At 43.1% G+C, this 1,010,099-nt stretch overlaps 6 protein-coding genes and 1 long non-coding RNA gene across 24 annotated transcripts; 5 read left to right on the plus strand and 2 right to left on the minus strand.

Moving 5' to 3' along the window:
• Positions 1–207: 207 nt before the first annotated feature.
• On the plus strand, positions 208–53,677 carry LOC134357668 (uncharacterized). The gene is made up of 2 exons (XM_063069287.1): positions 208–236; positions 52,350–53,677. Exon 2 carries the CDS (start codon positions 52,739–52,741, stop codon positions 53,645–53,647), a length of 909 nt encoding a protein of 302 aa, XP_062925357.1. The 5' UTR covers positions 208–236; positions 52,350–52,738; the 3' UTR covers positions 53,648–53,677.
• Positions 53,678–151,463: 97,786 nt separating this feature from the next.
• On the plus strand, positions 151,464–651,169 carry LOC134357802 (retinoic acid receptor beta-like). Of its 5 annotated transcripts, none has more exons than XM_063069461.1 (9): positions 151,464–151,611; positions 223,453–223,859; positions 479,786–479,934; positions 531,904–532,045; positions 574,014–574,174; positions 611,947–612,123; positions 636,653–636,857; positions 643,220–643,378; positions 648,739–651,169. In XM_063069461.1, exons 2-9 carry the CDS (start codon positions 223,682–223,684, stop codon positions 648,957–648,959), a joined length of 1,392 nt encoding a protein of 463 aa, XP_062925531.1. In that variant the 5' UTR covers positions 151,464–151,611; positions 223,453–223,681; the 3' UTR covers positions 648,960–651,169. The 5 variants fall into 5 exon arrangements, with proteins under 5 accessions (XP_062925531.1, XP_062925535.1, XP_062925533.1 ...); XM_063069465.1 differs by having other exon boundaries at positions 151,467–151,611; positions 648,723–648,911; XM_063069463.1 differs by lacking the exons at positions 151,464–151,611; positions 223,453–223,859 and adding exons at positions 436,829–436,903; positions 437,500–437,729 and having other exon boundaries at positions 648,739–651,163.
• A 28,814-nt stretch (positions 651,170–679,983) lies between these two features.
• On the plus strand, positions 679,984–691,521 carry LOC134357805 (uncharacterized). Its single transcript, XR_010020732.1, has 4 exons — positions 679,984–680,065; positions 682,800–682,897; positions 683,945–684,181; positions 691,141–691,521. It is a non-coding gene; the product is annotated as an uncharacterized LOC134357805 (long non-coding RNA).
• On the minus strand, positions 680,894–777,551 carry top2b (DNA topoisomerase II beta). 2 transcript variants are annotated; one of them, XM_063069468.1, is made up of 36 exons: positions 776,857–777,551; positions 748,090–748,278; positions 739,327–739,417; positions 738,024–738,087; positions 735,878–736,023; positions 735,680–735,777; positions 732,000–732,212; positions 730,773–730,946; positions 729,693–729,794; positions 729,462–729,599; positions 728,908–729,046; positions 728,526–728,683; positions 726,584–726,709; positions 723,378–723,488; positions 723,178–723,283; positions 722,822–722,931; positions 722,261–722,353; positions 722,064–722,178; positions 721,281–721,402; positions 719,044–719,192; positions 717,330–717,561; positions 712,149–712,283; positions 711,394–711,594; positions 711,108–711,303; positions 705,549–705,640; positions 704,029–704,184; positions 703,858–703,941; positions 701,314–701,514; positions 698,353–698,488; positions 697,201–697,359; positions 693,020–693,221; positions 691,539–691,627; positions 690,136–690,255; positions 688,404–688,631; positions 683,024–683,115; positions 680,894–681,389 (listed from the first exon to the last, which is right to left on the minus strand). In XM_063069468.1, exons 1-36 carry the CDS (start codon positions 776,896–776,898, stop codon positions 681,213–681,215), a joined length of 4,986 nt encoding a protein of 1,661 aa, XP_062925538.1. In that variant the 5' UTR covers positions 776,899–777,551; the 3' UTR covers positions 680,894–681,212. The 2 variants fall into 2 exon arrangements, with proteins under 2 accessions (XP_062925538.1, XP_062925537.1); XM_063069467.1 differs by having other exon boundaries at positions 688,404–688,634.
• A 12,733-nt stretch (positions 777,552–790,284) lies between these two features.
• ngly1 (N-glycanase 1) lies at positions 790,285–830,669 on the minus strand. 3 transcript variants are annotated; one of them, XM_063069471.1, is made up of 13 exons: positions 830,449–830,535; positions 828,033–828,103; positions 827,388–827,502; positions 819,076–819,291; positions 815,680–815,842; positions 814,037–814,256; positions 808,819–808,940; positions 807,083–807,228; positions 805,417–805,527; positions 801,192–801,362; positions 797,300–797,485; positions 791,335–791,512; positions 790,285–790,718 (listed from the first exon to the last, which is right to left on the minus strand). In XM_063069471.1, the coding sequence occupies exons 3-13, from the start codon at positions 827,400–827,402 to the stop codon at positions 790,543–790,545; spliced, it is 1,704 nt and encodes a 567-aa protein (XP_062925541.1). In that variant the 5' UTR covers positions 827,403–827,502; positions 828,033–828,103; positions 830,449–830,535; the 3' UTR covers positions 790,285–790,542. The 3 variants fall into 3 exon arrangements, with proteins under 3 accessions (XP_062925541.1, XP_062925539.1, XP_062925540.1); XM_063069469.1 differs by lacking the exon at positions 828,033–828,103 and having other exon boundaries at positions 830,449–830,669; XM_063069470.1 differs by lacking the exon at positions 828,033–828,103 and having other exon boundaries at positions 830,317–830,455.
• Positions 830,670–830,709: 40 nt separating this feature from the next.
• oxsm (3-oxoacyl-ACP synthase, mitochondrial) lies at positions 830,710–840,072 on the plus strand. Of its 6 annotated transcripts, none has more exons than XM_063069475.1 (3): positions 830,710–830,806; positions 831,444–833,602; positions 836,916–840,072. In XM_063069475.1, exons 2-3 carry the CDS (start codon positions 832,620–832,622, stop codon positions 837,316–837,318), a joined length of 1,386 nt encoding a protein of 461 aa, XP_062925545.1. In that variant the 5' UTR covers positions 830,710–830,806; positions 831,444–832,619; the 3' UTR covers positions 837,319–840,072. The 6 variants fall into 6 exon arrangements, with proteins under 6 accessions (XP_062925545.1, XP_062925543.1, XP_062925544.1 ...); XM_063069473.1 differs by having other exon boundaries at positions 830,716–831,600; positions 832,542–833,602; XM_063069474.1 differs by having other exon boundaries at positions 830,716–831,588; positions 832,542–833,602.
• A 49,755-nt stretch (positions 840,073–889,827) lies between these two features.
• On the plus strand, positions 889,828–944,530 carry lrrc3b (leucine rich repeat containing 3B). 6 transcript variants are annotated; one of them, XM_063069480.1, is made up of 4 exons: positions 890,603–890,818; positions 918,907–918,967; positions 919,181–919,322; positions 938,640–944,530. In XM_063069480.1, exon 4 carries the CDS (start codon positions 938,780–938,782, stop codon positions 939,557–939,559), a length of 780 nt encoding a protein of 259 aa, XP_062925550.1. In that variant the 5' UTR covers positions 890,603–890,818; positions 918,907–918,967; positions 919,181–919,322; positions 938,640–938,779; the 3' UTR covers positions 939,560–944,530. The 6 variants fall into 6 exon arrangements, with proteins under 6 accessions (XP_062925551.1, XP_062925549.1, XP_062925550.1 ...); XM_063069481.1 differs by lacking the exons at positions 890,603–890,818; positions 918,907–918,967 and adding an exon at positions 889,828–890,242; XM_063069478.1 differs by lacking the exon at positions 918,907–918,967.
• Positions 944,531–1,010,099: the final 65,569 nt, after the last annotated feature.

Here is a 1,010,099-nt window from a genome sequence, read left to right on the forward strand (position 1 = left end):
TGCACAAATTCTACTGATTATATTGTCAAAAATGGTGCTTTTGTGGACATTTCCTGCCATGTCAATGTCGTACTTGGCACAGGCTAATTATCATTGAATTAGCTTATTTGAGGCAAAGTTCTTCCACCTGCTAGGCTCATTTGCAAGTTCTTTTCAACTGATTAGCTTATATGCAAATTCCTTAATCTTTACATCACTCAGCCAGCAAGAACTCACAACAGAAGCAGCAATCACAGGTATTTCACAGAAGCTTTTTATTTTATAATTAATGTTATAAGTTTAATAATTTCTTCACAAATGGATGGAAAGGAAAACACAGTCAAAATTAACCTGAAGGGCTTCCAGAGGGCTTGATCAAGGCAGGATATTTTCCAGTTGAATAGTGTCATGATGTCTGATTAGTCAACGGATACGCCATTTCGTAATGTCAGAAACGATACAGTGTAACTTGGAATGTAAAATCATGCCTACAGATTCTCACTGACTGCAGGTTTTCAAAGCCTGCAGAGAGATTTGGACCACTTAGAAGAGTGGGCTGAAAGATGGCAGATGGAGTTTAATGCTGATAAATGTGAGGTGCTACATTTTGGTAGGACTAATCAAAATTGGACATACATGGTAAATGGTAGGGCATTGAGGAATGCAATAGAACAGAGGGATCTAGGAATAATGGTGCATAGTTCCCTGAAGGTGGAATCTCATGTGGATAGGGTGGTGAAGAAAGCTTTTGGTATGCTGGCCTTTATAAATCAGAGCATTGAGTATAGGAGTTGGGAGTAATGTTGAAATTGTATAAGACATTGGTAAGGCCAAATTTGGAGTATTGTGTACAGTTCTGGTCACTGAATTATAGGAAAGATGTCAATAAAATTGAAAGAGTACAAAGGAGATTTACTAGAATGTTACCTAGGTTTCATCTCCTAAGTTACAGAGAAAGGTTGAACAAGTTAAGTCTTTATTCTTTGGAGCGTAGAAGGTTGAGGGGGGACTTGATAGAGGTATTTAAAATTATGAGGGGGAAAGATAGAGTTGACGTGGATAGGGTTTTTCCATTGAGAGTGGGGGAGATTCAAACAAGAGGAAATGAGTTGAGAGTTAAAGGGCAAAAGTTCAGGGGTAACACTAGGGGGAACTTCTTTACTCAGAGAGTGGTGGCTGTGTGGAACGAGCTTCCAGCAGAAGTGGTTGAAGCAGGTTCGATGTTGTCGTTTAAAGTAAAATTGGGTAGATATATGGACAGGAAAGGAATGGAGGGTTATGGGCTGAGTGCAGGTCGGTGGGACTAGGTGAGAGTAAGAGTTCAGCACGGACTAGAAGGACCGAGATGGCCTGTTTCCGTGCTGTAATTGTTATATGGTCTTATGGGATCACATAGAAATCAGTTCAATATTTATCTTACTCAGAGATACAGTATGGCAATGGGCCCTTCTGGCCCAACTACACGCATGTGACCAATTAGTTACTCATATGTCTTTGGACTGCGGGAGGAAACTGGAGCACTGTAGGAAACGTACGTTGTCATGGGGAGAACGTACAAACTTCTTACAGGCTGCTGTGGGAATTGAACCTGGGTCGCTCGCACTGTAAAATGTTACGCTAGCCACTATGCTACCATGCCACTCACCCCCGCAGGGAGACTGTACTGAGAAGATCAAACTTTGCCACTCCTGGGTGAGTAAAGTAGTCCCTATTCTCAAATTTTATATGTGCTTACAAAATCTGAGATGATGAGGCATACAGGGGTGAGATAGATCGGCTGGTTGATGGTGTCACAACAACAAACTCACACTGATTGTCAGCAAAGCCAGAGAACTGATTGTGGACTTCAGGAAGGGGAAGTCAGGAGAACACACACCGGTCCTGATGGAGGGGTCAGTGGTGCAAAGGGTGAGGAGCTTCAAGTTCCTCAGCATTACCAACTCAGAAGATCTATCCTCAGACCAACACATTGATGCAACGATATAGGAACAGAATTAGGCCATTTGGCCCATGAAGCCTTCTCCACCATTTCATCATGGCTGATCCGATCTTCCTCTCTGCCCCAGTCTCCTGCCTTCTACCTATATCCTGTCATGCCCTGATCAGTCAAGAATCTTTCAACCTCTGCCTTAAATATACATAAAGACTTGGCCTCCACCACTGCCTGTGGCAAAGAATTGCACCCTATGGCTAAAGAAATTCCCCCTCATCTCCATTCTAAAAGGACACCCCTCTATTCTGAGGCTGTGTCCTCTGGCCAAAGGAAACATCTTCTCCTCATCCACTCTATCAAGGCCTTTCACCATTCAATTAGGTTTCAATGAGGTCACCCCTCATTCTTCTGAAGCCTAGTGAATATAGGCCCAGAGCCATCAAACACTCTTCATATGACAAACCATTTACTCCTGGAATCATTTTCCTGAACCTCCTTTGAAACCTCTCCAGTTTCAGCACATCCTTTCTAAGATAAGGGGCCCAGAGCTGCTCACAAAACTCCAAGTGAGGCCTCACCAGTGCTTTATAAAGACTCAACATTATATCCTTGCTTTTATATTCTAGTCCTCTTGAAATGAATACTAACCTTGCGTTTGCCTTCCTCACCACAGACTCGAACTGCAAATTAACCTTTAGGGAATCCTGCACAAGGACCCCCAAGTCCCTTTGCACCTCAGTTTTTTATATGTTCTGTTCATTTAGAAAATAGTTAATCCTTTCATAACACAACATAGAAAGAATCGGTCCCAACACAGACCCCCGTGGAACACCATGAATCACTGGCAGCCAGCTAGAAAAGTCTCCCTTTTTTCCCACTCTTTTGGCATGGTGGGTCATTGTGCAGGACATGTGTGCAACTGTGCGACGTCTCAACAAATCAGACCATGAATGCATTGTCTTGGTGCAGCAATCAGCCTCTTCACTTGATGATAAATCTGGCCTGAAAGCTCTGTGAACCATTTCTACTGCACACTCACCGAGGTCTGATCACAGGATAATGAGCTGTTTTCTGTGTTGTTTACTGTTTACTGCTTATCTGTGCTGTGCACTACAGGCATTTTGAACTATATTTCATTAACTAATTTATGGTAATATTTTGGTTTATGTACGAAATATATGTGATATATTTTGCGGGTGCACTGTGGTCCTGAGGAATATGCCTTCATTTGGTTGTCTACAAGTACAGTCAGGTGACAATAAACTTGAATATTTTAATGATCTGTGAAGTTCAACTCACCATTCACAAATCCCAGTCCTCCAAGAGTGAAAGAAAACCATAGGGGCTGTCATGTTTCAAGACCAGAACTTGAAGCCATTTCAGTAAATTAAGCCATTTTGTTCTGAATTATGTCCTATTGCATGTGTGTAACCATTGTACGAAGTCCTTGGGCTTCTTTTCAAAGCAGACAGTATCTAATTAGTCCTCTTGCTCTGGCACATAAAGTTATTGTTCATATCTGGTTATTAATTATTAATCATTGAATCCCCGCTGAATTCTCTGCAAGCTAATAGTATTGACTCCAGCATCATCCATTAACAGTACGTTCTCACTGTTCAGTGATGCATAATTTGCGATTGTAATGGACAGAATTGGTTTTACACATGTTATAAACTGTAAGACCATAAGACATAGGAACAGAATTAGGCCATTCTGCCCATCCGGTCTGCTCTGCCATTCCATCATGGCTGATTTATTATCCCTCTCAATTCCATTCTCCTGCTTTTCTCCATAACTTTTTGCACCCTGACTAATCAAGGATCTCTCACCTTCTGTTTTAAATTTACCCAATGACTTGGCCACCACAGACTAGTCTGGCAATGAATTCCACAGATTCAGCATCCTCCTCATTTCTGTTGCAAAGGAGCCTCCATCAATTCTGAGACTGTGCCTTTAATCCTGGACTCCCCCATTACAAGAAACACGCCCCCCCCCATGTCTACTCACTCTAGGCCTTTCAATATTCAACAGTTTCACTGAAATACCCCCTTATTTTTCTACCCCTCTGGACTCTCTCCAAGCCAGCAAGTCCTTTCTTAAATAAGGGGCCCAAAATTTTCCCTTGTTTGGATCAACTCTGACCTTATTGAACGACGAAGGAAATCAGCTCCTGGTCCATTTTCTTCAGAACTGTCTCCGGCAACCTGAGATCTAAGGCAGTGAGTTGCAGGCTGAATTATTATTATTATTATGATTATGAGGACACGCAGTCCCCTTTTATTGTCATTTAGTAATGCATGCATTTAGAAATGATAAAATGTTTTTCCAGAATGGTATCACGAAAAACACGACAAACCGACTTAAAAACTGACAAAAACCACATAATTATAACATATAGTTACAACAGTGCAAAGCAATACCGTAATTTGATAAGAACAGACCATGGCACAGTAAAAGTCTCAAAGTCTCTCGAAAGTCCCATCATCTCACACAGACAGTGAACCTCCAGCGCCGCCAACTTGCCGGTGCAGCATCCCGGAAGCATCCGACCACAGTCCGACCCCGAGTCCGTCCGAAAAACTCCGAACCTCCGAGCACCATCTCTGCCGAGCAGTTCGACCCCGGACCCGGCAACAGGCGATACGCAAAGCCAAGGATTTGGGGATTTCGTCTCCGGAGATTCTCGATCGCACAGTAGCAGCGGCAGCGAAGCGGGCATTTCAGAAGTTACTCCAGATGTTCCTCCGTGCTCCATTTTGTCTTCCTGTCCTGGGCCCAGCACATAGATTCAATCATAAGAAAAACTTGTCAGCATCTCTATTTTCTTTGCAGGTTAAGGAGGTTCCGTTTGTCATCGAACAAACTTCTACAGATGTACTGTTGAAAGTATCCTGACTGGTTGCATCTCTGTCTGGCAATACAATTCAAATGAGCAGAAAAATGCCAAGCTATAGTGAGTAGTGAACTCAGTCCAATATAACAGCACATCCCTCTCCACCACTGATAGCATCTACACGAAGGGCAGCCAGAAGAGGCAACATCCATCATGAAAGATCCCCACTATCTGGGCATAGCAGCTTCTCACATCTACCATCACACAGGAAATACAGAAGCCTGAAGTCCCAGACCATCAAGTTCAAGAACAGTTAATTCCCTTCAAACATTCGGTTCTTGAACCAAATGGCAAAGCCCTAATCACTGCAGTTTAGCAACACTATGACCATTTAGCATAAGATGGAATTGTTACTTATTGTTCTACTTGTGTTCTTCCTTGTAAAAGTTGTGTTTAATTTATGTTGATCTACTTCTGTGAATGCTGCTTCTCTACTGCGATGTGCATGCAATGTTGTTTTAAGTAATTTTTCATTGCACCTGTGCATTCATGTACAGAACTTGTGCATCTGATAATAAACTTGACTCTGATTTGATTTCTGTCAAAATAAACTTTTCGCGGAGTTGCCTGTAGTTTTTGCCAGAATACTGTCTCACCAGCAGTTGGACCTTCCAGATACAGGTGTATTTTTACTACAGTCAGTTGAAACACCTTGACTGCACACAGGTCTCCAAAAACAGATCTCCACTTAATTAATTATGTAACTTCTAAAACTAATTGGCTGCACCAGTGATGATTTGGTGTGTCATATTAAAGGCGGGCGAATACTGATGCCATCAATTATTTTGTATTTTATATTTGTAATTTATTTAGATCACTTGTTAGAGGTCTGATTTCACTTTGACACAAAGGGTTCTTTTTCTCTTGATCCATTTCAAAAAAGCCAAATTAGATGCACTGTGATTCAATGTTGTAAAACAATAAAACGTGAAAACTTCCGGGCAGGGGGTTGGGGTGAATAATTTTTATAGGCACTTTATCCCTTTATCCCTCTCAACCACATTTTCATGCCTTCTCCCCATAACCTTTGATACTCTTACTAATCAAGAACCTATCAATCTCCACTTTAAATATAAATGACTTGTCTTCCACGGCCATCTGTGACAGTAAATTCTATAGATTCACCACCCTCTGGCTAAAGAAATTCCTCCTCGTCTCTGTTCTAAAAGGACATCCCTCTATTGTGAGGCTGTGTCCTCTGGTCCTAGACTCCCCCACCATAGGAAACATCCACTTAGAAAGGCTGATTTATTTTTTATGTTGGCCCTTTGGAGATAGTTGGCTAACATTTCATCTGAACTTCCTGTACTTTAGGTCCTCTGACCCCAATCTGTATATTTGAAAGTCCCGTTTCTTGTGGCTGATTTCAATAATTAAAAGCCAAATGAAGAAATATAATATCTGATTATTTCCTGTGTATTCCAGGTAAAATAATCCCTAGCACAAAATTCCAAGGTCCAATGTTAATTTTATGCAAACAAAATCTTCATGTAGGAACACTTAAGCAATGGGACTTTGTATACCAATTAAGTGTTCTTATTCTTGGAAATATTTCAAATTTCCTTGTAATTTTGTTTCAGATTACTATAGCCGTGGGCATTAACAGAGTATGCTTTTGTTACATGAAGGCATACTTTTGAGATGATTGGAAGAAAGTATAGGGGGAATGCTATAGGGGAGAACTTCACTCAACTTCATTTGCCCCAGCGTTGAAATGATCCCACAACCTAAGGACTTTCAAGGACTCTTCACCTCATGTTCTTGAAACTTATTTCTTACTTTTTTTTTATTATTGTTTCTTTCTTTCTGTATTTGCACAGTTTGTTGCCTTTTGGCCTCTGGTTGAACGCCCAAGTTGGACTATCTTTCATTGATTATGTTATACTTATTATTCTAGGGGGCACATGGCCAAGTGGTTAAGGCATTGGACTAGTGACCTGAAGGTCATGAGTTCGAGCCCCAGCCGAGGCAACGTGTTGTGTCCTTGAGCAAGGCACTTAATCACATATTGCTCTGTGACTGGTGCCAAGCTATATGGGTCCTAATGCCCTTCCCTTGGACAACATTGGTGTCGTGGAGAGGGGAGACTTGCAGCATGGGCAACTGCTGGTCTGCCCTGGAGACTGAAGACTTTCCAGGTGCAGATCCATGGTCTCGCAAGACTAACGGATGCCTTTACTTATTATTCTAAAGACTTATTGTGTATTCCCACAAGAAAATATATCTCAGGCTTGTATATAGTGACATTTACGTTCTTTGAAAATAAATTTACTTTGAAGTTTGAAGTTTGGATTTCAGTGGTAGCTGTTTTTACACAGAGTGGTGGGTGTGTGGATCACCCTGTAAGGGTTGGTGGTAAATGTTTGTCCATTTAGAACAGAGCTGAGGAGGGATCTCTTTAGCCAGTGGGGTGGTGAATCTGTGGAATTCATTACAACTGATGGTTGTGAAGGTTAAGCCAATGCGCATATTTAAAGTAGAGGTTGATAGGTTGATTAGTAAGGACAGCAAAAGTTATGGGGAGAAGTCAGGAGAATGAGGTTGAGAGGGATATTAAATCAACCATGATGGAATGGTGGAACAGACTTGATGGGCCGAATGGACTAATTCTGCTCCTATGTCTTATGGTCTTGCTGTTGTTGACAGATAATCCCGCTGAAAGCTGCATAAGAGAAAACCTTCAGCTGACAACATCAAGTCTGCTCCACCATTCCATCCTGGCTGATTTATTTTCCCTCTCCACCCCATTCTCCTGCCTTCCCCTGTAACCTTTGATGCCCTGACTAATCAAGAACCTAAAGAAAATGAATAAATAAACTTCTGAAATGCTCCTCAATGCCACAGTGATGAGAGAAGATGAGGGAGTAAACAAAGCTCATGTTTGTGCTTTATCTGTCTTTAAAATATTTCTTTTTGCAAATCTGCATCGGATGGAAATGAATTGCTTGGAAAGAAGGAAAAAAAGATGCTTGAAATTGTAAAGCATTAATCTGGTTGACAATATTCTTTAACTATTTATCTGACAGACCTTGTGCTGGTAATCGATATTAACAGTAACCTATTCAATGTGTTGAATTAAGTGTAGCACATGAGGTTTCTTCAATATTGAAAATAAACACACTCAATCAGGGCTGGTATTATTTTTGCAAAATGATGGAAGAGCTGGAACTCAATCAATAAATGAAAATAGAAGCCATGGATGTAAAAATTCCCTGATGTATTGTAACTATGACTGCAGGAATGATGAAAGGCTTGAGGTCTACCTACATTCATTAATCAAAATATTGCTTCTGGGTAGTTAATCTAAATTGATTAATATCATAAGTTCATGAAGTTAACCCACCCCAATTTGTGAAGCTTCCATTTTCAATCAATAGCCAATACATGCAGAGAGGTTTAAGATGATTCTTGTTTTTCAACAGTACAATTAAGCATACGGTTTATAAAAATATTGGTAAAATTGCTGTGTAGTTTTTGGTTAGTGAATCTAACACATAAATAAAAATACCTTCTGTATTTTACAACGTGTTTTATACCAATATAGCAGCTTTAGAGAACAAGATATAGTTTGGATTATAATGGACTACCTTTTAGACCAAAGGTTACTTTCTTCTCCTACTGAGGAAAATATTGCAGGTTTGCCAAAAGGAGCATGCCAGGAACGTGAACGTGTATGTAGAAGAGCAGTGGAGTGATTTGACAATTTGATATTAAAAAATTGTAAAAACTCATTTAGAGTTTCGGAATCATAGGACACTACAGTAAAGAAACAGGCTCTTTGGCCAAATCAGTTCATGCCGAACTATTCGTCTGTCTAGTCCCATCGACAACATTCCGCCTCCTTCTTCTACTACCCATTGTTCTCCTGCCTATGATGTCGATGCTTCCCCTCCCCCACCCCTTTGTCTTTCAAATTACTGGTCTTTCAACTGACGCTACAAGCATTCTTCAAATCCTTCCCCATCTTTCATTCTTCAGTCCTGACGAAGAGTTTCGGCCCGAAACGTCGACTCATCGTTTCCACTGATGCTGCCCGACCTGCTGAGTTCATCCAGTGTACTGGAAGTGTTCCCTAGTCCCATCGGCAACTCTCCCAAGCTCCGCCGTGAAAGAAGGAAGGTAATAAGCATGGCTACTAATCTCATCCTGAAAAAGGTCCAGACTACAGAAATGCCTACATAGTCTTTAAAGAATTCAGCCCTGGGAGTCTAAAGAATTCATCCCTGGGAGTGTAAGGATGGAAAGAAGATGGGCTACCCCTGGGGACAACTTGAAAGACTGGCCCAGGACCGAGGAATCTGGCTGCCTATGCCTGAGAAGGGGTGACTGGCTTCAGAAGAATTCCATTGATCTATAACTGGACCATAGTCATCCATATCCCTCCCATCCATGTACCTAACCAAATTCATCTTTGAATATTTTTGTTTATTTTGTATATAGTTTTGAATAATCCTTAACCATAACTGTGGAACATTTGAGAGAAGTTTGGATAAGTACATAAATGGGAGGAGTACTGGGGGCTGTAGTCTGGGTGCAGGTCGATGAGAGTAGGCGAAATACTAGTTCAGCATGTACAGGATGGACTGAAAGGCCTGTTTCTATGCTGTGGTTCTCCAGGACTCCATGTGTTTTCTTATATCTCAACTTGACTACGGTGGCTGTAGGGTGGAAATTACTGGTGTTAATTCTTATCTTTGAATCTTTATTGTGCCTGTATTAAATTACTCTACTTTTCAATCCATTTAAAATCCCGTTTGTGCTTCTGGTTCAAGAGCAGACTATATAATTTGCTATGAGTGCTCCATTCACATTTGTACAATGGAAATTATTGATGGTCATTTTGCCATTGCTCTTATCAGTATTTATTTATTTAGAGAAACAGCACAGAACAGGCCCTTCTGGCCCAATGGGTCACACCACCCAGAAAACCATCTATTTAACCCCAGCCTAATCACAGGATAATTCACGATGACCAATAACCCTACTATACTAACCAGCATATCCTCGAAACGTAGGAGGAAACCGGAGAGCCCAAAGGAAACCCATGTGGTCACAGGGAAGATGTACAATCGCCTTACAGAGGACGCCAGAACTGTAATAGCATTGCGCTAACTACTATGTGATACTGTGGCATATTGGGGTTGAGTTTAATGGCTCCCACTAGAGGAGGAATGGACGATGAGGGGAGGGGGGAACAAAATAAATTGATCTCACATCCCACCTGTTGCCAAAACACAAAGAAAAGGCGATGGGGAGGAAAAGCTCTTGAAAGAAAATAGGCAGCAGAGCACCAAACTCTCACCCCTGCACCAACCTCCCCCTCCACCCTGCCATTTCTCCCTCTCCTGTATCCTTCTCAGGAGTTAGTTAAATTTATCCTCTTTGTTTTTGAAGTGCAACTATCATTTGTCATTCAGTTTGCAAACTGGTCAAAAGAAAATAAATGAGTTGACGTTTTAGCATGAGGTTCTGGTCACTTTGGATGCGAATCTGATCTCAGCGGTGAAGTCATTTGTTCTAATAGACGGCTCACTCTCACAGCCAGTCAGTTCCTATAGATGGTTCCCATCTGTTCCAGCTCATTCACTTGGTTACCAGGGTTACTGCGTGCACATATATTTATACTCTTCCTGTTAAGAATTATGAGTAAGAGGACTCACTTGGAATTTATGAGCCTAGCAATGTAACATACAGGACTATGTGTCTGAAAATCGAATACTTCCAGTGTGGAATACAATCCTTGCCCTTTCCTAGTCAAAACCATAAGACCATATGACACAGAAGTAGAATTAGGCTATTTGGCCCATCGAGTCTGCTCCACCATTCCATCATGGCTGATTTATTATCCCCCCAACCCCTTTCTCCTGCCTTCTCCCAGTAACCTTTGATTCCCTTACTTATCAAGAACCTATTAACGCTTAAAATATACCACAGATTCACCAACCTCTGTGCAAAGTAATTCCTCCTCTTCTCTGCTCCAAAGTGACACCCCTCTGTTCTGAGGCTATGCCATCTGGTCCTAGACTCCTTCACTATAGGAAATATCACTCCACATAAGCCTATCAATATTCGATAAGTTTTAATGAGATCTGCCTTCATTCTTCTAAACTTCAGCAAGTGCAGGCCCAGAGAAATCAAAGGCTTCTCATATGTTAACCCTTTCGTTCTCGTGAACCTCAAGAGAAACATGCTACTTCAGAAATTGAAATGAGCATTTCTGGTTCCGTTCTGGTCACCTCATTCTGGAAAGGATATGGCCATTTAAGAGAGGGTGCAGAGGAGATTTACCATGATACTGCCTGGATTAGAGAGCGTATCTTATGAAGAAAGTTTGAGAGAGCTAGGGTTTTTCTCTTTTGAGCGAAGGAGGCTTAGTGGTGACTTGACAGAGAGTAGAGGCATAGACAGACTTTTCTCCTATGGCAGAAATGGCTAATATGAGGGGGCATAATTTTAAATGATTAGAGGAAAGAATAAGGGTGGTTTTCTTTACACAGAGAGTGGTGAGTGTGTGGAATGCCCTGCCAGGGATGGTGGTAGAGGCAAATACATTATGGACATTTAGATAGGCATTTAGATATGTTAACAGATCCCTCCCATCCATCTGACAATCTTTTTGACCCCCTACCATCAAGCAGGTGGTATATTGTATCAGGACAAGGACTGTTGGGTAAGAAACAACTTCCTCCCCCAGGCCGTAAGAACGCTGAACTCCTTGTCATCACCTAGTAGTCATTACACCTGAAGCACCATAGCGTTATACCGTTTACATTTTAACTTGTTGTAAATGCACCTTAAGCTAAATGTCAATCTTCTGGAATATATTGTATTATTTGTTACTTTATATGTGTTAACATTACTTTATGTGTTGTGTGTGAGATGTATGTACTGTGTTGTGCACCTTGGTCTGGACGAATATTGTTTTCGTTTGATATAAGGTACATGTATACAGTTGAATGGCAATAAACTTGAACTTCTAAGAATTCATAAAGAAGGCACCTTTATAAGAGAATTACCATACTTTAACCCCTAACTTTATTTTCTATTTGTAAAGCCCTCCTTAAGATTTCTACTGCAATGCTGTGGGATATTTTTATTTTACTAGTTTTCTGCAAAAGCAGTGTGTTATGTCCTGTTAGTAAGAGTGTTTTGGCTTCGACTAAAGATAAGGAGCCACGGTGTCCAATTTAGAAATGTTGTGTCAGCCTATCAGGATTGTCTTGGTATTTGTTGTAGCTTTCTGCCCAGTGGGATGGCATGGAACATTCAAGAGGGCTGGGATTTCTGAAGGACAGTAGTCTGGTTTGGGGTCTTTTGGCAGGAACTGTGGAATGGAGCACAAGGGAAGATGCAGAATGCTACTCTAAGGAGAGACGCTGTTATAAGAAGTGCTTTGTGCAGACAAATGGTTCGAAGGAAGAAGTGCTAATACACCTGAGTTAACCAGTTTGTTTGAGATGGTCTTCAAGGGAAGTTCAAACTGTGACTGGTGTCTTTCACGCAGAATGTGGGTTCAGTGCGTGAGTAAAGAGATACACCAAACTACTCCAGAAATGAGCTCCAATGTTTGTGTGCACATTGGATTGTTTTAACTGAAATAGGCCCTTTTATATTTCTTGTTAACTGTTTGATAAGCTTGAAAATTGGTAAATATACTTTCCTTATGCTGGTGTATGATCTGTCATTTCTTGAAGATTAATAATTGTGTATGAGGCAGTACTTACACAGAATTCACTACAACCTTAACCGGAACATCCTAACTTTCCCACTTGCTTAAACCCGAATTATACCAACCCTAGATGTGTGTTACTTATGGAAGGTGGCTTTCTCACCGCTGGGAGGAATAAACAGTTAATGTATCTAGCTGAGAATCTTCATCAGGACTGGAAAGAAGTTGGGGCGGGGGTGAGCCAGAGTAAGACTGGGGAGGGGGAGGAGTACAAGCTCGAAGATGATGGGTGGGGGAGGGAGGTGAAGTGAGAAGTTGGGAGGTGATTGCTGGAAAAGATAAATGAATGGTGAAGAAGGAATCTGATCGGAGAGTAGAGTGGACAGTGGAAGAAAGCGAAAAAAGAGAGCCAACAGGGAGGGGTGATGAGCAGGTGAGGAGAAGAGAAGGGGTAAGAGGGAAGCCAGAGTGGGGAATTGAGGAAGAGGGAAGGGGAGGAGGAAAAAATTACTGGAGGTTGGAGAAATCAATGTTAAATGAAAATGGAGTATAATTTTACACTGCATTTGACCTTTCCAAATCTGAGTATAGAGTATTTAGTTGCAGATAATTATAAAAAAAATGGAATGTGTAAGAATGTACAATTCATCTCTTCGAGATGTGTGTTGACCAGCATTGAACACATCAACAAGGAGCAGGGGCACAAGAAAGCTGCATCCATCATCAAGGTACCCACCATCACATTAATCCTTAACCTTCATGTTATGTTAAAGAAATATTCAGATTTGAACAAATAGATGCAGGTTCAAATCTACAGAGTGTGCTGTAGGTACTCAGTGGGTCTCGTGATTAGATGGAATTTCAATTTCTTTAAAACCATAAGACATAGGAGCAGAATTAGGCCATTTGGCCCATTAATTCTGCCTCACCATTCCATTATGACTGATTTATTATCCCTCTCAACCCCATTCTTCCACCTTCTCCCCATTACGTTTGATTCCCCTTACTAATCATATAATTCAAATATACCCAATGACTTGACCTCCACAGCTGTCTGTGGCACTGAATTCCTCAGATTCATCACCCTCCAGCTAAAGAAATTCCTCCTTTCTCTGTCTAAATGGACATTTCTCTATTCTGAACTGTGCCCTTTGGTCTAATACCCCCCACACTCTGGGAAACATCTTTTCCACGTCTACTCTATCTAGGCCTTTCAATATTCGATAAGTTTCAATGAGATCCCTGCTTTTTCTTCTGAACTCCAGCGGGTACAGGCCCAGAGCCATCAAAAACTCTTCATACGTTAACTTTTTCATTTCACACCCTTCATATGTTAACCTTTTCATTTCTGGTATAATTCTTGAGAATCTCCTCTGGACTCTCTCTATTGCCAGCTCATCTTTTTTTAGATACGGGCCCCATTGAGCAGCTCGCAATACACAAAGTGTGGTTTGACCAATAACTGATAAAGCCACAGAAACGCATCCTTGCTTTCCATTTAGTTGCTTTCTTTAGTCTTGGATGTGACTATTTGAAAATTCCATGGACTGGATCAAGATCAGCACAGATCATGTTATCTTTAGTGTTGTAAGCACTTGTTGTTTCAATTCCATAGTTGTTCGTGGTTCATTTGAGTAGAAAATATACATTCAGTTACCACTTTATTAGGTATTCATGTACACCTGCTCATTAATGCAAATATGTAATCAGCAACTCAATGCATAAAAACATGCTGATATGGTCAAGAAGTTCAGTTGTTGTTTAGACCAAACATCAGAATGGGGTAAAAATGTGATCTAAGTGACTTTGTCTGGGGAATGATTGTTGGTGCCAGGCGGGGTAGTTTGAGTATCTCAGAAACTGCTGATCTCCTGGGATTTTCACACACAATAGTCTCTAAAGTTTACAGAAAATGGTGTGAAAAACAAAAAAAAACATCTAGTGAGCAGCAGTTCTGTGGGCAGACACCTTGTTAATGAGAGAGGTCAGAGGAGAATAGCCAGACAGGTTAAAGCTGACAGGAACGCAACAGTTACTCAAATAACCATGTGTTATAACAGTGGCGTGGAGAAAAGCATCTCCTAATGCAGCAGCAGAAGACCATGAACATACATTCAGTGGCAAATTAATCAGGTTTACAAAATACCTAATAAAGTGGCCACTGAGTGTTTGCTCCTTACAGAAGAGTCAGAGCTTCTCCTGCCCAGTAATGATTGGAGTCTCCTCTCAACTCATCCATCAGGAAATCATCACTGGAAGATAACTGCTTGGCTTTGTCCTAAGCTGCCACCAGCAAAGATTTCTTCCACTTAACAATAGTGATTAACTTTTTTCAAGAGTTTTATTGCTGATCATAAATTGTCAGGCCCATAAACCTGCCATCGGATACCCAGCAGCTGGAAACAGCAATCGCACTGCAGGCAGCAGATGCATTGCTTGGAAAATTCATGTGATGTTCCCACCCCCTAAAGGATCCTGTTGGAGTACAACAGCTGTTCCACTGCCAGCAGCATGCAGCTTCAGATTCCACTTTTAATATTAAATTAGCTGAGTCTCGCTCGCCACCCCCGCAGCAAGATGGGCAGCAGGAAGAGCGAATACACTCAGTCTTTGTGGGGCATCAAGAACTGGAGGGCAGATGTTTTAAGTTGGAGTGAAAAGATTTAAGAGGAAATCCAGGGGCAAAATGTGGTCTCTCTGTGGGATGAGACGACAGAGGAATTGGTTGAGGCAAGTACAGAGTTCAAAGTTCAAAATAAATTTTATTATCGAAGTATGTATAGTAATGTGCAAAAGTTTTAGTCAAATATTTACAGCCAGGGTGCCTAAGGCACGGCACTGTTTTTGTCACCGTGGAACAGAGAGCAAGTTTATAAATCTGGCGGGATCAAATGCTGTTGGGAATGGTGAGGGAGGAGTGCCACAGGAGGGGTGTGGGACAGGTGGCAGAGAAGAAGTGCCAGGGGTGGGGATGGCATGGGTGCAGACACACCCAGCCTTGAGGCACCAGGCAAGGCCATTTGATTCCAAACAATTGATATATTGATCATTACAGAATGCCTCTGTTGTTTCCCACTCCCTCCCCTCTCCCTTCCCCTTTTCCTAGCCATGATTCGTCTCTCCCTGGTCCCTTCCCACTCTCAGTCCACAACAGTGACCCATATCAGAATCAGGTTTGTCATCACTCACATATGTCATGGGATTAAAAACGCAAACAGAAGGAATTCTGCAAATGCTGGAAATTCAAGCAACACACATCAAAGTTGCTGGTGAACGCAGCAGGCCAGGCAGCATCTCTAGGAAGAGGTACAGTCGACGTTTCGGGTCGAGACCCTTCATCAGGCCTGAAGTGTCGACTGTACCTCTTCCTAGAGATGCTGCCTGGCCTGCTGCGTTCACCAGCAACTGCCATGGGATTAATTTTCTTTTGGGCATTCACAGAAGATACAAAGAAATAATCGCTGTCTTGGATTGTGACCATTCATCAGAACTGGGAAGGAAGGCTGTTACATAGAGAACCTGTGGTCCTATAAAATGAACATTTAAAAAATTTATGTCCCAGACTGGAAACTGGAATTTAGGATCCTATGGTGGAGCATGATTAAATCAGATTAGCTTTATTTGTCGTCACATGTACATGGCAACATCAAAACATGCAGTGACAAGCATCGTTTGCATCAACAACCAACAATCTGACGATGCGATGGGGGCAGCCCACAAATGTTGACATGCCTCCGATACGAACAGGGCACTCACTCAACGCACTAATTCTAACCCATATGTCTTTAGAATGTGAGAGAGAAGCAGAGCAGCCGGAGAATCCCATGTGGTCACAGGAAGAGCGTATGGACTGTGGCAGGAATTGAATCACAATAGCTGGTGCTGAAACGCCTTTCACTAACACCGCTATGTGACTGCGCTGTGGTTGGATTTGTTCATTTGTATGCCAAGCCTACATGACGTGGTATCAAGGGGGAGGGCATTGTGGAAAAAGAAGCAGATTCCTTGGGAACATTAAGAGAAGAAATTTTAGTCTATCATATACATTTCTCATGAAGATAGGTTGAGTGAACTTCTCTGGAGTGAAGGAGGACGAGAGGTGACTTGACAGAGGTGTCCAAGATGATAAGAGGCACAGACCGAGGGGACAGCCAGAGACTTTTTCCCAGGGTGGAATTTGCTAATACAATTTTAAGGTGATTGGAGGAAAGTATAGGGAGGAAGTCAGAGGTAGGATTTTTACACAGAGAGTGTTAGTAGAGAAGGATACATTTGGGGCATTTCAGAAACTCTTGAATAGGCACATGGATGATAGAAAAATGGAGAGCTATATAGGAGTGAGTGATTAGATTAATCACAAAGTAAGTTAAAAGGTTGGCACAACATCATAGGCTGAAGGGTCTGTACTGTGCTGTGCTGTTCTATGTTCTATGTTCATAACTATTTGGGAAAGGTGTCCGCTCGGTGCCAAGGTCGGGGGTTATCTCCGCTTGTGGTACAACAGTCAAGTAGTGCTCAGAGTAAAATTGTATTTGATATGCAGAGGAGGATTTGGATTTAGCCGGGGTATAAACAGAGTATGTAGAAACCCTTGAGAGATGGAGAATTGGAATGATCTGAAACAGATCAGCTGCTCTTATTCCTTCCAATTGGCACAGAGACAGAAGCATTAGAAATTCTGCTAAGGAAATGAAAGACATTTGTCAGTGTGCTTATTGCTCATTTTAGCTAATCTTCCTGCTTTTCACTTTCAGAAATATTTCACAGACTTTTCAGTGACATTTAACTGCAAGGCATTGTTCGCCTTGAATGGCGAATGCTTTGCCACTGATAATGCAAAAGTAGGCGCTAGATTCATTATAAAATTGTTTTGCTTGCTTAATTGCAATATCAGCCCAGCAATATCCTGCTACTAAACTGTTGCAACAATATTTTGTAATAATTGTCTCCAAGATGTTGTATCATACATTAAACGGGATTTAATAACATTTTAAGCGGAGATTTGCACAAATCATGGGGAATTCCACGAGATCGACTATCAATGCTGTTGGGTAGTTTCTTGCGCAGTATGTAAGATACTGCAGAGTTTAACTTCATCATCTTATAGAGAATATTTGAAAAATTAATTTAGGTGGTTTCAAAGTGCCGGAAACAGAAGATCAGGCAGGTTAATGTTTCGGATGTCTCACGGCTGGGTGACAGAGTGGAGATACATCTCTACCCAAGGTGGTGTAGGGTGCTCCTTTCCTCCGCTAGCTTGCAGGTTATCCTTGCGTAAGGTGCAGCACCTGCTCAGCCCCCGAGCAGGGTCACAGGAGAAGATGGTGGGTTGGTTGTATGAGCAGCTGGTGCATATCACAATATGACCACTGACAACAGGCAGAGGCAGACCATAAGACCATAAAATAGAGGAGCAGAATTAGGCCATCTGGCCCATCAAGTCTGCTCCACCTTTGAATCATGGCTGATTCTTTTTATCCTCCTCCTCAACCCCATTTCCCAGCCTTCTCCCTGTAACCTTTGTTGTCATGTCCAATCAAGAATGTATCAATCCCTGACTTAAATACACCCAACGACCCGGCCTCCACAGCTGCATGTGGCAACAAATTCCACAAATTCACCACCCTTTGGCTAAAGAAATTTCTCTGCATCTCTGTTTTGAATGGACGCCCCTCTAATCTGAGGCTGTGCCCTCTTGTCCTAGACTCTCCCACCATGGGAAACATCCTTTCCACATCTACTCTGTCTAGGCCTTTTAACATTTGAAAGGTTTCAATGAGATCCTCCCTCATCCTTCTAAATTCCAGCGAGTACAGACCCAGAGACATCAAACGTTCCTCGTATGATAACCCTTTCGTTCCTGGAATCATCCTTGTGAACCTCCTCTGGACCCTCTCCAATGCCAGCACATCTCTTCTAAGATGAGGAGCCCAAAACTGTTCACAATACTCAAGGTGAGGCCTCACCAGTGCCTTATAAAGCCTCAGCATCACATCCTTGCTCTTGTATTTTAGACCTCTTGAAATGAATACTAACATTGCATTTGCCTTCCTCATCACTGACTCAATCTGCAAGTTAACCTTTAGGGTGTTCTGCACAAGGACTCCCAAGTCCTTTTGCATCTCAGATTTTTGGATTTTCTCCTTGTTTAAAAAATAGTCTGCACATTTATTTCTACTACCGAAATTCATGACCATGCATTTTCCAACATTATATTTCATTTGCCACTTTCTTACCCATTCTCCTAATCTGTCTAAGTCCTTCTGCATCCTACCTATTTCTTCAACACTATCTGCCCCTCCACTAATCTTCGTATGATCTGCAAACTTGGCAACAAAGCCATCTATTTCATCATCCAATCTGATCCAGACCATCTCTGAAGAATATTGATAGTGGCTGGGGGGGGGGGGGTGGTAGTCACTCATCTTGTAAAGACACTGTTCGGAAGAAGGCAATGGCAAGCCACTTCTGTAGAAAAACTTACCAAGAACAATTATGGTCACGGAAAGACCATGATCACCCATGTCATATGATGCATATTGAACAAACGAGCGAAGAAATGAACGATCTTTGAACAGAATAGAGTTGAGAAAGATAATAAATCTGCCAAGATGGACTAACAGAGCAATCTTGATGGGCTGAATGGCCTGATTCTGCACCTATGTGTTATGGTCTATGGTCTAATTTTAAAAGCAATAACATAAGATTGAGGGTGGTGGGGGCAAAGGTAAAAGAACACATGAAAGAAAAGAAATGAAATACTGGTAATCTGCATCTGTCTACAAGATGATCAGAATCAGGATGATTATCACTGACATATGGCATGGTATTTGATTTGCAGCAGCAGTACAGTGCAAAGACATAAAAATATTAGTTTAATTACTAAATAAATGAACTGTCAAAAATGAAATGAAGAAGATCGTGTGTGTGGGTTCAATGTCCATTCAGACATTCTGCTGGCAGAGGGGAAGAAGCTGTTACTGAAATGTTGAGCGTGGGTCTTCAGGCTCCTGTGTCTCCTTCCTGATGGTGCTAGCAATGAGAACAGAGATTGTCTGGAATGGTGACGGCCCATAGTGAAGGATGCTGCTCTCTTCTGGCGACGCCTTCCAGTAAGATGGCAGCACATTTGAGCACAGTGGCTTCAGCGGGGTCAGCCAAAGATGCTATTGTCTTCTTTTAAACGTGTTTTGCACAATCACGAGACCCTGTTGGACATTCAGAACTGAAAGTACTGCAGTTCCACCCCATCAGTGAGCTGCTCGTTGGTGGAGAAACAGCAGGATCCGGACTTGGTTCAGACTGTGCTGCTGCCTGTGTCACAGAGGCATCAGTGTGCAGTGAGTGATCATTTTTGTTGTTTTTCTTGTGATTGTAAGACCCTGTTGGACATTGTTAGAATCAAAATCAGATTATTATCACCGCCATGTGACGTGAAATTTGTTAACTTAGCAGCAGCAGTTCAATGCAATACATGATCTAGCAGCGAGAAAAAAAAGTAAAAAAAAAACAAGTAAATCAATTACAGTATACATATATCAAATAGATTTTAAAAAGTGCAACAACAGAAATACTGTATATTAAAAAAAAAGTGAGGTAGTCTCCAAAGGTTCAATGTCCATTTAGGAATCGGATGGCAGAGGGGAAGAAGCTGTTCCTGAATCGCTGAGTGTGTGCCTTCAGGCTCCTGTACCTCCTTGCTGATGGTAGTAATGAGAGTTGTAATAATAGACTATGAATTATCTTTTACACTTAACTACATACATCTTGAATTATATTTTATTAACTTATTTATAGTATAATATGCATGATATATGTTTTGTGGGTGCACCGTGGTCTGGAGGAACGTAGTTTTATTTGGTTGTATATATGTACAATAAACTTGTATTGAGTTAACTACCTACATTACCAGTGAGCAAACTGCACATAAATCAGTCTTCCCTTGGTTTGATCACACATATATACATGATTCAGTTTAGCCTCCAGCTACAGGTCGATATCACTAATGATAACAAAAGAATTGACAATTCATATTTTAAAACACATATTGGTTTTCTGTCTTGGAAGAAAGACCTCAATCAAAGAGGATTTGTAACAACATCTCCTCCTCGCTGACCACCAATGCCCCATACTCTATACCCAGCATCCAGGCCACACCATCTTCTCACATCTGACTCACAGCAGGCACAGAAGTCTGAAGTCTTCACTACAACCACATTAAGGAACAGCTACTTCCCTTCAACCATTCAGTTTCTTCAACAAACCGGCAAAACCCTACTCACAATACTTCAGCAACACTGTCATCACTCCAATCACTCTGCACTAAAGTGGACTTCCTTTGTTCAGATTGTATCTATCAGAATCAGAATCAGGTTTATTATCACCGGCATGTAATGTGAAATTTGTTAGCAGCAGCAGTTCAATGCAATGCATACTGTAATCTAGCAGAGAAAAAAAATAAAATAAAAATAATAATGATAATAAATAAACAAATAAATCAATTACTGTATACATATATCAAATAGATTTTTAAAATGTGCAAAAACAGAAATACTGTCTATTAAAAAATTGAGGTAGTGTTCATGGGTTCAATGTCTATTTAGGATTCGGATGGCAGAGGGGAAGAAGCTGTTCCTGAATCGCTGAGTGTGTGCCTTCAGGCTTCTGTATCTCCTACCTGATTGTAACAGTGAGAAAAGGGCATGCCCTGGGTGCTGGAGGTCCTTAATAATGGACGCCGCTTTTCCGAGACACCACTCCCTGGGTACCTTGTAGTCTAGTACCCAAGATGGAGCTGACTAGATTTACAACCCTTGCAGCTTCTTTCGGTCCTGTGCAGTAGCCCCCACCCCCCATACCAGACAGTGATGCAGCCTGTCAGAATGCTCTCCACGGTGCAACTATAGAAGTTTTTGAGTGCATTTGTTGACATACCAAATCTCTTCAAACTCCTAATAAAGTATAGTCACTGTCTAGCCTTCTTTATAACTACATCGATATGTTGGGACCAGGTTAGATCCTCAGAGATCTTGACACCCAGGAACTTGAAGCTGCTCACTTTCTTCACTTCTGATCCCTCTGTGAGGATTGGTATGTGTTCCTTCATCTTACCCTTCCTGAAGTCCACAATCAGCTCTTTCATCTTACTGATGTTGAGTGCCAGGTTGTTGCTGTGGCACCATTCCACTAGTTGGCATATCTCACTCCTGTACACCCTCTCGTCACCACCTGAGATTCTATCAACAGTGGTTGTATCATCAGCAAATTTATAGATAGTATTTGAGCTATGCCTAGCCACACAGTCATGTTTATATAGAGAGCAGAGCAGTGGGCTAAGCACACACCCCTGAGGTGCGCCAGTGTTGATCGTCAGCGAGGAGGAGATAGTATCACCAATCCACACAGATTGTGGTCTTCCAGTTAAGAAGTCGAGGATCCAATTGCAGAGGGAAGTACAGAGGCCCAGGTTCTGCAACTTCTCAATCAGGATTGTGGGAACGATGGTATTAAATGCCGAGCTATAGTCTATGAACAGCATCCTGACATAGGTGTTTGTGTTGTCCAGGTGGTCTAAAGTCGTGTGAAGAGCCATTGAGATTGTGTTTGCCATTGACCGATTGTGGCGACAGGCAAATTGCAATGGGTCCAGGTCCTTGCTGACACAGGATTTCAGTCTAGTCATGACCAACCTCTCAAAGCATCTCATCACTGTCGATGTGAGTGCTACCGGGCGATAGTCATTAAGGCAGCTCACATTATTCTTCTTAGGCACTGGTATAATTCTTGCCTTTTTGAAGCAAGTGGGAAGCAGTGAGAGATTGAAAATGTCCTTGAATACTCCCGCCAGTTGGTTAGCGCAGGTTTTCAGAGCCTTACCAGATACTCCATCAGGACCCTCCGCCTTGCGAGGGTTCACTCTCTTTAAAGACAGCCTTGAAGAAATCATATTTAACCTATATTCTATTTACGTTTTTATCTTGTGAACGCTGCTTATCTGATGCTCTGTGACTGTGATTCTGCGCTGCAAGTAAGTTTTTCACTGCACCTCTGCACACATGGAGTTGTGCAGGTGACAATAAACTCCACTTTGCTCCTTTCATTCCTCTTTATATTGTACAGTGGCCTCCCTATCACTGTAATGCAATAGAACAATTCACTGTGGTGTCTGGAGAACGTTAGATTCAGTATCTCAGTAGCACAACACTTCACGGTACCAACAACCAGGATTCAGTTCTGTAAGGAGTTTGTACGTTCTCTCTGTGACTGTGTGGGTTTCCTCCAGGAGCTCTGGTTTCCTCCCACAGTCCAAAGGTGTACAGGTTGGGTTAGTAGGTTGTGGACACATTACGTTGACTCTGGAAGCATGGTGACACTTGTGGGCTGCCCCAGCACATCCTTGGAATGTGTTAGTCATCAACACAACCGATGCATTTCACTTTATGTTTCCGTGTTTCAATGCAATGTAACGAACGAAACTAATCTTTAGTGCATGTGATCTATATGGATTTTAGTAAGGCATTTAACAAGGTTCCACACGGTAGACTTATTCAGAAAGTTAGAAGGCATGGGATCCAGGGAAGTTTGGCCAGGTGGATTCAGAATTGGCTTGCCTGCAGAAGGCAGAGGGTGGTGGTGGAGGGAGTACATTCAGATTGGAGGATTGTGACTAGTGGTGTCCCACAAGGATCTGTTCTGGGACCTCTACTTTTCGTGATTTTTATTAACGATCTGGATGTGGGGGTAGAAGGGTGGGTTGGCAAGTTTGCAGATGACACAAAGGTTGGTGGTGTTGTAGATAGTGTAGAGGATTGTCAAAGATTGCAGAGAGACATTGATAGGATGCAGAAATGGGCTGAGAAGTGACAGATGGAGTTCAACCTGGAGAAGTGTGAGGTGGTACACTTTGGAAGGACAAACTCCAAGGCAGAGTACAAAGTAAATGGCAGGATACTTGGTAGTGTGGAGGAGCAGAGGGATCTCGGGGTACATGTCCACAGATCCCTGAAAGTTGCCTCACAGGTGGATAGGGTAGTTAAAGCTTATGGGGTGTTAGCTTTCATAAGTCGAGGGATAGAGTTTGAGTTGCGATGTAATGATGCAGCTCTATAAAATTCTGGTTAGGCCACACTTGGAGTACTGTGTCCAGTTCTGGTCGCCTCACTATAGGAAGGATGTGGAAGCATTGGAAAGGGTACAGAGGAGATTTACCAGGATGCTGCCTGGTTTAGCGAGTATGCATTATGATCAGAGATTAAGGGAGCTAGGGCTTTACTCTTTAGAGAGAAGGAGGATGAGAGGAGACATGATAGAGGTGTACAAGATAGTAAGAGGAATAGATAGAGTGAATAGCCAGCGCCTCTTCCCCAGGGCACCACTGCTCAATACAAGAGGACATGGCTTTAAGGTAAGGGGTGGGAAGTTCAAGGGGGATATTAGAGGAAGGTTTTTTACTCAGAGAATGGTTGGTGCGTGGAATGCACTGCCTGAGTTAGTGGTGGAGGCATATACACTAGTGAAGTTTAAGAAACTACTAGACAGGTATATGGAGGAATTTAAGGTGGGGGCTTATATGGGAGGCAGGGTTTGAGGGTCAGCACAACATTGTGGGCCGAAGGGCCTGTACTGTGCTGCACTGTTCTATGTTCTATATTAATCTTTAAACAGAACACTGATGTATCAACTCTACAAATTTTGAGTATGTGTTTAATATAAAATTATGCCCAGCTGATCGGGAATATTTGCTTTCTTTGCGCATTTAACAGGACCATAAAACCATAAGACATAGGAGCAGTATTAAGCTATTCTGCCTCCAACAAAGTTCCCTCTAATTTTCGTTACAGCTGCATGAATTAAACCATTGCTTTGAGCAGGAAGTTTGTAGACGGCCTGAAAACTGTGAGGTACCTTAAATGATTTTTTGTAATATGCATACTATGAAATTTTAGAAAGAAAGTTTAAAAATTACATACTTTTGAACTTATTTATTAATTGAAAGGTGTAATGAAATACAATACAGCAAAGTAAGTCCTTCAGCTTTTGTGAACTTTTTTCCTTCTGCGTCCAGTTCCAGCTGTGCAGGTTCACCTTCCTAACGGGGACTGTTTTGATCGGAGGAATTGTACTGAGCAGAAGCTGAGGTACTGTACCCATACGTTTCAACAGGAAAGTACAATAAAGTTGTAAGTGAAAGTCGAGCGGACATTCACCTAGGAAAAGGCATTAATGGGGGTGTTCTTTTCTACCAGCTGTGGATTATGAGTTGTTAGTGATGTGGTGTTATATGTGGCTGGGTAAAGAATTGAGGGCCCTGTAAAGCACTGGAGACAGGTTTAACTTAAAGCAGATACTGTGAATGTGCTGCTGGAGTAATGTCTGGCCCATGCTTTGCTCCAGCTGTGGAACTGAGCCACTTGGCAGGGTATTTTATGACTTTTCTCCTGCTCAACTGTTGAGCTGCTGCAAATAGTCAATATTTTCCATCAAGAGAAAACCCCTGTATCACAAAGCTACCTATAACTCTTTTCTCTATGTCTTTCTGTTGGATTAGGGTATAGAATCCATCATCAAGGACCCCCACCGCCTAGACCATGCTCTCTTCTCACTAATACCATTGAGCAGGAGATACAAGAGCCACACCATGCATTAATCTGCCAAATCTTCCTGTTTCTACCCTCACTGGCACGTGGCACAGGCAGTAATCCACAGATTATTACCATGGAGGTCCTGTTTCTCAACTTTCTACCTAGCTCCCTAAAATCTCTCTTCAGGACCTCCTCACCTTGTCTATCCATGTCATTGGTGCCAATACATACCAAGACTTTTGGCTGATCACCTTCACCCTTGAGAATGCCATGGACACGATCTCAGACATCCCTGATCCTGTCACCAGGGATGCAACATACCATCTGGGTGTCTCTATTGCACCCACAGAATCTTGTCTCTGCTCCACTGACTAAGGAATCTCCTGTCAACACTACAGTGCTCTTCACCCGTCTGTTCTTCTGAGCCGCAACATGAGACTCACTGCCAGAGACCAAGGCACAATGGCTCCCTGGTCACAGCTGTACACTGCACTGGCTGTGCATTTTCCCTCTTTCTCCAGACAGTCACCCAGTTACCTGTCTCCTGCAACCTAGGGGTGACTACCCCCCCTGTAGCTCCTGTCTATCACCTCCTCATTTTCCCGTATGTTGAAGGTCATCGAGCTGCAGCCCCAGTTCCTTTATACGTTCTTTCAGAAGCTGCAACTCGGTACACCTGGTGCAGATTTGTTTATCTGGGAGACTGGATGTCCCGCAGTCTCCCCACATCCCACACACGGAAAAAAAACACTGCCCCTGGAGCCATTCTCACTAACCTACCATGCCCTAATAGATGTGGAATGAACGAACGAGTACAGAGAGAGAGAGAGAGAGAATGTACCTCTCCCAAACCTGACCTTGCCTAAGCCTGATGAGTCAAAGCCACTCCAAACACTGACACACTCGTAATGAATAGCCCTCTGCTTGCACTTCAATTATTCTTATTGGCCCTTTCTAATAAACTCCTCTTGCCGATTGGTCACTGCTCAGCTCAAAGAAGTTGCCGTGAAACTCTGCCTTTCAAATCTCATTTGCACTCCAAATTAAAAGGTAGCTCGTTTTATGCAGCCCTGACGTGGATTGCCCATCCTTGAGTATGTGCTGAGTTGCAGTGTATGTTGATGTTATTAATGCAAAGAATATTATCATATCAATGTGGAGTCAGTCATGTTTGATTAAACAGTTACCAGAAGCATTCGCATCCAAGTTGTAGATATACATCACAAACAACAGGAGTCCCCCACCAGTCCCACCAGTCCCTACAGTGCATCACTGGTCCCAGATCTCCACTCAGAAAAGCATCCGTCCACCACTGCCCTCTGCCATCTCTAACAAGCCTAGTCTGGATCCAATTAGCCAGCCTACGCTGGATGCTTTATCGACATCCAATCAATCTATGCACAGTATATAAGCTATGTATTTATATTTATTCTGTGTTTATATTTCTGTTCTTTATCTTATTGTGTTTTTTTTTTGTTCTGCATCAGATCCGGAGTAAAAATCATTTTATTCTCCTTGATACGTGTGTACAGGAAATGACATTAAACAATCTTGAATCTTTCTAGACTTCGTCAAATACCTCAGTAAAGTCCATATAGACAACACCTCCCACCCTGCCTTCATCATTCTTCTTATTCTCCTCCTCAAAAAGTTCAAATTCATGAGACGAGACTTCCCAGCAGAAATCAAACTTAGAATCAGAATCAGGGTTATTACCACTGATCCCCCTCCTGGTACTTATCCTTGTAAGTGGAACAAGTGCCACACCTGTCCCTACACCTCCTCCCTCACTACCATTCAGAGCCCCAAATAGTCCTTCCAGATGAGGTGACATTTCACCTGTGAGTCTGTAGGGGTCATATACTGTGTCTGGTGCTCCCGGTGTGGCCTCCTGCATATCAGTGAGACCTGACGTAGATTGGGAGACCACTTCGTGGAGCATCTACGCTCCGTCAGCCGGAACAAGTGGAATCTCCCAGTGGCCACCCATTTTAATTGTACTTCCCATTCCCATTCCAACATATCAGCCCATGGCCTCCTCTACTGTCGCAATGAGGCCACACTCAGGTTGGAGAAGCAACACTTAATATTCTGCCTGGATAGCCTCCAACCTGACAGCATGAATATTGATTTCTCAACCTCAACCCCACCTCCTTCACCATTCCCCATTCCCATTTCTCTCTCTCACCTTATCTCCTTACCTGCCCACTCCCTCCCTCTGGTGCTCCTCCCCTTCCATGGCCTTTGGTCCTCTCCTATCAGATTCCCCCTTCTCCAGCCCTGTATCTCTTTCACCAATCAACTTCCCAGCTCTTTACTTCACCCCTCCCCCTCCCGGTTTCACCCATCACCTACCACCCTGTACTACTTCTTCCTCTCCCCACACCTTCCTACTCTGACTCCCCATCTTATTCCTCCTGACCTAATGAAGGGTCTCAGCTCGAAACATCGACTGGACACTTTTCCACAGATGCTGCCTGACCTGCTGAGTTCTTCCAGCAGTGTGAGTGTGTGTTGCTTGGATTTCCAGCATCCACAGATTTTCTCTTGTTTGTGATACATCATGAAATTTGTTGTTTTGTGGCAGCAGTACAGTGCAATACATAAAATATGTCGTAAATTACAATAAGAAATACAAAAAAATTAACAGTGCAAAAATAGAGCAAAGATAATGAGGTAGTGTTATGGATTCATTGTCCATTCAGAAACCTGATGACTGAGGGGAAGAAGCTGTTCTGATACAGTTGAGTGATCAAAGATAACAAGCTCTGTTTATTATCCTTGATCATTCCCCGCCTTTTCAAACCTACACCTCCTGTTATTCAGTAATTTTCCTACCACAGCCAGAAGGCCCACTGGCCTGTGGTTCTCTGGATTATCCCCGCTGCCCCCATCGATAGAGGAATGACGATAGCCAGTACTGCAGCAAGGTTAATGCTTGGGTGGTGAAGTAAGATTTTATTGGAATAGATGAGAAGCTGTTTTCACTGGCAGAGAACCAGTGAAGAATTTATACGAGAGAGCAAGCAGGTATAAATTGGCACACCTGGTCTCAGACATATTGTGAACAGATACAATAATGACTTCCAAAAGGGGATTTGATAAATACTTCACATGGAAATATTTGCAGAGCAATATGGGAAGAAGAAAAGAATGCTACAGATTAGTTTTATTCGTCGCATGTAGATTGAAACATACATTGAAAAGTGTCATTTTACGTCAAAGACCAACACGGTCTGAAGATGTGCCGGGGCAGCCTGCAAACGTCGCCAATGTTCCAGCGCCAACCTGTAATGCCCACAACTTACTCATACGTCTTTGGAATGTGGCTAAACCCATGTGGTCACAGGGAGAATGTACAGATTTCTTCCAGACACAGAGGCGAGTTGAACCCCACTTGCTGGCATTGTAAAGCATCTCACGAACCGCTATGCTGTTGTGGCACCTCAATGCAACCATCCAATCCGGAGTCAGACACATGCCCATTGTGCCACGAGCTCTTCAAGAACAGGGAAGTGGATCTTTAAGAGATCAAAGAGCGAGCACAGGCACAAGGGTGCTGAGTAGCTCCTCTGAGTTTGAAGGGATTCGGCATGTCAATAAATGCACTCAAAAACTTCTATAGTTGTATCGTGGAGAGCATTCTGACAGGCTGCATCACTGGTATGGGGGGGCTACTGTACAGGACCAAGAGAAGCTGCAGAGGATTGTAAATCTAGTCAGCTCCATCTTGGGTACTAGCCTACAAAGTACCCAGGACATCTTCAGGGAGCGGTGTCTCAGAAAGGCAGCGTCCATTATTAAGGACCCCCAGCACCCAGAACATGCCCTTTTCACACTGTTACCATCAGGTAGGAGGTACAGAAGCCTGAAGGCACACACTCAGCGATTCAGGAACAGCTTCTTCCCCTCTGCCATCCGAATCCTAAATAGACATTGAACCCATGAACACTACCTCAATTTTTTAATAGACAGTATTTCTGTTTTTGCACATTTTAAAAATCTATTTGATATATGTATACAGTAATTGATTTATTTGTTTATTTATTATCATTATTATTTTTATTTTATTTTTTTTCTCTGCTAGATTACAGTATGCATTGCATTGAACTGCTGCTGCTAACAAATTTCACATTACATGCCGGTGATAATAAACCTGATTCTGATTCTGATAGATACAATCTGAACAAAGGAAGTCCACTTTAGTGCAGAGTGATTGGAGTGATGACAGTGTTGCTGAAGTATTGTGAGTAGGGTTTTGCCGGTTTGTTGAAGAAACTGAATGGTTGAAGGGAAGTAGCTGTTCCTTAATGTGGTTGTAGTGAAGACTTCAGACTTCTGTGCCTGCTGTGAGTCAGATGTGAGAAGATGGTGTGGCCTGGATGCTGGGTATAGAGTATGGGGCATTGGTGGTCAGCGAGGAGGAGATGTTGTTACAAATCCTCTTTGATTGAGGTCTTTCTTCCAAGACAGAAAACCAATATGTGTTTTAAAATATGAATTGTCAATTCTTTTGTTATCATTAGTGATATCGACCTGTAGCTGGAGGCTAAACTGAATCATGTATATATGTGTGATCAAACCAAGGGAAGACTGATTTATGTGCAGTTTGCTCACTGGTAATGTAGGTAGTTAACTCAATACAAGTTTATTGTACATATATACAACCAAATAAAACTACGTTCCTCCAGACCACGGTGCACCCACAAAACATATATCATGCATATTATACTATAAATAAGTTAATAAAATATAATTCAAGATGTATGTAGTTAAGTGTAAAAGATAATTCATAGTCTATTATTACAACTCTCATTACTACCATCAGCAAGGAGGTACAGAAGCCTGAAGACCTACACAGTGATTTAGGATCAGTTTCGTCCTCTCCACCATCAGATTCCTGAACCCTTCATGAACACATGAACATGACCTTATTATTCCTTTTATTTGCACTATCTATTTATTTGGTACTTTTCATATCATTGTACTGTACAGCTGCTGCAAACTGCCAAACAAAATTTTGTCACATATGCAAGGTAATATAAAAGGCTGGTTAGATCACACTTGCAATATTGTGTTCAGTTCTGGAAGGATGAGGAGGTTTTAGAGAGGGCACAGAGGAGAGTTTGGAGGATGCTGCCTGGATTGGAGAGCATGCCTTATGAGAATAAGTAGAGTGAACTAGGGTTTTTCTCTTTGGAGTGAAGGAGGATGAGAAATGACTTGATGGAGGTATGCAAGATGATAAGAGACATAGACAGAGTGGACAACCAGAGACATTTTTTTCCGGGGTGGAAATGACTAATACGAGGAAGCATAGTTTTAAGGTGATTGGAGGAAAGAATAGGGGAGATGTTAGAGGTAGTTGTTTTACACAGAGTGGTGGGTGTGTGGAATGTGCTGCCAGGGGTGATGGTAGAGGCAGACACATTAGGGACATTTATGAAACACTTAGATAGATTTAAAAACTCTTAAAAAAAGATAGAAAAATGGAGGGCTATGTAGAAGGGAGTGATCTTAGAAGGTCACAAGGTAGGCTGAAGGGCCTGTACTGGGCTGTAGTATTCTGTGTTTGATATATGGCAGTGCTAGTAAACCGATTCTGATTCTAAGCTCTCTTTATCACCGGCGATGTAAGTATCACACACAAGACAAAAATGGAAAGGGGAGGGTGCCGCTTTGCTAGGCCATGATTATGAGTGGATTTCTAAATACTGCAATTTATTTGAAATTTGTTAGTAGTTGAGAGGAAGCATTTACTGCTGACCTGTTTCCTTTATGCCTGACCTCCGTGGTTCCACCTACATGAATACCGTACACCCTGCAAAGGACACATTCTTTGCCACAGCTAAACACACAACCAAAATAATGTCAGAATTAGGTGTATTATTAAATTTGTTTTACAGCTGCTGTTCAGTGTAACACATAAGATTACTATCAATTACAACAAAAATATAGAATTTCATAGAATATAGAATAGTACAACACAGTACAGGCCCTTCGGCCCACAATGTTATGCCGACCCTCAAACCCTGCCTTCCGTATAAACCCCCACCTTAAATTCCTCCATATACCTGTCTAGTAGTCTCTTAAACTTCACTAGTGTATCTGCCTCCACCACTGACTCAGGCAGTGCATTCCACGCACCAACCATTCTCTGAGTAAAAAACCTTCCTCTAATATCCCCCTTGAACTTCCCACCCCTTACCTTAAAGCCATGTCCTCTTGTATTGAGCAGTGGTGCCCTGGGGAAGAGGCGCTGGCTATCCACTCTATCTATTCCTCTTAATATCTTGTATACCTCTATCACGTCTCCTCTCATCCTCCTTCTCTCCAAAGAGTAAAGCCCTAGCTCCCTTAACCTCTGATCATAATGCATACTCTCTAAACCAGGTATAGTAAACATAGTAAGTAATAAGCAGGGCAAAATGTGAACAAAATAGTGAGGTTGTAGGATTGATCTTGGATTAGGTTAAAAAAAAATCAACGTAACACCATGAGGTGAAGGGCCGGTAGTCTTCTTTACTGTTCTATGTTCTACGCAGTGGTCGTGGGTTTATTTATTGATATATTTAGCAATACAGCACAGAGCAGGCTCAGCCGATGCTTCGAGTGGTGTCACCACAGCAACCCCTGACAAGCGACCTGGATGTGGGGGTAGAAGGGTGGGTTGGCAAGTTTGCAGACGACACAAAGGTTGGTGGTGTTGTAGATAGTGTAGAGGATTGTCAAAGATTGCAGAGAGACATTGATAGGATGCAGAAGTGGGCTGAGAAGTGGCAGATGGAGTTCAACCCGGAGAAGTGTGAGGTGGTACACTTTGGAAGGACAAACTCCAAGGCAGAGTACAAAGTAAATGGCAGGATACTTGGTAGTGTGGAGGAGCAGAGGGATCTGGGGGTACATGTCCACAGATCCCTGAAAGTTTCCTCACAAGTAGATGGGGTAGTTAAGAAAGCTTATGGGGCGTTAGCTTTCATAAGTCGAGGGATAGAGTTTAAGAATCATAATGTAATGATGCAGCTCTATAAAACTCTGGTTGGGCCACACTTGGAGTACTGTGTCCAGTTCTGGTCGCCTCACTATAGGAAGGATGTGGAAGCATTGGAAAGGGTACAGAGGAGATTTACCAGGATGCTGCCTGGTTTAGAGAGTATGGATTATGATCAGTGATTAAGGGAGCTAGGGCTTTACTCTTTGGAGAGAAGGAGGATGAGAGGAGACATGATAGAGATGTACAAGATAATAAGAGGAATAGATAGAGTGGATAGCCAGCGCCTCTTCCCCAGGGCATCACTGCTCAATACAAGAGGACATGGCTTTAAGGTAAGGGGTGGGAAGTTCAAGGGGGATATTAGAGGAAGGTTTTTTACTCAGAGAGTGGTTGGTGCATGGAATGCACTGCCTGAGTCAGTGGTGGAGGCAGATACACTAGTGAAGTTTAAGAGACTACGAGACAGGTATATGGAGGAATTTAAGGTGGGGGGTTATAAGGGAGGCAGGGTTTGAGGGTCGGCACAACATTGTGGGCCGAAGGGCCTGTACTGTGCTGTACTGTTCTATGTTCTATGTTCTATGTAAACCTGATTAACCCCAACCGAATCACGGGACAATTTACAGTCACCAGTTCACCTACCTGGTGTGTCTTTGGACTGTGGGGGGAATCTGGAGGACCCGGGGAAAACTCATGTATTCCACGGGGAGGACGTACGGAGCCTCCCTACAGAACAGCACTGGAATTGAACTCTGAACTCCAGAATACCCCGAGCTGTAAGAGTGCCATGCTAACCACTACACAACTGTGGCACCCACAGACAATTCAGTCGTCTGGTGGCGAAGGGGAACAATCTGTTCCTACAATGTTGAGCGGGAGTCTTCAGGCTCCTGTGCCTCCTCTCTGATGGGAGTAATGAGAAGAGGGCATGTCCTGTCGGGCGAGAGCCTTTCGCGGTGGATGGACCTTCTTCAGGCATCGCCTGTTGAAGATGTCCGTGATGGTGGGGAGGCTCGTGCCCAGGATGAAGCTGGCTGAATTCACAACGTACTGCATCATCTTCCTTCCTGGTGCATTGGTGCCCCATGCCAGGTGGTGATGCGACTAGTCGGAGAGCTCTGCAGGGCAGCAGCGGGCTAAGCAAACATCCCTGAAGAGCATCTTTGTATCTGCGAATTCTCATGATCCGAGAGAGACAGAGCTCTCAGCCACGTTTCTAGCTTTCTCTTAATGGCCCATGAAACACGGTCAAGCACTGGAAAAAACATTCACCTCGCTGAGTTTCTTTGTCTTTGAATCCTGTTGATTGATTTTTAACTCCTAAAATGGGAGCAAAGATTGGAGCTTGTGAATCCCAGCAGTCATCTGTTGTGTGGCTTCTGGTGATAAGCGGTGGGTGAGCATCAGATAGGGGTGAGAAGTGGATAATCGACAGGGGCCCCACCTGCATTAGGTGGAAGACCCCAGCTGTAAGTTCAGCCTGGGAGGTACCTTTAGCTGCGAGTTCAGGGCAACAGGCGCAAGGGCTTTGTGAGACAAGGAGAAGAACTGTTCAAGTTCATGTTCAGGTTTATAGTCATCTGACTGTTCGTATATACAACCAAATGAACCAACGTTCCTCCAGACCGTGATGCACCCACAAAACATATGTAATATGCAGCACAAAAAGTTAATGGATACAATTCAAAAGGCATGTAGTGCACAGGATGGGTAAACAGTAACTCTTAAGGTTTTGCGGCTAAACTTCAAAGTCTTCACCCTGAAATGTTGACCATTACTTTCCCTCCGACAGACACTACCCAATCCGTTGAATACCTCTAGTTGGTTGATTATTGCTTCCAATAGATCAGGAGTTCCCAACCTGGGTCCACGGATCCCTTGGTTATTGATAAGGATCATTGGCATAAAAAGGTTGGGAACTTCTGCAATAAATATTGCTGACAACATATCAGGTTAAAACAATAACAGGATGCAGAATGAAGTGGTACAGTTACAGAGAAAGTGCAGATAATGTGAAAAGTAAATTTATTATCTAAGTACGCAGATGTCAGGATGGTGGGGGTCTTTGATGATGGCCGATCTCCATGTAGATGTGTTCGGTGGCAGGGAGGGATACAACGTGCCCCCGATGTGTATGCTGCTTTCTTGGTTTTGATTCAGACCAGGGTAGAAAAAACAATCTTTGTTTGAGTTTATCTAACCTAGGAGTGCTTGATTCTGAAATGAGATGTATGCAGTTTTATAGTGCTAACCCTCCCCAGAATAAACTTCAATATAAAAGCACCACATATCAATTTTTATGTAAAGGCCTATGCTCTTCATAAGGCATTTCCTGCTTGTACACACATCCACTGTGTGCTAAAAAGTCTGATTTCAAACGTTAATTGAGATAACATTTCACAGTGTGGCACTAATTTAGTTTGTTATCGTCACATGGACTGATACACAGTGAAAAACTTAACTTGCATGCTATTCATTCAGTACAATTCATTTCACAGCGCACTGAGATACAGTATAGTACTTGCCTAAATCTTCAGCACATATACTGCATATATAGTGAGGGTGCCTAAGACTTTTGCACAGTATTATAGTAATTTTATGTGTTGTCCTGTACCGCTGCTGAAAAAAAATTTCATGAAATATGTGAGTGATGATAAACCTGATTCTGATCTGGGTCACTATTGTGGACTGAGAGTGGGAAGGGGGCAGGGAGAGGGGAATCGTGGTTAGGAAAAGGGGAAGGGAAAAGGAGAGGGGAGGGAGTAGGGAGCACCAGAGAGACATTCTGTAATGATCAGTAAACCAATTGTTTGGAATCAAATGACCTTGCCTGGTGACACAGAGCTGGGTGTGTCTGCACCTGTACCACTCCCTCCTCCCGGCCCAGAACCCCATCTCTGCCACCTGTCCCACACCCCTCCCACAGTGCTCCACCCTCCCCATTCCCAACATCTTTTGCTCTCGCCAGGTTTACAAAATCACTCTTCGCTCTATGTTGACAAATACAGTACTGTGTGAAGGTCTGAGGCACCTGAGCTAGATATACTGCATGTGCCTCACACAGCACTGCAGTACAAGGTAAAACAATAGCAGAACGCAGAATAAGATGTTGCAGTTTGCTTATCTTAAAATGTGCAGTGCAGGCAGGTAATGAAGGAAAAGGCAATAACAATGTAGATTGTGTGGTCGAGAGTCCATAGTATTGTACTAGGGGAATATTATAACAGCAAGGTAGAAGCTCTCCTTGAGTCAGGAAGTAGGTGTTTTCAGGCTTTGTATCTTCAGTAGCAGATGGAATACAACGTAGGGGAGTGGAATAAAAGCATAGAAAATATTCAAAATGGAGAGCGAATTCAAAAAATAGAGGTACAAAAGGGACTTGGAAGCAATGTTCCCTCTAAGGGGTGTGTGTGTGTGTGTGTGTGTGTGTGTGTGTGTGTGTGTGTCCACACAGCTTTTGTAGATAGCGCACAAAGGATTTAAACTGTGCACAACAGGTTGTCACCCTTGACCTCGTTGGCATGTTAAGTATATCTCACGATCGTACACAATCACATTTCCATTTCCGGTTTCTGATACAGTGGTGTTGACAACATGGAGTTTGTGATGATTTGCCTGCAGATTTTAGAACTGACTTACTGGTACTGTTTTAATTGAAGAAATTATTGATTCACTATGTCAAGTTCCAAAGTAGCAAAGGGCGTGAAGTGCAAAAGAACTGCTAGTTTATTTAAAACGGAATAGCTTAATGAAACAGTAGAAACTGCTACACCGAAAGCCCATGAGGTCAGGAATGTGCAGCTACCTGAAATATTTATGTACAATACAGAAACTGGTATTACCGGCGTGTATTGTCGCAATGCAAAAGTTGCTGGAGAATTTGCAAGTGGGAAGAAGTGGAGTGATATTTGGAAACTTGACTTTTTAAAGCGTCATTTAGTGAGCAAATCACATATAGACAGTGTGCAAAAGCTCCATGAGAAAATCCTTCATTACCCGCTATAGGCCTGCTAGATATGTTTTGTGAGAGTGCAGATGATAAGAGCGAAAATGATTAAACCCTGAGGAGGTCAAAGCTCTTATTGACAGTGTTTTACTAGCTGTTAAAACAAATACCTCTCTATATAAAATTCAGTGTGCAAATGTTATTGTCACTGGGCAAAAAATTGCACAGCACAAGGTTTTTGTGCAGACTGTCCATTACAAATTAGAGGGAACATTGCTTGGGAGTCCTTGTGCAGGATTCCCTGAAATTTAATTTGCAGGGAACTAGAATATAAAAGCAAGAATGTAATGCTGAGACATCCTCCAGATCACACTTCACGTACCATGAGCAGTACTGGGCCCCTGATCTAAGAAAGGATGGGCTAACACTGGAGAGGGCCCAGAGCTGATTCACAGGAAAGTCCTGGAAATGGAATGGTTTTGATTGCTCTTGGCTTCTACTCACTGGAGTTTAGAAGAATGAGGGCGAATCTCCTTGAAACCTACCAAATAGTGAAAGGCCTAGATAGACTGGATATGGAGAAGATTCCTACTGTAGGGGAGCCTAGGACCAGATGGCAGTCTCAGAATAGAGACTTAGAACAGAGAGGAGGAGGAATTTATTTAGCTAGGGAGTGTTTTTTTTAAAGGGTGACATGGTAATGAAGTGGTAAGCACAGCACTTTATAGTACCAGTGACCCAGGTTCAATTCTTGCCATTATCTGTAAGGAGTTCATATGTTCTCCCCATGACTGTGCAGGTTTCCTCCATGTGTTCCAGTTTCCTCCCACAGTCCAAATACGTAGGCTAGTTTGGTCATTATAAATGATCCTGTGATGAGGTTAGGGTTAAATCGGGTGTTGTAGTGTGGTGGAACTTGAAGGGCTGGAAGGATCTGTTCCACACTCTATGTCAATAAAATATTTTAAAAATTTAAAGAGGAAGTTGACAGCTTCTTGTTTCATAAGGGAGTCAAAGGTTATGGAGAGGAGGCAGGAGAATGGAACGATGGAGCACACTCATTGGGCTGAATAGCCTAATTCTGCTCCTATGGTTTATGGTGTTCTGGTGAGTTTTCACAGCCTGCTCATAAAATAAATTCTTAAGATTTTTAGTTCTCTGCATTAAAATAAAAGCTTCAGCTTCATGTACAGTCTCTGTACCAAGGATCAGGGATCAATTTATTCACCATATGCATTTACATGTGTTAGAAATTTGCTGTGTTGTGTTGGTCAGAGTGTGACATACAGCTAAAAGCAACTTCCAACAATTATAACGAACGAAGAATGATATAAAATGTGGACCAATGCAGTACATAAATACCAGCATGAATTCACATTGTAAACAGCATTGTGAAAAGTGTTTTAAAATACTCCCAATGCAGTGCAGTGATGAGGGCAGTAGATAGAGGGGGTGGGGGCTGACTAGAATGATTGATCAGATGAATTTCCTGGGGGAAGAAACCATAGTTCTGTACTTCTTCACAAGAGCCACCAGCCTGTTGATATCTACAGCATCAGTCCCACTCAGCGTGCCTCAGTGAGCTCACCTTTCATTCTGATTACCCCCAGTGAGTAGAGACCAGCCTCACCAACAGTCGCCGAGCTTGCTTATCCTAGAATGTAAAAGGATGACCAAACTGAAAGACTGGAAACTATGACTGTAATGTTCTCTGAGTGGACGACTTCATGGAAAAAAATTAATCTCCACAGAATTGCAATCACTTAAAAAATAATTTAACCCTCCTGAATGTGATGACCACGCATGTAAAAAGAAGCATTCTGCTGTTTTTGGGTATTTATTTTATAATAAGAGTAAAGTCTATTTTTGAAATACTTTGTAAAACAATAAGCTCTTATACCCTGGCAAACTGTGGGGTGGCTCAGTAGTGTCGTGGTTAGCACAGCACTTTACAGGACTGGTGACGCAGGTTCAATTCCCACCGCTGCCTGTAAGGAGTTTGTATGTTTTCCCTGTGATTGCGTGCGTTTCCTACGGGTGCTCCAGTTTCCTCTCACATTCCAAAGATGTTCCAGTTGCTAGGTTAATTGGTCATTGTAAAATGCCCGAAGATTAGGCTGGAGTTAAATCGGGGGTTGTTGGGCGGTGCAGCTTGAAGGGCTGGAGGGGCTGTTCCATGCTTTACCTCAAAAAATAAATTTAAAAATTATCCTTCTTTACATAAGGAAACCAAGTAGGACAAAGTACTGCCCATGAGATGTCATCAGAATACCACACTGCTTCAGGATACTTCTTTATTTCCTCCTCTAGCTTCTTGGCAATAAGACCAACATACCCTCTCCTCACGAGCTTTCGTGTTCCCTCTCTAAACACAAAATACTCTGCAGATGCTGGGGTCAAAGCAACACTCACGACACACTGGAGGAACGAACTCAGCAGGTCGGGCAGCATCCGTGGAAAATGTGGATGCTGCCCAACCTGCTGAGTTCCTCCAGCGTGTTGTGAGTGTTCACTCTCTGCTTTTCAGGAACCAACAAGCCAGATTCCTTCAACAACTATGTTTACCTATTTCTTGCCATTTATTGGACAGTTTCTTCTCTATACTTCCTGCCAAAATGAATAACCTTGATCTTTCTCACACTCCGATTTATCCATTATCATCCTGCCATTCGCCTTAGAACTTCTTGCTGTCTCCAATAATCAAATCCAGGAAGTGCTGAAATCCTATCATGGATCAACTTTATTCTCCACACACATTGACATGTGTTAGGAATTCGCTGTGGTGTGTTGGTTAGGATGAGACATGCAACAAAAGGCAACAACATTCAACAATTCATAAAGAATGATATAAAAATAAAGTTAGAGGTTGAAGTATGGATATGGAATAAAATATTCATAAGTACATCAATAACAGCATTTACAGTGCCTATAAAAAATATTCATTCCCCCCTTGGAAATTTTTATGTTTTATTGTTTTACAACATTGAACCACAATGGATTTACTTTAGCTTTTTTTTGACACGGATCGACAGGAAAAGACTCTTTCGTGTCAAAATAAAAACAGATCTCCACAAAGTGATCTAAATTAATTACAAATATGAATCGCAAGAAAATTGATTGCATAAGTATTCACCCCCTTGGTAAGCCAAACACCGCACATCATCAAAAACACACCATCCCTACTGTGAAGCATGGTGGTGGCTGCATCATGCTGTGGAGATGTTTCACCGCAGCAGACACTGAGGAGGCTTGTGAAGATGGAGGGTAAAATGAATGCAGCAAAATACGGGGAAATCTTTCAGGAAAACCTGACGCAGTCTGCAAAGGAACTGCGACGTGGGAGAAATTTATTTTTCCAACAAGGCAATGACCCCAAGCATAAAGCCAAAGCTACACAGGAATGGCTTAAAAACAACAAAGTTAATGTCCTGGAGAGGCCAAGTCAGAGTCCAGAACTCAATCCAATTGAGAATTTGTGGCTGGGCTTGAAAAGGGCTGTTCAGTCACGATCCCCATGCAATCTGACAGAGCTTGAGCAGTTTTTTTTAAGAAGAATGGGAAAAATTGCAGTGTCCAAATGTACAAAGCAGTTGGAGACCTATCCACACAGACTCAAGGCTGTAATTGCTGCCAAAGGTGCATCTAATGAATACTGACTTGAAGAGGGTGAATACTTACGCAACCAATTTTTTTTGCGATTTATATTTGTAATTAATTTAGATCACTTTGTAGAGATCTCTTTTCACTTTGACACAAGAGTTTTTTCTGTCGATCAGTGTGAAAAAAGCCAAATTAAATACACTGTGATTCAGTGATGTAAAACAATAAAACATGAAAACTTCTGCGGGGGGGGGGTGGTGAATACTTTTTATAGGCACTGTATTTATTTTTTTTATTTAGAGATACAGGGCAGAATAGGTGCTTCCAGCCCTTTGAGCTGTGCTGCCCAGCAACTCCTGACAACCTGGATTTAGCCATGACCCAATCATGGGACAATTTACAATGGCCAATTCACTTACCCGGTATGCCTTTGGAAGGTGGGAAGAAACCGGCACAGCCGGAGAAATCTCATGCGTTCTATGATGAGGACATACAGACTCCATACAGAGGACAAAGACAAGAAAATCTGCAGATGCTGGAAATCCAAGCAACACACAGAGAATGCTGGAGGAACTCAGCAAGTTAGACAGCATCTGTGGAGAAGAGAAACAGTTGATGTTTCAAGCTGAGACCCTTCATCAGGACCGAAGAAGGGTCTCTGCCCGATATGTCGACTGTTTACTTTCTTCCATAGACGCTGCCGAACCTGCTGAGTTCCTCCAACATATTGTGTGTGTTCCTTACAGAAGACGGCAGATTAAATTCTGAACCCCAGTGGTTTGAGCTGTAAGGGTGTTGTGCTAACCGTTACGATACTGCGGCTCCCAATTTGCAATTTACAAAGTAAACAGCATTATAAAAAAGTGGTTTAAAGTGTTTCCAGTGCATTACAGAGACAGGATAACTAGAATGATTGATCAGATTAAGCACCGGATCTTCAGGGAATCTAGCAACCCCTAACTTCATGGTCATAGTCATGGATGTTAGCCTTTCAAGTGGATTTAGATTTCCCGGTTATTGTGTGGGATTGGACATCAAGCCATTGAGAACATTCAGTTCTCTGATTTACAAGTTTCTTTATTGAACAAGAATGCAAATGTATTCCCACTCCCTGCATTGACAGATGTAGCCCTACCATGCTGGCCTTTATCAGTCAAGGCGCTGAGTTTCGTTACGGTGCAGTTGTATAAGTCGGTACTGAGGCTGCACTTGGAGAACTGTGTATAGTCTTGCTCGCCCTCTGGACCAAGGTGCACAACACAGTATATATAACTCACACACACCACATAACGTAATATTACCATAAAAAATTAACAAAAAATCAAATATATTTCAGAAGATTGACACTTAGCATAAGGCGCATTGATGACACAAGTTAGAAAAGTAATTCATATAACGCTTCTTCTGCTTCATAGGTGATGAGACCCGGGTGACGACAGGGAGTTCAGTTGTCTTGCAGCCTGGGGGTGGAAGCAGTTTCCCATCCTAACGGTCCTTGTCCCGATGCTACAGTACCACCTGCCCGATGGTGGGGGTCAAAGAGGTCGTGGGATAAATGGGAGGAATCCTTTACAATTCTAAGGGTCTTGCGTATGCAGTGACTTGATAAATATCTCAGATGGGTGGCAGCGAGACGCCGTTGATCCTGTCTGCAGTCCTTGCAACCTTTTGTAGGGTCTTACAGTCATATGCTTTGCAATTTTTGAACCAGACGCTAATGCAGCTGGTCAGGACACTCTCGTTGGTGCTCCTCTAAAAAAATTGATTAGAATGGGGGGTGTGTGGGAGGCGCACTCACCTCAATTTCCTCAGGATGGGGGGACACTGTTGTACTCTCTTGACTTAAGAGGGACCGGGTGAGATTGTGCATTATGTGCACTCCCAGATACTGGGTGCTCCTAACTCTCTCCATGGACTGGTCAGCCTGCACCTTCCTAAAGTCCACAATCATCTGGTTAGTCTTGTCCACATTGACACTCAAGTTGTTGTGCTTGCACCATTCTGCAAGCTGCTCTAACTCCTCTTTGTACGCCATCTTGTTGTCGTTGTTGATGAGGCCAACCACTGTTGTGTCTTCAGTGAATTTCATCATTCAGTTTGAACCGGATATTTGGCTTTCCGTGAACTGTTTGTAACGTTGACAGTTTACAGTTTGGAAAGAGGGCTGTGATTCTAGTTCTCAGGAGGCCAAAGTTGTCTGCAGCCCTACAATAGCCAACAAACTCAGTACAAATTACAGGCTGTACACATGTCAGACGTTTGCAACTTGTGCAGTATCTGTATTGGGCCAGAATAGCTGCAGTGTGTGTTTTATCAGTTGTATTAACTGTGCCAATTTCACATGGCTTCTTCCAAATCTTTCTCACCATTGGAGATGAGGAGAGGAGGCTCCTGGGGATAACAGCTCCTCTGAAATTACCAGAACGTCCTGATTCATCATTGAATTATTGGCTGTGAGTAAAATTCCTGGAACTTCCTCCTGACCAGAGAGGTGGTTACTCCTTCTTCCCACTGACTGTGGTGAAGACGTCCCCAATCCTTGCTCAAGGGGGATTCAGAATCACCAACATGAAATGTGAAATTTGTTGTTTTGTGGCTGCAATGTAGAGCAAAGAAACAAAAATCAATAAATTACCAAAAAAAATAACAAGGGGAAAATAAGGAATAGCTAGGGTTACACAAAATGCTGGAGCAACTCAGGACTGCTGGATTTCCTGGATCTGCAGAAACTCTTGTGTTTCAGAATAATTAGGATTTTGGACCGTTTTGGAAATCTGATGGTGGGGGGGAAGAGGCTGTTCCAGAATCGCTGAATCAGACTTAATGAGGACGCGAGTGGAAAGCACATGGGAGTGCAGGGCTGCCTGCCTGCGTTTGGCTGGTCTTACTCACTGCTCCTGGAGGGAAGTCCCTGCGTTTGACCAATCTCTCTCTCTCTCTCCCTCTCGCTCGCTGCTCCTGGAGGAAGGATCCTGCATGAGACCAGTCTCTTCCTCCCTCTTGCTTGATGCTGCCGGAGTCTTGGGTCTTAGGCAAGGTTTAATCGACACACATAAAAGTTGCTGGTGAACGCAACAGGCCGGGCAGCATCTCTAGGAAGAGGTACAGTCGACGTTTCGGGCCGAGACCCTTCGTCAGGATTAACTGAAAGAAGAGCTAGTAAGAGATTTGAAAGTGGGAGGGGAAGGGGGAGATCTGAAATGATAGGAGAAGACAGGAGGGGGAGGGATGGAGCCAAAAGCTGTTTAATTGATATAGTTTGTGGATTAAACCCTATCGTCCATGTTATGACATGTTTCTGGTTTCTGGTTACTCCTTTTTTATTGCTATTTTGTGTGAATTTTGACCGGGACGGACTGACTGGGCAGCCGGCAGTCATTGAACTACACAGAGCTAAACTCAGCTGAGCTGAACTGAACTAAACTGAACGTTCTTAGACAGTCTCAACGACTCTGTGGTTTCATGTTTCATATTCTGTGTTAATTGCTAATTTTTTGCCGTTTGTGAGATTTGTTCTTTTTTTTTGCACGTTGGGTGTTTGATGTTTTACTTTGAACGGGTTCCATGGTGTTTCGTTGTTTCGTGGCTGTCCGTTGGAAGATGGATCTCAGGGTTGTATACTGCATAATACTTTGATGAAAAATGTTCTTTGAATCTTTGAATCCTCTTCATGGATGGAGGTAATGAGAAGAGGCAATCTGTGGGAAGGTGGGGGTCCATAAAGATGGATACCACTTTCCTGAGGCACCAGTTCTTGTAGATACCAGCTGGGGAATAATGTGATAAAATTATAATTAAAAGCTTTCTGTATTTCTTAAAGGGGAAACATACTGTGGTCAGAAATAGTTGTGTAAGTTGTTCCAGAGGAGTTTCCGAAAAGCTATGGTTGAATACATGAGAGGGCAGACACCCAGATTTTCCACCCTGATGTTGGAGACCTTTATCAGCAAGGAAGAGTAAAGTATCTGAGGCAGATAGGCCCCAAGTCACAGTGATGTGGTCGTGGCTGAGGTAGCTATTGCATGCAATGTCAGACGAGCAGATCCAAGACCATAAAACCATAAGACAGAGGAGCAAAATTAGACCATTTGGCTCACTGAGTCGCTCTGCCATTCAATCATGGCTGATTTATTTTCCCTCTCAATCCCATTCTCCTGCCTTCTTCCTACAACTTTTCAACTAACCAAGAACCTATAAACCTCGGCTTTAAACATACTCAATGACTGGGCTTCCACAGCCCCCTGTGGCAATGACTTCCACAGATTCACTACCCTCCGACTAAATAAGTTCCTCCTCATCTCTGTTCTAAAGCATGCACTTCAATTCTGAGGCTGTATGCTCTGGTCCTAGACTCTCTCACTACTGGAAACATCCTCTCCATGTCCACTCTATCTATGCCTTTCAATATTTGACAGGCTTCAATGAGATTTCCGCCCCCTCCCACTATTATTCTTCAAAACTTCAGGGAGTATAGGCTTAGAGCCATCAACTGCTACTGATATGTTAACCCTTTCATTCCCAGGATCGTTCTCATGAACCTCCTATGGACCTTATCCAATGCCAACACATCTTTTCTTATATAAAGGGCCCAAAACTGCTCACAATATTCTAAGTGCCATTTAACCTATGCCTTATGAAGCTTCAGTAATACATCCTTGCTTTTGTATTCTAGTCCCCTCAAAATGAATCCAAGGGCATGAACGCAATGTTGTGCAGAAGAGATTAACCCACATACGTACCTGTTAGGGTCAATGCATCTTCAAACACCATCTCCCATTCACCACGCCCTTGCCCTCTTACGCTGCTCCAGACAGGACGAACATTAAAGATTGGTCTTGTTTGTCACATTCAAGCATCAGGACATTGACGACCCACACCTGAGGGCCTGCCGGCGGCAGCCCGCAAGTGTCGCCTTGCTTCTGGCTTCAACACAGCGTGCCCACGATTCATTTTTGGAGTGTGGGAGGAGACCGGAGCACCTGAGGAAACCCACGTGGTCACAGGTGGAACATACTGCGTGGGAATCGAACCCCGACCAGCGTTTGTGCTAACCGATATGCTAACATGCCACACTCCATTACTCCATCAGTCCATCACTCACATATTAGCAATACCTATCAATCAAGACTGAGAACCAATATTAAAGTCAAAGTCAAGTTCATTGCCACCTGCACAACTCCGTGTGTACACAGGTGTGATGAAAAACTTACCTGCAGCAGCACCACAGGCATGGAGCTTCAGATAAACAGCACTCACAGGGAAAGCATCAATTAACCGTAAATGAAACATAATTTACAGACACATTTTACGAGAAAGAACCCAAGTAGAATGGCAGGACTGTCAAAGGGTTTCGGCCCGAAATATCGACTGTACTCTTTTCCACAGATGCTGCCTGGCCTGCTGGGTCCCTCCAGCATTTTGTGTGTGCTGCTCGGATTTCCAGCATCTGCGGATTTTCTTTTGTTTGTAGTTTTAGTAGAGTGATCAGACTGGTCATTGTGTTGCTAAACTCGAATGATTAGGGCTCTCACCCCTTCCTTTTGCTCGCCTACCCATCACCTCCCCCTAGTGCCCCTCCTCCTTTCCTTTTTGCCATGGTCCGCTCTCCTCCCCGACCAGATTCCTTCTTCAGGCCTTCACCTCTTCCATCTATTACCGCCCTCTCTCACTTCTCACCCCGCTCTTCCCACACACACTGACCTTCCCCCTCACATGCTCTCACCTATCATCTCAAAAGTGCAAAGTTCAAAGTAAAATTTATTATCCGAGTACAGATATGTCACCACATGCAACCTGAGATTCTTCTTCCTGCCGGCTTACTTAGCAAATCTGTAGAACAATAACTGTAAACAGCATCAATGAACAACAAACTGTGCACGTATAAATATAAGTGGTTTCCTTGGCTGTGTATGTCCAGCGAAACTTGTGAGATTGAGGTGCAGACCCACCCCAGACCCCGGTTTGTGTGGATGCTGTGTAATTTGCTACCCTGTTACAAATTAGTGCCCCGAAATAACAGACAGTACTTTATACTTTATACTTTATTGTCGCCAAACAATTGATACTAAAACGTACAATCATCACAGCGATATTTGATTCTGCACTTCCCGCTCCCTGGGTTACAAATCGATAGTAAATATTAAAAATTTAAATTATAAATCATAAATAGAAAATAGAAAAATGGAAAGTAAGGTAGTGCAAAAAAACCGAGAGGCAGATCCGGATATTTGGAGGGTACGGCCCAGATCCGGGTCAGGATCCATTCAGCAGTCTTATCACAGCTGGAAAGAAGCTGTTCCCAAATCTGGCCGAACGAGTCTTCAAGCTCCTGAGCCTTCTCCCAGAGGGAAGAGGGACGAAAAGTTGGCTGTATATGATTAAAGGAATTATATTTATGAATTGTAGCTAAGGGGTTAGTAAGGAGTACCACAAAGAAAAGGGCCCATTCTAATCAGACAGTCAAATGTACACAAGTTGGAGCTCATCTTGAACTTCTCTATCACTCACTCACTGGGCCCTTGATCAAATGGGAAAGCACACACCACCTTCCGAACGTCACTCGCAATCCATCTGGAACAAATGGGTCTCCCACCGGATCGTACGCTATGACCGGTTCTCCCCAGCATCTTCTCTCTTCATCTCCTCTCGATCAAAAGCCCCACACCCAACCTTAGTGTCCCTCACCTGAGAAATCACTCCTGAATCTGACCATCCTAATTGGATGGCACACATTTCTCCTCATCTCTTATCTTCAACAGTAACCCAAACATAAGCTGAAAACAACCAGCTTGCACAGAACAGCATGAAATGAAATACAGAACAGCATAACAGTAAAAAATATGACCCAGGGCATTACATAAATAAGTAACGATAAATAATGAGAGCATGTAAAAACAAGATAAAGAGTCCTTAAGGTGAGACCATCCATTGTGGGCTGTCAGCTTTTACTTCTTCCCTTCCTCCCACCTTCTTATTCTGCCTTTTTCCCTCTTTCCTTCCAGACCCGATGAAGAGTCTTGGCCCAAAACCTCAAAGGTTTATTCCCTTTCGTAAATGCTGCTAAGTTCTTCCAGCATTTTGTCTGTGTTCTCAAGATCTTCAGCATCTTCAGGGTCTCTTGAGCCTGTGATTAAGTTTTTGCCAGTTGGTCCAAGAACCAAATGGTTGAAGGGAGTAGGCAGTCTTGAATCTGGTGGGACTTCAGGCTTCTTTGTCTCCTGTGTGAAGATATTCATTCACACTGTAGAAGAAACCAGACTACAACACAGTGTAGGCCATTTGTCCCATTGTGTCGTGCCGAGCTATTAACCTGCTGCATGATCAATCTAACCCTTTCCTCCCCCCAAAATCCTCAGTTTTTCTACCATCCATCTGCCCGAAAGTTTCTTAAATGCCCCTAATGCAGGGGTTTTGAACCTTGTTTATGCCACAGACCCCTTTGTCAGTCCACTGAAGCCTATGGACCCCTTCACCGAATAATGTATTGGAATATATACAGAATCAGAAAATAAACCAATTATATTGAAATACCATTACCAAACTATTTAAAAAACTAATTTGTAATATGTTATTATATGTCCTTCTTTATTAATGCATTAAGTAAGACTATACATTTAAAATAAAGCCAAGTTAAAATTAAATTTTATTTTTAAAGATACATAAGTGTGAAGGTTATTGTTGCTTAGCTTGGATAAGAACACTTATCTGTGGGGTGGTCTAAATTTCAGCTAGAGGTTAGTGAAAATAAAGATGTAAACTTCTTCCTATCCAAGTTCACAGACCCCCTGGAATCTATTCACTGAGCCCTGAGTGGTCCATGGACTCCAGGTTAAGAACTCCTGCTCCAATGTATCTTTATACCTTGCAGTCATCATTGGCTCCTTCAGGTTGCTATAGCCGGGGGAAGTCGGGGTAGTGGGTATAAGCTACCTATTAAATGACCCTAATGGTGTGCGTCTCAAACAGCCTCCGACAAGCAAGTCCAGCTCACAGCTTTCACCTGTGGCTTAGCTACTAAGCCCGGTGGAACTGTTTCCACCGACAGGAGAAGGGGCAAAGACAGATTACTGGTACCTTTAAACAGTCGCTTCAAGCAGACGGGGCTTGACAGCCATGATTGGAAGCTCATCGAGAAGGAATACTCCGCTGTCTTGTGCCTATACCCATGGGGAAGGCTTCGGGAGCAAACCCTGAAGGAAAAGTCTGGAGCTAGGGTCCTTAAGGCAGCATAGAGTTGAGTTCAACACTATCTGGCAACCCCCTGCGATGCTGCTGGTGCCAAACTGTATCGGTTTCTGCCGTTCTATCAGCTGTGTGGAGGAGAGGGGGAGCTTGGTACATGGGAAACCGTTTGCTCTTCATATTGTACTGCCCTGGATACACAGGACGCAGCATCCTTGATTGACGCTGATCCTAGTCATTGTTAGAAAGACCATTATACAGTCCATTGCAAATTGGAAGCCAGCAGCCACCACATGGACAAAATGCAACCAAACTCTGAGAGTAGCTTTGACAGGCTCGGTGATTTCAGTCTCTTGTGCAATGCTTGTTTTTGATGCAATATTAACTACGTTTTCTGTCTGGCAATGACTTTGGGCAGCTAGTGAAGAAACGGAGTGTGACTAAAAGGATTGAGTCTTGAACTGACAGTTATACAATGCAATTATTCTCCTTGGCCCTGCAGTGCAGACCTAATTTTAGCCCTGGGGAGCCCTCCAAACAAATCTGCAGTGTTACAGTTTCCAAGTTATGCACACCTGTGTGCAATTCAAGTAACATGGCATCAAGAATTTGTAAAATATGCTCAGGGGAGACGAGCAGATGTAATGGGGCTCTCTTTTTGGCCACTGCCTCTTGGCACGGATCAAAGGAGGCTTGAGTATGCACGTTACGTCCTTTTTCTCAGGTTGGCAGTGTGTAAATCTCAGAAATCTGTGAAAACGCGATTCATGAATGCAGTTTAATTTTGATAAGAAAGAACTGAAACTGAGGCTACAATATTTAGATTATGAAGACACGCAGTCCTCTTTTATTGTTATTTAGCAATGCATGCATTAAGAAATGATACAATATTTTCTCTGGTGTGATATCACAAAACACAGGACAGACCAAGCCTGCTGCCCCAGCACACAACAGCAAACATGATCGCACTGGCCACCACAGACTTGTAGAACATCCTCAGCATCGTCCGGCAGATGTTAAAGGACCTCAGTCTCCTCAGGAAATAGAGACGGCTCTGACCCTTCTTGTAGACAGCCTCAGTGTTCTTTGACCAGTCCAGTTTATTGTCAATTCATATCCCCAGGTATTTGTAATCCTCCACCATGTCCACACTGACCCCCTGGATGGAAACAGGGGTCACCGGTACCTTAGCTCTCCTCAGGTCTACCACAAGCTCCTTAGTCTTTTTCACATTAAGCTGCAGATAATTCTGCTCACACCATGTGACAAAGTTTCCTACAGTTCAGTCCACAGCCTGTGTCCTTGTTAGCATGCTCAAAGCAAAAGCACCCCACCCCCACTGTAAACAACAGGAATTCTGCAGATGCTGGAAATTCAAGCAACATACATCAAAGTTGCTGGTGAACGCAGCAGGCCAGGCAGCATCTATAGGAAGAGGCGCAGTCGACGTTTCAGGCCGAGACCCTTCGTCAGGTGTCCTGACGAAGGGTCTCGGCCTGAAACGTCGACTGCGCCTCTTCCTATAGATGCTGCCTGGCCTGCTGCGTTCACCAGCAACTTTGATGTATGTCACCCCCACTGTATATAGTCCAGACAGTTCCTGAAATCTATCAAAGTACAATGTTTATCTCAGGATGCAAACTCAAATTTAGCTCTCCACCCCATGTTTTGTTTTAGACCAGTATGAATGGAGCACACACAAAGTGCTGGAGGAACTCAATAGGTCTGGTGGCCTCTGTGGAAATGGGTAAACAGTCAATGTTTTGGGCCAAGACTCTTCATCAGGACTGGAAAGGAAAGGTGAGGGAGAGGGGAAGGAGGTTAGCTGGAAGGTGATATGTGACGCCAGGTGGATAGGCTGTCGAGGAAGGAATGTGATAGGAGAGGAGAGTGGACCACAGGAGAAAGAGAAGGTGGGGGGGGCCCAGGGGGAGTTGGCAGGCAGGTGAGAAGAGGTAAGAGGCCAGAATGGGGAATAGAAGAAGAGGAGAGAGAGAGGGAATTTTTTTTTACCAGAAGGAGAAATCGATATTCGTCCAATCAGGTTGGAGGCTACACAGATGGAATATAAGGTGGTGCTTCTCCACACTGAGGCTGACCTCATCTTGGAGGTGAGGGAGGAGGTGAATGGGTAAGTGTAGCACTTAGGTCAGACAACCCGAACAGGCGGACTGCGGGCCAGAACCAAATGTCCGGACCCTTCCGACCCATTGGAACCTAATGTCTGGAACACACCTGTCATAACATGTAAATAAAGCGCGCGCTGCTCTAATTGACTTCAACCTCATCCCACACTGTACACCTGACCTATGCCCTCGTAGAGCGCATCCAAATCAACTTAATCTACAATTACAAGGTAACAACCACGCTGTTGCGGACACGTGCGAGACGATTGAAGCTTTGCGGTCAAAGCTGAACCTCTTGGAGAGAGACATTCACGGGAGAAAGCTGCACTTTCCATGTCTGCGGGAGCATTGCGAGAAGAACAAAATGTGGGAGGATCCAGTGATGAAAGATTTCGCGATGAGCCTGGCAGAAAACTTCAGGGAATGATTTGAAAGCTCCCCTAAACTCTCTGGTGACATCCTCCTCTTCCTGAGACAGCCGTTCTCAGTTTCGGTTGACAGCCAGTGGACTGCCGAGGCCAAAAGGTTGGTGCCTTCCATAGATCAGGCAACTCTTCAGATGGAGGTCTTGGAAATGGGAACGTCTGATTTGCTCAAAGCACAACACAAGGAGGTTGGGGTGAATGACTTTTGGATCAATGTGGTTCCCCAAGCTCAATTCAGAAACACGAGAGCTATTGCAATGCTCCCACTCACACTGTTCCCCTCCGTGTACACATGTGAGTCATCGTTTTCTTCAATGAACTCTATCAAGAACCAGGACAGAAACAGACTCTCCAATGCACATCTGGGCCAGTGCCTCAGGATTGCCACAACAGAATACAGGCCCGACATCAGAAGGGTTGCCTCACCCCGTCACTGTCACTCCTCTCACTGACTGGTGAGTGAATCAATTTATACTTGTCCATTTGTCAATCTTATTGTGGCATAATAATATTACAACAACAATAATACTGATAATTTCATTTATAGCTACACTTCATTCTTCAAATGCTACATAGCTTAATTAAAAAGAACAAATAGATTAAATGAGAGAACAGAAACAGTGGAAAAGGCAGTACTACTAAAACTTTGTGTGGAAGAGAAGTTGGGGGGGGTGCGGTGTGTGTGTGTGTGTGTTTTTGTGTGTGTGCATGCATGTATTTTAAGTCCTAGATGAGTTCTCAATGTGACAGCTGACAGTTGTGATAGCTAAAGTCCAAAATGGTTGGTTATGGACTTATTTTGTTTCAAGAGTGCATTTTTTTTCTTGTGTGATCCACAACACAGGCTTTGAGAATCCCAGGCCTAAATTATTATTACTACTACTACTAATAATACTACTACAAATAATGGTAATAGCAGCAACAACAACATCTGCCCATAAAACAACTTACTGGCACAATGAAAAAAAACCCCTGGACGTTTTGGCCCTTGGCTTGGCATGCTTGACATAATTTGGCCCTTGCGGAAAACTAACTGGGGAACCCTGAACTACTGTATACCTACACAAAGACTGACAAACGCACATTGTGCAAAAGAAAACAAACGGTGCCAAAGAATACTGAGAACATGAGTTGTGGAGTCCTTGAAAGAGAGTCCATAGGTTGTGAGTGAAATTACCTACAGGGGCCTGATGGTTATAAGTTAATAGCTGTTCCTGAACACTGACGTAGGTTATGAAATTTGTTGTTTTGTGGCAACTGTATGGTGCAAAGATGTGAAAGTCACTAGAAAGTACAAACTAAATAGTATAAATAATAGAAATGGTGAGGTGGTAGAAACTGTTACTAAGTTGTTGAGTGTGTGTCTTCAGGCTCCTGTACCTCCTCCCTGATGAAAAGAGAGCACATCCCTGATGGGGAGGGTGCTTAGTGATAGATGCTGACTTCCTGAGGCACCACCTCTCAAAGACTGTACTCAGTGATGGGGAGGGTTGTCCCTTTGGTGGAGTTGGCTGAGTTTGCAACCCTCAGCAGCCTCTTTCAGCTGCAGGTTCTGTATCTAAAACACCATCCCCCAAACCCCACTGCCATCAGCATTTAAATGGGTCATCAGCAAAATGCTGAATTTTTTTTTGATTTTTGTCAAATTTCTACGGCTTTGGGTGATTTTCTTCAAACTTGCTAAAGTTTCAAAGGACAGGGAAAAACTTTAGAGAATAAAGAAGAATTCAGCTCTGGATAGGCCATTCTGTCCACTATGCCGGCTGATCTTGATGCCAATTTATACTAAACGTTCTCCTGCTGAATTCTGTTCATTTGGACTATGTGAGTGTTTAGTAGGCATGCACGTTTCCCCTGTTATGTGTGTGCCGGAGGAAAAGTGGGGAATTGTGGGATGAAAGGGTAGCAGCCCTCAGGTATCGAAGGGAGACGTTTGAAGGTAAAGTTGTTTAAACAAAAGAAAAACGTGTCCTTGTTGTTTGGGCATTAACAGTGTTAGCAGAGGATGGTTTCTATTTATAGGATCCCGCCAGCATTTGATAACAGCAAGCCTTATGAAAGCTGGGAAAATGAAATTGGAATATTAACTCGTGTTACGGAACTGAAGAAGACGAAGCAAGCCTTGGCTGTTGCATTGACACTTTCGGAAGGAGCGAGAGAGATCGCGATGGATATTTCGGTGGAAGACTTGAACAAAGATGATGGTATGAATATACTAATACATACACAATTCTGTTTTTTTTGAAGGAAGAAAAAGATCTGATTTATCAGGCATATTCAGATTTTGACAAAATTTACAGAGACAACTCTAACAATATGGCTGATTGTATTATTAATTTTGAGCAAAAATACAGTCGCATGCGTAATTACAAAATGGAACCTCCTGGCCCGTATTGGCTTTGAGCCAGGAAATGGCAAACTTCACTGACCAGAAGCAACAGTATAGCAAGCATAGATCGCAGAGTGACCGGGCAAGGGTACCATTACCTGGCACAAGTTCAATAAACAAGTACGGTAGGGGATCAAAAAATGCGGTATGTCAAAGTATTTACTACCAGACAAGAAAATGTCCACATAGAACTGAACAAGTTAGGCTCACTGAAGAAAATAACAAATCTAAAGATGAAGAAGAATGCCATATCACTCTGTTTGTGAAGGAATCACTTGCTAATGCAGAGACATCTGAGGCAGAGATTTTGAAGATAGAATCTCCAGGATCTGCTGTTACTGATACAGCATGCGCACACACAGTATGCGGAGAAAAATGGCTTGAAAGCCGTGTAAATGAACTAAACCAAAGTGAAGTGCAGACACTGGTGTATACCGATACATCCAGTAACACAGCATTCAAATCTGGAGATGGAAAAATTGTACATTCCACTGAAAGAGTGAGAAAGAGTAAGGGGATGGGAGGAGAAGATGGCGGCGTGATGCAGTGCGCGTGGCTGCTCCGAAATGATATCGTATTTGTAAGTAGGTATCGTGCACAATCCGGATTTGATGGAGACAGACGTGAGAAGCACGGAGGAACATCTGGAGTAACTTCTGAAATGCCTGCTTCGCTGCTGCTGCTACTGTGCGATCGAGAATCTCCGGAGGGGAAGGCCCCAAATCCTCGGCTTTGCCTGTTGCCGGGGCCGGGGTCGAAGCGCTCGGCAGAGATGGTGCTCGGTGTCGGAGGGCTGGCCGGAAGCTCGAAGTTTTCAGACGGACTCAGAGTCGGACTGTGGTCGGGTGCTTCCAGGGTGCTGCATCGGCAAGTTTGCGGCGCTGGAAGCTCATGGCAGGGAGAGTTTTTCTTCCTTCTACTGTCTGCGTGAGATGATGGGACTTTCGAGAGACTTTGAGACTTTTTTTTTACCATGCCCATGGTCTGCTCTTTATCAAATTACGGTATTGCTTTGCACTGTTGTAACTATATGTTATAATTATGTGGTTTTTGTCAGTTTTTCAGTCTTGGTTTGTCTTGTGTTTCTGTGATATCACACTGGAGGAACATTGTATCATTTCTTAATGCATGCATTACTAAATGACAATAAAAGAGGACTGAGTGTCCTCATAATCTAAAAATTCCTGCACAAATAGGGCAGACAAAATGTTACATTGAAACGGAGATGGTACTGGTGAACATTCCATTACTCTTGAGTAAAACTTCCCTAAAGAAAGCAGGAGCAGTACAGGATACGTTTGCTAGCTTGCTTTCATATTTCATCTTTTCCCTCTTAATGATTGTTTTAGTTGCTTTCTGTAGGTTTTTAAAAGTTTCTCAATCCTTTATCTTCCCGCTAACTTGCTTTGTTGTATGCCTTCTTTTTTGCTTTTACATTAACTTTGACTTCCCTTGTCAGCCACAGTTGTACTATTTTGCCATTTCAGTATTTTTTCATTTTTGAAATACGTCTATCCTGCCTCTTCCTCATTTTTCCCAGAAACTCAAATCTTTGCTGCTCTACTGTCATCCCTTTTAGCATCCCTACCAACTTACTTTGGCCAACTCCTCTCTAATACCACAGTAATTTCCTTTACTCCACTGATACACTGTTACGTGGAACTTTGCTTTCCCCCTATCAAATTTCAAGTTGAACTCAATCATATTGTGATCACCGGTTCCTAAAGGTTCTTATATCTTAAGCTCCCAAATCACCTCTGGTTCATTACATAACACCCAATCCAGTATAGCTGATCCCCTAGTAGGCTCAACGACAACTGCTGTAAAACGCCATCTAGTAGGCATTCAACAAATTCACTCTCTTGAGATCTATTACCAATCTGAATTTCCCAATTAACCTGCATGTTAAAATCTCCCCTGACTATCATAATATTGCCATTTTGACACGCATTTTCTATTTCTTATTGTAATCTGTGGTCCAGCTACTGTTGGGCCTGTATATAACTGCCATCAAGGTCCTTTTACCCTCGCAGTTTCTTAACTCAACCCACAAGCATCTTCTGATCCTATGTCACATCTTTCTACTGATTTGATGCCATTCTTTACCAGTACAGTCACGTCACCTTCTTAACCCTCTGATATAACGAGTAACTTTGGACATTCAGCTCTCAACTACAACCATCTTTCAGCCACGATTTTGTGTTGGCCACAACATCATACCAACAATCTGTCTTAGTGAAACAAGATGATCCACCTTATTTCAAACACTCCATGCACTGAGATATCACACTGTGAGTATTGTATTTGCTACCCTGTTTGATTCTGCACCCCTGATACTCACCCTGCTGGCTGCAATTTTGTCCTATCCTGGCCTTCCTGACAGTCTGACTGCACGCTAACTTAGCTTTATTACTATCCGTCCTATCCTGAGTCCCTTAACTACTGGTCCTATCCCCCTGCCAAATTAGTTTAAACCCTCCTCAACAGCTCTAACAAATTTGGCCTCAAGAATATTGGTTCCCCTCAGGTTCAGGTGCAACTCATCCCTTTTATACAGTTCAAACCTCCCTCAGAAGAGACCCCAATGATCCAAGAACCTGAAGCCCTGTCCTCTGCACCAGCTTCTCAGCCACACATTTATCTGACAAATCATCCTGTTTCTACCCTCACTGGCAATCCAGAAATTACTACCTGGAAGGTCCTGCTTCTCAGCTTTCTACCTAGCTCTCTAAATTCTCTCTTCAGTACCTCTTTGCTTTTCCTTCCTATGTAATTGATACCGATATGTACCAAGACATATCTGGCTGCTCTCCCTCCTCTTCCAAAATGTTGTGGACACAATCTGAGTCGTCCCTGACCCTGGCACCTGGGAGGCAACATACCATCCGGGTGTCCTGTTCATTCCCACAGAATCAAGAATAGATTATGAGGACACGCAGACCTCTTTTATTGTCATTTAGTAATGCATGCATTAAGAAATGATACAATATTCTCAGATCAGTCTGGAATCTGAGAAATGTCAAGATGAAGATGTCCTAGTAACTAAAGAGAAGTCATCTGAATCTTCAAAACAGCATAAAATCTGAAGTTGGAGAAATAATGGAGTGTTTGAGGAAACCGGACACATTGGCCAAAAGACCATGTTACAAGGTGGGTGTATGCCCTGAAAGAAACCCTTACAGGAATTATACCAAAAGCACGTCTGTTGGCTAGACATTTTGAGGATATGAACATAAAAGAATTCTGAAAGGTCTCACCGACATGTGCACCAGAGTCTCTCCAACTACTTCTCTCAGTGATATGTCAAAAGCATTGGCAACCCCATTATATGGACATGAAATTCACATTCTTACAGGAATGGAGCTGTCACGTGACATTTACATTAAACTCCCCTCTGAAGCCAGAAGCAAAAGAACACTGTGAAGACTTTAGAATGTGTGTGTGGTCTCGCAGATGCATCACTCCACTGGTATAAAAAGGTCAAGGAAGTAATGTTGAAAACAGGTGGAAAGATGTCACAAGTGGATCCAGCTGTTTTTTGCTGGCAAGATTCAGGGTATCATGTGATTGGAGTACTTGCCTGTCATGTAGATGACTTCATATGGAGAGGCTCACAAAACTTTGCCACAATAGTTATCCCTCAGCCTTTCAGGTTGGATGGAAGGAACGTGAAAGATTCTGCCATGTAGGGATAGATAGACATCCTTGCTGTTGATGGAACAGTACAACTGTATCAAGAAAGCTACATCAGGAAACTTCAAACAATCCACCTGGAATCCTCATGTGCCACACAACGGGATGCATCCCTCAGTGAAGCGGAAACGGAGCAACTTAGGTCAAAGATAGGTCAGATTCTATGGGTGGCAAGGCAGAGCAAACCTGACATCATGCAACTTGGCATCCAGCACAAAAATGCCACAGCAGAAACTTTACATGAGGCAAACAAGATAGTGCGCAGAATTCAATCTGGAAAAGTAGTCTTGAAGTTTCAACAGTTTGGAAAAGGTAGGTCACTGAGGCTCGTTGTCTTCAGTGATGCCTCACTTGGAAATCTTCCTGATAGTGGTACTCAAGGGGGACATTTAATTGTACTGACGGTAGAAGAGAGAAGATTTTCACCATTCTATTTGCAAACAAAAAGGATACAAAGAGTTCTACTTCCTCATCCAGGTCATTTATAAAAATCACAAAGAGGAGGGATCCCGGAACAGATCCCTGCAGAACACCACTGGTCACCAACCTACATGCAGAATATGATCCATCTACAACCACCCTTTGACTGCTATGGGCAAGCCAATTCTGGATCCACAAAGCAATATCTGCTTGGATCCTATGCCTCCTTACTTTCTGAATGAGGCTCGCATGGAGAACCTTATCAAATGCCTTACTGAAATTCATATACACTACATCCACTGCTCTACCTTCATCAATGCGTTTTTTTACCTCCTCAAAGAATTCGATCAGTCTCGTAAGGCACAACCTGCTCTCCACAAAGCCATGCTGACTATCCCTAATCAGATTATGTCTCTCCAAATGCTGCCTCTCAAGATCTTCTCCAACAACTTGCCCACCACTGAAGTAAGACATTTGAATTGTCTTTTTTTAAATTTGATTTTTAATATATACACATAAAAAAGGATGGGAGGTTGTTGAGTTCTGTTCATTTGGACGATGGAAGTATTTCGTAGACATGCCCATTTTCCGCTACGTGCATGTGCACCAGAGCAAAAAGGGGGAATTGTGAGATGAAAAGGCCCTCAGATATTGAAATGACAGATTGAAAGTAAAGTTGTTTAACAAAGAAAAATGTGTCTTTTTTGCTTGGGCATTAACACATCCCTCCTTTCCCATCATATCGATGTGTGCATTTAAAAGCCTCTTAACCTCTACTAAACTATGTACTTCCACTATGACCCAGGTAACACATTCCAGCTCCAGAACACTCTCTGTGCAAAATCTTGCCCTTCATGTCACCTTCAAACTTCTCCTTCTAATCTTAAAAGCATGTCCTCTGGTGTTTGGCATTTCTACGTAGGAGAAAAAAGTTCTGACCCCCTACCTACATCCCCTATAATTGAAAAAAAGCAGGACTTTCCCCCTCAGTGTCTGATGCTGTAGAGCGAACAAGATTGCCCGGCCTTTCCTGACAGCTGATACCCTCTAATCTAGGCAGCATTCTGTGAACAACTTCTGCTCCTACTCCACAGCCCGCTTCATCATATGCCAGGTGCTGTTTATCGATTTCAGCTCATCCCTCAGAAGCTGGTGGGTAAGTTCTCCTTGCTGGGTCTCAACGCCTCTCTCTAACTGGATCTTGGACTTCTTGACAGAAAGGCCTCAGTCAGTCTGTGTGGCATCACCATCTTTAGCTCCATCACGTTGGGCACTGGCACCCCACAGGTCTGCGTCTCGGCCTGCGGCTGTTCACGCTGCTGACGCGTGACTGTACTGCTAGATCCAATTCAAACCAAATAATGAAGTTCACTGATGACCTAACAGTGGTTAGCCTCATTAACAACGATGACAAGACAGCACACGGAGAGGATAGAGTGGCTTGTAGAATGGTGTGAGCACAACTCGAGTCTCGATGCAGACAAGACTAAAGAGATGATTGTGGAGTTTAGGCTGACCACTGCTCACTGCAGGCATACAGCTGCTCCGTGGAGAGAGTTAGGAGCACAAAGTCTCTGGGAATGCACGTAATGGATAGTTTCACCTGGTCCCTCAACATCACCTCTGTGGTAAACCATATATATATGTTGTAACTGGGTTACCTGTCTGGACAGGCCCCTCTGCTGACTGCCCCTGTGGCTCCTCCCACAGAACCCTGAATAAAGGCGATTTTGCCTTGCCCCTCCCCCTCAGTCCAGGGGCAGACACTCAGCATGGAGGTCACATTTTACTGCAAATAAAAGCCTTTCAGTATTTACCCTACTTCAGTCTTTCGGAGTAATTGAAGGTGCATCAACCTCTTTAGTCAAGCAAGCAGAGCAGCAGCCCCACTTCCTGAGGAGACTGAGATGAGTGACCCCTCTCTCACACCTCCCATTGTAACCAGTTTTTACAGGAGCACCAATGGGGGTGTCCTGACCGGCTGCACCACCGTCTGGTACCGAGAATTGAAGGCATCTGATTGCAAGACCCTACTAAAGATTGTGAGGACTGCTGAGAGGATTGTCAAGGTCTCTCTGCCACCCATCCAAGATATTTATCAAGCGCACTGCATACGCAGGGCCCTTAACATCGACAAAGATCACTTCCATCTGTCCCATAGTCTCTTTGACATCCCCCCGGCCCCCATCATTGGTCAGGTGGTACTGTAGCATTAGGACAGGACTGTTAGGATGGGAAACAGCTTCCTCCCCCAGGCCGTAAGACTACTAAACTCCCTGCCACCACCCAGGTCTCATCACCTATGAGGCACCAGGAACCTTATTAATAGGCATCCGTTAGGCTCATGAGACCATGGATTTGCGCTTTGGAATGTTTTTGCATTGATTTTGTTTCGGTATTATTCTATAGATTTATTGAGTATGCCCACAAGAAAAAGAATCTCGGGGTTGTATGTGGTGATATACATGTACTTTGATATAAAATTTACTTTGTACTTTGAACTTTGTACACCATTAACTGGATTTATTTTACATAGTATTCAAACAAAATCTGAGTTGTTAGTACAGCTTTCTGGAGTTAAACTTTTAGCTTTACCACATGTGTTTGGCCTTGGCAATACACCATTATCTCAATCCAAATCACCTTTATCAGCCAACATTCCTCATCCTCAGCTGAACCACCAAAAATTTCCGGGACAGCAAGTATGAAGACTGACCACATGGAGTTAATGTTTTCATGTACTCCAGTGGAGCCCAGAGCAGGCGGTTGGACACGAATGCCTGGTTTGCATGGCAACTTTAACTGATGCTACGAGGCTCAGACTGTGGTTCAGGCCAAGTCTGTGAGTATACTTAAAGTGGAAGCTGATAGATTCCTGATTGGTCAGGGCATCAAGGGATATGGTGAGAGGGCAGGTGTATGCAGTTGAATGGGATCTGGGATCAGTCATGCTGAAATGGTGGAGCAGACTCGATGGGCTGAATGGCCTAATTCTGTTTCCGTTTCTTATGGTCTTATTAAATGGTAGGTGGGATAATCTGACCCACAGCAGTCAGAGGGATCCTCATAATCAGGTTCATTATCACTGACATACAGTATCTCTTATAAACTTTCCTCTTCTCACCTTAAACTTCTGCTCTCCTACTATTGGATTTCTACTATTGGAAAATGACACTGATTATCAACCTTATACGGTGCAATATAAAAATTGCTATAAATTACTATAAGAAATATTCTTTTAAAAGTAGTACAAAAAGAGAGCTATATAGTGTTCATGGGTTCATGGGCCATTTTCCAATGTTCTATAGATTCAGGATCAGTTCCTGTGGATTGGAGGGTGGCTAATGTTGTCCCTCTCTTCAAGAAGGGGGGAAGAGAGAAAACAGGGAATTATAGAGGGGTTAACCTGATGTCAGTGGTGGGAAAGATGCCGGAGTCAATTATAAAAGATGAAATTACGGCACATCTGGATAGTAGTAACAGGATTGGTCCGAGTCAGCATGGATTTACGAAGGGGAAATCGTGCTTGACTAATCTTCTGGAATTTTTTGAGGATGTAACTATGAAAATGGACAAGGGAGAGCCAGTGGATGTAGTGTACCTGGACTTTCAGAAAGCCTTTGATAAAGTCCCACACAGGAGATTAGTGGGCAAAATTGGGCACATGGTATTGGGGGCAGAGTACTGACATGGATTGAAAATTGGCTGGCTGACAGAAAACAAAGAGTAGCGATTAACGGCTCCCTTGCGGAATGGCAGGCCGTGACCAGTGGGGTACCACAGGGTTCAGTGCTGGGACTGCAGCTGTTTACAATATATATTAGTGATTTAGATGAAGGAATTAAAAGTAACATTAGCAAATTTGCTGATGACACAAAGCTGGGTGGCAGTGTGAAATTGAAGAGGATGTTATGAGAATGCAGGGTGATTTGGACAGGCTGGGTGAGTGGGCAGATGCATGGCAGATGCAGTTTAATGTGGATAAATGTGAGGTTATCCACTTTGGTGGTAAGAACAGGAAGGCAGATTATTATCTAAATAGAGTCAAGTTAGGAAAAGGGGGAGCACAACGAGATCTCGGTGTTCTTGTACATCAGTCACTGAAAGCAAGCATGCAAGTACAGCAGGCAGTGAAGAAAGCTAATGGCATGCTGGCCTTCATAACAAGGGGAATTGAGTATAGGAGCAAAGAGGTCCTTCTGCAGCTGTATAGGGCCCTGGTGAGACCACACCTGGAATATTGTGTATAGTTTTGGTCTCCAAATTTCAGGAAGGACATTCTTGCTATTGAGGGAGTGCAGTGTAAGTTCACAAGGTTAATTCCCAGGATGGCGGGACTGTCATATGTCGAGAGATTGGAGCGACTGGGCTTGTATACTCTGGAATTTAGAAGGCTGATAGGGGATCTTATTGAAACATATAAGATTACTAAGGGATTGGACATGCTGGAGGCAGGAAGCATGTTCCCGCTGATGGGTGAGTCCAGAACCAGAGGCCACAGTTTAAGAATAAGGGTTAGGCCATTTAGAACGGAGTTGAGGAAAAACTTTTTCACCCAGAGAATGGTGGATATGTGGAATGCTCTGCCCCAGAAGGCTGTGGAGGCCAAGTCTCTGGATGCTTTCAAAAAAGAGATGAATAGAGCTCTTAAAGATAGCGGAATCAAAGGTTATGAGGATAAGGCAGGAACTGGATACTGATTGTGGATGATCAGCCATGATCACAGTGAATGGCGGTGCTGGCTCGAAGGGCCGAATGGCCTACTCCTGCACCTATTGTCTATTGTCTATTGACCATATGGATATGTGATGGCAGAGGGAAGAAGCTGATCTTAGAATGTTGTGTGTGTGTCTTGTACCACCTTTCCTGGTGAGAAGAGGGCATGTCCTAGGTGGTGAGGATCACCTTTTTGAGGCATTGCCTGTTGAAGATGTCCTCAATGCTGGGGAGGCTAGTGCCCATGATGGAGCTGGATGAGGTTACAGCCTTATGCAGCTTTTTCCAATCCTATGCATTGGAACCTCCATACCAGACAGTTACAATGCCCTCCACAGTACATCTGCAGAAGCTTGCTATAGGCTTTGGTGACATACCTACTAAATCAGGGGTACCCAGCCCTTTGCATGCCATGGAGCCTTACCATTAACTGAAGGGCCCAGGGACCCCAGGTTGGGAACCTCTGAACCAGAGGGTTCTGCTAACTCATTTAGCTATGTTACAAGTCAAAAGGCAAAGTTGGGTTAATTGTTGTGTGCACAGGTACAGATATACATTGGTCAGACCACACTTGGAGTATTGTGAGCAGTTTTGGGCACCTTATCTACGAAAGGATGTGCTGGCATTGGAAAGAGTCCAGAGGAGGTGTACAAGAATGATCCCAGGAATGAAAGGGTTAATGTAGGGGCATTTGATGTTTCTGGGTCTGTACTCACTGGGGTTTAGAAGAATCAGTGGGAAAATTACTGAAACCTATCGAACATTGAAAGGCCTGGATAGGATGGAAGCTGAGAGGATGTTCCCTATAGAGGGGAAGTCTGGGATGAGAGGGCACAGCCTCGGAATGAAGGGATGTCCCTTTAAAATAGAGATGATGAGAAAGTTCTTTAGCTAGAGAGTGGAGAATCTGTGGAATTCATTGCCACAGATGGCTATGAAGGCCAAGTTATTGGGTATATTTAAAGCAGAGGTTGATAGGCTCTTGATTGGTCAGGATGTCAAAGGTTAAGGAAAGAAGGCAGGAGAATAAGGTTGAGAGGGATAATAAATCAGCCATGATGGAATGGCGGGGCAGATTCAATGAGCTGAATGTCCTAATTCTGCTCCCTTGTCTTATGGTCTTAAGAAAATACCTCTTAGCTAGTTCATAAAGGCTCATTTATTGACGGTTGAGTTCCCCTAGTGAAAAGAAAGTAATTTTACCAGCAGCAGTGAAAGTGCTTGCTTTGAACACAATATTTATTGTGTAAACAATGGAGACTGATTTCAATGAGGTCTGACTACCTAGTAAACTCAAAATTATATATTTAAATCATTAAGTGAGCCATTATAGATTGCCTTATATTTAAGTGTTGACCTTATATTGGTGACTATAACAGGAATAATTTCATTTATAATAATGGATTGTTTGCATATTTAAACATTCTATCAACTCAATCATGGGCACTAGCCTGTGTAGGTATCCAGTTCATCTTTAAGGAGCGATGCCTCAAAAAGGAGCAATCCCTCATTCAGGACCCCCATCACCCAAGACATGCCCACTTCTCATTGCTACCATCAGGGAGGAGGTACAGGAGCCTGGAGACACACACTCAATGATTCAGGAACAGCTTCTTCCCCTCTGCCATCCGATTTCTGAACGGACATTGAACCCATGAGCACAGCCTCACTACTTATTTAATTTCTATTTTTGTAGTACCTATTTAATTTAACTTTTATATATATATATATATATGTGTGTATAGTGTGTGTGTGTGTACAAACTGTAATTCACAGTTTTTCCCTTTATTATTATACATTGCATTGTACAGCTGCCGCAAAGATCACAAATTAAACCTGATTCTGATTCTGAAATGCAGATCGTTTCCCGGTGTTATGAACTTGGAGCAACTTATCTGAACTTTCTGCTGACTTTTCCCCATGGCTTTGCTGTATTTTCGTGAATTGCTTCTCGGTAATGTAGTGGTCAGCATGCTATTATGGCTCGGGGCATTGGAGTTCAGAGTTCAATTCCAGCTCCGTCTGTGAGGAATTTGCATGTTCTCCCCGCGAACCCATGGGTTTCCCTCCGGCTGCACCAGTTTCCTGTCAAAGACGTACTGGTTAGTTGATTAGTTGGTCATTGTAAGTTGTCCTGTGACTAGGCTGGGGTTAAATAGCGGGGGGGGGGTGCTGGGTGGAGCAGCTTGATGTTTCACAATGTATCTCTAAATATATAGATAGATAGATCAATAGATAAGATCTAAAGAAACATTGGTTCATTTTAAATGGACCTTAAAAATAATTGGGTACAAATCTTTTCAAGTATCACATTTATGAATGGATAATTAAAGAAGTCTCTTTAATATTTTAAATGGCTTTAGTGTTTGTACATTAAATGGAATATACTTACCTCATTTGTTCCCTGCTGTTTTATCATCTACTGTCATTATATTCTAATCTCTCTGATTTCCATAGTGCAGCATTAAATGGTACCATACGTATTTTTCATTATTCCTGATAACCCATTAACTTTAGGCTTTAAATTATTGCTGGATTAATCATTGACTTCACTCAGACACAACTTACTGCTTCCTTTCTCCCTCAGTGGGTTGAGTTTGGATAACAGGCTTCAAACCTCAAGTTCAAGTGTAATTGTTATTCAACCATACCCAGATATGCATAGCATGCTCACAACTTACTAACCCTAACTTGTCCGTCTTTGGATTGTGGGAGGAAACAGGAGCACCTGCACAAAATCCAAGTGGTCACGAAGAGAACATACCAACTCGCTGCAGAGAGCAGCAGGAACTGAACCCTGAATTACAGCTGGTGCTGTAAAGCATCGCACTAACCAGGCCATCAATCGTCAGAGTTTCGAATAGTCCATGAACCCATGAACACTATTTCATTATTCCTTTTTTTGGGCACTATTTACTTATTTTATAATTTATAGTAAATTTTTGTTTGCAATGTACTGCTAGAGCAATATAACAAATTTCACAGCCTATACAGTACTGTGCAAAGTTGTCAGCATATCTATATATTTTTTACACACATGCACGCACAGAGCGCAGTACTGTATTTGTCAATGTAGAGCGGACGGTGAGTTTGTGAGAGGATGTTGGGAATGGTGAGGGTGGGGAGCCATGGGAGGGGCATGGGACAGGTGGCAGAGAGGGAGTGCCAGGGTTAGGGGGGTTGGTGTGGGTGCAGATATACCCAGCCTCAGAGACACCAGGCAAGGTCATTTGATTCCAAACAATTGGTTTATTAATCATTACAGAATCTCTCTTTTGTTTCCTGCTCCCTCCCCTTTTCCTTCCCCTTTTCCCAACCATGGTTCCCGTCTCCCTGTCCTGTTCCCACTCTCAGTCCACAACAGAGACCCAGATCAGAATCAGGTTTATCATCACTCACATATGTCATGAAATGTGTTTGTTTTATGGCAGCGATACAGTGTAATACATAAGATTGCTACAGTACTGGGCAAAAGTCTTAGGCACCCTCGCTATTTATACCGTATGTGCCTGAGAGTGTTTCACAGTACTGTAAATCAGAGATACTCAGCCTGATTCTGACTGTAAATTACAGTCATGACTGCGGTAATGTGAGCCTCCACATTACCAGGTACAGGCGCAACTTCATTCCCCGGTAATTATGGAACCACAGTTTCCCAAAATTATGACCTTGAACTGTGCACCAGTACAGACAAACCCGCAATTGGTGCTGCTTTCCTGCAGGAATTAAGTTCTCATCTGGAGATTTTTCACCAGGTACACCACGTTTCCTGGCTCAGCTCTACTTAAGTGTTTACAGATGCCAAGTACAGACCGTCTCCAAGTGCAATACACATAATTGGAATTTAAAAGATTAACTTGAAGTGTAATGTGACAGCCTCCAAAACCCTTCAAAAAGGTCAAAGGTCATCAAAATCCATATGCAAAATTTGCCAATGTTGATGGGACAAGAGACTAATGTGCTAGAGGAACTCAATGGGTCGAGCAGTATCTGTGGAGGATAGGGATATATATATATATATATATATATATATATATATAAAAATTAAATTTATTTAGAGATGAGAGGCATTGATCGTGTGGATAGCCAGAGGCTTTTTCCCCAGGGCTGAGATGGCTAACCCGAGAGGGCACAGTTTTAAGGTGCTTGGAAGTAGGTACAGAGGAGATGTCAGGGGTAAGTTTTTTATGCAGAGCGTGGTGAGTGTGTGGAATGGGCTGCTGGTGACGGTGGTGGAGGCGGATAAAATAAGGTCTTTTAAGAGACTCCTGGATAGGTACATGGAGCTTAGAAAAATAGAGGGCTATGGGTAATCCTAGGTAATTTCTAAGGGAAGGACATATTCGGCACAGCTTTGTGGGCTGAAGGGCCTGTATTGTGCTGTAGGTTTTCTATGTTTCTATGTTTTTAGATGCAACATGGTAACAGAGCCTTCCAGCCAACAAGCCCACGCCGCCCAATTGCACTCATACGACCGCTAACTCACTAATCTGTATGGCTTTGGAATGTGGGGAGGAAACCGGGGCACCCAAACAAAACCCACAAAGATTAGCTTTATTTGCCACAACTGCATCGGAGCATTGAAACGTGCAGTGGAATGTATCGTCTGTGTCAAATCAAATCAGTAAAGATGGTGCTGGGAGCATCCCGCACGTGTCTTCCTGCTTCCAGGGCCAACGTAGCACGCCCGCACCTCACCAGCTCAAAAGCGTATGGAAACTGGAGCACCTGGAGGAAACCAACATGATCAGGCAGAGAACACGGAAGCTCCCTACAGACCGGACAGCAGTGGAAATGGAGCCAAGTCACTGGTGCTGTAATAGCGTTACGCTGTCTGCTCTGACACTGAGAGCTGTCTGAGTTTCGGGTTGAAATCCTGCATCAGGACTGCGAGTGGAGAAGGGAGGTGGCCAGCATTCAGTGGTGAGGAAGGATTCTGAGGCGGACTGAGGAAGGCTGTAAGGTGTCGTGCAGGCAGTGCCAGGTAAAGGAGGTACATGCTGGGGAGAGGTAGTCTCGTACACTGACACTTTAACCTGCCTTGAAATCTACCCTGGAGTCTCCTCTTCCAGTGACGGCTGACCTTTGTTCCTGTCAAGATGCTGTTCCTGCATTTCTGAGAGTCAGTTTCACTGAGTCCTTCAGGAAATTGTAAAATTTCTAGTTCATTTGGACGGTTCAAAAATATTTCTTAAAGGGAAGTTACAGCTGCCAATCACAGCAATCATAGCTCGAAAGAAGTATATCTAGTGGTTTTGTGAGCTGTCTGCAAAACATCACCGTGTATCACCAGTGCCACCTTGGCGACTTGTGGTTTTTCATTGATCCTATTGTATTTCTTTCTTCTCCTGTGAATCCCCACAAGAAACTGAATCTCAGGGTGATGCATCCGTATTTTGATAATAAATTTACTTTGGACTTTGAGGGGAGTGGAGGTGAAATTAGAAACAAAGCTGTGCTGAACATGTCCCTACCTTAGAACTACCTAGGCTTTACCCATAGCCCTCTATTTTCCTAAGCTCCATGTAGCCATCCAGGAGTCTCTTAAAAAGACCCTATCGTTCCCACCTCCACCACCGCCAGCCCATTCCACACACTCACCACTCTCTAAATAAAAAAATTACCCCTTGATATCTCCTCTGTACCTACTTCCAAGCACCTTAAAACTATGCCCTCTCATGCTAGCCATTTCAGCCCTGGGGTAAAGCCTCTGACTATCCACACAATCAATGTCTCTCATTATCTTACACACCTCTATCAGGTCACCTCTCGTCCTCTGTCGTTCCAAGGAGAAAAGGCTGAGTTCACTCAACCTATTCTCATAAGGCATGCTCCCCAATCCAGGCAACATCATTGTAAATCTCCTCTGCATCCCTTCTATAATTTCAACATCCTTCCTGTAGTGAGGCGACCAGAATTGAGCACAGTACTCCAAGTGGGGTCTGACCAGGGTCCTATATAGCTGCAACATTACCTCTCGGCTGTTAAACTCAATCCCACGATTGATGAAGGCCAATGCACCGTATGCCTTCTTAACCACAGAGTCAACCTGCATAGCAGCTTTGAGTGTCCTGTGGACTCGGACCCCAAGATCCCTCTGATCCTCCACACTGCCAAGAGTCTTACCATTAATACTACATTCTGCCATCATATTTGACCTACCAAAATGAACCACCTCATACTTAAACAACAGGAATTCTGCAGATGCTGGAAATTCAGGCAACACACATCAAAGTTGCTGGTGAACGCAGCAGGCCAGGCAGCATCTGTAGGAAGAGGTGCAGTCGACGTTTCAGGCCGAGACCCTTCGTCAGGACTAACTGAAGAAAGAGTGAGTAAGGGAGTTGAAAGTTGGAGGGGGAGGGGGAGATCCAAAATGATAGGAGAAGACAGAAGGGGGAGGGATAGAGCCAAGAGCTGGACAGGTGATTGGCAAAAGGGGATACGAGAGGATCATGGGACAGGAGGTCCGGGAAGAAAGACAAGGGGGGGGCCCAGAGGATGGGCAAGAGGTATATTCAGAGGGACAGAGGGAGAAAAAGGAGAGTGAGAGAAAGAATGTGTGCCTTAGCGGAAGTTAGAGAAGTCGATGTTCATGCCATCAGGTTGGAGGCTACCCAGACGGAATATAAGGTGTTTTTCCTCCAACCTGAGTGTGGCTTCATCTTTACAGTAGAGGAGGCCGTGGATAGACATGTCAGAATGGGAATGGGATGTGGAATTAAAATGCGTGGCCACTGGGAGATCCTGCTTTCTCTGGCGGACAGAGCGTAAATGTTCAGCAGAGCGGTCTCCCAGTCTGCGTCGGGTCTCGCCAATATATAAAAGGCTTCAGCAAAGCGGTCTCTCAGTCTGCGTCGGGTAAGGCCCCACCTCCCCCTCGTACCCCATCTGTTACTTATTTTTATACACACATTCTTTCTCTCACTCTCCTTTTTCTCCCTCTGTCCCTCTGAATATACCTCTTGCCCATCCTCTGGGTCCCCCCCCCCTTGTCTTTCTTCCCGGACCTCCTGTCCCATGATCCTCCGTATCCCCTTTTGCCTATCACCTGTCCAGCTCTTGGCTCTATCCCTCCCCCTCCTGTCTTCTCCTGCTGAGGGAGAAAAAGGAGAGTGAGAGAAAGAATGTGTGCATAAAAATAAGTAACAGATGGGGTACGAGGGGGAGGTGGGGCCTTACCCGACGCAGACTGGGAGACCGCTTTGCTGAACCCGACGCAGACTGGGAGACCGCTTTGCTGAAGTCTTTTATATATTGGCGAGACCCGACGCAGACTGGGAGACCGCTTTGCTGAACATCTACGCTCTGTCCGCCAGAGAAAGCAGGATCTCCCAGTGGCCACGCATTTTAATTCCACATCCCATTCCCATTCTGACATGTCTATCCACGGCCTCCTCTACTGTAAAGATGAAGCCACACTCAGGTTGGAGGAACAACACCTTATATTCCGTCTGGGTAGCCTCCAACCTGATGGCATGAACATCGACTTCTCTAACTTCCGCTAAGGCACACATTCTTTCTCTCACTCTCCTTTTTCTCCCTCTGTCCCTCTGAATATACCTCTTGCCCAACCTCTGGGTGCCCCCCCCTTGTCTTTCTTCCCGGACCTCCTGTCCCATGATCCTCTCGTATCCCCTTTTGCCAATCACCTGTCCAGCTCTTGGCTCCATCCCTCCCCCTCCTGTCTTCTCCTATCATTTTGGATCTCCCCCTCCCCCTCCAACTTTCAACTCCCTTACTCACTCTTCCTTCAGTTAGTCCTGACGAAGGGTCTCGGCCTGAAATGTCGACTGCACCTCTTCCTACAGATGCTGCTTGGCCTGCTGCGTTCACCAGCAACTTTAATGTGTGTTGCACCTCATACTTATCTGGGTTGAACTCCATCTGCCACTTCTCAGCCCAGTTTTGCACCCTATCATTGTCCTGTTGTAACCTCTGACAGCCCTCTACACTATCCATAACACCCCCAACCTTTGTGTCATCAGCAAATTTACTAACCCATCCCTCCACTTCCTCATCCAGGTCATTTATAAAAATCACAAAGTAGGGGTCCCAGAACAGATCCCTGAGGCACACCACTGGTCACCGACCATGCAGAATATGACCCGTCTACAACCACTCTTTGCTTTCTGTGTGCAAGCCAGTTCTGGATCCACAAAACAATGTCCCCTTGGATCCCATGCCTCCTTACTTTCTCAATGAGCCTTGCATAGGGTACCTTATCAAATGCCTTGCTAAAATTTCTATACACTACATCTACGGCTCCACTTTCATCCATGTGTTTAGTCACATCCTCAAAAAATTAAATCTGGCTCGTAAGGCATGACCTGCCTTTAACAAAGCCATGCTGACTATTCCTAATCATATTATGCCTTTCCAAATGTTCATAAATCCTGACTCTCAGGATCTTCTCCATTAACTTACCAACCACTGAAGTAAGACTCACTGGCCTATAATTTCCTGGGCTATCCCTACTCCCTTTCTTGAATAAGGGAACAACATCCGCAACCCTCCAATCCTCTGGAACCTCTCCCATCCTCATTGATGATGCAAAGATCATTGCCAGAGGCTCAGAAATCTCCTCCCTCGCTTCCCACAGTAGCCTGGGGTACATCTCATCTGGTCCCGGTGACTTATCCAACTTGATGCTTTCTAAAAGCTCCAGCACATCCTCTTCCTTAATATCTACATTCTAATGTTTTTCAGTCCACTGAAAGTAATCTCTACAATCGCCAAGATCCTTTTCTGTAGTGAATACTGAAGCAAAGTATTCATTAAGTACCTCCACTATTTCTCCGGTTCCATACACACTTTTCCACTGTCACACTTGATTGGTCCTATTCTCTCACATCTTATTCTCTTGCTCTTCACGTACTTGTGGAATGCCTTGGGGTTTTCCTTAATCCTGTCTCAAGGCTTTCTCATGGCCCCGTCTGGCTCTCCTAATTTCATTCTTAAACTCCTTCCTGCTAGCCTTATAATCTTCTGGATTCCTATTAATACCTAGTTTTTTGAACCTTTTGTAAGCTTTTCTTTTCTTCTTGACCAGATTTACAACAGCCTTTGTACACCACATATCTTGTACCCTACCATCCTTTCCATATCTCATTGGAACATACCTACTCAGAACCCCACGCAAATATCCCCTGAACATTTGCCACATTTCTTCCGTACGTTTCCTTGAGAACATCTGTTTCCAATTTATGCCTCCAAGTTCCTGTCTGATAGCCTCATATTTCCCCTTATTCCAATTAAACGTTTCCCTAACTTGTCTGTTCTTATCCCTCTCCAATGCTATGGTAAAGGAGATAGAATTATGATCACTATCTCCAAAATGCTCTCCCACTATGAGACCTGACACCTGACCAGGTTCATTTCCCAATACCAGATCAAGTACAGCCTCTCCTCTTCTAGGCTTACCTACATATTGTGTCAAGAAACCTTCCTGAACATACCTAACAAACTCTACTCCATCTAAACCCCTTACTCTAGGGAGATGCCAATCAATATTTGGGAAATTAAAATCTCCCACCACAACAATCCTGTTATTATTACTCCTTTCTAGAATCTGTCTCCCTATCTGCTCTTCGATGTCCCTGTTACTATTGGGTGGTCTATAAAAAACACCCAGTAGAATTATTGACCCCTTCCTATTCCTAACTTCCACCGACAGAGACTCCATAGACAACCCGTCCATCACTTCCTCCTTTTCTGCAGCCGTGACACTATCTCTGATCAACAGTGCCATGCCCCCACCTCTTTTGCCTCCCTCCCTGTCCTTCCTGAAACATCTAAAGCCTGGCACTTGAAGTAGCCATTCCTGCTCCTGCACCATCCAAGTCTCTGTAATGGCCACAACATCATAGCTCCAAGTACTGATCCACAATTGAGAGACTGGAGCAAGTAAATGATAGAAGGAGGCAGACATCCAGAGAGAGGGAAAAGAAAAAACCCCACAACGGATGGAGTGAATGAGGTGGGGGCTGGGGGATGGGAAGACACGGCTGCTGGAGGGAGATCAGCAAAGACACCAGAGATGGACTCTGAGAAATGTAGGAAGTGAGAATGGGAACAAATAGAAAGGGAAGAGGTGAATGACAGTAGGAATGAGAGAGGGGTTATGGGGAAACCCGTGCATAAAGTTGAAAGATGGAACCAAGAGGGAAAGGAAGTAAGGCCATGCTTTCTTCTCACTGCAAGAAGGTCCTGGCACCTCAGGATCCACACCGCCAGGTTCAGGAAAAGCTATCAGAATCAACCATCAGACTCTTGAACCAGAGGGCATATCTTCATTCAACTTCACTTCCCTCATCACTGAACTGTTCCCTTCTTCTCATGTTCCTGATATTTATTGTTTATTTATTTATTTTTTTTCTTTACTTGCACAGTTTGTTGTCTTTTGCACCTTAGTTATTTGTCTGTCTTGTTGGGTGAGGTCTTTCACTGGTTCTACTGTGTTTCTTGGAATTACCCACAAGAAAATGAATCTCAGGGTTGCATACGGTGACATATGCACTTCGTTTGTAAATTTACTTTGACCTTTGATATTTCTCTGGGGAGAATTGATGAAAAAAGTAGGAAGAACAAAATGTTATTAGCATAGGTTCAGTGTAAGTGGGTGTGTGCCGGTCAGTGGGGGTTTGAGCTGTAAAGGGTTTCTGTCTGTGCTGTTTGACTCTGTTCCTTCCTGACAGTTCTCCACACTTTTTGCTAAAGATACAGTAAAGTCAAAGTCAAGTTTATTGTCAGATGCACAAGTACACATTTGCGCAGGTGCGATGAAAAACTCACTTGCTGCAGCATCACAGACACAGAGCATCAGATACACAACCGTCACAAGAAAAAACATCAGTTAAAATAAATTAAATATAACTTTTTCAAGAAAGAACAGAATTAGAACAAAAAAAATCAACAAAATTCTGCTACAAAGTGATGAAAGTGATCACAGTGTTGATGAACTGTAGTGTTTAGAATTGTGCTGGTCGGTTCAAGGACTGGTTGAAGGGAAGGAGCTGTCCTTGATCCTGGTGGTGTGGGACTTCGGGATTCTGTACCTCCTGCCCGATGGTAGCTGAGAGAAGATGGCACGGCACAGATGGTGAGGATCTTTGGCACTGCTTCCTCTGAGCTGCACGGACGTGCGTCTGTGCAATAGCTGAAATGCTCCCGTGCACACAGCCTTTCTTGCTGTGCTTATATAATCTTTTATGAAAGTGCCGCACAGTTCTGAGGCCAGGCAAAAATTCCCTGCTGACAGCAATGGTTGGTCTGCGCTGCTGTAAGAAAGAACTAGAGGGAAGGCTGATCTTTGACGATGGGCATTGCCCTGTGGGGGCAGTGCCTCCGATGCTGGGGAGATACACTGATACCTTTGGGACAGAGCCCACTACTCTCTGCAGCTCCTTGAATTCCTGTGCAGTACCATCTAGTCAAGATACATCTGCAGAAGTTTGTTAGACTGTTCGGTGACAAGCCGAACTTCCAACATCAGATGTCCATAGAAACTTTGTCGATTCATATTACTTAGCAACACACACAGAAGTTGTATTAGCGTCATTTCTGCGGGCACCGCGGTCGTGTAGCGGTTAGCATGACTCTATCACAGCTCGGTGCATTCTGGAGTCGTCTGTAAGGAATGCCCATGGATTGCCTGGGTGTTCCCTGCTTGCTCCTGTTTCCCTCCATAGTCCAAAGGTGCACAGAGTACGTTAACTGATCATTGTAAATTGTCCCGTGATTGGGTCAGGGTTAATCGGGGTTGTCGGGGGTTGCTGGGGAGGCACGACTCAAAGGGCCAGAAGGGCCTACGCCACACTGTATCGCTAAATAAATAAATAGATAGATAGATCGATAGATAACTAGATAATAGACAGATGCATACATACGTACTGGAGCAACTCAGCAGGCCGCACAGAATCACTAATAGAAGCTGCCTGGCCTGCTGAGTTCCTCCAGCATTTTGTGCCCGTGGCTCCCGATTTGCAGCATCTGCTGATTCCCCTGTGTTTTGCACAGTTGTATAAAACGTTGATTTGACCAATGCATCATACGAACTGAGAGACCATACATACATATTAAAGCCATCAGCCTGGCTGTTGCACTGACAACATGACTCCTGCAAGAAATGGAAGACAGGCTGAAGTGAAACGTGCTGATCTCTATCTCTGGACACTGGAGGTGGTCACAGGGAAAGTCTCGTTGATCCTGACCTCTTGTCTTTAGTCAGGGCGGCAAAGGTTACGGGGAGAAGGCGGGAGAGGGATAATAAATCAGCCAGTATTGAATGCAGATTCGAATGGCTTAATTCTGGTCCTATGTCTGAGGGTTAAAGATTGGCTTGATTTGCCACAAGTACAGTACATTAGAATGTCAAAGCATACAGTGAAATGTGTTGCAACACACATCAAAGTTGCTGGTGAACGCAGCAGGCCAGGCAGCATCTTTAGGAAGAGGTGCAGTCGACGTTTCGGGCCGAGACCCTTCGTCCTGAAATGTCGATTGCACCTCTTCCTGGAGATGCTGCCTGGCCTGCTGTGTTCACCAGCAACTTTGATGTGTGTTGCTTGAATTTCCAGCATCTGCAGAATTCCTGTTGTTAGTGAAATGTGTTGTTTACGTCAACTAGCGACACAGACCAAGGATGCGCTGGGGGCAGCCCGCAAATGACATCATACTTCCAGCGCCAACATAGCATGCCTGCAAATGACTGAACCTAGCCTGCACATCTTTAGAATGTTGGAGGAAACCGGAGCACCCATGAAGTCATACAAACTACTTTCAGACAGCAACGGGAATGAAGCCCCTGTCTTGAACCACCATTGAGCAGATCTACGTGAAATACTGTCACAGGAAAGCAGCATCTATCATCAAGGAGCATTGCCACCCGGACCAAACTCTCTCACTGCTGCCATCAGGAAGGTGGTACAGGAGCCTCGGGACTCACATCATCAGGTTCAGGAACAGTTATTACCCCTCAACCATCAGGCTCCTGAACCAGAGGGATAACTTCACTCGTCCCATCACTGAAGTATTCCCACATCCTATGTACCTTCAAAGGCTCCGCTTCTCATATTCTCCTGGTTCTTTGTCCATCCCGTTGGATGCAGTCTTTCATTGATTCTGTTGTATTTCTTGGACTTACTGTGTATGCCTGCAAGAAAATGAATTTCAGGGTTTTATATGGTGACATATATGTACTTTGATAATAAAGTTACATTGAACTTTGAAGTTTGATCTTACAGCGGGTGCAGTAAAGTGTTTCGCTAACCACTACACTATGGTCTTGTGCTCTTTGTGTGTTAATTGGAGAGAACCTCTTTTGAATATTTATGGGTTATATTTAGGTCACAGATGATAATAATTGAAATAATCGCCACAAGAGGATATGAGAACTCAAGAACGAATGGGAAACAAAATCTAACATGCCAAACCCTGCATCGGGACTGGAGAGGAAGTAACACGAGGGTTCGGCTCTACTCTCTGGTATAGCCAATGGGCCAGTATTTTGCAAGACTACATTTATTACAAATTCAAATCACTACAGTACTATTGGACAATCGCTTCACATTGTTTGGTAAAGTATTTTGCAAGTGTCAATAGAAGAGATTGCCATGTTTACATCCAATATAAATCTCTTAAGTGGCTTCCTGAGCTGAAACAGCACTTCTGCATTTAACAATGAAGTCTGATTGATTGTAGTGAGGATGTTACATGTAAAAAGGGTTGTTTTGAAGACTTTTTAATTAACTAGCTGCTACCCCGATTTGATAATTTCTTTTTTTTACCAAAAATACATTTATTACATCACAATACAAACAAAAAAACAAAGAACTCATGACTAATACAGACTAAACTAGCACATCCCACCCACATCGAGAAGATGGTATTTATTGCCCATGGTGCCCAGCGGTCTCGTAACACCTCTATGTTACCCGTGGATACTGCATGCTCTTTTTCCACAGCTACCCAGGCATGGACATACCCCCTGAGCATCGTCAGGCAGTCAGCCCGGCAGAATCCTACGCCGCCCATCTCCAGGATCCAGGGATAGCTACCTTAGCCAGCCCCAGGAGCAGCTTAACTAGGATGTCCTCCTCCCTCCTTGCCCCCGTCTGTACCAGATGAGCAAAGATGAAGAGGGCGGAGCTCAGGGAGGACAGAGAGGACAGAGAACGAGGCCCAATCATTGTCGCTGAAGGTGGTCTGCACAGCACTGTAATAAGGCAGTGTGTGATGCAACTCACTGTAAGTAATGGCAGGGGAACTGCATGCCTGGCAGGCACCTGTCAGATTCACATGTCAGCATCTGTTAAAGACGCAAAACAATCTTAAAAAGGGAAGAAAACCTGGCTTTGACCTGGAGTCTTAAATATGCAGGCAGTTACTACTGCCCTGTGGATGACCTCAGCAATTTTACCCAGCTACAATTACTGGGATCTGCCTATTTAGATGACTGTCTTTAAAAGCACAGCCCCAAAGAGCTGCAAGCCATGAGTTCAAAGTTCAAAGTTAAAATTAAAATTTATTATCAAAGAACATACATGTTACCATATACCCTGAGATTCATTTTCTTTCAGGCCCTTACTGGAAAATAAAGAAATACAGCAGAGTTTATGAAAATCTATACTTAAAGACTGACAAACAGTGAATGTGCAGGAGAAGATAAATTGTGGAAATAAAAATAAATAATGCTGAGAACAAGTTGTAGAGTCTTTAAAAGTGAGTCTGTAGGTTGTCAAATCAGTCATCTTGAGAAGCCTGATGGCGGAAGGGTAATAACTGGTTCCTGAACCTGGTGATGTGGGACCTGAGGCTCCTGTACCTCCTCCCTGATGGCAGCAGTGAGAAGACAGCATGGCCTGGGTGGGGGGGGCGGGCGGGGGGGGGGTTCTTGATTATGGAAGCTGCTTTCTTGCTACGATACTCCTTGAAGATGTGCTCAGTGATGGGGAGGCCTTTGCCTGTGACAAACTTTATCTATCCCCTCACCTTCTGAGGGAAAATGTAAAGAGCCGTCGAGAAAACAACTTATGAAATAAAATTGAGTTGAAAGTGAGTCCATACATTGTGGAGTCATTTCAGGGTTGAAGTGAGTGAAGTTACCCACACTGATGATTGCAGGGTAATAACAGCTAAAAAAAAAACCCAGACTACTTGTAAGCTCTGCTATGGATGATTCATGAGCAATCATAGAAAAGATGTATTGTTTCTGGGACTGCCCATACATCAGCACAAGTGGAATTTCTCTGAGATTCAGTAGGTTTTACCTTGTCAGAAATGTCACATGATCAGCCTTAGAGGAAGCAGAACCGTAATGACCCATCTCCAGGGAGACAGGAAATTCAAAGGATTTTGAAAACAACCATGAATAATTTTAGAATTATAAATACTTCTGCATCACTTTGGGGAATAGTTTGACCATAAGACATACCCCCTCGGAGTTTCCTTCCTTTTTAATCATACTCAGGTTGATGAGGTGCTTCTTTACAATCTGTGAGCAAATGATCAAGATGTCCATGTGCTGCTTGATGAGTCTGCTCGTGCACTAGTGCAGAACAGCATGGCAGACCATTACATGGACATTACAGCTGGTTGTACTATGATCCTAGATTTCTGTTATAACAGTGCATTCATGTTTAAAATACAACGACATGTATTCTATTATTTCGTAATACTTTCACCTGGTCCAGCTGAAGGAAATACGTAGAATTACTTTATGATGAGCCACACTCAGGTTGGAGGAGCAACAGCTTACATTCCATCTGGGTAGCCTCCAACCTGATGGCATGAACATTGATTTCGCCAACCTCTGGTACTTTCTCCCCGCCGCCCCACCTTACCACTTGTTTTTCTGGCTTCTGCCCCCTTCTACTCCAGTCCTGAAGAAGGGTCTCGGCCCGAAACGTTGATTGTTCGTACATTGCCTTAGAGGCTGCTTGACCTGCTGATTTCCTCCAGCATTTTGTGTATGTTGCTTTGGATTTCCAGCATCTGCAGAATTTCCTGTGTTTATACAGAACATGGTACGGCATACTACCAGCCCACAAGATTGTGCTAACTTCTTAACCTCTTCCAAGATCGATCTAACCCTTCCTTCCCACATTGCCCTCCATTTTTGTATCATCCATGTGCCAGTTCCAGATTTATGATTCTTTATTGTCATTCTCCAGTACACAAGTGAAAAGGAGAATGTAATTATTGTTACTGTGGTTCCAATGCACCACAAAAAAACACAATACACATTAAGACTAATAAAGGAACAAAAACCACACAATTAATATAAACATAAAACCTATCCTATTAAACACAATGTATAAGTAACTGTTATGCACTCAGTGGCCACTTTATTAGGTACACCTCTACACCTACTCGTTAATGCAAATATCTTATCAGCCAATCACGTGGCAGCAACTCAATACATAGAAGCATGCACTCATGGTCAAGAGGTTCAGTTGTTGTTCAAACCAAACATCAGGATGCAGAAGAACTGTGATCTAAGTGACTTTGACCCTGGAATGATTGTTAGTGCCAGACAGGGTGGTTTGAGTATCTCAGAAACTACTGATCTCCTGGGACCTCCTTGAACATCAGTCTCTAAAGTTTGGTGTGAAAAACAAAAGCCATCCAGTGAGTGATTGTTCTGTGGCAAAAACACCTTGTTGATGAGAGAGGTCAGAGGAGATTGGCCAGACTGGTTCAATCTGACAGGAAGGTGACAGTAACTCAAACAACCATGTTTTACAACAGGGACCGGTGCTGGGTCCATTGTTATTTGTCATCTATATCAATGATCTGGATGATAATGTGGTAAATTGGATCAGCAAATTTGCTGATGATACAAAGATTGGAGGTGTTGTAGACAGCGAGGAAGGTTTTCAAAGTTTGTAGAGGGATTTGGACCAGCTGGAAAAATGGGCTGAAAAATGGCAGATGGAGTTTAATACAGACAAGTGTGAGGTATTGCACTTTGGAAGGACAAACCAACGTAGAACATACAGGGTAAATGGTAAGGCACTGAGGAGTGCAGTAGAACAGAGGGATCTGGGAATACAGATACAAAATTCCCTAAAAGTGGCGTCACAGGTAGATAGGGTCGTAAAGAGCACTTTTGGTACATTGGCCTTTATTAATCAAAGTATTGAGTATAAGAGCTGGAATGTTATGATGAGGTTGTATAAGGCATTGGTGAGGCCGAATCTGGAGTATTGTGTTCAGTTTTGGTCACCAAATTACAGGAAGGATATAAATAAGGTTGAAAGAGTGCAGAGAAGGTTTACAAGGATGTTGCCGGGACTTGAGAAACTCAGTTACAGAGAAAGGTTGAATAGGTTAGGACTTTATTCCCTGGAGCGTAGAAGAATGAGGGGAGATTTGATAGAGGTATATAAAATTATGATGGGTATAGATAGAGTGAATGCAAGCAGGCTTTTTCCACTGAGGCAAGGGGAGAAAAAAAACAGAGGACATGGGTTAAGGGTGAGGGGGGAAAAGTTTAAAGGGAACATTGGGGGGGCTTCTTCACACAGAGAGTGGTGGGAGTGTGGAACGAGTTGCCAGACGAGGTGGTAAATGCGGGTTCTTTTTTAACATTTAAGAATAAATTGGACAGATACATGGATGGGAGGTGTATGGAGGGATATGGTCCACGTGCAGGTCAGTGGGACTAGGCAGAAAATGGTTCAGCACAGCCAAGAAGGGCCAAAGGGCCTGTTTCTGTGCTGTAGTTTTTCTATGGTTTCTGTGGGTGTGCAGAAGAGCATCTCTGAATGCACTTCACATCGAACCTTGAAGTGGAAGGGCTACAGCAGCAGAAGACCATGAACGTATACTCAGTGGCCACTGAGTGTATACGTAGACTGTTATATACACATCTAAAAGTCTTTTAAATGTCCCTAATGTAACTACCTCTACTGCCAACGCTGGCGGGCGTTCCACGCACCCACCACTTTCTGAGTAAAAAGCCTACTTCTGACATCCCCGATAATTTTCCCCAATCTCTTTAAAATTATGTCCCCTCATATGAGCCATTTCCACCCTGGGAAATAGTCTGCAGAAAGTTCAATCAGTATATAATGCTGTAGTCGTCTATTCCTGAGGTTATGTTCTGTGGAGTCTCAGGTCTTAGTCTAACATCTTTGGTGCAAAAACACCTCAAGCATCAACGAAATGACTCCTGTCAAAGTTTGCAAAAATTCATTAAACATTGGGTGGCTGCCAGAGAGCTTATAGCACTGAGTAATTTGATCGCTGTCTTATAATTTACAGACAGTGATCTAGTGCCCTCCTTATGGCATGAACTGTGCACCCCCTCCTGAAGGCAGTGTGAAACTGGATATTTGGATCAGTGGATTTTAACAAAATGTGTTTAAGTTAAATATATTCTGTTTGGGGATAGGAATAAAGTGGGAATGTTATGAGGGCGGCACGGTAGAGTAGTAGTTAGCACAACGCTTTACAGTGCAGGCAACCCGGATTCAATTTCCGCTGCTGCCTGTGAGGAGTCTGTACGTTCTCCCCATTTTCTCTGGGTGCTCTAGTTTCTTCAAACAGTCCAAACACACACTGGTTGGGAGGTTGATTGTAAATTGCCTTGTGATTAGGCTTGGGTGAAATCAGGGGAGGTTGCTGGGCAGTGTGGCAAGGGCCTATTCTGCATTGTACCTCAATATAAAACGTAAGTCAGATGAGTGTGGCTTTTCATTGGCATTCTAAAAACAGGTATCTCCTTCTAGAAGTCGTTGACAGATTTTTATGTTTCCTCACCATTTTCCAATACGCAGAATTGGTAGCACTTGCGATTCTTTGCCAGAAAGCAAAATAAAACATGAGAGAATGAGACTAACAGGAGATGATGGGTACATGGTAGTTTCAGTTGTAAAAGTATTTGCTACTACAGTGTGTCAAAATGTCTTTATCACATATTTGAGTGTCCCATATTGAGAAAAGGCAGTCAGAAACACACATTGGCTTCACAGCAGGAAGATAATGAAATTAAATGTTATAAAACACCTAAAGAATCACCTGGGGTTTGAAACCTTGGTATGTGAGGTAGAGATTTCACTATGGTTTAAAGAAAGGCATTTTAAAGAAATTATATTGTAGGAAATAACTCTTCATACACTTTAATGCACAGTTGTAATATTATGCAGTGAGATTTAAATAATTTGCTTTTTTAGTATTATCTTTAACATGTTGTAGAGTGTCTTGGCTTTGTGAGTTTAGGCAATGATAAGGCAGTTGCCTTTGTTACACCTGTCATGAGTTTCATTTCTTTTATTGTGCACTGGGCCACAATGGCATGGGTCTTGTCTATTCTACTATAATGCAGTAACACTTTTTAGTAATGATCTTTCAGGAATGGTCTGGAGGACCGGAAAGTTGCAAATGTTACTCCACTCTTCAAGTTGGGAGGGAGGTATTTGCTGTTGGTCACCTTGTGTACAGACACTCCTGTACCTAACGTCACTTTATGGACATGCATTCAGTTTATGTAAAGCAACACATACAAAATTCCGGAGGAACACAGCAGGGCAGGTAAAATCTATGGAATGAATAAACTGTTGACATTTTGGGCCGAGACCCTTCATCAAGATTGGAAAGGAATGGGGAAGATGCCAGAATAAAAAAGTGGGTGGGGAGGGGAAGGGGAATAGCTAGACGGTGATAGGTGAAGCCAGGTGGGTGGGAAAGGTAAAGAGGTGGAGAGGAAGGAATCTGATAGGAGAGGAGGTGGACCATAGGAGAACGGGAGGCAGGAGGAGACCCAGGGGGACGGGATAAGCAGGTGAGAAGAGGTAAGAGGCCAGAGTGGGAAATAGAAGAAGGTGGGAGGAGGAGGGTACTTTTTTTTAACCAGAAGGACAAATCAATATTCATGCCATCAGGTTGCAGGCTTCCCAGACAGAATATAAGGTTGCTGCTCCACCCTGAGGGTGGCCTCCTGTTGATGGAAGAGGAGACCATAGGGCGACGTGTTGGAATGAAAATGGGAATTGGAAATCTATTTATATAAATAAGTATAAGTATTTATACTTATTGTGCGTGTTTTTTGACTTCTGTGTCCTTTATCTTATTGTGTGTTTTTTGTGCTGCATTGAATCTGGAGTAACAATTATTTCATTCTCCTTTACACTTGTGCACTGGAAATGACATCAAACAGTGTTGTGTCACTAATGGAGACTTAGAGTTGACGTATCTCATGAGCATTTGTGGGAACGTTTCCGTTCGCTGCTCTGCTTCCCTAGGTTATGGCAGTGCCTGCTCTCAGTGCTGTGCAACGTCCTAAGGTGCTGAGAGCATTGCATCTAATGAAAGAGCAACACACACAAAAACGCCGGAGGAACTCAGCAAGTCAGGCAGCATCTATGGAGACGAATAAACAGCTGACTTTTTAGATGGAGACCCTTCATCAGGGAACTTTGACTGTTCATTCTCCTCCATAGATGCTGCCTGACCTGCAGAGTTCCTCCAGCATTTTGCTGCATGAGCTTCTCCAGTGATCTTGTCTCGACAGCTTCCCGGATTAGAGAATTTCACTGATTCAGCATTCTCTGTGGAAAAGTTGTTGCAATGCACAAAAAATTTAAACCTCACCAAATCTTGTAACAATGTCCCTGCGTTTGAAATTATCCCACTAGTACAAGAATCTCAACATTTACTTCAGGTTCCTGTATACACTTGCCACTTAATCTCCAGTTTATATTCTACTGATGAAGGCTCTCAGACAAAAAAATGTCAACTGTTTATTCCTCTCTGTCGTTGCTACCTGACCTGCTGTGGTCCTCTGGAGTTTTGGATTCGTTGCTCAACATTTCCAGCATTTGCAGAATCCCTTGTGCTTATGGCCATTTAATGAAAGCTCTTCTTTAAATAGAAACAATGTGAACAAAGAACAAAAAAAAAATTTCCAGCTGCTGGAACTTTGAAATAATAGCAGAAATTGGTGAAAACATTCGCCGTGTCTCACGGAATCTGTGATCAGAGCAGAGGGTCACAAGAGACTACAGAGAGTTGACACAGTTACAAAGAGGGCACACCAGCAGCTAGGTTTCAGTAGGAGTTCAAGGAGATTCGGTTTGTTACCAAAGACTTCAGCAAATTTCTATAAATGTACATTTGAGAGCGTTCTGTCTGGTTGTTTCACTCTCTGGTATGGAGGCTCCACTGCCCAGGATTGGAAAAGGCCGCAGAGGGTTGTAGATGCAGCCAGCTCCAGCACGAAAACAACTCACCCCACAGTGGAGGACATTCTCAAGAAGCAGTGCTCAAGGAGGCAACGTCCATCACGAAGGACCCCCCGTCATCCAGCACACACCCTCTTCTCACCGCCACCACCAGGAAGGAGGTACAGGAGCCTGAAGACACACACTCAACATTTCAGGAACAGCTTCTTCCCCTCCACCATCAGATTTATGAAAAGTCCACGAGTCTGTGAACACGGCCTCCTTTTATCTCCACTATTTATCTATTTTGTGATTTCAGAATCAGGATCAGGTTGAATATCACTGGTATATGCCATGAAATGTGTTGCCTTGCAACGGCAGAACACTGCCATACATACTAATAGTAAAACTGTAAATTACAATAAGAACTATATTTTTACAAAATAAATTAAATAAATAGAATAAAAAAAGAGAATAGTGAGGTAGTGTACATGGGTTCAATGTCCATTCAGTAATCTGATGGCAGAGGGGAAGAAGCTGTTCCTAACTTGTAGAGAAACAGTTATGTCTTTTCAATGTCGCACTGTCACAAAAAACAAACAAATTTCATGACATATGCAGTATTATGCAAAAATCTCGAGCACATACTGCATATACGTATGGTGCTAAGACTTCTGCACGGTACTGTATTTGTCAGCATGGAGCAGACAGCCGGTTTGTAAATCTGATGGAAGCGGGATGTTGGGAATGGTGAGGGTGGAGCTCTGTGGGAGGGGAGGGAGACAGGTGACAGGGGCTGGGGGTGGGGGATGTGGTGTGGGTGCAGACACAACCAGTTCTGAGACACTAGCAAAAGTCATGTAATTTGAAACAACTGGTTTATTTATCATTACAGATGATCTCTCTGGTGCTTCCTGCTCCCTCCCCTCTCCCTTCCCCTTTTCCCAATCATGATTCCCCTCTCGCTGTCCCCTCCGCACTCTAAGTCCACAATAGAGACCCATATCAGAATCAGGCTTATCATCTCTCATAGTTATCATGAAATTTGTTTTTTTTCGTGGCAACAGGACAGTGCAATACATAAAGTTACTACAGTAATGTGCTAGAGTCTTAGGCACCCTATAGTGCGTGCAATAGGCCCTCCAGCCCTTCGAGCCATGCTGGCCAGCAACCCCCGATTTAATCCTCGCATAATCATGGCACAATTTACAAAGACCAATTGACCGGCCAACCCGTACGTCGTTGGACTGTGGGAGGAAACCAGAGCACCCGGAGGAAACCCAAGAATTCACCCGGAGAACGTACAAACTACCTACAGTCAGCGGCGGGAAGTGACCCTGGGTGGCTGGTACTGTAAAGCGTTTTGCTAACCACTATGCTACCGTGCTGCCCGTAGGCAAACATATATGTGCCTTTTGCACAGCACCATAAATCAGTGAAAATGAATTCCATTCCAATTTTGATTCTGACCTGATCAGAATGGCACTGTTACAACGTGACCAACAGTTACCTAAAATAAAGGACAATTTCCTGGACGGATTCGTTGGGCGAAGTCATTTTAATCCGTTTATCACAGAAAATAGGTTCAATTATGGAATTAATTCTTAGGTGCTGCCTCTCACATAGTACTTCTCACTGGGTATTCTGAAATCAAAACCAATAAGATCAAGCACATTCAATCCACAGTTGGGTATTACAGAGGATTAGACAGCTTAAGCCTTCCCATGCACCCAGCTGTGGTAAATAACTGGACAGCTACCGTGTAGAAATGAAATGGGGGGGGGGGGTGGAATGAAACTAATTGTACACATCATTTGAGGTTTAACTTGAATTCGACAAAGTCAAAATAGTGGATGCCATACCTCACAAGATGGAAATAAAGTAGGCAACAGGATATTTTATTTCAGTCTGGCAAGTTCTGTTTTGACATGTTTCTAAAACTGTTCATCAACAGGCCACTCCTAAATACTGTAGAACGAGTGTTATTTCTAATACCTCTGAACCCCCTTGAAAAGGGTTAGAGTTACAGTGTGATACGTGCTGTTCTACTGCGCTGCAGATCATTCTATTCCCAGGTGTACGACGTGTGTGTTCATCGGCCAAATGTGTAAGTTTATCTTGGCGAACTCCCAACCACCAAAAACTGAAAACTAAGAGAGAAGCATTTTTTTTTCCTACTTCTAATCTTCTGTGCTCCTCAATTTCTGGGTAGGAGGCACGCATTGAAAAGCGATTTGAGCATGGAGTGTTAAAATGCACCCTTGTATCGTTTCCATAACGTGAACGAATTGTCATCTCGAGAAGAAGATTGGTGTGACATTATAAAAACTTCCATTCAGTTAAAAAAAAAGCTAGATATGCACTGCCATTGTAGAAGCCTGTGAAACAGAGGGTTAAAATGTTTGGTACAGGCAGTATAAATGGTTTTGAAAGACTCTTGTATGGTGTACATCTGGAAGCAATTTCAGACATTCCTTCTAGATTAACACATGTTTTTATTTTGAAAGATGTCAGATTGCCAGTTTTAGCTATGGTGAGCATAGCTACTAAAGAATGGAGGTGTTATTGATACCAATGTCATCTATTCCTTATTATTTATTTGCTTTTTAAAGTTGAGCCGTCGATACAGTCACAGAGTGATGGACTATCAGCTTGTTCAGTACTTGAAGCTACGATCCACTTGGTAGGCTGCTAGGCTGACGGCAGATTGGCAGACGCTAGGAAGAAGTAGAGGAGCCCTGGCAGCTCTGTGCATGGAGAAGCGTTGTGCTTGTCAGGGAAAGGGCAGGTTATGAACACAGGCTCACTGTTGTTAATAAGAAGAGAGGAAAAAATCGCACAGAATCATTCGAATTGTTGGCTCACAAGCTTTTCTGGTGAAGGACTCAAAGCGTACCATTCCTGGGGAAGCATGAATGTGTTTCAGAAAGTAGATTTAGCAGTGAAAAGCAAATTAGAGAAAAGTTGTAAAGTCAAGGAGGTTCTGCTGGAAATCCAGAGCTACACACACAAAATGCTGGAGGAACTCAGCATGTTAGGCAGCATAAATGGAAATGAATAAACAGTCGATGTTTCTGGCTGAGACATTTCTTCAGGACCAGGAACGTCCTGAAGATCTTACGTTATTGAAATGTGAAATCTTCCTGAGACTTTCTACAAAATAAAATCATTGCCAGCACAGAATAGTAGAAGAGCTCTTGTTCAAATCAGGGGCTTGAAGCTGAGTCTTTAAAGGCGCAGAAAGTGGTGAGTCCCCAGTGGCGTCTGGCTTCCAACACAGTTCCTGCCGTTGAACTGCTGTTGATATCTTTAAGTTCCTCCCTCGGGCTATGCTGGGATATGAATGGAACGATTTAAATGAAGACCTGGTGTTATATTGATCGGGGGCCCATACTGAACGTTTGCATGACTTTCTGATGAACCAGCTCACAACTTGCACAGCCTAAGTACATTCCAATTTAATCTTAGACTCAAACACTTAAATGCTGACTACATGTGCATTTTCTCACAACACATAAATGAGGTTCAATAGATGAAGTCCATTCTTGTGCTCAAAAAACCAGGTACAGCTCCTTGAAGTTCAAAGTTCAAAGCTCAAAATAAATTCATTGTCAAAGGTATTTTTGTGTGGGCATTCAGAGTAAATTAAAAGAAACACAATGAAAAACCGTCCATGACAGAAATGGACAAACGGCTAATGTGCAAAGGAAAACAATCTGTGCAAATACAAAAAGAAAAGGGGGGAAAAAGCAATAAATATTGAGAACACAAGGTGTAGAGCCCTTGAAAGTGAGTCCATGGCTTGTGGAATCAGTTCAGTGTTGAGGTGAGTCAAGTTATCCCCTCTGGTTCAAGAGCCTGATGGTTGAGGGGTAATAGCTATTCCTGAACCTGGTGGTGTGAGTCCTGAGGCTCCTGTACCTCCTTCCTGGTGGCAGCAGTGTGAAGAGAGCATGGTCTGGATAGTAGGGCCCTTGGTGATGGATGCTGCTTTCTTGTGACAGCACTCTGTGTAGATACACTCACTGTTAGACAGGACTTACAGACTGGGCCATATCCACTACTTTTTGTAGGATTTTTCCATCAAGGACATTGGTGCCTCCATACCAGGCTGTAATGCAGCCAGTCAATATATTATCCATTACACATCTATAGAAGTTTGTCAAAGATTTCGATGTCATGCTGAATCTTTGCAAACTTCTGGGGAAGCAGAAGTGCTGCTGTGCTTTCTTCATAATGATACTTACATACCGGCACAAGACAGGTCTTCTGAAACGGTCAACGCCCTGACACAATGGCGCCAGGGAAACTATCTCTCCCTCAGTGTCCAAAAGACGAAGGAGTTGATCATGGATTACAGGAAGAACAGAGAAAGGCTGGCCCCTCTCGCAGCTGAGAGGGTGAGCAGTTTCAAGTTCCTCGGTACACACATCACCAAGGATCTCAACCGGACTGTACCTACTGGCTGTGTGGTTAAAAAAGAGCACCATAGTGCTGCTTTCATCTCAGACGGCTGAAGAAGTTCAGCACGAGTCCCCAAATCCTCAGGACTTTCTGCAGGGGCACCATTGAGACCATCTTGGCTGGCTGTATCACCACCTGGTACGGGAACTGTACTTCCCTCAGTCGCAGGTCGCTGTAGAGAGTGGTGTGGACAGCCCAGTGCATTCGTAGATGTCAACTTTCCTCTATGCAGGACATTTACAGCAGCAGGTGTGTAAAAGTGGCCCGAAGGATCATCAGGGACTCCAGCCACCCCAACCACAAACTGTTCCAGCCTCTTCTGTCTGGCAAACGGTACCACAGCATTAAGGTCAGGACCAACCGGCTCCAGGCCAGCTTCTTTCACCAGGGTGTCAGATTTGTCAGCATACATTGATCTGATAGCATATCTGACTGTACATACATGTATACAATCTTAGTGTCTGGGCATTTCCCTTCCTTATTGTTTGTACATAGCAATGGAGACGCAACATAAAGATTTTTATTCCCTCATGTTGTGAGATGGATGTAAGAAATAAAATTCTAATTCCTGATCTATGTACGTTCATTGTTCAGATGTTTCAAAGTGGACGAAAGCCGGCCATCGTCGGAAGGGGGAGCAATGGGGTGGACTTCAAGCCAGATTAAAGCATCGAGGTCTGACAGTGGAAAATGAATGGGGTTCAGATCCATTATTCCATGCCTGCCAAGGTCCACCACCTGAGCCATCCCGTCTGCCTGCATCTGAGGTGTCTCTCTCTCTCTCTCTCTCTCGTGCTACTACCCAGACAGGAAGTGCTGCTGTCTTGGGTCCCAACCACTGGGCTCCTGGACTAGCATAAATAGCTTCATTTGCCTCAACACTGAACTGTCTCCACAGCCTGTCAAATCACCTTCAGGAACTCTGCCTTTGTTATGTATAGTTTTTCATGGATTCCATTGTATTTCTTTATTTTCCTGCGGGTGTCTGCAAGAAAATGAATGTCGAGGTTGTATGTGGTATACATACTTCAATAATAAATTTACGTTGTACTTAGAACCTTATTGGTAAGAAATATTGCCACGATTCCACCATTTAGCTGACTCTCGGTTAAATAATATTATTTATTTTATTTAGAGATACAGTGCTGTAACAGGCCCATCCAGCTCAGCCATTCTGCACCACATAGTGACACCCACGTGACCAATTCACCTGCTAAGCTGTACGTCTTTGGACTGTGGGGAGAAACCAGAGCACCCGAGGGAAATCCACATGGTCACAGGGAGTGTGCAAAACTCTTTACAGACAGCGGCAGAAACCGCACCGTTTGCTCATTCTGTCCGCGACCCCGCGGGCTTCCTCTGGGCGATCCGCTTTCCTCCCACTTTTCACAGACATGCAGGTTCGGGTTAGCAAGTCATGGGCATGCTGCTTGGTGCCAGGAGCAGGCTGTCAGCACAGTCCTCACGCTGTCCAGGTTGTTCACACATCTCCTTGTATGCTTTGATGTTCTGAGGTACATGTGACAAATAAAACTAATCTTTAGTATTTAATTTTAATCTCTGCTAGAATTGAACTGGATCAATTCTGCCAGCATGGCTACAGCCTAAACTAACTTGAGAATAGAGCTCAGAAACTTATCAGGGCATCTTCTATAGTAGAAATACATTTCTACAAATGCATGGAAATGCAGGCATCTTCCAACTGGCACATCATGCTGGCTTGTAGTTTCTCTGTGATCGCAGGGTCAGAATCCGACTGGCTGTTCCCCAGCAGCATGTGGTTACAACTTCACTGTGTCACATGTGGATCAGGTGGTGGGATCTTTCCATTTTAGAGTTCTCAAATACCAGTACTAGTGTAATCGGCAGGAGGAGAAGATGGCGGCACGACGCAGCTCGTAGCGGCCACTCCGGTGGTGATGTCTGTTATCTGTCAAGTAGGGTGCCGTGCACAATCCTGATTTGATGGAGGCGGACGTGAGAGCACGGAGGAACATCTGGTGAAATTTCTGAAATGCCTGCTTCACTGCTGCTGTTACTGTGTGATCCAGAATCTCCAGAGGGGAAGGCCCAGAGTCCTTGGCTTTGCTTGTTGCTTGGCGGCTGGGGTGGGGTCGAAGCGCTCGGCAGAGGCTGGTGCTCGGTGAGGCTGTGTCGGAGGGGCTGGTCGGAGGCTCGAAGTTTTTGGACAGACTCAGAGTCCGCTGCGGTCGGGTGCTTCCAATGGTGCTGCATCGGCGAGTTGGCGACGCTTGGAGGTTCATGACGGGGAGAGTTTCTCCCTTCTACCGCCGGCGTGAGATGATGAGTCTATCGAGACTTTGAGACTTTTTTTTACCATGCCCATGGTCTGCTCTTTATCAAATTACGGTATTGCTTTGCACTGTTGTAACTATATGTTATATTTGTGTGGTTTTGTCAATTTTAGTCTTGGGTTTGTCCTGTGTTTTCTTGTGATATCATTCTGGAGGAATGTTGTATCATTTTTTAATGCATGCATTTCTAAATGACAATGAACAAGGACTGAGCGTCCTCGTAATCTAATCTAAACACTCAAGTTGAGTACGATGCTCTCCCAAGGGGTTGTCTATTAGTGGGTCCTCAGATGGCTGTGGAGGCTGATCTGGGATATGCATATTCTGGTGCGGTGTAGGCGAGAGCAAGTGGTGGCTGTGGTTCGTGGTTAGGGCATTTGATTGTTCGGTCTCTCCTGTCGCAGCTGTCGCTCATTCCCTGCGGCATAGCGGAGGTTGCTTTCATGTAAGCGCAGCTCCCTCTTGAACAGATTTTCTGCAGGTGTATCTGCTGAGTGCAATGTCTTCCCAGTGGTTAGATGTAATGTGGAATTTCTTCAGGCTGATTTTGGTGCTATCCTTGAAATGTTTCCTTTGCCCACCAGGGAGTAAAGGATCTGTTTGGAGAGATGTGAGTTAGGCATCCAAATGACATGACCTATCCAGTGGAGTTGATGTTGGTTTTTCATGGTGAAGATGCTGTTCATGTTGGCCTCCTCCAGTATAATGCTGGTTGCCCATAACAACAGATTTCATGATATATGCCTGACTGATTCTGATATATCTATAAAACCTTACATTTTACTGCATATATCTTATATATTTTATTTTTACATTTTATATATCAAAACCCAACAGTTTTATAAGGTGAAAGGTCCTTGTTTTTTCGCTTTTCACAGAAGGTTTGTCCATCGTCGTCGTCGTCGATGAAGACCTCGACACCATTGATGGTGTCAAGACCAGCGTGTGATTTGGATTTAAGTGAGGGAGAGTTGCGCAGCGTCAGCCTCACTCTCTCTTCCCAATTCCCATCTGGATCCAGTGGCAAGACAGAGTCTAGATGGCTGGAGATGGGACTAGGCACAGTGGATGACCAGGATGTCTTCTGTGTCTTGTCCTGCTCTACATGTCCCACGATGCTTACAGAGACTGCCTTCTTGACCATTGGACCTTCCATGGGTCTCGTTCGCTCAATCTGCCGGAGTTTGTCTTCACGTGCTGGGATAGACAACTCCCTATCTCACCGAGGGTTTGAGACCCGTCGGCTACCCTCACCTGGTTTAGCCGGCTTGTTGAAGCCGCTGCCCGGGGTGTGGCCGCTATCGCATGCAAACAGCTACGGGGAGCCACAGGTGAGAGCTGAGTGCGAGGTGGGGACCAAAGGTGGGCTAACCGTCTTGAAAAGGACGTGACATGCTCCCCCACCAGAGGTGCTACCCCTCCCTGACACCCCATACACCCCACAGAATACAACGGTCCTAAACAAACATCCTCTTGAAGAAGAAGAGGGGAACATTGATGCTGGACTTGCCTACATTCTGAGAATGGACTCTTTTACCACTTGGAAGTTGTATGAATTTTCATCAGCAGCAGAGTCAGAGTCACAAAACAATACAGCATGGATACAAGCTCTTCGACCCATCCGGTCTATACCAACCACATTGTCCACTCAGCTAGTCCCAATTTCCTGCAATCAGCCCATATCCATCCAAGTCCCTCCCCTCCATGAACTCATCCAAGTGCTTCTTAAATGATACTATTGTACCTGCCTCAACCACTTCCTCTGGCAGCTCGTTCCATATATGTGTGTCCCTCTGTGTGAAAAAATTGTCCCTCAGGTTCCTTTTAAGCCCTCGCCCTCTCACCCTAAATATATGTCCCCTGGTTTCAGAATCCCCTACCCTGGGGGAAAAGACTGTTACCAACCACCTTATCTATTCCCCTCATGATTTTAAGCACTTCTACCAGCTTTCTATTAGCTTTTTGTGAGGTGATGCTCCAAAAAGATGGCATCTCTCATTAAGTCCAAAAGATATAGGAGCACTCTTAGGCCCTTTGGCCCATTGAGTCTGCTCCACACCTGCAGATCGCCCACATCACCCTGGACATGCCCTCTTCTCATGCCTACCATCAAGGAGAACATACAGGAGCCTCAAGACGCACACCCAATGATTTAGGAACAGCTTCTTCCCCTCCACCATCAGATTTATGAATGGACATTGAACCCACATACACTACCTCACAATTTTTTTCTTTTTTTTTTGCTCTCTTTTTGCATTACTTAAATAGTCATAGTCATAGTCATAGTCATACTTTATTGACCCCGGGGGAAATTGGTTTACGTTACAGTTGCACCATAAATAATAAATAGTAGTAAAAGCATAAGTAGTTAAATAGTAATATGTAAATTATGCCAGGAAATAAGTCCAGGACCAGCCTGTTGGCTCAGGGTGTCTGACCCTCCAAGGGAGGAGTTGTAAAGTTTGATGGCCACAGGGAGGAATGACTTCCTATGACGCTCTGTGTTGCATCTCGGTGGAATGAGTCTCTGGCTGAATGTACTCCTGTGCCCACCCAGTGCATTATGTAGTGGATGGGAGACATTGTCCAAGATGGCATGCAACTTGGACAGCATCCTCTTTTCAGACACCACCGTCAGAGAGTCCAGTTCCATCCCCACAACATCGCTGGCCTTACGAATGAGATTGTTGATTCTGTTGGTGTCTGCTACCCTCAGCCTGCTGCCCCAGCACACAACAGCAAACATGATCGCACTGGCCAGCACAGACTCGTAGAACATCCTCAGCATCGTCCGGCAGATGTTAAAGGATAATTTAATTTTTAATGTATGTTGTTATTTCTCATTGAAATTTATGGCTTTTTTGTTGCGTATTGAACTGTACCACTGCTGCAAAACGATAGATTTCACAATATGCCGGTGATGATTCCGATTCTGAAGGTAATACTGTTTGTTTCATCTATTTTAGTAGGTTAAGCATCCATTTGTGATTGTTGCCTTGGAGCGTTGCTGTGGCTATTCCAGGATAGTACGGTGACAGACATCCACCTCACATAATTGCAAGGGTTCCATCTTAAAATAAGTTCACGTTCTCTTAAGCTATTAACTTGTCGCCATAATTATACCAAGTAACCGGTTTGAGACTTCCTGACCTAATTTCATACATTAAGGTGAACTACCCATAATTCTGCACTAATTGTAATTAAATTGCCAATCGCACTTATAGAGGCCACAAGAATAAACTGTTGCAGGAAACACTTATGTCGGGATTTACTTTTTTCGGCTTGGGGTGGAAGGGGGCTACTCAAATGGCATGACACCAGGCCTTAAGTTGCCCCAGGCCAGATACAGATTGCAAGTAGACCATAGTGGCATTATATTTCTTGCCTGCTATTTAATGGTGCGTGAAGGCACTTCGTGGGATAAATTCTATTTGTTGCCAAGGAGTGAAGGATGTTTGGAATCTTAATGCAGTCTTTAAATTGACTCAAGAATGTAACATATGGTTGCCAGTTCTTAAGTGATTTGTGGAATTGCACATATTATCTAATCAGTCTGCTGTTTTCCCTGACAAAGAGGCTGATATTTTTCAAGCCAGCAATTAGTACATCATGTTGGGTTAACAGTTCACAGGAAATGAACCCAATATGGGCAGAAACTTGCATGAACAAATCTTTGCAAACACACTTTGTACAGCAAGCCTTCTGCACCACCAGTTTTCAATGTCTTCTGAAAGAATATTTGTTTGTAAGTGTGCAATCAAAGAAACCACTCCATATTTTTAGATCATCTTTGAATTAAGCAATTCTGTTGTTCTTGAGCTTGTCTCAAATATAATAGAACTAATGTCTATGCTTTTTGATCTTGAATCTAAAATAAAAACAACATTTTGCTGCAGAATAGGAATATATGAATTATACTAAAATGATGAAAAGCTATATAAGTGCCAATAACTCCAGGGAATTTCATTCAAAGTAAATTTATTATCGAAGTGCATATATGGCACCATATGCAAACCTGAGATTCATTTTCTTGCGGGCATTCACAGTACATAGAAAGAAACACAACAGAATCAATGAAAACCTGCATAATAATGACTGGCAAGCAACCAAAGTGCATAAGAAACTGTGGAATTCCAAAACAAACCCACAATTAAGTAAATAATACTGAGAACGCGAGTTGTAGAGACCATGAGAATGAGTTTGTATGTTATGGTATCAGTTCAGCCTTGAGGAGAGTGAAGTTATCCACACTGGTTCAGGAGCCTGATGGTTGAGGGGTAATAACTGTTCCTGAACCTGGTGCTGTGGTCCTGAAGCTCCTGTACATCCTTCCTGATGGCAGCAGTGAGAAGACAGCATGGTCTGAATGGTGACAGTTCTTGATAATGGATGCTGCTTTCTTGTGGCAGTGCTCTTGTAACTGTGCTCAATGGTGGGGAGGGCTTTGCCTGGGATGGACTGGGCTGTATCCATCACTTTCAGTAGGCTTTTCCATTCCTGGGCCTTGGTTTTTCCACACCTGGTTGTGATGCAATCAGTCAGGATACTCGCCACTCTGTCACTTTAGGTGATATGTGTTATCAGGGGCCAAATTCACTACCAGATGAACTCAATGCCTTCAATGCCCGCTTTGAAAGGGAGAATATAACTGCAGCTGTGAAGATTCCTGCTGCACCTGGTGTCTCAGAGGCCGATGTTAGGCTGTCTTTAAAGAGGGTGAACCCTTGCAAGACAGAACATCCCGATGGAGTAGCTGGTAAGGCTCTGAAAACCTGTGCCAACCAATTGGCAGGAGTATTCAAGGACATTTTCAACCTCTCACTGCTAGGGGAGGAAGTTTCCACTTGCTTCAAAAAGGCAACAATTATGTCAGTACCTAAGAAGAATAATGTGAGCTGCCTATGACTATTGTCCGGTAGGACTCACATCTACACTGGTGAAATGCTTTGAGAGGTTGGTCATGACCAGACTGAACTCCTGCCTCAGTAAGTAAATCCCATTGCAATTTTCCTGTTGCCACAATAGGTCAACGGCAGATCCAATCTCAATGATTCTTCACACAGCCTTAGACCACCTGGACAATACAAGCACCTATGTCTGGATGCTGTTCATCGACTATAGCTCAGCATTTAACACTATCATTCCCACAACCCTGATTGAGAAGTTACAGAACCTGGAGAGAGTGAGCAGTCTCAAGTGCCTGCATGTCAAGATCTCGGAGGATCTAACCTGGTCCCAACATATCGATGCAGTTATAAAGAAGGCTAGACAGCGACTATACTTCTTTAGAAGTTTGACGAGATTTAGTATGTCAACAAATACACTCAAAAACTTCTATAGATGTATCGCAGAGTGCATTCTGACAGGCTGCATCACTATCTGGTATGGAGTGGGGAGCTGAAAGAAGCTGCAGAGGGTTGTAAATCTAGTCAGCTCCATCTTGGGCACTAGCCTACAAAGTACCCAGGACATCTTCAAGGAGCGGTGTCTCAGAAAGGCAGCGTCCATTATTAAGGACCCCCAGCACCCAGGGCATGCCCTTTTCACACTGTTACCATCAGGCAGGAGGTACAGAAGCCAGAAGGCACACACTCAGCGATTCAGGAACAGCTTCTTCCCCTCTGCCATCCAATCCCTGAATGAACATTGAACCTGCGAACACGACCTCATTTTTTAATATATATTTCTGTTTTTATGCATGATTTTTAATTTATTTAATATATGTATACTGTAATGGGTTTACTTATTTATTTATTATTATTTTTTCTTCTTCTATATTATGTATTGCATTGAACTGCTGCTGCTAAGTTAGCAAATTTCATGACACATCCGGTGATAATAAACCTGATTCTGATTCTAACAGAAAAATTCGAATGTAAAAAATTATAATATTAAATATATTAAGAATTCATATGTATTATTTCAGTCTAAAACTTAGCTTAAAGCATATTTCTGTTTGAGATTTCCTGACATTATCCCAGACTCAGCATCACTGAACTAGTCCTAACTTGGCTGGTGGTGGTTCACCAGGGTGGTTTGTGCAAGTGTTTTGGACAGATGCAAGAAGAGAGAAGATAATGGGCAGAAAGTTTCAGAGAAAAACCAGACAGTATGAAGATAGTAAAATTGTTGTTATTGTTCATGGTTTTCTGATTCAATTACACACCTGAAATATTTACAGATTACTTCAATATGATTTATTGAATGACTGCATCAGGTTTCAAAATCAGGCAGAAACAGGGCTAAGGAACATCAGATTCACATTTGTTATGACTGACATATATAAGGTGAAATAGTCCCATTGTCTTAAAACTGTGGAGTAGATTCTGTCCTTGAAGGTGGTGGTACTGTACCTGTTCTCAGGGGTTTAGTACCTGCTGCCTGATGGGAGAGTGGAGTTGAGAGCATGTCCAGGAGTAGAGACAATGTTCTGGTGGGAGAGGGGAGTAGAGACAATATCCTGATGGGAGAGGGAAATAGAGATAATGTTCTGGTGGGAGAGGGGAGTAGAGACAATATCCTGATGGGAGAGGGAAGTAGAGACAATGTTCTGATTCAGCATGAGCTCGTTGACTTCATTAACTTTGCCTCCAACTTTCACCCTGCCCTCAAGTTTACCTGGTCCATTTCCAACACCTCCCTCCCCTTTCTAGATCTTTCTGTCTCTATCTCTGGAGACAGCTTATCTACTGATGTCTACTATAAGCCTATGGACACTCACAGCTATCTGGACTATTCCTCTCCTCACCCTGTCTCTTGCAAAAATGTCATCCCCTTCTCACAATTCCTCCATCTCCGCCGCATCTGCTCTCAGGATGAGGCTTTTCATTCTAGGACGAAGGAGATGTCTTCCTTTTTTAAAGAAAGGGGCTTCCCTTCCTCCACCATCAACTCTGCTCTCAAACGCATCTCCCCCATTTCATGCACATCTGCTCTCACCCCATCCTCCCGCCACCCCACTAGGAATAGGGTTCCCCTTGTCTTTACCTACCACCCCACCGGCCTCCGGGTCCAACATATAATTCTCCGTAACTTCCGCCACCTCCAATGGGATCCCACCACTAAGCACATCTTTCCCTCTCCCGCCCCCGCTTTCCACAGGAATTGCTCCCTACGTGACTCCCTTGTCCATTTGTTCCCCCCAATCCCTCCCCACCGATCTCCCTCCTGGTACTTATCCTTGTAAGCGGAACAAGTGTTACACATGTCCTTACACTTCCTCCCTCACTACCATTCAGGACCCCAGACAGTCCTTCCAGGTGAGGCAACACTTCACCTGTGAGTCGGCTGGGGTGATATACTGAGTCCAGTGCTCCCGATGTGGCCTTTTATATATTGGCGAGACCCGACGCAGACTGGGAGACCGCTTTGCTGAACACCTACGCTCTGTCCGCCAGAGAAAGCAGGATCTCCCAGTGGCCACACATTTTAATTCCACGTCCCATTCCCATTCTGACATGTCTATCCACGGCCTCCTCTACTGTAAAGATGAAGCCACACTCAGGCTGGAGGAACAACACCTTATATTCCGTCTGGGTAGCCTCCAACCTGATGGCATGAACATTGACTTCTATAACTTCCGCTAATGCCCCACCTCCCCCTCGTACCCCATCCGTTATTTATTTATTTACATACATACATTCTTTTTCTCTCTCTCCTTTTTCTCCCTCTGTCCCTCTGACTATACCCCTTGCCCATCCTCTGGGTTTCCCCCCTCCCCCTTTTCCTTCTCCCTGGGCCTCCTGTCCCATGATCCTCTCGTATCCCTTTTGCCAATCACCTGTCCAGCTCTTGGCTCCATCCCTCCCCCTCCTGTCTTCTCCTATCATTTTGGATCTCCCCCTGCCCCTCCCACTTTCAAATCTCTTCCTTCAGTTAGTCCTGACGAAGGGTCTCTGCCTGAAACGTGGACTGTACCTCTTCCTAGAGATGCTGCCTGGTCTGCTGCGTTCACCAGCAACTTTTATGTGTGATATTGATTAGTATATTCAGTATTCTTGTTTGAACTGAACTGAACTGAAATTGAGCATTCTTGGACTGTTTAATTGACTTTACGGTTGGTGTTCTATATCTGTGTTTTCTGCCCTTTTTTTTGCTGTATGCAAATCCTGTTCTTGTTTTTATGCATTGGGGTTTGATGTTTTTCTTTGAACAAGGTTTCATGGTTTGTTTTGTTTTGTGGCAGTTTGTGGGAAGATGAATCTCAGGGTTATATACTGCATAAATGCTTTGATAATAAATGCACTGAATTACAATGATTGGCACAGAATATTTCTTGTTAACACAGTAACTTATGTCTCCTCAGCTTCTTGTAGTCATGGCCATTTTCCTGCTCACTGGTCTGTGGTTCCAGTTTCCTCTATGAGTATTGCAGGCAGTTACGGACTAGTTCAATTCCATCTAGATCACCGTTAGATTAGCCTGACGGTTGTGTTCCCTCGCCTCCCCGGATGCACTGACTGGCTGCATCATCTAGATGTTCAGCAGGACCAGATTCTGACCGCCAGTGAGTGGCATAAAGTGGAGGGGGGAGGAACAACATGTAGACCAAACCTTTATCATCATCTGGCAGCCTCAGCTGACAGTAGTGTGCATGTCTGAATATAAGCTGGGGGCTTATATGGGAGGCAGGGTTTGAGGGTCAGCACAACATTGTGGGCCAAAGGGCCTGTACTGTGCTGTACTATTCTATGTTCTATTCCTCCTCAATAACACAACAAAAACCTCGCACACAAAATGCTGGAGGAACTCAGCAGGTCAGGCAGCATCCATGGAAATGAGACCCTTCTTCAGGACTGGAAAGGAAGCGGGGAGATGCGATAATAAAAAGGTGGCGGGAGGGGAAGGAGGATAGGTGATAGGTGAAGCCAGGTGGGTGGGAAAGGTAAAGGGCTGGAGATGAAGGAATCTGATAGGAGAGGAGAGTGGACCATGGGAGAAAGGGAAGGAGGGGTGGACTCAGGGGAAAGTGATGGATAGGAGAGAAGAGGTAAAAGGCCAGAGTGGGGAATAGAAGAGGGGAGGGGAGGGAATGTTTTTTTTTACCAGACGGAGAAATCGATATTCATGCCATCAGGTTGGAAACTACCCAGACGGAATACAAGGCGATCCTCTTCCACCTTGAAGGTGGTCTCCTCTTGGCCCCTCCAGGTATCACAAATACAAGACAAGAGAGGAAAGATTTAAAAGCAACCTGAGAGGTTACTTCTTCACAGCGAGGGTGATAAGCATCTGGAATAAGCTGCCAGAGGAAGTGTCAAGACAGGTACCATTACAACATCAGGAAGAATTTGGAAAGATGCATGAAGGAAGAGGCTTGGAGGAAAATGGGAAGAACGTGGGCAACTGGGACGAGCAGGGAGATGCTGTGGTTAGCACGGACCAGTTAGGCCAAAGAGCCTGTTACTGTGCTGTACCACTGTATAACTCTATGATTCTAAGTCTCATGCCAGCATAACCTTCTAACCATGATTAGAATGGCTATCTATTGTCCAAAGTCATGGTCTACATGACAAAGCAAGCCAAGACCGACAACAGATTGATAGCCCTCTAAATTCAGGTTTGTTCTGGGTTAAAGGACTGTGTATGCACATGGATTGAGAAGGAGGACTGGGGCTTGTTTTACCACTTGTAGTGTTCTGTGTTGTTCTGCCAAGCGCTGTGGGTGTGAACATGTTGCAACACCTGCAGACTGCACTCATTACATCCTTGTGTGTGTTGGTTGTTAACACAAATGATGCATTTCACTGAGAAGAATGTGATTACTTACCCCAATGATTATTGCCCAGTAGTAATTACATCCACAGTGATGAAGGGTTTTGAGAAGTTAGTGATATAACACAGCGGTCCCCAACCACCGGGCCGCAAAGCATGTGCTACCGGGCCGCGAGGAAACGATATGAGTCAGCTGCACCTTTCCTCATTCCCTGTCACGCACTGTTGAACTTGAACATAGGGTTGCCAACTGTCCCGTATTTGCCAGGACATCCCGTATATTGGGCTAAATTGTTTTGTCCCATACGGGACTGCCCTTGTCCCGTATTTCTGCCGCTAAGGTAGAGCGTTCCTATGAAACCTTTCGTGCCAAAATGGCGTGAAGCGAAGAAGCAATTACCATTAATTTATATGGGAAAAATTTTTGAGTGTTCCCAGACCCAAAAATAACATACCAAATTATACCAAAAAACACATAAAACCTAAAATAACTGTAACATATAGTAAAAGCATTAATGATATGATAAATACACAGCCTATATAAAGTAGAAATAATGTATGTACAGTGTAGTCGGGAAGATTAAGCCAAAACCGACTTGTGGAAAAAAAATCGGCACGTACGTGCATGCGCACGCCACATATGCACACACAGGTGTCCGGGCAAGGCTTCATGGTCATGGTAGTCTTTCTCGGGGTAAACACAAGTGTCCTGTCAACACACACAAAAAATGCTGGTGAACGCAGCAGGCCAGGCAGCATCTATAGGAAGAGGTACAGTCGACGTTTCGGGCCAGGACCCATCATCAGGATTTGACTGCTACTTTTGTCCCTTATTTGGGAGTGAGAAAGTCGGCAACCCTAACTGTAAAAGACATGTTGAGGCGAGTTTAACCCTATTTGAACACCACCCCACCCCCCGCCAAGCCGGTCGGCCGGTCGGCAAGAATGTTATCAATATTAAACTGGTCCGCGGTGCAAAAAAGGTTGGGGACCCCTGATATAACATGACAACTCCTGCCTGAGAAACGACGTGAAACTGTTCAGTTAGCCCACTGGAGCAACAGGTCCGCAGCAGATACGTTCTCATTGCCTCTTCACTCAACCCTGGAACATCTGGACTGCAACGGTGCATACATCAGGATGCTCCTTATTGACTACAGCTCGCCATTCAATGCCATCATCCTTCCAAAACTAATCAATAAGCTTCAAGACCTTGACCTCAAAATCTTCTTGAGCAATTGGATCATCTGTTTCCTGACTTTCAGACCCCAGTCAGTTCGGATTGGCAACAACATCTCCTTCACGATCTCCATCAGCACAGATGAACCACAAGGCTGTGTGCTTAGTCCCCCTGATCGACCCGCTTTACACTTATAACTGTGTGGCTAAGCACAGCTCCAATGCCGTTTTCCAGTTTTCTGACCACACCGTTGTTGTAGGCTGAATAACAGGTGGTGACAAATCGGCATCTAGGGCGGAGATTGAAAATTTGGCTCTGTTGCGCCACATTCACAACCTCTTACTCAATGTTGGCAAGAACAAGGAGCTGATTATTGATCTCATGAGGGAAAACCTGAAGCCCACGAGCCAGTCCTCATTGGAGGATCAGAGACCGAGATGGTTAGCAACTTCAAATCCCTCAGTGTTATCACTTTGGAGAACCTGACATGGGCCCAGCATGTGAGTGCAATTATGAAGAAAGCACAGCAGGGTCTCTACATTCTTGGGAATTTGTGAAGATTCAGCATGACATCTTAAACTTTGACAAACTTCTAGAGATGTGTACTGTAGTGGAGAGTATATTGACTGGCTGCATTCCAGCCTGGCTTGGAAGCACCAATGCCCTTGAATGAAAAATCCTACAAAATATATTCGATACGGCCCAGTCCATCATGGGTAAAGCCTTCCCCACCATTGACATTTGAGGAGTTTGAAGAGATTTGGTATGTCAACAAAAACACTCACAAACTTCTATAGATGTACCGTGGAGAGCCTTCTGACAGGCTGCATCACTGTCTGCACAGGACCGAAAGAAGCTGCGGAGGGTTGTAAATTTAGTCGGTTCCATCTTGGGCACTAGCCGACAAAGTACCCGGCACACCTTCAAAGAGCGGTGTCTCAGAAAGTCAGCGTCCATTTTTAAGGACCCCCAGTACTCACAGCATGCCCTTTTCTCACTGTTACCATCAGGCAGGAGGTACAGAAGCCTGAAGGCACACACTCAGCGATTCAGGAACAGCTTCTTCCCCTCTGCCATCCGATTGCTGAATGGACAATGAACCCGTGAACACTACCTCACTTTTTAATATATATTATTTCTGTTTTTGCACAATTTTTTATCTATTCAATATACGTATACTGTAATTGATTGATTGATTGGATTGATTGATTTTCTTCTATACTATGTACTGCATTGAACTGCTGCTGCTAAGATAACAAGTTTCATGGCACATGCCAGCGATAAGAAACCTAATTCTGATTCTGATTATTATTGTTGTATTTTATTTTTTTCTCAGCTCAAGCTGGTAAAACCTGAGATACAGGCATAGCCGAGAAAACCCATTTCTCAATTGCTAGGAACTTCCAGACTGTTCTAGTCATACTTAGATTTGTGGCTTTCTGGAGATTTACATAAATATAATTTCCTCTCTTAATTCAGCATACTTCGGGTGTTTTTCACTTACTGATTTCTGTATGTTAGTGTGTTTGGAATGGCTACATCTGTTAAGTACATTGTTCTTGCTTGTTTATCCTGTGTTATTATATCCAGATGGTTATTATGGATTGTCCTGTCTGTAATAATGAATCAGTCGAAATATAATTTGTAGGACTCTAAAACTGGATCAGGCTTCTTCTTGTTATTACTATTACTGATTATTATAAGTATAACAGATTATTAATAACTATGTTATTAATGTAACTATATTTTAGTGTCCATATTAACTGGACACTCCATTTACTTCAGGCCACACTGAGAGTGGAGGAGCCAGACCTTATATTCCATGCAGGTAGCCTTCAACCTGATGGCATGAACATCGATTTTGCTAACATCGGGTAATTTCAACTTGACCCCTTCTATATGTTTCCATTCCCCATTCTGGTTCCTCTCTCAGCCCTTCTCTTCCCTTTACCTGTCCAACACTTCCCTCCGGTACCCCTCCTCCTTCCCTTTCTCCTATGGTCCACTCTCCTCTCCTGTCAGATTCCTGTTACTGCAGCCCTTTACCTATTCTACCTATCACCTTCCACCCTCTCACTTCATCCTCCCCCTCCACCCACCCACTATCCCCCTCTCCGATAATCTACTAGCTTGTATCTCTCCTGTCCACCCACTTTCTTATCCTGGCTTCTTCCCCTTTTGTTTTCAGTCCTGATGAAGATTAACTCTTTATTCCCCCCCCCCCCATAGATGCTGGCTGACCTGCTGGGTTCCTCTGGCATTTTGTGCGTGTTACTCTTTTCACTTTTTTCCTGGTTCCCACTGCACAAATATAAAAAAAAACTACTGCATATCCCAAGGGATCACCAATTACAAAAAGTCAAACTTCATTAATTAGAGGCAATCCTTTCAGACATCTCTGGGGAATGTGATGCAACGTGTATCCATGCAGGTCATTTTGCTTACTCACTACCCTTGATAGAAACGAGAACAAAATAAAAAACAAGTGATAGAAGGCAGGCCTGAGATCTTCTGACATGTAAAATACTGTTCACATCTGTGTCACCAGATGGTGTATAGATTTTCATCTAACTCAATGTTTTATGTTGTCTCTGCCCACAAAGATTATAGTTATTTGATGTTCACCAGGGGGGCTATCAACAACTTTTTATGAGTTTCTGATGTTTATTGAACTTAGGAGACCTAATAACAATTTACTGGGGCATTTATTTTCAGTATGAGGATTCATTTGCAAACATTTTTCTAATCATCAATGACCATTTTGTTATTTTCCTCTCTTATTTATTTTACAGTGCGGAAAAGGACATTTCAGCCCAACAAGTCGTGCTGCCCAGCAACCCACCTACTTAAAACTAGCTTAATCACTGGAATATTTACAATGGCCAATTAACTTACTAAACTGTACGTCTTTGGACAGGGTGGAAACCAGAGCACTCATATGGTCACGGTGAGGAAGATACAAACTCCTTACAGATGACTCTGGAATTGAACTCGGAACTCCAACACCCTGAACTGTTAAAGCAACACACTAACCGCTACCCCGCCGTGGCACCCAGAAAACATGATGCATCAGAAGATGTGGGGTCCAAGCTCACCTTCAATCACATGTGGAAAGTGGATCTAATAGCTGAATTTCGGATTTGAAAGACAATGTTGAAAGGTCAATACGTTCTGGACCGAGTGTACAAAGCCATGGAATAATTCCTACTCCAAATGGGCAGGAATTTTCTGGGAATTACAAGGACTATCTCACTGAATGCTGCCACTTCCCTGTCAGGATGTTTGGGGGAATTATTCTGATGTGGAAGCTTCAGACGACCTGCCATGGTTGTGTGAAGGGGAAAACTAGGCAAGCAGAAGGCTGGATCCTTGAACGGATTTCTTGTATGATAAGATGGACGTTTGACCTCACTGCCTACCATGTTACAATCTTCCGCTTTCTCATTTACCTGAACCACAGCAGGCTGTTGTGTATTGCAAGCGGAAATTCTGCATGGTGAATGCTATGCTTTGAGAAGCTCAATAGCCCCTTTATTCTGTCAGACTCTTTCATCAACTAGCATCTATCTGTGATCATGGTTAACCTTTGCATTCTTCTGAACTAACCCTACTTCCTTTATATATTCCCCATAGAATGTAGAATAGTACAGGTCCTTCAGCACACGATACTCTGCACACCTTTACACTTACTCCAAGCTCAATCTAACTCTTCCCTCCCACATAGCACCACATTTTTCTTTCATCCATGTGTCTATGTAAGACTCTCTTAATTGTCTCTGTGTGGTAGTGTATCTGCCTGTACTAACCTCTGGAAGGGCGTTCCACACGCCCACAACAATCTGTGTGTAAAAACCCTACCCCTGACATTCCCTCCTATACTTTCCTCTAATCAACTTATATTAGCCGTTTCCACCCCGGGAAAAATGTCTCTGACTGTCAGCTCAAATTTGTGTCTTTTCACCTTGTACACGTCTATCAAGTCACCTCTCATCCTCCTTCACTCTGAAGAGAAAATCCCTAGCTCACTCAGCCTATCCTCATCAAACATGCTCTCCAATCCAGGCAGCATCCTATTAAATCTCCTCTGCACCCTCTTTAAAGTTTCCACATCCTTCCTATAAAGAGGCAACCAGATAGAACACAATATTCGAAGTGTGGTCCGACCGGGGTTTTATAGAGTTGCTGCATTACCTCATGCTCTTGAACTCAATTCCCTGACTAATGAAGGCCAGCATACCAAAATGGCTTCTTAACAACCTTAAGAACTTGCTTGGCCAGTTTGAGGAGTCCATGGATGTGGAGCCCAAGGTCCCTCTGTTCTTCCATACCACTAATAATCTTGCCATTAACCCTGTATTCTGCCTTCAAAATCCAAGGTGATTTACTTCACACTTTTCTGGGTTGAACTCCATCTGCCACACCTCAGCCCAGCTCTGCATCCTGTCAGTGTCCTGTTGTAAACATTGACAATGTTTTATATTCCACAACTCCACAACCTTCGCACCATCTGCAAGTTTTAATATCAAAACCATTTATTGATCTCACAGTGACTGAGCCTCTGCAGTCCACCTAGTAATGAACTGTGACAATTCCTGTTTCTTCCTGTCACCACAGACTCTTGCAAATTTCTAGGATGGAGAGCATTCTGACCGGTTGCATCACCGTCTGGTGTGGAGGGGCTACTGTACAGGTTTTCAAAAAAGCTGCAGGAAGTTGTAAACTCAGCCAGCTCCATCATGGACGTGAGCCTCCCCAGATTCAGCATCCAGGACACCTTCATATGGCTGTGTCTCTAAAAAGACGGCATCCATGATTAACAACCCCTATCACCCGGGCCATGCCCTCTTCTATTGCCACTATCAAGGAGGTGGTACAGGAGCCTGAAGACACACACTCAACAATTCAGGAACAGCTTCTTCACTCCGTCATCAGATTTCTGAATGGTCCATGAACCAACGGATGAATACTGCCTAAGTATTTGTTGCACTACTTACATAATTGGAAAAATATTTATTTATTTATTTATCTATCATTGTAATTGTTAGTTTTTTATTATTATGCATTGCAAAGTTTTCTCTTGTTACAACACAGGCTGGCCAGTGGTGTAATGGAAACAGCAGAGGCGGATGGTCCTGAGTTTGAATGTGGCTGGGTCCCAACCTGCACAGCAGCTGTATTTGCGCGGAAGAAAGGCCTGGCAATCTACTTCTGTATTTTGCCACGAAAACCCTATGGACAACCGTTCATAGGGTCGCCAGGAGTCGACAACTGCTGCTGCAAACCTGATCTTGATCCTGATTCTGGTTCTGAACGGAATGGTTTATACCTCACTCTGAGGAAACATCAACTCTGCAATGACCATGTCAGAAGCAAAGGCAGAATCAGACACTCACTGATTATCACTGACTTACACGAGGTGAATTTTATTGTTCTGTGCCACCAGTAGAGAACCTGAACTTAAGAACAGTGCTTCAAGCCCCTTACGAATTTCAGTGAAAACACCGCTAAGAGAGTACAAGAGTCTACCCTTATTACAAACCCACCATCCTTACAATCAGTCTGGTGAACTACACCCTCTTTCGCAAGTATCTCTTTAGATAGGAAGATCACAATTGTGTACAATGGTTCAGATATTGTCTCACTATGGCCCAATATAAATGCAGCAGATATCTTTCTCAAATCATATCGCAATTAGGAAATCTCTCACAATATCACAATTAGGAAAGCAACGTAAGGCCACAAGACCATAAGACATAGGAACAGAATTAAGCCATTTGGCCCATTGAGTCTGCTCTGCCATTCCATCATGGCTGATTTATTATCCATCTCAACCTCATTCTCCTGCCTTTTTTCTTTATTAATCAAGTGCCTGTTAAGCTCTGCTGTAAGTATACCCAGAGACTCAATCTCCACTGCGACAAATTCCACAGGTTCACCACCTTCTGGTTAAAGAAATTCTTCCTCATCTCTGTTCTACTGGACATCCTTCTATTCTGAGGCTGTGCCCTCTGGTCCTACACACCCCCATTACAGGAAACATACACAAACAAGAGAAAATCTGCCATGGAAGAAAAGAAAGTGCAGAGGAGCATCAGAAGGAGGCGATGGTCGGGTAATGAGATAAGATGAGAGAGGGAAAAGGGGATGAGGAGAGATGAAAGGGAGCATTCTGATGGGGAAGCTTCTGATGGCATGAACATCCATTTCTCAAACTTCTGATAATGCCCCACCCCTTCTCCTTTCCCCTCCCTCACCTTATCTCCTTGCCACCCATCACCTCCCTCTGGTGTTCCTCCCCCTTTTCTTTCTTCCAGGGTCTTCCGTCCTCTTCTATCAGACTCCCCCTTCTCCAGCCCTGTATCCCTTTCACCAACCAACTTCCCAGCTCTTTACTTCATCCCTCCCTCTTTCACCTATCGCCTTGTGTTCCTCTTTCTCCTCCTCCATCTTTTAAATCTACTCCTTGACTTCTTTTCTCCGGTCCTGCCAAAGGGTCTCGGCCCAAAACGCCAACTGTACTCTTTACCATAGATGCTGGCTGGCCTGCTGAGTTCCTCCAGCATTCTGTGCGTGTTCCTTCCTCAGGACGACGCACTTCACTGTCTGTTTCAACGTTTTGATCTACAGTACAGGACAAATGACAAATAAAACTAATCTAATCTGATCCTGTTGTTGATCCTACAGAAGAGAGGTGAGGTCCTGTGTGATGTGTATCTGCTCCTCTTGTGGCTTCTCTCTGCTCATGACGGGAGCTATCCAATCATCCACTGCACCTTTCCATGGAATTATTACCGGAAGACCATAAGACATAGGAGCAAAATAAGGCCACTTGGCCCATTGATTCTGCTCTGCTGTTCCATCGTGGTTTTTTATTATCCATCATGGCCCCATTTTCCTGCCTTTGCACAGAATCTTCTTTGCTTTCTCTCTGCGCGATGGTTGTTTGATGGTCATATTTTGTTTTAATGGTTTCTATTGGGTTTCTTTGTTTTGCAGCTGCCTGTAAGGAGGTGAATCACAAGGTTGTATAAAGTATACGTACTTCGATAATAAATATACTTTGACTTTGACTTCTCACTGTAACCTTTGACGCCCTGGTTAATCAAGAACCTAACAAGTTCTGCTTTAAATATACCCAGTGACCTGACCTCCTGTAGCAATGAATTCCACAGATTCACTACCTTCTGGCTAAAGAAATTCCTTCTCATCTCTGTTCTAAATGAATGTCTCTATTCTGAGGCTGTACCCTCTGGTCTTAGACCCACCACTATATGAAGCATCCTCTCCACATCCACGCTATCTAGACCCCTCAATATATGATATGTTTCAATGAGATACCCCCTCTTTCTACTAAAATCCAGTGAGTATGTCCAGACACATCAAACACTCCTCATATCTCTTTCATTTCTGGAATTATTCTCGTGAACCTCTCCTGGACCCTCTCCAATGCCAACACATCTTTTCTTAGATAACGGGCTCAAAACTACTTAGAATACTTCAAATACAGTCTCACCAATGCCTTAAAAAAACTAAACATCACATCCTTGCTCTTATATTCTAGTTTTCTCAAAATGAATGCTAACGTTGCATTTACCTTCCTTACCACCAACTCAACCTGCAAGTTTACCTTTGGGGAATCCTGCACTAAGTCACTTTGCATCTCTGATTTTTTAAATTTTCTCCTGATTTAGAAAACAGTCTACACCTTTATTTCTTCCACTAAAGTGCATAACCATGCAGTCCCCTACACTATATTCTATCGGTCAGTTCTTTGCCCATTCTGCCAAACTGTCCAGGTCCTTCGGCAGACCCCCTGCCCCTCCACCTGTCTTTGTATTGTCTGCAAATCTGGCCGCAAGGCCATCAATTCTGTCATCCAAACCCCTGAAATATAATGTGAAAACAAACCGTCTCAGTATCGACCTCTACGGAACAGCGCTAGTCACCGGCAGCCAACCAGAATAGGCCCCCTTTATTCTGACTCTGCCTCCTGGCAGTCTTCTCTCCATGCTAGTATCTTTCCTGTAATACCATGGCTCTTATCGTGTTAAGAAGCCTCACGCACAGCCCCTTGTTAAAAGCCTTCTGAAAATCCAAGTAAACAACATCCACTGACTTTGCTTTGTCTCTCCTACCTGTTATTTCTTCAAAGAATTCCAACAGATTTGTTGAGCAAGATTTTCCTTTATGGAAACCATGCGGACTTTGGCATACTTTATCATTCACCTCCAAGTTCCCCGAAATCTCATCCTTAATAATGGACTCCAACATCTTCCCAACCACTGTAGTCAGGCTAATTGGCCTATAATTTCCTTTCTATTGCCTCCCTCCCTTCTTAAAAAGTGGAGTAATATTTGCAATTTTCCAGTCTTCCAGAACCATTTGGAATAATAGTTCTTGAAAGATCATTACTAATGCCTCCATAAGCTATTCAGCTACCTCTTTCAGAACCCTGGGGTATAGTCGAACTGGTCCACGTGATTTATCTACCTTCAGACCTTTCAACTTTCCGAGCAGCTTCTCCTTAGAAATGGCAACTACTGTACACTTATTTCTACCCCCCAACACTCTTGAATTTCTGGCATACTGCTGGTGTTTTCCACAGTGAAGACCGATACAAAATACTCATTAAATTGGTCTGCCATTTCTTTGTCCCCCATTACCACCTCTCCAGCATCATTTTCCAACAATCCAATGTTCACTCTCACCTCTCTTTTACTCTTTACATATTTGATAAAAACTTTTGGTATCCTCTTTGATACTATTGGCCAGCTTACCTTCTTACTTACTCACTGCCCGTTTTGCCACTGGTGTTTAGGGCAGCAATGAAAGTCCTCCATCTCTGTCTGTACAGAAGGATTCTTCATTGCTGTCCCCGTGACTATTGTTTTTTGACCAGTCATGGTTGTTAGCCCTGAACTGAACCCTCAAACCTGGAGAACAGTTGGACTACCATAGCCTGGCCTCTACGCTTTGACCTGTTTGGCATGGGTGATGCTACCAAGAGCCAAAGCACGAAGGCCCGACTTCAGACAACATAGTCTCCAGATCATTGAGGCACACAAGCCTCCAAAGCCTATGACAAGGTTGCAATCCTCTTGGAAGAGCTTACCTTCATATTTCATCTTTTTTCTCCTTACGGTATTTTAGTTGCCTTTTGTTAGTTATTAAAAGCTTCTCAATCCTTTAACTTCTGACTATATTATACACCCTCTCTTTTGCTTTCATCCTGACTTTGACTTACAACAGCACTTAACAGAACAGAGATTAGGTTGTCTCCTCTTTGTGGTTGACAGAGTTTATAGGGGAAGAAATATTTATGTGGGTGGAAGGGGTGTGGAGCGACTTGTCCTGTTTGTCGATCTTCAGCTAGACTCTGCCTGTGGCTGTGTGGTATTGTGTGTTGGCAGGTCCAGGTTTTAGCCTCTCTGTTCAGCCACAATTATTTTTCTGAAAGCACATCAAAGGGCAGGAAAGGAAAAGCTTGGCTTATACTTAATGATCACTTCAGGAGCTGCACCTGTACACTTGCTTGTTAATGTGAATATCTAATCAGCCAATCACGTGGCGGTGACTCAATGCATAAAAGCACGCTGATATGGTCAAGAGGTTCAGTTGTTGTTCAGACCGAGCATAAGAATGGGAAAGAAATGTGGTCTAACTGACTTTGAGCATGGAATGATTGTTGGTGCCAGATGGGGTGGTTTAAGTATCTCAGGAAATGCAGATCTCCTGGGATTTTCATGCACGACAGTCTCTAGAGTTTATAGAGAATGGTGCAAAAAAAACCCAGTGAGTGGCAGTTCTGTGGGTGCAAATGCCTTGTTAATGAGGGAGGTCAGAGGACAGTGGCCAGACTGATTCAGGTTGACAGGAAGGCGACGTTAACTTAAATTGTTGCATTATGTCTCTGAATGCACAGCACGTTTGATTCTCGAAGTTGATGGGCTGCAGCAGCAGGTGACCGCACCAGGTTCTACCTATCTGTTGTTCACCCTTTTTGATCCTTTCTGAATGGACAATGCCAGCAGAACTTGGGATCCTGCTTCAGTGGTTAAACAGTCAGCTAGGGCTTGTTTTGTATCTATTCATGCATGAAGAATCATCAACCAGGTGAGTCGCCACAGAGGAGCCAACACCATCAGTGAAAACAAAAAAAAAATACAGATGCTGAAATCTGAAATGAAAAGCAGGAAGTGTTGGAAATACTCAGCAGGCCAGGCAGAGTCTAAACCTCAGGTTGAAGACTGTTTGTCAGAACTGGGAAGGTGCAACGCCAAGCTGAGGAGTGTTGGTAAAGAGACAGGGTGGAGACTCCGTCTGCCCAGGTGACGAGATGCATTGGTAATGTGCAGAGAGTATATACAGAGTCCATGGAGGGGCTGGTTTCTGTGACGTGCTGAGCTCTGTCCACAGCTCTCTACGATTTCTTGCAGTCACGTGCAGAGCAGTTGCCGTACCAAGCTGTTATGCACCCAGACGTGATACTTTCTATGGCGCATCGATAAGAGTCAGCACTTCAGCACATTATGGAAACCAGTCTCCCTTCCGTAGATTCTGTCTACACTTCTCACTGCCTTGGAAAAGCTGCCACATGATCAAAGACCCCACCTACACTGAATATTCTCTCTTCTCCTCTTCCAGTCGAACAGAAGATACAAAAGCCTTAAAAGATGTCCTACCAGGCTCAAGGACAGCTTCTACTTTACTGTTATCAGACTACTGAACAGTTCCATAGTATGATATAATGGAGTTTTGACCTCACAATCTACCTCATTATGACTTTGCATTGTATTGTCTAATTGATTGCACTTTCTCTGTAATTGTGACAGAGTGGATGTGGCAAAGTTGTTTCCCATGATGGGGGAGTCTAGTACGAGAGGGCATGACTTAAGGATTGAAGGGAGCCCATTCAGAACAGAGATGCGAAGAAATTTTTTTAGTCAGAAGGTGGTGAATATATGGAATTTGTTGCCATGGGCAGCAGTGGAGGCCAAGTCATTGGGTGTATTTAAGGCAGAGATTGATAGGTATCTGAGTAGCCAGGGCGTCAAAGGTTATGGTGAGAAGGCGGGGTGAGTGAGACTAAATGGGAGAATGGATCAGCTCATGATAAAATGGCAAAGCAGACTCGATGGGCCGAATGGTCGACTTCTGCTCCTTTGTCTTATGGTCTTATGGTCTTTATTCTGCATTCTGTTATTGTTTTACCTTGTTCTACCTCAGTGTACTGTTGTAACGAATTGATCTGCATGAATAGAATGAAAGACAAGTTTTACACTGTACCTCAACACGTGACAATAAAATATAATTTACATGTAACTAAATATATACTTGAAATTTGATTGCTGGTTCAGCAGGTACATGTGGCAATAATGAACCAACACCAATGCCAATACACTTATTCCAGAGACATTTGTGGTAACTTCTAAGAGTTGCACAACTTCTAACAACCACTTCCTACAAGGGGCGAGCACGGTTATGTAGTGGTTAACATAGTGCAATTACAGTGTCAGCAACTCCTCGCTGTCAGAAAGGAGCTTGTATGTTCTCTCCACGACCATTTGGTTTTCCTCTGCATGTTCCTGTTTCCTCCCACATTCCAAAGGCATATGGGTTAGGGCTGGAAAGCTGTTGGCATGCTATGTTGGTGCTGGAAGTGTCACATGTGCAGACTGCCCCAGCACATCCTCACTGATTTGATTTGTTCAAATGCCACATTTCACTGTATGTTTCGATGTACATGTGACAAACAAAGCTAATCTTTATCTTTATCATCTATTTTGCACTATTTTCCAAGATGAATTGTCAGCCAAGCCCTTTCAAATGAATCATGCTACTACAGACTCCCAGTGAGTTTTTTGTTACATTAAGCAAGCGATTTTCCTTTGCCTTATTCAACTCAGCAGGACACACATCCAGCTTGTCAAAGCCTGGAACTTTAGAACTTTCAGCTGGCTGGGAGCAACATTTTCCCAGTTATGAACCTCTGAAAGGTGTTGCCAACAGTGAAGTTCAAATCAGTTTCAGTTTGCAGATGGGGGTCCTGGTTCAATATAGTTCTTTTCGCTATTTGTTAAAGATGCATAAATCTTATAATCATTTAATCACTGAGTGTATTTCAAGTCATCAGAAAAGTCACTTGCACTTATTAGGCAGTCAGTATTTATCATGTGTACATTGAAACATAAAGTGAAATGTGTCGTTTGTGTTAACAACAAACACAGCCTAAGGTTGTGCTGGGGGCAACACAATAGACCCCAGCAAGCGATAAAGTGACAACAGTGAAATAAGCCCTGCACCCACCTACCGCTGGATAGGCCACCTTCCTAAATCTCCTGCGGACTCATTGACTTGCAGATATTGGGTCCCAACTTCCCCAGTGGGCTCACAGAGGTTCGCAGACAGGGGCTCCCGTCATTGTGCCTCCACCTTTGGACTTCTAATCAATCTTCGGGATTTGATCTGGACATCCATTCACCCCTGGGCTTCAATCCAGACCTTCAATTGAACATTGGACTTTGATATAGATATCCAATCGAACTTCAGGCTCAGACTTGGACCTCCAATTGACCTTTGGGCTTCAATCTAGTCATTGAATCGAATATTGGCTTTGATCTGGATACTGATTGACCTTCGGGCTTTGATTAACCCAGGACTCACAGATGATGTTTGATGAAGGGTCTCAGCCCAAGATGTCGATAGTTTATACCTTTCCATAGATGTTGCTGACCTGAGCTTCCCCAGCCCTCTGTGTGCCCTGTTCTGGATTTCCAGCATCTGCAGACTGTATTTCACAGTCACGTTTGGTCTCCAATTGCAAATGGAATGCTTAAATATGGCATGCAAAATGTGTATTGTAAAATCATTGTGGACTCTACCTATCCAGCAAACTGCCTTTTCCAAAAGCTCCCTTTTGGAAACTATGAAAGTGCTATTAAAACAAAAACTTCACACCATCTTAAAAGTTTCCTCATGCAGGCAGTTAATCTGATCTACTATTGTAACTAGCCCATCCCACCCCCTCTATCTATTACCCCACTGCACTGTAAACACTTTAAACTACGTTTTATAAAGCTGTTTATAGTGTAACTACGTACGTGCTGGTATGTATGTATTTATGTACATTTTATTCCATATCCAGCTTTTAACCTCTCATCTATCATTATATAATTCTTTATTCTTTATCATTGTTGAATGCTGTTCCAATTGTTGCATATCGCACTGTGACCCAACTCACCACAGCAAATTCCTAATACTTGTAGATGTATATGGTGAATAACTTGTTGCTTGATCCTTGATCCTTGTAGCCTGACAGAACATATCTGGTCTGAATTAATTATGGTCCCTTCAGGATAAGTATTCCTTCAAAGCTTCAGACTTGGGTGAAGAGCTGTTAAGACCATCTGCAACAATATTTGGTGCTGGAGCCGATTGTCTCTGCACCTTGGCCCATAGCCTAGCACACAGCTGTCAAAGTAATATCATTGTTATTTTCTCTAAGAATAGAATAAGACACAGCTATAACCTTCTATCTTTAGAAATGTGAGCAATCAAAATTAAATATAAATCAGATTAAACAGGTTTCCTTTTATTCATCTACACCATTAAGGGTCTCCCTCATCTTAATAAGTAAAATAGTTTTTCCAAAATGAAGACATTAATATAAAAGAAAAATATTTCACTTATACAACTAGCTGCATGTAAATACAATATAAACATTTTTAAAAAGTGCATACACACAGTGGCCACTTTATTAGCTACCTCCTGTACCTAATAAGTTGGCCACTAAGTGTATTTTCATGGTCTTCTGCTGCTGAAGTCCATCCAACTCAAGGTTCAACCCCATTCCGAGATGCTCTCCTGCACACCACTGCTGTATCGTGTGGTTCGTTGAGTTACTTTTGCCTTCCTGTCAGCTTGAACCAGTCTGGCCATTCTTCTCTGTCCTCTCTTATTAACAAGGTGTTTTTGTTCACAGAACTGCTGCTCACTGGATGTCTTTTTTTGTTTCTTATGCCATTCTTTCTAACCTTCAGAGACTGTTGTGCATAAAAATCTCAGGAGACCAGCAATTTCTGAGATACTCAAACCACCCCATCTGGCACCAATAACCATTCCACAATCAAAGTCACTTAGATCACATTTCTTCCCCATTCTATATTTGGTCTGAACAACAACTGAACCTCTTGACCATGTATGCATGCTTTCATGGATGGAGTTACTGCCACATGATTGGCTGATTGGATATCTGCATTAACGAGCAGGTATACAAGTGTATCCAATAGAGTGTCCACTGCATGTAGATCTAATTTTCTGACACAAGAATTCTGTCTTGACCTCGGTTCACCTTTGATGACAAAGGGAGTCTCAGATTTGACAGAGACTAATTTGTGACAGGGTTGAAGGAGGGAGAAATCTGGGGGTATTTCCTGATTTAGGATTACTGCTCAGTGCAACAAGTTAAGGTTGATCTTTGAGATAATTCAATCTGTTAGCAATTTGCCAAATGTACAGGACAGAAGGTCACCTTACCATTCCTATTTGAAAGATACAGGAATCTGCTTCTACCATCACTCACCACTCTCCATGTGAAAATCTTTCCTCTGACATCCCCACTATGTTTTCTTCCAATCACCTTAAAGTTATACCCCTACTGTTAGCCATTTCTGCCCCAGGAAATAGCCTCTGGCCATTCATTCTATCAATACCTCGTATTATCATATACACTGCTATCAAATAACCTCTCATCCTCCTTCACTCCAAAGAGATGCTGCCATCAGGAAGCCTCTGGACACACACAACCTCATTCAGCAATAGTTACTACCCCTCAGTCATCAGACTCTTGAACCAACTCTTCACTCCATTCACTTGCCCTGTCATTGAAATGCTCCCATAACCAATAGACTCAATTTCTAGGATGCTTCATCTCATGTTCTCAATATTTATTGCTTATTTATTTATTATTATTAATTATTTCTTTTTGTACTTGTGCAGTTTGTTGCCTTCTGTACTGTGGTTCAATGGCCAGGTTGGGAGGTCTATCCTTAATTCTATTATGGCTATTATTCTACAGAATTCCATGAATTCTTTGTTCTCCTTTTTCTTTGTTCAGTCTTCGCTCTTGTAACACTTAATAAACAACTGTAAGCAACAAGTTTTCTGCCTCATTCTTCACTTTTCAAAAACCACAAGGATTTAACCATTGATATGAACGAGATCTTGGTTTAAGTTTTGGTTTGCTTACTGATAAGTTTTTCATTCATTCGGCCAGTAAAATGAGATAAAAAGGTACTTTATTTCATTCAGAGGAAATGTTAATTCTCTCAGTTGTAGCTACACACTCAGTGGCCATTTTATTAGGTACACCTGCTTGTTAATGCAAATATCTGATCAGCCAATCACGGGGCAGTATCTCAATGCATAAATGCATGTAGACATGGTCAAGAGGTTCAGTTGTTGTTCAGATCAAACATCAAATGGGGAAGAAATGTGATCTAAGTGACTTTGACTGTGGAATGATTACTGGTGCCAGATGGGGTGGTTTGAGTATCTCAGAAGCTGCTGATCTCCTGGGTTTTCATGCACAACAGTCTGTAGAGTTTACAGAGAATGGTATGAAAAACAAAAAACATCCAGTAAGTGGCAGTTCTGTGGGCAAATAGGCCTCGTTAATGAGAGAGTTTAGAGGAAAATCACCAGACTGGTTCAAGCTGACAAGAAGGTGACGGTAACTGAAGTAACCACATGTTACAAAGTGGTATTCAGAGGAGCATCTCGGATTGTACAACATGTCAAACTTTGAAGTAAATGGGCTACAGCAGCAAAAGACCACACAGATACACTAAATGGCTACTTTTTTAGTTGCAGGAGGTACCTAATTGATGCACTATCAATTACTCCAAAAGACTGGGAGTAAATACTGAAAGGTTTTAATTAGCTGTAAATGGGGGGTCTACGTCCCTACTGAGCATCTGCCCCAGACTGAGGGGAGGAGCAGTGGCACAATCGCCTTTATTCAGGGGTCTGTGGGAGGAGCCACAGGAGCCGTCAGCAGAGGGACCTGTCCAGGCATGTCCAGACAGGTAACCCGGTTATAACCTATATACATGGTTTACCACACTAATAACGTGGTCACTGAGTGTATTTCAAATGTGTTCTCTCTGTGGACTGTTAATTTAACATTGCTTCTCCTTAAACTACATATCATTTAACAGATTATGTTATGGATCATGCTGGGGTTATGAAATTTTGTATAGTATAATTATAGACCAACTAAAATTGCATCAATATGCTGGGCCCCGGATAGATCTTCAGAGATGTTGACACCCGGAAACATGAAGCTGCTCAAACTTCCACTGCTGGTCCCTCGAGAGCTGACGTGTGTGAATGCCAAATAAGGTTGATCCTTAATAAGGCTTTGTAATATCAGCAAAATTGCTGCATTGTTTTATCAAATTAGTAGGGTGACATAGTAGCATAGTGGCTAGCACATCGCTTTGTGTGACTGGTGACCCAAGTTCAATTCCCGTCCCTGTCTGGAATGAGTTTGTACGTTCTCCTCGTGACAGCGTGGGGTTCCTTCAGGTGCTATGGATTCCTCCTACAGTCCAAAGACGTACTGGTTGGTAGAGTAATCAGACTTTTCAAATTGTCCCATGATTAGGCTAGGATTAAATTGAGGGATTGCTTGGCGGTGTGGCTCAAAGGTCAGAAGACCCTTTTCCACACTGTATCTCAATCAATCAATCAATCAATAAATAAATAAACAATTTGATAAAGAGGTTTTATTATTTTATCAAATTAATAATGTGGTTTTCTTTACATTCCATTTGTACTGCAGTAAGTTTGAAGATCAGATGATTCAAAGTGCCTCAATGAGAGCGTTTTATCTCGTAGGTCAGTGGATAGTATGCCAGCATGGGTTAACTTAATTCACTTGTTGCAGTGTGGTTAAATACATAGCGATTTTACTTATTTATTGGGAGATACAGCGTGGTAACAGGCCCTTCCAGCCCAGGAAGCCTGCGCCAACCGATCATAACCAAGTGACCAATTAACCAACTAACCGGTACGAGCTTGCAGTGTGGGAGGACGGAGGAAAACCTTGTGCTCACGGGGGGAATGCACAGACTCCTTACGGACACCAGCAGGAATGCGGATCAATGCCATGTGAAACTTTCAGTCTCGACATAAAGCTGTGCCACGAGGAAGCCTTCTGTACGTGTGTCAGATATGACTAATTTGCTGTTCACTGTTGGATTATATTTTCCCCAGCACAATAATTGCAACAATGATCTAATATGTTTTCTAACCATATGGCTTCTTAGCCAGTGACACTAATTTAAGCTAATGTGTTCGGCAATCTGGGGAAAAAATGTAGAATCCTTCTGTTTGACAATTCTACTCAGCAGGGAAAAATGCAGATAAATTCATACATAAAAGACAGCAATTAAACATGTGCTAATAAATCATTTTTGGAGAACAACTAGATGGAATTAAAAGCTTTTGTTCCCAGAGCTGCAGAAATGCCGACAAAAGCTCCAAAAGACCTCATTCCTGGGAGAGGAGGAATCTTCGGCTAGAGGACGTATGAAGTTATGTGGTGCGAGCGGTAAGCCACAGGACTGATCAAACTTTGGCCCAGGGCAGAGGACTTTGGCCAGCCATTGTTGGCATTCTATGCCTTAGTAGGGGTGATGGGCTTCAGAAGAAGACAACGAAAGATCTGTTTTGTTGTTTTTAATTATTTCCACGTGTTCTGGGAACTTATGGAGAAATTATCCTCACTTTGATCAGGATGAAAGGGAATGATTTTGTTTAAACTCCTAAACAACAAAATTCCACTGGTAACACACACAAAATGCTGGAGGAACTCAGCAGGTCAGGCAGCGTCTACAGAAACGAATAAACAGTCGACCTTTCGGTCTGAGCCCCTTCATCAGGACTGGAAAGGAAGGGGGAAGATGCCAGAATAAAAAGGTGGAGGGAGGGGGAGTTCCACAAGTAACTGGAACAAACTCATAATAAACTAAGTATAGTACAGAAGTGGAAAATTAGAAAGGAAAAGTGAATTGGATCTTATTTCTTTAAAAGAACACATGGCTTATCAATATCAATTTCTTTGTGCATTAATATTAACCCAGTGGAAATGACATGAGCGCCCATGCACCAAACGAACTGTTTCTACTTGATTAACAGGGATTAGTAAAAAAGCAGGAGATTAACCATCCAACCAGAATAAGGAAAATTTTTAATGTTTAGCCTCTGTAAGACTATGTACCAGAAGATGCGAAAGATGGGAAAAGGTAATCAAACAGAGGCATGTAGTTCAAGCCACTGCCAATGAGAGTCATTGAAGGTTTGTTCATGATGTTAGGAGATAAATGTGCCTTGGAACCAAAACCTTGTTCTTGGCTCATTCTGATCTGGGTAATAGAGTCATAGAGCCATTGAGCTCTATAGTATAGAAACAGGCCTTTCAGTCCATCTAGTCCATGCCAAGCTGCTATTCTGCCCACTCCTACTGACCCACACCTGAACCCCTCTGTACCCCTCCCAGCATGTACTTATCTAAATCTCTCTTAGGTGTTGCAATCGAACCCACATCCATTATTTCTACTGGTAGCTTGTTCCTCATTTGGACTACCCTCTGAGTGAAGAAGTTTCTCCTCAGGTTCTCCTTAAATATTTCACCTTTCACCCTTAAACCATGATCTCTAGTTCTAGTCTCACCCAGCCTCAGTGGAAAAAGCCTGCTTACATTTATCCGATCTATACCCTTCATAATTTTGTATGACATTAGACACAAATGCTCTATGCTATTTCATTCCAGTTCCAACCTGCAAGAAACCATTGCACTGAAGGATAGCAAGTTATACACCATATTTTAGTGACAGATGCAAGTTAGGATACTTCAATGGTTTTCAGATAAAATTTTGATTTTTGGTACATTTGTATCCAAGGATGTTCTAAAAGACTAAATTTAAGATTACTACCATAAGGTGGTGCGAGTAGAGATGCTGGGAAAAGTTTCATTGAGCTCAAAGTTCCAAGTCCAAATTAAATTTATTATCAATTACATATTAACATCACCATCATTATGTACCGTGTCGTATGACATGGGCAATCATAGTCTTCCCATGACCATTTATTATGCTTGGCAAGTTTTTCTACATGAGTAGTTTGCCATTGCCTTCTTCTGGGCAGTGACTTTACAAAATGGGTGATTTTCAATAATCGTCAGAGATTGTCTGCCTGGCGACGGTGGTTGTATAACCAGGACTTGTGATGTGTGCCAGCGGCTCATACGACCACCTGCCACCTGCTCCCATGGCTTCACGTGACCCTGATTGTGGGGTGGATGGGGGAGGTGAATACCCAAGGAGAATGGGCAAAAAAGTGGCCGATGGAATCCAGTGTTGGGAAGTGTATCATCATGCACTTCAGTCGAAGAAGTGGAAGGGTTGACTACTTTCTAAATGAAGAGAAAATACAAAAAAACTGAGGTGCAAAGGGACTTGGGAGTTCTTGTGCAGGATTCCCTAAAGGTTAATTTACAGGTTGAGCACTCATTTCAAGAGGGCTGGAATATAAAAGCAAGTTTGTAATGTTGAGTCTTTATAAGCCACTGATGTGGCCTCTCTTGGAGTATTGTGAAAAGTTTTGGGACCCCTATCTAAAAAAGGATGTGCTGAGACTGGAGAGTATTCAAAGGAGGTTCACAAAAATAATTCCAGCTTTGAATGGCCTGTCATATGAAGACCGCTTGATGCCTTTAGGCCTGTATGCATTGGAATTCAGAAGAATGAGGGGTGACCTCATTGAAACCTATCGAATGGTGAAAGGCCTTGAGAGAGTGGATGAGGAGAGGATGTTTCCTATGGTGGAAGAGTCTAAGACCAGAGGACACAGCTTCAGAATAGAGGGACATCCTTTTAGAACGAAAATGAGTAGGAATTTCTTTCTGTGGAATTCTTTGCCACAGGCAGCTGTGGTGGCCAAGTCTGTATGTATATTTAAGGCAGAGGTTGATAGATTCTTGATTGGTCAGGGCATGAAGGGATACGGGGAGAAGGCAGGAGATTGGGACTGAGAAGAAAAATGGATCAGCCATGATGAAATGGTGGAGCAGATTCGATGGGCCAAATGGCCTAATTCTGCTTCTATGTCTTATGGTCTTATTTTCTTATTGGCTTATCAAGGTCTGTTGCAGCAATTCAAATGCACAGGAACATGAGAAGCTGCAGAGAATAGTGTATTCTGCCCAATACATGATGGACTCAGCTCTCCTCACCATCGGTAGTATCTACAGGAAGCACTGCCCCAAGAAGACGATACCAATCATCAAAAATACCCACCATACGGCCCATGCCATCCACTCGCTATCAGTCAGGAGGTACAGAAGCCCGTAGTCCTACAACAGCAGCTTCAGAACCAGCTACTGCTCTTCAACCATTTGATTCTTGAACAAACTGACAAAACACTAATCAGAATCAGAACCTGGTTCAAAATCAATGTCTGTGTCATCAAATTATTGCTTTGCAGCAGCAGTGCTTCACTTTACTTTATACTTCATTGTCGCCAAACAATTGATACTAGAACGTACAATCATCACAGCGATATTTGATTCTGCGCTTCCCGCTCCCTGGATTACAAATATTAAATATTAAAAATAGTAAAAATTAGTAAGTATTAAACATTTAAATTATAAATCATAAATAGAAAATAGAAAAATGGAAAGTAGGGTAGTGCAAAAAAACCGAGAGGCAGGTCCGGATATTTGGAGGGTACGGCCCAGATCCGGGTCAGGATCCGTTCAGCAGTCTTATCACAGTTGGAAAGATGTCAGAATGGTTGTACTATACCATTTTGGTACAACAGGGCGTCTAGTGTGGTAGAGTAGTGGGTAGTGCTTGTCGCTCTCACTTTCAGCTTACACCACTGGCTAGCAGTCTCGCGAAAAGGAGAGCTGAATGTGTAAGTCTCTCCCTGCCAGTACACAGCCTCTCCAACAGCAAGCCTCATGCAATGCCTCCTCGCTGGCCACACACGGAAACTGAACTCCTTTCGGACTCAGGCTGAACTACAGAGGACGGGGAGAAGGTTTGGCCCCTGAACATGAAGCACGCAGCCCCACAAGTTTGTGGACTGCCCTGGTGCTCATGAATCGTATCCCCAGCTACGGGTAAATAGCCCCACAGCCTGGGGGCAACCTCGGGAGATACAAAGGTTATCGGATTAAACCAAGACAGCAAATCCAGAGTGGAGCCCCAAAGGCGGCTGGACGTCATTGAACATCCTCCCGGCAGCTCCTGCAGCTGAGCTGGTGCCAAATGTATTGCTTCATAAGCTTTCCTTTGGACAAGATTGGTGAAGGTGAGATCAGGATCTTGACGACTGGGCATCTCGGGATCTCATACCTTTTTGCCCAGGCTTGTGATGATGGTGATCATCACCCATTACCCTTCGGGACAGACAGAGGCCAACCACCACAGTGTGAAGAGATAAAATTACTATGAAATTAAAATGTACAGCAAATAAAGTGTAAAAAAGGAATACTGAGGTAATGTTCACGGGTTCACCGATCTTTCAGGAATCTGATGGCAGAGAGGAAGAAGCTGTTCCTGATTCACTGAGTGTAGATCTTCAGGTTCCTGTACCTCCTACCTGATGGTAGTAATCAAAAGAGGTTATGTCCTGGATAGTGAGGGTCCTTAATACTTTATACTTTATACTTTATTGTCACCAAACAATTGATACTAGAGCATATAATCATCACAGCGATATTTGATTCTGTGCTTCATACTCCCTGGAGTACAAATTGATAGTAAATAGTAAAAATTTAAATTATAAGACATAAATAGAAAATAGAAAAGGGAAAGTAAGGTAGTGCAAAAAATGGAGAGGCAGGTTCGGATATTTGGAGGGTACGGCCCAGATCCGGGTCAGGATCCGTTCAGCAGTCTTATCACAGTTGGAAAGAAGCTGTTCCCAAATCTGGCCCTACGAGTCTTCAAGCTCCTGAGCCTTCTCCCGGAGGGAAGAGGGACGAAAAGTGTGTTGGCTGGGTGGGTCGTGTCCTTGATTATCCTGGCAGCACTGCTCCGACAGCGTGCGGTGTAAAGTGAGTCCAAGGACGGAAGATTGGTTTGTGTGACGTGCTGTGCCGTGTTCATGATCTTCTGCAGCTTCTTCCAGTCACAACAACAAGTCTGCAGTCCCGCTGAAGGGCCTTGACCCGAAACTTCGACTGTACTCTCTTCCATAGATGCTGCCTGGCCTGCTGAGTTCCTCTAGTATTTTGTATGTGTTGCCAACATCCTTGTAAGTTTTCTCTGTACTCTTTCAGTTTTATTGATACTTTCCTGTAGGTAGGTGATCAGAACTGTACACAATTCTGATCTCACCAACATCTTATGCACTCAACATAAAATCCTATACTCTACTCAATATTCTGATTTATAAAGACGAATGTGCCAAAAACTCTCTTTATGACCCTATCTACCCGTAATGCAACTTTCAAGGAAATATAAGACCATTAGACATAGGAGCAGATAAGGACAGTCGGCCCATCAAGTCTGCTCTGCTATTCCATCGTGGCTGACTTATCATTCCTCTCAACCCCGTTCTCCTGCATTGTCCCCTTAAGCTTTGACACCCTGATTAATCAAGAACCTATCAACCACTGCTTTAAATATATCCAATGACTTGGCTTCCACAGTCATCAGTGGCAAGGAATTCCACAGATTCACTATCCTTTGGCGAAAGAAATTCCTTCTCATCTCTGTTCTAAAGGGAGGTTCTTCTATTCTGAGGCTATGGCCTCTAGTTCTAGACTCCCCCACTATTGGAAATATCCTCTCAGTGTCCGCCCTATCTAGGCCTTTTAAAGTTCAAAATGTTTCAGAGAAATTTCCCCCCCAATTCGTCTTTCTGATTATGAAAGTGAAGTCTGTAATCCGGAACAGAAATGCCTGAAGTAAAGCGTTCTCAGAATCCATTACATTTCTATGCAGATTACTCAGCATGAGCAGTTAATACTGGAGGGAGAGGAAATGTGTTGCTATGGGGTACAACACAGTGGGATACACTCTGAAATTTCCTGAGGATTCTGAGGTTTGTGCTAATGAAGCATACATTTAAATTGAATTATAAGGCAAAAACCTAATTCAAACATTCTAAGACAACATCTTAAGTCAATATATTTTTTCTAATGCTTTATTTGACCATTTTTATTCAGGAGAAAATGGATTTCTGTGGTACTAATGTTATTGAGATTCGTACCAGTTTGGCCAGGTGTACGTGGCATGTGATATCTGTGCCCGAACACAGCTCTTTCAACCCGCAAACTATCATGCTCTTTGGTGCATAACCTTTTGTTCCCAAGGTCGATTTGCCAGCTTTTGCCCAATTGTCTAATTGTAATTGTAGTCCGGGAGTGTACCTCTGAAAGTGCTCTTTCCTCCCCAGTCCAATGCCGGAGGTATGTGTGCAAAACTTTGTGTTTCCACTGCTTGCTTGCTCAATAAAGCAGCCAGCATATTCAACAAGATGACACCTCAAACCTGAGAGAGAGAGAGAGAGCGAATAGAGAGAGAGAGAGAGACAGAGAGAGAATGAACAATTGTGTAACGTACAGAATAGAGATTCAAATTTCAAAGTAAATTTATTTTCAACGTATGTATATGTCACCATATACTACCCCGAGATTCATTTTCTTGTGGGCATTGACAGGAAAATAAAGAGATACAACGGAAAATTTATACTGACAAGCAACCAATGTGCAAAAGATGTCAATCTGCGCAAACAACAAGTAAATAAATAGTACTGAGAACGGGAGTTGTTGGAGTCTTTGAAAGTGACTCAATAGGTTGTCGAATCACTTTGGTGTTGCAGTGGTGATGTTATCCTTGCTGGTCCAGGAGCCTGATGATTGTAGGATAATAACTTTTACAGTGCAAGTGTACACAATATATGATATAATTCCATAGGGAATGTCATGGTCTACTGTCCTCTCCAATCCAATTCCTTCTTCTTTAGCCCTTTACCTCTTCCACCTAGCACTTCCTGGCTTCTCACTTCATTTTCCCCCTCATCTGGTCTTACCTATCATCTGCCAGCTAATATTCCTTCTTCCACCCCCCCACCTTCTTATTCCGGCTTTCTCCCCCTTCCTTTCTGGTCCTGGTGAAGGGCCACCACCCAAAACGTCCACAGTTTATTCTTCTCCAAAGATGCTGCCTGACCTGCTGAGTTGGTTCAGCATTTTGTGTGTGTCACTCTGAATATATTTAAGTCATCTCAGTTATCTGAGGCTTACCTTTCTCCCCAGCAACCTGTCCTCTCCATTGATGTGAATGGTGACACTAAATCTGCTGCGTGTCTAGTTTTGTTCAGGTTCAGTGGGGGAATTAACAATGAAATTGCTGGTGAATTCCAGAGTACTGTACTCCTAAGCTACTGTTAGAGAGGTGAGTTGTCATACCTAGGCAAATACCAACAGTTCCTCCCTGATGATAGTAATGAGAAGAGGGCATGTCCTGGATTGTCGTTAGACTAATGCTTATGATGTAGCTGGCTGAGTTTACAGTGTTTTGCAACTTTTTTCAATATTGTTCAGTGGCCTTTCCATACCAGATGATTGCAACCAGTCAAAATATGCTCCATGATACACCTGTAGAAATTTGCTAGAGACTTTGGTGATATATCTAATCTTATCAAACTCCAAATGAAATATAGCCACTGGCATGTTTCCCTTCTAATTCCAAAAATATCTTGGGCCCATGATGGATCTTCAGAGATGGTGACACGCATAAAATCTTAATTTCTCTTGAATTTCATACTAATTCTTTGTTCCACTACAATATATTCTTTACAGGGCAAAAGGTGTAAGCATTTTTTCAAAGCGGCTGTATTTTAGAATCAGTAATTTATACTTTTATGAAAATTCTCCATGCTGGAAGTTCATTTGCTCCTGACATAAATGATTAGTGAGAACATTTGCCTTGTCACATGCTGAGTTTCTGCCTCTGCTGTCAAGGGGACTTGCTATCCCCCGTGGTGTAAATGGCAGCAAACTTCATTACTGACACTCATATGCTTCTTTTCTTAATTAAGCAATAGTAACTTTAAAGATACAGTTCCAATTTTCTTTTTGCTGAGGATAAGGAGCATGTGTTTTTATGAGGAGAAGCCATGCTATCTTCTTGCTGCTGCCATCAGGAAGGAGGTACAGGAGCCTCAGGACCCACAGCACCAGGTTCAGGAACAGTTATTACCCCTCAACCATCAGGCTCCTGAACCAGAGGGGATAACTTCACTCAACTTCAATCTTCCCAACACTGAACTGTTCCCACAACCAACCTATGGACTCACTTTCAGAACTATAAATTACAATAAGAGATACATTGTGGACATATTTATGCAGTGGATTCAGTTATTTCAGCTCTGCCTTTACTACCATCATTCCAAGTAAACTGATACCTAAGCTCTGGAACCTGGGCCTTAGCACTCAGATCTGCAGCTGGATCTTCAACTTCCTCACAAACAGGACCCAGGCTGTAAAAATAGGGGACAAGCTCTCCTCTACAATCACTCTGAGCACTGGTGCCCCACAAGGCTGTGTGCTCAGCCCCCTGATGTACTCACTGTACACCCATGATTGTGTAGCCAAGTTTCCATCGACTCAATATATAAGTTTGCTGATGACACAACAATTGTAGGCCGTATTTTGGGTAATGACGAATTTGAGTATAGAGAGGAAATTAAGAATCTGGTGGCATGGTGCGAAGACAATAACCTATCCCTCAACGTCAGCAAGACGAAGGAATTGGTTGTTGAGATCAGAAGGAGTAGTGGACCGCACGACCCCATTTACATCGGTGGTGCGCTAGTGAAACAGGTCAAAAGCTTTAAGTTCCTCGGGGTCAATATCACAAATGACCTGCCTTGGTCCAACCAAGCAAAGTTCACTGCCAAGAAGGCCCACCAGCATCTTTACTTCCTGAGAAAAGTAAAGACATTTGGCCTGTCCCCTAAAACCCTCACTAATTTTTACAGATGCACTGTAGAATGCATTCTTCTAGGGTGCATCACAACCTGGTATGGAAGTTGTCCTGTCCAAGACCGAAAGAAGCTGCAGAAAATTGTGAACACGGCGCAGCACATCACACAAACCAATCTTCCGTCCTTGGACTCATTTTACACCACACGCTGTCGGACCAGTGCTGCCAGGATAATCAAGGACACGACCCACCCAGCCAACACACTTTTCATCCCTCTTCCCTCTGGGAGAAGGCTCAGGAGCTTGAAGACTCATTCGGCCAGATTTGGGAACAGCTTCTTTCAAGCTGAGATAAGACTGCTGAACGGATCCTGACCCAGATCTGGGCTGTACCCTCCAAATATGCAGACCTGCCACACGGTTTTTTTGCTCTACCTTACTTTCCATTTTTCTATTTTCTATTTATGATTTACAATTTAAATTTTTAATATTTACTCATTTTTACTATTTTTAATATTTTTAATATTTTTAATATTTAATATTTGTAATCCAGGGAGCTGGAAGCACAGAATCAAATATCGCTGCGATGATTGTACGTTCTAGTATCAATTGTTTGGCGACAATTAAGTGTAAAGTATAAAGTAATTGGCACACATTAGGACCAGTAAATTTTGGCCCAATTTAGCGGCTGCCCAATTAGCCAAGGTTTCATGGAAGTAGTTAGAAGCACATAAAAAGGACAAACTGAGTAATTAATTGTGTGTGTCAGTGAGATTGGGAGTGGGGATGTTGTGTGTCTATGTGAGTGTGCCAGTGAGATTGGGAGTGGGGATGTTGTGTGTCCATGTGAGTGTGTCAGTGAGATTGGGGGTGGGGATGTTGTGTGTCGATGTGAGTGTGTCAGTGCGATTGGGAGTGGAGATGGTTTGTGTCTATGTGAGTGTGTCACTGAGATTGTGAGTGGGGATGTTGAGTGTGTCAGTGAGATTGGGAGTGGGGATGTTGTGTGTCTATGTGAGTGTGTCAGTGAGATTGGGAGTGGTGATGGTTTGTGTCTATGTGAGTGTGTCAGTGCGATTGGGAGTGGGGATGTTGTGTGTCTATGTGAGTGTGTCAGTGAGATTGGGAGTGGAGATGGTTTGTGTCTATGTGAGTGTGTCAGTGAGATTGGGAGTGGAGATGGTTTGTGTCTATGTGAGTGTGTCAGTGTGATTGGGAGTGGGGGTGTTGTGTGTCTATGTGAGTGTGTCAGTGAGATTGGGAGTGGGGATGTTGTGTGTCTATGTGAGTGTGTCAGTGAGATTGGGAGTGGGGATGTTGTGTGTCTATGTGAGTGCGTCAGTGAGATTGGGAGTGGGGGTGTTGTGTGTCTATGTGAGTGTGTCAGTGAGATTGTGAGTGTGGATGGTTTGTGTCTATGTGAGTGTGTCAGTGAGATTGGGAGTGGGGATGGTTTGTGTCTATGTGAGTGTTTCAGTGAGATTGGGAGTGGGGATGTTGTGTGTCTATGTGAGTGTGTCAGTGAAATTGGGAGTGGGGATGTTGAGTGTGTCAGTGAGATTGGGAGTGGAGATGTTGTGTGTCTATGTGAGTGTGTCAGTGAGATTGGGAGTGGGGATGTTGAGTGTGTCAGTGAGATTGGGAGTGGGGATTTTGTGTGTCTATGTGAATGTGTCAGTGAGATTGGGAGTGAAGATGGTTTGTGTCAGATATCCTTTATGAAGTGAAACATACCGTCAATGTTTCGGACTGGGACCCTTCCTCATGACTAGATGTGATGGGGGAAGATGACAGGATAAGAAGCGGAAGGGAGGGAAGGGAGTACAAGCTGGCAAGCAAGAATCGCTTGTGTTAATGATCTTTGGGATTTAATGTGTTAAAAGACACCAGACTTCTTCCTGCTTATATCAGGGATTAATGAAACTGGGATTGGAATGGACAAAGATTACATTGCAAGAAAGAGGTTAAGGAGTTGAAGCATTATTTAAAATTAGGCTGGTGGAAGGGAGGTGGACACAAGAGATGAGTTAACTTCCTTTTATGTGCTGAATCCAGTTTATCTGCTTCTCCCCAGCTCCCTGAACATCCCAATGTGATGATTTAAGATTGCTTAATGTCATTTCCAGAACACAATTGTAAAGGAGAACTAAATAATTATTACACTGGATCCGATGCAAGATGGAATAACTCAATAAGATAAAGAACAGAATAACAGTTAAAAATCACCGTAAATATAAATACATCAGATAGCTTTTATACGTAGATTGATTGTATGTCCATAAAGTGATGCTAGATAAGGTGACTGACAGGAAAGGATAAAATAGTGATGGTTGGGGTTGTGGAGGGGTGAGTTAGTGAGTGGAGGTGTCGATCAGACCTTACTGCTTGGGAAAAGTAACTGTTTTTGAGTCTGAAGATTGTCAGATTGACATAAAATGTGGGGTGCATGTTTACATAAGACAATGTAATGACACTATTATAATAAAATGAGCAGTCATAGAAATATGTGAAATAGCAACAATAAAAGATGCAAGAAGAGTAGTGCAGGATGAGGGTGTGTCTACGAGATTGAATCTGGTGGTCCTGGCGTGGGACAAACTGTCCATGAGCAGGGTGGGTGGGATCCTTCATGATGTTACCGGCACTTTTTGGAATATACGTCCCTGCTACTGGGTAGGCTGGTACTGGTGATGTATTGGGCAGCTTTGGCTAACAGTTGCAGAACCTTCCTCTCTACCGCAACCCACCACACCTTTACTCTCCAGTTAGCCTGCAATTTTACTCCATGAATCCCGGCCTGTCTTTGTATTCTTAGCCTCTGGTCTTTGCACTCCTATCTCTATCTCCTATTCTGGATCCTGAACTTCCCTGTGGACCAATATCGCCAAACAGCTCTGAATTTCCATATTCCTCTCTTACTCCCTACAGGTCCTGGTGATCCAGCAATGCCCATTTTCTCAATGTGATTGGCTGCTCCTGGAGAAAGCTGCTAAACCAGATGCTAGTTGAAATCACACCCAGCAGTAGTCATCTGATCAACCATCCCACCCCACCTCTATCTATTGCCTCCATCGCTGCACTGGATTTTAAACACTTTAAACCACTTTGTATAAAGTTGTTCACACTGTAAATACATATTGGTATTTACGTAATCATTTTATTCTATGTCAGTACTTCTAATTTTATTTTTATATAATTCTTATCTGTAAAGTTGTTGAATGTTGTTATTTTTTACAGGATGTTATACCAGTGCACCACAGCAAACTCCTTATACATGTAAATGTATATAGGAATGGCTTCTTCCCCTCTGCCATCAAATTTCTGAATGGACATTGAACCCATAAACACTACCTCAATACTTGGTTTTCTCTTTTTGCACTATTTATTTAATTTAACATATATACTGCAATTTTTAGTTTTTATTATTTTGTATTGCATCGCACTGCTGTAAAGACAACAAATTTCACAGCATATGCCATGATATTAAACCTGATTCTGATTCCGATGGGGTGAATAAAGTTGGTCCTAGGGAGGACCTTCTGGGAATTATCCTTCTGAGTTTCTTGACTTAGAATCCCTGCCCACCTTTATTTCCTGTCCCAAACACCTCCCCATCTTCCTACTTCACTATCCCTTCTCCAGTTTCTCTCTGAGCTCATCGGCAGCCTAACACTTAGTGTAAGATCAGGGTTCAAATCCCACTCCTCTCTGGTAGGTGTTTGTATGTTCTCCCAGTGACCATATGGATGCTCCAGTCTCCTCCCACGTTCCAAAGACATACATTTGGGGTTGCGGCTACTGCCCACCCTGCAAACATCCTTTTTCAAAAGCTCCCTTTTGGAATGCACTAGAGGGTTATTAAACAAAAACTTCACGACATCTTAAAAGTTTCATACCCCAGGAAATGTATCTGATCAACCATTCTAGCTCAGTTTTTGCTTTGACCAAATACCAGAATGGGGAAGAAATGTGATCTAATTGACTTTGACTGTGGAGTGATCGTTGGTGCCAGACGGGGTGGTTTGAGTATCTCAGAAACTGCTGATCTGGGATTTTCAAGGACAACGTTCTCTAGAGTTTACAGAGAATGATGTGAGAAGCAAAATACATCCAGTGAGCATCAGTTCTATGGGCAAAAATGCCTTTTTAATGAGAAGGAGAATGTCCAGACTGGTTCAAGCTGACAGGAAGGAGACAGTAACTCTACCACACATTACAGCAGTGGTGTGCAGAAGAGCATCTCTGAATGCACAACACATCAAACCTTGATGTGAATGGCTACAGCAGCAGAAGACCACAAACATACACCCAGTACCACTTTATTAGGTACTGGAAATACCTAAAAAAAGTGGTCATTGAATGTGTCTGTTGGCAGAGAATATACTGATGTACTGCATTTCAATAAGATCTATATAGAGGATGGAATTCTGCACTGATCCAGTATTTCTTAAAAAAGCCCTGTGAGAATTACAATTCTATTTTCAGGAAAGAGTGTAAATTGAAATGTAACTCTGCATGATTAACCCATTAAACCCGTATTCGGGAACGGCTTCTTTCCCTCTGCCATCCGATTCCACTAAGTTAACAAATTTCAAAATCTATGCCAATGATATTAAACCTGATTCTGATTCCAATTTCAGTCCTTTATATCAGATACAAAGAACTGTGGTCTATTTTAATCTCTCATTGGTGTTTTCTAATGGATGTTTAACAACAAGTTGTAGTTGCTAATGAAAATCTCTCCCTCATAGACTTCACATCCAAATTCAAAGTCAAAGTCCAGTTTATTGTGGTATACACAAGTACAGGTATGCACAGGTTCAATGAAAAACCTACAGGTACATTTCATTATTTACAAAAAAATTTTTAAGTTTTCAACAGCTGCTTTTGGGATCACTATTGGCAAATAGTATTAAAGGCGGGGAAGGAATAAAAGTAAGGTTGTGATGCAGGGGAATTTGAATGGAGTTTGTTTACTTTATTCATGGATTAATATTGATGGAGAGCTGAATAAGTGTGAGGATGCGTCTTCAACTTCAATCTTTTCACCTAATTCAGACCTAATTCCATGCCTTTATCTTTGCCTTATCACAGTAGCCACTTTATTAGGTACACCCGTACACCTGCTCGTTAATGCAAATATCTAATCAGCCAATCATGTGGCAGCAACTCAATTCATAAAAGCATGCAGACATGGTCAAAAAACTCAGTTGTTATTCAGACTGGTGAAGAAATGTGATTTTAGTGACTTTGACTGTGGAATGATCACTGGTGCCAGACAGGGTGGTCAGAGTATCTCAGAAGCTGTTGTTCTCCTGGGATTTTCATGCACAACAGTCTCTAGAGTTTACAGAGAATGGTGTGAAAAATAAAAGGATCCAGTAAGTGGCAGTTCTGTGGGCGAAAATGCCTTGTTAATGAGAGAGGTCAGAGGAGAATGGCCACACAGTTCCAAGCTGACAGGAAGCTGCCAGTAATTTAACTAACAATGTGTTACATCGAGCCGGTGCTGCCCAATTACACCCATGTGACCAATTAAACTACTAACTTGTATGCCTTTGGAAGGGCGGAGGAAGCTGGTGCACCCGGAGAAAACTCGGAGATCACATGGAGAACATAGAAACACCATGCAAACGGTGGCAGGAATTGAACCCGTGTTACTGGCAGTATAACAGCATTATGCTCATCACTGCGCCACCCTGCAACCCAGCTGATCCGGACTCCTCAGCAGTGGTCTCTCATCTGGTCTTCATATATTTTGAAGCTTTAAAAGGATCATTGAGTTCTGTTCATTTGGACGATGTAAGCATTTAGTTGACATGCACGCTTTCCCTGTGATGGGTGTATGCACGAGGGTGGTTGTTGGGTGAGAAAATGGCAGCCCAGTGTACTAATTGTGAACAGAGAAAATAAAGTTGATAAAGCAAACAAAAATCTTGTAGATCTATCAATAAACTCTTGAAAAAATGCAGGAAGATGTACAGAGGAAGCCTTTTTTCTTGAATCATTATGGCAGTTTAGAGAGTCACGCTTGACCCTTTCGGAGTAGGAGAAGATAGCGGCGCGACGGCAGCACACACGGCCACTTCTGTGCTGATGTCTGTTATCTGTCAAGTAGGGGACCGTGCACAATTCTGATTTGATGGAGACGGACGTGAGAGTATGGAGGAACATCTGGAAAACTTCTGAAATGCCTGCTTCGCTGCAGCTGCTACTGTGTGGCAACCGGAATCTCCGGAGCAAAAGGCCCCGAATCCTTGGCTTTGCTTGTTTCAGCGGCCAGGGAGAGGTCGAAGGCCCTCGGCAGAGGATGGCGCTCGGGAGGCTGTATCGGAGAGGCTGGTCAGAGGCTCGAAGTTTTCGGACGGACGGACTCAGTGTTGGCTGTGGTCGGCTGCTTCCAAGGCATCGGCAAGTTGACGGTGCCCAGAGGTTTATGGCAGGGAGTTTCTCCCTTTTGCCGCCTGCTATCGGGGACTTGGGAATTGATCGACTCGGGACTTTGAGACTTTTTTTTACTGAGCCCATGGTCTGTTCTTCATCAAATTATGGTATTGCTTTGCACTGCTGTAACTATATGTTATAATTATGTGGTTCTGTCAGTGTTAATCTTTGTTTTGTCCTGTTTTCTGTGCTATCACCCCGGAGAAACATTGTATCATTTCTTAATGCATTTCTAAATGACAATAAAAAGATGACTGAGTGTTCTCATAATCTAATATTATCATTGTTAGTGTTTCTAAGTTCTTCTCCGATATATTAAACATAAAGATGCATCACTTTTTTATGTCATTTGCTGCGCAGTGTGGAACCCGTCTTAAAAGTGTGGAAAAGGAAAAGCAAGTGTGGAAAACAAAAGTGCAAGCTCTCTCTTTCTTACACCAGCAATAATGTTAACAGTGAGGGTCAGAGAGTAGCTCAGTAGCAGAGCAGTTTACAGCGCTGGCTGTCAGAATGAACTTCAATTCCTGCCGCTGTTTGTAAGGAGTTTGTATATTCTCTCCATGATTATGTATTTAATATTTAATTAATGATTGAGTAATCTTTTTTATATATATAGTTTGATTAAGCATTCTTGTTCATTTAAGTAATTAATTCCAGGTTATATGTACAAATATATGAGTTGCATATCTCATCAAGTGACCATGTGATACGTGCGCACCTTGCCTAAAGTAAACACGAAGTTAGACCAGCATTTGCGGACTCCCGCGTCTTCCTTTGAATTAGTTTAATGCTTTGAAGTTACAAAACATAACATCCATGACTGTGTGGGTCCAAAGATGTACAGGTTAGGGTTGTGAGCTGTGAGCATGTTATGTTGGCGTTGGAAGCGTGGCAACAGTTGTGAGCTGCCCCCAGCACAATCCTCATCATGATTATTTTTATGTTCCGTGTCGGATAACGTGGGTGATCATGGTCCCCATGACCATGATTGTTCTTTGCAAGTTTTTCTACACAAGTGATTTGCCATGTGATTTGCCCTTTCTAGGGAGAATCTTTATAAGATGCATGACCCTAGCCATTATCAATACTCTTCAAAGATTGTCTGCCTGGCATCAGCGGGTGCATAACGAAGACTTGTGATGTGCATCAGCTGCTTCACGTGACCCTAATCGGGTTGGGTGGGGGGGAGTTGCTAAGCAGGTGTTACACCTTGTCCAAGGGTGACCTGCAGACTAGCAGAGGGTTAGTCCTCTGGTTAGTCGTATCTCCATCCTGCCACCCAAGCACAATCCTTACATGTGACAAACAGAGCTAATCTTTCATCTTCAAGATTCGAGGCACGTTCATTATCAAAGTATGTACACGGCATACAGCCCGGAAATTCGCCTTCCCTGCAGGTAGCCACAAAACAATGAGCCATGGGACCAACCCATCAAAACTCCCTCCCCTCCATGTAGAAAAAAACAAAATTGTGCAAACTGCAGAAAAAAAGCAAAAACACAAAATCAAATGGTGTATTTCAATTCAGCTTACAGTTTAATATCTGCAGCAACACACAAGGAGGATCTCAGCTGGCAAGGCAGTGACTATGGAAAGGAATAAACAGTTGATATTTTGGGCCAAGACCCTTCATCAGGACCGGGGTTTCACGACTGGCTGTTATTCAGCATGCCAAGGGCTTGGCCTAAGCTCTCAGCTCGCCTTCGGAGGGCCGAGATCTTCTGGCTCTGGTGATGGGTGGATCGAAGGTCGGTGTCCAGGTAGGAGACTGGTGTGTCATGGAAGATGGAAGATCTCTGGCTGTGTGCCCAGAGACCTGAGATCTTTGGGCATAGAGCTCAAAGAAAGCGACGCAACTGACCTTTAACATCGTAAAACAGTGAGTTGTTTGTTATGTCTCCCCTGTCACTGTGAAACGGAGACATCTCTTTCTCTCTTATTCGAGAGAGAGAGAGAGAGAGAGAGCCTGTGGTATGTTGAATACCGGGTGAACAAGGTAGTCTTTGGAGTACTGCAAGTCTGTGTCTTCACTGATGCTTTGCTGCACACTTGAGTGCTCGGTGGTGGGTGCCGATGCTTTTTTTTGCTGGTGGGGGGAGGGGGGATCGTTGCTTGCTACTGCTTACGCACGGGAGGGAGGGGAGCTGGGGGGGACTTTGGGGTTCTAACATTTAACTGTCTTTCATTCTTTGGCGCACTCCTCTGTTTATCGTGGATGGTTGTGAAGGAAACGCATTTCAGGATGTATACTGTATACACTTCTCTCACATTAAATGTACCTTTGAAACCTTTGAAAGGAAGGGGAAAAGTCAGAGTAAGTAGCCCTCGTCTCTCCACTGTTCCCCATTCCTGTTTCCCTCTCTCACCTTATCTCATTACCTGCTATCCCTTCACTCTGGGTCTCCTCCCCCTTCTCTTTCTTCCAAGGTCTTCTGTCCTCTCCTAGCAGATTTCCCCCTGCTCCAGCCCTTTGCCCGTTTGCCAATCGACTTCCTACACAACCCCTCCTGTGTTCGCCTATCACCTACCACCTGTCCTCCCCTCCCCCCACCTCCTCACTCTGACTTCTCACCTTCCCTTCCAGTCCTGATGAAAGGTCTCGACCTGAAGTATTGACTGTTTCCTCTGTTGCACAGATGCTGCTTGGCCTGCTGAACCTTTCATCATTTTGTGGCTGTTGCTTTGGGTTTCCAGCACCTACAGACACTCTTGTCTTTGCAGTCCATTATCTGCAGGCCGCCCCAACTCAAAAAAGATATAGCTGAGAAACAGGCCATTCACCTTACTGGTCCATGCCGACTTCAACACCCTCCCTGCTAGTCCTGGTTGCCCAGGGTTAACCTGTAGCCCTCCAAGAATCTCCTCCGTGAACCTACCTCAATACCTATTTAGTGTTGCACTTGTACCCACCTCACTCTCTTCCTCCGGCAGCTCCTTCCTGGTCCTCACACTCTCCATGTAAAGAAGTTACTTCTCAGTTCTCTTTTAAATTGCTCCACTCTTATCTTGTACCCCTGTCCTCTACTGGAATCGCTTTACTATTGTCACGTTGGGGATGTACTATTGAGGCTTAATAAGGCAATAGTAAGGCCTCACTTGGAGTATTGTGAGCAGTTTGGGTCTCTTATTTAAGGACTGATGTGCTGACATTGGAGAAGGTTCAGAGGAGGTTCATGAGAATAATTCTGGGAATGAAGGTGTAACCATACGAGGACTGATTGACGGCTCTGGACCTGCACTCACTGGAATTCAGAAGAATGAGAGGGGATCTAATTGAAGGTTGAACTGTCTTGATAGAGTGGATATGGAGAGGATGTTTCCTATGGTGTGGGAGTTTAGGGCCAGAGTGGACAGCCTCAGAATAGGGGGACATCCGTTTAGAATGGAGATGAGGAGGAATTTCTTTAGCCAGAGAGTGGTGAATCTGTGGAATTTGTTGCCACAGGTGACTATGAAAGTCAAGTTATTGGGTATATGCAGGGCAGAGATTGATAGGTGCTTGATTGGTTAGGGCATGAAGGGATATGGGGAGAAGGCAGGAGATTGGGGCTGAGGTGAAAATGGATTAACTATGATGAAATGGCAGAGCAGACTCGATGGGCAAATGGCCTGATTCTGCTCTTATATCTTATATACCGAGACACGGTGAAAAACTTGTCTTGTATGTTATTTATACTGAGCATTTCAGTGCATTGATCTAGAACAGGTTAAAACAATACCAATGCAGAATAAAGTGTAACAGCTATAGTGAAAGTGCAGTGCAGGTAAAGAATGAGGGTGAGGCAGATCATGAGGACAAGAGCCTTTGTAGCTTTGGATTCCTCAAACCTCAGGAAAAGACCCTGACCATCTATTGTTATATTTGTCATGAGAAATGAGAGGGTAGTGGTTAGCACAATTGTTTTACAGCATGGCCTGTAAGATTGGGGTTCGATTCCCGCTGTAAGGAGATTGTATGTTTTCCGGTGACCACACGAGTTTCCTCCAGGTGCTTTGGTTTCCCCCACGTTCCAAAAATGTATGAGTAGTGCTAATGAGTTAAGGGCACGCTGCATCTGGGCAATAATTCTCGCTGATTTGATTTGGCACAAAATCACACATTTCACTTTTGTTTCAATGTGCACATCACAAATGAAGATAATCTTTATCTTGTTTAGCTAGATAAGTGAAATGTTCCTTGACTTTGTAATTCATTGTGGTGTTTAGTGGTACAGTACAGGGTGCCAAATGGCCTACTCCTGCACCTATTTTCTATGTTTCTATGTTTCTATCCAGTTGTATAACCTCAAAAGCTGGGTTACTGGCGCCTTAAACGCAATCGCTCCAGGCCGGTGGGTCTCATCAGCCATGGTTGACAACTCAGCTGGGATAAGGAGGACTCTGATCTCAAACCTCCGCTGCCTTGTGGCCATACCCACTCATGGGGAAGGCTTCGGGAGTAAACCCCGAGGAAAATCCTGAAGCTGGAGTTCCTCACGCAGTCCTATATTGAGTTCAACACTGCTGTGCGACTCCTGAGTAGAGTGGGGGAAGACTGCCGCACGGTAACAGCTCGCTGCCCATAACGCACTGGCTCGGCTTGCGTATCAATGTAGACTGATAGGATGCCACATCCCAGCCAACAGAGAGTCTCAAATGACCTCAGGTGTGCCGTGTGGCAGTCAGCTAACGTCTCCACTAACACCCATCATCTCTGCAGTGATGAGTTCTTCATTTCTCAGTCTCTAAAGTGAAGTGGTATTTCTGGCAGTTCCATTCTGTTGTCACTTTTGGACTAAGTGGGAATTATTAAACAAATAGCCAATGCAATATATGTTGAACAAATGCACAGAAACTATTTGACAACGTCAAGAACCTGTTCCCGTTAAATGTGAAATATCATGAATGAGCCCCAAAGCAGTCATCATTTTGATCCATTCAGTGAGTGATAATCTGAACTCAGGAAACAGAGTATGATTTGCCAGCAAGCAAGGTTTGTGCTGCAGTCCCAAAAGGAGTCTCTGAGCACAGGCAAACTGAACCAGACTTCATTTGCTTGGTCGTCAAATCAAATCAAATCAAATTTGCAATATTTTCCAGCTGGACTCGACCAGAATGTGAGATGGTTTTATTTAAAATTCTGAACTGGTATTGGTTACTCCTGATTGGAATTCTCAGTCTTCTTACTGGGAATTCACTTGGAAAATTTTACTCTTTGATCTTGCTTACACTAAACGAACATCAACCCCGTCTAACAATGGTGAGGTACTTAAACCCACTGTGGACTGTTGATTGTTTGGCTGCGACAGAAAGGCCAAATGTGGGAACTGTGATTAATAAACACAAGAGATTCTGCAGATGGTCAAATTCTGGAGCAACACACACCGATGCAGTCATTGACGTAGTGTAGGAAGAGTTGGGGAGTGAAGCTGGTTTAGGCTTGAAATATGGTCTGTTCCACATAGCCGATGAAAAGGCAGGCATAGCTGGGACCTATGTGAATGCCCATGGCTACACCTTCGGCTTGAAGGAAGCGGGAGGAGCCAAAGGAGAAATTATTGAGAGTGAGGACCAGGGCGTGGAATGGTGGTGGAGGAGGAACTAGCTCCGTCTGTTGTCCAGAAAAAAGTGGAGAGCTTCAAGGTCATCCTGATGGGGTAGAGGTGTATAGGGACTGGATATCCATAGAACCATAGAACCATAGAAACTACAGCATAGAAACAGCCCCTTTGGCCCTTCTTCACTGTGCTGAACCATTTTCTGCCTAGTCCCACTGACCTGCACACGGACCATATCCCTCCATACACCTCCCATCCATGTATCTGTCCAATTTATTCTTAAATGTCAAAAAAAACCCGCGTTTACCACCTCGTCTGGCAGCTCATTCCATACTCCCACCACTCTCTGTGTGAAGAAGCCCCCCCTAATGTTCCCTTTAAACTTTCCTCCCCTCACCCTTAACCCACGTCCTCTGGTTTTTTTCTCCCCTTGCCTCAGTGGAAAAAGCCTGCTTGCATTCACTCTATCTATACCCATCATAATTTTATATACCTCTATCAAATCTCCCCTCATTCTTCTACGCTCCAGGGAATAAAGTCCTAACCTATTCAACCTTTCTCTGTAACTGAGTTTCTCAAGTCCCGGCAACATCCTTGTAAACCTTCTCTGCACTCTTTCAACCTTATTTATATCCTTCCCATAATTTGGTGACCAAAACTGAACACAATACTCCAGATTCGGCCTCACCAATGCCTTATACAACCTCATCATAACATTCCAGCTCTTATACTCAATACTTCGATTAATAAAGGCCAATGTACCAAAAGCTCTCTTTACGACCCTATCTACCTGTGATGACACTTTTAGGGAATTTTGTATCTGTATTCCTAGATCCCTCTGTTCCACTGCACTCCTCAGTGCCTTACCATTAACCCTGTATGTTCTATGTTGGTTTGTCCTTCCAATGTGCAATACCTCACACTTGTCAGTATTAAACTCCATCTGCCATTTTTCAGCCCATTTTCCCAGCTGGTCCAAGTCCCTCTGCAGGCTCTGAAAACCTTCCTCACTGTCTACTACACCTCTAATCTTTGTATCATCAGCAAACTTGCTGATCCAATTTACCACATTATCATCCAGATCATTGATATAGATGACAAATAACAATGGACCCAGCACTGATCCCTGTGGCACACCACTAGTCACAGGCCTCCACTCAGAGAAGCAATTCTCTACCACCACTCTCTGGCTTCTTCCATCGAGCCAATGTCTAATCCAATTTACCACCTCTCCATGTATACCTAGCGACTGAATTTTCCTAACTAACCTCCCATGCGGGACCTTGTCAAAGGCCTTACTGAAGTCCATGTAGACAATATCCACTGCCTTCTCTTCATCCACTTTCCTGGTAACCTCCTCGAAAACCTCCAACAGATTGGTCAAACATGACCTACCACACACAAAGCCATGTTGACTCTCCCTAATAAGCCCCTGTCTATCCAAATGCTTGTAGATTCTGTCTCTTAGTACTCCCTCCAATAAGTTACCTACTACTGACGTTAAACTCACCGGCCTATAATTTCCCGGATTACTTTTCGATCCTTTTTTAAACAACGGAACAACATGAGCCACTCTCCAATCCTTTGGCACTTCACCTGTAGACAGCGATTTTTAAATATTTCTGCCAGGGCCCCCGCAATTTCGACACTAGTCTCCTTCAAGGTCCGAGGGAACACTCTGTCAGGTCCTGGGGATTTATCCACTTTAATTTTCCTCAAGACAGCAAGCACCTCCTCCTTTTCAATCTGTACAGTTTCCATGGTCTCACTACTTGCTTCCCTCAATTCCATACATTTCATGCCAGCTTCCTTAGTAAATACAGACGCAAAAAACCTATTTAAGATCTCCCCCATTTCCTTTGGTTCCGCACAAAGCCGACCACTCTGATCTTCAAGAGGACCAATTTTATCCCTTACAATCCTTTTGCTCTTAATATACTTGTAAAAGCTCTTTGGATTATCCTTCACTTTGACTGCCAAGGCAACCTCATGTCTTCTTTTTGCCCTCCTGATTTCTTTCTGAAGTATTTTCTTGCACTTCTCATACCCCTCAAGCACCTGATTTACCCCCTGTTTCCTATACATTTCATACAACTCCCTCTTCTTCTTTATCAGAGTTGCAATATCCCTTGAGAACCAAGGGTTCCTTATTCCTATTCAGTTTGCCTTTAATCCTGACAGGAACATACAAACTCTGCACTCTCAAAATTTCTCCTTTGAAGGCTTCCCACCTACCAATCACATCTTTGCCAGAGAACAACCTGTCCCAATCCATGCTTTTTAGATCCTTTCTCATTTCTTCAAATTTGGCCTTCTTCCAGTTCAGAACCTCAACCCTAGGACCAGCTCTATCCTTGTCCATGATCAAATTGAAACTAATGGTGTTATGATCACTGGAACCAAAGTGCTCCCCTACACAGACTTCTGTCACTTGTCCTAACTCGTTTCCTAACAGGAGATCCAATATTGCTTCCCCTCTAGTTGGTCTCTCTATATACTGATTTAGAAAACTTTCCTGAACACATTTTACAAACTCTAAACCATCTAGACCCCTAACAGTATGGGAGTCCCAATCAATGTATGGAAAATTAAAATCCCCTACCACCACAACTTTATGTTTCCTGCAGTTGCCTGTTATCTCTCTGCAGATTTGCTCTTCCAAGTCTCGTTGACTATTGGGTGGTCTGTAATACAATCCCACTAATGTGGCCATACCTTTCCTATTTCTCAGCTCCACCCATAAGGATTCAGTAGACAAGCCCTCTAATCTGTCCTGCCTGAGCACTGCTGTAATATTTTCCCTAACAAGCAATGTTACTCCCCCACCTTTCATTCCTCTGCCTCGATCACATCTGAAACATCGGAACCCTGGAATATTAAGCTGCTAGTCCTGCCCCTCCTGTAGCCAAGTTTCACTAATTGCTACAACATCATAATTCCACGTGTCAATCCACGCCCTCAACTCATCCGCCTTCCCCGCGTAGTGAGAACGAGACATGTGGGGCTAGGGAACTTAAAATCATTGAAAGGATCAAGGGCTTGTGAAGTGTCACTGATGCAGGTAAGAAGGGACTGAGCAATAGGTTTCAATAGGTACATTTAACGCCAGTGAAATGTATACAATATACATCCTAAAATTCTTTTCTATAGTTGAGGCCAGTTCATTGGCTATATTTAAGAGGGAGTTGGATATGGCCCTTGTGGCTAAAGGGATTAGAGGGTATGGAGGGAAGGCTGGTACAGGGTTCTGAGTTGGATGATCAGCCATGATCATACTGAATGGCAGTGCAGGCTCGAAGGGCTGAATGGCCTACTCCTGCACCTATTTTCTATGTTTCTAAAATGCTGGAGAAACTCTGCAAGTCAGGCTGCATCTATAGAAGGGAATTAACAGTTGATATTTGAGGCCAAGATACCTCATCAAGACTGGAAAGGAAGGGGAACAAATCAGAGTAAGACCTTAAGACCATAAGATAAGAGATGAATCAGGCCATTCGGCCCATTGAGTCTTTTCCTCCATTCCATCATGGCTGATTTATTGTCCCTCTCAATCCCAATCTCCTGCCTTCTTCCTGTAACCTTTGATGCCCTGACTAATCAAGAACCCATCAACCTCCACTTTAAGTATACCCACTGACATGGTTTCCACAGCAGTCTGTGGCAATGAATTCCATAGATTCTAGTTTGAAAAATTTCTCCTCAAATCTGTTTCCTCTGACCCTGGGCTCACCCTCTGCAGGAAACATTCTCTCCGCATTCACCTTATCTAGGCCTTTCAGTATTGGATTGGTTTCAATGAGATCCCCCTTTATTCTTCGAAAGTCCAGCGAGTACAGGTCCACAGCCATTAAACTCTTATGTTAACCCTTTTATTCCAGGAATCATTCTTGAGAACCTCCTCTGAACCCCACCAATGCCAGTGCATCCTTTCTGAGATAAGGGGCCCAAAACTGCTCTTAATACTCCATGCAGTCTGAACAATGCGTTATAAGGTCTCAGAATAAGAAGGGGGAGGGGAGAGGAAGGAGTACGTGCTTGCAGGTGACAGGTGAGACCAGGTGAGGGGGATGGAGAGTGGGTGGACTTGCAGGCAAACACTAAAGTGAGAGTTCTGAGCAGTAAAGGACGTGAAAATGGGAATCTATAGGGGAGAGGTGAATGATAGAACCAGGTAGTGGATGGGCACAAGCCTATAGTCTTTACCTATTCTGGTTTCTTTCACCTGTTCTCTTCGTCTCATCTGCCATCACCTCCCTCTGGGCCCCCTCCACTATCCATGGTCCATTATCAGATTTTTTCCTCTTCCACCTATCATCCCTCTAGCTTCTCAATTTATTGTCCCTCCCCCACCCAGCTTCCCCCTCACCTGGTTTGACATATCACCTGTCAGCTTGTACACCTTCTGCTCCCCTCTCCTTCTTATACTGGCTTCTATGCCCTCTCTTTCCCATCCTGATGAAAGGTCTTGGCCTGAAATGTTGACTGTTTATTCCTCTTTATCGATGCTCCAAGCCCTCCTGAGTTCCTCCGTTTTTGAATTATTGTGATTAATGTTTCTCTTTCCTTTTAAGGAATATGAAGATGCTAGAAAAAACTTCTCTAAGGAAAAAACAGTTTGTCCCATTATCTTTTCTATATTAGTTAGTTGTTCATGGAATTTTCCTGTGTTTAGAGTAGCTACTGTATTTCCTAAATTGTGATGGAGACGGGACATAAATATAAATTGTTTTGGGTTGGTAAGTATTTCACTATTTATTATTTTATCTGACAATCTTATACTGTTACAGCTTCATTAAACTACTTACAAAACTCTTAAACTGTTCCACACACAATCTGAGCACAGGAAAGAACTCTGTCTTTCAATGGAGATACAGGAGATTCTGTAGATGCTGGAAATCTGGAGCAACGTACCCAAAATACCAGAGGACTCAGCAGGTCAGGCAGCAGCTATGGAGGGGAAGAAGTGTCCCTGCCTGAAATATTCACCGTCTCCAACCCTCTGCAGGCTCTCTGCCATCAACTCTGAGGACCATCACCTTCTTGTGGTAGAGAGGTCTCTGAGAGGTCCTGAGATCCCGATACTGATACCACCTAGAGCTTGGCTCCGGGTAGGTTCAGTCATGGTGGTAAAGTCAAGTGGCACATTCCAGACAAAGAGGGACTCAATGAAGACCCCAGTGGAGGAAGTGGCAGAAGATGATGACACATCACCCTGGCAGTGAAGGTGGAGGAAGGCTGAAGCAATGAAAGGTGCCAAGCCATCCTGAAATCCATACCCCAGGACACTAACTTTGGTATGTCAAGGACCATGTGGAGGCTGCCTGTGCACCAGCCTCCCCAGGTTAAGCAAAGTCACTCAAAGGTGTTCTCTATGAAGGACATTAACTCTATGTGGATTCTGGCTCAGCTTCCACAGACACCTGAGGACCCACCAACAGACAACTCCTTAGGAGAACATCTTACTCAACTCGAGTGCCTGCACCACTACTACCAGAACCCCTCTGCTTATTCACATACACTCGGTGGCAACTTGACTAGATACCTCCTGTGCCTAATAAAGTTGCCACTAAGTGTACGCTTGTGGTCTTCTGCTGCTGTAGCCCATTCAGCTCAAGATTTGGGATGTTGTGTGCTCAGAGATGCTCTTCTGCTCACCACTGTTGTAGCTCATGGAGATTTGAGTTACTGTTGCCTTCCTGTCAGCTTGAACCAATCTGGCCTTTCTCCTCTGACCTTTCTCATTAACGAGGCACTTTCACCCACAGAACCCAATGGATTTTTTTTATAGTTTTTCTCACCGATCTCTGAAAACTTATAGAGATTATTATGTATGAAAACCCCAGGAGATCAGCAGTTTTTGAGATAATCAAACCACCCCGTCTGGCACCAACAATCATTCCCCTGTCAAAGTCACTTCAATCATATTTGCTCATCATTCTGATGTTTGGTCTGACCAACAAATGAACCTCTTGACCGTGTCAGCATGCTTTCATGCATTGAGTTGCTGTCACATGATTGGCTAATTAGATGTTTGCATTAGTGATGGGGTATTCCTGATAAAGTGGTCACCGAGTGTATAGGCTGTAATGCCAGCAGTTCAATCACTTTCATTGCAAAATGTCCTCTTGCTATGTTAATAGATTTACAAATGGATAACAAAAATGATAAGAATTAATTAAGTTAGGATTTGTCAAATGACTTGATAAACTCTCTTCCAGAGTGTTCAATGGAGATATCTTTTCATATGCTTTGGAATATTTTTTAAGAACAACATTTTCATATACATAGTGCATAGGGAGACATAAGGCATTCCACAGTATGAACAAAAATGTTGTGCTCAGGCAGCAATCTGAACCTACCTTACTCACAGAGAAGCAATAGTCTTTTTCTTACACCCATTATCCCTCCTGTGGCATTGGCTGCCAACAGCAGCTTATCAGAGTCCTGTCCTGGTCCAATCTTTCAAGTTTTCCCTCGGTGTAACTCATCTTGAGATCCTACCTCCTCCAGCGATAAAGTCTCTGGAACTTCTGTTGGTGTTTCTGTGGCTCAGCGTTTTTACGGGATGGGGTTGCTAGCCCTATGCCTGACCCTCCTCCTTTTAAACTCGGGCTGGTGACCGTCCATGGCTGAGTGATCGTGAATCAAGAACTTGATCATATCCTGTATGGAGGGATTGGGCACAGGATCGGGAAAAACTGCGGAGGTTTGCAAACTCAGCCAGTTCCAACATGGGCACGAGCCTCCCCAATATCTTCAAAAAGCCATGTCTCAAAAGGCAGTATTCATTATTAAGGATCCCCACCAGCAAGGGCATGTCCTCATTTCATTACTGCCATCAAGGAGGAGGTACAGGCATCTGAAAACACATGCAACAATTCATTATTTAGTTATTTAGAGTTACAGTGTAGAACTAGCCCTTCTGGTCCAATGAGACGCATTGCCCAGCAATAGGACAGTTTACAATGATCAACTGAGATACTAACCTGTGGAAAGTGGGGGGAAATCCGCACTCTCACAGGAAGGACATACAAACTTCTCGCAGAGGACACCTTTGAACTAAACTTTGAACTCTGATGCTCCAAGTTGTAACAGCATTGTGCTAACCCCTATGCTACCATTGTGCTTTAACAACACCGTAGTGTTTCAAGAACAACCTCTGACATTAGACTACTGAATGGACAATGAGCCTATGAACACTGCCTCACTATTTTTGCTCTCTTTTTGCATTACTTACTGAATTTAGTTTTTAAAAATATATTTCTTATTGTAATTAATAGTGTTTTTTTACATATTGCATCGTACTGCTGTCACAAAACAACAAATTTTGCAACATATATCAGTGATATTTAACCTGATTCTGAAGGGATTAGAATGCACTAACATGAGTGACAATCATTTCAGGGGATTGTATTACTCAAACCAAGGAATGAAACAATGCTGTGTACCGAGAAACTGACTTAGGACTGAAATTCAAGCTTTAATCCAATAACATTTCTCTTGAAATATATAATTATTTCATGCCTCTTCCCCAGCTGTAGATTTTCTAAGCAGGGTCTCTTTGTTATTGTCATCAGTGATAATAACCCTGGGCTGCTAAGTGTGCCATTAGAACCACACATGTAAAGGTCTTTGCTGAACTCTGTTTTGCTCTACTGATGAAGCCCATGGCTCATAATAGAGTTCCCAGGAAAGAACTGAAGTCTCTCTGTTATATGGAAAAGATCATGCCTGGATATTGTTAATAATCTGTTATTAATCATGCTTGCCGATCTGCACTTCCCTGTTGAACTGAGTAACCATACAACAGATCCTGCTGCGTCTCCGACTGACTGAAGAGGAATGTCATAAAGAACAGGTATCAAAGCTGAAGAATAGAATAAATATCAGTGATAAAATGGCAAATTAGTTTATTGGGTAAATAGTTGACTTTCTGGGCTAAAAAGGACATCTCTACCTGAAATGTGGACTGTTCATTCATTTCCATAGATGCTGCCTGACCTGGCGAATTCATGTGTGTTTCTCAGAATTTCAAATTAAATCAGGTCAAATCAAGTTTAATTATCATTCAACCATAATAGATACATTGAACGAAACAGCGTTCCTCTGAGGCCAAACAAACAAGATAGCACATTCAAAATAGTGAGCAAAGAAGCATATTCACACAATTAAAAAAAAACATATATATAAGCCCAAGATTCTCAATGACATGTCCTGCAGTTGATGGTAGCCTCTCAACAGTGTGCAGATGCATGCAATCCAGCCTGTCAGTCCATCGCACAACCTTGGGAGGGCAGCACCGAAAGGAGAGGCCAGACCCCTCACCCCCCCACCGCACTGCCGACCCTATGCTGCAGTGCCTCTAGCATTTCCTCACTTGGTCTGCAGTAGCAGGCAAGCCCGCGGCTTGAGGCCTATTCCTCACTACAACTGAGGTTACACAGCTTCCATGTCATCTATCGCGCCACCAGACAAGGGTAACAAGCCTGTGGCAGCTTACATTATAACTGTTCAACAGAGTCTTGCGATCAGAAGTGAAAAGTCTGAAACAATCTCCCATGGTTATACTGCATGCCGCCATCACGCACCAACTCTGATGTCTATGAGTAGCAATACGGTTTGCAGCCAGGTCGACTCCTCCAAACCCAAACTGGCTCCTCCAACATCCCAACCAGCTCCTTTCCCAACATCCCAGCCGGCTCCGTTCCCGATATCGTGGCCGGCTTCTTCTCTGCCATCCCAGCTGGCCCCTCCAACACCTCGGCAGGTTCTGCCGCCAACACCCGTCCAGCTACTCTGATCAACGAGCAGTTCACTGATAGAATAGCCCTGCAGTACCTGAAGTTTTTGGAGCAGAATTGTCTTGTGATCGTAAAAAAAAAAGAGAAATGTACATTTGGTTTGTCCTGAAGCCACTCCGTGAGGACGTGCTGCCATCTTACTGGAAGTAATGTGCAGAATCTCGTGCTTAAAATTAGTTTAGGATTGTCACATGTAAAAAAGTACAGTGAAAAGTTTGTCATGCCTACTAATCATTCAGGTCAATTTATTACAACAGTGCATGGATGTAATAGAAGCTAAAAAAAAACAGAATGCAGAATAAAGTGTTTCAGTTAGAGAGAAAGTGCAGTGCAGATAGACAATAGGGCACAAGGTTATAACAAGATAGGTTGAGAGATCAAGAGTATATCTTATCTCACCAGGGGGCTACTCAATAGTTTTTTAACAGCAGTGTAGAAACTGTCCTTGAGCCTGGTGGTATGTGGATTCAGACTTTTGTATCTTCTGCCAGATGGGAGGGGAAAGAAAGAATGTCTAGGGTGGCTGGAGACTTTGATTATGTTGCCTGCTTTACTGAGGCAGAGTCCAGAAGCGTAGACAGAATCCATGGAGGGGAGGTTGGCTTCTGTGATGTCCTGAGCTGCGTCCACAACTCTCGGCAGTTTCTTGTGGTCACAGGCAAAGCAGTTGCTGTACCAAGCCATTATGCATCCAGATAGCATGCTTTCTATGGTGCCTTGAAAAAAATTGGTGAGGGTCTAGGGGAGGTGCCAAATTTCTTTAGCCTCCTGAGGAAATAGAGCTTTCTTGGCTATGACGTCAATGTGGTTTGATCAGGACAGGATATTGGTAATGTACACATTTGAAGGCCTCTACCCTCTTGGCCTCAGCACTGTTATGTAAACAGGAGTCTGTAACCACCCACCCCCATAATGTCAATGATCAGCTCTTGTCATATCATTTAATGTCATTTTATTCATGTAGATATCATTGGTATGACCATCATTCACATATTGTCTATACATAACTGCCTTTGAATTGAGTCTCTTAACAAAACCATATTTCCTTCACTAAACAAGACTTCAATCTTGACAGGTTTTCTGTGGCAATATTATGATTTCACTAACATCATTACTGATAGTAGTTTAACATTACATTAACAAATCAGTCACCACTTTATTAGGTGCATCTGTACACCTGATCGTTAATACAAATAGTTAAGCAGCCAATCATTAACTTTCATCACTTCGTACTGGTCTTCTCATCTTCTTCACGCCTTTTCACCGCTGCCATCAGAAGAAATGACGCAGGAGCCTCAGGACTCACACCACTAGGTTTGGGGACAATTGTCACCTCTCAACCATCAGGCTCCTGAACCAGAGTGGATAACTTCACACAGCCTCACTTGCTCCATCACTGAGCTGCCCTCACAACCTATGGACTCACTTTCAAGGCCTCTTCATATCAATATTTATTGCTTATTTATTTATTATTCTTATTTCTCTTTTCTTTTGTATTTGCAAACTTTATTGCCTTTTGCACATTGGTTTGTCCACCCTGTTGGGTGTGGTCTTTCCTTGATTCTATTATGGTTCAAAATTCAAAGTAAATATATTATCAAAGTACATATATGCCACCATATACAACCCTGAGATTCATTTTTTTGTGGGCATAATCAATAAACCTATAAAATAATAACCAGAACACAATCAATGAACGACTGCACCAAATTGGGCGCTCAACCAGAGAGGAGAGGACAACAAACTGAGCAAATACAAAAAGAAAGAAATATTAATAATAAATAAATAAGCAATAAATATTGAGAACATGAGATGAAGAGTCCTTGAAAGTGAGTCCATAGGTTGTGGGAGCATTTCGATGATGGGGCAAGTGAAGTTGAGTGAAGTTATCCCCTTTGGTTCAAGAGCCTGATGGTTGAGGGGTGATAACTCTTCCAGAACTTGGTGGTGTGAGTCCCGAGGCTCCTGTACCTCCTTCCCAATGGCAGCAGAGATAGCCAGAAAATGTCTTGGGGGGGTTCCCTAATGATGTATGGCTCTTGGATTTACTGAGTGTGCACTCAAGAAAATGAATTTCAGGAATGTATATAGTGACAAATATGTACTTTGATAATAAAGTTACTTGAACTTTGAACTGGTTGGGAATATCTGTAAGGGGAATATATTGGTAAGTGTTATTGCCTTCCATTCATATATCATCTGTTACTGAAACATTGTTTAAAATATCAATCCAACACTGATTAATATTTCTATAATTGCTTCAAGAGGGCCATTGAGTATTTTTGATTAAAAACATTTGTTTTGAGAAACTTGTTGCCAGTTGGCAGATACTTGTTATTATCAAGATTCAAGATTCAAGATTGTTTCATGTCATTTCCAGAACACAAATGTAGAGAACAAAATAATTGTTACTCCGGATCTAATGCAGTACAAAAAGCAGTAATATCAGTAATGAATACTGGACATTTTATGCGGTATGCATTGAATAATTGTCATCTGTTCACATCTTGAACAGACTCCCCCAGTTCAATGAAAATGGTAGGTTTGTTTTGTCTTTAATTTCAATTGCTTCCTCAAATTAACCTTTGCTGATTCTTATGCTCTTAACCTAGGGTTTACAAATGATTCAAGTAATTGCTAAATTTATGGTTATACCCTCATAATTAATATTCCTTATTTCTATCCTCAGAGGCATGGGTTGAAGAGTTAGCATTGATAGAGGAGACAGCAAAAGTCCTTTTCCCCAGGGTAGAATGATATAATTTTAAACTGATTGGAGGGAAGTATAGAACAGGAGTTATCACAAACAAGAGAAAATCTGCGGATGCTGGAAATCCAAGCAACACACACATAATGCTGAAAGAACTCTGCAGGTCAGGCAGCATCAATGGAAAAGAGTACAGTTGATGTTTTGGGTTGAGACCCTTTATCAGGATTGTCTCAGCCGGAAACGTTGACTGTACTCTTTTCTATAGATGCAGCCTGACCTGCTGAGTTCCTCCAGCACTGTGTGTGTTTTAACAGGAGCTATCCGTCTTTTTTATGCTATTAACCAATGCCATCAAGTAAGGGGTCATGGACCCCAGGTTGGTAACCCCTAGTATAAAGGGATGCCAGAGATAGCTTTTTAAAGAGTGGTAGGTTGTATGGAATATGCTGTCAGGGTGGTGGTGAAAGCAGATATATTAGGGACATTTAATAGACACTTAAATAGGCACATGGATGATAGAAAAATAGAGGGCTATGTGGGAGGAGAGGGTTAGATTGATCTTAGAGTGAGTTAAAATGTTGGCACAACATTGTGAGCCAAGGGGCTTGTACTGTGCTGTAATGTTCTTTGTTCTATGTTCTATGAAGTGCTGATTCGATTTCTCTCTGTAGTCAAAGACTTGGAGTAATATCTCATCATTTGTTTTGCCAGCTAATTCAGGAGCACTGTTATAGAATATAGAAAATTCCAGGAGATCAGCAATTTCTTAGATCCTCAAACCACCCTATCTGGCACCAACAATCATTTCATGGTCAAAGTCACTTAGATCACATTCCTTTCCCCCATTCTGGTGTTTGGGCAAAACAACAACTGAGCCTCGACCATGTCTGCGTGCTTTACGGATTGATTTGCTGCCATATGATTGACTATTAAATATTTGTATTAATGAACAGGTGCATCTAATAAGGTGGCTACTGAGTGTATGTACAACTTATTTAGTGCTATCTATTCCTCCGCATCTTTTATTATATACACTGACTCTCCATGGAACTTTACCATAAGTTATTGATCTTGCTGACATGCATATTGAAAAATTGCCCCTTCTGATGTCCTTGCCTCAGGTTGGTCAATTTTCAGTAACCACTAAACCAATTCTATAAATAGTGAGTATATAAAGAAAATCTTCAAAGTGTCCTCATCATGAAAGGTATATGTGTCAACTTTAGAGTTAATTCAATCTGTATCCCTCTCTGGCACTGTGCTGATAAGATTAAATTATGTTCTGTCTTACAGTCCTTGAATCATGTTGCCGTGTATTGTAACCATTCGAACAGTGTTACCAGGCAAGTTTTTATTTAAGCATTAATTGGCCGTCATTCAATTTAGTGTAAAATGAATCTGCATTTACATGAGAGCTGAGTTCTGTTCAGAAACGCTTTACCACTTTCGGAATTCCTGCTCACACCGACTAAAGATTCACCAGTCAGTTCATAGCAATCCCGTAATGAGAGAATTGATTTTTCCTTCTGTCTTGATGGAGAACTGATTTGATTGCAGAAACGAGAGGCACCTCTTTCTTGCTACATTGTAGGCTTTGAGCTCTCTGTCTTAGTGACAGTTGGTGAAAGAGCTTTGCTGATTACGGACCTAAAGGAATTATTGGCAAGCACCAGCATGAAGACTCTTGGTATTTCAAAAGCTTTTCGTTCCCAGTCAAGATGCTTTCAGTCTGGTGAGACAGATTTTTCATTTTGGTAACCTTAATTAACCCTTGAGTGATTATTTCATTTCTTACATCCATATTAGTGAAAACAAGTTTTTCTCAGTTACAGTATATATTACAAGTAAAAAAAATCTCTTTATTACATGTAATGCGTTAAGAGAATCCTCCTTTGAGCTCTGTATTTTTTTGACAATGTACATTTGTTCAATACAGTAATCAAAATATAAATACAGAATTTTTGAACGGTAGAATATGATAGCTCCATATTCCATTTTCCATCTGTTAGTAATTATTCTCTAATACCATTTTAATATATTGTATAAAATACCATTCAGCCCATGGTGTGGCTAAATAGAACTCACTGCATTGAAGTCCTCAGATCTGGTTGCTGTCCCAAATTTCAGAATGCCTAGCTATTTCAATAATTCCCGACTAAAGACAGGAACTCCAGGATGATCCAATTGTGCTTTTAATTGTCTTTTAAATGTAGCTGATGGATTAAGGACTAATAAAATCCAATTATACTGGGATCAAGCTTTTGTAACTATAAGATGGCTTTTCAGAATGTCCTCAGATAGGGCACGGTCATTGATGCATCATGCGCTAATTGAGATCTTTGCCTTAACTGTTCAAAGGTTGTAAGGGGCTTTCATTATCTTCCAATTTCTTAAGTTCATTTTAGTTGAATATTAGGCTGAGACTAAATCTTCTATGAAGAGTATTTTCAGAATATACGAACCTGTTGCCTTAATTTATATAGGGTTGAACGATGAACCATATCTGAGGGCATAGCCTCAGAATTGACGGATGTCCATTTAGAACAGAGATGAGGAGGAGTTTCTTCAGCCAGTTGGTGATGAATTTGTGAAAATCATTGGCACAGACCGCTGTGGAGGCCAAATCATTGAGTATATTTAAAACGAAGGATGATAGGTCCTTGATTAGTAAGGCTGAATGGCCTAATTCTGTTCCTGGGTTCTTACAGTCCATGCTGTATAACCCTATAATTCTATGACCTTGTAACCACCTGGCTCTTGAACCAGAGGGGATAACTTCACACAGGTTCACTTGCCCTATCGCTAATCTGTTACCACAACCTATGGACTCACTTTCGAGGAATTATCATCTCCAGTTCTCAATATTTATTGATTACTTATTATATTTTTCTCCTTTTTTTGTATTTTCAGTTTGTTTTGTGCACACCAGCACTTGTCCATCTTGTCTTGTGCCGTCTTTCATTGATTCTATTGTGTTTCTTTGTACTTATTGTAAATGCCTGCCAGATAATGAATCTTAGCGTTGTTCATGATGACGTACAGTATGTGTACTTTCATAATATATTTACTTTTTCAAACTTTGAACAATCGCCAGAGCAGCTCATTGCTGATCAGAAATCAACGCTGGGCAGCTTCACTATAAACCAGAGTGTGAGGACAGCTCGACACCAGCACCTGAATCCAGAAACAAGAAAATGTGGGCACCATGGTAGTGTAGCAGTTAGCGTGATGCCTTTCCAGTTCGGTGTCCAAGTTCAGAGTTCAGTTCCGGCGCCATTCTGTAAGAAGTTTGAACATCCCTCTGTGCAATGCGTCACAGGTGCTCTAGTTTCCTGATGCCCTGGCATTCATAGCAAGAGGATTCGAGTACAGGAGCAGGGAAGTTTACTGCAGTTGTACAAGGCCTTGGTGAGACCACACCTGGAGTACTATGTGCAGTTTCAGTCCCCTAATCTGAGGAAAGACATTCTTGCTGTAGAGGGAGTACAAAGTAGGTTCACCAGATTGATTCCTGGGATGGCAGGACTTTCATATGATGAAAGGCTGGATCGACTAGGCTTATACTCGTTGGAATTTAGAAGATTGAGGGGGGATCTTATTGAAACGTATAAAATCCTAAAGGGATTGGACAGGCTAGATGCAGGAAGATTGTTCCCAATGTTGGGGAAGTCCAGAACGAGGGGTCACAGTTTGAGGATAAAGGGGAAGTCTTTTAGGACCGAGATGAGGAAAAACTTCTTCACACAGAGTGGTGAATCTGTGGAATTCTCTGCCACAGGAAACAGTTGAGGCCAGTTCATTGGCTATATTTAAGAGGGAGTTAGATATGGCCCTTGTGGCTAAAGGGATCAGGGGGTATGGAGAGAAGGCAGGTACAGGGTTCTGAGTTGAATGATCAGCCATGATCGTACTGAATGGCGGTGCAGGCTTGAAGGGCCGAATGGCCTACTCCTGCACCTATTTTCTATGTTTCTATGTTTCCTCCCACAGTCCAAGGACATACGGTTAGTAGGTTAGTTGGTCATTGGAAATTGTCCTGTGATTAGGCTCGGGTTAAATTTGGGGTTGTTGGATGTTGCTGCGTGGCACAGCTGAAAGGGCCAGGAGGGCCAATTTCACGCTGTATCACTGAATAAAATAAAAAAAAATATAAAATAACTACCGACCCTTTGCTCCAGAACTTGAATCTATTCATACCAAGATGGTGCAAGCACTGCCAGTTGAAAAATACTATTTTGTTGCGGTGATGGTAGTTCTGTTATTATTTTGTGGTAGTTATGGTTGTTCTATTCAACTTAGCCTAGCTAAAGCAAAGAACAATGATTGAACTGGGAATAAAGATTCTAAAAGCAAATTAATTGAAAATATGAATTAAAATTAGCCAAGAAAGCTTGGCAGCACCTCTACCTCCACAGGAGGTAGACACATTTCACATGTTCCTTCTGACCCTCACTAATTTTAATCAATGCGTCATAGAAAGCATCCTATCCGAGTGCACAGCAACTTGGTACAGCAATGGCTCTGCCCATGACCGCAAGAAATTGTAGAGAGTTGTATACACGGCTCAGTCCATTACAGCAATCAGTCTCCCCTCCATGGACTCTGTCTACACTTCATGTCTCCCCTCCGTGGACTCTGTCTACGCTTCATGTCTCCCCTCCGTGGACTCTGTCTACGCTTCATGTCTCCCCCCGTGGACTCTGTCTACGCTTCATGTCTCCCCCCCGTGGACTCTGTCTACGCTTCATGTCTCCCCTCCATGGACTCTGTCTACGCTTCACGTCTCCCCCCTGTGGACTCTGTCTACGCTTCATGTCTCCCCCCCATGGACTCTGTCTACGCTTTATGTCTCCCCTCCGTGGACTCTGTCTATGCTTCTCACTGCCTTGGTGACGTAGTCAGAATAATGAAAGACCACATTCACCCCGGACATCCCCCCCACCCCCCAATCAGGCAGGAGATAATAAAGACTGAAAACACTTACCACCAGGCCCAGGACAGCTTCTATCCCAATATTATAAGACCATTGATGGGTTGAATTGGATGGACTGTTGACCTCACAATCTACCTTGTATGACTTTGTAACATATTGTCTACCTGCATTGCCCTTCTCTGTAACTGTAACACTTTATACTGCATTTTGTTTTACCTCAGTGCACAGTTGTAAAATTATTGATTTACATTTTTCACTGTCCCTCAGCACATGTGGCAAAAATGAACTAGTTCACCAATCTCCAGAGCGCTGGGAAGCAGGAATGCAATTTGATCAGTTAGGGAAGTCATAGTCATACTTTGTTGATCCTGGGGGAAATTGGTTTTCATTACAGTTGCACCATAAATAATAAATAGTAATAAAACCATAAATAGTTAAATAGTAATATGTAAATTATGCCTGGAAATAAGTCCAGGACCAGCCTATTGGCTCAGGGTGTCTGACCCTCCAAGGGAGGAGTTGTAAAGTTTGATGGCCACAGGCAGGAATGACTTCCTATGACGTTCTGTGTTGCATCTCGGTGGAATGAGTCTCTGGTTGAATGTACTCCTGTGCCCACCCAGTACATTATGTAGTGGATGGGAGACATTGTCCAAGATGGCATGCAACTTGGACAGCATCCTCTTTTCAGACACCACCGTGAGAGAGTCCAGTTCTATCCCCACAACATCACTGGCCTTACGAATGAGTTTCTTGATTCTGTTGGTGCCTGCTACCCTCAGCCTGCTGCCCCAGCACACAACAGCAAACATGATAGCACTGGCCACCACAGACTCGTAGAACATCCTCAGCATCGTCCAGCAGATGTTAAAGGACCTCAGTCTCCTCAGGAAATAGAGACGGCTCTGACCCTTCTTGTAGACAGCCTCAGTGTTCTTTGACCATTCCGATTTATTGTCAATTCGTATCCCCAGGTATTTGTAATCCTCCACCATGTCCACACTGACCCCCTGGATGGAAACAGGGTTCACCGGTACCTTAGCTCTCCTCAGGTCTACCACCAGCTCCTTAGTCTTTTTCGCATTAAGCTGCAGATAATTCTGCTCACACCATGTGACAAAGTTTCCTACCATAGTCCTGTACTCAGCCTCATCTCCCTTGCTGATGCATCCAACTATGGCAGAGTCATCAGAAAACCTCTGAAGATGACAAGACTCTGTGCAGTAGTTGAAGTCCGAGGTGTAAATGGTGAAGAGAAAGAGAGACAAGACAGTCCCCCGTGGAGCCCCAGTGCTGCTGATCACTCTGTCGGACACACAGTGTTGCAAGCACACGTACTGTGGTCTGCCAGTCAGTTAATCAAGAATCCATGACAGCAGGAAAGCATCCACCTGCATCGCTGTCAGCTTCTCCCCCAGCAGAGCAGGGCGGATGGTGTTGAACGCATTGGAGAAGTCAAAAAACATGACCCTCACAGTGCTCGCTGGCTTGTCCAGGTGGGTGTAGACACGGTTCAGCAGGTAGACGATGGCATCCTCAACTCCTAGTCGGGGCTGGTGGGCGAACTGGAGGGGATCTAAGTGTGGTCTGACCATAGGCCGGAGCAGCTCCAGAACAAGTCTCTCCAGGGTCTTCATGATGTGGGAGGTCAATGCCACCGGTCTGTAGTCATTGAGGCTACTGGGATGCGTGTCTTCGGCACAGGGACGAGGCAGGACGTCTTCCACAGCACAGGAACCCTCCGGAGCCTCAGGCTCAGGTTGAAGACATGGCGAAGTACTCCACATAGCTGAGGGGCACAGGCTTTGAGCACCCTGGTACTGACACCATCCAGTCCTGCAGCCTTGCTTGTGTTGAGACGTTAGCTGGTCCCACATCAGCTGGTCCCTGGAATACACAGTGTGGCTATCCTGCTGCCACGCTAACAAGACGTGTCCACATGTAACTATTTCCAGCGCTAAAAAAACAAGTAAAACTCTCTCCAAAGGTCAAAGAGCTGATATAATTGTGTTGGATTGAAGGCCTTCCTTCTGTGTGCTTTATTTCCTGAGTTATCCCATCATTCATCACGTACCCTGTCGCATGACGTGGCTGATCATGGGTTTTGACCATGATTGCTCTTGGCAGCTTTTTCTACAGAAGTTGTTTGTCATTGCTTTCTTCTGGGCAGTGTCTTTACAAGGCGGGTGACCCTAGTGATTATCAATACTCTTCAGAGATTATCTGTGGTCACATAACCAGAACTTGTGGTATGCACCAGCTGTTCATATGACCATCCACCACCTGCTCCCCCGGCTTCACCTGACCCTGATCAGAGCAGAGGGTTTAAGCAGGTGCTACACCTTGTCCAAGGGTGACCTGCATGTTAGTGGAGGGATGGAGCACCTGACATCTCCTTTGGTAGAGACATATCTTCACCTCAACACCCCATCCTATCATCGCACGGTTTATTAGAAAGTGTGGACTTCAGCGTATCCCAATAGAAGCTTTGAATTTTTGACAGCATCAATGTTTTTCTATTAGGTCATCCAGTATAAAATAATAGATCAGTGTAAATAGATATTTAATGATTAACATGGATTCATTGGGCTGAATATTTCAATTCCATGTTGTATGACTCTATCTCACTAGACCTCCATGACTTTAAGAATGGTAAAGGTGTTTCCTTAAATATGATATTTGCCCTTTTATGTCTATTAGGGTGTATGGGATGTCCAAGGAGGGGTAGCACTACTGGTAAAGGGCTAACCTTGGATCTTTTTCTTGTGATTGCAAGACTCTATTGGACCTCCTCCACCCAGGACATGCTCTCTTCTCACTGCTGCCATCAGGAAGGAGGTACAGGAGCCTCCGGACTCCCACCACCAGGTTCAGGAACAGTTATTAGTGCTCAGCCATCAGGCTCTTGAATCAAAGGGGATAACTTGACTCAACTTCATATGCCCCATCATTGAACTGTGCCCACAAACCATGGGCTGGCTTTCAAAGACTCTTCAACTCATGTTCTCGAAATTTATTGCTTATTTATTTATGACAAACCTAAAGAAACTGCCAAGTCAGAGCAACTAAGTCTGAGGATGTTGAAGGTAGGGCATTCAACAATGATAATTCATTTAAACATTAAGTGTTCAGACTCATTTGCTGGAGGTGGACTTTGGCACTTTTTTTTGTACTAATGTTCTTGCCACTTATTAACTTGTGTCTGAATACTACCCAAATCTTGTTGCATCTCTTGTGATGAAAAGCAACTGAAGATGGTCAGGATAGGTAACTGCCCTGAGGAATTCCTGCTGAATTTCCAGAAGCTGGGATGAATGACTTCCAGTAAGCAAAATCTTTGTTCTTTGTACAAGAAGTGACTCCCATTTTCTAGACTGTTTTCCCTTTGAAGTCTATTGTCCTCAATTTTACTGTGGTCCATTGATGCTACACTGGATCATATGCTGGCTTGATTTCAAACATAGTCACTTTCAATCTGTCTCTGGAATTCAGCTCTTTGGTTCGTGTTTGGACTAATGTTGTGCTGAGGCCTGGAGTTGAGTGATCCTGATGAAACTCAGACGGGGCATTGATGACCAGCTTATTGGATAGGACGTGCCATTTGATAACATCGTTGAGAGTATTCTACATTTTGTGAGCAAGATACTTTTATGTTGTTAGGTCAAAGCCGGTGCTATAAATGTATTGGAATAGTTTGGCTCAAGGTGTGACCAGTTCCAGAGAGCACATTTTCAGTATAACAGCCAGGATGTTGACTGGTCCCATAGCCCTTGCTGTATGCAGCACCTTCAGTTGTTTCTTAATATCAAATGTAGTGTACTGAATTCACTGGAGGATGGATTTCTGTGATGATGGGGATCCCAGGAGGAAGTCAAGATGGATTGTTCACTTAATGTTTCTGGTAAACATGGCTGCAAGCATTTCAACCATTGTCATTCAGTGCAAGACCATGATTGGAAGTGATTCATGACAAAATGGGTAGGACTGCAGTATTTTATTTTGATCTGTCGATTTGTGAGTTGCATAACTTTGTCTGTTGCCTGCTGATTTTACTGCTGAACATGCATGTACAGTACTCCCATATAGTAGCATCACAAGCACCTTATAAAGCCTCAGCATTACAACCTTGCTTTTATATTCTAGTCCTCTCGAAATGACTGCTAACAGTGCTTTTCCCTTCCTCACCACTGATTTGACTTGCAAATTGATATTTAGAGAATCCTGCACAAGGATTAATTTCCTTTACACCTTGGATTATTGAATTTTCTCCCTGTTTTCATTCCTTCTACCAAGGTGCATGACCATACACTTCCCAACACTATTCAATCTGCCAGTTCTTTGCCCATTCTTCTAATCTGTCTTAAATCCATCAGTCTCCCTGCTTCCTCAACACTTTCTAACTCTCCACTTATCTTTGATTCATGCCCAAACTTGGACACAAAGCTATAAATTCCGTCATCCAAATCATTAACATGTAACGTAAAAAAAAAGTGGTCCCAACATTGACCCCTGCAGAACACTACTAGTCACTGGCAGCCAACCAGAAAAGACTCTCTTTATTCCCACTCTTTGCCTCCAGCCAATCAGCCAATGCTTTATCCATGCTAGCATCTTTCCTGTAATACCATGGGCTCTTATCTTGTTAAGAAGCCTCATGTGCATTACCTTGTCAAAGTCCTTTTGAAAATCTAAGTGCACAAATTCCACCAATTCTCCTTTGACTATCCTGCTTGTTATTTCTTCAAAGAATTTCAACAGATTTGTCAGGCAAGATTTTCTCTTGAAAGAAACCATGCTGACTTTGCCCTATTTTATCAAGTGCCTCCAAGTACCCCAAAATCTCATCCTTAATACTCGATCAACATCTTCCCAAACACCGAGGTCAGGCTAACTGGCCTATAATTTCCTTTCTTCTTCCTCCCTCCTTTCTTGATGAGTGGAATGACATTCCAGTCCTCTGGAGCCATTCGAGAATCTAGTGACTCTTGAAAGATCATAACTGTTCCCTCCACAATCTATTCAGTCCATCTGGTTCATGATTTCCGGTTAGTAGGTTAATCAGTTATTGTAAATCGTCCTGTGATTAGGCTAGCGTTAAGTCAGTGGGTTGCTTGGCAGATGGTTCGCTGGGCCGAAAAGGCCTGTTCTGCACTGCACTAAATAAATAAAATAAAAATACTATTGTTGCGTTTTTGCATTTTGTCGTCTTCTGCATTCTGGCTGAATGCCCTAGTTGAGTGGTCTTTCACTGATTTTGTTATGGTTATTATTCTATAGATTTATTGAGTATGCCACAAGTGTGACAAAAAAATAAATCTCAAGGTTGCATATAGTGACACAGATGTACTTTTATAATAAATTTACTTTGAACATTTGAACCTTTCACACTGGTGATGTCGAAAACTGCAGATCCAATTGACTGGTTTATTCTTGAGACTGGCGGCAGGGGTGCTGCGTGGTCTCGGTTGTAATGCGGACTTGGCCTCAAGCTGAGTGGTCACCCGTTGCAGCCATCCAAGGGAGAGGCAGCAAAGGCAGTGTGGGAGGGAGCAGCAGTCTCTGTGAGCATGCTGGTGTCCGTGCTGGGTTGGGGGCTGCTCTCCAGTGTCCGCACGGTGCAAGACAAGTTAGATTGTGTTCGTCTACAGACTATTGTGGGTTTGCTTTTGACGACAACATCCAGACAGCATCAATCTACAGGATATGATGCACAGGTACTTGGGCTATATTATACTTTTTTGTCTGACTGTATGTTTACTGCCATCTTCTATATGCTCTATGTGCCTTGTGCTGTGTATGACTTTTGGTACTGTGTTTTGCACCTTGGCCTTGGAGGTACATTGTTTAGTTTGGCTGTATTCAAGTATACTTGAATAACAGGTAATCTTAAACCTGTACTTCAGATTCGAGTCTGGGACAGCACAGTCGCCTTTGAGTGGGTCCCACCGGATACTCAGCTCCAAGCAATTGTTTGCATGTGACAGCAGCCACACCTGCTGAACCAGGCGAGGGTAGCTGGCAGACCTCATAGCCCGGTGAGAGAGGGACATGTTGGTCCTAGCATGTGAAGTCAGCTCTGGCGGACTGGGTGGATGAAATCAACAGTGAGATCTAATGACCAGCAAGGCAGATCTGCAACGCTTCGTGGCGAGTGAAGGGCATGACAAAGCACGGAAGTCATGGTCGACATTGCAAGCAAACATCTCCCTAGTTTGTGAGGACGTCTCATGCCACTGGACCAGGTTTTCCAGGGTCAGGAGAGTGGAACTGCCCCAGTGCAATGGCTTTTCAACTTTAAAAACACTCCCGCACAGGTCTACTGTCATCATTGGATACAATGGACAAGCAGCACATAAGCTTCAAGTTTTTGTATAGTCTGATGGAGTAACCACTCAGTAATTACACTTGAAATGGCTTATATTGGTTTAGAAAAAGCTTCCCTCTGTAAGGAAAAGCTCTGTCTGGTGGTAAGTGGGTTACTTGGCAGCGACGGTCCAAGTCATATTGTCTAGATGCACGATCTGGCTTGGATTTTTCTCTTGTAATTTATCGCCTATTTCATGTCTTACAGTGTACTGCTGCCACAAAACTACAAATTTTACGACACATGTCAATGATCATGAACCTGATTCCGATCCTAACTCCGATTCTGCTGAACAGAACTTAAAACAAACGGATAAGATTCAGGGATTCAAGATTGTTTATGGCCATTCTTCAGCACACGAGGGTAAAGGAGAACAAAGTGATTGTTACTCCGGATTCGATACAGCATAAAAAAACACAATAAGCATGAAGAATACAATAAAAAACAATAAATATAAAAACAATCTAATAAAACACAATATAAGTCACTGAGCATGGACAAATATACATATGATTAGCTTACATACATAAACTGATTTTATATACTGATTATTGTTGTCTCACCAGGGCTTCATATAACTGGGGCAAAAGTCTCATCTGAGTCCTCTTGTAATAAACATAAATATGAAAGCAATCGTATAAAACACAATATACTGTTTTAGTGTGGCCTTATATGCATAAGGTTAGCTTATATAGATAGACTGACTGTATGTATATAAAATACGCTGGTTGCAGGAGTATCTGAACATCAGGTGACAAAGCAGTTTATTTTAAAATATTGCCAGAGGTAACTGCAACATGAGACTGTATTGATACATATTTTCTTTTGCCTGTTGTTGCAATGCACAGAATTCGAGATCAGTTTGTGATAGTATTGTGTGGCTCTTTTGGTTTTGCTCTATTGATTGCATCTTTGTTCATACAGCAACAGACCAGATCTGAATACAGAGGGAGCAACTCGATACATCGGGTGTGCTATAATTATTGCCTGAGATCAGCACTGTAATGCAGTAGTAACAGTGTTCAAATGTTTCCATTTAAGCCAAAAGTTTTTAAAAAAGCGTTTTCCATATTAGGACTAACATTCTTTCCACTTCTACAGTTTATTTCACTGCCTTCCAGCGTCGAGAGCAGTCAAAATGTTTTGCCGCACAAGTTGATGGGGTTGTTAAGAAGGCATATGTTGTTTTGGCCTTCATTAGTTGGGGGATTGATTTCAAGAGGTAATGTTACAGCTCTATAAAGCCTGGTTAGACCTCACTTGCAATATTGTGCTCTGTTCTGGTCATCTCATTATAGGAGGAATGATGTGAAAGCTTTAGAGGGTGCAGAGATTTACCAGACATTTTAATTCCAATTCCCACTCTGACATGTCAGTCTATGGTCACCTCTTGTGTGAGGATGAGGCCATCCTCAGGGTGGAGGAGTAACACCTTTTTTTCTGTCTGGGTATGAGTACTGCATCTCTCCTCTGTTTCTCATTAGTACCTATATTGCTGCCACCTGCATCTCATTGTGCTCCACCTATCATCTGCCTCTCTGTTTATTGTCAGTGTATTTCAGTCCTGTGTTTTCACCTATTTGTTGCTACATTGTGCTGGTGAATTTTCCTGAGCCTTTCCAGCATTTGTATCTGTACTCTGAATATTTGAATATTGACTCTGCCTGTTTCCTGATTCTGGTTTTTGGATTTCCCTGGATGTTTTGATCTCTGCTTGAACTTTGGTGCTGACTTTGTTTGCACCTTGGGATTTGTTACTCAATTAATATCACTGTGTGCACAGTACTGGGTCTGCGATTGGATCCCTGCTCCACTGTCCTGATAGTGACACATCACAGTAAGTATCTTACTTGGAATACATAGTGCCTTGTTTTGGCAACTACTCTGCTCATAACTGCTAGAAAATACAGAGTTGTGGATAAGGCTCAGCATATCACAGAAACCAGCCTGTCCTTCCTCCACTTCTTGCTGTCTCATTAAGCAGCCAGCACCAAGGACCCCACCCACCCAGGCCATTCTCTCTTCTTTGCTTTCTCCCATTGGTAGAATATTCAAAATCCTGAAAGCCCATCCCACCAGGTACAAGGACAGATTCTACCCCACTGTTATCAGTCTCTTGTACTGTTCCTTAGTATGATAATTTGGACTCTTGACCTCACAACCTACCTCCATATGGTCTTGCACCATATTGCTTACCAGCATTGGACCTTCTCTGTAGCTGTTATACCTTACTCTGTTATTGGTTTAACTTGCCTTGCTTCAATGTGCTGTGTACTCATCTAACCTGTATGAACAGGTTGCAAAAGAAGTTTATCACTGCACCTTGGTACATGTGATAATAATAAATCAATTCCATTCCCTGTATTGTTCTCTTTTATAAACTTATGCCTTTGAACTCCTTGTAAATAGACTTGGACTTACTGAACTCCATACAGACAAGCAGAAAGAACTTTTGTGTTAAATTAGTAGTAAATTGGATTGGAGGCTATTGAATATTATGAAGTCTTTCACAAGTATAACACAAAATGTAAGTCTCATTCTTCTGACTTAAGCACTTCAAAACTTCAGTTCCTCTTCATAATTCAATCTTCAAAATTAGAATCCAGATTTAGAGCAGAGATGAGGAGGAATTTCTTTAGCCAGAGGGTGGTGAATCTGTGGAATTCATTGCTACAAATGGCTCTGGAGGCTAAGTCATTGGGTATATTTAAAATGAAGGCTGATATGTTCTTGATTAGTCAGAATGCCAAAGGTTATGGGGGTAAGGCAGGGAAATGGGATTAAGATGAATAATAAATCAGCAGTGATAGAATAGCAGTGGAGTCTCAATGGGCCAAATGCCTTGATTCAGCTCCTATGTCTTGTGGTCTTGAGGCTTTTTGCATTATTACATAAAGGGATTTTAAAGTTCTTCTTTGACTCGGTGGTCACAAGTGGGCAAGGTACTCAAGATATTGCACATTTTTAATCTGACAAATATAATTCATATCAGCATAACTGCTGGTAGTTGTTCTATTATTCTTACAATTTTCTAATCAGTTGCTAACAAAGCTCCAATTTTTTTCCAAATATCATCATATGATGTTTATTTTCCCTTAACTAACCTTTTTGTAGAACTTCAGACCGCTTCAGAATCGGAATCGAGTTTCTGTCATGAAATTTGTTGTCATGGCAACCATACAGTCCAATACACACACGAAATACTAAACACGAGAAACTTTGCACATGCAAAGCAACACGTAAAATGCAGGTCAGGCAGCATCTATGGAAACAAATAAACATCTGACTTTTTGGGCTGAGACTTGACTTCAGGACTGAACTGGAAGGGGGGAGATGCCAAAATAAAAAGGTGGTGGCGGGGAAAGGAAGGAGGATGGCTCAAAGATGATGTGTGAAGCCTGGTGGGTAGGAGAGATGAAGGGCTGCAGAGGAAGGAATCTGATAGAATCAGAATTGGGTTTATTATCATTGGTATGTGATGGGAAATTTGCTAATTTAGCAGCAGTTCAATGCAATACATAATCTAAAAGAGAAAAAATAAATACAATAAAAATAATAAACAAGTAAATCAATTACAGTATACATATATTGAAAAGATTTTTAAAAATGTGCAAAAAACAAATACTGTATAATAAAAACAGTGAGATAGTTTCCATTTAGGAATCGGATGGCAGAGGGGAAGAAGCTGTTCCTGAATCGCTGAGTGTGTGCCTTCAGGCTTCTGTACCTCCCACCTGCTGGTAACAGTGTGAAAAGGGCATGCCCCGGGTGCTGGAGGTCCTTAATAATGGATGCTGCCTTTCTGAGACACTGCTCCCTGAAGATGTCCTGGGTACTTTGTAGGCTAGTACTCAAGATGGAGCTGACTAGATTTACAACCCTCTGCAGCTTTTTTTGGTCCTGTGCAGTAGCCCCCCCCCCCCACCCCATACCAGACAGTGATGCAGGAGAAGAGAGTGAACCATAAGAGAATGGGAAGGAGGGGACCCTGGGAGAGGAGACAGGTAGGTGAGAAAAGATAAGAGGCTAGAGTGGGAATAGAAGAAGAGGGGAAGAGGAGGGAAATTTTTTTACCAGAAAGAGAAATTGGCATTCATGACACCTGGTTGGAGGCTACCCACACAGAATATAAAGTGTTGCTCCTACATTCTGGTCTCCTCTTGGCACAAGAGGAGACCGTGGACTGACATGTTGGAATGGGAATCGGAATTAAAATGTTGGGCCACTGGGAAGTTCCACTTCTGGCAGATGGAGTGGAGGTGCTCAACAAAGTGGTTCCCCCGGTTTACAACTGGTCTCATCAAAGTAGAGGAGGCCACATCGGGAGCACTGGACACAAAAGGTGAGCCCAGCAGACTCGCAGGTGAAGTGTCGCCTCACCTGGAAGGACTGTTTGGGGCCCTGAATGGAGGTGTGGGAGGAGGTGAATGGGCAGGTGTCGCACTTTGGCTGCTTGCAAGGATAAGTGCTGGGAGGGAAATTAATGGGGAAGGACAAATGGACAAGGGTAAAAAAAAAACTATAAGTTACAATCAGGTATAAATAAATAAATAAGTTAGTATAAAAATAGAGCAAAAATAGTGAGATAGTATCATGGGCTGTAGAGAAATCTCTTGGTGGAGGGGAAGAAGCTGTTCCTGAAACAATGAATGTGAGTCTTCAGAACCCTTTACCTCCTGATGGTAGTAATGAGGAGGGAGCATGGTCTGGGTGGTGAGGGTTCTTAATGATGGATGCTGCCTTCTTGAAGCACTGCCTTTTTCCAATACTACTAATGATTAAAACATCCATTGGAAAAATGGTCCCTTGACACATATTGCCAGCAGTGATTGTTTTATACACAGTATTTAATGGAAATGTTTTAATAGCACAATAAAGCAAATTTATTGTTGATCTAAGATAGACAATTAATCTGGCACTTAGATTCAGACATCCTATGGACATGCAATTAGCCATTATTATTGGATATACACATGAATTATGAATGTTCTGCAGTGGAATATCAGTAAATTCATGTTTTAAGTAACTTAAAGTCCAGAATAAATGACTGCTGGCTGCAGCCTCAGAGATTTTTTTCTAAAGATTAGCTTTATTTGCTACCTGTACATCGAAGCTTTGAAACGTACAGTGAAATGCGTCATTTGCGTCAATGACCAGCACTTTCTGACGATGTGCTGGGGGCAGCTTGCAAGTGTGGCCATGCTTCTGGCATTAATATACTTAACCCGTACGTCTTTGGGATGTGGGAGCAAATGAGAGCAGCAGGAATTGAACCCTGTAAAGTGTTATGCTAACCACTATGCTACCAAGCTACCCTTTAGATGGCACTTCTTAATCAGTTCTTTCAAATGGCACATTGAAACTTAATTGTATGATACAGAATTCAATTCACTAAATAATGAAAGCGGAAGAGTTGTGTTAGAAACATTGTAGATCTACACTTGGGTCACTTCATTCGATACACCTCATTAATGCAAATATCTAATCAGCCAATCATGTGGCAGCAACACAATGCATAAAAGCATGTGGACATGGTCAAGAGGTTCAGATGTTGTTCAGACCAAACATCAGAATGTAGAAGAAATGTGATCTAAGTGATTTTGACCGTGGAAGGATTGTTGGTGTCAGACAGGGGTGGTTTGAGTATCTCAGCGATTGCTGATCTCCCGAGACTTTCACACACATGAGTTTAGAGAATGGTGAGGGAAAAAAAATCATCCGGTGATAGCAGTTCTGTGAAAGCACCTTGTTAAAGGGAGAGGTCAGAGGAGGAGAATGGCCAGACTTGTCACCTTCCTGAACAGTAACTCAAATAACCACACGCTACAACAGCGGTGTGCAGAAGAGCATCTTTGCGCAACACGTCAGACCGTGAAACGGATAGACCACAGCAGCAGTGGTCCTAATATTGATGTCGCCTACTCCATTCTCCGATAATCTGTTATCTGTGCTGGCAACCAGCCAAGTAGAGCAGGCTTGTAGCTTCGCCGACAATAAAATGTATGGCTGCCTTCGACTTCTGATTTGATATTCTGCTTAAATCCTGATCAATCAGAAACGTAAAATCAACACACTGAGAAAAGGAAGCAGGATGCGAGGGCAAAGAAAAATACTGAGAAGCTTCCATTTAACGCAGCTCAATGTCCTACTGGGGAAAAAGAATCATCTCTTATCTTAAAGGAAGTGAAGATCAAAGTCTTGGCAGGCTTGTAATTATATTTCTTGGCTCAGCAGGCGCCATTTGCATGCTTTGGTCGCGAGCAGACTTTTGACTTACCTATTAATAAGCAACATCTCTTTTATGGAGATGAGATGCTTAAAGCCTCTGGGACTTGCAGTGGTACACGTACTCAGAGTCTGCTTTGCACTGGGGTGATGAGAATTCATTTATTCATTCTAGTTTTTTTTCCCTTGTCATAAATTGGAATTCAATGATTCCACTCTGTGGTTCCTGTTGGAATTAAAGTAAGATATTAAATAATGACTGCCAACTAAAAATGATTAGGTGCTACACTGTAATTTGCAAGATAATATTACTGCTTACATTACAGTGTCAGAACATGAAGCGTCTAAAGAGGTAAAATAATGGCATTTAGGAGCATGAATGAGTATGATTTACTCACTGGAATTTAGAAGAATGCGGGGGAGGGATCTCATCAAAACCTATCGAATATTGAAAGACCTCGACAGAGTGGATATGGAGGGGATGTTTTCTATAGTGGGTGAGTTTAGGACCAGAGGGCACAGCCTCAGAATAGAAGGACGTCCATTTAGAACAGAGATGAGGAGGAATTTCATTAGCCAGAGAGTGGTGAATCTGTGAAATTCTTTGTCGCAGATAGCTGTGGAGGCCAATCATTTGGTATATTTAAAGCAGAGTTTATAAGTTCTTCATTAGTCAGGGCATCAAAGGTTATGGGAGAGGATAGGAGAATGGGGCTGAGAGGGATAATAAATCAGCCATGATGGAATGGCAGAGCAGGCTCGATGGGCTGAATGGCCTAGTGGTCTTCTGATTTGTAGCCAGGACAGAGCAATTGGAAAACTCTTGCTCTAAATTCTGAAGGTGTTTCAGTTATTTCTCATTAACTGTTTGTAAGACAATTCAGATGCACAGGTCTGTTTCCTTTTTCCTAGTATTGTGTATTTATTACGTTATATCAACCAATCGGATGGGTTGGACAATTACTGGATGTCCTTTGCTTGCTTATAAATACTCAAAAGGATGTTTGTGGCATGGTTATTTCTTCCTCATCTTGAGTCTCAGTCGCGGCCAACTTTGTACTTCCAAAAACAGTATGGCATGTCCTCTGGGGTTTTGGCGAGGCCTACTCAATTTTAAAACACAGTAAAATGATTGCACCAAGTCAGCTTCTTTTATCGAGTGTAAAGTTATCAGAAACAATCACTTTGTCAACAGAATGTACTTCTGTGAACCGTTTACCAACTGTCTGTGAGAATGACGAGCACATGGACAAAGACCATAAGACATAGGAGTAGAATGAGGCCATTCAGCCCATTGAGTCTGCTCTGCCATTCCATCATGGCTGATTTATCTTCCTTCTGAGCCCCATTCTCCTGTCTTCTCCATTTAACCTTTGACACCCTGACTAATCAAGAACCTATCAATCTCCACTTTAAATATACTTAATGGCTTGGCCTCCACAGCAGACTATGTCAATGAATTCCACAGATTCACCACCTTCTGCTAAAGACATTCCTCCCTATTTCTGTTCTATATAGATGTCCCTCTGTTTTGAGTCTGTACCCGCTGGTCATAGACTCTCTGACTATAGGAAGCATCCTCTCCACATCCACTCTATCTAGGCCTTTCAATATTCAGTAAGCTTCAATGACATTCCCCCCCCACCCCCAATTCTCCTGAACTCCAGTGAGTACAGGCCCAAAGCCATCAAGCATGTTTCATATGTTAACCCTTTCATTTCTGGGATCATTCTCATGACGGTTGGTGGGAGCGCAGTGATGTACAATTTTTCCACCAGTCATGTTCTGCTTATGCGGAGAGAGATGGTCTTAACTGGGAGACTAAGGCCTGTTTCAGTGCAGTCATGAAAGTAAACCAGTACAGGGATACAGGAGAGAGTGTGACTGAAATTATGTATTTGTGTGCAGGAGGATGAGAGGTGACTTGATAGTGTTACATACCCCGTAACTGGGTTGCCAAACCAGCAGAAATGGATCACTCAGTTGGAGTCTGGATTACTAGAACTAAGAAAGTTTTATTCAAGAAACAAGCAACACAGTACTCTAATCAAAAGGATAATGAAAGCAACAGTTCAGCAATGATAAACATACATGTACACAGAATTAAGATAACAGGATCAATCAAGCTCTATCATTGTCTAGGGGTAAATGACCAGTTTCAAAGTGACACAAAGTTCAGTTCAATTTAGTTCAGTTCAGTTCGCAGTAATCGCTGCTGTGGGAGATGGACAGTGTGGGGGGAAGGAGAGAGAGAGCAAAACGAATGAATATTTAAGGCTTCCACATAGACCTTCGCAGTCAGCTTTCGGGTGAGTCCTTTGTGATGTCATCTGAGGTCACCGACCGTGACCCCCTCCGTTTCCAGATATGATCGTTTCCCTACGGTGAACCTGGCACCCAGGCAAGGGTGGACACACACCAGGTTCCCGCCAATCATGCCTTTCCACCCTGAGCGTCTATGGCTTGATCCCGCGATCAGCCTTCCAAGAACTTCCCACTGACTTGTGAGAGGCGCACCGCTTCCAGGGTCTCGTTACCTCGGGTGTTGTGTGTGTCCTGCCTTAGCAAACCTGTCCCTTTTTATCCCCCTGCTGGGGTATCGCCTGTCCATCACTTCAAACAGTTCGGGGTTCAAAGGGGGAGCCGATCTTGACAGCTCTCCTTCCCCTTCATTAACATCTCCAAATGCTGCTCCGTTGTTTTCCTTATCTCTCTCTCTCCTGAAGACAGGTGGCAGACCAACTGCTGATCCCACTGGTGCCAGCCCAGGCCAGCTACATCTTAATCTATGTGTATTCTTGTCACAATAGAGATGTATAAAATGATGAGGCACATATAAGAGTGGAAAGCCAGATACTTCTTTCCCAGAGCAGAAATGACATTTAAAAAAAAAAGTGGCAAAATGTTATGATTGGAGGAAAGTATAGTGGTTCTCAGGGGTAGTTCTTTTACACAGAGAATGGTTGGTGAGTGGAATGCCCTGCCAGAGGTGGTGGTAGACACAGATACATTAGAAGTATTGAAGATGGGCACATGGATGATAGAAAAATGGAGGACTTTGTAGGAGGGAGAGTTAGATTGATCTTGGAATAGGTTAAAAGGTCAGTACAACAGTGTGGGCTGAATGGCCTGTACTGTGCTGTAGTATTCTGTGTTCCATGTATTGGTAAGAGATTGATGTTTCTACCACCTTTGCTTCTGTGTGACTTATCTGACTACTTCCGAAGATGTCAAAGAATGAAGAATGTTTGAAGATCATTCCTTCTCATGGCAAATTCCTGATGAATGGTTTCATCCCCAAATGTCAACTCTTTCTTCCTCTCCATAGAAGCTGCCTGATCTGCTGAGTTCCTCCAGCATTTTGTGTGTGTTTCACTGTCTAGTATAATTTTTTTGATGTACAAGTTAAAAAAAAATCAACTGTTTATTCTTCTCCATCGATGCAGTCAGACTTGCCGAGTTGCTCCAGCATTTTGTGTGTGCTGCACTCGTGATAAAGGGACTCGGCCCAAAATGTTGACTGTTTAACTCCCCTGCATTGATGCTGCCTGCTCTGCTGAGATCCTCCAGCTGTGTGTGTGTGTGTGTGTGTGTGTGTGTGTGTGTGTGTGTCTGTGTCTGTGTCTGTGTTCGTGTAATCCTTGCTGCTTTCTGGAAGCAGATCTGGATTCCAAATCCTGAGTGTGTGGCAGGAAGCGGTGGATATTGTGCACACACCAGCTGCTTCCGGGCATCTGTGTGATGGGAGGCATCTATCAGGAATTCTGCGGGATGGGGAATGAGCTAAATGCATTTCGCTCTGGAAGGAGAAGAGGTGCAGAGGTGATACCTGTCTCTGCAGCTGCGGACTAACTTCCAGGGACTCTGTGCTTCATCTTCCATATGTTATTTGTTGACTGTTTTATTGGTTGGATGATCTGTTCTTTTTTCATACATTACCAGTTTGGCAATCTTTGTTTCGAGGGTTCATTTTCATGGATTCTGTTATGCTTCTTTGTTTTATGACTGCCAGCAAGAAGATAAATCTCAAGGTTGTATATGGTGGCAGATGGAATACAGCGTTGGGAAAAATATGATAATGCATTATGGTAAAGGAACAATAGAGTGAACTATTATCTAAATGGGGAGAAGGTTCAAACATCAGAGCCGCAGAGGGACTTGGGAGTCTGTGTGCAAGACACCCAGAAGGTTAATTTGCAGGTTGAGTCTATGGTAAAGAAGGCAAATGCAATTTTGGCATTTACAGTATTTCAAGGGAATAGAATATAAAAACAAAGAGATAATGCTGAGCTTTTAGAACAGTAGACAGGCTGCACTTGGAGTATTGTCAACAGTTTTGGGCCCCATATCTCAGAAAGGACATGTTATTGGAGAGAGTCCAGAGGAGGTTCATGAGGATGAGATCAGCAATGAAGGGATTAAAGGGATTAACATATGAGGAGCATTTGGCAGCTTTGGGCCTGTACACTGGAATTCAGAAGAATGCACTGGGATCTCATTGAAACTTGCCGAATATTGCAAGGACTAGATATGGTGAACGTGGAGAGGATGTTTCCTATGGTGGGGGTATCCAGAACTAGAGGGCACAGCCTGAAAATTGAGGGGCGACCATTTAGAATAGACGTAGGAGAAATTTTTTTCTTTAACTAGAGAGTAGTGAACCTGTGGAATGCTCTTGGCGGTGGAAGCCAAGTCCAGGGGTATAATTAAGGCAGAAATTGATAGTTTCCTGATCGGTCAGGACATCAAAGGATACGGCGAGAAGGCAGGTGTATGGGGTTGGGTGAGATCTGGGATCAGCAATGATGGAATGGCAGAGCAGACTTGATGGGCAAGACAAATATTTCACTGTATTTCATAGAAACATAGAAAACCCACAACACCACACAGGCCTTTCAGCCCACAAGGCTGTGCCGAACATGGCCTTACCTTAGAAATTACCTAGGGTTACCCATAGCCCTCTATTTTTCTGAGCTCCATGTACCTGTCCAGGTGTTTCTTAAAAGACCCTATCGTATCTGCCTCCACCACCGTCACCGGCAGCCCATTCCACGCACTCACCACTCTGTGTTTTTAAAAAAAAAACTTACCCCTGACATCTCCTCTGTACCTACTTCCAAGCACCTTAAAACTGTGCCCTCTCATACTAGCCATTTCAGCCCTGGGGAAAAGGCTCTGACTATCCACACGATCAAAGCCTCTCATCATCTTGCACACCTCTATCAGGTCACCTCTCATCCTATGTCGCTCCAAGGAGAAAAGGCTGAGTTCACTCAACCTATTCTCATAAGGCATGCTCCCCAATCCAGGCAACATCCTTGTAAATCTCCTCTGCACCCTTTCTATAGTTTCCACATCCTTCCTGTAGTGAGGTGACCAGAACTGAGCACAGTACTCCAAGTGGGGTCTAAGCAGGGTCCTATATAGCTGTAACATTACCTCTCAGCTGTTAAACTCAATCCCATGATTGATGAAGGCCAATGCACCATATGCTTTCTTAACCACAGAGTCAACCTACGCAGCAGCTTTGAGTGTCCTATGGACTTGAACCCCAAGATCCCTCTGATCCTCCACACTGCCAATGGTCTTATCATTAATACTATACTCTGTCATCATACTTGACCTACCAAAATGAACCACCTCACACTTATTTGGGTTGAACTGCATCTGCCACTTCTCAGCCCAGTTTTGCATCCTATCAATGTCCTGCTGTAACCTCTGACAGCCCTCCACACTATCCACAACACCTCCAATTTTTGTGTCATCAGCAAATTTACTAACCCATCCCTCCACTTCCTCATCCAGGTCATTTATAAAAATCACAAAGAGAAGGGGTCCCAGAACAGATCCCTGAGGCACACCACTGGTGACCGACCTCCATGCAGAAAATGACCCGTCTACAACCACCCTTTGCCTTCTGTAGGCAAGCCAGTTCTGGATCCACAAAGCAATGTTCCCTTGGATCCCATGCCTCCTTACTTTCTCAATGAGTCTTGCATGGGGTACCTTGTCAAATGCCTTGTTGAAATCCATGTACACTACATCGACTGCTCTACCTTCATCAATGTGTTTAGTCACATCCTTAAAAGATTCAATCAGGCTCGTAAGGCACGACCTGCCTTTCACAAAGCCATGCTGATTATTCCTATTCATATTATGCCTCTCAGGATCTTCTCCATCAACTTACCAACCACTGAAGTAAGACTCACTGGTCTATAATTTCCTGGGCTATCTCTCCTCTCTTTCTTGAATAATGGAACAACATCCGCAACCCTCCAATCCTCCGGAACCTCTCCTGTCCCCATTGATGATGCAAAGATCATCGCCAGAGGCTCATCAATCTCCTCCCTTGCCTCCCACAATAGCCTGGGGTACATCCCATCTGGTCCCGGTGACTTATCTAACTTGATGCTTTCCAAAAGCTCCAGCACATCCTCTTTCTTAATATCTGCATGCTCAAGCTTTTCAGTCCACTACAAGTCATCCCTACAATCACCAAGATCCTTTTCTGTAGTGAATACTGAAGCAAAGTATTCATTAAGTACCTCTATCTCCTCTGGTTCCATACACACTTTTCCACTGTCCCACTTGACAGTCCTATTCTCTCATGTCTTATCCTCTTGCTCTTCACATACTTGTAGAATGCCTTGGGGTTTTGCTTAATCCTGTCCGCCAAGGCCTTCTCATGTCCCCTTCTGACGCTCCTAATTTCTTTCTTAAGCTCTTTCCTGCTAGCCTTATAATCTTCTAGATCTCTATTATTACCTAGTTTTTTGAACCTTTCGTAAGCTCGTTTCTTCTTGACTAGATTTACAACAGCCTTTGCACACCACAGTTCCTGTACCCTACCATCCTTTCCTTGTTTCATTGGAACGTACCTATGCAGAACTCCGCGCAAATATCCACTGAACATTTGCCACATTTCTTCCATATATTTCACTGAGAACATCTGTTCCCAATTTATGCTTCCAAGTTCTTGCCTGATTTCTTCATATTTCCCCTTACCCCGATTAAATACTTTCCTAACTTGTCTGTTCTTATCCCTCTCCAATGGTATGGTAGAGGAGATAGAATTGTGATCACTACCCTTTGTAAATAATGTGTATTTGCAAAGGAAATTCATGCTGTACTAAGTTATTGGAGTGCTTCTCAAGAAGGAATATGTTCTGTAAGTAAAGGGGAATTAATTGCTGTCCATCAACCCTGAATCAGTATACCAAACCGGAATCAGTGTATCTCAGCAACACCATGACCATGATCAGTTTACACTAAAATGGACTTTGTTTTTCTTTGTGTTTCAGAACATATAGCAAAGTACAGGCCCACATTTTTAACCTACTCTAAGATCAATCTAACCCCTTCCTCCTGCATAACACTCCTTTTTAATCATCCATGTGTCTATCGAAGAGTTTCTTATATTGTCCCTAATATATCTGTCTCTACCACCACCCCTGACAGTGCACCACTCTCTGTGTGTAAAGAGCTTGCCTCTGACATACCCCCTTATACTTTTCTCCCATCAGTTTCTCGTTAAAAAAAATGTATTATTATGTTTAATTGATGTTTTACTTGTGAATACCACTTACCTGATACCATGTGTCTGTGATGTTGCTGTCTTTCATTGCACCTGTGCACAGGTGAACTTGTGCACGTGACGATAAACTTGACTTGACCTTGATTTTCCCAGAAAGAAATAAAATAAAAATTAAAGCACTCGGTGTAGAGTTAACATATTAGTGTGGATTGAAGATTGAATGACTAACAGGAAACAGAGACGAGACAGAAACAGACAAGTCATTTATAATCAAAATTTTATACACACCAAATGCTGGGGGAGCTCAGCAGGTCAGGCAGCATCCATGGAGATAAATAAGCAGTCGACAGAGACCCCTCATCGGGACTGAAAAGGTGGGGAGAGATGTCAGAATAAAAAGGTGGGCGAAGGGGAAGGAGAACAACCAGGTGATAGGTGAAGCGAAGTGGGTTGGAGAGGTTGAAGGCTGCAGAAGAAGGAACCTGATAGGAGAGGAGAGCGGACCACAGAAGAAAGGGAAGGAGGAGAACCCAGGGGCAGGTGATAGGCAGATGAGACGAGGTATGAGGCCAGAGTGGGGAATAGGAGGGGGAGGGATTTTTTTTTAACCAGAAGTCATTTTTATTTTGTTTGCCAAGATGAAACCAATGATGTGATATAGAAATTGGAGGACTCAATATTTAAAACATTATACATTGCAAATTAGGAATAGTTGGGTGGGCACCATTGTCAGCATAGTCTGTTTAGACTGAAGGGCCCGTATGCATACTGTCTTGCTCTGTGACTTTATGATGTACAGTTAGGTTAAAAACAAAAACTGTTAAGACAGAGTCGACAAGGGAGTTAGATATTGTGTTCAAAGAGTTGGCAATTAGAGAGTAATTAAAGAGAGGCAGCATGACAGTTGGTACAATTCTAGTATAGTGCCAGCAGCTACTGACTGGGAATTGATTCTTTTCACTGTCTAAAAGGAGTTTGCACATTCTCAACATTACCATGTGGGTTTTCTCCAGGTGCTGCTGTTTTTTCCCCACATTGAAATGATGTATGCTTAGGGAGTTATGTGCATGCTATGTTGGTGTTGCAAGGAACGAGGCGAACCCAAACACAGGACACTGGCATGGAGATCGGGTTAGGATGCAGACAAGGGTGTGAGTGTGGCTGGAGTTGAACGGCAGACAGAAAGGCAGGCGGCAGGCAACCCTTATCTTGACACGGAGCACTGCTGAGCTGAATGGCAAATGGAAAGGCAAATGGCAGGCAATATGTATCTTGACACGGAGAGACACAGTTACACAGGTAAACCTCAGTACGGAAGCAAGACTTAGAATATACAATCTTAAGCGGCCGAGAACGTGAATCACCACACTGGCTAAAACAACGATCTGGCGATGAGTGGATGCAAAGCCGGGGTTTTTATGCTGCAGGTTTTAGATGAGAATCAGGTACTGCAATCAAGGAGTCCGGGCGAACATGGGGAAAAGGGAATTAGGAGAATATTAGGAATTAACAGTTGGGACCACGACAGTGCCCCCCCCCACCCCACAATGGGAGTCTCCAAGCGAACCCTCAGGCTTGCCTGGATTGTCGCGATGGAAATCTTGGATGAGGGAAGGGTCTAAGATGAAGGAACGGGGAATCCAGGTGCTCTCCTCAGGACCATATCCCTCTCAGTCGACCAGGTACTGGAGGCCTCTGCCTTGGTGGCGCACATCCAGTATTCGCCGGACGGTGTACACTGGGTGGTCGTCAATGACCTGGGCGGGTGAAGGAAGTTCAGCAGGAGGGCACAGAGGGCTGGGAGACACGGGTTTCAGTTGGGAGACCTGGAACGTGGGATGAATGCGCATGGATCTGGGCAGTTTGAGTTTGACCACCGAGGAGTTGATAAGGCTCTCGATCTCAAATGGTCCGATGTAACGAGGGGCGAGTTTCTTGGATTCAGTTTTGAAGGGGATGTCTCTTGAAGAGAGCCAAACCTTCTGACCAGGCTGATAGTTGGGCGCTGGAATTCGGTGGTGATCGGCGATTCTCTGGTTGTGGTCAGCGGAGCAGAGCAGGGCCGCGTGTACATCCTTCCAGACCTTGCGGCAGCGGTGGAGATGGGCCTGAACTGAAGTCACAGCAAGGTTGTCTTCGTGGGCAGGAAACAGAGGGGGGTGATAGCCAAGGGGGCATTCAAAAGGAGACATTCCAGTGGCGATGCTGACCAAGGAGTTGCGGGCGTACTCCACCCAAGTGAGATGGGTGCTCCAGGATGACGGGATGCTGGCAGAAATGCAGCGCAGTGCTGCTTCCAAGTCCTGACTGGCTCACTCCATCTGACCATTAGTCTGTGGATGGAAACCGGAAGACAGACTTACTGAAGCTCCAAAGGCTTGTCAGAAGGATTTCCAGACTTGGGAGATGAATTGGGGACCCTGGTCGGAAATAATGTCAGAGGGAATTCCATGAAGGCGGAAGACGTGTTGGACAAGGTGGTCGGCTGTTTCACGGGCTGTAGGGAGTTTGGGAAGGGCTATGAAGTGCACGGCTTTGGAGAAACGATCCACCACAGTGAGTACCATGTGAAGGGGGTAGTCCAGTGATGAAATCCAGGGCAATGTGCAACCAAGGGTGGCCGGGGACAGTTAGCGGATGAAGCAGCCCAGCAGGTGCAGAAGCAGCTTTTCCATGGGCACACACAGAACAGGCAGAGACGAAGGAGCGAGTATCAGCATCCATGGTGGGCCACCAGAAATGTTGCTTCAGAACGGACAGAGTTCGATCGATTCCAGGATGACGGGTGAACTGGGAAGTATGCCCCCACTGGAGAACCTGAGACTGGACAGAGTCAAGCACGAGGGGGCGAATGGGGGGAGTCCATTGCCTGGGTTAGGTTGAGTCCATTGGGCCTCTTTGACTATGGATTTGATCTCCCAGGTGAGGGCAGCCACAACACAGGATGGTGGAAGGATAGTATCAGGGTTGGAAGGGCCCTCATCGGAGACATATTGACAAGAGACAGCATCTGGCTTCCCGTTCTTGGAACCAGGACGATAGGTGAGGGTGAATTTGAAACAGCCAAAAAATAGTGCCCAATGGGCTTGGCAGGAGTTAAGGCATTTAGCTGTTTGGATGTATGCCAGGTTCTTATGGTCTGACCAGACGATGAATGGATGTTCTGCTCCCTCCAGCCAGTGCCTCCACTCCTCCAAGGCGAGTTTGATGGCCAGCAACTCCTGGTTTCCAACATCGTAGTTCTGTTCGGCAGGGGATAGTTGGCAAGAGAAGATGGAGCTTTCGCCCTGGAACGGAGCGTTTGGAGAGGACCACTCCCACCCCAGAGTCGGAGGCGTTGACCTCCACAATGAATTGGAGAGGGGTCAGGTTGGACCAGGATGGGAGCGGAGGTGAAACGGCTCTTCAGCTCCGAGAAGGCTGAGTCCGCTTCGGGGGTCCAGTGGAAGGGGGTCGCAGGAGAGGTGAGCTGAGTAAGGGGCGCTGCCACTCGGCTGTAGTCCCTGATGAAGTGACGGTAGAAGCTGGCGGACCACAGAAATCACTGGAGTTGTTTGAGCGTTGGTGGGTTTGGGCCACTTTGCTACCGCCCGGATCTTTTCGGGATCTGCCCTCACCTGCCCAGTGATGTACCCCAGAAAACTGACAGAACGGGCATGGAACTCGTACTTCCCTGCCTTAACAAATAGCTTGTTCTCCAAAAGCCACTGAAAACCTGGCGGACATGGTGGGTGTGCTCCTGGAGATTATGGGAGAAGATTAGGATGTCGTCCAAATAAACGAAAACAAAATGGTTAATAAAGTCCTTAAGGACATTGTCGACCAGAGCCTGGAACACCACGGGAGTATTGGTCAGGCCGAAAGGCATCACCAGGTATTCGAAATAACCGGGGGGGGCGCGGGTGCGGTGTTAAAAGCTGTTTTCCATTCATCTCCCTCTCTTATCCTGACCAGGTGAAAGGCTTTCCCCAAGTCCAATCTGGAGAAAATTGTGGCTCCGTGAAGGGGCTCGAATGCTGAGCTGATAAGGAGCAGGAGATGCTTGTTTTTTATGGTGATGTTGTTCAGGCCCCGGTAGTCAATGCAGGGGCGCAATGAGCCGTCTTTCTTCCCCACAAAGAAGAAACCAGCGCCTACAGGGGAATATGAGGGTCGGATAATGACAGCAGCGAGGGAGTCATTTACGTACATCCCCATTGCTTCTCTTTCTGGCCGGGACAGGTTGTACAGCCGACTGGTGGGTAGAGAGGCTCTGGGGAGAAGGTCAATTGTGCAGTCATAAGGGCGATGCGGAGGCAGAGAAAGGGCCCGTTGTTTGCTATACACTTCTCCCAGATCGTGATCCTCTACGGGAACCTTGGACAAGTCAGGGAGGTCAGAGGCGGACGAGGTCGCGGTGACCTCCACTGGGGAAAGGGCTGATTGTAGACATGTGGAATGGCAGAACGAGCTCCAGCTGACTATCTTCCCGGTGGACCAGTCCATGTGGGGGGTCATGACGGCTAAACCAGGGGTGGCCAAGGACTATAGGGCTTGAGGAGAGGAAATTAAATTGAATCGTACCTGTTCCCGATGGTTTCCGGAGAGAAGGAGAAGCAGGGCCAGGAGTCTACCGTCTAGTGCCCGGGTGTTCAGGGGGGTACGCAATGGCTCACGAGGAATTCCGGCTCGGAAGGCTAAGTTTTCATCCAAGAAGTTTCCCTCAGCGCCGGAGTCCACTTGTGCTAACAGAGGAAAGGACTGGTGGTTGTAACGCAGAGTGGCTTGAAGCTGCGTCCGGGGTCAGGGGGCAGAAGGGAATGTTGTCTGGCTCACCAGGGCCCCCCTTGCTACTGGTGCCTTCCCTTTTGGCCGAAGGGGGCAGGTGGCAAGGGAGCGACCGAGCTGGCTGCAATAGAGACACTCACCCACTCTCAGTCTCCGGCGTCCTTCAGTGGGAGAAAGGCGGCTCCGTCCCAGCCGCATGGGTTCCTCTCCCGGGGCGGTGGAAACGGCCGGGCTGGGAGCTACTCTGGGAGCAGGAGGAGGAGAGCCGCCTGTTTTGGCGGGAGGCGGTAATGAGTGCCGTGGAGTGGTCGAAGGCGGTGGACGACCAGCTCTTTCTCTATGGTGTTCTCAGAGGTGATTGTCCAACCTGGTGGCGAGGGAGATCAGGGAATCCAGGTTGTCGGTGTCTCTTGCCGCCAACTCGTCCTTCACCAGGTCACTGAGTCCATTCCAAAAAACACCCTGGAGTGACTCATCATTCCACCCTGAGTCGGCTGCCGGAACTCCACGGAATATTCGGCAACACTGCGGGAGCCCTGGTGGAGAATGAGTCGATGCTTGGCAGCGTCTTTACCAAGGACGGGGTGGTCAAAGATCTTTCTCATTTCTGCAATAAAAGTGGGGAAAGAGGAGCAGATATCTGGTTGGTTATCCCAGACTGCTGTGGGCCACGCTAATGCACTTCCCCGCAACAACCCCATGATATAAGCAATCTTTGAGTTATCCGTGGAGTAAGTTGACGACTGCTGTTCGAACACCAGGGAGCAATGACAGAGGAAACCCTGGCACTTCCCCAGTTCTCCCGCATAGTGCTCCAGCTCAGGTACGTGAGGCTCTCTGGGTGGGGGTGTTGGTGACACGTGGGGGAGGGGGTTGCCGCTACAGGCTGCCTGGGCTGGCTAGGCTGGGTTCCAGGAGTGGGTTGAGTGAAATGAGTAGAGACACGGTCCACCTGGTTACCAATCTGCGTGACATGAGCAGAGAGGGAACGGAGGTTCTCCATGACCTCCCCGGAGGAGTTGGTCATGTTGTCCCACTAGAGTACCCTGGCCGGCGAGGGCTTGTTGAAGGGTGTTTGTGTCCGCTGGGTCCATGATGGTCAGATCGTTCTGTTGCAAGGAATGTGGCAAACCCAAACGCAGGACACTGGCACGGAGATCCGGTTAGGTTGCAGATGAAGGCGTGACCGTAGCTGGAACCTGACACGAGGCGTTGCTGGAGTTGAACGGCAAACAGAAAGGCAGGTGGCAAGCAACCCTTATCTTGACACAGAGCGTTGCTGAGCTAAACGGCAAATGGAAAGGCAAATGGCAGGCAATAGTACCTTGACACGGAGAGACGGAGTTACACAGGTAAACCTCGGTACTGAAGTACAGCTTGAAGTACAACTTAGAGTACACAATCCTAAGCGGCCAGGAACATGAATCACCACACTGGCAGAAACAACATTCTGGTGATGAGTGGATGCAAAGCCGGGGTTTTTATGCTGCAGGTTTTAGATGAGAATCAGGTGCCACAATCAAGGAGCCCAGGAGGACGTGGGGAAAAGGGAATTAGGAGAATGAGGAATTAATGGTCGGGACCATGACAGTTGGCACCAGAAGTGTTTGGCTATGTTTGTGGGCTGCCCCCAGCAAAATACTCCTACTGTTTTGGTGGCTAACACAAAAAGATGCATTTCACAGTATGTTTTGATACACATGTGAGAAATAAAGCTAATATTGTTTTCTTTTAGAAAACATAAAGTTGTCCATTTTGGCAAAAAATAAATACAAGAAAGCTAAATTAACTAAGTGGAGCTGTATGATTACAATCTTATTTCAGGATGAGATATAAATATGTTGATAGAAATAGTTATAATCAAAGTGGTGCTTATTGTAATATGCACAAGTGCATGTGTGCACAGATACATGGCATCAGATAAACTGCACTCACAAGAAAAACGTAAACTAAATTATACACAATCTTTACAAGAAAAAATAGAACTACAAAAGTTTCATTATAGTGCAAAGTGAACAAAGTAATCATTTTCCTAAATTGTAATGTTTAGGGTTGTGCAGGTTGGTTCAAGAACCAGATGGTTGAAGGGAATTAGCTGTTCTTGAACCTGATGATTTGGGACATCTTAGCTTTGAGACCATGAGACATTGGAGCAGAATTAGGCCATTCAGCCCATTGAATCTGCTCCACCATTCCATCAAGGCTGATCCTGGATCCCACACACCTGCCTTCTCACCATATCCGTTGATGCCCTGACTGATCAGGAAACGATCAACTTCCACCTTAAATATACCCATGGACCTGGCCTCCACCACAGTCTGTGGCAGAGCATTCCACCGACTCACTATTCTCTGGCTAAAAAAATTCCTCCTTACACCTGTTCTAAAAGGTTGCCCCTCAATTTTGAGGCTGTGCCCTCTAGTTCTGGATGCAACCACCATAGGAAACATCCTCTCCACATCCACACTGTCTGGTCCTTTCAACATTCAGTAAGGTTCAATGAAATCACGAGAATGATTCCAGGAATGAAAGGGTTACCGTTTGAGGAACGTCTGGCAGCTCTTGGGCTGTATCCCCTGGAGTTCAGGAGAATAAGGGGGGATCTCAAAGAAACATTCTGAATGTTAAAAGGCCTGAACAGATCAGATATGGCAAAGTTACTTCTCATGGTAGGGGATTCAAGGACAAGAGGGCACAACTTCAGGATTGAAGGATGTCCTTTTAGAACTGAGATATGGAGTAATTATTTTAGTTAGAGGGTGGTAAATCTGTGGAATTTGTTGCCACAAGTGGCTATGGAGGCCAAGTCATTGGGTGTATTTAAGGCAGAGATAGATAGGTTCTTGATTAACCAGGGCATCAAAGGTAAAACGCAGGGGAGTGGAGATGGCTGGAAGAATTGGATCAGCCCATGATTGAATGGCGAAGCAGATTTGATGGGCCGAATGGCCTACTTCGGCTCTTGTATCTTATGGTCTATAGTCTTCATCCACCTCATTCCGAATGCTATATGCATTTAAATACAACACCTTCAGTCCTGCATTCTTCACCCTTTTGAATTCTCCCTTGTGTACGTTTTAACTCTTTGCTCTGTCTGCATTTGTACCCAATCATTGGCTTGTTCTTCATTACATTCTTGTGACATCCATCACATAAACTGCTGGCTTATGCTCAGCTCCATCATACTGGTTCCCATCCCTCTGTCATATTAGTTTAAATCACTCCCAACAGCTCTAGTAAACCTGCCTGATGTAGCTGTGAGAAGATGGCATGGTCCAGATGCCAGGGATCTCTGATGGTTGTTGCCACCTTGAGGTAGAACCTCTTATAGATACTACCAATGGTGGAGTGGGTTATGCCCCTGATGTATTGGGTAGAGTTCAGTACCGATGGTGGGGAGGGATGTGTCCCTGATGTATTGGGTACAGTTCAGTACCGATGGTGGGGAGGGATGTGTCCCTGATGTATTGGGTAGAGTTCAGTACCGATGGTGGGGAGGGATGTATCCCTGATGTACTGGGCAGAGTTCAGTACCGATGGTGGGGAGGGATGTGTCCCTGATGTATTGGGTACAGTTCAGTACCGATGGTGGGGAGGGATGTGTCCCTGATGTATTGGGTAGAGTTCAGTACCGATGATGGGGAGGGATGTGTCCCTGATGTATTGGGTAGAGTTCAGTACCGATGGTGGGGAGGGATGTGTTCTGATCTATTGGGTAGAGTTCACTACTCTCTGAAGCTTCTCATGTTCCTGTGTATTCAAGTTGCTGTACCAGACTGTGATGCAACAAGTCAGGATACTTTCAACGATGCATCTGTAGAAGCTGGTTAGAACACCTAAGTGACAAGCTGAGCCTCCTTAACCTCCTTCGAAAGTAGAGACACTGGTGCCCTCTCCTTCTGGTTACACCTGTGTGCTGGACATCTGATATGTTAACACCAAGGCCTGCTGTTGCTCTTCACTGCAGTTCCCCTAGTATAGACAGGTGAATGTTCACCTCCTTCCCCTTGCTGAGGTTAACAATCTTTAAGCTTGTTGATGTTGAGCAAAAGTTGTGGCATTGCTGAACCTGGTGACCTATCTCACCACCTCCAGATGAGTCAGCACCAGGTGACTCAGCACCACCAGGTCAGACCTGTTCTTAACCATGCCACAGAATGTCTATTACCAGAGGGTGTGTTTTTCAGGTGGGGGGGGGTTAAATTCATAGGAGGTGTGCAAACTGGGTGTTTTCACCGAGTGATGGGTGCAGGGAATGTGCTCCCGGGGGTGGATACAATGGAAGTGTTCAAACCGCTCTCAAATAGCCACAAGAGCACGCAGAGAATGGAGCATATGGACCATGTGCAGTCAGAAAATATTAGGTGTCACTAGTTTAATCACTTCAACACATCGTACTGCATTTTTCTATGTTCTCCATACCTAAGAAGTGACAAAGTTCTTTTTCTCAGATGATCATGTCTTTGAGGTTTCATTGACAAAAGGCAGTTTTCATATTCAGAGTAACACACGGGAAATGCTGGAGGAACTTAGCCGGTCAGGCAGCGTCTATGGTTAAAGATCCTGCAACCCCGCCTGGGTCGTGGGGGCACTGTACAGATCAGCACTGCACCAGTTACCTCCGTCTCTCATGGTTGTAGGTGAGTGTCTGGATTGCAGTAAAACTCTCTCTGGTCCACTCTGCAATGTTGTCTGCCCATTTCTTCCTCTGTCTGCCTCTTTGCCTTTTCTCCTGCACTGTTCGCTGAAGAATGGTTTTTGAGAGTCTATTTGATCTTCTTTATGTGGCCATACCATCTCAGATTCCTCTTCTTTACAAAGATCTACTGTCCACAGTAGTGTCTCATGTGTTGGGTGATGGTTCTTCGTAATTCATTGTTTGAGACATGGTCTGTATAGGAGATGCCGAGGAGCCTTCTGAAGCATCTCAGTTCTACTGCCTGGATCTTCTTTTGCAGTTCTGCTGTCAACGTTCATTGATTCACATGCATACAAAAAGATGCAGGAGTTTCACATGCATACAATTGCACGCAGGAGTTTCAGCTTGGGTCTGAGAGCCAATTTATTGTCTCTCCAGATTTGTTTTAGTTTAGCCAATGTTGCTGTTATTTGGACTGTCCTTGCAACTTTAGGCTTTGATCCTTCTTGGTTGATGATGGCGCCATCATCATCATCATCATCAATGATTTGACAGTCTCCAGTTCTGGTCCGCTGACTGATTTTGTTGTTTCTCCTCAGCTTGGTTTTCTCTGCACTGATTTCCATGCTGTATTTGGTAGATGTATCGTCCAGATATCTCATGAGTCAGACCAATTCATCTTCACTTCCTGCCAGCGCATCAATGTCATCGGCAAACCTGAGGTTGGTTATCATCTGTCGTCCAATGCTGACAGTACTGATATGGTCTTCCAGGGACCATCTGTTATTATTTGCTCCAGGAAAATGTGGAAGAGTGTGGGTGAAAGGAGGCAGCCTTGTCGGACTCCAGCTGGTATGTAGACCCACTCCCCACCTGTGCCTTGAGCAAGTGCTGCACTGCCAGCTTTGCTGTAGAGCTGCTTGATGGTTTGGATCAGCTTCTGGCCCATGTTGTATCTCTTCACTGTGGCCCAGAGTGCATCGTGCCACACCCTATTCATTGCCTTCTTGAAGTCTACGAGCATGTGGAAGATGTCCTGTTGATGTTGGCTGTATTTCTCGAACAGTACTCAGAGGTTGAATAACTGTTCTGTTGTATTTCTTCCACTTCTGAATCCAGCCTGCTCTTTGGCAATTATTTCTTCTGCCTGTGGTTTCAGTCTGTTCAAGATGACTTTCAACACCACTTTGCTTGCATGGCTGATAACACTTGTGGTTCAATAATTCTGGCTCTGCTGTAAGTTGCCTTTCTAGGGGACAGTGATGATAAGTGATTTTAACCAGGGTATTGGCCATTCCCTGGTCTGCCAGATTTTGTTGCAGATATTGGTAAGGATGTCTATCACTGTCTCTCCTCCATGTTTTATCAGCTCAGCTGGGATGTTGTCTATTCCTGCAGCTTTCCCATTCTTCAGCGATCTTGTGGCTGCTTCCTCTTCTCGCAGAACTGGAAGCCAACAAGTACAACCAAGCAGAATTTGTACCAACTATGATCTTCACAAATATCATCTTCACTATGAAGATGAGCAAGTGGAGGAATTCTACATCCAACTCCAGGGCAATATTGATAAGGTGGACAAAAAAGACAGGCCAATCATCCAGGAGGATTGGAACACTAAGGTGGGTGCAGATTCACTGACAGACTGGAAGGAACTCTGTGGCCCCTCCTGTAATACCGTAACCAATGAGTGAGGATTACGCCTACTTGAGTTCACCAGCTACAGCATGGTGCTTGCGAATGCTTTTGGAGAGCACAAGGCATCATGATGCTGGTCCTGGCACGCGCCCAATGGAATACATCATAGCCAGATCAATCACATATTGGTGCAGAAGCAGTGTCGATCTGGGATTAAGAGAGCCACAACAAGGACATCCCCAGGTGCTGGTATTAGAAGTGACCATGACCTGGTGATAATAAACTTTAGAATCAGGCTGGAAAAAAGTTAAGAAGCCCAAGAATATCAGAGTGAAATTCAACTTGGACAGGATGAAGGACTGCCCCATTGCGAAATACTTCAAAGCTACAGTTGGTGGAAAATTTGCACCACTGCTGATGGTTGACGAAGATGCTGAAATATTGACAGTGAAGTTCAATGAAGTCATGGCAGAAACAGCCAGGAGATGCATGGAAAACACCACTGGAAAACCTAACCCTGGGCAACAGAGGATACCCTGGAAACGTGACACGAGAAGAGACCTGAAGAAATCTAAGAACACAACAACAGGAGCTGTAACGTACAGAGAGATCAGCAAGAATATCAGGAAAAGCGTGATCAAGGCCAAGGAAGAATGGATTGAGGGACAGGGTACAGAGATAGAAGATGGCCTGAACAAGAACAACAGTGGGCGATCATTTCAAATTGTGAAGGATCTCACTAAACAGGGACAGTCACAAGTCAGCACCATCCAAGACAAAGAAGGAAACTGTCTCACAGAAGTTTTGAAGACATTCTCAACAGATGGACTGAGTATTGTTCAGACCTTTACAACCATTAGACCCAAGGAGGCCCCAGTGTACTCAGAAGCCAGGACTCGTCAAACAATGATGACTTTCCAATTCTACAGGCAGCATCTAAAGGAAGGAATAAAGAGTTGATGTTTCAGGCTTAGAATCTCAACCTGAAACATCAACTCTCTATTCATTTCCATTGATGCTGCCTAACCTGCTGAGTTCCTCTAGCATTTTATGTGTTACTGAATTTCTAGCAACTGTAAAATCCCTGCTGTTTCAGATTCAGATTTGTTTATCACAATACCTTGAAACATACAGTGAAATGCTTCATTTGCCTTAACAACCTACACACCCAAGAATATGCTGGGGACAGTCCACAAGTGTAGCCAGTCATTCTGGCACCGATATAGCATGCCCACAGGCAGTGTGCCTTTACATATTTTTCAGGCAGGTGTAGATAAGCGAATTGGTGAAAGGTCATTGTGGGTAGACTGGTGCAAAGACTTGGATTAACGCTGATCTAATTAAAAGGCTCAACAAGATCACTGTAGCAGGAAAGTACCACCCAGGTCATGCTCTCTTCTTGCTGCTGCCATCAGGAAGCAGGTACAGGAGCGTCAGGACTCACACCACCAGGTTCAGGAACAGTTACTGCCTCTCAACCATCAGGCTTTAGAACTGGGGGGATAACTTCACTCAACTTCACTTATCTCATCATTGAAATGTTCCCATAACCTATGGACTCAGTTTCAAGGACTCTTCATCTCACGTGTTTGATATTTATTGCTTATTTATTTATCATTATTTATTTCTTTTTGTATTTGCAATATTTGTTGTCTTTTGCAAACGAGTTGAATGCCCAAATTAGTGCAGTCTTTCATTGATTCTGTTATGGTTATTATTCTATGGATTATTGAGTATGCCTCCAAAGAAATGAATCTCAGGGCTGTATAGGGTGACATATATGTACTTTGATAATAAATTTACTTTGAACTTTGAACTTCGAAGATTGATGGGGCAACGAGTTCTCCTGGTCCCAATTTGTATTTTTGTATGTGAGTAATTGAAATTGAAATATTTTGTAGAGGAAAGGTAAGGCAATTTTTCTCTTTATGTCTGGAGGCTGTAACCTTTGGCTGATTGTAAGCTGATACACATTGGAACGCCATGTCAAATATGTGCAGATCTCTGGGCAGGCAGACCCGTACACCTTGTTTGGTTTTTGTTCAGGAAGGTGTTACGGAAACACTCCTTTCCCAGCAATGATGCATGAATAACGAGAATGGGGAGGTACAAAGGAAGACTAGTGAAATTGGAGCTTGTTGCCTTGAAGGGAAGGACGAAGAAATGCTTTAGAAGTATGTGAGGCATAATTATGGCGAATATGGCATCTGTCAGGCATTGGAACAAGAGCCCATAGGTAAAATCTAGACAAAAGAGTTCAAAATAAAAAAGCGTTCAACATTTTAGAATGGCTTTTCACTTCTGAAAGAAGTGGTATATGTTCTAAACTAATTCAGGAGTGAATGGGGTGAATCAGAAGATAATACCAAATGTGCAGGAGAATGAGGAGTGATCTTATAGAACTGTTAACAATTAAGATGGCGCTAAATGGCGACTTCTTTGCTTGCATCTTCAGAAGAAGAAAAAGAATTTCAGGATGTATATTGTATACATTTCTCTGACATTAAATGCACCCATTGAAACCTATTGAATTATGAGACATAAAGTCCTTTCCCCAGGGTAGGGGAGTCCAAAACTAGGGGGGCATGGATTTAGGGCAAGAGGGGAAAGATTTATAGGAGTTTTTCACAGAGGGTGGTGAGTGTATGGAACGAGCTGCCAGTGAAAGTGGTTGAGGTACATACAATAATATCACTTGGATAGGTACATGGAGGGGTGTAGTTTAGAGAGATAGGGCTGAATAAAGGAAATTGGGACTAGCTGAATGGCCAATGTGATCAGTGTGAACTCAGTGGGATGAGCTGAGAGGACAATTGATCAGGATGGACTCGATGGGCCGAAGGGTTTATTGGGCCAGGGACTTGCATCCATGCTGAAATTACTCTCAGTGCATAGCAGCTTGGTTTGGTAACTGCTCTGTACGTGACTGCAAGCAAATGCAGAGAGCTGTGGACACAGTTCAGCACACACACAGAGTTCCCTCGAAGCACTCTAGCTACACTTCTCACTCTCTTGGTAAAGCATCCCGCATAATCAAATTTCTATCCATCCTGGACGTTCTCTCTTCTCCCCTCTCCCGTCAGGCAGAGGATACAAAAAAAACTGAAAGCATGTACTACCAGGCTCAAGGACAACTTCTATCCCATTGTTATCAGAATCTTGACCAGACCTCTTATGTGATAAAATAGACTCCGCCTCATATTCTAGCTTGTCATGATCTTACACTGCACTTTCTCTGTAGCTGTTATACTTCCTTCTGCATAGTTATTGTCTTACCTTGTTCTCTCTCAGTGCACTGTGCAATGATTTGATCTGTATGAACAGTATGAATCCGCAACTCAGGAGAACTCATATTCTCAATAATATTTGAATTTGCACTGTTTATCATCTTTCGCACATTAATTTTTTGTCGGTCTTGAGTATGTAGTGTTTCATTGACTCTCTTGTATTTTGTTCAACTGTGAATGCCTGCAAGAAAATGAATCTCAAGGTGGTATATAGTGACATATATTGTATGTACTTTCAACTTTGGGTTGTAGGGAAAGGTCACTGGGGTAGAGAAGGCCATCAATGGCCAGGGCAGTTTGAAACGTTTAATGGAGGACTGGAACTTGAAGTGTCAGGTTGGGTAGTATGGGAAATGAGTACCGGGGCAGTTGCATTTATCCACCGGAGAGTCAGATGGGATTAGGAAGGACTTTGATGGAGTTTGGGAGCAGTTCAAATGAAAGCTGAAGAACATTTTCTTGGCGTGCATATTACAGATGATCTCACCGGAACCCTCAACATGACCTCGTTAGTTAAGAAAGCACAGCAGTGTCATATTTCCTGAGGAGATTGAGGTGAGCAAAGCTCCCTGCCCCTTTCTGACCACATTCTACCAGCGCAGCATTGGTAGTGTCCTGACTGGCTGTATCAGCGTCTGCTCTGGGAATTGCAAGGCGTCTGACTGCAAGACTGTGCAACGGGTTGAGGACTGCTGAGAGAAACATCGGGGTCTCTCTTCCCCCACACCCCCCCATCCAGGACATATACCAGAAGTGATGCATTTGCAGAGCCTTCAGCACTGTCAAGGAACTCCCCCATCCATCTCCCAATCTCTTTGTCATCCTACCGTCAGGCAGAAAGTACAGCAGTGTAAAAACAAGGAGAGTTCGGCTGGGTAACAGCTTCTTCCCCCAGACTGTCAGACTTCTGAACACCCTGCTCCCACCAAGTATGCGTTATTTATGACAGCGTCAGTACCAGTAATACAGCTGTATATTCAACTATATGTCATATGGTATATGCACTTTATGTCAACTTGTACATCTCCAGAATATTTTTTATTATCTGTTAATATCATTGTGTTACTGTTGTTTTACATGCTGTATCTAATATATGTACTGTGTTTGCACCTTGGCCGCAGAGAAGCATTGTTTCATTCTGCTGTGTACATGTGTACATTTGAATGGAAATGAACTTGAACTTGATCAGAAGTCGTCCACAGGGTCTTCAAGCCTCCCTCACCTGATCAAGGGTGCTCTGCCCAGGATTCATTGCCTCTTCTGTTCCAAATCAAGTTTATTGCCATTTAACTATATACATGTATATAACCATATAATGTAAAGACATTTCTCTGAACTAGGATGTAAAGCACAGTAGTACACATAACACACAAAAAGCACATGATAACTTAAGAAGGTAAGGGTAAAGTCTACAGATGAATCACACATAAATAACAAACTAAAATGCATTAACATCAAATATTGTAAGATACAGAACAGATGATACTTCGAACGCAATGCGGCAGGGAGTTCAGAGGTCTAATGGCCTGGGAAAGAAACCGTTTCCCATCCTGATCATTCTCGTTTTTATTCATTGAAGTCTCCTGCCTGAAGGTAGAAAGTCAGAGGATGCTGGATGGAAAGGTGGGATCCTTAATAATACGCAGTGCTCCTGATAAATGACCCCGATGGATGGTAGGGAGACCCCTGTGATCCTCTCAGTTCTTCGTAGGAACCTCTGGTCTGATGCTTGACTGCTCCCGTACCAGATGGAGATGCAACTTGTCAGGATGCTCCCAGTGGTGCTCCTGTAAAACCCAGTTAAGATGGGTGGGGGGTGGGGGGTGGTTTCTTGCTTCAACCTTCTTAGCAAGTGGAGGTGCTGCTATGCCGCCTTGTTCAGGAAGGTGATATTAAGGTACCAGGTGAGGTCATCAGTGATGTGACCTCCCAAGAACTTGGCACACTTAACTCTCTCTACAAAAGTGCCTTTCTGCACAGAGGGATGGTCCGTCTGCACCTGCCTGAAGTCCTCCATGATTTCCTTGGTCTTTTGTGTTCGGGCTTGGGTTGTTCTTCTCACACCAATCCACCAGCTGCTTCACTTCCTCTCTATATTCTGTCTCAACATCGTTCTTGATAAGGGCAACCACTGATGTGTCATCCACAAATTTGATGGCACAATTTGAGCTCGATCCTGCGACACAGTCACACATCAGTAGTGTGATGAGCAGCAGGCTGAGCACACAGCCTTAGGAAGCACCAGTGCTCAGCGTAATGGGACCAGAGACGTTGCTGCTCACATGGACTGACTGTAGCCTTACTGTTAAAAAAAGTCCAGGATCCAATTGTAGAGGGAGGTGTTGAGACCCAGTGAGGACAGTTTCCCCACCAGTTTCTGGGGGTATGATGGTGCTGAACGTTGAACTGAAGTCTATAAACAGCAGCCTGGCATATGAGGCCCCATTTTCCAGGTGGGACAGGACAGTGTGGAAAGCAGGAGCTATTGCATCATCAATGGATCAATTTCAGCAATAAGCGAACTGGAAAGGGTCTAATGTAGCCAGGAGAAAGCCTTTAATGCACTCCATGACTGGCCACTCAATGCTTTCATAATAGCTGATGTTAATGCCACCGGACAATAATCACTTGGGCAGGTTACTGTCACCTCCTTTGGCACTGGAATGATGGTTGCTGCTTTCAAAACTGGGGGGACAATGGATTGTTCCAGAGAGATGTTGAATGTATCTGTCAGCTGGGTTGTGCAGTCTTTAAGAACCCGACCTGGTATATTATTGGGCACAAACAACAGGAATTCTGCAGATGCTGAAATTCAAGCAACATACATCAAAGTTGCTGGTGAACGCAGCAGGCCAAGCAGCATCTCTAGGAAGAGGCGCAGTCAACGTTTCAGGCCGAGACCCTTCGTCAGGACTAACTGAAGGAAGAGTGAGTAAGGGATTTGAAAGCTGGAGGGGGAGGGGGAGATGCAAAATGATAGGAGAAGACAGGAGGGGGAGGGATAGAGCCGAGAGCTGGACAGGTGATAGGCAAAAGGGGATACGAGAGGATCATGGGACAGGAGGTCCGGGAAGAAAGACAAGGGGGGGGGTGACCCAGAGGATGGGCAAGAGGTATATTCAGAGGGACAGAGGGAGAAAAAGGAGAGTGAGAGAAAGAATGTGTGCATAAAAATGAGTAACAGATGGGGTACGAGGGGGAGGTGGGGCCTAGCGGAAGTTAGAGAAGTCAATGTTCATGCCATCAGGTTGGAGGCTACCCAGACGGAATATAAGGTGTTGTTCCTCCAACCTGAGTGTGGCTTCATCTTTACAGTAGAGGAGGCCATGGATAGACATGTCAGAATGGGAATGGGATGTGGAATTAAAATGTGTGGCCACTGGGAGATTCTGCTTTCTCTGGCGGACAGAGCGTAGATGTTCAGCAAAGCGGTCTCCCAGTCTGCGTCGGGTCTCACCAATATATAAAAGGCGACATCGGGAGCACCGGACGCAGTATATCACCCCAGTCGACTCACAGGTGAAGTGATGCCTCACCTGGAAGGATTGTTTGGGGCCCTGAATGGTGGTAAGGGAGGAAGTGTAAGGGCATGTGTAGCATTTTTTAAAGAAAGGGGCTTCCCTTCCTCCACTATCAACTCTGCTCTTAAACGCATCTCCCCCATTTCACGTACATCTGCTCTCACTCCATCCTCCCACCACCCCACTAGGAATAGGGTTCCCCTGGTCCTCACCTACCACCCCACCAGCCTCCGGGTCCAACATATTATTCTCTGTAACTTCCGCCACCTCCAACGGGATCCCACCACTAAGCACATCTTTCCCTCCCCCCCTCTCTCTGCATTCCGCAGGGATCGCTCCCTACACAACTCCCTTGTCCATTCGTCCCCCCCATCCCTCCCCACTGATCTCCCTCCTGGCACTTATCCATGTAAGCGGAACAAGTGCTACACATGCCCTTACACTTCCTCCCTTACCACCATTCAGGGCCTCAAACAGTCCTTCCAGGTGAGGCAACACTTCACCTGTGAGTCGACTGGGGTGATATACTGTGTCCAGTGCTCCCGATGTGGCCTTTTATATATTGGTGAGACCCGACGCAGACTGGGAGACCGCTTTGCTGAACATCTACGCTCTGTCCGCCAGAGAAAGCAGGATCTCCCAGTGGCCACACATTTTAATTCCACATCCCATTCCCATTCTGACATGTCTATCCACGGCCTCCTCTACTGTAAAGATGAAGCCACACTCAGGTTGGAGGAACAACACCTTATATTCCGTCTGGGTAGCCTCCAACCTGATGGCATGAACATTGACTTCTCTAACTTCCGCTAGGCCCCACCTCCCCCTCGTACCCCATCTGTTACTCATTTTTATGCACACATTCTTTCTCTCACTCTCCTTTTTCTCCCTCTGTCCCTCTGAATATACCTCTTGCCCATCCTCTGGGTCACCCCCCCCCTTGTCTTTCTTCCCGGACCTCCTGTCCCATGATCCTCTCGTATCCCCTTTTGCCTATCACCTGTCCAGCTCTCGGCTCTATCCCTCCTCCTCCTGTCTTCTCCTATCATTTTGCATCTCCCCCTCCCCCTCCAGCTTTCAAATCCCTTACTCACTCTTCCTTCAGTTAGTCCTGACGAAGGGTCTCGGCCTGAAACGTCGACTGCGCCCCTTCCTAGAGATGCTGCTTGGCCTGCTGCGTTCACCAGCAACTTGATATTATTGGGCACTGCAGCTTTATGTGGGTTGACTCTGGCCAGGGTTTTCTTCAGCCAGACGGAGTGACTGCTCCCCTTCCTTGCCAGGCTAACACGTTGTTCTGCACATCAAACCTTGCACAGTTCCCCATGTTCCTCAATATTCTTCCAAAAATTCATCAACATCCTTTTCAACTCCAATGCTCCGTCCTCCGCTGTCCTCTGCCAGAGATCCACCAACCTCTGTGAGAAAGAATTCTAGTGCAGTTCAGTTTCAAAATTCCATCTCCTTATCTTGTAGCTATGTCCCATTGTTCAAAACCCCCAGTGGTGGACACTTCTCAACATCTCTCTGTCATGTCCCTTTGGGATTATATTGGCTTCAAAAAGATCGCTCCTCTGAACAGGCCTAACTTATTTACATATTTGTGACCAAATAAATACCAGAGGAGATCCAGAGCAACTCAGCAAAATGCTGGAGGAGCCCAGCAGGTCAGGCAGCATCTATGGAAATGAATAAACAGTTGATGTTTCAGGCCGAGACCCCTCTTCAGGACGGGAAAGGAAAGGGGAAGTCACCAGAATAAAAAGGTGGGTGGGGAGGGGGGAAGAAGAACCAGTTGGAAGGTGTTAAGTGAAGTCAGGTAGTTGGGAAAGGTAAAGGGCTGGGGAAGAAGGAATCAGATAGGAGAGGAGAGCGGACCATAGGGAAAAGGGATAAGTTTGGTGGGGGGGACCAGGGGGAGGTGGTGGGGAGGTGAGAAGAAGCAGTAAGAGGCCAGAATGGGGAATTGGAGAAGAGAGAAGGGAGAAAAAATATGGAAAGGGAGAATCGATGGTCATGCCTTCAGGTTGGAGGCTACCCAGACAGAATATAAGGTGTTGCTCCTTTCCCCTGACGGTGGCCTCATGGTGGCAGAAGTTGGGGCCAGAGGGCAACCATTTAAAATGAGTAAAGGAAAGTTTAGGGGGAATGTCAGTCCTAGTTTCTTTACACAGAGGGATGGGTGCCTGGAACGCACAGCCGTGTTTTGGTAGAGGCAGATGCAACAGGAACACTTAAGAAACTGGTAGATAGGAACGTGGATGTAAGAAAAATACAGGGTTGTGGGCAGTGTAGAAGGGAAGGTTTAGCTTGATCGTGGAATTGGTTATATAGCTGGGCATAACACTGTTGGCTGAAGGGCCTGAAATGTACAGTACTGTGTTCTATGTTGTATTGTATGTTCTGTATCTTCCAAATAAAGGGACCAAAACTGTTCTCAGAATTCCCAGGGCAGATTCACCCACTCCCTGTACACTTCTAACAAAACTTTTCAACTTTTGAATTCCAACCCTTCAGCAATAAAGGCTGACATGACATTTACCTTCTTAGTTATTTACTACATCTGCACGCTAAATCTTAGTGCACACAAACACACGTCCCTCAGCTGTCCGTCCGTTTGCCATCTCTCCCACTCATACCATCCTCTGCATTTTGATCCTTCCTAACAAACTGCATGAGTCATATTTTCCGACATTCTCCATTTGCCAAAGTTTTGCCCACTCAGTCGACGCATCTATATTCTCTGCTCAGAGCCCGATTATTCTCATCACTGCATGTCCTCCCACCTAATTTCATGTCATCAGCAAACCTCAATTTCCTTACTCTTGTCCACACCCCAAGTTCAAATTTCAAAGTAAATTTATTATCAAATTACATATATGTCACCATATACTAACCTGAGATTCACTTTCTTGTGGATGTTCACTGTAAGTACAAGAAACGATAGAATCGATGAAAGACCGCACACCACAGGGCAGACAAACAACCAATGTGCAAACAACACCTCCGCAAATACAAAAGGAGAAAAGAAATAATAATAAATAAGCAATAAATATCAAGAACATGAATCATAGAGAAGCAGAGCATAGAAATAGGCCCTTTGGCCCATCTAGTCCATGCTGAAACATTTTGAACTGCCTACTCCAATCGACCTGCTCTGGGACTGCAAAACTCCACACCCTCCCCTCCATGTACCTATCCAAGCCTCACTCAAGCGTTGAAATTGAGCTTGCATGCACCACTTGTGCTGGCAGCTAATTCCACAATCTCACAGACCCCTGAGTGAAGAAGTTTCCCCTCATGCTCCCCTTAAACTTCTCACCTTTCACTCTTAACCCACGACCTCTGGTTGTAGTCCCACCCAACCTCAGCTGAAAAAAGTCTGCATGCCTTTACCCTGTCTATACCCATCATAATTTTGTACACCTCTATCGAATCTTCTACATTCTAAAGAATAAAGTCCTAACCTGTTCAATCTTTCCTCATAGCTCAGGTACTCCAGACCCAGCAACATCCTTGTAAATGTTCTCTATACTCTTTCAAGCTTGTTTAAATCAAAACTGCACACTATTTTGCAAATTAGTCCTCACCAACTCTTATATACCTCCATCATAACATCTCATCTTCTGTACTCTACATCAATTTATGAAAGTCAAGGTGCTATGAGATGAAGAATCCTTGAAAGTGAGTGCGTATTTCGCGGAACAGTTCGAAGCAGCACCGAGAAGAGAGCATAACCCAGAAGGTGGGGGTCCCTGACGATGGATGCTGCTTTCCTGCAACAGCGCTTCCTGTAGATGTGCTCAATGGTGGGGAGGACTTTACCCAAGATAGACTTGGCCATATGTACTACTTTTTGTGGGATTTTCCAAGGGCATTGATGTTTCCGCATCAGGCTGTGATGCAACCTGTCAATATACTCTACTCCACACATCTAAAGAATATTGTCAAAGTTTTAGATGTCATGCTGAATCTCATAAAGTTCTAAAGAAAGAAAGTAGATATTCATGCTTTGGACTGATACATAATGAAGTCCATTATTTATGGATTTTCATTCTGAAAAAAGAACCCACTTATGTTGACTCCATGTCTTCTTTGTGATAACCAGTTGTAAATCCATGTTAATACATATCCCCCATTACTCTGCACTCTTCATATGCTACCAGCCTTTAATGTGACATCTATCACACAGGCAACATCTATCATCAAATATCTCCTTCATTTGGACATGCTATCTTCTCACAGCTCCTACCGGGCAGGAGGTACAGAAGCCTAGTCCCACACCACCAGGTTCAACAACAATTACTTCTCTTCAACCATTTGGTTGTCGAATGAACCAGCAAATCCCTAATCACTACAGTTTAGCAACACAATAGCCACTTACATTACAACAAAATTTGCTAATTTTGTTTTCTTGTAAAAATTATGCAGGTCTACTTTATGCGTATCTTGTGAATGCTATTGCAAGTAAGTATTTCATTGCACCCGTGGACACTGTACTTATGCAGATGATAAACTTGACTCTGACTTTTACTTTGACTTTACCCTTATTGAATGCCTTGTGGGAATACAAATTAACTGCATTTAGACTTGAAAAATGTTAACAAATTTGTCACACTTTCAGAAAACCACATTGACTAACCTGATGGCATGAACTTTGATTTCTCTAACTTGTGCTAGTTACCTCCCACCTTTTTCCGTTCCCTATTCCGGCTCCCCTCTTACCTCTTCTCTCCTCCTCACCTGCCTATCACCTCTCTCCTGGTTTCCCTCCTCCTTCCCTTTTCCCTATGTCCCATACTCCTCTCCTATCAGATTCCTTCTTCAGCCCTTTACCTTTTCTACCTCTCACCTCCCAGCTTCTTTCTTCACCACTCCAACCCCCCAACCACCTGGCTTCACCCATTACCTTCTAGCTTGTACTCCTAACCTCCCCCCCCGCTTCTTATTCTGACTTTCTCTCTTTCCTTTCCAGTCCTGATAAAGGGTGTTAGCCCAAATCGCCAAGTCTGTATTACTCTCCACAGATGCTGCCTGACCTGCGGAGTTCCTCCAGCATTTTGTGCTCTAAGCTCGACTACATCTTGCTTTTCTAAGTGACTAGCTATTTCTTGCTTGAGTCCGCAAATCCACTGGAGGCTGGAGGGCAGAGGTGGCCTGCTCTGGGGTTGGGGGACTGTGTGTGTGTGTGTGTGTGTGTGTGTGTGTGTGTGTGTGCGTGCGTGCGCACGGATGGGTGAGTGGGTGAGAGGGAGGCATGAGCTTGTTTTGCTGCTGTTGTTGTTGCTCTACTCCATATCTGCCCACTCTCATATGCTTCCTCCTTCTCCTTCTACCTATCCTCTCTCCGCTTCTTATTTCGCCCCCCCCCTCCCCCAGCCTACTCAATTCCCACTCTCCTGGTTTCACCTATCACCTGCTAGCTTGTACTCATCCCCCACATGCATACACATTCCTATTCTGGCTTCTTCTCCCTTCCTTTCTAGTCCTGATGAAGCGTCTTGGCCTGAGACGTCAACTGCTTATTCCCCTCCATAGATGCTGCCTGACCTGCTGAGTTCCTCCGATGTTTTGTGTGTGTGTGTGTGTGTGTGTGTGTGTGTTGCTCAAGATTTCCAGCACCTGCAGAATCTCTAGTGTTTAGGTGCAGCATTCTGCCAACCTCTCACCTTGTGATCCAAAGTATACCATGGACGATGGAAGTGCCTCGTTCTTAATCAGCTCAAGCCAAGATTTTTGATCCAATTTGGATCCAAAAATAAGATAACGTTGGATCTATATTGACTGGGAAGTCACGAATACATTCCGTAATTGTGAGATTCAATTGTATTAAAATTTCCGTCACAACGGTAGGGGGTGGGGAGGAGTACGAGCTGGCGGGTGGTAGATGAGGGTGAGTGGGTGGGTAATGAAGTTAGAAGCTGAGAGGTGAGAGGTAGAAGAGGAAGAGGACTGAAGAGGAAGGCAACTGATAGGAGAGGAGAGTGGACCATTGAAAGGGAAGGAGGAGGGGCACCAGTGGAAGGTGATGGGCAGGCAAGGGGAGGAGAAGGGAGGAGAGGTGAACTAGAATTTGGAATGGAAAAAGAGAGAAGGGAAGTCAATGTTCAAAGTAAGTTTACCATCGAAGTACACATATGTCACTGTATAATACTCTGAGATTCATTTTCTTGCGGTTATTCACAATAGATACAAAGAAACACAATAGAATCAATGAAAAACTGCACTCAAACAAAGGCAGACAAAAGATAGAGAAAGCAATATTCATGTCATCAGTTTGCAGGCTACCCAGATGGAATAAGAGGTATTGCTCCTCAAACTTGAGTTGGGCCTCATCGTAGCAGTAGAGGAGGCCACAGACCAACACGTTGAAATGGGAATGGGAAACCGGATTGGAATTTTGTACTTGATTATTGCTCGTCAAAGTACATTTATTATCAGAACATGTTTATGTCATCAGATATTACCCAGAGATTCATTTTCTTGCAGGCATTCATAGTAGAACAAAGAAATACAACAGAATCAATGACAAACTACACACAAAGACTGACAAACTGTGTACATATATCTATTGATGTTTCTGGACACATCTTCAGTGATGTTCCTGGAATCATCGGGTGTTTCGGGTCTTTCAACATCATACAACCTCCTCCAGGTGACCCAGCCGGGGCTGATCAGACCCCAGCTTGTGTCCAGATGGCTAGCTACTTATGACTCCATGGCTCCCCTCTTTTGAGCCACAGCCATCTTGAGGCCCTCTCTGCCGCATCGGTGGTACTGCGGATGGCTCTCCTCTTCCTCTCTCCCTCGATGCCCAAAATGCTGAAGGCTCTAACTAAGGAACGGGCTGCAAATCCCCTACAACCAACCTCCACTGGGCCTATCAACCCCTCCCTTCGCTGTTGCCTCCAGAATTTGGTTAACATCTTCATCAAACTGCTTCCACAGTGAAGTGATGTTAGCTGCAGGCCATTTAATCCACCTCCTGTTAGACGTCATGTTCGAGGGATTAGTTTGCGACACTTGGAGGTTCCGGGCACTATGGGGTGACTCCGGGCCTGGCCCCTCCTTCGTCTCACCAGGTTGGACACCTGCGCGTTGCGCTGCTCCTGCTCCCGCCAAACACTTCATCCTCGCTTGGTGGATCTTCAAGCCGCGATCGTTCTTGCAGAAAGAAGACAAACTGCAAACATAAAAAAGTGAATAAGTAAGGAAATCAATAAATAGTTCAAAGTTCAAAGTAAATTTATTCTCAAAACACATATATATCACCATATACAACCCTGAGATTTATTTTCTTGAGGGCATACTCAATAAATTCCTAATAGAATAATAATCATAATAGAATTAATGAAAGACAGCACCCAACAGGACTGTCAAACAACCAATGTGCAAAAGACAACAAACTGTGCAAATACAATGAACAAGTAATAAATAAATAAGCAATAAACATCAAGAACATAAGAAAACCTTGAAAGTGAGCCTATAGTTTGAGGGAACAGTTCAGTGATGGGGTGAGTGAAATTGAGTACAGTTATCCCCTTTTGTTCAAGAGCCTGATGGTTGAGGGGATAATAACTGTTCCTGAACCTGGTGGTGTGAATCCTAAGGCTCCTGTACTTTCTTCCTGATGGCAGCAGAGATAGATAGATAGATAGATTAGTAGGTAAATAAATAGATACATAAATAAACTGATAGATAGATAAATAAAATTGAGAGTATGAGTTGTAGTGTCCTTAAGAATGAGTCCATAGGTTGTGGAATCAGTTCAGTGTTAAAGTGAGTAAAGTTATCCTCACTAGCTTAGGTTCACTTGAGTGATTTCCAGACCTTTTGTGGAAAAGGTTGCATGCGTGGATATAATATGTAGAATGGGATAGTGAAATCATCTGCCAACACATATTGCTCGGACTCATAAATAAAGAACTTTATTGGGAGATATAACAGAGGACGACTGGTACATTGGGAAGCCTAACCCCACATCACACATATGTCAGCATGTTTTGAAGCAGTAGAAAGGAAATTTGAAGAGGGTGAAATTAAAATGTGGAATATGCACATTTAATTCATGGAATATTTATTGCTGTGCTTTTCAAGTTGATACTGCCATATGATGACTGTAAGTGCTTTGTTAAAATGAGAGATTGCTTACAAATCTAATATGCTGAGTGTGATTGGATCATGTTGAACAGATTCATAAATACCAGTTTTATGGGCAGCAGACTTTGTTTGGCAGATTTACAACGAAACATTTGTCGACATTGTGGATGGAAGTTATTAAAGCTTACTTCAGCTGTACTTTCTCATCGACGGCCATACGTTAGGGAGTAGTCAAGAGCAGATGGTGTATGTGATGTTTCGAACTGTACTTACAGTCCCTGTATGATACCAGTTCCAGTCATGGGAACTGTATCAATGGACTGCTCTGTTGTCTTCCCTCAGGCACATGGCACTGTTAGCAAGAAAGGGGAATCTTTTGGCACAGATAATGATAAATATAAAGATAAGGATGAAGATAAAGATTAACTTTATTTGTTACATGTACGTTCAAGCCGCGAAACATACTGTGAAGTGCATCATTTTTGCATCAACAAGCACTGCAGTGTGAGGATTGTGCTGGCGGCGGCCTGCAAGTGTCACCACACTTCCGGTACCAGCATAGCACGCCCACAACTCACTAACTCTCGCTCCACGCCTTTGGAATGTGGGAGGCAACCCACACAGTCACGGGGAGAATGTATAAACTCCTTACAGACTGTGGCTGGAACTGAACCCCGATCAGGGAACGCCGATGCTGGAAAGCTGTTGAATTTGTGTATAAAAGTCTGCTTATCCTTGCAACAGTGAGATATACAGTCAGTCAAGTATAAACTATTCACTCTCTGCCAATTAAAAATATAAAACTCTAAGTGCTTAAAATTATTTAATTACCGGTTAATGTTTAGAACTTTTTTGTGAATAATGGCGAACAGTTTCATTCCTGTCATTTATATCCTTTATCATTCAATTCTATTTTCACTTTCCTTCACTGCACCTTTTTGAACAGATGATGTGCTAATGCAAGCTGAAAGCCATGCAAAAGTGAGGTGAAATTCAGAACCTAGCTTTATCTGGAAGAATTGAGATGTAATCCATTCGAGGCTCTCCGTTGGTCAGGGTCAGCCATGGATATTGCATCCTAGCTGTCTACGTGATATCCGAGCCGGTACTCAGGAAGGACAGACCGATCTGGAGAGCAAGCTGTTGCCCGTGTAGCAGGCTCCCCCTCTCCACACTGCTGATGAATCCAGAGGAACGGCAGAGTGCGATATAGTTTGGTGCCAGCAGCATCGCTGGAGCTGACAGTCAGTGTTGAACTCAACGTAGGACTGCCTTAGGGACCCACCTCCGGATTTATCCTTGGGAATAACTCCCAAAGCCTGTCCCATGAGTGGATATGGGTGCAAGGCAGCAGAGGTTTGAGATGAGCTACCAACCGTGGCTGATGAATCCCACCTGCCTGAAGCAATCAGTGACCCGTCTTTATACCTTCTCTTGTCAGTAGAAAGGCTTCCACTGGGCTTAGTAGATAAGCCTCACCTGAAGGTCAGGAGCTGGAACTGGTTGTCAGAGGCTATTTCAGATGCATGCCATAGGGAGCATTTAGTAGGTAGTGGGAGCTTATCCCCACTACCTCCCCCGCCTATGACAACCTTAATCCATTACAGCTGATTTTAGGTAATTACAGAGGGATTAGTCTGTAGTATTAATCATTAAACTGAAACTGTAAACACCGTTTAAAACACTACTTACACCATCTGCTCTTGACAACATTTTAAGCCACTTTCTAAGGTTTGCGTGCCCATGAGAGAGTACAGTTGAAGAAAGGTTCAATACGCTTCACTAAAAAAAACCTTTTGCAGCCACTGAGTGATCTACAGGGAGTGCTGCCACTCAAAAGCAATATCCATCACTGGGGATCCCATCCCACCACCCATCCACGCTATGCTTTCTCTTTGCTGCTACCATCAGGAAGGAGGTACAAGCGCATTTGGACCCAGACCAGCAGCTTCAGGAACATTTAATACCTCTCAACCATCAGGTTCCTGAACCAGCGTGGATAACTTCCCTCACCCCAACACTGAACTGATCACTGAACACAACCTATGGAGTTACACAGAACACCTATGCCAACCATGTAACCTACTCTAGAAGCTGTCTAGACTTTCCCTAGCGCATAGCCCTCTATTTTTCTAAAATACATATACCTATCTAAGAGTCTCTTAAAAGACCCTATAGTATCCGCCTCTACCACTGTTGCCAGCAGTGTATTGCACACACCCACCATTCTCCGTGTGGAAGACTTGCCTCTGACTTTCCCCTCTACCTACTTCAAAGCACCCTAAAACCATGCCCCCTCTTCCAAGGTACAATTTAATGTCAGAGAAATGTATACAATATACATTATAAAATGCTTTTTCTTCACAACCATCCACAAAAACAGAGAAGTGCCCCCAAAGAATGAATGACAGTTAAACATGAGAACCCCCAAAGTCCCCCCCAGCAAAAAAAAGTGAGTGCGCTACCGAGTACAAGCGTGAGCTAGGCGATAGCAAAGACACAGTCCTTGCATTTACCCCAAAGACTATCGCATTTCATCCGGCATTCGGCAAACCACAAGTTCTCTCTCTCCCTAATAAGGGAGAGGGAGGTGTCCCCCATTTTCACAGTGAGCGGGAGACATAAAACAACCTGCTGGTCTACAATGTTAAAAAGCCTGTTTCATCGGTTTTTTTTACCTGAAGATCACAAAGATCTCGGGTCTTCAGGCCCACAGCGAAAGATTTTCCAGCTTCCCTGACGATACGAGTCTCCAGCCGTGACACCGGTCCTCAATTTGCCCGTCTCCAGAGCCCCGAGATCTTAGGCTTTCGAATTCGAGCTGGCCTCTCGGGCTGAACCCTTGTGCCGAACAACAACGGCTGGTCCTGAAACCCCGAGAACGGGTCCCATTTCCGTAAAGAACCGAAGTCAGTGTGTAACTCCAGGTCAGGGTTTTCAAAAGAACCCTGAAAGGGAAAAATAGAGATATTGAAGATGGAAATAGAGCTGTTTCTGAAGATGCAAGCAAAGGGGTCACCATTTGTTAGCCATTTCAGTCCTGGGAAAAAGCCTCTGGCTATCCACACGATCAATGCCTCTCATCATTTTATACACCTCTATCAGGTCACCTCTCATCCTCCATCGCTCCAAGGAGAAAAGACAAGTTCACTCAACATATTCTCAGAAGGCATGCCCTCCAAACCAGGCAACATCCTTGTATATCTCTTCTTTACTCTCTCTTGTAGCCACATCCTTCCTGTAGAGAGGTGACCAGAACTGAACACAGTACTCCAAGTGGAGTCTAACCAAGGTTTTATATAGCTGTAATAATACCTCACGGCTCTTGAACTCAGTCCCATGGTTGATGAAAGCCAACACTCCATATGCCTTCACCACTGTCAACCTGTGCAGCAGCTTTGAGAGTCCTATGGACACGGGCACCAAGATCTCTCAGATCCTCCAGACTGCCAAGAGTCTTACCATTAATATTATATTCTGTCTTCAAATTTGACCTACCTTGATAAGCCACTTCACACTTATCTGGGTTGAACTCCATCTGACACTTCTCAGCCCAGTTCTACATCCTATCGATGTTATGCTGTAACCTTTGACAACCCTCCAGACTACCAGACTATCCACAACATTCCCAACTTTGTACCATCAGCAAACTCACTAACCCACCCTTCTACTTCCTCATCCAGGTCATTTATAAAAATCACAAAGAGGAGGGGTCCCAGAACAGATCCCTGTGGAACACCACTGGTCACCGTCCTTCATGCAGAAAATGAACCATCTACAGCCACCCTTTGTCTTCTATGGCAAGCTGATTCTGGATCCACAAAGTAAGATCTCCTTGGATCCCATGCCTCCTTACTTTCCAAATGAGCCTTGCATGGGGAAACTTATCAAATGCCTTACTGAAATCCATATACACTACATCCACTGCTCTACCTTCATCAATGTGTTTTGTTACATTGTCAAAGAATTTGATTAGGCTCATAAGGCATAACCTGCCCCTGACAGAGCCATGCTGACTGCCCCTAATCAGATAAGTGTCTCCAAATGCTCATAGATCCTGCCTCTCAGGATCTTCTCCCACAACTTGCCCACTGCTGAAGTAAGACTCACTGGTTTATAATTTCCTGGATTATCTCTACTCCCTTTCTTGAACAAGAGAACAACATTTGCAATCTTCCAATCCTCCGGTCCTTCTCCCGTCCCCATTGATGATGCAAAGGTCTTTGCCAGAGGCTCAACGATCTCCTCCCTTGCTTCCCACAGTAGCCTAGGGTATATCTTGACCAGTCCTGATGAATTATTTAACTTAAGGGAGAATGAGGCAGTCATAGATGAGATCTACAGGGAGGTAGTCACACCTAGGCTGTCGGAAGCAGGTCATTGGGTGACAGTCAGAGGGGGAGAAGTGAAGGTGAGCAGACAGTTAGTGCAGAGCACCCCTGTAGCCATTCCCCTGAATAATAAGTTTACCGTCCTGGATACTGTTGGCGGGGACGACCGACCGGGTGTCAGCCACGGTGGCAGGGCCTCTGGCACTGAGTCTGACCCGGTGGTGCAGAAGAGTGGGACGGAGAAGAGGAGAGCTGTTGTCATTGGAGACTCTATGGTCAGGGGAGCAGACAGGAGATTTTTTGGACGTGAGAAGGACACCCGCATGGTTTGTTGCCTCCTGGGTGCCAGGGTCCGGGATGTCTCTGACCGGGTGCACGACATCCTGGTATGAGAGGGAAAGCAACCAAAAGTTGTGATACATGTTGGTACCAATGACATAGGCAGGAAGAGGGATGAGGTCCTGAAGTGTGAGTTTCGGGAACTAGGCAGAAGGCTGAAGAACAGGACCTCAAGGGTGACGTTCTCAGGATTGCTGCCAGTGCTACGTGACAGAGATGGTAAGAATTGGAGGAGATGGCAGTTGAATGCGTGGCTGAGGAGTTGGTGCAGGGAGCAGGGTTTTAGATTTTTGGATCATTGGGATCTCTTCTGGGGAAAGTGGGACCTGTTCAGATTGGATGAGTTGCACCTGAACTCGAGGGGGAGCAATATCCTTGCAGGTAGGTTTGCTAGCATGGTTCGGGAGGGTTTAAACTAATTTGCAAGGGGGATGGGACCCGGAGCGATAGAGCAGTGAAAGAAGTGCATGGAGTAAAGCCAGATCTAACATACAGAGAGGCTTTGAGGAAAGAGAAGCAGAATAAACAGTGTAACGACAGTAAGGTAGAAGGGCTGAAATGTGTGTACCTCAATGCAAGAAGCATCAGGAACAAAGGTGATGAACTGAGAGCTTGGATACATACATGGAATTACGATGTAATGGCCATTACAGAGACTTGGCTGGCACCAGGGCAGGAATGGATTCTCAATATTCCTGGATTTCAATGCTTCAAAAGGGATAGAAAGGGGGGGAAAGGGGAGGAAAGGTGAGGAGGGGTGGCATAACTGGTCAGGGATACTATTACAGCTACAGAAAAGGTGGGTAATGTAGCAGGATCCTCTTTTGAGTCAGTATGGGTGAAAATCAGGAACAGGAAGGGAGCAGTTACTCTATTGGGAGTATTCTCTAGGCCCCCTGGTAGCAGCAGAGATACCGAGGAGCAGATTGGGAGGCAGATTTTGGAAAGGTGCAAAAATAACGGGGTTGTTATCATGGGTGACTTTAACTTCCCTAATATTGATTGGCACCTGATTAGTTTCAAGGGTTTGGACGGGGCAGAGTTCGTTAAGTGTGTCCAGGACGGATTCCTGTCACAGTATGTGGACAGACTGACTAGGGGGAATGTCATACTAGATCTAGTACCAGGTAATGAACCGGGTCAGGTCACAGATCTATCAGTGGGTGAGCATCTGGGGGCCAGTGACCACCACTGCCTGGCCTTTAGCATTATCTTGGAAAAGGATAGAATCAGAGAGGACAGGAAAGTTTTTAATTGGGTAAGGGCAAATTATGAGGCTATAAGGCTAGAACTTGCGGGTGTGAATTGGGATGATGTTTTTGCAGGGAAATGTACTATGGACATGTGGTCGATGTTCAGAGGTCTTTTGCAGGATGTTAGGGATAAGTTTGTCCGAGTGAGGAAGATAAAGAATGGTAGGGTGAAGGAACCATGGGTGACAAGTGAGGTGGAAAATCTAGTCAGGAGGAAGAAGGCAGCATACGTGAGGTTTAGGAAGCAAGGATCAGATGGGTCTATTGAGGAATATAGGGAAGCAAGAAAGGAGCTTAAGAAGGGGCTGAGAAGAGCAAGAAGGGGGCATGAGAAGGCCTTGGTGAGTAGGGTAAAGGAAAAACCCGAGGCATTCTTCAATTATGTGAAGAACAAAAGGATGACAGGAGTGAAGGTAGGACCGATTAGAGATAAGGAGGGAAGATGTGCCTGGAGGCTGAGGAAGTGAGCGAGATCCTCAACGAATACTTCTCTTTGGTATTCACCAATGAGAGGGAACTTGATGATGGTGAGGACAATATGAGTGAGGTTGATGTTCTGGAGCACGTTGACATTAAGGCAGGGGAGGTGTTGGAGTTATTAAAATACATTAGGACAGATAATTCCCCGGGGCCTGACGGAATATTCCCCAGGCTGCTCCACAAGGCGAGGGAAGAGATTGCTGAGCCTCTGGCTAGGATCTTTATGTCCTCGTTGTCTATGGGAATGGTACCAGAGGATTTAAGGGAGGCGAATGTTGTCCCCTTGTTCAAAAAAGGTAGTAGGGATAGTCCGGGTAATTATAGACCAGTGGGCCTTGCGTCTGTGGTGGGAAAGCTGTTGGAAAAGATTCTTAGAGATAAGATCTATGGGCATTTAGAGAATCATGGTCTGATCAGGGAAAGTCAGCATGGATTTGTGAAGGGTAGGTCATGTCTAACAAGCCTGATAGAGTTCTTTGAGGAGGTGACCAGGCATATAGATGAGGGTAGTGCAGTGGATGTGATTTATATGGATTTTAGTAAGGCATTTGACAAGGTTTCACATGGTAGGCTTATTCAGAAAGTCAGAAGGCATGGGATCCAGGGAAGTTTGGCCAGGTGCATTCAGAATTGGCTGGCCTGCAGAAGGCAGAGGGTCGTAGTGGAGGGAGTACATTTGGATTGGAGGGTTGTGACTAGTGGTGTCCTACAAGGATCAGTTCTGGGACCTCTACTTTTCGTGATTTTTATTAATGACCTGGATGTGGGGGTAGAAGGGTGGGTTGGCAAGTTTGTTGATGACACAAAGGTTGGTGGTGTTGTAGATGGTGTAGAGGATTGTTGAAGATTGCAGAGAGGCGTTAATAGGATGCAGACGTGGGCTGAGAAGTGGCAGATGGAGTTCAACCCGGAGAAGTGTGAGGTGGTACACTTTGAAAGGACAAACTCCAAGGCAGAGTACAAAGTAAATGGCAGGATACTTGGTAGTGTGGAGAATCAGAGGGATCTGGGAGTACATGTCCACAGATCCCTGAAAGTTGCCTCACAGGTGGATAGGGTAGTTAAGAAAGCTTATGGGGTGTTAGCTTTCATAAGTCGAGGGATAGAGTTTAAGAGTCACAAGGTAATGATGCAGCTCTATAAAACTCTGGTTTGGCCACACTTGGATTACTGTGTCCAGTTCTGGTCGCCTCACTATAGGAAGGATGTGGAAGCATTGGAAAGGGTACAGAGGAGATTTACCAGGATGCTACCTGGTTTAGAGAGTATGCATTATGATCAGAGATTAAAGGAGCTAGGGCTTTACTCTTCGGAGAGAAGGAGGATGAGAGGAGACATGATAGAGGTGTACAAGATAATAAGAGGAATAGATAGAGTGGACAGCCAGCACCTCTTCCCCAGGGCACCACTGCTCAATACAAGAGGACATGGCTTTAAGTTAAGGGGTGGGAAGTTCAAGGGGGATATTAGACTTCCTCCTTTTCTGCAGCCGTGATACTATCCCCGATTAGCAATGCTGTGCTCCCACCTCTTTTGCCTCCCTCTCTGTCCTTTTTGAAACATCTAAAGCCTGGCAAACTCAGCAGCCATTCCTGCCCCGTGACATCCAAATCTCTGTAATGTCTACAGCGTCATAGTTCCACATATTGATCCACGCTCTAAGTTCATCCACCTTGTTTATGATACTCCTAGGATTAAACTAGGCACATCTCAAACCATCAGGCTGAGTGCATCTTTGCTCTATCACCTACCTGTTTTCCCTCATAAACTCCCTACAAGCTGTCTCTACTTGTGCTCCAACTGCCCCATCCCCTGCCTCTTCACTTCGGTTCCCACCCCCCTGCAAATCTAGTTTAGCCAACCCCCCCCCCCGCCCAAGCAACACACACAAAATGCTGGAGGAACTCAGCATTGTGTGTGTGTTTCTTGGATTTCCAGCATCTGCAGATTTTCTTTTGTTTGTGATTGAATTAAACCCTCCCCAACAGCATTAGGAAACCTCCCTCCCAGGATATTGGTTCCCCTCCAACTCAGGTGCAACATGACCCACTTGTACAGGTCACCCCTTCCCCAGAAAAGGTTCCAATGACCAAGAACTGGAAACCCTGCCCCCTGCACCATCTGCTCAGCCACTCACTCGTCTGCGCTATCTTCCTGTTCTGACCTTCACTAGCTGGTGGCACTGGGAGTAATCCGGCGATTACCATCTTGGAGATCCTGCTCTTCAGTCTCCTTCATAACTCCCTAAACTTACCGCGCAGGACCTCTACCCCTCTCCTGCCTCTGTCATTGGCACCAAAATGTACCACAACCTCTGGCTGCTCACCCTCCCCTTCAAGAATATTCTGCAACCACTCAGAGACATCCAGGAGGCAACACACTATCCTGGTGTCTCTTTTGCTGCCGCAGAACCTCCTATCTGTCCCCCTAACCCCCCTAACTATCGAGTCCCCTATGACTACTGCTCTGCCTGACTTCACCCTGCCCTTCTGAGGCTCAGAGCCGACCACAGTGCTATAGTTCTGGCTGCTGCTGCCTTGCCCAGATAGTCACCCCCCCCCGCCGCAGCAGTATCCACAGGGGTATAACTGTTACTGAGGAGAATGGCCACAGGGGGACTCTGTACTGACTTCCTTTTCACTTTACCTCTCTCGGTGTTCACCCCTTTACTCCCCGAACTCTGCACTCTGGGTGTAACCAACTGCTCAAAAGTCCTATCTATCAATTGCCCTGCCTCCCGGATGATCCTTAGTTCATTCAGCTCCAGCTCCAGCTCCTTAATGAGGCTTTGCAGGAGCAGGAGTTGCCTGCAATTCCCACAGGTGTAGTCATCAGGTTCCATGAATTCCCACACCATACAGGAGCAGCAATCCACTGCCGTTTTTGCCATCCTGCCTGCACGGTACAATGGGCAACCAAGACCAAATCCACAATAAAGAAAGGAAAAACCTACCTTTCTCACCTGTTCCTTTGGCCTCGGCCTCTTCCCATCGAGGTCTCTTGAGTCAAAGTCTCCTGCTTCTAGCATCCACTCTGATGGCTACCCTGCTAGACCCTATCTCTCTTTTATGGCTTAAAACTATAAGAAAAGTCCCCACGCAAGGAGAAAGAACTCATTGCGTTTGGTGGTGCTCTGCCTGTCTTCCACTGCCACCGATGCCTTTGGAGATCTCTACAACTCAGGTTTTCAGTATTAATTATTTGTTTATTTATTTGAGATTTGAACAGTTTACGTTCTTTTGCACATTGATTGCTTGACACTCTTTGAGTGTAGTTCTTCATTGATTCTATTGCATCTCTTTGTTCTACTGTGAATGCCTGCAAGCAAATCAACCTCTGAGTAGTATATAATGACATGTACATACCTCGATAATAAATTTACTTTGAATTTTGAACTTTGAACTTATTGCAACTCCAAGTAAATGTATCTGTGAGTTCTGCATGGTAATTTCTGTTTATCAGTATGTGTTTAAAAAAAACTCTGAGAGGTGACATTGACCCTGTCAGCTGAAGTAATGTGGAAAATGATTTTAGGCAAGAGACCGAACTTAATTTCGGTGTTATGAGTTCCCTGGGAGTTCCAAATTGGTGTTTGAGTCATGCGTACATATGTCTGACATCATGGCTACACAAGAAGTAGTGTGTTAGGACTGATTCTGGGGTGATGATATTATGGATAGCATAATTATTGATGAACTAAAATGAGAAACAGTCTTCAGGAAATAAAAACTGGACAAAATTACAATTTTATTTTCAACTTATACTTTGTGTTTAGTGAAACGAATCACTGAGTGTCAGACATTCTGATTCTGTCCCTTTGGAACGATATCGGGGAAGATAATCGATGAATATGCCTGATATTGTGTTATCCCTCTCTGTGCATTGTGGCATATTGGGCGGCAACTTAACCATTTCGTTAGCATTTTGTCTGCTTTTTGTGAAGCCGGGTTGCTCATACAACGGTCAACCCAGCCGGCCAGATTCGAACCTGTGACCATTTGCCTCGAAGTCTAGTGCTGATGCCACTACCCCACCAGCCAGCTATTCCTGCTATTAGTATATTGTTAAAGGTGTATCTCTGTCACTTAATTCACAGTTCAGGACAGATCAGCTTTGTCACTTAGCCTTCTGGTTAGTTGTGTATTCATGAAAACATCCCTCAACACTGCAACAGAAGGGGTATAATTTGTGCGTCTGGAGTTTATATTCAAAGGATTTTGGAACAGACACCAGTATTGAATATTCAAAGAGTGCTGCTAGTTGGGGTGTAAATGTGTAATTCTGTAAGTTTACCTGACTGTGTTCAAAATTTAAAATTAAGTAGGTGATTGTTCTTTCATTATGTGCCGTGTCATATGACGTGGGCAGGGTGATTGTGGTCCCTCCATGACCGTGATGGTATTTGGCAAATTTTTTTATAGAAGTGGTTTGCCATTGCCTTTTTCTGGACAGTGTCTTTGCAAGACATGTGACCCCTGCCATTATCAATACTCTTCAGAGACTGTCTGCCTGGCAACAATGGTCGCATAACCAGGGATTGTGATGTGCACCAGGTGCTCATATGACCATCCACCCACCACCTGATCCCATGGCTTCATGTGACCCTGATCGGGGCTAAGCAGGCGTTACACCTCGCCCAAGGGTGACCTGCAGACTAGCAGAGGGAAGGAGCACCTCACACCTCCTTTGGTATCTCCACCTCGCTGCCCCATAATGATTGTAGCAATTGAATCTGTAGTTAATGGTTTATGGTTATCTTTGTGTTGAAGGACCATAAAACATGGGTCAGGAGAGCGAGATTTCCTTTGATTCTCTTGGACCTTTTCTCTCTCCTGGAGATTTGCTGTGTGATTACAGACTTTTATATTCACAAGACATTCTGCAGATGCTAGAACTCTTGACCAACACACACACACACCAAACGCTGGAGGAACTCAGCAAGTTAGGCACCATCAATGCAGGGGGGAAAACAGTTAAGGTTTTCAGTGAAACTCTTCACCAGGACTGGAGAGGAAGAAGGCAGAAGCCAGAATGGGGGTGGGGGGAGAGGGGGAGGAGTACAAGCTGGCAGGTGACAGGTGAGATCAGGTGAGGGGAAGGTGAGTGGATGGGGGAGGGAAGATGAAGAAAGAAGCTGAGAGGTGATAGGTGGAAGAAGTTTGAAAAAGGAGGAATCTGAAAGGAGAGGAGAGTGGACCATGGGAGAAAGAGAAAGAGGATGGGCACCAGAGAGAGATGATAGGCAGATGAGAAGAGGAGTTTGAGAGGGGAGTCACAATGGAAAATGGAAAATGGAAAAATGGAGAAGGGGAGAGGAGGGGGAAATTAATGGAAGTTAGTGCTCATGCTACCAGGTCGGAGGCTGTGATGAAGGAATATGATACGTTACTCCTCCAACCTGAGTTTGGCCTCTTCATGGCAGCAGAGGAGGCCATGGACAGGCATGGAGGATAGAGAAATTGATGTTCAGTCTTTTATCTGTCCCAGATGCAGCTTCTGTGTGGCTCAGTTTTAGCCAGTCATAACACATGTACCTTGCGTGCACATCTCTGTTGTCATGGTCATACATGTCAGTAATATGAGGGAACACAAGTCATGAGCTCAGCCAGCGTGCAACAATGACATGTCACAAATGCTTCTATTTTACAGTTCAGCTGTACAGCCAAAATGCTCAGTTAAACTTGCATAATGAAAACACATTAAACATTTTTTCCATCTTATGCTCCATCTGTCATCTCCCTGTCTGCTCATTTAAGCCGCTTCTGTCTTTCTTCCAGTAAAAAGCTAAAAATATTCAACAGCTCAAGCCTCTTCTCTAGGGAGGGAAACAGTTAATGTTTCACCTCAATGGCTTTTCATCTGAACCGGGAATAGGTGGAAGCAAACAGGGATTCGAGCTGAGGGAAAGGGAGCAGGGGACAACAGAACAGAAAGGAAGCTTTGAATCTGAACCAGAATCAGGTTTATTGTATTGACATATGTCATAAACTTGGTTGTCTTGCAGTACGGAGCAAGACAAAAATTACAACAAATATGTAACTCAATAAATAAGTTGTGGAAAAAGAGAGCAAAAAATGAGTAGATTCAGTGACCGTTCAGAAATGCGATGATGGAGAGGAAGGTGTTCCTAAACTGTTGAGTGTGTGTCATTTGATTACTAATGTAATTGTGGCCAAACAGCCTGTTCCCATGCTGTACTGTTCAAGGTCCTACAGAACTGTGCAAAAGTCTTGTACACACATATATAGCTAGACCTTTGCACAGTACTGTAGTAATTTTATGCCTTGCATTATACTGCTGCCACAAAAAAAGCAATTTTCATGACACATGTGAGTGATGATAAACCTCTGGGTCTCTATTGTGGACTGAGAGTGGGAAGGGGGTAGGGAGAGGGGAATCATCGTTGGGAAAGGGGGAAGGTGAGAGGGGAGGGTGTGGAAAGCGGCAGAGAGACATTCTGTAATGATCAATAAACCAATTGCTTGGAATTAAATGACCCTGTCTGGTACCTCAGGGCTGGATGTGTCTGCACCTTGCGGTACCCCCAACCCAACCCAACCCATAGCGCTCCACCCTCACCATTCCCAACATCCGTTGCCAGATTTACAAACATGTTCTCTGCTCCACATTGTCAAATACAGTACTGTGTAAAGATCTTAGGTACAGCCTAGCTATATGCAGGCTTTTGCACAGTACTGCGTGATCTCTGCTTCCACTGGCACTTGTTCCACACTCTCACCACCCTCTGAGTGAAGAAATTTTCCCCTCTTGTTCCCCTTAAACATCTCACCTTTCACCCGTAACACATGACCTCTAGTTCTAGTCTCACCAACTTCCGTGGAAAATGTCTGCCAGCATTTACCCCATCTATTCTCCTATCCTCTCCTTGCATGATTGATGGTCTCTCTGGACTCCCTAATCAATAATAGCTTGTCACTGCGGGCTACACCATACCTCCTGACATGTTTTCCTGTCACCAGGGAAACGCAGGAAAAGTTTAGTATGGTCGGTGAGCAGAGAATCAAGTTCTCTTTGCTTTAGCATGCTTTAACATGCATTTGAGCCAACCTCAGGACAGCGGCCAATTCGACAAGTGTGAAGGTTACTGGTTCTCACACCAGGCAGAGTGACGGCATTTTCTTCTGGTTTCCCATCTGCTGTCAAATATTATGATGTTCTAGGCTCTGGGCTGAGAAACTGCGCCCACTATGAATCAGTTTGAAACTTCAAATCAGATTCATCTTGCAGATGAAAAATTCTTTACAATGATCTATATCATCAAATCCAAAATAGTAAACTACTAGAGTTGTACATAATAAACACTCAGTGGCCACTTTTTAGGTACATGTGTACACCTGCTCGTTAATACAAACAGCTAATCAGCCAGTCACATGGCAGCAACTTAATGCATAAAAGCATGCAGACATGGTCAAGGGGTTCAGTTGTTAACACAAAGAAATCTGCAGATGCTGGAATTTCAAACAACACACATCAAAGTTGCTGGTGAACGCAGCAGGCCAGGCAGCATCTCTAGGAAGAGGTACAGTCGACGTTTCGGGCCGAGACCCTTCGTCAGGACTAACTGAAAGAAGAGCTAGTAAGAGATTTGAAAGTGGGAGGGGGAGGGCGAGATCCAAAATGATGGGAGAAGATGGGAGGGGGAGGGATGGAGCCAAGAGCTGGACAGGTGATTGGCAATAGGGATATGAGAGGATCATGGGACAGGAGGCCTAGGGAGAAAGAAAATGGGGAGGGGGGGAACCCAGAGGATGGGCAAGGGGTTATGTCAGAGGGACAGAGGGAGAAAAAGGAGAGTGAGAGAAAGAATGTGTGTATATAAATAAATAACGGATGAGGTACAAGGGCGAGGTGGGGCATTAACGGAAGTTAGAGAAGTCGATGTTCATGCCATCAGGTTGGAGGCCACCCAGACGGAATATAAAGTGTTGTTTCTCCAACCTGAGTGTGGCTTCATCTTTACAGTAGAGGAGGCCGTGGATAGACATGTCAGAATTGATATGTCTATCAGGTTCAGTTGTTGTTCAGACCAAACATCAGAATGGGGAAGAAATGTGTTTTAAGTGACTTTGACCGTGGAAGGATTGTTCGTGCCAAATGGGGTGGTTTGAGTGTCTCAGCAATTGCTGATATCCTGGGATTTTCACATGCAATAGTCTCTAAAGTTTACAAAGAATGATGCACAGGGCAAAAAAAAAACCAGTGAGTGGCGCTTCTGTGGGTGAAGATGCTTGTAAATGAGAGATGTCGGAGAATAGCCGGACTGGTTCATACTGACAGGAAGACGACAGTAACTTGAGTAACCACACATTACAACAGTGGTATGCAGAAGAGCATCTCTGAATGCTCAAAACGTTGAGTATGAGGTGGATTTGCTACAGCAGCAGAAGAATACAAACATACTCACAGTGGCCACTTCATTAGGTACAGGAGCTGACTGATAAAGTCGCCAACGTGTTATATTTTGCTATGAAAAATCACATTAAAAATAAAAGAATAGACGTTTAAGTAATTTTCTCGAAGAAGAATGACACTAAAGTGGAAGAAGTGTTGAAAAATCCAACGTAATGGCAACTGCACTTGATACATTTAGTGTGGGAGGTTGTCATAGGTTACAACAGGACATTGACAGGAAGCAGATCTGGGCAGAGAATGGGCAGATGGAGTTCAACCCGAGAAAGTGGGCAATGATTTAGTTTGGATTGTCAAACTTGAAGACAGAATGCAGGGTTAACATCAGGATTGTTAACAGTGTGGAGGAACAGGGCGATCCTGAGGGCCACGTCCATAGATCCCTCAAGATTGCCGTGCAATTTGATAGGGTGGTTTAAAAAGGTGTATGGCATGTTGGCCTTCATTATTTGGGTTCAACAGCCACAAGGTAATGTTGCAACTCTATAAAATTCCAGTTAGACCACACTGGGAAGATTCTGTTCAGTTCTGGGTGACTCATTATAAGGAGAATGTGGAGCCTTGGAGGTTTACCAGGATACTGCCTGGATTAGAGAGGATGTCTTGTAAAAGTGGCTTGAGCGAGCGAGGGCTTTTCTTTTGGAAAAGTGACTTGATAGAACTTTTTTTTCCCAGCATGGAAGTAACTATTACGAGGAGGCATAGCTCTTACTATGGGGGAGGGAGATATCAGAGAGAGATTTTTTACAGAGACTGTGAGTGCATTGAATGCCCTGCCGGGGTGGTGGGAGAGGCAGATTCTTTAGGGACATTTCAGAGGCTCTTAGATAGGCACGTGGAGGATAGAACAATGGCGGGCTACGTGGGAGGGAAGGTTTAGATTGATCTTAGAGTAGGTTCCAGGAATGAAAGGGTTACCGTATGAGAAACGTCTGGCAGCTCTTGGGCTGTATTCCTTGGATTCAGGAGAATATAATCATATTAGCAATTACAGCACGGAAACAGGCCATCTCGGCCCTTCTAGACCGTGCTGAACTCTTACTCTCACCTAGTCCCACCGACCTGCACTCAGACCATAACCCTCCATTCCTTTCCTGTCCATATAGCTGTCCAATTTAACTTTAAACGACAACATCGAACCTGCCTCAACCACTTCTGCTGGAAGCTCGTTCCATACAGCTACCACTCTCTGAGTAAAGAAGTTCCCCCTCATGTTACCCCTAAACTTTTGTCCTCTAATTCTCAACCCATGTCCTCTTGTTTGAATCTTCCCCACTCTCAATGGAAAAAGTCTAACCACGTCAACTCTATCAATCCCCCTCATAATTTTAAACACCTCTATCGTCTCCCCTCAACCTTCTACGCTCCAAAGAACAAAGACCTAACTTGTTCAACCTTTCTCTGTAACTTAGGAGATGAAACCCAGGCAACATTTTAGTAAACCTCCTCTGTACTCTCTCAATTTTATTGACATCTTTCCTATAATTCAGTGACCAGGACTGTACACAATACTCCAGATTTGGCCTTACCAATGCCAGAGTAAGGGGGGATCTCATAGAAACATTCTGAATGTTAAAAGGCCTGAACAGATTCGATGTGGCAAAGTTATTTCCAATGGTAGGGGATTCTAGGACAAGAGGGCACGACTTCAGGATTGAAGGACGGCCTTTTAGAACAGAGATGCGGAGAAATTACTTTAGTCAGAGGGTGGTAAATCTGTGGAATTTGTTGTCACGAGCAGCTGTGGAGGCCAGACATTGGGTGCATTTAAGGCAGAGACAGATAGGTTCTTGATTAGCCAGGGCATCAAAGGGTATGGGGAGAAGGCAGGGGAGTGGGGATGACCGGAAGAATTGGGTCAGCTATGATTGAATGAGGAGCAGACTCGATGGGCCGAATGGTCTACTTCTGCTCCTATATCTTATGATCTTATAAAATGTCGACACATCATTGTGGGCCGAAGGGCCTGTACTGTGTTGTATTGTATGTTCTGCTGATTTGTTTGCAAGTTGTTTCCTTAAAAGCTAGATAGCAGCCTGGAACATGCACAAACAGAAAAGAACTTGTCATTCGTATTACTTCTGAACATCATGTGCCTGACTGAAGAGATTGTACCAGGCATTATTCACTGTTCAGACAGGTATTCTGACAAAAGCAAAACTATTTTGTCTGTGATGTGTTGTACCATGCTTTCTTTTGTCAATATGCACCTGAGATTAAAAATTAATTTCAGACTCAGGAAATGGCCATACTCATGTTGATCTCTTCAAAAAAGGCGGAGGAATTTTAATCCCTTACATTGGGCAAAGATGCAATTTAAAGCATTTAAATCTGAAACGTGTCAAACACTTTTGATGTTTAAGGAGGCAGGCAAACAGCCTGCTTCTGTGAGACAAGCCAGGTATCTTATTACTTAATTAGGTTTTAAGACCATAAGAGCATATGATATAGGAGCAGAATTAGGCCATTTGGCCCATCGAGTCTGTTCTGCTACTTCATCATGACTGATGTAATTTTCTTCTCACCCCCTCATCTACTCCCTTCTCCTTGTATCCCTTCACGCCCCGACAAATCAAGAACCTATCAAACGTAGACTTGGCCTCAGCAGCTGCCCCTAACTAAAGAAATTCCTCCTCATCTCCACTCTAACAGGACGCTGCACTATTCTGAGGCTGTGTCTTCTGGTCTTAAGACTCTCCCACCTTAGGAAACATCCTCTCCACATCCACTCTAACAAGCCCTTTCACCTTCCAATAGGTTTCAATGTGGTCATCCCTCATTCTTCTGAATGTTTTGTGGCTGATTGTCTCAAGTTTTAACATACACTTAGTCTGGGCTGAGTTTCCTGGAGCTCTGAATCGCGTTGTCGCTCCTCCTGTCTCTTTGACACCTTATGATACATGACCTCTGCGGCCTCTCCATCTGCAGGAATGTATCTCCGCAGACTGCCTTCCTCAGGATCGTCAGCCTTTCAGTTTAATCAGCTGCAGGCACAGAAAAGGAAAATGCATCCAGATGCAATCCTGCAACACACAGAAAGTGCTGGAGGAACTCACCAGGCCAGTTACCATTTTGGGCCGAGACCCTTCATCAGGACTGATGTAGAAACTGTTTGGTTACGGTGCCTGCAGCCCCGAACCTTGACTGGATAGGCTGGGTTTGTGTTCCCTGCAACAAAGGAACCTGTGGGGTGACCTGATAGAGGTATATAAAGTTAGGAGAGCCCAGGGCAGAAGAGTAAATGGTTCAAATCTTTTTTCTTATGGCCGTGGTGTCAGAAACAAGAGAGTGTGAGTTTAAGGTGAAAGGGAGGCTTTTTAAAGAGGATTTGAGAAACAAGTTTTTACAAAGAAGTGTTAAAATCTAGAACTTGCTGCTAGGGGAGTTGCTGTGATCCAATGCAAGTGCTTGTAAACATACAAGCCATTTATAAGATACTGGAGTAGGCAGACCATAGTGAGATATGGATCTAGTGTGGGCATATCTGGTTAATGTAGATAGGAAGAAAAGGTTGGCATGACATGAAGGGTCTAAACTCTCATTTCTCTGCAGTACAGTACTCTGAATCAATGAATATAGGATCCCTTAAATCTTATTTATAAGATTTATAATCATCTGAGGGTTAATAATAAGAGTTATTGCAACCTGCCCCATTGACTTTCAAATGCTTGTGTTCCAAAAACTGAACTTGACTCACTTTCAAGGACTCTTCAGTTCATGCTCTTCATATATTGCTTGCTTATTTATTTATTTATCTATCTATCTATTTATTTATTAATTATTACTTTTTTTCCTCTTTCCTTTTTATTTGCATATTTTGTTATTTTTGTTTTGCACATTGTTTGTCTGTCCTATTGGGTGTGGCCTTTTAATTGACTCTATTGGGTTTCTTTTATTACTGTGAATGCCCACAAGAAAAGGAATCTTGTGCATGGTGACATATATATACTTCGATAATAAATTTACATTGAACATTGAACTTAGATGTGGCTTCACCTATTTTAAAACTGACCAATTTATTTGAGATTGCCGCGCCTGAGAACTCCTTTGATCTAATGTCAACTTGGCATTCTTTCCAGGATTAAGAACGCCATGTAAGCACCAAGTGTAGTTGCCGAAGGTGCTACCAGCTGTAAGGTTCAGCTCTATTGTAAGGTAGAAGATATTTAGAACTGTGCAGAGATATTAAAGGATTGAATGCAAGAGATTCAGTTTCCCTCTCAAGGAAAAAGCAGAGGTTTTCAATAACTCACATAAAGGTTGCTGGTGAACGCAGCAGGCCAGGCAGCATCTCTAGGAAGAGGTACAGTCAATGTTTCGGGCCGAGACCCTTCGTCAGGACTAACTGAAAGAAGAGCTTGTAAGAGATTACTATTCCAGCATCTGCAGATTTCCTCGTGTTTAGGTTTTCAATAACTCCCTTGTCCACTCGACCCTCCCCGCTCATCTTCCTCCTGTCACTTATCCAGGCAAGCAGGACCAATGCTACACCTCCTCCCTCACCACCACTCAGGGCCCCAAACAATCCTTCCCTCTGAGGTGACAAGTCATTTGAGAATTTGTTGGGTCCCGGTGCAGCCTCCCCTACATCAATGCAAGTCGACATGGATTGGGGCAACGTTCATCAAACACCTTCACTGTGTGCCACAAAAGGTGACTTTTTCTGGTGACCAAATGCTTTAATTCTATTTCCCATTCCTTTTCTGACATATCAGTCCATGGCCTCCTCTATACTCATGATAATACCACTCTCAGGTTGAAGGAGCAGTACCTCGTAATCCGTCTATGTAGCCTCCAAACTGACATCATGAACAATGATTTTTCTAACTTCTGGTAATTTTTCCCCTCTTCCCCAATCACTTTTTCCGTTCCTCTCTCACCCCTTCCTTTCTCCTCATCTGTCTATCACTTCCCTCTGGTGCCCCACTTCTTCCCTTTCTCCCATGGTCCACTATCCTCTCCTATCAGATTCCTTCTTCTTCAACCCTTTACCACTTCCACCTATCACCTCCCAGCTTCTTACTTCATTTCCCTGTCCCTTACCTACTCACCTTCCCCTCACCTGGTCTCACCTATCACCTGCCAGCTTGTACTCCTTCCTCTCCCCACCGTCTTTGTCTAGCTTCTGCCCCCTTCCACTCCAGTGCTGACGAAGAGTCTCTGCACGAAACATCGACACTTTACTCCTCTCCGTGGATGCTGCCTGACCTGTAGGGTTCCTCCAGCATTTTGTGTGTATTACTCTGGCTTTTCAGTATTTGCAAAATGTCTTGTGTTTGTGATATACAAAAACTGCTACACGCCAGTTGACTGTGCTTAACTACTAATACACTAATGTGGTGTGGATTTGACAGGAGATTTGATTGAATATAACTCTGAATATAGGGGAGGAATTTCTTTAGGCAGAGGGCAGTGAATCAGTGGAATTCATTGCCATAGATGGCTTTGAAGACCAAGTCATTTGGTATATTTCAAATAGAGGTTGATAGGTTCTTGATTAGTAAGGGTGTCAAAGGTTACAGAGAGAGAAGAGAGGAAAATGGGATTGAGAGGGATAATAAATCACCCACGATGAAATGGCAGAGCAGATTTGACGGGCTGAATGGCCTAGTTCTGCTCCTCTTAAGGTTTTATTGTCATGTGGATATCATAAAACCCACCGAGCTGCTTATCTCTAACATTTACTAGAGCATGTTCAAAGGAAGTGAAGACAGTCTCCAACTCACTTGTCAAGAAATTCAATTAAAATGCAACCACCTGTGAGCTTTATTTCATCATACCTTTAACTGGCAGATCATCTTGTAACTTATGAAGTGCAGGGTAAATTTCCTTTGCCCTACTCGCTGTGAAGGAAGAGCTTCTTAGCCCACCTACTTGAGGTTGACCAGTCTGCTCGAATCCATCACAGAGGCAAAGGCAAACCAGTCAATGAGCAGAATCAGAATCAGATTTGTTATCACTGACAGATGCTGTGAAATGTGTTGTTTTGCAGCTGTTATAGAGAACAATACATCAAATGCATTGTAAATTACAGATTAACAAAATTAAGTAGTGCAAGAAGAGAGCGAAATAGTAAGGCATTGGTCATGGGTTCATTGTCCATTCAGAAATCAACAGCGGAGGGGTCGAAGCAACACTCACAACACGCTGGAGGAACTCAGCAGGTCAGGCAGCATCTGTGGAAACGATCGGTCGACGTTTCGGGCCGGAACCCTTCATCAGGACTGCAGGGGGAAGGGGCAGAGGCCCTATAAAGAAGGTGGGGGGAGGGTGGGAAGGAGAAGGCTGGTAGGTGCCAGGTGAAAAACCAGTAAGGGGAAAGATAAAGGGGTGGGGAAGGGGAAGCAGGGAGGGGATCGGCAGGAAAGGTGAAGAAAGAATAGGGGAAAACACAATGGGTAGTAGGAGGTGGAACCAAGAGGGAGGTGGTAGGCAGCTGGGGGAGGGGACAGAGTGATATAGGGATAGGGGAAGGGAGGGCGAGGGATTTACCAGAAGTTGGAGAATTCAGTGTTCATACCAAGGGGCTGGAGCGAGCTAAGTCTGCACCCCTCTGCTGCTTTCTCTAATACAGCGCATTGGAATCCCCATGCCAGACTGTGATGCAACCAGTCAGAACACTCTCACATCTGTAGCAAATTGCTAGGATCTGTGGTGACTCCTCCAACTCTTAATGAAGTATTGCCACTGTTTTTTCATAATTGCATCAATATGTTGGACCCAGAATAGATTTTCAGAGATGCTGACACCCAAGAATTTGAAGCTGCTCACCCTTCCCACTGCTGATGTCCCAGTGACGATGAGAGCAACTAACACAAAATGCTGGAGGAACTCAGCGGGTCAGACAGCGTCAATGGAAATGAATAGTCAACGTCTCGGGCCAAGACCCTTCCTCAGGACTGGAAAGGAAGGGAGAAGACACCAGAATGAAAAAAGGGGCCGTGGGAGTGGAAGGAGACTAGCTGGAAGGTGATAGGTGAAGCCAGGTGGGTGGGAAAGGTAATGGGCTGGAGAAGATGGAATTTGATAGAGAGGAGAGTAGACCAAAGGAGAAAGAAAAGAAGGAGGGGCAACAGGGGAGGTTGTAGGTAGGTGAGGAGAAGAGGTAAGAGGCCAGAGTAGAAGAAGAGGGAAGGAGAAGGGAAATTTTTCACCAGAAGGAGGAATCGATGTTCATGCCATCTGGTTGGAGGCTACCCAAATGGAATATGAGGTGTTGCTGCTCCACCCTGAGAGTGGCTTTATCGTGGTGAAAGAAGAGGCCATGGACCAACATGTTGGAATGGGAATGGGGATAGGAATTAAAATGGTTGGCCACCAGGAAATTCTGCTCTTGGTGAACGGAGTGGAGGTGCTCAGCACCAGGTGCACCCCTGCAGATTTACAGGTGAAGTATTGCCTCACCTGGAGGGACTGTTCGGGGCCCTGAATTGAGGCAAGGGAGGAGATGATTGCGCAGGTGTAGCATTTCGATCCCTTGCAGGGGTACATGCCAGGAGGGAGATCAATAGGAAGAGGCGAATGGACAAGTGAATTACAAGGGGAGTGATCCCTGTGGAAAGCCAGCAGTTTGGCGAGGAAACTCTTTTACTCTTGCGTACTGTAAATGATGTTAAACAATCATGAATTATATCAGAAAATTTTAAAACATGTGTAGTAAGACTGGCCAATGATATTTTGCAGTAATTTCTAACCCCGTTTCTCATCATTTTATCGTTGTGGTTTGTTTTTGCAGCCTGAAGGAAAGGCCCGCTTTCTGCAAGTAAATCGTCACATCGTCTGAAAGTCCATCCGGTGGCTTAATTAACATCAGTTCAGACGCAGGAATTTCTCAGATACGCCGTATCCCACCTCACGGCACACACAAAGGCTCTGGACGTTACCTTCCGAGAATCAGCTGACAATATTAAGCGAAGTCTGTGGATACCTAGACAGCACTTACTCTCCTTGCAAGGGCAACTGTTATGACAACCAGCAGCCCCTCATGTCGGACCTCTATTACCAACAGTCACAGGAGTCATTACCCAACAGCTCCTTTCCCTTTTATCTTCACCCCTATATTTAGTGGATTCCGCCGTCCTGCTGTAAAAGGAGTTCAGAGCCACCCGGCCGCAAGTGGATACAGTCCCTCTTCTCCTGCGAGTGAGTACCAAGAGGCCTTTAATTTTATATAACCCTGGAAAGCTGTGAAGGGATTCATTTTGTAAGGTTAAATTTGAAGGCAGAATTGGGGGTTAATGACAGGATTCTTGGCAGCATGGGATCAGGGGTTCCTTGTCCACAGATCCCTCAAAGCTACCACACAAGTTGATAGGGTTGTTTGGCGTGTCGTCCTTCATTAGTCAAGGGATCGAGTTCAAGAACCACAAGGTAACGTTGCAGCTCTATAAAACTGAAGTTAAGCCACACTTGGATTATTGTGTTCATTTCTGGTCACCTTATTATAGGAAGGATGAGGAGGCTTTCAAGAGGATGCAGAGATTTACCAGCATGGTGCCTGGACCAGAGGACATGTCTTATGCAGATAGGTTGAACGAGCTGGGGTTTTCTCTATGAAGTGAAGGGGGATGAGGAGTGACTTAATAAATGTATACAGGATGATAAGAGGCACGGGTAGAGTGGGATTCCCAGGACAGAAATGGCTAATAGAAGGGGGGCACGATTTTAAGCTGCTTGGAGGAAAATGTATGAGGGAATGTCAAAGGTAGGCTTTTTCCACAGAGTGAAGTGTTCATGGAGCACCGTGGAAGGGGTTGTGATAGACACAGATACATTAGGAGCTTTTAACAGACTCTTTGATAGACGCACGGATGATAGAAAAATGGGAGGGAAAGGTTAGAATGATTTTTGTGTACACTAAAAGGATGGTATGACAGTGGCCCGAAGAAATTGTACTGTGCTGTAATGTTCTAGGTCCTATATCCTAAAGCTGGATGTATGTACTTTAAGCAAGCATTATTTTTGTGAGTAATCATTTTGCAGCTTTGATAGTACCATAAGGAAAATCAGATATGGAAGTCAGTTCATGTCCGAGTAATGAAATTTAAGAGAAGTCGAGAACAATTAGAACCTCAAGTTCAAGTTCATGTTCAAGTTTTTAAGATCAACCATGTCATTCAACCATGCATTCAACCATGCATAATTGCCATCAGTCTCGGCAAGAGAACTGGACTTGCAGTATTTTACATTACTGACGTCAATCAGGACTTACTACCAGTGCTGTCTTGATTATAGCCAGCCAGAATGATTGAGGATAAAATTTCCTCTGGTACAGTCTTTGTGAACAATGGAAGATTTGGGAACAGCTTCTTTCCAACTGTGATACGACATCCTGACCCAGATCTGGGCCGTACCCTCCAAATATCCGGACCTGCCTCTCAGTTTTTTTGCACTACCTTACTTTCCATTTTTCTATTTTCTATTTATGATTTATAATTTAAATTTTTAATATTTACTATCGATTTGTAACTCAGGGAGCGGGAAGCGCAGAATCAAATATCGCTGTGATGATTGTATATTCTAGTATCAATTGTTTGGTGACAATAAAGTATAAAGTATAAAGTATGCTGGAATTTCAAGCAACACACATCAAAGTTGCCGGTGAACGCAGCAGGCCAGGCAGCATCTCTAGGAAGAGGTACAGTCGACATTTCGGGCCGAGACCCTTCGTCAGGACAAAGCAATTTTTATGTGTGTTGACTGTTGTAAGGTGTAGTTATTTGAGTTACTGTCACCTTCCTGTCAGCTTGAACCAGTCTGACCTCTCTCATTAACAAGGTGTTTTTGCCCACAGAGCTGCTGCTGATGGTCTTTTTTGTTTTTTTTTACACCATTCTCTGGAAACTTTACTCATACCATCCTGTCTGACCCCAGCAATCATTCCAACACACCAAATGCTGGAGGAACTCAGCAGGTCAGGCAGCATCTATGGAAATATGATAATGGGTTGATATAAAAAGGTTGAGACCTTTGTTCTATCCACAAAAAGCAGGGTTTCCCAGTGGTCAAGCATTTTAATTTCAATCCCTAGTCCCATTCCAACATGTCAGTCCATGGACTCCTCTGCTACCACGATCGCAATTTTAATGCAAACACCAAAGAGATCACAAATTAAGCGAGTATCAAAGTCTCGTTTGTGAGGGGAATTAACACAAGTTTGAAGGAGCTACTTGTCTGTCTTCTGACGTTTGCCTTAGTAATCTGTTTCTGATATTTCTTTCAGTCAGAATCTCAGTTCAGATTGCACAGTGCTGCCTGATCTCAGTGAGGGGGAAGGAGCAATGCTTTAGAGTTGTGGTATCAGGTCTCAGAGGGATCGTGCAACTAGGAGAACACCAGACACAAATCACAGGAGGTTCTGCAGATGCTAGGAATCTTGAGGAGGAGCTGGGAGAGCTCAGAAGGTCAAGGCAGCATCTACAGAAAGCAAAAAAAGAGTGAATGTTCCGGTCAGAGACCCTTCATCTACAGAACAACAGACACGATTGCTGGGTCGGAATAAAGTGTGTTCTACTTTAAGGAATGTGTATGACTAGATATGTATCCCTTCTCCTCATTCACTCCACATGATTCTCCTGACCCCCGTCTTGCCTTGACTCCCCAGTAAACTTTATCTCCACCTGTGATTTCCATTCCGTTCCCTCCGCTACCCCCCACACACCTCTTGACCAACCCCTAACTCCCCTTGATGCTCAATTCAAAGCTTAAAATAAATTTATTACCTAAAACGCTCAGACACTTCCAGAGGTGTACCGTGGAGAGCATTCAGACTGGCTGCATCACCGTCTGGTATGAGGGGGGTTGGCTGACTACTGCACTGGATCAAAACAAGTTGCAGAAAGTTGTATAATTAGTCAGCTCCATCATGGGTGCGAGCAAGACATCTTCAGGGAGCGGTGCCTCAGAAAGGCAGAATCCCATCGTTAAGGACCCCCATCACCCAGGTCATGCCCTCTTCTCATTCTCACCGTCAGGAAGGAGGTACGGAAGCCTGAAGGCACACACTCAATGATTCAGGAACAGCTTCTTCCCCTCTGCCATCCAATTTCTAAATGGACATTGAACCCATGAACACTACCTCTACTCCTTTAAATATCTGTTTTTGCACTACTTATATAATATTATATATATAAACTATTTAAACTATATGTGTGTGTGTGTGTGTGTGTATGTATATATATATATATATATAGTTAAATATATATTTTATATAAATATATAAATATATATAAACTATATATATAGCTATATAATTTTTTTCTATATTTATCATGTTTTGCAATGTACTGTTGCTGCGGAGTTAACACATTTCATGACATATGCCGGGGATACTAAACCTGATTCTGATTAATACACGTCACCATGTACTACTCTGGGCAGGCATTCACAGTAGAAGAAATACAATAGAATCAATGAAAAACTACACAGAAATAAAGACTGACAAACAGCCAATGTACAAAGGAAGATGCCCCGTGCAAATAAAACAAACAAAACAAATAAATCAATAAATAGATTAATGCTAGAACTTGATTTGTAGAATCCTTGAAAGTGCATCTGGAGGTTGTGGAATCATATCAGTGTTGAGGTAGGCAAAGTCAGGGGCCTGATGGTGTAGGGTAGTAACTGTTACGGAATCTGGTCGTGAGGGGTCTCAGGCTCCTGTACCTCCTCTCTAACAGTAGCAGCGAGAAGAGAGCGTGGCCTGGATGATGGGGGTCCTTGATGATGGATGCTGCTTTCCTGTGGCAGCGCTCCTTGTGAATGTGCTCTAAGGTGGAGATGGATTTGCCTGTGATGGACTGGGCTGTATCCACCACTTTCTGTAGACTTTTCCATTCCTGAGCGTTGGTGTTTCCACACCAGGCCATGGTGCAACCAGTCAGGTTAAATCAATTCCCCTGCTTCGCCAACTTCTTTCAGAACATAGGACAGAGAGCAGTAGAATAGAGCAGGTTAGAAGGTTGGCACAACACCGTGGCCCAAGGGCCTGGACTGTGCTGTGATGTTCTACAGTGAGAGAGCATAGAACACTACAACATAGTACAGGCCCTTCAGTCCTCAATGTTGTGCTGACCTATTAAGGTCAATCTAATCCTTCCCTCCTACATGACCCTCCATTTTTTCTATCATCCGTGTGCCCATCTAAGAGTGTCTTAAATGTTCCTAAATTATATGTCCCTAGCACCACCTCTGGCACCACATTCCTCTCAAAGACACATCAAAGATCGAATTAGAACCAACATATCAAGAGTTGGAAGGCCTATCGTTGGAATTTCTTGATTTGAAGTGAAGGGGCAGAGGGTTAATAAGGCAAAATAAAAAGAATTTGGCATGACCTTTCCCCTTGAACTTTGTGACCGACACCTGGAATGTATCCAATGTTTCGATTTAACAAAGTACATCTGCTGTTCCTGTACTGCCTGGAGCACTGATTCAATCCGAGATGTCATTTAAACCCTGTAATTCATAGATTATGCCTAGCTTGTATCGACTTCAATAACTGGGCAAATCAAGTCTGTCGGCGTAAACTGAGATGTTTTTGATAATGCCATTTGGGGATAATTGTTTCTCCCGATCTCACTGGGAACTCAAAGACAATGTTGAAAATCTTCCTTAAATGCATTAGGCTGAATGAGGCATTGTTCTTTTGGAAAATATGGAGAAAATGTGTTCAGTAGTGGGTTAAGTATGTACACTCAGTGAAATGTGATCTATGTGACTTTCACCGCAGAATGATTGTTGGTGCCAGATGTGGTGGTTTGAGTATCTCAGAAACTGCTGATCACTTGGGATTTTTGTGCACAACAATTTCTAGAGATTACAGAGAACAGTGTGGGGAAAAAAAAGCAAAAAAAAACATCCAGTGAGCATCAGTTCTGTGTGTGAAAATGCTTTGTTAATGAGAGAGATCAGACGAGAATGGCCAGACTGGTTCAAGCTGACAGGAAGATGATAGTAACTCAAAGAGCCAAGTGTTCAGAAGGGCATCTTAGCATGTTGAACCTTGACATGGATGGACTACAGCAGCAGAAGACCATGAACATACACTCAGTGGCCTCCTTACTAGATACAGGTGTACCTAACAAAGTGGCCACTGAGAGTGTCTCAGTACAGTATGTTACCAGTGTCAGAAGATACAAAAGCCCCAAGCACCTACTACCAGGCTCAAGGATAGCTTCTACCCCTCTGTTACAAGACTATTAGATAGCTCCCTAGTACAATAAGTTGGACTCTTGACCTCATAGACCACCTCGTTATAACCTGCACCTCATTGAACTGCATTTTCTCTGTAGCTGTTTCACCTCATTCTGAATTATGTTGTTGTTCTGCCTTGTATGACCTCAGTGCAATTTTGATCCATATCTAATCTGTATGAACAGTAAACAAGTTTTTCACTGCTCCTCAGTACATGTGACAATAATAAACCAATTTAACAATCTTTGACTTTTTATCAAATGCTAATGATCTTCTCAGCTAGGTTTTCTTGTGCTGGACTTCCTCTGTAGTTGTTACACTTCATTCTGCATTGTTATTGCTTTACCCTGTTCTACTGCAATGTAAGACTCGATTTTCATTGTATCTTGGTACATGTGATAACAATGTACCAATATCAATTCCAATTTTCAAATGGGCACCATACTTTAAGACTCTAGGGCACAGACTAAGGTGAAAAAATAATTGCCTAGTTTTCATAATTTCTATTGTATTTCCTTACATTCCTGTAAATACCTATAAGAAAATAAATTGAAAGTAGTATATGGTGACATACACAGTACATTGATAATAAAATTACTTGACTTTGAAAGCAGTAACTTTCTGAATCAGAATCAGGCTTAACTTCATGTTGTGAACTAACATGTTGTGAAATTTGTTGTTTTGTGGCAGCAGTAGTGCAATACACAAAATATATTCTAAATCACTGTATACATGTGTGTGTGTGTGTGTGTGTGTGTGTGTATAGATATGCAAGTAAGTACATAAATATAATTAAATAAAATACAGCCTGCAAAGAGAGAACAAAAACACTGAGATAGTGCCCATGGGTTCATTGTCCATTCAGAAATCCAATGGTGGAGGGCCAGAAACTGTTCCAAAAGCATTGGGTGTGTCTTCAGGCTCCTGTACCTCCTCCCTCTCGATAATTATAAGAAGAGAGCATGTCCTGGGTGAAGGGGGTCCTTAATGATGGAAGTTTAATGATAGCTTTTTTTAAGAAAGCGGGATCAAGGTGAAGGGAGTTATTTGTCAGATTTATAGACTGATTCTTTGACACTAACAATGTGTAATGAAGAGTCCTCAGAGGTGAGTCCATCACACGGACTGACAAGGTATTTGCTCCCAGTCTCTCGTTAAACACAACAATAATGTTTAACCTCTGCAGAGCTTACATTTATGTTGGAAATGCCGCGTTCTGACTTTAAAAATGGGCGTTCTCTTCTCTGCTCGAATGGATTTTTTTTTACTCTGTCTCTGAACTGACATCCAAGTAATTTAATTTACACTGTTTAAACAGTGAGGTTCTAATTCAGAGCAGCTGGATATTTGAAACCAATCCAGCCCGTCAAACTGGATCATGAAGCAGCCTCGTGATCATTAGTGAGGTTCAATAACTGAGTTTAACTGGTCATTGACAGCAACACAAGCCTTCTAATTAACGCCTGGACATTAATCAGAGCACAGCTGAAGCTGATAAGAAGAACTGCACTTTATATTGCTCAGGGCAATAACTAAAACTGATGCAAGTAAACATTTCTTTAAGGATTCACAGTTCAAGACTGTTTAATACCGTTTTATTTCCAGTGTAAAGGAGAATGAAGTAATAGTTATGCAGCTCAAAAAAAAACACAATAAGATAAAGATTGGAATAATTAGAAATACAGGACATGCTTCTCATTGTTACCATCAGGGAGGAGGTACACACTCAATGTTTTAGGAATAAGCTCTTCCCCTCTGCCATTAGGCTTCTGAATGGACAATGAACCCTTCCACACTGTCGCACTACCTTTCCTTGTTCTGCTTTTCCATTCCTTATTGAATTAAATATAAAGACTATAAATTGCAATAAGAATATACATCATCTTATTTTAATTTAGTATATGTATTATTTTGTATTGCACTGTACTGCAGACACAAATTTCATGACGTATGTCAGTGATATTAAAACTGACCCTGATTCATTCTATCCTGAAGTCAACGCTAGCCTACAACATTTTTTAAGATGATTCATAACTTATCCCCCCCCTCACCCCATCTATTACCTCAGTCACTGACTGCACTGCAAACACTTTAAACTGCTTTTTATAATCCTTTCTCGTTGTAAAGAAATGCTGGTATTTATGTATTTGTGCACATTTTATTCCACTCCTGTACTTGGAATGTTATTTTAAAATAATTATTTATCATTGCTGAATGTTGTTTTTTGGCCTGACCAACAGACCACAGCAAATTCCTAATACCTGTAAACGTACGCAGCGAATAAAGTTGATCTTTAACACAGGAGATTCTGCAGATGTTGGAAATCCAGAGCAACACACACAAAATGCTTGAGGAACTCAGCAGGTCAGGCAGCATCTATGGAGCTGATGTTTCATTAGGATTGGAAAGGAAGGGGAAACGAGTCAGAATAAGAAGGTGGTCGGGGGTGGGGGGGGGGAGAGAACAAACTGCCAGGTGGTAATTGAGACCAGGTAAGGGGGAAGTTAGTTGCGTGGAGCATTGTGATGAAGTAAGAAGCTGGGAGGTGATAGGTGGGAAATGTGAAGGGCTGATAGGAAAGGAGAGTGGACCATGGGAGAAAGGGAAGGAGGAAGGGATCCGGAGGGGAGCTTCTCCTCCCCCATCTACTTATTCTGGCTTCTGCACCCATCATTTCCCGTCCTGATGAGGATCTTCTCCCAGAAAATCAACTCCATAGATGCTGCCCGACCTGCTGAGTTCCTCTAGCATTTTGTGTGTGTGCAAAAGAGGTGCAATGATTCCTAGCATTCTGGTTAGGAAATTTGTCACAACTGCATCTATGTGACATTTTTTGTAGGGGACGTAGTCTTGGATAGGAAAGGGTTTTTCTTACGTCTGGAGGTATGGCAACATGAAGATTTATATTAGACCTCAGGTATAACGTGTTATATGTGTGATGACATTAGGCCTTAAGACCATGAGACATAGGAGCAGAATTAGGCTGTTTGGCCCATCAAGTCTGCTCCACCATTTCATAATGGCGGATCCATTTTCCTCTCAGCCCCAATCTCCTGCCTTCTACTATATCCCTTCGTGCCCTGATCAATCAGGAATCTACCAACCTCTGCCTTAAATATAGAAACATAGAAAACCTACAGCACAATACACGCCCTTCAGCCCACAATGCTGTGCCGAACATGTACTTACTTTAGAAATTACCGAGGGTTACCCATAGCCCTCTATTTTTCTAAGCTCCATGTACCTATCCAGGAGTCTCTGAAAAGACCCTGTCATATCCGCCTCCACCACCATCACCAGCAGCCCATTCACGCACTCACCACTCTCCGCGTAAAAAACTACCCCTGACATCTCCTCTGTACCTGCTTCAAAGCACCTTAAAACTGTGGCCTCTCGTGTTAGCTGTTTCAGCCCTGGGAAAAAGCCTCTGACTATCCACGCGATCAATGCCTCTCATCATCTTATAGCCCTCTATCAGGTCACCTCTCATCCTCCGTCGCTCCAAGGAGAAAAGGCCAAGTTCACTCAACCTACTTTCATAGGGCATGCTCCCCAGTCCAGGCAACATCCAAGACTCCCCGCAGACCGAATCCAGATGCTTGCAAGCTGTCACGCCAGTGTAGTGAAGACCACTGAGTACAGTGACCTAGAATGACACTACACTATCTAGAATTGTCGGCTGTGCAGTTGTAGGCACACTGATCATGGTTCGAGGGAATGACTTGGAAAACACATAGTCAAACTGGAGGACATCATGTACGCCTAAAGACTTGGCTGCTCCTATGGCAAAGAATTGCACAGATTCACTTCTCTCTGGCTGAAAAAAGTCCTTCCTCATCTCCATTCTAAAATTACACCCCTCCATTCAGAGTCTGTCCTCTAGTCTTAGACTCTTCACACCATAGGAAACATCCTCTCCACATCCACTATCAAGGCCTTTCACCATTCGAAATGTTTCAATGAGGTCACCCCTCATCCTTCTGAATTCCAGTGAATACAGGCCCAGAGCCATCAAATACTCTTCATATGAGAAGCTATTCAATCCTGGAATCATTTTCTAAACCACCTTTGAATCCTCTCCAGTTTCAGCACATCCTTTCTAAGGAGCTCAAAACTGCTCAATACTCCAACTGAGGCCTGACCAGTGCTTTATAAAGTTTCAACATTACATGCTTGTTTTTAATATTCTAATCCTTTCGTAATGAATGCTAACACTGCATTTGCCTTCCTCACCACAGACTCAACCTGCAAATTAACCTTTAGGGAATCCTGCGCGTGGACTCCCAAGACACTTTGCACGTCCGATATTTGTATTTTCTCTCCATTTAGAAATTAGTCTATGCTTTTATTTCTTCCAACAAAATGCTTGACCATGAACTTAACGACACTTTATTCCATCTGCTATTCCTCTGCCAGTCTTCTAATCTGTCTAAGTTCTTCTGCAGGCTCTCTGCTTCTTCAACACTACCAGTTCCCCCCCACATCCCATTCTTTGGCTTTTATGTTGGCTTTGACTTCGCTTATTAGCCACGTTGTGTCATCTTGCCATTAGAATACTTCTTCCTTTTTGAGATGTATATATCCTGTGCCTTCTGAATCTCATCCAGAAATTCCAGCTGTTCCTGCTCTGCCGTCATCCCTGCCAGTGCTCTTTTCCATTCAATTCTTGCCATCTCCTCTCTCATGCCTCTGTAATTCCCTTTACTCCACTGTAATACTGATACATTTGACTTCAGCTTCTCCTTCTCAAGTTTCGGGGTGAATTTGATCATATTAAGATGACATGCCTCCAAGGGTTATTTTACCTTAAGGTCTCTAATCAATTTCAGTTCATTGCGCAACTCCCAGTCCAGAATAGCTGTTTCCAAAGTAGGCTCAACCAGGAGCTGCTCCAAAAAGCCATCTTGTAGACATCCTAAAAATTCTCCCTTGGGATCCAGAACCAAACCAATTTTCACAATCTACCTGCATATTGAAATCCCCCATGATTATTGTAACATTGCCCTTTTGACATGCATTTTCTATGCCTTGTTGTTTGGGGATCGGTATATAACCCCCATCAGCGTCTTTTGACCCTTGCAGTTCCTTAGCTCTATTCACAGTGATTCAACACATTCTGACCCTATATCACCTCTTTCTAATGACTTGATTTCAATTTTTACCAACAGAGCAACACCACCCCCTTTGCGTTCCTGCTTGTCCAAGGATACACATTGTATCAAAAGGACATTAAGCTCCCCGCTATAATCTTCTTTCAGCCATGATTCAGTGATGCCTACAACATCATACCTACCAATCTGTAGCTGTGCTGCAAGTTCATCTGCCTTATTCCATATACTGCGTACATTCAAATATAACACCTTCGATCCCGTATTCACCTTTTTTTGATTTTGTCCACCTTATACATTGCAACACATCCTGTTGATTGCAATTTCCCCCTATCATCGCCTCTCCTTGCTAGGAGTCTCACTGCACATTGCCTGTTTGTAAATCAAATGCCTCATCTTCAGCACTATCATTCTGGTTCCCACCCCACCCTCTGCCAAATTAGTTTAAACTCTCCTGCACAACTCTAGCCAACCTGCCCACAAGTATATTGAACCTTCTTGTGTCACGATCCAGTCCGAAGTCCGCCTTGCAGTCCACGGTCCGGTCCGTGGACTCCAGACTCCGGATCTTCCAGCTGTCCCTTGTTTCGGTTGACTTAACCATAAGCACCTGATGTTCACCTAGGGGCTGGGAATATAAGTGGCCCTGGGATTGAGTGTGGTTGATGGGTCGTCTCGTCAGTCTCCCCTTAGAGCAACCCACCGGTGGAAGGCTAGTGCAGTTATCGAGATATGGATTTGGCTGTTCCATAGCCCACTGAGGTTACCGGCCGCCTCGAGTCTTGGAGCCACCCCGGACCTCGCTCCCTTCCTGTCCCTTGCCTCTGTCGGGTAAGCCAGGCCATTTGCCATTACCCTGCAGTTGGTTCTGTCCCTTCCTGTCCCTTGCCTCTGTTGGGTAAGCCAGGCCGTTTGCTGTTACCCTGTGGTTGGGTCTATTCCTCCCTATCCTTGCCTCCTTGGGGTGGAGTCCCACGTCCTGCCCAAGAGTTGCCTTGAAGTACCCTTGCCTCATCATGTCCTTGTCTAGCCTCCAAGAACCCAAGCCTCATCACGTCTTCGCCTGGTCTCCAGGAACCCAAGCCTTGTCACGTCTTGGCCTGGTCTCCAGGAACCCAAGCCTCGTCACGTCTTCGCCTGGTCTCCAGAAACCCAAGCCTCGTCACGTCTTCGCCTAGTCTCCAGGAACCCAAGCCTCGTCACGTCTTGGCCTGGTCTCCAGGAACCCAAGCCTCGTCACGTCTTCGCCTGGTCTCCAGGAACCCAAGCCTCGTCACGTCTTCGCCTGGTCTCCAGGAACCCAAGCCTCGTCACGTCTTCGCCTGGTCTCCAGGAACCCAAGCCTCGTCACGTCTTCGCCTGGTCTCCAGGAACCCAAGCCTCGTCACATCTTTGCCTGGCTTGGGGCCCAAGCCTGAGTCAAGACCCAGGTTCTGGGTCCTTGTCCAGTCTCTGGCTCGGAGTCCATGCCCAGGCTCCTTGTTCCCAGTCCCTCGTCCTGGTCCTGCTTCCCTAGCCTAGTCTGTGTTCCTGTTCCTACTCCTAGTCACTTAGTTTTGTCCATTCCTAAATCTGAACCCCTGCCACCTGCCGCAGTTCCTCATCCAGGCATTCAACTGCCAAATCATTCTGCTCTTACCCACACCAGCACAGGCAGTAATCCAGAGATTACTACCCTGGAGGTCCTGCTTCTCAACTTTCTAGCTAGCTCCCTAAAACCTCTCTTCAGGGCCACCTCACCTGGTCTACCTATGTAATTAGTGTGAATATGTACAAAGACTTCTGGCTGCTCAGCTTTGCCCTTGAGAATGCCACGGGCTGATCCAAGACATCCCTGATCCTGATGCCAGGGAGGCAACATACCAACTGGGTGTCTCTATCACACTCACAGAAACTCATCTCAGTTTCTCTGACTAAGGAATCTTCTATCAACACTGGACCTCTTCACCTCTCTGCTCTTCTGAGAGACAGCACCAGAGTCAGTGCCAGAGACCCAGTCACTGGTAGATCACCCTCTTCAATAGTATCTAAAGTTATATACTTATTATTGAGGGGAATGACCACAGGTGTAATCTGCAATGGCTGTGCATTTTCCCTCTTTCTCCAGGCAGTCACCCAGTTACCTGGTGCAGATGTGTTTATCTAGGAGACTGGAGGTGATGAACTCAGGCTACGTCCACACTAGACCGGATAAATCCGTAACCGAAGCTTTTTCTCTTCGTTTTGACCCTCCGTCCACACTGAAACGGCGTTTTCCTCCCCCGAAAATGGAGCTTTTCTAAAACGCTTTCCGGAGTGTGTAAATCTCAAACGGCTGGTTGGGGAGTGTAGTGTGTACGGGGTAACTAGAGCTTTTTAAAAACACTGTCATGACGTGCCGGAACAGATCGTGGTGGCAGCAGCGCGACATTTCATAGTTTTCTTGAACGCAACCTCCAACACCGCAACAACAATGGCGGACGAAGAAGTCCGGTCTGCTCTTTCCAGCAGAGGTTTTCCTTGTATTTCTCAAAGACATTGTTGAAAACTTCCTTTCGCTGTTGTTGTAGGTACTTTAGCTTTTGACCAATGGAAATAGCATAACCCCGCCGCGGAAATGGAAGTAGTATACCCTTTCCTCTTCACTTGTTTTCTGTAGATGTGTCCTGCGCATGCCCAGTAGGAGGAGATTCACCCAAATACCCGTTTTAATGTGGATGGAGGTATTTTCAAAAACGCCTGGTGTGGATGCCTATCATTTTTACGTGAAGCCGGTGTTTTCAAAATTATCCGATCTAGTGTGGACATAGCCTAAGAGTGAGTAACTTACAAGATACTTTACTTCACCCAAGCCTGATGAGCCAAAGCCACTCTGAAGCCCAATTTATCCTTCTGCATCAAATATACGCTGTAGGTACTGCGTACTCTATGCCGTAGGGTGACGTGCACCTCTCCAAACACGCCCGTCGCGACGACGCAGACCGCAACAACTGTGATTGGTCTGCTTGGTAGCATCGCATTTCCTCCTACGCATTACCGGTTGCTTTTCCCCGCCATGTCTGTACACTGATGCGAAATAAATGGTTGGAGACGATGAACCAAATCGTCAAATCTACCTGCCGACATCCAAAAACATTTGAAATGCATTTCCTCGTCCATGCCTCTCATGAAGAGACTCAACACAGTGGCGTTGAAACCCCATCGCCAACTAGCGTTTTGGCAGTGAATTGCAGAGCGAGGCAGACACAACTACGCATGCTTGCTACGGCGTAGGGCTACGCGAAAGTATAAATCAGGCCTACGGCGTAGACCGTACGCACAGGTATAAATCAGCCTTAAAGATTAGCACACTGAAAAGAATGCCTGCTTCCCTTGTACTTGAGTTTATTTTTATTGGCCCTTTTGAATGAATCCCTCTTGCTGATCGGTCGCTTCACAACTCAGAGAAACTGCCTGCAAAACTCCGCCTTTAAATTCTCAGTCACCATCCTGACTAAAAGGCAGCTCTTTTTACACAGCCCTGATGTTGATTGCCACTTATTAATTATTATATTGTTGTGGTTTTGCTTGGCAAAGTTACTTTACCACATGGGCTGAGGTAGCCAGGCGATAAGGCCCTTCATCCATTTAGCTTGGTGACATTCTGCAGGGGTGTTTCTAAACTCTGCAGTGCAGTGGAAATAGCACAATCAAGTCCATCAAATGGTGAAAGGCCTGGATAGGGTGGGTGTGGAGAGGATGTGCATAGTGGGGAAGTCTAGGAGCTGAGGGCACAGCCTCAGAATAGAGCAATGTCCCTTTAGAATGGAGATAAGGAAGAATTTCTTTAGCCAGAGAGCGGTGAATCTGTGGAATTTATTGCCGCAGGTGGCTGTGGAGCCAAGTCATTGGGTATACTCAAAGCAGAGGTTGATAGGTTCTTGATTAGTCAGCGTGTCAAGGGTTGTGGAGAGGAGGCAGGAGAATAGGGTTGAGAGGGATAATAAATCAGCCATCATGGAATGGTAGAGCAGACCTGATAGGTCGAATGACCTAGTTCTCTCCAATGTTTTAGAAACATAGAAACATAGAAAATAGGTGCAGGAGTAGGCCATTCGGCCCTTCGAGCCTGCACCGCCATTCAGTATGATCATGGCTGATCATCCAACTCAGAACCTTGTACCTGCCTTCTCTCCATACCCCCTGATCCCTTTAGCCACAAGGGCCATATCTAACTCCTGTGACAAGAATACACATAGATTAAGATGTAGCTGGCCTGGGCTGGCACCAGTGGAATCAGCAGTTGGTCTGCCACCTGTCTTCAGGAGAGAGAGAGATAAGGAAAACAATGGAGCAGCATTTGGAGATGTTAATGAAGGAAGGAGAGCTGTCAAGATCGGCTCCCCCTTTGAACCCTGAACTGTTTGAAGTGATGGACGGGCGATACCCCAGCAGGGGGATAAAAAGGGACAGGTTCGCTAAGGCAGGACACACACACGACACCCGAGGTAACAAGACCCTGGAAGCGGTGCGTCTCTCACAAGTCGGTGGGAAGTATCGGGCCATAGACGCACAGGGTGGAAAGGCACGATCGGCGGGAACCTGGTGTGTGTCCACCCTTGCCTGGGTCCTGGGTTCACTGCAGGGAAACGATCGTATCTGGAAACGGAGGGGTCACGGTCGGTGACCTCAGATGACATCACAAAGGACTCGCCTGAAAGCTGACTGCGAAGGTCTGTGTGGAAGCCTTGAATATACATTCGTTTTGCTCTCTCTCTCCTTCCCCCCACTGTCCATCGCCATGGCAGCGATTACTGCGAACTGAACTGAACTAAATTGAACTGAACTTTGCGTCACTTTGAAACTGGTCATTTACCCCTAGACAACGATAGAGCTTGATTGATCCTGTTATCTTAATTCTGTGTACATGTATGTTTATCATTGCTGAACTGTTGCATTCATTATCCTTTTGATTAGAGCACTGTGTTGCTTGTTTCTTGAATAAAACTTTCTTAGTTCTAGTAATCCAGACTCAATCTGAGTAATCCATTTCTGCTGGTTTGGCAACCCAGTTACGGGGTACGTAACACTCCCTCTTAAATATAGCCAATGAACTGGCCTCAACTGTTTCCTGTGGCAGAGAATTCCACAGATTCACCACTCTCTGTGTGAAGAAGTTTTTCCTAATCTCGGTCCTAAAAGGCTTCCCCTTTATCCTCAAACTGTGACCCCTCGTTCTGGACTTCCCCAACATCGGGATCAATCTTCCTGCATCTAGTCTGTCCAATCCCTTTAGGATTTTATACATTTCAATAAGATCCCCCCCAGTCTTCTAAATTCCAATGGTCTTTTTATGGTCTTCTGGTCTTGATTAGTCAGGGTGTCAAAGGTTTAAGGTAGAAGGCAGGAGAATGGGATTGAGAGGGATAATAAATCAGCCATGATGGAATGGCAGAACAGACTTGATGGGCCGAGTGGCCTAATTCTGCTCCAGTGTCTTGCGGTCTTACAGATCCTGTACAGTATCATGTAAACTGAAGGAAAATAACAGATTCTGCAGTTATTGCACATTTTTCCAAGTTTGCCGTTGATTATCTGATTGGAACCTTCCATTCTGTTATGTTTATCCTAGAACACTTAACACAGAGAAGCCTGCAATAGACATCCAATTACAGAATATCATCTGGTCAGCATCAGATGTATTTCATGGTTTTAAATGATCTAGATCATCACAGTTCCCTTAGGCTTAAAAAAAACTAAATGCCAGAATCCTTAAATACAGTACACATAGTAATAACCACAGCAGCTGCTGTGGTTTTCCATCATATATTTATTCACTAGGAAAATATTTCTTGTTAGTTATATTTTACATTTTAGTATTAAATTGCATTGTCGAGCCTAGAACGCTGCCTTCTCAGTAAGCAAAGATGTCCCATCGGTTGCAGTGGGATCATTAGATGCAATGTTCTCCTCAGAGGTTGCTCCCTTAATGGAGGATATCTGAGTGAGACTTTGTTTAACATGGGGAAACTGATGAACAGGTAGCCAGCGCACAGTCTTTAACAGATCGGGGCCAGGGTCCGGTGAACTCTGGCCCCGATCTGTCAAGGACCATGTGCTGGCCTTCCTCCACTTTTTCTGCCATTGTGATGCATCATCAACTCACTAACCCTAACCCATTAATCTTTGGAATGTGGGAAGAGAGCAGAGGAAAACCACAGGGAGAACGTGCAAACTCCTTACAGACAGTGCAGATAAGTGAACTCCAGTCTTATAGCTGCTGCTGTAGAGTGTTGTGCTAACCGTTATTCTACGTGCTGCCCTCTTGACACAGCTCGATACATCATGGAAACTGGCCATGGACTCTGTCTATACTTTTCACTGCCTCAGTACATTAGCTAGCACAGTCAAAAACCCCTCTCATCCAGATATTCTCTCTTCTCCCCTCTCCTATCACGCAGACAATACAAATCCCTGAAAGCATGTACCAACAGGCTCAAGAACGGCATTAATACCACTGCTATTATCACCATCATTATGTGCTGCATTCTATGATGTGGGCGATCATAGTCTTATCCATGATCATGATCGTTCTTGACATCTTTTTCTACAGAACCAATTTACTATTGCCTTCTGGGCAGTGTCTTTGCAAGCCAGTGAGCCTAGCCATTATCAATACACTTCAGAGGTTATCTGCCTGGTGTCAGTGGTTGCATATGTGATACGTGATTTCACCAGTTGCTCTCGCGACCGTCCACCGCCTGCTCTTACGACCATCCACAGCCTGCTCTTACGACCGTCCACCGCCTGCTCTTACGACCATCCACAGCCTGCTCTTACGACCATCCGCCACCTGCTCTTACGACCATCTGCAGCCTGCTCTTACGACCATCCGCAGCCTGCTCTTACGACCATCCATCACCTGCTCTTAGGACCATCCACCGCCTGCTCTTACGACCATCCACAGCCTGCTCTTACGACCATCCACCGCCTGCTCTTAGGACCATCCGCCACCTGCTCTTACGACCATCTTCAGCCTGCTCTTACGACCATCCGCAGCCTGCTCTTACGACCATCCGCCGCCTGCTCTTACGACCATCCGCCGCCTGCTCTTAGGACCATCCACCGCCTGCTCTTACGACCATCCACAGCCTGCTCTTACGACCATCCACCGCCTGCTCTTACGACCATCCACCGCCTGCTCTTAGGACCATCCGCCACCTACTCTTACGACCATCTTCAGCCTGCTCTTACGACCATCCGCCGCCTGCTCTTACGACCATCCGCCGCCTGCTCTTATGACCATCCGCTGCCTGCTCTTACGGCCATCCGCCGCCTGCTCTTACGGCCATCCGCCGCCTGCTCTTATGACCATCCGCTGCCTGCTCTTACGACCATCCGCCGCCTGCTCTCGTGGCTTCATGTGACCCTGATCAGGGGGTTAAAGCGGGTGCTACACCTTGTCCAAGGGTGACTTGCAGGATAGTGGAGGGAAAGAGCGCCTTCTTTGGTAGAGATCTGCCGCCACTGTTAAACGTTTCGCTGGTACAGTATGATGGAGTCTTGACTTCACTATCTACCTCATTATGGTCTTCATTTCATTGTCACTTTTTTTCGTAGCTGCTACACTTTATTCTGAAGTCAATGAAAATCAGAATCAGGTTGGTATGTTGTGGGTATCCTTTGTTTGCATTGGAAGCGCGGCAACACTTGCGGGCTGCCCAGCACAGCCTCGGACTGTGTTTGTTGTTAATGCCAACGACGTGTGCCTCCATATCAGGCGGTGATGTAACCAGTTTGAATGCTCTCCACTGTACAGCTGTAGAAATTTGTGAGAGCCATTGGTAACAATGTTGGGCCCACCGGAAGAGATCTTCAGAGATGTTGACACACAAGAATTTGAAACTGTTCACTCTTTCCACTTCTGATCCCTCGATGAGGACTGGTGTGGGCTCCCTTGAGCTCCCCTTCCCGAAGTTCAGCTCATTTCATTGGTCTTTCTGATGTTGAGTGTGAGGTTGTTGCAGCGACAGCACTCAACCAGCTGATCTACCTCACTCCTGCACGCCTCCTCGTCACCATCTGAATTTCTGCCAATAATCGTTGTGTCATTGGCTAACAGACTGGTGCAGAGCCAACAACCTGTCTCTGAATGTGAACAAAACAAAAGAGATGGTTGTTGACTTCAGGAGGACACGGAACGACCACTCTCTGCTGAGCATCGACGACTCCTCCATTGAGATCGTTAAGATCACCAAATTTCTTGGTGTTCACCTGGCGGAGACTTTCACCTGGTCCCTCAACACCAGCTCCATAGCAAAGAAAGACCAGCAGTGTCTCTACTTTCTGCGAAGGCTGAGAAAAGTCCATCTCCCACCACCCACCCCCCATCCTCACCACATTCTACTGAGGCTGTATTGAGAGCATCCTGAGCAGCTGCATCACTGCCTGGTTCAGAAATTGTGCCATCTCGGATCACAAGACCCTGCAGCAGATAGGTCAACTGAGAAGATCATCGGGGTCTCTCTTCCTGCCATTACAGACATTTACACCACACGCTGCATCCGCAAAGCAAACAGCATTATGAAGGACCCCACGCACCCCTCATACAAACTCTTCTCCCTCCTGCCATCTGGCAAAAGGTATCGAAGCATTCGGGCTCTCACGACCAGACTATGTAACAGTTTCTTCCCCCAAGCCATCAGACTCCTCAATACCCAGAGCCTGGACTGACACCAACCTACTGATCTCTACTGTGCCTATTGTCTTGTTTATTATTTATTGTAATGCCTGCACTGTTTTGTGCACTTTATACAGTCCTGTGTAGGTCTGTAGTCTAGTGTAGTTTTTGTGTTGGTTTTATGTAGTTCAGTGTAGTTTTTGTATTGTTCATGTAGCACCATGGTCCTGGAAAACATTGGCTTGTGTTCACTGTGTACTGTACCAGCAGTTATGGTCGAAATGAGAATAAAGTGACTTGACGACTTGAATTTATAGATGGTTTTTGAGCTATGGCAAGCACACAATTGGGTGTGGAGGGAATAGAGCAGTGGGATAAGCACTCTTCCTTGAATGCACCAGTGTTGATTGTCAGCATGGAGCAAATGCTATTTCTGATCCGCATGGGCTGTGATCTCCCAGTGAGGAAGTGAAGGATACAGTCGTAAAGGGAGATACAGAGGCCCAGATTTTGGAGCTTATTGATTAGAATTGTTGATATGATTATGTTGACTGCTGAGCTGTAATCAATAAACAACTATCTGACGTAGATATTACTGTTGTTGAGGTAATTCAAGGCTGAGTGGAGATTGCATCTGCTGTGGACGTCTTGTGGTGATAGGGCAAAGACCCAGTTCCTTCTTAGGCACGAATTGATTCTAGCCCTGACAAAGCTCTCAAAGCATTTCATCACAGTAGATGTGAGTAGCACTGTACGATAATCACTGAGGCAGCTCACCCTGCTCTTCCTGGACACTGGTATGATTGTCGCCCTTTTGAAGCAGGTGAGAGATTGAAGATGTCCTTGAACACTCCCGCCAGTTGGTTGGCACAGGTTTTCAGAACACCAAGTGCACCATCAGAACCTAATGCCATGTGGTGGTTCTCCCTCTCAAAAGATGTTGTGATTTCAGCTTTTGAGACAGAGGTCACAGGGTCATCGGATCCTGTAGGTGTAGTTTTATTCTCCCTTGCAACGTGAGCATAAAAGGCATTGAGCTCATCTGAGAGTGAAGCACCACAACCAATCATTTTAGATTTTGCTCTGGAGCTAAATTTTAACAAAATTCCTATATCACTAAAAGAAGATGAAAGATTTTTTGGTAAATCTCATTACCATTGCATTAAATCCTTTGGAACTTAAAAGCAGAATTCACTTGTAGAAAATGTGTTGGCTCTTAAGAAATGCATCCATTGTGTTCTTTCTGATGCTTAAATGGGACAATAAATGTCCCATTTGTGTGAAGCATTATCTATTTATCTCCACAATACACGGGCAATTTCACAGTCTATAGCAAAATAATATTTCATTCAAATTCTGCAACAAAGCGGGGGAAGTGGATTGGGAATGATATGTGGATGTATCCCATCAGCACAATATTCTTTATTCCTGTTCTTTAACAACAGATACTTTAAATCAATAACTATAACGAATTATATAGCTACAAAATTCTGCAGGTTTTAAAGGACTGTCTCAATACAAATGTTCGGGCTGTAAACCTAGAGTATTGTAAGCAGTTTTGGACTCCATATATGTTGGCATTAGAGGGAGTCCAGAGGAGGTTCAGGAGATCGATTCCAGGAATGAAAAAGTTATCATCTGAAGATCACTTGAAGGCTCTAGGCCAATACTTGCTGAGAAGAATGGTGGTGGGGGTAGGGGGGGGGGGAATCTCATTGAAACCTATCAAATATTGAAAGGCCTAGATCGTGTGGATGTGGAGAGGATGTTTCCAGTGGTGGGAGAGCCTAGGACATGAAAGTACAGTCTCAGAATAGAAGGACATCATTTATCAGAGAGATGAGGAGGAATTTCTCGCATCAGGGGGTGGTGACTCTGTGGAATTCACTACCACAGACCAGGCGATGTGGAGGCCAGGTCATTAGGTATACTTAAGGCAGAGGTTGGTAGGTTCTTCATTAATAAGGGTATCAAAGGTTACTTTGAAAGGGAAAATAAATCAGCCATGATCAAGTGGCAGAGCAGACTTGACTGTCTGAATGGGCTAATTCTGCTTCTGTGATTTATGGTCTTAAGTATAGGTAATTTTTCAGGAATCACAAAATGGGACAGTTTTATAACAGTGTGAGATATAAGGTTAGCTTTATTTATCACATTGCTTCGAAGCATTGGAATATAGTGAAATGCATTGTTTACGGTAAAGACCACCAACTCCGAGGATGTGCTAGGAGATAGCCCACTAGATTCTCCATGCTTCTGGTGCCAGTATAGCATGTCCACAATTTATTAATCCTAGTCTTTGGAACGTGAGAGGAAATCGGAGAACGCTGAGGAGACCCACATCGTTATGGGGAGACGTGCGATGTCTTTACAGAACGTGGCAGGAATTGAACCCAGATCTTGCTGGTAGAGCTGTAAGGTCTTATGCTAACTGCTATGTGCCTATGTAAGTGTCCTAGGGATGGGGATTATGTCAGAATAAAATTTCTTTAGATATTTGTCCAAAAGACAATGGACAAAGAATTAGGCAATTCAGCCTATCGAGTCGGCTCCACAATTCCATCATGGCTGATTCATTATCCCTCTCAAACCCATTCTCCTGCCTTCTTCCCATGGGTTTTGATGTCCTGACTAATCAAGAGCCTATCAACCTCCATTTTAAGTATGCCCAATGACTTGGCCTCCACAGGCATCCATGGCAATGAATTTCACAGCTTCTTGTCCTTTTACTGTATTTTAATTTTAATTTATTGATAATTGAAATGTTTTAATGCCCTAATGATGGAGTCCACCCTATAGACTGTTCGCTCTAGATGCTGGGTCCTTTAACAACCACGTTCTTGCTGTCATCCAGGAGCTTTCTTTGTAAAACAATGCGTTCACTCTGCCGAAAGGTATCAGAGTACAATATTAATTTCACACTTTGTTGATCAAACCCTCCTGAGTGGTTTTGGACAACAAGTTGACAAGGTGCAGTCGCGTGTGTAATGAACTGGATATTGTTCACAGCTGTTGACAGCTTTGGTAACGTCAATAGCGTTAAACTGCGAGCATTGGCTTTACACCTTGGGGGTAAGAGGTTCTGTCATAGGGCTTCATCCTATCACTGTGTCACAATGCCCACTGGCAATGTCAGAACCCAAGCACAGAAGAAAGCCAGACTCCGATGTAGAGACGACGACCAAAATTTATTCATAAGAATTCCAACAGAACATCGGTAGCTCAGCCGAGATTGACCGAGAGACATAACATTCTCAAAACTAGGCCCCATGATTAGCGCGAATTGGGTGTTAACCTAAGTAATACAAATAGCATAGAAATCCCTGAGCCTAACAAAATAAATTTAACAAGTTTAAAAAGAAAGCATCAGGAGACCACATTACAAAGGGCGAGATGTTTGAGAAAAACACAAGGGAATCCAAACGATTAATAACTCTTATTAAACAACAATTAACCATTCTGGTACTCTAAAAACTTTGGAGGCCAACGCTCTCTGGCTCCCCTCACAGGCCTGAAAAGCATATTGCATGCTGACTAATATGGCTAATACAAAAGGACATATTTTTAAAGTGATTGGAGGAAAATGTAGGGGGATGTCAAAGGTAGGTGTTTTACACAGAGAATGGTAGGTATATGGAATGCCCTGCCAAAGCTGGTGGTAGAGATAGACACATTAGGGACATTTAAGAGACCCTAAGGTAGGAGGGTTGTGTGGGAGGGAAGGGTTAGACTGTCATTTATGGCAATGACTTGGATTATAATGTGGTAAAATTTGCTGCTCTAAAACAGTTCAGCACAGACTAGAGAGGCTGAAGGGCCTGTTTCTGTGCTGTACGGGTTAGTGAGTTGTGGGCATGCTAGGTTGGGGAAGGAACCATGCAGACACTTGTGGGCTGCCCCCAACACACCCTGAGACTGTGTTGGTCACTGACACAGAAGGATGCATTTCGGTGCATGTTCTGATGTACTTGGGGCCAATAAAGCTAATCTTTAAAACAGGGCTGAATCAATCATTCCATTATACAAATCATCTAAAAGTGGAAGGTGAAGGGAGCCATTCAGAAGGGCTTGGGAAGTAAGTGAAAAATAATACTTAATAATTCATGAAGCTCAGATAAAAAGGATAAGGGAATGGAATTTAAGTTAACAAATTTCGTGACGCATGTCGGTGATACTAAACCTGATTCTGACTCTGAATTTTTATAGTGTTTCCATCAGAGTCCAAAAGTGGCCACTTTAATGGCCACATTATTAGTACACCTGTACATCTGTTCATTAATGTAAATATCTAATCAGCCAATCATGTGGCAGCAACTCCATGCATAATAGCATGCAGAGGTGGTCAAGAAGTTCAATTGTTGTTCAGACCAAACATCAGAATGGAGAAGCAGTGTGATCCAAGTGACTTTGACCGTGGAATGATCGTTGGTGCCAGACAGGGTGGTTTGAGTATTTCAGAAAGTGTGGATGTCCTTGGATTTCCACACACAACAGTCTCTAAGGTTTACAGAGACTGGTGCAAAAAACAAAAAAGCATAAAGTGGGCAGTAGTTCTGTGGCGAAAATGCTTTGTTAATGAGAGATGGCAGAGGATAATGGCCAGACTGGTTCAAGCTGTCAGTAACTCAAATATCCATGCTTTACAACAGTGGTGTGCAGAAGAGCATCTCTGAACACACAACACGTCGAGTCTTGAAGTGGATACAGCTGCAGATGACCATGAATATACACTCAGTAGTCACGTTATTAGGTACAGGAGGTAATAAGATGGCTTCTGAGTGCATAAGTAGTTCAAAAGGTTTGCTACTGCAATTTGTAATGGGAAATAGACTTGGGCAGATAAGAGAAATAAAAATAATGATACATCAGAACAATGGTAAACGTTGTAAATTAATATGGTTTTAAGGTGAAGGGTCTTGGTGGAGAGTCCTGTAACATGGACTGCTTATTCATTTCCATAGATGCTGCCTGACCTGCTGAGTTCCTGCAGCATTTTGTGTGAGTTGCTACAGATTTCTAGCATCTGCAGAATCTCTTGTGTTTATAGTTTAAGATAAGATATTATATTATATAGTTGAGCAGAGAGTACTGCAGCACAACTTATCTCATGCCCCATGCTGCACAGAACATCGCATATCATTTGTGAAAGAAGGCTCCAAGTCAAGGGTGTACAGCACAGGCTCACGATCAAGCATACTTTCTTCAGCCAATGATTGGTGTGTCAAGGCTGACCTGGACGGGAAAGCCAGTTTCCTGGAGCAAATAGCTTTCACAACATTGCGTCCAGATATAATCATATGGCCTGACACCAGGTAGAGAAACGGTTATTGGTGAAATCACAGCCCCCTGGGAAGACAACATCGATGAAGCCCATGAGGGCAAGTTAACCAAGTATGCAGAGTTAAGATCAGAGTGCAGAGACAGAGGATGGAAGGTCTCATGCTATCCATTTGAAGCAGGCTGCCGTGGGTTTATTGCGTTCACTCTCCAGAAGTGGCTGCGTGACCTTGGCTTCACTAGAAGAGAGATCAAGTCAACCAGCAGGGCTGTAGCTGAGGCAGCAGAGAAAGGATCAGCATGGGTGTGGACCAAATACGTCCAGAGGGGCAGATATTCAGACAGTATATACATATCTTGCAAACCCTTCAGTAGTTGCATAGGCACCTGAGGAGTAGACTATCTGTTGGATGGAAGTGATTGATAGAGGCAGATGCCAAGTTTTTAAGCTCACCAGTGGGAGGTGGTGTTTTAGCACTGCTGGCCCACCACCTCGAGGGAGTCTTGACCATAAGCGGGCCGAAACTCCTGAAGACAGGTGGCAGATCAACTGAAGATCCCACTGGTGATAGCACAGGACAGTTAACATCTTAGTCAATGTGTATTTTGTAACTCTTATTAGTGTGACCAAGGCACAAGAAGAAAGCTAACTCTCAAGGTCTGAGAATAAGTCTTTGGAAAGTGAAATACATATTGTCTAATAATGATCCAGAAGAGAGACTGGGAACATCTAACATTGCTAGAAAAAACTTCACAATAAATCTCCATCAAACGAAATCGCCATGGGATGCCATGGAAGAATGAAGATGGAAAGGAATGGGCAGAGGTAAAGAGCAGTATATCAACCCTCAAACATTGTGGATAACTTCGCTCACCACAACACTGTACTGATTCCACAACCTATGGACTCACTTTCCAAGGCTCTACAACTCATTCTCAATATTATGTTTTTAATTATTAGTAGTATTTGTTTTTCTTTTAGTATTTGCACCATTTATCGTCTTTGCACATTGGTTGTTTGTCCACCTTTGTGTGTAGTTTTTCCTTGATTCTATTGTGTTTCCTTGTACCTACTGTGAATGCCCACAAGAAATTGAATCTCAGAGTATATGTTGACATATGTTTAATAATAAATTTACTTTGAACTTTAAACTTTGAATTTTTAAGTAAGTGATCATTGTTACAATGGAAAACAAAGGATCTAGGAGTGATGAAAAATCAATTTGGAAGGATAAGTGGAACCGTGTAATTAAATTGTTCAGAAACATGGGACTAAAATGTAAAATAATCTATAGGGAAATTAATAAATGGTAAGTTGAGAGGATAATAAAATCTCATAGGATAAAATTGTAGACAGTAAAAATATTTAAAAGGGAAGACCTGTTAAATAACCCAAAAATCCTTCAGGACAAACTCTAGCAGATTGTATCAGTCTATTTTGAAAGAAGCCAGGGAATATGTGCAATAACACATTAAAACAACAGTGTACTGTTAAGAGATTGGTGGAAAGCAAATGTTATAGTGGCAGTAGTAGTGCGATCACTCCAGTGGAGTATGATGCTCTCCTTAGGGGTTGTCTATCGGTGGGTCCTCAGGTGGCTGTAGAGGCTGATCCGGGACCCCCACATTCTGGTGCCGTGCAGGCAAGAGTAAGTGGTGCCTGTGGTCAGTGGTTGGGTCTTTTGATTGTTCAGGCTACCACTCGTTGTCTGCAACACAGTGGAGGTCGTTCTCACCTTGCGCAGCTCCCTCTTGAACAGATTTCCTTCAGGTCTATCTATTGAGTGTAATGTCTTCCCAGTTTTTAGATGTCACGTTGAATTTCTTCAGGCTGATTTTGATGTTATCTTTGAAGTGTTTCCTTTACCCACCAGGGCTCGCTGGCTTTCCTTCAACTGGGAGTAAGAGATCTGTTTGGGGAGACAGGTGTTTATAATTGTATTTAAGGACAACAGAACATTCTTCAGGAAACTATCATCAATCATACTGACATAGGTGATGGAAAACTACCTAAAAGAATAACTTGGAAAGCATCTAGAATCCAGAACAGAACTATAATTGATAGTCATTATGAATGCCCAAAGGCAAAATTTTATTTATTACCTCTTCAAAATTACAAGTTCAAGTTTATTATCACCTGACTGCAGATACATACAACCGAATGAAACAACATCCACCCACAAACACTATCACACACAGCATATATGTAAGTCAAAATATTACCACAAATAAATTAATAAAATATAATTTGAAATACATGTAGTGTGTAGCACAGGTAAACAGTAAACAGAAAACAGCTCACTGACTTCTGGATGAGACCTTGGTGCTCAGTCAGAGTCAGGGTTACGGTCAAGGTCAGGGTTGGAATCGGAATCGGAGTCGTAGTCAGATTCAGGTTTTACTTGCCTGGTGAAAATTGTCTTGTGGCAGCAGTGCAGTGCAAGACATAAAAATTAGTATAAGATACAAAGATAATTAAATGAAAACTAAAGAGGGATAGTGAGTTAGTGTTCATGGGCCATTCAGCAATTCGATGGTGGAGGGGAAGAAGTTATGAGTGTGTGTATTTAGGCTCCTGTTTCTCCTGTCTGAAGGTGAGATGAGGGCGTGTCCTGGGCTGGCGAGGGTCCTAACTTCTTCTTCCTTCCCGTGTTGAGCAGTTGACAAAATAAACAGTCAGCAGATGATGTCCAGCTCATCTCTGTAGCAGCCGATTGAGCTGATAGTACTTACTTCATTAGAGTACAGAGCTGGCTGATAGAATCTCAGTTTAGCGATGCGCTCTGCACAGAAACTGTTCAACAGGACACTTGTGCTGACGAAGTGTAATTGGCCCCATGAGGTCCAAATCTGAGATTAATCCAACCTTGACAAGATGGAAAATGGAATTAATTAAATCTGGTGTTTAGTTAGCCAACAGTAAAGAAAATAACCATGAATTATTGCTGGATTGTTAATAAATCCAGCTGCAACATTGCCTGTTCTGGCCTACATACAACCCCAACCCTCATTCATCGATCACTCCTAACACCCTCAGGTAACTATTCGGGTAATTGCTTCTGCTTTTCTATTGCATTCCATCACAGTGTGTTGTTGATACCCCGGACAAAATATATTTCAAATATCAATGGTAAAAAATATTGCGCAGAAGGTCCAAGACTGAGACTTCACCAGGAAAGCAAATGTGACATACGTTCAGTGGCCTCTTTACTCATTACCTGCTGTGCCTAATAAAGTGGCAACCAAAGGTCTTCTGCTGCTGTCGCCCGTCCACTTCAAGGTTTGAAGTGTTGTGCATTCAGAGATGTTCTTCTGCACTCCACTGTTGTAACGTGTGGTTGCTCGAAATACTGTCGCAATTCATTCAGCTTCAACCAGTCTGGCCATTCTCCTTTGACCTCTCTCATTAACAAGATGTTTTCACCCACAGAACTGCCGCTCACTGGATTTTTTTTTTGTTTTCCAAATCATTCTCTGTGAACTCTGGAGACTGCTGTGCGTGAAAATCCCAGGAGATCAACAGTTTCTGAGATACCCAAACCACCCTGTCGGATATCAGCAATCATTCCACAGTCAAAGTCACTTAGATCACATTTCTCCTGCATTCTGATATTTGGTCTGAACAACAACTGAACCTCTTGACCATGTCTGCATGCTTTAATGCTTTGAGTTGTTGCCCCATGATTGGCTGATTAGATATTTACATTAACGAACAGATGTAAAGCCGTACCTAATGAAATGGCCACTGCGTGTGTTTTCTTTAGAAGCTCCTGGGGATGGATAAGTTCAAATGTCAGTCCTCGTTCTACAGTGAAACGCCCCTGATCTACCATCCAATAAAGAGTGGGGGTGAAGAGGAAGGGACAATGCATATCTGAAAGTTATAGGGACCATTGAGCATTACTAGTATATTATAAACACTTTGAGCATCTGTTTTAAACATAACAATTTCAGCAGATACTGGAAATCCAAAGCAAAACACAAAAGTTTCTGGACTAACTCAGCAGGTCAAGCAACATCTATGGAAATGAACAAACATTTGGTGCTTCAGACTGATATCCTTCATCAGGACTGAGTAGTAAGGGGGGGGGAAGAAGGCGGGGAGGGGGGGAGGGGAAGGAGTACGAGTTGGCAGGTCCCATGGTCAAAGATTCGAAGAGCAGCAGAAATCACAGAGGAAGGTCTCACTGAGCTCCCATCGAAGAGAAGATTTAAATTTCTTCAGGCTAAACGTATCTCTCGTATCACTGTGGAGCAGCATATCATAAAAACTGCTTATTCCTCTCCACAGAGGTGCAGCCTCACCAGCTGAGCTCCTCCAGTATTTTGTGTATGTTGCTCTGAATTTCCACCATTTGCAGAACCTCTGGGGTTTATGATCTTTCTCCATGTTGAGCAGTCGAGGACAAAAGACACCGATGCTGTGCTTGAGCCTGGTTAAATATTGTGGTTTGCATGCCATCGCATGTCAGTAGTAGATAAAGGACGGCCAAAGATTTCTTTGTGAGCCAAGCCCCTTCAAGTATATAGAGAGGGGGTCTCTGCATGTTACCAGACGGACTAGAATGTGGTTCAGATGACACTCCCTGCCAGCCGCACCCCACTCCACTCGGTTTCCAAAGGCTTTCCCACAGGATATAATGACAGAGTCCTTAAAGTGGGCTTGAAAAATATGCAGGAAATGGATTCTAATTCCACTGAAGTCTATTCACTTTCTGGTCTTTTTGGTCTGGTTAGATGCCCATTCCTGTTTTGTAGAGGCCCCGTTTGAGTAGGTAACACTATGTCTGACTGCATTGCGAGTCCTCGATGCCATAAACTGGAATCTGTGTCCAACCAAAGCTGGTCAACGTGTGAAACAAATTGCAACAGCTCCACCTGACTTCATCTGAACTAACATGAGCCAAGTTCAACATGGCAATGGAAACAAAACAATGTACACTTGGAGCATCGACTAACTGAGGGTGATTGAACAAATACTTACCTCTTTACTTATGTATGGTAGGGTACCGAGGAGTGTGATGGAACAGAGGGATCTGGGAATACACATCCATAATTCTTTGAAAGCGGCATCACAGGTAGATGGGGTTATATAGAGAGCTTTTGGCACATTGGCCTTCATAAATCAGAGAATAAGAGATGGAATGTTATGTTGAAGTTATGTAAAGTGTTGCTGGGGCCTAATTTGGGGTACTGTGTACATTTCTGGTCACCTACATACAGGAAAAGTATCAATAAGATCGAAAGAGTGCAGGGAAAATTTACAAGGAAATTGTTGGGATTTCAAGATCTGAATTATAGGGAAAGTTGAATATGTTTGGACTTTATTCCCTGGAGTGGAGCAGAATGAGGGGAGATTTGATAGATGTATACAAAATTATGATGGGTATAGATAGAGTAAGTGTAAGCTGGCTTTTTTCACTGAGGTTGGGTGAGACTACAACTAGAGGTCATGGGTTAAGGGTGAAAGGTGAAATATTTGAGAGGAACATGAGGGGAAACTTGTTCACTCAGAGGGTGGTGAGAGTGTGGAATGAGCCGCCAGCAGAACTGATGGATGGGGGTTTGATTTCAACATTTATGAGAGATTTGAATAAGTACAGTACATGGATGGGAAGGGTGTGGAGGGCTATGGTCCAGGTGCAGGTCGATGGGGCTACTGAGAATAATAGGTCAGCGCAGACTAGATGGGCCAAAGGACCTGTTTCTGTACTGTAGCGTCCTATAACTTTATTTCTTCATGAAGGAACCTGATGCTGATTCAAAGAAGTGAGAAGTGAAGTCTAGAATTTGCAATGGCTTCTCTGATTTTACACACACTGTCCCAATTTTTAAACTGAAACAGAGATCATATGACATAGGAGCAGATTCAGCCCGTCAAGTCTGCTCTGTCACTCGATCATGGGTAACATGTTTTCCCCCTCAACCCCATTCTCCTCCCTTCTCCCCGTAACCTTTGATACCCTTATTAACCAAGAATCTGCTCTTTCTGTAAAGAAAAGCCCAGTGTTGTGAAACCTGAGTCTTCATGTGAAAATTCGAAGCTTCCAAATCAGAATCAAAATCCAGGTTCACTATCACTGCCAAATAACGTGAAATTTGTTGTTTTACAACAGCAAATTTTACTATAAGTCTCAAAAAGAAATGAATAGTACAAAAGACGAATATTGTGGTAGTGTTTACGAAAGGACTGTACATGGACTGTTCAGAGATCTGATGGCAGAGGGGAAGAAGTTGTTCTTAAATCTGTGAATGTAGGTGTTCAGCTGTTGTACCTCCTCCCCAATCACAGTAACGAGTAGAGGGCACGTCTCTGCTGATGTGGGTCTTAATAATGGATGTCTCTTTCTTGAGGCATTACTTCCTGAAGGTGTCCTCAGTGGTGGGAAGGCTTTGTCCGTGATGGAGCTGGCTGAATTTACAAACTTCTGCAGCCTATTGCAATCCTGCTTATCGGAGCCTTCATACTAGACGATGATGCAACCAGTCAGAAAGCTCTCCACAGTGTGTCTGTAGAAATTTGAAAGAGTCTTTGCTGACAGACCATTTCTCCTCAACTACTAATGACACAGTAAACTACTGGGATCAGGAATGGAATGCCATTAAGACAACTCTCTACTGGGATGAAACCAAGCCAACTATTAGCGAGAAAAACATTTAAGATCAGTGACTGTCTGATGACCCAATGAACACAAGATGTAGAAATGTTGCCTGGGGAGATCTCTTAATGTGCTCAGGAATCTGAATGTTAGCCCACTGTACGCTGCTGCTGTCCATGAAGAGGAAAAAGTTGCCAATAATCCGATTTTTGCTTGCTTCGACAACATATTCTAGATTTAAGATGTGACAATTTCTAAAACTTATACAGTTGCTTTTGAGCAGTTAGAATGATGCTTTACAGTGCTGGTGATCACGACTGGGGTCTAATTCCCTCCGCTGTCTATAAGGAATTTGTACATTCTTCCTGTGACCGCAATGGTTTCCTCAGATGCTCTGGTTTCCTCCCATATTCCAGAGATGTGTGGTTAGGGTTTGGGTTAGTGAATTGTGGACATGCTGTGTTGGTGCTGGAAGCATGCGAGCCTTGCGGGCTGCCCCCAGCACATCTTCATTCTGTGTTGGTCATTCACACGAAGAACGCATTTCACAGTAGGTTTCAACATCTCAATGTACATGTGACAAGTAAAGATAATCTGTCCATCTTCGTTTCGAATCAGAATGTCTTAAACATCTATAAGAACATTTCATTCAGAACTTATACTTGAAGTGAAACAGCAGGAGTTGATGGGGTGGGTGGGCTTTCGTCTTCACCTGCTTGTGAAAGGTATGTGTGAGTGTGTGTGTGTGTTAGTGTGTGTATGTGTGTGAGGGAGAGTGTGTGTGTGTGTGTGTGTGTGTGTGTATGTGTGTGAGTGAGAGAGAGTGTGTGTGTGTGTGTGTGTGTGAGAGAGTGTATGTGTGTGAGTATGACTGTGTGAGTGAGAGTGTGTGTGTGTGTGTGTGTGTGTGTGGGAGTGTGTGTGTGTGTCTGTGTGTGTCGCTGTGTGTGTGAGACAGAGTGTATGTATGTCTGTGTGTTTGTGTCTGTGTGTGTGTGAGTGTGAGAGAGAGAGGCTGTGTGTTTGTGTCTGTGTGAGAGAGAGAGAAAGAGAGAGAGAGGGAGAGAGAGTATGTGTGTGTGAAAGGGAAGAACAGGATTTTTCTGCTGTTGTGGTTTAGTTGCTTGTGTTGTTCTATTTTGTAGAGTTCTGTGTTGCTGTGCTGATCATTGTGGGTAGGTTATGCTGGCACTGGAATGTAAGGTGACACTTGTGGGCTGCCCCCAGCACATCCTTGGGTGTGTTAGTTGTCAGCGCAAATGAAGCATTTCATCGCATGTTTCAATGTACAAACGTTTGTACATGTGATAAATAAATTGGAAATCTGAAATCTGCCTTTCGGAGACAAAATCTCAAAGAAATGCTCACTTGAGAAAGAGAACTCTGTCATTTCTCTGTCTAAGAAAAGTGCAGTACAATGTGCTGAACTGATTAAAGCTAATGATGCCTAAATCTGAATCTCAGGGTTGTACATGGAGACATACGAGTACTTTATTAATACATTTACTTTGAAACTCTGACTCTGCATGAGAAGGGAGACCAGAATGGGATAATATTTGCCCAAAATCAAATAAGCAAGAGGAATATTGAATAGAGGCATTAAATCAATGGACCATTTGGAAAAGGGGAAATTAATGGAAAGTAGTTAAAAAAAAATTATGGCAAAATGAAAAATGTTTTCCTTTTTAACAACATGAGTTACAATGAGCAAGGGGAAGTGAATGCAATTATTTTCCAGGAAGATCTCAATTTAATTGAATTAGCAGAAACCTGGCATCAAATTGGAAAAGAATAGGAAATAAACATATCAAGATGTGACACATTTAAGAGCACTACAAAAGATAACAAAGTGTGCAAGTAATTACTGCAAAGCAGATTAATGTTGACAAGATAGTGTTACAGACAAGCATCACCAGTGACGTTGTAACATAACAAGCTAACATTGCCCGTCAAGGTTTATCTTGGGGCTTAAAGTTGCAGAAATAGTGATCGAGAAAGGGAATTTACGATCAGATTAGCAAGATTAATAGGAATAATAACATTGATTCTCAAGTGGTTTATTGTCTACTACATGAGAAAGCCTGCAAGTGCTGGAAATCCAAAGCAACACACTCAAAGTGCTGGAGGAACTCAGCCGGCCAAGCAGCATCTGTGGAGAGGAATAAAGAGTCAACCATTTCGGGTTGAGACCGTTCTTCAGATCTGGAAAGGAAGGGGGAAGAAGCCGGAATAAAAAGGTGGGGGATGGGAACGAGAACAGCAAGAAGGTGAAGGTGAAGCCAGGTGGGTGGGAGAAGTAAAGGGTTGAGCATGAAGGAATCTGATAGGAGAGGAGAGTAGACCACAGGAGAAGGGAAGGAGGAGGGGACCCAGGGGCAGGTGAGAAGAGGTAAGAGGCCAGAGCAGGGAATAGAAGAAGTGGGGAGGGGGAGGGATTTTTTTCTCCTTCTCTAGAAGGAGAAATCGATATTCATGCCATCAGGATGGTGGCTAGACAGACAGAATTAAGGTCTTGTTCCTCCACTCTGAGGGTGGTCCTTGGCAAAAGGACTGGCATGTCGGAATGGGAATGGGAATTGAAATGTTTGGGCACCAGTAAGTTCTGCTTTTAGCAAATGGAGCGGACGTGCTCAACAAAGCGGTCCCCAATTTATGATGCGTCTCAGTAGGGAACACTGGACACAATAAACAACCCCAGCAGATTCGCTGGTGAAGTGTCACCTCAACTAGAAGGACTGGGGCCCTGAATGGAGGTGAGGGAAGAGGTGAAATAACTGATTAAGACAGAGATTAAAACCAATAAGACCATCGGATAGACATACGTAGGAGCAGAAGTTGGCCATTCATCCCATCGAGTTTGTTCTGCCATTCGATTGTGACTGATTTATTTTCCCTCTCAACCCTATTCTCCTCTCTTCTTCCCATAACTTTTGACATCTTTAATAATCAAGAACCAATCAACCTCTGCTTTAAATGTACCCAGTGACTTGGCCTCCACAGCCTCTGACAACAAATTTCACAGATTCACCACCCTCTGGCTAAAGAAATTTCTTCTCATCTCTATTCTAATGGGACGTCCTTCTATCACAAACAAGGGAAAATCTGCAGATGCTGGAAATCCAAGCAACACACACAAACTGCTGGAGGAACTCAGCAGGTCAGGCAGCATCAATGGAAGAGTAAACACCCCACATTTCGGGCCAACACCCTTCATCAGGACGGGAGAAAAATCTCAGCCCGAAACATCGACTGTTTACTCTTTTCCAGAGATGCTGCCTGGCCTGTTGAGGACCGTCCATTCTATTCTGAGGCTGTACCCTCAGGTCTGAGACTTCCCCACTGTAGGAAACATCCTCTCCACATCCATTTTTTGTAGGCCTTTCAATGTTCCACAGGTTTCAATGAGATTCTCCCTCATTTTCTTCTAAACTGTAGTGAGTATAGGCCAGAGTCATAAATGCTCCTCATGTGTTAACCCTTTCGTTGCTGGGATCATCCTCGTGAACATCCCCTGCACACACAAAATTTCATCCACCATCCTCTTGTATGTAGGTTTACTGGATCTAACTATGTGCAATACAGTCTCTCTGGCTATCCATCCCATAGGATGATGATGGTTCCCTTCAGTCAGTTAGTGGGGTGGTACCCCACTCCTCAGAAAGGAACAGTGTGTGCGTGAGTGGATTTTAGGTGAGTAGGGGGTTGCACAGGTCCAGACCCACCCTCTGGACATCCCCTCCCGGATCCAGCGGCATGGTGGGGTCCAAGACAGCTGGGGGAAGTTCTGTTGCAGCGAATGGCCAGACCAAGTTTCGATGCAAGGGATGCCCTTTCCACGCTTCACGGCATGTGTTTGGTAGATGGCCGTTCACCCTACGAGAGAGTTCATCCGCCCTTTGACAGGTCTTGTTTATCATCCTGCAGGGTGTCTAGCCACCCTCCTCAGCAGGCGAGCCTGGTGGGGGAGCCGGTTTAGTCGCCGACCACCCGACCGTGCCACAGGTAGTACTGGGTTACATGGTACCAGTAGCACTCAGACCAGTGACCTGACCAGAATAATAAAGTAAGGCAGGACTAATTAGCGAGTTGTGATAACATGCTAAACTTTAAGATGTAATTGGAAAAAAAAGCTTATCAGAGAACCTGGAATGGTAGAGTTCAAAGTAAACTTATTATAGAAGTACATATACGCCACCATATAACACTTAGGTTCATTTTCTTGTGGGCATACTCAATAAATCCAATAACCATAATAGAATCAGTGGAAGACCACACCAACAGGATGGACAACCAGAGTGCAGAAGACAACAAACTGTGCAAATACAAAAAGATAGATAGATAGATATACTTTATTAATCCCGAGCGAAATTTGGTTTCGTTACAGCAGCACCAACCAAGAATAGAGCATAAATTTAGCAATACAAAAACCACAAACAATCAAACAGCAAAATGCAAACTATGCCAGATGGAAAATAAGTCCAGGACCAGTCCATTTAGCTCAGGGTGTCTGACCCTCCACGGGAGGAGCTGCACGTTCGATGGCCACAGGCAGGAACGACCTCCCGTGCCGTCAAGTGTTGTATCACAGTGGAATGTGGCCGAAGTCCAACAGTAAAAAGTTCAATATCCAGAGATATCCAATATCCAAAGTTCAATATCCAAAGAAAGAAAAAAATTAATTAAAAAATAAATAAACAATAAATATATAGAACATGAGATGAAGGGTCCTTAAGAGTGAGTGCATAGGTTGTGGGCACTGTTCAGTGATAGGGCAAGTGAAGTTAACTGATTCATTTTCATTGGTTCAAGAGCCTGGTGATCGAGGGGTAATATTGTTCCTGAACCTGGTTCTTCGACTCCTAAGGCTTCTGTATCTTGTTCCTGATGGCAGCAGTGAGAAGAGAGCATGACCTGGGTGGTGGGAGTCCCTGATGATGGATGCTGCTTTCCTGCAATCATCCTTTGTGTAGACGTGCTCAATGGTGGGGAGGGATTTACTCATGATCCACTGCTTTTTTTTTAGGATTTTCCATACAAGGGCTTTGGTCTTTCCATGTTAGACAGTGATACAGCCTAACAATACTCATCTATAGAAGTCTGTCAAACTTTTAGGTCTTATGCCAAATCTACACAGACTCCTAAGGAAGTAGAGTCACTGCTATGCTTTCTACTGTACGTAGTTGAGCTATGTGCTGGGCCCAGGACAGGTCCGCTGAAATTATAACACTGTGGGAATTAAAGTTTTAAGGGGATGATACTATTAAATACAAAGCAGTAGTTGTTAAAGAACATCCTGGTGTATGCATCTTTGGTGTATGCATCTTTACTGCCCAGATGTGTCAGGGTTGAGTGCAGAGCCAATGGGATGGCATAGCCTGTAGATCTGTTGCTCCAGTAGGCAAACTGGAGTGGATCCAGGTCGATTCTCAGGCAAGAGTTGATCTGCTTCATCATCAGCCTCTCAAAACACTTCATCACAGCCGATGTAAGTGCCACCAGACGTTAGTCAATGAGGCAGGTTAACACAATCTTCTCAAACGCCGGTATAATTGAAGCCTGCTTGAAGCAGGTGGGTACAGTACCTCAGACTGCTGAAGCAGGAGGTTAAAGATCTCAGTGAACACTCCTGCCAGTTGATCAGCACAGGTCAGCTACCTCTTCTGGGCCAGATGTTTCTGTGGGTTCACCCTCCTGAAGAATGCTCTTGTGTTGGCCTCAGAGATCAGCAGGGGCTGTGGGAGTTTGTGATGGGTCCTCCATGCTTTGCCTGTCAAAGCAAGCATAGAAGACATTGAGCTCATGTGGAAGCCAAGCACGGTTGTCACCTATGTCGCCTGATGTCATTTTGTAAGAGGTGATGAGCATCCTCCTGCCACAGCTGTTGAGCATCCTTCATCGATTCAAGTTTAGTCCAGAATTGCCACTTCACTGGTGAGATGGCCAGAGATTGTACTTAGACCCCTTGTAAATTTCTTGGTCGTTAGATTTAGATGCCTCTGACTTGGCCCGCAGCAGATCGTGGATTTCATGGTTCGCTTGTCTACAGTTGTTTTTATAAAGCCCGTTAGAACTGTGGTGCATTCACTAGATTACATCAGCTGTTTGAAAAGTTGTAGTGAGCTAATGAGGCAGCCAAAAGCAGAAGCTGATAGCCAGGAATGAAAGAAACAAAAATCATCATCATAGACAAAGTAAACCAGAAAAATATTGTCATCAGATCCAGATTTATCACATAGAGTGAAATGCATCTTTTGCATTAACAACCAACACACCGAAGGACGTGCTGGGAGCAGCTCGCAAGTGTCGTCACCAGTTCCGGTGCCAGTATAGCATACCCACAATATTCTGTATAGAACACAACAAAACAGAACATGCCAAGTGACAACAGCAAAACAAGCCCCGTTCCACCATCGCACTGACCCACATACATAGTCCTCTAACTGCAGGACAGGCCATCTTCTTCGGCCTCCTGCCTCAGGACGACTCATGGATTTGGTCTTTGACTTCCCCAGCAGAATTGCAGAGATTTGGAGACCTGGGTCTACAGCCATGGAGTCTCATTCAATGCGATTTAACTTTGGGCTTCAATCTTCGGTTTCAACCCAGGACTTGTCAATGATGATGAATGAAGATCCTCAATAAAGACCTGAACTCCAGGCCTTGGACTTGTCAGTGGCTGGATCTGAACACTAGGCCTTAAACTCCAATTCAAGTACTTGGGGGAGGGAGGTCACCATGCCCATGCCTGCTGCCTGCATGAAACTCCAATCCCGGAACATGCTCACGACTCCTAGTCTACTGAACCAACATTTTCACATCGCTGGCCTTCGAAATGCTTTACGGAGGCTTAGACTCGTACTGTCCTCTAATGCCACCCCCTACCCCACGTCCCTGTCCCTAAGCCTTGACCTGACCCTTAGAGGCTTAGATAGCGTGAATGTGGAGAGGATGTTTCTGATAGCAGGGCAGATTAGGACCAGAGCGCACAGCCTCAGAATACAGGGACAAAGATGAGAAGAGAATTTCATTAACTAAAGGGTGGGGAATCTGTGGAATTCATTGTCACAGACAGCTGTCGAGGCCAAGTCCTTGAATATATTTAAAGTGGATGTTGATAGGTTTTTGATTAGACAGAGTGCCAAAGGTTACGGGAAGAAGGCTGGAGAGTGGGGCTGAGAGGGATAATAAGTCAGCCATGATGGGTTGAATGGCCTAATTCTGCTCCTATGGTCTTAAGGCACCCTACTTCTTCTCTGCCTCCAAAACCTTCCCTACAAACATAAGGAAAAAATTAATAAAGAACCAAATCTGAATTGCGAACTCAAGAGAGATTGTGGCTCGGCACCATCTGGAGAGTCTTTAAGATCTAACTGAACATCTGCGAATAAAAGCAAGGAGTGAAACTAGAAACTAGAGAATGAACACCAAGAGAACAAGAGAAAAGGTTTTAAAAAAATCCAGAGCAGAAACATATTTGACATCATTGTAGGCAAATGACAACAATGTAAATCCGATTGTAAAATGTACGTAGGAGTGTTGAGAAGAAAAACATTATTGATTTGTGATGATGATCCAAACATTATGAGGGGTATAGAGGTGTACAAAATTATGAGAGGTGAAGATGGGGTAAATGCAAGCAGGTTTTTGCCACTGAAGTTGGGTGGGACTATAGAGGTCACAGGTTAATGGTGAAAGGTGAAATGTTTAAGAGAAACATGAGGGGGAACTTCAGAGGGTGGTGTGGGGGCAGAACGAGCTGCAGTGCAAGTGGTGGATGCAGATTCGATATCAACAGGGAAGAGAAATTTTGATAAGGACATGGATGGGAGGGGTGTGGAGAGCTTTGGTCCAGGTACAGGTCCATGGGACTAGGCAGAATAATAGTTCAGTATGAACGAGACAGATAGAAAGGTCTGTTTCTGTTCTGTAGTGTTCAATGGTTCTATGACTCTAAAAGTTACAGTGTTAATGCACATGTTACATCAGACTTTTTGAAAAACAATACGAAGGGAAAGCCAAGCGCTTTTACAGCGCCAGCTGTAAGTTCAGGATTCGATCCCTGTCGTTGCCTGTAAGGAGTTTGTACGTGACCCTGTGGTTTCCTCCGGGGGCTCTGGTTTCCTCCCACAATCCAAAGTCATACGGGTTAGAGTTAGTAAATTGTAGGCATGCTCTGTTGGCGACACATGCAGGCTGCATGTACCTTTGGCACTCTGTCTAATCAAAAACCTATCAACATTCACTTTAAATATACTCAAGGACTTGGCCTCGACGGCTGTCTGTGACAATAAATTCCACAGATTCACCACCCTTTAGTTAATTAAATCCTCATACTGTGCTGGTCTTTGATGCAAACAACGCATTTCACTCCATGTTTCAATGTACATGTGACATATGTAGCCAATCTCACTAATCATTATCTTTTAAATCTTGCTGGTTGAAAGCAAGATGAGTATTATTATATTGAGTAAAAGGAAAAGATAATGTTCCCATTTTGGCTACTGCTCTAAAACTTGCAGGAGATTTTTCAAGAACATTTGACAGAATCCAGGGTAAAGTAGCCATCAGCCCTGAACAATATCAAAGCCCAGAGTAAATTATTATCGAATACATATACAACCTTGAGCTTCATTTTCTTGCAGGCATCCACTAGAAAACAAAGAAATACAATAGAATCCATGAAAAACCATACTTCACAAAGACTGACAAGTACCTAATGTACAAAATGTCAGGTCACTCGTCTGAGTACCATGTAACCCAGTACTACCAGTCGCACGGTCGGGTGGTTGGCGACTAAACCGGCTCCCCCACCAGGTGAGGAGGGTGGCTAGACACGGATCAACCCTCTCGTAGGGTCAACGGACATCTAGCAAACACATGCCGTGAAGCGTGGAAAGGGCATCCCTTGCATCGAAGCTGGGTCTGGCCATTCACTGCGACAGAACTTCCCCCAGCCGTCTTGGACCCCACCATGCCGCTGGATCCGGGAGGGGATGTCGAGAGGGTGGGTCTGGACCTGTGCAGCCCCCTACTCACCTAAAATCCACTCAGGCACACGCTGTTCCTTTCTACTGAAAGGAAACATCATCATCCTATGGGATGGATGGCCAGAGAGAGAGTGAGAATGTGCAAAAGGTGACAAATTGTGGAACTAATAAAATAAATTTTAAAAACTAATACTGAAAAGCACGAGGTGAAGGATCCCTGAAAGTGAGTCCACAGCTGAGGTGAGTGAAACTGTTTCACGAGCCCAGTGGCTGCGGGGCAACAACTGCTTCCAAACCTGGCGGCGTGGGTCCGGGACTCCGGCATCTCCCGCCTAATGGTAATAGCAAGAAGAGGGGGAGATGGGTCAAACACAGACAGGTGGGGGACCTTGGCTGGCACAAAGTAGTAGGGCTGAACACCGTTTCGAATTCTGCTCTCAGGCTTCGACGCTGGAAGTCCGCCCTGGCTGCTTCTTCCGCACTTTCTTCACGTGATGGCCAACTTTCAACCACGTCAAGGTGCCCTACCTGCATTGCTGAAGTCAGGCCGTGATACCAACTTTGACTTTCACTACTTTTCCACCAGTTAAGCTGTGGACTCGGATGGCCTTGTGCGCAAATCAACCTCACCCTTAACGTTTAAAAGCTTTTTGTAAGGACATTACTTGCTAGAATCTGGAGATGATTACACATTCCAATCAGGCTTTACCACACTGGAGTTCAGACTGAGGGCTGCAGGCCCCACAGGGATATCACATTCACTGCTAATAGGAGAAAGAAGTTGGAACAAGATACCCAGAACATATGAGTGTAGTTTGCTGCAGAAGTCTATAGTGTTAGTGTGATTTAGTCTGATTCAGTGATTCATTCAAATTAATAACCCAATCAGATCAGTAAAGCTGATATTTTCATAGAAAGCTCTCTGTTTCATTGGGACTCCCAACATTCTCAATGAACCCATGTACACTACCTCAATATGTTATTTTTTACTTTTTTTTGCTTTCTTCATGAACTATTTATTTGACTTTTGCATATATTTCTTATTGTAATTTATAGGTATTTTATTATTATGTATTGCCCTGAACTGCTGCCACAGAACATCAAATTTCATGACATGGAGTATGCCGGTGATATTAAACCTGATTCCGGTTCTGATTCAGTTTGTACTCTCTTTACTGGAGGGCGTAATTCTCAGCAGAAGGTCAGTACCTAAGTCTCTCCTTATCCTGTCTTAAGATTACACACACTAAATCAGGAGTTTTATGTCATGGGCCCCTTTGGCAGTCCAGTGAAGCCTATGGACCCCTGATCAGAATAATGTATTGAAATATATAAAATAAAATACACAGGATTACAAAATAGACCAATTATTTTGAAATACAGTTATCAAAATATTAAAAGCAAATTTGTGATATATAGTAATATCTGTGCTTCTTTATTAATACATTAAATAACAAGAGTATACATTTCAAATAAAGGCAAATTAAAATTAAACTTTATCTTTAAAGACATATCAGCGTGGAGGCTGTTGTTGCTTTGCTTAATGAGAACATCTAACTGTGAACGGGTCTTTGACTAAGCAATGTACATGTCATGTTAGACGTCCATTTGCAGGCAGGGCTGCCTGACAGTAGACTCGCTACTTCACACGAATGCTGAGATCACATTCGATCTAGCGGCGGGTCTAATAATTACCATGACTTTGAAGTAGTGATGATTGTGCCGTAAACAATATTTTGAGATATTTGTAACAACTATAATGTCATATGAAAATATCTGTGATTTCTCCTGGTGCCAAAGTCACAGGTCCTGCTAATACTATTGGGGCTTTTTGCCGACATTCATCGCTGAAGGAAATGCTAAATTTCAGTTGTATGTTAGTGCAAATAAGTATCAAATTTTTTCCCATCCAAATTCACGGACCCTCTGGAATCTATCCATTGACACCCCAAGGGGTCCGTGGACCCCAGCTTAAACACCCAGCACTAAATACTGAAGGAACTCCACAGGACAGGCAGTATTTATGGAGGGGAATAAACAGTCGGTGTTTCGGGCTGAGAGCCCTCATTGTGATGATGAAGATATAGACGTTCAAATTTCCAGCATCAGCAGAATCCCTTGTGCTCGGTCCTAGGGTTGGACAGCACAGAAACGGGCTCTTCTGGCCATTGTGGCAATGCCGAACATCGAGAGGTGCACTCAGCAGCATAGCGGTCAGCGTAAGGTTTTACAGCACCAGAGACCCGAGTTCGATTCCCACTGTTGTCAGTAACGAGTTTGTGCATCCTCTGGGTGCTCCAGTTTCCTCCCACGTTCCGAAGACGTACGGTTAGGGTTAGCGTTTGTAAGCTGGTGCTGGAAACACGGCAACTATTGTGGTCTTCCTCCGGCACAATCTTTGCTGATTGTGTTGGCTTTCGACACAAACAACATACTTAATTGTATGTTTTGATCTACATGTTACAAATACAGTTAATCTTAAAAAAAGACAAGAAAACACAATATATTGCATAAGTATGTAGAACTGTAGATGGATGTTAGAGATGTAAAGGAAATCTGAGAAAGAAAAAGACAGCCCACTCTGGCCTTCTGCCTCTCTGGATCTTTTCATTGCTAAATGCCAATGAGACATCAACCGTCTCGACTTCACCACTCCTCTCTCCAATTCTAACCCTCTCTCTTTCTGAACGCACTACTCTCCATTCTCTCTGCACTAATCCTAACCTCACCATCAAAGCTGCAGATAAAAGGGGTGCAGCAGTAGTCTGGTGGGTTGATCTCTACCTTTGCTGAGGGCGCAGTGACAACTCTCGGACACCTCCCCTTACTTACCCCTCAAACAAGGACTCCACTAAGGAGCACTAGGCCATTGTCTCCCACACCATCACTGACCCCATTAACTCTGGGGATCTCCCATCCACTGCCACCAACTTCATAGTTCACGCACCCACACCCCCCATTTCTACCTCTTACCCAAGATCCACAAACCTGCCTGTTCAGATAGACCCCATTGTTCCTGTTGTTCCTGCCCCACTGAACTTATATCTGTATATCTAGACTCAGTTTTATCCTCCTGGTTCAGTCCCTTCCTACCTTCATCCGTGACACTTCACACACTCTGGACCTTGTCAATGATTTCAAGTTTCTTATATGATGTCCAGTCCCTATACATCTCCATCCCCCACCAGGAAGGGCTCAAAACTCTCCTTTTCCTTCTGGACACCAAACCCAACCAGTTCCCCTCCACCACCACTCTTCCCTGTCAGGAGGAACTGGTCCTCACTCTCAATAATTTCTCTTTTGGCTCCTCCTACTTCCTTCAAACAAAAGGTGTAGCCATAGGCACTCGCATGGGTCCCAGCTATGCCTGCCTTTATGTTGGCTACATGGAACAGCCTACATTCCAAGCCTATACTGGTGTCCCCCTTTTCCTATGCTATATCGATGACTGCATTGGTGCTGCTTCCTGCGTCCACACTGAGCTCGTCAACTTCATCAATTTTGCCTCCAAATTCCACCCTGCCCTGAAATTTACCCGGTCCATTTCCGACACCCTCCTCCCCTTTCTCTCTCTCTCTCTCTCTCTCTCTCTCTCTCTCTTTCTCTCTCTCTCTCTCTCTCTCGCTGTGTCTCTGGAGACAGCTTATCTACCGATGTCTATTATAAACCCACTGACTTTCACAGCTGTCTGGGCTATACCTCTTTCCACCCTGTTACTTGTAAGAATGCCATCCCCTTCTCTCAATTCCTCTGTCTCCATGCATCTGTTCTCAGGATGAGGCTTTTTGTTCCAGAACGAAGATGTCCTCCTTCTTCAAGGAAAGAGTTTTCCCTTCTTCCACCATCAATGCTGCCCTCAACCACATCTCTTCCATTTCACATACGTCTGCCCTCACCCTGTCTTCCCATCACCCCACCAGAGATAGCTTTCCTCTTGTCCACATCTATCACCTCACCAGCCTCCACGTCCAGCACATAATTCTCCAAAACTTATGCCATCTCCAACGGGATCCCACCATCAAGCACACTTTCCTTCCCCTCCACTTTCTGCTTTCCACACCAATCACTCCCTATGTGACTCCCTTTTCCATTCATCCCTCCCCATTGATCTCCCTCCTGGCACTTACCCTTGCAAGCAGAACATGTGCTACACCTGCCCCTACAAGTCCTCCCTCACTACCATTCGGGACCTTAAACAGTCCTTTCAGGTAAGGCGACACTTCACCTGTGAGTCTGTTGGGGTCATACACTGTATTCGGTGCTCCCGATGTGGCCTTCTGTATATCAGTGAGACCTGATGTAGACTGGGAGGCCGCTTCGCCGAGCACCTGCGCTCTGTCTGCCAGAAAAAGTGGCATCTCCCAGTGGCCACCCATTTTAATTCCACTTTCCATTCCCATTCCGACTTGTCAGACCATGGCCTCCTCTGCTGTTGCGATGAGGCCACACTCTGGTTGGAGGAGCAACACCCTATATTCTGTCTGGGTAGTCTCCAACCTAATAGCATGAACATCGATTTCTCGAACTTCCAATGACCATTCACCATTCCCCATTCCCCATTCCCCATTCCTTTTTCCCTCTCTCACCTTATCTCCTTACCCACCAACACCTCCCTCTAGTGTCCTCCCCTTTTTTTTCTTCCATGGCCTTCTGTCCTCTCCTATTAAATTCCCCCTTCTCCAGCCCTGTGTATCTTTCACCAATCAACTTTGCAGCTCTTTACTTCATCCCTCCTTCCTCCCAGTTTCACCTATCATCTACCAACTTATATTTCCTCCTCCCCTCCCCCACCTTCTTACTGATTCCTCATCTTTCTCCCCACTGTCCTGCCGAAGGGTCTCGTCCTGAAATGTCAACTGTACATTGTGGTTAGCACAGCACTGTGGGCCAAAGGGCCTGTATTGTGCTGTAGATTTCTATGACCTGTGTTCTGCGTCCTCTTTTCCATAGATGCTGCCTGGCCTGCTGAGTTCCTCCAGTATTTTGTGTGTAAAACCTGAGAAAGGTTTCTGTTCATCTGGAGGATGGTTGGAGCATGAAACACACTGCCTGACTGGATAATGGAAGCAGCTTCCCTTTCAGCACACGAGAAATATTCAGATGAGCACCTGAATTGCCGAGGGATGGCAGGCTAGGTGTTAGTGCCGTTAAGTTCATTAGAGATTATCCCTAACCCTTAATAACTCGTACAATATGTCTTGAGTAACACACAGAAAGTGCTGGAGGAACTCAGCAGGCCAGACAGACAGCATCTTCTTGGCCTCCGTTGGTTGGTGTTGACCATGGAAGTTGTGTCCCAGCTGTCTGTGTGATACACAGGCCAGAGCAGTACAATATGGAGAGCAAGCTGCTGCCAATGCAGCAAACTCCCCCTCTCCACGCAACTGATGAATCCAAAGGAACAGCACAGACTAATACAACTCAGCACTAGCTGCATCGTATGTATTGCCAATCAGCACTGAACTTGACATAGGACTGCCTTTGCAACTCCAGCTCCAGAGTTTTCCTCGCAGTTTACTCCTGAAGCCTTCCCCATGAGAGGAGATAGCTGCAAGGCAGCGCTGGCTTGAGAGCAGATGTTTCCTTCTCCTTGGTGAGCTGCCAATAATGACTGATGAGCCCCATCTGCCCATGCAGGCAGGCAGCATCAATGGAGGGGGATAAAGAATCAAAGTTCTGGGCCGAGACCCTTTATCAGAACTGTCATAAACAGAACTATTAAGATTCAATGTCAAGATTCAAAATTGTACACAAGTGTGAAGGAGAATTATTACTCCAGATCCAATACGGCACAAAAAACACAATAAGATAAAGAACACAGTAATAGGTTGATTGTATGTCCATAAAGTGACGCTAGGCGCAGGAGTGTCTGTACATAAGGTGACTGACAGGGAATGATAAAGTAGTGGTGGTCAGGGGTGTGGAGAGGTGGGTTAGTGGGTGGAGGTGTTGATCAGACTTACTGCTTGAGGAAAGTAACTGTTTTTGAGTCCGTTGATTGTGTGAATGCTACGTTGCCTCCTCCCTGAGGGTGGGTGGGACAAACAGTCCATGAGCAGGGTGGGTGGGATCCTTCAATGTGTTACTGTCCCTTTTCTGACAGCTTTCTGTATATATGTTCTGGGTGGTGGGTGATGCACTGGGCTGTTTTGACCACCCTTCCTGCCCACCACAGTACAGTGTCCATACCGTGCAGTGATGCAGTTTGTTAGGAAGCTCTCCACGGAGTATCTGTGGAATAATGTGAGCATCGATGTGCATAGTCAAGCTCCCTTCAGCCTCCTTAGAAAGTCGAGGTGTTGGTGAGCTTTCCTGATTATATAGAACATGTTCTGGGACCACAAGGAGCCGTGCAGAATGTGCACTACCGTGAGTTTGAAATTGCTTGCAGTTTTCACTGTTGTGCCACCAATGTAAAGGGAGAGGGGAGTGTGAGTGATGTGAGTTCTCCTAAAGTTGATAACCATCTCCTTTGATCAGAATCAGGTTTAATATCACCAGCATATGTCATGAAATTTACGTTTTGCAGCAGCAGTACAATGCAATACCTAATAATTAAAAACTGTAAATTACAATAAGAAGTACGTATGTTCAAAAAATAATTAAATAAATAATGCAAAAAAGAACGGGGAAAAGTACTGAGGTAGTGTTCAAGGATTCATTGTCCATTCAGAAATCTGATGGCAGAGAGGAAGAAGCTGTTCCTGAAACATTGTGTGTGCGTCTTCAGGCCCCTGCACTTCCTCTTTGATGCTAGCAATGAGAAGAGAACATGTTCTAGATGATTGGGGTCCATAATGATCAATGCCATCTTTTTGAGACGTTGCCTTTTGAAGATGTCCTGGATGCTGGGTAGGCATCCAGGATGGAGTTGGCCGAGTGTCCAACTTTCTGCGGCTTTTTCTGATCCTGTGCGCCGTCCACTTCATACCAGGTGGTGATACAACCAGTTAGCATGCTCTGCACAGTGCACCTGTAGAAATTTGTGAGTATGTTTGGTGACATGCTAATTCTATATTCTTCAGAGATGTTGACACCCAGAAACTTGAAATTGCTCACTCTTTCCAATTCTGATCCCTCAATGAGGACGTGTGTGTGTTCCCTCAACTTAGCCTTCCTGAAGTGCACAATCAGTTCCCTGGTCTTACTGACATTAAGTGCGAGGTTGCTGCTGCCACATTGATCAGCTGATCTATCTCGCTCCTGTACGCCTCCTCGTCACCATCTGAAAATCTGCCGACAATAGATTTGTCATTGGCAGGTTTGTAGATAGTGTTTGAGCTGTGCCGAGCTGCACAATCATGTGCGTAGAGAGTAGAACACTCACCCTTGAGGTGTGCCAGTGTTATTGTCAACCAGGAGCAGGTGTCTTTCGATCCACACAGACTGTGGTCTTCTGGTGAGGAAGTCAAGGATCCAGTCGCAGAAGGAGGTACAGAGGCCCAGATTTTGAAGTTTGTTGATTAGAACTGAGGGTATGATTGTGTTGATCATTAAGCAGTAGTCAATAAACAGCAGCCTGACGTAAGTATATCTATTTTCCAGATGAACGAAGACAGAGTGGAGAGCCAGTGGGATCGCATCTGCTGTAGAGCTATTGTGGCAATAGGCAAATGGCAGTGGGTCCAGGCCCTTGCTTAGGCAGGAGTTGATTCTGGCCATGACCAGCCTCTCAAAGCACTTCATCACCGTAGATGTGAGTCCCACTGTGTACTACTCACTGAGGCAGCTCACGCTGCTCTCCTTGGGCACTGGTATGATCCTCCGACTGCAGCAGTGAGATGTTGAAAATGTCCTTGAACTCTCCAGTCAGTTGGTTGGCACAGGTTTTCAGAGTCAACCAGGTACACCATCAGGGCCTAACACTTTGTGAGGGTTCACCTGCCTGAGAGATGTCCTGACATCGGCCTCTGAGACAGAGGTCACAGGGTCACCAGATGCTGCAGAGATTTGCACAGGTGTAGGTTTATTCTCCCTTTCAAAGCTTGCATAAGAGGCATTGAGCTCATCTGGAAGAGAGGCATCACTGCCATTCATGTTAGCTTTTGCTTAAGAGGAAGTAATGGCCCGTAAACCCTGCCAGACCTGATCCCATCTCTACCCTCAACCAAGATTGTTTTCTTGCTGTCAAGATAGCATTCTGTAGGCCATAACTATTTCTCTTGTATTGTTCTGGATCATCGATCTCGAATGCCACAAATCTAGCCCTCAGCAGATTACAAATCCCGTGGTTCATCCACAGCTTTTGTTTTGTGTTATGCCCAGTATGCTTTCGAAGGCACGCAGGTCTTGGTGAAGTCAGTGACAACTGTGGAGTATTCATTCAAACTCAAAAATGAGATCCTGAATATCATCCGGTCCACCGATTCAAATCAATCTTGTATGCACTTCTCTGACTCTGTAGACCATATCATCCTGGTCCTCACCTCTGGTGCTGTGGTCTTCAGTGTCTCCCTGTGCACTGGGAGTAGACGTACAGCCAGGTGATTGGACTTTTCAAAGCGTGAGCGTGGGATGGCACAGCAAGCATTCTTGATGGTGGTGTAACTGTGGTCTGGTGTGTTGGTTCCTCTGGTTCCACGGGTGATATGTCGTGGTGGGTGCTCAGAGACCTCTTCGAGCTGGCCTGGTCGAAATACCCGACAATGACAGGGAAGGCGTCAGAGTGAGCTGCTCCACGCCTGTGGATTACAGTGCTCGGCTCCTCCAGTGCCCACCTGATGTTGGACTGAAGTGGAATGTACACCACTATCAATATGATGGCAGGAACCCCCTGGGGAGATAAAGGAGGATGACATTTGACTGCTAAATGTTCCAGGTCAGGTGAGCAGGACTGAGACAGAACTGCCTGTCTGTGCATCATGGTGAGATCACTATGTAGCATACTCCACCTCCGCTGCCTTTAAAAGGCCGAGCTGACCTATCTTTACGGTGAGTGGGAAGCCATCGAGCTACAGTACAGTACTGCATCAGAAATAGCGAATAGCAGGGGACAGCCATGTTTCTGTGAATCAGGTTTAATTTCACTGACATATTTCGTGAGATTTGTAGCAGTACATTGCAATACAAAGTAACAATAAAGCAAACCTATAGATTGCAGTAAGAAGTCTATATAAGAATTATAATTAAATAAGTAATGCAAAAAGAGAGAAAAAAACCTGTCCAAGGGTTCAACGTCCATTCAGAAATCTGACGGTGGGGAGGGGAAGAAGCTGTTCCTGAATCGTTGAGTGTGTGTCTTCATGCTTCTACCTGATGGTAGCAATGAGAAGATGGCATGTCCTGGGTGAAGGGGTTCCTTAATGATCGATGCCGCCTTTCAGAGGCAGCGCCTTTTGAAGGTGTCTTCGATGTTGGGAAGGCTAGTGCCCATGATGGAGCTGACTGAGTTTACAACTTTCTGCAGCTTTTTTCCGATCCTGTGCAGTGGCCCCTCCATACCAGACAGTGATGCAACCAGACAGAATACTCTCCACAGTACTGTACATCTTCCCACTGCTGATTCCCTCGATGAGGACTGGTGTGTGTTTCCTTTGACTTTCCCTTGCTGAAGTCCACAGTCAATCCCTTGGTCCTACTGACAGTGAGTGCAAGGTTGTTGTTGTGACCCCACTCAACGAGCTGATCTATCTCACTCCTGTACACCTCCTCGTCACCGTCTGAAATTCTGCCAACAATAGTTGTGTCATTGGCAAATTTATATTGTAGATGCCGTTTGAACAGTGCCTAGCCACACAGTCAGGAGTATAGTGAGAGCAGAGCAGTGGGCTAAGCACACATCTGTGAGGTGCACCATCGTTCATTATCAGCGAGGAGGAGATGTCATTTTCAGTCTGATTGATTGTGATCTGTAGTGAGGAAGTCAAGGATTGAGTTGCAGAAGGAGGTACACTGCTTAGGATTCGGAACTTGTTGATTAGAACTGATCCCTTGATGGGGATTGGTATGCATTCCCTTAACCTACCCTTCCTGAAGCTTGTGTTGAATGCCGAACTGAAATCTAGAAAGAGCATCCTGACACAAGTGTCCTTGTTTTCTAGGGCCAGGTGCACGTCGTAGAGCAGTTCTCTTGGTAAGCATATTGGTGAGAGTCCAATCTGGTGGGCATGCTGTTTTTGATCTGTTTTTGATCAGCTGCTCAAAGCGCTTTATGATGATTGGCATCAGTGCCACCAGGCAGTAGTCATTTAGCCCTCCTGAAGGTGAAGAATGTTTTGGTACAGGGCTGATGGGGGCTGATTTGAAGCACGTGGGGACAGCAGACTGGATGAGTGAAGTATTGAAGATGTACATGACGATGTCAGTGAGCTGGTGTGCACACTCCCTAAGTACTCAGCCTGGGATGTTGTCTGGATTATATTAAAAACATAAAGACGAGAAAATCTGCGGATGCTGGAAATCTAAGCAACATACGCAAAATGCTAGAGGAACTCAGCAGGCCAGGCAGCATCTATGGAAAAAAGTTAACAGTCGATGTTTCGGGCAAAGACCCTTCATCAGGATTGGAAAGGAACTTCTCATTTTTCCCAGTCCTGATGAAAGGTCTTGGCCCCAAATATCGACTGTTTACTCTTTTCCATAGATGCTGCCTGGCCTGCTGAGTTCCTCTGGCATTTTATGTGTATTAAAACATACCTCAGAGTCCACATATATTTGCCAGGTTATTATATCAGAACTATAGTCATGATAGAAAACTATGTAGTTTTTGGCTAAATGGCACTCAAAACATTCATAATAAATATTCAAAGAACCTTTGATCATAATTTACATGATGTGAAACATATGCAAAAGTATCTTTCTTAATCAAATACTTCATCTTTCTGTGACTTTAAACTCCCAAGCTTTGCTTTCATTGGAAATTCCTCGTATAACTTTATACATCAGCGTATTTTCAGGGAAAAAAATCTTCGCTTCTCCAGCCAAATGTCATTGGTATTGGAAATGGTTTATTAATGTCACATGTACCAAATACAGTGAAGCTTGTCTTGCGTACTGTTCATACAGATTGGATCATTACGTAGTGCGTTGTGCTAGAATAAGATAAAACAATAACAGAATGCAGAATAAAGTATAAAAGCTACCAAAACAGTGCAGATAAAGGATAAGGTGCATGATCACAATGAGGTAGATTGTGAGGCCAAGAGTCCATCTTATCATACATGAGGTCCGTTCAAGTGGGGTGGAAGTTGATCTTAAACCTGGTGGTATATACTTTAAGGCTTTTGTATCTCCTGCTCAATGGGAAAGGGGAGAAGACAATATCTGTGGTGGGTGAGGTCTTTGATTGTGTTGCGGCTACAGAGGCAGTGAGAAGTACAGACGGAGTCCATGGACGGGTGGGTGGTTTCTGTGAAGCACCGAGCTGCTTCTCAATTCTCTTTCTACCAAATGAATTCCAATAACATTTCTTCCACTTGCTTTCCTCTGAACCCAATTTGAAAGCAGTCTTATAAAAAATGGATCTTCAGTCATTTTCTAAACTAACTTTCTCAAAGTCTGGACTAACACACACAACATTTTGGAGGAACTCAACAGATCAGCAGCATCTATGGAGAGAATAAACAGTCGATATTTCGGGCTGAGACCCTTCATCAGGACCGGAAAGGAAGGGAGAAGAAGCCATATCTCAGTATTTAACATCCTTTTAAACAAAAAAGCAGGTATCTAATTGGCACAAATTAATCTGTTTAGTTCTCTCCATAGAGGCTGCCCGACCTGCCGAGTTCCTCCAGCATCTTTTGTCTGTTATTCTAGATTTTGAGAAAGTTAGTTTAGAAAATGACTGAGGATCCATTTTTAAAAGACAGTTTTCAAATTAATCTCCAGTTGTGAACCGAGGCTATGAAAAAAGATGAAAGCTTTTAGATTGAGAGGAATGAGTTGAGGAGAACTACTCACAAAACCCAGCAAAAACCCTTGAAATCTTTGCATTGATGCACGCTGCTCAACTATTCTTTTCCTCAAGAATCTACGGTCTAAACAAGAAAGAAACACCCAATTATTTATTAAATCAATGTTTCATATAATGGCTTTACACAATAAGTTATCTTGATGCTCAGTTAACATTGTAAAGCATTTACAGTATTCTATTTAATCATACAGGGTAGAGTAGGCTCTTCCATCCTTTGAGCCACGTCACCCTAACAACCCCGATTAACCCTAATCTAATCACAGGACAATGTCATCATCATCATCATCAGGTGCCGTGCCCAGTTTGAGCTTTGACTGCCATGGCCCACACACTCCTGTTTCGGGTCAAGTGGATCAATTCATTGGTATTCATTTCCAGTTCCCTGGCTGCTGTCTCCATCATCATTTGTCTTTGTCTTCCTCTTGCTTTCTTCCCTTCAATCTTTCCCATAATTACCATGCATTCTAACTCCTCTTTCCTAATCACATGTCCAATGAAGTTACGTTGCCTTTTCATGATCTCATACATTTCCCTTTTTGTGTTTGCTCTGTTCATGACATCCTCATTAGATATTCGTTTCATTCTTTGCATCCTCCTCAAAAACCACATCTCTGCTGCTTCAATTCGTTTCCTCATGTTACTAGATATTGTCCAACATTCTCATCCATATAACATAACTGGATGAACGTAACATTTCAGTACTCTGAGGTGGGTTGTCATGCCTAGTTTAGTGTTGGTCAGTATACTCTTCATTCTCGTAAAGGTGTCTTTTGCCATCCCTATTCTTCTTTTAATGTCCAAGTCGCACCTGCCATCTGATGTCACCCAGCTTCCTAAGTAGCAAAAGTTCTGTACTTGTTTTATGTCTTCCCCATTTATTCTCAGCCTGCAGATAGGATTCTCCTTCTTTTTGGATATCACCATACATTCTGTCTTTTTGCAATTTATAGATAAACCCATTTTTGCACTTTCTTCAACAATTATATCAATTAAGTTTTGTAGTTCTTCCTCTGTACTTGCAATTAACAGAGTGTCATCCGCATATCTGAAATTATTGATGTTTTCACCGCCAACTTTGATTCCCAAGATGTCTCTTATTTTTTGTAATATTGTTTCACTGTACACATTAAATAAATCAGGGGAGAAAACACACCCTTGTCTAACGCCTCTCTTGATTTTCGTAAACGATCTCACTTCTCCATCTATTCTTACAGCGGCAGTTTGTTCCCAGTACAGATTTCTGATTAGGCAGAGGTCTTTTGAATCTAGATCTAGAGTTTCCTGTAACATTTCAAATAACTTATTGTGCTTCACTTTATCAAATGTTTTTGTGTAGTCGATAAAACAAACAAACAATCTTTTTGCACTTGAATAGCTCGTTCTGATAGTATCCTTAACCTCAATATCGTGTTTCTTGTACTTTTGTCTTTCACAAAACCACATTGTTCTTTGCCTATTTCAGCTTGTATCTTACTTTTAGCTCTTGTCATCAAAATTCTTAGAAGTATCTTGGTGATATGACTCATTAAACTTATGGTCCTATGTAATTCACATTCTATTGCTCCGGATTTCTTAGGAAAAGTGATAAATACTGATTTTTTCTGGTATTATTACAGTCTCATAAATGTCATTGATTAAATCAGTAAGCTTTTCAATTCCATAATCTTCAAGGGTGATAATTTGTTCTATTACTAGTTCATCAGGACCTGCTGCCTTTCCTTTCTTCATCTTATTTATTGCATTACAGACTTCAGATTTTAAAATACTTGGACCTTCTTCTTTATTTCTGGTTTTTCACCTCGATCATCTTCAAACAATTCCTGAATATACAGGACAATGTACAATGACCAATTGACCTGCCCATTACATCTTTAATCTGTGGGAGGAAACCAGAGCACCTGAGGAAAACCCGCACATTCCATGGAGTGAACGTACAGACTCCTTACAGACGGCGCTAGAACTGAATTCCAAAGTCTGGAACTCTGCAAGCTGTAATAGGATCACACTAACCACTACGCTACTGTGGCGCCCAACACAGGAACACATTTAAACACAGAACACAGAATCGGGGTTTCAGATTCAGATTCATTTATTTATCACATGTACATCGAGACGTACAGTGAAATGTGTTGCTTGCGTTAACACCCAACACAACCTAAGTCCGCAGATGCCGGAAATCCAAAGCAACACACACAAAACGATGGAGGAACTCAACAGGCCAGGCAGCATCCATGGAAAGCAGTAAACGGTCAACGTTTCGGGCCGAGACCTTTCATCAGGACAACCTGAGGATGTGCTGGGAGCAGCCTGCAAGCATTGCCACACACATTCTGGTACTGACAGAGCATGTCCACAATGCTCACAGAACAACACAGAACACAGCGAGCAACAAACTACAACAGCAAAACAAGTTTGCTCTTTGCACGGTCACCACTGAAGTCACTCATAATTTCTACTCTAAAATTTGCCTACATATTTGCTTCTCTGTCTCTTTTACATTATAGGAAAACCAATTGTACAAAGTCTGTGAAATAATGATCCTCCCATGGAAATTTCCAGATGAATAGATTCTGTCATCAAATCCTCTAGAATGCCAGACTTGTCTACAATTATTACAGGTTCTCGGATAAATTATATTTCCTATCTTCTTTATTTCTTTCTACACCAGTCCTGAGGATGCTATCACAAGGAAAATTAAATGCTAGTTCAACCATCTGCATGAGCATGACCTCCAGTGGCACTCCTAGATTGCAGTCCCACATAGATAGCTGAGCCTGCAGTTTGACAGATGTACTAATTACTATCCTTGCATGCCCAAGCTCCTCAAATATCCCTTAATCTGACTGACCTGTCCATCTGTGGCCTCCTCTACTGCCAGGATGAAGCGAATGCCAATGGGAGAAACACCACATTATATTCTGCCTGCAAAGTCTACAGTGACGTGCCTGAATATTGAGTTTTGTACACTCAGCGTTCCAGGAGAAGCTTCTTCCTCTGCCATGAGATTTCTGAATGGTTCATGAACCCATGAACGCTACCTTGTTATTCATCTTTTACACTGTTTATTTACTTTTGTACCTTACAGTCATTTTTTTTAGATTATGAGAACACTCAGTCCTCTTTTATTGTCATTTAGAAATGCATTAAACAATGATACAATGTTTCTCCGGAGTGATAGCACAGAAAACAGGACAGACCAAAGACTAACACTGACAGAACCACATAATTATAACATATAGTTACAGCAGTGCAAAGCAATACCATAATTTGATGAAGAACAGACCATGGGCACAGTAAAAAAAAGTCTCAAAGTCCCCGAGTCGATCGACTCCCGAGTCCCCGATAGCAGGCAGCAAAAGGAGAAACTCCCTGCTATAAACCTCCTGCACCGTCAACTTGCCGATATCTTGGAAGCAGCCAACTACAGCCGACACTGAGTCCGTCCGTCCGAAAACTTCGAGCTTCCGACCAGCCTCTCCGATACAGCCTCCCAAGCCCCATCCTCTGCCGAGTGCCTTCGACCTCTCCCTGGCTGCTGAAACACCCAAAGCTGAGGATTTCAGGGCCTTCAGCTCTGGAGATTCCGGTTACCACACAGTAGCAGCGGCAGCGAAGGGGGCATTTCAGAAGTTTTCCAGATGTTCCTCCGTGCTCTCACGTCCGTCTCCATCAAATCAGAATTGTGTACAGTCCCCTACTTGACAGATAACAGACATCACCACAGAAGTGGCCGTGCATGCTGCCATCGTGTCGCCATCTTCTCCCCCCTCCCAGGAGGATTTTTATATCTTATACTGTACTGCTGTGCAAAACAACAAATTTCACAACATACACTCAGTGGCCACTTTATTAAGTACCTCCTTTATGTAATAAGCTGGCCACCAAGGAGGTGTTTATGATCTTCTGTTGCTGTAGTCTATGCACTTCAAAGTATGATATATTGTGCATTCAGAGAGGTTCCTCTGCACACCACTATTGCAACATGTGTCACCTTCCTGTTAGCTCGATCCAGTCTGGCCATTCTTCTCTGAGCTCTCGCGTTGTAAGGAGTTTTCACCCATTGAGCTGCCACTCACTATTTTTCACATCATTCTCTGTAAACTCAGAGACTGTTGTGCTTGAAAATCCCAGAAGATCTGCCATTTCTGAGATGCTCAAATCACCGTCTGGGACCAGCAAAATTCCCACAGTCAAAGTGACCTACATCACATTTCTTCTCCATTCTGATGTTTGGTCTGAACAACAACTGAACCTCTTGACCATGCCTGCCTGTTTTTATGCATTGAGTTGCTGCCACATGATTGGCTGATTCGATATGTGCATTAATGAGCCGGTGTAAAGGTGCACTAATAAAGTGGCCGATGAGTGTATATAGAGATAAACCTGATTCTGAAACCCTTCATCTGTGGCCCTCAGTTTTGTGCTAGGAAGACCAGAAGCCCAAAGGACTATGAGATATGGGAGCAGAATGAGGCAATCTGGCCCATCGAGTCTTGTCCGCTATTTCATCAAGGCTGGTGCAAATTTTCTCTCGGCCCCAGTCTCTTGCTTCCTCCCTGTATCCCTTCATGCCCTGACCAGTCCAGAGTCTATCAACCTCTGCCTTAAATATCCATAAAGACTTGGCCTCCACAACTGCCTGTGGCATTGGATTCCACAGATTCACTACTCTCTGGCTAAAGAAATTCCTCCCCATCTCTGTTCTAAAAGGACTTCTCTCTATTGTTGGACTGCGTCCTCTTCATATGACAAGCCATTCACTCCTGGAATCATGAACCTCCTTTGAATCCTCCCCAGTTTCAGCACATCCTTTCTAATATAAGATGCCCAAAACTGCTCACAGTGCTCCGTGAGGGCTCACCAGTGCTTTATAAAGTTTAACATTATATCCTTACTTTTATATTATAGTCTTCTTGAAATGAATGCTAACATCTCATTTACCTTCCTCACCACAGATTCAACCTGTAAATTAACCTTTAGGGAACCCTGCACAAGGACTCCCAAGTCCCTTTGCACCTCAGTTTTTTTGGAGGGGGTTTTGTCTCCGTTTAGAAAATAGTCAAGCCTTTCATTTCTTATACCAAAGTGCATGGCAATATACTTCCTGACCCTGTATTCCATCTGCTGTTTCTTTCTCCATTCTCCTAATCTGCCTAATCTTCCTGTAGCCTCTCTACTTCCTAAAGTAGAACCTGTCCCTCGACCTATCTCTATATCATATGCAAACTTTGCAACAAAGCCAAATTCCATTATCCAAATCGTTGACATTTAATGTAAAAAGAATTGGTCCCAACACAGACCTGCTGAGTTCCTCCAAAGTTTTGTGTGTGTTACTATATGCACCTGGGGTGGCAAGGTGGAGATACATCTCCACCAAAGGAGGTGTAAGGTGCTCTTTCCCTCCGCCAGCCTGCAGATCACCCTTGGGCAAGGTGTAACACCTGCTTAGCCCCGATCAGGGTCATGTGAAGCCATGGGAGCAGGTGGTGGATGGTCGTATGAGCAGCTGATGCATATCACAAGTCCTGGTTATGTGATCAACGATACCAGGTAGACAACCTCTGAAGAGTATTGATAATGGCTGGGCTCACCCGTCTTGTAAAGACACTGCCCAGAAGAAGGCAATGACAAACCACTTCTGGAGAAAAATTTGCCCATGGTCATGAAAAGACTATGATCATCCACATCATACAACATGGCACATAATGATGATGATGATAACTGCTTAGGATACCTTGGTAAATTTCAGAGACAAAACTTGAAGGCTCTGATTTCACTGAATGTGGAGCTCTAAGATGGCCTGTTGGGAGAATGTAATGATTTTGCCTAAGTTTTAGAAGAAATTCACATCAGTTTTCAGAAACAATACTATTATTATTAACTTTGTTGAAATTAATTTACCAATATGTTATCTGCTGGAGAAATATGCCATTGAAGTGAAATTTACTGCACCTACTCATGCAATGTCCTTGACCTACACCCTGAATGATCAAGCAATGATGCTACTTATCACAAGCACACCTCACAATGAAAAGCTATGTTTATTCATCAAAGGAAAAGTTGTTCCTTTTTGTTTCCTGATCTCCAAATGGGACAGTCTATATTCTCTGTATCCATCCAACAGCTACTCAGGATGTGTGCAACTCGGAAAAGCTTTGTAACTCTTCAAATGGCCTGATGTGTCAGCGACATCCTTCCGGATGCACGGGCCAAATAATTAATCACGCTCACACTTTTTGTTCTTGCCGACTGACACAAACATTGAGAGTATGAGCCAAGATTTAAGCCGCAGTTAGTTTGCTAGGCTGCGTATTATTTTTCAGACTTTCATGCCTCTTTCACTGTTTCTGCTTTTTCTCTTTTTTAACTTAAAGACACAACACATTAACAGGTCCTTCTAGCCCAAAGAGGATACGCCATCTCCATTACACCCATGTGTCCAATTAACCTACTGATCCATACATCTTTGCAATGTGGGGGGAAACCAGATAGGTAGACTGGATGTGGAGAGCTTGTTTCCTATAGTGAGAGAGTCCAGGATCAGAGGAGGCAGCCTCAGGTAGAAGGACGTCCCTTTAGGACAGAGATGAGGAGGAATTTTTTTAGCTAGAGTGTGGTGAATCTGTGGAATTCATTGCCACAGACTGCTGTGGAGGCCAAGTCATTGGGCATATTTAAAGCAGTATTTGATGGTTCTCGATTAGTCAGGGCCCCAAAGGTTACAGGGAGAAGGCAGGAGAATGGGTTTGAGATGAATAATAAATCAGCCATGATGAAATGATGGAGCAGACTTGATGGGCCGAATGGCCTAATTCTGCTCTGATGTCCTGTGGTCTTATTGCCTAATGGAAACTGCAGCACCCGGAGGGAACCAGTGTGGTCATAGGGAGAACGTACAAACTCCTAACAAATCATCATCACCGTCGTATGCTGTGTCACATGATATGGGCAATCATGATCTATGACCATGATCATTGTTGGCAAATTCTACAGAAGTGGTTTGCCATTGCCTTCTTCTGGGCAGTGTCTTTACGAGACGGGTGATGCCAGCCGTTATCAATACTCTTCAGAGATTGTCTGTGTGACCGCAGTGGTCGCATAACCAGGGCCTGTGATGTGCACCAGCTGCTCATACGACCACCCACCACCGGCTCCCATGGCTTCATGTGACCCTGATCGGGGGCTAAGCAGGTGCTACACCTTGCCCAAGGGTGACCTGTGGGCCAGTGGAGGGAAGGAGCGACTTACACCTCCTTTGGTAGAGATGTATCTCCACCCTGTTACCCAGGGAGCTGCAGGAATTGAACCCAGGTCATTGGTGCTATAACAGTGTTACACTAACAGTACAACACCATGCCATCTCATGTTCTATATAAACACTGTGCTTTTCATAGCGACAAGAGCAATCTCCTCATCTCAACTCACAGTCCAAGTCCTTTCCCTGCTAAGTCTACACTCCAACTGATTGTATATGAGCTTGTTCTAGTGGATGAACAGAACATGAATTTCTATTCAGGTCACCTACTGTATTCAGTGCTCCCAGTGTGGCCTCCTCTAGATCAGTGAGACCCGATGTAGATGGGGGGACCGTTTTGTCGAGTTCCTTCACTCAATCTGTAACTGGGAGGATTTCTCGATTTCCAACCATTTTAATTCCTCTCCGCATTCCCATTCTGAAATATTGCTCCATGGCCTCCTCTAGTGCCACAATGAGGCCACACTCAGGTTGGAGGAGAAACACCTCATATTTCATCTGGGTAGCATGAAAAACGATTTTGACAGCATGAAGATTGATTTCTCCGACTCTCAGTTATTTCTCCACTCCTGCTTCTCTCCTTTCCCATTCCTCATTCTGACTCCTCCTCACCTTGCCTCTTCTCCTCACCTGCCTATCACCTCCCTCTGATATTCCTTTCTCCAACAGTCCACTCTCCTCTCCTATCAGATTCCTTCTTCTTCAGTTCTTTAACTTTTCCACCTATCTCCTTCCAGTTTCTCACTTCATTTCCCCACCCTCACCCACCAGGTTTCGCCCACCACTTGCCAGCTTGTATTCTTCCTCCTGCACCCAGCTTCTTATTCTGGCTTCTTCCCCCTTCCTTTCCAGGCCTGTTGAACGATCTCAGCCTGAGACATCAACTGTTCATTCCCCTCCATAGATGCTGCCCGACCTGCTGAGTTCCTCCGGCATTTTGAATGTGTTGCTCTGGATTTCCAGCATCTGCAGAATCTCTGTTGTTAACAGAATTTGATTTTACTTCATTGCATCCAACAGGGAGTCTGATAAATGTACATCTGCGTTGATCTGTGGCGCATGTGTTTGGCTGTCAAAAAAGCAAAGATTCAATAAGACATACATTCAAAATTAATCAACCCATAAGCATTCATTGATGTCAGCTGTGTCAGCTAAGACAATTTTATACATATTGACAGTGTATTTGTTTATTATTTACATATAAATGTGGGACTATTCATGACAAAGTACTCATCCTATGCAAATATTGAAAGGTTGTTCATACATGAATTAGGATAAACAGTCAACGTTTCAGGCTGAGACCCTTCATCAGGACTGATAAGGAAGAGGGCAGAATCCAGAGTAAGGAGGTGAGGGGTGGGGCAATATGGATTTCTCTAACCTCTGATCATTTCACCCGCCCCCATCCCTCATCCCTCTCTCTTTTTCCAATCACAAACAGGAGAAAATCTGCAGATTCTGGAACTCCAAGCAACGCACACAAAATGCTGGAGGAACTCAGCAGGTCAGACAACATCTATGGAAAAGAGTACAGTTGACGTTTTGGGCTGAGACCCTTCAGCAGGGCTGGAGATAAAAAGATGAGGGTGGATTTAAATGGTGGGGGAGGGGAGGGAGAAACACAAGGTGATGGGTGAAACCGGGAGGGGGAGGGGTGAAGTAAAAGCTGGGAAGACAGTGGATATACAGGAGGTCCCCCAATCTACGTCAGGTCTCACCGATATACAGGACACCAACACTTCACCTGGGAGTCAGTTAGGGTCACATACTGTGTCTGGTGCTCCCAGTGTGGCCTTCTGTACATCGGTGAGACTCTATGTAGATCGGGAGACCACTTCGTTGAGCATCTACGCTCCGTCCACCAGAAAAAGCAGGATCTCCCAGTGGCCACCCATTTTAATTCCACTTCCCATTCCCAATCCAATATGTCCATCCATTGCCTCGTCTACTGTTGTGATGCGGCCACAACATAGGCTGGAGGAACAACACCTTATATTCCATTTAGGTAGCCTCCAACCTGATGGCATTAACACTGATTTCTCAAACTTCTGGTAATGCCCCCCACACCTCCACTCCTTCACCATTTCCCATTCCCTTTTCCCCCCTCTCACCTTATCTCCTTGCCCTCCCATCGCCTCCCCCTGGTGCTCCTCCCTCCTTTTCTTTCCTCCATGGCCTTCTGTCTCTGTCACCAATTTACTTCCCAGCTCTTTACTTCATTCCTCCGTCTCCAGGTTTCACCTGTCATCTTGTGTTGTTCTCTCTTCCTCCCCCACCTTTTAAATTTACTCCTCAGCTTTTCTTCTCCAGTCCTGCCGAAGGGTTTTGTCCCGAAACGTTGACTGTACCCATTTCCTAGATGCTGCCTGGCTTCCTGAGTTCCTCCAGCATTTTGTGTGGGTTAATATATGAGGAGTGTTTGGCAGCTTTGGGCCTGTACTCACTGGAATTTAGAAGAATGTCGGGGGATCTCATTGAAACCTACCAAATGTTGAAAGGACGAGATAAAGTGGATGCGGAGAGGATGTTTCTCATGGTAAGGTATCCAGAACCAAAGGGCATAGCCTGAAAATTGAGGGTTAACCTTTTAGGACAGAGAGGAGAATTTTTTTTTAGCCAGAAAGTAGTGAATCTGTGGGATGCTCTGCCACAGACTGCAGTGAAGGCCAAGTCCGTGGTTATACCTGGAGTGGAAGTTGATAGTTTCCTGATCGGTCAGGGAATTAAAGGATATGGCGAAAAGGCGGGTGTATGGGGTTGAGTGGAATCTAAGATCAGCCATGATGGAATGGCGGAGCAGACTTGATGGGCTCCTACGTCTGATGGTCTTATAGCCCCCGACCTTTGTCAGGCAGTCAGCCTGGGTGGAATTCTCCGCTGCCTGTTTCCAGGTCCCACACGTAGTTATCTTAGCCAGCCCCAAGAGCAGGTTAACTACGACATCCTCCTGACCCCCTCCACACTGGATGACCAAAGATGAAGTGGGTACGGCTAAAACATACTCAAAATTGAGCAGTAGTCCCCTCAGATATATGAATAGGGGCTGCAGCCTCGCATACTCCATGTACACAATTCCTGAAGCTGTTTGTATTTCTGTAACTTTCTATCTTGCAAACTCATTTTAATTTTTGGAAAAATTTCTGTAAGTCATGTCTTCTGTAACCTGGGGAGCGACTGTGTCCCAAATACAGTCTTAATGATATCATGTGTTTGTTATGGCTGGTGAAATCTTTCACAATTTGTTTATTTACGAGCACTCCACATTGAGGTGCCAGACCAGTTCCTCATTTCTGACTTATTTTGTTGTCTGTGTGTAAGAAAGAATGTTGGTATGTAAGGTAATCACAAATATCACAAGGTATAAGTTACCACGTTACACAGTATGAATGCCCAACTACCAAGAAGTATTTCTGCGACGTACAGGAAGAAGTATTTTAATCACTTAGCTGTCACCTAAACATTTACCATCAATTGAGATGCATAATATTTCTGTCATTTTGGAAAACTGGTTTATTATTACCCCATGAACTGCAAAAGGCTTGCCTTGCATACAGCCATACTGATCAATTTGTTACAACAGTCCGAGGTAAAACAGTAACAAACTACAGAATAGAGTGTTACAGCTACAGAGAGAGGGCAGTGGAGGTAGGCAATAAGGTGCAAGGTCACATCGAGGTAGACTGTGAGGTCAAGTGTCCATCTTATCATACTGGAGAACTGCTCAATAGTCTTTACGTTGACTCCTCAGGGGATGAAGTCTGAAGGAGTCGGAGCAGGCCGCAGCCTAAGCCTCAGACCTTGCAAAAACAGACAAACGCTAAAGAAGCGGCAAGTTTGCCGCCCCATGTGCCACAAGGTGCGGAGAGGAACAACAATAAGAAAAAATTATGCCTTAGTTTTATTGGAATGATTTCAACTTGATACAACCAAAACAACGGAAACATACGACATAGAACAGCTCTGCACAGTACAAGCCCTTCGGCCCTCTTTCCTTGTAGGCCACTCCCTCCATAACTGGGAATGAACGCTGAGCCATTTTCAGTAAAGTAACATCCAAATCAACCTCAGCATCAAAACTAGTCACAGTAACCTTGATGTGGTTTCCTGATGCAGAGTATAATATTTTATACTCTGACCACCTTAAAATAAAGGTCTGGATTACAAGAGCCTTCCTTATTACATAGAGCATGAAACAGTATAGCCAATACAGAGCCTTCAGCCAGGATGTTGTGCCAATCTTTTAAAATATTCCGAGATCAGTCTCACCCTCCTCTCCCACATAACCCTCCACTTTTCTATCGTCTGTTTGCATATCTAAGAGTCTCTTAAATCTCCCCAGTGTATCTGCCTCTGCCACTACCCTAACAGCATACTCCACACACCCACCACTCTCAGTGGTAAAAACCTGCCTCTGACATCCCCCGATACTTTCCTCTGATCACCTTATAATTGCCCCCTCATATTAGCCTTGGGATAAAGTCTCTGCCTCTTATCGTCTCGTACACCTCTATCAAGTCACCTCTCATCCTTCTTCGCCCCAAAGGTAAAAACCCCAATCTCATTCAACACTCACAACACGCTGGAGGAACTCAGCAGGTCGGGCAGCATCCATGGAAAAGATCGGTCGACGTTTCGGGCCGGAACCCTTCCGAACCCTTTGACCCCACATCTGCAGATTATTTTGTGTTCCCAATCTCATTCAACCTTTTGTTTTATGACATGTTTGGGACAATGCTGTTCTTTTTTTATCGTGTTTCTGCGAAGTCAAGGTGATTCTGTTTGTAAGCATCATCAGAAAAACGGATTGTGTTTTAATTCACCAGTGGGAAACTTGAGGGGTTTAATGCCTGACCTCTTGTAGAACTGCTGATATGAATAGGTTTGCTACAGTTGGCTTTGGCACAGAGAGAGAGCTGGAGCATGAAATTTGCCAAAGTTTCTCGTCATAATCATTATTCCTTTATGGAAGCGCAGAATAATGCACACCAGCTGAGAAGAAGGACGGGTTTAGTAATGATGCCTCTCGATGGCCAGCGTTCATTGTCTAAAACTGCACATCAATAAAGGCTCATGAAACAGTCGTTTAGCAAAAAAAAAAAATAATTTTTTAAGATAGCAGGGGGTGGGAGGAAATTGTTGAGGACGCAAATTTGATAGCAAGCTCTTTTCCTTCTGTTCTAAGCTCCATTATCTGCAGCCCCAGAATTCTGCGGCACATCAAGGCCAATTTCAATGGCATGCACAACTACATTTTTTGGCTTCAGCACAATCATTCCTGTGCCAAGTATTTCTAATGTTTGGATATCTCATTATAACGAATATTTCAAATGTCCCATTTGAAAGCACTGTTGAACTAATGGGTTTTATTTGGGGGGGGGAGAAAAAATGGGCTTTTTATTTTCCTTATTTTTTATTTAATGATACCACGTGGAGGAGGCCCTTCTGGCCCTCGGAACAGTACTGCCCCGCAAACCCAGTCACCCTGATTTAACCGGAATCCAATCACCGGACAATTTACAATGATCAATTAACCTACACACTACGTCTTTGGACTGAAGGAGGAAACTGGATGACCCAGAGAAAACCCACATGTTCCATGAGGAGGATGTACAGATTCCTACAGATGAATTCCGAGCTCCAACACCCCAAGCTGTAATAGCGTCGTGCTAATCACTATGGCACTGTGGCAAGTATTTGAACGGGTTGTCCTTTCAAGATAGTTTAATGTCATTTATAGTTCTCTTCTAATACTTGTATGTTTCTACAGTATATCTGTGCACTTGTAGTACTCCTGTGACACTGCAATTTCCTTTGGGATCAATAACGTATCTATCCATCTATCTATCTATCTATCCAAGTGTAAAGGAGAACAAAATAATTGTTACTCCGGATGCAATGAAGTAAAAGCAAAAAGCCACAATAAGATAAAGAACACAATAATAATAAAAACACATAATACATATAAATACATCGATTGATTGTATGTCCATAAATAACGCTAGGCACAGAAATATCTGTACATAAGGTGACTCTGACAGGGAATGATAAAGTTAGTGGTGTTTGGGGGTGTGTTACTGGGCGGAGGTGTTGATCAACCTTACTGCTTGGGGAAAGTAATTATTTCTGAGTCTGGTGTCTTTGAGACCACAGATGTTTTCAGGGAGAGCGCACTTATCCTGCCAAACTGAACTCGGTGCTTCTGTGAAGGATAACTCCTGAGTTGATGAAGGAGCTGATTCGATAGGGTTCGATAATCTACAAACAAAAGCTGGAAAATGTTGGTGTTATTCTCTGTCAGGCACCATCTGTGGGGAAAGTCAAACAGAGTTAAAGTTTCATTGAGATTCAGGCTGTGGATTTACCCCCTCAGGGAAAGGTGAAACCAACAATTTCCAGCACCCGCAGATTTTCTCTTGTTTGAGATTGAATCAACAATTAAAGACCATAAGACAAAGGAGCAGAAGTTGGCCATTCAGCCCGTCGAGTCTGCTCCGCCATTTTATCATGAGCTGATCCATTTTCTCCTATTTAGTCCCACTCCCCTGCCTTCTCACCATAACCTTTGATGCCCTGGCTACTCAGATACCTATCAATCTCTGCCTTAAATACACCCAATGACTTGGCCTCCACTGCTGCCCGTGGCAACAAATTCCATAGATTCACCACCCTCTGACTAAAAAAATGTCTTCACATCTCTGTTCTGAATGGGCGCCCTTCAATCCTTACTGCGGTAAAGCACAGTTACCAGCAATCTGGGAGCATATTTTAAAAATTAATGCATTTTACTGATTGCTGCCATTGCTACGTGACAGTGATGGTAAGAATTGGAGGAGATGGCAGTTGAATGTGTGGCTGAGGAGTTGGTGCAGGGGGCAGGGTTTTAGATTTTTAGATCATTGGGATCTCTTCTGGGGAAGGTGGGACGTGTACAGATTGGATGGGTTGCACCTGAACTCGAGGGGGCACAATATCCTTGCAGGTAGGTTTGCTAGCATGGTTCAGGAGGGTTTAAACTAATTTGCAAGGAGGATGGGACCCGGAGCGATAGAGCAGTGAAAGAAGTGCATGGAGTAAAGCCAGATCTAACATATAGAGAGGCTTTGAGGAAAGAGAAACAGAATAAATGGTGTAAAGACAGTAAGGTAGAAGGGCTGAAATGTATGTACTTCAGTGCAAGAAGCATCAGGAACAAAGGTGATGAACTGAGAGCTTGGATACATACATGGAATTATGATGTAGTGGCCATTACTGAGACTTGGCTGGCACCAGGGCAGGAATGGATTCTCAGTATTCCTGGATTTCAGTGCTTTAAAAGGGATGGGGGAGAAGGGGAGGAGGGGTGGCATTACTGGTTAGGGATACTATTACAGCTACAGAAAGGGTGGGTAATGTAGCAGGATCCTCTTTTGAGTCAGTATGGGTGGAAGTCAGGAACAGGAAGGAAGCAGTTACTCTATTGGGAGTATTCTATAGACCCCCTGGTAGCAGCAGAGATACAGAGGAACAGATTGGGAGGCAGATTATGGAAAGGTGCAAAAATAACAGGGTTTTTATCATGGGTGACTTTAACTTCCCTAATATTGATTGGCACCTGATTAGTTCCAAGGGTTTAGACGGAGCAGAGTTTGTTAAGTGTGTCCAGGACGGATTCCTGTCACAGTACATTGACAGGCTGATGAGGGGGAATGTCATACTAGATCTAGTATTAGATAACGAACTCGGTCAGGTCAGAGATCTCTCAGTGGGTGAGCATCTGGGGGACAGTGACCACCACTCCCTGGCTTTTAGCATTATCACGGAAAAGGATAGAATCAGAGAGGACAGGAACATTTTTAATTGGGTAAGGGCAAATTATGAGGCTATAAGGCTAGAACTTGCGGGTGTGAATTGGGATGATGTTTTTGCAGGGAAATGTACTATGGAGATGTGGTCGATGTTTAGGGATCTCTTGCAGGATGTTAGGGATAAATTTGTCCCGGTGAGGAAGATAAAGGATGGTAGGGTGAAGGAACCATGGGTGACAAGTGAGGTGGAAAATCTAGTCAGGTGGAAGAAGGCAGCATACATGAGGTTTAGGAAGCAATGATCAGATGGGTCTATTGAGGAATATAGGATAGCAAGAAAGAAGTTTAAGAAGGGGCTGAGAAGAGCAAGAGGGGGCATGAGAAGGCCTTGGCGAGTAGGGTAATGGAAAACCCCAAGGCATTCTTCAATTATGTGAAGAACAAAAGGATGACAGGAGTGAAGGTAGGTATTAGAAATAAGGGTGGGAAGATGTGCCTGGAGGCTGTGGAAGTGAGCGAGGTCCTCAATGAATACTTCTCTTCGGTATTCACCAATGAGAGGGAACTTGATGATGGTGAGAACAATACGAGTAAGGTTGATGCAAATGGCAGGATACTTGGTAGTGTGGAGGAGCAGAGGGATCTGGGGGTACATGTCCACAGATCCCTGAAAGTTGCCTCACAGGTAGATAGGGTAGTTAAGATAGCTTATGGGGTGTTAGCTTTCATAAGTCGAGGGATAGAGTTTAAGAGTCACGAGATAATGATGCAGCTCTATCAAACGCTGGTTAGGCCACACTTGGAGTACTGTGTCCAGTTCTGGTTACCTCACTATAGGAAGGATGTGGAAGCATTGGAAAGGGTTCAGAGGAGATTTACCAGGATGCTGCCTGGTTTAGAGAGTATGGATTATGATCAGAGATTAAGGGAGCTAGGGCTTTACTCTTTGGAGAGAAGGAGGATGAGAGGAGACGTGATAGAGGTATACAAGATATTAAGAGGAATAGATAGAGTGGACAGCCAGTGCCTCTTCCCCAGGGCACCGCTGCTCAATACAAGGGGACATGGCTTTAAGGTAAGGGGTGGGAAGTTCAAGGGAGATATTAGAGGAAGGTTTTTTACTCAGAGAGTGGTTGGTGCGTGGAATGCACTGCCTGAGTCAATGGTGGAGGCAGATACACTAGTGAAATTTAAGAGACTACTAGACAGGTATATGGAGGAATTTAAGGAGGGGGGTTATATGGGAGGCAGGGTTTGAGGGTCGGCACAACATTGTGGGCCAAAGGGCCTGTACTGTGCTGCACTGTTCTATGTTCTATGTTCTATGATTCTCATTTGTCCCATCAACCTGCTCCTGGACCATAAACCTCCAAACCTTCCTGAAAGGTTAACTTGCAGGTTTGGTCAGCAGTAAGGAAGGCAACTGCAATGTTAGCATTCATTTCAAGTGGCCTAGAGAATAAAATTAAGGATGTGATGCTGAAGCTTTATAAGGCTCTGGTGAGGCCTCACTTCAAAGATTCAAAGATCACAGAGCACTACGAGCAGTTATTTAAGAAAGGATGCGCTGACATTGGAGAGGTTTCAGAGGAAGCTCACGAGAATGATTCCAGGAATAAATGGCTTATCACTTGAAAAACATTTGATAGCTCTGCTCCTGTACTCACTGGAGTTGAGAAGAATGAAGGGGAGCTCACTGAAACCTACCAAATATTGAAAGGCCAGGATTTAGTGGAGAGGATGTTTCCTATAAAGCAAAGTGAAGATAAGTTCATTATCAAAGTACATTTATGTCACCATATACAACCTAGAGATTTGGTTTCTTGCAGGCATCCAACATAATCCAAGAAACACAATAGAATCAGTGAAAATCCATATCCAACAGCACACTCAAACAACCTTGTGCAAAAGACAACAACCTGCAAATATAAAAGAAAAGAATACAACTAATAATAAATAAATAAGCAATAAATATCAATAACGTGAGATGAAGAATCCTTGAAAGTGAGTCCAGAGATTGTGGGGCAGTTGAGTGATGGGACAGTCTTGGAGTGGAAGCACAGTTTCCAAATACAAGGATATCCCTTTAGAACAGAGATGAAGAGGAATTTCTTTAGCCGGGGGAGGTGACCCTGTGGAATTTGTTGCCACAGGTAGCTGCGGAGGACAAGTCATTGGTTACATTTAAAGCAGAGGTTGACAGTTCCTTGATTAATAAGTTTGTTAAAGGTAACAGGAAGAAGGCAAGAAAATGGGGTTGATGGGATGGCAGAGCAGACTCGATGGGCCAAATGGTCTATTTCTGCTCCTATATCTTATGGACTTATAGTCCTGCGGGTCCTTCGTGCCAGATATCGCCTTTGTGAGGCATCTGAATCAGATTCGTAATGTGATTTGAATTTTGAGGCATGGCACACAGCGAGTTCTAGCAGTGACTCTTCATAGTTGGCTGATCTCAGTGCCAATAATTTATTTAGCCTACAGGTTTTAAAGCCTGCAAAATCAGATTGCATTTAGTTAATGCGTGCTACACAGCTCTTTAAAATTAACTGGAGGTTAAGTGGTTTATTGCTAGATGACAGGGGACCGAAAAGGCACCGAAGCATTCGAGCTCTCACGACCAGACTATGTAACAGTTTCTTCCCCCAAGCCGTCAGACTCCTCAATACCCAGAGCCTGGACTGACACCAACCTACTGCCCTCTACTGTGCCTACTGTCTTGTTTATTATTTATTGTAATGCCTGCACTGTTTTGTGCACTTTATGCAGTCCTGGGTAGGTCTGTAGTCTAGTGTAGTTTTTGTGTTGTTTTACGTAGTTCAGTGTAGTTTTTGTATTGTTCATGTAGCACCATGGTCCTGGAAAACATTGTCTCGTTTTCACTGTGTGCTACACCAGCAGTTATGGTCAAAATGACAATACAAAGTGACTTGACTTGACTTGACTTAATAATGGTGTTACTGAAAGCCATCTACTTCATTTTGTAAATGGATGAAAGCCCAAGTCCCAGCTATCCTGACCTTGACTATTTGTGCTCTGTTTGCTGTTGTTACTAACGCACTTTGTGTTGTGACTTGGAAGAGGGTGTGCCCCAGAGCAACTCTCAACATGCAAGGACTACACTGGTATTTCATGCTCCGATTAGAACCATTTTCAAAAGAACTTCCCAGCTAGAAAGAAGAAACAATCACAAAGCAGCACGTGGGTTAATATTTTAGAGACGAGCAGCACAGTTACAGCCACTTCCAGCCCACGCCACCCAAATACATCCAGGTGACCAATTCACCAATTCATTCCTTTAACCCTCCCTCATGGTGGTATTTTTGCCTGACAACTCCTGTTGGCTCCTTCTGGTCAAATTGTTATCACACTCAATGTTTCAGGAACAGCCTCTTCCCTTCCACCATCAGATTTCTGAATGGACAATGAACCCATGAACATTTCCTCCTTATTTTTTTCTTTTTTGCTATCTGTCTGCACTATGTTTTCAATTTAATTTTATATACATTTCTTATTGTGATTTATAGTTTTTTTATTATGATGTATTGCTCTGTACTGCTGGCACAGAACAATGAATTTCATTGCAAATGCCAGTGATATTAAAAAAAATTGTTATTGATCAACATTTTAGTCATTTGGTTCCATATAAAAAATCCTAGTCGCCTTGCTGTAATGAAAGATGCAGGGGTTTAGTTACAACACAAAGTGCTGAAGGAACTCGAGAGGTCAGGCAGCGTCTCTGCAAATGAACAGACAGTCGGCGTTTCAGGCTGAGACCCTTCTTCAGGACTGGAAAGGAAAGGAGAAGAATTACTCCTTAGTTTCTATTACTAATTTTTAAAAGTGAAATGACATTTCTGTTTTCCCAATCCAGAAGGGGATGACTACTTTTACCCAGGGCAGAAATGGCTAGTGTGGTGGAGGGCTGGGAGTAACTTTAAGGTGTTTGGAGGAAAGTATAGGGAGGATCTCAAAGGTAGGTTTTTTTACACAGTGTGCTGGGTGTATGGAAGACCCTGCCAGGGCTGGTGGCCGCTGTTCCCTCTAAGCTGTGTGGGTGTGTGACCACGCAGTAACTGAACTCCTGCCGCATCTGATTCGAAGTGTCACTGGCTAACTTGTTCTGTACCTTACAATATTTGTAATTAATGCACTTTAGTTTGTTATTTATAATGTGATTCATCTGTAGATTTTATCCTTGCCTTCACAGGTTCGGAGAAATATTGTCTGGTTTCTATACACATTATATATGTTATATACATTATATACATGTATATAGTTAAATGACAGTAAACTTGACTTGACTTGAAATGCTCCTGTAAACATGGCTTTTGTTGCCACACAGCTGGAATTTTCCTTTATATAGTGTTAATATAACAGTAAATGAACCATTTGAAACATTTTTGACTTTCAACATATTTACATTGTCAGTGTTTCAGTATTCGTTCTAAATATTCATCGAGTACATATTACACAAATGAACATTTATAATGCCATGCAGTTTTCAGGCCATGTCAAAATTTCCTGCTCAGAGCAGTGATTGGTCTGTGCAGCTGTAAGAACAAGAGCGGGGGCATTGGTGGTGGGACAGGCAGATTTATCAGGGGCTTCATCAGGGTAGGTACATGAATGAAAGAAAAGATAGAGGGCTATGTGAGAGGAAAGAGTTAGACTGATCTGGATTCAGTTCCGATGAAGGGTCTCAGCCCTAAACGTCGACTGTTTACTCCTCTCCATAGATGCTGCCTGACCTGCTGAGTTCCCCCAGCATTTTGTTTGTCTTGCTTGGATTTGCAGCATCAGCAGATTTTCTCTTGTTTTAGATTGATCTGGAGCACGTTAAGGGTTCTGCACAACACTGTGGGCTGAACAGACGTTCTGTGTTGTAGTGTTCTGTGTCCTATGTTCAATTGCTATAAGAAAGTATTGACAGGAAGGGCCTGATTAGTGCTTCTATGCTCTATGTAACAAGGAAAGTTTATGTAATGTAGATATTTATATTAAGGTGGTCAGAATATAAATATTACGTCACTTTGCTGTACATTAGGAAACCACATCAAGATTACTGTGACTAGTTTTGGCTTTCAAATTTATGTCTGGATATTATTTTACTGGAAATGGTATGTGTGCTGATGAACGGTGAGGAGGTCGGGAGGAGCATGAACCAGCGCGAAGCGAAAGTGAACTTTGAGGGCACTGGGGTAGTGGGCGGCTGGGGAGGAGGTCGGGGGCGGCAGGGTGATCTGGAGTGAGTCAAGCAAACTGGATGTGGACTTGAAAGGAATATGGCTGGGGTGGCGCTGGCAGACCCTGGGAGGGCGGACTGAGTTTGGTGAACCAAGGGCGTGGATGGACAGAGTACGGGGAAACTAGGCTGGGACTAGGAACCAATAATCCGCCTCAGGATGGTTCCAAGTGCACCGCGTAAAGTGAAGAAGAGCAGGGGACGAGCCAGCGCACCAGGTTTGGATGAACGTGGACCAGGCCTGTATCGAAGACAGCGCCAAGCGAGATTGGACTTCGACGGCGCAGGTGGTGCGGGCGGCTGAGGAGAAGAGAGGAGGTAGCGGGATGATCCGGAGTGAATCCAGTGGACTGGGTGCGGACGTGACAGGATGAGGCTTCGGTGGACCTAGAAGAGTGAAGATCAAAGTGGAGATCAAGCCGAATTGATTGGAACAGGGCAAGCGGACCTGAGAGGAAGGTGGGGTAGCGAACCGTGTAGGGTGAACTGGGAGCAGTTATAGACAGTGAGAGGCAACTACACAGGCAATAATATGAACCAATAATCAGCCGCAGGACGACTGCAAGTAGAAAAGTGAGGAAATGCAGTGGATGCGCCAGCTCACCGGGTTGATTAGAACATTGCCCAGGCCTTCTTCGGAGGCAGGGCGAAGCAAGAGTGAACTTCGAGCTCAAAAACAAAGCAAAAGGTGAGGTGGTGTTCATGGGTTCATTGTCTGGTCAGAAAGCTGAAGAAGCTGTTCCTGAAGTGTAGCTCCTCAGGCTCCTGTACCCTCTCTCTGATGGCGGTAGTGAGAAGAGAGCATGTCCTGTGTGGTGTGCGATGGCGATGGATGCTGCCTTTTTGAGGCATCGTGTTTTGAAGGTGTCCTCAGTGGTAGGGAGGCTAGCGCCCACGATGGAGACGGCAGAGTTTACAATTTTCTGCGGCTTTTACCGATCCTCCCTACCAGACAGTGATGCAACCAGTCAGGATGCTCTCCATGGTACACCTATAGGAATTTGCGAGAGTCTTTGGTGACAGAAAAAATCTGCTTCAACTCTAATGAACTGCAGCCGCTGTCGGTGCCTGCTTGTAATTGCATCAATACGTTGGGCCCAGGAACTTGAAGTTGCTCACCTCTTCCACTGCCGAGCCTTTGTTTCCTCATCTTACTCCTTCTGATGTCGATGATCAATTCCTTGGTCTTACTGACGTTGAGTACAAGGTTGTTGCTATGACACCACTGAACCAGTCGATCGATCTGACATAGTTGTGAAACCTGTAGCTTTGCTGCAGCAGTACGGTGCTCAAGATTGTTGGAGTTTATAATGCAAAACTCGAGTGAGGGACCTCCCACTTATAAACAAGGCCAAACATCTTCCCTCCAGCAATAATTGCACCTAATTCTTATGTGTGTACATGTTTTTGCAGCAATATGTGCTAGATTGTATAGCTAATATTAGTCTACCCAGTTGGGCTGGTATTTTATTGATTTTATTATGGTTGATAGATCTATTGAGTATGCCCACAAGAAAAAGAATCTCAGGGTTGTATATGGTGACGTATATGTACTTTGATAATAAATTTACGTTGACCTTTGATATTTGTTTAGTGGCACTCCTTTAGAAAAATATACTGAGATTCATAGCTAAGTCATTTTTTATATATGTGAAAGTGATTGGGACATTGAAGGTGGCATAAAATGGAACTTGTTCCCATCTTTACATTTTGATGGGAAAATCTTGAAATCTACAGTATAATAAAAAGTAGATTGAAATGCCTACTTAAAATGCAAATCCTCCAAGAGATTTGCAAACTTACAGTCCATTTGAAAGCATTCAAATTTCATGTGCAAGTTATAACACATCTGTTGTATGCATTTGTTTAGTGGAATGTTGTGCCATGCATGTAAACTCTCCCTACGTGTGATAGGCTCTTCTACTCCTACCTCCTCCTTAGTTATTGAGTGAGAATTTTCCATGTTCTAATGTGATCTGGGAAAAATAGAAACCAGACTTTATTTCCCGGAGTGTAGGAGATGAGGGGGAGTGTTGGGGAGAATGAAGGGAGATTTGATGAGAAAGAGGGGAAATTTATTCCCTGGAGTGTTGGAGAATGAAGGAAGATTTGATTAGAATTGGAATTGATTAGAATTTGAACTGGAATTCGATTGTAAACAAGGTGGGAGAGCGGAAACTGATTGGATGAGGACTAACCAATCAGGAGGGACGGACTACAGGGATATAAATACCACCGGACTAGACATGCCCAGGCATCATCCCTGATGAAGATAGCAGAGTTTGTCATTGAAACATCAGTTATAATCAACACCTGTACCTGGCTGGAAGCCCGAGAAGAGTTGATTTGTCATATCTGCTGGGAAAGCACAAGATCCTTTTTCAATAAATTGGTGTTATTGTTTTCTTTTCTGTTCTGAGGTTAGGAGGACTGTCCATGTGTGTGGGAGAGTGGGAGGATGGAACAGGCCTCATTGTGCTAGCGTTGTTTTGTTGCTTGCAGTGTTCTGGGAACATTGTGGGCATGTCGTAGAGGCACCCGAGTGTGTGGGTAACCTTGCCGGCTGCCCCTAGCACATCCTTGGGAGTGTTAATTATCACAACAATGGACTTCACTGTATGTTTCACTGTACCTGTGATAAATAAATCAATCTGAATCTTTAACATGTGACAGCCATTGGAGCTTTCTGTAATGAACTTTGTCCTTGAGGGAATACATCGAAGCATAATAATATATTTTCTTTCCGTGCATTTGATAGACTCATCTTGAGCTTTTAAACTGTTTGTATGTAGTTATGTGGTCCCTCTGTAAATATCCAGCAATATTTCCCAACCCCAAACTTATAAAAGAATTCTTTGTGTAACAGAAACATCTGCATTCCCACAGCATCTATTTTTATGTCATTTAAAGGATGCCAAGAGAAAACAGATTTGGCAGAGGTCAAAACTGTTTCACTCTATACAATAATATTTAACAATGATCAGTTTATGGCAGGGGTTCCCACCCTGGGGTTCACAGACCCCTTAGTTAATGGTAAGGGTCCATGGCATGAAAAAGGTTGGGAACTCCTAGTTTAAGATGATAGCCGAGATATTTAATAGGAAACTAAGGGGTGACTTTTTCCACCATGGAGAAGGGTTGAGCCAGGTACAACAGCAACATTCAAAAAGGTTCTTGGACGGGTGGATAGGAAAGGGTTAAATGGATATGGGTCAAACATGTGACAGTCGGACTAATTTAAATAGGAATTTTGTTCAGCAGGGACTAGTTGGGCTGAAGAATCTGTTGCCTATCTGCATGACTCCAGGACACCAGTTTAAAGAGACGTGAACAAACTCAGGTAGTTTTCTCTGGAGCAATGGAGGCCAACGGGAGATCTGATAGAGGTTTATAAGATTATGAGAGGCACAGAGTAGACGGACAATGTCTTTTTCCAAGGGTTGAAATGTCTAATACCAGAGGGCACGCATTTAAGGTGAGAGGGTATAATTTCAAAGGAGATGTGAGAGGCAAGTTTTTTTACACAGAGAGTGATGGGTACCTGTAATATGCTTCCTGGGGTGGTGGTAGAGGCAAACACATTAGGGACTTCTAAGAAACATTTAGATAGACACGTTAATGTGAGGAAAGTGGAAAGATATGGCATTGTGTAGGCATAAGGGGCTGGTTATTTTGCCCATTTGATTACTAGTTTAATTAGTTCAGCACAGCATTGTTGGGGGAAGGGCCTGTTCCTGTACTGTTCTATGTTCTATTTTCAAGTTCATTTTCATTTCAACTGTATATATGTAAAGCGCCAAATAAAACAATGTTCCTCTAGACCTGGGTGCACAACACAGTACATATAACTCACACATAATGCAAAAAGTAATATTACCACAAATAAATTAACAAATAATATCTATATTCCAGAAGACTGGCATTTAGCACAAGGCGCATTTACGATGCAAGTTAAAAAATAAACAGTATAATGCTACTGGTGCTTCATATGTGTGGAGACCTGGGTGGTGGAAGGGAGTTCAGTTGTCTCACGGCCTGGGGGTAGAAGCTGTTTCCCATCCTGACAGTTCTTGTCCTAATGCTACAGTACCTCCTCCCTGGGTAAAGAGATTGTGGGACAGATGGGAGGGAGTGACTGACAATACTAAGGGCCCTGCATATGCAGTGCTCCTGATAATACCTCAGAAGGGTGGAAGAGAGGCTCCGATGATCTTCTGATGTGATGATCGAATCTTTATGGATGCCTGCAAAACAAGTTTTTCCTACAATACCTCTATACACATGACAATAGAAACCTCATTTTTAATTCATCATTTTTGAAGTTTAGTTCTTTTTTTTTAGAGAAGATAACCAATTATAGTCAATTGTGTCTGTAAACCCTCATCAAGTTTGTATGCAAACTTGCTTCGTTGGCTGGCTCTGCTAATAGCTACGTAACTCAATGGTTTGAAGGCCTCCTTTCTTAAACAATATACGTCCAGGGTCGGTATGATTTGGGTTCAAGCAGACAGGAAAGTTGGGATGTTTTGATTAGCGGAACCCCGATTTGAGCGAATGCTGTGTAAATACTGCCCATACCCAATTACCAGTTGGCAAGAAATAACAGATTGTACACCACATACAATTGTAAAGAAAGTCTATTTACTAATTTTAGCTTTATCCAATGGTTGTTAATAGAAATAAAAGAAAGAAAAGGAAAAAAATAAACAGGCCCATTACAATTAAATCAGTCTAATTGTGCACATGCGTTGGAGTTCATATTAGATTAGATTAGATTATGAGGACACGCAGTCCTCTTTTATTGTCATTTAGTAATGCATGCATTAAGAAATGATACAATGTTCCTCCAGAATGATATCACAGAAACACAAGACAAACCAAGACTAAAACAACTGACAAAAACCACATAATTATAACATATAGTTACAATGGTGCAAGCAATACCGTAATTTGATTGAAGAACAGACCATGGGCACGGTAAAAAAAAATCTAAATTCTCTCGAAACATAGAAACATAGAAAATAGGTGCAGGAGTAGGCCATTCAGCCCTTCGAGCCTGCACCGCCATTCAGTATGATCATGAAAGTCCCATCATCTCACGCAGACGGTAGAAGGAAGAAAAACTCTCTTCCTGCCATGAGCTTCCAGCACCGCAAACTTGCCGATGCAGCACCCTGGAAGCACCTCGACCACAGCCAACTCTTAAGTCCGTTCATATTGTCCAATAGCTGGGTATGACTGTTATCACGGTGCTGAATTCTCATCACCAATCACCGATCGAACTTCCCATCTTGGACTCTTTGTAATTGCATCTTCCCATCGGATCGAGTCTTACAGCCTTCTCTCCTGATCTTCTCCGTATCTCCCGCCAAAAGACCCCAAACCCTACCATTGTCCATCACAAATCTCTCTCCACCCAGCTTTCTCTAGAACCTTCTCCCAATTCCACCATCCTGATTGGCTGACTCAGCATTTCCAAGTTGAACATCGTAGCTCCTTTAGCTGAAACCAAAATATTCTACACTGCTTCTACAGAAAGCTACTAACCCTACAGAATTAGCAATAAAACTCTTAACCAGGGCATTACATGTCAAACAATGACAGTTACTAAGCAAAATAATCTGAAGCTACAGCAAAAAGAGTGGAAATAAGACCCCTAAATCTGCACAGCGCTCCAAGTATGAATCAACAAAGTCAGAAACAATCACATCAAGATTTTAGTGTTCATATATTCCAACAATGACATAAATGTATGATTTGTCCTCCTAATTAGTTGTTGAATTTGCTTAAAATATTGCCCCTTTGCTCAAAATAAACTTTGACAAAATTGTCATTCAACCGTACACATGTATACAGCTAAACAAAACATCGTTCTTCAAGCCCAAGGTGCAATACACAGTACCTGTGGTCACACACAGCAGATTGTTACAATCCATCACAAACAGTCACACAATCATATCAGCACATGTCCCTGAGTGACACGGCCTGGAGATTGACAGGACAGGTTGACATAAAGTGTGAGGTGCGTGTTTCTGTAGACAGTATAATGTTACTGACACCATCACAATAAAACAAGCAGGCATATAAATATGTGGAACAACTGCAATGAAAGATGAGAAGTGACTTGTTCAGGGTGAGAATATGTCAGTGAGACTGGGAGTGGGGAAGGTGTGGGAGAGCATTCAGAATGGGTGCTGGGTGGCAGCAGGTCTCTATTACATCGGCCCAAACCTCCTTGAAACTTCATGCCTGGGACGGACAGGAAGGCTCTGCAACGGGTAATCAAAACTGCCCAGCACATCACTGGCCCCAGCCTAACCACCATCAAGGACATATGTACAGAAAGGATCCCACCCTCCCCGGCTCGTGGACTGTTTGTGCCACTCCCATCAGGGAGGAGGCTACGGAGCATCCACACCAGGACCACCAGACTCAAAAACAGTTACCTTCCCCAAGCAGTGAGGCTGATCAACACCTCCACCTGCTAACCCACCCCTCCACACCCCGAACCACCACTTCCTTATTGTTTCTTGTCAGAGTCACCTTCTGTACAGATGGTCCTGTGTCTCGAGTCATGCAATCAATCTATATAAACTATCTTATGTATTTTTAATTTATTGCTTTTTATTATCTCTGTGTTCTTCGTCTAACTGTGTTTTGTGCTGCATCAGATCTGGAACAACAATTATTTCATTCTCCTTTACACTTGTGTACTGGAAATGAGATTAAACGACCTTGAATTTTGAATTATCAAGCTTCTGTGCTTATAGTGTTTGCAGGAGTTGTTTGTACGTGTAATGGGCACTGTGGTTGCGTAGTGGTCAGCATGACCCGTTTACGGCTTGGGGCGTTCCAGAGGTCAGAGTTTAATTCTGGCACCGTACTAGAATGAGTTCCTGTATGTCCTCCCCATAGAACACATGGGTTTTCCCTGGGTCCTCCAATTTCCTTCCACGTATGGTAATTGGTCATTGTAAATTGTCCAGTAATTAGGGGAGGGTTAATTGGGTTTGTCGGGGGTTGCTGGGAAGGTGCACTTCATGCTGTATCACTAAATAAAATAAAAAGAGATATTTTACAAAATGACAGAGAAATCAAACTGCTAGAGAGCTGATCTGGCAGTGGTCAGAACTGTTTCACTCTAAACAACAATATTTAACAACGATCAGTGGGAAGTAAATGTCCTTCCTACTCAGACCATGACAAACTGGAAGGGGTGGAGTTTTGCCCACTCTGGTTTGGACGTCCCTTAAAACAACTTTCTTAACTTAGTCCTGCCACAGTATGTTTTCACTTTGACACTCTGGTGATAGATGGCAAAGACATGCCACAGTTACCCCTAACACAACAGTTCCTTAGTGAAAACAGGGATCTGTGTTCATTCTCCACTGAATGATTCACCTGCTACTCAACACTGGAAAATCTCTATAGTAGCTTTCATAAATCATGAAAATTGTCTTTCTTTAAACTTGTGAACTGGCACAACATACCTCTTTAGAAAATCCTACCATTCTCTCAACAGACTTTGATTGAAAATCTTCCTTTTTAACTACCACATTCTAATTCACATCTAGTAGCTGTTTGTATGGCTGCCGAGGCAGTAATTTATTAGCCTTTAAAGATTAGTCTATGGATGAATGCTTTGTAAGTGTTTAAATTTATATTCACTAGCACAATGCCACTGAATGTATTTCTTTTCATTCTACTTGAACAATAACTATCATGAAACATTCTATTCCAGTTGTGTAATTTTTGCCCCTGCTATTAAATTAGATGCATTTTACATTTTAAAAAAATTCTCAGAAACTGCATTCCGCTTAAAGTTTATCTACAAAATGCATCATCAATTTACTCGATAGAGGTGTACAATGTGATAGGAGGCATCGATCGAGTGGACAGCCAGAGACTTTTTCCCAGGGTGGAAATGGCTGATAACAGTGGGCATAATTTTAAGGTGATTGGAGGAAAGTATAGGAGGATGTCAAAGGTTTTTTTTACACAGAGAGTGGTGTGTGTGGAACGTGCTGCCAGGGTTGGTGGTAGAGGCAGATACATTAGGGACATTTAAGAAACTCTTAGGTACATGGATGATAGAAACATGGAGGGCTATGTGGGAAGGGAAGGTTGGATTGATTTTAGAGCAGGTTAAAAGATCAGCACAACATCATAGGTTAAAAATTCCTGTGCTGTAGTGTTACATGTTCTATATTCGATATACGTGGACGTTACTTTTAAAGAAAAAAGCTATCTTAAACCAAAACCCAATCTAAAAGATTAAAAATAAACAGTTCAAGACCATTTACTCAGTGGTCACTTTATTATGTACCTCCTGTATCTAATATGGTGGCCGCTGATCGTATATTCGTGGTCTCTGCTGCTGATCCTGTCCACTTCAAAGTTCGATGTGTTGTGTGTTCAGAGATGTTCTTCTGCACACCTCTGCTGTAATACATTGTTATTTGAGTTACTATGGATGTCCTGTCAGCTTGAAGCAGTCTGCCTATTCTCCATATGAACTTTCTTATTAACAGGGCATTCTCTGTAAATGTAGAGCAGGGGTTCCCAACCCTTTTTAATGCCATGGACCCCTACCATTAACTGAGGGGCCCATGGACCCCACGTTGGGAACCCCTGCTCTAGAAGCTGTTATGCATGAAAATCCCACGAGATCAGCAGTCTCTGAAATACTCAAACCACCCTGTCTGACACCAACAATCATTCCACAGTCAAAGTCACTTAGATCACATTTCTTCCCCATTCTAAGTTTCTGAACAATAACTGAACCACTTCACCATGCCCGCATATTTTTCTGCATTGAGTTGTTGCCATATGATTGACTGATTAGATATTCGCATTTAGGGGCAAGTATACATGTGTAGCTAATAAAGTGACAGCTGGCTATACTCTAAAATCAATCTAACTCTTTCCTCCCACATAGGCCTCCATTTTTCTATCATCCATGTGCCTACCTAAGGGTTTTTTAAAATTCCCAAATGTGTCTGCCTCTACCATCGCCCCATTAGTATGTTCCACACGCTCACCATTCTCTGTGTGAGAAAAAACTAGCATTGACAGCCCCCTATACTTTACGCCAATTACCTTAAAATTGTGCCCTCTTGTATTAGGCATTGCCTCCCTAGGAAAAAGTCTTGGGGCTGTCTACTTGTTCAATTCCTCTTGTCATCTTATACACCTCTATCCAGTTGTATCTCATCCTCCTTCACTCCAAAGAGAAAAGCCCTAGCCCCAGTTCCTCAGCCTATCCTCATAAGACATGCCCTCTAATCCAGGCAGCATCCTGGCAAATCTCCTCTGCACCCTCTCTAAAATCTTCCACATCTTTCCTATAAAGAGGTAACCAGAAATGAGCTCAATATTCCAGGTGTGGTCGAACCAGCATTTTACAAAGCTGCAACATTACCTCACTGCTTTTGAACTCAAATGTGCTGGGATTAAATTGGAATTGCCAGTGCCCACTAATTAGGGTGCAGTGAAGCCCCAAGCCAATAGTTGAGATAGTGCCAAGATATGATGTCCTTTGAGGTCTTGGCTCAGACCGCTGTTTTTTTAGGTTTGTGAGGATGGTTTTAGGGACAGCATGAGGAATTAGATGTCAGTTTAGGATTTAGGGTCAGGATAAGGGGTGGTAATGGTTAGGGGCAGTAAATGAAAAGTCTGGGGCTTAAGCTGGTGTTCGTAGTCTAGGTCAGAATGCTCCGTGGTTGAATATATACAATCCTTGGGGGTTCTGGTCAGCAGACGCTATGGACGAAGACCAGCGATGGCCATGGTCCCAGACCACAATCATCGAGCCCCAAGGTTGAGACTGGTGACCTTCCAGGCCAGCGAGTCCTGGGCTCGGAGGCCTGAAGTTCAAGTCCCATGATAAGACCATAAGACAATAGACAATAGGTGCAGGAGTAGACCATTCAGCCCTTCGAGCCAGCACCGCCATACACTGTGATCATCCACAATCAGTACCCTTTTCCTGCCTTCTCCCCATATCCCTTGGCTCCACTATCCTTAAGAGCTCTATCTAACTCTTTCTTGAAAGCATCCAGAGAATTGACCTCCACTGCCTTCTGGGGCAGAGCATTCCACAGATCCACAACTCTCTGGGTGAAAAAGTTTTTCCTCAACTTCATTGTAAACGGCCTACCCCTTATTCTTAAACTGTGGCCTCTGGTTCTGGACTCCCCCAACATCAGGAACATGTTTCCTGCCTCTAGCATGTCCAATCCCTTAATAATCTTATATGTTTCAATCAGATCCCCTTTCATCCTTCTAAATTCCAGTGTATACAAGCCCAGTTGCTCCAATCTTTCAACATATGACACTCCTGCCATCCCGGGAAATAATCTCGTGAACCTACGCTACACTCCCTCAATAGCTAGAATGTCCTTCCTCAAATTTGGAGACCATAAGACATAGGAGCACAATTAGCGATTTGGCCCATCGAATCTGTTCTGACATTCAGTCATAGCTGATCCCTTTTCTCCCCCTCCACAGCCCCACTCCCCAGCCTTTGATGTCATGACCAATCAAGAATCTATCAATCTCCACCTTAAGTACACCAATGACCGGACCTCCACAGCTGCCTCTGGTAACAAATTCCATAAATTGGCCACCCGTTGGCTAAAGAAATTTCTCCACATCTCTGTTTTAAATGGATGCCCCTCTATTCTGAGGCTGTGCCCATTTGTCCTAGACTCCCTCACCATGAGAAAAATCCTTTTCACATCTACTCTGTCTAGGCTTTTCAACATTCGAAAGGTTTCAATGGGATTCCCCCCTCCCCCCATCCTTCTGAATTCCAGCGAGTACAGGCCCAGAGCCATCAAACGTTTCTCATATGATAACTCTTTCATTCGAGAATCATCCTTATGAACCTTCTCTGAACCTAAAACTGATAATGAGTCCAAAATTGTTCACAATACTCAAGGTGAGGCCTCATCAGCATTTTGTAAAGCCTCAGCACCACATCCTTGCTCTTGTATTCTAGACCTCTTGAAATGAATACTAACGTTGCATTTGCCTTCCTCACCACTGTCTCAACCTGCAATTTAACCTTCAGGGTGTTCTGCACAAGATCTCCTAAGTCTCTTTGTATTTCAGATTTTTGGATTTTCTCTTCATTTAGAAAATAGTCTGCACATTTATTCTTCACCCAAAGTGCATAACCATGTATCTTCCAACATTGTATTTCATTTGCCACTTTCTTGTCCATTCTCCTAATCTATCTAAGTCCTTCTGCCGCCTTCCTGTTTCCTCAACACTACCTGGTCCTCCACCAATCTTCGTATCATCTGCAAAGTTGGCAACAGAGCCATCTATTCCATCATCCAAATCATTTATATACAGCATAAAAAGAAGTGGTCCCAACACTGACTTCTGCAGAAGACCACTAGTCACTGGCAGCCAGTCAGAAAATGATCCTTTTATTCCCACTCACTGCCTCCTACCAATCAACCAATGCTCTAACAATTCCAGTAACTTTCCTGTAATACCATGGGCTCTTAACTTGGTAAGCAGCACCATATGTGGCAAATTGTCAAAGGTCTTCTGAAAATACAAATATACAACAACCACTGCATCTTCTATCCTACTTGTAATCTCCTCAAAGAATTCCAATAGGTTCATCAGGCAAGATTTTCCCTAAGGAAACCATGCTGACTTTGTCCTAACTTGTCCTGTGTCACCAAGTACTCCATAACTTCACCCTTAACAATTGACTCCAACATATTCCTAACCATTAATGTCAGGCTAACTGGTCGATAACTTCTCCTGCATCCTTTTTTAAAGAATGGAGTGACATTTGCAACTTTCCAGTCTTCTGGAACCAGGCTAGAGTCCAATGATTCTTGAAAGATAATTACTAATGCCTTCACAATCCCTACCACTACGTCTTTCAGAATCCTCGAGTGCAGTTCATCTGGTCTGGGTGACTTATGCATCTTTAGGTCTTTCAGCTTTTTGAGCACCTTCTCCCTTGTAATAGTAACTGCACCCACTTCTCTTCCCTCACACCCTACAACACCTGGCACACCGCTGGTGTCTTCCACAGTGAAGACTGATGCAAAATACTCATTTAGTTCATCTGCTATTTCCTCGTCCCCAATATTATTTCTCTGCCCTCATTTCTAGCAGTCCTATATCCACTCTCATCTCTGTTTTATTTTTTAGTTGAAAAAGCTTTTTCTATCCACCTTGATATTGTTTGCTAGCTTGCTTTCATATTTCATTTTTTTCCTCCTAATAATTCTCCTAGTTATTTTCTATGCATTTTAAAAGCTTCCCAATCCTCTATCTTCCCGCTATTTTTTGCTTTGTTGTATGCCTTCTCTTTTCCTTTTACATTAGCTTTGACTTTCCTTGTCAGCCATGGTTGTACTATTTTGCCATTTGAGTATTTCTTTGTTTCTGGAATACATCTATCCTACACCTTCCTCATTTTCCCCAGAAACTCCCACCATTGCTGATTGGCTGTTATCCCTGCTAGCATCTCCTTCCAATTAATTTAGTCAGCTCCTCTCTCATATCACTGTAATTTCCTTTACTCCACTGAAATACTGCTATGCCAGACTTTATCTTCTCCTTAATCGCCTCCGGTTCATTACATGACACCCAATCCAGTATAGCTAATCCTCTAGTAGGCTCAACGACAAACTGCTCCAAAAAGCCACCTTGTACGCATTCAACATACTCACTCTCTTTTTGCTGCATCAGTTTTGAAATAACAATTATTTTGTTCTCCTTTACACTTGGATACTGGAAATGACATTAAACAATCTCGACTCTACATATATTTGTAAATTTGATCATAAACTCAACTCGAATGTATTGTGTATATCATAAATAAATGCATCTGAATCCCAATGTTCTCGACAGACAGGCAGATGTCTCCCCATAGGTGTAGTAGATGTTCTGTTTGTGAACAGTTATCACACGTGGATCCAGCTGTGGCTGAGGTCATGATGACAGGCAGATTGCCATCTCAGTTAGTTTGTTAATACCTGCACTGCGGTTTGGAGCACAGCACTTTAGCTTCTCCTAACATCATACAGGTCTGGTATGTCACCAACGACTCTCACAAATTTCTACAGATGTACTGTGGAGAGCATTGTAACTGGTTGCATCATTTCAGGTATGGAGGAGCCAACGTACTGGACCTGAAAAAGCTGCAGGGATTGTAAACTCAGCCAGCTCCATCATGGACATTACGTTCCCCGCCATCGAGGGCATCGTACAAGAGGGAGCCTCACCAACAGGGACATACTCTCTTCTCATTGCTACCATCAGGGAGGAGGTACAGGAGCATGAAGGCATACACTCAATGATTCAGGAACAGCTTCTTCCCCTCCCCCATCAGATTTCTGATTGGTCCATGAACCCATGAATAATGCCTCATTGCTCTTTTCTTCTGCAGTATTTGTTTTTTGGAATTTAGAGTAACTTTCTTGTCGTTGCACTGTACTGTTTCAGTGCCATAATATTAGGACAAGGACTGCTGGAGAAACAGCTTCTTCCCCCAGGCCATGAGACAACTGAACACCCTACCACCACCCAGGTCTCATCACTTATGAAGCACCAGTAGCATTATACTGATTACCTTTTATCTTGTGTCGTAAATGCACCTTGTGCTAAATCTCAATCTTCTGGAATATATTTTATTATTTGTTACTTTATTTGTGGTAATATTACTTCAGGTTTTGTGTGTGACTATAGGTACTGTTTTGTGCACCTTGGTGTGGAGGAAGAGCTCCAAACCTTTTTTATGCCATGGACTAGTTCTGTTAAGCAAGAGGTCCATGGACTCCAGCTTGGAAACTGCTGTTCCAGAGGAATGTTGTTTCGTTCGGTAGTATACATGTATACGGTTGGGTGATAATAAACTTGATCTTGAACAAGGCTGCCACAAAACAACAAATTTATCGACAAGTAGGTTAGAGATCTCAATCATCACAGAGATACAGAGATGGATTGGGCACGTGATGAGAGGAGAGGCCAACTCCATTATCAAGACAGCTCTTCACTGGACCTCTGAAGGGTGAAGGAAACATGGGAGACCAAAAACAACTCGACACCATGCCGTAGGGGCTGAAACGAGGACCCTGAACCACACCTGGAGCACAATAGAGAAGATGGCCAAGAGATGAGATGAGGAACCTTCACGGCTGCCCTAAATGCCCAGGGCATAACAGGCAGTAAGTAACTAACTAATTGTTCAGAGACAATAAACTTGTTTCTGATACAGATTCAGATTCTGATTCTGATGCATGGAGAAAGGAGGGGAATCCTGAATCAGCTCTTTCAGAGTTCTTAGCTGCCCCATTCTTACGTCCTTTACCCACACCCTATACAAATTCTCCTTTTCCAGTGGTTAATGTCATTTAGACTGAATGCCAGATAGGATACAGAGCATGTGAACTGAAATGGTTTCTTCAGAATCATTTGAAATAACTCTACATCAGTCCGCAGCATACGCAGTGTGGCTCAGGGTGCTTTTAACTGTTGAAATATTTCATTAGTCTATGTGCTATCAAGATGTTAGATTATGAGGGGATATTGCGTTTAGAGGTCCAGCTGATTGACTCATTTTATTTGGATTAAATTTTACATTTTCCAACCATAATTGTCTCTATACTGTACGCGTGGATAGCTTGGGGTACATGGGTGGTAGGGGCATGGAGGCCTAAGGTCCCGGTGCAGGCCAATGGGAGTAGGCAGTTTAAATGGTTCAGCACAGACTAGATGGGCCGAAGAGCCTGTCTTTGTGCTGTGCTTTTCTCTGACTCTAACTTTTAATGTCAAGGTGCTTTGGGGCATTTCATCAACAGGCTTTTAATAAGGCACCATGATAGTGTAGCAGTTAGCAAAACACTGTTACAGCTCACCGCACTGCGGAGTTTCGAGTTCAGTTCCGATGCCGGTCTGTAAGGTCTCTTGGTATGTCCTCCCTATGGAACGTGTGGGTTTTCTCCGGGTCCTCCAGTTTCCCCCCATAGTCCAAAGACCTACTGGGAAGGTTAGTTGGTCATTGTAAATTGTCCTGTGATTAGGTTAGAGTTAATCAGGTTTGTTAGGGGTTGTTGGGGGCGGCATGGTTCGAAGGACTGAAAGGACCTATTCCATGCTGTATCTCTAAATGAATAAATTATAAAAATACATCTGGAAATACTGTTGTAAAATCTGTCGGCTCGCAGATCACACATGGCATTCTGCTACATCCTCACGGTCGTTGGAGATTCAATGTCCTTAATGTTCAGTGGTTTTTTGTGGGACAACAATGTGTTTAAAAATATAATTTATTCTTCTCAGTCGTACAACTAACACTGGTAATCAATGCTTGCTGATGTTATATAGTTAAAAGCAATACCAAATTCTTCCATGAAATTTAGCTGGACAAAATTTGTTTCCTATTCACTGGCAGTATGGTACCAGAGTGCTTAGCGTGTTCAGCACCAGTGATCATGATTGGGGTTTCACTACCAGCACTCCAGGGAGTTTGTACATTCTCTCCATTGCCACATGGGTGCTCCAGGATTCTCCCGCTTTCGAGAGATCTACAGCTTATGTCAGTAAGTTGTGGCTGTGCAACGTTGGAAGCGTGGTAGACCTTGCGGGTTGCCTCAGTCTTGGATTGTGTTGGTCATTGATACAAAACGTCACATTTCACTGCGTCGTTCAATGTACAGTACACGTGACAGGTAAAGCTGGCCTTTAAATCTTCACTCATGGCCCCAGGTACAGAAATCTTAGACCTATACAAAAGGCATTTTTCATGTATTGTGTCAATATCATTTGGTAAATTGATAAATTGGTTTATTATTCTCAGATTGAATCAAAGAGTTATAGAGCACTATAGCACAGAAACAGGCCCTTCAACCCATCTATTTTGTGCTGACCTGGTCTACCTAGTTCCATTGACCTGCACCGGGACCATGCCCCTCCAATCCATGTACGTACCTATCCAAACATCTCTTAAATGTTACAAACCAGCACATCCATGGATCCCACAAAGTTGCAGCACAAGTTGATAGGGTTGTTAAGAAGGTGTCTGTGTGTTGGCCTCATCAGTAGAATGACTAAGTACAAGAGCTGCATTCTCCCTGAGACTGGATGGGTTTCCTCCGGGTGCTCAGGGTTACCGCCACATTCCAAAGACGTATGGGTTAAGGTTTGTGAGCTGTGGGCATGCTATGTTGGCCCCCAGGACGCCCTTGCTGATTTGATTTGATGCGACCATGCATTTCACTGTATGTGTTAATGTGCATGTGACAAATAAAGCTAATCTTTAATCTTTCCCAGCTGATGCCATGAACACTAAACGCCAAGCCTGCTGTGTACGCATAGGCGCAGCCAGTGATGGGATAGCAAATGTTTTTAAAAAGCTGAAGGACTCTTTTGAGTTGGGACACCTCTGGTTTTGATTTATAGTGTTGCGGTTGCAACTCTCAGACTCGCTACAGTGGGATATTTCCAGCTGTTTCTCTTCAGGGCTGCGCACATGGACCTTGGGGTTCACGTCTATAAATCCCCCAAAGCTGCCGTGCAAGTTGGCAGGGCGGTTAAAAGCTGTGTGGTGCGTTGGCCTTCATTAGTAGGAGGATCGAGTTCAAGAGCCAAGAGGTAATGTCTCAGCTCTGTGAAACCCTGATTAAGTCATCTTGGAATAATGTGTTCAGTTCTGGTCATCTCATTATAGGAAGGATGTGGAAGCTCTAGAAAGGATGCAGAGAAGGTTTACCAGGATGCTGCCTTGATTAGTGAGCATGTCCTATGAGAATAGGTTGATTGAGCTTAAGGCTTTGCTCTTTGGAGCGAAGGAGAATGAGGGGTGACTTGATAGAGGTGTATAAGCAGATTTTTTAAAAATTTAGCAATACAGCAAGGAATAGGCCATTCTGACCCTTCAAACCATGCTGTCCCAGCAATTCCAGAACCCCTAGTAACCTTAACCTAGTCATAGGACAGTTTACAACGACTAATTAACCTAGCCGGTATGCCTTTGGACTGTGGGAGGAAAGCAGAGCACCCAGGGGGAAACCCACACATTCCCCAGGGAGGACGTACTGCGATTCCTTACAGAATGTCCAACTCTGGAATGTTCCGATCTGCAAGTGTCGCACTAACTGCCACGCAACTGTGGCACCCTTCTTAAATAAAAAAAAAATTAAATCGAAAATAAGTAAGAAGCGTAGATGAGTGGAGAGCCAGGGACTGTTTCCAGGACAAAAATGGTTAATACAAGGGGGCATAATTTTCAGGTATTTACAGGAAAATAAAGCAGAGATGTCAGTTTTTTACACAGAGAGTGGCAGATGTGTGGAACGCCCTGTCAGGGGTGGTGAAAGAGGCAGATACATTAGGCACATTTAAGAAACTCTTACATAGGCTCATATATAATAGAAAAATGGAGGGCTATGTGGGAGGTCAGATTGATCTTAGAGCAGGTTAAAAGATTGGCACAATGTTGTGGGTTTGGTTATACTGGCACTGGAATCTGTGACGACACTTATGGGCTCTCCCAGCACACTCTCGGGTGTGTTGTTTGTTTATGCCAACAATGCATTTCATCGTATGTTTCAGTGTACACGTGATAAGCAAATGTGAATCTCAAATCTTGAATCTAATTGAGTTAGTCAATTGAATCTGAAGGCTTGCCAGATTCAGTTGAGATACAGCCAGGTATGGAAACATCAATGGCTTTGAAAGGAAAATCCCTCAAAAGGTATTGGATTTGGCCCAGCACATCACAGGTGAAGCTCTCCCAACCACTGAGCACATCTACATGAAATGCTGCCATGGGAAAGCAGCATCCATCATCAGGGACCCCCACCGCCCAGGTCGTGCCCGCTCCTCGCTGCTGCCATCACGTTGAAGGTACAAGAGCCTCAGGGGTCACAGCCCCAGGTTCAGGAACAGTTTCTACCCCACAGCCATCTTCAACAAAGCAGATAAATACACTCACTTGCCCATCCATTGAGATGTTCCCACAATGGATGATCTGACTTTAATGACTCTTTATCTTGTTATTTCATGTTCTCGTTATTCATTACTACTTATTGATATTTGCAATTGCACAGTTTGTTGTCTTCTGCACTTCGGTGGACTTTTCATTGATCCTGTTACTAATAGTTACTATTCTACAGATTTGCTGAGTATGCCCGCAGGAAAATGAATCTCAAGATTGTATATGGTGACATATACGTGATAAAAGAACTTACTTTGACTTTGACTTTGAGATATGGCTGCTGATCTCGGTGTTTGCAGAATCGAAGTGGGATTGTTGTTGGGTACATTTACTGCTCTTGACCTTTATAACGTTTCTGCTCTACAATTGTGCACTTGCACACTAAATCCCTTACCCCCCCCCCCCCATTGCCCAAATCCAAAGACAGTTAATGTGTAAGGAATGTTAGATGGCTCTGCTTCTGGGCCTGTCTCACTAGATTTTAGAAGAATGTGGGGTGGGGTGGGTTCTAATTGAAACCTATCGAATATTGAAAGGTACACACACAAAATGCTGGAGGAATTCAGCAGGCCAGGCAGTGTCTATGAAAAGAGTACAGTTGACGTTTCAGGCCGAGACCCTTCAGCAGAAGGGGTCCTGCTGAAGGATCTCGGCCCGAAACATTTGTGAAAACTGCCAGGCCTAGATTGAGTGGACATGAAAGCATGTTTCCTATGATGGAGGAGTCTAGGACGAGACGGTACAGCCTCAGAATAGGAGGACATCCCTTTAGAAATGAGATATGGAGGAACTTACATATGAATCTGCTAAAAAAAAATAACTGTTCATCCTATGGACAGCAAACACACAATTACACAGCAGAATATTATTATAGTTCAAAGCCAATCGTTCCCTACTAGACAGAGTAAATCATAAAGACAAGAGATTCTGCAGATGCTGGAAATTCAGAGTAATGTAACACTCAGATACACACACACACACACACACACACACACACACACACACACACACACACACACACACAGTGCTGGAGGACCGAAGGACACAACCTCTGAATAAAAGGGTTTCCTTTTATTTAGAACAGAGATAAGAAGGAATTACTTTAGACAGCGGGTGTTGAATCTGTGGAATTCATTGCCACAGATGGCTGTGGAGGCCAAGTCATTGGGTATATTTAAAGCTGTGGTTTAAAAGGGATAATAAATTAGCCATGACAGAATGGTGGATTATACTCGATGGGCCAAATGGCCTAATTCTGTTCCTATGTCTCATGGTGTTTATGGTCTTACACACAGGAAGTATGTTTTGTTGGTTGGATGCAGACATCTTCAAAACAAAGAATGCCATTAGAGAAGTACAAAGAATCTTCTACGCATTCATTGTCAGATTCATTTTGAGACAATGCAGTCGGAGTGAATTAAATTTACTTGTCTAAGTAATAGATTTATTTTAATGAAATCATCATGACGTCCCTTTATAAAGTGAAAAGTGGAATGTAAATGAACATTATTTTTATTTAGTTTTCTTTTCAGCCTTAATGTATCTGTTGTGAACTATTTGAAAATTAATTTCCATTCATTTGCATGTGTTTTCAATGTTCCTCCCACTGTTACTATGTGGTATCCATTGTTCCTCCGTTACAGCAGTAGGAAGTAATAAAATCTGCCCCCCTATTGGTGAATCATTCAGTCATAACACTTAAAATGATGGGGTCATTCCACAGTTCAAGTTCAGGCCTTCCAACTGCTATTCTGGGTAAACCATCAAATATTTTATTGACTTCTACACGGAGACATAACTTCACATTAAGTGTCAGGTTGAGAGTGTTGTCAGAGGGAATGAAGATCTGTGTGGTGTGGTCTCATTGCTACTGGCAATGAATAAATATGCTACAAGGTGAACTGGGATCATATTGGAAACAACGAATGGGGCATGATTTTATTGACGTTTCTCTATTTCCTTTCCTTCTTAGCACTACACTAAAAAAACAAACTATTTCTCCAGAAACTTCTGGGAGAATTTATATTTTAAGTGTACTGAGAAAACAATATTGATAGCATAATAATCTTTATCACATCAACATGCCATTCAGTTTACGATCTCTATAACTAAAATACTGTCTACTTTGAAATATTGTGCAATTATTGCATCATCTCTGCACCATTTAATAATCTTTCAGTGACAAAATGGTGTTTATAAATAGGAAAAATGAGCCTGATTTTTTTTAGCGATAATAGCATAATCAGGTTAAAAAGGCTTTAAGCAAGTTGACAGTATAGAGACGCTGAATTAACATGATTTGAAATAGAACAATTATAAAAGCGGTTGTATCTTCACACTAAATCTGACACTAAAGTGTTACTAGATTAATAATGAAGGCGTGTGACAGGTAGTCAGAAAGACCAAATTGGTAAAAACCAAGTAAATTCCCAATTGAACCTATTTTTAATTAGTGTTAACATATATGACCTTGAGACTTATTTTCTTGCAGACATTTACAGGAACTTAAACAAATACAATAGAATTTACTAAAAACATGCATAGTTCCAAGAGGACCATAAGACAGAGGAGCAGAATTAGGCCATTCGGCCCATCGAGTCTGCCCCACCATTCCATCATGGCTGATCCATTTCCTGCTCAACCCCATTTTCCTGCCTTCTCCCCATAATCGTTCATGCCCTGACTCATTGGGAACCTATCAACCTCCTCCTTAAATGTACCCAGTGACCTGGCCAACACAACTGCCTGTGGCACTGAATTCCACTTATTCACCGTCCTCTGGCTAAAGAAATTGCTCTTCACCGCTGTTCTAAATGGACATCTCCCTATTCTGAGGCTGTGCCCTTTGGTTCTAGACTCCCCCACCAAAGGGAACATTTGATAGGTTTCATTGAGATCCGTCCCTCATTTTTCTAAATTCCAATGAATATATGGCCAGAGCCTTTAATCTCTGCTCATATGATATGCCTTTCACTCCTGGAGTCATACTCATGAACCTCCTCGGAACCTCTCCCAACTCAGTGCGTCCTTTCTTAAATAAGGGGCCTTAAACAGTACTCTCAAAGTGCCTTATACAGCCTCAGCATTACATCGTTGATCTTATATTCTAGTCCTCCTGAAACAAATGTTAACTTTGCATTTGCCTTCTTCACCATCGACCCAACCTGCAAATTCCCAATTAAACTGATTATTAATTAGTGGCAGTGATTAAAATAAACTGAAATTTCTTATAAAAACACATATACTGTATGCTACCATCAGATTTATTTTCTTTCAGATATTTACAGAAACTCAAAAAATACGATATAGTTTACTAAGAACTATACATTAACAACCTCCAAGAACAGCCTTGTCGTAATGTTGAGATCTGACTGCCTCAACGACCTGGGTAGCTACGCTGGCTGGAGTCAGGGCTGTATGCTTTGGCTCTTGGTAGGGTCAAAGCGTAGAGGCCAGACTAAGAGTGGTCCACTGGACCTCCAGGTTCAGTGGGGGTTCAGCACAGGGCTAACAACTCTGACTGGAAAAACAAAATTGTTACAGAAACAGCAATGAAGAATCCTTCTACATTTGAGTGTGAAAGTATTCCTGAGTCTCCACCCGGGACTTGCATGACTGAAAATAGTGGAAACAAAGAGGAAGCTACTGGCGTAAGACCATAAGACATAGGAGCAGAATTAAGCCATTCAGCCCATCGAGTCTGCTCCGCCATACCATCATGTGATTCCGGATCCCACTCAAACCCATACACTTGCCGCTTGCCGTATCCTTTGATGCCCTGACCAATCAGAAAACTATCAATTTCCGCCTTAAATATACCCATGGACTTTGCCTCCACCGTAGTCTGTGGCAGTGTTTCACAGATTTACTATTCTCTGGGTAAAAGAAAATTCCTCCTTACCTTTGTTCCAAAGGGTCGCCCCTCAATTTTGAGGCTATGTCCTCTAGTTCTGGATACCCCCACCATAGGAAACATCCTCTCCACATCAACCCTCACTAGTTCTTTCAACATTCGGTAAGTTTCAATGGGATCCCTCAACATTCCTCTAAATTCCAGTGAGTACAGGCCCAAAGCTGCCAAACGCTTCTCATATGTTAACCCCTTCATTCCCGGAATCATCCTCATGAACCTCCTCTGGACTCCCTCCAATGACGACACATTCTATGCTGAAGGAAGCCCTGAAGACCACCAGGGATGGAGGACTTTCATTGCTGCCCTAAACCCCAGTGGTGTAACGGGCAGTGTGTATCCATGAATGAAACTCTGCGATGGACAATCCCAAATCCAGTTATGAAAGGAGAGGGTCGGACCTCATCCCATAGAAACCCAGACCTACAGAAATGCCAGAGGAAGTTCATTCCTGGGAGAGGAAGGATCTTCACCTAGAAGACATATAAAGTTCTGTGGTGAAAGCAGAAGCTACAGGGCTGATCGACCTTCTGCTGGCCCATTACAGCAGACTCTGAGAGCTGCCGTCAGCACTCTGTGCCCCTGCAGGGCTGATGGGCTTAAGAAGAAGAAGATTTATTAACAACCAATGAGAAAAAGAAGACAAATTGTGCAAATAATACTGAGAACATGAGTTGTAGAGTCCTTGAAAGTGAGTCTGTAGGTTGTGAAATCAACTCAGTGTTGAAGTGAGTGAAGTTATCTGTCTGGTTTTGGAGCCTGGTGTCTGAAGGGTAAGAACTGTTCCTGGACCTGGTGGAGCAGGACCTAAGGCTCCCGTACCTCCTGCCCGATGTTAGTAATGAGAAGACAACGTGGCCTGGATGGTGGGGTCCTTAATGATGGATGCCGCTTTCTTGTGGCAGTGCTTCTTGGAGATGTGCTCAGTGGTTGGGAGGGCTTTGTCTGTGCGGGGCTGGACTGTCTCCATAACTTCCCATTCCTGAGTCAGCTTCAGAATCAGATTTAGTATCACCGGTATGTGTCATGAAATCTGTCAACTTCGCAGCAGCAATACAATGCAATACCTGATAAATATAGGAGGAAATATGTCTATTATATATATTTGTCTATTAAGTAGTTTAAATTAAAATAAGTAGTACAAAAACAGAAATTTAAAAGAAGTAGTGAGGTAGTGTTCATGGGTTCAATGTCCATTTAGGAATCGGATGGCAGAGGGGAAGAAGCTGTTCCTGAATCGCTGAGTGTGTGCCTTCAGGCTTCTGTATCTCCTACCTGATAGTAACACAGAGAAGAGGGCATGTCCTGGGTGGTGGACGCCGCCTTCCTGAGGCCAGTGTCAAACAGGCGATAGATGAACTGAGCAATGCACTCAACAGGCATGGAACAGCACATCATTTGGGGGGATTTTAACCAGGCCAGCTTGAAAGAGTCACTGAATAATTATTATCAACAACTCACCTGTAATACCAGAGGAATCAGCACACTGGACCACTGTTTCACTAAGATTAAGAGTGCTTGTGCTATTCCATGCCCTCACTTTGGGAAGTCTGATCACCTGGCTGTACTTCTACTGCCTGAGTATAGGCAGAGACTGATGACTGCAGCACCAGCAGTGAGGACCAAGAAAGTTTGGACAAGGGAAGCACAGGAGCGCCTACTGGACTGCTTTGAATTGGTGGACTGGACTGTATTCAGGGATTCATCTTCAAATCTGGATGAATATGCCACAGTTATCACCAACTTCATTAAAGTGTGAATGAGTGTGTGCTTATGAAATCTTACTGTACATTCCCAAATCAAAAGCTGTGGATGAACCAGGAGGTCCGTCATCTGCTGAGGCCTAGATCTGTGGCATTTAAGTCTGGTGAATCAGGTCTCTACAAGAAAACCAGGTATGATTTGTGCATAGCTATTTCAAGAGCCAAGAAACAATTCCGAGCGAGGTTGGAAGCAACATTGGATTCACATCAACTCGAGCAGGATTTGTAGGCCATTACTTCCTACAAAGCAAAATCCAGCATCAAAACAAAACCCTTAGCGGTGATGCTTCACTACCAGACGAGCTCAGCACCTTTTATGCTCGCTTTGAAAAGGAGGATAAAGCTACAACTATGAGGATCCCTGCAGCATCTGGTCACCACGTGTTATCTGTCGCGGAGACCAATGTCAGACTGTCTTTCAGGAAGGTGAACTCTCTCAAGACGACAGGCCCTGATGGAATACCTGGTAAGGCTCTGAAAACTACTGCCAACCAACCAGTGGGGTTATTCAAAGACATTTTCAGTCTCTCATTGCTATGGCTGGAAGGTCCCACCTGCTTCAAAGGGGCAACGATTACACCAGTGGCCAGGAAGAGCAGTGTGAGCGATTGTCCAGTAGCACTCACATCTGTGTTGATGAAATGCAGATATTGATTATGGCTAAAATCAGCTCCAGTCTCAGTCAGGACCTGGACCCACTGCAATCTGCCTGTCACCACAATAGATCTATGGCAGATGCTATCTCAATGGCTCTCCACGCAGTCTTGGATCACCTGGACAATGCAGCTACCTGTGTCAGGTTGCTGTTCGTTGATGATAGCTCAGCGTTTAACACCATCATCTCTACAGTCCTGATCAAAAAGCTACAGAACCTGGGTCTCTGTACCTCCCTCTGCAACTGGATCCTCAGCTTCCTAACCGGAAGACCACAGCCTGTGCGGATTGGTAATAACATCTCCACCTCGCTGACAATCAACACTGGTGCATCACAGGAATGCGTGCTTAGCCCACTGCTCTACTCTCTTTAATCCCATGACTGTGTGGCTAGGCATAGCTCAAATGCCAACTGTAAGTTTGCTGATGATACAACCATTGTTGGCAGAATCTCAGATGGAGACGAGAGGGCATATAGGAGTGAGATATACAGCTAGTTGAGTTGTGTTGTAGCAACAACCTGGCACTCAACATTAGTAAAACCAAAGAGCTTATTGTGGACGTCAGGACGGGTAAGATGAAGAGAACACAAGCCAATCCTCATAGAGGGATTGGAAGTAGAGAGGGTAAGCAATTTCAAGTTCCTGGGTGTTAATATCACTGAGGCCGTAACCTAGTCCCAACAAATTGATGCAACCATGAAGGAGGCAAGACAGTGGCTATATTTCATTAGGAGATTTGGTTTGTCATCTAAAACACTCGAAAATGTCTACAGATGTACCGTGGAGAGCACTCTGACTGGCTGCATCACCGGCTGCTGCACAGGATCAAATTAGGTTCCAGAAAGTTCCTGGGCATTGGTATTTCCATACCAGGCCATGATGCAACCAGTCAGGACACTCTCCACTGTACAACTTTAGAAGTTTGTCAAAGTTGTAGGTGACAAGCCAAACCTACACAAAATTCTAAGAAAATAGACACACTGTCATACCTTCTTTGTGATAGCACTTAAGTGCTTCCTTGATGTTATCATATCAGAGGAACTGTCCTGACAGATTAGAATTAAAGTTGAAAGTCAAGTTTATTGTCATGCATACAAGTCTACGTGTACACAGGTGCAACGAAAAACTTCCTTGCAGCAGCATCATAGGCATGGAGCATCAGAGGCACAGTGTTCACAAGATAAATCTATATTAAACATATATAATACAAAAAACAACATAATTAGAAAAGAAGACAAAGTGTATTGTAAAACTAATTATAGTGTTGCTATACTGAGGAAGTGCTATGAGTTTTGCCAGGTGGTTCAAAGTCTGAATTGTTAAAAGGAAGTATCCTGAACCTGGTGATGTGGGACTTCAGGCTTCTGTATCTCCTGCCCAACGGGAACTGTGAGAAGATGGCATGGTGGGGCTGGGGGGAGCTTTGATGATGGATGTTGCCCTCCTGAGGCAACGGCTCCTGTAGATACCACCGATGGTGGGGAGGGATGTGCCTGTGATGTACTGGGCAGAGTTCAGTACCGATGGTGGGGAGGGATGTGTCCCTGATGTACTGGGTAGAGTTCAGTACCGATGGTGGGGAGGGATGTGTCCCTGATGTACTGGGCAGAGTTCAATACCGATGGTGGGGAGGGATGTGTCCCTGATGTATTGGGTAGAGTTCAGTACTGATAGTGGGTAGGGATGTGTCCCTGATGTATTGGGTAGAGTTCAGTACCGATGGTGGGGAGGGATGTGTCCCTGATGTATTGTGTAGAGTTCAGTACCGATGGTGGGGAGGGATGTGTCCCTGATGTACTGGGTAGAGTTCAGTACCGATGGTGGGGAGGGATGTGTCCCTGATGTACTGGGTAGAGTTCAGTACCGATGGTGGGGAGGGATGTGTCCCTGATGTACTGGGTAGAGTTCAGTACCGATGGTGGGGAGCGATGTGTCCCTGATGTATTGGTCAGAGTTCAGTACCGATGGTGGGGAGGGATGTGTCCCTGATGTATTGGCCAGAGTTCAGTACCGATGGTGGGTAGGGATGTGTCCCTGATGTATTGGTCAGAGTTCAGTACCGATGGTGGGGAGGGATGTGTCCCTGATGTATTGGTCAGAGTTCAGTACCGATGGTGGGGAGGGATGCGTCCCTGATGTATTGGTCAGAGTTCAGTACCGATGGTGGGGAGGGATGCGTCCCTGATGTATTGGGCAGAGTTCAGTACCGATGGTGGGGAGGGATGTGTCCCTGATGTATTGGGCAGAGTTCAGTACCGATGGTGGGGAGGGATGTGTCCCTGATGTATTGGGCAGAGTTCAGTACCGATGATGGGGAGGGATGTGTCCCTGATGTACTGGGTAGAGTTCAGTACCGATGGTGGGGAGGGATGTGTCCCTGATGTACTGGGCAGAGTTCAATACCGATGGTGGGGAGGGATGTGTCCCTGATGTATTGGGTAGAGTTCAGTACCGATGGTGGGTAGGGATGTGTCCCTGATGTATTGGGTAGAGTTCAGTACCGATGGTGGGGAGGGATGTGTCCCTGATGTATTGTGTAGAGTTCAGTACCGATGGTGGGGAGGGATGTGTCCCTGATGTACTGGGTAGAGTTCAGTACCGATGGTGGGGAGGGATGTGTCCCTGATGTACTGGGTAGAGTTCAGTACCGATGGTGGGGAGCGATGTGTCCCTGATGTATTGGTCAGAGTTCAGTACCGATGGTGGGGAGGGATGTGTCCCTGATGTATTGGCCAGAGTTCAGTACCGATGGTGGGTAGGGATGTGTCCCTGATGTATTGGGCAGAGTTCAGTACCGATGGTGGGGAGGGATGTGTCCCTGATGTATTGGTCAGAGTTCAGTACCGATGGTGGGGAGGGATGTGTCCCTGATGTATTGGGCAGAATCCACTACTCTCTGCAGATTATATGTTCCTGCACATTCAGCCTATCTTACCAGACCTTGGAGTAACCAGTCAGGTCATTTTCAACAGTCTTATCTGGAGAAGTTTGTTAGAGTGTTTGGTAACAAGCCAACCTTTTAACTTCCTGGGAAAGTAGACACTGGAGTGCTTTCGTGGTGATTGCATCTGTGTGCTGAGATCAGGTCTGGTCATCTGATATGTTAACACCCAGGAATTTAAAGCCACTAACTTTGTCCAGTGTAGACTGGCACATACTCACCCCTCTTCCCTTTTCCAAAGTTAAAATCAGCTCTTTAGTTTTGCTGACATTGAGCATGGGGTTGTGGTGGCACCTCCCAGTCAGGTGTCCAATCTTACTCAGCATGCTGACTCTTCGCCACCTGTGATTCATCCAACAATAACCACTGCTGAACCTTCACAAAATTCAATTTTTAAAAAAGTTCTTTGTTTCATCCAGTTGGGACGATATGATAATACTATAGCTTCTCCCTTGGACGCATGTTCTGTTAGTTTCCCATCCCCTAGAGCAGGCTGAAGGCACTTCATGTTCCTTCTCATACCCAATCAAAGTTCTGGCATGTTCTTCCCTCATCAGTCCAGCAAGTCAAGGATAAAATCCAGAAAATGTTAAATCATTTTGGCACAAAGGATACAATGATAATTACAGAACAGTCTGTGCATGGATGTTTAGAGTCATAGAATTATAGAAAAATACAGCACAGAAACAGGACCTTCAGCCCATCTAGTCCATGATGAACCATTAAAACTGCCTACCCCAATCGACCTGCAGCCCCTCCAGAGCCCTGCCATCCATGTACCTATCTGAGGCCTCCAGCGATCAGAGTTGACCATGGGTATTGTATCCTAGCTGTCTAAATTCACAAGGCAGGGCAGTACGCTAAGGAGAGCAAGCTGTCGCCATCTCCCCCTCACCACGCATCTGATGAACCCAAAGGAACGGCAAAGACTGATACAGTTCGGTACCAGCAGCGTTGCAGGAGTTGCCAGTCAGCGTTGAACTCAATGTAGGACTGCCTGAGGGACCCTAGCTCTGGATTTTTCCCTCGGAGTTTACACCCGAAGCCTTTCTCATGAGTGTGTATAGCCATAAGGCAGTGGAGGATTGTGATCAGAGTTTTCCATCTCCTAGGTGAGCTGCCAGCCAAGGCTGATGAGCCCCATCTGCCTGAAGTGACTGGATTTAAGGAGCTAGTAACATCCCCCCCCCGCCTCTTCTCCTGTCAGTAGAAACCATGCTTGGTAGCTAAGCCACACATGAAGGCCAGGAGCTGGACTTGGTTGTCAGAGGCTATTTGAGGTGCATGCCAATGGGAGCATTTAATAGGTAGTGGGAGCTTGTCCCCATTACCACCCCAGTATAACAACCTTGAGGAACCTATCTAAACTTCTCTCAAAGGCTGAAATCGAGCTTACATGCACCACTTGTGTTGGCAGCTCATTCCATGCTTTCACAACCCTCTGAGTGAAGAAGTTTCCCTTATGTTCCTCTCAAACATCTCACCTATCACCCTTAACCCATGACCTCCGGTTGTAGTCCCACCCAACCGCAGTGGAAAAAGCCTGCTTGCATTTACCCTATCTATACCCTTCATAATTTTGTATGCCTCTATCAAATCTCCTCTTAATCTTCTACATTCCAAGGAATAAAATCCTAACCTATTCACTCTCTCCTTATGACTCAGATCCTCCAGACCCAGCAACGTCCTTGTCAATTTTCTCTGTATTATTTTGACTTTATTTCCTGTAAGTAGGTGACCAAAATTGCACACAATACTCTAAATTAGGCCCCACCAAGGTCTTATACAATCAGCATAACATCCCATCTGCTGTACTCAATACTTTGATTTATAAAGACAATGTTCCAAAAGCTTTTTTTATGACCCTATCTTTCTTGATAAATTGGTAAACCCACGGGATTCTGCAAATGCTGGAAATCCTGAGCAACACCCACACAAAGTGCTGGAGGAACTCAGCAGGTCAGGCAGCATCTATGAAGAGGCATAAACTGTCGACATTTTGGCTGGCAGAGTAGCATAGTGCTTCGTGTCACACGTTACAGCAATCAGGGTCAAATTCACAGTGCTGTCTGTAAAGAGTTTGTGCGTTCTCCCAAGACATCTTCAAGGAGCGATGCCTCCATCATTAAGGACCCCTATCACCCAGAACATGCCCTCTTCTCATTTCTCCATCGAGGAGGAAGCCTGAAGGCACACACTCAGTGAATCAGAAAAAGCTTCTTCCCCTCTGCCATCTGATTTCTGAATGGGCATTGAATATATATTGACCTCATACTCTAACTGATGGTTTTTATTAATGTTATGTATTGCAATGTTCTGCTGCTGCCTAACAACACATCTCACAACATCTGCCAATGATATTAAACCTGATTCTCATTCCGATTCTGACTGGGTGGGTTTCCTCGTAGTGCTGTAATTTCCTCTCACATTCCAAAGACCTGCAGGTTAGGGCCGGTAAGTTACAGAATATAATGTTGGTGCTGGAAGCACTGACATCTGTGTACTGCAACCAGCGCATTCACGGACTGTGTTAGTCATCGATAGAAATGACACCTTTCACTGGATGTTTTGATGTTTTGATGTAGAGGTGACAAATAAAGGTTATTTTTCAATGCTGCCTGACCTGCTGAGTTCCTCCAGCATTTGGTGTGTGATAAATTGGTAAAATGGATTATTGTCACATGTACCAATACAATGGAAAATCATGACTTCTTCAACGTCCATACGGATCAATTCAGTGCATTGTGATAGTACACAGTAAAACTGTAAAAATGTTTAGAATAAAGTGTGACAGCCACAGAGAAAGTGCAGTGCAGGGACAATAAGGTGCAAGGTCATAATGAGGTAGATTGGGATGTCGAGAGACCATATTCTCATACTAGGGAACTGTTCAAAACTCTTATAACAGTGGGATAGAAGCTGTTCTGCTTCTCACCTTTCCTAAGATGTAAAGCCTACACCCCCATCAAGGAGAAATCATTGACCTTAGAACATCCGGTGGCTCTGAGGAGATTCGTGAAGAAGATCCCAGAAATGAAAGGGTTAATGTATAAGTATCCTTTGATGGCTCCAGGCCTGTACTCACTGGAGTTTAAAAGAATGAGCTGGGATCTCATTGAAACCTACTGAACATTGAAAAGCCAAGATAGAATGGCCCCCAAGAGGACCACAACCTTGTCGCTGGGCTTGGAGGCTTGCATGCTTCATGACCCGGAGAGCTATATTGGCTGGAGTCAGGGCTTTATTCTTTGGCTCTTGGTAAGATCACCCAAACCAAACAAGTCAAAGGCTAGAGGCCTACCAATCTTCCAAGTTTAGGGTTCAGCTCAGGGCTACCAACCCTGACTGGTAAAACAAAGCTGTTATGAAAATAGCAATAAAGAATCCTTCTGCATCTGAATGGCCAAGGACAGACAGGGATGGAGGACTTTCATTGCTGCCCTAAACGTTAGCGGCATAATGGACACTGAGTAAATAAGTAGGATGGAATAGACGTAGAGAGGATACTTCCAGTAGTGGGAGAACCTAGGACCAGGGGGCACAGCCTCAGAATAGGACGTCCCTTTAGAACAGAGATGAGGAAGTTCTTTAGCCAGGGAGTAGTAAATCTGTGGAATTCATTGCCACAGATGACTGTGGAGGCAAAGTCATTGGGTATATTTAAGGTGAAGGTTGATATGTTCTTGAGTAGTCAGGGTGTCAAAAATTATGGGGGAAAGGCAGGAGAATAAGATTGAGAGGGGTAATAAATCAGCCATGATGGAATGGTGGAGCAGACACAATGGGCTGAATGGCCTAATCTTACTCCTATGTCTTAGGGTCTTATGCGCTTCTGGAATTCATTGCCACATTTGACTGTGGAGGCCAAGTCATTGGGTGTGTTTAAAGTGATGGCTTACAGTATAGGTCTTCAAAGGTTACAGGGAGAAGGAAGGAGAATGGAGATGTGAAGGATAATAAATCAGCCATGATGGAACGACAGAGCAGACTTGATGGGCCAAATGGTCTAATTCTGCTCTTATGTCTTATAGTCTTATCCGCAAGCCTCTTCGGAAAGGCTCTATATGTGACAGTCAAAGTGATTACACCCTGAGCATCCAGTCAATGGGTTGTTAAAATTAACAGCAGGAGATATCCACCAGATGACAAAACGCGCAGCCCGCAGTTGATCGATTACCTTGTTTGCCCAGGCTTCCTAATTTATCAAACTTCCCTGGAAAGCAGGCAGCAACAGGAAATGAAGAATGGCTAGAACATCTAAAGTTCAGAGCATTATTGATGACAAGAGACCATAGGAGTGCCCATCTCCCACTGCCAAGTCCCATTAATAAATAGCTTCCATTCCATCAATGTGAGTGTCATGAACACTAAGTAATGGCAAACACCCTGGCAATAAGCTGGTGGTTAATATGTGGTTAAACTGAAAAGAGTGCAGAAAAGATTTACTTGTGCAAATGGCTTTGATTTTATTTAGAGGTTTAACAGGCCCCTCTGATGCAATGAACCACAGCGCCCAGTCGCAACCAAGTGACCAATGACTTGCTAACCGGTACGTCTTTGGAATGTGGGAGGAAACTGGAGCATTCACACGGTCGCGGGGAGAATGTACAAGCTCGTTACAGACAGCAATGGGGATTGTACCTCAATTGCCAGCACCACAAGGCATTATATTAACCGCTACACTGCCGTGCCACTGTCTGGCGTGCTGGCCTTCATCAGGCACAGCACCAAGTATTGGGAGTGTGACATGATGTTGCAGTTGTATATGTGGTTGGTGGGGCTACACTCGGAGTTCAGTGTAAAGCGTTGGTCACCCTGTTAGGAAAGACGTGGTTAAACTGGAAAGAGTGCAAAAGAAATTTACGAGGACGTTGCCAGGACTTAAGGGCCGAAGTTTTAGAGTGAGACTGACCAGACTAGGTATTTATTCCTTGGAATGTCAGAGAACGAAAGATCACCAGTTGGAAGTGTTTAGAATTATGAACGGCATGGATAAGGTGAACAGTGACAGTCCCCAGGGTAGGGAAATCCAAAACTTGAAGGCATTGATTTAGGGTGAGAGGGGAAGGACCTGAGAGGCAACCGTTACACACAGAGGGTGGAGAGTATATGGAACGAAACGCCAGATGTCCAGTCTAGTGTAGTTTTTGTGTTTTTTCTTACGTAGTTAGGTGTAGTTTTTGTATTGTTTCATGTAGCACCATGGTCCCGGAAAACGTTGTCTCATTTTTACTATGTTCGAAGGAATCTTGATCATAAGCGGGCTGAAACTCCTGAAGACAGGTGGCAGATCAACTGATGATCCCACTGGTGATAGCACAGGACAGTTAACTTCTTAGTCCATGTGTATTTTGTAACTCTTTTGTTCTGTACCAGCAGTTATTGTTGAAATGACAATAAAAAGTGACTTGACTTGAGATGAAGTGGTTGAGGCAAGTACAATAGTATCATTTAGGAAGTACTTGGATAGGTACATGGAGGCTTGGAGGGATATAAGAAATCCTCGACTCTCATCGTTACAGACTATCTCCTCATTTCTGATCTCTCTTTCCTTGTACTGTTGTATGTCTGTCTGCTCTGTGGAGTCATGTACCATGTTACCTTGTTCAGTTAAGTTTCCATCCCAGACTAATTATAACAACAGCCCTTATCCGTGTCATTAATGAGGCAAGCAGAGAGAGAGAAAGAGCCCCACAATAAGCATGTCCCACACAACAACCGGTAACTTTCAGGATGCATGCGTTTAACTCCCCCTTTCCTTCTCAGTCCTGAAGAAGGGTCTCAACCCGAAACATTGACTGTTATTCATGTCCATAGCTGCTGCTCAGCCTGCTGAGTTCCCCTGGCAATTTGTGTGTTGTTGTGGATTTCCAGCATCTCCTCTCTCTCATGTTTAAAACATACAATCATGGGTAATGTCTCATCTGACACCGAAAAGGGGAATCTCTCACAATCCAAAATACGTGCAGCTTTTGATACAGTGGATCAATCTATTTTTATTTCCAGCCCTCCTACTATTGTCGACCAGGGTGTTAAACACACTCACCTGGCTCCACACTTACCTATCAGCTTTACAAATCAGCTCTAACAGACAGTCCTCTCTCCACCATCAGTACTGTCCATAGGAGGTGCTGCCTTAAGAAGGCAACATCCATCAAAGACCCCCACCATCCAGGCCATCCACACCATCTTCTCACAGCTCCCACTGGGGAGGAGGTACACATGCCTGAAATCCCACACCACAAGTTTGCATTTGGGGGTTGGCAATGGAGAAATTGAGCAGCTTTAAATTCCCAGGCATTAACATATCAGGTGCCAGTCCTGGGCACAGCCTACGGACGCAATCAGAAGGAAAGCAGCTAGTGACTGTATTGTCTTGCGAGGTTATCGACTGTGCTAACAAACTTTTACAGATGCACTGGATGAAAATGTGCATCATGGTCTGGTACAGCAAGTCAAATGTGAGGGAAGATGAGATGCTGCAGAGAGTACTGGGCTTTGCCCGACAATTCACGGGCACATCCTTCCTCTCCATCGGTAGTATCTGCAGCAGGTTCTGCCTCAAGGAGGCAAGAACCATCCATCAAAGTTCCCCACCATCCAGACCATATCATCTTCTCACAGCTACCATTGGACAGGAGGTACAGAAACCTGAACTCCCACACCAACAGGTTCAGGAAGAACTACTTCCCTTCAACCATTCTGTTCTTGAACCTACCAACAAAACCCTAATCACTACAGTTTAGCAAAACTATAACCGCTATGATCATTTTGCACCAAAATAGAATTTGTATTTTTTTTGCTCTAATTGTGTTTTCTTGTAAAATATTATGTACAATTTTACTTATTTTTTTTATTGCAAGTCATGCTTATGTGCCTGTGATGTGGCTGCAAGGACGTTCTGAATTGCATCTGTGCACATATGGACTTGTGCAGATGACAAAAAAGTTGACATGACTTGATGATTCACCTGCTCTGTGTGTTGGAAGGGGAGGGGAATGGGAGGAAAGATCTCCACTTGTAGATAAATCACTATTAAATACCTTGCTGGCCTCCTGGTGCAATGCCTCAACCTGAAACGCAACCACCTCTTTGCCTCCTCTGAGGGTAGTTGACCTGCTGATCATCTACAACAGTTATTTCTGTTCGATTTTGCACCTCAGAATCAAAATCAGAATCAAAATTAGTTGTTTTATCGCAGCAGTACAGTGCAATTTATAAAATATACAGTCAATTACATGAGAAATATATAACAATAATTTAATGCAATATCGGTGAGATAGTGTTCATGGGTTCACAGACAATGTAGAAATCTGATGGTGGTGGGGAAGAAGCTGTTCCTGAAACACTGAGTGTGTGTCTTCGTGCTCCAGTACCTCCTCCCTGATGGTAGCAATGAGAAGAGGGCGTGACCTAGGTGGTGGGGATCCTTAATGATGGATGCTGCCTTTTTGATGCGTCGCCTTTTGAAGGTCTCCTCAATGCTGAGGAGGCCAATGCCATGGCAGAGCTGGCTGTGTTTACAACTTTCTGCTGTTTTTTCCAACCCTATGCAGTGGTTCCTCCACAGCAGGCTGTTATGCAACCAGTCAGATACTCTCCGTGGTACCCTTGTAGAAATTTGCAAGAATCTTTAGTGACTTTGGTCCTTCCTCTGCTAACACCATTTTACTTTAATTGTCTCTGTCTCTCCCCCCCCTCTCTCTCCCCCCTCTTTCCCTCCCTCCCCTCTTTCCCTCTCTCCCTCGCCCTCTCCTTCTCAAGCGCAGACTCTGTTTTTCAATGACACTCGATTTGTCAGCAGGAAAAATGCTGTGCTCATTTCGAACATCAAATGTGGGTAGATATCTTTCACATTTTGAAGGGTGATGTAAACATGCAAAATTCTAACAGAATTGGTTGTGTTCCCCTCAAAACATACAGTAAAATGCGATGTTTGCGTTACAACCAACACAACCTAAGGGTGTGCTGGGGGCTGCCTGCAAGTGTTGCCATGCATACCTATTCTGTGCTGTAGACATAGAGCACTATAGAACAGAAACAGGCCTTTCAGCCCATCTACTCCATGCTGGTCTGTTATTCTCACTAGACCCATCAACCCATACTTGGACCATAGCTCTCCACACCCCTCCCATCCATGAACTTATCCAAATTTCTCTTAAGTGTTGCAATCGAACCCACGTACACTGGCAGCTTTTTCCACACTGACTTCTCCAGTGAACTAACAGATAATAAATTTTAGAGTTGACAGTTTATTAAGATATTCTTGGACACAGAGAGATGGGTTGAGATGAGGTTAAGATTCCAGATCTCCCTCTCTCTCTCTTCCTCGTTCTCTTTCTCTCCCTCTGTCTGTCTTTTCTCTCTCCATCTCTTTGTCTCTCTCTCCCTCTCTCACTCTTTCTTTTTCTCACTCTTTCTCTGCCCCTCTCCCTCTCTCCCTCTCTTTCCCTGTCTCACTCTGTCATTCTCTCTCTCCTTCTATCTCCTTGTCTCACTCTGTCATTCTCCCCTCGCTCTGTATGTGTGTCTCTCTCTCTTTTCTGTCTGCCTGTCTCTTTCTGTCTCTCTATATCTGTCTGTCTGTCTCTCTGTATCTGTCTGTCTGTCTGCCTGTCTCTGTCTGTCTCTCTGCCTCTCTCCATCTTCCTTTGGGAAAAATACCTCGGCCGGTGGTTGTTTGGATTTGAAAGTCAGTGCTGCAGGTGGTCCTCTGCCTGCAGCCAGAACAAAGACTACAATCGACTATTGGGTAGACCTACTTGGGTGGTTTGCTTCATTCTGGCTGCAGCACTGCCAGGAGATTGCAGAAAATGTTGATCAACTGCTTAAATGAAACTAATGCTTCTGTGTGAGTTATTCATGAGTCATGCTAGTGAATCAGGAGACCTGTCATAGGCAGTCACTATCATTATATTGTTGGAATCATAACTGCCTAAGGACAGTAGGACTAGTTTTGACCAGTTTTGAAGTTCTACCACTAATCGATGCATTAGTTACTGTATTCCTTCAGGCGGCATGATAGCACAGTGGTTTACAACACCAGCAGTAAGACTGGAGTTCAGCACCCACTGCTGTCCGTAAGAGATTGTACGATCTCCCCGTGACTGCCCGGGTTTCCTCTGGCTGTTCAAGTTTCCTCTCACAGTCCGAAGATGCACCAAATAGGTATAGTGAGAGGCGATTCGTGCAAAATACCTACGTTATGTAGCTAGGGTGCCTAAGACTTTTGCACAGGACTGTAGTAATTTCATGTATTGCACTGTACTGCTGCTGCAGAAATAAACACACTTCACGACAAATGTGAGTGATGATAAACCTGATTCTGATATGGACGGAGAGGGGAATCATTGTTGGGAAAGGAGGAAGGGAGAGGGGAGGGAGCAGGAGGCACCAGAGAGACATTCTGTAATGATCAATAAACCAATTGTTTGGAATCAAATGACCTTGCTTGTGTCTCAGGGCTAGGTGTGTCTGCACCCATGCCGGCCCCCACCCCTGGCACCCCTTCTCTGCCACCCGTCCCACACCCCATGCGCGGTGCTCCACCCTCGCCATTCCCAGCATCCTTTGCTCTGCCAGATTTATAAACTCGCTGGCTGCTCCACATTGACAAATGCAGAGCTGTGCAAAAGTCTTAGACACCCTAGCTTTGTATAACTGCCTAAAGTTTTTGCACAGTAGCTATAAAGAATCCATTTTACAAAGTCAGAGATCTCTTTACTCTAGGGTGTTGCTCTACTTTCCCCCCACAGTCGAAAGATGTACCGGTCAGTAGGTTAATTGGTCATTGTAAATTGTCCCGTGATTTGGCTATGGTTCAATAGGGGGTTGCTGGGTGACACGACTCAAAGGGCTGGAAGGGCTTATTCCACTCTATATCTCAATAAATCAATCAATAAATAAACAAATAAATAAATACAACTTCAATAGATATTAGGCAGTGAATACTACCTGCGTTCCACAGCATTTCTTATAGATGCCTGAGACTGAGTGTGGTTCTCTGTGCAGATCTGAAACTTACGGCTCTATTTCTCAGAGCAATGGAATCACGACCTCACTTCACTGTGGACTGTAACTCTTCCAGTCTTTCAGTATTTAGCTGGAGAGAGCGTGCAGAGGAGAGTTGGACTGTAACTCTTTCAGTCACTCAGTATTTAGCTGGAGAGAACGTGCAGAGGAGAGTTGGACTGTAACTCTTTCAGTCTTTCAGTATTTAGCTGGAGAGAACGTGCAGAGGAGAGTTGGACTGTAACTCTTTCAGTCTTTCAGTATTTAGCTGGAGAGAGTGTGCAGAGGAGAGTTGGACTGTAACTCTTTCAGTCGCTCAGTATTTAGCTGGAGAGAGTGTGCAGAGGAGTCTTGCCAGAATGCAGCCTGGAGTGAAGGGCATGTCCTATGAGGAAAGGTTCAGTGAGATAGAGATTTTCTTTCTGGAGCTCAGGAGGATGAGAGGTGACTTGATAGCGGTGTACAAGATGATAAGAGGCATTGATAGAGTGGATAGCGAGCGCCTTTTTCCCAGGGCAGAAATGACTAATATGAGAGGGCATACTCTATTTTTGAGGTGATTGAGGGAAACTGTAGGGGGAATGGCAGAGGCAAGATCTGATTAGAAAGGCTGGATCTATTATTGGAATCAAACTGGACACACTAGAGGCTGTGGTAGAATGAAGGACCCTATGGAAAATCCTAGCAATTCCGGACAATGTTTGTCACCCTCTGCACGCCACCTCGGCTGAACAGAGGAGCACTTTTAGTAACAACTGTGCGGCTTCACAGAACGCTATATGAGGTCATCCTTACCTTCGGCCATTAGGCTCTATAATGAGCTCATCTATATCCAAGGAAGTGATGACCCCCTCCTGTTGGACTTTGAGGTACAGTAACTGGGTTTTTTAATTCTTTCTTTCCTTTCTAATATTTGTATATCTGTGCACTTGTAAGTTCCTCTGGGCTCAGTAAAGCATCTATCTATCTTCACACAGAGAGTGGGATGCGCTGCCAGGCATGGGGGTAGAAGCAAATACTTTGGGGCATTTAAGGGACTCTTGGATAGGCACATGGATGAAAGGAAAACAGAGGACTATGTGGGAGGGAAGAGTTAGATTCACCTCAGACCAGGTTAAAAGGTCAGCACATCAAGGGCCGAAGGGCCTGTACTGTTCTGCAGCATTTTCTGTCTTCTATGGTCCTGCTACTTCCCTATATTTCACATTTATTTATTTATTTATTTATTCATTCATTCATTCATTCATTCATTCATTCAGAGATACGGCACACAGAGTGGTTCATAAAACTGATCCAAAATCTAACAAAACAATTGCCGCCAGCCTGTGGCCGTGAGGAAGTTGTCCTTGACACACCCACAGCTCCAATGATTGCTTTGAAGAGAGTCAAATTCTATATTTCGATCCTTTTATTAACAATTAGCAAACATGAAATTAATATCATTGAGCTCTATCTCAGTGGTCCCAAGCTACAAACTGCTGTGAAATAGCACGAATACGTAATTCATCCCCTTTGCCTTACCGTGCCCTCACTGATGTGACTCATTACTACCCTACACGTACAGCGTACTTGGTTCCTACAGCACGAAACAGGCCCCTTCCAGCCCAACGAGCCACCGATTCAACCTCAGCCTAATCACAGGACAATTTACAATGACCAACTCATCTGCTAACTAGTACGTCTTTGGACTGTGGGAGGAAACTGAAGCACCAGGAGTAAACCCACGCATGAAGAGAACATACAAGCTTTCCTGCATGGGATGCCAGAATTGAATTCTGAACTTCAACGTCCCGAGCTGTAACAGAGTCGTGCTAACTGCGATACTACTGTGCAAAGGCTAACGTAAGACCATTCATTTTCTTACTGGATGAAGTTTTTCCTGTACAGCCAAACACAAATCTTACGGCCAAAGCAAGATCCGATGTGTTTTTTTTAAATCATTTCATGTGATGAGTCAATGATAATCTGACAGGCAAATGAGATTTTAGTTTGCCATCTTTCCAAAACCACCCCACCCTCGCCAGCACATTGTTCTCTGTACTGTATTGTACTGACATGTCAACCTAGACTTCAAACTGGCAGAAGGCTTAAATTCTGACCCCATGGCAAATTATCAATGCCACTATCTTTACGATTCTGAAAATTGATAATAACACGTGTCCCAGTACAACAAAAAAAGTTTTATGTAAATAAAGCTCACAGTATCGATTGAGTTGTAATTATGTTTTTACGTAATTATGTGTGTGAACTGGTTCAAAGTTTATCACCCAGGATATGCCTTGTGCTCTGTAAATACAATGATATAGCAGATTATAGTTTAGTCATCAGAGTAATTATGTTGTTTATTTATTTAGAAATACAATGCAGAACAGGCCCTTCTGGCCCAACGAGCCATACCACCCAGCAACCCGCCTATTTAACCCTGGCCTGATCACAGGACCATTTACAGTGACCAGTTAACCCACTAATCTTTGGAATGTAGGAGGAAACCCACACAGCCATGGGGAGAACATACAAACTCCTTACAGACAGCGCTGCGATTGAACTCTGAACTCTGATGTCCCAAGCTGTGACAGTGTCACGCTAACCACTGCGCCACTGCACCACCCGTGCATATGATACACGGTTAACACATAAATCAGAATGATTTATGTACTAGTTACTTACTTAAGCCCATCACTCCTACTGGTCATCAAGAACAGATCTCCACAGTCCTCTGTCCCGGGCCAGTCTTTCAAGTTGTCCCCAGGTGCAGCCCATCTTCTTGGCATTCCCATGGAGCTCCGGGTTAGCAACTACATCCAAGCCCCTTGCTCAATCCTCCTCCTTTCACGACCGGACTCGGGACCATCCATGGCGGAGTTAATTTATGTAACGGTTGGATTTAAAAAGGGTTTTGGAAATAGAGATCTTTGATGGTACTGGAATGCCGATCTAGCCATTAAGGAAACACATAAATTCATTTGACTTATAAATAGAAGCAGAAAGGAGAAAGGCCACGAGGCTCTGCTGAACATTCATGAAAGGCTGGTTAGGCCTTAACGGAAGTGTTGAGTTCAACTCTGAGCTGCACACTTACGGAAGGATGTCTGGACTTTGGAATGATTCACTGGAGTGGTTCCTGTGGATAAAGGAATTCTGGAAAGGGAAGTCAAGGGAGCACACACTAGTCCTCACAGGGATCAGCACTGGAAAGGATGAGCAGTTTCAAGTTCAAGAGCACTAGAGAAGCTCAAATTGTTCTGTTTAGGGTAATAAAGGTTAAAGGGAAACTTCTTTAAACTGGTAAATAATCCTACAGGCTTTTGGCAAAGTAAGTGAGAAGAAAAGGGCCCTTATCTAAGAAAGGATGTGCTAGTATTAGAGAGGGTCCGGAGGAGGTTCATGAGAATGATCCCAGGAATAAAAGGATTAAGGTATGAAGAGTGTTTGATGGTTCTGGGCCTGTACTCACGGGTGTTTAGAAGAATGAGGGGAGATCTTATTGAAAATTATTGAATATTGAAAGGCGTAGATAGAGTGGAGTGGAAAGGAAGTTTCAAATAGTGGGAGAGTCTAGGACCAGAGGGCACCACCTGAGAATACAAGGACATCCCTTTAGAACAGAAATGAGAAGAAATTCCTTTAGCCAGCAGGTGGTGAATCTGTCGAAGTTATTTCCATGAGCAGCTGCAGAGGCCAAGTCATCGGGAATATTTAAGGCAGAAAAAGGGATTGAGAAGGGAAATAAACTGGCCATTATGGAATGGGGAGAGAACTCAGTGGGCTGAATGGCCTGATTCTATTCTAATGTCTTGATGTCTAAAATATCTCCAGTGCCGGGGGACATGATCACAGGAGGTCATCAATTTAAGGCTAATCAAAGAAGACCCAGAGACAGGAGCAAATTTCTTTTAATACAACTCATCATTAGATTCAGATTTATTTGTCACATGCACATTGAAACATACAGTGAAATCCGTCGTTTGTGTTAATAACCAACTCAACATAAGGGTGTGCTGGGGGCAGCCTGCAAGAGTTGCCACACATTCTGGCACCAACAGAGCATTCCCACAATACTCGGCACAACAACACAGAACACAACATTTAACAAACAACAACAGCAAAACAAGCCTCGTTCCTCCCTCCCACCCACACACACACGGACACCCTGTCCTCCAATCTCCAGGCTTCAGGCATTGATCAGCCTTCAGGCTTTAACCTTTGGCATTGACCCCTGGACTAGCCAATAACAGGGCCCCAACCTAACTGCTCCAATTGTGGCCTGACCAATGGACCAACCGTCCTGCTGCTTGGTGCCGCCCGCTCACATGGACATCCAATCTGATCACTGCACTGCCTGAAAAATTTGCCAAAGTAAATACAGTTGTAATACTTCAAGGGGAATCGGATACATTCCTGAAAAAATTACAGGGGAAAAGTAGGGGAGAGAAGATAAATTAGATTGGCACCTCTATAGAGCTGGCACAAACCTAAGAAGCCTAGTTTAGCATTACAACACTTTTAGACCATAATACCTTAAGAGGTAGAAGCAGAATTAAGTCATTAAACCTATCATATCTGCTCCACCATTCCATCATGCTGATTTATTATCCCTCTCAACCACATTTTCCATCCTTCTCCCTGTAACCTTTGACACTCTATCAAATCAAGAACCCATCAACTTCTGCTTTATCTATACCAAGACTTGGCTTCCACAACTACATGTGGCAATGAATTTCACAGATTTACCATCTTCTGGCTAAAGAAGTTCCTCCTTATCCCTGTTGTAAATTGCCATCCCTCTATTCTGAAGCTGTGTCCTCTGGTCCTAGACTCCCCCACCATAAGAAACATTTTCTCCATATCCACTCTATCTAGGCCTTTCGGTAGGTTTCAATGCGATTCCACCCCCCCCCCACCCATTCTTCTAAGTTCCACGAAGTAAAGGCCCAGAGCCATCAAACAATTGCACATACATTAACCCTTTCATTCCAGAATGATGTTTGTTAACCTCCTTTGGACCCTCTCCAATGCCAGCATATCTTTTCTTAGATAAGTGGCCTCTCAAAGTGAATGCTAACATTGTATTTGCCTTCCATACCACTGACTCAGTCTGTAAGTTAACCTTTAGAGAAACCTGCACAAGAACTCCCAGGCCCTCTTGAACCCCTGATTTCTGAATTTTCTCCTCAGTTAGAAAATAATCGATGCCTTTATTTCTTTTACCAAAGTGCATGACCATACATTTCCCTATATTCCATCTGCCACCTCTTTGCCCATTCTCCCAATCTAGCTAAATCCTTCTGCAAACTCTTTGCTTCTTCAGCACTTCCTGCCCCTCCAACTATCTTAGTGTGCAGTGGTGAGTTTAAAACTTTGCCTATTGGGCACCGCAGTTGTTAGGAATGGTTTCAAGTCTGATATACAACCTATAACCCCTTCCTGTTTCTCTTTATTTTTTCCATTCCCCAATCTGTCTCCCCTCTCATCCTTTCTCTTCTCCTCACCTCCCTCTGGTGCCCCTCCTCCTTCCCCTTTTTCCATAGTCCACCGTCTTCTTCCATCAGATTCCTTTTTCAGCATCCCTTTACTTCTACCTATCACCTCCCGGCTTCCTACTTCATTACCCCTCGCCACCCACCCACCTTTCCCCTCACCCGTCTCCACCTATCACCTGCCAGCCTTCCCCCAACCTTCTTATTCTGGATTGTGCTCCCTTCCTGTCCAGTCTTGATGCAGGGTCTCGGATCAAAGTGTTGAGTGTTTATTTATTTCCATTGATGCTGACTGACCTGCTAAGTTCCTCCAGCATTTTGCGTGTGTGTGTGTTGCTTTGCATTTCCAGCATCTGCGGAATCTTTTGTGTTTATGATTTGTGGTTGTCTGATTCAAAGTTTTACTAACACAAACATACAGTATTGTACAAAAGTCTTAGGCACATGTTTTTGGTAAACCAAATATACTTTCAAAAACAATGAAATGAAAAATTTCCAAATATATAAAAAATACTATAAAGAGCAGTAAACAGTAAAAAGAACTAAATCAAATCAATATTTGGTGTGACTACTCCTTGCCCTTAAAACTGCATCAATTCTCTTAGGGAAAATCAGTTGGAATGTTGAGCATCTTAAAGAACTTGCCACAGTCCTGTCTCTCCAGGTAATCCCAGACAGCCTCGATGATGTTGAGATCAGGGCTCTGTGGAGGCCAGACCATCTGAAACCATATAAAAAATTTAAGGTGCCTAAGCCTTTGCACAGTATTGTAGGTAAGGTCTGTGAAAATAGTATCCAGTTGTTGATGAGAGCAGGTTCATTATGCAAAGCCAAATATAACAATAATTACAGAAAGTAGTTTAGAAGATACAGCAGGTCAGAATAGTTCTCTCAGTAATCCGAGAGATCACTGTGGTGTTCCCGTGGTGGAAATTTTGCAATGTGTTCTGTTGATGCTGTCCACATACTAGTTCAAAGGTCAAAGTAAATTTATTATCAAAGTATGTATATGTCACCATTCATTTTCTTGCGGGCATTCACAGTAGAACAAAGAAATACAATAGAATCAATGAAAAGCTACACAGAAAGACTGACAATCAACCAATGTGCAAAAGAAGGTAAACTGTGTGAATGCAATAGTAATACTAATAACAATAAATAGTAAGTAAATAATATTGAGAGCATAAGTTGTAGAATCCTTGAAAGTGAATCAATGGGTTTTAGAATTAATTCGTTGTTGGGGTGAGTGAAGTTATCCACGCTGGTTCAGGAGCCTGATGGCTGTAGGATGATAACAGTTCCTGAACCTGGTGATGTGGGACCCAAGGCTCCTGTATCTCCTTCCCAATGGCAGCCGCAAGAAGAGCGCACAGTATGTATGGTGGGTGTCCTTGACTATGCTCATCAAGTGTGATGAAACAATCCCAATTTCTCATTTGATTTTCAGCGTGTCAGTGGTTTTGTGATGTGGCTTGTTCATGTTTGACTGCTCAGAAAGGGTGGGCAGAAGCTGGTCCAAACTGAAGTCTTGTCAAGCCATTATTGAAAATATTATTTCAGCGTTAAGATCTTCAAATGCAAAGTCAGTCTCCATTGGTACTCAAAAGATCTTGTCCGGGGCTCAAAAATACTTGGCCTTATGTTGGAGTGACTCAATGTGGTTTGATAGTTTATATTCTGTGTTTTGCGATCGTTTTACCGTTTGCACAATTTGTTCTTTTTTTTTTGCCTGTCTGATGTTTTCTTTAAATGGGTTCCAGAGTGTTTCCCTGTTTCATGGCTGTCTGTGGGAAGATGAATCTCAGGGTTGTGTATGGCATCTGCATATTTCGATAATAAGTGTACTTTGAATCTTTGAATGATGCTGTTTCATTAATCAAAATCGGGCTTATTGTCACTGACATATGTCATGAAATTTGCTTAGCGGCAGCAATACAGTATAATACACAAAAAATATAAATTACAATAAGTAATATATTTACTGTAAACAAAAATTAAATTAAATAAGCAATGTCTTAAATTAAATAAGATCCTTAGATTTTATGGCAGCGCCATTCAATTCGTGGAGCTCTGTGATTAGCCCCAATCCCCCACATTTTCTCTAAAATGTTTCTTCACTTGAAGTATGTTAACCATTTCCATTCCCAGCAAGTTCCAAATCAAGACCCCCATTGAACAATTTAACAACAGCTTCTTCCCCTCTGCCATCAGATTTCTGAACCCAAGAACATTATACCTTTTAGAAACATAGAAACATAGAAAAACCTACAGCACAATACAGGCCCTTCGGCCCACAAAGCTGTGCCGAACATGTCCCTACCTTAGAAATTACCTAGGGTTACCCATAGCCCTCTGTTTTTCTGAGCTCCATGTAGCTGTCCAGGAGTCTCTTCGAGGACCCTATCGTATCTGCCTCCACCACCATCGCCGGCAGCCCATTCCACACACTCACCACTCTCTGCGTAAAAAACTTACCCCTGACATCTCCTCTGTACCTACTTCCAAGCACCTTAAAACTGTGCCCGCTTGTGCTAGCCATTTCAGCCCTGGGAAAAAGCCTCTGATTATCCACACGATCAATGCCTCCCATCATCTTATCATCTCTCTATCAGGTCACCTCTCATCCTCCGTGGCTCTTAGGAAAAAAGGCGAAGTTCACTCAACCTCTTCTCATAAGTCATGCTCCCCAATCCAGGCAAATAGCGCAAAATTTTTTTAGCTATTTACTTATTTTGTACTTTTTTATGTATTTGCACTGTACCACTGCTGCAAAACAACAAATTTCAGGACATATCATAAGCAAAGCCCTTTCCATCATTGAATACATCTACATGGAGTGTTGACACAAGAATGCAACATCCTGCTTCAAATACCTGAGCCATCCAGGTCATGCGTTCTTCTCTGTACGTCCGTCAGGCAGGAGGCACAGGGCCAGCATGGACAACTTCACCTACCTCAACTCTCAACTGATTCTACGACCTAAGGACTTACCATATATAGATACATTTTTTCAGCAGAACTAGTCTTTTGCACATTGCTTGTTTGTGAATAGTTTTTCACAAATTCTATTGTATTTCTTTACTTTCCTGTAAATGCCTGCGAGAAAATGAATCTCAAGGTAATCCCAAGGAATTTCAAAGCTATAATGTTGTGTACTTATGCAGATTTTATTCCAGATCCATACTTTAACCTCTAACATTTTTATTCTTTATAACTTTTGAATGTCGTTGTTTTTTGGTGCCTGTCACACCACAGCAAATTCCCAATACATATAAATGTATATGGTGAATAAAGTCAACAACAGGAATTCTGCAGATGCTGGAAATTCAAGCAACACACATAAAAGTTGCTGGTGAACGCAGCAGGCCAGGCAGCATCTCCAGGAAGAGGTGCAGTCGACGTTTCAGGCCAAGACCCTTTGTCAGTACTAACTGAAGAAAGAGTGAGTAAGGGATTTGAAAGTTGGAGGGGGAGGGGGAGATCCAAAATGATAGGAGAAGACAGGAGGGGGAGGGATGGAGCCAAGAGCTGGACAGGTGATAGGCAAAAGGGGATATGAGAGGATCATGGGACAGGAGGTCCGGGAAGAAAGACGGGGGGGGGGGACCCAGAGGATGGGCAAGGGGTATAGTCAGAGGGACAGAGGGAGAAAAAGGAGAGAGAGAAAAAGGAGAGAGAGAGAAAGAATGTGTGTATAAAAATAAGTAACAGATGGGGTACGAGGGGGAGGTGGGGCATTAGCGGAAATTAGAGAAGTCGATGTTCACGCCATCAGGTTGGAGGCTACCCAGACAGAATATAAGGTGTTGTTCCTCCAACCTCAGTTGCTCAGCTAGCAAAGAGGGCAGAATGGTTTTAGAAACATTTGTTAGGATCAGTGTGCAGATTAGTGACAGGTCCTGCCAAGGAAACAGAGTATACCCCACACCACTCTGTTCCTACAACAAACAAAGGCATCTGTTCGTCTTGCGAGACCATGGATCTGTGCCTGGAAAGTCTTCACTCTCCAGGGCGTAGGCCTGGGCAAGGTTGTATGGAAGACCAGCAGTTGCCCATGCTGCAAGTCTCCCCTCTCCACGACACCAATGTTGTCCAAGGGAAGGGCATTAGGACCCATACAGTTTGGCACCCGTGTCGTCGCAGAGCAATGTGTGATTAAGTGCCTTGCTAAAGGACACAACACGTTCCCTCGGCTGGGGCTCAAACTCACGACCTTCAGGTCACTAGTCCAATGCCTTAACCACTTGGCCACATGCCCACACTCTGTTCCTACACCACCGTCAAAACTACATCATACCGTTGTTGTTCAGTCCAATTATCGGAATGCAAAAGAAACGTCATCGAAGTGAGTTTAACTGTGGAATGATTGTTGGCGCCAGAGAGGGTGGATTGAGTATTTCCGAAACTGATGATCTCCTTAAGATTTTCACGCACAACAATTTCTATAGTTTAAAGAGAATGGTGCGAAAACAAAAAAAAAAAATCCAGTGAGCAACAGTTTCTGTGGGTGAGAGAGGTCAGAGAAGAATGGCCAGTCTGGTTCAAGCTGACAGGAAGGTGACAGTAACTTAAATAATCACGCACTACAGCATTGGTGTGCAGAAGATCATCTCTGAACACTTCATGTTGAACCTTGAAGTGGGTGGGCTACAGCAGCAGAAGATCACAAAAGAGCACTCGGTGCCCACTTTATTATGTAAAGTAGACGGCTAACAAAGTGGTCTCTGGGTGTATATTATAGTTCATTGACTCTGTAATAAATTAGAAACAACATCAACGTTGAAGATTGTAAAAGTATCCAGAGAACACAAGAGATTCTGCAGATGCTGGAAATCCACACAAAATGCTGGAGGAACACAGCAGGTCAGGCAGCATCTGTGGAGAGAAATAAAAAGTCAACATTTAGGCCTGAGACCCTTCATCAGCCAAAAACATTGACTCTCACTCCTCTCTGGAGATGTTCCCTGGCCTGCTGAGTTTGGGTGTGTTACTCCAGACGACCCATGACAGATTTGACATCACAGCCAAGAAAGCTCACCAGTGCCTCTTCTTCCTCAGGAGGCTAAAGAAATACGGCATGATCCCATGAACTCTTACCAGCTTTTATCGATGCAGCATAGAAAGCAATCTGTCTGGATTCAAGACAGCTTGGTATGGTAAATGTTCTGCATGTAACCGCAAGAAACTGTGGAGAGTTGTGGACACAGCTCAATACATCACAGGAACCAACCTCCCCTCCATTGATTGTCTACACTTTTCACTGCCTCAGTAAAGCAACCAGCACAACCAAAGACTCTTATCTACCCTGGTCAGACCCCGCTTGGAGTACTGTGCTCAGTTCCGATCACCTCATTACAGGAAGGTGAAAACTATAGAAAGGGTGCAGAGGAGATTTACAAGGATGTTGCCTGGATTGGGGAGCATGCCTTATGAGAATAGGTTGAGTGAACTTGGCCTTTTCTCCTTGGAGTGACGGAGGAGATAGAGATGTATAAGATGATGAGAGGCGATGATTTTATAGATAGTCAGAGGCTTTTTCCCAGGGCTGAAATGGCTGACACGAGAGGGCATAGTTTTAAGATGCTTGGAAGTAGGTACAGAGAAGATGTCAGGAGTAAGTTTTTTACGCAGAGAGTGGTGAGTTTGTGGAATGAGCTGCCGGCGACGGTGGTGGAGGCAGAAACAACAGGGTCTTTTAAGAGACTCCTGGATAGGTACATGGAGCTTAGAAAAATAGAGAGATATGGGTAACCTTAGGTAATTTCTAAAGTAAATACATGTTCAGCACAGCATTGTGGGCCGAAGGGCCTGTATAGCGCTGTAGGTTTTCTATGTTCTCTGTGTTCTATCTTTTTTATTTCCATCTCCTATTGGGTAGAAGATACAAAAGTCTGAAAGCATGTACCACCAGGCTCAAGGACAGCTTCAATCCTGCTGTTTGTTATCCAACTCTTGAACGATAAGATGGACTCTTTTGTTTTTGTTTTACCTTGTTGTACCTCAATGTACTGCTGTAATTAATTGATCCATATGAACAGAATGCAAGACAAGCTTTTTGCTGTACATGTGACAATGATCACCCAATACCAATACTTCATGCACGTGAAATGAGGGGGTAGATATTTTAAAGAAATATCAGCTTTATTTGTCATACCTATATCGAAACATAAAGTGAAATGTGTCGCTTGCGTCAAATCAACCTAGAGAGGATTGTGCTGCATGTATCGCGGCCGTTGGCAAACATATTGGTGTGGGAATGAGAAGTGAAATTGAGATGTGTGGCCTGGTCCTCATAGTGTGTGTGGCTCCACATTGATCAATTATTCTCCATGAACTAAACCAGACAGCTAAACATCAACCTCTCAACCGTCAGGCTCCTTAACCAGGGTCGATAACTTCACTCACCCCAACGCTGAGCTGATTCCATAATCTACAGGCTCTTAGTCAATGACTCTAACTCATGTCCTCAATATTATTTATTCATTTATTATTATTTAAATTCTGTTTTTCTTTTTGTATTTTCAAAATCTGTTGCCTTTTGCACATTGGTTGTTTGTCAGTCTTTGTGTGTAGATTTTCATTGATTCTATTGTATTCCTTTGTTCGACTGTGATGACCCTCAGGAATCTCAGGGTGGTAGATGATGATATATATGTATTTTGATAATAAAGTTACTTTGAACTTTGAATTTTGAGAGGTTGAGAACATAATAATACCGAGCGTTAAAATTTCCAACTCTGTCTTTAACCAGGAAGATCATGGATGATGAGGATGTGGAGAGAATAGTGTGCAATTAGTGTAGGATCAGTTTAACAAGTGATTGATGGTCGACGCGAACTTGGAGTGACATGCCTTTTTCTGCAGTGTTTGACTCTGTAATTCCACGAGTAATCATCATTTTTCTCTCTCTCTGCACAGTCTCAAATTGGAGGGCGGGGAGCTGGTGAAAGCCTTTTGAAACATATTATCTATGTAACACTTTGTCACCCACATGAATTGCAGTATCATTAGCAATTATTCTCTGTAATCCTGAGTATGTGCCATTACCATCTCTAATATACTCCATTTCTTAACGCTGATTGCACCATGTATATATTTAACATGTTCCAGATGATCAGAAGAAAGTTTCCTGTGACTGGTGACTATTAGCTTCATATGTGAAATTAGTCAATACTGATTCACCCCGCTGCCCTTTGCCATCAGATTTTTGAACTCGTGAACACGACTTTATTATTTCCTCTTTTGCATTATTTATGTATTTTGTAACATATAGTAATTTTTTATGTCTTGCACTGTACTACTGCCATAAAACAACAAATTTCACATCATCTGTCAGTGATTATAAAGCTGATTCTGACTCTGATTCTTACTCTGAGCATGAATCCACACAATAAAAATGAGTATAACCAGCCCCAAGTTGAATGCCTTGTTCAAAGTTAGCAATTAGGGGACACAGAAACAGAGTTGTAGAGTCAAAGAGCACTCGAGCACAGAAACAAGCTCTTCAGCACATCTAATTCATGCTAAATTGTCAATCTGCCTAGTTCCATAGACCTGTACCCAGACCATAGTCATACACACCCCTCCTAATCACGTACTTATCCAATCTTCTCCTCCATGTTGAAATCGAACCCACTTATAACTGTGCCTAAGAAGAACGTGATAACTTGCCCAGATTGCCTTCATCCAGGAGCACCGACATCCACAGTGATGAGGTGTTTTGAGAGGTTGGTAATGAAATATATTAACTCCTGCCTGAGAAGTGAACTTGGATCTACTCCAATTTGCCTATCGGAGCAACAGGTCCACAGAAGATGCCATTTAATTGGCTCTTCACTCAACCCTGGAACATCTGGACAGCAAAGAAACATACATCAGGATGGTCTTTATCAATTACAGTCCTGCATTCTATACTGTAATTACCTCAAAGCTAATCAATAGGTTCAAGACTTTGGCCTCAATACCTCCTTGTCCAATTGGATCCTTGATTTCCTGACTTGCGGACCCCAGTCAGTTCAGGTTGGCAACAATATCTCCTCCACAATCTCTATCAGCACAGGTGCACCAAAAGACTGTCAGCTTAGCCCCCCTGCTCTACTCACTTTATACTTATGACTGCATGGCTAACCAAAGCTTCAATGCCATATTCAAGTTCCCTGCTGTACACCAAATCAAAGTTGGTGAGGAATCAGGGTACGGGGGAAGATTGAAAGTCTGGTTGAGTGATACCATAATGACAACCTGTCATTCATGTAAGCAAGACCAAGGAGCTGATTATTGATCTCAGGGGGAGGAAACCGGAGGCCCAGGAACCGGTCCACATTGGGGTTCAGAGGTGGAGAGGGTCAGCAACTTTAAATTCCCCACTGTTATCATTTCGGAAGACCTGTCCTGGACCCAGCATATGAGTGCAATTATAAAGAAAGCACTGCAGCACCTCCAGTTCCTTAGGAACTTCGAAAGATTTGGCACAATATCTAAGACATTGACAAACTTCTATAGGTGTGTAGTGGAGAGTATATTGACTGGCTGCATCACAGCCTGGTATGGAAACACCAATGCCCTTGAATGGAAAACCCTACAGTAAGTAGTGGATGTGGCCCAGTCCATCACGGGTAATCCCTCCCCACCACTGAGCACATTTACACAGAGCGTTGTCGCAGGAAAGCAGCATCCATCATTAGGGAACTACACCACCCAGGACACACTCTCTTCTTGCTGCTGCCCTCAGGAAGAAGGTACAGGAGCCTCAAGACCCACACCAACAGGTTCAGGAACAGTTATTACCCCTGAACTATCAGGCTCTTGAACAAAAGGGGATAATTTCACTCAACTTCACTTACCCCATTGCTGAAATGTTCCCATAACCTATGGATTTACTTTCATTTCCAGCAGATTCCCACCACCAAGCACATCTTTCCCTCCACTTTCTGCTTTCCATAGGGATCACTCCCTACCCAACCCCTTTGTCCATTCACCCCTCCCCACTGATCTCTCCCTTGGGCCAGAACTGCACCCACCAATGTCTGTGTAAAGACCTTAACTCTGACATCTGCCTTACACTTTCCACCATCAGCTTAAAATTGTGCCCTTTGGTATTGGCCATTTCCACGCTGGGAAAATCTCTCTGGCTGTCCGCTCAGTCTATGCCTGTTACCCACTTGAATTCCTCTGTCAAGTTACCTTTCATATTCCTCCACTTCAAGGATAGAAGCCCTAGTTTGCTCAGCCTATCCTCATACGACATACGCTAATCCAGGCAGAAACTCTTCCGCACCCTAGCTAAAGCTTCCACATTGTTCCTATAATTGGGCAACCAGAACTGAACACAGTATTCCAAGTGTCGTCTAAACAGAGTTTTCTGGGACAGTGGTTAGCAGTGTAGTGGTTAGCACAATGCTTTACAGTACCAGTGACCCGGGTTTAATTTCTACCACAGCCTGTAAGGAGTTTGTACGCTCTCCCCATGATCGCCCGGGTTTCCTCCAGGTGCTCCGGTTTCCTCCCACAGTCCAAAGATGTACCAGTTGATTGGTTAATTAGTCATTGTAAATTGTCCTGTGATTTGGCTGGGATCAATTTTGCTGGGCGGTGCATCCCAAAGGGCCAGAAGGACCTGTTCTGTGGTGTACCTCAATCAATCAATCAATAAATAGGTAGACAGGTAAATAAAGCTGCAACGTGATGGCTTAGCGCTTGAACTCAATCCTCCGACTAATGAAGGCCAACACACCATATGCCTTGTTAACCAGCCTGTCAACTTGCACGGCAGCTTTGGGGGATTTATAGACGTGAACCCCAAGGTCCATGTGCGCAGCCCTGAAGAGAAACAGCTGGAAATATCCCACTGTAGCGAGTCTGAGAGTTGCAACTGCAACACTATAAATCAAAACCAGAGGTGTCCCAACTTCAAAAGAGTCCTTCAGCTTTTTGAAAACATTTACCATCCCATCGCTGGCTGGGCCTATGTATATACAACAGTCTTGGCATTAAGTGTTCATCAGATCAACTGGAAAAGATTAAAGATTAGTTTTATTTGTCACATGACGTCGAAACATACAGTGAACTTTATCGTCGCATCAAATCAAATGTGCAAGGATTATGTTGGGGGCAGCCCACATGTGTTGTCATTCTTTTGGTTCCAACACAGCATGTCCACAACTGGATAACCCTAACCTGTACACCTCTGAAATGTGGGAGGAAACGGGAGTTTTAGAAGGAAACCCACGTGCACACGGGGAGAACGTACAAACTGCATACAGGCAGCAGTGGGAATCAAACCCAATCGGTATGTTATCGTGCCGGAGCAGAGATCCAATTCCTCCCAAACCCAGCACGAAAAATTAAATCAGTCCTGACAATGGCAAATAAAGTAAACATCTGCAATGAGCTCCTTGTAACATTGCATCAATATCCAGATTGCCTGAAGGTGATCTGACACAAAATTTATTATAGACATAAATTAAACTCTTAAAAAAAACACATACAGAACTTTTTTTTTTCAAGTTCAAGTGCAGTTTATTGTCATTCAATCGTACACATGTATACTGCCAAATGAAGCACTGTTCTTCCAGACCAAGGTGCACAAAACATAAAGTAATATGAGCACAAATAAATTAACAAATAATAGGGTGCATTTACGACGCAAGTTAAAAAGTAAACAGTGTAATACTGGGGCTTCATCCGTGATGAGACCTGGGTGGTGGCTGGGAGTTCAGTTGTCCCACGGACTGGGGGAAGAAGCTATTTCTCACCCTGACAGTCGTTGTCCTAATGCTATGGTAACTCCTGTCCGATGGTAGGGGTTCAAAGAGATTGTTGGATGGGTGGGAAGGATCATTAATAATGTTAAGGGCCCTGTGTTTACGGTGCTCCTGCTAAATATCCTGGATGGCTGGAAGAAAGATCCCGATGATTCTTTCAGTGGTCTTTGCAATCCTTGCTCGGATCTTGGGGTCAGATGCTTTGCAATCCCCGTACCAGACATTGTGGCAGCTGGTCAGGACACTCTTAAAACTGAAACTGCAAAAAGGCAGGTGGCCAGAACACTGCTGTGTGACTGTAGTTCTCCAAGCCTACTTATTACCACAAATGCCGACTTCAATCTGACTGTCAAAGTTTCAGTGGACCTTGAAGAGAAGAGGGAGCAGATGTTATGGTCCACACCCTCAAACAGGCCACCCAGAGTTTTGTGAAGTCCTTTGATTCACGAGACGCTTCCAGAGGACTGATGACTTCATGCTACGAGCAAACACAATTCCTACTGCACATTCGCAATGACCTCCAATTGGTAAAGTACACAACTTACGTTAGATTTTAAATTTAGATTTATAGTTTTAGATTTAGGTTCCGCATTAGGACCCCTCAGGAGCCACTTGTCATTTGAAGATTTGTAGCTACGACCGTGTGACAGCCGTAATTTTAAGGAAGCGTGTAATTTCTTGAAATTCGAGTGAGGGTGGAGCATTACATCTAGAATTTAGAGTCACAGAGCCATAGAACAGTACAGCACAGGAACAAACCCTTCAACCCACCTAGTCCATGCCACACTATTAATCTGCCGAGTCCCATCAACCTGCATCCAGATCATAGCCTTCCATATCGGTCCCATCCATGTACTGATACAAATTTCTCTTAAATGTTGAAATCAAACCCACTTGCATGGCAGCTTGTTCCATAATCTCAGTTCCCCCCCATGGTCCCCTTAAACATTTTACCTTTCACTCTTAACTCATAACCTCAAGTTCTAGTCTCATCCAACCTTAGTGGAAAAAGCCTGTTTGCGTTTACCCTATCTCTACCTGTCATAAATTTGTACACCTCAATCAAATCTCTCCTCATTCTCCTACACTTCAGGGAATAAAATCTTAACCTATTCAACCTTTCCCTGTAACTCTGGTTAACTTTAGTTTGTTCACTGTCAATTCCCGCTTGCTTGTCATCTCTCCACTCCCCCACAGCACACTAAACAAACTCATACCTGCTGTAAAACTCACAAATTTGCCACTTAGACAGTCAGTGGCCACTTTATTAAGTATACGTGTACACCTGCTTATGAATGCAAATATCTAATCAGCCAATTACATTTATTAAGTATATGTGTACACCTGCTTAATGCAAATATCTAATCAGCCAATTACATGATTTATTAAGTATAAGAGTACACCTGCTTATTAATGCAAATATCTAATCAGCCAATTACATGGGAGAAACGCAATGTATAAAAGCATGCAGACATGTTGAAGGGGTTCAGTTGTCGTCCAGATCAAATATCAGATTTGAGGGTCAAATGTGATCTAAGTGACTTTGACTGTGGAATGATTGTTGGCATCAGACAGGGTCGTTTGAGTATCTTAGTAACTGCTTATCTCCCAGGATTTTCACGCACAACTGTGAGTTTATAGAGAATGGTGAGAAAAGCTAAAAAAAATCCAGTGAGCATCAGTTCTGTGGGCAAAAACACCTTATTAATGAGAGAGGTCCAAGAAAAATGACCAGGTTGATCGAAGCTGACGAGGGTGAGGGTAACGGTAACTCAAATAACAACCTGTGATAACAGTGGTGTGCAGGAGAACATCTCTCAATGCAACCATGTTGAAACTTGAAGTGGATAGGGCACAGTAGCAGAAGACCATGAGCGTACACTCAGTGGCCACTTTGCCACTGAGTGTACGTCCATTAGCACTGTGGACTTCGAGAAGCGGAAGCTGAGGGAACACAAGCCAGTCCTCACCAAGTGGACAGCAGTGGAAAGGATGAGCAGCTTCTGGCTCCTGGGTGGCAACATCTCTGAAGATCTGTCCCGGGCCCAACATCTTGATACTGTTACAAGGAAGGCACGACAGCGGCTATATTTCATCAGAAGTTTGAGGAAATTTGGTATGTCGCCAAAGGCTCTGGCATATTTCTACTGATGTACCATGGAGAAGCTTCTGACAGGTTTTATCACTGCCTCGTATGGAAGGGTCAATGCACAGAATCAGAAAAAGCTACGGAGGGTTGAAACCAGCCTGCTCTATCATGGGCGCTGACCTCCCACCGCTGAGGACACCTTCAAAATGCAGCATCCATCGTTTGGACCCCTGCCACCCAGGACACTCCTACCATCAGGGACGAGGTATAGGACCCTAAAAACATACACTCAACATTTCAAGGACAGCCTCTTCCCCTCTACCATCAGGCTGCCGAACGGACAATGAGCCTGTGAACAATAGCTCACTATCTGTGCTCTCTTGTTGCACTAACTTATATATTTTATTTTTTATGTATTTCTTATTGCAATTTATTGTATTTTTTATTTATTGCACTGTACAGCTGCTGCAAAGCACCAAATGTCATGATGTATGTCAATGATAATAAACCTGATTTTGAGGGTTATCTAAGTTTGTTTTCTTATTTCAAGGGCCGGTTGTTCAATTAAAGTCATTCTGCATTCAGCTGCATATTTCACTGATTGATCTGTGCAACCGCACTGAAGGGTTTGGTATCCAAACGGTGCAGTTCATAATTTGCCAGGGGTCTATTGGATATGTGGACCATTTTTAATTTACTGTGTTTAACTTGGATCTCTGCCACTCAGGGATTCAAATATTCCACAAAAGATTTTTTGTGACACAGGACAAAAGGTTGTTAAACAAACACAGCCTTTTTTTTTCAAAGAAAGCAAATGTCATTTATTTGTTCAGATGCAAAGAATTTTTCTCTGTATAAACATTTAATAATTTGACGGTTCATTTAGAGGTTCCTCTCCATTCTTCTGTTATTAGATTTTCTAGAAAAACATTTGCTGCAGCCCAAGAGATTCAGTTTACACCTATATAATAATAATGTCTTTTTGTGGTATATCGGTGCCCTTAGAATGCACCCAGTAAAGGTTCTTAGTGATAGATAGATCTGACACTCATGCCAAGTCCAAATGCAGATAAAGGGCAAGATTAAGGTGAAGGTGTGGACAGATAGTTTATATTCTCTTGTTTCCCTCTCTGTGGGTGAAAATTATATGAAAACTTATGTAAGTCCAATGATTAATCTTTTCAGATCATAAGGCAGAAGGATACACAAAAAAAAAACATCTGTAATAAAAATAAAATGTTTTGGCTTCCAATTTCTATTTTTAAAAACTTCAGTGTACTAAATACAATGGCCATTTCATTGCAGAACTAAATGGAGACAAATCCTAAGTGTAAAATTATTTACACACAAACACAAGAGATTCTGCAGATGCTGGAAGTCTAGAGCCACACACCCAGAATGCTGGAGGATCTCAGCAGGTCAGGCAGCTTCTTTTGGAGAGGAATAAACAGTCTACGTTTCAAGCCGGGACCCTTCATCAGGACTGGAAAGTGAGGGGGAACAAGCCAGAAGAAGGAGGTGGGAGAAGGTGATTGGTGAAACCAGCTGAGGGAGAAGGTGGGTGGGTGGGGGAGGCGGATAGAGTGAGAAGCTGGGAGATGATAGGTGGAAATGGTAAAGAGCTAAAGAAGGAATCTGATAGGAGAGGAGAGTGGATCATGGGAGAAAGTTAAGGAGTGAAAGGCACCAAAGGGAGTTGATGGGCAGGTAAGGAGATGAGAAGGGATGAGATGGGAGCCAGACAGGAAATGGAAAAAGAGAAAATATGGAGAAATTACCAAAGGTTAAAGATATCAATGTTCATGTCATTAGTTTGGAGGCTAGACCGGCGAAATATGAAGTGTTGCTCTCTTGCAACCTGAGTGTGGCAGTAGGGGAGGCCATGGACCAACATGTTGAAATGCAAATGGGAAGTAGAATTAAAGTCATAAACATCAGTTTATCCAATTCTTTATTTTTTTAATATATAGAACAAAGTCAAAATTTGTGTAATGCCAGTTAAAGTAAATATTTTTCATTATGTGTCCTGGAAAGAAGCTTGTACCAATGTGTCAATTTGCTTCCTTTCATCGTCACAGGTGAAAAAAACACAACAACAGAGTTCAAAGTTCAAAGTAAATTTATATGCAGAGTACATATATGTTACCATACTACCCTGAGATTCATTTTCTTGGCAGGCATTCACGGTGGAACAAAGAAATACAACAGAATCAATGAAAAACTACACACAAAGGCTGGCAAACAGCCAATGGACAAAAGAAGGAAATATAAACAAACAAACAAACAAATAAATAGATAGATAGGAAAATAAATCTACAGATACACAAATAAATAAATAAATAAATAGCATTGAGAGCGTAAGATCTAGATGTCTTGAAAGTGAGTCCATAGGTTGTAAAATCAGTTCATTGTTGAGGTGAGTGAAGTTATGCTCTGTGGTTCAGGAGCCTGATGGTTGAAGAGTAATAATAGCAGAAACCCTTTATACCTAGTGTCATTAGCAGCATGGATTTTATAAAATCCAGTTCACGGGGAAAACTTTTTGACAAGGGGGCATGTTAAAATTAATATCTAAACTATTATTGTCAGATAATAGCGTAGGAATACAAAACTAAATGCTGCGCATGCTGGGAATCTGAAATAAAAATGGGAAGTAGTGGAAATACTCAGCAGGCTGGGCAGCATTTACAGGGAGAGAAATGAGCACAATATTTCAGATCAATGACACGTTCGTCAGATGGTACATACAACATTACAGCTCAGTGCTGGCCTTTCAGCACATGATGTTGTGCCAATCCATTAAACTACTCTAAGATCAATGTAACTCTTCCCCCCTTCATACCCCTCCGTTTTCCATATGCTTATTTAAGAGCCTCTTTAATGCCCCTAATGTATCTACGTTTACCACCACTCCTGGCCGTGTGTTCCACGCATCCACCATTCTCTATATAAAAAACTACCTCCGACATTATGATGGCAATATTTGAGGTAATCAGGTAGAAGTGTGAACAAAAACTTTGCATGTAAGTACGAAACTCGAGGTCAGTATAAGAATACTGTATTTAGAGATACAGCCCCTTCCAGTCCAACGATCCCACGCCGCTCGATTACACCCCGTGACCGATTAACCTACTAACCGAGACTTCTTTAGAGTGTGAGAGGAAATCAGTGTACCCAGCGAGAGCGCATGCTGTCATGGGGAGAATGTAGAAACGGCTCACACAGAAGTGGGCACTGAACCCAGAGTACTGATGTTACACTCTCCTGCCACCCCACAGCAACAGATAATACAGTATATTATCTGTGTAAATCTAATAATTAAATGCTGACTGCATGTCCCACACAGAAAGGAGTCCTGTGTGTAAAGTCTTTTGACCTTATTAGCTGAAATATTATTATCCTTAAAGAAAAAGTTGCAATTGAATGAAGAGGCTACACCTTAACAGGACTTTGTTAAAATTTTAAGGAGAAAAGGCAAATAAAGAAGTGAGTTCCTGCTGGTTTAATCTGACCATAACCTGGTCTGTACCCAGAAAAGTAGCCAAGGATTCACCAGGTGATACCAAGACAGCTCTCACACTCATAGATCTCGATTTTGCAGATGACATAGTCCTGCTCTCTGACCAGATGGAGGAAGCACAGCAGCTACTGACAGAACTGGAAAGAGAATGCAATAAAGTTGGACTCCACCTAAACGCTAAAAAGACAGAGTACATGGTGTTTAACTGCGACGAAGGTGCTCTCAAGACCGTAGAGAATTTTACCATTAAGAAAGTTTTTGACTACAAGTACCTCGGGTCAAGAATGATGAGTTCCGAGAAGGACATAAAGATACAGGAGGTTCTGGCGTGGAGGGCTATGAACGACATGAAGGAAATCTGGAAGTCGAACCTGACCAGAGGGCTTAAGAAGAGGATTTTCATAGCAGTCATAGAGTCCATTCTCACGTACGGATGTGAGACATGGACACTCACCAAGACTATGCGAAAGTCTCTGGATGGTTGCTATACATGAACGCTCCGGATGGCTCTTGACATGAGTTGGCAACAGCACATGACAAACGTCGAGTTCTATAACAACCTACCGATGCTCACCACTAAAATCGAGGTGAGAAGACTGCAACTAGCGGGGCACTATCTACGCCACCCCGAGCTACCTGCCAGCCTGGTCATCATATGGGAGCCGAAGCACATGAGGATGAACCCTGGGCACCCTCCCAAGACTATGGCCAACATGCTCCTAGAAGACAGCGGCGCGGCTAATATAGATGAACTGAACACACTGATGAGGGAGAGGGAGAGTTGGAGAGTCCGTCATCGTGCCTGACGCTGGCCCCCTAGGCCTGAGTCGACGTAGTAGTAGTAGTACCAAGACAACAAATACTGTTACTTTGGCAAAAAAAAGGTCTTCTTATTGAGAACTTTTTCTTTGCCCTTTTGAGTTCCCAGACCCTTTCCTTCCTCACTGACCATACATCGAATGAAGAGCTAGAGGAACAACACATTTCAACATAGGCTTAATACAATCTTCCAAACTTAATATCAATTTCAGAACATAACTTCAGATGGGAAGGGTAAGAAGAGCAATGGTTCAGGTGCAGGTGGACGGGACTAAGCAGAATAACTTGGCACAGTCTCGATGGGCCAAGGGGACTGTTCCTGTGCTGTAGCATTCTATAACTCTATAACAACTGCTTGGACAGCAATTATTGATAGCAATTGTGCTGTTGCTACTGTGGCTAGGCACAGATGAAACACCATCTATAAATTCGCTGATGACATAACTATTGGCAGAATCTCAGATAGTAATGAGGCATGAGATGAAACGACTGGTAGAGTGGTGTTGCAACAATGACCTTGCACCGAGCATCAGAATAAGACCAAAGAATTGATTGTGGACTTCAGGAAGGAAAAGCTGGGAGAACACTCACCAGTCCTCAGGGAAAGGGCGAGCAGCTTCAAGTTCCTGGGTGTCACCCTCATGGCGGATCTATCCTGGGTCCAACATGCTGATGCTATCACGATGAAGGCATCAGAAAGGTTGGTGGAATACTTCATGAAGGACCCCCACCACAGATGACATGTCCTCTTCTTACTACCATTGGGGAGGAGGTACTGGAGCCTGAAGACAAACACACAGCTTTTTAAGAACAGCTTCTTGCCCTACACCATCAGATTCCTGAACAGACAACAAACCCGTGAACACCACTTCACTGTCTTTACTCTCTTTTTGCACAATTTATTTAGCTTCTTAGATTTCTTATTGCAGCTCGTGGTAATTTTTTAATGTTTTGCGAAGTACTGCCTCCACAAAACAACGTTGGTGACATACTCTGCAGTAAATCAGTGATAACAACGTGATTCTGATTCATCCGAACCCACATTTTCAAGTTTGTTGCCATCTTGCTGCACGTATGTACACTATCCCTACTAAGCTACAAGGGCGTGTAGCCGCTCAGTAACGCTTTATAGAACCAGCGATCCCTGTTCGAGGTTTGATTTTTTCTGCTCTCTCGATGTATTTGTACGTCCTGCCCATGGCCGTGTGAGTTTGCTCTGTGTTCTACAGTATTCCCTCATTCCAAACTCATACTGGTTAGGGTTAATGAGTTCTGGCACTGGAAGCGTGACGACAACTGTGGACTGTCACGAGCACAATCCTTGCTGGTTTGATTTGACACAAACGGCGCCTTTCACTGTATGTTTCAAAGTTCAAAGTTTGAAGTTTCAAAGTACATTTATTATAGAAGTATGTATGCAGTATAGGGCGGTGGGGTGGAGGTACATCTTTACCAAAGGAGATGTAAGACCCTCCTTCCCTCCACTAGCTTGAAGGTTACCCTTGGGCAAGGTGTAGCACCTGGTCAGGGTCAGGTGAAGCCACGGGAGCAGGTGGCGGATGGTCGTATGAGCGGCTGGTGCATATCACAAGTCCTGGTTATGCGACCAGTGATGCCAGGCAGACAATCTCTGACGAGTATTGATAATGGCTGGGGTCACCGATCTTGTAAAGACACTGCCCAGAAGAAGGCAGCAGCAAACCACTTCTGTGGAAAAATTTGCCAAGGACAATCATGGTCATGAAAAGACCATGATCGCCTACATCTTATGACACGGCACATCACGAACAAACAAACGTATACAAAATACAACTCTGAAATTTGTCCTCCTGCAAGCAGCCATGAAACAAGGAAACACCATGGAGCCCAATCAAAGAAAACACCAAACATCCAACACGCAAAAAAAAGAACAAATTGTGCAAACAGCAAAAATCGAGCAAATAGCACACAGAATATTGAACATCAAACTGTACAGTCCTGAAATAGTCCAGGAGTTACAGCCACTAAGTCAAATGAACACAGGGTAAGTACAGCTAACTTTAAAGTCTTCATCTGTTCCTCTCACTTGAATAAAGGATCATCAGTCGTAATTGCTTTCTCCACCACCCTGCAGATACTATCTGATCCTCTGAGGATTTCACATATTTTGCGTTTTTTTCTGCAGATTTACAGATGCCACAGTATTTTGCTAAAGGAAGGGAGGATAATTTGTTCCTTTTTCACGTTTTCACTGACCCCTTTGACACTGACAATTGCTGTGGTATGAGCAATGAAAATAGCTTCATGGTTTCAGTCCACCAGCCCATCCCAGCCATGGGCGCTTTTTCCCTCCTTACCTAAAAGTTGTCGAATTTGGTTTCCCTTCGGCTTTCAGAGATTGAAACTTTTCGGGCCAAGACCCTTCAGCAGGACTGGAGAAAAGAAGATGAGCAGTCAGAGATAAAAGGTGGGGGAGGGGAGGGAGAAACATAAGGTGACAGGTGAAACAGGGAGGGGTGAAGTAAAGAGCTGGAAACTGATTGGTGAAAGAGTTTGTTGGTATGTCTTCTTTGTAATTGCTTTTACAGGAGTTGCCACAAAGTAAAAATCATGTCCACATTTCCACCTGCTAGGTAGAATCCACACTGCCATTTTGGATAGCAGCTCCAGCCACTTGGAAGAGGTGTCTCAGGAAGACCTGGGGGACAATATTCCTGAGAGCAAGCAGCTGGGAAACCCCTCTGCAATTATCACAGGCAGGTTTGTCCCTTTTCTCATGATGTCTCCCCAGCATTGAGGACATATTCAAGGGCAATGCCTCAAAAAGGCGGCATCCATCATTAAGGTCCACATCACCCAGGACTTGCCCTCTTCTCAGTGCTACCATCAGGAAGGAGGTACAGGAGCCTGAAGACACACGCTCAGTGGTTTAGGAACAGCTTCTTTCCCTCCACTATCAGTTTTCTGAAAGGACAATGAACCAACCCATGAACACTACCTCTCTATTTTCAGGTTCTCTTTAATTATTTAATTTAATAAGTAATTGAATGTTTTAGTGATGATAGGACTTGAACTCACTGGGATTGTTAGCCCAGTGTAGTGAGTTACTAACCTAACAATTTAAACACTGCACCACAACTCAGACTAATTTTTAATAATGACTTCACTTCCATTGGTTTCACGAGTTCTTTGATTCATGTTACATTGGTTATAAAAACATAAGACCGTAAGACACAGGAGCAGAATTAGGCCATTCAGCCCATCGAGTCTGCACCACCATTCCATCATGGCTGATCCCAGATCCTACTCAACCCCATACACCTGCCTTCTCACCATATCCTTTGATGCCCTGACTGATCAGGAAACTATCAACTCCCGCATTAAATATACCCACGGACTTGTCCTCCACCGCAGTCTGCGGCACAGCATTCCACAGATTCACTACTCTTTGGCGAAAAGAAATTCTCCTTACCTCTGTTCTAAAAGGTTGCCCCTCAATTCTGAGGTTGTACCCTCTAGTTCAGGACACCCCCACCAGAGGGAACATCCTCTCCACATCCACTTTATCTAGTCCTTTCCACATTCGGTAGGTTTCAATGAGATCCCAATGCATTCTGCTAAATTCCAGGAGTACAGGCCCAAAGCTGCCAAACGGTCCTCATATATTAAGCCCTTCATTCCCTGAGTCATCCTCATGAACCTCCTCTGTGCTCTCCCCAATGACAACACATCCTTTCCAAGATATAGGGACCAAAACTGTTGACAATACTCCAAGTGTGGCCTATCTAATGTCTTATAAAGACTCAGCATTATCTCTTTGCTTTTACATTCTGTTCCCCTTGAAATAAATGCCAACTTTGCATTTGCCTTCTTTACCACAGACATAACCTGTAAATTAACCGACTGGGAGTCTTGCACGAGGATTCCTAAGTCCCTCTGCACCTCTGATGTTTGAACATTCTCCCCATTTAGATAATAGTCTGCACTATTGTTCCTTTTACCAAAATGCATTATCATACTGTTCCCAACACTGTATTCCATCTGCCACTGTTTTGCCCATTCTTTCAATTTATCTATGCCTTGCTTCCTCAGCACTACCTACCCCTCCACCTATCTTCGTATCATCCGCAAACTTTACCACAATGCCGCCAATTCCATTATCCAAATCATTGACAAACAATGTGAAAAGCAGCAGTCCCAATACTGATCCCTGAGGAACACCACTAGCTACCATCAGCCAAACAGAAAAGTCCCCTTTTATTCCCACTTGCTACCTCCTGCCTGTCAGCCATTCCTCTATCCATGCGAGTATCTCTCCTGTAATGCCACAGGATTTTATCTTGTTAAGCAGCCTCATGTGTGGATGTTATGGATGAGATAAGTGTGTCGATCTATAATAATTCATTCATTCGAGAGATCCTTACACGGAGCTGACCGCAGCAGAATGGACTATGTTAGCATTCATCCTCTGTATGAATAGATCTTGTAGTTCTTGCCCCATTCACACATCACTTCAACGTCATTTGCTTTATTGACCTACGCATCCAACCTTCAATAAATATCCAGCAAAACATCCAGCAACAGCTGAGTTAGAACAAACAAAATGCTGGAGGAATTCCAGTCCTAGTGAAGAGTCTTGGCCCAAAACGTCAATTCTTTATTCCCTTCCATAGATGTTGCCTGACCTGTGGAGTTCTTCCAGTATTTTGTGTGTGTCACTTTGCAGAAGCTCGTGTGTTTATGATTTTCTGCTTCGAGGGCTTTTTTTAGTTTTCAGATGTCATATGTGTTGTTGTTTACTTTCTATTGGTGATGGTGAGGTTGCACCAGATAGTTTACTGTGGAATAGAGACTAGTGACCACAGGACATGTCCTCTTCTCATTGCTACCATCTAGGTGTCTGCTTATCTAAAGATGAAGTATTTTCAACCTTGACTATTAAGCCTGCATCTTCAGAACCATAAGTCAGATAGAGATCGCTTACTAGCTACTGATAAGTAGACTGCTTAAAATACAGAGGCAATTTATACAGCTATATTTCGCATGACTTTGATTAGTAAAACCCCAGGACAGAGATTCATGGGAAAAAGAAACAGTACAAAGCATCTATTTTTCCCAAAATTAACAATGAAATTTTGACGAAGACAATAAGGTTCAATGAGGCATAATAAATATAAACATTTGGAAAAGGCTGTTTAGATTATTTCACTCAGCTGAGAAAGGACAATTGCACACGCGGCTGGAAGATGTGTTACTGTTGCAAATTTGCTGAAAATGCCTCCATGTTAGGAAAAACAAACTGATGGTTAAAAACATAGGCTAAAAATTTACTTGTTTATTTGCATGCGAACGTGTATAAATGAATTACAAAATTCCATTGTGAAACACAGAGAATACAGCAGAATATTTTACTCTGTTTTGCTAAAATATAACTTATTCTAACTAAGGTACAGGCATTGTAGATACTTCTAATATTGTATTGGCAATTACAATAATTTTCTCGCACTGCACAGCACATTACAGTCTGGCATATTTACAACTGAATGTGTAAAATGGGGGATATAAATCATCAGTCATGGGCTTCTAGATCAAATATGCTTGATTGCATTAAAAAAAGAGATCTTATATTTTTATAGTGCCTTTTGTGTCCCCAGGCCATCCCACAGCACTTAGCGACCAACAAATTACTCGTGGAGTATAATCATTCATATCATTTAGGAAAATGTGACAGTCAATTTGCACACACCACGGTCCTGCAAATAGCAGTGAGATGCGTGACCCATTGATCTGCTCTGTGGCGCTGCATGTGGGATAAATATTGGCTAATAATCAGAAACAGGTTTATTATCACTGACTTATGTCATGAAGTTTCTTATTTTGTGGCAACATTCAGTGTAATAGTTGAAATAGACTATAAATTACACACCTATATATAGTGTGCATAACATACATATGTAATACACACACATATATATATATATATTTGCACTCACATACACACAGACACACACACATTACTTATTTATAGATATAATAAGTATATTAAAAAGTAGTGTAAAAACAGTGACATAACATACATGGGTTCATTGTCCATTCAGAAATCTGATAGTGGAGGGGAAGAAGCTGTTCCTGCAATGTTGACTGTGTGTCTTCAGATCCTGTACCACCTCTCTGCTGGTAGTAATGAAGGGACAGCATGTCCTGGGTGCTCCTGTTCTTAGAGAAATGAAAAATCCAAGCTTTTCAGCAGCCAGCCTGGGGTAGTATTTAATCTGTCAGAGAGTAGCTCAAATAATCCAGAATGTATCTCTGATAAATCAGGCAGGAAAAAAATCATTGCAAGCACTACCCACCCAGCAAACATCCTTTTTCCAAAAGCTCCACCTGGAAAGTACTATAGGGCAATTAAACAAAAACCTTCACACCATCTTAAAAGTTTATTTCCCCAGACAGTTAATCTGATCAACCATTCCAGTTACCTCCCCACCCCCCTCTAATTATTAGCCCATCACTGCACTGAAAATACTTTGAACCACTTTTCATAATGCTACTTACAATGTACAGTTGAAGTCAGAAGTTTACATACACCTTAGCCAAATACATTTAAACTCAGCTTTTCACAATTCCTGACATTTAATCCTAGAAAACATTCCCTGTCTTGGGTCAGTTAGGAATACCACTTTATTTTAAGAATGTGAGATGTCAGAATAATAGTAGAGGGAATGATTTATTTCAGCTTTTATTTCTTTCATCACTTTGCCAGTGAGTCAGAAGTTTACATGCACTTTGTTAGTATTTGGTAGCATTGCCTTTAAATTGTTTAACTTGGGTCAAACATTTTGGGTAGCCCTCTGCAAGCTTCTCATCGTAAGTTGCTGGAATTTTGTTCCATTCCTCCAGACAGAACAGGTGTAACTGAGTCAGGTTTGTAGGCCTCCTTGCTCGCACATGCTTTTTCAGTTCTGCCCACAAATTTTCTATCGGATTGAGGTCAGAAAATGATGTCAAGTCTGGTTCATCCTTGGGAGCAATTTTCAGACGCCTGAAGGTACCATGTTCATCTGTACAAACAATAGTACGCAAGTATAAACACCATGGGACCACGCAGCCGTCATACCGCTCAGGAAGGAGACGCATTCTGTCTCCTAGAGGTGAACGTACTTTGCCGTGAAAAGTGCAAATCAATCCCAGAACAACAGCAAAGGACCTTGTGAAGATGCTGGAGGAAACAGGTAGACAAGTATCTATACCCACAGTAAAACGAGTCCTATATCGACATAACCTGAAAGGCTGCTCAGCAAGGAAGAAGCCACTGCTCCAAAATGCCATAAAAAAGCCAGACTACAGTTTGCAAGTGCACATGGGGACAAAGATCTTACTTTTTGGAGAAATGTCCTCTGGTTTGATGAAACAAAAATTGAACTGTTTGGCCATAATGACCATGGTTATGTTTGGAGGAAAAAGGGTGAGGCTTGCAAGCTGAAGAACACCATCCCAACCGTGAAGCATGGGGGTGGCAGCATCATGTTGTGGGGGTGGTTTGCTGCAGGAGGGACTGGTGCACTTCACAAAATAGATGGCATCATGAGGAAGGAAAATTATGTGGATATATTGAAGCAACATCTCAAGACACCAGCCAACAAGTTAAATCTTGGTCGCAAATGGGTCTTCCAAATGGACAATGACCCCAAGCATACCTCCAATGTTGTGGCAAAATTGCTTAAGGACAACAAAGTCAAGGTATTGGAGTGGCCATCATAAAGCCCTGACCTCAATCCGATAGAAAATTTGTGGGCAGAGCTGAAAAAGTGTGTGCGAGCAAGGAGGCCTACGAACCTGACTCAGTTACACCAGTTCTGTCTGGAAGAACAGAACAAAATTCCAGCAACTTACTGTGAGAAGCTTGTGGAAGGCAACCCAAAACGTTTGACCCGTTAAATAATTTAAAGGCAATGCTACCAAATACTAACAAAGTGTATGTAAACTTCTGACTCACTGGCAAAGTGATGAAAAAAATAAAAGCTGAAATAAATCATTCTCTCTACTATTATTCTGACATTTCACATTCTTAAAATAAAGTAGTGATCCTAACTGACCCAAGACAGGGAATGTTTTCTAGGATTAAATGTCAGGAATTGTGAAAAGCTGAGTTTAAATGTATTTGGCTAAGGTGTATGTAAACTTCTGACTTCAACTGTAAATACATGCTCATATTTATGTACAGATTATTCAGTACCTGTACTTTAAGCTCTAACTTTACTCTTCATATTTTTTTATTCTTTAAAAGTTCAAATTTCAGAGTAAATTGAATATTGCTGTTTCTTGTCACATGTTGCACCAACACCCCACAACAAATTTCTAATATATGTAAGTGTTTATGGTGAATATAGTTGATCCTTGATAAAGCCAGAATTCCCTCAGGTATGCACCGGATTACAGCAAATCATTTCAAGCTGTAAATCGCCGCCCTTCTAACTCAGAATTAGAAGCTAAAAACTGCGCACAAAGTACCTAGTTGTTGGTGACTTGTAGTGCTAAAAGAAGTGATTGTGTCAGTAGGAATATCCATGTGCTTTTTCCTTTTGCTTATCCTGACGGTTCTGTACAGCAATGGCACATCTGCACAGTCAGTATCTTCAAAATGATGAAAGATGGATACCGCTTTATATTTTAAGGACTAGAACATAAAAGCATAGATCTGATTACTTACTTACTTATTGCCCATTATGCCACTGGCACGTAGGGCAGCAGTGAAGGTCCCTTATCTCAGGTGGTGTTCAGGAGTTCATTCATCATGTCAATAGCTTCCTCTCGGTTTTCACTACAGTCAGTCATGCAAGTCATGGGTGTAGACTCAAGACTACCCTCACACTCAGATGTAGAAGGACTCTTCATTGATATTTCTGCAACAGTTTTATTTTACTAGTCAGAATTATTAGCCATAAGCTAAAGCCCCAAACCTGGGCGACCGGTGGACAACACTTAGTCTGACCTCTACCCTTTGACCTTTTTGGCATGGATGGCCCTACCTAGAGCCAAAGCATAAAGCCCTGACTCCAGCCAACAAAGGCATCAGGCTCATTGAGGCAAACAGGCCTCCAAACCCAATGGCAAGGATGTGGTCCTGTTGGAGGCAAGGATATAATGCTGAGACTTTATAAGGCACTGGTCAGATCTCACTCGGAGCATTGTGAGACTCTGTATCTAAGAAAGGCTGTGCTAGCATTAGAGGGCAGAGGAGGTTCATGAGAATGATGCTGGGAATGGAAGGGTTAATGTATGAGGAGCATTTGATGGCTCTGGGCCTGCATTGTCCTGTGCTCTCTGGAGTTTAGAAGAATGAGGTGGGGTCTTACTGAAACCTATCAAATATTGAAAGGCCTAGATAGAGTGGACATGGAGAGAATGTTTCCTATATAAGGGAGGTACCATAGCATGAAGACAAGAACTGTTAGGATGGGAAACAGCTTCTTCCCTCAGGCCATGAGACTGCTGAAGTCCCTACCCATGAAGCACCACTGGCGTTCTACTGTTTACTTTCTAACCTATGTTGTAAATACGTCTTGTGCTAAATGACAATTTTCTGGAACATATTTGATTATTTGTTAATTTATTTATGGTAATATTACTTTATATGTCTTGTGTGAGTTATATGTACTGTGTTGTGCACCTTGGTCTGGAGGAATGTGGTTTCATTTGACAGTATGCATGTTGAGTGACAATAAACTTGACCTTGGTTTCTACACCAGTCAAAACCTGTTTCTTGATCTTAATAACTTTACTTGTCTTTTGGAGGATTCTCGTCAGAGATCCTTCATCAGGAAAGCAAGAAAACAAGTCTGTTTTAATTTGTAGCAAGGGGAATGGTGGAGAGAACAGAGGGAATGTTTCAGATAGAGTGTGGGTCAGAGTAAAGTTACAAATATTTTAAATATCAGTAGTTCAGGACAGAAGAAAGGAGAAACTATGAAGAAAATTGAAGCTGAAGATCTGTGGTGAGAGAGATAAACATGAAATAGATTCCAGATTGTGAAAAGAAAGTGCTTTCAGATTTTGCTCATGAATAACCTGGATCCAATCTTCAGATTTTAATCTCTTATTCCTGATGCCTGAGCACTGAGATATTTACTTCAGCACGGAGCTGCCAATGCTGAAAATCCAAATCAAAAACAGAAGACACCGGGAGAACTTAGGAAGTCAGGCAGCATCCATGGAGACGGAAATTGTTCAAAGTTCAAAGTAAATTTAGTATCAAATTGCGTATATGTCACCATATGCTACCCTGAGATTCATTGCCTTGTGGGCATTCACAAGACAACAAGAAAATACAGTAGAATTAATGAAGAACTACACACAAAGGCTGATATGCAAACAATGCACAAAAAAGAACTGCAAAAGCAAATGAAATAAATAATAATATTAAATAATAAATGAATGACACTAAAAACATGAGTTGTAAAGCCCTTGAAAGTGAGTGCACAGGTTGTATTCAGTGATCAGTTCAGTGTTGAGATGAGTAAAGTTCTCCAGAGGGAGCCAAATCTTCAAATGAAGCATCTAGAGAATTGTGCCTAAGACTTTTGCACAGTCCTGCAAAATTATGAGTGATATAGGGTGAAAACTCATACTATTTTCCCCAGGAAAGGAGTGTTAGAAACAAGAGGGTGCAGATTTAAGATCAGAGGTGAGGAATTTAAAAGAGATATCAGCTGCAGCTTCTTTGTATAAAGAGTGATGCATAATTGGAATGAGCTGCCAGAAACATGGCAGAGGTGGGCACATTAGCAACATTTAAAATGCATCTACATGGATAGGAGAGGTTTAGAAGGCTAAGGGTCAAAATAGACAGATGGCTCCAGCAGCACAGTCGCCAGGGACAAGTTGGGCCGAAGGTGTTCAGGTGTGGTGTTCAGGAGAGCATCTCTGAAAACACAACACATTGAACCTTAAACAACAGGACGAAGGGTCTCGGCCTGAAACGTCGACTGCACCTCTTCCTATAGATGCTGCTTGGCCTGCTGCGTTCACCAGCAACTTTGATGTGTGTTACATTGAACCTTGAAGTGAATGGACTACAGCAGCAGAAGACCATGAACATACATTCAGTGGCCACGTCATTAGGTACAGGAGGTATCTAATAAAGTGGCCTCTGAATGTATAGAGAAAGTAAACAGAAATGAGTTTCCTGAAATATCTGAACTCGGTATAAAATCCCAGAGCTGTGGTCTGCATGCATTTACACTGAGCTGCTTTTCTTTATAACCTCCTGCTTTTTCTCCGTTCTCAGTACTGAGTGTAACCAGTTCCGTTTCTTTCTTTCTCTTTCTTTCCCTCTCTCTCTCTCCCTCTCTCCCTCCCTCCCTCCCTCGCTCCACAGATATGATGGATATTTCAACTACAACTTATTTATTTGTTTCTTCTTTCTTCTTCTTTAAGTGCTGGTATTTAAAGTATTTGTAATTTCACCACTGTGGTCCTTGCTCTGTCAGAAACATACCCTCCGTTCTCTCCACCCTTATCCTTTCTACAAATTAAAACAGTCAAGATTCAAGATGTGTTTATTTACCAGGTGCTTGACTATTTATTTCCCTCCACAGATGCTGCCTGGCCAGCTGAGTTCCTCCCACATTTTGTGTGTGTGTTACTAAAAAGTCAAAAACCTTAATAGTGAATCAGATTCAGAATCGGGTTTAATATCACAGACATATGTCGTGAAATTTGTAGTTATGTGGCAGCAGTACATTGCAATACATAATAATAAACTGTAAATTACCATAAATGTATAGATAAAAATTCAAATTAAGTAAGTTCAAGGAACATTTATTATCAAAGGTTGTATACATCAACCTTGAGATTCGTCTCCTTGTAGGCAGCCACTAAACAAAGAAACCCAAAAGAACCCGTAATAAGAGAAGACGGTTAAACACCCAATGTACAGAGAGAGAAATTAAAAAAAAACAAATCATGCAAACAACAAAAGTAATCAAATAGCATTCAGAATGAAAGTGAGTCCACAGCCACGAAGGCCTGAGCAGCCGTATCAGGCCGCACCCTCAGCCTCAGTTCAGCACAGAGCCGAGTACGTAGTGCAAAAAGAGAAAAAAAAGTAGTGAGGTAGTGTTAACACGAGGAATTCTGCAGATGCTGGAACTTCAAAAACACACTGACGAAGGGTCTCGGCCTGAAACGTCGACTGTACCTGAAGTGAGGTAGTGCTCACGGGTTCAAAGTCCATTCAGACGTCTGATGGCAGAGAGGAAGAAAATGTTCCTGAACGTTGAGTTCTTCAGTAGAGTGTCATGAAATATTTCTTACCTTATCTTAGCACAAGTATTAATTAATCAGTTTGTGTGGCCTTGTATGAAAAATATCCACACATAAGGCTCTTTTAGGAACATTGATTTACTACAAGTTAAATTACAACTTGCAATATTATTGTTCCTTGCACCAGATGAAACGTCGTACAAAATTCTTTTCATAACACACTTTTTGTAAACTACCCAACATCCCAAAGGAATTCAATAAGTATATTGCCTTTAAAAGTACATTAGTTAGTCTTCAAGATTCAGGATTCAAGTTTATTTATCACCTGTACATCAAAGCATACAGTGAAAGCATCATTGGTATTTACTACCGACATATGCCAGGGTGTTCTGAAGGCAGCGTGCGAGTGTCAATGCCAGCACCAGCATCACATGCCCACAATGCTTGGCAGAACAACTCGGAACACAACAAGCAACGGAGCAACAGCAAAACAAGTCCATGGATTCTTCCCTCCCACCCATGCACATACACAGTCCTTTAACCCCAGGACAGGACCCTGCGTCCAGCAGGCTGGGGAGTTAGTGCATCTCAGAAACTGCTGATCTTCCGGGATTTTCACGCACAATGGTCTGTAGAGTTTACAGAGGATGTTGTGAGAAACAACAAAAAAAATCCAGTAAGCAGCGGGCAGAAACAATTAATAAGAAAGGTCAGAGGAGAATGGTCAGAGGATTTCAAGCTGACAGGAAGATGACAGTAGCTCAGATAACCACGTGTTACAACAGCGGTGTGCAGAAGAGCATCTCTGAACGCACGACATGTCAAACCTTGAAGTGGATGGGCTACAGCAGCAGAAGACCATGAAGGTACACTCAGTGGCCACGATATTATGTGCAGGAGGTAGCAAATAAAGTGGCCAGTGAGTGTATATTAAGGTGTATATTTACATCTTTTGGGAAATTGCTGGGGTCTGTTGGATCTCTTGTGAAGGTTAACACAGATGCCAATTACCATGCATTCTCAAACTTCTCTTTAACTTCCAGCTCATATTTCAGGGAAAGTTTGAAATTCTGCACGTAGAATTTCCACGATATTACACAACAACTCAAAATTGACCTGCTGGAAACTGATATAGTTGGCAATGTGATTAAAGGTGTCAAACTGGAGTTAAATGATTGGGTACTCAAACAACCATCAAGGTTGTTTGTAAGAGGGTACCATGGAGGTGTAGTGGGCTGCACAACCCTGTTACAGCTCAGGGCGTTCCGGACACCTCCTGGGATTTTCACGTACAGCGGTCTCCGGAGTTTACAGTGAATGGTGCGAAAAACAAAAAAAAAAATTGAGTGAGCAGGGGTTCTGCGGGCAAAAATGCTTAGTTAATGAGAGAGGTCAGAGGAAAATGGCCAGACTGGTTCAAACTGACAGGAAGGCGTCAGTAACTCAAATAACCACACGTAACAACAGTGCAAAAGAGCTTCTCTAAGCGCACAGCATACCGAACCTTAAAGTGGATGGGTCGCAGCAGCCTAAGACCATGAACATACACTCAGTGGCCACTTTATTAGGTACAGGAGGTAACTGATGAAGTGGTCACTGAGTGCACATTGATCAATTAACCCTCCATCTTTTACAGTCGAGGAAACCAAAGCTTAGATAATGTAAGCTGCTGTTATAATTTATTCCTGAACGCCCAGCGATGTTCTGATGAATCAGTCCTGCTGTAAGGACAAGATTGACGTCCTTCCTGACTACAGTGCCCAGTTGAACACCACAGTCCAGATGAGATCTGACCAAGCCTCGATATTAACTGAAACACAGTTTCCTCCCCATTGTATTGCAGGAAAGAAAGTTCCAGAGTGGAATAGGAATGTGTCAGTGCTGTGTAAAAAAAACGGTAACCTTGAGTTCCAGTGGAATAAAACTTTTACCCTGAGGAAGGGGATTTTCAAACTTGAGAAGCAGTGGGGTAGGGGAAGGTAGGACAGACATTTGAGAAGAAGGAGCCTAAGGGCAGAACATGGAGGAATGGCAATAAGATTGGGTAGGATATATGTCGTCTAATTTCACTCAGCTTTTTAGCTTTTTTTTAAATTTCAGATGTATTGAATGTTAAGCAATGGGAGAGGATTTCAATCCACTGGTTCCTCTGGTATCAGCCAATCGCAGCATACATGTTCTTTTTATATCTGTTTAAATGTAATGTAAAATAAACATTTTCAGATGCTGTCAGGTTCTGATAGGCTGCTTCAGTGTGTCTGTCAGCACTGGGCTGAGTGAGGACTGGACAGTTTCTTTGTGAGTGAAGCACGGCAGAGAGGTTTGGACTCCTTTGCTTTTGGCTCTGGAGCCACGGTTATTTTCCACTGTTTTTCTAGCAGTTGCATTCAATAAGGAGCTGATTTGTTGATTCTACAGCATGGGAAAGGGCTGACAACAGATTTGCTAGATAGATGGCTCGGCCACCCCCTTCAAGGGTTGTGAAAACTGTTTAAAATGTTTAGTTTGGCCTCTCTGATGTACAATAAATTGTTGTTATCTGGAACGGTTGATAATCAGGGAGGAAAAGGCATAATTAAATTTCAGGAAATGCGCGGCCTGCTCGTACGAAGAGAGACCAACTTGTTTCTTTGACAGAAAGCTGTGGAAGGCAGTCTGCCCCACAGGAAGGCCTCGCATTCCTGTCCTTTTGGTGAACCTGCCTGAAAAGGAATACAGGAGTTATTGGGTAATCAGAAGTTGTCAGCACCTTCGTTATGCAGCGTGGGTTCAATCCGATAATGTGAATGGAACCTGTAATAGGACTGATGAAAAGAGCAGCATTTGAAAAGCCCTGAATGATTTTTTTGTTCCTTTTCTGTTTACATGTAATATGTTATTGATGACTTCATGCATCTGGTTGGGAGGCAGACTGGAAATTCATTACTTAAAAAAAGATCCCGTTACATACAGAAAATTGCATTGGAAGAGCATAACTGAAAGATATTGATTTTCTGGCACCTGACTTTTCCAGATTAGAAATGCCAGTGTATGAGACTGAAGCACTCACTGCTGTGCAGGCCCAGATGCAGTTTAGTGTCACTTGTTGTAATATGATTAAGCAGATCCTCTTGAATATGTACAGGCGCAGAGACAGAGATGCCTCATTTGGGACAGAAAACAAGAATGAACACATTTGCTTAGAAATTGGTATTTGCCCAGTGGGGATCCTTTAATTTGTGTATCTTTGCTGCAGGTATCGTTCCCTGTTTCACAGTCAGTTATTAATGCGAGTCACCACATGCACACTTAACGACCAGTTTCTGTGAGTCTGTGCAGGAGTGGCCCCTGTGCACTGGACTGTGTCCTGAGATGAGAGCACTTGTCTAATACTGGGTAAATTGTCAGCCAGGAAAACCAAATCTTTACCAGAAAGTGCACAGGCCAACTCTCCGATGATCGCTGATTAACTGGGAAATGGCCACTAGTGCAATCTAATGTGTACAGAATGGCTTTCCTGCTCAAATCTCAGGCTGAAAATATGTGCGCATGGATCCGATATCCAAGCAAAAGTATTTTGAAAGCATCTTGGTGACTTGTGAGCAGCTATAGCAGAAAACTAGCCAGCATGGAAAGGACAGGAGGAAAGTTTCAAGAAAAAAACATAGAACATAGAATATAGAAATCTAAAGCACATTACAGGCCCTTCTGCCCACAATGTTGTACCGACCATGTAACCTACTCTAGAAACTGCCTAGAATTTCCCCACCGCATAGCCGTCTATTTTTCTAAGCTCCATTACCTATCTAAGAGGTTGTTAAAAGACCCTATTGTATCCACTTCTACCGCCACTGCCGGCAACCCATTCCACACACCCACCACTCTCTGTGTGAAAAACTGACCCCTGACATCTCCTCTGTACCTATTTCCAAGCACCTTAAAACTGTGCCCCCTCATGTTAGCCATCTCAGCCCTGGGAAAAAGCCTCTGGCTATCCACACGATCAATGCCTCTCATCATCTTATACACCTCTATCAGGTCACGTCTCATCTTCTGTTACTCCAAGGAGAAAAGGCCAAATTCACTCAACCTATTACCATAAGGTACGCCCGCCAATCCAGGCAACACCCTTGTAAATCTCCTCTGCACTCTCTCTATAGTATCCACATCCTTCCTGTAGTGAAGTAACCAGAAATGAACACAGTACTCCAAGTGGGGTCTGACCAAGGTCTATAACAACAGTTCAAATCTAGTACAAATAAGGAAGAGTTTTGGCCTGAAATGCCAACTATTTATTCCTTTTCATAGATCAGGGGTTCCTAACCTTTCTTATGCCATTAACTGAGGAGTCTGTATATTCCCGGTTGGGAACCCTTACCATGGATGCTGCCTGACCCACCGAGTTCCTCCAGCATTTTGTGTGTGTTACTCTGGATTTCTAGCATCTCCAGAATCTCCTCACATTTAAGATCTAGCACAGTTTGTTTAGATAAAGATTAGATTTATTTGTCATACGAGGGGTGATTGATAAGTTCGTGACCTAAGGTAGAAGGAGTCAATTTTAGAAAACCCAGCACATTTATTTTTCAACATAGTCCCCTCCTACATTTACACACTTAGTCCAGCGATCGCGGAGCATACGGATCCCTTCTTTGTAGAAGTCGGCATCTTGGATCTCCAGAAAGTGGTCCACAGCAGGGGTGATTGATAAGCTCATGGCCTAAGGTAGAAGGAGATGAGTTATTAACTTCAAACTTTCTGCATAATCACTCAAAGAGTTGAACTGCATGTGCATGTAACGAGAGCTGTATAACTCATCTCCTTCTATCTTAGGCCACAAACTTATCAATCACCCCTCGTATGTATAGGTACATCGAAGCATACAGTAGAATGTGTTGTTTGCATCAGTGACTGCCACGGTCCAGGGCGTAGCCTACAAGTGTCGCCATGTTTCTGGCAACAACATAAACGTGCCCATAACTGACTAACCCATACATGTTAGGAATGTGGGAGGAAACCGGAGCACCCGGAGGAAACCCCCATGGTCATGGACAGAAAGTACAAGCTCGGTACAGACAGCAGTGGGAATTGAAGGCAGGTTATTGATGTTGTGCTAACCACTACGCTGCCCTGCCACTCTCACTCAAGAAGAGCCTTGTTTGTTTAGTTTACTTGCACAAAACTATAAGTTGGGACCAATTTCGTAGCTTCCGCTGTCTTTCTGGTAGAACGTTTACATCCATACCTGACCCAGGATTCCGTAGTATGTTTGATTATTGTTCAGTAACCCTACTTGTTAAAGTACCAATAATATTGCTCTAATCATGCTGTAGTGAGAGGTTGCACAAGCTTGGGGTAGTTCACTTTGGAGTGGTGGAGACTGCGGAGAAATCTAATCGAAGTTTATAAGATTATGGGAGGCATAGATAAAGTAGATGTCCCGGGGTTGAAATGTCTAATATCAGAGGGCATGCATTAAGGCTAGAGGGGATAATTTCAAAGGAGAGGTTTTTACACAGAGAGAGGTAGGAGCCTGGAATGCACTGCCTGTGGTGGTGGTAGAAGCTGAAACAGGGACTTTTAAGAAACGTTCGGATAGGCAGATGAATGCAAGGCTAATGGCAGGGAATGGACACTGTGTAGGCGGAAATGATTAGTTGGCCATTTGAATACCAATTTAATCGGTTCGGCACAACAGTGTGGGCTGAAGAGCCTGTTCCTGTCCGTCCTGTTCCATGTTCTATTGATGAATCAGAGAATGCTTTGTGTTCCATAAATCTTTGTCTGGTTTCACTTAATAATGTACATCCTTAGAAAAATACAGACAATCAATTTCGATGTTTGAAAAGTAAATTGAGATTTTTATTTTAATTAAATTTTCATTCACAGTGGAAAGCAGAATGTACATTAAGCAGGTCTAAAATTAGAAATGTGTCTTCTCTCACAGAGCAGTGACTCCACCCAGGGTAAGACACTTAGTTGTTTTTTCATTGTGCTATTGTTAACATAAAATGACTCTGAGGACAAGTTTATAAGTTCACCGTGACAATATCATTTTTGGTATTTGCTGACTAGTGATTAGTTAACTGAAAGATGCACAGGGCATATTATTTTCAAGTATCGTTGAATCAAATAGATAGAATATTCTCCTGTTACTCAGGCGGATCCCTTTCATCCCCTTCTTAACATTCAGGAATTTATCACTTAACACTATTTTTAAAAAACATAAATATTCACAGCTTTTATTTTTACCATTGCTGGTAGTAATATATTTAAGAATACATTTCAAACGACATTCACTGAGTGGCCACTTTATTAGATATGTGAGTGCACCTATTAAAGTGGCCACAGAGGTGGAAGCCCGTGAGGTATTCATCCTGAAGGTTTGATGTGTTGTATGCTCTTCTGCACACCAATGTTGTAATGCGTGGTTATTTAGGCTATTGTCGCCTTCCTATCAGCTTGAACCAGTCTGGCCATTCTCCTCCGACCTCTCTCATTAACAAAGCATTTTCCCCACAGAACTGCTGCTCACTGGATTTTTTTTTTTAATTTTGCACCATTCTCAGTAAATTCTAGAGACTGTTGTGCATGAAAATCCCAGGAGATCAGCGATTTCTGAGATACTCAAACCACTCAGTCTGGCACCAATTATCGTACACAGTCAAAGTGACTTAGATCGCATTTCTTTCCCAATCGCATGAACAACAACTGAATGTCTTGACCCATATCTGCATATTGTTATGCATTGAGCTCCTGCCACATGATTGGCTGATTAGATATTTACATTAGCAAGCAGGTGTACGGGTGTACCTAATAAAGTGGCCACTGAATGTGTATCAGTGTTTACTTAATATCAATATTGGGTATCGGCCCAAAGTGTCGACTGTTCACATCCTTCCATAGATGGTGTCTGTCCTACTGAGTTCCTCCAGCATCTTGTGTTCTGTTGCAACTCTGTTAAGTAACCTAATATAGTAGAACAGTGTGTAATATTTCAGAATCAGGTTTAATATCACCAGCATATGCAAAAAAGTAATGAAGTGTAGTGTTCATGGGTTCAATGTCTATTTAGAAATCTGATGGCAGAGGGGAAGAAGCTGTTCCTGAATCGTTGAGTGTGTGCCTTCAGGTTCCTGTAGTCCCTCCCCAATGGTAGCCATGAGAAAAGAGAATGTCCTGGGAGATGGGGTCCTTAATGATAGATGTTGCCTTTCTGAGGCATCGTTGCTTGAAGGTGTCCTGGTTGCTGGGAAGGCTGGTGCCCATGATAGAGCTGACTGAGCTTACAACTATCTGCAGCTTGTACTAATCCTACGCAGTGCCTCGCCCTTACCAGGCAGCGATGCAGCCAGTTAGAACAGTCTCCATGGTACATCTGTAGAAATTTGCAAGTGTCTTTGGTGACATACCAAATCTCCTCAAACTCCAAACGAAATATTGCTGCTGTCAGTCCTTCTTTGTAACTGCATTGACTTAAGACCAAAAGACCATAAGATATAGGAGCAGAAGTAGGCCATTCAGCCCATCGAGTCTGCTCCACCATTCAATCATGGGCTGATCCAACTCTTCCAGTCATCCCCACTCCCCTGCCTTCTCCCCATACCCTTTTATGTCCTGGCTAATCAAGAACCTATCTGTCTCTGCCTTAAATACACCCAGTGACTTGGCCTCCACAGCCGCTCGTGGCAACAAATTACACAGATTTACCACCCTCTGACTAAAGTAATTTCTCCGCATCTCTGTTCTAAATAGACGTCCTTCAATCCTGAAGACATGCCTCTTGTCCTAGACTCCCCTACCATGGGAAATAACTTTGCCATATCTAATTCATTCAGGCCTTTTAAGTAGTGGGGGCTCACTGGGCCAGAAGGGTATGATATTGCTCTAGATAAGCAAAATAAACTGTCCCAGGACTGTATTAATAATCACAGCAATATCATTAAATCTGTATAAATAATCGCAGCAATATCATTAAATCTGTATTGATAATCACAGTTGATGGAGAAGATCCTGAGAGGCAGGATTTATGAACATTTGGAGAGGTATAATATGATTAGGAATAGTCAGCATGGCTTTGCAAGGTCAGGTTGTGCCTTATGAGCCTGATTGGATTTTTTTGAGGATGTGACAAAGCACATTGATGAAGGTAGAGCAGTAGATGTAGTGTATATTGATTTCAGCAAGGCATTTGATAAGGTACCCATGCAAGGCTTATTGAGAAAGTAAGGAGGCATGGGATCTAAGGAAACATTGCTTTGTGGATTCAGAACTGGCTTGCCCACAGAAGGCAAAGAGTGGTTGTAGATGGGTCATATTCTGCATGGAGGTTGGTGACCAGTGGTGTGCCTCAGGGATCTGTTCTGGGAAACCCACTCTTCGTGATTTTTATAAGTGACCTGGATGAAGAAGTGGAGAGATGGGTTAGTAAATTTGCTGATGACACAAAAGTTGGGGGTGTTGTGGATAGTGTGGAGGGCTGTCAGATGTTACAGCGGGACATCGATAGGATGCAAAATGGGCTGAGAAGTGGCAGATGGAGTTCAACCCAAATAAGTGTGAGGTGGTTCATTTCGGTAGGTCAAATATGATGGCAGAATATAGTATTAATGGTAAGACTCTTGGCAGTGTGGAGGATCAGCGAGATCTTGGGGTCCGAGTCCATAGGTCACTCAAAGCTGCTGCGCAGATTGACTCTGTGGTTAAGAAAGCGTATGGTGCATCGGCCTTCATCAATTGTGGGATTGAGTTTAGGAGCCGAGGGGTAACGTTGCAGCTATATAGGACCCTGGTCAGACCCCACTTGGAGTACTGTGCTCAGTTCTGGTCGCCTCACTACAGGAAGGATGTGGAAACCATGGAAAGGGTACAGACAAGATTTACAAGGATGTTGCTTGGATGGGGGAGCATGCCTTATGAGAATAGGTTGAGTGAACTCAGCCTTTTTTCCTTGTAGTGATGGAGGATGAGAGGTGACCCGATAGAGGTGTATATGATGATGATCGTGTGGATAGTCAGAGGCTTTTTCCCAGGGCTGAAATGGCTAACACAAGAGGGCATAGTTTTAAGGTGCTTGGAAGTAAGTACAGAGGAGATGTCAGGGGTACGTTTTTTATGCAGAGCGTGGTGAGTGCGTGGAATGGGCTGCCGGTGACGGTGGTGGAGGCGGATACGATAGGGTCTTTTAAAAGACTCCTGGATAGGTACATGGAGCTCAGAAAAATAGAGGGCTATGGGTAACTCTAGGTCATTTCTAAGGTAAGGACATGTTCGGCACAGCATTGTGGGCCGAAGGGCCTGTATTGTGCTATAGGTTTTCTATGTTTCTGTGTTTCTAATTTAGTGATAAAAATAGGATAGATTTAATGATATTGCTGTGACTATTAATACAGATTTAATGATATTGCTGTGATTATTAATACAGTCCTGGGACAGTTTATTTCACTTATCTAGAGCAGTAACAGACCCTTCTGACCCAATGAGCCCCCACTGCTTAATTACAGCCATTTCGGCAAGTTAGCCTGCTGACCCGTATGTCTTTGGAGTGTGGGAGGAAACCAGAGCACCCAGAGGAAACCCACACAGTCATGGAGAGAATGAACAAACTCCTTACAGACAGTGATAGGAACTGAACCTGGGTCACAGGCGCAATAATAGTGTTACACTAACCGCTACACTACCACGCTGTGGTGTTCTGCTAACTAAATCTTCGGCAGTTTTCTTTGGGCAAAAATGAATAAATTTTACCTTTCAATCCAATTATTCTGCCTTACTGTTGAATGCTGACGGAACTCGGCAGACCAGGCAGCACATAGGGAGAGGAACAGAGTGTCAAAGCTTTTGGCCAAGACCCTCATCAGGAATGGATGCTGCCTGACCTGCTGAGTTCCTCCAGCATTCTATGTATGTTACTCTGGATTTCCAGCATCTGCAGAATCTCTTGTGTAACCATTGAATAAAGTTGCTTTATTTTTCACTTTTAAGGCTACATATTCAACTGTTTTTCCGTAACTTCCGCCACCTCCAACGGGATCCCACCACTAAGCACATCTTTCCCTCCCCCCCTCTCTCTGCATTCCGCAGGGATCGCTCCCTACACAACTCCCTTGTCCATTCGTCCCCCCCATCCCTCCCCACTGATCTCCCTCCTGGCACTTATCCGTGTAAGCGGAACAAGTGCTACACATGCCCTTACACTTCCTCCCTTACCACCATTCAGGGCCCCAAACAGTCCTTCCAGGTGAGGCATCACTTCACCTGTGAGTCGACTGGGGTGATATACTGCGTCCAGTGCTCCCGATGTGGCCTTTTATATATTGGTGAGACCCGACGCAGACTGGGAGACCGCTTTGCTGAACATCTACGCTCTGTCCGCCAGAGAAAGCAGGATCTCCCAGTGGCCACACATTTTAATTCCATATCCCATTCCCATTCTGACATGTCTATCCACGGCCTCCTCTACTGTAAAGATGAAGCCACACTCAGGTTGGAGGAACAACACCTTATATTCCGTCTGGGTAGCCTCCAACCTGATGGCATGAACATTGACTTCTCTAACTTCCGCTAGGCCCCACCTCCCCCTCGTACCCCAGCTGTTACTCCTTTTTATGCACACATTCTTTCTCTCACTCTCCTTTTTCTCCCTCTGTCCCTCTGAATATACCTCTTGCCCATCCTCTGGGTCACCCCCCCCCATCTTTCTCCCTAGGCCTCCTGTCCCATGATCCTCTCGTATCCCCTTTTGCCATTCACCTGTCCAGCTCTCGGCTCTATCCCTCCCCCTCCTGTCTTCTCCTATCATTTTGGATCTCCCCCTCCAGCTTTCAAATCCCTTACTCACTCTTCCTTCAGTTAGTCCTGACGAAGGGTCTCGGCCTGAAACGTCGACTGCGCCTCTTCCTATAGATGCTGCTTGGCCTGCTGCGTTCACCAGCAACTTTGATGTATGTTGCTTATATTCAACTGTTATTTTATTTGTTATAATTGAAATATTTTGAAAAAATTGTTTGCTTGTTTGATTTGCATTTATAGTCTATCTTTAATATCAATACCTGAAAATTACTATTCTAAACATATGAAAGCCCTAATTCAAAGATTTAAAGATTCAAAGTACATTTATTCTCAAAGTATGTATGCAGTGTACAACCCTGAGATTCGTCTTCTTACAGACAGCCATGAAACAAAGAAACACCATGGAGCCCGTTCAAAGAAAACATTAAACACCCGACGTGCAATAAAAGGGAACAAATCACACAAACAGCAAAAAGAAGGGGGGAAAAGCACAGAATATAAAACTTCAAACCACAGAGTTATTGAAGCAGTCAGCAATGTTCAGTTCAGTTGAGTTTGGTTCAGCTTAGCTCTGTGTCGTTCATTGCCCGCAGGCCGCAGAGCCAGTCTGTCCTGATCAAAATTACACATAATAGCAATTAAAAAAGGAGTAACCAAAAACCAAAAGCACATCATAACGACCTAGAGCTATCCATTTCAGGTGAGAGGGGGTCATTTCAAAGGAGGCGTGTGGGGCAATTTCTTTTTTACACAGAGAGTGGTGGGTGTCTGACATTGACTGCCTGGGCAAGGCAGAAACATTAGAGAATTCTGTGAGACATTTAATTAGGCACATGAATGTGCGGGAACTGGAAGGATATGGGCATCGCGTAGGCAGAGGGGGTTATTCAGGTTGCCAATTTGAATACTAATTTAATTGGACTGGCACAACATTGTGGGCCGAACAGCCTGTTCCTGCGCTGGACTGTTCTATGTATTATGTTCTAACTACCCGCTATCCTTAGCATTACAGAACTGACTGGTCCTCAGTAACAACAGCACAATGACACCGTGTAAACAAATTAACTTTTGCAAACCAGGAAAACTGGTGACATATGGCCCTTAGAAACAAAACAGAAAATACATTCATTTGCAATTAACACTACAGAGTACTCAGACTCCCACAGGCTCCGCAGCTCTTGCGTTTCTACTCCCATCTTTCACCTTGCAACAGATGACCTGTTGAAATGTTGAGCTGTGTTCGAGGAACTGGTCTTATTCTCGCATTACTTTTAATTTGATTTGACTGCAAATCTTCGAATTTCTGATGCAGATGGAAAACTTTTGCCTCGTACACCAAGATAAAACCATGGAAATTGGATAAAAGTTTTTTTCATCTTCAGATCAGAATCTCATTTTCAGAATTTCTTTACTTGATAAGATACACACTCATTGTTTCAAGAACAGCTTCTTCCCCTCTACCATCAGAATTCTGAATGGGCAATGAATTAACCCATGAGCACTATCCCACTAGTTTTACTTTCTTTTTCCACTACTTAATTAATAATAAATTATATATATATATATATATATATATACACACACACACATACATACAGTATACACATCATATATAGTATATGCATATATATAAATTAGTTATATACAATGCTGTCGAAAAGTCTGTGTGTGTGTATGTGTGTGTGTGTGTGTGTGTTGCTTTGCATATCCAGCATTTACAGAATCTTCTGTGTTTATGATATGTGATCGTCCGATGCAATATTTTTCTAATACAGACATACAGTACTATGCAAAAGTCTTAGACATATGTTAAAAAAATTCTGTGAAGTGAAGATGCTTCCAAAATAATGAAATGAAATATTTCTAAATATCAGAAAAAAATTACTATTAAGAGGAGTAAACCATGAAAAAACAAAATCAAATCAATATTTGGTGTGACAACCCTTTGTCTTTAAAAATGCGTCAATTCTCTGAGGTAAACTGTAGTGCAGTTTATTCAGAATATCAGCTGGAAGGTTGTTCCAAGCATTTTGGAGAACTTGCCACAGTTCTTTTGCAGAACTTGGCTGTCTCACTTGCTTCTGTCTCTCTAGGTAATCCCAGACAGCCTTGATGATGTTGAGATCAGGGCTCTGAGGAGGCCACACTATCTGAAACCACACAGGGTGCCTAAGACTCTTGCACAGTACTGTATACTGTATTCCTTATTGTAATTAAGTCTTTTTTATATATTACACTGCACTGCTGTAACAAAACAATAAATTTCACAACATACGTCAGTGATACTAAACCTGATTCTAACTGAAATCTGATTTCTAGTGTCTCTGACTGCTACAATTTTGGTAATCTGACACAGTCAGGAGATCCAAGATTTGCAATTAACCCAGTGACTGGGCTCAGTATCTTCACATTCATTTTGGGTCAGAAAGTCGAGCGTTCAACTTTCACTCCGGGACAAAAGCACATGATCTTGGCTGACCCCCTAGCATTGAACTAGAATGGCATGTTGCCATTGAAGGTGCTGCACCAAGTCCTTATCTGCTTGTCCCAGTGATCCAGTCAGTGTACAGTGAGTTAACTTACCTTGTTTATCCAATAATATGTGATTAACTTGTCTTATGATAGTTGAGGGGCAGCCTGCCCAGCTTACATAAAGAATAGACATAGCTGTTCTTTAAAAATAACTGATGTTATATGATGAGTGGCGAGGTGGAGCTACATCTCTACTATAGGAGGTGTAAGGTGCTCCAGCAGGTCACCCTTGGACAAGATGAAGCACCTGCTTAGCCCCCGATCAGGGTCATGTGAGGCCATGGGAGCCAGTGATGGATGGTCGTATGAGCAACTGGTGCACATCACAAGTCCTGGTTATGCGACCACTGATGCCAGACAGAAAATCTCTGAAGAGAATTGATAATGGCTGGGGTCACCCGTCTTGTAAAGACACTGCCCAGAAGAAGGCAATGGAAAACCAGTTTTGTAGAAAAATTTACCAAGAACAATCATAGTCATGGAAAGATCACGATTGGCCATGTTATACAACATGGCACGTAACAAACAAAATAGATTTTCAAATAGGTATTAAAAATAAGATTGCATTTATTTTTTACAAACGTAAGTTATATTTACCTAGATCTTTTGCAGGCTTTCCCCTCCGTTGAAATATACGGAGTAACAGTTCCTCACAGAATTGGTGGGCAGATTCTCCAGCCTGGGTGTGCTTTCCGCCACTAGATTCCCATGGTGACTCTGAGATCCCAATCGTCCTGACATCCGTGTGTGGTAAATGTTGTTAGTTCCAGAGAGGATTGCTGGTATTTCTTAAAGAAAATCCAGGAATATCCTGTCCTTCATATTCCGCTTGCCAGAGCATGGCAACACCTCTGTTTCCTTAGGAGTTTGCTGAGATTGGGCAAGACAGCAAAAAGTTTGACAAACCTCTATAGATGTGTGGTGGAGAGCATATTGACTGGTTGCATCACAGCCTGGTGTGGAAACACCAATGCCCTTGAATGGAAAATCCTACAGGAGGTAGTGGATACAGCCCAGTACATCAGAGGTAAAGCCCTCCCAACCATTGAGCAGATCTACATGGAGTGCTATCGCAGGAAAGCAGCATCTATCATCAGGGACCCCCACCACCCAGGTCATTCTCTCCTCTCACTGCTGCCATCAGGAAGAAGGTACAGGAGCCTCAGGATTCACACCACCAGGTTCAGGAATAGTTATTAGCCCTCAACCATCAGCCTCAGATTTCGGGGCCTTCAGCTCTGGAGATTCCGCTTACCACACAGTAGCAGCGAAGCTGGCATTTCAGAAGTTTTCCAGATGTTCCTCTGTACTCTCACGTCCGTCTTCATCAAATCAGAAATGTCCACGGTCCCCTACTTGACAGAACCAAAGAAGATAACTTCACTCAATTACACTTACCTCATCACTGAAATGTTCCCACAACCAAAGAACTCACTTTCAAGGACCCTTCATCTCATGTTCTCGATATTTATCGCTTATTTAGAAGTTTTTAGATTAGATTATGAGAACACTCAGTCCTCTTTTATTGTCATTTAGAAATGCATTAAGCAATGATACAATGTTTCTCCGGAGTGATATCACAGAAAACAAGACAAAACAAAGACTAACACTGACAGAACCACATAATTATAACATATAGTTACAGCATTGCAAAGCAATACCATAATTTGATGAAGAACAAACCATGGGCACGGGAAAAAAAGTCTCAAAAGTCCCCGAGTCTATCGACTCCCGAGTCCCCGATAGCAGGCGGCAAAAGGGAGAAGCTCCCTGCCATAAACCTCTGGGCACCGTCAACTTGCCGATGCCTTGGAAGCAGCCGACCACAGCCGACACTGAGTCCGTCCGTCCGAAAACTTCGAGCCTCTGACCAGCCTCTCCGATACAGCCTCCCGAGCGCCATCCTCTGCCAAGGGCCTTCGACCTCGCCCCAGCCGCTGAAACACGCAAAGCCGAAGATTTCGGGGCCTTCAGCTCCGGAGATTCCGGTTACCACACAGTAGCAGTGGCAGCAAAACGGGCATTTCAGAAGTTTTCCAGATGTTCCTCCGTACTCTCACATCCATCTCTATCAAATCAGAAATGTGCATGGTCCGCTACTTGACAGATTACAGATATCATCACCGAAGAGGCCGCGCGCGTTGCCGTCGTGCTGCCATCTTCTCCTCCGCAGTTTATTTATTTATTTATTTGTTTATTTATTTTTGTACTTGTACAGCTTGTTGTCTTCTGCACTCTGTTTGAACACCCAAGTTGGGTGGTCTTTCATTGATTACATTATGGTTATTATCCTATTGTGGATTTATTGAGTATGCCCACAAGAAAATGAATCTCAAGGTTGTATGTGGTGACATAGACATGGTCTGATAATAAATTTATTTTGAACTTTGAACTTCAAATTTGATATTCTGCACTGATATTTGATTCCATCTGTTGTTGGGAGACTATAACTGAGGCCCTCTTCTGAATACATTTCCTATAATGAGACAACTCGAACTAAACTAGAATTCCAAGTGTGGTCTAACTAGGGTTTTAAGAGAGAAAAGATTAACTATGAAAGGAAGCTAGCAAATAATATCAAAGAGGATACTAAAAGCTTTTTCAAGTATATAAAGAGTAAAAGACAGGTGAGAGTAGATATAGGACCAATAGAAAATGATGCTGGAGAAATTGTAATGGGAGATAAGGAGATGGCAGAGGAACTGAACAAGTATTTTGCATCAGTCTTCACTGAGGAAGACATCAGCAGTATACCGGACACTCAAGGGTGGCAGGGAAGAGAAGTGTGCGCAGTCACAATTATGACAGAGAAAGTACTCAGGAAGCTGAATAGTCTAAAGGTCGATAAATCTCCTGGACCAGATGGAATGCACCCTCGTGTTCTAAAGGAAGTAGCTGTGGAGATTGCAGAGGCGTTAGCGATGATCTTTCAGAAGTCGATAGATTCTGGCATGGTTCCGGAGGACTGGAAGATTGCAAATGTCACTCCGCTATTTAAGAAGGGGGCAAGGAAGCAAAGTGGAAATTATAGACCTGTTAGCTTGACATCGGTGGTTGGAAAGTTGTTGGAGTCGATTGTCAAGGCTGAGGTTACAGAGTACCTGGAAGCATATGACAAGATAGGCAGAACTCAGCATGGATTCCTTAAAGGAAAATCCTGCCTGACAAACCTATTACAATTTTTTGAGGAAATTACCAGTAGGCTAGACAAGGGAGATGCAGTGGATGTTGTATATTTGGATTTTCAGAAGGCCTTTGACAAGGTGCCACACATGAGGCTACTTAACAAGATAAGAGCCCATGGAATTATGGGAAAGTTACATACGTGGATAGAGCATTGGCTGATTGGCAGGAAACAGAGAGTGGGAATAAAGGGATCCTATTCTGGTTGGCTGCCGGTTACCAGTGGTGTTCCACAGGGATCAGTGTTGGGGCCGCTTCTTTTTACATTGTACATCAATGATCTCGATTATGGAATAGATGGCTTTGTGGCTAAATTTGCTGACGATATGAAGATAGGTGGAGGGGCCGGTAGTGCTGAGGAAACGGAGAGTCTGCAGAGAGACTTGGACAGATTGGAAGAATGGGCAGAGAAGTGGCAAATGAAGTACAATGTTGGAAAGTGTATGGTTATGCACTTTGGCAGAAAAAATAAACGGGCAGACTATTATTTAAATGGGGAAAGAATTCAAAGTTCTGAGATGCAACGGGACTAGGGAGTCCTCGTACAGTATACCCTTAAAGTTAACCTCCAAGTTGAGTCAGTATGAAGAAGATGAATGCAATATTGGCATTCATTTCTAGAGGAATAGAGTATAGGAGCAGGGATGTGATGTTGAGGCTCTATAAGGCGCTGGTGAGACCTCACTTGGAGTACTGTGGGCAGTTTTGGTCTCCTTATTTAAGAAAGGATGTGCTGACGTTGGAGAGGGTACAGAGAAGATTCACTAGAATGATTCCGGGAATGAGAGGGTTAACATATGAGAAACGTTTGTCCGCTCTTGGACTGTATTCCTTGGAGTTTAGAAGAATGAGGGGAGACCTCATAGAAAAATTTTGAATGTTAAAAGGCATGGACAGAGTGGATGTGGCAAAGTTGTTTCCCATGATGGGGGAGTCTAGTACGAGAGGGCATGACTTAAGGATTGAAGGGCGCCCATTCAGAACAGAAGTGCGAAGAAATTTTTTTAGTCAGAGGGTGGTGAATCTATGGAATTTGTTACCACGGGCAGCATTGGAGGCCAAGTCATTGGGTGTATTTAAGGTAGAGATTGATATCTGAGTAGCCAGGGCATCAAAGGTTATGGTGAGAAGGCGGGGGAGTGGGACTAAATGGGAGAATGGATCAGCTCATGATAAAATGGCGGAGCAGACTTAATGGGCCGAATGGCTGACTTCTGCTCCTTTGTCTCATGGTCTTATGGTCTTATGGTCTTACAGTGCAGCAACCTTACCTCTTTACTCCTAAACTCACCATACACCTTCTTAACCACCCCATCAACTTAAATTACTGTGTTCTTCTTTTTATAGTATTAAATTACTTTTGTAATTTATATATTTTTATATTTTTTCACTGTTTTGCTGCTGCCAAACATCAAAATTCACACTATATTTCGGACTCAGAATCAGAATCAGGTTTTTTGCTGACATAGATCTTGAAATTTGAGCTTTGTGCCAACAGTACAGTGCAAAACATTTTCAAAATTACCTTAAGTTAAAATAAGAATTATCCTTAGCCTCCTGAGGAAGCAGTGGTGCCAAAACTTGGGCTATGTGTCAATTACCTACCGAACCAGTCTGTCAGATACTAGGAAGTGTGCAGGTGACCCTCCCACTGATTATAATAGAAGCAAATGGTGGCAGAAACTATGGGTAAGAACCATTAAAGATTTTAAAATGCACTTTAAAATTATTCCAAGAATTTCTTTTAAATCTCTCATTGTTTGTAAAATTAGACATCTTTCAAATATTTTAAGATGATTAAAAGTGTTCAGAAAGGTTTAAAGGTGTCTTTAAACCGCTTTAGGCTATTAGGGCTTCAGCACTTATTAAAGTTTTTAACATTTTTTAAAGTGTTTCATAAGATTTTAAACATACAGAAATTAAATATTTAAGACTTTGACAACTCTGGGTAAATTAGGCTGTTAAGGTTTCAGGACTGATTAAAAAATTTAACATTTTTAAAGTGTTTTATAAGATTTTAAACCTACAGAAATGAACGATTTAAGACTTTGACAACTCTGTGTAAATCTAATGAAGTACTTGGCTGACTGTCAATTTTTGTTATCACTTTGAAGATAAAGCTGTGTTTCCCAAAAGCAACAGTAGCATAGTGGTTAGTGCAACACTACTACGGCTCGGGGTGTCAGAGTTTGCAGTTCAGTTCCAGTGTCCTCTGTAAGCAAGCTTTACGTGCTTTCTCACGTGTTTGTGGATTTCCTCCGGGTGCTCTGGTTTCCTCCCATAGTCCAAAGACTTACTGGTCATTAGGTAATTGGTCATTGTGAATTGTCCTGTGACTAGGTAGGGTTTAAATTGGGGGGGGGGGGTTGCTGTGCAGCAGAAGAGCATGTTCCACGTTGTATCTCCAAATAAATAAAGCAAATAAATACCATGTTCGTTCTACAAAGGGCGTCATTTTGACAGGGAAGTTCTTGCTCCGGGAATAACTGATGGCATTTACGAGTTCTTGCAGAGAGACTTACAGGAGGTAAGGGTCTAGACCTTGGAAATAAATGCTGAAAATTGCAAACAGATTCACCGATAATAGCTCTTTAAATTTCTGGCAGTTCTGTATACATAACTGCAACATGGACAGCCCAAAGGCCAACTGTGAAAGGAGGAGGGCTGGACACAGAGCGAGCTATCTATCCCATAAAAACCCAGAGCTACAGGAACACCAAGAGAAGCTCCAAAGACCTCATCCCTAGCAGAGGAAGGATCTTCGCCTCGAAGATGTATGAAGCTTGGTGGTGAAAGTGGACACCACAGGACCAATTAACTTTCCATCAGCCCAGAACAGAGGACCACTTAGCTAGAAACGATGTGCTGAAACTGGAGAAGGTTCAAAGGAGGTTCCCAAAAATGATTCCAGGGTTGAATGACTTGTCATATGAAGAGCATTTGATAGGTCTGGGCCTGTATTCACTGGAATTCAGATGAATGAGGGGTGACCTCATTGAAACCTACCGAATGGTGAAAGGCCTTGATAGAGTGGATGTGGAGAGGATGTTTCCTATGGCGGGAGAGTCTGAGACCGGAGGACACAGCCTCAGAGTAGAGGCGTGTCCTTTTGAAATGGAGATGAGGAGGAATTTCATTAGCCAGAGAGCATGAATCTGTGGAATTCTTTGTGGAGGCCCAGTCTTTATGTATATTTAAGGCAGTGGTTAATAGATTGGTCAGGGCATGAAGGGATATGGGGAGAGGGCAGGAGGTTGGAGCTGAAAGGAAAATTGGATCAGCCACGATGAAATAAAGGAGAAGACACCATGAGCTAAATGGCTGAATTCTGCTCCTCTATCTTATGGTCTTATGGACTCTGGTGAGCTGCTGTCAGTGGCGTTTGCTCCATATGGGCTTAAGAAGAACTTCTGTATATCTTCTGCAAATGTGGAGTCTGGCAGCACAAACCAGAATACGTACTCTGGATCGATTCCTTGGTTTAAATGGAGATATTAGGTCTTCAAGTAAAAAGCTGAAATGAAGATTTTTTATACAATTATTTTATCTTTCATAGAGTTATAGAGTTCTACAGCACAGAAACAGGCCCTTCAGCCCATCTAGTGTGTGCCAAACTATTAATCCGCCTAGTCCCTTTGACTTGAACCCAGACTATAGCCCTCCATACCCTTCCCATCCATGTACCTATGTCTGTGGTCATCTTAAAAAATGCCTTAACCCTTCTCGTTTATTTCAATTATCATTATTTTAAATGTCTCTGAATAAAAGTAATTAAGTCACATGCACAGAGCATCTGCCGCTGATGAAGCTGGGAATGGAGTCTTTACCAGCTGTAAACATGTGATTGGTTATTTTAGGTTCAAGGCTTGGGCAGTTTGACCAGTAGAAGCCCTGTTGGCATCCAGTCCACAGCAATAGTGCCCAAGATGCTTTGAGCCAGCAAAATAGGCCCTCTACATGCAGAGCGTGGGCATAGGGTTATCCTGGGCAGTGACTACATAACAGTGCAGGCCCTCTACAAGCAGAGCTGGTGAGCATGGGCATAGGGTCATCCTGGGCAGTGATTACATAACAGAGCAGGTCCTCTACAAGCAGAGCTGGTGAGCGTGGGCATAGGGTCATCCTGGGCAGTGATTACATAACAGAACAGGTCCTCTACATGCCGAGCTGGTGAGCGTGAGCATAGGGTCATCCTGGGCAGTGATTACATAACAGAGCAGGTCCTCTACATGCCGAGCTGGTGAGCGTGGGCATAGGGTCATCCTGGGCAGTGATTACATAACAGAACAGGTCCTCTACAAGCAGAGCTGGTGAGCGTGGGCATAGGGTCATCCTGGGCAGTGATTACATAACAGAACAGGTCCTCTACAAGCCGAGCTGGTGAGCGTGGGCATAGGGTCATCCTGGGCAGTGATTACATAACAGTGCAGGCCCTCTACAAGCCGAGCTGGTGAGCGTGGGCATAGGGTCATCCTGGGCAGTGATTACATAACAGTGCAGGCCCTTCAGCCCAGAACATTGTGTCGATCAACTGACTCCATGATCTATTTAAACTTTCACTCCTACTCACCCCATAATCCTCCATTACCTGACAACTTAGCAAGCCATCTGATCTTGAAAAGTCCTTGTAAATGGATTGGAAGTGGAATTAGTTTATTATGATCCTTTACTTATATATTTCTTTTAGGGATACTACGTGGTTCAGGCCCTTCCGACCCCATGAGCCTCACCATCCAGCAACCTACCTATTTAATGCTAGCCTAATCACAAGACAATTTACAATGACCAATACAGAGCTGGCTGGTAAGTTGAACTCTGAATTCTGGAGCTCCCTGTTGTGCTAACCACTATACTACCATGACACCCAGTAGACTATTGTGTCACGTATCAAGGTGCAATGAAACCCCGTCTTGCATCGTGTTCATTACAACAGTGCATTGAGGTTGTACGAGGTAAAGTCTCTGACAGCCCCCTTATACTCCCCTCCAGTTATCTTAAAATATGGCCTCTTGTATTAGCCATTTCCACCCTGGGAAAAATACTGTGACTTTATCTATACCTCTGATCATCTGTACACCTCTCTTCGCTTCAAAGCAAAAAGCCCTAGCTCACTCAACCTATCCTCATAAGACACGCTCTCTAATCCAGGCAGCATCCTGGTAAATCTCCTCTACACCCTCTCTAAAGCTTCTACATCCTTCCTATAATGAGGCAACCAAGTGATACTCTTAGTGAGGTCTAACCAGAGTTTTATGGAGCCACAACATTACCTCACAACCCTTCAATTCAATCCCCTAGCTAATGAAGGCCCACACACTGTACTTCTTCTTAACAACCTTATCAACGTGTGACAACTTTGTGGGATCTATGGATGTGGATCCCCCACGATCCCTTGGTTCCTCCACATTGCTAAGAATCCAGCCATTAACCCTGTATTCTGTCTTCAAATTCAACCTTCCAAAGTGAACTACTTCACACTTTTCAGGGTAGAACTCCATCTGCCATGCCTCAGCCCAGTTCTGTATCCTGTCAATATCCTTTTGTAGACTATAACAGCCATTTACACTATCCACAACTCCACCAACCTTTGTGCCTGCAAATGTACTAACCCACCCTTCAAGCTTCATCCAAAGCATTGATAAAATTCACAAACAGCAGAGGTCCAAGAACAGATCCCTGTGGAACATCGCCAGTCACTGTCCTCCAGGCAGAATACTCTCCATCTACTACTACCCTCTGCATTCTATCGACAAGCCAATTCTGAATCCACACAGCCAGGTTTCCTATATCCCATTCCTCTTGACTTTCTGAATGAATAAGTCTTATTCATGTGCTCGCATATCAATTTTCTTCCTCTTTCTATTTCTTTTTCCTTTTAATGTCCTTTGGTCTCTAATAGGGTCTTCCTGATGAGCTTACTAGAGATGGAAGAAGGCAGCCTGTACTGGGATAAAAGAGCTGTGTATTTGCTAATGGGACAAGAAACGGGACTTGCTTTGATGTGGTTTTGTTGTCACTTGGTCTGTTTTGTTCTGTTGTGTTCTGCGTTGTTCTGCTGAGCATTGTAGGCACACTATGTTGGCACTGGAATGCGTGGCGACACTTGCGGGCTGAGCCCCAGCTGATCCCTGGGTTGGTCGTTAACGCAAACGACACATTTCACTGTGTGCTTTGATGTGCATGTGATTGGTAAATCCAAATCTGAAATCAGAATTGGAATCTGAAATTGGGGCAGCTGAGTAGCGTAGAGGTTAACACGACTCTATTACAGCTTGGGCTGTCGAAGGTCGGAATTCAATTCCAGCATCCTCTGTAAGGAGTTTGTAAATTCTCCCCATGACCACGTAGTTTTCCTCTGGGTGCTTTGCTTTCCTCCCCACAGTCCAAAGATGTACCGGTTGGTAGAGTAATTGGTCGTTGTAAATTGCCCTGTGACTAGGCCTGGGCGAAATTGGTGGGTTCCTCGGTGGTGTGGTAGAACCTGTTCCACATTCAGTCTCTAAATAAATAAAAACAAAATCTGGTGTGCTTTTGGACCACAATGACTTCGGCACACCTGACACAACAGTCCCATGCTGATTATTTCTGAATCAAGTGTATTATCACTGACATATGTCCTGATGAAGGGACTCGGCCTGAAACATCGACTGTTTATTCCCCTCCATAGATGCTGCCTGACCTGCTGAGTTTCTCCAGCATTTTGTGTGTGTGTTGTTCTGGACTTCCATGGTCTGCAGAATCTCTATGTTCATGTATGAGAATATATATAACAAATTAAATTAGTGAAAAAGAGAGCAAATTTAGCGATGCAATGTTCATCAAACATTGAGAAATCTGATGGCAGATGTCCTGAATCCTTTAGGTCTGCCAGAAGCCCCAGAGGGCCCCAAACCTCAGCGTTCTACTTCACCTGCATATCGTTAATTTTCCTAATTGTGGCTAGTTTTACCTGTTAATTGCTCCCCAAAGATTGCTGTGCTTTTATTGATAACTGTGAGTTTCTTGTGTGACCTTGCACTATTTATAATAAGTACACGGAGCACCCATCGCTCAGTCTTGATCTGGCCTTTGCCTTTCCATAGTGACGCTCGTTCTGAGTGACCTATGAATCTTCATTGATTCTTCTGTGAATCAACTTTCGTCAGTGTTTTATACTCAAACCTCCAGTTACTCTGCTCTGGGTTCACTAGTCTGAGTTCAATGTTACAGCAGATCTTCCTAAAGCTCGGAGGGTGTGTCTTCAGGGTCTGTGCTCCCTCTGTGGCGGTGGTAATGAGAAGAGAGCATGTGCTGGGTAGTGGGCATCGTGATGCACGTGCTGGGTAGTGGGCATCATGATGGATGTACTGGGTAGTGGGCATCCTTTGTGATAGATGTACTGGGTAGTGGGTATCGTGATGGATGTGCTGGGTAGTGGGCATCATGGTGGACGTGCTGGGTAGTGGGCATCATGATGGACGTGTTGGGTAGTGGGCATCTTGATGGATGTGCTGGGTAGTGGGCATCCTTCATAATGGAGGTACTGGGTAGTAGGCATCCTTCATGACGGGTGTGCTGGGTAGTGGGAATCCTTCGTGATGGACGTACTGGGTAGTGGGCATCATGATGGACGTGCTGAGTAGTGGGCATCCTTGGTGATGGATGTACTGGGTAGTGGGCATCATGGTGGATGTACTGGGTAGTGGGCATCCTTCATGATAGATGTACTGGGTAGTGAGCATTATGATATATGTACTGGGTAGTGGACATCGTGATGGACATGCTGGGTAGTGGGCATTCTTCATGACGGGTGTGCTGGGTAGTGGGCATCGTGATGGATGTACTGGGTAGTGGGCATTCTTCATGATAGATGTGCTGGGTAGAGGGCATCCTTCGTGATGGACGTACTAGGTAGTGGGCATCCTTCATGATGGACGTGCTGGGTAGTGGGCATCCTTCGTGATGGACGTACTGGGTAGTGGGCATCCTTCGTGATGGATGTGCTGGGTAGTGGGCATCCTTCGTGATAGATGTACTGAGTAGTGAGCATCATGATATATGTACTGGGTAGTGGGCATCATGATGGATGTGCTGGGTAGTGGGCATCCTTCATGATGGACGTGCTGGGTAGTGGGCATTCTTCATGACGGGTGTGCTGGGTAGTGGGCATCATGATGGATGTACTGGGTAGTGGGCATTCTTCATGATAGATGTGCTGGGTAGTGGGCATCCTTCATGATGGACGTGCTGGGTAGTGGGCATCCTTCGTGATGGACGTACTGGGTAGTGGGCATCCTTCGTGATGGACGTGCTGGGTAGTGGGCATCCTTCGTGATGGACGTACTGGGTAGTGGGCATCCTTCGTGATGGACGTACTGGGTAGTGGGCATCGTGATGGATGTGCTGGGTAGTGGGCATCCTTCATAATGGAGGTACTGGGTAGTAGGCATCCTTCATGACGGGTGTGCTGGGTAGTGGGAATCCTTCGTGATGGACGTACTGGGTAGTGGGCATCATGATGGACGTGCTGAGTAGTGGGCATCCTTGGTGATGGATGTACTGGGTAGTGGGCATCCTTTGTGACGGGTGTACTGGGTAGTGGGCATCCTTCATGACGGATGTGCTGGGTAGTGGGCATCCTTCGTGACGGGTGTGCTGGGAAGTGGGCATCGTGATGGATGTGCTGGGTAGTGGGCATCCTTCGTGACGGATGTGCTGAGTAGTGGGCATCTTTCATGATGGATGTACTGGGTAGTGGGCATCCTTCATGACAGGTGTGCTGGGTAGTGGGCATCGCGATGGATGTACTGGGTAGCGGGCATCCTTCGTGATAGACATGCTGGGTAATGGGCATCCTTGGTGATGGATGTGCTGGGTAGTGGGCATCCTTCGTGACGGATGTACTGGGTAGTGGGCATCCTTTGTGATGGGTGTACTGGGTAGTGGGCATCCTTGGTGATGGATGCCGCCCTCTTGAGGCTTTGCCTTTTGAAGGCGTCTTCAATAACGGGAAGGTTCATGCCCAAGGAGGAGCTGGCTAATTTTCAACCCAGGCGCTCTCCCCATTATATCCTCCACAGCAGAGGCTGACCAGACCCTGTGCACAGAGAATGAAGCCTGCGCCTGGGGAAGAGAACTGCATTTTGACCGTATCAGCTCCTGCATAATGACACTGCTCTGTTGTTTCATACTTAGAGGCTCAGCAGGATAACAGGCCCCTTCCGGCCCAACGCGCCTACACCACCCAATGACACCCATGCGGCCAATTACCCTCCTAACCTGTATGTCTTTGGAATGTGGGAGGAAACCAGAGCTCCCGGAGAAATCACACGTGGTCAGGGGAAAACACACAAACTTCTTCCAGGCAGTGGTGGGATTTGAACCCTTGTTGCTGGTGCTGTAATAGCCCAATGCTAACCACTACGCTACAGTGGCAGTGAAAGTAGCTTTTTGCTACTTGGAAGGTAAGTCACCAGGATGAGAGATGAGTGTCCTGATTGGCCTGTCCAAACAATTAAACAGCTTCACTGAGAAGATAATTTCAAGATTGTTTAATGTCATTTCCAGTACTCAAGTGTAAAGGAGAATGAGATAATTGCTACTCCAGATCCGATGCAGCACAAAAAAAACACAATAAATATAAATGTTTAAGATAGATTATATACATAGACTGATTTTATGTCCATAAAGTAATGCTGGGCACAGGAGGTCTGTACAAAAGCGACTATCAGGAAATGACAAAGTAGTTAACACAAGCAAGACTGCAGATGTTGGAAATCCAAAGCAACGCACCCAAAATGCTGGAGGAACTCAGCAAATCAGACAGCTTCTATGGAAATGAATAAATAGTTGAAGTTTCGAGCCAAGACCCTTCTTCGGGACTGGAAAGGAAAGGGAAACACAGCAGAGTATAAAGGTGGTGGGAAGGGAAGGAGGATAGCTGGAAGCCAGGTGGGTGGGAAAGGTAAAGGGCTGGAGGGGAAGGAATCTGATAGGAGAGGAGAGTGGAGTATAGGAGAAAGGGAAAGAGGAGGGAACCCAGGGGAAAGTGATAGGCAAGAGAGAAGAAGTAAAAGGCCAGAGAGGGGAATAGAAGAGGGGAGGGGGAGGGATTTTTTTCTTACCTGAAGGAAAAATTCCTTCAGGTTGGAAACTACCCAGAAAGGATATAAGGTGATGCTCCTCCACCCTGAGGATGGCCTTCTCTTGGCACAAGAGGAGGCCTTGGACCAACGTGTTGGAACTGCAATGGGAATCAAAATGGTTGACCATCAAGAATTTCCACTTGTGGCAGATGGAACGGAGGTGCTTTTCGAAGCAGTCTCCCAATTCATGACAGGTCTCACCAATGTAGAGGAGGCTGCGTCAGGACCACCAGGTTAAGGTAGTGGTGTCTGGGGGTGTGGAGAGGAAGGTTAGTAGGTAGTGGTGTTGATCAGCCTCACTGTTAGAGCCTTTTCCCACCACCTTTCTGTATATATATCCTTGACGCTGGGAGGACTGGTGTCAGTGATGTGTTGACTTAAATGCTGCAAATGAAGAGCGGGCCAGATAGCAGCCCAAAGAGGAAGGTTAGCATTAGGGATGGAACCTTCCACTAGTAATAAAATGTTACAGCAGGTTTTTGTGGGTTTTCTGCTTTCAATATTTCCAGATTTGCTTTTGTTCTTTTCAAGTCTGGGTAAGCAGATGTGATTTATCTAGGGTAAGTATTACCATGCCTGGTATTTACCCTGACACAGAAGTGCAGCTCTAATGACTGGAATCATAACTACAGCTGTGCCTGTGACTCCTGCTCCTCGATTAACGTTTCTCACTGACTGAAATTAATTGAGGTTGCTTTCCGTAGTAGTCATACTTGGTGAAACTATATGATTAGTTCGTCTCAATATGAAGGAGTTTGATTTAAAATGCTCCTCTGTTGGCAAAGTATCCATCATTATGGACCCCCGTCACCCAGGACGTGCTCCTCTTCTGACTGTTGTCATCAGGGAGGACGTACAGGAGCCTGCAGGCACACACTCGGTGTCTCAGGAACAGCTTGGTCCCTCCACTGCCAGAGTTCTGAATGGACCATGTACTTTTTATTCTTTTTTTGTTCTTTATTACACTTTGAGGTTGATGCACTATCAATTATTCCAAAAGACTGGAAGTAGGGTAAATACTGAAAGGGTTTTATTAACAGTAAAATGGGTCCTCGCCCATGCTATATGTCTGTCCCGGACTGTGGGAGGAGCAGTGGCACAATCGCCTTTACTCAGGGGTCTGTGGGAGGAGCCACAGGAGCAGTCAGCAGAGGGGTCTGTCCAGAGAGGTAACCCAGTTACAACCTATATACATGGTTTACCATAGAGGTACAGCGTGAGACAGGCCCTTCCGGCCCAGCAACCCACCGACCGAACTCTGGCTGAATCACAGGACAATTTGCAATGACCAGTTGATCTACCAACCAGTGTGCCTTCACAAAGTGGGAGGAAGCTGGAGCTCCAGGAGGAGACAAATGCAGTACAAACTCCCCACAGACGGTGCTGGAATTAACCTCCAGACTTGACTCTGCAATAGCGTCGAGCTGGCCGCTTCAATACAGTGGCACCATATTTAGTTTTGTACTACCTATTTAATTATCTTTTATATACAGTTTTGTGCAAAAGTCTTAGGAACATGTATATAGCTGGGGTGGCTAAGAGTTTTGCACAGTCCTGTATTTGTCAACTTGGAGCAGAAAGCGAGTCTATAAATCTGGTGGGAATAAAGGATGTTGGAAATGGGGAGGGTGGAGTGCTGTGGGAGGTGTGTGGGACAGGTGGCATAAAGGAGTGCCAGGGGCAGAGTGTTGACGTGAGTGCAGACACACCCGGCCCTGAGACACCAGGCAAAGTCTTTTGATTCCAAACAATTGGTCTATTGATCATTACAGAATGTCTCTCTCAGGTGCTTCCCGCTCGCTCCCCTCTCCCTTTCCTTTTTCCCATCCTCTCCCTGCCCCCTTCCCACTCTCAGTTCACAATAGAGACCCAGATCAGAATCAGATTTAACATCACTCACACATGTCATGAAATTTGTCTTTCTTTGTGGCACTAGTACAGGGCAATGCATAAAATTATTACAGTACTGTGCAAAAGTCTTAGGCACCCTCGCTATATGTGCCTAAAACTTTTGCACAGTACTGTGCATATTACTCACTGTAATTCACAGTTTTTATTATTGCATTGCAATTTACTGCTGCCACAAAGCAACAAACTTCACAACAACCTGATCCTGATTCCAAAGTAACATGTTAACTTTGCTAGTCTAGACCAATTTAATCCCTTGACGGAATGGTATACAACTAAATTAAATTGATTTGAAGTTGGTTTAAATCCATTGAGTGCATGGAGCTGAACAAACAAATTTCTTATCTTGAAAGATGGAATCATTACCTCCTAATTACCAACTCATTTTGCAGATGTATACAATTACCTTTCAAATTAAACACTGCTTCAGAGCAGCAAACACAGACCCCAAGGGGAAACCCACTAGTGATTTATTTCTGCCTCTTTTATCAATTGACCTTATGATTTGACATAAATTCCACAATAACCAGATTTAGTCCTTGCCTTATAGTGACATTGTATGTTGTGGACTAACCACCTTTTGTCCATTTTTCAATAGCGGGAGTCCAGGACCAGAGGACACAGCCTCGGAATAGAAGCACGTCCCCTTACAACAGCGATGAGGAGGAATTTCTTTAGCCAGAGGGTGGTGAATTTGTGGAATTAATTGCCGCAGACATCTGTGGAGGCTAAGTCATTGGGTATATTTAAGCAGAGGTGGATAGGTTCTTGCTTAGTAAAGGCATCAAGGATGACAGGGAGAAGACAGAAAATGGGGTTGGGAGGGAAAATAAATCAGCCATGATTGAATGGCAGAGCAGACTCGATGGGCTGCTGATGGGGAAGGAGTACAAGTTGGCAGGTGATAGGTGAGACCAGGTGACAGAAGGTGGGTGGGTGGGGGAGGAGGACATTAATTATACTCTATTTTTACATGAAAACATTGTAATTAGAACAAAAGTAAATTAATTTCAGTGCAAAGTGATCATAGGATTGCTATACTGAGGCAGTGATAATGGCTGTACTGGTTGTTTCAAGAACCGAATAGTTGAAGGGGAGGAGCTGTTCTTGAAGCAGGTGGCATGCAACTTTAAACCATAAGACCATGAGACATAGGAGCAGAATTAGGCCATCTGGCCCATCGAGTCTGCTCTGCCATTCAATCATGGCTGATCCCTTTTTTTTAATCTCCTCCTCAGCCTCAGTTCCCAAAATTCTCCCCATAACCTTTGATGTCATGTCCAATCAAGAACCTATCAATCTCTGCCTTAAATACACCCAACGACCCGGCCTCCACAGCTGCATGTGGCAACAAGTTCACCAAATTCACCACCCTTTGGCTAAAGAAATTCCTCCGCATGTCTGTTTTGAAAGGGCGTCTCTCTATCTGGGGCTGTGACCTCTTGTCCTAGACTCTCCCACCATTGGAAACATCCTTTCCACATCTACTCTGTCAAGGCCTTTCAACACTTGAAAGGTTTCAATGAGATTCCCCCTCGTCCTTCTGAATTCCAGTGAGTACAGACCCAAGCCATCAAACTGTCCTCCTATGATAACCCTTTCATTCCTGAAATCATCCTTGTGAACCTCCTCTGGACCTTCTCCAATGCCAGTACATCTTTTCTAAGGTGAGGGGCCCAAAACTGTTCACAATACTCAAGGTGAGACCTCACCAGTGCCTTATAAAGCCTCAGCATCACATCCTTGCTCTTGTATTCTACACCTCTTTTTTTTTAATATAATTTTTATTAAATTTTCAAAAAGAATACATGAAAAGATAAAATCTACCCATCCCCCCTCCCCTTAACCCTCCCCCCCCATATATAGTCCTACCTAAAAAGAAAGAAAGAGAAAAAAAAAGAGAGCCGCCTGGGTATTGGAAGGTTTCCACATGCTCCATGAGATTCAAAATAAATTTGGTATAATTATTCGTTACTTTCCCCAAGTAACCAAAATCTTTATCGGAGCACTTAAATATGCCATCCTATCTTTTGTAAATAAGGGTGCCAAATATTCAAAAATGTTTCATATTTATCTCTTAAATTATAAGTAATTTTTTCAAGTGGAATAGAACTAGCCATTTCATTATTCCAACGATCCATACTTAAATACGAATCAGATTTCCAAGTAACTGCTATTCTACACCTCTTGAAATGAATGCTAGCATTGCATTTGCCTTCCTCACCACTGACTCAACTTGCAAGTTAACGTTCAGGGTGTTCTGCACAAGGACTCCCAAAGGCCTCTGCAGCTCAGATTCCTGGATTTTCTCCCCATTTAGAAAATAGTCCGCACATATTATTGCTACTACCAAAGTGCATGACCCTGCATTTTCCAACATTGTATTTCATTTGCCACTTTCTTGCCCATTTTCCTAATCTGTCTAAGTTCTTCTGCATCCTATCTGTTTCCTCATCACTACCTGCCCCTCCACCAATCTTCATATTATCTGCAAACTTGGTAACAAAGTCAACTATTCCATCATCTAAATCATTTATATACAGCATAAAAAGAAGTGGTCCCAACACTGACCCCTGTGGAACACCACTGATCACTGGCAGCCAACCAGAAAAGGATCCTTTTATTCCCACTCTCTGCCTCCTACCAATCAGCAAATGCTCTAACCATATTAATAAATTTCCTGTAATACCATGGGCTTTTAACTTGGTAAGCAGCCTTATGTGTGGCACCTTGTCAAAGGCCTTCTGGAAGTCCAGATATACAACATCCACTACATCTCCTTTATCTATCCTACTTGTAATTTCCTCAAAGAATTCCAACAGGTTTGTCAGGCAAGATTTTTCCTGAAAGAAACCATGCTAACTTTGTGCTATCTTGTCCTGTGTCACCAAGTACTCCATCACCTCATCCTTAACAATTGACTCTAACATCTTCCCAGCTACTGAGGTCAGGCTAACTGGTCCATAATTTCCTTTCTGCTGCCTTTAGGTTTCTGTATCTCCCGTCAAATGGAAGCTACAAAAAGATGCCATGGCCCAGATGGCGGGGATCTTTGATGATAGACATTGCCTGGATGTCAGTGCTTCCTGTAAATACTACGGATAGTGGGGAGGGATGTACCCTTCTTTACCTATCCCTTCCAGCCCTGATGAAGGGCCGCAGCCTAAAACATCAACGGTTTACTCTAGAATTCTGAATTCCTCCAGCATTTTTTGTGTGCTGCTCAGATTCAGCATCTGCAGAATCCCATGTTCACTTTTACAGACTTGTAATTGTGTGTACTTTGAGTCATAAATCATAGACACTGACTTCTTGCTTTTGACATGAAACAAACTTGAATATTGAATATGTTCTGTACCAGCAATAGTTTGTAACATAAACTTGAAAAACAACAAGGAATAAGAAACACCTTGTTTAAGTGATTTTGCCTTTATGCTAGAAAAGTTAAGAGGTTAGGCTACAATTTATAAATGAGAGATTCTGCAGATGCTGGAGATCCAGAGCAACTCACACAAAATGCTGGAGGAACTCAGCAGGTCAGGCAATATCTATGGAAATGAGTAAATAGTTGATGCTTCGGGCTGAGATCCTTCTTCTGAAACATCGACTGTTTATTGATTTCCATAGATGCTGCCTGACCCGCTGAGGTCCTCCAGCATTGTGTGTGTGGCGCTTTAGGCTACAATTTAGTTGTTCAGTCAGTTCTCTCTGATCATGATCAGAGAGTTGATTTATCACCTGTTTTGCTTTCTTGTCATCTGATCGGCATGTTGCTAAGTAGGGCTTGTGTAACTTATCTCAATCACTATGAGTCCTGAAAAATGGCACCAAGCAGCCAGACAATATGAGGTAATTGTTTAAAACTCTAACAAAGTAGTGCCCGCAGCTCTGAAGTAACTTCTTTGCATTTGTACTAAGGCTTGTATGTTGAATGTGTGGAATTCTTATGCAGCATTCCAAACAGATAGGAAAAGAATCTTTTGCATCAGAATCTCAACCTGACTAGAAAAGGTAGATGGGGTTAACAATAAAGACCAGAGACTCTGCAGATTCTGGAAACATAGAGCATGGTCATCATTATGTGCCATGTCATATGATGTAGGCAATCATGGTCTTTCCATGAACGAGATTGTTCTTCCCAAATATTTCTACAGTATTGGTTTGCCATTGCCTTCTTCTGGGCAGTGTCTTTACAAGACCGGTGACTCCAGCCATAATCAATACTCTTCAGAGATTGTCTGCCTGGCGTCAGTGGTCGCATAACCAGGACTTGTGATATGTACCAGCTGCTCATATGACCATCCACCACCTGCTCCCGTGTCTTCACATCACCCTGATCGGGGGCTAAGCAGGGCTACACCTTGCCCAAGGGTGACCTGCTGGCTAGTGGAGGGAAGGAGCACCTTACACCTCCTTTGGTAGGGACATATCTCCAACCTGCCACCCAAAGACATGGAGCGATACACACAAAATCTAGAGGAATTCACCAAGTCAGGTAGCATCTACGGAAAGGAATAAACAGTTAACGTTTTGGACCAGGAGTCCTGGCGAAGGGTCTTAGCCTAAAACATCAAATGTTCATTCCTCTCCATTGATGCTGCCTGAGCTTCCAAGTTGCTGAGATGTTTTATATCGATGAAGTTGACAGCACAGATCATTAGACTAATAGCTAGAAAAGGTAGGTGAAGTTATTAATAAACACAAGAGACTCTGCAGATGCTGGAAACAGAGCAACACACACACACACATAAAATGCTGGAGGAACTCAGCAAGTCAGGCAGCATCTATAGAAGGGAATATTCCTTTCCATAGATACTGCCTGACTTACTGAGTGCCTGCAGCTTTTTGTGTAGATCAGGTTAATATGGCTGATTAGGGACGTCCAATGTCTTGAGCTTGGAAACCGTTTTCAGGGTGAAGCAGAACACAGCAGAGTTAATTGTTTTCAACATTTCTGTGTGTCTGTACGTTGGTGGACAGAGACTACAGGGCTTGTACAATGATAACAAGTGACAAGAGACCTTGTTTGAAAAATTCTACTGACTGAAAGTACTGAAGCTGAGTTGGTAGGATTGTCTGTGAGATGCTGCTGGAGACCCTTGACAGCCAGGACTTCAGAAAGTATTTCCTTTAACTTTCTATCAAATCTGCCCTCATTCTCCGACGCTCTAGGGAATAAAGTCTTAATCTATTCAACCCCTCCCTATAACTCAGGTCTTCAAGTCCTGACAACATCCTTGTAGATTTTCTCTGCACTCTTTCAATCTTACTGCCATCATTCCTGTAGGTAGGTGACCAGAACTACACGAACATCTAATACAACTTCAACATAACATCCCAACTCCTGTACTCAATACATTGACTTACGAAGGCCAATGTGCCAAAAGCTTTCTTCATGACCCTATCTAGTGGAGCCTACATATTGCAGGAATCTGCCATGTTTGTGCTCCACAAAGGCAATCCATAAGACCAGAAGACATAAGAGCAGAATTAGACCTTTCAGCCCGTCGAGTCTGCTCTGCCATTCCATCATGGCTGATTTATTAGCCCTCTCAACCCCGTTCTCCTCCCTTCTTCGCAATGCCTTTGACAGCCTTACTAATCAAGTACCTATCAATTTTAGATGTTCTAGCCACTCTTCATTTCCTGTTGCTGCCTGCTTTCCAGGGAAGTTTGATAAATTAGGAAGCCTGGGCAAACAAGGTAATCGATCAACTGCGGGCTGCGCGTTTTGTCATCTGGTGGATATCTCCTGCTGTTAATTTTAACAACCCATTGACTGGATGCTCAGGGTGTATCACTTTGACTGTCACATATAGAGCCTTTCCGAAGAGGCTTGCGGATAAGACTCTAAGTTGTAAGAACAGAATTAGGCCATTCATCCCATCAGGTCTGCTCTGCCATTCCATCGTGGCTGATTTATTTTCCCTCCCAACCCCATTCTCCTGCCTTCACCCTGTAGCTTTTAACGCCCTTACGAATTAAGTATCTGTCAACTTTTGCTTTAGATAAACCCAATGACTTGTCCTCCACAGCCACCCGTGACAATGAATTCCACAGATTCGCCTCCCCTGGCTAAATATATTCTTCCTCATCTATGTTTTAAAGGGACATCCTTCTAGTTTGCCAACCCTCTGTGCCCTCTGCTCCTAGACCCTCCCACTACAGGAAACAGACTCTCTATTCTATCTAAGACTTTCAGTATTTGATAAGTTTCACTGAGATCTCCCCCCACATTCTTCTAAATTCCAGTGTGTACAGGCCCGGAGTCATCAAACGTTCCTTTAATGTTAACCCTGAAATTATTCTTCTGAAACTACCACCTACAACCGAATTCCTCTTTGACTAAGTCCCTCTATGCTTAGAGACTGTAGGATCAAATAGCAATCGCTCTGCCAAATTTATGAAGGACACCCAAAAGCCTGAAAAGTATTCAAGCAATAATTACTTACAGAACAAACTGAAAATTAAATGGATAGAATTGATATGTTAGATTCGTCTTAGTGTAGGTTAAAAGGTGAGTACAACACTGTGGGCTGAGGGGCCTGTACTGTGCTGTAGTGAACAATGTTTTGTGTTCTAGAATGTATTCTTTGGTTGTTCCATAACCATACAATCACACAGCATAGAAATATCACAGAATTATAAATTAAACATAAATTATGCACATTTTTTTACAAGAAAGGACCAGTTAGAGCAAAAACGGAAATCCATTTCAATGCAATGTCAGCAGCTTTGTGTCCCATATTTAAGGCAAGACGTGCTAGTGTTGGAGAGGAGATTTACGAGAATAAATCAGGGAATGAAAGGGGTTGATGTTTGAGGAGGGTTTGATGGCTGGGCTCACTGGAGTTTACAAGAATGAGTGTGCTGGAGAGGTGGATCTCATTGAAATCTTTCACATATTGAAAGCCCTTGATGGAGTGGATGTGGAGAGAATGTTTCCTATAGTCTGGGACCAGAGGACACAGTCTCAGAATAGAAGGACGTCCCTTTAGAACAGTGATGAGGAGGAATTTCTTCAACATCAAAAAGATGTTGGGAATGGTGGTGAATCTGTGGAACTCGTTGCCACAGACGGCTGAGAAGGCCGAGTCCTCAGGTATATTTAAAGCAGAAGTTGATAGGTTCTTGAATAGTCGAGGTGTCAAAGGTTACTGTGAGACGGCAGGTGAATAGGGCTGAGAGGGATAATAAATCAGCCATGATGGAATGAAGGAATACACGCAATGGGCCGAATGGCCTAATTCTGCTCCTATGGCTTATGGTCTTATGGTACAGGGAATGAGTATAGCTGCAGTCGGAAGCCGAATGTTTTCAGAGAGGTGCCTCCCACCCCAACTAAATTTACCAGACCTGAGAGAACATCTCTCTGGTTCCCTGAAGAACAATGTAAGAACAATAGGGCGTGTTTCTCCAGAGACGTGTCAGGTCTTGCCAGAAAACCTGTACTATCTCTGGTTATGGTCACTGCAATCCTTGACACTTTCCCTCCTGTCCTCCCAGACTGCTAGCTGTAACTACAACCACGGTTAATCTGCAGTTTATGTTTGTATTAAGCTGACAACCGGGTTTCTGAAATGAATTCTTCACTTTCTGCATGAATCAGAATCTGGTTCGATATCACCGGCATATGTTGTGAAATTTGTTGTTTTACGGCAGCAGTGTATCGCAACACATAATAATAAAAAGCTGAAAATTACAATAAGAAGTACATATATTACTGTGCACAAGTCAACGTGGAGCGGAGAGCAAGTCTGTAAGTCTGGCGGGAGTAAAAGATGTTGGGAACGGCGAGGATGGAGTGTCATGGGAGGGTGTGGGACGGGTGTCAGAGGAGCAGTGCCAGTGGCAGGGTGGGGATTGGGAGGGTGCGGGGTTAGCACAGGTGCAGACACATCCAGCCCTGAGATAACAAGCATAGTCTTCTGATTCCAAACAACTTGTTTATTAATCATTAAAGAATTTCTCTCTCCAGTGCTTCCCGCTCCTTCCTCTCTTCCTTCCCCTTTTCCCAACCACGATTCCCCTCATTCCCCTCTCCCTGTCCCCTTGCCACTTTCAGTCCTCAATAAAGACCCAGATCAGAATCAGGTTTATCATCACTCACATATGTCATGAAATTTGTTCTTTTTCTCAGTGCAGTACATAAAATTACTATAGCACTATGCAAAGGTTTTAGGCAGCCTTGCTGTACGTATGTGCCCAAAAATTTTGCACAGTACTGTATATAAATTAAAGTTGCGTAAATAATGAAAAACAGAGAGGAAAAAAAATAGGGAGGTAGTGTACATCGGTTTTTTGTCCATTCGGAAATCTGATGGTTGTGAGAAGATGCTGTTATTTTGAGGATAGATAGATTTTTTAAAACGCCTTAAAACAGTAGTGCTTACTGAAGTACCCGTGGCAGAGACCGTGGATTTCAGCTGTGGTCAGCCTACATGGGAATATTTGATCATTCCCATTGGAGCTGCACGCAAGTAGTCACCATTTATCAGGGTCATCTTGGTAATAGTCATAGTCATAGTCATACTTTATTGATCCCGGGGGAAATTGGTTTACGTTACAGTTGCACCATAAATAATAAATAGTAGTAAAACCATAAGTAGTTAAATAGTAATATGTAAATTATGCCAGGAAATAAGTCCAGGACCAGCCTATTGGCTCAGGGTGTCTGACCCTCCAAGGGAGGAGCTGTAAAGTTTGATGGCCACAGGCAGGAATGACTTCCTATGACGCTCTGTGCTGCATCTCGATGGAATGAGTCTCTGGCTGAATGTACTCCTGTGCCCACCCAGTACATTATGTAGTGGATGGGAGACATTGACCAAGATGGCATGCAACTTAGACAGCATCCTCTTTTCAGACACCACCGTGAGAGAGTCCAGTTCCATCCCTACAACATCACTGGCCTTACGAATGAGTTTGTTGATTCTGTTGGTGTCTGCCACCCTCAGCCTGCTGCCCCAGCACACAACAGCAAACATGATAGCACTGGCCACCACAGACTCGTAGAACATCCTCAGCATCGTCCGGCAGATGTTAAAGGACCTCAGTCTCCTCAAGAAATAGAGACGGCTCTGACCCTTCTTGTAGACAGCCTCAGTGTTCTTTGACCAGTCCAGTTTATTGTCAATTTGTATCCCCAGGTATTTGTAATCCTCCATGTGGTGTTCAGCACAGAAGGGCTCCGGGATTCTCAATGATGTCAAATTCCTTTACGTCTGGAGAATGTATGATAGAATTTGTCCACAATACTTCGAGTCATAGAGCATTACAGCACAGAAACAGGCCTTTTGGCCAACCTAGTCCATGCCGATTTATTATTCTGTTGATCTGCACCTCAGCATAGCCTCCATACCCTCCCAACCATGTACTTACCCAAACTTCTCTTAAGTATTGCATTCCAAACCACATCCGGTACTCCCACCGGCAGCTCATTCTGCAAGTCACTCCACAGATAACTTCTCACAAAGTGACTACTTTTGTGCATCATAAAGGGGCCATTCCATTGATGCATCGTAAAGGGACCGTTCCATTGATGCATCATAAAGGGACCATTCCATTGATGCATTGTAAAGGGACCATTCCATTGGTGCATCGTAAAGGGACCATTCCATTGGTGCATCGTAAAGGAACCATTCCATTGATGCATCATAAAGGGACCAGTCCATTGATGCATCATAAAGGGACCATTCCATTGATGCATCGTAAAGGAACCATTCCACTGATGCATCATAAAGGGACCATTCCATTGGCGCATCATAAAGGGACCATTCCATTGGCGCATCGTAAAGGGACCATTCCATTGGTGCTTCACTAATATGATGATCAACTGAACATCAAGTGAAGTCAAGGTCAAAGTGGAGGGACGTTCCGCTGATAATATGGTGGTAGCTACTTTTCTTGAGTGCTGATGTAGTTTTAGATTGTGGCAATTTCGTCACTATTTGCCCTGGCAAAGTAAGATTATTTGGTAAGCAGCCTTATGTGTGGCACCTTGTCAAAGGCCTTCTGAAAGTCTAGATATACAACATCCACTACATCTCCTTTATCTATCCTACTTGTAATCTCCTCAAAGAATTCCAACAGGTTTGTCAGGCAAGATTTTTCCTGAAAGAAACCATGCTAACTTTGTACTATCTTGTCCTGTGTCACCAAGTACTCCATCACTTCATCTTCGCAACCACTGAGGTCAGGCTAGCTGGTCCATAACTTCCTTTCTGCTGCCTTTAGGTTTCCGTATCTCCTGTCAAATGGAGGCTACAAAAAGATGCCATGGCCCAGATGGCGGGGATCTTTGGTGATGGACATTGCCTTCTGAAGGCAGTGCTTCTTGTAAATACTACGGATAGTGGGGAGGGATGTACCCTTCTTTACCTATCCCTTCCAGCCCTGATGAAGGGCCTCAGCCCAAAACATCAACTGTTTACTCTCCTCCATAGATGCTGCCTGACCTGCTGAGTTCCTGCAGCATTTTTGTGTGCTACTCAAATTTCCAGCATCTGCAGAATCCTGTGTTCACTTTTACAGACTTGTAATTGTGTGTACTTTGAGTCTTAAATCATAGACACTGACTTCTTGCTTTTGACATGAAACAATCTTGAATATTGAATGTGTTCTGTACCAGCAATAGTACATAAACTTAAAAAAAACAAGAAACACCTTGTTTAAGTGGTTTTGCCTTTATGCTAGAAAAGTTAAGAGGTTAGGCTACAACTTATAAATGAGAAATTCTGCAGATGCTGGAGATCCAGAGCAACTCATACAAAATGCTGGAGGAACTCAGCAGGTCAGGCAATATCTATGGAAATGAATAAATAGTTGATGCTTCGGGCTGAGATCCTTCTTCTGAAACACTGACTGTTTATTGATTTCCATAGATGCTACCTGACCTGTGTGGCAATTTCTTCACTATTTGCCCAGGCAAAATAAGATTATTTGGTAGCTGCTTAATATTAGATATGACGTATGCCTGACTAGGGTGTACGGGGTGTACAGGGAGGGGTAGCATCTCTGGGTGGCCCTGTCCATCCTGTGGCAGCTCACTCACTTTTGGCCCCCACTGGGCCCTCAGCTCACATCTGGGGCTTTAAGTAGCTATCAGCATGCAACAGTGGCTATATCCCAGCACACCACTTCGACAGGTGAGCTAAACCAGGTGAGAGTAGCCAGCAGACCTCATACACTGATAAGATAAGAACATGCCTGGAATATTAGTCTTATTCATCATGGTTCTCTGTATTTTGTGGCTACCTGGAGAAGACACATTTCAGAGTTGCATTCCGCATACATACTCCGATAATAAAATTAACCTTTGAACTTTACATTGAAACATCAAAATTTACAGTGAAATGCATCAAAAACCAACACAGTCTGAGGGTTGTGCTGGTGACAGCCATAAGTATCACCAACATAGCATGCCCACAACTTCCTAACTCCAACCTGTACGTCTATGGAATGTGGGAGGGAACAGAGGCACCCAGAGGAAACCCACTCAGTCATGGAGAGAACATGCAAACTCCTTAAACAGTGGCAGGAATTGAACCCTGATTGCTAGTGTTAGCATTACGTTAGGGTGGCCACCAAGCCACCCTAGGAATTGTATTCATAGTTTTATTTTCCTCTTCAACAGTTTTTGAAAATTTATGAATATCAGAAATATTCATCAACTTTTTAATTTCTTTGACTTAGCTAGCTATTAATGTAATTCAGGGGACTGGACTAACTTCTTACAATAAGAATTGCCTTGCAATCTACTGGTCCTCACTGATCAACTATGTCGAGGAGGTCCACACTGGGACACCCGCTCCAGACAGAACAACTGCTTTAACAGGCAGTCAAATGGCGAGTGCTAATTATAAGCACGTCGTAAACACAAGAGGTTCTGCAGATACTGGAAATCCAGAGCAACAAACACACACAAAATGCTGGAGGAACTCGGCAGATCAGGCAGCATCTATGCAGAGGAATAAACAGTCAATGCTTTGGGTCATGAACCTTCATTGGTATGTTTTAGACTGAGATCTTTCATCAGAACGTTTTGGGTCGAGACCCTTCAACAGGGCATTTTGTGTGCAGTCGAGATTTAATGCATTCAGAAACTTGGACAAGTTGAAACTATCAACAGAGCACACAAGAATGCCTTACATATATGTTACGTGCTCCAGTATTCATAACGTGGTCTCTGCATTGAGGAGCATCCAGTTTTCCCTCCCTTCACAGCCATAAAATTGGCTGAAGTTCTTTGGAAACTCCATCTCACTTGCAGTGTTATTACCAATGGAACTGCAGGAAGAACTTCAAGGAACGTGAAATCTTTATAACTACTTCAATCAGAATCTGAGTTTCAGCTGTTGTTATTCTGGAAAATCCAGATGCAACAGTGCTTTGCGGGAATTGTGTAGATGAATAGTGGCTTGTTTCAACCCACTTTCTGAAAAACTTTGAGATAGCTATTTGTGCAGCACAAAACTGTAACAAGCTCCAACACCGCTGAGACATGTCGAAAAAGGACACATTTGTCAGCAAGCGTACAGTATTTCTGGTCTTTGTCATGTCTTGTTCATTCGTAAGTTTTAAGTTGTTGAAAGATGATTGAGACTTGATCAGTGATAATTTAAATCTATTCAAAATGATATTAAAGTCTCCAAGTTAAAATCTACATTAAATCACTTTTATTCACCATAAGGAGTGATAGGGCTGATGATGGGGCAGCTGGTATACAAGTCGATGCATTGTGTAATGAGACTGTGAGGAAGGACACCCAGATGATAGGGAAAAATTCCAGTCAGTGGGATGAGTTGAAGTACAAAATGGGGGCAAAATTGAAGAGGGTGATGAATATAGGACTGAAGGTGTTATGTTTGAATGAATATGGTATACAGAGTAGGGTACATAATAAGACCATAAGACCAAGCAGAATTAGGCCATTTGGCCCATCGAGGCTGCTGCGCCCGTTCATCATGGCTGATCCAGTTCCCTCTCAGCCCCAATCTCCTGCCTTCTCCGCGTATCCCTTCATGCCCCAACCAATCAAGAATCTATCAACGTCTTGTAAACACAAAATAATCTGCAGATGCTGTAAAAGATCAAAGCAACACTCTCAGTACACTGGATGAACTCAGCAGGTCGGGCAGCATCAGTCAGAAACGATGAGTCGACGTTTCGGGCCGGAACCCTTCATCAGGACTGAAGAATGAAAGATGGGGAAGGATTTAACATTTAAGAAAAACTTGGGCAGGTACATGGACGGGAGGTGTATGGAGGGATATGGTCCAGGTGCAGGTCAGTGGGACTAGGCAGAAAAATGGTTTGGCACAGCCAAGAAGGGCCAAAAGGCCTGTTTCTGTGCTGTAATGTTCTATGGTTCTATGGTTCTATGATTTGAAGAATGCTTGTAGTGTCAGTTGAAAGACCAGTAATTTGAAAGACAAAGGGGTGGGGGAGGGGAAGCATTGACGTCATAGCTCTGAAAACAATGGGTGGTAGAAGAAGGAGGTGGAACCATGAGGGAGCTGAGGGAGGGGGTAGAGTGAAATAGGGATAGAGGAAGGGAGGGGGAGGGAATTATCGGAAGTTGGAGAATTCTATGTTCATACCAAGGAGCTGGAGACTACCTAGATGGTATATGAGGTGTTGCTCCTCCAACCTGAGTTTAGCCTCATCATGGCAGTAGAGGAGGCCATGTATGGACATATCCGAATGGGAATGTGAAGCAGAGTTGAAGTGGATGGCTACCGGGAGATCCTGTCTGTTGTGGCAGACGGAGTGGAGGTTCTCGACGAAGCGGTCCCCCAATCTGCGTCAGATTTCACCGATGTAGAAGAGGCCGCACCCAGAGCACTGGATGCAATACATGACCCCATGGTTCCGCCTCCTTCTTCTATCACCCATTGTTTTCAGGGCTATGACGTCAATGCTTCCCCTCCCCCACCTCTTCGTCTTTCAAATTACTGGTCTTTCAACTGACGCTACAAGCATTCTTCAAATCCTTCCCCATCTTTCTTTCTTCAGTCCTGGCGAAGGGTTCCGGCCCGAAACGTCGACTCATCACTTCTGACTGATGTAGCCTGACCTGCTGAGTTCATCCAGCGTACTGAAAGTGTTGCAGCTATCAATGTCTGCTTTAAATATACTTAAAGACTCGGCCTCCACAGCTGCCAGTGACAATGAATTGCACAGATTCACCACCCTCTGGCTAAAGAAATTCCTCCTCATCTCAGTTCTAAAAGGACGCCCCTCTATTCTGAGGCTGTGTCCTCTGATCGTAAACCCTCCCACCAGAGGAAACATCCACTTGCTATTGAGGCCTTCCATCGTTTGTTAGGTCTAAATTAGGTCCTTCCTCATTCTTCTGAACTCTAGTGAAAATAGGCCCAGAGCTTTTTAACATGACAAGCCATTCAATCCTGGAATCATTTTTGTGAACCTCCTTTGAACCCTCTCCAGTGTAATCTTAGCACAGTTAGAGATTGGTAGGCATGACATTGTGAGAATCACTGAGCTGTACCTACTGTAAGTAAGGTAGGTCCTGTATGTATTGAAATAAAATGGGATTCAGCCTGTCTTCAGATGTCAAAATGAATTCCAACAAGTTAGCAGACTATCTTGCAACTGGTTAATATAGACTGACCGACATTTTTATGGTGGCATTTTAAATAGCAATTAGCTTAACCTCCCTTCCTTTATTTGCTGTGGAATGTTGATAACATTGGCCAGGCAATGTTTAGCTGGAAGCTATGGAAAGTTTATCACATAGCCCACAAGTAACCAACTTAAATTCAGTTTTAACTTCTCAATGTGGATTTGAGCTTTGAGTTGTTGATCTAATAAAACAAATCTAAAATTAAAAAAAAACTCTGGATTGTGGAAATCTAATAAAAGAACATTTTTTTGACATATTCAACAGGCTAGACACCATCAGCGGAGGGAGACGCTGGTGTTGTTTGGTTGTTTGTTGTGCTCTGTGTTGTTCTGTGTTGAAGCCAGAGTCAGTGGCGACACTTGCACCCAGCACATCCTTCGGTTATATTGGTTGTTAACACAAATGACACATCTCACTGTATGTTTCGATGTACACGTGATAAATAAACTTGAATCGAATATTAATATTTCAGGACCATTCTGAAGAGATGTCACTGAACTGAAAACATGCACTGTGTTTCTTTCTCCACAGGTGCTGCTTGACCTGTGGAGTATTTTTGCCAATTTCTGTGCTGATCACCTTATGCAATAGCTCACTGACCCTTTCAATCTTGTTAAATTTATTTGGAAAAATTGCATGATTTTGTTCTGGGTTCTTCTAATCAGGCACTATAACTCAGATGACAGACCTGCAAGACTTGCCTAAACTGATTTCCTGCCAAACTTCTCCTGGCAGACAAAGAGACCATTCACCACGATGTGTCCATGCTGACTCACAGAGTAACCCCATAAATCCCATTATCCAAGTGAATTGCCTGTAGTCAATACTCTGACATATGCGTATATTCTCTGTGGAATTTTTGCTGAGTTTACAGATTGGGAAGGTTGGTGGAACTGTGGAACTTTTATTCCCGGATCCCTCAGGTTCTGATCAAAGAAGGCACTGCGCTGCTATGTTCATTGAGGCCATGGCTCAGACTCTGTTGTCTTTTTGGTTTGTAGGGATGGTTTTTTCAAGATTCAAGATTCATGATTGTTCAGTGTCATTTCCAATACACAAGTGTAAAGGAGAATGAAATAATTGCTACTGTGGATCCAATGCAGCATAAGCAGGCACAATAATTAAAAAAAAACAATAAATATTCTGTAAATACATAAGATAGGTTAAATACATAGATTGACTGTATGTCCATAAAGTGACGCTAGACACAGAAGTGTCTGTGCGTAAGATGACTGACTGGAAATGATAGAGTAGTGGTGGTGGGAGGCATGGAGGGGTGGGTTAGTGGGGAGAGGTGTTGATCAGTCTTGCTGCTCGGGGAAAGTAACTGTCTTTGAGTCTGGCGGTTCTGCCGTGGGCATGATGTAGCCTCCTCCCTGTTGGGGGTGGGGACAAAGTGAGGAGTTTGGGGTCAGCATAGGCTTTAGGGACAGAGATGAGGAGGAATTAGAAGTAAGAGGCAGTAAATAATGCCCCTTAGAGTCCAGCTTGGAGTGTTCCACGGTACAAGGCCAGTGATCCCCGTGGACGGGTATCAGGTTGGCTGGCAATGAGACACAGTGCGGTGATCTCTGTGTGTCAATGAGCAAGGTTGGCAGACCCCTTGGATGAAGGCCGGTGATCTTCCAGGTTGGAGAGTCACAGGAATGGAGGTCTGTGTGGGCAGGAGGCACAAAGCCCAGTGACCCCCACCACCAAGTCGACAAGTCCTGGGTTTGGAGACCTTTGCATGTCCGGAGTTCAAAGCCTAGAGTTCAAACCCCCTGGGTACAATATGAAGGATCAATTACTAAAGGTCAAAGCGTTTGGAAGTTGGAGATCTGATATCCTGTGAGTCTGGGGCAAGGACTGGAGATTGGAAGCCCAGCAATGGCCCATCCTGAGGTTGGTGGCCTGTCTCTATCTCTGTGTGAGTGGGTAAGGAGCTTGTTTTGTTGTTAATTGTTGCTTGCGTTGTTCTGCTGAACGACTGTGGCCGTGCCATACTGGCACCAGAATGTGTGGCAACTCTTGCGGGCTTCCCCCAGCAAACACGTGGGTTGAGATGGATGTTCACGACAGCACAATTAGGTTGCGTTTGTTATTTGTGTGCTGCCCACGTGTTTGGTTACGTCATTTGACCCTGCAACAGCAGTTGTCCCATGGAAACTTGTGGCAGCCCTTTGGACTGTTGCTGCGCAGAGAGACTCACAAACACACACAGCCAATGTTTTAGACTGTGAAATGATTCTGTCTGCCCTCACACACCATCTGACTGTTGAGGGAGGTTTCTTGAAGGACTTAACCATGTCGGAGTTGATTTTGAACATCCAAAAATTGGGACACTCGGTGCTATGTGAGGTAGGACCTTATTATTATCTGCCAGTTCACTAAGAGGGAGTTAGATATGGTTCTTCTGGCTAAAGGGATCCGGGGGTATGGAGAGAAGGCAGGTACAGGGTTCTGAGTTGGATGATCAGCCATGATCATACTGAATGGCGGTGCAGGCTCGAAGGGCCGATTGGCCTACTCCTGCACCTATTTTCTATGTTTCTATGTTTCTATGCCTGCTCTTGTAAGACCATTGCTCGGTGGGACCTCCCTGACTACTGGACATCCCTTCCCTCAACAACATTGTGTCTGGTGGAATCCACACTCAGTGACCATTTTATTAGCTACCTCTTGTACCTCATGAAGTGGTTACTGAGTATATTTGTGTGGTCTTCTGGTGCTGTAGCCCATCCACTCCAAGTTTCAATGTCTTGTGCGTTCGGAGATGCTCTTCTGCACACCACTGTTGCAGTGTGTGGTTATCTGAGTTACTCTCACCTTCCTGTCAGCTTGAACCAGTCTGGCTGTTCTCCTCCAACCTCTCTCATTAGCAAGACATTTTTGCCCACAGAATCTTTTTACATACTGTTTTCTGTAAACTCCAGAGGCTGTTGTGCATGAAAATCTCAGGAGATCAGCAGTTTTGAGATACTTAAACCACCAAATCAGGCACTGACATCCCACACTCAGAGTCACTTAGATCACAGGAGTGGAACTTAGTGTGGCCTTCTGCTGTGTAGCCCATTCACATTCAGAGATGCTCTTCTTCAAACCACTGTTGTAACACATAGTTACTTGAGTTACTGTCACCTTCCTGTCAGTCTGGCCATTCCCCTCTGACCTCTTTCATTAACATGACTCTTTCTCTCATAGGGCTGCCGCTCACTGGATGTTTTTTGGTTTCTCACACCACTCTCTGTAAACTCTAGAGACTGCAGTGTGTGAAAAACCCAGGAGATCAGCAGCTTCTGAGATACTCGAACCACCCCATCTGGCACCAACAACCATTCCACAGTTAACATCGCATAGAACACATTTCTTCCCCGTTCTGATGTTCATTCTGAACAACAACTGAACCTTTTGGCATTTTTAGGCATTGAGTTACTGCCACATGATTGGCTGACTAGATATTTCCATTAAGGAGTAGGTGAAAGGTGTACCTAATAAAGTGGCCACTGAGTGTCTCTCTTAATAATGTGTGAAATACGGGCACCACTTTGAACCTCTGAGAGTCTTGTGGTGCCACAACACAGATGCCAGTAGCAGTCCGTATGTTTATAATTACTCTGCAGAAAATACAACCAGGAAATGGGTTTGATTTTATGCAGATATGGATTCAGTTTCAATATTTAAGAGGAGTTTGGATAGCTACATGGATTGGAGGGTATGGAAGGCATGGTCCAGATGCAGGCTGATGGAATGAGATAGTTCAGCATGAACTAGATGGGCTGAAGGGCCTGTTTCTTTGCTGTAGTGTTCTTTGACTCTATGAAACAGGCTGAAAACACAAGAAAGACTACAGATGCTGGAATCCAGAGCAACACACAATAAGCAAGAGGAACTCACCAGATCAGTCCTCATCTATGGAGGGGAACGGGCAGTCAACATTTCAGGTCGAGGCCCTTCATCAGGACTGGAAAGGAAGAGGGTCTTGTTCCTTCCCTTCCCACCACCCTTTTACACCAGCTATCTCCCCTCTTCTGGTCCAGTCCTGGTGAAGAGTCTCGACCCGAAACATTGACTGTTTACTCCCCTCCAAAGATGCTGCTTAACCTGCTGAGTTGCTCCAGCTTTTTGTGTGTGTTGTTTCAAGAAGCTTATCTGACTCGCAGTCAGTCCAGTTTAATGACATTCTTCTCGATGTTCTGTCACAATGCCTGCGTTGGTTGTTGCTTATTTTAGAGACACACCCTGCTTCACCAAGTCACAGAAAATGGAAAGGTACAATACTACACCACTACCGAGTGAGTCTGATCGATTGCAAGCATAAAAACAAGAGATTCTGCAGATGCTGGTAATCCAGAGCAACACACAAAATGCTGGATAAATTCAACAGGCCAGGCAGCATCTATGGAGGGGAATAAACAGTCGTCGTTTTGGATTGAGACCTTTCATTGGGACTAGAAAGAAAATGGGAAGAATCGAGACTAAGGAGGTGGGGGGAGGGGAAAGAGTACAAGCTGGTAGGTGATAGGTGAGGGGAAAATTGGGTGCGGAGGGGATGAAGTAAGAAGCTGGGAGATGTTAGGTGGAAAAGGTAAAGGACTGGAGAAGAAGGAATCTTATAGGAGTGAAGAGTGGACCATGGGAGAAAGGGAAGGAGAAGGGGCACCAGGCGGAGGTGATAGGTAGGTGAGGAGGTTTGAGATCAGAGCTTTCCTTCTCCTAGATGAGTTACCACCCACGGCCGACGAGCCTCACCTGCCCGAAGCAACTGGTTTTAAGGCACCAGTAATCCTCCTTTGCCCCTTCTCCTGTCAGTAGAAGTGGTTCCACTGGGTTTAGTAACTAGGCCACACATGAAAGCCAGGGGCTGGACTTGATTGTTAGAGGCTGTTTGAGACACATGCCATTGGGAGCATTTAATGGGTAGTGGGAGCTTATCCCCACTACAACCCCCAGCTATAACAACCTCAAGGAACCAGTGTTGACGTACTGCTCAATTAATTGTCCTTGCTTTTGTATTGCTTGCAAACAGGATGGTGAAGATGCTAGGCTGTTCAATTAGCCAAGGATGTACACTCAGTGGTCACTTTCTGAGGTACCTCCTGTACTTAATAAAGTGACAAATGAGTGTATGTACATAGTCTTCTGCTGCTGTAGCTCACACTTCAAGGATTGATGTGTTGTGCATTCAGAGATGCTCTTCTGCAAACCACCGTTGCAATGTGTGGTTATTTGAGTTACTGCCACCTTCCTGTCAGCTTGAACCAGTCTGGCCATTCTCCTCTGACCTCTCTCATTAACAAGGTGTTTTCACCCACAGAACTGCTGCTCACTGGACGTTTTCTGTTTTTGCACCATTCTCTGTAAACTCTAGAAACTGTTGTGCATGGAAATCTCAGGAGATCAGTAGTTTCTGAGATACTCAAACCACCCCATCTGGCACCAGCAATCATTCCACAGTCAAAGCCATTTAGATTACACTTCTTCCCCATTCTGATGTTTGGTCTGAATAACAACTGAATCTCTTGACCAGGTCCGGCTTAAGTTGAGGGTACATGATTGCCTGATTTGATATCTACATTAACAAGCAGGTGTACAGGTGTACCTAATAAAGTGGCCATTGAGCGTATACGAAGGTAGGTGATGAACTAAGGCATCGCAGCTTTGGGTAGATCCAAATCTGCAAAACAAAAAAGCATAATCAGGCTTAGAACACAGTGCATATTACAGACTTACAGTAATTCTTCCAGTCTCTCTTGAAACACATCATTACAATGCTTCATCAGTTTGGCACATCTATCCACTTTAATTGCAGTTTCTGGAACTAAAGAGACAATTTATTTTCAGTTTTACAGAGCTGATCAATGTTGTTTGTGGAGTTTTATGATCCAAATCACATTTGAAAATAAAACCAACTGGATTTTATGAAGCGCCCTTTAAAGCAGCTAAACATCCTCAGAAAGGCACTACAGAGCCAGAACAGGTTTATTATCACCGGCATGTGTGGTGAAATTTGTTAACTTTCATGGCACTGAACTAAAGCAGAAACTGAAAATTTTTTTTAAGGCAGAAGAACCTGCAGCAAGCTGCAGGGTGGAGATATGCAGTGTTGTACAGGGCTGGGAGATTTGAAATGACAGGGAGGGAGTGACTTTTCGATAGTTTTAGAAAGAAGAGTAATGCTTCCTGAATTAATTGCATGCTCAAGTTCAAGTTTATTGTTATTCAACTGTTCGCATGTATACAGCTAAAGGAAAAAATGTTCTTCCGGGACCAAAGTGCAAAGTGTAGTACATATCTCACATAAAGCTCATAAAATGATATTCACACAATGCTATTCATCATCATGATGTGTTATGCTGTATGATATGTGCGATCATAGCCTTTGACCATGATTGCTCTTGGCAAATTTTTCTACAGAAGTGGTTTGCCATTGCTTTCTTCTGAACAGTGTCTTTACAAGACGGGTGACCCCAGCCATTATCAATGCTCTTCTGAGATTGTCCGCCTGGCGTCAGTGGTCGCATAACCAGGACTTGTGATCTGCACCAGGTGCTCATACGACCATCCACCTCCTGCTCCCATGGATTCACATGACCCTGATCGGGGGGCTAAACAGGTGCTACACCGTGCCCTAGGGTGACCTGCAGACTAGCGGAGGGAAGGAGCGTCTCACACCTCCTTTGGTAGAGACGTATCTCCATCCCACCACCCAACAATGATTTTGACAGATAATAAAAAATGATTCTGTAGATATACAAGTTGACATAAAGTGCATATATGACATATAGTTAAATATATGTGGCTGTACCATGGTAGCCTAGCAGTCGGTGTGATGTTATCACATTTCAGGGTGTTCTGGAGGCTCACTGGGCTGGAAGAGCCCATTCCATGCCGTAAATAAATGAATAAAAATACAACAGTTTAATGCTACTGGCACTGTCATAAATAATGTGTACTGGGTGACAGCCGAGTGTTCGGAGGTCGCACTGCCTGGGGGAAGAAGCTGTTACCCAGCTTCTTGTGACTGAAGAAGTGGTTGGTGCGGCGAAGTGAGGCTGTGTTCAGGACCACGTGGTATGAGATATGGGTAGTCAGGAGCAACAGGCATTCTGCTGGAGGAACACGGAGGCCCTAGCAGCATCTGTGGGAGGTGTTGGTTTATATGCACCGAGATACAGTGAGAAACTTGTCTGGCATACTGTTCATACAGATCAGGTCATTACACAGTGCATTGAGGGAAAAGAAGGGGAACGATAACAGAGTGCAGAATAAAGTGTAAAGCTACATAGAGGAAACTCAGTGTAAGTGAACAATAAAGTCCAAAACAATGGCAAGATTAAAAAGATTAGCTTTATTTCTCACATGTGCATTGAAACACGCAGTGAAACACATCGTTTGCATCAATGGCCGTCGCAGTCCGAGGATGTGCTGGGGGCAGTCTACAAGTGTTGTCGTGCGCCAACATAGCGTGTCCACAACTTACTGCCGTTAAGCAACACACAAAGTGCAGGGAAAACTCAGCAGGTCAGGCAGCATCTGTGGTAATGAATAAAGAGCCGACATTTTGGGCCAAGAACCTTCTTTAGGACTGAAAAGGAAGGGGGAAGATGCCAGAATAAAAAGATAGGTGGAGGGGAAGGAGGATAGGTGAAGACACCCTAAACAACTCAACTAATCTAACCCTTAGCCATACATCTTTCAAATGTGGGAGGAAAGTGGAGAAAACTCACTGGGTCATGGGGAGAATATACAAAGATGCCAGTGGGAATTGAATACCGGTCAGTTACATAGTAGTGTTATGTTAACTGCTGCTCACTTTTCCTGTCAATATTTCAGGTTAAAACCCGGCGTCAGGACTGAGAGTGGAGGAAATAGGTGGTCAGTATCAGAAAGGGAGGATGAGTGACGTGAAACGAGGCTGGGATGTGACTGGAGGCTGAAAAGGACAGGGGGAAGGGTGAGAGACACAGGGTTTCGACCAGAAACATCGACGGTTCCTTTCCTAGAACAGACACTGCTCCATCCACTGAGTTTCTCCAGCAGATCGTTCGTTGCTCCAAAGTCCAGCAACTGCAGTTTCTTGTGTCTCTGTGGTTAGTAAGCGAGTTAGACAGGTAATATACATACAAGGAAGTGTTTGTACAAGGCAGTGTAGGCACAAGGTAGTGTATGTACAGTGGGATTCAGGAAACTAAATTCATTTGAATTAGCAATACAGAATGGAACAGTCCCTTCCAGACCTGTGAGCCTCACACTCCCACTCCGATTTCACCCCAACCTAGTCACGGGGCAATTTACAATGACCAATTAACCCACCTGGTATGTTTTTCATTAATTTATAGGAACAACACGTGTATCAGCTTTTCAAGGGCAAAACAAATTTATTATCAAAGAACATATACAGTATGTCTGTATCTCTCTCTCTCTCTCTCTCTCTCTCTCTATATATATATATATATATATATATATATATATGCGTGTGTGTGTGTTTGTTTGTTTGTTTATTTATTTATTTATTGAGATACAGCACAGAACAGGCCCCTCTAGCCCTTTGATCCAGGTCACCCAACAATCCCCCGATTTAACCCCAGCCTAATAGAACATAGACATAGAACATAGAATAGTACAGCACAGTACAGGCCCTTCGGCCCACAATGTTGTGCCGACCCTCAAATCCTGCCTCCCATATAAGCCCCCAGCTTAAATTCCTCCATATACCTGTCTAGTAGTCTCTTAAACTTCACGAGTGTATCTGCCTCCACCACTGACTCAGGCAGTGCATTCCACGCACCAACCACTCTCTGAGTAAAAAACCTTCCTCTAATATCCCCCTTGAACTTCCCACCCCTTACCTTAAAGCCATGTCCTCTTGTATTGAGCAGTGGTGCCCTGGGGAAGAGACGCTGGCTATCCACTCTATCTATTCCTCTTATTATCTTGTATACCTCTATCATGTCTCCTCTCATCCTCCTTCTCTCCAAAGAGTAAAACCCTAGCTCCCTAGCTCTGAAATATTGTAATCACAGAACAATTTACAATGACCAATTAACCTACCAACCGTTACGTTTTTGGACTGTAGAAGGAAAGTGGATACCCAGACGAAACCCATGCAGTCACGGGGAGAACGTACAAACTCCTTACAGTCAGTGATGAGAATTGAACCCTGGTTGCTCGTACTGTAAAGCGTTGTGCTAACCACTAAGCTACTATGCCATTGCATACAATCTTGAGACACAATATTATTGCACTTCACTGTATGTTTTGATACTTTGATGTACGTTTGACAAATAAAGCTAATCTTTCCTTCTTTTAATCTTTTTTCTGTACGTCTAACCCTTTTCCTGTGCACACTTTTACTTATCGTATTTTGTCTGCATCTCCAACTTGGGGAGCAAAGCTGTTATATTGGTTCATTGTAAATGTGTTACAATGACTTCTGTGCTTCTCTGGAAAATACAATATCTCAGTTTGTTTATTCTCTTGTAACCCTCCGGAGTATTTTCAGCTGCCCTCCTAGAGTTCTGAAAGAAGGTGGTCTAGAGTAAGGTTCACATGAATGATGAAAGGAGTGAAAGGGATAACGCTTGAGGGGCATTTGATGGCTCTGGGCTTGTAGGCACTGGAGTTTAGAAGAGTGAATGGTGTGGATGGGAGGAGGCTATCATTGAAACCTATCGAATATTGAAATTACTAGGTAGAGTTGAAATGGAGAGGATGTTTCCTATGGTGGAGGAGTCTTGAACCAAGAGGCACGGCTTCAGAATACAAGAACATCCCCTTAGGACAGAGATGAGGAGGAACTCAATGCCACAGATGGCTGTGGAGGCCAAGTCATTGGGTACATTTAAAGCAGAGTTTGATAGGTTCCTGATTAATCCGAGCATCAAAGGTTACGGGGAGAAGGCAGGAGAATGGGGTTGAGAAGGAAAAGAAGTCAGCCTTGATTGAATGGCGGCGAAGACATGATGGGCTGAATGGCCTTGTTCTGCTCCTATGTCTTATGGTCCCATGGTTTTATAAAAAAGAATAAGAAACAGGAACTAGAATGTACAGAATCAGGTTTAATATCACTGACATATGTCCTGAAACTAGTTGTTTTGCAGAAGTACGGTGCAATACATAAAAACACTGTGAATTACAATTATATATATATAAATTAAATTAAATAAACAGTGTAAACAGAGAACAAAAATAGTGACATAGTGTTCATGGGTTCATGGTCCATGCAGAAATCTGATGGTGGAGGATATGAAGCTGTTCCTACAACATTGAGTGTGAGTCCTCAGGCTCCTGTGCCTCCTCCCTGATGGTAGCTATGAGAAGAGAACACGTCCCACCGATGGATGCCGCCTACCGGAGGCTTCATCTTTTGGCTTTGTCCTCGGTGGTGCGGAGGCTAGTGCCCGTGATAGAGCTGGCTGAGTTTTCAGCCCTCTGCAGTCTTTTCCAATGTTGTATGTTAAATGCTGTGACCATATTTCTAGCATGTGTTGCCACTGCACATGGCTCCTTGCAGTGAGTGTGGGATGAGCAGATTTACCTGTACCTATGAGGTTAGCTCTAAAATATCGAACTACAAGCACCTTATAAAGCTCTATAAAACTCTAGTTAGGCAGCTTCTAGAGTATTGCATACAATTCTGGTCACCCCATTATAGGAAGGATGGAGAGGGTGAAGATGTTGTTTACCAGGATGTTGTCTCGATTAGAAGGTATGTGCTCTGTTGAGCGGTTGGGCAAACTTGGGTTGTTTTCTCTGGAGCAGTGGAGACTGAGGAGAGATCAGACAGAGGTTTGTAAGATAATGAGAGGCATAGATAGAGTAGACAGACAGTATTTTTTTTCTCTGCTTTGAAATATTTAATACCAGAGGGCATGCATTTAAACTGAGAGGGGGTAATTTCAAAGGAGATGTAAACGGAAAGTTTTTACACAGAGAGTGGAGGGTGACTGGAATGCGCTGCCTGGGGTGGTGATGGAAGTAACAGAAACTTTTAAGAGACATTTAGATAGGCACATGAATGTGAGGAAATGGAAGGATATGGACGTTGTGTAGACAGAGAGTTGGCCATTTGATTACTAATTTAATTGGATTGACACATCAGTGGCCTGTTCCTGTGCTGTACTGGTCTACGTTCTATGTTCTCTTAAACATGGTTTTTATCATGGTAAGAGAGCTGAGGGGAATAGGACACATCATTTCTGCTTTGATCAATTTGCAAGCATTTTTAATAACATTTTTCCTCTGATTAATTTTTGAGATACCATCAAGATCTACTCAATGCCTTTTAATTTTGAAGGGACTGAGCTGAGGTTCTGCTGTCTGAGTGGGAAGGATGTGGTCCTGATCAGCAGATGGTGAAGGGTGCTGGATTGTAAGTGCTGGGTGTTGAAACATTCGTCAGCAAAGGCAGCTTGGTGAGGGAAGAACAGATCCTTGTTTCAGCAATAGCATCTTGTTAATCAAGGTTCAAAAGTTCAAGGTAAATTTACTATCAAAGTACATATATGTCACCATATACAACCCTGAGGTTCGTTTTATTGTGGGAATTCACTGTAAATCCAAGAAACACAATGGAATCAATGAAAGACCGCATCCAACAGGACTGACAAACAACCGATGTCCAAAAGGACAACATACTGTGCAGATACAAAAGGAAAAAAGAAATAATAATAATAAATAAACAAGCAATAACTATCGAGAACATGAGATGAAGAGTCCTTGAAAGTGAGTCCATAATGGGTAGGCTGCAGTATCTGAATAATATTTATAACTGATCTCTGTGAAATCATAACAAGGCATGACTCTGACATCAGGATCACCTCCCCCTGCCAATACCTTCCACTAAAGAATAGTTAAAGAAAGAAGATTAGTTCTATTTGACACATGTATATAGAAACATACAGTGAAATGTGTTGTCTGAGTCAAATCAAATCAGTGAGAATTGTACTGGGTCAGTCTGCAAATGTCACCATACTTCAGGTGCCAACACAGCATGCTCAGAACTTCCTAACCCTAATCCGTATGTCTTTGAAATGTGGGAGGAAACCAGAGTGCCCAGAGGAAACCCACATGGTCACGGGGAGATGGTACAATCTGCCCACAGACAGTGACGGGAATTGAATCCAAGTTGCTAGCACTGTGATAGCCTTATGCTTCAATACCATCCTACTCGCTGTGGTCGAGCTTTCCTCATTGAATTGTCATTCAATTAACCTTCTAACCTGCGGGTCTTTAGACCATGAGAGGAAACCGGAGCACCCAGAGGAAACCCATGTGGTCACGAGGAGAATGTACAAATCCCTTTCAGACAGTGGTGGGAATTGAACCGCAGTCTTATAGTTGCACTGTAAACTGACTGGCCCTTAATAATACAAAGGGGGCATTACTTCAAAGTGTTTGGAAGAAAGTAAAAGGGAGCTGTCAGAGGTAGGCTTTCTACCCAGAGAGTGGTGGGTGCATGGAACAGTGCCAGGGATGATGGTATTTCAGTTTATTTTACATATAGGTATAAAAGTGAATTTTTAGGAGATGGGAAGGATTTTCTTTTCTTTTTTTAAATTATAATTTTTTTCTACTTTTATTTCTTTTCTGCTGGATCTGAATCCAGAATGATTGAGCATGCTAAAAAAAAACTCAGCAGGCCAGGCAGTATCTATGGAGGAGAATTAACAGTCGATATTGCGGGCCGAGGCCCTTTTCAGAACTGGAAAGGAAGGGGGCCGAATCCAGAATAAAAAGGTGGGGAGAGGGGAAGGAGTACAAGCTGAAAGGTGGAAGAAGGGAATCTATGAAGTCATGCCCCCAAGATTCTGTGAAACCCATTACTACCAGCTACCCGGAGATAATTGTATGGGACAATGGTCCATAATTTGCTTTCCCTTGTAGGGAGATGCTACAATACTTGTTCTGTTTCACTGTGAAATGTGTACCTCTGCTGCACTGCTCTGAATTGCTCCTATAGACTCCACGTGATTGCAAATTCACCCAGGGACTCTCATTTGTCTCATAATAATGCAAATATTCAGGAAATACAAGGCAACAACTTCTCATGTAACATCAACAGAATTTAGATCATGAAACATACAAAAGTACAGGCCGTTTATTGCTTATTTACTTATTATTATTATTTCTTTTTTTTTCTTTTGTATTTGCACTCTTGTCTTTTGCACATTGTCCATCCTGTTGGGTGAGGTCTTCCGTTGCCTTTAGTATGGTTCTTAAATTTACTGAGTATCCCCACAAGAAAATGAATCTATGGTGACATATATGTAAACTTGCTTTGTAACTTTGTGGAGTCTCTTCCCAATTTGCATCCGCTGTTAACGTAAATTGTAAGCACACCGTATGGTATAGGATATAGATTCAAATGGGGGAGCATTTCAATTATAGAAATAGATGAGATTCTGAAGATGCCTGAAATATTGAGCAACACAGAAAATACTGGAAGAACTCAGCAAATCAGGCTGCATCTATGGAGGGGAATAAACAGTCGACATTTCGGACTGAGACACTTGGTCAGGACAGAAGAGGAAGGGAAAAGAAGCCAAAATTGAAGGTGGGGGAGGCGGAGGTGTGCAAGCAGGCAGGTGGTAGGTGAACCAGGTGAGGGTGAAGGTGGATAGGTGAGGGTTGTGAGATGCTGGGAAGTGATAGGTTCAATTATAAAATTTTTACTGAGAATATGCTTGTAGTTTTAATGCTTGTAGCATTCAGACGTAATGTTCCTCTTGAGGCATTCGTGATCAGCAGGGTATCGTAGCAGTTAGTGTAATGCTTTACCTTGCCAGGCGCAAGATCGGAGTTCAATTCCCACTGTTGTATGTAAGGAGTTTGTACATTCTCCCCGTGGCCGCGTGCATTTCCTCCCACAGTCCAAAGACGTACCGGTTAGGGTTAGTAAGTTGGTATATTGGCACCAGAAGCGTGGCAACACTTACACGCTGCCCCCAGCACCTCCTCGGACCGGGCTAGTCATTGATGTAAAAGATGCATTCATTGTATATTGTGATGTACATATGACAAATATTGTGTCACGTGACCAGCAACAGCGAATATAGAGATGAGTCAGGTTTTATAAACAAATAAACATTTATTAAACTCAGCTCAAAATTAGTAAAAAGATAAACAAACAAAAGCCTTAACCAGAAGTAAACTGCTATGCGGCCATTTAACAAACCGCTAAACTCAGTACTAGATCTTAAAGCGATAAATGCAAACACAGTATTAAAATGGTAAATTCAAACACAGTTCTTTGGATGGTAAATTTGAAAGTGCAAGAGATTTATACAGTCAACTAGGAGAGACTTTCCTGAAGTAAAGAATTTCTTGAAGACACGACATTACGGTCAATCCCAGCCAGAACCTGCCTTGTCCGCAGAATTCATGACGGTGGAAATAAAACGGTTTAAAGGCACTGACCTTTTCCCTCCATAGACTAGATACTACACAACCTTTCTGCTGCTTTTAGCAGATCTCATGCAGATCACTCTTTCGTAAACTAATTCAATAATGGTTGATCCTCTCCAAAAAAACCATCGAACAACTCCTTCAGGTTCCCTTCTTCACTCTCCAATATTACTGAAAAGGTACATCAACAAATCTGGCAGCTATTGGTGAAACTGCCAGCCCAACACTTCTGAACCTTACAACAGTCAGTAAAACTCCGTTTTAAAATTCAACTGCATCATAAGACTAATACGCAGCGTAGCGGAGTATCTGACTGACGATCTAACTGAAAACTCAACTAGGAAAACTAACTGCGTCACCAGGGGTCTACACTTATATACCCGGTGAGAACAGGTCATCACGTGACCCCACATCGGCAGGAAAATTACATCATGTGACCTCCGCAAGACCATTACATCCTCCTCATAAGACAATCACAAGATATCCATGAAGTATGTAACACTTGTTTTTAAATGAAACTAAATTCTAATAAAATTGAATTAATATTTTTTTTACCTTTAAGAGAGCTCCATTGACATTAAGTTTAATTAAAAGTAACCAATATACTCCTGCCAACATTCAGGATGAAACCCTCCCAGTATTCAACTGAAAAAACACTTGTGATACTGGCAATAATATGCAAGACTAATTATTAATGAATGAAGTGTCCTAGCTTTGAAAAATATATTTTAATAAATCTACGATAGAAAAATATGATTTATAAAATTACATATATAATTTTGAAATCCAATTTGGTCATGTCAACCGGTCAGCAGAATCCACATAGATTTACTGACAGTGTTATGTTACTTTGCCATGGTACATTACAGAAAGCTGATGGGTATTGGGGGTTACTCATCTTTTATTGTGGAGAGAAAATGCATATAACAATCCAACACCTTTTAAATGTTATTAGGTCATTTTGATTGGCATGTAATTAACAGATACATACTGGAATTACTGACACAATAAATGCATTCTGTATCTTACATGAGCTGTAGTTTCAAAGATCTACAGATTTCATACTTCATAAATTTTTATTGAAAGTGAAGGTAATGAAAACTGAATCAAAAAAGCAAACAGACATACAAATGTATTCTCTCTATGCCACTAACGTAAGTATAATCTGGCCTTTATTGGCTGAAAGAAGCAATATTGAAAAAAAAATCACAATGGTAATTGTCACCAGGTTCAAGAAGAGCTGCTTTTCTTTAACCATTCAGTTTGATGCTTTGTGCCTGTGATCCTGCTGCAAGAACGTTTTTCATCACACCTGTGCATACATGGACTTTGTACATATGACAACGTTGAAACTCAGCTTTCTTGAACCAACTGGCAAAACTACGATCATCACAGTTTAGCAATATCCCCCATCAGCAGAATTTATGGGAGGTTCTGCCTTCACAGTACAACATTCATCATCACAGATTCCCACTCTCTGGGGCATGCCATCTTCTCACAGTTCCCATTGGGCAGGACGTACAGAAGCCCGAGGTCCCACATCTCCTTTTCAACAACAGTTACCTCTCTCCAACCACTTAGTTCTTGAACCAACCGACAGAAACACTGATCACTACACTTTGCACTAAAATTAACTTTATATATTTTAACTGTGTTTTTATTTTTTAAAATGTTGCATGACTTATGCTTAATTTTTGTTTTTTTTTGTGAATGCTGCATATTTCTTTATTTAATGAGACAGCGTGGGGTGGGCTCTTGTGGCTCTTCAAGAAATGTTGCCCGAGCAATCCCCAACAACTCCAGTTTAACCCCAGACTAATTATAAAGCTGATTACAATTGTGTTAGGCACGTGGCCGAGTGGTTAAGGTGTTCGTCCAGTGATCTGAAGGTTGCCAGTTCAAGCCTTAGCTGAGGTAGCGTGTTGTGTCCTCGAGCAAGGCAATTAACCACACATTGCTCTAAGTCTGTGTGAGGAGTGGTGCGCCACACAGTCTTTCGTTCGCACCTTGTAAGGCATGAAAATGCCCAACGCTGGCCTCTTAAGCCTGAGCCGATGATCCCTCCCCCTAATTACAAGACAATTTACAGCCTACCCAGCACGCCTTTGGACTGTGGGAGGAAAGCTTCATATTCCATGGGGAGGACGTACAAACTCCTTACAGGAGGTGCCGGATTTGAACTCTGAACTCTGACACCCTGAGCAGTGATAGTGTCGCGCTAACCACTACGCCGCTGTGGCACCTGTGCCCGTGATGTCGCTGCACGCAAGTTTTTCACTGCACCTGTGCATAGGTGTACAGTACTTGTGCAGATGACAATAAACTCGACTTGCATCTGTGAGTATATGCTCTTGCGTACATGACAATAAACACAACTTTGACTTTGAATGCCTTTCTTTTGAAAAGAACTGCAATCTAATTGCTTTTTGAATCAAGTATAACAGAAATAATATTTCCTTTGACTGGTAAGTACTTGTGTTTATTTGATTTATGTTAAATTATTTTATTGATTTAGGTAGCTGGTATGAAGCAGATAAAATGTGACTCTGAAATTGGAAGTACAATTTATTGGGATGGAAAATCAGTCATATTTTTAACTAGAATGTGTTTGTATTTTTTTACTGCCCAATACTCTGCTGCCATTTATGGCAGCAATGAAGGTCCTCCATCTCTGGGTGTGTTCAGGGCTTTTTTCGTCACGTCAGTAGCTTTCTCTCAGTTTACACTACTGTCAGTTTTGTAAGTCCCAGTGGAGACTCAGGAATACCATTGCACACGGATGCAAAAGGCTTCTTCATTGCTGTTTCCGTATTAGTTTTGTTCGACAAGTCAGGCTTGTTAGCCCTGAGCTGAACCCCCAAACCTGAAAGACCGGTGAACCACTCTTAGTCTGGCCTCTTCCCTTTGATCTGTTTGGAACGGGTGACCCTACCAAGAACCAAGTCATGTCGCTGTCCGGGTCATTGAGGCATTCAGCTCTCCAAACCGCGACAAGGTCGTGGTTCTTTTGAGGATGTGTTTGTGTGGGCCACTGAGAAAACCGTACTTTCAGCTACTTAGACCTTTCAGAGAGTATTCTTGGCTGCATTCAGCAATCAGCATTTCGTATTGAGCCTTCAGTTAAAATGCAATAATTACATTCAAGGACAATTGACCACCTTGTGTTGGCAGAATTAGTTGGTCTATGACCATCGTTTTACAAAAACTTTTTACCTAGACCACGTCTCATGGTCTGGTACAGCAACCTGAATGCACAGAAACATAAAACATCACAGAGAATCGTGATTAATAGTAAGTAGTCAGTAGTTTGCTTTTATGTTTAGACTTAGATTGTGATTTATTTATCACATTGAAGTATACAGTGACAGGCATCGTTTGCATTAACAATGAACACATCCAAGGATGCGGGGGAAGTCTGCAAGTGTCACCTCACATTATGGTGCATGCTCACAATCCTCGGCAGAACAACATAGAACACACCAATACAAAATAATCTGCAGATGCTGGGATCAAAGCAACACTCACAGCACGCTGGAGGAACTCAGCAGGTCGGGCAGCATCCGTGGAAACGATGAGTCGACGTTTCGGGCCGGAACCCTTCGTCAGGATTGAAGAAAGAAGGAGGGGGAAGGATTTGAAGAATGCTTGTAGGTTCAGTTGAAAGACCAGTAATTAACCAACAAAAACACCAAACTACAAAGCAACAACAGTGAAACAAGCCCCGTTCCTCCTTCCCTACGAACATGCACAGTCCTCTAACCCCAGGACAGGCTTTCTCAGGCCTCCAGCCACAAGTGAACTCACGGATTTGCAGACACTGGTCCCCAACTTACCAATACAGAATAAAATAATGATAGAACATATCAAGCAGTGCAAGAAGCTCCGTTCCTTTCACCCATGTACATACCGTCATAAGCCCTTCGGGCCTGTGTGGCTGACCACAGATGGTTGGTCTCTGAGGTTTCTAGAACACCTCTATTTGTTCATTGTTGTCTTAACTAGAGTCGTTAAACCCTTGTGCTTTCCGTTTGATCTAGTCAAGTTTATTTTGGCTGGCACGGGTTTGCCATGTTCTGTGTTGACTTAAAGTGGACTCCTGATTAGCACTTATCTCGGGGTCCTTGTCCTGAGCATGATTTGTCTTGCGGAGTTGGTCAGTCAAGCCTCCGATGTTCTGTTGGAACTCTTATGTATAAAGCTCTTGTTTCCGTCTCTACGTGGGAGTTTGTTGTTCCTCCATACCTGGGTCCAGTCATTGCTAGCACACCATAATACACACATGATCTGCTAACCCGAGGACAGACTGTCTTCTTCGGCCTCCATTGAAATAGAGATGATCAGGTTGTGGAGGTAGTCACAGACAGGAAGATCCTAATAACAAGAAATGGCATCACACTCAAGCACTTCAGCAGTAGGTGTGGTGACCAGCGGGGGTAACAGGTTCTGGAAAGATTTGTGTACACTTTTGGGTTGTGTCAACACTATGTTCCTCTGATAGCAAGTAGATACACAATTGGGACAAGAAACTTGAAACGTTTATCTTAGTTCCATATAACTGGTAGGTTTGGGTTGAAGTTCAGGACCTAATTTCTGCAGTGAATTGCATTCTGCATTACAGTTCTAGTAATATTGTTGCTCAAGTCAGCTGGGGTTATTGGAGCTTTCATTAGTGGTTGGATATTGGAACTGGCTTCCCCACAGGTGAATGTTAGAAAGGTGAACTTTAATATCTCTCTCCAGTGTCCTGTGTCATTGGGTGGTCCGATCTCACTCCCATGATCTGTTGAGCTTTGGGACCTTTCTGGAAATATTAGAGAGCGTGTCTCCTGCTGGGTGTCATACTCCTGAGAAAGAGTTCTAGACCCCAGTTTCAACTTGGCTAATTGGCTAAAACTATGGCAACACACATCAAAGTTGCTGGTGAACGCAGCAGGCCAGGCAGCATCTCTAGGAAGAGGTACAGTCGACGTTTCAGGCTGAGACCCTTCGTCAGGACTAACTGAAAGAAGAGTTAGTAAGAGATTGAAAGAGTTAGTAAGAGACGAAGGGTCTCGGCCTGAAACGTCGACTGTACCTCTTCCTAGAGATGCTGCCTGGCCTGCTGCGTTCACCAGCAACTTTGATGTGTGTTGCTTGAATTTCCAGCATCTGCAGAATTCCTGTTGTTTGCGTGGCTAAAGCTATGTTCACTGTGTACATCAAAATATCATCATGAAGATATTTCAGTTAGGGAACTATTCTGATTACAGCAAAACAATTATGCCATATTTATTTTAGTAACAGTGTCATATTTAATTATAACTCTGAGTTCTAGTAATCCAGTTAAACAATAAACAACTTTCTGATATTATTGTTCATGTGGATTGGTATCAAAGAGCTTGTTTATATAAGATAGGATATAGTGGTACACCCAGGGGCCACTTTATTACACATAGGAGTGGAATGCAGTGTGATCTTCTGCTGCTGTAGCCCATCCATTTCAAGGTTTGACATTCAGAGAATCTCTTCTGCACATCACTGTTGTAACACGTGTTTATTTGAGTTATTATCACCTTCCTGTCAGCTTGTATCAGTCTGTTCATTCTCCTCTGGCCTCTCTCATTAACATGGTGTTTTCACTCACAGAACATCCACTCACTGGATGTTTTCGTTTGTTTTTCGCACCATTCTCTGTAAACTCTAGAAACTCTATGTGAAAATCCCAGGAGATAATCAAACCACCCCATCTGGCACCGACAATCATTCCATGGTCAAAGTCACTTAGATCACATTTCTCCCCCATTTTGATGTTTGGTCTGAACCTCTTGACCAGGTCTGCATGCTTTTATGAATTGAGTTGCTGCCACGTGATTGGCTGATTAGATATTTGCATTAACGGGCAGGAGTACAGGTGTACCTAATAAAGTGGCCACTGAGTGTATATTGGAAGTGGCTGGAAGTTGTTAGAAGAATTCTGTACATTTCCTGGTACTGAACTACTACCAGTTAAAATCAACAGATGGAAATCTAATGTGAGGAAGTTCTCATTATTGAGTTACTCAGGATAAAATACAAACCATTTTGCTGATGTGCATTTGCAAGCTTCCTGCTATGGAAAGGCAAGATTCCACCTCCTGCCAATCACAAGACTCCGAGATGAAGAACGACTGCTTGGTTTAGCTCATCGGAAACGATACCCAAGTAGTTCACTCTCTTTGTAGAATACATACAGAAAATACATAGAGATGAAATTCAAGAAAATCAATATTTAGCATAAATTTGTTCTCCAGACTGCTTGATCCACCAGTGATCGTGCCAAGCTTGAGCTCTACAGATCGAGTCCTACCATGCAAATTAGACCATAAGACCACAAGACATCGGAGCAGAATTAGACCATTCAGCCCATTGAGTCTACTCCACCATTCCATCATGGCTGATTTATTATCCCTCTCAAGCCAATTCTCCCACCTTCTTCCTGTAAACTCTGACACCCTGACTCATCAAAAGCCTATCAACCTCTGCTTTAAATGTACCAAATGAGTTGGCCTCCACAGCCATCTGTGACAATGATTCACCACCCTCTGGCTAAAGAAATTCCTCCTCATCTCATCCAACAGTCTCTGTCTGAAATATCAATTGTTTATGCCTCTCCATAGATGCTGTGTGAGTTGCTGAATTCTTCCAAATTTTAATTAATTCTGGGAAAAAAATAATGAGGAAATTGGTTCATAGGATCTGGACAGTCCAGCCTCATTGCTTTGTGGATTCTTTGTCAAAGATGGGCTTTTGTATTCTATGAACTATTTAATTTTTCCAGCAAGCACGTGCATCCTTTTATTTCAGATGAAGGTGAGTTATGTTCAAGATTCAAGATCTTCAAGATTCAAATTTATTTATTATGTGTACATCAAAACATACAGTGAAATCTCTCAGTTGCATTAACAACCAACTCACCCAAGGGTATGCTGGGGCAGCCTGCAAGTGTCTCCACACATCTTGTTTACATACTGAATAGATGCAGAACATCAGATGTTATAAGATATTCCTTCAACTCTTCCTCTATCATCCCTAAAATTACAGGTTATCTATACAGTGCGGGACACTTAAATTCCACAGTTCTCTCAGTATTATGGGAGCTTCATTCGTATTCAGCTCTTATAGGAACATAATGGAAGAAAGCTTCTGTATTTTTATGTGCAGATCATATCAGTAAGGTGTGCCCATGTGTTGAGTGCAGGTACTAAAAGGTTGCTTCTTTAACTGATTCTGAGCCTGCATTCAAAATGATGTTTTGGTTCAGAACTGAAGATCAGTGTTTCCATTTTACGGGGAGATCTTTGCTGTTACCTTAAAATTACGCTTTGAAGTGAAGTCTTTGAGTGACAGAAAGTTTTTCTTTCCCTTCTGCCTTTTTTATTGTTTAAAGATACAGCACAATTTGGCCCTGTGAGTCACACTGCTCAGCAACCCACCTGTTTAACATAGCCTAATCACAAGACAATTGAAAATGGCCAATTAACCTACTAACCGGTACGTCTTTAAACTGGGAGGAAACTGGAGCACCCGGAGGAAACCCAAATGCTCACAGGGAAGAAGGTACAAACTCCTAACAGACAACGTCGGAATTGAACTCCAAACACCGAGGCCTGTAGCTGTTATAGCATTTCACTTACCATACACAAAAATGATAATTTGCCAAGTAAATGATATGAAGTCACTTCTGGTTTGCAACAGAGAATAAGTCGTATCATGTAACTTTGACAAGCTTCTATAGATGAACAGTGGAGAGTATCCTGACTGGTTGAATCACAGTCTGGTATGGAAACATCTATGCCCAGGAATGAGTTACAGCCCAGTCCATCACAGGCCAATCTTTCCCCACCACTGAGCACACCTCCATCGAACACTGCCACAAGAAAGCAGCATCCATCATTAACGGCCCTCTCTATCAGCTCATGCACCCTTCTTGTTACTACTGTAGGGAGGGAGATAAGGAGATATAGAAGCCTCAGGTCCCACACCACCTGGTTCAGGAACAGTTATTACCCTACAACCATCAGGCTCTTGAACCAGTGTGAATAACTTCACTCACCTCAACAATGAACTGATTCCATAACCTATGGACTCACTTTCAAAGACTCTACAGCTCATGTTCTCAATATTATTTATTACTTATTTAATCTTCTTATTTTTTTAAATATTCGCACAGTTTGTCTTCTTTTGCAAATTAGTTGTTTGTTCATCTTTGTGTGTAGTTCTTCATTGATTCTATTGTGTTTCTTTTTTACTGTAAATGCCTACAAGAAAATGAAACTCGGGGTAGTATGTGGTGACGTATACTGTACATACTTTGTTAATGAATTTACTTTGAACTCTGACCAGGGTCTCTGAGACATTTCTGATCCTGTCTGTAAAACACTGGGCTACCATTGTCCCCTCTTTAACAGCAAATGCACATCACTCATCGGTGACCATTTCACTCTGCTTTAATGTGTGCTGAAGGGAAATGGGTGGGGAATAATAGTATTGAATTTGCCTATTCACTGTTATGATGCATGTACACACTCAGTGGCCACTTTATTAGGTACCTCCTGTACCTAATAATGTGGCCGCTGGATCTGTGCTTGTGGCAGTCTGCTGCTGTGGCTCATCCACTTCAAGCTGTGCGTTCAGAGATACTCTTCTGCACACCACTGCTGTAACGCATGGTTATTTGAGTTGCTGTCGCATTTGTAAATTCAGTTGACTCCATCTTGGGTACTAGCCAATAAAGTACCCAGGAACCTTCAGGGAGCGGTGTCTCAGAAAGGCAGCGTCCATTATTAAGGACCCCCAGCACCCAGGGCATGCCCTTTTCTCACTGTTACCATCAGGTAGGAGATACAGAAGCCTGAAGACACACACTCAGTGATTCAGGAACAGCTTCTTCCCCTCTGCCATCCGATTCCTAAAAGGGCATTGAACCTGTGAACACTACCTCACTTTTAAAATATATATTATTTTTGTTTTTGCACAATTTTTAATCTGTTCAATATACATTTACAGTAATTGATTTATTTATTTGTTTATTTACTTATTCTTCTATATTATGTATTGCATTGAACTGCTGCTGCTAAGTTAACAAATTTCATGACACATGCCGGTGATAATAAATCTGATTCTGATTCCTCTGAAACAGTCCTGCCATTCTCCTCTTGCCTCTCTCATTAACAAACCATTTTTGCCCATAGAAATACCACTCACTGGATATTCTTTGTTTCTTGCACAAAAAAACTAGATTGGCTGTTTCTGAGATACTGAAACAACCCTGTCACTCATCAACAATTATTCCATGGTCAACTCAATGCATGAAAGCATGCAGACATGGTCAAGAGGTTCAGTTGTTGTTCAGACCAGACATCAGAATGGAGAAGAAATGTGACCTAAGTGACTTTGACCATCGAATGATTGTTTCACCCAGATGGGGTGGTTTGAATATCTCAAAATCTGCTCATCTCCTGGCATTTTCAGGTGCAAGAGTTTCGAGAGTTTTCAGAGAACGGTGTGAAAACAAAAAAAAACAGTGAGCAGCAGTTCTGTGAGTAAAGACACCTTGTTAATGAGAGAGGACAGAGGAGAATAGCCGGACTGGTTCACGTTGACAGGAAGGTGACAGTAACTCAAATAACCACAAGTTACAACAGTGATGTGCAGAAGAGCGTCTCTGAATGCACAACATGTTGAACCTTGAAGTGGATGGGCTACAGCAGCAGAAGACCTTGAAGTTACACTCAGTGGCCGCTATATTAGGTGCAGAAGGTAGCTCATAAAGTGGCCAGTGACTGTATATTAACGTGTACATTTACATGTATTAGGAAATTGCTGTGGTATGTTGGAGCTCTTGTGAAAGTTAACACAGATGCCAACAATGGTTCAATTTTGCCATGCATTCTCAAACTTCTCTTTAACTTCCAGCTCATGTTTCAGAAAAAGTTTTGAAATTTTGTACATAGAATTTCCACAATATTACACAACAACTCGAAATTGACCTGCTGGAAACTGATAAAGTGATTAAAGGTGTCAAATTTAAAGTAAATGATTGGGTATTCAGACAACTCTCAATGTTAGTTATGTACTGTATGTATAACAAGGCCCACGGTACGTCACTATTACAGCTCAGGAGGGTCTGGAGTTCAATTCCAATGTTGCCTGTAAGGACTTTGTATGTTCTCCCCATGAGTGTGTGGGTTTCCTCTGCGTGCTCCAGTTTCCTCCCACAGACCAAAGACATCATTGTAAACTGATCTGTAATTCGTTCATTCATTCATTATGAGCCGTGCCATAGGCGATCATGGTCTTTGACCATGGTTGTTCTGGGCAAGTTTTTCTACGGAAGTGGCCTTCTTCTGGGCTGTGATTAGACTAGGGTTAAATACGTTAGTTGCTGGGTGGTGCAGTTGGTTGGGTGGAAGGGCCTGGTCAGCACTGTTTGTCTAAGCAAAAAACAAACAAACAAACAAATGAATAAATGTATATATGAAAATTTGGTGCGTTGGTGCGTGGCCAAGTGGTTAAGGCATTTGTCTAGTGATCTGAAGGTCAGTAGTTTGAGCCTTGGCTGAGGCAACATGTGTGTCCTTGAGCAAGGCACTTAACCACACATTGCTCTGCGACGACACCGGTGCCAAGCTGTATGGGTCCTAATGCCCTTCCCTTGGACAACATTGGTGTGGAGAGGGGAGACTTGCAGCATAGGCAACTGCTGGTCTTCCATACAAACTTGCCCAGGCCTGCGCCCTGGAAACCTTCCAAGTTGCAAATCAATGGTCTCATGAGACTAACGGACGCCTATATATATGAAAATTAACCATATTTATGGTAAGGAATAACTTCACCCACCCAGTGTCAAATATAAAGGTCTACCTGGCCAACAGAAAACTATATTGAAAGTACCATGGTTAGTATTAATAGAGCAGGGTTTTCTTACAGAGAATTTCGGTATGACTGCCTTTAATTTCCACACCCCTTCCCCACTACCTCCCCCCTCCCCGTCGCTGGGTTGATCAAGAAATTAAGAAGCTCTAATAAAGGATAAAGGCTGCAGGAGTTGCGAGGGAAATTCTGGCTTCTTCCCTTTCCAGCCCCGGCCCAAGACATCGACTGTCCACTCCCCTCCACAGATGCTGCCTGACCTGCTGAGCGCGTCCAGCGCCTCGGGCGCCTGGGTGTTGCGCTGGGTTTCCAGCGTCTGCGGAAAGATGCTGGTGTTTATGATTTGCCGGGGGAGGGAGGGAGGGGCATGTTGCATTTCTCTTCCCCCCACCCCGAGCCCCCAGCAGGGTGTCTTTGATGCAGCGGTGGTGTCTGCCCCTGCTAGCCCAGCCGTCCAGCGGCGCGGTGTCCCCGCCGGGCGCAGCCCCTGCCCTGCCTGCCTGTCCTGCTCGGGGCTTCGGCGGCTCGGTGGAAGGATCCTGGGAGCTAGTGATGTCAGGCAAGGCTGGGTCATTTGAAGGTTAGCAGGCTGGCTGCGGTTCAGAGAAAGTTCACTCGCATACATTAGGCAGCGCAGTCTCTGCAACTGAGGCAGGCTCGGGTGTTTTTTTTTTACATATCCCCCCTTCTCTTTTTGACACAAGGAGCAGGAAGTGAGAGGGGTGGGGGAAAGCCGAGCGGGGTAGGAGGGGAGGGGGGAGAGTTAGGGCAAGCGTGGCCAGCGGCCGGACAGCGCTGGGGCATTGTCCGCGCAGCCAGAGCCCAGCGCCGGGCTCTCCCTTCCGACACCCGCCCCGCTCCGCTCCGAACCTCACCCCGCTCCCCTTCTTCATTATTTATTATTATCTCGAACCGAGCGCCGTAAACCGCCTTGAGGGGAGGGGAGGGGAGGGGAGGGTGTTGTTGGTGAAAATGGCAAGTGATCATTTGGATCGGTGACAGGCTTTTAGCCGTGTTGTCTGTCTTAATTCATGGGAAAACAGCCCGGCGTGCCAAGAGAGAGGGAGAGGGAGAAAAAAGAGAAGAGGGAAGGAAAAAGAAACAAAATATAAGGGCAGAGTTTTGATGGGAGTTGGGACAACTTTTTTTTTCGTTTGCAAATTTCCCCACACCCAGAGAGAGCGAGAGAGAGAGAGAGAGAGAGTGAACCAGTGTTGGCTTCGCAGGTTGCGGGCTGCAGCCTCCCGTCATGTTTGACTGCATGGATGTCCTCGCTGTCAGTCCTGGGCAGATGCTGGATTTCTACACTCCGAGCCCGTCTTCTTGCATGCTCCAAGAGAAAGCTCTGACCGCATGCTTCAATGGACTGACACACAGGGAATGGCAACCGAAACCCAGCACTCAATGTAGGTTGTGTTTATCATTATCGTTCATACTGCATATGATAGAAAACGTTGCATGTCCGCTTATTTTTTTTCTTTCCTCGCTCTCTCTCTCTCTCCCCTTCTCTAACACACAGCCCCTCTCCCCTTCCCTCATCTGTCCCTGGACAGTGTTAATCTGTAGTGGGCATCAGCGTTTAGCCGTGCCTGGCAGGCAAGGACTCTGGTGTGACAGTAGTGGAGAGTCGCTGCTTACTTTTCGTCACTTCTGCACTGGCTTTCGCATCTTTACACAGAGTGCCGAGGAATGCAGTTAGTTAGTAAACAGCGGTGCAAGCGTTAAGATTAGGGAAACAAAAAAAAACACACACAGAATTGGAAAATGAAACACTCACTTCTCTCAGTTCTCCCCCCGTTTGAAGGTTGCTAGCAAGCAGGGACATCGAGAGGGTTGCTCCGTCTCTCGCTAGACACCGTTTCCAATAAATCTCCATCAGTCCCTCCTTAGCTGTCTGTCTGCACTAGGCAGAAAATTTAAAGCGGTTCTTTTCCAAAGTGTCACTTTCGTTCATTCATTTCCACCGGGTTTTATTTCCCTCTGTAATGGAATCGCTGAATGGTATTTGCAGCGGAATAAGTGCGTGTGGGAGTTTTGTTTTTCATATTCTCGGCGAAGTGGCTTTTCATTATCGTTCTACCACTCTTGTAGCCCTCAGACATTATTTAAAACCATTTAGATAAAACAAGTAAAGACTTTCCCTTATCAGAAACATCGTTTCTGGTTTTATAAACGAAAAATTGCGGATAAAGCAATTAGCACAACAGTCAAAGGAATGGCCAAACCCGCTGACATCGATTATAAACGTGAAAAAAAAAGATTTAAAAAATTGTTTTATAGCTAAGTGCGTCTCTCACAAAAAAGTGTTATTTTCGTTAAGGTTAGGTAGTGGCGCGCACTCTTAATGTGTCGAATAATATTTTCATTCTGCAACTGCCTCGTTTATTCATATCGAAGTGTTTATCGTTTGACTTTATCTTGGACATCTTATGGTCATTATTTGCAGGATATAATTCCGATTTTAGTTTCAACCGCCAACGCAAATACAATTTATAAGAATATTTTCTGTTTCTTTTCGACGAGATTTGATGTTTCTAATGCAAATTGAAAAACACAATATTACCGTAGCATTCAGGGATACGCTCGGCTGTCAAATGATGTCTTATATAACGTTAAACGGGCTTTTATTTGAACGTGGCTTCAGGGGCAGCTACGGTACAAAAGCAGATTCTAGAGGGTAAATCTGGAGATGATATTGCCCCGGAATCGCAGCGACCACAGACCTCAGTATTTCCTGGCGCGCTGTTCCTCGTTAAGCACTTTGTGGCCTGTGTTTAGCAGAGACTACAGATTGATCGCATTGCCCAGCCACAGATCTGAAAAACCTTTCTTTCATTGTGCCACTCTAATGAAAAGGAGATTGAGAGAGCTGACAATACTGAGGTTTTAGTAATGTAATAATGTTGTAAGAGACACTTAAATTACCTGTTTGATGTACAATCAGCAATTTCAGGCGTTAAAAGGGGAAAAAAAATCAATCGGCGGTACAGTAACTTGTCCCCTGTGTGCTGCTAACATCTGTACACTGCTTTTCTTAAACACTCTTCACTTCAAAGTTTTATGGGCAAATCTCGGTGTCTTTGGGGTTTAATTAAGTTATTACAATGAAAACTGAAGCAAATATAACTCAATTCCACGGGTGGTTTTCGATGCACGAGCAGTATATTCTTATATTGAGGGGTTCCTCGGGTTAAATTATCAATTCATTGTGCTTTTAGAACAACTTAAAGAGTGATTATTTACCTGTATATAACTAACATGGCACTGGCATCTTATATAAGTGGAACATAATCTGGTCCAGGAGTGCTATCAAAGTGATTGGAGATTGCAGCTAATCTCTTTTTTTATAAATAACCTTTCCCTACAATTGCTTTGCTTTAATCATTCATTAGTAGGAAATGAATAGGTTTTCGAATCTGTTTATTTTAAATAGATGAAGGGCTTTGGCCAAAATGTTGACTGTTTACTCCTCTTCTTAGATGCTGCCTGACCTACTGAACTCCTCTAGCATTTTAGACTGTAAGACATAGAAGTAGAATGAGGCCATTCAGTCCATTGAGTCTGCTCTACCATTCCATCGTGGCTGATTTATTATCCCTCTCAACCCCATGCTCCTGCCTTCTCCCTGTAACCCGTGATGCCCTGACTAACCTATCACTCTCTGCTTTACATATACCCAATGACCCGGCCTCCACTGCTGTCTGTGGCAATGAATTTCACACATTCACCACTCTCTGCATAGAGAAATTTCTCCTCATCTCTGTTCCTTCTATTCTGAGGCTGTTCCCCTGGTCATATAGGGAACATCCTCTCCACATCCACTCTATCTAGGCTTATCTTGCACATATGGAACATAATCTGTTTCAACTCGCAGGTGTGATGTTGCAGCCTTAGAAAAGACACAGTCCACTTGTTTTTGTTTATAACTGAGGTGTATCTTTCCCTGTGAGTGTCGTGCTTTAATCGAAGCTCAGAAGTTCAAAGTAAATTAATTATCAAAGTGCAGGTATGTCACGATATACAACTCCGAGATTAATTTTCTTTCAGGAGGACTCAATAAATCCAATAATCGTAATAGAATTGATAGAAGACTGCAGCAACGGGATGGACAGTCAGTGTGCAAAAGACAACAAATTGTGTAAATACACAGGGAAAGAAAAAAATAAATAATAATAAATAAGCAGTACATATTGAGAACATGAAATGAAGAGTACCTGAGACTGAGTCCATAGGTTTTGGGAACAGTTCAGTGATGGGGAAAATGAAATTGAGTGAAATTACCCCCTCTGCTTTCAGAGCCTGGTGGTTGACGGGTAATAACTGTTTCTGATCCTGGTGGAGTGAGTCCTGAGGACATTAAGATCATAAATACAACAGATTCTGCAGATGCTGGAACTCCAGAGCAACGAAGTGCCGGAGCAACTTACTTTAACTAGATGAAGTGTCCTGATGAAGGGTCTCAGCCTGAAACGCCGACTGTTTATTCCTCTCCATAGATGCTGCTGAGTTCCTCCAGCTTTTTGTGTGCGTGTTGCTCTGGATTGCCAACAACTGCAGAATCTCCAGTGCTTAGGTTTTTAAAATATTGTCGAAAAGAAAGCGATGTGTTTTTTTCCTCTTAGCATTTTCCAGTGCTGCTCAGAGTATCTCCACTAGGAGGTGTGTGGTATAGTTTGGGTAACGCTCCCTCTTTCTTGGGAGGTAAATGATTTCTGCCCAGTGACTTCCAATGGTACCAATCAGAGAGTTAGCATTTAACTCACAGGTAGTTAGCAGTTTATGGCTATGAATCCCTAATTTTAGTCTGTTTGTGGCTTCAAAACTATGTTCTGCATCAGTATGAAGTGCTTAAAAATAAGAATGGAATGCCAAATTTCATACTGTGATAGAATATCTAAACTTTTTCTCTAACTCTATTCTTAGCAGCCCTGTAAGAGCATGTGATTTATATCTGATTTAGATGGTTAACTTTGTTTATGGGAATAGATGGGTGACAACCGTGTAAGTCATTATGAATTTATTCATTTATTCACCATACACGTTTACATGAATTTGGAATTTAGTATTAATCACAATAGATCACGATTAGGAAACTGCACACATACTTTGATAATGAATGTTCTTTGAATTTGCTGTGGTGTGTCGGCGTGACATGCAAAAAAAACAAAATGACATTCGACAACTATAAAACCATAAGATGTTGGAGCAGAGCTAGGCCATTCAGCCCGTCGAGTCTGCTCTGTCATTCAGTCATGGTTGATTTATTATCCCTTTCAAACCCACTCTCCTGCCTTGTCTTGTAACCTTTGACGTCCTTACTAATCAGGAACCTGTCAACCTTCGCTTTAAATGTAATCAATAACTTAGCTTCCACAGACGTCTGTGAGGCCACAGATTCACCACCCTCTAGCTAAAGAAATTCCTCTTCATCTCTGTTCTAAAGGGACATCCTTTTATTTTGAAGTTGTGCCCTCTGGTCCTAGAGTCCCCCAATATTAGAAGCATCCTTCCCCTATCCGCTCTATCTAGGCTTTTCAATATTCGATAGGGTTCAATGAGATACCCCTTCATACTTCTAGACTGTAGTGAGTGCAGCCACAGTGATGACAAGTAAAGCAACAATTTGAGGAGGGTCTCAGCCCGAAATATTAACTATTTAATCAGGGATTCCCAACCTGGGGTCCGCAGGCCTGTCCGTTAATGGCTGGGGGTCCGCAGGCCTGTCTGTTAATGGTTGGGGGTCCACGGGCCTGTCCATTAATGGTTGGAGGGGGGTCCACTAGCCTGTCCATTAATGGTTGGGGGGAGTCCACGGGCCTGTCCGTTAACAGCTGGGGGTCCACGGGCCTGTCCGTTAACGGTTGGGGGGATCCACGGCCCTGTCCGTTAACAGTTGGGGGTCCACGGGCCTATCCGTTAATGGTTGGGGGGGTCCACGGGCCTGTCCGTTAATGGTTGGGGGGAGTCCACAGGCCTGTTCATTAACAGTTGGGGGTCCACAGGCCTGTCCGTTAACGACTGGGGGAGGTGTCCAAGGGCCTGTCCATCAATGGTTGGAGGGGGGTCCATGGGTCTGTCCGTTAACAGTTGGGGGGATCCATGGGCCTGTTCGTTAACGGTTGGGGGTCCACGGGCCTGTCCATTAATGGTTGGGGGGGTCCACGGGCCTGTCCATCAATGGTTGGAGGGTGGTCCATGGGCCTGTCATTTAATGGCTGGGGAGGGGTCCACGGGCCTGTCCGTTAACGGTTGGGGGGGGGTCCACAGACCCGTCCATTAATGGTTGGGGATCCACAGACCTGTCCGTTAACGGCTGGGGGTCCATGGGCCTGTCCATTAACAGCTGGGGGGGGGGGTCCACAGACCTGTCCATTAATGGTTGGGAGTCCACAGACCTGTCCATTAATGGTTGGGGGTCCACGGGCCTGTCCGTTAACGGTTGGGGGGTCCACGGGCCTGTCCGTTAACGGCTGGGGGTCCACGGGCCTGTCCGTTAACAGTTGGGGGTCCACGGGCCTGTCCGTTAACGGCTGGGGGTCCACGGGCCTGTCCGTTAATGGTTGGGGGTCCACGGGTCTGTCCGTTAACGGCTGGGGGTCCACGGGTCTGAAGAAGGTTGCTGTAGATGATGCCTGACCTGCTGAGTTTCTACAGCACTTTGTGTTACTAACAATCTGAGATTGCAGTATCAGAAAAAAAGGTTTAAAAATATAATCTAGAACTGCACACGATAGATTAGTTTTACAGATTATGCTTTACGTTTATAGGACAGCTGTTTTCTGCACATAGTTTAATTCATCAGTTCATTGTCGTCATATTGACTGACAAATTGTTAGTTGCCTGATTATAGGAACCTTAAAATGGAATGAGGAAGTAATTTACAATGTTGTGTAATTGTAACAGCTACTTGGTATTCGTCAATGTCACATCCCACTCCATTTAATTGAGGATGTGTAATGGTACTTTGAAAGAAAGGTTTAATTAATTAATGGTTTTGTTCTAGCTGAAACGAGGCGGGATTACAATAAGAAGTGGTTGTCATGATGACTCATTTTGGGGGCTTTCTGTTCAGGGGGTGTATGTGCTAGAGTCATTGGTAACTAAACCAACATACTCTCTCAATCTTACACTCCCCATCACTGAAATGCCCCCACACCCTATGGACTCTCTTTCAAGGACTCTTCACCTCATGTTCTCGATAATTATTGCTTATTTATTTATATGTCTTTTGCACATTGCTTGTTTGTCAGTCCTGTTGGGTGCAGTCTTTTCATTGATTCCATTGTGTTTCTTGGATTTACTGTGCATTCCTACAAGACAATGAACCTCAGGGTTGAACATGGTGACATATGTGTTTTGTTAATTATCAAAGTACATTTATTATAATAGATTTACTTTGAACTTTGAAAAGCTGTGGTCATAGAAACCGGTTCTTCGACCTGTGATTTGCATGCCAACCACTGTACTAATCTATATATTCCCTACCCGGCATCAAGGACACATATACAGAAAGGTGCCGGAAAATGGCCAGTAATGTCATAAAGGATCTCACCCCCCCTGCCCATGGACTGTTTGTCTCACTCCCATCACACCAGGACCATCAGACTCAAAAACAGTTACTTTCCCCAAGCGGTAAGGCTGATCAACACTTCCACCCGCTAACCCACCCCTCCACACCCCCAACCACTGCTATTCTATCATTTCCTGTCAGGTTTACCTTAGGTACAGACCCTCCTGTGCCTAGCATCACTTTACTGACATACAATCAATCTATGTATATAAGCTATCTTATATATTTATGTTTATTGTGTTTTTTAGAATTATTATTGTGTGCCTTATCTTATTGTGTTTTTTTGGGGTGCATCAAATCCAGAGTAACAATCATATCTTTCTCCTTTACACTCATGTACTGAAAATGACCTGAAATAATCTTGAATCTTGAATCTATCTTCTCAGAGAAGCAGTTTAATTGTTTGATTCGATTAATCGGTATTCTCATCTCATTAAACAATCTTGAATCTTGAATTTACTTTGCAAATAGTTTTCAAATAATCAGGGGACTGATTGTATATTAACATTGAATTATAAAAATGCTGTGATTATTTTTTTCCTGTTAGCTAGACCGAAAGAGCTATAATTAACCACAGAATATGATGTTTTATTTATAAGGTAAGATAAGATTAGTTTCATTTGTCACATGGACATCAAAACCGCAGTCGTAAAGGAGTTAGTACGACGTTCCCGCCATGACTGCATGGAGTTTCCTCCGGGAGTCCCACGTTCCAAAGACATCCGGATTAAGCGTAGTGAGTTCTGGGTGTGCTGCATTGGCACTGGAAGTGGGGCAATACTTGTGGGCTGCCTGCGGCACAATCCTCAGATTGTACATCATTGATGCAAGATGACGTATAGGAAACATCAAAACTGACAGTGAATTGCATCATTTGTGTCAATGACCCACACAGTCTGGATATGAGTTGCCCACAAGTGTGGCCATGCTTCCTGCACCAATGTAGCATGCCCGCAACTCACTAACACTAACCACCGTGTCTTTGGAATGTGGGAGGAATCCAGATCAACCCCCTCCCCGAAGAAATGCACAAGGTCACGGGAAGAACGTACAAACTCCTCGCAGACAATGGCGGGAATTGCACCCTGATGGCGGGCTCTGTAAAGTGTTGTGCTAGCCGCTACCCCCTGACATGATATGTCAAAAGCAGGCTTCGAGGGTGCAATGGAATCATTATTGGTTACAGTATAAGTTGCAACAAAGAATAAATAAAGAAAAAATAAGTTAGAAAAGAAACATCAATTTTTTTGTTTTGTACTTTAAAATAAGCTTTTGAAAATAGTTTATTCACTGGATGTGCTCATATTCTGTGGTTAGTTATAGATCTTACTGCCTAGCAAACAGTAATGGTGAACTGACTTTTTAATTTAGTCTAATAATGTAATGAATGATTTCAAGGATCAAGGATCAACGTTATTCACCATATACATTTACATGTATTAGAAATTTGCTGTTACGTGTAGGTGCAACTTGCAACAAAAGACAACATTCAACTATTATAAAGAATAAAGAATCACATAAAGATAAAGTTAGTAAGTGCAGCCATAGAATAAAATATACATAAATACCAGTATGAATTTGCAATGTAAACACCATTATAAAAAGTAGTTTAAACTGTTTTCAGTGCAGTTCCAATGTGCTGTCACTCTGGAAGTACCAATCTGAAGGTCAAGTTCAAGTTTATTGTCAACTGACTGTACATATAGACAACCAAATGGAACAGCTTTCCTCTGGATCATGGTGCACCCCCAATACATATATCACAGTGCATGAAACAAAATATTACTTTAAATAAGTTAATAAAATATCATTCAAAATGTATACAGAGGCAATACTCAACTGTACAGTAAACAGCTCACTCTCCTAGTGACGAGACCTCAGTGGTGGCAGGGTATTCATTAGTTTCACTGCCTGAGGGAAGAAGCTGTTACCCAGTCTGACAATCCTAGTCCTGATGCTCCTGTACCTCCTTCCTGACGGTAGTGGGTCAGAGAGATTGTGGGATGGGTGGTAGGAACCCTCAAACATGCTTCAGGCCCTTTGTCTACAATGCTTCTGTTAAATGTCACAGATAGTGTGGGGGAGAGGAGACCCCGGTGATGCTCTCAGCTCTTATGTATCCTGGGCAGGGTGGTGGTGAGAATAGTGTGTGCTTCATCCTTCTAAAGCAGGGGTTCCATGGACTCCAGGTTGGGAATCCTTGCTTTAGATAGTTGATTCAGGAAAGCATCTCTAAGAGGCCTTGAAGATGGTATGCATTGTGGTAACATTGCTTTGATGGTGAATGGAGTAACTAGTGAACTGGTACCTGTTCTCTTCTTGGTTAAGCATTGTTGCAACTGACTAAAACTGAGCCACACAGAAGCTGTAATGGGAAATAGAAAAGCCTTTATTCACACAGCAAACCTCCAGGAGAAGGAGAGGGGGGTGGGTGGGGGGGGGGGGAAGAGAGAGAGAGAGAGAGAGAGAGAGAGAGAGTGAGAGAATGAGAATGAATGAGAATCTCACTCTTCTAAGAGGATGTTTGCATTTCTTCAGCAGAACTTACTGTCCGTAATGCCACTGGTGTTTAGGACAGCAATGAAGGTCTTCCATTTCTGTTTGTCCTTCACCATCTTGGTCTGGGTCTGGGTCTTGGTGGTGTTCAGGCTTCCCTCATCATGCCAGTAGCCTCCAAGAGCCAAAGCATAAAGCCCCGACTCCAGCCAGCACAGCCCTCTGGGTCATTGGGGCACTCAAGCTCCAAACTATGACAAGGTTGTGGTCCTCTTGGAGGTCTTCAACACAAATACAACAATAACTATTAACTACATTTTAATTGCTATAATCATCTTCTTAACTTTAACAATTTGAATATAGTCAGGTAAATTTAAAGGTTTACATATTTGCAATGGCAGCACACCCCAAATAGCCGAATCTCTTTGACTATTCAATACTGGAATCTGATCCAAAAGCCTCTTTGACTACAAACACCACACACCCAAAGTATCATCATCATCATCATCATCATCATCATCAAGTCCTGAAAAAGGGTCTCGGCCCAAAACACAACTGTGTGTTCATTTCCACAGATGCTGTCTGATCTGCTGAGTTCATCCAGCATTTTGTGTGTGTTACTCTGGGTTTCCAGCATCTGCAGCCTTTCTTGTGTTTATCATCATTATGTGCCGTGTCATGTGATGTGGGTGATCATGGTCTTCCGCCCGTCTTTTAATCTGGGAAGTTCTATCAAACGCTTCAGAAATGTTGCCTGTCCATCCCTTGACGTACCTCATGAATGTCCCAAAATAAACCCCTTCTGTTACAGTGTTGAGGGATGGTGCCGCGAATTAGCCAGAAAGCAGATCTGTTCCGAACTGTGCATTCAGTGACGGGTATATCCTTAACAACAGGAGTATTCATCCCTTACCTTCCCTGATGTAGTAGTTCCAATGTGACAAAATGAAAACGACCCGCTAAACTCAGGGACGGAAAACAACACTGATACAACACTAACCCTTTATCTCCAGGGAATTTAGTGTTTCACTAAACACAAAGTATCAGCTGGAAATTTGGTACTTCAGTTGGTACTTCCAATGTGACAGCACATTGGGTAAACACTTCAAACCACTTTTTATAATGCTGCTGACATTGTAAATTGTGAACAGGTTTTACTTCCTGAAGACTGGTTCTAGAACACAGAGCAGTGCAGTACAGTGCAGGCCCTCCGTCCCACGATGTTGTGCCAACTTTTTAACCTATTCTGAGATCAATCTAACCCTTCCCTTCTACATTGACCTTCACTTTTCTATCATTGTAGAAGTTACCATATAGTCTCCATTCTCTCCATTTTAGAGAATGTGCAATGTCCATCAGACTAGATTGCTCTTTAGTCAGAATCACAAGAGGCTCTGGAGATGCTGGAAATCCAGCGTAACACCCACAAAATGCTAGGGGAACTCAGCATCCCTGGAGGGAAAAGAGCAGATGCTGTTTCGGGGAATTAGTTCATCCATAATTACTCAACTTGTAATTTTAAATTCCCAGAATTATCCCTCACAGGCACGGTGAGGGTCAGGTTTATTACCACTGACATACACTCAGTGGCCACATTATCAGGTACACCTGTACACCTGCTCATTAATGCAAATATCTGATCAGCCAATCTGTGGCAGAAGCACAATGCATGAAAGCATGCAGACATTGTCAAGAGGTTCAGTTGTTGTTCAGACTAAACATCAGAATGGGGAAGAAATGTGATCTAAGTGACGTTGACCATGGGAGGATTGTTGGTGCCAGACGGGGCGGTTTGAGTATCTTGGAAACTGCTCATCTCTTGGGATTTTTATGCATAAGGGTCTCTAGGGTTTACAGAGAATGGTGCAAAAAAACAGCCAGTGAGTGGTAGTTCTGTGAGTGAAAATGGCTTGTTAATGAGAGAGGTCAGAGGAGAATGGCCAGACTGGGTCAAGCTGACAGGAAGGTGACAGTAACTCAAAAACTCATGTTCCAAGTGGTGTGCAGAAGAACATCTCCAAATGTTGAACCTTGAAGTGGATGGGCTACAGCAGCAGAAGACCATGAACATACACTCACTGGCCACTTTATTAGGTACAGGAGGTATCTAATAAAGTTGCCACTGAGTGTATGTTGTGTCATTTGTGGCTTATGCCATGTACAGTAGATAGCGTGAAAGGGTTGAGGAATCCAATCAGTCCCTTCTCACCTCTCACAGAACACCTCGCTTCAGAATTGGTCATATTTGGCAGACAACACTGGACAACAAAAACTGTTTATTTTTGAAATCGCATATATTTGTTATTTCAATTCATAATTCAAGTCAATTAAAATGTTGCCTACAGTGTAAGCTGAAAAGCTTTCTACCTTGTCTAGGTGTGCTAAGGTAGAGTGAACACTACATGGCAGGACAGGTTTTAGAAAAGCTGTAAAGACATCATGTACCCACTCTTCCATGCATTGCATTTACATGTATATCGGTTTGTGATCACGTTGATGCGCATGCTCTACGTGCATAACATATTGTATATACTCATTAGAATAAAGTAATTGTACTTTTGGGAGTACTTGTGATAGCAAAATGTCTCATGAATGTTGCAACAGCCACGATACTTTCTGTTATATTTAAATCTCAAAGACAGAGCATGACTCCACTTATTAAGAAAGTCCACGAGCTCTACTTTGGGTATAAAATTGGTGACCAAGGCAAAGCCTGGGCTCCTCATATTTGTTGTGCAACATGCGCTGTTGATCTTAGAGCTTGCCTCAGAGGTACTCGGAAGTCAATGCTGTCGCTGTCCCAATGATATGGCGAGAACAGAAGGAGCACGTGAGAGACTGCTACATCTGTCTGACCAGTGTGTCTAGTTTCTCTGCTAAAAACAAGAAATCCGTTGACTACCCAATCTCCAATCAGCCATGAGACCTGTGCTGCTTGATGGTAGTCTTCCTGTACCGAGACATGGAGTCTAGAGGAGGCTGATGAAAAATGCACAAGCCAGGAATGGAAAGTGACACTGATACTGATAGAGATTTTAAACCCTTTATGTCAAGTGAGCTTCATCTGATAACTCAATCCGAGTTAAATGATCTGGTCAGAGACTTGGTTTTAAAAAGGGGAAAAGCAGAATTACTGAGTTCAAGACTGCAAGGATAGACCCTACTGTCATCAGGGACAAAAATTTCTGTGAAGGATTTCGATATTTGAGACAGTTGTTTCCCAGAATAACTAAAACCATGAGTAAGGAAGACATTTTTATTGGTCCACAAGCCAAAAAGATCATCAATGACAGACAATTCCAGAACTTCCAATGAGACCAGAGAAAATCGCATGGAAGGCATTCAAGGATGTTGTTGAAAATTTGCTTGGTAACTACAGAGCACCAAACTGCATGCATCTGGTTGACAACATGTTTCAAGCACAGAAAACCATGAAGTGCAACATGTCACTAAAGATTTATTTCTGCATTCCCCATTTAGATTTCTTCCCTGCAAATCTTGGCGCTGTCAGTGACAAGCATGGTGAAAGGGTTCACCAGAACATTGCAGTCATGGAGAAATGGTATCAAGGTAACTGGAATCCATCAATGCTGGCAGATTATTGTTGGACACAAGCAAGAAGTCTCAGTCACCAACTACAAATGAAAATCATCAGCAAAGCATTTTTTGCTTAGTTGAACTATTGCAAAGTGTCAACACTGTTATGCAATTAAAGCATTAGTTTCAATAAAAGTTAATTTCTGGTTTCTCCAAATTCCTTACTGTTTCAAGAGGTATGAAGTTATGTTTGTGTTCAGCTTCAAGCAGACTATCATAACCACAAATAATTTCTGAGGAAGCCATGCTTTTGAAAAAATCTGCTGTCCAGTGTAATTTCTTGAACAGTCGTGACTCAGATGATTGATTTTGGCATCAATGGTATTTTGTTATATGTCAAAGAGACACATCAAAGACATATGAATGTTACTAAGAGTCTGCAAATCTGTCAGTTCACTTGGGAGCTCAAAGCCCAGTGTCTGCAAGCCTGAGTTTGAATCTGCTGGGGAAACCAAAGCCCACTGTCTACAGGCCTGAGTCTGTGTCTGCTGGGGAAACCAAATCCCAGTGTCTGCAGGCCCGAGCCTGAGTCTGCTGGGGAGGCCAAAGCCCAGTGTCTACAGGCCTGAGTCTGAGTCTGCTGGGAAAACCAAAGCCCAGTGTCTGCAGGCCTGAGTCTGAGTCTGCTGGGGAAACCAAAGCCCAGTGTCTGCAGGCCCGAGCCTGAGTCTGCTGGGGAGGCCAAAGCCCAGTGTCTACAGGCCTGAGTCTGAGTCTGCTGGGGAGCTCAAAGCCCAGTGTCTGCAAGCCTGAGTTTGAATCTGCTGGGGAAACCAAAGCCCACTGTCTACAGGCCTGAGTCTGAGTCTGCTGGGAAAACCAAAGCCCAGTGTCTGCAGGCCTGAGTCCGAGTCTGCTGGGGAGCTCAAAGCCCAGTGTCTGCAGGCCTGAGTCCGAGTCTGCTGGGGAGCTCAAAGCCCAGTGTCTGCAGGCCTGAGTCTGAGTCTGCTGGGGAGCTCAAAGCCCAGTGTCTGCAGGCCTGAATCTGAGTCTTCTGGGGAGGCCAAAGCCCAGTGTCTACAGGCCCAAGTTTGAGTCTGCTGGGAAAACTAAAGCCCAGTGTCTGCAGGCCTGAGTCTGAGTCTGCTGGGGAGGCCAAAGCCCAGTGTCTGCAGGCCTGAGTCTGAGTCTGCTGGGGAGGTCAAAGCCCAGTGTCTACAGGCCCGAGTTTGAGTCTGCTGGGAAAACTAAAGCCCAGTGTCTGCAGGCCTGAGTCTGAGTCTGCTGGGGAGGCCAAAGCCCAGTGTCTGCAGGCCTGAGTCTGAGTCTGCTGGGGAGGCCAAAGCCCAGTGCAGGCAGGCTCGAGTTTGAGTCTGCTGGGGGCTAGAGGCTAGTTGCCTGATCTGGGGTTAAAGGACTGTGTATGTGCATGGGTAAGTGTGGATGGGGTGGGGGAGGAACAGAGCTTGCTTTGCTGTAGTTTGTTCTGTTCTGTGTTGTGCTGAGCATTGTGACTATGTTATGTTGGCTCCAGAATGTGTGGTGACACTTGCAGGCTGCCCTAAGCAGACCCTCGGGAGTTCGGGTTGTTACTGCAAATGACACATTTCACTGTATGTTTTGTTGTACACGTGATAAATAAACTTGAATCCTGAATCTCTTTAATTATCAGCCAAAGATTGTCAAGTTTCGTACAGATTTTCTGGCTTAAACCAAGAATTGTGTAAAGTGTAAGAGTAACAGCGGCTTAAAGCATAATTGTGTCAGCCAATAAACATTTCTTACTTCTCCTGGTCAGTGGGGTGTCTCAGTCCAGAAGCTTCACAATTATTGCTCCTATATCTAAAAATCTTTTCCCAATGTCTCATGGTCTTGTAGCATTGTCTTGAGGTCTGATTCCTATGGCTTATGGTCTGATTTGAGAGGGATAGTAAATCAGCCACGATGGAATGGCAGAGCAGACTCAATGGGCCGAGTGGCCTAATTCCTCCGGCCTCTAGATGGAAATAATTGTGTATTATTTAGTGCATTGTGCTACATTTTGACAATTTTAAACTACAAATTAAATGAATTTCTCACATCCTAGAATTAAACTGCTGTTAGGTTGTAACATGGCCAAAGAGAAAATAAAAGTCTGTTTTTTTTTGCGTCTTTTCAAAGCTCATTCTCTCACTACTATTTTTGTTCTCTCCTTGCACTTCTATTTAATTTATATATGAATATTTCTTATTATAATTTATAGTATATATTATGTATTGCAGTGTACTGCTCCCACAAAACAACAGATTTCATGGCATATGTCAGATAATAAACTTGCTTCTGATTTTGAGAATAAAATTATCTTCAGGCATTTTAGAAACAGCTTCTTGCTCTCGGCCATCAGGTCTCTGAATGGACAACGATCCCATGAACACTACCTCACTATTTTTGCTCTCTTTTCGCACAATTTATTTAATTTTTATATATATAAATATTTCTTATCGTGCTTTGTAGTATGCACTGCACTGCTGCCACAAAGCAACAGATTTCATGGCATATGTCAGTGATAGTAAACCTGGTTCTAGGCATAAAATTATCTTCAGACATTTTGGGGCCAGCTTACTCCTCTCCGCCATCAGATTCCTGAATGGACAACGAACCCGTCAACACCACCTCACTGCTCTTTTGCTCACTTTTTGTACTACTGATTTATATGCAGTACTGTGCAAAAGCCTTAGGCTCACATATTTAGCTAGGGTGCGTAAAACTTTTACACAGCACTGTAGTAATTTTATGTAGTGCACTCTACAGCTACTGCAAAAAAAAAAGCCAAACTTCATGACATATGTGAGTGATGATAATCCTGATTCTGGGTGTGGACTGAGAGTGGGAAGGGGGCAGGAAGAGGGGAATCGTGGTTGGGAAAAGGGGAAGGGAGAGGGGAGGGAGCGGGAGGCACCAGGCAGACATTCTGTAATGATCAATAAACCAATCGTTTGGAATCAAATGTCCTTGCCTGGTGTCTCAGGGCCTGGTGTGTCTGCACTCATTGTAGCCACCCCCCCACCCCGTTGCCACTGGCACTCCTCCCACCCCCCCCACTGCACTCCACCCTCACTATTCCCAACTTCCTTTGCCCCCACCAGATTTACAAACTCGCTCTCTGCTTCATATTGATAAACAGTGCAAAAGTATTATAATTTAAAGATATTATAATACTGTAATTTATAGCACATGTTATGTATTGCACTGTACAGCTGCTGGCAAGCAGGAAAATTTCATGACATATGTCCATGATAATGAACCTGACTCTGAGCTTGGAGTGAACATCGACGGGTGACGGGATTCGGATGCATTGACAGGGCTTTCTGAAATTAAAGGAAGGTTATGTATGGCTGCTGCAACAACTTATAAATTATTGACAACTTTAGAAAGAACAACGCTAAAGGCTGAGTTATTTTGTGAGGCAAGATTCTTTTATTGTCGTGTTTAATTTAGCGCTTGCTGTATGTTGAAGCTGCTTTGAAGTTATGGAGACTGCTGCTGATTCCAGTGGTTGTTGAGCTCCCTGTGAAATGCTTAAAATTCTTAATAGCATTTACATGTTACATGTTATACAGCCCAGTCCAGTCCAATAAGAGAGATGTGGTAACCTTGGTAGGACTGTTCCATGTTACAAATCATAATATACTGAAACAAAAACATAGACTAACCAACAGTAGCGTACAGTTAAACTAGGCTGGTACTCCAAATATTTATGAGAGTTTAAGGTCTGTTCATAACCTAGGGAGGACCTGTATGTAATCTTCTTCTACCAAAATAGATGATGTGTGACTTGCCAGGCTAATTCAGACTTGAATATTTTTGTTTGCAAAAAATCAGTACACTAAAAATAAAATTTTAATTTATGTCATTCGGTTAAACCGCACATATTTCAGATGTAATTATCATTATGACATATTTTGTACAAACGTGATAGCAGGACACTTTTTCAAAGTTCAAAGTACATTTATTATGGAAGTATGTATGCTTTGAGATTGGTCTTCCCGCAGACAGCCACGAAACAAAGAAACACCATGGACCCAGTTCAAAGAAAACATCAAGTATCTAGTGCAGAAAAAAAGAACAAATCGTGAAAATGGTCAAAAATGAACAAAAAATACAGAACATAAAACCTCAAACCACAGAGTTATCGAAACAGACTAGGAGTGTTCAGTTCAGTTCAGTCCAGTGTGGTCCAGTTCCGTGTTGTCTTTTCCCAAAATCAGGACCTGTGCAAGGCGGAATAATGAGCATTCATTCACTGGAATGAATACCAGTCCATATTAATTTCTTATGATACTTATATAAAGTGACAGGAGTTATATGATGAATGGATGGATGGATTTCTAATTTCTAATTGCTTACTGATGAATTAAAAATGTAAGCAGGCAGGAAAGCAGAAGGAGTACTCCACATTATGAGTTATACATTTTTTTTTACAATAGTTGACTTTTGATGTTTATCAGTTCAAGCTGTAGACCATGCCTGTTTGGCATTAGCCTGACTAGCAGGGTAACAAGTGTGATCAAACAGAGCTCCTTCCAGGACTGACAGACTGACACTGTCAATTGAATCAGAACAAAACAATCAATGCCACCACTAGCACTATGGGCATAGCTTTGTTTAGATCATATGCAGTATATCAGAATATACTGTCTCTTGTCTGAGCATTTCTGTGGAAAACCACACAACTTCGTCTTTTTTCTGGAAAATATCCTTTTATTTAATTCCTGATATTTCTTCTGCTTTGTTTTTCCAAGACAACTACCCACATCAAAACATTCCTCTTGCCAGGGGGCTGGTCTGAACCATCAGCTGTTTCACCGATTTCTCTGTCTGTAATTGTCCGCATCTTTCCTTAGAGAAGATTGCCTTAACAATACAAGCATTAATTTCTTTAGGTCCACTTTTTAACTTGGTCCCATAATTACTATTCTCCTCCATGCTCCCTCCCCTCCTGAGTCAGTTCCCCACCCCAATCCATCAGCTAAACGGCTCATTCATCATCATCATGTGCCGTGTCATGTGACCTGGGTGATTATGGTCTTTCCACGACTATGATTGTTCTTGGCAAATTTTTCGACAGAAGTGGTTTGCCATTGCCTTCTTCTGGGCAGTGTCTTTACAAGACAGGTGACCCCAGCCATTATCAATACTCCTCGGAGATTGTCTGCCTGGCATCAGTGGTCGCATAACCGGGACTTGTGATGTGCACCAGCCGCTCATACAACCATCCACCACCTACCCCCATGGCTTCACACTGAACTTCAACCTCTGTCTCGCACACAAAGTGGAGCCTGCTGTTTCTGTGCCCAGGAGGGGGCTACTCCCCACTGGTACTCCTGGTGAAGTCTCCCTAAATCCCCTTTTTTAAATAATATAATCGCCATCCAAATCTTCAAAAATAAAAATAAATGTGTGATCAGCTTACATATATGTCACTATATACTACCTTAAGATTCATTTTCTTGCCAACGATAACAGTAGAAGAAAGAATACAGTAGAATCAATGAAAGACTACACACAAACAGAGACTGACAAACAACCAATGTGCAAAAGATGGCAAAGTGTGCAAATAATAACACAAATAGTTTGCAGTTACTATTCTATAGATTTGCTAAGTATGCCTGCAGGAAAAGGAATATGTGGTGACACATATGTACACTGAAAATAGAGTTTACTTTGAACTTTAAATAAGTAAATAAAAAATACTGAGAACATGAGTTGTAGAATCTTTGAAAGTGAGTGCAAAGGTTTTGGAATCAGTTCAGTGTTGAGATGATCGAAGTTATCCACACTGATTCAGGACCCTGACGGTTGAGGGGTAATAACTGTTCCTGAATCTGGTGGTGTGTGTCCTGAGGCTCCTGTCCCTCCTGCCTGTGGCAGCAGCGAGATGAGAGCATGTTGGGGATTCTTGATGATGGATGCTGCTTGTAGATGCACTCAGTTTGTTTGTTTGTTGTTCATCACAGTGGCTTTGTTGGCTAAATCCGTAAATGTCCCCTGTAAAGTTTCCTACTTGTATAATTACTGCACTTGTTTAACAGCCTAAACAAACACAGAAATATTAAAGCGATACTGTGCAGTGCTATAGTTGTCAAGTGTGCCCAATTTTTGCTGCCAATTGTATCAGATCCCCAAGATTTATTCTGTCATTAAGTTCGGCACGGACTAGAAGGGCCAAGATGGCCCGTTTCCATGCTGTAGTTGTTATATGGATATTAACATTTCACTGATTCATGCACAATTGGAAATTACCTGGGGTTTTGTGACATCCACTCCTGTTGACTGTTTTATGAGAATAGTCCCAGGACTGAAAGAGTTAATGTATGAGGAGCCTTTGTAGCTCTGGGCCTGTACTCACTGGAGTTTAGAAGAATAAGAGGGGAATCTTGTTGAATCCTATCAAATATTGAAAGGTCTAGAAATAATGGACGGTGTGGGGATGTTTCCTATAGTGGGGGAATCTGGGACCAGAAGGCATAGACTCAGAATAAAAAGTTGTCTCTTTAGAACAGAGATAAGGAAGAATTTCTTTGAGCAGAGGGAGGTGAATCTGTGGAATCTATTGCTGCAGGCTGCCAAGGAGGCTAGGTCATTGGTTATATGTAAAGTAAAAGTTGACAGGTTCTTGATTGGTCAACGTGTCAAAATTTATGGGGAGAAAGCAGGTGAATGGGGATGAGGGATAATAAAATGGCCATGTCAAATGGAGGGGTAGACTGGATGGGCTGAACGGCCTCATTCTGGTGTTATCTCTTATGGTCTCATCGTATATTTAAAGTGGAGGTTTTGGATTCTTGATTTGTAAAGGCATCAAAAGTTACGGAGAAAAGGCAGGGGAATGAGGTTGAGAGGGGTAATAAATCAATCAGAACAGACCCGATTGGGCCGAATAGCCTGTTTCTGCTCCCATGTCCTATGGTCTTCGGGGTCATTTTAACAGTTCCCTTTTTGGTCAAAGTTTGGAGTTGCTAGGGAAGGTCCCGCTGCAGACACCTCTTTCACAAGCTGTTCAGAGGCAGGAGAGCTTGATCCCAGCCAGACCTGGGTCAAACACACAGACTGGAGGGTCACTGACAGTTCAGTGTGGCTGATCTGCTCAGCAACAAGGACCTACTTCTCTAAGGGCATAAACTCCTTCGCAGCCAGCTCAGTAAAAGAACTTGACCTCCTCCCAGGAAAGACGTAATTGAATAGATCGTGAAATTTTAAGCTCGGTTTAAAGTGTCAGAATTAAGCATGGTTCTCTATTACTGAGACGTGAAATGTATAGTGAATGAAGCAATAGGATTTATACATCGATGGGGTATCGTAAATGGAGAGAGCTGACTGCTTTCATTAGTCTAAGAGCCTTTAAATATTTCAGGCTAAATATTTTAGTTCCAAGTTTTGTTTTTGTTGCTCTTTTCATGTCACTGAGGCACAATTGATAGCAGTCACCTCGAAGTGAGAGGGTGAAGGGTTCAAGTGCCTCTACAGTTGAGTGCTAATGATGCTGTGCTAGAGAATGACTCTCTTCTCATTACTACCGTCAGGGAGGAGGTACAGGAGCCTGAAGACACAAACTCAACGTTTGTTCACCTCTGCCGTCAGATTTCTGAACGGGCAATGAATAGCTCCTCACTATTCCCTCTCTTTTTCCACTACTTGTCTCATTTAATTTATATTTATTTTATAGAGCGTATAATATTATTGTAATTGATAGTTTTTTATTGGTCAGATTGCACTTGGAGTATTGTGATCAGTTTTGGGCCCCTTATTCAAGGACGGAGTTGAGGAGGAACTGCTTTTCCCAGAGAGTGGTGAATCTGTGGGATTCTCTGCCCAATGAAGGCTGCCTCACTAAATATTATTGCATTATTCAAGAGGAGGTTGGATTTTTTTTGCATAGTAGGGGAATTAAGGGTTCTGGGGAAAAGGCAGGTAGGTGGAGAGGAGTCCATGGTCAGATCAGCCATGATCTTATTGAATGGTGGAGCAGGCTCGACGGGCCAGATGGCCGACTCCTGCTCCTACTTCTAACGTTGTTCTGAAAAGATGTGCTGGCATTTCACTGTACTGCTGCCACATAACAACAAATTTCACGACATATGTCAGCGATATTAAACCTGATTCTGAATCTGAGCGTGTGCTGTACCATCAGCTGGCATTGTTTGAATTTCATACTTATTGAGAATAACTTTCACATCAGCTGATGAGGCCGCAATGCGATGACATCAAGTCATTCCGTAAGGAAGGCAAATGTAATGTTAGCACTGATTTTGAGAGGACGAGAATATAAAAGCAAGGATGTAATTCTGAGGCTTTGTAAGGCAATGGTCAGACTGCACTTGGAGTATTGTGAATAGTTTTGGGCCCCTTATCCAAGAAAGGATGTGCTGACATTGGAGAGGTTCAGTGGAGATTCATAACAATGATCCCAGAAATGAAAGGGTTAATGCATGAGTGGTATTTGATGGCCCTGGGCCTGCACTTGCTGGATTTTAGAAGAATGAGTGTGTGGGGGGGGGGTATCATTGAAACCTACCAAATCCAGGTAGAGTTGATGAAGAGAGAGTCTCAGATGAGAGGGCACAGACTCAGAGCAGAGAGACATCCATTTAGAACAGAGATGTGGAGGAATTTCTTTAGCCAGAGGGTGGGGAATCTGTGGAAATCATTGCCACAGACAGCCGTGGAGGCCAAGTTATTTGGTATCTTCGAAGCAGAGATTGACGGGTTCTTTATTAGTCAGGGCATCAAAGGTTACAAGGAGAAGGCAGGAGAATGAGGTTGAGAGGGATATTAAATCAGTCATGTTGGAATGGTAGAACAGATTAGATGAGCTGAATGGCCTGATTTTGCTCCTATTTCTTATGATTTATGATCTTACAAGCTCCTGAGAACTTGTTGAAATGATTATTAAAAGATTCCCCTGATGCTATTTGAAGAAAAGAGTTTAGGGTCAGATGTCCCTTGATGTTCTCCCTGATGACATTATTAGTAATAAAGGACTTAATTGCAAACACAAGAGATTCTGCAGATGGTGGAAATCCAGAGCAACCCGCACAAAATGCTGGAGGAACTCAGCGGGTCAGGCAGCATTTATGCATGGGAATATGTAGTCGATGTTTCGGGCCAAGACCCATCACCAGGACTGGAAAGGAAGGGGCAAGAAGCCAGAGTAAGAAGGTCGGGAGAGGGGAAGGACTACAAGCTGGCAGATGAAGAATAGGAGAGCATCCAAGATCACAGAGGGAGAGCAGTGAGAGAAGGTCTCACTGAACTCTTGTTGAAGAGAAGATTTAAACACCTTCAGCATAGGCGCAGCTCAAAGAGACTTCACAGTGGAGCAGCAAAGCATAAAGACAAGAGATTTGATGCTTATATTTCTCCCCAGCATTAAAGCACTGCCAGAAGGGACATTCGTAATGTGCTGGATAACTTCCACTGGCTCTGTTCTGCAGACAGCGAGGCTAATAGAGCTAAAAGCCTTATTTCTACTCACATTAGAACTGTTAGCCGCCTAACCCAATGAATCCAAAGATACGGACATCAAATCCAAATGCTTTGAGTTTTATAAAGACAACTGTACTGTAATGTCTCATATGTTGCTCATAGTTATGGGGGGGTGGTGGATATTATTATCACATTCTGTATCACAATAAAACTTCATACTTCAGCATGCAACTATAAACCACAATGTCCATAAATATCGGACAAAGAGTTTTTGGTAGCCTCCTAGCTGAAGACTTTAATTTTTGCAAGAGATAATTTATTAGAAAGCTGACATAACATCCACTACTCCCTTGTCCCTCCAGCTGTTGACTGGAAGATAAAGAAAAGATATCCTTTCACTAGTACATGAATCTTATTGTCACTGATATCACTGGACATATGGAATACCAGTACTTTCCATTCCTGGTCCACATCCACCCACCCACAATTATTTTTACTGGGTACAGACAATTAAGCAAACTGCATCTCTGGGTACAGCAACCAATCATGAGGGCTGTGACCGAATCTTAGGTCTTAGGCTTTGTATCTCATTTCTGCAATGCCCTGAATACCTTTGATAATTTAGCGGCCATCATGGGCTGTCTTACACTTTTTCAATGTCTCTGATAATCATGTGATTCAAATATTAAGAACTAAGACAAAACTGAGATTTGCTTAAAAACATTCAACACTGACAAAATAATCAGGATCAGGTTCCTTATTACTGACATGTCGTGAAAATTGATCTTCTAATGGCAGCAGTACTGTGCAATATATAAAAATTATTATACTTTACAATAAAAAAATACCCGGTGCAAAAAGAGAATCAGAACAGAATCAAATTTATTATCACTGACATATATTGTGTTGCTTCGTGGAAGCAGTACAGTGCTCATGGGTTCATGAATTGTTCAAAAATCTGATTGCAGAGGAGAGGAATCTGTTCCTAAAACGTTCAGTGTTTGTATTTCACACAGACTACGGTAGTCATTTAATTTTCCTATTTGTCAGAATTTAATGCTTTTTAAAGTAAATTTATCTTGCCTTTAATTTTTAATATTTTTAATCACCTGACTATCAGGACATATATAAATAAGTTTATCTTTTGTGATGGGTTCAGTGGTCACCCTGAAGCCACCTTCACGGCTCATCTCATTCTGCTCTGTCACTGGGGACACAGCAGGTCAGACAGTCCGGAGTGAAGCGTCTGACTTCTAGCTCATGTCTGAACTGTGCCTACTACTAGACATGTGTGATTCAGAATTGCAGTGAGTGAAAGCCATCAGCTATCTCCCAGTGTGATGTAGCCCAACAGATTCAATCAGCAGTACGACGTGCTCTGTCATAAGATGTATACTTATCAATAAAATCAACATTCCTGGCAGGAAAGTAGAGCGCTTCCAGTATTCTTCTCTTCGGATTCCACGGATCAGCTTCACCAGCAGGTAGTAAGTTACAGCTGGCACATTAACACAGTGGCTAGTGCAATTCTTTACAGTGCCAGTGATCAGCAATTGGGGTTTGATTCCTGCCATTATTTGTAAGGAATTTGTACGTTCTCCCCGTGACATAAAAATGATTCAGAGTAATTCTAATTAATTGTTCATGCTAATTGTTATCACTAATTCAGAGTAATTCACCCGACTAATGTGAGTTAGTTTCTTCACAAGAACCTTTGTTTTGGTGTACATTTGGAAACTTTGTGGAAGTGATGAAATAATCCAAATGGCGACATAATTTACTTTTTGGAAAGGAAGAAATGACTTAATTGTAAGCTTGAAAAAGGCAACTAAACTAGATGAGGGATAGGTAAACACTGATGACTTCTTTAAGATAAGAGACACAGTACAGTAACAGACCCTTTCAAACCAATGAGACTGTGCTGCCCAATTACACCCATGTGACCAAATAATCAACGAGCCATTATGTCTTTGGACTGTGGGAGGAAACCAGAGCACTGAGTGGAAACTCACATGGTCATAGGAAGAACATACAAACTCTTTTCTGACAGTGGCAAGAATTGAACCTGATTCGCTGGTGCTATAAAAACCTTACGCTAACTGCTACACTGCTGTGCGACCCTAAAGATATTCCAAATAAGTTATACAATAGATGTACTTTGTGAGGATCTGGGAGAAATTATTGAGTAAAAGTCAGAACAGTCCATTAGTGGATCGTGTGCATTCAGTAATTTCTTTTACACTTGATGTTTATATGCATTTGTTCCTTGTCCCTTCCGTGGACGGGAATAAAAGTGATTTTTAGTACTATCCTATGTGTCATTAAACATCTGCAGCCTCCTCTCTGACCCTGACTACATCTCGCTCCATGGATGGGATTGAAAGTCAATATTTAGTATCATTCATTAAACACCACGTCCTCCTCTTGTTACAGCACCACCCATCCACGCCAGCTTCCAGCGTTTAGATGCTACAATTCTCCGAAACACGGATAGCTGATGTGGCCCCTTTAAGGATTTAGGACCGTCCCAACAATTGGCAATTATTTTGGGCGCCAAGAATTGAGTATTTAAAGAGCACCTGAACTAAGGTTTGGCGCTCAATCGTAAGCCTAACTAGTAATATCGTCTAGCGTTTTGTTTTTGCTCAGTTCTTGTTCCAGCTTTATACCGTGTCTCAATTCCAGCCTTGGCTACTCTAGCACTCGGGTTCAAACCATCCTCAGAGATTATCTGCCTGGCATCACAACCAGGACTTGTGATTTTTTTCCCGCAGAACAGCCACTCAGTGGATTTTTTTTTGTTTTACGCACAATTTTCTGTAAAGTTTAGAGACAGTTGCATATGAAAATCTCAGGAGAACGGTAGTTTCTCATATACTCAAACCACCCTGTCTGGCACCAACAATCATACAACAGTCAAAGTCACTTAGATCACGTTTCTTCCCCATTCTGATGTTTGGTCTGAACAACAACTGAACCTCTTGATGTTCAGTGTCTTCATGCTTTTATCTACTGAGTTGCTGCCACCTGATTGGCCGATTAGATATTTGTAAAAAACGAGCAGGTGTACAAGTGTACCTAATAAAGTCGCCACTCAGTGTACTTTAAAATCAACTTAACTCTTCTTTCCCACATAGCCTCCATTTTTCTATCATCCACATGCCTATCTAAGAGTTTCTTAAATGTCCCTAATGTATCTGTCTCTACCACCACCCTGGCAGGGCATTCAATACACCCACCACTCCCTGTGTAAAAAACTTACCTCTGGCATCCCTCATATACTTTCCTCCAATTTTTATATCTTTATTATACTTTATTGTGCACTGTGATTATTTTACTCTATTCTAGCTCAATGCACTGTGTAATGATTTGATCTGTATGAACTGTATATTAGACAAACTTTTCATTATATCGCAGTACAATTGACAATAACAAACCAAGGCCAGTACCGACTCCAATCCCAGTTGGTGCTTGTTGAACCTTAGCAGCAGCCAAGGGAAACAAGCAGGAACTAACATTCAAGTACAATGTTGGTTGGCCCCTTAGAGTTATCCAGCATGCAGGACATCTTCAAGGTGTGATGCCTCAGCAGGGCAGCATCCATCATTAAGGGCCCCAGCACCCAGGACATGCCCTCTTCTCATTGTCACCATCAGAGAGGAGGTACAGAAGCCTGAAGGCACTCACTCAGCGATTCAGGAACAGTTTCGTCCTCTCTGCCTTCTGATTTCTGAATGGACATTGAACCCATGAACACTACCTCACCATTTTTCTTGCTCTTTCTGCACTACTTATTGAATTTAACTTTTTAAATATACACATATACTCATTGTAATTTACAGTTTTTTATTATTATGTATTGCAACATATTGCTGCCACAAAACAACAAATTTCACAACATATACCACTGATATTAAACCTGATTCTGATTCTGATTCTAGTTATACTGTGTAGTCTCCTTCCTACTACCGAGTGTCTGTTGAATGTTTGAGAGGGCCTCAGAGAAAGCGTTCAGTTCCACAGTGGTACTGTTGCCATGAAATCAGTGTTTCCTAGGATTCTTGTCACAATCTGCCTGCTTTATTCGTGTATGATGTTCACTATTTGACAGCCATAATAATTCGACCTCAATTGTATGAATGCACAGCCATGAGATAATGTTGCAGTTCTATAAAACCCTGGTTAAACCACAATATTATGTTCAATTCTGATCACCTCCTTATAGGAAGCATGTGGAAGTTTTAGAGAGGGCGCAGAGGAGATTGGCCAGGATGCTGCCTGGATTAGAGAGCATGTCTGATGAGAAAAGGTTGAGTGAGTTAGGGATTTTCTCTCTGAAGTGAAGGAGGATGAGAGGTGACTTGATAGAGATGTACAAGATGATAAGAGGCACAGATAGAGTGGGCAGCCAGAGACTTTTCCCAGGGCATAAATGGGTAACACAAGAGGTATAATTTTAAGGTAACTGGAGGAAAATACAGAGGGGGTATGTCACAGGTGAGTTTTGTTTTTTACACAGAGAGTGGTGGGTGTGTGAAACACCCTGTCATGAATGGTGCGGAGGCAGATACATCAGGGACATTTAAGAGACTCTTAGGTGGGCACATGGGTGATAGAAAGATTGGAGAGTAGGTTAATAGGTCAGCACAACATCATGGGCCAAAGGGCCTGTACTCTGCTGGAATGTTCTATGTTTGAGATGGCACGGTAGTGTAGTGGTTAGCACAATGCTTTACAGTACAGGCAATCTGGGTTCGATTCCAGCCATTGCCTGTGAAGAGTTTGTACATTCTCCCCATTACCTCATGGGTGTCCTCCAGATGCTCCGGTTACCCCCACAGTCCAAAGACATACCGGTTAATTGGTCATCGTAAATGAACAGGCCGGTGTTAAATCCAGAATTGCCGGGCAGCATGTCTCACTGGACTGGAGGGGTCTCTTCCACACTGTATCTCAATAAATAAATGGTCCCTGCTCTTAAAATCCTATATTTTTACACAAGTAACAATGAAGAAATGTGCATTGTTAAACTGAATGTCGTGCCAAAACAGAACTAGGCCTCGGGACGAATATTTTGACCTGAACTTGCTTTGAATTTCTCCTTAATTGATAACTATGGAGAAATAAATTTGGAGGAATGGAAAGTTAATTGGGAATAGCACAACTGTAAATTCTGATTAAAACAAAAAATTGCTGAAGATTGATAAAAGGCAGACTTAGTCTGATTCTGACGTCTCCAATTAAAAATAGGGCTGCTTTTGTTTCCCAACTTTAGGTGTCTTATAAGTACAAGCAGTATTGAATATACACTGAGGTATGTTGCCAATCTGTTCCTGATTACTTGTACTTTAGTTGAACTTTAGCGTTTCCTTTGACACAGTGCCTAATGTATGCAAACTGCGTGTCTTTTTCTCCAGCAGTGAATTCATAAAAAAAAATCCTGTCTGACTTCTTTCTGTGCCAACAAAAACGCGGAATATCAGAATGTTTTGACCAAATGCAACACTTTCTATATACTCTAATTAAATAAAATTGCTCTGTTCCACATGAGGCTTGCAGCTTCATACTCAAAACTCCCCATGGGTCTGAACAGGAAATGCCTTTTGCTTTACAACTGATATCTTTTCTGGAGAATGTATTGTTTTCTTCTTCTTTGTTCCTTTTTATTCCACCGCTCCCCCCCCCACTACTTTTCACTCCTTCCCAAAAAGTACTAACTCTTGTTGGGTGCAGTTCTGTGGACACATGCAGCTGTTGTACCTAGTTCTCTCGGTCACACCACTCGTTGGGTAATGAGTTCCAGATTATGAATGCAATCCAATAACCATCATTAAGACGGTGCCTGTAGGTATCAACTGACGACCCTCCATTGACTTCCACCACTCAACCCCCTTGCTCAAAGAGTCAGACGCCAGATTTGGCTCACATAGGTGAGCGAATGATTGGTCCCTACCCAAGCAACGATGCTGGAGTAACTCGGTGTCCGCGGAGTACTGGATGATTCAAGTCGAGACCCAGAGTTAGGATGGGGTGAATTGAAATGTCTAGATAGATTGGATGTGGAGAGGATATTTCCGACAGTGGGGGAATCTAGGACCAGCGGGCACAGCCTCAAAATACAGGGATGTCCCTTTAGATCAGAGATGAGAAGGAATTTCTTTAGCCAGAGGGTGGTGAATCTGTGGAATTCATTGCCACAGATGGCTGTGGAGGCCAAAGTCATTGTGTGTACTGTATTTAATGTGAAGGTTCTTGATTAATAAGGGCACCAAAGGTTATGGGGAGAAGGCAGGAGAATGAGGTTGAGAAGGAAAATAACCCAGGCAGGATGGAATGGTGGAGAGGGCTCGATGGGCCATAAGGCCTAATTCCACTCCTTCCTATGGTTCTTTCGAGAGATGCTTTCTTTGAGAGTACAGAGGGAGAGAAGTGGTGGGAAAAATGAAGTAATGTTTGTCAGTGAAGATTGTTAACATCAGTGATCTGTTTTCTGATAGAATATCTCACTACAACAACATCTCTTCATCCAGTAAGACTTACGACCTTTCAAAGAAAGGTAGGACTTTGTTTACTGTGGTGTCCTTTCGTTTGATCTGTGGATGAAATGTACTCAGGTGCATTTAATTGAACGTTGCACATGTTGGTACTGCACATTGTCATAATTACTTAATGTCAAAGGAATATTGCTTTGGAAAGGAATGTATTCAGATCAGGACTGACATAATTGAGGTGTAAAAGGAGCTTTGTAAAACCGGGATAAGTTGGCACCTACCTCTGCATTCAGAAAGTACGGGCATCTTTGTGTTGGGTTTCTTTGCACTGGAAATTCAATTTTGTTTGAGAAATTGCATGCAAGTGTATAAACCTTCTGGTCACATCTCCTTCAACCACGCTCAATGGTTCCCTGCAGGCTTGCACTTTTCATGGCAGCAAATGTTCTTAACACCCCCAAAATGCTGGATGAACTCAGCAAGTCTTCAGGCAGCAGCTACGGAGATGAATAAATACCAACGGTTTGGGCCAAGACACTTCTTCAGGACTGGAAAGGAAGAGGGAAGACACCAGAATAAGGAGTTGGGGGAGAGGAAGGAGGATAGCTGGAAGGTGATAAGTGAAGCCAGGTGGGTGGGAAAGGTGAAGAGTTGGAGAAGAAGCAGTTTGATAGGAGAGGAGAGTGGACCGTAGGAGAAGGGGAAGGAGGAGGGGACCCAGGCAGAGGTGATAGGTAGGCGAGAAGAGATAAAAGACCAGAGTGGGGAATGGAAGAAGAGGGGAGGGGGAGGGATTTTTTTTACTGGGTAGAGAAATTGATACACCTTCAGGTTGGAGGCTACCCAGGTGGAAGATATGGTGTTGCTCCTCCACTCTGAGGGTGGCCTCATCTTGGCACAAGAGGAGGCTATGGACTGACATGTTGGAATGGGAATGCGACCAGGGGGAAGTTCTGCTTTTGGCAGATGGTGTGGAGGTGGTTGACGAAGTGGTCCCTCAATTTGTGACGCATCTCACCATGCAGAGAATGCCGCATCGGGAATACCAGACACAAGAGAAGACCCCAGCAGTTTCACAGGTGCAGTGTTGTCTCAACTGGAAGGGCTGTTTATCTGCTAAAATTATTTTTAACTGCTTATCCCTGAGAAGTTATCTCCTGTTTCTTCAAGCCCCCATTCATTATAATCTCGAATGTTGACATAGTTTCTGCCCTAAGTGCTTATCAAGATAGTCGAGGCATTGAGTTCTAAAGCCAGGAAGTTATGTTTCAACTTTATAAACTTCTAGTTAGGCCACATCTAAAGTATTGCAGACAATTCTGGTCGCTCCATTATAGGAAGGATGTCAAGGCTTTGGAGAGGGTTCAGAAGAGGTTTACCAGGATGCTGCCTGGATTAGAGAGTGTGCTATAATGAGAGATTGGACAAACTTGGGTTGTTTTCTCTGGGGCAGCAGAGGCTGAGGGGAGATCTAATAGAGGTTTATAAGATCTGTCAGTGATGCACCATCAATAACGCCAAAAGACTGGAAGTAGAGTAAATACTGAAAGGCTTTTATTAGCAGTAAAATGTGACCTCCACCATGCTGAGTATCTGCCCCTGGACTGGGAGGAGGAGCAGTGGCGCAATCGCCTTTATTCGGGAACTGTGGGAGGAGCCACAGGAGCAGTCAGCAGAGGGGCCTGTCCAGGCAGGTAACCCAGTTACAACACATATATATGGTTTACCACAATCAGGTAGTTCTCAGACAGTATCTTTTACCCAGGGTTGAAATGTCTAATACCTGAGGGCATGTGCTTCAGATGAGAGGGGGTCATTTCAAAGGAGATATGAGGAGCAAGCTTTTGACAGAGACAGTGGAGGGTGTCTGGAATGAACTGCCTGGGGTGGGGGTAGAGGCAGATGCATTAGGGGCTTTTAAGTGATGTTTAGATCGGCACATGAATGTGAGAAAATGGAAGGATATGGACATTATGTGGACAGAAGAGATTAGTTGTCCATTTGATTACTAATTTAATTGGTTCACCACAACATTGTGTTCTGAAGGGTCCGTTCCTGCGTTATACTCTTATATTCCTAGGTTCCATGTTCTATAACTAACTCCACAGTTGCAGAAAGATCATGCAGAACGAGATTTCTCCTACACCCTGATCTCAATTGCTTGCATTAACATTTGTAATGCGCGACTAAGGCCCAAGGAATCAGGAAATCTGTTCAATAGTTTTAGAGGTCATCAAGAGTGCGGCTGGGTGGGAAACAGGAAACTACGTGCCATAGATTATGCCCAGATCTCTCGTCTAATATTGTTGCTAATCGCTTGTCATTGGCCTCTCACACTTAATGTCTTATAATCTGTTTATTTTTCTTGAAACAAATAAATATTTGAACTCATTTATCTCTGATGACATTCTGTATATATTAGCAATATATTCCCCAAAAAAAAAGAGTCTGATGTAGTATGGGCCCAAAAACTGGTCTTATATGACAAATATAAAGTCATAGAGCACTGCAGTACAGAAACAGGCCCTTCAGTCCATATATAAGACTATAAAACATGGGAGCAAAATTGGCCCATCGAGCCTGCTCCACCAATCCATCATGACTGATTTATTATCCCCTCTACCCCATTCTCCTGCCTTCTCCCCGTAACCTTTGACGCCCTGACTAATCAAGAACCAATCAACCTCGACGTAAAGTATACCCAATGACAGGGCTATCTGTGGCAAAGACTTACCACCCTCTGGCTGAAGAAATTCTGCCTCATCTCAGTTATAAGTGGGCACCCCTCTATTCCAGGGGTTCCCAACCCTTTTTTGTGCCATGGACCACTACTGTTAACTGATGAGTTTGTGGACCCTGGCTGGGATTCCCTGCCCTTTTCTGAGGCTGTGCCCTCTGGTCTCTGCCAACCTAACTTCTGTTATATTATTCTGTTATGTTAATTTCTAATATACTTTTGTGATATTCTGTAATATTCTGTAACTCCTGTGATAGCTATAGTTCTGTAATATTGTTTACACACAAATTAGCCTAATGTAAGACATAAGAAATAGGAGCAAAATTAGGCCATTTGGCCCATCAAGTCTGCTGCACCATTTCATCATCCTCTCAGACCCAATCTCCTGCCTTTTACCCGTATCACTTCATACCCTGACCAATCAAGAATCTATCAACATTTATGACAATGTGACTTCAGAGTTCAAAGTTACAATTTTCTTTTCAAGTGGATTTAAATGCTCTTTTTGAAATTTATTATTAAGTCCCCTTCCAAGCTTTTCAAAGTGCATTCTTTTCATATAATGCATTATAGGAAGTAAAAAATAAATCCTAATATAGGAATTTAGTAATTTTCTGAAGAACTCGCATGGTGTGCAGATTTTTCTGCAATCTCTTAAAAGGGCATAATGCTGTTTTGTGCTTCTGCAAGTACACTTAGAGATTACAGATACCCTCTGTACCTAATAAAGTGGCCACTGCATGTATGTTCATTGTCTTCTGTTGTTGTAGCCCATCCATTTCAAGGTCCAATGTGTTGGGCATTTTGAAACGCTGTTCTGCACACCACTGTTGTAACATGTGGTTATTTGAGTTACTATCACTTTTCTGAAGGCTAGAACCAGTCTGGCCATTTTCCTCTGGCTTCTATCCTTAACAAGGTGTTTTTGAACACAGAACTATTGCTCACTGGACTTTTTTCCATTTTGCATCATTGTCTGTAAATTCTAGAAACTGTTGGGCATGAAAATCCCAGGAGGATCTGCAGTATCTGAGGTACTTGAACCACCCCATCTGGCCCCAACAATCACTCCATGCTCAAGGTCACTTAGAACACATTTCTTCCCCATTCTGATGATTAGTCTGAACAACAACTGAAACTCTTGACCGTGCCTGCATGCTTTTATGCATTGTGTCACATGATTGGCTGATTAGATATTTACATTAACGAACAGATGTACAGGTGTACCAGGTAGAGTGGTTACTAAGTGTAGATTTGTGATCTTCAGAGCCTTATCAGTATTATAGTTCTATTAGGTCAAATGGTTTTATGACAATTCGGGCATTGGGTGTCGGTGTTGGAACATTATGCTCTTAGAGTACTGTGTGCAGTACTAGTCACCCTGCTATAGGAAAGATGCAGTTAAACTGGAAAGTGTGCAGAAAAGATTTACAAGGCTGTTGCCATGACTAGTGGCCTTGAATTATAGGGAGAGGTTAGCCAGGCTGGGTCTTTATTTCTTGGAACGTCGGAGAATGCAAGATGTCCTCGTAGATTTATACAATCATGAGGGGTGTAGATAAGGTGAATGGTAGCAGTCTTTTCCCCTGGGTAGGGGAGTATAAAATGAGAGAGTTTAAATTTAGGATGAAGGAAACAAGATGTGAAAGGAACCTGAGGCACAGGGTGGTGAGTATATGGAATGAGATGCCAGAGAAGGCGATTGACGCAGCTACAATAGTATCATTTAAGAAGCATATGAATAGTGCAGGGAAGGATGGGATTTCAAAGATGAAAGTTGAAAGTAAATTTATTATCAAAGTTTGTATCTGTCACCATATACTACTTTGTGATTCATTTTCTAGCAGGCATTCACAATAGATGTAATGGGCCAAACGAAAGAAGTTCAGAATGGATGGGTGGGCACCATAGTTAGCATGAACTGGTTGGGCCGAGACACCTGTATTCATGCTGTATTGCTGTCTGACTCTTACATACTGAGCAATGAAGTGAAGGATGTCTGTTTTGAATGATCCATAGATCTCTCTTGTAGATCTATTTGTTGGCAAGAAACATGTCCATTTCAGAGTTTTCACCCACTCTTGCTTGTTGCTGATTGGTGGGCTGGGGGTTTCGGGGTTTGATGTTCTTATTGTTGTTTCTCCATGTGGGTGATTTGTTAGTTTTTTATGCGAGGGAGAGGTTGGAGGTTTGGGGTTTGCAAATTGGGGGTAGGATTGGTGTCTTTCTTTCAACTATTTCTATGGTTTTCTATATCTTATGGCTATCTGGAGAAGGCAAGTCACAGAGTTATATTCTGCAAGTATATTTTGATAATAAAGTGAACCTTCGAATTTTGAAACAGAGAAGACTCTATGACAGATTCTGTTTGTTAACACAAAACACCATGTAAAGTTGGCATGAAAATTTATTTCAAGAAGAGCTATATTTGAGTGTCCATATGGGTGGCTTATGGCCAGAGGATTGCACCAAAGGTTCTAGTGTAGGTCAATAGACATGCCCCAGGTAGTGACCCTCCTGACAGGGTGAATGTGTGAAACTGGTGCTCTGGCTCTCAAAGCCATGCAGACAGGAGTACAGTGTGCCACTGCAAACATACACAGGGAAGTCACACTGGCACGATGGAAAGCTATTGTAATCTCAACACAAATGAAAGAATTAGTTTTGTTGGATTTTGCCAATGCAGGTCATTCAATTATAATGTAACAATGGTAGTCAAACCCACCCAACGCATCACTGGCACCAGCCTACCCACCACCAAGGACGTATGTACAGAAGGGTGCCGGGAAAGGGCCAGTGACATCATGAAGGACCCCACCCACCCTGCTCAGGGACTGTTTGTCCCACTCCCATCAGGGAGGAGGCTGCATACCATCCACGCCAGGACCACCAGATTCAAATACAGTTACTTTTGCCAAGCAGTAAGGCTGATCAACACCTCCACCCACTATCCCACCCCACCACACCCCGACCACCACTACTCTATCATTTACTGTCAATCACCTTACATACAGACACTCCTGTGCCTAGCGTCACTTTATGGACATACAATCAATCTATGTATATAAGCTATCTTATTGTGTTATTTGTGTTTTTGGTACCCCATCAGATCTGCAGTAACAATTACTTTGTTCCTTTGCACTTCTTCACTAGAAATGACATGAGACAATAGAAAACATAGAAACCTACAGCACATTACAGGCCCTTTGGCCCACAATGTTGTGCTGACCATGTAACCTACTCTAGAAGCTGCCTAGAATTTCCCTACCGCATAGCCCTCTATTTTTCTAAGTTCCATCTAAGAGTCTCTTAAAAGACCCTATTGAGCCCGTTCCACCACCTTCACTGTCAGTGCATTCCACGCACCCACCACTCTCTGTGTGGAAAAACTTACTTCTGACATCCCCCTTGTACCTACTTCCAAGCACCTTAAAACTATGCCCCCTTGTGTTAGCAATTCAGCCCTGGGAAGAAGACTCTGGCTATCCACACAATCAATGCCTCTCATCATCTTATACACCTCTATCAGGTCACCTCTCATCCTCCGTCATTCCAAGGAGAAAAGGCCAAGTTCACTCAGCCTATTCTCATAAGGCATGCTCCCCAATCCAGGCAACATCCTTGTAAACCTCCTCTGCACACTCTCTATAGTTTCCACATCCTTCCTGTAGTGAGGTGACCAGAACGGAACACAGTACTCCAAGTGGGGTCTAACTAAGGTCTTATATAGCACTTGAACTCAATCCCACTGTTGATGAAGACCAACACACCATACGCCTTCTTAACAACATTGTCAACCTGCGCAGCAGTTTTGAGTGTCCAATGGACACGGACCCCAAGAGCTTGCTGATCCTTCACACTGCCCAGAGTCTTTACCATTAATATTATATTCTGTCTTCAAATTTGACCTACGAAATGAACCACTTCACGCTTATCTGGGTTGAATTCCATCTGCCACTTCTCAGCCCAGTTCTAAATCCTATCGATGTCCCAGTGTGATCTCTAACAACCCTCCAGACTATTTACAATACCCCAACTTCTGTGTCATCAGCAAACTTGAATCTTGAAGGAACACAACATCACTGGAATCAAGACAAGCAATCTTCACCAATTATTTAATTTGACCACATCTGATCTAATTTCTGAATAGCATACCACTGTAAATTTTTCAATTCCCTCATCTCTGAGAACGTAACGTACTGGTTTTATCCTTAGTGTCAGAATCTGGTTTATTATCATTGACATATAGCACTGTGCACATTTATACTGTATATGTTAGGACCCTTGTTTTATATGCCTAAGACTTTGACACTACCAAATGTTGTGAAATTCGTTTTGTGGCAGCAGTACATTGCAAAACATAAGATATGCTATAAATTATAATAGGAAATATATATATAGAGAAGGAATAAGAAGTTCAAAAAAAGAGCAGAATAGTGAGGTAGTGTTCATGGGTTCAATGTTCATTCAGAAATCTGACGGCTGAGGGAAAGAAGCTGTTCCTAAATCATTGAATGCGTGTATTCTGATGGTGTTAATAATAAGAGGCAAGTCCTGGGTGATGGGGGTCCGTAATGATGGATACCACTTTTTTGAGTCATCGCCTTTTGAAGGTGTCTTTGACGTTGGCGAGCTTAGTGCCCATGATGGAGCTGGCTGAGTTTACAACCCTCTGCAATTTTTCTGATCCCGTGCAGTGACCCCTTCAACCAGATGGTGATGCAACCGGTTAGAATGCTCTCTACAGTACACCCAGATCCATGAAAAACTGAGAGAATTCCAGTTAACCTCCAATTCTTCGGTCGGCAAAGAGTACCTCTTGTCACATCATATGGGCTGGGTTTGATAAAAACACAGATGAGACACTTGGAATATTTATGTGCATGCAGAGAGAGGCAGACCAACAAGTAAGAAAGTAAAGTTCAGTCAGTTCAAATCGTTTCGAAAATCGTCTTTAATCTGTCTTGTACACCAGTCAATATCTGCTTTGACCTCACAGTATTAATATATTGGGTTCTGGTAATTATTGGAATCTGTTAGCTCTACAAGAAAAGTTGTACGGTTAAAGGCCAGAAAGTAATTTTCTCATGGCGGCAGAAGTATAAAATTAATATCATTCTTCATCAAGAAAGAAGATGCTGCTGGTATCTCAGCAAAGGAAAGCTGGAATTCAGAATCAGATTCAGGTTTACTATCACTGACATATGTCATGAAATTTGTTGTTCGTGGCAGCAGTACAGTGCAATATATAAAAATACCATCAATTACAATAAGGAATAATTCCAATAAATTAAATAAATAGTGCAAAAGAGAGCAAAAATAGTGAGGTAGGTTTCAAGGTTTGGTTCATTGTCTGTTCAGAAATCTGATGATGGAGGGAAAGAAAATATTCCGAAAATGTTGTGTTTATCTTTCGGCTGCTGTACTTCCGGCCTAATGGTAGTAATGAGAAGAGGACATGTCCTGTGTGATGGTTTTCCTTAATGGTGGATGTCACTATTCTGAGGCTTCACTTTTTGAAGATGGGGAGGTTAGTGCCTATGATGGAGCTGATTAAGTTTGCATTCCTCTGTAGTTCTTTCCAATCAGTTGTCCCTCCGTACAAGCTGGCAATGCAACCAGTTAGAACGCTCTCCATGATGGATCTGTAAAAAATTAGCGACATTCTACATCTCCTCAAACTCCTAATGAAATATAGCCGCTGGTGTGCCTTCTTTATGATTCCATCAATATGTTGAGGCCAGGATAGATCTTCAGAGATGTTGACACCCAGGGACTTGAAACTTTCCACTGCTGACCCCTCAATGAGGACTGTTCCGTGTTCCCTCCACTTCCCCATGGGAAAGGCTAGTGGCAAATTAAAGTAGATACATCTCCTGGTCTCCTGATCAAGATGAAGTGCTTCCTAGGTTACCGAAGGAAGAAGGGGAGGAAATTACAGGGATTGTGTCCATAATCTGCTAAATTTTCAACAGCAGTGGTGTAAAATTAGCTAAGTCACATGACACAGAGTAACAGTGGAAGAAAATTAAAAGATGGAAAAATCTGGGAATTCTCAGCAGGTTAGGCAATGTTATTGGATAGAAGAGTTAATGTTTGAGGCTGAAGGCCTCGTCAAAACTGGGAGAGAGAGAGAGAGAGAAAGGAACGTTTTTAATCGCAGAGAGTGTGGGGCTATTGGATAGGACAAAGTGAGTATCTCTGACAGGGTGAGGCCAAGGTTGCCATGGTGATAACACAAAATGCTGGAAATGTAGATCCAGAGATGGGTTGCTGGTTCACTCAGATCATTCAGTTTGTCTGTAACCACATCTTGACCTTTCTATGACTCAATCACGTCAACCCTCCTCTCATTCACGCGATTGATTTTCCGTCTTTATTCCCCCATATTACGGCAATAAAACTCAACAAAAACTTCAGGAAAATCCATCCACTTCCCTCCTTCTGCAACAGTGCAGGCCTAACTGGATAAATCCAGATTGAGTACTGACAACTGGCCAATGAATTTAACAATGCGATTAGGTGGGACATCACAATTCTTCGTTTAGGTCTTGCTTTTGATGTACAATCCAATAGACTTTGAAATGTGATCTCAATTACTGGTTGGATGTTGCGAGTTTCTTGTTGGTAAAACTACATTACCATCAAATTCCAAATCAGTCAAGTCCATTATAGATCCCGGAAATTCCCCAATGCCTCTTCTTTCCTTTTAATTATATTTTCTAAATGGCTTTACTTTTAAATGAAAGCAAAAGAGTTCAAATATGGTGGAAAAAGGAAATCTATATTTCTGTGTAATCCACTTGCGATTTCTAAACTATGATACCAACTGCTAATGTAATTCAGCTGTGAGAAGATAGACTGCTTCTCACTGCAGCCATTGGGAAGAAGGTACAGGAACCTCAGGACCCACACCAGATGATTCAAGAACAGTCATTACCCCTCAGCTGTCAGGCTGTTAAAACAGAGGGGATAGCTTCACTCAACTTCACTCGCCTCATCATGGAACTTTATTCCTTAGAACGTAGAAGATTGAGAGGAGAATTGATAGATGTAAACAAAATTACGAGGGTATGGATAGGGTAAATGCAAGCAGTGAAAGGTGAAATGTTTAAGGGGGACATGAAGGGGAGCTTCTTCACTCAGAGGGTGGTGAGAGTGTGGAATGAGCTGTCAACAGAAGTGGTGGATGTGGGTATGATTTCAACATTTGGATAAGTACCTAGATGGGAGGGGCATGGAGGGCTCTGGTCCAGGTGCGGGTCAGTGACACTAGGCAGTTGAATGATTTGGCAAGAACTAGATGGGCTGAAGGGCCTGTTTCTGTACTGTAATGTTGTGTGACTCTATAACTGTTCCAACAACATACGGACTCACTTTCAAGGTCTCTTCATCTCACGTTCTCAAAATTTACTGCTTCTTTATTTTATTTGTGTCTTCTTTAAATTTTGGTATTTGGAGAGTTGTCTTTTTCACATTGGTTGTTTGGCTGTCTTGTTGTGTGTGATTTTTCATTTATTCTGTTGTGTTTCTATGTAGTTACTGGGTACACCCGCAAGAAAATGAATCTCAAGATAGTATATGGTGACATATATGTACTTTAATAATAAATTTACTTTGAACTTTGAACAACCAAATGACCCAGCCACTAACCACAGTCACCACTTACTCTTGCCCGCACTGCACCAGAATATGTGGATCCCGGATCGGCTTCTGCAGTCACCAATAGACAACATCACACCTGACTCTAGAGATCGCACTGTGAATAATTTTGTATAGTTATTTGAACGAGAGTATTTGAAACAAAATGCAATAGAATTATTGTACTTTGTGACTGATTTAAATTGTCAAACGCATTATTCAGTTTTTTTATGCGTTATCATTCTTCTGAGTTAAACCATATAATGCAAGAGATTCTGCAGATGCTGGATTGCTTAAAACACATCATGAGTTATAGTGGAGATTTTTATTTGAATTGTCAACACATTATTTTGTTTTTTATAAGCTCTCTTTATTACAGATTAGTACACATTATGTAGTTTAAGTAGAGATTTTTATTTATTTTCTGCAGTAGCGGTGCACCTTCAGCATTTATATTTCTCTCTCTCTGTGAATGATCAGTATTATTTTACATATGATTCTGCAGAAAAAATAATTGTGTTCATGTTGACAGAAAACACAGGATTAAACAGCAGAACATTACTGTAGATTAAAGCTAATCATCCCCTACTAAACAGGGTAAAGATTGTCATAAATCAGAAAGATAAGAGATTCTGTAGATGCTTGAAATGCAGAGTAACACACACAAGATGCTGGAGGACCAGACAGCACAACCTCAGAATACAAGTATGTCCCTTTAGAACAGAGATAAGGAGGAACTTCTTTATCCAGAGGGTGGTGGTGACTCTGTGGAATTCATTGCCACAGATGGCAGTGGAGGCCAAGTCATTGGGTATATTTAAAGTGGAGGTTGATAGGTTCTAAATTAGTCAGGGCATCAAAGGTTATGGGAAGAAGGCAGGTAAATGGAGTTGAGGGGAATAATAAATCAGCCGTGATGGAACGGCGGAGACTCAATGGGCCGAATGGCCCAATTCTGATCCTATGTCTTATGATCTTATGGTCTAAGTCAGAAGATCAGGCAGCTTCTATGGAGAGGAATAAATAGTTGACTCTTCATTAATCAGCATTTTGAGTGTGTTACTCGGTAAAGATTGTTGTACTTTGAAGAATGTGGTTTAAATCTTTCCTTTGCATCTGCACAAACATTTTGGATTTCCCACGTTAGCCACAACTATAACTGATACCAGCAATTACCCTGTTAAATTGTAAGCTGCTGTGTGCCCTGAGAACAGAAGCTTATTCACAGTGGAATCTGACTGTGCTGTGGCATATCTACCTGAGCTGAGCATAACTCATCAGGGCGAGAGGTGATTGGAATGGATGCAGCTTCACCAAGCCAATAAATTCCCATTCAAAATCACATTTTAAATGTATAAATTAAAGACATGGCAGCATTTCAAATATGTATCCAAGAGAGAGTCATCAGGAAGAATAGCGTAATGGTTCCCATGTCACCAGTCTGGGTATAAAATTTTCTGCCCAAGATCCCTTTGTTCCTCCACCATGCAAGATTACACACAGCAATTCAAGCAGGCATAAATGGAGCTAAAACTGCGAGAAAAACACAATTAAAACAACAATCTGGCCCCTAATCCAAAGACCTCCAAGCAGCTCTTTCCAGACTGGCGGGAGAAAGGTTTTCAGAATCAGGGTCAGTATCAGAATTAGAAGCTGTTCCTGAATCATTGAGTGTGTGTCTTCAGGCTCCTTGATGGTAGTAATGAGAAGAGGGCTTGTCCCACATGGTGAAGGTCCTTAAGCATAGATTGTTCCAGTCTACTTCTGTACAGGTTTCACATATTTTCTTCCTGTCTCTTCTGAGGCATTGCCTTTTGAAGGAGTCCTGGATGCTGGGGAGGCTGGTGTCCATGATGGAGCTGGCTGAGTTTACAACTTTCTGCAGCTTTTTCCAATCCTTTGCAGTGGCCCCTCCATACCAGATGGTGATGCAACCAGTTAGAATGCTCTCCATGGTACCATCTGTAGAAATTTGTGAGAGGGACATATTTATTAAGGAAAATTATAAATCTGATATACCAAAGCAGTTATTCTGCATGTTATAAGACTGTTGAATAGTCCTTAGTATGATAATCAACACACACAAGACGCTGGAGGAACCCAGCAGGCCAGGCAGCATCTATGGGAAAGAGTAATCAGTTGTTGTTTCAGGCTGAGACCCTTCATCAGTACTGGAAAATAAGATGAGAAGTTAAAGCAAGAAGGTTGGAGTAGGAGAGGAAAAAGTACAAGATGGTAGATGAGAGGTGAAACTGGGAGAGGGGGAGGGTTGAAGTAAAGGGCTGGGAAGCTGATTGGTGAAAGAGATACAGGCTAAAGAAGGGGGACTCTGATTGGAGAGAGTAGAAGACCATGGAAGAACAGGAAGGAGGAGGAGCACCAGAGGGAAGTGATGGGCAGGTAAGGAGATAAAGGTGAGAGAGGGAAACAGGAATGGGGAATGGTGAGGGGTGGTGGTGCAAATACCGAAAGTTCGAGAAATTGATGTTCATGCCATCAGGTTGGAGGCTACCCAGGCAGAATATAAGGTGTTGCTCCTCCAACCTGAGTGTGGCCTCATCACGGCAGAAGAAGAGGCAAAGAACTGACATATCAGAATGGGAATGTGAAATAGAATTGAAATGGGAGATCCAGATTATTCTGGCGTATGGAGTGTAGGTGCTTGGCGAAGTGGTCTCCTAATCTATGTCAGATCTCACTAATATACAGGAGGCCACACTGGGAGCACCGGATACGGTAGATGACCCCATCAGATTCACAGGTGAAGTGTCACCTCATCTGAAGGACTGTTTGGGGCCCTAAATGATAGTGAGGGAGGAGGTGTAGGGGCAAGAACATCGATTTCTCAAACTTCCGATAATTGCCCTCATCCTTCACCATTCTCACTCCCCTTTCTCTCTCTCTCCTTATCTCATTACCTGCCTAACACCTCTCTCCGGTGCTGCTCCCCCTTCCCTTTCTTCCGTGGCCTTCTATCCTCTTATCAGATTCCCCCTTCTCCAGCCCTGTATCTCTTTCACCAGTCACCTTCCCAACTCTTTACTTCACCTCCTCCCTCTCTCCCGGTTTCACCTACCACCTGCTTCTTCCTCTCCTCCCCACCCCCACCTTCTTGCTCTAACTTGCCATCTACTTTTTCCAGTCCTGATGAAGGGTCTCGGCCCAAATTGTCGACTGTTTACTCCTTTCCATAGGTGCTGCCTGGACTGCTGAGTTCCTCCAGCATTTTTGTGTGTGTTGCTTTGGACCATCAGCATCTGCAGATTTTTTTCTCCCTAGTATGACGGACCCTTGACCTCACACGCTACTTTACTATGACCTTTCACCTTACTGTCTACCTGCACTGAACTTTCTCTATAATTGTAACACGTTATTCTGCATCCTGTTATTGTTTTACTTTGTTCTGTCTCAATATAATGAATTAATTTGTATGAATGATATGCAAGACAAGCTTTTCACTATGTCTTGTTACAAGTGAGGATAAAAATCCAATTCCGATTCCAATATGTTGTGTTTATTTTTCAGCAATTGAAACACAAAGTACCAGCTCTGAAGAGATTGTGCCGAGTCCGCCATCTCCAATCCCACCCCCACGAGTGTACAAACCTTGCTTTGTCTGTCAAGACAAGTCATCCGGTTATCACTATGGGGTCAGTGCCTGTGAAGGATGCAAGGTAGGGCCACAGTGAAGGAAATCCGTTATGCTGGAATGATTTTGTGGCGATTTATTTCTGTTGTCAGCTTGTGATACTGGCATAGGAGTTGTCAGTGTGACAACATGTACAGTTTAAAGGTCAGATTTATTTGTCACATGTACGTCAAAACATCGAAGCACAGTGAAATGTGCTGTTTGTGTCAGCAGCAGCTCAGTCCAAGGATGTGCTGGGTGTTTAGAGTCTGACTCCAGGATTGGTATATTTGTCTCGGTTTATTGTCCGTGTGTGAGGGGCAATTAGTTATGAAACCATCAGAGGTGAATTAAAAAAAACAGGCACCATCCAGGCCATGCTCTCTTCTCACTGCTGCCATCAGAAAGGTACAGGAGCATCAGGTTTCACACAGCCAGGTTCAGGAACAGTTATTACCCCTCAGCCATCAGGCTCTTGAACCAAAGGGGACAACCTCACTCACCTTCACTTGCCCCATCATTGAAATGTTCCCACAACCTGTGGACTCACTTTCAAGGACTCTTCGTCTCATCTTCTCGATATTTATTGCTTCATATTTTTTTATTCTCTTTAGTATTTGCACAGTCTGCTGCCTTTTGCACATTTATTGTCTGTCCATCCTGTCATTGTGTGGCCTAGGAATGGCGAGGGTGGGGTGCTGCAGGAGGGGTGTGGTGCAGGTGGCAGAGAAGGTGTGACAGAGTTGGGGAGTGGGTGGTGTGGGTGCAGACACACCCAGCCCTGAGACACCAGGCAAGGTCATTTGATTCCAAACAATTCATTAATTGATCATTACAGAATGTCTCTCTGGTGCTTCCCGTTCCTTCCCCTCTCCCTTCCCTTCTTCTCAACCATGATTCCCCTCTCCCTGCCCCCTTCCCGCTCCCAGTCCACAATAGAGACCCAGATCAGAATCAGGTTTATCATCACTCACGTACGTCATGAAGTTTGTTCTTTTTTTGTGGCAGGAGTGCAGTGCAATACATAAAATTACTACAGTACTCTGCCAAGTCATATATATATATATATATATATATATTATATATAGACCCAATATTTTTGCACAATACTGTATACAGTGACATATACTTCATATAGATACTTTGATAAAAAATTTGCTTTGACTTTTAGCTTTTCTCGTGGGATCCAGCACTAGCTTGACTTTCCCAATCTACCTGCATATTGAAATTCCCAATCACAAACCCTTTTACTATCTCCCATTGTAATTAGTATCCTGACTCAGTGGTGCCCACAAAGTCGTACCTTCAACCTCTAAATGTGCTGTAAGATCTTCTACCTTATTCTGTATACTACATGCATTCAATTATAATACCCTCTGTCCTGTATTCATCATCCCTTTTCAATTCCCCCCCATGCTATTGGAAATTAAATTATTGTATCTTTCTAAACTACAGACTATATCTTCTTGTATGTCAACTGCCCATTCATTGCCCCAGTGTTCCCTCTAATCTTTTTTTACAGTTTTGTGGACCAACCACTGATCACAATTCTATATCCTTTACCTCAGCATTGGAGAGGGATAGGAACAGACAAGTTAGGAAAGTGTTTAATTGGAGTAAGGGGAAATATGAAGCTATCATGCCATAGAAACATAGAAACATAGAAAATAGGTGCAGGAGTAGGCCATTCGGCCCTTCGAGCCTGTACCGCCATTCAGTATGATCATGGCTGATCATCCAACTCAGAACCCTGTACCAGCCTTCCCTCCATACCCCCTGATCCCTTTAGCCGCAAGGGCCATATCTAACTCCCTCTTAAATATAGCCAATGAACTGGCCTCAACTGTTTCCTGTGGCAGAGAATTCCACAGATTCACCACTCTCTGTGTGAAGAAGTTTTTCCTAATCTCGGTCCTAAAAGGCTTCCCCTTTATCCTCAAACTGTGACCCCTCATTCTGGACTTCCCCAACATCGGGAACAATCTTCCTGCATCTAGCCTGTCCAATCCCTTTAGGATTTTATATGTTTCAATAAGATCCCCCCTCAATCTTCTAAATTCTAACGAGTATAAGCCTAGTCAATCCAGTCTTTCATTATATGAAAGTCCTGCCATCCCAGGAATCAATCTGGTGAACCTTCTTTGTACTCCCTCTAATACAAGGATGTCTTTCCTCAGATTAGGGGATCAAAACTGCACACAATACTCCAGGTGTGGTCTCGCCAAGGCCTTGTACAGCTGCAGTAGTACCTCCCTGTTCCTGTACTCGAATCCTCTTGCTATGAATGCCAGCATACCATTCGCCTTTTTCACCGCCTGCTGTACCTGCATGCCCACTTTCAATGACTGGTGTATAATGACACCCAGGTCTCGTTGCACCTCCCCTTTTCCTAATCGGCCACCATTCATATAATAATCTGTTTTCCTGTTTTTGCCACCAAAATGGATAACCTCACATTTATCCACATTAAATTGCATCTGCCATGAATTTGCCCACTCACCTAACCTATCCAAGTCTCCCTGCATCCTCTTAGCATCCTCCTCACAGCTAACACTGCCGCCCAGCTTCATGTCATCCGCAAACTTGGAGATGCTGCATTTAATTCCCTCATCTAAGTCATTAATATATATTGTAAACAACTGGGGTCCCAGCACTGAGCCTTGCAGTACCCCACTAGTCACTGCCTGCCATTCTGAAAAGATCCCGTTTATTCCCACTCTCTGCTTCCTGTCTGCTAACCAATTCTCTATCCACATCAATACCATACCCCCAATACCATGTGCTTTAAGTTTGCACACTAATCTCCTGTGTGGGACCTTGTCAAAAACCTTTTGAAAATCCAAATATACCACATCCACTGGTTCTCCCCTATCCACTCTACTAGTCACATCCTCAACAAATTCTATGAGATTCGTCAGACATGATTTTCCTTTCACAAATCCATGCTGACTTTGTCCGATGATTTCACCGCTTTCCAAATGTGCTGTTATCACATCTTTGATAACTGACTCTAGCCATTTTGGACAATGTCTCCCATCCACTACATAATGTACTGGGTGGGCACAGGAGTACATTCTGCATAGGTACATTCCAATGAGATGGGGAAAGGATGGTAGGGTACAGGAACCATGGTGTACAAAGGCTGTTGTAAATCTAGTCAAGAAGAAAAGAAAAGCTTATGGAAGGTTCAAAAAACTAGGTAATGATAGAGATCTAGAAGGTTATAAGGCAGCAGGAAGGAGCTTTAGAATGAAATTAGGAGAGCCAGATGGGGCCACGAGAAGGCCTGGGCGAGCAGGATTAAGGAAAACCCCAAGGCATTCTACAAGCATGTGAAGAGCAAGAGGATAAGACATGAGAGAATAGGACCAATCAACTGTGACAGTGGAAAAGTGTGTATGGAACTGGAGGAGATAGCAGAAGTACTTAATGAATACTTTGCTTCAGTATTCACTACGGAAAAGGATCTTGGTGATTGTAGTGATGACTTGCAGCAGACTGAAAAGCTTGAGCATGTAGATATTAAGGAAGAGGATGCGCTGGAGCTTTTGGAAAGCATCAAGTTGTCTAAGTCACCGGGACCAGACGAGCTGTACCCCAAGCTACTGTGGGAGATGAGGGATGAGATTGCTGAGCCTCTGGCGATAATCTTTGCATCATCAATGGGGACAGGAGGGGATCTGGAGGATTGGAGAGTTGCGGATGTTGTTCCCTTATTCAAGAAAGGGAGTAGAGATAGCCCAGGAAATTACAGACCAGTGAGTCTTACTTCAGTGATTGGTTAGTTGATGGAGAAGATCCTGAGAGGCAGGATTTTTATGAAGACTTGGAGATGCATGATATGATTAGGAATAGTCAGCATGGCTTTGTCAGAGGCAGGTCGTGCCTTACGAGCCTGATTGAATTTTTTAAGGATGTGACTAAACATGTTGATGAAGGTAGAGTAGTAGATGTAGTGTATATGGATTTTAGCAAGGCATTTGATAAGGTACCCCATGCAAGGCTCATTGAGAAAGTAAGGAGGCATGGGATCCAAGGGGACATTGCTTTGTGGATCCAGGACTGGCTTGCCCACAGAAGGCAAAGAGTGGTTGTAGACAGGTCATATTCTGCATGGAGGTCGGTGACTAGTGGTGTGCCTCAGGGATCTGTTCTGGGACCCTTACTCTTTGTGATTTTTATAAATGACCTGGATGAGGAAGTGGAGGGATGAGTTAGTAAATTTGCTGATGACACAAAGGTTGGGGGTGTCGTGGATAGTGTGGAAGGCTGTCAGAGGTTACAGCGGGACATTGATAGGATGCAAAACTGGGCTGAGAAGTGGCAGATGGAGTTCAACCCTATAACTGTGAAGTGGTTCATTTTGGTAGGTCAAATATGATGACAGAATATAGTATTAATGGTAAGACTCTTGGCAGTGTGGAGGATCAGAGGGATCTTTGGGGTCCGAGTCCATAGGTCACTGAAAACTGCTGTGTAGGTTGACTCTGTGGTTAAGAAGGCATACGGTGTATTGGCCTTCATCAATCATGGGATTGAGTTTAGGAGCTGAGAGGTAATGTTGCAGCTATATAGTGCCCTGGTCAGACCCCACTTGGAGTACTGTGCTCAGTTTTGGTCGCCTCGCTATAGGAAGAATGTGGAAACCATAGAAAGGGTGCAGAGGAGATTTGCAAGGATGTTGCCTGGATTGGGGAGCATGCCTTATGAGAATAGGTTGAGTGAACTCGGCCTTTTTTCCTTGTCACGACGGAGAATGAGAGATGACCTGATAGAGGTATATAAGATGATGGGAGGCATTAATCGTGTGGATAGTCAGAGACTTCTTCCCAGGGCTGAAATGGCTAGCATGAGAAGGCATAGTTTTAAGGTGCTTGGAAGTAGGTACGGAGGAGATATCAGGGGTAAGTTTTTTATACAGAGAGTGGTGAGTGTGTGGAATGGGCTGCCAGCGACCACGGTGGACGCAGATATGATAGAGTCTTTTAAGAGACTCCTGGACAGGTACATGGAGCTTAGGAAAATAGAGGGCTATGAGTAAACCTAGGTAATTTTTAAGGTAAGGACATGTTCAGTACAGGTTTGTGGGCCGAAGCACCTGTATTGTGCCATAGGTTTCCTATGTTTCTATGTAACCATTACTCTGAGTAGGAAAATTCTACACGGCCTGAAAACTATGTGGCATGCTAACTTTTTTTTTGTAATATGCACATCAAACAAACAAGCCACAACTCACAAGTAAATAATGTCAAGTAGTTGAAACAATTGATAGGCAAATGGCATACATAAAATGTTTTGACTAGATGGTGTTGATGTTCAGTGGGCCAGTGGTTTATTAGCAACGAGCTACTGACTTCCATTCTGTGTTTATTGTTACAATTTGAAACACTGACAATGTAAATACATTGAAACTCCAAAATGTTTCAAAGTAAAAGTTGTGGTTCATTTATTATTTAGAAAATGTATGGATTTTATTCATTAACACATAACTAATTACAGAGTATTTCACAATTATATCAACATAGATTTCAGAATTATATTTACATAATTTCAGAATCAGAATCAGGTTTATTATCACTGGCATGCGACATGAAATTTATTAACAGCAGCAGCAGTTCAATGCAATACATAATATAGAAAGAAAAAAACAAAAAATATAATCATAATAAATAAGTAAATCAATTACAGTATATGTATATTGAATAGATTAAAAATTGTGCAAAAACAGAAATAATATATATTAAAAAAGAGAAGTAGCGTGCAAGGGTTCAATGTCCATTTAGGAATCGGATGGCAGAGGGGAAGATGCCGTTCCTGAATCACTGAGTGTGTGCCTTCAGGCTTTTGTACCTCCTGCCTGATGGTAACAGTGAGAAAAGAGCATGCCCTGGGTGCTGGAGGTCCTTAATAATGGACACTGCCTTTCTATTAACATTTTATAGAGGAAAATTCTAGCTATGTGGCAACAAAGGCACAGGAACATTTGAGCATGGCTGTGTTTCTGTGCCGTTTAGAGGGAACTGTGCTCTGCCCTATCACTCTAGTTCCTATCCCCCTAGCAAATTTGTTTAAACCCTCCCCAAAAGTTCAAGCAAACTTGCCCGCAAGGATATTGGTCTTTTCTTTCTGTGTTAATTCCATCTCCTAGCACATAGTCCATAGTCCCTGTATTGTTATTTAAATACTTGGTTGCTGTTGCTAGTAATTTTTTTTTGCCACGTAGGCTACTTTTCCATCATTGAGGTCCTGATGTTGCTATTTGCTAAGTATTGTCCATGTGTGATTTTATTAATAATCCATAATACTGCCCTACTTGCAACATTTTCAGCATGCGTAATATTGAAATGATTCATAGCTTTTGAATGACTTTAATCTGTAAGATTCATGATAACGTGAGTGAGAGGGAAGCTCTCATTGCCCTTCTGAATGGAATTGCATTGGACATATTAAAATAACAGTGTGGAATCAATAAATCATTCAGCAATTGCACATGCTATTATCTTCCCATGCAATGCAAAATTGAAATTCCCAAGCCTGGACAAATCTGTGCAATCTAAAGCTTCTGTACATTCAATTGGAGTTTAATTTCTTATTAGTTATTTGAAATATAAGAAAAATAAGACATAATGTAATATTGCAGGGTAATGCGAAGGACGGAAACATATACATAATTTACAACCACCGACATTGAGTTGAGGTTCACTTTAAGAGGCCGGTCTGAAGTGATGACGTAATTGTGTGGATTTATTTTTTACTGTGCTTTATGTTTCTGTGTTTGGAGGGCAATAACTGAATTGTTACAGTTTTTCTAAAACCTAAAATGTCTCATGCTGTTTTATTTGTGGAAACCTACAACATAAATAATATAAAATATAATATGAGATATTAATTTCTTATTTCTTGTTGAATGTTACATTTGAAACTTAAACATGTTGAAACCAGTCTCATCGTCACAGATTTTGTCCTGAGTATTGAATTAAATGGAAACAGCGGGGAAATATTATTGTAGTTTCTTCAAAATAATCATAATAAAATCACTTTACGTTGCAGATTTTCTCACAGAACATAGAACACTTCAGCATAGTACCAAGCCCATTTACCCAAGATGTACTGATGTTTTAACCTGCTCCAGGATAATTCTAACCCTTTCTTCCCACATAGCCCCATCAAGGAGAGACTTTTAAATGATCATAGAGAGCTTTTTGACTAGTTGCTTCACCTTTCATGGACCATACAGAAGTCTGATAGCAGAGGGGAAGAAACAGATCCTAAGATGTTGAGTGTAGATTTTCAGACTCCTGTACCTCTTCCCTAATGGTAGCAATGAGAAGGAGGCATGCCCCGGGTGGTGAGGGTCTTTAGTGATGGATTCCACCAGTTGAAGATGTCATCAATGGTGGGAAGAGATGTGCTCATGATGGTGCTGCCTGAGTCTACAACCCTGCAGCTTCTTTCCAATCCTGTATATTGGAGCCTCCGTAGCAGACGATGATGCAACCGGTCAGAATGCCCTCTGTGGTACAGTGGTAGAAATTTGCATGAGTCTTTGGTGATGACCACATCTCCTCAAACTCCAATGAAGTATAGCCACTGGTGTGACTTCTTCAAGATTGCTTCAATACATTGAGCCCAGGACGAATCCACTGAGGCAGTGACACCCAGGAGTTTGAAGCTGCTTCCCCTCTCCACCACTGGCCCCTCAACAAGAACTGCTGCATGTTCTCCTGACTTACCCTTCCTGTGAGGGAAAGGCAAGGAATCCAAGTACCACCGGGAAATGCACAAGCTAGTGTCCTGATACAAACACAACAACACAGATACCTTGACTTCAGGAGGAATGTGTCTTCTCTCCACCCACTCATCATCAACAACTCTACAGTTAGCACCATTTCAACATTTAGCTTCCTGGGCATCATTATTTTGTGGGAGGGCCATTCTCCTTCATTAAAAAGACTCGGCTGAGGATGTACCTTTTGTGGCAGTTAGTAAAATTCCACCTTCTCCAGAACATAACAGGTGGAATTCTGCACCTCCATCAGAGAGAGCATCCTCACATCAGCCATTACTGTTTTGGTTTGTGCAGCATCCTCTCACAGTATACGAGAACTACGGCGAACTGTCAGGTCAGCAGAAAATGTCTCCGTCTGCAGTCTACCATCACTGCAGGACTTGTTTGTGTCCAGGACAAAGTTTCTTCCCCAGGCAATTAATTTGATCAACTATTCTAAATAGCACACCAATCTCCTCTATCTCTTACCCCTGTCACGGCACTGCACTGTAAACACTTTAAAATCATGTTTTATACTGCTGTTTACATGCTGGTATTTATGCATTTTTGTACATTTTATTGCATATCTGTACTTTAACATTTGATTTTAATTTTTATATAATTCTCTATAATTGTTGAATGTTGTTTTGGGTTGCATGTCGCACCCTGGCCAACGCACCACAGCAAATTCCTAATACATGTCATTTTCTTTTCCCTCTGTGTGCCAATTTGGCACGTCGGGCAGAATCCTTGCCATTTCTTTAGTGTTTGCCTGCTCTGCAAGGCCGAGTTGCTCGCTTGACACTCGACCCTGCACGAGTAGAGCTTGTGCGAGGAGCCAGCCAGATTCGAACCCTGGGCCTCTGGCTCTGAAGCCTCTGCTCCACCAGCAAAGATGTAAATGTATATGGTGAATAAAGTTGATCCCTAATCCTTGATCCTTGAAATAAATTATCTCTAAGTAGACTTCAACTCTTCCCAGCTTTTGCCCCATTTACAAATTAAATCGTTTCCTTATTATTTGCATAATGTAAATATACTTTTTTCCCCCTTCATGTTGACTGATAATTTTCCAAGGTGTACTGTCCTTGAATTCCTTTTATTTCTCCCATCTGTCCCCTCGTGCTAATAAGAGCCCCTGCCCTCCGAGAATGCGTTCTGCGATTCGAATGTTTCTTCATGTTGCAGTTGCAAAATGAGCAGTGGTTGCAGGGACAGAAAACAGTTGTTAAAAAGGATTCTAGGGACTTCTTCAAAAGTGGCGGCAAAGTGCCTTCATGGTCTTTGTAGCAGTTTCTGAAATCCTATTGCAGTGACTCCTGAACAATGCCAGTATTGTTTGTGGCAGAGAGGAACTTTGGCAGATTCTGCTGTCTGTTAAATTCCTGTTGCTTGTACTTGCAGAGAAAAGACAGCATTCCATTTCCAGTGGTGCGTTTACTCGGGTTTTGGCAACTGCTGAGGTGGGTAGGACAGTTGCCTAGGGCTTTTTATTGGCAAGAATAGCAAGCACTAGAATGTGAAAGGCATTGGTGGCATTTTAATGGCACTTAAGACAAACCAGTTTATGTGGATAATTAAAACTGCAGTGGTGCCACACTGTCTGCTTCTAGTGAGGATAAGAAACAGGAACAATAAGGGACCTCGAGGAAGCTGAAAACTAAGCAACAGTGCAGAGTCCCCAGCATTGCTACAGTTGAGAAATTGTGATGCAGTTGAAACTACTTCAATGCTAATTGCGGAGTTTCTTGGTTTCCTTCCAGTATTTCAGACAGACATCATGATGTTTGCGGCAGACTATTAACCCTTTAGGTATCTTGCCTTTTGAACCATCGTAAGGCAGCGTCTCACAGAACAGAATGAGACTACAGTTATGCTGAGGCTTTATAAGGCATTGGTCAGACCGCATGTGGAGAACTGTGAGCAGTTTCAGGCCACATATATAAAGGCTGATTTATACTTGTGCGTCAAATGTACACCGTAGCGGCATGCCCTACACTGTACCCTACGCCATAGCCTAACGCGCACCTCTCCCAAAATGTAACTACGTGTCACGGCGACGCAGCCCAAACAACTGTGATTGGTCCGCTTGGTAGCATCGCATTTTCTCCTACGCTGCAATAGCTTCCCATTGGGCGACTGAAGGGCAGGGAAGGAACTCTGGCTGCAATGCTTTCCATAAAGCTTTACAGACCTCCGAATTTATGGAGGACCCTGTGCTTGACGCCAGTTTGTAGCTAGCTGCTACAGCCTGTTAACTTCCACCTGAAGCTAAAACTCGAATGGTGATTGCCGGTCTCTGAGTATACTGTGCGTACACTGATGCGAAATAAATGGTTGCAGACGATGAACCAAATCGTCAAATCTACCTGCTGACACCTGAAAATATTTGAAATGCATTTCCTCGTCCATGTCTCTCAGTGGCCGGACAGGCACAGAAAATTCACCCTCCTTCAGTTTCAGTCGCCATTGTTTGAAGTTTGAGTTTCTTCATGTTGAGTTTCAACATGAAGAAACTCAACACAGTGGCATAGAAACCCCACCGTCAACTAGCGTGTTGGCGGTGAATTGCAGAGCGATGCAGACACACCAACGCACAAGTATAAATGCTCACAGCAGCGTAGGCTACGGCGTAAGCTAATACGCACCAGTGTAAATCAGCCTTAAGACTGGACGTGCTGGCAATGGAGAGGGCCCTGAAGAGGTTCATGAGAATGATCCTGGGAATGAAAAGGTTAATGTATGAGGGACATTTGATTCCGCTGAGTCTGTATTCGCTAAAGAATGAAGGTGGGTCTCATTGAAACCTATCATGTATTGAAAGGCCTAGCTGGGATGGATAGGGAGAGGATGTTTCCTATAGTGGGGGTGTCTGGGACCAGAGAACACGGCCTCAGAATACAAGAATGTCCATTTAGAACAGAGATGAGGAGGAATTTCTTGAGCCAGAGGATGGTGAATCTGTGGAATTCATTTCCCTAGACGGCTGTGGAGGACAAGTCACTGGGTACGTTTGAAGCGGAGGCTGATAGGTTCTTGATTAGTAAGGACGTCAGCCGTTATAGTGAAAAGGCAGGAGAACAGGGTTGAACCATGATGGAATGGTGGATCATACTTGATGGGCCGAATGGCTTAATACTGGTCCTATGTCTTATGATCTTACCGCCAAACAAAGTGCTTTCAGAATAACAGAATCACTGTTTGTAGCCCAGAAAGTTGCTGTTAAACACATGGTGTCTTGTTAAAGCTTAAAGACCCACATTCAGCGTTTTAGCAACAGCTTCTTCGCTTCCACGGTCAGATTTCTGAATGGACAATGAACCCATGAACACTAACTCACTACTTTTGCTCTCTTTTTGCACAACTTATTTCATTTATTTCTTATGGCAATTCATAGTTTTTTTTAATGTATTGCACCATACTGCTGCGGCTAAAAAACAAATTTCACGACGCATGTCAGTGATAATAAAGCTGATTCTGATTCTGAGAGCCACCAAGAAATTCCAGTGCCCTGTCTGTTCCCCAGAACTCGGTCTCCTTGGTGCCAAATATTTATCTACCCTTCCGCAAAAAGACAAAATTTTGTCAGGCTTCAGTGATGCCTGCGACAGACATTCCATACCTCAGCTATTTTCTGCACACAGAAAATTTTTCTCATCTCGCCCCCTCACTAGTTTCAGATTGATGACCTCACAACTACCCTCCTGGCACTCTCTGGGAAATGGTCCAGTGCCTCACATCTTTCTTCCAGCTTACTTTGTCACTTTTAGTATGAATAAAGTTGAGCTTGCAACACCTACTGTCCACGGATACGATGCCCTTTCGAAAAGGGATGCTTCAAATGCGCAATGTCAGTTGAGCGGCCTGTTAAAAAGATTTTTAAAGATTAGTTTTATTTGTCAGACGTACATCGAAACATAAAGTGAAACACGCCGATGGTTGCAATGCGCTGGGTGCAGCTCACAAGTGTCTCCGTGCTTCTGGTGTCAACATAACACACCCACAACTCACTAACATTAACTCCTATCTCAAGAGTTATGGTTAGAAAGTTAGACAACTGAGCCACAGACGTCCAGGAGGTCAACATGAAATTATGTTGTCCAATACCATTTTTGATCGCTGGTGCTGCAAAGTGTTATGCTAACAGCTACGCTATCGTGCCACCTCTTATGCTACCGTGCCATCCTGGTAACCTCTAAAGTATCTTGTAATCATTTCCACAAACACAAGAAATTCTGCAGATGCTGGAAATCCAAAGCAACACACGCAGACTGTTGGGGGAGCTCAGCATCCATAGAGGGAAGTAAACAATCAATGTTTCCGCCCAAAACCCTCAAACAGAACTACAAACTGCTTTCCTCATAGTATGAGTATTTAACCTAGAGAAAATCTGAGAAATGTTAAAGAGAAGATATTCTGCAGGTGTTGGAGATCCAGAACAACACACACACAAAATGCTGGAAGAACTTAGGTCAGGTAACATCTCTGGAAATGAATAAACAGTTGGCGATTCAGGCCACGACCCTTCTTCAGGACTGGAATGGAAGACGGCAGAAGCCAGGTGGGGAAGGGGGAGAAGTACAAGCCGGAAGGTGATAGGTGAAGCCAGGTGCAGGGGAAGGCGAGTGGGTGAAGGTGTGGTAGAGAGTCTGGGTAAGTACATGGTTGAAGAGTCGGAGGCCAGCAGAGATCACGGTGGGGGGAATAGTGAGAGAGGGTCTCACCAATCTCTGCTCAAAGGGAAGATTCATACATCTTCAGGGCAGGCACAGCTCAGAGAGACATAATTGCTTTGCTTCCTTCCTCACTACTTCTATGTACAAGACCTGAAATACCAGTAGCGTTTCAACATGTTATTTTCCTGGAAAAGCATTTAAAATATCTGTAACCACAAATTTTGCTCTTTCTCCCTGCCCCTGTGTACATTCCATTGAATAATTCCTTCGTCCTGATCGATCAGAAATGGTTTATCTGACAACACCATTACAGCACCAGTGACCTGGGTTCGATTCCCACCGCTGTCTGTATCATCTCCCTGTGACAGCATGGAATTCTCTGGGTGCTCCAGTTCCTCCAGTCATACCGGTTGGTAATTGGTCACATGGTTGTAATTGGGTTGTACGGGCTTGTAGGGCCGGAAGGGCATGTTACCCTGCTGTATCCTCAATTAAATAGAAAGAAAGAGATAACTAAGTAACCATTTTCTTACTAAGTTTTCTCCACCAACAACCTGCTTACTCTAGTAACCTTTCTCAACCCTCTTGACAGTTTTGTTTCAAAGCATTAGTGACGCAATCTGCTATACTTTTGCTCTTCCATTCCAACGAATGGGCGTTGGACATTGGAATGTCTCTGCTTCAGATAGAATTGCCACAAGGCTACATTTCACCAGAGGACTGGTGTTTCAAGTTACATCTCTGGGACTTCTAAAGTTGGATGACCGCAAAAATGACAAAGTGCAAAAAAAAAGTTAATTGAGTTAGGTACTTAACTCCAAATTAATTCTTCATGCTGAATGTTCATAATAAACACAGCTTGAGTAGGGCGAGACCAAGGTTCAAGATTCATAACAGCTTGTTGTCATTCTTCAGTACGTGAGTGTAAAAGAGAATGAGCTAAGTATTTCTCTGGATCCGATGCAGCACAGAAATAAACACACAATAAGCATAAAGAACACAATAAACATAAATGTAAAAGCAATCCTATAAAACAAAATGTACACGGATTTGTTATGCAAAGGAACACTAGATGTGTATGTGTTGGTTAGTGGGTTAGTGGATGGGGGCGTTGATCAGCCTTCCTGCTTGGAGAAGGTAGCTGTTTTTGGGTCTGGTGGTCATCGTGTGGATGCTACGAAGCCTCCTCCCTGAGGGCATTGGGACAAAGAGTCTATGAAAAGGGTGGGTGGAATCCTTCATGATGCTACTGACCCGTTCTGTATATATGTCCTTGATGGCAGCGATGCAGTCAAGTCTAATACAGGGTCCAGCCAAGTATACGATGAGGAAATCTTTGCTTATGCCTGTAGATCAGGGGTTCCCAACCTGTGGCCCGTGGATTATTTGGCTAATGGTAGGGGTCCATGGAATAAAAAAGTCGGGAACCACTGCGGTAGAAAGTTGTCTTGCCATTATGGATATGTTCAAATATTAATGCTGAGACATTACAGAAGAGTTCTTGCTCAGAAATGGACAGCCATGATATCTATAAACATTCAGTGAGGTGGGACGGTGGGAGGGGGGAGGGGAAGAAGAGAATAGGAAAAAGAGGCAAGGGGAAGAGAAAATAAAATCTTACTTGAGTGAGATAATACTGGAAAGACCTGTTAATCAGTTTAGCTCTAATGAGCTTCCACAGAATTGAACAGGGAGGAAAGCTGGTTAAGTTTTATATTCTGTCTTCCCACTCATTTTTTTTGTTGCCGTTTGTGCACTCTTTTCTTGCATGTGGGAGGGAGAAGCCGGGTTTGATGTTTTTCTTTGAATGCTTTGTGTTCCATGGTGTTTCTTTGTTTTGTGACTGCCTGCAGGGAAGACGAATTTCAGGGTTGTACACTGTATACATACTTTGATAATAAATGTACTTTGGAGTACTTAAAATGCTTGGTGAAGAGTGTTGGCTCAAAACTCAACACTGTCCATAGATGCTGCCTGACCTGCTGAGTTCCTCCAACACAATGTATGCGTTGCTCTGGATTTCCAGCATTTGCAGAATCTCCTGTGTTGAGGATCAGCCTTTCGCTGGTATCCGCTTCTTTTCAAAGTTTCAAAGATTCAAACATGGATACCATGTACAACCCCGAGGTTTGTTCTCCCGCAGGCAGCCGCGAAAGAAAGAAGCACCACAGAACACATTTAAAGAAAACATCAAATACCCAACACACAATAAAGAATAAATCCCGCAAACAGCAAAAGCAAAAAGCACGCAAATAACACACAGAACTCCTGAAGCAGTCCGGGAGTGACAGTAACCGAGCTAGTTCAGTGTAGCACTGGGTTAGTGACAGCTACAGAACCAGTCCCGCGCCGAAGCACCTTGACCAAATTGCGCAAATAACAAAAAACTGAGAAACCAGCAGCACGTGGAACTTGACCGGCAGAGTCCTCCAAAAATGAGTTCACAACTGCAGAGCACTTCCATCGGTGAGGACATTGAACACCAAACTGCAAAGCCCCCTGAAAAAAATATCCCATACAGTGCCGAGGTGATCAACCCACACCTTCCCCCGGCAACGGCGAGGGTGAGGTTTTGATTGTGTTATGCTGATATATGTTGTGAAACTTATTGTTTTGTGGCAGCAGTACGGTGCAAAGGCATGAAATGACTATAAATTACAAAATAAATGAATAGTGTAAAAATGGAATTACGAGATGGTGTTCATGGTGGTGGAGGGGAAGAGGCTGAGTTGTTGAGTGTTGGTATGCTGGCTCCCGTACCTCCTGAATAGGGCACGTCCTGTGTGCTGAAGGTCAGATCCTCTGAAATGGAGAGGAGCAGCAACTTTAAATTCCTCTGTGGTAACCATTTCAGAGGATCTGACCGGAGCCCAGGACTTAACTGCAGCAATGAAGAGTGTACTGAAGCACCTCTATCTCCTTGGGAGCTTGTGAAGATTCGACACAACATCTAAAACTTGGGCAAACTTCTATAAATGTGTGGTGGAGAGTATACTGACTGGTTGCATCACAGCCTAATATGGAAACACAAATGCCCTTGAAAGGGTAATCCCACAAAAAGTAGTGGATACAGCCCAGTCCATCACTGGTAAAGGCCTCTCCACCACTGAGCGCATCTGGTTTTTATTTCTTTTTATATTTGTACAGTTTGTTGTCTTGTGCACACTGGTTGAACCCCCAATCTGGTGCAGTCTTTCATTGATTCTATTATGATTATCATTCTGTTATGGATTTATTGAGTATGCCGGCAAGAAATTGTATATTGTCACATGTGTACTTTGATAATAAATTTACGTTGAACTCTGAACAAAACAAAGGCACAGTAGTGTAGTGGTTAGCACATCATTTCATAGCGCCAGCGACCAGAGTTCAATCCCGTCACAGTCTGTAAGGAATTTGTACATTCTGCCTGTGTCTGTGTGGGTAGTTTCCGCGTGCTCCAGTTTCCTCCCACATCCTAAAGGTTAACAGGTTAGTAGGTTAATTGGTCACATGGTGTAATTGGGCAATGCAAGCTCATTCAGTTTGAAGGGCCTGATATCATGCTGTATATCTGAATACAATAAAAATGGAGAATAACCTTGATGTACTTTGTACCATAGGACATAGAATTTCACAGCACAGTGCAGGCCTTTCGTCCCACGACATTGTACTGGCCTTTTAACCTGTTCCAAGATCAGTCCCACATAGCCCTCCATTTTTTTCATACACAATAGAAGTCATCATATTTTCTCCATTTTTGGGAAGTTGCAATGCCCAAACAGCTCCTTAGCCAAACACAAGAGATTCTGCAAGTGCTGGAGATCTTGAACAGGAATCTGGTTTAAGCACCTAAATTTGCACGAAAGGGTCAGCATTTTGTTGGTATCCTCTTCTTTTGATTCTGTTATGTAGACATCAGAATCAGGTTTATTAGCACTGACATGTGTGAAATTTGTTGTTTTGCAACGGCAGTGCATTGCAAAGACATAAAAATAACTATGACTAATAACTAAATTACCATCAGGCTCTTGAACCAAAGGAGATAACTTCTCTTATTTTTCACTTGCCCCATCATTTCAAATTGAAGCACCTTCAATAATTCCAAAAGACTGAAGTTGGGTAAAATACTGAAAGGCTGTTATTCACTGTACAATACGACCTTCATGCTGAGTGTCTGCCCCCAGACTGAGGGGGAGGGACAAGGCGAAATCACCTTTATTCAGGATTCTGTGGGAGGAGCCACAGGGGCAGTCAGCAGAGGGGTGTGTCCAGACAGTTAACCCAGTTACAACATATATGTATGGTTTACCACACAAATGTTCCGACAACCAATAGACTCTTCGTTTCATGTTCTCAATATTTATTGTTTATTTATTTTTTTTATTATTTCATCTTTTTGCATTTGCATAGTTTGTTGTCTTCGGCAGTCTAGTTGAACGCCCTAGTTGGGCAGTCTTTCATTGATTCTGTTACAGTTATTATTCTATAGATTTATTGAGTATGCCCACAAGAAAAGAAAACTCCGGGGTGTAGATGCTGACCTCTCCAACGGGACAATCAGAGAAAGGAAAGGAGGAGGGGACCAGTGGGAGGTGATGAGCTCTTTAGTCACTTGTTTTGCTTTATGCATATTTATGTGTGGATCTTTCTTCAGCTGATATGGAGATGAGCTATTTAAATCTATCTAAAGCTGTGTTTTGTCTCTGTGTGCTCACTGGCTGTATGGGTGTCCTTGCACTCTCACTCGCGCAGATTTACTTCAAACCCCATTTAAAAGAGGTGAGATACGAGCTTGAATGCACCAAGCCCTCAGTCAATGTCACTGTGATTCCATGTGTGACCGCAAGGCTTCCAAACATTTACCTTAGCTAAGCCCCAGCCGCTTGCAGAGAATGAAATAATTTGTGTCTTATTGCTTGTACACAGTGTGATCCTCAGAGTTGGCTGAAATGCTCGAGGTATTTCATAAATTTTTATTTCCTAGTGAGTATTCTAGATCTTCATGGGGACTGTACTGCAGCATAGCAGCTAAGGGGGATGTCAGAGATGGGTTTTTTACACGGAGAGTGTTGGGTATGTGGACGCCCTGGCAGAGGCAAATACATCAGAGACACTTGAGAAACTTTCAGATATGTTATTTTATTTATAGAGACAGAGCATGGACCAGGCCTTTCCGACCCAATGAGCCACATCCCCCAGCAACCCGCCTGTTTAACCCTAGTCTATCCACTGGACCATTTAGCTGGTGGGAGGAAACCAGAGCAGCATGCTCACAAATAAACTTCCTACAGAGGACACTGGAATTGAACTCCAAACTCCGATGCCCCGAGGGTTATGCTAACCACTATGCTACCGTGCAAGCCCCATAGGCACGTGGATGATAGAAAAGAGTGGGATATGTGGGAGAGAAGGGCTAGGTTGATCTTAGGGTAGGTTATAGGTCGGTGTAACCCTGGGGGCCGAAGGGGCTGTCCTGTGCTATGACATTCTATGTTCTTTTTCTTCACATCTTCACTCAATGGAATTAATCCACATTCTAGGAAGACTGCATACATGTTGCTGGGACTTAATGGCAAAACAAGTTCGATGGGCTGAATGGCCTAATTCTGCTTTTATGTTTTATGTTCTGATGTTTGAGTGACTCTGAAACCAGATTCGCAATCAGCTTTGATCAAAAGAGCCTCGTGACAGCAGAATGCCTCCTGTGCCACCTCATTCAACAGGTGTACAGCCACGTGAGTACACTTATTAGTGAGTTGTGGGCATGCTATGTTGGTGCTGGAAGCATAGCGACACTTGCAGGCTGCCCAGCACCATCCTCTCTGAGTTGATTTGATATAGATTAAGCACTTCACTGCGTGTTTCGATGTTTCAATGTACATGTGACAAATAAAGCTACTCTTTCTCTTTAATCTATCAGAGAAATAGATGCGATTATTCAAAGAATTTTAATTGATTTTTAACAGGTGGCCTAATCTTAATAGTGTATAATGAGCAATGTAAAAACATTCTAATACAAAAGTTGGAGATTACTTGTGGTTGGATAGCTGTGCTCTGAGTATACAATGCTACGAGGGCAAATGCAAGCAGGCTTTTTCTTTTGAAGTTGGGTGAGACTAGAATTGGAGTTTATAGGTTTAAAGGTGAAAAGTGAAGTATTTAAGGAGAATATGAGGGGGAACTTCTTCACCCTGAGGGTGATGAGAGAGTGGAACAAGTTTCCAGTACAAGTGATGTATGTGGGCTCAATTTCAACACACAAGAGAAATTTGGATAAGTACATGGATGGGAGGGGTATGGAGGGCTGTGGTCCACATGAGTGTTGATGGGTCTAGTTGGAATAACAGTTCATCACAGACTAGATGGGCTGGATGGCCTGTTTCGTGCTAGAGTGCTCTATGATTATCACTGCTTAGATTGTGTACTGAAATCTTTGGAGTCAACTTTCACTCAGGGTTCATCTGATTCAGTATAAAACCTCACAAGATGCTGGAGGAACACAGCAGGTCAGGCAGCATCTATGGAGAGGAGTAAAGAAATGGCGTTATGAGTCAAGCCCTTCATCAGGACTTCATTCAGAGTTCACTTTGCCAACATTGAGCTTTGAAGAGAGAACAAGACCGAAAGCATGCCATCTTCTCATTACTACCATCAGGGAGGAGACACAGGAGCTTGAAGACACATGCTTAGTGTTTTAGGAACAGTTTCTTCCCATCCAGATTTTTTAACAGACATTTATTCTTCTATTGCACTATTTATTTATTCATTTATTTATTCCACAGTAATTTGCATATCTTGTACAACACTGTTCCTGCAAAATGACAAATTTCACGCCCTATGTCAGTGACAATAAACCTGATTCTGAACCATTGTCTGACTCCAACATCCTTTCAGTGCAGTGTCGCCGTTATCCACTCAGTGGCCCCTTTATCAGATATGCCTGCACACCTGATCATTAAAGCAAACATCAAATCATGTGGCAGCAACTCAATGCGTAAAAGCAAGCAGACATGGCCAAGAGATTCAGTTGTTGTTCAGACCAAACATCAGAATGGGGAAGAAATGTGATCCAAGTGACTTTGACTGGGGGAATGGTTGTTGGTGACGGACGGAATGATTTGAGTATCTGCTGGGATTTTCACACACAGCAGTCTCTAGAGTTTACAGAGACTGGTGTGAAAAATAAAAAAACATTCAGTGAGCAGCAGTTCTGTGGGCGAAAACACTTTGTTAGTGAGAAAGTTCGGAGGAGAATGGCCAGGCTGGTTCAAGCTGACAGGAAGGCGACAATACAAAGTTCAAAGTAAAGTTATTATCAAAGAATCCCACAAAATAGCACATTTTACAACAGTGATGTGCAGAAGAGCATCTCTGAACTCACAACGTTTCAAACCGTGAAGTAAATGAGCTACAGAGGCAGAGGACCAGGAAAACACACACTCAGTGGCCACTTTATTAGGCACAGGACGTGGCCACTCAGTGTACTTTACACACAAATTGGACGTATGTGGTTCCGTTTTTAAATAATGCATCTAGTAAATTGCTTTACTCCTAGCTTTTGTGCTCTGGGTTCTGTGTATCACTTTTCACTTTTCTTTTCCAAGATAATGTTTCAGCTAATTAAAATTAGGTCGCTGAGTGGTGAGAGTAGAAACAGGGTGACACACCGCATTCCGCACTGTTAATTTGAGCAGTAATTGAAACTTCCATATTTCTGAGTTTCCAACTGAAACTTCCATATTCTGAAAGCAGCCTCTTATTGCTGAGGAATGGTTCATCGGATTTTTAAAAGGTAACAGTGATGTTTTCCAAGTCTCGGCTTCAGTCTTAAGATCTGGGTCTGTGTCCGATTATGATTCAAGGTTCAGAATTGTTTATTTTATTTAGAGACGCAGCACGGAACAGGCCCTTCTGGCCTATCGAGCCACAGAGCCCTGCAAACCACCGATTTAACCCGAACCTAATCACCAAACAACTCACAATGACCAATTAACCTACTAACCTGGACATCCTGGGACTGTGGGAAGAAACTGGAACAGATGGAGGAAAGCTGTAGCACATATGAAGAACGCACAAACTTGCTTCAAGAGGACGTCAGGATGTATTCCGAACTCGGATGTCCCGAGCTGTAATGGCATTGTACTAACCACTGGACTGCCGTGGTGCTCTTTTGACATTCTTCAATATAGAAACATAGGAACATAGAAAATAGGTGCAGGAGTAGGCCATTCGAGCCTGCACCGCCATTCAGTATGATCATGGCTGATCATCCAACTCAGAACCCTGTACCAGCCTTCCCCCCATACCCCTGATCCCTTTAGCCACAAGGGCTATATCTAACTCCCTCTCAAATATAGCCAATGAACTGGCCTCAACTGTTTCCTGAGGCAGAGAATTCCACAGATTCGCCACTCTCTGTGTGAAGTAGTTTTTCCTCATCTCGGTCCTAAAAGCCTTCCCCTTTATCCTCAAACTGTGGCCCCTCGTTCTGGACTTCCCCAACATCGGGAATAATCTTCCTGCATCTAGCTTGTCCAATCCCTTTAGGATTTTGTATGTTTCAATAAGATCCCCCCTCAATCTTCTAAATTCCAATGAGTATAAGCCTAGTCGATCCAGTCTTTCATCATATGAAAGTCCACCTATCCCAGGAATCAATCTGGTGAACCTTCTTTGTACTCCCTGTATGGCAAGGATGTCTTTCCTCAGATTAGGGGACCAAAACTGCACACAATACTCCAGGTGTGGTCTCACCAAGGCCTTGTACAACTGCAGTAGTACCTCCCTGCTCCTGTACTCGAATCCTCCTGCTATGAATGCCAGCATACCATTCGCCTTTTTCACCGCCTGCTGTACCTGCATGCCCACTTTCAATGACTGGTGTATAATGACACCCAGGTCTCGGTGCCCCTCCCCTTTTCCTAATCGGCTACCGTTCAGATAATAACCTGTTTTCCAGTTTTTGCCACCAAAGTGGATAACCTCACATTTATCCACATTAAATTGCATCTGCCATGAATTTGCCCACTCACCTAACCTATCCAAATCACCCTGCATCCTCTTAGCATCTATAACTGTTAGCATCAAGTCGAAGATACAGAGGCCTAAAGGCACACACTCAACGATTCAGGAACAGCTTCTTCCCCTCTGCCATCTGATTCCTAAATGGACATTGAACCCTTGGATACGCCCTCACTTTTTTTGTAATATATAGTATTTCTGTTTTATGCACAATTTTTAATCTATTCAATATAAGAATACTGAATAAGATTTATTTATTTATTTATTTATTCTAGATTATGTATTGCATTGAACTGCTGCTGCTAAGTTAACAAATTTCACGTCACATGCCGGTGATAGTAAACCTGATTCTGATGAAGGGGAACGCACTGATTGTTACTCCAGACCTGATGGACATAAGAGAAACACAATAAATATACAGTGATATAAAAGCAATCCTATAAAAAACAGAATGTATAAGTAACTATTTAAGTGTGGTCATATACATTTAAGATTAGGTTATGTAATACACTGACTGTATGCGCATAATGTGGGGTGCCTCGGTACTGTAGTGGATAACACAACATTATTACAGCTCAGTGCGTCAGAGTTCAGTGTTCAATTCCGGCATCCTCTGTAAGGAAGTTTGCACATCCTTCCCACATCTGTATGGGTTTCCCCTGGGTGGAGTGTCAGTGTGAAGTGACCGTGAATGGGGGATGAAGGGGGTGGTGAGGGACTGTGGAGAGGAGTGTGTCAGTGTGGGTATGAGGTGTGGAGTGTCAGTGTACAGTGACAGTGAATGGGGGGATGAAGGGGGTGGTGAGAGACTGTGGAGAGGAGTGTGTCAGTGTGGGTATGAGGTGTGGAGTGTCAGTGTGGGTATGAGGTGTGGAGTGTCAGTGTAAAGTGACAGTGAATGGGGATGAAGGGGGTGGTGAGGGACTGTGGAGAGGAGTGTGTCAGTGTGGGTATGAGGTGTGGAGTGTCAGTGTGTAGTGACAGTGAATGGGGGGATGAAGGGGGTGGTGAGGGTCTGTGGAGAGGAGTGTGTCAGTGTGGGTATGAGGTGTGGAGTGTCAGTGTGAAGTGATAGTGAATGGGGGGATGAAGGGGGTGGTGAGGGACTGTGGAGAGGAGTGTGTCAGTATTGGTATGAGGTGTGGAGTGTCAGTGTAAAGTGACAGTGAATGGGGATGAAGGGGGTGGTGAGGGACTATGGAGAGGAGTGTGTCAGTGTGGGTATGAGGTGTGGAGTGTCAGTGTGTAGTGACAGTGAATGGGGATGAAGGGGGTGGTGAGGGTCTGTAGAGAGGAGTGTGTCAGTGTGGGTATGAGGTGTGGAGTGTCAGTGTGTAGTGACAGTGAATGGGGATGAAGGGGGTGGTGAGGGACTGTGGAGAGGAGTCTGTCAGTGTGGGTATGAGGTGTGGGGTGTCAGTGTAAAGTGACAGTGAGTGGGGGGATGAAGGGGGTGGTGAGGGACTGTGGAGAGGAGTGTCAGTGTGGGTATGAGGTGTGGAGTGTCAGTGTGTAGTGACAGTGAATGGGGGGATGAAGGGGGTGTTGAGGGACTGTGGAGAGGAGTGTGTCAGTGTGGGTATGAGGTGTGGAGTGTCAGTGTGAAGTGATAGTGAATGGGGGGATGAAGGGGGTGGTGAGGGACTGTGGAGAGGAGTGTGTCAGTGTGGGTATGAGGTGTGGAGTGTCAGTGTGAAGTGACAGTGAATGGGGGGGATGAAGGGGGTGGTGAGGGACTGTGGAGAGGAGTGTGTCAGTGTGGGTATGAGGTGTGGAGTGTCAGTGTACTGTGACAGTGAATGGGGGTGAAGGGGGTGGTGAGGGACTGTGGAGAGGAGTGTGTCAGTGTGGGTATGAGGTGTGGAGTGTCAGTGTAAAGTGACAGTGAATGGGGGGATGAAGGGGGTGGTGAGGGACTGTGGAGAGGAGTGTGTCAGTGTGGGTATGAGGTGTGGAGTGTCAGTGTGAAGTGACAGTCGATGTGGGATGGAGGGGGTGGTGAGGGACTGTGAAGAGGAGTGTGTCAGTGTGGGTGTGAGGTGTGGAGTGTCAGTGTGAAGTGACAGTGAATGGGGGATGAAGGGGGTGGTGAGTGATTGTCGGGAGGAGTGTGTCAGTGTGGGTATGAGGTGTGGAGTGTCAGTGTGAAGTGACAGTCGATGTGGGATGGAGGGGGTGGTGATGGACTGTGGAGAGGAGTGTGTCAGTGTCGGTGTGAGGTGTGGAGTGTCAGTGTGAAGTGACAGTGAATGGGGGGTGAAGGGGGTGGTGAAGGGATTGTGGAGAGGAATGTGTCTGTGTGGGTATGAGGTGTGGAGTGTCAGTGTGAAGTGACAGTGAATGGGGGATGAAGGGGGTGGTGAGGGATTGTGGAGAGGAGTGTGTCTGTGTGGGTATGAGGTGTGGAGTGTCAGTGTGAAGTGACAGTGAATGGGGGATGGAGGGGGTGGTGAGGGACTGTGGAAAGGAGTGTGTCAGTGTGGGTATGAGGTGTGGGGTGTCAGTGTGAAGTGACAGTGAATGGGGGATGAAGGGGTGGTGAGGGACTGTGGAGAGGAGTGTGTCAGTATTGGTATGAGGTGTGGAGTGTCAGTGTACAGTGACAGTGAATGGGGGGATGAAGGGGGTGGTGAGGGACTGTGGAGAGGAGTGTGTCAGTGTGGGTATGAGGTGTGGAGTGTCAGTGTGATGTGACAGTGAATGGGGATGAAGGGGGTGGTGAGGGACTGTGGAGAGGAGTGTGTCAGTGTCGGTATGAGGTGTGGAGTGTCAGTGTACAGTGACAGTGAATGGGGATGAAGGGGGTGGTGAGGGACTGTGGAGAGGAGTGTGTCAGTGTGGGTATGAGGTGTGGAGTGTCAGTGTGAAGTGACAGTGAATGGGGGATGAAGGGGGTGGTGAGAGGCTGTGGAGAGTAGTGTGTCAGTGTGGGTATGAGGTGTGGAGTGTCAGTGTAAAGTGACAGTGAATGGGGGATGAAGGGGGTGGTGAGGGACTGTGGAGAGGAGTGTGTCAGTGTAGGTATGAGGTGTGGAGTGTCAGTGTAAACTTTAGTGAATGGGGGGGATGAAGGGATGAAGGGGGTGCTAAGCGGCTGTAGAGAGGAGTGCCCGATGTGGATTTCGTGGTGAAGAGGGGTGGTGGATTGGGTTAGTAGAAGTTGCAGTTGATAGAACATAGAACAGTAAAGGCCCTTTGGCCCATAATGTTGTGCTGACCTTTTAACCTACTCTATGTTCAATCTGACCCTCCCTCCTTCATAACCCTCCATTTTTCTTTCATCCATGTGTTCATCTAAGAGTCTCTTAAACGTCCCTAATCTATCTGTCCCTGCCACCACCCCTGGCAGTATGTTCCACACACCCACTACTCTCTGTGTAAAGAACTTACCTCTAACATCCCCCCTATACTCTCCACCAATCACCTTAAAATTATGCCCCTCTTATTAACTATTTCCAGCCTGAGAAAATATCTCTGACTATCCACTCTATCAATGTCTCTTATCAACTTGTAGCCCTCTGTCAAGTCCCCTTTCATCCTCCTTTCCTTCTGAGAGAAGTCCCAGCTCACTCAACTTGTCCTCATAAGAGATGCTCTCTAATCCGGGCACAGCCTGAAATGTATCGTTTTGGCAACGGCATTTTGGAAATTTTGGAAGAATTCTTCCACAAGACACATGGAGCTCATTATACGAACTTCATAAAAGACAAAGGTAATTGCAGGTACCAGAGCTACTGAAAGGGGTCAGGAAGAATGTGTAAGGATGTGAAATACGGATTCTGTTTTACTGCACACAAGTGCTGCCTGACATTCAATCACGCTAACTTACTGTACCGTGCAAGTGACTGAGATACACGTATAGGAGCAGAGAGTGAGTCTGTAAACCTGGTGGGAGCAAAGAGGGTTGGGAATGGTGGAGTATCACGGGAGGGGTGTAGGGCAGGAGCCAGTGGTGGGGTGGGGTAGGAGGCGCCCAGGTGCAGACACGCCCGGCCCTGAGACACCGGGCAAGGACACTTGGTTCTGAACTATTAGTTTATTGATCATTACAAAATGTCTCTCTGGTGCTTCCCGCTCCCTCCCCTCTCCTTTCCGCTTTCCCCAACCATGGTTCCTCTCTCCCTGCCCCCTTCCCACTCTCAGTCCACAATAGAGACCCAGATCAGAATCAGGTTTATCATCACTCACATACGTCATGAAACTTGTTTTCATTTTTGGCAGCAGTTCAGTATAATACTTAACATTACTGCAGTACTGTGCAAATGTCTGAGGCACCCTACAGTATATGTGCCTAAAACTTTTGCACAGTACTGTATTATAGACAGAAATGAAATAATAGCCTTTTCAGATCACTCCATGTCATCATGCAACTTAGTCACATCATTTACCTTCCATTTCTGACGTGATATTGGTATTGGTTGTGCATGAGTTGACACCATAGCTCACTCATTTACACAGATGCTGAAAATCCAGAGCAACACCTACCTTGTGCTGGAAGAACTCAGCAGGTCAGGCAGCGTCTATGGAGGGGAATAAGCAGTCGACGTTTTGGGCCGAGACCCTTCATCAGGGCCAGAAAGAAAGGTCGGAGGAGGCCAAAGTAAGAAGGTGGGGGGGGGGAAGCAGGGAGGAGGGGGAGGAGTACAAGTTGGCAGATGATAGGTGAGGCCAGGTGAGGGGAAAGGTGGGTGGGTGGGGAAGGTGGTGTCACATCATCATGCAAGTTCAGCTGATCATTTCCCTTGTATTTGTGATGTGATAATGGTATCAATTGGGCCTGAGGTGAATCACTCAGAATCAGAACCAATTTTGATATCACCGGCATATGTCATGAAATTTGCTGCCCTGCAGCAGCAGAACACTGCCAGACGTGATAATAAAATCTGTGAATTACAGTATATATGCAAAAAGAGAAAAAGAAGTGGTGAGGTAGTGTTCATGAGTTCAATGTCCATTCAGAAATCCGATGACAGAGAGTAATAATCTCTTATACATTGCTCTGGAATACCATTACAGGTGCACTAGATTTTTGAGGTATTTCTGTCTAGACTCCAGATTTCCAGCATCTGTAGCATTTTGCTTTCCTCTTGGGGCCCAAGTTACGTGTTTGATGCCAATTTTCTATTTTGTCGTGGGTCACAAATCTCCTTGTTTACCTTCCACACAGATTCAGCTCCAAGTCACTAAAATCTAATATTCCCCACCTAAGCATTCTCACCTGATAAAGGGAAGGTGATTTTTGATTGGATTAATGTTACATTCTAATGTGTCCTCTACACCTCGTACTGAGTTGAGGAGAACTGGCAATTATTATGGCACTGTGGTGAGTGTTCCCATTACAGTTTATTCACAAGTCACTCTGAATGGGTTCAGTTATTTATTACAGCGTAACTACCTAACTGCCCAATTCATTAAGATAAAGGTCCAGTTTCAATACACCACAAGGTGGAGTTCAGACGGATTTCAGTGTGTCTCTAGTGAGATTCTGAGCAGTTTTTGAGTAAGACTTTGCCACTGTAGGCTCTTCTAAGGCTCCATCTGCACTTGTCCTTGAAGAGCCTTGTCTGGGACCCCGGTGATTTTCAGCCCTATGATTCTAGGAGTCATCGTTGGTCGGTTGGGGTCGACCACAGATGTTGAGTCCTGGCTGCCTACGTAAGCCAGGGCAGTACGATACGGAGAGCAAGCTGTTGCCCGTGCAGCAGGCTCCCCCTCTGCATGCAGCTGATGAATCCAGAAGAACAGTCGGGACCGATGCACCAGCGACGTGGAGTGGCCAGTCAGTGTCGAACTCAACATGGGAACTCCTGCTCCGAATGTTCCCCTGGGGTTTACTCCTGAACCCTTCCCCGTGAGAGGGTATAGCTGCAAGGCAGTGGAGTTTGAGGTGGCAGTTTCCCCTCGCCCTATCCCAGACACCACGGTACTGCAGCGATTAACACCAAGCCGTTACAGCTCGGGGCGTCGGAGTTCTGAGTTCCATCCCAGTGCTGTCTGTAATGAGTCTCCGCACGTCCTCCCCGTGCCGTTTGTGGGTTTTCCCTCGGTGCTCCAGTTTCCTCCCGCAGTCCAGAGACGTACCAGCTGGGTTAATTTGTCAGTTTGAGTGGTCCCATGGTTAGGTCAGAGTTAATTCAGGGTTGTTAGGGGTTAGAGGGGCAGTGCTGCTGGAATGGCGCAAGAGCCTACTTGGCGCTGTATTGCTAAATAAGTAAGATGGATGAGAAGCTGACCGTGGCTGGTGAGCTCCATCTGCCCAGAGTGAATGGCGACTGGTTCTAAGGTGATAGTAACTGCCCCTCCCCTCACCCAGCTCTTCTGTCAGTAGGAATGGTTCAGCCAGCTTTAGTAGATAAGCCACACGTGAAGGCCAGGACCTGGACTTGGTTGTCGGGGGCTATTTGAGACGCACGCCACTGGGAGCATTTAATAGGTCATGGGAGCTTATCCTCACTAACTCCCCCCACTATAACAACCTTAAAGAACCATCTTGATGAACGTCACAATGGTATTCTGGTGATTTTCAGCCCAATCACTCTGGAAATAATCCTTGGAGTAACTCAGTAGCCTGGAGTCTCAGTTTGATGGACATTTTTCATTATGTACAATCCTCATAAACTCCACCACAGACGGTCCCAAGCCCGGCTGTGAAAGGAGGAGGGTCGGGCATGGGGCGAGCAAGCCCATCCCATAAAAACTCAGAGCTCCAGAAACACCAACAGAAAAATCCAAAGAACCTCATCCCTGTGAGAGGGAGGGGCTTCACCTAGAAGACATATGAAGTCATGTGGTGAAAGCAGAAGGCACAGGGCCAGTCAACCTTCCATCAGCCCAGGGCAGAGGACCCTGGCAAGCTGCTGTTGTCCGCCTATGTCCTGTAGGAGCGATGGGCTAGAGAAGAAGAAGATCATCTCCAGACATGCAACAATGATGTTTCATCACAGGACAAACATAGGCACTCTGTATTTCACTAGGGGAATATAAAATTGCTCCTTCACTAGTCACCTTATTGATGAATGTCTCAAATGAAAATAAAACATTGCACCTAAGCATGTCAACACATTTCCTGCTGAAAGTGGTATCATAGTTACGGTGAGGCCCATTGAAATATCAGGTATTATTGATAGGTCAGCTGTATGTAAACTTATACACGTACCTACTCACAGATCTACTGTATGTAAACTTATACATGTACCTACTCACAGATCTACTGTATGTAAACTTATACACGTACCTACTCACAGATCTACTGTATGTCAACTGTTCAGAGTCACCTGTATGTAAACTAGAACGAGTCATTGCTTACAAGCTGAATGCAAACTAAAAATCCCAAAACTCTTGCCTTTTTGACCATCAAAGAAGAAATTTGTTGAAGGAGTTAACAGTATTGAGGAGATAAAATATTGAAATTTACAATTGAATATTTACACTCAGTGGCCACTTCATTAAATACCTCCTGGACTTAGTATAGTGGCCACTGAGTGGATAACAGTGACACTGCACTGAAAGGATGTTGGAGTCAGAGAATGGTTCAGAATCAGGTTTATTGTCACTGACATAGCGCGTGAAATTTGTCATTTTGCAGGAACAATGTCGTACAAGACATAAAAATTAATGTAAGTGACAGAATAAATAAATAGTGCAAAAGAAGAATAAATGTCTGTTCAAAAATCTGTTGGTGGATGAGAAGAAACTGTTCTTAAAACATTGAGTATATGGCTTCAAGCTCCTGTACCTCCTCCCTGATATACTCAAACCACCCTGTCTGGCACCAACAGTCGTACAACTGTCAAAATCACTTAGATCATGTTTCTTCCTTATTCTGATGTTTGATCTGAACAACAACTCGACCACGTCTGCATGCTTTTATGAATTGAGTTGCTGCCACATGACTGGCTGATTAGATATTTACATTAACGAGCAGGTGTACAGCTGTGCCTAATAAAGTGGCCACTGAATCTATTCAATGTAGCCCTTGTCATCACGGTTACGGTATGGCTTCAGTTAACAGCCTATTGAAGTACCGGTAACATTGCAGATAGCACAACACTATTACAGCTTGGGGTGTTGGAGCTCAGAATTCACTCGGCCACTGTCTGTCACTGTTGTGGGTTTCCTTCAGATGATTCCGTTTCCTCCCACAGCCCAAAGATGTATTGGTTCGCAGGTTAATTTGTCATTGTAAACTCTCCTGTGATTAGGCTGGGGTTAAAAATAGTTGAGTTGCTGGGGGTGCAGTTCATTAGGCTGGAAGGGTCTGTTCCACACAGTATCTATAAATAAATGAATAAATACAATCAAGTACTATTAGCAGGGCAAGGAACGTATACTAGAACAAGGAACGGTTTACAGGCCACTACATGTAATCTAAAAATCCCCAAACGATAGCCTCTTTGAACCTCAAAGAATAAATTCTTTGAATGAATTAACAGTTATTGAGGTGACAAAATGTCTGAATTTATAAATGAATATTTATAATACAGAATTGTTCAGCACCTCTATAATTAAAAGTCTCTGGTTTGACACTATCTTCCATCCCATGACAAACGCTATGATTTGTGTGAGCTTCTGTAACAGGCGTCTGCAAATAGCACAATATTTTAAAATTGTTTACATTCTAGGAGAATATTGTAATTTGTGCTATTAATAAATTTACTTGGTATGTTAAATCTTTTAGGATGTTAATTAATTTCTGTAATTAATTGGATTAACGCACATGATCCATTTACACAGTACTGTATACTGCAGATACACACGATCCATTTACAGTGCAGGATATTGTTAATATACACAATCCATTTACAGTACTGTATATTGCAGATACACAGGATCCATTTACATTACAGGATATTGTAAATGCACATGATCCATTTACAGTATTGTATATCGCAAATACACTCAATTCATTTACAGTCCTGTATATTGCAAATACACTTGATCTATTTACAGTACTGTATATTGCAAATACACTCAATTCAATTACAGTACTGCATATTGCAAATGAATGCGATCCGTTTACTGTACAAGTGCAAAGTAGTTTCTGCAGGGATTGATTCAGTATGTCTATGCCAATAAAATGATACCACCAGTGTACTAATATTAATATAGTAATGTTGTTGGTGTTTAATGATTGATCAAATAATATTACCTGTTGAAAGATGTATATTACTTTTCAATGAAGCAGGAATGACCTGAGAAAAGCACATTCTTGCTGTTGATTTTCATTGCAAGTAAAGAAATGGAAACGTTTCTGAGTGTCTGAACAGTAGTAAAAAATAGAATCAGAATCAGGTTTATCATCACTGATATATAGGACATAGAACACTATAGTCCAGTGACTGTCTAGGTTTCCTCCCACTTTCTAATGATAGAGGGGTTAATCAGTTTTTTTGTAGCGTTGTTCACCGAGCCTGGTGGCCAGGTCACAAACGTTTCATCACCAGTCAAGTGACGTCATCAGTGCACAACTGAGTGTTCTCTTTACCAAGTGCCCGTGAATATATTGGTCTGACTCATTCTTCTGATTGGTTGGCTGTCACACTGGCTGCTGGTCTCCGCTGTGTCCCGGCTAACCAGATCCCTGAGTCATCTCCACTGGCCCATAACCCTGGTTATCAGTCGTTCGTTCCTCGGGTGCCCACGATGCATAGGTTCGTAATTTGCATCTGGTTCAATATACTTCGAGTCATAGAAAAGTACATCACAGAAATAGGCCCTTCAGCCCATCTAGTCCTTGCCTGAACATTTAAGCTGCCTACTCCCATTGAACTGCACCGGGACCATAGCCCTCCCTTATCCCTACTATCCATGTACCAATCCAACCTTCTCAAACATTGAAATTGAGCTTGCATGCACCACTTGTGCCAGCACCTCATTCCACACTCTCACGACCCTCTAAGTGAAGAAGTTTCCACCCAGGTTCCCCTTAAACTTCTCACCTTCCACCTTTAACCCGCGACCTCTGGTTGAAGTCCCACCCAACCTCAGTGTAAAAAGCCTGCTTGAATTTACTCTATCTACACCCCTCATAATTTTGTGTACCTTTATCAAATCTCCTCTCAATCCTCTACATTCTAAAGAATAAAGTCCTAACCTATTCAATCTTTCCTTATAACTCAGGTCCTCCAGACCCAGCAACATCTTTGTAGATTTTCTCTCTACTCTTTCAACCTTGTTTACATCTTTCCTGTAGGTAGGTGCACCCAATACTCCAAATTAGGCCTCACCAATGCCTTATACGAGTTAAACATAACATCCCATCATCTGCACTCAATGCTTTGATTTATGAAGGCCAGTGCACAAAAAGCTTTCTTTTTTGGTCCTATCTAGCTGCGACATCACTTTCAGTGAACTATGGACCTGTATTCCCAGATCCTGTTGTTCTGCCACGCTCTCAGTGCCCTACTGTTCACTGTGTAAGACCTACCCTGGTTGGTCTTAACAAAGTGTAAAGCCTTACACTTGTCTGGATTGAATTCCATCTACTATTTTTCAGCTCATTTTTCCAGCTGATGCGTATCCCTCTGCAAGTCATGATAGACTTCCTCGCCGTCCACTACACTCCCAATCTTGATGTCATCCACAAATTTGCTGATCCAGATCATTGATATAGTTGCCAAACAACAAAGGACCCAACACCAATCCCTGTGACACACCACTAGTCACAGGCCTCCAGTCAGAGAGGCAACCCTCTACTACCACTCTCTGGCTTCTCCCTCAAAGCCAATGTCTAATCCAATTTACTACCTCGTCCCAAATACCGAGCAACTGAATCTTCTTTAGCAGTCTCCCATGTGGGACCTTGTCAAATGCCTTACTAAAGTCTATGTGGACAACATCCACTGCCTTGCCTTCGTTCACTTTCCTGGTAACTTCCTTGAAAAGCTCTACAAGTTTGGTTAGACATGATCTATCACGTACGAAGCCATGCTGACTATCTTTAATCAGTCCACATCTATCCAAATACTTATATACCCGGCTCCTTAGAATACCCTTCCAATAACTTTCCACAACTGATGTCACACTCACTGCCATCTAATTTCCTGGTTTCTGCTTGTTAATAGAGTCTTCCTCTGAGAACCAAGCTTCTAATAATTCTCTTGATTTCTTGTTTGGTGCCTCTGTAATTGATCAGCTGATTGGTCACATGGGTGTAATTGGGTATCACAAGCTCATTGGGCTGAATGGCTTGTTTGTGTGCTGTCTCTCCAAATAAATAAATAAATAATATGTGGAGCCTGATGACTATATGTTATGTTATGGAGTAGGATATAAGATTAAACATGGAATACAGTACCTGAAATTTCAGGCAAAATTTTAAATGCAAGAAACTCTACAGATGCTGGAAATATTGAGTAACACACACAAAATGCTAGAGGAACTCAGGAAGTCAGGAAACATCATATTTTAAATAGTTGTGTTAACAGGATACGAAAAATATGATTGGACTGAACAGGTTGGGACAGGTAAGACTTATTGAGAACAGGCAAATTTCAAAGTAAATTTATTATGTGAGTATGTACATACAACCCTGAGATTCATTTTCTTATGGGCATTCACAGTAACAGTAACTACAAGGAAATACGATAGAATCAGTGAAAAACTGCACACAAGCAAAGATGGACAAACAACCGAGGTGCCTAAGAAGAGAAACAGCACAATTAAAGAAGAACAAATAATAATAAATAATGCAGAGAGCACGAGTTGTGGAGTCCTTGAAAGTGAGTCTATAGGTTGTGAAATCAGTTCAGTGTTGGGGTGAGTGAAGTTATCCCCTCTGGTTCAGGAGCCTGACGGTTGAGGAGTAATAAATGTTCCTGAACCTGGTGGTGTGAGAGCTAAAGCTCCTGTATATCCTCCCTGATGGTAACAGTGTGAAGAGAACATTATCTGGTTGGTGGAAGTCCTTGATGCTGTTTTCTTGTGGCAGTGCTCCCTGTAGATGTGCTCTGTGGTAGGGAGGGTATTTCCTGTGACCACTGAGCTGACTCTACTTTTCTGTCCTGGGCATTGGTATTTCCATACCAGGCTGTGATGCAACCAGTCAGGACACTCTCCATCTATCACATTATCACAAACAAGAGAAAATCTGCAGATGCTGGAAATCCAAGCAACGCACACAAACTGCTGGAGGAACTCAGCAGGCCAGGCAGCATCGATGGAAAAGAGTACAGTCGACCTTTTGGGCTGAAACCCTGTGTACAGTATGTTTACAGGTGTCCTGCCGAAGGGTTGCGGGCCGAAACGTCGATTGTACTCTTTTCTTAGATGCTGTCTGGCCTGCTGAGTTCCTCCAGCATTTTGTGTGTGTTGCTCTCCATCTATAGAAGTTTGTTAAAAGTTTCAGATGGCATGCTGAATCTGTGAAATGGGAGATTACCAAGAAAATTGCCAAGCATGAGTCTACTGGTGGCATAAAAAATTCAGCACCAGAAGCAGGCAAAGCAGAAAGGAAAATAAGTATTCTGACTTCCACCTCTCTTCAGAACCTGGTTTAATATGATACACTTCTCTAACTCTGCATGTGTTGACATGTTGAACAACGCATCCCACTGCATGTGACATTATCACCCACTGAGTCATCAAGGAATTTCATTACTTGATTTTTAAATAAAATATTCGTTTTCCTCAATAGATTGTCAGCTGCTACCTTAAAATTACAGAATAACTGGGTAGAACATACTGTACACGGGATAACGAGCCCCTGTATTTATAAAGCACTGTGTAATTTTCACATTCATATCACAGAACGGGTGCAGGAATAAACCTGTAATTTTAGCCTTCTGATCTCACTCATCCATTCAGTTTAATTATAAGTGCCGCCAGTCTGTTCAACTGGTGCAGCCTGATTATTACTACAATCAGTTCCTACACTGCTGCTCAGTAAAAGTCACCGCATTGTATCAAAATAAGCAGTCTGCGTGCATTGTGCAATTGGTATCGTTCTATTTCAAATTAAAGGGGAAGGCAACCTTTCTATATTGTGAAGGCCCTGTCTTTCACTGATCATATTGCAGTTCCTTTTAGTGCTTCTGGTCCATGACAGGGCTTTGCCTGAAGACTTGCCCACTCGATTAGGTACAGGAGTGGAACCCAGTTCAGTCTTTGCTCCTGTAGCCCATCCACTTCAGGGTTCAGCATGCTGTGCATTCAGAGAATCTCTTCTGCACACCACTGTTGTAACGCGTGGTTATTTGAGTTACTGTCGCCTTCCTGTCAGCTTGAACCAGTCCTCTGACCTCTCTCATTAACGGGGTGGTTTGCCTACAGAGCTGCCGCTCTCTGGGTGTCTTTTTTTGTTTTTTGCACCATTCTCTGTAAATCAATAGGCTAATGTTCATGAAAATCCCAGGAGATCAGCAGTTTCTGAGATACTCAAACCACCCTATCTGGCACCAACAATCATTTCACTGTCAAAGTCACCTATATCACATTTCTTCCCCATTCTGATGTTTGGTCTGAACAACAACTGAACCTCTTGACTATGTCTGCATGCTTTTATGCATTCAGGTGCTGCCACCTGATTGGCTGATCAGATATTTGCATTAATGAGCAGGTGTGCAGGTATACCTAATAAATTGGCCTCTGAGCATAGTTTGTGTTGTCACTTTAGAAATTTCCATCTGGACTGACATAATCAAATTATTTTGAGAAAAATTATGCCAGTAGAGGTGATACATCTGGAAAATTTTATCATGTTGCATCATTTTCTGACCATTTACCAGAAAGAATAGAAGATTGCCTATAATACTGTCATGAATTTTTAACACATGCTGCTGGTGGACATGGCTCTCTGTCAGAAGTGTGGTGTGGGATTACTTCTCCTAATGTCCCAAACTTCAAAGTGAAATCATAGATTAAATAAGGACCGTAATCCTGAAAAAAATAAACTGCCATCTGAAAATGAACCTCTGCTGTTCACACTTGTTTTAAATTCTTCTGACTTTTTAATTGACTAAACAAACACGAGAAAATCTGCAGATGCTGGAAATCCGAGCAACGCACACAGGAAATGCTGGAGGGACTCAGCAGGCCAGGCAGCATCTATGGAAAGGGATAAACAGTCAACTTTTTAAGCCGAGACCCTTCATCAGGACCGGAAAAAGAAGATGAGAAGTCAGAGTAAGAAGGTGGGGGGAGGGGAGGAAGAAGTACAAAGTGGGAGGTGACAGGTGAAACGGGGGGGGGTGAAGTAAAGAGCTGGGAAGTCGATTGGTGAAAAAGATAAATGTCCAGAGGAGGGGGAATCTGATCGGAGAGGTTAGAAGACCATGGAAGGAAGGGAAGGAGGAGGAGCACTGGGGGGGGGGTTGATGGGCAGGTAAGGAAAACAGTGAGAGAGGGAAACAGGAATGAGGAATGGTGAAGAGGTGGGCAATTCATAGTCATAGTCATAGTCATAGTCATAGACATAGTCATACTTTATGGATCCTGGGGGAAATTTGTTTTTGCTACAGTTGCACCATAAATAATAAATAGTAATAGAACCATAAATAGTTAAATAGTAATATGTAAATTATGCCAGTAAATTATGAAATAAGTCCAGGACCAACCTATTGGCTCAGGGTGTCTGACCCTCCAAGGGAGGAGTTGTAAAGTTTGATGGCCACAGGCAGGAATGACTTCCTATGACGCTCTGTATTGCATCTTGGTGGAATGAGTCTCAGGCTGAATGTCCTCCTGTGCCCGACCAGTACACCCTCAGCCTGCTACCCCAGCACACAACAGCAAACGTGATAGCACTGGCCACCACAGACTCGTAGAACATCCTCAGCATCGTCCGGCAGATGTTAAAGGACCTTTACTGGAAATTTGAAAAATTGATGTTCACGTCGTCAGGTTGAAGGTTACATAGACCAAATATAAGGTATTGCTCCTCCAACCTGAGTGTGGCCTCATCGTGGCAGTAGAGGTGGCCATGGATTGAATGGCAATGGGAAGCAGAATTGAAGTGGGTGGCCACCAGGACGTCCCACATTTTCTGGCAGACAGAGTGTAGGTGCTCAGCGAAGCGGTCACTCAGCTACATCAAGTCTCACTGATATACAGGTGGCCACACCGGGAGCACCAGGTACAGTAGATGACCCTAATCTTGTTAAGAGTCTTTTTAATTCTCACCTGGGAGACTGTCAGGGTCATCTTCTGTCAGCCGTTCCTCCATCCGAACCAGAATTACTTTCTTGCCAGAATGTGAAACGTACCAGAATTGATTGTGGTTCAGTGCCAAGCATCAAACACAAGACAATACCAGAACAGACAACAACTTACAAGACAACAGTGTTAACAGCCATGGGCAATCAACAATTGACGGAATAGCCACACGCACAAGCACCAATAATCAACCTTAAATAAATGTGAACATATGGACAAACTCAGTAATTATCAACAGAACAAGGAGGGCAGGAAAGACCAGAGTGGATGTGGTTCAGGGACAGTTAAGGTATTACACTTGAGTGAGTTTTGTTCAGAAGCTGGATAGCTATGGGAAAGAAACTTCACAAATGATGTGTCGTCCTGCTGATGATAGACTTGCAGCGTCTCCCCGATGGCAATTTGGTGACTGCTAGGGTGGGTGGAGTCAGCAGCAACTTTTTCTCCATTCAGTGCTTCCAGGTGAGACAACACTTCACCTGCGAATCTGCCGGGGTCACTTATCATGTCTGGTGCTCCCGACGTGGCCTCCTCAACATTGGTGAGATCCATCATAAACAGGGGGACCACTTTGCCGAGTATCTCCACTCCATCCGCCAAAAGTGGAACTTCCCTGTGGCCAAACATTTTAATGCAGAATGCTATTCCTGTTCCTTCATGTTGGCCCATGGCCTCCTCTTAGCAGCAGCACCTAATATACCATCTGAGTCAGAGGCGGATGATGGCGCTGCCTTTTTTTTCTTTCTTGGTTTCGTAGCTATCTGGAGAAGAAGAATTTCAGCGTTGTATACTTGGATAATACATGAACCTTTAACCCTTTGAGTAGCCTCCAACCTGATGGCATGGATATCGACTTCTCCTTCCTGTAAAGATTTTTTCTCTCCCCCTCCTCTCAACTTCCAGTAAGATGGTGATACATTTGCACGCAGCGGCCTCTCGGGGACCAACCAAAGGTGCTTCTATCTTTGTTAAATATGTCTTTTACGGTCGCAAGACAATTCAACTCCAAGAACTTTGGGTACTGCAGGGTGACTCCATCAGTGAGCTGCTTGTTGGTCGGAGTAGCTGGACTGGTGTCGGTGGCAGAGCCAGCGGAGGTGTCAAAGGAGCCAGTTTGGGTTCAGATAAGCAACCTGACTGCAGACCATGTTTAAGCTTGCTACTTGAAGGCATCAGAACTGGTGTGCAGAGGCAGCGTGCGGTATAACCATGAGAGATTGTCTCAGACATCTCATCTGCGGTCACAAGACTCTGTTGGGCAGTGATAAGGTAAGCTGCCGCAGGCTTGTCTGGTGGCGCGACGGAAGGCATGGAAGCCGTGTATCCTCAGTTGTAATGACAACTAGGCCTCAAGCCGCAGGCTTGCCTACTGCTACAGACCAGGTGAGGAACGCCAGAGTAGGTGCAGCGTGGTGTCGGCACTTGGCTCGGTGCTGCCCTCCTGTGTTCAAGCAGTGGAATGACAGACTGGATTGCGTGCTTCTGCGCACTGTGGGGAGACTGTACCATCAATTGTGGGACTCGTCATTGAGGGTCTTGGACTCTCTCTCTCTCTCTCTCTCTCTATATATATATATTTTTTTTTTGTGTAAATATCCTTCTTTGCTTGCTATTTTGAATATGCTGTTTTGTTAATTTTGTACCTTGGCCCCAGAGGAACGCTGTTTCACTCAATGTATCTATTTTGGTTAAATGATAATTAAACATGATTTGATTTTGATTTTGATTTTGATTTCCCACTTTGGTCTCTTACTTCTGCTCACCTGCCTATCACTTCCCCCTGGGTCCCCTCCTCCTTCCCTTTCTCCTCTGGTCCACTCTCCTCTCCTATCAGATCCCTTCCCCTCCAGCTCCTTACCTTTCCTGGCCACCTGACTTCACCTATTATCTTCTAGCTATCCTCCTGCCCCTCCCTCCACCTTTTAGTTCTGGCCTTATCCTCACTCCTTCTCAGTCCTGAAGAAAGATCTCGGCCCAAAACGTCAACTGTTTATTCACTTCTGTGGATGCTGCCTGACCTGCTAAGTGTGTTGCTCTGGATTTCCAGCATCTACAGGATTTCTGTTCCTAATAATGTGGCCACTGTGTGTCTATTCATGATCTTCTGCTGCTGTAGCCCATCCACTTCAAGTTTCAATGTGTTATGTGTTCAGAGATGCTCTTCCACACACCACTGTTGTAACGTGTTGTTATTTGAGTTACCGTCACCTTCCTGTCAGCTTAAACCACTCTAGCCATTCACCTCTGTCCTCTCTCATTAACCGGGCATTTTCACCCACAGAACTGCCACTCACTGGATGTTTTTTTTGTTTTTCTCACCATTCTCTATAAACTCTAGAGACTGTTAAGCATGAAAATCCCAGTAGATCAGCAGTTTCTGAGATACTCAAACCACCCCATCTGGCACCAAGAACCATTCTATAGTCAAAGTCACTTAGATCACATTTGTCCCCCATTTCTGATGTTTGGTCTGAACAACAACAGATCTTCTTGTTCTTCTTCTTGTAAAGTTTAATGGTGGCTGGGGGACCAACATGACGTACATTACCCCCACCTACTGAGTTGGAGTGTGGAGCAAAGAGACAGAAAGTATACCCACTCAATTCCTTCTTTGACACATTCCAAGGCTAAAAAGATAGCAACCATCTCAGATGTGAATACTGGTACTTTGTCCAATAATCTTTTCTTAATAGTCACCTGAAGCTTTGGAACATAAATAGAAACACACTGAGCCTCTTGACCATGTCTGCATGCTTTTATGCATTGGGTTGCTGCCACCTGATTGGCTGATTAGATAGTTGCATTAATGAGCAGGTGTACAGGTGTACCAGATAAAGTGGCTATTGAGAAGCCCGGGATGACTTTGGTGCACAATACATACGTAGATGGAAAGGATAAATTCAGCAAAAACTGCATTTCAATGTGAAATTTTCCAGAGTGTATTTTGAGTGTGTGGTGTGTGTCTGTGCTTTCACTGAGTATGGTGCTTGGTTTGAAGTTCAGTGCTGTAACATTCAAAATTCGGGTACCACGGTAGCAAAGAGGTTAGCTCGATGCTATTACAGCTCAGGGCGTCGAAGTTCGAAGTTCGATTCCGAAGTGGCCTGTGAGGAGTTTGTATGTTCTCCCCGTGTGTGCGTGGGTTTCCTGTGGCTGCTCTGGTCTCATCACACAGTTCAAAGGTGTACTGGTTAGTAGGTTAATTGGAAACTGTGACTTGTCCTGTGATGTGGCCTGGGTTAAAGTGGCAGGTTGCCGGGTGGTGAGGCTTGTTGGGCTGGAAGTGTCCGTTCTGCACTGTATCTCCAAATAAACAAATAGAAATGCCGGAGGAACTCAGCAGGTCAGGCAACATCAATGGCGAGGAATAAACAGTCAACGTTTCATGCTGAGACCTTTCATCAGGACTGGAAAGGAAGGGGGAAGTACTCGTATTCCTTCCCCTTCAGCCATTTACCTCTTCCACTCCCAGCTTCTCTCTTCAGATCCGGTTCCAACCATAGACATGTCCCCGAGCTTCCCACAGACACCAGGGATTCAGCAGATGCTGGGAGTCTGAGCGACACACATAAAATGCTGGAGGAGGCAGCATCTGTGGAAATGAATATACAGTTGGTGGCTCAGGCCAAGGCTCTTCATCCTGCATCTGCGGGATCTCTTGTGTTTATCGTGTTCTAACATTCCCTGTGGTTTTCAGGCTGCTGGGTGGCCTGTAGTCTGGAGGGACGCTGCTTCTACTGTTGTCAGCTCTGAAACATGAACTGTAAGGCTCTGCAGAAATCTTGAGTACATCTCTGCTGCCACGTTATCACTGGAATGTGTGGCTCCAAGCTCCGCACAAAGCCCAGTGCTAAACTGGTGCCAGAATTCCTGATGCTGTGGGACATTAAACGTTGGCTTCCTGGCAGCCATCCAGGCACACAATGTGTTCCTTTGTCCATTCCCTCCATCCTCCGTTTGTGTTTTAGACAGCGCAAGGTCCAGACTCTCTGCGTCTGAACTCTTGTACAACGTCACCCACCAGTGTCCACTGTGATGTGGGGAATAGGGTGAGGCTGGAGAGGGTGAGGTGGGGTGAGAGTGAGGTTGTAGTGAGGGTGAGACTGGGGTGAGAGTGAGGTGAGAGTGAGGTTGTAGTGAGGGTGAGACTGGAGAGGGTGAGGTTGTGAGGGTGAGACTGGGGTGAGAGTGAGGTTGTAGTGAGGGTGAGACTGGAGAGGGTGAGGTTGTGAGGGTGAGACTGGGGTGAGAGTGAGGTTGTAGTGAGGGTGAGACTGGAGAGGGTGAGGTTGTGAGGGTGAGACTGGGGTGAGAGTGAGGTTGTAGTGAGGGTGAGACTGGAGAGGGTGAGTCTAGGATGAGAGTGAGGTTGCAGTGAGGGTGAGACTGGAGAGGGTGAGTCTAGGATGAGAGTGAGGTTGCAGTGAGAGTGAGACTGATGTAGGTGAGGTAGTGAGGGTGAGACTGGGGTGAGAGTGAGGTTGCAGTGAGGGTGAGACTGGAGAGGGTGAAGTATTGAAGGTGAGACTGGGGTGAGAGTGAGGTTGTAGTGAGGGTGAGACTGGAGAGGGTGAGGTTGTGAGGGTGAGACTGGGGTGAGAGTGAGGTTGCAGTGAGGGTGAGACTGGAGAGGGTGAAGTATTGAAGGTGAGACTGGGGTGAGAGTGAGGTTGTAGTGAGGGTGAGACTGGAGAGGGTGAGGTTGTGAGGGTGAGACTGGGGTGAGAGTGAGGTTGCAGTGAGGGTGAGACTGGAGAGGGTGAAGTATTGAAGGTGAGACTGGGGTGAGAGTGAGGTTGTAGTGAGGGTGAGACTGGAGAGGGTGAGGTTGTGAGGGTGAGACTGGGATGAGAGTGAGGTTGTAGTGAGGGTGAGACTGGAGAGGGTGAGGTTGTGAGGGTGAGTCTAGGATGACAGTGAGGTTGTAGTGAGGGTGAGACTGATGTGGGTGAGGTAGTGAGGGTGAGACTGGGGTGAGAATGAGGTTGTAGTGAGGGTGAGACTGGAGAGGGTGAGGTTGTGAGGGTGAGACTGGGATGAGAGTGAGGTTGTAGTGAGGGTGAGACTGGAGAGGGTGAGTCTAGGATGAGAGTGAGGTTGCAGTGAGGGTGAGACTGGAGAGGGTGAGGTTGTGAGGGTGAGTCTAGGATGACAGTGAGGTTGCAGTGAGGGTGAGAGTGAGGTTGCAGTGAGGGTGAGACTGGAGAGGGTGAGGTTGTGAGGGTGAGTCTAGGATGAGAGTGAGGTTGTAGTGAGGGTGAGACTGGAGAGGGTGAGGTTGTGAGGGTGAGTCTAGGATGACAGTGAGGTTGCAGTGAGGGTGAGAGTGAGGTTGCAGTGAGGGTGAGGTTGTGAGGGTGAGACTGGGGTGAGAGTGAGGTTGTAGTGAGGGTGAGACTGGAGAGGGTGAGGTTGTGAGGGTGAGTCTAGGATGACAGTGAGGTTGCAGTGAGGGTGAGAGTGAGGTTATAGTGAGGGTGAGACTGGAGAGGGTGAGGTTGTGAGGGTGAGTCTATGATGAGAGTGAGGTTGCAGTGAGGGTGAGACTGATGTAGGTGAGGTAGTGAGGGTGAGACTGGGGTGAGAGTGAGGTTGCAGTGAGGGAGAGAGTGAGGCTGTAGTGAGGTTTAATGAATGTGAGACTGGAGAGGGCGAGGTTGTGAGGGTGAGACTGGGATGAGGGCGAGATTGTAGTGAGGGAGAGATTGGAGAGATTATGAGTGTGGAGAGCGGGAGGCTGTACTGAGGGTGTGAGTGTGGGGAAGTGAGGTGTGTTTAGGCTGGACTGGGGAGGGTGAGGTTACATCATCAGCTGCTGTAATGTGTAAACACAGAAGGTGATCTTGGCAAATATTTATCCTGAAAGTCAGAGCAATTTATTTTCAATAAATCTGCAAAAGAATTATTTGTATATTTTTAACCGTGAATCTGTGACATGGAATCTAGAGCTAGTAATGTCTTGATAGAGAACGAACCAAACACGAGTGTTTTAAAAGATAATGTTTCACAGGGTATTCTCTGTATCCTTTGCTCTGTCTAAATAATGCAGCCAGTAAATTGCTTCTTTAATACGTTTTGTACTCAGGGTTCCACATATCACTTTCCACTTTCCTTCCTGAAGATAAGATTTCATGGCGATTAAGAATTAAAAATGAGATGCTCACTTTTGTCAGTACCATATTTCTCTTTTACAATAAGATATAGGAGCAGAATTAGGCCATTCGGCCCGTCGAGTCTGCACCACCACTCAATCATGGCTGATCCTTTTTTTCCCATCCCCAACCCCAGTCCCCGGCCTTTTCCCCATGTCCTTTGATGCTGTGGCTAAACAAGAACCCACCAATCTCCACCTTAAGTACACCCAACGACCCGGCCTCTACAGCTGCACGTGGTAATAAATTCTGCAAATTCACCACCCTCTGGCTAAAGAAATTTCTTCACATCTGTTTTAAATGAACACCCCTCTATCCTGAGGCTATGTCCTCTTGTCCAAGACTCCCCACCATGGTAAACTCCCTTTCCACATCTACTCCATCTAGACATTTCAACATTCGAAAGGTTTCAGTAAGATCTCCCCTCATCCTTCTAAATTCCAGCAAGCACAGGCCCAGAGCCATTAAACGTTCCTCGTATGATAACCCTTTCATTCCCAGAATCATCCTTCTGAACCTCCTCTGGACTCTTTCCAATGCTAGCACATCTTTTCTTAGATAAGGAGCCCAAAGCTGTTCACAATACTCAAGGTGAGGCCTCACTGGTGCCTTATAAACCCTCAGCATCACATCCCCGCTCTTGTATTCTAGACCTCTTGAAATGAATGCTAACATTGCATTTGCCTTCCTCACCACCAACTCAACCTGCAAGTTAACCTTTAGGGTGTTCTGCACAAGGACTCCCAAGTCCCCTTGCAGCTCAGATTTTGGGTTTTCTCTCCATTTAGAAAATACTTTGCACATTTATTCCTTTGACCAAAGTGCATGACCATGCATTTTCCAACATTGTATTTCATTTGCTACTTTCTTGCTCATTCTCCTAATCTGTCTAAGGCCTTCTGCAGCCTACCTGTTTCCTCAACACTACCTGCCCTGCCACCAATCTTCATATCATCTGCAAACTTGGCAACAAAGCCATCTATTCCATCATCTAAGTCATTGTCATACAGCATAAAAAGAAGTGGTCCCAACACCAGCTCCTGTGGAACACCACTAGTCACTGTCAGCCAACCAGAAAAGGATCTTTTAATTCCCACTCACTGCCTCCTACCAATCAGCAAATGCTCCAACCATGCTAGTAACTTTCCTGTAATACCATGGGCTCTTAACTTGGTAAGCAGCCTTATGTGTGGGACCTTGTCAAAGGCTTCTGAAAGTCCAAATATACAACATCCACTGCATCCCCCTTTATCTATCCAACTTGTAATTTCCTCAAAGAATTCCAACAGGTTTGTCAGGCAAGATTTTCCCCTAAGGAAACCACATGGACTATCTTGTCCTGTGTCACCAAGTACTCCATAACCTCATCCTTAAAGATTGACTCTAACATTTTCCCAACCACTGAGGTCAGGCAAACTGATCTATAATTTCTTTTCTGCTGCCTCCCTCCTTTCTAAAAGAATGGAGAGACATTTGCAATTTTGACATTTGCAATTTTCCAATTCTCCGGAACCATGCCAGAGTCCAATGATTCTTGAAAGATGCCTCCACAATCTCTACTGCTACCTCTTTCAGAACTTTTTTTCTATCCACCTTGTTATTATTTGCTAGCTTGCTTTCATATTCCACTGTTTCCCTCCTAATGATTCTTTTAGTTGTTTTCTGAGTTTTTTTTTTAAAAGCTCCCCAATCCTCTATCTTCCTGCTAATTTTTGCTTTGTTGTATGCCTTCTCTTTTGTTTTTATATTAGCTTTGACATCCTTTGTCAGCCATGGTTGCACTATTTTGCCATTTGAGTATTTCTTCATTTTTGGAATACATCTATCCTGCACCTTCCTCATTTTTCCCAGAAACTCAAGCCATTGCTGCTTTATTGTCATCCCTTTTAGCATCTTCTTCCAATTTAGTTTGGCCATCTCCTCTCTCATACCATTATAATTTCTGCTATGTCAGACTTTACTTCTTCCTATCAAATTTCAAGTTGAACTCAATCATAGTGTGATTACTGCCTCCTAAGGATTCCTTTACCTTAAGCTCCCTAATCACCTCTGGTTCATTACATAACACTGAATCCAGTATAGCTGATCTCCTAGTAGTCTCAATGACAAACTGCTCTAAAATGGCATCTCGTAGGCATTCAACAAGTTCACTCTCTTGGATTCATTACCACCTGGTTTTCCCAATCTACCTGCATGTTAAAATCTCCCATGACGATCATAACATTGCCCTTTTGACACACCTTGTTATTCTTGATGGGATCAGCATCAATTTCTCCAAGTTCGAGTAACCATTCCCCTCTGTCCCCCGTTGGATATCCCACCGGCTCCATCACCCTGTATCCTTCCTCTCACCACTTGTCCACCTTCTCTCCGCGTTCCTTCATGTCAACTACCTCCCCTCTTTCTTTCCTGTCCTCATGAAGAGTCTCAAGATTCAAGATTTTCAAGATTCAAGTTTATTTATCACATCGAAACATACAGCGAAACGTGTTGTTTGCACAAGTGTCAGCCCACAAGTGTCGCCACACATTCCAGCGCCAACATCGCATGCCCACAATGTTCAGCAGAACAGCACAACAAAACAAAGCCAGACAACAGTAAAACAATCTCTTTTCCCACCCTCCCACCCATGCCTTCTTTCACACACACAGTCAGGCATCCAACCTCAGGATAGGTCCCCTCTGGGCCTCCAGTCCTCGGTTTCCTAGCATGGGCATTCAGTATAGATGAAGCTCAATGTACATCTGGGCAAAATAGACTGAAATGTTTAACACTATTCCGCAAAAAGACTCCTCGGCTGTCGCCATGGCAACAGTAAAGTATTTTTATTTTAAACACAAGATATTCTGCAAATCTCAGCAGGTCAGACAACATTTATGGAGGGGAATAGGTCATTGTCCGAAACATAGTCATAGTCATATTTTATTAATCCTGGGGAAAATTGGTTTTTGTTACAGTTGCTCCATAAATAATAAATAGTAATAGAACCATAAATAGTTAAATAGTAATATGTAAATTATGCCAGTAAATTATGAAATAAGTCCAGGACCAGCCTATTGGCTCAGGGTGTCTGACCCTCCAAGGGAGGAGTTGTAAAGTTTGATGGCCACAGGCAGGAGTGACTTCCTATGACGCTCTGTATTGCATCTCGGTGGAATGAGTCTCTGGCTGAATGTACTCCTGTGCCCAACCAGTACATTATGTAGTGGATGGGAGACATTGTCCAAGATGGCATGCAACTTGGACAGCATCCTCTTTTCAGACACCACCGTCAGAGAGTCCAGTTCCATCCCCACAACATCACTGGCCTTACGAATGAGTTTGTTGATTCTGTTGGTGTCTGCCACCCTCAACCTGCTGCCCCAGCACACAACAGCAAACATGATCGCACTGGCCACCACAGACTCGTAGAACATCCTCAACATCGTCCGGCAGATGTTAAAGAACCTCAGTCTCCTCAGGAAAATCAGCATATGGGAGGGAGATTGAGAACCTAACTGAGTGGTGCCACAACAGCAGTGACAGCAAGACCAAGGAGCTAGTGATTTCAGGAGGAGGAAACTGGAGGTCCTCCATTGTCTGAGGGGTAATAACTGTTCGTCCTCCAGCCCTCATTGGGGGATCAGAGGTGAATTAGGGTCAGCAACTTTAAATTCCTCAGTGTTATCACTTCAGAGATTCTGTCGTGTCCAACAAGTAAATGCCATTATGAAGAAAGCACGGCAGTGCCTCTACTTACTTAAAAAGTTTGCAAAGATTTGGAATAACATCGAAAACTTTGACAAACTTATATAGATGTGTGGTGTAGAGTAAATTGACTGGTTGCATCACATCCTGGTGTGGAAAATGCTACAAAAAGTAGTGAACACGACCCATTCTATCACAGGTAAACCCCTCCCCATCTACATGGAGCTATGCCACAGGAAAGTAGCATCCATTTTCAAGGGCCCCTACCATCCAGGCCATGCTCTCTTGTCACGGCGTCCATCAGGCTGATAGTACAGGAGCCTCTGGTCTCACACCCCCAGGTTCACAAACAGTTATGACCCCTCAGACATCAGGCTCTTGAACCAGAAGGGATAACTTCACTCAACTTCACTCACCCCATCTCTGGAATGTTCCCACAACCTATGGACTTACTTTCAAGGGCTCTTCATCTTACGTTCTCAATATTTATTGCTTGCTTGCTTATTTATTTACCTGCTTGTTTGTTTATTTTCTTTTGAATTTGCACAGTTTGTCTACCCAATTTGGTGTGGGTTTTTTTGCATTGTGTTTCTTGGATTTACTATAAATGCCCGTAAGAAAACAAATATCACTGTTGTATAAGGTGACATACATGTGCTTAGATAATAAATTTACTGTGAACTTTGAATATACAGTCAACATATTGGGCCAAGACCATTCATAACGACTGAAAAGGAAGGAGGAAGAGATACTTTTCTTCATAAGTAAAGCAGCTTTACTAAGGAATTTTTAAGGAATCCACTACTTGTGTTTGTACTCACCAGCAATGTTTGGTATGGTTGGTATGTGATGAATCTACTGGCCATAGGAACGCTGTCAAGTTCAGCGCGATTAGAATTTAACTCCGAGGGAACAAAATTAAATATGGGCACAAGAAATTCTGCAGATGCTGAAGATCTTGAGCAACAGTCATGAAATGCCAGAGGAACTCAGCAAGGATCAGGCAGGATCTAACGGAGAGGAATAAACAGTCAACGTGCCGGGCTGAGATCCTTCATCAGGATTGCAAACAACTTTCTTTGTCATTTGAGAATTTAACACTGAGAAGATATGAAAAATGTTATCTCATCTGGGTATGATTAAACCGTCAGAGACAGAAATTGGGCTTGATGCTACAAAAAAATGCTTTCAAATGTTGGCTTCTTGATGAATGGTCTTGACCTGAAATGTTGACTATTATTCACCTCCCATAGCTGCTGCCTGACCTTGAGTTCCTCCAGCATTTTGTGTGTGTTGAACAACATTATATATCATTTGGATCAACACAGACAAAATGCTGAAGGAACTCATCAGATCAGGCAGCAGCTATGGAAATGAATAAAGAGTCAATGTTTTGGGCTGAGATCCTTCTTCTCGACTGGAAAGCAAGGGGGAATATGCCAGAATGAAAAGGTGGGAGGAAAGGAAGGGGGATAGCTAGAAGGTGAAAGGTGAAGCCAGGTGGGTAGGAAAGATAAAGGGCTGGAGAGGGAGGAATCTGATTGGAGAGGAGAGTGGACCATGGGAGACAGGGCAGGGGAAGTCATAGGCAAATGAGGAGGAGTGGGAAGAGGCCAGAGTGGGGAATAGAAGAAGAGGGAAGGGGGAAGGTGAAAATATATTATTAAATATCATTTCACTTGATTTCCTGATATAATACAAAAGGGAAAAGGTTTAATTTTGAAAGACTGCCCCTTGTCCAAAGAAACTTAAAGCTGAATTGCTCTCACATGCCATTCAGACTACAATTAAATTGTATTGCTAGGAACATTCTTACAACTTCAACGTTCCCTCTCATTTATTTTACAGTTGTGCAGACCAACCATTGCCCTGAGCAGGAAATTTTTACACAGCTTGAAAAATGAGTGGCATTTTAAATGTTTTTGTTTGGAATATGCATGCTATGAATATTTAGAAGGAAAATGGAAAAATTATATACCTTTGATTTTATTTATTAATCGAATAGTATAATGAAATACAGTGCAAATCTTTCATGTTTCATAAACCATATAACCATATAACAATTACAGCACGGAAACAGGCCATCTCGGCCCTTCTAGTCCATGCTGAACTCCTACGCTCACCTAGTCCCACCAACCTGCACTCGCTCCATAACCCTCCATTCCTTTCCTGTCCATATATCTATCCAATTTAACTTTAAACGACAACATCGAACCTGCCTCAACCACTTTTGCTGGAAGCTCGTTCCACACAGCCACCACTCTCTGAGTAAAGAAGTTCCCCCTCATGTTACCCCTAAACTTTTGCCCTTTAACTCTCAACTCATGTCCTCTTGTTTGAATCTCCCCCACTCTCAATGGAAAAAGCCTATCCATGTCAACTCTATCAATCCCCCTCATAATTTTAAACATCTCGATCAAGTCCCTTCTCAACCTTCTACGCTCCAAAGAATAAAGACCTAACTTGTTCAACCTAAAGTTTTCTCGTCTGTCTTTATTTCAGCTGTGCAGTGACAAGGGCTATGTGCACAGGAACATTTCAGTTACTGCGTGGCCACACGACCGTGCAGCTTAGAGGGAACAGCGTAGCTGGTCGATAAAGGCAGCCCTGAAGGCTACCAAAGACAAATACAATTTCTCTTTCTCAAAGCCATCTTCTCATTGACCTGACAAATTACGTCTGATTAATTCTCCACTGATATTTCTCACATTCTGTTTTCACTTCTGAATCAGGTTTTATTATCGCTGACATATGTAGTGAAATTTGTTGTTTTGCAGCAGCAGTATGGAGCAAGACTTAAAAAACTGCTGTAAGTTACAATCAGAAATTTGTGGTGGTTCTCCATTATATCCAACCGTGACAGGAAACCTGCATAGGAAAATTTGTAAAGTGAAAGAACCATTACAGTGGGGCAGTTCCACTCTTTCGACCTCAGAAGCCCTGGTCCAGTAGTACGAACAAGCGTAATGAACTAGGGTCTTCCTGGACAATCAGAAATATAAATAAGTAATTAGTGCAAAAAGTGCTTCTGGTCAAGATGGCGCCAGCGAGCAACGATTCCTCGGGTGACATCGCTGAAATTATTTCACTTTCTCTATGCCTTCTGCTTGTTTGTGTTATGGAAACTGTTCGAGCCTGTGTTGTGCAGTTTGGAATTCGATCGATTGATCTAGCCTTCTGCTGTGTCCAGGGAGCTACCTCATGGAGATCAGAGACGAGAACCCGAAAAGGACTCGTGAAAAAACCCGAGACACAGGGTCATGGATAATTCCATCGCAAAGGGTGAGGAAGATTGAAGCATCGAGGTGAATACAGAGGCGGTCAGCGATCACTCCCTATGGAGGTCACTGGGTCGACAGCGTTCAGAGCTGGTGAGCGATTGCTCCCTACAGAGGCCACTGGGTCGATAGCGTTCAGACCTGGTGAGCAATCACTCCCTACAGAGGCCATTGAAGTGAATGCAGAGGGGGTCATCGATCTCTCCTGACACAGGCCAGACGGTCAGCGATCTCTCCCAACAAAGGCCACCGAGGAGTTGCGGAAGAACTGTTCAATGCTCTGAGATTTATGTGATCGGACTATACTTTATACGGTCTCCTTCCAGTTTTTGGTATTTTCTTTCTTGTGGCCGATTGGTGGGTGGGTGATCTGTTGATTCTTTGTGGGTGAGTTGGGGGGGGTGGATTATGGCTTTTTGATGTTACTATCACTGTTCCTTTTGCAAGTGAGGGGGTTGGGGATTGTTATCGTTGCTTTTTTCTGCAGGGAGAGGGAGGAGATGTATTGCTATTGTCGCTGTCTTTTTCTCTGCAAGTGAGGGGGTGGATATTTGTTGTTATTGTTGCCGTTTTCTTTCTGCAGGGAAGGGGTGGGGGATTTTGGTGTCTGCGAGTGTTGTTTCTTTTTCGTGGGGGGGGTTAGATGTATGGTCTTTCTATATTTCATGGCTATCTGGAGAAGACAAACATCAGAGTTGTATTGTCCATGCATACTTTGATTAAAATGAACTTTCGAACCTTTAGAGAGCAAAAAGTGAGGTTGGGTTCACGGGCCCATGATCCGTTCAGAAAACCGAAATCAGAGGCGAAAAGGCTGTTCCTAAAACATTGAGTGTGGGTCTTCAAACTCCTGTATCTCCTCCAGGATAGTGGTAATGAGAATTAGGCTGGAGAGGGTCCTTAATGAGGGATGCTGTCTCGCTGAGGCATCCCAGCATTCATCATTAAGTACCCCAAACACCCAGGACATGCCCTCTTCTCATTGCTACCATCAGGGAGGGGATACAGAAGCCTGAAGACACACACTCAATGCTTTAGGAATAGTTTCTTCCCCTCTGCCATCAAATTTCTGAATGGACAATGAATGCTACTTCAATATTTTGCTCTTTTTGCACTAAATATTTTCTTAACTTTTCTTATTTTAACTTATAGTATTTTATTTAAGTATTACACTGTATTGCTGCTGCAAAACAACAGTTTTCACAATATGTCAGTGATATTAAGCCTGATTCTGATGTGTGTACCTGTCTATTGATGTTCTCTCCATATTCCCCTCCATATCGACAGCTCCAGGTAATCAGATTCTGAAGTCTATCCACTTCTTTCTTTTTTCTAATATCCAAATTATGCCAAGGTATTCAAATTTCAAAGTAAATTTATTATCTAAGTGTGTAAATGTTAACCTATTCTACCCTGAGATTTGGGGTTCACAGTAGAACAAAAAGCACAATAGAATCAATGAAAAACTACACATAAAACTGGCAGTCAAACAATGTGCAAAGAAGACATACTAGTCATAGTCATGGTCATACTTTATTGATCCCAGGGGAAGTTGGTTTTCGTTACAGTTGCACCATAAATAATAAATAGTAATAGAACCATAAATAGTTAAATAGTAATATGTAAATTATGCCAGTAAATTATGAAATAAATCCAGGACCAGCCTATTGGCTCAGGGTGTCTGACCCTCCAAGGGAGGAGTTGTAAAGTTTGATGGCCACAGGCAGGAATGACTTCCTATGACACTCTGTGCTGCATCTCGGTGGAATGAGTCTCTGGCTGAATGTACTCCTGTGCCCACCCAGTACATTATGTAGTGGATGGGAGACATTGTCCAAGATGTCATGCAACTTAGACAGCATCCTCTTTTCAGACACCACCGTGAGAGAGTCCAGTTCCAACCCCACAATACTGTGCCAATACAAACATATAACAAGCAAAGAAATAGATAAATAAATACATACATTCATTCTGGCGTCTTCCCCGTTCCTTTGCTGCCCTGAAGAAGGGTCTCGGCCTGAAACGTCGACTGTTTCTTCATTTCCATAGAGGCTGCCTGACCTGCTGGGTTCCTGCAGTATTTTGTGTGTGTGTTACATGCATACTGTACGTAGTACAGAATACTTGAGTTGTAGGATCCTTGAAAGTGACCTTTATGTTAATGTATTAATTGAGATGAAAATGGATTATTTTTCAATCCGATCATTACGGTTTTAAACTATGACTTCTGTTCATTCTAGTCTGCATTGAAAACATCAATTCTGGGAGACAACTCTTTCATTTCCTTTTTGACTCTTTTAGGGTTTCTTCCGAAGAAGCATCCAGAAACACATGGTTTATACCTGTCACAGAGAGAAGAACTGTGTTATCAACAAAGTCACAAGAAATCGCTGCCAATACTGCCGATTACAGAAATGTTTCGAAGTGGGAATGTCTAAAGAGTGTAAGTTCACTTTCTAATGTTCAGAATTTCAGAACAATAAGTCCAGTTTGCCTCTATGAGTCACCTTGTTGGCTCAAAATATGATGAGGGAGATTTAATTGAAACCTATGCGATATTGAAAGGCCTACATAGGGTGGGAACGGAGAGGATGTTTCCATTACTGGGAGAGACTAGGACAGAGGGCACAGCATCAGAATAAAGGGACATCCTTCAGAACAGAGGTGAGGAGGAATTTCTTTAGCCAGAAGATGGTGAGCCTGTGGAATTCATTGCCACAGCTAGCTGCGGAGGCCAAGTCATTGGGTATAATTAAAGTGGCAGTTGATAGGGCATCAACGGTTTTGGGGAGAACGCAGGAGAATGAGGTAGAAAGGGATAATAATCAGCCATGATGGAATGGGACAGCAGAGTTGATGGGCTGAACAGCCTGATTCTGGTCCTTTGTCATGTTATATCGACTTCTGGAATATCTTTGTTGCTTCAGAGGCTCAGAGGGAAGCGGACATTTTGTTTCCCAGAGAGGGTGCTGCTATTTCACGCCATGTTGTGAAGACTGTGCACAGCAGCTTTTGATGACGATCGCATGTACCTTCTCCACCAAAGTATTGTCATAATAGAACGTGGCTTTGAAACTAGAAATCCTATATCGTTCTCCCATTTGATATATCATGCCATCAGTAAAACAATAAGGAAAATAAATACTGTAATAAGATTGGAAACTGAAATATTAAAAATAGCAATAATATAACTCAGTAAAACTTTATGGAGGCTTGTGAAACATGGCGACATGGTAGCATAACGCTGTTACAGTGCCAGTGATCACTCATTAAACTTCAGTTTCCTCCGCAGCCTGTAAGGAGTTTGCTCGATCTCCCTGTGACGGTGTGGGTTTTCACTGGGTGCTCTGGTTTCCTCCCATACGGGTTAGGGTTAGTAAGCTGTGGACATGCTATGTTGGTGCTGGTAACATGGTGACACTTATGGGCTCTCCTGGCACATCCTTAATGATTTGATTTGATGCAGAACAACGCATTTTGCTGTATAATTCAATGCACATGTGACAAATAAAGCTAGACTTTACCTTTCTTTATCTTGAAAGCTAAGTAAGGTGTTAGCTTAAAGTTGATCTAAGGGAGCTAAATTTTAAAAAGAGTCCTTAATAAGGCAGAGATCCAAATTATAAACACAAGAGATTCTGCAGATGCTGGAAATCCAAAGCAACACCCACCAAATGCTGGAGAAACTCAGCAGATCAGGCAGCGTCTCAAAGTGAATAAACGGTTGATGTTTCAGGCCAAGGCCCTTCTTCTGGGTCGGAAACGAAGGGGAAAGACGGCAGAATAAAAAGGTGGTGGGGGAGGAAGGATGATAGCTAGAAGGTGACAGGCAAAGCCACGTTGGTGGGAAAGGTACAGAACAGCTGGAGAGAAAGGAATCTGATAGGAGAGGAGAGTGGACCATGGGAGAAAGGAATCTGACAGGAGAGGAGAGTGGACCATGGGAGAAAGGGAACGAGGAGGGGACCCAAGGGGAGGTGATAGGCAGCTGAGAAGAGGTAAGAGGCTAGAGCGGGGAATAAAAGAAGAGGGGAGGGTAAAAAGGTGAAATTAATATTCATTCCATCCTGAGAGTGGCCTCATCTTGGCACAAGAGGAGGCCGTGGACTAACATATCAGAACAAGAATGGGAATTGGAATTAAAATGTTTGGCCACCGGGAAGTTCCGCTTTCGGCAGATGGAGCAGAGCTGCTCGAAGAAGCGGCCCCCCAGTTTTTAATGGGTCTCACGAGAGTACAGGAGACTGCATTGGGAGCATGGGATATCATAGATGATTTGAAGTGTTCTCTCACCTGGAACGGCTGTTTGGGACCCGGAATGGAGGTGAATGGGCAGGTGTAGCACTCAGGTCTCTTGCAGGGACAAGTGCCGGGAGGAGGATTAGTGGGAAGAGACAAATGGAAAAGGGAATCACGGAGGGAGAGATCCCTATGGAAAGCAGAGAATAGCCACTCGTAGGGATGCAAATTAGTTTGAAGTAAGAATTGTGAAAAGGTGGACGAAATTTGTGAAATGTATTACTACCAGTATTGAATGCAGAGGGAGATAAATCCAATGGAATGAAAATTTGCAGGAAAAGAGGTCATTGAGTGAGTGAAGGTTAGAAAAACAAGGAATAGTGAGGTCACGGAGCATATGGAACTAAGAATTAAAAATCGTAATTGGAAAACAGATAGGTTAGTGAAGGGAGAAGTACTAAAGATTGGCTTTATTTGTTGCATGTATATCAGAACATCGTAATATACAGTGAAATGTGCCGTTTGCATCAACGACCAACACACTCCGGGGATGTGCTTTGGGCATCCAGGAAGTGTTGCCACGCTTCCAGCGCCAAAATAGTATGCCCACAACTGAATAACCCTAATTCATATGTCTTTTTTGGAATGTGGGAGGAAACCAAAGCACATGGAGAAAATCTGCATGGTCATGTTGATGAGTGAACATTACTTGGCGCAGTGTAGGAAACAGAAAACCTGGAAACTCCTGTGGGCAGGTTCCATTCTTAAATCTCTCCTCTCCTATCTGATTTCTTCTTCTCCAGCCCTTTACATTTTCCACCTATCACCTTCTAGCTATCCTCCTTCCCCTTGCCCCACCTTTTTATTCTGGCATCATCCTTCTTCCTTTCCAGTCCTAAAGAAGTGTCTTGGCCCGAAATGCTGACTGTTTATTAATTTCCATAGATGCTTCCTGACCTTCTGAGTTCCTCCAGCATTTTGTGTGTGTTGCTCTGGATTTCCAGCATCTGCAGACTTTCTCGTGTTTATTCTTAAATCTTTGTAGTTCTTGAATGTATTACTTAGGAAATATCTCGCAGTTATATGACTTTATCTGCCTAAATATAAAAAGCATTCAGCATAAGAGACATTGAAGGCACTCTTAGATTGGCAAGTGGATGACAGAGAAATCGAGAGCTGTGTGGGAGGAAGGGTTAGATTGATCTTAGAGTAGTTTAGAAGGTCGGCATAACAGCATGGGCCAAAGGGCCTGTACTGTGTTGTAATGTTGTAAACTCAGTCAGTCCCATCATGGGCACCAACCTCCCCAGAATCCAGGACATCTTCAAGGAGCAATGCTTCAAAAAGGCGGCATCCGTTATTAAGGACCCCCCCCATCAGCCAGCACTGTACTGCTGCTGTATAACAACACGTTTCACAACATATGCTGGTGATATCAAACCTGATTCTGAATCTCTGTTCCAGAATGCTGATTTTGGAATTGTGATGGCACAGTAAAGAGTGATCAGTGTTTACAGATTCTTTTTCTCCCCGTTCTGTTTTGATGTTTGACTATTTGTAACAACGTTGATTATAAAAAACTATTACAAAATTAGTGCTTCTAAAATAATTTCAACTTGTATGGAGTGTCTATTACTTCTGTCAACAATGGTAAAAAAAAATAAAGAAAATAGAACAGAGCGCATTACAAACCCTTCATCCCATGACGTTGTGCTGATCTTTTAACCTACTCTAAGATCAACTTAACCCTTCCCTCCTACGTAGCCCTCCATTTTTCTACCATCCATGAACCTATGTAAGAGTTTCTTAAATGTACCCAATGTATTTGCCTCTACCACCACCCTGGCACAGCGTTCCACACACTCAACTGTCTCTCTCTCTGTAAAATCCTACCTCAAACATATCCCCTTAAACTTTCATCCAAATATCTTAAAATTATTAGTGTGGCGTTAGCCATTTCCACCCTGGGAAAAAGTCTCTGACTGTCCACTTGATCTACGCTCCAAAGAGAAAAGCCCGAGCTCACTTAACCTGTAAGACATGTAAAACCCACCTATGAAATTATAACCATCAAAGGTCTGGATGGAAGGAAAAGAGGTAGATTCAAATAAAGTGGTCTATTAAAGAGAAACTTTGTTGAAAATAGAAAATAATTAAACCACTTCAGTAAAACAGTGTGATAGCAGAGTGGCTAGCACAACACTTAGCAGTTCAAGAGACACAGGTTGAGTTCGCTCCGCTGCCTGTAAGGAGTCTGTACATTCTTCCCATGACCGTGTGGGTTTCCTCCAAGTGCTCCAGTTTCCTCCTACAGTCTAAATACCTATTGGTTGGCAGGTTAATTGGTCATTATAAATTGTTCCTGATCAGGCTAGTGTTAAATCAGTTTGCTGTGTGGTGCAGCTGAAAGGGCCAGAAGAGCCTATTCCATGCTGCATCTCAATAAAATAACACAAAACAAAGTTATTGCACTGTGAGGGAGTCAAACTTTTAAACATAATATATGTCAATGTAAGATGTTTGATAAGTCGCAAGATTAGTACACGGGATTCTAATTTATTGACTTAATTTTTAACTTATTTTGTATGTTTCTGTTTACTTATTTATTTAGTTTGTCATCCAGTTTCACTAACTGCTTGATATTGTTATGTCATAAATATTTTACATGTGCCCTATTAATATTTTATTTGAAATGTAATGAAGGTTCCATTAAATATTTATAAAGTCGTTATACTGTAAGCTATTATGAGAAATTACATAATCCTTCGAGTGTGTATTTCACAGCTCTACATGCTTGTGATCGTACAATAACCATGCATCTGATTTTTAATAAATCTCTTAAATGCTGCATGTTGTGATATTGAGCCAGAGGAGGACATATAGCTATAAAACATTTCCTAATTAATACACTCAGTGGCCACTTGATTAGATACATCCTGTACATAATAAAGTGGCCACTGTGTGTCTGTTCATGATTTTCAACTGCTGTCGCCCATCCACATCAAGGTTTGATTTGTTGTGTGTTCAGAGATGCTCTTCTGCACACCACTGTGGTAACACGTGGTTATTTGAGTTACTGTCACCTTTCTGTCAGCATGAACTAGTCTGGCCATTCTCCTCTGACCTCTCTCATTAACAAGGTATTGTTGCCCACAGAACAGCCACTCACTTGTTTGTTTTTTTTGTTTTTCCACACCATTCTCCATTAACTCTTGCAACTGTTATGTGTGTAAATCCCAGGAGATCAGCAGCTTCTGAGATACTCAAACCACCCTGTCTGGCACCAACAACCGTTGCACGGTCAAAGTCACTTAGATTACATTTCTTCCCCATTCTGATATTTGGACTGAATAACAACTGACCCTCTTGACCACGTCTGCATGCTTTCATGCATTGATTGGCTGATTAGCTATTTGCAATAATGAGCAGGTGTACCTAATAAAGCAGCCACTGAGTGTGTGTTTGTGGAGTCAGTTGTAAGTTGCGAAGGCAGAGCAGTAAGGATTTCTTCACATTACAGAGGGTCATTAGGGGATGGTAGTAATGAGAACAGGTTCTTGACTGTTGGATGCTACTTTCTTTATGGTACATCAACAGAAATTTGCTAGAATCTATGGCGACATACCAAATCTCCTCAAGCTCCCGACAAAGCAGAGCTTCACGCATGCCTCCTTCGTGGTCGCATCAATACGTTAGGCCCAGGATAGATCCTCAGAGATGTTGATTCTCAAAAACTTGAAACGCTGCACTGCTGGCTCCTTAAGGAGGACTGGTGTGTTCTCCCAACGTTCCTTTCCTGAAGTCCACAAATGATTCGCCTCAAACAATTCACTGGTCTTGCCGATGTTGTGTACAGAGTTGTTATTGTGACACCACTCAATCAGCTGATCTACCTCACTCCTGTACACCTCCTCATCGCTTACTGAGATTCTCCCAACAGTAAGGGTGTCATCGGCAGATTTAGCGATGGTGTCTGGGCTGTGCTCAACCACGCAGTCTTGAGCGTAGGGTCACCAGAGTTTGGGTAAGGGTGAGGGTGAACTAGTTGCAATGTGGTAAGCAAGTCATTTGGAGGACCTGTCCTGACCCCAGTGTGTAAGTGTGTTTATGAAGAAAGCAAGGCAGTGCCTCTACTTCATTAGGTGTTTGCAAAGATTCTGCCTGACATCCAAGTCTTTGACAAACTTCTATTGAAGTGTGGTGGAGAGCATATTGACTGGCTGTATCACAGCTGGGTCTGGAAACACTATTACCCTTGAACAGAAAATCCTACAAAAAGTAGTGGATACACCCCAGTCCATCACAGGTAAAGCCCTCCCCACCATTGAGAGCATCTGTACAAAGCGTTGTCACAGGAAAGCAGCTCCCATCATCAGAGACCCCCACCACCCAGGACTTGCTCTCTTCTCAGTGCTGCCATCAGGAAGAGGGTACAGGAGCTTTGCGCTCACTACACCAGATTCAGGGACATTTCTTATCTCTAAGCCATCGGGTTCTTGAACCAAAGGAGTTAACTTCACTCACCCCATCACTGAACTGTTCACAACCTGTGAACTCACTTTCAAGGACTTTTCTGTCATGTTCTTGATATTTATTGTTCATTATTATTATTTCTTTCTTTTTGTATTTGCATAGTTCATTGTCTTTTGCACATTGATTGAATGTCCAAGTTAGTGTGGTCTTTCATTGATTCTGTTATAGTTATTATTTTATTACGGATTTATTGAGTATTACCACAAGAAAATGAATCTCAGGGTTGTATACACTGACATCTATGTATTTTGATGATAAATTCGGTTTAAACTTTGAACTTTGAGGGCCCATTTTGGGATATCATTTTGAATGCTGCATGTCACCCCAGTGCTGTATTAGGCTGCGGAAGGAAGCAGCGGGAACAAGGGAGTCATTGTCTTTATTCATTCAAGCTAACTTGAAATGGTGATATTTTACTAACAGCATTCATATTGCCTGGATATTATTAGCATCGTTATTTACATATCCAGTGCATGTTTTGGTGATATAGGGGGCTGAGGATGATAGAGAAGAACTGATAATGAGGAGGGTCAAAATGGACAGAGAATTACCAGGTTTAAAGTTCAAAATTCAAAGTACATTTATCATCAAAGTTTGTATAAATTATATAACCTTGAGATTCGACTACTTGCAGGCAGCCACAAAACAAGAAACCCAAAAGAACCCAATTAAAAATAAGACCATTAAAAATGATGCGTAGAGAAAGAAAAAAAAAACAAATCAAATCATGCAAACGATAAAAGCAAGGAATGGCATTCAGAATGAAAGTGAGTCCATAGACACTAAGCTCAGTGTAGCCAGAGCAGGCCCATAGTCTCAGCCTTAGATCATCACACAGTGGGGCAAATCGTAACATAGCACCCACACCAGGACTGCCAGGTTGTTTAATGTCATAAGTGTAGAGAAGAACAAAATAATTGTTACTCTGGTTCTGATGCAGCACAAAAAAAAAACAATAATAATTGGAAAAACACAATAAATATCTTACCTCTTCTGATCGACCTTTCACCTACCCCTGGATCCCCTCCTCCTTCCCTTTCTCCCATGGTCCACTCTCCTCTCCTATCAGATTCCTTCCTCTCCAGCTAGTTACCTTTCCCACTCATCTGGTTTCACCCGTCACCTTCTCGGTTTCCTCCTCCCCCTCCTCCCAACTTTTTATTCCGGCTTCTTCACCCTTCCTTCCTCGTCCTGAAGAATGACCTCAGCCCGAAACTGTCAACTGTTTTCTCATTGCCACAGATGCTGCCTGGCCTACTGAGTTCCTCCAGCACTTTTTTTGTGTCTTGCTCTGTGTTTTCAGCATCTGCAGAATTTCTTGTGTTTACCAATATGTAAGATAGCTTACATACATAGATTAATTTTATGTCCATAAAGTGACATTAAACAGAGGAGTGTAATCTGTCCATCTGTCTATCATGCCACAGCTTACTAACCCTAACTATTCATATTTGGAACGTGGGAGGAAAACGGAATACCCAGAGGGAACTCACACAGTCACGAGGAAGGCATACACGCTGCCCCCAGCATGTCCATGCACTCTGTTGGTCATTGAAGCAAAATGACGCATTGCACTGCACGTTTCGATGTGTTAATATACATGTGACAAATAAAGCTAACCTCTATACTTTATTTGTCTGTGATTGCATCGCAGCCTGTTATGGAGGCTCCAAGGCACAGGTTCGAAAGAAGCTGCAGAAGGTTGTAGATTCAGACAGCTCTATCACGGAGGCTTGCCCACCGTCTTTTTAAGCAAAATTGCCCATAAAATATAAAAGATAAACTAATATTTACTCAAATTAATTAGTACTTGCAGAAGAGAGTTTGCATGCCAAAAAAGCTGCCACATAAACAAGGCCAAGTGAATCATCGACCATCAAATTGGTCAAATCACACCAGCTATTTAATGGCAGGAGTCCCACTTCATTACTTTAATAGCTTAACTTTGTCTCGGATGGTTTCTGGCTTCTTCCCCCTTCCTTTCTAGTCCCGCTGAAGGGTCTTGGCCTGAAACATTGACTCTTTTTTCACCTCCATTGATGTTTCCTGGTAGTGGGGATAAGGTCCCACTACCTATTAAATGCTCCCATTTGCATGCAGCTCAAATCGCTTCTCACGACCAAATCGAGCTCCTGTGTAGCTTAGCTACTAAACCCGGTGAAACTGCTTCTACTGACAGGAGAGGAGCAAGGGCAGGTATTCGCACATTAAAACTAGTCGCTTCGGGCAGATGGGGCTCAGCAGCTGTGGTTGGCAGATCAGCTGGGAGAAGGAAAACGCTGATCTCAAACCACCACTGCCTTGCCGCTATACCCAGCCATGGAGAAGGCTTCTGGAGTAAACCCTGAGGGAAAATCCAGAGCTGGAGTCTCTGAGGCAGTCCAACGTTGAGTTCAAACACTGACTGGCAACTCCTGCGATGCCATGGTACCAAACTGGATCGATCTCTGCTGCTCCTGTATTGGTCTTTGGATTCATCAGCTGCGCGGAGAGGGGGAGCTTGCTACATGGGCAACAGCTTTCTCTCCATTTCACACCGTCCTTGCTTACATATCGCAGACAGAGCTGGCATGCAACATCCATGGTCTACCACAACCAACAGGGGGCCTTATCTGCTGAGTTCCTCCAGCACTTCAGGCCTCTGCAGAATCTCTTGTGTCTCTGGTGGTCTGTTTAAAGGCGTCTCATTCATTCACATCCATCATCCCTAGATTGTGAGGCATTAGGCAATTGGAGTCATGATCGAGAATGTGGGAAGAAACCAGAGCACCTGGAGGAAACACACACAGTCACGGACTCCTAACAGAGGGGATAATTCCTGTAAATACATATTGTTAGAAAACTTCAATAGTCAGTTCAGACTCCAATGTTATCAGCAGTAACAGCTTTATTATCAATTAAAATTTTATGCAAAAAATAGTCAACATTTGTAGACTGGAATTGGTGGAGCAAACTCAACGCTTGATAACAAATGCTATCCTAGTTAATGAGTTTATCATTTTTGATACTTTTAACTGTTTGAACAATGAAAAGTACTAACAGCAAGTTTTATCATTACAGAAAGTGAAATAAATTTAAATAAGCAGCTGATTTCTGAGCAGCGTATTTATGAATTTAAAAACTAATCCAAGTTTCAAGTGGAATTAAGGGACAGGTTAGGGTTTAGGGAGAGGGATGATGGAGAATGAAGAGTGAGAGACAAGAGCCAGTGTTCAGAATCTGAGCTGAAGTACTTCATATGGACTGATGGTAGAAAGTCAGTGATTCCAGAGGTCAGGTTGACAGGTGCTGGGGAGACCAGCGATCCCCATGTTGGTGAGTGCCGAGGCTCAAATTGACAGAGGTCATGAAGGCTAGTGAGCCCTCAGGTCACTGGGGCAAAGGACTGTGTCAGTCCAGAAGCTGAGCCCAAAGGTCAAACCAGTGATCAGCAGGTCGTGGGGTCAAAATCTGGAACTTGGCAAGTCTGAAGGTGAAGGCCCAAAGGTCAAAGACCAAAGTCAGCGAGTCTTGAGGTAGAGTTCTGATGATCAAAGACTGAAGTCAGTAAGTCCTGAGGTAGAGGCCCGAGGGTCAAAGACTGAAGTCAGCGAGTCCTGAGGTAGAGGCCCGAGGGTCAAAGACTGAAGTCAGCGAGTCCTGAGGTAGAGGCCCGAGGGTCAAAGACTGAAGTCAGCGAGTCCTGAGGTAGAGGCCCGAGGGTCAAAGACTGAAGTCAGTAAGTCCTGAGGTAGAGGCCCGAGGGTCAAAGACTGAAGTCAGCGAGTCCTGAGGTAGAGGCCCGAGGGTCAAAGACTGAAGTCAGCGAGTCCTGAGGAGGAGTCCTGAAGATCAAAGCAGTGATCAGATGGTCCTGGGGTCAAAATCCAGAACTTGGCAAGTCCTGAGGTAGAGTCCTGAAGATCAAAGACCAAAGTCAGCAAGTCCTGAGGTAGAGGCCCAAAGGTCGAGCCTGGAGTCCAGGTCAGGAACTGGAGGCTCGAGGCCCAATGTCTGCGAGGCTAAGAGTCCGGAGCCAAGGGCTTGTGCCCTGGAGGAGGCCTGTCTGTGTTTGTGAGGTGATGGGTGGGTGGGAGGGTGGAAAAGGGACTCGTACTGCTGCTGTTGTCTCGTTTAGTTATGCGACGGAATGTGTGACAAAACTTGCGGGCTGCCCCCACCACGTCCTTAGCTTGTGTTGATTGTTAATGCAAACAACGCATTTCACGTGTTTCAACATGTTTCAATGTACATGTGATAAATAAATCTAATAATTTATGTATGTACATCAATTGCTATTTAGTTAAATGTTAAACCTGTATTATAAAGACTGTTGTGCTGATATTCTATAGGGATCACATCAGTGGTGCAATAAACCTCTTTACCGAAACTCAGCTTTTGTCGATATTTTATTCCAACAATAATATTTTGTTTTAACTGCAACTCATTCTTTCATTATGTGCCGTGTCGTATGACGTGGGCGATCGTGGTCTCTCCATGACTATGATTATTCTTGGCAAATTTTTCTACAGAAGTGGTTTGCCATTGCCTTCTCCTGGACAGTGTCTTTACAAGACAAGTGACCCCTATCCATCTTCAGAGATGGTCTGCCTGGCATCAGTGGTTGCATAACCAGGACTTGTGATAAGCACCAGCTGCTCATACGACCATCCACCACCTCCTCCCATGGCTTCACGTGACCCTGATCAGGGGGGCCAAGAACACATGGCCAAGGCTTTGCCCTAGGGTGACCTGCAGGCTAGTGGAGGGAATGAGCACCTTGCATCTCCTCTGGTAAAGACGTGTCTCCACTCTGTCACCCAAACTGCAACTATGCTGCAGAAATATTGTTCTACCCTATCACTGTACCTCTCATACTGTTAAAGATAATATCTCACAAAAAGAGTGCCTGTCAAGGTGACATTGTGTATGAAACAGGAAACAATAAAATTCACATTAGGATGGATATTGAAATCATTGAAAGAAATAATTAACAATGAAAAGTAAATATGTAAAAGTGGATATAGAGAGCTGTTCTGTTTTTCTCTGTGCAGCCACAAGTAAGCCATAAGTTATCATGGTCCTAAATAGAGTCTTTGTTTAATCCATACTTAAATATAGAAGAGATGGTGTATTTGGCATGGGTCTTGCATGTTGAACTCTGACCTATGAGTCCAGGATTCAAACCTTACCTCATCCCATTAAGTGGAAAACTGTTCTGCCTGAAGCATAAGGGTTCCATCAAGGAAAGCAGATTGTCAGATTTCGAGCCAAATACCAGCAAAGCGCACAAGGCAAACTGGCAAGGAAGTGAGAACCGCACTCCAAGCAACACAAAATAAATGGGACGTTGTGCTGTAACAGTCCCTGCCTTAACTAACCAAGAAACTCTTGATGTTAAGTCAAAGTCAAAGTAAGTTAATTTTGAAGTACGAATATGTCACCATTTACTAGATTGAGATTCATTTTCTTGCAGACATTTATAAGAAAACAAAGAAAAACAATAGAAATTATGAAAACGCATACATAAACAAAGACTGACAAATGACCAATCTGCAAAAAAAGACAAATTGTGCAAATAAAATATTAATAAATAATATGAGAACATGAGTTGTGGGATAATACTGGATGGGAAGATTTGCAAAAAAAAGGTTTGATTTCTCAAAACAATGAGCACCTTGCCCACTCCAGGCCAATATGCAATACCATGCTTCAGTAATAAATTCTAAATTTAGCATGAATAAACGTTATTTAATCACTAATATAAATTTTCTGAATGTATACAGTGCTGTGAAAAAGTCAAGCACATATATATAAAGATTCAAAGATTGAAAGACTAAAAGTATATTTTTTATCAAAGTATTTATGCAGTATACAACCCCAAGATTCATCTTCCCGCCGACAGCCACGAAACAAAGAAACACTGTGGAGCCTATTCAAACAAAACATCAAACACCCAATGCACACAAAAAAAAGTACAAAATGAAAAAAGGGCAAAAAGTACACAGAACATAAAACTTTAAACCACAGAGCACTCTATGTAGCTAGGGTGCTTAAGTGTTTTGCACAATACTGCATTTGTCAACGTGGAGCAGAACGTGAGTTTGTAAAGCTGACAAGGGCAAAGGATGTTAGGATTGGCAAGGGTGGAGTACCATGGGGTGGGGGGTGTGGAACAGGTGGCAGAGAAGGTGTGCCAGGGGTGGGGAGTGGATGGCACAGGTACAGATACACCCAGCCCTGAGAAATGAGGCAAAGTCTGATGATCCCAAGCAATTTATTTATTGATCATTACAGAATTTGCTCTGCTCCCTGCCCTCTCCCTTCCCCTTTTCCCAACCATGATTCCCCTCTCCCTGCCCCCTTCCCACTCTCAGTCCACAACAGAGATCCAGATCAGAATCAGATTTATCATCACTCACATATGTCATTAATTTTTTTGTGACCGCAGTACAGTGCAATACATAAAATTACTACAGTGCTGTGCAAAAGTCTTAGGCAGCTTAGCCATATATCTGTGGGATCAACAGGTCTCGGTGATGTATGGCCAGATTCCAGCTGTATACTAGCTGAAATAGCAGGAATCAATACTTCAGGTACAGAATATTTTAAATGGTTATAAAAGTGGTACTAAACCTGAAGTATTCGTGTCATGACTTTTAGGAAAAAAATCAATATTAGCAGGACAGTCCTTATCCTAGAAATATCAGGCTCCTGAACCACTATGGATAATTTCACTCACCTCAACTCTGAACTGATTCCACAACCTACAGACAACACACATCAAAGTTGCTGGTAAACGCAGCAGGCCAGGCAGCATCTCTAGGAAGAGGTACACTCAACGTTTCAGGCCAAGATCCTTCATCAGGACTAACTGAAGGAAGAGCTAGTAAGAGATTTGAAAGTGGGAGGGGGAGGAGGAGATCCAAAAATCCACAACCTACAGATTCTCTTTCAGGGACTCTACAACTCATGTTCTCAGTATTATTTATTTATTTTTAATTTGCATAATTTTGTTTTCTTTGGCATATTGGTTGTTTGTCAGTCTTTGTTTATATATAGTTTTTCACTTATTCCATTGTATTTCTTTACTTTTCTGTCAATACCTGCTGGAAAATATAACTTGGAAATTAAAGTGCAACACAGTTGTCAGTCCATGTAAAAATTTCCTGCTCAGAGCGAGGGTTGGTCCACACAACTGTAAAAAAAAATTAAAGGGAAGAATGTTGTTTCCTTTGGAGGTATACATGTATACGGTTAAATGACATATGTCAGTAATAATTAATCTGATTCCGATGTACTGCTGCTGCATAACAACAAATTTGGTGACATATGCCGGTGACATTGAACCTGATTCCGATTCTGATTCTGTTTTTAGTTAGGCCGGAGTTTTCCACAGGGGCAGCACAGTAGCATAGCTGTTAACCCATTGCTTTGCAGTGCCAAAGACCCAGGATGTGCTGGGGGCAGCCCACAAGTGTCACCATACTTCCGGCACCAACATAGTATGCCTTCAACTTACCAACTCGAACCTGTGTGCTTCAGAAGGCAAAAGCAAGCAGGAGCACCAACAGGAAAGGCACACGATCACGGGGAGAATGTACAAACTCCTTACAGGGGGTGATGGGAATTGAACCCTGACTGGCGATCTCCAATGCATGAACCATTACGCCACTACGCATGAGTACGATACTTTACTATTTGATTCATACAATATAATTCCCAGTAATATGCCCAAGTAAATATTCAGACAGTAAAACTGGCGATGACTGAGAGGCATGGTAAATCTAAAACTGTGTTTAAATATTTCCAACATATTGGACAGGAAGAGGGATCTTATCAACTGTGATAAGCGGTCTTACTATTTATGTCCACCAAAATTCAATGGATCTAGAATCTTGCATTAAAATAATTTGGAATAATCTTCATCAGTGGCAGCTTGTGTGGTATTTAATCATACTCCAAATATCTGCTGAAAAGCATCTGGTGTTGGAGCCCTGATGATGAATGGCTGATAGTCATGTATTATGCTAATCTGACACTGCTCTCCGTTCGCTGCCTGCTACTGCCCTGGCTCCCATCCTTCAACAATAAGCACTTTAACCAAAGCTGGCGATCCATCAAAGAAGACTCTTCCACTGATCTGATTTAGAACCAGAATAAATTAGTATGGATGCCCGTTTCCAGGAAGTGGCCAATCCTGTTAAAAAGGGATATATTTAACTCCTGGCTAAGAAGGGGTCTTTCCAACCTTTGAAAATCTCTATAAAAGCAAAATTCCCTTTTCAAATGGCGTAACTATGCATGTATAGAAAATATTCATAGCATTCTTCCCTTATGCCAATTATCCCATCACTACTAACATTGTTTGTTCTAGTGGCAAGAGAGTATGATTCTGACACATGAGCACAAATATAAATCAACGTATGAAAGGGTTAACTTCCATCAGTAACCCTGCTCATGGACTCTGTGTCCCACTCCCATTAGGGAGGTGGCTACGTACCATCCTCGCCAGGACAAACAGACTCAAAAACTGCTACTTTCTCCAAGCAGTAAAGCTAATCAACACCTCCACTGACCCCTCCAGTTCCCAACACCAGTACTTTATCATTTCCTGTCAGAGTCACCTTACACATGGTGGCCACCTTATTAGGTACCTCCTGTACCTAATATAGTGGCTACTGAGTGGATGTTTATGGCCTTCTGCTGCTGTAGCCCACCCACTTGAAGGTTTGACATGCTGTGCATTCAGAGATGCTCTTCTGCACACCACTGTGTGGTTATTTGACGTAATATGATGAAGTGCTTTGAAATGACGGTGATGAAACATATCAACTCCTTCCTGAGAAGTGACTTCAATCCACTTCAATTTGCCCACCGTTACAACAGGTCAACAGCGGATTCTATTTCATTGGCTCTTCACTCAATCCTGGAACATCTGGATAGTGAAGATGCATACGTACATTAGGATGCTCTTCATTGACTACATCTCAACTTTCAAGATTATCAAACCCTCAAAACTAAACAAGAAGCTCCAAGAATTTGGCCTCAGTACCTCCCTGTGCAACTGCATCCTTGATTTCTTCACTTACAGACCCCTGCCAATTCAGATTGGCAACAGCATCTCCTCCACGTTCTCCATCAACACAGGGGCACCACAAGTCTTTGTGCTTAGCCCCTTGCTCTACTCACTTTATACTTATGACTGTGAAACTGAGCACAGCTCCAATGCAAATATAGATTTGCTGACGACACCAAAGTCATTGGCTGAATCAAAGGTGGAGACAAATCTGCATATAAGAGAGAGACTGACAGTCTAGTTGAGTTGTGCCTCTACAGCAACCTCTCTCTCAATGACTAAGGAGCAAGAATTCAGGAGAAAGAAACCAGAGGTCCATGAGCCAGTTCTGATTAGGGGATCAGAGGAGGAGAGTTGCAGCAAATATAAATTCCTTGGCAGTATCATTTCAGAGGATAAGGATCCAGCACGTAAGTGCCATTATGACAAAAGCACGGCAGTGCCTCTGCATTCTTAAAGTTTGCAAAGATTCAGCATGACATCTAAAACTTTGACAAACTTCTATAGATGTGTAGTGGAGAATATATTGACTGGATGCATCATGATCTTTTATGGGAACACCAATGCCCTTGAATGGAAAATCCTACAAAAAGTAGTGGATACAGCCCAGTCCATCATGGGTAAAGCCCTCCCCACCATTGAGCACGTCTACATGAAACACTGGTAGGAAAGCAGCAGCCATCATAAAGGATCCCACCATCCAGGCCATACTCTCTTCTCACTGCTGCCATCAGGAAGATGGAACAGGGGACTCAGAATTCACACCACCAAGTCCAAGAACAGTTATGACCCCTCAGCCATCAGGTTCTTGAACCAGAGAAGATAACTTCACTCAGTATCACTTGTTTCATCATTGAAATGTTCCCACAACCTAATGGACTTACTTTCTAGGACTGCTCATATCATGTTCTCAATATTTAAAGCTCATTTATTATTATTAATCTTATTATTATGTAATTTTTATTTTTATATTTGCACAGTTTATTATCTTTTGCACATTTAATTGTTACTCTGTCATGTTGGGGGCAGTCTTTCAATTATTCTATTGTGTTTCTGGTATTTACGGCGAATACTCACAAGAAAATGAATCTTAGTGTTGTATATGGTGACATATATGTACTTCGATAATTAATTTACTTTGAACCTTGAGCTTTGAACTTTGTACTGTCTCCTTCTGGTCAGCTTAAACCTGTGTGTCCATTCTCCTCTGACCTCTCTCATTAGCTAGACATTTTCACCCACAGAACTCCTGCACACTTGATATTTTAAGTTTATTGCACCATTCTCTCTAAACTCTTTTTTTTGTAATTTATTTTTTATTGAATTTCATCATCAAACAAACATTTCCATGAGTTGTATTTCAGATACTGTACATATATATCATATAATCATATTTGTCACAAATCTCCACATAATATTTATCTGAGATATACATTTATAGAAAGGAGGGGTGCTGCCTGACTTGTTAAGTTTTGTACGTGTTGGGATCTGCTTGAAATATTTAATCAAATCTGTAAAATGTGTATTTAATATGTTGAAACTGGAGGGGTCAGTTCAGGATTGGAAAGTGGAATAAATAGATTGAGTCTTTCAAATCTACTATGGACCATATTATCCATTTTTGTCCTGTAAATTTCTATTATCCTTTAATAAGCAGAACTTACTTGGAACCCAAAAGTAATTATTAAGATCGAGAGAAATGCATTTAATTAGTGGGAGAGTCTAGGACCAGAGGGCATAGCCCCAGAATAGAATGACATCCCTTTAAAGCAGAGATGAGGAGGAGTTTCTTTAGCCAGTGGGTGGTCAATCTGTGGAATACATTGCCAGAGGTGGCTGTGGAGACCAGGTCTTTGGATATATTTAAAGCAGAGATTGATAGATTCTTGATTAGTCAGGGCGTCAAAAGGTATGGAGAGAAGGCAGGAGAATGGGGTCCAGAGGGATAATAAATCATCCATGATGGAATGGCAAAGCAGACTTGATGCACCGAATATCCTAATTCTGCTCCTGGGTGTTATGGTCTAGTGCTATGAAAGAATAAAGAGTCAGGGACACGACAATGTGGGAATGCAAACGTGTCATGGAATCCAAGGCAGTATTCATTTAAATTAACCCTTCTTCAAGATGTACACTGAGTGGCCACTTTATTTGGTAGACTTGTAGACCTGCTTGTTAATACAAGTATCATGTGGCAAAAACTCAGTCCGTGAAAGCATGCAGACATGACCAATTGGTTCAGTTGTTCAGACCTAACATCAGAATGGGAAAGAAATGTGAGCTCAGTGACTTTGACTATGAAATGATTGTTGATGCCAGACGGGGTGGTTTGAGTATCTCAGAAACTGCTGATGTCCTGGGATTATCTCGCACAACAGTCGCTTTAACATCTTAGTGCGATTTGCTTCAGTTCTCACCAAAGGCTAACAAGTGAAAGAGTCAGCACTGTTATGAATCACAAGAGACTTTTAGTATTTGAAGCATTTTGTTTCCTACTGTAACTGGAGCACTTGCATGACTTCTAAACCCTTGGGGCCAAAATGGCTCACTGCCGCAGCAGATGACATTTGAAATAAAGATGTTGAGCTAAAAAGTCTTCATTAAAATATCACATCAAAAGCACACAGCCTTCCATTGATCAGCACAAGACACAAGCTTCGCCTTTTACCCACGATAAAAGACCACCCCTTTTCCTTGTCTGTTTGTTATCACCATGATCTATTTGGCATTTTCTTTTGCAGGGTAACATTCAAATTAACAGACAGAGTTTGCATAAAATTAGCTTTTTATATGATGATTAATACAACTATAGCATATGGGATGAAGAGAGATCCACCTCAGCATCACATAGACCGCTTCTAAAAATTTACACACAGTGACAACTTTACTAAGTACAGGATGGAAGCTGGTGTTGTTTTCTGCTACTGTAGCCCATTCACTTCAAGGTTCGATGTGGTCTGTGTTCAAAGATGCTCTTCTACGCACCACCGTTGTAACATGTGGCTACTTGAGTTACTGTCGCCTTCCTGTCAGCTTGAACCCGTCTACCCATTCTCCTCTGACCTCTCTCATTAACAAAGTGTTTTCACCCGCAGAACTACTGCTCACTGTTTTTTTTTGTTTGTTTTTCAGTCCATTCTCTGTAAACACTAGAGACTGTTGAGTGTAAAAATCCCCGCAGATCAGCAGTTTCTGAGATACTCAAACCACCCCGTCTGGCACCAACAATCATTCCATGGTCAAAGTCACTTAGATCACATTTCTTCCCCATTCTGATGTTTGGTCTGAAAAACAACTGAACCTCTTGACCATGTCTGCATGCTTTTATGCATTGAGTTGCTGCCACATGATTGGCTGATTAGATATTTGCATTAACGAGCAGGTGTACCTAATAAAGTGGCCACTTAGTGTAGGTCAGTGACATTGAACTTGATTCTGATTTTCCTCTTTCCCATACTTACTGCCAAATCCTTCATTACTTCAGCAGGTTTACTAGAATGTGCAAAAGCAATGAGAATACTTGAAAAGAGAGATGGAAAAATGAACTTTGTAAAGTATGAGTTTGTCCAAGTGGTTTAGTGCAGAAAGTAAACCAACCATGATCAGACCTCTTCCTTCATACTCTATCAATCACAACACACTGACTGGTACTTGTTTAACTTCCAAGGAGAGGGAATGGTGCTCAGCTGCCAACCTTGGCACTTTAATAAGAATTAAGTCTTTAGAGACAGAATGTATGAGATGGAAATCAAGCCCAATAAAACACAGAGCAATGTGTTTATTTTCAAAGAGCAGGAGTTATTGAAGCAAGTTATACATTTTCAATCTAAAAAAGGTTGAAGGTTGGCAGTTCTGAAGGCGTTAGAGAAGTTGGCACAGCACTGAGAGCTTTAATTTAATAAATGAAAATAACGCTTGGCTTCAGGTGTTTGATGTCATTGACGCAGAGCCAAGCCAGCAACCCTTGCATCTCAGAAGCCAAAATAAATTTCCATTCAAATTAAAAATAGCTTCAAGTCTCCAGTTTGCCTGTCTTGGAATACTAGCTTCATTTTCTGCATTCAGATCTTCATTCCAAGATCTATGTTTTAGCTATCATCATTTCACTTCATGAGCCTTCTTTTACTGTTGAGATTCTATCAACTCCTCTAAAAGCACCATACAAACTCAAGACCCTTAAAACAGTTTCCACCTACAATTTTTCCTCCGTTACAATTAACAATTCAGGTTCTAAAGGTATTCATCATCATTATTATGTGCCGTGTCGTATGACGTGGGTGATCATAGTCTTTCCGTGACCTTGATTGTTCATGGCAAATTTTCCTACAGAAGTGGTTTGCCATTGCCATCTTCTGGGTGGTAGCCACCCAATGGTGTGGAGGCATCCACGCTGGACTTCAAGGCAAGTGGCCGGCTCCTTGCATGCTTTCCATCCGTGCTGGGTTGAGCAAGGTGGACCTCGTATAAAAAAAAACAGATAAAAATGCAGAAGAAACAGCAAGGTTGCCAGTCGACGCCCTACAAGGCATGGAAAGGATCAACAGTCTTCTGGGCAGTGTCTTTATGAGACCTGTGACCCTTCAGAGATTGTCTGCTTGGCGTCAGTGTTTATATAACCAGGACTTGTGATATGCACCAGCTGCTCATATGACCATCCACTACCTGCTCCCATGTCTTTATGTGACCCTGATCAGGGTCTAAGCAGGTGCTACACCTTTCCAAAGGGTGGCCTGCAGACTAGCGGAGAGGAAGGAGCACCTTACATCTCCTTTGGTAGGGACATATCTCCACCCAGTCACCCAAGAGTATAAAGGATGCAGCATAAAAAAACACAATAAATATAAATATAAAATCAATCCTATAAAACACAATGAACAAGTAATTGTTTCGGTCAGTCCTGACGAAGGGTCTCGGCCCAAAACGTTGACTGTACCCCTTCCTATAGATGCTGCCCAGCCTGCTGCGTTCACCAGCAATTTTTATGTGTGTTGCTTGAATTTCCAGCATTTGCGGATTTCCTCGTGCTTGCATTGAGTGTAGCTGATTGGTTTATACACCCGGACATGTATGTAGAGCGACACTAGTTGCAAGAGTATCTGTACATACTATAAGGTGACTCTGACAGGAGATGATAAATTGATAAAGTGCCTCTTAGCGAGAGGAAATCTTGTAGCTAGCAGCAGGGCACATGGAAACACAATTGGACCTTGACTGTAGGTAAGAGGTGTGGGATTTAAGCAAACATTTTAAAACTATATTTTGGCATTTTCATGTTTAGCTATTTGGGAAAAAAATGAAATTTTTTTATTTTTAAAGATGATATAAATTGAACAAACTTTCCCATCTGAGATATTTTTTAGCTGTTTCAAATGCCACTGTGTTGTGGGGGAGGGTGTGTGCCACAGTCAGGCAATGTTCCCTGAGACCTGTTCAGTACGTCACCTCCCACACCAGCCCTTGACTGCAGAACCAGACAAGAAAAGACCACAAACAACAGGAATTCTGCAGATGCTGGAAATTCAAGCAACACACACCAAAATTGCTGGTGAACGCAGCAGGCCAGGCAGCATCTCTAGGAAGAGGTACAGTCGACGTTTCAGGCTGAGACCCTTCATCAGGACTAACGAGAAGACCACACCGAGAAAAAGTCATAGGCGCCTTTCCTATCCATGAACCTGTCCAAAAGTCTTTTCAATGTACCTGCCTCTTCCACTCCCTCTGGCAGCTTGATCCATGCACTACCACCTTCTGGGTGAAAGTTTGGCCCCTCAGGTTCCCAGGGTGTCACAGCAGCTGCGGTTAGTGTAATGCTAGGGCAGTGCCAGATGTAAGATCAAGGCTCAACTCCTGTTGCTGTCTGTAAGGAGTTTCTGCGTTCTTCCTGTGACCTGCAGGTGCTCTAGTTCCCTCCCACGTTCCAAAGACGCACAGGTTAGGGTTAGTGACCACACTTGTGGGCTTCCCAGCAGAATTCTTGCTGATTTGATTTGAAGTAAACGATGCATTTCACTGTATGTTTCAATGTGCATGTGACTAATAAAGCTTTCCTCGCTCACTTAAACCTAGACACTCCAGCTTTAACCTCCCCAGCTCCTCAGCTCCCCAGCTGAGTTGTTTGTTATGTCTGCCTGCTCATTGGAAAATGGAGTCACTTCTTTCTCCCTTATTAGGAGAGAGACAGAGTCTGCAGCATGTCGAACTATCGGGTGAACAATGTAGTCTTTGGGGTAACTGCAAGTCTGTGTCTTTGCTATTGCTTTGCTCACAGTTGAGTTCTGGTAGTGGGGGCACTTTATTTTTGCCAGTGGGGGGGAGGGAATTTGTTGCTCGCTGCCGCTTACACGCGGGAGGGGGGAGCTGTGGGGGTGGGGCTTTGGGGTTCTAACATTTAACTGTCCTTCGTTCTTGGGGCACTCCTCAGTTTTCGTGGATGGTTGTGAAGTAAAAGCATTTCAGGATGTATATTGTATACATTTCTCTGACGTTAAATTATACCTTTGAACCCAGCCCAGGAAGTAAGACTGTGAGCATTCACTCATATTTAATGAACCTCTAAGGTTTCCCCTCAGCCTCCTCTCAAGGGGGAATAGTACTTGCCTATCTAGTCTCTACTCATGTCTCACTGCCTTCCAGTATTGGCAACATCCTAGTGACACGCAAAATGCTGGAGGGGCTCGGGAGGTCAGACAGCATCAATAGAGAGGAATAAACTGTCAACATATTGGGCCGAGACCCTTGATCAGGGCTGGAAAGGAAGAGGGAAGAAGCTAGGGTAAGAAGGTGGAGAGAGGGCTGGGGAAGGAGTACAAGCTGACAGGTGATAGGTGAGACCAGATTAATCACATCTTTTTCTAGACCAGCAATCAGAACTAAATCAAGTGTGGTCTCACCTATGTCCCACACAGCTGTAACATTACATTCCATTTCTCCTTTAGCAGGGAATTTATTATTTTTAGCTTTTCCACAGTTAAACCTGTTTGAACTTTGCTGCCTCCTGAATCTATCTTTCTCAGAGGTCCTTACTGAATGTCTTCAATCAGGTTTCTGTTCTCTGCCGTACGTCTGAAATAGCTCATCAGAGTAACTAGTGGTGCCCGATGTGACTGTGATAAAGGTAATCTATCTGCCTTCATCTTTCGAGGCACGTTTACAGCCTTTGGCAGATTTCCAATACTGTTCCACGCAGCGTCAAATTGGCTGTGTCCAGAATTGTCTGGAGCCATTCTTAAATATCCCAGTGGTTTTCCGGAATCACTTTCAATAGCTTGTCTTTTTGAACTCACCCTTGAATCATAGTCTACACTATGCATCTTACCTAGACACCAGCCCCTACTAATTTCCTTTCGACTCGCTCTTGTTTGACAATGTCATATGTAAGGCCAATTTACTCGGCACTGACCACACTTGGCTTAAACATTAGCTTTATTTGTCTGATGTACATCGAAACGTCCAGAGAAATACATTGTTTTGTGTAAACGACTGTAACCCTCACGTTCGGCCGGTGGCGTCAGTCTCTGGCCCCGCCAAACGTGTGAAATTGAGATGCAAAACCTCCCGTTTGTGTGGATCCTGTTTGATGTGGATGCGCCAGCTTGGTATCAGCTCATCCCTCTGCAATTGGACCTTGGACTTTCTGACTAACAGACCCCAATCAGTTAAGTTAGACAACCTCTCTTCCTCCATTCTCACCCTGAACACCGGCGTGCCTCAAGGCTGTGTGCTGAGCCCGCTTCTGTACTCCCTTTTCACCTATGACTGCGTTCCTGTACATGGATCCAACTCCATAATCAAGTTTGCAGATGACACCACGGTGGTTGGCCTGATCAGAGGGGATGACGAGACAGCCTACAGGGACAAGGTCCAGCACCTGGCTGCATGGTGTGCCAACAACAACCTGGCCCTTAACACCCAGAAGACCAAGGAGATCATTGTGGACTTCAAACATGCCAGGAGTCACACTCACGTCCCCATCTACATCAACGGGACTGTAGTGGAGCGTGTATCAAGCTTCAAATTCCTTGGTGTCCACATTTCTGAGGAGCTCACCAGGTCCCTGAACTCCTCCATCCTGATCAAAAAGGCGCAATAGCTCCTTTATTTCCTGCAGAGCATCAAGAAAGCTCACCTCTGTCCCAGGATACTGACGGACTTTTACCGCTGTACCATTGAGAGCATACTCACCAACTGCATCTCAGTGTGGTATGGCAATTGTCCCGTATCGGACCGCAAAGCACTCCAGCGTGTGTGAAAACTGCCCGGCGAATTATCGGCACCCAGTTGCCCACCATTGAGAACATCTACCATAAACGCTGCCTGGGCAGGGCGTAAAGCATTATCAAGGATGCATCTCACCCTAACCATGGACTTTTTACTCTCTTCCCATCTGGTAGGTGCTACAGGAGCTCCCGCACCAGCAGGCACAGGAAGAGCTTCTTCCCTGAGGCTCTGACCCTGTTGAACCTCTCATCACAGCGCTAAGCAGTATTGCACCCATATTGTACTGTCTCAGTACTTTCATATTTGTGTGCTGTAGCACTTACTTTATTCGCAGTTATTTTGTAAATAACACTATTCTTTGCATTTCTGGTCAGATGCTAAATGCATTTCATTGGCTTTGTATCTGCACTCAGCACAATGACAATAAAGTTGAATCTAATCTAATCTAATGTGTTACCCTGATACAAATCAATACCATGAAATAACAGACAATACACCATATGCAATTAAACAAATTAGCTTTATAATTCTTAATTTGAATAAAGGGTTAGTAAAGAAAAACAAAAGGAAAAGGGGCCATTTTAATGAAACAATCTAACGTGCACGTTGGAGCTCATGGTTTCCCTTCCGCTGGTCCTCCATCGAGTTCTCCGGGCTTCGTCCACTCCCGGCCCCACTCCATGTCCACTCGGTCCTGCTGTCTACGACCTCTCCTTTCTGGAGTCTTCTCTCTTCATCTCTCGCCGAACAAAAGACCTAGATCACCTCGTTCTCCAGCACGCAACAAGAAAAACACACTCCCTTCACTGGACGGCACACATTCCAAAACCCCCGTTATCTCTAGCCATAACCCAAACACTGCTGCTACAGAAAAAACCATTACCTTAGCAGTGAAACCTTTCCCGGGGTGTTACACAACCAACACAATCTGAGGAGGTGCTGCAAGTGTCTCCATGCTTCAGGCACCGACATAACATGCCCACATCTTTCTAACCCTAACCCAGAGCACCCAGAGAAAACCAATGGGGTCATGTGGGGAGAAGGTACAAACTTTTCACAGACAGTGGTGAGAGTTGAACCCCAGGTCATGGGTGTTGTAAAGCATTATGCTAACCACTATACCACTGCCTGGCCCAGATCTTCCCCACCAGCTGCCTTGACCCTTCCATTGGTCTCTGACTGCTGGACTGCTTACAGATGAGCAGACATTTCCCATAAGTAAATTTAGTCAAGTGCAAAGGCATTGCTTTCTGACCCTGTTCCAAACCCCTTTTCCCCAGCCACTACACCTCTCCTTGTCTTAAAATAAGCCTCTCTGTCATAGACTGCATTATGAACACAAATCCCATGCTCTATCCTGCCCCAGGTTAACTCAGTTTTGCAACAGCTGAAATCTCTGCTTCAGAAACAAAAATTGGCATTGCTGGAAACATTCAGCTAGTCAATGAGTGAAGAGAGAAACAGAGTTAATGATAAAAATATACCAACAGTCATTGTCCTATTGTGTTTGCATTTGCCTAGAAAAGTTGCTCTTGTCACTTTATCATTTTCCTGTCAGTTCACCTTATCTTATGAACAGATAATCCTGCAACTAGTGTCACTTCATGTACAGACAATCAGCCTAGGTATACAAACTCATCTTATGTATATTTGGCCACACTCAACAGTTACTTTGCATTGTGTTCTATAGGATTGCTTTTATATTTATATTTATTGTGATTTTTCATGCTTCTCCCTTTACACTCTTGAGCGGCAGGGTGGAAATATGTCTCTACCAAAGGAGGTGTAAGGTGATCCTTCCCACCACTGGCCTACAGGTCACCCTTGGACAAGGTGTAAACATCTGCTCAGCCCCCTGATCAGGGCCATGTGAAGCCATGGGATCAGGTGGTGGATGGTCGTGTGAGCAGCTGGTGCACATCACAAGTCCTGGTGATGTGACCACTGACCTCAGGCGGACAATCTCTGAAGAGTATTGATAATGGCTGGAGTCACCCGTCTTGTAAAGACACTGCCCAGAATAAGGCAATACTTCTGTAGAAAGATTTGCCGAGAGCAATCATGGTCATGGGACAATGATCAGCCGTGTCATATGACACGGCACATAACAAATGAACCTTTACACTCATGTACAGAAGAATAAGAGTAAATAATGTTAAACCTTGAATCTAGTACAATGCACTTACCTTTCTCTGTAGGACTGGTCATCTCATTGAGGGGATTGAAAGGTTGAAAGAATGCAAGATAGATTAGTTTTCTTTGTCACATGAATATGGAGATATCAAAACATAGAGTGAAATGTGTTGTTTGCAAACTTCATCAACTTAGCTCCAATTCTGACAAAGCTTTGTTAACAAAGCTTAACAAAGATTTGTGATTGCTTGTTTGTGTGTGTAGTTTTTCATTGACTTTATAGTTCTACTGTAAATGCCTGCAAGAAAATGAATCTCAGGTTAGTATATGGTAGCATATACATACTTTGTCAACAAATTTACATTGAACTTTATTTTTTTAAATTCGCTGATGCTTTCCGTAGAGAAGGTCTTTTTGCAGAAGCCACTGTGGGGCTGTGGGATTTCCTCACACTGAGACCTCTCACCTGGGTTTCACTGACAAGTTTCGAGAAGCTGAACAAATGCTGTACACTTCGTTAAATTACCAACTGCTGCTAATATTGTTCTTCACAAAATTGCCTAGCTGCCTTTCCCAGAAACGTTTACTGCAGACAACTTGATGCCCTTGCATTAAATGTGGAAGCTGCTGGTTTGGCACCGGGAATGTAGGATGTTATCACCATTAACACGCTTAACAAACCCTCTGCTTCCACAGCCACCCACTCACAGGAAGCACCTGAACAAGTTGAAAACTAAGGGTCATTAGTATGAAATAGTCAGCGAGAAGTGAAGTAGAGAATTTACCCAGCAAATGTTAAAAATTAGGAACAAACATAAAATGCTGGAAGAACTCAGCAGGTCAGGCAGCAGTCGGGCTGATAGCAGGACCCACCGACCTGTGACTTCACAGACATCCTTTGTCATCCGTCCACATTGTTGTTGTTTGAGCGCAGAGTGGAGGCTTGGACCACGGATGACTTTCACCTCGTGTTCACATCATTGACCTTCGAGCGCATAAACACTGCATGGACTATTAACTCAATGACCTGTTTCTGGGCTGTGCATCTTATTCAATTAGGTGTAACACAACAGTGGAGCCAGTGCTACATTGCAAAAATTTCAAGATGCAAGATTGTTTATTGCAATAAGTGTAAAAGAGAGCAAAATGATTGTTACTGATGCAGCATAAAGGCTGATTTATATTTCTGCGTCAAATCAACGCCGTAGGTACGGCATAGCCGTGAACCTTACGCGGATCCCTACGCCGTAGCCTGACGCGCACCTCTCCCAAAATGTAACTACGCATCGCGGCAAGGCAGACCACAATAACTATGATTGGTCCGCTTGGTAGCATCGCATTTCCTCCTACGCTGCAGTAGCTTCCCATTGGGCGACTGACGGGCAGGGAAGGGACTCTGGCTGCAATGCTTTCCATAAAGCCTTACAGACCTCCGAAATTATGGAGGACACATTTCGCCTTCATGAAAAAAGATGCTCGCTTTAAACTTATTTACCCCGAGAAAGACTACCATGACCATGAAGCCTTGCACGGGTAGGTGTGTGCGCGTGCGCGACGTGCCCAAATTGCAGAGCGACGCAGACACACCAACGCATGAGTATAAATGCTCACAACGCACGTAGCCCACTTGTGTAGGTTACGGCGTCCGTTTGACGCAGAAGTATAAATCAGCCTTTAGAAAGAACACAATAAGCATAATGTACACAATAAATAAACAAAAAACACAATAATTATAAATATAAAAATGGTCTTATAAAACACAATGAACAAGTAACACATGCGAAATGCTGAAGGTTCTGATGAAGGGTCTCGGTCTGATTCAGCGACTGTTTATTCCCCTCATTAAATGCTGCCTAACCTGCTGAGTTCCTCCAGCGTTTTGTGAGTGTTACTCTGAATTTACATTGTACAAGAAACTATTATATACAGTCTTCGGCACATATACAGTATATAACCAGGGTGCCTAAGACTTTTGCACAGTACTGTACTTGTCAACATGAAGCGGAGAATGGGTTTATAAATCTGGCAGGAGCAAAGGACGTTGGAAATGGTGAGGGTGGAGTGCGCAGGAGGGGTGTGGTGCAGGTGGCGGAGAAGGAGTGCCTTCTCAGGCAGACACACCCAGCCCTGAGACACCAGGCAAGGTCATTACAAACAATTGGTTTATTGATCATTACGGAATCTCTCTCTGGTGCTCCCTGCTTCCTCCCCTTATCCTTCCCCTTTCCCCAACCATGATTCCCCTCTCCTACTCCCAGTCCACAATAGAGACCCCAGATCAGAATCAGGTTGATCATCACTCACAAAGTCATGATTTTTTTTCCCAGCGGCAGCAGTACAGTGCAATACCTGGAATTACTACAATACCATGCAAAGGTCTTGGGCACCCTCCCTCGCTATATATGTGTGTCTAAGACTTTTGAGTAATACTATACAAAGTCAGACTGTATGTAGATAAGGTTGCACTGAATGTTGTGGATGTGGGGGGGGCGTCAGTGGGCAGAGGTGTTGATCAGCCTTACTGCTTGGGGAAAGTAACTGGTTTTGAGTCTGGTGGTCCCGGCATGGACGCTCTGTAGCCTCCTTCCTGACGGAAGTGGGACGAATGTCCGTGAGCAGAGTGGGTGGGATCCCTCACGATGTTACTGGTCCTCTTCCAGCTTCTTTCTGTACTTACGTCCTTGATGACGGGTAGGCTGGTGCCAACGTCGCACTGGGCAGTTTTGACAACCCCCTGTAGAGTGCGGTTTCCGTACCATGCTGCGATGTAGCTTGACCATCACTTGTTGACGGGACGGGTGAAGGTGTTTATTTCAGTTAATATAACTGAAATTTCATGTTAAGTAAAATAAATTAAAATTCATGTACTAAGTTGGTTGGGCTGCATTCACCTTTGTACATCAGGAGTAAAACTGATCACTTCAGTTCATTGTTTCCAGCAACAGAAATGAGGAACTATAATCTCCCTCAGCTTCCCCTCACATGCCAGCAAGTGTTGATCCAAAAGCAGAGCAGCAGAGATGATTCAGTGGTGAACAAAAACTTTAATAATACACTACAAAATAACAAGACACAAGGAGCCACAAAGCAAAAGAGAACAGAAACTAGACACAGCATGGTAAACTTTAGGCAAAGAGAGTGGAAATTTAGGGAGGCTGGCTGCTCAATAAGTGACGAAGGATGCGGATGAGAAGAGGGGCTAAATAGGTTGCAGGTGATGAGTCTGAAATGAGTGGCTGACGAATCCTATCATATGGGTGGAAACTGGCAGCAGGCCTGACATCACATGCTGTTCAGGCTTTTAAAACCAAGGACAGTGTCAACTAATGATAGAGCTAGACACATAAAATGCTGGAGGAACTCAGGAGATCAGGCAGCATCCATGGTGAGGGATAAACAGTTGATGTTTTGGGCCAAAAGCCAGCATCAGGATTGGAAAGAAGAAGGGAAAAAGCCAGAACAGGAAGGTGGCGGAGTGAAGGAGTACAAGCTGGCAGGTGATAGGTGACACTAGGTGTGGGGGGAAGGTGGGTGGGTGAGGCTGTGATAGTGAGTCTGGGAGCATACATGGTCAAAGAGTTGGAGAGCAATAGAGATGTCAGAGGGGAGTAGTGAAAGAGGGGCTCACTGAATACCCACCAGGATAGGTAGTGAAGCTGCAAATCCTTAGCACATGTGAATTCCTGCAGACGCTGGAAATGTAGATCAAAATAAGAGAAATGCAGGTCAGGCAGCATCAATGGAGAGGAATAAACTGTTGATGTTTTGGGCTGGGAAAGGAGGAGGAGGAAGCCAGAGTGACAGGTGAATTGTTTCAGCTGGGTGGAAAGAAGTTCCAGTTGGAAGGTGATAGGTGAAGTCAGGTGAGGGGAATGTGGGTAGGTGGAGGAGGGGGTGGTATGAAGTGAGAAGCTGAGCGCTGATTGGTGGAAAAGGCAAAGGGCTGAAGAAGAAGGAATCTGATTGGAGAGAGCAGTGAGTATGGGTGAAAGTGGGGGTTGATGGGCAGCTGAGGACAAGAGAAGAGGTAAGAGGAGAGCCAGAATTGTGAATGTGGTGGGGGGGCGGGGAAGAGTTCTGGGTGAGTACATGGCGAAAGAGTGGTTCACCTTCCCTGCCTCACCCCTTTCACACATTGCTGCTGTATAACACAGTGTTTATTGCCCACATGTGGATGGGATAATAAATAATACAGAAGATAAAGTGCCTGGACAGATGGAACAGATATTTCAAAATCTGGTTTGCTACTGCAGGTTTTAAACCTTTATGCCCCTCGGAAGTGGCTAATACTTTTCATCTCACAAGATGAGAGCATAAGCAGATTCCCGTGTGAATTATCTTGTCTCTTGAAGTCCTTGGCAAGAGTTCATAGAACTGTAATATATAACTGTGTCCTTTGGACACTCCAGATTTGTGAATGGAAGATATGATTTGTTTTATTCTTAAACAAGTCCATCAGGCGATTTTAAGATGAAGATAAATATGTCCCTCTTGTGAAGAGGGGTTGTTTTTGTTCTAAATAAAAGTTGGTGGAGACAGGAAATTTTCCATTGAATAAGTAATTAATGACAGCAAGTGGAGGAAGTTCTTTAGCCAGAGAGTAGTGAATCTGTGGAATTCATTGCCAAGGATGACTGAGGTAGCCAGGTCATTAGATGTATTTAAAACAGAGTTTGACTGGCTTTAGATTAGTCAGGGCGTAAAAGATAACAGGGAAAAGACAAGTTTGAGAAGGGTAATAAATCAGCCATGGGATGGACTGTCAGACCAGACTCGACAGGCCAAACGGCCTAATCCCTCTCCTATGTCGTCTGATCTTGTGGTCTTTGTACAAACCACTTTTTAAGAATATCTTCTGCTATGTTCCACCTACCATCACTTACTCAAGCAGGAATGCTTCATAACATCTAAAATCATAAAAAGGAAAATACAAAGTATTTCTATAGATATTTACTTTGTTTTTCAGGAAAAAAAAACTTATCCCACATTCAGTTGTATTTCACTTTTGTTCTTTTGATTTTTTTAATTGATCAAAGGATCAAAGGAAGTACAGGGGTTTGTCCTGTATTTTTGTGCAGGACGAACAGCAGAGATGCAATGATTCAGCCACAATCCTGTCCATCTGAGGCCGCGGGGCATTATAATCCTGTCCATTTGAGGCCGCGGGGCATTATAATCCTGTCCATCTGAGGCCGCAGGGCATTATAATCCTGTCCATCTGAGGCCGCAGGGCATTATAATCCTGTCCATCTGAGGCCGTGGGGCATTATAATCCTGACTGCCTGAGGCCACTGGGCATTATAATCCTGACTGCCTGAGGCCACTGGGCATTATAATCCTGACACGCTGAGGCCACGGGGCATTATAATCCTGACTCTCTGAGGCCGTGGGGCATTATAATCCTGACCGTCTGAGGCCACGGGGCATTATAATCCTGACTGTCTGAGACCGCGGGGCATTATAATCCTGACGCTCTGAGGCCGTGGGGCATTATAATCCTGACACTCTGAGGCCATGGGGCATTATAATCCTGACCGTCTGAAGCCACGGGGCATTATAATCCTGACCATCTGAGACCGCGGGGCATTATAATCCTGACGCTCTGAGGCCGTGGGGCATTATAATCCTGACACTCTGAGGCCGTGGGGCATTATAATCCTGATGCTCTGAGGCCGTGGGGCATTATAATCCTGATGCTCTGAGGCCGCGGGGCATTATAATCCTGACGCTCTGAGGCCGCGGGGCATTATAATCCTGACGCTCTGAGGCCGCAGGGCATTATAATCCTGATGCTCTGAGGCCGCGGGGCATTATAATCCTGACGCTCTGAGGCCGCAGGGCATTATAATCCTGACGCTCTGAGGCCGCAGGGCATTATAATCCTGATGCTCTGAGGCCACAGGGCATTATAAACAGCCAGCTTCATCACAGGCACAACCCTTCCCAGCATTGAGGACATCGTCAGGAAGGCAACATCCATCATTAAAGTCCCTCACCATCCAGGACATGCAAAAACACAGAATATAAAACATCAAAACCACAGTGTCGTCGAAACAGTCTAGGAATGTTCAGTTTAATTCAGTTCAGTTCAGTTTAATGCTCTGTTGTTTGCTGACTGCAGCTCGTTGAGTGAAAAACTCCAACTCACCAACCCACCTCATGAGACATGCCCTCGAATCCAGGCAACAGCCTTGGCAACTTCTCTGCACCCTCTGTAAAGCTTCTACATCCTTTCTCTAATGAGTTGATGAGATAGGGAAACTTCTTGAATTCTGACTGCTTCAGAAAGAAAACAAATACCTGGGCTCTATGTATTATCTTTCACAAGTTCACTTTAAAGAACTTTGCAGTCGATGAGGTGGCCGTGTTCTGCAACCATGTTTGTATAGTAAGGAATGTTGAAATTAATATGCACTTAGCAAATTCTCAGGAAATGTAACGATGAGGAGGTGTAAGAGGAAAAGATGAGGAAAGGAAATGGTTGGGGCAGGTACATGAAACAGCATTTAAAAGGCATGTGGACAGGTACAGTACTGTGCAAAGGTTTTAGACACATATATAGCTCAGCTGCCTGAGACTTTGGCACTGTACTGTAGTAATTTTATGTATTGCACTGTACTGCTGCCACAAAAAAATTTCATGACATATGTGAGTGATGTTATACATGATTCTCATCTGAGTCACTATTGTGGACTGAGAGTGGGAAGAGAGCAGGGAGTGGTGGTTGGGAAAAGGGGAAGGAAGTGGGAAGGAAGTGGGAAGCGTCAGTGTCTCAGGACTGGGTGTGTCTGCACCCGCATCACCTTCTACCCATGGCACTTCTTCCTCACCATTCCCAACGTCCTTTTCTCCCACTAGATTTACAAATAAATATATATACATGTATTTACACAGTACTGTACATGGATAGAAAAGGTTCAAAGAGATACGGGCCAAACATGATTGAAAGAGACTAGCATGGATAAAGATTTTGGTCAGCATAGTCTGGTTGGGCTGAATTGTTGTGATGTTTCTGTGATGTATGACTCGATGACTCTATGAGTTAAACATGGTAGCATGTTTGGAATTGCAGGTTTAACTTGCTGAAATTGTAATAGACATTGCTGAGATCTAATTTGGAGTGTTCTGTGCAGTTTTGGTCACTTATCTACTGAAAAGATGTAAATAAGATTGAAAGAGTACAGAGAAAATTTACAAGGACGTTGCTGGGACTTGAGGACTGAGTTATGGAGAAATGTTGAACAGATTAGGTGTCATGGTTCCATTTGGTTGTTCCCCTTTAACGCTCCTTTCTCCCTGATTATGCCCTAATTTCAGCCATTAGATTTCCAATTGCTGCTAGTTTACTTAATTACAGTACACCTGGTTTGCATCAGAGACTGTGAAATAGGTACGATGGCTTCACTACACAGGTTGCCAGCTTGTTGGTCTATTCTTGTGTGATACTTCGTTCTCTTATCCACTTAGAACCGCTAGTTCTAAGTTTAGTTCCAGGTTTTGTTCTAGTTTCAAGATAGTCCCTGTAGATCCCGTCTCCTTGTCAAGATTCCTCCAGTCTACGTTCATGTCTACGCCAGCATCCACAACTCAGTGGATGAGCCAGTGTTCTGCACGTGGGTTCTCCTCAGTCACCCCGTGCAGAAGTATACAAAATGATGAGAGGTGTGGAGAGGGTAAGTGCAAGCAGGCTTTTTCCACTGAGGTTGGGTGAGGCTAGCAGTACAGGTCATGGGTTAGGGGTGCAAATGTTTAAGGAGAACATAAGGGGTAAACTTCACTGAGAGCATCGAACAAGCCGCCAGCACGAGTGGTGGATGCGGATTCCATCTCAACATGTAAGGGAAATTTGGATAGTTACATGGACGGGAAACCACTTCTGTGGAAAAAATTTGCCAAGAACGATCATGGTCATGGCAAGACCATGTTCACCCACATCATACGACGTGGCACATAATGAAAGAACGAATATGGGTAGGAGGGGTATGGAGGGCTAAGATCCGGGCCGGGTTGATAGGACTAGGTAGGTTAATGGTTTGGCATGATTTGTCATATTTTGTACATTGTTTTTGTCAGACTTTGCTATATGTATAGTTTTTCATAAATTTACTGTATTTCTTTATTTTCCTGTAAATGCCTGCAAGAAAATTAATCTCAGGGTTGTAGGTGGTGATACATACATATTTTGACAATAAATTTACTTTGAACTTTGAACTTTTGATCATTAACGTACAAAGAAGGAAAAGGCAACGAGAAACTTTCTGGACTAGTTCCTGAGGATTGGAGGGTGGCTAATGTAACCCCACTTTTTAAAAAAGGAGGGAGAGAGAAACCGGGGAATTATAGGCCGGTTAGCCTAACGTCGGTGGTGGGGAAACTGCTGGAGTCAGTTATCAAGGATGTGATAACAGCACATTTGGAAAGCGGTGAAATGATCGGACAAAGTCAGCATGGATTTGTGAAAGGAAAATCATGTCTGACGAATCTCATAGAATTTTTTGAGGATGTAACTAGTAGAGTGGATAGGGGAGAACCAGTGGATGTGGTATATTTGGATTTTCAAAAGGCTTTTGACAAGGTCCCACATAGGAGATTAGTGTGCAAACTTAAAGCACACGGTATTGGGGGTAAGGTATTGGTGTGGGTGGAGAATTGGTTAGCAGACAGGAAGCAAAGAGTGGGAATAAACGGGACCTTTTCAGAATGGGCAGGCGGTGACTAGTGGGGTACCGCAAGGCTCAGTGCTGGGACCCCAGTTGTTTACAATATATATTAATGACTTGGATGAGGGAATTAAATGCAGCATCTCCAAGTTTGCGGATGACACGAAGCTGGGTGGCAGTGTTAGCAGTGAGGAGGATGCTAAGAGGATGCAGGGTGACTTGGATAGGTTGGGTGAGTGGGCAAACTCATGGCAGATGCAATTTAATGTGGATAAATGTGAAGTTATCCACTTTGGTGGCAAAAATAGGAAAACAGATTATTATCTGAATGGTGGCCGATTAGGAAAAGGGGAGGTGCAACGAGACCTGGGTGTCATTATACACCAGTCATTGAAAGTGGGCATGCAGGTACAGCAGGCGGTGAAAAAGGCGAACGGTATGCTGGCATTTATAGCGAGAGGATTCGAGTACAGGAGCAGGGAGGTACTACTGCAGTTGTACAAGGCCTTGGTGAGACCACACCTGGAGTATTGTGTGCAGTTTTGGTCCCCTAATCTGAGGAAAGACATCTTTGCCATAGAGGGAGTACAAAGAAGGTTCACCAGATTGATTCCTGGGATGGCAGGTCTTTCATATGAAGAAAGACTGGATGAACTGGGCTTGTACTCGTTGGAATTTAGAAGATTGAGGGGGGATCTGATTGAAACGTATAAGATCCTAAAGGGATTGGACAGGCTAGATGCAGGAAGATTGTTCCCGATGTTGGGGAGGTCTAGAACGAGGGGTCACAGTTTGAGGATAGAAGGGAAGCCTTTTAGGACCGAGGTTAGGAAAAACTTCTTCATACAGAGAGTGGTGAATCTGTGGAATTCTCTGCCACAGCAAACTGTTGAGGCCAGTTCATTAGCTATGTTTAAAAGGAAGTTAGATATGGCCCTTGTGGCTACAGGGGTCAGGGGGTATGGAGGGAAGGCTGGGTTCTGAGTTGGATGATCAGCCATGATCATAATAAATGGCGGTGCATGCTCGAAGGGCCGAATGGCCTACTCCTGCACCTATTTTCTATGTTTCTATGTTTCTAAACTTAAAGGCTGATTTAGACTGCACCATGACCTGTTTTCCTCTGTTTTCCAAATGTGTAAATCTCAAATGTGCTCACTGTATTCTGCTGGTGTTTTCGCAGTTGTGTTCAGCTGCGGACACATTCAAATCCAACAGCAACTTCTTTGAGGTCTCTCCTCCACAATCCTGTGCCAGAGTCTGGAAGTCTGTTCACTTTACTGTTACAGTTGCACAGTACGTTATTAAGATGATCATAGTTTGTGGTACTTTTATTTTCACAGAAAGATTTTCAATGACTTAGAAGTGTTTATTTTATTATACAAAGGTGTTTTTTTAATTTATTGTGATACAGCGCAGAATAATCCTTCCACTCTTCAAGCCGTGCTGCCCAGCAACCCCTGATTTAACCCTAGCCTAATCACAGGGCAATTTACAATGAGCAATTCATCTACTAACCCATGCATCTTTGGACTGTGGGAGGAAACCAGAGCACCTGGAGGAAACCCACATGGTCATGGGGGGAGCGTACAAACTCCTCACAGACAGACAGCAGGAATTGAACCTGGGTCTCTGGAACTGTAAAGTGTTGCACTAACCACTACGTTACCATGTATTACCAGATAACTTTTATTTTTCAAATTTGCAAATACTGTATTGTTACCATGGGACAATTAGATACAGGAGCAGAATTAGGCCACTTGCCCATTGAGTTTGCTCCACCATTTCATCATGGCAGATTTATTAACCCTCTCAACCCCATTTTCCTGCTTTCTCCTCATGACCTTTGACACCCTGACTAATCAAGAACCTATCAACCTCCTCTTTAAACATCGTCAATGACTTTGCCTCCATAGCCATCTGTGGTAATGAACTGCACAGATTCAGCACACTCTGGCTAAGGAAATTCATCCTCGTCTCTATAGGGACGCTCTTCTATTCTGAGGCTGTGCCCTCTGGTCCAAGACTCAATAACGGAAAAGATTCTCGAACCTGTTAAAAAATGAATGCATGAAACAGTCGCAGAGAATTTTTCAATGTGTTGTTCACTGCGTATTGGGAGATCACAAAGGCCCAGAACTAATCATCTGTATTAAAATTTAATGGTGCGTTTTGAATCTTTTGAATTCTCTACCCCATAGGGATTAGACTCAAGACATACCGGGGTAATGCAAGAAGGTATAGTTGAGGCAGAAGTTCAGGTTTATTGTCATTCAACCACACAGTGTGTACAGCTAAACAAAACTTTGTTCCTCTGGGGCCAGGGTGCACAACACAGTACATATAGTCCCCAACTTCATTGCATCATCATCCCTGGGCCTGACATGGTCACCTGTCAGAAACCTCGAAGCAGGTGGTCATGATAGAACTGACAGTTCCTTGGGAAAGCTGGATTGAGGAGGCGTTTGAGTGTAAGAAAGCTAAAGACCTAGAGCTGGTGGAGCAGTGGCAGAGACAGGGGTGGAGGGCACGATGCGAGCCTGTAGAGGTGGGCTGCAGAGTTCTACTGGCTGCTCGTTCTGCCCCTCGGCATTATGGGATCAGGAACATCACAGGGGCTGCTGAGCGAGCCTCCAGATGGCCATGGATCAAGAGGAGTGACCCACGGACCAAAGCTACTGGCCTGATCAACCCTGGCTAGGTCGCCTGGGCGAGGGTGTCTGATGTTGAAAGATCTGAAACACCCGATGGCCCCAGGTTACATTACTGGTGATGTGTCCCAGCGCAACCTGGGATGTATCTCAGCTCCAACCACACGGCACATACAGTCACAATCCAATACATAACATCAGCACGAATGCCTGAGAGCCTCGGCCTAAAGTCTGAGGTGCATGTTTGTGTAAACAGTATAATGTTACTGACAATGTTATAATGAAACAAACAGGCGTATAAATATGTGAAACAGCAGCAATAAAAGATGAGAGGTGACCTGGATGAGAGTTTATCTGTGAGCTGGGACATTCGGACAGGGTGTACGCTTGTGCTGGGTGACAGCAGGGTGTTCAGAAGTCTAACAGCCTGGGGAAGAAGCTGCCCCTCTGCCTGGCATTTCTGGTTCTAATTGTGTGGTATCGAATGCCTGACGGCAGAAGGTCAGGGAGATTGAGGGACAGATGGAAGAGATCTTTGACAATGCTAGGGGCACTGCGTATGCAGTTTCAGAGGGGGTTGGGGGGAGGAGAGGAGATAGATCCTGATGATGTTTTCAGCAGTCAGCCATCCTTACACTAAATACAAGAGCAAGTGCAATGGACAGAATCAATTTCCTCAGATCTTTTTTTAACATGGATTTAATATGGAATATTTGCAGAAAATTCAGGGCACCTGCATGAATTTCCAATGAATTATTTTTCATTCAATTTGCCATTGGTTTGAAGACCATAAGACATAGGAGCAGAATGAGACTATTCGGCCCATTGAGTCTGCTCTCTCATTCCACCATGGCTGATTTATTAACCCCCTCAAGCCCATTTTCATGCCTTCTCCCCATAACCTTTGACATTCTTACTAATCCAGAAGCCATAAACCTCAACAATAAATATATCCAATGCCTTGGCCTCCACATCAATCCACGGCAATGAATTCCACAGATTCACCACAGTCTGGCTCAAGAAATTCCTCCTCACCTCTGTTCTAAATGGACATCCATCTGTTTTGAAGCTGTGTTCTCTGGTTCTAGACTCCCCTACTACAGGAAACATCCTCTCCATGTCCACTCTATTTCGGACTTTCAATATTCAATAGGTTTAAATGAGATCCCCCACCCCACCCATTCTTCTAAACTCCAGTGAGTAGAGACCCGGAGCTGTCAAATGCCCCTTATATGAGACCATAAGATATAAGAACATAATTCAGTCATTTTGCCCATCAAGTATGTTCCGCCAATTTATCATGGCTGATCCCATTTTCTTCTCAACCCAAACCTCCAGCCTTCTCCCCGTATCCCTTCATACCCTGACCAAGAATCAGTCAACTTCTCCCTTAAATATACATAAAAACTTGGCCTTGGATTGACACAGCTGCCTGTGGCAACGGATTCCACAGATTCACCATTCACTGGCTAAAGAAATCCCTCCTCGTGTCCGTTCTAAAAGGACGCCCCTTTATTCTGAGGCTGTGTCCTCTGGTCTTAGATTCTCCCACCATAGGAAACATCCTCTCCACATCCACTCTATCAAGGCCATTCTCCATTCTGTAGGTTTCAATGAGGTCACCCCTCATTCTTCTGAATTCCAGTGAATACAGGCCCAGAGCCATCATATGCTGTCCATATGACAAGCCATTCAATCCCAGAATAATTTTCGTGAACCTCCTTTGAACCCTCTCCAGTTTCAGCACATCCTTTCTAAGATGAGGGGCTCAAACCTGCTCACAATACTCCAAGTGAGGCCTCACCAGTGCTTTATAAAGTTTCAAAGTTACATCCTCGCTTTTACATTCTAGTCCTCTTGAAATGGCTAACATTACGTTTGCCTTCTTCAGCTGCAAATTAACCTTTATGGAATCCTGCACAAGAACTCCCAGTTCCTTTACACCTCAGTTTTTTTGTTATTTCCTCTCAATTTAGAAAATAGTAAACCCTTTCATTTCTTCTACCAAAGTGCATGACCATACACCTCCCAACACTGTATTCTATCTGCTACTTCTTTGCCCATTTTCCTAATCTAAGTCCTTCTGTAGCCTCAAAACTACCTGCCCTTCACCCATCTTCATATGTCTGAAAACATTGCAACAAAGCCATGAATTCCATCCACCAAATCATTGACATATAACATGAAAAGAATCAGTCCCAACACAGACCCCCTGTGGAACACCACTAGTCACCGGCAGCCAGTCAGAAAAGGCTCCCTCTATTCCCACTCTTTGCCTCCTGCCAATCAGCCACTGCTTTATCCATGCCAGAATCTTTCCTGTAACACCATGGGCTCATAACTTGTTAAGCAGCCTCATGTAGAGCACCTTGTCAAAGCCTTTCTAAAACTCCAAGTACACCACATCAACCGATTCTCCTTTGTCTAACCTGCTTGTTATTTCTTCAGAGAATTCCAACAGATTCACCAAGCGAGACATTCTCTGGAGGAAACCATGCTGACTACAGCCTATTTTATCATGTGCCTCCAAGTACCCTGAAACCTCATCCCTAATAATCAACTCCAACATTTTCCCAATCACTGGTGTCAGACTAACTGGCCTATAGTTTCCTTTCTTCTGTCTCTCTTTTTAACAGTGGAGTGACATTTGTAATTTTCCAGTCTTCCGGAACCATTTCAGAATCTCATGATTCTTGAAAGATCATTACTAATGCCTCCACAATCTCTTCAGCCACCTCTTTCAGAACTCTGGATTGTACACCATCTGGTCCAGGTATCTTACTTACCTTTAGACCTTTCAGTTTCCCAAGAACCTTCTCTCTAGTTATGGTAACTTCACACACGTCATGCCTCCTGACACCTGGAACATCCACCGTACTGCTAGTGTCTTCCACCATGAAGACTGATGCAAAATACTTATTCAGTTCACCGCCATTTCATTGTCCCCCATTACTACCTCTCCAGCATCATTTTCCAGCGGTCTGATATCCACTCTCGCCTCTCTTTTACATTTTATGGAACTGAAAAAACTTTTGGTATCTTCGTTATTGGCTGGCTTACTTTCGTATTCCATCTTTACCTTCTCAATTACTTTTTTAGTTGCTTTCTGCTGCTTTTTAACAGCTTTCCAATCCTCTAACTTCCCACTAATTTTTGGTCTACTATATGCCCTCTCTTTGGTTTTTATGTTGGCTTTGACCTCTTGGTAGCCAATGTTGTGTCATCTTTCCTATAGAATACTTCTTCCGCTTTGGGATGTTTATATCCTATGCGTTCCGAATTGCTTCCAGACCTTCCAGCCGTTGCTGCTCTGCCATCATCGCTGTCAGTGTTCTCTTCCAAACAATTCCAGCCAACTCCTCTCTCATCCCTCTGTAATTCCCTTTACACTGTAATATTGATACACCTCCTTCTCAAATTTCAGGGTGAATTTGTTCATATTATGATCACTTGCCCCTAACAGTTCTTTTACCTTAAGGCTCCTAATCAATTCTGGTTCATTGCACAATTCCCAATCCAGAATAGAATAGCTCTCGTGGGCTCTAAAATGCCATCTCTTAGGTGCTCTAGAAGATCCTCCTCCTGGAATCCAGCACCAATCTACCTGCATATTGAAGATCCCCATGACTATTGTAATATTGACCCTTAGGGATGAATTTTCTGTATTCCATTGCAATTTGTAGACCTCATCCTTACTACCGTTTGGGGCTCTGTATACAGCTCCCATCAGGGTCTTTTCACCCTTGCTGTTCCTTAGCTCTATCCACAATGTTTCAACATCCTCTGACTTTATGTCACCTCTATCTAATGATTTAATTTTATTTTTACCAACAAATCAATATCCACTCTCACCTCTCTTTTGCTCTGTACGTACCACAAAAATCTTTTGGAATTGTCGTTGATATCATCGTCTAACTTACCTTCTCATATTTAATCTTTTCTCTCCTCGTGATTTTTGAGTTGCCTTCTGGTGCTGTTAGCTTCCCAGGAAAAACAAAATACAATAGAATTGATGAAAAAAATGTGTAGAAGAAGACAATCTGTGCAAATAAAAATGATGTTGAGAACATGAGTTGCAAAGAGTCCATGAAAGGGAGTCTGTATTTTGTGGAGTTAGTTCAGTGTTGAGGTCAATGACGATATTCCCGCTGGTTCGGAAACCTGATGGTTGAGGGATAATAACTGTTCCTGAACCTTGTGGTGTGGGACCTAAGGCACCTTCACCACCTGCCTGATGGTAGAAGTGAGAAGAGGGAAGGACTGGATGGTGGGAATTCTGATGATGGATGCTGGTTTCTTGTGACAGTGCTCCTTGTAAATGTAAAACAAACGAGAAAATCTGCAGAAGCTGGAAATCCAAGCAACACACACAAAATGCTGGAGGAACTCAGCAGGTGCTCGATGGTGGGGAGGAAAGATCTGCGATCTGCACGTAGTCATTCTTTGTTATTATCCTGAACCTTTCATAGTGAGGAAGAGGGTTATGTAAAGATGCTGTTACTTCACGCCTTCAAATATTGACTTGAGCCCACACCTCAGAAAATGACTGACTATCTCTGGCTGGAACAGTTACTCCAATTCAAAATGTGCATTATTTTATCATTTATTTATTTATTTTTATTTTGATCTGCAGTACAGTCCCAGGCCCCTCCAGCCCAGTGTGCCCACATCACCCAACTACACCCAGAACTAATTAACCTACTAACCCATAGGTCTTTGGAAAGTGGGAGGAAAGCCGATCACACGGAGGAAACCTATGTGGTCACAAGGAGAACGTACAAACTCCTTACGGTCAGTGATGGAATTGAACCCGGGTCACCAGCACTGTCATAGTTTACATATCTCACAACCCCAGTTTTGCTGTAGTGTTTGCATAAAGCCTGACTGAAGATGCCTGATTGTGATCTATTGCTCTTCTAGCTGTAAGAAATGACCGGAACAAAAAGAAGAAGGAGACACCGAAGCAAGAATGTTCAGAAAGCTACACCATGACGGCAGAATTAGAGGATCTAATTGAAAAGATTCGCAAAGCCCACCAGGAGACCTTCCCTTCTCTCTGCCAGCTGGGGAAATATACTACAGTAAGTATTGAGCCACAAATGTTTGTTGCTATTAACTATGCATTCAGTGCTTAATTGCACGATATGATTGAGAAGAGGATGTTATATCAAAAATATAACTGGTTTGTGATTGTGTTAAAATCAGAAAATCTAACAAAGATATTGAATCAGAATTGGGTTTATTGTCACTGATGTATGTGTGAAATTTGTTGTTTTGAGGCAGCAGTACAGTGCAAACTATAAATTATAACAGGAAATACATGGATGTTGGACATTGACCACGGATGTTGCAGCTGTCTACATGTTACACAAGCCAGGGCAGTACAATATGGAGAGCAAGCTGTTGTCCGTGCAGCAGGCTCCCCCTCTGCATGCAGCTGATAAACCCAAAGGAACCTCAGGGACCGATACAGTCGGCAGAAGTGGTGTTGCAGGAGTTGCCCATCACCATTGAACTCAACGTGAGTCTGCCTTAGGGACTCCCAACTCCCAAAACCTTCCCCATGAGTGTGTATAGCCGCAAGGTAACAGAGGTTTGAGATCAGAGTTTTCCTTCTCGATAAACTGCCAGCCATGGCTGGCAAGCCCCAACTGCCCGAAACATCTGGTTGTAAGGTGCCAGTAATCCACCTTTGCCCCTTCTCCTGTCAGTAGAAATGGTTCGACCGGGCTTAGTAGCGAAGCCACTCATGAAGGCCAGGAGCTCAGAGACTACTTGAGGCATATGCCATTTGGGGGCATTTAATAGGTAGTGGGAGCTTATCCCCACTACAACCCCCAACTATCTGCTCATTAATAAAAATATCTAATCAGTCAATCATGTGGCAGCAACTCAATACATAAGAGCATGCAGACATGGTCAAGAAGTTCAGTTGTTGTTCAGACCTGACATCAGAAAGGAGAAGAAATTTGATCTAAGTGGCTTTGACCATGGAATGATTGTTGGTGCCAGACAGGGTGGCTTGAGTATCTCAGAAACTGCTGACCTCCTGGAATTTTCACCCTCTACAGGCTCTAGAGTTTACAGAGGATGGTCTGAAAATTAAAAACCATCCAATGAGCTGCAGTTCTGTGGGTAAAAATGCCTTGTTAATGAGAGACGTCAGAGGAGAATGGCCAGACTGGTTCAAGCTGACAGGAAGGCAACAGTAACTCAAATAACCACACGTTACAGCGGTGGTGTTCAGAAGAGCATCTTTGAATGCACATGTCGAACCTTCAAGCAGATGGGGTACAGCCGCGTAAAACCACACCGGGCTCACTCCTATACCTTCAACCTAATTTTAATCATTAGAGATTCTGCAGATGCTGGAAATTCTGAGCAACATACATGCACAAAATGCTGGAGGAACTCAGCAGGTTAACCTAAATCATCTGCGGGATACCTGCTCAGTGAAATGACTTCTGGAAAAAAAATGAAGGATTAAAGCACACACAGAGATGGGGCAACAGAGGATGTGATTGATCCTGTGAAAGAGAACAAAGGTTGTGTTGAAGTCATTCAGTTAGAGGCATTTGCCTCCAGAACACCTGACAGAACTTCAGACTCAGATTCATTTATTTGTCGCATTTATGTCAAAATATACCTTGAAGTCTGTTGTTTGCATCGACAAGCAACATACCCGAGGGTATGCTGGGAACAGCCCATAAGTGTTGCCACACATTCTGGCATCAACATAACATGCCCACAGTGCTCAGCAGAACAACACAGAATATAACAAACAACAAAAATAACAATAGTAAATCAGGCCCCTTTCCTCCCTCCCACACACCCACATACACTGGTGTGGAAGGTCTCCATATTCTCCAGAAGATCTCCAGACCTTCTTTGAAAAGGTCAACCAACATGTGACCAAGTACGTACCCAATCAGGAAGCAGTCTGGAGGATCACTGCTCAGACATTGCATATCAGCCCATGAGTTTGCTACTTTCATTCAGTTGCACTGAATGGGTCCAACATTTGCAAGAGTAAATATAAACTGTAAATAAATAACCTGTTATCTCCCTGGCTAATTTGCTAATCTGTGCATTCCAAATGAATTTGCTGAAACACTCTTTCCATTTGTACTTAGTCAGTAGGATTTGGTAATTCTTAAACACGAGAAAGTCTGCAGATGCCGGAAATCCAAAGCAACACACACAAGATGCTGGAGGAACTCAGCAGGTCAAGCAGCATCCATGGAAATGAATAAACAGTCGATGTTTTGGGCCAAGACCTTTCTTCAGGACCTTTCTTCCCCCTCCTTTTCCTGTCCTGCTGAAGAGTCTCGGTCCAAAATATCGACTGTTTATTCATTTCCACAGATGCTGCCTGACCTGCTGAGTTCCTCCAGCATTTTGTGTGTGTAGTTTTGGTAATTTGCCCCCTATTCCCACTGAGAAATACGATGCTGACATTAACCCTGAGTTCACCGATGCTTAATCTTTCCAATCAGGTGACTGCAGAATAACATTACTTTCAGCCTTTAAGCTAATTATCCATCTGTTTCTCATTTTCTCCCATAGTCTGTTGTTTTCCTGACACACACAAAATATAAAATCAACCCTATTATGGCACAGACAATAGTACTGATGAGGAACAAAACCTTGGGATCAAACTTTTGGAATGAATTACTTTTAAATGGGCCCTAAATCTCACCAGAGACAGGAATCAGAATCAGGTTTATTATCACTAACATATGCTGTGAAATTTGTTGCTTTGCAACAGCAGCAAAGAGTTATACATTTAAAAAAATTACTCTAAGTTACAATAATAAATACATATATATGTAGTGCAAGAAGTGAGGTAGTGTTCGTGGGCTCATTGTCTGTTCAGAAATCTGATGGCAGAGGGAAAGAAGCTGTTACTAAAATGTTTTATGTGTTCCTATAAGCTGATGGGAATGAGAAGAGGGCATGTCTTGGGAGATGAGTGTCCATAATGCTGGATGCAGGAAAAATACGTTGAGCATCATACAGTCCTTTTAAAAAAGGTTTACCACAGAAAGCCTCGTTAATAAACAGAAAGAGGAAAATTTTGAGAGGATTTAACAATTTAGGTATTTTAGGGACTAAAACTGACAATTTTTTTTTCATGTATGGGTTGGTTTTGCTAGTTTAAATTAGTGAAGAACCCTTGCAATATATTTCCTGAAGCTGCCTCTAGCCCAGGACCTGGGCTCATTAAAACCGATTTCTTTGATCAAATGTTTAGTATTCTCCCCTGATAATTCCTTTTGTGGTTGTGTGGTAGATTCCATCTGTTGCACTCCTACAATGCACTTGGCTTTGCTTTGTTTCATTAAGAGTAGGTACAAAGATATGCGGACAATCCAGTACTTAGTCATGCTGTCTCATGGTTCCAGGGAGCCAGGTTCGAACCTCACATCAGGTATTGTCTGTGTGGAGTTTCACCCATTTCCCCTGGATGCCTGGGTGTTTCCACTTCCTCCCAGAGGAAGATTCCTATAGTGGGGGGAGAAAAGGACCAGAGGCACAGTCTCAGAATAGAGGGGCATCCATTTTGAACAGAGATGATGAGGAATTTGCTCAGCTAGAGGGCGATGATTCTGTGAATGGCTTTGGAGCAATACTTAAAGCAGAGGTTGATAGGTTCTTGATTAGTAAGGCTGTCAAAGATTATGGGGAGAAGGCAGGAGAATGGGGTTCAGTCCGCTGTGTCATTCCATCATGGCTGAAGAAATGGCAGAGCAAACTAGAAGGACAGAATAACCTAATTCTGCTCCTATATCATCCACAATAGATTCATCTCCATAAGACCATAAGTCCATAAGATATAGGAGCAGAATTAGGCCATTTGACCCACCTAGTCTGTTTCAGTATTCAATCATGGCTCTTCCTTTTTTCCTCTCCTCAGCCCCACACCCTGGTCTTCTTCCCATAACATTTGATGCCGTGTCTAATCAAGAACCTATCAAGCTCTGCCTTAAATACACCCAATGACCTGACCTCCACAGCTGCCTGTGGTGAGAAATTCCACAAATTCACCACCCTCTGGCTGAAGAAATTTCTCCACACCTGTTTTAAATGGATGCCCCTCTATCCTGTGCCATCTTGTCCTAGACTGCCCTACCATGGGAAACATCCTTTCTACATCTACTCTGTCTTTCAAAATTCAAATTGTTTCAATGAGATCCCCCCTTGGCCTTCTAAATTCCAGCGAGTACAGACTGAAGGCTATCAAATGCTCCTTGTATTTCCCATAATTAACCTTGTGAACCTCTTCTGAACCCTCTCCAATGCCAGCACATCTTTTCTAAGATGAGGGGCCCAAAACTGTTCACAATACTCAAGGTGAACCCTCACCAGTGCCTTATAAAGCCTCAGCATCACATCCTTGCTCTTGTATTCTAGACCTCTTGAAATGAATGCTAACATTACATTTGCCTTCCTCACCACTGGCTCTGCCTGCAAGTTAACCTTTAGGGTGTTCTGCAGAAGGACGCCCAAGTATCTTCGCATCTCAGGTTTTTGGATTTTCTGTCGTTTAGAGCACAGTTTGCACACTTATTTCTTCTACCAAAGTGCATGGCCATGCATTTTCCAACATTGTATTTCATTTGCCACTCTCTTGCCCATTTTCCTAATCTGTCTAAGTCCTTTTGCAGCCTGTTCCAACTCCTTCTTTCTGGTAGGCGCTTTAGATCACTGTATGCCAAGACAAATAGGTACAAGAACAGTTTCTTTCCGTATGCCATCAGTCTTATGAACACTTGAATTTTAGTCTATTATAAAGCAAGTCCACCTGTACATACACAGGTATACCTCATTGTATATAGTTCACGATTATTTGCACTATTGTTTTGTTTGCTTTTTGATTCTGTACAGCGAGAGCTCAGGGAAACCGGCATCAAATTCCCTGTATGTGTCCACATACTTGGCAATAATAAAGGGCTCTGATTCTGATTCTGATCTGTTTCCTTAACACTATCTGCCCTTCCACCAACTTTTGTGTCATCTGCACACTCGGCAACAAAGCCATCTATTCCATCATCTTAATCATTGACATACATCATAAAAAGAAGTGGTCCCAACACCGACCCCTGCGGAACACCACTAGTCACTGGCAGCCAACCAGAAAAGGATCCTTTTATTCCCACTCACTGCATCCTCCAAATCAGTCAATGCTCTAACCATCTCCAATGGGATCTCACCACCAGGCACACCTTTTCCAACTTCCCCTCCACTTTTCGCTTTCTGCAGGGTTTGCTCCATATGTGATGTCCTTTCATCCCACCCTACTGATCTCCCTCCTGGTACTTATCCTCACAAGTGGAACAAGTGTCATACCTGTCCCTACACCTCCTCCCTCATTACCATTCAGGGCCCCAGACAGTCCTTCCAGGCGAGGGACACTTCATGTGTGAGTCTCTTGGGGTTATCTACCGTATCTGGTGTTCCCAGTGTGGCCTCCTGTATTTGGTAGGATCTGACGTAGATTGGGGGACTGCCTCGCCGAGCACTACAGAAAAAGCATGATCTCCCATTTCAGTTCTACTTCCTAATCCTGTTCCAACATGTCAGTCCATGGCCTCCTCTACTGGCACAATGAGGCCACTCTCGGGTTGAAGGAGCATCACCTTATATTTCATCCGGGTAGCCTCCAACCTGATGGCATGAACATCGATTCCTTGAACTTCCGGTATTCCCCTCCCTCCCCCCGACTCACCATTCCCCATCTCTCTCTCTCACCTGCCCATCACCTCCCTCTGGTGTTCCTCTCCCTTCCCTTCATTCCATGGCCTTCTGTCCTCTCCTATCAGATTCCCCCTTCCCCAGCCCTTTATCTCTTTCACCAGTCAACTTCACCCCTCCTCCTCTCCTGGTTTCACCTTTCACCCACAACCTTGTATTTCTTCCTCCCCCCCCCTCCACCCCCACCCCCACCTTCTAACTCTGACTTCTCTTTTTACCAGTCCTGGTGAGGGGTCTCGGTCCAAAACATCGGCTGTTTATCCTTTTCCAGAGATGTTGCCTGGCCTGCTGAGTTCCTCCAGCATTTTATGTGTGTTACAGTTCCTATATCATATCTTCCAAAGACCATAATATAAGCTTAATTTTATTTCTTAACATCAATACAGTGCTAGCAATTATGGTAAGGCATTATTGATAAATTAATGGAACCAGACCAACAACATCAAAACATCAATCAAAACACAGCGCCATCGTGGTGCAGTGGTTAGCATAATGATTTAAAGTACCAGTGACCCGGGTTCAATTCCCGCTGCTGTCTTGAGTAATTACGTTCTCCCTGGCACCAGGTGGGTTGCGTCCGGGTGCGATCACGGTCCAAAGATGTACTTAATTGATCATTGTAAGTCGTGCCATGATCGGGTTAGGGCTAAGTCAGTGGTTGCTGGGTGGCGCGTCTTGAATTGCCGGAAGGTCCTATTTGGCACTGTTTCTTAATCAATAATGAAAAAGCAGAGCTGGTGGGCAGCATGGAGTGTAGCAGTTAGCGCGATGCTGTTACAGCTCAGGTTAATGGGGTTTGCAGATCCAGCATCCTCCCCAAGGAGCCTCTGTACATCCTCCCCATGAAATGGACAGGTGACCCTGGGTGCTCCTCCCCATGGAATGGACGGGTGACCCTGGGTGCTCCTCCCCATGGGATGGACGGGTGTCCCTGGGTGCTCCGGTTTCCTCCCACAATCCAAGGATGTGCCGGGTAAGTTAGTCGGTCACTGCAAATTGATTAGTTTAAGCGTCAGGGTCGTGGGGATGCTGGGGCGCCGTGGGTCGAAGGGCCAGACAGGCCTATTCCGCACTGTATCGCTAAACAAAGGAAAGAATATAAAACTAACTACTCTGAGTTCCATCTCAATATGTGTTCGTGGAAAAAAGAATCTAAGTGCAGTTGATAGACTTGTAGGAGAGAATAACCTGCAGGTCTACATGGAAAATAATGTATGGGATACAGGGGATTGTTTTGTTTTGTGCTAGCATAAACCTGATGGGCCAAATAGCCTCCTTCTGTCTTGTATGTTTCTGCGGTTGTTCTTGATAGCTGATGTACAGTACAAACTCCTCACAGGCAGTGCCAGGAATTGAACCAGGTTGCTGGTGCTATAGTAACATTACAATAACCATAGGACCATAAGACTTAGGAGCAGAATTAGGCCATTCGGCCCATTGAGTCTGCTCCACCATTTCATCATGGCTGATCCATTTCCCTCTCAATCCCATTCTCTGTTTTCTCCCTGGAACTTTCTATGCCCCAACTAATCAAAAATGTATCAACCCCTGCTCTAAATACACCCAATGACCTGGCCTCCACAGCCGCCTATGGCAACGAATTCCACAAATTCACCGCACACTGGCTAAAGAAATTCCCCCTCATCTCCATTCTAAAGTGATGTCCCTCTATTCTGAGGCTGTGACCTCTGTTCCTAGAATCCCCCACTATAGGGAGCATCTTCTCTACATCCATTCTATCCAGGCCTTTCAACATTCAATAGGTTTTAGTGATGTCCCCCCCATTCTTCTAAACTTCAGAGAGTACAGGCCCAGAGCCACATTGTTCTTCATACGTTAACCCTTTCATTCCCGGAATCATTCTCCTGAACCTCCTCCGAATCATCTCCAATGTCAGCACACTCTTCCTTAGATAAGCGGTCCAAAACTCTCATACTTGGAGCAGAGTAAACCTCAGAACAGAGCAGTAACTTTGTGTGGATGTCTGAGCATCTGACCGTCTGTTCATTCTACCTTCACCGACCTGGTAAGTGTCTACAGTGTTGGCACGTAGCCAAGTGGTTAATGCATTCGTCTAGTGATTTGAAGGTCGCTAGTTCGAGCCTTGGCTGAGGCAGCGTGTGTGTCCTTGAGCAAGGCATTTAACCACACATTGCTCTGCAATGACACTGGTGCCAAGCTGTATGGGTCCTAATGCCCTTCCCTTGGACAACATCGGTGCTGTGGAGGGGGGAGACTTGCAGCATGGGCAACTGCTGGTCTTCCATACAACCTTGCCCAGGCCTGCAGCCTGGAAACCTTCCAAGGCACAAATCCATGGTCTCATGAGACTAACAGATGCCAAAGTGTCTACAGCTTAAATACAACAGCCATTGGACACTACACACAGAAAAAGGCAGTTCGGCCCATCTCGTCCATGCCACTTTTTTTCTGCCTAGTCCCATCGACCAGAGCCCTCCATACCCCTCCCTTCCACGTACCTATCCAATCCTCTGTTCAATGTTGAAATCGAACCTGCACCCACCACTCCCGTTGGCAGCCCGCTCCACTCTCTGAGTGGAGGTGTTCCCCCTCCAGTTCCCCTTAAACACTTCACCTTTCGCACTTAACCCATGACCCAACTTCAAAAAGCCTGCTGCATTTACCCCATCTACACCCCTCATAGGGTGGCAGAGTGGAGATACATCTCTACCTAAGGAGGTGTAAGGGGCTCCTTCCCTCCACTAGGCAAGGTGCAGCACCTGCTCAGCCCCGATCAGGGTCACGTGAAGCTATGGGAGCAGGTGGTGGATGGTCCTCTAAGCAGCTGGTGCAGATCACAAGTCCTGGTCATGCCATCACTGGCGCCAGGCAGACAATCACTGAAGAGTATTGATAATGGCTGGGGTCACCTGCCTTGTAAAAACACTACCCAGAAGGAGGCAATGGGAAGCCACTTCTGTCAAAATTTGCCAAGAACAGTCATGGTCATGGAAAGACCATGATTGCTCATGACACATAATGGTGATGATGGTATCCGTGATGATGGTATCCCTCATAATTGTGTATCAAATCTCCCCTCATTCTCATACACTCCAGGAAAAAAATCCTAACCTGTTCAACCTTTCCCTGTAACTCAGGTCCACCAGTCCTGGCAACATCCTTGTAATTTCTCCGCACTCTTTCAATCTTATTGATATCTTACCTGTAGCTAGGTGACAAGAACTGCACACAATACTGCAAATTAGGCCTATTGTGTGCAGTTCTGGTCAGCTACCAGATAATAAAAGAGTTTGAATAGGATAGCAATAGCTCTACACAGAAGTTCATGTGCTAACTTGCAACGTGCGCAATAGCTCTCAACTTGGTCTGACCTAACCTGACTTCTCTGTGTACAGAAGGTTCCCTTAACCTTTCATCCAGTTCTTCTTTCATTTGCACCCAGACGTCTTACTGGCTGAGCTTTGGTTGGTTACACTCCACACCTCAGGTTCAGACAAACACTGTTGCCCACATGAGCACTGTGAAAATCTCTTTCCAATTTTATGCACAATTGGTTTGAATTTTTTGCAGAGGCGTAAGCATAAGTGGGCGTAGGAATTTGAGTTATTTTGGCTCATCTATTTTGTTTTGTATTTTAACCGCACCCACTACAGTGCCGAGCATTAGGATTCGCCATTCCAAAAGAAATAAAGGCCAGATAAATCAATAGTGGAAATGTTTCTTACTGAGAATTCTGGTCGTGACACATGCTCTTTTCTGTCATCAAAGATCAGGAATCATCTTTATTAGCTTTAACTGTTCGAACAAAAATTTAAATTCTGCCTGAGAGCCAATAAAACTCATTGGCTAATACATGACACATGCTCTTTAACATAACTTTTTTACAAAAACCTGAATTTTGTTTGGGTACCAGTAAGAATCATTGGTGTGTTAATATTGTTACGATCTTGTAAGACAGATAGTATTAAAGTCTGGTTTATGATTTGCAAGTTTCAGAAAATTTACCTGGAAAATATGAGTTATGCTACAATTGATATAATCGATCTGATGCATTGTTCATGTATGTATTTTTGTAAACTAACCCAAAGATAAAATCCTGTCTTTGAGCAATCTGGAGGCTATAGAGTTGAATTTTTTGTGTGCACCAAATATTTTCTTTAAACTGATTAAATGTCAGATAATATCTTATTCAATTTTACTTCATTCTCTCCAGTGATGTAACTTCACTGAGGGAGTGATAAATTGTCTCCTTACCAGAAAGTCCATTCCCTTCAGAGGACCTGCTTCAATCCTTTAACCCAATATCTCACTCCCAAATCTGCTGCCTCCCAGTTACTAGTAGATTAATCACTAATAGCTCACAATAAGTACTTAATACCTGGAAAGATTCAGGTAACTTAGTCCAAGTGCAAACTCAACATTGCTTCCCCTGATCTGTATTTAAACTTATCTCTGCAAACCTTCTTCAACAGTAAGGCGAAATGGAAATCTACATTCAATGGCCACTTTATTAGGTACACCTGTACACCTGCTCATTAATGCAAATATCTAATCAGGAAAACATCCCGTGAGAGAGAGAGGATAGCCAGTAGACAGTAGACAGCGCCAAACACCCACCTGTCTTCCATTCCCATCCTCGTCGATTTCAACCTTGCTCGACGCCTCAGTCGGAGAGAAGCAATAAAGTCGATCATGGGCTCGTTCCCTCAATGCTTCAATCAGAGAGGCAATGGAGTCGATCAAGGGCTTGGGCCCTTAACACATCAATCGGAGAGAAGCAATGGAGTCAATCATGGGCTCGGGCCCTCAATGTCTTCTTCAGAGAGAAGCAATGGAGTTGATCGTGGGCTCGTTCCCTCAATGCTTCAATTGGAGAGAAGCAATGCAGTCAGTCATGGGCTCGGGCCCTTTCTTCAGGCTACCAGGCCTTCAGGCTGCACGCTGCACTCCTAACCTCACTAAACTTCCTCAGCGACAGCAAAGCGCAGACCATTCAATGGGTCCCACAACACACCATCAAAATGGAAATCACAGGTTCCAATCATACACAGCTCAGCAATAGAATCATGTTTGGAAGAAGAAGCAAAAGAAGCAGATTTGTGAACTGTCTGAAGGACATCATCATTGGTGGCGTTGTTTACGGGCTCCATCTTACTATAGCCCTATATGTGCGCACTAAGTGTAAATGGCAAACTAAGTAACTAAGTAAAGCTAAATAATAACCAAGTAAACTAAGTAAAACTGAATGGAAACAAAGTATGAATGGTAAATGGCAAACTTGTCTCAGTGGTAGCACTAAATGGAGTCATATTAGAAGAGAAGCAAATTGGAGACAATTTTTAAATCACTGGTGAGGAAAATTAAGAAATAAACTTTCCTTTGTAATTGATCTAAAGTTCTTGTCACATGCTTTTCCTCTGTACAGTAGGCTGGGTGAGTGTTATTTTTCCAATGAATTTAGTATTATTCCTTGTTCTCTATCACAGTACAGCCTCTTAACTTTACAAAATATCTCTTTGTTCTATCATATGATGCAAAGCCACATGGAAAAATTGGCATACATAATGGAAGGAGTAGTCGTTGGGACCATGTTCAAAGCAGTGACCGGACAACTGTGTGAACTGCGGGAGTTTCACTTTTGCTGTTTGATGCTGTTGAGGCAGATGCCCGTGAACCTTTCTAGTTAATACAGCTGCATCAAGGCATTCTTACCCATCCGGTATTCTAAGTTATTTATTTTAAAACAGGATCTGGTAAACTAAACACTCCTTTTATGATTTATGCATCCCAGTTATCCTGATATGGAGTTATGGGAAAGCTGGTAGTGTTGAAGGCAAAAGAAGCCAATTTTAAACACTGGGTGTTTACACGAGCCCAAAGTCAGGACGTATCTGCTGAACTATGTTTACATTGGAAATACCTCATCGGCGCTAACACATGTTTCACTTTACCATTTTTATGGTTCTGACATAATCATATTGACGTAATTTATCAAGATGTTGGCTAGATAAATAATTTAAAAGTTAATGTATTTTTAATTTAGTTCTCGAGGCTGCCTGAGCTGCTGAGTTCCTCCAGCATTTTGTGTCTGTTTTCCCGGATTTCCAGCTTCTGCAGTATCTCTTGTGTTTATAATTTAGTTCTTTGTATCTTTTTATGCATTGAATTAAAGGAAACAGTTCATACATCTTTGGTATTTAATTTTAGAAATCCTTAATATAGCTGATACTCTATTAGTGAATAAAAATAAATCATCTCTGTTTTCAGCTCTTTAGTTATATGTTTATTCTAATGCAATTTTAGTTTTAATTTATCTGTAACTGTTCTTGGACTTTACCATAGATTCAAAGTGGTGTTAAGTGGTTGGGCATGAGAACACCCCTCAGTTTAGTCCCAATGACAGCACAGAAAGTATTTTCCCACATAGCTGAGCATCAGCCCAAACCATCGGAATAGTCGCTTAGCCTCTGGTTACAGAGCTGTTTTGACAGTGACCTGGGAACTCAAAATTAACCTGCACAGTTCACCACCTGCTGATCTTTTCAACATTGGACAGTTCGGCAGAAGTCAGAGAAAATCTAAAGTGCTACCTTGCAAAGGTTTCATGCACTCGGTGGCCACTTTATTCCGTACCTCCTGTACCTAATAAAGTGGCCGATGAGTGCATATTCATGGTTTTCTACTGCTGTAGGCCAATCCACTTCAAGGTTTGACACGTTGTGCCTTCAAAGACGCTCTTCTGCACACCACTGTTGTAACACGCAATTCTTTGAGTTACTGTCACCTTCCTGTCAGCTTGAACCAGTCTGGCCTTTGGCTGAGACGTTGGTCACACTTACGAAGTTCCTCAGAGGTACCCAAACACTCCGATTTTGCTAGTACTGACACCAAAGTTCCATGCTCAGCTGGTCCCAGGGTGGCCCAAGAAAATCAATTGACATGGGCCCATAATACCATCAGACACAGGAGCAGAATTAGACCATCAATCCCATTCCTTTATGACTGATTTATTACCCGTCTCAACCCCTTCTCCGGCCTTCTCCACATAATCTTGACACCCAGACTAATCAAGAATCTATCAACCTCCAGTTTAAATATACCCAATGACTTGGCCTCCACAGCCGTCTGTGGCAAAGAATTCCACAGATTCACCACCCTCTGGCTAAAGAAATTCCTCCTCATCTCCATTCCAAATGGACGTCCCTCTATCCTGAGGGTCCCTGTAAACTATTTACTTTCCAGCTCTGTTTGCAACTCCTCAGTTTTTGACTCCACTGCATCCACCTTTATCCTGATGATGTTGACCCAAATGTGATGACACTTGTGGGCTCCCTCCGTGGGTTGTGTTTATCATTGACACAAACGATGTACTTAACTATGTTTTCATGTACGTGTGTTAAATAAATGAATCTGAATCTGTATTGCCTCTCCATACCAACTCCCAAACTCTTGACGACCACCTCCTCCCACAACCACATGCTCAACACCCTGGCCGTCATAGCGTGACTGGACCCAGCACTCTAGTGCCGAGAAGAGTATGGTCATGCACTTTGCTAGAAGGAGCACACACAAAATGCTGGAGGAACTCAGCAGGCCAGGCAGCATCTATGGAAAGGAGTAAGCTGTCAACGTTTTGGGCCAAGACCCTTCATCAGGATTTTGTCCAAAACATTGACTGTTTACTCTTTTCCATAGATGTTGCCTGCCCGCTGAGTTCCTCTAGCATTTTGTGCGTGTTGCCTTGGATTTCCAGTATCTGCCGACTTTCTCATTTTTGGTAGAAGAAGTAAAGGCATAGACAAGGAGAAAATTCAGAAATCAGAGGTGCAAAGGGACATGCAGGATTCCCTAAATATTGACTTACCGTTTGAGTCAGTGATGAGGAAGGCAAATGCAATATTGGCATTAATTTTGAGAGGACCAGAATATAAGAGCAAGGATGTAATGCTGAGGCTTTATAAGGCATTGGACAGACAAGACTTAGAGTATTGTGACAGATTTTGGGCCCTTTATCGAAGAAAAGATGTGCTGGCATTGGAGAGGGTCCGTAGGAAGTTTATGGAAATGAAGGGGTTAACTTATGAAGCCTGTTTGATGGCTCTGTGCCTGTACTCCCTGGAGTTTAGAAGAATGAAGGGAGAGCTCATTAAAACCTATTGAATATTGAAAGGCTAGATAGAGTGGATGTGGAGAGGATGTTTCCGATAGTGGGGGAGTCTAGGACCAGAGGGCACAGCCTCAGAGTAGAGATACATCCATTTAGAATGGAGATGAGGAGGAATTTCTTTAGCCATTGGGTGGTAAGTCTGTGGAATTCATTGCCACACTTGGCTGTGGAGGTCAAGTAATTAGGTATATTTGAAGCAGAGGTTGAGAGGTTCTTGATTAATAAGGGCTCAAAGGTTACAGGGAGAAGGCAGGAGAATGGGATTGAGATGGATAATAAATCAACCTGGATGGAATGACAGAGCAGATCTGATTAGCCAAATGGCCTAATTCTGCTCCTGTGCCTTATGGTCATATGGTATTAACACTCTCCCACCACACTCAGCCACCTACAGGCTCCAGACCCTCACTGCTGACAGAGCGGACAGTGTAAAACAAGATGTTTAAACCTGAAAGAAAGGTTAAAGTGCTATGGGTTTCAGATTGAAAGGCTGCCCATAAAATGACTGAGATCTTCCAAATGGTTTCCTTGGAGTGCGGTTAATTTTATGGAGCTATTTTGAGTTTTTACTGCCTAACCGATAATCTGGAAAAGCTCACCATTCGGATTCAGGTTTATTTAGCACATGTACATCAAGATGTGCAATGAAATGCATCATACAGTAACAACCAACACAACCTTTTGGCATATTGTCCTTCATAAATCAAAGTACTGAGTGCAGGAATTGGAACATTACGTAGAAGTTGCATCTAACTTTGGTGAAGCCTAATTTGGAGTATCGTGTGCAGCTTTGGTCACCTACCTGCAGGAACTAGGTGGTAGAGTGGAGGTATGTCGTCACCAGCCTGCTGGTCACCCTTGGGCAAGGTGTATCACCGGCTTAGCCTCCCCCCCCTCCCGCACCAATCAGGGTCACGTGAAGCCATGGGAGCAGGTGGTGGATGGTTGTATGAGCAGTTGGTGCACATCACAAGTCCTGGTTATGCCAGGAGAGGTTCCCAACCAGGAGTCCATAGACCACTCTGTTAATAGTAGGGGTCCATGCCTTAAACGTTGGGAACCCCTGCTGTTGTCACAGTGGGGGACATTGGGAGCAAGGGTGGACCCAAACGCAAGACACATCTTGTGAGGTTAATTAGATTTAGTTTATTGTTCAATACCAGGAGAGCAAGGCAGGAGCAGGAATAGCGAACTGGATAAGGACTCAGGACTACGACTAGGCTGGGACCAAGGGTCTGGGCTTGGACTCGGAATCGGCTCCCAGAACTAGAGGCGACATGAAGAGGCTAGGGTATGGACTCCGAGCCAGAGGCTGGGCAAGGACCCAGTACCTGGGTCTTGCCTCGGGCTCGGACCCCAGAATCAGGCATGGACATGACATGGGCTAGGGAGAGGAGGAACATGGAAAAACAGAGCCTCGGTCTCGGGAGAGCAGGTACATGGAACCATCGACACATACACAGAACACAGAGTCGGGACCCCTCCTTGGGTACAGAACATAGGGCCAGGACTCATGACCCCACCCCCGCGGGGCAATGGCAAGACGGCCAGACTTACCCCTCGGAGGCGAGGACAAGACAAGACAAGACATGACCCTCCGCAGGGCAATGGCAAGATGGCCAGACTTACCCCACGGAGGCGAGGACAAGACAAGACCAACACGAAAGAACACCAGACAGTACCTATCTAGCTCCGGCGATAGAACTAGACCGAAGTGTAGGCGGGGGCTGCATACGAGGGCTAGAGGCGAGAGCGGCAAAGAAGAGATTCAGACAGGGGTGTAGGACAGGAATCACAGGCCGCCAGGACCAGGACATGACTCGGAACTTGGATGCCGCCAGGGCCAGGACTTGACTCGGAGCCTCCGGGTAGTGGCAAGCTCTCGACTTGGCCCGGGAACAGTAGACAGCGGTTCTTGATTCCCTCCGGCGGGTTAACTTACGGACCCACCTCGGTGAGGAAACTTTGCAGGCTCGCTGTGGCGAGGTAACTTGACAGAGTTGCTCTGGTGAGGAAAGGCGAATTACCGACACTCACTTTGGGCGGATGACATTGGCACGCCGTACCTTTGGTGACTTTGCAGATGCTCTCGCGCCGAACAGCTGAAAGCCGGAGACTATAAACTATCGGTTCAGCCGAGAGTAAATTGCCTCTAATCACCAAGGCCGAGGGACACGGGAAAACAGGGAACCAAAGGGAAACAAGGAGTCAACGGTCCGGATCGTAACATAAACAAAGTAAATTTAAAGGGACCCCGATCCGGACCATGACAGCTGTAGAGTTTACAGAGAAATATGCAAAAATTAAAAAAACATCCAGTGAGCAGCATTTCTGTGGGTGTAAGTGCCTTGTTAATCAGAGAGGTCAGAGGGAAATGGTTCAAGCTGACAGGAAGGCGACAGTAACTCAAATAACCACGTGTTACAACAGGGGTTTGTAGAAGAGCAACTTAATGCACAGCATGTTGAACCTTGAAGTGGATGGGCTACAGCAGCAAAATACCATGAACATACACTCCGTGGCCACTTTATCAGGTACAGGAGGTATCTAATAAAGTGGTCACTCAGTGTATGTCAGTAATAATAACCGTGGTTCTGATTTAACCTACCCTTCAGAGTACTTACCCACATGTTTCAACATGAAAAACTCAAGAGTCAATTTCAATTTCGGTTGTTGAGCCAAGTGCAAAATCTCTGAAACTCTTTGCTAAATCTCTTTTTTTCTGAATGAATACATTTCCTCTGCTGTACACTTAGCCACTCAATCATTCTTTGCAGTGTGTTTGCAGCTTGCGAGAAACCAGTTGGAAGATATTTGTCAATGTGGGAGTGATACTCAACTCTTGAATGGAGTGGGGCCATTTGGAGAGTTAAAAGTTGTTGCACAGAGTAGATTCTCTGGCAAAACGAGGAAACTAAATTTTGTGGAGACAGTTTCAACAAGTAAGGAAATAGGGAAGTTCCATCTGAGATTAGAAGATACAGCAAAACCAAGAATACTAGTATTTTTTTAATGTTGAAATTAGAAACCTATTATTAAATTAAACAAGTCTGCCAATCCTCTGTGAAGTTAGAGTTCTTTAAAACTAACTATTTAAAACGTAATCAATTTAGCCTTTCAATTGGAAAACCGAATTGAATTTAATACCAAAAATACTTAGCCTTTAGATGGCCCAGAGCTCCGGGGAATAAGAGGCTCCATAAGCCAGCTTTTATTGAACTCACTTTAATGTTGAACATATCACAATATTATCCACAGTAGCTTTATTATCCACATAAATGAAATGAATTCTGGAGATATCAATTGTGAATAAAAATAACAAATTTTAAACATCTGTTCATATAACTTCATCAATTCTCCAACCCCCTCTCAGTATTTTATTAGCTTGGCTTTTTACTTCACACCAATATACCAGATTCTGTAATTTTTTTTTATTGCTTTCTCTGTTTCCTTGTCCGTTTGCCTCTACAATGTTGACATCTGGAATTTGGAGCCAACCAAGAGGCCAATATTTAAAAGCATTTTTTTTTTAGCGTCAAGCCCAACAAACCATGTTAACAGATTCCTGTCTCTGTCAGCTTAATCATAGCCAGATGATACAACATATCTCAGATCTTCTCAGTGTTAGATACTCAAATGACAAGGAAAGGAGTTTGTAATTCTCTGCCCAAAACATCGACGGTTTATTCCTCTCCATAACTGCTGCCTGTTCCTCCAGCACTTTGTGTGTGTGTTGCTCAAGATTTCGAGCATCTGCAGAAACTCTTGTGTTTAACACAGCTCTAACCTTCTCAGTGTTCAATACTCAAATAAGAAGGAAAGCAGTTTGTAATTCTGCCCAAAATGTCAACTGTAAATTCCTCTCCATAGATGCTGCCTGATTTACTGAGTTCCTTGAGCATTTTGTGCGTTTTACTCTGAATTTCCAGAATCTGCAGAATCCCTTGTTTAACATATCTATCATCTTCTCAGTTTTAAATGCTCAAATGACAAGGAAAAGAGTTTATAATTCTGCATGAAGCATCTCTTAGAGCAGCAAAAGATAATGCACTATGCTTTTTTTAATTCTTTTTTGAGATCAAGGTGTTGTAAACAAAGTCAGTCTTTGTCGCCCTTCCCTTGAAGCAATAAAGATGCTGGCAATCTTCCTTCTCGAACCTCTGTAGTCCTTCTGATGGAGCTACACCCACAGAGTTGTTGGGCAAAGTACTCCAGGACTTGAATTCAGTGACAGCAAAGGACTGGTAACGTATTTCCAAATCAGGAAATCGTTTGTGACTTGGAGATTCTGCAGGCACCAGTGTTCCTATGCATCTTGAACAGAATATCCTACAAAAAGTAGTGGACATGGCCCAGGCCATCACGGGTAAAGCCCTCCCCACCATTGAGCACTAATACATGGAGATCTGTTGCAGGAAAGCAGCATCCATCTTCAGGGACCCCCACTACACAGGTCATTCTCCCTTCTTGCTGCCGCCATCAGGAAGAAGGCTCAGGAGCCTCAGGACGCACACCACAAACAGTTATTATCCCTTAACCGTCAAGCTTTTGAATGAGAGAGAATAACTTCACTCAACTTCACTTACCCATCACTGAACTGTTCCCACAAACCTTTGGGCTCGCTTTCAAGGATTCTTCATCTCATGTTCTCGATATTTACTGCTTTTACTTTTCTCTTTTTTGGATTTGCACAATTTGTTATCTTTTTCACGTTGATTGTTTGTCCGCCCTGTTGGGGAGCAGTTCTTCATTGATTCTATTATGTTTTTTGTACTTACTGGGAGTGCCTGCAAAAAATGAATCTCAGATTTGTATATGGTGACATATATGTCGCCGGCTGGTGGCGTAGTGGTATCAGCGCTGGACTGCGGGGTGGAGGTTCCGAAGTTCAAACCCAGCCGACTCCCCCCGGCATGCTTTCCATCCGTGCGGGGTTAAGAGCTGGTGATCTCTTTGAAAAAAAACCTCACCCAGCAGAAGGCAATGACAAACCACTGTTGTAACTTGCCTCGTACGCGAATTCCAACCACATCAGAACAGCATGGGAGGAAGTTGTCCGCTACCCAGAAAAATTCCGGATGCAACCGACAAAAAAAAGACATATATGTACTTTGATAATAAAGTTACTTTGAACTTTTAGTATTGGTCATGTGTCTGGAGATGCTGTTGGCTTAGTTAAGGTGAATACATCGTGTTGGTGGCACACACACTCAGCAGCCACTGGTGAATTGAATGAATGTTTGCGATAGTGGATGCAATGGTCATCAAACAATGGTCTAGATAGCATTGAAGTCCATGTGGATGTTGGAACTGCACACTTCCAGGCACATGGAGAGTACTCCATAACACTAAACACAGGAGATTCTGCAGATGTTAGAAACATTGATCAACACACACACACACACACACACACAGAAAATGGTGGAGGAACTCGGCAACCTAGGCAGGGGAATCAACAGTCAATGTTTCAGACCAAGACCCTTCATAACACTCTTTACTTGTGTTCTGTAGATTGTAGAAGCACCTTGGGGTGACAAAAAGAATGGACCACTGACCAGCTCTTTAAAGAGATTCAAAATTAGCTTTATTTGTCACATATACATCAAACCATCGAAACGTAAAGAGAAGTGTGCTGTACATATGCTGGGGGAAGCCCGCAAGTGTCATCAGACTTCTGCTGCCCACAACTTACTAACCATAACCCATACGTCTTTGTAATGTGTGAGGAAACCCATGTGGTCATGGGGAAACCGACAAACTGCTTAAAGACGGGGGCAGGTATTGCACCATGATCTCACAGCTGGCACTGTAAAGGATTACACTAACCGCGACACTACCGTGCCAACCATCGGCACTGTGGCTGATCCAGCCCAGTTTCTGGTCAGTAATGTCCTCCAGGAAGTTTACAGTGGGTGAGGCCACAGGAAAAGCGGTCAATCTGTCTCCTGTTCAAAGGGGTCACTGCACTTCTGTGATCTGAATACTATTTGGTCATTCAGCCCATGCCTGAGAATAATACACAAAATGCTGAAGGAACTCAGCAGGTTGGGCAGCATCTATGGAGAGGAATAAACAGTTGACATTTTGAGCTGCGACCCTTCATCAGGACTGGAAAGGAAGGGGGAAGACCCCAGAATAAGAAGGTGGGGGGAGGGAGGGGAAGAAGTACAAGCTGGAAGGTGATAGGTGAGGCCGGGTGAGGTGGAAGGTAGGTGGGTGGGGAGGGGGGAATGAAGTGAGAAGCTGGGAGCTGATAGTTGGAAAAGCTAAGGGGCTGAGGTAGAAGGAATCCAATAAGAGATGATAATGGACCAAGGGAGAAAAGGAAGGAGGAGGGGCACCAGAGGGAGGTGATAGGGATGGGAGGAGAAGAAGAGAAGGGGTGAGAGAGAAGCCAGCATGGCTCCATGCCTGAGATATTAGCGTATCAGGTGAGGAATTTTTTATTTTGAATCTTCTCTTGCTTGGCAATAGAGGAACAGTAGATAAATTATCAGAGAAAGATAGCTCTTACATAAAAGATAATCTGCCTTGCCATTGTAGTGTGCAAAACTTGCACAAGGAAGTAGATGATATTTACTATATATAGCTCACTTTTCAAAAGAATTTTCCGTAATGAATTTTCGAAATGAAAGTTTCAGAGCTTCAAAAATGTTTTTTTCTCTCTCTACTGGAGTACAGATAGATGTGCTGTGTTTAGACTTTAAGCATTGTAATAGCTTCCCACAGATGGACAATTTTTAAAGCTGTTTTCAATTTTTGAAAGCAATGTGAAAATTGTTGGTATTGGAAAAAAAACACATGGCTACGTGCTCCTCTGGCAGTAGCGTCTTGTCCCTGCCCTTGTTTGCCATAGTCAAAACAATCAATGCAGGCATTCTGCTAAATAACAGGAATTACTACAGTGGCCAAGCACGTTCAGCTCCCTCAGGGCTTCTGCTGTATATTGGATTCTGTTCCTGATAAGAGTCAGCTGCTGCTGGGTGAGCATCAGAGACTCGCTTCAGATCTCAGGCTTTCCAAAACAGCTCAGAGTTCATTTTCAGATTTCATTATGAACTCCAGGTCAGCTGACGATGCTCGTACTGAACAGTACAGGCCCTTCGGCCCACAATCTTGTGCTGACCTTTTAACCTACTGTAAGATCAACCAAACCCTTCAGTCCAGGATGTTGTGCTGTTGTATATAAACGTACTCCACAATCAGTCTAACCCTTCCCTCCTACAAAGCCCATAACCCTCCATTTTTTATGTCCAAAGTTCAAAGTTCAAAGTAAAATTTATCATCAAATTGTATTCATGTTACCACATACCACCCTGAGGTTTTTTTTCCCTGCAGGAATACTTAGCCAATCTATAGAAAAATAACTGTAAACAGGATCAATGAACAATAAACTGTGCAAATGTAAATATTAAAAAATAACAATAAATAACAAGAGCATGAAATAACAAGATAACGAATCCTTAAAGTGAGACTGTTGGTGGAGGGAACACCACAAATAGAATGTGTAGTTATCCCCTTTTGTTCCAGAGCCTGATGGTTAAGGGGTAATAACCTTGTGGTGCAAGTCCTGAGGTCTTTGTATCTTCTATTTGATGGCAGCAGCAAGAAAAAGGCATGGCCTGGGTGGTGAGGATCATATGCCAATCTGAGAGTGTCTCACACCTAAGAGGAGGCATAATTTTGAAGTGTCTGGGGTAAACATTTATGATGGATATAGATAGAGTAAATGTAGGCAGGCTTTTTCCACTGAGGTTGGGTGAGACTAGAGCTAGAGGTCATGGGTTCGGGGTGAAAAGGTGAAATGTTTAAGGGAATGCCTTCACTCAGAGTGTGGAGTGAGCTGCCAGCAGAAATGGGGGATGTGGGTTCGATTTCAACATTTATGAGAAGTTTGGATGGGTACATGGATGGGTAGTGTATGGAGGGCTATGGTCCATGTGCAGGTCAATGCGACTGGGTCAGCACGGATTAGACAGGCCAAATGGACTGTTTCTGTGCTGTAGTGTTCTATGACTCTGAGATTCTAAGAAAGTGTGGGTGGGGGGGAAGATGTCTGAGGCAGGTTTTTTTACACAGGGGGTAAGGAACGCCATGCCAGAAGTGGTGGGAGAGGCAGACACATTAGGGACATTTAAGAGACTCTTAGATAGGCACGTGGATGATAGAAAAAATGGAGGGCTATGTGGGAGGGAAGGGTTAGATTGATCTTAGAGTATGTTAAAAGGTTGGTACAACATTGGGGGCCAAATGGTCTGTACTGTGCTGTAATATTCTATGTTCTGTGTTGTAAATATCCCTAATGTAGCTGCTGCTACCACCAGCCCGGGCAGCGTGTTCCACACTCCCACCACTCTCTATGTACCTCCGCCATCCCCCCTACACTTCCCTCCACTCACCTTCAATGACTGCTCTCTGGTATTGGTGACTGTCACCCTGGGGAAAGGGTGCTGTCTGTCTGCCCTGTCATAGAGTATTAGGGTCATACAGTACAGAAACAGGCACCTTTGGCCCACCTGGTCCCTGCTGACCACAGCATCCATCCTGCCCACATTCGGCCCATGACCCCCCCAAACCCCTATCCTGCATTTAACCATCCCAAATGCCTGTTAAATGGTGCGATTATACCCATCCAAACCACATCCTCACACAGCTCGCTGCCCTCTGGGAACACCAAAAGGTCGAGGTGGGTACGAATGCATCTCACAGTCCTCTCCAGCTCTATCGTCGTCTCTCGAGTACCATCACTCCAATGAGAAAAGCCCGAGCTCAGCCACCCAAACAGATCCTTTTGCACCCCAGGCAGGAGCTTTGCCTTGCACACCTTATTCAGCATGATTGAGACAATGCATGAAGTAATTCATAAAATCTCTCACAGCTATTATTGCTGTCAGTAAAACACTCCCAGCTCTGTAACTGGCCACCTAATACACAGAGCAAAGGCAAAGGAAGGTATTATCAAAGTACGTAGATGTCATTAGGTTCATTTTCACGTAGGCATTCACAGGAGACAAAAGAAATACAGTAGAATTTATGAAAAACAGTACATAAACAGAACAAAACATCACAGGCCCTTTGGCCCACAATGTTGTGCCAACCTCTTAGCCTTCTCTAAGATCAATTCATCCCACATAGCCCTCCAGTTTTCTTTCATCCACTCTTCACTATCTCCAAATGTGTCCACCTCTCCACCACCACCCCAGGCAGCACGTTTCACACACCCACCACCCTCCATGTGAAAAAAACCTACCTCCAACACCCAATCGCCTAAAAATTATGCCCCTCGTATTAGGCATTCCGCCCCGGGAAAATGTCTCCGGCTGTCCACTCAATCCATGCCTCTCATCCTCTTATACACCTCCATCAATCCTCCATCACTCCAAAGAGAAAAGCCCAAGCTCACTCAACTCATCCTCATAAAGCACGCTCTCTAATGCAGACAGCATCCTGGTAAACCTCCACTACACCCGCTCTAAGGCTTTCACCTCCTTCCTATAATAAGGCAACCAGAACTGAACTCAATGCTCCAAAACCAGAACTTTATAGAGCTGCAACATTACCTTGTGCCTCTTGAACTCAATTTCCTGACTAATGACGGCCAAAAAGCCATATGCATTCTTAACCACCCAATCAATTTGCCTGGCAACTTGGAAGGATCTAGTGACGTGGACCCCAAGATCCCTCTGTTCCTCCAAACCGCTAAGAATCCTGCCATTAACTCTGTACCAGAAAAACATTCCAGTAATGATTGCTGCAAAAACATGTGATATTATGAAAGCATAGCCCACTGCTTGTCGGGAAAAGTTATGACTTTCTGCAGTTTAGCTATCCATGTGAGAGTTTGTAACTTCTACGGGGAATTTAGAGTTTGGAAGGAAAAATGTCCCAATGCCTATTTCCAGTTTATCAGCAGGCCTATAAGTCTGCATTGTGAAATTGTGGAACATTTTGAAATGAGTTGCAGGTTCAGCGGCTTACTAGTTATAAGGAACATATGAGGAGCATTTGATGGCTCTGGGCCTGTACTTGCTGGAGTTTAGAAGAATGGGGGGGGCGCGGGGGAGATCTCGTTGAAATCTATCATTTATTGAAGGGCCAAGATGGAGCCGATGTGAAGAGAATGTTTCCTATAATGGCAGAGTCTAGGACCAGAGGGCACAGCCACAGAATAGAGGGTCGCCCATTTAGAACAGAGATGAGGAGGAATTTCTTCAGCAGAGTGTGGTGAATCTGTGGAATTCATTGCTACAGACGGCTGTGGAGGCCAAGTCATTGAGTATATTTAAAGCGGAGGTTGATAGGTTCTTGATCATTCAGGGTGTTGTAGGTTATGAGGAGAAGGCAGGAGAATGGGATTGAGAGGGTTAATAAGTACATTCGCTGAGCTGAGTGTCCTAATTCTGCTCCTATGTCTTATGGTCTAATTGTTAAAAGATTGGGGTGTCAGGGTTGCATGGCAGTTAGCACAACACTATTACAGTGCTAGCTGTAAGATCAGGGTGCAATTCACACCACTGTCTGTAAGGAGCTGGTATGTTCTGACTGAGACCGCATGGATTTCCTCCAGGTGCTCCAGTTTCCTCCCACAGTCCAAAGACATACCAGTTAGGGTTAGTGAGTTGTGGGTGTGCTATGTTGGCACCAGGAACGTGGCGTCACTTACGGGCTGCCCAGCATGATCTGCAATGATATGATTTGATGTGATGCAAACAACATATTTCTCTGTATGTTCCAATGTACGTGTGACAAATAAAGCTATCTTTTTTTTAAGGAGGAGAATATTATGTGTGTGTATATATATATAGATATATATGTATCCACACACACACACACATATATATATATTTAATTGAGATACAAGTGTGGAAGAGGTCCTTTCAGCCCTTCAAGCCATGCTGCCCAGCAACCCCTGATTGAATCCTAGTGCAATCACCGGTCAATTTACAATGAGCAATTAACTTAGCAACAAGTACACCTTTAGACTGTGGGAGGAAACCAAAGCACCTGGAGGAAATCCACGCGGTCACGGGGAGAACGTATAAACTCCTTACAGTCGGCAGTGGGAATTGAACCCGGGTCACTGGTATTGAAAAGTGTTGTGCTATGCTACCTTGCCATCCTCATCTCAATTTATCTCAAATGCTGGTAGATTAGTCTTTTATTGCATAGATTTTAATATTGCTTTTGGTAAAACTGACAGCTGAGAGTAAACAACACGCACAAAATGCTGAAGGAACTCAGCAAGCCTAGCAGTATCCATGGGTAAGAATACAGTCGACATTTCAGGCCGATACCTGATGAAGGGTCTCGGCCTGTAACGTTGACTGCACTCTGAGTTCCTCCAGCATTTTGTGTGTGTTGCTTGGATTTCCAGTATCTGCAGATTTTCTCTCAGTTGAGAGTAAGGACTACTTCAAAGCCAGTAACTTCAATGAATAAAGAGAGTCTCATCTCACTGACTCTCCCATGCTTGTCTTGAGATCCTAGGAACATGCCAAGATTTCTAAACTTGTGTTGATAGCTTCTGAATACGTCCTTTTGTTAAATATTATTCATCAGTCTCCACCTACTTGTACTGCAATCTTAATGCATGTTTCCACTTCACAGCGACAGTTAACATTTAACCCCTCATGTGCTGGATTCTTTCATTTGTACATTCTGAAATCTGCCTTTCACAATTCTAAATCTCAAAAATGAACCTTCATGTAGAATATGGTGGCATATATGTACTTTGATAATAGGTCTACTTCGAATTTGAAAAGAGACACTTTGGGCACAGGTAGGATAGAACTGCAAGTGAAATAAATTTACCAGGGACTAATTTAAAAATAATTGTCAAAGAGAAGGACAATGTAACAGAAGTAATTATTGTCAGAGGGGAATCAAAGCATTCTTCTTTAATCAGCTTTTAGAATTGAACCTCGTTACCAGAAATTCATTCACACAATTTCCAGAATACAACACAGCAACGTTGGAAGTCTTCCGAAGCTGGTGTTGCAGAGTGGGATGGCATAATGGTGTAGAGGTTAGCGTTATGCTTTATAGCGCCAGCTGAAGGGTAAGGGTTCAATTCTGTAAGCAGTTTGTACGTTCTCCCCATATCCTCCAGGTGCTCTGGTCTCCTCCCACATTCCAAAGACATATGAGGGGTGATTGATAAGTTCGTGGCCTAAGGTAGAAGGAGTCCATTTTAGAAAACCTAGCACATTTATTTTTCAACATAGTCTCCTCCTATATTTACACACTTAGTCCAGCGGTCGTGGAGCATACGGATCTTGGACCTCCAGAAAGTGTCCACAGCAGGGGTGATTGATAAGTTCGTGGCCTACGGTAGAAGGAGATGAGTTATTAACTTCAAATTTTCTGCATAATCATTCAATGCATTGAACTGCATGTGCATGTAACGAGAGCTGTATAACTCACCTCCTTCTGCCGTGGGCCACAAACTTATCAATCACCCCTCATACGTACAGTTCAAGTTAGGAAGTGGGGGGTCCTGAATGATAGGTGCCACGTTTTTGAGGCATGGCCTCTTGAGTGTTGCGTGGATACTGGGGTGGCAATTGCCCGTGATGGAGCTGGCTGAGTTTACAACTTCCTGCAGCTTTTTCCAATCCTGTGCAGTGGCCCCTCCGTACCAGACGGTGATGCATCCAGTTAGAATGCTCTCCACAGTACATCTGTACAGTGGAGAGTCTTTGGTGACATACCGTCTCCTCATACTCCAAATGAAATATTGCAAAGAGTATCGGCTAAGGCAAATGTTTTTGTTTTATATATTTGCACGAGTTCTGGACAATGTAGTCACAGCATCTCTCCCCTGTGGAAATTGGATTGCATCTTAGGGCATAAGACCATAAGACAAAAGAGCAAAATTATGCCATTTGGCTAATTAGGTCTGCTTTAGCATTCGAACCTACAACACTTTGGCTGAATCTACAACTCTGTTCTGTCTCCAATTTATTCTGATTTGATTCCTCAAAGTACAATGTTCTGTCTTCTCTTTGTCTTCAGATACCAGAGAGTATAAGACGTGTACCAAAAGGAGTGAAAACAGCATCATCATAAGAGATGCTACTTTCTCTCTCTTGTAAGCCTATTGCATAGATGAAAGCCATAAGACCATAGATATAGGAGCAGAATTAGGCCATCTGGCCCACCGAGTCTGCTCCACCATTCAACCATGGCTGATTCTTTTTAATTCTCCTCCTCAACCCCAGTTCCCGGCCTTCTCCCCGTAACCTTGGATGCCATATCCAATCAAGAACCTATCAATCTCTGCCTTAAATACACCCAATGACCCGGCCTCCAAAGCTGCATGTGGCAACAAGTTCCATAAATTCACCACCCTTTGGCTAAAGAAATTTCTCCACATCTCTGTTTTGAAAAGGCGCCCCTCTATCCTGAGACTGTGCCCTCTTGTCCAGGACTCTCCCACCATGGAAAACATCCTTTCCACATCTACTCTGACTGGGCCTTTCAACATTCAAAAAGGTTTCAATGAGATCCCCACTCATCCTTCTGAATTCCAGCGAGTACAGACCCAGAGCAATCAATCGTTCCTTGTATGATAAACCTTTCATTCCTGGAATCATCCTTGTGAAACTCCTCTGACCCCTCTCCAATGCCAGCACATCTTTTCTAAGATGAGGGGCCCAAAACTGTTCACAATACTCAAGGTGAGGCCTCACCAGTGCCTTATAAACCCTCAGCATCACATCCTTGCTCTTGTATTCTAGACCTCTTGAAATGAATGCTAACATTACATTTGCCTTCCTCACCACCGACTCAACCTGCAAGTTAACCTTTAGGGTGTTCTGCACAAGGACTCCCAAGTCCCTTTGCATCTCAGATTTTTGGATTTTTTTCTCCATTTAGAAAATAGTCCTCACGTTTATTTCTACTACCAAAGTGCATGACCATGCATTTTCCAATATTGTATTTCATTTGCCACTTTCTTGCCCATTCTCCTAATCTGTCTAAGTCCTTCTGCATCCTACCTGTTCCCTCAACACTGCCTGCTCCTCCACCAATCTTCATATCGTCTGCAAACTTGGCAACAAAGCCATCTATTCCATCATCTAAATCATTTATATACAGCATAAAAAGAAGCTGTCCCAACACCAACCCCTGCGGAACACCATTAGTCACTGGCAGCCAACCAGAAAAGGATCCTTTTATTCCCACTCACAGCCTCCTACGAATCAGCCAATGCTCTAACCATGCCAGTAACTTTCCTGTAATACCATGGGCTCCTAACTTGGTAAGCAGCCTCATGTATGGCACCTTGTCAAAGGCCTTCTGAAAGTCCAAATATCTACTGCATTCCTTTTACCTATCCTACTTTTAATCTCCTCAAAGAATTCCAACAGGTTTGTCGGACAAGATTTTCCCTGAAAGAAACCATGCTGACTGTGTACTACCTTGTCCTGTGTCACCAAGTATTCCATAACCTCATCCTTAACAATTGACCCTAACATCTTCCCAACCTCTGAGGTCAGGCTAACTGGTCTATGATTTCTTTTCTACTGAAATTGATTGTTCTACAAAAGGGATGTTTTATACAAAAGGTACCCAACCTAGAGTCCACAGACCCCTCGGTAAATGGTAGGGGTCCATGGTATAAACAAGGTTGGGAACCCTCGTTTATACACTCAAAAGCTTTTTATTATGGAATAAGGTGTGCCATTTCAAATTCCCAATACCCCTTATACAAGCTTATGAGGGGTAAATGCAAGCAGGGTTTTTGCACCGAGGTTGGGTGAGAATAGAACTACAGTTCATGGGTTTAGTGTGAAAGGTGAACTGTTTAAGGGAAGCTGGGGGGGGAGAGAGCAGCCAGTGGATATCATAGAGTCATAGGCCATTCAGCCCATCTAGTCTGTGCTGAACCATTTAAGCTGTCTACTCCCATCACCCTGACCATAGTCCTCCATACCCCTACCATCCATGTACCTGTCCAAACTTCTCGTAAATGTTGAAGTCGAGCTTGCATGCATCACTTGCACTGGCAGCTCATTCCACACTCTCACCACCCTCTGAGTGAAGAAGTTTCCCCTCATGTTCCCCTTATACTTTTCACCTTTCACCCTTAACCCATGACCTCCAGTTGTAGACCCATCCAACCTCAGTGGAAAAACCTGCTTGCATTGACCCTATTTATACCCTCATAATTTTGTATGCCTCTGTCAAGCCTCCCCTCAATCTTTTACGTTCCAAGGAATAAAATCCTAATCTACTTAATCTTTCCTTATAACTCAGATCCTCCAGACCCAGCAATACCCTTGTAAATTTTCTCTGCACTCTTTCAACCTTATTTACATCTTTCCCATAGATAGGTGACCAAAACCGTACAAAATACTCCAAATTAGGAAGTGGTGGACACGGGTTTGATTTCAACACTTAAGAGAAATTTGGATAGGTCCATGGATGCGATGGATATGGAGGTCTCTGGTTGGGGGGCAGGTCAATGGGACTAGGCAGAATAATAGTTCGGCATGGACTAGATGGGCCAAAGGGTCTGTTTCTGTGCTGTAGTGTTCTCTATGACTGACTCTTCAGATACTATAAGTACCCTTTTAATTGTGTTAGAATGGGTGAGAATTCATTCTCTAGACTTTCGTGTCTCACGGTGGTGGTTACGAGGATACAGAAGTGACGGTCTAATGTTGAAGCTTTAAAAAGAACTGAAATGTTTAAACTTGTCATGTATTTCGTGTCAGATTGCATTGGAAATTCCACCTTCCCAATGTTCTCTGACTGACGTACAGATTTAGTTGTGTTTGTGTGGATAGCGAGTGAACATCAGATGTATTCCTGCTTGTCAATCATAATATCTTCGGCAAGAGTAGACCTCTGCTTTGTTTTTAAACACAAGATGAATTCTGTTTGTCCCCAGGTGGCCTGTAGAATGTTCCTCTGAGCCTCTGCCAAGAGCATTTTTGAAAGTTGATAGCTCAGTGTGGGATCTTTTGTGGTTTACTACCAAAATAAATACAAGCCGGGTTGCTTTTAGCAGGGAGATCTGGAGATCTACCAGACCCGAGAACAAGGCAAAAGGTGAAACTCTGCCGACCATGGGTTGGCTGCCTATACATCTCTCCAGGTTAGGGTATCAGGTCATGTGTAAATAGTCCACTCTGGAAAAAGTTAACCTTTAAATAACTTAAAGAAAGATTAGCTTTTTGTGTCACATGGACATCAAAACATTGAAACTTAAAGTGAAACGATGAAGCTACCCTCAGAGTGGAAGACCAACGCCTTATATTCGTCTGGATAGCCTCCAATCTGACGACATGAGTATTGATTTCTTCTTCTTGTAAAAAAAAATTCCCTCTCCCTCCACTCTTCTTCTATACCCCACTCCGGACTTTCACTTCTTCTCACCCGCCTATCACCTCCAGGTGCCCTCCTCTTTCCCTTTCACCTGTGGCCCACTCTCCTCTCTGATCAATTCCTTCTTCTTCAGCTCTTCACCTTTTCCGCTTACCTGGCTTCAAGCTATCGTCTTTCCTCTCTCCCCACCTTTTTATTTTAGATTCTTCCTTCTTCCCTTCCAGTCCCGGTATAGAGTCTTAGCCTGAGATTCCGGCTGTTTATCCATTTCCATGGATACTGGCCGAACTGCCGGGTTTCTCCAGCACTTTGTGTGTGCTGCTCTGGATTTCCAGCGTCTGCAGACTGCCTCGTGTTAGTGAACTGCGTCATCTGCGTCAGAGACCAACGCGGCCTGAGGATGTGCTGGTGTCGTCTGGCACCAACGTAGTATGCACACGACTTACTAACTAGCTGGTACGTCTTTGGAATGTGGGAGGAAACCAGAGCACCCGGGGAAATCCACGCGGTCACGGGAAGAACATACAAACTCCTCACGGACAGACGGTGGCGGGAATTGAACCCTGATCACCAACGCTGTGACGTGTTGCACTAGCGTGCCAGTTTAGTCACTCTGTAGTTCATTTCTGTCATAAGAATAAACTCTCAGCCACATCAGGGCACACATTTTATTCTGATTTGATGACTTTGGAGTTTGCATTCCCCAGTAAACGGGCAGGAAGAGAGATACACCTGAACTCGGGCTTGGGATTGAGGGAGACAAGATGATGCCGAGCTGCAGTCTCCGTTAAGATTATTGTTCAGATTTAGTTCAAAGGTTCAAAGTATATTCATTATCAAAGTATGTATAAATTACACAGCCTTGAGATCTGTCTGCTTACAGGCAGCCCCAGAGCAAGAAACCTGAAAGAACCCAACTATGAAAAGAGAAAGAGAAAAGAAATCAAATCATGCAAACAATAGCAGCAAACAACAGCATTCCGAACCGATGTGAATCCACAGACCGAATTGCCCGGAGTCACGGTCTTAGTTCATCTTATTAGAGGGGCAAATCGTTGCAAAGCTTGCAAACACAAAGCACAGCTGGGGCAGTCTCACATCCTCAGCGCGAAATCGGCCTGACCTTCGCCTCCAGACCTGACACCCTGCCTTTCCAGTCTACTCTGTCCAAACAGCAGATGGCACCTCACGTTGGGGCCGGGGCCCCACTGCAGTGATACGCTCTGGGCCTAGACCTCAACGCCCAGTCCAAAGCCGTTCTTGACCTCTCCGAATCAGCACGGTGCCTAGAGCGATCCAACCCTGCACCCAGGTAACTCCTCCACCTCGACTCCTCCTCTCTGAATCACTCACTCCAACTCCATCTGTGACCCCTGGTTGTCTCCAACATGTTACACTTCAGATTCGCCATGCACCTGCATGGCTCAGCCCTCCAATTAGCTTCGCCTTCGCTCCTGTCTTCACTGTTTACAGAGATAATTTACCACAGGTTGTTACTTAGTTGTCTTTTTTTTTAATTTGTAGGGATGGTTTTGGAGACAGAGAGGGGAGCTAGGGCTTTAGAGTCGGGGATGTGGGGGAGTTAGAGGCCAGGCCGGAGTATAGTCCTCTGTTCTGCTCTCCGTTTTCTGCATTCGAAGGCCAGGATGAAGGACATCCGAGGTTGGATGTCGGGCTGGCGGATCAGAGAGGACATGTTGCATGCGTTCCTGAATTCTGTCACCCGGTTTGCTCGGGGCAATCGATGTCAACTGGGGCACTTCGGTGAATAATGGCCCTGCTCCTGCATTGGCTAGTAGCGCAGTGCTGAACTGAACTAAACTGAACACTATTGGTTTGATGTTTGATATTCTTTGTGTTGGTCATAATTCGTTTTTTCTCGCATTTGCTTGAACGGGTTCCATGGGTGGTTCTTTGTTTCATGGGAGGACAAATCTCAGAGTTGTATTCTGTATACATACTTTCTTTGAAGACGAAAGCTGGTGTCCCCCACCCCTCGATCAGCAAGTCAATAGGCAAGTGACATGAGTAATGGTGACCCTGAGCTACTGTAATGGGCAAATCCAGAGACCGAGGCCTAGTCTTGGGGACCCATCATTGGTGAGTTTGGAATTGAGGCCTGGAGTTTGGAATCTGCATTTGTCGTCATCGGCAACGCCTGGGTTTGATACCGAGGATCAAAACTCAAAGGTAAATTGGAATTCTGAAAATTTAGGCCCAAATGCCAGATCCTGAGCCTTCGAGTCTTCTGGGAAAGGTCGAAGGTTTAGGCCCAAGATCCGTGAATTTATGAATCCGCAGGAGACTGGAGGCCACAAACATGGGGTTGGTGGACCATGTTTGTGTGTGGGAGGGAGGAATGGGGCTTGTTTGTTGTTTGGTATGATCGGTTTATTGTGTTCTGTGTTGTTCTACCGAGAATTGTAGGCAACATTGGCACTGGAATTTGTGGCAGCACTTGCAGGCTGATCCAGTACATTCTTCAAAAAATGCTGGTGTCCTGATGAAGGGTCCCGGACTGAAACTTCGACTGTACCTCTTCCTATAGATGCTGGCTGGGCTGCTGCGTTCACCAGCATTTTTTGTGTGTGTTGCTTGAATTTCCAGCATCTGCAGATTTCCTCGTGTCTGCGTGCAGTACATCCTTGGATACTTTGGTTATTAATGCAAACAACACATTTCACTGTATGTGTCCATGTACATGTGATAAATATGATAACATCTCACTCAATGTCAACAACACCAGGGAGCTGCTTATTGACTTCAGGAGGAGGAAACCAGAGGTCCATGAGCCAGTCCTCATCGGAGGATCAGAGGTAGAGAGGGTCAGCAGCTTTAAATTCCTCAGTGTTATTATTTCGAAGGACCTGTCCTGGGCCCAGCACATAAATCGTATGTTCATCCATCGTCGTCGTCGATGAAGACCTCGACACCATTGATGGTGTCGAGACTAGAGCTTGATTTGGATTTAAGTGAGGGAGAGTTGCGCAGCGTCAGCCTCACTCTCTCTTCCCAATTCCCATCTGGATCTAGTGGCAAGACAGGAGCCGAGACGGCTGGGGATGGGACTAAACGCAGTGGATGACCAGGACACCTTCTGCGTCTTGTCCTGCTCTACATGTCCCACGATGCTTTCAGAGACCGCCTTCTTGACCGTTGGACCTTCCATTGGTCTCGTCCACTCAATCCGCTGGAGTCTGTCTTCACGTGCTGGGATAGACATCTCCCTATCTCACCAAAGGTTTGAGACCCGTCGGCTACCCTCACCTGGTTTAGCCAGCTGGTCGAAGCTGTTGCCCAGGGTGTGGCCGCTGTCGCATGCAAACAGCTACGGGGAGCCACAGGTGAGAGCTGAGTGCCAGGTGGGGACCAAAGGTGGACTAACCGCCTTGAAAAGGATGTGACATGTTCCCCCACCAGAGGTGCTATCCCTCCCTGACACCCCATACACCCCAATTACATGAATGCAATTACAAAGAAAGCACGGCAGCACCTCTACTTCCTCTGGAGTTCGCGGAGATTCAGCGTGACATCTAAAACTTCGACAAACTTCTATAGATGTGTAGTGGAGAGTATATTGACTGGCTGCATCACAGCCTGGTATGGAAATACCAATGCCCTTGAATGGAAAATCCTACAAACAAGTAGTGGATACAGCCCAGTCCAGCATTGTAAAGCCCTCTCCACCATTGAGTACATCTACATAAAACATCGTCGTGGGAAAGCATCATTCATTATCAAGGACACCCACCACCCAGGCCATGCCCCCTTCTCGCTGCTGCCATCTGGAAGAAGGTACAGGAGTCTCAGGACTGCACCACCAGGTTCAGGAATAGTCATTACCCCTCAACCATCAGGCTCTTGAACCAGAGGGGATAACTTCACTCACCTTCACTTGCTCCATCACTGAAATCTTCCCACAACCTATGGACTCTTCATCTCATGCTCTCAGTAGTTATTGTTTATTTATTTACAATTATTGTTTCTTCTTTTGCATTTGCAGAATTTGTTGTCTTCTGCACTCTGGTTGAATACCCTAGTTAGGCAGTTCTTTCAATGATTCTGTTATAGTTATTCTCCTATAGATTAGTTAGGTATGGCCACGAGAAAATGAAGCTCTTGATAATAACATCTACTTTGAACTTTGAACTAAATTAATTTGAATCTGAATCTGAAGAATCCCACAGTGGCCCACTGCATTGATTGCTCTCTGGTGACCCCTGCTGGAATATATGTGTGTTGTCACTTGCCAAGGCACGAAGCCTGAGACACCCGGTGGATCAAATTCACTTATTTATCACGTGTACGTCGAAACATACATTGTTTGTGCTAACAAGCAACACTGCCTAAGGATGTGGTTACTGAAGTGGTCACGTCCAGAGTGCAGGCTTCAGACCGGAGATGGTGAGGTGCCCACCTGGAGAAGTCAGGGCAGTAAGCATTCAGTGCAGGGCTCGCCTGTGGCTATTCCTCTCAGCGACAAGTATACATCTTTGGATGTGCTTGTTGCTGAGGGGATTGACCTAACAGCACACGGCAGGAACAGCCAAGCCAGTGGCACAGCGGCTTACCCTTGGGCTTAGCGGGGAAGGGTAAAGTCAGGCGATAGCGATAGGAGACTCAAAAGTTAGGGAGACAGATAGGAGATTCTGTGGCCACAAAAGAGTAGCCAGGATGATGTATTGCCTCCCAGGTGCTAGGCTCTAGGATGTCTCAGGACAGCTACGGAAGGTTCTCAAGAGGGAGGGTGAGCATCTAGAGGTTGCGGTGCACATTGGCACCAATGACTTCAGTAGAAAGGGGGAAGAGGTGCTGCTCAGTGAGTATAGGGAGTTAGGGAAGAGGCTGGAGAGCAGGATCTCCGAGGCAGTAATCTCTGGGTTACTCACAGTGCCACGTGCTCGTCAGGGCAGGAATAGGATGATAGTACAGGTGAATGAGTGGCTGAGGAGCAGGAGCAGGGGGCAGGGCTTCAGACTTCTGGATCATTGGGCTCTCTTCTGGAGAAGGTGTGACTTGTACAAAAAGGACAGGGTTACACTTGATTGAGGGAGATAAGTATCAGTGCGGGCAGGTTGGCTAGAGCTGCTGGGGAGGATTTAAACTAATTTGGCAGGAGGATGGGAACCAGAGTGACAGGGCTGGGGAAGGGGCAGTTGGTTTACAAGCAGAGGCAGTGTGTAGTGAGACTGTGAGGAAGGACGGGCAGGTGATAGGGCAAAATTCCAGTCAGCTCCAGATGAGTTAAAGTGTAATGGGGGACAAAATCGAAAAGGGTGATGAATACAGGACTGGAAGTGTTATATTTGAATGCACACCGTATACGAAATAAAGTAGATGATCCCGTCGCGCAGTTTGAGTTTGGCAGGTATGACATTGCGGACATCACTAAGCTATAGCAGAAAGAAGATCCAGCTGGGAGCTGCACATCCAAAGGATACACCTTGTATCAAAGGACAGTTAAGTAGGCAGAGAGAGTGGGAAGACTCTGTTGGTAAAAATGAAAGCGGCGACATAGGATCAGAAGATGTAGAATTCTTGCAGGTAGAGTTAAGAAACCGCAAGTGTACAAAGACCTTGATGGAAGTTATATACAGGCGCCCCAAACACTAGCCAGGATGTGGGATAGAAATCTCAACAGGAAGTGGGAAAGGCATGTGATAAGGGCAATGTTACGATGGTCATGGAGGGTGCAGGTAAATTGGAAAATCGGATTGGACATCAAAGGGACTTGGGAGTCCCTAGAGGTTACCTTGACGCAGTGGTAAGGAAGGCAAATGCAGTGTTAGTATTCAATTTGAGAGGACTAGAATGGAGGAGCAAGGATATAATTCTGAAGCTTCATAAGGCATTTGTCAGACTGCACTTTGCGTATTGTGAACAGGGCTTTATGTGAAAAAAGGTGTGCAGACATGTCCAAAAGAGGTTCACGAGAATGATGCTGGGAATGACAGGATTAAAGTATGTGGAACATTTGATGGCTCTGGGCCTGTACTCACTGGCAGTTAGAAGGATGTGGGCGGACCTCACTGAAACCCATGGGATGTTGAAAGGCCTCGGCTGAGTGGATGTGGAGAGGAGTCCAGGACCAAAGGGCCTGTATTTGGGCATTAATGGCTCATTGGGCCAGAAGGACCTGTTGCATCACTATGTCACTAAATAAAAATAAAAAATAAATTAAAGTCAAAAGTTGTATTCACTTAAGCACACTATTGCAAACACTGTGAATTATAAAGGAACCCACGTGGGACTTGCTTCATTGTTTCATTCTGAATATGACTTTAATCCAGTTCTCTGACATGTACAGTTTCACAGGCTGTTCACCAATAAACGTTATCCATTAAATAAAAGAAATAATGAGTGATGATGCATTTTTGCATTCCATCTCAATTAGTTTGGTCACGATGGAGCTTGATCTCTATGAAGAAAGATGTGGCTATGGAGAGCTTTGGAAATCATCCATCAAAATTCATTTGCCCCTCCTATTTTTACCAAGTCCTGTCTGAATTTACCCATAAGCTGAGACCCAAAGAGCAATGAAAACAAAAAAAGCTTCATGCCATCTTAAAATACACAAAGTGCTAGATGAACACAATACGTCAGGCAACGTCTCTGGAAAGGAATGAAGAGTCGATATTTCAGGCCAAGACCTATATTCCTGAGATACGATGAAAGGCCTCTGCCTGAAACATCAACACTTTATTCCTTTCCATGCATTCTGCCTGACCTGCCGAATTCCTCTAGAATTGTGTGTGTTACTCTGGATTTCCAGCAAACTGCAGAATCTCTTGTGTTTATGCTGTCTTAAAACTTATTCCTCCAGCAGTTCATCTGATCAACTAATCCCATCAGCCACTCATTGCACTGTAGACACTTCAAAGCACATTTTCATATTGCTGTTTATATTGTATTTACGAGTATTTATGTATTTATACACATTTTATTCCACATATGTACTTTAGTCTCTAACTTTATTTTTTATGTAATTCTTTATTTTTTATAATTATAGGATGTTATTTCTTGTTGCATGTCATGCCAACACACCACTGCAAATTCCTAATACATGTAAATGTATATGGTGAATAAAGTTGATTCTTGATCCTTATTTTCTGTGAGAATCCACTTAGCTTGCAACTTTGATTTAGAATACATTTCATTAAAGGTATTTTTGTTAAAATCTATCCATTAAATTATTCTACTAAGTTTATTAAATTGTATTAATTTACAAAGAAAATCTTATTCTTATTGGATTATAAGATGCGTGGGCAGCACGAGTAACACTATTACAACACCCGCAACACAGGTTCAATTCCCGCTGCTGCCTGTAATGAGTTTGTACACTCTCCTCGTGACCTCGTGGGTTTCCTCCGGGTGCTCTGGTTTCCTCCCACATTCCAGAGATGTACGGGTTAGTAGGTTAATTGGTCACATGGGCGGACTTGTTGGGCCAGAAGGGCCTCGTACCATGTTGTATCTCTAAATTAAATTATAAAGTTTCTGGCTAGCGGTAGTTTAAGTTCTGGTCTGTATGTGAATCGATACACTGTACTAGTCTGTTAGTAATGTACACTTCCTTCACAGTGATTATACATTCAATGATTTTGTTGATTACAGAACTCTAGTGCTGACCACCGAGTACGGCTTGACCTGGGCTTGTGGGACAAATTCAGTGAACTTGCCACAAAGTGCATTATCAAAATAGTGGAGTTCGCTAAAAGGCTGCCTGGCTTCACAAGCTTGACCATTGCAGATCAGATTACTCTTCTCAAAGCTGCCTGCTTGGACATCCTGGTAAGTACCACACCTCGAATGAAAGGAACTGGTCATCAGAGGAGCATTTGATGGCTCTGGACATGAATAAGGGGGAATCTCATTGAAACCTATCGAATATTGGTAGAGTGGAAGTGGAGAAGATGTTTCCAGTCACGGGGGGAGTCTAGGACCAGAGGGCACAGCCTCAACATTGAGGGACATCCATTTAGAACAGTGATGAGGAGGAATTTCTTTCATCAGAGGGTAGTGAATGTGTGGAATTCATTACTACAGACGGCTGTGGAGGCCAAATCATTGAGTATATTTAAAGCAGAGGTTGACAGGCTCTGGATTAGTAAGGGGTTACAGGGAGACATCCGGAGAATGGGGTTAGAGGAATAATAAATGGGTCATGATGCTCCTGGGTCTTATGGTCTTACAACCTTAACGTGCTTAGCTCTGTATGTACTACCCCTGGCAGAGTGCTCCATGCACTTACCACTCTGTATGACCCCTGACGTCCTCCCCATACCTTCCTCCGCTCTCTGGTTTTGGTGACTGTCGCCTTGGGGAAAGGGTGTCGTCTGTCTGCTCTGTCATAGAGTAATAGAGTCATACATTACAGAAACAGGCTCCTTGGCCCACCCGGTCCCGGCTGACCACAGCATCCATCCCACTAGTCCCGGCTGCCCACAGCATCCATCCCACTACTCCCTGCTGATCACAGCATCCATCCTGCTGGTCCCGACTGCCCACAGCATCCATCCCACTAGTCCCTGCTGATCACAGCATCCATCCCGCTAGTCCCTGCTGATCACAGCATCCATCCCGCTAGTCCCGGCTGACCACAGCATCCATCCCGCTAGTCCCTGCTGATCACAGCATCCATCCCGCTAGTCCCGGCTGACCACAGCATCCATCCCGCTAGTCCCTGCTGATCACAGCATCCATCCCGCTAGTCTCGGCTGCCCACGGCATCCATCCCGCTAGTCCCGGCTGCCCACAGCATCCATCCCGCTAGTCCCGGCTGCCCACGGCATCCATCCCGCTAGTCCCGGCTGCCCACAGCATCCATCCCGCTAGTCCTGGCTGCCCACAGCATCCATCCCACTAGTCCCTGCTGATCACAGCATCCATCCCACTAGTCCCTGCTGATCACAGCATCCATCCCGCTAGTCCCGGCTGATCACAGCATCCATCCCACTAGTCCCTGCTGATCACAGCATCCATCCTGCTGGTCCTGGCTGCCCACAGCATCCATCCCGCTAGTCCTGGCTGCCCACAGCATCCATCCCACTAGTCCCGGCTACCCACAGCATCCATCCCACTAGTCCCTGCTGATCACAGCATCCATCCTGCTGGTCCTGGCTGCCCACAGCATCCACCCCGCTAGTCCTGGCTGCCCACAGCATCCATCCCACTAGTCCCGGCTACCCACAGCATCCATCCCACTAGTCCCTGCTGATCACAGCATCCATCCTGCTGGTCCCGGCTGCCCACAGCATCCATCCCACTAGTTCCGGCTGACCACAGCATCCATCCCGCTAGTCCCTGCTGATCACAGCATCCATCCCGCTAGTCCCGGCTACCCACAGCATCCATCCCACTAGTCCCGGCTGACCACAGCATCCGTCCCGCTAGTCCCGGCTGACCACAGCATCCATCCCGCTAGTCCCTGCTGACCACAGCATCCATCCCACTAGTCCCTGCTGATCACAGCATCCATCCCGCTAGTCCCTGCTGATCACAGCATCCATCCCGCTAGTCCCGGCTGACCACGGCATCCATCCCACTAGTCCCTGCTGATCACAGCATCCATCCTGCTGGTCCTGGCTGCCCACAGCATCCATCCCGCTAGTCCCGGCTGCCCACAGCATCCATCCCGCTAGTCCCTGCTGATCACAGCATCCATCCCACTAGTCCCTGCTGATCACAGCATCCATCCCGCTAGTCCCTGCTGATCACAGCATCCATCCTACTGGTCCCGGCTGCCCACAGCATCCATCCCGCTAGTCCCTGCTGATCACAGCATCCATCCTGCTGGTCCTGGCTGACCACAGCATCCATCCCATTAGTCCCGGCTGACCACATTCAGCCCATGACCTTACAAACCACTATCCTCCAACTACCTATCCATATGCCTCTTAAATACTGGTGGAGCTGCCACCCCCCACCACCTCTTCACGTAACCCAGTCTAGGTACTGTGAGCTGAGAGTGCTGGGTGTGTGGAACGCACTGCCAGGGGTGCTGGTAGAGGCAGATTCATTAGGGTCATTTAAGAAACTCTTAGATAGGCACATGGACAATAGAAAAATAGAGGGCTATGTAGGAGGGAAGGGTTAGATTGATCTTAGAGCAGGTTAGAAGGTCGGTAAAACATCATGGGCTGAAGAGCCTGTATCGAGCTGTAGTGTTCTGTGTTGTCACAATCATTTTGAAGTTTTACCTTCTTTCATCATAATCTGCCCTTAATATTTTCCATTTATTGTGTTGAAACCAGCTGTGAGGCACTGTGATCTTAGACCAAGTCAAAGTCAAGGGGTACTGTCACGTGCACAAGTCTATGTGCGCACAGGTGCAGTAGAAAACATACTTACAGCAGCCTCACAGACACAGAGCATCAGACAAACAGCATTCACAAGAAAAACATAAATTATTCATAAATGATGCACAATCTTACAAGAAAGAACATTCTAACCACATTCTAGCACCGCACATGGAGAGTGTTGTGACCAGAGGTATCACCATCTGGAATGAGAATTGCAAGGCACCTGACTGCGAAACTGAGGACAGCTGAGAGAATCATCGGGGCCCCTGTCCCTACCACTACCCCCCTCCCGTTCCAGAATATATACCAGAAGCACTGCGCTCACAGAGCCCTCCACATTGTCAAGGACCCCTCCCATACACCCCACCATCTCTTTGATCTCCCACCATCAGGCAGTAGGTATCGCAGTATAGCAACAAGGAGAGTTAGGCTGGGTAACAGCTTCTTCCCCCAGACTGTGAGACTTCTGAATGCCCTGCTCCCACTCAGCAGGTGTTATTTATGACAGCGTCAGTAACTGTAACACAATTGTATATTTAACCATACGTCGTATATGCACTTTATATCAACTTGTACATCTACAGAATACTTTTATTATCTGTTAACATTATTTTATGTGCAGTATGTGCTATGGTTGTGTTTTGTACCTTGGTCCCAGAGGATGTTCTTTCATTTAACTGTGTACATGTGTATGGCTGAATGACAACAAATCTGAACTTGATTAGAACCCAAAAAATAATGTATTTCAGTGCAGAGTGGTGCTAGTGTTGCTAAGCTGTAGTGATTTTAGGGTTTTACCTGTCGGTTCCATGGTCGAAGGGAAGCAGATTGTAGCTGCTGGTGTGGGACATCAGACATCTGAACTTCCTGCCGGTGAGTGTGGTGTGGTAGTGTATGGGTTAGTGCAACACCTTACAGGTTCAATTCCCGCCGCTGTCCGTAAAGAGTTTGTACATTCTCCCCATGACCGCGTGGGTTTCCTCTGGGTGCTCTGGTTTCCTCCCACGTTCCAAAGGCGTGCTGGTTATGGTTGTGACATGCTATGTTGGCACTAGAAGCAAGGTAATACTTGCGGGCTGCCCCCTTGGAATCTGTTTGTCGTTGACACAAAGAACACATTTCACTATATGCTTTCATGTTTTGATGTACACGTGATAAATAAAAAAACTCCATCATTCAAATTATGACATACCAAGACAGTAGGGATATTTGATGATAGAACCACCTCCTTTAGATATCACTGATGTTGGGGGGGAGGGGAAGAGGGTGAGGGTGTGCCTGTGATGTATCTGTCAGGGTCCCAACTGTTAATTCCCCATTTTCTCCTAATTCCTTTTGATGGCGGCACACCTGGTTCTCATGAAGACCTGCAGCATAAAAACTCCGGCTTTGCATCCACTCGTTGCCAGATCGTTGTTTTAGCCAGTATGGTGATTAACCTTCCCGGCCACTTAGGATTGTGTATCCTAAGTTTTACTTCAGTACCGAGGTTTACCTGTGTAACTCCGTCTCTCCGTGTCAAGAAAAGTATTGTCTACCACTTGCCTTTCTACGCTCCGTGTCAAGATAAGTTCTGCCTGCCTCCTGCTTTCCTGCTCACCCTCCTGTTTGCCGTTCAGCTCCAGCCACTCTCACACCCTCGTCTGCATCCTAACTCAATCTCCGTGCCAGTGTCCTGCGTTTGGGTTCGCCCCGTTCCCCGCAACAGTATCAGGCAGAGTTTTCTACACTCTGCAGCTTCTTACATTGCTGTATCAGGCCATGATGCAACCAGTCAGGATACACCCAACAGTAAATATGTTAGAACGTTCCTATGTGTATAGGGAGCAGTTAACAAAAGATTCTTCCAGACTCTGATCGCTTCATCTTCCGCCATTACCTTTTCCACCCATCCCATGCCAGTTTCTTATTTCATCCCCACCCCCTCCACACCTTCTTATTCTAGCTTTAGCCCCCTTCCTTCCCAGTCCTGATGAAGGGTCTCAGCTTGAAATGTCGACGGATGCTGCCTGACCTGCTGAGTTCCTCCAGCACCTTGTGTGTGTTGCTGTGGATTTCCAGCATCTGCGGAATCTCTTGTGTTCAACAAATCTCAGACTTTTGCAGTGTTAAATACTCAAATGACAAAGAAAGCAGTTTGTAAATTCTGATGAAGGATGCATTGCTTAATGTTTTCCTGGTGTTTTGTCATGACAGACTTCTTGCATCCTACTTCCAGAACCTTTTCCATTCTCTCCTCCGCTGCTGATTTACTAAGATTAAATAGTTTTAACAATTCTGAACACTGGAATATTTGGCAAACTCTCAACTATTCTATTTAAGCTATTTTAGTCTCTGCCCACCTCCTTTCCAGTCCTGATGAAGAGTCTCAGTATAAAACTTCGACTGTTTATTCCCTTCCATTGATACTGCATGACCTGCTGAGCTCCTCCAGCGTTTTGTGTGTGTGTTGTACTTAACACGGGTGTTGTGGTGGAGATACGTCTCTAGTAAAGGAGGTGTAAGGTGCTCCTTCCCACTGCTAGCCTGCAGGTCACCCTTGGGCAAGGTGTAGCATCTGTTTCGTCCCCCTGATCGGGATCTCGTGAAGCCATGGGTTCAGGTGGTGGATGGTCGTACGAGCAGCTGGTGCAGATCACAAGTCCTGGTTATGCCTCACTGATGCCAGGCAGACAATCTCTGAAGAGTATTGATAATGGCTGGGGCCACTTGTCTTGTAAAGACACTGCCCAGAAGAAGGCAATGGCAAACAACTTCTGTAAAAAAATTTGCGAAGAACAATTATGGTCGTGAGACTATGAGCGCCTACGTCATATGACATGGCACATAATAATGATGTCATATGACATGGCACATAATGATGATGTCATATTGCACGGCACATAATGATGATGACGATGTATCGAACATTTTTTTACACAGTATCTTCTACCCAGTACATCACCAAAGACAAAAGGAAAGGATTACACAGTAATTTTTTATGTAGCAGTAACATTTTTCTCTTCCTACAAATTGATCTATAGTGTTTTCTTTCCAATCAAAGCCGTGGCCTGGTAGATTGCTGTCAGATGGCCCGAGTCAGTCTGTCAGTAGTTTTACGCTTCAGAAACAATCTCTCCAGCCACTTGACTGAAAACAAACGGGGCCAAGAACTATCAAAGCACTCCGCACTGCTTAGTAGCAGTAACTTCACTGAACAAACAAGCCATTAACTCCCCAATTCACCTAAAGTAAACATGGTAGACACCTCCGCAGTAATAAAAACAGTAACAAGACACGTCAGGAAACACTGGTAGGCAAAGCTGGAGTGCCATTTAACTGCAGGTTACTCAAGGCTAGTGTGATGTTCCTCCAGCCTCAAAAACAGTTACTTTCCCCAAGCAGCAAGGCTGATTAACACCTCCACCCACTAACCCACCCCTCCACACCCCCAACCACCACTTCTTTATCATTTCTTGTCAGTCAGTTTATGTGCAGACACTCCTAACATCATGTTATGGACGTACAGTCAATCTATGTACAGTATATAAGCTACGCACACAAATTGCTGGAGCAACTCAACAGGTCAGGCACATCTAGGGAAACGAACAAACAGTCATCAACTTGGACCAAGACCCTTTCTCAGGACTGGAAAGGAAGGGGGAAGACGTCAGAATAAAAAGATGGGTGGAGGGCAAGAAGGATAGCCAGAAGCCAGGTGGGTGGGAAAGGTAAAGGGCCGGAGTGGGAGGAATCTGATAGGAGAGGGGAGTGGACCGTGGGAGACAGGGAAGGAGGAGGGGACCCAGGGGAGGTGATAGGCAGCTGAGAAGACATAAAAGACCAGAGTGGGGCATAGCGGAAGAGGGGAGGGGGAGGGAATTTTTTTACCGTGCGTATACATTTATTGTGTTTTATTTTATTTTTGTGTTATCTTGTTGTGTAATTTTTTTGTGCTGCATTGGATCTGGAGTAGCAGATATTTTGTTCCCCTTTTCACTTGAGTACTGGAAATTACATTAAACAATCTTGAATCTTGAGTGGGGGGAGGGGGAGTTGTCTATTGATGGTTCTCAGGTTGCAGTTTTGACCGATCTGGGACCTACATGTTCTGGAGTGCTCTGGGCAAGAGTAGGTGGTGGCTGTGGTCAGTGGTTGGGTCGTTCGGTTGTACGGTCTCTCCTTTCGCAGCTGCCGCTTGTTCTCTGCCACACCGTGGAGTTCGTTCTCATGTAGCACATTTCCCTCTTGAGCAGATTTCCTCCAGGTCCAGCTATTGAGTGTAGTGTCTTCCCAGCTTTTAGATGTCATGTTGAATTCCTTCAGGCTGATTTTGTTATTATCTTTGAATCGTTTCTTTTGCCCACCTGGTGCTCGCTGGCCTTCCTTTAGGTGGGAGAAAAGGATCTGTTTGGGGTGATGGGAGTAAGGCATCCAATTGTCATGACCCATCCATTGGAGTTGGTGTTGATCTCTGTACATCCTAATCGGACATTATATTGGGACCACCCAATATTGATCAGTCTACTGGAGAAGTGAAAAGCACAGTTAGTGTCTTTGATGTCATGTATATACAGTTCATCCACTCGGGATCTGATATTATATAGAAGATATTATATAGTTTAAAGATTAAAGATTAGCTTTATTTGTCACATGTACATTGAAACATACAGAGAAATGTGGCCACTCCACCACCTTCTTATTCTGGCTTCTTACCCCTTCCTCTCCACCCTCTATAAAGGATCTCAGCCTGAAACATCGACTGTTAGTTCCCCTCCATAGAGGTTGCCTGACCTGCTGAGTTCCTGCAGCAGTCTGTGTGGATGCATTTTTTTGCATCAAATCAAATCAGTGGGGATTGTACTGGGGCAGCCCGCAAGTGGCCCCATACTTCCAGCACCAACATAGTATGCCCACAACTCACTATCCCTAACCCATGCATCTTGGGACTGTGGGAGGAAACCAGGGCACCAGGAGGAAACCACGTGGTCAAAAGGAGAAGCTATAAACTCCTTCTTTGCAATGGCAGAAACCAAACCCCGATCTCACAGCTGCCGCTAACTGCTATGCTGACATACCACCCCAGCAATGAACCTGTTTACCTCTGCTGTACTTCTGGTAGATAGATCTCAATAGATACATTTAATGTCAGAGAAATGTATACAATATACATCCTGAAATACTTCTTCTTCGCAAATCACGAAAACAGAGAGTGCCCCTAAGAATAAATGATAGTTAAATATTAGAACCCCAAACCCCCTCCCCTTCCCACAAGCAGCAGCAAAGCAACGAACCCCCTCCCCCACCAACAAAAAGCAACGCCACCCCACACCGAGCACTCAAGCGTGCAGCAAAGCATCAATAAAGACACAGACTTGCAGTACCCCAAAGACTACTCGTTCACCCGGTATTTGACATACCACAGGCTCTCTCTCTCTCCCTATTAAGGGAAAAAGAGGTGTTCCCGATTCCCCATTACTGTAAATCTGCCTTGATCTACAGTAAACACATTATTGCAACCCTAATCTAACTAGGTCTTTCCACAGCAGATACATCATCCACCTGTTCTGTTTGAGCTTCCTTGAAATACTTCCTCTGCAACTGTACACTTTATTCTATACTCTGTTATTGTTCTACTCAATGCACTGTGTAATGATCTGATCGGTATGAACCTTATGCAAGACAGACTTTTCACTGTGTCTCTGTACCTGTGACAATTATAAACACAAAAGATCCTGCAGATGCTGGAAATTCAGAGCAGCACACACTAAATGCTAGAGAAACAGCTGTTTGCTGTTTGCGGGTCAGGCAGCATCTATGGAAATGAATAAACAGTTGACCTTTCAGGCCAAAACATTAACTCTTTATTCCTCTTCATAGATGCTACCTAACCTGCCGAGTTCCTCCAGCATTTTGTGTGTGACAATAATAAACCAATTTACTAATTCATAAATAATTAAGCAAAGTGTACAACGTTCTGTTGTTCTGTTTGCTATTTTAGTTCCTATTGAGAAATATCCTTTAATATTTATAGATATAAAGTCTCATTGCAATGACAACTGAGCAGCGTCTCTGTTGATATACACTGCATTTATCTCTGATTTATTAAGCAGAGGCTCAGGGCCAAAGAACCTGAGTGTAGTCAGGTGTAGCTGTAAGCCCTATGTCATAACATCCCACTGTGATATTCTTCACTGAAAAGAGACCATAGTAATTGGACACAAGCAAAATTGAACCGTTCCTCGGACGATAAGATGGAATCTTGACCCCGTGCTATGGCCCTGCACTTTATTTTCTGCCTGCACTGCACTTTCTCTGTAACTGTAACACTTTATTCTGCACTCTGTGATTGTTTTCCCTTGTCCTACCTCAATGCACTGTGTAATGAATTGATCCAGTACGCATGACAATCGATCCACTGTACCTCAGCACGTGGCAATCATAAACCTATTCCTATTCCAAGTAAAACTGATCATTCCATTACCCTCTTGAATCATTTTTTTTGCACCTGCCTACCAGCGTTAGCTCAGTCCCTTCTTAACCAACAATAGCTGGTGAAAATTCCAATGCATATGCACAATTGAAAATCACAAGCAGGTTTATTATCACTGACTGATGTGACATGAAGGCTGTTGTTTAAAGGCAGCACTATAGTGTAAAGCCACGGTAGCATAGTAGTCAGTGCAACGTAGCAACGACAGCTCAGGACACCAGACTCGGCCGTTTAATTCTGCGGTACTCGAGAAGGAGTCTGTATGTTCCTCTCTTAAGCGCTTGGGTTTCATCTGGTTGCTCCGGTTTTCCTCCCATGATGCTGAGCGTCAGAGTTCAGAGTTCAATTCCATCTGTCAGGAGTTTGTATGTTCTCCCCGTGAACCGCATGGGTTTCCTCCCACGGGCCAAAGACATACGGGTTAGTAGTTTAGTTGGTCATTGTAAGTTGTCCTGTGACTAGCCTAGGGTTAAATGGGTGGGTCGCTGGACGGCACGGCTCGTTAGGCCAGAAGGGCCTGTTCCGTACTGTATCTCAACAAACTAAAACATTGCAATATATTACAAATAAATAAATAGTGCGGAAAAAGGAAGAGTGAGGTAGTGTTCATGGGTTTATAGACCATCCAGAAACCTGACGGCAGAGGGGAAGGAGCTGTTCCTAAATTGTTGAGTATGGGTCTTTAGGCTCTTCAACATAGAAGTACATGCACACAGATATTCACCAGTATCTAGAAACACACACACACACACACACACACACACACACACACACACACACACTTTTAAGATGATGTGTAGTTTTTGTTGTCGTAGTCCTATTGTATTTTCCAAGAAGGAGCTCTTGGGCAAGGCAGTTTGCAGGGTGGGAAGTGTCTGCAATGATTGTTCACGTCTACAAAGTGTATGTGCTTGACACAGCCGGCCGTCTTTCCTGCAGACCAGTTGGTTGTCTTCAGGGCATGGGAGAGAATGAATCAGTCATTCCAGTGAACTCACTCACAAAGAGATCCTTATTCCAGACACCATTGCCACAGGGTGAAACCCAAGGAATTTCCGAGCTCATTTAACTGTCGCGTTGACTACAGCAACACGAACACTGCAAAATGCATCAATTTAGGCAAAACGTTAAAGGCACCAGAAATAAAGCAGGTTCCCCAGCAAACCTCTAACTTCTTTACATTTATTCCCATGTTGGTACTTTAACCTCTAACTTGATAGTTTATATAAACCTTCATTCTTTATAATTGTTGAATGATGTTTTTTTGTTGTGTGTCACACTCTGACCAAATCACCACAGCAAATTCCTAATCCATGTACACGTAGTGGCTCTTCATCTGTTACCTCCTGTACCTAATAAAGTGGCCACTCAGTTTACGTTCATTGTCTTCTGCTGCTGTAGCCCATCCACCTTAAGGTTCAATGTGTTGTGTTTTCAGTGATGCTCTTCTGCACACCACCGTTGTAACGTGTGGTTATTTGAGTTACTGTCACTTTCCTGTCAGCTTGAACCAGTCTGGCCATTCTCCTCTGACCTCTCTCATCAATAAGGAGTTTTTGCCCACAGAACTGCCACTCACTGGATTTTTTTTGTTTTTTGCACCATTCTCTGTAAATTCTATAGAGACCACTGAGCATGAAAATCCCAGGAGATCAGCAGTTTGTGAGATACTCTACTCACTCCATCTGGCAGCAATAATCAAAGTCATTTAGATCACATTTCCTTTCCCATTCTGATGTTTGGTGTGAACAACAACTGAACCTCTTGACCATGCCTGCGTGCTTTTATGGATTGAGTTGCTGCCACGTGATTGGCTGATAGATATTTACATTAACGAGCAGGTGTACAGGTGTACATGGCAAATAAGGTTTACCCTTGAGCCGTGAAAGGTGAGAAATTGAGGGAAAAAAGGCACAGGAAATCCATCAGACCAGCGTGGCTAAACAGTAAAGAAGCAAAAATAACCAGACTTAATATCTGGCAAAACAGAACGTGATGAGTCATCGGCCTTCAAATTCTAACACCTGAGGCAGCATTTTTGAGAATAACGTGATGGATTTAAAATAAACACAACAAGTAAACAACCTGAGCTACAATGTACCCCAGGAGCCCACTTCCAGAAAATAGGTGCAATTCTTCTCTGTGTGTGGCATGTGTATACACACACACGGGCGACTGGGGATACACAATACTGTCAGATGTGAAACATTCGTTATTTCATCACGCACAGAATTACGGTGCAGGTGAGACCTGGAAACAATGCACGTGGAAATGGGAGGGACTTAACGGATCATCCAACAAGGTCATCACTAACCTACAACAAACATCATCTAGGCTCATATCGTCACAGAGCAATTCAGCACAGATATCAATCCTTCAGAACAACCAGTCCAAATATCTGTAAGCAGGTTCCAGGGTTTGGTGAGTGAGGCAAAAGACATTGACTACAAGTAAGCATATTAACAGTAAAAGATTCTTCCAAACATCGAAGTCCCCGAGTTACTATTCAGCAGACAGATACTTAGCTAGGAGTGTGAGTCTGGAGCCAACATTCACAGTGGACGTGCCCTCAGTGTGAAGGGCCCCTGGAGACAAAAGGAAAGAGAGTGAGCCTCCCGCACATGCTATGCTTATACCCCTGAGGTGTCTGAAACTGGACAATGATGCTGCGGCTTACAGGGCAACCAAAGGGAAAGAACCACTGCATATTTCAAATGGGGCCCCGATGGGAGTGGCTTTCAATCGACAGGTAACTAATCCCCACATAGTAATATAAAAATTCAAAGTCAATTTATTAACAAAATATATCTGTGTCACCATATACAGTGGATTCATCTTGTGTAGTCTGCCATGTTCTTTTAATAAGCAGGAAGTTGGGGCTGAGATGAACTGATGGAGCAGACTCAATGGGCCAAATGGCCTAATTCTGCCTTTACATCTTATGGTCTATTGGGACCCATAGGGATAGGTGACTTTTGGCCCAATTAAGCAGTTGATTCAATTAGCTGAAGTTTCATGGAAATAGTTAAAATTATATAAAAAAGACGAACTACTGTTTAACTGAGTAACAAATTATGTATTTAACCGAAATACATAACAAATTAGAACACAACCAATACTACTATCGATAAAACTGTGAATTAGTTCCTAATTTAGAAAAAGGATCTCGAGCTTTCCTAGTATATATCACAAATAAACTCCTCTCAGGCTTCCAGCCGGGTATAGGTATCAATTATAACCGGTGTTTTGATGACAAACTCTGCCATCTTCATCAGGGATGATGCCTGGGTGTGTCTAGTCCGGTGGTATTTATATCCCCATAGTCCGTCCCTCCTGATTGGTTAGTCCTCATCCAATCAGGTTTCCTCTCTCCCACCTTGCTTACAACTGAGTTCCAGATCTTACTTAGTACAAGCCCTTAGTCTTTGTTAAAATTCTTTTCCTCTAGTTTTATTCAATGGCTTCCTTTACCAGGTGGTCCCAAAAGCCATTGGCATGGCACAGTAGTTTTAAGTCGATCTTATGGCCATTGTGAATGCTCCTGCCAATTTCTCCGGGCAACCCAAATGGATACAGTTCCTCTGCTCCTTGATACGGGTTTCCACTGTGCATTCCATCTGGCCGATATTCGCTTCTCCACATTCACAGGAAACCCTGTAAATGCCAGCTGATCTGAGTCCCAGGTCAATTTTGACCGGCATAAGCTGTGGTTTATGGATGGTTTTAATCTGGTATTTATTCAGGATCCTGGCAATCTTTCCAGGAACCATGGAAATGTAGGGAAGACAGGTGGTAGCAACAAGTTCCTCCTCATTTTTAGATTTCATGGTTTTTCTGTTAGCCCTTTTAAGGGCCCGATTGATTTCCTTCACCTCGTAGCCATTCTGTAGGAATGTCTGTCTAATCATTTTATTTCTTTGGGCATCATCCCTGATGAAGATGGCAGAGTTTGTCATCGAAATGTCAGTTATAATCAGTACCTGTACCTGGCTGGAAGCCGGAGAAGAGTTTGTAGTTCTCAACAGAGGAATTCATCTAGTGTGTGCTGTCATGTTCCTTGGGTTGACCGTAAATGAACAAAATCAGCTTTTAATTTGGTACAGTAAGGTAATTTTTTGGCTAATATCAAGTCTTTTTTTTGGCATCTTGGCAAGGGTCTGAAATTTTTTTAAGCCAGAATGAAAAAACAGAATTATCAAAAATCACTCCTTTTTGAATCAACGTCCATCTGCCCAAACGGATAACATAGCACAAGTACACACAACAGGTGATATTTAAAAACTGTCCACTCTAGGCACGGTGTAGTAGCTAACAGCCACACCAGGTGCACACAACTGACACCAGTTAGAAACTGTTCAGTAAAAGTCTCATGTCCCAATTAAGCATCCTAAATAAATGAAGGGAATCACGGCTATTTTCACAATTAGTCTTTTTTTCTTTAAGAGATGTCCCAAATAAGCATCTGTTCTGGTTAACTGATGGCTCAGTTAACCAGAATCCACTGAGCTACCCTGAAATTCATTTTCTTGTGGGCATTCTCAGTATATACAAAGAAACACAATAGAATCAATGAAATTTACATACAGACAAGCAACCAATGTGCAAAAGACAACAAATTGTGCAAATACAAAAAGAAAATCAAAATATTCACAATAGATAAATAAGTAATAAATAATATTGAGAACATGCTGACCACATTGTCCAGTCAGCTAATCCCAGTTGAGCTCACATCCCTCCAAACCTGATCGATGCATATACAGTACATACCTGAGTGCTTCTTAAATCCTCTGGCAGCTCTTTCCAGATAATCACCATCCTTTGCATGAAAGCTTGCCCCTCAGGTCCCTTTTAAATCTTCCCCCTCTCACTCTAAATCTATGCCCTCTCATTTTGGACTCCTCTACCCTGGGGAAAGGACTGTTTCCATTCACCTTATCTATTCACTTCTATAAGTTCATTATAGAAAGGATGTAGAATCTTTAGAGGGGGTGCAGAGGATATTTACCAGGACCAGAGAGCACATCTTGTGAAAGTAAGCTGAGCGAGCGAGGGCTTTTCCCTTTGGAGCGAAGGAGGGTGAGAGGTGACTTGGAAGAGATGTTCAAGATGACAAGAGGCATAGATCAAAAGGACACCCACAGACTTTTCCCCATGGTGGAAATGGCTAATACCAGGGGACATAATTTTTAAGTGAGGGGTCATAATTTTAAGGAGATTGGAGGAAAGTATAGGAGGGATGTCAGAAGTAGGATCTTTACACAGCATGGTGGGTGAGTGGAATACCATGCCAGGTAAGGTGGTAGAGGCAGACACATTAGGGGCATTTAATAAACTCTTAGATGGGCACATGAATGGCTGAAAAATTAAGGGCTATGTAGGAGGGAAGGGTTAGATTGATCTTAGAGTAGATTAAAAGGTCAGCACAACATCATTGGCCTTGCAACATCAAGGCATACACAGTCAGGAAACTTTCATACACTTTCACTTGCAAAAATAATCAGAATCAGACTCAAAAGTTCAAAGTTTCATTTATTATCAAAGCATGTATCCAAATGCAACTCTGAAATTTGTATTTAATATCACGCATGTTTAATATCACTGACATATGTCATGAAATTCGTTGTTTTGTGGCAGCGGTGCATTGCAATACATAATAAAAAATACTAAATTACAACCAGAAGTATATATAAAAAAAGAGAAAATAAAATTAAACTAGTGGTGGAAAAAGAGAGGAAAAAATAGTGAGGTAGTGTTCATTGTCCACTCAACAATCTGCTGATGGAGAGGAAGTAACCATTCCTGAAACATTGAGTGTGTGTCTTCAGGCTCCTGTACCTCCTCCTTGATGTGAGCAATGGGAAGAGGGCATGTCCTGGATGATGGATGCTGCATTTTTGAGGCATCAAATTTTAAAGGTGTTCTGGATACTGGGGAGGCTAGTGCCCATGATGGAGCTGGCTGAGTTTACAACTTCATGCAAATTTTTCTGATCCTATGCGTTGGCCACTCCATACCAGACAGTGATGCAACCAGTTAAATGCTCTGCACAGTACGTCTGTAGAAACTTGTTAGGGTCTTTGATGACATACCAATTCTCCTCAAATTCCCAATGAAACAGATATGGTGGTGTGATTACACCAATATGTTGGGTCTAGGATAGTTCCTCCAGAGATGCTGACACACAGGAACCTCAAAACTGCTCATCCTTTCCACTTCTGATGCCTCCATGAGAACTGGTGTGTGTACTATTGACTTCCCCTTCCTGAAGTCCACAATCAATACGGCTCATTATTATTTAAGTGTTTGGTGTTTACACTGACAACTGAACAATTAACAGATGAGAATAAGTATGCAACTTGGCTCACCCAGATATAGGGGATATGATGATGATAGCTTGATCAGGCATATTAATGCGTGGCTCAGAGACTGGTGTAGGGGGCAGGGCTTTGGGTTCCTGGATCACTGGGGCCTCTTCTGGGGGAGGTACGACCTGTACAAAAAGGATAGGCTACACTAAACCCAAAGGGGTCCAGTATCCTAGCAGGCAGGTTTAATAGGGCTGTTAGGGAGGGTTTAAACTAATTTGGCTTGGGGATAGGAACCGGAGTGATAGGGCTGAGGAAGGAGAAAACAGAAATAAATCCAAGATAGCGTGCAACAGAGATGATAGAAAGGACAGGCAGGAGATGAGGCGCATTCACAGACAGTGGCATGAGTTACAGGACAACAGAGTCGTGGTGCAGTTAAAACAGGAAGCAACAAATGCTGGACTGAAAGAGTTATGTTTGAATGCACGCAGCATAAGAAATAAAATAGACAATCTTGAAACTCAGCTACAGATTGGCAAGTATAATGTTGTGGCCATCTCTGAAACTTGGCTAAAGGATGGCTGCCATTGGGAGCTGAACATTGTAGCGTATACGGTGTATCAGAAAGATAGGTTAGTTGACAGAGGGGGTGGTGTGGCCCTGTGTATAAAAAATAATATTAATTCATTAGAAAGGGATGACATAGGATCAGAAGGTGTAGAGTCTCTGTGGGTTGAGTTAAGAAATGGCAAGGGTAAAAGGACCCTAATGGCAGTTGTATACAGGCTTCCAAACAGCAGCCGGGATGTGGATTACAAATTACAGCCAGAGATAGAAAAGGCATGTCAGAAGGTAATGTCATGATAATCGTTAAGGATTTTAACATGAAAGTGGATTGGGAAAACCAGGCCAGTACTGGACCTCAAGAGAGAGAATTTGTAGAATGGCTAGGGGATGGCTTTTTAGAGCAGCTAGTTGTTGAGCCCACTAGGGGATCGGCTGTACTGGATTGGGTATTGTGTAATGATCCAAAGGTGATAAGAGAATTTAAGGTTAAAGAACCCTTGGGGAACAGTGATCACTATATGATCGAGTTCACTTTGAAATTTGAGAAGGAGAAGCTAAATTCCAATGTGTTGGTATTTCAGTGGAATAAAGGAAACTACAATGGCATGAGAGGGGAAATGGCTGAAATTGTCTGGAAAGGGACATTTGCAGGAAGGACAGCAGAGCAACAATGGCTGGAGTTTCTGCGAAAAATGAGGGAAGTGCAAGACAGATATATTCCAAATAAGCGGAAATTTTCAAAGGGAAGAAGGACACTACCATGGCTGACAAGTGAAGTCAGAGCCAAAGTAAAAGCAAAAGAGAGGGCATACAATGAAGCCAAAGCTAGTGGGAAGATAGAAGATTGGGAAGCTTTTAAAAACTTGCAGAAGGAAACTAAGAAGGTCATTCGGAAGGAAAAGATGAATTATGAAAGGAAGCTGGCGACTAATATCAAAGAAGATACTAAAAGCGTTTTTAAGTATATAAAGGGTAAAAAAGAGTTGATGGTAGATAATAGGACCAATAGAAAATGACACTGGAGATATTGTAATGAGAGATGCAGAGATGGCAGAGGAACTGAATGTGTATTTTGCATCACTTCACAGTGGAAGACATCTGCAGTATACCAGACATTCAAGAGTGTCAGGGAAGTGAAGTATGTGCAGTGAAAATTACGACTGAGAAGGTATTCAAGAAGCTTAATGGTCTTAGGGTGGATAAATCTCCTGGACTGGATGGAATGCACCCTCGGGTTCTGAAGGAACTAGCTAGAGAGATCTCAAAGGCATTAACAATGACCTTTCAAGAATCGATAGAATCTGGCATTGTACCAGATGACTGCAGATGTTACTCCCCTATTTTAAGAAGGGTTGGAAGCAGCAGAAAGGAAACTATAGACCTGTTAATCTGACATCAGTGATTGGGAAGTTGTTGGAATTGATTGTTAGGGATGAGATTATGGAGTACCTGGAGGTACATGACAAGCTAGGCCAAAGCCAGTATGGTCTCCTGACGAACCTACTGCAACTTTTTGAGGAAATTACAAGCAGGGTAGACAAAGGAGATGCAGTAGATGTGATGTACTTGGAGTTTCAGAAGACCTTTGACAAGGTGCCGCACATGAGGCTGTTTAGCAAGGTAAGAGCCCATGGAATTATGGGGAAGTTACGAGCATGGGTGAAGCATTGACTGATCGGCAGAAAACAGAGAGTGGGAATAAAAGGAGCCTATTCTGGCTGGCTGCCGGTTACCAGTGGAGTTCTACAGGGGTTTGTGTTGGGACTGCTTCTTTTTATGATGTATGTCAATGATTTGAACTATGGGATTAATGAATTTGTGGCTAAATTTGCCGATGATACAAAGATAGGTGGAGGAGTGGGTAGTGTTGAGGAAACACAGAGCCTGCAGAGAGACTTAGATAGATTAAGGGAATGGGCAAAGAAATGGCAAATGAAATACAATGTTGGGAAGTGTATGGGCATGCACTTTGGTGGAAGAAATAAACCGGCAGACTATTATTTAGATGGGGAGAGAATTCAAAATGCAGAGATGCAAAGGGACTTGGGGGTCCTTGTGCAGGATACCTTCAAAGTTAATCTCCAGGTTGAGTTGGTGGTGCAGAAGGCAAATGCAATGTTGGCATTCATTTCTAGAGGTATAGAATATAAGAGTAGGGATGCTATGTTGAGGTACTCGTGAGACCTGTGTGTATTGTGTGCAGTTTTGGGCTCCTTATTTTAGAAAAGATATACTGACATTGGAGAGGGTTCAGAGAAGGTTCATGAGAATGATTCCAGGAATGAAAGGGTTACTGTATGAGGAACGTCTGGCAGCTCTTGGGCTATATTCCCTGGAGTTCAGGAGAATGAAGGGAGATCTCATAGAAACATTCTAAATGTTAAAAGGCCTGAACAGATTAGATATGGCAAAGTTACTTCCCATGGTAGGGGAGTCTAGGACAAGAGGGCACGACTTCAGAATTGAAGGACATCCATTTAGAACTGAGATGCGGAGAAATTACTTTAGTCAGAGGGTGGTAAATCTGTGGGATTTGTTGCCACGAGCGGCTGTGGAGGCCAAGTCACTGGCTGCATTTAAAGCAGAGATAGACAGGTTCTTGATTAGCCAGGGCATCAAAAGGTATAGGGAGAAGGCAGGGGAGTGGAGATGACTGAATCAGCCCATGATTGAATGGCGGAGCAGACTTGATGGGCCAAATGGCCCACTTCTGCTCCTATATCTTATGGTCTTATGGATGAAGTGAAACTGGGAGGCCACCAGTACAGACTTTCAGTAGATTCACTCTCTGGCATGAATCAGCCGGTGATTAAATTAACACCAATCCAATACATGTAATCTGAAACAGATTTGGAAAGGGAAATGAAGGGGGCAGCAAAGCTGATTGTTTGGACCTTTCACATCTGTCTCAAACTGTCTCGGGGGTGAGAGTTTTCACTCCATTAGTCAACATCGCTACATTACAGAAGTCAATAGAGATTTGAATGGAGTAAATTTTGTTCAATTATTATACACCAATATCACGGTAATAGACATTCAGTGGCCACTTTATTAGGTACAGGAGGTACTGAGTGCATATTGCTAGGTTACAAAATTCAATGGAAATTAGATTGAAGTCCAGTGGATTCTGGCTAATTAGGCCATCAGTTAATCAGGACAGCCACTTATTTGGGACAACTTTTAAAGAACAAAACTAATTGAGAACATAGCCAGGATTCCCTTCGTTTATTTGGGACACTATGCCGTTTAGTTGGGACAGGTGTCTATCTCGCATCAGTCAGATGCACATCATGCGGCTGTTAGACACTACACGGTGCTTAAAGCAGGTTTTAAGTAGCATCAGTCGTGTGTGTTTGTGTTCAAAAAGAAGTGATTTTTGTCACTGATAGTTGGCAAGAAATAAGCAGTAAGACAATCCAGAACGGTTTTGCTCACTGTGGTTTCAAGCATTCAGGCTTGGAGATGTCAGAAGCAGCCAGGAGTGAAAATGAAATGATTTCACTACTTCATCAAGTTAGGATCAATGAAGAATTTGAAACTATCGACATTCATCTTGAAAGTTACAATGAAAATGAAGATTTGGAGGATGCAATCATTGAAAGAATTGTATGAAAGCAGTCCACTATCTGCACTAGGTGTTTGCATTGATCTTGTTCATTTACAGTCAATCAAAAGAATACAGCAGCATACACTGGATGAATTCCTCTGTCAATAACGATTAAGAATTTTATAGTGCTGTAGTATTGGTTGTGTTCTAATTTGTTCTGTATTTCATTTAAATATATAATTTGTGACTCATTTAAGTAGTTGTCTGTCTTTCTTTACACACTTTTAACTATTTCCATGGAACTTCGGCTAATTGGACTGATATGTATTGGTTCCAATGTGTCCCAGTTAACCAGAATCCACTGTATATTTTCAGTAGGCCAAGCAGCATCTCTGGAAGAGAGCAAAAAGTCATTGTTTTGGGCTGAGACCCTCTTCATCGAACTGTTGAAGGGTCTCGGCCCGAAACGCCGACTGTTTACTCTTTTCCATAAATGCTGCCTGGCCTCCTGAGTTCCTCCAGCGTTTTGAGTGTGTTGCTTTGGTTTCCAGCATCTGCAGATTCTCTCTTGTTCGTGATTCAACCACTGTTCATTATGATACAACATGGACAATTAGAAGTCATGCTATTTTAAGATAGGTCTTATCTCACTACCATTTACCATCCGGAAGATGGGGAAGATGCTTGTGAGGATACACGTGAGTGCGCGGTGTGTACACAATGAGGGTTTTCATCATTATGTCCCGGTCACGCTATCACATGACTTTATACTTAGACATAAAAATAAACTCCTGATTCTGAATCTAATTGAATCTCGACTGTGGAAACAACATTTTCAACAAAGGACCAGTGAGATTACTGTATGGTCTAATGATTCCTTCTCACCAAGTGTGAGAGGTCTGTACACTCTTCTGTTATACTCAGTAAATCTGCCAAAGGAAAGGAAATTGCATATTCATTGTATCAGGTTTACGTTTACTGGAACATCATGACTCAGACCACAATGACTGAATTAATTTCACTCTCACGTAGTCTTAGCAGCACAGTTTTTATTTGGAATGAGGTGATAACAAATCACCGTCATCATTGTGTACCGTGTCATGTGATGTAGACGATCATGGAGATCATGGAGATGGCTCTTGGCAAATTTTTCTATGGAAGTGCTTCGCCTTTGCCTCCTCCTGGAAGATGAATAGCCTTGCTGTTGCCTCATTTTTGACAACAGCTAAAAGACGTTTGTAACTGGTACAGCCTATATTTTTACAGCATTTTTATGTTATTGATATTAATGAGCTGCACATCAATTCACTATTTAGGAGTGTAGATGTCAGTAAATAATGGCCATGATGTAAGTATTATACAGCCTGGATTGTAATAGTCATAGTCATACATTATTGATCCCAGTGGAAATTGGTTTTCGTTACAGTTGCACCATAAATAATTAAATAGTAATAAAACCATAAATAGTTAAATAGTACTATGTAAGTTATGCCAGTAAATTATGAAATAAGTCCAGGACCAGCCTATCGGCTCAGGGTGTCTGACCCTCCAAGGGAGGAGTTGTAAAGTTTGATGGCCACAGGCAGGAATGACTTCCTATGACGCTCTGTGCTGCATCTTGGAGGAATGAGTCTCTGGCTGAATGTACTCCTGTGCCCACCCAATACATTATGTAGTGGATGGGAGATATTGACCAAGATGGCATGCAACTTAGACAGCATCCTCTTTTCAGACACCACCGTCAGAGAGTTCAGTTCTATCCCCACAACATCACTGGCCTTACAAATGAGTTTGTTGATTCTGTTGGTGTCTGCTACCCTCAGCCTGCTGCCCCAGCACACAATAGCAAACATGATAGCACTGGCCACTGGTAATAGTTTGCTCAGTGTTGCTTTCTGTCATAGCAGACCATACAGGTTCCCAAAAAATTCAAGTTCAAGTTTATTGTCTTACACAGTGGAGGGTGGGGCACTGAGGAGTGTGGTAGAGCAAAGTGGTCTGGGAACACAGATCCATAATTCGTTGAAAGTAGTGTCACGAGTAGATAGAGTTGTAAAGAAAGCTTTAGGCACAGTCAAAGTACTGAGTACTGGAGGTGGAATGTTACGTTGAAGTTGTATACAATGTTCGTGAGACCTAATTTGGAGTATTGTGTACAGTTTTGGTCACCTACCTACAGGAAAGATCTAACAAGGTTGAAAGAGTGCAGAGAAAATTTACATGAATATTGCGGGGTCTGGAAGACCTGAGTTATAAGGATAAATCGAATAGGTTAGGACTTTATTCCTTGGAATATGGAAGATTGAGAGGAGATTTGATCGAGGTATGCAAAATTATGAGGGGTATAGACAGGGTAAATGCAAGCAGGCTTTTTCCACTGAGGTTGGGTGGGACTACAACCAGAGGTCATGGGTTAAGGGTGAAAGATGAACAGTTTAAGGAACCATTAAAGGAAATTTCTTCACTCAGAAAGTGGTCAGAATGTGCAGTGAGCTGCCATGCAAGCTTGATTTCAACATTTAAGAGAAGTTTGGATCGGTAGATGGGTGGTGGGGGTATGGGGGGGTGGGGTGGACTATGGTCCTGGTGCATGTTGGTGGGAGTAGGCAGTTTAAATGGTTCAGCACAGTCCAGATGGGCCAAAGGGCCTGGCAATGAGCTGTGCTTTCCTATGGCTGTCTGACTCCTCACCACACAATGATGCAGCCAGACAGGAGACTCCCGATGGTGCTCCTAGAACGGGGGCAGGGAGCCTTAGTGAGCATAGTCCGGGATCTGTGTATCTACTACAACATGCCCCTCTGAGATATATTACCAATGTGTCAGCAACTGTTGCATTTACTGTAGACTTCCATTAGGAAAAGAAAATAGGTTCTACATAATGGTCACATACTGGAACAGGGTATATTACATTGCATGGCACAAAATCCTTCTGTGTCTTGGAATTAAGTTGCAGTTTACCATCAATTACGAAATGCGACTGATGCCGAATAGCACATTCCACTTGAATTACATACAGTACTGCATACATACTGCACAGAAGTCTCAGGTATATATATATCTGTGTGTGTGTGTGTGTGTATCGGCCCACAATGGTTGTGCTGACCTTTTAACAACCCTAAGATCAATCTAACCCTTCCCCTCCCACATTGCCTCTATTTTTCTACCATCCATGGGCCTATCTAAGAGTTTCTTAAATGCCTCTAATGTATCAGGCAAGGCTTTCTACACACCCACCACTCCGTAAAAATATCTACCTCTGATATCCCCCCCATTCTTTCTTTCAATCACCTTAAAATTATATTCCCTCGAATTAACCATTTCTGCCCTGATAAAAGCTTCCAGCTGTCCCCTCAATTTGTGACTCTTTTGTGGGATCAGAGGGCAGGACAAAATCATACATTGCAAAAGCATGAGGGTTAGTTGGTCACGTGCGTGCCACTGGGCAGTGTCGTCTCATTGGGCCTGTTACCATGCCCTATCTCTAAATAAATACGTATATAATGACTTCCGTCTGACCTTCAGACTGTGGGATTACCCAACAATTACAGGTTCAGGGTTATTATCACGTCATGAAATGTCATGAAATCTGTTGCTTTGTGGCAATGGCACTGTGAAAACAGAAAGGTTTGCTATAACTTCAAATAAATAAATAAATTGTGCAAAACTCCGATGGTGAAGTAGTCTTGATGGGCTCAATTGTCAACTGTTTATTCCTCTCCATAGATGCTGCCTGATCTGCTGAGTTCCTCCAGTATTTTATGTGCGTTCAAACTTGGAAGCATTTTTATTATCAAAGTACATATATGTCACCACATACAAACCTGGGATTCATTATCTTGCAGGCATTCTCGATAAATCCACAATAGAATAGTGACCACAACAGAATCATTGAAAAACCCACCAGCTTGAGCATTCAACCAATGTGCAAAAAGCAACACACTGTGCAAATACAAAAAGAAAGAAATAATAATAATAAATAAATAAGCAATAAATATTGGGAACAGGAGGTGAAGAGTCCGTAAGTTGTGACTACATTTCCATGATGAGGTGAGTGAAATTGAGTGAGGATATCTCCATGACCACTTGGGTTTCCTCTGGGTGCTCTGGTTTCTTCCCACTTTCCAAAGAGAGCTTAACCTGGTGTGGTGGGGTTCTCTGATTTCCTGTGACCGCATTTCATGTAGATGTCCTCAGTGGTAGGAAGGGCTTTGCCCATAATGGACTGGGCTGTATCCACTACTTTTTGTCAGATTCTCTGTTCAAGGGCATTGGTGTTTTTACACCAGGCTGTGAAGCAGCCAGACAATGCACATCTATAGAAGTTTGTCAAAGTTTTAGATGTCATGCTGAATCTTTGGAAACTCTCTGGATTTCCAGATTCTCCAGAATCTTGTGTGTTCAGAACATTTTGATAACGTGACAGTGAAGATGGGCACCTTAGAAGCAGAGAATAATTAATTTTCCTTTTCTTAGTTGCAGAATCCAGCCACTCCCTCCTCACCTGGTCTCACATATCACCTTTCAGCTTGTACTGGTTTCCTCCCCCACCTTCCTAGTCTGGCTTCTGCCCCGTTGCTTTCCAGTCCTGTTGGAGTGTCTCGGCCCGAAACATCGACTGTTTATTCCTTTCCACAGATGCTGCCTGACCTGCTGAGTTCCTCCAGCATTTTGTATGTGTGTGTTTGTGCTGCAGGTTTCCAGCATCTGCAGAATCTCCTGCTCTCCTTTGTTTTCACATTTGAGTAATATTAATGAAAGAAATTCAAAGCATGTTGTTTGTCATAGTGTTTGTAACTCGTCAGCAATCACTTCACTTTCTACAATTCTGATTCTACAACCTACAGACTCACTTCCAAGAACTCGTGTTCTCAGGATATTTATTTATTTGCACCATTTGTCTTCTTTTGCACACTGGTTGTTTGTCAGTCTTTGATTATGTATAGTTTTTCAGAAATACGATTGCATTTCTTTGTTTTCCTGAAAATGTCTGCAAAAAAAAAGATTCTCAAGGTAGCAAATGGTGACATTTCTGTACTTAGATAGTAAATTTGTTTGAACGTTGAATGGTGTTTCATTTGGAAAATAATGTTAAACTTACTCTTTTTTAAATTTCACGCGATAGATTCTGCGGATCTGCACCCGATACACACCAGAGCAGGACACGATGACGTTCTCCGACGGCCTTACACTGAACAGGACTCAGATGCACAATGCAGGTTTCGGGCCCCTCACCGACCTCGTCTTCACGTTTGCCAGCCAACTCCTGCCACTCGAAATGGATGACACCGAAACCGGCCTTCTCAGTGCCATCTGCCTGATCTGTGGGGGTAGGTCTGTCGGTTTCATGGGAATGCGCCGCATTTTCCTAGCGTATCGCTTCACTGCGCCAGTGACGTGAGTTTAGTTCCCACCGTTGTCTTTAAGGAGTCTGTACATTCTCCCCATGACCACCTGGGTTTCCTCTGGGTGCTCTGGTTTCCTCCCACATTCCAAAGACATACTGGTTAGGGTTAGTGAGTTGTGGGCTTGCTATCTTGGCACTAGAAGCATGGTGACACTTGCGAGCACATCCTCAGAAGCAAACGACCATTTCACTGTATGTTTCAATGTACATGTGACAAATAAAGCTAATTTTTATCTTTAATTCAGCTAGAGAGGGTGCAGGAAAGATTCATGGGGGTGTTACTGGGACTAGAGAGTTTGAGTTATACGGAGAGACTAGGACATTTTCCCTTCGATCATAGGAGGCTGAGGGATGGTGTCATAGATGTACGTAAAATTATGAGGGACATAATTTTCTTTTTCCCAGGAATAAAGTATTTAAAAACTAGAAGTTTAAGAGAGGGAAGAATTTTAAAAGGGATTTGAGCGGGCAACTTTTTCACGCAGAGGGTGGTGGGTATGTGGACGAGCTGCCTGAGGTAGTGGTAGAGAGTGACATCAATACGATGTTTAAAGATTTGGACCGGAACACGGACAAGGACATCTTCAAAGAGCATGCCTCAAAAAGGCGACATTAACAATCCCCATCACCCAGGACATCATCTCGTCGCTACCTTCAGAGAGGAGGAACAGGAACTGAAGACACACACTCAATATTTTAGAAACAGCTTCTTCCACATCACCGGATTTCTGAGCGGACATTGAACCCATGAACATTACCTCACTATTTTCATTTACTTTTTTCTCTATTTTTTGCACTACTTATTTAATTGAATTTTAAAAATATTTATTTATTGTAATTTACCATTTTTGATTATTATGTATTGCAATGTACTGGTGCCACAAAACAACAAATTTCACAGCCTAAGCCAATGATATTGAGCCTGATTCTGAAGTGCGAGGGATATTGGTCAAATACAGGGAAATGGGACTATCTCAAGTAGACAACTGGTTAGTATAGAGGAATGGGGCTGAAGGGCCTGTTCTGACTATCTCTATGACTCTAAGACTTTATCGCACTCTGTGCATTGTGACCACTAACTCATGCATCGGGTTTCAGAGCTTGAGGTATTCCTACTTTACAATCAAGCGTGGGTTTTACAGGGGTGGCAAATATTAACAGGAAGGCAACTATTGTGTTACTAGCATAATGAATAAAATAACTTATATATGGTCAAAGTAACTTTTATATGATCAGTGTAAGGACATTAAAACTCCTTTCTTAATATTAGCTTCACTTATGTTTGTGAATGTAATTAGTTAACTGGCCTTCTCACACTGTCGTTTCTGTGGAATTCTGTTATTCCCAAATATCCCAAGACAGGGATGAAGATTTGTTCAGAGATACTTTGTTGATTTAGTGATATCGCACAGAGTAGACCATTCTGGCCCTTTGAGCTGCACTGCCCCAGCAATCCCCAGAACCCCGATTAACTCCAACCTCATCACGGCAATATTTACAGTGACCTGTTAACCATCTTCATAAAGAGTAAAAGAGAGGCGGGAATGGAGAGAGAGCGGGGTCGAGGGGGAGAATAAATCAGCCGTGATCAAAAGGTGCAGCAGACTCTAATTCTGTTCCCATGTCTTACGGTTCCATTGTAAGAATAAAAAACAAATGGAGGGAAATTTCCAGCTTCTGCCTTCCCCCTGGATGTATCTCAGTGTGGAGCTGTGACATCCTTCCTACAGCAGGTAACTTTATAGATGTGTGGTGGAGAGTACAGTATATTGACCGGTTGCATCACAGTCTGATTTGGAAAACACCAATGTCCAGGAATGGGAGGACCTTCAAAATGTAGTGAACGCAACCCAGTCCATCACAGGCAAAGCCCTCCCACCACTGGGAACATCTACAAGGAAGGCAGCATCCATCAAAAAGGACCCCACCATCCAGGCCCTGCTGTCTCTTCACTGCTGCCATTGGGAAGGAGGTACAGGAGCCTGATATCCCACATTACCAGGCTCAGGAACAGTTATTATCCTGCAAGCATCCAGCTCCTAATCCTTAAATCCGAACTGTTCCCATAACTTGTTGACTCACTCCTGAGGATTCTCATTATTATTTATTTACTGTTTATTATTATCATTTGTTGTTTTGTATTTGCAGTTTGTTTGCTTTTGCAGATTGATTGATTGTCAGCTTTTGTGTGTAGTTTTTCATTGATTCATTGACTTCCGGTGAATGCCCACAAGAGAATGAACCTCAGGGTGGTGTATGATGGCATACACTCAGTAGTCATTTTATTAGGTACTGATGGTACATATTAAAGTGGGCACTGGGTTTATATATACTTTGATAATATATTTAATTTGAACTTCGAACTTGAAATCCCAGGTGCTGCCCGTCATAAGAAAACCACACTTATCACCTGTGTCAAAGACAAATCATGACTTGGTGAAGCCCTTCTAACAGAGTGACCCCGTTTCCCGGAGTGACTGATCTTCTGCTCAAGGGATAATCTGGATGGAATACTCATTGTGTGTTAGATTACCGAGGCTTTTGAGTATTCCTGGCTCAAACAGAGTTTGCAAAACTTTCAGTGGAATCGGGCAAACATGGGGGGACACAACATTTCCAGCTGCAAAGGAAAAGCACCGGTTTTTCCTCCTTTTGAAATGAATCTGTGATGGAATGGCGAAGCAGACTCGCTGGGCTGAATTGCCAAATTCCTCTCCCACGTCCCAGGGTCTTGTGGTCTAAATCAAAATATAGAACTTTATTTAGAAATACAGCACAGACATAGCAGATCTAATGGTGTTTAGTTAACTCTAAAGTGGCAATGGTTTCACCAACTACAGAGATGTTTACTGTCACAAGTATTTGCTGCCATCTTCTGGCCAACAAATTTGATCCAAAGTACTGAAATCGTCCTGGAGAAGCAAGAATTAACTTACTTTATTCTGTGCCTCTTCAGGACACCCCAAAGTTCTTCATAACTGCCCATGTACTTTAAACTGTAGTCACTGTATCGGGAGATGTGTCAATCTCACACCATCAGTTCACTGTGACTCCCATTCCCATTCCAACATGTCTGCCTACGGCCGTCTCCCCTGCAATAATGAGGCCGCATCTTAGTGGCTGTGTCTAGGACCGGAGGGCACAGCCTTTGAAATGAAGCACGTCCCTTTACAGCACAGATCAGAAGGAATTTCTTTAGGCAGAGGATGGCAAATCAATGGAATTGATTGCCACAGATGGCTAATGGAGACCAGGTCACAAATAAAGTGGTTGATAAGTTCTTGATTAGTCAGGGCATCAGAAGTTATGGGGAGAAGGCAGGAGAATGGGGTTGAGAGGGAAAATTCATCCGCCATGATGGAATGGTGGAGTAAAATTGATGGGCCGATTGGCCTAATTCTTCTCCTATGTGTTTTGGTCTTATGGTCTCAATTGTTATTTAGAGATATGACATGAACCAAGCCCGTCCAGTCCTACGAGCCACACCGGCCAGCAACCCACCTAGTTAACCCGAGCCTAGTCACAGGACAATTTGCAGTGACCAGTTAACCTACCGACCGATACATCTTTTGGACTGTGCGTGCAAACCGGACCCAAGCAGTCACGGGGAGGAACATAGTAATTCCTTACAGACAGCACCTGGACTGAGCTCCGAGCTCCAAGCTCCGGAACGCTGTGAGCCGTAATAGCATTGCGCTAACGCTCTACTGCTGTGCTGCACTTTCTTCACCCTTTCTGTTTAGTGCCTTTTGACTTCCGCATTCCAGCTTTTGTGGCTTTGAGCTTGAAGGGCCAGGAGCAAGACAGCCAAACTGGCATGAATGATAGGTTTGCTAATTGAAATGCCAATCATACAGCTCACCTCTGTCAGCCAGGGGACCGGGGTTCAAAGTTCAAAGCTCATGTATTATCAAAGAACATCTACGTCACTATGTACAACCTGAGTTTCATTTTCATGTGGACATACACAGTAAGTACAAAAAAAACAGAATCAATGAAAAACCACACACAAGACAGACAAACAACCAATGCGCAAAAGACAACAACTGTGCAAGTACAAAAAAAATAAGCAATAAATATCGAGAACATAAAATGAAGAATCCTTGAAAGTGAGTCCATAGGCTGTGGGGACATTTCAGTGATGGGATGAGTGAAGTTGTCCCCTCTGCTTCAAGAGCCTGATGGTTGAGGAGTTATAACTGTTCCTGAACCTGGTACTGTGAATCCTAAGGGCCCTACACATCCTCCCTGATGGTTGAGGGGTTATAACTGTTCCTGAACCTGCTGGTGTAAATATTCTTTAATAGTTAGAATTAAAATCCTAAGTGGAAACGAAGGCTTTCTTGTTGGTGGTAATGTAGGTGGGAGCTAGGCACGCATGTTACAGCTGTCATTCCAAGCTTTCATGAGGGAGTTGCTCTGTTAAACCTAAATTTAGGTGCATGAGGAATTTTCCAACCTACAGTGTTTCTTCCATGAAGATCTTAAAAGTCGCAGTCAACTTTCTTGTTCTTTCGTTGGTCTGCCGCTGCAACACCAGGGAGCAGGCATCGGTCTACTGAATCTCCCAGTAACTGGAAGCTAACAGCAACACTGGACAGCCGCCCCTCCTTGGCCCAAAGGTGAATGATAACGAACATCCTGTACGACCCTCCTGGAGTTGGTGTTGGTGGAATGGGAGCACCTTTTCCTCAGTTGCAGAAGGGTCTGGGATTGAGCCTCAGCACAAGTGCTGAGCGCATTACAGTCCAGATTTACACAAGAGACTGAGAGACACTCCCCCGTTGGAGGAGCTCTCACTGGAGTGAGATACTAAAACAATCCGATCACAGAGATGTAAAACATCACCGTTTGGAACTGGGACCTTTATAATTGGAACCCGTACGACATTACTGGTATTCTGACATACATTTTGTGCTTGCAGATATGATTTCAACACTTAAAAGAAGTTTGAGTAAGTACATAGGTAGAAAAGGTATGGAGGGATATGTGCAGCTTGATGGGACTAATAGCTTGGCACAGACTAGATGGGCCAAAGGGCCTGTTTCTTTGCTGTAGTTTCCTATGACTCTATGATTTATTCCATGAGTGAAAATGATAATCTGGTCACTTAAACCCAAGGACAAGGAGCAGGACCAAGCCATTTGGTCCCTCGCGTCCACCGTGTCATTAACACACTGATGGCTGACATCTCCACATCTCTTCCTGTCCTCCTTCGTTCCTCCTCTCCCAGAGACCAAAACAGGTTGCCACCTTGTTCCCGCATGCTTCTCGCTTCCCCGGGAAAGCAGCAAACAAATCAAAGGCCCCATCCACCCGGACATTGTCATTCTTCTTCTTCCCCCTTCCTCATGACCTCATTTTGAAGACGTACAGGTTAGGGCTATTGAGTTGTGGGCATACGGTGTTGGCACTGGAAATGAGGGTTGAGTCGATAGTAAGGAAAGCAAATGCAATGTAGGCATTCATGTCAAGAGGACTAGAACAGTGTGATGCTGAAGCTCTATAAGGCATTGGTCAAGCGTCACTTGGAGTCTTGTGAGCAGTTTTGGGCCCATGATCAAAGAATGGAGGTGCTGGCATTGGAGAGGGTCCACAGGAGGTTCAGGAGGATGATTCCAGGAATTAAAAGTAACATATGAGTAGTGTTTGATGACCCTAGGCCTGTGTTCGCCAGAGTTTAAGGGAAATGGTTGGGGGGGAGGGAAAGAATCTCGCTGAAATGTACCAAAAATTGAAAGGCCTAGATAGAGTGGATATGGAGAGAGTGTTTCCTGGGGTATCCTTTTAGAACAGAGATGAGGAGGAATTTCTTTAGCTAGAGGGTGGTGAATCTGTGGAACTCATTGCCACAGACGGCTGTGGAGGCAAAGGCATTGGGTATATTAAAGAAGAGGTTGATCGATTCTGGTTTAGTAAGAGTGTCAAATATTACAGGGAGAAGGCAGGAGAATGGGGTTGAGAGGGAAAATAAATAATCCCTGATCGAATGTCAGAGCAGACTCGATGGGCTGAATAGCCTGATTCTGCCCTTATGTCTTATGGCTTTATGGAGATGAACATCCAAAAGAATTTCCTCAAATTTTCATAAACATTCCTCTTTCTGCTGGCTACAAGTCAGCACTGAATTGACACAAGCAGACAAGTACCAGTTGCCCAGTCACTCCTTCCATTCACAGCCAGATGTAATGAGCTGAAGAATGAAATTGTAAATTCAGTCAATGTGATTTTACCTTTGGTCTGCAGATTGCCTGATGTGTTCTGCTGATATCAATCTCTTTATAGATCGGCAAGATCTGGAAAACGCGGGAAAAGTGGACAAACTGCAGGAACCGCTTCTGGAAGCTTTAAAGATTTACATCCGGAAAAGGAGACCCAATAAACCCCATATGTTCCCAAAGATATTAATGAAAATCACGGATCTCCGGAGCATAAGTGCAAAAGGTACCAAGCAAAATAATTATTATAGTTATTGAAATGTCAGCTGTTTATACCTCTACATAGATGCTGTCTAACCTACACACAAAATGCTGGAGGAACTCAGCAGGCCAGGCAAAATCTATGGAGTTTTCCATCGCTCACCTAACTCCTGCTGGTTCCTCTCCATACATGACATCGGACTTGAGTTCCCCTAGCATTCTCTCTGTGTGTTGCTCTGGATTTCCAGCATCTGCTGAATCGCTTGGGATTATGCCCCTCCATAGATGCAGCCTGACCTGCTGAGTTTCTCCAGCATTTTGTGTGTGCTGATCAAGATTTCCGGCATCTGCAGAACTTGTTGTGTTTAAAATTATTATAATTTATTGTTTCTATGTTTTTTATACTGTTTTATTCCTGGAAGTAATGATGCTACTTTTTTGAAACCAATTTTGGTAATGGGGATTTAGTTTTTTGATGTAACTGGATTAGATTTTGTCTCCTTATTCACTCTTATACAATTACCAGGAATAATTCAACAGGATTATCTCTGAATACAGAAGATAGAACAGTACAGGGCCTTCCCCTCTCTGCACTGGCCATCTCACCTCTGATGTAGGGTTATGACTTGAAATGTCACCAATTCTTTTCCTCCACAACCCCTCTGAGATCTTCCAATAGACTGAGTTACTTCGAGAGAAAGATTGAACATGCTTCCTATGGAAGCTCTCTAAAAGACAAAAGAAGCCTTCCTGTGTCTTATATAGATTAGATTATGAGGACACTCAGTCCTCGTTTAGAAACATAGAAACATAGAAAATAGGTGCAGGAGTAGGCCATTCGGCCCTTCGAGCCTGCACCGCCATTTATTATGATCATGGCTGATCATCCAACTCAGAACCCAGCCTTCCCTCCATACCCCGTGACCCCTGTAGCCACAAGGGCCATATCTAACTTCCTTTTAAACATAGCTAATGAACTGGCCTCAACAGTTTGCTGTGGCAGAGAATTCCACAGATTCACCACTCTCTGTGTGAAGAAGTTTTTCCTAACCTCGGTCCTAAAAGGCTTCCCCTCTATCCTCAAACTGTGACCCCTCGTTCTAGACCTCCCCAACATCGGGAACAATCTTCCCGCATCTAGCCTGTCCAATCCCTTTAGGATCTTATACGTTTCAATCAGATCCCCCCTCAATCTTCTAAATTCCAACGAGTACAAGCCCAGTTCATCCAGTCTTTCTTCATATGAAAGACCTGCCATCCCAGGAATCAATCTGGTGAACCTTCTTTGTACTCCCTCTATGGCAAGGATGTCTTTCCTCAGATTAGGGGACCAAAACTGCACACAATACTCCAGGTGTGGTCTCACCAAGGCCTTGTACAACTGCAGTAGTACCTCCCTGCTCCTGTACTCGAATCCTCTCGCTATAAATGCCAGCATACCGTTCGCCTTTTTCACCGCCTGCTGTACCTGCATGCCCACTTTCAATGACTGGTGTATAATGACACCCAGGTCTCGTTGCACCTCCCCTTTTCCTAATCGGCCACCATTCAGATAATAATCTGTTTTCCTATTTTTGCCACCAAAGTGGATAACTTCACATTTATCCACATTAAATTGCATCTGCCATGAGTTTGCCCACTCACCCAACCTATCCAAGTCACCCTGCATCCTCTTAGCATCCTCCTCACTGCTAACACTGCCACCCAGCTTCGTGTCATCCGCAAACTTGGAGATGCTGCATTTAATTCCCTCATCCAAGTCATTAATATATATTGTAAACAACTGGGGTCCCAGCACTGAGCCTTGCGGTACCCCACTAGTCACCGCCTGCCATTCTGAAAAGGTCCCGTTTATTCCCACTCTTTGCTTCCTGTCTGCTAACCAATTCTCCACCCACACCAATACCTTACCCCCAATACCATGTGCTTTAAGTTTGCACACTAATCTCCTGTGTGGGACCTTGTCAAAAGCCTTTTGAAAATCCAAATATACCACATCCACTGGTTCTCCCCTATCCACTCTACTAGTTACATCCTCAAAAAATTCTATGAGATTCGTCAGACATGATTTTCCTTTCACAAATCCATGCTGACTTTGTCCGATCATTTCACCGCTTTCCAAATGTGCTGTTATCACATCCTTGATAACTGACTCCAGCAGTTTCCCCACCACCGACGTTAGGCTAACCGGCCTATAATTCCCCGGTTTCTCTCTCCCTCCTTTTTTAAAAAGTGGGGTTACATTAGCCACCCTCCAATCCTCAGGAACTAGTCCAGAATCTAACGAGTTTTGAAAAATTATCACTAATGCATCCACTATTTCTTGGGCCACTTCCTTAAGCACTCTGGGATGCAGACCATCTGGCCCTGGGGATTTATCTGCCTTCAATCCCTTCAATTTACCTAACACCACTTCCCTACTAACATGTCATGTTTATTGTCATTTAGAAATGCATGCATTAAAAAATGATACAACGTTCCTCCAGAATGATATCACAAGAAAACACAGGACAAACCAAGACTAAAACTGACAAAACCACATAATTATAACATACAGTTACAACAGTGCAAAGCAATACCGTAATTTGATAAAGAGCAGACCATGGGCACAGTAAACAAAAAGTCTCAAAGTCCCGATAGCCTCATCATCTCACACAGACGGTAGAAGGGAGGAACTCTCCCCGCCATGAACCTCCAAGCGCCACCAACTCGCCGATGCAGCACCATTGGCAGCACCAGACCGCAGCGGACTCTGAGTCCGTCCGAAAACTTCGAGCCTCTGACCAGCCCCTCCGACACAGCCTCTCTGAGCACCATCCTCTGCCGAGTGCTTCGACCCCGCCCCGGCTGCCGAGCAACAAGCAAAGCTGAGGACTCGGGGCCTTCTCCTCCGGAGATTCTGGACCACACAGTAGCAGCAGCAGCGAAACAGGCATTTCAGATGTTTCACCAGATGTTCCTCTGTGCTCTCACGTCCGTCTCCATCAAATCAGGATTGTGCACGGCACCCTACTTGACAAATAACAGATATCACCACCGGAGTGGCCGCTGTGAGCTGCGTCGTGTCGCCATCTTCTCCTCCTGCCTAAGGTGTCTAGACATTTGCACAGTACTGCAATAATTTTATGTATTGCACTATACTGCTGCAAAAAAAAAGTAATTTCAAAACATATGATAAACCTGATTTTGATCTGGGTCCCTATTGTGGACTGAGAGTGGGAAGGGGGCAGGGAGAGGGGAATCATGGTTGGGAAAAGGGGAAGGATGAGCGGAGGGAGTGGGAAGTACCAGAGGGACATTCTGTAATATCAATAAACCAATTGTTTGGAATCAAATGACCTTGCCTGGTGTCTCAGGGCTGGGTGTGTCTGCACCCGTGCCACCCCCTGACCCTGGCATTTCTCTACCACCTGACCCTCACCCCTCCCGTGGCACGTGACCCTCACCATTCCCAACTTCCTTTGCTCCAGCCAGATTTGCAAACTCGTTCTCTGCCCAATGTTCACAATACAGTACCATGCAAAAGGTTTAGACACCCTCGCTGGATAAATGTGCTTAAGACTTCTGCACAGCACTGTAGTCTTGTCTGATGATCTTCCCATTGCAGTGTTGTCGGCACATTTAGTGAACTGACAACTCGCACTCGTTCCGTTATTTACTTGTGCACAAGGAAAACAGCATGGCCCCGTCACCTAACTCTTCTGAAATCTGAAGACAGAAATCCTAGCTTTACAGAAAATTGGATTAGTTCATTACAGGTGTTCCTCCAATAGAAACTGTGTTGCATATTTAAATACCAATCATAATACATATTTCAGGTGTTAACAATCAATTAAATCTATTTGCTCAGAGCCATAGAATGTGGAACAGTGTAGCACAATACAGGCCCTTCGGCCCACGATATTGTGATGACTTTTAATTTTTTTTTTGCGTGTGCCTGCGTGTCCGCGCGTGCGTCCGTGATGATGTCTTTTTCATGGCCTTTACGAGGCGCGGAGCGAGAGAGAGAGACTGCGGGGCACCACTCCTCACACAGACATTTCGCTGTATTTTTCCCTTTTTATTTTACGAGGTCGAGTTGCGATCTCGACACTCAACCCGGCACGGATGGAAAGTGTTCTCGGGAGCGGACCCGACTAGTTTCAGATCTGGGAACCTCCGTACCAGAGTCCGGCGCCGATGTCGTTGCGCCACCAGCCGGCCCTGTGATGACTTTTAAACCACCTCTGAGATCAATCTAACCCCTCCCTCCCTCATTGCCCTTCTTATATCCACCACCCATGTGCCTATCTAAAAGTTTCTTAAATGTCCCTAATGTATCTGCCTCTACCACACCCCCGGCAGTGCATTCCAAGCACCCACCACTCTGTGTAAAAAAAAAACTACGCTGATGTCCCCCACTATATTTTTTCTCCAATAATCTTAAGATTATGCCCCCGGTACCTTAATAATAAATGTACATGCGTGAAAGAAAAAGTATCTCAGGGTAGTACAAGGTAATGTACATGTACCTTGATAATAATTTTTCTTTGACCTTGACTTTCAGACAGTACAGTTTCCGCACTCTGTTCTGTTGATACACCATTTTAACATCTTCTCTTGCTGCAGCTTTCAGAACATTGCAGGTGGAACCTGTATTTCTGTGCACAAAATGGGGCATCACAGTAGCTGAGAGATTAGCATAATACTATTCCAGAACCAGCTACTCAGGTTCAGTTTCTGCCGCTGTCTGTAAGCAATTGTTCATTCTCTCCGTGACCGTGTGGGTTTCCTCTGGGTGCTCTGGTTTCCTCCCACATTCCAAAGACGTTTGGGTTGGGGTTAGCGAGTTGTGGGCATGCTATGTGGTGACATTGTGGTCTGCCGAGCACAACCCTTGCTGTTTTGATTTGATGCAAATGACTCATTTCGCTGTATGTTTCGATGTACTCTGACAAGTGAAGTTGATCTTTAATCTCTTAAAAAAGCATTGTAGAGTCTGTACATAGTCCCCGTGATGATGTGGGTTTCCTCCAAACGCTCCGGTTTCCTCCCACATTCCAAAGACATACAGATTAGTAGGGTAATTGGGCACACGGGTGTAATTGGGCAGTGGGGGCTCCTTGGGCCAGAAGGACCTGTAACGGTGCTGGTGCTGTATCGCTAAGATTTTTAAAGCGGTCATGATTAGACTGCAGAGAATAAAACTCGAATTGAAAAGTCTGAAATGCTGAAACTATTATCTGTGGAAGAAAAGCAAGATTGCACTGAGATCTTTATAGAGGTTGTCAGAAAAACACTGGTTCTAAATTGTTAAAAACAGGGTTTGTTTGGACTGGCTGGGGGATAAGGGTGGTCCAACAAAGAACATGCGTCGTAACTAAAAGCAGTCTCTCCACCACCCAGGTGCCGAACGTGTCATCACACTTAAACTGGAGATCCCCGGGTCGATGCCGCCCCTCATTCAAGAAATGTTGGAGAACTCAGAAGGGCACGATCCCCTCGCCCCCACAGCGGACGTAAGCACAGAAACTAACAGCCGGGCACTAGAAGCCAGCGCCAGCCCCGCTGTGTCTCCCAACACTCCAGTCAATGGACCAAACCACTGTGTACCAAACACACAGTGAAATGGCGCAGACTCACCGCATCCGTTCACAAACATGGCATTTTCATTGTTATTTTCTTTTACTTTTGTCTCGAACAAGCAAGGCCCAAAGGTCCAGGCTGAAGATGGTGTATTCAACGTTAAAATTGCTGATGCTCTTGACCATAATGGATTTTGGAGTCTGGGAATACCGAGGAAGGAACTTTCTCAATCAGGTCTCTTCCTCATGGATTGTATGATGAGTTCAGAGACTGATACCTGGTATAGCCCATCTGTATATCCACTGTTGCATGCTGGCAAGAAGCTGTGGGAATGATGGTGAACTCTGATTATTACCTTACTTTGCGGAGTTATTCCTCAATGTGAACTCACTTTCCACGCTGGAGATTCTGGTGCTGTCTTAATGAGTTGCATATCATGTTTCAACACACACGCACACACTTACACAGACACGCACACACTTACACACACACGCACACACTTACACAGAAACGCACACACTTACACAAACATACAGAGATACATACACACACACGCAACACACACATGTAGGAACACACAACCACACACACACACACACACACACACACACACAATCACACCAATAAATACGCACGTCCATCAGGTGAGTTATAGTTGTGGATTCTCCGGATTATTCTTAATGTTGTGTTTTCCTGCATTTTCTATTCAGATTAGCCTAAAGGCTGGAATTTTACCCTCAATGAACCAGCATTCAGCATTCAAATAGACAAGGACTTACACTCAGCATGGCCACTTCATTAGGTACAGGAGTGGAACCCAATGTGATCTTCTGTTGCTGTAGCCCATCCTCTTCAACGTTCAATGTGTTCTCTTTTACACACCACTGTTGTAACGTGTGGTTATTTGAGTTACTGTCGCCTTCCTGTCAGCTTGAACCAGTCTGGCCATTCTCCTCTGCCCTCTCTCATTAAGAAGGTATTTTCACCCAAAGAACTGCTGCTCATTGGATTTTTTTTCCTGTTTTTTTGCACCATCCTCTGTAAATTCTAGAGACTGTTATGTGTGAAAATCCCAGGAGATCAGCAGTTTCTGAGATACTCAAACCACTCTGTCTGACACCAACAATCATTCCACGGTCAAAGTCACTTAGATCACATTTATTCCCCATTCAGATGTTTGGTCTGAACAACAACTGAACCTCTTGACCATGTCTGCGTGCTTTTATGCATGAGGTGCTGCCACCTGATTGGCTGATTAGATATTTGCATTAACGAGCAGGTGTACAGGTGAACCTAGTAAAGTGGCCACTGAGAGTACGTCACCTGCTTTTGCAAAGAAAAAGAGAGTTTGATATTTTAATTTTTTTTAATACTATCGTTAAGTACTGCTGGTGATCGTTTCCCACTGGCACACAGTTAGCCGACACGACCATGTTCTTTGTATGCGTGTTTACATTTCACAAGCACTTAAATAACAGATTTTTTTTAAGAAAGGAGAAAGCATTTCTCTGCAGACAGTAAGTCCGAATATGATATTTTTGCAGTCGAGCTTTTTCCATTTCACGTTCACTTTGCACTAGCATCCAAAGCTAGTTGAATATGTTTTTCTTTTATTATTTCAGCTGGGCAAATTCAGCAACAGATCAAAACGTAAAAATGAAAAAGCTGCATGCTGTCGCAGTAAAGGTAGCCTCCAAGGCACAACACTTTTTAGTGTAATTTTGTTGTTTTATTTGCTTGTTCCTGAGCCAGTAAGGGAATTTCACCCGGTGGCTGACGCACATTATATCTCTCTGCAGAAGCGTGTAACTATTGTAGATTTATTCTCGAGTACAGTAATTTGAGTTTATCAAATCATTCTCGTGTATAAAACACTAGTGGGATGTTGTTTTTTTAGCATTAGGACTGCTCCGTACTTTTACTGGCTCCGTTTGTACATTGAAATTGTTTAACAATGCCTTCTATGTTCATATACTGGTTTATCTTTTCCATTACGTTTCCTGGCAAAAGAATAAAGTATATTTATTTTACCGTGTGCTCTCGCGTTATTTCTTTTCCCTGTATCTTTAGCGTGTTTCGTCTTCACCGACTGGAGTTAACTGAGCTTCCAAAGGAACACGCAGTCAAAAACAGGGTAGCAGTGTTTGTCTAGAATGCAAGTTTCACCCTTTCACCCCAAAACCAAACTACGGCTTCGTTTCATGCCAGCTGGATCGCAACTCAAAACAAAAAGTGAAATTGGCCACAGGGATAATTGAAACAATATTTGTGTGGTTTTCCATCCACAAGAAAGCAGGGAAGCTGACCAGCACACCACCCAACGAGATCAGGCTGAATTGAACTCCACCAAGTCGGCCCTTAAAGGTACAGCCATGCTGGAATGGTGCAGGAGACTCAACGAGTTGAATGGCCTAACTCGACTCCTATGTCTACGGTTCACCCGCTCCAGGCAGCAGCAGCACCTGTTATCGGTATTGGATTGTTATTATCACACGGAATAATTGAGCAATACAGAATAAATACAGGCCCTTCAGCCCAACAAGTCTATGCTGACCACCATTCTCACCCGACTAGTCTCAACTTCCTGCATTCTGCCCTTCCCTCCATGTATCTATGTAAGTACTTTTTAGTTGATACTGTTATACCTGCCCCGATCATTTCCTCTGGTAGCTCATTTCATACACTCACCACCCTCTGTGTGAAAAAGATGTGCTCAGGTCCCTCCTAAATCTTTCCCCTCTCACCCCAAATCTATACCCCCTAGTTTTGGACTCCCCCACCCTGGGGAAAAGACTGTTTCCCATCCACCCTATCTATCCCTCACATCATTTTAACCACTTCCATGAGGTTGCCCCCGCATTCCAGGGAATAAAGACCCTGCCTGACCAAGCTCTCCCTATAACTCAGGCCCTCTGATCCAGGAGCTGTGATCTCAGCTGGCTCCATCACAGGCACCAGCCTCCCCGGCGTTCAGGACATCGTCAAGGAGCGAGACCTCAGAAAGGTTGTGTCCATCATTCAGAACCCCCATCGCCCAAGACTTGCCCTCTTCTCATCGCTATCATCAGGGAGCAGGTGTAGGAGGCCGAAGACACACACTCAACGATCCAGCAACAGCTTCTTCCCCTCTGCCATCAGATCTCTGAATGGACATTGAACCCACAAACACTGCCTCACTACTTTTTTTTCTCTTTTTGCACTACTCATTCAATTTAACTTTTAAAAATATATATATATATATATTAGTAGGCAGCCATTGTTCCCAGGGGATCATGTGTTTGTGTCCTCTCCAGGGCACAAGCCTGGGTGGGAAGATTTGAAGAACGGGCTGTTGCCCATGCAGTGGGTTCCCCCTCTTCACGTCACTGATGTAATCCAAGTGAAGGACAAACGCCGATTAGCTTGGCACCAGCGTCATCGCAGAGGTTGCCAGAGTGAAGTTGTAAACTACATCAAACTGCCTTAGGGACCCCAGCTCCGGATTTCTTCCTCGGGGTTTAGTCCCGAAGCCTTTCCCACGGGTGGGTACAGCTTAAAATCAGAGTTTTCCTTCCCCTACGCAGGCTGCCGTCCAAGGCTGACAAGCCCCACCTGCCCGAAGCAACTGGTTTTGAGGCGCCAGAGGTCTGCCTTTGCCCCTTCTCTTGTCAGTAGAAACAGATCAACCAAGCCACATGTGAAGGCCAAGAGTTGGACTTTGGCTGTCACAGACTGTTAGAGTCACACGCCATTTGGAGCACTTTCTAGGTAGTGAGAGCTTATCCCCACTACCACCCCCGGTTATGACAACCTTAGGAGCCAAATATAAAAATACTTAGTGTAATTTACAGTTTTTATTAGTATGTTTGCATTGTACTGCTGCGATATGGTAACACATTTCAGGACATATGCTGGTGATATCAAACCTGATCCTGATTCTGAAACATCCTAGAGAATGATTTCTGCATTCTTTCCAGTTCAACCACCTCTCTCCAATAACAGGGCAGCCAAACCTGTACATTATACTCCAAGCATGGCCTCACCACTAACTTATACAACTGGAATGTAACGTCCCAACTACTAAACTCCGTGCCCTAACCAGTCTGCTAAACACCTTCTTCAGCACCCTGTCCTCATGTCCACATGTAGTGAAAATACATAACATAAGAAATAGGAGCAGGAGTCGGCCATCTGGCCCATCGAGCCTGCCCCGCCATTCAATAAGATCATGGCTGATCTGTCCGTAAACTCAGCTCCATCCACCTGCCTTTTCCCCATAACCCTTAATTCCCCAACTATGTAAAAATCTATCTAACTACACCTTAAATATATTTAGTGAAGAAGTCTCAACTGCTTCCCTTGGCAGAGAATTCCACAGATTCACCACTCTCTGGGAAAAACAGTTTCTCCTTATCTCCATCCTAAATCTTCTCCCCTGAATCTTGAGGCAATGTCCCCTAGTTCTAGTCCCACCTACCAATGGAAACAACTTTTCTACTTCTACCTTATCTATCCCTTTCAAAATGTTGTATGTTTTATACGATCCCCTCTCATTCTTCTGAATTCCAGAGAGTATAGTCCCAGGCGACTCAATCTCTCCTCATAGGTTAACCCCTTCATCTCTGGAATCAACCTGGTGAACCTCCTCTGCACTGCCTCCAAAGCCAGTATATCCTTCCTCAAGTATGGAGACCAGAACTGCACACAGTATTCCAGGTGCAGCCTCACCAGTACCCTGTATAGTTGCAGCATGACCTCCCTGCTCTTGAATTCAATCCCTCTAGCAACAAAGGCCAACATTCTGTTTGCCTTCTTAATAACCTGTTGTACCTGTAAGCCAACTTTTTGCGATTCATGAAAAAGCACTCCCAAGTCCCTCTGCACAACAGCATGCTGCAAACTTTCACCATTTAAATAATAATCTGCTCTTCTATTATTCCTTCCAAAGTGGATGATCTCATATTTACCAATGTTGTATTCCATCTACCAGACCTTGGCCCACTCACTTAACCTATCTATATCCCTCTGCAGACTCTCCACATCCTCTGTACAATTTGCTTTTCCACTCAGTTTAGTGTCATCAGCAAATTTTGCTACGCTACACTCAGTCCCCTCTTCCAAATCATCAATGTAAATGGTAAACAGCTGCGGGCCCAGCACCGACCCCTGCAGCACCCCACTCACCACTGACTGCCAACTGGAGAAACACCCATTTATACCAACTCTCTGCCTTCTGTTGGTTAACCAATCCACTATCCATGCCAATACACTTCCTCCGACTCCATGCATCTATATCTTATTTATAAGTCTCTTGTGTGGCACCTTATCGAACGTCTTCTGGAAATCCATGTGTATGACATTCACCTGTTCCCCTCTATCCACTGCACTTATTATGTCCTCAAAGAACTCCAGTAAGTTTTGTCAAACAGGACCTGTCCTGTTCAGAGAAAAGCTTTTGATTTTGTGACATTAAGGTAGCAAAAAGGAGGGCAGAATGAAGAATAAATTATTACAAAGTGCAGCACAGGTAGACAAATAAAGTTCATGCTGACAGTTAGTTCAAAGTTCATAAAGCTCAGAATAAATTTATTATCAAAGTTCAGAGATGTCACCGTATACAACCCTGAGATTCAGTTTTCTTGTGGGCATTCACAGGAAATACAAAGACACACCATGGTCAATGAAAGACCATGCCCAACAAAATGGAGAAACACCAGTGTGCAAAAGACAACAAACTGCAAATACAAAAAGAGGAGATTAATAATAATAACAACAACAATAAATAAATAAATAAGCAATAAATATCAAGATCATGTAATGAAGAGTCCATGAAAGTGAGTCCATAGGTTGTGGGAACTGTTCAGTGTTGAGGTGAGTGAAGTTATCCCCTCTGGTTCAGGAGCCTGATGGTCGAGGGGTAATAACTGTTTCTGAACCTGGTGCTGTGAGTCCTGAGGCTCCTGTTCCTCCTTCCTGATGGTTGTTAGGGAAAAGGGGGAGGCTGTGATGATGCCAACCTGAGTCACTGTGATAGATATTGATGGGCTCATCTATGGGATGCTAATCATGTAAATTATTATTCTGTGTCTCTTGCATTTTTCTTACTCCATGTGTACTGCAATATGTTCTCATTTCATTTAAGTAATATTTTGCTTTTTATTCCTAGAACATAGAACAGTACAGGCTCTTCGGCCCACTATGTTGTGCTGACCTTTTAAACTACTCCAAGATCAATTTAATCCCTCCCTCCGCATAGCTTTTATATTTTGTAACTCCAAAACATAAAACAAATTGAAAGCGAAAGACAGGGAGACTGAGGATAAACGTGTATACTTTGTTTTTACTTTTACCGATACACGCACGTATGACGTGGTGATGTATTGACGTATGCCATTCACATACTCTTATGTACTATATAACCCATAATAAATTATTTAAACGAAGAAGAATGCTTAATCAAACAATATATTTACAGCATTACTCAAACATTACTAAAATATTAAATACACAACAATGGCCTTCCATTTTTCTATCACCCATGCACCTCTTAAATGTCCCTAATGTATCTGCCTTTACTCCCAGAGCGTTTCACGCACCCACCACTCTCCGTATAAAAGAACACATCTCTGACATCACCCCTATACTTTCCTCCAATCACCTCAAAATTATGCTCTGTTTTATTAGCCATTTCTGTCCTGGGAAAAATTATCTGGCTGCCCACTCTATGTATGCCTCTTATCATCTCCATAAAGTCACCTCTCATCCTCCTTTGCTCCAAAGTGAAAAACCCTAGCCTCATAATCTATCCTCGTAAAACGTGCTATCTAATCCAGGCAGCATCCTAGTAAATCTCCTCTTCACCGTCTTAAAACTTCCCCATCTTTCTATAATGAGGTAAACACAGTGTGGTCTAATTTAGCTTTGTAACACCAGCGCAGGAAACTTCCTCCCAGTCATAAAACTAGATTATAAACCTTGTTGGGCGTGATAAGGGGCGAGGGCGGGAGCTGGTGACAGCAGAACGTGAATTAATTTTTTAAAAACCCAAATTTAAATAATTCGGCTGTCTAAGTGACGGTTCTTAGGACCACGCGGAACCCTTGGTTAAAATGATGCGGAGGAACCGTGTTCGGCCCCGCCTTAGAGGAAGCCGCTGGGTCCGTCAGAACTTTATCCACGTGGTTGAAGAATTCAGCACGAGGGTGAGTTAAGCAATTTTCAAACTCTGCTTCCAAAAGGGAAGACGCATTAATCTAATTTTGTGCCGCGGATCAGTGCAGGTAAGAATGGGGTGGCAGCGCGGTTGAATGAGTGGCTGGGGAGACGGTGCAGGGGACGGGAATGGATTTCAAGTTCTTGGACCATTTGGGACCTTTTCTGGGGAAGGGGTGACCTGTCCAGGCGGGGCGTGTTGCACCCGGGCCGGAGGGGGACCGGTATCCTGGCCGGGAGGTTTGTTGGTGGTTCTCGGCAGAGTTTAAACTAGTTTTGAAGGATCTGGGAACCGGAGCCCCAGATCAGCAAGGGAAGCATCGGACCGGGAGGGAGATTTCAGGAAAAGTGTTGAAAGGCAAAGTCGAGTTAACAGGTATGATGGGTCGGATGTGTATATTTTAAAATATTACAGTATGGGTAAATGTGATGAATTTAGAGCACGGATCAGCACATGGAATTACGATGTTGTAATCATTACTGAAACATGGCTGAGACAGGAATGGGTGAATAATATTACCAGGTTTTTGAAGTTTTGGAAAAGGTCGAGGAGGAGGTGAAAGAGGGGTGGAGTTACACTACTAATCAGAGACAATATCAGAGCTGCACTTAGGGGAGACCTAATGGAGGGGTCAGACACTGGCTCCATTTGGGTGGAATTTAGGAATAGGAAGGGTACAATCTCACTGATGGGATTGTACTACAGACCCCACCCCACCCCACCCCCAGTAGCCACGGGGCCACTGTGGAACAGATATGTATCAGATTAAGGAAATGTGTAAAATAATGGGGTTGTTGTCATGGGGGATTTCAACTTCCTTAATATAAACTGGGATCTTCTATGTGCAAGGGGTTAGAGGGGGCAGAATTTGATAAGTGTATTCGGGAAGGTTTCTTAAATCAATATGCAGACAGTCCAACAGGAGGAGGGGCCAAACTGGGCCTGGTGTTGGTTAATGAGCCTGGCCAGGTGACTGACCTTTCAGTGGGTGAACAGTGACCACAACTCCTTATCTTTCAGGGTAACTATAGATGGGGACAGGTGCGGGCTTTGTGGGACAGTTTTTAAATTGGAGTAGGGCAAATTACGAGAGTGTAGGCAGGAACTAAGAAGAGTTAATTGGGAACACCTTTTCTTTGGCAAGTGGAGGGTGTTTAAAGATCAACTGCACAGAGTACAGGAAAGGTATTTTCCTGTTAGAAGGAAGGGGTGGAAAGATAAGAGAGCCTTGGATGTCCAGAAAGGTGATGAATTTAGTCAAGAAGAAAAAGGAAAAGTATGTAAATCTTCAGAAATTAGGATCAAATGAAGCACACAAGTATAAAGAAGCCAGAAAATAACTAAAGAAGAGAATTAGGAAAGTCAGGAGGGGCCAGGAAAAGTCCTTGGGAAGTAGGATTAAGGTGAATCTCAAGGCATGCTATACATACATTAAGAGTAATAAGATAACTAGGGAGAGAGCGGGACCACGCAAGGATGGGGGGGGGGGACATTTGCTTGGATGTGGAGGATGTGAATGAGAGACTTAATGAGTACTTTGCTTCAGTATTTACCAAGGAAAAGGACATTGAAGACCATGAGATCAGTGCTGAGTTTTTAAATACATGAGGATATTCAGAGGTCAAGCAGGAGGAAGTGTTGAACCTCATAATGAGTATTAAGTCTGAGGAGTCCCCAGGACCTGATGAGATTTACCCCAGGTTATTGAAGGAGACAAGCCATGTGATTCCTGGGCCCTTGACCAGTATCTTCGTGTCCTCTAGCCACGGGCAAGGTCCTGGAGAACTGGTGAGTGGAATATATTGTAGCTGTATTTCAGGGGAAAGTCCTGGGAACTATAGACTGGTGAGTCTCATGTCAGTTGTAGGGAAATTGCTGGAAAAATTCTTAGGGATAAAATATATGAGCATTTGGGCACCCATGGCCTAATTAGGGAAAGTCAGCCTGACTTTGTTCGTGACAGGTCATGCCTTACCAACTTGACTGAGTTTCCTCGCAAGCTGATGAGAGAGACTGATGAGGGTAGGGCAGTGGATGTTGTTTACATGGATTTTAGTATGGCGTTTGACAAAGTCCTTTATTGGAGGCTGATCCAGAAGATGAGCCTCCCACCTGCAGCGAATTGTCTGTTTGGATTCAAACTGGCTTGTGCATAGAAGACAGGGTCGTGGTGAAGGGTCTTATTCCAGCTGGAGGTCTGTAATTACTGGAGCTCTGCAGGGATCTGTGCTGAGACCTTTGCTGTTTGTCATGATAATAAATGGCCTGGATGAAAATGTAGATGGTGGGGGGGTTAGTAAATTTGTGGATTGGTGGAGTTGTGGATACTGTAGAAGACAGGCAAAGAAAACAGCACAATATAGTTCAGCTGCAGATATGGGCTGAGAAATGGCAGGTGGAGTTTAACCCAGATAAATGAGGTGTTGTGCCTCTGTAGGGCAAATACAAGGAGACAGTAGAGTATTAAAGGCAAGATCTTTAAGTGTTGCTGAGCAGAGACCAAGTTCACAGCTCCTTGAAAGTGGCTACACAGCTGGATAAGGTGTTTAAGAAGGCTTATGCAACGCTCGCTTTTATTGAGGCAGAGAATTCAGAAGTCAGAACATTATGTTGCAACTTCATAAAACTCTGGTTAAGCCACCTCTGGAGTTGTGCGTACAATTCTGACTTTTGCATGCAGGTCGCCCCACTATAGGAAGGATGTTGAGGCTTTGGAGAGGGTGCAGAAGAGGTTTACCAGGATGCTGTTTCAGGCTGAGACCCTTCGTCAGGACTAACTGAAGGAAGTTAGTTCTTTCTTCCTTCAGTTAGTCCTGACGAAGGGTCTCAGCCTGAAATGTCGACTGTACCTCTTCCTAGAGATGCTGCCTGGCCTGCTGCGTTCACTGGCAACTTTGATGTGTGTTGCTTGAATTTCCAGCATCTGCAGAATTCCTGTTGTTTACCAGGATGCTGCCTGGTTTAGAGGGCGTGTGCTGTCATGAGAGGCTGGATAAACTTGGGGTGTTTATCTGGAGCGGTGGAGCCTGATAGAGGTTTACAAGATAAGACATAGGCAGAGTGGACAGAGAGTACCCATTTCGCAGGGTTGAAATGTTTAATACCAGAGGGCATGCACTGAAGGTGAGAGGGGTCGGTTCAAGGAGGATGTGAGGGGTAAGTTTTTTTTACTTAGAGAGTCGTGGATGCCTAGAATGTACCGCCTGGTATGGTGGTAGAGGCAAGTATGTTAGAGGCTTTTAAGAGACGTTTGGTTAGGCACATGGATGTAAGGAAGACGGAGGGATATGGACACTGTAGGTAGGAGGGTTTAGTGTTTGGGTGGCTTTAGCTGGTTTGGCAAAACGTTGTGGGCCAAATGCATTCGGGTTTCTGTGCTGTGTTCTATGTTCTATGCTGTCGGCAGCCATTAATCAAAGTTAATTGGTAGCCTTAGTTTTAAGTAATGCATTGGCAATATTACAGAAAACAAACGAAATATAGAGCTGGAGGAAAAGCGTCTCGGCCTGAAACACTGACTGTTTATTCATTCCCATAGATGCTGCCTGTCCTGCTGAGTACCTCTAGCACTTTGTGCGTCTTGCTCTAAAATTGGTTTTTTGACTTGAGAGGTTTTATTCTGCAAACAATTGTTCTTTCAAATTGGCAGCAGTTCTCTTGTTCCAACATGTATAACCCTGGCAGAATTCAATAGTTCCAATGCATGTTGGAATCCAAAAGTATCAACTCCTGTAGTTTCCAGCGTTTCAGAATTGTGGAATCGCCGGTCTTAATTGGAATTGGTACTTGTTTGTTGTTGTCACAGGTACAGAGATACAGTGAAGAGCTTGCCTTGCGTACTGTTCATGCAGATCAGATCATTACACAGTGCATTAGGTAGTGTGATGGATATTCTCATTCCAGGGCCTGAAACTTTAAGGTCTAAGATTGCTTAATGTCATTGCCAGTACCCAAATGTAAAGGAGAACAAAATAATGGTTACTCTGGATCTGACGCAGCGCAAAAAACGTAAAGTAAAGAACGTAATAATAAAAAAACACAATAAATCTAACTACATAAGATAGCTTATATACATTGATTGTATCTCCACAAAGTGATGCTGGCACAGGAGTGTTTGTACAGAAGGTGACTGACGAGAAGTGATAAAGTACTGGTGGTGGGGGTGTGGAGGGGTGGGTTAGTGGGTGGAGGTGTTGGTCAGCCTTACTGCTTGGGGAAAGTAACTGTTTTTGAGTCTGGTGGTTCTGGCGTGGATGCTGTGTAGCTTCCTCCCTGATGGAAGTGGGACAAACAGTTCGTGAGAAGAACGGGTGATGTTACCTGCCTCTTTCCAGCACCTTTCTGTATATGTCTTTGGCAGGTAGGCTGATGCTGGTGAGGCTTTGGACAGTTTTGACTACCCGTTGCAGAGTTTTCCTGGTTGGCACAGCGCTTTCTGTACCAAGCAGTGCATACAACGCTTATTGCTGACCTAAGCTTTCTAGTGCAGTGGCATGACCCTTCCGAAGGGTCAGAGTTGTTGGTGATAAAGTTAAGCTTTTAACAAGTATCCTTTGTTTGGCTTTTTGTTGTTAAGTAGAACCAATCTCCAGTTCTTAAAATAAGTTGCAAGTGGTAATCAGACTGAAGTTGGGTGCACAGCTTTGGGTCTGCAGAAACAGGTGGTCGACACCTAAAGTAACAACTCTTAGAGTTTCCAGCATTAAGAATTCTGGAATCTGCAATCTTAATTGAAATTGGTTTGTTACTTTCATCTGTACTGACATACAGTGTAGAGCCTGTCTTGCGTAGTATTCATACAGATCTCAGGGTGTCAGAGTTTGAAGTTCAATTCGGGCATCCTCTGTAAGGAGTTTGTACATTCTTTCCATGTATGCAGGTGTTTGTTACGGGTGCTCCAATTTCCTCCCATGGTCCAAAGATGTACTGGTTAGTAGGTTAATTGGTCATTGTAAATTATCCAGTGATTAGACCAGGGTTAAAAAAATAGGTGGTTTTCCGGATGGTGAATTTCACTGGGCTGGAAGGGTCTGTATCTCTAAGCAGACAAATAATTAAAGAACTAAATTCATGACACAGTGCTTTCAGATAGTCCAAGGCAAAACAATAACCCAGATTACAGAATAAAGTGCAGTTCAGGCAGATAACGACATGCAAGATCACTGTGAGTTAGATTGTGAGTCCCAAACATCATACCAGGGAACGATTCAATGGATTTATAACCGTGGGGTAGAAGCCCCACTCGAGCCTGGTGGGAGGTGCTTTCAGAACATAGAACATAGACTTTGTCTCTTCAGTCCGATGGAAGGGGGAGAAGAGAGAATATCTGGGGTGGGTGGGTCTTTTTGGTCTGTCTTTGCTCTTGTACTTTGTGCAGAACCTATTCCTTGGTCTTTTATCGGACACGTTTGTTGTATTTTATTTCTTCAGCAATAAAGTGCAGGGTTGGCCCTTCCAGTGCTCCCTAACCTAACCATGGGACAATTTACAATGCTCAGTTAATCTACCCGCTATGCCTTTGGACTGTGGGAGGAAACTGGAGCACCTGGGGGAAACTCACATTCCATGAGTACAGAAACTCCTTACAGAGGAGGCGGACTCTGAACTGTAGAATGCTCCGAGCTGTAAAAGTGTCGCGCTGATCGCTATGTTACGGTGGTGTCCACGGCACCATGATGTTGCAGGAGGCAAAGAGTGGGAATCAAGGGAGCCCTTTCTGGCTGGCTGCCGGTGACTAGTGGTGTTCCACAGGGATCTGTGTTGGGGCTGATTCTTTTTACAAAAGTTTGCAAACGATATGAAGATAGGTGAAGGGGCAGATAGTTTTGAGGAGGATGAGAAGTTACAGAAAGGTCTTAGACAGATCAGGAGAATGGGCAAAGAAATGGCACATGGAATCAAATGTCAGGACATCATGCTCTTTGGTAGATGAAATGAAAGGGTTGACTATTTTATAAATGGAGAGAAAATACAAAAACCTGAGTTGCAAAGGGACTTGGGAATCCTTGTACAGGATTCTCTAAAAGTTAATTTGCTGATTGAGTCTGTGTCATTAAGGCAAATGCAATGTTGGCATTCATTTCAAGAGGACTAGAATACAAAAGCAAGAATGTAATGTTGAGGCTTTATAAATCACTGGTGAGGCCTCACTTGGAGTATTGTGAGCAGTTCTGGGCCCCTTATCTTAGAAAGGATGTGCTGAAACTGAAGCAGGATCTAAGGAGGTTTGCGAAAATAATTCCAGGATTGAATGGCTTGTCGTATGAAGAGCATTTGATGGCTCTGGGCCTGTATTCACTGGAATTCAGAAGAATGGTGAAAGGCCTTGGCAGAGTGGATGTGGGGAGGATGTTTCCTATGGTGAGAGAGTCTTAAGACCCAAGGACCCAGCCTCAGAATAGAGGGGCATTCTTTTCGAATTGAGATGAGGAGGAATTTCTTTAGCCTAAGAGTGGTGAATCCGTGGAATTCTTTGGCACAGGCAGCTGTGGAGGCCAAGTCTTTATTTATATTTAAGGCAGAGGTTGACAGATTCTTGATTGGTCAGGGCAAGAAGGGATACGGGGAGAAGGCAGGAGATTGGGGCTGAGAGGAAAATTGGATCAGCCATGATGACATGGCGGAGCAGACTCGATGAGCCCAGGGGCCTTATACTGCTCCTATACCTTATGGCCTTAACGTAGAACACAGCAAGCAGCAAACAAGCCCCATTCCTTCCTCCCTTACACCCAACCACCCATGCACATATACAGTCCTGTAACCCCATGACAGGTTGGCTTTGGCGTACTCATGGGCTCCACAGACACTGGGCCTGACTTCCCCAGCAGACTCGCAGAGATTTGCAGGCTGGCTTCCAGCTATTGGGGACCAAACTGGACTTCCAACCGGGCTCCGATCCAGACCCTCCCATCGGCCTCCGGGCCCAAGATTAAAGTTAGAAAGGTTATAGGAGATCTGAGGAGCAAGGTTTTCACACACAGGGTGGTGGGTATGTAGACCTAGCTGTCAGAGGAGGAGATAGCTGAGAGTAAAGTTCTAACATTTGAATGGTGTGCTGTCTGTTCTCTGAAAGTAGTCACTCTGATCTGTCATCAGTTCCAGAACATCCTGTCCTATGGGTCATGTTCGTTCAATGGTCACCTGGCTGATTCTTGCTTTGGTTTTCCCATCTGATAAGCAACTAAGTAACTATGACTAACCGGACATACCAGTCTTCATAACTTTGAACACAAATTATCCCAGTGTGGAATGAAAGCTCCTAGGTTTGGTGGCACCATTTACCTGAACACAGACAGAAGATTAATGTTTCAAAAACAAAACGTTACCACAATTTTTCGGTATTTCTTAATTGATTTTCTTCTTTCTTTTGTGACAGACACGAAGGATAGTGTTTTTCAGTGTAGAATTCAGAGTCATAAAGCAATAGAGCACAGATACAGGCCCATCACTATCAACTCAGGGTCAATTTCCTGCATTTGACCCATATCCCTCCAACCCATGCCCTTCCATGTACCTATCCATATGCTTCTTAAATGATACTAATGAAGGCCAGTGTGCTAAACACCCTTTTCACCACCCTGTCTACCTGTGATCAGAATGAGAATTGGGTTTTATAACACTGGCCTAGTTGTGAAATATGTTGTTCTTGTGGCAGCAATACAATTGCAAAAGGTGAAAAAGGTGTTTAGCACACCTTCGTTGCACTGTACTGCTGCTACAAGGACAGCAAATTTCACAGCATATGCAGGTGATATAAAAACTGATTCTCATTTCTGATTCTGATCACAGGTAGACAGGGTAGTGAAAAAGATGTTTAGCACACTGGCGTTCGTTAGCCAGGGCATCGAGTACAGGAGCTGGGACATTATGTTGCAATTGAATAAGCCATTGGTGAGGCTGCACTTGGAATACTGTGCATACTTTTTGGTCACTCTGTGATAAGAAAGACGTGGTTAAACTGGAAAGCGTGCAGGAAAGAGTTACGAAGATGTTGCCAGGACTGGGTTATAGGGAGAGGTTGGCCAGTCAAGGCCTGTCTGCCTTTTTCTTTCTTTCTCTCATTCCCTCCTTCCCTCATGGCAGAGGAGAAGAATCTGTTCCTGAATCATTGAGTGTGTGTCTTCGTGCTCCTGTACCACCTCCTTGATGATAGCAATAAGAAAAAGACATACCCTGGGTGATGGGGGGGGGGGGGTTCCTTAAAGATGGATGCCACCTTTTTGAGGCATCACTCCTTGAAGGAGTCCTGGATGCTGGGAAGGCTGGTGCCCAAGATGGAGCTGACAGAGTTTACAACTATCTGCAGCTTCTTTTGATCCTATGCAGCAGCCACCCCCCCACCTTCCTCATACCAGACTGTGATGCAGCTAGTTAAGAGTGCTCTCCATGATATCTCTGTAGAAATTTGTGTTTTGTGACATACCAAATCTCAAACTTCTAATGAAATATAGACGCTGCCATGCTTTCTTTATAACTGCATTGATGTATTGGGACTAGGTTAGAACCCCAGAGGTATTAACAACCAGGAAGTGTACGTTGTTCTCTCTGTCCACTTCTGATCCCTCTATAAGGACCTTTGTGTATTCCCCCATCTCACCCTTTCTGAAGTCCACAATCAGTTCTTTCGTCTTACTGATGCTGAGTGCAAGGTTGTTGTTGTGACAACGCTCAGCTACCTGATGTATCCTGCTCCGGTATGCCCTCTCGTCACCGTCTGAAATTTTGCCAATAATAGTTAGAAACATAGAAACATTAGAAAATAGGTGCAGGAGTAGGCCATTCGGCCCTTCGAGCCTGCACCGCCATTCATTATGATCATGGCTGATCCTCCAACTCAGAACCCCGCCCCAGCCTTCCCTTCATACCCCCTGACCCCCGTAGCCACAAGGGCCATATCTAACTCCCTCTTAAACATAGCCAATGAACTGGCCTCAACTGTTTCCTGTGGCAGAGAATTCCACAGATTCACCACTCTCTGTGTCAAGAAGTTTTTCCTAATCTCGGTCCTAAAAGGCTTCCCCTCTATCCTCAAACTGTGACCCCTCGTTCTGGACTTCCCCAACATCGGGAACAATCTTCCTGCATCTAGCCTGTCCAATCCCTTTAGGATCTTATACGTTTCAATCAGATCCCCCCTCAATCTTCTAAATTCCAACGAGTACAAGCCCAGTTCATCCAGTCTTTCTTCATATGAAAGTCCTGCCATCCCAGGAATCAATCTGGTGAACCTTCTTTGTACTCCCTCTATGGCAAGGATGTCTTTCCTCAGATTAGGAGACCAAAACTGCACACAATACTCCAGGTGTGGTCTCACCAAGGCCTCGTACAACTGCAGTAGTACCTCCCTGCTCCTGTACTCGAATCCTCTCGCTATAAATGCCAGCATACCATTAGCCTTTTTCACCGCCTGCTGTACCTGCATGCCCACTTTCAATGACTGGTGTATAATGACACCCAGGTCTCGTTGCACCTCCCCTTTTCCTAATCGGCCACCATTCAGATAATAATCTGTTTTCCTATTTTTGCCACCAAAGTGGATAACTTCACATTTATCCACACTAAGTTGCATCTGCCATGAATTTGCCCACTCACCCAACCTATCCAAGTCACCCTGCATCCTCTTGGCATCCTCCTCACAGCTAACACTGCCACCCAGCTTCGTGTCATCCGCAAACTTGGAGATGCTGCATTTAATTTCCTCATCCAAGTCATTAATATATATTGTAAACAACTGGGGTCCCAGCACTGAGCCTTGCGGTACCCCACTAGTCACCGCCTGCCATTCTGAAAAGGTCCCGTTTATTCCCACTCTTTGCTTCCTGTCTGCTAACCAATTCTCCACCCACACCAATACCTTACCCCCAATACTGTGTGCTTTAAGTTTGCACACTAATCTCCTGTGTGGGACCTTGTCAAAAGCCTTTTGAAAATCCAAATATACCACATCCACTGGTTCTCCCCTATCCACTCTACTAGTCACATCCTCAAAAAATTCTATGAGATTCGTCAGACATGATTTTCCTTTCACAAATCCTTGCTGACTTTGTCCGATCATTTCACCGCTTTCCAAATGTGCTGTTATCACATCCTTGATAACTGACTCCAGCAGTTTCCCCACCACCGACGTTAGGCTAACGGGTCTATAATTCCCGGGTTTCTCTCTCCCTCCTTTTTTAAAAAGTGGAGTTACATTAGCCACCCTCCAATCCTCAGGAACTAGTCCAGAATCTAACGAATTTTGAAAAATTATCACTAATGCATCCACTATTTCTTGGGCTACTTCCTTAAGCACTCTAGGATGCAGACCATCTGGCCCTGGGGATTTATCTGCCTTCAATCCCTTCAATTTACCTAACACCACTTCCCTACTAACATGTATTTCGCTCAGTTCTTCCATCTCACTGGATCCTCTGTCCCCTACTATTTCTGGAAGATTATTTATGTCCTCCTTAGTGAAGACAGAACCAAAGTAATTATTCAATCGGTCTGCCATGTCCTTGCTCCCCATAATCAATTCACCTGTTTCTGTCTGCAGGGGACCTACATTTGACTTTACCAGTCTTTTCCTTTTTACATATCTATAAAAGCTTTTACAGTCCGTTTTTATGTTCCCTGCCAGTTTTCTCTCATAATCTTTTTTCCCCTTCCTAATTAAGCCCTTTGTCCTCCTCTGCTGAACTCTGAATTTCTCCCAGTCCTCAGGTGAGCCACTTTCTCTGGCTAATTTGTATGCTTCTTCTTTGGAATTGATACTATCCCTAATTTCTCCTGTCAGTCACGGGTGCACTACCTTCCTTGATTTATTCTTTTGCCAAACTGGGATGAACAATTGTTGTAGTTCATCCATGCAACCTTTAAATGCTTGCCATTGCATATCCACCGTCAATCCTTTAAGTGTCATTTGCCAGTCTATCTTAGCTAATTCACGTCTCATACCTTCAAAGTTACCCTTCTTTAAGTTCAGAACCTTTGTTTCTGAATTAACTATGTCACTCTCATGAACAAATTTATAGATGGCATTTGAGCTATGCCTATCCACACAGTATTGGGAGTACAGCAGTGGGCTAAAGCACACATCCCTGAGGTATCCCAGTTTTGATTGTCAATGAAGTAGAGATGTTATTTCCAATCTGCCCAGATTGTGGTCTTCCGGTTATGAAGTCGAGGATCCAATTGCTGAGGGAGGTACAGAGGCCCAGGTTTTGGAACTTTTTGATCAGAACTGTAGGAATGATTGTGTTAAACGCTGAACTGTGGTCAATAAACAGCATCCTGATATAAATATTAGTATTGTTCAGGTGACGCAAGGCCATGTGAAGAGCCAATGAGATCACATCCTTTGTAGACCTACTGTGATGATAGAAAAATTGCAGTGGGTCCAGGTCCATGCTGAGACAGAAGCTGATTGTAGCCAGAACCAACCTTTCGAAGCATCTCCATAGATGTGAGTGACATGTTCAATACCATGAGGGATACCTCAATACCTCTCCTTATCATTCATAGTATAATTCCTGTGCTGCTTTGACTTTTCAAAATGCATCACCTCACACTGGTCTGTACAGCAATCCATTTTATGAACATGCATGTTTCCCCCCTGTGTTTTTAAAGCTGCCAGTCAGTCCATGAAAATGACACCTCCGCTAAACTGGAAGAAGGCCCTTTACTTTGGCCAAGAGGGCCCTCTGCTGGTATTAATGTGTAATTGCAACACATTCCACAATTTGCAACACACTCTAACCATATGACAAATTGCCCTAATGGTGAGATATAATTGCTTTCCTACATGCATCTTCAGATCGATTGAATACTGCATGTCTGAAGATGGAATGAAGGAGGAAAGTGTGAGGATGAATTGCAGAGTGTGATGCGATTGTGGGAGTGGTGGATTTGGGATCAATTGCAATATTTAAGAGAAGTTTGGATAAGACCATGGTTGGGAGGGATGTGGAGGGCTGTGGTCTGGGTCAGGGGTTCCCAACCTTATGCCATGAACCAATACCATTAAGCAAGGGTCTGTGGACCCCAGGTTGGTCTAGGTGCAGGTCAATGGGGCTAGGCGAAGTAATAGTTTGGCATAGACGAAATGGGCCAGAGGTCCTGTTTCTGTGCTGCAGCGCTCTATCACTATATGATTCTGAATGCCAGGGAAAGGATAAATGACAACAGGAAGGAATATTTGATTTTAAAAGCATCGGTATGTTGGAAATTTTATTGATAGTTGTTTAATCTCGTATTGATCCAGTGAGCACAGAAGTTCTCCCAGGAAGTAGCCATCGACAGAGAAGTCTTGCTGTCATGTTCAGTTGTAAGGGATAGGATGGCCAGTAATTACCTGAATCAACAACTATCACCACTTCCCATCTAGGGCTACAAACCTTTCCCAGATTGTTAAATTGGTAGGGGACACCTATGTGCCTTGAAAGGTGGAATTGTTTTTTTTAATTGTCACATATACTGAGATACAGTGAAAAGGTGCATACTTTTCATACAGATCAGACCATTACATAATGCATTGAGCTAGAACAATGTAAAACTATAACAAAACAGAATGAAGTGTAACAGCTACAGAGAAAGTGCAGCACAGATGCACAATAAGGTGGAATGTCATTATAAGATAGACTATGAAATTAATTCCATTCTATCTTACTGAAGAACTTTAGAGAGAAAAATATCTTCAGAGGAAAGATGTCTTGCAGTGAACAGTACTGTTTGTCCATGTCACTTTAAACTGCCATTTATTTCAAATCTAGTCCATCATTAGAAATCATTAGATACTTTGCTTCCACATTTCTATTCTGTCAAAGGTTAGATGACAATGGAACAAATATGTATATCTTCAAGGCCTAAGATTATCACTGAAAGCTCCTTGAAACCTTCAAATGTAAATTATTTCAGAATCGTCGGCATATGCCATGAAGTTTGTTGTTACTGAGGCAGCAGTACATCGTAATAAAATGTAATAAACTATAAATTACAATAAGAAGTACAGTACTGTGCAGAAGTCTTAAGCATATGTATAGCTTGGGTCCCCAAGACTTTTTCACAGTACTGTATTTGTCAATGTGGAGCAGAGAACGAGTTTGTAAATCTGGTGGGAGCAAATGATGTTGGGAATGGCAAGGGTGGAGCACCACGGGAGGGCTGTGGGACGGGTGGCAGAGGGAGTGCCAGTAAGGGGGAGGGGGTGGCATAGGTGCAGATTGGTTTATTGATTATTACGGATTGTCCCTCTGGTGCTTTCCACTCCCTCCCCCCTCCCTTCCCTTTTTCCCCAACTGTGATTCCACTCTCCCTGCCCCCTTCCTACTCTCAGTCCACAGAAGAGACCCAGATCAGAATCAGGTTTATCATCACTCACATATGTCATGAAATTTGTTTTTTTTTGTAGCAGCAGTACAGTGCAATACATAAAATTACTACAGTACTGTGCAAAAGCTTTGGGCACCCTGACTGTCTATCCCGTATGTGCCTAAGACATTTGCACAAAACTGGGGTGGTGTTCATGGTTCATTTATCCATTCTGTTGATAGGGGGGAAGAAGCTGTTCCTGAATCAGAGTGTGTGCCTTCAGGCTCCTGTACCTTTCCCCTGATGGTAGCAGTGAGAAGGAATGTCCCTGGGTGATAAAGGCCCTTAATGATGGATGCTGCCTTTTTGAGGCATCGTCTTTTGATGGAAACTGGCAGCAAGGCTTAACATTTCACAGTAGCCTTGCTGAGTTTTGGAAACCAAAACTAATTAGAATCATTCCTACTGTTGGATTAGGATGTAAAATTGTTTTTTTTCTCTGTAGTTTAAATTTCCTATGCTTGTATTTTTATATAATCACCTACTCTCAGTGCCAACTTTATTCATACAACTGCATCATCGTCATTATTATGTGCTGTGCCATATGACGTGGTCAGTCATGATCCCCATGACCTAAGTGACTATGTGATCATGATTTTAAGCGACTTTAACCATGGAATGACTTTTGGTGCCAGATGGGGTGATTTTTCTACAGAGACGGTTTGCCATTGCCTTCATTTGGGCAGTGTCTTTACAAGGCGGGTGATCCCAGTCATTATCAATACTCTGGAAATTGTCTGACAGGCACCAGTGTTTGCATAGCCAGGACTTGTGATGTGCACCAACTGCTCAGACGACCATCCGCCACCTGCTCCCATGGCTTCGCGTGACCCTGATTTGGGGGGGGGGGAGGGAGGGGGACTAAGCAGATGCTACATCTTGCCGAAGGGTGATCTTCAGGCAAGTGCAAGGAAGGAGCTCCTTACACCTTCGTTGGTAGAGACATATCTCCACCCCGCCACCTATACACCTGTTCATTAATACAAATATCTAATCAGCCAATTATGTGGCAGCAACTCAATGCATAAAGCATGCAGACATATTCCAGAGGTTTACTTGTTCAGACCAAACATCGGAATGGGGAAGAAATATAATCTAAGTAACTTTGACCATGGAATAACTTCTGGTGCCAGATAGGGTGATTTGAGTATCTCAGAAACTGATCATTTTCATGGGTTTTCACGTACAACAGACTCCAGAGCAGGAAATACCATCTTCTTTTATGTCATGGACCCATACAATTGGAACTCCTCTCTAGGGATTACAGAGAATGAAGTGAAAAACAAAAACATCCAGTCAGTAGCAGTTCTGTGGACACAAATGCCTTACTAATGAGAGAGATCAGAGGAGAAAGGCCAGATTGGTTCACGCTGACAGGAAAGCAACAGTAACTCAAATAACCACACATTACAACAGTTGTGTGCAGAAGAGCATTTCTGAATGCACAGCACATTGAACCTTGTGGCCTACGTCAGCCGAAGACCATGGACATACACTCAAGTAGATCTACACCTGCTACCGAAAACCAAGATGTTTCTTGAAAAATACAGAGAAATTATACTGTAGTTACTGGAAAATTCATGTAGCTAGACTCAGAGGCCACCTGAGTTTGGCTATTTTATTGTTTAACTGATATTACTGGAATTTTGTCATCTCTGGTCTGAGTATGAGACAACTACAATAGTTCTTTCCCTTGCAGAGTCACAGAATACTGCAGCACAGGAACAGGCTCACCTAGTCCATGCCAAACCATGAATCTGCCTACTCCCATCGATCTGCACCAGGACCATAGCTCTCCATGCCCAAATTTCCCTTAAATGTTGAAATCAAACCCGCATTCACCACTCGTGCTGGCAGCTCATTCTGCACTCTCACCACCCTCTGAGTGAAAAAGTTCCCACCTCATGTTCCCCTTAAACATTTTATCTTTCATCCTTAACCCTACTTGTAGTCTCACCCAAGCTCGGTGGAAAAAGCCTGCTTGCATTTACCCTACCTATACTCATAACTGAAATCCTCTAGCAAATCTTCTTTCAATCTTCTACATTCTAGGGAATAAATTCCCAATCTAGTCAACCTTTCCCTATATCTCAGGTCCTTAAGTCCTGGCAATATCCTTATAAATTTTGTCTGAACTCTTTCAATCTTATTGACTTCTTTCCTGTAGGCAGATGGCCAAAACTGCACACAATACTCCAAATTAGGCCTCACACATTTTATACACTTTAAACATAACATCCCAACTCCTGTACTCAGTACATTGATTTATGAAGGCTAATGTGCAAAAGGTGTCTTTATGAACCTATCTTCTTGAAACACCTCTTTCAAGGAATTATGGACTTGTATTCCCAGATTCCTCTGTCCTACCGTACTCCATAGTATCCTACCACTCGCCATCTAACTCCTGTCCTGGTTGGTCCTCCCAAAGTGCAGCACCTCATTCTAGTCTGAATTAAATTCTATCAACCATTTTTCATCCCATTTTCCTATCTGATCCAGATCCCACTGCAAGCTTTGATAGTCTTCCTCACTGTCCACTGCACCCCCAATCTTGGTGTCATCCACAAATTTGCTGATCCACTTTACATTATCATCCAGATCATTGATATACATGAGAAACAACGGACCCAGCACCGATCCCTGTGACACACCACTAGTCACAGACCTGCAGTCAGAGAGGCAACCATCTACTACCACTCTCCACTCTCTTGTTTCTCCCTCGAAGCCGATGTCTAATCCAGTTTGCTACTCATCATGATTGACAAACAACTGAACCTTCTTACATAGAAACATAGAAAATAGGTGCAGGAGTAGGCCATTCGGCCCTTCGAGCCTGCACCGCCATTTATTATGATCATGGCTGATCATCCAACTCAGAACCCAGCCTTCCCTCCATACCCCCTGACCCCTGAAGCCACAAGGGCCATATCTAACTTCCTTTTAAACATAGCTAATGAACTGGCCTCAACAGTTTGCTGTGGCAGAGAATTCCACAGATTCACCACTCTCTGTGTGAAGAAGTTTTTCCTAACCTCGGTCCTAAAAGGCTTCCCCTCTATCCTCAAACTGTGACCCCTCGTTCTAGACCTCCCCAACATCGGGAACAATCTTCCTGCATCTAGCCTGTCCAATCCCTTTAGGATCTTATACGTTTCAATCAGATCCCCCCTCAATCTTCTAAATTCCAACGAGTACAAGCCCAGTTCATCCAGTCTTTCTTCATATGAAAGACCTGCCATCCCAGGAATCAATCTGGTTCTTGACCAACCTCACGTTTGGAATCTTGTTAAAGGCCTTGCTAAAGTCCATATGGACAACATCCACTGCCTTGCCTTCATCAACTTCCTCAAAAAAGTCTGTAAGATTGGTTAGACATGTCTTAACACACAGAAACCCATGTTGGGTCACTTTCTATATCCAGTCCCTTAGAATATCTTCCAGTATTTTTCCCACTACTGATGTCAGGCTCATCGGCCTATAATTTTCTGGCTTATTATTAGAGCTTTTCTTAAATAATGGAACAATATTTGATATCCTCCAATCCTCTGGCACCTCACACATGGCAAAGGATGTTTTCAATATCTCTGCTAGAGACCCTGCAATTTCTGCACTAGTCTCCCACAGGGTCCAAGGGAACACATTGTCAGGCCCTGGGGATTTATCTACCTTAATTTGCCACAAGACAAAAAACACCTCCTCCTCTGTAACCTATATAGGGTCCATGACCACGCTGCTGCTTTGCTTCATTTCTATAGACAATGTCTATCTCCTGAATGAATACAGATGGAAAAAATCCATTTAAAATCTCCACTATCTCTTTCACTCCATGCACAGATTACCACTCTGATCTTCCAGAGGACCTGTAGAAACCTTTAAGATTTTCCTTAATCTTGTCTGCTAGAGCAACCTTGTCTCTTGTTTTAGCCCTCCTGATTTCCTCCTTGAGTGTTCTCTTGCATTTCTTATACTGCTCAAGTACCTCATTTGTTCCTACCTGCCTGTACCTGCTCTGCACCTCCTTTTTCTTAACCAGGTGCTTAATATCGCTCGAAAACCAAAGTTCCCTAAACATGTTATCCTGGCCTTTTAGTCATACAGGACCATACAAACTCAGTACTCCCAAAATTTCACTTTAAAGGCCTCCCACTAACCACGTACACCTTTGCCAGAAATCAGCTGGTCTCAATCGACACTTAACAGATCCTTATTGATACCATCAAAATTGCCCTTTCTCCAATTTAGAATCTCAACCTGAGGACCAGACCTAACCTTTTCCATAATTACCTTGCAACTAATGTCATTATCTTACAAGAGCACCACAACCTTGACATGGTTTGGAGGCTTGCAAGCCTCAATGACCCAGAGAGCTACACTGGCTGGAGTCAGGGCTTTATGCTTATAAGGTGGATGAATTGAAAGTGCAGATTGTTATTAATGATTATGATATAGTTGGGATCACAGAGACATGGCTCCAGGGTGACCAGGGATGGGAGCTCAACGTTCAGGGATATTCAATATTCAGGAGGGATAGACACGAAGGAAGGGGAGGTGGGGTGGCGTTGCTGGTTAAAAAAGAGATTAACGCAATAGAAAGGAAGGACATAAGCCGGGAAGATGTGGAATCGATATGGGTAGAGCTGCGTAACACTAAGGGGCAGAAGACGCTGGTGGGAGTTGTCTACAGGCCACCTAACAGTAGTAGTGAGGTCGGAGATGGTATTAAACAGGAAATTAGAAATGTGTGCAATAAAGGAACAGCAGTTATAATGGGTGACTTCAATCTACATGTAGACTGGGTGAACCAAATTGGTAAAGGTGCTGAGGAAGAGGATTTCTTGGAATGTATGCGGGATGGTTTTTTGAACCAACATGTCGAGGAACCGACTAGAGAGCAGGCTATTCTGGACTGGGTTTTGAGCAATGAGGAAGGGTTAATTAGCGATCTTGTCGTGAGAGGCCCCTTGGGTAAGAGTGACCATAATATGGTGGAATTCTTCATTAACATGGAGAGTGACGTAGTTAATTCAGAAACAAAGGTTCTGAACTTAAAGAGGGGTAACTTTGAAGGTATGAGACATGAATTAGCTAAGCTAGACTGGCAAATGACACTTCAAGGATTGACGGTGGATATGCAATGGCAGGCATTTAAAGGTTGCATGGATGAACTACAACAATTGTTCATCCCAGTTTGGCAAAAGAATAAATCAAGGAAGGTAGTGCACCCGTGGCTGACAAGAGAAATTAGGGATAGTATCAATTCCAAAGAAGTAGCATACAAATTAGCCAGAGAAAGTGGCTCACCTGAGGACTGGGAGAAATTCAGAGTTCAGCAGAGGAGGACAAAGGGCTTAATTAGGAAGGGGAAAAAAGATTATGAGAGAAAACTGGCAGAGAACATAAAAACGGACTGTAAAAGCTTTTATAGATATGTAAAAAGGAAAAGACTGATAAAGACAAATGTAGGTCCCCTGCAAACAGAAACAGGTGAATTGATTATGGGGAGCAAGGACATGGCAGACCAATTGAATAATTACTTTGGTTCTGTCTTCACTAAGGAGGACATAAATAATCTTCCAGAAATAGTAAGGGACAGAGGGTCCAGTGAGATGGAGGAACTGAGCGAAATACATGTTAGTAGGGAAGTGGTGTTAGGTAAATTGAAGGGATTGAAGGCAGATAAATCCCCAGGGCCAGATGGTCTGCATCCCAGAGTGCTTAAGGAAGTGGCCCAAGAAATAGTGGATGCATTAGTGATAATTTTTCAAAACTCGTTAGATTCTGGACTAGTTCCTGAGGATTGGAGGGTGGCTAATGTAACCCCACTTTTTAAAAAAGGAGGGAGAGAGAAACCGGGGAATTATAGGCCGGTTAGCCTAACGTCGGTGGTGGGGAAACTGCTGGAGTCAGTTATCAAGGATGTGGTAACAGCACATTTGGAAAGCGGTGAAATGATCGGACAAAGTCAGCATGGATTTGTGAAAGGAAAATCATGTCTGACGAATCTCATAGAATTTTTTGAGGATGTAACTAGTAGAGTGGATAGGGGAGAACCAGTGGATGTGGTATATTTGGATTTTCAAAAGGCTTTTGACAAGGTCCCACATAGGAGATTAGTGTGCAAACTTAAAGCACACGGTATTGGGGGTAAGGTATTGGTGTGGGTGGAGAATTGGTTAGCAGACAGGAAGCAAAGAGTGGGAATAAACGGGACCTTTTCAGAATGGCAGGCGGTGACTAGTGGGGTACCGCAAGGCTCAGTGCTGGGACCCCAGTTGTTTACAATATATATTAATGACTTGGATGAGGGAATTAAATGCAGCATCTCCAAGTTTGCGGATGACACGAAGCTGGGTGGCAGTGTTAGCAGTGAGGAGGATGCTAAGAGGATGCAGGGTGACTTGGATAGGTTGGGTGAGTGGGCAAACTCATGGCAGATGCAATTTAATGTGGATAAATGTGAAGTTATCCACTTTGGTGGCAAAAATAGGAAAACAGATTATTATCTGAATGGTGGCCGATTAGGAAAAGGGGAGGTGCAACGAGACCTGGGTGTCATTATACACCAGTCATTGAAAGTGGGCATGCAGGTACAGCAGGCGGTGAAAAAGGCGAACGGTATGCTGGCATTTATAGCGAGAGGATTCGAGTACAGGAGCAGGGAGGTACTACTGCAGTTGTACAAGGCCTTGGTGAGACCACACCTGGAGTATTGTGTGCAGTTTTGGTCCCCTAATCTGAGGAAAGACATCTTTGCCATAGAGGGAGTACAAAGAAGGTTCACCAGATTGATTCCTGGGATGGCAGGTCTTTCATATGAAGAAAGACTGGATGAACTGGGCTTGTACTCGTTGGAATTTAGAAGATTGAGGGGGGATCTGATTGAAACGTATAAGATCCTAAAGGGATTGGACAGGCTAGATGCAGGAAGATTGTTCCCGATGTTGGGGAGGTCTAGAACGAGGGGTCACAGTTTGAGGATAGAGGGGAAGCCTTTTAGGACCGAGGTTAGGAAAAACTTCTTCACACAGAGAGTGGTGAATCTGTGGAATTCTCTGCCACAGCAAACTGTTGAGGCCAGTTCATTAGCTATGTTTAAAAGGAAGTTAGATATGGCCCTTGTGGCTACAGGGGTCAGGGGGTATGGAGGGAAGGCTGGGTTCTGAGTTGGATGATCAGCCATGATCATAATAAATGGCGGTGCAGGCTCGAAGGGCCGAATGGCCTACTCCTGCACCTATTTTCTATGTTTCTATGTTTCTATGCTTTGGCTCTCAGTAGGGTCACCTATGCTGAACAGGTCAAAGAGTAGAGGATAGACTAAGAGTGGTGCACCTGTCCTCCAGATTCGGAGGTTCAGCTCAGGGCTAACAACCCTAACTGATAAAACAGCATTGTTACGGAAACAGCAATGAAGAATCCTTCTAGATCTGAGTCTCTACCCAGGACATGCCGGATTGACAGTACTGAAAACTAACATGATGAAGGAATCCCTAAACACCCCAGAGATGGAGGACTTCCATTGCTGCCCAAAATGCCAGCTGTGAAAATGGGCAGTTAAGTAAGTAATGGCATTATAATCCTAGATGCAAAGTGTTCCCCTACACAAATTTGTCACCTGCCCTGTCTCAATCCCTAATTGGAGATCGTGTCACACTTCCTCATTTTGCCTTTCACTGTTCCCTCAGCTCTCTCTTGTTCATTTTCTGCTCGTGTAACACTTAATAAAATTATTGTAAGCAGTAGTTTTGTGTCTTATTCTTGACTTCCAAAGAACCTTTGGATCACAAAAACATCAGGATCCTACACCATCTAAGAATCGGTCATATTGGTCATATCAGAGTAGGTGTATAACAAGAAATTTGTACCAGTATTATTAAAACTAAATTGTGTTGTCATGATTTTCTGATTGACTTACTATTTAAAATAAATTCTGTACATATATGATTGTTTTTCGATGTCTTTTATAGATAAAATCTCTTTCATGGAATCGCGTTGTTTTTGTATATTGTGTAATACTATTTTCACCTTTTATTTACTGTGGCTTAGTCTAGTTTGAGTAATTCTCCCACTCTTTCTGTAAGCTCCTTTGTCTTTCTCTGTGTCGAACATGAGCCTTTTAAATGGGTTTTCTTATTAAAATATTCTACAGGTTTTTAAGGATCATGACAGATAATAGTTTAAGTAGGGACCTGCTCTTAAAGATTTCCTTTGGTATGGATGTTAGAAAGAATATAGTTGAATTTATGTGGCATTTTATTATTCCTTTGAGAATGTCCCCAAGTGCTAAATACACGTTCAATTACAGTACTTTCAACTCCCATCACCCTTGCTATGCAAGTAACTTCTGAAGCCAAGTTGTTTGCCTCCTGGAAGAGTTCTTCTTCCCCTCCCCATCCCAACTGCAATAACTCTTATCAGAGGAAGCTCCTCCAAGACCCACATCCCTGTAGTTTGCTCAATAACAATAAACTCAGATATAAGAATACAAGGATGTACCTTTATAACAGAAATGAGGAGGAATTTCTTTAGCCAGAGGGTGGTGAATCCGCAGAATTAATTGCCACTGATCGCTGTGGAGGCCAAGTTGTTGATATTTAAAGCGGAGGTTCATAGGTTCTCGATTAGTAAGGCTGTCAATCCCACGAGTGATGAAGGCCAATGCGCCGTATGCCTTCTTAACCACAGAGTCAACCTGTGCAGCAGCTTTGAGTGTCCTATGGACTTGGACCCCAAGATCCCTCTGATCCTCCACACTGCCAAGAGTCTTGCCATTAATACTATATTCTGCCATCATATTTGACCTACCAAAAGGAACCACTTCACAGGAAGATGCAATAAAATAGGGTTATTGTACCAGGGGGTTTCAATTTTCCAAATACCAACTTGGTACTTCCTTAGTGTTAAAAGCTCAGTGGTGGCAGAATTGAAGTGTGTCTAGGACTGCTTTTTGATGCACTATGCATCAGAATCAGATTTAATATCCCTATTTGTTGTTTTGCAGCAGTAGTACAGTGCATAAATAGACCAACAAGGGAAGGAGCATTACAGGACCTTGAGCAACACACACAAAATGCTGGAGGACGTTTTGACCTACTGAGTTCTTACAGCACTTCATGTGTGTTGCTCAAGATTTTCAAAATCTACAGAATCTCATGTTTATGACTTCTGGATCTCGTCTTAGGGAATGTATCTGGTCAAGTGGAGGGAGTGTCAGTAGGGGAATGTTCAAAGATTCAGGGATCAACTATAAAAAGTGGTTATGGAAAAGGATAAGGACAGTAATTAATGTCCTAAATTGAGATACGGTTAATTTCATTAACAGGAGGAAGGGTCTGGCAAAGATGGATTGGGAGCATCTACATGAAGGGCAGTCTACACCAGCACAGTGGAAAACATTCATGTGGTAATAGAAAGAGTTCAAGGCCAACCTGTAAGGGTAAAAAAAAATAAGGATAACAAATATAAGGAATTTGACAGAGATACCAGGTTCGTCAGGCCCAATGAGCCTGCACCACCCAATTACACCCATGTGATCAATAAACCTACTAAACCATGTGTCTTTGGAATGTGGGAGGAAACTGGAGGAAAACCACGGGGTCATGGGGAAGAAGTACGAACTCCTTACAAACAGCAGTGGGTATTGAACCCCAGTCGTGGGTGCTGTAAAGCGATGTGCTAATTGCTACACTACCATACTGCTTCACTCTTGGTTGCCAAGGGATATTGAGCTTTAGATAAGGGTCTCAGCCTGAAATGTTGAGTGTTTATTCATTTCCATAGATGCTGCCTGGCCTGCTAAGTTCCTCCAGCATTTTGTGTGGGTTGCCAAGGAGGAACGTTGTTTCACTTGGTTGTATATATGTACAGTCAGATGACAAACTTGAACTTGAAGCATATAATCTGTATAAGGAGCAAATAATTGCCGTGGCCTGTCATGATGATTTTTTAAAAAAGTGTTAAGAAATTAGAAGAGCAAAGAGGACCATGAAAAATAAATGGCAAACAGAATTAAGGTTATCCTAACACTTCCTCTATAATTAGGGACAAAAACAGGAAAATATACTGCCCATTATGAACAATATGGGCAACCTATGTACAGAGCCAGAAAGTATAGGCAAGGTCCTGGGTGAACACTTTTCAGTATTTACAAAGGACAGATTTTGCAATTGGAGAATGCAGTGAAGGGAATGATAGAAGTGCAGCGGTTAGCACAACGCTATTACAGATTGGGGCGTTGGAGTTCAAAGTTCAATTCTGCATCCTCCCCTTGACCACATGAGTTTCGGTTAGAAGGTTAATTAGTCATTGTAAAGGCTAGGGTTAAATAGGTGGGTTGCTGGATGGTGTGGCTCATTGGGCCGGAAGGGACTGTTCTGTGCTGTATCTCTAAATAAATATAGTCTAGAGCAGGTCTTGCAGCCATAAAGGTGGATAAATCCCCATGGCTGGATTGGATTTATCCCAGGCTGTTTCAGGAAGCAAGGGAAGAGATTCATGGAGCTCTCACTGTGATTTCCAGATCTATGCTGGGCACTAGTGAGGCAGCAGATGACTGGAAGACAGCAAACATGATCCCATTTTTCAAGAAAGGCAACAGGGAAGAGCTTGGTAAGTATAAACATATGAGCCAAATGTAAGGAAAATGCTGGGAAAAAAATCAACGATTGCTTTGAAAGGCAAAAGTAATCAGAGACAGCCAAAGTGAGCAGATCCTACCTGACCAATTCAAATTTTCTAAAGAGGTGATAAGGGCAGCGTAGTAGCTGTGATTTACATGGACTTCAGTAAAGCTTTGAAAAAGTTCCTCATGGGAAGCTGTTCCTAAAGGTGGCCATGTGGGATCCACAGCAAGTTGAATCCAAAATTGGCTTGGTGTTAGAGGACAGAAACTGTTAATAAAAGTGTTCTTTTTGTAATTGGATGTCTATGAGTAATGTCCCACAAGCATGGGTGCCAGGACCTATGTTTCTTTGTGTACTTAAATGATTTGGACGTGGATGTAGGAGGCAAGATCAGTGAGTTTGTTGATGAGCAAGAAAGATTGACAGTAGTGTGGAAGCAAGCTGAAGAGAGTTATCACTATTTTTGCTGAAAGACCTGAAAAATAGCAGATGCAGTTTAATCCAGAGAAATGTGGGTTGATGCATTTTGAGAACATTGATGAAGCTTACACCATGAATGGTAGGGTCTTGAGTAGAATAGAGGAAGAAAATCTTCCAAGAGCATATATACATAAGATCTTTCAAACTGGCAACACAGGAAGACATAAAGGACACTGACTTTCATTAGTCAAGGAAGTGAATGCAGAAGTAGAGAGATTATGTTCCAACTTTATAAATGCCTATACCTGTAACCTCCACTAGCACTGTAACTGCTTTATATGTTCAGTTGCAAATCTATCTTGTATCAGAAATCACGGCACAAAATGTATGTTTCTAAAAGTTTATTCAAGATCATTTAAAAAAAATGCATTCATATTTTCAATTTTTTTTCACTCAAACAGTTAAAATGTGTGCTTTCAGCAATCTATCACGTTTCTACCAGGCTACTCAAAACAGACATGAATCTTATTATAAGTAAAAAAGTGAGTAAAATTGCATGAATGCATGATAAAATGTTAAGAACATCTACACACAATAAAAACAGGTACAATTTCACAAAAAACGAGCCAAAATGTACAAAAGAATTGGATAGAAGAGATAAAAATAAAGAGACACAAGATACATAATTTTTCTGGAATTATCCTTTTAAACAGTTAATCATACATATCATCGTTGTAATCATCTTCATCTGATTCTATAAAATATTTCACCTCTTTCTTGGCTCGGCCCTGCCTTGACTGAGATGCATCAGAATGTGTGCTTGATCGAATCCCATCCACCGTCTCAAAATCATTTTCACCATCAGCATTAAACGACGACTTCTTAGATTTCTAGGATAATCAGAAATAGGTTATTTTGTGCTAACTGTTTCTAATTTAATGTTAATATATCATTGAACACAATCTGAGTGTGAGATAGTGTTGTATGTTGTACAGATTATTCCTACTATATTTAAAATAAATAATATGGCTGTTTAATGCTCTAAGCTAGAGGTTCCCAACCTGGGGTCTATAGACCCCTTGGTTAATGGTAGAGGTCCATAAGATAAAAAATGTTCGGAACCTCTGCTCTAAGCAATTAAAAACACGTGTTATTATGGAAAGACGATAAAAATTGTGACACCAACTTTTCTTGTGGAAGCCTTATTTTTAAAATAAATATTTTAAAATGCTAATTTGAAAACCCATAAATAGGGTCTTTTGCTACTCCTGAATTTTAATTTCTGTTATTTTCCATTACATTATATTGGTTTTTCTAATTCTTCAAATGCATAATTGCACATACTGAATATACAGGCAGTCTACAGTACAAAATGGCATTTTGCTCATCTCTTCCCCCAGTCTTACTGCTTTAATTATGAATTGTTGTTTCTGGCAATACTGAAGAACCAATCGTATTGTGTAGTAGCCTTAAAACTTTAGTGGAAGTTACAAACAGGTCCATCCTGAGAACAACAGTCGGCTTGGGTGAACAAGACTTCTACATTTTCAAAGAGCTTTGTGTCAGTGAAAGACAAGACCAAAACAAGAATACTTGGTCAAAGTATGCAAATTGTAAAATGCTATTTCATAGATTTCAAAAGATGATCATTCAACAGGCAGTAGCTACATGAATAAATCAATGACATCTTCCTGATATGGAATGATAAGAATGCACTATTACCTAAATTCTTCAATTCTTGCCATGTGAAGTCATGTAAGATTGTATTTTGAACTGAAATGTTATAATTATTTCAATCAAAAATAATTGCTTTTGTTACTTTTACTAGTTCCACACAATAGACAACCAGACCCCAAAAAATAAGTTCAACTAATATGATGAACTGTAACAAAATGAAAGCATACCTGGAACAAATTTAAAAAATATTTATAGATGACCCTCAAAAAGGAGTTAGCTTACTTAATGCACACTACAATATTTAAGACGTACTCTTAATTAATTACTAAAGAGCTGTCACAGAGGAGTCTGATCTAAGCAGATGGACTTAATATTTATTCATTACTGGAATATTTTGGTGGAACTGTTTTCAGTCATTAACCGAAGCAGTGATAAAGCAGTTTTCACCTGAATTAAGTATTGTTACATCTGACTCCTTGTAAGTGGAAAATATTCCATCCATTTGTGATGTGCTATTTGTAGGTGGCAGAGAGCTTTTTGATATTAGAAGTTAAGTAGTGTTAAAAGCCCAGTCACCTGCATTTATGCAGCTGGACTGATTCTAGCCCGTTTTATTCCTTCAGGATGTATAATTTCGCATTGAAGGTGGAGATTATCCAACAACTGCTTGATGTAAATTCCACAACAGATATTGCTGAAGTAACTATATTTTTATTTTCAAGTAAGTTCTGGATCTTGTTATTGATGCCTATTTAATAATGATAGATTTTCTTGAGCTTTATGTTAAATTGATAAATTTAAAAACATAAGTAAAAAAATATTGTAATGAAGTAGTGGATGTACGAACCCTGCTTGCTGCTGACTTAATAGGCTTCTTCAAAGGAGAATATTCATCATCTTCTGAGCCAGATTGCTTTCTCTTCTTTCCGCGGCTTTTACCTGACGCAAGACAAGGCAATCTTATTTTTGCTATCAGCAGCATATAAACAGCATATACATTGAATGGAAGGCAAGCTCTAGCGGGAGTGGCCGTTTTAAAAAGTCTGGTTTGAGATTAAAGTGCTGAGCTTGAGACCTTAAGTCTGGAGCAAATCCTTTTCTTTTTCCAAGACTGTCTTGAAACTGAATGATCTATGGTTGATGTTTCAATAGGACTCTTCCACACACTTCCAAATTGTCCATCCTCATTTCCTAAAATAGCTCCCAGCAACACCAACCCTTACATACTGTACAGCATTAAAAGCTCTCAAATGCATTTTATGAATTTCATCCCATCTAAGTCCTTACACAAAGGTAATTCCAGTCAATATTGATTCAAAGGTTCTTTAACCACACATATTCTCATTATTTTTACTTGTACAATTTGTCTTCTTTTGCACATTGATTGTTTGTCAGCCAACATGCCTCACGGTCCAGCTATTTAACCCAGCTATCATGGGACAATTTATAATGACCAATTAGCCTACTAACTGGTACGTCTTTGGGATGTGGGAGGGGAACTGAAGCACCCAGAGGAAATCCACATGCTCACAGGAAGGACATACTAACTTCTTACAGAGGACGCCAGAACTGAATTCCAAGCATCGACACCCCAAGCTGTAAGAGTATCACACTAACCCCTATGCTACCCAATCTGTTTATGTATAGTTTTTCATAAAATTCTATTGTATTTTTCCTGTAAATGCTTGCAAGAAAATGAATCTCAGGACAGTATATAGTAACGTGTACTTTGATAGTAAATTTACTTTAATGTTTCGGTTTTTTCAAGGAAGTAACGAAGATTATTGACGGCAGAATAGTACATATGGTTTACATGGACTTTAACAAATCTTTTCCTGGTCCTATGGGCTAGGGCACATGGAACCCAAGCTTGGCTTGGCTTGGCAATAGGAGGTAGACGATGGTGCTTGACGGGTGCTTTTCTGAATGGAAGACTGTAACCACTGTATGGATCAAAAGACATGGATGAAAAAAATTCACATATGGAGATCCAGAAAAGTATGAGGTATGTATCTTGGGATGTTGAATTACTAACAAGAAAATACAGTAAATGATAGGGCCTTCAGGAGTGTTGGGATGCAAGTTCATAGCTCCTTGACAATGATGACAGGGTAGATAGGGTTACAAAGGTGTTTGAAATGGTTGCCTTCATATGCCTAGGAATTGGCATAAGAATTTAACAGGCTATTATTTGTACAAAACATTGATCAGGACACAATAGGAGTACTACCTACAAATCTGGTTGCCGCACTACGGGAAGGATATGGTAGTGTAAGACAGAGTGCAAAAGAGATTCACCATGTTGCCTGGAATGGAGGGATTTCTTTAAGGAGAGATTGGTTAGTCTGCGTTATTTCTCACTGGAACATAGGAAGCTAGAGGGTGACCTTGTAGATGTTCATAAAATTTCAAGAGTGGAAGAGTCCAAAACCAAAGGACATATGTTGAAGGTAAGGGGAGAAATCTAAAGGCTATTTTCCACACACAAGTTGACTAACGAGAAGTCAAAGCCAATGTAAAAGCTACAGAGAGGGCATATAATAGAGCAAAGATTCATGGGAAGTTGGAGAACTGGGAAGCTTTTAAAAACATACAGAAGGCAAAGATGGAATTCGAAAGTAAGCTAGCCAGTAATATTAAAGAGGATACCAAAGGATCCTTCAGGTACATAAAGTGTAAAAGAGGGAAGAGTGGTTATCAGACCACTGGAAAGCAATGCTAGGGAGGTATTAATGAGGGACAACAAAATAGCAGAGAACTGAATAAGTTTTTTGTATCAGTCATCACTGTGGAAGACACTAGGCAGAAAATGGTGTTGGGTAAACTGATGGGACTGAAGGGTGATAAATCCCCAGGGTCTGAATCCCAAGGTACTTAAGGAGGTGGCTTTAGAAATCGTGGACGCATTGGTAATCACTTTCCAATGTTCTATAGATTCAGGATCAGTTCCTGTGGATTAGAGGATAGTTAATGTTATCCCACTTTTTAAGAAAGGAGGGAGAGAGAAAACAGGCAATTACAGACCAGTTAGTCTGACATCAGTGGTGAGGAAGATGCTGGAGTCAATTATAAAAGATGAAATAGCGGCATATTTGGATAGCAGTAGCAGGGTAGGTCCGAGTCAGCATGGATTTACGAAGAGGAAATCATGCTTGACTAATCTTCTGGAATTTTTTGAGGATGTAACTATGAAAATGGACATGGGAAAGCCAGTGAAAGTAGTGTACCTGGACTTTCAGAAAGCCTTTGATAAGGTCCCTCATAGGAGGTTAGTGTGCAAAATTAGAGCACATGGTATTGGGGGTAGGGTACTGACATGGATAGAAAATTGGTTGGCAGACAGGAAACAAAGAGTAGGGATTAATGGGTCCTTTTCAAAATGGCAGGCAGTGGCTAGTGGGGTAGCACAAGGCTCGGTGCTGGGACCGCAGCTATTTACAATATACATTAATGATTTAGATGAAGGGATTAAAAGTAACATTAGCAAACTTGCAGATGACACAAAGCTGGGTGACGGTGTGAAATGTGAGAAGGATGTTTTGAGAATACAGGGTGACTTGGACAGGTTGGGTGAGTGGGCAGATGCAGTTTAATGTGGATAAATGTGAAGTTATCCACTTTGGTGGCAAGAACAGGAAGGCAGATTACAATCTGAATGGTGTCAAGTTAGGAAAAGGGGAAGTACAACGAGATCTGGGTGTTCTTGTTCATCAGTCACTGAAAGTAAGCATACAGGTACAGCAGGCAGTGAAGAAAGCTAATGGCATGTTGGCCTTCATAACAAGGGAAGTTGCGTATAGGAGCAAAGAGGTCCTTCTGCAGTTGTACAAGGTCCTGGTGAGACCCCACCTGGAGTATTGTGTGCAGTTTTGGTCTCCAAATTTGAGGAAGGACATTCTTGCTATGGAGGAAGTGCAGCGTAGGTTCACTGGGTTAATTCCAGGGATAGCGGGAATGTCATATGTTGAACGATTGGAATGACTGGGCTTGTATACACTGGAATTTAGAAGGATGAGAGGGGATCTGATTGAAACGTAAAAAGGGATTGGGCACTCTAGAGGCAGGAAACATGTTCCCGATGTTGAGGGAGTCCAGAACCAGAGGCCACAGTTTAAGAATAAGGAGTAGACCATTTAGAACAGAGTAAAGAAAAACCTTTTCACATAAGGGTTGTGGAATGCTCTGCCTCAGAAGGCAGTGGAGGCCAATTCTCTGGATTCTTTCAAGAAAGAGTTAGATAGAGCTCTTAAGGATAGCGGAGTCAAGGGATATGGGGAGAAGGCAGGAACAGGGTACTGATTGTGGATGATCAGCCATGATCACAGTGAATGGCCTACTCCTGCACCTATTGTCATTGACACTAGCAGTATGGTGGAAGTTCTAGGTGTCAGGTGGCATGAAGTATGTGAAGTTACCATAACGAGAGAGAAGGTTCTTTCGAAACTGAAAGGTCTGAAGGTAGATAAGTCACCTGGACCAGATGGTGTACGCTGAAGAGATTGTGGAGGCATTAGTAATGATCGTTCAAGCATCACTAGATTCTGGAACGGTTCCAGGATACTGGAAAATTGCAAATGTCACTCCACTCTTCGAGAAGGGAGGGAGGCAGAAGAAAGGAAACTATACGCCAGCTAGTCTGACCTCAGGGTTGGGAAGATGTTGGAGTCGATTATTAAGGATGGGGTCTCAAGGTACTTGAAGGCTCATGATAAAATAGGCCGTAGTCAGCATGGTTTCCTCAAAGAAAACTCTTACCTGACTAATCTGTTGGAATTCTTGTAATAAGCAGGATAGACAAAGGCAAATTGGTTGACATTGTGTACTTGAATTTTCAAAAGGTCTTTGACAAGGTGCCACACAAGAGGCTGCTTAACAAGCTACAACCCCCGTTGTATTACAGGAAAGATTCTAGCATGGATAGTGGGAATAAAGAGTGCCTTTTCTGGCTGGCTGCCAGTGATTAGTGGTTTTCCACTGGGGTCTGTGTTGAGACTGATTTTTTTTAACGTTATAGGTCAATAATTTGGATGATGTAATTGATGGCTTTGTTGGAGAGTTTACAGGCGATTCGAAGATAGGTGCAGGGACAGGTAGTTTTGAGGAAGAAGGCTACGGCAGAACTTAAGACATATTAGGAGAATGGGCAAAGAAATGGCAGGTGGAATACAGTGTCGGGAAGTTTATGGTCGTACACTTTGATAGAAGAAATGAAAGGGTTGACTATTTTATAAATGGAGAGAAAATACAAAAACCTGAGGTGCAAAGGGACTTGGGAGTCCTTGTACAGGATTCCCTAAAAGTTAATTTGCTGATTGAGTCTGTGTGATTAAGGCAAATGCAATGTTAGCATTCATTTCAAGAGGACTAGAATATAAAAAAGCAAGGATGTAATGTTGAAACTTTATAAAGCACTGGTGAGGCCCGTCTTGGAGTATTGAGAGCAGGTTTGGGCCGCTTATCTTAGAAAATATGTGCGGATACTGGAGAGGGTTCAAAGGAGGTTCATGAAAATGATTCCAGGATTGAATAGCTTGTCACATGAAGAGTGTCTGATGGCTCTGGGCCTGTATTCACAATAATTTAAAGGAATGAAGGGTGACTTCATTGAAACCTATTGAATGTTGAAAGGCCTTGATAGAGTGGATGTGGAGATGATGTTTCCTATGTTGGACAGTCTAAGACCAGAGGACACTGCCTCAGAATAGAGGGGTGTCCTTTTAGAATACAGATGAGGAGAAGTTTCTTTAGATAGAGTGGTGAATCTGTGGAATTCTTTGTCGTGGAGGCCAAGTCTTTATGTATGTTTAAGGCAGAGGTTGATAGATTCTCGATTGGTCAGGACATAAAGGGATACGGGGAGAAGGCAGGAGACTGGGGCAGAGAGGAAATTTGGATCAGCCATGGTGAAATGGCAGATCAGACTCAACGCACCAAATGGTCTATTTCTGCTCCTTTTCCTTATGGTCTTATTGTAATGGTTATGTGGATTAAGCTGCCAGGGGAAGCTGTGGAGGTAGATACAATTCCAAATAAATTTTGGATTGGCAGTGAGTAGAGGGATATGGGCCTAATGCAGAGAAAAGGGATCAGCATCAAGGGCAACATGAATTGGACCAATGGGTCTGTGCCTATGTTGTGTAATTCTATGTCTAAGACAAATACTAAACTGTCAGAAAGATTATTTTAAGATAATTCAAAAATAAGATAGTTGGCATGTTTTAAGATACCTTTTGTACCTCCCGATTTCTTTGGCATGCCAAAGTCCAAGTCTGATTCAGAATCGGAGTCCGAGCGATCTGCTTTCTTCGGTTTGGGTGGAAGCTTCCGTTTCACTGTTGTTGTCTTTTTAGGCAAGCCGCTGCCCAAATCAGAGTCAGAATCCATAGGGTCCGATTTCTTAGCTTTAGGTGGTCGCTTGGGCTTGGATGTACCATCGGTGTTGGGTGGTTTTTTCACTGCTGAATGTGATTCATGTCATTTCCAGTACACAAGCACAAAATAACACCATAAATATAAATACATAAGCTAGTTTAGATACACAAATTGATTTGTATGTCCATAAAGTGACACTAGGCACAGGAGTGTCAGTATATAAGGTGATTGGTGGTATGATGGGATAGCCTTACAGCTTGGGGAAAGTGTGGATGCTACTTTGCTTCCTCCCAGATGGGAGTGAGATGAATAGTCCATGAGTGGGGTAGGATCCTTCATGATGTTACTGACCCTTTACCAGCATCTTTCTGCATAGATCCTTGATGGCAGGTGGACTGGTGCCGGTGATGCATTGGACAGTTTTGACATAGAGCCGTCCTGTCCACTGCAATGCAGCTTCCATAAATGTTATAAATATTTGTATGATGTAGACTATGGCAGAATACAGAAAAATGATGAAAGAGGGTGATATATAGTGGTAATCTAGGACTTTTATGGTGCAACTAATAACTCTCTCCAAAGCAAAGCAATACAGACAGAATTTCTGGCAGTTGGTTATGTAGTACAGATTTCCAGACAAAGGAAAAATGCTAACATGATAAAAAATATATAGGGACACAACAGATGGAATTTGCATGTCGCCCATTATGAACAAAAGTAGATTGACAGATGGCAGAGGATAAAATGGATTTCTACTGAGCATCCAGGACTGCTTCATGGGTCAGTGTGATTTCAGTCTAAGAAAAGAAGCGGAAATACTGAATCCAGTTGTAGAAATGCAATAGTGTTAAGAGTATAGTCAGCAACAACCAGAACATCAGAAAACAAACTCCATTAAATACATTGCACGTTCAGCTGTATCTGTAGAGATAAATTCCAAAGTCAATAGGTAAAGACACAAACTAAACTTCCAGGTGGTAGTGAATTAAATCACACAAATGATTTATAAAGGCTTGTAGTTTACTGTATACTCTTTACCTCCAGTTGTAAAACTATTAGCAACAACTTGCCTCATCACCTTTAGAGTGATGTTATACATATACTTAAAAGGACACTTGAAACCCAGTTAAATGTTTAACTCAAAAGACAATCTTAAGTACTGCAGATCCTCAATGAATTATCAGCTAGTCAGATTCCTAGTGTTTTAAGTTTCAAATAATTTTGTGAAAAGGCAAGCAAAACAAAACCCAGACTAGCAGGAGGCCACATAGCCTCATCTATTCCTCCAATGAATAAAACCATTGCTGAATTTATGCACCACCTACACTTGCCTTCTATAGCCTTTAATTTCCCTAGTGCTGTCTTAACCCTGAATTTATCAATTGACTAAGCGTCCATAGTCATCTATGAGTGTGACTTCCAAAATACACAACTTTCTCTAAGAAATATCTTCTCTCAATCCTTAATCGTGAATCTAACAGTTTCCATTGAATTTATTTTATCTCTGCTTCTAATACTATTCTAGGCTTTCATTTCCAGTTCCTTAGTCCTTAATTATATAGCAAAGAATTAAAAATAACTGCTTACCTTTTTTAGCAGCGGGTGTAAGAGTCTGTGATTTGACAGGAGATTTGTGAGGGCTTTTGACACTGCTGAGAGGTGAATATACTAAAGAGGACGCTTCATCACTGTCTGATTTTAATATATCTGTACATAGAAAATTATTTAACAACATGAAGCACTTAAATATGTAATAACAGTAAGAATTTACCATTAAATATATTGTCAAAATATAGGTGAGAGAATCCTTAATGCTTGAGTCATGATGGTTCAAAACAGCAGGTCAACTGAATTGGAAAACTAATGATATCACTCCATTATTTAACAAAGGTAATAGAAATAAACTATGACTGAATGATTAAACAGTCATAGTAAAGTGGAAGATTACAAAAATGTTAAATATCAGCACAACCATGTAAATGAGAGAACATAATAAATCAAATCTCCTGATCTTTTACACTCAGATCCATTGACAATTTTGAATTTCTATCCAACTTTCAAAACAAAACTTCATGTGTTCAATCTGTAATATTGCAATTTACAAACATATTAACCATTAGTCTGGATACCAAGTCTTCAAACTGTTGTTGTTGACTACAAATCTGTTAGCAAAAATTCTAAAGGTAAAATAATCAATATTGTTCACTTAAAAATCAACATGTAAATCAAAATGATGTAGTGATCCATGAAGCATTGATGAAGATCTCTTATCACCCATCCCACAATCTCTTTGACTGTTAGGAAGGAGGTACAGAAGCATCGGGAACAGGACTGCCAGAGTGGCTAACAGCTTCTTCCCTCAGGTTGTGAGACTAATGAATACCCTGCCATCACTGAGGTCTCATCACTAGGACAGCAAGCTGTTTACTGTACTGTGTATTACATGAACTTTGAATTATATTTTATGATGTTTTATTAACTTATTTGTGGGCGTACCGTGGTCCAGAGGAATGTTGTGTCATGCGGTTGCATTATAAGAATAAACTTGAATTTATGCTTTCAACCTAAACCTTTTCTCACTGTTACCATCAGGTAGGAGATACAGAAGCCTGAAGGCACACACTCAGTGATTCAGGAACAGCTTCTTCCCCTCTGCCATCCGGATTCCTAAATAGACATTGAAGCTTTGGACACTACCTCACTTTTTTTTAAATATACAGTATTTCTGTTTTTGCACATTTAAAAAAATCTATTCAATACATATAATTGACTTTTTTTTCTCTGTTAGATTATGTATTACATTGAACTGTGCTACTGTTAAAAAGTTTCACGTCACATGCCGGTGATAATAAACCTGATTCTGAAAGCCCTGTTCATAAGGATACTAATATGAACTAAAATGCATATTAGACCATTAAATTTCATTCAGCTGCAACACTTCCCACACCTCTAACAAACAAAAGTCACTTTATAATTTTGTCATGACCTACCTGTTTCTTCTGGTCTTTCATGAAATGATGACGTGAAGATATTTTCTGGCTCATGGTTTTTTGTGGGCTGTGGAGCAACTTTTCCAGCACTAGGTTTAAATGAAAATAAAAATCAGAATTTGCAATAAACCAATTCTCTTGTTAATTCTGTTACTTAACCTTAAATTGTGGGGGTGGGAGGGGAAAAAAATAGAGATTGTAAACCTGCCAGCATACAGTTCTCCTGCATGAAAGCACCGCTGTGACTCTAAAATCAAATTACTAAACCACTTCATGAACACAAGAAATTCTGCAGATGCTGGAAATCGAGAGCAACACACACAAAATGCTGGAGGAACTCAGCAGGGCAGGCAGCATCTATGGAAAGGAATAAACAATCGACATTTCAGGCTGAGACCCTTCATCTGGACTTAATCAATCATCAATGAAATCTATAAACAAAAGCCCCTTTGGAAAGCAGTGAAAATATGTAAAAAAAACAAAATAATTCTGGCATGTTATTTTTCTCTCACTGTTTTGAGAACTCCTGAACCATCATCATACACTCAGTCACCACTTCATTAGGTACAGGAGTGCAACCCAGCGTGGCCTTCTGTTGCCGTACCCCATCCACTTCAAGATTCAATGTTTTGTGTATTCAGAAATTCTCTTCTGCACGTCATTGTTGTAACACGTTATTTGAATTACAGTCGCCTTCCTGTCAGCTTGAACCAGCCTAACCTTTCTCCTCTGACTTCTCTCATTAACAAGGCCTTTTCATCATAAAACTGCTACTCACTGGATTTTCTTTTGTTTTTTACACCATTCTCTGTAAACTCTAGAGCACTGGTCCCCAACTTCAGGGCCACGGACCAATACCGGGCTGTGAAGCATGCAAGGGTGCAGCGGTAGCTAGAGCACACCCAGCACATCTTTAAGAAAAAAGCCGAAATAAACAATTAATTAAGTGCCCCCAGCACGTAAATGTTGGGCCAGATTAGAGGCGATTGCCGACTTCACTTGCTCTACGTGATGTTCACTCCTCTTTCCAGGGCGCTGGAGTCTTTAGCTGTTCCATTGTTTGGTCAATTTAATCGCCAGCCCAGACAGGCTGAAAAGACAGGGCTGTCAGGATCGAGGTGACATGATGAATCTACACAAACTTCTAATAAAGTATAGGTGCTGCTATGCTTTCTTCGTATTGACAGTTACGTGCTGGTCCCAGGACAGATCCTCTGACACTTTTCAGAGAAAAATATCGATCCTTAATGCCGAAGAATTTAAAGTTATTGACCCTCTCCACCTCAGTTCCTCTGGACTATATTTAATTATTTGTTAATTTATGAGTGGTATTATTACTTTATAACATTGTGTGTGAATTATATATACTGTGTTACACACCTTGGTCCAGAGGAACATTGCTTTGTTTGGCAGTATACATGTATACGATTGAATTACAATAAACTTGAACTTGAATTATATAAAAAATGAAAATTACTTACTGCAGTGATGTTGGTTTTGATTTTGTGGTGAAAAAATCATCGTCATCATCATCATCATTATCTTCATCCTTTCCACCAGTGTCTGAAGGAATAAATTCAGCATCCCTTTCTTCCACACTTGGAGATTCAGATTTCATTTTCAAATCATCCTCATCATCTGCTTCCTCTTCCGAGAAATCAAAAGTATACTTTGGCTTTTCAGCTTTAAAAACAAAGTTACCATTATAAATTTATATTAATTATATACAGAGAATTCCCATTAATTGGGACCAGTATATTTTGGCTTAATTAAGCGATTGCCCCAATGAGCCAGAGTTTCATGGAAATAGTTAAAAGATATAAAAAAGGCAAATTACCATTTAACTGAGTGAAAATTTATGTATTTAATTGAAATACACAACAAATTAGAACACTACCAATACTTCTACAGTACTATAAATCTATTATTTCCTAATAGCTATTGGAGGAATTCATCTGCCGTGTTCTTTTACTTGACTGCAAATGAACAAAATCAACACAGACACCAAGTGCAGATAATGGATTGCCTTCATATGCCTTAAGACGATTGCATTCTCCAAATCTTTCATCTTCAAGATAATTGTCAATAGCATCATAATTCCTAACCTGAAGTTTATTTTAGCTCCTGTCCATTTCTGGCATCTCCACGCCTGAATGTTTGAAACCGCAGTGAACAGAGCAGTTCCAAATAGTCTTACTATTTATTTCACGCAAGTGCAAGTAACTGACACTAGTTAGAAACTGTTCAGCACACAGTATCCTGCCCCAATTAAGTTGCATAGTGTACCAAATAAACAGAGAATCCTGGCTATTTTCTCAATTTAGTTTTTGTTCTTTAAAAGTTGTCCCAAATAAGCGGTTGCCCTGATTAACCAGAATCCACTGTAAGTTCTGAACTGACAGTTAGCCTGGGAATGTGATTTCAGCTGATGTGTCGTTTGTTTTTATGATATTTTTTCAGCAGGTTTATGTGCCACTAGGGGCTTCCATTGTCATTTCATTGTGGGGATGAGACTATTAAACTGACAACCTTTTCAAATGGCGTATTTTAAAACATAGTTTATTTTATACTCAAATTAGTCAAAGTCACTACAGCACAGAAACATGCTCTTCAGCCTATCTAGTCTGTCCCGGTTTGTTATTCTGCCTAGTCCCATCAATCTGTACCTGGAACACAGCCCCCCATACCCTCCCCATCCATATATTTATCCCAATTTCTCTTAAATGTTGCAATCAAATCCGTATCACCACTTCCGCTGGCAGCTTAGACCATAAGATACAGTGCATATAAAAAGTATTTCCCTTGGAATATTTTACAACATTGAATCACAATGGATATAATTTGGCTTTTTTGACACTGATCAACATCAGAGACTCTTGTGTCAAAGTGAAAACAAATTTCTACAAATTTGCCTAAATTTATTACAATTATTATTAAACACATAATAATTGATTGCATAATTACTCACTCCCTTCAAGTCAATATTTAATAGATGCACCTTTGGCAGCAGTTAGAAACTCAAGTCTGTATGGCTAGGTCTCTATCAGCTTTGCACATCTGGACACTGCAATTTTTCCCTATTCTTATTTATAAAACTGCTCAAGCTCTGTCAGATTGCATGGGGATCATGAGTGAACAGCCCTTTTCAAGTCCAGCCACAAATTCTCAATTGGATTGAGGTCTGACCTGGCCACCCCAGGACATTAACTTTGTTGATTTTAAGCCATTCCTGTGTAGCTTTGGCTTTATACTTGGGGTCAGTGCCTTGCTGGAAAACAAATCTCCCAAGTCACAGTTCTCTTGCAGACTGCATCAGATTCTCAACCAGGATTTCCCTATATTTTGCTGCATTCATTTTACACTCTACCTTCACAAGCTTTCCAGGACCTGCTGCAGTAAAGCATCCCCACTGCATGATGCAGCCACCACCATGCTTCACAGGATGATGTATGATTTTTGATCATATGCGATGTTGGCTTACGCCAAAAATAGCAATTAGTCTGATGGCCAAAAAGCTCAATTTTGGTTTCAGCAGACCATAGCTTCTCCCAGCTGACTTAAGTCTCCACATGCATTCTAGCAAAATAGCCAAGATTTCATGTGAGTTGATTTCAACAGTGGCTTTCTCTTTGCCACTTTCCCATAAAGTTGCGAATGGTGAAGCACCCAGGCAACAATTGCTGTATGCAGTCTCTCCCATCTCAGCCACTGAAGCTTGTACCTCCCCCAGAGTTGGTAGCCTCCCTCACTAGTCCCCTTCTTGCATGGTCATTTAATTTTTAAGGAAGGCCTGCTCTAGGCAGATTTGCCATATTCTTTTGTCTTCATGGTGTAGTTTTTGCCAGGATACTGTCTCACCAGCAGTTGGACCTTCTAGGTACAGACGTATTTTTACTACATTCAGTTGAAACACCTTGACTGCACACAGGTCTCCATTTAACTAATTATGTGACTTCTAAAACCAATTGGCTGCACCAGTGATGACTTGGTGTGTCATATTAAAGGCGGGGGGGTGGGGGATGAATACTTATGCAATCAATTATTTTGTGTTTTATATTCATAATTTAGTTCACTTTGTAGAGATCTGTTTTCATTTTGACATGAAAGTATTTTTCTATTCACAAAATAATCTGCAGATGCTGTTGTCAAAGGAACACTCACAATGCGCTGGAGGAACTTAGCAGGTCAGTCAGCATCAGTTGAAAAGATTAGTCGACGTTTCGGGCCGAAACCCTTCGTCAGGACTGAAGGAAGAACTTTGGGGAGGGTTTGAAGAATGCTGGTAGTTGAAAAAAAACAGTAATTTGAAAGACAAAGGGGTGGGGAGGGGAAGCAGGGAGGTGATTGGCAGGAGAACAATAGTAGAAGGAGACGGAACTATGAGGGAGGTGATGTGAAACAGGGATAGAGGAAGGGAGGGGGAGGGAATTACCGGAATTGGAGAATTCTATGTTCATAAACTGATGCTGACTGACCTGCTGAGTTCCTCCAGCGCATTGTGAGTATTTTTCTATTGATCAGTGTCAAAAAAACAAAATTAAATCCATTGTGATTCAATGTTGTAAACATGAAAACTTCTGGGGGGGGGGGTGAACACTTTTTTTTTTAAATAGGCACTGCATGGGAGCAGGATTAGGCCATATGGCCCATCAAGTCTGCTCCACCACTTCATCATGGCTGATCCAATTTTCCTCTCAGTCCCTGTATCTCCTGCCTTCTCCCCATATCCCTTCATATCCTGACCAATCAAGAATCTATCAACCCCTGCTTGTTCCACAGTGGCACCACCATCTGAGTGAAGAAGTTTTCCCAATATTTTGCCTTTCACCCCAAACCTAAGACTTCTCATTCCAGTCTCACCCAACTTCAGTAGAAAAAGCCTGCTTGTATTTACCCTATCAATATCCCTCAATTTTATATCCTTCTATCGAATCTCCCCTCATTCTCTAGGGAATATTTTAGACTATTCAACCTTTCCTAGTAACTCAGGTCCTCAAGTTCTGGCAACATCCTGTAAATTTTCTCTGTACTCTTAATATTTGTTTTAGATCTCTCCACTCTAACTTCCTTTTTGTAAGACTGTTAAGAAATAGGGTACAGGTGAGACCATACCTGTAGTATTTATTCACAGCTTAATAAATCATACCATTACTTAAAAGATATATTGGCATTGGAGGCAGACCTAAAGAGCTAATCTACATTGCTAATTCCTTCTCTAAAAAAACTGTCTGATCACTGATGGTGAAAGAAATTTGATCTATATTCCTTGGAGTTTAGAAGAATGATGGTGATCTTTATTGAACAGTTAATTGACTGTCCTCAACTTCAGGCCAAGAAGTGTTAGTAAAATTTAAGCTAACTGGAAACAATGAATAACTGTTCTTTAGGTGAAACAGGATGGAGGATACTTGTGCCAGAAGACAACATTGCAGGATTCCTCAAAGAAATTATCCTAGGCACAAGCATCTATATATAATTTATCAATGACCTTCCCTTCATTGCAAGATCAGAAGTGTGATTATTCACTGATGATTGAGCTGCTTTCAGTTTCTTTGACTTCAAAAGATAAGTGGTCAATAGCAAGCATGCTACATAAAAAGGTGGAGAAACCTGTATTATTAGATTAAGGTCCAGCTGTTAAGAGGCTATTCACGTTAGTCACCTGCAGCTCTACGAGGCGTAATCTCTCTTGGAATATACGTCAAGTCAGGTTCTTCAAGGTCATCATCTGACTTAGATTCTGAATCAGACCAGGGGTTCTTTTTCTTTCCCTTTTTCACTTGAGATTTGGGAGTCTGAGACGCTTTCCTTGCTCGGGCACCTGATAATCAAAAACAGAAATTCATACCATAAGGGATTTCTGTTTGTCATGTGTCACTTTGTTACATGTATTAATCTTGACATACAAAATACGTTATCTTATTGACAATTTCCATTCCGTTATCAAAAGCCACACCACAGGTGATGGATTTGCTGCCGCACACCTCTGGCAATCTGGTTCAATCCTGCCTCTGGTGCTTCTGTGAACTCTGCACCATTCTCCCCAGGAGTGCGCGGATTCCCGCTGGGTGCTCTGATTTCATCTCACATTCTAAAGGCGGCAGATTAATTGGCCACTCTAAATTGCCTGCAGTGTGTAGGTGATGGGTGGAATCAGGGAGGGTTGATGGGAATGTAGGGAGGATAACAAAATGGGATTAGCATTCGATACTTGGTGGGCTGAAGTGGCTGTTTCTGTGTTCTAATTTATTCAGTGACCATAAGCTAACTTAGCTACCGTGCATAGCATTAATTTGTAGCATCTTTTGATTTACATAGGTTTAGACTGACTGTTAGTTTAAAGTTAAGAAGCTACCAGAAAAGGATGCTATTGACATTCTTCCTGGAAATTATACGTTTAAAGCTTATATCGTTTGAAGAACAGAATTGATCAGGTGGAGACAGCAGTCCTTTAATAAAGAAAAAGTCAAAGAGTTATATTGTAGATCATATCTGTACAAACCTTCAAGTATTCACTAATATAGCAGTTACATTTTTTTTAAAAAAGGTAGCTCCATTTTAAATTAGGATAAAACTTTGACAGAAGTACATTTTCAGACTTTCATTAATTTTATTATCACATTCAACATTACATTTAATTTTAAATTGTTTTGACAGAGTCTAAGAATAGGCTTTGCTTTACTATTAGAAGTTACATTTAAGTAAATGTTGCTTTTGTTTGAACAAGTTAGTGGGCACCGCTTGTTTCTCATTCTGTTTAATATCGTTGGTCTACCGGATAAAGTGGAGCACATCCTAATTTGTGTAAACACACCAGGTTCCTTCTTCTCTTTCTTCAGGCGTGGAGCTTTAACTTTTGCCTCACTTGTGTCCAATGCTTCTCCATTTCCTTCCCCTATTGCTGCCCCAACCTCTTCATCAAATTCCAGCTTTATTCCATCTGCATCACCCTGAAAATTAAAATATGAACAATAACAGCCCAGTAATAAAAAATTTCTGTAGTGAAATAAATAAGGAGATACAAATTCTTTGAAACACTCTAAAAAGGAATAAAAATTGATGTGTTTGTCAAGTAAAGTGAATATTTTAAAGGTAAATTATGTTTGGTAAACGTAAAGATATTATTGAAAGGATTTGGGCCCGTGATCAGCATTGTAGGAAGCTAGAAATGGGGCATCATCAATGATCACTTGGAATTTAGTAATGATACTAAGGTAGCAAAAAGTAAAGTTTCATTGAATACTTAATTTTAAAACAGGGATAGGATGTGAGTACTTCCAATTTGTTGTGGATAAATTTAACAAGGAGCAAAGGAAAAAAAATTACTGTAAATGAATAGAATAAAGCTCTCTCATAGCTTTAAAGTACAACTGTGTGAATATCTACATGCATATAGAAAAATATATAATAGAAACCCTGTGCAAGTTTTGTGGGTTCAGCATACAGAAGGTCCAGTCATGCCTTGAAAAAGTATTCAATCCCAGCTGTCCCGATGAAGGGCCTCGGCCCAAAACGTCAAATGTTTACTCTTTTCCATTGTTGCTGAGTTCCTCCAGCATTTTGTGTGTGTTGCTTCAACCCCAACAACTACTTTCATATTTTTACTGTCTCATTTTCTAAATTTAAAATACATAGAATTAGGTTTGTTTTTTGAGCTAATCTATAAAACATTGTGCATCATATCAAAGCAAATGGAAAAGGTCAAAACCTATCATCAATATACTAAAAAATAGAAACCAAAATTGTGAGGCTGAAAAATATTCATCCCCTTTGTAATTACTACACAACTATCCTCAGATGCAATATATGCATTACTTACCAACTCACCCAATTTGTTGTTGTAGAAATTTGGAAGATCACCTGCTTTCAACAAATTCATAAGAATAAATACCCCCTCTCTCTGTAAGTTCCAATAGTGTGGTAGATTTTCAACAGACCAAAGCAAAATGAAGACAAAGGAGCATTCAAGACAAGTCAGGAAAATGCACAAAAGAGGTACTTATGCAAGAGTGGCAAGAAAGAAGCCCTGGCTAAAATAAAACATATCCTTGGCCGTAAAGATTTTGTAAAGCCCCACTTAGAAGATACTGTAAAGATGTAGAAGGGGTCTTATGGTCAGATGAAATTAAAGCGGAACTTTTTGGCCTCAACACTAAATGGTAAGTGTGGCGTAAATCTCATACTGCGCATTGGCTACTGTAAAGTATGGTGGAGGTACCATTATGTTATGGGAATACTTTTCCAGCAGCAGGGACTGTGAATCAGGTTGGGTCTGATGGGAAGTTGAATACTGCTAAGTAATTTGAGATCCTGGATAAGCCTCTACCAGAAACCTTAAACTGGGCAGTTCATCTTTCAGCACATTGCTAGAGCAATCATGGAGTGGATTCAAATGAAGAAAATTGATGTCTTTGAGTGGCCCAGTCAATCCAGAACTTAAATCCAATCAAACATCTCTGGCAAGACCACGAGATTGCTGTCCACCATTGCTCCCTAACTAACCTAGTACATCTTGAGTAATTTTGCAAGGAGAAATGGGCAAACCTTGCTCCAGCACGTTATGCAAAGCTAAGAGACTTATTCAAAATTATTACTGGCTATAACAGCTGTGAGAGGTGGTTCAACTAAGTGCTGAGCAAGGGGAGGGAGTGAATACTTTTGAACTGCTGACATTTCAGTTTTTGAGTTTTTAATTTTTCTTGCTTTACAATTTTCCCTGCTTTTTGGGTTCAAGTGTAAAAAAAAGTAACGTGATTCACAAATAAAAATTCTCAGTTAAACTAATCAAAATCTCTGGTTGTTATACTCAATTATGTGAACAAAGGGTTGGGGGCTGAATACTTTTACAAGGCACTGTATAGCTTGCTTTTTTGGCTATAAAGCTTCTAAAGCTTCTCATTACTGCAATCAGGAACCTCCAGCACAAGCCATGCTTTTGCAAAGTTAAAGCTGTAAGGGATGCTGCAAGGTAGCAATTCTATGGCAAAACAGACTAAAGACACTGAGTTTGGGAAGAATTTTAAAATAAAGAGTAAATAGGCGTAAAAACTTTTCCAGTAAGTGATCATCAATCTAAAGCAACCGAGGGATAAGGGAAAAAGTTCAACGCTCAGTAAAATTTGTATTTTGCTATTAGCATTCGTTGAGGCATTTCTGTTACACTTGTTAGATAAAACTAGAATAAATATTTAAGGCTGAGAATTTGATCAGATAGATACAAAGCAAGTAACCTAGGGCACCAGGGTCACCTGGTGGTTAGCTCGATAGTATTACAGCTTGGGGCATCAGAGTCTGGAGTTCAATTCTGACGTCATCTGTAAGAAGTTTGTATATTCTGCCCTGTGAATGCATGGGTTTCCTCCAAGTGCTCCAGTTTCCTCCCACATTCCAATGACGTAACTGTCAGTAGATTAATTGGTCATTGTAAATTGTCCTGCGATTAGGCTACTGTTAAATTGGTAGATTGCAGGACCCTGCGGCTTGTTAGGCCGGAAGGGCCTGTTCCACGCTGTTACTACTAAGTAAATAAATACCTCCCTCCATCCTTCAATGCTTTCAGGTACATTGTATCCATTCTGGCAAACACCAAGGAGCAAAGCAGATTAATAAGGCAACTTATTTTGTTTTTACTTTACTAAACCCAACATCAATGTAATCTTAATTTCAGTAGTAATAATAACAATGCAACCATTTAATGAAATACAGAAGGGTAATTATGTGAAACAAAAGCATTACAATATATCCCAAATGTACCTTAAAGTAATTTTAAACTTACCTTTCCTTTCTTCTTCAATAATTTTTTTGTTCCATCTGCTCTTACTGCAAGCGTGATGACAGGTTCAATTCTCCTGCCATGGACTGAGGGCAGAGTCTCATCAAGCTGCATCTTTTTGAATTTTGGTTTGCCAACTTTTCCCTTGACTGCCTTGCTAATAGTTCCTGTTAGAGCATCATCTCTCTCTTGAGCTTCCACACGCTGCAGTAAAATGGAGAAATAGGTTTGTTTCAACAGTCACATCTAAAGGTTTGGTATTGGTATTAATTTATTATTGTCACACGTGCTAAGATACAGTGAAAAGCTTGTCATATACTATTTATACAGGTCAAATCATTACACAATGCATGAAGATAGAATATAATAAAACAATAACAATGCAGATTGAAGCATAAAAGCTACCAAAAAACTGCAATGCAGGTAAACAATAACGTGCAAGACTGTAAGTGTAGACTGTGATGTTAAGAGTATCATATCAGAGGTCTGTTAAGTAGCCTGATAACAGTGGGACAAAAAGCTGTCCTTGAGCCTGGTGACATATGCTTTCAGGCTTTTATATTTTCATTGTTACTCAACAAGTATAAAGACCATAAGACACAGCAGAATTAGACCATTCAGCCCATCAAGTCTGCTCCACCATTCCATCATGGCTGTTCTCAGATCCTACTCAACCCCATATATCTGCCTTCTCACCATATCCTTTGATGCCTTGACCGATCAAGAAACTATCAACATCCACCTTAAATATACCCACGGACTTGGCTTCCACCGCAGTCTGTGGCAGAGCATTCCACTGATTCTCTACTCTCTGGCTAAAAAAATTCCTCCTTACCTCTGTTCCAAAAGGTCGCCCTCAATTTTGAGACTGTGCCCTCTTGTTCTGGATACCCCCACCATAGGAAACATCCTCTCCATATCCACCTTATCTAGTCCTTTCAACATTCGGTAGGTTTCAATGAGATCCCCCGCATTCTTCTAAATTCCAGTGAGTACAGGCCCAAAGCTGCCAAACGCTCCTCATATATTAAACCCATCATTCCTGTTATTATCCTCGTGAACCTCATCTGGACTCTCTCAATGACAGCACATCCTTTCTGAGATATGGGGTCCAAAACTGTTGACAATACTCCAAGTGCAGACTGACTAGTGTCTTATAAAGACTCAGTATTATCACCTTGCTTTTATATTCTACTCCCCTTGAAATAAATGCCAACATTGCATTTGCCTTCTATATCACAGACTCAACCTGTAAATTAAACTGGGAGTCTTGCACGAGGACTCATAAGTCCCTCTGCACCTTTGATGTTTGAACCTTCTCCCCATTTAGATAAAAGTCCGCACTATTGTTCCTTTTACCAAAATCCATTATCATACATTTTCCAAAACTGTATTCCATCTGTCACTTTTTTTGCCCATTCTTCCAATTTGTCCAAGTCCTACTGCAATCGCATTGCTTCCTCAGCACTACCTACTCCTCCACCTATCTTCGCATCAACTGCAAACTTTGCCACAAAGCTATCAATTCCATTATACAAATCAATGTGAGAAGTAGCAATCCCAATACTGAGTCCTGAGGAACACCAGGGGCAGCCAACCAAAAAAGGCCCTCTTTATTCCCAGTCGCTGCCTCCTGCCTGTCAGTCATTCCTCTGGCAAATGCCAGACATTGAAACATCTAAGTTATCGAACCTAACAAAGCAGAAGACATACTGAAATATATATAAATTAATTGATGTTTCATCAACCACAAAACCCAATTCACTACAGTTTAGTAATGCTAATGATCACTTTGACCCCTTTGCATTAAAATTGACTTTTTTGTTCTAATTGTATTCTTTCTTGTAAAAAATGTGTATAATTTATGCTTTTTTCTTGTGAATGCACCTTATATGATGCTACGTGCCTGTGATGGTGCTGCAAGATGATATTACACATGATAAACTTCACTTTGATTTTGGGCTAACATGCACAAATGGTGGATGAAATCAGCAAGTCAGGTAGCTTCTATGAGGGGAATAAATTCATAGATGCTGCCTGAGTTCCTCCAGCATTTTGTGTGTGTTGCTCAAAATTTCCAACAACTGCAGAATCTCTTGTGTTTTTGATTTTGGTGTATCAGATCCTACGTCAAGTTGACCTGGTGTGTGGATTTGAATGCAGATTTCACAGCACAATGTTGAAGAAAGCTAACAGGACTCAATTTGACAAGAAACCCAGCAATGGCGCATGGTAACGAATTCAACACCATCTGTCACAAAGTCTCAGATGTCCATGTACACACTTGAATTGGGATGATCATGACTTATAGTCAAACACTGATTGTTCCAGTGGAACTGCTGAATCTGGCAAGAAAGATTTACCCCATTACTTCTGGATTGGGGACAAAGTATTTGTCATAATATTGACAACTACTACAATTTACCTTTTTATACATTCAGACAGCAATTACTTTCAGCATTTATAAATAGTTATTTTAAAAATCAAAACATTATAAACATCCCGAAGATATGGAGCTCACAGGTAGGAAAGTTTTGTCAAACTCACATCAAGTTCCTCAATAAAAGTAGCAAGGTCATCCTTCCAAAGATCAGGAGCACTCTTTCTTTTGAGGTCATCAAGTTCCTTTCCCTATAATAAATAAAATACTGTTTGAAACAGCATTCAGGGAGGGAAAAAGAATTGCAACCATGAAGATAGATGGAACCTGCACATTACTTTTGAATCCCTGTTTTTCAGCAGTTCGTCTACTTTTTCCTTTGTAAGGCACCAAAGAGGCATGTTCAAGATGTAGTTGAAGTCTGGCCCAGAACCAGCACCGGAAACACTTGAAGTTCCATCGTCCGGTTCCAATAAATCCTCTTCTGCTGCTGTCTGTAAAACAGAAATAAAGGAGCTGAGGAAGGAAACCAAAATTCAATATAAAGAATGCCCATACAAATTTTAAGGTAGAAATTAATATAGTTTATGGAATCAGAACACTAATTAAAATATGAACTTGAATCTGGAATATAAAATGTCTAGCTTTCATATTCATTACCTAAAATTCAATTGCAGAGAACCAAGGTTAAACAAATTTATTCCAGATCCATTCCTCGTGGAACAAGCTAGCCACCACATAGAAAGTTTGAGTCTAGAACTTCATTGTGTTGTAGAGTATTGAACAGCATTTTCCATCACATTTGTTTCTGGTTTTAGTTTCTAATCTTTTAAGATGGTAAAAAGGAAAATTTGGCATCCAAGCAATCTGTGAAATCCATTTTTAATGAAGGAAATTTATAAATTATGGAATAAACAATAGATTTATGAGAATGGAAAAGGAAGAAAAAATTAACAGTACTGGAACATCATTTAAACAATGGGGGAAACTCCTCCTGTATCTGGCTCATAGCTCATAATTTCCTAAAGCTGTATTTAGCAGTTTATGGATATGTACTTAAAATTTTACTGGGATTCTAAATCTTGGAAGTACAGTAAGGCAGCACAGACCAGAGACCATTTCTGAAATAAGACAAAGCTGATGTCAGAACTTTGTCAAGAAATAGAAATAAATATCTTTGACATTCTAAGACATTTAGAGCTATTAATATTGATGTAAAGCTGTGAAAAAAGTAGAAATATTTACATATCAATTCTAAACTGAAGTGATCATTAGAAAAAAACTCTCACCTTCCTCATTCACCTGTGCTCTGTCCACAAGGGTCAACGCAAGCTCCTAGTGGCTTGTGATTTCAAATCCCCTCCTATTCCTACACTGGCCTGTCCCCCTTGGCCTTTTTAACTGCCAGGATGAGCTCAAGGCAAGCTAAAGGAACCATTATATCTTATATGGGAAATCTACAACCCAATGCTATGAATACTGAATTTTACAATTTCAGGTAACCCCTCATCTCCTGTCTCCCCCTGCACATTACATCTAATCTCCCATTTTTGTCCTTTTTCCACACATCCCGCACCCATTTGACAAGTTTAACTTACTAACTCATACGTCTTTGAAGTTTGGGAGGAAACCCACTCAGTCACAGGGAGAACATACCAACTCCTTACGGACAGTGGCAAGAATTAAACCCAGATAACTAGTGCTGTAATAGTATTATATGAACTGCTATGCCACTGTGCCACCCTATTCTTAAAATTTAGAATCTCTCTCGAAGTTCAAGCATGCAAGTAATGATTTACATGTGATTTAATATAACAGTTAACGTAGCCTTGAAGATTGCTTGGTAGTTATATTTTACCTTCTCTTGTGCATCTTTCCAGGCTTTAACTGGGTCAGATTCATAGCCCCGCTGAATGAGCATTTGGTAAAGGTCCTTCTTTGATTTATTCTCTGAAGAGGAAATATTTTGAATTAAACATTAAAAAAATTTGCAAGCAGCACAAATAAATTTCACATTTCCAACTGCAGTGTCCAATTCCCTACTTGTAGGTACTTTTCCGTGCAGTCACAGAAAGTAAATTATTGCTCTTTATCTCCTTCCATATCATCATACAGGGGTCCCTTTAGAATAGGTGAGGAGGAATTTCTTTAGCCGGAGTGTGGTGAATCTGTGGAATTCACTGCCACAGACAGCTGTAGAGGCTAAATCACTGGGTATATTTAAAGCAGAGGTTGATGGGTTCTTGATTAGTAAGGGGTCAAAGGATATGGGGAGAAGACAAAAGAATGGAGTCGAGAGGGATAATAAATCAGCCAAGATTAAATAACCTAATTCTGCTCCTATGTATTATAATCCACAGGAAGCAGAGATTTTCGTGTACTTCATTCACATTTAGTATATAATATTTACTGCTCTCAATCTGGTCTCAATAGCATGATAAGCATAATTTTTTTTTAACAGAATCCTCATAGAACATGAATGATCACTCCATTTCTTTCCACTCCTGCTTTGACTTCCACCCTTGACTCATTATAGAGCACTACAGCACAAAAACAGACCCTACAGCCCATCTAGTCCATCGCGAACTATTAACTTGCTTAGTCCTACTGAGCTGCACCCGGACCATAGCCATCCATACCCCTCCCATTCTTGTACCTATCAAAATTTCTCTTAAATGTTGAAATCAAACCTGCATCACCACTTCTGCTGGCAACTAGTTTCTCACACCCACCACCCTCTGAGTGAAGCAGTTTCCCTTATGTTCCCCTTAAACAGTTCACCTTTCACCCTTAAACCATGACCTTTACTTCTAGCCTCACCCAACCTCAGTGGAAAAAGCCTATTGCATTTACTCTATCTATACCTTTATCAAATCTCCCCTTATTCTTCTACACTCCAGGGAATGAAGTCCTAACCTATTCAACCTTTCCTTACAACTCAGGTCCTCAAGTCCTGGCAACATCCTTATAAATTCTGTCTGCACTCTTTCAGTCTTATTGACTTCTTTCCTGTAGGTAGGTGACCAAAACTAGACACCATATTCCAAATTATGCCTCACCCACACATTATACAACTTCAACATAACATCCTGACTCTTGTACTGAATACTTTGATTTATGAAGGACAATGTGCCACAAGCTTTCTTCACAAACCCGTGATGCCACTTTCCAGGAATGAAGTATCTATATTCCCAGATCTCTCTGTTCCACCATGCTCCTCAGTACTCTACCACTCACCGTGCAAGTCCTACTGTGGTTTGTCCTCCCAAAGTGCAATACCTCACACTTTGTCTGCATTAAATTCCAACTGCCATGTTTTGTCCATTTTTCAAGCTCATCTAAATCCTGCTGCAAACTTCGATAGTCTTCCTTACTGTCCACTATACCCCCAATCATGGTGTCATCCACAAATCTGCTGATCCAGTTTATCACATTATCATCCAGGTCATTGATACAGATAACAAACCACAGACCCAGCATCAATCCCTGTGGCACACCACTACTCACAGGCCTCCAGTACGGATGGCAACCATCTATTACCACTCTCTGGCTTCATAAAGGAAAAGCACATCTTAAAACTTGGCACTTTGCAGTCGTCTGGACTCACAGAGTTCAACTATTTTAGCAAGATCAGAATTTTCAGATTTTGCCCTCCATTCCTTTGATTAGATATTTATATTGAGACTTCTAGTACATTATACTATACCTACTTTGTCATTAATCTCTCTTAGGTTCAACCTTCCCCACCCCCTTTATTTTCTGCCTCTTCTCTGTATGTTTAAACTATTTTTTCTTAAACTATTCAGTTCTCAGGAAAGATTTTTGGCCAGAAATATTAATTTTGTTACTATCTTCATGGATGCTGACTGCTTCCTACAATTTGTCTTTATTTCAAGTTTTGAGCACAAATTTATCCATTATATACAGCATATATAATGTTATCAGCAAATTAATTGTTGTAATAATGCCTTTTAACATACTGTAGCAAGATTTGGAAGCAAAGTTTTTGTACAAATGAAAAGTAAATATTTTTCAAGATATTAAGCAGATTAGTCCTTTACAAATACAAAAATCTGAAATATTCCTATTATACAATGCCTACAAAAAGTATTTACATCCCTTGGAAGTTTTTATGTTTTATTGTTTTACAACATTGAATAACAGTGGATTTAATTTGGCTTTTTTGACACTGATAAACAGAAAAAGGCTCTTTCATTTCAAAGTGAAAACGAATTTCTACAAATTGGTCTAAATTTATTAAATACAAAATAACTGATTACCTAATTACTCTCCCCCTTCAAGTCAATATTTAGCAAATGCACCTTGGGCAGCAATGACAGCCTTGAGTCTGTGTGGATAGGTCTCAATCAGCTTTGCACATCTGCACCCTGCAATCTTTCCCCATTCCTCTTTACAAAACTGCTCATGTCAGATTGCATGGGGATTGTGAGTGAACACCCCTTTTCATATTCAGCCACAAATCCTAAACTGGATTGAGGTCTGAACTCCGACTTAGCCACTCCAGGGCATTAACTTTGTTGGTTTTAAGGCATTTCTGTGCAGCTTTGGCTTTATGTTTGGGGTCATTGTTGTGATGGAAAACAAGTCTTCTCCCAAGTCGCAATTTTCGTGCAGATTGTAATCAGGTTTTCCTCCAGGATTTCCCTGTATTTTGCTGAAATCATTTTACTCTCTACCTTCACAAGCCTTTCAGGGTCTGCTGCAATGAAGCATCCCCATAGCATGATGCAGCCACCACATGCTTCTCGGTAGGGATGGTGTGTTTTTGATGATGTGCGGTGTTTGGCTTACACAAAACGTAGCATTTTTTTAGTCTGATGGCCAGAAAGCTCAATTCTGGTTTCATCAGATCTTCTTCCAGCTGACTTCAGAATCTCCCACATGCCTTCCAGCAAATTCTAGCTAAGATTTCATGAGAGTTTTCTTCAACAGTGGTTTTCTCTTTGCTACTCTCCCATAAAGCTGCAACTAGTGAAGCACCCAGGCAACAGTTATTGTATGCGCAATCTCTCCCATCTCAGCTACTGAAGCTTGTAACTCCTCCAGAGTTGTCATGGGTCCCTTGGTGCCCTCCCTCACTAACCCCCTTCTTGCACGGAGTTTTTGAGGACAGCCTGCTATAGGCATATTTACTGTTGTGCCGTATTCTTTCAATTTCTTGATGATTGACTTAACTGTACTCCATGGGATATTCAGTGACTTGGAAATTTTCTTGTATCCATCTACTGACTTGTGCTTTTCAATAACATTTTCACAGAGTCCTTTGTAGTGTTCTGTTGTCTTCATGGCGTAGATTTTGCCAGGATACTGACTCACCAGCAGTTGGACCTTACAGATATAGGTGTATTTTTACCACAAACAGCTGGAACACCTTGACTGTACACAGGTCTTCAAAAACAGATCTCCATTATTTAACTTCTAAACCTAATTGGCTGCACCAGTGATGATATGGTGTGTCGTATTAAAGAAGGTGGATAGTTATTTATTCAATCAATTATTTTGTGTTTTATATTTGTATTAATTTAAATCACTGTGTGGAGATTTGTTTTCACTTTGACATGTAAGAGTCTTTTTCTGTTGATCAGAGTCAAAAAAGCAGAATTAAATCCACCGTGATTCAATGTTCTAAAACAATAAAGACCTAAACTTCCAAGCAGGGTGAATACTTTTTTTTAGGCACTGTATACTGTATTCCTACCACTCCTCTCTGAAAACTTGGCAAATGATATTGGATAAAATTGCAAGTATTTAAAAAGCATTAAAATTGACATAAGTAACAGATTAAAAGAAATAAAACTAAAAAAACAATCGAACAAAAATAATTATTCGTAATCAACTACTGAGTAAGATCAGGAAATCATGCTAGCTCAACTAGTTAAGTTTGGAACTTTGATAATTACACAGAAGTCCTGAAACTCACTAGCACATAGGTTGAGAAATACCAGCAGTTCTGCATTAAAATCTGGTCCAGTGAATACTGCTTAAAGAATGGTTATTTATCTATTCTCTCCAAACATTGTTTTTTTTGTTATTGATCCAGTTATCACTCAGCAATCAATATAATCTATGTTGTTTTGGAACTCAAAGGGGTCAGAGTCAGTATTTTTTTTTAAGTAAAATTATTGCTGGCAGATATAATAATCAGCTTGCTAAGAAATTGTTAACATTTTCAAAAAGCCATGTTGCACAGTCAATTTATCATTTGACTGGAGGTTATACTTTTAAACCATGGACATTAGCTGAAATCAACTCAAAATTTTAGAACGCACAAAATCCCCAAATATTTTCAGAATCTCTTTCTTAAGTTGTTCCTAAACAATAGATAATATTTGGGAATACTACAATTTTTTAAATGGACTAATCAGAAATCTAGCAGGTTATAATTATTCACTATGGCCTACTTTATGCAAAAAGTAGCCTCAATATATAACTGCTTAACCAGAAGTTTCACAAGCTGACATGAGTTTAAACTAGTAATTAATTATTTCTGATGTTTAATAATTTTAGGCTCATCTGCTTTTCAGCAAAAATGGATAGTGTTAGAGAGAGGAAAGAGGAAAATGGCACATTTTTTCACTAATTTAGAAACAAATAAACCCTACAGCACAATACAGGCCCTTCAGCCCATAAAGCTGTGCCAAACATGTCCTTACCCAAGAAATTACCTAGGGTCACCCATAGCCCTCTATTTTTCTGAGCTCCATATACCTGTCCAGGAGTCTCTTAAAAGACCCTATCATATCCGCCTCGATTTAAGAATAATATAAAAATTGAGAGCACCCTAACTGCATCTCTTCCTGGTATGGGAACTGTACTTCCCTTTATTGCAGGACTCTGCAGAGAGTGGTGCGGACAGCTCAGCACAGCTGTAGATGTGAACTTCCCACTATTCAGGACATTTACAAAGACAGGTGTCTAAAAAAGGCCTGAAGGATCATTGGGGACCCGAGCCATCTCAACCACGAACTGTTCCAGCTGCTATCATCCAGGAAATAGTACCACAGTATAAAAGCCAGAACCAACAGGCTCCAGGACAGCTTCTTCCACCAAACCATCAGACTGATTAATTCATACTAATACGATTGTATTTCTATATTATATTGACTGTCCTGTTGTACATACTATTAATTACAAATTACTATAAATTGCACATTTAGACAGAGACATAACATAAAGATTTTTACTCATGTATATGAAGGTTGTAAGTAATAAAGGCAATTCAATTCACCTGCTGTAAGGTAAATAGAATGGACTGGAATTATATTCAAATAAATAATTCAATCTTATTGTACTAACTTACAATTGTTCAACCATACTTTATGCAGCATAAAATTCTAATTACTAAACATAGCAACATGGAAATGTACATTTTGTACTTTAATCCATCTATCCTTACCAATTGTAATCTTCCCTTGTATTTTCTCTATAATGAAGCGAGCTTGGTTGTTTAATTTCGCAGACTCTGCCCCCAACATTCCTGACAACCACTCCTTTCTCAAACTGTAATAATGTAGCCTTAAATCAAAGAATTCCTTTAAGATGTCTTGCACAGTTTCATATTTCTTCATGCAACCCATGTGATCAAAAAGGACCTGCCAATGAACAATATTATTGCTATTTGGAGTTGTTTTAAGTACAAACATTTAATAATTTTACATATTAAAATATATTTTAAAAACTACCATAGAGTTGCAAGTGAGAGTCGTCTGTAGTTTGAACACTTTGTGCAAACCGGCAGCTTCTGCTTGCGCAAGTTTCTCCTCAGACATTTTTACAACAAATTTAACTGTGGCATCAGTGTGATATTCTTTATAGTCATTTATCAAAGCTGGTGTCTTTTCAGTTCCATTGAGCATTGGCTCAAGAACTTGTTCTTTGTATGCCTACATGAGAAAAACAAAGTCTTTTATTCAATTCAGCATAAGTTGTAAACCAGCACACGTTATATTTGTAAAACAGCATTTCCAAGTATTGAGATGTCCAAAAGGAAAATAACTTTGGATAGAAAGGAATATCCCATTCTTCATCAGCATAGAAAATTCATTTTAACTATCTCAGTGTAATGCTTAATGATATGAGAACAAATGCACTGCAACATAATGATGTCCCTTCATAACTGGCAATTGGTAAAAAATAATTGTAAAATTCTCCTTCCAGTAAAATAAAGACATTTAAAGAAAATAAATATAATAGATCCCAACTGTCCAAACAATATCTAGAAATTACTTTTGCCACTAAGTTTAATTAAAACATGAAGGAAATTTTGGAATAATCTATGCCCAGTCTCTGACCCAATTACTTGGTTTCAATATGGAAAATAAGAAGTTATCCTTACCTTCAAGAGAAAACAAAACATGACTATTTATACTCATATACACCAGCAGTTACTAACTTCAATGTCCTATTGCATTTTAAAACTTTTAATTGTATAAATTACCTGTGTCCAAGTCCTAACTGGAAGTTCTGTAATTTCTATGGTATTCCGATCCAAAACTAGTATTTCACCACTCACAACATACTGGTTTTGGCCCACCTCATGAATTGTCCCTTTGAAGTTCTTGTAGCTTGGTAGCTTGTGAATCAAAGATAATAAAAATCTCACTATTAATAAAGATATTTCTCAGTCAGCCATATTCAACATTTTACACAGACACCAACTGTGTGTACCTGAACCAAATACTGATACCATGAAAAACATAATGGTGATCTTTTCAAGTTAATAGCCTAGACTATTAATCAAAATGAAAGCATTATTACAAAAATTTTACACATGAAGATTATATATATATATATATATATATATATATATATATATATATAAATAAAAAAATTATTTTTAGACTAAAGGCTATTCTCACTGATAACATAGAAACATAGAATATAGGTGCAGGAGTAGGCCATTTGGCCCTTCGAGCCTGCACCGCCATTTATTATGATCATGGCTGATCATCCAACTCAGAACCCCGCCCCAGCCCTCCCTCCATACCCACTGACCCCTGTAGCCACAAGGGCCATATCTAACTCCCTCTTAAACATAGCCAATGAACTGGCCTCAACAGTTTCCTGTGGCAGAGAATTCCACAGATTCACCACTCTCTGTGTCAAGAAGTTTTTCCTAATCTCGGTCCTAAAAGGCTTCCCCTCTATCCTCAAACTGTGACCCCTCGTTCTGGACTTCCCCAACATCGGGAACAATCTTCCTGCATCTAGCCTGTCCAATCCCTTTAGGATCTTATACGTTTCAATCAGATCCCCCCTCAATCTTCTAAATTCCAACGAGTACAAGCCCAGTTCATCCAGTCTTTCTTCATGTGAAAGTCCTGCCATCCCAGGAATCAATCTGGTGAACCTTCTTTGTACTCCCTCTATGGCAAGGATGTCTTTCCTCAGATTAGGGGACCAAAACTGCACACAATACTCCAGGTGTGGTCTCACCAAGGCCTTGTACAACTGCAGTAGTACCTTCCTGCTCCTGTACTCGAATCCTCTCGCTATAAATGCCAGCATACCATTCGCCTTTTTCACCGCCTGCTGTACCTGCATGCCCACTTTCAATAACTGGTGTATAATGACACCCAGGTCTCGTTGCACCTCCCCTTTTCCTAATCGGCCACCATTCAGATAATAATCTGTTTTCCTATTTTTGCCACCAAAGTGGATAACTTCACATTTATCTACATTAAATTGCATCTGCCATGAGTTTGCCCACTCACCCAACCTATCCAAGTCACTCTGCATCCTCTTAGCATCCTCCTCACTGCTAACACTGCCACCCAGCTTCGTGTCATCCGCAAACTTGGAGATGCTGCATTTAATTCCCTCATCCAAGTCATTAATTTATATTGTAAACAACTGGGGTCCCAGCACTGAGCCTTGTGGTACCCCACTAGTCACCGCCTGCCATTCTGAAAAGGTCCCGTTTATTCCCACTCTTTGCTTCCTGTCTGCTAACCAATTCTCCACCCACACCAATACCTTACCCCCAATACTGTGTGCTTTAAGTTTGCACACTAATCTCCTGTGTGGGACCTTGTCAAAAGCCTTTTGAAAATCCAAATATACCACATCCACTGGTTCTCCCCTATCCACTCTACTAGTTACATCCTCAAAAAATTCTATGAGATTCGTCAGACATGATTTTCCTTTCACAAATCCATGCTGACTTTGTCCGATCATTTCACCGCTTTCCAAATGTGCTGTTATCACATCCTTGATAACTGACTCCAGCAGTTTCCCCACCACTGACGTTAGGCTAACCGGTCTATAATTCCCCGGTTTCTCTCTCCCTCCTTTTTTAAAAAGTGGGGTTACATTAGCCACCCTCCAATCCTCAGGAACTAGTCCAGAATCTAACGAGTTTTGAAAAATTATCACTAATGCATCCTCTAACGAGTTTTGAAAAATTATCACTAATGCATCCATAACATGAAGTAATGAAGAATAAACTAATCATGCTGCTTTTCAGAATCACAGGGTATCTCACCAATGAAACGCTTTGTAAGTATCAACATTGTTATAATGTAAGGAATAGCAGGACACAATTAAAAGCAAAGAAATAAATGGCCAGATAACAGTTTTGAGAAATAAATGTTTATAGACTGCAAGGAAAACCACCATCAAGTTTGAAAACAGTATGAAAATTTACAATTGCTATTGGTAGATCATCATCATCAGGTGTCATGCCCAGTTTGAGCTTTGACTGCCATGGCCCACATACTCCTGTTTCGGGTCAAGTAGATCAATTCATTGGTATTCATTTCCAGTTCCCTGGCTGCTGTCTCCATCATCATTTGTCTTTGTCTTCTTCTTGCTTTCTTCCCTTCAATCTTTCCCATAATTACCATGCATTCTAACTCCTCTTTCCTAATCACATGTCCAATGAAGTTATGTTCCCTTTTCATGATCTCATACATTATTTCTCTTTTTGTGTTTGCTCTGTTCATGACATCCTCGTTAGATATTCGTTTCGTCCAAGATATTCTTTGCATCCTCCTCAAAAACCACATCTCTGCTCTACAATTCGTTTCCTCATGTTACTACAAACCCCATTTCCAGAAAAGTTGGGATATTTTCCAAAATGCAATAAAAACAAAAATCTGTGATATGTTAATTCACATGAACCTTTATTTAACTGACACAAGTACAAAGAAAAGATTTTCAATAGTTTTACTGACCAACTTAATTGTATTTTGTAAACATACACAAATTTAGAATTTGATGGCTGCAACACACTCAACAAAAGTTGGGACAGAGTTAAAATAAGATTGAAAAGTGCACAGAATATTCAAGTAACACCGGTTTGGAAGACTCCACATTAAGCAGGCTAATTGGTAGCAGGTGAGGTATCATGACTGGGTATAAAAGTAGCGTCCATCAAAGGCTCAGTCTTTGCAAGCAAGGATGGGTCGTGGCTCACCCTTTTGTGCCAAAATTCGAGAGAGACTTGTTAGTCAGTTCAAAAGAAACATTTCTCAACGCAAGATTGCAGAGAATTTAGGTCTTTCAACATCTACAGTACATAATATTGTGAAAAGATTCAGGGTATTCAGAGACATCTCAGTGCGTAAAGGACATGGTCGGAAACCACTGTTGAATGCACGTGATCTTCGAGCCCTCAGGCGGCACTGCCTAAGAAACCGTCATGCTACTGTGACAATTATAGCCACCTGGGCTCGGGAGTACTTTGGAAAACCATTGTCACTCAACACAGTCCGTCGCTGCATCCAGAAATGCAACTTGAAACTGTATTACACAAGGAGGAAGCCATACATCAACTCTATGCAGAAACACCGGCGAGTTCTCCGGGCTTGAGCTCATCTCAGATGGACCGAAAGACTGTGGAACCACGTACTGTAGTCAGATGTGTCCACATCTCAGCTAGTTTTCGGAAAAAACTGGCGTCGAGTTCTCCGTGCCAAAGATGAAAACGACCATCCAGATTGTTATCAGTGAAAGGTGCAAAAGCCAGCATCTGTGATGGTATGGGGGTGCATCAGTGCCCACGGCATGGGTGAGTTGCATGTATGTGAAGGTACCATTGACTCTGAGGTGTATATTAGGATTTTAGAGAGACATATGTTGCCATCAAGGCAACGTCTCTTCCTGGGACTTCCATGCTTATTTCAGCAGGACAATGCCCGACCACATTCTGCACAGGCTACAACAGCGTCGCTTTGTAGACACACAGTGCGTGTGCTTGACTGGCCTGCTGCCAGTCCACATCTATCTCCTACTGAAAATGTATGGTGCATCATGAAGAGGAGAATCAGACAACGGAGACCACGGACTGTTGAGCAGCTGAAGTCTTATATCAAGCAAGAATGGACAAAATTTCCAATTGCAAATCTACTACAATTAGTATCCTCAGTTCCAGAATGATTAAGAAGTGTTATTAAAAGGAAAGGTGATGTAACACAATGGTAAACATGCCTCTGTCCCAACTTTTGTTGAGTGTGTTGCAGCCATCAAATTCTAAATTTGTGTAGGTTTACAAAATACAATTAAGTTGGTCAGTAAAACTATTGAAAATCTTTTCTTTGTACTTTTGTCAGTTAAATAAAGCTTCACCTGAATTAACATATCACAGATTTTTGTTTTTATTGCATTTTGGAAAATATCCCAACTTTTCTGGAAATGGGGTTTGTAGATATTGTCCAACATTCTGAGCCATATAACATAACTGGATAAACATAACATTTCAGTACTCTGAGGTGGGTTGTCATGCCTAGTTTAGTATTGGTCAGAATACTCTTCATTCTCGTAACTGGTAGATAGGACATTCATTTACCAACTTAACATCAAAGGAAACAGGAATCCCATGAAATGTCACTCTAGCTTACGCATTGAAGTGTTCAGAATTGTAGAAATCACTGCCTTTCAACTCAAAGGCTGACACTATCATTTCCAATAACAAAAATGGGTGCATATAGATAGAATGCATCGTGATTAGGGTTTTCACCTAAAGAAAAAGGCAGGTCAAATTGCTAGAATAATGGTATTACAGTAACATTTGCCATCTTCAAATCATTTGAACCACAATTCATCTGTGATTGTAAGGAAAAATGAAGCAATAGCAAGTCAACACTTTATACCGTACCAAATTTTCTTTTCCATTCAACTCAACTGAAAAGAATTAGGATGTAGCATTGCACATGCTCACTGGCAAAGACTCAGTATTTCATCCTAGTATTTTCATTGTTTTTGCAAGTTCTGGGTGCCCTTGAACTAAGTGATTTGCTCAGGACTAGAATTTCAGAAGTCATTTAAAGTCAGTCACACTGGTGGTTCTGAAGTCACATGTCGGCCATGTCAAATTTCATCCTCTGAAGGACATGATATTAAATCAGTCGTAATTTTTACAACTTGCGATCATGATTACAATTTTTTAACTTCCCAGTTTATTAAGAGTTTAAATTCCACAGCACCCATGGGGGAATATGAACTCTATGCCTCACGAGTATTAGGATGGTATTTTAAGTACACCACCACTAAATCCATATCTATGGTGTCCTTCAGAAAATGAACTTGAGTAAAATTCAAAATTATGTAAAATGCATTTACTCGGAAGTGTACAACATCGTGATTTGTGTTAAATTATGAGTAAGCTTTCATTATTTACCATAGGAAGGGGATCCAACCCATCTAGCATCCGCCTGACATTATTGACTAGTTCTCTGGTATCGTAGTTGGGAATTCGACAAGCCCATCCTGTACCAATTCCTTCAGCTCCATTAACGAGGACCATGGGAATTATGGGGCAGTACCATTCTGGCTCAACTCGTTGGTTGTCATCATAAAGGAATTTCAGTAAATTGTCATCCATTTGAGGGCAAAGCAAACGTGCCAAAGGACTAAAACAAACAAAATACAACAACTTTATCTGCAAAATATTATAGTTAAAATTAGGAATACTATCAATATACAAATTTATAGCAACTTTACAGGAAGTTATAACAGAATTAATTAAAGGGGTATATTGGAAGACTTTTCATTATAATGGTGAGGAAGGAATTCATCTTTGTAAGTGCAAATATAGGAACTGAAACAGATCACTCAAATACTTGAGCCTCACCTGCTATTAAGTCAGATTATGACTGGTCCAAACTCAACTCTATCCTATCAAACTTCTTGCTACCATTCTGATGGAAATTATAAACTGTCATTCAGAGCTTTATAGCTTAATCAAGTACAGCCAGCCCAACTTTAAGGAGGTTGTTGTTTACAATAACTGAATATTTTGAAAACAATTACAGACCCTTGATGAAATAAAGACTTTTTTTTGGATATTTAGCAAGGCTCCTGTGAAACTTCCCCCAAGTCAGCCAAGAAAGTAAAAACCCAGAGGAATCTAAGGAAGATGGGATGTTACATTCAAACTGGACTCGGAAAAAGGGAGGTAAAGTCAGTTAATATAATTTTTTTTAAATGACTGGAGACATTTTACAGTTAAATTCAACACAGCTTAGCAACCAGTCCCTTTTCTGTAATATAGAGCAATGATTTGAATATTAAAGCCCCAATTAAAAAGCAGATACTCCTGATGACAAAGTTGAATAGACAGAGAAGTTAAACTGAGCCTGATCGCAATGGACAAGATGAGCACAAATGCAGCAAATGAAATTCAATCTATAATAATTGAGAACAATCAAAAGAAGGGAATACATAATAAAAACATGAAACTTTGAAGTTTAGAAGGAACTTAAATTTCCTGTTGATAGGTGCCATAAAGATAGCAAGACATGCAAACATGGTAGCAAAGGTGGCGGCATACAGAACAATTTCCTTTACTGTGCAAAACACAAAGGCAGAATGGTTCTTTGTCAAGTATAAATTTCAATGAAAATAATTAAAAAGCTGCCATGTAATAAATTAGCTACACTAATCAAAAATACTTTTATCTTAAGAATTTAGTAATTGTGTTCGAGTTTCACAGAACATCTTAGAGGTAAATTTTTGATATGAACTCAAAGTGTTTAACTGGATGATGGTAACAAAAATGTTTGACAAATCAATAAATATGTAAACATAAATAAGAAAATGAAAAAATGTAAATTACTAATATTTTCAATCTGCATAGATAATGCATACAATAGGGTCTTTTAAGAGATTCTTAAATAGGTACATGGAAATTAGAAAAATAGAGGGAAATTCTAAGCAGTCTCTAGAGCAGGTTACATGGTCAGCACAACATTATGGGCGAAGGGTCTGTAACGTGCTGTTGATGTCTATATTCTATGTTCTAAGATCTACTGTCCCTTCTAAGGGACAGCCATGGTGAAGTATGGACATGAGAAACATTGGTGATTTGTTACTGAACAGCGTATTTGACTTACCTTAACATGGTAAAAATGTAACGGGGACTGGCAGCATCTTTCCCGCCATGCAGTCTGGTACCAAATTGCCCAATTGGTTGCAATAAGCTTATATTATTACTGCCAACAAAGTTTTGGGCCAAGTTTACAATGGTCATCATAAGTGCTTGCTAAAATTAAAACAATAAACATGCAGATACTTAATTGTGATTTAAATTCACAGACAAGTCACAAGCTTTCTTTAATTGGAAGACATGTTCTGAAGATTACCAGTGTAGTCATGCTCCTAACTAGTAGCAGAACCTGTTCAACCACTGTTCTTATTCGCACTGTCATCTGGTGATGCCCCAAATACAAAATATCATTCCGGTATTCAATCCTACCACAGTTCCCCCCAATCACCACCAACCCCAATCGCTGCTTTAACAAATCTTTTTAAAATATCAACGTTTCCAAATTTGATACCCCTCCATTTCTGGTCCGAGTTTAATCCAATAAAGCGTTCTAATTACTCAGGGGCAGAACAGTAGTGTAGCAGTTAGTCTAACACTTTACAGCACCAAAGATCTGGGTTCATTGCTGGTGTTATCTGTAAGGAGCTTGCACATTTTCCCTGTGACCATGTGGGTTTCATCCAGGTGTTTTACTTTCCTCCCACATCCCAAAGATGTACAGATTAGTAAGTTTTGGCACACTATGTTGACGTCAGAAGCATGGCAACACTTGTGGTCTTGTCCTAGGACTGTGTTGTTCAATGACACAAACATATTTCAATGCACGTTTTGATGTACTGTATGTCTGATAAATAAAACTAATCTTTAACACATCAGACCCAGATAATTATCCATATTAATACTCTTCAAGAGACCAGCACCACCCTCTTCTTTATGTCAAAAATGTCCTAGCATATTATCATGTTTAAAGGAAGCTCAGTATCCACCATGTCCATAAAACATAGGAGTGGAATTAAGCTATTCAGCCCATCAAGTCTACTCCACCATTCCATTATGGCTGATTTATCATCCCTCTCAACCCCATTCTCCTACTTTCTCCCCATAACCTTTGATACCCTGACTAATCAAGAACCTATCAAGCTCCACTTTGAATATACTCAATAATTTGACTTCCACAGCTGTCTGTGGCAATGACTTTCACAGATTCACCAATCTGTGGCTGAAGAAATTCCTGTCAGTTTTAAAGGGACATTCTTTATTCTGAGGCTGTGCACTCAGATCCAAAGCTCTCCTACTGATTCTACACCCACTCTTTCCAGGTCTTCTAGTATCCACTAAATTCAATGAGATTCTCACCTCATCTTTCTGCAGTCTACCAAGTACAGGCCCAGAGACAAGTACTCCTCATACATTAAACCTTTCATTAATCTTTTTCATCTTTCTCTGGACACTTTCCAGGGCCAGCACCTTCTTCCTTAAATATGGGAATGAGAGCATTGACGCGCATCACAAATGCCCCGATGAGATACATCTTAGGTAGATATGGTGTTAATGAAATGACCACACATCTTCCCAGCTTACAAATGGCTGGCTTATGTACAATCTGCACATACAAATAAGCATTTCAGAGACAGGTGGGGTGGATCTGACAGTTGTTAAATGGCTGCAGGAATTTTCTGCTGCCTGGGATCTCATTTCACAAATGCACTCTCAACTTGCAAATTGTATGGGAAGGAGGAACGGGGCTTAGTTTGCTGTTGTAATTTTGTTATTATTGATGTTGTTGCTTGTACTGTTCTGTAAACATTGTGGGAATGCTATGCCAGCACCAGAATGTGCAACGACACTTTGCGGGCTGACCCTAGTGTGCTGGTTGTTAACACAAATGACACAATTCAATATATTTTTTGATGTACATGTGATAAATGAATGAATCTTATTCTGAATAGTTACACCACAAGCCAAAGGAACATAATTAAGCCATTCAACTCATTGTCTCTGTTCAGCATGTTATATAAATTAAAAAATGATTCAATTCTCTGAACAAACATGAACAAAGTAGATTATTTGTCCAGGATTCCATGTTATATATCCAGCTTCTTACTGGAGGGATTTTTTCTAGATGCTGAATAACCATCATAACAACTGAATTGTTTAATAAATTAATAGTTAATTTAAATTAATAATTTTGACTACCTCTACACTTGGAGTCAAGATACAAAGCAAAATCTGCATTTCAAATCTAATTAGGTCCATTTGACATTAGCTGAAAGCAGTATAAAAATATTTAGTTTTTTTATTTACCTCACCATGGTGATAGGCAGACATTTCAGCCACTGAACCTGCCAACTGAGCAACCTTGACTTCTCGTTTGTCATTCCTCTTAAAACATGTAAATAACACTTTCCGCTGACCGGGTTTTAAACCTGAGATTAAATAGAAATGTATACTCTTTTAAAAATAATACCTAGCTTTTAAGATAGATTTAATTTTCATGAATGCTGAATCATATTCTACAAAAAGCTTATATTCAACTGGTTGAAAAGATCCCATGTTGAGCAATTTTTTTTTAAACAAATCAAGAAGAGAGTAAAATATTATGTATGAATCTTAGTAAGATTTTATATTTATCATAATGTTAATCAGGATATATCAAAATAAAACAATTTACAATGTTATAAACACAAGAGATTCTACATATGCTAGAAATCCAGAGCAACACACACGCACAAAATACAAAACTCAGCAGGTTGGGCAGCGTCTATGGAGAGAAATAAACTATCAACGTTTCTGGCCGAGATGCTTCATCAGGTCCTGAAGAAGGATCTTGGCCTGAAACTGTGACTGTTTATTCCACTTCACAGATGCTGCCTGACCTGCTGAGTTTTTGTGTGTGTTGCTTACAGTGTCATGGTCTATATTTAATTTTTAATCCTATCTAGTAGGCAAGTTCTATATAATTTGATTAATTAGGATACAAATTCCCAGTATTTGAAGTCAATAAACTGATCTTAAAAAGGGTAGTGCGGGGATGCCACAGATGAATTATAGAATTTAATCGTAATAATGTCTACTTCAGATGCTTACCATCAACAAGAGAAGGAATAGACCTTTCATTGTCAGAATTTGAGAAAAGGATCAACTCCTTGTTGATGAAGTCATTGTATGTCAGGTGCCTAGTTGATGTTCCATATAAATATTGCTGTAAAATTAAATTTTAAATGTCACAATCACAAGCAGAACAGAAGATTAAATATTAAATTCTGCAATGTAAAGCTCCAGACCTCTGGCAATCCATGCAGCCTTCTCTGCCTTCTATCTTCCATGAAATTGGTCAGCCATTCTTTTCGATCATCTATTTTCTTTTTGCTGAAAGCCTGAAATATTTTTAATCAAAGCATTAATTTAGCTTTTATACCACAGAGAACAGTAATTTCTATTGACCAATCATTCATTAACTCACAATTATAACCACTTTATAAACCAATTGAAAGTCTGATATTGAAATCAGTTGAACTAAAAATAATCTAATTATTGCAATTTTTGTGCTTTTAGTTCCCATGTGTTAACTTTTTTTCATTTTATTTCGAGATACAGTATAGAAGAGGCCTTTCTGGCCCAACTAGCCATGCTGCCCAGCAACCCACCTATTTAACACTAGCCTAATCATTCAATGAATACTACTGATATCATCATATGGATTTGATCTGATAGTATATATTGAGATAGAACTAATTAATGAATACATTAATGCAGAATTTAACTTCTAACTTCTCTGAAAATAAAATTACACAAATTTATTGAAAACTTAACAAGCTGAGATTTTCTATAGTTATGTATAATACCAGGGTTATTGCAGCATCATCCTCTGGGCCTGTGTATCTAAACATTATGCGGTGTCTGTCCATATCAGCAAAGTACTCTTTTGCCTCTTTTGATGTGCTGGTGCCAAGACCTGCATGAGACATCACATATTCCAGTCATTTTATAAGCGTATTTGATCAGATTGTTACTTAACATTAGCTCTAATGGGTACCTGCAACTGGCAGAATCAAACTCAACTCCAGTTTGAAAGTATTTCTGCATAAAACTTGTTGGCAGCTGCACAAAAATACAAAATTGCTAAATTAAATCAGGTGTGCCCCCCACCTCCTAGGTTTTTACTTTTGACTATTTTAAGTTAAATTTTTACATTACAAACCTTTGTAGTATTTTACTTTCCAAGATTTGTTGTTTTCTGCGTGTTTTTTCCACTCATCAAATTCAGGAATGCTGTAGAATGCCAATTCTTGTTTATTTTTGGTAGCCTTTATTTAAAAAAAAGTATCAAAAATCAGTGCTTCACATTTTTATTTTCATCTACAGCAACAGGATTGTAGATTGTTCTAAAGGTTCACTAGCCTTTACTATCGGAGTAATGAATTCCTCCAAGAAATGGTGTCTCAAAAGAGATGGCCAGTTGTGATGGAAGAAGTTAATCAGCAAGCCTTTGATGTGAGAGCCATCCTGATCCTGTAACATTTAAAGATATGCAAATTAATATTAACTGTTTTGATTAAGCTATTATGATAAACTGCTAAGAGTTTTGGTTCTACAATTCAAATTAATCTTTCACTCTTTCAAAGCAATCTTCACGGTCATAACAACTGCTTCTGTGATACTAATCCTTTTTTCCCCACCTGAAATTGATTTACCTCTTTCTATATCAGTTTCTCACATTTGTTTGTATCTGTGTATTTTACTTTCCCCATGCTTATCCTGTATCAAAGGAATTCCATGATTCAAAGCTCTGCGTTGAAGATTAAACTGTCACATCTACCACACACTGACCTTTTAGTCTGGGTTTCCTTCTACACCAGTTAATCATTTTAGTTCATTCAACTCATAATGTCATTCATCATTTGCATCTATTTGGTATCTTTGTTTAATCATGCACTAGACTATAAACCTACAAAGTAATCATGTTTTTATTTGAAAGTTAGTCTTTACTTAATATTTTACTTTCTTTAACAAAATACAAAAATTTCTCTATAACATTAATTTTTATGGAAAAGTAATGTTCGGAAATCTAAAATTTGCACTTTTTCTACTGACATGAAAATGTAGAAGACAAAAAACAAACCTCTAAAACAAAATTTATATAAAAAATCTAGGGTGCCTAAGACTTTGACACAGTACCGTAGGTGCAGGAAGTACCTAAACTGACCATTAAGTGTAAAGCTCTGTTTCCAACATCCCAATTTACACCAGTTAGAGTTTAGGACTCACCCATCAAGCCTCTGGCTCAACAAGATTCTCATTCATGCTTCAATTCCTGCATGAATTCATCAAATTACAACACTAACATGAACTGTCCACTACTCCAGTTCAAGCTCTCATGTATTACTTTCCTTTTTGCCTCACAACTAGTGGGTGTTTCTGTCTTCAGTTATCTTGTCTGAGTTCTGAAATAATCCTTCTAAACAACCCATTTCTCTCTTAAGAACAAAATTCTTTCCAGCTTTTTGTCACTTTTTGTTTGATTATACTGAACACTTTAACGTATTGTATAATATTATACAGCATTGCATGAATGCAAATTTTTGCTGATCATAAGCAAGATGCACAAAATGCTAAAGGAAATCAGCAGGTCAGGCAGCGTCCATGGAAATGAATAAACAGTCAACATTTCAGGTCGAGACCCTTCTTCAGGACTGGAAGGGGAAAGATGCCAGAATGAAAATATGGGAGGAGGGGAAGGAGGATTAGCTGGAAGGTGATAGGTGGAGCCAAGGTGTGTTGGAAAGATAAAGGGCTGGAGAAGAGGAATCTGATAGCAGAGGAGAGTGAATGATAGGAGAAAGGGAAGGAGGGGACCCAGGGAGGTGCTAGGTAGTTGAGAAGAGGTAAGAGGCTGAAATTGAGAATAGAAGAAGATGGGAGGGTTTGGAAAAAATTTTAATACCAGAAGGAGAAATCGATATTCATGCCATCAGATTGGAAGCTGCCCTGACAAAATATAAAGTGGGTGGCCTCATCATGGCACAAGAGGAGGCCATGGAACAACATGTCAAAACGAGAATAGGAATCAGAATTAAACTGTTTGGAGCTCTGATTGTAAAATACTAGAATGATACTTCAATAGAGTCAGAAGACTCCGCATGTCTTTCTGCTGGTAGCTATATAAAAAAAACTTAACTGGGGAGAAGAGCAGGGAAGTTCCTGTTCCATGGTCAGTATTTGTCTCCCAATTAACAAAAGTGATTATCTATTGTATTTATATTCATGGTTTTTTTTATTATTGTGTTATTTATCTTTTGTGCTGTATTGGATCCTGTGTAACAATAATTTGTCCCCCTTACACACGTGTACAGGAAATGACATTAAACAATCTTGAATCTAATTTACACAGTACATAAAATTTTGCTGTGGAATTGAAGATTACATTTCTTTCAGTGACTGCATTTAAATGAATACTAATTTCTTTGGGCTGACCTGCTTTGGTGAAGGGTGCCAAATGTTTGCCAGTTGATTTTAAGTTTGTGCCTTGCTCACAACTAAAACCAGAATTTTATTGTCCTGAAACTGAAAATCGTAAAGTGGAGCGAGTAATTCAAGGAATTTAATAAAGGAAATATCTTTTAAGGAAAGTGAAATTTGAAACCTCCAAGACGACCACAACCTTGTTGTGGTTTGGAGCCTTGCATACCTCAATGATCCAGAGAACTATGTTGGCTGGAGTCATTTGGCTCTTGCTAAGATCACCCATAACAAACAGGTCAAAGGGTAGGGGTCAGACTAAGAGTGGTCCGCCAGTCCTCAGGTTTGGGGACTCAGTTCAGGCCTAATCACTCTGACTGGTCGTTACGGAAACAGCAATGAATGAAGGACCCTTCTACATTTGTATGCAACTGTATTCCTGAGTCTCCACCCAGAACTTGCATGGCTGACAGTGGTGAAAACTAAGAGGAAGCTTTGGGCACAATAAAGGAAGACCTGAACACCATCAAGACCAAGACCAAAATTTGATAGACAGAGATGGAGGACTTTCATTACTGCCCTAAACAGTAAGTGCATCTTGAAAATAAACAAAGCCCTTTTTAAAGAAACAGGGATGTGGGGCCGTGGGGCGGGGGGAGAGAGTGGGAGTCCTGTTGAGTTTTATTGATGGTGTAAATATCCTCTCATCTTGGAGGGAATATGAGAGTAAATACAAGCCAGAGATAACTGAATCAGAAAAACTGAATAACCAGAGGGTAAGTAGAGCACTTGGTGTAAGTCATGGGATGGAAGGAAGCAAAACTATATTATGCCAGCATTCTCAAAGCCAACAGCCAAAGGGACACTTCTCATTACAACTTACATTCCAATTAAAATATGCAATAGAAATAAAAAGAGCAAAACAGATAAAAACAAACAGAAAATTAAACAGATAGAGGGAAATAGTAAACACAAGTGAAGCCAGGACTAGGTAAATATATTCTCTGACTTTCTGTGAAACAATAGAACTTTGATAGTACTCAATGTCAGCTTTTATGCTCACAGAGCAGAGTTCCTGCAGTATTTATTGAGAACACTATTATGTGCATCTCCTTTTAATTAAGATTCAGGGAAAGTGAAATGCTAACCTGATCAGTCATGATCATAATCTTGCCATAGCGAAGAGATTTCAGTGATTCTGCATCATCGTAACTTTTCTTGTACTGAAGACCTACTATCTTGATAATGTTGTTGATTTCTGCATTCTCCATTATCTGCACAACAAAGTAACATTAATATCTTTGTTTTTTCTGGAATTGCAATGTTTCACAACTCAATAATTCAATATTCTTTTAAATTATTAAAATTGTAATGGATAACCACAGCAAGTGAACTAAATTTAGTTACTATGAAGCAATTTACAGAATGAGGTCCTTTAAGGTATTCCATCAAAATAATCAGAACCACAGATTAAATTCAGACAGCAGGGTTTAAGGTATCCATGCAATATTTCATTACCAATTCTGTAAAATTGAAGTATATTATTGAAGGTAAAATAAATAAAAATTGCTGCTTTCTTTCATTTAATAATTTTACAAATTAAAAGTACTGTAAGATAATACAGGAATAAACAAAACTAAATTATTCTGTTTATGAAGGATTATAAAATAAAAAGATAACAAAATAGGCTTATGATGCCTTGGGGATATAAAAATAAAAGCATCTTTCTTATTATCCATCTAACAGCAGAAATATTTTAAAGATTTATTATCTCTGAATATGTCTGACAACCTTGAGTGTTAGAACCCTATTAAAGAGCAAGCTTACAATTACAAGGAGATATGCAAGATTACTAAAAACAAATTAGAGAATTTCAATCTTATTTTCTTCAATTGTAAGATTCAACTGCTGAAATCAACAAACAAGTTCAAGAAATTTTATCGTTTCTTTTACTAATCGGTAATGCCTGACTGAGAGATCATTGAAGGTTATTTGACTTCCGACTTTAGAATCTGGTGTAGGTTAACAAAACGATTAGTTCATATGGAGACATAAAAGACTGTAGAAATCTAGAGCAACAGTCTGTTGGAGGAAGTCAGTGGGGAAAGAGGGTCAAGCAGCATCTGTGCAAGGAAAGAATCTTGTCAATGTTTTGGGCTGAAACCTTGCATCGGTCCTGTTAGGTATTGTTTGTTAAATGATTATTAAAACTATTTTCTTACATTCTTTCAAATGAAGTTCCATTGAAAGGTCAGAAAATGCACAAGCTTCAAATAAGGTAGTAATCAAATGTAATTAAATTTTGTGTGACAATTATTCATGCTGCATTTCTCATACAGAGAGTAAGAATAAAATAAATCGTTTTCACAATAAATATTCTGACCAAAGTCGTTTCATTAATGTCTCTGTTTTCATGAGACTCGTTCTAAAGTCTGTGATACAAAAAAGACAAACTTTAGTCGTAAGGATATGAGAGAAAGTGGCATCCAGTTTAATCACACAAAAATTGCAAAATATTCAAGAAACAGTTTGAAGAATGATAAGGGGGATTAATGATGTAAACTAAAAAATAAAATCTACTTCCACTACCTCCCCCTCCCATCCCTTCTTTGCCAAATGAATTTGCCCAATGCTGTTAGATCTGTGAAATATAGAGTCCATCACATTAACAGATGGAGTTAATAAACGGAGGTTTATTTACTGGCTCTATCTGAAAGCTTAGCAAGGCACCTGACTGGAGTAATAAATAATGAACTTCATTAACCTCATTGATTTACTTATGTGGAACTCTAACTGAAGTTGTGGGAAATTAGGACTGAACCACAAGAGACCTACATTACATGCAACAAAATAATCTGAGGTAAAAATTTGCTAATAAAATAACTTGCAAAATACATGTGTACAAGTATTTTAGACACATGCTTTAATTAGAAAGGCGGTATCTTCTTGCCAGAATACTCATTGAGATTACGTCTCAAATGCTCTGTTCACAATTGTTTTGCATTCAAGTGATTTCCAGCTGAGGACAAAAAGGCTTATCAAGTTAAAAGATACAATGCTATTTTACTTATTATCTGTGTTCAGCCATACCTGTTTATGTGAAGCTTCTCGAACATTGAGAATTTTACCCCTCAGTGGGAACACACCATATCTATCACGGCCAATGACACCTAGACCTGACACAGCCAAGGATTTGGCTGAATCTCCTTCTGTCAGAATCAATGTACATTCTGAGGAATGCCTTCCACCTAATTTAGAAATATATACATATCCTTTAGCTCATACAGCTTACATATTAAAGACAAATGTGAAACAGGTTATGGAAAATGTTTTGCAGTCAGATATTAAAACACTCTCTGTTCAACCACAATAGTTCTTATTAAGTTTCACAAGTGACCATTTTATTTTAAGCCACAGATATGATATGTGTCATCTGTTCTTGTACTACTGGAAGCAAAAGCATTTACTGTACCTGCATCATTGGCATCATCTAGTTTTGGAATGCCTTTAATTTTGCTGTGTTTTACCGAAGAACACTTCTTATTCAGTTGGGTCTGGGCTTTAAATTTTACCCAATTTAATATACTTTCAACAATGCCACAGTTGTTTGCCTGAAAGAACCAAAGAAATTTTCCTCTTAAAACAATGAGGGAAAAAAAATCAATCCAAAAAGTATCAATTTCATTTTAACAATACTAAATGCAATGAAACTAAAGATTGCCTAAATCCTGAAAAATGTAAATTCTAACACTGGAAATTGGAGATGTAAAATGATTGGCTCCTTGACCTTAATCAATGACAATTTTTTAAAAGTTTAAAATCAGCCCATATCTGTATACGAACTGTTAACTCCAAGTATACATATTGATAACCATAAGATATTCTACAGTTGCTGGAAATCCAGAGCAACACACACAAAATGCTAGAGGAACTCAGCAGGTCAGGCAGCATCTATGGAGAGAAATAAACCATTTCGAGCCAAGACCCTTCAACAGGTTGGGATATATTGAACACTGAAATACTAACCCCCTTGAAGAACTTTTCAGAAAGAATGCATTTTGATCCAAAGCTCTTCGGCTGAAGAGTCATGTTTTCCTTTGTTTGTGAATCAAATGTTGGGTTTTCAATCAGACAGTTGACAAAGACCCATAAATGATTTTTCACCTACATGAAAGGAAAATATCTGAAATTACCTTCATATTAAAGAGTTACACTATCATGTCAAGTTTTACTGGAATTCTACAAAAAAAAACATACCTGAAAAGGTTTGACTGATACTCCAGCTTTGTTTTTCTTTTTCACAACTTCAATTAACTTACTAACAATCTGGTCGACCACATAATCTGCATGTCTACCACCCTTTGAAAATAACAACAAATTTAGAATACTTTTTGATTTAAAGAAAGTAAAATGATAACTTTCACAAAGCAATATGAGAGTGCCTAATCACTAACAACGATGAGACAGCCTAGAGAGGAGTAAAGAGCTCGAGGCCTGATGCCAGGCAAATAATTTCTTCCTCAATGTCAGCAAGGCAAAGGAGATGCTTATCAGCCTCAAAACTTGTACCTCTCACATCTCCCTTCACATTGGCAGCACAGCAGTGGAAACTGCAAGCAGTTTCAAACTCCTCAGAGTAAATATCTCAATCTCTTATGGCCACAGAACACATCCTACATAGTCAGGAAAGCTCACCAATGCCTCTAATTCCTGAGGAGGCTGAAGAGAGCTGGACTATGCACATCCATACTCACATCATTCTACAGATGTGCAGTAGAGAGCATCCTAACAAGCTGCATCATTGCTTGGACAGAAAGGCTCTACTACAGGTTGTCAAAACTGCTTAATGCATCGGAGGCACCAGCCTACCCACCATCATGGACAAATATATAAAAACCCGGAAAAAGACATCATGAAGGTTCCCATTCACCCTGCTCATGGACTGTTTGTCCCACTCCCATCAGGGAGGAGTCTACATAGCATCCAGGCCAGGACCACCAGACTCAAAAACAGTTACTTCAACCAAGCCGTAAGGCTGATCAACACCTCCAGCCACTAACCCACCCCCCCTCTCCATGCCCCCGACCACTACTATTTTACTATTTCCTTTATGTACAAACACTCCTGTGCCTAGTGTCACTTTATGGACATACAATCAATGTATATAAGCTAACCTTATTTATTTATATTTATTGAGTCTTTTTTATTATTATTTTCTTTATCTTATTGTGTTTTTTTTGTGTTGCATTGGATCCAGAGTCACAATTATTTTGTTCTTCTTTACAATGGAAATGACATTAAACAATGTTGAATCTTGAAGCTTTTTATAATACCAACCTTAGTGGTAGCAATGCTATTTACAAAACTGACTTGCTGGAAGCCTTTCTCACTCATGGTCAGGCACACCTCCCAGCGATCATTCACTACTTCATGAACCACCTTCAGAGCAACACCAGTTTCATCCAGTTTATCTTTTACATAAAGATCAACATAGCTCCGGAATCCATTTACCTAAAGAACCAAAACAAAAGTTAAACAAAGATCACATACCACATTCTGTCTCTTCAACTCCACTCCTTGATTTTCTCTCCTTTCACATTCTAATGGTTTCATTTCCTGTCCTCCACAGGTCTACTTTGTCATGTAGAACATAAACCACAAAACTTCCTTGGAATTCTCAAAACTTGTCTTATTTCTGATTTCTCCTAGTTCTGATAAAAGGCCACCAACCTGAATTATCTGTTCTTTTTCCTCAACAATACTGCTTGGTGAATATTTCTTGCATTTTCTGTTTTATCTATCAATATTTAACCAAGAAAAGCTGCATTGTAATCTTGTACTCATCTCCAGCAACCTCTCCTTCATCCCTTTTATATGAGCTTCCAAATTTATTTTCCTTTTTTTTTAGAACACTTTGGAGAACAATAACCCATTTCCCCTCTAAAAGAACAAGTCACTTGCACAATACTTTGCAGTTAATAGGGATAATCATCAAAGTAACGAAGGTACATTTCTCTTAAAATTCCAATATTTCCATACAACACAACAAGCAAACAGGAGATCATTTGGTCCATCAAATCTGTGCCAGCTCATAGAGCAATCCCATTCATTCATTACCTATTCTCACCACATTCTACTCTTACCCCATTTCCTACCAATTCTAAAAAATACCTACACAACAGGGGCAATTCAAAATGTCCAATTAACCTGCCAACACATAGACCTCTGGGATATAGGAACAAACAGGAACAGGGAGAATATGTAAAGTGCACATACACAGCTGTAGAGTCAGGAATGAACTCAGCTCTACTGTACTGCCCCAAAAACTACCACAAAATTCTCTTCTGCTCACCTGGGCCAGGTACATTTCTAGAGAGTAAACAAAAGTTAAAAGCCAGTCAACAGTTCATCTGCAGAATATACATTTCAAACCATGAAAAATAGTTAAACAGCTGCCAATAACCTTTTCACTTGAAGCCAAGCGTGAGTACAACTATTAATGGATAATCTCAGAACATCCTACAAATATTGTAATCTACAGATGTGTTGTTAATAATTACTTACTGGCAACTTCTTTCCATTAAGCATGACTTTGACTCCTTTACATGACCCAGCTACATCATAAGCTCTTCGAGTCATTAGTGCCACAATATCTTTATCCAGTTTATCCATCTTGAATTTTGACAGATCAGGTTGGAATGTTATACACGTGTAATCATCTCCATCAAAATATTTAATCCTCGACTCGGATGATTTGTTCATATTATTTGTCCACGTCTGCACAAAGATATTTTGAAGTATTTAAAGATATATTTTGTTTATATTTACAATATATGACACAAATTTAATGAGTTTCAGTTTTTGCCTTTAAGTTATCTAAAGAATCAGATCTGGGGTAACAACTATTTCGTTCTTCTTTACACTTGTGTACCAGAAATTACATAAACAATCTTGAATTTTGAATGAATGCAAAAAAATTGTTATGTGATCTGTTATAAATAGGATAACAAATACAGACAATTATATACAAAAATAAAACACTATAAAGGGAATCACACATTTTCGTGGCAGATAAAAGCAAGGTTTTAGCTCGAAAATAATATTCTTCATGATATCTAAGAGAATTCTATCCATCGGGCTTTAATGCAATAATAAATGCAAGCTCTAAATCAACAATGACAAAAAAATTAAATGGAGAAATGCACAGTTCTGGTTATGTCTTAAAGTATCAAAAAGAGCTAAAACAGGTGACGTGTGGGTAAAAATACTCTAGTTATCGTGCCTTTTCTATGTTCTTATGTTTAGCATAAAATCCTAAGATGTTTCAAAATTGCATCAGACATTTGGGTTCCATAAACTTACAAGGCAAGGCATAAGACCGTAAGACATAGAAGCAAATTAGGCCATTTGGTCTACCAAGTCATCTATTCCATCATGGCTGATTTATTTTCCCTCTCAATCCCATTCTCCTGCCTTCTCCTCATAATCTCTTACGACTTGACTGGCCAAGAACTTATCAACCTGCACTTTAAATATACCCAAAGACTTGGCCTCCACAGCCATTTGCGGCAAAGAATTCCAGATTCACCACCCTCTGCCTAAGGAAGTTAGATCATCAATATCTTCAAACTTAAACTTGGGTCAGCATAACTGAGTTTCCACTTGTATATTCTGGAGTGCTTAAGCAGAAGTGTGTGGCTGAAATTTAGGGACAAGAGTGTGGAGGTTGATGCGGTGGCTGAGAAGGTTTGGACAGCAAAGTGAACAAAAAGACAAATTCAAGTATTCCATACAAACGTTAATTATTCTGGACATCATACTGAGTAAGAAACAATGAAATGTGCATTAGTCTGTGCACATTCCAATATAACATTGTGATCGCTCTGTTTTGTCAATCACTGAGGGAAAAAAAAGTTGAAGAAAACACTGCTGCTCTGATTTGCACAGATAACTACCAATCATTTGACATCAATACACAGAAATTTGCTCGTATTTTCAGAAGTAGTCATGGCTACCATTGCTCAATGAACAAACAGTCAAGCCATTTCACCTGTGCAGCTTAGTTTTAGGATAACGGGCAAAGAAATGGTAGATGGAATATAGTTCAAGTATGGCTATGAACTTTGGTATAGGAACGAATTCAGAAGTCAGAGATGCAAAGAGACTTGGGAGTCCTTGAGCAAGATTCCCTAAAGGTTAATTTGCAAGTTGAGTCTGTGGTGAGGAAGGCAAATGCAAAGTTAGCATTCGTTTCAAGAAGACTAGAACATAAAAGCAAAGACGTAATGCTGAGGCTTAATAAGGCATTGGTCAGACCACATATGGAAGATTGTGAATAGCTTTGGGCTTCGTATCTAAGAAAAGATGTGCTGGTATTGTAGAGGGCCAGAGGAGGTTTACGAGAATGATCCTAGGAATTAAGGGTTAATGTACGAGGAGCATTTGATAGGCCTGGACTCTCTGGAGTTCAGAAGAATGAAGCGGGAATATCATTTCAAACTATCAAATACTGAAAGATAGAGTGGATGTGGAGAAGATGTTTCAATTGGTGGGGGAGTCTAGGACCAGAGGGAATAGCCTCAGAAAAAAAGGACGTCCATTTGGAACAGAGACGAGGAGGAATTTCTTTCACAGAGTGGTGAATCTGTGAAATTCATTGCTACAGACAGCTGTGGAGGCCAGGTCATTGAGTATATTTAAAGCAGAGGTTGACAGGTTCTTGATTAGTAAGCATGTCACAAGTTACAGGGAGAAGACAGGAGAATGGGTTTGAGAGGGAGAATTGATCGGTATGGTCAAGAGGCAGAACAAACTAAATGGGTTGAATGGCCTGGTTCTGCTCCTGCGACTTACAATCTCAGTCAAAAATCTACACCTGCTCTAGCGCAAAAAGAATATACTGAGGAGCAGGCAACTGGCAGTAAACTAGCATGGAACAGTTGGAAGGATCATATCAATGCAATACATATTACATTGTATTCAAATATAAAATTAAGAGGAACACGAGGAGTTATTAGTTAAAAAGTAGGTTAGAAAATAAAATATAATCAATTCAGTGTGTGCTATAATGCAGCGGTGCCCAACCACTGGGCCGCGGACTGGTACCGGGCCGCAAAGCATGTACTACCAGGCCACGAGGAAAGATATGAGTCAGCTGCACCTTTCCTCGTTCCCTGTCATGCACTGTTCAACTTGAACATAGGGTTGCCAACTGTCCCGTATTTGCTGGGACGTCCCGTATATTGGGCTAAATTGGTTTGTCCCATACGGGACCGCCCTTGTCCCGTATTTCCGCTGCTAAGGTAGAGCATTCCTATGAAACTTTTCGTGCCGAAGTGGCGTGAAGCGAAGAAGCAACTACCATTAATTTATATGGGGGAAATTTTTGAGCGTTCCCAGACCCAAAAAATAACCTACCAAATAACACATAAAACCAAAAATAACACTAACATATAGTAAAAGCAGGAATGATATGATAAATACACAGCCTATATAAAGTAGAAATAATGTATGTACAGTGTAATCGGGAAGATTAAGCCAGACCGATTTGTGGGGAAAAAAATCAGCATGTACAGACATGCGCACACAGGTGCCCGCAGAAGGCTTCATGGTCATGGTAGTCTTTCCTGGGGTAAACACAAGTGTCCCAGGATTTGACTACTAATTTTGTCCCTTATATGGGAGAGAGAAAGTTGGTAACCCTAACTGTAAAAGACATGTTGACGTGAGTTTAACACTACTTGAACACCCCCCGCTGGTCGGCCAGTCCGCAAGAATATTGTCAATATTAAACCGGTCCGCGGTGCCACCCCGAGCTACCTGCCAGCCTAGTCATCATATGGGAGCCCAAGCACGGGAGGATAAACCCTGGGCACCCTCCCAAGACTATGATCAACATGCTCCTAGAAGACAGCGGCGCGGCTAATGTAGATGAACTGAACACACTGATGAGGGAGAGGGAGAAGTGGAGAGTCCGTCATCGTGCCCGACGCCGGCCCCCTAGGCCTGAGTCGACGTAGCAGTGGTGGTACAAGAAAGGTTGGGGACCCCTGCTACAATGTACATGGAATACTTGAACATATTACTATTCTGTTTCTTTTATTAAGTTATTCTTCTCATTATGTTTCTACAGGATGCAGCAACAGTACTGATGGCTGGAAGTCTATCAAACCCCATCAACCACAGAAGAGAAGCCACATTCCTCGATGTCTAATGAATGAAAAGGACCTAAAATCACATCATACCTGCTTAAAACTGTTTTTGTATTCCTTGCAAGCAGTTTCTACCGTGAACTTGCTGCTAAAAATGTTGCAGAGTTTAGCACCATAGCCATTTCTTCCACCTACAAATTCCAAACAATCACCAGAGCCGTCAGCATCAATCCCCTCAATAGCTGAAAAATGTTTTGCACAACTGAATGTAATGGTGAACTCTGATCTTACCCGTGACTTTCTTTTCATCATCATCATAGTTACTTGACGTTAAGAGCTGCCCAAAAATCAAAGCAGGTACATATACTTTTTCTACTTTGTGCTCCACTACTGGAATGCCTTTCCCATTATTCCAAATGCTAATAGTGTTGGAATCCCTTGAAAAAAACAAAAGCTATTTAAATGTGCATTTCTCTTCCAAGACCAATAACATTAGTGATTTATTCATTTTAAAAATATAAGCAAACTGAATACAGCAGTATTTCTTATAGTTTGTAACTTACTACAAATGCATCGTAAAACTTTTTGCAAATTCAGAGATCCAAGCTTTCAACCGGGAAATAGATCAATGAGCCGTATATGAAGAATATGTTTTATAGCCTTTCTATAATGTTCACGATTAACAAAACAGCAAAAATTCCATTAATATGTCATGCTTGGGACATGGTTGGTGTCACTTTTTCCAGAATATTGGATATTAATTCATAAAACACCACCATACTGTATATACAATATCCAGATACAAGATTCACATGTAGAATAATACATTTTTCAACAAAACCACTGTATTTACAAGGAAGAGAGTACCAGGGTCTGGCTGAGCCAAAGGCAGAATCAGTGATTTTCTTTGAACAATGACACAACAGATTATTGGAATTTTTCTGTAGTTCTAACTATACGTACTTTGGACTGTTAGTACCATGTTTTGCATCTTGGCTCTGGTGGAATGCAATTTCATTTGGCTGTATTCATGTACAGTTGAATGACAATTGAACTTGTAAAAAAACTGTAGGGCTTTGCAACCGATACCACTGTTGCATACTGTCACTTAATGAAAGTGAAAATACTAAACAAATTTAAAATACAAACATCATTGCACCTTGCAGAGTAAAGTAAGATTTTGATCCATCTATCTTCTATCTGTTTAAAAGTTATGTAATTACCTCTTCAATTATCAAGCTAATACCCATTTGAAAATTACTACTGAATATGCTGCCACTATTTTTCAGTCAGTATATTAAAGAAAATAATAAAGCATTAATGTAAAACATTCCTTTTTTAAGTGTCTTACACCGACTGTTTCAGTCTACCACTCCATCTAACAGCTTAACTAATCCCTCCTTATGTCCTTGACGAATAGCCCTCTTCAAACTTTTTGCAAAGACACAGAACATAGAACATAGACTGGTAGGCACAGGAACAGGCCCTTCAGCCAACGATGTTGTGCCAACCAATTAAATTAGTAATCAAATGGCCAACTAAACTAATCTCTTCTGCCTACACAATGTCCATATTCTTCCGCTTTCCTTATTCATTGAATCAGACCTTAAACTAATATCTTAAGCGGACAATTACTATCCTATACTCACACCTTTGTGTAATACCCATAATTTTTAATAATATGATTCCACATTTAATGTAAAAATATACCAGTCACAGCCACTCATGCACAAATCTTCAAACTCTACCAAATACAAAAGCTGCCTGATTGTAGCTTACCCATTCAGTATAGCCCATAACCTTTAGCTTGTGATTTGCACTCCTTGGCCAGCTCCACAACTACATGCTTTCCTCCAACCCCACAATGATGAATGAATTACCTCATTCCACATTTTTAAATTTAACAACATTATTGACACTCACTGCATCTGGTTGTTATGCGATCTTTGCAACCATCTTTTCAATCTCTGATTAATTTCCATCACTGTTTACTCGAGTGAGTGAGTATAGACACACACAATATTTAGAATTTTCTGGATGTTTCATAAAGGACTGCTTTTGGTTAATGGTATGAGGGGGCAGAGTTTAAAACTAATTCCTCGGCCCCTATTTGAATCAATCTTTTACAACACCAACTACGATTAAGTCAAAGTTTTGAATAGACATATAGACACACGAGCAGTCAAGCTTACAAATAACAACAAGAATTACTGCCAAATAAGACTATTTGTTTATGATTGTTTGAATCAATCAAGATCAATTATTAAGTTTTAAAGGATATCACATCAATAGTGTTGACATCTCTGGTTATTGTAAAAAGACTGTCATCATAAGAACAAGAAAACCAACAAAGCAGTTAAAAATTATCTTATTCAGTCATAAACTCCAGTAACTAATCAGTACATGCAATATGCAAAATACCAATGCAAAGACTTACGCATCAATTGAAATTTTGATACAGGTCATATTCTTGTCCCTCTGCTTGTTGTCAGCTGCATTAACTAAAACAGAACAAAGCCACATTTTACAAAGCCAAAAATATCTGTCGTAGGATAAAATAATAACTGCTTTGAAATGAAATTATGTGCTAAGACTGTGATGGATCACCATTTGCATTCACTGAAAGTTAAAGTGGACCAAACAACACACCAGGATTTCCATAGAAATTCCTTACAAGTCCTAAAATGATTTTACTTTAGTTCAGGGGTTCTCAACATGGTCTTCACAGACCCTTGCTTAATGGTATTGGTCCATGGCATAAATAAAGTTGGGAACCTCTGCTCTAGTTGGTAATTTATTATTTGAGATTGGCATTAAAGGCCAAATGGTGATTTATAGGGATGAATTTGAGACCTCTGTAGAATATAAATATTCAGCATCTGGGTCACCATAACAAAATTTAACATGACACAATGGATGTAAATATCCACAATATTTTTTGTTTATTCTTTTATTGGGATCTAGCCATCATTTTGATGTTCCTTTAGATTCTAGAACAGAGATAAGGAGAATTTCTTTAGCCAGAAGGTGATGAATTTGTGGAATTCATTGCCACAGTCAACTGTGGTGGCAAAATCGCTGGGGTGATAGATTCTTGATTAGTTAGGGTGTCAAAGGTTATGGGGAAAAGGCAGGTGAATAGATAATGACTCAGTCATGATGGAATGGCAGAACAGACTCGATAGGCCGGATGGCCTAATTCTGCTCCTATGTCTTACAGTCTTAACTTCAAGTCCGGCATTTATTGCCTATGCCTCATCATTCTGAAAGAGATGACTGTGAGCATTTCTCAGATCACTGCAGAATTCTAGTGAATATTGGGCAGCTATTTCAATTCAGCTTATTGAGGTAACAATAATCTCCACCACTATTTACTGTTTGCACTGCAGTGTGCACACTTTACGTTAGTGTGGAACTTGGAGAGGAACCTACATATATTAGGGTCCCGTGTACCTGCTACTTTTGTCCCCATGGATGTTGAGGTCATGGATTTAGGTGTTGTCAGAGTAGCAAGGTGAGTAATTAGAGGTACACACTACAGCCACTAGACATTGTTGAACAGAAGCCATCAGTCGGCTGCTTTGTCCTAGATGTTCACATGTCCCTCACACTTCAGATTAATATAGAAAACTGATATCAAACAACTGGGGTTTCCAAATTGCACGTCAGTTTATCAAAGTTTTTCTGTACTTGGTTTACCTTAAAGCAGCACAGGAGGTGGGAGAGAAACAAGAGCTTACCTAGAATCTCATCAAATATTTTGTACAACCCAGGAACAAAGGTAACATCCCTCAAGTTCATACCAACATCTTCATCATAAACCCACATTGGCTGAAAAGAAAGTGAATAAAAGTAAGTTCCTGAATTTACAACTTACTCTTTTCGGTTATCCTCTATAAAATGCTATCCTTTTTATAAATAAAGATAAAAATCAAGCATACATGAATTTAGAACCCTGGAATATGTCATAGAACATAGAACAATACAGCACAGGAACAGATCCTTCAGCCCACAATGTCAAACTAATTAAATTAGTAATCAAAAAGCCAACTAAACCCCTTCTGCTACAGAACAACCAAATCCTTCCATTTCCAGTATATTTATGTGCCTGCTTTTTGAACACTTCCAACGTATTTGCCTGTACCATCACACCAGGCATCATGTCCCAGGCACCTATCATTCTCTTTGTCAAACAACTTGCCCCGCACATCTTTTTTGAACTTGCCCTCTTCTCACATTAAATGCATACTCTCTGGCACTACATGTTTCAAACCTAGGGGGAAAAAACTGTGTACTCTAACTATGCTCTCATAATCTTATAAACCTCTACCAGATTTTCCCTGTCTTCACCACTCCAGAGAAAACAAACTAAGTTTGCCCAACCTTTTATTCTAGCAACATTTTCTAATCCAGGCAACATCCTAGTAAACTTTTTCTGCACCCTCTCCAAAGCCCCAATATTCTTCCTACAAGGGGATGACGTGTTTGGATGCAATACTCCAGACAGGGCATAGCTATAGTTTTTAAAAACTGCAATGTATACGCAATGGCCACTTTAATAGTACCTCCTTTACTTAAAGTGAACACTGAGTGCATGTTCATGGTCTTTTGTTGCTGTAGCCTATCTACTTCAAGGTTCAAGGTTCAGAGATGTTATTCTTCACCCCACTGTTGTAACACGTAGTTATTTGAGTTACTATCGCCTTCCGATCAGAGTAAACCATTCTCCGCTAGCCTCTCTTATTAATAAGGGGGTTTCATCACAGAGCTGCTACTCACTGGATGCTTTTGTTTCTCGCATCATTCTCTGTAAACTTGAGAGACTTGTGCAAGAAAATCCCAGGTCAGCAGATTCTGAGATACTCAAACCACCCCATCCAGCACCAACAATCATTCCACACTCAAAGTCACTTAGATCACATTCTTCCCCACTCTGATGTTTGGTCCGAACAACAGCTGAACCTTTTGACCCTGCGTGCATGCTTTTATGCATTGAGTTGCTGCCACATGATTAGCTAATTAGATATCTGCATTAATAAGGTGTACAGTTGTACCTAATAACGTGGTCACTGAGTGTAAATTCCCAGCTCCTGAACTCAATTCCTCTGCTCATTCAGGCAACCATACGATATGCCTTCTTTACCACCCTGTCAACTTGTGAAACCAATTTCAGGATGTAATGGACTTGCATCGCAATACCCCCCCACACATTGACGCTGTTAAGTCTTACCATTTATAGTGTACTGTTCTTTTACATTTGATCTCCTAAAGTGCAAGACTTTACATTTGGCCAGGTTAAACACCATCTGCCAATTTTCTACCCATATTTGCAACTGGCCTATATCCCATTGTATCATTTCAAGTCTTCTATGCTATCCACACCACCAAGCTTCATATAATCTGCAAACATTAAAGCACTCAACTGTATTTTCATCCAGGTCATTTACAGATATATTTCTATTTTTTTTTCCCACAAATAGCAGTGGTCTTAGTACAGAGCCCTGCAAAACACCACCAGTCACAGAGCCACCAGCCCCCACCCAGCCAGAATGCTCCATAAACCACTATTACCCTCTGTGTTCTATTGGCAGGTCAATTTTGATTTCAAACAGCCAATTCACCATGGACACCATGGATCTCATGCACCTTAATTTTCTGTAAAAGTCTCCCATGAGGGATGTTTCCAGGCATCTTGGTAAGATCCACAGGGTCAACATCTACAGCTCTAACTTCATCAATCACCTTTATTGCCTCTTCAAAAAAAACTCAAGTTAGTAAGGCACAACTAGTCCCACACAAAGCCATGCTGACTGTCCCTAGTTAGGCCATGGTTTTCCAAATGCTCATAAATCCTGTTTCTGATCAAACAGACTATATTACATGTGCTTCCATGCTGATTTAGAAGGGAAAATCCATTTTTTTTGCTCAACACTTTTCCATTCTTTATCCTTTTTAGGATTTCTACTAAAAATATAAACAACTCACAAAAAAGTATACTCAGATAGGAACAATTACGCAATGCTATTATAACAAAGACAATGCCCAGAAAATGGCGAGTAATATTGATCGGGCATCTCCTCCACCTAATACAAAAGGCTCTATGTGTTCAATTTTGATAAAATGGTAACACCCCAACTTTTGGATTACTGTACCAAAGGAATAATATATAATTTGAGCCAAGATGTATAAAGAATCAATGCAGAATGTAATGTCACCTTAATGTGCTGATACTAAACACGTTCACAAATCCTTGCTACACATAGTGTAATCTGGCACCACAAAACACTGAAGATTGAATGCTTAGTAACTAAAGTTCCAAGGCAGATCCACAACCAACTGAAGTTCAAAGTTCAAGTAAATTTATTATCAAAGTACATATATGTCACCATATGCAACCTTGAGATTCATTTATTTGTGGGCATACTCAATAAATCCACAATAGAATAATAACATAATGGAATCAATGAAAGGCCACATCAACCTGGGCATTCAACCAGTATGCAAAAGACAACAAACTGTGCAGATACAAAAATAAAGAAATAATAATAATGAATTAATAAACCATAAATATCAAGAATGTGAGATGAAGAGCATTGAAAGTGAGTCCAGAGGTTGTGGGAACATTTCAATGATGGGCAAGCTATGTTAAGTGAAATTATCCCATTTGATTTAAGAACCTGATGGTTGTGGGGTAATAACTGTTCCTGAACCTGGTGCTGAGAGTCCTGAGGCTGCTGTACCTTCTTCCAGATGGCAGCAGCGAGAAAAGAGCATGACCTGGGTAGTGGTGGTCCCTGATGATGGATGATGAGCCATATCCACTGCTCTTTGTATGATTTTCTATTCAAACTCATTGGTGTTTCTATTCCAGGCTGTGTTGCAACTAATCAATATACTCTCTACCACACATCTACTTTATACTTCATATTTTATTGTCGCCAAACAATTGATACTAGAATGTACAATCATCACAGCGATATTTGATTCTGCGCTTCCCGCTCCCTGGATTACAAATTATAAATCATAAATAGAAAATAGAAAAATGGAAAGTAAGGTAGTGCAAAAAAACCGAGAGGCAGGTCCGGATATTTGGAGGGTACAGCCCAGATCTGGGTCAGGATCCGTTCAGCAGTCTTATCACAGTTGGAAAGAAGCTGTTCCCAAATCTGGCCATACGAGTCAAGCTCCTGAGCCACAGAGGGAAGAGGGACGAAAAGTGTGTTGGCTGGGTGGGTCGTGTCCTTGATTATCCTGGCAGCACTGCTCCGACAGCATGCGGTGTAAAATGAGTCCAAGGACGGAAGATTGGTTTGTGTGATGTACTGCGCTGTGTTCACGATCTTCTGCAGCTTCTTTCGGTCTTGGACGGGACAACTTCCATACCAGGTTGTGATGCACCCTAGAAGAATGCTTTCTACGGTGCATCTATAAAAATTAGTGAGGATTTTAGGGGACAGGCCAAATTTCTTTAGTTTTCTCAGAAAGTAAAGGCGCTGGTGGGCCTTCTTGGCAGTGAACTCTGCTTGGTTGCAGCAAGTCAGGTCATTTGTGATATTGACCGCGAGGAACTTAAAGCTTTTGACCTGTTCCACTTGAGCACCACCGATGTAAATTGGGTCATGCGGTCCACTACTCCTTCTGAACTCAACAACCAATTCCTTCGTCTTGCTGACGTTGAGGGATAGGTTATTGTCTTCGCACCATGCCACCAGGTTCTTAATTTCCTCTCTGTACTCGAACTCATCATTACCCGAGATACGGCCTACAATTGTTGTATCATCAGCAAACTCATATATTGAGTTTGATGGAAACTTGGCTACACAATCATGGGTATACAGTGAGTATAGCAGGGGGCTGAGTACACAGCCTTGTGGGGCACCGGTGCTCAGAGTGATTGTAGAGGAGAGCTTGTCTCCTATTTTTACAGCCTGGGTCCTGTCTGTGAGGAAGTTGAAGATCCAGCTGCAGATCTGAGTGCTAAGGCCCAAGGTCCAGAGCTTAGGAATCAGCTTATTTGGAATGATGGTATTAAAGGCAGAGCTGTATTCAATGAAAAGGAGCCTTACGTATGTGCCTTTATTCTCCAGGTGTTCTAAAGAGGAATGTAGGGCCAGAGAGATGGCATCTGCTGTTGACCTGTTGCTCCGGTAGGCGAATTGCAAAGTGTCGAGGTTGACTGGTAGGCTGTGGTTGATGTGTGCTATAACCAAAGTCTCGAAGCACTTCATAGCAATTGATGTCAGAGCCACAGGTCAACAGTCATTCAGGCATGCCACCTTGCTCTTCGGCACTGGGATTACCATTGCCTTCTTAAAACATGAGGGGATCTTAGACTGAAGCAAGGAGCAGTTGAAGATGTCAGCAAACACTCCAGCTAGCTCGCTTGCACAGGCCCGGAGAACCCGTCCTGGAACGCCATCTGGGCCCGTCGCCTTCGTTGGATTTATCGTCAGGAAGGCCCTTCTAACGTCCTCCTCGGTGACGATGAATCTTGATGCCACCAGGTCCGGTTCATCTGGAGGGAGCGGGATGCTCCTCTTCTGTTCGAATCTTGCAAAGAATACATTAAGTTCGTTAGGAAGAGAAGCGCCACAATTATTGATATTCCCAGCCTTTTCTTTGCACCCAGTGATCTCATTTAGACCTTGCCATAGTCTACTGGCATCCCTCTGGTTAGCCTGGGCTTCCAACTTGGCTCGATATTGCCTCCTGGCGCCCTTAATGGCTTTCCAGAGTTCACGCCTGGATTCTGTGTAGTGACTGGTATCCCCGGACCTAAAAGCTGCAGGTCTAGCCTTTAAAAGGGACTTGACCTCATAATTCATCCAAGGTTTCTGGTTAGGAAACACCCGGATCGTCTTGCGATTCACACAGTCCTCCGTGCATTTCCAAAATAAAGTCCGTGACAGCTTAGGCATACTCATCGGGGTTAGCTGCCGAGTCCTTGAATACTAACCAGTCCACCGATTCAAAGCAGTCACGGAGGACCTCATCCGTTTCCTCTGTCCAACGCGACACCACTTTTGACACCGACCTCCCGCTTCAGATTCTGTTTGTAAGCCGGGAGGAAGAGTACGGCCTGATGGTCAGATTTTCCGAAGTGAGGTCGTGGGACGGAACGGTAGGCATCCTTAACTGCTGTGTAGCAGTGGTCAAGTATATTAGGGCCTCTAGTGGGGCAGGAGACATGTTGGTATAACTTTGGCAGCGCCTTTCTGAGGTTGGCCTGGTTAAAGTTCCCAGCTGTAATGAGCAAAGCCTCCGGATACCTGGTCTCAAGTTCACTGATGTTGGCATACAGTATGTTCAGAGCACACTCCACGTCTGCCTGGGGGGAAAATGTAGACCACTTTCAGTATGACCGAGCTGAATTCCCATGGCAGATAGTAGGGACGACACTTCACCGACAGGTGTTCCAGGTCCGGGCTGCAGGAGCTTGTCAGTGCCACTGTGTCTGAGCACCACGCAGTGTTGGCCAGTAGGCAGACACCACCTCCCCTCGTCTTGCCCAAAGACACCGTGCGGTCCATCTGATGGATCGAAAATCCCTCCAGTCGGATGGCACAGTCGGGGGTGGCAGGGGAGAGCCAGGTTTCGGTGAAACAGAATACACAGCAGTTCTTCATCACCTTGCAGTAGGTGAGTCTCCCTTTAAGATCATCCACCTTGTTCTCTATGGCTTGCACATTAGCGAGTATAGTGGGCACAGGGACCCTGAAGCCCCTCAGCTTCAATCTGACCAGCAGCCCAGCTCTTTTCCCATGCTTCCTCGGTAAATAGTGCATCTTTCCAGGTTTCCATCGATGCAGTATGTTGTTATCAGCTCTTTGAGGTTGGAGGATGCACCCCGCAGGGATCGATCGGCTGGTCACGTCGTCGGACGCTCTGGGTTGGGCCGAGTAATGAGGGAGGCTCCGCTGCCACTTCCAGCTGCCGGGGACCCGGGCTGTCGATTGGGTCGGGCCCCAAAGCCGACACTTAATCCCGGAGGGCCGGGCTCCTGGCTGAAACAAGTCCTTAAGCCGAGTCACAGTTGCGGAGGCCTCTGCTCCAGCCGAGCCTCGGGCTCAATTTCCAAGGTCGGCGGCAGAGGCCTCACTTCCGGCAGCTGTGGATGGCCACCAACTGGGTTTTATGGTGGTCACTCCGAGGAAGCGTCTGGGGCACCTTGAGGTCTCCGCCGTCACTTCTGTGTGGTCCTCTGCTCCAGAGAGGTGCTGGTCAGAATGGGCCGTGTCTCCAAGCGCTCTGGCACGGTAGCAGACTACAGGTTTCCGGGTAAGTGGTGGGCCTTGCTGGTCGGGTCCAGGTGCGGTCCAGAGCTTAGATGTTTGTCAAAGTTTTAGGTGTCATGCTGAATCTTCACAACTTCCTAATGACGTGCCGAATCCAGGACAGGTCCTCTGAAATGATAACACTAAGGAATTTAAAGTTGCTGACCCTCTCTACCTCTGATCCTCCAATGCCGGCAGGTTCATGGACCTCTGTTTTCCTCCTCCTGAAGTCAAGAATCAGCTCTTTGGTATTGCTAACAAGATTTCCAATTTCCCTCCTATATGCTGATTCATCACCACCTATGATTCAGCCAACAGAAGTGCAGTCAACAGCAAACCTGAATATGACATTGGAGCTGTGCTTAGCCACACAATCATAAGTGTAAGGCGAGTAGAGCAGAGGGCTAAGCACACAGCCTTTGGTGCACCTGCGCTGATGGAAATTGTGTAGATGTTGTTATCAATCCAAACTGACTGGGGTCTGCAAATGATGAAATCAAGGATTCAAGTGCACAAGGAAGCATTGAGGCCAAAGTCTTGAATGTTATTAATTAGTTTTGAGGGGATGATGGTACTGAATACCAAACTGTAGTTGATAAAGAGCAACCTGATGTATGCAGCTTTGTTGTCCAGATGATCCAGGGTTAAGTGAAGAGCCAATGAGATTGCATCTGCTGAAAACCTGTTGCTTTGGTAGGCAAATTGGAGCAGATACAAGTCAGTTTTCAGGCAGCAGGAGTTGATATGTTTCACCATCAACATAGCCGTTGAGGCAGGCTACCATGATCTTCTCAGACACTGGTATGAGTGAAGTCAGTTTGAAGTAGGTGGGTACCTTAGACAGCTGAAGCAAGAAGTTAAAGATCTCAGTGAACATTCCAGCCACTTGATGAGCACAGGTTTTTAAGCACTTGGCCAGGTGCCCCGTCTGGGCAGGATGCTTTTCGTGGGTTCACCGTCCTCAAGGCTGCTAGTATGTTGGCCTCGGAGACTAAAATCACAGGGTCATCAGGTGCTGAGGGAATTCATGATAGTTCCTCTATGTTATGATGGTCAAAGCAAACATAGAATGCATTGAGCTTGCCTGTAAGCGAAGCCCTGTTGTCACCTATGTTGTTTGAGTTTACTTTACAAGAGGTGATAGCATTCAAGCCAACATGATGCCAACAGTAAGCACGATAGCTCCTCTCCATATTCAAAATGCTAAAAGATGATAAGTGGAAAAAAAGAAATCTAATGGGAGAGGAGAGTGAATCATAGAAGAAAGGGAAGAAGAAGGGGTACCAGTGATAGACAGGTAAGGAGAAAAGGCAAGAGGCCAGCATGGGGGAATTGAAGAAACGGGAAAAGGAGGAAAATTACCAGAAGGTAGAAATACTCTCTCTTCCAATTTATGGTATTCAATTCTTAGAATACAGTTTCATATACATTAGAGGAAATCAAATGTAGATCAATCCACAATGACATCTTTAAACTTCTAGTTGTCAATTATTTCAGTTACTATCAGTCAGACCTGCTGACCTGTCTTTGGTCTCTTGCATTGTTCCAATGAAGCCTAATGCAATTTCAGGGAAACGTCATATTTTTCAACTTGGCATATAACAGCCTCTCAGACTTAATAATGAACTCAACAATTTCAGATAGCTACCCTTTTTCGTTTTGATAAAAGGTCATCTACCTGCAATTTTGTCCGCTTCTCTTTCCATACCTGATCTGAGAGTTTCCACATTGTCCATTTTTAACTCAAAAGTCACCGTGGCCAACCAAGGCCATGGGCAGTGGAATGGGCACACAGGCAGTACTGCTACCTCACAGCTCCAGCGACCGGGTTCAATCCTGACCTCCAGTGCTGTCCATGTGAAGTCTGCATGTTCTCCCTGTGACTCTGTAGATTTTCTCCAGGTGCTCGTTTCCTCCCACATACAAAAATCATGTAGATTAATAGGTTAATTAGCCACTGAAATTGCCCTCGGTCTGGATGTGAGTGAAGAATCTGTAGAAAGTTGATGGGAATGTGGGTAGAATAAAAGAAAAAATTTGGAGCAGTGCAGTTAGTGGGCCAAACGGCTCGTTTCTGAGCTGTACGAATCCATGACTTTAAGAAACGGCGTAACATCCAAACCTGTAAAGTTTCAATTAGTACCAACTCTTTATTGAAATAATTGAAAGAATAGAAATTATTCATTTCATGGCAACAATAAATTCTACAGATAAGTAATAACTACCCACCTGAGTGACGGGCTCCACTGAACCAATATATGAGTCAGGACGGAGAAGAATATGTTCTAACTGTGTCTTCTTCTGATAAACTCTCTCCACAGACATCTTCTTGGAAGCCTCTGGCATCTTTTTTGAAGTGTCGGCTTTAGCATTTGTTTCTTCCTTACTTGGAAGATTTTTCTGATTGCTGAACAATGTCTACAGAACAAAAAGTTATTAAAATTACTATTTAAAAAAGGTACTTTCTGGAATTAAAGCAATTTTTTGGAAACTGGATTTTAATTTTAAATTATTAGCAAATCTAATCCTCATCACATTATCGTTTCAAACTTATTTTGATTGTACAGAATCATTTCACAGAAATAAATATGGAATTTTGCTTCCAAATTATTATTGACCAGTTTTAAAATAACAATCAAAAATTTCAACCAGCAGCAAGTAGGTAACTGGCATCTGACCTCAAAGAGAATTCCCAAAAAATGAGCAGTGAGGTAATTTTACAGCTACACAAGACCCCACTTGGAGTACTGTGTTCAGTTCTGGTCAGCTCATTACAGGAAGGATGTGGATGCTATACAGAGAGTGCAGAGGAGATTTACAACAATGCTGCCTGGATTGGAGAGCATGCCTTATGAGGATAGGTTGAGTGAACTTGGCCTTTTTTCCTTGGAGCGATGAAGGATGATAGAGATACCACAGCAGTCTAAGGTAACCTGATAGAGGTATATAAGATGATGAGAGGAATTGATCGCGTGGATAGCCAGAGGCTTTTTCCCAGGGCTGAAATGGCTAGCACGAGGGGGCATAGTTTTAAGGTGCTTGGAAGTAGGTACAAGGGGGATGTCAGAGATAAGTTTTTCCACACAGAGAGTGGTGGGTGCATGGTAGAGTGGTTAGAGGCGGATACAATAGGGTCTTTTAAGAGACTCTTAGATAGGTACATGGAGCTTGGAAAAATATGCAGTAGGGAAATTCTAGGCAGCTTCTAGAGTAGGTTACATGGTTGGCACAACATTGTGGGCCAAAGGGCCTGTAATGTGCTGAAGATTTTTTATGTTTTAACTATCACTTTGTTAACAACTTATTCTCTTCTGATGCCAAGTAGTATCAAGCATCAGTTCAAAATAACCAATATCATAATACTGTGAGTAGACAGTCACATTATAGATTTCTCCCAGATAGAATAAAACTATTTCAGAAAGTTAGGGATTTTAACAAAATTAGAACATACATTTCAGCAAATGAATGCTTAATCATTCATTTGCTGGACAACACCTTTAGTTTTAAAGCCATCAAAACCTGTTTGTTCCTGATGTATGGTGGCATGTCAAAGTTTAAATTCCAGCTACTTTTAATTTCACTGCAGTGAAGACTGCATTTTAGGGTAATGTAATGGGTGACAGATGACACATACATAGATAGATAGATAGATAGATAGATAGACAGATAGACAGACAGACAGACATACTTTATTGATCCTGAGGGAAATTAGGTTTCATAACAGTTGCACCAACCAAGAACAGAGTACAAACGTAGCAATACAAAAACCACAAACAATCAGATAATAATATGTAAACCATGCCGGATGGAAATAAGTCCAGGACCAGCCCATTAGCCCAGGGTGTCCGACCCTCCAAAGGAGGAGATGCAAAGTTTGATGGCCACTTCCCATGATGCTCAGTGCTGCATCCCGGTGGAATGAGTCTCTGGTTGAATGTACTCCTGTGCCCAATGGTATAAATGATGTCATTGAGTTGTAGTGTTCACATTAAGAGATGGTGTCTGAAGCAAAGACAGCAGTGTAAGATGATTGCTTTTGTTAAGCACATAAAACAACTTATGTTTTACTTACAAAATCCTACATTGGTGACCCCAGTGCTCTCCAACAATTCCAGAGTTACTCAACGACAAGTCGACCAACACAGTCACTTTGTAGCTGCCACAGTTTTAGGAGCAGCACACTACCATCAATGGACAATGCTACAGATGGGACTTTGTCTTGGCTAAAGTTGCTAGACCTCTGCTCATCACAAAGGACTGTTAGTAGATCTTAAGAAGTACCGGACTGTGGACGCAAAAGACATTGGGTCATTACCCTGTACCCCCAGTAAGTTACCCACGATGACTGTCTAGCAGATACACCACCATACATTCACCTGCAGGATGAATTCCCAAATCTCACCATTTTCTACTACAGTCACAAAGCATGGAGTCGAGCATCGCATTTCCACAACTGGCTCGCCAGTCCACACCCACGCGCATAGACTGGACTCAAGAAAGCTAGCCAGTGCAGGGGGCTGAGTTTGCTAACATGGAAAATGCTTGGCATTGTACGCAGGTCAAATAGCCCTTTTGGGCTTCACATCTCCGCATGGTCCCTAAACCATCAATGGTGGTTGCTGTCTATTTGACAATTACAACCGCCTTAACAAAACCACCAGCCCCAATCATCACAAAGTCCCACGTATTCAAGACTTTTTGGCATGCTTAGCCAGAAAGATACTTTTTTCTAAAGTGGACTTAGTCAGGGACTACCATCAGGTGCCTGTGTGTACTGAGAACATTTCCAAAACAGCTGTTATAACCCTGTTTGGCCTATTTGAGTTTCTGCACTTGCCATTTGGGCTGAAAAATGCAGCACAGACCTTCCAGTGACTAATGGATTCTGTGTTAAAACACTTAGATTTTCTTTTTATTTACCTGAGCTACATACTTGTCACTAGCACATCCAAAACTGAACACTTATCATAGCTCCACACACTTTCCAAGCACTTAAGCCAACATGAGCTGATTATTAACCCTACTAAATGCCAGTTTGGGTTGTCTACTGTTAACTTTCTCTGCCACCAGAAGATGCTCTCCCGCAGAAGATGCAAAACCTGTGCAGACAAAAGGTGCTACTAAATGGATTTCCCACTGCCCCACACTACCAAAGCACCGCAAGAATTTTTAGGTTTGGTGAATTTCTATCACCATTTCATTACGCAAGATGCTGAACTTATGCTCTCCTTACATAGTGCCCTTAAAGGCAGTGTCCCTAATCACATGCTTGAGTGTCAGTGGACATGACCAGAGCATTTGACAACACCAACAAACTCTTTCAAATGTGACCCTACTGCACACCCATTCCCCAACACACATATTGCCATCACTATTGACACCTCAGACTATGCTGTGGGTGCTGTGCACTAATGGTTGGTGTGGCAGCTGCCAACCTTCTTCAGTTGACAGCTCGTGCCCCCCACCCTCCCCCCAAGAGCAAGTACAGCATGTTTGACCATGAGTTTCTTGATCTCTATCTGACCATCTGCCATTTTCACTTTCTACTGTAGGGTCAGCATCTCACAACATTCCTAGACCAGAAATCCCTCATGCATGTGACAGCCAAAGCATCAGGCCCTTGGTCTGCACAGCAGCAATGCCACCTGGCCTACATTTCAGAACTCATGACTGACATACAGCACATTGAAGGGAAAAGTAATACTGTGGATGATTGCCTCTAATGACCCGCCATTGATGCCATACACATCAGGGTTGGCTATGTCAGCACAGCAGCCAACCAAGCTACTGATCCACAGGTCCAGGCTTACAGGACAACAGACATGGGCCTGCAGTAGGGGAAATGTAAAGAGTGACAGATGACACATATTGTTCATAATAGAAATGGATCTATATAATTTATAAACACTGTCATTGAGTTGTTGTGTTCACTTTAAGAAATGCTGTCTGACGTAATGACTTCAGTGCAAGGTGACTGCTTTTGTCTTTCGTTCATAATGGAAGTAAAGGTCTGCGGCTTTTGTTAAGCACACAAAACATGCCTCGCGTGTTGTATTCAAAAATCCTACAGTATCAATTATGACACATTTAGAAGCTTGTTAATAAACTATGCATGCAAAGTCTCAAATTAGATATTGGCTCTATATTCAAATTACAAAATCTAAAACTTGGATTATTATGAATCAAAAAGCTACAAATCAATATTGCTACAAATTCACTTTAAATTAAACTTGTTAAAGTTCACTGTATAAGTATCCCCATCTATATTTCCACTTGCTTTGACAAGTGCAGCTTCAACAACATTCAAAAATCTCGACAATCACCAAACAAGATATAGCAGTTCACGTAACAGGCATCTCATCGACAACCATTCATTCACTCCACCTGTGAACCACAGAAGCCGCAACTAACTCAGAAAGCACCTTCCAGACAAAGCAATGGCAAACAAACCCATGACCTCTGCCAGCTAGAAAGACGAGGATGTAGTTTCCATCATTGAGAAATATAATATTACTGTGACTATGCTTTCTGAAGAGTTTCAGGCATGTAAGGCTCCCTGCCCCCATTGTAACAACTTTCTACAAGAGCACCATCGAGAGTGTCCTGACCGGCTGCATCATTGTGTGGTATGGAAGCTACAAAGCAACAGACTGCAAGATCCTACAGAGGATAGTAAAAACCACTGAGAGGAATACCGAGGTCTCCCTCACCCCTATTTGTGATATTTACCATGAATACTATATATGAAGGGTCTGCACAGCATTCTTGCTGTTTCCCTATGCTGTGCACTTCTCCTGCATTTTGAATTATATTTTATTAACTTGTTTGTGGTAATATTTTATGTGCTGTGTGATATATGGATTGTGGGTACAGTATCACCTCGGAGAACATTGTTTTGTCTAGTTTTATATAAGTACAGTGAGATAACAATAAACATGAACTTGAACATGTGGATATGTCCAGACCTCAAGGACTGCAAAAGTTTCAAGAAGGCTGTTCACCACCACCTACGCAAGAACAATTAGGACAGACAAGTAAACGTTGACTCAGCAAGCAAAGCCCACATTTCTTGAATGAAATAAAGTCTATTTCTCAAGTTGTAAAAGAAGGCCAATATCTCTTCTGATTTTCCAGATTTTTTTTTTATTAAATTCAACATGACCCTGCAAAAGAAACACTGAACAGGGAAATTCGAATAACTTTATTCTCCTTTCCTCTGCTATTGATTCTTTAGGGGCTGAACTAATGATACTGTCTGGTCAGCTGAGTTTTTCATACAGCTTTGATAGGCACTCCACAGTTCCTAGACATTTCTTTGGTTTCTCCACTCATCAATCAACAAGATAGCTTCACTTTACGGCTCATCATCACTGCATCATTGGCCTCACCAATTTAGAAATATTTATTTTATTCAATTCAAATCCACTTGCCATCCAAAAACTCCTCTTTGCAACTTATAAGTACGTTGTATCCCAGTTGCAGCAGATCTGGTTATGGACATCCACCATTTTGAAATTCACAAGTCACTACCAAAAATATGAGAATTGGAATAAAAATTCACTTTCAAAGAAGTTAAGTGAGACAAGTAACTAAATAAACAAAATTACAAAGAAACAACAGTATTTGTCACTTTCTGTCAAAGGTATGCATTATGGAAAAATTGCCACATGGATGTCTGTAATGCAAGGCTATGCTGCAACTTGTTCTCTCTTTTTCCTCCCATTGATGAGTATTTGACCAAAATGTTAACCCTATTTCTCTTTCAATATCTCTTGCATTGCCTGCTCAATCTTTACTTCTATCTTCGATTTCCTGCATATCTGTGTGTGTATACAGTGGCATGCAAAAGTTTGGGCACCCCTGGTCAAAATTTCTGTTACTGTGAATAGCTAAGCGAGTAAAAGATGACCTGATTTCCAAAAGGCATAAAGTTAAGGATGACACATTTCTTTAATATTTTAAGCAAGATTGCTTCTTTATTTCCATCTTTTACAGTTTCAAAATAACAAAAAAGGAAAAGGGTCCGAAGCAAAAAGTTTGGGCACCCTGCATGGTCAGTACTTAGTAACACCCCCTTTGGCAAGTATCACAGCTTGCAAATGCTTTCTGTAGCCAGCTAAGAGTCCTTCAATTCTTGTTTGGGAGATTTTTGCCCATTCTTCCTTGCAAAAGACTTCTAGTTCTGTGAGATTCTTGGGCCGTCTTACATGCACTGCTCTTTTGAGGTCTATCCACAGATTTTCGATGATGTTTAGGTCGGGGGACTGTGAGGGCCATGGCAAAACCTCCAGCTTGCGCCTCTTGAGGTAGTCCATTGTGGATTTTGAGGTGTGTTTAGGATCATTATCCTGTTGTAGAAGCCATCCTCTTTTCGTCTTCAGCTTTTTTTTACAGATGGTGTGATGTTTGCTTCCAGAATTTGCTGGTATTTAATTGAATTCATTCTTCCCTCTACCAGTGAAATGTTCCCCGTGCTTAACAATTAGACAGGTGTTCTTTTCATGAAATTCTGCACCCTTTTTTCTCCAAACACAACTTTGCTCATTGCAGCCAAAAAATTCTATTTTAACTCCATCAGTCCACAGGACATGTTTCCAAAATGCATCGGGCTTGTTTAGATGTTCCCTTGCAAACTTCTGACACTGAATTTTGTGGTGAGGACGCAGGAAAGGTTTTCTTCTAATGACTCTTCCGTGAAGGTCATAGTTGTGCAGGTGTCGCTGCACAGCAGAACAGTGCACCACCACTCCAGCGTCTGCTAAATCTTCCTGAAGGTCTTTTGCAGTCAAACGGGGGTTTTGATTTGCCTTTCTAGCAATCCAACGAGCAGATCTCTCGGAAAGTTTTCTTGGTCTTCCAGATCTCAACTTGACCTCCATTGTTCATGTTAACTGTCATTTCTTAATTACATTACGAACTGAGGAAACGGCTACCTGAAAACGCTTTGCTATCTTCTTATAGCCTTCTCCTGCTTTGTGGGCATCATTTATTTTAATTTTCAGAGTGCTAGAAGCTGCTTAGAGGAGCCCATGCCTGCTGATTGTTGGGACAAGGTTTCAGGAGTCAGGGTATTTATAAAGCTTTGAAATTTGCATCACCTGGCCTTTCCTAATGATGACTGTGAACAAGCCATAGCCCTAACAAGCTAATTAAGGTCTGAGACCTTGGTGAAAGTTATCTGACAGCTCAAATCTCTTGGAGTGCCCAAACTTTTGCATGGTGCTCCTTTCCTTTTTTTCCCCACTCTAAAATTGTACAAAACAAAAATAATACACTAATCTTGCTTAAAATGTTGAAAAGAATGTTTCATCTTTAACTTTATGACTTTTGGAGATCAGTTCATCTTCTATTCACTTAACTATTCACAGTAACAGAAATTTTGACGAAGTGGTGCCCAAACTTTTGCATGCCATTGTATATATGTCATTGAGACAAATAAAATAAAAGAGGAATATTAATCGACTCTTAAACTAAAGTAAATGAACATGGACTGTGGACAATCGAAAATAATGAAGTTTCCCTTTATTTTGCATTAAAGAACCCAAAGACAACAGAACTGATTAATTTAAGGTTCTAGGCCCATGTAAGAAATATGTTTTGAAGTGTTCCTATTCCTTTTGACCTATCAAGGCATAGCAGCGAGACTAGGCCAGTGGCACTGTGGTAAACTCTGAGGCTAAGCAGGAAAGGTCAAAGTCAGACAGAGTGATTGTGATAAGAGACTCAAGATTTAGGGTGATGGACAGCTGATTCTGTGGCCACAAAAGAAAAGCCAGGATGGTGTGTTGCCTCCCAGGATACCTCAGAGCAGCTGCATAAGATTCTCAAGAGGAAGGGTGAGCAGACAGAGGCTGTGGTGCACATTGGCACCAATGACATAGGTAGAAATTCCCAAGCAGTGAGTATAGGGAGTTAGGGAAGAGCAAGACCTTCAAGGTAGTAATCTCTGGATTACTCCTAGCCACATGCTAGTTAAAGCAGAAATAGGATGCTAGTATGGATGAATAAGTGACAGACGAAGTGATGCAGCGGACAGGGCTTCAGGTTTCTGGATCTTTGGGATCTCTTCTGGGGAAGGTATGACTTGTACAAAAAGAATGGATTACAACTGACGCCGGGAGTGACCAAAATCATTGCAGACAGGTTTGCAAGAGTTGGTGGGAAAGGTTTAAACTACCTTGGCAGGGGGATAGAAACCAGAGTGATAGGGCTTAGGATGGGTCAATTGGTATACAAGTTGATACAGTGAGGCTGTGAAGACTGACAGACAGATGATAGGGCAAAATTGCAGTCAGTTGGATGAGATGAAGTGTAACATGGAGGCAAAAATTGCAAAGAGTGATGACTACAGGACTGAAGGAGTTATATTTGAATACACACAGTACACAGAATAAGGTAGATATTCTTGTTCCACAGTTGGGTTGGCAGCTATGACATAATGGGCACCACTGAGATGTGGCTCAAAGAAGATCGTAGTTGGAAGCTTAACGTGCAAGTATAGACCTTGTCTCAAAAGGACAGGCAGATAGGCAGAGGAGTGGGTGGCTCTGTTAATAAAAAAATGAAATCAAATCTCTAGGAAGAGGTGACAGAGGATCGGAAGATATAGTATCCTTGTGCATAGAGTTAAGAAACTGCAAAGGTAAAAAGACCTTGATGGCAGTTCTATACAGGATTGCAAACAGTAGTCAGGATGTGGGATATAAATTTCATGAGAAATAGTAAAGAAATTGAATTTAATTGAATTGACTTTTATTTCTTATATCCTTCACATATACGAAGAGTAAAAGTCTTTACGTTACGTCTCCGTCTGAATGTGCAAATTTTAGTAATTTGTAATCAATAGCATGTACAGTAAGATGTACAACAAAACAGTCAACATAGCTCAGAAATACAATTGTGTCAGCATGAATTAATCAGTCTGATGGCCTGGTGGAAGAAGCTGTCCCAGAGCCTGTTGGTCCTGGCTTTTATGCTTCAGTACTATTTCCCAGATGGTAGCAGCTGGAACAGTTGGGGTGATTCAGGTCCCCAATGATCCTTCGGGCCCCTTATAATAAGGGCAATGTTACAATAGTTATGGGGGATTTCAATAAGCAAATAAATTGGGAAAATCAAGTTGGTGCTGGATCCCAAGAGAGGGTATTTGTAGAATGCTGTCAAGATGGCATTTTATTGCAGTTTGTGTTTGAGACTACTAGGGGAAAGAATTCTGGATTGGATGTTCTGTAATGAAACAGATTTGATTCTGGAAATTAAGGTAAAGGAGGTAGTGATCATAATATGGTAGAATTCACCCTGCAGTTTGAGAGGAAAAAGCTAAAGTCAAATGTATCCATATTTCAGTGGAGTAATGGGAATTACAGAGGCCTGAGAAAGGAGCTGGACAAAGTTAATTGGAAGGGGGACACTTGCAGGAATGACAGCAGAACAGCAATGGCTGGAGTTTCTGGGGCAATTTGGAAAGCGCAGGATAGATACATCCCAAAGATGTATTCAAAAAGGAGGCTGAGAAAACCGTGGCTGACAAAGGAAATCAAAGACAGCACAAAAGCAAAACAGAGAGGATATAATATAGCAAAACTTAGTGGGAAGATAGAGGATTGGGAAACTTTTAAAAACTAAACAGAAACCAACTAAGATAAAAGAAACCAACTCAAAGAAAGAAAAAAATGAAATATGAAGGTAAACTAACCAATAATATCAAACAGGATACCAAAAGTCTTTCTTCAGATACATAAAGAGTAAAAGAGAGGAGAGAGAGGATATTGGGCCATTGGAAAATGACACTTGAGAGGTAGTAATGGTGGGACAAAGAAGTGGCAGATGAATTTAATAAACGTAAACACGAGGAATTCTGCAGGTGCTGGAAATTCAAGCAACACACATCAAAGTTGCTGGTGAACGCAGCAGGCCAGGCAGCATCTCGAGGAAGAGGTACAGTCGACGTTTCGGGCTGAGACGAACATGGAGGAACCATCACAAACTCTCACAGCCCCTGATGATCCTGAGATTTCAGTCTCTGAGGCCGACGTGCAAGTACCCTTCAGGAGGGCGAACACATGAAAAGTCTCCTGCCCAACTGGAGTACCTGGCCAAATTGACTGGGATCTGCAAGCTAATCAAGTGGCTGGAGTGTTCACTGAGATCTTTAATCTCTCATTTTGGCAGTTTGAAGCTTCACTTATACCAGTGCCAAAGAAGAACGTAATAACTTGCCTCAATCACTACCATCCAGCAGCACTTACATCCACAGTGATGAACTGTTTTGATAGGTTGGTGATGAAACATATCAACTCCTGCCTGAGAAGTGATTTGGATGCCATCATATTGGCTCTTCACTCAACCTAGAAATATCTGGACAGCAAAGATGCCTACATCAGGATGACCTTCATTGATTACAGCTTGGCATTCAATACCATCATCCCCTGAAAACTAATCAATAAGATTGAAGACCTTAGCCTCACTACCTCCTTGTGCAATTGGATCCTCGATTCCCTCACTTGCAGAGCCTAGTCAATTTGGATTGGCAACAAAATCACCTTCAAAATCTCCATCAGTGCAGGTGCACCACAAGGCTGCCTGCTTAGCCTCTGCTCTACGTGCTTTAGTTATGCCATTACTATCATTCCTACTCCCTTAATTTTGCATTTGCTTCAACATAAATCAGACCATCAAGGCAAGGTACAATTTACAGCACAATAAACAAGAAGTTCAAATCTTTCCCTTTATTCCAAAATCAAACTGCTGTCTAAAAAAATGACGGTTGCAAACTTTGGAAACAAAGTTCGCATTGGAACAGTGAAAATAACAAGGTTACTGAAGACTGGGCATAAAGAGAGAGTTACACCATAGTTATTACAAGAAAATCAAAGGTCTGAATGAATGACCTAGAGACACTTTGAATCCCACCATAGCAACCAAGGAATTTAAATTTGGTTAATTATATAAAAGTGAATTATTATGTTAAGAATGTACCAGCCATAAATATTCAAATAGCAAATTAGGAAAAGAAATCTGTCCAGGCTTATGGAAATGTAGTTCACTCTTGACAGTCCTCTGAAATTGCAAATTGTATGAAGTCATTACAATAAAGTACAAGAAGATTAAAACCAAATGGACCATTTGAGATAAACCTAGCTATATGGATTCAACAAAGAAAATGCAACACAACCAAATCAGACATGCAAGTCTTAATCATGTTCTACCAAAAATGAAATAATTGTCTCAGAATGCTAATCAAGCAACCAGCTGAAACAAGTACAAGACCCTGAGTTTCAAGCAATGTCAGGAGTGTTTTGAAACCTACTACCTCTTTGATGTTTCAATTGCCCCCAGTAAAAATATAGATCCATTGCTTCTAGTGTTACAGTGGTGAAGCAGTAGCCTAGAGGAAAGAACGAGGCAGAAGTTGGGAGGAGGGGGTAGGGAATCATCAATATTTATCCCAGACCCCATGCCATCAAGTCAAATGTGAGCAAGAAAAACATGCTTTGATTACTACACACCAGCATCTTCAGCAATAAATCAGCAGATCTTCACACTGACTGTAATTAACTGCCCGGGACCTCAGTATCTGTCATAATCAAAATAAATAAGGGGATCAACAAAGATTTAACAAGAAGTGTGAAGATTACGTACATCAGGAACATTAGACTCGCCAAAATATTGGCTGCCACAACTGGTCATGAATGCTGATAATAAAAACTGTTTATGTTTAGTAACAGTGGAACCCAGCAGTGAAAGACCAAAGTACTTGCAACTATTTTCAGTCAGAAATGACAATGAATTATCCTTTTGGTATTCTCCCAGGATATCCACTCCACTGATTCCACTTGATATAAAGGAATGCCTAGATATAGGGAAGTCCATGAACAGCAACACCATCACAGATGCCACACTCAGAAGTTACCAAGCAGAACTCCTCCATCTTCAGCACTGGTATCCACTCAATAAGGAATTGGTTTGGGTAAACCCAGTAACTAACTCAAACCTCAGATAATAAAGCTGTCTATGCCTACACGCAGGTTGGGCTTAAAGTGACAAGTAGACACACAAATGACAAGTAATGGCTACAAAAACCTTTATTAACAAAACATCCAACATCAAAAGTCACCAAGAGGGAAAAAAATTGTCATTGTTCCTAACAGCTAATTAAAAACTATGTCTACGTGTGATCAAAGACTGGGACTATTCCGCAGCAAATGATCTGCATTCAATGAGCCTTTCAACTACAAAGGTACAAATTAGGAATGTGATAAAATACTCTCATTGCCATTCAGAAAACTTACTACCTGTACAGTGAATTCTAGTTAATTGGGACGAGTTCATTTTAGCCTCAGCCACTTTCATGGAAATAGTTAAAAAGATTAACATACAAACTGAGTAACAAATTATGTATTTAAATGAAATAAAAATTACAACACCACCAATAGAACTACAGTATTATAAAACTATGCATTAGTTCCTAATAGTCATCAATGGAGGGATTCATCCAGTGTACGCCATACACAAAATCAGTGCAACAACTAGTCTAGATAATGGACTACCTTCAAATAATGCTATCCTCCAAATCTTCATTTTCATTGTAACATTCAAGATGATTATTGTTACACTGCCTATAAAAAGTATTTATCCCTTGGAAGTTTTCACGTTTTATTGTTTTGCAACATTGAATCACAGTTGATTTAATTTGGCTTTTTTGACACTGATCAACAGAAAAAGACTCTTACATGTCAAAATGAAAGCAGATCTCCACATAGTGATCTAAATTAATTACAAATTAAAAACTCAAAATAATTGATTGCATAAGTATTCACCCCCCCCCCTTTAATATGACACACCAAATCATCTCTGGTGCAGCCAATGGGTTTTAGAAGCCACATAATTAGTAAATGGAGATCACCTATGTGCAGTCAAGGTGTTTCAATTGATGTAGCAAAAATACACTTGTAGCTGGAAGGTCCAAAGGCTGGTGAATCAGTGTCCTGGCAAAAACTACACAATAAAGACAAAAAGAACACTCCAAGCAATTCTGTGAAAAGGTCATTGAAAAGCACAAGAACAGAGATGGATACAAGAAAATTTCCAAGCCATTGAATATCCCTTGGAGTACAGTTAAGTTAATTATCGAGAAATGGAAAGAATATTGCACAGTTGTAAATCTGCCTACAGCAGGCCATTCTCAAAAACTGAGTGACCATGCAAGAAGGGGACGAGTGAGGGAGGCTACCAAGAGACCTATGACAACTCTGGAGGAGATACATGCTTCAGTGGCTGAGATGGGAGAAACTGCACATACAACAACTGTGCCCGGGTGCTTCACCAGTCACAGCTTTATCAGCGAAGAGAAATCCACTGTTGAAAGCAACTCAAGTGAAATCTCAGCTAGAAGAAGATTCTATGGTCTGATGAAACCAAAATTGAGCTTTTTGGCCATCAGACTAAATACTATTTTTAGTGAAAGCCAAACACCACTTATCATCAAAAACACACCATCTCGACCATGAAGCATGGTGGTGACTGCATCACGCTGTGGGAATGCTTCACTACAGCAAGCCCTGGAAGGCTTGTGAAGGTAGAGGGCAAAATGAATGCAGCAAAATACAGGGAAATCCTGGAGAAAAACCTGATGTAGTCTTCAGGAAAACTGATTTAGGAGATTTTTTTTCCCAGGAAGACAATGACCTGGGAGATTTTTTTTCCCAGGAAGACAATATAGCCAAAGCTACACAGGAATGGCTTTAATAAAATCTTGATTAGTGTCAAAAAAGCCAAATTAAATCCAATGTGATTCAATGTTGTAAAACAATAAAACATGAAAACTTCCGGGGGGAGGGGGAGATAAATACTTTTTATAGGGACTATACCTTCAAATTCTTCATAGTTCCTAACATGCAGTAGTGAAATTGTTTTGTTTTCACTCCCGACCATTTCTGGCATCTCCAAGTCTGAATGCTTGAAACTACGGTGAGCAAAAATGCTTACTGCTTATTTCTTGCCCAGTATCAGTGACAATATCACAGATTTTTGAACACAAACACATGCAGCTGATGCTATTTTAAAAACTGTTTGCTCTAGGCAAGTTGTAACATCCAATGGCCACACAACTGTGCACTACCCCCAGTAGTCAGAACCTGTTCAGCAACAGTCTCCTGCTCCAACTAAGCAGCAGTGTCCCAACTAAGCAGAAGGGAATCCTGTTAATTTTCTCGATTAGTTTTTGTACTTTAAGAGTTAACCCAAATAAGCAGATGCACCAATTAACCCATGGCCCAATTAACTGGAATGCACTGTACAGGGGTAAAGCAATGCCCACTACCTTGTACTGTGTGCAACCTGTACCAACTCGAAGTTCAAAAACAGTTCAAAGTAAAATTTATTATCAGAGTACATACATGTCACTACATACAACCCTGAGATTCTTTTTCTGCCGGCATACTTAGCAAATCTATAGAACAGTAACTGTAAACAATCTGCAAATGAAAATATAAAAAAAGCAATAAATAACAAGTATGAAATAATATAGTAGAATCCCTAAATGAGTATAGCTATCCCCTTTTATTCAAGAATCTGATGGTAGAAGGGTACAGACGCACATTCCTTTATCCGAAATTCTGAAATCCAAAAAGCTCCGAAAACCGAAGTTTTTTTCGCCAACAACTGATGTCACTCAGGTGTGACGTGGCAGCACTAGCCAGACGTCAGTTGTGGCTCAGTGCTGGTACTGGTTACACGTGCATTTGCTGTTCGCTGATATTTTGTGTTCACTGTTGACTTTGTGTTTAATTTCACTGTGAAAATGTCAAAAAGAGCTGCAGATACCCCTATGGGTAACAATGAGAAAAAGAGAAGGAATCATCTACCATTATCAATAACGCAGAAAGTGGAGTTATTGCAGAAGCTTGATCGTGGTGTGTCTGTGCGGCCTGTTACTGAAGAATATGGTGTCGGAACTACCACTGTATATGATTTAAATAAACAGAAAGACAAGTTACTGAAGTTTTATAGTGACAGTGACGTTCTACATTTATTTCAATAAGTCATTTACAGGGGCGGGGGTCTGAAATCTGAAGAATTCTGAATTTTTCGAAATGCAACTGGCCCCAAGGGATAAGGGACTGTGGACCTGTATTAACTATTCTTTAACCTGGTGCAAGTCCTGAGCAGCAGCAAAAAAAGAGCATGGCCTGGGAGGGTCTCTGAAGACAGATGCTGCTCTTTTATGGCAACATTTCATGTAGTTGTGCTCAATGGTTGGAAGGATTTTACCTATGATGTACTGGGCCAAATCCACTACCTTTTCTAGGATTTTTCTGCTCAAAGGTATTGGTGTTCCCACACCAAGCTGTAATGCAAGCGGTCAGCACACTTACCGTCAGACATCTATTGAAGTTTGCCAAGATTTTCAATGACATGCTGTAACTCCACAGACTTCTGAGGAAGAAGAGGCACTGTTGTGCTTTCTTCGCAATAATATTTATATGATGGGTCCAGGACACTATCCTCCAATGAGTACCAGCTCATAGACCTCTGGTTTCCCTCTCCTGAAGTCTATAACTAGTTCCTTGGTCTTTTTGACATTGGGTAAGACGTTGTTGTTTTAACATCACTCAGCCAAGTTTTCAATCTCCCTCCTGTATGCTGATTCATCACCCCCTTTGATACAGCCCACAACAGTCAAAGGGGTAAAGCCAGTAGAGAAAAGGGCTAAGTGCACATCCCTGTGGTGCTCCTGTGCTGATGGAGATTGTGGGGGAGATATTTTTGCCAATCTGAACTGACTGGGGTCTACACGTGAGGAAATCCAGGATCTAATTGCCCAAGGAGGTGTTGAGGCCCAGGTCTTGGAATTTACTGATTAGTTTTGAGGGTATGATGATGTTAAATGCCAAGCTGTAATCGACAAAGAGCATCCTGACGTACAGATGTTCCAGAGTTGTGTGAACAGCCAATGAGATAGCAATTGCTGTTGCTTTGGTAGGCGAATTGGAGCAGATCCAAGTCACCAAATCATCGGACGGGCAGAGCAAAGTCAAGATGGCGCTAAATGGCAACTCCTTTGCTTGCATCTTTGGAAACAGCTCTATTTCTATATATGATATCTCTTTTTTTTCCCTTTTCAAGGTTCTTTTGAAGACCCTGACCTGGAGTTACACTCTGACTTTGGTTCTTTGCAGGAATGGCACCCGCTCTCAAGGCTGCTTGTGCGTGGGAGGGGGGAGCTGGGGGTGGGGGGGTGGTCTTTGGGGTTCTAACATTTAACTATCATTCATTCTTTAGGGCACTCCTCTGTTTTCATGAATGTTTGAGAAGAAAAAGAATTTCAGGATGTATATCGTATACATTTCTCTGACATAAAATGTACCTATTGAACCCACTCAGACAAGAGCTGATACCTCCTTTGAGAGCACTGTCCAAATATCAAAATAGACCGATACAGTTTGGCACCAGCCATGTCACAGGAGTTGCCAGTCAGCATTAAATTCAACGCAGGGCTGCCTTAGGAACTTCAGCTCCGGATTCTTTCCCCTCAGGGTTTACTCCTGAAGCCTTCCCCATGAGTGGGTATAGCCATAAGGCAGTGGAGGTTTGAGATCAAAGTTTTCCTTCTCCTAGGTGAGCTGCCAACTATAGCTGATGAGCCCCATCTGTCTGAAGCAACTAGTTTCATGGTGTCTTTACCCCATCTTTACCTCTTGTCCTGTCAGTAGAAATGGTTCCACCAGGTTTAGTAACTAAATCACATGTGAAGGCCAGAAGCTGGACTTGGTTTTCATAGGCTATTTGAGACACATGCTATTGGGAGCATTCAAAAGGTAGTGGGAGCTTATCCCCACTACCTCCCCTGGCTATAACATCCTTAAGGAAACTTATCACTGTCTGCTCAGGAACATTAAAAAGTGGACAATAAAAACTGGTCTTGCTACATGCCATCTTTGAAAAGTATCTTTAACAAATGATATCTGCCCCTCATGAAAAAGAACTATATTTTTCATTACTTGTTCCCATCTTGCTTATTTTGTTTCTCTCTCCTGTCCACGCACCTTGGATCCTAGCAATCAACACTTGGATAAGCAGAGCAAATTCAAGTTCGTAAGGGGGAATATCTTTGCACTTGCATTCCTGCACTGCTAGGGTTAGTCTTGTGATGAAATCATCTATATTCTCACCGAGGGTCTGTCGCAGCTGTGAGAACCTGAAGCATGCCGTGAAGACACTGCCTTGTGTCCCACGAATGTTGTCCAAAGCCTCAAACCCACCTGTCAGTTCAGATTTGTTCTGTAGGTTCAGAGCATCTAGTATTTCTGCCTAAGTTCTCCCAAGTGCATATGAAGCAGCTTAAGTTTCATTATTCCTCCAATTTTGCCACTCGTGTTCAATATAGTCCAAGAAGGATGTCATCCATTGCAGCTAGTTTTCAGGGTTTGGTTTTACCATAGCTGTGGCCCAAAATGGATTGGATGCTTGTAGTAGAGAGACATTTTGTTTTGATCCTCATCACCAAAATGTTACATATGCACGGAGCAGGAACTAAACTTTTACTGAACCATGTTAATAATATCCGCTGGACAATTTAGTGTGACAGCAACGAACTGAGCCCGTCGAGACAAAAGACATGCACGCTCAAAAGCCCGCACCCAAAACAGAATACGTAAGAAGACCAATCACTTCATTGTGTGATCAATCAGCCACTAGCAATCAATCTGATATATGGTACAATTTAACTCCATTCTTCTTTTCAGGTATGATCCAAATTACAATAAAATGGCATCATTCTTTCAAAGTTCTAACAAGCAAATTAGAAGGGATGCAATGTCTGCTGCTTTTGGTCCCCAAGCAACAGAAGTTTAGACTGCATCATCAAGGAGGGTGCTGCAAGTTGTAAGAGTCCATCAGATGGCCACAATGTTTCGGGCAGTGGACAAGGTTGTTAAGTCTATTGCTTTATTTTAATTGGTACTGAGCTGAGTGCTGAAGCTACATCCAAACAAGCAAATGGAGTGTTTCACCACACTCCTGGCTCGCATCTTATAATTAGAGGCTCATCGCAGAATTAGTCCAGATCTTGTATTTGATGAATTTCAAGTTTTATTTCTTCAACTGTTATCTGAGTGGTAAACAACAAATAAATTGTGCACTCATACAAGTAGCATTGTTTAAAGATATGAACTCTTCTGCACAAATGCAATCTGCTTACCCAAGTTTTATTCTTTGCTGAAAGGAGTGCACTACACAAAAAAAATCCAAGCCTGGAACAGCAATATATTTGGGGTCCATCAAGAATTAATTCATTAACAATGTACACAAAGTATACATTGAAATATTTTATAATTAGATGAATCCGTTCTTTCCAAGTTCTACATTTTCTAATAACCTGATTGGTAAATTATAATCCAAAACAAAAAAAACCTGCACAGTGTCACAGAATTAAAATGGTATACAATTCACATATTGCTACATGATCAAATATAGTCTTATTATATTTAGTGAGCAAGGTCACACTTATGCAATGGTCTATACAACCTAATGCCAATATGTATAGTTTGATTGTCCCTTTATCTCCTCCTCTCCCTTTCATGTACTGTCCCATCATTTGCACTGTATGTTACACTACCTTTCATTTCTTCTCTTTTAGATAAACTGGCTTGTTTATTTTATACAAGTTTAGGACATCTTCCTTTAGCCTTTTGTACTCCACTGGATTCAGTGTAATTTGATCATATGATAATATTTTCACAACCTTGGCAATATCATGACAAATGTAAAGAAATCCATGTTTTGAGCAAGGATTTCAGGAAATCAACACTGGACAGGTGAAATGAATGATCACATGGCATGCAAAATTTGTAATAGAAAATGTGACATGAAGCAATCTAAAATGAGCCAGAAAAAGCTATGCAAGTTAAATGGTACAGTTTAGATGTGTTGCGGAACAGAAAGGTCCTAGAGAGAATCACAAATGTTTGAAGATAACAGGGCAAGTTGAAAAGTCTGTTTAAAGAAAAAAACAATTCCCAAAAAAAAATTGTGCATGTGAGCTCAATTTCAATGTGTAAGAGGAGTCAAAGATAGGTACATGGATGGTAGGGGTATGGAGGGCTACGGTCCTGACGCAGATCGATGAGAGTAGGCAGTTCAAGTTGTTTGGCATAGACTAGATGGGCCAAAGGGCCTATTTCAGTGCTGTACTTTTCTATGACTTTACTTAGAGGCATGACCACTGGAACAAAGATTTTCATTAAAATAGAAAGTACTGATTACATCTCAGATGGCATGTTCTCATGGGGCTACCCAATTTTACGATGCATGTCAAGTTAAGAAAATTTAGGACTTATTTCTTCAAATCAGACAGCAGAATAAATAACGCAAACACGAGGAAATCTGCAGATGCTGGAAATTCAAGCAACACACACAAAATGCTGGTAGAGCGCAGCAGGCCAGGCAGCATCCATAGGAAGAAGCACAGTTGACGAGACCCAAAGGGTCTCGGCCTGAAATGTCGACTGTGCTTTTTCCTATGGATGCTGCCTGGCCTGCTGCCTTCCACCAGCATTTTGTGTGTGTTACCAGAATAAATAAAATCCTCTTAGGCAGGGACAAGATAGAAGAAAATTACTAGAAAATATAGGAGGGCAATCTAAAATGTTTATTCTGGTGGGGAGGTAGAGAGACAGCAGGAAGCAAAGTTTCTCAATAACATTTATCTGTACAACACTGTATGATGCAATAACACTTTCTACTGATTTATTTTGCATATCCAAAACACAAGTGGATTACAACAATCTCTTAACAGGTAGGAGTTTAAGCCCTGCGTTACATAATTTTGATATCCTATACTTGCCCATATCAATTGATAAGACCTTCTTTCAAACTGTGATAAAGAAGCCAAGGAAACAACATCAGGGGCACACTACAGCTGCAATTTGTACCACGTACGAATCTGTGGCAACTTGTCAGGACTTCTTCAAAGGCATCTCCCAAGTAGCAGAGATAACGATCTTAGGAGACAAAATTCCACATACAGTTTTCCCCGCTATCCGAAGGTACAGCGTTCCTATGAAATGGTTCGTAAGCCGGAATGTCGTAAAGTGAATAAGCAATTACCATTTAATATGGGAAAAATTTTTGAGCTTTCCCAGACACAAAAAATAACCTACAAAATCATGCCAAATAACACAAAACCTAAAATAACAGTAACATATAGTGAAAGCCGGAATGATATGATAAATACACAGCCTATATAAAGTAGAAATACTTTTCTGCAATCATTGAAGCATTGTCTACGCAGCGAAAATCTCACGCAAGTGCTCTCGGCAGGAAGACTCTCTCCAGTAATCTTTAAGCAATGAAGCTGCCAAATCATACCAAATAACACATAAAAATACACTGCCTATATAAAGTAGAAATAATGTAGGTACAGTGTAGTATCCCTTACTGGAATCCGGAAGACAGCGAGCACACTGATGATGATGTGTTAGAGGCTGAGTCGTCAGACGTTGGGGTGGTGGGACACTGGGGCGTTATCTCATCGTCGTCCGTTTCCATCAGGGCAGGCGGGTCATCTTCTTCTATGTCTGCCTCGATGTTGAAGGTCGAGGTTCGTCGTCTGCTGTGGCTGATGCAGAAGGCTTGAAAAACGACAGTATGCTTGACTGCTTAGCCTCATGCATTTTTCTATCATACAGTTCTTTGTAAGCACTCAAACCATCCTGCAAATATGCCCTAAACCTACGTACCCTTTCAAAATTAAAGTTGTACTTTTCTGCAATCATTGCAGCAAAAATCTCACGCAGCTGTTTCACATTCAATTCCTGGACGACTTCACTTTCGGTCCGTTCGCTATTGCATTCGGTTTCAATTGTTATCCTTTCCTCTTCCAATTGCATCAGGTCTTCATCTGTCAGTTCTTGGTCATGGGATGCCAAAACCTCTTCAACATCATCTTCGTCAACTTCCACAAGTCAAACTCACTTTGTCCTTACTTCGTTCACCACGATCAAAATGCTTAATTATGTCTAGTTTTACGCTAAGTGTAACACCTTTACGAGCTCTTTTAGGCTTTTCCGATACCTTAGGACTCATCTTGCTAACGGATGCTCATAATAAATTGACATAAAGCACAGATGCTCACAGGCACGTGTTTAAGCGTTGCTGGCTGGAATGCAGTTCCGGGGGAGGAGCTTGGCTGCTCGGCGCGCGCGCTGCCTTTTTTCATAACAGTGAAAATACCTTCTGTTAGCAAAAACAGGTAATTAATGTAGGTCTTTCGTAACAGCAAGGTGTCGTAAAGCGAATGTTCGAAAAGCGGGAGACACCTGTAACAGGATGGGTATCAAAAATTGAAGAACAATAGCCCTTAACTCAGCAGTGGAGTTATTGGGGCACCGTCTTCTGACAGTATTACCGTAGCAAGCTATTCTTGTTTTTACGAGGCTGAGTTGCTAGCTCGACACTCAATCTGACTTGGATTCGAACTCGGGAACCTTTGTTCCGGAGTCCGGCGCTGATATTATTGCACCACCAAGCGGGACAAGCAAAAATTGAGGGCATGGAATATTTCTTTCAGAAAAGCATTTCAGGAAATAAAAGGCAAGGAACTATGGTAAATTCTTCCCTTGCAGACAGGTGGAATGCCATCATCTACATATATTCAACAAAGGCCAGTGCTAGTCCCACAGCATTTTTGATAGGAAGGATAGGAACTGGGGGCTAAATTTTTTAAACCTGCAAATTACATCAAACTCAGAATCAGGTTTATTATCACCAGCATGTATCATGAAATTTGTTAATTTAGCAACAGCAGTTCAATACATAATATACATAATACATAATGTAGAAGAGAAAAAGTAAAAATAAGTAAATCAATTACCGTATATCTATATTGAATTGATTTAAATCGAGTAAAAACTGAACCAGTACATATTAAAAAAGTGAATTAGTGTTCATGGGTTCAATTTCCATTTCGGAATTGGATGACTGAGAAGAAGCTGTTCCTGAATTGCTGAGTCTGTACCTCCTACCTGATGGTAACAGTGAGAAAAGGGCAGGCCTTGGGTGCTGGGGGTCCTTAATAATGGACACTGCCTTTCTGAGACACCGCTCCTTGAAGATGTCCTGGGTACTTTGTAGGCTAGTACCCAAGATGGAGCCAACTAAATTTACGACCCTCTGCAGTTCTTTCAGCCTGTGCAGTAGCATTCCCACCCCCCCCCCCGCATACCAGACAGTTGATGCAGCCTGTCAGAATGGACAGGAATGGCACCACAGCAGCATAGCAGTTAGCATGACACTATTACAGTTTGGGGCGTCAGAGTTTGGAGTTCAATTCTGGTGCCATCTGCATGGAGTCTCTAAGTCTCCAGATGACTTCCCCATGGAATGCATGGGCTTTCCCCAGGTGTTCTGGTTTCCTCCTACAGTCTAAAGATGTACCGGGTGGCTTAATTAGTCATGTAAATTGTCCTGTAATTGGGTTAGGATTAAATTGTATTTGTCAGGGTTGCAGGGCAGTGCCGCTTGAAGAGCCGGAAGGCCCTATTCCACACTGTCTCTCTAAATAAAATAAATAAAAAATTGAGCCTCATTACAGAAAAATGTAGGGTGATTAATTTTTGAAGAATGAGAAAAAAACAATATTGACCAAATGTCAGTTCAAAAGGATGTGCAGAATAAAGAGAATTTAGGTGGCCATGTACATGCAGTTAGTAGTGCTTATTGGATCTTGGGCTATAATTAGAGTGAGTGAATACAAGGTTAAGAAAAATGATTGGCATGGGGAAGAACAGCAAGGAACTTGAAATAACTTCAAATGTTCCATAACAACCAACACAGACTCAATGGACTAACCAATCTTAATGTGTACCAAAGGGTTTCTACGTCCCATGATTCTAAGCAATAAAGTTATCTGAAGCCCAATAACCAACTGAAAGCATTTAGCCATTGATTCAAAGGCTTGTTATTCCTGACTTAACACCCACATGTGCCAAAGGATATTCTAAACCCCACTGGTAAATGATGATTCATTAATCCAATCAGATAAAATACAAAGCAAGGATCATTCAGATTTGCTGAATGCAGTAACATAAAGTACCACTAAAATCAAGTATGGGTGAAATTATTTTAAAGAAATTAAGTTGTGAAGAAGTTTAAGCATCAGATAAAAGATACTGACAAAGTTAGGATAGGAAAAGGCCAAATACTTGAGGCCTTCTGAAAGGAAATAAATTGCCGTATCTGCCTTAAATGGGTGACCCCCTAGTTTTAAAATCTCCCACAAATGTAACATCTTCTTGACATCCACCTTCCCCAGATCCTGTGAGGTAATGCATATTCCAATCAAATCACCTCTCACTCCTCTAAACACCAGCAGATAAAAGCCAAACCTACCCAAGCATTCCTCAGAAAACAACCAAACAAGTCCAGGTATTACTCAAGTAAACCTCTGAACTGCTTTCAACATGTTAACATACTTCCTTAAATAGGGGTTCAGTGCTGTAGACAATACTCCAGGTGTGGCCTCTCACCAATGCCCCATGCATAACTTTGTTACTTAGTATTCTCTCATAATAAATGATAACATTCTATCATTTTCCCAATAATATGCACAAACCTGCACATTAATCAATTAAAAATGATACTCGAGGGCACTCAAATCCCTCTGCACCTCAGAGCTTTTCAGCTTGTCATTCAGATAGAATCAGATCAGAATCAAGTTTAAACATAGAAACACTGTATTCCAGCTCAATACAAGCCCACAATCCCTTCAGCCCACAATGCTGTGATGAACATGTACTTACTTTAAAAATTACCCAGGGTTACCTATAGCCCTCTATTTCTCTAAGCTCCATATACCTATCCAAGAGTCTTTTAAAAGACCCTATTGTATCCGCCTCCACCACCGTCACCAGCAGCCCATTCCACACACTCACCACTCTGCATAAAAAAACTTACCGCTGTACAGGTGTCCCCCGCTTTTCGAACGTTCGCTTTACGAAACCTCACTGTTACGAAAAAAGGCAGCGTGATAAACGGCAACGCTCGCCCCCAGCAGCCAAGCTCCTTCCCCAGAACTGCATTCTAGCCAGCATTGCTTAAACACGTGCCTGTGAGCATCTGCGCTTTATGTCAATATATTTTGAGCATCCGTTAACAAGATGAGTTCTAAGGTATCGGAAAAGCCTAAAAGAGCTCGTAAAGGTGTTACACTTAGCGTAAAACTAGACATAATTAAGCATTTCGATCGTGGTGAATGATGTAATGACAAAGTGAGTTTGGCTTGTGGAAGTTGACGAAGATGATGTTGGAGAGGTTTTGGCATCCCATGACCAAGAACTGATAGATGAAGAGCTGATACAATTGGAAGAGGAAAGGCTAACAATCAAAACCGAGCGCAATAGCGAACAGACCGAAAGTGAAGTCGTCCAGGAACTGAACATGAAGCAACTGCGTGAGATTTTCGCTGCAATGATTGCAGAAAAGTACAACTCTAATTTTGAAAGGGTACATAGGTTTAGGGCATATTTGCAGGATGGTTTGAGTGCTTACAAAGAACTGTATGATAGAAAAATGCGCGAGGCTAAGCAGTCAAGCATACTGTCGTTATTCAAGCCTTCCACATCAGCCACAGCAGACGATGAACCTCGACCTTCGACATCGAGGCAGGCAGACATAGAAGATGACCTACCTGCCCTGATGGGAACAGACGACGATGAAATGACACCCCAGTGTCCCACCACTCCAACATCCGGGCCGCGGACCGATACATTGCCGCGAAGCATGCAGTGGTGCAGCGGTAGCCGGGACACACCCAGCACATCTTTAAGAAAAAAGCCGAAATAAACAAGCTAATTAATTAGGTGCCGTCTGGCATGCAAATGTCGGCCCAGACCAGAGGCGATTGCTGACTGCGTCGCCTCTGATCTGGGCCGACATTTACGAGCCGGGCGACACCTAATTAATTACCTTGTTTATTTCGGCTTTTTTCTTAAAGATTTGCTGGGTGCGTCCCGGCTACCGCTGCACCACTGCATGCTTCGCGGCAATGTATCGGTCCGCGGCCTGGAGTTGGGGTCCACTGCACCACTCCAACCTCCGACGACTCAGCCTAATGAACCTCTACCTTCAACATCGAGGCAGACAGAGAAGAAGATGACCTGCCTGCCCTGATGGAAACACGACGATGAGATGACACCCCAGTGTCCCACCACCCTAACCTCTGATGACTCAGCGTAACACACCATCATCAGTGTGCTCGCTGTCTTCCGGATTCCAGTAAGTGATACTTCACTGTACATACGTTATTTCTACTTTATATAGGCTGTGTATTCTTGTGTGTTATTTGGTATGATTTGGCAGCTTCATAACTTAAAGGTTATTGGAGAGAGTGTTTCTGCCGAGAGCACTTGCGTGAGATTTTCGCCACGGTGGACAGTTCCGCAATGATTGTAGAAAAGTATTTCTATTTTATATTGGCTGTATTTATCATATCATTCCTGCTTTTACTATATGTTACTGTTATTTTAGGTTTTAATGTGTTATTTGGCATGATTTGGTAGGTTATTTTTTGGGTTTGCGAATGCTCACAAATTTTTCCCATATAAATAAATGGTAATTGCTTCTTCACTTTACGACACTCCGGCTTACGAACCGTTTCAGAGGAACACTCTACCTTCGGATGGCGGGGGAAACCTGTACCTGATTCCAAGCACCTTAAAACTATGCCCTCTTGTATTAGCCATACTCATGTCATTATCACTGGCACATGTCATGCAAATCTGTAGCAACAGTATAGTATATAAAATGGTACATAAAATATTACAGAAAGAAACATAACAAATAAACAGTGCAAAAAGATAGCAAAATAGTGAGGGAGTGTTTTGGACCATTCAGAAATCTGATGATGAAGGGGAAGAAGCTGCTCCTATATCTACTGCATGTCTTCAGCCTTCTGTGCATCCTCCCTGATGGTGGTAATGAGAAGTCATGCTTTGAGGGTCCTTAATGATGGATGTCACCTTCTTGAGGCACTATTTTTCGAAGATGTCCTCAATGGTGAGAAAGGCAAGCACCCATGATGGGGCTGGCTAAGTCAACACCCTCGGCAACATTTTTTCAATCCTGAGCATTGCAGCCTCCATACCAGGTGATGATGCAACCAGTCCATGGTACACCTATAGATGTTTGCTCAATTCTTTGATGACTTATCAAATCTCCTTAAACTTCTAATGAAGTATAGCCGATGGTTGGTATGCTTATGCAAGTATACTGCATTTGACAGATCATTGCCCACTTGTATGACATCCCTTTAATGTAGTTTCCTTCTGTCTTCTTGATAACTTACTTTCCTTCTTATTTTTGTGTTATCAGCAAATAGAACAACTATACCTTTGCTGCTTTTATCAAAATCATTTGTTGTAGAAAAGATGCAAAAATCAAGCTGTACATAGCTAAAAACAGAACTTTGAATTTAATTGAACTGAACAACTCTATAATATATTTTCATAGATCGCAAAACAGTACACGGCAGAAACAGGCCCTTCAGCCCACAATGTCTGTGTCAACCTTAATGCCAAATGTAACTAATTCCATCTGTCTATATATGATCCACATACTTGCATTCCCTTCACGTTTATGCATCTACCTAAATGCCTTTTGAACACCATCTCCAACATGAGCACTAGCCTCTACAGCATTCAGGGCACTTTCAAAAGGTGGCTTTCATCATTAAGGGCCCCTTCACCTAGGACTTTCCCCCTTGTCATTGCTACCATCAGGAAGGGGTACGTGAGCCTTAAGGCACACATTCAACCTTTCAGGAACAGCTTCTTCCTCTTCATCATCAGATTTCTGAATGACAATGAACCCATGTACACTAACTCGATATTTTTTTTCTTTTTCTTGCTCTCCTTTTGCATGATTTCTATAATATTATATATAATTGTAATTTATACTTTTTAATGTATTGCACTTTACTACCACCACAAAACAACAAATTTAATGATATAGCCAGTGATAATAAACCTGATTCTGACCACTGCACCTGCTTCCGTCACCATCCCTGGCAACACAATCCAAGCACTTACTGGCTTAAAAAAACTTGCCTACACATCTCTCTTAAACTTTCTGCCCCATGCCTACCTCTGGTACTTGACATATCCACCCTGGAAAAGAGACTGACTGCCTACCCTATCAATACTATAATTTAGTTAACCTCCATCAGGTCATCTACAACCTCAAAATTTCTGTCCAGTCAGACAACGATAACAAGAGGTCCCAGTACTGATTCCGGCAGAACAACACTTGTCACAGCCCACCTGTCAGAATAAGGTTCCTTCACCACTATCCTGTGTTCTAAAACCAAGCCAATTTTGAAGCCAATCTTAATCTTATGCATCAGTTTACCAAGAGTTTATTGAAATCCATGTAGACAACATCCACTGCCCCTAGGCTCATCAATCATGTTTGTCACCTCCTCAAAAGACAAAACAGAAGTGGATTACAGCAATCTTTTAACTAGAACAAGTAGGAGTTTAAGCCCTACATTACATAATCATGATATCCTATACTTTCCCATATTAATTGTTAAGACCTTCTCTCAAACTGCGCTAATGAAACCTCATGACAAAAAACTCATTCAAATTTGTAAGATGGGACCTGCTCCACACAAAGCATGTTGACTATCACTAATAAGCCACACTTTTCCAAAAGTGAGTAAATCCCATTCTAAAAACCCTCTCCTTACCACTGATGCAAGGGGCTCACTGGCCAGTAATTTCCAGGTTATTCCCTATTGGCCATGTTAAATAAAGGGGAAAAAAAACCACTGGCTACTCTCCATTTCTCCAGGAACTCACCTGACACGGAGATCCTTATCAAGAAGTTGTAACTTTTTAAATCAACCTTATCAGCCTGCTCTTGAGATTTTCACAATGAAACAACATACTTAATTAGTTTTACACAGCCAGGGATGTTTGCTTCCTCCCTCTGTCGTGGGCAAGTTCCCAATACTCTGAATTGGAGTCAAGTTCAACAAAAACCAATTAACAGCTGAGATAGTGGGAAAGCTCATGACAACAAACAAAACTCCAAGCAGGTTAAAAAAAATACCATCTGTATGAAGAAACTTCACTCTTTTCCAGATGTGACTAAATCCAGAGCATCACATGGTTGTGTGTGAACTGACAGTGGCTGGTTCTGCAATAGCAGCCGTCATGCACCCAGGACAGAAGAGTTGAGCCTGTAGAGAAGCACTCTCCCTCAAACACACACACATCAAGAGTATTCGCACCCAGCCCACCTGCTTGTTCTTGCAGACACAGGGCTCCAGAATAATATCCTGTACAACATCTACAAGGATGTTGTCGCAGGAAAGCAGCATCCACCAGCAGGGATTCCCACCACCCAGGACATGCTCTCCTCTCACTGCTGTCATCAGGAAGAAGGTACAGGAGCCTCAGGACCCACAGCAACAGGTTCATGAACAGTTATTACCACTCAACCATCAGGGTCTTGAACCAGAGTGCAAAACTTTACTCAATCCCAACACTGAACTGTTCCTACAATCTAGGGACTCACTTTCAATTACTCTTCATCTCATGTTCTCAATTTTTACTGCTTTTTTTTAGTTATTTTTGCATTTGCACAGTTTATTGTCTTCTGCACATTGGTTGTCCGTCTGTCTTTGTGTGGTTTGTCACTGACTCTATTGTGCTTCTTCGTATGTACTGTGAATGCCCGCAAGAAAATAAACCTCAGGGTAGATTATGGTAAGATGTATATACACTTTGATAATAGATTTATTTTGAACATCAATCTGCAGGCCATGACACTCAGGGACTTGGTCCATATTTTTTTTGTAACTGTCATCATAATTATACGTGCTGTATGCAGTTGGTTCTGTGATTTGTACATTGGCCCTGTTGGAACGCTGTTTCATTTGGCTGTGTTCATGTGCATGGTTGAATGACAATTAAACTTGAACTTGAACATACTCACCACCCAGGTCAAGCCGCCGGACTCTCCGTCTCCCTTTGACATCTTGCCGAGGGCTCTGTCTCGCCTGCCCCGCCGCCTCTGCTCGCTTGACGTTCAACTGGACTCTCTCCGCCGGCTCGTTCGCTTTCCCGGTTAGGACACAAGACCGTCCGGGCAGCGATGGCTCCAAATCCCGTCCGATCTTCCAGCCGCCCGGCCCGTCACATCAGCGGGCTTCGCGCCCGGCTCAAGCTACCGACCGAGGCCCGGGAGGGATAGGACCGGCGGATCGAGGCCGATTCCCCTCTGACAGGGATCAGGTAGGTGATGGAAAAGGGTCCGTTCTCCCGCCTCAGTCCGAGGCCACCGCCGCTCTCAGGGGGGAGAAGATCAGAGCGAAGGATGGGCCGAGGCCGCTTCCCCTCCGTCCCAATAGCCGGAAAACAAGATACCCTCACTCGGAGCGGCCTGCCGGCTCCCCACCGAGAAGATGGAAGCTGAGCTCCGGCTCTGCGGGCGGCCGGCCTGCTTCGAGTTCGCGTCAACGGCCGGCCCCGCGCGCTCTCACACAGCCGAGCGCGAACAATGGGAGAGCGAGGAGGCCGCAGCGCATCCGTCAGCGTCTTCTCCTCCTCCTCCCTCCCTCCTTCCTTCCTTCCTTCCTTCCTCTGCCCTGCCTTCGCCTCAGCTTCACCGCCCACCCGCGGCGCGCAGCCCGGCTCCACTCCGTCCCGCCGAGCGAACGACGGACAACCGGTCACCTCCGCCAATCACCCGCCTCCGTCTTCACCCGGCGCTCCCGGCCGCCTATCAGCGATCCCGTTCCGGCGGTGACGTCTATCGGAGCGGGGGGCGGGGGTGGAGAGAGCTCCGGGTGCGAGTGATGGCCGGCGTCTGTAATGTGAAAGCATTACCCTCCGTTTACATTGTCTCCAGTCACTCACAATAGTGTAAACGTTTCCAGCTATGCTGGACAATGGAGAGATTCCCTTTGTAGAAGTATTTATTCACGATTAGTTTCTCCATCTGGGGCCAGGAGTTGTTTCATTACAACAGTACATTGAGGTAAAACCCATAGTACATAGTAAAATCATAATACGAGTTAAACAATAACAATGCAGAACAAAGTGTTACAGTTGCAGGGAAAGTGCAGTGCAGGCAGACAATAAGGTGCAAGGTAGTGAGTAAATGTAACAGCTGCAAAGGAACTCCATCTGTAGCTGTTAAATTTGATGGTATTTCTCTGTAACTAACACTTCATTATTCATTCTGTTACTGTTTTACCTCAATGCACTGTGTAATCATCTGATCGGTATAGACAGTATGCAAGATAAGCTTGCACTTTGATACATGTAACAATAATAAACCAATTTACCAATTCAAAGTTCAAAGTAAAATTATTATAGAAGTGTGTATATGTATGTCACAATATGACCCTGAGATTAATTTTCTTGTAGGCATATTTAACAATTATCTATAGAATAATAACCATAACAAAATCAATGAAAGACTACCCAATTTAGGTGTTCAACCAGTGTGCTAAAGACAACAAACTGTGCAAATACAAAAAGAAAGAAATAATAAATAACGGGAATAGGAGGTGAAGATTCATTAAAGTGGTTGTTGGAATATTTCAATGATGGGGCAAGTGAAGTTAGCCCTTTTGGTTAAGAGCCTGATGGTTGAGGTGTGGTAACTCTTCCTGAACCTGGTGGTGTGAGTCCTGAGGCTCCTGTAGCTTCTTCCTGATGCCAGAAGTGAGAAGAGTGCATGACTTGGGTGGAGGGGTCTCTGATGATGGATGCTGCTTTCATGCAACAATGCTCTGTGTAGATATGCTACAAGATGCTGTTCTGGAGCCATATTTCTGCAAGAACAAACAGGCAGGCTAGGACATATCCACTACTTTTTATAGGATTTTCTATTCAAGGGCATTTCCACACTAAGCTGTGATGTAGCCAGTCAATATACCTCTCCATTACATATCAATAGAAGTTTGTCAAAGTTTTGAATATCATGCCAAATCTCTACAAACTCCTAAGGAAGTAGAGGCATTGATGTGCTTTTTTTTTGTAATTGCACTATGTGCTGGGCCCAGGACAGGTCGTTTTAAATAATAACACCGTTTTCATCTGAGACATGCCATTAGAGAGGAAGTACAGGAGCCTGAAAACCCACACTCAACTATTCAGAAATAGTTTCTTCCCCTCTAAAAACAGATTTTGAAATGGTCCATGAATGATGAATGTTACCTCATTATTCTTTTTTATACACTGTTTACTGATTTTATAATTTATAATAATTGTATGTGTCTGTTGCTGCAAAACAAATTTCAGGTTATGTACACTCAATGGCCATTTATTAGGTACCTGCTCATTAATGCAAATATCTAAACAGCCAAACACGTGGCAGCAACTCAATGCATAAAAGCATGCAGACATGGTCAAGAGGTTCAGTTGCTGTTGAGAATGGTGAAGAAATTTGATCTAAGTGGCTTCGACCATGGAATGATTGTTGGTGCCAGACAGGGTGGTTTGGGTATCTCAAAAATTGCTGATCATCTGGGGCTTTCATGAAAAACACTCTCTAGAGCAGGGGTGACCAACCTTTTACATTCCATGCATCAATTTTTTCACACACGAGTTCAGATGCAATTTTTTTCACGCTCGAGTTCTATATTAACATATTTTTACAAGAATTGAATGGGGGTACAAGAGTTGTATGGCGCATCTGAACTCGTGAGTGAAAAAAGTTGACGCATGGAATGTAAAAGGTTGGCCACCCCTGCTCTAGAGTTTAAAGAACGGTGCAAAAAAAAAAACAACAGAAAATATCCAGTGAATGGCAGTTCTGTGGGCATAAACACCTTGTTAATGAGAGAGGTCAGAGGAGAATGGGGAGACTTATTCAAGCTGTCAGGCAGGCAATAGTAACTCAAATAACCATATGCTACAACAGTGGTGTGCAGAAGACCATCTCTGAATACAGAATACATTGAACCTTGAAGTGAATGGGCTACAGCAGCAGAAGATCACACTGGGTTCCACTCCTGTACCTAATAAAAGTGGGCACTGAAGACAGCCTGACGAAGGGTCTCAGTCCAAAACGTCGACTGTACCTCTTCCTAGAGATGCTGCCTGGCCTGCTGCGTTCACCAGCAACTTTGATGTGTGTTACAGTGATAATGAACCTGATTCTGATTCTGAATCTCTTGCCCCACCAAATGTAATCCAATAACATCGTCAGTGTTTTGTTCATTTTCATATGAGATCCACACAGCTTGGAGTCTCCTTCTAACCAGCCGCTTCTGTGTTCCAGTTTTCAATGTACGGATCAGGATGTTCGAAAATCATCCATTCTAAAAACAGCCCAATTTATTCACAGTGAAATACATCCTCCAAGCAGAGTACAGCCTATTAAACTTTCCAAATCCTAGCTCAGGTCCTAGTTGATGGCAGTTTTAGTTTATTGCAGGCAGCAGGGAGGAGATACATCTCTACCAAAGGAGGTGTAAGGTGCTCTTTCCCTCCATTAGCCTGCAGGTCACCCTGGGGCAAGGTGTAGTACCAGCTTAGCACCCCCCCCACACCCACACCCAATCAGGGTCACATGAAGCCAACTGAGCAGGCGTGGAAAAAATTGCCCACGTTGTACGACAGGGCACATGATGATGATGACTTAGTTTAGAGACCCACTCTAAAAAATGATAAATTGTCCTGTGATTATTCTAGAGTTATATATGTGAGTTGCATGGTGGTGTGGCCGATTGGGCCAGAAGGGCCTGTTCCACACTGTATCTCTAAATAAATAAAATGCTTTGAGATAATTCAGGTAAACATAGACAAGTAAATCACACAAATGGAACAGTTTTGAATAACTTTACTACATATTGTTATGTTAGATAAAATACAATCACCCTAAATTTTTGTATGATTGACTACAAATATCAACATGGAAACTGAACTTTGGATCCAATCAATTTGCTGGATCTTAGTTTGTATTCAGGCACATGGCCTTAAGTGTTATTTCTCCTTTTCTAATTATCCATTTATTCCTCTTTCCTTCATCTGACTACTTCTGCAATGCCCTTTACATTAGCTACCAACCAGTCTTGGTAAACTGGGGCTGTATTTCTAGTTGTTCAGTGAAGAATGATACACACTCAAAGCCAATATTGCAATATCCACTAAAATGTGTGGGACTGCAGACTTTTAACTCTGTAACTGTGGGTAAGTTAAATACTCCCACCGCTGTGTGAAGTTTCAAATTTGTTGAAGCTGTGCAAGTGGAATTCCTAAGAAAATTAGGAACAGAAATGGGCCATTTAGCCTGAAAGCCAGAAAAGGTGAAAGGTGAAATATTTAAGGGGAACATGAGGGGAAACTTCTTCACTCAGAGGGTGGTGAGAGTGTGCAACAATCTACCAGTGCAAGTGATGGAGGCAGGTTCAATTTCAACATTTAAGAGAAGTGTGGATAGGTACATGAATGGGAAGGCTACGGAGGTCTATGATCTGAGTGCAGGTCAATGGGACTAGGCAGCTTAATTGTTTTGTCATGGATAGATGGGTTGAAGGCCTGTTTCTGCGTAGTTTTCTATGACTATGAAAATGTATGCACTTTCCAGAGATTAGAAGAGAGAGAACAAAATATTCCAAGGATAGTCTAAATTATGGATGTTGTGAGGATATTCCCTGTGGTTGGGGACTCTAATACAAGGGGCATAATTTCAGGATAAAGGACAATTTAAGACTGAGGCGGGAATGAATTCCTTCTCTCAGAAGGCTGTCAGTCTTTGGTATTTTCTATCCCAATGAGCTTGGATGTTCATTCTTAAAGCAATTTTTTAGGGTTGCTGAAGGGTTTTGGACACTTAAGACAATCAGAGCATAAGAGCTGGGAATGTGAACAGGGTAACAGATGAGGCACAATTTTATTAAACAGGTGAACTTTTAACCTACTCAAAGATCAATTTAGCTCTTCACTTTCATTTAGACCTCTGTTTTTGTATTATCCTTGTGCCCATCAATTCTGGTCTCTTAAACCTCCCAAATATATCTGCCTCTACCACTACTGTTGGCAATGCGTTCCACGCACCCACCACTCTCTATTTAAAAAAGCTACTGTACCTCTGACATTACCCCTATATTTTCCTCCAATCACCTTAAAATTATGCCCTTCTCATAGCAACCATTTTTGCTCGGGGGAAAAGGCAACAGCTGTCCATTCCGTCCATGCCTCATATCATCTTGTAAAATCAACTCTCATCGTCCTTCGCTCCAAAGAGAAAAACCCTAGCTCATAATATATGTTCTCCAAACCAGGCAGTATCCTCAGAAACCTCCTTCCACATCCTTCCTATAATGAGGTGACTAGAACTGAACACAATACTCCAAGTATGGTCTGAGGAGCTCATAGCTCTTGAACTCAAGTCTCTTGACTAATGAAGGCCCACACACCACACGCCATCTTAACTACCCTCTCAACTTGTGCAACACCTTCAAGGGATCTGATATCCCGCTCTTCCTCCACACTGCTAACGACCTTGCCATTAATTAAATTAGGGATACAGTGTGGAGTAGGCCCTTCCAGCTGTGCCACCCCAGCTATACCTCAATCCCTATTAACTCCAACCTAATCCGAGGATGATCTGTAATAACAGATTAAACTACCTGGTACATCTTTGGACTGTGGGAGAAAACCAGAGCACCCGGAGAAAACCCATGCATTCCACAGGGAGGACATACGCTGACTCCTTACAGAACAGCACTGGAATTAAACCCTGAACTCCAGAATACCCCAAGGTGTAATAACTTCGCCCTTGTACTCTGCCTTCAAGTTCGATATTCAAAACTATCAATTCACATTTTTCATATTGAACTCCATCTGCCACTTCACAGATCAGCATCCTAGCAATGTCCAGTTGTAACCTACAATAACCTTCTACACTGCACTGCACTGTGAATATCTTCACTCATGCTCTTGCTTTCTCTAGGCTTTACCATTCCAAACCATTCCTGGCAGGCTTCTTACATTCTACACCCAATAAACTAGGTCATCCAAAAAGCTGTTATTCTAATCCTCAAAATCATGTTCAGCAGAAATTCAGGTGCTTGTTAACCATGACAAATTCCTCAATTTTAATTCTCACCCCTCCCCACAAAAGCCTCATAAGCACCATCCTCTTCACCGTCCCTGAATCCTCTGCACCCACTAATTCTGGTTCTTTGTAGACCCTGGATCTTGAGCACTCTTACTGACAAGCAAAGGCTTCCACTATTAAGGCTCTAAATTTCTTGTCTATCTGTCACTTCTTGCAATCTACCTTTTTATCTTCCACACTGGGAAAATTGAGTTCAGTGCTGGTCACCCGATTATAGGAAGGATGTGGAAGCTTTCGAGAGGAGTCTACCTGGCCCATATGGCAGGTCTTGTGAAGAGGGGATGGTGAGTTAGGGCTTTTCTCTCTGCAGCAGAGGAGGATGAGAGGTGACTTTTAACAGGCATACAAGATGATTCGAGGCATAGATAGAGTGGATAGCCAGAGACCTTTCCCCAAGGGCAGAAATGGCTAATACAAGGGAGCATAATTTTAAGGTGATTGGAGGAAAGTGTAGGAGGATGTCAGATGAAAGTTCTTTACACAGAGTGGTGGAAAATGGTGGCTCTGTGGAATACCCTGCCAGGGGTGTTATTAGCGACCAATATATTAGAGATATTTAAAAGACTCTTAGATGGGCAGATGAATTATAGAAAAATAGAGGGCTACGTAGGAAGGAAGGGTTAGATTGATCTTCGAGTAGTTTAAAAAGTTGACACACCATGGGCTGAAGGGCCTGTACTGTGCTCCACTGCCCAGATCTGAGCAACCCTATTTAATCTGGCTATTTAATGTAAAGCACATTCTTATAGACTCTAGAAATTAAAAATAACAAAAGCATTCTATAAATACTCAGTAAGGTAGGTGGATGCTGTCAGCCCATGCTTTATAGTTAGATACTGCTTTTTTTGATTTTTGCTGGAGGAATGAAGGCAAGCCGATGCAGCATTTCTTGCAAAGTACACCCTCTGTTGTGATCAGTTTTCACTTCCTATTTACAAGCATCCAGAATAACGTTTTTCATGGTCTAAAAATAACACGTTTTTTTCAAATATTACAAAAAGAAAATGCACTTATTAACTACTAGCTCTTTATTCATCCAGACTTACCATCTTTTATTGCTGCTGACTACAACTAGAAGTTATAGGTTAACGATGAAAGGTGAAAAGTTTAAGGGGAACATGGGGGGCAGGTAACTTCTTCACTCAGACTGTGGAAGGAGCTGCTAGCGCAAGTGGTGCATGCAAGCTTGATTTCAACATTTAAGAGAAGTTTGGTTAGGTACATAGATGGTAGGGGTATGGAGGGCTATGGTCCTGGTCAAGTAGAAGGGATTAGGCAGTTTAAATATTTCAGCATGGACTAGATGAGCTGAAGGACCTGCCTCTCTGCTATACTTTTCCACGACTCCATGCTTCACATATTTATACAAATGCTTGTTTTATTATAATAGTACCAGTAACATTATACCATCTGACATAAACATGCACCTCATATCTTATGCCAACCTGTCAATCTTCAGGCCTTGCCATTCAGGGACTTCTGCTATACTTTTTTGTGCCTTTGTGTACTGAATCATATGTGCTGTGTGTGACCATATGTACAGTGTTTTCCAGCTTGTCCCCAGAGGAACTCCCCAATCAGATTCCTTTCTCTCCAGCCCTTTATCTTTCTCACCCAACTGATTCCACCTTTCACCTTTAGCTATCCTCCACAAACTCTTTATTCTGGTATCTTCCCACTTTCTTTCCAAACCTGAAGAGTCTCAGCCTGAAAAGTCAACTGTTTATTCCCCTCTATAGATGCTGCCTGACCTGCTGAGTTCCTCCAGCATTTTGTGTATGATGTTTTAGTTAGCTGTGTGTGTGTGTGTGTGTGTTGCATGGGATGTCAGGGGTGGGGTAGCACCCCTGGTGAAGGGGTTGGTTACGTCCATTCTGGGACAGCTCACTCACCTTTGATCTCCATTGGACACCCTCTTACCTGAGGCTCCAGACACCTGTGATAGTGGCCATACCCCGGCACACTGCTTCAACAAGCGAGCTGAACCTGGTGAGATAGGGACATGCCTGTCCTAGCTCTGGTGGATTGGGCAGATGAGATCTACAGTGAAATCCAATGACCAGCAAGGCAGCACTGCAATGCTCTGTAGAGAGCAAAGAGCATGGCAAGGCACAGAATAAGTAATGGTCATTCACTACAAACAAGGAAGACACCACTTGGTGATGCATATTCATACCATTGGAGCCAACTTCTGAGGTCGAAAGAGTGGAACTGCCCAGGTGCATCGTCTTTTTCACATTAAAAGCTCTCCTGCACAGATTTCTTGTCATTGTCAGACATGATAGACAACCATCAGAAGACGTGTGGTTCAACGACATTAAACTTATAGGACCATAAGATATAGGAGTAGAACTAGGCCATTTGGCCCATTTTTCTCTCAGCCCAAATCTCCTGCCTTCTCCCCGTATCCCTTCATGCCCTGACCAATCAAGAATCTATCTACTTCTGCCTTAAATATACATACAGACTTGGCTTCCACAGCTGCCTGTGGTAAAGAATTCCACAGATTCACCACTCTCTGGCTAAAGAAATTCTTCCTCACATCCATTCTAAATGGATGCCCCCCTATTTTGAGGCTGTGTCCTCCGGTATTAGACTATCCCATCATAGGAAACATTCTCTTCACATCCACTCTATTAAGGCCTTTCACCATTCAGTAGGTTCCAATGAGGTCACTCCTCATTCTTCTGAATTCCAGTGAATACAGACCCAGAGCCACCAGTTTCAGCACATCCTAAGATAGGCGGCCCAAAACTGCTCACAATACTCCAAGTGAGGCCTTACCAACATTTTTTTTTGTGGCCTCCATCGGTCGTGGTTGACCATGGGTACTGTGCCTCTGGTAGTCACTGGGAGTGGCCTCTCCAGGGCGCAAGCCAGGGCAGAGTTGATATGGAGATCCGTCTGTTGCCCATGCAATGGGACCCCCCCTCTCCATGCTGATGACAGGTCCAAAGGAATGACGGAAGTCAATACAGTTTGGTGCCAGCAACATCGCAAGAGTTGCCGTGCCGGTGCTGGGTACAGCAGTCAGCCACCTTCAGGACTCCGACTCCGGGTTTTTCCTCGGGGTTTACTCCCAAAGCCTTTCCCGTGAGCGGGTATAGCCGCAAGGCAGCGGAGGTTTTGAAATCCGAGTTTTCCCTCTCCTAAATGAGCTATGGTTACTGAGCCCCATCTGCCCGGAGCAACAGGTTTTAAGGCGCCAGTGGCCCACTGTTGCCCCTTCTCCTGTCAGTGAGAACAGCTCTGCTGGGCATAGCAACTATGCCACACGTGAAGGCCAGGAGTTGGACTTGGTTGTCAGAGGCTGAGACCCACGCCATGAAGAGCATTTGTTTAGCAGTGGGAGCTCGTCCCCACTAGCACCCTTCGGCTATGACTACCTTTGGAGCCCAACAACATTACATCCTTGCTTTATATACTAATCCTCTTGAAATGAATGCTAACCTTTCATTTGCCTTCCTCACCACAGACTCAACCTGCAAATTAACCTTTAGGGATTCCTGCACAAGGATTCCCAAGTCCCTTTGTGCCTCAATTTTTAGTATTTTCCCTCCATTTAGAAAATAGTCAACTCTTTCATTTCTTCTACCAAGGTGCATGACCATATACGTCCCGACACAGTTCCATCTGCCATTTCATTCCCCATTTTTCTAATCTAAATCCTTCTGTAGCCTACTTCCTCAAAACTACCTGCCTCTCCACCTATTTTCATATTGTCTTCAAACTTTGCAACAAAACCGTGAAGTCAAGTCACTTTTTATTGTTATTTCGACCATAACTGCCGGTACAGTACACAGTAAAAACGAGACGTTTTTTAGGATCATGGTGCTACATGAACAATACAAAAACTACACTGAGCTACGTAAAAAACACAAAACTACACTAGGCTACAGACCTACCCAGGACTGCATTAAGTGCACAAAACAGTGCAGGCATTACAATAAATAATAAACAAGACAAAATGCACTGCAGAAGGCAGTAGGTTGGTGTCAGTCCAGGCTCTGGGTATTGAGGAGTCTGATGGCTTGGGGGAAGAAACTGTTACATAGTCTGGTCATGACAGCCTGAATACTTTGGTGCCTTTTGCCAGATGGCAGGAGGGAGAAGAGTTTGTATGAGGGGTGTGTGGGGTCCTTCATAATGCTGTTTGCTTTACGGATGCAGCGGGTGGTGTAAGTGTCTCTAATGGCGAGAAGAGAGACCCTGATGATCTTCTCAGCTGACATCACTATCCGCTGTAGGGTCTTGCGATCTGAGGTGGTGCAATTTCTGAACCAGGCAGTGATGCAGCTGCTCAGGATACTCTCAATACAACTTCTGTAGAATGTGGTGAGGATGGGGGGTGGGAGATGGACTTTTCTCAGTCTTCACAGAAAGTAGAGACGCTGCTGGGCTTTCTTTGCTATAGAGCTGGTGTTGAGGGACCAGGTGAGATTCTCCACCAGGTGAACACCAAGAAATTTGGTGCTCTTAATGATCTCTACGGAGGAGTAGTCGATGTTCAGCGGAGAGTGGTCGTTCCATGTCCTCCTGAAGTCAACAACCATCTCTTTTGTTTTGCTCACATTCAGAGACAAGGTTGTTGACTCTGCACCAGTCCATTAGCCACTGCACCTCCTCTCTGTATGCTGACTCATCGTTCTTGCTGATGAGACCCACCACGGTCGTGTCATCGGCGAACTTGATGATGTGATTCGAGCTGTGTGTTGCAGCACAGTCGTGGGTCAGTACAGTGAACAGCAGTGGACTGAACACAGCCCTGGGGGGCCCCCGTGCTCAGTGTGATGGTGGTGGAGATGCTGCTTCCAATCTGGACTGACTGAGGTCTCCCAGTCAGGAAGTCTATGATCCAGTTGCAGAGGGAGGTGTTCAGGTCCAATCAATCCCATCGTCCAAATCATTAACATATACTGTAACATAAAAAGGATCAGTCCAACAGACTCCTGTGGGACACCACTAGTCACCAACAGCCAGCCAGAAAAGGCTCCCTTTATTCCAACTCTTGCCTCCTGCCAATCAGCCACTGCTTTATCCATGCTAGAATCTATCCTGTAATTCAATGGGCTCGTAGCTTGTTAAGCAGCCTCACGTGTGGCACCTTGTCAAGGGCCTGAAAATCCAAGTACACAACATCAATTGATTCTCCTGTCTATCTGCTTATTTCTTCAAAGAACTCCAGCAAAGTTGTCAGGCAAGATTTTCCCTTGAGGAAACTATGCTGACTATGGCCTATTTTATCATGTGCCTCCAAGTATCCTGAGACCTCATCCTTAATAATTGATTCCAACATCTTTCCAACCACTGAGGTTTGACTAACTGCTCTATAGTTTTTCTTCTACCTCTCTCTCTTTTTGAGGACTGGAGTAACACATGCAATTTTCCAGTCTTCCGGAACCATTCCAGAATCTAGTGATTCTTGAAAGATCATTACTAATGCCTCCATGGTCTCTTCAGCCACCTCTTTCAAAACCCTGGGGTGTACACCATCTGGTCCTGTGACTTATCTACCTCCAGACCTTTCAGTCTCCCAAGAACTCTCTCTCTAGTTATGGTAACTTCACACACTTCATGACCCCTGACACCTGGAACTTCTACCTGCTGCTAGTGTCTTCCAGTGAAGACTGATGCAAAACATTTATTCAGTTCATTCGCCATTTCCTTTATGCCCCATTACTACTTCTGTAACATCGATTTCCAGCGGTCTGACACTTTATGTATCTGAAGAAACTCTTGGAATCCTCTTTAATATTACCCGCTAGCTTACTTTTGTATTCCATCTTTACCCTCTTAATGACATTTTAGTTGCCTTGTTGGTTTTTAGAAGCTTCCCAATTCTCTAACTTCCCACTAATTTTTGCTCTATTACATGCCCTCTATTTTTCTTCTATATTTGCTTTGACTTTTCTCAATAGCCATGGTTGTGTCATCTTGCCTTTAGAATACTTCTTCCTCTTTGCGATGTATATATCTTTTGCCTTCTAAATTGCTTCCAGAAATTCCAGCCACTGCTGCTGTGCCATCATCCCTGAAAGTGTTCTTTCCAATCAATTCCTCTCCCATGCCTGTAATTCTCTTTACTCCACTGTAATACTGATACATCAGGCTTTAGCTTCTCCTTTCCACGAGCTGTTCATCTCACAGGCATTCTGGAGATTCCTCCTTCTGGGATCCAGCACCAACCAGATGTTCCCAAACTACCTGCATAGTGAAATCCCCCATGACTATTGTAACACTGCCCTTTTGGCATGCATTTTCTATCTCCCATTGTAATTTGTAGACCACATCCTTACTACTGTTTGGAGGTCTGTATACAACTCGCATCAGGGTCTTTATACCCTTACAGTTCCTTTGCTCTATCCACAATGATTCAATGCTTTCTGACCTTTCTTCCTAATGATTTAATTTCATTTTTTACCAACAGAACAACCCTGCCCCCTCTGCCTGTCCTTTTGATACAATATGCACTGTTGAACATTAAGCGCCCAGCTATATTCTTCTTTCAGCCATGATTCAGTACACCATCTTACATGTCAATCTGCAACTGTGCTGCAAGTTTATCTACCTTATCTTGTATACTGTGCACGTTCAGATACAACATATCTGTATGTTGTCCCGTATTCACCCTTTTTGATTTTGCCCACCTTTTACGTTGCAACTCATTCTGTTCACTGCAACTTTGCCCTATCAACAGCCTCTCCTCACTACACATTTCCTCTGTTTGTAAACCACGTGTGGCCTCAAATTTCCTAATTAAAAATGGACCATGCTATAATTTCCAGAAAATTCTCAATGACATAACCTTTCCATTGCTTATTGATAGTTTCTTATACTATCCCCATCATGAAATGGATGGAGCATCTCCAGAGAGAAAAGCATAACGTACTCAACAATAGCTTCAAAGGAAGTCAAAACCCATAAAATCCAAAGGATCCTGGTGTAATAATCATTTCAAAGGTGATTCAAAAATTGCATTTGTATCACATATCATCAAGTGGTGGATACAGGTTTGACTGCAATATTTAAGGGAAGTTTGGATAAGTACATAGATAGGAACGGGCATGGATGGCTATGATCCAGGTATGGGTCACTGAGACTATGCAGAATAACAGTTTGGCATGAAATAGATGGGCCAAAGGGCCTGTTTCTGTGCTGTAGCGCTCTCTGATTATCATATTGTGAAGGCATTTGAAAACAGCAATATCCAATTATGTCTTTTGAAGTGATGTGCAGCTATGACAGATAAATTATTTTATGGGTGTATTTAGTTTTAGAATCCATTAACATTGTGAAAACACTGTATAAAACATGAGTAGTCAACTTTTATTCACCAAATGATACAAGAAAGCAATTGTATACTTAATATTTTACCTATATTCTCCTTTGGACAAGTGTTCTCATCAGTCCCAATCAAGATTCAAAGTTTGGCGTTGAAAATATTCTTAGTGCAAATTCCTGTAAAGACTTAATGCATCAATAAAAAAATACATGGTCTTAATAATTCTAAAACTTCAGTTGCTGCTATTGATATTCATCTTTACTCTAAAGATCCTTCAGTGTTATTATGATTTCCATAGGGTACTCTTGATGATCATTCAAGCTTTGTCGGAAGAGTTGAGTATGCTGCCACGCAACATCGCCATCACCACCACTCATCTCAGCTTCCAAAATTAGTTCAGTAGATCCATTAAAATTACTGAGTGAATGAGCACTCGGATCTAAATTAGAGAAAGTATAATTACCACCACTGGTACATACTGGTTTTGCACAAATTATGTTCAACAAGGCATGGGGCAGCACGATAGTGTAGTGGTTAGTGTAACACTACTACAGCAAGATATGGGGTGGCACGATAGTGTAGAGTAATTAATTAGCTTGTTTATTTTGGCTTTTTTCTTCGAGATGTGCTGGGTGCATTCAAGCTACCACTGCACCGCTGCATTCTACGCGGCAATGTATCAGTTCGCGGCCCAGGGGTTGGGAACCACTGGTGTAGAGGTTAGTGTAATGCTTTTATAGCAAGACATGTGATGCATTGTAATGTAGGGGCAACAACGGTTCTATTTCACTGTTGTCTTTAAAGACATTCTCCCTTTGACCATGTGGCTTTCCTCTTCTACTCCAGTTTACTTCTACATTCCAAAGACGTACAGGTTAATCGGACACAAAAGTGTAATTGAGCGGCCTGGGCTCATTGGTCACATGGGAGTTACCGGGCACCGGGCTCATTGGGCTGGAAGGGCCTGTAATCGTGCTGTATCTCTAAATCAAAGATAAATAAATGTGTAAATAAAAATATGTATACATCAAGTTTAATAAACTGGCAATACACACCTCCACTTAAATCTACTTTGATCAAATCTGAATATAGATGCCATTGAACTTTTCCAGATTGAAATGTCTGGCTGGTGGATCGAATGGTAACATCAACTATCTTCAGACCCAGTGATCCACATTCAAACTTCCAGCTGACTTTGGCAGATGTTGTACCTTCTGTGCGAGCAATGTACACCTGTTGAAAGAAAATAGCTACATTAATATTTAATCCATTACAGCTCAAGATTTCAATTACACAAATTCATGTATCACAAAATAAATCATATTTTCAAGAAGTCACCCAAGATCTCTGAGGATTTGTCACATTTACTGGGAACATTGTAGATGAAGAGCCCAAAGCATTGTTGAGGATCCCTACCATCTATCCCAATCTCTCTGACCCACTACCATGAGGAAGGAGGTTCAGGAGCATCAGGACTAGGACTGCCAGACTGGGTAACAGTTTCCCTCAATTGTAAAACCAATGAATATCTGCCACCACAGAGCTGTTTACTGTTTACCTGTGCTGCGCACTACAAACATCTTTTATTCTACTGAGGTACTATGCGAAGTAGGTTTTTCTGGCCCTTCAAGCTGCATCACCCAGGATCCCCCCGATTTAACATTAGCCTAATCACGGGATAATTTACAATGACCAATTAACCTACTAACCTTTGGACTGTGGGAGGAAACTGGAGCACCCAGTGGAAACCCACGTGGCCATCGGGAAAACATATAAATTCCTACTTTATTAACTTATTTGTGGTAATATTATGTTTTATGTGCTGTGTATGATATATGTTTTGTGGGTGCATCGTGGTCCGGAGGAACGTTGTTTCGTTGGGATACATACATGTATGGTCAGATGACAATCTGACAATGAAATCTCATGTTACTATGTATTTACATGCATAATCAAATAGCTTTTAACTGAAGAAATAGACTAAGCTGATTATTCTGAACCATAGAACGACAAAAACAGGCCTTTTGGCCCTTCTTGGCTGTGCCGAACCATTTTCTGCCCAGTCCCACTGACCTGCACACGGACCATATCCCTCCATACACCTCCCATCCAGGTATCTGTCCAATTTATCCTTAAATGTTAAAAAAGAACCCGCATTTACCACTTTGTCTGGCAGCTCATTCCATACTCCCACTACACTCTGTGTGAAGAAGCCCCCCCTAATGTTCCCTTTGAACTTTCCCCCCCTCACCCTTAACCCATGTCCTCTGGTTTTTTCTCCCCTTGCCTCAGTGGAAAAAGCCTGCTTGCATTCGCTCTATCTATACCCATCATAATTTTATATACCTCTATCAAATCTCCCCTCATTCTTCTACGCTCCAGGGAATAAAGTCCTAACCTATTCAACCTTTCTCCGTAACTGAGTTTCTCAAGTCCCGGCAACATCCTTGTAAACTTTCTCTGCACTCTTTCAACCTTATTAATATCCTTCCTGTAATTTGGTGACCAAAACTGAACACAATACTCCAGATTCAGCCTCACTAATGCCTTATACAACCTCATCATAACATTCCAGCTCTTATACTCAATATTTCGATTAATAAAGGCCAATGTACCAAAAGCTCTCTTTACGACCCTATCTACCTGTGACGCCACTTTTAGGGAATTTTGTATCTGTATTCCCAGATCCCTCTGTTCCACTGCACTCCTCAGTGCCTTACCATTAATCCTGTATGTTCTACCTTGGTTTGTCCTTCCAACGTGCAATACCTCACACTTGTCTGCATTAAACTCCATCTGCCATTTTTCAGCCCATTTTTCCAGCTGGTCCAAGTTCACTCTGCAGGCTCTGAAGACCTTCCTCACTGTCTACTACACCTCCAATCTTTGTATCATCAGCAAATTTGCTGATCCAATTTACCACATTATCATCCAGATCATTGATATAGCTGACAAATAACAATGGACCCAGCACTGATCCCTGTGGCACACCACTAGTCACAGGCCTCCACTCGGAGAAGCAATTCTCTACTACCACCCTTTGGCTTCTTCCATTGAGCCAATGTCTGATCAAATTTACCACCTCTCCATGTATACCTAGCGACTGAATTTTCCTAACTAACCTCCCATGCGGGACCTTGTCAAAGGCCTTACTGAAGTCCGTGTAGACAATATCCACTGCCTTCCCTTCATCCACTTTCCTGGTAACCTCCTCAAAAAACTCCAATAGATTGGTCAAACATGACCTGCCACGCACAAAGCCATGTTGACTCTCTCTACTAAGTCCCTGTCTATCCAAATGCTTGTAGATTCTGTCTCTTAGTACTCCCTCCAATAACTTACCTACTACTGACGTTAAACTTACCGGCCTATAATTTCCCGGATTACTTTTCGATCCTTTTTTAAACAACGGAACAACATGAGCCACTCTCCAATCCTCCGGCACCTCACCTGTAGACAGCGACATTTTAAATATTTCTGCCAGGGCCCCTGCAATTTCAACACCAGTCTCCTTCAAGGTCCGAGGGAACACCCTGTCAGGTCCCGGGGATTTATCCACTTTAATTTTCCTCAAGACAGCAAGGACCTCCTCCTTTTCGATCTGTACAGTTTCCATGGTCTCACTACTTGTTTCCCCTAATTCCATAGACTTCATGCCAGTTTCCTTAGTAAACACAGACGCAAAAAACCTATTTAAGATCTCCCCCATTTCCTTTGGTTCCGCACATAGGCGACCACTCTGATCTTCAAGAGGACCAATTTTGCTCTTAATATACCTGTAAGAGCTTTTTGGATTATCCTTCACTTTGACTGCCAAAGCAATCTCATGTCTTCTTTTTGCCCTCCTGATTTCTTTCTTAAGTATTTTCTTGCACTTCTTATACTCCTCAAGCACCTTATTTACTCCCTGCTTCCTATACATGTCATACAATTCCCTCTTCTTCTTTATCAGAGTTGCAAAATCCCTTGAGAACCAAGGTTCCTTATTCCTATTCATTTTGCCTTTAATCCTGACAGGAACATACAAATTCTCCACTCTTAAAATTTCTCCTTTGAAGGCTTCCCACCTACCGATCACATCCTTGCCAGAGAACAACCTGTCCCAATCCACGCTTTTTAGATCCTTTCTCATTTCTTCAAATTTGGCCTTCTTCCAGTTAAGAACCTCAACCCTAGGACCAGATCTATTCTTGTCCATGATCAAGTTGAAACTAATGGTGTTATGATCACTGGAACCAAGTGCTCCCCTACACAGACTTCCGTCACTTGTCCTAACTCGTTTCCTAACAGGCGATCCAATATTGCATCCCCTCTAGTTGGTCCCTCTATATATTGATTTAGAAAACTTTCCTGAACACATTTTACAAACTCTAAACCATCTAGACCCCTAACAGTATGGGAGTCCCAATCAATATATGGAAAATTAAAATCCCCTACCACCACAACTTTATGTTTCCTGCAGTTGCTTGCTATTTCCCTGCAGATTTGCTCTTCCAATTCTCGTTGACTATTGGGTGGTCTGTAATACAATCCCACTAACGTGGCCACACCTTTCCTGTTTCTCAGCTCCACCCATAAGGACTCAGTAGACAAGCCCTCTAATCTGTCCTGCCTGAGCACTGCTGTAATATTTTCCCTAACAAGCAATGCTACTCCCCCACTCCTCTGCCTCGATCACATCTGAAACATCGGAACCCTGGAATATTAAGCTGCCAGTCCTGCCCCTCCTGTAGCCAAGTTTCACTAATTGCTATAACGTCATAATTCCACGTGTCAATCCACGCCCTCAATTCATCCGCCTTCCCCGCAATACTCCTAGCATAGAAATATATACACCTCAGAAGATTCTTACCACCACTCACAACCTTTCTATTAGCAGATTTGCTTGAACTTTTAACAACATTTATTTTCACCCTAGCCACACTGTCAGCTCTGGCACTCTGGTTCCCATCCCCCTGCAAATCTAGTTTAAAGCCTCCCCAATAGCACTAACAAACCTCCCTGAAAGGACATTGGTCCTCCTGTAGTTCAAGTGTAACCCGTCTCTCTTGTACAGGTCCCACCTGCCCCAGAAGAGCTCCCAATTATCCTGAAATCTGAAACCCTGCCCCCTACACCAGTTCCTCAACCACTTGTTCATCCTCCAGAGCATCTTATTCCTACCCTCACTGGCACGTAGCACAGGTAGCAATCCTGAGATTACCACCCTCGAGGTCCTGCTTTTCAACTTCCTACCAAGCTCTCTATACTCACTGTCCAGGACCTCCTCACTCTTCCTTGCTATGTCATTGGTACCGATGTGCACCACGACATCTGGCTAGTCACCCTCCCACTTCAGAATGTCATGCAATCGATCAGAGACATTCCTGACTCTGGCACCCGGGAGGCAACAAACCATCCTGGATTCTCTGTCACGACCACAGAACCTCCTATCTGCACCTCTAACTATCGAGTCCCCTATCACTACCGCTCTCCTCTTTTCCCCCCTCCCTTCTGCACTGCAGAGCCAGACTCAGTGCCAGAGATCCGGCTACTGCAGCTTGTCCCAGGTAAGTCATCCCCCCCAACAGTATCCAATGCGGACAAGCTCCAAACTGCATATATCAGGTTATTCCGTTCTCATGAAGGTTCTTGGTCTAAAATGTCGACCGTTTACTCCTTTCCATAGATGCTGTGTGACCTGCTGAGTTCCTCCAGCATTTTGTATGTGTTATTCAGGTTATAAATAAGTATTTGCAGCATGACAACATATAAATGTTTTCACATACATATAAAGAAACAAATCTATCTCTAACTCCACAAGCCTCAATTTTATTTAGTACTTTGCTACTGCACTTTGTTGAAGTCTTCTTTAAAAGGCGTCTCTGTACATCCTCCCCTTGGAAGACATACAGGCTTTTCCCCAGGGGGTTCTGGTTTCTTCCCACAGTCCAAAGACATACCAAGTAGGTTAACTGGTCACCGTAAATTGTCCCAATGATAATGGTAGGATTAAATTGGAGTTGTTGGAGGTTGCTGCGGCATTTTCTCCCCATTTTATTTATTTAGGGGAGGATAATAAAATCTGGCTTAGGCAGTTATGTCCTCTAAACATGAATAGGTTTGTTGCTGGCGAGGCAGCTCAAAGGACCTGTAGAGCCTATTCTGCCCTGTATCTCTAAATAAAACAAAATAAATAAAATAAAAATTTTATCCCCCCTGTTTTATTTCCCCCCCCTTGTTCAATCCCTTCCTACCTATGTTTGTGATATTTCCTTAACGGCCCCTGGCCAAATAAAAACAATGCTGACTGGATTTCCAATTCCCTCCATCAACCTAAAGGCATGTAACCTAGATGCTGAGATCACCACTTTCTCCAGAACCCACACCAAGACTAGAAATACCTAATCTTTCCTGCATAATCACTCACTGAATCTGTAAACCTGTCTTTCGGTAATGAAATGTCCCTTGACCATATTAACAGATTGATTTGAAGACACTGCTTTGGGTAATCTTTTATCAGAAGTCTCCACAGTCAAACATACAACCCTTATGGATTTTACTGTTCAGCTATCCAATTTATTGATGCTACCTCAGTAAGGAGGAAGTACACACAAGAAAGACACTATGTTTTAGGAATAGCCTCTTCCCTCCACCATATTTCTGAATGGATAATGAACCCATGTACAATATCTGACTATCCTTTTCTTTCTTTGCTCTCTTTAGCACTACCTATTTAAATATATAGATTAACTATAAATTACAATAAAAATATATATTTTACTACTGTAATTTATAGTTTTTAATTATGTTTGCACTGTACTGCTGTCACAAACAACAAATTTCACGATACACGTCAGTGGTGTTAAACCTGATTCTGATTTATCAAGCAATTGCACTACTGGGTTAATCCCAGTTCAATGAAAAAAAACAATACCCTACTTATCCCAACAGTTTTCATCATAATTTTTGAGAATTCCTACTGAGAAGCTAAAAGGCTTTCTAAGTCAAGGTTTATGGAAGCAGTGTGCAAAGCCATACCATTTTCCAATCTTGTTCAACCTTTCGAAACACAGAATCCATTTTCCATACACCTTTTTCCCAGCCTTTAATGACTTCATTATTGTTGGAGACTCGGACATAGTGATCTTCAGCTGCATTATATTTGAGATGAAATAACTTTGCTGCTTTTTCTTTGTCAGTTGCTGTGAAACTAAATCCATCGTTCTATACACAAAGATAATACAAAGTGTAAAGTTAAAATCCTATGACAACATCACTAATTACGTTATTAGGAAACATAAAATTACAGGGTAGAAAGAAGAAAAATAATCTCACCTTGACCTAACTTACTCCTGTGTATTTAAATTATTGCACTCAATAAATTAGTAGGAACAGTTGTGAAATTACCATAGAGTATAAGGCATAGGAGCAAAATTGGGCCATTTGGCTCATAGAGTCTGCTCTGCTATTTCTTGCTTAAGGGTGAGGAAATTCAAAGTATCTGCCACTACAACTCCAGTTTTTCCAAGAAGAGCACTGGATAAGAAATCATGGAGGGTGTAGGCAAAGATAGTGCCATTCCTGTGAGCCAGCCACAAGACAGACGGCAGATGCTGGAAATCTGGAGCAATCCCCAAATTGTTGGAGAAGCTGAGCAGGTCAGGCAGCATCTGCGGAGGGGAATAAACAGTCAACATTTCGGAGGGGAACGGTTAGGTGACATTTCAGGTCAAGGCCCTTCTTCAGACCCAAAATGTTGACTGTCCTGCTAATCATTTGTGTGTTATTACTAGAAATCCTCAGGTGAAAATTCACTAGAGCCCAGACAAAATGGAACCTTGCTGACTGTTTTTCCCCAGTCCAGAGCCCAGGGGACATCAAGGTGTTTTACAGGAAGCTAACTTCATCAAAGCTGAAAAATTGCCTTGGGTAAAAAAATCAAAAAATAAAGGGTGTTTGTTGAAAAGGCATTTTAATAATCATGGATCAATATCGTCATTATTTAGATAGGACAAATCAAGTTGAGGATTAATTATTATAGAGCATTTGGCATGGTTTCTCAAAGGAATATGTCAAGAAACTAAGCAGTCTATTTACCATCTGCCATTATGTAACAATATAAAATTAGTAAATGATGTTATTATAAAGGTCTCCCTCGGAAGAAGTGATCATAACATGGCTGAGTTTTAAAATCAGTCTGAGTTAAGACTTGGGTCTGAAATTCATGACCTAAAACTTAAATAAAAATCAATTACAATTGTATAAGCACAACACTGGCTAAAGTGTCCTGGGATAATAGATCAGCAACAAGACTCTCTCTACACCCAACACTACGTGGCTAGGCACAGCTCAAACACCATCTATAAATTCACCAATTGTTGGCAGAATCTCAAATGGTGATGAGGAAGCCTCCGGGAGTGAGACAGATCAGCTGGTTGAGTGGTGTTGCAACAATTGTGCATTCACCATCAGTAATACCAAAGAAAGTAATTGATTATGGACTTCAGGAAGGGGAAATTGGGTGAATTCACACCAGTTTTCATCGAGGGATCAGCAGTGGACAGGGTGAGCAGTTTCAAGTTCCTGGTTCCTATCTTGAGGATCTATCCTAGCCTCAACATACTGATACAATTATGAAGACACACCAGCAGCTATAGTTCATTACAAATTTGAGATCCGGTTTGTTACTAAAGACCCTTGCAAATTTCTACAGATTTACTGTGGAGAGCATTCTAATTGGCTGCATCACCATCTGGTAATGAGGGACCACAGTACGGGATTGGAAAAAGCTGCCGAGGTTTGTAAGCTCAGCCAGCACCATCATAGGCACAAGCCTCCCCAGTATCCTAGACATCTTCAAAAGATGATTCCTCTAAAAAGGAGGTATCCATCATTAAGGACATCCCTCACCATCCAGGACACGGGCTCTCACGGCCTCTTCTCATTACTACCAAAGAAAAGGTACAGGAGCCTGAAGACATACACTCAACATTTTAGGAACAGCTTCTTCCCCTCCACCATCAGATTTCTGAACAGACAATTAAACTATGAACTCTACCTTAGAATTTTTGCTCTCTTTTGCACTCATTCATCTGTATATAGATATTAATAATTTATAGTATATTTTACACATTGCACTGTACTGCTGATACAAAACAACAAATCAGTGATAATAACTTGATCCGGATGCTTTCTCCGATTGTTTTTGTGCTTCTGATTCTGATGACTTGTTGCAACCTACAACAGAGCAAACAGGAGAGCAGGCACGCCAAATTTCAAATGCAGCTTTCCTAAGCTCATCACAAAGTAGGAAACCTCCATGTATGGGGAACGTGGAAGCTCTCAAAGCCTACTGTGAAGCTTGAATGAAAAAAGGAGGCTAACAAAACCTCTACTTGGGAGTGAAATGGCCAGGATATGTGCTGTAAAAGTTCAATGAGCTCAGCTAGATGACCAAAATCAGTAAAAATGTCAACAAATTCAATCTCTCAACAGGTGTACCACAGTCACACAATACTCCAAGCGTGCCAGACAGTTCCATTCACCTATCAACAAAGCTCCAAATATTTACATATCTCATTTAATGTTTCACACACAATATAGGAAAAAAGTGCTCCTGAGTCGTGATCGAATAGACAGTACTTTTCCCCCCAGGGTTTAAATGTCAGTCTCAGCCCAAAATGTCAACTGTTTATTCCCTTCCATAGATGCTGTCTGATCTGTTGAGTAGGTCTGCAGGCCAGAGGGCATGTAGGTCTTACAAAGGGAATGGCAGGGCACTGAGGAGTGCAGTACAACAAAGGGATTTGGTAATATACAGGTCCATAATCCATTGAAGTGGTGTCACAGTTAGATAGAGTTGTAAAGAAAGCTTTTGGCACATTGGTCTTCATAAATCAAAGCCCAGTTTTGGTCACCTACCTACAGGAAAGACATAAATAAGATTGAAAGAGTACAGAGAAAATTTACAAGGATATTGCCAAGTCTGGAGGACCTGGATTACAAGGAAAGATTGAAAAGGTTAGGACATTATTCCTTGGAACATAGAGCTATACAAAGTTATGTCTGGTAAATGCAAGCAGGCTTTTTCCACTGTGATTGAATGGGACTACAACTAGAAGTCATGTGTTAAGGGTGAATGGTGAAAAGTTAAAGGGGAGCATGAGGGGAAACTTCACTCAGAGGGTGTGAAAGTGTGAAACGAGCTGCCAGCACAAGTGGTGTATGCAAGCTTGATTTCAACATTTAAGAGAAGTTTGGATAGGTACATGGATGGTAGGAGTATGGAAGGCTTTGGTCTTAGTGCAGAACAATGGAAATAGGCAGTTTAAATGGTTCTGCATGGACTAGATGGGCCAAAAGGCCCATTTCTGTACTGTACCTTTCTAATACTCTATGCATTCAAGGTGAGAGGGAGCAATTTCAAAAAAGGTGTTAGGGTCAAGTTTTTATTTTCCACACAGAAAGTGGTGGGTGCCCGGAATGTGCCGCTAAGGGTGGTGCTAGAGCCAGGCACATTTGGGACTTCAAGAGATGTTTAGATAGGCACATGAACATGACTGAAATGGAAGGATATGAATATTGTGTAGGCAGAGGAGTTTAGTTTAGTTGGCCATTTGATTACTAATTTAATTGGTTTGGCACAACATTGCATGCTGAAGGGCCTGTTCCTATGCTGTACTGTTCTGTGTTTTATGAAATTCCAAGCTAATAATGCCAAAAGAACATGGCTTGTCATGCAATTTTATATAGCATAAATGTACAGTATAAATTTAAAATTTCAATATGTACCAAAGGACTGTTAAGTGGAAAGCTTTCAATAAAAGCTTGATGAGCTAAAAAAAAGTTAATGTTCAAAAAGGCAAATTTAATTGGAAAATGATGGTGCCTATTGTCCATCTTCTACAGAGTAATAAATAATAGAGATTACCTGAGCCTGGGGTCCAGTTTCTCCTCTAGCTACTCTCCACATGACAGAACCTGATGTCCTTCCACCAAGTTCTCCTGGCTTAGGAGTCTTTGGTGAAATGAATTCAACAAGTTCAACAATGTACCGTTCCAAAAGTTCCTGTTTCCTCTCTTGTGGAAGGAAGTGTTTTCTCTGCAATTATAAAACAGTGTGAAACCACATTTCAACTTAGAGAGAGGTCCATGTACCATGAAGTCATCCAACTCAATTAATTTGTGCCCTTAATTACAAGATCTACTTTAAATAAAAATCATTATATTAAGATTAAATGCTTCCACTTGTGACAGTACCTAATGTTAACTGATCACCTCCCCATCAACAGCAAAATCTAAACACAAGAGATTCTACAGACACTAGAAATCTTGAATAACACACACACCAAATGCTGGAGGGACTCAACAGGTCTGGCAACAACTATGGAAGAGAATAAACAGTTGACATTTTGGGCTAATATCCTTCATCAGGACTGGAAAAAAAGGGGACAAGAAGCAAGGATAAGAGGTGGGGAGAAGGGAAGGTATACAAGCTGGCAGGTGATAGGTGAGACCAGGTGAGGGGGTTGGGTGGGTGAGTGAAAAGGGAATTAAGGGATGGGGGAAGCGGAAAAGGGCTGTAAAAGAGATCTGATTAGAGAAGACAGTAAAGTATAGAAGAAATGGAATGAGGAGCAAAATCAAAGGGAAGTATGAGCAGGGGAGGAGAAAGGGTGAGAGGGTAACCAGAATGGGGAATGGAAAAGGAGAAAGGGGGGGGGGAAGGATAGAGAAATTACCAAAAGTTAGAGAAATCAAGGTTTATACCATCAGGTTGTCTAGACGAAATACGAGGTGTTACTTCTCCAACTGAAGAGTGGCCATATCAGTTTGGAGGATACCAAAATGGAATATGATGTTTCTCCTCCAACTGCTTATGACCAGATCACAGATCATTAAATGCCCAAGGTTTGAAACTTGTTTTGGCTCAGTGAACAATTAAGCTGACATTGGTGGTCTCCTCTCTCAAACAGCAGGAGAGAATCTCAGCAAACGTGATTCTGTTCATCCAGTGTTGCAGCGTTAGCCCTCTTCTTGACAACAGACCCAGCCACCACACATACATTGAAGTCATTTCCTCTATCAATGGTGAGGGACTGTGAAACAGCTTCCTCAAATTAAGCTGTCCATAGATCTTAGTCTCCATCTACACATGCTCCAGAGTCCAGAGCCACAAAGCAGCCGGAAGTTGTAGTACATATTGGTCCTAACAACATAGGTAGGAAGACAGAGGAGGTCCCGAAGTGGGAATATAGGGAGTTATGGAAGATGGCAGAAAAGCAGAACCTCCAGGGTAGCTGCCTGTACCACGCGTCAGTGAGGGTAAGAATAGGATGATTTGGCAGATGAGTGGCTGATTAACTGTTGCGGGGGCAGGGTTAAGATTTCTAGAACATTGGAATATCTTCTGAGGAAGATGTAGCCTGTCCTGTACAAAAAGAATGGGTTACATCTGAACCCGAGGGGGGCCAATATCCTTGCAAGGTTTGCTAGAGCTGTTGGGGAAGGTTTAAACTAATTTGGCAAGGAGATGGGAACCAGAGTGATAGGGCTGAGCATGGGTCAATTGGTATACAAGTAGATAGAGTGCATAGTGAGATTGTGAAAAAGGACAGGCAGATAATAGGGCAAAATTGCAGTTAGTCAGATGAGTTGAAATGTAACATGGGACAAAATCAAAAAGTGTGATGAAAACAGGACTGAAGGGGTTATATTTGAATGCAAACAGTGTATGGATTAAGGTAAATGATCTTGTACTGCAGTTAGGAATAGGCAGCTATGACATGGGTATCACTGCGTCGTGACTGAAAGGAGATCATAGTTGGCAGCTTTACATCTAAGAATGCCATTGTATCAAAAGGACAGGCAGGTAGGCAGAGGAGGTGGGGTGTTTCAGTTAGTTAAAAAAAAATGAAACCAAATCCTAATATAGAGGTGACATAGGATTGTAAGGTAATAGAATACTTGTGGGTATAGTTCAGGAATTGCAAGGGTCAAAAAGACCCTGATGGGAGTTATATACAGGCCTCTGAACAGTTTCTGCATGACATACCTGACCAAAAACTTTTCGATGGAGGGCTTCCAGACCATTCGGGCTGACCGGAAGTGCACTGAGAGCGGTAAGCGTAAAGGAGTTGGGGGCTTGCTGTTCTGGTTAACAACGGATGGTGCAATCCTGGTCATATTACGATCGAGGAACGTGTTTGTAGACCAGATATTGAACTTTTTGCTGTTGGACTCCGGCCATATTCCACCGAGATACAACACTGGGCATCACGGGAGGTTGTGCCTGCCTGTGGCCATCGAACTTTGCAGCTCCTCCCGTGGAAGGTCAGACACCCTGAGCCAATAGGCTGGTTCTGGACTTATTTTCCATCTGGCATAGTTTGCATATTGTTGTTTGATTGTTTGTGGTTTTTGTATTGCTATATTTATGCTCTATTCTTGGTTGGTTCAGCTGTAACGAAACCCAATTTCCCTTGAGATCAATAAAGTATATCTATCTATGAGTACAAATTATGAGATTAAAAAGGCATGTAAAAGGACAATGTTATGATAGTCAGGTAAATTGCATATTGTCAATATTTTCAATGAAACCTTTAGATCGAACGAATCGAAACAGTTTCTCCTTGTCTTGAAAGTAATGAAAACGTAAAATGACATGTCTAGGTTTATGTGACCTAGGCGAGTATGATGGAACTCTGTGAACACGATCCAATAACGGTGGTTGGTCAGGAAATACAGTAGGAAATGCATCTTTTAAAAGTTAAGAAAAATACTTCATAGGGTTATCAGATTCAACAGCTTCACGCACCCCAATCATTCGAAGATTCTGCCGTGGCATTCTAGATTCTAAGTCAGAGTTTTTAAAGGTCAGAAAGTCGAGTTTCTTCTTCATTACATTAATTGTTTCTTCGATTTTCTCCATCTTGAGCTCACTTTGTTGCGTGGATTTTTGAAGATCAGATATAGCTGACCGATGTTCCGTAATAGATATCTGTATCTTCTCGATTGAATCGGCAACTTTCTGGAAACTAGTTGAAATTTCCGCACGAATCAGCTCCGTAACAGAGGTTGAAATTTCCCTTTGAATTAGCTCCGATATAGCTTTCAAAGTCACCGGTGGTTCAGTCGGAGGGAAATCAGTACCTTTTGGTCTAACCGGAGGTTTGCCATCCTTCCCGTTTTTTCCATTCTTAGACATAGCAGACCTTAAACGCATCCAATTATCGGAGAGCCCAATTTATTTCAAAGTATTGTAAAAGTTGATGCCTTAATGGTTAATTAAAATATAGCTGATCATAAGAAGAAAAACTCAGAGGTAATGGAGCGAGTCAAGAATGCGACTTCACTTCATGAGCGCTACCGGAAGTCCCCCGTCAATATTTTCAATAGCGGGAGAATCCAAGACCAGAGGTCACAACTTCAGAATACAAGCCCATCCATTTAAAACAGAGATGAGGAGCAATTTCTTTAGTTAGAGAATGGTGAATCTGTGGAATTCACTGCCATATGGCTGGCCAAGTCACTGTGTATATTTAAAGCAGAGATGAATAGATTCTTCATTAGTAAGCAGGTCAGAGATTATGGAGAGAAGGTAGGAGAATGGGGTTGAGAGGGACAATAAATCAGCCGTGATTGAAACAGCAGCAGACTCAACAGGCAGATGGCCTAATTTTGCTCCTATTTCTTACGGTTTAACTGTTCCACATCCCAAAACATGTAGTTTGGTATATTAACATAAAGTGCCATCAGCGTGTAGGAAAAAAGTTGTCGTTTCTGTGCAGTTGTTGTTGAAAATGTGAGGAGTGTAAGCTAGAGGAAAAAATATTGAGTGAATGGGATTGTACTGTGTGCCAGGCCATTACACTCTCCATCCATGTTGCAAGGAAATATGAAATGATATGGACATTTCATTTCATTGAAATTAATAAGCAGTTGCCGTTTCAGGACAAGACCCTTCCTCAGGACTCATTGATGAAGGGTCTCAGCCTGAAATGCCAACTCTTTATTCATTTCCATAGAGGCTGCCTGACCTGCTGACTATCTCCAGCATTTTGTGTGTGTGCTTCAGATTTCCAGCATCTGCAGAATCTCTTGTATTTAGCACAGATATATTTTCACCCTTATACCCCATACAGATAATATTTTACCTCAGAATTTAATTTATTAATGGTTTCTCGTAACAATCCTTCACTGAGTTGTGTTCTGCGAGTCAGAACCTCTGTGTGCTTGCATGAATATCTCCAGCTAACATCAACCACCTGAAAGGGTAAGTGGAACATTATGACAAATTTCATTCAACAACTGCTGATCAAAAACTTTAGTTTTATTTAGGGTATTAAGCAGTAAAGAGATCTGAAGTTTCCATTCTATTTTAAACAGCATGGATGGATGAAGCTCCAAAGTTAGAAGAAAAGTAGTGAAGTAATTGAGAGACAGTATCACAGGAGTTCTGAGCATTTCAAGATTGAGGTGGGTTGGGAAACAGCAAGGCTAAAGAGGGATTTAAATACACACACAAAAAAAAAACAAAATTTAAGATTTCCTATGTTGCTCAATTAGCAGCTGAAGAAAATATTATGATTAACGGTGTAAAGAATTTATATGAAAGAAAACTGAATGGAGATACCTGTATTAGATACAATCATCATACTTAAAAGGCATTTAGACATGCACTTGCATAGGCAAGGCAGAGCAGGATACAGTCCTAAAGTGGGAAAATGGAATTCATGCAGATGAACAAAAAGATTGGCACGGGCATGGTGGGTCTCTTCTATGCTGTATGACTATGACCATTACCAGAATCTTAGCTGCACATGTCATACAAACAGTAGGAGTGGCAAAGAAGCCCACAGACTGCTAAAATCGTGTCAAATCTCTGCAAAGAACCCCCACCTGAAATTTAGAAGCATTACTGATACTTGCATGATATAGCACCTCTGCTGATCACTGCCTTTTAAATTGGAACTGTATTTTTTCACTAATGTATTCTGACTATAGTGATCACCAACATCAAATGCAACTACACTAACTGACCCTTACTCTATTCAAATCGGCATCATAAAGAAAAAAGCATTAATATTTTTGGAAAACCATTAGCTCCAAGCTTCTTTTCAATTCCCACACCATTGTCACTTAACATGAGTCTTGAAATGTTCATTAACACCACCGTGAGAGAGCTTCACCAATACGAAGAACTCTGTCATCTTGGGAAGACCATTAGTAATTCCTAGGTCAACCAAAGGTAGAAAAGAAAGAGAGCTTTGGCAGCTTCACTCGCAACCAGAGAAATATATTAGACAACTGAAAGTTTTTCAAGTTCCTTGTAGTCTTGGAAAGTGAATTTGACAACTTAACTTAATCAATGACCAATTTAGAAAAAAACACCTTCAGAGAATAGGGTTAAGACAACAAACTATTCTTTGCAACAAATGTACATTTGGTATTTTATATTATAAAACCTTATTTTTACATAATATATTTAATAAGTACTTATTTTAATAATTCAATTTAATTATGATTAAACAATCAAATCAATTTATATTTAAATAAATTATTCTTACAATTTAAGGGAATTCATTGTATTTACTGTACATATCACAAATAAAGCTAATCTTTAATATTAACTATAACAATTATAACAAAAATTTAATGAAATTAAGACTTCAACACATCTTAATAAGGTATTAAATTATTAAAATTATTTTAACTATTACACTGGCTGCTAACTGTTCTTTAGAATCTACATTTAATCATGATGTAGAAACTTTTACATGATTGTTAACCAAACAGAATGTAAACAATTGCAAATTTTACCTCATCCTTTGAAAACGCAAAAATATAAGACAACTTCCTTCCCCATCCAATTTCATAGAGGAGTGGTTTGTCACAGACATTTTCACAGGGATCACAGTGCAACCACCTTTTCTGGGAGACCGAATAAACTTCTGTCCACACATGATCTGAAAAGATAACCAAGTTCAGTTCCCTTAATGAAAGCTGGTCTTCCGATTACGCTAGCAACAGCTAAATGAACTTTGTAAAAATACCTGGGCTTAAGTCCTGAAAGCTGATCCTGAATACAAACAACCTGATCTTATTTGATTGAGTTAACTGTACATCAACCTGAATTATAATTTATAATTTAAACCCAGTAACTACTAAGCAATCGTTTATTAGGATCAGAATTCCTTCAGTATATACACTCAGTGGCCACTTTATTGGGTACACTTACTCATTAATGCAAATATTTAATCAGCTAATCATGTGGCATTAAAACAAGCAGACATGGTCAAGAGGTACAGTTGTTGTTCAGATCAAATAGGGAAGAAACATGATCTAAGTGACTTTGACTGTGGAATGATTGTTGGTGCTAGATGAGTATCTCAGAAACTGCTGATCACCTAAGATTTTCCACACAGCAGTCTCTAGAATTTACAGAGAATAGTGTGAAAAAGGAAAGGCACCCAGTCAGCAGCAGCTTTGTGGGCAAAAATGCCTTGCTAATGAGAGATCAGGGGAGAATGGCCAGGCAGGTTCAAGCTGACAGGAAGGCAACAGTAACTCAAATAACCATGTGTTATAAGAGCAACTCTGAATGCCCAACTTGAACCTTGAAGTGAATGGACTACAGCAACAGAAGACCATGAACGTACACTCAGTGACCACTTTATTAGATACGGGAGGTATCTGATGTCAGCAAGTACAAGTAAGTAGCCTGAAAGGTCAGTAGAACGAGCTCTTAAGTAATAACCAACCAAGTAGTTGAATTAACTTTTCAAGTTAAATGCTGTTAGTGGTTTGCCATTCATCAGTTATACAAGAGGTGGTATAACAGCTCAGTGGTTTTTCTATTCGAATTAGCTATCTTCGAGGTGACATTCACAATGGCAAAGTGGGAAATTAATTTTAATGTGTTCTGCTGCAGAACAAGGAAAATAATTATATTTCACAATCAACTACTCCACCAATATCCTGCTTTTGGGGAACGAACTGTTGATCTGGCGAGATTGATCCAGAGGTTTTTTGGAAGTCAAGAATGGGGCAGGATACTTGCTGATTACAGATGTTTCATTAAATGCTGCATGGACAAACAAAAATAAGTTGTGGCCCTGTCATACTGAGATTAGAGATGACATTCTAGTGATAACAATTATCCTATTAAACAGCCAGATTCAAGTGGAAGATAACTGCTACAGAAAAACTGAGAAACTTCTAGAAAATACAGAATCAGCTATACAATTACTAAAAAAAATTACTGAACTATTACATGCATATGTGATTACATAAAAATTATAAGCAAGCATAGGTAAATTAAATTACAAGGAAAATACAAGAAAAAATAACTATCCTACATTCTAATCCAACAAAACAGATTGTTTACCCCACCCCCACTTTCTAACTATATGCCACAGCTTTGTACCACATAGTTGACTCTGCTCTTCGACCATCAGCCATAACCAACAAACGCTTATTCCTTTCCCCTATATCCCAACTACCAAAAGAACCTTGGATTAAAAACATCAGAATCCAACAGTAACAGAAGTTATTACCTGTTGTACACCAGACAAATCTTGCTTCAAATCCCAGGGCTCTACAGCAAAGTGTGAAGCAGTTGGCCCACTCTCCACACCGCCCTCTTCTGGTTTCCAGTAATTTCTCTGGATGGTTATACCTGCATAGTTCACAGAATGAACATCACTTTCAATACACTGCCAAACTAATGTAAAGAAAGATACAGAAGGTAAACTACTTTGCAATTTCCATTCTATACAGACAGACAGAAGCAATGGGTATGCAAAAGCAGCACAGGTTGACTATGTAATTATTCAGCTATAATAAAAAAGGAGGAACCTAGCCAAATACTTCAAGAAATTGCTTATATACTGGTGCTAGAAAGTTTGTGAACCCTGCTGAATTTTACTTCTGCATAAATATACCCCAATAAACATTTTCTTCAATAAATTAACAAGTACATTTTTGTGTTATTTATTTAATTGGGCTCTCTTTATCTAGTTTTAGGATTTAGTTGAAGATCTAATCATATTTAGGTTATATTTATGCAGAAATAGAGAAAATTCTACAGGGTTCACAAACTTCCTAGCAGCCCTGTAAATGGGCATCAGGGCATGTTCCTGTGACAGCATTACAGCTCGGGGCATTCTGGAGTTCCAAGTTCAAAACTGATGCTGCTGTAAGCAAGCTTGTATGCCTCTTCCCATGTGCACAAGGGTTTCATCACACAGTCCAAAGATGTACCGAAATTCACCTATGATTAGGCTAAGGTTAAATCAGCGGGTTGCTGGGCACCATAGCTTGGTTAAGGCGATCGTATAGTGATCTGAAGGTCGCTAGTTCAAGCCTCAGCTGTGGCAGTGTGTCTGTGTCCTTGAGCAAGGCACTTAACCACACATTGCTCTAGTGTCTGTGCGAGGACTGGCGCCCCCATAGACTTCCACTCGGCGCCTTGTAAGGCATGAAAATGCCCAGCGCAGGCCTCTCATGGTCTGAGTCCACGTTCCCTCCCTCCCCATAGCTCAAAGGGCCAAAAAGGCCTCTTCCATGCAGTATCTTCAATAATAAATAAATAAATCTGCCCAACATTTTGTCAAAATTAGACAATTTTGCCCTGAACCTCTATTCATAGACAGAAAAGAAATGGAATTGACTTTTTTTTTTCCCAGTTGTCCATCTGTTCAACAATGAACTTATCCACCCCAATCGAAGTATCCTCCCTCTGCCCTAAACCTTAAGTTGTGATCCTACTGCTTAGGCATCCCATATATTCCTTTTGATCATTACTGATGATTGCGACTTCACACTTCTGGGTCCCAAGTTCTACAATTCATTGCTAGTAGCAAGCTATCTTCTTTTTGGTTCCTTGTTAAAACCTGCATCTTGACCAAGATTTTAGCAGTAGTCTCTGCAGCATTGAGGACATTGTCAAAAAGCGGCATCCATCATTAAGGACCCCCATCACCCAGGACATGCCCTCTTATTACTGTGATCGGGGGAGGTACAGGAGCCTGCGCACGCGTGCACGCACGCACGCGCACACACACACCCCTTTTTAGGAACAGCTTCTTTCCCTTCTTTGTTGTACTAAATTTTGTAACATACTGGATGAATGTCTTTTTCTTCTCTCTTCGGTTGTCCATCGAAATCCGATGATGACGTCCACTCCTTTAACGGTGAGATCTTTGATGACTGTACAGTCCTATCCTGGACCCACAAGCTCTATTGCAGGTGGGGCATGTATATGTAGTGGTGGTGGCAAACATAGCTGCATTTCTCCTGGCTCTCTTCTGCTGTCTTCTAGTTGTTCTTTCCATCTCCAGAATACGAACCCTGTCCCTACACAGCTGTCGCCACGTGGTACGGTCAGCAGCAACATCCTCCAGATCCTCAGGTCTGATCTTGCACTTCCTTAAAGCATTCTTCATTTGATCCTTATAGCGCTTCTTCGGCCCTCCAGCTGACTGTTGACCATGACGTCGCTGGCTGTATATATAACACTCTGTGGATAGCCGACATGGGGGCATCCTTATCACGTGCCCCAGCCATTGCAGCTGACGCTGGGTGATCATGGCCTCAATACTTCCGCAGCTGGTCTTTACAAGTATCTCAGTGTGAGGCACCCACTCACGCCAGGTAATTCCCAGGATGCGCTGGAGGCAGTTTATGTGGAAGTGCTCCAAGGACTTGATGTGACGGCTGTAGGTTACCCAAGCTTCACAGCTATAAAGGAGGGTGGTGACACAGACCGTCTGGTGTACGGTGACCTTTGTGGAGGGACGAAGGCTACTGTTCTGAAAGACTCTACGCCGAAGTCTCCCAAAGGCAGCTGATGCCTGTTTAATGTGGCTCTGGATGTTGTTGTCAATGCCGCTATCCTCAGAGAGAATGCTCCCCAGATATTTGAAAAATGGCACTACTGACAGTGAAGGCAGGTAGAGTGGGTGGGACACTGGTACTCCACTGGCAAACCACTTCTGTCTTGGTGGTATTGACAGTCAGCTCCATCTTGCTGTACGCTCTCACCACCACAGCAAGGACAGTCTGAAGATCTTCCGGAGTATGGGCCACAGAGCACAGTCGTCTGCATACTGCAGCTCCAGGACCCGCTCTCTATGGAGTTTGGTGGTTGCGTGGAGCCTCCTGATGTCAAAAAGGTTGCCATCTAATCTGATGTCCACTGCCACACCGCTGCTGTCTTCAATTTCATTGTGGAGAAACTTGGTAACACACAAGAGGAAGATGTTAAAGAGCACTGGCGCTAGTACACATTCCTGCCTCACCCCTGTGCGTACAAGGAAGGGCTCGGACTCTTGTCCTCCTATGGTCACCTGAGCAGTCATCCCATCGTGGAACTGGCGGAGGATGTTAACAAATTTATTGGGACAGTCAAACCTGAGGAGAACATCCCATAAGAGCTCTCTTTGCACAGTGTTGAATGCCTTGGAAAGGTCAACAAAGGCCATAAGCAGGTCCTGATGTTGCTCCCGGCACTTTTCCTGAAGCTGCCAGGCTGTAAAGATCATGTTGATTGTGCTCCTGTTCTTCCTAAATCCACGTTGTGATTCAGGCAGCATTGACTCGGTGATGTTGCTAATGAGTCTCTGAAGCATCACCTGAGCCAGGACCTTTCACTTTAAACTTAAAATGACAGTTTAACTCTTTGTGAGCTCACAGCCTGTAGCCTGCCTGTAACAAACACTGCAGGTTTGTTAATGTCAATTGTTTGTTGATAGCAATTGGATTCTTTCTTAGTGTCTGTCAAATTGGCTTGATGGATTCTTTCTTAATGTCTGTTAAGTTGGCTTGATGGATTCTTTTTCTTTGGGTTCAAGCTTATCACTTATTAGTAATATTAATGTTCTTTTGTAACTAAAGGAAGGTTAAATCCAAAACATTGGCAGACTGATGGATAAGGAGTGACCATTCAAGTGTCTAAATAATTTATAAGGATACGTTGAACACTGTGTTAATGAACACGTGTTGTTTGAGTGAAAGAAACCAGGCTGAGTTAATGGCATGAGAACAAAAAAAAATCTAAGAGCTTGTCTGTACCTATGTGTCCCTCTGCACTTGTGAAACTCGTATTTATTGGGGTACCTTTCTCTCGGTTCCTTGGATTTTACCTAGTAGACTGAGGAAAAGTGATCAGTGCCTAGAACCCAGGGTGATTTCATGAGTGAGTCGGAATTCAGAGTTCCCCCAACAACAGCCACAATCAAGTGGTGACTAAGAATCATTAGCCCTGAAATCTTTGTGACTTACATTGTGCTTTCTATTTTCATTATAATAAATTAGGGTTAAGTTAAGACACCTTATTCTGGTACGTCATCTTATTACTACACTCGAATAATAATCAACTCAGCTCATTAACACTTCAACATCAGATTTCTGAAAGGACAATGAACCCATGTACACCACCTCACTATTTTTTCTGCTCTCTTTTTGCAGTACCAAATTTAATTTTTTATACAGTATATATTTTTTAACCTTTGCAGAAAGGCTTTAAATGCTTATAATATAATTCAAGAAGAAGTTGTATTGCTTTCGTATCTATAAAGTATTTGTTTCTGAGCAAAAGATGCATAGTGATTTAAAAATAAAACAGGTATTCTTGTTTCACTTCTAAGGAATTCATGAGAATAATTTATATTCATTCACAGATTAAGAAATCACGGTATATAATATGTGAGAAGAGTAGACACATTAAAACAGTTAACCTAAAATATCAGTATCCCTCTGTAGGTAAAGAGATAATGCGTAAACTTCAAATGGAAACCAGAAGTAAACTAGTCGTTTAAGAAACAAATTAATGTTTAAGAATTAATAAGAAATGTACTTCTGGTGAAAACTTGTGTGGCTGGAAATGAGTTTTAAGAAACTTTAGGCTAGTCTGAACATCAAATACTCAACTGTAACATTATATCAGTATTGGTTTATTATTGTCACATGCACCAAGTTGCAGTTAAAAGAAATTGTCTTGCACACTTTATACATATCAAATAGTTATACAGAGCATTGAGCTAGAATAATGTAAAACAACAACAATGCAGAATAATGTGTAAAAGCTACTGAAAAAGTGCTGTGCAGATAAATGATAAAATGCAAGATCATTACAAGGTAGATAGGGACACCAAGACCCCAGCTTACCATACGATAGGTCAGTTCAAGGGTCTGATAACAGTGGAATAGAAGCTGTCCTTGAGCCTGGTGGTACATGCATTCAGGCTTTTATTTCTTCTGCAACACACAGAAAATGCTGGAGGAACTCAGCAGGTCAGGCAGCATCAATGGAAATGATAAACATCCGACGTTCTGGGGCCAAAATCCCTCATCAGGATTTGATGGGCAAATGAAGAGAGAGGATGTCCAGGGTGGGTGAGGTCTTTGGTTATGCTGTCTGCTTTACTGAAGCAGTGAGAAGTATATACAAAGTACATCGAGGGGAAGTTTGTTTACTGAAGCAGTGAGAAGTATATACAAAGTACACCGAGGGGAAGCTTGTTCCTAACGTGCTGAGCTGTGCTCTCTGCATTCTGTTATTGCTTTTCTCTCTGTACTATCTCAATGTACTTATGCTTAGAATGATTTGACCAGAAGGAATATAACTGTAACTTGGTACATGACAATAATAAATCAATTATATCGTAATTTTTTATAATCCTCAAGCCAAAGAAAAGAGAATTACGTCGGACAATTGTTTTAATGCAAGTGGCCACATTGCATAAGAGCACTGTACATCATGGTCCTACATACCTTGGAAATCGATTGCTGGTGTGACATTTACGACAAAGATGATTTTCAACTCTTCCAGCACCCCATCTTTGATCTTCACTGGATGGTGGAAGTGAACCAGATGATTCTGTTCTTTCTCCGCACGTGCTACAGGGAAGACAGTCTACCCACTGGAAAAAATCTTCTTTAAACCACCGTAGGAGCTCCAGCAACAAAAAGTCTTCCTGGTTTACTATTGTCCCTTTTGGAAGAAAAGAAAGAACTTGCATTCATGACCTCAAGATATACAAGTATTTTTACAGATGTACAGTATGATGGACAGCATTCTAACTTGCAGCTTTACTGTCTGGTGTAGCACAGAATCAGTAAAAACTGCAAAATGTTGTAAACTCAGCCTGTTCTATGAAGGGCACTAGCCTCTCCTCATCAGCATCCAGGACACCTTTAAAAGGTGGCATCCATGATTAAGGACCCCCATCACCCAGGACATGCCCTCTTCTCATTGCTACCCCAAGGAGGTGGTACAAGAGCCTGGAGAGGTACACCCAATGTTTAAGGAACAGTTTCTATCCCTTCACCATCAGACTTCTAAATTAACAATGAACCCATGAACACCTCTTCAGTATTTTTCCCCACTCTTTTTATACTACTTATTTTTATTATTATGTATCGCAATGTAGCGCTGCTGCAAAGCAACAATTTCACGACCTATACTAGTGATATTAAACCTGATTCTGATTCTGGGTTGAGGGTAAAAGATGAAATGCTTAAGGGAAACATGAGTGGGAATGTCTTCACTCAGACAGCGTTGCCAGTGTGAAATGAGCTGCACGGAAGTGATGGATGCAGGTTTGATTTCAAATTTAAGAGAAGTTTGCATAGTACGTGGATGGGAGGGGTATGGAGGGTTACGGTCCAGGTGCTAGTTGATGATACTAGGCACAGTAACATTTTGGTATGAACTAGATGGGCCGAAGGGGTCTGTTTCTGTGCTGTAGAATGCGATGACTGAAGCACCTAAACTTGAATTGTATGGTAAGATCCAATTTTGTAGAAGCAGCTATTCTAATCCTTCCTCGTAGCCCAAAGGATGCACAGTATGGTCGATCTGCCTCTGCCACAGATCCCAGTTACAAGTGACATTCACTTGCAATTTACTCCTTACTTAACATTTTGGAAAACCATGGGCCCAGATTCATGACTTTGCAACCTGCAGTGTGACAGCAGAATAAAACAACAGAGGCGTAAATAGATCAGATGATCCTCTTGAACTTGTCCTGTCATCGAGACCAGGACTGACCTCAACTTGGACTGTTGCTCAGAATCCTCATTTTTCCTCGGAATTGGAAAAACCCATCTCAGATTTAAATGACTGCCTCTATAGTTCTTTGAGGTTGAGAGTAGTGGTCTGGATTTGCCTCTACTTTACTACTCATGATTTACCAATCTTCTTGACTCCATTCTTTCTTTTTCTCTTCCGGGCACTCAAAACATTTAAAATGACAAAGGAAACATTAATTGTGTGTGTCTGTCTCTCCACGGGTGCTGACCGTTTCCAGCATCTTCTGTTTTTATTTCAGATTTCCCACTTATGCATTTTTTGGTATTTAGGTTCCATTTCTTAATTAATTAATCAAATTTATTTCTTTAAACAAATGTTATACCTGGATCCAGTTTTGTAGCACTTAATAACTTCTCATTTGCTCTTTTTCTCAGTTCTTGGACAGGAATACAGGCCAAGGCTTTTTGCTGGAGTTTGGGATCCTCATACATCAAGACCTCCTGAAAATGCGTTTTTAAAGTTGCCAAAAGATTCCCTGCAGAATTCTTAGAAATCAAAACAAAAATTTGAGAACACTTATGATGCTGCAAATTCAAAAAAGTTCTATAAAACCCTGCAGGTTCTCAAGTGAATTTTAAAACAATTAAAGTTCACACCATAAAACTAATATCAAAATAACTTAAAAGATATTACTAAAACTATGAACATTTGAAGTACTAATTAAAGTAAATTGTTTTAAAATGTTCAATTGGCCCCAGTACCCCACCCCAAATATTTTTGCGGAGAACAAACTTTTAGGCTTACACTGCTCTTTGTATGATCCACTTCATGACAACACCACTTAACTTCCCTACCACCAATTACGTTGTTTCGTGCCTTTATTTGGGACTTTACACATGAGCAAATGGTTTTGATCAATTGGACAAAGTCTTTTAATCTAAAGAAAGATTTAATTAAAAGGGGTAAAAAGTAGTCAGATTACATTTAGAACACTGAGCATTGGACAGTCAAAATGATGATCGATATAGGAAGGGTATAGAATAGCTATGCCAAACTTAAATACAAGTTTTAGCTCACACCCTACAATTAAGACACTTAATTGAAGACCTCAATGAATATGGCTCTCGAACCTAACAGAAATTATGCCCAATTTAAAGATTAGCTTTACTTCTCACATGAACATCGAATCAAATGCGTCACTTGCATCAAATCAAATCAATGAGGATTCTGCTGAGCAAACTGAACGTACCACCACACTTCCAGTGCCAACATGGCACTGCCCACAACTCACTACACCCAAACCTACATCTTTGGAATGCAAAAGGAAACCCAGGCAATCGCGGGGAGAACGCACAAACTCCTTAGAGACATCGGTGGAAATCAAAACCCAATCTTGCAGCTCTGTAAAGCATTGCGCCAACCACTACACTACCATGCCACCCAAATCACGATGCTTTTCACACATTATTTAGGAATCTATCATCCATAGGCCAGCATCCACCACCCGCTTATTGCTGTTTTAACCTATATTACAACTTCAAAATAAGGATAATAGAACCACATAAATCATTTAAATTTACTTAAATATGAAAGTTGTCAGCAAGCATGACATTATTTCACAAGAACTATTTAGCATGATCTGAGCATTAGAGTAGAGGAACTTAATAAATCTGAATCTCTCCAATACTAATAAGACCATAAGGTATAGGAGCAGAAGTAGGCCTTTCAGCCCATCGAGTCTGCTCCACCATTCAATCATGGGCTGATCCAATTCTCCCAGTCTTCCCCACTCCCCTGCTTTCACCCCATACCATTTGATGCCCTGGCTAATCAAGAACCTATCTATCTCTGCCTTAAATGCATCCAATGATTTGGCCTCCACAGCCGCTTGTGGCAACAAATTACACAGATTTACCACCCTCTGACTGTAATGGCAGTAACCAGCTCAAAAGTTCCTTCTCATTTTCCGACTTTCAACTTCTTTTTAGCATGGCTCCAATTTCTACTCCACGATGCTATTTACTCACTACACAATTAAGGGAGCTCTCAGCAAGTCAAGGCACTGGAGAAAAATTTAACAGAAGGTAGACAGCTGCAAACCTCAAATAAAACTTCCCATAAAGACCAGATGATCTGTGTATTGCTTTTACACTCTTTTAACCATAATGGGACACTCTCAGTCATCAGTTCTTAGATGAATAAAAAACACCAATATTTGAACTCACACACTCACGTCCCCATCTACATCAATGGAGCTGTAGTGGAGCGTGTATCTAGCTTCAAATTCCTCGGAGTCCACATTTCCGAGGATCTCACGTGGTCCCTGAACTCCTCCATCCTGATCAAAAAGGCGCCTTTATTTCCTGCAGAGCATCAAGAAAGCTCACCTCTGTCCCAGGATACTGACGGACTTTTCCCACTGTACCACTGACAGCATACTCACCAACTGCATCTCAGTGTGGTATGGCAATTGTCCCGTATTGGACCACAAAGCACTCCAGCGGGTGGCAAAAACTGCCCAGCGGATTATCAGCACCCAATTGCCCACCACTGAGAACATCTACCATAAACGCTGCCTGGGCAGGGCGAAAAGCATTATCAAGGATGCATCTCACCCTAACCATGGACTTTTTACTCTCCTCCCATCCGGTAGGCACTACAGGAGCCTCCGCTCCCGCACCAGCAGGCACAGGAAGAGCTTCTTCCCTGAGGCTGTGACCCTGCTGAACCTCACATAACAGCGCTAAGCAGTATTGCACCCATATTGTACTGTCTCAGTACTATTATATTTGTGTGCTGTAGCACTTTTTTTTATTCGCAGTTATTTTGTAAGTAACACTATTCTTTGCGTTTTTGGTTAGATGCTAACTGCATTTCATTGGTTTTGTATCTGTACTCGGCACAATGACAATAAAGTTGAATGAAATCTAAAATCACGATAGAAGCTGAAGTAGCCTGTTTTTAAAAAAGCTAAATTTAAAAAATTGCAAACTCCAAAAAAAAATCAGGAAATCATAAACACAAAAGATTCTGTAAATGGTGGAAATCCAAAGCAACACACACAAAATGCTAGAGGATCTCAGCAAGTCAGGTAGCATCTACGGACAGCAATAAACACTTGATGCTTCGGACTAAGACCTAACAAACGGTTTCTGGCCAAAATGTCTATTATTTATTCTTCATGTAGACTGTTTTAAATGTTTCTAACTATACCAAGATCAAATCAGATCAGAAATTTTTGCCACCACAGGGTAAAAGACAAGGTAATCTGTGAAGGCATAGGGAATCATTAATATTAGCTTCTACATGCGCTTAATTGCGCAAACTTCTTCTCCAGAAGTTGCCGTCAAACGTACAGGGTAACGACGACTAATACCAACAGTTTCACTGAGTCTAAACTACAAAATACATGGCATCTAGACCATATTTTTGTAACAAATAACTAAGACATAAGACAGAGGAACAGAATTAGGCCATTCATCCCATCAAAGCTGCTCTGATTTATTGCTGATATACTTCCCCTCAACTCCATTCTCCTGCCTTCTCCCCATGACCTTTGATACCTTTACTAATCAAGAACGTATCAACCTCTGCTTTAAATAACACACCACATTCACTGTACATCGCCAGCTGTTTTCCTCGGAGAACCACCCTGTCACCTTCTTGCCTAGTCCATTCTGCATGCCCAGACCACCCAAGGGAACACTGTTTCCAGGACCAATCACTTACCCCATTAAAATCTGATTAAAACATCTTACATGGTAACTGGCCCAAATACCTGAACTGGAGGTGGCCGAGGTGTTCTATTGAAAAATGGCAATGCACGGAAGGAGACTCCAGGCACACTTGGTTGAGCAGAAGTTGAAACCGGTGTTGATACAGGGCCTGGGTTCTTAGCAGCTGTCCTTCGACTCCTTTCAGCAGCAATTAGATCTCTCACTCTTTGCAGCCTTTGTACTGAACCGTTTTTAGGAAATACAAGATGTGTTTCCTCCTGTGGATTTGAAATCAATGAAACTATTAGTATAATCCTAATTGTCATGCATGAAAGGATCACTTGTAGCTCACAATTCATGCATCCTCACATCAGCCATTACTCCCAGATTTCACGCAGTATACGAAAACTAGAGCAAACAGTCAGGTCATCAGAAAAGTCATTGGCTGCAGTCATTGGTGGGGGGGGAGGGGAGAAATACAAGCTGGCTGGTGATAGGTGAGGATAGGAGATAGGGTAAAGAGATTTGCAAAACATGCTTTGATTTACATAGACAATGACAGTTGCCTAGAATATGTTGCCAGTGGAAGCAGATAGGTTTGGAATATTTTAGACAAGCACATACAGATGCCAGGAATGGAGAGATATAGACCATGTGCAAGTAAATTCATTTGTTTAAACTAGCATTTTGATTGACCCACTATGTTTGAACCAGAGGACTTGGTCCTGTGTTGTATTGTTCTACATTCTATGAGAACAAACTATTCATTATAATCCAGATGTGGTCCACCAAAAGGCATCCGTTAGTCTTGCGAGACCATGGATGCGTGCCTGGAAAGTCTTCACTCTCCAGGGCACAGGCCTGGGCAAGATGTATGGAAGACCAGCAGTTGCCCATGCTGCAAGACTCCCCTCTCCAGGGCACAGGCCTGGGCAAGATGTATGGAAGACCAGCAGTTGCCCATGCTGCAAGTCTCCCCTCTCCACCACACCAATGTTGTCCAAGGGAAGGGCATTAGGACCCATACAGCTTGGCACCAGCGTCATCACAGAGCAATGTGTGATTAAGTGCCTTGCTCAAGGACACAACACATGTTGCCTCGGCTGGGGCTCAAACTCACAACCTTCAGGTCGCTGGTCCAATGCCTTAATCACTTGGCCACGTGCCCACACCGCATACAAATAGTCATAGTCATACTTTATTGATCCTGGGGGAAATTGGTTTTCGTTACAGTTGCACCATAAATAATAAATAGTAATAGAACCATAAATAGTTAAATAGTAATACGTAAATTATGCCAGTAAATTATGAAATAAGTCCAGGACCAGCCTATTGGCTCAGGGTGTCTGACCCTCCAAGGGAGGAGTTGTAAAGTTTGATGGCCACAGGCAGGAATGACTTCCTATGACACTCAGTGCTGCATCTCGGTGGAATGAGTCTCTGGATGAATGTACACCTGTGCCCACCCAGTACATTATGTAGTGGATGGGAGACATTGACCAAGATGGCATGCAACTTAGAGAGCATCCTCTTTTCAGACACCACCATGAGAGTCCAGTGCCATCCCCACAACATCACTGGCCTTACGAATGAGTTTGTTGATTCTGTTGGTGTCTGCTACTCTCAGCCTGCTGCCCCAGCACACAACAGCAAACATGATGGCACTGGCCACCACAGACTCGTAGAACATCCTCAGCATCGTCCAGCAGACATTAAAGGACCTCAGTCTCCTCAGGAAATAGAGACGGCTCTGACCCTTCTTGTAGACAGCCTCAGTGTTCTTTGACCAGTCCAGTTTATTGTCAATTCGTATCCCCAGGTACTTGTGATCCTCCACCATGTCCACACTGACCCCCTGGATAGAAACACGGGTCACCGGTACCTTAGCTCTCCTCAGGTCTACCACCAGCTCCTTAGTCTTTTTCACATTAAGCTGCAGATAATTCTCCTCACACCATGTGACAAAGTTTCCTACCGTAGCCCTGTACGCAGCCTCATCTCCCTTGCTGATGCATCCAACTATGGCAGAGTCATCTGAACACCTCTGAAGATGACAAGACTCTGTGCAGTAGTTGAAGTCCGAGGTGTAAATGGTGAAGAGAAAGGGAGACAAGACAGTCCCCTGTGGAGCCCCAGTGCTGCTGATCACTCTGTCGGACACACAGTGTTGCAAGCACACGTACTGTGGTCTGCCAGTCAGGTAATCAAGAATCCATGACACCAGGGAAGCATCCACCTGCATCGCTGTCAGCTTCTCCCCCAGCAGAGCAGGGCGTACGGTGTTGAACGCACTGGAGAAGTCAAAAAACATGACCCTCACAGTGCTCGCTGGCTTGTCCAGGTGGGCGTAGACACGGTTCAGCAGGTAGACGATGGCATCCTCAACTCAACTCATTATGTAGCACAATGTACCTACAGTATAGTATTTTGGTATTCAATTCCCAAGCAATAAACAATAAAATTCTGTTAGCTCCTCTAATTCTGCACTCAAAAGGGTACCTAAAGGAGGGTACATCTACGGCGCGTAGAACTCTATGAGAAGAAAAATGCAATCACTCTCTACGGGTTTATAGATTAGGGAAAAGTGAAAGAACAACAGTGCTGTAGTGGGTGACCTCAGCTTCTCTGATGTGTCAGTACCTTCATACTAGCTTTCTATGAGTCAACACCAAAGCACCAAAATCCCTCTGCATCTCATTATTTTTCCTATTAATATGGACAATCATTTATTTTCCCACATTATATTCCATTTGCCCCATCTTTAAGATGACAAGATAGCAAACAAAACAAACAAAACTATAAATTACTGTATTAATCACACCTTTTCTTGGATACGATCACTTCATTATGATAGTCTGTTGAGCCTTTGAACCGCCTGTACGAGCTGGCATTTTTGCAATGTGAACTGAAGATTCGAAGGTGCAGGACGGTTATGGCATGGCATGCACAGGGCAAATCAAGGCGGCAGGGTCCAGGCCCAAAAGGCGGGGGAATCAGCCAACGTTTGGTCATTGCTGGAGTGTATTTCGAGGAGATTCAATGTGGCAAAGTCAAAGCAGCAGGGACAAAGGTCACAGTACCAGCAAGGGATGGACTGGTTGAGCTCACTGCTCTGCAAGGTTTTCTCGTCTCTGCGCTGGACTGAGGCTGTGACCTGCCACTAATGCAATCCTGAATCTGCTGCAGTGACGACTGGCTTTGTGGCTGTGGACTCACTTCTGTGAACTTCAGTTCTGCATTTTATTTGCTTACTTTTATCGTTTACACTATTTTTTTAATTTTTATGGTGTTTGACTATCTTTTTTAATGGGTCCTATTGGGTTTCTATGTTTTGTGGCTGCCTGTAAGGAGACGAATCTCAAGGTTGTACTGTATATAGTATACATACTTTGATAATAAATGTATTTTGACCTTTACTCAACCTATCTACAGTTCTCTGGAAACTCATTATGCCCTCTTCACAACTTAACTACCCACCCATCTTGCTTTAAGCAAATGCATCAAACTCTTTGATATCAGTTACAACCGCATTGATGCTTGTGGCACACCGTTCATTACATCTTGCCGACTGTAGACAGGGTAAATGCACGCAGGCTTCTGCCACTGAGGTTGGGTGGGACCAGGACTACCATAGGACAGAGCAGTAGAACTAGACCATTCGGCCCATCAAGACTGTTCCACCTTCTGATCAGTCTGATTTACTTTCGTTCTCAACGGACCCATAAACATCACCTCACTCCTTTTGCTCTATTTTTGCACTACTTATTTTTTCATATTTTTTTTACTGTAATGTATAATATATTGTATGTAATGTACTGTGCCACTGTTGCAAAAGAACAAATTTCACAACATACATCTGATAATAAACCTGATTCTAATTCATTCTTCTGCCTACTCCCTTTAACTTTTGACACTCTTACTTATCAAAAACCACATGTCATAGGTCTAGGGTGAAAGGTGAAATATTTAAGCAGAATCTGAGGAGAAACTTTTTCACTCAGAGGGTGGTGAGAATGTAGAATGAGCTGCCAGCAGAAGTGGAAGATCCGGGCTTGATTTCAACATTTAAGATATATTTAGATAAGTACATGGAAGGAAGGGGTATGGAGGGTGATGGTTGAGGTGCACGTTGATGGGACTAAGCAGAATAACAGTCTGGCACAGACTGAATGGACTGAGGGGCCTGTTTCTGTACTGTAGTGTTCCATGTCTCTGGCTATAACTAGACAAAATCCATTTATGTTTATTTTTCAGTCCCAGTTAACCAATCTTATCCAGGAATGAATTAGGAGCAGAAGTAGCCCACATGATCATTGAGCCTGTTCTGTCCTTAAGATTTCGCCTGATCTAATATCTATTCAGATTCATTTATCACAGGTACATCAAAACATACAGTAAAATAAACTGTTTGTGTTAACAACAAATCCACCAAGGGTGTGCTGGGGTAGACCACAAGTGTCACCACACATTCCGCCACAAACATAAAATGCTCATAATGGTCAACAGATATTAATCTCAAACCCGTCTTTTCACCAACTTTAGTAATCTTCCAGTCACCTACTTAACAAGAATCTGTCTCTGCTTTAAAAAAATCCAAAGCTGCTTCCACTGTTCTGAGGAAGAGAATTTCAAAGAACCACAAATATTAAAGAGAGGTTTTGTATTACATCTATATTAAATAGATTGATCTTATGTTTACACAGTGATCCTCTAATCTCCTCCTTGCTGACAATCAACACTGGCAACCTCAAGGATCTGTGCTTTCCCATTGCTCTACTCTCTTTATGCTCACAACTGTGTGGCTAAGCACAGCTCAAATGCCATCTATAAATTTGCCAATGACACAACTGTTGGCAGAACTTCAGATGGTGACGAGTAGGTGTTAGAAGTGAGATCAGTTGGTTGAGTGGTGTCACAAAACGACTTTCACTTGATGTCAGCAAGACCAAGCAATTGTGAACTTTAAGGCTGATTTATACTTCTGTGTCAACTAGACGCCGTACCTACGGCGTCGCCGCGAACCCTACGCAGATCCCTCCGCCGTAGCCTGACGCACACCTCTCCCAAAATGTAACTACGTGTCGCAGCAATGCAGACTGCAACAACTGTGATTTGTCTGCTTGGTAGCATCACATTTCCTCCTATGCTGCAATAGCTTGCCATTGGGCGACTGACGGGCAGGGAAGGAATTCTGGCTGCAATGCTTTCCATAAAGCTTTACAGAACTCCAAAATTATGGAGGACACATTTCACTTTTACAAAAAAAGACGCTCACTTCTTGTTTACCCCGAGAAAGACTACCATGACTATGAAGCCCTGCACGGGCAGGTGTATGCGCATGCGTGACGTGTGCAAATTGCAGAGCGACGCAGACACACCAACGCACAAGTATAAATGCTCACAACGCACCTCGGTCACTTGCGTAGGTTATGGCGTCGAGTTCGGTCACTTGCGTAGGTTATGGCGTCGAGTTGACGCAGAAGTATAAATCAGCCTTAAGGAAGGAAACGTTGGGAGAAAAAGCAGTAGTTCACACTGAAGGGTCAGCAGTGGAAAGAGTGATCAGCTTCAAGATCCTGGGTGTCAACATCTCTGAAGATCTACCCTGGATCCACCAAACTGATGCAATTACAGAGAAAACAGGCCAGTGGCACAGGATCGGAAAAAGCTGCAGAGGGTAGTACACTCGGCCAGCTCCATCATGGACACCTTCAAAAGGCGGTGCCTCAAGAGGGTATCCATCATGAAGGACCCTCACTACCAAGGACATGCCTTCTCCTCATTGCTATGTTAGTGAGAAAGTGCAGGAGCCTGAAGATGCATACTCAGCGTCTTAGGAACAGTTTCTTCCCCTCCACCAGCAGACCATGAACCCATGCACCATTTTGCTCTCTTTTTTCACTATTTAATATATTTATTGTACTTTATTGTGACTTTTATGTACTGCACTGTACTGCTGCTGCAAAACAACTATTTTCACGAGAGATATTAATGATAATAAACCTGATTCTGATAATTCTAGTTTCTGTCACAAGAGTAAAAGTTCCATCCTTTCAAGACCCTTTTCTGAACTGCTTTCAGCACCTACATCATCGAACACTGCAGCACAGTACAAGCCTCTTGGCCCACAATGTTGTGCTGATCTTTTAGCCTGCTCAAAGATCAATCGAATCCTTCCCTCCAACATAGCTCTCTATTTTTCTGTCATCCATGTGGCTATTTAAGTGTTTCTTAAATGTTCCTGATATACCTACCTCTACCACGACCCACAGCAGCACACTTCCCATACTCATTACCTTCTGTACAAAAAAAAACTTACCTCTGACAACCTCACTATACTTTCCTCCAACCACCTCAAAATTATACCCCCTCTCATTCGCCATTTCCACCCTGGGGAAAATGCACTGGCAGTGCATTCAATCTATGCCTCTTATTTAATATAACTCTATCAAGTCACCTCTCATCCTCCTTCACTCCAAAGAGAAAAGTTCCAGCTCAGTCAGCCTATCCTCATAAGACACTCTCTGACCCAGGCAGTATCCTGGTATAATCTCCCTTGCACCCTCAATAAAGCTTCCATATCCTTCCTATAATGAAGCAAGCAGAACTGAACACAATAAGTGTGGCCTAACCGAAGTTGTATTGAGCTGCAACATCTCCCTGTGACTCTTGAACTCAATTCCCTGGACTAATGAAGGCCAAAACACTATATGATTTCTTAACAACCCTATCTTAACAAAACAATGCTGGAGAGGTAGTAATGTGTAACAAGTAAATGGCAGATGAACTGAATAAGTATTTGCATCAGTCTTCACTGTGGAAGACTCTAGCAGTATGGTGGAAGTTCTAGGTGTCAGGGGTCATGAAGTGTGTGAAATTACCATTACTAGGGAGAAGGCTCTTGGGAAACTGAAAGCTCTGAAGGTAGATAATTCACCTGGACCAGATGATGTACACTCCACGGTTCTGAAAGAGGTAGCTGGAGATATTGTGGAGGCAGTAGTAATGATCTTTCAAGAAACACTAGATTCTGGAATGGTTCCAGAAGACTGGAAAATTGCAAACGTCACTCCAATTTTCAAGAAGCAAGAGAAGCAGAAGAAATGAAACTACAGGCCAGTTAGTTTGACCTCAGTGGCTGGGAAGATGTTAAGCAGATGGCTTCGGGGTACATGGATGCACATGATAAAATAGGCCATAGTCAGCATGGTTTCCTCAAGGAAGGATCTTGCCTGACAAATCTGTTGAAATTCTTTGAAGATATACTAACAGGATAGATAAAGGAGAATCAGTTGATATTGTACACTTGGAATTTCAGAAAGCCTTTGACAAGGTGCCACATGAGGCAGCTTGACAAGCTACGGCTCCAGGGTATTACAGGAAAGATTCTAGCGTGGATAAAGTAGAGACTGATTGGCAGGAGGCAAAGACCGGAAATAAGAGGAGCCTTTTCTGGCTGGCTGCCAGTGACTAGTGTTGTCAATTTCAAAGATAATGATTTTTACATTATATGTCAATGATTTGGATGATGGAATTGGCTTTGCTGCCATGTTTGCAGAAGATACAAAGATAGGGAGAGGGGCAGGTAGTTTTGAGGAAGTAGAGAGGCTACAGCAGAAAGACAGATTAAGAGAATGGGCAAAGAAGTGGTAGATGAAATACAGTGTCAGGAAGTGTATGGTCATGCACTTCGGTAGAAGAAATGAAAAGATTGACTATATTCTAAATGGAGAGAAAATACAAAAATCTAAAAAATGTGAAGGGACTTGGAAATCCTTGAGTAGGATTCCCTAAAGGTTAATTTGCAGTTTGAGCCTGTGGTGAGGAAGGCAAATGCAATGTTAGCATTCATTTCAAGTGGACTAGATTATAAAAGCAAGAATGTAATGTTGAAACTGCATACAGCACTGGTAAGGCCTCGCTTGGAGTACTGTGAGCAGTTTTGGGCCCCCTATCTTAGGGCTTAGAGGAAAAATGGATCAGCCATGATGAAATGGCGGAGCACACTCGATGAGCCAAATTGCCTAATTCTGCTCCTATATCTTATGATCTCATCAACTTGCCTGGCAACATTGAAGGATCTAGCAATGTAGACCCAATATCCCTTTGTTCATCTATACCTCCAACATTAGGTAAGGAAACCTATGCGGTATGTATTTGTTCAAAACCACGGCCAGAGTCAAAACACATTCATGAGGATCTTTGCCCTGCCTGAGCCATACATGAAGACAATACACAAAATGCAGTAAATTACTTTGTCTTCAGTTTAGCTTCTTGACCCCCTCCCATCACACCCACACACAAATTACCCTATGTCACCTTTGACAATATTTGATTGTAAAATTACTTTTATTTCTATTGCACTTTACTGTACCTCCTCAAATCCCATTTCAAAAAGGCACTCAACAGCTCCCTTGACTGGCAGCAATCTGTTTGAAAAGGTTTGATTTTCAATCTTAATTGACTTGTATTTGTCTTCATTTGGGTTCCTGTTAAAGAAAAAAAAAACCGCCACTTGACAAATACTGCACACAGATATAATCTACATTTGTTTAAAAGAAAAAAATCACACTGCACTTATAATCTAAGATCAACAAGATTTCTAAAAACAAAAGATTCTGCAGATACTCTGGAAATCCACAGCAACACACACAAAATGCTAGAGGAACTCAGCAAGTCAGGCAGCATCTATGGATGGGAATAAATATGAATCCTGATGAAGTTTTGGCCCCAAATGTCCTCTGTTCATTCTTCTCCATCGATGCTATTTGACCTGCTGAGTTCAAACAGCAGTTTGACCTGCAGATAACTCCACACAGTGAAGACAAACATTTTCGCACTGGACTACAGTCGCAGAACAATATACTTCACATCATACAAGTCAGTGGTAATGAACATGATCCTGATTCTCACTGACGATACAATAAATGGTCCTTATGGCACTTGGTTATCTGGCAATAATGGTAATTAGTGCCTGACTTTGACGTTACAGAACTTCCTGTGGGGAAGGTTTCAGGACCTGAACAGTTTGAAAAACTGCTGTTATTTTCTTCTCTTTGGCATCAATTTGTCTTGACTCGTTGGAGTTATCTGAAAGTTAGAAATCGAACAGTAAAAAATGTTATTGGTTTTTGTTCAATAGTCAAACTGTGATTTATGGTGCATTTTATTAGCAGATGATAGAATAATAGAAAAGTACTGCAGAGAAACAGGTCCTTTGGTCCATCTAGTCAATGCTGAACCATTTACTCCTATCAACCTGCACTGAGACCATAGCCCTGCCATTCATGTAATCATCCAAATATTTTTAAATGTTGAAATCGAGCTCCCATGCACCGCTTGTGCTGGCAGTTCATTCCACACTCTCATGACCCTCTGAGTATAAAGCTTCCCCTCAAGTTCCGCTTAAACTTTTCACCTTTCACTCATAACCTACCTCTAGTTGTAGTCCCACCCAAACTCAGTGGGAAAAGCCTGCGTGCATTTACCCTAACTATACGCCTCATAATTTTGTATACCTCTATCAAATCTCCCCTCAATCTTCTACGTTCACAGGAATAAAGTCCTAACCTATTCAACCTTTCCATATAACTCAAATACTCCAGGTCAGGTGACAGCCTTGTAAATTTCCTCTGTACTCTTTCAACCTATTTACATCTTTCCTGTAGACAGGTGACCAAAACTGCACACAATACGACAAATTATGCCTCACCAACATCTTATTCAGCTTCAACATAATATCCTGGACTCAATACTTTGATTTATGAAGGCCTATGTGCCAAAAGTTTTCTTTACAATACTATCTACTTGTGATGCCACTTTCAATGAACAATGGAGACCATAAGATACAGGAGCAGAAGTAGTTCATTCGGTCCATGGAGTCTGCTCCATTATTCAATCGTGGGCTGATCCAATTCTTCCAGTCATCGCCACTTCCCTGCCTTCACTCCATGCCCTTTGATGCCCTGGCTAATTAAGAACCTATCTATCTCTGCCTTAAATGGACTTGTATTCCCAGATCCCTCTGGTTCTAACGCACTGCTCAGTGCCTTACCGTTCACTGTGTAAGACCTACGCTGGCTGGTCCTACCAAAGTGCAACACCTCGCACTTGTCTGCATTAAATTGCATCTGCCATTTTTCCAGCTCGCCCAGATCCCTCTGCAAGCCATGATAGCCTTTGCCGCTGTCCACTACTCCCCCAATCTTGGTGACATCTGCAAATTCGCTGATCCAATTAACCACATTATCATCTAGGTTGTTGATATAGATGACAAACAACGGACCCAGCACCAATCCCCATGGCACACCACTAGTCACAGGCCTCCAGTCAGGCAACTATCTACCACCACTCTCTGGCTTCTCCCACAAAGCCAGTGCCTAATTCAATTTACTACCTCATCTTGAATGCCAAGTGACTGATCCTTATTGACCAACCTCCCATGCGGGACCTTATCAAATGCTTTGCCTTCATCAACTTTCCTGGTAACTTCCTTGAAAGAATCTATAAGATTCATTAGATACAACCTACCATGCATGGAGCCATGCTGACTACTTTAATCAGTCCATGTGTATCCAAGTACACATATACAGTCCCTTAGAATACATACAAACACTTTCCCACTACTAATGATCAGGCTCAATGGCTCATTTCCTGGTTTATTTCTTAAAAAGCAGAACATTGCCTCCTCCAATCCTCCAGCACGTCACCTAGGCTGTCTTAACTTTCTCTGCTATGCCCCAGCAATATCTGTACTTACCTCCAGCAGGGTCCTGGAGAACAACTTGTCAGGCTCTGGGGATTTATCGACCCTAGTTTGCATCGTGAGAACAAACACCTCAAAAGAGCCTTACTTCTATAGACTTTTGTGTCTATCTCCTGAGTAAATACAGATGCAAAAGTAGCTAAGATCTCCCCCATCTCTTTTGGCTCCACACATGGATTACAATTCTGATCTTCCAGAGGATCGATTTTATCCCTTGTAACCCTTCTTGCTTTTAACATATCTGTTCTCCTTCACCTTGTCTGCTAAGGCAACCTCAGGCCTTCTTTTAGCCCTCCTGGGTCTGAAAACTGATGGATGCTACAAATCCAACCAGCAACAGTAAATCATGTAATGTTATTCTATATTATCCACATTATGCGAAGGCACTAACTGAGTAATTTGAGGAGGGATTCAGTATCTGTGTCAGTTCGATTCGGTGCTGGATTTCACTGGTTTTGGAGGTACTGAAACCCCCTGGAAAGTTGCTATCGGGACATATAACAAGCACAGTGTAGTGTGTGTGTGTCTGTCTGCCTACCTGTGAGTCTAATTCCCTGCCTAGCTGGAGAGAGGAGCGAAAGAGCCCCCAAGACTCCGGGAGGGGAGGCCAGCCAGACCTTCGGCCCTTCCCCGGGAGCTCCCGAAGCGCCACCCAGTGCCCGGGCCTCACCGCAGAATGTTGTCCGCATATCGCAGCAACAACTCGGAAGCGTCGAGGAAAAGCGCCTCCGGGTTCTCGCTCAGTGCCTGCACCGCCGCCGACGCCGCCATCGCTCTGCGGGCACCCGCCGCCGGTACTGTTCTCCGCGGGAGCCGCTCCCTCAGCTCGGCCCCGTCCTGTGGTTCCGGTCCCTCAGTTGACAGGGAGGCGGGGAGCGGCGCCGACTCCCGCCACGCCCGCCCGCTGTCGTCATCAAGAGAGCGACGATGCCTCCATCATCAGGCTGCTTCGGGCTCTGGATCAGGCCGGCGAGAGTGTTCCATCTCTTATCGCTGTTACCCGGAGACACCGAGTCGGCTGGTGGTGGGTGCGTCTCCCCTCGTTACCTTCACTCACCCCCACCACCCTTACTGGATCGACTGGTGGCGGTGATTCTCCCCCCTGAAACACTGGGTCCCTCCCCCCATTGACTTTCACATGACGGTGGTGACTCTGCCCCTGAAAACTCCACCTGGAGACATTGGTCAACTGGTGCTAGTTGGTATCCTCACCGCACTTACTGGGTCAACTGGTGGGAGTAGTGACTCTCCCCCCTTGTCGTCTTTATTTGAAGACACTTATTGGATCTTTTGTCTTGATGAGGCAACTCTCAGGCTGTAGGAGTAACACATCTGGACAGACTCCGACCTGATGGCATGAACATTGATTTCTCTTCCTGGTAATTTCCCCCTCTCCTTTCCATCTTCTTCTGTTCCCCTCTCTTACCTCTTCTCCTCACCTGCCCATCACCTCCTTCTTCCTTTTCTCCTATGGTCCACTCCCCTCTCCTATCTGATACCTTCTTCCACAGCCCTTTACCATTCCCACCCACCTAGCTCCACCTATTACCTTTAGCTAGTCCTTCCCCTCCTCCCACCTTTTTGTTCCAGTGCCTTCTCCCCTTCCTTTCCAGTCTTGAAGAAGGGTCTCAACCTGAAGCATTGACTGTTTATTCATTTTCATAGGTGCTGCCTACCCTGCTGAGCTGTTCCAACATTTTGGGTGTGTTGCTCTGGATTTCCAGCATCTGCAGGATCTCTTGCATTTATTGGATCTTTACAGTTCTCTGCCTCCTCGCCAATCATAGTAACAAGAAGAGGGCATGTCCTGGTATGTTCCAAGGTACTGTGGGAGAACATCATTTTGCATATTGTCTATGCAGTTCATTTCTTTAGAACAGTGCATTGAGAGTGTACAGGGTAAAACAATAAAAGATGCAGAATAAAGTGTAACAGCTGCAGAAAGTGCAGTGCAGGGAGGTGCAAGGCCAAAACGAGGTGGATTGTTAGGTCAAAGGTCTTTCTTATTGATTTGTAGATAAGATTAGAGTCGGTATGTATTGCAGATGGCATGAACATGGTGGGTGGACTTACTTTCAAATGGTGACCACCATTATAATACACATTTCTTAACATTATTCCATTACATAAGACACAAGAGGACTGCAGATGCTGGAAATCTAAAGCAATACACACAAAAGACCGGAGGAACTTGGTCGACCAGGAGACCAGTACCAGTAGACCTTGGTATAAAGGGAGATGAACAGTCAACATTCTCATAGAGGGTCTTGACCCAACATTGGTGGGAGTGCTGCCACAAGAAAGCAGCACCCATCACGAAATATCCCACCATCCAGGCCATGCTTTCTTCTTGCTACTGCCATCAGGAAGAAGGTACAGAAACCTTAGGACCCAGACCACTATGCTCAAGAACAGTTATTCCCCCTTAACCATCAAACTCCTGAATCAGTGTGGATAACTTCACTCTTCTCAATACTGATCTGATTCCACACCCTTATGGATTCACTTTCAAGGACTCTACAACTCGTTCTCAGTATTATTATTTTATTTCTTTTGCACAGCCTGTCTTCTATTGCACGTCGGTTCTATTGTACTGCTTTCTTTTTCTGTAAATGCCCACAGGAAGACAAATCTCAGGGTTGCATATGCTGATATGGATTTATCTTGACTTTCGACTTTGAATGCTTTTATTTTGTGCTTTGTAAAGTTATGGTACAAAGACGCAAAGGGCACTAAACGAGAATGTTTGTTTGGTCTTTGTAGGTGTTGTTAAGAAATTTCTTGAGCATCTGTACCATTAAAGAAAAGAAAAATCTACACTTTGCTCCTCATGTTAGTAATATGTTGCCACAAAGGAAGCAGCTGCTTATGAAGATTTCAATGTATCAGTTCTTCAAACGCAAATGTTTAAATACAGAGTTGAAGGCAAAAAACTTCTCGGGCACGGCCTGTGCAAAACACCAGAGGCGTGTCGCCATCACCGGGATTGGTTTGGTGTCTCCTCTTGGAGTGGGCAGTCAACTCACGTGGGACCGAATCTTGAAAGGACAGAGTGGTGTTATATTCTTGGACGCACCGGAGTACGCCGACTTGCCTTGTAAAGTGGCTGCCTGTGTACCACGGGGTGATGGAGAGGGGCAGTTCAACAAAGAAGAGTTTGTCTCGAGATCTGAGGCAAAGTCTATGTCGGACGCTACAATCATGGCAGTAGCTGCAACTGAGCTTGCATTCAAAGATTCCAACTGGAGTCCACAATCTGAAAAAGAACGAGAAGCCACAGGCGTAGCTATTGGAATGGGTATGGTTCCACTTGATGAAGTCAGCAACACTGCGGCCCTGTTTGCAACCCAAGGTTATAAAAAAGTCAGTCCTTTTTTTGTTCCCAAGATCCTCCCCAACATGGCAGCTGGACAAATTAGTATTAAATTTGGACTCAAAGGTCCAAATCACTCGGTCTCAACTGCGTGCACAACGGGAGTACACGCCATCGGGGATGCTTCAAGATTTATCCTCCATGGAGATGCGGAGGCGATGCTGGCAGGTGGCACAGAGGCTTGTATTAACCCCTTAGCGCTGGCAGGCTTTGCAAAGGCACGTGCCCTCTGCACCTACTATAACTCCAGCCCTAAACTGGCCTCACGCCCATTCCATCCTGACAGGAAGGGGTTTGTCATGGGAGAAGGGGCGTCGGTGCTTCTGCTGGAGGAGTACAGACATGCCGTAGCGAGGGGAGCGCGGATCTACGCCGAAGTACTAGGTTATGGACTCTCAGGAGATGCCTCTCACATCACTGCTCCCAGCATCGGAGGGGATGGAGCTTTCAGGTAAACTTTGGTGTTATGGATAATGTTGTGATTGTGTTTGTCAGAAATGGGATTTAAAAAATAGAATTTGGAGACATGAACTAAAATATAGAACAGTACAAGCCCTTTGGCCCATGATGTTGTGCCAGCTTTCTAATCCGCTCCAAGATCTAACCCCTTCCTCCGACATAGTCCTCACTTTTTCTTTTATCCATGTGCCTCTTAAATGTCCCTAATGTCTTAAATGTCTCTACCACCACACTTAGCAGGGCGTTCCACACACCCACCAACTTTACCTCCGACCCTGAGAGACCAGCTGGTCAGGACTGGACTGCCACACCAATCCCAGTACCCTGATGCTATTACAGTGCCAGCACCCAGGTTTAATTCCCCCCACTGCCCCCTGAGAACTTTATATGCTCTCCCAATGTGGGCAGCATGGACTCATTGTGCTGGAAGAGCCAGTTACTGCACTGTATCTCAAATAGGATAGGATAAACCCAGGTAGTTACAGGATGGTGAACTTAATGTCACTGGAAGACAAATTCTTCAAGTGCACAGGTGGTATGGTAGTGTAGTGGTTAGCACAAAGCCTTACAGTACAGACATCCTGGCTTCAATTCCCACCACTGTCTGTAAGGAGTTTGTACGTTCTCCCTGTGACCGCTTGGGTTTCCTCCGGGTGCTCCAATTTCCTCTCACAGTCCAAAGGCATACCGGTTAGTTGGTCATTGTAAATTGTCCTGTGATTTGGTTGGGGTTAAATTGGGGATTGCTGGGTGGGGCGGTTTGAAGGGCTGGAAGGGCTTATCTTCATGGTATCTTAATAAATAAAATAATTATTGGAAAGAACTCTGAAGGATTGTATGAACCTTGTCAACCCAACATGTTAACAGATTTTCTTTGCACAGATACTGCTTGGCTGACGTGTTTTTGCAGTATTCTCTGCTTTTGTTTAATTATTCCTGGATTTCTGCTAAAATAAGCAATGCTGCAATTAGTCCGTGCCTAATACACCATCCAGCTGGCCTTTAGTTAGATACCAGCACCATATTGTGGTTGTTCTTCATTCCTTTAAGTCGTGTGACACTATTACAGCTTGAGGCTTCGCAGCTTGGGGTTCAGTTCTGTCGTCTCTGTAAGAAGTTTCCATGTTCTTCCCACAAACCTCGTGTTTCCTCCGGGTGCTCTGGCTTCCTCCACAGTGCAAAGACTTACCAATTGGTAGGTTACCTGGTCTTTGTAAATTGTCCCTTGACTAAGCTAGGGTTAAATCGGTGGTTTGCTGGGTGGTCGTTGGCCGGAGAGGCCTGTTCTGCTCTGTATCTCTCAATAAATAAATAGAGACTTTTGGAGGAATGCAACACACTTAATAGTCAGATCCAGGTTTATTGTCACTGACATATGACATGAAATTTGTTGTTTAGTGTCAGCAGACATTAAATATTTACTACAAATTACAATAAAAATAAATAAATAATGCAAAAGAAGAATAGTGAGGTCATGTTCATGGACAATTCAGAGATATAACAGAGCGGAAGAAGCTGTTCTTGAATAGTCGAGTGTGGGTCTTCAGGCTTCCCCCTGTACCTCCTCCCTGATGGTGACAATGAGGAAAGGGTATGACCTGGATGTTGAGGGTCCTTAGTGATGAATGCTGCCATTTGTAGATGTCCTTGATGGTGAAGAGGGTTGTGCCTGTGATGGGGCTGGCGTAGTTTATAACCCCATGCTGCGACAATCCACCTGTTTTCAGCCAGCTTCCCACCTATATCTCTTCCTTCACATCATCTGGTATCTCAAACACTGTTACTGCTTCAGTTTACTAAGATGTTTATCCTGTTTCTTTACACTGGGTGACCACCTTGTCACTATGTGTGCATAACTATCATTGTTATCTTCTGGTCACGAACCCGGAGAGGACAACTAGATTTCTCTAACTTCTGGTAATCTCACTCCCCGCCCTCCTTCTGTCTTTTTCCATTTCCCATTTTGGTTCCCTCCTCACCTACCAATCACCTCACTCTTCTGCCCTTCCTCCTTCCCTTTCTTCCGTGGTCCACTCTCTTCTCCTATCAGATTCCTCCTTCTTCAGCCCTTTACCTCTTCCACCGATCATCTCCCAGCTTCTCACTCCATCCTCCCTCAAACACCCACCCGTCTTCCCCCTGTACCTGGTTTCATCTCACCTGCCAGCTCGTCCTCCTCTCTTCTCCCCCCACCACCTTATTCTGGCTTCTTCCCCCTTCCTTTCCAGTCGTGATCAAGGATCTCAGCCTGAAACATCAATTGTTTATTCCCTTCTGAAGAGCAAATCGAAAGACCACACAGAGTTAGTGTTTGAAATAACAGGCAATTTATTAAAAACCAGGGGACCAGTCAAAGTTGATCTACCTGAGTGTGAATTTGGTCCGGCTTTTACATTCTTGGTTGATGAGATTACTACATTTGGGTAACACAATGGTGGCTACAGAAAAATGTCAATAATAGACTGGGTCCTGATTACAGAGTATCCACAGGTCTAACAATAAATCCAATTTTCTATTACAACAATGGGTGCATACTATAACATAATTAGTGACGTTCCTGAAACTTGAATGTTGTCACTGCTACATTCCATATTTCTACCTCTAGGCTGTGTCTGTGGTTCCCTGTTACCACAATATCACAATCCACATCCATATTTGCTAGTTATTACCCTCTCTATTCTTTCCCCGACAATACCCTCCAGTGGTGCTGCCTGCCCTGCTGAGTTCCTCCAGCGTTTTGTGTGTGCTGCTCAGAATTTCCAGCACCTGCTGACCCTCTGTAAGACACAGGAGTAGAACTAGGGCATTCAGCCCATCGAATCTGCTCTGCTATTGTATCTTGGCTGAGTTATTTTCCCTCTCAACCCTGTTCTCCTGCCATCTCCCCGTAACCTTTGACACCCTGACTAATCAGGAACCTATCAACCTTGCATAAATATACCCAAAGACTTTGCCTCCGCAGCTGTCTGTGGCAATGAATTCCATAGATTCACTACCCTCTGACTAAAGAAATTCCTCCTCATCTCTATTCTAAATGGATATCTCACTAGTCTGAGGTTCTGCCCACTGGTCCTAGACCCCTCCACTTGTGCCTTAAATTGTGAGTAACTTAAATATCACCCAAGTAATTAACTGTACAAATTAAAATTACAGAACACTATTTTAGTTGGTTATTAGAGTACAATGTATTTACTTATTCTGTTGTTACGTGCAATAATAGACCTTTGCAAATACATTCTATTGCACAGACTTTGTAACATTTTTATGATGACTGTTTATTTGATTATAATTGTGCATCTTCTCAGGTGCATGTCTGCTGCATTGAAAGATGCTGGACTATTACCAGAGGATGTTACATACATTAATGCACATGCCACCAGCACACCACTGGGAGACGCAACTGAGAATCAAGCCATCAAGAGATTGTTCGAAGAACATGCATATTCTCTTGCCGTCTCTTCCACTAAAGGAGCGACCGGCCACCTGCTGGGGGCAGCTGGAGCCATCGAAACAGCATTCACAGCGTTGGCCTGCTTTCATGGACGCCTACCTCCGACCCTCAACCTTGACAGGACCGATCCTGAGTTTGATTTGAACTACGTCCCGATGAAAGCTCAAGAATGGAAGGTTGCAAAAAGACGGATTGCACTGAGTAATTCATTTGGATTCGGAGGCACAAATGCAACCCTTTGTTTGGGAAGCATCTAATTAACTTTTTTATAATAAATAATGGAAAAGGATTTGTCCCTGGCTGTACGTTTTCAAGATGCAACTTTGTTCACCATGTCGGGAATTTGAGGAATTTTCATTAGGACAGGCAAGGAAGGGGAAAGATGCCAGAATAAGAAGATGAGGGAGAAATCAGGACTGGAAAGCTTCTGGCATCTTCCTCCTTCATTTCCGGTCTTGATGAAGGGTCTTGGCTCAAAATGTTGACTGTTTATTCCTCTCCATAGATGCTGCCTGACCTGCTGAGTTCCTCTAACATTTTGTGTGTGTTGCTCTGGATTTCCAGCATCTGCAGAATCACTTGTGCTTAGGAATTTTCTGTGGTGTGTTGGTCAGGACGTAGCATGCAACAAAGAACAACAACATTCAGCAATTATAAGGAATTATATATTAAAAAAAAGGATGGACATGGAATAAAATGTGCATAAATAAATAGATACCAGCATGTATTTACAAGTTTAATAGCATTAAAAGAAGTGGTTTAAAATGTTTATAGTGCAGTGACTGAGGTAATAGATAGAGGGGGCAGTGGGGGACTAGCTAGAATAGTTGGTCATTTTAACTGCCTTGAGGAAGAATCTTTTAAGATGGCATTGAAGTATTTGTTTTAATAGTCCTATAACACTTTCTAGAAGGGAGCTTTCAGAAAAGGCAGTTTGCAGGGTGGGTAGTATCTGCAATGATTTTTCCCGCCCATTTCTTTGTCCTGGACATATACAAGTCCTGCAGTGATGGTAGATTGCAGACGATGTGCTTTTCTGATGACCTGACAGTTTGCTGTAGTTTTCATATATTGTGAAAGGATTTAGAGAAACATTTGGTATAGGAAGAGTTGCAAATGACTGACCCAAAATTGCTGACATGAAAATTGCTCAAATGTTACAATAAAAGAATATTGCAAATGTACTGATTAGTGATGCTTTCCTGTAGAGTTTATTTTCTCAAATGTTGGCAGCAAAGATAACTGATAAATCAACAGAGCTAAACAAGAGGTTTTGGCTTAATTCATTAGAAGTGTTTTTATTAAACACACCAGATAAACATTTTCTTAGAGAAACACACACAAAATGACAGAGGAACTCAGTGGATCAGGCAGCATCTATGGAGAGGAATAAGCAAGCAACATTTCGGACCGAGGCTCTTCATCAGGACGTCAACTGTTTATTCCCCTCTACTTATGCTGCTTGACCTGCTGAGTCTCTCCAGCATCTATGGAAGGAAATAAACAGTCGAAGTTTCAGGCCACCCCGTGATGAATGGTCTCAGCCCAAAGCGTTGACTGTTCATTCCCCTCTGTAGATGCTGGCTGACCTGCTGAGTTCCTTCATCATTTTCTGTGTGTTTCTCAAGGTTTCCAACCTCTGCAGAATCTCTTATGTTTATGATTTTGTTTGAGAATCTTTGTTAAAAATAGCAATGAAATTCTGCTTCCCCTCATAACACAATATAGTTTCAATAAAAAAAAACATTGTGTATTTCCTGTGAAGCTTGAGTCAGTAATTTTCTATTCTCAGTGCACATATTAATGCACATGAGCTAGGGAAAACTATTAGTGGACACTGTAAAATCGTGACACAAAGATTGCTCAGCCACCATGACAAAAGCATATAAATGGTTTCCTGTATAGCCTATTTTGTCATTGTTAGCAGGGAAACACATCTAGACCTCTCCAGGTACCAGAGAATGAATCTGTACGATCGACTAATAACTGTAGTAGCACCATGTGCAATTCACTGATTCCTCCCAGCTGCTTGGGTGTGTGGCTGTGCAGTAACTGAAATGCTCCCACACACATAGCCTTTGTTGTCGTGCTGTTGGAATTCTCTTTTACATAATGTTAATGTAATTTTGAGATCATGTTAATATTGTGAAATAGCTGTAATTAATTCTGTGTTAATGAATATAATCCATCATCATTATGTGCCGTGTGGTATGGCGTGGGTGATCATGGTCTTGTCATGAACATGACTGTTCTTGGCAAACTTTTCCACAGAAATGGTTTGCCATTGCCGCCTTCTGGGCAGTGTCTTTAAAGATGGGCGATTCCAGCCATTATCAATACTCTTCAGAGATTGGCTGCCTGGTGTCAGTGGTCACATAACCAGGACTTGTGGTATGCACCAGTTGCTCTTACGACCATCCTTCACCAGCTCCCGAGTCTTCACGTGACCCTGATCAGGGTGCGGGGGGGGAACGAGGGCTAGGCAGGTGCCACAACTTGCCCAATGGTAACCTGCAGGCTAGCGGAGGGAAGGAGTGCCTTACTAGAGATGTATCTCCACTCTGCCACCCAAATGGGGTCGAAGCACTTGGCAAAGGATGGTGCTCAGTGTCGGAGCGCTGGTCGGAAGCTCGAAGTTTTCAGACGGACTCAGAGTCCGCTGCGGTCAGGTACTTCCAATGATGCTGCATCAGCAAGTTTACGGTGCTTGGAGGTTCATGGCAGGGAGAGTTTCTACCTTCAACCACCTGCGTGACTTGAGACTTTTTACCGTGCCCATGGTCTGCTCTTTATCAAATTACAGTATTGCTTTGCACTGTTGTAACTATATGTTATAATTATGTGGTTTTGTCAGTTTTAGTCTTGGTTTGTCCTGTGTTTTCTTGTGATATCATTCTGGAGGAACATTGTATCATTTTTTAATGCATAAATTTCTAAATGACAATAAATGAGGACTGACTATCCTTATAATCTAATCTAAAAATATATAATCCATAAATGTGCTAAATAATAAGCATACCCCAACCTTAACATCAAAATATTTTAGAGCATCAATGTATTTATATTGTCAATATTTCAAGTTAATACACTGTTATAAATTGCAACAATGAACACAGAATGGAAGTTGGTTGCTTATTGTTAGTAAATCACTGGCCCATTGAACACCAATGCTGTTGAAAGTTCTGAGAAGTTTCCAGGCTATGTAAAAAATTTCATGCTCAGAGCAATGGTTGGTCCATGCAGCTGTAAAAAAAAAAGGAGCGTATGTTGATAGACATCATTAGATGTGTCTGTGTGTTTGAACTAATCGGGGGAAATGGCAGAGGGAAAACAGTTATTCCTGAAACACTGAGTGTGCGCCTTCAGGCTCCTGACCTCCTCCTCATGGGAGCAATGAGAAGAGGGAATGTTCTGAATGGTGACGGAGCTTTAAGGACCCTTAAGGATGGTCCTTAATAACAGCATTTGCAAAAATAAAAACATAAACAAGAATTTTACACTACTTATACAAGAAAGATACAATTAGAACAAAATAACAAAGTCCAGTTTAATACAAAGTGGCCGTAGTTGCTAAACTGTAGTGATGAGAGTTTTGGCGGTTGGCTCAAGAGCCGAATGGTCGAAGGGAAGTCGCTGTTCCTGAACCTGGTGGTGTGGGACTTTAGGCTCTGTAACTCGTTCCCAATGGTAGCTGCAAGAAAATGGCATGGCCCATGTTGTGGGGATCTGTGATGATGGATGTTGCCATTTTGAGGCAGCACCTCCTACAGGTACTACCAATGGGGAGGGATGTTCCTGTGACGTATTGAGCTGTGTCCACAGCTCTCTGCTGCTTCTTTCGTTCCTGGCATTCGAATTGCCATACCAGACCATGACACAACCAGTCAGGATATTTTTAACAATACATCTGTAGAGTTTCATTAGTATGTTTGGTCACAAGCCATTCCGCTGTTCGTAATCTCTTTCTCTTCTCTGAGTTGTGTCTCTCACCCCTCCCTTTATGCCATTATCTCCCTTTCCCTCTTGGAAACACTCATAATTTAATCTTCACACATAAAAGTTGCTAGTGAACGCAGCAGGCCGGGCAGCATTTCTAGGAAGAGGTACAGTCAACGTTTCAGGCTGAGACCCTTCGTCAGGACTAACTGAAGGAAGAATGAGTAAGAGATTTGAAAGTGGGAGGGAGAGATCCAAAATGATAGAAGAAGACGGGAGGGGGAGGGATGGAGCCAAGAGCTGGACAAGTGATTGGCAGAAGGGATATGAGAGGATCATGGGACAGGAGGCCCAGGGAGAAGGAAAAGGGGGAGGGGGGAAAAACCCAGAGGATGGGCAAGGGGTATAGTGAGAGGGACAGAGGGAGAAAAAGGAGAGAGAGAGAAAGAATATGTGTATATAAATAAATAACGGATGGGGTACAAGGGGCACTTCATCTGTGAGTCGGCTGGGGTGATATACTGCGTCCAGTGCTCCTGATGTGGCCTCCTATAGGCGAGACCCGACGCAGACTGGGAGACCGCTTTGCTGAACACCTACGCTCTGTCCGCCAGAGAAAGCAGGATCTCCCAGTGGCCACACATTCTAATTCCACATTCCATTCCCATTCTGATATGTCTATCCACGGCATCCTCTACTGTAAAGATGAAGCCACACTCAGGTTGGAGGAACAACACCTTATATTGCGTCTGGGTAGCCCCCAACCTGATGGCATGAACATTGACTTCTCAAACTTCCACTAATGCCCCACCTCCCCCTCGTACCCCATCCGTTATTTATTTATATACACACATTCTTTCTCTCTCTCTCTCCTTTTTCTCCCTCTGTCCCTCTGACTATACCCCTTGCCCATCCTCTGGGTTTTTCCCCCACTCCCACCTATCCTTCTCCCTGGGCCTCCTGCCTCATGATCCTCTCATATCCCTTTTGCCAATTAACTGTCCAGCTCTTGGCTCCATCCCTCCCCCTCCTGTCTTCTCCTATCATTTTGGATCTCCCCCTCCCCCTCCCACTTTCAAATCTCTTACTAGCTCTTCCTTCAGTTAGTCCTGACGAAGGGTCTCGGCCCGAAAAGTAGACTGTACCTCTTCCTAGAGATGCTGCCTGGCCTGCTGCGTTCACCAGCAACTTTGATGTGTGTTACTTGAATTTCCAGCATCTGCAGAATTCCTCATGTTTCCATAGTTTGTGGGATGAGTGAAGTTATCCCCTCTGGTTCCAGAGACTAATGGTTGAACTGTTCCTGAACCTGGTGGTAGCTGATGTCCCCAACTGAATTTCAGATGCAAGTTTTTGAAGGCTGAATCAATCAGATAAACCATTTCCATTAAGTTCAGATGGCAGACCAAAAGTGCAAAGATTGGAATGATCAATAATTTCAAAGTCAAAGTCAAAGTAACTTTATTATCAAAGTACACGTATGTCACCATATACAACCCTGAGGTACATTTCCTTGCAGGCATTGATAGATAAAAAGGAAATGCAACAGAATTTATGAAAAAAACTATACATAAACGAAGACTGACAAACAACCAGTGTGCAAAAGAAGACAAATTATGCAAATAAAAGTATGTAATATTTAGAGCATGAGCTTTAGAGTTTTAGAGTCCCTGAAAATGAGTACAAATATTAATAAGAAATAAGTATTGAGAATATGACCATAAGACCAAAAGATATAGGAGCAGAAGTAGGCCATTCGGCCCATCGAGTCAGAGATGAATATGAGATGAAAAGTCCATGAAAGTGAGTCCATAGTTTGTGGAACACACATCAAAGTTGCTGGTGAACGCGGCAGGCCAGGCAGCATCTATAGGAAGAGGTACAGTCGACGTTTCGGGCCGAGACCCTTCGTCAGGACTAACTGAAGGAAGAGTTAGTAAGAGATTTGAAAGTGGGAGGGGGAGGGGGAGAATCGTGCCATCAGGTTGGTGTTTACCAGCAACTTTTATGTGTGTTGCTTGAAATTCCAGCATCTGCAGATTTCCTCGTGTTTGGATAATTTAATCTTACTTTGCTGCTGAAATGCCTGGGGATAACCAGCAGGTGTCGACACTTCACCAGACTTGAACATAGAACAAAGTTCAAAGTCAAAGTATGTATATGTCACCTTATACAACTCTGAGATTCGTTTTCATGTGGGCATTCACAGTAGATACCCAGGAATATAATAGAATCAATGAAAAACTACATACAAAGATCGACAAACAACCAATGTGCAAAAGGCAAACAGTGCAAATAAAATAATAATAATAAATAAGTAATCAATAATATTGAGAAAATGAGTTGTAGAGTCCTTAAGAGTGTGTCCGTACTTTGTGGAATCAGTTGAGGTAGGTGAAGTTATCCACAGAGGTTCAGGCCCTGTCGGTCGAAGAGTAATAACTGTTCCTGAACATGGTGGTTTGCATGCTTACCCGCCCACACCTCCTTTCCATCGGCAGCAGCAAGATGAGAGCATGGCATGGATGGTGGGGGATAAAAACAATAAAGCATTGCACAGACCCTTTTAACCTACTCGAATATCAATCTAACCCTTCTCTCCAACACAGCTCTCTATCCTTCTAACAGCCAAGAGTTTCCTAAATGCTCCTCATATATCTGCCTCTACCATCACCCCTGGCAAGGTGTTCCATACACCCACCACTCTCTGTGTTAAAAAAAAATACCCCTAATATTGCCCCCCCCCGCCTCCCCAGCAACTTTCTCCAATCACTGTAAAATTGTGCACCCCCGTATTAGCCACTTCTGCCCTGGGACAAAGTCTTTGGCTGTCCACTCGATCTAAACTACTTATTATCTAGATCCTAATGAAGGATCTTGGCCTGAAATGTCTGTTTATTTCTCTCCATTAGTTCCTCCAACATTTTGTATATTGCACAGGAAATCCTCTGTGTAATTTTAAGGATACTGTACAGTCAGTGGCCACTTTATTAGGTACACCTGTACACTAGCTCATTAATGCAAATATCTAATCAACCAATCATGTGGCAGCAACTCAGTGCATAAAAGCATGCAGACATGGTCAAGAGATTCATTTGTTATTCAGACCAAACATCTGAATGGGGAGGAAATGTGACCTAAGTGACATTGACCCTGAAGTGATTGTTGTGCCAGATGGGCTGGTTTGAGTTGCTCAGAAACTGCTGATCTCTGCGGATTTTCACTCACGACAGCCTCCAAAGTTTACAGAGAATGGTGTGAAATACAAAAGCCATCCAGACCCAAGCAACAGTTCTGTGAGAGCAAAGGCCTTCTTAATGAGATCAGAGGAGAATGGCCAGACTGGTTCAAGCTGAGAGGAAGGAAACAATAATTCATTTAACCCCGTGTTACAACAGTGGTGAGCAGAAGAGCATCTCTGAATGCACAACATGACTAACATCGAAGTGGATAGGCTACAGCAACAGAAGATCACAAACATATAGAAATTCACTTAGTGGCCACTTTATTAGATACCTCTTGCACATAATAAAGTGGCCACTGAGTGTGTATGTAGGCATGACATTCCTAAATTACACCAAATTACCTTCTGCTGGAAATATACTTCAGTACCAGGCACGTCAGGAAGTTACGACATCTCTCACTACAGGAAGTTCACAGCACTGAAGCTCAACAAAGTTCAAAGTAGATTTATTATCAAAGTACATATTTGTCACCATATACAACTCTGAGATCTGTTTTCTTGCAGACATTCACAGTAAATCTAAGAATCACAATGATATCAATGAAAGACCTCACCCAACAGGCCTGACAAACAATTAATTTGCAAAAGACAACAAACTGTGCAAATAAAAAATCAATAAAAAGCAAATAATAATAATAAATAAGTAAGCAATAACTACCGAAAACATTAGGTGAAGAGTTCTTGAAGGTGAGTCCATAGGTTGTGGGAACTGTTCAGAGATGAGGTGAGTGAAGTTTTCCCCTGTACTTGGTTGAGGGGTAATAACCATTCATGAACCTGGTAGTGTGGGTCCTGAGGCTCCTGTACCTCCTTCCTGGTGGCAGCAGCGAGATGAGAGTATGTCCTGGATGGCGGAGGTCCTTGATAGATGCTGCTTTCCTGCAACAGCACTCTATATGGAGGTGCTCAATGGTGGTGATGGTCTGGGCCGTAGGCGCTACTTTTTAGAAGGCAGATACTTTGTGAAACCCCGCTGGTTTCCTTGGCTGCATAAGTCCAGGGAAGACACACTCCGGACCCGCCAAACCCGTGAGACTGAGACGGCTCTCCCAGCCCAAACCCTGGTTTGTGTGGATGCTGTGTAATCTGCTACCCTGTTACAACTCAGTGCCAAGAAACAGACAGCACACTGCATACGATTAAAGGAATTATATATATGAATAGTAAACAAAAGGGTTAGTAAAGAAAAGAAAGAAAAGAATAAAAGGGGCCCATTATAATTAAACAGTCCAATGTGCACAAGTTGAAGCTCAACTCTTTCAAAAGTCACACATATTCACCGACCCTCAGTAGACCCCAGCACCTTGCTGCATTTAATCACGGTCCCCCCACCGGGTCAAATCGTACGACCGGTTCTCACGAGCATCTTCTCTCTTCATCTCCCGCCCAACAAAGAAACCAAGACCAACCTTAATGCCCCTCACAAAACCTCCCAGTTCCACCATCCTAATTGGATGATACACATCCCTCCGCATCCCTTATCATCAACAATACCCCAAACAGGCTAAAAGCAGAACGGACTGCTCTTACAGAACTACTAAAATGAAACACAGTAAAGATGTGAACCGGGGGTTACACTTGGATAGAAAAAGAGTAGGAGGCATGAGGGGATAATGAAGGAATGTGGAATTAGGGTAGGTAGGCATCACAGTCAACATGGACAAGTTAAATTATCTGTATTGTTGTACAACCCCCTAAGACTCCTCTAACCTTCTATCTCAACATCACTCTCTGTGGAATTCAGTGCCACAGATGACTGTGGAAGTCAAGTCACTGGATAGATTTAAAGTGAAGGTTGATTGGTAAGGGCACCTCCAAGGATCATCACCTTGGTGTGATGGAGGGACTGGTGAGTTTCTGGGATCCTAAGAGCGATGGCATCTGGAGTTTAGTCATCTGGTGCTTTGCTGCTGGTTGGGTCACCCATAACAAGAAGATCAAGGGGGAGGTTCCAGACAAAGAGCGATCCAACCAAGACTACAACAGTGCAGCTGGCGGAAGATGATGACACATCACATCGGCCGTGAAGGCAGAGGAAGCCTGCAGCAGTGGAGAATCCCCAGTCATCTTGCGTTCCTTTGAACCCTGACACCAATCTGTCAAGCACCACATGGTGGTTGTCCTTGTATCAGCCTCCCCTCATTAAACAAAGTCACATGCCAGGCATTCTTCATTAAGGGAATAATCCCTTGGGAGAGCTTCACACTTGACTCAAGTAATTGCACTACTAGGAAAGGCATCAAATGTTATGGGGAGAAGTCAGAAAAGTGGGAAAACATGTCAGCCATTTTGGAAAGTCAGAGCAGACTCAATGGGCTGAATGGCCTAATTATGCTCCTATGTCATATGTCTATGATCAATATCCCATATTTACCATATAATCCCCAATTTTACTAACATCCAGAAATCCGTTGACCTTAGTTTTGAAAAAAAATCCATGTCTGAGCCTAGCGTCGTTTCCTGTACCTAATAAAATAACCACTTAGTGTATGTTTATGGTCTTCTGATGCTGTAGCCTATTCATTTCAACATTTGCTGTATTGTGTGTTCAGAATTATTCTTCTACACACTTTTGTTGTAACGTGTGGTTATATCACATTCCTGTCAGCTTGAACCAATCTGGCATTCTCCTCTGACTTCTCTCATTAACTAGATGTTTTCGCCCACAAAACTGCCACTTACTGGATGTTTTTTTTTTGTTTTTCTCACCATTCTTTGTAAACTCTAGAAACTGCTGTATGTGAAAATCCCAGGCGATCAGCAGTTTCTTTGATGCTCAAACCACCCCATATGGCACCAACAATCATCCCTCAGTCAAGGTCACTTGGATCACATTTCTTTACCATTCTGATGTTTGGGCTGAACAAAGACTGAACCTCTTCACCATGTCTGCAGGATTTTATGCATTGAGTTGTAGTCACATTAGTGGCTAATTACATATTTGCATTAACGAGCAAGAGTACAGTTGTACCTAATAAAGTGGCAACTCTTTATATTTGTTTACTACCTGTGAAAAGGAAAGAGGTTCATTAATCATCCTTCTGCTTTCAGGAACGTGTAAAGGGAAATTAATTAACTGTATCTGCAAGATGCATGACCTTTTTTTTAGAAACTTCAAATAGAATACTTCCTTTTAGTAGCTAAATATGGCCAGTTGGGTAGAAATATATAATTGTCTCCATTACACTGCATAATAGGTTCTACATTTTAATTGAGTTTTAAATCTTGATTGACTACTTAAAATTTTTCATTTTAAAATGATCACTTTTTTATCTATCACAGAGCCTTGTGAAGAGTAATTTGAGGTGTGAGTCAGGCTGTCCATCTGAGCTGTGCGGGATAAGATAATGCTGGAGGAAGAATTGCTACATTTAGAGAGGATATGAAATGATGGGTCTACTAGATTAGCTAAATTTTTCAGATGTGCAGTATACTGAAGCATACAGTGAAATGCCTCAATTTTGCATCAACGACCAACACAGTCCGAGGATTGTGCTGGGGGCAGCCCGCAAGTGTTACCACACTTCCGGCGCCAACATAGCATGACTACTGCTTACTAACCCTCACCCATATGACTTCGGAATGCAGGAGGCAACTGGAGCACCCAGGGGAAAACTCATGTGTCTACAGTGAGAACATTCAAACTCCATACAGACAGTGGCAGGATTGAACTCTTATCATTATCAAAATTACAATCACTTTATTGCCAGAAAGTGAAACATACCAGAATTGATTGTGGTTCGGTGTGAAGTATAAAACACAGGACAATACCACAACAGACAACACAATAGCAGCCGACAGATTACAAGACAATTGTGCAATTGTGTGGGCACGTGGCCAAGTGGTTAAGGCATTCGACTAGCGACCTGAAGGTCGTGAGTTCGAGCCCCAGCCAAGGCAGTGTGTTGTGTCCTTGAGCAAGACACTTAACCACACATTGCTCTGCGATGACACCGGTGCCAAGTTGTATTGGCCCTAGTGCCCTTCCCTTGGACAACATTGGTGTCGTGGAGAGGGGAGACTTGCAGAATGGGCAACTGCCGGTCTTCCATACAACCTTGCCCAGGCCTGCGCCCTGGAGAGTGAAGACTTTCCAGGCACAGATCCATGGTCTTGCAAGATTAACAGATGCCTTACTGTGCAAACAACCATGGGCAATGAACAATTAGCAGAACAGTCACATGGGCAAACGCCAATAGTCAAACTAAAATAAATGTTAACATATGAACAGACTCAATAATTATCAACAGAACAAGGAGAGCAGGAAAGGTCATATAATGGACGTTGTGCATGGACAGCTAAGGTATTACACCTGACTCAGTCACTGAGAAGCTGGATAGCTACAGAAAAGAAGCTTCGGAGATGACATGATGATAGAGTGGTAGCATCTCCCTGATGGAAATTTGGTAACTGCTAGGGTGCTGTAAAGCATTGCGCAGTCTGTTAGTCGATGCATCACAAGAATAGATGAATAGCTCGTTCGCAATTCAGTGTCACACACAAAATGCTGGAGGAGCTCAGCAGGCCAGGCAGCATCTGTGGAAAAGAGAGTCTGGGTCCCAGCCCAAAATGTCGCCTGTACTTTTTTCCATAGATGCTGCCTGACCTGCTGAGTTCCTCCAGCATTTTGTGTGTGTTGCTCTAGATTTCCAGCATCTGCAGAATTTCTCTTGTTCTCAATTCAGTGTGCTTTTTTTGCAGCTGTTGTAAACAGTATCACATTTGAACTGGAGGTACCTGATCCTGGTATCAGATTTAATGCTGAGCTGAGCTTCTGGCCATATAGAGTGGACTATGGCCATAGAGAGTGAACTATGGCCATGAGACCATAACCCAGAAGAGCAGAATTGGGCCATTCAGCTGATCGAGTTTTCTTTGACTTTCCAAAATGGCAGATTTATTATTCCTCTAAATCTCATTATCCTGCCACCCAACTTTTTCATGAACAATATACTTCTCGAACATTTATTTATCCTATATAACATACAGTATATTCATTCCATACCTGCTCAGGAAGTTTTTGCAATAATATCATTCAGGTTCAGCAAAAAGTCTAGAATTTTTTATTCACATATACATTCCATTTTCATTGAGCACCTTCATTTTGATTGCCACAAAAGGTGGGCATTCCCGTGGCTACCCATTTTAATTCTACTTCCCATTCCCATTCTGACAAGTTGATCCACGGCCTCCTCTATTTCCACGATGAGGCCACTCCCAGATTGAAGGAGCAACAACTCATATTCTGTCTGGGTAGCTTCCAACCTGATGGCATGAACATTTATTTCACCAAATTTTGTTAATTTCTACCCACTCCCTCCTTCACTCTTTTACCATTTCCCATTCCAGCTCTACTCTTACCCCTTCTCTTCTCTTCACCTGCCTATCACCTCCCTCCTCCTTCCCTTTCTGCCATGATCCACTCTCCTCTCCTATCAGATTCCTTCTTCTTCCAGCCCTTTATCTCTTCCACCTATCACCTCTCAGCTTCTCACTTCACTCCTCCTCCCAGCCACCACCTTACCCCTCACCTGGCTTCACCTATCACCTGCCAGCTTGTACTCCTACCCCTCCTCCCATCTTCTTATTCTGGCTTTTGCCCCCTTTCTTTCCAGTCCTGCTGAAGAGTCTTGGCCCAAAACATCTACATTTATTCTTAATCATTTCAATAAATGCTGCCTGACCTGCTGAGTTCCTTCAACATTTTGTGTTTGTTGCTCTGAATTTCCAGCATCTGCTGAATCTCATATTCATATCTGCATTTTGTGCATACTTGGACTGTAAGACCATAAGACATAGGAGCAGAATTAGACTATTTGGCCCATCAAATCAGCTCCACCATTCCATCATGGCTTATTTATGATCCCTATCAACCTCATCCTCCTGCCTTCTCCCCTTAACCTTTGACGCCCTGACTAATCAAAAACCTATCAAACTCCACTTTATCCATACCCAATGATTTGGCTTCAACAGCTGTCTATGGCAATTATTTTTCTTTATGGAGAAAACTGAAATCATTTTCCTGGCTGTCTATGGCTCTGGCTAAGTGCTTGCATTAATTTTCTAGGCAGTTTTGCTGTAATAATTTTTCTCTGAAGACAATAAGTATAATTTTTATCTTATTACTGTCTCATTAGTGCTCACTCCTGGAGAGACCATAGTCAGCTTACAGGTCCCATGTACTCAGTGCTTTTAGAGGTGTCCTTATTTTCTGGGGAGATTAATCCTGGAGACCAGAGATGCTGTTTATCTTCTCCATTGATGTTCCCAAGCCTGGCTGTAAAAGGAGGAGGGTTGAGCGTAGGACTAGCATCCCCATCCAGTAAAAAAAAACAGTGCCACAGAAATGCCAACAAAAGCTCCAGAGACTTTATTCCTGGGAGAGGAAATATCTTCGAAGATGGGCTACACATGAGAGCAACCTGCCCAGGTAAGAGGATGCTGGTGAGCTGCTGTCAGTGGCCTATGTCCCAGCAGACTAAAGATGAAGAAGAGCTGCTATTTGTAGCATGTGGAAGCACATGCAAGAATGCAAATCACAGTCAAATAATATCACTGCGCTGCTGCTATCAGTTTCCGACCTCAGAATCAAAGCCCACTTTCTTTGTATTCACCCTACCACCAGGTCCTGTTACAAGTCACAGGTGATAGGTCAGACCAGGTGAGAGGGAGGATGGTGGGGAGGGCAGTGGGTTGTACTATATTAAATTTTCTAAAACATTGGCTGAATGTCTGAACAGTTCTAAATGACAATTTAACTCTTTCTGAATCCTTAGTGTGTGGGGTCTGTATGTCTGTTTGTGAGTAATGTTTGCAGAGTGTCTGTTCAAGGTAAACACTGGAAGTCTGTTAATGTCTAATGCTTGCTGATAGCAGCTGGATTCTTTCTTAGTCTCAGGCACCATTAAAATGTGAATGTCTGTCAAATTTGCTTGATGGATTCCTTTTTGAATTTGGGCTTATCACTTATATGTAATATTAATGTACTTTTATAAGTCTAAATGAATTTTATGTCCAGATCACTGGATGAGAAGTGTCTATTAATGTGGCTAATTGATTTATGAGGGCATGCTGAACCCTATGTTAATGAACACGTGTTGTTTAAATGAAAGAAACCAGACTGAGTTAATGGCATGAGGACAAAAGATCAAAGAGTTTGTCTGTTTCTGGGTTACTCTGAGCTTGTGAAACTCATATTTATTGGGGTACATTTCCCTGGTTCAATGGACTTAGTTCAGGAAACCACGATCAGAACCTGGGACCCAAGGGTGGTTTCACACGTGGGTTGGAATTCAGAGTTCCCCCGACAACAGTAACAATTAAGTGGTGACTAAGAATCGTGAGCTCTGAAATATTTGTGGAAATCTTTGTGACTTGCTATGTAGTATTTTGTGTGTCTTAATTTTAATTTTCTGCTTTATGATAATAAATTAGGCATAAGTTACCTTGTGGTGCTTGTACACTTATGAGCACATCTCCTGGACATTTGAATAGTTTGAGTCTGATCAACCCAGCCCATTACAGGAATGAAGTAAGAAGCTGGGAGGAGATGGGTGGAAGAGGACAGGTGCTGTAGAAGAAGGAATCTGCTAGGAGAGGAGAGCAAATTACAGGCTCCAACAGTTCCAGAATCATATCCAAGATGAGAAACAAACATAAAAGAGAAAAAAGAAGTGAAATATATGGTTTCATGATCTATAGAGGAGATGTCGACCAAAGGAGCATTGTACACGGCTGCCATCTTCACTGGAAGTGTCAAATCCATTTCAGTTCTTCCCAAGATAAGCAGCAGCAGTCAAAAATATTTAGAAATGGATATTCATGTGAACTACTACCACACAATCAGTAGCTGCCTCGTCAGAACCACATACGTTTCCTCCAAGCGCACCGGATTCCATCCATATTCCAAAGATGTGAGGGTTTGTAGATTGATTGGTCACATGGGTATAATTGGACAATGGGATTCATTGAGACAGTAGGGTCTCTTATGTTTAGATAAAAATATCACTAAATAAAAAATAAAATGATTTAGATGTGAGACACATCTGTCACATGACTGTGCTACGGTTGTCACATGGAGCTGTGATCTGGTGACAGCTTTCAAGTGAGCAAAATTAGAAAATAAAAGAAAACCAGTAGGTACGTGCAGTGAAGAGACAAGCACATGAGCAGTCTCCCTTCATTAACAATAATTCTCACATCGACTTCAGTTCTTCCCAAAATAAGCAGCAACTGTCAAAAATATTGAAAAGTGGATCTTCATGTGAACTAACACCACAGAATCAGCAGCTGCCTCATCAGAACTCTCCATACCGACTCAATTCAGATTTATTAGGACTTAATTATTTACTTGCTTAAACCTACTGGGGCGGAGGCTGCCGACATCAGCCCACCACAGTTCTCTATACTGGGCAAATCTTTCAAGTTGTCCCCATCTTTGAATTCAATTGTCTTTGAATGGGGACAATTCAAAGAATTGTCCACCTTTGAAGATTCTTCCTCTTCCAGGGATGAGGCCTTTACAGCTTCTGTCGTCGTGTCTGTAGCACTGGGTTTTTAGTCTCATGCCCAACTCTGCTTCTTTCAACTCTGCTTTTTTATTGACTATTTATTTATTATAGTTTTATTTCACTTTATAATAATTCTAATGTATTGCACTGTACTGCTGTCACAAAACAACAAATTTCATGACAGACGCAACAGGCCAGGCAGCACCTCTAGGAAGAGGTACAGTTGACGTTTCGGGCCGAGACCCTTCGTCAGGCCGAAATGTCAACTGTACCTCTTCCTAGAGATGCTGCCTGGCCTGCTGCGTTCACCAGCAACTTTTACGTGTGTTGTTTGAATTTCCAGCATCTGCAGAATTCCTCATGTTTGTGAAATTTCATGACAGATGTCAGTGATAATACATCAGATTCTGATTTCGATTATATATAAAAACAATGGAGGAAGCCAATGTTAAATATATTGTTCAAGAGTATAGAGTAACGCACACAAAGTGCATGGGGAAACTCAGCTGGTCAGGCAGCATCTATGGAACTGGACTGGTGCTTCACCAGGACTGGAAAGGAAGGGGGAAGAAGCCAGAATAAGGAGGTGGGGGGGAAGGAGAACAATCTAGAAGGTGATAGGTGAAGCCAGATGAGGGGTAAGGTGGGTGGGTGGATGATGAGGGAAAGAAAATTGGGTACCAGGGGAAGGTAATGGCAGGTGAGGAGCAGGGATAAGAGGGGAGCCAGAGAGGGGAATGGAAGAAGAGGGAAGGGGTGAAATTACTGGAAGTTAGAGAAATTGATATTCATGGCATCAAGTTGGAGGCTACCTAGACAGAATATGAGGTGTTGCTCCACCAACTTGAGAGTGGCCTCATCGTGGCAGTAGAGGAGGACATGCCGGAATGGGAATGGGACTGGAATTAAAATGATTGGCCACTGGGAAATCCTCATCAGAATGGAGGGACATCCACTTAGAACAGAGATGAGGAGGAATTTCTTTAGCCAGAGGGTGGTGAATCTGTGGTATGCATTGCCACAGACAGCTGTGGAGCCAAGTCACTGAGTATACTTAAAGTGGAGTTTGATAGTTTCTTCATTAGGAAGGGTTGAGAGGGATAATAAATAAGCCATGTTGGAATGACAGGTCAGACTCGATGGGCCAAATGGCCTTGTCTTATGGCCTTATGGTGATTGTGGAGATAGCAGACCTCATTCAGGGCCCTCATTCATCTTCATTGGAACACTCACAACACGCTGGAGGAACTCAGCAGGTCCGGCAGCATCCGTGGAAACGATGAGTCAACGTTTCGGGCCGGAATCCTTCGTCAGGACTGCAGGGGGAAGGGGCAGAGGCCCTATAAAGAAGGTGGGGGGAGAGTGGGAAGGAGAAGGCTGGTAGGTTCCAGGTGAAAAACCAGTAAGGGGAAAGATAAAGGGGTGGGGGAGGGGAAGCAGGGAGGAGATAGGCAGGAAAGGTGAAGAAGGAATAGGGGAAAGCACAATGAGTAGTAGAAGGAGGCGGAACCATGAGGGAGGTGGTAGGCAGCTGGGGGAGGGGGCAGAGTGACATAGGGATAGGGGAAGGGAGGGGGAGGGAATTACCAGAAGTTGGAGAATTCTATGTTCATACCAAGGGGCTGGAGACTACCTCTCACCCTCCCCCCACCTTCTTTATAGGGCCTCTGCCCCTTCCCCCTACAGTTCTGACGAAGGGTTCTGGCCTGAAACGTCGACTCATCGTTTCCACGGATGCTGCCCGACCTGCTGAGTTCCTCCAGCGTGTTGTGAGTGTTGCTTTGACCCCAGCATCTGCAGATTATTTTGTGTTCATCTTTATTGGTGAGTCCTGGGTCAACACCAAAGATTGAAGCCTGAAGGTCAATTGAAAGTCAAGAAGTTGAGACCTGATGGCCAGAGCCCCAAGTCTGCAAATCTGCTGGGGATGTCAAGGGCCCAACGTCTGCAAATCTACGGGTCCACTACAGGCTGGAGGCCATAGGCGGGGTGTCCTGCGGTTGGAGGATTGTGTGTATGCTTGTTTCAGAAAGGGGCTTGTTTCGTTGTTGTTGTTTTGTTGTTTGTTGTGTTCTGTATTGTTCTGCCGAACATTATGGGCATGTTAGGTTGGTGCCAGAAGGTGAGGTGACCCTTGCGGGCTGCCCCCAGCTCATCGTTGGGTGTGTTGGGTGTTAACGCAAATGTTGCATTTCAATGTACATGTGATAAATAAATGTGAATCTGAATCTGATGTTGGTTATCACATTAGCTTAGAAATAGAGTAATTCATCCATGAAATAGCTAATAACATTTAGAAGATATTCAGTCTAGCAGATTTCGTAATAGCTTTAAAATGAAGCTGATTAAATATTAATAAAATGATTTTTAAATGGTGTGGTATAAAGACAGGAAATTGGGATTAAATTAATACAGCTTTCAGAAAGGTGCAGCAGGGTGCTGGGAAAATAGACAACCTTCTCTGCTGCGAAAGTGAATGAGTTCAGATAGTGACCAGCTAATGCTTGCTTGTCTTCTCACCCATTTTCCATCCTCTGTAAACCACATCTACAATTCTGCTGACTATGTCCGAACTCATGTGAAATCCCATTCACCATCATCCTCACTCCCAATGCCTCTCAGATTGATAACATCCCATTTTAAAATTTATCCTTAATCTAACATGATCTCACATGATTTCATTAGGAGCTTGAGGAGATTTGGTATGTCACCGAAAACTCCAGCAAGTACCTATATATGTATCATGAAGAACATTCCGACTGGTTGCATCACCTTCTGGTATGGAGATGCCACTGCACAGGATGGGGAAGAGCTGCAGAAGGCTGTAAACTCAGCCAGCTCCATCATGGGCACTAGCCTCCCCAGCATTGAGACATTTTCAAAAGCCGATGCCCCTGGAAGTTGGCATCCACTATGAAGGGCTCTTCCCATCTACGACATGCCCTCTTCTCATTATTACGATCAGGGAGATACAGGCATCTGAAGACACAGTTAACGTTTTAGGAACAGCTTCTTCCCCTCTACAATTGGAATTCTGAACAGTTGTGAACCCATGAAATCTACCTCACTATTCCCCTTTTGCATAATTTATTTATTTTATTATTTATCCAACGTTCTAAGTACACTTATTATCGAAGTATGTATTCTTTATATAGCCTTGAGGTTTGTCTCAAAACAAAGAAACCAAATAGAGCCCATTAAAGCTAAAGACCGTTGAACACCCAATGTTCAGAGAAAAAAAAAACAAATTGTGCAAACAGTAAAAACAAGCAAATAGCATTCAGAGCTGAAGTCCACAGAAGCCCGTTAGCTGCAGGCCACAACCTCAGTTCAGTGCAGAGACAAGTAAACCCTGTGGAGCAGCAAGGTAAACCGACCCATCCCTCTCCTCTGGCCCCGACACCCCGACCTTTTCAATCTGGCCCGATGCTTTGGGGATTGTTACAATAAGTTATTGTAATTTAAGGCAATATTTTAATGTCTTGGACTGTACCGTTGACACAAAAACAGATTTCATGACGTGTTGAAGAAAATAAACCCAATTCTGATTCTGGCCTCTTTATACGACTAACTCAGATACCTTTAATATATTTGTTCCAACAGCAATTTAGAGTAGCCGTTTCTTCTATAATATGGTACAAAGGATAGCCAGTAAATTTCCAGTTGGGTATTCATCTTAGCATCTGGGGTTGATGTACAACAAAATAGCTGAAAAACTATGTACTGCATTTCCATGAGATGATAACTATAATTTCTTCTAAATGTTGGAGATTAATTTCTGTCAGGGTGTAATTGCAAAGACAAAGTTCTATTAATTGAATGATACCAAATTGTATGCTCTGCAGGCATGAAATAATTAATACTCCCTGAAAATGTTACACAAAGGATTTGGAGAAAAATAGGCTATCTTTTATAGTACTTTAGAGATTACAAGAATTTCCAGGATGACAAACAGATATATAATTTTAATCAGTAAGGCTTTTAAAGTTGTTTACACATGGACGAAGTTGCCTTAATCAGAGGGGTTTTCTTCTTATTCCCTCTTTGACACGTTGCACTCCTTGCATTGCCTGTGATGTTGTCTTTTGTACTCTCAAGGCATAGCCTCAGGGTTCTCAATGCTGTCTGAATGCCCCTTCTCTACTTTCAGTGTTCATGGGACAGAGATTCCTAAGAGCCAATGGGGATGTTGCAAACCTTCATAAAGGCTTTGCGCATTTCCGTGAATCTTTTCCACCTGTCTAAACATTCACCTCTTCCTCGGACACAGCTCAGAATGCAATGCTACATTCAGGAGCGACACAGACAAAGTGCTGGAGGAACTCAGCATGTCAGGCAGCATCTGTGGAAAAGAGTAAACAGTCAACATTTTGGGCCAAGATTCTTGATCAGAACTACAGTCAATACTTCGGGCCGATCCCTTCATCAGGACCCCAATTATGCCTGCTGCTTTACAAGGCAGTGAGAAGTATAGACAGAATTCACGGAGGGGAGGTTGTTTTCTGTGATGTGCTGAATTGTCTCCACAACTCTCCGTAGTTTCTTGCAGTCACTGGCAGAGCAAGTGCCATACCAAGCTGAGATGCATCTGGATAGAATGCTTTCTATCATGAGGGTCCAAGGAGACATGTCAAATTTCTTTAGCCTCCTGAGGAAATAGAGTCATTGGTGAGCTTTCTTGGTTGTAGAATCATAGAACACTACAGCACAGAAACAGGACCTTCAGCCCACCTAGTTCATGCTGAACTATTATTCTGCCTAGTTCCATCGGCCTGCATCCAGACCATAGCCCTCCATACCCTTCCCTCCATATACTTACTCAAATTTCTCTGAAATGTTGAAATCAAGCCTACGTCCACCACTTCTGCTGACAACTCATTCCACACCCTCACAACCATCTGAGTGAAGAATTTCCCCCTCATCTTCCCCTTAAACAGTTCACCTTTCACACTTGACCTATGACCTCTAGTTCTAGTCTCACCCAACGTCAGTGGAAAAAGCTTGCTTGTATTAACCCTACTTAAACCCTGCATAATTTTGTCTACCTCTATCAAATCTCCCCTCATTCTCCCACATAGTATCTACATCAGAATCAGAATCAGGTTTAATATCACCGGCATATGTCGTGGAAGTTGTTAACCTAGTGGTAGCAGTACAATGCAATGCATGATAATATAGAAAAAAATAAATAAGTAAATCAATTACAGTAAGTGTGTGTATATATACTTATTTATATATATATGACATTGTCCTAGTGTCTGAGTCTACTAAGCAAGTGGTGCTGCTGGAGCTGACAGTCCCATGGGAAGATAGCTTGGAAGAGGCCTTTGAAAGGAAGCTCTCCAAGTACACAGGACTGGTCAGCAACTGTCAGCAGGCTGGATGGAGAGTGAGGTGTCTCCCAGTGGAGGTTGGTTGTAGGGGATTCGTAGCCCATTCTTTAGTTAGAGCCTTCAGCGTTTTGGGCATCGAGGGAGAGAGGAAGAGGAGAGCCATCCGCAGTACCACCGATGCGGCAGAGAGGGCCTCAAGATGGCTGTGGCTCAAAAGAGGGGAGCCATGGAGTCATAAGTAGCTAGCCACCTGGACACAAGCTGGGGTCTGATCAGCCCCGGCTGGGTCACCTGGAGGAGGTTGTATGATGTAGAAAGACCGGAAACACCCGATGATTCCAGGAACATCACTGAAGATGTGTCCGGAAGCATCAATAGATGCACAGTATATAAACATAGTTAAATTTAAAATAGTGCAAAATTAGAAATAATGTATTAAAGGGTCAGGTAAGTAGTGTTCATGGGTTCAATGTCCATTTAGAAATTGGATGGCAGAGGGGAGAAGCTGTTCCTGAATCACTGAGTGTGTGCCTTTTGGCTTTTGTACCTCCTTCCTGATGCTAACAATGAGAAGAGGGCACGTCCTGGGTGATGGGGGTTCTTAATAATTTTTTCTCAGCTCAGTCTGGCAAAACCTGAGGCACAGGCATAACCAAACAAATACATTTCTCAACTTCTTGAACTTTTGGACTATTCTAGTGGTGTTTAGTATTGTGGCTTTCTGGAGTTTTACATAAATATTGCTGCGTAGGCCTAATTGTTTAAGGCTATTGTGTAGTGACTTTAGGATGATACTAGTTGTAGATATTACCACTGGGACAATGTATACCCTGTTCATGTTCCATAGTCTTTCAATTTCCTTATATTTCAGTATATTTCTGGTATTTTTCACTTACTGATTTCTGTACGTTATGTGTGTTTGGAATGGCTGTATCTATTAAATAAATTGTTCTGGCATGTTTATCCTATATTATTATATCTGGACTGTTATTATGGATTGTCCTATCAGTATTAACTAATCGGCCATCATATAATTTGTATTCTGACTCTAAAACTGGATCAGGCTTGAATTTATAGTAAGGTGTGATTTCTTTTGTGAGTTTGTATTTTAAAGAAAGTTTTTGGTGAATGATGTTTGCCACTTGATTGCACCTGTGTAAGTAATCAGATTGAGTTAAACTGCTGCAGGAGTCTGTAACGTGTTGCGTTGTTTCTGGTTTCTCTCGGCGTTTTCTGCATTTTGTTATTATTACTTTTTAAATGATTTTTTTCTGTTTGCACCATTTGTCTTCTTTTGCACATTAGTTGCTTGCCAGTCTTTGTTTTTGTGTAGTTTTTCATTTTTTTTCCATTACATTTCTTTGTTCTACTGTGAGTGCCTGCAAGAAAATGAATCTCAGGGTAGTACATAGTGGTGTCTACAATACATAATTTGATATTAAATTTACTATGAACTTTGAATTCTGGACTCATAACCGACCTTTGGGCTCTGATTTTCAGTATCGACCCCTGGGCTAGCATATTTGTTTTAAACATATTTACAACACAATTTTAAACATGTTTGTTTCAAATACATTAATTCCAGTCTCAATATAGTCAAGGAATGCTCAAGAAGGATTTCACATACATTCTTGCTACAGAAATAACTCGACTGGTATTCCAATGGTCAGGTCTTTGCATCTATATAAAGTTTGGTATAATTGGCACATAGAGCTCTACAATAAAATCAAGCAATGTGTTTGAGATTTTGAAAGAAAATCCTCATTTCCAGGCTGAATTCTGTATACATGACCAAGGCTATTTTAATTGTTAGGAGAGTCCTCGGGATCCAAAAAATCATTGGGTAAATATCTGAAAATGATGAGTAATTGGTGTCAATATACACAGGAATATGACTATTTATAGCAGGAACTGTCACTATTTCACCTGATATAATCCATAAAACACCACACACAAAATGCTGGAGGAACTCAGTAAGTTATGCTGCACTCAACGGCTCGGGCAGCATCTACGGAGAGGAATAAAGAGCTGACGTTTTGGGCCCAGATACTTCATCAGTCACGGGACGGCTTGGGAGCATAACGGTTAGCACAATGCTTTACAGTACAGGCGATGTGGGTTCAGTCCCCGCCTCTGCCTGTAAGGTGATTGTATGTTCTGCCCGTGACCACATTGATTTCCGCTGGGTGTTTCGACTCCCTCCCACAGTCCAAAGATGTACTGGTTGGAAGGTTAATTGGCCATTGTAAATAGTCCTGTGATTAGGCTCGGATTGAATCGGAGGATTGCTGGACAGTGTGGCATGGCTTGAAGAGCCAGAAGGGCCTACTCTACACTGTATCTCAATGAATAATAAGTAAATGAATTACTGACTATTCTTTGTAACTGTAAGACTGATTAATATTATTCCCACATCAAAAATTGTTTAAAATAGTTTGGAAATGTTTCTATTACACATAATACTTTGTCTTTTTCATTACAGTCTGTCAAAACAACCTTAAATAATTAGCCACAGTGAATACTGAATGGCAGTTTTATGAATGTGATTTGTAAACTTGTGAGGAATATTTACCATTTGAGGAAAATCTGCAGAAAAATGAAATCCATTAAAGTTGAATGTAATGTTCCAATAAATGGGGCATTACTGAATTTGAGTAATTTTAATGGTGTTTGTTTTTGTCTGTTTTAAACCACGAATGTGATTATTCCTTTTTCAAATGCTCATTAACATATCAGATTTGTGTGCCTTCTCTGATGAGTAAATGTTAATTGAGTTTCTATTATTTCAGGTCACTAAACAATATCTGCAATAGCTTTAAGCAATTGTTTTGTCAACAGAGTTTTCCATTTTCATATTAATTGTCTAAATTGTCATTTAATTCCCACACCTTTCTTGCAGCATTCACAGTTGAACAAAGTACTATAGAATCAATGAAAAACTACACACAAAGAATGACAAATTGTGCAAACGCCAAAGGAAAAAAAAATCACAAATAAATGAAAAAATAAATAGATTTATTGATAAATAAAACTGAGGACATGAGTTGTAGGGTCCTTGAAACTGAGTCAGAAGGTTGTGTCCAGTGATCAGTTCAGAGCTGTGTTTGTGGTCGTGGTCTGGATGGAGGGGGTCCTTGATGATGGATGCTGCTCTCTTGTGGCAGTGCTCCCTCTAGATGTGCTCAGAGGTGGGGAGGGCTTTGCCTGTGATGGACTGGTCCATATCCACCACTTACAAAGCAGTCCTTTGCAATGATGCATACCATACAACTTTATGAGAAATTATTTTCAATCATTACATAGAAACATAGAAACATAGAAACATAGAAAATAGGTGCAGGAGTAGGCCATTCGGCCCTTCGAGCCTGCACCGCCATTTATTATGATCATGGCTGATCATCCAACTCAGAACCCCGCCCCAGCCTTCCCTCCATACCCCCTGACCCCCATAGCCACAAGGGTCATATCTAACTCCCTCTTAAATATAGCCAATGAACTGGCCTCAACTGTTTCCTGTGGCAGAGAATTCCACAGATTCACCACTCTCTGTGTGAAGAAGTTTTTCCTAATCTCGGTCCTAAAAGGCTTCCCCTCTATCCTCAAACTGTGACCCCTCGTTCTGGACTTCCCCAACATCGGGAACAAACTTCCTGCATCTAGCCTGTCCAATCCCTTTAGGATCTTATACGTTTCAATCAGATCCCCCCTCAATCTTCTAAATTCCAACGAGTACAAACCCAGTTCATCCAGTCTTTCTTCATATGAAAGTCCTGCCATCCCAGGAATCAATCTGGTGAACCTTCTTTGTACTCCCTCTATGGCAAAGATGTCTTTCCTCAGATTAGGGGACCAAAACTGCACACAATACTCCAGGTGTGGTCTCACCAAGGCCTTGTACAACTGCAGTAGTACCTCCCTGCTCCTGTACTCGAATCCTCTCGCTATAAATGCCAGCATACCATTCGCCTTTTTCACCGCCTGCTGTACCTGCATGCCCACTTTCAATGACTGGTGTATAATGACACCCAGGTCTCGTTGCACCTCCCCTTTTCTTAATCGGCCACCATTCAGATAATAATCTGTTTTCCTATTTTTGCCACCAAAGTAGATAACTTCACATTTATCCACATTAAATTGCATCTGCCATGAATTTGCCCACTCACCCAACCTATCCAAGTCACCCTGCATCCTCTTAGCATCCTCATTTTAGAGTAATCAATAATTTGGGATAATGTGTCGAACAGGTCCTGCTGGCGTAACAAGCCACGCTGCTCAGAAAACCCACCTAGTCAACCTAAGCCTAATCACAGGACATTTTACAATGACCAATTAAACTACTAACCAGTACATCTTTGGACTGTGGGAGGAAACCAGAGCACCGGGAGAAAACCCATGTGGTCAGGAGGAGATCAAACAACCTCCTTACAGACAACACCAGAAATTAACTCCAAACGCTGACACCCTGAGCTGTAACAGCATTGTGTCAACTGTTACACTACCATGGAGACTGTCTACACTGTCTACACTGAGGCTGCCTACAAGAAGGGTCAGAGCCGTCTCTATTTCCTGAGGAGACTGAGGTCCTTTAACATCTGCTGGACGATGCTGAGGATGTTCTATGAGTCTGTGGTGGCCAGTGCTATCATGATTGCTGTTGTGTGCTGGGGCAGCAGGCTGAGGGTAGCAGACACCAACAGAATCAACAAACTCATTCGTAAGGCCAGTGATGTTGTGGGGATGGAACTGGACTCTCTGATGGTGGTGTCTGAAAAGAGGATGCTGTCTAAGTTGCATGCCATCTTGGTCAATGTCTCCCATCCACTACATAATGGACTGGTTGGGCACAGGAGTACATTCAGCCAGAGACTCATTCCACCGAGATGCAGCACAGAGCGTCATAGGAAGTCATTCCTGCTTGTGGCCATCAAACTTTACAACTCCTCCCTTAGAGGGTCATACACCCTGAGCCAATAGGCTGGTCCTGGACTTATTTCATAATTTACTGGCATAATTTACATATTACTATTTAACTATTTATGGCCCTATTCCTATTTATTATTTATGGTGCAACTGTAATGAAAACCAATTTTCCCCGGGATCAATAAAGTATGACGATGACTATGGAGCCCAATTCTACCAGTCCAGTCAAATGCTACTCAAACAATCGAGGATTTTAAAAAAAATCTTAATATTTGTTCTGATGATGAATCAGTACATCCGTAAAACATTCACAAATGACAACCATCCACGATAAATACAAGTCAATTTTTTTCATGTTCTCACCTCTTTAATAAATTTTACAAAGACCTCTCTGCAGAAACTCATTTTGTTGTCTATTGGATCATTTATTATTCACTTTAGCTGTCTTCCCTTGCAACTTTTTCATAAGCCTATCATGTTGTAGCTGAAAATGTGACACCTACCTGCACACTCTACTGTGAGTTTCAGTGCCCAAGTATGGGATTCTCACTGATGTTCAGGTAGGCCATTCCTCCATTCACAAACTTCAGTGAAAACTATTTTCTGGAAGCGTTCAAAACTTTTGTGACACATAAGTACAATGTGAGATGAAAACAAATAATTTAAATTGAAATATTATGCATTCCAGCATTAACAACTTCTTGTTGTCAACACAAATTATACCGATGTAGAAGTTTTAAAATCACTCAAATCTTTTTCTAAGTTTTGACATTTTACATATTTATTTCAGTCATTTGAATACACTGCATGTTTGTAATTGTCTGTTGCTGTAGTCCATCCACTTCAAGATTCAACATGTTGTGCATTTAGAGACGCTCTTCTGCACACCACTGTTGTAACACGTGGTTATTTGAGTTACTGTCCCCTTCCTCTCTGGCAATTCTCCTCTGACCTCTTTCATTAACAAGGCATTTTCACCACAGAAATGCTGCTCACTGGATTTCTTGTTTGTTTCTTGCACCATTCTTTGTAAAACCTAGTGCAGGGTTCCCAGTCTGGGATCCACAGACTCCGCAGTTAATGGTGGCAGTCCATGGCATAAAGAAAAGGTTGGAAACCCCTGCACTAGAGACTGTTGTGTGTGAAAATCCCAAGAGATCAGCAGTTTCTGAGATACTCAAACCACCCTATCTGACACCAAGAGTCATTCCACAGTCAAAGTCACTTAGATCACATTTCTTCCCCATTCTGATGTTTGGTCTGAGCAACAACTGAACCTCTTGATAGTGTCTGCGTGCTTTCTACCTCATGATTGGCTGATTAGATAATTGCATTAACAGGCAGGTGTACAGATGTACCTAATTAAGTGGCTCCTGAGTGTACATGGCAACGATGATCTAAACGAAAGCCAAATCGATGCCCCACTGTTCTAGAATGCGTACCTTGCTATTTGATGTCTGTGCATTTATGTGACTTATGGGACATCCGATGTACAGAATGTTACTGTCATCCTGTTTTATGCGCACATGACCACAAGACACAGGAGCAGAATTAGGCCATTCAGCCCATCGAGTCTGCTCTGCCATTCCATCATGGCTGATCCTGGATCCCACTCAACCCCACACACCTGCCTTCTCACCATATCCTTTGATACCCTAACCGATCAGGAAACTATCAACTTCCGCCTTAATGCATTATACATCATGAACGGCCAGTGGGTAAATGTGACCAGAGGATACAGCTGGTTTGGCCTGGTACTTGGATATTAGGTACTCAGCATGATGAGCAGTAATGTTTCCTCCACGATGTCACAGAGGACCTGACACTGGATCACAGAGGAAGTGACACTGGATCACAGAGGACCTGCCACTGGATCACAGAGGACCTGACACTGGATCGCAGAGGACCTGACACTGGATCACAGAGGAAGTGACAGTGGATCACAGAGGACCTGACACTGGATCACAGAGGACCTGACACTGGATCACAGAGGAAGTGACACTGGATCACAGAGGACCTGACACTGGATCACAGAGGAAGTGAGTTGTAGAGAAATTACCAGAAGTTAGACTGCAAAGTAAAATAATAACTTATTCATTTTTATTTTTATTTATTTAGAGAAACAGTGCAAATGGGCCCTACCTGCCCTTCAAGCCACACTGTCAGCAACCCCCAATTTTCCCCCTCCCTCCTCCCTCTTCTTACATTTCCCAGCCAGTCTCTTCTCTCACCTGTCTGTCGTGTCTCTCCTCCTTCTCTTTCTCCCATGGTACACTCTCCTCTCCTATCAGATTCCTAGGCTAATCACAGGACAAGTTACAATGACCAATTAACCAGTTACTGGTACGTCTTGGACTGTGAGAGGAAACCAGAACACTTGGGGAAAACCCATGCGTTCCACGGGGAGGACGTACAGACTCTTTACAGAGAGCTCCTGGGTTGAACTCCGAGCTCCGACGGCCCGAGCGGTTATAGCATTGCGCTAACCGCCACACTACTGTAGCGCCCTAATCCAGGGATCTGTGGAAAGCAGAACTGCCCACACAGCAGAGGTATAACTTCATGATCCTACGGTTTATTAAAAAAAAAGATCGTACTGCCTAAATGATATCCAGAGGGAAATTAATGAAGTTATTTTGCCTTGGCCAACAGTACACTATCAATTAATTAATGATGCTGGACTCCCTGTGGTACCTGAAAATGAGCAGACATTTATAAACTGATCATTCAATGGTGTTGACTGCTCTTGGCAATGCTGCCTCTATGGTGGAGGTTGTCTGCAGATGAATTTCAAACAGATTATGCCACAGGGCCGGTGGGACAGTGCATCAGCATAGTAGTTAGAGCAATTCTTTACAGTGCCGGCGACTTGGATTCAATTCTGCTGGCGCCTGTGAGGAGTTTGTATGTTCTCTTCATGACTGGTTGGGTTTCCTCCAGGAGCTCAGGTTTCCTCCCACATTCCAAAGACATATAAGTTGTGGACATTGTATGTCGGTGCCGGAAACCCAGCGACACTTGCGGCTGCCCCCAGTATACCCTCAGACTCTCTTGGCCATTGACACAAATGACACATTTCACCGTACGTTTCACGATTCAAGATTGTTTAATGTCATTTCCAGTACGCAAATGGAAAGGAGAACAAAATAATTGTTACTCTGGATTTGATGCAGCACAGAAAAACACAGTATGCTAAAGAGCACAACAATAATAATAAAAAAGAATTATGAATATAAGCACATAAGATAGCTTAGATTGATTGCACGTCCATAAGGTGACACGAGGCACAGGAGTGTCTGTACGTGAGGTGACTGACAGGAAATGATAAAGTAGTGCTGGGGGTTGTGGAGTGGTGGGGTTGTGGAGTGGTGGGGTCTGTGGAGTGGGTGGGGGTTGTGGAGTGGTGGGGTGTTATGAAGTGGTGGTGTGATATGGAGTGGTGGGGTTGTGGAGTGGTGGGGTCTGTGGAGTGGGTGGGGGTTGTGGAGTGGTGGGGTGTTATGAAGTGGTGGTGTGATGTGGAGTGGTGGGGGTCTGTGGAGTGGTGGGGGTCTGTGGAGTGGGGGGGGTGTGGAGATGGTGGGGTGTTATGAAGTGGTGGTGTGATGTGGAGTGGTGGGGGTCTGTGGAGTGGGTGGGGGTTGTGGAGTGGTGGGGTGTTATGAAGTGGTGGTGTGATATGGAGTGGTGGGGGTCTGTGGAGTGGGTGGGGGTCTGTGGAGTGGTGGGGGTTTGTGAAGTGGGGGGGGTGTGGAGTTGGTGGTGGTTGTACCAGTTAGCGAGGGTTAATAAGTTGTGGGTGTTCTATATTCACAATGGAAGCATGGCAACACTTATGGGCTACCCCTGTCTCATCCTCAGACTGAGTTGGTTGTTGATACTAACAACACATTCCATTGTACCTTTCCGTTTCCGGTACTTTGCAAAGGTCTTAGGCACAAGGTACATATACATATGGCCAGGGTGCCTCAGACCTTCACACAGTACTGTATTTGTCAACATGGAGCTGAGAGTAGTTTGTAAATCCGACGGGAGCAAAGGATGTTGGGAATGGTGGGGGTGGAGCGCCGCGGGAGGGGTGTGGGGCAGGTGGCAGAGAAGGAAGGCCAGGGAAGGGGGTAGCGTGGGTGCAGACTCACCCAGGCAAGGTCACTTGATTCCAAACAATTGGTTTATTGATCATTACAGAATGTCTCTCTGGTGCTTCCCACTCTCTCCCCTCTCCCTTTCCATTTTCCCAACCATGATTCCCCTTTCCCTGCCCCCTTCTCACTCTGAATTTCAGCCACATGACCAATTAACCAACTAACTAGTGCAGCTTTGGAATCTGGGAGGAAACGGGAGCACCAGAGTGTGTGGCCGTACTTGTGGGCTGCCCCCAGCGCGTCCCAACATTGTGTTGATGGCTGACACAAATGATGCATTCCACTGAATGTCTCGATGCACATGTGACAAATAAACTTGACTCTGAGTAAATGTGAACCGGAGGAAACCCGTGTGGTCATGGGGACAAGATACAAACTCCTTACAGACAGTGGCAGAATTGAACCTGGTACTGTGATAGAGTTACACTCACCGTTACACTGCTGTGCTGTCCCACAGCTGCATTACATACACATAGCATTATAGAAACAGCATTGACAAGAAAAAACATAAATTAAACATGGTTTTTACAAGAAAGAGTCTGATTAGAACAAAAATAACAACAGTTGTTGGCCTGTAATTTATGAAAATGAATAAACGGTCGATGTTTTGGGCCAACAGCCTTCTTCAGGATTGGAAAGGAAGGGGAAGGTCTATTCATTTCCATAGATGCTATCTGACCTGCTGAGTTCCTCCAGCGTTTTGTGTGTGTTGTTTTGGATTTCCAGCATCTTCAGAATTTCTCATGTCTATGGTCTGTAATTTTCTATTTACCATCCAGCAGCATTAAATAGCCCTCTCAGCTTGTGGAGAGAGTGAGTGTTTGCTTATAGAAGCAGTTTACGTTTGAAGATTGTGGTGAGGCTGATTGCAGCAAATCCCATGAGAGCTACAATATACTAGTGAGCTCTAGGGTTCCAGTTCCTGCTCCTGCCCCTTCAGATCAGGATTAGACTTTCTGCCCTGCCTTCTCTCTGTAAGTCAGGACTGATTATAAACACAGTCCTGATGAAGGGTCGCGGCCCGAAACATTGACTGTTTATTCCTCTCCATGGATACTGCCTGACCTGCTGAGTTCCAACAGGATTGTGTGTGTTGCTTTGGATTGGGGGCAGCATGTTAGCATAGTGGGCCACGTAATGCTATTACCCAGGTTCAATTCCTGCCACTGTTTGTAAAGCAGGGGTTCCCAAACTGTGATCCATGGACCCCTCGGTAAATGATAGGGGTCCGTGGCATAAAAAGGTCATTCCAAAAACACATGGAAACTTGGTCACATCGGGCCGGAAGGACCTGTTACCATGTGGTATCACTAAATAAAAACATAAAAATAAATAGATTTCCAGCATCCGCAGAATCTCTCGTGTTTCTGATTACATACACAATGCTAAACTTCTTAGTACTGCTTTGTCTGCTTCATTAACATCTAACTTTATTTTTTATATCATTCCTTATCCTTTACGCACTCAGTGGCCGCTTTATTAGGTACACATGTACACCTGTTTGTTAATACAAGTATCTAATCAGCCAGTCATGTGGCAGCAAGTCAATGCATAAAACCATGCAGACGTGGTCAAGAGGTTCAGTTGTTGTTCAGACCAAACATCAGAATGAGCAAGAAATGTGGTCTAAGTGACTTTGACCGTGGAATGATTGTTGGCGCTAGACGGGGTGGTTTGAGTATCTCAGAAACTGCTGATCTCCTGGCATTTCCATGCACAATAGTCTCTAGAGCTGACCGAGAATGGCGCAAAAAACAAAAAACATCCACTGAGGGGCAGTCTGTGGTGAAAATGCCTTGTTAATGAGAGAGGTCAGAGGAGAATGGCCAGACTGGTTCAAGCTGACAGGAAGGCAACATTAACTCAAATAAACACACATTACAACAGTGGTGTGTGGAAGACCATCTCTAAACACACAACACACCAATCCTTGAAGTAAATGGGCTAGAGCAGTAAGAAACCATGAACATACACTAAGTGCCACTATATTATGTACGGAGATGTATCTGATATCATGCCCACTGTGTTTACATGGCAAACCAAGATGACTCTTGATCCTTGATTCCTCTCCCAACCTCTCCTTACCCTCTATCCATTTTTGTTTGAATGCATTAATCTGCCTGTTTGGTTTGATAAGGGATTACTCACTGGTTCAAAGTAAGTTTATAGTCAAAGTACAGATATGCATCCATATACAACCCTGAGATTCATTTTCTTGTGGGCATTCACAGTAGGTACAAAGAAGCGCAATTGAATCGATGAACAACTGCATACAGGATGGACAAACAACCAATGTGCAGAAGATAAAAAACTGTGCAAATACAAAAAAAAACAAAATTATAATCATAAATAAATAAACAATAAATATCCAGAACATGAGATGAAGAGTCCTTGGAAGTGAGTACATGGGTTGTGGACAGTTCCATGATGGGCCAAGTGAAGTTGAGTGAAGTTTTCCCCTTTGGTTCAAGAGCCTGATGGTTGAGGGGTAATAACTGTTCTTGAACCTGTGGTGTGGGTCCTGAGGCTCCTGTTCCTCCTTCCTGATGGCAGTAACAAGAAGACAGCATGGGCTGGATGAGGGGGGTAATTGATGATGGACGCTGCTTTCCTGTGACAGTGCTCCATGTAGATGTTCTCACTGGTGGTGGGCGGCTATCCCTTCAGAATATAATTGAAACTATTCAGAGGAAATACTGATCTTTGATATTCCTCCCTCCTTCCTTTCCAGTCCTGATGAAAGATGCCAGCCCAGACATCGACTATTTATTCCCCTCTATAAATGCTGCCTGACCTGCTGGGTTCCTTCAGCATCTTGCGTGTGTTGCTCTGGAATTCCAGCATCTGTCGAATCTATTGTGTTTCTCATTAACATTTGTCAGGCCTTGACTGAAACGGCAATGAACACCTGCCGAGAATGGCAAATTATATCTTTTATGAAGCAGGTTTACCTCCCGTGCACAGGTTAATTAAAGAAAATTTTAGATTTTCTAATAAGATGAATACAAGTTTCGGTTTGTCTGCTGAATTAAGTAGTTCCTCTTAATCATCCCTCAGGGGACGCTATTAAAGACTGCCAATTTAGATAGGGCTGATGTCAAAGCAGACAGAAAACTGCTTGCTCCTCAAAAGATGGAAGACTGCGGCATGCCATCTGATCTATGGAGTTCCTCCAGCATTTTGTGTGTGTTGCTCTGGATTTCCAGCGTCCGCAGAACCTCCTGTGGTATTTTACCTCCCAAGGCTTACCCACATACCTGATGGCATCCTTCTGTCTGAGGTGGATTAGAAGAATGAGGGAAATTTTCAGGCCAATCTCATTCATTGCAAAATCTGAATTCCAGACATAAACAATAGTAATCTTAAGGTCTTGGGAGCAAAGTATAGGCTGTCAGAGGTAGGGTTTTTACACACAGAGAGTAGTACGCACTGCCAGGGGTGGTAGTCGAAGCAGGCACGGTAGGGACTTTTAAGGGACTCTTAAAGTGGGCACTTGGATGACAGAAAAATAGAGGGAATGGTTAGATTGATCTCAGAGTAGGTTAAAAGGTCGACACAACATTGTGGGCTGAAGGACCTGTACTCTGTTGAACTGTCTATGTTCTATGTTCTATACCTATGTACTTTTCTATATTAAACATTACTGGCCATTTGGAGATCTAATGGTGGTAGAAAAGAAGCAGGTCCTAAAATGTTGAGTGTGTGTGTCTTCAGGCTCCTGTACCACCTCACTGATGGTACAAATGAGAAGAGGGCATGTCCTGGCAGTTGACCATAAGTCCATAAAAAAATAGGAGCAGAATTAGGCAATTTGCCCCATTGAGTCTGTTCCGCCATTTCATCATGGCTGATCCATTTTCTTCTCAGCCCCAATCTCTTGCCTTCTCCCTGTATCCCTTCATGCCCTGACCAATCAAGAATCAATCTCAACTTAAATGTACAAAAAGACTTGGCATCCACAAGGCCACAATTCGGCAAAGAATTCTACAGATTAACCACTCTCTGGTTAAAGAAATTCCTCCTCATCTCTGTTCCAAAAGGACGTCCCTCTATTCTGAGCAATGTCCTCTGTTCTTAGACTCTTCCACCATAGGAAATATCCTCTCCACATCCACTCTATCAAGGCCGTTTCCATTCAATAGCTTTAATTGAGGTCATCCATCATTCTTCTGAATTCTAGTGAATACAGGCCCAGAGCTATCATAGGTTCTTCATATGACAAGCCATTTAATCCTGGAATAATTTTTGTGAACCTCCTTTGAATCCTCTCCAGTTTCAGCACATCCTTTCTAAGATAAGGGGCCTAAACCTGCCCACAATACTCCAAGTGAGGCCTCACCAGTGCTTTATAAAGTTTCAACATTACATCCCCGCTTTTATATTCTAGTCCAATTGAAATGAATACTAACATTGCATTTGCCTTCCTCACCACAGAATCAACCTGCAAATTAAGCTTTAGGGATTCCTGCACAAAGACTCCCAATCCCTTTGCACCTCAGTTATTTGTATTTTCTTTCCATTTAGAACATAGTCAACCCTTTCATTTCTTCTCCCGAAGTGCATGACGATATAGGTCTCAACACTGTATTCCATCTGCCATTTCTTTGCCCATTTTCCTGATCTGTCTACAGACATCCCACCTCTCCCAGAACTTCCGGGAGTCTCCCGCATATGAATAGTGGCTCCCTGATGCCCGCAAACTATATACAATATCACGGAAATCAATTTTTTTGAGAGCGAGCAAGAGAAAAGCAAGAGAGAGCGCGGGAGCGACCACGAGAGAGAGCACGCGAGAGAGTGAGAGTGAAGGCAAGCGAGCGAGAGAGAGCGAGCCAGAGAGAGAGAGAGCGCGAGAGAGAGAGCGCAAGCGAGAGCGAGAGAGCAAACGAGAGCGCTTGAGAGCGCGCAAGCGACCACGAGAGAGAGAGAGCGAGAGAGAGAGAGAGAGAGAGCGCGAGTGAGAGCGCGCCATGGCAGAGTGTTCCAAATAAATATAAAACGTACATCACCCCAGACTACACTAAAGTGTACCCCTGCCTAATAGGGGTCAAAATAATGACAGTGTTGCTCGCTGCACTGTTTGCAACAGTGACTTTTCTATTGCCCATGGTGGGTTAAGACTGTAAAAGACATGTTGAGGTGAGTTTAACAGGTGTCATTCGTTCATTAGCATAGCTAACATTATTTAAACTAGCTGGCCAGCTGCTAAGGTGCTACTCTGTTGCAGACATTCCACCTCTCCCGGAAGTCTCCCACAAATTGATGGTGCTGCCTCCCTGAAATGAGATTTGCATGGTGGGATGTCTGTGTCTAAGTCCTTCTGTAATCTCTTTGCTTCCTCAAAACTACCTGCCCCTCTACCTATCTTCATATCGTCTGGAAACTTTGTAACAAAGCCATCAATTCCAACATCATTGACATATGACGTAAAAAGAATTGGTCCCGACACAGACCCCAATGGAACACAACTAGTCACTGGCAGCAAGCAGAAAAGACTCCCTTTATTCCTCTTCTTTGCTTCCTGCCAATCAGTCACTGCTTTATCGATTATAGAATCTTCCCTGTAATACCCTGGGGCTGCAGCTTGTTAAGTCACCTCATGTGCGGTACCTTGCCAAAGGCCTTCTGAAAATCCAAGTACACAGCAACAACCTATCCTGTTTGTCTATCCTGCCCGTTATTTCTTCATGGTGAGTGTCCTTTCATGATAAAAAAAAATCAAATCAGGTTTAATTGTCATTCAAAATATATATGGGTACAGCCGAGTGAGATAGCATTCCTCCGGGGCCAAGCTGCGAAAACATACATGTGCATTCAAAACAACAAGGAACAAAAAAAAAATCATAGACAGGTAAGAAAATAAATTCTTGACCAGATTTCTGTGCAACAGGTCCCACAAATTGATGGTTCCCGGCAGTCCAGGATCCACCACTAGGGGCAGCACTAACAGGAGAGGCCAAGTGCCACACTACAACTCAAGCCCAAGGACTGAGGCCTAGTCCTAGCTATAACTTAGGCGACACTCCTGCCTCGCCGGCTATCTTCCACCAAACAAGGGAAGCAGGCCTGTGCTAATCAATATTCAACAGGGGTCTTGCGATTGCAAAAGAGATGTCCAAGGCAGTTACTCACAGTTTTACTGCATGCTGCCTTCGCACCAACTCAAATGCAATAGCAGGGTCAGAACCCAGATCAGCTCTTCTAAACCCAATCCAGATTCTCCTGTGGCCTGGCAGCCTGGCTTGAATCCCCAAGCACGACGGCCCGGTTTAACGGACCACCTCGGATCCCCTGGCTTGACAACCCCAGCCCAATGGCCCGAGTCGACAGCCCCGGTCCAACGGCCCAATTTGACATCCCCAGCCCGATGGCTCGATTCAACATCCCAGCCAGATGGTCCGGCTTGAATTCCCAGGCCCTTTGACCCAATTTGACATCCCTGGCCCAGCAGGCCAACTTGTCTTCTCTGAACCATTGGCTGGCTCTATGGACACCCCAGCCAGCTACTCCAAACAATGAGCAGGTCACTTATGCGATGGATACTGCCTTTCTGAGACATCGCCTTCCAAAGATATCCTTGATGCTGGACAGGTTAGTGCCCATGATGGGGCTGGCTGCACCTACAACCCTCTGCAGCCTTTTCCGACCCTGTGCAATGGTGCCTCCATACCAGAGAGCGATGCAACCAGACAGAACACTCTCCATGGTACACCTATAGAAATACGCTCAAACCTATCTCAGCTTTGCAGCTTGAGCCATTTCCTTTGGTCCAAGGCCTGGATACATTTGCGACCATTCCTCTACTGCACAGCGGTTACTATTACAGCACGAACAACCTGGATTCAGTTCCACGACTGTCTGTAAGGAATTTGTTTGTTTATTTATTTCTCTTCATGGAGATGCGACACAGAATAGGCCCTTCTGGCCCTTTGGCCGTGCCACCAGCAACCCCCCCGATTTAATCCAAGCCTAATCAGAAAACAATTTACAAAGTCCAATTAACTTAGTCAACGGTACGTCCTTGGACTGTGGGAGGAAGTTGGAGCACCTGGAGGAAACTCATACAGACAAGAGGAGAACGTGCAAGCTCTTTACAGGCAGCTGATTGGAACTGAACCTGGTTCCCTGGGAGTGTGAAACGTTGTACTAACCACCACCCTACAGAGCCGCCCCATGATATAACATGGGTGCTCCATTTTCCTCCCACAGTCTAAAGGCACACTGGTTAGGGTTAGTAGGTTGTGAGCATGCTATGTTGGCACCAAATGTGTGGTGACAATTGCAGGCTGCCCCCAGCACATGCTGGAACAGTTAAGAGCATTGACATACATGCAGGAGGAAAAGATGGCGGTGCGACGCAGCACGCACAGCTCTCCGGTGAAATTATATCGTATTTGTTAAATAGGGTACTGTGCACAATCCTGATTTGATGGAGACAGCCGTGAGAAGCACAGAGGAACATCTGGAGAAACTTCTGAAATGCCCGGTTCGCTGCCGCTGCTACTGTGCGATCGAGAATCTCCGGAGAGAAGGCCCCAAAATCCTCGGCTTTGCCTGCTGCTGGCCGCCGGGGCTGGGGTCGAAGCGTTCGGCAGAGATGGTGCTCGGTGCTAGGTGTCGGAGGGCTGGTTGGAGGCTTGAAGTTTTCGGATGACTCAGAGTCGGACTGTGGTCGGGCATGGCAGGGAGAGTTTTTTTCCTTCTCCCGTCTGCATGAGATGTGGGACTTTCGAGAGACTTTGAACTTTTTTACTGTGCCATGGCCTGTTCTTCATCAAGTTATGGTATTGTTGCACTGCTGTAACTATGTGTTGTAATTATGTGGTTTTTGACAGTTTTTCAGTCTTGGTCTGTCCTGTGTTTCTGTGATATCACACCGGAGGAATGTTGTATCATTTCTTAATGCATGCATTACTAAATGACAATAAAAGAGGACTGCATGTCCTCATAATCTAATATAATACATAACACATTTTGCTGTATGTTCTGATGTACATGTGACAAATAAAACTAACCTTTATATTTTTAGATTGCAGTGTGACGGGACATCTGACCAGCGAGCATCCAGCCCACGACACATGCTGGAGATGAAGGAGGAAGGACGAGTGAGAAGGACGCTCCGCAAAGGTCATAATGACGGTGGGTCACGAGAGGGCAACTCACCCACACGTTGTCAGAGATAAACAAGATGCCTGAGATTCCACGAAGATATTCCCACTGAGATATTCTGCATGTTCCAGCCACAGAGCTGGGCTGCCATCACAATAACTGGCTGTTAAAGTCACAGTGACAGTCACATTAATATGCTAATCTAGTTCCTGTACGGAGCTGAAAATATCTCCACTGTGCCAGAATCTGCTGCACATCACAATGTCACGGACATCACAGGCAATCTCCATTTCAAAGCGAGAGAGCAGCAGGCTTCGATTTGAACATAAATTGTCCGACATTGGAGCAAAATTAGGCCGTTCTGTTTATTGTGTCTTCTCTGCCACTCGATCATGGCTGATTTATTTTTCTCCCCACCCCATTTACCTGCCTTCTCCCCATAACCTTTGACACCCTTTCTAATCAGGAACCAAGCAGCCTCCACTTTAAATATACCCAATGACTTGGCCTCTACAGCCGTCTGTGGCAATGAATTCCACGGATTCACCACTCTCTGGCTAGAGAAATTCCTTGTCATCTCTGATCTAAAGGGAGAGCTTTCTATTCTGATATTGTCCTATCTTGTCCCACTACTGGAAGTATCTTCTCCATGTTTACCCTATCCAGTGCTTTCGATATTCAATAGATTTTAATGAGATTCCCTCCCCCCACAGCCCCGATCTTCTAAACTGCAGCAAGTACAGGCCTAGAGCCTTTCTTTTGCAGGATTATACATGTAAACCTCCTTTGGAGCCTGTCCAGTGCCATTTTGTTCCTTTCTTAGATGTGGTACTTAATAGCTGGCATAGAGATGCTGGGCCATAAGATCCATTTTGGTTCTATTTGGCTCCATGTTAACCCTTTCATTCCCAGAACCATTCAGGAGACCCTCCTCTGGATCTTCTCTAATACCAGCGCATCCTCTCTTAGATAAGAGGCTAAAAACTGCTCAATGTCTTATAAAGCCCCAGCATTAAAAACTGGCCAATGTCTTATAAAGCCTCAGCATTATGTGCCTGTATTTATATTCTAGACCTAGCACACTGAGTAATACTGCAAGCCTCACACTGACATCTCCTAACTTGCAATCTGCTGACTCTGGCAGAATGTTTGACATAAACACTAGAGATTCTGCAGACGCTGGAGATCCAGAGTAACACACACAAGATGCTGGAGGAAATCAGCAGGTCAGGCAGCATCTACGGAGAGGAATTAACAGTCACGTTTTGGGCCGAGACCCACAAGGGAGTAGAAGCCAGAATAGGAATCTGGGGGGAGGGGAAGGAGTACAAGCTGACAGGTGACAGGTGAGACCAGGTGAGGGGGAACGTAGGTAGGTGGGAGAGACGGTTGAAGTAAGAAGCTGGGAGGTGATAGGTGGAAGAGGTAAAGGGCTGAAGAAGAAGGAACCTGATAGGAGAGGATAGTGGACCATGGGAGAAAGAGAAGGAGGAGGCGCACGAGAGGGAGGTGATGCTCAGGACTAACAATACTGACTGGGAAAAAAAATTGTTACGGAAACAGCAATGAAGAATCCTTTTATGTGGCCAAGGAGAGACAGAGATGGAGGACCTTCATTGCTGCCCTAAAAGCCAGACCTTAACGGGCAATTAATAATAATGAAGAAATCAGTGCTACCCAGCCAAGCAAATGGATGACACCCACTGAAATAAATTCCTTTGGTTTGGAGTCAGGGAGATGCAGGAGGTGCCATAGCTGGAACGAGCCAGAGGGAAGAGACACCAATGATCCAGATAGGAAAGGTTATTGCTGCGGCCACAGACCTGAAGTTATTGATGACAGCAATATCCTCAAACCCAAGCTTTACAGTATATCCTTCCCCCTTGATCACATTCCTCTTGGATTTCTGATTAAGTACGTTATAAGGTAATCAACAAGTAATGACGATAGTCGAGAAGCACCCTTCCCTCAATCATCTAGAACTGGTGATGAAATACCATTTATTCTTTCAAAATTTAATTCAAGGTTCAAGGTTCAAGATTCAAAGTAGTTTATCAGGACACAAGTGTAAAGGAGAGCGAAATGATTGTTACTCCAGATTCAATGTGGCATAAAAAACACAATAAACATAAAGAACACAATAAATGTATTGTAAATACATAAGATTAGCTTATACACATAGATTACATAAAGTCATGCTAGATACGGGAGTGTCGGTACGTATGGTGATTCTGACAGGAGACGATGAAGTAGTGGTGGTTGGGGGTGTGATGGGATGGGTTCGTGGGTGGAGGTGTTGATCAGCCTGGCTGGCTGGCTTAGGGGAAGCAACTGTTTTTGAAGCTGTGGGCATGCCATGTTGATGCCAGAAACATGATGACACTCGTGGGCTGCCCCCAGCCCCAGCAGATCCGCAGACTGTGTTCGTCATTGACACAAGTGGTGCATTTCACTGTATGTTTCAATGTACATGTGACAAATAAAGTCAATTTTTTCTCCATATTTCTAAAAACACCCATTTATGCATAAAGCTGTTTTGCCTGATGGCTAAATACATCGGGGAGCACATCTCTTCCAAGCTCTTGTCAGAATGGAGCTACAGACTGGCATTGCAGTGTAGTGGTTAGGGTTTTATAAACCCACCGACTCTCTCAGCTATCTGGACTATACCTCTTCCCACCCTGTAAAAATGTCATTCCCTTCTTTCAGTTCCTCTGTCTCCACCACATCAACTCTCATGATGAGGCTTTTCATTCCAGAACAACTGAGATGTCCTCCTTTTTCAACGAAAGGGGCTTCTTTTCCTCCACTGTCAATGCTGCCCTCAACCACATCTCCTTCATATCACATTTATCTGCCCTCACTCAATCCTCCTGGGATAGGGTTCCTCTTGTCCTCGCCTACCACCCCACCAGCCTCTGTGTCCAGTACATAATTCTCCACAACATTCGCTACCTCCACCAAGCGCATCTTTCCCTCCCCCCTCCTCTTTCTGCTTTCCACAGGGAAAAGTCCCTACGCGACTTCCTCGCCCATTCGTCCCTCTCCACTGATCTCCCTCCTGGTACTTTCCTTGCCAGCGGAACAAGTGCCACAGCTGCCCCTACACCTGCTGCCTCATGACCATTCAGGGCCCCAAACAGTTCTTCCAGGCGAGGCGACACTTCACCTGTGAGTCTGTCGGGGTTATTTATTGCATCCGGTGCTCCAGTGTGGCCTCCTGTATATCGGTAAGACCTAAAGTAGCTTTGCTGAGCACCTTTGCTCCACCCACCACAAAAAGCAGGATTTCCCAATGGTTACCCATTTCAATTCTACTTCCCATTCCCAATCCGACATGTCAGTCCATAGCCTCCTCTACTGCCACGAAGAGGCCACACTCAGGTGGGAGGAGCAACACTTTATATCCCAGCAGGGTAGCCTCCAACCTGATGGCATGAGCATCAATTTCTCAACTCCCCTCCCCTCTCCTTCACCATACCCCATTCCTGTTTCTCTCTCTCACCTTATCTCCTTACTTGCCCATCCCTTCCCTTTCTTCCATGGCCTTCTGTCCTCTTCTATCGGATTCCCCCTTCTCCAGCCCTGTATCTCTTTCACCAATCGATTTCCCAGCTCTTTACTTCACCCCTCTTCCTCTCAGTTTCACCTACCACCTTGTGTTTCTTCACCCCCTCCCCCTCCCAGTTTCACCCATCACCTGCCCCTTGTACTACTTCCTCCCCGCCCCCCACTTTCTCAGTCAGACTCCTTCCCCCTTTCTTTCCAGTCCTGATGATAGGGTCTGAAACATCGACCTCAGCCTGGCCTGCTGAGTTCCTCCAGCATTGTGTGTGTGTTGCTTTGGATTTCCAGCGTCTGCAGATTTTCTCATGTTAGCAGTTAGGGATATGCTTTACAGGCCCAGTGAACGGGGCTCAATTCCCACTGCTGTCTGTAAGGAGTTTGTACAGTACGCTCTCGCCTTGACTACGTGGCATCCTCTTGTTTTCTCCCACGTTCCGAAGATGTACAGTTTAGGGTCAGTAAGCCGTGGGTACTCTCTGTTAGCACCAGAAGCACGGCGACACTAACGAGCTGCCCCCAGCGCATCCTCGGGCCGTATTGGTGGCACATCTCAGTATGTTTGAATATTTCAATATACATGTGACAAATAAATCTGATCTCTATAAAAATAATTTCCACTGGAGTCTACTATCTGGAAACATCTGATAATTATGGAAATACTCTGGAGATATTGATATAATGTGCTTATTACAGAAAAAAAACATCAACAGTAAAATTCTTTTTAAACATTAGCAGTTACTTGACAATGCCTTTGTTCTGATGTGACATGAAAGAAAGAGGTTATAATTACACAACATGTTTTACCACGCGGGATGTTACATAGAAACATAGAAAACCTACAGCACAATACAGGCCCTTCGGCCCACAAAGCTGTGTCAAACATGTTGTTAGCTTAGAAATTACTAGCGTTACCCATAGCCCTCTATTTTTCTGAGCTCCATGTACCTGTCCAGGAGTTTCTTAAAAGACCCTATTGTATCCACCTCCACCACCATCGCAAGCAGCCCATTCCACGCACTCATCACTCTCTGCGTAAAAAACTTACCCCTGACATCTCCTCTGTACCTACTTCCAAGCACCTTAAAACTGTACTCTTTCGTGTTAGCCATTTCAGCCCTGGGAAAAAGCCTCTGACTATCCACACGATCAATGCCTCTCATCATCTTATATACCTCTATCAGGGCCCCTCTCATCCTCCTTCGCTCCAAGGAGAAAAGGCCAAGTTCACTCAAACTTCTCTCTTAAGGCAAGCTCCCCAATCCAGGCAACATCCTTGTAAATCTCCTCTGCACCCTTTCTATAGTTTCCACATCCTTCCTGTAGTGAGGTGACCAGAACTGAGCACAATACTCTAAGTGGGGTCTGACCAGGGTCCTATATAGCTGTAACATTACCTCTTGGTTCTTGAACTCAATCCCACAACTGATGAAGGCCAATGCACCGTATGCCTTCTTAACCACAGAGTCAACCTGTGCAGCAGCTTTGAGTGTCCTATGGACTTGGACCCCAAGATCTCTCTAATCCTCCACACTGCCAAGAGCCTTATCATTAATACTACATTCTGCCATCATATTTGACCTACCAAAATGAACCACCACCTCACACTTATCTGGGTTGAACTCCATCTGCCACTTCTCAGCCCAGTTTTGCATCCTATCAATGTCCCGCTGTAACATCTGACAGCCCTCCACACTATCCACAACACCCCCAAACTTTGTGTCATCAGCAAATTTACCAACCCATCCCTCCACTTCCTCAGAATGAATTTCAGATGGGAGAAGATTCAAATACATCGTATTGGAAACCAGAACGTTACATGTTTTGATCACCATTACCATTGTCCCATAACTTCTGGAAAATGACATGGCTTTAGAGATAGAGGGGTGTCGGAGTCACTAGGGTCCAAAGAAGACATGAGGGCTCAGGTCACCAGGGGTTCAGGCCTGTTGAAATCCAGAAATCGAGGCCTGAAGGTCTGTGAGTCTGAGGGTCAGTGGCCAAAGATTGGAGGTCTGAGTCTGTGTGTATGAGGGTTTGGGTGGCAGGGTGGGAAAGGAGCTTGTTTTGCTGCTGCTGTTGTTGCTTGTGTTATTCTGCTGAACGTGGTGTGCATGCTATGTTCACACTGGAATGTGTGCTGACTCTTGCGGGCTGCCCCCAGCATGTTCTTGGGCGTGCTGGTTGTTAACACTAATGTCACTGTATGTTTTGATGTACACATGATAAATAAATCTGAATCTGAACATACAACATTGAACGTACAGTAGAACACTACAGCACATTACTGGCAAATTCCAGCACATTACAGGCTCTTCATTACAAGAGTACAGCACATTATAAGCTCTTCACCCAATGATGTTGTGCCCAGCTTTTACCTACGCTAAGATCAATCTAACTTTTCCCGCCACATAGTCCTCCATTTTTCTTTCATCCATCTGTCTATCTGATAGTCTCTTCAATGTCTCTAAGAACAATCCTAGCAGGGTGTTCTACACATCCACTACTCCTAGGGGACCATTCTACGCACCCACCACTGCTGGTTGAGCGTTCTATGCACCCACCATTCCTGGCGGAGAATTCAACGCTCCCTCCATTCTCTGTGGAAAAATATTTGGTCATTTTACATAATGTTTGAAGGAAAAAGCGAGGAACCCTGGAGCACATCCTCAGTGGCTGTGCAAGGGCACGTGGTGAGGGACGGTACAGGTGGAGGCATGATCAGGTCCTGAAGACCATCGCTGAAGCTGTCAGCACAGGAGTTGAGTGGGCGAAGCGGTCCCGACCCTCCAAGCAGACCATTGCCTTTGTCAGAGCTGGGGAGCAGCCAGTACCTGCCAAAAGAACATCTGCAGGCATTCTGACCTCTGCAAGGGACCGGCAGCTGTTGGTGGACCCCAAAGGGCAGCTGAAGTTCCCCAACCATGTCGCAGCCACCACCCTGCGACCAGACATTGTCCTAGTGTCTGAGTCTACTAAGCAAGTGGTGCTGCTGGAGCTGACAGTCCCATGGGAAGATAGCTTGGAAGAGGCCTTTGAAAGGAAGCTCTCCAAGTACGCAGGACTGGTCAGCAACTGTCAGCAGGCTGGATGGAGAGCGAGGTGTCTCCCAGTGGAGGTTGGTTGTAGGGGATTCGTTCTTTATTTAGAGCCTTCAGCATTTTGGGCATCAAGGGAGAGAGGAAGATGAGAGCCATCCGCAGTACCACCGATGCGGCAGAGAGGGCCTCAAGATGGCTGTGGCTCAAAAGAGGGGAGCCATGGAGTCATAAGTAGCTAGCCATCTGGACACAAGCTGGGGTCTGATCAGCCCCGGCTGGGTCACCTGGAGGAGGGTGTATGATGTTGAAAGACCCGAAACACCCGATGATTCCAGGAACATCACTGAAAATGCGTCCAGAAGCATCAATAGATGTATGTACACAACAGCGTGAAAATATATCTTAATTACATTGAGATAAAACACTGCATTGCTAAAAATACATATTCTAACAAAAGCAGACAGCAGAGGAATATGTTAATGTCAATTCTTCCAACAAACTGAAAATATAAAGTGATAAGTTGGTTTATTATTTTCATATGTACTGAGATCTAGTGAAAAACTTGTCTTGAATAGTGTCCGTACATATCAAATCTTTACGTAGTGCATTGAAGTAGTACGAGGGGAAGCATGGTAGCACAGTGGTTCACACAACGCTTTACAGTACCAGCGAGCTGGGTTCAATTCTCGCAACTGCCTGTAAGGAGTTTGTGTGTTCTCCCTGTGACTTTTTGGGCTTCTGAAGATGTACGGGTTAGCAGGTTAATTGGTCATTGTAAATTGTCCCGTGATTAGATGGGTTTTAAATTGGAAGATTGCTGGGTGGCGTGGCTGGAAGGGCTTATTCTGCACTGTAACCCAATAAATAAACAAATAACAGAATACAGAATAAAGTACGTCAGTTAGAGAGAAAGCACAGGCAGGAAATAAAGTGCAAGCCCATAACAAGGTAGATGCTGAGGTCAAGAGTCCATCTTATCACACTCAGGGACCATTCCACAGCCTTCTAACAGTGGGATCACCGAACACAACCTATAGATTCACCTTCAAAGACTCGACAACTTATGTCCTCAGTATTATTTATTTACTTATGTCTTATTATTATTTTTTATATTTGCACAGTTTGTCATCTTTTGCAAATTAGTGTGGGTATTCTTTCATTGATTCTATTTGTTCTACTGTGAATGCCTGCAAGAAAAATGAATCTCAAGTTTGTATACGCTGACATGTATGTAATTTGATAATAAATTTACTTAATTTTCAACTTTGATTAGATGTACCTTTGGGCTTGTTGGAGTATGGTTTCAGGCTTTTCTGCTTAATGGGACAAAGAGAAAGAACATTTGGGGTGGAGGGGTCCGTGATAATACCACTTCTTTACTGAGATAGTGAAAAGTATAGACACGGGTTAGTAAGTTGGCACTGGAAGAATGGCAATACTTGGAATGTATTAGTTGTTGACGTAAACAGCATATTTCTCTGTGTGTTTCTATGTTTCAATGTACCTGTGACAATTAAGCTAATTAATCAGAATCCATTTGGTTTCTAGTGCCATGCTTCCGGCACCAACTTACCAAACCTCCCCTCCTTTATGTCGGAGGGGAGGCTGGTCCCTGTGATGTGCTGAGCTGCGACTACAACTCTCTGCAGTTTCTTATGGTCACGGGCAGGGTAGTTGCCGTACTAAGTTGTGATACATACGGATAGGATACTCTCTATGGTGTTCATTAACTACAATATCCATGTTTTCTTCAGTTGGCAGTTTTTAAAACAATGACATAAAGTTAAACCAGCGTGAAATCTTTCACGTTCCCTGTTGAGTGCCCTGCGCAAGGTTGTTGGCTCTCAGTTATGCCTCTGGGAACCAAATGGATTCTGATTAAAGAAAAATTAAGCTTTATTTGTCACATGTACATCAAAACATAGAAACCTACATTGAAATGTGTTGTGTACGTTGATGACTGACACAGTCTGAGGATGTGCAAGGGGCAGCCCCCAACTGTCGTCATGCTTCCAGTGCCAACAAAGTATGCCCACAACTTACTGACCCTAACTGGGTACGTCTTTGGAATGTGGGAGGGAGCTGGAGCACCCGGAGCAAACAGACCGCATTGGGACTTGAACCCCAATCGCTATAGTACCATGCTGCCATCTGTAGCATGCTGGCCTTCATCAGTCAGGGCATTGAGTATTGTACTTAGGACATTGTGTTGCAGTTGGATAAGGTGTAGAATTTTGGTCACCCTCTTATAGGAAAGATGGCAGGCCCACTCCCACTGATACGTCCCAGCCTGCACATGCAGGCGCCTCCCAGTCTCCACCAGCTAATTGGATTCACTTGCCACTGCTTCCAGACTTATCGCCAGAGCCGATTTAACCCCAGTTCTCATCCAGAGTCTCGTTCACTCGTCTGGCCAATGGGTCTCCACCAGTTGTTCCTAGACTTCCCTCTTCCCACATAAAGTTTATCTTTTTGCCTGTTGTGTCTAGATTCTGTTCTCTCTCGTTTTGTGCCGTGGCTCGTTATCTTGAAGTCTATTATTAAAGTTATTGTTCACCGCTGAGTCATCTCTGCTGATCTGGTTTTGGGTCAAGCCTCCTCTACATTTCCTGACAAAGGATGGGGTTAAACTGGAAAGGGCGCAGAAAAGATTTAGGAGGATTTTGTCAGGATTAGAGGGAGAGTTAGAAACATAGAAACATAGAAAACCTACAGCACAATACAGGCCCTTCGGCCCACAATGCTGTGCCGAACATGTACTTACTTAGAAATTACTTAAGGTTACTCATAGCCCTCTATTTTTCTAAGCTCCATGTACCTATCCAGGAGTCTGTTAAAAGACCCTATTGTATCCGCCTCCACCACTGTTGCCGGCAGCCCATTCCACACACTCACTACTCACCTCTGACAGCCCTCCACACAATCCACAACACCCCCAACCTTTGTGTCATCAGCAAATTTACTAACCTGTCCCTCCACTTCCTCATCCAGGCCATTTATAAAAATCACGAAGAGAAGGGGTCCCAGAACAGTCCTCTGAGGCACACCACCAGTCACTGACCTCCATGCAGAACATGACCCGTTTACAACCACTCTTTGTCTTCTGTGAGCAAGCCAATTCTGGATCCACAAATCAAGGTCTCCTTGGATCCCATGCCTCCTTATTTTTTTCAATAAGCCATGCATGGGGTACCTCATCAAATGCCTTGCTGAAATCCATATATACTACATCTACTGCTCTACCTTCATCAATGTGTTTAGTCACATCCTCAAGAAATTTAATCAGGCTCGTAAGGCATGACCTGTCTTTGACAAAGCCATGCTGACTATTCCTAATCATATTATACCTCTCCAAATGTTCATAAATCCTGCCTCTCAGGATCCTTTCCATCAGCTTACCAACCACTGAGGTAAGACTCACTGGTCTATAATTTCCTGGGCTATCTCTACTCCCTTTCTTGAATAATGGAACAACATCCACAACCCTCCACTCCTCCAGAACCTATCCTGTCCCCATTGATGATGCAAAGATTATCACCAGAGGCTCAGCAATCTCCTCCCTCATCTCCGACAGTAGCCTGGGGTACATCCCATCCAGGCAGAGACTTATCCAACTTGATGCTTTCCAAAAGCTCCAGCGCATCCTCTTTCTTAATGTCTATATGCTCAGACTTTTCAATCCGCTGTAAGTCATCCTTACAATTGCCAAGATCCTTTTCTGTAGTGAATACTGAAGCAAAGCGTTCATTAAGTATCTCTGCTATCTCCTCCGGTTCCATACACACTTTTCCACTGTCACAGTTGATTGGTCCTATTCTTTCACGTCTTATCCTCTTGCTCTTCACATACTTGTAGAATGCCTTGCGGTTTTCCTTAATCCTGCTCGCCCAGGCCTTCTCATGGCCCCGTCTGGCTCTCCTAATTTCATTCTTAAGTTCCTTCCTGCTAGCCTTATAATCTTCTAGATCTCTATCATTACCTAGTTTTTCAAACCTTTCGTAAGCTCTTCCTTTCTTCTTGACTAGATTTACAACAGCCTTTGTACACCACGGTTCCTGTACCCTACCATCTATTCCAATGAGATAGGGAAAGGATGGTCCCCTAAACATTTGCCACATTTCTTCCATATGTTTCCCTGAGAACATCTGTTTCCAATTTATGCTTCCACGTTCCTGCCTGATAGCCTCATATTTCCCCTTCCTCCAATTAAACACTTTCCTAACTTGTCTGTTCCTATCCTTCTCCAATGCTATGGTAAAGGAGATAGAATTGTGATCACTGTCTCCAAAATGCTCTCCCACTGACACCTGACCAGCTCTGTAAAGCTGTCTCCTTTTAAACTTCACGCCAGTCTGACTTAGACCATAAAACCACAAGACAAAGGAGCAGAAGTAGGCCATTCGGCCCATCGAGTCTGCTCCACCATTTTATCATGAGCTGATCCATTTTATCCTATTTAGTCCCACTGCCCTGCCTTCTCACCATAACCTTTGATGCCCTGGCTACTCAGATACCTATCAATCTCTGCCTTAAAGACACCCAATGACTTGGCCTCCACTGCTGCCCGTGGCAACAAATTCCATAGATTCACCACCCTCTGAGTAAAAAATTTTTTCACATTTCTGTTCTGAAAGGGCGCCCTTCAATCCTGAAGTCATGCCCTCTCGTACTAGACTCCCCCATCATGGGAAACAACTTTGCCACATCCACTCTGTCCATGCCTTTTAACATTCGAAATGTTTCTATGAGGTCTCCCCTCATTCTTCTAAACTCCAAGGAATACAGTCCAAGAGCGGACAGACGTTCCTCATATGTTAACCCTCTCATTCCTGGAATCATTCTAGTGAATCTTCTCTGTACCCTCTCCAACGTCAGCACATCCTTTCTTAAATAAGGAGACCAAAACTGCCCACAGTACTCCAAGTGAGGTCTCACCAGCACCTTATAGAGCCTCAACATCACATCCCTGCTCCTATACTCTATTCCTCTAGAAATGAATGCCAACATTGCATTCGCCTTCTTCACTACTGATTCAACCTGGAGGTTAACTTTAAGGGTATCCTGTACGAGGACTCCCAAGTCCCGTTGCATCTCAGAACTTTGAATTCTTTCCCCATTTAAATAATAGTCTGCCCGTTTATTTTTTCTGCCAAAGTGCATAACCATACACTTTCCAACATTGTACTTCATTTGCCACTTCTTTGCCCATTCTTCCAATCTATCCAAGTCTCTCTGCAGACTCTCCGTTTCCTCAGCACTACCGGCCCCTCCACCTATCTTCGTATCGTCAGCAAACTTAGCCACAAAGCCATCTATTCCATAATCCAAATCGTTGATGTACAATGTAAAAAGAAGCGGCCCCAACACTGATCCCTGTGGAACACCACTGGTAACTGGCAGCCAACCAGAATAGGATCCCTTTATTCCCACTCTCTGTTTCCTGCCAATCAGCCAACGCTCTATCCACGTATGTAACTTTCCTGTAATTCCATGGGCTCTTATCTTGTTAAGCAGCCTCATGTGTGTCACCTTGTCAAAGGCCTTCTGAAAATCCAAATATACAACATCCACTGCATCTCCCTTGTCTAGCCTACTGGTAATTTCCTCAAAAAATTGTAATAGGTTTGTCAGGCAGGATTTTCCTTTAAGGAATCCATGCTGAGTTCTGCCTATCTTGTCATATGCCTCCAGGTACTCTGTAACCTCATCCTTGACAATCGACTCCAACAACTTCCCAACCACCGACGTCAAGCTAACAGGTCTATAATTTCCTTTTTGCTTCCTTGCCCCCTTCTTAAATAGCGGAGTGACATTTGCAATCTTCCAGTCCTCCGGAACCGTGCCAGAATCTATCAACTTCTGAAAGATCATCGCTAATGCCTCTGCAATCTCCACAGCTACTTCCTTCAGAACACGAGGGTGCATTCCATCTGGTCCAGGAGATTTATCTACCTTTAGCCTGTTCAGCTTCCTGAGTACTTTCTCTGTCATAATTGTGACTGCGCACACTTCTCTTCCCTGCCACCCTTGAGTGTCCGGTATCCTGCTGTCTTCCTCAGTGAAGACTTGCTGATGTCCACGCGCTTGTGCAGTTGTCCCTCAAGTTGGCCATGATTGGATTTTATTCCTTGGAACCTAAGAGAGTTTGGGATGATCTTATAGAAAATTATGTTTAAAATAATGTTTTAAATGACCTTAAGACCATAAGACATAGGAGCAGAATTAGGCCATTCAGCCCATTGAGACTGCTCTGCTATTCCATCATGGCTGATCCCACTCAGCCCCATACACCAGCCTTCTCACCATAACCCTTAATGCCCTGACCAATCAGGAAACGATCAACCTCCACCTTAAATATACGCACGGACTTGGCCTCCCCCGCAGTCTGTGGCAGAGCGTCCCCCAGATTCACTACTCTCTGACTAAAAAAGTTCCTCCTTACCTCTGTTCTAAAGGGCTGCCCCTCAATTTTGAGGCTGTGCCCTCTAGTTCTGGATACCCCCACCATAGGAAACATCCTCTTCACATTCACCCTATCTAGAGCGTTCAACATTCGGTAGGTTTCAATGAGATCCCAATGCATTCTCCTAAATTCCAGTGATTACAGGCCCAAAGCTGCCAAACACTCCTCACATCTTAACCCCTTCATTCCTGGAATCGTCCTCCTGAACCTCCTGTGGACTTTCTCCAATGACAGCACATCCATTCTGAGATATGGGGCCCAAAACGGTTGACAATACTCCAAGTGCAGCCTGACTAGTGTCTTAAAAAGACTCAGCATTATCTCCTTGCCTTTATATTCTTTAAATAAATGCCAACATTGCATTTGCCTTCTGTACCACAGACTCAACCTGTACATTAACCTTCTGGGAATCCTGCACCTTAAGTTTCAATTATGAGAGGCATAGATAAGGTGAAAAGTAACAGTGCCCAGGGTACGGGAGTCAGAAATAAGGGGGAAGAGAGTGGGGAGAGGTTTGAATGTGACCTGAGGGGCAACGTGTTTCACACAGAGTGTGGTGAGTATAGGGAACGAGCTGCCGGAGGCAGGTACAATAGTATTATTTAAGAACCACTCGGACAGGTACATGGAGGGGAGGATGTGAACGCAGGAAGTTGGTCCGCATAGCGTGAACGCAAGAGATTCGGCAGTTGCTGGAAATCCAGCGCAACACTCACCAAATTCTGGAGGAACTCGGCACCTTTGGAAAGGAATAAACAGCTGACGTTTCCTGATGAAGGGTCTCGATCCGAAATGTCAGCTACTTATTCATTTCCATAGCCGCTGCCTGACCTGCTGAGTTCCTCCGGCATTTTGTGTTGTGCTGCAATTGGACAGCATGAGCTGGTTGGGCCGAGAGGCCTGCATACCAGCGGTATTGCCTTATTGCTCCGCGACGGGGGCAGCAGGCGTCAGGTTTTATTGTTTGTGAACGGCATCCCCTCAATTCTGCGATGTTAAAGGCAGCGAAAATTCTGAGCACCTTCGCTCTTCGGCGGCGTCTGCGGGCAAGTGTGAACATATTTGGGTATATTGGGTATATTTACATCGAAGTTTGATAGGTTCTTGAATAGTCAGGGCGCCAAAGGTTACGGGGAGAAGGCAGGAGAATGGGGCAGGGTGGGGTGAAATGTATCTAATAGTGGAGAGGATTCGATGGGCCGAATGTCCACCGCTATTATTCCTGAAAAGCTTACTAACTTATTCATTTATGTTTGAACAAAATAAACACTCTTCATAACAGAAGAGATACGAGAATAAACCTTTTCATTCTTTACGTTCATAGTCAGTCCTGCCCATTACATTCATACACATCAACATCACTGTTGACACTCATGTGGTCCTCTGGGGTGGTGACTATTTCAATAATTGAGGGGCTTCCTCACGGTATCCCGGCCCCTCCCTCTCCAGTAGCACAAGAATCCTACACTGTGCTACTTACTCCCGGGCTCATTGATTTGACAGTCGGGTTGCAAAGCCTATCACGTTCTCTTATGCGTTATAATTACTTTCAGGGCGCTTAATGCAGTCTGACACATTTGACTTCGCCTGAGACTTCCTTCTCGACATGGAGGGATGACCTGCCGGAGAAGCCACTTTAAGAGCCCCACGCCGATGCTGACTCGCAGTTCCGCAAGGAGCCGGACCCTCGCCTCCGGCAGCTGAGGCGGGGCCGCCGGGTGGGTCGCAGCCTGTAGCCGGGTCCGGGTTTGCACCGACCAGAGCCGCGGCCACTCGGGATCTCTGCCCCCTTTGCCTCCGGCCGCTAATGCTGCGCTACTCCTCGGCAGGAAGAGGCGAACGGAGAGGTCTGGATCGACACCACAACCGGCAGGGGCGGGCGGCTTGATGTTTGGCGACCTCATCCTCTTCGTGCGGTAAGCCTGTTGCACCTGGACTGAACACACCTACACCGAGTCTGCCCTCACCGGCCACTACTGCTGGCTCAGGGCTAAGCCTGCTGTGTCGTGGTCCACAATCAGAAAATGAATCCCGAGCCCCGCTTTCACTCGGGTGATCTCTAGCCGAGGCAAAACTGCTCGAACGGAGATTAACGCGAAAACAATGCAATTTAAAACACTGTTGCTGTTATATTTCTTTGAAATACTCTATACCGTATCACCTTTTGCAGAATTTCGTGGAAAGAATTGTAAATACAGATAGTTATGTAAAATAGTGTTTCCTTAATGACCAACTCGGGGAAGAAGCCTTATCTGTGTGGTTACCATCTTCCTCATTTCCAGTAGCTCTTGGACGCATATTTAAATAGATTGCGTGACTTTTGTCCTCCCATTTTAGTCAGCTAGGTCAACGCCACCGGGAAAGGGTGCGTTGGAAATGAGCGAATGTAACATGGATTAACGCGTCCAGCGCTATCGGTCGGTAGTTGTAATTTTTGGCTATTGATCCGTTGGCGATCATTGGCGCGGGTGTGCGTTTTCCTGACACCCGAGGTGAGTTTTGTGTGGTTTTGTGCCTGAGGGTATTTCATCCCTGGCCGGAGATACTACGTTCGACCCAGTGCATTCCTGGTGTAAATTGCATCCGTGATTAGTCACTCTCCCGGATCCTCTCTCTACCTGCACAGCGGCAGACGAACCCGAGGAGAGGGGAAGGGGAGGGGTGGGGGAGAGGGAGAGAGAGAAAAAAGAGAGGGAAGGGAAAGAGAGAGAGAGGATAAAGCGAGGGGGAGGAAAGAGGGGAAAGAGAGGGGAGAGATTTTGTTGTTCTTATTCCCACTAGAGTGTGGAGTACACAGTGCTGGGTATTCGCAGTAAGTACATGCCTAACGCTGTGATACACACAAGAGATTCTGCAGATGCTGGAAATCCAGAGCAGCACGCACTAAGTGCTGGAGGAACTCAGCAGGTCAGGCAGCATGTCTGGAGGGGAACAATCAGTTGGTGTTTCGGGCCAAGAGATCTCCTGATGCTGGGTCTGGGCCGGAAATGTCATTTGTTTACTCTCCTCCACAGGTGTTGCCTGGCCTACTGAGTTCCTGCGGCGTCCTGTGCGTGTTGTAGTCATAGTCATACTTTATTGATCCCCGGGGAAATTGGTTTTCGTTACAGTTGCACCATAAATAATAAATAGTAATAAAACCATAAATAGTTAAATAGTAATATGTAAATTATGCCAGTAAATTATGAAATAAGTCCAGGACCAGCCTATTGGCTCAGGGTGTCTGACCCTCCAAGGGAGGAGTTGTAAAGTTTGATGGCCACAGGCAGGAATGACTTCCTATGACGCTCTGTGTTGCATCTCGGTGGAATGAGTCTCTGGCTGAATGTACTCCTGTGCCCAACCAGTACATTATGTAGTGGATGGGAGACACTGTCCAAGATGGCATGCAACTTAGACAGCATCCTCTTTTCAGACACCACCGTGAGAGAGTCCAGTTCCATCCGCACAACATCACTGGCCTTACGAATGAGTTTGTTGATTCTGTTGGTGTCTGCTACCCTCAGCCTGCTGCCCCCGCACACAACAGCAAACATGATAGCTCTGGCCACCACAGACTTGTAGAACATCCTCAGCATCATCTGGCAGATGTTAAAGGACCTCAGTCTCCTCAGGAAATAGAGACGGAGATGCTTTCAAACACTTGGTGGATGACAGATTCCTGGGCAGGTTTTGTGACTACAAAGAACAACAGAATGGTCAAGCCACTCAGCCCAAATATTGTGCTGATCTTGATGCCAATTTATACTTAGTGTCCTCCTATGGACTTCCATTCTCTTCATTTTCATGTGTTTGTCTAGAAACCTCTTAAACTCACCAAACTGCCTGCTTCCACTACTACCCTGGTAACCGATTCCTGGCACCAACCAACCTCTACCTGCCCTCCCTCCTCCAACCTTAAGAAGCACGTTCTCTGGTGACACACAACATACTGGAGGCACTCAGCAGGTCAGGCAGCCTCTCCGAAGAGGAATAAGCAGTCGTTTCAGACTGAGCCCCTTCACCAGGACTCCTCTTGGCCCAAAACATTGAAACCACATTTTTACCCCAAGGAAGCCCTATTTATGCCTCTCATAATTGAGACTAGAACTAGAGGTCATGGATTACAGGTGAAATGTTTACAGGGCACACGAGGGGGAACTTCTCCTCTCAGCGGGTGGTGAGAATGTGGAATGAGCTGCCAGCGGAAGTGATTGTTGCAGGTACGTTTTAAACATTCAGGTGAAGTTTGGGTAAGTACATTTATGGGAGGGGTAAGGAGGGCAGGCTAATGGACTGGGCAGATTTGTAGTACAGCATGGACTGGATGGGCCGCAGGGCCTGTGTCTGAGCTGTAGTGTTCTATGACTCTGTAATTTCAAAATCCTCCATCAGGTCTCTCTCCAGCCTCCAGTTTTCAGACCTTCGATCGGAATGAACGTTGATTATGTGTAATTCCGAAGCAAGGCTACATTCTGTTCAGGACTGCGGTGTGCCAGCTGGAAGCTCCAGGTTTCCATAAGGCCATAAAACATTGGAGCAGAATTAGGCCATTTGGCCCATTGAGTCTGCTCCACCATTCCATCATGGCTGATTTATTATCCCCCTCAACCTAATTCTCTTGCCTTCTTCCAGTAACCTTTGGCACCCTTACTAATGAAGGCCTTTGACAAGGTGCCACACGAGGCTGCCTACTGAGTTAAGAGCCCATGGTGTTACAGGAAAGTTACTTACATGGTTAGAGCATTAGCTATTGAATTCTATGACTTGATGGCCAGCACCCAGTTCCTATACATGGAAATGAAAATGACAAAACACACGGGAAATCTGACACAAAAACAACATACAGGAGACACTCAGCAGAGGAAGACCTGAATGATTAGCTTCTGTTTTCTCTCCCCACAGACGCTGACCGATGCCGAAGTGTTTCTATCACTTTCTGCTTTTATTTCCGTTTCTCTGTTTTGTCATTTTTCCCCCTGTTAATTGTCATCAGTATTGGTTTATTATTGTCATATGTATACCAAGATACAGGGAGAAGCTTGTCTTACGTACAGGTCAAATCATTACACGGTGCAGGATAAAGTGCAACAGTTACAGAAAAGGTGCGGTGCAGGTGGACAATAAAGTGCAAGGTTATAACCAGGTAGATTGCAAGGCCAAGAGTACATGTTATTGAACAAGAGGTCTGTTCAGCAGTCTGATGGCAGTGAGGTTGAAGCTGTCCTTGGGCCTGGTGCCACGTGCTTTCTGGCTTTTGTATCTTTAACAAGAGATACAAAGAGAGAGAGAAAAGGGAGAAGAGAGAATGTCTGGGGTGGATGAAGTCTTTAATAATTCCCTGTCTCTCCCTCCCACTCCCCAAACTTCCCTGGGGACGTGCCCTTGACAAAAGGGTAAGGGCTCTGTGGGCCCAAGGGGACTGAACATTTTGCGACAGCTTGCTCCTGTCAAGACCAGGAATGCCAGAGTGAGTCCTGGCCGTGACGTATCGTTACTCCCTGCGTCGTTGCCTTGGAGTCGAAGCCCTTCCCACCACCGTCCTGGTTGAGATCAACTGACTGAATGCAGCACTGGGACTGCATCTTGAGCCACCTCAGCCAGTGTGACTTCCTTCTGTGGTAATGAGTCGGTATGTAGGAAAGAGATTGAAAGTCTGGCTGAGGGGTGCAACAACAACAACCTCTCACTCAATGTCAGCAAAACCAAAGAGCTGATAATGGACTAGAGGAGGAGGAAACCGGAGGCTGTGAGCCAGCCCGCATTAGGGAACTGGAAGTGGAGAGCGTCAGTAACTTTACATTCTTTGGCACTAACATGTCAGAGGATCTGTCCTAGGACCCCTCCAAGAGGGCCACAATCTTGTCATGATTTGGAGGTTTGCGGGCTCAATGAACTGGAGAGGTATGCTGGCTGGAGTCAGGGTTTTGTGTTTTGGCTCTTGGTAGGGTCATCCATGACAAAGAGGCCAAAGGGCACAGGGGAACGTCGACTCAGACCATGAGAGGCCTGCATCGGGCGTTTTCATGCCTTACAAGGCGCAGATTGGAAGTCTGTGTGGGGCGCCAGTCCTCGCACAGACACTAGAGCAGTGTGTGATTAAGTGCCTTGCTCAAGGACACAAACACGCTGCCACAGCTGAGGCTCGAACTAGCAACCCTGAGATAACTAGACGAACGTCTTAACCACTTGGCCAGCCTAATAGGGGTCCACTGGTCCTCCAGGGCTGGGGGGGGGGGGGGTCAGCTCGGGGTTAACAACTCTGACTGTTACGGAAACAGCAATGAAGAAAACTGACAGGAAACTACTGACATGATGAAGGAAGCCTTGAACACCAGCAGGTATGGAGGACCTTCATTGCTGCCCTAAACCCCAGTGGTGTAATGGGCAGGAACTAAGTAAGACCTAGGACCGCTACATTAGTGTATCACAAAGAAACACCTCTACTACTTAGACTTATACAGATTTGGCATGTCACCAAAGTAAATGGCAAACTTCCATGGAGCCATAGTGAAGAGATTCCCATCTGGTTGCGTCATGGCCTGGCATGGAAACACTAATGCCCAGGAATGGAAAAGTCTACAGGAAGGTGGATACAGCCCCATCCATCTCAGTCGAAGCCCTCCCAACCACTGAGCACATTTACATTGAGTGCTGCCACAGGAAAGCAACATCCATCATTAAGGACCCCTACCAGCGAGGCCATGCCCTCTTCTCACTGCTATCATTGGGCTGGAGGTACAGGAACACACCAGATTCAGGAACAGTAATTATCCTACAGACAACCGTCAGGCTCCCGAACCAGCGTGGGTAACTTCACTCACCACAGCACTGAACTGGTTCCACAACCTACAGGCTCACTTTCAGCGACACTTTACCACTCAAGTTCTTGGTATTTTTTAATTTGTACAGTTTTTCTTGCACGTTGGTTGTTGTCAGTCATTGTTTATGTATGCATAGATTTTCATATTTTTTGTTCCCAGTAAATGCTTGGAAGAAAATGAATCTCAAGGTTCAAGATTGTTTATTGTCATTCATCAGTGCACGAGCGTAAAGGAGAACAAAATGATTGTTACTCCAGATCCAATGCAGTATAAAAAACACAATAAGCATAAAGAACACAATGAATATAAATATATAATGTTATCTTACATCGACTGTAGAGACATAAACTGATGTTAGTGCAGGAGTATCCTAACATAAGGTACTGACAGGAAAGTAGGTAGTATATGGTAACGTATATGTATTTTGATAATAAATTTACTTCTAACTTTGAGACTTGCTAAGTTTCACTGATAGCCCTCGACGTGCTGTCTTTACAGTTCAGTTCTTGGAAGATAATGACTGCTCGATCGTGTCCTTGCTAAAAATCTTTTCTCTTTGTTGAATGGATTACTCACCAACTACCAAAACAGGAAGCCTGGCAAGTTTCTTTTTCTAGTCAAGGTGTAATTATAATGACAACCCAGCCCAGGTTGGATTGGCTCAGGTTTTAAACTAGGAGTTTCCAAAAATAAGACTTAATACCGTGGTTACTCTCTCAGCAACTCTGCATTTGTTTCATTTCCATACAGGGAATATCCAAAACAAATTAGAAGTCTTGCATGTGCTGTTGTGTTTCACATTGGTGTCACATACACCCAATGTGTCCAATCACATTTAGTGTAATACACATTTTGATAAGATTTTAATTAGTCATAGAGCACAGAGACAGGCCCTTTGGCCCATCTAATCCATACTGACAAAGACACCCCATCCCAGCTAATCCTATTTGCCAGTATGGCTTCTAAACCTTTCCAGTCCATGTACCTGTCTTTTCAAAGGTTGTTACTGTACAGGTGATGGGGTGGAGATCAAGGTTACATGAAGCCATGGGAGCAGGTGGTGGATGGTCATATGAGCAGCTGGTGCAGATCCTGTCCTGGTTATGTGACCACTGACGCCAGGCAGACTATTTCTGAAGAGTATTGATAATGGCTGGGATCACCCATCTTGTAAAGACACAGCCCAGAAGGCGGCAATGGCAAACCACTCCTGTAGAAAAACCTGCCAAAAACAGTTATGGTCGTGGGACCATGATCGCCCACGTCATATGCATGGCACCTAATGACAATAATGATGATGACTGTACCTGCCTCAACAACTTCCTCTGGCAGCTTATTCTACATGGATACCACCCTTCGTGAGTAAAAAATAAAGAAGCCCCTCTTAAATCTTTGCCCACCCCTTACCTTAAACCTATACCCTCTAGTTCTCGAAACCTGAACACTGGGGAGAAAACACTCAACTGTGTTCATCATATCTATGCCCCTCATGATTTTATACACCTCTATATGATCACCCCTTGGTCTCCCATGCTCCAAGCAAGTGAAGTCCCAGTTGTCCAACCTCTCACACAGCCCCTCAAGTTCTGGCAACATTCCTTGTAAATCTTTTCTGCACTCTTTCCAGTTTAATAACATCAAAGTTCAAAGTAAATTTAGTATCAAAGAACATATACTGTATGTCACCATATACAACCTTGAGGTTCATTTTCTTGCAGGCATTCTCAATAAATCCATAATAGAATCGATGAAAGACTGCACCAACTGGGTGTGTGACCAGTGTGCAAAAGACAACAAACTGTGCAAATACGACAATAAATAAATAATAATAATAATAAACATCGAAAACATGAGGTGAAGAGTTCTTGAAAATGAGTCCATAGGCTGTGGGAACAGATCAGTGATGGGGCAAGTGAAGTTGAGTGAAGTTATCCCCTTTGATTTAAGAACCTGATGGTTGTGGGGTAATAACTGTTCCTGAACCTGGTGCTGTGAGTCCTGAGGCTTCTGTACCTTCTTCCTGATGGCAGCAGTGAGAGGAGAGCATGGTCTAGGTGGTGGGGGTCCCTGATGATGGATGCTGCTTTCCTGCAAAAAAGCTCTGTATAGATGTACTCACTGGTGGGGAGAGCTTTACCTGTGATGGACTGGGCCATATCGACTACTTTTTGTAGGGCTCTCTGTTCAAGGGCATTGGCGCTTCCAGACCAGGCTGTGATGTAGCCAGTCAATATACGCTTCACCACACATCTATAGAAACGTGACACCTTTCCCATAGCAGGATGTCAAATGTGAACTCAATATTTCAAGTGTGGCCTCTCTAGTGTCCTCTACAACTGCACCATAACCTGCCACTGTTTAAACTCAAGGCCAGCATGTGAAAAGCCTTCTTCAGCAACCTGTCTACCTGTGACTCCACTTTCAGTGAGCCGTTTACCTCAACTCCAAGCTCCTTCTGTTTTACTTACTCTGCCTGACCTGCTGGGTTCCTCCATTTTGTGTGTGTGTTATTCTGGATTTCCAGCATCTGCAGAGCCTCTTGTGTGTATTATTCAGAGGCCGGGATAGCACCTGGAGTAGAGTCACACCACCGAGATTCTGAACTTGGCATGGAAGGGGATACGGAAAGAAACAAGCAGCCATCAGTAAAAGTGACTGAGTGTTGCAAAACCTGTCCTGGTTGACAAATGTCCTTGACTGAAGGAAACCTGCTCTTTACCTGCCTGGTTTCCTGTTTAAGATGGTGCTACTGAAGATGGGCAACAGCTTACCTGTGGTTCATAAAGCAAGGAATACAACTAAATACTTCATTAATTACACTTTTTTTGTGTAAAATCGTGGTAAACTATCACCACAAACTCTGAAGTGGTGATTGAAGGTGAGACCGACGCGGGGGCCGAGGCATGCGGGTGCGTGGCAAGGTCAAGGGGAAATGCCCAGAGTGAAATCGAGGCATGTTTGAGATGGAGTTGGAGCGAGGATGCATTGATCCAAGTGCCAGGCCAATTTGGAAAGGTTGGTTACGGGCTGGAACGTGGCAGCAGGGTCCAGGCCCAAAGCATCTCGATGTGGCGGGCCGAGCTCCTAATGCGGGGGATGACCCGGTGTTTGGACAATTTAAATGGAGGTCAGATGGACTGAGAAGGTAGGGTGTTGGAAACAGAGGCGAAGGTCAGGCGGTTCTGCTCGCTGAGGCTGTGTCCGGCTCCGACTGCTCCTGGCTTCGTGCCGATGGATTCATTTCCGTTCTGAATGCTGTTGCTTGCTTTTATTGTTTGCACAGTTTTTCTTCTCTCTCTCTTTACACATTGGGTGTTTGTTGGTCTTTTTTTAATTGGGTTCTTTTGTGTTTCTTGTTTTGTGGTTGTCTGTAAGCAGACAAATCTCAAGGTCGTATAATTTATACATTCTTTGAGAATAAATATACTTCGATTTGACCTTTGAATGTTTCCAGACCTCGAACAGCATAATTGGTTTGAATGTAGAGGAGCAATGGACTTGGCCAATTGACCCTCATAGCTAATCGTAGAACATAGTGGCCTTTGGCTCACGGTGATGAGCTGACCTTTCACTGGGAAGCCACTGTAGCATGGTCGTTAGTGTGATGCTATTACAACTTGGGGCTTCGGAGCTCAGAGTTCAATCCCAATACTTCTTTAAGAAGTTTGTCCGTCCTTCTCATGAGCATGTGGATTTCTTCCGGGTGCTCCAGTATCCTCCCATGGCCCAAAGATTAGTAGTTTTATTGGTCATGTCCTGTGATTAGGCTAGTGTTAAAACGGTAGGCTCCAAAGTAGGTTCCCTTGGGTCGGACGGGCCATTTCTGTGCTGTGTCTCTAAACGTGAAAGCATGAAAAACTAAAAAATTAAAAAACTTAAATGTCAGCAGTTCAAAAGTATTCATCTGCGTTTGCTCAGTATTTAATTGAACCTCCTCTTGCAGCTAATACAGCCAGTAGTCTTTTTGGATAAGTCTCTATTAGCTTTGCTCAATATGGTGGATCAAGATTTGCCCATTCCTCCTTGCAAAATTGCTCAAACTTCCTCTTGCAGCGTTACCTAGCTTTTGCGCGGTATTAGATTTATGCCACACGTATAGTACCACTAAAAAAAACAAATCCCTGCCTGTAAAGACTTTGCAAAGCACCACTTAGAAAATACTGTAAAGATGTTGGGTGTATTTAAGGCAGAGATTGATAGGTTCTTGATCGGACATGGCATCAAAGGTTATGGGGAGAAGGCCGGGAACTGGGGTTGAGGAGGAGATTTAAAAGAAAGAATCAGCCATGATTGAATGGCAGAGCAGACTCGATGGGCCAAATGGCCTAATTCTGCTCCTATGTCTTATGGTCTTATGTGGAAGAAGGTCTTGTGGTCAGGCTTTTAGGCCTCAACACTAGGCGGTACCTGTGACATAAATCTTATACTACACATCAGCCAGTAGTAACACCATCCCTACTGTAAAGTATGGTGGAGGTACAGTAGTATCATGCTATGAGGATGCTTTTCAGCAGCAAGGACTGGAAATCCAGGCAGGATTGATGGGAAGATGAATGCTGCTAAATACAGAGAAATCCTGGATAAAACTTGCTGGCCTCTGCCAGGAAGCTTAAACTGGGAGAGAAGTTCGTCTTTCAGCAGGACAAGGACCCAATGCACACTGCCAGACCAACCATGGAGTGGCTTCAAATGAAGAAATTTGATTTTCCTGAGAGGCCTGGTCAGAGTCCTGACCTTTGCTTCGATGCTCATTTAACTGGCCCGGGGCGAGGTTGGATTGCTCTGGGCACCGAAAGAAGTCAGGGCCTGGGTGAAAACGTTCCGATGTTCGTTCAACTGGCTCAGGACTGAAGCTGGATCGCTCTGGACACTGAGCTGATTTGAAGAGCTTGAGTTCAGCCTTGGGTTGGGCAATGGAGTCTGGGCCTGGAGCAACTTGCTGGGCAGCATGGTCTAGGCCCAGTGCCCGGGTCCTAGCGTGAGGTACAATGTGCTGTTCAGATCATTTAAACACAGGCCCAGATCGGAGGCGAGAGCTGATTTTGCTTGGTCTCCATGATATTCTCCCCTCTCTCTAGGGCATGGAGCCTTTTGCTGTTGCATTGTGGGGTCAATTTAAATGCCGGCGCCGATAGGCTTAAAGGACAGGAACGAGAGCTGATTTCGCTTGCTCTCAGTGATGGTCACTCCTTTCTCCATGGCGCTGAGGCTATGAGGACTGTTCTGGCTGCTGTGGTCCGTACCACTAATATGATGAACTGGTAAGCAAGGCTTTGGGCCTACTCTGGGCTGCTTCAGGGTTTGGATCTGAGGACTCAATTTTGGTTTGGAATGCTGTTGTTCGCTTCATTTGTATTTTTTTTCTTTTTCTTGCTCATCAAGTGTTGGTCTTTTATTTTTTTTATTCTCTTTTCTTAATTGTGTCCTTTCAGCTTTCTTGCTTTGTGGCTACTTGTGAGCAAGCCAATCTGAAGGTTGTATAATTTATACATTCTTTGATAATAAATGAATACTGAATCAAACATTTCTGGAAAGACCTCGAGATTGCTGTCCACTGCTGCTCCCTAACTAACGAGGCACATCTTGAGAAATTTCACAAGGAGTACGGGAAAGTATTGGTCCATCACAATGTGCAAAGCTAATAGAGACTTATCCAAAATGTCTACCGGCTGAGGAGGTTCAACTAAATATTGAGCAAAGGGGCTGAATATTTTTGAACTGTTGACAATTCAGGTTTTGAAGTTTTAGTTTTTCATGTTTTAAAATTTTCTGTTTTTTGGGCTGTACTGTGAAAAAAAGAAGCATGTGATTCACAAATAAAAATTCTCAGTTAAATTGATCAAAATCCCTTGTTGTAATACTCATTTATGTAAACAAAGGGTTGGGGCTGAATACTTTTACAAGGCACTGTAAATAAAAAATAAAGTAACTTTTCTAACCCTTCCCTCCTGAATAGCCTTCCATTTTTCTAACATCCATTAGCCTATCTGAGAGTTTCTTAAATTCCCCTAATATATCTGCCTCTAACACCACACTTGGCAGGGTGTTCCACACACCCACCACTCTCTGTGTGTTACAAAAAATTACCTTTGACAACCTACCCTATACTTTCCTCCAATCACCTTATAAATTATTCCCATTTCTGCCCTGGGGAAAAGGAGCTGGCTATCTACTCGAACTATGCCTCTTATCATGTTCAAAATTCAAAGTTCAAAGTAACTTTATTATCAAAGGATATATACGTCACCGTATAGAACCCTGAGGTTCATTTTCTTGCAGGCATTCACAGTAAATAGAAAGAAACACAATAGAATCAGTGAGAAGCTGCATATGACACAGATCAACTGTGCAAATCCAAAAACAGAAAAGAATAACGGTAATTATTCAGAATCATTCAATATAGTCAAGGATCGTCCATATGTTTTTATGAAAGGTAATCATGTTTGACAAGTTTGCTAGAGTTCTTTTGAGGATGTGACCAGGTAAGTTGACGGAGAAGATTCTGTAATTTGTGTCTGGATTTTCAGGAGGCATTTGACAAGATGACATACAGAGAAAGGCTAAGAATCAGAACCAGGTTTAATATCACTGGCATACGTTGTGAAATTTGTTGTTTTGCCGCAGCAGTACATCGCAACACAATAATAAAAAAACACCGTAAATTACAAGAAGTACAGTATATATAAAAATAAATTAAATAAGTAATTCAAAACGAGAGGGGAAAATGCTGAGTTAATGTAAACACGAGGAATTCTGCAGATGCTGGAAATTCAAGCAACACACATCAAAGTTGCTGGTGAACGCAGCAGGCCAGGCAGCATCTCTAGGAGGAGGTACAGTCGACGTTTCGGGCCGAGACCCTTCGTCAGGACTTATGCTGTACTGTTCTGCACATAACACATATTCTTCGTACTATGTATTTTCTTGTTTATAATTATTATTCAGGACGAAGGGTCTCGGCCTGAAACGTCGACTGCACCTCCTCCTAGAGATGCTGCCTGGCCTGCTGCGTTCACCAGCAACTTTGATGTGTGTTGCCTGAGGTAATGTATGTGGGTTTGTTGGTGGTGGAGGGGAGGAAGCCGTTCCTGAAACATTGAGTGTGTATCTTCGCCTCCTCTCTGACAGCAATGAGAAGAGCGCATGGTGCACAATGTAAGAGCTTATGGAATTAGGGAAGTGTTAGGATGGTCGTACTGTGCGGTTATGTTCTATATGTGACTACCCATTTCATGTGTAACTAACTTCCTTATCTTTTAATTATTTTAGTTATTATCGAATAGCATATTACAAGAATTTTTATTTCACTGGAAAGCTCTTGATTAGATCAGGACTAGGACTGTCAGACTGGGTAACAGCTTCTTCCCTCAGGCTGTCAGACTAATGAACACCCTGCCACCACCGAGGTTTCGTCACTCAGAAACCGAGCTGTTTGCCGTACTGTTTATTGTTTACCTGTGCTGTGCGCTTCATACGTTTTGAATGATATTTTAGTAACTTATTTGTGGTCATTTTTCATTTTATGTGTTGTGTTTCATGGTCCAGAGGAACGATATTTCATCTGGTTGTATAAATGTACAGCCAGATGACAATAAACTTGAACTTGCTTGAGATGACTTGATTTATAAGTATGTTTGTATTACATATAGTGAAGCTGGATACAATGACAGCATATCACTGTGATGGGATGGCTGTCCTTTAATGCCACATACCATGTTGTTCACAGAGACGTGAATTGAATGTTTAAACTTGTATTGACAAAAGCTTATTGCTGACAGTGCAGCAGAGCTAAAAATATCCCTGATAAAAAATACATAGGTTTTCTATTTTCAGTTGCTGATCCATCTTACCCATGTCCAGGTTCAGATATTATACGACAATCTCATTCATTCTCATATACGGTGAAGCTGCAGCAGTTTCAGTTCTGTGCGATGAAGCTAGGGACTTGCCCACGCCTACATCGGGCAGGGATGTTGTAATTTCTACACCAAAGTTACATTTCCTTGTGCAATCCAAGTAGCAGTTAGCCTGACACTTGCAAGCGTTAGTGCCTGTACAAAGTGACCTGCCACAAGAAAGCCGGATCCATCATCGAGGACCCCCGCCTCCCAGGCCATGCTCTCTTCTCGCTGCTACCGTCAGGAGGCTTTGGTCCCACATCACTAGATTCAGGAATAGTTATTACCCTTCAACTATCAAGTTCCTGAACCAGCGTGGACATCTTTACTTACCTGTTTATTTTTATTTAGAGGCAGGGCACAGAACTGGCCTTTCCAGCCCAACGAGCCACACCGTCCGATAACCCAAGTATTTAGCACTAGCCTAATCACAGAACAATTTACAGTGACCAATCAACCTGCTAATTGGCATGTCTTTGGACTGTGGGAGGAAACCGGAGCATTGTGTCTCAAAGGAAGGACGTACAAACTTCGTACTGAATTGAACTCTGAACTCCAGTGCCCTGAGCTGTAATAGCACTGCGCTGACCAGCACGTTGCCGTGGCAACCCATCAAGGGCCCCTGTCATCCAGGCCATGCTCTCTTCTCACTGCTTCTATCAGGAAGGAGGTACAGGAGCTTTAGGTTTGCACCCCACCGGGTTCAGAAACAGTTAATACCTTTCAACCATCAACGTGGCTAACTTCACTCATTATCTATTTATGATTGCTTCATTTTTTATTTGCACAGTGTATGTGTAGTTTTTCATTGATTCTATTCTATCGCTTTCTTCTACTGTGAATGCCTGCAAATAAATGAATCCCAGGGTAGATTTGGTGACATGGATGACTTTTTTAAGAGCACCAGTTGTAAGATTGGGATTCAATCCTCACTGCTGTCTGTGGTAGCACGGTTGTGTAGCAGTTAGCGCAATCACATTACAGCGCCAACGATCACTGATTGGGGTTCAATTCCCGCCACTGTCTGTAAGGAGTTTGTATGTTCTCTCTATGACCACGTGGGTTCTCCTTGGGTGCTCCGGATGCCAAGGCTGTACAAGTTAGGGTTAGTGAGTTGTGGGCGTTCTACGTTGGCACCAGAAGCTTGGTGACAATTGTGGGTTGTCCTTGACACAAGTGATGGATTTTACTGTGTGTTTCGATGTACATGTGACAAATAAAGCTCATTTTTCTCTTTTGAATCTCAATTAACAATATACTTAGTAAATCAGGTGTTAATATGGTTAATATGATGTGCAGTTTAAAGATTAAAATCATCCCTACCGGGGCATAGGCCACCACCAGCAGCTCACCGGAGCTCTCCGTCCTAGACCAGTCCTTCAAGTTGTCTTCATCTGTAGCCCATTGAAGATCCTTTCTCTCCCCGGAACGAGGTGTCTCGAGCTTCTGTTGGCATTTCTGTAGCTTTGGGGTTTTACAGGATGAGGTTGCTGACCTCAAGTCCAACCCTCCTCCTTTCACAGCTGGGCTTGGGACATCCATGGCGAGGTTGAGATTAGAATAAAACATTAGATCATCATCATCATCACCATCATCAGGTGCCATGCCCAGTTTGAGCTTTGACTGCCATGGCCCACACACTCCTGTTTCGGGTCAAGTGGATCAATTCATTGGTATTCATTTCCAGTTCTCTGGCTGCTGTCTCTATCATCATTTGTCCTTGCCTTCCTCTTGCTTTCTTCCCTTCAATCTTTCCCATAATTACCGTGCATTCTAACTCCTCTTTCCTGATCACATGTTCAGTGAAGTTACGTTGCCTTTTCATGATCTCATACATTATTCCTCTTTTTGTTTTTGACAAAAGACATGTCTCTGTTCATGACATCCTTGTTAGATATTCGTTTTGTCGATGATATTCTTTGCATCCTCCTCAAAAACCACATCTCTGCTGCTTCTATTCGTTTCCTCATGTTATAGATATTGTCCAACATTCTGATCCATATAACTTAACTGGATAAACGTAACATTTCAGTACTCTGAGGCGGGTTGTCATGCCTAGTTTAGTATTGGTCAGTATGCTCTTCACTCTCGTAAAGGTGTCTTTTGCCATCCCTATTCTTCTTTTAATGTCCACATTGCACCTGCCATCTGATGTCACCCATGTATGGTGATATCCAAAAAGAAGGAGAATCCTATATGCAGGCTGAGATTAAATGGGGAAGACATAAAACATTAGAGATATTGATGAAACTTCAACAAAAATTAAGTCCATTGTAAAACTTAAATATTTGTAGAACAAATGTTAATTTCTGATGAAGGGTCTCAGCCCAGAACATTGGCTGTTTCATTCATCTCCTTAGATGCTCCGTGAGACCAAAAGACATAGCAGCAGAATTAGGCCATTCAGCCCATTCCATTGTGGTGAAGCTAGTTTCACTCTCAACCATTCTAATCAAGAACCCGTCAACCTCTGCTTTAAATTAATCCATTGACTTGGCCTCCAGAGCCGTCTGCTGCATTTTGTGTGTTCCAGCATCTGCAGAATCTTCATGTGTTTCTGTTAATTTCTCTAAACCTTTCTGTTCATTGTTCTAGAACCTTAATATAATGCAGCATTAGATGTTGTTTGACCTATTGAGCACATGTCAACTCACTGAAAATAATATCCAATTAAGAACTATTTTTCATGTACAGCTTTTTTTTAAAAAAAGGCTTGCTTTGGTAAGTATAAATGTCAAGTGTATCACAAGTCCTCTTGCTACCTAGCAACCATGATGTGCTTAGTTCCATCCTCTTCTGCTAACTTTTTAAAAACTTCTATACCACTGTAGTAATGAAGTCAATTACTGTAGTAAATTGTTTGTAGAAACAAGCAGAAGATTTAGACAGGGAGAGTTTATGGATTATTGCATCATGGATTGGTTGCATCAAAGTTCAAAGCGGCGTTTATTATCAGAGTACATAGATGTTGCCACATACAACCCTGAGATTCTTTTTCTGCAGGCATACTTAGCAAATCTACAGAGCAGTAACGTAAGCAGCATCTGTAAGCTATTGTCATCGTGACTGTAAACTGTAAACAAACCGCGCAAATGGCTGGCATAGAAACACCAGTGCCTAAGACTGGAAAGACCAACAAAAAAATAGTGGACACAGCCCAGTCCATCACGGGAGAAGCCCTCCCCAACATAAAGTGCATCCTCAAGGAGCACTACCACAAGAAAGCAGCATCCGTTATCAAGAACTCCCTCCATTCAGGCTGTGCTCTCTTCTCACCATTGCCATTGGGAAGGAGGTACAAGAGGCTCAGGTCCCATACGGCCAGGTTCAGGGTCAGTTAGTACCCCACATCCTGAGGCTCCTGTACCAGTGTGGATAGCTTCAGTCACCGAACACAACCCCCAGACCCACACTCGGGATTACTTATTTCTTGTTATTATTATTACCTGTTTCTTTTTGTATTTTCACAATTCGTCTGTGGTTTTGCATTGATTCTATTGTACTTCTTTGTTCCGCTGTGATTACCTGCAAGGAAATGAGCCTCAGGGTAGTGACATTTAAAGATACAGCCTTGGACAGGTCGTTCCAGCCCTTCAAGCTGTGCTGCCCAGGAACCCCCTATTTAATCTTAGCCTAATCACGGGACAATTTACAGAGACCCATTACCCTACTAACTGGACAATTGTTGGAATGTGGGAGGAAACCAGGACAGTGGGAGGACATACAAATCCCATACAGGTGGTTCTGGAATTAAACTCTGAACTTCAACACCCTGAGCGGTAATGGTGTCACGCTAACCACTACACCACCATGCTGCCCAACATGTATATATGTATTTAATGGCCGGTGACCAGTGGTGTGCCTCAGGGATCTGTTCTGGGACCCCTACTCTTTGTGATTTTTATAAATGACCTGGATGAAGAAGTGGAGAGATGGGTTAGTAAATCTGATGATGATACAAAGGTTGGGGGTGGTGTGGATAGTGTGGAGGACTGTCAGAGGTTACAGCGGGACACTGATAGGATGCAAAACTGGGCTGAGAAGTGGCAGATGGAGTTCAACCCAGATAAGTGTGAGGTTGTTCATTTTGGTAGGTCAAATATGATGACAGAATATAGTATTAATGGTAAGACTCTTGGCAGTGTGGAGGATCAGAGGGATCTTGAGGTCCGAGTCCATAGGACATTCAAAGCTGCTGAGCAGGTTGATTCTGTGGTTAAGAAGGCATACAGTGCATTGGCCTTCATCAACCATGGGACTGAGTTTAACAGCTGAGCGGTAATGTTGCAGCTATATAGGACTCTGGTTAGACCCCACTTGGAGTACTGTGCTCAGTTCTGGTCACCTCACTACAGGAAGGATGTGGAAACCATAGAAAGGGTGCAGAGGAGATTTACAAGGATGTTGCCTGGATTGGGGAGCATGCCTTATGAGAATAGGTTGAGTGAACTCGGACTTTTCTCCTTGGAGCGACGGAGGATGAGAGGTGACCTGATAGAGGTGTACAAGATAATGAAAGGCATTGATCGTGTGGATAGTCAGAGGCTTTCTGCCAGGGCTGAAATGGCTGGCACGAGAGGGCATAGTTTTAAGGTGCTTGGAAGTAGGTACAGAGGAGATGTCTGGGGTAAGATTTTTACGCGGAGAGTGGTGAGTGAGTGGAATGGGCTGCTGGTGGCGGTGGTGGAGGTGGAAACGATAGGGTCTTTTAAGAGACTCCTAAATAGATACATGGAGCTTGGAAAAATACAGGGCTATGGGTAAGCCTAGGTAGTTCTAAGGACGTGTTCATCACAGCTTTGTGGGCGGAAGGGCTTGTATTGTGCTGTAGGTTTTCTGTGTTTCTATGTTTTCCAAAGTAGAATGTGCTGTTGCTCAATTTAATTAGATAGTAACCCAACAGCATAAAACACTTACAATGCTGCAGTATTTCTTGGCTAAAGGAGATACAATTACAATTGAATTCCTCTGGGTCTCCCTAACAACAAAGTGGATGCTAAACTTAGAGGAAGATAGGAATTCCTACATAATAGGAACAAAAGATCCAATCTTCTTGGCTCGGTATTTCACTGTTCCCCTTCCTTCACTGGCTTTTCCATTGTAATTAGCAACTACATTCCTTATAAAATTACTGAAGGGAAGTCCATCAACATAGAAGTTCAGAGAGACTCGGGACGAGGAGGGCGCATGGTACCGTAGTGGTTATTGCGACACTATTACAGCTCAGAGCATTTCGAGGTTCGGAGTTCAATTCCAGTGCCATCAGTAAGGAGTTTGTATGTTCTCCCCATGACTGCATGGGTTTCCTCCACGTGCTCCGGTCCCCTCCCACATTCAAAAACGTACCGGTTACTAGGTTATACTTTATACTTTATTGTCGCCAAACAATTGATACTAGAACGTACAATCATCACAGCGATATTTGATTCTGCACTTTCTGCTCCCTGGATTACAAATCGATAGTAAATATTAAAAATTTAAATTATAAATCATAAATAGAAAGTAGAAAAATGGAAAGTAAGGTAGTGCAAAACAAACCGAGAGGCAGGTCCGGATATTTGGAGGGTACGGCCCAGATCCGGGTCAGGATCCGTTCAGCAGTCTTATCACAGTTGGAAAGAAGCTGTTCCCAAATCTGGCCGTACGAGTCTTCAAGCTCCTGAGCCTTCTCCCGGAGGGAAGAGGGACGAAAAGTGTGTTGGCTGGGTGGGTCGTGTCCTTGATTATCCTGGCAGCACTGCTCCAACAGCATGCGGTGTAAAGTGAGTTCACGGACGGAAAATTGGTTTGTGTGATGTACTGCGCTGTGTTCACGATCTTCTGCAGCTTCTTTCAGTCTTGGACGGGACAACTTCCATGCCAGGTTGTGATGACCCTAGAGGAATGCTTTCTACGGTGCATCTATAAAAATTAGTGCGGGTTTTAGGGGACAGGCCAAATATCTTTAGTCTTCTCAGGAAGTAAAGGCACTGGTGGGCCTTCTTGGCAGTGAACTTTGCTTGGTTGGACCAAGTCAGGTCATTTGTGATATTGAGCCCGAGGAACTTAAAGCTTTTGACCTGTTCCACTTGCGCACCACCGATGTAAATTGGGTTGTGCGGTCCGCTACTTCTTCTGAAGTCAACAACCAGTTCCTTCGTCTTGCAGACGTTGAGGGATAGGTTATTGTCTTCGCACCGTGCCACCAGGTTCTTAATTTCCTGTCTGTACTTAAACTCATCATTACCCAAGATACGGCCTACAATTGTTGTGTCATCAGCAAACTCATATGTTGAGTTCGATGGAAACTTGTACTAGGTCATTGTAAATTGTCCTGTGAATAGGCTAGGGTTAAATCGGTAGGCTGTCGGGCAGTGCAGTCTGTTGGAAGGCCTATTCCGCACTGTATCTCTAAATATATAAATAAACTTTATCTATTGCAGAAGGTGGTAAATGTATTTCAAGTAAAGCTAACGATTGGGCCTTTTCCCATCATCTCACCTCATCACTTCTTCCCTCACCCACTCACCGCCCCCCCTCACCTGGTCTCACCTGTCTCCTTCCCGCTTCCCCCACTTCCTTATTCCGGTTCCTGATCCCTTCCTTTCCAGTCCTGAGAAAAGGGTTTTGGCAGAAACATCGACTGTTTATCCATTTCCATCGATGCCACCTGGCCTGCTGAGTTCCTCCAGCATTTTGTGTGCGTTGCTCTGGATCTCCAGCATCCGCAGGTCTCTCGGTGTTTACGATTGGGCCTTGCTGCACTTTCTGAGTGGCTGTCGGGGCTATTGAAGATTAACCAAGGAGGCAGCTGTTTGGATGTGAATATAAGAAAGGCATCTGATGTAATAAAGCTGTTAGAAGTGCTCCTGACTAGAATGTATTTCATATTCATCTTATTTAGAGATACAGCACAGTGAGATACAGCCATTCTGGCCCAGTGAGCCAGAGCCGCAGAGTTACATCCATGTAACCAATTAACCTACTAAGCTGTACGTCTGTGGAACGTGGTAGTAAGCAGAGCACCCTGAGGAAACCTACGTGGATGGGAGAACGTAAAACTCCTCATAGAGAGCAGCAGGAATTGAATTCAGGTTGCTGCCATTGTAATAGTGTTACACTATCTGCTACGCTATCTTGCTGCCCAGAAATATTGCATTCTTAAGTGTAAAAAGTTTCTCCATTATTACTATTTGTCCTACATTATGGTTCTCTTTCTAAGCAACTGAGGATGTTCTAATCCCTGCACTTTGGTGACTGCTTCCGTACAACGTACAGAGCGTATTCAAATGTTGAGGGTATACTACAACAATTTGTATTTGTTAAGTGACTTGAACATACCAAGAAAATCTGTGCAGACGTGCATTCAAACAAAAAAAAATGACGTTGAAACCTGAAGGAAAAATTAAGGCAGATGACAGATTATTTGTCAGAAATGTAAGGTTCAGAGTCAGCTTGTTGGCGGATGGTGAGATGGACCGGCCTAGAGAAGCAGTTCTGGAATTTGCTTGGTGCTGAAGAGACAGCTGAGCAGAGTGACCAGATTTAAGAAACAGCAAAAGGCCAAAGTGAGAGAAATGCAGGCATTTGGAAGAAGTTGCTTCAAAAGGAAATTGGGAAGAGTGTGGACCAGAATGCAAGGTTGTGTGTATGGAATGATCTTGGTAAGGATGCATGTGATGTTTTCATTTGATTTACAACTATTAGCATCTCCTCAGAGTCAGAATTGGGTTTATTATCACTGACATAGGTTATGAAATGTTTTCTTTTGTAGCAACCGATCCTTAGCATGATGTAAAAATGACTGAAAGTTACAAAAATAAATTGATAGTGCAAAAGATGAATATAGGGGTAGAGTTCATCGGTTCATGGACCATTCAGAAATCTGATGGTAGAGCGGAAGAAGCTGTTCTAAATCATTGAGTGTAGAGTCTTCAGGCTTTGGTACCTACTCCCCGATGGTCGCGATGAGAAGAGTGCATATCCCAGATGGTGAGAGACCTATTGCTATCAGGTAGAAGGTACAAGAGCCTCTGAAACCCATACCAAGAGCAGCTACTACCCCTCAACCGTCAAGCTCTTGAACAAAAGGGGGTAACTACACTCACTTGCCCCACCATTGAGATGTTCCCACAACCAATGATCTCACTCTAAGGACTCTTTATCTCATTATCTCATGTTCTCGTTATTTATTGCTATTTATAGATATTTCCATTCGCACAATTTGTTGTCTTCTGCACTCTGGTTGATCGTTCATTGATCCTTTTATAGTTACAATTCCATAAAATTGCTGAGTATGCCTGCAGGAAAATGAATCTCAGGGTTGTGTATATGTGTCGTACTTTGAGAATAAAATTTACTTTGAACTTTGAACAGTCTCTTGAAGGTGTCCTGGATGGTAGGGAGGGTTCAGTTCGGTGAGTCTGCAACCCTGTGCTTTGGGGCCACCATACCAGACTGTGACACAACTAGTTAGACTGCTCTCCACCGTACATAGTAAAAATTCTGCAGGAGTTAAAATAGTACGAAACCAATCCTTAGCATTTAAAATCTAAAACCATTTTGAAAACATCTGAATACCTTCTAACAATTTAATCTAAATGAGCCAGTATTTCTCTCAGCCCTTTGTAGGTATTGTCTGTACCTGAATTTCTACTGTAGTTGTTGGGTAATTTTGGCATCTCCCTGCTCCCACATCAGACCTTGACAGCTCAGTGCAAGAACACTTCCAGAAAATGAGAGAGATGTTACTGGCCTTGAATTTTGAGTTTCCTCATTCAGAAAAAAATGTGGTCATTCACCCAGGTGTGGGGAAATGTTGACTTCTGCCTGAGTATATTTAAAGCACAAGGTAATATACTTAATTGGTAAGGGTGTGAAAGGTTATAGGGAGAAGGCAGGTGAATGGGGTTGAGAGGGAAGATAAATCAGCCATACTTGAATGTCAGAACAGAATAGATGGGCTGAATAGTCTCTTATGTCTCCTTGATTTATTTAGAGGTACAGTGCAGAACAGTCTCTTCTGGCCAATGAGCCTCACCACCCTGCAACCCACCTATTTAACCCTAGCTTAATCACAGAACAAGTTACAAAGACCAATGAGCCTACTAACCCATACATCTTTGGACTTGTGGGAGGAAAGTGTAGCACCTGGTAGAAACCCAAGCATTCAAGGGGAGGAACGTACAAACTTCTTACAGATGATGTCAGAATTGCTCAGAACTCTGATCCCCTGAGCTGTAACAGCCTCACACTAACTGCTATGCTACCGTGGCGCCCTTATGGTCTTAAGAATAACCATATAACAATTACAGCACGGAAACAGGCCATCTCGGCCCTTCTAGTCCGTGCTGAACTCTTACTCTCACCTACTCCCAGCGACCTGCACTCACCCCATAACCCTCCATTCCTTTCCTGTCCATATAGCTGTCCAGTTTAACTTTAAATGACAACATCAAACCCACCTCAACCATTTCTGCTGGAAGCTCGTTCCACACAGCTACCACTCTCTGAGTAAAGAAGTTCCCCCTCATGTTACCCCTAAACTTTTGCCCTTTAACTCTCAACTCATGTCCTCTTGTTTGAATCTCCCCCACTCTCAATGGAAAAAGCCTATCCACGTCAACTCTATCTATCCCCCTCGTAATTTTAAACACCTCTATCAAGTCCCCCCTCAACCTTCTACGTTCCAAAGAATAAAGACCCAACTTGTTCAACCTTTCTCTGTAACTTAGGTGATGAAACCCAGGCAACATTCTAGTAAATCTTCTCTGTACACTCTCTATTTTGTTGACATCTTTCCTATAATTCGGTGACCAAAACTGTACACAATACTCCAAATTTGGCCTTACCAATGCCTTGTACAATTTCAACATTACATCCCAACTTCTATACTCCAATGCCAATCTTCCTCTACAAAATTACTCCAAATATTGATCCCCCCCCCAATATACAATGCTCGTCTAATGTGGAAATTTTCCTTGCTTGCTTCCCCACAGTGATGAAAGAGCCTCCTTAGTGCACGTCTAATTGACGATGGACTCCCGGTCCCTCTCTACTTTCATGGGCTTTCATGCATGAGGATTATCATCTCGCTGGCAACGGGAATGCCAAGTATGTGTGGGAGGGGATGCATATACTCTCAGTGGCCACTCTGTCAGGTGCACCTGTATGCCTGCTCGTTAATGCAAATATCTCAGCAGCCAATCATGTGGCAGCAACTCAATGCATAGAAACATGCAGACATGGTCAAGAGATTCAGTTGTCGTTCAGGCAAAACATCAGAATGAGGAAGAAATGTGACTGAAGTGACTTGGACCATGGATTGATTGTTGGTGCCAGATGGGGTGGATTGAGTGTCTCAGTAACTGCTGACCTCCTGAGATTTTCACACACAATATCTCTAGAGTTTACAGAGAATGGAGTGAAAAACTCAGAAAAAAATCCAGTGAGCAGCAGTTCTGTGGGTGAAAATGCCTTGTTAATGAGAGAGGTCGGAAGGGAATGGCCAGACTGGTTCAAACACACAGGAAGATGACAGCAACTCAAATAGCCATGCGTTACAACAGTAGTGTGTAGAAGAGCATCTCAGAACACACAACACTTTGAACGTTGAAGTGGATGGGCTACAGCAGCCGAAGACAACAAACAGACACTCAGTGGCCATTTAATAGGTACAACGGCAGAAGACCATACTGGGTTCATAGACGAAACTAATAAAGTGGCCACGGAGTGTATATCACAGCCAAGAGCATTCATGACCCTTCTGGGTGTTCTCATCCATAATCTCAAACTGTGCAACCTAGCAGGTATTAAAAATGAGAACCCACAGGGTCAGAATGAGTTTTATTATGACTGCCTAATAAGTTGTGGAACTTGTTCTGCAGCAGTAGAACAGACCAACGGCATAAAAAATATGTAAATTACAAAAGAAATAAATAGCCCATGGGAAAGGAATAATGGAGTTTGAGGAGATTTTGTATGTTCAAAGTTCAAAACAAATTTAATTATCAAAGTACAGATGTGTCACCTGAGATTCACTTTCTTGTGGATACTCGTAGCAGAACAAAAAAACATGATAGAATCAATGAAAACCTACACACAAAGACTGACAAACAACCCATGTGCAAAAGACAAACTGTGCGAATACAAGAGAAACAAATAATAATTACAAACAAGAAATTACGTAGTACGAAGAATATGTGTTATGTGTAGAACAGTACAGCGTAAGTCCTGATGAAGGGTCTCGGCCTGAAACGTCGACTGTACCTCTTCCTGGAGATGCTGCCTGGCCTGCTGCGTTCACCAGCAACTTTGATGTGTGGAGCATAGGAACAGGCCTTTCAGCGCACAATGTTGTGCCAAGCCAATTAAATTAGTAATCAAATGGCCAACCAAACTAATCCCCTCTGCCTACACAATGTCCCTATCCTTCCATTTTCCTTACATTCATGTGCCTATCTAAACTTATCTTAAAAGCCTCTAAAGTTTCTGTCTCTACTGCCACCACAGGCAGCACAGTCCAGGCACCCATCAATTCCTGCGCAAAAAAACTTGCCCCCTCACATCTCCTTTGAAATTACTCCCTTAAGTGCACGCCCTCCGCTATTAGACATTTCAACCTAAATGTGTAGCGTCCTTGAAAGTGAATATATAGGTCGCGGAGTCAGTCAGGAGTTGTGGTGAGTGAAGTTATTCACACCGGTTCAAGAGTCTGATGGGTGAGGGGTAATAACTATTCCTGAAACTGCTGCTGTGGGACCTGAAGCTCCTGCACTTTCTTCCCAATGGCAGCAGTGAGAGGAGAGCATGTCCTGGGTGGTGGGGGTCCCTGATGATGGATGCTGCTTTCTTGTGGCAGCGCTCCACGTAGGTGTGCTCAGTGGTGGGGTGGGGTTTAACAGCCGCACCTGTAATTTGTTTTTATTCACTGTAAGGATCGACCCCGTTGCTGGTGGTGTAGATCAGACAGAGGACAGGGGAGGGGAGCACCACACACACAAAATGCTGGAGGAATTCAGCAGGCCAGGCAGCAACTATGGAAAGTAGTGCTGCTAGAGGGTCTCAGTCCAAAACGTCGAATGTACCTTATTCCATAGTTGCTGCCTGGCCCGCTGAGTTCCTCCAGCATTGTGTGTGTGTTGCTCGGATTTCCAGCATCTGCAGATTTTCTCTTGTTGGATGCCAGGGGATTGAAGGATTGCGTATTTCTTTCTCCAACGACTATTAATGAACCGTTTTTATTTTTAGCTTCCTGGTCACCATGACTCAAATAAATTCCTCTTAAGTTCCAGTTTGAACGAGTTTTTGCATCAGCAGTCTGGGTTGAGATTATAAGACATAAGAGCAGAATGAGACCTTTTGGCCTATCGAGTCTACTTCACCATTCCACCGTGGCTGTTTTTTTTTATCCATCTCAATCCCATTCTCCTTCCATCTCCCTGAAACCTTTGATGCCCTTTCTAATCAAGAATCTATCAAACTGTGCTTTAAAAATACCCAATGTCTTGGCTTCCAGGGCTGTCTGTGGCAATGAATTCCACAGATTCACCACTCTCTGGCTAAAGAAATTCCTCCTCATCTCTGGTCTAAAGGAATGCCCTTGTATCCTCTGGTCCTAGACTCTCCCACATTGGAAACATGCTCACTACGTCTGCTCTGTCTAGGTCTTTCAATATTTGATAGGTTTCAATGAGATCCCCCACCCCCCATTCTCTAGTGAGTACAGGCCCAGAGCCATCAAATGCTGGGCATTAGTTCAGTAATTTTTAGAAAGTCTGTCACACATATATTCTTTATGTCTGCAGTTTCTATTTCTGACCATTTTTTATAGATTGGGAAGCATAGCAGACATCACCTTCCACACTGGATGCAAAATTTAGGATCCAGTACAGAGACGCTGTCTGGGAGTTGCTGGAAACCATTCAAGTAGGAACAAAGGTGAAGCATTAGCGAGTTGAGAATGGAGAAAAGTCTTGGTGCTCTGATTCTTGGGGCCAATGTGTTACAAGAAATGACTGTATGTTGAAAATCTGGTTGAAAGGTGCCCTAACAACAACCTCTCACCCAATGTCAGCAAAAACAAAGAGTTACTTATTGACTACATGAGTAAGAAGCTGGAGGTCATGAGCCAGTCCACATTGGGGAATTCCTTGGTATTGCCATGTCAGAGAATCTTTCCTGGAGCTAGCACGTAAGTGGCATCACAAAGAAAGCATGACAGCGTCTCTACTTTCTTAGAAGTTTGCATTGATTCAGCATGTCACCCTAAACTTTGACAAACATGCACAGTGGAGATTATCCTGACCAATGCCTAGGAATAGAAAAGTCTACAAAAAGTGGTGGATACAGCCCAGTCTATCACAGGCAAATCCCTCTCCACCTCTAAGTACATTTACAAGGAGTTCCGCCACAAGAAAGCAGCATCCGTCATCAGGACCTTGACTTATCAAGAACCTATCAACGTTCATTTTAAATATACTCAATGACTTGGCTTCCACAGCTACCCATGGCAATGAATTCCAGGCCATGCTCTCCTCTCCTCTCACTACTACCATTGAGCAGGAGTCTTCAGGAGCCTTAAATCCCATACCACGATGTTCAGAAACAGTTAGTATCCCTCAACCATCAGGCTCCTGAACCAATGTGAATAACTCAACACTGTACTGATTCCACAACCTACAGACTCACTTTCAAGGACTCTTCAATTCATATTCTCAGTGTTATGACTTTGCTGTTTATTTACTTCTTTAGAAAACATAGAAAATAGGTGCAAATGGGTTCTTTAGAAAATAGGTTCTTTACTTATTATTGGCACAATATATTGATACTTATTTTGCATTAACTCCTGTCAGGCTTCCAGCCAGGTCCAGGTGTTGATTTCAACCAATATTTCAATGACAAACTCCGTTATCTCCGTCAGGGACGATACCTGGGTATGTCCAGTCTGGTGGTATATATACTTAACTCCTGTCTGTCCCACTTGATTGGTTAGTCTTCAACCAATCAGGTTTCTGCTCTCCCACCTTGTTTGAAATGATATTCCAGTTCTTACTTGGAGCGAGACCTTTGTCTTTATTGAAATTCTTATTCTCTGGTCTTATTTCAATGGCATCCTTCACCAGGCGGTACTACTTTGAATTTAACTCTCTTTTTCTGGATGATATTGCATTTCTTTTCATGGACAAAGCAATGATTTGCACCTCTTAATAAACACAAGAGATTCTGCAGATGCAGGAAACCCTAATGAACCTCAAGGTAGTATAAGATGGCATATAGACCACAATACATGGGAGTCGAGTCGGGCCATTCGGCCCATTGAGTCTGCTCAGCCATTCCACCTCGACCCCAGTCTCCTGCCTCCCCCCCTAACCTTTGATGATGTCCTGACTAATCAAGAATCCGTAAGCTTCCATTTTAAATATTCTCGATTACTTGGCCTCCATAGCTGTCCTTGCCGAAGAATTCCAAAGATTCACCACCCTCTTGTTGAAGAAATTTCTCCTCGTCACTGTCCTAAGCCGTCTCTATTTCCTGAGGAGACTGAGGTCCTTTAATATCTGCCGGACGATGTTGAGGATGTTCTATGAGTCTGTGGTGGCCAGTGCGATCATGTTTGCTGTTGTGTGCTGGGGCAGCAGGCTGAGGGTAGCAGACACCAACAGAATCAACAAACTCATTCGTAAGGCCAGTGATGTTGTGGGGATGGAACTGGACTCTCTGACGGTGATGTCTGAAAAGAGGATGCTGTCCAAGTTGCACGCCATCTTGGACAATGTCTCCCATCCACTACATAATGTACTGGGTGGGTACAGGAGTACATTCAGCCAGAGACTCATTCCTCTGAGATGCAACACTGAGCGTCATAGGAAGTCATTCCTGCCTGTGGCCATCAAACTTTACAACTCCTCCCTTGGAGGGTCAGACACCCTGAGCCAATAGGCTGGTCCTGGACTTATTTCCTGGCATAATTTACATATTACTATTTAACTATTTATAGTTTTATTACTACTTAGTATTTATGGTGCAACTGTAATGAAAACCAATTTCCCCAGGATCAATAAAGTATGACTATGACTATGCCTAAAGGGTCACCTTTCCACTCTGATGCCATGCTCTCTGGCTGTAGACGCAGGAAACATCCTCTGCACATCCGCTCTCTCCAGGCCTTTCAATATTTGATAGGTTTTAATCAGATCCTCCCTCATTCTTCTAAACTCCAGCACGTACAGGCCCCAGAGCCATCAGACCTACATCAGGGATATTAAACCCAAATCTGATTCTGGTCACCTGATCGGACAGCAGGGGAATGTAACATTCGTCAGCAGTTGGGGATGGAACTTGCGTTTCAGAAGAGCTAAGTCAGTGGAATCACCTGTGAGCGTAGAGTGGTTTCTTTGCCATCAACGATTGGCATGGGAGCCGGGGGGGGGGGCCGGTTTTGGTGGGGGTCAGGTCCCAACAGAAGAACAGAAAATGCACCAGGGTTACAGATATAGGCAGCAGCTGCACGCACAGCTGGAGGACAGACAGTGGCTGTAACCACAACAGGACAACAAATAGTGTCCGTAGTCACCCAAGGAGCAAATTTAGCAGCGGCAGCTGCCCCAGAGGACAGATTGCTATTTATTCTAATGAAGAAGAGAAGCATTAAAAATGGGAAACTGACCAAGGCAGTGAATTAGCTCTTGAGTGGAGGTCTGAAAGACATTAGTGCTCAACATCCAAGTTTCTGGAAAAATAAAATTATAACGCTGTGTCCAAGAAACTGCTCGGGATTTAGTCTTCAGCAGGCAAGAATTACTTGGCAGCTTTCCAGTGCAATTTTCTGCATTAGCTTGAATATGCTTTGTAAATGCATTGTACTGGAATTGTATTTTATTCCTTGTCACCAACAATCAGTCATCCGAGCAATCATCAATTTTGAAGGAGATAATGGTTCCCCGTATTAACTTTGAGAAAGGTGAGTGAGATGATTTTTAATTTTATTTGAGCTGATCTTTTGAATTTATATGGCTTTGTTATTATCAGTATTGCTTCCAATTGACATCTAACATGCAATACGGCTTTTAATGTTAACGGGATATTTCCTGCAGAATTAGTTAGTTATTCTTCTCCGCTCCTTGTAGCTCATTCTTGCTGTTTCTTTAGCATTTTGCCTGTTTTTTTTTACGAGGCCAAGTTGCTAGCTCAACCCAGCGCGGATGGATAGAGTGCAAGGAACTGGCTGGATTCGAACCCGGGGCCACTCGCCTTGAAGTCCATTGCTGATGCTACTACACCACCGGCCGGCTAATTTTCTGCAGAGAGTGGGGAATGTAAGATACACTTCATTATTTTGGATCTTCTTGCGATCCAAACTCGACCCACAAATTATGAGTTCTTCGGAAGTCATGAATGAGGCATAAAATTTGTTGCTCACTTTTATTAAGTGTTACAAGAATGGAAAATGATCAAGAGAGAGCTGAGAGAACAAAGAAAAGACAACGGAAGAAGTAATTGCAGCCATCTCTTACTCAGATGAGAGATAACACAAATTCCAGTGATAACAATTAACCTGTAAAATAGGCGTAAACATCTGCTACCGAAAACTAAGTTTCTAGAAGAATACAGAATCAGCTGTGCCGTAATTACTGGAAAACTGACCATATCAAGTTCAATTTTAATTGTCATTCATGTACACCCATGAATATAGCCAAACGAAATAACGCTCCTCTGGAGTCAAGGTACAAAACACAGTACCAACAGTCACACACAGCACAAGGCACATGTAGCACATATAAGACAGCATTTGAAGCCAGTAGAAACAAGTGATATGCTATACGTATATGTATATCGAACACTGGAGGGCAACACCGATGGGAGTGACCAGCCTCCAATCCAGCAGGGACACCTCCTCCAGTGTCTCCTCTCCTAGAATGCTACAACAGGCAAGCCCGCAGCTTGAGGCCTCAGCCTCGCTACAACTGAGGCCACGCAACTCGCCCGCCATCTGTCTCGCTAATAAACCAATCTTTACCAAGATACACTGTTTATTTTTCAAATGGCATAAATTTCCGGCGGACTTAGGGAATGTCACCAACCCTGGGCAACCCAATTTTAGCCCGTGGCAGCATTTATAAGGACTTTTATCAAGAACAACATCTCAAGAAGGCAGAAATATGCCAGAATTCTTAACATAGGAACTTGAGGCTAATTTAGGGGATGGGGTTCATGTCTTCAAGATGTTCTAGATCAGCAGTCCTCAACCACCGGGCCGCAAAGCATGTGCTACCGGGCTGCGAGGAAACGATATGAGTCAGCTGCACCTTTCCTCATTCCCTGTCATGCACTGTTGAACTTGAACATAGGGTTGCCAACTGTCCCGTATATTGGGCTAAATTGGTTTGTCCCATACGGGACCTCCCTTGTCCTGTATTTCCCCCGCTAAGGTAAAGCGTTCCTATGAAACCTTTTGTGCTGAAATGGCGTAAAGCGAAGAAGCAATTACCACTAATTTATATGGAAAAAAATTTCTGAGTGATCCCAGACCCAAAAAATAACCTACCAAATCATACCAAATAACGCATAAAACTGAAAATAAATAACACTAACATATAGTAAAAGCAAGAATGATATGATAAATACACAGCCTATATAAAGTAGAAATAATGTATGTACAGTATAGTTGGGAAGATGAAGGCAAAACCGATTTGTGGGAAAAAATCGGCGCGTACGCGCATGCGCACCCAGGTGCCCGCACAAGGCTTCCTGGGGTAAAGTGTCCCAGGATTTGACTGCTACTTTTGTCCCTTATTTGGGAGTGAGAAAGTTGGCAACCCTAACTGTAAAAGACATGTTGAGGTGAGTTTAACCCTACTTGAACACCCCCCTCCACCCCCAGTTGGCCAGTCCGCAAGAATATTGTTAGTATTAAACCGGTCCGCGGTGCAAAAAAGGTTGGAGACCCCTGTTCTAGAGTACTGTATAGGTAATTAAGTGTTGTTCAAGTCGTGGCTTTGTTGTAATGTAATACAGGTTAATGAAGAAGGAGCCATTTAATTGCTAATCAATGGAAAATGTAGTTTAGCTTTCAAGAAACAGGTACCCAATAAGGATTACTATTTTTATTTTATTAAGAGATCCAATGCAGAACAGGGCCTTCTGGCACCACCCAGCCCCCCACCTATTTAACCCTAGCCTGATCACAGGACAATTTACAATGACCAATTAACCAGTAACCGGAATATCTTTGGATTGTGGGAGGAAACCAGAGCACCCGGAGGAAACCCATGCATTCATGGGGAAGACATACAAACTTCAAAGTTCAAAGTTTTTTCAGAAGTTCAAAGTAAATTTATTATCAAAGTACATGTATGTGACCACATACAGCCCTGAGATTCATTTTCTTGCAGGCATACTTATAAAATCAATGAAAGACCGCACCAACTGGGCGTACAACCACTGTGTAAAAGACAATAAACTGCACAAATACAAAAAAATAGAAAGAACAATAATAAATAAATAAATAAGTCATGAAGAGTCCTTGAAAGAGAATCCATAGGTTGTGGGAAAAAGAAATAAAAATAAATTTGCAATAAATATTGGGAGCTTCTTACAGACGGCACCAGAATTGAACTATAAACTCCAATGCCCTGACCTGTAATAGTGTCAGAGATAGAAATTTATCTGAGGGCAAAGAGACACTAAATTTGGTTCACTGCTCAATGTGCCACCATCTCTTCGGATGGGGGCTTGGTGTTTGAAGACATTATCACACAAGGCGTTGATCAGTGGTGAATCAGAACACAAGGACAAGGACTCCCTTCAACCTGTGGCAAGATCTGGGACTGAGGCCAATCCACAAGGGCTCTGGAAAAGAAAGGGTACAATAATGGAGGAAATGTTGGGTTGGGGTGAGAGCCAAACACTAATGTACAGGGAGCTGGTTGATGGTGTCTAGGAGCTGGGGATGATAGGGGAATGGATAGTTAGAACTTAAAACTGTGGAAAAGTGGTAAACTGGAGGCCTTTTCTTGGCGAACTGGATGATTTTCTTGGTGAACTGGAGGCCTAATGCTGACTCTACACACTCAGCATTACAAGGATGTAATGGTGAAGCTTGATAAGGCATTGGTCAGACAACATCTGGAGTATTATGAGCAGTTTTGGACCCCATATCTAAAAAGGATGGGTTGATATTGGAGGCCCAAAGGAGATTTATGAGATTGCTGGAATGAAAAGATTAAGGTATGAGGAGTACTTGATGGCTCTGGACCTGTACTCACGTTTAAACCTACTGAATATTGAAAGGCCTAGATAAAGTGGATGTGGAGAGGATATTTCCTATAGCAGAGTAGTCTAAGACCAGATGGCATAGGCTCAGAATACAGAGTTGAGGAGGGAGGATTTCTTTAGCCGGAGGGTGGTGAATCTGTGGAAGTTATTGCCACAGATGGCTATGGAGATCAAATCTCTGGGTATGTTTAAAGTGGAGGTTGATGGGCTCTTGATTTGTAAAAGCGTTAAAGGTTATGGGGAGTAGGGATGAGAATAAGGTTGAGAGGGAAAATAAATCAGCCATGATAGAATGGTGGAGCAGACTCAATGGGCTGAATGGTCTCTTGAATTGGGCCATGTTGGATGGAAGTGAGGACCCTTCAGGTATGCAGAGAAAGGAGATTGGGATGTTGGTGCCAAGGTGTCAAGAAATTGAGTGAAAAACATGTCCTGATGAAGTGACCCTGCCCGAAACATGGACTATTTATTTCTCTCTATTGATGCTGCCTGATCTCTGAGATCCTCCGGCGTGTGCGTCACTCTGGATTTCCGGCACCTGCGGAATTTCTTGTGTCTCTGGTGCGCTTTCAGGTGTTGATGCCTGGGGATCAGGTGTCGGGGCGGCTGGAAGAGAATTGTAGCTTGTGTCCTTCGGGAGGGGAAGTGGGTCGAGGTAAATACTCTGGGATATTTGTGAAGGTGATGTTGCAGGTAAAGGTTGAAGACGACCTCAAAGCATCTGAGCTAAAATCAACGTCAAAGTAAATTTATTATCAAAGTATGTGTATGTTACCATATAATACTTCGAGATTAATTTTCTTGCAGGCATTTATAGGAAAATAAAGAAATAGCATTTCTGAAAATCCAGTTGTAAACAAACTCTGACAAACAGCAATTTACAAAATAAATAATACTGAGAACATGAGTTGCAGAGACATTAAAGAGAGTCTGTATGTTGTGGAATCAGTTCAGCATTGTGGTGAGTGAAGATATCCATGCCAGTTCAGGAACCTGATGATTGAAGAGTAATAACTGTTCCCGAAACTGGTGATGTGAGACCTGAGGCTCCTGTACCTCCGGGCTGATGATAGCAGTGAGAAGCAGCATGGCCTGGATGATGAGGGTCCTTGATAATGGATGCTGCTTTCTCCCAGCAGTGCTCCTTGTAACTGTGCTCAATGCTGGGGAGGGCTTTGCCTGTGATGGACTGGGCTATATGCACCACTTTCTGTGGGCATTTCTATTCCCAGGCATTGGTGTTTTCATAGCAGGATGTGACGCAGCCAGTTGGGATACTCTCCACTGTGCATCTGTAGAAGTTTGTCAAAGTGTTCGATGGCTTGCTGAATCTGTGCAAACTTCAAAGAAAGTCAAGGTGCTGTTGTGCCTTCTATGTGATATCTCTTATGCACTGGTCCCAAAACAGATCCTCTGATCTGGTAATGTCAAGGGATTTAAAATTACTGACCCTCGCCACCTCCTAATGAGGACTGGTTCATGGACCTTCTGTTGCCACCCACTTCAACTCTTTTTCCCACTCCCATTCGGATATGTCCATACGTGGCCTCCTCTACTGCCATGAGGAGGCTAAACTCAGGTTGGAGGAGCAACACCTCATATACCGTCTAGGTAGTCTCCAGCCCCTTGGTATGAACACTGAATTCTCCAACTTCTGGTAATTCCCTCCCCCTCCCTTCCCCTATCCCTATGTCACTCTGCCCCCTCCCCCAGCTGCCTATCACCTCCCTCATGGTTCCGCCTCCTTCTACTACCCATTGTGTTTTCCCCTATTCCTTCTTCACCTTTCCTGCCTATCACCTCCCCCACCCCTTTATCTTTCCCTTCACTGGTTTTTCACCTGGAACCTACCAGCCTTCTCCTTCCCACCCTCCCCCCCACCTTCCTTATAGGGCCTCTGCCCCTTCCCCCTGCAGTCCTGACGAAGGGTTCCGGCCCGAAACGTTGACTGATGTTTTCCACGGATGCTGCCTGACCTGCTGAGTTCCTCCAGCGTGTTGTGAGGGTCGACAATCAGCTCTTTTGTTTTAGCTGATGTTGAGTGAGAGGTTGTCACTGTGGCACCACTCACCCAGATTTTCAATCTTCCTCCTATATGCTGATTCGTCACCACCTTGGATTTGACCAACAACAGTGGTGTCATCAGCAAACCTAAGTATAGCATTGGAGGTGTGCTTAGCCCCACAGTCGTGAATAGATTCTGGGATTAAACACACAACCTTGGTGCACCTGTGCTGGTGGTGAATGTGACCTGAAGGGCAAAGAAAATTCTAGAAGAAAAGAGAGAGGAAATGTGCAACAGAGAAGTGTTTTCAGTTCTATTGATGCTAGTTGTGTGAAGCAATAAGGATATTAAAAGCTTTGGAAAGAGGATGTGAAACTGCTAATGAGCTTAAGGTGGTAAATACTTGGAATGATTACGTCCTTAAACTATTCACAGAGGAGACGGTGGCATCATACCCTTCTGCCGGAAAAGGACAGAGTCATCATTCACAAGTTGAGAATAAGTGTGAGTACGAATGGCTTTGAAGTTCCGGACAAGCTGAGAGATCTTAAAATAAAGCTCCCAGGATTAAACAGCATTCACCCCAGAGCACTGAGAACAACCAGTGACCGGAGCTGAGAGGTGTTGACAGCCATTGAGTAATCTCCAGGGGGTGCCATTATAAAAATCTATTTGTTTTCCATCCACCTTTGTAAAATAATGTATTGACTTGTACAAAGCTGCTAGCAGATTTGGATTCGGTGAAATGGCCACCTGTGCTGAGAGGCCTAGACAAGGATGGTGAGGACCCAGGTGCTGGAGTATCCAAGACTAGAATCGAGACATGATTTCGAGACTGAGATGAGAACATGGATCTTGACCAGATGCTAGACGAGAATCTAAACGAGATAGAAACCCAAAAACACAACTGCAGACTGAATAAAAGTAGAGCTGATGATTGAGCACCGAACCTCAGATCAGGAGCACTTTAAATACTAATATCCTGGTGCAAAACATGGCGGGCTTGAATCTTTAAGGGGTCCGTGCCAGCTGTAACCGTACACAGGAAAATCTGAGCATCTAAACCCCGGAAGCTGGTGTGGTAAGTTGCATACCGTAACACCTAAGTCAATTGATAATTTGTACCAGGAATTCCAAAAGACATTTTGTTAATGTTCCACAAAAAAGATTGATCATTGAAGCTGAACAGTTGGGAGTTCAGGGGATCACTCCAGCTGAATATGTGGCATGAAGGATAGAAAATGCTCAGATTTGTCTGTGGCTCCCATAGTATGACCTTTTTCATGCCTTGGTTAATGGAATTCCTGGTTCTAGTTCACTTGATGTTTTGTAGCTAATATTTTTGTTTTCAAAACTTCAGTTCCCATTAAAGACAACAAAGTTCAAAGTAGATTTATGATCAAAATACTACCCTGAAGTTTATTTTCCTGCAAGTATTTGCAGGAAAATAAAGAAATCTGATGGAATTTATGAAAACTATACATAAAAAAAGCTGACAAACAACCAATGTGCAAAAGACAAACTGTGCAAATACAAAATAATAATAATAGTAATAATTCAAGATTCAAAATTCAAAACTGTTTAATGTAATTTCCAGTATGCAATTGTAAAGGAGAATGAGATAATTGTTGCTCTGGATCTGATTCAGTCCAAGCAAACACAATAAGATAAAGTACACAATAATAAAAACACATATAAATATTAATCCATAAGATAACTTCTAAAGTAGGGGTTCCGGTTCCCAACTTTTTTTATGCCATGGAGCCTTAAGGGGTCCGTTTTTTCCCAGATTGGAACCCCTGTTCCTACGTTAAATGGAAATGAGGGATAACTTTACTCTGCATCTAACCTTTCCAAATCTGAGTTTAGAGTATTTTGATGCAGATAATTTTAAAAAAATGAAATGCATGACTGTGTTGATCACCATTGACCACATCTCCAAAGAGCAGTGACGCAAGAAAGCCACATCCAACGTCAAAGTACCTCCACCACCCAGACCATGCTCTCTTCTCACTGCTGCCATCAGGAAGGAGGTACAGGAGCCTCAGGCCCCACACCACCAAGTTCAGGAACAGTTATTACCTGACACCCATCAGGCTCCTGAACCAGTGTGGATAACTTAAATCACCACAACATTGAGCTCATTCCACAACCTACAGACTCATTTTCAGGGACTCTAAAACTCATGCTCTAAATATTACTTATACTTTTATTTGCATAATTTGTCTTCTTTTGCACACTGGTTGTTTGTCAGTTTTGATTATGTATAGTTTTTTTCATAAATTCTGTTGCATTTCCTTTTTATTTATCAATGCCTGCAAGGAAATGTACCTCAGGGTTGTATATGGTGACATATGTGTACTTTGATAATAAAGTTACTTTGACTTTGACTTTGAAATCATTGATCATTCCAATCCTTGCACTTTTGGTCTGCCATCTGAACTTAATGGAAATGGTTTATCTGATTGATTCAGCCTTCAAAAACTTGCACCTGAAATTCAATTGGTGACATCAGATACCACCAGGTTCAGGAACAGTTCAACCATTAGTCTCTGGAACCAGAGAGGATAACTTCACTCATCCCACAAACTATGGACTCACTTTCATGGACTTTTCATCTCATATTCGTCTCAGACTTGATGGGCCGAATGGCCTACTTCTGGTCCTATACCTTTTGGTCTCATGGTCATATTCTCAATATTTATTTCTCATTTATTGTTAGTATTTGTTGTTTCTGTATTTGCTCAGCTTGTTATCTCTTGTACACTGGTTGTTTGTCCTGTTGGCTGTGGTCATTCATTGATTCTATTGTGTTTCTTGTACTTTCTGTGAATGCCCACAAGAAAATGAATATCATGGTTGTATATAGTGACATATATGTACTTTGATAATAAATTTACTCTAAACTTTTGAACTTTTGAATCCATGGCTATCCCACGTGATGAAGTGTTGTTGCAGTACTTAGTGTTTGTTTCAGTGGAGGACCCACAGTACAGATGGTCTTGACATTGTAATGGGCTTTTATTTAATGAAGTACTGTTATAATTAATTTGAATGACCACCTATTTTCCGCTGTCTTAGAGATAGGCATTGAGATGTAGTGCCTTGCTGTGAAGCAGCAAGCTGTGTGATTCATTAGAGATAGTACATGACAGAACTAATGATAGAACGTTTTTTTAGATAATGTGCTGTCTGTCAGAATTGGAGCTCCCGTTTATTTTTTTAAGGATCATACGGATGGCTTTTGATGACGGTGTAGGAAGTTAGAGGTCAGGTGACAGGTAGGGACAGGGAAGAGGGGAGCAAGAGAACAGAGAGAACAAATGGAGTAAGTGGAAGAAGTTGGAAATTGGAGCACTCCTATGCTGGAGATCGGTGAGCTCTAAAGATGGTGGTCCGACAACTGAGGTCTGTGGGCCCCTAGGAATGAGGGCCTGATATTCTTTGGTCAGTGATTGCTGGGGCCAGAGATCCGTAGTCAGCAAATCGCAAGAGTAGAGTCCCAAGGTTAGTCAGCAGGTCCTGAGGTCAGAGGCCTCTGATTGGCGAGTCTAGAGGTGGAACCCTCAAGGTCAGCAAGTCTGGAGGTCAGAGGCCTGACATCTGCGAGTCCGGAGGTCCGGAGCCATGGCCAGGAGGTCAAAGGCTCAGTGGCGGCCTGTCCGGGGGTTGGAGGCCGTCTGTGTGTGTGGATGGGGGGGTGGGAAAGAAGTTGTTCTGCTGTTGCTGCTTGTTGTATGTTGGCGTCATGTTGTTCTGCCAAGCATTGTGGGTAAGGCATGCTGGTGCTGAAGTTGTGGCAATACTTGCAGGCCGCCCCCGCCATGTCCTCAGATTGTGCTGGTGGTTGACACAACTGGCACACTTCACTGTATGTTTCAATGTACATGTGATTAATAAATAAATCTTATGTAATCTAATAAAGATGCCCAAGCCATAATCTGACCTAAAGAATAGCAGCATTTCACATTGTATGTATTTTGATGTAGATATTGCAAATAAAGTTGAACAGAGGAAGGTACCTTGAAGAGGACCACAACCATGCCATGGTTTGGAGGCTGGTGTGCCTCAGTGATACAGAGAGCTATGCTGGCTGGAGTCAGGGCCTTATAAGACCATAAGTTATAGGAGCAGAATTAGGCCATTTGGCTCATGGAGTCTGCTCCACCATTTCATCATGGCTGATCCATTTCCCTCTGGGACCCAATCTCCAGCCTCTCCCCCATATCCCTTCATGCCCTGACTAATCAAGAACCTGTCAACCTACTCCCTTAAGTACGCCCTGTGACTGGGTCTCCACAGCTGCCTGTTGCAACAAGTTCCACAGACGCACCACTCTCTGGCAAAAGAAATTCCTTCTCATCTCCGTTCTAAACGGACATCCCCCTATTCTGAGGCTGTGTCCTCTAATCTTAGACTCCCCCACCATAGGAAACGTCTTCTTCACATCCACTATATCAAGCCCTTTCAACATTCGATAGGTTTCAATGAGATCGTCCCCCTTATTCTTCTGAATTTCAGTAACTACAGGCCTCAGAGCCATCAAACCCTCTGCATATGATAAGCCTTTCAATCTTGGAATTATACTTTGGCTCTTGGTAGGGTCATCATCGTCATCATCATCATCATCAGGTGCCGTACCCAGTCTGAGCTTTGACTGCCATGGCCCACACACTCCTGTTTCGGGTCAAGTGGATCAATTCATTGGTATTCATTTCCAGTTCCCTGGCTGCTGTCTCCATCATCATTTGTCTTTGTCTTCCTCTTGCTTTCTTCCCTTCAATCTTTCCCATAATTACCATGCATTCTAACTCCTCTTTCCTAATCACATGTCCAATGAAGTTACGTTGCCTTTTCATGATCTCATACATTATTTCTCTTTTTGTGTTTGCTCTGTTCATGACATCCTCGTTAGATATTCGTTTCGTCCATGATATTCTTTGCATCCTCCTCAAAAACCACATCTCTGCTGTTACAATTCGTTTCCTCATGTTACTAGATATTGTCCAAAATTCTTAACATAACTGGATAAACATAACATTTCAGTACTCCGAGGCAGGTTGTCATGCCTAGTTTAGTATTAGTCAGTATACTCTTCATTCTTGTAAAGGTGTCTTTTGCCATCCCTATTCTTCTTTTAATGTCCAAGTCGCACCTGCCATCTGATGTCACCCAGCTTCCTAAGTAGCAAAAGTTCTGTACTTGTTTTATGTCTTCCCCGGTTATTCTCAGCCTGCAGATAGGATTCTCCTTCTTTTTGGATATCACCATATATTCTGTCTTTTTGCAATTGATAGATAGACCCATTTTTGCACTTTCTTCAACAATTATATCAATTAAGTTTTGTAGTTCTTCCTCCGTGCTTTCAATTAACACAGTGTCATCCGCATATCTGAAATTATTGGTGTTTTCACCGCCAACTTTGATTCCCAAGATGTCTCTTATTTTTTGTAATATTGTCTCACTGTACACATTAAATAAATCAGGGGAGAAAACACACCCTTGTCTAACGCCTCTCTTGATTTTCATAAACTGACTCAATTCTCCATCTATTCTTACAGCGGCAGTTTGTTCCCAGTACAGATTTCTGATTAGGCGGAGGTCTTTTGAACCTAGATCTAGAGTTTCCTGTAATATTTCAAATAACTTATTGTGCTTCACTTTATCAAATGCCTTTGTGCAGTCGATAAAACAAACAAATCTTTTTGCACTTGAATAACTTGTTCTGATAGTATCCTTAACATCAATATCGCGTTTCTTGTACCTTTGTCTTTCACAAAACCACATTGTTCTTTGCCTATTTCAGCTTGTATCTTACTTTTAGCTCTTGTCATCAAAATTCTTAGAAGTATCATGGTGATATGACTCATTAAACTTATGGTCCTATGTAATTCACATTCTATTGCCCCAGGTTTCTTAGGAAGAGTGATAAATACTGATTTTTTCATCTCTTCAGGTATTATTTCAGTCTCATAAATGTCATTGATTAAATCAGTAAGCTTTTCAATTCCATAATCTTCAAGGGTGATAATTTGTTCTATTACTAATTCATCAGGACCTGCTGCCTTTCCTTTCTTCATCTTATTTATTGCATTACGAACTTCAGATTTTAAAATACTTGGACCTTCAATGTTTTTCTTAATTTCTGTTTTTTCGCCTTGATTGTCTTCAAACAATTCCTGAATATACTCAGTCCATCTGTTCATAATCTCATCTTTTTCCATGATAATGGTACCGTCCTTTGCTTTCAAACATCCACCTGAAGAGCAGAGGAACGTTTTACCAGTGATATTCTTGATTTGTTGATGTAACCTTTTTGGATCAGTAACAAGGATTCTTTCTATTTGCTCACATTCCTGGTTTAACCATTCTTCTTTTGCTTTTTGACATAATCTTTTAACTTTTTTATCTAAGGACTTACATTCTATAGGATTTGCTTTCTTCCGTCTCCTTTCTTCCATTAGATTTTTCATTTCATCTGTCATCCATTTATTCTTTGTGCTTTTTTCTTTTTTAGGAATCACCGACTTTGCTGATTCTACCAAGGCATCCTTTAGAGAGTTAAATTTCATTTCTACATGATTGCTATCATCTTCAACAGACTCTATTTCTAGACTTTGAAATCTATTTCTTACTTCAATTGTAAATTTTTGTCTTAAGTTTTCTTCTTTAATTAATTGCAAGTAGTCAAGGGATTGTTCAGGTTTTTGCTTCTTTAGTTTTTTAAGTTTTACTTTTACATGACACACTATTGGGTTATGGTCACTATTACAGTCTGCACCTGGATATGTTTTGCATTGAGTCACTGAGTTTCTAAATCTATGGTTTATAGTAATAAAGTCAATTTGATTTCTGGTGTTATCACCTGGACTTTTTCAGGCCCACAAGCGTCTTGAATGGTTTTTAAAGTAGGTATTCATAATGACCTGATTATTCATCTTGCACCATTCTACCCATTTCTCACCTCGTTCATTTCTTTCCCCAGTCCAAATTTTCCTATGGTATTTCCATCAGCACCTTGTCCTACTTTAGCATTGATTCTGGTCAGCAGGGGATCCCCGACCGTCATCAAGCTACTGCTCATAAAATTCATGTAACACAAAAGAAAATTATTGCCACTTGGATTGTAAGAACCCTATATCAAGCAGGAAGGTTGAACAATGTGATAAATGAAATGGAAAGACTAAAGATTAACTTCATGGGAATTAGCGAAGTTCGTTGGACAGGTGCTGGAACATGTCGGATTAGAAATAAAACACTAGTTTATTCTTGTGGAACATCCCACACTAATGGAGTAGGAATTCTTATGGATGAAAACATGGCAAGAAGTGTTTTAGGACATTGGACAATATCAGAAAGAGTGCTCCTTGTTAGATTCAGAGGACAACCGTTTGATTTAGCAATTATACAGGTAAATGCACCAACAACAGATGGAACAAATGAGGATATAGATAAATTCTATGAAGAGCTTGGTAGGGTCACCCATACCAAACGTGGAGGCCAGACTAAAAGTGGTCCACAGGGCCTCCAGGTTTGGGGGTTCAGCTCAGGGCTAACAGCTCTGACTGGTGAAACAGAACTGTTACAGAAACAGCAATGAAGAATCTGTGTGTGGCAATATAAGGCCAAGGACGGACAGAGATGGAGGAGTTGTAACAGGCAGTAAGTAAGAGGAACGTAAACATGTTATTAATCTTATTGGCCAAAAAGGATGTCAATTGTACTGTTGTGTAGTTAATATTTGAGTAATCTTGTATATATATTGGTTGATTAAGCATTTTTGTTCTTATAAAGAATTCATTACGGGTTATATGTATAAATACCTGAACTGCATGTGTCATCACACCGCCGCCTGATATGTGCGTGTCTTGCTTCAAGTAAGTGTGATGTTAGACTCATATTTCAGACTCCCATGTCTTCCTTTGAATTAGTTTAATGTTTTGAAGTTACAAAACATAACAAACCTTACCATAAACCCTTAAATAAGGTCCTAGAGAAGGGCTTCCCAGCCCGGGGTTGACAGACTCCTCGGTTAATGGTAGGGGTCCATGATGTAAAAGGGGTTGGGAACCCCTGCCCTAGAGAATGCCTTGGATACATTACAAGCACAATATAAACTTCCTTGTATTGAATCATTTGACAGGTGTCTGTCCCTATCACTCCATGGCCTCCTCTGCTACCACGATGAGGCCAAACTCAGGTTGGAGGAGCAAAACCTCAAATTCCAACTGGGCACCCTCCAACCTGTTGGCATGAATATTGATTTCTCTAACTTCCAGTAATTACTCCGTCCTCCCTCCTTACTCCTTCCTCTCACCCGCTCAGCTATTCCTGAGTAAGAACCAGTTTACTAACCAGTTCACAAAATGGCAGCCTCCATTCCTGCAACCACGTGGCAAGGACAGAGACATTTACTTTGTCTGCTTCAGCTGCCTTACCTCATTCCTGTTCACTGGCAGAATTTTGTTCTTTTTGGCCAACAGTATGGCCACGGGGCAAGAGTCAATAATGTTGATATTTAATCGTAAAAGCTGAACTTTGAATTGTGTCTTTGGACCATAGTACAACTAAGGACAGCTTGGGAGAGTGCCATTGCAGATTGACTGCTACTTCAACAACAATCTATCACTTTTAGTTAACGTAAATATTTCCAAATGGTTTAAGAGATTCTCTTTAACAGCTCAGCATGTTGGCCAATTAGCATGCTTCCCCATACTTTGGCATGAGTTAGAGTTGACAGTTGCTCATGCCAGCAGACATTTTAATCTTGGCACGAAAATGCTGAGTGAACTTTGTGTAAAGGCCCTCAGGGAAAATATCAACTCTGACACGGTCACACCCATCCCACTGAGTGGTCATGGTAGTGCAGGGGCTGGATATATGGCAGCACCTCAATTAAAGAGGACTGTATTGACGTAAGGAATAAGGTGTTCTGATTTCGGAAAATAAAAGAAAAATAATTTTAAATAGCCATGAGTAGAAAAGCAGCATCTTTACTTACAAGAGCAGCATGGTAACACAGCAGTTTGCACATTGCTTTACAGCACCAACGGTAAGATCGGGGTTCAATTCCCACCACTGTCTGTAAGAAGTTAGTATATTCTTCCGATGATCGTGTGGGTTTCCTCCAGGTGCTTCGATTTCTTCCATTATTCCAGACTTACTGGTTAGGGTTAGTGAGTGTGTTCATTTGAACAGCTTTCACCCTGCCCTTAAATTCAGTTCATCCATTTCTGACACCTCCCTCCCCTTTCTTGCCATAGAGGGAGTACAAAGAAGGTTCACCAGATTGATTCCTGGGATGACAGGACTTTCATATGATGAAAGACTGGATCGACTAGGCTTGTACTCGTTGGAATTTAGAAGATTGAAGGGGGATCTTATTGAAACGTATAAAATTCTAAAGGGATTGGACAGGCTAGATGCAGGAAGATTGTTCCTGATGTTGGGGAAGTCCAGAATGAGGGGTCACAGTTTAAGGATAAAGGGGAAGCCTTTTTAGGACTGAGATGAGGAAAAACTTCTTCACACAGAGAGAGGTGAATCTGTGGAATTCTCTGCCACAGGAAACAGTTGAGGCCAGTTCATTGGCTATATTTAAGAGGGAGTTAGATATGGCCCTTGTGGCTAAAGGGATCAGGGGGTATGGAGAGAAGGCAGGTACAGGGTTCTGAGTTGGATGATCAGCCATGATCGTACTGAATGTCGGTGCAGGCTCGAAGGGCCGAATGGCCTACCCTGCACCTGTTTTCTATGTTTCTATGTTTCTCGATCGCTCTCTGTTTCCATCTCTGGAGACAAACTGTTGACCAACATCTTTTATAGGCTATCGATTCTCACAGCTATCTTGACGAGACCTCTTCCCAACCTATCTCCTGTAAAAATGCTGTTCTCTTTTCTCACTTCCTTCATCTCCACAGCATCTGTTCCCAGGATGAGGTTTTCCTTTCCAGGACATCAGAGATGTTCTCCTTCTTCAAAGAATGTGGTTTTGCTACCCTCACCAGCATCTCCTCTGTTTCCCAGACATCCGCACTCACCTCATCTTCCTTCTGCCTTAGCAATTCGCCTACCGACACAACCGACAGATTGTGACAGACGACGCAATAGCCACTGCTCTACACGCCGTCCTTACACATCTGGAGAAGAAGGATGCTTATGTGAGAATGCTGTTCTTGGACTACAGTTCAGCATTCAACACCATAGTTCCATCCAGGCTCGACAAGAAGCTCAGAGACCTTGGCCTGACCCTGCCTTGTGCAGCTGGATCCTGGACTTCCTGTCAGATCGCCAGCAGGTTGTAAGAGTGGGCTCCCTCACCTCCACCCCTCTGACTCTCCATACAGGAGCCCCTCAGGGCTGCGTCCTGAGTCCCCTCCTTTACTCCCTGTATACCCATGACTGTGTCGCCACCCACCGCTCCAATCTGCTAATTAAATTTGCCGACGACATTACATAGATTGGCCTTATCTCAAACAATAACGAGGTGGCCTGCAGGGAAGAAGTCATCTCTCTGACACAGTGGTGTCAAGAAAACAACCTCTCCCTCAATGTTGCAAAAACAAAGGAGCTGGTTGTGGATTACAGGAGGAATGGAGATGGGCTAACCCTTATTAACATCAATGGATCTGGGGTTGAGAGGGTAAACAGCTTCAAGTTCCTCGGCATCCACATCACCGAGGACCTCATGTGGTCTGAACACATCAGCTGTATAGTGAAAAAGACACAACAGCGCCTCTTTCACCTCAGATAATTGAGAAGTTTGGTATGGGCCCCCAGATTCTAAGGACTTTCTACAGAGGCACAACTGAGAGCATCCTGACTGGCTGCATCACTGCCTGGTATGGGAACTATACTTCCCTCAATCGCAGGACTCTGCAGAGAGTGGTGCGGACAGCCCAGCGCATCTGTAGATGTGAACTTCCCATGATTCAGGACATTTACAAGGACAGGTGTGTAAAAAGGGCCCGTGGGATCATTGGGGACCCAAGTCATCCCAACCACAATCTATTCCGGCTGCTAACATCCGGGAAGCGGTACCGCAGCATAAAAGCCAGGACCAACAGACTCCAGGACAGCTTCTTCCACCAGGCCATCAGACTGATGAACTCACGCTGATTTGAGTGTACTCTATATTACATTGACTGTTCTATTTATTATAAATTACTATGATTGCACATTTAGATGGAGATGTAACATAAAGACTTTTACTCCCCATGTATGTGAAGGATGTAAGAAATAAAGTCAATTCAATTCAGTGATCGAGTTCCCCATGCCCTTAACTACCACCCCATTAGCTTTCACATCCAAAGCGACATTTTCCGTAAATTCCAAAGGGATCCTACCACCAATCATATTTTTACCTCTCCCTCACTCTCATGGAGGCAGGGATCGTGCCCCCATGATTTCCTTGTCCATTTGTCCCTCCCCACTAATCTCCTTACTGGCACGTATTTCTGCAAGCGGAAACAATGCTACACCTGTCCATTCACCTCCTCACTCACCTCCATTCAAGGCCCCAAACAGTCCTTCCAGGTGAGGTAACGCTTCACCTGTGAAACTGCTGGGGCCGTCTATTTGTAAAGAGAGCTCCCGCAGTGACCTCCTTCACATTGATGAGAGCCGTCGTAAATTGAGAGACCGCTTTATCGAGCACCTCCACTCCTTCCATCTCAACTGGAACTTCCTGGTGGCCAAACATTTTAATTCTGATTCTCATTCCCATTCCCATTCCGGTATTGCAGTCCTCCTCACCTTATATTCTGTCTGGGTAGCCTCCAACCTAATGGCATGAACATCGATTTCTCCTTCCAGTAAATTTTTTTCCCCTCTTCTTCTGTTCCACACTCTGGCCCCTTACCTCTTCTCACCTGCCTATCATCTTCCCTAGGTTCCCTCCTCTTTCCCTTTCTCCTATGATTCACTCTCCTCTCTTATCAGATTCCTTTATGTTCAGCCCTTTACCTTTCCTACCTACCTGGGTTCACCTATCACCTTCTAGCTAGTCCTCCTTCCCCTCCACACACCTTTTTATTTTGGCATCTTCCCCCTTCCTTTCCAGTCCCGAAGAAGGGTCTCGACCTGAAACGTCGACTGTTTATTCATTTTCACGCATGCTTCCTGACCTGCTGAGTTCCTCTGGAATTTTGTGTGTCTTGCTCTGGATTTCCAGCATCTGCAGAATCTCTGATGCTTAGGTCCCCTCTCTGCCTATTTTGTAGGTCAAATATTGAACGAGTTCCTTGTGACTTGAGCTAATTGCACACACTTTTTCATAACTGATTTTCAGGTTTGAAGATAGGATTGCAGGAGTGTCTTTGTGTAATGTACATTGAGAATTCTGTTGCTGAAATGAAGTGGGTGAATTTCAAAGAGCTCAGAACCTAGAGATTTTGATTAAAATGACGACATATTGTCTTGTAAGATAGAGACTGTGTGTCCTTTTGGGATGTGCCAAAATATCCTCCAGCCTATAAAGTGTGGTCAAGTCCCTGTAGCAAAGATCCAGGAGATTTTGTTTTTGACTCAAGTTTTAGACTCTGGAGATAATTGATCTTATTCAAACCAGTGCTCTAAGATCTTTCACATTCATGAACAAGTGAGCAAGGAGGACCTAAGTTTAATTTGTGGTGATGGTAACCTCCTGGGCTGACTGGGAACATACCGGTTCCTTACGTACACCTCCCAGAACGTTCTCCAGAAGGAGAGTTCCATCCAGCTGGCGAGTGAGGCCTGACACAGTACGTGACATGATCCACCCAACCAGACTCCTTCCCCGGGTTTGCCATCTGTTAGACAAGCTGTTGCAGCCTGCTGTCACCGGGCACATCACAAACATTCAGCTGCCTCATTGCAAAATGTCCTCAACACTCACAGCATGACCATCAAATACACCCAGTGGCCACTTTATTAGGTGTCCCCTATACATAATAAAGTGGCCACTGAGTGTACGTTCATGATCTTCTGCTGCTGTAGCCCATCCACTTCAAGGTTTGACATGTTGAGCTCTTCTGCACACCGCTGTTGTAATGTGTGGTTGTTTGAGTTACTGTCACTTTCCTGTCAGCTTGAACCAGTCTGGCCATTCTCCTCTGACCTCTCTCATGAACAAAGCGTTTTCACCCACAGAACTGCCACTCACTAGATGATTTTTTTTGTGTTTTGCATCATTTTCTGTAAACTCTAGAGACTGTTGTGCATGAAAATCCAGGAGACCAGCAGTTTCTGAGAAACTCAGACCAACCCGTTTGACACCAACATTCGTTCCACAAAGTCACTTAGATCACATTTCTTCCCCATTCTGATGTTTGGTCTGAACAACAACTGAACCTGTTGACCATGTCTGCATGCTTTTATGCATTGAGTTGGTACCAGATGATTAGCTGATGAGGTATTTGCATTAACGAGCAGGTCTATTTAGTAAACTGGCACTGAGTGTAGATACAGAAGCCTAAAGTCCCGCATCATCAGGCACAAGAACATCTACCTCACATATATTTATAATTTACCTCAATTCAGCCATTCCGTCCTTGAACCAGCTGGCAAAACCCTAATCACCATCATTTAGTAACTTGCTGCAAGAAAGTTTTTCATTGTACCTGTGGGTCATAGCGTCTCAGAGTCATAGGAAAGTACAACACAGAAACAGGCCCTTTGGCCCATCGAGTGTACACTGGACCATTTAAACTGCCTACTCCCATTGACCTGTCCTGGGGCCATAGCCCTCCATACCCCTACTATCCATGTACCTATCTAAACTTCTCTTAAATGTTGAGATTGAGCTTGTGTGCTGGCAGCTCATTCCACACTCTCACCACCCTCTGAGTGAAGAAATTTTCCCTCATGTTCCCCCTAAACATTTCACCTTTCATCCCTAACGCTTGACCTCTAGTTGTAGTCCCGCCCAACCTTAGTGGAAAAAGCCTGTTTGCATTTACCCTCTCTTTACCCCTCATAGTTTTGTGTACATCTACTTGTGTAGGTAAAAATAAATTCCACTTCAAGTTTCATTTAATTTGTTTAATGGAATCAAAATAATTGTTCCACCATCTAGAAGACTTACTGTGCAATGCCTGGAAAACTATGTATTCCATTACCAACAAAATAGTGTGTCAAAATTTCCACTGCCTTAATGTTACAGTTTTAAGGGACTATTGCTCATAAACAATACAACTTAGTGCCCAATGCATTGTCATAAAACGATAGGACAATATAGTGAGGACACAGGCACTTGGGATCAAAGGATCTGATTGACACTGTATCTAAATAAATTAATAAATAGTCTGTATGTTAAATAAACTGTGCACTTAAACTTGGCTGTATCACATCTAACGTCCATGCAATTCTCTTTCAGATATAACACTTTTGATGCCATGTAAGTGGACAGAGTGACCGGACCAAAATGCTTTCTGAAGAGCAAAGGATTATTTCCGCACTCTGCATGCACATTGTTGGATGAAGTAATTGGCCATGTGATTATGCAGACATCTCAGCATGAAGCTGATGGACCTGTTCCTAGCTCGTTCCCTCTCCACGTATTTTCTGCTGCAGGGTTTTGTGCTCTTGACATTGTGCTTTCACTCCACCAGCATGTGTCCCAAAGGCTGTCTGTGTTCTCATGCCAGCAGCCTGAACGTAAGCTGTAGCAACGCAAACCTTAAAGAGATTCCCAAGGACCTTCCCCCAGACACCGCCTTACTCTACTTGGACTCGAATCAAATAAGGTCTGTTCCCAATGAGGTTTTCAAAGACCTGCACCATCTCAAAGTACTGAATCTGTCCAAGAATGCTATCGAGTCCATAGAGGAGCGGGCATTCAAAGGGGTGGCTGACACTTTGCAGACGCTTGATCTTTCAAACAACAAGATCAAAAGCGTCCACAAGGACACCTTCAGCAAGCTCAAGGGCAGAGCCCAGATTTCTGACAACCCGTGGCACTGCGACTGCACCCTCCAGCAGGTACTTCGCGACATGCCCTCCAAGCACGAGACGGCCAACAACATCATCTGTGAGACTGCCGTCCTGGAGCAGCACACGGGCAAGCCCTTCCTCAGCGCTGCCAACGAGGCCGACCTCTGTAACCTGTCCAAAAAGACGACTGACGTAGCGATGCTGGTCACCATGTTCGGCTGGTTCACCATGGTGATTTCATATGTGGTGTACTATGTGCGTCAGAACCAAGAAGACGCAAGGAGGCACCTTGAATATTTAAAGTCACTCCCGAGCAAGCAAAAGAAGCCAGAGGAATCAGATGACATCAGTACTGTGCTATAATGAGCTGTGAAATGCTTTCATAAAAAGGTTTTAAAATGGAGATTATTCTGTGTCTATATAAATCATCCCCTCTCAACAGGGAAGTAGCCAACAGGTCTAACTGCAGTGAAATTGCGGGCCGTGATTTCTAAAAAAAAAATCTAGATTAAGACATCTCATTGCAGTAAAAAGGCTTCCTAAGTACACTCATTGGCCACTTTATTAGATACCTCCTGTATCTAATAGAGTGGCCACTGTGCGTTTGTTCATGGTCTTCTACTGCTGAAGTCCGTCCAATTCAAGGTTTGACATGTTGAGTGTTCAGAGATGCTCGTCTGCACATCACTGTCGCAACGCAAAGTTATTTGAGTTACTGTCACTTGCCTGTCAGCCTGAACCAGTTGGCCATTCTCCTCTGACCTCTCTCATTAACAAGATGTTTTTGCCCACAGAACTGCCACTCACTGGATGATTTTTTTGTTTGCACCATTCTCAATAAACTCCAGAGACTATTGTGCATGGAAATCTCAGGAGTTCTACAGTTTGTGAGATACTCAAACCACCCCATCTGGCACCAACAATCATTCCACGGTCACATTTCTTCCCCATTCTGATGTTTGCTCTGAACATCAACTGAACCTTTTGACCATGTCTACGTGCTTTTATGCATTGAGTTGCTGCCCCATGATTGGCTGCTTACATATGTGTATTAATGACCTAATAAAGTGGTCACTGAATGTATAGCAAAGATGGAGAATTCTTCATCTTGACAAACACTTTAATCAGCAGCAATTATGACTAGTGATTCCCTAGGTACGAAACAATCGAAGGTTTCCGAAGCTCAGTGATATGAATGGTATTCACATTTCATGTGACATTATGTATATTAAACAGGAGTTAAGTAACCCCCCGCAACCTCCCCAATTACTATAGTGAAACGGAAGATGTACAAAGTAAGTAAGCTAACACTACCTGTGGTTCCACCCAGACGATAACTGGTTCCATAAAACAAGAGGAGCAGAATTAGACCATTTGGCAAATCGAGTCTGCTTCACCATTCCATGACGGTGGATTTATCTTACCTCCTAACCCCTTTCTCCCTATAACCTTTGATGCCCGTACTAGTCAAGAACCCATCAACCTTTGCTTTAATTATACCCAATGACGAGACCTCCACAGCTAACTGTGGCAAGGAATTCCCCAGATTCACCACCCTCTAGCTAAAGCAGTTCCTCCTCATCTCTGTTCTAAAGGAACATGCTCATATTCTAAGACTGTGTCCTCTGGTCCTAGACTCTCCCACTGTAGGAATTATTCTCTACATGTTCACTCTATCTAGGCCTTTCAATATTCAGCAGTATTCAATGAGATCCCTCTGCATTCTCCTAAACTCCAGCGAACACAGGCCTAAGAACATCAATGCAAATCATACGTTAACCCTTTCATTCCTGGGATCATTCTTGTGAATCTCCTCTGGACCCTCTCCAATGGCAACACATCCTTTCTCAGACGTGGGGCCCAAAGCTGCTCACAATACTAAATGCAGTCTGGCCAATCCCTTACGAGGCCTCAGTTGGTTCATGTCAGAAGCATGTGAAGGGTAATGTTTGGAATGCTTTGATTCGTCATTGTGCTCGCAGGGGTTCCCAACCTTGGGTCCATGGACTCCTTGCTTAAGGGTATTGGTCCATGGCATAAAAAGGTTGGGAACCCCTGATTCTGAGCTCATCGTTTGAAAGGTGACATTGTAAAGTGGAAGCGACTGCTACAAGGGGTGGTAAACTTTTTCTTCCCTCTCTGCATATACTTGTCTGTTTCAGATTGACATGGGGGACATCTTCTAAGTATGCCCAGTGGGCTGTCAGAGGAAAAGTAAGGAAAAAATGAGACCAACTTGGAGAAGTGACCTCAGACTCAGTGTCTGCACCTTAAAGCATGGAATGTAGACTATGGAGCATAAATGTAGAACATAGAGTGTAGAACACAGAACGGAGAACATAGGACGTACAACGTGGAACATAGATGTTACAGCACAGTACAGACACTTCAGCCCACTGTTTTGTGCCAACCTTTTAACCTAGTCTAAGATCAGTCTAAACTTCCCTCCTACATAACTCTCCGTTGTTCTATCATCCACGTGCCTATCTAAGAGTTTCTTAAATGTCCCTAATGCGTCTGCCTCTCCCACCACCCCTGGCAGGGTATTCCACGCACCCACGGACCACACCGATCCCAGTAGTGTCACGGTTTGCAATTACCTTGACAGCAACACGGGTTCAATTCCTGTCGCTGTCTTTAGGGAGTTTGTCCGTTTTCCCCACGTTGCATGGGTTTCCTCTGGCTTCTCCTGTTTCTTCCCACATTCCAAAGACGTTCGGGTTCGTAGCCTATTTGGTCACATGTACGTAATTGGGCAGCACAGGCTCATTACTGTACTGGATTAATAAATAATAAAAAAGCACTTTGGTGTTAGCTGACTGCACAATGCCTTCAACTGCAGACCAGCTGGGTAAAGGTTCCGGGCTGAGAAAATAATGATCAAAGAAAGGGAAAGGTCAGTAAGGAGCAGAAGACGAGGACAACTATTCTTGGGAAACGTTTCTGTCAGGCTGCCTACTAAAAACAAACAGCAGGGAAGGGCAAGAATAGATCTGAATCCTCATTTGCGGGCTATCTATAACCAGCTGATCAGGAGTCGTGGCTAACAAAGGTTAGGGTCCTAGCCTTTGCATAGCTGGCATTCTAAAAATGGCGCTAGAATCGAAATAACCTTTCGATCCCTGTTTAGAGTCACAATAGGAATAATGTCTGGCTCTGTCAGCCTCCTGTGTTAATTCATATAAAGAACAAAATTCTTCTAAAATGCTTGCTTCCACCAAAGTGAACTTGGAATGTGATATCCAAGATCAATAAAGGAATGTAACATATCTATAGAGTTATAGAACACTACAGCACAAAAACAGGCCCTTTGGCCCATCTAGTCCCTGCCAAACTGTTAATCTGCCTAGTCCCATCAACCTGCACCTGAACCATAGCCCCCCCATACCCCTACTACCCATGTATCTATCCAAGTTTCTCTTAAATGTTGAAATTGTACCAGAATCCATTACCTCTGCTGGCAGCTCATTTCATACTCTCTCCACTCTCTGAGAAAGTCCCCCCTCATGTTTCCCCTAAACATTTCACCTTTCACCCTTATTCCATGACCTCTAGTTGTAGTCCCACTCACCCTCAGTGGAGAAAGCCTTTTTGCATTTACCCTATCTATACCCCTCATAAATTTGTATCTTCATCATCATTATGTGCCATGTCATATGACGAGGGCGATTATAGTCAATGACCGTGATCGTTCTTGGCAAATCTTTCTACAGAAGTAGTTAGCCATTGTCTTCTTCTGGGCAGTGTCTTAAAAGGTGGTTAACCTCAGCCATTATCAATACTCTCCAGAGATTGTCTGCCTGGTGTTAGCGGTCGCATAACCAGGACTTGTGATTTGCACCGGTTGCTCATACGACCATCCACCATCTCTTCCCATGGTTTCACGTGACTTTAATTGGGCGGCTATGCAGGTGCTACACCTTGCCCTAGGATAACCTACAGGCTAGTGGAGGGAAGGAGCACCTTATACCTCCTTTGGTAGAAATGTATCTCCACCCTGCCACCCAATTTTGTTTACCTCTATCAAATCTCCCCTCATTCCCCTATGCTCTACGGAATAAAGTCCTAACTTATTCAACTTTTCCCTATAACTCAAAATAGATTTTAAAAAAACTTTTTTGAATTACTTTTACCCAGGCATAACTGGTGTGTGTCCACTGGCTGCCCTGCCCTACGCCGTGAGAACAAAATCTCTCAACTAGTCTGAACAAACAGCTTAGTCAGTATCAGAATTCATTTATAGCTGTGGCTGACAGTCGTGTTGAAAAGCAGGACCTTTAATTCCTCTCTGACACAAGAGATTCTGCAGATGCTTGAAATCCTTAGCAAAACACACAAAATGCTGGAGGAACTCAACCGGTCAGGCAGCATCTATGGAAAGGAATATACAGTTGATGTTTTGGGCAAAGACCCTTCATCTGGAGTGTAAAAGAAGGGGACACAAGGCAAAAAAAGAAGGTGGAGGGAGGGGAATGAATAAAAGCTGGCAGGTCTTCTAGTCTTTAAGTCTATCTGGGGTGGTACAGTAGCATAACGGTTAGCACAATGCTGTTACAGTGCTGGCAATTTGGGTTCAATCCCACTGCTGTCTGTAAAGAGTTTGTACTTTCTCCTTGTGACCACGTGGGTTTCCTCCAGGTGCTCTGGTTTCCTCCCACATTCCAAGGATGTTGGGGTTAGGGTTAGTAAGTTGTGGGCATGCTATGTTGGCATTGGAAGCATTGCAACATTTGTGGGCTGCCCCCAGCACAATGCTCAGACTGTGTTGGTTGTTGACACAAACGACGCATTTCACTAAAAAGTTCCGATGTTTCGATGTACGTGTGAGAAGTAATATAAATAAAGCTATAGTGATGGTTGAGAGCAGGAGAGAGTTTGCCCCTTCCTTCCTTTCCTTCCCAGCTCCAATGAAGGGTCTCAGCCCAAAATGCCAACTGTTCATTTCCCTCCATAGATGCAGCCTGACTCACTAAGTTCCTCCAGCATTTTGTGTCTGCTGTTCAGTTCCTCTCTGACATACGGTGGTCTCATTGGCAAGGTAAAGGTGGGACTATTGTAGTGACAAGGGGAATTGAGATTCTCAGTGACCGCCTGCAGCCTATTTGACCTGAGTTGCAAGGTGAACATAGCTTTCTTTCTCCAGTGATATGTTTGTGGATTTGTGAAGTAAGGATTATGAAGCAGGAATATAATATTCATTCTCTTAAACCTGTTCTGCAATTTCGTTACAGCAGAACTGACCTGTACCTGAAAAATTACTTTGCTCCCAGTTTACCTCTTAACCATCATCTACTGTATCTATCTAACACTCACAACACGCTGGAGGAACTCAGCAGGTCGGGCAGCATCCATGGAAACGATCAGTCAATGTTTCGGGCCGTTGACTGATCGTTTCCATGGATGCTGCCCAACCTGCTGAGTTCCTCCAGCGTGTTGTGAGTGTTGCTTTGACCCCAGCATCTGCAGATTATTTTGTGTTTACTGCATCTATCTAGACTGATTGATCTCATTCTAGAACATCGATCTTGTCTAACTCATCTATATAGACAGATATGTATCACTTTAAGCTATCTACACTGATCTATCTCAGTCCACATCTATCTTGTCTAACTCATCCATATAGACTGATACCTGTCTAAGCTACCTATCTAGGCTGATCTATCTCAGTCTAGAACATTTTATTGACCTGCTACAATGGAATTTTTGAGAAAAGTTCCAACTACAAATACCCTTAATGTGAATTAACTGTTTGAATTGCATGAGGATTCTATGATGCACTTTGGGTACGTTCTGAATAGATGGTTTTCTCAACAAGGGGTAAGGAAAGGTTTAAGTTTGACTGGTAATCCCCATGCAGAATTATAATGCCAGCACTCACTTTCACAGTCAAAAAGACACTTAGACAGAGACACACCTTACAGCTGAAACTGCATCTGATGATGTTGTCAACAACCGGTGAGAAACACAAGAGATTCTGCAGATGCCGGAAATCTTGAACAACAAACACACCATGTTGGAGGAGATCAGCAGGTCAGACATATTTTTAAAGATTAAAGCTGAAGGATTAGCTTTATGGGTCACATTTATTTTGAAACATACAGTGAAATACGTTGTTTGTGACGGCGACCAACACATTCCGAGGAGAGAAGTGTCACCATTCTTACGGCGCCAAATAGCAACTTACTAACCCTAACCCACAAACATGAGGAAATCTGCAGATGCTGGAAATTCAAGCAACACACACAAAAAACGCTGGTGAACGCAGCAGGCCAGGCAGCATCTATAGGAAGAGGTACAGTCGACGTTTCAGGCCGAGACCCTTCGTCAGGACTAACTGAAGGAAGAGCTAGTAAGAGATTTGAAAGTTCAAATCTCTTACTAGCTTTTCCTTCAGTTCAAATCTCTTACTAGCTCTTCCTTCAGTTAGTCCTGACGAAGGGTCTCGGCCCGAAACATCGACTGTACCTCTTCCTATAGATTCTGCCTGGCCTGCTGCGTTCACCAGCATTTTGTGTGTGTGTAACCCTAACCTGTATGTCTTTGGAATGTTAGAGGAAACCTGAGCACCCGTGGGGCCACAGGAGAATGTACAAATTTCTAACGGGCAGCAGCGAGAACTGAATCCCGGGTCACTGGCACCGTGATGCTTCGTGGTAACCGCTACGCTACTGTACCACCCCAGTACCAAGTTCCAGCGTCCTCCAGCACTTTGTGTGTGTCCTTAGAAAAAGAAAATGCTGCTTTACCAAATGGCTGCATCAAGGACAATTTTAACAGGGGAACACAGTGCTTTATTACTAAGCAGCTAGTGAGGTGTTGATGGGGACCTCTGGGCTGAGTTGAACAGCAGCGACTGATCGCTCCCTTTTACCCAGCCACTCCTAAGATGAAGCACAACCCGGCATTGAATGGTCCTGATCTCCTTTTAAGTGCCTGAACTTGGTTTTACCTGATTACGTATTAAATCTTGGGTAACTTCTGTAAGAAAATACATTTTCTTACCTTCCATCCAAAGTCTGCAGCAAACACATTTGTATATATGGTAATAATATTTTGTCCATTTATTTGTCATACTTGTATTCAGTCTTAGAATAAAATAAATGCAGACAACAAACCCCTGTTGTTTTCTTTTTTTATTATTATTATTTATTCCTCTTTTTTGATGGTTACAATGAATTATGGATTTTTTCAGGTCAGTTGGACCAGAGGGCACAGTCTCAGAATTGAACGATGTCCCTTTAGAATGGAGATGAGGAGGAAATTCTTTATCCAAAGGGTAGTGGAATTCATTGCCACAGACGGCTGTGGAGGCCAAGCCATTGGGTAATAGGTTAAAGCAGAGGTTAATAGGTTTTACATTAGTCAGGGCGTCAAAGGTTATGGGGAAATAGCGGGAGAATGGGATTGAGAGGGATAATAAATCAGCCATGATTGAATGATGAAGCAGACTCAATGGGCTGAATGGCCCAATTCTCCTCCTACATTTTATACTTTATACTTTATTGTCGCCAAACAATTGGTACTAGAACGTACAATCATCACAGCGATATTTGATTCTGCACTTCACACTCCCTGGATTACAAATATTAAATATTAAAAATATTAAAAATAGTAAAAATTAGTAAATATTAAAAATTTAAATTATAAATCATAAATAGAAAACAGAAAAATGGGAAGTAAGGTAGTGCAAAAAAACCGAGAGGCAGGTCCGGATATTTGGAGGGTATGGCGCAGATCCGGGTCAGGATCCGTTCAGCAGTCTTATCACAGTTGGGAAGAAACTGTTCCCAAATCCGGCCGTACGAGTCTTCAAGCTCCTGAGCCTTTTCCTGGAGGGAAGAGGGATGAAAAGTGTGTTGGCTGGGTGGGTTGTGTCCTTGATTATCCTGGCAGCACTGGTCTGACAGCGTGCGGTGTAAAATGAGTCCAGGGACGGAAGATTGGTTTGTGTGATGTGCTGCGCCGTGTTCATGATCTTCTGCAACTTCTTTCGGTCTTGGACAGGACAACTTCCATACCAGGTTGTGATGCACCCTAGAAGAATGCTTTCTACGGTGCATCTATAAAAATTAGTGAGGGTTTTAGGGGACAGGCCCAATTTCTTTAGTTTTCTCAGGAAGTAAAGGCGCTGGTGGGCCTTCTTGGCAGTGAACTCTGCTTAGTCTTATGGTCTTATGATAAAATTGATACAAGGAAAAATCTTTTATTAAGTTCCCCAACTTTTTATTTGCACATAGCCAAATCCCAGTAGCATAATCTGACCAGAAAAAATCTAATCTTGGACAGTCCCTTGCGATAAGGCACAGCAGTTTAAAGAATAATTTTTTAGTAATAGGCCCAATGGGTCTCTGCTGTCTAATTACACCCATGTGAACAATTAACCTACTAACCGGTAGGTCCTTGGAGTGTGGGAGGGAACCACAGCACCCGGAGGAAATCCATACGTCACGGGAAGAGTTTACAAGCTCCTTACAGTCAGCGGTGGAAATGAACCTGGTTTGCTGCCGATGTAATTGCATTACACTAATCGCCAGAAAACTGTGTCATCCCAATCAGCAATCAGACAATTAATCCAGAGGTCAGACTTACAAATCCAGAGACATGAGACATGGCAGTGAGAAGCTTAGACTCAGTTTGTTAATTGAGTAAATATGCCAGAATCGAAAAATGGTAAGAGTGACATTAGTAAGAGGCAGATGATTTTAGTTTGTGTGGTATTTCCTAGGTACCAGATGCATACAAGTCCAGTTGTCTCTTAATTACTCTGTAAACTCTGTGTGAGTGCTTTGGAGGTTGGAGGAGAGCACAGTGGTACCTTCCCTTTCCAAAAACAATTGTGAGCAGTTACACCTCATGAGGGAAAACCCGGATAGGCAGGGCAGCAGGGGGCATACTGACTGGCTGCATCACAGTCTGGTATGGAAGCACCAATGCCTTTGCACAGAACATCCTACAAACGTAGTTGGATATAGCCAATTCCATCATAGGTAAAGCCCTCCCTACAAGTGAGCACATCTGCACAGAGCGTTGTCACAGGAAAGCAGCATCCATCATCAGGGACCCTCACCACCCAGGCCATGCTCTCCTCTCGCTGCTGCCATCAGGAAGAAGGTACAGGAGCCTCAGAACTCACACCACCAGGTTCAGGAACAGTTATTACCCCTCAACCATCAGGCTCCTGAACCAGAGGGGATAACTTCACTCACTCCATCACTGAACTGTTCTTACAAACTTTGGACTCACTTTCAAGGACTCTTTATGTTCTCAATATTTATTGCTTATTTATTTTTTTCTTTCTGTTGATATTTGCAAAGTTTATTGTCTTTTGTCCTCCTTGTTGGTGTGGTCTTTCATTGGTTATTTGCTTTATTGTTTTATTGGTTATTTTTGAACTTTGAGCTTTGACTTACACAGTGAACAATTGGGCACTGAAGAGTGTGGTAGATCTGGGAACACATCCATAGTTCCTAGAAAGTGGCGTCACAGGTAGATAGGATCATAAAGAAAGCTTTGGGCACATTGGCCTTCATAAATCAATGTACTCAGTACAGGAAATGGGATGTTAAGATGAAGTTGTCTAAAATATTGGTGAGGCATAATTTGGAGTATTGTATACAGTTTTGGTCACCTACTGAGAGAAAAGATATTAGTAAGATTGAAAGAGTGCAGAGAAAATTTCCGGGACTTGAAGACTTCAGTTATAGGAAAAGGTTGAGTAGGTTCAGACTTCATTCCCTGGAGTGTGGGAAAATAAGAGGAGATTTGATAGAGGTATACAAAATTATGAGGGGTACATATAGGGTAAATGCAGGCGGAGTATTTGAACTGAGATTTGGTGAGACTATGTCCTAGGTTAAGTGTGAAAGGTGAAAATTTTAAGGGGAACTTCTTCACTCAAATCATGGTGAAAGTGTTGAACAAGCTGCTGGCAGAAGTAGTGGATGCTGGTTCGATTTCAACATTTACCAAAAATTTGGATAAATACATGGGATGGGAGAGGTATGGGGGGCTATGGTCCAGATATAGGTTGATGGGACGAGGCAGAATAATGATTTGGCATGGACTAGATGGCTCACAAAGGATCAGCTTCTGTGCTGTAGTTTTCAATGAATCCAAGTACTGATATTCTTGTTAATAAATCCACGATGCATAAATGAATGAAGATTATAAATATATAATACAACAGTTAACAGTACAAATGTGTTTAAAGGGGTGTTAAAGTGTGTGAAGGAGAATGGGACTGATGTGTGTGTTGGGATTAAGGAGAATGGGACAGATGTGTGTGTTGTTGGGGTTATGGAGAAAGGGACAGATGTGTGTGTTGTTGGGGTTAAGGAGAATGGGACAGGTGTGTGTTGTTGGGGTTATGGAGAAAGGGACAGATGTGTGTGTTGTTGTGGTTATGGAGAATGGGACAGATGTATGTGTTGTTGGGGTTAAGGAGAAAGGGACATGTGTGTGTTGTGTTGGAGAAAGGAGAAAGGGGCAGATGTGTGTGTTGTTGGGGTTAAGGAGAAAGGGACAGATGTGTGTGATGTTGGAGAAAGGAGAATGGGACAGATGTGTGTGTGTTGTTGGGGTTAAGGAGAAAGGACAGATGTGTGTGATGTTGGAGAAAGGAGAAAGGACAGATGTGTGTGGTGTGGGGGTTATGGAGAAAGGGACAGATGTGCGTGTTGGTGAAAGGAGAAAGGGACAGATGTGTGTGTTGTTGGGATTAAAGAGAATGGGGCAGATGTGTGTGCTGCCGGGGTTAGAGAGAATGAGAGGCAGTTTCTCTCGAAATAAAAACTCTGCATAGATGAGCTGGGTTAAACGTGCTGCAAATTTTTATAGGCTGGAAATTCTGTTGCAAAGCACAGAGTTTGCAATGGAAAACCGATTATGCGGTATGATCAGCAAAAATACATGTACGACCTTGTCATGCGTGTAATGTGCTTATTGACGGTCCATTGGGTGTGCGTGGTATGTCAATCAGCATTCAACACACTTGGCATTCCTGCTACAGTAGAACGCTCACACACTGATTTTATTTGCTCAATTTTTTTATTTACACATTGGTTGCCAGCCTTCATTTATAAATAGTTTTTTTTCATAAATTCTACTGTATTTGATTATTTTCCCTTAAACGTCTGCAAGAAAATCAATCTCAAAGTAGAATATGGTGACATACACTGAGTAGCCATGTTATTAATTACCTCCTGTACCCCCTCTTCATAGTCTTCTGCTGCTGTAGTCCATCCGTTTCAAGGTGCAACGTGTTGTCCATTCAGAGATGCTCTTCTGCACACCACTGTTGCAACACCTGGTTATTTGAGTTACTGTCGCCTTCCTGTCAGCTTGGACCATTCTCCTCTGACCTCTCTCATTAACAAGGAGTTTTCTCCCACAGAACTGCCATTAACTGGATGTTTTTTTTTGCACCATTCTCTGTAAACTCTAGAGACCGTTGTGAGTGAAAATCCCAGGAGATCAGCACTCTCTGAGATACTCAGACCACCCTGTCTGTCGCCAACAATCATTTCACGGTCAATGTCACTTAGATCACATTTCTTCCCCATTTGATGTTTGATCTGAACAACAACAGAAGTTCTTGACCATGTCTGAATGCTTTCATGTATTGAGTTGTTGTCATGTGATTGGCTGATTAGATATTTGCATTAATGTACAGGTGTACAGGTGTACCTGATAAAGTGGCCACTGAGCATAGATGTACTTTGATAATAAATTTACTTTGACTTTGACTGTAAAATCGCAATGGAGTTCAGACACGCAGGGGGCCTAAATGGAAAGCACTAGTTAACACTGTCTGAGCACTAGTTAAAGTCAGGTTACCAAGTTTAGAAATCAGAGGTGCAAAGGGACTTGGGAGTCCTCATGCAGGGATCTATAAAGTTTAACTTGCAGATTGAGTTGATGGTGAGGAAAGCATTTGGATTATTTGCATTCATTTTGAGAGGACTAGAATATAAGAGCAAGGGTGGAATGCAGAAGTTTTATAAGGCATTGGTCAGACCATAACTGGAGTTTTGTGAGCAGTATTGGGCCCTTTATCTATGAAAGGACGTGAAGGTCCAGAGGAAGTTCATGAGGATGATTCTGGAAATGAAAGGGTTAATATATGAGGCCTGTTTGATGTTTCTGGACCTGTACTCATGGGAGTTTAGAAGAAGAAGGTGGGATCTCATGGAAACCTACCAAATATTGAAATGGCCAAGATAGAGTGAATTTGGAGAGGATATTTCCTGTCATGAGGGAATCTAGGACTAGAGGGCACAACCTCAGGGCACAAGGATGAAAAGATGTCCCTTTAGAACAGAGATGGAAGAATTTCTCTAGCCAGAGGGCGATGAAACTTTGGAATCCATTTGCTGCAGGTGGCTATGGAGGTCAAGTCATCAGTGTATTTAAAGTGGAGGTTGACAAGTTCTTGATTAGTCAGGGCATCAAAGATTACTGGGAGGAAGCAGAAAATGGGGTTGAGAAGGATAATAAATTAGCCATGGTGGAATGGCGGAACAGGAGGCCATAATTCTTGTTATTAATCAATGATAAACTACTGCAGGGGAAAAATAAACAGAGCTTGAACTTCATTCAAATCATTTTGTTTCTCCTTAACTGGATCAATATGTTTAATTAGATTGGGAATAAAAATTCAAAATTTTAATGGTTGCTATTCAACAGATTTCATACTTGTGAATACCACTCTGATGAACAACAAAATAACTGTAATTGCCATCGTCACTGTAAAGCTTTGGATGGTTGGTTAAAAAAATTAGCCTCTAGCCAGTGTAATTACGCCTAATTTAGCTTGATTTTGTTTTCATAGGAAGAAACGTTTATCTCTGAAAATAAAACAATATTACCATAAAACTAAAAATGGCCTGAAAACAAAGGCTTGTGATGCTTAAACTCTGAGAGAAGACTATCATAAGGCTGAATTTTAAACCTGTCATTTAGCAAAGAAGATCTGTTAATGTATTTAGTTGCAAGTATATTTGTAACAGAGTATTTAAATGTAAAATATAATTACACATTATTACGTATGTATATATAAACCTGCTGTGCGTGGTTATTGTAATTAGTGTTTACTGATTACAAAGGGGTGGCTATTTTTTATTCATATTATCATATTACCAAAATAAGAGGAAAGGTTCTAAGTTGGAAATACATATTCCAACTTAAGGCATGGTCACATAGAAGTTAGTTCAAAGTTCAAAGTGAATCTATTATCAAAGTACATACTGTATATGTTACCATATACTATCCAAGATTCATTTTCTTGTGGGCATTCAAAGTTCAAAGTTCAAAGTGAATTTATATTCAGCAACCACTATGGGACCTGTTCACAGTTAGTCCTGTCCACAGAGAGCCCTGTCCACGTGGCATAATCTGCTCTGAAAATTAGCAGAGAACTGCTTAATGTCTAATTTGTGTGAAGATAGAGATGGTGAAATTGAGCTCCACAGAGTGAGTTCAGAGAGCGCATCTCTTTGTTTTTCCAGAATCTTTTCACTGGCCAGGTTTCAATGCTATTAAAGACCGATTTTATAAGGATCCTCTCACGAAGGATATCTTCAAGAAGACAGCGTACATCATTAAATATCCTGACCATCTGTGGCATACTCTCTTCTCATATGAAAAGGATGTACAGGAGCCTGAAAACACAAACTCAATGATTTAAGAACAGCTTTTCCTCCTCTTCCATCAGATTTCTGAATGGACATTGAACCCACAAACACTAACTCACAATTCCTTCTTTATACTGTTCATTTTTATAATCTAGAGTAACTTTGACATATTGCTGTGTACTGCTGCTACAAAACAATAAATTTGACAGCCTATGTTGGTGATAATAAACTTGATTCTGTTATTGTAAATCTGATTTTCAATGTGTTACCGAATCAATTGCAACTGGTCAAGATGACTATTAGCTGCGGTCTCCATTGAGCTTGCAGCTCAGACACTTGTGTTTTCAGTTTGTATGAATGCTTTGGGGACGGAGAGTTGAGTCAGGGGTCAGGTTAGGATTCATGGTCAGGGATGTGGAAGAGTTAGAGGTCAGGTTAGGATTCATGGTCAGGGATGTGGAAGAGTTAGAGGTGAGGTTAGGGTTTATGGATGGATGTGGAAGAGTTAGAAGTCAGGTTAGGGTTCGTGGACAGGGATGTGGAAGAGTTAGAGGTCAGGTTAGGGTTCATGGTCAAGGATGTGGAAGAGTTAGAGGTCAGGACTAAGTTTAGGCTGCTGCTCAGTACACCACAGGCAAGCAATATGGACAGGTGGTGAAGGAAATCAGGACATATCCTTTTCTCACTGTTACCATCAGGTAGGAGGTACAGAAGCCTGAAGGTACACACTCAGCGATTCAGGAACAGCTTCTTCCCTTCTGGAGACTGGAGACTGGGACTGGGGACTGGGGACTGGAGACGGGAGACGGGAGATGGGAGACTGGAGACTGGAGACTGGAGAATGAAGAATGAAGAATGGAGACTGGAGACTGGAGAACGGAGAACAGAGAACGGAGACTGGGGACTGGAGAGTGGAGACTGGCTTGGAGGACTGTTTGTATATCTGTGAGTGTGGGAGGAAAGAAATGGTTTATTTTTCTTGTTGCTTGTTTTGTTCTGTGTTGCTCTGCCAAGCATTATGGGTATGTGATGTCAGCACCAGAGTATGTGGTGACATTTGCGGGCTGCCCCCAGCACATCCCTAGGTGTGTTGGCTGTTAATGCAAACAACACATTTCTCTGTAATTTTGATATATGTGTGATAAATAAATAACTGAATCAAAAGTCTGAAGACAGGATGGAGATTGCTGACAGCCTATTGGTCACGGAGTGTCAGGCATTAGCAGAGATCACCTGGGATTGGACAGATCTGTTTGCCCTTCCTTGTCAGGGAGCATGCAGGCTAATTGAATTGTCATCATCCCTGGCATCCGCTAAGAGAACAAAAACGAGAGGTTACACATGGCATTCTCCGGCTCACATCATAGTTACCGATATCAATACTGTAAAAACTTACCAATTTTTACAGCGCTATTGTCAGAAGTATTTGGAAATGCTATGTCAATTCTACACACTAATATAGTATAATTTTCATAAATTATGTTGTACTTCTTTATTGTCCTGTAAACACCTGCAAGAAAATGAATCTCAGGGTAGTACAGTACTGTGCAAAGGTTTTAAGCATATACATATATAAATATAGCTAGGGTGCCCAAGACTCTGCACAGTTCTCTCATAATTTTATGTATTGCACTGTACTGTTGTCACAGAAAACAAATTTCATGACATGTGTGAGTGATGATAAACCTGATTCTGATCTGGGTCTGTATTGTGGGCTGAGAGTGGGAAGGGGGCAGGGAGAGGGGAATCATGGTTGAGAATGGGAAGGGAGAGGGGAAGAAGTGGGAAGCACCAGAGAGACGTTCTGTAATGATCAATAAACAAATTGTGTGGAATTAAATGACCTTGTCTGGTCTCATAGGGCTGGGTGTGTCTGAACCCATACCACTCCCCCACCCCTGGTACTCCTTCCCTGCCACCTGCCCGACACCCCTCCCGCGGCGCTCTACCTTCGCCATTCCAAATTTATAAACTTGCTCTCCGCTCCATGTTGAGAAGTACAGTACTGGGCAAAGGCCTTAGGCATCCTAGCTGTACATACTGTATATGCCTTAGACTTTTGTACACAGTACTGTATATGGTGACATGTATGTACTTTGATAATAAATTTACCTTGACTTTGATTTTCTCACTAGGGAGGAGTCTACACAGCATCCAAATCAGGACCAACGACTCAAAAACAGGTACTTTCCCCAAGAAGTGAGGCTGATCCACCCACTAACCCATCCCTCCACATCCCAACCACCACTCCTTTATCATTTCCCGTCAGTCATCTTGTGTACAGACACTCCTGTGTCTAGTGTCACATTATAAACAATCAATGTATGTACTATATATAGCTATCTTATGTATTGATATTTATTGTGCTTTTATTATTATTATTATTGTGTTCTTTATCTTATTGTGTTTTTTGTGCTGCATCAGATCAGGAGTAACAAATATTTTGTTCTCCTTTCCACTTGTGTACTGGAAATAACATTCAACAATCTTGAACCTTGACCTTTGATATTTGGTTTGAGTTATATGGCTAATGTGATTTCTGAATAAAACCAAAAGCTATTTCATACTTTCTAATCTATTCTCAGTAGAAAGTCATTGAATAAGCTTCAGTTTTTGCAGTGCAACTCTATGAAGTTCGTATGCGTTTTATCTTGATACAGTTGGTAACATGCTAATAATATCAATGAGAATGTGGCTCTGTTCTCTAAATGTTGTTGATGTTGAAAGGTTCAATTCAGCGAAGTTTGTTTGATTTCATTCCACTTTTTTTAGACCACATGTGCCCTCCCTATAATGTTGACATCCAGCAGATAAATTTGCATATATTAACTCCCTCATTTATACTTGCTGACAGAATAAATTTAGAATAATCCCAATTTATTTTTGGATTTCTTAAAATACTGCCTGTGATAAATTAAGGCATTTATTACTGGATGACTGACACAAGAGACTATGGATCCTTGAAAGAGGAGCAACAAACGATCCTTTGGAACTCAGCAGGTCAAACAGCGTCTGAGGGGAAAGTAACAGATGTGGTTTCAATTTCCAAAATCTGCAGCAGGGAAGATGGAATCTGTTGTGTCTGTACAACTACATATCAATTAAATTAAAAGCACACATTGCGAAGAAGGAGAGGGAACAAATCAATGCACATGTGTTGACAACTGATCAATGCGCATGTCTAGTTATCAGTCAATTATTAGTGCTAAAGGGATTCATTGCGCTAAAAGAAATAGATTCATACATTACACTTCCTCTCCCTTTAGATTAATGTAACATAAAACTGGAATGTAACAAAACATTCATTGGACCATAAAATTTAGGAGCAGAATTAGGCCATTCAGCACATCAAGTCTGCTCCAAAATGTCACCATGGTTGATCCAACTTTCCTCTCAGCCCCAGTCTCTTGCTGTCTCCCCATATCCCTTCATGCTCTAAACAATGAAGAATCTATCAACCTCTGCCTGAAATACATATAAAGACTTGGCCTCCACAGCTGCCTATGGTAAAGAATTCCACAGATTCATCACGCTCTAGCTAAAGAAATTCCTCCTCATCAGCATTTTAAAAGGACACCCCTCTATTCTGAGGCTGTGCTCTCTGGTCTCCCCCGCAGGAAATATCCTCTCCACATCTACTCTATCAAGGTCTTTCACCATTCGATAGGTTTCAATGAGGTCACCCCTCATTCTTCTGAATTCCAGTGGATACAGGCCCAGAGTAATCGGATGTTCTTCATATGACAAGCCATTCAATCCTGGAATCATTTTCATGAACCTCCTTTGAATCCTCTCCAGTTTCAGTACATCCTTTCTAAGATAAGGGGCCCAAAACTGCTCACAATACTCCAAGTGAGGCCTCACCAGTGCTTTATAAAATTTCAACATTACATCCTCGCTTTTATATTCTAGTCCAATTGAAATGAATGCTAACATTGCATTTGCCTTCCTCACCACAGGCTCAAGCTGCAAATTAACCTTTAGGGATTCCTGCACAAGGACTCCCAAGTCCCTTTGCACCTCAGTTTTTTTGTATTTTCATTCCATTTAGAAAATAGTCAACCCTCTCATTTCTTCTACCCATGTGTATGACCATAGACTTCCTGACACTGTATTCCATCTGCTATTTCTTTGCCCATTTTTCTAATCTGTGTAAGTCCTTCTGTAACCTCGCTACTTCCTCAAAACTACCTGCTCCTGCACCTATCTTCATATCATCTGCAAAATTTACAACAAAGCCATTAATTCCATCATGCAAATCATTAACATATAACATAAAAACAATCGGTCCCAACACAGACCCCTGTGGAGCACCATTAGTCACCGGCAGCCAGCCAGAAAAGGCTCCCTTTATTCCCACTCTTTGCCTCCTGCCAATCAGCCAGTGCTTTATCCATGTTAGAATCTTTCACATAATAACATGAGCTCGTAACTTGTTAAGAAGCCTCATGTGCGGCACCTTGTCAAAGGCCTCTGGAAATCCAAGTACACAGCAGCAACTGATTCTCCTTTGTCTGTCCTGCTTGTTATTTCTTCAAAGAATTCCAACAGATTTGTCAGGCAAGATTTTTCCTTGAGGAAACCATGCTGACTTTGGCCTATTTTATTTGTTTCCAAGAACCCTGAGACCTCATCTTTAATAATTGATTTGAACATCTTGCCAACCGCTGAGGTCAAACTAACCAGCCTATAGTTTCCTTTCTTCTGCCTCTCTCCCTTATTGAAGAGTGGAGTGACATTTGCTATTTTCCAGTCTTCCAGAACCATTCGAGAATCTATTGATTCTTGAAATATCATTATTAATGCCTCCACAATCTCTTCAGCCACTTCTTTCAGAATTCTAGGTATAAACCATCTGGTCCAGATGATGTATCCACCTTCAGACCTTTCTGTTTCCCAAGAACTTTCTCTCTAGTCATGGTAACTTCACACACTTCATGCCCCTGACACATGGAACTTCCACCATACTGCTAGTGTCTTCCACAGTGAAGACCGATGCGAGATCTCTGATTCCTCCTCATGAATAGCATTGCAAGTGTTTGATTTGTCATCGCATGAAGAGAGTTCTGATACACAAAAAGCAAGTTGTCCACTTTGTGCCGTAGAGAAATGTCCTCCTCGTCCTTCGCTCTAATTGACTCCTTGAAGGTTTGGACAAACCTTTCAGCTAATCCTTTCATTGCTGGGTGGCGAGGAGGTGTCTTGAAATGTTTGATGCCATTTTTCTTCATGAATAGTTTGAACTCTTCTGATGTGTATTGTGGTCTGTTGTCACTCACAATTTGTTTTGGTAAGCCATTTCTGGTGAAGGTAGTCCTCAGAGCAGAGACAGCCTTTTCTGAAGTGTTTGACTCCTTTGGTACGACCTCTGGCCACTTTGAATGAGCATCCACAGCAATCAGAAACATGGAGTCTATGAATGGCCCAGCAAAGTCAATGTGTACTCTTTGCTCTGGTGAATATGGCCAGTCCCTCAGGTGTAGTAGTGGCTATGGGGGTTCATTTTGAAATTTTTGACAACCCAAACAGCTTTTGGTGAAGTCTTCATCCCAGCCAATACATGTAGCACTGAGCGAGACTCTTAATCTTGACTGTACCCAGGTGTCCTTCATGCAGATCCTCTAACACTCTGGTGTGCAGTTTAGAGCAAGACACGACACAAGATCCAGACGTCAGTGCTCTTTGACATACTGACAGATGGCCTCGTCTCACTGAGAACTCTGGACACACCGGGTTACCATGAGCTGCCCATCCTTGCATGGTGTTGTTATAGACTTTTGACAATGTTGGGTCATTCCTTGTTTTCTCTGTATTTCGGCATTTGTTACCGGCAGCTGGTCTACTTCTGGAACTCTTCTGCTGGGTCACAGTATGAAGACGTCTCTTCAATTGCCAACAGTGAAAGACGTGGCAAGCTATCAGCATTGCTGTGTTATTTGGTGCCCTTGAGCTCCATGTCATAAGAGTGGGCTCCTTGGAACAATGCCCAATGTTGTAACTGAGAAGCAGTCATCACTGGAATTCGCTTCCTGGGATTGAAAACGGACACAAGGGGCTGGTGATCTGTCACTAACATAAACTTTGGTCTGTAGAGGTAGTGGTGGAACTTCTTTATTCCGCAAACTAGATTAAGGGCCTCTCGGTCAATCTGTGCGTAACTGCATTCCATGAGCTTCACTTATCTTGAAAAATCCAATCAGGCGTTCAGATCCATCTCTCACAGTGTGTGACAAAATGCCTCCAATGCCATAAGGGGGGGCATCGCACGCCAGTCTGATGGGCAACGACGGGTCATAATGGGTGAGCAGTTCATCGGATATTATCAGTATTTTCTTCTCATGAATGCTTATTCGCATCTTTCTGACCATTCCCACTTTGCTCCTGTCTGTTACAGTGCGATCAATGGGTGCAGCACTGCAGCGATGTTTGGGAGAAACCAGTGGTAGTAGTTTACAAGGCCCAAGTATGGCCTGAGTTGTGACACATTTTCTGGTTTGGCTGCCTGTGGCACTGCCTCAACCTTTTCTTGTGGCTTGTGTAAGTCATGCTCGTCAGTGACATTCCCATAATATGGGATTTCATTAAAAAAACGCACATTTGTCTCTTTTTGCATGCAAACCATACTCACTCAGCCTGGTAAGCACTTCACCAAGGTTCTGGAGGTGCCCTTCATTATTCTTGCCAGTCACGATGATGCCATCAAGGTAACGTTGTGTTCCTGGGATACCTTGGAGCACTTGGCCCATTGCTCTTTGCCAAATTGCTGGGGCTGATGAGACACCAAAGGCGAGACAATTACACTGGAACAGTTCCTGCTCAGCTCCTCAATCTCCGTTTGCAGACAGTCTTGTGACAAGCCAATCGTTGAAAACCTCTGACTGTCTACCAAAGATGCAAAAATGTCTTCTATTTGTGGCAAGGGATACTGTGCAGTAAACAGCCCAGGGTTGATGCTCATTTTGGAATCCCCACATATGCGACAGGCAGCATCGGTGGGAAAAAAAGCACAGTCGATATTTTGGGCTGAAACCCTTCAGCTGACTGGACAAAATAAGCTGAGAAGTAGATTTGAAAGGTGGAGGGATGGGAGAGAGAAATGCCAGGCGATAGATGAAACTTGGAAGGGGAGAGATGAAGCAAAGAACTAGGAGGGCGATTGGTGAAAGAGACAGAAGGTCATGGAAGAAAGAGGGAAGGAGTGGGGGGAGGGGCACCAGAGGGTGGTGATGGGTGGGTAAGAAGATAAAGGTGAGAGAGGGACAAGGGGATGGGAAATGGGGGTGGGGGGGGAGGAATTACTGGAAGTTTGAGAAATTAATGTTCGTGTCATCAGGTTGGAGGCTACCCAAACGGAATATAAGGTGTTGTTCCTCCAACCTAAGTGTGGCTTTATCATGACAATGGAGGAGGCCATGGATGGACATATCGGAATGGGAATGGGAAGTGGAAGTAAAATGCCACTAGGTTCAATTACTATGGTCTCTTTTCAGTGAAGAATATCACAGTGGGATGGTTTGACATAGGTCTTAGAGCTACATCTGACTACATTCAGGTTCTTTCGCCCGGAGCCTCTGCTTAATGAATCAGTGATAAATGCAGTGTTTAACAACAGAGACGCTGCTCAGTTGTCATTGCAATGAGACTTTATATCCATAAATATTAAAGGATATTTCTCAATAGGAACTAAAATAGCAAACAAAATGTTGTCCCAGGAAATCAGCAGCTATCATCAGGGAATTCTACCATCCAGGTCATGCTGTCTTCTCACTGCTGCCATCAGGAAGAAAATATAGGAGCCTTGGGAGTCACACCACCAGGTTCAGGAACAGTTATTACCCTCAACCATCAGGGTCTTGACCAAAGGGGATAGCTTCACTTGCACCAGCAGTGAACTATTCCAACAACCTGTGGACTCACTTTCAAAGACTCTTTATCTCATAGACTCAATATTTATATATTATTAATATTTCTTTTTGTATTTGCACAGCTTGTTGTCTTTTGAAAGCTGGTTGAATGCCTGAGTTGGTGCGGTCTTTCATTGATTGCGTTATGGTTACTATTCTCTGGAGTGATTGAGTACGCCCACAAGAAAGCGAATCGCAGGGTTGCATATAGTAAGATATATGTACTTTGATAACAAATTTACTTTGAACTTTGAATAACGTGCAAGGTAAGGGGATGTCAAGAGTCCATTTGATTGTACGACAGAACCATTAACTAGTCTTACAGCAGTGAGATAGAAGCTGTCCTCAAGCTTGGTTGTACGTACTCTTAGGCTTCTGCCTTCAATTGTTGAATATGACTTTTCAGGGTATCACTCTCTGTAATGCGGGGACTGGGGAACATATGATTAGGATATTACTGTCTGTAATGCGGGGAGTTGGGGAACTTACGATCAGGGTATCACTGTCTGCAATGCGGGGAGTTGGGGAACATATGATCAGGATATTAAACAAAATGTGTCCACTGAAACTTGGTAATGAGAAACAGGTTTATTTTCACGGGCACATGTTGAGAAATTTGCTGTTTTGCAGCTGCAGTACAGAGCAAGACCTATAAAATATAGGTCTATACACTATAAATTAATGGTTCAAAAGTTCAATTTGATACCAGAGAATGTATACATTATACGATCTGAAATTCTTACTCTTCACAGACATCCACGAAACAGGAAAAACCTAAAGAATGAATATATTAAAAAATTAAATTGGTAGTGCTAAAACTTGTATGGGAATGGAGATATTTTATCAATTTTGCTAAACTAGAAACTGCATTCTCATGTACTGCTAGATAAAAGCCTGGGGTGATTTGGTGGAGGTCTTAAAAATTTTGGAAGACTGAAAGAGGATGTGTAAAAATACTTTCATGATCAGATGTGTCCAATATGAGAGAATGCTAACATTTGTTAGACGCAGAGATTCTGCAGATGCTGAAAATTTGGACCCACAGACACAAAATGCTGGAGGAAACCAGCAGGTCAAGCAGCATTAATGGAGATGATTAATCCGATGGCGCTTCAGGCCGAGAGTCTTCATCGACTGGAAAGAAAAGGGAAAAAATAGGCTGTGTGAAAAAATTGAAAGGGGTGGAGCAAGAGCTGGATGCAGAACGATAGACAGATGGGGAACAGGAGAGTGGGATTGTTGTAAGAAGCTGGAAGCTGATGGGTAGAAGCAGTAGAGGGCTGATGAAGGTGGAATCTTATAGGAGAGGACAGTGGACCATGGAATTATGGGAAGGAGGAAGGATCTAGAGGAATGGCTAGTGGAAGAAGGGACAAAAGGAGGAGGAGAACAAAGAGGGGTGGTTATCCAAAGTAAGAGAAATCGATTTGGACACTGGCTCAGCTGTTTCAGTCATTTCACAAAATGAGTATGAATGGCATTTCAAAGATAATGAAATCTGCAGATATCCAACTAAGAATTTACACTGGAAAAAAGGTAATTCCTGCAGGTGTGACATTTGTAACAGTGAAATACAGCAACCAACAAGCCACATTGGGCTTGTATGTGGTAAAACAGGAGAGGCAGCACTGCGGGGATGTGAATGTCTTAGACAAGTGCAATTTGCATGTGACATCCCCTGTAATCGAGTCAACTGAAAGTGAATTCAGAGATGTACTAGATAATGCTACAACTGTCTCCATGGTGTACATCATGAACTGTTGTCCAACTGAGCACAAACAAATGTTGGTGCCAACCTCTCTGCCTCTCTGCCAAGGAAGGACCATGCTGCTCAGAGAAACTGTGAAAGTGATGAAAATAGTGGTCCGGTTACAACGGTTTTTGGAGGCAACGTATTTAAGAAGCTTCTAATATGTTAATCAGGCAATTACTTGCAGAATGTAGTTTGGTTTTAAGCTGGAGAGAGCTCAAGGAGTTTCAGGAAAGTTGCAAGCATTCGGCTTTTCTGAGTATAAAGAACCAGAATCTACTCTACGTGCATTAAGATTATTGCATGAACTTCAAGTGGGAGACAAAAAGCTGTTTGTAAAAGTAGATGCAAAGACCAAAGCCCAGCTGGGTGAATGGAAGGCCAAAAAGAAAGGAGTCAATGGAGATACAAAACCGCAGGATTTGTCAGATGATGTTGCGAACGAGGAAACAGAGGATTGATTAGATTGTGAAGGGATCAATAGAAGGATTAATAAGAGAATACTCCAGTGAACTAAATACACCATCCCAAGATCAAGATGCACAACCTAGAAAGAAGAAAAAGGTCAAAAAGAGGAGAGTGCCTTAAATGCTGTGAAATGGAAGAGGATAAACGAAACACAATTTCTTGAGAAATTAGCAATTTCAGAGAAACTAGAGAAATAAAAAGGAAGACAGGAAAAGAAAAAACAAGTTAAAAAGAGGAGAGACAGAGGGAGAACACGAGCGAGAAAGAGAAAGGTGGGAAAGAAAGAAGGAACTGGACGAAGAGCAGAAATGAAAGTGTGAGCAGGACTGGGACCGGAAGTGAGATCATGATAGGGATCGAGAGAGAATCAAGGATAAAACAAGTCAGCATGACTGAGAAAAAGATTGAGAGTGGGATAGAGAGAGAAAGAAGCCAGGGCCGGGAGAGAGGCAAGGATCGAAGTAGATTCAGAGAGAAAAGCCAATAAAAGGAGAAGAGAGATGTCCAGAGCTGTCAGAACCACTTCCTGCAGTCCCAGTGTCAACTCCTTCAACCATCATAGAGGAGGTCCCAGAACCTGAGGTTATTTTTCATTGGTCAAGTAGAGTGACCTCCCCTGCCCTTGAAATCCCCCCTATAAGTGCCTCCCAACATCTTGTATTAGTAATTTCTGCCCTGTAAAAAAAAGTCTTTAGCTAGTCACTCGATCTATACCTCTTTTGTAGACTCTCAATTATATTGAAGGCTGGGAAAAATTTCAGCTCTAACAGTCCAGGTTAATATATTCAGATAATTGTTTAACCTGGAACTGGATGAGTGTGGATTAATGAGCTGAACTGATCCGACAACCTACACACTCACTCTCAGAAACACTACAACGCATGTTCTCAGTGTTATTTATTAACTATTTTTTATTCTTTGCACAATTTGTTTTCTTTTGCACGTTGGCTATTTGTCAGTCATTATTTATGCATGGCTTTTAATAAATTCTATTCTATTTCTTTATTTTCCTGTCAATGATTACAAGAAAATGAATCACGAGGCAGTGTATGGTGACGTACTGAATATGTACTTTAAATAACCTAACTTTGAACTTGTCAACTTCAGATAGTCGGTCAATGAGTTTGAGGATATACCCATCTGCTGTTGCAAACTCCAATAGGGTGGTTTGATGAGGAGGGAGAGGGAGGGCAATCATTCTCACGATGGAAGTGGAGGATTTGAAGAAACAACAAGCTTTCAAAGGTACATTTAATGTCAGAGAAATATATACAATGTATATCCTGAAATGCTTTTTCTTTGCAACCATCCATGAAAACAAGAATGAATGACAATTAAATGTTAGAACCCCAAAGCCCCCCCCCCAGTTCCCCCTCCCGCGCACAAGCAGCAGCAAAACAGTGATCCCCCTCCCCTACCAGCAAAAAAAGTATCGGCGCCTCCCCCCCCCCGAGCACTCAAGTGTGCAGCAAAGCATCAATAAAGACACGGACTTGCAGTACCCCAAAGATGACTCGTTCACCCAGTAACAAGTCCTCTCTCTCTCTCCCTAATAAGGGAAAAAGAGGTGTCCCCATTTCACAGCGAGAGGGGAGACATAACAAACAACTCACTGATTTATGATATTAAAAGTCCATTGCATTGTTTTTTCCAAGCTCTGTCCCCAAAGAACTCGGGTCTCTGGGCACATCGCCAGCTGCCAGCACACTGCTTACGATCTTCTGTCTCCCACGACACACCAGACGGCGGCACCAACCTCGAGTCCGCCCGTCTCCAGAGCCATGAAATCCCAGAACCCTGAAGGCACACTAGTCTTCTAGGCCACATCCTTGGTATATCGAATAGTGGCCAGTCGTGAGACCCCGGGAGCGGGTCCCATTTCCGCAAAGAACCAAAGTCAGCGTGTAGCTCCAGGTCAGGGTCTTCAAAAATAGAGGTACTAAAAATAGAAATAGAGCTGTTTCTGAAGATGCAAACAAAGGAGTCGTCGTTAGGCGCCATTGTCTCTCCTAAGCTCCACTTAACATTGAACTGACTCCACAACTTGAAAGTGAGTCTGTCAGTTGTGAAATCAGTTCAACGTTAAGGTGAGTGAAGTTATAATCTGCCATCTGTCAGAGTTATCTATCCCAGCTAATTTGTTTTGGGTAATACAAATCTGTAAAACAGATTTAAAGAATGTTCCATTACCATTTGGGAACAACGGGTACTTTTTGAGGAATTATGCCACATAGAGTTTTCTGTTATCCTTGTTGGAACCTTGTGTGATGTTCTGCTAGGATATTGGAGGCTAATTAACATGGAGTTTAATTTGATTATATTTTAATTAAATTCAGAATTTCTGTCTCTCTTTGGGAATAATACCTGACAATAACTAATCAGTAATTTGGAGCACTGCTTAACAGCTTGACATATTAACAGGCTGAAGTTTCCTGTGATGTCGACAACTTGGAATCAGAACAAACTTTCCCTTTGCAATCAGAGATGATTGGCAAGTAGGGAATCTTTTGAAGCCATTTTCTTATATCAGTGTTTGATAATTTTATAAATACATGAACAAGTCTACTTCCAGTATATTTTGAAAAAGATAATGATCTGAACACCAAGAAAGTAAATTTATTATCCAAGTACATTTATGTCAGTATATACTACCCTAAGATTCATTTTCTTGCAGGCATTTACAGGAAAATAAAGAAATACAATAGAATTTATGAAAAACTGTACATAAAAAAACTGACAAGCAACATGCAAAAGAAAACAAATTTTGCAAATTAAAAAAAAATACTGAAGACTCAAGTTGTAGAGTTCTTGAAAGTGAGTGTGTAAGTTTTGAAATCAGTTCGATGTTGAGATGAGTGAAGTTATCCACACCGGTTCTGGAGCCTGATGGTTGCAGGGTAAGGCCTGCTTGTGATGCTGGTGGTCTTGTACCTAAAGCTCCTGTACTGCCTTGCCCAATGGTAGTAACAAGAAGAGATCATGGTGGGGGTCTTTGATGATGGGTGCTGCTTTCTTGTGGCAGTGGCTCCTTGTAAATTAACTCAATGGTGAGGAAGGTGCAACGGATTGGGCTGTGTCCACCACTTTTTGTAGACTTCTCCATTCCTGGGCAGTGGTATTCCCATATCAGGTGATGATGCAACCAGTTACAATACTCTCCACTGTGCTTCCATAAAAGTTTGTCGAAGTTTTGGTGACGTGCTGAATCTATGCAAACTTCTGAGAAAGTAGAGTTGCTGTAGTGCTGTCTTTGTGATGGCACTTACTGCTGATCCCAAAGCAGATCCTCTGATATGTTAAAACCAAGGAATTTAAAGTACAGACCCTCTCCACCTCCAATCCCCTATGAGGACTGGCTCATAGACCTCCGGGTTCTTCTTCCTGTAGTCAGTAATCAACTCCTTGATTTTGCTGGCATTGAGTGAGAAGTTCATTCAACCAGATTTTTCAAACACCCTCCTATATGCTCCTCATCTTTTTTTCCATTCCATATGAAGGGTCTTAACCCTGTTCCAGAGATGCTGGCTGGCCTGCTGGGTTACTCTAGCATTTTGTGTGTGTGTTGCTTTGGATTTCCAGTGTCTGCAGATTTTCTCTTGTTTGTGCTCCTATATGCTGGTTCATCACCACCATTGATTCAACCAACAGCAGTGGTGTCGTCAGCAAACTTAACTATGGAAATGGAGTTGTTCTTAGCCTCACAATCACATAAAGCAGGAATACAATCGAGGGCTAAACTCACTGCCTTGTGGTGCACATGTGCTGATGGTAATTGTGACGTGAAGGGCAAAGAAAAATCTAGAAGAAAAGGAAGAGCAAAAGTGCAACAATGAAGCATTTTCAGTTGTATCGATGCAATATTGATATGTGAAGCAATAAGAATACTAAAAGCACAGAAAAGAGGCTGTGAAGTTACTCACATTCAACCAATGTTTCAATCCATATGTTCAGAGTAAGTTTATCATCAAAGCACATATATGTTAAAACCCTGAGATTCATTTCTTGTGGGCATACTCAGTAAATCCAAAAACCATAACAGAATCAATGAAAGATCGGACCCAACAGGACGGGCAGACAATGTGCAAAAGACATCAAACTGTGGAAATGCAAAAGAAAAAAAAAGAAATAATAATAATAACTAAATGAGCGATGAGATTAAGTGTCCTTGACAGTGAGTCCATTGGTTCCATAATCCATTGTGGGACCATTATGGAACCATTGGTTCCTGTTATGTTTTTTAACTCAAAAACATAAAAATAATTAAAAGCAAAAAAACTAGAGTTGTGAATAATGTATCCGAATTCTGTTTTACTTTAAGTGAGGCACATACGTGTGATGTGGTGGCGTAATGACGTATGCCATTTACATACTTTTTCAGATAACCCATAATGCATTATGTAAACAACAATGATGCTTAAACTATATGTAGAATATTACACAAATATTACTGAAATATTAAATACACAACAGTTCCATAAAACCCAAGCCACTGGGTTTATTTTATAAGACTTTAGGCTTGGAAAAATTCACCTCCTTTATAGAACACTGCATGTTTGTTCTGATTTACTAAACCTTGCATTAATCAGTGCATATGTAAAGCACAATATTGAAAATTATTAATGAAGCAAATAGAGTTTCAAGATTGTTTGGTTTTTCACTATTTGTCATGAAAGTTGCTTTCCTGAAGTTGCAGTCACCAAAAGAGTGTAACAGCTTGTTCCACCACCAGAACAACTGATATTTCCAAATCTTAGCTTTACCTGGAGTGGCCCAGCAGGCATGAAGGTCAACACAGACAAAATACTGGAGGGACTGAGCAGATGAGGGAGCATCTATGGAGGGGAATAGCAGCTGATATTTTGGGTAGAGACCCTTCATCAAAGATCAATAGTCATTAGGACATTTATGCCATGGACCAAAGCCACGAAGCAAAGGGTCAATGGAACTCCAGTTGGGAACTCCTGCATTAGGAGGATGGACTATCTAGCCTCATGCTTACTCTGCATGGTTCTTATCATGTGTTTAAATTTGGTTTGTTTGAAAAATGAGGGAATGGCAGATTTTTTTAATGAATATTTCATCTCTGTTTTTAAGGGATGTCCTGTTCTGAGGCTGTGCCCTCTGGTCCTCGACTCTCCCACTATTGCTTAGAAGTCATGACCTGCGTGAGGGGGAAACATGCACTGACACCTCTTTCCTCAATCATAGCTCTTGTCATGAACAACTTTATAAACGTAGACCATTACATCATGGTACCTTTTAACCTACTGTTACATACCTCATGGATATCTTGTGACTGTCTTATGACCATGATGTAATTGAGTATCTTATGAGCATGAGGTAATGGTCATGTGATGGTGGGGTGATGTAATTTTCCCGCCAGTGTGAGGTCACGTGATGACATGTTCACCACGGGTATAAAAGGGAGACCCCTGGTGTGACGCGGTTAGTTTTAAGTTTAGTTCGTTATTTAATTCGTCAGATACTCCATTATGCTGCGTATTCGTCTTATGACACAGTTTCGTTTTAAAGTGGAGTTCTACTTTCTATTGTAAGTAGTGTTGGAGAGTGAAGACCTGACTAAAGTACAGGAATTCGCCGAGTCGAGTAAAGCTGATGTCGTTTGGCGGTTTTGGAGAGGATCGACCTTTATTGAATCTTCGTTCAAAAAACAGTGACCTACATGAGATAACCTCTGCTAAAGCAGGAAGGGCTGTGCAGTTCCTATTCTCCAGAGGAAAAGGTCAGTTCCTTTAAGCCGTTTTATTTCTGTCGTTGTGAATCCTGCTGGGATTCCGGCTGGGATCAGCAGTAACGTCACGTCTTCGAGGAATTCTTTACTTCAGGAAAGTCTCTCCTAATTGACTGTATAAATCTCTTGGACTTTCGAATTTACCATTCTAGGAACTGTGTTCGAATTTACCACTTTAAGAACTGTTTTCGCATCTACCCTTTTAAGAACTGTTCCAGAGTTGCTGTATAGCAGTTAACTTCCAGTTAAGTTAGTCGTTTAAATACATTTCGCTATTTTTGAGCAGAGTTTAATAAATGTTTGTTTGTTTTTATAAAACCTGACTCAATTCTATATTCATTATTGCCAGTCACATGACACTACTCTAAGAAAAATCTTACCATTCCCTCCCACATGGCCCACTATTTTTCCTTTCATCCATCTGCCTATCTAAGAGTCTCTTAATTCCCCCTAATATATCTGCCTCTACCACCACCCCTGACAGTGCAGTCCACACACCCACCACTCTCTGTGTGTAAAAAAAAACATATTTCTGACATTCTGCTATACTGTTCTCTAATCACCTCAAAATTATGCCCCCTTGTATTGGCCATTTCCCCCTGTGAAAATAACTCTGGCTGTTCACTTTATCAATGCCTATTATTATGAAGGGATTGAAGTTGGCTTGATTAAACGCTCAAGGAGTATTTACCCCCTTGGTTTAATAGTTAGTGGATTTAGCAAGACTATTTAACTATTAGATGCATCACTCATGAGGCCTAACTAATTAATTGTAGTGAGACTGATTAGATTGATCTTAGAGTGGGTTAAATGGGCTGTACTAATTAACTAACTAATTGAAGACCATCGAATATTGCAAGGCCAAGACAGAGTGGATGTGGAGAGGATGTTTCCTATGCTGGGGTAGTCTAGGACAAGAGGGCACCGTCCCAGAACAGAAGGACGTCCATTTAAAACAGAGATGAAGAATTTCTTTAGCCAGAGGGTGTTGAATCTGTGGAATTCATCCCCACAGGAAGCTGTGGAGGTCAGGTCATTGGGTGTATTAAAAGTGGAGGTTGATGGATTCTGGATTAGTCAGGGTGTCAAAGGTCTTGTGGAGAAGACAGGAGAATGGGGTAATAAATCAGACCTTGACAGAATGGCAGAGCAGACTGGATGGGCCGAATGGCCTAATTCTGCTCTTATGTCTTATGTTCTAAGCAGGTTTAGGAAGCTCATCAAATCATCCACAGTCCTTTAACATTCAGTAAAAAATATACAATCTTGTGAGAAATTATTGTAGGAACACTTTGTACTGAATTTCTATAAATGATACAAGGACTCTATTGTGGGACACGATGTCTCAGAACTCTAAGATGTAATTGTATGTAATACAAGTGCATAACTCTATGTTCCTCCTTAAAAGAAGGTATGCGTTACCTGGAAGGGGAAATTGAAATCTTAAACTGCAAGATTATTTGCAGATACTCTTGTACTTTGGGAACTTGATATGCCGAAAAATCCTGATTTCCAGTTTCTCTTTCCAAATGCTCATCAACTATTTGTTTATTTTCAATGTTTCCTGATGTATTTATGCCACATTTAATTAGTGCCTTTTGTGAATGGGTTTACGATTAGCTTTATTTGTCAAATGTACATTGAACCACATAGTGAAGTGTGTCATTTTGTGATGACGAGGATGTGCTGAGGGCAGCCTGCAAGTGTTGCCACACTTCCGGCACGACATCACACGCCTATAATCCTAACCCGTACACCTTTGGAACGGGGAGACACTGGCACGACATCACATGCCCATAACCCTGACCTGTACACCTGTGGAACGGGGAGACACTGGCACGACATCACACGCCTATAATCCTAACCCGTACACCTTTGGAACGGGGAGACACTGGCACGACATCACACACCTATAACCCTAACCTGTACACCTGTGGAACGGGGAGACACTGGCACGACATCACACACCTATAACCCTAACCTGTACACCTGTGGAACGGGGAGACACTGGCACGACATCACACATCTATAACCCTAACCTGTACACCTGTCGAACGGGGAGACACTGGCACGACATCACACGCCTATAATCCTAACCCGTACACCTTTGGAACGGGGAGACACTGGCACGACATCACATGCCCATAACCCTGACCTGTACACCTGTGGAACGGGGAGACACTGGCACAACATCACACACCCATAACCCTAACCTGTACACCTGTGGAATGGGGAGACACTGGCACGACATCACACACCTATAACCCTGACCTGTACACCTGTGGAACGGGGAGACACTGGCACAACATCACACACCCATAACCCTGACCTGTACACCTGTGGAACGGGGAGACACTGGCACAACATCACACACCCATAACCCTAACCTGTACACCTGTGGAATGGGGAGACACTGGCACAACATCACATGCCCATAACCCTAACCTGTACACCTGTGGAACGGGGAGACACTGGCACGACATCACACACCTATAACCCTGACCTGTACACCTGTGGAACGGGGAGACACTGGCACGACATCACATGCCTATAACCCTAACCTGTACACCTGTGGAACGGGGAGACACTGGCACGACATCACACACCTATAACCCTGACCTGTACACCTGTGGAACGGGGAGACACTGGCACGACATCACACGCCTATAACCCTAACCTGTACACCTGTGGAACGGGGAGACACTGGCACGACATCACACACCCATAACCCTGACCTGTACACCTGTGGAATGGGGAGACACTGGCATGACATCACACATCTATAACCCTAACCCGTACACCTGTGGAACGGGGAGACACTGGCACGACATCACACATCTATAACCCTAACCTGTACACCTGTGGAATGGGGAGACACTGGCACGACATCACACATCTATAACCCTAACCTGTACACCTGTGGAACGGGGAGACACTGGCACGACATCACACACCTATAACCCTAACCTGTACACCTGTGGAATGGGGAGACACTGGCACGACATCACACACCCATAACCCTGACCTGTACACCTGTGGAACGGGGAGACACTGGCACAACATCACATGCCCATAACCCTGACCTGTACACCTGTGGAACGGGGAGACACTGGCACGACATCACACATCTATAACCCTGACCTGTACACCTGTGGAACGGGGAGACACTGGCACGACATCACACATCTATAACCCTAACCTGTACACCTGTGGAACGGGGAGACACTGGCACGACATCACACGCCTATAATCCTAACCCGTACACCTGTGGAACGGGGAGACACTGGCACGACATCACACATCTATAACCCTGACCTGTACACCTGTGGAACGGGGAGACACTGGCACGACATCACACGCCTATAATCCTAACCCGTACACCTGTGGAACGGGGAGACACTGGCACGACATCACACATCTATAACCCTAACCTGTACACCTGTGGAACGGGGAGACACTGGCACGACATCACACACCTATAACCCTGACCTGTACACCTGTGGAACGGGGAGACACTGGCACGACATCACACACCTATAACCCTGACCTGTACACCTGTGGAACGGGGAGACACTGGCACGACATCACACACCTATAACCCTGACCTGTACACCTGTGGAACGGGGAGACACTGGCACGACATCACACACCTATAACCCTGACCTGTACACCTGTGGAACGGGGAGACACTGGCACGACATCACACACCTATAACCCTGACCTGTACACCTGTGGAACGGGGAGACACTGGCACGACATCACACACCTATAACCCTGACCTGTACACCTGTGGAACGGGGAGACACTGGCACGACATCACACACCCATAACCCTGACCTGTACACCTGTGGAACGGGGAGACACTGGCACGACATCACACACCTATAACCCTGACCTGTACACCTGTGGAACGGGGAGACACTGGCACGACATCACACACCCATAACCCTGACCTGTACACCTGTGGAACGGGGAGACACTGGCACGACATCACACGCTGTAACCCTGACCCGTATGCCTGTGGAACGGGGAGAAACCGGAGCACCCAGAGGAAATCACGCTGTCACAGGGAGAACGTACGAACTCCTTACAGACAGTGGCTGGCATCAAACCCCGATCTGTGACGCTGGTGCTGTAAAGTGATTACGCTAACCAGTGTGAGGACTTTCCTCTAATACCCAAGTGTTAGAAATTTCCTTGAGATCTTATTTATTTAGAGACACAGCTCGGTAACCGGCCCAACGAGCCCACGTCACCCAATTACACTCATGTGACCAATGATCCTACTAACCCGTACATCTTGGAGTGTGGGCGGAAAGTGGAGCACCCAGATGAAACCCACAAGATCACGGGCAGAATATACAAACCGAGCGTGGGCTGCTGGCACAGGAATGGTGTTGTGCTAGCTGTTACGCTACCGTGAATTCCCCAGTGCTATCCTTCTGTGTGCAATCCATGAGCGGTACTTAAAAGAAAACATAATGTGCTCTTGAAATTTGTGCTTACTTTGAACCATCTGGGAGTTTAGAGCACTAAAGGTTCGCCTCCTGATCCCCATGCTCTTCAGTGAATGCTAATGCAACATTTGCTGGCTGTTCTGGTTGCTTCATTATATTCGCGTACGGCCCCTGAATGTTAATATTCACAAGTCTTTCAGCTTTTAGAAAACGCTGTTCCTCCGGAATTTTTACATTTTCCCATATTATGCTCTAACAGTCTTTGTTTTTCCCAATCGCTGAACCTGTCTGTTGGCCAGACTTCCTAATGGGATTGCATCCCATCCTGAAACAAACACCTGGGTTTAGCAATCAGTTCATTATGAAATGGGATATTTGCTCTACAGGGGCATAAAACATTGGCGCAAGATGCAATTCAAATTATGAATGATTATGGACTGATCTAGCAGGTCACTGAGCTCAATGGCATTCATCTGTGTATTCAAATTCTATGATTAAATTTGAATTTTCAATGTCGTACAGTTTGTCAAACCTGAAACAGGCAGTGATAGGACATGCATATTTATAGATTAGGATCTTTCAAAAGAACTCTTATTGAATTGAGCACAATATTTCTATTTGCATATTTTGCCACTACACATGTTAAAGAAATGAAAGCCTTACCAAATGTTGTAGATAATAACTTACAAGCTTCCTTCAAAAAAAAACGAATATAAATTTTGTGCAAGGTCTGCTTAGCCACACACTAGGGATATCCCTCAACCTTTAACTGCAGTTATGGTACGGATCATATATTGGGGTGGCACGGTAGTATAGCGGTTAGCATAGCACTATTACAGTCTATCCTTCTAGCAAAGTACATAACTATACACTTCCCAACACTACACATCAAAGTCGCTGGTGAACACAGCAGGCCAGGCAGCGTCTCTAGGAAGAGGTGCAGTCGACGTTTCAGGCCGAGACCCTTCGTCAGGACTAACTGAAGGAAGAGTGAGTAAGGGATTTGAAAGTTGGAGGGAGAGGGGGAGATCCAAAATGATAGGAGAAGACAGGAGGGGGAGGGATAGAGCCAAGAGCTGGACAGGTGATAGGCAAAAGGGGATACGAGAGGATCATGGGACAGGAGGTCCGGGAAGAAAGACAAGGGGGGGGGGTGACCCAGAGGATGGGCAAGAGGTATATTCAGAGGGACAGAGGGAGAAAAAGGAGAGTGAGAGAAAGAATGTGTGCATAAAAATGAGTAACAGATGGGGTACGAGGGGGAGGTGGGGCCTAGCGGAAGTTAGAGAAGTCAATGTTCATGCCATCAGGTTGGAGGCTACCCAGATGGAATATAAGGTGTTGTTCCTCCAACCTGAGTGTGGCTTCATCTTTACAGTAGAGGAGGCCGTGGATAGACATGTCAGAATGGGAATGGGATGTGGAATTAAAATGTGTGGCCACTGGGAGATCCTGCTTTCTCTGGCAGACAGAGCATAGATGTTCAGCAAAGCGGTCTCCCAGTCTGCGTCGGGTCTCGCCAATATATAAAGGCCACATCGGGAGCACCGGACACAGTATATCACCCCAGTCGACTCACAGGTGAAGTGTTGCCTCACCTGGAAGGACTGTTTGGGGCCCTGAATGGTGGTAAGGGAGGAAGTGTAAGGGCATGTGTAGCACTTGTTCCGCTTACACGGATAAGTGCCAGGAGGGAGATCAGTGGGGAGGGATGGGGGGGATGAATGGACAAGGTAGTTGCGTAGGGAGCGATCCCTGTGGAATACATGGGGGGGGGGAGGGAAAGATGTGCTTAGTGGTGGGATCCCGTTGGAGGTGGCGGAAGTTACGGAGAATAATATGTTGGACCCGGAGGCTGGTGGGGTGGTAGGTGAGGACCAGGGGAACCCTACTCCTAGTGGGGTGGCGGGAGGATGGAGTGAGAGCAGATGTACGTGAAATGGGGGAGATGCGTTTAAGAACTTCCCAACACTATTCCATCTGTCACTTCTTTGTCCATCCCCCCAATATGACCAAGTCCTTCTGCAAACTCTCTGTTTCCTCAACACTACCTATCCCTCCACTTTTTATCATCTGCAAACTTGGCCACAAAGCCACCAATTTTATCATCAAATCATTGACATAACATGAAAAGAAGGGGTCTTAACACAAACCCCTACAGAATACCACTTGTCGGCAGCAGCCAATCAGAAAAGGCCCCCTTTATCCCCATACTTCGCCTCCTGCCAGTCAGCCAATCTTCTATCCATGCTAGTATATTTCTTGTAATACCATAGGCTCTTGTCTTGTGAAGCATCCTCACCTGTGCCACCTTGCCAAAGTCCTGAAAATTTAAATAAACAACATCCACTGACTCTTTTTTGTCTATCCTGTCCTCAAAGAATTCCGACAGATCTGTCAGGGAAGATTTCCCCTGAAGGAAACAAATCAAACTTTGGCCTTCTTTATCATGTGCCTCCAAATACCCAGAAATGTCATCCTTAATAATGGACTCCAACATCTACAACCATCTAAGACTTTCTTTCAGAATCAAAATCAGGTTTATTATCACCGATGCACACATCAGGCTGCCCTGGTGAAGGGTCGTGGTCTGAAACATTGGCTCCTTATTTTCTCTCCTGCCTGACCTGCCGAGTTCCTCCAGCAATTTGTGTGTGTTGCTCCGAACTTCCAGCATCCGCAAAATCTCTTGTGTTTATTATAAATGAACAATGTTGTGAAATCTGTCAGAATATCTATGCCTCCTTTTCTGAAGTGACCTTTCCATATCAGTGGCTCATTCCACCTTTATGTATCACTCTCAAGGCTAAGGGCATGAAGTCCTGGCCAAGACGAGTAATTGTTGTTTTCCCCGGCTGATTGTCACAGTTGTGGCAATAAAGTCTGAGGTCAAATTTTCCCAGATGCCTGCCTCTGACTCCAACCAGAACAATTTACTCAAAAAAATTCCAAATGTCAGAGCTACTGTGTACATACATCTATTGATGCTTCTGGACACATCTTCAGTGATGTTCCTGGAATCATCGGGTGTTTCGGGTCTTTCAACATCATACACCCTCCTCCAGGTGACCCAGCCGGGGCTGATCAGACCCCAGCTTGTGACCAGATGGCTAGCTACTTATGACTCCATGGCTCCCCTCTTTTGAGCCACAGCCATCTTGAGGCCCTCTCTGCCGCATCGGTGGTACTGCGGATGGCTCCCCTCTTCCTCTCTCCCTCGATGCCCAAAATGCTGAAGGCTCTAACTAAGGAATGGGCTGCGAATCCCCCACAACCAACCTCCACTGGGAGACACCTCGCTCTCCATCCAGCCTGCTGACAGTTGCTGACCAGTCCTGCGTACTTGGAGAGCTTCCTTTCAAAGGCCTCCTCCAAGCTATCTTCCCATGGGACTGTCAGCTCCAGCAGCACCACTTGCTTAGTAGACTCAGACACTAGGACAATGTCTGGTCGCAGGGTGGTGGCTGTGATATGGTTGGGGAACTTCGAGGTCCACCAACAGCTGCCAGTCCCTTGCAGAGGTCAGAATGCCTGCAGATGTTCTTTTGGCAGGTATTGGCTGCTCCCCAGCTCTGACAAAGGCAATGGTCTGCTTGGAGGGTCCGGACCGCTTCGCCCACTCAACTCCTGTGCTGACGGCTTCAGCGATGGTCTTCAGGACCTGATCATGCCTCCACCTGTACCGACCCTCACCAAGTGCCCTTGCACAGCCGCTGAGGATGTGCTCCAGGGTTCCTTGCTTGGAGCACAGTGGGCACGCAGATGACTCTGCCTTGCCCCATGTGTGCAGGTTTAATGGGCTTGGAAGCACATCGTACACTGCCTGGATGAGAAATTGGATGCGGTGTGGTTCGGCTTTCCAAAGATCAGCCCAGGTCACTTTCCTCTCAACTGCATTCTCCCATTTTGTCCAAGCTCCCTGTTGCTTCATTCCCACTGCCTTGCAGGCTCTCATCTCCTCCACTACTGCTCTCACCTCCTCCTGAACTAGACGATGCCTTTCCTTCCCTCTGGTGTCCATTTGGGGATTTGGAAAGGACCCTAGCCCAGCTCAGCCTCGTGTGACCACTCCCACCAGCCTCCTGTGACGCAGCCTCACCCCTGCCTCCTGAACAGCTTCCTCTGCCCTCCACTTCCTGTCAGTACTTACTTGGATCCCTGCTCTAGCCACCTTCGGGTCACTTGATCCCTCTACTGTAGCACTTCTCTGGCTCTTGTTGCCTTGAATTCTTCCTCCAAGGATTTGAAGGGCAGTTGCAGTTTGTTGTGGTGTCCATAGAGTGCGATGCTGCTCAGGCTCTTTGGCAGCCCCAGCCATCTCCTGAGGTGGTTGCTAACCCTCCTCTCTAAGGTTTCAACTGTCGAGATCGGAACTGCATAGACGAGGAGGGGCCACAGGATTCTGGGAAGAATGCCATGCTGATACACCCAGGCTTTAAACTTCCCAGGTAGGCCAGACTTGTCCACAGATTTCAGCCAGCCATCCAACTCGGTGCAGGTTCAAAGCAACACTCACAACACGCTGGAGGAACTCAGCAGGTCGGGCAGCATCCGTGGAAACGATCGGCCGACGTGCCTGAATGGATGTTGTGTCCCTTAAAGAGCTGTCAAAAACTTTGCCTAAGCTCTTGACTGGCTTTTCTGTGATGGTTGGGATGGCTGTGCCTGCGATGCTGAACCGGAACTTGTTCTCCACCTTCCCTTTGCTCAGCACCATCGATCTTGATTTGGAAAGTTTGAAACGCATCCGGGCCCGCTCCACCAGCTTTTCGAGCCCTTGCAGAATCCACCGGCAGCCTGGGACTGATTCTGTGGTGAGTGAGGTCATCCATGAATGCCCTGATAGGTGGTTGCCGTTGAGCGGAATTCATTCTGGGCCCTCTGCACTCTGGTTCAGCAGACTTAGTGAGCATGTTCATCCTTTCCATGAACTTCTGTGGTTTTGGTGAAGATCCTGGTCTTCCTACCCAAGGATGGATTTAGGTAATCAAAATGAGGCACACAAATGGATTGCATGATTGATTCTTGAGATGGGAGGGTAGTTCCATGAGGCCGGATTGCACATTCGGCCTACACTTGAGCTTCCAAGATTGAAAGGTTACAGTGGGTTAGCTGTTTAGGGCTGAGCCACAACTTGTTTAACTCTTATAAATCTTTCTGATCTTTTAAACCAGAGGTTTACAGATAAGTGTTGTGTGTATTTACGAACAGATGAATGAGTTTTTGAACAGGAAGGGAAATGAGTAGATCACAAGAGAGAGGAGAAGGATTAAACTATTTCGCCCATCAAGTCTGCTCCATCATTCCATCATGGCACCTGTTTTCCTTCCCAACCTCGTTCTCCTACCTTCTCCTCTGTAGCCTTTGTTGCCCTGACCTAACAGAGCCGATCAACCTCGACTTTAAGTATACCCAATCACAAACAAGAGAAACTCTGCAGATGCCGGAAATCCAGAGCAACATACACAAAATACTGGAGGAACTCAGCAGGCCAGGCAGCATCTAAGGAAGAGTACAGTTGACGTTGTGGACCGAGCCCCTTTCCCTCCAGTCCTGCTGAAGGATCTGGGCCCAAAACATTGACTGTACTCTTTTCCATAGATGTTGCCTGGCCTGCTGACCGCTTCCAGCATTCTGTGTGTGTTGCTTTAAATATATCCAATGACTTGGTCTCCACAGCCATCTGTGGCAACGAATACCACAGATTCACCACCCTCTGGCAAAAGAGTAATACAGGGATAGAACAGAGAAATGTTGAGGGAGAGGATTAGCCCAGAATCAGAATCAGTTTATTATCACTGACATACAGCGCTTTTTAACAACTATTTTTACATTTCACTGTCATTTTCTAAATTTAAAATATTTTAGAGGATTTTTTGAACTAATCTACAAAACATTGTGCATCATATCAAATTAAAAGACAAAATCCAAAGCCTATCAACAATTTATGAAAAATTATAAGCAAAAATTGTGAGGTTGAAAAGGTATTCGTCCCCGTTGTAATTACTATGCTAACTTTTCTCAGATGCAATACCATATATTACCTTACCAACTCACCCAATTTGTTGATGTAGAAAATTGGAGGATCGCCTGAATACATACCCCCTCTTTCTGTAAGGTCCAATGGTATAGTAGATTTTCAACAGACCAAACCAAAATGAAGACAGAAGAGCATTCAAGGCAAGTCAGGGAACTGACAATAGAGAAACACAAATCTGGGGAACGGCACAACACCATCTCAAAGGTACCAAACATATCTTTGCACTCAGCGCAGTCCATCATGGAAAAAATGGAAAAATATGAAACCATACCCACACAGCCTAGGTCAGGCCACCCCTCTAAACTTGGTCACCGGAGAAGATTGCCACTTCTAAGAGAGGCTGCGGTGACACCAACCATCACTCTGAGTGAGCTGCTGAAGTCAGTGACTGCAACTGGAGGTGAAGTTTGTGACTCCACAGTCTCTAAGGCCTTGCACAAAAGGGCTGTTTATGGAAGAATCCCTGACTAAAACCCAAAGCCTATCCTTGCCCATAAAGACTTTGCAAAGCATCACTTCGAAGATACTATAAAGATTTGGAAGTAACTCAAGTGGTCAGCTGAGACTAAAATGGAACTTTTTAGCCTCGGCACTAAGCGACACATATAGTGTAAATTTAATACTGTACATCAGCCAGTTAACATCATCCCTACTGTAAAGTATTGTAGCGCCCAGGGGAGTGGGCACAGACGACAGCCTGCCCCAGCATTCCTAGTGATCAGTGCTATTTATTGTTCTTGTTTTAAAATGCATTCATGGGATTATGGTGGGATATTCAAGTTCAGTTCTTGTTACATTTTAGATTGGTTTATACAGTTATTCACATGTGTGTTACTCTGACTGTAACCGGGGTGTGTAATAATCACCTCCCCCATCTGTACGTGACTGACTCAGATCTCTCCCTAGTACCCTGTCTGTTTTGTTTTTATCACAATAAAAGCAGTTGTTGAGTTAAACAAGCTTCCTCATCTGTCATTATGGACCAAGAGCTCGCCACATTGGTGTCAGGAGTGGGATTAGAAATTGACGGCAAGATTGAAGAGCTACGACGTCAGATGGAGCACAGACCCAGGCAATAAGATGAGGGACCAAGCAGTATGCCTTCCCTGTATTCCCGGGCCGGGCCCCCAAAGACGGCACACTGACTCGGTGGGAGAGCCTGGGAACCGAGCATCGTGCCTTCCCAGGGAACTCCAACAGGATGAGTGTACCCAGGCTCCCCAAGCTGGGGGACAACGATGGAGCACATCACCCACCTCCCTCGTGGCCTGCACCGAGGAGCACAAGACGCCGCAGCCTTGGGAGGACCGGCACGTGGCAGGCATCACTAACGCTACCGGAGAAAAAGGAGAACCAAAGGGGCCCAGCAATTAATGCCACAAGATCCACCCTGAAACTCCCCAGATACAATGGTACCAGCCGCCTGATCCTTACCTGGCGCAGGTCCGTCTTGCCGCCTGACACAACGGATGGGTCCCACCGAGACGACCCTGGTGCTGGAGGAGGATGCCCTGCGGGCCCTCCCTGTCCTAATGCTGACTGAGCAGGGGAACTACAGGGCACTTGTAGTGGCACTGGAGCAGCGTTTTGGACTGAGGGCATTGGAGGAAGCAACGAGGGAAGAACTGGGCAGCGGGCGGTGAGGTGTGGGAGCAAGCCTCGTGGTATTCGCGGCAGACCTCCGCCACTGTGTTCGGCATGGCTACCCCCCAGTTCACTGCTACTGGTGTGGCAAGGCAGGGCAGGTGGCCTGGGACTACCAGCGCAGCCACTGGGAAACGCCTGAGACCACCAGCAGAATGCCTCCATTGTCATCTCCCCGGGTGGGCCATTTGGGTGAAGAGCAAACCTTACGCGTGGACTGTGTGGTGGAGAGCATCAGATGCCGTGCGTTGGTGGACACGGGGTCAACCACCTGGGTGGCCTCCCCAACACGGTCCAGCATCCCCTTCTGGGTGGACAATGACAGCAGTCCTGCTGGCTACGGTCACCGACCGAGCGGCGCTGAGAAAGAAGAGGTGGCTGCACATCGCAGTGGGGGAAAACACAGAGGAGCACGAGGTATGGCTAGCTGACATCCAGGAGTACTGCATTATTGGCCTGGACCTACAGCTTTGAGTTTTGCTTCAAGTATTTACTCCATTCAGGCCTTGCGTGTCAGATCATAAGCACTGGATGCAGAGAAGTGTTTCTCTTCACGTTCTCTCCGGTCCTTCTTCCTGGGACACATTTCAGAACCCCTCCTCCTGCATTTGCCTCGGCTGTTTGCCCTGTGAACCGCTCTGAGAAGTTCTGTCAGATTTCTCAGAGTAGCAACAATTCTGAACAGATGTTAGTGATGGGGTCATGTAGCAGTTAACAGCGTAATGATTTTACAGTGCCTTAATTTCAAGAATTAGAGCCTTCTGGAAATGAAGTTTCTTTTCCTATAATTCTCAGAAATAATTGTTACAATTCATTTACATACTTGTGTGTCTTAGAATGTGAAAGCTAAAAACGCGTGATAATTATTTCTGCAATTTTAGCTAGGTACCAATTCAACTCAGGTAGATGAATACCTACATTGAAATACCGTGTGATTAGCGTAGCAGTGAGCGTGATGGTTGACAGTGCCAGGGACCTGACTTACTTCGCATCACTGTCTCAGCAGTCTTCCCGTGGTTTCTCCGGTCTCAGAATCAAAATCTAGCTTAATATCAGTGACATATGCTGTGAAATTTGTTGTTATGTGGCAGCAGCACTCCATACATAATAAAGACTGTAAATTAAATAATTGTATATATACTTAAAAAGTTAAACTAAATTAGCAGTGGAAAAAGAGAAGAATAAAGTAGTGAGGTAGTGTCCAAGGGTTCAATGTCCATTCAGACGTCTGATGGCGGAGGGGAAGAAGCTGTTCCTGAGACACTGGGTGTGTGTTTCAGGCTCCTGTACCTCCTCCCAGACTGGAAGCATGTCCTGGATGCTGGGGAGGCTGGTATCCATAATAGAGCTGAGTGAGTTTACGACTTTCCGCAGTTCATTTCGATCCTGTGCAGTCGGCCCCACAACTCCCACACCAGTCGGTGATGCAGCCAGTTAGAACGCTGTCCACGGTACACCTGTAGAAATTTGCCGGTGTCCTTGGTGACAGACCAGGTCTCAAGCTCCTAATGAAATACAGCCGCAGTCGTGCCTCCTTTGTAAGTGCATCAATTTGTTGGGCCCCGGACAGAACCTCAGACACGTTGACACTCAGGAACTTGAAACTGTTCACTCTTTCCAACTCTGATCCCTCCATGAGGACTGGTGTGCGTTCCCTCATCTTGCCCTTCTCGAAATCCACAGTCAGTTCTTTGGTCTTTGCTGACACTGAGTGCAAGTTACTGCGACACCGCTCAGCTTGCTGATCTTATCTTACTCCTCTGTTCCAGAGACTCATGGCTTAGGGTTAATGAGTTGTGGGTGTGCTATGTTAGTACTGGAAGCGTGGTGATTCTTGTGAGCTGCCCCCCAGCACATCCTGAAATTGTGTTGCTCGTTGACGCAAAGAACAAATGTTGCTCTATGTTTCATTTTGCATGTGAACAAATAAAGCTAATCTTTATCCCTAATCTTTGATCACTGCTCCATTTAACTGGAAGGAAGTGAAACAGTTGATGATGAAGAGACAAGATGAAGGGAGTAACCAGGGCAGCAGAAGTAATTAGATCAGATTAGAAAACTCTGAGTCCTCAGTAATTAAGTACTGCCCTGCTGAATAATTGGGTAGATTCTTCAATTTTATACTAAGTAAACAGTAATTATATTGGATAGATTAAAAAGCTTAAAAATATCCATCCTTCTGGAGCTATCAATTCACCCATGGCAATTAATTTTGGACCAAATAGGGTAAAGTTTGTCTTTGCTGAGAATAGTAGGTCAGAGCCCTGGTTTTGTTCGACAGCTTTCCTTTGCTGTTAATGTAAATGTGGAGTGCTGATTTGCATTCCCCTTCTTGTAGTACTAATCAAAATAAATTGAATTCCCAAGAAACCTAGTCCAGAAACATGACCAAAGCTATTCTTGTGAAAGCCCAGTGCAGTCAGGATGTACGTCACCATGAAACAGATTTTCAATAGCAAATAGCAACAGGAACCATCTAAAAACATAACGTTGGAGAATGCCAACTATCTTTCTCTTTGCATTCAGGGTTTGGTTTTGAAGTGTATTTTGCATTGGGGTTTCCATGCTAAGTAGAACTGCCCTTTGCTGTGGAGTTTCGATTCTGACCTTTGGGCAATCGGCCGCATTCTGATTATGCGAGAATACACCCACAGGTACTTTATTAGGTACCTTGTGTAAAAGCCTTACAAAATTCATGCTCCGATTGATCAGCTCTGACTGGTCTCCTGGTGTGCACCAGTTTTTAATTTCAAACACCGACTCCCAGTGGCCTTTTGGTTTTCCCAATCCTTATCCAGGGACTCTGGTCTGGAAATTCCTTACCCACCAGTGGGCTGAACACGAGCAGAAGACAACATTCTGGCATGCAATTTTAAAGATTGGATTAAAGGTCAGCTTTATTTGTCACGTGAACATCAGTGAAATGTGTCATTTGCATTGCAAATGCACTAGGGGCAGCCGGCAAGTGTCAACATACTTCTCTCCCCCAACATAGCATGCTCACAACTTACTAACCCAAACAATATATCTTTGGACTGTGGGAGGAAACCAGAGCACCTGGAGGAAACCCACGCAGTCACAGGGAGAACGTACAAACTCCGTACAGACAGCGATGGGAATTGAACCCGACTCGCTGTAAAGTGTTTCATTAACTGCTACGCTATCATGCTGCCCTCAACAATAATCCACTTCTTTCCTTCAAACATGATTTTCAACCTCATGGAACCAGAACAGGACAGCTTTTGTTCACTTGCAGTTTAGTATTAAGATTGTGTTGCACTGGTGGATTTCTATAATTTGCGGGAAGATGTCCTGTTTCCACTGAGGAGTGGCTCAAATACTCTGATGTACCACTGTTGCAGTGAGACCCAGAGTAACTTCTGAAGGTCACTCATGAACGTGCTCTATGGGATGTCATCTGACCATGGCCATACCTGCTCTGTATTTTTAAGCCAGCAAAAGAAAGCTTCTGTCTCATTCAGATGCATCGTGGCTTGGTATGGCAAATGCTCTGCATGTGCCCACAAGATATTGTAGAGACTCAAAGTGCTGGAGGAACTCAGCAGGTCAGGCAGCATCTATGGAGGGGAATAAACGGCCGATGTTTTGGTCCGAGATTCTTCATCAGGACTTGATCCTGACCAGAACCATATTCACTGGTTTCTCAGGTTTTCTCACCAAACACTTTCATGAAGTCTATTATGAATCAATGATCAGCTTCATTTCGCAGGAATATTTGTGTTTAGACCACAAAAGCAAATCTCATTCCATACTGCTTGGATCTATTCTAGAACATCGAAGAGTCCAGCACAGAACAGGTCCTTTGACCAACAATGTTGTGTCAAACCAATTTACTTAGTAATCAAATTGCCATCTAAACTAATCCCCTCAGCATACACAATGTCCATATCCTTCCATTTTCCTCACATTAGAAGTCCCTGATGTATCTGCCTCTATCACCACACCAGGCACCCACCATTCTCTGTGTGGAAAAAAAAATTGTGTCGCACATCTTTGAAATTGTCCCCTCTCTCTTTAAATGCGTGCCCTCTCGTATTAGACACCCAATGCTAGGGAATCTGTGTTTACTCTATGCCACTCGTAATCTTATAAACCTCTATCAGATCTCCCCTCAGGCTCTGCCTCTCCAGAGAAAACAACCCAAGTTTGTCCAACCTCTCGTTATAGCACAAGCCGTCTAATCCAGGCAACATTCTGGTACACCTCTCCTGCACCCTCTCCAAAGCCTCAACATCCTTCTGTAATGGGGTGACCAGAATTGTCTGCAATATGACCGATGCAGTCAAACTAGAGTTTTATAAAGCTGTAACATAACTTCCTGACTTTTGAACTTAATGCCTTGAGTAATATGGGTAAGCTTGCCATATACCTTCTTACAAATCACCCAGTCAACCTGTGTAGCCACTTTCAGGAAGCCGAGATCCCTCTGCTCATCAACACATTTAAGAGTCTTGTTTAACAGTCTATAGTCTCTTTACATTTTCTACAGTGAATTTTCAGTATTCTGTTCCAACAGGCTTTAAATGTACAGAGAATTACAAGAATGCGTTTTCTACCTCCCTCCATGATTAAAATTGAACAGAAACTCCTTCAGAAATGTCACTATTTAATAATTGAGCAAACTGTTTCCAAAAACTTACCATCCATTTATAATCATCAGATTCTGCCCATTTACAAACCAATTTTATATTCATCAATTAGTTTAACTTGCCTTGAACATAGACTCGGGCCATTTTGAGGCACCTAATAAAGTGGCCACTGAGTGTATGTTTATGATCTTTTGCTGTAGCCTATCCACTTCGAAGTTCGACATGTTGTGCATTCAGAGATGCTCTTCTGCACACCACTGTTGTAACGTGTGGTTATTTAAGTTACCATCGCATTCCTGTCAGCTTGAACCAATCTGACCATTCTCCTCTCTCCTCTCTTATTAACAAGGAGTTTTCGTCCACAGAACTGCAGCTCTCTGGATGTTTTTTGTTTTTCGCATCATTCTATGTAAACTCTAGAGACCATTGTGCGTGGAAATTCCAGGAGACCAGCAGTTTCTGAGATACTCAAACCACCCTGTCTGGCACCAACAATCATTCCAGAGTCAAAGCCACTTAGATCAAATTTCTTCCCCATTCTGATATTTGGTCTGAACAACAACTGAACCTCTTGACCATGTCCGCATGCTTTTATGCACTGAGTTGCTGCCACATGTTTGGCTGATTAGATATTTGCATTAATGAGCAGGTACACAGGTGTACCTGATAAAATGGCCATTGAGAGTGGAACAGTACAGTACAGGCCCTTCGGCCCACAATGTTGTACCAACCTTTAAACTACAGTACTGTGCACAAGTTTTAGGCACCCTAGATTTTTCTATATAAATTTTGTTTTAGTTGTTTATTTTTTGTTTTCTGTGTCAGTAGAAAAGAGCAAATTTTAGATTTTCCAAAAAATTAAATGTTAGAGAATGTTTTTGTATTTCATTAAAGAAAGTAACACGCTAAGTAATTGACCACTTTTCAAATAAAGTTATCTAGCCCAGTGTATGATTAAACAAAGGTAACAAACAGGTGCTAATGATCAATAACATATTGAGTTGAATGAACTAAACTGATTAACTGGAACAGAAATAGGTGTAGAAGGAATCAAACTGGGTGAAGACAACCAAACTAAAAGGTGACAGTTTAGTCTTCAAATGATCAATTCTGACACCATGGCAAGAGTGAGCATAGCAACACGACACAAGGTGATCATCCTACATGAGAAAGGTCTCTGTCAACCAGAAATTTCACAGCAGGCAGGAGTTTCAAGATGTGCTGTCCAAGCTCTTCTGAAGAAGCACAAAGAAACAGGCAAGGATGTGGATCAGAGACGCAGTGGTACGCCACGGAAACTGAGTTCAGCAGATGAAAGATGCATCAAACTGACATTTCTTCAGAACTGGAAGAAGTGCAGCACTGCTGTCAGCTCTGAACTCTCGGAAACCAAGTACACCTTCTACAGTCGGGAGAAGTCTTGTCAGAAGTGGTCTTCATAGGAGAGTTACTGACAAAAAAACATTCCTCTGAAGTGGAAACAAAGCCAAGGGATTCGCCTATGCAGAAAAGCACAGGATCTGGGGTGCTGGCAATGGCAGCAAGTGGACTGATGAGTCTGTCGAAGAGCTAGAGAGTGCTACGCGGATGAATATCTGCTGCCAATGCGGCGGAGGTTCCCTGCAAGTTTGGGGCTGCATTTCTGCAAATGGAGTTGGTGATCTGGTCAGAATTAATGGAATCCTCAAGCAGATTTTCATCCAGCACGCAATACCATCTGATCAGTTCCAACTTCACTCTGCAGCAGGATAATCACTCCAAACACACGGCCAAGGTCATAAAGAGCTATCTTCAGCAAAAAGAACATGGAGTTCTGCAGCAGATGGTATGATCTCCACAGAGCCCTGATCTCAACATCATCGAGGCTGTCTGGAATTACCTGGAGAGGCAGAAGCAAGCGAGACAGACAAAGTCTGGGGAAGAACTGTGGTAAGTTCTCCAAGATGCTTGGAACAACCTACCAGCCAATTTTCTTATAAAACTGCATGGGAGGTACCTAAGAGAATTGATGCTGTTTAACAGCAAATGGTGATCACACCAAATATGGATTTGATTCAGTTTTTCACTGTTTACTGCTCTTTGTAGTATATTTTTTGATATTTAGAAACTTTTCATTTCATTATTTTCGAAAGCATCTTCGCTTTACTGAACCTTCCATAGTTCAAAGTAAATTTATTATCAAAGAGCATGTATGTCACCATATACAGCCCTGAGGTTCATTTTCTTGTGGGCATACTCAATAAATCTGTAGAATAATAACCACAACAGAATCAATGAAAGACTGCCCAACCTGGGCGGTCAACCAGAGTGCAAAATACAACAAACTGTGCAAATACAAAAAGAAATGATAATAAACAAATAAGCGATAAATATCAAGAACATGAGATGAAGGGTCCTTGAGAGTGAGTCCATAGGTTGTGGGATCATTTCAATGACGGAGCAAGCGAAGTTGAGTGAAGTTATCCCCTTTGGTTCAAGACCTTGACGGTACTAACTGTTCCTGAACCTGGTGGTGTGAATCTTGAGGTTCATGTACACATCCTTCTGAATGCAATATTGAGAAGAGACTGTTTTCTGGGTGGTGCAGGTCCCCCAGTGATGGATGCTGCTTTCCTGCGACATTTACAAGATTCTGTGTAGATTTGCTCAGTGGTGGCAAGGGCTTTACCCGTGGTGGACTGGGCCATCTCCCATACTTTTTGAAGGATTTTCCATTGGTTTTTAGGGGCATTGGTGTTTCCCTACCAGGCTGTGACCACGCTGCATCAATATCCTCTCCACCACACATCTGTAGAAGATTATGAAAAGTTTTAGATGTCACGCGGAATCTCTGCAAACCCTAAGGATATAGGGGCGCTGATGTGCTTTCTTCATAATTGCATTTGTGTGCTGGGCCAGGACAGGTCCTCCAAAACAATAACACCGAGGAGTTTAAAGCTGCCGACTTTGCCGGCAAAGAAGTGGCAAATGAAATACAATGTTGGAAAGTGTATGGTCATGCATTTTGGCAGAAGAAATAAACGGGCAGACTATTATTTAAATAGGGAGAGAATTCAAAGTTCTGAGATGGAAATGGGACTTGGGAGTCCTCGTGCAGGATACCCTTAAGGTTAACCTCCAGGTTGAGTTGGTGGTGAAGAAGGCGAATGCAATGTTGGCATTCATTTCTAGAGGAATAGAGTATAGGAGCAGGGATGTGATGTTGAGTCTCTATAACGTGCTGGTGAGACCTCACTTGGAGTACTGTGGGCAGTTTTGGTCTCCTTATTTAAGAAAGGATGTGCTGACGTTGAAGAGGGTACAAAGAAGATTCACTAGAATGATTCCAGGAATGAGAGGGTTAACACATGAGGAACGTTTGCCTGCTCTTGGACTGTATTCCGTGGAATTTAGAAGAATGAGGGGGTACCTCATAGAAACATTTTGAATGTTGAAAGGCATGGACAGAGTGGATGTGGCAAAGTTGTTTCCCATGATGGGGGAGTCTAGTACGAGAGAGCATGACTTAAGGATTGAAGGATGCCCATTCACAGCAGAGAAGTGAAGAAATTTTTTTAGCCAGAGGGTGGTGAATCTGTGGAATTTGTTGCCACCGGCGGCAGTGGAGGCCAAGTCATTGGGTGTATTTAAGGCAGAGATTGATAGGTATCTGAGTAGCCAGGGCATCAAAGGTTATGGTGAGAAGGCGGGGGAGTGGGACTAAATGGGAGAATGGATCAGCTCATGATAAAATGGTGGAGCAGACTTGATGGGCCGAATGGCCGACTTCTGCTCCTTTGTTTATGGTCTTATGGTCTTCTTCATCTCTGATGCTCCATTTAGGACTGGCTCATGGACCTCTGAATTCCTTTTCCTGGAGTCAATAATCAGCAGCTCCGTCTTGCTGACATCGTCAAATTTTCAGTCTCCCTCCTACGTGCTGATTTATCACCACCTTTGATTTAGCCTGAGACAGAGGAGTCATCAGCAAACTTGAGTATGGCCTTGGAACCGTGCTTAACCACATAGTCACATGTATAAAGTGAGTAGAGCAGGGGGGCTAAGCACACAGCTTGGTGGCACACCGGCGCTGATGGAAATCGCGGAGGAGAAGCTGTTCCCAATCTGAACTGACTGGGGTCTGCAATCGAGGATCCAAATGCACAAGGGGAAATTGAGGCCAAGGTCATAGTCCGAGAAAAGTACAGCACAGAAACAAGCCCTTCGGCCAGCTAGTCTGCGCCGAACCATTTAAACTGCCTGCTCCCATGAGCCCGATGGGTCCTGAGGTCTAGGAGCTTATTGGTTAGTTTGAGGGATTAAGTGCCCAAGACTTTTGCAAAGTACTGTACTCTACAATCAATGTAACCCTTCCCTCCCACATAGCCCTCCGTTTCTCTATCACCCATATGCCCACTGAGTCTTGTAAATGTCCCTAATGTATTTGCCACTACCACCACCCCTGACCATTTTCTGGAAAAAAAAACGTATCTCTAACATCACCCCCCGCCCCAGACTTTCCTCCAATCACCTTAAAATTATGCTCCTAAAATTGAATTTGAGCGGATCAAAGTGCTGCAAATCGTGGAGAAGATTTGCTGACATCGATTGGCTGACACTTCCATTATAAAACGCAGAACATAACCAAATGTTTCCCTTGGTGTTCTTCCAGAGCCTGTAGCAAATCAAAGCCTACTGCACGCGATGATAAGACCCAGCTTTCAGTGTATTTGCTTTTCCCGACATATTCTTCATCGAAGATTTCTTCCTCTGTTAAATTTGGATGGCCGATGAGAAGCTGACAGATTATTTGCTGCAGGAGGGTCCTGACATCACTCTTGTGATGAGGTTTTCGCCGTTTCACTGGAGAACAGAATAGAATTGGAAGTTCTCGAAGGCGCAGCATTTCTCCTATACGGAGATGAAATGAACCACAACGCTTTTTTGAGAGAGAGCCACAAAGCTAAGTTGTCAAGGTCGTTCTAAAGAAATGTGTTGCTATTTGTGATTCTGTTCACTAATTTCTTCCGTACTGTATTTAATAGTTTCCACTAAACTCCTCCAGGCACATGTAATCCCTTTGAAATCGTTAGCAGCATCCAATAAATGATGATTTCTAATGATCACATTAAACCACGCAATCGTGCATGTCATTGTTAAATAACATTAATATAAAAACTAATTTAAAATGGATCCTCGGGGCATTTGAGATAAACTGTTGTTCCAATCAGAATGTCAGTCTTTTCTGCAAATAGATGCTTGTTTGCGTAACCTTTTGGGATTGCGGAGTTGGTACGTTCAGGGAACGATGAAGATCTTTTCCTTTAAACGTCTATTCTCATAAATGATTGTAACAATTAATTTATGTGCTTGTGGGCATCAAAATAAGCCTATGAAAGAGAACACATGAGAACTATTTCTGCAGTTTTAGCAAGGTATTAATTCAACTAAAAGAAACAGGTTAATTAATCCGGGTTCAATTCCCACCATCATTTGTAAGGATATATGTTCCTTCCGTGACCGTGGGGATTTCCTCCCGGTATCTCAGTTTCCTCCCAAGTTTCTTACTCAGAGAGTTGTGGACACTTGGAATGCACTGCCTGGTATGATGGTAGAACCAAATACGTTGGATGCTTTTAAGAGACATTTGGATGGGCACATGGATGTGAGGAAGGTGGAGGGATGTGGATATTGTGTAGGTAGGTGGAATTAGTGTCTGGGTGTTTTTGATTTGCTTTTTAGCCGGGTCAGCACAACATTGTGGGCTAAATGCTGTACTCTTCTATATTCTGTTCCGAAGATGTACAAGTACGTAGGTTAATTGGGTTAATTGGTCATGTATGTAATTCGATGGCATGGGATCGTTGGACTGTAACTGTGCTGTATCTCTATTAATGTAGCAGTAAGTGCCAGCATTCTGCGCCCAGTTCCCGCCACTGGGGGTAAGGCATTTGTCCGTTCTCCCCATGGCTACGTGGGTTTCCTCCCGGTGCTCCGGTTTCCTCCCTCATTCCAATATGGGTTAGTAAGTTGTGGGCGTGCTACATTGGCACCAGACACTTGTGGGCTAACCTCAGCGCATTCTCATGCTGTGTTGGTCGATGACACTTTCACGGCGTGTTTCCATGCACATGTGACAAATAAAGCCATCTTTATATTGCACAAAGGAAGCTCCTAATGTGTTGCGAGTGAAAGTAAAGTACAAAATATCCTGGGTTTTGGGTAACAGGTGTAATGTTCCAAGTTAGTCTTCTCCAAGTAGAGCTCAATCTACTGAGGTGTGGGAATTGGGGTTCACGTCTCTGATTCACCTTGAGCAACATGTACAGAAACTTGTGTTGAGAACACTTCAGAGCCCAAGAGAACTCTAGCACAGAAACAGGCCCTTCGGCCCTTTTAGTCCACACCAATCTGTTGTTCTGCCTGGACTAAAGGCCACATACCTTTCCCATCTATCCCTATTTCTTTTTAACGTTGCAATCAAACCCATGTCCACCTCTTCCTCTGGCAGCTCGTTCCACACTCTCACCACCCTCTGAGTGAAGGAGTTCATGTTCCCCTGAAATTTTCAACTTTCACCCTAAAGCTATGACCTCTTGTTCTAGTCTCACCCAGCATCAGTGGCAAAAACCTTATCTATGCCCCTCAGTTGATCACCTCGATGAGATCTCCCCTCATTCTCCTACGCTCCAGGGAATAAAGTTCTAACTTATTCAACCTTCCACTATAACTCAGGTGCTCAAGGCCCTGCAATATCCTTGCAATATCAATTTTCTCTGTACTCTTTCAACCTTATTGATATCTGTGGTCTAATTCACACACAATCAATATGATAGGGATAATATTTGAGGCACAATACCCACAACCACCACTACTTTACCATTTCCTGTCAGTAACCTAAAGTTCAGACACTCCTGTGCCTGCTGTTACTTTATCCACATACAATCAAAGCAGGTAAAATATCTTATCTATTTATATTTATTGTGTTTTTTATTATTGTGTTCTTTATCTTAGTGTGTTTTTCATATGCTGTGTTGGATCTGGACTAACAAGCATTTAGTTCTATTGGGAATGACATTAAACAATCTTGAATCTTGAATCTTATCTCCTTGGCGAATGAGCCAGGCCACGCCTTTGAGATGCAAGACCATTAAGGCAAGGGCTGATGAGTGGCTAATAAATTAGCCATAGAAGTGACCATCGCCTGTCAGTAGATTGGTGGCATAGTCGTTGCTTGACATTACTACAGCCCGGGGTGTTGGAGCTCAGAGTTCAGATCTGGCGTCCCCTGTAAGAAAGTTCATTCACTCGTCCTATGTGGGCATGGTTTTATTCCGGGTGCTCCAGTTTCTTCCCACAGTCCAAAGACATTCTAGTTGGTAGGTTAGTTGGTCACTGTAAATTGTCCTGTGATTAGCTAGGGTTAAACCGGGGGATTGCTGGGTGGGCTTTCTCAGTGGGTTGGAAGGGCCTGTCTCTAAATAAAATCAAATATAACCAACTGCGCCTGACATTGAGTTACCATCGCCGAGCCCCTACCCCCACGCCCACTCCTCCTCCACCCCAGTCAGAAATTCCACTAGTCAGGAACTCTACTGGATCAGTGTAAGTACCAGCTTCCAAGACGGAAGGTCACCATTGGGTGGGGATAGTAGTGGGGATTGGTACACACTCTGTCACTACTGGGGCATAAGAGTGCTGGTGAATCAAAACTGGATTTATTATCCAGTTATTACTTATTAACTTATATGATGTGAGTTTGTTATTCTGTAGAAGAAGAAGAAGAAAGACCTTAACTCCGAGTGGAGCCATCGGGATGCCGTCATGACAGCATTTTTTTAGCAGGCTTTCTTATTTTTAAGAGGCCGAGTTGCTAGCTCTACACTCAACCCAGCACGGATGGAAAGCGTGCAAGAGAGCCGGCTGGATTCGAACTCGGGAGCCTTCGCTCCGAAGTCCGACACTGATGCCACTACGCCTCCAGCCGGCGCTATTCTGTAGGAGCAAATGCATAAAAATTACAAAACAAATAGTGCAAAAGTATGGAATATGGAAGTAATAAGACCATAAGACTAGGAACAGAATTAGGCCATTCAGCCCATCGAGTCTGCTCCACCATTCGAACATGGCTGATTTATTTTCTCTCTCAACTCAATTCTCCTGCCTTCTCCCCATAATCTTTTGCATTCTTAGTAATCAAGAAATTATCAACCTCCGCTTTAAATATACCCAATGACTTGGCCTCCATAATCACCTGTGGCAATGTATTCCACCGATTCTCCATGCTCTGACTAAAGAAATTCCTCCTTTCCTCTGTTCTAAAGGGACATCCTTGTACTCTGAGGCCCTGTCCTCCAGTCCGAGACTCATCCAATATAAGAAACATCAGCAGCAAGTAACAGCCCACTGAACCCTGTGCCAGTCAATTAACCCACGTGATCAATTAACCCCCCCCTCCCGTACACCTTTGGGATGTGGGAGGAAACCGGAGCCCCTGGTGAAATCCACGCCTTCACAGCGAGTGCAGACAAACTCCTTACGGACAGCGACAGGAATTGAAACCAGATCGCCGGCTCTCTAACAGTGTTACGCTAACCGCCACACTACCCTGCCTCTCCTAACAATGTGTCTGGCAGTTACTCGAAGAACCAACCTGAACCCGCTGAGAGACAGAGTACGGGACTCGACCCTGTGTGACGCCGATAACCGAGTTCCAAGTCGAAAAATGTACGTTTAGTCCTCTAATATGAAAAAGCAAAGATGAACGATCTTAAATAAATTACGAAACCAGCATAGCGATAATGAAATAAGAAAAATTAACATAACTAAATTGGTGATATAGCGGTTAACAAAAAAAAAATCCATGTTCCCTACTAAGTCTCTCTCTAACTAAACTAATGACACAAAGGGTGAATTCGTGACTATACTCATTTGCTTCTACCACATCCCCACCCCGCATGCAAGTGTAATCCATTATAAACGCACAACACAAAATACAATACAGACAGACAGAAAATATTGCTCCTGCAATGGGTGTAAAGAACAATAAATCATCAAAACTGTCTGTCATTTTGTAATGTACTGATTTATTCTCTAACTTTTGTCTTCTGCCTTATTCTTCACACCAATAACTATCACCTCAGCAACCTGCTCAGGTTCACTTGTGCACATCCATTTATCAAAATGTTCCCAACACAAACTAACGATCGGTGCCTTTGCAAACAGTTTGAGCATTTGACTCCGTATGAATTAACACCACCCTCCTGGCCAAGAGCAGAGTGACGGTATAACCATTGCAGCTTTTGGAACTTCTACAGAATGCTTTTCAGAAAACTCAACGTTTTAGCACATAAAATCACACAGAAGCGGTTACACTGGAAAAGATTTACATAGGATGTTGCCAGAACCAGAAGACATGATATATAGAGAGAGTTTGGCCGAGCTAGGCTTTACCCCTTGGAACGTAGGAGATCAAGGAGCGATCTTAGAGAAGCATTCAGAATGATTGGAAGCATAGATAAGGTGGATGGTGACCATCTTTTCCCCAGGTAGGGGAATCCAAAACCACAGAAGACAAAATTAGATTGAGCGGGGCAAGGTTCATAAGGCAACTGAGGAGTAACATTTCCATGCAAGGGTGGTGACTATATAGAGTGAGTTGCCAGAGGAAATGATCAAGGTTGGTACAATAGTGTTTCCGTGCTTCCACGCCATTCAGAGCATAGCCAAAACTCACTAACCCTAACCCGAATGGACTGTGGGAGGAAACCAGAGCACCCGGAGGAAACCCACGCGGTCATGGGAAAAACGTACACACTCTTTACAGATAGTGGTGGGAAGTGATCCCCAGTCCTACAGCTGGTGCAGAAATAGTGTTACGCTAACCAGTTGAACGCAGGAAATTAGGACTAGCCGGGTTAGCGTGGACTCGTTGGGATGAAAGGCCTGTATTCTTGCAATATGGGGCACCACGGTAGTGTAGCGGTTAGTATGACCCTATTACATCTTGGGGCATCGGAGTTCAAAGTTCAATCCTGGCATCCTCTGTAAGGACTCTGTACGTCCTCCCATGGAATGTGTAGACATTCCCCGAGTGTTCCTGTTTCATAGATCTGTACATAGATGGGAGGGCTATAGCCCAGGCAGAACAACAGTCTGGCATGGACTAGATAGGCCAAAGGGCCTGTTTCTGAGCGATAGTTCTCTCTGACGCTGAAGCGTTCTTGTCACTGTACATGTTGTCCCTGATGGTGAGCTTTTCCCAGGTGTTGCTGTTCCCTCCCACAGTCCAAAGGCACAGGCACACCAGGGAGGTTCGTTATAAATTGTCCTGTGATGGGGCTAGGGTTAAACTGCAGTTACTTAGTGGCATGAAGTGAAGGGGATTCTATTCTACACTGTATCTCTAAATCAGAGGTTCCCAACCTTTTTTATGTTATGGACTCTTAGCATTAACTAAGGAATCCGAGGACCCCAAATTGGGAACCCCTGGTCTAAATCAGTAAAATAAATAAATAAGTATTGCTCTCTGACTTTGGGATGAATATTAAAAACTATTCCTATGGGTGTTGTATTTTTTTCACCCACCTTTGGCATCTACTCCTCACCTTTCTTTTCTCCAGTCCTGCTGAAGGGTTTCGGCCTGAAATGTTGACAGTAATTTTTTTTCCATGGATGTTGCCTGGCCTGCTGAGTTCTTCCAGCATTTTGTGTGTGTTGCTTGGATTTCCACTAACTGCAGATTTTCTCTTGTTGGTGTTGTATACAGTATCTTCCATCATATAGGAACAGAATGCATGGGATTTACATTTTTAAAAATCTTCAAATGTTTAACAGCATTTATTTGTGACATAGATTTTTGGAAAACGGTATATGTTGAAAATAAGTTAAATAACGTCCTGCATTTTTGCATCCGTTTCTTTTTCTGTAAACAGATTGAAATGAGTTGCAAGCATTGTAGAATATTAAAAGTGTTCCATGGATGAACTGAAGGGCAATGAGCAGATTATAGGACACAGTTTCTCAGAAACATTTGCAAAAATTGCCACTTTTGGTGGCAGCAGAATTACTAGTTTAAACGCCCCAGGTGACATGACATTAATCAGAAGCACAGTAAAATACCGCCTTCAAAAATAGGCACTGACTGAGGTCTCTTATTTATAATAATGTCGTATTGAATGCAAGGGATAGTGCCCTTGGATTACTTGTACTTGTCCTTGAAACAAAAGGTTGTACAGTCACTTGTATCCGTGATGAATTCCTCAAGATTCAAAATGGAAACTGCACTATTTTCTAAAGATACCAAGATAGGTGTAATCCAGTTGTATCCAAAATGTCCTCAGTGCGTTTGACTTTGTCAGCTTGCTCACCTATTCCACAAGACATAGGAACAGACTTAGGCCATTCAGCCCATCTGGTCTGCTCTGATATTGCATCATGGCTGATTTGTTTACTTATTTATTTTTATTTATGGAGGTACAACGTGAAGCAGGCCATCCCGACCTTTCGGACTGCTCCGCCCAGCAATCCCCCAATTTAATCCTAGCCTAATCACTGGAGAACCTACAATGACCAATTAACCAAACAACCGGAACATCGTCGTACTGTGTGAAGAAACCGAAGGACCCGGAGGAAACCCACACGGTCACGGGGAGAACATAGAAACTCCTTACAGGCAGTGGCAGGAATTGAACCCAGGTAGCCTGTACTGTAAAGCGTTTTGCTATCCACTAAGCTACTGTGCCACCCTTTATTTTCCCTCTCAACCCCATTCTCCTGCCTTCTCCCTGTAAACATTGATGCCCTCACTAATCTAGAGCCACTCTACATTCAGTTTAAATATACCCAATGACTTGGCTTCCACAGCCATCTGTGGCAATAAATTCCACAGATTCACCACTCTCTGGCTAGAGAAATTTCTCCTCATCTCTGTCAAACATCCTTGTATTCTGAGGCTATGCCCTCTGGTCCTCCTAGACTCCCCCCACTACTGGAAACATCCTCTCCACATCCACGCTATCTAGGCTTTCAATATTTGCTAGGTTTCAATGAGCTTTGTTTTCATTCTTCTAGTTTAAAGTTTGTTTGATTACTTGTATTTACCCTGGCCCAATGCTCCAATCTTCTCATCAATTTCCATTCCCATTCTGACATGTCTGTCCATGCCCTTTTCTCATGATGATGCTAAGCTCAGGTTGGAGGAGCAACACCTCCTATATCACCTGGACAGCCTTCAACATGATGGCATGAACACTGATTTTTCCACCTTCTGATAATTTCCCATACCCACTTCCTTCCTTCTTTTTCCATTCCCCATTCTGGTTACCCCCTCACCCCTTCTCATCTCACTTGGTGGCCCTCCTCCTTCCCTTTCCTCCATGGTCGATCAGTTTCCTCCTCCAGTCAGATAAACTTGAAGGATCAACAGCAGATGACTTAAGGACATCAACATACAGCATTCATGAATCAGATTCAGGTTTATTATCACTGTTTTATATGACATGAAACTTTCCCTCCCGCCGCCTTCTTATTCTGGCTTCTGCCTCCATCCTCTCCAGTCCTGATGAAGGGTCTCAGCCCAAAATAATCGACTGTTTATTCCCCTCCATAGATGCAGCCTGACCTGCTGAGATCCTCAAGATTTCCAGCATTTGCAGAATCTCTTGTGTTTATGACTTGAAGTTTGTTGTTTTGCAGCAGCAGTACTGTACAAAGACATACAAATTACTATAAATTATAAAATATTGCCAAAAAGATTACTGAGGTAATGTGCTTGGACCATTTGGAGATCATTTATATATGAAAGAATTGTGTCAAAGTATTGCCCGTTTCTCACTGTCTTTCAGAAAGCAGCGGTAGATCCCACTTAAACCAGTTGCAGTCCTTCTGTTAAATATATTCCCATGACGTGTCCTGACAGAGGGCTCAAGGCTTTAGACCCAACAATGATGAATGACGGGTTTCCGAGTCACAATGGTATGTGACACACACTAAATGCTGGAGGAAATCAGTAAGTCAGGCTGCATCTATGGAGGGGAATAAACAGTCAACGTTTTTGTCGAAAATCCTTCATCAGGACTGTCCTGCTATGTCCTCAGTCCTGATGAAGGGTCTCGGCCTGAAATACTGACTGCTTATTTCCTCCATAGCTGCTGCCTAACCTGAGTTTCTCCAGCACATTATATTTGTTGCTCAAGATTTCCGGTATTTGCCAAATCTCTTGAATAAATAAATCTCTTAAATTATCTAAACAGAATAGTGTGTGAATTTTTGGGAAACAGGCAGGTGGAATGCCTATATTTCTGTTGCAGTGGTACACACTACAGTCAAAGGATAATAGATGAGGGCAATGTACGTTAGCAGAGAGAATAAGGTGGCAATAGTGCCACCTTTTATCCAAATGGGGAGAAGGTTCAAACATAAGAGGTGCGGAGAGAATGAAAGAAAACTTTAGAGTTGGAAGTTTGACTTGATCCCATGGTTTACATAGAACATAGAATATTACAGCACATTACAGGCCCTTCGGCCCACAATGTTGTGCCGACCCTCAAACCCTGCCTCCCATATAACCCCCCACCTTAAATTCCTCCATATACCTGTCTAGTAGTCTCTTAAGCTTCACGAGTGTATCTGCCTCCACCACTGACTCAGGCAGTGCATTCCACACACCAACCACTCTCTGAGTGAAAAAACCTTCCTCTAATATCCCCCTTGAACTTCCCACCCCTTACCTTAAAGCCATGTCCTCTTGTATTGAGCAGTGATGCCCTGGGGAAGAGGTGCTGGCTATCCACTCTATCTATTCCTCTTATTATCTTGTACACCTCTATCATGTCTCCTCTCATCCTCCTTCTCTCCAAAGAGTAAAGCCCTAGCTCCCTTAATCTCTGATCATAATGCATACTCTCTAAACCAGGCAGCATCCTGGTAAATCTCCTCTGTACCCTTTCCAATGCTTCCGCATCCTTCCTATAGTGAGGCGACCAGAACTGGACACAGTACTCCAAGTGTGGCCTAACCAGAGTTTTATAGAGCTGCATCATTACATCGCAGCTCTTAAACTCTATCCCTCGACTTATGAAAGTTAACACCCCATAAGCTTTCTTAACTACTCTATCCTTCCAAAGTGTACTACCTCACACTTCTCCAGGTTGAACTCCATCTGCCACTTCTCAGCCCACTTCTGCATCCTGTGACGAGACTACACATAGATTAAGATGTTAACTGTCCTGTGCCGGCACCAATGGGATCAGCAGTTGATCTGCCACCTGTCTTCAGGAGAAAGAGAGATAAGGAAAACAATGGAGCAGCATTTGGAGATGTTAATTAAGGGACGGCAGGAGAGATGTCAAGATCGGCCCCCCTTTGAACCCTGAACTGTTTGAAGTGATGGACAGGCGATACCCCAGCAGGGGGATAAAAAGGGACAGGTTCGCTAAGGCAAGACACACACGACACCCCGAGGTAACGAGACCCTGGAAGCGGTGCGTCTCCCACAAGTCGGTGGGAGGTTTTGGAGGGCTGGTCGCGGGACCAAGCCATAGACGCACAGGGTGGAAAGGTACGATCGGCGGGAACCTGGTGTGTGTCCGCCCTTGCCTGGGTGCCACGTTCACCGCAGAGAAATGATCGTATCTGGAAACGGAGGGGTCACGGTCAGTGACCTCAGAAGACATCACAAAGGGCTCACCTGAAAGCTGACTGCGAAGAATATCGAAGGTCTGTGTGTGGAAGCCGTTTGAATATTCATTCGTTTTTGCTCTCTCTCTCCTTCCCCCCACTGTCCATTTCCCACGGCAGTGATTACTGTGAACTGAACTGAACTCAACTGAACTGAACTTTGCGTCACTTTGAAACTGGTCATTTACCCCTAGACGACAATAGAGCTTGATTGATCCTGTTATCCTAATTCTGTGTACATGTGTGTTTATCATTGCTGAACTGTTGCATTTATTATCCTTTTGATTAGAGTACCGTGTTGCTTGTTTCTTTAATAAAACTTTCTTAGTTCTAGTAATCCAGACTCCAACTGAGTGATCCACTTCTGCTGGTTTGGCAACCCAGTTACGGGGTACGTAACATAAGTGGGGTTCTCGTCCGCAATTTTGAACGCTAAATTTGGGACGGAGTAAATTGATTGGGTTAAAATTCCCGAAAGAAAGAAAAGACAAACAGCAGAAATGGAGATTGAGGAATTTATAAAGGTGCCAACCTTGGAGGCATTAGAGGATGCCAGGAAAGCGGAATTGGCAGCTGTGGCCAAACGGTTGAATCTTGTTAAGGAGAAGTCGACAATGAGGAGAGAGGAGATACACAGAGCTATCGTAGAGCACTATGTATCTAAAGGTGTGTTTCTCCAAGGGGAGCTGGAGGTGGTGTCTATTGAAAAACCTGCTGGAGACGCGGTACAGGTACAGCTTGAAAAACTGAGACTCGAGCACGAGTTCCGGGTACGGCAGCTAGAACACGAAGAAAAAGAGAGGCAATGGGAGCGAGAAGAGAAAGAGAGAGAGTTAGAAAGGCAGGAGAGAGAGAGACAGTTGGAGCGAGAAGAGAGGCAGTTGGAGAAACAGAGGGAAAGGGAATTTGAGCTGGAGAAGTTAAAGATAAGGGCAGAGCAGGGGCCCATGCCGAACCAAGGTGGAGGGTTCAGGGCAACCCAGGAGGTTAGGCTGGTTCCCCCATCTGATGATACCGATGTGGATTGGTACTTTCTCCATTTCGAATAAGTTGCTACAAGTCAGGACCGGCCGAGGGATAAGTGGGCTGTTTTGCTTCAGAGTGTACTGAAAGGGAAAGCCCAACAAACTTACTCAGCTTTGTCCGCGGAAGGTGCCCAGAGGTATGAGGTGATGAAAGAGGCCATCCTCAGGATTTATGAGTTGGTCCCGGAGGCATACCGGCAGAGGTTCCGGAATGCGAGGAAGCAGTGGGACCGCACTTATTTAGAGTTTGCCCGTGAGATGCAGACATATTGTGAGCGTTGGTGCGCCTCGAAGGGGGTAGATGGGGATTATGACAGACTGCTACAGCTGATCCTGATTGAACAGTTTAAAGGTTGTGTCCCTGAGGGTATGAGACCCTACCTAGATAAGAAAGAGGCAGCCACGTTAGCCGCAACTGCTAAGTTAGCGGATGAGTATGCGTTGACGCATAAAATGAAGTTTGCCCCGAGTAAAGGCTACCAGAAGGGTAGTCAGGACGGCAGGGAGAGTCCGCCAGAAAAGTCAGAAAATAAGCCGGGGACTAGTGAGAAGGATAAGGTAGACCGGGAGCAGTCTGGTAGGAAGTCTCCTGGGGTCGTCTGTTATAATTGTGGGAAAGTCGGACACTTTGCGTCCAGGTGCTTTGCCCCAAAGAAGGAGACGGGAAAAGGAAAAACGGCGATTTTGACTGGCTGTATTGAGCTGGTAAACGAACCGCTAGGACAGGACAGATCTGCCAAAGTCCAGGAAGGGCGCGAGAGGTTTATCTCGGCCGGATTGGTGTCAGTGAAGGAGGGATTAAACTCAGTTCTAGTGCGGATCTGGAGAGACACGGGAGCATGTCAGTCATTGATATTGAAGAGTGTATTAGAGTTTAGCTCAGAGACCCAGACTGGGGAGGTAGAGGTCAAAGGTATTGGGGAAGGGACAGAGGCAGTCCCTTTGCACCAGATACATCTACAAAGCAACCTGGTCTCTGGACTAGTCACGATCGGGGTGAGGCCCGAATTACCGATGAAAGGCGTGGAAGTCTTGCTCGGTAATGACCTCGCCGGGGGAATCGTGTTCCCAGCCGTGAGATTGACAGGTCAGCCTGCCAGCATTGAGGCCCCGCCCATGGACACACAGGTTCATCCCGAGACTGCCGAAGTAAATTTAGCAGAGATGTACCAGACGGAGGTAGAAAGTGAAAAGAAGGAGTGTAGTGAAACAAGAGGTAGTGAGGGAGCTGAGACAGACTTAGCATTAGCCAGGAAGGAATTTGTGCAGGCACAGGAGCGAGACGAGGGGCTGATGGTTTTGGCGGAGACAGCTCTCTCTGACGCAGAATTAAGAAGGGAGCCAATAGGCTATTGTGTGAAGGAGGAAGTGCTAAGGAAGAAAGGGAGACCAAGTTCTGTACCTGCAGATGAGGAATGGGGGGTGGTGCAAAAGAGTTATGGGGATGAGATTTTAACCTGGCCCACAAGGTACCCCTCGGTGGACATTTTGAGGTGCTGAAGGAGACAGTTGGTGGAATCATGAGAGAGGTTTACCGGCTGCCTAGGAGGAAGGATGTTATTGATTATGGCAGACGTGAACTGAGACGGTCACAGGTTTTTGATATGCTAACAAACCTAGTCGGTGTTAGCGTGGAAATCAATGAAGCTAGGGTCCCCCTGATAAGAGAAAAAAATCATTTTGAAAAGATGAGTATGGTATTGACCAGATGGGAGACAGCTATTGTTTTGGCCAGCTCTGCTGATAAGGTCTCTCCCTTAATCCCCGAACAAAGCGACTCTTTAGGAGAAGTAATTAAGCGACTCGCACACGTGTGTTTGATTGTCCCGAGGCGATGCAAAGAACTGGGACGTTGGGTGGTGTTTGTTTCGCTAGGTTAGCCTAGAGAGCAACATCCCTATAGAATGAGTAATTCAGTGACGAAAGGGCTGACGAACACAGAGGTGTGTATTGGCAATATAATACGGCTGTCTGAAGCCAGCTTGATAGTGAACCTTGAAAAAAATGAGTTCGGCCACATGAAGGTCACTTATCTGGGAATTGTGGTAACATAGGGGCAGCTGGCAGTGATGCAAGCTAAAGTGCGGGCTATCTCTGACATCCCAACCCTGACAGACAAGAGGGCCCTCAGAAGGCTCTTGGAGATAGTGGGGTACTGTAGGAAGTTTTGCAATAACTCTGCGGTCACTACCCCTCCCCCTCCCACTAAGCCCTTGCGAGAGAAAACTAAGTCGGGATGAGACGAAACCCAATGAGAGGTTACATTGATCGCAATTCATCAGTGTTTTCGGCCACTATGAAGTTTGCTAAATTGGAACCTGGTTCAAGGGATTATTAATAACACATATAAAAGGAACAGAAAATGTGATGGCTGACTGTCTGTCAGGTGTTGACAACTTAAAATTTGCTGTATTAGCCAAATAGCTGATGAAGATGTATATTTGTGTGTATCAAATAATGTATTCACGTTTGTAATTTTTACCCCGGTAAAAATCCTTAAAGGTGAGGGGTGTGACGAGAATACACATAGATTAAGATGTTAGCTGTCCTGTGCTGGCACCAATGGGATCAGCAGTTAGTCTGCCACCTGTCTTCAGGAGAAAGAGAGATAAGGAAAACAATGGAGTAGCATTTGGAGATGTTAATTAAGGGACGGAAGGAGAGCTGTCAAGATCGGCCCCTCTTTGAACCCTGAACTGTTTGAAGTGATGGACAGGCGATACCCCAGCAGGGGGATAAAAAGGGACAGGTTGCTGAACTGTTGCATTTATTATCCTTTTGATTAGAGTACTGTGTTGCTTGTATCTTTAATAAAACTTTCTTAGTTCTAGTAATCCAGACTCCAACTGAGTGATCCATTTCTGCTGGTTTGGCAACCCAGTTACGGGGTACGTAACAATCATATCAATGTCTCTCTGCAAGCTTCGACAACCCTCTACACTATCTACAACACCACCAACCTTTTGTGTCATCTGCAAACTTGTCAACCCACCCTTCTACCCCCACATCCAGGTCGTTAATAAAAATCACAAAAAGTAGAGGTCCCAGAACAGATCCTTGTGGGACACCACTAGTCACAATCCTCCAATCTGAATGTACTCCCTCCACCACCACCCTCTGCCTTCTGCAGGCAAGCCAATTCTGAATCCACCTGGCCAAACTTCCCTGGATCCCATGCCTTCTAACTTTCTGAATAAGCCTACCGTGTGGAACCTTGTCAAATGCCTTACTAAAATCCATATAGATCACATCCACTGCACTACCCTCATCTATATGCCTGGTTACCTCCTCAAAGATCTCTATTAGCCTTGTTAGACACAATCTGCCATTCACAAAGCCATGCTGACTGTTCCTGATCAGACCATGATTCTCTAAGTGCCCATAGATCCTATCTCTAAGAATCTTTTCCAATAGTTTTCCCACCACAGACGTAAGGCTCACTGGTCAATAATTACCCGGACTATCCCTACTACCCTTTTTGAACAAGGGGACAACATTCGCCTCCCTCCAATCCTCCGGTACCATTCGCGTGGACAACGAGGACATAAAGATCCTAGCCAGAGGCTCAGCTATCTCTTCCCTCGCCTCATGGAGCAGCCTGGGGAATATTCCGTCAGGTGGGAAAACAGGCAAAATATCAAATTTGATTTGATATTATACAGCTTTACCAGATGGCTGGTTCTCAATGACCATAGCAAAATCTCTTCAGTTATTGGTGTATTATTTCAAGAGGACAAGAATACAAATATGAGGATGTAATACTGAGGCTTTTAAAGACATTAGTCAGACTGCACTTGGAGTATTGTGAACAGTTTTGGGCCCCTTATCGAAGAAAAGATGTGCTGACACTGAAGAGGAGCTTCACAAGAATGATTCGAAGAATGGAAGGGTGCACATATGAGGGGTGTTTGATGGCTCTGGGTTTGTCCTTGCTAGAGTTTAGAAGAATGAGGCGGGATCTCATTGAAACCTATTGAATATTGAATGGCCTGGATAGAGAGAATATGGAAAGGAGAGTGAATGTGTTTCCTATAGGGGGGGAATCTAGAACCAGAGGACACAGCCTCAGAATAAAGGGACGGCTATTTTAAAAGCAAGGGTCGAATGAACCAGTTCTGCTCCTGTGTCTTATGGACGTGTTGGAATGTAACTTTTTTCTTTTATATAAATTCATTGTTAATGATTCCTAAGAATGGTAAACTGGAGCCACTTTATTAATACCTGCATGAAAATCAGTTTATCCATGAACCATTTTTAATAATAGGGTGAAGCCCTTCGTTGTGAGTAAATCGATTTTAAATCAACGAAAACAGGTTCTTAATACTAAAGTCAATGGATCAGTTAATCTTGTAGTCTGTTATACTTTGGACATTGAATAGAACTAACTTGTCGGATATGAAATACTGAAGGATAAGTGGTGAATTAGTTTTCTAATGGTTTGTGGAGGAACTATACCATTGTAGCAGCACAAAGTTCAAAGCTTCATTTATTAGTAGATAAACCATTTTTATTATTTGAAGTCAAATCTTTAAGGTCTAATTCAAACCTTCGAGAATCAGGAAGTGAGATCAAGTTCAAAGTAAATTTATTATCCAAGAACATATACTATCCTAAGATTCAACTTCATGGTAAATACAAAGAAACACAATAAAATCAATGAAAGACCACTCACAACAAACGATGTGCAAAAGACATTCTGCAAATACAAAAAGAAAAAAAAATAAATAAGCAATAAATATCAAGAACATGCGATGAAGAGTTATTGAAAATGAGTCTATAGGTTGTGGGTACAGTTCAGTTTTGGGGTGAGTGGTTAACCCTGATGGTTGAAGGGTTATAACTGTTCCTGAACCTGGTGGTGCGAGTCCTGAGGCTCCAGTGCTTCCTTCCTGATGGTAGCAGTGAGAAACGATTATTTCAGGTCAAATCATTATGTTTAAAATTCAAACCTTTGGAGAACATGAGATCAGAATGACTGATTGACATTCTGATCTCGACTGAGTGTAAGCGGTAAGGCTGCCAATTCTGTGATTCATATTGGTTCATTAGTTTACTATATTGTCACATGTACCGAGGTACCGTGCAAAATTCATCTTACATATCATCCGTACAGTTTGTTTAATCACATCAGTGCATTGAGGAATGAAAACAGTACATCATAGAAATCTACAGCACATTACAGGCCCTTTGGCCCGCAATGTTGTGCTGACCATGTAACCTACGAATGTAATATAATGTACTAATGTAACGGATTATGTGACATAATGATTATAGGTGTATGGATGTGGACCCCAAGGTTGTTCCTCTGTTCCTCTACACTTTATATCACACATCCTTCTACGTAACACATGGAACGCAGAGTGCAGTGAAGACGTACCACGGTGTTGTCTGGACTTGGGGACCTAAGTTACAAGGAGGCTGCTTAGATAAGGACTTTATTCCCTGGAATGCAGGAGGATGGAGGGCTGATCTCATAGACGGATATTAAGATTGAGTGTGTAGGTTTAAGATCAGGGGTGAGAGATTTAAAAGGGAAATCAAGGGCAGCTTCTTCACACAAAGGGTGGTGAACATTTGAAACGAGCTATCAGAGATGGTGGTGAAGGTGGGCAGATGAACAGCATTTAAAAGCCATCTCGATAGGAGAGGTTTAGAGGGCTATGGGCCAAATGCAGACAAACGGAATTAACTCACTGGGCAACACAGTCTACTTGGATGAGTTGGGATGAAGAATCTATTTCCCTGCTGTGTGATGCTGAGAACCAAATGATATAAATCACAACACCCTTAATTTTACATTGAACATGCTGAATAGCAAGTTTACCAACAGAATCTGAATCAGGTTTAATATCACTGGCACATGTTGTGAAATTTGCTGTTATGTGGCAGCAGTACATTACAATATATAATAAAAACTATAAATTATACTAAATATGTAAGACCATAAGATATAGGAGCAGTATTCTTTCATTTGGCCCATCAAGTCTGCTCTGCCATTTCATCATGGCTGATCCAATTTTTCTCTCAGCCCCAGTCTCTTGCCTTCTCCTTTCATGCCCTGACCAATCAAGAATCTATATGACCAATCAAGAATCTATCAACACACATCAAAGTTGCTGGTGAACGCAGCAGGCCAGGCAGCATCTCTAAGAAGAGGTACAGTTGACATTTCGGGCCGAGACCTTTCATCAGGACTAACTGAAGGCAGAGCTAGTAAGAGATTTGAAAGTTGGAGGGGGAGGGGGAGATCCAAAATGATAGGAGAAGACAGGAGGGGGAGAGGTGGAGCCGAGAGCTGGACAGGTGATTGGCAAAAGGGATATGAGAGGATCATGAGTTGACAGAGAAAGCAGGATCTCCCAGTGGCCACACATTTTAATTCCACATCCCATTCCCATTCTGACATGTCTTTCCACGGCCTCCTCTACTGTAAAGATGAAGCCACACTCAGGTTGGAGGAACCTTATATTCTGTCTGGGTAGCCTCCAACCTGATGGCATGAACATTGACTTCTCTAACTTCCGCTAATGCTCCACCTTCCGCTCGTACCCCATCCGTTATTTATTTATATACACATATTCTTTCTCTCTCTCTCCTTTTTCTCCCTCTGTCCCTCTGACTATACCCCTTGCCCATCCTCTGAGTTTCTCCCCCCCCCTCCTTTTCCTTCTCCCTGGGCCTCCTGTCCCATGATCCTCTCATATCCCTTTTGCCAATCACCTGTCCAGCTCTTGGCTCCATCCCTCCCCCTCCTGTCTTCTCCTATCATTTTGGATCTCCCCCTCCCCCTCCCACTTTCAAATCTCGTACTAGCTCTTCCTTCAGTTAGTCCCAACGAAGGGTCTCGGCCCGAAATGTCGACTGTACCTCTTCCTGGAGATGCTGCCTGGCCTGCTGCGTTCACCAGCAACTTTGAAGTGTGTTGCTTGAATTTCCAGCATCTGCAGAATTCCTCGTGTTTAAGAATCTATCAACCTCTTCCTTAAATATACATAATGACTTGGCCTCCACAGCTGCCTGTAGCAAAGAATTCCACAGATTCACCGCATTCTGGCTAAAACAAATCTTCCATCTCTATTCTGAAACTGTGTCCTCTGGTCTCAGACTCTCCCACTATAGGAAATATCCTCTCCTCATTCACTCTTCAACCACTCTATCAAGGCCTTTCACCATTTGATGAGTTTCAATGATGTCACCCCTCGTTCTTCTGAATTCCAGTGAATACAAGGCTCGAGCCATTAGATGCTCTTCATATGACCAGCCATTCAATCCTGGAATCATTTGCATGAACCTCCAGTTGAACCCTCTCCAGTTTTAGCACATCCTTTCTGAGATAAATGGCCCAAGACTGCTCACAATACTCCAAGTGAGGCCTCACCAGTGCTTTATAAAAAGCACTTTATATAAAGTCTCAACATTACATACTTGCTTTAATATTCTAGTCCTCTTGAAATGGAAAATGTTAAAATTAAATACATAGTGTGAAAAGAGAAAATAAAGTAGTGAGGTAGTGTTTATGGGTTCAATGTCCATTCAGAAATCTGATGGCAGAGGGTAAGAAGCTGTTCCTGAATTATTGGGTGCGTGTCTTCAGGCTCCTGTACCTCCTCCCCGAGGGTAACAGATGAGTTATTGTCTTGAAAAGAATAAAAGCTAAGGCAAATTGGATTTCTTCAGTATATATTTTATTTTGCCTTTTCAATGCAAATAGAGAACTTTTAAGAATTACAAAAATAAAACATGACATTTCTAAATATATCTTAACGTTTTGCTGTCCAGTCTGCAAACAAGAACAGATACTGTATTAAATACACGTATTCACTCAATTTGTGCAGTACAGATGATAAATTTGTTTCCTTTTAAAGATCTTTTTAAATGCAATACCACACCATTATTCTTTCACAATCAATCAACATTTTAATAAATGTGTGACACTTTGAGGGCTTTATAGTTACTTGTAGATTTTGCGCCTGTGTAACATTTTTTTTGCATGGACTATCAAATCCCTGGAGCTGTTAGATTTTGATGAATTAGTGACAACTAAATGACGATGGGGCTTTATGCAAAGGTCACCAGTCTGGGAAGCTATGAGAATTCCTAGTGCACTTATAATACTGGTCCATTCACAATGAGGTACAGCTTCAATAAAATTTGTCTGAGCAGCTACTACTAATTAATATTCAGTAACATTAGTGCACATTATGCAAGTTCAAATATTCATGTTCATAAATCAGCAGCAAAATATTTAAAAGCTGAAGACTTTGACATCTAATTTTTGAAGTCTGTTAGTGACACTAAATCAGAAAAGAATATCTCTACCTATAGCTACTTACTACAGGTGCAGGCACGGTCTGTGTTGCTTTTGAATCAGCTTTTGCCAGCTAAATTATATAAACTACAATAGGTAGAATATGACTCAAAAATCATGAAAGCAGCTTCATTCACCCAAATATCTACCTCCAGTTGAACACTTGAGTGGAATGGTTATGAAGAAATGTAAAGTACCAAGTGTGGACAGTGTGAAGAAGTCGATGTTTCAGGTCGTAATCTTTTTTATTTAGAGATACAGTACGGTAACAGTTTCTTCTGGTACACCCATGTGACCAATTAACCTACTAACTCGTTTAGCAGAAGCAGTTCTGGTAAAAGGCCACTGAACTCTAATTAACTTCTTTTTTTCTCTCTTCATCAATATTGCCTGGGCAGTTGAGTAATCAATATTGCCTGGGCAGTTGAGTAATCAATATTGCCTGGGCAGCTGAGTAATTTGACCAATTTGCCATTTCACTTTAGATTGCACCATCCCTAGAATTTTCACCTGTTTGAAGCTTCTATATTCTAGAACTATTTATTCTTCATGCTCTGTAGCAAACAAATACGAGTTTCTGCCATCGCTGGAATTTCAGAGGAAGACACACACACACACACACACACACACACACACACACACACACACACACACAA

The sequence above is a fragment of the Mobula hypostoma genome, chromosome 17 (assembly GCF_963921235.1).
Source record: "Mobula hypostoma chromosome 17, sMobHyp1.1, whole genome shotgun sequence".
NCBI classification, from domain to species: Eukaryota; Metazoa; Chordata; class Chondrichthyes; order Myliobatiformes; family Myliobatidae; genus Mobula; species Mobula hypostoma.

Coding starts and splice junctions, on each gene's coding strand:
- LOC134357668 (XM_063069287.1), top strand. CDS start 52,739: ATGGCAAACTTCACTGACCAGAAGCAACAGTATAGCAAGCATAGATCG.
- LOC134357802 (XM_063069461.1), top strand. CDS start 223,682: ATGACAACCAGCAGCCCCTCATGTCGGACCTCTATTACCAACAGTCAC. Junction 479,935..531,903: donor GTGCCTGTGAAGGATGCAAG/GTAGGGCCACAG, acceptor TGACTCTTTTAG/GGTTTCTTCCGAAGAAGCAT. Junction 643,379..648,738: donor CCGGAGCATAAGTGCAAAAG/GTACCAAGCAAA, acceptor TCCACCACCCAG/GTGCCGAACGTGTCATCACA.
- top2b (XM_063069467.1), bottom strand. CDS start 776,898: ATGTCAAAGGGAGACGGAGAGTCCGGCGGCTTGACCTGGGTG. Junction 748,279..776,856: donor CCGGCGGCTTGACCTGGGTG/GTGAGTATGTTC, acceptor TTTGTTCTGTAG/ACATTGTTCAGCAATCAGAA. Junction 721,403..722,063: donor TATTCCTTCTCTTGTTGATG/GTAAGCATCTGA, acceptor ATTTAATCTCAG/GTTTAAAACCCGGTCAGCGG.
- ngly1 (XM_063069469.1), bottom strand. CDS start 830,549: ATGGCGGCGTCGGCGGCGGTGCAGGCACTGAGCGAGAACCCGGAGGCG. Junction 815,843..819,075: donor CTCGGCCACCTCCAGTTCAG/GTATTTGGGCCA, acceptor TTGATTTCTAAG/AATTCTGCAGGGAATCTTTT. Junction 814,257..815,679: donor TGCTACAAAACTGGATCCAG/GTATAACATTTG, acceptor TTCTTCCAAAAG/GGACAATAGTAAACCAGGAA.
- oxsm (XM_063069475.1), top strand. CDS start 832,620: ATGTTGCCACAAAGGAAGCAGCTGCTTATGAAGATTTCAATGTATCAG. Junction 833,603..836,915: donor GGAGGGGATGGAGCTTTCAG/GTAAACTTTGGT, acceptor GCATCTTCTCAG/GTGCATGTCTGCTGCATTGA.
- lrrc3b (XM_063069481.1), top strand. CDS start 938,780: ATGAAGCTGATGGACCTGTTCCTAGCTCGTTCCCTCTCCACGTATTTT.